Below are 1,102,984 nucleotides of genomic sequence, written 5' to 3'. Positions count from 1 at the left end.
TCCACAGGAGGCAGCACTGTGGACCCCCTTGTCCTAACCGAGTGGGAGGAAAAAGCAAGCAGCATCCTCCATATATATGGAGGGTTATGAGGGTGTTGGGAGTGCCGAGATTGAAGCCAGAAGCCAAGGTGAAGCTGGGGAGTATGATTGTCCCCCATCGTCCCATGACAATGCACTGGCCAAATGACCAGTGCATGCATATGTCCTTCAGCATAGATGGGCTCAATGAACAGTGGAATGTGCAACCACATACCAATGCACCCAAAGGCAATGCCATCACATGTGTGTGCATGGGAAGGTGGGTAACTGTGCACATACCCATGCACTAGAGTATACATTTCCATGTGAGCCCATGCAACCATGAGCAGCACCCATACGTGCTGGGAAAGGGCAAGTACAAAGTGAACACCCAGCACAACCACACATACGTGCCAAATTGCCAGCCCAGCAAGCAAAGAGCCCATGCATGTGCGGTGTACACCCTCATCAGACCCTTCCCCCACCTTGCATTAACCATATGCATTGGTCTGCTATTGACCCAGCCCATCAGACCACATGTGCGTATGATGACCTACAACCATGTAGCATGAGTCTACGTGCCACATCACCAGGCCAACAAGCAAATACCCCATGCATATGCGGTGTACACCCTCAACATACCCTTCCCCAACCTTGCATTAGCCATATGCACTGGCCTGCTATTGACCCAGCCCATCAGACCACATGTGTGTATGATGACCTTCCACCATGTAGCATGAGTCACTTGCCAGCACACGTGCAAGTAAGCATGATGAGTTGCAGTATGTCATTGTCCACCCAACAAGTTCACAGTCGACTCAAGAGGAAGATGCAGGCCTCTGATGCCAGGGCCACCGGTGCAACCACAACAGCCTCCACTACTACACCTCCCAGCAATGGGAAAAGCAGGATAAAGGGCCAGAGCAAGGCACCAGGGCACAGAAGTGCCATGCCAGCTGCAAGATGTGGAGACACTGTCACAGTCCACACCAGTGAGCCAAGTGACCCATCCAGAAGCATTGCACATGCCACTGTAGGCACTTCACCTGATGACAGCCCTACCCACGCAGCTACAGATGCTGCACCCCCGGCCGGGGCAATCGCCACTCCACAGCCAGCCCCTGTGGTTGTGTGAGAGGAGCTAGATACTGGCGCACTTCTGCACCCACACTCACCCATCTGGGTGACACTGATGCTAGTGGAACACACGCTGGAGTTCAGAGGGGTTTTGGGCAGGGGAGTTGCTAGGTCTGGAAAAGACCCGGGGCTAAGCTGATGTCGGAACTGTTGGGACTGGGGGCTAGCTAGTCTTTTGGCTGTAGCTCCTGAGATTCTATCCGGGGCTACAACCAAAAGATCAGGGGCTATAGCCCCCTTAGCCCCCCCCTAGCAACGCCCCTGGTTTTGGGTCCCCCTGATTCAGCCCGATCCTTCCCCATAGCCCACAGCCCATTGCACAGCATTCTCTAAATGCTATATGGAAGAGGCTGGACACGATGGAGCGGCAAACGATCAACCTGGAGACAATTGAAGATGCCAAAGTGCCGCATCTGCAAGCAATCCAGGACTCTGTTCAGGGCGCCTCACAGAGGATTGAGAGATCCTTCGAATGGGAGCGATGACAACCGTCAGTGGCAACTGCTGCTCTGACTGTTGTGGGACAGAGGGTGAAAGAGCTGATGGAGGGCATATCAGCATTTGCTGAGTCAATGCAGGCCAGCATGCTCCTGGCCCTCAAGCACATCCGTGGGTGAGAGTCTGACCTGTCCACTTCAGTGACACCCACTGAGGCATCTTCAGCTTGCAGCCCATGGCAGCATTCTATAACAAATGTGGCATGCCCACAGCCAGAACATCTCTGCAAGGGTCAGAGGGAAAGGAAATGATTGTCACCACATTACTTTTTTTTTACCCGGCACGGAGGAGGTGGGTGGGCATGGGTGTTGGGGGTGGGGTGGTGGGTGGATGTGGGTGTTGGGGATGGGGTTGGCGGGTAGGTATGGCGGTTGGGGATGGGAGTGGCAGGTGGGTATGGGTGTTGGAGATGGGCATGGTGAGTGGGTATGGGTACTGGGGATGGATGTTTTTGACACTGCACTTATAAATACTTGTTCACCTGAAGCAATGCTAGGACAATCCTTTTGTGTGAATGTGATATATTCAAAACATGGCTAAATACAAAGGCGAGCAGCAGGTGATTATCGATGTGTTCAGAAATAATTGTCAATTCATTCTTGCCGCAGAAGACAACCATCCCTTCCCTCCTCCTGGTCACTGTGTGACAGCACTACACCTGCAAGTATTGAGTCGCTGTCTTCAGGGAGTGGCATGTCCTCATCAGTGGGGGGGGGGGACATTTCACCTGAGCCAGATGTTGTACAGCATGGCACAGGCAAGAAGTATTTGTCCAACCTTCTCTGGCATGTACAATAATGCCCCTACGGTCCTGTGCAAACACAAAAAATGGCTCTTCAGTAGGCCAATGGTCCACTCTATGCACAGCCTGGTCCTGAAGTGTGCCTCAGTGCAGGCCAACTCCTGTACCATACGTGAATTTCACACAGGTGTCATTAGCCATGGTAGCTGGCAGTATCCAGAGTCACCTGCAAGGGCAAAGGTCACATGTGTCATTCGCAGTGCATTGTGGATGTGTTGCCTTTTCTAAAGGCATATTAATGGGCACTCTGTGCATGCATTTTCCATGTATTGTCCTACAGTATGGTTGTCCATTCCAGTCATTGGATGTAGAGCCATTCACCATGAGTGAACATATTGTCGTGTTACACCTTGTACACAGTTCTCAACCAGCAGTCATCACTCTTATGGTCTGTGATTGGCTTTGCAGAGTTCATGTGGCATCTGTGGGGCCTGTACGTTGCTATCATACATTTTATTATTTTGATTATTATTATTATGGTATTTGAGCACAGACCTAGATTTAAGAAGCAACGGAGTGCTTCATAGAGTTATACAACAATACAGATACACATTGAAGCGCTTTACAGAGGTGCACAACATTACAGATGCATAACGGAACACTTTTCAGTGGTAACAGAACAGATATACAGCAGTGGGTAGGATACAGAGGGGGGGCAGAGGAAGGGCACCGGGGAGGAGAGAGGCAGACAGCGTCTAGTGAGTCAAGTGGTCCTACGGGCGATGTGATGGCCTAGATGTGGAGGAGGAGAGACTCCTTGAAGAGGTGGGTCTTGAGTATGTATAGATTGAATATCACTGGGGAGAGGATGGAACCCTGCAGGACTCCACACGTGACGGGTAGCATTGGTGATCTAGAGGAGTCCATCTGAACAAACTACTGACAGTTGGTGAGGTAGGACTTGAACCAGCATAGGACAAGGTTGCTGATCCACATGCGTCGATGTAGGGCATCTGTAAGCGCCTGGTGGTCTACTGTGGCGAAAGCGGAAGAGAGGTCGAGTAGAACCAGGAGGCAGTGCTGGCCGTCGTCAAGGATGTTGAGGGCATTGTCGATCACCTGTATGGTTGCTGTCTCTGTGCTGCATCTGAGTCTGAATTCGGATTGGTAGGTTTGGAGGAGATTGTTGGTGTTGATGTGTTGCTGCAGTTGTGTGGCTACCACTTTTTCGATGATCTTACTTTGGAAGAGAAGATGGGCTATGGGGCATTATTTACCTAGGTTGTCAGGATCCAGAGTGGGCTTCTTTAGTAGAGGGAGGATTTGCCCTGTTCATAGGGTCGATGGAAAGGTGCCTTGAGTAAGGGAGTGGTTTATGATCTCCAGGCAGAGAAGAAGAGCTTCTGCGTGGTGTGTCTTGAGATTGGATGCTGGGAGGATGTCATCTGCATACGATGTGGCTTTGAGGGTGGCCAGGGTGTCTACCAGGTCCTCTGTCGAGAGTGCATTGAATGTTGTCCAGGGTGTGGAGATTTCCTGAAGAGGGATGTGAGGTGGGCCTGTGGATGCAGAGCTTGTGTCTATGAGCTGGCAAACATTACTGATTTTGTCAATAAATAAGGTGTTGATGGCGGTGGATTTTTTGATGGAGTAGGGTATGGCAGCGCTGGGTAGCAGGTGGATGCACCGCTTGACCGCTTTGAGGAGGGCGCTGCTTTTGTTGTCGGCTTCTGCTATGGTATTCTGATAGTATGAGGCGTTGGCTATGTTGATTAATTGTTGGTGGGTTGCGCAGAGTTCCTTGAGGAGCGCCAGGTTGGATGCAGCCCTGACGCAGCACCAGGTTTCCTCTCATTTCCTGAGGACTCTTTTGCTGAGGTTGGGTTCTTGCATGTACCAGGGTGCTGACGGTTTTGGTTTGAAGGTGCGTTGTTTCAGAGGCACGTGTTAGTCGATGGAGGCTGAGAGGGTGGCGTTGAGTGCATCCAGTAGAGAGTCGCAGTTCGGTTGGGGGTGCTGGGTCAATGGAAGGTGTAGATTGGCAAGGTCTTCTGTGAAGGCTTCCACTGGGCAGTTCTTTGAAGGACTTGAAGGTTTGTCTGCTGGGTTTATGCTGAGAGTGCTTGACTGGGGTGGTGTGCAGGATTTTCACAGCTAAGTGGTCAGACCAGTCAAACAGGAGAGAAGAGCTGTAGTGGAGGGAAGACAGTGTGATGATGATTAGGTTGAGGATGTTACCTTTCTCACGTGTTGGGTCTTTCATGTGTTGTGTGAGGCTGAGGGTGTCGAGAAGAGCTTACTTCATCAGTTTGATAGCCTTGTTCCCTGGGAGGGTGAGGTCTCCTAGGAAGATGTTGTTTGCATGTGCGAGGCACATGGTGGTGACCAGGTTGGTGAAGTCTCTGATGAAGGCAGTGTTGGGTTTGGGTGGTCTGTATGTGAGATGGAAGGTGATTGTGTCCATAGGGGGGGAGCAGGAAGTGCCAGGAGAGGACTTCGAAGGAGCCAATATTGTCGATGTCGGGTCCTCTGCAGGTACAGAGATATCGAGGAAGTAGAGTCAACGGCTACCCAGGCCTAAGGCGTGACATGGGGTCACAATATTCCTTGCAGTGGAGCTAGGAGAATACTAGCTGGAGAAAGGGGTCACCGTGGAGTACAACAAACAAGAAGGTTTATTTTAACAGGAAAACAACAACACCATGACTACCGTGGCGAGAAGCATAAATAGCCTTAGATCACCAGTACTTGTGTACAGCACGAACCTGACGGGGACCCGAGAATGGGAAACTGACAAGTGAGAAGAGAGAGAAAGCTGCAACCTTCCAATGCATTAGGAGAGCTACCAAGGAAAAGCGGGAGGCCGCTGGGGAACCATTATGTATGAATGAACTCATCCCAGCCCCAAGTGCAAGAGAGTAAATATAACCTGCATAATTGAAACTGTAAAAAGACGGGAATCATATGAGGAGAGAAACTTGTGCCAGTCCAGAGGACGAGATATCATTGACGAAACTTGTTAACACGAAATGTGAAAAAGACATAAAAGAGAGATTTAACCAACCAGATGGGTAGCCAACAGGGACTGGAACAAAAACCCTGGAAAGAAAGGAAAACACCCTATGTCTTCAGGGTTAAGGACTGGAGAGAGTCCAACCTAGAAACACGTAATGAGATAGAGGAAATAAAACTTACAAGTAAACAAGATAAAAGAGGAGACAGCCTAAGAGAGAGAATCCTTCACAAGAAAAGCCTAAGAAGGGATGAAGATAAGCCTGGATTAAGAAAGTCTGAATGAATAGACTGGGAAGAGTCTATGGGCCTCATCACGAGTTGGGCGGTATCCCTGGTGGTATTACCACTGGGGCTATTAGCGTTACCACCAAACCCCTCAGCGCTATTAGCGCCGGATCATGGATTTGGCGGAACGGTAAGTCCCCATTCAGGAATTCCCCATTGGGCCCAATGGGGAATTTTCGGCGCTACTACCGCCAGCGGTATTAGCACGGCTGTAATAACGTCGAAAATCGCAGCGGATTTGCCCCCAGCTCAGAGCTGCGGGTAAATCCTGCCAAGCCCGTGATTTGGCAGACCCTTAAATGCAGCGGTAATAGCGTTACTGCTGCATTTAAGGGTTACTGCCAAACACATGATGAGGCAGTATAAGTGATGATAAGAGAGTGAGGAACTATTTGAAGGAAAGTACTCTTAGTATAGGACCAGAGAAAGCACGAATCCCAAGAGAATCTTTAAAGAACTACAAGAGTTGATAACAGAGACTATCAAAGCAGATTATGTTAAGAAATATCTGTACAAAAGAGAAACCTGTATATAAATATACTATCAGAAGAGAAGACCAGGGAAAGAAAATACATTCTCTTGGCTGATTAAATTTAGTTCAATATTGTGGTAGGGTCAGGTAGAGTTAGTTTGGACGAAGGACATTTTTACTTTGGACTTCCTAACATCTGACAAGCACCTTTAGTTCTTTTAGAGAGGTAGGGTATTCCCTCTAGCAATAGGACAGAAAGGCCATATTCTTATGAGTTGATTAAAGATCATTGAATGGCCTCTAGGACACTCCTTCTGCTGACCTGCCACAGAACCCAATAATTTATCTGATACGAACATGTGCTGATGGCTTCAGAGAAAACTAAGTAAATTAGGTTGTTCTAATACAATGTCAGTTTGCATGTTATGTAAGGGTTTAGAAGTATGAGACTGACACACAGACTTTTATTAATGAGGAAATAAAAGAGAAAACCATATCTGACCCTAGTTCTGAGGAGTTTTCCCTGCTTCAACCAATACTAAGGAATCTGTCGGGCTGTCCGTCTAAAGCAAAAGAGTTCACTCTTCTATGTCCAAGCCCTTATTGCGACCCTTACACTAGAAACTTAACTAAGAAAAAGAGATGGTCTTCTTGGTCCAGAAGAATGGCTCCCTTCTTCTGGACGAGATCCAAAGTTCAATTGCAGAAGATGCAGAAACAAAATGTTCTCATAAATTGCAAACCAAAGATTCAAAACCCTTTGGGTTGGATTTTTTTAGCAAGGAACTCTGAACAAAAAGTCTTGTATCTCCACAGTGTTAGGGGGATGACTCCCCCCCCTTTTTGTCTTTCTCAAGTTTTCTCAATGCCAGGACAAGTTCCTTTCTTCTCCTGGCCTCTTTGCCAATGCTCACTTGCCAAGAGAATGACCCCCTTCTCTTGCCTCTTAGTACACTGTTCTGCGCAGTAGCACCTGGAGCGTATCAACTGCTGGACGGGATTACCACAGTACCTGGTTTCGGCCCATATAACCGGACAGACTCAAAGTATATGGCGAAGTACTACTTTATATCAATTCAATAAAGTAGGGAAATCTGGCAAACATAAGTCGTAGCTCACACACTCTCGAATATATTTCAGTTACACAAAGGCTTTATATCTCAATATACGACAGCTATCACATCATCCAACGTGGCAAATAATAAAAACCTATCGTTTGGAGGGATAGATTAAGGGAACATATATACCTATAGCTTATTTAGGTGTTAGTAACATCATTGGCTATCCCATATCCAGTAGGCACGCCTAGAACAGCCTCTAACTACATATATTACAGATAATCAGGGGCGTAGGAGACCCATAAAATCTGGGGGGGACAGGGGACACCTTGGTACTTTGCTTTATTTATTTATTTATTGTATTTTAGTGAAAGAACTCGACTTTTCACAAAATTAAAATAGCAGTAGGTATTAAATCACATATATCATCACTGTATAAAACAAGAGAAAAGAAGAAAGAAAACAGAAGAAAATTAAGAAAAAGAAAAGCAGTTCAGAGTACAAAATCCTTCAATTCTGTCGTCCTCCTTAACACTACGTTTACCTTTCTCAATGTTATAGTCGTATTCACCATTTTTTTTAACAACACAAACACAATAGTTTCAGGGTTCAGGGTATTTAAACAGCATGGGTTATTATAAAATAACACAATGGCATTTATTTCGGCAACCTCAGGAATAAAGCACCAATTCTATCCCACTCGCAATCAAACCTGTGGACCACATGATCGATAGATCTTTTATGTCTGCCCCGAAAACACCTGCTCTCAGGCTCCCTTCACTGGGGCGCAAGCTAGAGGGAAACCAGCCAATTTTGCACCATGAGTGGGGCAGCCACAGGACTGGAGTGACTGTGTCAGCTACCACATCTGCCACGGCGGGAGTAGCCACCCAGCCAAATGTGACTTGCACGGATCCCCTTACGTTACCAAGAAAGTAAGTTACTTACATCTGGTGACGACAGTAAAACAACTTGAATTCTTGTATGGAATTTAATAAGCGCGGGCGAACATTGCACAAAAAAACTGTAGGTGACGTTTGAAAAGGACAGGTTGCTTTCAACATGTATTAGTGGTTGCGGGAACAAATCTGCCTCCAATAGGCCTAAACTGATTTACAACTAAAGGTAATGCACACAGCTGCCCTCAGCCACAGCCACTGTCTTTCCCTGTTATCATGATTCATGAAATGAAACCAGGGTACGCCCCTCAGGTTTCTCAATTCCTGAAACAGTTTAAGAGGCCAGGATTCCTTCCATGAAGTGCCCATCTTCCTGCAAATACCTGAACAAGCAACTTGTTTATTGGTCTCAGTCGCATCTCACAATAACTCTGCACTCACCTACTACTCCATGCACACACACTAGGGTGGGGACCTCTCTACAAGCCCCACTGGAGGCACCAATGTTTAAGCTTTAAAAAACATATTTAATCTCCAAATCCTTTTTGGAATCATCAACCATGGGAGTGAAGCAAACAAAGTCTCCTTTTGATACTTAAAAAGCTGCACTCGCGCAGCAGCATTCTCAATGACTGTTCACCTGATATTGCTGCAATTAGATAAAAGAACCAGAACGTGTATACATTCTAATTGGAATATAGACTCTGTGTGCGCTTGGCTTCTGTTGAGTTGAGATGGGCCAGATGTGCAAAGGACTGGGAGTATCTAAGACTTCATAATGGTAGGTGATCCCCAATCAGGAAACACTCCTGGTTTCAATACGTACAAAGCCAGTGGAAACAGTAAACAGCAAAATCGAGAGGAGAATGCTTAATGTAAAACTCTGTCTGATGCTGGTCTTTCATTGTGGTGTGCGCTGCTCCATCTTTCAAGGAGTTCCCCCTTCTCACCTGAGTTCAATCTTTGCTGGATTTCTTGATCGATGCCTTCTTGCGGACGGGTCGAGTCTTGAATAAGGCTGCACGAGTCTCTTCAGACTCCAGCGGGCGTTAAAGTTCTGGGATCATAGATCCAGGAATCCGGGAAATTTACAGAGTGCGCTACTAGCACACGAGTCCAGGAATCAAGAAAGGAAGGAAAGGGACAAGGAATGGGGTTGGCTGGAAAGAAGCAAGGAAAACAATACCGCAAGCTATGGAGCACACGTCTGGTCGCTACTTCGCAATAGCATTGAGATGCGTGGAACCGCGGGAGGCGTGATCTATTAATAGAACATGCTACGTCCAAGGTGTAGAGCGAGGAAGGTGTTTCACAGTGGACGGCCATGTTGGGAGTACAAGGGAGTGTAAGCCCCGTTGAGACAAGGACCAGGAAGTCCAAAAGGGGTGTGTTCTGTAGTTCATGACAGCATGCCTCCTCCGAAGACCCGTTCCTCCGGGTTTGCCCGGGTGTATAAGGTGAAATCTTCTGAGCAGTCGAGGGGCCTTGAGATTAGAAAGCGGTTCCCAGGTTCTTTCACTAGGAGGATATCCTTTCCATTCAACCAGGCATTGAAGCTGACCCCGTTTATACCTGGAGTCACATATTCGGGATACTTCATATTCCAATTGGTTGTCGACCAGCAAAGGAGGAGGTCGGCAGGATTTCCGGGAGGATTGGTGTAGGGTTTTAATAAGGATGTGTGAAATACTGGGGGAATTTACGTCCAGGAGTCTGGTAGTCTGATCCGGTATGAAACTGGATTGATAATTTCTTTGATGGGAAATGGACCATAGTACCGAGGGGCCAACTTGTTTGGCCGTAGATGTCGGGGTAGTAATTTCGAGGACAACCAGATTTGATCACCAATTGCATAAGAAGGACCTGGTCTTCTTTTGGAATCCGCATACCTCTTAGTCTGCGTTCTGGCCCTCTCTAAGTTTTCTTTGGCCTCCTGGTGTACGTTGATGAGGGTTTCTATCCAGGAGTCGACAGTAGGTACTGGTGTAGGATGAGGGAGAACAGAGGGTAGAACCAATGGATGAGAACCTTGGCTACAATAAAAGGGACTGGTCTTAAGTGCTGAATGATCGGAATTGTTGTAGGCGAATTCAGCCACGGGTATCAGGAGCGACCAGTCATCCTGAACCTTGGTTGCGAAACATCGAAGATACTGCTCCAGGGTCTGATTAGCACGTTCTGTGGCCCTGTTGGTTTGGGGATGATAACCAGATGAGAGGGAGCATTGGATTCCCAAAATGCGACAGAGATGTTTCCAGAATTGAGAGACGTATTGAGGTCCTTGATCAGATATGATCTTGGAAGGAAGTCCATGTAAACAGAATATGTGTTCCAGGAAGATTCCAGCAAGCTCGGATGAGGATGGTAGCTTACACAGGGGTGTAAAATGAGCCATATGAGTGAACAAGTCTATGGTAACCATGATGGTCGTGTATCCTCGGGAAAGTGGTAATTCCACAATGAAGTCTGTAGCAATGAATTCCCATAGCCTTGTTGGCAGTGTAGGTTGCAGTAGAAGACCCGCCGGTCTCTTGTTATCATGTTTATTTTGACTGCAGATAGTACAAGCTTTGATGTACTGCTGTATGTTGGTCTTCATTCCAGGCCACCAAAACTGTCTTTGTATGAGACGGAGGGTGTTGGTTATGCCACAATGTCCGGAGTGAAGGGTATCATGACAGAGGTTTATTATTCTTTGTTGTAATTTCTGTGTAGGAATGACCAGTGCATTGTCCTTGAATAAATATCCTTCCTTAACTCTTGGGTTCCATGGATTTGTCCTTGAAATATCCTTCCAGAGGTCAGAGGATTGGGTTTGCACTCAAATTTCTTCCAGGAGGTTGACTGCTTGAGCTACAAAGATCGTGTGGGGAAACATTTTAGGATAGGCCCTGTCTTCAGTAGTTAAATAGTCAGGACGTCGAGATAAGGCGACAGCGATCAGGTTTTGTGATCCGGGAACATGAGTGATTTGGAATTTGGTGCTGGGCAAAGAAGAAGGCCCAATGCGCCTGACGACTGTTCATGCACTCCAACGACTGTAGAATTTGAAGATTCCGATGGTCCGTGCAGACCTGAAGTGGATATCTAGCACTCAGAAGTAGATGTTGCCATTCAGTGAAGGCTTGGCGGATGGCTAACAGTTCCTTTTCCGGGACGGAGTAATGTGTCTCACTGGGAGACAGGGTTCGTGAGAGGTAAGCAATGGGGTGTTCCAGTTTACCCTCAAGTTCCTGCTTCAAGACTGCTCCTATGGCGTAGTTAGAGGCATCCGTTTCCACTAGGAATGGCCGATTTATGTCGGGTGTGGCCAAGATGGGGGCTTGCATGAACTCTGTCTTTAAAGGAATGCCTTATCTTGCGGTGTAGACCAGATAAAGGGGGTGTCTTTCTTCAAGAGGGCAACGATCAGCTGAACGATCTCAGAAAAGGTAGAAATGAACTTCCGGTAGAAGTTGGCAAGCCCCAGGAAGGATTGAACTTGTTTCACGGACGTGGGAGCGGGCCATGCCAGTATGGCCTTTACCTTTGAAGGGTCCATACCAATTCCTTCTGGGCTAAGGATGAATCCTAGGTAGTGAACAGAAGTAATGTGAAACAAGCATTCTTTGGGTTTGGCTAAAAGTTTGTGTTCACAGAGTTGTTGTAATACTGCCTTTACATGTTATTCATGCTTTAGAGGATCCTTGGAAAAGATCAATATGTCATCCAGATAGACAATGATGAAGAGGAATAACATGTCAGAAAACACCCTATCCATAAAACGTTGAAAAACTGCGGGGGCATTAGCTAGTCCAAAGGGCATGACTAGATATTCATAGTGACCAAAGGGTGTTCTAAAAGCTGTTTTCCATTCGTCTCCTTCCCGGACACGGATCAAATGATAGGCACCCCAGAGATCCAACTTCGTGAATATTACGGCGCCTCTCACAGCTTCCAGGATATCCGAGATCAGGGGCAGGGGTACCGTTCTTTGAGGGTGCATTGATTTAAGCCATGATAGTCGAGGCAAGGTCTGAGTTCCTTGGTGTCCTTCTTGGGAACAAAGAACAACGAAGCACCCGCTGGAGATTTTGAGGGTTTTATGGTGCCGTTTTCAAGGTTGGCATCCAAGTATTCTCGGAAGGCCTTTTTCTCTGGTTTGGAAAGGATGAACATTCTGCCGAAGGGAAGCACTGCTGAGGGATCTGTATCTATGGCACAGTCTTCAGGTCTGTGAGGGGGTAAGGCCTGGACTATGGCAGTTGAAAATACATCAGCATATCCCTGATAGGCCTCTGGGACTTGTATGATATTGGAAACCATGAGTGGTGTTTTCTGGTCTCTTAGTGGTTCTTTAGGGGGTGTCGAGGAGGGATCCAGGAATAGACAGTGGGACATACAAAACTCTGAGCCTAGGAATAGTGATCCTGCTGTCCAATTGATAAACGGATTGTGCTTCTGTAACCAGGGCATACCCAATACCATGGGGTAATGAGCTGACTTAATGATGTCGAATGTAATCCGCTTTTGGTGATGGTTTATGGAAAGCTGGATCTCTTTTGTCTGCAGGCTTATGGGTCCTGAAGGGAGGGGTCTTCCGTCGATTGCTTCCACCCGCTCCATGGTGCTTCGCGTCTCGTACGGAATATGATGACTAGCAACCCAGTCTTGATCAATGAAAATTCCCATAGCTCCGCAGTCTACCAAGACCAGAATGGGATAGGTCTTATTCTTGGAGGGCGACAGGAAGGCTTGAAGTATCACCAAATTGTTTTGTCCAGGGGAGTTCAAGGATGGAATTGATGTGGAGCAAACATCTCTCTCCCGAAGCTCTGCTCCATCTAGGATCGGGAGCTGGCGTTTCCTGAACGCCAAGGAGGGGCTAGAGGACACTCGCTAACCAAGTGTTTGTCTGAGGCACAATACATGCACAACCCTGTATGAATCCTTCTCATTCAGTCCTCTCCTGAAAAGGGTAAAACTCGCCACAGGGGACCAATCAGCTTCCTTGACTAATTGCTTGAATCGGGTAACATAGGTGAGCATATCCTGGGATCCTTGCTGAAAGTCTAACAGGCGTTCCTGGGCACTATAAACCTGCTCTGGACGGTCAAACATGGTCTTAAGGGCTTGTATGAAGCCATCATAGTCATCTAGGAGAGCATTGCCGGAATTAACGAGGGGTGTAGCCTGAAAGGTGGGAAATTATGAACCCCACCTTAGCCGTGGGAGTTGAAAAGTAGTAGGGCTTAAAAGTAAAGTGGACCAAACATGAATCCAGGAATCCGCGATGGGTTTTTGCCGACCCATCGTATTTGTCCACTATGCCGCCCAGCAACACACTTTCTTTTGTGGCAGAATCACGGGATAGAACTAATTGTTTGAGAGCAGCGTTTTCCGCCTTTAGATTCTGCACCTCGGTTGATAGCTCTTACATGCCACGCATCAGGTCCTGGACAGCCGCTTCCATGTCCATATCGAGTTCGGTCGGGTGGCGTCTCAAACTGTCAAGGAGTTCCCCCCTTCTCACCTGAGTTCGATCTTTGCTGGATTTCTTGATCGATGCCTTCTTGCGGACGGATCGAGTCTTGAATAAGGCTGCACGAGTCTCTTACGACTCCAGCGTGCGTTCAAAGTTCCGGGATGCAAAGATCCAGGAATCCGGGAAATTTACAGAGTGCGCTACTAGCACACGAGTCCAGGAATCAAGAAAGGAAGGAAAGGGACTAGGAATGGGGTTGGCTGGAAAGAAGCAAGGAAAACAATACCGCGAGCTACGGGGCACACGTCTGGTCGCTACTTCGCAATAGCATTGAGACGCGCGGAGCCGCGGGAGGCGTGGTCTATTAATAGAACACGCTACGTCCAAGGTGTAGAGCGAGGAAGGTGTTTCACAGTGGACGGCCATGTTAGGAGAACAAGGGAGTGTAAGCCGCGTTGAGACAAGGACCAGGAGGTCCAAAAGGGGCGTGTTCTGTAGTTCATGATACCATCTAGTCCTAAACCTGCCAGGAGAATGGCCCCTTTTAGCAGAGTTACATCTTGAAAAGATTTGAAAACACACAGCATTGTGTTGATGTTTGTTGTGGTAGCCCAGGTTTGTTGGTGCGCGGCGCAACGTCTGCTTAATGGGTTTGAACTGTGCAACTTGAACAGAAAGCTTTTTGATGAAAGTTCACAATGTATTTCTCGCTTACACAGATTTGAGTATATATAGTGCACTACACGCTGTAGTGAGTGGACACACAGGGTGCAATGCAGTGGGCCTGCAGTGCATACACGCTCAATGAATTTCCTTCAACTTAGTTGCCATCGACTCATCAGCGCACGATTCATCTCCATGACTTGTGCAAGTCTTGTAAAAAAAAGTTTGATCACATCTTTGGATGTGACAGCCAGGTGAGGGGGCCTCTGCCAGGTGCGGGGCCTCTGCCAGGTTGGAACATCTCTGTGTATTCAGTCACATAGACTTATGGCTTGCACGAGTTCAGTGTCCTGAATGAAGAGGAGGGGTCACAATGGGAACACCCCTTTTGTAGTCAGCTATCACCCTACTTCCTCTTCCTCCCCATAAGGTGTGTGCTGCAAAACACACATGTGCAAGGGAGCACACATATGTGACTGCAGTCAGAGCAGTACGAAGGCATCTACCGCAGCGTGCAAGGCCCCTGTGCCCTGCAAGGTCTGGGGCAGTTTGCCGTCTGGCACCCACCTCACGACGGCCCTGTACATGATCAGTCATGCCATGACGTTTGCATGTGTCAGAATGTAAGCAATCACATTTTGTTTCGTCGCTAGCCAGTAGCAGATTGAAAAACCATGACTACACTGTGCACAGTGCCCTAAGTAAAGTGGGGTGGGGGGATTTTCAAGTATATAGAACAGAACATCAGGACTCATGCAATGGGACATTGTTTTGCCAAGGGTTGCTCCTAAGCAGAGGACATTGCATTGTGGGTGGGTGAATGTCTTCCTCCCATAAACTCTCCTCTCCCAGCCCAAGTGCGAGGCCTGGCAGTAGCTCACAGCCAAGTTTGGGCGACAGTCCAGCCAGCCTTCAGCATTCAGTGTTCTGGGGGTCCCAGGGCCTGTCCTGCGGGTGGGGGGGGGACAGGCAAGCACAGGCGGGACACGATTCATCCAAACCCTTGGCCCGGGCAGAACCCACAGGTGCATGGGCTTGTTTCAATGCCCAGTTTGGAGCTTGAGACTCATCCCGTCCACAGCTGTGCCAGAGAAGATATTCGGGGTTCTACTTGCCAACCACTGCCATTTTCTCTAAAGGAGGGGAGGCCTGAGGACACCTCAATGAGGGGCATCAGGGCACCCAATGAAGGGAGGAAGGGGAAGGAAAGGGAAGGAAAGGGAAGGGAAGGATTGAAGGAAGGAAAAGGAAAGGGAAGGAAAAGGACGGAATGAAGGAAGGGAAAGGAAGGAAGGAAAAGGAAGGAAAAGGAAGGAAGAAAAAAGGAAGGAAAAGGAAAGAAGGAAGAAAGGAAAAGGAAAGAAGGAAGAAAGGAAAAGGAAGGAAGGAAGGTAAGGAAGGAAGGAAGGGAAAAAAGGAAGGAAGGAAGGGAAAGGAAGGAAGGAAGGGAAAAGGAAGGAAGGAAGGAAGGAAGGAAGGAAGGAAGGAAGGAAGGAAGGAAGGAAGGAAGGAAGGAAGGAAGGAAGGAAGGAAGGAAGGAAGGAAGGAAGGAAGGAAGGAAGGAAGGAAGAAAAAAGGGAGGAAGAAAAAAGGGAGGAAGGAAAAGGAAAGGCAAGGAATGAAGGAAGGAAAAGGAAAGGGAAGCAATGAAGGAAAAGGAAGGAATGAAGGAAGGAAGGAAAAGGAAGGAAGTAAGGAAGGAAGGAAGGGAGGGAGAAAGGGACGGGGGGTGGAGGGAGGAAGGAAGGAACTTCTTTACCCGCTGCAGCTGTCTGAAGTTTGTTGCACGCATCACTGCACAGGCTGCAGAGCAACACAAACTGGGGGAAACTGGGGTGGATAAATGCCATTGTATCCCCCCACTTAAAATTGTGGGGCGGATTTGTCCCCCCTATTTCCCCCATGTCCTACGCCCATGCAGATAATAGTAGAATAACAGCAGCAGATTGGCTTCTGCAGCAATGTATAATCCATCATCACATAGGCCATCTTGATTGGTTGGCACCCTCTTCCAACCTTGGACATTCGGCTCATTAGCAGCACATGAGCAAAACAAAACCCACAGGGAGTGAAGGTACATTGCTTTCTTCGTCTGGAGCCTTATAAATAGGTCTTGTTTTCTGGTCTTGCACCACGTGCGAGGAGATCATGATTTGTCCATTCTGTCCTCCTATTTAGTGCCATTTGATTCATTTATACTTATTATTCTCTTTGACCTCTGGAGACTTCGTTGCTCCGTCTTGCATATGCTTTCTGCATCTTTAATTGTCCAATACTTGGCACTTGCAAATGTTTACTCCTTTGCCTAATCTAAGAGAAATATGTATTACGTGCATGGGTTATCCTCTTCGACTTCTTTTGTGCATTGCAATTATTTCTTATTGCGGCATCCTTGGTCCTAAGCCAAACAAATATTCTTTTTCATGCATGAATCTGTATTCCACGACCCGTCAGCTTACTATTATACGAAACCAAGGTCCATCTTCTCATCATGGCTGCTTTACCTGTGTTATATTTTCTACTGCAGCAAGCTTCTATATGTCTCATCTACCTTGTGTTTCTGCGTATATACATCTAATTCATCTCTTCTCACTTATGTTCTCATATATATGATTTATTCACACTTGCATGTATGTTTATTTTGTTACTTTGGTCACATCTTCATTAATTTAAGTATTCATATGTTGTTTCAGTGCTTTCTCGTCTCTTCTCTTCATGACATCACTTTTCACCTGTCAGTCTTTACTTATAGTTCTTCTGTGTTCAGTGGTGTTTACAGACTTCCTTCTACCACTTCAGTTCAGGGCTACGTTCCGTATGGTTGTCTGAGCACCCAACGTCTTTCATATCTTTGATGCAGTATTGGGATGACACATCCACTTCTCTACATTCGAGTCCTCAACCACCTACTCAATCGTCTTCACCATCTCTCCAATGTCCCACATAGTTCTTATGATCATTGGGATAGTAAAAAATCGTTCCTGGGCTTGTCAGGGGACTTCCTTTCAGGTGCTCACGGATGGTGCTTTTGTCTGTGTGTGCTCATCAGTAATAGCATTCACATTGATCACCTTCACCCCAATAGCTTTTCTCGCTGTCTTCTTGCACTGTCCTATGATTATTCTTATAAGGCAGAATCCTAGCAATAGGAACTCTAGTATTTCTCCCAGTAGTTTGAAGGCATTTGCCATCCAGGTTGGAACCCATGAAAACAGGGACGAAAACCAATCTTCATCTTCAGTCTCATCTAGTTCTTCAACCATTTTCTTATGCAGGGTCGACAGCATAGTTATTGCTTCTGTCAGGGTTCCATTTTCTCCATCCAGGGCAGGTGTGTAAGTACAACAAGAAGGCCCGATCTTGGCCACATGCATCCTTCCATTGCTTTAATGAAGTCTAGGACATACCTGTTCTGAAGGGTCATGAGTCTTAAGGCCCCAAATTCTTCTCTAATCACATTCAATCCTTTTATTGTTGTGTTGATTGTTTGTAGCAGTTCCCACCTGGTGATTTGTAACCACTTGGCGTTTACTGCAGTTTCAATTCCTGGCATGAATATAGCTGTAAACATCACTGCTGTTCTACTGAACAATTTTTGCTCATCCGGAATGTATTGATTTTGCGACCACTTCTTCATTTGGTGTGCATCCATTTTTGGAAAGCTGCCTATGTGGAGATCACTCTGGGGGATCACTAATGCCGGGATGCCGGAACATATATGGTCACGATGGAACATACCTGCATATAAGGTACCTGCATATAAGCTTTGGATCCACAGGTCCAATAGTGGTCCATTAGCCGGCAGTTCCTCCATTCATTCCTGGTACGTCAATTATTTGCTTTTATCCTTTATTTTCACCAACTGTGGTCAGTCCCCTGTTTCTGAAACAGTGTTGCATCCTTCATTGGTAGTATGGACACAGTTCTTGCTTCATGTTCAACCCATGTTAATAATTTCGAATACTTAGCCCATTCCTTCATGGATTCATCATTCACTGTTTGCACTACTTGCGCTGGTGCTGTCATCAATAGATGTGCACTGCATGCTAACATTCCATCTTCCCATCTTGTGCTGTTGCATCACATTCATATACCAATAGCCGAGGCCTCACCCAGCATCCTGCCAATGCTGGTGTTTCCCATACATTGCACAACCCAGTCTCTTTTGTTAGACAGTCCTTATCTGTTCTCCAGTCATACCACTGAATAAATATATGAGCATTCTAGTTTTCCAATCTAGTTCTTTTTCCATTTTCTTCATTTTTATGTAACCATCTTCATATGGAAACATTATTTTCAACATCCATCATAGGGTTGTCCATCTCCCTTCAAATGTTCCTCTTGTTGTGCATGGTGCTAGATGGCTCAGACACTTCACATCATGTATAGGTATTTCTCTTGCAATTAATGTTCTGGATGCACTCATAGCATAAGGGAGGAGAGAACATACATAGCAGCTTTCATGTGACTTTCTCCTCCCCGCTTCCTTCATGTGCTGGTACCACATGTTATTCTTTAAATGGACCGAATGATCAAGATATTAATTTATATCCTCATTATCTTCCCCAACATCTCTTTTAAGTCAGATCATTTGTTAGGGATAGAAATAGATGTCTAATTACTAAACACTCCATCTGCATTATAATACATAATTTGGCGAAATGTTATAAGCATGAGAAAGTAAAGGGAATACATTGTGCAAAATGTAAGTGCAAGAAGTATTGCAATTACATCCATGTGTTGAATTATATCTTGTACAGTAGGTGGTCTTCTTACTAGTAATGTGTATCTTATATGATGGAAGATTTCCATTCTCTTTAATTCAATTGTTTAGTCACTTTTATGAAACACACTTTTATAACAAAAAATTTAATATTATTGCAATGATGATCCTACAAATAATAGGACTGTTTTTAGTATTTCCCAAAAATGTGACAACATCAACGTGTCATCTCACTAAGGCTGGATAAGATCAAAGTATGTATATGAAAACCGCATGCAGAAACGGTTCAGGCAACATAAAATGTTGTGTGCAGTCTTTGTGTTCTTTGTTGATGAACACATTGGGCCTCATTATAACTGTGCTTGTCTGGTAGCAAGGGTGGCGGTAAGCATACAGGCACCGTTGTTACCGGACCGGCATAGTACAACTCTGCAGGCGGGTGCCGTCCTGCCCGCCAGGATCACACTTGCCGGGTGGGACTGCACCTGCTCGCAGAGTTCTCATGGGAGCACCGACACTGTTGTAGAGGAGGAGCTAAGTACCGCCACCTCACCTATATTGCCTATATGTTGGGAGCCCGGATGTGAGACACGTGCAGTACCAGTGAAAATACTGATACTTAGGAGAATCCTGGAGGCAAGGTTCCCATTGAGAAAACCGTACCTGCATACAAGAAAATATGATGGTCGTTTGAATGAAATCCCGGAAGAAGCAGAGCAAATGAATGGTCAAGACGAATGGTGACGTCACACAGAGCTGAACTGATATGCCTAGAAACGATGCAGAGACTAGAGAATGCAGATATTCCATAAGGCATCAAGAAAGTATTAAGAATAAGTGACATCTTGGGATCGAGGTGAAGAAGCTTATGCCATAAAATGGATGAAGATATCAAGTCAGTTTACACGTGTACAGATGCAAAAAAACGCAAGCAGACAAAGTATTCTTGAGGCTAGTATTATAGTGAATAGATAGCGGCATGCACCAATATATACATATATGCATAAAGAGTAAAAGATGGATGTTTCCACTAGGTGTCATAGCAGATTTGGACAAAAAAAGAAAGGCTTTTTCCCAGTGTGTTGCAGTAAGAGAAACACATGAATTAAAAGTGAAAAGGCGAGGCTTGATGAGCCATGAAGCCAAGCCAAGAAACCAAGGTCTTATCAGGCTGAAGTCAACTAGCATTGGATACAAATCGTAGGAAAGATCAAAACTCCTGTTCAAAAGACATGAACAAACAAGGAAGACGTCAGCGGTCTATTAAAAAATAATTCTTTAAAGACAGTGAAAACTCAAAATCATGGTCTTCAGTCATGTGGAAGGATGAAGATGGACGCGCAAGATGCTCACACCTATTCATGAGGGCAGAGTGCGCCTTTACTGCCCTGAATTCTCCAGAGCTAAGAACACTTCCAGGGATTAGTTCAAAGCCTTAATTGCCAGCAGACCACTGAGGTGATGATAGATGGATATGCTAATTGGTGGGAAGCTCTGTTTTAGACAAGCTCACCAGCACCTGGAGGTCCAATCTGTGTGCTGCTAGACGTAGGTGGAAAAGTATTGACGAAGGTTAGAGTGCCAACCAATTGTTGGGGACCGCGTAATTAAGGGTCCTATAGATGTTGTGTATTTAGTGACGTTCGTAGTGGCCATTTTGAGGGGAGGGATTAGTTGCCTCACCTGATGTTAAGAAACCTATCACTTTCACTCACTGTCCTACACTAGTATATAATTAATTCTTAGATGTTCACTAAGAGCCAATCACAGTTGCCACTAGATTTTTGTAGTTTGCCATGTAGGATGCAGTTGGTAGTGACGTAGGTCAACGTCAATGATGACGAGTTTTGAATATAAAAGCTCCCTTTCTTATGAAAGTAGTTGAGTAAGAGGATCGACCGAATTTGTTGATGTTCGCTATGCTCCCTGTTTTAGACAATTGAAAATAAAACAGTTATCCTTTTTGCCAACTAGCTGAGTCGTTTTGATTATTGATGTATGAATAAAATATGCATCCCCATCCATCTTCAGGGTAATTGCTACTCATCTTAAAGGGCTGAGGTTATTCAGTTCACTTGGTAGCAGAGGATGGTTTAAAAAATCCATCGACGTCAGTAAACTTTGGAGTCCCTGCAATATCGCACAACCTCTGCCATTCGGCTAACAGGACGTGAAGCTCCCCGTAGACAATGGTTTAGTTTAAATTGCTAAAATCTTGGGGGGCGCTGTTGCGCTCGAGAAGTAGGGCCGCCTGAGTGAGAGCTCCATGCTGGGGAAAATCCTAACTTTAAAAACGTGCAGTGGTGCAGTTAATCTTTCGTAGAGAAGCTACTGGCTGCTTCCCGTAACCGTGCTGCATCCGCTATCCAGCTGTCAACCGCCCAGGGGGTGCTCAGACAAAGAAATTGCCAGCCCGGGGCTGACCGCGGGGCCACCCTGCAATGATCCGCGCTATACTTCCAAGAGGAGCGGACCCACGCAGACGTGAGAAACAAGGATCCGAGGGCCTGGTTGGAGGAGGGGCGTCAACTGCTTGGCGCCTTGCACCCTACATTGAACTGCATCGCACTGCCGTGCTGCGGTCTCACACTTAGCCCCCTGAACCACCCCCGCACTGAGGCCAACTGTGCGGATTCCTGGGGACAACTACTCCCCACCTTGTTGGCACATTTCGACCTCCCTCTTGCAGTCTCCCGCTCCCGAACCACAGTTCAGACCCTGTAAAACGGTGTGGTCTATGTCTTCCCAGCGTAGAGTCCCATGCCCTCAACACTGATATTCCAGACAGGCCCTGCTGATACCCTGAGAGCTGGAGATGGGGCCTGGCTGTTCAATGGAGGGACGTCGCACAGAGGACGACCCTGATCCCTACATCTGGACATAAGGTACGAGGGGCCCCCACCTGTAACGTCATATGCTGGGCTGCCTTGTGTACCACTCTATCCCTACCTCTGTGCAGTCAATGCCTGCAGGGCACGGAGAGCGGCATCTGGGACCCTCATAAAAGGGTGGGACTGGACTGGCCTCGCTGCATCACTTACTCGCCCTGGACATTGCCAACTAACTGTTCCACTGGCCACTGCAGCTCCGCTTGCCCACTGCCTGCAGAGTACTGGCACGGTGATCTCTGTGCCCAACTCAGACATCTCTGGCCTGCTGGTGTTTGGGGTAACCTGCACAGCGTCCCTGTCAGGGATCCCACTTTCCATTATCCCTACTGCGCAACGACAGATCCCGCTCAGCCCTGGGCCTGCATCTGGAGAGTGTGGAGAGTGGCCTCGGGGTTTGCCATAACTGGGGGGTACTGAACTGACCCCCGCGCCCCCACGCATTATTTGATTGACCTGGACACTATCAGAGTGGCATTTTCTGACCATTGTGAACCCGCTCACCTGCTGACCGCAGATTTATAGTGCATTGAACCCTGCGCCCAACACCCTGGATATCTCTGGCCCTCTGGTCTTGGGGGAAGCCTATGCAACATCCCCGTCTGGGAACCTATACCTTATGAACCCTTCTCCGCATTGACAGATCCTACACCACCCAGGAGCTCACTGCTCCCTGAGGCGGGAACACTGCGGCCCTTGAGGTACAGGTCTAACACCGCGTCCGGGCACTACCACCTAGAGACTACTTTGATTGCCTTTTCATACGTGGGAGGCCATAACCCACTCGGACACGGGCCGACGCGACCCTGCTGGTGGTCACTGTTTGTGCTGTCTACCCGGGAGGCGTTGCTCTACACTTCAATACAACTCTGGCTCCCGCCAAGACCATCATACCTGGCTTTGCAGCTGGGTCCAATCCAGGATGTCCCTTAATGGCTATTCAACAGTTCCCCCGGCCGACTGGCCTGCAGGATAATCACTGTAGCAGCTCCGGTTCTGTTCACTTATATATGTTAAGTTCTCCTAGTTTGGCCGGGACCTGGATGACCAACTCGATGACAGACCTCTGAATAGAAGAGGCCTTCAGAAATCCAACTCGAACTGCAAGTTTGACCTCCTTATTGTTGTTCATGTATTGTTATCACACTGTGCACCACACAACGCTTAGCCAATACCCCAACACAAATGCCTTGCCGCTCAAGTACGGCGCAAGGCCCGCCAGGCAATGTCACCACTGGTTGTGAATGGGTATGAGTTATGGTTGGGTATCGCCTCTCTGATTGGGGCAGGGGTGTGGGTGGGGGAGGGAAGGGAGTTATAGTTGGAAAAATACTTGGCAAGCGACTGGGAACTGGAGTTTCTTCCTTCAACCCACCGGGACCTGTGAGACTGTTACCCCATGCTCTCGGGCTGGGGCACCATACTGTTATCTCTGATTGGGACCACTGTTCAATACTAATGGACTTCTGACACGATGATGGATGACAGTATTATATGCATGAGCTGGAATGTCAGAGGGCTGGGCAACCACGCTAAAATCCGGAAAATGCAACTGTATATCAAGCGACACCAGGCTAAACTTCTTTTTCTACAGGAGACACATGCTCTAGCTGGGGGATGTGAGAGGTTTGCAAGGTCCTGGGGCTCCCAACAGTATTATACCATCTACTCCACCCAAAACCTTGAAGTTATGATCCTTTTTCACAAAAGCCTCCAATTCCGACAGAAGACTACACACATAGACCCCCCTGGGGCGATACGTTTTACTCTTCGGGAACTTACAGGGCAGAGGAGATATATTATTGAATATCTATCGGCCTAATATAGATGACTGATTAGGGAATATCCTGAATACCTTGCGGGTTATTTGTTTTGCCAATTGGATTTGCCACACCGTTTATTTGGTGAAGAGTGCAAAGAGAAATTATTTATTCATCAACTGTTTGTACATGGGCTCATGGTTCTAGTTAAGCTCAGCTCACGTGTTTCGACACGTGGGTCTTTATCAAGGCTGATAGATTTTTGAAATAGTGTTATGCACATACGTGAATGCAGTAGTGGAAGTGACATTAGTGACATTTGAATCTGTGCCCGTGCCAGGTGCATTTGTGATTTAGGTAGCATGTTTACTCAGTTGTGTGACATTTATAATAATAGTGTACATACATTTAGATGCATATGTGTTTGCACAACCAATTCATTAGTGGGGGAGGAAGAAAGAGAGAAAGGAGAATTGCAATTTAGTTGGATGGTCACAGGTGGAAGATTGCTTGTGTATAGACTGGTGAGGTGCAAGCTTACCTAGTTGAAAATGGATAATTGCCCCCTATGGAATCCTGGATGGTAGATGTGGTCCGTCCTGTCTGTTGACAGCTAGGCTCTGTGTTGGGCCCTGTGGATGGGTACAATTTGTGAAGCTATTTCAGGAAAAGGTCCATGAGAAATCATGTCTCTGTCGTAGAATCTGGGGGTCCGGAGGGCTGTGGGCTATGGGGTCCCAGAAGTATGCAGTGAGCCTATTGGTGACGGCAGGGAAGATCCCTACATATGCATATTTGCAGGAAACCGCGCTGATCTGGAAGCGTATACGTGCAGGGGGTGAAGCCCTTATCCCATGCTGATGATAAGACTCGTGACAGGGTGTTCGTATGTGTGGGGTCGGGCGGGGGATAGGGGGTTGGTCAAGCCCAGTGCTGAGGTAGCCGTGTGAAAGCCGAGGTCGAAACACGTGGGCTGACCTTAACTGGGACCATGAGCCCATGTACAAACAGTTGATGAATAAATAATTTCTCCTTGCACTCTTCACCAAATAAACATGGGGTCAAATACAATTAGTGGCAAAACAAATAACCCGCGAGGTATCCAAGGTATTCCCTAATCCGTCATCTATATATCAGGCCCATAGATATTCAACAATATAACTTCTCTGCCCTGTTTGCATTTCCACTTATTCCCATATTCTGGGGCGGAGACTTTAATACTATTTTGGACATTGATTACGATAGATCGGGCTCTAAATCCCGCCAACGGTCCAAAGAAGCTAGAACCATCATAGACCTTCAAGCTCAATTAAAAATCACTGACCCATGGTGACTCCTTCACCCTGACGCCCGGATGTTCTCCTTCTACTCTTTGGTGCATGACTCCCACTCCTGCATAGATAGGTAGCTTATTTCAGACATACTTGTTAGGGCTGTTACCAAAATGGCTATCCTCCCAAGAACATTCTCGGACCACTCCCCTGTAACGATTTCCCTGAGATGGAATGCGGATGTCCCCAGGACCCGATCGTGGAGGCTAAAACCACATTCCTTATTAGATATCGCCTTTGAAACTGACCTAAAGACTGGCATAGATGATTTTTTTCACATTAAACACTGGCTCTGTCAAATCTCAAGCTACCCTCTGGGAGGCATTTAAGGTCTATATTAGGGGCATAGCGATCTCTAAAGAGGCAGGAATCCTCAGAACGATTTGCAGAGATATTGCTAGGAGTGAAGCAAGACTTACGTTCCTTGAGACCCAATATGCCTCCTCCCAGCTTGCAGACACTCTTGCTGATATAGGCCTTGAACTTGATGTGTTCCGCGCTCAGGCTGAACGGGAGTGGAAATTCCTGTTTGCCCCAGGTGAGCGCCCAGGTCGGGTCCTGGGTAGGCTGATCCAGCTCGAGAAGGGGACTACGCATATTACGGCAATAGAGAGGGCTGATGGCACTCTGGCTCTGTCATTACAGGAGGTCAATGATGAATTCCGCTCATTTTACGATAACACTGATAAAGCCACTATGGCCGACATAGAGACATTTTTGGACAGCCTTCCACTTTCGCTTCTCTCCTCTGAGACCAGAGATGCTTTAGACACCCCGATCACGTCTGAAGAAATATCCAATGCTATATACCTGCTGGCCTCTGGAAAGGCTCCAGGGTCGGATGGGCTCCCAGTTGAATTTTATAAGCATTACAAATCCTGTCTTGTTCCACAATTATTAGCCTTATGGAACGAAACCTGTTTTATGTGTATCCTGCCCCCATCTATGCGTGAAGCAATAATTAATTACAATACTACCTAAGCCAGGCAAGCCTCCCACACAATGTGGCTCCTACCGGCCTCTCTCACTTATCAACTGCAATGTCAAAATCTACGCTAAGGTGTTGGCCCTATGATTGGCCCCATATATGCAATGTATTACACATCCAGACCAGTCAGGTTTTATTCCGGGTGGCTCCACTTCTCTCAACCTGCGTCGACTATTTAACATAATGGCTCGCATTGACCCGAACACCCAAGCAGTTGCGACAACTCTTGATATGCAGAAAGCCTTCGACTCCGTTTCATGGAGATACCTATGTCAGGTACTCGAGAAATGTAACTTTGGTCGCCGTTTCAGAGCCTGGGTTAAACTTCTGTACTCTTCGCCTGTCGCCAAAGTTCACACCGAAGACCTGTGCTCGACCCAATTCCCGATTGCCAGAGGCACGAGACCGGGTTGCCCATTCTCGCCGCTAATCTTTGCATTAGCTACTGAACCACTGGCCGACAGGATATGCCAATTGCATGCACATAGAGGCAGCCGGTTATCTGGTCCCACTGAGGTCATCTCCCTGAATGCAGACAATGCTCTCCTCTTCATCCGCTCACCTGAAAATAACTTCCCTCCAGTGTTGGGAGACGTTATTCGCTTCATTGAACTATCAGGCCTTCAAGTAAACTGTTCCAAATATGTATTGTTCCCACTGACAGAGGCCACCATCCCCTCCTCAAACCCCCAGGGATTTACATGGGCACATTGCAAGACTACATACCTGGAAGTGGTGGTCTCTCGACATCTGAATACCTTGTATGATGTGACCTTTGGGAAATATTTGACCACCCTCAGTCGAAAATGCACAGGCTGGACAAGACTACCGATCTCCCTTGCTGGCAAAATCGCCATCCTTAACATGGTGATACTGCCCCAACTCCTGTATAGATTTTTGAATGTCCCAATATGGCCGGGCTAAGAATTCTTCACAACACTACCATTAGCAGCTTCTTGTGGCACTCTGGCGCGATTCGGCTGATGCTAGGAACACTAACCGTCCCAATGTCAAAAGGCAGATTCGGGGCCCCCAACTCGCCTTGAGTAGATATCGTAACAATATGCCGCTGGACGGAGGCCCGGACGGACTGCTGTCCGAGACGCATTCGATCAGGGCATCTTCATCGAATGGGCCGACCTGCCGAGAGCCCTACGGAGTAGGCCCTCTCACTGGCTGCACTGAAGAGTAGAATACTGGACTTTCCCTCAACCCCCCAGGATGATCCAAAATTGTCAGAAATCCTAAACACTACGACCCTCAATGGTAAGGTCTCCAGGTTATACACCTCTCTTCAGGGAAGGGTGACCTCCCCACTTACCAAATTTAGGGACTCCTGCAATAAAGACCTGGAGGTTGATATATCTGACCAGCAATGGGAGTATATGTGCACACACATGATATTTCGTTTAATTCACGGTTCAAGCTGATCCCCTTTAAGATATTGCATAGATTCCATTACACACCAATCAGACTACACAGCATGTCGCGAGGCCATACACCTATATGCCCAAGATGCAAGTCCGACGATGCAGATTATATACACATGCTGTGGTCATGCTCACACCTTAACCATTTCTTGGACCAAAGTGTGAACTTCCCTTTCAGCAATGTTGGGCTGCATCATCACCCCATCCCCGCTGACATGCCTTTTTAGTGATCTCCCGAAGTTAAGCCGAGACTCCAAGAGGCTGGCGAGTCTGTGTTTACTCTTAGCAGCCCATTGTATCCTGTTACTCTGGCTACGACCTGGGTCCCCCACACATATCCAATGGCTCTGAGCTGTCACCTGGCCTCTGATACCGAGGAGTGCTGGATACACCTACACTCAACAATGCCTAGACCACGAAATATCTGGGCCCCCTTCCGCTCTTACATTTCCTCTTCATCAGCTGACACTGAGGACAAGGCTGACGAAATAACCGCCTCAGTATGCGGAGTGTGGCAGCAGAGTACGGCAGACATTGCAGACTACTGTGTCCCCTGTGCTGCAGTCTTTCTACCCAGTCTACCATGTGAGGAGGAACCAGCTGCGTGTGTTTAAAAACACAGGGCGGCCGTGGAGTGGGCCGGGGAGTGCGACAGCAGGGTACGGCAGCCATGCAGACTGTGCAGGGCTGTGGGGTATGTGGGAAGAGGAAAAGGAACCCGCCTCTACTGAGACGCCAGGAAGCGTGGCCATCTGTCGGAGACCAAACAAAGACGCGTCTCTTTCTATTATGGAAGCACAAAGTGCAAAACAGCCCAGCCCCCAGACCCTGCTTCCGACTGAGGAATGTGAGGAGCTCCCCCCGGACGACCCTTCTCTTGGCGGGTCGACTCCGACTTCGAAGCTGTGTAAGGGCAAGGCCCGGAAGGAAGACGTCGAAGGTAAGAACAAACCTCCACCTTCCCTTCCCATCTCATCACCAGAGACCGTTGCAGGCGGGGTCCTTTACAAGCATGTTTTACGCTCATTGAAAGTCCCAGTGCAAAGCAAACTAAAGTGGTCAGCTAAAAAGCGACCCGCGAGACTGACTTCTTTAACATCCCCCATAGAGATTCCACCTCCAAGACCAATTGAAAGACCAAAAAGTGGGGGGACTTGCAACTGGGGACGAGGGAAAAGCGATGAAGCCCTGCGACCCCACAAGTGGTCATGAAAAAACGAGACCCCACCTGCAGGGCTGTTCAGAGGGTTTGGGGCTAGGACCAAAATTATCAGAGTACCCCGACTACTGCAAACGGGGGACCACCCTTGAGACAGAACAAAAAATGATGTCACCTGGTGATTCATCTGTGGCCTGTGATCAGCTCGGCTGCGCTCGCACAGGAGTTGAGGAACAGGATCCCCCCCAAATTTGGACATCACTCCTGGGGTAGAGTTAAACATGCATTTGCCCATGTATTTGAATGAGGTCGAACGGCAAAACGACGGGGGAAAAGAGCGAGCACCAAAACCCAAGTAGAACGCCAGACAGAAACTTGCCCACTGCGGAAATTGAACCGGATCCCCACCAGTACCAAACAGACACGTACTTACAGCAATTTCAGTCCAGAGCACGGACGACCGAACCATCCAAAGCCCTCTCAACAATCTTAATTTTACAACCCGATGTGGAGGAAACAGCGCGGCCGGTCTCGGTGGGCTAGTTAGTTACTGCACAAATACACTCGTCTGACATAGAGTACCTGCAAAACGTGTCAGAATCTCCATTTCCCTCACCACGGGGGATAACCCCACCGGGCTTACCTAACGCACAAAGGGGATCGGGCACAGCAGAAGAAGACACAAGTGCCACGACACCGACTATGCCACTGACAGAAAAAGGGCAAGTTCAACATTCCCCTCTCAACACCTTGCATGTGGAACCGGTGATCAGGGAAAAAGAAACAAAAGAACTGGGCAAAGATCCTCTAACTGAAAGAGGGCGAGACGAAAACTGTCCTCAGCATACTCCATTAAGTGCGAAACTTGCAGAGAGGAATTCATCCACATTCAGTCAGCCAACCAAGACAAAGACAATAGGGAATGCCAAAAAGCGACCAAACCCTAAATCGGCGATTAAATCAAAGAGTTATAATGCAGGCAAAACTGGAAAAACGTTTACAGGGAAGCCAAAGTTAATCAAAAAGGTGGAGCTTAAAACTGTTCTGCTGAAATTGGCAAAAGCAGACCCTCTGGGCAAATTTTTAGGCATAAGAGACACTTCCCGCCCATCCAGGGTCGACGAAATATCAGATGCTGAACTATTGGACAGTGTACTACAAACCGGAGAATTGATCTCTGTATCGCCGCAAGACAATGCCAAAATTCGGCTAAGTCTTTAGCAGCACCAGCTTTACTGAAGGATAAAAGCTCAACGCCAATTAGAGTGAGCTTCAAGAAAATTCACAACTCACCATCCATGGAACAATTGAAACAAGTATCCCCCCATCGGTTGTAGGGACAACTTGAAGTTACATCAAGGGAATTGCAATGAACAGACTAACAAAACCAAGAACATAAGTACCTCAGGACTATCATACAGCTTGAATGGAAACAAGGTTGGTGCATCGATAAGGGGGGTGGCAAGCCAAGATGAGCTACCTCCGAAAACCAGAGAGACACATTGACTGCAAACTTCCTCAGTCGGGACCCAGATTACACCTCAACGAACTGGGATCCCCCTGAAACAAACAACTTCAGTAGGGACACAGATTGATACAAAAAATGATCAGTGAGGCTTAATACCAAGCAACTTGAACAAAAGTGACGTAGTCACTCTAGCCAAAGCTCTCTTACCTCCTAACACGCATGTACAAAACAGGAGATTGAGCGATGCCGCTCTAGTAGCAACAAAAGACACACCGCAAAAGAAGTCAGATTTAATGTCCATCATGTCTACTGTAACCATAGCATTAGCACCATTCAACAAACTTAACAAAGCCTTGAATGAGAACATGCAGGTCCAGACCTAGCTGATCACACTAATGCACACAAAGTTACACTATCTAGACGGATATATATTAGCTAAAGAAGAGAACAGCGAAAAGAACAAAGATCTCTGTATGGAAGGTAGGGCGAGAGATCGCCTATGGTCAAACAACAGCTTAATACCGGCCAAAGACGGTAAAACCTCATGCCCATGTGTCTCAACACAGAGCGGAAAACTGGTCAATACAGTAGAAATAGGCATACAAACCCAGCAGCTGCTGAATGACCTATTAAAGCCTGCGAAAGACTCTGTAGTATAATCATCAGGCGACAAAGAGAAGACTAAGAAGAACAGTAACACCTTCTCATTTGACATATTTCCTCATCAAAAACCACTCTTGGACAAAGAGACAGCACTAAAATCTTTAAACTCGTAATGGCCAACACCGTGAATAAAGGAGTCGCAGTGATAGCCTCTGTGGAAAACAACAAACGGGAAAAAAACAGTAACAACAATTGCAGTAACATGGTGGATGAAGTCTTACATTTTTCAGAAGACTTAACGGAGTGGAGTATATACACAGTGGAAGAGTCCGAATCTGAAATAAATCTGGCCCGAGACTAAAAACAAAACCAGTGACTCTAGACTTGACAAACCCTGGGTGCGAACCAAGGAGAAAGATACGTACAACGGAGCCTGCACCACTTGATGACAAAATTTTGCACACAAAGAGAGCCAGAATCTACCTGAAGTCAAAGACAGGTCTAGCAGAAGGAACCAAAAAATTGACTGAAAAAAAACAAACGTGCAAAGATCAGAACGGATCCGCAAAGCAAGATCAAAGAACAAATGGAGCACCCGTCGAAAAGAGAGGGCAAAGAGAGAAAGCGGACTCTCCCATACCTAGAAATGGGAATACGGAGGTGACGACTAGAGAGACCCCTCGCAGATGCCATAGACTATTGAAAAGCAGAAACAAAGACCTTTCGCCCTTAAGATCGGAGCGAAGAAAGGTGTCCGAGAGGAACACAAGGCACCGAAAATTAAAAGTGCTTATATCTTTAGGCTTGAACACACATGTGGTGCAAACGACGATCTGACTTTAAACAGAACTACAATTATGAACTTATTTAAACAGATACCCAGGCTGCGTTACTTACGGAACACTGACCTATGGATAGTGGAACCCTGTGATACAGGACGCAAAGATCGCTCTTACTTACATATCCACTCACAAGTAATAAGAGCTATGCTCCTGAAAGAAGAATAACGTTTAGCAATTTTGGGCTTCAGCATGAAAGAAATTAAGCAAGAAAAAGTGAAAGTTGGAATGGGGACAAATGGAAAATTAAGAAACACAAAGACAACATTTAGAGATTCCAACACACAAAGACCGGCTGAGCACCTTGGAAGAGAGAGATCATAGAGAACAAGCATCCTTTGGCAAAGCCCATCATGAATCATCCAGACATAGGATAAACAAAGACCTGACAAGCAACCAGAGCCACTGGTCTCACCATCAACAGGATACCCCCCAAAACCACAATAGGAGTGACCGCATGAGGAGCGCAGAACACGTCATAGATGACGAAGTAGATCCATCAAGGCTACCAAAGGGACCTGTTCAAAAACTAAAAAGCACTCTAAAGCAAGTGTCCACATCGTCCAATGATAAGAACACCCCTACATCACGACAAAAGGATAATAACAACAAATCACCAGAAACATGAACATGACCACCTTCCACTACGCAGCCCCAGCAGAAAAACTAGCAGTAACAAACGTTGCTGAAGGACCTAACCGGGGATGCCATCTTAAAAACCCATGTGCTCCCGGTAATTCAGAAGACCCACATTAACATGGCCTTGTGGAATACGAGAGGCTTTGGACAATTGAGAAGTGAAGAGCGACGCAAACATGGGCCAATTTGACATCCTCTGTCTCCAGGAGACGTGGCTGCTTAACAAACCACTGATGAACAGATACATGATAATCAATACACCTGCAAAGAAGGGCACGACTGGACGCCCAACGGCAGGCCTACTGACAGCTATACGCTCAGGTAGCGGCCTGGAATTGGCTGAGTTGATCCATTCATCCTATCTATTCCAGGCTTTTATAATCGCCTGGAAATACCTAAACTAAGCGCAAAACCAGGAAAAGGAGGAGAGTATCCTAATAATTAATACACATTGGAACCCTGAAGCTACCTCGGACAAAGCCTACCTAGCAACCATGACCACCATCCTGGACACAGCCAGTCTAAATCATTTGTATAATCACACAATAAGAAATGGAGACTTCAACGCCATCTGCCCAGAGATTGGAAACCAGAGGGAACATCTGGCTGAATCTTCACCAATCTTTGTACGAGGCAGGTTGCTGGAAAACATAATGGAGGCACGCGACCTCCATAATTTACATTGGCTCCGAACTAAAGCAAACGCCAAGATTCCCTCATGGCAACGGGCAGACCAACTTTGAACTATTGATCATACATACATAGGGCTCACTGATTGCTTCAGAATAGAAAAATCTCTGAAACGTGACCACAATCTGCTAACCACAAGATGGACTGCCCCCCAAAAACCTCAACAATGTTAAGAACACGATTTAGAATTATGTGGGAGAGGCATGCATCTGAAACTCACGGAGAACTCAATCAAACAAATTTCAGAAAGATACATAACCGGCAGTCTCATAAACATTACCAAACCAAAAGATCACAAGAGGCTAGTGGAATATACCCCACATCTAACAATACACGTACAGAAAAGAAACAAGAAAAAAATACCACTTACAAATCATTGACACACGTACAACTCTGAAGTGGTAACAAGAAGACGAACTCTAAGAAAAATAAAAAGACTGTTAAAGAAATCGGACACCACGGAAAACAGAGTAAGATGGGAACGAGCCCAAAATGAATACAAGTCCTGGATACTTCATCATCGCCGACATTTATACCAACTGGACTCAGAAACAATGCTGAAAACAATATGCGGCAGGAAAACTAAGGGTTTCTGGTCCCTGATAAAAGGCACAATGACATTGAGTAATAATAAACTGCAAAACAATGTTAGTGAAACCCGGTGAGTGACACACTTCACACACCTATATGGTCCAATAGATAATGAAGCAGACGGGGCAATCCCACCTGAGACCCGACAAGCAGACAGCTCACAAACTTGGAACATCCCTTGTGAAGAAGAAGCGATAGTGGCCATAATCAAGAAGCTAAATAATTCAAGGGCTCCGGGCCCAGATGGGATATCAAACAGTGACTTTATTTATTCACATTTGATAAAGCGCACAGGCAGCCCAATGGGCATCGTGGCGCTTGTTACAGAATTTGAACATGACTTATTAAAGCATGCAGTGAAGTCATTACTTAGTTACGATAGTAGAAATTGCAGTTACGGAGAGGAGGAAGAGAGAATGGAGAAGAGTGAGAAGGAGAAGTGTTAGTTAAACAGGGTAGTTTTTAGTTTTTTCCAGAAGATCGGAAGAGAGGTTTCAGCTCTGAGCGTACTGGGTAGAGCATTCCATAACTTCGAGGCAATGTAGGGGAAGCTTATTCCTCCCGCTTTGGCTCTCTTGATGTGCGGGACCCTAAGTTGGTTGGTGTGACACTGTCTAGTGGGTCTGGTGGAAAGTGATCTAGTTATTGTATCAGACAAATATGAAAGGGCTGACAAATTGATGCATTTATGGGTGGTGGTAAGAATTTTGAATGTAATACGCTCTTTGACGGGTAACCAGTGTGCTGCCCTTCTGGTTTGCGATATGTGGTCTTTTTTAGGTATATTGAGGGCTGCTCTTAGTGCGTTGTTCTGTGTGGTTTGGAGTTTGGTCAAATTAGAGTTGGACGTGCCGGCCAGCAACGCATTACAGTAATCTAGTTTGGCTCCAATGGTAGCTCTGGCGATCGAGAGGCAGTTATATCTTTGTTTAGGAAAGGTTTGATGGCATTGATATGCTTGGTGCTCAGGGCTGAGGCGGATACAATTGAATTGACTTGCTTGTCCATGGAGAGGGCGGCATCTATGTGGACTTCCAGAGTTTTGACAGAAGGTAGAACTGGGATAATACAGTTATCTATGCAGAAGTTGGTGTAGAGTGAATCGAGGTTAGTGAGGGTTGATTTTTGACCAAAGATGAGAATATCAGTCTTATCGCCATTAAGACATAAGCCATTCGTAGCCTTCCAAGGTTGGATGGTGGCATATATGTTCTGGAGGGTGGTAGCGTCCTGATGGTATAGTCCCGTGAGCGGGAGGAGCACTTGGGTATCGTCAGTGTAGTTGGTGTATGTGATCCCAAGTGCGTCCAGTTTGTCGAAGAGAGGTTTGGTGAAAAGATTATAGAGGGTGGGAGCCGTGCATGAGCCCTGTGGGACCCCATGCTTAATGGTAGTAGGCTCTGCGTTTGCTGTGTTGGAAAGCACTTTCATCACTCTTCCCTTGAGGAAGGAGGTGATCCAGTTTGTGGCCTGTTTGGAGAAATGTGCAGCCTGAGTGAGGTGGTTTGTAAGGGTGGCATGATCGACCAAATCAAATGCAGCAGAGAGGTCCAGGAGGAGCAAGAGGGCTGGCTTGCCTTTGTCCAAAATTTGAGTGATTTGGTTTTTCAAATCTAATAGTGCCGTTTGGGTACCGTGATCTTTGCAGAATCCCTACTGTCTTTTTTCCTAGGACAGTGTTGCTTTTCAAGTATGACGGTACTGCGTGTGTGCAGCTTTGTCTAGGATTTTAAGGAGAAAAGGAACCGTTATAATGGGACGGTAGTTGTTCGGTTGGGCTGGGTCAAGAGAGGGTTTCTTAAGTAGCGGACGCACCCAGGCCTCCTTGAGGCTGCTTGGGATTTCGCCCGTCTTGAATTAAGCATTAATAAATTCTGTGATGATAGGGGTAAGAGATGCTGCACACTCTTTGATAATGTTGGGAGGGCATATATCGCCTTTGCATTGAGACGGTTTGAGCTGTTTAAGAATGCAAAGAACCTCAGATTCAGTGATTTGAGAGAAGTGAAATTTGGGGGAATGCTCGTCTTCCGAGGCACTGGTGGGAGAGGCCTGCTGGGGGGGGAGGGCCTTGAAGTGTTCTGCTATTTTAATTTGAAGTAGATCTATTTTCTTTAACATAGCTGTTTGGATGCTATTGCACCAAGCTTCATCCTTAACAATCTCGTCTGTGCAGATTGGAGGTATGGTGAGCTCTTTGAATACAGTGAATAGCTCTTGAGTGGGAGTTGGCTTCTGTGATACGCTTGTTGTAGGTTTCTGATTTAGCCTTGAATATGGCACTTTTGTATTCTTTGGAGATGCTGAGAAAGTTTGCTTTTGTGACGTCACAGGTATTGGCCTGCCAGGCTTTGAGAGATTGGCGCTTGCATTGGCAAAGATTTAACAGGTCATCTGAGAACCATGAGTTGGAGTGAAGTGATTTTTTCTCTTTTTTATTTTCCAGAGGAGCAACAGTATTGATGGCGTGGGTAAGGGTGTCGTTGAAAATCTCTGCTAGGGTATTAGGGTCAGATGAGAATGGATGTGATAGGCAGTGATTGTTGAGAAAGGGGCGTATATTGTCTGCTGTGAGTTTTTTGGCACTTCTGACTAGCTTGGCTGGTGCCGGTGTTAGCGGTTTGGAGTATGTGGTGATCGGAAGGCAGAATTGTAGGCAGTCATGGTCAGACGATGGGAGGGCTATGCTGGAGTTGAGGGTGGAGCCACAGTTGTGGTCTGCCACCCAATCTAAGATATGACCTTTATTGTGTGTAGGAGCTGTCACTATCTGTGTGAATCCTAAGTCCGTGAGGTTTCTAGCGAGGATGGTTGCTCCTTTGTCAAGTTTATCATTGAGTCCTAAGTTTATGTCGCCTAGGAGCAATGTTTTGGAATTTTTTTTAAAGTTATTTCCAAGGAGGTGGTTGATAGTAGCTGTAAAGTTGTTGACTGGGCCTGGAGGTCTGTAAGTGATGTGGATGTTTACAGTATCTTTAGGGGAGAGTGCTAGTTTAGCTGAGAGGAGGTCGAAAGTGTCTTCCCCAGTGGGGGGAGTCTGTCTGATGGCTAGCGTGTCTTTAAAGATAAGTGCGACCCCACCACCCGATTTGGCTGGTCTGTCTTGTCTCAGGATCGCGTAGCCTGGTGGTATGGCTAAGTTAATCGAAGGGCCAAAGGCTATGTGTAACCATTTTTCTGTTATGGATAGGATATCTAGGACTTGCATGATAATAAGGTCATTAACTTCTATAGCATGAGCGTTGAGTGAGCGAGCATTTAGTAGTGCACATTTGAGATGTTGTTTTTTTTTTGTTGATTGCAGTGTCCTGAGATCTGTAGTGAAAGTGGGCTTTTTTGTAATATGGTGTCTATGGGGCGAAAAGGTCTTTACCCTAATAGGGCGTTTATGGGCAGTAGCAAGGGGAAGGTGGCATGCCTTGGCTAAGGTGCGTGATCCTAGGCGTGCGTTCCTGTGTGTTACCTTCATGGGTGTGGTGATATATTCTGAAGGGTGCGTACATGTTCTGAGTCTGTGCTGCCTGAGCTGGTTCATCAGCATTTTTGGGGGAGTAGCAAATGTGGTGGTATGCCTTGGTTCTATTATGTGGCTGTTGGGATGCATTGCGGACAGTAGGTAGGCAGTAATGCTAGCGAGAATGATGTAAGCTAGGACTAGAAGGAGGTTCTGTGTGTGGGCGGTGTGCATGTTGAGACAGAGGTGCGGGTGTCGGTATGATGTGTTGGTTGAGAGGGCAGGAGCCTGGCAGCGCAGCTCGCTGGGTGCTCTGCTACTAGTGTAACTTGGGTAGTGTGGCTAACTACCTAGAAACCTAGTGGCGACAGTAGGATGGATGGAAGCACATACGAGGTATCTAGGTAGGTTTGGGGCATTTGTTTTCCAAGAAAGAAACATGTATTGGCATAAGTAGGGCGTGGAATCACAGGATACGAGGGTTAAGTCCCCTATGGCATGCGTGTATTAGCAGATACTAATGACTCGATACATTAGCAGATACATGCAAATAGACAAGCTTCCTGTGCAGGACAATCGATCAACGTCAGCAATCAGATATTAGGTACCGGGGCAAGGACGTAGGACATGTACATTTAGAAATTGAGATATCTGGTCATAAGCAAGATCTATGGCACGGTGACTATGTAGGTAGCTGGGCAGATAGGACGCGGTCCTTATCTCATAGTCATTAGGAGTCTCTTATATAACATAATTAGTTCAAGAAGGGTGAGGAATGTCACAGATCCTTGTAAGCAGCGCCCTTGGGGTGTGAAGACACTTACCTTCTGGCACAGAGGGGTTAAGGGTAGAGGTCCCAGGCTCCTTCAGACTCAGACAGGCTCGAGACAGGGGCAGCTCGCCTTTGTGTTTCGGCCTTTGTGTTAAGGGCCGGCTCTCGCTTGCCGGCTCTCATTGGATGCAGAAAAGGAGGTCGGCGGCCAATCGGGTGCCGCGTTGCTGCCGTTAGGCAGGGAAGCTGGAAGAGGATTACAATCCTCAGCAGGCGGCCATTTTAGAGAGGGGTTTCCTCTCGGTGGTGATATGGGTCTGCAGCAGCATAGGCAGAAAACGGGTGCTGGTGGGCAGATGCACCAAAATCAAATCTAGGTGTTGATGAGGGTGGCAATCACGGCGATTCTGTGATTTTTTTGTGTACACACACTTCTACTGGCATATGAAGTGGAGAGGGGCCATCCGGCTTACCTCGAGGATGGACGTCGCTTTGCACATTTTCTAGTCTGCTCCTGCAGTACTAAGGAAGTGAGCTCCTGCTCCTCCACGGGAATGGCGTGCAATGGCCTGAATCAGGCTCGAGACAGGGGCAGCTCGCCTTTGTGTTTCGGCCTTCGTGTTTAGGGCCGGCTCTCGCCTGCCGGCTCTCATTGGATGCAGAAAAGGAGGTCGGTGGCCAATCGGGTGCCGCGTTGCTGCTGTTAGGCAGGGAAGCTGGAAGAGGATTAAAATCCTTGGCGGGCGGCCATTTTAGAGAGCGGTTTCCTCTCAGCGGTGATATGGGTCTGCAGCAGCATAGGCAGAAAACGGGTGCTGTTGGGCAGATGCACCAAAATCAAATCTAGGTGTTGATGAGGGTGGCAATCACGGTGATTCTGTGATTTTTTTGTGTAAACACACTTCTACTGGCATATGAAGTGGAGAGGGGCCATCCGGCTTACCTCGAGGATGGACGTCGCTTTGCACATTTTCTAGTCTGCTCCTGCAGTACTAGGGAAGTGAGCTCCTGCTCCTCCACGGGAATGGCACGCAATGACCTGAATCAGGCTCGAGACAGGGGCAGCTCGCCTTTGTGTTTCGGCCTTCGTGTTGAGGGCCGGCTCTCGCCTGAAAAGGATGTAGAAAAGGAGGTCGGCAACCAATCGGGTGCTGCTGTTAGGCAGGTAAACTGGAGGCAGACTTAAAACAACATCCGGATACATGGGCCTGCTTCATTAGTAAAATCTTTAAGAACTGTATCCTAGCACAAACCATCCCACCATCTTGGCAAAAGGCAATTGTGGTGCCGATTTTTAAGCGAGGTGATAGAGAGGACCCATGTCTTTATTGCCCCATATCTCGCCTCAACGTCATAGGGAAAATCTTTGGTGGGCTGGCTCTGGAAGCATTTCAAACCTGGCTCGTGACTGAAAACTATATTGACCCATTTCAAACGGGTTTTGTCAAGAATACAGGAACATCGACCAATATACTCCTGCTTAGTACAATCAAAGCTAAGGTTCTCCAAGGTGGGCAGACAGTTCACATGGCCTTTGTTGACCTGGTCCAGGCCTTGACCAGGTCAACAGGAAATTGCCATGGAAAAAACTGGAATCCAAGAACTGTCCCACTTCAATACTGGGCCTGAATCAAGCACTATATCAGGATACAACAATGAGGGTTAGGCTTAGGCAAGAGGGCCTTTTGTCTAAGGAAATCAGCACGGCCAGAGGGGTTAAACAGGGGTGCCCTCTGGCCCCCGCATTATACAACGCTTATATCGCCGACTAAGCAGACACAGAAAAGGACGTCAGACGCTTCCCCCCTACGATCGGAGGAACCAAGGTCTACCGCGTTTTATACGCAGACAACATCATTCTGATGGACTTGACGCCAATAGGCCTCCAGAGGCAGTTGAACAACCTAGTGAATTACTTGAACCTAAACGATTTACACCTGAATACAACTAAAACTAAAGGAATGTCTTGGAGGCCATCTGTAAGAACAAAACAAGAAAAGATGAACTGGTTCGTAAAAGTCCTGAAACTAGAAAAAGTAGACACCTTCAAATATCTGGCAGTCATGATGAGCTGTAGCCCTGTAGAGTCAGCAATGCAGGACTCACTGTGGGCAAAACTGAAAACCTTAACGAACCAGGCAATGGCAGTAGACAAAAAATATGGGAGATTCTCCCATATTGCTCTAATTAACTTTTATAAATCAAAGGTGGAACCATCTATGCACCACTGGACTGATGCCATGCTTTTATTACCTGACAAGATCTGGATTAAGCTTGAGAGCTATTTTTGGAGGAGAGTACTGGGCCTGACACAAACCATGCCTATGCCTCTCATTAGACGCAAACTATGCCTCTCCTCATTGCGATCAGTTAAAGAAAGAAACACTCTGATGCTGTATCGCAAAGTCTTCTTAAAAGTTAAACCAAAGGCATTGGAGTTGGTAAGTTCTGAAATGGAAGCTGGAAAAAACTGAGCCCTGACAAATTGGAAGATGAGAAATGCCAACCTGCTGAAAGACCTAGAAGTTCCAGCGGATTTACTTCTAACAAACCCTGACAAGGTGACTAAGAAACTGTTTGAGCGGGACTGGATAACCACAGGAGAGAACGCAAACAAATACAATCTGACCAGTACATTCCCGCCGTCGGCTAAAAAAGTGCACAAAGTCAGAAGTTATCTGGAAAAATTTCCTGACAAAACTCTAAGCAGGAACTTCTTATGGTTTCACTTGAACCAACTAAACATGAATGAAATATTATTCATAAAGTACCTGTCACATACGGCCAAGTGCAGATACTGCAAAGATCCGGAAAAAGTCGAATCAAGCAGACACCTTTGTCATGGTCATGAAGTTAGGGGCACAGGAATGCAGGGGTTGCATGCACAGGAGACCTGGGTGGACACTGTCCTGGCGCCTTTGGCGCCAGGCTCATGAACAAAAGTAAACGAGAACATCCATTTAACACCAAACAGCTTTTATTATGGACATAGCACTTCAGATGCATTAACCTTGAACATTCCATCCATTAAGCAGGATGCATTAACCTTGAACAGTCCATCCATTAAGCAGCCCCAAGTGTATTCTTGGATGTGGCTGCTAATGGATTGCCTTCGCACGTGCTCACTCTCTAGGAGTGGCAGGGCGTGGCTGGTAAGCCAGCCCTAATGGGCGTGCCCACGATCTCAGATATATAAACTGCCCCGATCCTCAAGACAGACGCTTCGCGTTATTCTGCACTGGCAAGCGGCGTAACGCTCACTGTCGCCTGAGGTCAGACTTACCTTTGAAGATCCTGCTTCCTGGACATCATGCTTCCTGCCAGCATACTTAACAACTGGGGAAAGCTGTTCTTACCTGTACATCTCTACGGCGAACCAAGTATTAATCTTTACACTTTCCGGAAGGCCGATATCTTCATCTTCGCACCGAAGCACAACACGCTCCATCGTCGACAGCAGCGCCTGCAAGGAAAAACTGAAGACAAAGTTAGACATTGAGAAAACAGTCAGTTTAAGGTTGCGCTTCGCCATACTTCGCGCTTTCCTTAAACCATCACTTACCTGCTGTCGAACATTGTGGTAGCATCCATCTTCCATTTGTCCGCGTCTCGTGTCTCACAGATGCCCATCTAAGGGAAGAAAACAGAAGAGAGACATTATTGTGGGCATAAATAGGAGCAATATATAAAGACATTAAACAGAACAAACAGCATCACAAGAGCTCAAGAAAGACTTACCAATCATAAGGAGAAGCTTAGTCACAGCTGGACTGGACTAATCCTTATCAGGGATCAGTGAAGGAACTAGATCCCATTCGATGCGCCCCTGCCAGAAGTAGCAGGACGAAGAGCTTATCTTCCATAATCCACATGTGAGCTTTATGGTCCGGCGTATGCTCACAGAAACCGTACTTTGGGGTGAAGGGTTTGAGGGGTAAAACAATCACAGATTGGCACACTCACACACTCTTATCTCCACGCAGGAGCAATATCACCATGTACCACAGCTCACAGCTTTTCTACTGAGGGAGAGGCCTGAAGGGGGTGATTCAAGTTCAGGGAGGGCTACAACCATGCCCCAACGCCTCCGCAGAGACCAGGTGAGCATAACAACCTTCTGCTAAACTGTGAGGGGACTCAACCCATGAGAGCAGCGTTTCTTGGAAGTATATTGTCATCTTTTTCAACATTCAGCGAAGACAATTGGTGGACAGCGTTGACAAGTGGAGACAGCACTCGATGCGTGAAAGGAGTGGCAGCCTTCCTGAAAAAGATTGACCCGGAGCAATTTGAGAGATGAAGACAAGAAAGTCTTCCTACATGCCCCTTTATATCTCCAGTGTGGCTGTTTTCTCCCTTCGTCCTTCCTTCCACTATTCTTCTAGTCCTCACTCTTCTTTTGCAGTTCTTCTTCTTCTACTCTCTTTCTCATAAAGGACTGGACTTCACAGGATTAATTCTGTTCTTATTTTGAAAAAATTGTTTATACAATTAAATCAATAAAAAAAAAAATAGCCACCTCACTACCCAAGGATGCTTACTTTATATGCATTGTCACCCTGGTGTTGCCTGCATCTCTGACCCTAAGCTGAATTTCTCTGTGTTGTACTGCCAAGGTTAATAAATAAAGTTAAAAAAAATAATAATAATTGCTAAAATCTTGCAAGTAGGGTGTGATAGGTCCCTCTGGTTTCAGACGAAATCCCCTCCCACAGTCTAAGAGAAGCTGAACAAACGGAAAGTTGCAGAGGCGGTAAAAGAGGCGTAAGATCCAGAGAGTCAGAAGACGAACATGCGACTGGTGAGTAAAAACTGGGTAATGAGTGACAAGAAGAGATAAGGGAAAGAAGTGTAATGGAGGGAGGTGGGGTAAACATAACTTGAGAATAAGAGTGTCAAATATTGAAGAGTAATTGACTTGTGTGAGGCCAAGCAATTAAGAGGTATCGTGAGGAGAGTGCCACGATAATAGAATACGCCCCCTGCTTGTGTTTTAAAGAACGTAACAGAAGAAATCTTAGCCTAAAATCCCATAGCAGAAGCAGTAGATGATGAGTTTGGTTAAAGACTTGACTTAAAGAGGTTAATTTAAACTCGTAGGGCAAGACGAGTCTTAGAGAAAAGATCGTAAGAGATAAGAGATATATGTGACCGGTCGAGTATGTCTGTTTGTCTGTTCGTTTTATGAATTTATGTGTTGGTGATTGTTGAAAAAAGCAGAAACACAAGGTTGGAACATTTAAGTGGTTGTTTGAATTTAAGTTGATGGTGTTTTTTAGCAAGATTAAAGTAAAAAACGTGATTTAAAGGGATTGGTGCCTGCAACGATTGGTGCACACTCATATTATATTATTTTTCAGAGGGGCGTGGCTACGAGAGCCATGTAGGAGGACGCGTTCTGGAGGAGCTCCCGAGATCCTGCAACGATCCGGGCAAATATGTGTGGTAAGACGGATCGCTGACCACCGACGATACACATGAGGGTGTGTGAAGGTATTGGCCACGCATTGTGAACTTCTGGAGAGAATAGGATTAACGACGACAGAGATCGTGGCTACGAGTTAAAAGACTCCGCGAACAAAGGGCGACTCAAAATGGCCGACCAGGGCACGGGACTGGAATAGAGGCGAGTTGTACGGTGGCCTAGCTGTGAAGGTGCACTGTACACAAACTTGCTACTTTAGCAACCGATCGATTTCCTGAGCCATGTCGAACAGGCCGGTGCGGCCGAAGGTGAAATAGCCTACCTTAGAGGATTTCACTAAAACTCCCCCGAGCCAGGACACTACTAAAAGTAAGGATGCGCTGGCTGGGAGTGGCACGACGTCTTCGTGCACCAACCAAGAAATCCTGGCGGCGATTGTGGAACTGAGGGCGGCCTGGGAATCAAAGCTGGAACTGGCCGTTACTGAACTGAAGACTGCACTGGATCGCAAGGTTGGAGAGGTCCAAGAGGACGTTAATCTGCTACGACGAGATGTCAGGACCCTGGCGGAGCGCACGGAGTCCCTCGAAAAAGAAGTTGGCCCGAATACAGCAGATTGCGCCACTCATAAGGCCGACTTGCATGCCCTGACACAAAGGATGGGCAACCTGGAGAGCAGAGCGGAGGAGGCTGAGGGACGAGCCCGTCGCAACAACATCCGCATCGCGGGCCTACCGGAGGGGATGGAGGGCCGTGACCCTACGGATTTCATCGAATCCATGTTCTTACAGGAGATACCTGGAGGGGCCCTATCTCAAGGATTTGCAGTAGAAAGAGCACATAGAGCCCTAACTAGGAGGCCACCTCCGGGGAACCCGCCTAGGCCTGTGATCGCCAAAATCCTTAACTACCGTGACCGGGAGAGGATACTGGAATACTTCCGTAAAGGAGGGACGATCACGAGAGGAGCGGCAAACATCACGGCTTATCCAGATTATAATCTGACTGTACAGCGTAGTCGCATGAACTTTGGGTCTGTAAAGCGGAGGCTGAGAGAAGCGGGCCACAAATATATGTTACTCTATCCTGCAAAATTGAAGGTCTTCCATGCACATAAAACCTTGTTTTTTGAAACCCCGGAGGATGCTATGGGATGGCTCGATGCGCAAGGATGCCCCCAGGAATCAGAAGTTCGGCCCAGAAAGGGCTCGGAAGAGATACGGGAATCGTAAAATGGCGTCGCAAGATGGCGTGGCTCGTGGGACTTGAATATAGTCAGTGTGACACCTTCGGTAAAGAAGGTCAGATGATTGCACTATTTGTCAAGACATTGTGAATGTTTATTTGATCGGGAGCCTTACGGGGCGATACTCTCTACCCCACAATAGTTTTAGTTGGGTGGCCGTTAGGGTGACCTCACCCTACTGGGCTCCGTTCACCGACCGGTGCTTGCAGAGCTAGATGTGGGGGTGCCTGAGCTCTGAGGCTGGAGCTGGGCAGCAGTTGGGGTGTGTGATGTTGGGGAAGGCACGGGTGGGGGGAGGGGAGGGAAGTTGGGGTTTAGTTGTGTATATAGTTGAAGGGAGTTTGAGCTTATATGAGGAGTTACTGGACCGAAACGCTATCTGTGTCATGAGGGCGGTTGGGGGTTGCTACATGGGAGGCAGGGAGGAACGTACTTGCCATGGGAGATCTTAAGATTGTCACCTGGAATGGCAGGGGACTTAATAGTTATTTAAAAAGGAATAAAGTTATGTTGTACCTCAAAAGGCAGAGGATTGACATTGCACTATTGCAAGAAACACACCTGAACCGGCACAAGTTAGAACTGGTTGAGAAAAAGTGGAGTGGCATGGTGGTGGGCTCCCCGTACTCTGCCTATGCCAGGGAAGTGTTAATCTGGGTAGCACCGCACGTTCCGTTCAGAGTCACGTGGCAGGAGGTAGACATGGAGGGCAGGCTGGTTATGCTCAGAGCCCTGGTAGAGGATAGAGAGGTTTGCATTATTAACACATACGCCCCCAATCAGAATGCTGCTGCATACTTCAGGACCCTATGCACCCGTCTGGGCACATGTGTGGGGGGAGCGATCATTTGGGGAGGGGATTTTAACTGTGTTCTCGACCCAAGGGCAGATAGGTCCGATGATAGGATTGATCGGCCCACCCCGGCGGCCAGAGTATTACAGACGTTGCTGGGCGACTTTGGGCTGGCTGATGTTTGGCGACTGAAATACCCTGATACCTCGCAGTATTCTCACTACTCTGCTCCACAGCGCCTACACACGAGATTGGATTATTTCTTTGCCACGTCAGAAGTGGTGATGGCGACCACTCAAATTGAATATAAAGCGAGGGTCCTGTCGGACCACTCGCCCTTAGTGTTGACCTGGCAGTATGGCCGCCCTCGTGCACGGATACCTACATGGCGCCTCCGTGCGGAGGCGCTTAGGGACACGGTTTTTAGGGAGGACATCAGGGAGGCGATCCAGCGGTACTTTGAGGTTAACACGGGCAGTGTAGATTCGGCTGGTACACTTTGGGAGGCATTCAAGGTTGTGTTACGAGGGGACGCTATTTCCAAGTCAAAGGGCCTGCAGGGTGGGGTTCTGATGGAGCTAGAGAAGGCGGAGAGGCAAATGTAGCAAGGCAGGAGGGGATGCAGACCTAGTACTTGAGCTGCAGCAGCTGTGTTCGGAGCTTTGGGAGAGGCTCTGTAACCTTAACTATAGAAAATATGTTGAGAGGCAGCATGCGGGTGGAGACAAAACTGGCCGCCTACTGGCATGGTTATATAAGAGAGAAACCCCTAGGCCCCCGATCAGGATGATAGTTAGAGAGGACGGAGAGGAGGTAGACACCCAAGAAGGAGTTAATGCAGCCTTCCTTGATTATTATAGAGCACTGTATGAGGACATAGGGGGAGAATATCAGGCAGAGATCAGAACTACATTGGAAGACATAGAGCTGCCCAGGATTAGTGATGAAGAAAGAGAGGAGCTGGACGCACCTATTACACTAGAGGAACTGGAGGAGGTAGTGAAGGGATTGCCCACTTGTAAGACTCCGGGCACGGACGGACTCCCGAGTGAGTTTTATAAAGTGTATGGGGCAGAGATACTCCCCCCGATGCTAGAAATGTTCAATGAATCTTTCGAGAAGGGTCGGTTACCGGAAACGCTCAGAGAAGCGCTGATAGTGCCGCTCCCCAAGCCTAATAAACCCCGACAAAGATGTGGATCGTATAGGCCGCTGTCGATGTTGAACCAGGACAGCAAGATCCTGACGGCGGTCCTGGCCAACAGGCTACGAAGGGTCATCAGAAAACTGATACACCCGGATCAGACGGGCTATGTCCCCAACAGAAACATAACTCACAATCACAGGCGACTTCACCGGGTGATTGAAGAGGGGAACAGAAGTGATGAAGAGATGGTGGTGGTGTCCCTAGATGCAGTTAAGGCATTTGATTCAGTGAGGTGGCCGTGGTTGCTGGCGGCCTTGGAGGGGTACGGGTTTGGGCCTGGCTACGTGAGGTGGGCGAAACTGCTGTACAGTGAGCCACTGGCCAGGGTGCGCATGGGATCTGTGATATCCAAAAGGTGGCGACTTAGCAGAGGCACCAGACAGGGATGCCCCTGGTCCCCGATGCTGTACATATTGGCCCTGGAGCCCCTGGCGGTGTACCTCAGACAACAATATGACTTGGTTGGCATCGAGGTGGGAGGAGAGAACCATTTGATATCCCTATATGCTGACGACCTGTTGTTGTACCTGAAGTATCCGGAGGAAAACCTCCAGTATATTTTAGAGGTCATGGAAAAGTATGCGGAGTTGTCCGGCATAGCGGTTAATCCCAGTAAATCAAGCATGTTTCCGCTGGGGAGCTTCATTGGGGTCCCTCTGGAATGGTTGCTGGTGTTGCCCGTGCCCTGGGCAACTGAGTCTTTCCGCTACCTCGGAATTGATGTATATCATGCTGTGAAGGAAGAACACTTGCACAATACCGAGGCGGCGGTAAAGAAAATCCGCGATAGTATGCGGTTTTGGGAGAAGCTGCCGCTGGCAATGGTGGGCCCGGGGGCGATGCTTAAAATGGTGGTCCTGCCCAGGCTTTTGCACTTTTTCAGCAATATACCATACTTGGTACCCAGGAAGTTCTTTGTCAAACTTGATAGTGTATGCAGGGACTTCCTGTGGCACGGCATCCGCAACAGGGTAGCCTTGTGGAAACTGCAAAATTTCCACGATATGGGAGGCATCAAGCTGCCGAACTTTGAGGCCTATTATGTGGCCAGCCAGCTGCAATACGTGACCAAATGGCTCTCTGATGAGGAAACTCCTGAGTCTAGGCTGGTTGGGAGGGACTGCGCCCCGTTTTATCTAAAGGAGGTTGTCTGGGTCCCTAGGTCGGACTTGCAAGGATGCCCATGTATGTTGCTGTTGGGGTGGAGAATTTGGCGCAGAATGTGCCAGTTGATTGAGAGCCCGTACCCGTGTTCCCCGCATGTGCCACTGGTCGCCCTAACTATGGGGGACAGCCAGCTCAGGAAAATTATCAGGACATATTGGGAAACGGTTGGGCTGGCCACATTGGGAGACATATGGCAGGATGGGGCCATTAGAGAATTCGTAGACCTGGGTGAAGAAACAGGGCTGCACGGGGGCCAATATGTTACATATCTAAGGCTGTTACAGATCATCCGCAAGACTTGGCCGGAGACGGTGCTAGCGGAAGATCCGGACGCACTGATCGGAACGATATATGATATATCAGAGGGCGGGCATGAGATCTCTAGATTATATGAGGTGGTGATGACCCGGGTGGGGAAGGATTTGATGGATTTGAGGCTTGATTGGGAAGCGGAAGTGGGGGCACAGATGACTGATGGGATGTGGGAACGGGCCATGGGATACCATAAGAAAGTGTCCAGGAATGCTAGATTGCAGCAAATACAGCTGTACATCACGCACAGAGCATATATGACCCCGAAGAAAATAGCCAAGTTTGCGAACGCAGGTAGACAAGCATGCCCGAAATGCGATGAAGAAGACGCAGGTATGACACATATGTTCTGGTCCTGCCCAGTGATTGAAGGCTTTTGGGGGGAAGTGGCACAGAAATTAGCAGATAAGGGGGTTCTGCTACGCATTGACACGGCCTGGGCCTGCCTCCTGGGAGGGTTCCCTAGACCACGGAACACCAAACATCTCGGGAAACTGAGAGACCTGGCGTATGTACTTGCTAAGAGAAGGATAGCTATGAGTTGGAAGCAACGCCATGGGCCAAGAATAGAGATATGGTGGCGGGACCTGCAGAAGTGGGCGGAGGCTGAAACGGTGGTATGGCAGGAAGCGTGTGGTAATTGTGGGGAGGAAGAAGTGGGCAACCTGGCGGCTTGGAGAATGTTAATTACGGGACTGTTTGGCACGGAAATGGACCCTGCTGCTTCTGAGAGGGGCGACGCCCGGCCACACCAAGTGTACACAGAAATGTAAGGTTGATAAGCTCTTGGGGGAAGGGGGGGGTTTGAAGTGCAGTAACATGGCATTAATTGATGTTTACAGTTTGTAATGTATAATGCTGCAAGTTTGGTTTGTATTGTTTTATTTTGAAAATAAAAAATATTTTAAAAAAAATATATATATATTATTTTTCAGAAATGTATTTCGCTAAAACCTGTGAAAAAAGCAAGCGAGTATTGATAGTCAAGAGTGACGAGTCAAAATTGGAGAATGTTATTCCACCTCTGGAAGGAATTGCCGAAACATGCACCCAAGCTTAGACAGTATAGTGCGGAATGGCTTAAGGGAACCACAGGCAAAACATTTATGCCATGCCGCAAGGAGGGTCACTATCGAAGGTAGTTCTGCAGCATAAGATGACATATTTGCATGCAGCATATACGGGAGAAAAGCTAGACAAGCGACTAGCGAGCTTACAACTTTGGAAAATGTACCAAGAGGAAAGAGAAGAGCCGCCCCCTATAGATTGGATCCTTTATGTATGCAGAGAGGGGGGGTGAGGAGCCTTCTGCTCCACCTGCCCTGCCGGAAACAAACGGTGAAAACAAGAAAGACTGCGTTATACCCGTTGAGGATTGGAGAAACATACTGAGAAAGATGGCAAAAAGGAGAGAAGTGAGTGAGCAAGCACATCTTTAGATACAGGAAGAGAAATAAAGAGATGGAGGGACAAAGAGATAAAGCTGATGAGTTAGCACTTCTACAGAACAAATGGATGGGTGGTCAGATTTTGCTTAAACTCGATGGTAAAGGCATTGAGGATGTAAGACAAAGAGAAGATCAAGATGGGAAAGATAAAAAAGGTAGAGAAAGGGAAGAACGATTAAAAGAATAAGAGGCAAAAAGAAAAGATAGACAAAAATGGGAGCAGTCCTATCAAGATGAAAAGTTCAAGAAGCAGTAAAAAGCAGAGGAGCAGAGAAAACAAGATAATAGACAAAGGGCAATCGATGAGCGGGAAAGGTTAGAAAGAAAAAGAATAGTAGAGGAGGAACAGAAGTTAAGGGATAACAGAATGCAAAGACGTAAGGATGAGGAGATACAGAGGGCAAATGAAAGAATAGATATGAAGAAAAAAGAGGAAGACAGGTTGAGGGAGGAAGCAAGAAAGCGTACAGAGCTTGATGATGACATAAAATGAAAAAGAAGGCAAAGAGCACACAATCTCGATCGCCTGGAGAAGGAAGTAAGGAATCCTGATCCAGAAGTAGCATGGGAGGACACAGAGGAGTTCTTCCCGGAATACAAGTCATTACCAGGCACCTCTAGAGTAAATCTAGAGGACGAGTTTGACTCTAGAAGCATTTAGGAAGTGATTGATAAAGTTTATCATAACATCAGAGCCCAGAAAGAATTAAAAGGGAAGGGAAAAAAAAGACTGACTTGAGAGTACACAGTTGTACAATATAGTGGGAGCCTCATGTAGCACGAGGCCCAAGGAGTTGCCTTTAGAAAGCCTGATTCTACACAGAGATGAGGAGGAGAGAAGTTATATGAGTTGGGCACAGGAAATGTCAGATGAAGACAGAGACACCTTCCGTGGAGAAGAGAGGGGTGACGTATGGGATCAGGTGATTAAATAGCGACAAAAATGTCACCGATAAAAATAATTGTGGCAAAAATGCTGTGGTTTGAACCGGTAAAGGTGTACCCCATTTTATCATTTAAGGGAGGCAGGGGTTGCGGTGGTGTCCCCCACTCCTCTTAAATGGTATAATGGGTCGGGGGGTTGCAGGGGTGTCCCCCGCATCCATCACATGATTGTGGCACAAAAAAACACAGCATTTTTGCCGTGATATTTTCTATTCACGGCCATTTTTGCCACAATTTTAAGACATGGAACCGTGACGTATGTGGTCCTGAGGGTTGTTTTACAATGGATAAGGAAGTGAGATGGTCAGATTTAGACGCACCTATACCCCGGAAGTCAACATCATTGCTGCAGTCAGATCAACTTAAAGGGCAACCCCATGGTGAGAGGGGGAGTCGCCACCTTATATGAGGAGATTAAGGTCGCTGCCAGGAAGAAGGTGGTGTGGAAATATTGTCCCTGCCATGAGTAGATAGACAATGGGAGAAGAGAGGGTTTCACAGTTTCCCTTGCTAGAGAAAGTGGGGGCTAGACCACAGTATATACCTTGGCCCCAGATTGACAAGGTTAATTTAAGGTGTACACACTTCCGAGTTTAATTTCTAGTGCTGGGAAATGGATACATGAATTAGAAAAAATGATGGCAGAAAATACATTGGCTATTGGGGACATTAAGGGTCTCCTGATTGCCATCCTTGGAGAGAGCTGATGACGTTTGGTCCAGAGCAGGGTATGCTGGTGTTACGGTTAACACTGCTCATGACTGAGCACCATTCAATAACTGCAGAGCGGCAGTCTGGAAAGTGCTTAGAGTATTGTATTCAGACACATCTGATATGGGAGCTATAACGACAAAAAAATTGCAGCAAGAGGAAGACCCGCTTGTTTACATTCAGAATTTCCCAGAGCAGTGGGCCCTGGAGACATGCGAAGCTTGGGGAAAATCTATACCTGTGTACTATCATATACTATGCCAAGGGCTGCCAGATCCGGTACAGGAGCAGCTCAAGAACATAGTGGGTTTGAAGGCAAAACCATGGTCAGAAATTCAGCTGACCATCGCATATTATTGCAGACTCTTGCACGAAAAGAATCACAAAAAAGATGATATCAGGAAAGACGAAGAGGCAAAGTTAGTGCAAAAAAAGTGATCTAAGTACGCTATTGAAGGGGCAATGATAACTAGTGGAGACTGATTTAATTCACAGCAGGTAACAAACATGCCGCATGTGAATAATCAAAGGCAGTTTTATCAGGGCAACAATGGATTTGCTCCAGAGGAGGATTTCAAGGTAGAAATGTTCCATATAATCAAGGGAATTAGCAGAACAATCAGGGAAACTTTCAGAGCAATCAAGGAAGTTTTCAAAATATGCAGAATGACAATCAAGATAAGCAGGATGGGCAGAATAGGAGATTTACGCCTCCTGTATGTTGGGCATGTGGAATGACAGGAAATTTAGCTCGTATGTGTAGAAGCCAAGGGTTTGTGCAGAATGGTCAATTTTCGAGAGGGGGGATTTCAAGCCCACCTGCATATTCACAGCAGAGTGGAGATGGGTTTGCTCAGAGTCTGTGATTCGTTTCGACTGTACCTATGGCCTTACTCATGCCCTTTTTTGTTAACGTGATGCCATTGTACCGGTAACCACTGTCTCATATCGCCTCATTATTGCCGCATGCATGCACCCTGCTAATGTGATGCCACTGTATTTGTGACCTTATTGTGACCATCTTGTGTATTTGTGAGCAGCTATTACCTTATATTGCCTTTTCATTATTGCCGCACCCTTGCACACTGCCAATGTGATGCCTCTGTGTCTTCAACTACTGATCCACCCCGCACAAGCGCCTGAGGCCCATGGCTAATTACCTGCCACCATCCGCGCTTTAGCCCCTCCTTCCCACCTTAGTACATTACTGCCCACGCATAAATGCTCGCTTGTTCTCTCTCCCGTGCTATCCTGCGTCTTTGTTAATTTGCCTACTTGCCTTGACTGCCAGCCCAGTTAACTGCCAGCCTAGTTTACCCTTATACACAGTACCGCCCACCAACCAACTGTACACTGCACTCTGGCAACCCGTAACCCTTGTCACATTTGTTACTATGGTTGACCAGCGCTCTCCCATTGTCTGCACCTAACGCGCTTTGTGCCGCACCCTCATTTTATTAGCTTTGTTAGGACCTCTCCCAATCGGTAGTAACACCCCACTTGCAGCCCCGACACGGACCCACCTACGCGTGCACTCTTTCTCCTGTGCACCACAACGCTTAACCATCATGTTTCCTACCCCACACGCTCCATGCCTTAGTGGCACGTTGTGCTTCACACGGCAGCAAAACCCCGCCCCGTCTACTGCCACTGCTGCCTGTCACAGCAACCCTTACCTCAACTCCCCTTCCCTCTGGCTTGAACACTTTGCATCCAAACCAACTCCTATCCAACCTTGCATTGGGCCCTTCAGGAATCTCAGACTAGGATCTAGACTACCTCATGCCTCCTACCACCATATTAATATTAACCAGCAGACCAACCAATCTCATCCAGAGCTAATAGCCCTCACCCCCCCCACCACTTACCCACACCCACAGTGGGCGATAATCCTGATGCCAGTATCCAACCCCATACTCCCACAGCATCTCTCAAGGCTGCTCTGATCAACACCAGATCACTCACAGCACATGCACTTGATGTGGCCGACCTTATCACCACTCACGATCTTGACTTCATAGCTGTTACTGAAACCTGGCTCCATGCAGCTTCAAGCCCTCTCCTATCTCTAGCGATCCCTGAAGGTTATACTATTATAAGAGGTGACCGCAACTCTGGCCAATCCAAAGGAGGCGGCATTGCCTTTATACACAAAAATACCATTAGTCTTCACCTTTCCTTTGCTCTCCAAATCAGCTCAGCTGAATTGCTCACAGTGAAGCTAGCCATCACCCCTAATCAGACTATTACACTCCACCTCATCTACAGACCCCCTGGTCCTCTATGCACATTTGCTGAAGATCTCTCCCACATCCTTGCTGATAACACCAAGACTAAGTCCCAAATCATCATACTTGGCGACTTCAACCTAGGTTACCAAGACCCTAATGATGCCTCCGTGCACGACATCAACAACCTGTTACTTAATTTAGGCTTCACACAAAAGATCAATATGCCAACACACTCCAAGGGTAGGATTCTTGACTGGATAGCTAACTTAAACTGTGACACTAACATTGTATCTAACCAACCATGTGCATGGACCGACCACCACCTCATCACCTTCAGTATCCCTACCAAAATCATCCATACCACCCCTGATATCGCACCTGCCACTGCCACAAGAAACAAGTGCAACATAACCTGCGCCAAATTACTCCCACTTATCCTCCCTGCTCTCAACGATCTCTCCCACTCATGTTCTGACCCTACTGTCCTGGTAGACACGTACAATCAGACCATGCTGAAAGCCCTCGACCTCATTGTGCCCACCAAACTTCGAAAACCCAAACCACGGGCCCACCTCAACTCGTGGTTCACATCACAGCTGAGAACCCTTCTCAAAGAAGAAAGGAGCATTGAATCACGCAGGAAAAGCAACCCAACTGAAACAAACAAAGCTAGCGTTACGCTAGCTACTCTAAATTATAAAGAGGCCATACTCCAGGCCAAAAGAGATGAGTATAACAAACGCATTGAACTAGCTCAATCAAACATCAAGGAGTTATTTAGAATTTTAAAGGAACTGGAGTCTCCTGCCACTCCCCCTGACACCTGTTCCAAAGACAGTACCTGGTGTACTAACATTCAAAAGGCCCTCCTCGGCAAAATCACCACTCTCCAAACTAAAATCAATGACAAAAAATAAACAGCCTGCAGACTAGTGTGCAGCAAAAAATCCTTCTGGTCAGCGCTAACACTAATCTCGATACCCTAAAACCATTCAGCTTCTCACCTTTATCCACTACTGAATTTGAGCACATCATTAATAACCTCAAACCTTCTAACTGTCAGGGCGACCTATGTCCTGCCACCATTATTAAAGATTCCTCGCACAGCGTAGCTCCTTTCATTACCATGCACATAAATTCATCATTCAGCTCCGGGATTGTCTCTGACAACCTAAAGGATGCCTGGGTCATTCCCCTCCTCAAAAAACCCACCTTGGATGCTAACATACCCACCAACTACAGGCCCATCACCACGGTCCCCTTCCTCTTAAAAATTCTTGATTGCGCAGCATACCTGCAGATTCAAGATTACCTGGAAACTAATAATCTCCTGGGACTGAGACAATCAGGTTTCCGCCCTCGGTATTGTACGGAAACTGCCCTCTTAGATCTTAAAACTCAGATTGAAGACCCAAAAGATAAGGGCAAGCTTGCCCTATTACTCCTTTTAGATCTCTCTGCAGCCTTCGATTCAGGAAATCACCACATCCTCTGCCGTCACCGTAAAACTGCCGCCCACTTCTCGGACAAAGCCACGGCCTGGATCACCTCCTTTTTGGAAAATAGATCCATGAGAGTCTTTTCCCCTTCTGCCACCGCCAATCCCGCGCCGGTCACCTGCGGGGTTCCACAAGGATCGTGTGTTTCCCCTACACTTTATAATGTGTTTACGAAACCACTCTTTGACATATTGGACTATCTGGGTGTCACATATACCAATTACACTGATGACACCCAGATATTCATCCCTATCACAGATGACCGCAAAACTGACACTTTAGCTTGGATGGCGCAGCATGAACTGTGTTTGACGATGAAAAGACAGAGATTCTCATCTTAGGCTCTCACCAAAGACTTAGTAAGTTAGACCCGTCCTTCAACTCCTTCACAATTGATGGCAATACCATCAAAGTGGCCAAAGATACAAAAACGCTTGGAATCTATATCGACGCCACTCTATCACTTTCTAGACAAATTAACACTGTCTCCTCTTCTGCATCATATACATGCAAGCTCATTACGGCATGTTGTCCGTTCCTATCACCAGCCAATTGCACTACATTAGCCAGGACCTTGGTCCTGTCTAAGATTGACTATTGTAATCTTATCTCGGTACTAACCAATGCAGCATCAACAAACTACAGATCATACAAAATAATGCCATTAGAGCGGCACTAAACATCCCTAGGAACCTCCACATCTCAGACTCTAGACGGAGTCTCCGCTGGCTATCACTTTCCCAAAGAGTTTCACTTGAAGCGCTATCGCTAACACACAAAAGCTTCATGAACCAAGCAACTAGTTATCTGGCTAGTAGATTTTCTTTACACACTTCTTCAAGACCACTCAGAAGTGCTCAAACCAACTGCCTTTCCATCCCCCGCTTCAACCTCCAGAGATCAGGCAGGAGCAGCTTCCCAGTCATGGCTGCGAAACAATGGAACTCTTTACCCAATCCACTCAGAGCAAAACCGTCCTTCTTGGCCTTCAAGAGCAAAGCCAAAGCCTGGCTGTCAGCCCAAGACCAGCCTTGATTCTTAGCGCCCACTGTCACTCTGACTTTCTACACCAGCACCAACCTGCTAGTTGCCTGTCATGATTGTTAATATGTATAGTACTTGTATATTATCCTAAATTATCCTTTTATTGCACTGCCTGTATTCCCTTCCCTTATGTATTCTGTTGTATGTACCCTGTATTATGCCTGTAACCTAAATAATGCGCCTGGATGCCCATGGGCCTGGTGCGCTTTGCAAATAAAATAAATACAAAAAATAAATACAAACAGTGCAACAGGCAAAAGTGCCAAGAATGCAGCAAACTTTGGAAACGCAGCAAGCAGCAATGAATCCGCCGCAAGGGCAGTCGCAGCATTCACCTATGCAGATATAGCAAAGCACAAGTATGGGACAGTTAATGACTCTGAGGATAGGAGGTGTCACTGTAGAGGGAGGGAATCATTTTACAGGTACAGGAATGAGGCTGTATCTACAGCAGGACAGCTCACTGGGAGACTTGATGTGTTCAATACTTTCATGACGTCAAATCCTCACGAGGAACCGAGGCTAGACGTCAGTATAGGAGGCAAACGTTTTTCATTTTTTAGTAGACACGGGTGCAACACTCTCGTGTATAAAAGAGGGAACATTTTCAATGTCTGGCAATGCCATGAATACTCAAGGTTTCACAGGAGCTACAAGCAGAGTTCCTTTTACTGAAGACTTACAAGTCTCTATAGGAGAATGTGACATCTTGGTGCCACTGCTGTATTCACGGCAGACACCCGTCCATATATTAGGTTGAGATCTAATGACTAAATTGAATGTGACAATTTCGTTTACTGATAAACGTATAGTGTGTTCAACACCAGGAATGCATTATTTAAACATGAGCAAATTAATTATGGCGTTTGCAGGACAAGTGACTATGAGAGCAGTTCCATGGGAACCTGAAGTTTTTCATTATGGGGTACACATTTTGTTGACATGGCTACCAGGCCTAGTAGGCAGAACTATGAGAATACCTGATGAGTTTCTATTCAGGCCAAAGATACCTATGGATGAAGAGGAAGGCCAGATCTTTCCTTTAGAACTACAAGCAGCCATAATGCGAGGAGAAATGGCTTTGCTTGATGAAAATAATTATGAGGGCAGACGATGATGCACAGTGATCGCCATTGGGGAGGGATACAGATTAACTGACGTCACTGATGAAGATCTGCTTAAAGATCACCCATCTCATGATGAAGTAGTGTTTGAAATGAGCATTACTTAATACGAGCCATCAAATGAGAAGTTCCTCAAAAAATGATGATAGCACAAAAACTTCCCGAGTATTTTGAGGAAGACATGGCAAAAGTGCCAGCTTCATTATGGACGACAGACCCCTATGACATAGGCCTATTGAAGGGGGTTGGAGAAGTAAAGATTACATTGAAACCAGGAGTAATTTTACCTCGAGCACGACAGTATCCTATGTCTCGAGAGGCAGATGAAGGTATTTTTAAGACAATTTCCGCCATGATGGATCAAGGCATCTTGGTGACGTCAGAGTCACCGTGTAATACGTCAGTGCACCCTATAAAGAAATCTAAGCGGGGGTCATGGAGGCTAATTCAAGAGCTTCGCCTGGTTAACCAGATTGAAGAGGCTGAGTTCCCTCTAGTTCCTAATCCTGCTACAATATTATGTAACATACCTGTTGAAGCATTATATTTTACCTTGATTGATTTGAAAAATGTGTTTTTCTCAATCCCCTTACACAAAGACTTGCAGGATCAGATGTAATTTACGTTCAGACAGACTAAGTTGAAAAGCCAGAGATTACATCAAGGGTATTGTGAGTCTCCATTGATTTTCAATAGAGTTCTCCAGATGGATTTGAGCAATATTAATCTGGAAAGTGTTGTGTTGCAATACATAGATGACATTTTAGTTTGCAGCACTTCAGAGGAAGGGTGCAGACGTGATTCTATTCAGTTGATGATTACCCTAGCTGAAAAAGGATATAAAGTTGACAAGGAAAAGTTACAGTATTGTCAACAGGAAGTCTTGTACATCAGTCAGTTGATTTCGCATGAAGGAAAAAAGGTTACTCCTGAGAGAGCTGAGGCTATTTTGAAAACCACTAAGCCACACCCGATAATGCATATGCAAAGATTTCTGGGATTATGTAACTATGTCAGAGCATGGGTCTTTAACTATATCTCATATACAAGTCCTTTATTACAAGCTCTAAAGAAAGCACAAGCAACGCAAGAGGAAATTGTTTGGACTGAGAAGATGGAAGAAGGGTTTGAGGAATTGAAAATGGCAATTTATACAGCTCCAGTTTTAGGGATTCCTAATTATGCCGCGGATTCTTTTTATTCTCGCATATAGATGGTACCATTATGATGGCAGTCCTCACACAAAGAACCACATTGGAGTTCAAGCCCCTGGCCTATTACAGTGGGATTCTGGACCCACGGGTCATTTTCTGTGCGAACAATCTTTGGCAACCGTCGCATTCGCCATTGAGAAGGCTGAAAGTATAGTGATGGGATGCTCTATGACATTGTTTGTTGACCATGCATTATTTGCCATCTTGGAGAAACCGAAAGGAACGTTGACTAATCAAAGGGCTTCTGCCTATGAGGTAATCAGATCAAATCCAGCGATTAAAATAGTTTGATGCAAACTAGTGAATCCTGCCATGTTTGTAGCTGAACCACTGGCAGAGGAAGAGCATGCGCATGACCGTTTGAATTATGAAGAGTTCTATGATGAAATCCCTAGGATAAAAGAAAATGCTTTAGCAGCGGGAGAAATTGTTTTTATTGACGGTTCTTCAAGGATCGATCAAAATGATGGACAGAGATATACAGGTGCCGCTGTGGTTAAACACACAGCCAATGGGAAATTTCAAACATTGGTAAGTGCACGACTCCCATCTCACTATTCAGCACAGGCTGGCGTAGACCCAGAGAAGCCACGGGGCTGAGGATGGGTGTTGCTGCAAGAGGAGGCAGACCTAGGCGCAACTACGGACCCTGAAACTCTGTGACGATTTGTGGACAATGTGGGACGACCTTGCGTCTGCCAGCCGGTGCGGAATGCAGGAAACGGAGAGCACAGGGGGCACTCGTGGGGAAGCAGTGATGCTGCAGAATCTCCGGACAGTGTGAGGAAACAGACTGAAAGCCCAGGAGCTGGACCTACCAGCTGGGGACTGCAAAAGGTACACAGCGGACCGCCCGTACGAAAGGTACGTGGAAGAGACGCCGCACTCAAAGAGGCACACGCGCCCCCGAGTTGAGGCAGAGTGGGTGCCATAGACAACGGGTGGAGGCGCGGGAAGAAAATCACGGCCACTTCTGAGTCTGGCTCCTTGGGGGAAGCCAGGAGACAGTGCAATTAGTTTTTAATTGTGTCAGATATCGGGAACTAGACAGATCCCTCCCACCCCAAACAACATAGGCCTATAACAGCCTCAGCGCTCAACACTGCGCTAAACCAGCTAAATCTGGTAGAGGCATGGAGGGAACTTCATCCCACTGATCGGTGTTACTCGTATTATTCCTTGCCCCATGACGTGTACACCAGAATTGACTATCTATTTGCAGACAGAACCCAGATGGCAGAAATAGTGTTGGCGTAATACCTGGGCAGAACAATATCAGACCACTCACCGCTCTTGCTAGAGTGGCAGCTGAGGGGGAAGTGGCCTCCTATACCACTGTGGCGCATGCCCACAGAGGCCCCCACGGACCAGAATTTTAGGGACGGGCTCAGAGGGAAACTTGAAGAGTACTTAGAACATAATATGGGGAGTGTGCAGGGCTGGAGCACTGTGTGGGAAGCGATGAAAGCGGTGGTGAGGGGGAAGTCATTGCTAGTGCAGATGGCATCTGTAAAACGCTGAGGGCGGAACTGGAGAAACTAGAAGAGGGCATCCGTCAAATGGAGAATCAACTGCAAGGGCACAAGGGTAGTGAGCTGGGACTGGCAGTAGCCAGGAGAAGCTGTCAGGAAGCCTGCGGGAGATTAGCCAAATTTGACTACATGGTTAAAAACACCAGGACGCATGCAGAGGGGGATAAGGCAAGCAGGCTGCTGTCGTGGCTGTGCAAGAGGGACTACCCGAGACACCAGACTACGGAACTCAGGGACGGGGACGGCTTCACACACAGAACTCAGCAAGGAATTAATGACACGTTTACCGAATTTTACTCCCAACTGTATAGACACAATACCCTGGTCCCTCAAAAAGACATAATGGGCACACTAGAGGAAATAGGGTTACGGAACCTGGGTGCGGCACACTGCGAGGCATTAGAACAAGACATCATGGCTGAGGAAATAACTGAGGCGATTAAATCACTGGCTACTTGCAAGTCCCCAGGCAGTGATAGACTCCCCCCGGAGTTCTATAAAGCATACAAATCGGTGGTGACACCGGTGTTGCATGAGGTGTACATTGAAGCTTATGGTAAGGGGGTGCTCCCGGCAAGCATGAGGGAAACACTGGTGGTCCCAATACCCAAACCGGGGAAGCCCACAGAATAATGCGATTCCTACAGGCCTCTAGCAATTCTAAACTACGACATGAAGATGTTGACCACTATTTTGGCGGGGAGGCTAAGCAGGGTAATTGGGGTACTGGTACACAGGGATCAAAATGGCTTTATTCCGGGCCGCAGTACAGCTATGAACTTGTGCTGGTTACAACATGTTATCGCACAAACTGCGAACTCCCAAGAGCAGTACGCAATCCTCTCGCTTGACGCAATAAAGGCCTTTGACTCGATATACTGGGAATGGCTATTTGCAGTACTGAAAGAGTTTGTGTTTGGCGGTTCATCAGATGGGTGCAGATCTTATACACTGCTACACTGCACCGGCTGGCAAGGGTTAAGTCTGGGAGGCTAGTGTCACCTGCCTGGGACATACAAAGAGGGACACGACAACAGTGCCCGTTATCACCCATGCTATATGTGCTGGGGCTGGAACCCATAGTGATCTATCTGCGTAAACAATACTTGGAGGCAGGTATACGAGTGGGCGGGGTAAGCCACTTAATTTCACTATACGCGCACGACGTGTTAATATACTTGCAGAACCGATGCCAGAACGTACCAGTGATAATGGACATCCTGGACAGGTACACAACGGTGTCCGGGATATGTTTCAGCAGAACAAAGTCTTGCATATTCCCGTTGGCTAGTTTCAAGGGAATGGAAATAGGGGAATTGCTGGAAGTGGGGCTCCCTTGGCAGCTGGAGTCAATCCGGTATCTGGGGGTGCGTATACGGCTAACACCTGAAGAGATGCGTGAGAACAACACAGCAGCCGTGGTGGAGGGCTTAAGGAAATCCATACCTTTTGGGTCTAAACTACCACTGTCATTGATGGGCAGGATAGCCATATCTAAAATGATAATTCTACCAAGGTTCCTATACTTCTTTAACAATGTCCACTACTACATTAAGACCCCCTTGTCTTGCTTGCTGAATGTGCTGCTACAGGGATTCCTGTGGGGCACGGCCCACCACAAATTCGTGCTCACTACACTCTGCCTCCCCATAAAGAGGGAGGGGCACAGCTACCCGACTTAGAAAGGTATTATTTGGCAGCGCAACTCAGTCATGTAGCCAGATGGCTCTCGAACAAATCCACACCCGAATCGGTCCTTCTGCGTAGCCTGGTAGCCCCAGAACTCATGAAAGAAATTCTGTGGCTGCCACTGGACTGCCCGGGCAGCACATCCATGTTGGTGACACTGGGACGCAAGGTGTGGCATAGGACCCTGGCACTGCTGAAACTAAAGAGCCCCTATTCACCTGAGACCCCAATAGAGGTGGATTTCTACAGGAACAGGGATGACCTGGTGGTGATGAGGCTCTGGGAGAACTGGTACATATACACATGGTAAGACATGTACGAGGAGGGGGTGTTTAGGGAGTTTGAGTAATTAATGGAACGTGACAGGCTACCTCGTGGGCAGTTTTTGGGGTACCAAAGGGTGAGGGGGGCTGCAAAAGGAAAGAGGGTGGAGTGGCCAGAGGAACCAACAGTAAGTCCCCTACTAGCCCTAATACATGACCTGCGTGATGGCTGGAAGCCGACATCTCGGATATACGCACAGTTAACGGACAGACCCAACCCTAAGAGCATGACCCTGAAGGAGCGCTGGGAGGCGGACCTGGAGGAAGGCATAGGAGAAAAAGAATGGGAACGCATATTACTGCACCCACAGAAAGTGTCTAGAAATGCCCGCTTTAGATTAATTCAGATGAACATACTGTATCGTACCTATATGACCCCACTCAGGGTGGCCAAATTCAATAGCACCACGCAGCCAAAGTGCCCCTGGTGTGGCGCGGATAAAGCAGATCTAATACACATGTTCTGGGGATGTATACATGTGTGAGGATTGTGGGGGCAGATAGAAAATGCCTGCAGGAGAGCGGGGATTGTAAGGTATGCATAGAACCCAAAGGAATGTTTGCTGGGGGCATATCCCAGGGATGGCATATGTAAGCATATTACAATGTTTATGGACCTAGAGTGCTTACTGGCCAAAAGATGTATCGCTATGGTGTGGAAATCAACCAGAGGCCCGCAATTTACACACTGGTGCAAAGAGTTTGAACACTGGATGGTGGAATGATCGGAGACAGACTCTAGTGCCACATACGAATCCTGGAAAACATTGATCTGGGACATGTTCCATCCCTCAGACGACAAACCCCCTTGAGCGTTCACACGCCCACCAGGAGATGACGTCTGGTTGGGAAGCCAGGCCAAAAGGAACTGAGGGTCTGCATTGTGTCCTGAACATTTGTACCCTAAGGACTGAGCCTGTATCTAATATTGCCCTTGAAGTGAAGACTGTTCAAGTTGATTGTTCGGTTTCTTGTTTAATATAAAAGGCATTCAAATTGTAAACTAGAATCCTATAGTAATCTTTCGAAGACACAATTAATAGAGGTTCAGGGAGAAGCACCTCAGTATGAGAAGGACCTATGGACGCGAAGAGGGTGTTCTTTAAACCCCTCTGAAGCATTGTGGCAACAATACAGTACTGGTAGCCTTATTAAGGGTGGCACTGGAACAGCTACACTACCATGCGCATACAACTAGAGAAAACCTTGCTGCAACTATTGCAGAGGATTGATTTGTACCAAATTTGTTAGAACATGTTGCATACTATTTAGTGAATTGCATCGTTTGTCAAAAATTCACTGCTGGGCACACACTGCGCACAGTTAGGGGAGTTATCCCGAGACCTAATGGCCCCTTTCAGCATTTGCATATCGACTATGTCGATATACTGCAAGTATATAATGGGTATAGATACATGATTATAGCAGTTTGTCCCTTTTCGCGATGGATTGACGATGGTCGGTGTACGCACCCAGATTCCACTTGTGCAGCAAAATTCTTAGAGCGAAAAGTGTTTCCTAGATGGGGTACATGTGAAGTATAAAGATCAGATAATGGTCCATTTTGTGAATCCAATTTTTGAACAGATTGGCTTGTTGCTTGGTACAAAGCACACATTTTCTTCGGCTTATCAACCACAAGGAAATCGGATCTGTGAGAGGCTCAATGGCTTGTTTAAAGAAAGAATAGCCAAGTGAAGCTTACCTTGAAGAAAGGGTGGTTGCGTTGCCTACCACTGGCATTATATGAGGTACCAACCAGGTTCGGACCACCATCTTACTCCCATGAAACAGTGACATGGAGGTGAATGAGGATACCCCTCACACCTCCATCCAGAGTTAGAAGCCAACGTCAGAACTGTTAGGAATGGAGTTACGTGACTATCTTACTTGTATGACCTCAAGTATCTCTGTCATTTCAGATCAGCTACAGCGAAAAAAAGGGTGTGGGGCAGTACAGAACACAGAAGGATTTCAAGTGGATTTCAAGAACTGTGTGTTCCTGAAGTGTTCCCCGGAGATGCAATCCTAATCTGCAACCATACGAGAAAAAAGTGTTACGAGCCCCGCTTCAACAGTCCTTTCATCGTGGAAGACGTCACGCCGTCTGCAGTTAGAGTGCAGGGAAGACGTGCTTGGACTTTTCTAGGCAATGTAAGGATCTATGCTGGAGAGATCCCTTTACCCTTTGGAAGCAAGCATCGGGGAAGAACCTCAGCACATGCAGACTAGGTCTATGACGAGGAAGAAGGCTGCAGAAGCTGTCGAGTAAAGACAAAGAGTTCATTGGACTGTGGCTTATTTCAAACACTCTTTTCAGTCATTTGGGGAAGAGTTAAGAGAAGATATCTGTTCTTGAGCCAGAGGAGTTTGTGACATTGGACTGAGGCATGCTTAAGCCCTGATAAGAAAAATATGCCAGATCTTGATTTCGTTTTTGACAACTGGAAAAGGGTACAATACCCTGATTCATTTCTCACTGAGTTCCTGTTTGGATTTGCTCATGGTGGTACCCAATGACAACGTTTCACGGATCATATTTAATGTTTTTCTGTTTGTGTTGCACACATATTCTGCAATTGTGGGAAGAACTACTAGCGTTCACGTTTTCCTGCAAGATCGTACCAATGGTCTGATCATAAAACAGACCTTCCAGGATTTTACGGCATGAAATGGTAAATTTTGCGGCATGAAATGGCAAGTTTTGTGGCACAACCTTTATTTATTGCGGCCTTTTTGCAGGACATTTTGTATTAACTGGAGGGTGTAAGATTGCCACATTGCAGGAAATAGGCAGAGTGCAAGGCTACAAGAGATCCAGGGTATCATTATTATGTATCTTTTGGTTTAATTTAATAGGAAGAGTCCCAGATGTCTCTGGCTTGGCAGACCAGTGTTTGATTTGGCTACATTTCTGGTTTAATGTTCACGCCTATTTAATAGTATTAACTAAATTGACCATTATCAATTGTAATGCTGAAAATATTCCCCTTCTATGTTCTCCAATCCCCCAAACATCCACACACCTCTCTCACCAACACACATCTCACCAACTCTCCATCACAACTTGCATTCCTTAACCTCTCACTCTGTCATACAAATACTCACGCGCTATGTCACACTGTCAAGTCACAATTTGCACTGTCCAGCCCCTGCCACACTCCAAATCATACTCCCAGCTCACACCTTACACTCTACAATTCCTCCCGCAATATACAGTCCTTCATTATTTTGTGCTGCTTCTGCATCTTGCATCCTTTCTCCCATTCTATCGCACTCTTCCCTCATCCTTTTTCCCAATCTGCAGCTCACTGCCTCTTTCTGGCCAACTGCTTCCTCTCTGCTTACTGGCTCATTGACCACACGCTCCCTCTACTTTCTGTACCTCTGCTCGCTCTCAGATTTCTGGCCCACCGCATCACTACTTCCTCTGCTCTCTTGTGCAGTGCTTCCTCCTCTGACCCACTGCTCTCCCTCTGCTTTCTTGCCTATCATTTCACATCTCACCCATCACTCTCCCTCTCTCTCATAGTGTAACCATTTTATTATTTTTTTAAAATGTAGATTTTGACCCAGTTCCTCAAATAATGGGGCATTTAAAAAACTACGGAGGATATGCTATTTTTAGACAACCAATTTTTGGAAATGAGCAGGTCACCTTATTCTCAAAGGTGACCGGCGCATTTCCACAGGCTTGAGCTGTAGCGCAAATTGTGCAATGGCCAGCTGCCTTGAATGGTGTTCTGGGTTGTTTGACCGAAGTGTAATTATTTGCGGCAGAATTGACCGTAGTCAATTTCACTGCGAATTGATTTGCACTTCAGCCAAACAACCCAAAATGTACCTTTCACCACCACCCCACCTCCTCCCCTACTTAACAGCTTGGTCGCTGCCACTTCTAACGCGGGTCGGATCTGACTCCGCAGGGTCCCTTTTTTGTTATTTTCTTTTTTTTCTGTCCCCGCCTCCAATTTTGAGGAAAAATGGGAAAACACTTCTGCAACCACCCTAGACCAAAAATACTGAACATGGTGAGCGGGTGACACCCCCGCAACACATGTTCAGTATTTATAAAAATCGATCGGATAGTACTGAACGAAATAGGTGAAATTGTAACATTCGATAGATTTTTGTCATCAAAATGGGCAGTACTTTGAATAGAATCGCTCTCCCGACAGTGTTCTGCAAGCTCCCAGCGCCTTTCACAGGGACATGCCCTCCAGGTGCCTGCCGCTGTAAAATACGACCCAAAAAATGCATTTTTATCCTGTTTGAGGAACAGAAATGCAAGCGACACAGCAGCGGTTCATACCTTAAAAGAAATGCATGACAGTGTCAGGAAAGACCTTGTCATGCAGTGGCAGCCCCACCTCCCGTGTGCGTAGGGTTGCTTACAATTTCTGCACATTTAAAAGTGCATCTTGCTTGAAAATGAGGGATGCGCTTTTAAATTGACAGAAATGCCACTTTATTTGATCAAAGAGGTGAAAAAGGCCATCTGAATGGGCGCGCATATCAAATGTGCCCATTCATGTGTCCCTTGTGGATTGGGCTGCACTTTTTTGGGGCGCAAGTGATGAGATGTGTTAGCGCATTTCATTTCTTGTGTAAAAAAAAGTTGAGAACCTGGCACTCTGAGTATTATTTTTTTTAAAACAGTAATTTTTGCAGATTACTTTAAAAAAAAAAGTTAAACATTTTTTTTTTAAAAAGATGCTTTTTTTGCACAAAACGGCCGTTTTCACCGCATTTTGCACAAAACTGCCATTTTCGTGGCATTTTGCGGGATCGCAAAATCGCTATAAACTGGAGGGTCTGATAAGAAGATTGCTCACAGCGATTATTGAGCAAGTTCTGCAGCTTCCTGCGTAAAATGGGGAAAGTGCAAATGCCCCTATCAGCTAACAATGCACACAGACTGGTCACCCTTGTATTTTACTACCTGATTGAAGAGTGGCCACAGCTTGTTAATAGACATACAGATGTCCATACCTTTCTAAGGGACCCGAGAAATAATGTAGCATTGAATGGGATTTTGAGAGACATTATAATACAAGTAAATGCTTATTCTGAGAGAACTCTGAGATCTGAGTGAGGCTTTCCTTCGAGGGACAGATCGAGGGATTGCTGGCTAAAAAGAACCCTTGTTTCATGCTGAAAGAAAATCATCATGTAGTCTAGTGAAAGGCCGATTCGCGGGTTCCACTGGGAATTCGTGTTCACTGTCCAATAAGCAATCAGTGGATCAAAGAGGTTTTCAAGTGAGATCAGCAGTTTCCAGAAGCAGGGCATAATAGTGCAATATTAAAGTTTTATTTTTCCATCCTTAGGCAATTAAAATGGGCAGCATTAGTAGCAATATCATCATGCCATATCCAATGAGACATCCATGTTGTGTAAAGAATCAATGCTGTACTCTTTTGTATCTCTATGTTATTTATGCTTGCATTCTGTTTATAATAATCCTGCTTTCACTCACTGTGCGAATATCCTATTACATAGATGTACAAGGAGTGAAGACTCATGAGAATCTTCCTAAGCAGAAGGAAGTGTATAAACGTGGCAACTACTAGGCAGACAAGACCCTATGTAGTTATCCCTTTTCCAAAGAATGATGAAGAGTTACCCAAGTCTGAGGTAAATATCACTAATAGTCAGTCACATGCTAAAAGTGTTTTAGAGATTATTTTGGAAACCAGAGACAAGCTTTACAAGGCAGACAAAAGAAATGGGTGTTGAAAGGTGAACCTACACAGAAAGTTCATGTAACCACACTCAGCCCACTGACAGATGCACCTATGATTGGTCCAGTTAGAAGGAGTTATGTTGACATGTTGTATGAGATAATCATAGCAGATCATTGCAGAAGAATAAGACCTAGGAGATGTACTGGGGAAGGTGACTTTGAGCTAAATGATTACCTGGATAGTACAGCCCATTTGGGAAACAACATATGGTATCAACCTATGAGGGAAGTGGGAAGAAGAACCTCAAAGGAGGAATGCTTTGTATGTGCACTCCTGCCTTATAGTATGGGGAAGTCTAAGATCTTCATAGCTATTGAAATAGATGTCCAGACAGCACATTGTCTTTCTCACATAGCACTTTGCCGAACAAGAGGCAAGTTTATGGGCCGAGATGCTTATCTCAAATGGGCAACTGAATGGACAGATACAGGTGAAGATAATTATGTGCAAGACACAAGACACAAAGACAAGAAACCGAGCTCACACCAAGAATCATGTGATCAGGTACGAGATGCCTGGAGTGAAAGGAGCTGGAATCAGATGGGAAGTAAACAAAAGACTGGAGAGTCCAGGAAAATCTGCAGAAGAAATTTGATGGATGGGAAGAAGGAGTGATGATCTGCAGAGCCTGGGTGGTCATTGGTTTCTACAAACCAACCATTGACATAATACAGAATGGTTGTAAGCCACTATGGCCAAGACCTTCTAAGCTACTGACCTGGGTTGAAGACAGGGGAGGACACTTACAGATAGTGCCTTTGGAGAGTGAAAAGCTGCGTTTCAGAAAAAATGGCACAAGAAAAGTTTGAGAGAATCAGAACTGTGGTTGAATCTTTGATGTATCAGGAATGATACTTGGAACAGCAGTAATAATGGATCATTATTGGGCTTGTGGATCCAGAGCATATATGAGGCTATCCAAGGATTGGAGAGGAGGATGCTCATTGGTGAATGTTCATGTTTAGCATTGGTGATTCCGAAAAGTGACTTAAACCTTGACAGTTTTCCAAAAGCAGATGCTCACTTGAGAAAAAGAAATATCTGTGGAGCTGATAAGAAGAATGAAGAGAGAGAACTATTTCTCAGCAAAATCTATAGAAGCTTCTGATGCTATTCCCTAGGAGCAAAGACTATTTAGCCAGACAGCATCAGTGTTTTCGTTGATCTTCATGCCAAGGGTCCAGGTTGGAGCAAATACCAAATTGCTGCAGATTACCAGATGGGAATTGCTACAGACAATCAACATTACCATAAAGGAATTCAATGTTATCAGAGAAGAGCTGAGAGCCATTCAACTGATGACTCGTCAAAATATATACGCCTTGCATATGATCACAACTATTGATGGAGGTGTTTGTGCAAAAATGGGAGAATCATGTTGCACATTCATACCTTCTCATGATGACGAGAATGTAACTTTGACGGAGGCCAAAGGTATGCGGAAAAAACTCCAAGGCTAGATGATCGACGAAGTAGAAGACATTACTGATGATAGGTGGTTGGGATCACTTTTCTCTTGGGTTCCACAATGGATGGCAGACATTTTTTAAGTTCCTTGGAGCTCTGATACTAATGCTATTGCTTGGATTTTGTGTGATCAAGATAATAATCTACCAATGCAAGAAAACAGCCAAGAAAGCCATAAGGATGAAAATTATGATCGATGTCGAACCAGGATGGATGGCCAAAGACTTGAAAGATGAAGAAATCAGAGACTTTGTGAAGGCCAGTATCCATGCACCTGAAGGAACGAAGTTCCTGTATCCAAAGAACCATAAGAAGTATGCAGGGAGATGGATCTATTGTAGTCCAAATGGTCAATGCAGCCTCATGAAATGGAACCAAGATGAGCATGTGAAATCAGCAGGATGCCTGAAGGGAGTTGTAAAGATATGGATCCCAATAAAGCTCTTCTTCAGACCAAGATGTCTGGATGTGAAGGATGATGAGAGTGTTCGGCAAATCGCCACCTCAACCACCCCACCCATGTTGCCTATATGTTGGGAGCCCGGATGTGAGACACGTGCAGTACCAGTAAAAATACTGATACCTAGGAGAATCCTGGAGGCAAGGTACCCATTGAGAAAACCGTACCTGCATACATGAAAATATGATGGTTGTTTGAATGAAATTGCGGAAGAACCAGAGCAAATGAATGGTCAAGACGAATGGTGACATCACACAGAGCTGAGATGACGTGCCTAGAAACGATGCAGAGACTAGAGAATGAAGATATTCTATAAGGCATCAAGAAAGTATTAAGAATAAGTGACATCTTGGGATCAAGGTGAAGAAGCTTATGCCATAACATGGATGAAGATATCAAGTCAGTTTACACATGTACAGATGCAAAAGAAATGCAAGCAGACAAAGTATTCTTGAGGCTAGTTTTATAGTGAATAGATTGCGGCATGCGCCAATATATACATATATGCATAAAGAGTAAAAGATGGATGTTTCCGCTACGTGTCATAGCAGAGTTGGACTAAAAAAGAAAGGCCTTTTCCCAGTGTGTCAGAGTAAGAAAAACACATGAATTAAAAGTGAATCTCGAAAAGGCGAGGTTGGATGAGCCATGAAGCCAAGCTAAGAAGCCAAGGTCTTATCAGGCTGAAGTCAGCTAGCATAGGATACAAATCATGGGAAAGAACAAAACTCCTGTTCACAAGACACGAACAAACAAGGAAGACGTCAGAGGTCTATTAAAAAATTGTATTTTAAAGACAGTGAAAGCTCAAACTCATGGTCTTCAGTCACGTGGAAGGATGAAGTTGGACGAGCAAGATGCTCACACCTACGCACGCGGGCACAGCGTGCCTTCACTCCCCTGAATTCCCCAGAGCTAAGAACACTTCCAAGGACGAGTTCAAAGTCTTAATTGCCAGCAAACCACTGAGGTAATGATGGATTGATATGCTAATCGGTGGGAAGCTCTGTTTTAGACAAGGTCACCAGCACCTGGAGGTCCAATCTTTGTGCTGCTAGACGTAGGTGGAAAAGTATTGACGAAGGTTAGAGTGCCAACCAATTGTGGGGGACCGAGTAATTAAGGGTCCTATAGTTTGTGTAGCCAATGGGACGTTGTGTATTTAGTGACATTAATAGTGGCTATTTTGAAGGGAGGGCTTAGTTGCCTCACCTGATGTTAAGAAACCTATCACTTTCACTCACTGTCCTGCACTAGTATAGAATGTATACTTAGATGTTCACTAAGGGCCTATCACAGTTGCCACTAGGTTTTTGTAGTTTGCCACGTAGGATGACGTTCGTAGTGACGAAGGTCAACATCAATGATGACGAGTTTTCAATATAAAAGATCCGTTTTTTATGAAAGTAGTTGAGTAAGAGGATCGAGCGAATTCGTTGATGCTCTTAATGCTCCCTGTTTTAGACAATTGAAAATAAAACAGTTATCCTTTTTGCCAACTAACTGAGTCGTTTTGATTATTGATGTATGAATAAAATCTGCATCGCCATTCATCTCCAGGGTAATTGCTACTCATATTAAAAGGCTGAGGTTATTCAGTTCACAGTCTTCTGGGACTCCATGGGAATGGGGACTAACAAAATTACCGGCACCTGACTCCCCGGCCACAAGACTTGGAATAGCCCGTTGACAAAGGGAAGTCAGGTGCCGGTAATTCATTACGGGTCCGGCAGCTACCTGTCGGTTTTACCGGCACGGCTACCACCGGACCCATAATGAGGCCCATTGTCTCTTTTAACCTAACAGGAATGTCTGTGAGCGTTGCAAGGTTCGGCTATTTCCCTCCAAACTTGGGAATATTTAATAGTCCAAATTGTATTCATTTCAAATTCTTTGTTTTGAGTCTTGGTAGCCGATCCCGTCTGCATTCGTGGAACTTCTTCTCTTGCTTCACTGTCAGCCGGTGCAGGAGGGATGAGAGTCTCACATTTTTAAACCTTTACATCTTTCAAGTGCAGCCAAACTCTTCTTTGAGTTTCGCAGCAGTGGGAATGACCCTCCCTACTAGGTACTGTCCCTCAAAGTGGGGCTTATTTCAAGTTCCTACAAAACTCTTTACAAGTATTTGGTCCCCTGGGTACAAACTAGGTTGCTTTAGTAAATTAATAGGACCAACTGTTTGGCTGTCTTCACCCATCTTCTTTGACACTTCTCTACGATTTTTGATCTTTTGATATATAAAAGGAACACTAGCGGTCATATTTGTTAAATAGTCATGCTGTCTGGGGCCTGGGACCATGCTAGCTGCAACTCTCTCTCACTAAATATTCTCCTTCCAGATCCCTTCGATCTTCTTGCTCCAATTCTGTGCTGGTCAAACATTTCTCCAAGCAGAGAGATGGGGGCATAACTCTCTCTTTGGCTGGCTCCCTCCTCTGGAACAGTCTCCCTCTCCTTCTCCGTCTTGAACCGGATCATCTCAAGTTTTGCAAACAAATGAAGACCTTTCTCTTCTCCTCCTCCTTCTCTCTCTCCCTCCCATGCTAACCATCTGCTAAGCCACTGAGATTGGCTGCCCAGCACCGCAAGAGTCCAAAAGGATCCTGGCCATTTGCCCAATCACCAGCAGCTTCTGTCCCCCCCGCACTAACCTCTGGGCCTACACCTGCTAGCTGGGTGGTTTGTCTCCACCCTGCACTTACCTGATGGACGTTAGATCTCCCTCTTGGCTTGGGATGTCTCCGCCCATGCACTTACCTGTTGCCTCCCCAACATGCACACGGCATTTCCTACCCCTCAAAGGCCCTTTAGCACTTACTCCCTCACTCTGCACGCGTCCAATCACCAACTCATGATGAGTTAGATGGTGCTCTGAGCCAGGCTGGTTTCTCAGGGCAAACAGAGCAAGGGGTAGGCAATGCAGCCATCCCTTCTTTAAGGTCATTTTGATTTTGGCTATCCTTTCGGAGTCTGTTTAGCTTCTCACAGATAGTATTTCCCTGTGGGTGATAGGCAGACGAAAATGTATGCTTTATGCCCAATAGAAGAGCTATACGTTTGAAAAATTAACTTACAAAATGCAGCCCATTATCAGACTGCAGGACTTTGCACACACCCCATCTAGGAAACACCTCACGTACGAAAACCCTGGCAGCACATGTGGCATCGGGGTGCATGCATGGACCTGCCTCAAATCATCTGGAAAAGGGACACACTACCACTAACATAGCCTTTACATGTTTGCAACATATCCACATAATCTATGTGCAGATGCTGCTGAAAAAGACCATTGCGTCTGGGAATTGTTCCTCTCACTGTTTGCAAGGTATGCCCTGCTGTGAACCTCTGGCAAACAATGCACTTCACAATAAACTGTGCAAGGTGTTCTAATAAATTTGGTGAAAACCAGTCTTCCGCAATCATCTCAGCAAGATTCTCTCTGGTTGCATGCACAGGATAGTGAAGCTGAGCTAGTGCAACTTTCAATAATGCTACAGGCATAACTGGCTTTCCAATGCTATCCTGTCTCCATAGAGCCTCAGCGGGGGATAAAGAATACTCTATCTCTTCCATGAATCCTGTTCTTCCTATGGAGCTCGACCTTGCAGCTCAATTAACTGTACAATAGATAACATATTAAAACCTTTTTTCATCAGCATGCAGCATTCTGACATTTGCTTAACATCTACTTCAAAATTGGAAATATTTGGAAAATAAGCTGCTCTTTTGGCTTCAACATCTGTGGCTTCGTTAACACAATAAATCATGTCTGCTCTTTTAGTATGGGCTGTGCACTTTACCACAGTGATAGCCAATGGGAGCTTCAATACTTTGATGAGTTTGGCCAATTGCTGCGCATGTTGCACTGGTGTTTCTTCTGCACAGTGGAAACCCCTCCTTTTCTAATGTGACAATCCGGCGTGTATGGTAGATATCACATAGGCAGAGTCAGAGCACACTGTCACTTCTTCATCCTAATATTTATGGAGTGCAGCGACACGGGCCACTAATTCTGCAGCCTGTGCTGAACAATGTGAAGGAAGTCTTGCACTTGTCACTACATTAAATTCACCATCACGTTTTAACTTTACTACTGCTGATCCAGTATGTCTTCCTCCTGTCGTTTGATACATTTTCGAAGAACCATCAATGAATAGAATGTCCCCCCTCCAAGGCTGTTTTCTCTAACATGGGGAATGTCATCATAGAACTCAGTATACGTTGTGCAGTCATATACATAGTCTTCCTTCTCTACTGGTTCGCCTATGACTGTCGCTGAATCCACTACTCTACATTGAGCAATTTTGATTGCTGGGTTTGAAATAATCACTTCGTACCCTAATGCCCTTTGCATAGTCAATGTGCTTTTGGGTTTCTCTAAAATGGCAAACAAGGAATGCTCAACTAATAACGTCATTAAACATCCCATTGTAATATTTGCAGCTTTTTCAATTTGCAAAAGCAGCAGCAGCTAACGCTTGTTCGCAAGGGTAAAACCCTTTCATTATTGGGTCTAAATTCCAACTATAGTAGGCTAATGGTTTATGTCCATGTCTTAATGTCGTTTTCTGTGTGAGTACTGCTGTTATCACTTCTCCATTTAAATTTGGGAATCAGTAAAACTCCTTGTTGTAGTCTGGAATTCCTAACACAGGGGCTGTACAAATCATCCTTTTTAATTCATTGAATCCTTCAGTCATCTCATCTGTCCATGTCATTTTGCTTTTACCTGTCTGTGCTTCCTTGAGTCCTTTTAAATGTGGTCGAATATATGTACTGTAGTCAAAAACCCAGGCCCTGCAATAATTACATATGACTAAAAAGTAATGCATTTGCCTTACTGTGTCTCCGGTGGCAATAGTAAAGTCATACACAAGTGATCACAGTTCAAGGGTCTTTATTAAACTGTAAAAATGGGTGAGAAAAACATCTAATCTAAACCTAAGTCTAAGATGGGAGCAAGCTACGACCATCAAGTAATAATAAAGCAGTCCTTGTGGTGTCTTGTCAAATAAAATGGCCTATACTGAAAAAGAAATATAGCCAATTCTTACCACTAAGTTTACAAAAATAGTGAGGGATAGTGTTCACAAGAAAAGAAAGAGGTGTTCACAAAAAGGTAAGTCAGGAAGCTATGGCTGGGGTGTCCCTTCCCCACGCTTTTTAGAACGGGACAAGGGGGCACTCTTGAGCACAGCACACTTCTGGGCTTCTTCAGCAAGAGGTTACAGTTCATTTTCTCAAAATCAGGACCTTCGGTGGTCAAGTCTCTTTTCCTGGCAACTTCCCTTGCCTCCGAGTGCCTGATGTGATAAAATAACAAAAACAAAAATTCCTTTTGGTAATCTCCACGTCGGGTGATTTCTCTTCACTCTTGGATCTTCTTCAAACAGGCTCTGATCCTTCTTGGAACGTTGGCCTCCCTCAATCGGGTTAACTGAAGCCTTTCATTCAAAATCAACAACTTGTAGCATTCAAGAATTTCAATGTCTTTTTAAACAACCATTCACTGTGGACCGCCCTCAGCCGGGTTCACTCTTGTCAACACAATGTTCACAGGGTTATTGCTCTTCACCTCGCTTTGCAGGCATCATCAGCCATGTTCACCTTTGCCAGTATCACAGTTCATGTGGGTTTTATCATAATGTGTGAATCACTTCCCTTAGCTTTCATCTCTTACCTAAGTCTAGGTCTCTGCCCCCAGTCAGACTCTCCCTTAAACCCACAGTCAGGCTTTCTTTTAAGCCCCCTGTCAGACTTTCTCTTAAGCCTCCAGTCAGGCTTCACACAATTCTATTATCACATTAGGTTCCCCTCCGTCGGGCTCAAACCTTCTTTAGTGGTTTTTGTACCTTGGCTTCCCTCTATCGAGTTCAAGCTGCTTGGCCTTCCACTGTTTGCTGGGTCAGAGACTTTCGAGTGGGTGAGGACTTTTATGGGAACCCCAGCCTGACCACTCTAAGAATTGTTCTGATCTCTTTATTCCTTGCATACGCGTCTTTCAGCCGGGATCGAGCTGTACAGGATTTTCATCTTTCGCCCCAATGCCTCTTGGGACTTGTAGTTGCTTTATGTTTTCTTCTGGATTTCCCCTTCTCTCTTGTTTCTTTGCGATAGTCTCCCTCGATCGGGCTCAGACCATCCACTCACTGTGGACATCACTCAGTCAGATTCATGTTTGTCCTCACAAAGTTCACGGGTCTTGTTTATTCTCGGGGTTACAGATGAAAGACTCATTTTAATTATACAAGGTATTTGACACGACCCTTGTATGACCACTTTGACCTCTTACGTTGCGCTCTCCCAGGGCCTCCTGGTGTCTGTAGTTCACCATAAGGGGACCTGCCAGAGTCTTTCGAATAAGCGCCCCCCGTGGCACGGGACTATTCTGCAGCTGGTCTTCCACTGGTTTCTCAAAAGTGCATTAACACACACAAGTTCTTTGTTTCAATTCATATCATGTTGCCATTTGCAAACTTCGCTCAACGCACCCCAGTCTGCTATCGGCTCTCATTCTGACTCACACGCTGAGCTGAACTCTGTAGCGTTTCTTGTCTCTGGAGTCAAGGACGGTACCACAAAAGTAAGCGACTCTCTCCATCTTGGTTATCAGTATGGGAAGCCGATGTACACCATTGACATCTGTTGCACCACACGCTAGCTCTCGTTCCCAGTCTTATAATTCTTTTCACTGAGGTTTCATGGGCCTGGTTTATGGGGGGCAAGGGCACATCCCTCCTTGTCATCCTTTCGGGTTTCACCACTTTTCTTCTCCTTTTGAATTGCCGTCCTGGAACAGCAGCCTCCTTGTGCGTTTTGCCTTCTTCCCAGTGTGCTCTTGTGCCCCACCTTTTATCACGGTGGGGAAGGGAAAGGGCTGTCAGATGTGTGTAGTTATTGTCAATTGCCTGACTCTGCCTGACCCTTGGTTTGGGACAAGTCAGGTAAATGACTCTGGTCTTAATCCATTGTCTTTCCTGGTGTAAGAAAGTGCTTGTGTCAGAAAAGGGGGAGGATAGTGTTTCTGAATATCCTACGGGGTAGGATGAGGAAAGGGTGTTATAAGGAAGGGGGTACTGCGTCTCACCCATCGGTATCCCACTTCCTCTCCCTGAGGACCCCCTATCCAGGGGATCCTCCCACACTGGTTCACCTCCAGGAAGTGGATCCAATAGTGATGGCCGTGTCCTGGCCACCTGGATGACAGATCCCAGGGACCAGTAAGTGAGACACCTTCAGGTTTCTCACAGGTTTCACCTTTCTTCCCTCTTGAGAAATTAACTGTCCGTTGTACAGTACCTTTTCTGGGCAATACTGTAGTTTCTCTTTGTCTAACCTGTATCCTTTCTCTGCTAGTAAGATTCAAGAGGAAGCGGATGGAGAGAGTCACAAAATGGGAAAGTGGTGACTATTAGGAGGTGAGTGTAGAACGTCCAGTACATTCAATCCTCCTCTGTGTTTAATTACTGTTAAGAGGCAAGCCATAGGCTGGCCCTTAGGGCCCTTAATTGCAGGATTCAAATAAAACAAAGCCCTCCGAAAAAGTTGGCTCTCGCAGCCAGGTCTCCTGCAAAAAAAACATGTCAAATTAGGCAAAGTTCATATCTCCAAGCACAATAGGATCCAGCATCCTAGAGTAAGGGCCGAAGGTTCCTGGGACACAGAATTCTTTCGGCATTATGATCTCAATGGCCTCTGAGCCAAAGGTCCCTGCCAGCCAGCTCCAATTGTCTCCCTGTGCACCTCTAGATTTTAACTCTGGTTTATTCCCTTTGTTTCTGGAAGAGTTGTATCTGTCCACTGTAATATTTAGCTTGAGTTTGCCCCTTTCCAGTGGCTTGTGGTGATTTCTCTTTGGTAATACAATTGTTCTCACCGTTGTTTTTGAATGGAAGTTCTTTTTAGTAGGGGTCACAGCCTTCCTAGGAAACTGTCTGTTCCATTTCATATGTAAACCCTGCTCCCAAGTGGTTGGATTGGCAGCATTTTAGGGGCTTCCTTCAGGATAGGATTCTTAACTTTGACCGATGATAGATAAAGAACAACCTTATCCAGGCAGTTTTCTTCTGGAAACTCTATCAAGTGCAGCTCACCCGACTCAATTACTTTTAAAGCAGGAATAGAGTGTAGAAGTCTCAGGACGTTAGCCCTGTTCAAGGTAAGGTCGTAATTGATTAGTAGCACTCTCTGTAAAAAGAGCCGATACGTTTTGCTACTTTTCACGGCTTCCTTGTGCTCTAACTTGAAGCTCTGTTTTCTTTTTTTCAGTGGTCTAGTTTCAAGATGAGGTCTCTTAGCATTGCTGTGGGGAAGTTGAGTGTGCGCCAAGGCCTTCATCATCTCCTCTAAGGTGGCAAAGTGATCATCAGAGTCATAGGATTTTGGTGTGATTTTATTCCCCGAGAGACGGGGAACACTGATCACATACTTTTGCATTGTTGGTCTTGGCACTCCCGTAAACCTCGTTTTCAGATGAATTGGTCTTCCAACCTTTTTTTAGATTTATTCTCTGCCTCGGGTCGGCGTTCTGCTTCCTTTTCGGTGGTAGATGTATCACCCTCATCATATCCATCCATACCAGCACCATCACCTCTGTCAATACAATGTTCTGTTAAGGTTGAAGTGTCAGTTTCCTGCCTGTCATCTTCTTCCTGGTGATGTACTTCTGAATATGAGTATGTATATAAATTCATTAACTCCTCATAGTCAGAGACTTCTATGAGGGTAATCACAGGCTCTTGCTCCTTAAATGCTGATTGCGGCTGTGGGGTTGTCAATGGTGTGTTGACCTCAGGAAGACATTCCTTTCGGTTGAGGGCCCCTTGGGTTCTCTCAGGATTAAGTGGCGAGATGGCCAAGATTTTACGAGAGATTTTCTTCAGGCAATTAGGAAGGGTCATGTGGGTAAGTGTCTTTGGCTTCAAGAGTTTCTACTCATGCTTCTGTTTGTTGATAGTTTTAGAGCCTTTCTTTTTGTTTGTGGCAATAGGCACTGAGCAGAGGACCCCTCCTTCCCCTCTGTCAGAAAATATGTTAAACTGTTTTCTGACAGAGTTTTTAGGTGCTGTTAACTCTTTTTGAGGGCAGTAAGCTAAAATCCTCCCTGCTCATACCGTCAGATCAATTAGCTTTTCTCCAGATGGCTCCGGAGCCCCGCTCTTCACCTCTACAAGAGAGGCCTGTTCTTTGAGTTCCACAGGCGTCGTCTGAATGCATTTGGATACTTTAGCTTGACCCACTTACTTCAGCATCTGGGCCGTTGCATCGATTATCGAATTTTCATGGATCTCCAAGACAGTAATGGGAGGTGGTTTCTCTCCAATGGTAATCGTCTCCAATATACTCCGGGTACAGTCTTTTCTACGTTTCAGTCTATCCTCCGCTATGGGGTCTATTATTGAGTGCAGGATCTGAGTGACCTTTGCAGTGTTATTATCCAAATTGGTTTGCAGGGCCGTTACAAAACCCTCCAGGAATAACAGCTTTGTATGAAACATTGCTATCACTGTTGTCTGGTCCTTTAATGAGTCATTTAGAGATTCGTATAACTTAGTTAACGGAATCATAGAGATGGTGATCGCTGCAACAGTACTAGCATCTATTCCGGTATTAACTGGCAATCCACTGCCAGACTCTGCCTCCATCTGGGCAGCAGCCAAATCCATCAGTAAATCCTCCTCCGTTGAAGTAGAGTCAGTTACTGGCTGCTTTTTGTCCGGGGAGAAGTTTCCCCCCTATCCTCCAACACCGTTGGATTTGCCAACGGGATATTAATCTCAGATGTGTTAGAGGCTGTTTTTGCCTTCTTACCTGGCCCAATGATTTGTTGAGTTGTTTCCAAGTGCATTGAGCGGGGTCTCTTCTTTGAGTGTTCCAAGTCCCTTGCCCATTCCTTCAGGTCCTGTGATGTCCCTCGTCCCACTCTGAGGGGAATCTGGCTCGCATAGGTGTGTGGTTCCTGGATTGATACTTGTCTCTGAAATTCATTCTTCCTGGCCAGTCTCTCTAGAATGATGTTCATTAAGAGAGGAAGAATCCACCGCTAGATTCTCATGTCTTTGGTCAGGGTCCAGTGTAGCCAGCCGTGTGTCCGGGGGCTGGTTAGACACAGCTAATCTTCCAACCTGGATTATATTTTGACCCCTTTTGGGTTCTGGTGCCTTTTTTTTATTACAAAACCTTTGCTTTGTTAGGGGGCCAGTCGACAGGCCACTGGGGTGCCATTCAGTTTTTAGGGAGGCTTGGCGATATTGTCTATTTTGTGGGGACTTGGTGTTGCGAGAAACGCCAAACGTAAACACTGTTTGTTTTGGTGTCCTATCCTCGCAAAGTACACCTATGTTTCCACTCATCACGTCGAAGTGTGACTGTAGAAGTTGCACCTGTACCTCTAATGGGCACCCACCCCTTTCACATGTGCGAGTATTACCCAATTCCCTCATTTTAGAGTCCATAGGCAGAGAAGCCTCCTCCTGTGCAGACGATATGAGGTCCTTGCCATGGTTTTCCGTGGAGGACTCCCTTTCATTCATGTATGCAGAATCCCTTTCTTCCTTTGGACCAAGTCAATTATAGTGGTTTATTATAATGTGATGCTGGTCACAAATGCCTCCGCTTTCCTCAATGGGGTTTTTTCTCGGTCAAAGGGTCAAGCACCACAGTCCCCACTCATTTACCCGCTTTATCTAGGATGATAGAGAAAAGACAGCTCCAATGCTTTTCAGAGTCCACAGTCACTGTCACTGTCCTAAGCCACCTAAAGTTTTGAAAAAGAAAAAAAAAGGAAGGTAGCGCTACTTTACCACTCTCTGTCTCGGTGACCACACCTACAGAGAGTGATACCGCTTGCTGTTCCAACACTCAAGCAAACATGATCTCAGATTGTGTGTGGTAGCTGTTTCCAGCGTCACTAATCGTTACCTGTGCACGGCACCTGTATACCTGTAGTCTTGGCTCCGCCAGCCACTCAGAGCTCCAAACAGCCCGAGATGGCTAGCTACAACTAGTTGTGCACCAAACACTGCACACACCCTCACCAGCTGTTTTCAGTGAGGTAGGGGCAGGTCTTCAACCCGCCGGGCCCTAGCAGCTCTTTTCCTGCCCGGCAGTCAGAACGCCTGTCCGCTTGCTTTCCTCGCCTCCGTGCAGCTTAGCTCCGCTCAACACTCTGCTGAGCGGGCCGTTTGAGGAAAGGACCCTGCACGCAACACGTAGATTGTCACGCCGCACTGATCCGCACAGTCACTTCCGACAATCCACTTGGATTATTATTATTGGATCCTCAAGAGACACCCGAAATGTATCAATCAGGTCCATAACACCATTTATGAAATTTGCATCACTAAAAGCTGCTGAATTCCAGTATAGATCAAATATAATCAACCATTGGGTTGGTTCTTTGCATAATCAAACGGTTTGAATGTTTACAACCTGGGTGTGGGGATTTTTATTCCATACCTCAGTAATTGTAAATGCTCTTCAGAATTTTACGAATGTCAGTAATCCAGATGCAGGTCTACCCATGTGGCTTTTTATAGCTGGGTTTAAAGAGGCAGTGAAACCATCCAATATTGGAGACCTCCTCAAACATGTCTCTTGCAGACAAATGATATAGTAGTCATCCCATGGTAATTCCTCCTTAGCAAAGAGATGGGCAAAACCTCTTGTATTCCAGCTGCCTATGACACATTTGTATTTGCATTTGTATTTATTGTATTTATATAGCATTTATATATACATTTATATATACATTTGCCCTGTTTCTGTTGATGGCCTAGCTAACATTCTCTTTTTTTTGTCACCAGTGCTTCGGCCATCCAACCCCGGGATTCACAGTGGTCATTCTTCCTCTTGTTTTCCTGCTGTGTTACTACTTCTCTTTTATCCTTGTTGGAATGTCCCACAGTGATTCTTAGGGATCGTTTTGAGCCATCCTCAAAGTAATTTCTGCTACAATTACTAACTTCTTCGATCTCTTTTAAGGGTCACAGAGGTCACAGTGGTATTTTTCAGACAGGTCTTTTACCTCCTCCGAACCCTTTCTGTTCCACATCATTGCCTCTGTTTCTACCATTAGATCAAATCTCAAGGGCAGGAAAATGGAACCTTCCTCCAAGATCGCATGTTTCATTAGATTAGAATTCAGGTGTATCACAGCTCTATCCAGTCGTTCTTCACCTATGAATTCAACCTTGGTCATGCCTTTGGACGTAAGCAAGTATAGTCTTGGGATGTGGTGGAATAGTTTTAGTACGTTACCTCTATTCAATATCAGGCCATCATCGATTAAAACTATTCTTTCCAGTACAATGCTTAGTTCCTCATCCAGTGGTTTCATTCTTGTATCCCAATGTTTCCCTTTTGTGAATTGTTGCTTCTCTAGGATACTGGTGGCTCTTTTTGATTGCCACTTTTCCGCTAGATGGAGACTTTATACCATACTTCTTGTTTTCCCCTGGATCTTGCGGCACATTCTGCTTAATCTCACTGTTCATCACGTTTAACATTGAAGTCTGGTGCATATTCTGCATGATTTCACAATGCCTCAAGTTTATAGCTGAGGTCTGATCAATGTTCTGCTGAGTTACTAAATCCAAGCGTTTTTGTTCTAGTGTTTTGAACACTGGGAACCTTTCTCCCTAAGGCCCCTACCGGGGTCAACTTCCTTAATGCTCGTCAAACTCCTCTGGTTGTCTTCTTGATGTTCAATCATTGAATTGCTGTAAACTTCCTGGCTCTCTTTTCTACTTCATCCTCATGGGAGTATGTTGAAAGATCCATCAGTTGTTCAATTGAGTCTTTATCTAATATTGTGATCTCCACCGATCTTGATGAGGAGATTCTCGTTCTTTCCACCCCCCTACTTCTTTGTGCTTTAACAATGTTCCTCAATTTATTATGCCTAATGACAACCCGGCTCGTGGGTAGCCTTACATTCTTAAAGAACTTTCTGGAGTCATCGGAATTTGTTTAGAATTCTTTAAAGTTTTTTTTATAGGTTTCTTGTTGCAATATTAACTTATCCATTTTCTTTTTTAAATGTTACTTATTATTTTTCTTTCCTGAGAATATCGGGTATTCCTTAATATTTTTAACGGGAACTGGGTCTGAGACGATCCCGACATCGTCAATGTTTTCCCCCATTTTCCCCACCCTGTGGTCAACCCCCTCCCCCCCACCGTCTGCCGCTCAAGAACTTCAATATCATTTATGGTCTTTTGATCATTCATCAGTGTGATCTTCTCTGGTACTATGGCGTCTTTTCTATTACAATTAACAAGGGGGGTCCTGGGAGTCCCACTGCCAGACATTAGTCCTGGTTACGAGAGACTTACCCAGAGTCTTTAGCTCACTATCTTTCACAGAGAAGAAATATCCCAAAAATATCAGTCTTTGTCCTGCCCTGGGGCAGTCCAGCACCGAAATGCTAGGCAATTCTCCTCTGAACAAGAGTACCAACAGAAACCCCAGACACGTGTTTCGGTCTGGTTGGCCCTCATCAGTAGGGTGGATCTGTGCCTCTCTAAAAATAGTGAGCAAGGGGTCCACGTCTGGATTCCCCTAGTAACTTAGGATGAGACCCAAAGTTACTTAAATATGCAAATTAACAAGGGGGGTCCTGGGAGTCCCTCTGCCAGACATTAGTCCTGGTTACGAGAGACTTACCCAGAGTCTTTAGCTCACTATCTTTCACAGAGAAGAAATATCCCAAAAATATCAGTCTTTGTCCTGCCCTGGGACAGTCCAGCACCGAAATGCTAGGCAATTCTCCTCTGAACAAGAGTACCAACAGAAACCCCAGACACGTGTTTCGGTCTGGTTGGACCTCATCAGTAGGGTGGATCTGTGCCTCTCTAAGAATAGTGAGCAAGGGGTCCACGTCTGGATTCCCCTAGTAACTTAGGGTGAGACCCAAAGTTACTTAAATATGCAAACTAACAAGGGGGGTCCTGGGAGTCCCTCTGCCAGACATTAGTCCTGGTTACGAGAGACTTACCCAGAGTCTTTAGCTCACTATCTTTCACAGAGAAGAAATATCCCAAAAATATCAGTCTTTGTCCTGCCCTGGGACAGTCCAGCACCGAAATGCTAGGCAATTCTCCTCTGAACAAGAGTACCAACAGAAACCCCAGACACGTGTTTCGGTCTGGTTGGACCTCATCAGTAGGGTGGATCTGTGCCTCTCTAAGAATAGTGAGCAAGGGGTCCACGTCTGGATTCCCCTAGTAACTTAGGGTGAGACCCAAAGTTACTTAAATATGCAAACTAACAAGGGGGGTCCTGGGAGTCCCTCTGCCAGACATTAGTCCTGGTTACGAGAGACTTACCCAGAGTCTTTAGCTCACTATCTTTCATAGAGAAGAAATATCCCAAAAATATCAGTCTTTGTCCTGCCCTGGGGCAGTCCAGCACCGAAATGCTAGGCAATTCTCCTCTGAACAAGAGTACCAACAGAAACCCCAGACACGTGTTTCGGTCTGGTTGGACCTCATCAGTAGGGTGGATCTGTGCCTCTCTAAGAATAGTGAGCAAGGGGTCCACGTCTGGATTCCCCTAGTAACTTAGGGTGAGACCCAAAGTTACTTAAATATGCAAATTAACATGGGGGGTCCTGGGAGTCCCTCTGCCAGACATTAGTCCTGGTTACGAGAGACTTACCCAGAGTCTTTAGCTCACTATCTTTCACAGAGAAGAAATATCCCAAAAATATCAGTCTTTGTCCTGCCCTGGGGCAGTCCAGCACCGAAATGCTAGGCAATTCTCCTCTGAACAAGAGTACCAACAGAAACCCCAGACACGTGTTTCGGTCTGGTTGGACCTCATCAGTAGGGTGGATCTGTGCCTCTCTAAGAATAGTGAGCAAGGGGTCCACGTCTGGATTCCCCTAGTAACGTAGGGTGAAACCCAAAGTTACTTGAATATGCAAATTAACAAGGGGGGTCCTGGGAGTCCCTCTGCCAGACATTAGTCCTGGTTACGAGAGACTTACCCAGAGTCTTTAGCTCACTATCTTTCACAGAGAAGAAATATCCCAAAAATATCAGCCTTTGTCCTGCCCTGGGGCAGTCCAGCACCGAAATGCTAGGCAATTCTCCTCTGAACAAGAGTACCAACAGAAACCCCAGACACGTGTTTCGGTCTGGTTGGACCTCATCAGTAGCGTGGATCTGTGCCTCTCTAAGAATAATGAGCAAGGGGTCCACGTCTGGATTCCCCTAGTAACTTAGGGTGAGACCCAAAGTTACTTAAATATGCAAATTAAAAAGGGGGGTCCTGGGAGTCCCTCTGCCAGACATTAGTCCTGGTTACGAGAGACTTACCCAGAGTCTGGGGTTGCTTGGTTTTCTGTGCAGAGGGGACCTGGCGTAGCAGTTTGGGCTGGGCTGCTACCTTTGGTGGCGGCAGCTGCTGACTGATTTGCACATGGCTGGTCCCCTTTTGCAATGGCGCAGACGGGCTAAAAAACGGTGGTGTGGAAGGTTACCCAGAGCAATTGCCAGTGGTTTAGATTAATTCAAAACCTTCCACCCATCACTTTTGTGGTCAGTTTGTTTCTCCTTGTGAGAGAGGGTATGCCCAGACGTGGGTCCCTTGCTCGCTGCGTCACAGGGAACCAGGCTGCACCTCACTGAGGAGGTCCAACAAGGCCGAAACATGTCTGGGGTTGCTTGGTTTTCTGTGCAGAGGGGACCTGGCCTAGCAGTTCGGGCTGGGCTGCTACCTTTGGTGGCGGCAGCTGCTGACTGATTTGCACATGGCTGGTCCCCTTTTGCAACGGCACAGACGGTCTAAAAAACGGTGGTGTGGAAGGTTACCCAGAGCAATTGCCAGTGGTTTAGATTAATTCAAAACCTTCCACCCATCACTTTTGTGGTCTTTTCTATTAAACCATCTTTCAATGGCACTTCAATGGGTTAGTTCTGTGCGTCGTTCAATAATACTTGTTGAGGCAAATACAGAACGCTAACCTCCTCATTCTGCCTTTTTCTCTTTGTTGGTGAGAACCAATCAGACTTTGTATTCTAATATCACAGCAAGCTCTTGATAGTCTTCTTGACTTTTTCCCCTCAATCATAAGGTCCAAAATACTATGCAAAATGCTTGCAACTTCTTTCCTATTCTTATCCAATTTTTCTTGCACTGCCGTCACAAAACCTTTCACGAAAGATCATTTTTGAAGGCAACAAGGCCAATAAAGTGGTTCGATCTCTTAGTTGATCACTTATTGACTCATACAGTTTTATAAAGGGGACCATGGTTATTGACATTGCTGCAACAGTGCTTGCATTAATCCCCTGATCACATATGTCCTTCTTTTCAGTGGAAACCCCATTTTCATCAGCTGAGATCTCCTCCTCCAGAGGTACGGGGGAACAATCAACCCTGGAGAGGTGTGCCACTATTGGATTAGAGTCTCCACTCATTGACTCAATTCTTCGCCTTTTCCTCCGACCTATTACGCTTGAACCTGTCAAAGGTTTAGTTGTGTTAGGCCCATCGTTTGGAAGTTTTGAGGGATAGGAGTCCTCAATCACAGTGATGGTATCCTCTGATTTCCCAATTTGTTGAGCGCTCCTATGTTCCCTCCTCTCTTGGCTATATTTCCCAGGAATAGCATTGAAGGAGCCAAACCTCATCTGGTCAGCTGGACGCCTAGCAGTGTCACTTCCCCCTGCATATTTCCGGGGGTGTGCTGCTTGCCTTCCTCTCCGATGTTTTTCTATTTGGGGGGAGCAGCTAACATTTAAATGAGCTTGACTTTCCCCCTATCGACATTCTAATAAGTTCCAACTCTCCGAGAGAACGGAATCCTCCATGTCCCTTGTTGCCATCTCCTTCAAATGGGATATTAGTGATGGAATACTTGAGCTTGTTTGAGATGAATTTCTATAATGGAATCTTTGTTCCCTGCCATCCCCTTTGATACCCAAACCTGGAGGTTTCCATTGCTTGGATTTCTTATAAACAGACACTGATTCCAAGCTAACAGCCCCCCTGTTTTACCCTCTACCATAAATGTCGAGGATACTGTGATTACAGGTAACATTTTTCCCCCAGACACGTCCCATTTGGAGACCCTTTGGGTCTCCAAATGGGGTCTCCCTCAAAATAATTAGATAACTATCATTGCATTCCAAGCTTTTATAGTTAGGGTTCTGAGTCTGGTTTGTGCTAGACTTGGGAGCACGTTTGGTGATTTCAACTCTGTCCCCTCCATCACCCCCTTTCGATCTCGCTAATGCGTGATTAACATGAATCAGAGTGATTTGCCAGCAGCTGAAATGACCGCGGGCAAATCGTTCGCATGAGAAAGGTGAGAACTATCAAAAGTTCACACCTTTCTCATGCGAACACACGGGGCTGCAGGGGTGTCTCCCGCAACACCCCGCTCACTATACTGTAAAGTATAGTGAGCGGGGTGTTGCGGGAGACACCCCTGCAGCCCCCATTTTTTTTTTTGCGGGTGTGTTGCAGGGATGTCCCCCGCAACACCCCGTTCACTATACCACACAGTATAGTGAGCGGGGTGTTGCAGGGGACACCCCCGCAGTCTTTTTTTTTATACTTACCTATAATGCTACCACCAAAGGTTCAAACTTTTGGTGTGCGACCTTTGGTGGTAGCAATTTAGGACGTTTTGACCATGCAAACCTTTGCATGCGGTCAAAACGTCCTAAACCGATTAACATAGCTTATTAGTTCCTAAAGTACTTTGCACAGGAGCTTGGGGGGAATTAGTGAAGATCGATTTATCAGCCGGCACATTAGAAACAGTCCTGTTAACCTTTGGAAATCCCTCTTCAGTAACACCGTTACTCAGCAGCACACAGATCACCATTTCTCCCCCAACTGGTCTCACATTTTGGTCTACAGCACCTTTTTTTCTTCAGGCTGAGATCGTCCAGGGCGAGGAATCAGGGGGGGATTTGGAGCACCATATTTTTCCACGTAAGATGCTGTTGATTCTGTCACCAGTACCTCCGCCATGATCAGGGCCACACTGGGAGATTTCCATGTTGTTTAAAAATCCAAAAACAGCAATCTTCCTGCTCACTTATTTTCAAATCCATCAATTTCTCCCCCTACACACATTCCTTTATTTCCTATATTTTTTTAGCTTGTTTGGCGCAAGTGTCACTCACCTCCTCAGCTACTTGACCCTCGAGGGGGCTGATGAAATCACTCTTTTCTATACTCGCGCTGCCCACAGGCTTTTTCCATGCAGGTTGTAGCTCACACTGCAGTGATTGTTGTACAAGACACCGATTCCTGCTTCTACTCCCACTACGACTCTAAATCCATCTCCTCTCGCCTCTGCCATCACCCGGTCACCGCACTGCCACAGCTAACCGCAGCCAACTGCTTCACATCTGCTTCAACTCCGCTTCGTTCAGCGAGTTGGCAGCGTGTAAGTAAACTACTCCCAGAAGTTAGGTAGAATACAGACTCCGCAGAAAATGCTCTCCTCAGCTCAGCCAACTGCTTCACCTCTGCTTCAACTCCGCTTCGCGAATTGGCAGGATGTAAGAAAACTCCTCCCAGCAGTCAGGTAGAAGGCAAAGACAAACTCCACAGCAAACGCTCTGCGCAGCTCAGCCATCTGCTTCACCTCTGCTTCAACGCCACCTAACTGTAGATTTTATACTGTATATCTCTTGCTTGGCATCCAGATTGCATTCCAACTGGTGACTGTAGTGGACATGAAGATCACTGAACTATCATTGAGATCATTGTCTCTCCTCTTCCCCCTTCCTTGTCCCTGCTTCTTGGTTGCTGCCCTTCCCCTCCCCCTCCAGCCCACCGTGCTCCCATTGGCCAGCAGGCCTGCATTGTTAGTGAAGGTCCTCTCCCTTGCAGCTCCAAGCATCATTTGCCATCATCCAGCGCTCACGTGAGTTTGTGCCTTCTAGAGGCAATTTTGCAACACTAAAATTGTAATATCGTTGGCGCCGCAGCACACGTTTCTCCTCTCTCCCTCCCCTGTCCCTGCTTCCTGGTTGCTGCCCTTGCCCATCCCGCTCCCGCCCACCGTGCTCCCATTGGACAGCAGGCCTTTACAGACATCGACACCAGGCAGCCCCCTGCACTGAAGGACCCTGAGTCAAAGGACAGGTCCCTTAGAAGCAGCTCCAGATGGTGTCTGCCGGTGCCAGCTGGGAGAAGCAAGCAGCCTGCAGCCATCAACCTGCTACGGCTGACAAGGTTGGTGCAGTGCAGTCGGGAGGGGGCAGCAATCACTGCACCGCACTAAACTGACCCAACCCTCAAATTGTTCCTACGTCGCTTACTGCACCACACATAAGCATCTAAGTTAATTGTATTGTTTAGCCATCCCTCAAATCTCACTAGGAAAGTCACATTTGTTTTCCATTGCTGCTGTGTTTTAAAAAACTGAGGCCGTTTTCCCTCTATTTAGTAAAGTCAAATATGGGTGTTTTTGCATTGCTGCTGTGCTTTAAAAATGAGGTATTTTTCCCTCTTTTGAGAAAGTCAAATATGGGTGTCTGTGCATTGTTGCTGTGTTTAAAAACGAGACCTTTTTCCCTCTTATTAGGAAAGTGGGTCTGGGTGTTTTTTCATTGATGCTGTGTTTAAAAACTAGGCCTTTTTCCCTCTTTTTAGTAAAGTCAAATCTGGTTGTTTTTAAAGCATTCCCCCCCCCTTCGCCTTCTTCCCACTCTGCTCCTGTGCTCCCCTGTGGTTGCGTGCTTGTTGCCTCCTGTGTGCCTCCTTCTGTGTGAACCCTCCCCTTTGTTGCCTCCCGTGGTGCTCGGCGCGGGCTGTGCTTCTTTCCTTCCTCAGGCTCCCTTTTGCCTCCTTGCAACCTCTATGGTTCTCCCAATCTCTCCCATCTTCTCAAACTGTTATTCTATCTCCTATCCCATCTCTCTCACTAAGTCTGGTAGAAAAAGGTTCAAGAGGGATATCCTGGTCTCCAACCCTGGCCTCCCTATCGCTGATACCCACATCATCGCTTCCTCCAGACAGATCCTAACTGACATCCTCTTTGTCGTTCCCTCTCCAGACCTATGGATCCCTCATACGGTCTCGGCTCTCCATCCCATCTCTTCCTCTCCCATTAATGGTGGCACTCGGTGGAAAGTCCTCTTGGCCTCCTTCCAGTCCTCCAAGACCATCATTGATGTCTATCTGAAGCGTACCGTCTTGGTCCAGGGCCCTCAGCCCAATCTCCTCCTTTTCGATAGGTGCCTCCCACATCTCATCAACTTCCTTCCTTCTCCTAGTACTCCTACTAGCACCTCTCTGGCTCCTCTGCTATCTCTCAACTTCTCCTCCTCGGCGACCTCAACATCCACCTGGATGCTTCTAATCCCTCCTCTCGGCTCTTCTGCACCTTTGCAACTCTCTCTCTCTCCATTCTACCCTCTGGTCCGACGCACTCTGCCGGACACACCTTGGATGTTTTTATCTCCTCAGACACGGCCCTCTCTAACCCTCTCACCACTCCTCTCTCTTGGACCGACCACTTTCTGCTTTCCTCTCAATTGAAACTCTCTGTCCCTGAGGCAAAGCCCACCACAGCACTGCCATCTACCTTCGCGGTCATTCGGCCCATGAAGCTTGTGTAAGTGGATGCATGTGCCTCTACTTTCTCTGCCCCTCCTACTCCTGCAGGCTGACTCACACTCTGACTCAGCCCTCTCTAACAGGCATCTTTCTATCTCCAACACTCTGGACATCCTTTCCCCTGTCATGAGAATCCATCTGAAGCCTACCTCCAAGTGCAACATTTGGTATGACTCCGACATCTCCAGCCTGAAACGCAGTGCTGGGTGGTTGAGGAGACGTGGAGGGCTTCAGGCGCATCCTCTGCCAAACTGGCCTGCTCCAAAGGCAATACAGACTCTCTGTCCTGTCCAACAAGAGAGTACACATCCAAGCCCGCATCTCTGTGGCCTCTAACAACACGGCCAAAGTCTTTAAAATCTGCAAGGAGCTGGCCAATCCTTCGGCAGTCCCCACCTTTCCTGTTAACTCCCAGGCAATCTATACGGCTATGGCTTCTCACTTCACCACTAAAACTCAGGACATGCTGTCCTTGCTCTCCTCTTCCTCTTCCTCTACTGCCTTTGCCCCCCCCCTTCTGGCTGCCTCTCCCTCTCCTCCTCCTTTCTCCTCTTTCTCTCCGACAACTCCTAACGATGTTTCTAGACAAGTTCGATCTATAAAAGTGTCATCCAAACAGGTGCTCCCCTGCTCCTCCAGAACCATCAAGGACCACACTGACACACTCGCTCCAGCCTTGGCTGATTTCTGCAATCTCTGGATCTTTATCCTCTCTCCTCAAGTTCTCCCTTGTGCACCCCCTCCTTAAAAAGCCTTCTGCAATCCTACCTGTCCATCAAATTATCACCTAATCTCTATCACTCTTTTCCTGGGTAAACTCCTGTAAAAACTGTCCATCTCCCAGCTTACTCTCCACACTGAATCTGTTGGTTGTCTCCATGGCCAACAATCTGGCTTCAGAGCAGACTGAGGCACAGGAAACTGCTCTCCTGAACACCCGTAAAAATCTGCTCGCTAATCTTGACTCCAGCCTTCCTTCGGTCCTCATCCTCCTTGACCTTTTCTCTACTTTTGACATGGTCAATCACTCAATGCTGATCAATCGACTCCATGAGAACCTGGGCATCACGGATCAGGCTCTGGAGTGGTTGACCTCCTTCCTCCTGGACGACCTTCCCAGGTCCAGTTGGGTCCTTTCTCTCCACCACCTCTCTCTCCACATGTGGTATTCCCCAGGGCTCTATCCTCTATTGCTGGCTATCCAATGTCTACTTGGCCCCTTTGGCCAATCTGATCTTTACCTTCTCTTTTCACTTTAAGTGTTATGTGGCTGACACTCAGCTCTCTTTCAGGATCTCCACAGCCTCCTCTCTCACTCATTCCTGATTGCCTATACACGATTCAGGATTGGTGCGCCTCTAACGATCTCTGCCTTAATGACAGTAAGATGGAGATCCTTCTCATTGGGACCCCTGCTCCCGCTTTTCCTCTCTCACTCTGGCTTCCCTCCTTGTACCCTCTTCCTTCGCCTTCCGGTGAGGCAAAAAACATTGGTGTCATCTTTGACCCAACTCTCTCCTTCTCTCCTCACATCACAGACTTTGCCAAGGAGACCCACTACCAGCTGCACCTCCTGAGAAGTGTTCTTCCTTTTCTAACTTTCCCCCAGAAGCTCACTGTCAGAGCCCTGGTCTCTCTAGGTTGGTCTACTGCAACAGCCTCTTTCTCAATCTGCCTTCCTCTACTCTCTGCCCTTTGCAACTAATCCAGAACAGGACTGCAATAGTTATCCTTGGTCTCAGGCCCAGGGACTGTATCTCTCCAGCCTGAAATCTCTCCACTGGCTCCCGGTGACTGCAAGGATCAAGTTCAAGACTACAAATCTACAGGGCTTGCGCTAGTGTTGTCATTTGCATGTCCACAGATGTTCATGGGCACGAGAAAGATGTGGGAAGCAAAGCAGATATTTCAACTATACCTTCAAAGAAAGGCCATTGCCAGGCAAGGAAAGGTCCTTGGAATATGTCCCTCTTCAACTTTCAGAGTTCAAGTACTGTCAGTCCTTTTGACTCTGAATCTCTTAGTCAGTGGATTACAGAAGACTGAGGACTGACAAGGTTTGTTAAAAGGACGTGACCTCATGCTGTACTTATGAGTCTTCAAAATAGACCTTAGTCACATCTAGAAAAGAAGATAACAAAACATTTGCATATGTGCAGAGAACTGATCTTTAAACACAGCACGCCTCACTGTCCTCCCCTTCTTATGGAGTCCCTGTTGAAGGTCATGTGAATTACATTGGACATCAGAGAGGAAACGTTGCTAGGATGCTAATTGCATTAGGCAACGGGGGGCAACAACACAGTGAAGGGACCTGGGGAAAAACATCAGAGGCAGAACATTTCAGTGGGACACGCAGGAGCAAAATTACAGTGGTAGACAGAGGAGAAAATCCCAGCAAGTAGAATCACAGTGTGTCACCTGAAAGCAGTATAGCATAAGGCAGAAAGTAAAATGTTAAGTAGGTTACCCAGGTGTAACGAATAGTTACTATTCGTCCTTTCATCCCAGAGGGGAGCTTCCCCCTTTGAGGCTCAGGAGGTGAGCCCACTCAGCAAGAAAATACCTAGGGGTCTGGGCAAGTGGAACCTCATTGGGAGTGACTTCCCCTCTTGGGGACAATCGGTCCCAATCAGGTAAGGAACTCCCGGTCCAATGTACATTGCCTGCCTACATGGGAATTCGAAAGGCTGTTGTTACATCTGTTTTTACTCCACCAAATAGTGACGGTGTGTTGGGGTCTTCTTCCTCGTCTGTGTCCACCATGGCGTCCGGCTGGTCCGGAGTGGGTGGAGAAGTGCTGGGCATCGAGGGCTGAGGTGTGGAAACCGGAGTCAAAGGCTGCAGTGGAGGCTGGTATGGAACCGCTGGAACTGTGGGAGAGAGGGGTGCCAGACTCGAAGGAGCCGGCATGGACAGCAGGGGCTGCACCGGTGCCTGCGGTGCTGGAGCCATTGGAGGAATGTCTATGGGTGCAGGTGGAGGGGCCAGAGGGAGCATGTCCCTGATCACATCCCTAAGGATGGCCCCCACCTGAGGAGATTTCATGAGCGTTAGCAGCTTTTCAAAGAACCTGTCCTCGCAGGCCGGTTGGGTGGCAGGGGATACTGAGGGGGTAGCGGGAGGCTGCTGCAGGCGGTGCATACTCTGTCTAACTGTTAGCGGGGTAAACCTGCCCTGCGCTGATGGATAAGCTGTAGGTCACGTACTTGGTTGACACCAGTCCCACCTTGTAACTCATTCTCCAACCTGCTCTGTTCATCGAGGCAGTATCGGACGAGCAGCCATCTTGTCTGGCATGGCAGCCATCTTGTTAAACTGCATGCCACGTGCCGAAGTCGTGGTCCTTGGCTCACTGGGCCCAGCCTCCTCCAGGACTCTTGGCAATGGAGCATACGACCTACCCTGCACCTCAGGCCGAGGCCTGGTATGTGTGTCACCCTCGGCAGTATCACTGGCAGTGCTGCGTGCAGGCGCGCCCTCAGCCATGTTGCTGGTACAAGGGCGTAGCCCCTCGGGTGTACACCCAGTAAAAGAACCATGCCGTCCCTCAGCACTGTCTCCGGAAGGATCTACAGACCCCTCAGCCAGGCAGCCGGTAGCCGGTAGCTGAATTAGCCTCGGTACTCGTGCTGGTGCGAGAACCTGAGAGGTTTCTCCTGTCTGGCGTTTCCTTGAAAAGTTGTCACCCTTACGGGGTGTGCTGGAAAAGAGTGGCCCTCCTTTGGGCCTTGACTTATGTCTGATGAAGTCCTTCAAGTCCTCTAGAGGCGACTTCTGGAAGAGCGCCCTCCACAGAGCTAGTCTGTTCTTCAGAGCACGCAATGAAAGTGCGTTGCAAGTGGAACATCCTTAGCAGCCGTGGTCGGGGCCAAGGCAGTGAAGGCAAAGAGCATGGGGATCGGATGTAAGGAAGAGCCCTCACAGGCTGGACACTTGTTGAAGCCTGCTGAAGTCGACATGTGCCAGGGAGAAGCGTGACACCAGAGGACGTTTTGATAAAAGATAAAAAGACAGAACAAAGTATCAGGGGAAGAGCCAAACCAAGGAGCGCTGGTGAAATCAGCCAGTTCCCATCGATGCGGAAAATGGGACTGGGGCGTGGCGCCGGTGGGTGGAGTCAGGGCAGCGCATGCAGCTAGGGCCGCACCTCTAAATATAAAGGCGAAGAAGGTTTTTTCTGGTGAAAAAGGTTCAGTCTCCTGTCCCGGAGGACGCCCATGCAGTATGGAGGAAAGGGGACGAGACATGAGAGTAGGGGACAGTAATGTAACCGTCTCACCTGGTGGCATGACCACACGGAAGCCATGCTGGGCCTGAGGCCTATTAACCGATGCCGAGACCACACTGCAGTGGAGAGACCACATCCCCAAGCTCTGCATGAGATGTGAATTAGATGCCGAGCCAAGCAGCGGAAGGGAAGCAAGTGCTCCCAAAGAAATAACACCATTGAGAGGGGCACACTGTGAGATCCACATGAGAGGTGCATTAGCTGCCAAGCAGAGCAGTGGAAAGGGAAGTGAGCGCTCCCAAAAAGATAACGCTGAGGAGAAGCGTAAATATAATTGTGGCATACAGAACCTGATGAGAGGCCGAGGACTGTGCTGCAAGGAACGGATGACACTGGACAAACTTTTAAAAACCTTCTTTTTGGAAAAGGAATCCAATTGTTGGGCCAGACAGAAGCCAACGACAAAGACTATTGCTCCAACCTCTTTCTTTTTAAGTCTTAAGTGGTAGGGCCAGTTAGCTGAATAGGATTTGGACTAAGGACTGTTCCTTTTGATACATCGGGCGAGCACCATTAGTTTTAGTTTGTTAGGTAGGGCACTTCCCTCATAGCATTAGGGGTAGATAGGTGTTTTTCATTTTATTTTAAATAAGCACCCTTGAGCATGCCAGTACCTAGTCTAACTCATTCCTTGGGTTCGAAACACAGGGAAACAAACAATAAAGCTTCATATAACAAGTCATAACAGGGCATAGAAAAGCATGACAAGGCATAACAAAACATTGGAATCAGAAGCAAAGCATGAAAAGACCAAACAAGGGAAATCAGATTGTGTGCCTCTTCACACTCCTACCACTGGCCCATGCAGTCACCTGCCATTTTCCTTTCACATTTTGTCACTGTAAATCTCTGTCTTACTATCACACTCTCCAGTTCTCATATATATACAATTGTGCACTGTGTTAAGCAAGGAACTGTGAATTGGCAGATTGGCCAATAAGGGGCAGAGGCAGTCTGCAAACTCCATTCATTACCATATGCAGAGCGCTAAGTGTTATGGGACACATGCACTTTAGGTTCAGAGAAAGTGCTGTGAGTGACAAGAGAGACACAGACTCAGAAAGTAAGATTTCAAACCCCTTACCTCTTAAAGTTTTGGGGTTGGTGTAATACCTAACTGGCCCGAACTGTAAAGGGATGGTTCCCTCAATTTATGTTTCTAAGGGCCATCAATGTTTGAAAGTCCATTTAAAAAGTCTGTCTGTGTCTAAACCTATGCTTGCCCTCACTCTATACAAAATGTGTGTTAGGGAGTCGTTTATCAAAAATGAAAATTTGTGGTTCAACAGAAAAATAGGTTCTGGTAGCTGTCTTGCCAGGTGCAGTTTTAAGCTCACCAAAATGAGTTGAATAAAACAGGGCTGCTTGCAAGACCTTTGCCACAGGGTCCCAGTGAATTTAAATACCTTCAGTGTCTGAGTTCCTTGGGGTTCCCTTCCCCAAGCTTCAACTTATTCAAGGTTGAAGCATCACAAAATACATGTGTCACAGTTCCTTTTTTTAAGCTTCTCAGGGTTCACGTCCCCATGCTTCTGTGCTTTCAATATTAAAAAGAAAACCAATAAGTCTCCAACTTGGTTGGGCCTCTCAGGCTTCCCTTTCTCAAGCTCAGGCACCTTCCAGCGTTCAACACAAAGTCAGTCTCACCGGTTTGGGGTTCTCTTCCTCAAGCTTCAATTCTTCCAATGTAACGTAAAGCAATTTAACACAGTTCTCTTTATTACTCAAGGTTCTCTTCCCCATGTTTCATGCTCTCAACTGGTTCTGCACAACAGTTCCTCTTTCTTTATCACTCAGGGTTCCCCTTCCCTGAGTTTAATGCTCTGAAAAGGCTCTACACAACAGTTCCTCTTTGGTGGGCTTCTCAGGGTTCCCTTCCCGAAATCTTAAGCCTCTTAGGTATTCCAAAACATATTTTACTTTGTCAGGATATGCTTTTAACAAATGTCTTTCATGGGGGTAGTGTCAGAGACTTTCGAGAATGCCAGTCTCTATACTCCTCCCATGCACGACACTCTGACTTCTATACCCTCTCCTTATTCTCTTCACCTTTCTTCTGGCACCTTGTGACACTTTCACTTCTTCCTTTTCTATTGTACACAGTCACACCTTCCTTTCACTTTACTGTGCCTTTTGCACACGTGTGTGCCTCTTTCACCGTGTTCTTATTCTTCTTGCACTCTTCTTTATTTATACTGGTGCACCTTACCTTTGCACCCTTTTTCACTGTTCACTTTTGTTTGGACATACTTTCCTCTTGCTTAATACCTGACTTTCAGTCTTGGCTTTGATCTTGTGATCTCCTTAGTTTTTTTGCGTATATTAGGGTTTCTTCACTAGGAATCCCAAAATGCCTTTCTTCTTTTGACAATGAGGTTTCACAGTTCAACTTACTACAAATCCCAGAATATCTTTCTTCCTTTGCCTTTCAACTTCAAAATTAACCTTTGGCGCCTTTCACCATTTCTTCTGTTTACAGAGTTATACAGAACGTCGTTTTTGCTCACTTTTCACTTTCATATCTTGCCCTGCTTCAGCCACACGCATGCCACTCGTTTTCTCTCTTTCTAACTCACCCAGGTACCACATCGCTGGTGTGCAGCTCCTCGAGATCTGTGGGCTGAGATCAGGGTCTCACCACATGCCCCTCAGACTACCTTGGGCCCAGCACATGGCCCAAGGGAACAAGCAATTGCATGGACACCACCAGCAGGGTCCCAGCTGCCGTGCTTCAGCTCTCAGGAGACACAGCTCCCCAGTCACGCTGCAGCCCTTCTCACACACTGGGCCAGCGTTGCAGCAAGCCGCTCTCCTCGGATTCTCTTTCCTGCCGCTCCCAGCTTCGTTGCTTCTCTGGTCCAAAGTGCCTCTCCAGCTCGCTCACAGTTCTTGGCAGGAATTGGTCTGGGTCTGAGAAGAGATACTCTGCTGGACTCAGCCACATAGCCTCCCATCTCCTCTCTCAACTGCTGCTCTCCTACCTGTACAGAACCACACCTTTTATAGTTCTCAGTGGAGTCAGGTGTGAAAGATAAGTCTAAAGTGCCTCACTCTATTAGTGGGACAATTCACTGGTAGTTGGTAGTAATAGGCCTCTCCCTGCTTTACCAGGTTTACTATAGGATGAGCTATTCCTCGTCCCAGTTCCTGCTGGAAATGGGGAGGGAGAGACCAAAACAAGATGGGAGTTGATATTTACAGGTTATATTAATACAAGGCAATTGGCAAAGGTCAGAGGGAAATCCCCTGGCCCTGGTTTTGCATGCCAAAAGGTGGTTTTCTTGGTGTCAGATTACTCCCTATTTTAAACTCCCGGACATGAGAGCACTGGTCTGTATAACACTTCCCATGATCAGAACTAGGGGAAGACAAAGAGGTGGTTGGATAGATGTCTTTGTCTTATTTTACTTTCCCCTTTTCTGGGGTTTGTTCTGGGATGACATGTTTGTCCCTCTCTTACGGTGGGACATTGGGACATCCATAACCCATAAAGGCTTATGGGATTTCTTCAACTACTGTCCCTTTGGGATACCGCGTCTCGCCTCGGGTACTCTCCTAAGTGCAACCCCGGACTCCCCTACCCAGGTGATCGTCCACCCATAGGGTTGGGATCCCAAAGCGATGGCCCTCCCATCACCACCTGAATAGAGGACCCAAAGGGTCTTAATGGGAGAATATCCCAAGGTTTCTCACAGCTGCCAGAGAGAAGGAAACCCCACGTATTTAGCACCCATTTCTTAGTAATTTGGTTGGCAGGCTGAGTGATGCCGGACTTGCTCAGGTTCACCACTCAGTGAGCTCTGATGAACTTTTGCCTGTCATGGCATTGCGCATTGGGAAATGAATGGCGTTTGTCAGGCAATCTGTGCAGGAGTGAGAATCCCTTGTGTCTACCTAAGACTAGACCAAAAGGCCTCAACCCATTCCACCCCCCCACACAATCAGCCACATGCAAAAAAAAAATCTGCATCTGCCTGCCACTTCATCTGATGTTGAGGTGGCTCCAGAACTTCAATTTCAGAATAATGGTGATCCCTGCGGAGTGAGAGGCGATCTTCACGGATAGGAGTTTGATAAAATGATGAGCCGGTAAGTTAAAAGGTTGAGTGTGGATTCCTCAAAGATCCCCAGAAAGCTGGGAGCACCATCACCTCCTCACCTAAAGGCAGTCCAGGGGCTGGAGGCGAAAGGAAGCATGCTGATAGCGAAGAGAAGGAGGTAGTGGTGTGAGAGGCAGGCTGACAATATCCCAACACTGCAATGTTGTTTTTGCAGTACCTCTAGCCCTTTAAAAGGTATGGATGTAGGACAGATCTCACTGGAAAGCTCTAAGCAGGAGCTGAAGGATGGTACTAAAACCGACAGTTCCATCCCAAATGAGAACAGAGCCTCATTAGCAAGGCTGCCCACATCTGCCGTCAGATTATGCCTAAAGCTATGGCAGGAGGTATACAGTGTTGATATTGAATCATTTTATATCGAAGACTCTTTTACCCTTTTTGTTATGATTTACACTTATATCGAATTGTTTTTATCTTGAAATGTTTTAATCTTGAAAAAAGTTTTAACATTTAACATTTTGACTAATAGTTTAAACCTTTTAAACAGTGCAATATCTTTTTTGTTGACTTGGTGTTGCTATTTTGTCAATTTTTTCTATTGGATGCATAGGCTCCAGCGTGGCCATTTTGGATTTCGCCCGTCAGAGTGGATCGAGGGTTTCTTTGGAAGTCCCTTTTTCTTTTTCCATGTTTTCTTTGGATGGATTTCACCATTTTCCGTGGATGACTTGGATCGTTGGATGCCTTGGTTCGTTTTTGGATGTTTTTTGGTTTTCTTTTCTGTGGAATTCATTGAACATGCTTTGGATCCTTTTTGGGGGTTTTCAGTGGAATTCTTGGATCTCTCTCTCTGTTTTTTTACCTTTTGCAGATTTTTTCCTTTTTGTCAGACTTGGGATTCTTGGTTTTTCGGTTGTATGAGGATGGATTACACCCCTTTGGATTTTGTTGTGGAATTTCATTCATGTGGTTTTGGGTTTTCCTGAATTTTGGCATTTGCTGTGGTAAGTCAAAATGTTTACTTTTAACAGTTTATATTAAAAGCAACACTGTTCAGATAGGCAATTTTATCTCGTTTCTCCAATAACAATACACAATCCTTTAGTCTCTGTTGATTGTTGCAATATTGGTTTCTCTGTACTTGGGTTTTTTCTCTCATAATTATTTATGCAGCTTCTATTTCTTGATGTGATTGTTCATTTTTTAAATGTTTAAAAAAACACCACCAATTAGGATTGCGTGTTTTCAATGATTGTGGGATTCCGTTGTCCCACCCTTCAAATTTATTATTGGTTTTCGCATGTTCGCGTAGTACAGCAGTGTAACAATTCCATATGTTTTAGGCACATCGGGGCCTTCTACGTGTTCCACTTCGAGTTAAATGTCCAATCCCTGTCGAGTCAAAATAATCTAAAATTGTTTCTAAATATTGTTCATTTTGTTTTTAAAAAGATCTGTTTGTATCAAAAGTTCATATTATTCTTCAACATGATTCAATTATACAAAAAGCTAATGCAAAAAGTTATTTAATGCTCTGTTGAAATTCCAAATCATCTGTGTATCTATTTTGCATTCCATTATGTTGAATTTTGCGCCACAATGATTGCGTAAAATGAAAAAAAAAACCTTGAATTTTACTTGTTGGGAAGATTTCTGATAATGCTTTGATATGTTGGGTTTCAAAATTGGAAACTATGATTTATGGCTCATTTGGGGTTATTTTATCATGTATAATTCTAAAAATGTGCTTATAATTTTCCTCAGTTTTCAATGGCGTTAGTGCGTATATTAAAGGTACCAAAGTATACTGTAAAAATGGGAGAAGGGTTTTGTGCAAACTTTAAATATTGCATCAACATGCCATTGTTTTGCTGATTTCAAGCACTCGAAGATTAGCAATCTTTGTTCTTTGTTTTCTGTATCTAATAGTAAAGAGTTTTCATTTTTTGACGTTACCAACATTTCTGTTGGTATTTTTACTTCTTGACATTTTTGTGGTGCTGGGGGTAAATGTGTTTTCTGTTGTTTATGTTTGCACAGTTGTTTCTGTAAAAGTTTTATATTTGGCTGGCCACATGAAAAGGCAAATCCTTGCAAACACGTCTTATTATCAAGCCACTCAGCCCGTTGTCATTATAATCTACTTGTGCTTTCTTTTCTGCAATTTTATTTTTATTTGCCATTTTCGTTTTGTTTGGTAGGTGGTTGTGTGTTACTTCGTTAACTATTTTCTCCCCATGTGTCACAGCTCTTCCCATGCAATTTCTGCTGTGATAATCAGCACATTTCCAGTATATTTGATCACTGTTTTGCCTCTCTTTGCTCATTATAAATACTTTAAAAACCAGCTGTTTCTTCCCTTTTTTGGAAACAGTATATTCCACATTTTCGCTCATCATGATAACTCTAAAAGAAAGGAAAAGCTTGTTTTAATTTTTGAAAATGTATGTTTGAATCATGAGAATTCATCTATTGCCCACGAAAATGTTCGCAACATCGTTGTTTTACAGCATTTTTATTGTATGAAACTTACCTGTGCAGGTGAACAGCTTGGTTTTGTTTTGATATTCAATTTCCTATGTCACTCTCGGTAGTCTAGTCAAGGTAGTCTAACTAATCTCAATGTTTGTTTGTACCATTGCTACTGTATTTGAACATACTTCCTTATTAAGGTCATTTTCTCAGTGGTCTTTGCTTACTACCGATATTTCTGTATTTCGCTATACATGTTACGTTATATGAACTGCTTCCATGTAGTTAATAGCATTTGAAGAAATAGGTTTTCGTTATATCTTTTTCACTGTACAATACTCTTGATATCTATTTTTCGATATAAAGACATGTAACTTGGCGGGAGGATCTTCAAAGTGTCCCACGGAGCAAGGAGCATCATCTCACTGACTGGTGTTTCCCAGTTATTAAAAGAATCATCAATTTCACAGGTATGCAGTATTTATCTAATGCAGGGGTCCTCAACCTTTTGTGTGCAATGAACAAAATGTGCATATCATATGAAATGGTGAGCAACAGCCATTTTCCGATGGAACATATCAGTGTTCGTTGGCAGGCAAATGGATGCAACACAAATAAGAAATGTAAAACTTAAAACTGCTTATAGAACATTTTAAATTGCTGTACTTAATAGTTATCTAGCCCATGTGCAATTCTAGTAAAGGAAATTTGCAAAGGCTTCAACTTCATTTGACATTAAGCAGTTGTTTACATGAAATGTTGAGGAAATCCAGTGGTCAGGAGGAGATTTTTAGACACATAGGACCAGTCAAGTTGCAAAATATTGTAGGACTAAAACATTACCAGGGATTTTAGGTTCTTGAGGAAAATATTTTTCTGAAATTTGGTGCAAATGTTTGGACAGTAAAATTGGTCACAAACGGAGCGCCAATTTCCAGGTGTACTTTGGGATTCTGCTATGGGATTTTCTGGGATCTTTAGATCAGCAATACTGGTCCACATTCATTGATTACTGTGTTGTAGTTTGTTTTTCCTTCAGGAATGTTATGACATTTTTTATTTCTGATTGAACAAAGTGTGAACACTATCCTATTGAGTTAGTAAAGTGTCACTTTATTTGAGTCTTTGGTAGAAACTATCCAGGACAGAGCTATTGGCAAACAGCATCCCAAAGTTCAGGAGGTCCAGGTTATAGAAAGGGATGCCCAATGGTTTGATGAAGAATGTATAATCTTGAAAAGAAAATTGAACCATGGTTTAATGAGTGGTGTGTACATAGCTGGTCAGATTTATAGTTTTAAAATGGCGTATAATAATTGCCAAAAGACAAAAAAAAAATGTTTTAGAAACAATGGTAGCTATTTTTCGAAGGACACCACATTGTTTGATGTTTAATGCAGTTGTTGAGACAGGCATTATACCATCTCCTTGGATAAGCCACCCTTAGACCAATTTCCTTACTCAACATTGCCAGTAAGCATTCTCCAAATGTGTGTTGCTCAGACTGGAGTGGACTCAAAGTAATAATATCTTGAAGTCCTCCAAAACGGGTTTCAGGGGAGGGCTTAGTACAGTGGACAACTGCTTCGCTCTGAGCATCACCATGGAGAAATATTTGTATTTTGTTTATTTATATAGCGCGCCTGGCCCATAAGCACCTGGCCGCATTTTCTTACAAGTTACAGAATCATGTACAGTGAACATGGAGTTATATACAGAGTTACAAAGACATACAGCGAGACAAGGAATAATATACAACGTTATAAAACATGGTGAGATGCAGCCATGGATCAATATACATTACAATATTTGCATTAGAATAATAACTAATACATGAGTAATTACAATGTGTTTAGCCGAGAGCAGGTTGGCCTGGTGAGACCAGGTATAGGGCAGTAGAGTGGGAAAGTATGTTCAATCAGTGAGGAGTGGCTGATGGAGGATTTACGAATCCTGCGCTGTAAACCAGCATCTGGCTTTTTGCTTGAAGGAATGGAAGAAGGATACAGTTCTGAGAGGGTTGGGCAGCGAGTTCCATAACTTAGAGGCGAGGACCAGGAAACTGCCTCCCCCTACTTTCTAAAGCTTGAATCTAGGTAGTATGAGACAGTTCGCTTGGGCTGCTCTAAGAGGGCGGCTAGATGTGTGGTAAGTTTAAGGGAGGGAGATTACTTTGGGCTTTTTTCCGATTTGGAGAAAGCATTTAATTGATAGAAACAGTGTGGCATAATTTACATTTTATTGGGGTCCTAATGGTTTATTAAGTCTTATCCAACTGTGATATGCAGACATCCCCAGCGGCTTTCCCATATACAAGATGTGGAAATTCTACATCCCACCAATAAAGGTTAAAAGCAATTAAGATGTTGATTCTAGTACTTCTTTTGGGAAAGTTAATCCACTCTCTCTGAAAGGTAAATTTTTATAGTATAGGATGCTTCTTTATGACAAAGACGCAGCTATTTTTGACTTAACCCTGGCAGGTCTCCAACAAGGCCTGTTAAACACAAATTTTATTTATTTATTTATTTGCATTTGTAGAGCACACCTGCAACCCGGGGGCATTGTGGTGCTTGTTACAAGAGTTTGCAAGGAATTTTCAGTAGGCAGGTTACATCAGACCGACAGGTTCTTAGTTACTGGTACAGTAATCATAACATTTTTCTTTTAGCACACAAAAAACAGCAGGTTATGTTGGTTAGATGAAGAGTAGTGTTTTGAGTGCTTTGCGGAAAGCAAGGTGTGACTGAATCATTATGAGGCTAGGCGGGAGGGCATTCCACTGTGAGGCAGCTATCGTAGGGCAGCTGGATCCTCCTGCACGGGACTATTTTGGGAGCTATAGTTTGAAATTAAATGTGATAAAAACAAAAATGGTGTTCGGGAAAAGGGTGAAACCGTGTAGCTAAGTTTTAAATGATTGTAAAGATTTCTATTTGAGCCTACACTACACTTCTCAAAGAGTGGTGCTTGGGTCAATCATTTTAAGAAGACAGTGAAAAGGCATCATTAAGGATTAAAGGGCTTCAAACATTTTTATTTCAAGTTTGGGGCTTTCTGATTGGACAAGTGCCTGGAGGTATATAAGGCAAAAAAGGTCTGTTCCATGATTTTAATGGCAGCGAAATCTATGGTGGTTCAAACTGTCATGCCCTGGAGGGGTAGCAAAATAAATTCCTTTGCCAAATTGTAGGTCTGCCTGCAGATACACCTGATAGCACCTTAAGAGCAGAATAGTTTGAAGGAATCAGGCGAGTTAATATTTTTAAGTTATTTTTTAAAAGCACATCTGGGATTTTGAATTTCAGTTTAAGTGCGATTGCAGCCTCCCCTGGTAAAGAAACATTCTTGTGGTACGTGAGATTGTAAGGCACTGTCCATTTGATTAGGGGGGGAGATGTGACTAAGGGCCTGATTCATGGAACGTTTTCCTATGGGATTGCGTCATTATAAAACACTTCCATGAATCAGGCCCTAAATTTGGCACATTAAGTCAACTCAAAATAGCTCTTAAAGCAAGAGCTGGTCCGATGGGGAGAGAGGCAGATGTCTAAAATATATACTGTTTGCCCTCTTTAGCTTTATGTGCAGACTTACATAAACATAAGATGGCAAGGAGAAATCTGTGAAATAAGATCACTGTAATGAAGCAGGCTGATGCTAACGGTACCTTTAAATGTAACCACCCGTCTATAAATTAAGAAGTTGTGCAGGAAGAAGCACAAAGTGTGGGTGTAAAATACAAGTCAATGATGATTTGGTTCATTTTCTGTCAACTGGTCATTGTTTCTCTGTTATGCATAAGCATTGGAGGTATGTTTTATATAATTAATTGTAATTATCAGGGTTTTATAGATAGCTTGTTTGAATATGTTAGCGCTGTTTTTATTTTAGGCTCGTCCTTTGTGAATTTAATAAAATATGATACATGTTTTTAAACTTTAATGTAATGGAGAAATACGACAAAATAAATATTGATTGAGTAATTCAGTCATTACATGATAGGCTTTAAAAATCACTTCACTGCTGCTTTGGAGGTTACCTCCTAAGAATTATTTCGGCATGTAATGGCAAATAGTGAATTTTAAAGCTCCCGAGGCCTGTTCCATTGGTGAAAAAGTGGTTAGGAATAAATATAATACTTTTCTGAGGGATTTGGAGCCTCTTCTCTCTGCCCAAAAGTGATTTCACACAAGACTTACAGGCCGATTCATGGAATAATTAGCGTGGCGCAAGTGGGCAAAAACGTGCGAATCGCAGTGGAATAGCGAAAATCGCAGTGCAAGTGCGAAAATCGCACGAAAAGCAGCGCACATCGATTCATGGAAGGCCGTGCGCGAGAAAACCATCGGATGTGCGATAAAAAAGTGCGCGGCGCACGTTGGCGCACAGGCCATCTAACTGCGTGCGCCAGGTCACAGCGAAAATCGCACAGGCCACAGCGAAAATCGCACATAGCGCGGCACACGCAACAAAAGTAAGCGGAACACGGGGCGTAACACTCAGAATGGGGAACAACTTGCCAAAACGTGGGCGTCACGGGGGAAGTACAGGGTACAAGTGCGCGGAACGCCCACACGCTCGCCTACAACACGTATTCATGGAATAGAACAGGGCAAAAAAAGCGCACGCTCAAACCAGCGCACAGGCACAAACACGACCGCCTCAAGAAAGCAGGCGGTAGCGTCTCTGCGCCTGGAAGAAATGTGCACCAACAGGTGCGCCAACAAATAGCACCTATATACAGCCATGATGAATGTCCTATACTGTGGCCCTCCAGGACAAATGACGTGCAAAGGGGTACCCACTAACACGGACACCCGCTGACAAAAAATACGTGTGCGTGTATACCGGGGTGCGCGGGAAGTCTCACAGGCGATTTCGGCAGGGTACGTGTATTTCAGGGGTGCACGGGAAGTTCCACACGCGATTGGCCCAGTGCGAGCAGGGTACGTGTATTCCATGGGTGCGCGGGAAGTTCCACACGCGATTTCGGCAGGGTACGTGTATTTCAGGGGTGCGCGGGAAGTTCCACACACGATTTCAGCAGGGTATGTGTATTCCAGGGGTGCGCGGGAAGTTCCACACGCGATTTCAGCAGGGTACGTGTATTTCAGGGGTGCGCGGGAACTTCCACACGTGATTGGCCCAGTGCGAGCAGGGTACGTGTATTCCATGGGTGCGCGGGAAGTTCCACACGCGATTTCGGCAGGGTACGTGTATTTCAGGGGTGCGCGGGAAGTTCCACACACGATTTCAGCAGGGTATGTGTATTCCAGGGGTGCGCGGGAAGTTCCACACGCGATTTCAGCAGGGTACGTGTATTTCAGGGGTGCGCGGGAAGTTCCACACGCGATTGGCCCAGTGCGAGCAGGGTACGTGTATTTCAGGGGTGCGCGGGAAGTTCCACATGCGATTTCAACAGGGTACGTGTATTTCAGGGGTGCGCGGGAAGTTCCACACGCGATTTCAGCAGGGTACGTGTATTTTAGGGGTGCGCGGGAAGTTCCACACGCGGTTTCAGCAGGGTATGTGTATTTCAGGGGTTCTGGGGAGTACTACACGTGAATTGGCCGTGTGGGTCCTCCCAGGTGTACGCTCCACAACCTCCACGGCCCCTGCAGGCAGCCCACACCACGGGGGACTACCCTGCACCCCTGCTCATGTCCCGCAGGCAGCCCATCCACCATGGGCATGCCCCCCAGCCAACCCACATGTCACCTTGCACTACTGATCAACTATGCATGTCTCCCACCACCCCCCACCCCCCAGCCACCATGGCCAGCCCCCACCAGGCCCCCACTCATGTCTCCCACCACCCCCACCCCCCAGCAGTGCAGGGGCACCCTCCACCAGGCCCCCACTCATGTCTCCCACCACCCCCACCACCCAGCAGTGCAGGGGCACCCTCCACCAGGCCCCCACCCATGTCTCCCACCACCGCCACCCCCCAGCCACCAGGGGCACCCTCCACCAGGCCCCCACTCATGTCCCCCTGCACCCCCACCCCCCAGCCACCAGGGGCACCCTCCACCAGGCCCCCACTCATGTCTCCCTCCACCCCCACCCCCCAGCAGTGCAGGGGCAGCCTCCACCAGGCCCCCACTCATGTCCCCCACCACCCCCACCCCCCAGCAGTGCAGGGGCACCCTCCACCAGGCCCCCACTCATGTCCCCCTGCACCCCACCCCCCAGCCACCAGGGGCACCCTCCACCAGGCCCCCACTCATGTCTCCCACCTCCCCCACCCCCCAGCAGTGCAGGGGCACCCTCCACCAGGCCCCCACTCATGTCTACCACCACCCCCACCCCCCATGGGCAGCCCCCACCAGGCCCCCACTCATGTCTCCCACCACCCCCCAGCAGTGCAGGGGCACCCTCCACCAGGCCCCCACTCATGTCTACCACCACCCCCACCCCCCAGCCACCAGGGGCACCCTCCACCAGGCCCCCACCCATGTCTCCCACCACCCCACCCCCCAGCCACCATGGCCAGCCCCCGCCAGGCCCCCACTCATGTCTAAAACCAACCCCACCCCCGAGCCACCAGGGGCACCCTCCACCAGGCCCCCACTCATGTCTCCCACCACCCCCACCCCCAGCAGTGCAGGGGCAGCCTCCACCAGGCCCCCACTCACGTCTCCCACCACCCCCACCCCCCAGCAGTGCAGGGGCACCCTCCACCAGGCCCCCACTCATGTCCCCCTGCACCCCCACCCCCCAGCCACCAGGGGCACCCTCCACCAGGCCCCCACTCATGTCTCCCACCACCCCCACCCCCCAGCAGTGCAGGGGCAGCCTCCACCAGGCCCCCACCAATGTCTCCCACCACCCCCATCCCCAGCAGTGCAGGGGCACCCTCCACCAGGCCCCCACTCATGTCTACCACCACCCCCACCCCCCAGCCACCATGGGCAGCCCCCACCAGGCCCCCACTCATGTCTCCCACCACCCCCACCCCCCAGCAGTGCAGGGGCACCCTCCACCAGGCCCCCACTCATGTCTACCACCACCCGCACCCCCCAGCCACCAGGGGCACCCTCCACCAGGCCCCCCACCCATGTCTCCCACCACCCCCACCCCCCAGCCACCATGGCCAGCCCCCACCAGGCCCCCACTCATGTCTCCCACCACCCCCACCCCCCAGCAGTGCAGGGGCACCCTCCACCAGGCCCCCATCCATGTCTCCCACCACCCCCACCCCCCAGCCACCAGGGGCACCCTCCACCAGGCCCCCACTCATGTCCCCCTGCACCCCCACCCCCCAGCATCCAGGGGCACCCTCCACCAGGCCCCCACTCATGTCCCCCTGCTCCCCCACCCCCAGCATCCAGGGGCACCCTCCACCAGGCCCCCCACCCATGTCTCCCACCACCCCCACCCCCCAGCCACCAGGGGCACCCTCCACCAGGCCCCCACTCATGTCTCCCACCACCCCCACCCCCCAGCAGTGCAGGGGCACCCTCCACCAGGCCCCCACCCATGTCTCCCACCACCCCCACCCCCCAGCCACCAGGGGCACCCTCCACCAGGCCCCCACTCATGTCCCCCTGCACCCCCACCCCCCAGCATCCAGGGGCACCCTCCACCAGGCCCCCACTCATGTCTCCCACCACCCCCACCCCCCAGCAGTGCAGGGGCACCCTCCACCAGGCCCCCACTCATGTCTTCCACCACCACCACCCCCCAGCAGTGCAGAGGCACCATCCACCAGGCCCTCACTCATGTCCCCCCTGCACCCCCACCCCCCAGAATCCAGGGGCACCCACCACCAGACACCCACCCATGTCACCCACCACCCCCACCCCCCAGCCACCATGGGCAGCCCCCACCAGGCTCCCACCCATGTCTCCCACCACCCCCAACCCCCAGCCACCAGGGGCACCCTCCACCAGGCCACCACTCATGTCTCCCACCACCCCCACCCCACAGCAGTGCAGGGGCACCCTCCACCAGGCCCCCACCCATGTCTCCCACCACCCCCACCCCCAGCTGTGCAGGGGCACCCTCCACCAGGACCCCACCCATGTCTCCCACCACCCCCACCCCCCAGCCACCATGGCCAGCCCCGACCTGGCCCCCACTCATGTCTCCCACCACCCCCACCCCCCAGCAGTGCAGGGGCACCCTCCACCAGGCCCCCACTCATGTCTCCCACCACCCCCACCCCCCAGCCACCATGGGCAGCCCCCACCAGGCCCCCACTCATGTCTCCCACCACCCCCACCCCCCAGCAGTGCAGGGGCAGCCTCCACCAGGCCCCCACTCATGTCTCCCACCACCCCCACCCCCCAGCCACCAGGGGCACCCTCCACCAGGCCCCCACTCATGTCTCCCACCACCCCCACCCCCCAGCCACCAGGGGCAGCCTCCACCAGGCCCCCACTCATGTCTCCCACCACCCCCACCCCCCAGCCACCAGGGGCAGCCTCCACCAGGCCCCCACTCATGTCTCCCACCACCCCCACCCCCCAGCAGTGCAGGGGCACCCTCCACCAGGCCCCCACTCATGTCTCCCACCACCCCCACCCCACAGCAGTGCAGGGGCACCCTCCACCAGGCCCCCACTCATGTCCCCCTGCACCCCCACCCCCCAGCATCCAGGGGCACCCTCCACCAGGCCCCCACTCATGTCTCCCACCACCCCCACCCCCCAGCAGTGCAGGGGCACCCTCCACCAGGCCCCCACTCATGTCCACCACCACCCCCAGCCCCCAGGGGCACCCTCCACCAGGCCCCCACCCATGTCTCCCACCACCCCCACCCCCCAGCCACCATGGCCAGCCCCCACCAGGCCCCCACTCATGTCTACCACCACCCCCAGCCACCAGGGGCACCCTCCACCAGGCCCCCACTCATGTCTCCCACCACCTCCACCCCCCAGCAGTGCAGGGGCAGCCTCCACCAGGCCCCCACTCATGTCTACCACCACCCCCGCCCCCCAGCCACCAGGGGCACCCTCCACCAGGCCCCCACCCATGTCTCCCACCACCCCCACCCCCCAGCAGTGCAGGGGCACCCTCCACCAGGCCCCCACCGATGTCTCCCACCACCCCCACCCCCCAGCCACCATGGCCAGCCCCCACCAGGCCCCCACTCATGTCTACCACCACCCCCACCCCCCAGCCACCAGGGGCACCCTCCACCAGGCCCCCACTCATGTCCCCCTGCACCCCCACCTCCCAGCATCCAGGGGCACCCTCCACCAGGTCCTCACAATCCCCAATCATGTGCGTTATGGTCAGCCTCCACAGCCAAAAAGCCCTACCAAGTAACCCATTCACCCACATGGAAATGGAAATTACATGTTACACCCCCAATGTTCATGAAGCTAATGAACCCATGTCCGTCACACACAATGGTTGCAATTGAATGGGAAAACACCCAACATGACATGCATGAAACCAATGAGATGATACCACACAGTGAAGTATGAAAACAAAATTGTATTGAAAAAAAGAAAGAATGCTAAAGAAATGAAACAAACTACAATGGGAATGAGAAGAAATAGGCTGCATGTCCGTATAAAAAAAAAAAACAGCAAATCCGAATCCAAAAAAATGTCGTCCAAAGTCAAATGTAAAAAAATATCTATCCAATTAAGAAACATGTAAAAAACTTCCAAGGGTCCATGAGCCCAACTGAACAAAGGAAACCTACAAAAAAAACCTAACTAAAATGCAACTATATACAAAAAGTGGAGCAGTGTCCGTCGACTCCAAATCATAATAAGAAAGAAAGGAAACCTAAAACTAAAGAACTATATACAAAGGCGGCGGGCAAGTCCAGCGGCTCACTTCGTGGTGTTCCGGGCCAGGGCATCATCAAACTCCTGTTCGATGTCCCGGAGGCGGTCCAGTTCCATGGCCCCGAGGGTCCGCAGGGACGACGCCGTGTCCTCCTCCAACCACCTGCGGATTGCCTCGAGGCACTCGGCCCGCCTCAGGGCCCTCCGCATTGAGTTCTCCACCCTGACCATTGTGAGCCGCGCCTCTTCCGCCCGCCGCCGCTCCGCACCTATGGCGTGGCCCAACCGCTGCCACACGGAAGACACTCTCTGTCCTGGGTCCTCCTGCCCTCCGGCCGATGCCTGCCCCTCCGATGTCGAAGGCCCCGAGCCTTCATGGCTCCCACCATGTTGCTGCTGCTGCTCTGCCTCTGCCCGTGCACTGCCTCCTGCTGCCTGCACATCCTCCGCCGGCTGGGGTGCAGTTGTTGATGTGGCCACCCCTGCTGGACCTCCGACTCCCGACTGTGGCAGGGATGCCTCCTCCACCAGCCTGGCCGCACCGTCAGAGGCAGCTCCACAGGGCACCCAGGTGACTGATGGGTGGGAAGATGGCACAGAGGACGACTGGCGCGTAGGGGGTCCAGTTGAGGAGGGGGTCGGAGCAAGCCCCATCAGACGGAGGAATCCGGCCTGGGTGACCTGTCCCAGCAGGCTGACGTGGTCAACGAGCCATTCGAGATGACGTGCAGTCTCTCCATGAAAAGACTGCAGGTCACCTCGCATGGCCCGTTGACGCAACGCCACACCAGCCAGGACAGGCTCAACCCGGACCTGGATAGCCACGTCCGCAGCCAGAGGAAGGCCAGTTGACGTCAGCTCATCCCCTGCCTGAAAACGGGTCTGGACGTAGGCATCCCTGCTGGTGCAATATGATGCAGGGACAGGATCGGGGACAGGATTGCACACAGGCACCTCCGCGGCGGCCTGTGCTGCCTCCTGTCCCTGGTCCTGTACTGCACCACTAGCACCAGTGGGATCCCCACCTCCAGACCCCATCTCTGGTGCTTGCACGGCCTCCTCCTCCACCAAACCCCCCACCAACCTGGATGACTCCGTGCCATCTTCCCCTGTTGGGCCCTGTGGGGTCCCAGCTGCCCCTTCTGCTGCCGAGGAGTCCAACTCCAACCTCCGCCTCTTGGACCTCCCCCCGGCAGCTGCGGCCTGGGACGCGGCACCGGACTCCTCACTCCCCGACGAGATGACAACACGGGAGGGGAGCCGGGCCTTGCGTCTCCGGCTGACGGTGGGATCCCCGCCGCTGTACTCCACAGCACCTTCTCCGCCCTCTTCATCAGTTGACGCTGCAGACAGGGAGAAACAAAACACAGGCATCAGGGCACTGTACAATGGACACATACACACATGACAGTTGCACATGAGTGGCATTGGCAAACCTCAGACATGTCATCACAATCCCCAACACACATGTCATTGCAACTCGCACACATGAGCCATACCACAGCCATATCGCAACTGCCACCATCATCCATACACATACAACAGCATGAGCAGCCAAAGGTGAGCCAGACATCACATGCAACACAGGAAGTGCACCACACATGTACACACACCACCACACTTGCATGCATGTGTACACTTCTGCCAAGTATCGCACTGTTCAGACGGGCATCCATGTCACATCTGCCAATCAGGCTTCCACATACCGCTGTCACATGCATCCATGTTGCATCACTGTTGCACCCTTGTCAAATACACACACATGCACATGTACACAGTGCTCATACATGCAGCCGAAAACAACATACATGCGTGACATCACGGACATGTCTACTTACATACACATTCATCCAAACATGTGTGCACGCACAACTGCATTTGGCATGCAAGCCTACACACACAAGCACCATCCATGTCTCACACATTACAGCCCTCGCATGTGTCAGCCCCATGGCCCTGTACACCCCCACCCATACTCGACACCATACAAACAGATGTGCAACCTGCACACTACCGAATAATCACCACACGCACTGCTCACAACCAGGATGCATGTACACTCACCGCTCGACTCCAGACGTGTCTGCTTCTCCAGGACCTGGACGTGGAGCGCTGGGGATATGCGTTCCAGGATCCTCATCTGTTCTTCCGACAAGTGGCCCCGGCGCCCCTTGGCATCCGCTGCCTTCAAGAGGCGCCGGGCCTTGTTCAGGGTCCTGGACCTGAAGTCCTCCCAGCGCTTCCTGACATGTTGTAAGTCGCGGACTGCCACCCCCTCCGCGTTGATGGCAGTCACGATGTCAGTCCAGATCCGAGTCCGTCCTTCCTTGTCGGCGCGGGAACTTCCGAAGAGGGCATCATACTGCCCCAGGACTTGCTCCACCAGGACACCAACTTCGGTGGCACTGAAGCTGGTGCCCCTCTGCCTCTCTGGCCAGGGGTTGTCAGTGGTCACAGATGGTGTTTGCCCCGACATGACAACCCCAGAGACAGGAGTGGGTGGGCAACTGGGTCCTGGGGCTGGGCTGTGGAGTGATGGAATCCCAGTCGGGAGTCTTCAGTTCCAGCAGGGGTGGTCACAGCAACAGCACCCCTGGCTGATGTGCAGGCAGCAAATGGCAGTGCACGTGGGCAGCAGGCAGTCAGGCAGCAGTAGATGGCAGGTGGGAGCGTGCTCAGGGCTCTGGGGGGCAGTAGTTCGGCCTTCTGGGCAGGAGCGTGTGCTTACGCATGGCCAGCTTGGTACGGAGTGATTTGGCACGTGAAAATCCTGTACGTCAGCGTGAAAATCGAGGAAAGGCCGATTAGCGCGTAAGCGCGTCAGCATGCATACGCGATTCTATTGGACCAAAGGCCCTCAGCGCGTAAACGCGTCTGTGACGTGACCCGCACGGGTGTTTCCCACACAGCACATGATGACAGAGCACACGTGGAAAGACTGCACGTCAGAGTGTCATCGCGTGTAATTGAACAGCACGTCAGAGTGTCATCGCGTGTAATTGGTGGGAATGGGCCTAGCGCGTACACGCGGCAGTGACAAAGCGTGTAATTGGTGGAAATGGCCCTACACACAGAAGTGACAAAGCGTGCAATTGGTGGAAATGGCCCTACACGCAGAAGTGACAAAGCGTGTAATTGGTGGAAATGGCCCTAGCGCGTACACGCCGCGTAAGTGACGCTGGACGTGTGGGCCTGTATAAAAGGTATGTGTAGAACACCATTTCCTTGTACGTGCTTTTCGTGGAGAGCGAGTGGGTGAATTCTGTACTTCTTGTCGTTTCACACGCGATTTACTTCACAGCGTTTCAAGTTCGTATTCCCTGTTACCTCTGACAGCTTTTTTTCTTTTTTTCTCTTTTACTGGTTTACCTGGGCCTGTTCCCTCAAACAGTGTTCCCTTCTACTGTTGTCCTGTCTCCTCAGACAGCGTACAAATCTTCTTTTGGCGGGGGTGTTGCTAACCAAACGCGCTCCTTTTTCACGCTCTTTTACCTGGCAGACGGTGAGTCACGCACGTATCTAACATCTGTGCTTGCCCCGTGTGTAGCCTACCCCTTCAGAGGTCATTCTAGGCTGCATGTGACACGCATACGTTCATCTTGTGTTACTGGGTGCCACAGCGTAGTGCAGCTTTTTCTTTCTGCACATGTGGTCTAGGAGGGGTTGCGTGCACGTCATCTCCCTTTTTTGGGGCTCCTGTGCGTAGCGTGACCCGTCATCTTTCCCCAGGGGTTACATTCAGCCTTGCAAGAGCACTAGGGTACAATTACCATCTGGTACCCAACACCTTTGACCCCCAATTGCCCAGAACAATAGTTTACAGCCACTCCCATACGCACATTTACATCAGTGCCATGGCTGGGAGGCGAGGATTCCGTAAGGGTGGCAAAGGTGGAAGAGCCACAAGTGGTGGCCGTGGTGGATCCGGTAGGGGACGTGGTTGTTACTTGCAGGGTGAGCCTGTCCCCCCATGTGTGGAGGACCAGTCAAGGGCACCCATAATCCCCCCCCCTCCCGTTGAGGCTGATGTGGCTGACAGCATCCATGCTCAGCCCTTGTTGGACCAGCCCATTGTGGCACCAGACCTGGCTGACCCCATCGCTGGGACCTACGTCACGGAGGAACAGATCCAAGGCATGGGAGATCTGCCTGATTACGAGGCATTGTCCGGTGAGTGCACATGCATGTGTGTGTCATCCATGTGCATGGTGTGTGTGAGGGCTTCTGTTTGTGTGCCAGGTGAGAGTGTGTGCGCCTGAGTCGTATGGGTCAGCCATGTGCTTCATGCAATACATCCTGCGCAGCTGCATTTGGCCATAGCAGTATCCCTTCTGCCAACAGTAGACAACTAGCCCAACTGCACGCCAGTTGCCCTTGAAGTGTCACCTTGCCACAACATTGTTGCTTATTTTTCACTGTTCATTCAGTCAGATTGTTTGCATTCCACCACTTTTACTAGGCATGTCGCAGTCCTCTAGTCACATGTCTGACATGGCTATGGTAAAGTGGAGTGACTTTGTTACCTGGATATCATTTGTTCACACATGTCCCTGTGCAATTGGACCATTTCGGACTGGCAGCTCCAGGTGAACAATCTGACCTGTTTGAATTAGAAGAGCTATTACATGCGGGAACTGGACTGAATGAATAGGTGCTGCCCTCCTCTCCATCTTCACTCAAAGCAATGGTACATGCCATCTGTGTGATGGCATGTGTGTTTCACCTGGCAATCACAGGCCAATGTGTGATGCCACTGCCAGGCAGCATGCAGAAAATGTGTTCATCTTCCATCTGGGTGTCATCAGTGTGTGCCATTTGCCTGCTCTTCATATGCAGTGTGGCTGCATGCATGGGAGGGTTTCAGTCATGTGGGACATGTGTCAATCAAGTACTGGTTCTCTTGCTTCTCAGCCCTCATTGTGTGCCATGGTGCTAATGCCTGTTTCCATTTCTTTGTTTTTATGTCTTTGCAGGGGAAGACGCACCTGATACTGCTGGGGTTGTGGAGATGGTGCAGACCCAGGAGGGGTCCGAGGGCCGACCAACCACCAGTGAGGGACGTGGTGTGGTGGTGGGTGAGAACCCACAACTGCTGCAGGTCGTGCTCTCAAGGGGTGTCTCTGGCTGCACCTCCCCCGAGCTGTACTCAGGTGTTGATTCGGATGAGACCTACGTGCCGTCGCAGGTGAGTGTTCCAGGGAGGGATTCTGTTCTGTCCCACCCACCTGCACCAGGGTCAGAACCCTCAATGGGGATGTCAGTGTTGGCAGCTACGCCTTTGGTGGCTACGGATGCAGGGTCACACTCCGCGACATCTGATCCTGTTCCTGGGCCAGCAGATCAGAGGGGGAATGCAGTCCTGCAGCCTCAGGCAGTGCCGGCACAGCAAGGCGCAGTTCGCCTTGCCCCAGACAGGTGTGGTGCCCGCCGACGTGGTGGCCGTACGCCACCTGGCAATACCGCATGGGAGCAATCCATTTACGGTATGGCAACCCAACAGGCAGCATCATCCGAGATGATGGCTCAGGCCATGGATAGGGTGGCCACTTCCATTGTCCCCCCTGAAAGGCTGATGGAGCGACTACAGCAGGCAACCGACTCCATCTGCCAGTCACACAGGGAGGACATGTTGGGGTCCAACAGGGACAGGCGGGCGGCACTGGTGACTCTGCAGGAGGCCATCTCCATTGAGTCCCAGGGCCACAGGGAAGCCCTGAGGCAGGAGCTCCTTCACCTCAGGACGACTCTTGTTGAGCTTGAGGCTTCAACACACCAAAGGACAGAACAGCAGCTGGAGCGTCTCACCCGTACGCTCTCAGCTGAGATGCAGGCAACGAGGGCGGAGGTCCGGGCATCCCGTGAGTTGTTGCATGGGGACCTCCGCACACTCATCCTCCAGAACCAGACCTACCACACCCACATGCTTGCAGCCATAGAGGAGCAGACTAGGGCCTTGCGTGGGCTGCCTCCCATAGTGCAACCACCTCCGGATGCAGCTGCACAGGGTGATAATAGCGACAGCAGTGATACTCCCACAATAGGGTAGCCGTGTGGGCCATGAGCCCATGGAGGTGTTTTTTTTTTCCCAGGATCCACACAGGTGGGTTCTGGTGTGCACCCTGTCCTCGGACCTCCTGGGTGGCCTCCCCAACCCCCCCGGGCCCATCAATGGCCATTTTTAATTTTTTTTTATTTTTAGTTTTAGTTTTATTTTTAAATATTTTTTTCCCAATTTATTTGGGACAATTTGTTGGCTTCCGTGGTTCCTGTGGGCATACGCTGCATTGTGGCTGGGCACATGCAGGCTTGTCATGTATTTAGTTCAGATGCTTGGGTTTGAGTCACACACACCCCTCCTGCTTCCCGTTTCCATGGGCTTGCAAAGGGTGTGCCCAAGTGACATTGACGTACATGGTGACATTGGACTCCCACTACATGTGTGGGTAGTCTAGTCAATACTGTGTATACATTCCTAGTGCATATTGCTGTTGTGTTGTACATTGCATGTTGCATTGATGTGTAACTCATCATCTGTGTCTACCTGTATGTTCATCCTGGGTCTGAGCTTGTTATTTTGTTAGCGTGCAAATTTATGCGTTGCGCGTGTTGTAGGCGAGCGTGTGACCCGCGCACCCCTGAAATCCAGTACCCAGTCCAATAGCGTGTGGAAATTCCCACGCACCCCGGGATACAGGTGCGCTGACGTACTTGCGTGTGTAAGTGCCCCCGCACCCCTGATATACATGTACATAGGCCAATCGCATGTACGCGCACTTTTGTCCAATTACACGCGATGACACTCTGACGTGCTGTCCAATTACACGCGATGACACTCTGACGTGCAGTCTTTCCACGTGTGCTCTGTCATCACGTGCTGTGTGGGAAACACCCGTGCGGGTCACGTCACAGACGCGCTGAGGGCCTTTGGTCCAATAGAATCGCGTATGCGTGCTGACGCGTTTACGCGCTGGGGGCCTTTGGTCCAATAGAATTGCGTATGCGTGCTGACACGCTTACGCGCTAAGGGCCTTTCCTCGATTTTCACACTGACGTGCAGGATTTTCACGTGCCAAATCACTCCGTACCAAGCTGGCCACGCGTACGCACACGGAAGACCACGCTCCTGCCCAGAAGGCCGAACTACTGCCCCCCAGAGCCCCGAGCACGCTCCCACCTGCTGCTGCCTGACTGCCTGCTGCCCACGTGCACTGCCATTTGCTGCCTGCACATCAGCCAGGGGTGCTGTTGCTGTGACCACCCCTGCTGGAACTGAAGACTCCCGACTGGGATTCCACCGCTCCACAGCCCAGCCCCAGGACCCAGTTGCCCACCCACTCCTGCCTCTGGGTTTGTCATGTTGGGGCAAACACCATCTGTGACCACTGACAACCCCCGGCCAGAGAGGCAGAGGGGCACCAGCTTCAGTGCCACCGAAGTTGGTGTCCTGGTGGAGCAAGTCCTGGTGCAGTATGATGCCTTCTTCGGAAGTTCCCGCGCCGACAAGGAAGGACGGACTCGGATCTGGACTGACATCGTGACTGCCATCAACGCGGAGGGGGTGGCAGTCCGGGACTTACAACATGTCAGGAAGCGCTGGGAGGACTTCAGGTCCAGGACCCTGAACAAGGCCCGGCGCCTCTTGAAGGCAGCGGATGCCAAGGGGCGCCGGGGCCACTTCTCGGAAGAACAGATGAGGGTCCTGGAACGCATATCCCCAGCGCTCCACGTCCAGGTCCTGGAGAAGCAGACCCGTCTGGAGTCGAGCGGTGAGTGTACATGCATCCTGATTGTGAGCAGTGCGTGTGGTGATTATTCGGTAGTGTGCATGTTGCACATCTGTTTGTATGGGGTCGAGTATGGGTGGGGGTGTACAGGGCCGTGGGGCTGACACATGCGAGGGCTGTAATGTGTGAGACATGGATGGTGCTTGTGTGTGTAGGCTTGCATGCCAAATGCAGTTGTGCGTGCACACATGTTTGGATGAATGTGTATGTAAGTAGACATGTCCGTGATGTCACGCATGTATGTTGTTTTCGGCTGCATGTATGAGCACTGTGTACATGTGCATGTGTGTGTATTTGACAAGGGTGCAACAGTGATGCAACATGGATGCATGTGACAGCGGTATGTGGAAGCCTGATTGGCAGATGTGACATGGATGCCCGTCTGAACAGTGCGACACTTGGCAGAGGTGTACACATGCATGCAAGTGTGGTGGTGTGTGTACATGTGTGGTGCACTTCCTGTGTTGCATGTGATGTCTGGCTCCCCTTTGGCTGCTCATGCAGTTGTATGTGTAGGGATGGTGGTGGCAGTTGCGATATGGCTGTGGTATGGCTCATGTGTGCGAGTTGCAATGACATGTGTGTTGGGGATTGTGATGACATGTCTGAGGTTTGCCAATGCCACTCATGTGCAACTGTCATGTGTGTATGTGTCCATTGTACAGTGCCCTGATGCCTGTGTTTTGTTTCTCCCTGTCTGCAGCGTCAACTGATGAAGAGGGCGGAGAAGGTGCTGTGGAGCACAGCGGCGGGGATCCCACCGTCAGCCGGAGACGCAAGGCCCGGCTCCCCTCCCGTGTTGTCATCTCGTCGGGGAGTGAGGAGTCCGGTGCCGCGTCTCAGGCCGCAGCTGCCGGGGGGAGGTCCAAGAGGCGGAGGTTGCAGTTGGACTCCTCGGCAGCAGAAGGGGCAGCTGGGACCCCACAGGGCCCAACAGGGGAAGATGGCACGGAGTCATCCAGTTGGTGGGGGGTTTGGTGGAGGAGGAGGCCGTGCAAGCACCAGATACGGGGTCTGGAGGTGGGGATCCCATTGGTGCTAGTGGTGCAGTGCAGGATCAGGGACAGGAGGCAGCACAGGCCGCCGCGGAGGTGCCTGTGTGCAATCCTGTCCCCGATCCTGTCCCTGCATCATCTTGCACCAGCAGGGATGCCTACGTCCAGACCCGTTTTCAGGCAGGGGATGAGCTGACGTCAACTGGCCTTCCTCTGGCTGCGGACGTGGCTATCCAGGTCCGGGTTGAGCCTGTCCTGGCTGGTGTGGCGTTGCGTCAACGGGCCATGCGAGGTGACCTGCAGTCTTTTCATGGAGAGACTGCACGTCATCTCGAATGGCTCGTTGACCACGTCAGCCTGCTGGGACAGGTCACCCAGGCCGGATTCCTCCGTCTGATGGGGCTTGCTCCGACCCCCTCCTCAACTGGACCCCCTACGCGCCAGTCGTCCTCTGTGCCATCTTCCCACCCATCAGTCACCTGCGTGCCCTGTGGAGCTGCCTCTGACGGTGCGGCCAGGCTGGTGGAGGAGGCATCCCTGCCACAGTCAGGAGTCGGAGGTCCAGCAGGGGTGGCCACATCAACAACTGCACCCCAGCCGGCGGAGGATGTGCAGGCAGCAGGAGGCAGTGCACGGGCAGAGGCAGAGCAGCAGCAGCAACGTGGTGGGAGCCATGAAGGCTCGGGGCCTTAGACATCGGAGGGGCAGGCATCGGCGGGGGGGCAGGAGGACCCAGGACAGAGAGTGTCTTCCGTGTGGCAGCGGTTGGGCCACGCCATAGGTGCGGAGCGGCGGCGGGCGGAAGAGGCGCGGCTCACAATGGTCAGGGCGGAGAACTCAATGCGGAGGGCCCTGAGGCGGGTCGAGTGCCTCGAGGCAATCCGCAGGGGGTTGGAGGAGGACACAGCATCGTCCCTGCGGACCCTCGGGGCCATGGAACAGGACCGCCTCCGGGACATCGAACAGGAGTTCGATGATGCCCTGGCCCGGAACACCACGGAGTGAGCCGCTGGACTTGCCCGCCGCCTTTGTATATAGTTCTTTAGTTTTAGGTTTCCTTTCTTTCTTATTATGATTTGGAGTCGACGGACACTGCTTCACTTTTTGTATATAGTTGCATTTTAGTTAGGGTTTTTTGTAGGTTTCCTTTGTTCAGTTGGGCTCATGGACCCTTGGATGTTTTGTACATAGTTCTCCATTGGATTGATTTCATTTTTGATGTGACTTTGGACGACATTTATTTGGATTTGTATTAGTAGTTTTTTATTTTTTTAGACGGACATGCAGCTTCTCTTTTTTTCTTTGCCATTGTAGTTTGTTTGATTTCATTTCCATTCTTTTTTTTTAATACAATTTTGTTTTCATACTTCACCGTGTGGTATCATCTCATTGGTTTCATGCATTTCATGTTGGGTGTTTTCCCATTCAATTGCAACCATTGTGTGTGACGGACATGGGTTCATTTGCTTTATGAACATTGGGGGTGTAACATGCAATTTCTATTTCCATGTGGGTGAATGGGTTACTTGGTAGGGCTTTTTGGCTGGGGAGGCTGACCATAACGCACATGATTGGGGATTGTGAGGACCTGGTGGAGGCTGCCCATGGTGGCTGGGGGTGGGGGTGGTGGGAGACATGAGTGGGGGCCTGGTGGAGGGTGCCCCTGCACTGCTGGGGGGTGGGGGTGGTGGGAGACATGAGTGGGGGCCTGGTGGAGGCTGCCCCTGCACTGCTGGGGGGTGGTGGGAGACATGAGTGGGGGCCTGGTGGAGGGTGCCCATGGTGGCTGGGGGGTGGGCGTGGGTGGGAGACATGAGTGGGGGCCTGGTGGAGGGTGCCCCTGGTGGCTGGGGGGTGGGGGTGGTGGGGAACATGAGTGGGGGCCTGGTGGAGGCTGCCCCTGGTGGCTGGGGGGTGATGGTTATAGGGGACATGAGTGGGGGCCTGGTGGAGGGTGCCCCTGCACTGCTGGGGGGTGGGGGAGGTGGGAGACATGAGTGGGGGCCTGGTGGAGGGTACCCATGGTGGCTGGGGGGTGGGGGTGGGTGGGAGACATGAGTGGGGGCCTGGTGGAGGGTGCCCCTGCACCGCTGGGGGGTGGGGGTGGTGGGAGACATGAGTGGGGGCCTGGTGGAGGCTGCTCCTGGTGGCTGGGGGGGTGGTGGTGATAGGGGACATGAGTGGGGGCCTGGTGGAGGGTGCCCCTGCACTGGTGGGGGTGGTGGGAGACATGAGTGGGGGCCTGGTGGAGGCTGCCCCTGGTGGCTGGGGGGTGGTGGTGATAGGGGACATGAGTGGGGGCCTGGTGGAGGGTGCCCCTGCACTGCTGGGGGTGGGGGTGGTGGGAGACATGAGTGGGGGCCTGGTGGAGGGTGCCCATGGTGGCTGGGGGGTGGGGGTAGGTGGGAGACATGAGTGGGGGCCTGGTGGAGGGTGCCCCTGGTGGCTGGGGGGTGGGGGTGGTGGGAGACATGAGTGGGGGCCTGGTGGGTCTGGCCATGGTGGCTGGGGGGTGGTGGGAGACATGAGTGGGGGCCTGGTGGAGGGTGCCCCTGCACTGCTGGGGGGTGGAGGTGGTGGGTGACATGAGTGGGGGCCTGGTGGAGGGTGCCCATGGTGGCTGGGGGGTGGTGGTAGACATGAGTGGGGGCCTGGTGGAGGCTGCCCCTGGTGGCTGGGGGGTGGGGGTGGTGGGAGACATGAGTGGGGGCCTGGTGGGGGCTGGCCATGGTGGCTGGGGGGTGGGGGTGGTGGGAGACATGAGTGGGGGCCTGGTGGAGGGTGCCCCTGCACTGCTGGGGGGTGGGGGTGGTAGGAGACATGAGTGGGGGCCTGGTGGAGGGTGCCCATGGTGGCTGGGGGGTGGGGGTGGGTGGGTGGGAGACATGAGTGGGGGCCCGGTGGAGGGTGCCCCTGCAATGCTGGTGGGTGGGGGTGGTGGGAGACATGAGTGGGGGCCTGGTGGAGGCTGCCCCTGCACTGCTGGGGGGTGTGGGTGGTGGGAGACATGAGTGGGGGCCTGGTGGAGGGTGCCCCTGCACTGCTGGGGGGTGGTCGGAGACATGAGTGGGGGCCTGGTGGAGGCTGCCCCTGGTGGCTGGGGGGTGGTGGTGATAGGGGACATGAGTGGGGGCCTGGTGGAGGGTGCCCCTGCACTGCTGGGGGGTGGGGGTGGTGGGAGACATGAGTGGGGGCCTGGTGGAGGGTGCCCATGGTGGCTGGGGGGTGGGTGGGAGACATGAGTGGGGGCCTGGTGGAGGGTGCCCCTGGTGGCTGGGGGGTGGGGTGGTGGGAGACATGAGTGGGGGCCTGGTGGGGGCTGCCCATGGTGGCTGGGGGGTGGGGGTGGTGGGAGACATGAGTGGGGGCCTGGTGGAGGGTGCCCCTGCACTGCTGTGGGGTGGGTGTGGTGGGAGACATGAGTGGGGGCCTGGTGGAGGGTGCCCCTGGTGGCTGGGGGGTGGGGGTGGTGGGAGACATGAGTGGGGGCCTGGTGGGGGCTGGCCATGGTGGCTGGGGGGTAGGGGTGGTGGGTGACATGAGTGGGGGCCTGGTGGAGGGTGCCCCTGCACTGCTGGGGGGTGGGGGTGGTGGGAGACATGAGTGGGGGCCTGGTGGGGGCTGGCCATGGTGGCTGGGGGGTAGCCTGGTGGAGGGTGCCTCTGCACTGCTGGGGGGTGGGGGTGGTGGGAGACATGAGTGGGGGCCTGGTGGAGGCTGCCCCTGGTGGCTGGGGGGTGGTGGTGATAGGGGACATGAGTGGGGGCCTGGTGGAGGGTGCCCCTGCACTGCTGGGGGGTGGGGGTGGTGGGAGACATGAGTGGGGGCCTGGTGGAGGGTGCCCATGGTGGCTGGGGGTGGGGGTGGGTGGGAGACATGAGTGGGGGCCTGGTGGAGGGTGCCCCTGGTGGCTGGGGGGTGGGGGTGGTGGGAGACATGAGTGGGGGGCTGGTGGGGGCTGCCCATGGTGGCTGGGGGGTGGGGGTGGTGGGAGACATGAGTGGGGGCCTGGTGGAGGGTGCCCCTGCACTGCTGGGGGGTGGGGGTGGTGGGAGACATGAGTGGGGGCCTGGTGGAGGCTGCCCCTGGTGGCTGGGGGGTGGTGGTGATAGGGGACATGAGTGGGGGCCTGGTGGAGGGTGCCCCTGCACTGCTGGGGGGTGGGGGTGGTGGGAGACATGAGTGGGGGCCTGGTGGAGGGTGCCCCTGGTGGCTGGGGGGTGGGGGTGGTGGGAGACATGAGTGGGGGCCTGGTGGGGGCTGCCCATGGTGGCTGGGGGGTGGGGGTGGTGGGAGACATGAGTGGGGGCCTAGTGCAGGGTGCCCTTGCACTGCTGGGGGGTGGGGGGGTGGGAGACATGAGTGGGGGCCTGGTGGAGGGTGCCCATGGTGGCTGGGGGGTGAGGGTGGTGGGAGACATGAGTGGGGGCCTGGTGGGGGCTGCCCATGGTGGCTGGGGGTGGTGGGAGACATGAGTGGGGGCCTGGTGGAGGGTGCCCTTGCACTGCTGGGGGGTGGGGGTGGTGGGAGACATGAGTGGGGGCCTGGTGGAGGGTGCCCATGGTGGCTGGGGGGTGGGGGTGGTGGTAGAAATGAGTGGGGGCCTGGTGGAGGCTGCCCCTGGTGGCTGTGGGGTGGGGGTAGTGGGAGACATGAGTGGGGGCCTGGTGGGGGCTGGCCATGGTGGCTGGGGGGTGGGGGTGGTGGGAGACATGAGTGGGGGCCTGGTGGAGGGTGCCCCTGCACTGCTGGGGGGTGGGGGTGGTGGGAGACATGAGTGGGGGCCTGGTGGAGGGTGCCCATGGTGGCTGGGGGGTGGGGGTGGGTGGGAGTTTCGAGTGGGGGCCTGGTGGAGGGTGCCCCTGGTGGGTGGTGTTGATAGGGGACATGAGTGGGGGCCTGGTGGAGGGTGCCCATGGTGGCTGGGGGGTGGGGGTGGGTGTGGGACCTGAGTGGGGGCCTGGTGGAGGGTGCCCCTGCACTGCTGGGAGACATGAGTGGGGGCCTGGTGGAAGCTGCCCCTGGTGGCTGGGGGGTGGTGGGAGACATGAGTGGGGGCCTGGTGGAGGCTGCCCCTGCACTGCTGGGGGGTGGGGGTGGTGGGAGACATGAGTGGGGGCCTGGTGGAGGGTGTCCATGATGGCTGGGGGGTGGGGGTGGGTGGGAGACATGAGTGGGGGCCTGGTGGAGGGTGCCCCTGGTGGCTGGGGGTGGTGGGAGACATGAGTGGGGGCCTGGTGGAGGGTGCCCATGGTGGCTGGGGAGTGGGGGTGGGTGGGAGACATGAGTGGGGGCCTGGTGGAGGGTGCCCATGGTGGCTGGGGGGTGGGAGTGGTGGGAGACATGAGTGGGGGCCCGGTGGAGGCTGCCCCTGGTGGCTGGGGGGTGGTGGTGATAGGGGACATGAGTGGGGGCCTGGTGGAGGGTGCCCATGGTGGCTGGGGGGTGGGAGACATGAGTGGGGGCCTGGTGGAGGGTGCCCCTGCACTGCTGGGGGGTGGGGGTGGTGGGAGACATGAGTGGGGGCCTGGTGGAGGCTGCCCCTGGTGGCTTGGGGGTGGGGGTGGTGGGAGACATGAGTGGGGGCCTGGTGGAGGCTGCCCCTACACTGCTGGGGGTGGGGGTGGTGGGAGACATGAGTGGGGGCCTGGTGGAGGATGCCCCTGGTGGCTGGGGGGTGGTGGTGATAGGGGACATGAGTGGGGGCCTGGTGGAGGGTGCCCCTGCACTGCTGGGGGGTGGGAGACATGAGTGGGGGCCTGGTGGAGGGTGCCCCTGGTGGCTGGGGGTGGTGGTAGACATGAGTGGGGGCCTGGTGGAGGCTGCCCCTGGTGGCTGGGGGTGGTGGGAGACATGAGTGGGGGCCTGGTGGAGGCTGCCCATGCACTGCTGGGGGGTGGGGGTGGTGGAAGACATGCATAGTTGATCAGTAGTGCAAGGTGACATGTGGGTTGGCTGGGGGGCATGTCCATGGTGGATGGGCTGCCTGCGGGACATGAGCAGGGGTGCAGGGTCGTCCCCCGTGGTGTGGGCTGCCTGCAGGTGCCGTGGAGGTTGTGGAGCGTACACCTGGGAGGACCCACACGGCCAATTCACGTGTAGTACTCCCCAGAACCCCTGAAATACACATACCCTGCTGAAATTGCGTGTGCAACTTCCCGCGCACCCCTGAAATACACGTACCCTGCTGAAATTGCGTGTGGAACTTCCCGCGCACCCCTGAAATACACGTACCCTGCTCGCACTGGGCCAATCGCGTGTGGAACTTCCCGCACACCCCTGAAATACACGTACCCTGCTGAAATCGCGTGTGGAACTTCCTGCGCACCCCTGGAATACACATACCCTGCTGAAATCGTATGTGGAACTTCCCGCGCACCCCTGAAATAAACGTACCCTGCTGAAATCGCGTGTGGAACTTCCCGCGCACCCATGGAATACACGTACCCTGCTCGCACTGGGCCAATCGCGTGTGGAACTTCCCGCGCACCCCTGAAATACACGTACCCTGCCGAAATCGCGTGTGGAACTTCCCGCGCACCCATGGAATACACGTACCCTGCTCGCACTGGGCCAATCGCGTGTGCAACTTCCAGCGCACCCCTGAAATACAAGTACCCTGCTTGCACCGGGCCAATCGCGTGTGCAACTTCCCGCGCACCCCTGAAATACACGTACCCTGCTGAATTCGCGTGTGGAACTTCCCGCGCACCCCTGGAATACACGTACCCTGCTGAATTTGATTGTGGAACTTCCCGCGCAGCCCTGAAATACACGTAACCTGCTTACACGGGGCCAATCGCGTGTGGAACGTCCCGCGCACCCCTGAAATACACGTACCCTGCTTGCACGGGGCCAATCACGTGTGGAACTTCCCGCGCACCCCTGAAATACACGTACCCTGCTGAAATCGCGTGTGGAACTTCCCGCGCACCCCTGAAATACACGTACCCTGCTTGCACGGGGCCAATCGCGTGTGGAACTTCCCGCGCACCCCTGAAATACACGTTCCCCTCTTGGCGTTTGCTGTTTGCCAGCCCAGTGAACTGGTCCAGGGTTAGCGCAGCCCTTTGCGATGATTTAGCTATTTTGATGGCTTTCCTTGCGCGAGGGCGTTCTTGGGGGTGTTACTGGCGCTGCTGCAGGGTCGCTGCGATTCTCTGCGCCACGGCTGGTTTGGGAGCCTAAAATCCATGAGTACGCTGTGCGCGGAAATCGGTTTTAGCGCACGTGCCTGGCGCAGTCAATCGCACGCGGACACTCTGCGCCAGCCGCTTGCAACACTTTTCTGCGAAATTCTATGAATTACCCTGTTAGTGGCAAACATTGGTCAAAACTTTGAGCATTTGAAGACCATTTCATAGAGGAGTATGGTGGTGTTAGCAAAGTATTTGGATTAATTAATTGACATGTTCATTTAAACCTATTAACAGCAACTTAATTGGATTTTAAAATAGGACAAATTTATTATGAAAAATGTGGCATGCGTTTACCGTACCTGCCCATTATCCACGTGCTAAATGGGCAGAGTATCAAACGATTACCATTTTCCCACTAGAACACTATGTAATAATAACTATAGGTGACAGTAAATTTAATATTTCCAATAAATATAATGCCTGGTGGCATCAAACAAGAACCTCACTTGTACAAAAAGCAGTGCATGCAAATTATTTAATAGAGGAAAGTTGGGCATAAATGTAATTTATTTGTCCATTTTGCTCCTGGTAGCTGTACAAAGGAACATAATAGAACCATTTTCTCCAGGACACAAACATGGTTCAATTATTTTGCTCATTAATACATTTGTCAGCTGAGCATAGTAACTGAAAATGACAGGGTTTTAACAATGAAACTGCTATAATAAATAAGGACATTTATGGAAAAATAATGTGCATGGTGGCAAGAAATCTTGCATGTATAGAAATAAGCCAGCTGGAACCACAGCAGGCTCAATGGCCAACATTCTTGCACAGTCCACTACTCTGTCCTGGCTATACTGCTACTGAGGACTCAGCCCTTCAGCACCACCCTCTAGACCTCACCAACATGACACAGAGCAACTGGTGAGCAACAATTTAGGGTGTCGCGAGCAACATTTTGCTCCCGAGCTACACATTGGAGAACACTGATCTAATGCTTGGAGTGTATCCTTTGTGACAATTCACAAGGTGTCATCACTTCTCCCAGAGGGGGAGCCCATTCCCATGAGACTAAGGAGGTGTGGTCACTACCCAATAGACCCCTAAGGGTGGTTTTATGAAGGAAGACCTCATGGGGAGGGAATCCTCCTCTGGGGACAAGGACGATCACCTCTGCAGGGGTGCCATGCTGCAGATCCTGACAAGGAGAAACGCCTGAAGAGCCGACGGAACCAATTCTGATCCCCGGACGTCCCGGTGACGTTCCGAAGCACTCAAGAAGGTAAGGGGAGGTACGGGAGACCCTGAGGGGCGCGCAGGAACAGGCGAAAGAGATGCTGTAACAGCTTTCCCTTGACACAGTGGGAGTGAACCAACTATTGGGCTTACCCAGTGTCAGTTGTGCCTTCCACAACATCTTCCTTGTATCAGTGGAAGACAGAAACCCACTGACCACCAGGGAAGGTTTGGGACCCTACCACGAGTACGAGCTTGGTCAGGGACCCTAATCAGAGCTCAAGAAGCATCAGTGGCAGAGGTAAGTCCACTGACCACCAGGGAAGGGTCAGAGACCCTAACAAGAGTACCAGAAGGGTTGGTGACCCTAACTAGAGTCACAGTGGGAAGGAGAAAACCACTGACCACCAGAGAAGGGTCTGGGACCCCAATAAGATTTAAAACTTTGTTAACAACAAACCAAATTGGAAAATTGTACTGCAAGATGAAATCAGTGAGAAATAACTGTGCCAAGCAAAACCAGGAGAAGGGAGTCGTTCTCGTGGTAGCAAACTAGGAGTTGTGTTAAAGATGCCAGGAGAAGAGAGACATTCACCCTGGCCTTGTTGTGCACTGTGCTGGAGACACCAAGGCGAGGGAGTCATTCCTCCGGATTATATCGGTAAATGTGTAGATTTTCATCAAGCGAAGGAAGCCATTTCCTCTGGACGTGAAATTGTATAAAGACCGGCTGAAACACGCAAGCCAGGGGAAGGGAGTCATTCCCCCTGGCATTTGTGTTGCAAGAGAACATTCCTTTGGACACTACCTGAGAAGCAGGAGAAGGGAGCCATTCTCCTTACGAAGGAATTTTCTGTTAGTTTATCTTTTAGTTGTAGTGTGAGGGATAGAAGTAGGTTTTGACACAGGGCAGTGGAGATTAATTTGACAGACATTCTGACAATTCCTTTAGTTTTAGTTTGAGGCTGGGAAACTCCTGTTAGAAATAGGGACAGTTAGGTTTTCAATACGATAAATAAAAGTTTATAACCAAAACAATTCCACCTTTGTGTCAGCCTTCTTCTTCAACATCCTTACACCTTACAAGGATAGGGACAAACAATAGCCTCTGCAAAAAGGCTTCACTGTCTCTACAAGTGGTGTGCTGGAGTCAGAAGGAAAATGCCTCACCCATGAACATCTATTTCTATGAAAATAAAACCCAAGGAGAGCATGCCCTTTCTAGAAGGAGAGCTACAAACTTAACTTGGGTTCAAGGTCTAGGATCTTCGAAATACGCATATTCAGATTATATCCTTGGAAGGGAACAAATAACTCAGCGCAACTGTTGCAAAAGGGGTTTGATTTCCCAGGCTATGCTTCATTAACTACGTGCTAGAATATGAGCTAACGAGTCCTGAAAATACCTGTCTCATCTCTGGTACTAATGTCATAGACAAAAATAAATGCATGGCTTGAGGCCATAGAAAGGGAGAAACCAGTACTTGTTTGGATATGTATGGTGAAGAGATGATGAAAAGATGGAAGATTTTAACTTTGGGACAGAACACGGAAAAGGAGCATACACTCATAGTTTAATTCCTTTGTCCCAATGTCGATAAGATGCAGATGAATTCCACATGACCCTTTCATCAGCTAACCTCTTCTTGCATCTATGATGAGGGACATATACCTAGTAAACAATGGTCACCTAGAGTTGTACAGAGCAAGTAAGTAGGCTACTGGCTCCAGTTGCCACTCTTGGTCTTTCTTTAATGAATTGAGGTCAACACACAATGTGTATGTACTTGGACTAGAAGAGAAACGAGTGCTAGAATAGAACATATCTAATAAGAGTAGTTTGAATTTGACAGCTAGATGCATGGTTGTAGAGACCAGAACGGAAGCCCCCGTGCCTGCTTCATCCATCTGCTCTGGAGCCTAGTTTGTGAGAACAGTTGAAGTTGTCAGCTGCTGCTGCTGTTCCCTGCAGGGAGCAGCTCTCTCACTGGTTTTCTCTGCCTGACTGCCTGACGCTGATGCGCTTCACACACCATGCCTGGACACGCCCCCTGTGGCCCACCCATCGTCCTCAACCTACATAAACCCAGGGGAAGCTGGTCATAGTTGGGACGCTACAGTCTGCAACTGTCTGCTGATGGTCGCTGCTATTTGACATTTTCCTGCTTGGTCTTCATCTTTTTGTCATGTCTTTGCCTACTTTTTTCTACTCTGGCCAGATGCAGCTTTCTCCAACTGCTCCAGCCTCCCCTACTGTGGCATGCCCAGCCTATTTGCTTGCTGGTTTTCATTTATTTACCATCTTAGTGCTTGCCACAATATTGCTCCTTTAGTTAATCTGTGCTCCTACTGTCACTGCTGCTGCTTTGACCTACCCAATTCTTACTCTCTGTACTTCCCATGGGCCGGCTCCTCATTTATCAACCCATAGTTATTCTCATCTTTAGCCCTCTTGTTCTTCTCATTTGTCCCCACACAATTTGGCTCTTTGGAATGCTCACTCAGTAATAAATCACATTCAGTCTTCGATATTTTTCTTCATCTGAATTTGAACTTTTTATGTATTACCAAGACTTCGATTTCATCTGTTAACACAGCTATCCCGGCCTCTCTTTCCACTTCTGCTACTTCTTTCTTGCACATTCCTCGTCCTACTGGCGGTGGAACTGATATTCTCTTTCGCTCATCATTTATCTCAACCCCTATTTCTTTATCTCTTCTGACTTTTCATTCCTTTGAATATTCTCGGACTACCTGTTCTAAACCTCACTCTGACTTTCTTTCTTGTTTACGGTCCCACTGGGATGTGATGACATGGCTGCTTCACTTTACTGTTATTTTGCCATGTCCAACCCCATTTAAACTCTTGGGTGACTTTAATTTAAATCTTATCTCTATTCACTCTTTTCTTCCATTTCTTGCTATTCTTGATTCTTACTATCTTTGTGCTCTCCATACCCCTCCCTCTCATCTATATGGGTCCTTTCTGGACCTTATTTTTACATCACCACTATTGACTTCTGTTTTTGCTCCCCCTATTTATTCGTCTGATCATCATCTATTCCTTTCCATTTTTCCTTCTTCTCCTCTAACTAAATCGTTGTGTTCTGTTGCACCTATCTATTCTCATTGGGATCGTGGTGCTTTCAACCTCTTTGTTCGCCTCATCTTGATTTGCTAGTCTTTCCTTCTCATTCCTTATTCACTGTGTAATCCACTGATGATGCGGTTTCTGCTCTTTCTTCTTCGCTTTCTTCTTCTCTTGACTCTTTATATCCAACTTCTTCTGTTTCTCCTTCTGGGCAGGCACCCATGCCGTGGCTCATTTCTCATCTTCACTCAATGCAGCTAGCTCTTCGGCACCTTGAAAGATGTTGGTGCAAAACTTTGTTTGCCTCTGATCTGTCACCCTTTTCCTCCTATTAAGCACTATACAATGAGGCTCTTTTGGCAGCTAAATGTTCATATTACTCTGATCTTCTGTGTGCTCAAACTGCTCACCCTCTGCGTTTGTTTCAATCACTCTCAGCTTCTTTCTCTTCCGTTGCCTCACTGTTCTCTTAATTCTACTTTAACTGCTTTGAACTTTGTTTCTTATTTTGTTTCAAAACTGGCTACTCTTCGAGCTGCCATTGATACACATCCTCCTTCTTCTTCTTCTCCCACATCTTCTTCCTCTATTTCAACCATTTTGTCATTTTTGTCTATCTCTAATTCGGGTACTTCATGTATTCTAGTTCACGCCCATCCCACAGCTTTTCCATCGGATCCTATTCCTTCGTCATTCGTACCAAAAGTGTATCCCGCACTGATTTCTCATCTTCTTGCCCTTTTTAATATTTCCCTTCTTACACCTAATTTCCCTTCTTCTTTTAAGCATGCCACAATTCTTCCTATTTTAGAAAAAATATCCATGGATCCCTCTCTCCCTGCGAACCTTTGCCCAATTTCACTTCTTCTTTTCCTTTCTAAGATGCTTGAACGCCTTTTCACTTCTCAGGTTTCTGTTTTTGTTACTGGGAGTTGTAGTCTTCCTTGTGTCCAATCAGGTTTCCGTCCTCTTCACTCTATGGAAACCGCTCTTCTTTCGTTCTGTGGCTCACTTCTTTCAGCTCGCTATTCTAAACGCTCTTCTTTTCTTATTTCATTGGACTTGTCAGCTGCTTACCACACAGTAAATCACACTTTACTTCTAACTATCTTTCTTCTTTTGGCTTTTCAGGCTCTGTTTTCTCTTGGTTTTATTTCTATCTATCACACATACTCGGTAACTTGGGCTGGGACTTCTAATATTTCACCTCTTCTTTATGGAGTTCCCCTAAGGCTCTGCTCTTGGACGTTTCCTCTTTTCTCTTTACGCATCTCCTTTAGCGGATATTATCTCATCTTTCGGTATATCACAACATTTTTATGTGGATGATTCCCAACTCTGTCTTTCAATTCTTTCATGTCTTCTATTCATGCCAATTTTGCTTCCTGCTTTTCAGTTATCAAAACTTGGATGTCTGATAATGTTCGTGTTCTGAATGCAACCAAAACTGAAGTTCTCTTTTTCCCTGCCAACACTCTTCCTCCTCCTTTTGTTTCTTTCCCGCCTTCTCTTCTTCTCATCTCTGGTTCTCTTCGCAATCTTGGTCTTTACCTTGAGCTGATTTATCTTTTTTCAATCATATCTTGACTATATCTTGCTACTGTCGTTATCATCTTTTCAATATTTGGAAAGTATGTCCTTTTCTCATGTTTAATGCTACTAAACCTTTAATTTCTTTGATTTTTTCACATTTATTCTATTGCTCTACCTTACTCTTTGATCTCCCTGTCTCTAGTTTGGCTCCATTAAAGCCTGTCTTTAATGCTTCTGTTAGTTTGTTATATTTACTTTCGCCTCGTGATTATTTCACTGTCACTATCCTTTCTTGGATGGCTATCTTTTCACCCATACCTTAAATTCAATTTTCTTTGTATTATATTTAAATCTCTTTCTGGTCTTGCACCACTGTATCTTTCATCTCTTGTCTCTTTCTATGTCCTTTCTCGTGCTTTATGTTCTCAGACGGAATTCTTATCAGGTGGTCACCTCCCTTGTGCTCAGTCACGGTTTCGCTCTTTCTCGTTGCTTGCCCCATATCACTGGAACTCTCTTCCTCTTCACTCTATTACTTCTTATTCTTTATTTTTTACTTCTCTTAAAAACGACCTTCTCCAGTCTAAAGACAATTGTATATAGATAATGATATTACTTTGATTGTAAAAGTAAAGAATAAGGTTTGGAACCTCGGTTACAATGGTGCTGGATATGGCAGTTGCCATGTGGTATCGTAGTGCCCTAGAAAGAATCTCCAATAACTGCTGGACACAGCTAGACATTGATGTAGGTCAATTTAACGGTGCGTTGGTCAGATCACAGTAACTGCCCAAGTTGGGCAGACAAACTTTTATACAGTTGCATATTGTACATATGCCATTTGATTGTACTGTAAGTGTATCTTGTTGAGCTCTTTGGTGTAAAGCGCTATAAATTGCAAAATACAATAGTTTAGCTTCCAAAATCCTCCACTAGGAAAAGTCAAAAATAGTGTCTTGTTTCTTCTACTGTAGGATATATTCTGGTGCCTGTTCGGGTATCAAACTGAACCTCTGCCCTACAACTATTGTATGCAATTTATTATGGTCCTCAATGCAACATTTATATAGAGGTATCATATATCTAAAAAAATCATACGGACTACAGTGGTACAATATCTGATTCCCTTTTAATTATTTATTATTTTTGAGCTTTTCGTTACACACTTTATCTGAGTGCCATCACCATTTTGATTAACTGATGGGTTTTCCTCGTGGATTGCTAAACCTATGTTTTATGGTATATTCAAAGGCTTATTGGTCCAATAGTTGTAAATATGTGGAAACATCGATGGAGATGGTGCTTCTTGTAACATGAGTTTGCTGAGTCACATCTTCAATTGGATTATATCATGATCTCACAAGGTACGTTATGGAGCAGTTATTCTATGTTGACAGTATATCCAAGGTTTGGCGGTCCAATGGGCTTTGAAAGTGTGTTAACATTTGTCACGTGTCACAGGCTTTGTCAAGACTCCATTGGTTGTGTGCCCATATTTTTAAGACTGATTTCTATCAGGGCATCACCAGGGTTTTCATTAAAAGACAATGCAAAGCTTGTGGGGCTGAGCTGCCATAAGCTGTTAGCGCCGAACTAAATCTGCCACGATAGCCTAGACATATGGTAGAAGCTGCCGCTGCGCAGAACACGCTGTGAATTATTTATGTGATTATCTCAGTTTCGGTGTTTGATGTAGCACTGACCAAATGCTAGCAGAGTGCTTTACAGAGAAGAGTTACTGCAGCCAGAGCATCTTCAACATGAGCGGTTATACAAAGAATAGTATGGAATGGGTGGTACTGCTGGGGTAGCATGCCATTGGAATACGTTTAGACACAGCACATGGTAGAACATTTACAATACACACTCATAATTTAAGGCCTGTCCTTTATCACACTTTTCATGTCAAATGTCCAAGCTGGGAGTGCTACCTTCGTCTTCTGTTTCGAATGTTACTCAGTGAGCCACGTCTCCTCTTCTCATACAAAAGGAAATAACATCCCTTGTATAGTTGAAACATGTTGGGGCATGCAAGCTGAACACAGGCTACACTGCTCACAGTTCTGTGTCTTTCATAAACTGAAGTGGGTGCACAGTTTCCATCTAATAGGAGGCATTGAACCACACGCACAAGGAAATCCATGCACATTCCCAATACAAAAATGTATATTTCACAGGCTTAGATGCCTCCCGCAAACAGACAGCAGATTTTGAGGGAATAGTATTGGTGCAAGTAGAAATATATTAAGAAAGGTAGACAAACTGGTTAACTGCATTATATATTTTTTATTGTATCACACTTTGTTATAATTAGAGGTAATAAATAGCAGCTTTATAAGAAATACATCTGAAATCCCAAGTAGCATAAAACATCTTGATTTTTAAATAACCCAATTTCGCCAACAATCTAACTTGCAGGCATCATTAAGTTAAAAGAAAACTGATTGCATAATAAAGTAAATCACATAGTACGAATATGTGTTACAAATCATGTTCAACACATATAAAACAGTTTAAAGCAGTATTCCAACAAGGTAGAAATAATGTACAGAAAAGAAATACTCAGTGCAAACATGTGCAGTTCATTTATTTTAGGTCAAAAGAGCCGATTCAAGTTTTTCCTGTAAGGCATAAGACACTCAGTCAAAACGACGTATATTGTTTGCACATAAATAACCAGATCAGTAGTATCATGAACGTTCACAGCTATTGGTAAGGACTAGATGGTATGGTTTGCCCTGCCCAGATTTCGATCAAACAGTGTTGTGGTTTTTAAGAAATAATTAGCGCGACTGCTAAAGGATCACTATTGCAAAGCTAATCAAATGTACATGTTTAAGTGATTATAAGTGGGCGCTTCATCACTGGAACCATGTGCACACAACGCAGTTAACCCACTGGGTGAGTTCACTAAAAAATATGTGAACTAAACAGAAGCATCATCAAATGTAGCCAGCTGTCAAATATAGAGTAGAACAAGAATGTCAGCATCTTGCCGACTGATCTAAACTATGTGCATTCTTTACTAAGCCAAAACATGTCTTAAGGAAACACTGTATTGTGCAGAAATAAAACAAAAAATGCATGATCATACAGTGTATTACTATACCCCATACCACAGTTCAGAAAAAGAAAATTAAAGAGGTGCCAGTAATTAAATGATGATAAAATACTCCTAACACACAAAGCAAGTGGTACACCCCTAGATGTTAGAGGAGATTGCTCGTCTTGCTATGATCTTGTACCACCCGTGGTTCACCACAAAGCAGCTTTGGGGAGGTTGAAACTGATGCGCCCCATTTTTAAGAGATAAATAAACCGCTGCTATCTCATCATGGTCAGCAAAGAATGATGGTTTGTTTTGACCATACTTTTACTCAAGTGACTTAGCTGAGGGACCCTAAACATTACTTTCTGGTGGTACCGGCCCAACTGGTCTGGACCATTTTGCTGAATGTTTTTGCAGCATTTTCTTAATGGCGGCGTGGAGTTAGGCTACATTTCTATTTTACATTTTGGGGCATATATGACTGTGACTGACTGACACTGACACACTGACACACACACACACACACACTGACACACACACACACACACTGACACACACACACACACACACACACACTGACACACACACACACACACACACACACACACACACACACACACACACACACACACACACACACACACACACACACACACACACACACACACACACACACACACACACACACACACACACACACACACACACACACACACACACACACACACACACACACACACACACACACACACACACACACACACCTGTGAGGACATGGCTGCCACGAGTTGTACCAGACCCTTTCTAGTATCAATAGAAATCAGAGCCATACACCCAAGAATCAGAAAGACCAGAAAAAGGTTTAAAACAGCCATGACACCGGAGTTATTCCTCACAGGGATTTGTTGGCATGCCTGTAAACCTGTTTTACAATGACAAATCAGACACAGAATACACATCAAGTGTTTAGCCACATTTCTGCTCGCGCCACACCAGCCACAGTATATTGTAGGTTAATGACTAGATGGCCAGATGTTTTGTATCTGCAAATTATAACATTATAAGTAAGTTGCCAACATTAATTGGGGTCTGTAATGAGGCCACATATGATAGACTGGGTGATGGGACTGGGGCGACACTTGTGGCCGGGTGCCACTATGTGTTTGTGATGAAGGGCCTGTAGGAGGTGTAAATAGGATTCCCCCAGCTCCTCTGTCTGTCACCATCCTTGGAACAAAGCCACCAATTGCATCATTCCTCCAAGGGTTCTGCCTTTACTGCCTGTAGGAAGACTACGGTTAAACAGAGCGGGGCTCTGTCTGATAGTGTGTGCTGAAGGAGACAAGACAATGACAAATTAGTGGGTGTCTGGTCTAAAAATAATGTAATGGAAAATGGTGATGTCTCTAGGTTATAAAACCCCTCCCATCAACAACCATCCTGTCCTGTGGAAAGTACAAAGATTAAATTAAAAATGCATTTATCCTGTGGAAAGGCCAAGGCGTAAACTAGATATTCTACTATTCAAACCCTAGCTTTATGTGTTTTAGATCTTCCCCACCTTCAGACTTCCCTTTACTAGTTTGATTTGAGATCCCAAAACCCAGAAAACGCACTCTTGGTATGCTAGTGAGGGGTGGGATACTGTTAACAAAAGGTCAAAATCACATCAATAATCCGCAAGCATACTGCCACGAGCAGCAACCCCCATTTGGCAACGATCAGAGAAAAAAGGAGCTGTGCCTTGTATATAGAAAACCTTGCTTGCATAACGTGGATCACTGGATACTTCACTCCATGTTTCAGAAACCTGCGACCAGCACTGTAAACATCACCAAAAGGTTTGAGCTGACAGATCTGGTGGACCTCACTCTTGCATACAGTGGTTCATGTACCTGAAGGGTGGGGTCCAGGAAGCTTTGCACAGGTCTGTAAGATGTTCACTGCTTGAGCACAGGGGCACATGCCTCCATTGCACAGTCCGGGAACTTAATCAAAACAATTCCAAGATTTCAGCCAACCCTGTAGACGGCTGAGCCGCAGACCCGCACTACCTTGTGCAAGAAAAAGTGCTGCTTGGGGTAGGGCCAACCAATCCCAGCACTTGTTCTGAAACACACCCCCAGCTGAAATTAAAGCAATTATTCCACTAATGGACAAATCTGTTCAACTAAAAAAAGGGGGCAGATAGTCACAAGCAGTGTGGGAGTGAAAAGTTGGAGGCAGACCAAGTTAGTTGGTCTGTTGCACAAATGTAGAGTGGAGATGGTGAGAGTCCGAGACTAGATGAGATAGAAGGGTGGACAAGATGCTCATATGTGTTGTAGGAGAGGAGGAAGTGAAAGAGGAGCTCATAAGAGGGATGAAAGGGAGAAACCATGAATCTGAGGAAGAGGACAGACCATTCCGAGAAGGATGAGAGAAGTTGAAAGAAGAGCAAACGAGATCAGGAGACAAGAACATCAGTAGGTGGAGAGAAGGAGCTGAAAAAGAAGCAGAGGAAAAGACAAAGGTGAAAAGCACATTAGTAGAAAGAAGAAAAGGGATGAATGAGCAGAGAAGGGAAGAGGTGGTGTAGAGTGGAGGAGAAGGAGCATTTATGAGGAGTACAGAGACAGACAAAAGTTTTGCACAATATGAAGGTGGGAAGGAAAAGAGATCAAGAGGGAAAGAGATGAGCAGTCGAAGGTTGACCTGGAGTTGGACTTCTGCAGAGACTCCTGAGTTGGTGGAAGCAACTTAGTCATAACAGTCTCTGGCAACTCTAAAAGTGGCAGACAACAATAATACCTTTACCCCAAGAGATCCCACCCAGGATCAAACTAGCCTATCTTGATAGGGCAAGACCCAACTGTGGTGGTGCAAAATGTATCGAGGACGAGAAAGAAGAAACATTACATTCCGACAAGAAAACCATTACAGCCAAGAAATACACGAGGATCACTTAACACCTCAGACTCTAGGAGTAACTCTTTGCTCACTGCCAGGAAGGAGGAACGTAACAGCGAGATGGGCTGACTGAGGACTACGGTCCAGAAAATCATTTTTGATTTGCTTGTTTGCTCCCCTTTAACACAGCCATCCTTAATCTCTTCGTGCTCTGTTATAATAAAGACCCTTGGAACTTGACATCTAGCTTCGAGTCGCCTGTTGATCCCTCGGCCTGTGGCAGGCATCACTGAATGAACAATCAATGAATGCAGGTAAACAGGAGCTGATGTATTCCTAAACTGTGATCACAAATGAATAACAAACATGGTGTGGTGGCAATCAATGACCTAATGTTAGAAGCTCTAGCGTTCAGTAAAAGGGGAAACATAAGAGAAATACATCAGAGAAGTATTTTGCAAATGGTGGGTTCACTGTACACAAGCAGCCATCTTCTCACAAGTTTAATTAGTTTGATTGATTGGCTTGCACTGAAGTTCATACACTCAGACATATCTCCAGGTCTACACAAACTGGTTGGGCGTGCAATCGAGCAACAGAAGATGACATGTCTTGCTACAGAGATGTGCTGTCAGAGAGGTTTGGGGAATATCCAGAAGATATGTAATCGCCTTGGCTCAGACAACGGTTTCCTCATTTGGTAGGGTATGTGACAAGTTGGCACCAGCAGTAAGATTTGTGCTACTGAACCAAGTGGGCAAGAAGAGATGTAGGTGTTAGCACAAATAAACTGTCACACACATGCAGTAGGCCAAACAGACTAACATGTGGGTTTCAAAAGATTGAATTCCTTTGCTAAAGGTCACATTTTGCTCCCTCATTTATGGATCATATTTGCCTATACCCTCGAAATGCTGAAGCTTGTCCTGGAATCGCTTTGCAAGTCAGAGATAAGTTATCTTTGCACAGCCTAATTTTAAACAAATAGGATCTAAGATCATTATTGTTTTTTCCTGAAAAAGATGAAAACGAAATAACTATGGATAGTAGTAAATTACAGAAAGTATATGCAGTGGTTAACCACTGAATTCCCCAAGGCTCCTTGATGGAGAACGTTATTCACCCATACGCCTAATTATCTTTCCCAAGGCCCGATCCAATAGAGAATAGTAATGTTTTAGGATGTTGAGTGTCATGGGGATAGGGGAAATAGCACTAACCTAATATTTAACTCATTACAATGTCACCAGCTGAAAGCCAATGAGTTGTCATTGTCCTTCAGGCAAGCAGTGAAATCAAGAAATGGGGCTCTTTAGCACCCAACTTTCAGAAACAGATCAGACACATTGCGCCTAAAAAGCCAGCTGATGCTGTGGGGTTAGCAAATGCCAATCAGTGGTCTCCTATGAATATTAATAGCATACAACATTGTGATGAGCCTTGATGGACCCTGCATTTCGTGGACTTTGTAGTACATTTGTAGAGGCAGGACACTGCTTTCTAACCTTTTGTTCCTAAAGCAGTAGATGTGCCTCATGTCCTAGTCAGAAATTAAGGCACTAGGTAGTAACTCATACATGTTGAAAACAAACAATGCAGTCACATCTTTACCATCAACTTTCTCTTGAAGGCATTTGAGCACTCAAGGAAGCAGCTTTAGTCGCAAGCAAGATATCTGCTTTCAAAATGTCTTTATCAAAACAGGTGTACAAATCGAGACTAACACTGAAGATAGGCTAACACCAATTCCACATGGATCCTAAAAGGGTAGTTGAAGGTGAAATGCATTTTTAGCTGGGCAAGAGCTCCAGGTCAAGAGATCTGCTTCAGCTGAGGATAGATGAATTCAAAACAAAACCTTACTCAAACCATGTGTCCACTGGTCAAGGATTGCAAGGCAGGAATATCATTGTGTTAGCTTATGGGAACACCTTATTAAAGTGTATTTAGCCTCTGGTGTTGAACACTGTATTACAATTCAATTAGTAATATTGTTACTGTAATTGCCATAACTAATAACCACTTCTTTAACTCTGATCTTTATTTTCTTTTAATGGACTAGCATCATTTAATTGTTATGAATGCTCTTATACATGGGAAAGTGTCACTGCAGAGATGGCCTTCCTATTTTCAGTCCAGCCCAGGATGAACTTTGCAGACATTCACAAACACTATCTGGGTCCCTACCTTGTTCAAGAGCAAGGGTCAACTTCTATCATTCAGATTACGTAATGATCACGGCAGGGACCATGCAGAGCTTGCCTTTGTTTATTCGACCTGCCATTGAAGTCCTTCCTTGCCCTTTGGGTCAGCAGGAAATCAAAACTACAGATGTATGCTGACAACATGTTGCTCTTCATGAAGGCCACTGAGGAAGCCCCCTATCCTGTATTTTATCTGCGTACAGATTTTGTCATGATATGGACATACAGAATCATCTGGGGAAAATCATTTCTAATGCCCAGACCCTTACAAACCCTTGTCAGGAGCCTGGGAAACCCACGCCTAGAGATGCTGGACCAAGCTCTCGAATACATGTGCATTGTATTTCCAAGTTCCATGTCTAAAATAATCTCACTGAATAGTGACCCGCTGTTAAATGACATCTGTAATGACACAGGCAGGGGGTCTTCTCTTGAGGGGTAATATAATCAAAATGATGATCATTCCAGAGATAATGTTTACCTGGATGAAAGCACACCCCTCAATATTGCAGAGGTCATTCCTAGACATTGAGAAACTGTTAACCAATGTTGCCTGGAAAGGGAAGAAACCCAATCAGCCTCCGAAGGGACTCCAGGAGCAGGCAACAAAAGGGGGCTTCGCTCTACCTTGCATTGAAGGTTACTCCAGGGCCTCCAACTTGAATCAGGCAGAGAGCTTCTTTGTGCAGAGCAAAAAGAGATGTCAAAACCGGGTCAGGTTGCAACAGGAAATGTTCAACCACGAAGCCAGGCTCTTCGTCCTCCAGAATAAACTAAATAAGGGTCAGTCACTTCTGACCAGCCTAACCTGACCAACCTCATCTATCTGCACACCTGAAAAACGTTCTGGTGTGCAGATAGATACGCGTGAGCTTTTAGTTGAAAGTAACAAACATTTGTTACAACGCTGAATTATGGTAATATGAAGAGGTAATATTGGATGCATTTATTTTTCATAACTGAATCAGAATGTGCCTATGGTCCATGGGCAAGTTGAAATAAGTTGCTGAATCTATGGTGGCATTCAAGACTAAAAGTGAGCACCTCTGCCTCGTCATGGTTTAATGACAGGAAATGGTATTCCCAACGCCTGGTGTCTTTCTCTCCACCAAAACAGAAAGCACTGCTCAAAATATATATATATATACATATACACATATATATATATATAATTTTAAATGTGGCATCCCTACATAAAGCTGAACATTATGCACAACTAGGAACGAAAATATTCAAAAAATGTCTAGTTGAAAAATCAAATGGTACACAATATTCTACAGCATTAGAATTTTGGAACAGCTTGTTGGAATCCACGTCCCTATACTCCTACAATTATCTAGTCACTTGTCAAACGTGCTCTTCCATTTGCGATGGTTTAAGAACTTGTGTCATATGGAATGACGGGAGCCAGGGCCAATACTACTGAATTAAACATGTGCTTTTCTAACATGCAGTGTGCAACTTGAAGTATTCATTGCATCTTGTGTCTTGCGTCAAAGAGTACAGAAAATATAAATATGAAATACCTGAGAACTATACAAATTAAATGTATATTCAAGTGAAAAAAACTTAACTGAATATTTAGGAAAAGCAACATGGTTTTCCTGGTGTCTTACAGTACAGTCAGCCATTCAGATAGCACAGCGAGTAGAGCGCTCGCTTTGACATCGTCAAGAGCCTGCCGACAGGTTCGAATCCTGGCAGGATCTCATCCTTCCAAGGTTGATAAATGAGCACGACACCGTAATAATAAACAGCGCTCTGATGCCTGAGGGTTCGTAGTGCTACATAAATGCAAATTATTATTATACCAGCAATCGTGGGATTGTCTGCTCCTGCCATGTTTAAGGTTCAGGCAAATAATGCTATGGGAGTCTAGAAATAGCTCATATTGATCAGAAGAAACCCGATTTAGCATGCCTACCATTGAAATAGAAGGAACCCCTGTTTTGGGTCTATTGTTTTCATGTGCTAGGAATGTCCAGGTTTAACACTGGCTCAAGAAAGCTCATTACTTGAATATTTAAGAGATAGAGTTTTAAGTCCCTTAGCTACTAAAAAAGTGATATGACCCTCTAACGACTTTTCTCGATACTTTCATTCGGCAAACGCACCTATTTCTTAGTCATCCTTAGAGAGAGGTTAAGAGCATGGCCAGGCCAAATTCAAGACATAGGAGACCCCAGAAGCAGATCAACACATTTTAATTTACACTTCATGAACCGCCCGAATAGGTCAGCTAAAGTGATCCTATAAGCTTTGTCAAAACATCACAACACTGGTCATAAAGTTGGCTCTAGAGAAATGCACCACTTTTCACGAGAAGCTTCAATTTCACAGAAGCCAGCGCACTTGAACAGATAAAAACATGTCTTGAGAGAGGACATCACACCACCAACTGTCTTTTAAGATGTTAGAGAATTATGCTCTCAAATATTGTACGTATTTAATTTTCTGACAATCCTTTGCCTTGAATATGGCACAAAAAAGCACCATTTGTGGGTTACATGCAGAATAAGAGTGAGATAATAGAGTTAACAGCGCCGTTTGATTTGCAATAGCCCATACATATAGGCAGCGTTATCAAGAACAAAACAATTATCAACATTTAGTCTTTGATGTACTTGATTAAGTGAGCAGCATAACTCATGGACATAGTTACTGGTGTATATTCATGCGGGGCTACACTAAAAAATAAAGTACGGTGAGACTATAAAAAGCAATACAGCAAACAGTATCACAATTCCAAGGTCCCAAAACGGGGTCTCCCTTTGGCACACCCATTGTGACAAACCTCATGAACTCAAAGCTCTCTTTTGGTGGTGTCCTGAAAACCAGAACCTGCTATGTTACTCATCTGCAAAAGTCATATCCAGAATTGCAAACCAATTTCAGACCCATATCTTGTCTCTTGTGTGTGACCAAAGCCCTTAAATGTGTGACGATATTACAACATTCATTATTCATTGAGTCAAATACCCTTACAAATAAAGGCCAGTAATGATTCAGGCAGATAGGAGACACTGAATCTGCCATTTTATACATTAATGAGAAATGCTCTCGGCTCGAGATCTGGGCCAGGCATATGACCCGATTCTCCCTGACCTCTCCAATGCATTCGGTACCATAGACCATGCCATTCTGCAGTATAGCTTCATTTCGGCATCAAAAGCTTTGCGCTCGACTAGCTTAGCTAATCCAACAACAATCACTCCCGCCTGGTGAAACTGTCTTAATTTCTATCACCAATCATCAGCATCTGTTGCAGATTAACAGAGGGGTATATGCACAATGATCAATCCTTTTCAAGATGTACATATCCCCAAAGGCGTGCATCAACGATGTCTCCAAATTACTTTTCACATGTATGTTGATGATATCCATTTATACCTCAACCTGCACACGCATACAAATGGAAGTGAATCAGTGGCTAACTGGATATTTAATAACTGTCTCTACCTCAGCACTGGGAGGAACATCCAAAAACATGCAGTTGGTTTCGTTTCACAATTGTTCTTTCCATTTGCATGCCCATTTCACCACTCAACTCAATGTCCAACACCATGCGATCATCTTTGGTTTTGAGTTTCCATTTAATCCCCAAAACAAGGCTTTTGCCAATTCTGCCTTCCCCACACGTGTCTCTTGTGACCAATCCTCTCTCTACTTACCCCTCCTCACAAAACTGCACTAATTATCGCAGGAATCATGTCCAAGTTTGACTATTGCAATGATATCTATAAAGGACTGTTGGCAAATACTTCAAGCAAATAGAGTCAGTCAGTGCCCTGGCATCCAGTAATTATTAACATCAAGACCCAATGCCTAGTATACAAAGGCTTGTACAGCACTTTCAAAGCATACCTTATCGTAGTGCTGTCCCAAGGTCCAGATGCCCAAGATTGGCAACTCATCTGTCAAACCATATACAAAAGTGCTGTGGCGAAATGCCTGCATTTCAAAGTCTCCTCAAAGTGTAATCGTCTCCCTACTCTGCTTCACATGGAGCAAAATCATTTGACGTCCAGGACAGTGCACCTGCTCAGAGTAGCGAACCGACCTGGTGCTTCAACTTTTCTTTTTCTAGTGGATACATTCCTCCCTCGGACTCTTAATCTTTGAAATATCCAAGTCGACGTAATTGGTTCTGGAAAACATTTTTCAGCCACCAGGGTTCTCCTTTCGGCTCCACCCTTGACCAGTTTCTCTTGTTGGTTCAGTCTCGTGCTGAGGATGTGTCATCCGAGTGCAAGTAAGGAGCTGTTGGAGCCATTTTCATCAGTTCATTTTTTCTGCAGCAAAGGAACGGAACACAACTTGACAAGGTCACTCCATCCCCCGACCGCTCAGATTACCATTACACAGAGGAAAAGAAAAAAGAAGTGACATCAAAACTCAAGACGCCACTCTTCATCTTTGACAATGTGCTATTCATCATCTTTGAGAAAAGCAAGCAGCGCCATTCATAGTCCAAAGAGCTGGGCAACACCGAGTTTCCCACCGCTTCATCCTCAAATGAGGAACTGGAGGATTTTAGAATCTACGAGGGAAAATAAAAAATATTTAAAGAGAATCCAGAAAGTGCACAAAAACACCTCCACCAGGGGATAACAAAATAAAAGTTTTCACTGCTCCTGCGTGAATATTAACTTGGGTAACAGTGTGAAAGAAAAATCTAAACAGTAATCAAATGCACCAGTGCCTGATGAAAGTTGTGCTGATGTCCCAATTGGCACTGGCACACCAACAGAGAAAACTCTGCTTCGTAGGAGAGTAGACTAATTAACGAGCTTGTCTTAGAGCCGTCGAAAAATGGACAGTTCTTTCTATAAGCACACAGACATATAAGGACTTTTGAAAGTAATTTTGAAGAGCAAGACGATAAATCTCTCTCAGGTTTCCAACTAACATGGTACATATCAAGACTTTGCATGAAGACCTGTTAGACACACAATCTATGGTCTCTATGTTAGAACTATACAAATATTTACAGGAGTCAAATGGGCTGGATACATCCCTCGACGCACAGATAGGTTTGGAACCTACTACAACTCTAGGCCAGAATGTGGGCTCTTTTAGAGCAGTAATCTGCCAGGGCAAAAGATACCTTCAATCTAATATCTTCCTCAGAGAAAGTCAATTACAATGGGATTACAGACATCCTGAAACCTAACGAGCCAAAGGTAGCAGTCCTACCTTTCAGTGGTGCTCCGATTTATGTTATCAAACTGGTTTGGGGTAGTCTCCACATGCATTGTAGATAAAGACATTAGCCAAAAATATAGAGCAGGGCCAGGTGACCCACACTTTTTTTAACTTTACACTCATCAGCAGATAGCTAGGTAATCTAAAGAGCAACAGCAGGCTCAAAAGCCACGGCACTTCCATCTCTACCACCTGATAAAGAATCTAAAAATTAGATGCATGGGGAAGAGATGTTTTTGCAGTATGTTGTCGAGGTTTAAAGACTGATAACGCCACCTCTGCCATAGCTGGGTATTTCCATCCTTTTGGGAAATTACAGATTTTGGGGCATCTCATCTTCCACCTGACTGACACACAAGATTAATTCAGGCTGTACCATTGTACAGGATAGTAAATATATAGCCAGGAACATCATGGAGGCGGGGCTAGAAAACATGGACTGCATAGGTAGATCTAGGGGCAGAGCAACAGCTGTGCACAGACATTGCTGAATGCAAATAGAACATTTTAAGCAGGACGTGCAGACTAAATTACTAGAAATGCCATTTGATGGCTCTGATACTTTTGGCACAAAGCCTTCAAAAATGTAAAGAATCAAGACGAACAGTTTGATCTTTAGCTGTTACCTTATCTACCCCCACCACCACTTTTGGAAGTGGAAAGTTTAAGCCTCACACTTTTCCATCGAGAAGTGAAGGACTCACTCAAAGACAGCAGCTAATTTAGAAAAGAAGTTTCTGTAGACCAACTAGAGGCAGAGGTGCTTAATAGCCAACACCTGTGGCCCCGGTGCCCTCAGGACCCAAGGCTTCAAAATCTCGATAATACATCAGATGTCCCCTGTGTGGGGCAGGATAAGACTCTTCAAACATGCATGGTTGATGATGTCCCATGTTGACAGGGACTCTGCTGCACACAGCCTGTTAACGTGTGACATTTGCAGGCAATAACTCGCCGCTCACAGGTCTCGGGAGAATAGCTCAGGGGCAAGGACCTAGTCTTTGGAGCAAGACGAGACGGAGCAACACAGGTTCGATCCCCGGGTCCGCGCTTAGAAACCTCTCGGTATAAAGCACCTTATAAATAACCAATCATATCATATATCATGGTTCAAAATAACTTTGGACAAATGGGTTCTACAGTTGGTAGAACAGGGACACTGCTTGACTTTTAAAGCTCTGTCCAGTCTCCCAAAACTCTGAATTTCGCCTTTGCCCACCCTGGAACCACTCCTGCTGGAAGAACTCACTCAGCTGTTGCTGCAGAGAGGGGTGGAGCTTGTGCCAGAGGAGAAAGTCGGGAAAGTCTAGCATTCCTGTTACTTACGAATTCCAAAGAAGAATGTAGGCCTCAGACCCACACTAGACCAGGGACTCCTCAACAAGCTTCGCAGAAAGGACCAATTCAAGATGGTCATCTTGGGACACATCCTGAAGGCCTTAGAGCATCAGGACTGGCTGGTAATCTTTGGATTTACAGGATGCTTACTTCCATGTCCTAAACCACCTCAAACATCAGAAGTATCTTTAATTCCATTTGTCCTCACTTCGGCCCGAGGGTATTCACAAAGTTTATGGCAGTGGTTGTGACTCATCTTCACAGAAAGAGGATACACGTGCTCCCTCATTTTGATGACTGGATCCTACAAGACAGATCATGCCCTGCAGGAGTAAGCGAAATATGCAAACTTCTTCACACACAGTTTTTCAATCAACCTAAATAGGTCCTTTTTGACACCTTCAAAACATTTGCAGTTTATGGGGGCAGTTGGGGATACAGAGAGAGTGATGAGCACACTACCAACTGAAAGGGGGAATCCCAGCTATTTTAATTGTTTTGTTGAGGATGCTAGGGTTCATCCTCTTCATAGTCCTGGGAGAAAGCCTGTGGATGCAGTCTTTACAGTGGTTCCCCAGAACCAGTGGTTCCAGTTTATCAAAGACATCAAGTACATTATTCAAGTCCACCCACACGTCCCCCAAGACCTGCTTAGGTGGGCATCTACAAACAACCTCCTTTGGGGAGCCCCATTGCAACAGCTGTGCCCCCTTTCCACCATTGTCAGGGATGCCTCTTTGATTGAGTGGGGATCTCATTTGCAGGATCATTCAGCGAGTGGTCTGTGGCAAGGACCTGTGGCAAGGTCCTCCCAAATCAACTGTCTGGGCAGTATGTCTGGCATCGAGATCCTTCCTTCCATCCATTAAGGGTTCAACTGTTCAGGTCCTCAAGGATGTCACCACCATAATCACTACATCAACAAGATGGGTGGTGTGGGATTGCTCAAGCTGTGCAGGGAGGCCATGCTCCTGTGGTTTTGGGTGATACAGAATGGTGTGTCAGTGACAGCTTCCCACTTCGCCGGTGGTCTGAACACACAGGCAGATGTGTGGATTTGACTCTCGGGACTGTCTCACGAGTGGGAGTTGATTGACGAGATTGTGCAGAGGATTTTTTCTAGGTGAGGAAGACACCAAATCCACCTATTCGTGACCAACTTCAACAGGAAATGCACATTTTTCTTAAATGAGTTCTGGCAAGGGACTTCACTGGGCCATGCACTGGTGATTCCATGGGGATCGACCTGGTTTATGCATTCCTTCCCTTTCTACTGATTCCTTTGGTGCTGAGGAAGTTGAAGTGGAGCGGGACAACCATGATCTTGATCGCACTGAACTGGGCACAGAGAACTTCACCTGGTACCCACTCATGCTATATCCTCCATGGAAGATCCCTTGGAGGATCTACGGATGAAATGTCTGAATGGCATGGTACTTCACACCAACTCCAAGACTCTCAACCTTCATGCCTGGATGTTGAGAGGTTGAGTTAGAAGGACTGGTATCTTTCAGAGGAGGTTCTTGGTGTGATGCTCTTGGCAAAAAGTCCATCAACCAAGTCCATATATGGTTGCGGCTGGAAAAGATTTAAAACCTGGTGCCAGAATAGACAGGTAGACCCATTAACCTGCTCCACTGGCACAGTTCTTGAATTCTTGTTCTCCATGACCAAGCTAGGCCTTGGAGAATAAGAACCCATTTATAACACACATGTGGTGATTTTGATAGTTGATAGGGCTAAAACATATGGCTCAGCATTTATTCATTGGTAGCTTATCATGTTGATACAACACATATGTTTCAACACCCTTAGAAATTGTAACATGCCTTATATTATTATTATATTTCAACACGCATGTGCGATGCTTTGTTTCACATGCATGATTTAATTAATAAGTTGGGTAATTGTTTCATTAGATATTCCACAGAAATACTACAATATGTCATTATTCACCAACTGCATTCGCAATTTATTTAATAATTCTGGCTGTTCACATGCCATTATAGTTTGCATGGCCACATTAAAAACACACAGAGCTCAAATATGATTTCAATTGCTGTATATAAAGCCTTTCAAAAATGACACCCGCGTGGAATTGCACGCGGACGTCAGATGGGGCAGAGACCTTCCAAAACCCTTGTCTCCTCTAAATCTTGTTGGCGATAGACCTGGTTCACTACCCTGCCAGGTACTATTGTTTCTCACATTAGTTAAGGCAGTCTGTAAAGTTATATATGGGTCTCAACCTTAGTTTCTGGGCTTCTCTTGCCCTCCTTTCTCACCCCAACAGCCCTTGTACCTTTTGGGTCTCTGTCGGGTCTTGTTTGCCAGCTGCAAGCACTTCTGTCACTCTGCTTACCTGACTACTGCGGTGGCTCCGCAGCACTTGGTGCTGGGCGGGTGGCGAGTGTCTCCACAACCGCACGGTCCGACGACTTCCGCTCTTCCAGCTCTCGGGTCAACCCATCTGCGAATTCCTCTCTGCTCCAAGCAGCTCGTCCTGGGAGGATCGGACTCTTTTTTTCCCTCTTGTATTTTGTATGAGAATTGGCCAATCAGAACTCTTGAAACACTAGATTGCTCCATTATGTTTTTGAGGATGACTCTTCATACCTCTGCACCTCCTTTTACCAGTATTTCCCTAAAGTGGAGCTGACTATTCTTTATCTCTGTATTACTACTAATATGTACATGACACATATACATGGGATGGCAAGGTAAAGGAGGGTTGGGTGAGGGGGATTGATGGGCCGTATACTGCGTTTTCCCTGGATAGTCATCCCTAGTCCCATAGGAGGGATCCCTCCCCATGAGATCCACTCTCTGAGTACCACCAGGAGTGGGACTATGCAGCAGTGGCCTCACCTCCCTAGCCTCATGGGAAGGGGCTCCCCCCTTGGGGAGAAGTAACGACATCCAAGGATTCGTCACATATCCTTCCCCTAAAGCCGCTGGCTTCCTCTTCTGAAGGAAAAGGGGACACGAAATCCACACTTCGTTGTTCCTTTCCCTTTCCCTTTCTAGGTTCGACACAAAAACAGAAGGGTTGAAGATTAAGAAACCAGCGCACTATCCTTGGCTTGGTGTCCTTTCTAAGACTGAGCCATGTAAGGGATGAGTGGTCCGTAATAAGTTTAAACATCTTACCTGTGAGGTAATATTTAAGGTATCCTATGGCCCACTTCATTTTTAAAGCTTCTAATTCAACGGTGGTTTAATTCCTCTCTCTTGGGAATATTTTTTGGCTGATTCAAAGCACCAGGTGTTCCACCCCATGATATTCTTACGATAAAACAGTCACTATACCCGCTGTAGAAGCATCGTTTTGGAGTAAAAACTCCTTATTAAAAGGCACTTTTGAGACGGGCTTGCTACATAGAATGGGCTTCAGGGTATCAAAATAGGCTTGATCTTCTTTTTGTAGGTTCGGTATTCTTTAACTTATCAGTCAAACAGGAGGTCATGGTGCAGTAATTAGGGATGAACCTCCTGTAGTAACTGGTAAGTCCCAAGAAGGCCCTCAGATCCCTTTTAGTTTTGGGGACTGGCATTTCTTGAACGGCCCCAACTTTTCCGGAATGTTTCTGCACAAGTCTATTTCCCACAAAGAAACTAACTGCTAATTGTGCTAAGTGACATTTCTTGGCGTTAGCGGTTAGGCCAGCTTGTTTTAGGGCTCGGGTAATCTCATACAGATGGTAAATGTGTTCTTCCAGGTTTTGTTATGTCATCCAGATAAGTGCCACAAAAACTGGAATAGGGCTGCAAAATCTGGTCCATTGACCTCTGGAAAGTGGCAGGAGCGCCATGGAGCCCAAATGGAAGGACTTTAAAAATGAAATAGTTCACGAACGGTGGAGAAGGCTGTTTTGCCCATATCTCCCGGGTTTAATGGCACCTGTCAATAGCCCTTGGTAAGATCAATCTTGGAAAGGTAAAAGGCTGTGTGCAGTCAATCAACGAGATCTCGGATAACGGAGCGGGTTTTGCCACTAGGACTATTGGCAAGCATCACAGATTTTCTGGTGGTTCGATAATGTCTGCTTTTAGCATTTATTCCACCTCTTGGAGGACTATTTCTTTTCGGACAATGGGGATCCAAGTAGGGCGTCTGTAGGGCGTCTGCTGGTACTGCGCCTAGAAACACTTGTGTACAGGCACGTTATAAATGCCATATCATATCATACTAAATTGAAACGGTCGTCTCTTCGGACAACTTGTTGAGGCCAATTGCCCACTTTTGGTTAGGTCAGAGAATCATCTTTTAGAGGAAGAAATTGGAACATAAACTGTCTGACAAATGGACACAAGTAAGGGACAGTTGCAAAGTGGAATTTCAATGTCTACACTAATACCTGCTGTCACTTCATAAGAAGCTCCTAGACTGTAATATGAATGGCCCAGACAACATAACTAACAAATTGTACATGTGATCTTGTAAAAGAAAAAAGTGTACATATGAAATACATGCAGGTGGTGCAGGAAAGTTGATTAAAAATAGCAAGCCTACTTAACACAATTCTGAGACATTACAGCCCTGGAGTTAACATTTAGTATAATTTCACAGGCTTCTTGACGCAATTGTGCATTTATATTTTCCCTTCACCATTTTAACTTCAACACAATCAATTTCATGTGTGCTCCTTTTGGGTAGCCACAGCACTCCGAAACGTGGTTTAGGTAAGGGTTAGAAGTGCTCGTTTCTAAACAACATTTTAGTGCCCCTCTGTGGAGACCTCACTGTTTGCTTTTCATATTGTTAAATAATGCATCATTTATAACCTTTACTTTACTGCACGGTAGATTTCTGATTTTTGCAATAGGTTAAAAAATGCATGGTGTGTATTTGAACAAGAATGTGTGAAAACTGATTGCTTAGCACAGTTTATGGGTATATTCATTGAACACAAGTCTTTATATCTGACAAATATGTCAGTGATAAGTGTTGAATGACAATCACTAAATTCCTAATGCAAAATGGATTTAGTGTTCATTTGCGTTTTTACAAAAGTCACCCAGAAATAAAGCTTTTATTAACATGTACCACACATAAGCCCGGACAGCAAAGGCATTCAATGTGAATGTCTCAATAGAAATAATTTCATCACATTAATTTGAGCCTGCTGCAAATCATTTAATCATATTAATTTTGGCCTGCTGCCTTTCCGAGTACCTGTGGGTTCTCTTCTCCGCAAGCAGACTGAAAGCAGCCCAGTCCAGTGCAGGCATGCTGGCAGAAAGGCTATATGGGTGGGCTATTGCCTGTGCTCTGTTCGTGCTGAGAGCAGAAAGGTTATCAGCAAGAGCATCACAGGATCGGCCTAACTCAGGGAAATAATAACTTTAAAATATGCCACTCCACTGGCAATCTGCCGCTCTAGGCCCTGGCCTCATTGGCCTAATTGTAAATACACCACTGCTAAGGATTCTGTCAGAATGTCCAAGTAAATGAACAGTCCACGGTCGTGTGTCAAAATGCCTACTTCTGTCCCTCACACTTGTAACTAATACTAAAGGAGTAGTGGATCTTCTTGGTCCAGAACAATGGCTCCCCTTCTTCTGGGCAATGGACTACGGTTCCAATTGCAGGTGGGAACTTGGCCTGAGAGAATGACTCCCTTCCCCAGGTTACAGTTCCTTTCCAAGATTTAAAACAAAATTCTAGTTTGTGATGCTCTAAAGTTCTCACTTTCAACTCAAAAAGTAAAGTTCCAACTCAAACATCATTCTATATTGCTGATATTTTTCTTCACTATTGGGGTTCCTGGAGAATGTCTCCCTTCTCCAGGTATCTTGTTCTTTTGCAGTGCCAGGGTAATGACTTCCTTCCCTGGGTCCTCTTTTGCGTGCCTTCACGGTACTCCACACCAGCAGGTAGGGCTTGCTTCCCCTGTTCTCTCTTGGCTTTACGGTACACAACACCAGGGGGTATAGCTTCCTTCCCCCTGATCTCTCTTTGCCACAGTTCACATAGGCTGGGGGAATGACTCCCTTCCACAGCTTCTTATTTTGGGTGCAGGTCCCAGACCTGTGTTGGCAGATCTGGTTTAATTCCTTGCCAGGTACTGCAACGAGAGTGATTGTGGTGACCTCTTCCTTCGGTTGCGTGTCCCAGACCCTTCTCTCTATTTTGTATCTTGTTGGTAATAGACCTGGTTCATTACCCTGACAGGTACTATCATGTCTCTGATTACTTAAGGCAGTCTGTAAAGATATGTATGGGTCCCCGATCTCGGTTTCTGAGCTTCTCATGCCCTCCTTTGTTCTCCCAAGAGTCCTTGTACCTTTTGGGTCTGTCAGGTCTTGTTTGCAAGTTACAAGCACTTCTGTCAATCCGCTCTGCTTCTCTGGCTCTCTCTCTGCTTGCACAACTACTGCTGAGTCTCCGCAGCACTTGGTGCTGGGCGAGTCTCACCACGACTGCGTGGTCCAATGGCTATGCTCTGTCAGACTTCCACTCTTCCAGCTTTCCTGTCGGCCAGGGTATTGCAGATCGGGTAGGAATGCCTCTTGTTCTGTTCTCACATCCCTGTCTTCGGCTTCTTCTCTGCTCCATGCTGCACACCCTCCAGGCTCGCGGATCCTCCTGCGAGGGTCCGATTCTCTTCTTCATTTTCCATCTTCTATTTTGTATGGGCATTGGCCAATTCAAACTCTTGACACACTAGACTGCTCTGTAGTGTTTTGAGGATTGCTCTTCATACCTCTGCACCTCCTCCTCATACCAGTATTTCCCTGAGAGCTCTCGAAGGTGGAGGTAACTCTTCTTCATCTCAGCATTGCTACTAATATGTACATGACACATATACATGGGATGGCAAGGAAAAGGAGGGATAGGTGAGGGGGAATTATGGGAAGTATACTGCATTCTCCCTGGACAGTCATCCCTAGTCCTATAGGGGGCATGCCTCCCTTTGAAATCCACCCACAGAGTACCACCACCAGGGGGACTATCTGGTAGTGGCTTCACCTTCCTGGCCTCATGAGAAAGGGTTCCCCCATTGGGGAGAAGTGACGACATCCAAGGATTCGTCTCATTTTGTATGTAAGTATGTACAAGTCTCTGGTCGCAACACCTTTTTCAAAGAAAATCACCAAGGCCAAGAGGTCTTGTTGATTTACCTTTTTGAATGAAAATGGGGTGGTTTGGATGAACCGCCTAGCTGATACACATATACATACATAACTACTACACCACATTAAATTTGTTAACACTTGGTGCACCAAAGAAGGGTCTCTTATGTGGATATATTTTCTCATGAAATGAACACTGGTTTTTAAAATATCTGTGTTTTCTTTCTTGTGTTTAATGGCTTAATGTAAATATTTCCCATGTTCATCCAAGCGCATAACAGTCTCACAACCAGTTGCTGATCCTTTGCAACTTCTCAGCAGTTTTCACAAGCCAGGGGTCTAAAAGAGCCAGTCCCAGTATCTGGAAATATACAACCATCTGAAAGGTACTATAGAAATCTGGGCTGTGTGCGAGTGTTTGCTTAAAATGTACTGTAAAATGTAGCAAACATAACCCTGCTTATGAAGGCATACAGGGCCGGTAATGGCATGCCAGCCCAAGTGTAGGTACCTACGTTACCAGCTGTCTTCCCAACAAGATGGCCACTGCCATAATAAGGAGTGCCAGGACAGAAGCACAAAACTCTGGTCCAGCAGGTAAGTGGGGAAGGAGGGAGAGGTGATGGGTGGGTGTTGGATGTCTGGAGGAGGGTTAGCGGGAACAGGGAGAAGCTTCCTGTTTCCTGTTGCTTTATCACAATTGATATGGTAGCACCCGGGGAAGGTCCGCGGGTGGCTGGAAAACGCAGGAGGTGCACTGTGTTCTCGCCCGCATTTCCAGTCACCTGAGCGCCCTTCACCGGGTGTGAATACTGAACGATAGGTTTTGCGTGCACACTGTTACAGGTATACTATTACAAAAAACCTTTAGAGCCAATTGGTTGTCTTTCATGTCAAGTCAAGCAGTAGCACCCAACTAATTCCACCAGTGTAAATGCCATGAGCATGGGCAAGACCTAGACACCCCACCCCACAGTTAAACAGAGCTACCCATAGAGCATGCTTCCATCATCAACATTTTCTTTTTACCAAGCGTTAAAGCTCTGCAACACTACTCTCTGTCTAAATCATCATTTCATTAGCGCAGGGAAGCATCACCCTCGCATATACATGCAGCAATAGATTAGTGTATAAGATTCTTAAACCAAAGTGTATTGCTTTTTAAGATTAAACACTTTTGCAGGACAAACTGTGGGTCAGTTTTCAAATAATGCACATCCTACCAAAACAATGTCTGGCATCAGAATGTATGTGTTACCTACCTACCAATCCATGTTTGAAGTGTCTGATAAGTGTTCTCTCGAGTGTTGAAATGAGTGGTTTCTTCAGTGTGGTACTTGAATATGTGCTCTCAAAGATCACCACAGGGCAAGAGAGTATAAGTGACACTCTTCTCAGAAAACAGTTAAAAGGGCAATAGAAAAAGTTGGGTTTCACCTTTTTTTTATTTTATTTTTTTACTCTGGCATTCTGTGCCATCTGAGAGAATTTCTGCTTTCTGCAGTTTCATGTGCAGAGTTGGAACTCTCTTTACCCTGGTAACTCTATCCCCTCAGATTAGTCTACTTTAAAAGATGGAACAAACCTCAAGGCGGTGTAGGGTACAATCTGCACTTCAACAGTTGAGCGGAACCTCTTTTGACAGCTGCAATACCTTCTTTACATTTCTCATTTCATACATTTCAGTTAGAGAAAAGCCCTTCTGCAAGAGAGGTTGGAGGTCTAGATTTTCTTCTGCAGGTGACCTTAAAGGCTCTGCTAAATTAAGCAGACGTTCCATTGAACAAAGTAAAACACATGGCAAACTCCCTGATATTTCCATGAAGTTGTGGAGTGTAAAACCTACTGAGCATGACAATATACCCTTTAAATACCTTTGCAAAGTCAAGTCCGCCCAATACCACTTTTGTTTAAGAGACACATTAATGAGAATGTGCCTCCATCTGGCAGTGATTTCCTCTTAGTTCACACAAAATACTCCAAAGTCGTCCACATACTCTCTTGCAGAGTCCATACATTGTAGGAGAAGGGCTTCAATCTGCATTGTAGGACAGACTGCCCTCAGGGGCATTACAAAATATTGCCTTTACGATTTACCTGAAAGTAACAGTAAAGCCATAAACCTGAGCCTCTCAAAATGTCTTGTATAATTAACAGCAGAGAGTGCAACTGTTATTAACTACATAGACAAATGTGGGATTATCCAAGATCTTAAAAGAAAGATAATTTTACTTCTTTTGAGCGGTTATGTATAAATTGCAGGTCCTGTGAAAACTCGGACTTGGCTGTGAGACAAGCCTGTAAGGGATGTCTCCAGGTGCCTAATTGGTGGCATACCTGGTTTACAGAGCCAGACAGACTGCAAGACTAAGCCCCCGATCAAAACACAGAGAATACTATGCCTGTGAATTTGCAGGTCAAACAGCATATCTTCCCTTAAGAAAAGTGGACTCTGATTTTCTAATAGCACCCAGAGAGGAGGTTCCAAACAATCAGCTGATGGGGAATGCTCGTTTTACTCGCAGGTGGGTGCAAGCCTTTGTACTATGCTCGCTGCCGCAGGCTCCTCTCACTTGCAAAAAGAAACTTTCCATACAGTGTGTATTGTACCCCTCATTGCATTGGATCCGTCCAGTCCCATTTCAATCTTCATTAAATGTTTGCAATGATTGAACAAGGACTAAAACGTGCAGCAAAACTGAAAACATCATTTACAAGTACATTTTTCTTTTTCCTTCAGACATTATCTGTATAACACCCGCTTTTTGACTTCTGGGTACCAATGGTGAGAATGACTCAGTTGGTTGGCCAGCTCAATGAGTAGCAGCAATGCTAACCCCAGGTTAAGTGTCCGTGCTTCCCTTCAGCTCTTAACTTGGGCAGGGAGTTGATACCAGTCGGAACGGTTTACCAGGCGAGACATTATTGCCCAATTCCAGTGTACTTACACCACACAGGTGCTGAAGCTTAGTTGAAAAGGTTATACCATTAACAACATAAAGACAGTCAAATGTGTTCCCTTCTTAAATGAGTAATGCAGACAAATTACAGGAAAATATTTTTCTCATTGTAAAAGCAGTGATGAGATAGACGCGGTTCTCCAACTCAATTTGCAGCTCCTGAGTGGGTCACATCAAGTCGTTTCTTTGGAGAACACGGTATCAAGCAGCTTCATTGCAGAGACAATTATTTCAAAACTCGAGCTAGAAACACTTATGACTCCACATCACATCTTGTCATATTTTGATCCCTAAATAACATGTGTAGACCAGATTTGAATGTAAATACAAAATAGATTTGATATGCTTAGCTCTGTACAAGATCACTATACTGAACTGAATCAGACCCTGACCAGGTTAGAAATGGGTTGAAATACACCATAAGGAGTTTCTAGGTACTCAGTCTCTACCAATGGCCACATGAAAAGTGCATGCTGTTTAAAACCTCGTTGATAGCATGAAAACTATTCTTCATCGCTTCTGGTGGCCAGTCCTGTCTGAGCCAAACAAAGTATCTGGCCTTGTATAGGGGAACATTCATGTGTGTTCACACTGTTCAAGAACCAGTGCTTAGCTGGCACTTTCTTTGCCAGCAAATAACTTTTTCTGCAAGGTGACCTTATTTCTTTGGTAAACATAAGAACAGATTTCCATGTTGCTCACGGGATATTAGAAGGTTTTTTTGGACTTCCCAAACATTTGACAGCAAGACAGCACCCAGCTTCCGCTTGGATAGAACGTGCTGTTCAAGACATGCACGCCATTTAGTGGTAGCTTTGGGTATGAAAGTCTCCAAATAAGATGCATATTGATTTGTGGGGTTCCTTATTAAGTTTATGATGAGCTGTCAAGAAGACTAGACTATCCACTGAGGTCCTATGGAACATTAACAAAAAAGGAAAGTCTCATTACAGTCTTGTACAAACATGCGTTGCTGATAGCAACATTAGTCGGGACAGATGCCAGGCAAGAGGTCATATGCTCTAGAATCAATTCAATTTTTTTATAATATATCATTTGTTTTATTTCCTACAAAAATACACCTGTGAAGATCGTGTTTTTTTTAAAAAGCGACCAAGTCATTTATTTGCATCAGTGATTTACTTGTGTACCTAATCTTCACTAGAATCTGGCTCAAGCACTTTATACAGTAACAGGGCAGGGAAAGCAAGCATAATCTACTGATACAGCCAGCGTTTCCTTTGTTCTATTTGTCCTCCGTTTCACCTCTTCTGACCAGCCCGTCTGAAAGCCGGGTTTGGCTTCTGCGCACCGCTCATGCCCCACACACTATGGTGCCACTGTGCCCCAACATCTTGTCACTTGCTGCCGGCTCCGATCTCCCTGGCACTTCTCGCCTCCTGCCCAGATTCTCATTGTGCTACCAATTCTGCAATGCCACTCTTGTCCCTGTGTTCTTTCAATGCCCACCCAAGCTCTTATCCACCTGTATCCGCGGCCCTTCCCAAGTGGCATTCTAGTCACTGAGAGCACTTCATTTGTGCGGCATTCATGAGGTGTGTCTCATTTGCAATGCTTTTTCTAAGACTACCTTGCTGTCACTTGCCCCATTGTCCAGGTCTTTGCAACGTTGTGTGCCTTCCCACTTCTGGTCCCGACAGGTGGGGATGGGAAACCAGGACTGTCACTTCTTAAAGTATCCTTAAGATGACAACCAATGTGATGGACAAGAATTTTAAAAAAGGAACAATTTGCTCTGGGTGCTTCAGTCAAATTGTATCCTAAACATGAGTGTATAGAAGGTGCATACAGAAGAGAACCATCTTAACATGTGTGTTCTCTTCCAGAAAGCAGTATTTTAATAATTCAGTTGTCTTTTAAAATAAAGTAACTGTTTAGGCCAAATATTTAAAATGTCTGATTTATAGTTCAGTAAGCTTGGGTATTGCAAACACTGTTGGAATAATAATACAAACTGTATACCAGTAAGTTAAAAAGAAGAGGCACGTACAAAATGTGTGCAAATAAATGTAGGAAACTTAGCCTAATGACCAAATGTTAAGACGTTCTCATTAAACAACACAATTTTCATTTAGTTGAGGTCTTTCATTAATTTAGTGTTAACACAGGCTGATGAGGGCAATATCGGAGGGTTGGGGGGGTTATGTTATGGGCCCAGAAGCACCACTTATGGAGCCAAGCCGCAGTGGCAGCCTCCAATGCTATTATCACCTGGAATACTTGCATGCAATGGCCTGATGCGCTAGAAGAGTTAAGGAGACCAAGAACAGTGTTAGGTTAGAAAAACATACAAAAACTGCCCCAGAAGAACGGACACTTGGCAATCAAGTCATTGGACTCGTTTTGTTTTGTTGGGTCCAGCAGAACTGTACCAGGCAAAGTGTGGGCAGAGGATGCGTAGCAAGAGTTACTCACAGCAGTGGCAGAGATCCTGGCACCATCAGGATCCATGGAGAGATGGCCATAATGGAGATTATTTGCTAGAAGCCTAGGATCCTGGTTGGTGGTCAGGATCTTCATGCAGTCATGTTCTGGTTTAAAGACAACTTTGGGGTTACTTGATGGTCAGGATCTCGGGTTTCTAGTCTGGGTGCTAATTCAGAGTTATTCTCGGAATGGAGAGACAGTGACTATTCACGCAAGAAAATCTTGTGCTACTGGCACGACAATGCAGGCTGTGCACATGTGCGGAAGGAACAAATGTGCTTGGGTACAGTCCGGGTGAATAGCTACATAGAAACATATTTTATGTGACTTATCAGAAGTAGTTTCTGACTATTTACTAGGCAGCCCAGTTCAGCATGCATCCAAGAGACACAGCATGTAATTTCTTCTAATATTTTTGAATTGGAGGTACTCTGTCGTTCTTAAGTTTTAGAACTTCGACTTTCTACATAAAATCACTGCTTAAACCAAATAAACAGAGTTAATTAAATAGTTGACTAATACTTTGAAAACTTAATGACAATTTATGAATCCTCCAGTAATTCTCAATATATTTGAATATGTAATATGATTTACACTTGCTTTTTGCTCAAGGGGAAAATGAAGGCTTGACATAGCCTCTCATTAAATTACACATGTATGAGTCTGTGGCATGGGTTGTATTGATACAAAGCTAACATCTCAATAAGCATCAGATGGTAATCTCTATTCCTTGTAGACTAAAATAGGAGCGTGCAGGGACTGAAAGAAAAGCAAAGATGGACACAATAAAAAGAGCCAGGTTCTTTTACATCTCCGCTCCTGCCTTTTGCATCACTCTGTACCACCATGAGCAGTTTAACATTTACTTAAGACTATGCAGGGCTGTCCTGCGTTAAAGATATTGTATGTTAGGCAGTTTGCCGTCATACAAGATGCCACAACGGATGGAGGTGGCAGCAACATATGGACTGTCATTTCCAAGAAAAAACTGGTTCAAGAAAAAAACAGGACTTCAACGTGGCCATGCAGGAAGCATCATTACCACCCTTGGCATCCTGAATGCAAACACAAACATTTACTAAGCATCACACTGAAAGTGATTAAGGCAACGCTGTACGCTTAAAACCTCAGTTGTTACTTAAGTGAGGGAGTGGGCAGAGCATTCAATGCATCCTTATGGGAATTCAGGACGAACATACTGGTCCTTAGCACTTAACTCATCAAGGATAATTAGTAAAATGACGCGCTAATTGTAAACTCTCAAGTTGCCCAATGTAAGGTATACCTCAATAAGTGCCATTTTATTCTTTACATTATGGGGCATGGTGTCTATCGTCATAGCAATAAAGTAGCAATTAAACAGAAAAAAACTCCGAAAAAGTGCACTGTAGTGAGCTATACGAAAACTCTTAATGGATGCAGTCTTGTGTATGTATATATGTCTCTGCTGTTTGATTACACCTCATTATTTACAGACTCCAAACCAGGCCAGGCTACTCTGCAAAATGATTTCCATAGGTGATATGATATATATGATATGATAGGGTATTTATAACAAGCTTAATACCCAGAGGTTTCTAAGCACGGACCTGGGGATCAAACCTGTGTTGCTCCGTGTCGTCTGGCTTCCAAGGCGAGCACGTTGCTGCTGAGCTATCCTCCCGAGACCCGCTGAGCTATCCTCCCTGTGGGGTAATGCTTGTCCATTAAACTCGCTTCGGGTCAAACAAAAGCCTAGGTTTCAAAAATACATAAACCTCCTGATTGGAAATAGCCACTGTTTTCTAGGCAAGTAATCACGTCTGTACATGTGACTTATATATCAACTACTTTTTAAAGTATACAACCTAACCGGAAGATGATCAAAATGAATATAAATATATTCGATAGTGACCATTCATATGGCACACACCTTAACAATGAATGCCAGTATCACCCAAACTAACGGTACTCATTGTATTTGCCTAAGAAGAAAGGAAAGGCTGAGTCAAGCCTGACATCTGCAGGTCATACACAGGTGTTTACAGGGGGTATCAAGCCAGTCACATATCTGACCTAATGAGAAACATGCAGCCAACATTTTCAGTGTGTAAACCAATGCCAATACAGATGCAACCACGATGTTCAGGGACGACTATGATGTCCCATAGTTTCTCCACAAGTATTTTATGGTCCTATACAGTGTGCTATTATGCATCTACAATTCCTATATGGTACTAATATAGTGTGCCATGGTTTCTCTACAATTGTTTTTGTTAAAGTACAAGATGGTTACTGGATAACCCCTCCTTTTTTCTATCATGTGGACACATTGCCACACTGTGTCGCCCCCCGAGTGAACGAATGGCACAAACACAAAACAGACGAAAGTTAAATCCACAATCCAGTTTAGCTGTGACATAAGGCCAAGTATGCAGCCTGGGTGAGCATAATGCGTGCAAAAATATGTATATTCCTATGTATTCCATTTGTAAAGTGCTGCATACATTATTACTGGTAGCTTGGTGCTGAAAAGAGCTGGTTAAGAATGCAAACCTTAGAAAACATCAAAAGAGGGAAGCACTAATACAAGGAAAGCTAGAGCAGGTCTTCCGAAAAGGGCCAAGATGTTCCTCCAATGTCTGCATGTTTTATCCACCCATCTCCAATGGTATTCTATGCAAATTTCCATGCTACACTACTTTTTTGATGTACGTGACCACATGGAAACACAAGTATTCCTTAAAATACATCCACAAGTGCTTTGCAATGGTAAACTGTAATGAAAAGGCCAATGCAGAATAAAATGTAAAGGAGGGTGGGTGGCTATCCGATTTTAGACAGTCCAAGACCAAGATACTTTTTGCTTGTGGTGATTTAAGCGATGACCGCCACAGCCGTGAGAGTAATGTGGTCAGTGGTGCACCTGCTGAAATCTTCTCACTAGAAATGTAACTAAAAGAGTTTCGAGAGGTAAGCTGTAGTATGCGCTTTCTAGAGGCACATCAGCGTAGGCTCAGCGCTGAGGCTGAGAAAGAATCAAGGCAGAAAAATGCACTTTGGCATGAAAAGTAAATACTTCACATAATTCCAGAAAAACAAAAATGAGATTCTTGGAAAAGTTCACATTTCATGATCAATGTACCCTTAGTGTACTTTAAAATGTCTTCAAAGGAGAATCTGTACGTTTGTTTAAAAAAATAAATTAAGAAAGGTTTTCACCACAACAACACAAAAAAATTGTTAAGTTCAATACTTTCCAGCTTGCCGCGGGACAGGCATTCACTGTGTGAAGCTCTTTTTGATGAATACATTAGGGAAGCTTGAATTCAGTTCTTGGACAATTCTATTATCGATTTGCGAACAGAAGGACACATCCAAAAGAGCGAGTTCCTTGCAAGACTGCATCAATTTTCTTAACGCTGCTGGGCTCACCATCCGCGTTCCTATGTAAATCACACACAAAAACACACACGTATTAATACAACTTCAATACATTCTTTGCATATTGTGCATTGAAGAAGAAAACCTGGTGTCTCTAGGTGCATGATATATATACGAAAGAGAGAACTCCAAAGCACAGATGAAATAAATTAATATTGGTGATTCCTATCCCAGACCCCGCTACATATATTCAATGCACAAAGTCATAACAAAACATATACTTTTAATGAAAGGTTATCAATTAAAAATGGTCATGTTGCACAATATGGAACATTCCATACAGCAACCAGTAGACAAACATCTATACAAAACATTTTTCACATACAAATATCAATACATTCATTGATTGCACAAAAAACACAGACCTCAGAATACATCAGCTATTGGCCCAGTTGTGTTTTAATATGAACAGCCCAACATGTTTCAGCTACTAAACTTGATCAATGGAACCTTCTTCAGGGGCTCAAAAGCCACAATTTGCATGTAAGCTGTCGGATGCACAAACTGGTCTCCACAGCGTAGCAACTACACCAAAAAACTAAAGGATAAAAAGGAAAGGACAGACAAGTCGCCAATTACTTTAGTGTACCACACCAAAGACAACAAACAGGATTCAGATTGCACCAACCATGGAAAACAATCAAATTGGTGCTCATTACTGAACCATCAAACAACAAAGTTTTACCAAAACACCAGCTTTCGGTGCTTGGTATTTCCTTAAGTGCATAAATGCACTCAAGCTCATCAAAGGTAGGGCAGATAGAATTGTAATTAGGGTTTCATAAAATGGCCCACACCAGATCACTACAGAAAAACAGAAATAGATACCCGGGGTCAAACGCACAGCCTATATTATATCATTCAAAAAATCTCTAACGTTACTTCTCCCATATCAAACAAAGACACTACACACCTGATCGATGGAAACCAAGCAGACTAGCTCCTATTAGTCCCAACCCCACTTGGATCTGTTCCCAGCACTATCTGAAAAAACAACAAAGTACTCATGACTCAGTCCTCTGCCCCTACACAAGCAACCTCAACTTCAAACATACACCATAAAAGTACCCCTACACACTACATGCAAAGTCTTAAAATCCTATCAACATGTCTAGAATTCTGTCAAAGTCAAACTACAACGTGAATGGTGTTAAACCATCTCTTCGTTGAAGCCTCTTTCCTCTACATGTATTCACCAAAACGGGTGGGTAACCCATCCATTCGATTAAAAGAGGAATACACCCTGCTGTGATCCCCTGTTGGAAACAAACGTCTCTGTAAATTAACCCTATGTATCTCCAATGCAACCCAAGAACTGCTGTCATTAAGCATTAATAGATTTCAAGCGGTAGTTTACTCCGCCATGTTCCCCTTTAGGCAATGCGGCTACCACGCTGCGATAAAACATGCAATGTTTTAATACTACATGCCAACATTGTACACCTATTTCCATATTTCTCAAGTAGAGAGTGCCCACTGCTTCAAAGTTAGCGTTCTAGTTGCCTAACGGAAAACATTTACCTGCCGTTATCTTGCAGTCCACTATTGGACGTCCCATCTCAATACCAAGCTGATCCGCAGCTGCTCTAATTGATGTTCGCAGCCATATCCATGTCCACAATAGTCTGCACCTACCACAAAGGGCCACCCAGGCCCTCCACGCCTGACCCTCTAAGGACCTATTCGCCAACCTTCCCCTTCTCAGCACTCTTCCACCTCTAACTTCTCCCTCGCTCAAATACTCCTCCAGTGCTATTCTTCGTTTCTTTCCCTCTTCTTATTAGACTCCCCACTGCACCTTCTCCCTCCTCCTTCCTTCTCCTTCCACACCCTCCTTCCCTTCATTACCTCTTTATCCCTCTCCTCCCACTCTCTTTCTCCCTCTCGGTTATGCTTTTGGCCAAAACTCTTCCCCACCGTCCTTACCTTCCCCCCCATCCTCCTCCCCCACTCCGCCTCCCCGGTCCTCTTCTACTCTCTTTCTTCCTCCTCCTCATGTCCACTCCCCTCTTTAATCCCCTCCCCCACTCTTCCTGTACTACCACTACTCTCTCTCACCGTCCTAATCTTCTCTACCCCCCACTGTCCAACCCTCATAAACATTGCTCTCTGGAACGCTAGATCCCTCTGTAATAAGATGGCAGCAGTTCTAGACATGTTCCTCCGTCTCAACCTTCATTTCCTTTGCCTTACTGAAACCTGGATCCCTCCTCACAACACTACATTCCCTGCTTCCCTAACCACCTCTTCTTCCTCCTCCTCCTCTCATATCTCTCGTCCTACTGGCCGTGGCAGAGGTCTTGGCCTCCTCTTCCACCCCAAATACCTTTCCTCTCCCTCCTCTCCATCTCTTCCTTCTTTCCCCTCTTTCGAGTATCTTTACAAATCCTTCTCCTCTCCTCACCCCATCTCCTTTCTAATCATATATCGACCCCCTGGCCCTCTCTCTTCCTTCAGCGACTTTAATCTTCACTCCCCTTCTCCCCCTCACTCCTCTCCCCTTTCATCCATCCTCGATTCCTACCTTCTTTCCTCTCTACCTTCCTCTCCTACTCACTCCTCTGGTTCCACTCTTGACTTTATCTTCAACTCTTCCTATCCCTCTTCTACTGTCTCTACACTTCCTCTCTATCTCTCTGATCACGCTGTACTCTCCTTCTCCCTTACTCCCCTTCCTTCTTCTTCTAAGCCTTCCCCTTCTGTCTTTTCACAACGTAGCTTTGATCCCTCCCTCTTTCTCGAAACTTGCTCTTCTTCTCTCCCCTTCACTATCAGCCAATGACGCACTTTCTACTCTCTCTTCTTCCATCTCCTCCTCACTCGATCTACTCCACCCCCTTTCCTTCTTCCGTCCAACCCGGAAACCCTCTCAACCATGGCTCTCTCCTCAACTCCTCTCCATGCGACGTCTTGAGAGACTCTGGCTCAAATCTCCCTCGCTTTCCAACTAAGCCTCCTACTTCTCTTATCACTCCATTTTTGACTCTTGCCTCTCCTCGGCAAAACGCTCCTACTACTCTAACCTTCTTCAGTCCCAAGCCTCCCACCCCTGCCGTATCTTCCAAACTCTCTCTCCCCCAACCCCCGATCCCTAAACTCCTCCACCCTTTCTCCCTATGACTTTGCAACTTCTTCTCCCCAAGATTCTTGCCCTTCAGCAAAAGATCAATTCCTCCTCTTACCCCCACAACCCTTCCCCTTCTCCCTCACAACCTGCATGACTGACTTCTCCCCTCTCTCCCCTTCTGATGTCTCCATCCTCCTCTCCAAAGCTCACCCCTCGTCTGGTCCAACTGACCCTTTCCCCTCCCTTCTTATTCCTAAGATCTGCCCTCTTCTCATGCCCTACCTAACTTCCTTCTTCAACACCTGCCTTTCCTCTGCCACCTTCCCCTCTGCTTTCAAGCATGCCACTATCATTCAAAGTCAGAAGAAACCTTCTGCAGATCCCCTGATCACCTCTAACTTCCGTCCTATCTCACTTCTCCCATTCCTCTCTAAACTTCTTGAGCGCCTCGCCTACTTTCAGCTTTCATCCTTTGTCACTAATCTCTCTCTCCTTCCCCCTTCTCAATCTGGCTTCCACACTAAACACTCTCCTGAAACAGCCCTTACATCCTTAACTCCCTCCTCACCGCTCGACACTCTAAGCAATCCTCTTTCCTTATTCTTCTTGATCTCTCTGCTGCCTTCAACACTGTTGATCACCCCCTTCTTCTCAACACTCTCTCATCCTTTGGCTTCAAAGGCTCTGTACTCAACTGGCTATCCTCTTACCTCTCCTCCTGCTCTTTTACTGTTTCCTGGGGAGGCCGCTCCTCTCCTTCCCAGCCTCTGGAATACAGAGTACCCCAAGGCTCGGTGCTTGGCCCTTTCCTATTCTCACTCTACACCTCCCTCCTTGCCCCGGTTATCTCATTTGGCATCTCTCACCATTTCTATGCTGACGACACGCAGCTCTTTCTTTCCTTCTCTTCCTTCTCTCCTGACCTCCACCTTAAACTTTCTTCCTGTCTTACTGCCATTAAAAACTGGATGTCGGAGGCCACCAGGGGGCGCACAGGTAATGGCTGCCTGATCGCTGTGTTCCCGCCGAGGCTGGGCCTTTTCAGGGGAGTGAGCCCCCCCTGGTACCCCCTAGGTGGATTCACCCGGCAGGATCGAGCCGGTGACCCCCCGTGACGCATCCGCTCAAAAGAGCAAAGCTCCAGAACCACGGGAAGCCGGAGTACTGGCGGCGACGGAGGTGTGGCAAGGCGAGCGTCGGCCCCGGCGCTGGTGGAGGAGGCGCAGCCCGCCAAAGTGTGGGATTCTTGGTGGCGGGCCCGGCCCTTTCTCATACACCCGCCCCCCAGCTCCCGCAGGGGGAAAACGCGACCTCGGGGCAGCGACCCCGGAAAGGAACTTGGGCCCTCGCCCCCACCATCTCTCGGTCAGAGGGGGCTTGCAGTCCCGGACCCGACACCGGGATCCGGGTAGCCGAGGCATTGGGTCCTGACGTTCTCCAGAGGCGGCACAAGAGGACAGGCGACATCGGGGCGGGCCAAGGAGCGAAGGCCCCCCACAACGCACCACACCACGGACGGGGCGGGACAGCGCCTCTGCCCTCTAGCGACCGCGGGCCCCCCCCAGGAGCGGGGCCGTCAACGGCCGCATCGCCCCGCGGAGGGCCCCCACAGTGCAAACAGACCACAGCGGACCAGTAGTTGGGGCGGGAGCGCGCCCACCCCTCACCTGAGAGGGCTCCAGGGCTCCAGCGGCTGCTCCCGTCCCGAAGGCAAGCGATGGGACAGCGCCCACCCGCACCCAACTCCAGCAGGTTGAGGCCCCTGGGCTTAGCCCCAGGGCGTGTGCCCGCCTGGCAGTGGAAGGCATCGGACGGAGGTAGTGGAACGGCGGTGGCGACTCTCCCGCCCTGACAAGCACCGCCAGCTCCAAGGCGAGATCCAGGTGAGAGGCCCCCATCCTGAGTTGGTGGGGCAAGTGCCCACCTGGAGGCTGCCCCCCTCCCACAGAGGAGCGCTCATCACCCACGAGCGCCCCCGAGCGCCCCCGAGACACCCCAGCCAGGTCGCCTCAGGGCAGGGAGGTTCCCCGTTATAAGACCCCCCAGCCCGTGGCGGACTCCGCAGCTGTTGCATTGTAAGACTATATGAGCTGGCAAGAGACTCTGCAGGCATTCCGTTACAAGGAAACGGAGAGCAACACCAGTGGCCCTACTCGCACCGGGGACATGGCCCATCTAGAGGCCTCGACACAGCCCGCATTGACGATGGAGAGGGGCTTCGCCTCCATCCTTCAGGAAATCAGGGAAATGCGATCTGACATCGCCCAGAAGTTTGAAAAGATGGATCAAAGGGTAGACAAGTGGAAACTAACCAGTCATCTTCAGCATCCCAGGAGGTTCAATTTGGTATGCGACTAGCAGCCCTGGAGAAGAGGTACGAGGAAAGAGCCAGGCAAATGGATGACTATGAAAATAGGGAAAGGAGGAACAACCTTAGATTTTTTGGGGTCCCGGAAACGGAGGGTGAGACGGAGAGAGATTTGATCCAAGTGCTGAGGGACATTATTCCCCTCCTGTTTGCAGAGGAAATGACAACTGAACCCACGTTCGACTGGGTGCACAGGGTAGGGGGAAGGGCGGGGAGCCCCAGGTCGGTTCTGCTTCGGTTCCACTACTATACCGAAAAAACTAAAGTCCTGGAGGAAGTGAGGAAGGCGGGGGTGATTACTTACAATAACGCCCAGATCACCATTTTTCAGGACCTCTCCGCTTACACCTTAGCCAAAAGCAGAATGTGCCGCCCCCTAACACAACTACTGAAGGAGAAGGGAGTGCGCTACAGATGGGGGTATCCCTTCTCCCTGGCTTTCGAATACTTGGGCTAACGAACAATGTTGGTTACGGAAGAGGACATAAAGGGAGCCATCCAGGATCCCGGAGGGGCCCAGTAGGCCCAGAAGCACTCGGTAGGGGCACTCCTGGCCAATCGGGTGCCAGGAGGAGGAAAACCGGTTCGAGGAAATTCCAAAAATTGAACACTCCGCCGTCTGCAATGGAGGAGGAGCATATCGACTCGGAAGGTTGATGACTGGGGTTCCCTGGGCAGCAGTGGAGCGGAAAAGGAAGACATTAAGGACGCACCGAATACAGTGTCCCCTTGAACAGCAAGTACGATGGGGGCAACTGAAGGGGCACAACTATGGGGGGGAAGGGAAACACTGTACTGAAGTCCTGGCCAAGGAAGGTAGGCTGGAGATCCGGCCTAAGGGAGTGGATGACCACAGAAGCGACGGAAATGTCTGGGACCCGAAGAAATGGAGGTAAAGCCAAACTTAGAGTCCCCTTGAAAAGCAAGTAAAGTTAGGTAGACCAAGGGGACGAAGCTGGGGGCTGGGGGGGGCCTCACAAAAGCGAGCTTTGCAACCAACTCCTGGCCGAAGGGGACAGGCTGGTGGTCCGGCCAAAATGCCAGAAATGGCGGAACTAACTCGCTGGACGCCGGGAAGGGGGGTGGGGGTTCACGAATTAGTTAGGGTTTGTCTGTTTGGGAAGAAGTTGGGGGGACAGTTGGGGAAAGGTTCTAAAAGTGTCCAAACGAGGAGACAAAGGAACTAGGGAGGGAGTAACGATGCAACGTTGTGACCAATAGAGATGGAAACATAGATTATGGCTGATGACCGACCGGCCCTGGGAGTGGGTACACTGAATGTGCGGGGACTGAACATCCCTACGAAAAGGTCCCTTATCTGTAGAGAATTTAGGAGGGCGAAACTAGACTTGCTCTTCGTGCAAGAGACACACTGGGCGCGGGGGAAAGAGCCCAAAATGCTAGGGGGAGGAATAGAGGAGGTTTTTCACGCATCCCATAGGGGAAAGAAAAGAGGAGTGGCCATCCTGGTAGCTAGGGGCGTAGGCTTCGAGAAAGAGACCATCCTGAAGGACCCCAAGGGCCGATTCCTGTTGGTGCGGGGTTCCTTTCAGGGCTCTCCCTTAACTTTGGCGGTAGTGTATGGCCCGAATGATGGACATGCCCTATTCTGGGAAGAAGTAAGGGACAGGCTCAAACTGTTTGTACAGGGCCCGTTGGTGGTGGGAGGGGATTTCAATATGGTCCTGGACCCAACCAGAGACAGAAAGCGGGTAGGCCCCAAAAACTCCAGACCTGCAGACGAAGCCATGGCGCAAGGCTTTCAGAGGGCGAATGAGTGCCTGGGCCTGGCGGATACGATCCCGACCCCCCGGACAGGTGTTCCCTCCTTTTTTTACTATTCCACCACCCACAACGCTTTCTCTAGAATAGATTACATTCTTGTGGATGAGATCCTTCGTCCATATGTTGCAGGCTACAAGATAGACCCGGTCCCCTGGTCAGACCATGACCTGGTCCGAGTCTCCTTAGCGGTGGGCTGGTGTAGAGAACGCAAGGGGAGCTGGAAATGTAATGATGCCCTACTGAGAGACGAGGCTCAGGCCCAGGCTGTCCTGGACTCTATAACAGAGTTCTTTGAGCTCAATGATAACGGGGAGGTGGGCACGCACACGCTTTGGGACGCCTTCAAGGCAACCCTAAGAGGAGTACTTATAAAAATGGGAGCCCTGAAAAAAAGGGAGAGAGGCGCCCAGGAAAAAACCCTGCGAGAAAAAATAGCTCGTCTCCAACCGGGGGGCTCTCCGGATCAGGCCCTAGAGCACGACCGGGTGGCCGCACTGGAGGACTACAGGCTCCAGCTAAAAGACCTGCTCCTACACAAAACGGAGAGGAGCCTCCAAATGGTAAAACAAAAATACTATGATAAAGGGGACAAAGCTGATAGGATCTTGGCCTGGAAGTTGAGGGAGGTCCAGAGAAGCAGAAGGGTGAAGGAGGTAAGAGACGCCAGGGGGCCCCTTGGCTGCGAATCTCCCCACATAGGAGAGGCCTTTCGCCAATATTACAAGTCACTATACCCGTCAGAATATGACGGGGGCGATTCCCAGATAGAGGACTTCCTGAACTCCATACAAATCCCATCCCTGTCGAGGGAGATGGCAGAGGGGTTGGAGGGCCCGGTGACCGAGGAGGAGGTGGATAAGGTGATAGTGGGATGAAGGTGGGAACCTCCCCCGGGGAAGACGGCTTTACAGTTTACTTTTAACAAGAGATTTCGTTCCTCCCTGACCCCGTACCTGGCGAGAGTTTTCAACACCATGCTGGAGAGGGGCATCCTCCCCGAATCCATGATGAGGGCCATAATAGCAGTTTTGCCCAAGGAAGCGAAGGACCCAACGGATGTGCCTCCTACTGCCCCATATCATTGTTAAACATTGATGTCAAGATCTTGGCCAAGGTGGTGGGGAGGAGGATGGAGGGGATTATGCCCAAGCTAGTCCATGGGGACCAGGTGGGCTTCATTAGGGGTAGACAAGGGTCGAATAATATTCGCAAAACAATAGACTTGTTTCATTTTGCCCAAAAATCGGAGCACGACGCGTGTGTCCTCTCCCTCGACTCGGAGAAGGCCTTCGACAGGGTCGGTTGGAGATACATGAAACTCCTTCTCCTTCTGAAACTCGCACATTATGAGTTGGGTGGCTGCCCTCTACAGAGCCCCCACGGCAAGGGTTCAGGTGAATGGGTCGCAGTCCGAATCATTTCCCCTCTTCCGAGGGACAAGACAGGGCTGCCCACTCTCCCCCCTAATATATGTCCTTACGATGGAGGCACTAGCCATAGTGATTAGATCTCACCCAGACATCAAGGGAATTAGAAGGGGGGAGGTTGAATTCAAGCTTTCCCTATATGCAGATGACATTTTAGCGTATCTGGTAGACCCTGGCTCCTCGATCCCCCCCCTCCTGGCCCTGGTTGCCGCTTTCGAGCGCTTCTCGGGCCTGAAAATTAACACTGCAAAATCTGTCCTGCTCCCAATGCGAACAGTGGACCTTGTGATAGACCCCCTGAGCAGGTTTCATGGGATTGCAGTGGGGAAAGACGCTATAAGATACCTGGGTGTTCTTCTAACTTTGGACTTATCGAAACTGGGGCCCACCAACTTTGACCCAATAATGGCAGGGATCACATCTGACTTGAGGAGGTGGGGTAAGATGATTCTCTCGTGGTGCGGCCGGATGACAGCAGTAAAGATGAACAAACTACCACGGCTTCTGTACCTTTTCACAGTGCTCCTACCAGCGTCCCCGCTCTGACTTTCAGGGACCTACAAAATGAGGTCCGGGACTATGTGTGGCAGGGGAAAACCCCTAGAAACGGGAGGGCCACCCTGACTCTACTGCGGGAGGAGGGGGGGGATTTGGGCTGCCAGACTTTCATCTATACTTCTATGCCACCCAATTGCGCGTCCTCCTGGAACATATGAAAGAAGGTCTGGGAACGTACTGGTCATATTTAGAAGATATGGATGTCTACCCTTTAAAGGTTTGTGACCTCTTGTGGGCCCCACGCAAGACAGTCCCGAAACATGTGAAGACTCACCCGACCTTGGGAGTTCTCTGGGACATCTGGAAAGAGGGCCCCTGGACAGCACACCTAACCACATGGCCGTCCCCGATGACCTCCCTATGGGGCCACCCCCTCAAACTGGGTAGCAGGGGGTTCAGGCACTCCCAGCACTGTTCATATATGGGTTTGGAATGGGAGGATCAGATGTTCAGGGAGGGCGAATTCCTATCCTATCAGGACTTGAGGGACACTTTGGGAGGTGGATCTCTTTCCATTTTCGATTACCTCCGCCTTAAGGGCATCCTCTGCGACCAGTCATGGGGTCCAAACCTGAGGAGACAACTGACTCCCTTCGAGAAGCTCCTTGACTCTGTGACCTCCAGAAAGGGTGCGGTGTCCAGTATGTATAAAATCCTAAATAATTACAACCTTCAGGGTAGGAGGAGCTTCCGCATGTTCTGGAACGACCTGGCAGGTGAAGAGATCTCAGAGGACGCCTGTGCTAGAATTTTCAAAATAGCGTTTCATGGGAACTTAGTCACCTCGGACATGGAACATAACTTTAAAATTCTGCAGGGGTGGCACAGAGACCCAGCAACACCGTCAAAGATGTTTCTGGGGGTGTCACCAAGATGCCCGAGGGGATGTGGTCAGAAAGGCTCCAGGGGCCACATGTGGTGGCATTGTCCGAAAGTCCAGGCCTATTGGGGGTCAGTGAGGGGCTGGATAGCGCAAGTAATAGAGGAACTCCTACCACTTACTCCCCTGACCATGTTGCTGGGACTCCGCCCGGAGGAAGCGGAACTATATCGATACCCAAGGACGTGGGAAACCATGCTGAGGGCGGGTAGAGTAGCTCTCGCTCAGAAATGGAAGAGCCCGGAAACCCCCTCCAAGGAAGATTGGACGGAAAAGGTGAAAAGCATGTTTTTGATGGACAAACTGACTGCCTTGGTGAACAATGACACTAGCTCATTCCTCACAAACTGGTATGGGGTACAACAAACATGGGGTTGGGATGTTCATTGACTCCAAGGTAATGTCCCCGGTCCGAGAGGGGCGAGACTGGTCCTGATAGGAATAGCAATCAACCGGGGGTCCCACGGCCCGGGGAACGGCGGCACTAAGCCAGTTAGCGACTGGGTCACAAATCGCATCGCCTCCGAGGCACAGGAAGCGGAGTGAACATTACGAGTCTCCTTAGTCGAACATTTTGAGCCGGACACGGGGAAGAGGGGTGGGTTGGTGTTGGGGTGGGGGGGGGGGGGGGTAAGGGGATATCCACTATTTCTTGTTTGTTTCATTATAAAATGCTAATAAAAACTAAAGTTTTTTTTAAAAAACTGGATGTCGTCTCGCTTTCTTTCCCTTAACTCTGACAAAACAGAAGTAGTTTTCTTCCCCTTCAACTCCCTTCCCCCTCCTCCTCCTTTCATTCATTTTCCCTCCTCTAATCTTACTTTCTCCCCCCACGCTTGCAACTTAGGCATTTACTTTGACTCCCCTCTCACTTTTTCCCACCATATCTCTCTCATCTCTCGTGCCAGTCGCTACCACCTCTATAATATTCGCAAAGTCCGCCCCTCTCTTACTTTCCATGCCACTTAACTTTTAATCTCCTCCCTTATCTTCTCTCGCCTCTTCTACTGCTCCTCCTTACTCTTTGGTCTGCCTACTTCACATCTCACCGCCCTCAACTCGTATCTACCATTCTGCCATCTGTACCCTCTGTCTCCTCACCTCCCGATACTCCATCTCTTCTTCCCTATCCTCCCTTGGCTGGCTTCCATTTCACTCCCAACTTAAATTTCACTTCCTCTGCTTAGTCTTCAAATCTCTCCATGATCTCGCTCCCCCTTATCTCTCTTCCCTTCTCTCTTTCTACACTCCCTCTCGCTCCCTTCGCTCCGCTGACCACTTCCTTCTCACTGTTCCTCCTTCCCCTTGTGTCTCCTCTCGTTTCCGCTCCTTCCAACTCCTAGCTCACCTCCACTGGAACTCCTTACCTCTCTCAATCTGCTCTATTCCTACCTTTTCCTCATTCCGCACCTCCTTTAAATCTCTCTTTCTCCATTCCCCACCATGATTCCCCTCCTCCTTATCTCTCCCCCTCTCCCACCATTTCCCTCTTCCCCTTAATCACCTCCCTCCACTCCCACCTCCACCCCTTCCACATCCCCTTCGCCCCTCCCTTTCCCCTCCTCCTCCTCCTCCTACCCATCCCTCCCTCCCTCTTCCTCCCAGATCTACTCCACTACTCTTCCCTTCCCTTCCCTTCTCTCTAATTGCTCTACATACTGTTTTGTTGGTCTGATTCAAAATTGTAATGTGCTTCTACTGTTACTGTTAATTTGTTATCGTTAAATGTACCCTGTTAAAATGTGCAGCGCTTTGGCGTAAAGCACTATATAAACTTAATAAATACAATACAATATATAATATCCGGCAGCAACAACATAGCAGGACTTATTTTTTTGCATGCGAAATTGACAATCCATGGCTGTAAAGCCCAGCGCCATTTTCACTTGGGTTTCACTTGGGGGCTTTAAATCCAACAGGCAATTAACTCTTCTGCCTAGGAGACCAGGGTACACAAAAATAGACCCCAGAATGAGATTTAGAATATTAAATCTGTGTAACGCTACCGAAAGGTCTAACGGTAACCAGAAACCATAAACATACATTGGTGATCAGTTTACCACAGACCAGTTAGAAATACATTCCTATTTCACACTTAATGGTAAATAGCCATATTTATCAGGAAAACATGGCCAGACGTGGTAGAAAAATCCTTGATTCATTGCTACAATCGCCCCACCCTTATCCGCTTGGCGTATGATAATGTGTTGATTTTGAAGTAGTTTCATCATCAAATCCCTCTGGTTTTTGCTGAAATTGGAATGGATGTTCCTCTCTTTATCTTCCAATGTCTTTACTTCTTTCAATACCTTTCTTTCAAAAACCAAAGATTCTGCTAAATGAGTATGGAAAGGAGGGGCGAACGTGGAAGGATTCCTGAGTACACTACAATTTTCAGATACACAATTGAATTGATCTCAAATACATTCCTGTAAGTGTATCTTATGCATGAAAGCCTGAAATTCTGTTCTAAATTCAAAAGGGTCATATTGTTTAGTCACCACAAAGTTCAACCCCTTATTTAAGGCTTCATCCTGTTCAATGGACAGTACATAAGTAGACAAGTTAACTACCACTGTTGTTGACTCCTTGTGCGCATATGTCCGTTGTTGCAGGTTCCGCGCTGATGGACCCCATCTAAAAAAGAACAAGAATGGAGTCCCCTTTTGGATCAGTTTCTCCCTTTATTGACATGTTAATACTTTTTGGGCCCTTTCGTACAGTATCAAACCTGTGATTATGAAAAATTGGAAAAAGATCTTCACGAAGAGGGAAACTATGCCATTGGTAGCCTTTAAAAGGAGTCAGAACATTAGACACATGGTCATGAGGAACGAGTGAAACCCCCATGAAAATGGCACCAGGATTTTCAGCCATGTATTGTCCATTTCGCATTTGCGAAAAATAAGTCCTTCCACTAAATTGTTGCTGCCGAATATGGCTGCAAACATCTGTTAGAGCAGCTGAGGATGGACGTTTCCATTAGGCCACTAATTTTGGAGCAGTGCTTGGATGCTAAGTTTGGAGCAGTGGGCGCTATCTACCTGAGAGATACTGAAATAGGTGTACAATGTTGGCATGTAGTATTAAAAATTGCATGTTTTATCGCTGCTCGGAAGCTGTGTTGCTTAAGGGGGAACACGGTGGAGTAAACTACCGCTTGAAATCTATTAATGCTTAATGATGGCAGTACTTGAATTGCATTGGAGATACATGGGGTTAATTTACAGAGAACACTGCAGGGTGTAACGCTATTTTATGGAATGGATGGGTTGCCCACCCTTGTTTGATTGAATACACGTAGAGGAAAGAGGCTTCAACGAAGAGATGGTTTAGCACCATTCACATTGTAGTTTGACTGATGGAATTCTACACTTGTTGATAGGATCTTAAGACTTTAGGTGTAGTGTGTATGAGCACTTTTATGGTGTATGTTTGAAGTTGAGGTTGCTTGTGTAGGGGCAGAGGATTGAGTCATGAGTACTTTGTTGTTTTTTCAGATAGTGCTGGGAACCGATCCAAGTGGGGTTGGGACTAATAGGAGCTAGTCTGCTTGGTTTCCATCAGGTGGGTAGTGTCTTTGTTTGATATTGGCGAAGTAACATTATAGAGTTTTTTTAATGATATAATATAGGCTGTGCGTTTGACACAGGGTATCTATTTCTGTTTTTTGTAGTGTTCTGGTGTGGGCCAATTTATGAGACCCTAATGAAATTTCTATCTGGCCTACTTTTGAGGAGCATGAGTGCATTTATGCACTAAAGGAAATACCAGGCCTTGAAAGAAGGTATTTTGGTCAAACTTTGTTTTTTGATGGTGCAGTAATGATCACCAATTTTATTGTTTTCCATGGTTGGTGCAATCTGTGAATCAGGTGTTCTTTGGTGTGGTACACTGTCATTTCCTTTTTATCCTTTCATTTTTTGGTGTGGTTGCTACGCTGTGGAGACCAGTTTGTGCATCCGTCAACTTACATACAAATTGTGGCTTTTGAGCCGTTGAAGAAGGTTCCATTGATCAGGTTTAAGGGCTGACACATGTTGGCCTGTTCATATTACAACACAACTGGGCCAATAGCTGGTTTATTCTGAGGCCTATGTGTTTTTTGTGCAAATCAATGAATGTATTGATGTTTTTATGTGAAAAATGTTTTGTAAAGATTTCTATGTCTATTGGGTGCTTATGGAATGTTCCATACTGTGCATTACCATTTTTAATTGATGACTTTTACCATAAAAGTATAGGTTTTGTTATAACATTATGCATTGAATATACGTAGGGCTCTGGGATAGGAGTCACTAACAATTTGTTTCATCTGTGGTTTGGGGTTCTCTCTTTTGTATATAACCAGTGTATGGTTTTCAGACAGTAGAGAGGAAGACTCTGTTGAGAGTGCTACGGGTCTATCTGGGGTGTGTAACCAGTTTATAAATCACATCTCTAGTTGCATACATTGATGGATTTGGTTTCTATAGAGAGGCGATTCTAGCAAGACCTCCAACCTCATAAATTGGCTCTGTGATACCCACTGCATCGCGGACCGGGCACTGGACTGGGTGACCTCTTTCCTTTCAAATCGGCCCTCCCAAGTGTAACTGGGCCCTTTTCTCTCCTCTACCTCACTCTCTACTTGCGGCATCCCTCAGGGCTCTATCTTCTCGCCGTGGCTTTTCAACATTTACCTTGCCCCTCTTTCCCACTTGATCTCCACCTTCTCTCCTCATTTCCAGTGCTATGCTGATGACACACAGCTCTCCATTAAACATCCCTCCTATTCCTCCTCTTCCTCCATTCTCATTCCCGACTGTCTGACTGCTATTCAGGCAAGGTGTGCTTCGAACGATCTCTGCCTTAACACCAGTAAGACTGAGATCCTTCTCATTGGGAGCCCTGCTTCCCCCTCCCACTCTCTGGCCGCCCTCCCTGGGTCCTCTCCCCTCACCCTTGTGTGTGGCTAAAAACGTCGGTATCATCTTCGACTCCTCTCTCTCCTTCTTATATCTCAGACCTTGTCAAAAAGGTTCACTTGCAGCTTCACCTCCTCAGAGGCATTCTCCCTTTCCTCGACTTGCCCAGAAACTCAATGTCTCCAGAGCTCTGGTTCCCTCCAGGCTGGATTACTGCAACAGCTTCTTCGTAAATCTTCCTCTTTCCTCTCTCCGTCATCTTTAAATAATCCAGAATAGGACTGCAAGACTTATCCTAGGCCTCAAGCCCAGGGACCGCATCTCTCCGGTCCTAAATCCTCTCCATTTGCCCCCTGTGGCTGCAAGGATCAAATTCAAGACCCTCTGCATCATCCGCAAGGTTTTCTGGGGCCTGGGACCTCAATAACTCCAACTCTCTCTCCCTAAATACCTCCCTGCTAGAGTCCTTCGGTCCTCTAGCTCCAACTCTCTGCAGGTCAGACATTTCACTAAGCAGAGAGTGGGGGTAGATCCCTACAACTTGAGTCAGATCTCCTTAAGTTTCTGGAAGCTTCTCAAGACCTTTCTTTTTGTCTCCTCCTTCCCTCTCCCCTCCCTTGCTAGTCTCCACCTGACACTCTGACTGGTGCCCGTGTCCCTTATGAGCACTTGCCTACAGGCACCCTTCCCTGACTAGCCTACTGAGTCTGGTCCAACCCTGCCCCCGCATTAGCTGTCCCCCACCCCTGCTTTCCTCATGCACCTGCCCTGCAAGGCTCCTCTTAGCACTTGCCCAGCCCCTGGACCCCCTCCCTCCTGCACTTCTCCCTCTTCCCCCTCTCCCTCCTCCATCCCCGATCAGCCCCCTTTCCCTGTACTTCTAGTTACAGCACTTGCACAATCTGAATGTCACAAGGCCTAGTCGGAACGTTATTATTTTCTCCTCTGTCCCTCCCCACCCCCATCTTTTGTCTTGTGGCACCTAGAAATACTTTGTTTTGTATAGGCACCATACAAATGTTCAATAAATACATAAATAAATAAAAAAGACGACTTACACAGAAACAAGTTATTTAGCTACGTAAGGCTGAAGAAGCTTTGACCTTAGTCAGCAGATTTTCGTTTTTTTTAAATCACTTTATTCTTGTTTCCTGTTGTGTTTATAATCATAAATACATACCTAGGTCTTAAAGAGAGACTGAAGCCCTGCCTTGCCCAATTCAAACCTGAATTTATATCCACCTCAAATTCAATTTTGGCTGATCCAGCCACCACCCACCAGCCATTTTCAATGGCTCTTCACATGCTGAACTTACTTGATTCCCGACTCTTAAGCATTGTTGGATGAGGCGCCCCCATCTAGGTATTTGAAGTAATGAAGATGCTGAAGGCTCAGTTAGGATTGTATGCAGTCCCTTTATTAAGTATCTTATGTGTGTAATATCAAGTACATGTAGGGAGAAGACCCACCTGTGCCCACCATCCAGGTAACTCTTCCATCTGTCACTGGTGGAGCACCAGGGGTGGGGACCCTCCACTTACATACACACATTCCACAAATAACATCACTCACTCTGACATCACACATACAAGCATGAACATTCTCATGAGCGAAAGGGAAGCCAGATACTACCGTATTTGAATGGGGGCTCCGGTAAGTCTTTAGAGAGTTCTGAGCTCTAACACTGTGTTCCACCTTACCGGCAAGCCAACAAAACAGGAAATTACTAGCTATCTTTGTTAATATTGCTATTGTGAACTGCCTGCTTCCTGGATCTCCTGTCTCAGGCAGAAGCGTTTACCTCGCCAGGAACAGTGCCTGCATGGGCGCATATCTGCATCCTCATCATTCCTGTTTGTTAAAAAAGCTTGGCTTCATTATACATAAAATGCATCAGGCCACGCCCCTAGCTGGAATCCATGGTTTGGAGAATCAAACACAAAACACAAAATATGGCTTATGTGGGGAAAACACATCTTTTTCTTAAGACTTGTCTTACCGACTTACAGGGCGATTTATCACTGGGACCGTTTGGAAGATGGGGTGCAGGTTTTGATGCTATCCCGCACCTCAGGATTGTAGATGGGAGCATGTTGATCGTACTCTTGTGCACATGGCAAGAGCATAGGGCTGGTATCAGCCTCCTCACTGGGTGCAGGGGTCTGGGATCCAGGAGTTTGTCCTTGAGGGAAGAGGGTCTGGGCTGCGATTCACCTTGTATTGTAACCACAGAAATACAATTATGAAGACCTGATAGAGTGGGAACCCTGCAGGGACCAACATTGAAATTGGATAAGCAGGAGCTAAAACCAGCTTCTGGGTATTCAGTATCAACCAGTGACGAGGAGCTACCACTGGAGAACTAGGTGCTAGTGCATAACGTTTCTCAAATCTAACTTCCACATAAGATGCACACTTATTATCTCTTCCCTTATTTATGTTCAAGTATACTTTAAATGTCATATAAATGCATCCTAATATTTATTTATAGTTTGTTCTGAATAGAGTTAAATTCATTGTGGCAGGTTTCTTCACCATCAGTTGGCCTGGGGAGCCAAAAGTGACTCCTGGTAGCTGTTGGTATCAAGCTAACCAGGCTCTTCTATGCTACAAGAAGGAGCTAAATAGCTCCCAGCTCCTCTGAATTTCGAACACTGCTCTGCATTAACTAGAGCTGAGAGGAGGGACAGACTCAGTAGATATGCAACCAGCTCTGTCACGGGAGGTGTAAGACCCACTATGGGAAGGGGGTGAGTGACTATGGTTTAATCAGAGCAGGCACTAGATGGTCTGAGATAGAGTCAGAGAGATGTCGAGGGGTATGAACCTTGAGAGTTGGGGAGGTTGTGCCATGGTCTGTGGCACACAATCGGTGTCCTTCCTCACTTCCACAGTGCCCTGCCCCTTCTTGTATTACCGACAATTGGTGCCTGCTCCTTGGGTTCACTAAGAAGCTCCTACCAAAACAACCTAAACCAATTAGGCATAACTGAGCCATCACCCAGAGTCCTCTATTTGGAGGCATCCAGAAAGTTATCTACTCACCCATAGCTAAGATGGTTAAATTAAGACATTTAAAAAATGGAACATGTGACGAATATGGTCAATTTGTCCCTTCTCCCCAAAGGAGAGCCACCCCCTGTGAGGCTAGGGAGGTCAGCCTACTCCGCAGGACCCTTCTTAGGGGTCTGGGCAAGTGGGACCACACTGGGAGTGACCCCCCCCCCATTAAGGGACAAGGGCTCCCAGCCCGGGAAGGACCGTCCGGACCGGACTATCGTATCCCTTTATATGGGAAGTGAAAAGACCGTTATCACTTCTATTTGAAAACCACCAAACAGTGACGGTTATTGTACCTCCTTGGACCCAAGTAATGTAAAACGTCGCCTGAGCTTGCCAAACAAAGAACCTCAACAAAACACTCTTGTTTGTGACATCGTGAAATGATGGAAGATTACTCGTAAGGTACGCTCTATCCTGCTTTAATGTCCATTGGTCTGCTTAACACTCCAGGTTTGTAGGTACACAGGTAAGAAGGTAGGAAACACAAGACAGGAACATATGTATCATGAAACTGGTCACTGTGAGAAACCTGAAGGTATTCTTCCGGGCAGTGCCCAGGAATTCCTTATCCAGATGGCCAGGACACGGCCATCGCTGTTGGATCCAGTTCCTGGGGGTGACCAGTGCGGGAGGATCACCTGGGTGAAGGAGACCGGGTTATGCTTGGGAGAATATCCAAGGTGAGGCGCAGGACTGTACTGAGGAGGAAGAAGAAGACGAGATCCCTGTGGCCTTCGTAGGTTACAGTACATCTGCCTCCCCCACTCCCATTAAATCTCTCTTACCCAGATCCAATATTACCTCCGTACAAAACCCATCCTCTAAGATCTCTAACCCGCTTGCATCTTATCCAAACAACCCTGGACATTCTTTTCCACATTCCTCTAGTTATTTGGTCCCGAGCACCCAATGTACTAGGAGAGAACACTACAATCCCCTATGTTGTGTTCTCCATCCTGGTCATTCTCGTCCATTTCACAAACCTTTGTTATCCCGTCCCGTAGGATACTCTGACACTCCAACCCCTCCGCTTTCTTTCCAATACAAAGACTATGATTCCTGATGATATCTTTCCCCAATGTAGAAAACAACAGAATTGTAATAAGACTGTAATAAGACTGTTTACCCGACATGTCCCGACACGAGGGCCAGGCAAAGTCAGGCAATTGACTTAAATCACACAGATCTGCCGGTCCTTCCTTTTCCCCATAGGGATAAAAGTTGGAGCACAGTGCAAGGAAGGCGAGAAAGGCAGACCGCACGACAAGACAGCTATCCAGGTCCGACAGTTCACGAGGAGGAGAAAGGCGGCGAATATCGAGAGGCTAACAAGGAGAGACACAACCTTGCCTTTTCTGCCGCAGACCCGTGAACCTACGCAGAGGAAATCGTTAAACTGAGGACAATAGCCCAAGTGTGCTGCAACAGATGTCAACGGTACATGGAGCGTGTCGACGCTGATAAGCGGGAGCGAGGGAAACACCTGCCACTGTGCTACTGGCCTTGACTCCAGTGAAGAAGAAAGCCAAGCGGTTCATCACAGTTGGTGAATCGAGGGGAGAGCTGATAAGAACCAGGTTGTCGCAAGGTGGCAAAATAAACTAAGTTCACGCGAACTGTAAAAGTGTTGAGGGGAGACCAGATGCAGAGGAAACCAGCACCACGTGGGTGCTAACTCTAGAGATTCTGGACGATCCCTGTATGAATGAAACTACAGAAACCAGAAGGCCGTAGGAGAGCCGCCAAGTTAGGTCAACGTGGTCACACAGGAGGTCTAGTAAAATCCCTGTACAATCCAAAGACTTTGATCTACAAACTGAGTGAAAGTAAGGGAAGTGAATCCCGCCACAGGAGAAAGCAAGGGAAGTGAATTCTGCAACACTTGAAAGTAAAGTGAATGTGTAGTTAGCAAGAGTGAACCCAACCGAGTGATGCTGATGAGAAGGGGGGCAAGTCTAAAGTCCCAAGAAATAGGGTGTCGACAAACGTGAACCCGGCCGAGGGATTATTATTTATTTATTTTGCATTTTTAAAGCGCTCACACAGCCCGGGGGCATTGAGGCGCTGTTACAGCAATAGGTCTCTTAGTTGCATATTTATAACACACTTAATAACCGTAGGTTACTAAGCACAGACACGGGGATCGAACCTGTGTGGCTTTGGGTCGTCTTATTTCCAAGTCGAGCAGGTTGCCGCTGAGCTATCCTCCGAGGATGTCCACTATGAACTGTTCAAAAAGACATTAACATTTGGGAAGGGTCCGAGCCCGACCGAGGGAGATCCAGAGGTGAATCCATCATCCGAGAAAAGCTAGAATGAACCCGGCAGAGGGAGGCTGAAAGCACAAGGGCGTCTGTGCCCAGAAGAGGGGGAGCCAGGGGTGATCCCATCACCCGAGAGACATATGGAATCAAACTTTGTGTATGTTTGTTGTTGGTATAAACCCATCAGGCCCTCAGAACCAGAAGGCAAAACCACTGAAGGCCTTGAGACTGATAGGAACTGTGGTGTGAAGCCATCACCCTACGTGAACTATAGCTAAAAATTGAGAAGGGTCAGCACCCAGAAGAGGGGGACCCAGGGGTGAACCATTGTCACCCAAACAAACTTTCATTTGGTTAAAGGAACTTTATTTTTCCTATCTGAAATACATCAGGCACACGAGGGCAAGTAACTTTCAGAAGAAATGAGACTTAGCCATCGCCGGTCCTGAGGGCTGCCATTGGAACGGTCATCTCATGCTGGAGAGGCCCGAGACTGTGCTGTGCTCCAGGATCCCACTTTACCCCATGCTCAAAACATGGGGAAGGGAGACCCAAGCCACTACATCCTGAGATATTGTTTAAGAACACTTATTTCTTTCCTTGAAAACCCTCCCATACCCCTTTTGTATTAGTTTTAAGGTTTGGCAATAGGTTTCTTAGTATAGGCCCTATTTATTTGATACAACGCCACAAGGAATGCCTTATTTATCACTTGATGGTCGACACTTGCTCCCATCTTAGATGATTTAGGTTTAGATTAGGCATTTTTCCAACCTACATACAGTTTAATAAGCACCCTTGAACTGTGATCACTAGCGTCTGTCTTTACTGTTATCACCATGAGTTCCTTACATCCCCCACACCATTCCAGCCAGCTACTCATGCATCAACTGCCCCACCATTAACATTCAGAACCCAAATACACTAACATTCTAGCCACCAGAACCTAGTATGACACCGACTGCACACAGACACATTACTACACTTCTCCCTCCCTAACAAACACACAACTTAAGGAAGAATGAAAGCAGATGACCCTGCAAAGCCAACACCCTTCTCAAAAACACCACACATTCCAGCCTTCCCCACAAAGCGGCCAACAACGCAGGAAATGCCGGAGTACGAAGTTCATATAGGAAAATAAAGGTAACACCCTATACAGACCAACATCCGGACCACAAAATGCCAGAACACTTATCCAGCCGGTGTACAACAAAAAAATGCAGACCATTGAAATAAATTGAAGACTGCCAGTTGTACCGCAACACACAACAGATGAACTCACAATAAATCCTAAAATACCATTAACTGTCAACCTCACTCCACTCCTACCGCACTAATGAGGAAGAAAGAACAAAGAGCCCACTGACGTGGAACAAGGACACCAATGCTCCTCACAATGACCCACAACCAACCGGAAAATCCCCGAGGACATAAAGAACAAACCATCTGTCCTGAGCTGCCCCTCAAAACCTCAGGCCTACCACACTCAAGCACAACCATGCTTGTAGAAGAACAAACAAACGACTAACAACCTTACCACCAATGCACAAACTCCTTCTGCCCTGAGCTGCCCCTCAAGACCTCAGGCCTGCCACACCCGAGCACAAACAGCTCAACTGCGAGCAAACTACAAAGCACGCACACCTTCGAGAAATCACCTAAAACCAACCAACACCTTCAATATGCTAAAATTAACACAAACACCCTACACCTAACACCTTGCACACTCCAATACGCCAAATTCCTTGGCAATACACAACCACGAAATTTGCACTCCCCGAAAGAAGCTCATAGGGAAACCTGAGGATGTAAAAATTAGGTCAAAAAAAGAAAAACCAATCATAACACCGTCCTTGATCAGGAGAATCCAATGGGGTCAAATTGTAAACCTTGTTCACTAACCTACCATAAACCCTCCACAATCAGAACCGAAATGGGATAATATTCTAGACCCCTTCACTAATGTTATCCCAACAACAACCCCCCCCTTGATTGGGAGACTGCAGCAACTTCTTAACTTGGCACCAATAGGCAGCAAATAGACCTATCCTTTCATCTCCACCTACACACGCACCACTCAACCCCACCAATTGTGTAAAAACATTTGCGCTTAAACTAACCCAATTCCGCACTAAAGATGCATTAGTCATAAAATACTATTCTACTACTCAGTACACCCATAACAGCATACCACACACTAGACACGTTAGCATTTACACGCATGCTAAAAACACAGCCTCATGAAATGCATACTCCACAATTGATCTTGTGAAAAATTGAGAAACTGACTGTTTGTACATTCTTCCATTGCACCTGTGCAAAACGAAACTGTTCCATATTCCAAACGACAATGTTCTCTTGCACCTCTAAAAACAAAATTGTTCCATTGTTCCAAATCGTTCCCCTAAACCACTGCGTAATTCCAATACGCACAATAACTCTGAAATGTCAACTTGTAAGGATGTTCCAAATAGAAATCCGTGCACAAAAAACGGAGCACTTCCTAAACCAATGAACGTACCATGGGGGAATTAATGGGGTGAAGCCACGATTAAAACACACGAAACGGGAGCACAAACAACAACCTCAGCACACTTAAACCGTTTCACCCTGGGAAGCAATCAAACCCTCTACACCCAGGCCACAACACAAAGACAAGCTACCCAATCCAAAAAGAAACAGGCCCAACAACATTTACCCATTATCAGCTAACCCCAGCCAACCTGACAGGGTCCATAAAACTCCTCGATAGTTGAAAATCACACTGCTTACACATCGGAGGATTTCCGATACACCGATCTCCTCCGCTACTCATTCCTCCACTGCCCGATGCTGTGCTGGGTGCGTTACTGGACTCCAAACGCAACTCTGAGGGAACAAACTCGCCAGCATCATCTCTCCCAAGAACCCTTGTTACTGGTATCGTGACGTGTGCGGTTTTAACGTCCGCACGCACATCAATGTCCTGACGCATACGCAGGACGCATTCTTCTTTGTAAATGTGACATCATCATTTCCCTTGTGATGGCGCTCTGAAAAGGAAGCTTGGTGCGCTCTGTCTCTGCTTGTTTCCTTTGTGGCCCAGGTCCGGTCTCCTTTGTCCCCGTTGGGCCGCCCTTAACAGGGCATTCACTCTGCATTCCTTGTTTTGTGTGGGCGCTCCCAAATAACCCTCTCAGCTCAACCAGAACACACCATAGGGCGGGACACCAAGGCTGGCAAACCGAAACTTGCCTTGTGCAGGTGCCAACTGCTAGGACGGTATTACACCCATACAACGCCTCTCTTGACTGGCATAGTGCCAGTGCCACAGTGGCCAGCCCGCTCTGGGCAGAGGTCTTAGTCCACATTATTGTTGCATCGGCCACCTTTATCTCTGGCTGGCTGTCCCTGGAACGTCAGAAGTCGGTAGCACGGAAACACTGCGCTGGCTCAGACCTTTTTTGGGTGTGGTGGAGGAGATCTTACCAGGGGCAGTGTCCAGAAGGAAGGGAACACAAAACAGGAACATATGAATGGTGAAACTGGTCCCCCAGACCCATCCAGCCGGCTACTCTCACATCAGCTCCCCAAACAGTAACATTCAGAACCCGATCACACTAACATTCTAGCCACCAGAACCTATAATGTCACCCACTGCACACAGACACATTACTACACATCGCTTGGGTTTCACTAAATAGGGACGTTTCTTCAAACCCTTTGATTTCAGGTAATAAAAAGGTATCTTAGGGCCACCAGAAATAAAGACAAATTAAGTACCAGCAATCCTCCGTCCACCCTACTGGATTCAGTTAATGCTGGCTGTCACCCGAGGGCAACCATTGAGGAAGGAGGACACACCTTTTCTGGCCGTGATGACGTACGTGCATAGAATAAGACTTGTGAATGGAGAGAGACTGAAGAAGCTGTGTGGGACTTCTACGCAGGGAGAAGAGTCCACGGTACGCTGAGGTGAGCCTCTGGTAACATGTCCTGGAAGGGCAGAGCTGCCAACACCCGCAGATCCAGCAGTGGCATAGTGAGAGCGAAGCCAGCTAGTTGGAGGCTACACAGCGGGTATGCTAACCAATAGGGTGACTCCAAACCGCAGAGGAGCCCAAACAAGCACCAATCCATCTTTTCAGGTGGCACAAACACAAAAGCTCTGTGGTGGGCCGGGCACTCAGCAACCAGCTCCGAGACCAGAAACCAGCACGGAGCCCCATTCTCCACACGGTCCAGGCGGGACAAGCACGAACAGGGCAGCAAGCGCTTCCGCCATGAAAATGCCAGCAAAGGCAACAAGATGTGTGGTCAGAGACTGCCGAGACCACTCCTGTTACGGAACGCCGGAAAAAAAAAAAAAAAAAAGCATAAAACCCAGATAATCTGTAAAGAGAGTGTTGCTAACTTCACATATCAAGGCTGGAGAAGTCACATTGAGAGTGAAAGCTGGGAAGCATGGAATGGGCACTCAGTCCCATGTAAAGAGAATTAAAGAGGTACAGCAATATTTGTGAAGGCTGGGAAAGCCGTAACCAGTATCAGAGAGTGAGATGTTTATAGGGATACATGTCTTGTGGACCAGGGAGTCAAAAAAATCTGTGTAATTTGTATCCAGGCTGGGGAAGCCAACAGAAGTATTAAAAGTGGGTGAATTGGAGGTGTGAAACCTATCACAAGGTCACTGGACTTTAGGGAGGTGAAACACAAGAATATGTTAGAATAATTCTGGTAGGATTTTTACTACTGGTCAATGCTAAATGGATCTGGGGGAAATTTAGGGTAATTTAGCTAATGAGATAGACAAAGAGGAACTATCTTCGATTATCTGCAGGGGGGGGGCAAGAACTATACAACAGAGTTTCATTTTTATGAACAAACTGCACCTAAGGACAGGTTATCATGCAGGGATATCCCAAGAGAACAATTAAGACTGTAATACAGGCTCCAAGAGCTGGCAGGCAGAGGTAAATGCTGAGGTTGTTCTACAAACCTCCCTTTCTTTTTAGATAGGTTTTTCTAAAGTGGTAGAGCCAGTTAGCAATTTAGGAATATTGGACTCTGGACTCTTTAATTCTGGACCACTACAAGCACCCTTAGTTTTTATTTTAAAAAGGCAGGGTATTTCCCCGATAGTGATAAGGCCAGTTAGGCATTTTTCCTTTTATTTCAACAAAAACACTTCTAACATGAGCCATTGTTGTTCGAGACCTCTTTCTGGTTGCCCCACAAACATTAATAGCCACACAAACAAGAGTATTAGGTGTAGCCCATGTTCCACTTTGGTTAATCATTAGGGCCAAGTAGCCGCTCTTCGTCCTGCATCAGAACAAGGTAAAGTAATGTACATCTGTAGAGCAGAGGTCTGAGGACGTGCCACAAATGCAATTGTTGCAAGTCTATCTTTTTGCCAACGCAATGGCAAATACCATTGAAGGCCCTACAAGGGGTTTTGAACCATACCCATTATCTGATTGCTTGTCATAATAAAGCTTAATGAGAATGCTGAAATATGAGACCTAAAAAGAGATCAGACTGGAGGATGTAAATATTAGGTTTCTTCCAGCACATTGCATTTTTCCAGGATGAGAGGAAGACTTAAGTTGCAGATTGTCATCCCATCCAAGAAAATAGGTTTCTCTGCACAGTACTGCTCAATTGCACCAGACATAAAAACTGTCAACTTATCCAATGTATCCAAGCTCTGCTTACTATCTGGCCAGAGATGATAAATGGCCTTGTTATCATATATGACCCCCTGCATTTGTCTTCAAAAGATCCTGTGTTAGCCCCATCAGTCATGTAGTACAAGTGCTTTGGACCTACCAGGACATATTACTCAGATGAACCAAAGCAAATACACTTTTGTGGAGTCCTGTAAGCGACCTCCAATTTCGACAGTTTGATGGTTGTCATCTTCCCACAAAATATCCACGAGTCTTCAGTGCCCACCAGAAAATTGCCTTTGTACTGCTTATTCTTCAGATATTCCAACATCCGCCCGCGGGTTATGCTTGGTTTGTTGCACCTAAAGACCACACTCTGTGCTTCAATAGCCTCCACTGCAATTCATTGTGCCGTCTTTCACCTTAACCACACTCTACCTGCTTTTTCACCTTACCCACTGTGAATTATATATCTTTAGCCAGTCCGGAGTTGTAGACTCGAATCCCATTCTGAAATATTTTGCCCAGACTGCTTTGTAATCCACTTTGAACTCCCTACATGGTGGTGCATGCCTCATTATGAGCAATACATTTATGTTGCAGTGATGTCATTATTACCACCCCCATATAAACTTCTGCTGACCTTTGAACCCTTCCGGCAATCCCAAGAGTTCAGAGCTACAGTTCTGCTTTGTTAAATAGTGAAAAAAGTCCTAAGTTTTCATTTTCCCTCGGACATTGCTCTGTTGACTTTATGGCCATTTATCAAGGCTTTCTGGTCACAGTAGATCCTTGAATCCTAATTTTGCCAGAATGTTCCCAAATTCTAAATATTTAGACCTGGGAAGCACTTCACAGTCTCCAAACTATTTAATTACGTTCAGCCCTGCTGATAATCTGGCTGAACTAAGTGATTTAAATTTTAACAATATGCTATATGTATTTTTTCTTTGCAAAAGGTATGTTTGCTGAAAGAAATCAAATCACCCAAGATGCTGAGGCACAAACTGTATCCTGTAAAGATGGAGAATGGCTAAACACACTTTCTTTAGGTTTTGCATTTACTTTCCTATTTCCATGCAATATATTTTGAAAGCATAAGACTTGGATGATGAAAAACATGTGGATCGTCTATTTTTCACACAACGGCAGGGACAATGAGGACCCTTGAGGAATTCCACAGCCAGTCCTGTCTGTTGATAGCTCATATAAATTGGAACTGTGACAAGAAAAGGGCCCACATCCAGACACGGGTATCTGGTGCATCTGACAACACGGCTGAACTCTTTAAAATCTGCAGGGAACTAGCTAACCCTTCCAAAGTCTCCTCCTTCCCTCTTCCGTCCCAGGCCACACACTTCACCACTAAATCTCTGGACATCCCAAGCACCCTTGATACCCTCTCCCCTAACCCCTGCCCCTCTCATTTGCCTCCTATGGCCTCCCACCCTCCTTCCTTTCTCTCCTCCTTCTCCCGTTACAACTGATGAGATCACCAGAGTTGTCCGCTCCATGAAGGTCTCCTCCAAACAGGTTTCCCCTTGTTCCTCCAGAACCATCAAGAACAACATTGGCTCTCTTGCCCCTGCACTTGCTGATTTCTGCAACCACTCTTTTGCTACTGGATCTTTCCCCTCCTTCTTCAAGCACTCCCTTATGCGCCCTGTCCGGAAAAAACCTTCAGCAGACCCTACTTGTCCAGCCATCTACCGCCCTATTTCTATCACCCTCTACCTCGTGAAACTCATGGAGAAGCTGGCCCTCCCCCAACTTTCCTCACATACTGAACTTGTTCGCAGTCTCCACGACCATCAATCTGGATTCAGAGCATTCTGAGGCATTGAAACTGCTCTTCTGAACTGCTTGCATCTCTGGACTCTAAATCTCCAGCTGTCCTCATTCTCCACGATCTCTCCTCTGCCTTTGACACAGTCAACCACTCCATCCTCATAAAACGGCTTCATGATACCCTGGTTATCTCAGAGCGGGCACTGGTCTGGCTGACTTTCCCCCATAATTGACCGGCCATCACCGGTTATTCAGGGTACCGTCTCCTCACCTATCTCTTTCTCTACCCGTGGTGTCCCCAAGGGCTCCGACCTCTCCCCCTGGCTCTTTAACACTTACCTTGCTCCGCTGGCACTCCTCATTTCCTCCTTCTCCCCCAACTTACAGTGCTACGCAGATGACACACAATAATTCTTCAAACTTCCTGTTGATCCTCTTGCTTCTTCCATCATCCAGGACTGCGTATCTGCCATCCAGGACTGCCTATCTGCCATCCAGTCCTGGTGTACTTCCAACAATCTCTGCCTCAATGCCAGCAAGACTGAGATCCTTCCTATTGGAACCCCTGCTCCTTCTTTCTTCCTCTCACCCTGGCCATCCTCAATGGGCTCTCCACCTTCTCCTTCATCTGAAGCCAGAAATCTTGGAGTCATCTTTGATTCCTCGCTTTCCTTCATCCCTCATATGCAGGACTTTGCCAAGACGTCCAACTTTCAACTCTTCTTCTCAAAGGAATTCTCAATTTTCTCACTTTCCCCCAGAAGCCCAATATTACCAACGCTCTGGTTCTCTCTAGGCTAGACTACTGCAATACCCTTCTCTTGAATCTACCCTCTTCGTCTCTACGACCCCTCCAGCTAATCCAGAATAGGGCAGCAAGACTTATCCTTGGCCTCAAGCCCTAAAAACTGTTCAATGGCTCCTGGTTGCTGCAAGGATCAAGTACAAATCCCTCTGCATCATCCATAAGTCTGTCTGGGGCCAGAGACCACGCTATTTGCAACTCGCTCTTACTAAATACTCTCCCTCTAGACTTCTACGTTCCTCTGGTACCAACTCTCTGTGTGTCAAGCGTTCTGCTAAACAGAGGGCCGGTGGCTGAGCTCTTTCTTCAGCTTGCTCACTCTTATGGAACAGCCTTAGCCTTCCTCTTGAACCAGACTTCCTCAAATTCTGAAAGCTCCTCAAGACTTTCATTTTCACCTCCTCCTTCCCTTCTTGCCTCCTCTGTTAATCTCACAGTCGCTGTGATTATGTGTCCTTCAGGGCCCTGGCCTCACACACCCAATTCAGCCTCTGTCCACGCACAGCACTTTCCTTGGCACTTACTGACCTTCGCCACGGAAGGTCTGTGCTTATCCATTTATTTATTACAGCTGAAAGTTCTCAAGCACTTCCTTCACTTGGCACTTACACCTGCTGCTCACTCACGAGCACAGGCACTCCAGCATTTACCTCACTCTCCCTCTTCCCCTCTCTTTGCACTTGCACGCTCTGAATGCTCACAAGGCCCAGTGTATTAATTGTATTCTATCCCATGATCCCTCCCTGTTGCACTAGGAGCACTTTGAAACACAATTTACTTGTTGTATAAGCAACCTAACAAATGCAAAATAAATAAATATATGCCACTGACTGCAGGCGTTCAGATAGAAAAGGCATAATCCAGTCCAAGGAGAGGAAGGCAATACAAATCTTAGATAGCCTTCGAGTAGGATAGACTGGTTGAAGAAGAATCAGGGCTCCATCCTCCTGCATCTTTCAATGGCACAAGATGGAAGTAACCATCAATTTGGTAAGATGCCAGAACATAGCTCCACACACTTTCCCAAACAAAAAGGAAAAGAGAAACAGCCCACGCCTTCCCCCCTCAGCACCATCCTCCATCCAATCCAGAAACAAGTTCCTCTGCTTGCGCACCTGGCCCGCCACCTCCCCACCTAACCCTAAGCACTGCCCCGCTCATCCCCACACTCCCCCAGCGGCTTCTCCCAATAAGGCACACAAAGTCACCCTGATCAACGCCACATCAGTCCCTGCACACGCCCTTGAAAACGCACAACCTCCTCAACTCCAATGATCTCAACCTGATTGCCATATCTGAAACATGGCTACACCCTGCAGCAGGCCCCACACCATCCACCTCTATCCCCTAGGATATGCCATCGCTATCCCTCAGAATATGCCATCATGGGCAGTTATAGAACCCATAGTAGAGGCAGTGGAGGCGCTCCAATCTAAAAAAATACCTTCACCATCAGGGCCACCAACTCCAGCCCAATTCCAACCTGCGAAATGCTGTCCATCAAACTCACTCTCTCACCCACCAATACGCTCAATCTCCACCTCATTCATCGCCTACCAGGCCCCATTTCATCCTTCAAGGAAGACCTCATGCTAACCATTAAACCTACCATCAAGCCCAGCTCTAAGATCTTAATCCTAGGAGACCTCGATCTTGGCCTCAATTACCCCACAGACTTGCACGCAAAACACATAGCCACAGCCCTCAACCACATCGGCTTTGCTCAGCGAATCACTGAACCTGCCCATATCCAAGGCCGCACCCTTGACCGGATTGCCGACCTTTACTGCAACCTGACCAAACATCACCACAACCTGCCCGTGGTCTGACCACCACACCATTACATTCGACCTACCCATCAACAAGAGGCCCAGCCTTAATGAAAACTTAAAGCCTTAACCTGCTGCACCAAAAATCTGAACAAGGACCGTGACACACCCCTCCTCTCAGCCCTCACAATCCCATCCAAGATGGATACGAACCCAGTGATTCTGGTCAAACTTTACAACAACACCATTGCACTAGCTGTCGACACTCTAGCCCTACTGAAAAAGAGAAAAGCCAAGCAAGCTCTAAAGAAGACTGCCTGGTTCACTGCAGAGCTCCTTGCCTCCCGCACCAAGAAACGCGCCACCGAAACGACGTGGAGAAACAACCCCTCCCTAGAAGCCAAAGCCCAGTATACCTCTGTCGCCAAAGATTACAAAAGAGCGATTCACACCCTGAAAGCCAGCAGCTACAATGCCAGAATAAACAGCGCACAATCCCACACATGTGAACTTTTCACGAACTTAGGGGACCTTGAGTCGCCAGTCCCCCCCCCCTCCCACAAATCTTATCATATATGACACCTGGTGTATAAGAAGCGCACATGGGGAAATTCGCCTCCCTCCAGATGAAAATCAATGCAAAGCAACTGGCCATCCTCGCTGAAACCACCACCAGCCACCTCCACGCTCCGCAAACATCTTACCAGTTGACCATCACCCAAGTGGCAAATATCATCAAAGGCCTCAAGCCCTCCCAATGCAAAGGAGATGCCTGTCCGGCCCCTACCATCAAAGACTGCGCTGAGCCTCTCACACCCATCATCACAACTGTTATCAACTCCTCCTCCACAACAAAAACTGTGCCTGGATCCTCCCACTACTAAAAAAAAAAAATCCCTTGACTCCACCATCCCCGTCAACTACCGCACCAATTACCACTGTACCTATCATGCTTAAAATCCTCGACCATGTAGAGTATATCCCGGTCCAACAATAGCTTGAGGACAACCACATCTTAGACATCCACCAATCAGGTTTCCGACCAAGACATAGAATTGAAACGCCTAAAAAATCAGTTTGATGGTATCAAAGACTCAGGCAAACTCGCCCTGCTCCTCATGCTGGACTCATCAGCAGCATTAAACCTTGTTGATCACCAGACACTCGGCAGCCACCTCACCACAACAGCAAACTTTTCCCCAGCAGCAGCAGCAGACTGGATCAGATTCTTTTTGACAGATAGATCCTCCCGTGTCTTTATGGAAGACCATGTGCTGCACCGACACCAGTAACCTGTGGAGTCCCACAAGGGTCCTGCATATCCCCACCCTGTATAACGTTTATACTAACCCCTTTTTGATCACCTGGATGCCCTCAACATATCCTACACAAATTATGCCAACGACACCCGAATCCCCCTCCCTCTCTCAGGCACCTACCAACTTGACACTGCAACCATCAACTTAGTTTATGATATTGTCCAGAACTGGATGGCAACCCACCAGTTATGCCTCAACAACGACAAAACCGAGGAGATCCTCACAGTAGGCTCTCACACAGCCCTCCGCAGCATGGGTCCAGCCAACATAGCATTTTACATTGACTGCAACCAGATCGAAACATCCTCTGCAGCCAAAACCCTGGGCATCTACCTAGACACCCCTTATGCCAGGTCAACACCATTGCCTCTTTTGCTTCATAAACTGCAAAACTATTGAATGCCACCAACCCATTCCTCACCACAACCAACTGCCTCACCATCGCCAGAGCCATCACCATAGCCAAACTGGATTACTGTAACACCCTCTTTGCAGGAACCTCTGAAGGTAACTTGTGCAAGCTGCAAACCATCCAAAACAATGCCCTCTGAACAGCCCTAGGCTTGTCCAAGCACAGCCATGTCACAAACGCCAGGAAAGGCGTCCACTGGCTCCCGAATCGTGAACAGATAAAATTCAAGACCCTCTCCATCAGACACAGGTGCATCACGAACACTGCCCCGGCCTACCTATCGCGTCGGGTGGAGAAATGCACCCCTTCGCTCTCTATGAACCACAAACAGCCATTTCCTCAGAGTGCCCACCTTCACCCGAAATACCGCAGGAGGACGGAGCTTTCCTGTCATGGCCGCACAGTTCTGGAATAATCTCCCCATCACCCTGAGAACGGAACCTTCTTACAGGACCTTCAGAAAAAACCACAAAATGTGGCTCTTCGTCTAAAGCTCCCTAAACTAAGAATTGGATACCTGCCTCCTCCCCCCACCCCCGTTACTCTCTGCATGCAAAGCTCCAAAGCTCCCCGTACCAAGACTTTAAAACATTGTGATACCCCCTGCGTTCTTGTATTTTCTTTATTTTGTATTTCTTGTCTCATAATGTAATTAGTGCCTAGATACCCAAGACCAGAGAGATAGAGGTTTACAATCAGCCGCCAACCACCGCACGATGCACACAATGGAATTCACAGTGTCCCTGATGAATGTCTGGCAGATTTAAACCAACAGGACAGAAACTTGTAGAAGTTGGGCTACTAACATAGCGTGTTAATTGTGTTCAGTCAATCCACGCTAGTGTTAACCAGATCATGGAGATACTGGAAATTATGTTTGCTTTGTGTAATTGTGTAAACATTTTGTATTTGATGTTCAGGTTTTATGTATGCAGTTTAGTATTTTATGCTATTATGATTGTGTGTAGGCTAAAGAATTATTTTTTGTAAAAAATGTGATAACTATTGTTGATGAATAGGTGGTGTGTGCGAGGTCTGTTATTTGTTTAAAACCGCCCTGGGCTATTGATGAGGAAATATCAGCTGACACCCACAACTATACCTGCCTTTGGTTTGTTCAATATATAATATTTCCCACTAAGTAGAAAGGTTGCTCACCCCTCAGTGAGTGCAGCTGATGTTAGATTGAGGAATTTCACCAGGGGAAATTATCACATGGAACCTCATAGCCTCCATGGGGGGATTTGCTGTCATTACCGGCAGCGGCAATACCGGTAATGACTGATTTTTTTGCCTGCATTTTTTGCCTGTAAGGCGCCTGCATTACCTCCAGATTTTAGCTGGAGGTAACACAGGTGCTCCACCGGTAAATCTGTAGTCGGCCGGTCCGGTAGGGTGCCGGTTTACGTTTATACCAGTAATGTAGTACCAGACCGGCCGACTCATAATGAGGGCGATTGTTTTTATGTATTTTCTGTTTCCATTATTAATAAAAAGGTACAGTTGCTAATTTTGATTTTTCATGGCCTGGTTAAAGGGGATGTAGAATTTATACAAAAATAACATGTTGTTTCTAACATTTAATGTATTTATCTTCTGCCCATTTTCAGCAAAAAAACATTTGCATCTAATTTCAAACGTTTTTGCAGGCATTTTTTGTTTGGGCTATTAGGTGTCGCTTGCAACACCTATAAGCCCAAACTATTGCATTAGACTACAGATAGGGAGAAATGGCATATGAGCAGACACAGATACAGAGCCTGTAGGCGTTGATTGCTTCTTTGCCCACTCATTGACTGCCATTGGCCACCCAGTTCGTGCCCCTCCCCGCCCAAAACCATGTCTCATGGGAACTCTTTGAGCTCACTTTAATCAAGCCTTACCATCAAATTGTGCACTTGAAGTGCCTGCCAGTGTTTGTTCAAACCAGTCTTCTTGACCAGTTAATGACTGGAGTTGTAAACCTGCTCCTATTGCAATAAAAACATCTTACCAGGTCTGCGTTCAGCCACTCTATAAGCACCCTGCATGTCCTTCACTGAAGTCCTGATAAAAACATGCAGCTTCAAAGCCAAAGGTTTTGGCTTGTGTATCTGTATTATGCATTTGCCAGGCACTGCTATTAGATGCCCAGGTATGCACCATTGTGCACCTGCTAGCAATAGCCAGTAAAAACCACTACGGCTCTGCCTGGCAAATGCCTTTCCCATGCCTACACAAAAGCCCAAACTGTTGGCATTGCCAATGCTTGTTGACGCTACGGTTGCCTTGGATTTTGTGAGCTGCTGTTAAATCTTAAAGGGAAAGTGCAATCAGACAAAAGGAAGGGCAGTCTGAGGATCCATTATAGCAGCAAAGGAACAAGTTGCGCTTCTTTAACTTTACATCAACAGGTTTACTTAACCTACTTATCCTGAAATAAAAATGCTCCTATAAGTATTAATAGTACTTCTGCGAACAGTAGTAACACTACTACCTAAAGTATACACACTACCACCAGGAGCAGTATTGCAACTGCTACTACCAGCAGAAGTACTTTTATTACTAAAAGTAGACCTACAAATACTATGAGTACTTTTTCTGATAGCATTACTAGCATTGCAACCACTACAAATAGCAACACTGTTACCAGTAGGAGCATCAGTAGTAGTAGTAGTAGAAGGTCAGTAGTAGTAGTAGTAGTAGGAGGAGATCCTTTTACCCACCGTAGTGGCCAAGGCTGTGGTTGCTGTTACTTTTCCCAGAACTCGGCCTTTGGACATACCAGATGAGTCCGCAGGCCACTGGTAGACCATTACTGCGGCCGGTAGAAAGGTGGGTATGTGACCCGTATGAAGCCCACACGTGTGTGATGGCCTGTGGACCCACACAGTAGCATGTAGACCTTGCAGCCTAAATAGCCTTTTTCCACTTTTGGGGAATATTGCACTGCTCTTGCCCTCCTAGATAAAAAAAAATAAAAAAAAGCTGATACTTTCCACTTAACATAGGACCTTGCCTGGATCCCCGAAACCTATATGGCAATAAAAACATTCTCTGTCAGAGTCCAGGCCGCGAGTAGTCTAACAATTTACCAACATGCGCTTTCAGTAAGAACGTTCATCATAAAGATATGGCTGCACTCATTATGAAGCGATTGCATTACCCAGTATATCTAGATGCTGCAAATGAGCACAGTTTGCCGCCAATTCTTCTATATCCGTGTCACAGATGGACCTGTTCGCTGTGAGGAAAAGCTTGCGCAGATTTGGAAGCTTACGGGCAAGGTTTGCAAAGCAACCAGTACTACTTTGTAATGTAGGACACCATCCAAAGTCCAGCTCTTCTAGGAGCTGGCAGCCAGAAGCCAGTTCTGCAACTCCATTTTCAGTAATATTTTTACATCGCCACAAGTCCAGGGAACGAAGCTTTTTGCACTTTGCACCCATCATGCTCGCGATCAGGTCGTAGTCTTCGATCTGTGGAGAAAAAAAACAAGCAGATTTTAGGCCACAGCAACTTCATTATTCACAACATTTTTCAAACATCTCATTTAACCGGTGTCATTAGAACCAATGTGCTTTCTCGAGACCTACCAGTTAATTTTAAGGGGAAAATCTTGCCACAAAAAAACGCCATCTTTTGTGGTGGTTGAAGATTCAGTGCTATGTGAATTGAATAGATAGCTTTGTTCTGCAGAGCCCACATTAGGTCTGTAAAATCATCTCATGCTGGATTTGCGGTGAATTTACTTTCGTTAAAAGAATTTGAAAAGAGGTGGTAATGAAGATAGTTTATTTTTCATTACAAGAAGTATTCAGTCTAATTCTTTGGAGCTCGCCTTTTTCAAAATAAATGTGATTGCTGCTGTTAACATGTCAGACATGTGTACACCATCATAGATAGATTAGTAAAGGTCTAAACAAAAACATGACTTCATCTGTCACTGGACACAAAACAAGGGGGTAAATTAAAAACATAATTAGACAAGTTCGAGACGTTTTAGGCTGGTGTAATTTACTAATATCTGCTAATCACACATGCATTTACATAAAATTCAAGCGCAATTTGCTCGGGGCATAAACTGCCCATGAAAAATTAAAAGAAAGAAAAATCATTTTGAAGATCGCTTTGCCGTAAATTCTGGGCAGGTCTGTTACACATGCCCAGAGGCAAAGTGATTATTATTCCTGAACGTAAGGCCAATCTTCTAAAAGGGGGGGAAAAGGTCTTGTTCCAAGAAAACTAAATGTTTAAAAAAAAAAAAAAACATTTGCATGTTTTCTTCACATTTGTCTAGGTAAGATTACCTGACTTGTGTCGGGTTCAAAAAGGAAGACATTACTACCAGGAACAAAGGGGCAAAACCACTTATTCAGTTTGGGGAATGATGAAACACAATTTTGCTACTTTGTGAGTGGACAGCATCTTTTCCATTGTTTAACTTTGGGTGCTCCTTACATATGCCCACTATAACTCGGATCAGATTATATAGGAGTAGCTCATACTTATGTTCCTAATTAGCTCTCCAACTTCCTTTTGGTAAATTGGTCACATTTACTTATGAGCTAATAATTCGTCCACAGTGGCAGTAAACGCATATGGAAACTGCTAGTCATACCCAAAAGGCACACCAATTCTGAATGGCCCCTTCCATGCAGGACTCGAATAGCACACAACTGGAGGACAACATAAGTAAACAATCCAGGTTCACCTTATTTTCTGATGCGAGTTGGGGGTATTAAAGTGCTACCACTTTGTTTATGTATTGCGGCATGCAAGTATATTAAGGACCAGTTAGACTACAGGCTCAGGTACTTACCATAACACAGCTACCAAGGTTGAGATGCTGAAGCTCCGCACAGAAATTCAAAATGCTGAGGAGTGCCGTTTGCTGCCAGGGGAAAACGGAGACAAGGGCAATCAGTCGTTAGTGACCAAAGTACAGCTCAACGCTAACCTCATTTAAACAAATACGCGGCTGCAGGGTCCACAGATTGCCAGACACTGCACAAAATCAATGCATGCACCAAAGATCAAGCGGCCAAAAGTTGACTACTTTTCCCTGCACTTTCTTTCTCTTCCCAAAGACAATCGCAGCTGCAGAAAAAAAGCGTCGCTCGTGTTCAAAGAGAAAGTAATGGCAAAAAGGAACATACATCGCTGCCAAGGCCCCAGGAGAGTAGCCCCTGCAGCCAGTGGTGATCAGCAGAGGCCTAATTAACTGTCAATAGTTCCGCAGAATCAAGAGTCAGACGATGACCTTAATGTCAAAGGATTCCCAAGCTGGCAAGGATACAGAAAGCCATTAAGCACTTGCCATGAGCAGCCTGCTGACGATGTGTATTTTTTGAACATTCTTTTGCTATTCTGAACTCACTGGTCTACACTGAAAGGTCACAAAGCCACCTTCCTGTTACTCTATATTTATAAACTCGCCGCCTAATTTTACTGTTTCAAGGGTGTCGCACTGCAGCCCCGAAGGTCGCAAATAGGCTTTCAGTATATACCTCATTAGTATTCAGGAGATACATTTGCATGCAAGGATTCTGAATGCATGCAAACTTATCTCGTGAATAATGAGGGATATACTTAAAACCAGACATCAGTGTGGCCCTTAACGCCTGTAGATTGACAGGCGTAGACCCAAAACCTGTTATGTTATGGCTGAAAGAGTTAAAGGAATAGTGTGCTCAGAAATATTATTGTCCCGAGGGTTCAGGCATGTTATTTTAAGCATGCGTTGATCGATCGTACAAACATTTCCTATACACCTTACCGTAGTTTTTCACTTTTGTACACATGCGAAATCAGGCAGCAGGGCGCGGTCATTTTGTGATAATGTGATCCGTTGCCGCATCGCTCAAGCAGGACTGCCTTGACGGCACTAAATCATATCCCCCGCCCCAGCGGCTGACATCACTAGACGCATACCGCCCATTTCACAACACCAAAGCACGTCTCGTGTCAACATTCTCTGCGCTTCAGCTAATGACGTGTCTCCATGGAAATGGCAGGACGCCTCTTTCCTCAATAAGTATAAACAGACTGCTTCACAACAGACATCAGATTTTCTTTTCCATTCCTCTCACTGTCTTTTTTGAGTATTCTGTGCCTTGTTTCTGTGCTCTGGTCAGCTACCTTCATTGCTTGTAGCCCGTGCAAACAGATACCGGTACCATTATTATAAATTATTTTCGTGTACCCCATAATGGCAACAATATAGCCCTACCAGTGCGAGCTGGAGTATTCCGAGGCGGAATTACTCGAAAGAGAAAGATGCAGAAACTATGGGGCTTCGGATGACAGTTGGGAGGACGATTCAACAGATCAAGAGCCTGGACCGAGTCGCATGGGCGGCGTTTCCACCTGCTTTACCTGCAATCGGTGCATGCTAATGACAACCGAGGAGGAGAACTGCTGCTGCCGAGAAAACTCTGATGCTTGTCCTACATATCAGAAGGCGAGACACGGCCGCAATGCGTTACCGAACTGCCAGACTTCAGGACAGCCTGCCTCACACGGACCGTGTTGAGGATTATGATGGTCCTTATGCACGAACTTCGAGCAACAGTTCGCCCTCGGAATCCAAGTAACAAGTAAGTGTAGTTTAGTTCTGATGTCACTTAGGCCACTACTATTTCATGATTGTCTCCTATATTGTCTTAACTTTAATATATCAATGCCAAACGAGTGTAGTCTAGCAATTCTCTAGGAATAGTCGTATAATAGTCGTTCAATATTGTACAGTGTCTAGTTAGCATTTGTACTGGCAACAATGCCATTGGATACAAGAATTGTCATTGGCAACTAAGGTTTAATACACTTATCTTGGTATCTTGGTCATTTAAAAACAGTTTTTATCTTTCTCTTTCACAGGTGGTACAGGCTGGTGTCCTATCGTTCGTTTAGATGGTGGCTTCACGTTCAACGAGTAATACCCGCCTGTGTCATTGGTGCCATTAGAGAAACTTTCCCCAGTGACAGCGGTCAGTACAGGGGATTTTCCCTCACTGTGCTGCAACCAGAACTTTACAATGTGTAATACATTTGTGCCATCAAAATAAGAAACAAAATAAAACATAACAGAACTTTTATCAATGGTTGTTTCAGTTTTTCAGTGAATCAAGAGTGTCTCCATTCAGCAGTGTTCCGGGCCTTGTCTGCACGCCTCAGGCACGTCCATCCCCCTCCATTATCAAAGGCAGATCGCACCAGTGGATGTGCGCTGCCAAGGGGAGCGGTCAGGGGCGGGAACGGCCAAGGTGCCAAACACCATGTACACTTCAAATGTATCTTCCACACAGGGGCCATTGTACACATGGCCTCCCCAGGCCCCGTGTCTCCAGCCATGCTCCCCTGAAGCAGGCCACGCCCCTACAATCCACATAAGACCACAATATATACACGTCATTCCTTCACATACACACCCCCTCTTCTAATTCTTTATAAACTGCTTGATATTTATCATCAGAACATCTTTGAACACTGGAAGTCAACTTGTGAAGTGCTACCCGAGAACTTTTGTGACCACTGCAAGTCTGCTCGTCGTCGTGCTACCTCAGAACTTCTGTGACTACTGCGAGTCAGCTCGTCGTCATGCTACCTGTGAACATCTCCCTGTTCTCCCTGTTCTCCTGCCACCAACTACTCTGCTTGCAGAATCTAACTGTTTGTTGGTCAAGGTAAGGGCAGGTCACCATCTCCTTGATCTCTAAATTTCTATCTATTTCGAACGAACGTACCCAGTAGTGTTATGTTCATCTCATTGCCATTGGCTTGATTTTAATTTGTTATGTTATCGATATATATCAACTGTCATCAGTGTCAATTGGGATCGAATTGCATCCTTCGCGGACCGTGTCTATAAGCATGTTTCCTTTTGATGCACGATAGTACATTCAAGGGATGAGTAACATGTTCCGATTTTCATCACATCAATGAATTGTTTATGAAAGTTATCCTATAATACAGCCGGCCACGCTACACTGGTTTTGCTGCGATGACCAAACCATAGCTTGCATAGAAGAATGTATGGTATAATTCCTTCTTTCTCACGTTTTTATTCAAAGTAATTTTCGAATAATGTTGACCTTTATTTTTGCAGAATTTCCAACAATGCCTGCATGTATGATTTTCGGTTGCCCTTCTAAGACCCATGACAAATCTGAAGGCACTACAATGCATGTATTCCCAAAGAATAAAGATCGAATAGGAGAATAGGTCAGATAACGCGCATTTGCGCTGGCAGAGCTTGAACGTAGAGTCAAAGAAGTCTTTCTGGATGCGAGAGGCGTTCAATTCCGCATCTGCAGCCTGCACTTTACACCGAAATATGTACGACCAATCCATGTACACAAAGAAGAATCGACTCTTAACGACTCGTAAATTGCTCCCAAATGCAATTCCGACTCTATTTGTTCACACGCCGCCTCAGGTGAGTCACGGTTCTGGATTTAGCTGTAGTGGGGTAGTGAACAGGGAACTAAATGGACTGATTGGTGTTTTAGGTGTAAATGTCCCTTATAATACTTTTCATTATTGCAAGATTGTATTGCTTTTTAAATAAAGACCATTTTGCTAAACATCTGTCCTTGGTTTTAGGAGCATCATAGAAAATGATTTATGGGCACAGATAACCATGCTATAGTGTCCTTTGAAATACGCATAATGTTTTCGTAATCTGTCTCCTTACATGCCAATTTTTAAGATTAGCATTTCTAAATCAAATAACATTTTCCCTTTACAACTCCATGACTATGCACTGAATATGAAGGAGCAAGATTCAGCATCCATGTCTTGCCTGGAGTCAACAACCACTTTGAGCGCGTATAAGGTAGTCTTACTTAGCTATTCAGTTCCGGAATTGTTTTATATATGGAATTTGAGATAATCTGATCATATTTAAGTATCGTGTCATTCGTTTACACAATGTTTCATTTGTGGTTTGCTATTGATATGTACCAATGTCTGCGTCACATTGTGTGCAATTTCAATTTTTTCATCCATACTAATACAAGTACTGTGTTACAGGGAGATGCTGAAGCTTCGACTACAATTACATCATCCCTCGTAGTTGATCCAGAGCCAGATGTATGCGTACTGACAGTACCCTCGGATGAGATGATCTGATTATATTTACATATCGTGTCGTTCGTTTACACAATTGCGCGCGATTTTGTTCCGAGTACACATACATTGCCACAAAACATTGCCAACGTGCCCGGTCCACCTAAAGCAGAGCTCGTGGATCAGTTCACTACCTGGTTCAAATGATTACCATCTGTTTTTTTATCAACAATGTTTTTATGAAGTGTCCAAATAAAGCATCCAATTTGTCTTTTGAAATGTATCCTCTTTGTCAATTTTTTTCAACGAGTACCATTTTTACGAATGCCATACAATGTAACGCTGTGATTTCACAGTTCACAGTTTCGTCGAGCTACTGTGGGACCTTCACCGATTGTGGGAGGGCCAGATGGATAACAGTGAACATAACTTCTCCTCTAGTTATAGAGATTTGGAGGTTAACTGTGGTGGTAACAAGATTCAGAAATATTAAATTGGTGTGTCAACTCTAATGGAAAAATTAGAACCCTTCAGCAATCATGCGACCCACGGAAGAATTAATCGCGATGTGTAACAGCCAAGGTTTAAAATAATTTTTATGGGCAAGTGAGATGCCCAAATATTTACAAATTAGGAGAACTGTGCAAACACATACATCTGATAGAGCTGTTAGTGCAAGAAAGAGGATATATCGTTAGCAACTACGGCAGTTAAGACTAAACCATTTGAGTGAGGAGATCTATTCTGAGAGGAAACATGTATTAGTACAATTGTATAAACACTGGATCCGCTCACAGATATTTGTTAGTGCAAAAAGATAAAAAGACGGTGCGGTGATGCTCAACACCCTATGCGAAAACGAAAAAAAGACATTTTTGGTCCCTAGTTAATAGTTCAGATAATGTGCAATTTCAATCCCAATGTCACGGGGTCAGTGAAGCTGACTGATGTTCACATTGGATTGAATTAAACGGGGGACTTGACTTAGTGGAGAACATGGTTAATACAACAAATTGGAATCTCAATTTCAAGAGAGGATGTTGAGCGAATTATCAATAAGGCCTCGGTTTCTAGAGCTGTGGGGCCCAACATTTTAACAAATCACATGTTGAAATCAAATAAGGACCTATGGCCACTATTTTGATGTTTCTTTTCAAAGATATCCTTAGACAACAATGCATGCCAAAATCCTGGAAAGAATCGATCATTATTCCAATTTTTAAGAAAAGTATTCGTGAGCATCCTAATAGCTATAGACCCATAGTGTTACTAGATGCCAATAGTAAAATCTTCTCCACCCTGATTTTGGAAAAGCTTGAAAACTGGGCTATAGAAAGCGGCATCATTTCTAAACTACAAACTGGGTTCAGGAAAGGTATGGCCCTGACCCTTAATGATATAATTCTATTAGTACTAAAGCATAGAGTTTGGTCTTCTGGGAAAATTCCTGTTTCTACTCTGTGCATGGCAATGATTGACTTTTCAAAAGCTTTCATTATGGTTAATCATCAACTGTTGTGGGGTAAACTAAAGAAATGGAATATCCCACCGGCTGTGTTAGTCATCTTGGAATATATTCATGAATACACCACTGTCAGGGTCAGACTAGATGCCACAGGCAGCCTGATCACTTTACAAGGGGTCTAAGGCAGGGTTGCAGTCTAGCTCCCTGCCTTTTTAATCTGTTTTGGCTGATTTGGCGGAGGCATTACTAGATGTAGCGCTAATATGTCCCAAAATGAGAGGGCTTAAAATTAATCGGCTGGCATATGCCTATAATGAATTCCTACTCGTTAGCACTGAAATGGGTCTCCAACGATCTTTAAAGGTTCCAAGTATCTATGCAAAAAAACAATGATCTGGCCATTCATTATAAAACATTTAATATCATTCAATTTCATAAACAAATGACCACAGGTATGAAATTCAAATGGGTTATAGATGGCTACCAAATCGATGCTGTGCCTGACATCATCTATCTTGTTTTTTTAATTACAGGGCGACCAAGTAAGGAAAATAAAATGGATCAACTGGTCCTCCAAATGAAAAAAATCTATTATACATTTTGCACATTTTCCATTAAGCCCCTGTTACGTTACTATGTGGGGAAGGTTATCCCGAAGGTTCTCTACGGTTTAGAAACTGAGCCTTTGGCGTAGAACTTGCCATGGGCAGGATTGGGACTGCCCGCTTCGTTGACTATGTCATCTCTGCGTTAGGAACTTGGTCTCACCTCACTGCTCTCTTGGTATCAGTGGAGAATGGTATCTCTTTTTGGTAAAAATTCTGTGCCCCCTAGGAAATGTGCTGAATGAAGTGCTTCAAGTAGCTGTGTATAATAAAACCTCAAACCTGCTGATGTTCATGGATTCCTATAGATTGGTTGTAATCGATCATTGTGGGAGGGAAACTCTGAATCATAAAATGTATTCCACATTTACCCCTGTAGATAAACCCTTGGGTCCGTTTCCAAAATATCTCAATCAGTTCCCCTGCCCAATTCTTAGACAACAATTTTTACACCTTCAATTAAATCTTTTACAGACAAAAGAAATTGTCTCGAAATTTAGATAACATTCGTGACTACTGTAAGGTTGAAGGTGCTGTCCAGAGCGTGAAACATATCTTGGTCGAATGTATAATGCTTGTAGATGTCGCCACTATATTTCTTTGGCATTTTTTTTTTTGAGGAGCATGATCACGCATTGAACACAAATCCAGAGGTGACTTTCTGTACTCCCCGGAGCTACCAGTCACGCATGTGACTACTCCCCTTGCTATCGAGCCTGGTTTTGTTATTCTTATGAAGCGTGTACGGATATCCTGTTACGAGGAACTCTTTCCAAATGGGCAATTCACAACCTTAGCGGAATTAAGAGCTAAAGGGGCACTTAAGGCTCTAGAGGTGTTTCTATATTACAGACTGAGGAACTCCGTAAGGCAACTATCCCCATCCTTTCCTGCAAAACGCAAGGTGGCTGCCATACTGAACAAAGTGATTCGGTCTGGCCATAATAAGAAAGTGGTCTCAAATATGCACACTGTGTGCGTCAATGCCAAGGCGGTGGCAGACATCTCATCCAGGGAGAAATGGGAATTGTCACTTGTATATGTGATTCCAGATGAAACATGGAGGTACTGTTGTGAAGGAATGAGGAAAATTTAAGCTAATTCATTTTAAATACTTACTACTGCTGACCAGCTCTGTAGGATTTTTCCAGAGGCTCTGGGGGGTTGTGTGAGATGCCACAGCACCACAGCCGACTTTCTGCATGATGCATGGGAATGCCCTCCGATCTCTACCTTCTGGGACCAAGTGTTTGAGGTACTGGGTGACAAGCTGGAACGTAACCCACTGGTGGCACGTCTGGGATACACAAAACTCATCCCCAGGTGGAGGAGGAGACTACTGGGGCTACTTCTTCTACTGGCCAAGAGGCGGGTGGCAACGGTGTGGGGGAGGGAGCACAGTCCCCCAATGTGGACCAATGGAGGGCTGATATCCTGTATTGTAACAATGTACAGTCCGAGTACAGTGGCCTAATGAACAATCAAGCTGTCACAAAGGACAAAAGGAGCCCGTACAGACCTCCCCTGATGACACGTTCAGGAAGCGAATGGAATCCCAATACAAGTGCCCAGGGATAAAGAGACCCACAGCTATGTACGGGAAATATAACACCCATGAAGGGAAGCGAGATATCACTTGAAATGAAGGGAATAGACGTATGATTTGTCATGGATTGACCTGGAACACCACAGATCTGTATACATGTGGCTCAAGAGACGGAATGTAACACTACAATCCAATGTACTAATGGTTTCTGTGGGAGGAGTTTAATGTTGGCACTGCGTTCCGGTTAAGTTACAAATGCCAATAAAAAGAAGTTGGAAAAAAATAAATAATTCTCAGACATTTTTTAATGTTAAATAATGACCCATGCGTTGAAGATATTTGGAATCTGATGAACTCAGGAAATGAACGAGAAATAGATAAAGGTTTTTAATGCAAAGTTAGATCAACTGTTAGTAGGACAATAATTCTAAATGGTTTCATGAACTGTAATAATTCAATGATTGGTTAGGTAATATGTCGATCTTTAAAGATTCTCTTGTTTTAATAATGCTTTGTATTTGGTTTGCACTTCATCTGTACACGTATTCGTTTTAATAATGTATTGTATAGCATTTATTTTATAGTGGTGTTGTGAAAGATCATTGTTTTGATCAAAACACAATAAAAAAAAAATATTACACCATTTCTCCTGCTGAACCCAATATTGACCTGCTAACCGATCACCATACCTGCATATTCTTGGGAGATTCATGGTTTGAATCATCACTGCTTTCAGAATCTTTTGGGGATTCTTGATGAAATCCAGCTCAATTAATTTTGTCAGAAACGTATATTTAATAAATGTTAAGAAGGTGACATTCAGATCACTCAAGTCTTTCTCAGGACATGGAGAGATCATTTTGTAGTTATCTTTCCCAGCTCAATAACAAACTGATCATCACATGACTGAGGCCCAGAGTTGACGAGTAAACCCCTATCATGGATGCTGGTATTTCTCCCACCTCACCAGTGTCACACTCCCAAGCAGAGTGTCTATCCTGTCTGCTTGGACCCGTTTTGTACTCTTTTGTATCAACAGCAAATTTGGATTGGTGAATTCTCATTGGTATGAATGTCACATATTGTGCATTGACCTTGCCGCTCAATACCTGCAGTTGGGCAGAGGTCAGGATACATGTAAAGGGCATAAGGATCCTACTGTGTAGCTGGTGCTGCAGCTTCACTCTGAAGAGTTCCCGGAGTGCAGACTGTGAGAGATGGTTTGAGACCTCTGGGGATCTCCATCCTTTGTCCTCTTCTGGATGCCCTGAATCCTCTGTACACCATTTCCTTAACCTAGTCCAGTGGTATTCAAACATTGTTAAACTGAGCCCCCCTGCGAGTAAAAATATTGTTGCTGGCTCACCCCAGATGATCTGCTATATTTATTATTATAAGCAATCACTGTAATACCTTTTTGAAGAGCTCACTAACCCCGCCCCCACATCCACACCTCTGGGCATTTTTCCACCTCCCTAGTGGGGCCAGCACCACAGTTTGAAGACTGCTTCCCTAGTCTCTTCATTTTCCCTCCTTCTGGCTTGGAGTGTGACTAAACATTCTGCACGTATGGTGTGCCACAGGTGCTGCTTCATCTTTCCCCCGCAGTGTTGCCTTCTCAGGGGTATATTTTTAGTGATGAGGAGAATGATTACAAACTGATGAAAGGTGTTTACTTTATAAGAATGTATATACTCTAGTAAGAGTTAAGATAGGAGTGCAAAAACACTGACATGCTCAACCAAAACCATTTTTTATGATGATGTGTGACCTTCATTGATGACAATATTCATGCTCTGTTGAGAGGTGGCTCTTTTTGAAAATAGGAAAGAACCCATGAACATACTCCTGGCTGCTTAAAATAAGTGGCTACTGTAGTATCTTTACTGTCAAAAAAATACACATGATATTTCACAGTTCACGGTTGCATGCATTTCAGAAGCGGGCAACTACATATCACATTTATTCTAAAACCAGAGCTCGTAGAGTTATTGTGATATTGACTACCGATGTCTATGTGAAACTAGTGGCAAGTGTAATATAACATTACATCTCATTTAGTTGCAGAAGGGTTTCATGACACATCTTTACTGCCAAACATATGCACCTCTACCTTTGTTAGACATTATGCGATTATCTATGCAACCCAAAGTCATCATTACAATTGTCTAATGTCATCAGCCCCAACGAGCAGAACCTTTAAATTAAAGACACACATCTTGTCAATGTAAAATAACTTGTTATTTGAAATAGGGCACCTAGTGTAGAAGAAGGGAAGGATTAAAGTGAACTTACCTCCACTTTTGTTCGATATAGAACAAGTCGCCGTAAGCTGCACACTTTGGAAATGTGGTTGAAAGCTTGAGGCGGTAGCTTATCACAGGAGGCAAGGTTTAACTCCTGAAGGTGTGGACATGTCCCTGCAATGATCTCCAAGCAAGACTCATTAAGAAAATGACCACAAGCCAAATCCAGACGCACTAATTCTGAGCCACAGAGTTTCAGAAATCTAAAAGAAATAACAGCAATCATTGGCTATGGCGATAGGTTCTAGCTGTCAAATGTCAAGAAAAGCATCAAAGGACCAATACATGTCATCTCCCGCCAAAGGACAGCGAAGCTCACATTAAATTAAATTAAGGCACACTTTAATCTAAAAAGTAGGACAAAATAGTTCTGTCAAGAGTGAAAAATATTGGACTATTTCCATTAAACCGACAGCAGAGGCAACCAATTGCAACTAAGGTACACACAGAATGTTCAACATTCTGAAAATTCGAATGCTAGAGACTTAACGGGAGGGAATAATGACCCATCGCTAAAGCAGATGGGTATTCATACATATTTAAAATCTATTAATAGAACAACACCTCTGAGCCAAAACCAAAAACCAAAAAAAGTGTTGGGCATTTTCAAACAGTTTCGATCCAGTTAAGTAAAGACATTACTTAGAAACCTGCTTAAATTCATGCATAACAGTGATGACAGACAGTGACATTTCCTATGATGAGAATGACTAACATAATAATAAAGAAAAAAGGAAAACCAAAAGTGGAAATGGGCCTAAAAACATACTTACGCACAGAGAACAAAGCTTTATTTAAACAATCCTAATAAAACAATACACATACATATCACTTTTGATAACACATAAAATACATATATATGTCACTTTAAAAGTAACTCAAAGCAGAAAAAAGGCTGAAACAAAGGACTAGTGGAAATATAATAAATTACCCTTAAGCCCGATGAATATAGTGGGTATTAATATTTCTGTGTAGTAAGTCACAACCATTTATGATAAGATCAACAGTACCACTTTGAAACAATACACAAAATGTATTGTCATATTGTCATTTCGATCCTATACACTCCAAGGATTGAACCTTCCTCAGTGGTGCAAAAAACAATGTTCACAGGTGGTCCTGAAAGACAAATAAAGTCCACCATTCAAGTAGTCAGTATCAAGCCACCAAAAGGTATGTTTTCCACAATCCTGCGGTTGATCAATGCAATGTTCATCAACATGGAGTCTCCTTGTCAACCCATGGAGATAGAATTTCATCAAATCATCTCCAAAAAATAATAAGATTACAAATTATCACTACCAAAAACATATATTCAATAACACAAAACAGCAGCCCACACACCCCATTCTTGAAACATGTCTTATCACTCACTTAACGAGAAAGCAACTGAAACCTCCACAAACAGCAACCCTTACCTTGAATAAATCAAAGCTACTAAGAGGATACCAGGAATTAATACAAGACCACACGTGTGTCAAGTTCAATTGAAACCAAGAATAAAAGATTCCGTCAGGAATACGAGAAAGCATACCTGCCAAAAACAAAAATCTGCACAGTATCAAAAGTTCAGAAAGGCAAAGTACTTTAAAAAATGGTAGTCCACTACTGTGGTAACTGGTGTTAGAAAGTAAAGACCACAGACCCCATGTAAAAGTATGAAGGTTAGTGTAACTCATATCCACAAACCTGACCGCAATAAAAAGAACACAGATGTTAAAGTCCGCTCACCTCTACACATCAGTGGTACACCCGATCATGTGCGTGGAATCGTAGGACCCACAGGCAGCGAATTAAAAGTCACCATTTAAACCATGTGCACGGGTGAAAACTCCCCTTCAATACACAACGCGTGTGAAAGATACAAAAATGCTCCAGCAGCTCGAGATATCAATGCAATCCAGTTTTTACTACAAAAGAAAAAGATGGCATACCATCAAGAAACGTGAATCTCAATGGGTTTGGATAAAGACATACAAAAGCCCCCTATTGCACAGACTACTAACCTCACAGATTTGTGGTGTAAGCCTGGTATTCCCCAAAACGACAGACACCACCTGGAGTAGCGCCTCACACAACGCTATTTTAAAAAGCTACTACACCATAGTAACGTGTAGGAAAAGACCTCTACGTCTGAGCACATCATCAAACAGGAACTCGGAAGTAACTAAAGGACAGCTAGACCGTAAATAACAGTTCAGGGAACCCGCATGAAGTTCTCGAAGGAGGATACTAACCTAGGGGACAACTTTAATGTACTTTGCGGTAAACCTGTTCATACATCTTGCAATGCAACACAAATTTTAAAGGGGGCAAAGTCTGAAAATTTAAAAATATCGCTTTGTCAAAAAAGATTTTTACATATACCACAAAGGGAGTAGAGCTAAGGTACTCAATTGCAACAATTCTGAAACGAATACCATGACATTTAGAGGACAAAGAACCACCCTCTCAAGGGCCACAGAATGAGCATAATGACATTTCAGTATGTCTTAATTTACCCATTACATCCAATATAAAGACCCCAACATAATGAAGGTTTACCATATGTATGAAAAGGTATATTAATTTCAATTTGTAGGTAAACAGTGGCAAATACTACTCCAAAAGGTAGCACACTGTTGGATCTAGCAGCCCGAGAGAAAGAAGGACAAGGCCTGCAATTGCCATAATACCGAACTAATCAAAGATGTTACAAGTATACACTGGTATGTGATGTTTAACAATGGTTTAAAAGCACACATATGTGAGAGTATAGATCCTTTTATATTGCAATTGGTCAGAGTCAAATCGCATTGACATACACTGGAATTTAAACAATTAAATTCAGTCGATTGGGATAATAAAAAAAGTGGGAACCTGCCCTCGACACAACTGTGAATACTACATACGGAGGACAATATTATTACTTAGTTGACAGATATGTCTGAATTGTGAAATGGAGGACCATCCTATAACATATCACAAACTAAGAGAGGGAGAAATAGAACACATACCCTTGTCGTGGTCTTACACATTACGATTTTCAAGAGAAATCACACTCACCCCATATACCTGTCCTACGGAACAACACTTAATGCACATTATGCCACTCGATATTTTCCTTAAGACCTGTTAAGTGACCCTGGAATTTGAAAATTAATATTTTTCAACACCTTTACTTGTCCCATACTTACAAAGTGTCTCACCAGGGGGCATTGTCAATGGAATGTTTAAGAAAACTGCAGTTTAATCATTCTGGTCTTAAATTAGTGATTTGTTTTCCCAAAATATTTCAGGCCACATGGGAAAACAGTCATGTATATGACGTTCATAGTACTACAGTTGGTCATGCCCCTCATCTTCCAAGGTTGAGGGAGATCAACATCTACACTGTTGGTGTTAAAGGTATATTCACACATCACACACACGATCCACACTTATAATGTCCAATCATAGGTTGAAATCCCCACAATTATTATTATTATTATTTATTAATGTGATACAGTTTTAAACAAATGTAAAAAACTTTACACATAAATTAACATCAAATATCTCAAATACAAATTACAATACAGTAAAATACAATACGATTCCGAATCTTAATAAAATCCTTGGTACCATTTCTGGATAGTTAATTTATAAGGATTTGAGACTAAATCTAAGAGAAATGGGAAAACGTCTTAAACTGAATCATACTAAAAATATACAATATTTCATATTTACACTACGAAACACAATAACATTTACTTATCGGGGAAAGACCCCCTTGGGTTTAATTTCATGAGAGCGGCTGCTATTCGCCATACCTGATAAAGTGCTAAATGCAGTTTAGGGTTATTTGTGTTAACACATTGCTTCCAAAAGTCTGCTTGGCCCATATAGTCTGTATTGTGGACGAATTCGCCCAGATACTTATTGTATTCTATTCTCATCTTACCACAGCTTGTCAGCACATGTTGAGCCGTCTCAGGTTCAGTAGGAAGGTCACAGATCCTGCAGTATCTTTCTGCCAGGTTAAACCCCCGTGCAGGGCCCTGGGTAGATAGGGTCGGCAGGTAGTTAAGGCGCATTAATAGGATAAACCGCCTCAAATGCTCTGATGGGCACTGATTTAGATAAAGTTGCGCTTTTCCATAGGTATAAAGTCTGAATAAAATAAAGCTATAGCTTTTCAGGCTATTAAGGTGTTTAAAATTGTTCTGCCAGTCCCACAGATTAAGGCGATTGCGCATGCTGGTAATCAGGTCTTCATTTTCCCGGCCCCATTCGGGAGACCAACTGATTTCTTCAGTTAGGGACCGAATCTGATTTTCAAATTTAGCCTGTCTACCAGCCGCACAATCTTCCCTGATCGTCTGAAATAGTTTATTTGTTGGTTTGTTGTTGAGCTTAATATGGAATTCCATCCTCTTTCTTATTACCATGGCTCTGAGGGAAAAGATTCCCATCTCAAGCCTAATAATAGCCATGGGAATACATTGCGGAAGGCCGAGGATTTTCCTCCAGAACTTACCCTCTATCAGTTGTAAACATCCTAGATTCATATTTATCAGTGGGTCTAAACCATACGTCACCATAGGAGCCAGACATTGAATATATAGCTGACGTGCTGCCCATATTGAGAATCCACATTGCTCACGTGTGAATTTATAAACTAAGGCTGTAAGTTGAGCAGCTTTTGTTTTGCGCTCCTGGATGCAGGTAAAGTAGTTTCCTTTGTTATCGAATTCCACTCCCAGATATCTATACATATGCGTGTATTCAATTTCGTTCGCTCCCAGCATCATTCTTGGTCTAGCCACTCTGCCAGCTGTATATAGCAACAACTTGGTCTTACTGTTATTGATAACTAGTTCATTGCTTTCAGCATAGTGCCATAACTGTTTGGCTGATCTCAGGATACCACTAAAAGTGTGATCCATGATCACCAAGTCGTCTGCATAAGCTAGTAGTGGACAGTGATAGGAACCTATCTTAGGGGGACAATTATTAGTCTCTAGGAGGCATTTGGGTATGTCTGAAATAAACAAATTATATAATGTTGGAGCGGTAACACAGCCTTGCTTTACTCCTCGCCTCTGAGGAATGGGTTTGGTCACCGAACCCAGATTGTCCAGCCTAACTTGGACTGTGTTATTTGAGTGTAATAGCTCCAGATAGTACAATAGAGGTTCAGGGCAGCCTAGGTTCCTCAGTTTGTTCCATAGAAGGGAGCGATTGACCGAGTCGAAGGCCGCCTTAAAATCAATATATAGTGCATATAGAGGGGGATTAGAGCGAGATAGCGCCTTGTTTCTCAAAGTATCCATAATAAATATGTTATTGGAAGTGGAAAAGCCTGCTCTAAAGCCACTTTGGAATTGATCTAAAATCCCAGCTTTCTCTACCCATAATAGTAATTCTTTCAGAATGAGTGCTGCAAACAGTTTCCCAGAGCAGTCCAGCATAGATAAGAGCCGGTAATTCGTAGGATCGGCCCTGCTACCTTTCTTGAAAACAGGTATGATAATGGCTGTCTGCCATGATGTCGGTATATTACCTTCATGTAATATTTTATCAAACAATATTTTCAAGAGGTTTGCCCAAAAGGGGGGGGTTACTCCTCAGCACCATATTAGAGAGGCCATTAGGGCCTGGGGCACGAGAGGTGTTTAAAGCCTTGATTCTTATCAGCAAGTCCTCCACAGAGGTAGAGAATGGGGGAGTAAGGGGTTTGCTAGCCCTGGGGATATCGGTCACATAGTTACTTCCCGTATTTCTTGTTTCTAGAAAGGAGATCCATTTATCTTCTCCTATAGGATTAATCATACTAGGTAAAGTTTTCCCCTTCGCCTTCCCCAATATGGACCAAATTTTGCGAGTGTTCTTACTACATAGTGTCCTGACTGTATGTTGCCACCTTTCTAACTTCCTTGTGTTTTTATGTATTTTTAGCCATATTTGGTAGGTGGCCTTCAGCTTTCTTATTTTAAGGGCAATCTCCTTCTTGGGATCAGGGCCATTTCTTATATACCTCTTATCTCTTCTAAGCTTACGTTTCCTATCTCTGATCGCACGGTCAAATTCGTTAGCGGCCTTGCCCACCATCAGGCCCATTTTACGAGAACCGTGTAGCGCAGAGAACTTACTTATCCACCTTTCTATTTGTTCCGGTGACTTGTGCATAAACATATTTAGTTGTTTGCTACCCCACTCTTCAGACGCCCTTGTGGCTTTTAGAATATTATTCGTTGACCAGGAGATGCGATTTAGGGAATGGTTAATTGCAAGATCTCCCAGGTTTACCAATTCGGCATTCGGGTGGCTAAGTCCCAGTGATAATATCAGAGGATCATGATCACTCCATTTGTATTCGCACACCTTCATGTCTTTGACAATTAATGCGATCTCTACACTAGTATAGATATAGTCTAAAGTGCTCCTACTGCTCCCGTTCTTCCATGTAAATTTACCCGGGCTATCGTTTCTAGTACGGCCATTAATTATTTCAAGGTCCCAGCAGTCAAAAAAACCCTTCCAGCACATCCCTTCTATGTCCGTAACAGCCTGATTCCATATACTGTGACTTGTTAGAAGCTGATTATTACTAGTGCCACCACCGCTATTGATTCTACAATTCAAGTCCCCAGCCACAATAATAAAATCTCTACCGTTGGTTACATTCCAATCACTTAGGAGCTTATGCAGGTTATCCTGTATACTTTCTCTGTGTTTTGCGCCCGGGGGATTATATATATTAATTAATAATATTTCTTCCCATCTTGCTTTAATCCTAAGGGTAAGAGCAGCAGCACATAGATAGTCACTATCCACTGGGACCATTCTGCTTTTCAGCTTATTTGAGATCCCTATCGCTAGACCTCGATATGGTCGTCCACGTATGCCTTTCTTCGCAAGGGTATGATAAGTAGTATACCCATCCATGGCTGTCTTCTGTAACAGCCATGTTTCTTGTAATAGAAAGATGGGGAATTTGCTTATCATTGATAGAGAGCCCTTGTTAGTGAGGAAATGCTGGTGACCATGTGTGTTCCAGTTTAGGAGGGTTTGATCTCATGATTGTTGTAGGACTAGGGGCAGCGACTCTGCCAGCCATTTCAGAGTATTTTGTATGTCTGTCATCTGCACGTTCTTTCCCGTTTTTTGTGAGGGTATATCATTCTTATGTGGCTGTTGTTGGTTCATCACTTGGAAGTAGCGGATCTTCCTTCTCTTTACAAGCATCTACTTCCACCCCTACCTGTAGTAGACATTGTTTGTGTGATCGAATCAATTGGGCAGATGCCAGAACACAACAATGGAGGGCTGACACATTGGGGTTGCGAACAGAGAGCGGTTCTACAAAGGAGAAATCCTCCGAGCGGATTACCCGCAATTGTGGGATCTGATGCAGTTTATTTAAAACCTCCGTTCTTGTCAACCACTTATCCCTCTTCTTTTGATTTAAGTTTTTGATGATACATATTTTACTTGTATTAGGGATATCGATTTCAATTGTTTCCAGTGGTGTAGGAGGTCCCTTGTTGTCCACCTTATGCTGCTCGTCTTGGTGTACATATATAGAGTCTACTTCAGCGGAGTTAGTTGAAAGGTCTGGATTGGAATCTTCTATAATCGTGCTGGTGATTTCCTGTGTTATATCCGGGATAATCCAACTTGTTAGGGTCCCCATCCCTTTCTTAACATTATTTTTAGTTTTCCGCTTCTTACGTTTAGATTTTTTTGTACATATTGTTGGAACGTTAGTGGCAGGTAAAGGGGAGGCTATTTCCGCAACCAAGTTTTTTGCAGCTAGGCGTCTTTGTTGACGTCGCTGTTTTTTTGTCAGAGGCATTACCAAGGCTTTCACTGTAGATTTTTCCAAATTGTCAGGTATCTTCTGTGAGTCCTGTCCCTCATCTCCCTTAGAGGGATGTTGGTTGGGTAGATCTTGCCCCATAGGAATGAGGGGATTGGAAAGCCCCAGCTGTATTATTGAGTTTGCATGGATCCTCCCGCATAGTTTTAGCAGAATTTTCATAGCAAATTGGAGGGAGGCTACTGAGGCTTGCAGATCTATAATGGCTAGATTGTTACCGACTTCCGAGTTTCCATTATCTCCTTTGTCCATATGTTCCGGATCATCAGAGCTTATATACAGATTTGGGGAAGTTGATAGCCGTTCCTCTGACAGAACTACTGGGGAGGTAGGGGAGGGGCGCATGGGGAAAGAGCCTGATAAATTTGATGTTGAATTACCAGGTTGCCTAGGGCTAATGGGTCCTCCAGGCTTTTGCTGTCCCCCCTGAGCTGTATTTAGAACCTGTGCCTCAATCACAAGTGGATAATCATTGAAAACTGTAAGAGGACTGTTTAATGGGGCCATTGATTTTTGAATTGATAGGCATGGATCTAGAAGAGAATTGTTATCAATGTCATTGAAGTTAGTATTATCCAAAGAGATACTGTTGTTATGCAAGACTGGTGGTTGAGGGTTACTGGCTTCTGTTCCTAATTTATCCCCAGTGATGGTAGTCTTGGTGTGGATTTTCCCAAACATAGCTGGGATAGTTCCTTTAATCGATCTGCCCTCCTCCTCAGTAGTATTGATATTCTTATTAGTTTTCTGTAGAGGAAGATCCCTAGATCCTTCTTGGCTCTTACGCAGGTTATAACGAGTTTTGTTCTGCCTGGTTTTGGCCATGGGCTTTGATAGTTTTAGTCACCCTTCTCCTAATAAGAGGTAGTAGATGAATAGGTACAATCGGGTGAATATTGTCACGCTTCGGTTGCGTCAGGTTCCACCATATATGTGGGCAGGAGTACACTGAGGCACTACTTTATGGATTTATAGTATAAATAGCTCACCTTCGCAAGTTCCAAGCTGTAAGTTGGCGCCACAGCACCAAACAGTCGCAAAACAGTCAGCGCCCTTCACCCCTGTCGGGCTTAACGCCGCAAGGGTGGTAGCCTGAGTCTTTTGGCTGCTCCCGAAGTCACGTGATGGATCACGTGCCGTGCGTAGCTCCGCCCCCTCCAGGAAGCGTGTGGCACGGCTGACGGCGGCAAGAGTCGAGGAGCGACTCGCAGTGCCGGTCAGTAAAGCAGCGCTTCAATTAGCTACAATTCAGGGTCTCCAGGAAAGGCACAATACACAAGACGGGCGGCAGCCTGAGTCTTTTGGCTGCTCCCGAAGTCACGTGATGGATCACGTGCCGTGCGTAGCTCCGCCCCCTCCAGGAAGCGTGTGGCACGGCTGACGGCGGCAAGAGTCGAGGAGCGACTCGCAGTGCCGGTCAGTAAGGCAGCGCTCCAATTAGCTACAATTCAGGGTCTCCAGGAAAGGCACAATACACAAGACGGGCGGCAGCCTGAGTCTTTTGGCTGCTCCCGAAGTCACGTGATGGATCACATGCCGTGCGTAGCTCCGCCCCCTCCAGGAAGCGTGTGGCACGGCTGACGGCGGCAAGAGTCGAGGAGCGACTCGCAGTGCCGGTCAGTAAGGCAGCGCTCCAATTAGCTACAATTCAGGGTCTCCAGGAAAGGCACAATACACAAGACGGGCGGCAGCCTGAGTCTTTTGGCTGCTCCCGAAGTCACGTGATGGATCACGTGCCGTGCGTAGCTCCGCCCCCTCCAGGAAGCGTGTGGCACGGCTGACGGCGGCAAGAGTCGAGGAGCGACTCGCAGTGCCGGTCAGTAAGGCAGCGCTCCAATTAGCTACAATTCAGGGTCTCCAGGAAAGGCACAATACACAAGACGGGCGGTCCCCACAATGATGGTAAGGTGACAGTTCTGTGGGGGTGCTCTTCAAATCATTATGCACAAAGATATCCCTGATTTGTTTGCCACTTTTAAAGGCAAAAATTGGTTGCTCAAAATTTTTACCGAAAACAAAGCTTCCAATTTCGTTTGATGATTGATTTAATTTGGTAATTGAGTTTCACATTACTTAAGGTGTGTGCGAGTTTCAAAAAAGATGTTCTGTTGGTTAATCCACAGTACACATTCCACAGCTGTCTCAACCGTGCCCACCCAAATAACAACAATATGATCGATATATCGATACCAGGATGTTTTGATTGATTGATATTTTATTTCTATCTTGCTCGTACACAAGTGTTTCAGAGCGCGACAAGGCAAGGGAGGGGAACAGGGGAGAACAAATCAGCGATCTTACTAGGCCCAGTGACATTGAGAACACGCAAGTACATGGGAGAGGAGGCGGGGAAAAGTGCATGGAAGGGGGGAGAAGTGGAAAGTGCGAAGCAGAGGAGAAACAGATAATAACAATAAATAAATAATAAAGGCATCAAACAGTGGTAATGCAGCCAGCAATTTGCAATTGCTAGGTTTAAGGCAGCAGACAGGGTAGGTCTGATAAGTGCAGGAAGAAAAAGGGGTGGCTGTATGGGTACAGATACAGACCCCAGTGCAAGGGGTGGCCCGGAGGCAGTGCGGCAGGGTGGCAGGATGAGCAGGCACCTGGGCCCAAAGGACAGAGGGTGGCCAGGTGCATGGTGCCAAGAGAGAACAAATCAGCAAGGGAGAGGGGGAGCGAAGGCAGAAGAAAAGAGGAAGGTCTTGAGGTGCTTCCGGAACCGGAGATGGTTCTCCTCAAGTTTTAGAGTGGCAGGGAGGCTGTTCCAGAGGGAGGCCCCAGCCGAAGACAGAGATCTACCCCCCAACTCCTTTCTTGGAAAAACGACTGACCCTGAGGGAGTTGGAGGTAGAGGAGTGAAGAGCTTGAGAGGGGAGGTATTTGCAGAGGGATAGCTGAAGGTATTTTGGACGCAGGCCCCAGAAAGCCTTGTGGACCATGCAGAGGGTTTTGAATGTAATCCTTGCATCCACTGGGAGCCAGTGGAGAGATTTCAGAACTGGAGAGATACAATCCCAGGGCTTGAGGCCAAGGACAAGTCTTGCAGTCCTGTTCTGGATTAGTTGCAGATGGCGGAGAGTAGAGGCAGGTAGATTTAGAAAGAGGCTGTTACAATAGTCCAAGCTAAAGAGAACCAGAGCTTGGGATACCATGAGCTTCTGGGGGAAGGAGAGGAAAGGCAGAGTACCTCTGAGGAGGTGCAGTCGGAAATTTGACTTTTTAGAGACCTCAGATGTGGGCGGAGAAGGAAAGGGTGGAGCCAAAGATGTTATGTTAGACGTGAAAGGATTCCAATCTGCATACATCAAACGCCTCTCAAAGGTATTGAGTACAGATTTGCTAAGTTAGGTGCCATCGCAGCACCCATTGCAGAACCCTCTGTTTCGACATAAAACCTCCTGGAATTAAAAGAAATTCTTACTTAGGGCCAACTCTAGACACCAAAGAATGAAAGCATTAGACACAGGATGACTTTCCAATCTACCCAAGAGAGTCCCTTCAATAACTTCTAATGTGGCTCAGTGTGGGATCTGAGTGTAAAAGGACTTGATATCTAAACAAATGAACATCTGGCTGCAAGAATCAAATCCATTTTCATAACAAAAGAATGCAAATAGATGTCTGCAAATGTAGAAAGGGGTTGAAGAAGGGATGACACCCCCAACACAATAGGTCTGCCGGGGGGATCTATCAATCTCTTTTGCACTTTGGGCAGGATGTAAAAGAGCAGTATCCGACCGATTTGCTTAACCAGAAACTCAGCCTCCTGTTTAGTAATCCACTCGTGTACCAGGGCACTTTTCACCTTGGATTGAATAAGATATAACAGTTCTTGGGAAGGATCATTCATTACTTTACAATAACTCGTGGAATCAGACAAAAGGCGGTTACATTCCTTGACATAATCTTACCTATTCATGATAACTATAACTCCACCTTTATCTGCCTGTCGAATGAACATTCCTTCATTATTGCTCAGGTTATGTGGAATGTTTACCTCCTGTTTAGACAAAATGGAGTGTTTAGGGATGGCAGTATTTTCCAAACTCCTGAATTACTCTTTTCAAACAAGAGTGATTGGGGCGAATAAGATTGGAAAGGAGGACAGAGCGTAGAAGGATTTTTGATATGATACGTGAGTTAAAACACCCCTGTACACAAGTGTTTCCAGGCGTGACAAGACAAGGGGGGGGAAGACAGAGGGAGGACAAGGCAAACGATCTTACTAGGCCTCATGCCATTCAGATCGTGCAAGTGCGACAGCGCAAAAGTGCAGGGGGAAGGGAGATGCGGGAAGTGCCAGGGAGAGGGAAGAGGAAGTGCAATCAGGGCAGCAATGCTATGAGTGAGTGCAGCCAGGGCAGTGCAGCTCTGGGTAAGTGCAAGGAGGCAGGGGCTGTAGAGGTTACAGTTACAGCCCCTAAGTGCGCAGTAGGCCCAGAGGCAGCGCAGGGGAGACTGATCATGGAAGCGCCTGAGACACAGTAAAGCTCTGGGGGTAGCCAAGCAACCAGTTGGCGCATCAGCCCGGTATGTCAGCAGGGGAAAGAGAGAGAAAGCAGAGGAGAAAAGGAAGGTCTTGAGTAGCTTCCGGAACTTCGGGTGGTCCGGCTCAAGTTTGAAAGGAGCAGGGAGGCCATTCCAGAGGGATGCACCTGCAGAGGAGCGAGAGAATGATAATGATGTGTTATCTAAATTGCGCCTTAATCCAAAGCGCTTTACAGAGCACATATTTACATACAATATCAGCCAACCCCACTCTCTGGAGAAGCGTCTGATCCTCAGAGAGTTAAAGGTAGCTGAGCTAAGGGCTCGAGAAGGAAGTTATTTTGGAAGAGAGAGTAGGATGTAGTGTGGGTCCTCTCCCCATAAAGCCTTGTAGACAATGCAGAGGGTCTTGAACTTGATCCTTGCATCCACTGGGAGCCAGTGAAGAGATTTCAGGGCTGGAGAGATATGGTCCAGGGGCTTGAGGCCAAGCATAAGCCCTGCAGTCCTGTTCTGAATTAGTTGCAGGGGGCGGGTGTAGAGGAAGGCAGATTGAGAAAGAGGCTGTTGGAGTAGCTCAGCCTAGAGGGAACCAGGTCTCTGGAGACAGTGAGCTTCTGGAGGAAAGTAAGAAAAGGAAGAATATCTCTGAGGTGGTTCAGCTGGTACTGTGCCTTCTTGGGCAGGTCCATGATGTGAGGAGAGAAGGCTAGAGTGGCATCTAAGATGACAGAAAGGTTTGTTGCCTCACAGGAAGGCGAAGGAAGAGGGCCCAAGGAGGGTGGCCAGAATGAGAGAGGGAAAGAGGGAGCAGGGGTCCCAATGAGAAGGATCTCCGTCTTACTGGCATTAAGGCAGAGATCGTTGGAGGTGCACCAATCCTGAATCGCGGATGGACAGTCAGAATGAGCCTGAGAGGAGAGGAGGCTGAGGGGAGCCTGAAAGAGAGCCGAGTCATCTGCATAACAATGAAAGTTAGAGGAGAAGGTAGAGATCAGGTGGGCCAAAGGGGCCAGATATACATTGAAGGGTGAGAGGATAGAGCCTGGGGTACACCACACATTGAGAGAGGTGGTGGAGAGAAAGAACCCAAGCTTCACCTGGGAGGGTCGGTCCAGGAGGAAGGAGGTCAACGACTCCAGGGCTTGATCTGTGAAGTCCAGGTTCTTACGGAGTCGATTGATAAGAATGGCCTGTTTGACCGTGTCAAAAGCAGAGGAAAGGTCAAGGACGATGAGGACAGAAGGTAGGCTGGAATCAAGATTAGAGAGCAGATCTTGAAGGATGTTCAGGAGAGCAGTTTCCGTGCCTCAGGCTGCTCTGAAGCCAGACTGATAATCATTGAGACAACTAAAGACTCGGTGGACTGTAAGCTGGGCGATGGACAGGTTTTCCAGGAGTTTGCCCAGGAAAGGAGTGATGAAGATCGGGCGATAGTTTGCTGAACAGGTAGGGTCGGCAGAAGGCTTTTTAAGGATGAGATGCACAAGGGCGTGCTTGGAGAGAGGGGAAGGATCTAGTGGCAAAAGAGTGATTGCAGAAATTGGCCAAGGCTGGAGCCAGGGTATCAATGTGGCCCTTAATGGTTCTGCAGGAGCAGGAGAGCACCTGTTTGGACAACACTTTCATAGATCGGACTTGTCTAGAAACATCGTCCGGTGTTGTCAGAGAGAAGAGGAGAAACAAGGAGGAGAGAGTGAAGTGACCAGAGGGCGGCCATGAGAGGCAGAGGAAGAGGAGAGCGAGGACAGGATGTCCTGGGTTTTAGAGGTGAACAGATGCTAGAACTGCATAGGGTGCCTGGGAGGGAACAGGAGAGGCGGAGACTGTAGAAGGATTGGCCAGCTCCCTGTTGATTTTAAAGAGTTTGGCCGAATTGTTAAGAGGCCGCAAAGACACAGACTTGGATGTGGACCCTCTTCTTGGACAGGACAGAAAGTCTGTATTGCCTTTTTAGCAGGCAGCAATTACAGAGGATGCACCTGAAGCCCTTTACTTCCTCCTAGCCAACCTGGACTTGCGTTTCATGGCGACGAGGTCAGAGTTGGACTTGGAGGTAGGTTTCAGATGGATTCTAATGACAGGGGCAAGGATGTCCACAGCGTTGGAGTTAGAAAGATGCAGGTTAGAGAGGGCTGTGCCAGAGTGTGATTCAGCCGCAGCAGTAGGAGGAGCAGAGAAAGTAGAGGCAAAGGCATCCACTGACACACACTTCATGGGCTGAATGACCAACAAGGTAGGTGGCAGTGCTAGGGTGGGTTTTGCCTGAGGGACGCAAACAATTATTGTGTGCAAACACCTCAGTATCTTTAAAATATTCCTTTAGATGAATCCTCTGCATGAAATGGTCACATTCAGTGCGGAACATATAGGCATTGTGATACTTAGTAAGCACGAAACCTAGACCCTTTTTCAAAACACGTTCCTCATCAGTCTACAGTAGATAGGAAAATCAATTGATCACCACTGTTTCTGACTCCTTGTGTAGACTTGCTTGTATTTCCAATCTCTCCATCCTCTGTCTCTGTCCAAAAGAGAGCCCCTGTGTTGTTGACGGCCCTAATAATGATCTTGTGAACCTCTCCCTCTGTTTGTGGTGTTCATACGCGTATCCTGGTTAACATCATTGGAATTGATGACATTAGAATGGCTTGGCTCTACCTCATCAAATGAACAATCATGAGCCAAAGCTGTAAGAAGTTTCCATGAATCTCAGCGTCTATTTTTCCTGGTCCCTTCCTAAGGCCACCTGTTGCCACTTATTACATACTCACTCTTGATGTAAGGAAAACTTTTCTCGTGGGTGAAATTAGTAAGCTCTTTTTTCAATCTCTTTATTCGCTCATTCGTGGATTCATTTTTAAATTCAGGCAGTTCTTTAAGACGTGCCTCCAATTAGCTTTTAAATTCCTCCTTTTAAATTCCTCAAGGAGTAAGGTCTTTTTCATAACATCTTCTATTTCACTGAAATCTATTTCAAATTGTTTATTTACTTCTTGGGCTGTTTCTATAATTCTATTATGAGAACTAAATAGTCCCAGATTTATTGGAGCTATAACTCCATTTGAGTTTGAACTTTTCATTGTCAATAAATAGTCTTGGTTCGTTATGAACCACAAGTCCCTGTGGAAGTACTTTATTCTTTAGATATTCTAGCATAATTGCTCCATGCAATTCAGTTCTAATAAGTTTCTTTATGAGTTGAGATAGCTCATCCCAATGGTTATCCAGAGGAAGGTTGGTTAAATTCTCATCTGTACTCAGTATTGAGACAGAATCCAATGGTTGAGGCAATTTTCAGATTGTGCCACAATGAACAGATTAAAAAATACCAGAACGGGGCCAAGACTAAGTAAAAAAATGTGCCGAGACCCTAAAGGCCTCCCACTAACAACCAAATGCAGCACGTACCCCGAAACTAGAGGGGAGGTGACCTCAAGAAAACTACTGTCTGGCCAACACAATACTATAATAAAGAAAAAAGGAAAACCAAAATTGGAAATTGGCCTGAACATGTACATACACAGAGTGCAAAGCTTTATTTAAACAATCCTAATAAAACAATACATAGATATAACACTTTTGATAACACATACAATCTCATATATGTCATTGTAAAAATAACTACAAGCAGGAAAAAAAGCTGAAACAAATGACATCGTGGAAATGTAATAAATGACCCTAAAGCCGACTGAATATGGTGGGCATTAATATTCCCGTGTAGTACATTCAGACCATTTATGATAAAATCAACCATACCATTTTGAAAGAATTCACAAAATGTATTGTCATTGCGGGCGTGGCCTGGCTGGAAGCTAATGAAGTCGGGAGACTTGAGCGCTCTGTAGACCTGCCACAGAAAGTACGGCTTTGTGGTGCCCCAGTGTTCCGCTCACCTGGTATCCACGGGAGGCCACCCAGCCCTGGTTGATTTGCACTCTCGAACCCTCTCCCGGTCCCTTGGTAAGGCCTCTGGTTAAAGAGGGTCTGCAATTTAGAAGAGCTGGATTCAATACCAGATGGTCTTTATGTTTTCCCACCTCCCTTAGCCTCAACTCCTTCCTCCCCCTTGGGCCTTCTCCTCACCTTAATATTGTGAAAGGTGGATTCTCCGGCCTGCTCCTCGTGGCAGGGGTGCGTATATGTGGGGGGCGAGCAGCGACCAAGTTACTTCACTGGCGAAAACCCCCCATATGGGAATCCAGGCCTTCTGCGACTCTGTAGGTTTGCTGCTTTACAGTCTTTATATGCAGTTCTTATGTTCCTCTTAGTTCGAATAATAATGTCTTGCTTCTTTCCTTTTAGGTATGGAAAGGTATTTTGGTGTTGTCATGCAGTTTGAAGATGAGCATGGGCCGGTAGGCGAAAGCACGGTGTGCGCGATGCTGTCCGGTGAGTAATGCGCGGCGCTGTTTTGCCTTTTATATTGCTAACCTGTGTCTTTTCTCTCCTTGCAGGTTGCGATGTTCCTCGCCGAGCGCCGTAATGTTCCAGCAATGATACTGACCAGGAGAGGACTACCCAGGTAAGAATTTTGTGGCTTTCTTCATTCGGGAGGAAATGTGAGCAAACGCTTACTAATGCTGTCTTTCTTTCTCGTCTTTCCAGGTTATCGTATTCCAGGATGCATGCAGTGCCGGATGATGGAGTACGTACTTTCAGGTGAGTGGAACTGAAGTCAGCGATGGATTGAAGACAGGATACTGTTCCAGGTAAGTTTCGTAGTGTTCTTTCTCTCTCTGCAGGTCCTTGGTTTCAGGTAAACTGGCATCAAAGAACTGGACACAGTGAGCATTACGCTGCCCACAGCAGAATAACGCAAAGCATGTCCTGCTGTTTGGGTGTGGTTTAAATAGTCTCAGGTAAAGTAGTCCAGGTAAAGTAGTCCCAGGCCTGTCACATCCAAAAGACTAGACCGCATTGCTCAGTTCCTTGTAACTGAGCTACGTGTGTGCCTCCATGTTGGCTGAACCCCCCCACCCGCCCAAGTTAAATAGTCCCAAGTAAATAGTCCCAATCTAATGTTGGTCTTCATGTTGGTTATGAGCCTGGCGCCAAAGGTGCCAGGACTGACTCCAAGAGAGTCTTGGATGAGGTTTTAAGGCCTTTGACCTGGCCCTAACTAGAAGGCTGATTTGCCAGTGAGGGCCAGGGGCAAGGGTCATGACACCTGGACTTGAACTGCACCATCAGCCAAGCAGGCTCAGCGACGGGAGGCCAGTGTGCCCACTCTGGTGACTTTTCGGCATGATCAGTGGCCCAGTTATGGCGTGAGTTGTTGCAGGATTGCTCTTTCTGGATGCGGCCTGCCGAGCCTAGCAGCCTGATCTTCTCTAGCAACCGACTCCAGCTGCACTGTGCCTGATCTGCGCGGCTGCACCAGACAAAGAAGACTACATATGTTAATTTCCTGCCCAGACATGGTCCGATCCTCTCTTCCTGATCCCAGATGTGTTCTGGTACCTTGGGACCGGTGCCGCGTTCACAGATTGCTGGCGGCAAGTCATATATTGGGGGAGGTGGCATCACCTACACAGTGCGCGAGCAGCTTGATGGCTTTATTGTTGCCAGCAGCTACCTGGGTGAACTGGCGCTACTGTGGGCTGGGCCCCTGGGAAGTGAAGAAGACTGGTGGGGGCAGTGGGAATCAGGCCTTTACACATGCACCCGCAGCGCTGCGCCACGGATCGGCTTTCCCCAGGGGAGCGCCCCATGCTGCAAGCGGGAGCGGACTGCCACTTTGCATATTAGCCTACGTTGCTGCTTGATAGGGATCTACGACTTGTGTGCTCCAGATGCTGTTGTGTCAGTTGCCTGGGAGGCCATATGAGGCTCTACTGTGTGTCTGAGGGATGATCAGTCATCTAAAAGTGCCTGGACAGTTTGCCCTGCTGCGAAACCCCCGAGGCCCTGGCCACCTTATTAAATCTCTACAGGCTGGTGTGTCGGCTGTGAGAGGGTCCTGGTTCGACCTGGTGGGTGTAGGTTCGCCATCTATTTTACAAGTGGAACCTCAGCTTTCAGCGGCCTGCTTCGTCCTTATTGCACTCTGCCTGTCCCATTTTCTTAGTTAAATCACCTCCTGGGGTGCTTTCTTTGGGAAACTGTATATTGTAGTGCAGCTCTTTTGCAGTATTTTTAGCTCGGCTCTTCACACTTTGTTGGAGCCTCCTTCAGCTGAACAGTGATTTATATGGTGTATGGTGAGCAATTTGACCATGAAGTCTGGTAAATCCAAGGACAAGTCTACGGCCTCCATTAAGGACTTGTTACAGCCCTCTAAATAACCCTTGTCTGGACTGACGTCCATGGAGCTGGTTCCTGCAATACACTAATTTGCAGCTAGCTACTAAAGGGCACATTGCACAATTATTTCAGTCAATTCAAAAGGAGATGGTGTCCACCCTCCAGGTGGAACATCGGCTGAGTGACCTTGAGACTGCTTTGTGTGTGCAGCGTTGGAAATGCATATGCCAATTATAGGAACCTGGACGCATAAGTGACCTCACCCGCAGCATCCTGGGAGAGGATGGGGAAAAAATACCTGACACTGTATCAAAGTCTTCTCTAATTTTCAGCAACGTCAAAATCTCCTTCAAAATGTCTTATTAGGGGTTAATTTTTTCCAGACTCAGAAACGTATCTTCCAAAAATATCAGGTTGCAGCGTAGCATTCCATTCCGCAGGGCTGATTTGCAGATATTCCAGGATCTAGCGCAGGGGACAATACAAAAGTGTGAGCAGATGCGATCATTACTCAGTGGCTGATGAAGATGGACATCCAGTAGAGACGGGGGTACCCCTTCGGCATAATGTTCACCTACGAGTGGGTCCAACACCAATTTCTGTCTGTTGCCACCGCACTGGAAGTACTTAAGATTCCTCGTACAGATCTACAGCTACCCGAGGGTTTCGAACATAGAGGTCCCCAGAAGGATTGGTCCAAGATGCTCTCCAGGAAGAGAATGTGCAGAGATCATCGAAGGCCCTCTATGAACAGGCATGAGAGAAGCAGGGGTTCAGGAGAGACTTTCATGACTGAGCCAGGTGGCGGGAACACACTTCTTTGGTCATTCCCAGGATACTTTTTGGGTGCAGTTTTTGCTGTTGATGCCGACTATGTTGTGTTGTTTTTGTGGCATCCATGAAGCTGTTTGACGTTTTGCGTTGATGGTTATATGGGCAGGGCAACAGGTGTATCCACCCTCATTGGGTTTATTGGTGGCCCTATGTTTGTCCCACGCAGGATGTTTGTTCCTCTTTTTTGTTCTATCTGTTTTTTTTACTCAGGTTTTGCATAGCGCTGGAATTATTTTAAGGTCAATTTTTGGAAGTTGGGGATTATGAGTGATGGTGTAAATCCCCATTCATGGAGTCCCATATGACTCCATGAGCGGATTTGCTGGTAGGGAGGTAGATTGAGGTTAGCTGGAGGTAAGACTGGCACCCAGCCCTTGCCTCAAAAAAGTGTCCCACCCCTTGCCTCACGACCCTTGACCTCTGATGACATCATCAGAAGTGATGTCATTTGACCCCACCGCAAAGTGAATTCCGGGAAGCGATGACACGACCTTTCACCCCTTGACAAAACAGGAAGTGGCATCAATAGCATTATTCTGAAGTACACTAAATTTCTGTGAATCCAAGCAGACGTATGTTATTGTATAGCACTTATGCTTAAACTCTGTTTTATAGAACAAATATACATACAATATAACCCAACCTGTGTTGGTACTCATTTATCGACCTAAGAAGGATGAAAGGCTTTTTGAAGAAAAAAAATATATATATATTTCTTTAAAAAAAATCTTTTCTTCCAAACCGGCCCAGGCATGGCCAGAACCCAGCCACCACTCCCCAGGGACGATTTCAGCCCGGCCACGGGCCGGAAGGCAGAGAGGCCAATCCGACCCTGGGCTGGTGTGGCTAGGTCAGGGTCCCTTAGGCAGGCGATTGTGGACCTGCAACTTGTGCACAATTGGAGTTTGCACCAGGCTGTCAGAGGGGTAGATTTGGGTTAAGGGAGGGTTAGAACGGTTGGGCCAGCAGTTTGAGTCTGAACAGCCCTTGACTTTGGTTAAGTGTGCATCAGGGGTACTCCAATCCCACCATATAAAAATCGTGATAAAAAAGGAGCACACACCTGGCAAGAAACAACTCTGTTTATTACAACTGTGTGACCACAAATCAAACAGAACAGTGCACTGGAACTGATTGATGAGAGCCGACATCTGGGCATACAGCAAGCATTTCTTTCATACTACGAATACAATGGTCAAAACATTAGAAAAAGTTGCAGCTCAGGAAGTTCATATTTTCCATGTTTCCCAAGAAACCTATGTGTTAAACTACTTCAGATCCTTAGAGCTAAACATATATGTTAGTAGAACGTGATTGGAGCAAACAGATCAACAGTATCACAACTCATCGCCTCCCCATGTGGTGCCACATCGCTTTCACTCCTGCCGGGAACAGTTTGCTATTAGTAAAATAACATTTGTTCTGACAGCTGGGACTTTGTTATTCTGCCATTGGTCAGCACCATTGTGAAAGGAACACGAGACACCCTGCTTCTGGTGGGAAGGGAAACATTCACAAAGTGCCTGCTGATGAACAGCCTTTGCAAACCTTGTGGTGGATACTCTGAAGGCTGGCCATCTCCCAAGGACATAGAAACTTTATTTGATTGGTCCTTCCAGGAACGCCTCTCTGTTCAGCTTCCCATTCCCATAACCATATATGCTATTGGAACGGTTCTCTGGCTCAGGTCCACTTCGGTCTGCCAGTGACACGCAGCTTGAGCACCGTCTCCCTCTCCCTAACCTGTGGTGCACAGATCATGTGTTCAGAGCAGGATTCCTGGGTGAGGCCCAACCTGAGGGCATTCCTGCTAAATGTGCTTACCGGCGATTTTTCCCTTTCTCGTAATAATGTACAAAAGCTCCCTGCGCCAATGGCATACACAGTGCACCCCTACCCCTGCGAGGCCTTCTTTCATGGTGTGACTGCAATTCGTTTGTGCACCCGTGTATTTCCTCCTTAGGCCCCATCCCCTCTTGCCTACTCCTGTAGGTGGTAGGTTTGCCCCCCTATCTGGTCCTGAATTAGCACCTATAATACAAGTGCAAGCAGGTCTTTATGGTACAAGACATTGATAAATACACTTACGTACAACTCCGTCATTGGCTATCCAAATGAAAGCGTGTCCCGGCACGCTAAGCATGACACAGTTTCGTTTGAGGACCTCTTTATCAGATATCCCCCCTCCCGGAAAATTTCAACATTATATCGAGTCCTTAAGGCTTGCCAGTTTAAACCCCTGCATACTTATATGGTAAAATGGAAGGAGGACTTGAATATCCCCATAAGTGACCGTACATGGTATAATGTATGGAACAGAGCCAGCAAATCATCCAGATGTGTGTTATTCCGGTGGTATCTCACTCCTGTCCGACTTCACAAGATGATCCCGGCTATCTTGTACTGTTGCTGGAGGTGTGTACAAGCCCCAGAGACCCTTTTCCACATATGGTGGTCCTGTACGCTAATAGAATCCTATCGGAAAGAAATCTTAGCTCAGATTAAGCAGATTAGCGGAATAGAACTCCGGATGGAGACTTTAGTGGTATTACTGAGAGAAGAGTACCTGGAGGGGGACTACAAGCTGTCCACTAAATCAGCCAGTTTGCTCACGCATTTCCTAGTTGCAGAGTAGTGTTGCTACATAACTGGAAGTCCCGTACTGCGCCCGACATCAGGGAATGGTGGGTCACATTATGGTTTGTTGCGGATTGTGCAAGATTGAAGGCACCCTCAAGGGGCAAATCTCTACATTTCTTGCAGAGTGGGAACCCTTTATTTAGTGACCAGAACGATAATCCCAGATTACATTAAAAGCCACATGAAATGAAGTCTTTTACGTTATTGTAACCTTTAAGCCCACTTACGTTCATCGACCGATTATGTTATTAGATGTTCGACCCCTGGTGCTGTATAATGTATGCTGCCCAGTTGCTGATTGGTTGTTTACTTTTATTGTTTTGCATTAGGTTTTGTCCCTTGCTGTAACAAGCCTGTTTTGGTTTCAGGAATGTCAATGAAGACGAGATATTTTTTTAATAATGGCCAATAGTTGTATGTTTGCTAGATTTCCATATTTCATTGATGTCTTGCCAGTGCTCCAGATAAGATTTTGAGGTGGGAGTATTTTACTCCCTATTTTTACACTTTGAGGGTAAATGTTATTTCAAGAGAGTAAAAATTAGTTTTCTCCTTTGCAAGAGAGTAAAATGTATGCGACATCCAGCCGACGTGTGCAAAAACTGCATGGAAATCATAACCATGCAGCACTTTTCTGCATTGTGACAGAATACACCTTTCATTAATAATAATAATAATAATAATAATAATAATAATAATAATTTGGCACTTATATAGCGCTACGAACCCTCAGGTATCTGAGCGCTGCTTATTATTACCCACGGTGTGTGGTGCTCATTTATCGACCTCGGAAGGATGAAAGGCTGAGTTTGGCCCCGCCGGGATTCGAACCTGTGTTAGCAGACTCTGCACGGATGTCAAAGCGAACGCTCTACTCGCTGTGCCACTTGACCGTTCATTATCTCTCCTGTATATATTGAAATGTTAAAGACACATAAACCTAGCCAAATACATAGTAAAGCAAACATATATTGTGTGTTTTGAGGTTCGATAGCAGAATGGTCTTTTGATTTTTAATGAAATTCTTAATTTCCTGGAACTATTAGTACCTAATGGTATTGCAATGCTATGATACAACAGTGCAGAGAGGCAAGGACTCCATGCTAAATTCTATACCTAATCTCATTGTCAAATTGATATTTATATAGCACTTTTGGCAAAGCGCTGTACATAGAACATATTTATCACAATTAACACCAAACCGAAGATGGTACTCCTTTATCAACCTCCAAAGGATGAAAGGCCGAGTTGGCCTTTGCCGGGATTTGAACCAGCGACCTACATACAGATCACGCACAGATCGCAGCAACGAGTTCTCAACTGGCTGAGCGAACTTCCTCCAGAGGCCGGTAAGCTGAGTATCAACTGAGGAATAATAATCACAGTGCCTAGACGAACCATGCATGAAGCGCTACACAAGTTAAATACCTATCTGGATTATCACAGTGGCAGGTTGTGCTGAGTTTCTATTTCAATTACAAAACTACATTTGCTTGTTTTCGAACAGCGCTTGCACTTCCTGTAGGGTCAGGTTTTGGATGTTTGTATTGTAGTCTTGAAGATTTGAGATGCTCTAACACCTGTGATTGATATAATGACATTCACTCACCCTTAAGCAAGGACTCTGCTGCCACTGACCATTTATAGTAATGTACCCCATTGACTGCAAGGCTGAATGGATGCAAACTAGACCGTCCATACTCATAATTTTACACACTGTTTTTATCAGTGTAAAAATGTTCTGCCTCAGCAAGAGTGTAAAAAGTATGCAACAGGCAACCATAGCACGACAACAAATGAAAATAAATAGAACCCATTAGAAACAAAGCAGTTGTTCAGCAAAGAGGTCTGGTTACAAACAATATATTACATTTGTAGAACACCTTCTCCTACATGTATCTTGATGATTATGCACCCAGCACAGAAACTCTGATAAAATTGTGCAATACTTGTTTGCTTTGACTGGGGGGAAAAAAGCATAATTTGTTACAAAAGATTAATTCTCAATTGTAACTCAGTTTTCCAGCTTATTAATTTTACAATCCTAAAATGCTAGTAAAATAAATATGCACATTGCTTCTGTTTGCTCCACAAGCATCTGTACACAAAACAGCAGAAGCTGAACGGAAAGAAACCATTCCATTTATCATGGTGTGTGGTTTCTATTTTGAAAGGTTTCAGAGGCTTTTCTCCATTGCTTGCAATTACATCCATGAAGATAAAAATCAAAAGAAGCTTTCTGGTTTCCGTCAAGTAACCTGACCCTTTCACTGCCATCTGCTCTAAACATGTGTGTAAATGTAAGCAGTAAAATAAAGCTGTCGTAGTTACAAGATTTTCATGCGTAAAGACGCCTGGTACGACACTTATCTGGAGGCCTGTGTCCTGCCTTTCATGTCTTCCTCTAATGTTATATAAAATTTGAATGGTGAAAAAAAATGTATTGTCATAAACCTACATGTTTCGATCCCATACACTCTAAGTTTGTACCTTCCTCAGGGGTCCCAAAAACAATGCTCACAGGTGGTCTTGAAATGCTAATAAAGTCCTCTGTTAAAGTAGTCGGTATAAAGTCACCAAAGGCATGTTTTCCACAGTCCTGCGGTTGATCAATGCAATGTTCAATAACATGGAGACTCCTTGTCAACCCATGGAGATAGAATTTCATCAAATAATCTACAAAAAATAAGTATAACAATTACCACTGCAAAAAACATATTCAATACACAAATCAGCAGCCCACCACACAACTCTTGAACTATTTCATATCACTCCCTTAATGAGAAAACTACAGCTTGAAACCTCCACAAACAGCAACCCTTACCTTGAATAAATCAAAGCTGGTAAGGGGATAACAGAAATGAATACGAGAGCACACACATGTAGCAATTTCCAACTTCAGGACCAGTTGTAAGTTCAAGACTCTAAACCAAGAATACAAAATTCTGTCAGAAATACGAGAAAGCGCACCTACCAAAAACAAAAATGACCACAGTATCAAAGGGTCAGAAAGGCAAAGTCCCTTAAAAACTACTAACTCACCACTGTGTTAAACAGTGTTAGGAAAGTAAAGACCACGAAACCCAGGTAAGAGTATATAGGTTGATGTTAAAGTCTGTTCACCTCTACACACCAGTGGTACACCCAATCATGTGCATGGAATCAAAGGACTCACAGGCAGTGAATTAAAAAACACGATTTAAACCAGTGTACGGGTGAAAATTCACCTCCAATCAGACAGTTAAAATGATGACCAGAATACACAACATGTGTGAAAACTAGAAAAATGTACCAGGAGCTTAAGATACGAAGGCGATTGAGTGTTTACTACAAAAGAAAAAACGGACTGGCACTGATGGAGGGCTAGTGCGCCTTGCTGGGATCGAAGGCCAGTCCTGTTCCACAAGGACTCTTTGTCGAACCTGGATAGATCACCATGACAGGATCCCTTACTACCTCTTTTAGGCTGTTGATATTGCCATGGTTGTCAATGGGACAGTCAACAGGGCTTCAGCGATGGTCGTCGACGGGGGTAGCCATTAACGGGGTCATGGTCTTGGCCGTGGTAGATGGCCGTTTTGCCAAGGGGGTCTCCGATTGTGAGACGATGATGGTGTTGCTGCTGGCGAAGGGTTGGATGTAGGCGTCGACGAGGGTCTCGGAGAACCCTGCTTGCAAGCATGTTTCTTCTGTGTATCATTCGACAAAGGGCCATGTTTCGATGACACACCACCCACCAACGGGCTCACCATGGACATTGAAGGCGAAGCGGAGCACGCGTGCTCCGAACTGGGACCTGCAGCAGCCGTTGCTCATGTCGGATCAGACACATGGCGCTTAGCCTTTCTGTAGACATCCTGTGAAGGAACATCCTCAGCCAATCTCAATCTCTTCCCCGAGGGAGAATGCTCCAAAGGTCGTCCGGACTTGAAGGGGGCCTGGGCACGGCCAGAGGCTGCATCTAGAGGATTTTCTTCCTTCAGCCATGCCACCAACCTGCGGTAACGGTCCCACTTAGTCTTGGCCGGGAAACCATGGCAGATCTCGCCTCTGTCCTCGTCATGGTCAGGATACAAACAACAGAAGCAGCACTTGTGCCGGTCTTCAACATAGATGTTCCTCAAACCACATCTAGAGCAGAGCTTAAACAGACTCCTCTTGCCTTCTTCTGACATGGCAAGGCACAAATTAGGCTTCAACTAGGCCGCTTGAACTGGAGCAACGAAGATTTGACGATGTCGCGGTCGATCTTCACTGGCAACGGATCCCCACTGCCGGCACTGACCAAGGGTCAGCGGACGAGAGCGATTTGGACAAAAATCAGACAATTTATCTGAGGAAAAAACTCAGAAATAGGAAAATAGCTTGAAGAGCAACTCGAGAGGACTCCCAGCACTGAAGTGTGCAGTAAAAATGTGAAGAGAGCCACCGGGGGTGGGGCTTAGGGAGACAGTCACTGAATGTGTGCAGTATGACCCAGACCTCAGTGATTGGTTAATGGGAGAAAGCCAGTTTTCAAGCTTTTTAAAGCAAGACTACCTTCTTTTTTACTGAGCTTTCTCAGCATGACAACGAGGAATATTCATGAGCATGTGAATCCATGCCAGACCCCATGCTGGAGAAAATTGGTTTCATTACAAGATACTCCAACAACAATATGGGTTTTTATACCATGCTCAGTACAAACTGCCCTTTACATGTATGATTGATAAAGACAACAAAGGGTTCACAGAAGAATAACCTAATATGAGCTCAAGTTATATTTATCCTTCAAAAGGGAATCAGAACACTGGCTCTATTCTAACTTATCTGGCTTCCACAAATGTGGGCATTGCAGTGCTTGCACTTGTGTGTTAAACAAAGCAAGTAATTTTGGAATACCATTGAAGAAATATTACAAAATAAGTTATTTCATCAATTGTCAAAAAATGTTGTGGTATATGTAATGTTTTGTATCTGTAACAAAACATATGTGGGTAGCAACATTCAAAACTGAAAGGGAGAATTAACAAACATCTACAAAGTCTCAAAAACATTGATACCAGTCAACTATTATCACAGTCATGATAGCCATTCAGGTGAAAAAAAAAGAACAGATGTGATTTTTTTGGCATTGAGTGCATACCGACATAGTTAACGAAAAGAGATTGAGAATTAAGAGATTTAGAAATGCTTAATTGTTAAGAATAACATTTGTGTCCCCTTTAAGAAGGACCACCCAATTTGTGAACCACTCTTAGATGTCCCCCCCCCACCACCACAGAAGAACAAGTTACTTACTAACTGTAACACTCTTTCGACTGGATGTTCCTCCCATGTATTCCTCATCTTAGATATATCCTTACCTTCAGTTTTGCTGCTTCGGAAAAAAATCTTCTCCACCAGAGGGCGCTCTGCTCGAGTCTGTGGCGTCGATGTCCCTCAGCGGTATCTGTCGAGTGTCGTCATCTGCAGTATAAATGGCTCGAGCCGCGCCCGTTGGCCTCAGTTCTGTTTTTTCGTATATTGTAGTCAATAATTAGTAGATAAGACGTGTCCCTTTGACCTAAAGCTCTAAAGGAACCTTGAGTGTAAAACACGTAAACTGTACTGTGGGGTAGGCTGGGAAGGTCGATGAGGAATATGTGGGAGGAACATCCAGTCGAAAGAACGTTACAGTTGGTAAGTAACTTGTTCTTCGAATGGATTGTGTCCTCCCACGTATTCCTCATTTTAGATAGGCTCCCAAAGCAGTTTGAATTGGAGGAGGGAGTACCATAAATATTAATCATGTACAGTATGAAGTACTGATTTTGCAAAGAGACCCCCCTGTGAAGAAGTCGAGTCTAGGGAGTAGTGCTTTACAAATTTGTGCATGGTTGACCAGGTGACTGCTGCGCAAATAACTTGTATCGGGACACCTCTTTGAAGAGCTGTTGAGTTGCCATGCCCATGCTCAGAGCGTCCACCGCCATGTTCTGCTCTTCAGCTAGGTGCATTTTTTAGAGAGATTCCTTGCTGTATTGTCCAGAACCAAAGCTGCATTGCCTCTCTGCACAGTGGTAGTGACCCAACTCCTCCTTTCTTGTTAAGATAGTACATGGCCACTGTGTTGTCCGTCATTATCAGGATGTTCTTTCCCCGTACAGAGGGCAGAAAGGCCTTCAGCGCTATTCTGATTGCCCTCAGCTCCAAAAGGTTGATGTGTAGTTTGGACTCCGATGGAGACCAACAACCGTTGATTGTCAGTTTGTTGGTGTGGGCTCCCCACCCCGTGAGTGAGGCATCCGTCACTACCGTTATCTCCGGCCATTGTTGTCAAAAAGATTCTCCTTTGACGATATGTTCGTTGCAAGCCCACCATCGCAGATCTTCTGCTACTCTGGTTGGGACTTGCAAAAGATCTGACATCTCTCCTGAAAACTGGGACCATTCAGTCCTGAAGGCTCACTGTAGGGATCTCATCCTCAATCTGGCCTCTGGCACCAGAAAAATGCAGGATGCCATAAAACTGAGCAACCTTAGAAAAGATGCTGGGCATTCTGGAACTTTGTTACCATCTGCAGAATGTGGTGAGCTCTCTCTTCGGGAGGCGAGGCTTTGCCCGAGAAAGTATCCAGAACTGCTCCGATAAATTGGAGTTTTTGTGATGGTATCATATTTGACTTCTTGAAATTCAGGGAGAAGCCCAGTCTGTGTAGGAAGTGGCAGGTCTTGCTTAGATGTTCCTGGGCTTGTTCTGGAGAACGTGCCCTGATTAACCAATCGTCCAGGTAGGGGTAAACGTGAATTCCCCCTTTCCTGAGACTCGCTGCCACCACCGCCGTCAGCTTGGTGAAAACTCTTGGGTGGAGGTCAACCCGAATGGCAGAACTCGAAACTGATAGTGAGAGTTGCCAATCGCGAACCTCAGGTACTTTCTGTGCTTGAGATGGATTGGCACATGAAAGTAAGCATCCTGAAGGTCCAATGATACCAACCAATCCTGGAGTTGGAGAAAATGAAGGATCTGAGAAATGGTAACCATCATGAACTTGTCCTTCCTGAGGAACTTGTTCAAGTTTCTTAAGTCCAAGATGGGTCTCAATCCTCCGTCCTTCTTTGGGATGAGAAAGTATGGGGAGTACCAACCCTTGTTCCTCTCCGCTACAGTTGCATGTTCTATTGCACCTTTCTCTAGCAGGGTTAACATTTCCTGCAACAGGAGCGGGAGTTGTATCCCAGAGGGTGATTCTGAGGTTTCTTTTGAAAGGGAAGGCAGTAACCTTGGGATACTGTTTCCCGTGCCTAAGAATCTGAAGTAATGCCTTGCCATTCTTACAGATGCTGAGAGATTCTGCCTCCCACTGTGGTCCAAAACCTTAGAGTGGCTTTGCGGGAGCTGCAGTAGCGGCTGATGGGACAGTTGCCGCTGCTGGGGCAGATCTAGCACCCTTTCCTCGCCCCTGAGGAAATTTCCTTTGTGCTCTTTGACTGCCCTGTCCCCTTCCTTTTCCAAATGAGGAATAAAATAAAATCGAAAGGGATGACCCCCTCCAGGAAGATGAGCCTGTGTAGGGGCATTGTTGAGGTTGTCGTAGTGTGGCACTAAGTGACTTTGCTGCCGATTTAGAGGTCTGCAGCTTCTCCAAACTTTCATCCGCCTTGCTGCCGAACAACCTCAAGCCGTCAAATGGCATACTGAGAAGTCTGGCCTGCACACCCGGTGCAAAACCTGACTTTCTCAGCCACGCAAATCTGCGTAGCACAGTACTAGATGCCATGGACCTGCTGATACTGCCGGAGGCATTCCCCCATAGCCTCCTTTCCATCCTTAACTATGGCTAGGAAAACTTCCCGTTCCTCACCATCAGGGATATGTTCAGCTGCCGCTGTCATACAGTCCCACAGGGTGTATGTAAATCTTGCAAGGGTGCAAGTTACATTTGTAGATTTCAATGCCATGCTACCCGAAGAAAAAAAATCTTACGGGACCATGCGTCCATTTTTTTTATCATCCCTTTCTGGGGAAATTGTAGGGTATGCAGCATTCCTAGTAGACGTGGCCACCTGAACCACTAGACTTTCAGATGATGGATGTTTCCTTAAATATTCTGGGTCTGAAGAAGAGGGCCTGTATTTAGATGTGCATTTCTTATTAACTGCAGGAATTGACTCAGTGTTTTCCCATGCAGTATTCATCGTCCTTTGCAAAGCTATGTGAAAAGGAAGTATGGGGTCTTGTTGCGGTCCCCCCGAAAGGATGTCTGTCATATTATCCTCTTGGTAAGTAGGGGAATTTCTGTTCCATCCCATACATTCTGTTACCCTACTCATTAATCTCCTGTATCCTGCATCTGCATGATCAGCAGGGTCAGGTTTTTCAAACTCATACTCTGGAGATGTGTCCAGACCACTTGCTGACTGTAGGCACTCATATAGGTCTGCCATTTTTGAATGAGGGTCAATCAATTCCTCAGGCACTTCCCTTGTTCCAAACTTTACACCAGCCGGTGAAACATCTTCCTCCTCTGAGGATTTTTCCTCATAAATGGAGGACATGGATTTGAAAAAATCCTGTCTATTTTCCGGATGGAAAATCTTCTCCGGTGGCATAGATCTTGCCTTCGACACAGAAGTCGATTTAGTAATAGGAATTAACGATGGCGTCGACGTTATTGGTACCAGCTTCGATACAGTCGATGGAGCCTTCGATATCGTTGAAGGAATACTCGACTAGTCTTCGAGTGGCCTGACGACACCTTGGACTCTGACGTCTTCGAAACAGGCTTTGAGGAAGCAGATGAGTATCCAATGCCATCTTGTTGAGTATTGCCTCTGGTTTTTGCACTGGTAGGCGTTTCTGGTGAGGCATCGTGGAGGATTCCCCCAACGACGCCCTCGACGATTTTCCCCCGTCACTTTTAGTATGAGCAGGGACATGGCTATCAATAGACTTCTTTGAGGGGGTCTGGGCCACATTCTCAAAGATTTTTAACATTGACACTCTGAAGGCCTTCCACTTCTTCGGGGAATCATGTTTAGGAGGGCAGGTGATCACCTCTTCTGGAGACGTCGAAGAAGAGGAAGAGGGAGACCAGTGACGCCTTTTCTTCGACTTTTTGGAAGAAGACGACTTCCTAGATCTACTCCTCGACCGTGATTTCTTCGATTTGTGACGTCTTTCACTAGACTCAGCCGAGCCTTTCTTTCGTCTCGAAGGCGGCTTTCAGGACTCCTCCCCCATCGCCAGTTTACCTCTACGTTCCTTTATAGCTTTATTGGTCATCGACTGACAGGAACCGCACTCGTCTATCCGATGGTCGGGACCGAGGCACCAGAGGCAATTTCGATGGGGATCTGTTATCGACATCTTCTTCTGACATTTCTTGAAGCCAGTTTTAGATGTGGAAGGGTTTGATGACGAAGACATTTTAACGAGAACTGCATCATTTTGTTGATACGAAGCGAAAGCTATTGGAAAAACAAAACTGAGGCCAACGGGCACGGCTCGAGCCATTTATACTGCGGATGACGTCGACACTTGACGGATACCGCCGAGGGACATCGACGCTGCGGACTCGAACAGAGCACCCTCAGGTGGAGAACATTTTTTTCTGAAGCAGCAAAGCTGAAGGTAAGGATATACCTAAGATGAGGAATACGTGGGAGGACACAATCCGTTTGAAATATGTTTATTCCCAAGTTCATACGTTCGTACCATAGTTAAACAGACTAACTGAAAAAAAATAGCTTTTTGAAATAGCAGACGTCCTGGTGAGTTTAAGAGCTGACAGGCCTCCTTCGTTTAATATTAGTAGAATTAGCAACTTAAAGTCTTTTCACTTTCAGCAAAGTAGCAACACTATAAATATGTTCACTGCTGTATAATAAGCGGTATGAACCACCTGTGAAACATGTTTTTAAATAATATTTAAGTTCAACAAAATTCATATGTCTCCTTTGTAGTAATATTTGGCACTTATTTTCCTGTTGCTACTTTGGCTCATCAAAATAAGTTCCAGAAATGTTTGTGTTGATTTAATAAAGGTATGATTTTTCAATTTTATTGGGCAAGGTAACATTTTAGAGGCTAAGAATCAAGTTCTACTGCCATGGTCTATAACCTTTCTCCTAACGTGCCTACTTATTCTTTACAGTGCCCTTTAAAAATTGGTAGCAAAGCACTCCGTTATTAGCGATCGATAGATGGCTTAGTGTAAAAGTGTTTGAATTAAAAACAACATTAAAATTGTACAAAGGGTAAGCATATCTTGATAATCAGTTCCATTAAGAATGACAAATTGGTTTACAAACTCAAAGAAATGTCCACACAGTTGTTAAGAGTTTTTTTAATAAATAAACCTTTGAATTGTGTATGTATTGAAAGAAGACAATTTCTCCTGAATAGAATTATCAGAAGTTATAAATCCTTCAATTGATACACTTCACTTAAGTGAAGTTAATTATCTGACTATGATTTGTAAGCGTTAAGTTACTGGTTACTAGGAAATTTAAGATAGGAATATCCCCACACCCCCCCACCCGAGGACTATCCGGCCCGGAGCGCTGCTCGCACAAAGAGGAGGAGAGAGAAGGAGATTGCCGGTGCACACCAGACGGAGGCAGAGGGGGAAAGCACCCACCCGGCATCAGTGAAGAGGATCTCCAGCAGTGAATATCCAGGCCGCTGGTCGGTGGAAGCGGACTGCGGCAGAGGTGGGTGCCTCACGGGCACCGGCGACGAGGAGCAGCGGGACGAGCCCCACGGCCCGGGAAACGAGGAGGAGCGTGCGAGGAGCGGAGCCGCGTGTAACAGGAGGCCCAGCGGCAGAGAGTAGCGGCCCGGGCACACGGCTACCAGGAGAGGTGCAACCCTTAAAGAGGGTTGAGAGGGGCCACGGCGGAAAGTGTGCCCCGCAGGCAGGCTCCAGGACCGGCATCGGTAAAGTAAGGGGCACACCGGAGACCCAAGAGGGAGCGGGCCTCCTTCCCCCTGCACCCTGGAGAGGGATGCGGAAGTGGCAATGCCGGAGAGGCCTTGTCATGATGCCTACCCCCGGAGCACCAGGCCAGGCCCAGCACCCCCGGAAGCAGGCATCATGCCCTCGGGTAAAAGCCCAGCGGCCCCTTATAGGGGCTCTTTGGACTCAGTCCTGGCGCCTTTGGCGCCAGGCTCATAAAGGGAGGTGTTTTGTGCACTTACCTGATGCAGACCATGCTGCACGCTTCAGGCCTCCCTGAGACCTGAAAGGGACTATTTTTTCATAGGGACTATTTTTTCACTCGGGCGTGGCCAGGGAAGGACACATACCTAGTTGGGGAAGGATACATACCTGGGACTTCTTTGGAGGCTATTTAAGCCACGCCCAGACAGCAGCTCATGCTTCGCGTTGTTCTGCTTCCTACAGCTTAACGCTCACCGTGTCTGCTCCTGCTCCTGGACTCCAGCCACGCCCGCCTCGAACCTGGAAGACCTGCAAGGAAGGAAGAGAAGAGAAAGGTGAAAACCAAGGACTATTTCAAACTTCTTACCTGCATCCGGAATCTTCTCGCCAGCATCCCTGAAGAAAGACTTCCATTTAAAAGCATTGCGTTGCTCGCTGCAGCGCCACGCTTCACTCACCTGTCCTCGAGACATCTCCCGGCTCCATCGCGGCCGTCAGCATCGGACGCCACATCTCTGCACCTAGGGGAGAGAGGAAGAAACAAAAGGTGAGCAGAAGGAACACAGAAGGAAAGCCTGATTAACAGCCATAATGCTTACCGGCTTTTCTTCCACATTTCGGGTCGGCGCTGCCCCGTTGGCATGTACCGTACCGCGGCCCCTATGGGGAAAGGACAAGAGACATTTCTGGGGAATGATAAGGACATTTAGAGGGATCGCCCTCATCACTACTCACCTCGGCAGTTTAACCCCTCGACGCATCGCCTTCATTCTGCACCTGAAATAAAGGACAGATCACAGGTTAGAAAGACAACATAAAGGGGGCCTCACTTGAACTTTGAACTTTCATACTTACGGCGCATCGCTCAGGAAAGTCAAGTGGATTTTGCCAGCGCCATTCTGAAAACCAGTGAAGTAACTGGACGAACGCGCGCCCCTGCACCAGAAGCAGGATGGAGAGTTCATCCTTCCAAACCATAAGGTGAGCTTAAACCGGGGTTTGGAGGAAGTTAGAGAGGAACGAAGGGGGAAAAGGGGGAGCTAGCACACTATTCTGCAGACTGTTAATTCCCTTTCTCATCTGCAGAAGGATATTCCTACGGGCCAGGCAAGCACGATTTGGAGGTCCTGTCCAATCGGTGTTCCGGGTCCTGCGCATCACGCTAGAAGAGGCCACAGCAATCCAGACTAGACCAGCGCCCCCATGGGAACCAGGTGAGCGTTACAGGCCTCGAGGGGAAGGAGGAGCAGGATGGTGAGTGTGGGGCCCCTGCGGGGGCCATAAAGAGAGGACGACACCTGGATAAATCCCCATTGTGGAATGAGTGGAGACATGGTTGAGTTTGATTACTCAGTTGGGCAATAATAAAATCTTCGATAAAGCAGAGAGTACCTTGTCTATGTTTGCAAGCATGATGTGCCCTGTGCTGTTGGGGACGCCCAGTCTTCAAGTGGCCTGAGTGATTTCGGCAGAGTCTGATCCGAGGTTTCCAAACTACAAGCAGTTACCTGTGGTGGACTCATACTTCCCTCTGGTCTCCGTCAGGATCCATTTTTCTGTCAGCTTCTCCAAAACTGTCTCACCCAACACCTACCTCTTGCTTAATTCAACCCTCCCCATGTGAAGAGGAGGAGGTGGCCCCGGCTAAGGGGGAAGACAGGGTGGTCGGAGGCATATAGCGGACCAGAGGGGGAAGCTCTGGAGACCCGGCTGGAGTAGCCCGAAGCAGCAGAGAGGAGACAAGAGGAGGTGGACAGGGGGGGGGGGGGAATCCTCAGTGAAGGGGAAGACTGGGGGAAGGCGAGAAAGCTTCAGAGGCATCCGGTGGCATGGCAAGGAATCACTCGGGCACGGAGGCCGGGGAGACCATGACCATGAAGGCCAAAGTAAAAGGGGGGAAAGACCGCCCAAGTCCGAGTAACGCCCCAGGCACCCTCCACGCTTTGTGGCCCATACAAGACACCAGGGATGGGGCCAAGTGCAGCCAGGAAGGGATGGCGGAAGGCAGCACCCCAAGGGGCACAGAAGGTTTGTCCCAGATGTCAAAGCCGGACTTCCTGTGCGAAATGCATGCTTTACAGACCAGTTTAGCAAAGATGTTCCAAGACCAATTTCAACTCATGCGATCTGACCTGAATGAGGCCCTAGGGGAGATCAGACAGGAGATGCAATAACTGGGGGAAGAGGACTGACCTCCTAGAAAAGGGCCTTCAAGAAGTGGACAAGGAAATGACTGCCAACAGTGAAGATATAGAGAGACTCGATGTGGCTACTCAGAGCTTGGAAATTCAGATGGAGGATATGGAGAATAGATCCCAAAGGATTAACATAAGGGTGAAAATGTTGACGGAATCAGTATCAGATAAAGAATTGAAATCCGTAATTCAGACAGTCTTCGCAGAAATCCTGGATCAAGAGGCCCCAGACAAGATCGAACTGGACTGTATGCATAGGGTAGGGAGAATGGTCAAAGGCCAGGCAACAAGACTGAGAGACGTATTGGTCGCCTTCACTAGATACACTCAAAAGGAAGCCGTCCTTCAAGCGGCAAAGAGGCAGGAACCCATCATGTACAGAGGCCAACAGATAGCACTGTACCAAGACCTAGCGAGCAGCACACTCATTAAGAGAAGACAAATGGGCCATTTCTAAAAGTCCTAAACGAACGAGCTATCCGATACAAATGGACCTTCCCGTTTGGTTTGGTATTCGAGTGGGATGGAAGTCAGAAACGCATCACCTCGCTGCAGGAAGGAGCGGATATTCTACAAATAGATCTTGAAGAGACTCCTACAGGGACTGGAGCACACCCAATAGGTGGCAGACTCAGGGCGAGACCCTGGGAGTGGACGACGGTCAGGGAGAAAAGAAGAAGGGGATCAAAGGGGAGCAGACTACCACAGAGAGAAAAGAACAGAAATGCGGAGCAGGGGGTACAAGAAGAACCCTAAACTAAAATAACGGTAAAGCGGTGGTGGGCCTCTAAAGGGAACAACGAAGCTTGGGGAGCATCGTGGGAAGCAACCATTTGGAACCGGGAAGGGCGGGAATGCCCGTGAAAGGAGTGGAGGGGGAGTGGGGAGGGCGCGCTCTTCCAGGAGGGGCAAGAAAGGAGGGAGGGGGAGAGCCGAAGGGGGGAAAAGGGGAGGCAACTCATGAAGGAGAGAGCGAAAGGGGTTCACCGACAAGCTTGGGGCAGGATCAGATTCATAACTATTAAAGTGGCTAACACATAACGTTAGAGGGCTTAATACCCCACTTAAGAGGAAGAAACTGGAACAATTCACGAGGAAAGAAGGGCCGGATGTTCTGGGGCTACAGGAAACGCACCTCTTTCACAAGGACCAGGGGCAGTTAAAATTACGGGGGTTTGACCAGATTTCGCACGCCTCCAGTCAGAGCAAAACGGGGGGAGTGGCTCTAGCTATTAAAAACACAGTTGACTTTAGAGTCAGTTAAGTCATACGGGATAAGGAGGGGAGGTGCATTATGGCTAGGGGGACGTACCAGGATCTCCCCTACACCATAGCGGTGGTAAATGCTCCAAACTCTGGCCAGGAGCAGTTTCTTCAGCGTGTTCTGGGGGTACTAGAAGAAAAAGCGTGGGGCCACATAATCCTGATGGTGGACATTAACATCGCCTGGGATAGGTAGCAGGATAGGGCCGGGGGCCAAGTAAGAGGGGGAGGGGCGGTGATGTTAGCAGAACTGAAGGACAGAATTGGAAGGATGGGCCTACGGGATGCATGGCGGGAGTTGAGGGGGGATGAGGAGGGCTACACTTTCTTATCGGGAGTCCATGGGTCACAGTCTAGAATGGACTATGTCTGGGTCTCAGCGGGCTTGGTCGGTAGGATTCGGGAGGTGAACACGGGCCCTATGGGGATTGCAGACCACAAGACGGTATCTATAATCCTTGAGCTGGGACGCAAGGAAAGAGGGGTGTGGGGATGGAAATACCCAAAGTCCCTGCTTAGAGACCCGGTAATCAGAGGGGAAATGGAAGAGAAGATTAAGAACTTCTTTGAAACCAACAAGAAGGGGGATACGAGGGAAGACATAAGATGGGACGCATTTAAGGCCACGCTCAGGGGAGAATTGATAGCGGCGTCTGCTCAAAGGGTAAAGCAACTGAAGGCGTTGGAAGCGCAACTAGAAGCAGAGGTGGAGGCAGCAAGGCAAAAGGCTGGAATGACCCCGACCAGGTCCACCATGAAGGAGTACAGAAGGGCACAAGGGCAACTAGAAGTCCTCCGCACTAAAAAGGCTGAAGGGGCTCTGCTCACTGTTCGCCAAAAATACTATGCCAAAGCAAATAAGGCAGACGCACTACTGAGGGGGGCGAGATCAAAGAACACAATAACAGCCCTGAAAACAGGGACAGGGGAGCGGGCCACGTGATCGTGGGATATCCAGGAAACATTAGCCGAATACTATGATACTCTCTATGCGTCACAAAACCCCCAGGCCTATCTACAGGAAAGGTTCTTAGAAAGGGTACAGTTGCAGAGAATTGGGAGGGAGGCACGAGACGCCCTTAAACGGGAGATCACGGAGGATGAAATAAGAAGAGTGATCAGAGCCCTACCACCGAACAAGGCCCCAGGCCCAGACGGGTATACCGCAGCCTTTTATAAAACGGTCGTAACAGAGTTAATCCCGCACTTAACCGTGCTCTTCAACACTTTCAGGCTGACAGGCAGAATAGCTCCTTCCATGGAGGATGCCAAGCTGACCCTTATACTTAAGCTCAATAAGGATCCGGAGGAGAGAACATCCTATAGGCCCATCGCGTTGATAAACATCAACGCCAAGATCTTTACAAAGATCCTGGCAAACAGGTTAGAGAACTACCTCCCGGATCTGATCCATCCAGATCAGGCGAGCTTTGTCAGAGGCAGGCAGACGGCGGACAACATCAGGCGCAATGCCCATTTAGTGGAAAAGGCACAAAAAACGGCACTCCCGCGGTACTCTTAGCGTTGGATGCAGAAAAAGCATTTGACCGCATGGAGTGGCCCTTTCTGTTCTGGGTGTTGCAGAAAATGGGATTTAGAGGGGAATTCCTGACAATGGTCCACGCCAACTAGCAGACCTCATCAACGAGAATAGTGGTGAACGGGACAACATCGAGACCGGTTAGGCTCCAAAGAGGCACAAAACAAGGTTGCCCGTTGTCTCCAATGCTTTACGCAGTTTATTTGGAGCCCCTCCTCCAAGCCATAAGGGAGGCAGATGAGATACAGGGCATTCCCTTCGGGGGGGAACAGCAGAAGGTGGCAACGTTTGCCGATGATATGCTGCTCACTCTAGCAGCACCAACCGAATCTATCCAGGCAAACACAACCCTGTTGGCGGAGTTTCGGGAGGTCTCGGGCCTAAAGGTTAACGTTGGCAAATCCGAAATCTTGAATCTAACGCTCAAGGCAGAGGAACGCGACATCCTGAGGGCAAGTACCCCCTTCCTGTGGAGCCTGGGGGGTATCAGGTACCTGGGAGTGAGGATCACGGCAACCCTCGCGGGTTAGTACATGGCCAACTACCCCCACTTTTGAAAGATATCAAACGTGACTTCCAGAGATGGAGAAACCTCAGGGTCTCGTGATTGGTACGGGTGGCAGCGATCAAGATGGTTACCCTCCCACGACCATTGTATTTATTCCAAGCGATTCCCCAGGCTATACCATCAGGCCTTTTTAGGGAATTGGGGGCAATGACCAACAAGTTCCTATGGGAAGGAAAGAGAGCGAGAGTCAGTATCTGTTAATGGCGCAGGAGGGAGGACCAGCGCTTCCAAACTTCCAGCAGTATTACAAAGCTAAGCAGCTACGTGTAATTAGAGCATGGCTTCAGGGAGGGCATGCAAGACAAGCAATGGGTGAAGATGGACAGAGCGGTAGCACATCGTAACCTGACAGAAGTGCTCTAGTTACCGAAACAATACAAGCCAAAGCACCTGTACGAGAGCACTATCACCAAGCTCATGGCGGAAAACTGGGAAAGATTGGTGGGAACCAAGGGGATAACGACATTCCCATCATCTTTCACACCTATCTTTAACAACAGGGATTTCACACCAGGGATGGAAAAGAGGGCATTTCAGCAATGGCAGGACGGGGGCTGTAGGAGGTTGAGTGATATGTTTCGAGGGGAAGGAATGCTCTCCTTTGAGGATTGCAAAAGGGAATTCACAGTGCAGGAAGGGGAAAGACTAAGGTACGCGCAAATAAGGCATTGGGTGCTACACCCGGGAACAGGGTAGTATTGACCAGGGAAACAACGAAATTTGAGGGAGCACAGAAGCGGGGGATTCCAGAAAAAGGGAAAAGGCGAGAGTCATCTTAACGCTGGCGGCCATGATGATAATAGCACAAATGTGGAAACGACCAGAGGTTCCCATGATGCAGGACTGGCTCCGAAAGATTTGGGAAATAATAGCCCTTGAGTGGGCAACATATGCCATGGACAACAAGGTGCAGAATTCTGCAAAGGACTGGGGGTAAACGCTGACCTTTCTTAAAGATCACTTTAGGGTGATGTGGTGCCCGCAACCTTTAAGACTGCTAGATTTACAATGAACTTTGGTGATAGGTCCATGAGAGGAATGGACCAGGGACAGAGCGGAAGTTGCCTCCGGGGGGAGGGGAGGAATTGTTGGGGGAATGGTTAAACATGTCAAATTTAATTAAACATTTTCACAAAAATAAAAAGAGTGTGGTGAAGTAGTGATGTAGTGCAAGTAAAGGCTTAATTTGTAGTGTGATGACTAAAATATTTCCTTTGGACAGAGTATTTGTACCTTATCATTGACATTCCCAACCTTTTCATTGTAAGGTTAACCTTTTTATAGGTAGTACTAACCTCTTTTTAAAACAGGTCTAATTCAGAGTTTCTTTTTTAATATTTTGTATTTTGGTGTTTTTTCCAAATTTAATGTGTCTGTGGATTTCCTTTTGGGTGTGGATATGCATGCTCTGTGCATACTGGCTACGTTCTGCCTGTAAATGTATGTGGCCCTGTATGGATATGCATCATATGTGAATACGCTTATAACTACATTCCTCCATAATGCACATGATACTTGTAAGTTCTCTGTGTGTATTAATCCAAGTGCAATGTGTGGGTCTGAGTTTGTTTTATCTTTTCATTCATCTGTTGGGAGTATTGTTCCATTTCATTGGCCAAAAGTATTCACGTGTATTGATACGTTCAATACACACTTTTTAAGATGGTGCATATATGTGTCACTCTGAACCTGTGGAGCAGTCATCCACTTATTCTACACATTACATATTGTGTTCTTTTAATGCAGATCAGTGTTTATCCCTTCATTCTGCACTTTGGTATTTTCTTCCAATGGTGCGTATTGGGGTCACTCCGAACCTAGGAAGGATATGTAGATACAGTCTCTTAGGCTGATTCTGTTTTAGTTATTATACAACTTCAAGATGTGCGTCCTTAAAGCATGCTTTTTGTGGCTGTTTAGAAAACCCAATGCAAAAAATGTATTTTCAACATTTGTTTTCTACACATTTAACTTAATAAACTTCCACCAAAACTGGCTTGAGTTTTTGAATGATGCCAGATCAGTAGCTTGCTAAATTTGCTGAGTGTTCATGAACGAGAAGAACATTTATAAAGGAAACTTTTTTTAGTTTTCTTAGGTAAAGTGTATGCTACTACCATGCTGCTATTGTGACAAATTGCAGGATTCAGTCACTTCTCCCAAGGGGGGTGCCTTTCCCTGTGAGGCTAGGTGAGCTTGCTACAAAAATATCCCCCCCTTTTGGTAGAGGCAAGCGGGAACTCACTAGTAGAGGCAAGCAGGACCTCACTAGGAGGGACTCCCTGTCTGGGGACAAGGGCTCACGTTCTTATGAGGAACTCCCTAAGCAACATATCCGTAACCCATCTTAAAAATCTAGTGAAAGAAAACATGAAGAACAAACTAAAATGTGTTATTGTCAACCAAACACTCGGATGGTAGCTATGAAGAAACACTTATATGGTACTGAGACTAAGAAAAACACTGGAAGAACACAGAGTTTAAATTAAACAGAGAAGAAGAACTTTGAGACTATGCCGGAGAAGTCATAAACCTTGGAGGCAGAGACCTTGGAGAGGAGGGAACCCGCAAGTTTCAAATCAGCTGGAAGAAAGACAATGAAAGAAACTTGGACGCACTGCGTCCACTGGTGGAGAGAAGCCCAAGTGCAGCTTCTAACATGTGGCGCTGGAGGAGCAATGAGATGTGAGAGACCGAGGTGAATGCAAGGCGTTCTGAGACAGGGCGAGTAACAAGTGGTGGCTCCCCGTATCACGGTTGACTCAGAAGACCATAAACGATGCTGATACCACTTCCATAAGGGCATCACGGAACGAGCTGACCGAAGAAGAGACGAAGGAACAAGAAGACAACCTGACAACTGAAGAAGAGGGTCCCAGCCTGTCAGAAATCCCTGTGATGTTTTTCTTGAACAATCCAGTTCAGAGGGCGAGCAGGGGGACCGAAGATAACTACTGGCCCACGCATTCTCGTCCCAGTCGAGACGAAGTGTCAAGAATATACGAGGAGGGTGAAAATCATTACTGGTAGACACATACTTGTTCCAGTCGAGATAAACTGTCAAGAGTATACGGGGAGAGTCCAAATTATTACTAAATTATCACAAATACATTAGAAGAGTGAGAACTATTACCGGAATGCTCATATACCTCCCAGTCAAGTTAAATTATCAAGAACACATTCGGAGAGTGAGAAGCATAACTAGAACACTCACACTCACACTCGTTCCAGTCAAGATAAAGTGGCAAGAATCAATGTAGAGTGCAAATCATTAATGGAACACTCATACTCATTCCAGTCGAGATATATTATTGATAGTGAACAAAAGACAAGAGAATCCTTATTTGAATCTGCAAACTCGTCCCAGTCAAGATAAAGAGTGGACATCGAGTAAAGACAAAATTCTGAATAAAGAGAGATGAGGAACAAGTTACTTACCTGTAACTGTTGTTCTCCAGCATGGGTCTGGCATGGATTCACATGCTCATGAATATTCCCCGTCAGGCCGGGAATCCTCGGTACAGAACAAAATCAGTATCAGTTTTGTTTCTGATCTGTCTTTCCTAGTAGTAACCAATCACTGATCTCTGGGTCATACTGCCCACAGCCAATGACTGCCCTCTCCCTAAGCCCTGCCTCTGGCAGCCATCCTCAGATTTGGTAGCACGTAAAGTGGCAGTATGACCAAGTGAAGAGCCGCAGAGGGGTAGGCGGGAGGGTTCGCATGTGAATCCATGCCAGACCAATGCTGGAGAACAACAGTTACAGGTAAGTAACTTGTTCCTTCTCCAGCATGGTGTCTGGCATGGATTCACATGCTCATGAATATAAGATTTCATAGCAGTACACACATGCACAACCACGGGAGGTGGCAAAAGGCTCAACATTAATACATAAACTGAACATTAAGCAACGCTTACCTCCTCACCAGGCCCTTCAGGCGAACAGGTTGCGCAGCACTGCTTGGCCGACCCTGGACTCCTCCCTGGAATCCTGATCGACGCTGTAGAATTTTGTGAAGGTGTGCCTCGACCTCCACGTAGCAGCCCTGCAGATGTCCAGCAGGGGCACACCAGAGAAGAACGCTGTGGTAGCAGCGATCGCTCTGGTCGAATGGGCTCTCGGACGGCCGGGCAGCGGTCGGATTGCCAACTGGTGTCAGTGCATGATACAGCCGGAGAGCCATCTGGAAATGGAAGCCTTCGAGAGAGCCATCCCTTGATTCACAGGTCCAAAGTTCACAAAAAGCTGTGACGTCTTCCGAAAACTCTTCGTGCGGTCCACGTAGAACTTCAGCACTCTAGCTACATCCAGCGAGTGCAAAGCCCTCTCGGCCGGCGACAAAGGCGACGGAAAGAAAACTGGTATCACCAAGAGCTCGTTGAGGTGGAAGTCCGACGGCACCTTGGGCATGATGGAGGGATGCATCCTGAGCACCACCCTCGTGCCGTGAAAAGTCAAGCATGGAGGCTTGCAAGATAGGGCCTGAATCTCTCCCACGCGCCGTGTGGAGGTGATGGCCACAAGAAAAGCTGTTTTCCACGATAGGAAATTCAACGGTGCCGTGTGAATAGGCTCGAAGGGGGCCCCCATGAGCCTAGTCAGCACCACGTTGAGCTCCCACGCTGGGGCTAGGGCCCTCACCAGCGAGAACGAGCGGAATAGTCCCTTCATAAATTCCTTCACCAGACGATGAGACCATAAGGACACCCGTCCTGTTGTCCTGGTGTATCTGGAGATGGCAGCCAGATGTATCTTGATGGAGGCGTGAGCTAGTCCAGCTTTGGCCAACGACAGTAGGTACGGCAGTACTTGAGGGGCCACGATCCGTAGAGGGTTAATCTTCTGTGCCCGGCACCTGACAGAGAACCTCTTCCATTTGTGTCCATAACACTTGAGAGTTGAGGAGGCCCTGGTCTTTGCAAGAACCTCTCTGCAGTCGGCCGGTATATCGTATCCTCCAAACTCCAGTGCTGCAGGAGCCAGGCCTGCCAGTTCAGCGACTTCGGGTCGTGATGAAGAATGGCACCTCCTTCTCTGGAGAGAAGATCTGCGTCCACGGGCAGTTTGACTGGTGGAGACGCCGATAAGTCCAGAAGGTCCGGGAACCAGATCTGTCTCGGCCACGCCGGTGCGACGAAGATCATCCTGCAACGGGACCTCTTGAGCTGGTTCACGAGCCGGAGTAGCAGTGGCAACGGCGGGAAAGCATAGAGGAAGAGGTTGTCCCAGGGGAACGAGAAAGCATCGCCCATGCTCCTCGGTTGGGGGAACCTGCTGGCGAACCTCTGGCACTTGGAGTTTGTCGCCGTCGCGAAGAGATCGACCTGGGGCCTGCCCCACAGCCTGAAGAGTCAATCCACCTGATCCTGGCGTAGCTCCCACTCGTGGCACGAGCGCAGCTCCCTGCTGAATGAGTCGGCGATGATGTTCTTTATCCCTGCCAGATGAAAAGGTACCAGAAACATCCCCTGGTCGACGGCCCAGTGCCACAGATCCTGGGCTTCCTTGGACAGGGCTGGGGATCTGGTTCCACCCTGCTTCCTGATGTAGAACATCGTGGTGGTGTTGTCGGTGAAGATCCTCACCACCTTGCCCTTGAGGGACGGAAGAAAGGACCTGAGGGCCCAAAACACTGTGCGGAGCTCCAGAATGTTGATATGAAGCTGTTTTTCCTCCGGGAGCCAAAGGCCTCTCGCGTGGAGATCTCCGGTATCCGCTCCCCATCCTTCCAGGGAGGCATCTGTCGTCACCGTTACCTGGAGAGCTGGGGTCTGAAAGTCTGCGCCCGCCGTCAGATGAGTGTGGGTGCCCCACCACCGGATCACTCGTCGGAAGGTCTTGTTGAGCGGTATCCTGTCCTCGAAGCTGCCCGTCGCCTGGCTCCAGCGTGCGTCGAGGAACTCTTGCAGTGGACGCATTCGAAGTCTGCACAGGCGTACCAGATAGATGCAGGAGGACATCATACCGAGAAGGGATTTCATGGATCTTACCCTGGCTACGTCCGTGGCTAGCAGGCGTTGCACCTTGCCCAGGATGGCTTTCGTCGGACGGCGAGGCCAGCCGTGCCACTGTGTCGAGCTTGGCTCCCAGAAACAGGGCGACCTGCGAAGGGACCAGGTGGGATTTGGGGAAGTTGATGGAGAACCCAGGTCCGTGAGTAGCTGGACGGTCTTCGCTGTGTGTTCCACGGCGGGCTCCCTTGTCCTTGCTCGGATGAGCCAGTCGTCCAGGTAGGGATAGACGTGGATCCCTTGTAGGCGTAGCCACGCCGCCATCGGTGCTAGGCACTTGGTGAATACCCTGGGTGCCGACCTTAATCCGAATGGGGGGGCCTTGAACTGGTAGTGCCGTCCTTGGACCACGAACCTGAGGAACTTCCGGTGTCTTTTTAGAATGGGGATGTGGAAGTAGGCATCTTCCAAGTCCAACGACGACAGGAAATCGTCTTCCTCCAGCTGTCCCAGCACATGCTGGAGGGTGACCATACAGAACTTCTGAGCCTTGATGTACTTGTTCAGACGCCGCAGGTCCAGGATGGGACGCCAACCTCCTGTCTTCTTCTTTACGAGAAAGTATCTTGAGTAGACCCCGTAGCCCTGAAGTCTCTTTGGGATGAGCTCGATGGCACCTTTCTTGAGCATCGCCCTTACCTCCAGCAGCAGCTGGGGTACGTGGTTTTCCTTCCTGGCCACGGGTGGCACGCAAGGGCACTTCTTTAGAAACTCAAGGGCGTGCCCCTGGGCCAGGGTTTCCAGCACCCAATGGTCGGTGGAGAAGGACTCCCACACGCTGACGAACTTCGCTAGTCGGCCACCCACCGGGGTGCTTCGGTGGGGGCCCGACGCCACGGTCGGTTCAGTCCTGTTTCGAGGCCGCCTTGCCCTCCCTGGCGACGATGGCGGGAACCTCCAGACTTGTCCCGTCCTCTATAGGCCTCCTGTGACGAGGAACGGGCCGCTTGACGGTAGGTAGAGGAGCCACTGCCGGAACCTTTGGAGGCCCCTTGCTTGCCTCTGGTGTTCCGAAAGGACGGCCGTCGTTGTTGGAGAACTCCCAGGGCCCGGGCTGTCTCTGTGTCCGTTTTTATGGCTTGTAGGGACTCATCGACTGTCTTCATAAACAGGTTGTTCCCGTCGAAGGGCATGTCCAACACTTTGGCTTGTACGTCCTGGCGGAAATCAGTCACCTTAAGCCATCCGCGCCGTCTGAGGCAAACACTGTTGCCCAACTGGCGGAAACCGGTATCAGCGATGTCCGTCGCCACCGTTATGGCGTGGTCCGATGCCACCTCGCCTTCTTGCAAGATTTCCAGGGCTTCTGCCCTCTTGTCGTCCGGCACGAAGTCCAACAAGGGAGCGATTTTATACCAAAGTTCCCTGTCGTAACAGGCAACGATAGCTAGGGCGTTGGCCACCTTAATCATCGTCGCCGCCGACGTGATGACTCGTCGTCCCATCGCGTCAAGCTTCTTTCCCTCGCCGTCCGGCGGTGAAGTCAATGTCGATGCCAATGCCCCCCCCCCTGCCTTCTTCCTGGCCGCCGCCGAGACGACTGAATCCGGGGTCGGCTGTACTCTAAGGCATAGAGGGGCTGCATCAGGGACCCGGTACTTCTTTTCGTATCGGTCCCTTTTGCCGGCGTCATGGACGGGTTCTTGAGGAGGGAGAGCCCCTCGTCCCAGATGTCATCCAGTAGAGGTACCGCGAGGACCGTCTTCCTCTTGTTCTCTCGACGTTGATAGAGGAACCCCTCCTCCTCCTTTTCTTCGGGGCAGAGCTGGAAAAGCTTGGATGCCCTGGAGATCATTGCATGGAAGGATCCAATCTCATCGGGCGGGGAAGCCCGGGGAGGGGGGGTGACGGGAGGACCACCCCGCCGTCGCCGCCCTCGTCGTCCGTGCCTGTCGTGGCCATGTCCGTGCCATCCCCGCGGACGGGGAGGAGGGTTGAGCATGCCTTGAGGGCTTGAAGGGTGTAGGAGGATGTGTTCTTCTCCTCTTGGATGGTGGACTTCCCGACGGGCTTGCCCCTGGTTCCTCTGTCGGGCCTGGCTCTGGCTCCTCCGTTGGGGGTAAAGGCAATCTAGTCCTTATTTCAGAGCATAGGGATTGAATTGCCATCAAAATGGCCGCCGAGTTGTCCTGCGGCACTGGCTGCAACGGGCGCGACGGTTGGTCTGGGGTCCCGTCGGCGGCGCCGCCGTAGCTTCCGTCGTCCCCCTCGTCGGGATGCCCCTCAACGGGCTGGTCCTCCTCCATGCCCGCGTCGTGGTTCTCAGGGACTTCGACAAGTTCCTCCTCGGAGGTTGTGTCTGAATCCACGACGGCCACTGCCCCCCCCTTCTTTCTCCGTCAGGGGCTTCGTGGGGGTTCTTTCGATGGGCTTGAAAGATGCCTCCCTTCGAGATGGCAGGGAGACTCTGGGCCCCGAGGCTGCTACCACAGGTGCACCACCGCAGGCTGCGCCAGGGTTGCCACGACCTCCTCGATAGAAGCCTTGGCTGGGTGAATCAAGGCCTTAGTCACTGACTGCGTGCTTGTGGCCTTCACCTTGGGGGAGGGCTCCCCGCCTCGCTCCCCATCAGCCGAAATCTTCGAGATCGACCAGGGCCTCTCCAGAAGCTTGGCCGGGTTCTCGGATTTCCTCTTACCCGAGCCAGAGCGTTGGCTCGTGGTTGATGGCGCCGGGGAGGATGCGTCCTGTCTGGCAGCCGAGGAGCCCGACCGTTCGGCGCTCCCGGTGCCTGCGGGCTTGTGGTGCTTAGCCTTCTGTTGGGCCCCCGTCGCTGGGGCGCCCTCACAGGACTTAGAAGACCGCTCGGATTTCTTCTTTTTCTTCTCACCTGACAACCTCTTTCCCTCCAGCCAGTAGGCGAGACGAAGATGGCGGTCCCTCATGGTCCGCTCCGACATGTTCCCGCAAAACGCACAGTCCTCCTCCACATGCGTTTTGTCCTCGTGAAGACAGTAGAGGCATAAGGAATGCTCGTCTTCCTTGAACACGTTCTGCAGCTGGCATCCAGGGCAGGCCCTGAAGAGCTTTCCGGGCGTCGAGCTCCCTTTCTCCTGGGCTATGGCCGGCGTAGGCCCCAGAAACTTCTGGAATCCTCCAAAAGCGTCGTTTGATGAAATCTTCACCCTTGAGGGGCGTAGAAACTTCCGAAACAGGTCCCCGTTGATCGGATGTAAAGACGGTGGAGTTTGAGGCTCAATTTAACCGAAAAATGAGAAATTTTCTTTGAAAAAGCGCGAAAACGCAACAAAAGCTTGAGAGCTATAGCACGAGGACTCCCAACACTTGAACATGCGGTAAAAATCTGAGGATGGCTGCCGGAGGCGGGGCTTAGGGAGAGGGCAGTCATTGGCTGTGGGCAGTATGACCCAGAGATCAGTGATTGGTTACTACTAGGAAAGACAGATCAGAAGCTAAACTGATACTGATTTTTTTCTGTATCGAGGATTCCCGGCCTGACGATGGGGAACATTCATGAGCATGTGAAACCATGCCAGACCCCATGCTGGAGAAACAGAGTTGTCCTCTGGAAGGAATGGGATAATCCCAAATCGAAATCCTCAAGCTCTTCCCAGTCAAGATAAAGAATAGATATGGAGTAAAGAGAAAATCCTAACTTTTATTAAATAGGACAGAACAGAGTTGTCCCATGGAAGGAAAGGGATAGTCCCAAATACGATAAAACCAGAAGAGAACAGAAAGGAAAGAAAGAACAAGCAAGTGAAAGACTTAAAACCTTGAAGAACCCAGTATCTGAACTCTATGATTTGATGAAAGTAGTTACCAAGAACTAACTAAGAATACTTTATTGAACTGAACTTGGTTAGAAACCAGCTCACAGGAGAAGGAAGTCCTTCTCTTGTGCTTTAGTTCTTCTTATAGTGATAGGGTCAGGATAGGTTAGTTTGGACAGAGAACTGAACTTGGTTTGGGACTCTCACGGATGACTGACAAGCACCTTTGCTGGCTTTGTTAGGTAGGGAGTACCCTTAGCCTAAGGAAAGTTAGGAGTTTTCACCATTCATTTAATGAACTACAACAGTGAGATGCAATAGCAGAGTGCATGCTCTTCTTCTGACTCGCCACAATATATACACATACATATATTACAAATAATTTTCTGGAGCCCTTGTTCGAAATGATCATTTATTTCAGACAGAAAATCCATTGAGAAGAGTTCATAAAGCCAATCACGGGTAACACTTATGGCTGCCAAACAGAGGACATTCATAGGGAGGTGACCCAGCAACTGTGCTAAAATCTTGATGTCCCTAGCAGCAGGAGGCCAGATCCCTTGTTAACATACATTCAACACATTCAGTAGAGCATTCTAGAATGCAAAACACCACCTAACCAACAATTTGAGGCTTGCCTGCCAGGATAAAGGATTCCAGGAACACACAAAGCCTGCCATAAGACAAATTTACTCTGTTTAGTAGTGGAAGAATATACAAGCCAGCAAATATGGGGGTGTGGCTCACTGCCGGATAATGTAGAGGGAGTTCTGTTGTGGACTGAGTGATTTACGCTTGATCATCCCTCGACATCCCACACAAAATGGAGCCCAGAATCGAGTAGCCAGGGTGCACCTAAGAGGGAGAAGGCTTGCCAGCCTTCAATAAGAGCCAGAGTATTGGAAGAGTGGCGCTACTTTGTAATCCCCTACAAGCGCTCTCCAGGAATGAGTGAGAGGTCTAGACGGTTTACTGATGGCCCCTACACATAGCCACAAACTTTGGATGGAATGGCAGGAGGATTCCGAATTGGCCAAACTGATCGCGGCCAGAGGCTCCCTTGTGGAAGGAAGCCCTGTGGAGGTTAGTGTCCTGTGGCCATGAGCATGGTCCCGGCCCTTCGGGATCTGCAGTCAGTGAGCAGCATACCCATCCCTTGGGAAAGCCAGTTTGGCCTCCAACTGGTGCCCGAGACAAAGGCTGGACCATTCAGTGGATTTGAGTGGTCGGAGCTGGGCTGACAGTCCCTCTATGTTAGTGGGTGAAGATTTGGGCACCCTGTGGAGGTGAAAAGGGATCTAAAATGTTACAGGAGGTGAGTGACTGGTGGGCTCTCTAGTAGTTAGGGATGCCTGAAACAAGAAGCATAGCCCCACATACATCCTGATAAGTTTCTTCCCAAGATGCTTGGCCCGCTCGGACTGGTGTTGTGTCGACCTGGCGGCCTGCCCAAAAGTATGCTGGGGAGGTATGTGGTGCTGTGAGCGGCCACATGCGAAGGACCCAGATCATATAAGCAAATGAGCTGTGGAGGACCATGTTAGGGGTGTGTAGAGGCTGCATCTGGTTTGGCGGATATCTGATGGAACTTTAGGGGGAGAACCCTAACAACATATAGCGGGTACTAGGAGTGTATTTTCCAAATCAAAGGCATTGGAGGGAGACCAGGGGTAAGGGTGCCTGAGATTTGACATTGAATGCAGCATAGTCCTCTAACCTGAACAGACAATAACAGAAGGGTGCCATTCCCAGGATCAGAAGCAAGTAAAAATGTATACCTATACACCAACTCGAGGGGCAGAACGCAGTGCAATGCAGTCAAAAGCTGAGGTGTTGGACCACGGGGCTGCCCTGCTCTGGGGCAAGAAATGTAAATAGTGATAAAGGATTTGTGGTTTGTCCTAGAACAAAACATAAGTGCAATTGGGTTGAAGTTTTGCTCATCAAGCAAGACCTGCAGAAAGAGTGAGAAAATGTAGCTGACAGTGAAAATATAGTTTCAATGCTGGAGAAAGCAGAAGTTGCACTTCAGTCAGACATAGGGATCCGGACTCGTGGACTGGAGGGAGGAGTGGGGGACACAAAGGGTCAACACTCCCGCCACAATAAACTATGGATCCTCGGCCTGGCAGAGAGAGCAGAAGGGGGGGCGAGACCCAATGGCATTGTTGGAAAAAGAGAATTTAGGCTCTTCCAGGCTATCTCCTTTGTTTGTGGTTGAATGAGCACATAGGCCGCTGACAAGGCCCTCTCTGCTGGGTTCTCTGGCTTAGGCCACCATAGCTAAGATCTTAGATGACTGAGACAAGCAGGGAATTTTGCACTGTACAAAGGTAAAAAGAAAGCTAGCTTGGGGATCGATTCAGCCGTTTGTGTTCCTGGGAATACCCGCAAGCAATTCAAATGAAACTTACAATGCACCACATTGGATTGAAGTACATGATCATTTACCATTCTAAGTTAAAAGTGATCCACAACTGTACTGCACCATTCTATGAGACTTTGATGGCTGGGAGATAATAGTTTGATGCCATTTGATTGGATGCTTGAGTGGGTGAGGAACATAATGAAGCAGAGCGGAGTGGGTGGTCTGCCAGATGGCCAAGAAGACAAAACCTACCTGGAGGTCTCTGAGCCGCTGTCTGTGGCTTTGCTGGAACTGTACAGTGGTTGTCTGCATTGCACAGAGGAGAGAGCCAACGTGGAAGAGGGATTGGACATTGTGCCACTGTGTGATGGAAACAGTTGAAAGTGGTAACTCTGGCATACTTGCAGTGAGTTGACTAACAGAGAGCACAAATAAATTGAATGTTGTGGGGAACGCTGTTCTCCTGCACATTGCTTGATGGCGTTTATGATTTATATGGATGTTTCAGAATGGGAATTAGAAATGTGCCGGTGTGGGTGGATATGGGTAAGTGCATGTGTCCTTGCACTTAGCCTACCCCTGGCAGTGGTTGACATCTGACCAAATGTGGGTACTAAAAGTGGTTCTAAATTAGAAGTTGTCAGGGTCTGATGGTTTTAAGGTGCTAGCGAATTCTATGGGGGTCTCCTTTGATTAAGAGCAGTACAGTGAAGGCTATTATTGTTGTATGGAGGGGAATATAACTTTCAAGTATTGGGCAGTAGGCCTGAGGATGCAGTCAGGGAGGGATGGGGAGTTGGGGGAAAGGGGCAGTTGTCATTTTAGATTTCAGTAGTTCCTGCAGGCTGATACATTGGGGAGTGTGGGGGGTCAAAAGAGAGGTGTCAGGGAGGGTTGTGAAATATGGAAGGTTGGGGGGGGTTAGATACGTGAATGAGATTATAACCCTGACATGGAGTGTATGGGGAATGGGAAGAATACTGAAAAGACAGACTTCAATCCTTCCAACAGCAGTGGCAGGTTTTGATCGCCCTGCTGAAGAAGACCCATTGTATGACAGGAGATAGTAATAGATTGGCGACAAGTTGGAGGGGTCAGGTGGTAGCATTACATTTCACCAGTAGTGCTCAGGAGGTATTAAAATGGGTGGCATCTGGGGTTATGCTATAGAATCAGACCACACTTGTGGATAAAGCTGGCTGATGTGTGTGTGAATATGGCTGATTGAATGGTAGAGAGTTCTGCTTATTAAAAAAACATGGCCCTAATATCCCAGATTTAACTTCCAATGCTGAAATTGAATCAGTATTCAGTGGGTACGTGGGCTGCCCTCTGATTTGTGGATGTTTTACCAAAATGATGAGAAATCATGAACTAAGTGACCTGTGGTACATCTGCCATCCTGAGGGCAGGAAATAGTCAAACATAAATTGCACATCAATTGTTAGCAAGAATTGATTTTATTTTGACTAACACCACAGCATCAGATCTAATGACTGATACCGAGTAATGTGGGAGGATACTGTTAAACCATTCACCCTGTAAATTTAGGATGGCAACTGGCTGGATATGCCCGCTATACCCATCTGGAGGTTCAACAAGGCTAGTTTGAGAGATCTTGCATTGAGGACAACTTTACAGAAATCAACAGTTCGTTTTTGGCCTGTAATCACACACTGGATAGATCCGCATTACTGGTCTGGGAGGTATTTAAGGTACATATTAGAGGTGAATGCATTGGGATGCTAGCAGGTGCTCAAATGACTTTGCCGGCACATGTGAAAAGGTATGAATAGCAAGTGATAGACAAGTTTATGCAAGAACAGTCGAGGCCTTATCTAACTATAACAGGACCTGCTTTGTCAGCACAGAGAGGGAGACAAGGTCAGCAGCATGGTTGCTGAAGGAGAAGAGAGCCACAGCTATTGCAGCTATTCAAAAGAAAGAAGGGCAGATAGGCTATAACAAGGCCAGATTAATCGAGAGGTTTCATGTATTTTGTCATAAGTCAAACTCTCAGGATAACCGGTAGATCCTAAGCAAATAGATACATATTTACAGAGGCATAACCACCCTGGCTAGCAAAGAGAGACTCTAGCATTATTGGATGAGTCTGTGACCATGCAGGAATCAAATCTAGCTATAAATTAACTAAACTCTGGCAGAACACCGGAAAGTTATGGCCTTGCACATGAATTTTTTAAGGCATACGCTCAATTACTTGCCCGACTGCTGTTAGAGGGGTTTCAAGAGGCAGGGTTGCCTACATGATTCCACGTGAATGGTAATCATAGTGGTTTTACCGTAATATTATAAGATCTGATCATGCCGCTGTTGTACCAGCCTCTGTCCCTGCTCAATACAGATATTAAAATACTAAGTCCTACTGTAGCTCAGAGAATGGTGCAGGAATGTAATTAAAGGAAAGGCCCCCACATATTTAGTTCAACCCAATTGTAATGACATTCGCCCCGCACCACATAGCAATGATTTTTTTGTTTGGATCATCATCATCACTTACATTTTGAAGGATTAATATGTGCAAACTGCACCTGTCCGTATCCGTCATCTTGTGATGACGTAATCTCAAACACAAGCTATTCAAGGTCGTACTCCCTGGCGGCAGTAAACCAGAGCCCTTGCTCATGACGTGTGCTGCCACAGCTGCGAAACACCACCCCTGGTAGTGACGCTATTGGATGCCAGATAATAAATGTATGCAATAATGCGTTGCCATGGAAATATTCAAAGCGCCTTAATGTGTAATTTGTATCAGGGCTCGAAATTAAGATTGGATAAGCAGGAGCCACAAGCAGCTCCTAGCTATCCGCAGTATCCAGTCACCAGGAGCCACCATTGGGGAACGAGAAGCTAGCACAAAGCGTTATGCAAATCTAACTTCAAGATAAGATGCAAATATATAATTGTATTATTTATTTATGACCCCTTATGCTTCAAATTTCATATTGTTTTGTCCCAATGTTAATTTATAGATTGTACAAAATGCACAGAGTTAAATTTACATAGTTGTATTTGTTCCGCATCAGTTAGCATCAGGAGCAAAACGTAGCTCCTGGTAACTGTTGGTTTTAAGCTAACTAAGCTCTTTATGCTATGTGATGAATCAGATGGAGTCATCACCGATTTCCCAGAGGTGACTTCCTCCCATGTGACCAGGGGACGGCAGCCGCTACCTGATCCTGACCCTAGGGGCGCCTATATGAGGGAGGATCACATCGGGGGGGGGAGACAACCTCAGGGGAGATTTCATGGCTTCATCGGGTGGAGACATGGTCTCCCTCATTTTCCTCTAAAAATAGCCTTCCCATATCCAATACCCTCATGTGCTACTGTGACGCATCTACTCATCTTCCTGTGAAGAATAGGGAAAACCTTCTCTCCAGACCTGTAGGCCAACCTTCCAACATTGGTCTGCCTTGTGAAACCTATGATTCTGCCTTGTCCAGTTCCACCCATCAATCATCCAGGACGGATTCGCCATTTAAAAACATTGAAAATGCGTATCTGAGGTTCTCAAATCAATCATCGAAAATGGACTTCGTTTCCCAGAATGATTAAAATACTGGGATGAGGAAGAGCGATCGAGCAATACAGAGCGAAGGGGGCCACAAGCCTAGTGAGCACTGTAGTTGTTGCTCACATGCACATGTTCCTGGGAAATTTAAACAGCAGAAGCAGAAAGTCGAGGTCTGCTGCTGGCAGGAGAGAGCTGCACCTCTCAGCGAGGACCATGAAATTGAAAGGCTTAGACCAGCGTGGTGGAGCCAGGCGGGTCACTAACGAAGAAGAAAGAAGCTGCCGTGTGAGCAGGACACGCTGCGAGAACGCCAGGAGCCTGCAAGAGACTCCTGCGAGTTTGCAGGTGACAGAGAGCAGCGCTTCACTTACCGGAGCCTAGAACGAAGCAGACATGTCAAGTGGAAGCCGCAAGAGACGGAAGAACAAACAGAAAGTAGTTGTGAATGAAAATAAATGTAAACAAAGCAACAGAGAGAGAAAAGGTGGAAAGACTTATTTTTAAAAGGGGAGCTGCACTACGAGCAAAACCCTAGCAAATTCAAGTGTGTTAATACAAGAAGCCCTGGCAGGAGAGTATACCAGGCAGTCGAAAGAAATGTATAAAAAATAAAGAGGTCTTGAGAAGAAACATCAGGACTAGGTAAACAAAGGTATTAATCAGCTTTAAAGAAGCCCTGAGAAGAAATATCAGGACTAGAAAAAGGAACTTTGTCAACCAAAAGAGAAGGAGCAAAGTCCAGGCAGAAAGGTATACCAGGTGTACTGAGAAAGACAAAGCTACAAAGCCAGATAGCCTTGTGTGACCGAGTTGTTGTTGGTTAAGAAAGACACAAGGAACAGAGAGTAAAGAAGAACCGAGGGGAAGGGAACCACCCTCTGGAGCAAGGACCTTTATCCTTAAAACGTTTGTCTTGGAGCCATTTATTCTTCCTTTATGAACACTTTTCTAAACCACCTAAGGTAAAAGACATTTCCATTTTCACCATATAATTCAGTTCATAGTGTGAGGGGCAGAATAGAACTTTGGACATGGGACAGTTTTTGTTATTGACATTCTGACACTGACCGATCCTTAGTTTTCAGTTTAGCTGGGGAAATTCCTCTTAGAGCAGGATCAGGGAGGCATTTTCCCAACTCCTTTTATTTTCAATAAATATCTTTAACCAAAAGCATGGCTAACGTTCGTCCAAGTTTCATTCCTGACTCCTCACAGCTATAAGCAGGAGTTAAATATCTCCCAGCTCCCCTCAATTTCGAACCCTGTATATCAACAACGCATTTCTGTCTTTGCTTTAGTATTTCTTGTTTGTCTCACTGTTCAATATATATGTTTCTTTTGTATCAAAATAGAATGTTTCATGAAAGTACTATTAACTCAAACATCATCTACACTAGAACATGTTTATTTCCTTCTATCTTTTACCCACAAACTGTCTAGATTTCGGTCAAAAAGCATGCTCGCTTCCAGAGACATGGCATTAAAAGATTTACCTCTGTCTCATACCTAGTTATTGTAATAGGTCTCTAGTATTTTAGAGATTTACCAATCTGTTACTTGGCAAACATTACTGTACTTCGATAATGCCAGAGAATATCAATTGATTTCCATGTGCTGGAAATAATAATAGTGGTTTGATTATCCTTTCAAGCATTCAACATTAGCCTGTAAAACTATACGGTTCAAAAGGTTTACCTAATACCTTACTACGCTAAACCCCATGTTAAACATGTTTTTGTCAATTGTATTCTTTGCGGCTGCCCCTGATGCTTGCCAAGGCCTTATGATGTCCTTTTATATTGCATTTATTACATATTTTTGATGTGTCGATTTTCTTGCATGCAATGTTGTCGTGCACTGTCCCATAGATAATAATTTTGAAAACCAATCTTAAAGTATTGTGCTATATACTTTTCTTCTGCCAATTAAACACATTCCATTCTTTCAGCAGCTGGTAAGTCTTGTCAAGTAGGGAGCGAATACCTGGTGAATTCATGGAGGACTGAGTGAGAATCCCAAGAGTTCAACCAGTGTGCGTCCTATGATCCAACAGGGAATAAAGTCCAAGTCTCACAGGTCAATACAGAGGCTTTATTACATCCAAGCCAATCAAGTAGGCTTCAAAGTTCAAGCAGCATTCAAAGTATCCAATTTTTAAATCAATAATTTACTTCCAAATGTTCATTTTAAACCACTGTAGACATGGCTAATAAAAGAGTTAATATTGTTTATGGTTAATGTATATGTTTCTCAAATCATCCCTTAATTCTTTAAACAGGATTCAAGGTTGAAATATCTGGGAATGAATAAATGAACTGTGAACATTTTGAATGCTGTTACATATAAGGTAACGTTTGGAGACAAAAGGCAATTTTAAATTTTTAAATCTAGTATCAATACTATACTCTGGGCAAGAAAAAAATGCCATCAAGTATCTTCCATACAAAAAGCACATACTGATAATGTGCTGCATCCGATTGTTTCATTGACAACCATAAAAAGGTAAAATAAATAAACACGATGTATTTGCAATTACCACAGTGATATTTGTTCTTGCAACTAAACACATCTTACCATTGACTACACTATTGGTTTATCAATTATAGTAGATTAAATATCTTACTTTTTCATCTGCAAAACCAAATTAACCCTCCTTACCTACTTACATTAAATACTATGCATGTTATTGGTTTTGGTATTATTTTGGTTCCAACACATACATTGTGACATCATATCAAATAGATTGCCTATACTCTAGAGCGTTACAATCAAGCGATGTTGGCACTGCCACAATGCATTGTAGTTGATCTTATTTCAAGCACGGAATGCAAAACAATTGTTTTGTGACAATTATTCAATGTAAAGCTTGGTAGGAGCGAATTGGATTGACCATATAATTTCCCTTAAGTATTATCATGAATCACTGTGTCAAAATGTTGCATCATCTCCAAACCTGTGTGTCTGGATTAAGACACCTGAGTACAATAACAATATTTCTAATGGTACAACATTGAAAACCTGTCCTGGGCACGTTACAAATCATGACCCTAATTTTATCATAAGAGTTCAAATTGCTAAAGCTCCAGTGAGTTCATCATATTATGCTTCGATGCGTTTTATGTTTTTTGTTCATGTGCCAATAATCCACATTTCACCATAAAATATAGCTGTACAAAAGATGCAAGATACAGTGGCATGGACATTTATTCCAACCCACACATTATCTATTGCTTGTCAACATCAGACACTGTAGATAAAAAAATATAGGAGTTAAAAAGGAACAAGTTACTTACCTGTAACTATTGTTCTCCAGCATGGGTCTGGCATGGATTCACATGTTCATGAATATTCCCCGGCGTCAGGCTGGGAATCCTTGTTAAAAGAAAAACAGTTTCACTTTCACTTACAAACTGCATTTCTTCTTCAAAACCAATCACTGACCTCTGGGTCATACTGCCCCCATCCAATGACAGTCCTCTACCTAAGCCCCTCCTCTGGCAGCCATCTTCAGATTTGTTAAGCACGTAAAGTGGCAGTATGTCCAAGAAGAGCCACAAAGGGGACAGAGGGAGAATTTGCATGTGAATCCATGCCAGACCCATGCTGGAGAACAATAGTTACAGGTAAGTAACTTGTAACATCAACAACATGGGGGTCTGGCATGGTTTCACATGCTCATGAATAACAAATACATAGCAGTACAACATTACACAACCAGGGGAGGTGGCAAGGCTCAACAGAATCAATCAACTCTTACCTCTCGAACAGACTCACCTGAAGTGACCCACAGGTTCCGTAGCACTCCTTAGCCAACTCTGGACTCCTCCCTTTTGTAGAATGTTGTTACGGTGTGCGGGGACCTCCACGTAGCCGCCCTGCAGATGTCCAGCAGGGGCACACCAGACAGGAACGCCATCATCGCAGCAATCGCTCTGGAAGAGTGGGCTCTCGGACGGCTGGGCAGCGGTCGGTTCGCCATCCAATGACAGTGCGTGATGCAGCCTGAGAACTACCTTCAGATGGAAGTCTTGGACAAGGCCTTCCCATGGTTCACAGGACCAAAGTACACGAACAGTTAAGAAGTCTTCCAAAAACTCTTTGTGCGTGTCACATAGAACTTCAGGGCACGAGCAACATCCAGCAAGTGCAAGGCCCTTTCAGGAGGTGATAAAGGCTTCGGGAAAAAACAGGTAACACCAAAGGCTTGTTGAAGTGGAATTCTGACAGAACCTTTGGCATTAAAGAGGGGTGCGTCCACAGCACCATCCTCGATTCAGGGAAAGTCAGTTATGGCTATTTGCAGGACAGGTCCTGGATCTCACCTACCCTCCTGGCAGAGGTGATGGCCACAAGGAAAGCCGTTTTCCACAAGAGGACCTTGAGAGGGGCCTGATGCATAGACTCGAAGGGCGCCCCCATGAGCCTAGTCATCACCAAGTTGAGTTCCCATGCCGGGGCAGGGGCCTCCACTGGTGGGAAGATCAAAACAGTCCCTTGAGGAACTCCTTGAAGAGTCGATGAGACCAAAGTGAAGATCTTCCCAGAGACCTGGTGTAGCAGGAGAGTGCCACCAGATGTACCTAGATAGAGTGGTGCGCCTGTCAGGCCTTGGCCAAGGATAGCAAGTATGGAATAATCTGCAGGGCCATGACCCACAGAGGAGTAATCTTCTGAGACCGGCACCATGTAGCGAAACGCTTCCACTTTTGACCATAGCACTTCAAAGTCGACGATGCCCTGGCCTTGGCAAGCACCTCCCTACAGTCCGCAGGCAACACATATCCTCCCAAACTCTAGGGCTGCAGGAGCCAAGCCCTGGGGTTCAGCGATCCTGGGTCGTGGTGAAGGATTGCACCTCCTCTGGTGAGAAGATCTAGAACCACTGGAAGCCTAACCGGACTGACTCGGCTACACCGGGCTATGAGTATCATCCTGCTTTTGGCACTGTCCGAGTGTGTTGATGACTCGTAGCAGGAGAGGCAACAGAGGAAACACGGAGGAAACCGGCTTTCTCACGAGAAGGAGAATGTGTCCCCCGGCCTCCTCGGTTGGTGGAATCTGCTGGCAAAATTCTGGCATTTGGATTTTGCCGCTGTCGCAAACAGATCGATTTGGGGCCCACCCCACTTGGCGAAGACGCGCTCTACCTGGTCCTGCTGAAGTTTCCACTCGTGGCAGGAGCGCAATTCCCTGCTGAGGGAGTCTGCAATGGTGTTCTTGACTCCCGCTAGGTGAAGGGGAATGAGGAACATCTCTTGTCCGACGGCCCAGCGCCACAAGTCCTATGCTTCGTTGGAGAGCGCTGGGGATTGAGTGCCCCCCGTTTCTTGATGTAGAACATTATGATGGTGGTGTTCGTGAAGATCCTCTCCACCTTGCTCTTCAGAGACGGAAGGAACTACTTGAGGTCCCAGAACACTGCCCGTAGCTCCAGGATGTTGATATGGAGAGCCTTCTCCTCTGGTATACAGATGCCCAGGGTGGGCTCCCCAGCCTTCCAGGGAAGCATCTGTGGTGACTGTCATGTTATGGGGGGTTTTCAAACACTGTGCCCGGGCGATGTTGGAGCGGATGCCCCACCACCTTAACACCCAATGGAACTCCTCGTCGAGCGAAGCTTCTGGACACCTGTATCCAGCAAGCATCCAGGAACTCCAGAAGAGGTTGCATCTGTAAACTGTAGAGCCGGATAAGGTAGATACAAGATGACATCATGCCGAGAAACGTCTTGATGGTTTGCACCATGGCAGTCTTCATCGACAGCACCTACTGCACCTTCCCTTGAATGGCCACTACCCTCTCCTCCGAGGGTGACTCCAGGAACGATACCATATTGGGTCTGGCTGCTACGAACAACGCGTTCTGCGATGGTGTCAAGCAGGACTTTGGATAGTTGATGGAGAATCCCAGATCTGTCAGCAGCTGGACGGTCATCTCTTTGTGTCCAACGGCCAACTCTCACGAGCAGGCTCAGATGAACCAGCTGTCAAGGTATGGGTAAACATGTATACCCCGTAGACGCAGATGGGCCGCCACCCGAGGACAGGCACTTCGTGAACACTCTGGGGGCCGGCTTCAAGCCGAAAGGTAGGGCCTTGAACTGGTAACGCTGTCCCTGCACCACGAAGTGTAGAAACATTTGGTGTTTTTTGTGAATGGGGACGTGGCAGTAGGCATTCTCCAGGTCCAGCGACGTCAAGAAGTCTCCTTTTTCCAGTTGGCCGAGCACGTGTTGCAACGTGACCATCCTGGATTTTTGGGACTTGAGTTATTTGTTCAGACGTCGCAGGTCTAGAATGGGCCTCCAGCCCCCGGTCTACTTCTTGACCAGAAAGTATCTGGAATAGACTGTGGAGCCCTAGAGTCGCCGGGGAACTAGCTCTAAAGGCAATACCGTCTCCTTGTCCATACCAAGCCCGTGTCCCTGCGGCATCTAACACCTCGGACAAACTCTTTAAAATCTGCAAGGAGCTGGCCAACCCTGCTGCAGTTTCTACCCTCTCCTGTCGCCTTCCAGGCCCTTTGCATGGCACTTGCCTCTCACTTCATCTCAAAAACCCAGGACAGTCTATCCACCCTCTCTTCCCCTCCTCCTCTTCCCCCTTCTCTTTCTGCTAACTCTGGCCACCCCCGACCCACTTTCTCTTCCTTTCCTCTGTTCTCTCCTGAAGAGGTTTCTAGACAAATCCGATCTATGAAAGTCTTGTCAAAACAGGTTGTTCCCTGTTCTTCCAAAACCATCAAGGACCATATTGACACCCTTGCTCCTGCCCTGACTGACTTTTACAACCTCTCCTTCGCCTCAGGAGCCTTCCCATTCCCTCTGAAACACTCTCTTGTACACCCTCTTCTCGAGAAAACCACAGCTGACCCTTCTTGCCCGGCTAACTATCGCCCAATCTCTTTCACTCCTTTCCTGGGCAAACTCCTGGAAAAGCTGGCCATCTCGCAACTTAACTTTCACACTGATTCTGTTGGTTGTCTCCATGACCATCAGTGTGGCTTCAGAGCTGCCAGAAGCACGGAAACTGCTCTCCTGAACATTTGTGAAGACTTGCTCTCCAACCTTAACTCTAACATTCCTTCTATCCTCATCCTACTCGATCTCTCTTCTGCCTTCGACACGGTCAACCATACCATCCTGCTCAACTGTCTCCATGACAACCTGGGTATCACTGACCAGGCTCTGAGCTGGGTGACTTCTTTCCTTTCTGATCGACCATCCCAGGTCCAACGTGGGTTCTTTTTTCCTCTGTCTAACTGTGGTGTTCCCCTGGCTCTTCAACCAATACCTGGCGCCTCTCGCCCACTGCATTGCCACTCTCTGCTCCAAATTTCAGTGCTACACCTAATTTTCCGACATTCCCTCTGCCACCTCTTCTCCTTCTCTCATCTCGGACTGTCTGCTATCCAGGAGTGGTGTGCCACCAATGATCTCTGCCTTAATACCAGTAAGATGGAGATTCTCCTCATCGGAACACCTGCACCCTCCTTTCCGGTCACTCTCTGGCCGGTCTTCCTTGGCCCTCTTCCTACCCTCACCTGCGAGGCTAAGAACCTCTGGGTTATCTTCGACTCCATGCATTCCTTTTCTGCCCACATCTCCGATGTCTCTAAGAAGTCAAACTGCACCTCCTCAGAGGTATTCTGTCTTTGCTCTCCTTCCCCCAGAAGCTTACTGTATCTCTAGCCCTGGTTCTCTCTAGGCTGGATTATTGCAAAAGCCTCTTTCTAAATCTACCTGCTTCTACTCTCCCCCCCCCCCTTTGCAACTCAAAGACTTGTCCTAGGCCTCAAGCCTAGGGGTCGTATCTCTCCAGCCCTGAAATCACTTCACTTCCAGTGGCTGCAAGGATTAAATTCAAGACCCTTTGCATTGTCCACAAGGCTTTCTGGGACCTGGGTCCAAAATACCTTCAACTCTCCCTCCGTAAATATCTTCCCACTAGAGCTCTTCGCTCCTCCACCTTTAACTCCCTCAGAGTCAGTCGCATCTCCAAGCAATGAGTAGAGGGTAGATTGGTCTTTGGCTGGGGGCTCCCTCTGGAACAGCCTCCATGCCACTCTGAAAATTGAGGTGAACATCTCCGGTTCCGGAAACACCTCAAAACCTTCCTCTTTGCTTACAATGGTCAGGCTCTGGCGTGGCTGACTTCTTTCCTCTTCCACCGACCCTCCCAGGTCCAAATTGGGTCCTTCCTCTCCGACATCTTTTTCTCTACCTGTGGTATCCCCCAGGGATCAAACCTCTCTCCCTGGCTGTTCAACCAATACCTGGCACTCCTTGCCCACCGCATCGCTGCTCTCTGTCCCAACTTTCAGTGCTATGTGGATTATACTCAGCTCATTTTCAGGCTACCCTCGGCCTCCTCCTCCTCTCCTTCCCTCATCTCTGACTGTCTGCCTGCCATCCAGGAATGGTGTGCCGCCAACGACCTCTGCCTTAATGCCAGTAAGACTGAGATTCTACTCATCGGCATACCCACTCCCTCCTTCCCTGCAGCTCTCTGGCCGGCCTCTCTTGGCCCTCCTCCCACTCCCACCTGCAAGGCTAAAAACCTCGGGGTCATCTCCGACTCTGCACTCTCCTTCTCCCCTCACATCTCTGATGTCTCTAAGTCGTCACTCTACCAGCTGCATCTCCTTAGAGGTATTCTTCCTTTCCTCTCCTTCCCCCAGAAGCTCACTGTCTCCAGAGCCCTGGTCCTCTCGAAGCTGTTCTACCGTAACAGCCCATATCTAAATCTGCCTGCCCCCACTCTCCACCCTCTGCAACTTATCCAGAACAGGACTGCGAGACTTGTCCTTGGCCTCAAGCCCAGGGATCGTATCTCTCCAGGACTGAAATCTCTGCACTGGCTCCCAGTGGCTGTGAGGATTAAACCCTCTGCATTGTACACAAGGCCTTCTAGGGTCTGGGGCCGCAATACCTTCAACTCTCTCTTCCTAAATATCTTCCTTCTCAAGCTCTTTACTCATCTGCCTCAGGGTCAGTTGTTTCTCCAAGCAATGAGTTGGTGGCAGATCACTCTCTTCGGCAGGGGCCTCTCTCTGGAACAGCCTTTCTGCCTCCCTGAAACTCGAGGAGAACCATCTCCGGTTCTGGAAACATCTCAAAACCTTCCTCTTTGCTTCTGCTTTCTCTCCTCCCCTCCCTTGCTGAATTCCTGACTGAAATTGCACTGGTTACCTGGCCACCCTTTCTGATCTCTGGACCAGGCCCCATCAATTGTCCACCTGCACTGCCTCCCTGGCAACCCCTGCACTTGGGGACCGTTTTTCAGTATCCCTTCAGTCCCCCTACCAGCACTTATGTCTGCACTTCCTTGCACTTGCCACTAGCTGGCTGTTTTATTTGTCTTATTTATCTCACTTTCCCATGTACTGCACTTTCCCCTCTCCCTTCCCCCCACGCACTTTTCCTTTCCCCCCTTCCCATGCACTTGCACAATCTGAATCTGATCGCTGCCTGTCCTCCCTTTGCCCCCCCCCCCCTTGCCTCGTTGCGCCTAGAAACACTGGTGTATAGGGGCATTATAAATAGCATATCATATCATGGTCAGAGGGCGCGAAGTAGGCCTGATGGCCTTCTGGAAACTTCAAGGATTTTCGCCCTTGAGGGGCAATGAAATTCATCGACAACAGATCCCTGATGTCAACAGATGGAGAAGAGAGCACACAGGCTCTTTTCAAACAAAAACAGAATCTTTTCTGTCGAAAACACAAAAAAACGTAGCAGTAGCTCGCAGAGCAAACTCAAGAACTCCCAACACTGAAGTATGCAGTAAAAATCTGAAGTTGGCTGCCAGAGGAGGGGCTTAGGGAGAGGACTTTCATTGGATGGGGGCAGTATGAGCCAGTGGTCAGTGATTGGTTTAAAGGGGAAATACAGTTTGTAAGTGAAAGTGAAACTTTTTTCTTTTACCGAGGATTCCCAGCCTGACAACGGGGAATATTCATGAGCATGTGAATCCATGCCAGACCCCATGCTGGAGGAAAATGAGAAATACTGTGGCATGTACATAAAGGCCACAACAGACAATGTGTGTCTTCCAGTTCAGCAGGAGATGCTGTTATTCCAAACAGATATTTGTCAAAACAATGTAAGATACATGGGGCCAGCCCAACAGATGAGGGGTGTATTGGCCACTTGAACTCCCTAAAAATAGGCAGATACTACCAAAAAATAAAAATAGGGCGTAACAATACTCCGAACAAAATTAAAATTAGGAAACAGCCACATAGAAAACAGACATGTAGAATCTTGCACCACTACTTTCTCCCACACAGCTGCATGGATATGTTTGGACCAGCAGTGCACCAACCACAGGAAGCAACTACTATTCTAGCTGCCTGATCCGCAGAAGTGAATATGTATCTTTTAATGTGCATGAATAACTAGGTGTAAAGAAATAATTTTACTAAAACATTTGTTTTCCAGTTAAAACATATTTTTACTCATAAAATCCTCTCATTGAAAATTGGACTTACATTTTTACTCCGTAAAAAATCATTTTACTCCCAACTTTCAAAAATAGGGAGTAAAATACTCACTTCCAAATCTTATCTGGAGCACTGCATGGGGCATTTAAATATATTCCACCAAAGACACGGTGTCTCTTGTTTGTCAATGGCAGGGAGTAGGAATAGATATATATATTAGGGAAGTAACCATCTGACTGCCGGCTAAATGTCGATTTATATCACCGAAGAGATTTCGGCAAAAGATATACATTAGATCTCACAAAATCTTTTCTGCTTCATTTTATGCCGGGTAGAGGAATGCATATCCAAACAGAGGACTCAAAAATTGACAACTCAAAGAGATACAAGATGCAATGGCATGCAAGTATCTGCACCCACAAACACAGTGTATCTAACTAGTTGACTGAAGACGCTTTGAATAAACAAACATGAGTCAACAGGCCTGTCCACCACAAACAAATGGTTGCAGGACACGACGCCATCTTGAGACCCACTACAAGTTCAAATAATAGACTGAGCTAATTGAATTAACCAGGGTCTGACAAGGGGGTTTGCAGCTAGTCCAGGCAGATGCAACAACTCTCCTACTTTTACAGTTAATTGACTACACAAAGGAACTCATGCTTCAGTGCCATTCAAGTACCTGCCCCTAGGCCGGGTGTCTCGTGATGGTCAAATGAGCCTATACAATTAAAAATGACATAACTGAGAACGCAATACCCCATCAGATTCTCCAGCCTTGATGAAGAGACAACCATAAATTGCATTGTGTATTTAGCAGGATATGGTGCACTATGTTGGATCAAACAGGTCGCCGTTCGAGTCTCTGATGTTGCTACATAGTATATTTGTTTGTTGCCTACTCCTATTTGGCCAGTTCACTATTTGTAGCCATTGAAGTTTATATTCAATCTCTTTCAATATCCTCAAAGGCCTGCCACAATGTTCACTTTTGACAACTATTTATCTTATACTACCCTGTGTTTGTTATGTAAATAGCATACTAGTTTATTCAAAGGACTGCCATCATGTATCCGCCCACATTTCACATACACGCCTTCCAAACCTCGTTATAAAGTTGACTGAGTATAAAAGCTATCTCTACACTTTGGACTGGAAAAACACCATTTTTCAATTCCTGCAATTGTAAACCTCACCTGTCATCAACGAACACAGGTATTTACTATCTCTGTTGTCTTGTTGATAGTCCCACTGCCAAACTATTCTCCTCTTGATCCTTTTACATCCTAAAAAAAGTTTCAAAATATTTAATTAAGATCACGCCTACAATTTTTATTTTTATTATGTATTTGCCAACTTTAGCTTTTACATAATCTACATGGTGTCTGAACATTCTTGATGTTATGAAATTAAATGTTATGCTACTTTAAAGAATCTTTACTTTTATTTCAGAACTTCATTTTTCAAAAAAAGATGCCTTCTTGCATTGTGATGGGATGTCCCTATATAACTCATGCAAAGACACCCGGGGCGGTGTTCCACGTTTTTCAAAAGAAATGTTGTTGCTACGACAATGGCTACTCGACTGTGGATTTTCACAGTCTAGAGTTGATAGCCATGCCAATGATGTCTTGGCAGATTACAATATCTCTAGCATGTATTTTAGACTTTGAAATTTACAAAGAAGGTCTGTCCTGGACAGGCTTGGAGGTTACTTTTTAACTACTGTTTCCTCTCTATTTCTGTGTGCACACAGACAAGTGAGTATATTGTGGATCGATGTCATACATTCCTAATGCTTTATCCTTTTTAAAAATAAATAGTTTATGTTTCAATTATTACACTGCTTGCGGTCAAATTTGATCCATAAAAAACGTTTTGAGGGTTATCCACAATTTCAATTAGATCTTCATTCCAATGGTTTGAACTACAAGAGTCAGTGACAATGATCATGTTTTATGTTTTATAAATCATACAGTATTTGTCAGCTTGATTTCTTACTTCAGACGTTACGAATGTCAGTCCCAGTGTTAGCTATGCACTGTTAAAAATATTCACCCATCTAATTTGCATTTGTTTACAGGAACAAACCTCAACATCCAGTACTGTCACCCAATCAACTGACTCGTAGCTTGGAGCTCAGTTACTCTAGCACAATATTGCCCATTTTGTTCTTACTCTGACACCTGATAGATTCTATTGTTCTATTATCAATCATTGACTTTGCTAATTTTAATGCAATTTGTGGTCCTATTCTGTTATCTATGGATGTTCATGTGTGTTGTGGTGTGTCAGAAGGAGGACATTAACACTGTGATGACATTTCCAGAAAGGTTTATTAAATAATAAGAAAAAGGCCTATCTCTCCCTAACGCTATGGGATATTCCCTGCTTCTATAAATACCTAAGGCGCTCGTCAGTTGTCAGGAAATCTCCAAACAAATGAGTCTGCTATCCCAAACCAATCCTAACTGACCCTACCACGATTCACACTAAGAGCAAGAGAATGACAACCTTCTCCTGATGGGGCAGTCTTCTACTTTTACTTAAATGTTTCTCCCAATATTCTATTTTGAGATAATCTCTGGTCACTTTAACAAATCCCCGGATGCAATCACCTCACCCCTACGGTGAGCCCCTTTCCATGAGGCAGAGAGGTGAGGAAGCTACCCGATAGACCCCCTATGGGTGGTACTCAGTGGGCGGATCTTATATGGAGGAAAGCCCGTATGGGATTAATGAGAGTCCGGGGAGAACATGGTATCCCCATAGCCCACCTAACCCTAACCAGCCTTCCCCTCTAGCCCCCTACAACACCATCCCTATTGTTCCTATCTGCTTCCTTAAAATCACTAAGGTAGGGAGTACTGGGACGAGGAAGAATCCAAATGACTCACTTTGAGTCCTCAAGATCAGTACTGAGATGCAGAAGAGTCCAACTGACACACTAGGAGTCCTCGAGATCAGTACTGAGACAAGGAGGAGGTGCAGAAGCAGAGAGCACCTATGTGAATCATACAGAGCAGTCTAGTCTTTGTGGACTTAATATTGGCCAAGACACAAGTGAAATAGAAGAAGGAAACTCACAGAAAGATACTTCCTGGAGGAACTGGGAGGTGCAGAGCCAGTGGTCAGGAGACGAGCGAAGCAACCAAAGACAGGATGGTTACCTGTAATCAGACACGCTCCAAGAGCTCTGCCGTTTCTGGAAGCAGGAAGACGAAGCGCCAGCTGATCAATAGAGCGTGGTCTGCCAGGGACGCGACGCCCGAAAGCAGGAAGCCGGTGCACAGCTGTCGCAGACCTCGAACACAGGAGGTCTCCGAATGGGGGCGAGAGACCCAGAAGCAGCTGACAGAGACCGGTGAGCAAGTAGAGGAGGATTGGGAAACTAGGAGGCTTGCTGGAACCTCAAGTGACTATATGCATCCAATAAGGAGTGTCCTTCAGAGCCATCTTCTTTGTGGCAGCCCGAGGGAGTGTGGAAGACTAGGGCTGCCCAGATCAAGAAAGCAAGAAGTCAAAGATGTCTGGGACCCCGAGAGTAAGAAACCAAAGGGGTCTGGGACCCGAGAGTAAGAAACCAAAGGGGGAACTGCGGGGCAATGTGGACGTGAGTCTCCTCAGCTCCCGCCACCGCTCCATACATCCTGCATTTACAGCCGGTCTTACGATCGCCAGCAGTATAACAAAGAGACCTTCTGAAAGCTGAGGCTCCGCGGCGTACACACAGGAAGTTTGACGACTCAAGGTGCCGGCAGCCCTGAATCCAGGCGTGTCGAAATTTGGGACACGAGCGGTGCCTTCGGCACAAGATGGCCGCCAACTGATCTTCGCGCCAACAATCTGGGCTGGGAAACCGGTCTGGAGGGGATCCGGAGCCGCAAGCCTGTCCTGGCTGTGAGGTGCAGCCCGGCGGCTGGAGCGGAGACCGCCCTCGGTGCCTTCTGTTTGGAACCGGATCGGAGCTGCCTGGGCTGCAGGGGGTGACGAGGGCTGGGAATCAGCACACCCGACGTGGCTCTCCTCCACTGCACGGCTCACCACAACCGCGACCCGCGGTACCCGGTGGCCTTTTGGGTGCGTCAGAGTGGCAACCATGGGCAAAGAAAAAACAAAGAAACCCACCTTGCAAAACAGGATTGAGCAATACACTGTGCCCCCATCACAGCCCGCCGACTCCCAACCGCAGCCCTCTGGAGAGACTGATCCCACGCATATGCTCTCCCTTAAAGACATCATGGCGGCCATAGCCGACTCTCGCTCATCTATGGAGAAGAAGATAGACCGAATAAGCCTGGATGTGTCCCTCCTCAGGCATGATTTACAAAAACTGTCCGCACGCACTGGAGAAGCAGAGCATCGCATCTCAAATACAGAAGAGGGCTTACATACCACGCAACAATAGCTCCAGAGGGTCTCGACTAAGCTCAAGTCTCTGGAGGCAAGGGTGGAAGAGGGCAAAGGAAGATCCAGGCGGAATAACGTTCGCATACTTGGCATCCCCGAAAAGGAGGAGGGACCATGCATGGAACTGTTTCTGGAACAATTACTAACGGACCTGTTTGACCTGCAATCCTTCTCAAAAATGTTCTCTATAGAAAGAGCACACCGTATGCCTACGGGACGACCGCTGCCTGGTGCTCCTCCACGCACGGTGATTGCAAGGTTCTTAAATTAAACTACCGAGATCGGGATGCACTGTTACAACTGGCACGCTCGAAGGGCAAGATTACTTTCAACGGGTCCAGGCTGGCCTCCCCCTCCCCCCCCCACTACACGAGGGAGGTACAGAAGGTGAGGCAATCCTTTGGAAAGCTTAAAAAACAATTGCAAACGCTTATTGTTAAGTATGGCTTGCTTTTCCCGGCACAGCTGAAAATGTATCACAAAGGGACAACGGTCCACTTTGATGACCCCGGGGAGGCAATGGCGCTGGGCGGAGCAAGACATCGAAGGAGACTGGTTGACATCCCGAGGCCCTAAAGACAGAAACCCTGGACCACCACCGGAGCAATGTCGAATACCAGACCAGCCACCACCGCTGGACCGACCGAGAGATTGGGATGATGGAGCCCGCCCTGATCCCTGATGTGGATTCATCCTCCAGCCAGCAGGCGGTCACTTTATGGACGACACCGCAGGAGGCCCTCGGTGACCCACACACGGCGTTTCACATATCCACAGGGTGGTAAGCGGGGGACTGATACCCTTGCGTCTGGGTGCCACCCCCCCTCCAAACTCTTGTTTTTTGTTGAACTACAGTTGGAACTGTTAGTGCTGGCACCAAACTGTTTTTGAATGTCAGTAAGGTTAGGGCGACAGGTACTTCGAGTTGGGGTGGAGTATGGGGAGGGGGAGGGTGGGAACAGTTGGGAAGAGTTTTTAGTTACCCCAGGGCCACTTTACTCCTGTAGGTTTCAGGGAGTGACGGGGTTCCTGGCCAGTTGGGACCGTAGCACGCTCAAACAGCATTTCAGTCACCAGTCACTGTTGATTCTACACTACACCTGCACACACCGGGATTCTACCCCCATATTTTACTCGCCAACCTTTCTTATGCTCTTGCTAGATGGCACCTGACCAATCTCAACTGCCGGTGACTACACGTCCCAAATCCCTTAAGGTCCTCACCTGGAACGTGAACGGGATGGGGTCCGCGATTAAGCAGTGTTTAGTTAAACAAGTGATCAAGAGATACTCGACCGATGTGGCCCTGCTTACCGAGGCACACCTTGCTGGTTCACACTGTAACTTCTTCCTGCGGACCAACTATAGGGCCGCCTTTCACTCGGGGTACATCATGGGATCCAGGGGCACCCTTGTTCTTATACATAAGCGCGTCCCATTTGCCTCGCAAGAAGTGGAGAGGGACCCTAGGGGTCATTATGTGCTGTTCCTTGGGACACTCGGGAGTGGGGGGTGGGGGGGCTTTGGGTTCGTCTCGGGCTACTCCCCACAGGGTCTGGGGCAGGAGCTTCTGGTGGAACTGACCACCCTGTTGGGCAAGTATCAACCCGATAAGTGGTTTCTGGGTGGAGACTTTAATGATGTGATGTGTAACACCATGGACCGATCCCACCTTAGACACCGTAACCCGGATGCTCCCACGGGACTATCCAACTTTGCATCCGCCTTGGGTCTCTGATGTGTGGCGGGATTTGAACCGGGAAACCAGAGGGTTTTCATTCCACTCGGGCGCCCACGGGTCCCGTTCTAGGCTGAGCTTTTTAGAGTAATCTCGGCAGATTTACTTCCATGGGGAATCTCTGACCACTCGCCTCTGGTGGTGGAGAAGCGGCTGCAGGGTACGATCCCCCCAGGACGTGGCGGCTCAACAACTATTATCTGGGTTGTCCGGAATTGGTGGATCGCCTCACGGAAATATCGACGGAGTATTTCGAGATTAACGATACTGGCGAAAGCGGCCCAGTGGTGGTATGGGAGGCCTATAAAACCGTGCTGCGAGGTGAAATAATCTCCTGGACGGCGAATAGGAAAAGGGAAAGGCTTCAGAAGATAGGCGATGTGGAGAAAGAGGTGACCCACTGGGAGAATGACCATATCCTTGACCCAACCCCCCAGACCCACACTTCCCTCACACGGGCCACCGCACGCCTCCGGAACCTTATGCAGACAACGCCAAACAAGCCCACTGGGAATCCAGAGCAAGGATATATGAGGTTGGGGACAAGGCTGGGAAACTGCTGGACTGGCTGGAGAGGCGAGACGAAGGACATCAATGTGTCCAGGAGATCCTCACCCCAAGGGGAGAGAGATGCCAGTCAGACACTGACATAGCAGAGGCCTTTGCCCAATTCTACACGGAATTGTATCAGGCTCCGACTCTGCCCCTTGACCCAACCCTTCTTGATAACATAGGAATCCCTACCCTGTCGGAGCAACAGAATGAGGTACTTGACTCGGAGCTCACGGAAGCCGAAGTAGCAGAGGCCCTAGCGCAACTGCATTCGGGGTCGGGGAAAACCCCTGGGCCTAACGGGTTCCCGATCGAAATCTGGCAGAAGTTAGGAAGTAACAACATAGCACCTCCCCTGCACCAGATGCTGTTGAACGCCCGAGACCAGGGTTCCCTCCCACATGACCTTTGTAAGGCTACCATTGTAGTCATTCCTAAACCGGACAAACCCCCGGAGATATGTGCCTCTTATAGGCCGATCTCGTTAATTAATGGCGAAGCCAAAGTCTTAGCCAAGCTCTTAGCCAACCGGCTCCAACCGGTGGCGGACACCCTGATACACCCAGATCAGTGTGGCTTCATGCCTCATAAATCAACCCGAATGAATCTGCGCCGACTCCACCTGGCGATGGGACGGGCTCCTATCCTTGATACTCCACTGGCCCTCTTAGCAATTGATTTTGAAAAGGCATTTGATTCAATACGGTGGGACAGCCTTTGGGAAATGATGGTATGCATGGGGTTTGGAGAGGGCTTTCTGGGCTGGGTAAAACTGCTATACACGAAAGTACAGGCAGAGGTCAGAGTGAACGGATGGACTTCCCGATCCTTCCCCCTGGGCAAGGATACACGACAGGGGTGTCCCCTTCCCCCCCCTCCTCCTCTTTGCCCTTGCAATTGAACCGTTGGCTCTCTGGCTCCGTCAGAGTGGGGCATGGACGGGATTCAGATGGCCTGATGGACACGAAGATCGAATATTCCTGTACGCTGACGACCTTCTGTTGTATCTGGCTGAACCGACTCGGAACTGCCCGCTGCTAACCCAGATGCTCGTGGACTATGGGGAGTTTAGCGGGTTGAAAATTAACTGGAAGAAATCTGTACTCTTCTCGGTGAAGGGAGGGGGGCAACAGGCCATCCCGCCGGACTGCCCGTATCAGCTGGAAAGGCAGGGCTTTAAATACTTGGGAATCTGGATAACGTGCGATCTTACCACCTACACAAAGCACAATCTCCAGCCGATCACTGACCGATTTGCCGCCAACATCCATCACTGGAAGCTTCTCCCCCTGACTCTCATGGGTAGAGCGGCACTCTTTAAAATGATGGCACTCCCACGATATCTCTATGTCCTGCAGAACGCCCCACTTACGATCCCCACCTCCGAATTCAATCGGATAGATACTCTCCTTAGGGAACTCATCTGGGGGGGGGGAGGGGAGGCCAGTCACGTATAGCTTTGAGCACTTTGCAGAGATCTATCTGGGAGGGAGGGATAGGAGTACCCCGCCTCCAAACCTACTACTGGGCTTCACAACTCGTAGTGGTCAATGACCTGCTTCACGGGGACCGGGCACTGCCTCACATCAAGGCTGAGGTGGACGCCATGCAATGTACAGATCCAATACATCTATTATACCAACCACACAGCGGCCCTCTCTTCCGACGATTGGGTCGCACACCACCACCGTCTGGAGGCAGGCAGACGTGTTTGTGGGGTGGGCAAATAAGATTACCTCGGCACAACCCCTATGGTATAACAGCAACCTGAAACAAATAGAGAAGTTCGAACCGTGGCCATGATGGGTGAGAGCGGGAATCTTGAGGGTAGAAGACATCCTGCGGGACGGGAAGTTAATCTCGTTCGAAGACTTACAGGACAAATTCCAACTACTGCCAAATACCGAACGGTACCACTTTATGCAATTTATTCACGCTGTGCGAACCCACATACCTCTGGAGGAGGTAGTCCCCGACTACACACCCATAGAACGTAATAAACTCCCAGCCTACATCCCCGCCAAATGCACGTCCATCCTTTATAACTCCATCACATCCTTTGCTACCCCCGAATTACTGCGACTAAAGACCAAATGGGAAAGGAATGTGGGTGAAATAGCTCCAGAGGACTGGGTACAGGTTTTAATGCATCCGCGGGAGGTGGCCATCTCATCCAGGTTGAGGCTTGTGCAGTTTAAGATCCTGCACAGGGTGTACTACCCTAGGACCACCCTGTATGCCTGGCGGAGGGCAACAAACCCGAACTGTCTCCGGTGTGGAGAGGAAGAAGGAACGTTCTTTCATATCCTTTGGTCATGCCCCCAGATCCACGTCTTTTGGAACGCTTGCTGCACAGAACTGTCTAGGGTACTCAATCGCTCTATCGAACTGGACCCACGGGTCTGGGTCCTTGGGGTACCTGATGAATCCGATTCCAAAAAATGGGAGAAACTGCTTTTGAATACCACGGCGGGCCTAATGAAACGTTAACATTGCACAAAAGTGGGGAGTCCCAGACCCCCCCAACCCTGGAGCGGTGGGTACTGGATATGGACTCGTGTGCCATGATGGAACGACAGATCTACAATATGAGAGGATGCCCAACTAAAGCATCCAAAATATGGGGGAAATGGGAAGAATATGGGCCCTGAGGGCTGGACGCTGGTAGTCATTGTATGACTGGCTTGAGAACAGGCCTGGGGGGGGGGGAATGATGGTGGCCAGTGACATTAATACGCGGCAGAGCTTTGACGGGGGATGCTGTTCTGTAATGTTTTTGCTGTCCTTTTTGTTTGTTTTTGCTTTCTTGTTTTGTGGTTGTTTCGACCTTGTTATGAAAAACAAAATGTTTTATTAAAAAAAAAAAAAAAGAAACCAAAAAGGGGTCTGGGACCCGAGAGTAAGAAACCAAAAGGGGTCTGGGACCTGAGAGTAAGAAACCAAAGGGGTCTGGGACCCAAAAGAGAAGGACGTACAATAGCACAGGGGTCTGGGACCCGACAATAATAATAGCTGGCTGGCTAGTGAACCAGGTACAAAGCCAAATGGGTCTGGGACCGGAAAGCAAGAAACCAAAGGGGTCTGGGACCCAAAAGAGAGAAGACAATACCACAGGGTCGGTGACCCGACAACAAGAATACCTGGCAGGATAGTGAACTGGGAACAAACTGTTAAGAATCAGTAAAAGCCAAGGAGGGATTGGGATCCAAACCCAATAACAAACTACACATAAAACCTTTGTTATAATCACAGTGCCTGGCAGGACAGTTAACCAGGTAGACTGTGAACACAGTGAGCATTGTGGATAAGACCAGGGAAAAGGAGACATACACCCTGGTATTTACTGACACTGTAAAATGAATAAAGAGGCAGTGGGGTCCTTCTCTTGACATTGTGAAGATACAAGACTCTTAGTTCTATGTGCCTTATTGGAACCTCAATCCAAGGAACCTTTTTTGGTACTTTTGCTTTGTATGCCTTAAGAAGAACATTTCACTTTGAATCACCAGACGTGAACCATCAGCTATCCTCCTGAAGAAAGAAATTCTTCTGAACCAAGAAGACATACCCTTTTCTTTAGTTGTGTATATAGTATAAGTGTCGGAAATAGGTTTTGGACACAGGACAATGAACTCTGCTGTAGACTGACATCCTGACACACGCCTTAGTATTATTTGAGGCAGGGAAGCCCCTCTTATAACTAGGGTCAGACAGGGTTTTCTCTTTTATTTTACTATCAATAAAAGTCTATAGCCAGAAACATGCCTAATGCGTGCTGTTCTCCTCCTTCAGCACCCTTACATCACCTTTTGTATCAAGGCTTGTAACTCCTTTACAATGTCTTTGTGTTTTCCCTTCTCTTTGGCGGTTGATCTCCAAGTGTCTCTTCATGGACTTTGTTTGATCCATTGATCCAGACTGTTTGGCCTTACATATTCATGTGGGCTATGTTTTCCTGGGTGGGGTGCCCTTTGTGGGTGACTACTGCTCCCCCTTTTAGCCTTGGCTTAGGCTGGATATCTTATCTTGTCACCTCCTCTGGACTGTACTTGATAGGACTCTCTCTCTAACCATCTCCACTTATAGCTTCTTGGACACCAGGTATTTCTTCCTCCTTCGCAGAGTATAGTTAACTGAGTTTTAATCGTCCTTTTCTCAGGGTTTCTTGTGACGACACCCTAGGTCACTGTGTAACTAAGCTGAAAGCCTCCTTGTATCTGCTGCGCCCGATACCTTCGGGTCTGGCGCGCATTATAAATAATAAACAAACAAATTAACAAAACGTTCTTTCTCCATGTAGGATAGTTCAAATTCCTCAACTAGGTATCTATGGTTTAATTTATTTCAGTGGGACAAGTTCCCTTCACTTCATAGTACTCTCTCTCTCAAATATACTCCCTTTTGTATCGCCTGAACAGTGGGATATTCTTCCCTCTTCCCAGGCTGGTCATGTCCACTTTTTGGTAGTCTCTTTCTCAGGTTTAATTATATTTTCTGTTCCAATATTGTCACAGTTCAAGTTCATTAACTTTGCATTTTGGATTTCATAAATTTCACTGGGATGAGTTTCTCTGATTACATAACGAGTCCCGCTCGGCCTCCCGGGCGTCCCGTTCTCCCAGTCACCTCTTTAATCACAGGGGAATGCCTCTGGGGCCTGCACTCGCGCGGGACCTGCTCTCTCGCCTGGTTTCTCCACTGGCCTGTTCTCGATGGTGTCTGTCTCTCGCTCTCTGTTCGTTCAGCGTTACAGTGTTCCTTTCGGTAATTGGTGCAGTGGCCGATAAATCTGCGGGTTGGTGTTGCATTGTTAGTTGGGCAGCCTGCCCACCACAACCTCTCTGTGGTCACACCACCAATGGGTTTCGGGTTCTCGTACTTTTGCTTCCTCACCAATTCTGCACACTGGCTCTCGAGTGTCTGTGACTCTCGTTCAGAGCAGTCCTGAACGCTGCAGGCTCCGAGGCTCTCGTCACCTCTGCCTCTCGCCTGTGTTACGCCATCATCGGGCATCCCCTGCTGGCGTATGCGTCTCTCTCCCCTGTGGCTTGTCCTCTCCCTTAAACCTCTTTGTTGACGTAAACTGGAGGTTTGTCGTTAAAGAGACAGATTCCATTCCTTGATCATCATGGTATACGTTAACCTTGTCTCCAGCCCCATTTCTGAATGTATTGCTTTTAGGCATCTCAGATAATCCCATATATGCTATCATGGAGATCGGCTTAGGGAGTTCCTTAGAAGAACAGGAGTGCTTGTCCCCAAAGGGAGAGTCTCTCCCAGTGAGGCATTACTTGCCCAAATCCCTAGGGAGGGTCTTGCGGAGCGGGCTGTCCTCCCTAGCCTGGAGCAGAAGGGACAATTCCCTGGATTTGTCACAGTGCATCGAACTGAAAACTACAATGCCAATAATATCTGTGTTTGCAGTTTGAGGACAACATTCATTTTATTGGCACTACCCATAGGATAGCCTAATAAAGTAGCCTTTGACACATTTCTCATTTTGTTCCATGTCTTGCAGCTAAAGACATGTTCTGGCACTGCATTTTCATTTCTCTTCAACACTTGGCTTTCGACTTTTGTATCAAACACTCAGGGTTCGAAATTAGGACTGGTTGACCAGGAGCAAAAAGCAGCTCCTGGGTATCAGGTTCCCCTGGTAGGAACTAACTTGAGGGTACCAGGAGTCCGTCCATAGCACGTAGCAAATCTAACATGAGCACAAGATGCAAACTCTAACTTTTTGTCTTTTGAATATTCTACAATAGGATCTGCGTGATATTTCTGTCACGGAAAAATCTGTGACGGAAATGTTTGCATGGGAAATGTACGCACTACAAATGTTCGTACATTTCCCATGCGAACATCCAATAGGAAACCATACATACACACACCCACACCCACAACACACCCCGAACCCACACCCCCAGCATATCCCCACCACCCTACTTACCTTTCCTTCCTTCGTTCTGTGTCCCTGCAGTGCCGGTTCCCTTTAATTTCCGTGATCAGGAACTGGCGCCACAGGGCCCTCTTCTTTTTTTCCCCTCTTTTTTTTGGGACACAGCTGCAGGGGTTTCCCTCGCAACCCCTGCTCACTATACTGTATAGTATAGTGAGCGGGTGTTGCAGGGGACACCCCCCAGCCCCATAACGACCCCACCAAAACACCTAAACACATACCGCGAAAATTTAAAACGTTTGGTAGTTAGAACTTTTCGTGGTGTGTATTTTAGGTCTTTTGGTGGCGTCAGTAATTTTTATTCAGACATTTCGTCCGAAACTCTACAATATGCATTAAATGTTCATTAGATGGGTTCACTATTCTCCTTAAAACATGCTCCTAAGCCTACACAGCTACTATCACATAACTACATGTGTATGCCACCACTTACCTGAGAAGTCAAATGTAGCTCCTGGTAGCTGTTGGATTCATGCTAGCCATGTTCCCATTAGCTATAACCAGGACATAAATAGCTCCCAGCTCCTGGCAATTTCGAACCCTGACTGTTTCTGTATTGATTAGTGCAATTGTTTATCATTGTGAACCAAGGGGCTTTAGAGGCGAGAATCTTTTATACCATGATAGTGTTTGCACAATTAGAAACTATTGACCATTCATGTTTGCTTGTGTAATGTATCTGTAATGGGGTCTTGTCCATCTTTATTACATTTGAAAAGGTTAACATTGTTACGTCAGCTGTATTAGCCTGTTTATCATACACAGCTCACGGTGCGTGGGTATGCCAATCGGGTATGCATTTTTTCTATTAGCCTTTTACAAAGTATAGCAACATGGTTTTTGCTGGTGTCACTTATCTATTCAATTCTTCTCCTGAAGGAGGAATAAGCAATGTTGACTATTATGTCTGCACCACACGTCACGACCCAAGGAGATCCGGTATCCCAGGTGTTATGACTTTGTGATGATTTTATGGTGGCTGTTTATCCAAGGCTCCAATAGTATGAAACTGGTCACTGATGAATATACCTGCTGTCTCTGCATGCCTATTCTTATGTTCAGAGCCATGCCTTGTGCGTGTGTCAAAATTGAGCCATCTATTAAAGTGTCAGTTAATTTCTTTTCCAGCAGGTGGAGACCGTCATGGCGAGTACTGTTTCAGGACTACACAACACCACCCAATTAGCACCAGTATGACATGCTTGCTTTATTTGGTTTATATGGGATTGTTTTCACGTTCGAAAAATTCAAACTGTGCTTGCATTTTTAATTTGCAGTTGTTCTTGCAAATAGTTTACCAAAAATAATTGATACACATTTGAAAAAGAATGAACTGTTCTTTCTATTTATATTTATATTTATATGTAGATAATGTACAGTGCACGTCCCTAAGGACATACAAATAACTTTGCAGGTTCAGTTATTGTTACCCAGCACAGAAAAAAACAAGGTTAAGTGGATAAGATGATGAAATTCTACTTTTTAAAATATATATTTTTTTAAAAAATTGGCTTCTATAACCGGCTCAGACTTGAAATTCTATTATTACATTTCGTACATACACAATTAGCGGTGAATTGAAATACAGGCCAAGGAAAAAGAAGAACAGGAAAACTCAGCGCACACCCCAAACAAGGGATGCCGGATGTCAAGCATGATGATTTGAGAAGAAGTGATGTTGCAGAAATCCACATTAGACCCAATGTTGTTATGAGGGAAGCCTGTGTACAGTGGCCAGACTTCAGGTTGAAAATCAAAGCGGAGCCATGGAAGAAAATGAAAAACAATTGTTGTGCCACAACTTGTCCTCCTCACCTGCCAATATCAACATAAGAGGCAGCAACATTTGAAGCACAACAAGAGACACAATCACAACCATTAAAGGCAGTTTATTCACATCTGCTCGATTTATCCCTTTTTTGAAATCACAGAAGCGATTTCAGACATTACTGACAAGGACAAAGGCCTTGACTATAGCATGTCAAGTGCGAAGGAAATAACCATCACATTAGAAGTTGAAGAAAGTGACTTGCCAAAACAAATGGCCTTTGAAGGAAATAAAAAATATAGCATTTGATTACTGCCTGCTTGACATTTTAAAGATGCTGAAATGCAACACATTAACCCATGTTAACAGCTGTGGCAAACCTTTTATACATTTTAAAAGACAAATAATTGAACCAAGCATGACCATTGAAAGAAGCTATGAGGAGAAACGCTGTAGCCTTCTGTGGTCTGCTCAACAAATGATTGAGAATGTTCCTGCAAGCAATTTGCTAAGTTTGTGCGCACTTTTATTTAGTGGCTCCACAGTCACAAAAATCTATCGCTTTTGTACATATGTTCATTTCAAAGGTCTTCTATGATAAATACTATCAACATTTCTTGTTCCTTGCAATATATGATGCCTGGAATCAAAGCTGGTATCACTGGATAATGATCCTGCTGGGAAAAAGCTTTGGCTGGCAGGAAATGGAACGTGCGTCAGTCCAGGATTTAGCGCTAAGTATTGTGCTTGCCATCTCCAGGACTTGGACACAAACAATTGTAAGCTCTGTAGTGGTCACGTGACTGAATGTACATTCTCTGTTGCCATGGAGAAGCACGGCTTTGTGAAATCCATTGAACTTCTTCAATCCAGGGGATTACAAGTCAAACTAATAGCCACCGAAAAGCAAGTGGGCATTGCCAAAGTCACGAGAGAGAGGTTCCGACAGATCAGGCATCATTTGATGTTTGGCATGTGTCAAAGTTGGTTGTCAAGAAAATACATGCTGAATGGGAAAGATGGGCTGCAAAGAGCTACGTAAAGTCCATAAGTAATCAGAGTTCTTGAAATTGTGAACATTCCGTAGACAGAGGTGAAAAATTGGCAATCACTCCTTCACCATTTTCACTTCTCCACCATGCTGCCCAACAAACACTCATGGAAGGCCAATAGAAAATATCATGTGCAAGGAAGAGAAAAATAGGACTTGTCAAGATAGTGTGCAACAAATGACTCAAAGATTTGAAGGGCTGCACAGAATTGTGCCAAACTGAGGATTTTGAGGTTGTATTTCAGCATCAAAGGCATGTAGCTGAGGCCATGATGTGCGAAGCTTGTGCATAAAGGAAACCTGGGGAGGGAACAGGCTAGAACTGCTGGTGTTGCTGGAGAATTGTTTTAAGGGTCGGTGGTCACAAAAAGAAAAAAAAAAAAAGGACTGGGTAGCCAAGACGATAAGACCCCAAAAAACTGAATATAAAAGACTGAATGGGACATTAGGTTGAATTTTGGCAAAACGAATTTTCAAACAGCCGAAAAATTATCCAAATGCTCCATTTGGTGGCATTATAGTGAGCCAGGGGAGCGGCGGCTGCAGGGGTGTCTCGTGCACCCGTTCGCATAACGTTTTTAAAAAAGAAAAAAAGATAAGTAGACTGCAGCGCCGGTTCCCGATCTCAGAAATGAATGGGAACAGGTGTTGCAGGGATACAGCGAGTCAGCGGCACACAGCGGGGGTGGGTGGGATCGGGTAATCTGAAATGGCTGCAGGAGGAAATACTGAATGTTATTTTCAAACAAATAACATTCAGTCTCTTCCTCGGTCATTTCAGATACGGAGAATTCTCCCAAATTCCACCAAGCCTGTCTTTGAAACAATTGTATTTGAGTTTCTGCAAAAGATAGTTGTGGGTTATTAGATTTTCTGTTGTGGGCTCTAACCTCAGTCCCTCTCTCTTGTCTAGCATGCACAAGTTCCTCCGTAACCCTTGTGTCCTTACTCCCCAGGTAAGTATACACTGAATGTTTCTCCCTAATGTTTGGTTTCTAACTACTGTCTTATCTATTTAAGCTCCCTCTGGACTTTCTAGGCTGCCACTACACTATTGTTGAGGTTGCAGCCAGAGAATGCCTGTATTCTGGCTCTTGCCTTCCTACAATGGCAGAGTTAAACTCTGCACATGTCCTTACTTCTGGTGGATCATAGGCCTTCAGCTGGGTAGCTTGGGGACTTCAGGAACACAGGCTTGTATGATGTAGTGGCAGTATCTGAAGCTATGTACGTGCGACGTGGGTCAGTTCAGAACAATAAAGGTCAGACATTGTGGCCGAATTTGCAGAGTCCTTTGATGAATTGTGTTGCAGCATGTAGGACACATCTCAGGGATGCCACGATAGTCACCAGAATGATTTCCAGAAGGGTACTGCCACCATCCAGGTGAGAGAGGAACAAGGTTTGGACAGCAGTTCTCAAGTTGTGTTCTGGGATGAAGGGCTTGATTTTCCACAGGAGGCAAAGTTGGCCCCAAGCTGTATGATTCTTCCTTGCTATCAGGTGCTTAAAGGCGAGCTGTCTGTCGATGTCGATCTCAACTGACTTGGCCCAGGTGCTCAGTTGGGGTTTGAGGTCCCAGAGGTTCATAGCAGAGAGCCAGGTCTGGATATCAGGGTGTTCGGTGTTGCTGGTTAGCAGTAGGAGTTCGGTATTGGAGGGGTTGAACTTCAGGTAAGCACTGGACATCAAGGACTGGCTCAATGTGAGGCTGGTCTTAAGCCTGAAGAGGTCTTTGATGGAAGATATCTTGAAGTAGAACTGTTAGCCTTTTGCTTATTGGTGGGTGTGAATGTTGTGTGGAGCCAGGACAGTTTCAAGCGTTTCCATATAAAGGTTTAAGATCACAGGGCAGAGGATGGATCCTTGCAGGACTCCACAGGTGATGGGTAGAGTTGGTGATCTCGAAGAATCCATTTAGCCAAATTGGTGGCAGTTTGCAAAGTACGATTTAATCCAGCTGAAGAAGATGTCAATGATCACCATGCAGTGATGTAGAATGCCAGTGAGTTTATGGGTATCTACTGTGTCAATTGCAGCTGAGAAGTAGAGGAGAAACAGGAAACAACGATGGGCATCATCGAGGATGTTAAGGGCACTGTCTATTGCTTGATGGTAGCCGTTTCTGTGGTGCATCAGATGGATAAAATAAGCCAGACAGGGCCAAGGAACGCCCCTAACCTCAGCAATGTGTCCTACCTCTCCAGTCAGCATACTAAGTTCCTAAATATTTGAGGAATAAAAAGGGTTTTAACTTCGGGAAAATATATAAAAAGAGAAGGTGTGAGCAGAAGAATACGCAAAGAATTTCAGAGTCTCCGAAATGGCCATAGAAAAAGCTGATGGCCAGTGTGTGACCTAACCCTTGGCATATCCAGCCAATAGATTGTCTTAGCCTGTGTTGTCAGAAACCCAAGAGAGCTTTATTTTTTTGCCCAGCTTCATAGGCAAAATAGCCCGTCTCATATTGGATTCTATCCCCAAATGGGAGCCAGTGTTTAGCGAAATGGGACTGAACTTTGTCACTCCAACCACCAAACTAGCAGCTGAACGAAAAGGGTGATTTGGGGGGACAGTGAACCCATTTGTTGACTCCCTTAAGGAAAGCAGTAGCTCTGTTGATGTGAGATGAACTCAGGCCTGTACTCCATGTGGAAAAATATTGGCTGGAAAAGAATTGTTTGATCTTATTAAGAAGGAAATCATGAAATTGCGCGGACTGGGTCTTCTTAGCTGTGCGTGTCTAACGAAACAAACAAAGGAACAGGTAATTGCACAATTGTAGAAACAATACCATCCCTTGGCAAGTATCAACATCCAAGTCCCTTCACTGCCAAAAAGTATAAACTTTGCCATGTTGAATTTTAAAGGAGGACATCCACTTCTTATGAAACCCAAAGAAAGAGCTCAGTGTCATCCTCTTAAAGAAGCATGAAGACAGCAAACCCATCTACAAATTTACACAGCAGCTCGACATCCAGCTTGAATAGTGACAGAGTGCACACACCGATTTATTTTAGAGGAGGCGACCTTGAAATCCTAATCTGGTCAGGCTGAAGTCTACCGGAAACAAAGGATTACACCCATTCCTGGTCTATATCCACAAAACTATAAACTCAGAATAAATGGGAAAGTCCCAGGCAACATAGTATCAAAAAACACAAAGATAGATCCAACAGGATGGGCTGAATGGTGATCCCATCATCCCTAATTTTGAGAATGTGGTCCACAGCCTGGTGAATTGCAGTTTCAGTGTTATGCTGGGTATGAAGGCCTGATTGATCAAAGTGAAATAGATTCAATCACTCCATATGGGCTAAGAATTGTATCTAGATTGCCTTTTACAAAAATCTGACCCAGAAACAGAAGGCGTGTGATAGAGTGGAAAATGCGAAGGACTGCTGGCTCAAGTGAATGCTTTTTTAGGACAAGTTTAATTAGACCAGTCTTAAATGGTGAAAAAGTCCCCCAAGAAACACAGGCATAAAGAAAGGTACATAGTAGATGGAGGACATCAGCAGGTATATTTTTCTGGAGTTTCGCTCGGATATTATTACCTGCATATGTTGTGAGTTTTAAGACTGCGTCAACCTGAAAAATTCATCCAAGGAGACGGGTCTAAAGAAATCCTGAGTAGGGATTTCTTTTGGCAGAACTAATGAAAATGCAGAAGTGCTGTTTGGCAGCACTCCACGCTAATCGGCTGACTTTCACAGTGCCTGTGGTTATTGTCCCTGGTCTCCCTGTGTTGCGGTGAGCAGCTTTCAATGAGGACTACTGGAGGTCCTTTGTTTGTTTCTTTGTCCTGTGACGAGAGACGAGCCCAGGAAGGGGAGGGGAAAAACTTTAAAAGCACACAAAGAGTGGAAATGCAGTTTGGCTACCATGAGGATCGGACCCAGTTGTCTTGCATTAATATATAAATATGCTGACAAATCGAAGAAGATATCAACTTCGAAGTACTAGAACGCAGTCATCAACCTGTGGTAAATGCAGGATTAAAAAGCGGATCTGGCGGTAAATCAAAAATAAAATAAGATAATATGGCCTCTATCAAAGATTGTAACGGACAGTCTAATACTGCTAAAGCAAATAACGAGCATTGTGAAATAACGCATTTCTCAAACCGTGTTTACCAACTACTCTCGCTTGTGAAAGGATTGATGCTGTAATTGAAAGTGGTTATTGTATAACAGCGGCTCAGGCTGAATCATCCTTTCATCCCCTGATTGACAATTCATTATTAAACGTATGCCTCAACCTTCAGAGGAAATCATTGGGGACAATGGCCTGGTGCTCTCCATCTAATTTAATTGACCCATCCGCAAATATTATTGGTGTCTCCAACTCACCTAATCTTTCCCGCTCTCCTGACTTGGTGCAAATTACAGAGAGGGTGTATGCTCCTTTGCATGCTCCAGAAACTTCTTTCAGTTCTATTTCAACTGACTCTTTCAGCGGAGGAATTAGAGGCTCCTGAACAATTAATTATGAAAGCCTTAGTCACACTCTTCAATAACATATATAACAAACAACATTTTATTAAAGAGGGTCTAGTGAGGCTGGTTGACGTGATTCTTGAAAATGGGATGTAGTCCGTTTCCAGAAATGGGATAAATCTTGATGACCAAAGCTTAATTATCGATGATGAGGTTCAGGTTAATAATGAATCTTCTGAGCAAGTGGAAATGCACGAGGTGGAGTCAAATGAGTTGTCTGAATGTGCATAAAAATGATATTCTTGCTCTTGTAATATCAGAAGAAGCGAGAGCCCCGACAAAGAAGCAGTTGCTCGGCAACGTGCAAGAAGATTAAACAAAAAAAAGGTAATATAGCCCTGTCTTCTATTGAGAACAATACTGCACAAGAGCAGTCACCCTTTTGCTAAAAGCTCCCTCTAATGAGTCATACCGTGTATCTACTGCCAACCGATTTGAACCACTGACTGAGTATACCCCAAAAGCTGATAATAAATGGACAATGACTAAAACCCAGGTGGGTCCTTTGGATTCCAGGGTGGTCCAAACATCTAAATTATCTCAAAGACCTCAAGGTGCAGCTGGCTGTGGCTGACACAGTGAAAACAAGTAGCAATTTAGCAGATAAGGGTTGCTCTCATGATGTAGAGGGGAAAGACTGGGGATTACCCTTATGCTCCTTGGCAGATGCCCACTCCACCCTACCCGAAATCAGGAGAAACATTGCTAATATCATCTCGCAAGCCTGACAGCATACGATTGTTTGGGTAATCAGATAGATTGTTGAGCTCTTTGTGACCTCAGAAAGCCTTTTCCTAAATTGGAATACTGTTCTGCAATTAATTCACTGTCTACCGCAATTACAATCTATTTCCACAAAAGACCTTGTACTTGTGGAAATACCGGATTCAATGACTGATACGAATTGGTCTGGGATTCATTTTATTTCCCCTATTATTACAGATTTATTAATGTCCTTTTCAAAAGACTTCTTACGGATGGGCTATGAACACATTAGAAATCAAGATAATCACTGATCACAAAATGTGTTATTGAACAAGGACCCTTCTCCACGTGAAAAACAAAACCTTACGAAGAAAGATGTGGAAACTATTATTCATAATGTTATCCAAGCCCCCATAAAAGCTCCTTCCGATAGACATCAAAATCTAGATGTTGAGTGTCATCTAGGAGAAGATGTTGATGATATGGCATGATCGTCAGCCACTTGCAAACCTTTTATATTGGTTTGATGGAATAGTAGAGGCTTTAATTCCTTTATCTCTAACCCCCAAGGCCAACTATGGGTGAAAGAAGCCCATCTTTCTTTTGCAGTAAACTTGGCTCATCCATCCTTATCTTGATGGTTATAATATTATTGATGATAGGTGCAAAATGTAACTTGAATATTACAGAGTTTCTACCGCAAAAACATTTATTTTTTAGTAGTTTTATAATCATCTCAATATGCCTTTCCTTTTCAAATCATCTTAATTGTAAATGTTTATGATCCCGCTGGTGGCTTGGAAACATATATTTTGGATCACTTAGAGTTAATTTTAAATTAATGAACCCACACTTATCCTCAAGGCCATTATATTGTTGCAGGTGATTTTAACTTTCATAGACGTCTAATTGTAAACTATTATTTAGCACCCAGTACAGCTCACAGTTTTGAAAACCAGATAACGGAATGGTCGCACTTGAGGCTGCCTTTTGAAACTTTAAGTAGTCACTCCACTAGAAGTTGGAGGGCTTTTTTGGAGAGTTTTGGTTTAGTCAAATTATATTTGAGAGACAATTGTGCGATTAATCCTCATTTTACATGGTGAAACGGACAAACTATTTCTTGGATTGACTATGTTTTTATTACAATATTAATCACTACGGTGATAGATTAACTTGGACAGAAAAGAATATTGACCATTTTAATAATGAGATGATACAAAAATTTGCTTATGAGAATGTTGTGGGGTTTTTTGGACAAAATGAGTATTATTGCTAGATCGCTGAAGTGTTTGAAATTACCATGAAATTACAAATGAAACATGCTTGCACTAAAAAAAGGAACCATAGCAAATTTATGATGCATTAATCGTGGCAAAAAAAAGAAAGAGCTTAAAATAAATGTATGGAAAGCTAAGTGGGTGGCAACGACACACTTGGAATTGTACTTTAGGATTGCAAAATTTGAAAATGAAATATAGGAATTGGCTAAGGCTTCATAAGGGGTTGACATCCACTGCACAATGGCAAATTATTTTTGGAGTCTTACACTTGCAAGATTGACGAACATTCTGGGTGATTTATAATCGACACATGTCTAGTATGCTGACAAGTGTGAAATCAATCCAATCTCGGAACAGGAGTGGTTTAATTATGTTTGTGGTTTATATTTTATTGTATTGAGAATAAGCCTCCTAAACAAACAAAGTCTCAATAGTAACTGTCTGTAAATTACTGTGGATGATGTTATTTTGATTAATAATAAGCTGAAACCCCCACATGCTCCTAGCCCACATGGGATTGCCAATGTGATAATTTAGAGGCCTCCTTATTTATGGGTCGAGATGATGCATCAAATTCTGCTGCAAATTCTAATTAGGGTTTCTATACCAATGAGTTGGAAAAAAATGTTTTTATTACAATTTATTTAAAAAAAGGCTCCCTTACTTCCCTGTCAAACTATCGCCATCGATGATTCTCTTTAAAAAAATAAATCTACTCCATACTTTTTCTTAGACGAGATGAATGATTGGATAAAGGAACACCACATCATAAAGAATCAATAGACAGGCTTCCGAAAGGGAGTCAATACCATGGTTAACCTTTGGTGTCTGCTTTTCTTAATCCGTTCCACGCTGCATTCTAAGAATAGCTCCTTCTATATTTACTATGTGGATAATGAAGGAACATTCGACACAGTAAATCGAGCGTTTCTATGGGATAAACATGAAAAATAGGGTTTGGATAATTCTATCCTCCATCTAATTAAGGAACTTTACTCAGATACATCCTCTCTTCTTAGATCAAATCAAGAAGGACTGTTTAACATCTCCCATCCCTACTAACCACATATTAAAGCAGGGATGTGTCCTGTGATCTAGATGATGTATTACAACGTCACAACTTTCCACCCCCCATCGGCCAGCAGTCCATCAGTTGGCTTTCATATGTGGACGACACGATCATTCTAGACCGCACACCAATTGGTTTGCAGTGTAGTTTCTCTGTGTTGCAACAATTTTCCATAAGTAGTACGTTAAAAATAAATATTAAGAAAAGTAAGATTATGATTATTAGATTGGGCATTGGGCAAGAAAAAGGCTCTTGACTTTATTTGGAGGTTAGAAGACACCCCTTTGGAACTAGTAAAGAAATACGTCTACTTAAGAATCCCGATATATAACTCTCTAAGTATATCACTGCTAGCAAATTAAGTTAATGCAAAGATAAATAAGACATTTAGAGCTATAAAGCAATTAAAGGCTTGCTAAAGATTTATGAATCTAGAATCGTTCCCAGTATATTATACAGGTTATAGGCTTTTGAAAGTAAAGAGGTCCACTGGCGAAATGTACTAAAACGCAAACTACATCGGTCTGCTCTGGGACTTTTAAAATCTACCCCTATAGAGGCTATTTGCAGAGAACTTGGGCTGACTTCTCTACACACTAGGTGGCAAATTGCCTGTAGTCGTTTATTCTTGAAAATGCTATCTCGAGTACCCTAAAGTCTTTTCATGATTCAATCAGTCTCCAATTGTGTTATCCTATAAATTTAAGCCTGGCGTATAAAGAGATTAAACAAAAGGCTGCTGACTGGGATAGAACTAATACCATTTCTAAGCTATCGTGTGAAATTACTTACCAGGAATATGTCTGCGAGGTTTTCCCATAGAATATCCTTTTAATTACATCATTAAGTCAAGGAACTCTACAATTAGATGTTTTATTATGCGGTTATGCTTCAACCAACTCCCTACAAATGTAAGGCCGGGAGCGTAGTAGAATAGACAATATCATTTGAGAATTTGTAGGATTTGTGCTTTGGAGGTGGAAATATCACCACACTTGTTAGCTTCCTGTTCTGCCCTTGAAGTGGAATATAGAAAGGGTTACGAGAATGCTGTGAATGATCTTGAAAATATAAAGAGATCAATATTGAGCTGCTATATTTTTGGGAGAAATGTCTTATTCTTAATGCTGTGGTATATCATATTTGGACTATATTGGAAAACAAATAATTGAATAAGAAATTATATGATTGATTTTATGCTCTTAGAAGGAAGGGTCTTAAGGTATACTGTGCTAAGTGTAATTATGTATTTATATGTTGTTTATGGATTTGAAGCTATATGTGATGTAAAGACATATTACATTTTATGGTGTAAATGGTTTGTAAATTAACCAAATCACATAATAAAAAATATATATTTTTTAAAAGAATGTGTACTCGTGAATATATGAAATCCTGTTGATAAATATAAATGTACACCAGGACCTTTCACAGGTGAGTGAGTTACACAATGGTGTTGAATATGGTTAACACAGTGCCTGCATGTCTGAAAGAGAGCTCCAGACTGGGTAACAACTATGGAGACCTGTTCAGAAAAGAAAAAGGGTTTAATACAGGCGTTTGTTTTTTTCCATTCATCCCGAAATTAGCATGATCACCAGACCTATAATAAGTGGCTCATTACAGGCATGGGAATAGTGTTAAAAACAAGATTTTTCAAATACCTCCTTTTTTCACGTTGGCATCACATGAGATATTCGCAGCATGTGGGTATATTGGATGTACTCGTGATTGATCTGATGGGCCATCACTCCTTTCCCGGCGAAGACCTCTCCTCATGTGGCCAGGGGACGGCAGCCGCTACCTAATCCTGATCCTGTGGCAGGCAGCCGCCATAGACCCCGACTATAGTGGTGACAAAGATCCTGATTTAGAAGAGTGGGAAGGAGGCATACTAAGTAAAGGCAATAGAGAAAACAGCGCAGGGGATCCTGGAGAGGGCTTTGTTTCCCAAAGCAGAGGAAGTTAAGAAAGCTGATAAAACTGGGAGGGGAGCAAAGGGCTTGGAGAGGCAGACACAGATTCCCCAACTACCCCCGAAGCAGTACCACCTATATGCCCTTGGGGAGGAACTCAAGATTATTCGTACTTGTCGTTCGCTCACAGGAATGATTCCTTGCTTGTAGAAGCTTTCCTTCATGTGTTACATGAAGAGTAGGGCAGGCAGAAAGGGGGGCCATTTAGAAAAAGAAAATTGACTACTCTATAGAGGGAGGAGAACTTAGTCCCGATGGTACTCCCAGATCTCAGATAATGGTACCGAAAAGCCACAAAAGAATATTAGAAATTGCTCACTCATTTAACTGATGGTGACTTAAAAATAAAACAAAGGGGCGGTCTGGGAATCTCTCTACCAGCACAAACACAGCCCTTTGACCTGTTCTTGGGTGAATAACCCCTGTGAGAGACTCTACCAAGGCTTTAGCTCACTGTCCCTTTCACAGAGAAGAAATGTCCCCGCATATCAGTCTTTGTCCTGCCCAGGGGCAGTCCCAGCACCGAAATGCTAGGCAATTCTCCTCCGAACAAGAGTACCAACAGCAATCCCACACACACGTTTCAGTCTTGTTGGGCATCATCAGTGAGGTGAAGCTGTGCCTCTCTAAGAACAGTGAGCAAGGGGTTCACGTCTGGATCGCCCTGGTAATTTAGGGTGAGACCCAAAGTGAATTCATGCAAAACAATGGGGGGTCTGGGAATCTCTCTACCAGTAGGAACACAGCCCAATGATCTGTTCTTGGGTCGAATAACCCCTGGGAGAGACTCTACCAAGTCTTTAGCTCACCGTCCCTTTCACAGAGAAGAAATGTCCCCGCATATCAGTATTTGTCCTGCCCAGGTGGATATGCGGTGACATTTCTTCTCTGTGAAAGGGACAGTGAGCTAAAGACTTGGTAGAGTCTCTCCCAAGGGTTATTTCTTATCTGTGAAATGGGGAAGGCAGCCCTCAGGGAGGGGTCATGAAATCATCAGAAGAGACATGGTATCCCCTTTTTCTTACGAGGATACCCTGCCATTCCCCATGCCTTAATGGCATATTGCCATACATCCCCTCACCCACCAAGGAAAGGTACTGAAAACACTTTCACATTATCTGTATACAAGTTCTTAAAATGTGACTTGCCTTTAAAGACTCGTGAAAACACCTTTCCAGACTCTGCATACAAGTCCTCAAGAACTGACTTGCCGTTTAAGATCACTGAAAATCCTTTATCAGACTTTGCATACAAGTTTTCAGAAACAGATCACCATTGCCCTAAATTATGAAAATATGGTGACTAAGAAGATGAGCCGAGTAATGAAGATCAATGAAAGCCAGAAGCACACACTGCACTCTAGTTGTTGCAGGAAAAAGTCTGTTGCCAGGAAATTTAAACTGGCAGACCAGCTGACAGGCAGACACTGGCGGGAGAACGCTACTTCTCTCAGTGCTGACCAAGGGGCCATGGGGCTGGTGCGGTGTCCGAGGATCCAACCGGATCACTGACAAGCAAGAGGGGAGTGGACTGCAAGCAGGAGTACACTGCGAGAATGCCAGAAGCAAACCAAAGGCTTCTGGGTATTTGCAGGTAGTGGAAGGCAGCCTCCACACCACCGAAGCCCAGAAAGACGCAGAACACATGAGCAAGAGCTGCAAGAGGCAGAGAAGCAGAGGCAGCAAGAGGGAGCAGAATGCAGAAGGGCTGCCACAGGTTTGCCACAGGCAAACTAAGATACGCCAGCAAGAGCTGGTGAGTCAACCCAAGGGAAGCAGGGACACCAGGGCGTATTGGCAATACTGCCAAAACCGAATACCCGTGACTGAAGAATATGATAAAAAGCGGGCAAATTAATATTATTTAAAGAGAAAGAACAAAGGAAATATAAGAGACTGTCAGGTTTGTGAGTGTAAGCAGTACCCATTTAAGAAAAGCCCTGGCAGGAGAGTATACCAGGCATATTAAAGGTGCAAGAATATAGATATGACAAAAGTCCTGGCAGGAGAGTATACAAGGCAGATGCATGTTCCAAGTTTGTTCATACAATCGCTACTATACCTTTCACTTGTATTAACATTGGATGAGCATTTTAGGTTAGCTCTTTGTGAAAATATATAAATAAGGATTTGGGAATTACATCACAAACCACCTAATCTAATGTAAAAGAGAAGCCATGGAAGGTTTAAGTTACTTACCTGTAAATATTGTTCTCCAGCATGGGTCTGGCATGGATTCACATGCTCATGAATATTCCCTGTAGTCAGGCTGGGAATCCTTGGTAAAAGAAAAAACAATTTCACTTTTACTTTAAAACTGTATTTCTCCTCTAAACCAATCACTGTGCTCTGGGTCATACTGCCCCCATCCAATGACAGTCCTCTCCCTAAGCCCCGCCTCTGTTAATGTTAAATAACTTTGGCAAGGCGCAACTTGCCCGAAGGTCTCAGTGCGCAGGCAGAAAGAGAAAGTCAATTTTGGGATTCAGGAAGAAAACGGGCAACGCCACAGGCTCGTTGAGGTGGAATTCCGACTATACATTCGACATAAAAATGGGGTGCGTGCACAGTGCCACCCTTGTTTCGTGGAAAGTCAGATACGGCTGCTTGCAGGATAGGGCCTGGATCTCACCCACTCGTCTGGCTGGGGTAATGGCCACAAGGAATGGCGTCTTCCATGAGAAAAACTTGAGTGGGGCTTGATGCATAGGTTTGAAAGGTACCCCCAAGACTCTTGTCAGGACCACATTGAGTTCCCATGCGGGGGCAGGCAACTTTACTGGGGGGAAAGATCAAAAAAGCCCCTTAGGAAACTGCTCGACGAGCCTTTGGGCCCACAGCGAGGATCTTCCCAGAGATCTGGTGTAGCACGAGATGGCCGCCAGGTGTACCTTGATGGATGCGTGAGCCAGCCCAGCTTTTGCCAAGAAAAGCAAGTATGGCAGAATATGTGGGCCGTGACCCTGAGAAAGGTAATCTTCTGAGACTGGCACCATGTAGTAAACCGCTTATGGCTGTAGCACTTTAGAGTTGACAACACCCTGGCTTTGGTGAGGACCTCCATGCAGTCCGCTGGCAGCTCATAACCTCCGAACTCTAAGGCTGCAGAAGCCATGCCTTCAGGCTCAGAGATCCTGATGAAGGATTGTGCCTCCCTCCCTGGTGAGCAAATCTGGATGTACCGACAGGCTGAGTAGGTTCAGATACCAAATCTGCCTCAGCCACGGCGGGGCAATGAATATCATCCTGGACCGACACTGTCCGAGTGTGTTGAACACACGTAGCAGGAGATGAAATGGGGGAAAGACGTACAGAAACAGATCTTCCCACGGGAAGGAGAGCGCGTCCCCCATGCTCCTCGGTTGGTGGAAGCTGCTAGTGAACTTTTGGCATTTTTAGTTTGCTGCCGTGGCAAAAAAGATTGATTGGAGATATGCCCCATTTGAGGAACAGACGGTCCACCTGATCCAAACGAAGTTCCCACTCGTGGCAGGAATGCAGCGCCCTGCTGAGGGAGTCGGCGATGGTGTTGTTTTACACCTGCCAGGTGGAACGGTACGAGGAACATCCCCTGGCCAATGGCACAAGTCCTGCGCTTCCTTGGAGAGCACTGAGGATTGAGTGCCCCCATGCTTCCTGTGACAGCACATGGTGGTGGTGTTGCCCGAGAAGAGCCTCACTACCTTGCCTCTCAGAGATGGTAGGAAAAACTTGAGGGCCCAGAACAATGCCCATAACTTCAGGATATTGATGTGCAGATCCTTCTCCTCAGGAAGCCACAGACCTCTGGGGTGTAGACGTCTGGTGTGAGCTCCCCAACCTTCCAGAAAGGCGCCCATGGTGACCGTCTCCTGGTATGGTGGGGTTTGAAATCCCATCCCCTATGCGATTTGGGAGCGTACCCCTCTCCACTTTCTATCGCCTTCTGGAACTCTGTGTGGAGGGGGAGCTTGTCCGCAAAATTACCGGACACTTGTATCCAACGTGCATCCAAGAATTCATGTAGGGGTCGCATCTGCAACCTGCAGAGATGGACAAATAGATGCAGGATGACATCATGCCCAGCAAAGGCTTGGTTGGAGTCGTGCATGGGTTTTTCATGAGGGCTAGTCCCTCCTCCCAAATGTCGTCCAAAAACATTACCGCTATCGTCTTCCTCTTGAACTTCCGTCGCTGATAAGCTGATAAAGTAAGCCCGCCTTCTTGGTTTCCTCGGGCACCAGCAGGAACAGTTTAGAGGCTCTCTAGATCGAGTGGAATGATCCCATCTCATCTGGTAGATAGCCTCAATAAGGAGCGATCAAGTGCGGTAATTCGTCACCTGGCGGGACGAAGTCGTCATCCTCATCGGATGACGTTGCCTCTTCTTACGCAGAGGTTGGTCAGGGGCATGCGGTACAACGGTATTACCCAAATTGACCTTTTACAATTGACCTTTTGCACAATTGACCTAATTATACTGGTCCTAATTGACCTTCTGCACAATTGACCTTTATATTATTTTAGTTATTTTACATATGTATTGGGTTGGTTTTGGATTATAAATAATATAAGGGGATTGGATGGGGGTTGCAAGGGATTTCGGATTGGGTGGGGGTTTGTGGGGGGTTTCCCCCTGCATATATGTCCTAATTGACCTTCTAAATTAGGTCAATTCTCCCAAGGTCAATTGTGAAAAGGTCAATTAGTATACAACCGGTACAACAGCTGCCGGTGCTGGGCGCAACCTCTGCTGGATCTCCATCAATAGGGTGTGGAGAGTCGACAGGATGTCCATGGATTTGTCCCTCAGCTGAGGAGGGAATGATGGCGTGCTAGGCCCCGTGCCGCTCTCTTCCTCGTGGACTGTATGGACGGACGCTTGGTCGTCATCCGTGGATGAGATGTCTATTGGCTTAACGTAAGCTTTGGAGGGATGCTTTGGGGCCTCTGCCTCCCACCCCCCTTTTCCCTCCCGAAGGCTGTGTACCGGGACCTGAGCAGTTGCTCCCCCACCGCCCAGGGGTGCCAGCAGCCTTCACCGCTGCCTCAGTGGCCGTGTCGCGCATGGAAGGCAGGGAAACTCTGCACTATAGGGACCAAACATCGTAGTGGTTGCCCCAGAAGATGTCGACAAAGTAGTCGGCTGAGCCTTCGGCTGCACCCGATGAGCCTGCTGTGTAGCATTCTTCTCTTCCTCCGGCCTCTGTTTCTCTGATTTGTCCCGTAGCTTGGCCAGGGTGGAGGACTTCCTCTTTGAGGAGCAACTGGATGGCAGGCTGGCTAATGAGGCAGACCGCGATGGCGATTGCGGTCTATCCAACCTGGGACCCGCATCAGCAGCGAACCTGGCGGAATCGGTCTTGCGGCTCTTGGTCTTCTCTTGGAGCCCACAGATGAGGCGTCCTCAAAGGACGGAGACCGGTCCTAGGGGAGGCATGACCGTGCACGGAGCACGAGTCAGAGGCCTTGCTCAATTTGAGCATGCCATCAGCATGATATACCTGTCTTTCTTTGTTTTCTTCAAGAAGCCCAGGCGTATCTCGCACCCATCCTTGTTGTGGTCCGGGTGGAGGCTGGTCCTGCATGTTACAGCGCATTGCGGTGGCGTTCAAAGAATGAAGTTTACTCCAGTGCAGGGTGCAGGAATAGAAGGGGTGTTTAAACAGTAGCAGGACTGATCTCAACAGGTCTGTGCCGATAGTGTGCACAGACTGAGTCTGTTGTTCCTGTGGTGAGTAGGCGGGGGTAGGGAGGCAATGTAATTTGGGGTGCCTGCGTCCAAGCGGCCACCTTTCTGGCTGCGCTGCATTGACACGTGGAGGGTGCTCACGCATTAGTGACCCTAGGTTGCCTTGCCTACTTGGAGTACAGCTTGGCACAAGAGGCGATTTCTTCAATGTCAGGGGATCGGAGGAGTTGTGAATCCGATCGTAGGGCTGGGGAATCCTTGCAGGACTGCATATGTTTTTCTGCATATATTTACCATGCACTTGGTTCATCAGCTTTAGAGTTGTTAATCGTCCAAGGCAGGATCAGTCACCATGCTCCTAATCAAATCACTGACTTAACATATATACATTACTCACCGTAAGCGTATTTCTGATGCTTGTATCTGCTTAGATTCACATGCTGTGCATAGGCCGACATCTAGTGGAAGCTGCAGAGTATTAAAGTTTGTTTTTGGAAACTCGAAAATGGGCGTCGACACAGGGTGTGCCAGTAATACTATCCCTAGTGTGACATCCACTGTACCCATGATCCCTCACGCGTGTAGGACCCTCAGATTGCATTTTTTCTGACATGAGGTAGCATGAGGAGTAGCGTGAGTACAGATTATCCAAGCAGATAGATAGATAAGACTACAAGCATCCATGCACCTTCTCTCAGAGGGCAGGAAGGGCCGGCGCATGTGAATCTAAGCAGATACAAGCATCAGAAATACGATTAAGGTGAGTAATGTATCCCTTCTGAGGCTTGTGGAATCTGCTTAGATCACATACTGTGCATCGATTAGTGAGCAGTGTTAGAAGAAGCAGGTGGAATTTGAGAAGGGTTATGAGCAAACAGGTGTCTTAGAACCGCTTGTCCCACTTGAGTATCTGTCTTGGAATGAGTGTCAATGCAGTAGTGCTGAGTAAAAGTGTGAATAGAGCTTCAAGTAGCTGCTTTGCAAATGGTGTCAAGGGGTACATTTGCAATGAAAGCCAGAGTGGCCCTGGTGGGCTCTGGGCGTAAAAGGCAGAGTTCTTTCAGAAAGGGAGTGACATAGCTGGATACAATTGACTATCCACTTCGAGATGGCACCTTTAGAGACGCGATCTCCCTCTCTGCCTGTAGCTATGGAGACAAACAGTTGGTCTGTTTTTCTTAGAGGCCTGGTCTTGTCTACATAGTAGAGGACCGCTCTTCGCACATCTAGAGTGTGTAGTTTCACCTCAGCAGAGCTTTTGGGTTCTTGGAAGAAGGCCGGAAGCTCAATGGACTGGTTAACGTGGAATTTTGAAATGAATTTAGGTAAGAACCTAGGGTGTGTTCGTAGAACCAGTTTATCCTTATGGACAGTAAAGAAAGGATCCTGCACTGTCAGAGCCTGAATTTCACTGACCCTTCTTATGGATGTAATGGCTACTAAGAAGGCAGTTTTATAGGTCAGGTGTTTGAGACTGGCTTTATGCATGGGTTCAAAGGGTGGGCCCATGAGTTTAGCAAGCACCACATTAAGGTCCCATCCTGGTGGTGGGTTAGAAATTGGAGGGTGGAGTCTCTTTACCCCTTCCATGAAGGCTTTAACCACTGGTACTTTCCACCATGAAAACTTGTTATGGGAGGTGGTGTAGGCTGACAGCGCCGCCAGGTGTATCTTGAGTGAGTTAAATATCAACCCTGCATCCAGCAAGTGGAGCATCTAGGTGACAATATTGGAAGGAGTGCAATCAACCGGGTTGATTTGCTTATTCTGGCACCAGATAACGAATCTCTTCCATTTATCAAAATAACAGTGCCTCGTGTTTGGTTTCCTAGATTCCTTTAGGATGTCCATGCACCTCTGTGGTAAGTTGAGATGGCCAAACTCTATGACTTCAGGAGCCATGCTGCCAAGTTCATTGAGCTGGGTTGAGAATGCACTGTTTGACCTTGGTGCTGGGATAGTAGGTTGTGCCAGCACGGGAGTCTGATGGGTTTGCACACTGCTAGTCTGCATAGGTGTGGGAACCACGGTTGCCTCGCCCACATGGGAGCAACTAGGATGAGCGTCAACGATTCTCTGTGCATCTTGTTGACCACCTTCCTCATGAGAGGGGTTGGTGGAAAAGCGTAGGCAAACATCCCTGACCAGTTCATCCACAGGGCGTTCCCCTTGGAGTCTGGCTGAGGGAACCTTGATGCGAATCCTGGGCATTGTCTGTTTTCGCTTGTGGTGAATAGGTCTATAGTGGGGAAACCCCACTGTGAGAAGATGTCTTCTATGACTGCTCTGTGTAGACCCCATTCGTGTTCTTCTGAGAGGGGATCTCTGCTTAAAGCTTCTGCTAGTGAATTGAGATCCCCTGGAACATGTTGAGATGACAGGTAAATGTTCCGTCTGAGTGTCCATGTCCACATTTTCTGGGCAAGCCTGGACAGATTTGGCGAACGAGTCCCTCCCTGTTTGTTTATGTAAAACATTGCTGTCGTACTGTCTGTTAGGATCTGTACTGACAGGTTCAACAGGTGGGGTTCGAACGCTCGAAGCACTCTGAAGACTGCCAGGAGTTCTAGCAGATTGATATGATTCTTGGCCACTGTGTGAGACCAGAGACCCTGAGCTGTGTGGTGAAGGAGGTGTGCTCCCCACCCTGACAGGGACACTTCTGTAGCGACTACAGCTTGTACCTCTGGATCGTAAAAGGGTTTTCCCTTTGACAGGTTCTCTCTTGTCCACCAGTGAAGACTTTGTACAAGTGTTGGCGAAACGACCACTACATCGTCCCACTGACCACTTGCCTGAGACCACTGTTTCGCCAAGCATTCTTGCATGGGTCGCATGCGCAGGTGCGCGTGGGGGACCAGGTAAATACATGACACCATCATGCCTAGCAAACGCATCGCTTTGTGCACCCTTATCTGGCGACCGGGATGATCTAGAGGAATTTGCAGTAGTAGATCTCAAATTCTTTCCTCTGATGGAAAGGCCAACCCTTCTTGAGTGTTTAGTAAAGCTCCTAAGAACTGCTTGGAGGTGCTTGGCACCAGGCTTGATTTTTTCTCGTTGATAGAGAAACCCAATTCGAAGAGGAGGTTGATCATTCTTTGGATGTTTGATCTGCAAATTACTGGGGTTTCCCCCGTGATGAGCCAGTCGTCCAGGTAAGGGTACACTGTGATTGGCTCCCTGCGTAGGTGTGCCGCCGTCACCGCCAGTACCTTGGTGAATACCCTTGGAGCCGAGGCTATACCGAAGGGCAGCACCTTGAACTGGTAGTGCTGACTGTCCACCTTGAAGCGCAAAAATCATCTTTGCGCTGGGAACATGGAAATATAAAAATAGGCATCTTTCATGTCCAATGTTGCCATGTAATCCCCCCTTTTTAGGAGGGGGGATTACTACCTGGGGAGTAGTCATGCGAAATTTTTGGGGCTTGACATACTTGTTTGCAGGGCTTAAGTCTAATACTGGGCGCATTGTCAAATCTTTTTTTGCCACAAGGAAGTAAGTTGAATAGATACCCTTGTTTACCTGGTTGCCCGGGACGAGTTCTATCGCGTCCTTTGCGAGAAGATTGACGATTTACTCAAAGAGGATCTTCTGGTGGTCCAGTGAATGCATCTTTTGTTGTGGAGGGTGGTTGCGGGGGCGCTCTAGCAGTTTGATGCATTATCCTGCGGACACGGTGGACAGCACCCATCTGTCCGATGTGATCCCTTCCCATGCTTGGGTGAAGTTGGAAATGTGCCCCCCTACTGGGGATGTGTGGGAAGGGTCCCTGAGCGAAACGTCACTGCTTTGCGGGAGGCGTACCGCCTCTGCCGGGGCTGCCTCTACCTCTACCACGGCCCCTTTTGTTACCTCTGCCGTAACTCTGGGTAGTCTGCTGATTGCCACCCCATGATGTACCCTGTCCCTGTGCATAATTGGAGCCCCTCTGGGAATTTTGTCTGCGTGAGCGACGAAAATTACTATTCCCTCTTTGATTAGTGGGCTTATTCGTCAATTGTTCCAGGGACTTTAGAGTATCATACTCGTCTTTGGCAGTTTTCAGTGCGTCCTCTACCGCTTTGCCAAACAAGACATTCAGTTCCACCGGCATGTCAATAAGGGTTGCCTGGGTCTCGGATTTGAACCCTGACTGTCTTAGCCAAGCGTGCCTTTTAATGACAGTGCTCTCTGCTATGAGCCGGCCTGCATTATCTGTGGTGTCAAAGGTTGTCTTCAGAATGCAACCGGACACGGCTCTACCCTCCGACGCGATCTGGGCAAACTAACCCTTTAGTGGTTCCGGTGCGGAGTCAATGAGAGCAACTACCTGCTCCCACTGGTGGCAATTACACCTTGCCAGCAGAGTGGTGGTGTTGGCGATCCTTGCCTGGTAAGCGGAAGCGGAGGCTACTTTCCTTCCTAACCCATACATTCTTTTGCTCTCCTTGTCTGGGGGAGCTTCAGATGATGATAGAGGTGTCCCCGCTCTTTTTCTGGTGTTTGTGATTACCAAGTAGTCGGGCTTCAGTTGACCCCTTATGTAAAGAGGGTCTGACTGGGCAGCCCTGAACATCTTCTCAATTCTGGTGTTCACAGCTTTGGTGAGATTAGGAGTGAGAAGGGAAGGATCAATTCTACATTGGATTGATTTGAGAATAGGAATGGCTTGAGCAATGGGTCTCTTGTCCCCCACTAGCTCCTCTGCAAAGTCCCTCTCTTCCTGCGCCCCCTGAGTATCTATGTGGAAGTGCTCTGCAGCTTTAGCCAAGACCTAATTTAGAAGGGGCTGGTTATCTATAGACGAGTCAGTAACCTGTGGTTCCTTGCTAACCGGGGAGTCCATATTGTAGACTTCCGCATCTTCTTCCTCCTCCTCATCCTGGCCCTCGTCATCTCTATAATACTCCACCCCAGTTTGGTCGTCCAGCACCAGCACGTCTGGGTCATCCTCATACTGTTGGTAAGGCTGAATATAGTAAGGGTCTGAAGACAGTCCCTGAGCTGGAGTATCAAGCCGAGATCTCTTATTAGGAGGCTGAGGGTCCTTGGATCCTGAAGGAGTAGCATTGTCAGGGGTATAGCTAAGAAAATGGTGTGGATTATTTTCATAAAAATTAGCTAAGGAAGACATTCTTCTCATCACCCTGTCTATGTCCTCAGTGCTCCATTTTCTGGAACTGGGGATGACAACTTCCTGTTGAGGTTCATCTTCTAATACCATATCGTAAGGAGTAGGAGGGGTGAGCCTGGGTGTAGAGACAGGGACAGGGGTCTTAGATTTGTCCTTATCTGACGACCTGTGCTTGTCCTTGTGTACCTGGGGTGCAGAAGTTGACTTTTTCTGCTGTTTGTCCCCTTTCCCGTGAGTCGAAGAGTGTTTCCCTGACGGTTTGGCCTTTTCGGAATCTTTTGACGCCTGGCGTCGAGATTCGGGGGTACTCGGTTTCTCTTTTGAGTGCGCACGTCGGGACTCGGAGGCAGACGCCGAACGGGCTGCTGGAGCCGACTTTTGGCGTGCGGCTTGGAGATGGAGGTCGGATTCGTCTTCTGATGAACGTACCTCCGTTACTTTAGGGAGCAAGGCACTCTTGGCAACTGTGGACGGTTGCCGTTTGTCATGCGGCGATCTCGACCTGGAATGCCCATAGGACACCGATTCGGTACCTCTTTCTTCCGAGAACTCGACACGCGTGTCGAGTCTCGGTTGGCCTTAGTGTTCTTAGGTGTAGAAGAAGATTGGGTAGCGCTCGTGTCGCTGGGTGTGTTCCCCATAACTGCCCTGCCGGACAATCCTCTGAGGTCGGGGACTAGCGCTTGGGTGTCCTTCGACACCCCTGTGCCCTCGCCGTCCGAAAAGGCGGCGTCGCTGCCATCACTGAAGGCACCACCGTTTCCATAGCCTCGAGCTGCCTGGCGTGGTGGGCCCAACGTTTAGTAGAGAGGTCCTTGAGTGTTTTTGCTTTAAAAAGCTGACAGGCTCTGCAGTTAGCTTCGGGGTGGTCCCTCGGCAAGCAGGGATTACAGGTGGCGTGTTTGTCAACCCAAGGGTACTTGCGGTTGCACTTGGGGCAAAATTTAAATGGAGTACTCTCCATATGTCACCTTATGGCAGCGGGCTAGCGTGTGTAGGAAAATGAAGAGTCTAGAGTATGTTTCCACCCCCCACTTTCCCTACTCACAAGGTGACACTCCGGACTATACACTGCTTTTTCCTATTCAGCCACCCTTTAAACCGGAGGTGTTGACTACGATAAGGGTCATAGTCAAAACCTACCAACCACTTGTTACATAGTGACATGATTCTACCAAATGTTCCCATAGACAGACAGTGGTCAATCCTTATGCATTTGAGGTCAAATTCTAAATATAGAAATTGAACTGTCACATTGCGAGGCATCGTTAGCAGTTTATGAAGTATCAAGGCTTCAAACTTTTTTAGATCGGCATGGTATTTGTGACCCCATATCATAGGGCGTGCGCCGAGAATCCAACATTTTTACCAACAAACATACTGATTGCGTTTGCAGATTGCAAACACTTGGCTTTGGTAGTTATTTAGTGCTTATCCTATTTTAACCTATCTACCAGCACGCCAAAATATTTGTATTCATTGACCTGCTCAAGTATTATATTGTCGAATGACCACACAAATTGTTTAGGAGCTTTTTTAGCTGATAAGACCATTGTCTTACTTTTGTCAATGTTCACCCGAAGACCGTTAATTTTAGTTTAAACTGCCAACGCATTTAACATGTTCTGCAGACCTCTAGGAGTGTTGTCCAATAACAACAGGTTGTCTGCATATGCAAGCCACCCAACAGACGTCGAACCAACTTTCACTGGGCACGTAGCCAAGTTCATAAAGTGCATGTGCATATCTGCTAAGTATAGATTGAACAGGGTCGCCGAAAAAATGCAACCCTGTTTCACTACGCAGCAGGTGGGGATAGGGGACGATCATTTCCCTTTTGCATCCAACAGAATACCCATAGTGGTGTCTGTGTATAACAACATGAGCATCTTTAAAAGACCCGATGGAATATTCCATGTACTTAGTTTCTTCCATAGCTTATTCCGAATAACGGAATCAAATGCAGCGGAAAAATCAATGTATGCACAATATACATTAGACGTTCTCCTCTTCCAAGCATATTCAACAACTGTTTTGAGAATCAATAGGTTGTGTATCATATTGGATTTGGCCCTGAAACCAGTTTGATTGGGTGGTAAAATATTGTTTGAGACAATCTATTCATTTAACTCTGCCAGCAATACACTTGCAAACATTTTCAACGGTATGTCTAGTATAGCCAGCATCCGGTAATTGGATGGATTGTCCCAAGCTCCCTTTTTGTACTCTGTCAGGAGATGACTGATACGCAACGTATCTGGTATTTTCCCTCTAAGCCCAATTTCTTGCAATATGATATGGAGAGCATGAGCCCATATATCTGGTGACAATTTCAGCAGGTTGTTGCAAACGCCATCGGGACCAGCTGCTCGTGACTTGTTTAAGCGCTTAATAATCATTCTAATATGAAGAACAGATGCTTTACATGCCCAGATTTCAGTTGGTGGGAGTATCGGCACATTGTTACTATCATTTGAACCCAACGAGGACTTAATATGATTGGAGAACTGATCTTCAGATTTACAGTTAATGGTCAACTCCCTTTTTTTGGTACCACGGACTATCTCCCACATCCCCGTATTATTTTTGTAAGAGGCAAATTTTGCTATCATCTGCCATCTTTCAATTTCGCTACACATTTTGTGGTCTTTCAGCCATCGACAATAGTTATTTTTAATAGATCTAATATAATCAGTTGTTATACTCCAGTCTCTACTCCCGAGTACAGGGTATATCACTGCTATTTCTTTGCGCAGCTTTTATTTAGCCTCAGTGGTTTTCTTATCACCATATTTTCTATTACTCATTACTTTATTAGATCTTTCAAGGGATGATTTATAGGATCTAATTGTGCACGTGTGATTGCCGATAATAGCCATCATGTTGGCAAATCTAGGATTATTTCACCGTCATTAGCATTTCTGCTGTTCTCACATTGCATAATGAAGCCAGGGACTATCTTTGCAACTGCCCGGTTAGCCACATTGAGGTTCTTTCTATGCCAATGTACCCAATTATGAGCATCATTAACATAGATTTGTCCATTTCAATCATAATCACTCGGTACACTTTGTCCCTCAGGCATATTGAGGAGCACACAAAGGGGAAAATGATTGCTCTCATCACGAGGCACAATTGCCATAAGATGAGAGTGAGACCCATAGCATTTGTGAACACATAATCAATGGTCGTAGCAGACCTCCCATCCACTCGTGCAATTGCCATGTTGGCATCACTGGGGCAGCGTCCATCCAGTTAAACAAACCCATGTTCATCCATGAGCTTCATCCACGGTTTCCCTTGTCTATTGGTATGGGAGGTCTTAACCGGAGCAGATTTAGGAAAGTCCCTATTTTAGGACTAAGGGAGGGTTGCCCTATTTTGGCGTTACAGTCTCCAACTATCCATACAGGGTACTGTTGGGTATAGATTTTAAGAATCTTAGAGACTGTTTTTATGTTCTCAAGCATAACTGCCATATTAGGAGGGTCATAAATATTCAATAAAAAAATGACACTGTTGATTGAATAGTTTGACAGCAAGAGTGGACTCTTTTAGGGTCTGCACTAACCAGGGTACCTTAACAGAAATTAATAATCCGCCCTTCGGCCTCTCTCTTTTACCTTTAGTTGCTAACTGCTGCACAGTGCTGCGACCGTCAAATTGTACAATGTCAGCCAGCCAGGATTCCTGTACAACAATGACCATGAAGAGATCAGCTATGGCGACCAGGCCATCCTCATTAAATAGGTGTGTGAATCCCTTTGTATTCCACAAGATCATTAGATTAGCATCTTCGACATTCAAATTGAAATGCTGTTTAAATGTGACTGCCAGTATCCATCCCAGGATCAACAACAGCTTTACTCACTGTCTTGTTTACCATTTTCTTAATGGCCGCCAAGTCGATAGCACAGGCTTGCCAGTTACCGCATCACTTTGCACCATAGCATCCACATACCTCCCCTGAGATAGATCCACAGCTGTACTGACCAGTGGGACGAGGGCCATTGTTATCACGGGCCAACACTAGCTGAGCAGCCCGAGGCTTAAACCGGTATTGACACAATCTTGCAGTTATAGCCCAATCTGTATAGTTCCTCCTCATAACGAAGGATGTAGGCCAACGTAGCTACAATAGTCACAAATGCAGCAACCTGTTCAGCTTGGTCACAATCCTAAGGTCCTCTGTACTAATTACTCTAAGTGCAACCACAGTGTGCAGTATACACAAAACTACAAATCTGTTCAAAGGTGGCAGGTTAGGATCACGTGACACTAGCTTTAGTTGCAAGGCCCACTATTATTGTCATGATGCTTGCTCCCGGAGCACCAGGACAGGCCCAGCACCCCCGGGAGCAGGCATCATGCCCTCGGGTAAAAGCCCAGCGGCCCCTAATAGGGGCTCTTTGGACTGTCCTGGCGCCTTTGGCGCCAGGCTCATGTTGGACATCAGTACTGGCGCCATAGGCGCCAGGCTCATGAAAGAGGGTGTTTGGTGCACTTACCTGACGCAGACCATGCTGCATGAAGCCTCAAGCCAAATGAAGCTTAGGAGGGTCTATTTTCTCAAAGGAACTATTTTACTTGGGTGGGGACCGTGGAAGAATACTTACCTGGAACTTCTTCCAAGGCTATTTAAACCACGCCCGGACTGCCACACGTGCTTCGCGTTGCTCTGCATCTAGCAGCTGAATGCTCCCCGTGCCTGCTCCTGCATCTTGCCTCCAGCCACGCCTGCCTCGATCTTGGGATACCTGAAAGGAAGGAAGGGAAGAGAAAAGGTGAAAAACAAGAACTTAATCTAATTTCTTACCTGTCTCCGGAATCATCACGCCAGCGATCCTGAAGATAGACATTCTTTAAAAGCATCGCGCTACTTGTAGCAGCGCCGCGCATCACTCACCTGCCTCGTGGGCTCTTCACTATCCACCGCGACCTTCTGGGCATTCCGCCACATCTCTGCACCTGCAGGGGAGAAGAAGAGACAAAAGGTGAGCAGGAGGAACACATGAGGAAAGCCTGATTTTCCGTCACAAGACTTACCTGGCCATATTTGACAGAACCACTCCTCATTTCGGGTCTCAAAGCATCACTTCCACTCTGCACCTGAAAATAAGGACAGATCGCAGGTTAAGAAAAGGAAACAAAGAGAAGACTCTACTCTGGAACTTTTTAAACTGCATACTTACGGCATTTCGCCTTCCGAAACCAGTGAAGTAACTGGTCAAATACGCGCCCCTGCACCAGAAGCAGGATGGAGAGCTCATCCATTCAAACATTAAGGTGAGCCTTGATTGGGGATTTCGGAGGTGGTCAGAGAAGAGCAAAGGGGAGGTGGGAAGCAATCACAATACTCTGCAGTCAGTTAATCCCCTTTCTCCACCTACAGAAAGATTTTTCTACGGGCCAGACAAGCCAGATTTGGGGGTCCAGTTCAGTCGGTGTTTCGAATCCTGCGCATCACGCTTGAAGAGGTCACAGCAATCCAGACCAGGTCAGCGCCTCCGTGGGAGCCAGTTGAATGTTACAATTATCTATACTAGCCTTCGCCGATGCAGCAGGTACTATACTATTGGTGCTCGCAGACCATATACCAGGAAGAGTACTTTGTATCTGCACCTTAGCTGGTAATATGGCAGCGCACCCAGGCAGGGGACGTACACCTTTACAAGACAAGCAACATCCTTCTGCAACAGACTGCCCATTACCGACAAGACCATTCACATTACACTGCTCACGCTCTTGCGCCATACAGCCATTCATCCTTGGACAAGTGGCAAAACAACCAAAGGGGAAGGCAAATTTGAAGCAGGGGGGTGGGGGGGCGGTCCAGGCACGGTCTTGTTCACTATCTCATACAGTGGACCCGCGTCGTCCTTCACCACACATGCATTCTTGCAGAGTTTAATCTGATTGTTATGCATAACAGCATACCAAATAGGTTTAGGTTTGCGCTTTGCTATACTGGCTTTCTTCGTCTTTCCAGATCGATCACCCACTTCTAATATAGGGTTGATTTTGCAGGAGCAGGTTGCTTAGGGGATGGCTTAGAGACAGCTATCCGTATGGGATCCATACTAGTACTTTGATCACAGACCATCTTACAGCCACGATTTATGCTCTTATGTAATAGTATGGACTGAATGTCCGGTTTATTCTCTAGGCGTTCACACTTTCCTATTAAGGTGGTCAAGAGATTCTCGAAGGCAACAAAAATTTCGCTAGATGACATACTAATTGTACTAACATCATTCAAGCTCACATGTACACCCTCACTAGGATCATTAAGAACCTTTATCGTGTCTACCACATCACCCATCTCGATCCCACCTTGGTTCACTCCATTAATAGTATCTTTGCCCACACTTATGACGTTCACTAATCAGTTCTTGATTTATTTCTATTGGGGTCAAATTATCACAGATCGGGACGTCCAAAAATTCTTGAGGGTGAAGATCCATCTCCCTCAGTGTAGATAACACCTCCATTAGATTGCCCAAATATTCTACCTCCAAGTCATCCATGTCATCACTTGCCATATCCAGGTCAATCGAGGATATCAGGGGAGTGGTACTAGGTGCGTTGGCACAATTATGAACTATGAATGTCACACATGCTTGTCCCTCTAATATGTTGGATATGTTGGATAGGGACACGCCAATATCCACATTTTCAATCAGATGTTCTAAACCAGAGTGTGCCGTAGTGATGTTAAGACTATTTAGATTAGGGGTAATTGCGGCTACTTCTTCCACATAACTCATGTTTGCTTCTGCCATAACTTCGGCAGGTTGCAACATTACTGCTTCAATCAAGCCTTGGAAGTAAGACGACACGAGTAACACAGGTTCGATATCCCCGGGTCCGCGCTTAGTAACCTCTGGGTATTAAGTGTGTTATAAATAAACAATCATATCATAATCAATTTTGTGCCGAAACAAACAAATGCCTTATTAAGATCACTGACAATTTCTTTGACAGCTAATTCTTAGTCTAATTTCTTTAAAGGTATTACTGGAGAAATAGGATGTCAGTTGTTGACATGAGGCACTGGATGCCAGTTTGGAAACTGTTTTAGGTATACAGATCCGACGCCCACCCCCGCAGAAGTTTATGGGCCCTTCCCTCGACAAAGGTGTCGCCATCGCCTGGTTCCTACAACTCATCTCTTTTCGTAGTTCCTTCATGCTCATGTTCACGTTCGGACCCACCAAAGGTTTCCTCGACTTGACTCTACAATCAATCGGCCACAACAAACTTACTAAGAATGCTAGTTACCGGGACAATTATGTAACACCACACACTTATTTAAGAAGCCGTATGCTTCTACCGTACAATGCCGTACACTGGAACAGTATGGAAGCGATTAGCCGCCACCCAGCCCCACTACACTCAGGAGATACACGCAATGTATACACTGTGCACGGCTCACTTCTCGACCAAACACACAATTACACAAAGGCAAGAGCACAGAACATTGAGCTAACTGTGAAAATGTAGAACACAACCAACCACAGACATACACTCACCACGCAACACGAACAGCACTTTCCAGGCACTTCCCAGTGCGCACGTGCAGGTGCGCGCACACGCCTGAATATGTAGTGCTTCCTGGGTAAGGGGGAGGAGCCTTGGGATCACTGCCTACAACAATGAAAAGAGGAATATTAGCCCCGTATGGATGTTAGCAGGTAAATCAAAGTGTTCAGGCAATGTTGCCAAGCCGTACCACAAGTCCTTTTTCCTCAATCACGGAGCTGAAAGCAAAGGTGAGCGAAAAGCAATTGCCAGGCACTTCCCGGTGCGCGCGCATCCCTGAATATGTAGTGCTTCCTGGGTAAGGGGGAGGAGCTTTGGGATCACTGCCACAAGTCCTTTTTCCTCAATTACAGAGCTGAAAGCAAAGGTCCAGAGGGACAGGTGAAGCGAACAGCACTTTCCAGGTACTGCCCAGTGCGAAACTACAGAGGTACATGACATGAAGTGAGAGCACAATATTAAAGTAGAACTGTACTCATCAGAGATTTCAATGAATTGCTTAGATCCTACCACATGGGTAACACCCCGTCAAGAGAGAGGGAGAATTGAGGCGAACCCAGTCCCCAGCATGCCTGGAGCGTGTTTGCCAATTGATTCCCTTTTCCTGACCTAAAGGCTATCAGCCCATTTCCTGGCAAAGTCTCTTTTTCTATTCTTTCAGAAAATGATGACCAGTATCCACCAGTCTCCTTAGAAACCTGGCATAGACTATGGATCCCGGGATGCGGTACAAAGTAAAGCAACATTGGGACTGCGAGTCTCACAGTGCATCAGGCTCGACAGACAAGACATGAAGCAGGAGGAACAGATTAATTACCCAAATGAGAATAGACTGGGATTTATTGTTCAGAAGCTGAATGGAAAACCAAACATCCCCAGCTAGTCTACAGGAGAGCAGTGGGACGACAGGGGAGATCGAAGGACACACCACAAAACCTGTTTGAACAGAGACTCACCAATGGCAGGAGAAAATCAGAGAGCAATTGACTCACCAATGGCTAGAGAAAATTGAGACTGAAAGGGGGGTAGAAATAGAGGTATTTTTATAGACTTCAAACTAACGTCCTACCCATAAAGGGTATAGCTGAGACAGAGATTGGCTAAGGTGAGCAACCGATCCAGGGAACCAGTAGGAGGCGAACGGAGAACCTATCCGGAAGGGAAGATCCATAAAAAGCCAGCATATTTAATTGATAGTGAATGGTGTAGGTGTGAAGCCGGAAGAGGTGCCGGTGGTTAACAAGCCCAGCAAGGAGGGTGTAGCAGATGGCGGAGGAGTTTGAGGAGACTATTGGCGTGCTTTGAGAGAATGAAAGTAAGATGTTGGAACTGGGGGGTGATATCAATTTAGTTAGCATGCGAGTCAGTGAGACACTGACTTAAAGGACCTTTGGAAGGAGAGAAAAAAAGGGGGAAAGCCGAAAGTAGGTATGTGATGGAAAGGGTAGAGAGAAGAGAAAGCCAGAGGGAGCGAGAGAGGGGGAAAGGGAGGGGCAGGAGAGGTACAAGGAGAGAGGGTGGAGGGAGGAGGAGGTGAGATCAGGGGCTGTTGTGCAGAGAGAGACAGACACTTAATACCAGGAAACTGAGGTTAGACAGATGGGAGGGATCAGTTGGAGGGTGGAGAAGGAGGACAGAGTGGTTAGACCATGGGAAGAGTGTAGAACGAGGGAGAGAGAGCGGCAGGGAGGAGGGGGGGGGGAGGAGGCAGACGAGTGAGAAGGTTAAGAGACGGTCATTGGGAGAAGAACAACCAGACACCTTCCAATGCCTCGAGTGAAGTCCCTGAGGGAGTGTTAGGACTGATTTTCTATACTCTGGTCTGGAGCAATGCCAACCTATACTGTGACCGGGAGCTGTAGCCAAACCAGTTCAGGCAGCAGTGACAGGCGATCTAGGCTAAGTTCTTCAGAGGTGGTGAGCTTGTAAAGGGTCCACAATGGGAATCACAGATTACACTTAGACAGGATGCATACAAATACAGTTATTTATTGGCCAAACCACACTATAGAAAAATGACTACTAGTAAGTAGAATTATCACACAACACTAGTAAAAATAGTTACAAATATACATTCACTTATAAAAGAGCATAACATTCAACACAAACTCCTGCAACGGAAAGGTAAGATTATATTATGCCTTCAAGGTACACAGAGAATGATCCCCAATTTAAATTGTCCAGCCCTAAGTTGTCTGGGGCCTTTTGCCCAATAGTTCAGGTAAAGTTCCAGAGAATATTTGAGGCAGGACAAAATGCAGGTAGGGTCTCTGGGGTCCAGTGAAGGGTTCTAATTGTCAGAGGGCAGGTAAAACTAGCTAACAGAAGTAGCCCCAACTTTCAGAAGTCTTGCGCAAGCAAGCAATAGCAAAGCCAATATTGTTATAATAAAGTTTATTATAAGTCCATAGACTTATAATCGGAGTTTAGGGGTAGGTAAGAATCACTGTACCCCCGAAACCAGATTCTTCCCCAGACTTGACAGGACAAAGGAAGAGGGTCCGAGTTTGCTTTTCCCACCAAAAGTCGCAGTCGATTTGCATGGGTTGCAGGTTCTAGCTTATCTCCGGTTGGTGTCTTTCAATGTTGCAAGGACTCTCGAATGAAGAATGCAGCAAAACTCGATGCAGGACCCCTCTCAGGACTCGACTCAGGTAAGGGATTTGAGACTGTGGCCACCGCAGCACAGCGAAGCAAAGGGACTCGACTGCTGTTGGACTTTCCCTCCTATCTCAGGTCCCCTTGAAGCTAGGATGCTAACATTTCACAAAGGTTAGTCTTGTAGGGCCAGCTGAGGATCACCCAAGTTCCAGGTCGAAACTCTGTGATGCCGGCAGCTCGGTAGCCCAAAACCTGTGCTGGTCAGTCACAGGACGGGCCCGGGGGCACTTCCGAAGGCTCTCCTTTGCAGGGTACCGAGCAGACGTCAGGAATGGATGTTCGCTCCACTCCAAGGGTTGCAGCTCCTTCGCAGGACTGCTAAAGGTCTTCAGCAAGACAGGGCTCCTCCAGGACAGCAGCAGAAGTTGGTAGCCAGCCTTCCTTCCGATGCGTCTCTGGTTTCTTCGCAGGTCTCCCAGCTGGAGAGGATTCTTGGCTCCTTCATGTTTCTCCAGGATCTCTGAAGAATGGGTGCAGGGGTCCTCTTCTTATCCTAAAAGCCAGGTAAGAGCTGCTGCCCTCACTAGCCAATGGCAGGACTAGCCCACACACACACCCCAGCAGTCGTCCAATCAGGACCACTTGCAGGAAGATTCAGGCATACCACTAAGACACACTGAAACCAATTTGTGGATTGGGACCAGACAGTCCCAGCCCACATCCTGCCAGCAAACACACACAGCCCTCCAGTAGCCCACCAAAAGCTTCTGCTTTCCGGGCACTGGAATTCCTTATAAGGATGATTTTCCTGTCCTGACAGACCAGGAAAAAGGCTGAAGAACAAGATGGAAAAAGGACAAGCGAAAAAACTCTCGTGGCACGGGCATGTTTGGACACCACTAGCCACAGTTAGTAGCCAAACGCGGTAAACGCTGTAAAGCTAAAACAGAAAGTCCCAAAAAGTGGGAAAAAGTCACTGCAGCCACCATCTTATCCTTTTAGCGCACCTAAAGTAACCAACAATCCTCTGAGTGTTAGTCTAGGGCACAACAAAAATTGACCCCATTGTACTGCAGTGTAAGCTGCATTGTGCAATGATAAAAGGTTACCACAAGTGGTACAAAAGTAACCAAATGTAGTAACATGACTAAGGGAATCCTAGTACTGACAGCCTGAAGGACATGTCAGTTCCCCCATAATACACGAGCAAAAGCCAGTGTACTGAAGTTTAAGGCTTCACTGCACTGCAAAAAGAGCAGGTCAGAATAAAAAATAAAAGCAAAAAGTTTGGGGAATCCATAAAGTTGGAAGCAAAGGTGCAGTGAAGAGAAATCTTTCCTAACAGTGAGTCAGCTAGATAAGGCTATGGGCTTATAGGCCTCCTGAGGGCAAGGGAGACAATTAGACAGTAGGTTTACCCCGGCTGTAGTTAAGATCTTGGAAACAGCAGTGGTAGAAAAGAGTGCCTGTGCCTAGGGAGGAGGGAGACCCATCTGAGGTTGAGGGAAGAAGTACAAGGACCACCTTAGACTGCGGGCCCCAATTGCTTTGTGTACCTGTTTTACGAATATTGTTGAAACCTATTGGTGGTTGTTGTAGGATTAATTTAGCACAAGCTTAGCATTTCATTTCTCACTCCTTCCCTCTGATCTATATTCCTGAAAATTCCTCTACTCTGGGCCATGATGTCAGGCGGCCTGACTTCCTATTCAGGTTTTTGACACTGAAATCATGGCACTTTTGTATTTCCAGCAACCGCAGACTCCCGAGTGTGCTTTACCGAAAATGAGGCTTGGGGCAAAAGTGCAGATATGAAAGGGTGATTTTCATCAAAGTGTTGTGAAGTAATCTGCATGGGTAAGTACCAACGAAGCCAAACGTGTTGTTAACGTAAGTTTACTTGGCAAGTTACACGGTTCATATACAATACGCAGATGTTATGATGGAGAAACACTGGACATCCCACCCGGCAATCCTCAGCACCGTCACAAAGCCACCAGCTCACGCGCTCACACACACACGCGCTGGAGCTCAACACAAGCCAGAGCTTGATTACACACTTCTCCTTCCGTACATTAAAGAAAAGAGACAAACTGCGCTAGCCAGAGAAGAACTCAACCAGACAACACTCGCACAACCAATAACCCAAATGTTACCCGGCACTACGTGTGGCCAGCACGAAGAACCCACTCCAACGTCCAACTCGCACCCCAAGCCAAACGTCCAGAACAACTGGAAATGAGACTAAACGCCCCAACCCGACCAACCCAGTCACAATGAGGAAGCATAAACCTAAACGAATGTCCAAGAAACCGGAACAACCAATTAGACCACCAAACCAGACATTAGATGAAATCAAACCATCCAACAATGTTCCTTTAAACACGAGCCAAAACAACAGGACCCGACCCACGAGAACAAAAACAACAAACAAGAACTCCACCAGTTCTGAGCTGCCCCTCAGAACTCGGGCCTGCCACACCCGACTACACCACATACTACACCACTAACTCTCGATAGCCCTCAGCACACACACCATCCGCCCCGAGCTGCCCCTCGGGGCCTTGGATCTGCCACATCCAAGCTCCAACCAGCTCACAGAGCAACTGACCCGCAACAAACATGGGCCCTGAACACCAACAGCAAACACACCCCCATGGAGCAAGGGAGCAAACCTAACAACATTAATGTCACGCACCAACCACAAACAAATCAAAGGGGCCAAAAGCCACTGCCCAATTACACCTCAACTCCGCACCACTGTAGCCCCAAGCTACTGCCACCGGCAAAACCAGAAGGGCAACACACCAACACCCTCCATATACGGCCCCAGGCCACCGCCGAAATACACCTCAACTACGCCCCAATGTAGCCCCAGGCTACTGCCACTGGCGAAACCCGAACGCCTACAGAAAAACATGCAAATGCCAAAGGCACAGATGCAACACCCCGACTTATGGGCCCACCCGGACACCCATGATGTATCTGCCATTTCAACAGCATTTACCCAACAAACATACACATAGGGGCCGTTCCGGCCACTCACACACCTGAGACCACCGCACACCAGGAGACAATCAAAAATAAAGCCTCCTAACTCCAAGACGCAAACAACGCAAAGTAGCACCACCCGGCGACTACATCCAATTAAGAAAGAGCATGTAAGAGTGATCACCTGGTTCTGAGCACCCAACACTACCAATCATACCCTGCCCACCTATTGAACTCCTCCACATCACATCGACATACATGAGCAACATGTATGCACACTCCACATTCTCCATAAGAACACAAAGGAGATGCAAAAGAACTTGTGGACAGAGGCGCATGAAACAAGTCATAAGGCCAATGGAAGAGATTTCCCCAAATAACACACGGCCATAAGAAAATACGAATTACATCTCCCACAACCACCCTCAAGAAGAAATCCCCCATGAACATTGTGAATACACTAATACGCGCAGTTGCGTGCTGGAATGGAAATGGAACAAATATTAAAACGCGCAAATAGTTCATCACAAAATGGACACATGACAGGGCCACAGCAAAGACAATCAATCACTCACTCTATACGGCCCCCCACAAAAACACATACAATGGAGGCCACGCACACCAAGTAACTCACTCACACCGGCCTCACACAACATGTGATAAAGCATTAACCTTTGCTTAATGTGAGATCATTAAGACCCATATAAAAGTCATATAGATCACAATCAAAACCCTCCAAAATAGAAAGGAGAGAAACACATCTATCGCAATGAACGTCACCATCACACCCTTCTTCTCAACATAACGGACACTCATGGTGGCATTTCCTTTTCCTGTTTACATAGTACTTGCCACCGCCGGCCTTGCCACTGCCGGACGTAGTTGAAGACCGCTTCCTTGAAGTAGCGCGACCCGCTCCAGAAGTCTCGCCAAACAGTTGAACAGCACACCCACCGAGATGAACGGGCGGCACCGACAGGGGCTCCCCCGCCCCCATACTGCAGTCAGTGCACACTTCTTCAGAGTTCTCCATACAGCCGTCCCCGCACCACACACCCGACAACAGTTCCTCGGCACCATGCGCCTTGCCTCAGACACCAACTCCCAGACCGGGTGGCTGGACCACTACCGTCGCAAATGCAGTGAATTCCGCCCCACGAAGACACTCCTCCTGCTGGCGCCCCGAGGTGACGCCCGCCATGCGTAACACGTCCCAAACTGCAGGCACTAGAAACCCGCAGTCTGGAGACGCTTCCCAAAGAACAGGAAACGAGCGTCCACTTCCGTTGTTACCACGGACTCTCCCAATGCTTCCTGACCGCCACACCACCTGCTGGACAACCACGGCAATGAAGATAAACAGCAGATTCGCCGCAACGCCTCAAAGGAGTTACCAAAAGTTCCACTATGTCCGGTGGACCCGGCTTCAGCCAGCGACTGGACCCCAGCCACACCACTACTGGGATGTGGGCGCCGGATACAGCACAGAACTGGCCCCCGGCTCAGACACCAAGGTGCGGACCCCGGCTACACACAACGAGCACAACGGCCACCCAACGTTCTCCTCGGTACACCACTCGGGCCAACAACACCCAAGGCCACTGTACCGAATGCCAAGACTGACCGTTGCCTGCCGGGTGGGATGAGACACGGAGGGCAGTGTTCCTCAACGCTCGTCCCCTCCATGACGAACCATCCTCGTCGCCATGTGAAGTAATCTGCATGGGTAAGTACCAACTAAGCCAAACGTGTTAACGTAAGTTTACTTGGTAAGTTACACGGTTCATATACAATACGCAGATGTTATGATGGAGAAACACTGGACATCCCACCCGGCAATCCTCAGCACCGTCTGGAATCTTAACCTCAAACGCGTCACACAGCCACCAGCTCACGCGCTCACACACACACGCGCTGGAGGTCAACACAAGCCAGAGCTTGATTACAACATGTTGCTTCAAAATGACATTCAGAAGTCCACTACTGCTATGTTTTTTTTAATTAAAAAGTACATAGAGAGGACACATGTCTGTAACAGAGAGCTTGCTTCCTGGAAGACGTACGGTTCACCTTTCTCATCACATCCTTTATTTACCTCTATGCATGTGTATTATGCTATCCTAATGGAAGCACCTTCAAAACACTGTCCCTCCAAATTGGCTCACATGATCCACATGGCTGGATTGGCTCACATCGCTTCAGGGCTCCAAATTTAGTTCAGTTTTAAAATCACAAAAATTCCAAGTTTTAATACCTTTTACTGGACTAACTGAAAATATGATGTTGATATAATAAAACCCATTCACTTTTGAAGTCCCATTCATAGAGTTCTGTATCAGAGAGAAGTCGCACAGGGAAATGAGCAACAAAAATAAACACAGTACTGGACAATTATTTCACATAGAGAAAAAAGAGTGTTGTGTGACGCGAGCTAGATGAGAGAACGAGGAATGAAGACATATGAGGGAGACGACCGAGCTGATGTAGAGAAGGATGACAAAGAAGGAGAGGTGAAACAGGAAGAGGTTGGAGGAAGACAAAGGAGGAGGAAGGAGGGGGTCATCGGAGGCAAGGAAAGTTTGGAGACAGAGAAAGACCAGAGAGGGGAACAAAATGGACAAAAGGTCCAGAGTAGAAAAGCAGTACTGGCAGAGTCAAGAGGGCTGAAGGCTAATAGGGGTGATGAGAGGCAGGGGGTGAGATCAATGGGACTGAGCTGGGGTCCGACCTAGAGATCAGGTCTAGAGAAGAGAAAAGTCTTAGTTAGCCAGGGCTCAAAGGCTGATAGGGACAACAACCTACACTAGCACTACCCCTTAATTCTATAAACTGATTCTTTAAAATCTTCTTATACATCAGTCTGCAAACCTTACTGCCGAATTGCACTTTGATGTAGCCCAACCATGGAACATTTCATTTAATCTTTTAGGTAACATCATATGGTGCCCAGGTATGCATAGTTTTAAACGCGGTGCAGGTAACTTCCTTGTTTGTAATTCAGCAAGGTTTGTATGTGATATTCCAAACGGTTAATCTATGTGCATGTGCTAGGTAATAATCCCCATAATTTACGTGGGACTTATTTTTGATTGGGGAAATATGTGATCCTATAGGATGTAGTTCTGATACCTCTTATACAATCACCACCCTTAAAACGTGGTCTTTAATCTTCGTTGTAGCACCATCGTTTCCTAGCAAGCTGGTGAGTTTAGCGATGCCAACAGTGGCTAATTGCCTTTCAGACCCTATCACTCATGCGGCTTTGTATGTGTGGCTACGCCTCTGCACCGCAGTGAGCATTCCTCTCAGGGTTTCTGGTCTACTCTCTATTATTCCACATCACTCTAGGCCACAATGTCCCCATTGCTGTACTGCACAAAATCTTCAGGTTGCTACTCAAATTTGCATTTGGTGACCATCTTTCAGAGTACTTTTCGTGGCTGTTTAAACTCCCAGTTTCATATCACCACTCTATTCACAACACAACGTGTTCCTGGCTAGAAACTGGACCACTTTCCAAATCTGCAACAGGTGCGTTCCTATTACTAATCGCCTCATAGCCCGCATAAGGCTAGCACATCACTGGCTGTTCCATGCCCTAATATCTCATTAACTGTTGATTCTAGGCATTTAACAGACCGGAAAGCCAGCAGACACAAGCTGCATAACATTATATTGATACACTATACTTCTACGACCTAGTGTACCTATGCCATGTGTCTGACCCTGTAGGCCATCAATGGGCAGTACATAGAAATACTGCGTATCCACTTAAACCGTCGGTCTTTTGGCTTTAGTAAGGGTCATGGTTTCAGTGCCAAGAACATTGTCAATGTAGGTAGCCCAGCTTTTTGACAACTTCTACTAGGACAATATTCTAACTAGACTCTCGATTGGCGGAATCTTATTGCACCAATTATAAATGTCTTTGCCATGGACTTGAGGATTTTCAATGCTTTTTTACCATATTGTTAAACCCAAAGGATGTTTTGACTATCGACATGTCCCCTGTTTTGTTATTAATACTCCTGTCATTTGCAAATCACAGGATGAGGAGCTTGGCTACATCCCTGATTGCTTTCTTGTACATTTGAACAACTCCATAAGTAGAGCGGACACAACTTGGCCATACCCGCTACCCTCTTTGCCACAGTCTACCTTTGCAGTGCTTTCTTTACATAAAGAAATATTGGAACTCAGTAGTTCCCACTTAGTCTCAATGAAGCCAAGCTGGAAGACTAGCACTACCCACTGTCAATGTCAAAGACAGCGCTGTGAACCCACAGTTAAATCCCTGGTGCAAAAGCAAAGCTTTTATTGCTAAAATACGGTACACATAAGAATCTGATTTATTGTGCTTCTACTCCTTAGGAACACATGGCGACATGGTGTTAAAACTCTGATCAGCCCTCCAGTCCATCAGCTTATCCTTCATCAAAAATACACACCATTTTGTGTATGAATCAATATGATATTTAGTCTGGTACGATTTCCTTATTTTGAACAAAGGAAAATGTAGTATGTTCAAATATAAGACCTTGTGAAAATGCCTGCAAAGAAGAGTGGCTCACACTTCAAGTAGAATCTAAGTTGTTTGACCAATACAGCAGAATTCAGATCTGAGCAAGTTGCTTTACCAGGTTTCTGACTTTTTAAATAATGTGGCAGACAAGTAGTATATATAGAGAGGGCTTCAAACTCAGCAGTCCGGAAACATAGCACACACGGAAGGACAGACTATAAAAGACCCACCTTCATGTTCTCGGATTTCTAACCATCAAAATTCTAAAAACGCAAATTATTGATGTCCATGAGATATGTGCAATGCATGCTTAAACGATGCTCATCGGAAGTACTTCATTTGCAGTATGATGGCACATATGAATTGTGCACTCCTAGAACCATACATGTGTATGCCCATACGTCCAACTTTGCCGAACTCTTTGTCAAACAAGTAAAAATTGTATATGTATTTGTATACATTATTTGGATATCTACCCCATGCTCCACATTTCTTTCACTGTAAGCTATTTACCAAACAAAAAGCAATTCTGTGCTATTAAAAAGCAATGCAAATTAAAAAAACAAGCATGAAAATCAATTATTCATTAACAGATTGCTTTTAATTTGAATATAATACATAGTTTAACTAATCCTGATTTTTCAGTGTCATTTTCGCAAGTAAAGGAGGACCACAATCAGCTATGACAAGGTTGGTAGATATTTACGAGTATTTGAACACATTTTCTGTTGTAATTGTGAACATGAGAGGTGTAAATCCTAAACTGACTATCAATAATAGAAAATTGCTGTCTCGTTATTTTAAATTACCTTCAGCCTAACCTAAGGATGTTTAAATGCCTGCAGATGTCTTTCCCCTCTCGTGAATACATTAGGACTCTTAACCTGCATTCAATTGCTGCCTGGCATCTTTTACACACACACACACGTTTTCTTCTGAAAGTTTATCCGTCAGTTTAACATTATATCATTCTTCCAACACACCATAACAAAGGGGTATTCTAACACTCGTTTGAAACCTAACAACAAGACAACTCTACAGGTTCTAAAGATGCAACCTGAAATATATTTATTTCGAGCACTGCTCCATAGTGTCCATAAAGTGCTTATGGTCTCTGAAGACATTGATGAAGTGGTTGTCTATGGTAAAAGATTGACTAATACCAAAGTACAACCGACCCTCAGCTCATGCGGGGCAAATACAATAAGTAAGCGGGACTAGAATCTAACATATCACGTTATTCAGGATCTCATTTTCATCCCTTTAGATCCATGGCACCTGGCTGCTGTGAGAAATCTGAAGGTACTCTCACATCCACTCCCCAGGGATCTTCTGTTCAGGTGGCCAAGGAAGGGCCACCGTTTTTGGATTCCACCCCTGGGGGTGGCAAAGCGAGGGACGATCAGCTAGGTGGAGGATCTTAGGGGATTGGAGAGAGGGTGCCTGAAGGCGAGACATGGTATCCCCCCTTCACCAAGACTGACCAACTCGACCCTCCCTCAGTCTTCATGAGATATTGTCAGTCCTTTCCAGTTTTCCCTGTAATCTGCCATCAAGTTCTGAGACGAGGAAGAGGCAACAAAGAGTATTGCACACTTCCTATTTTAAGCACCACTCTGGTACAGTAGACGAAGAAGAGGGACCTGCATGCACTTAGTAATGAAGGTCAGGTATGTCACACTAACAGGCTTACACAAGGTCAGGCTATTGAGTCTAACCCTTTTCACCTGCAGTCTGTTAATGATGATAAAGAGTATAAAAGCTGGAGTCCAAACGCAGAGGAGAGAGAGAGGGAGGGAGGGAAGAGAATCTGCTGGGTTGGGACAGAGCCAAGAATCAGAGATGCCGGCAACGATTCCCAGAGACCTGCCAGAAAAGCTTTGCAGGACTGGGAACTGTGAGAAACCTGAAGGTGTCTCCCTAGCTAGTCCCCAGGGATATGTCATCCAGGTGGCCAGGCCTCGGCTATCGCTATTGGATCCAGTTCCCGGGGGTGGACCAGTGAGGGAGGATCACCTGGATGGGTGGTCCTTGGGGAGTGAGAGTGGGAGACCGATGGGCGAGACGCAGTATCCCCCTTCTTTTAACAACTTTTCCCCATCTTACCACGTAGGATATCCAAAAACACTCTCCCCCCACCTTTTCCAACATTAACTCTTTCGCACAACACGAAAGACAATGGATTAACACCAGAGCCATCTACCTGACATGTCCCAAGTCAAGGGTTAGGCAAAGTCAGGCAATTGACCAGAATCACACACACCTGACGGCCCTTTCCCTTCCTCAAAGGGATAAAAGGTGGAGCACGAGAGCACATAACGAGCAAGGTAGACGGCACGACCTGAGAGCTAACTCAGCACGGCAGTTCAAGAGAAGGCGAAAGACTGCACATACCGAGGGTGACAAGGAGAGAAGCGACCCTGCCCTTTCCGACATGAAGTCTCTGCAGATGGAAACATAAGACTGAGAGCAATAGCCAGCGTGCGTTGCAGCAGATGTCTACGGTACAAAAGACCCTACTCCGCTGATAACCAAGCCGGGGAGAGATAATGGTCTCTGTGGTACCAACCTTGCCCCGAAGGAGAAGAAAGCGAAGCGGTTCATCACAGCCGGTGATTCGAGGGGAGAGTCGATAAGAAACCAAACTGTGTTGAATGAAAAGTAGCAAGCAGCTAATTTGAACTTTGAAAGGTTTAAAGGAACCTATTTAGAAAAGAGGGGAAAAACCAGCAAAAGAGGAGTCCGGCACCACGTGGATTCTGGGCGATTACCCGATGGTAGAGACTACCATAACCAGAAAGCACTGGGAAAAGGTGAGAAGAGGTCAAAGTGATAAAACAGGGTCTTGTACCTCTGTACCGTCGAAAGTCTTTGACCGACAGATGATTGTTAAAAAAAGGGAAATTAATCCTGCTTGGTGAATTGAGCGCTTGAGCCATGTTTGGCAAACATTGGCAAGAGTGAACCCAGCAGAGGGATGCTAACGAGAAGAGGCGATGCCTGAACTGTTTAAAAAGACATTAAGACTCGTGAAAGTAACAAGTATTGGAAGACCAGGGGAAGTGAATTATCCCCCTTGTCAAGTTGGTCCGAGCCAAGTAGAGGGAGATCCAGGTGTGAAAAGTCCTCACCCAAAGTCCATTTGGAAAGGAACATTTTGTTTGTTCGTTTGTTGTTGAATACATCAGGTCCTCGAAGGCAAGAGACTTTTTATTGAAAAGAGACTTAACCATCAAAGAACCTGATAGGTGGAACAGAACTGTAGGCTTGTGCTGGGCAAGCTTGAGCGCATGCTCTGTTCAAAGGTCTCACCTTGTCCCGTGCTGAAAACGCAGGGAAGGGAGACCCAACTTATTATTTGTGAACACTCCTTTCTTTATTGAAACCCTATCCCACACTCTTTCTGTAATTATTTGTAAGGAATTGGCAATAGGTTTTTCTTTAGTATAGGCCCTTCTATTTTGACACCTACACCACAAGGACTGCCTTATTTTTCCATTTGATGGTCGAAGCTTGCTCCCATCTTAGATTTAGGTTCAGGTTAGGTGTTTTTCCACCCTTCATTTACAGTTTAATAAACACCCTTGAACTGTGATCACTTGTGTCTTACAGAAACCTCTACTGTGACGGCGTGTAGCAGAGGAGTAAGAAAAGGCGTCCGCGCCCGCGTCTGGTGCAGAGCAGAGGTGCCAGGCTGTGTCTGGAGACGTGCCTGGCGAACAAACAGAAGGTTTTCCCGTTCAGGTAAAACCGCTGGGAGGAGCTGCGAAAGCCAGTAAGCCAGTAAGAGTCAGGAGACACTGTTATATATGTTACAAATGCACTTTGATGTACCATTGGGCTTTTTGAGCTACATATTGGCTCCGACTAAACTTTACTTCTACAACAGATGAGGAATATTCTGTTGAAACACCATATGCTTTGTACTGTATTTGTACAATTTGTTATTTTCTTGCTTTCATTTGCATATAAAAACATTCTGTTTACCTTTCTCTACTGAAGTAATAGTCCTGTGGTTCTTGGTTGCTTTATTGTCACTAAGGCAGGACTCTTATACATGGATTTGCTTTTTAAGATTAAGTAATGGATGCTAAGTAATAAGTGAGAATGATCAATTTGAGACTACTCATTACTGTGTTCTATTGAGAGGGCTATCCCCTACAGTAGGGTCCTTATCTCTCTAGACCCTGAGTGTTTTTGGGATTTTATATCCCTCTAAGGAGTGCAGTACAGGGCTACGGGTTGGCAACATCTGGTGTTTGTTCTTTGTGAGATTTGTTTATGATCTTGAGTGGCCTCGAGATTCACCCTGCTGCACCTGAAATTGTGTTTAATTATTGTTTAATCATTCCTTAAGAATGAGTTAATTGCTGAATATACTTCTTGAAGAATATTTTCTGATTTATTTTGTTGTGCCTCCCACCATTCGATTTTCTTGTAAGTAAACGCTACTAATATTGAATACCAAAGTTACAAAAATGCTAATTGAATAAACACAAGTGAATTATATGATATTTTATTTAAAATGTTTCAAGGCGAGTGTGGTCAACAGGTGGCAGTGCAGGGGTTAAGTGCAGACAACAAGTGTTAGATAAGTGAAAATACAGGGACTGTAGGGTTGCAGATACAGCCCCAAGTGCAGGGTTGCCAGGAGGCAGTGCAAGTGTGCAACTGGGAGGACAGGGACCTGGGTCTGTGATTCAGAGGGTGGCCAGTGCAGTATCAGACAGGAGACCAGCAGGGAAGTGGAAGATAGAAGGCAGAAGGTTATGCTCAAGTTTCAGAGAGGCTGTACCAGAGGGAGGCACCGGCCGAACAGAGAGATCTGCCCCCAACTCGTTGCTTAGAAAAGTGACTGACCCTCAAGGAGTTGGAGGTGGAGGAGAGAAGAGCTCGAGAAGGAAGATACATCTGAAGAGAAAGCTGGGGGTATTTTGGTTCCAAGCCCCAGAAGGCCTTGTGGACAATGCAAAGGGTCTTTAAATTGATCCTTGCAGCCACTAGGAGCCAGTTGAGAGATTTCAGTGCTGGAGAGATATGATTCCTGGGCTTGAGGCCAAGGACAAGTCTTGCAGTCCTGTTCTGGATGAGTTGCAGAGGACGGAGAGTAGAGGCGGGTAGATTTAAAAAGAGGCTGTTACAGTAGTCAAGCCTAGAGAGTCCCAGAACTCTGGAGACAGTGAGCTTCTGCTACCCATATTGAATACCAAACTGAAAGAAAGTTGCCATACAAACAAGCACAAGTAAATGCTACCTGTAATGAAAGCTGAACTGAAAGAAAGCTGTCAAATGAGTAAACTACGATAGGTTGAATGCTGAATGAACACTTTAATAGATATGTCAACCAGCATTATCAATTAAGAGCAGTATGGAAATAATCAAAGGCATATGAAGGATTGAAGAGTTGTGGTGAGCATTATGTGTGCAAAGATCAGAAAGACTGCCAATTAGAGTTGCACATGTGAGAAAGCGTCACCAATATATTACAACACAAGAACTGGCATCGAAGAGGGTTACAAAGAATACAAGTGTGGTAAGTAAAAGCCCAAGGCAGAAAAGTTTAAAAGGGGCCCAACACCTTTGGGGAGCCTTATGGTTGCGTGACCTGTGAAGGGTGGACCGTGTGGTCCGACAACTGTGCCTAGACGAGGAAACCCTGAACGATGAACAAGCTGTGAAGAACTGTAAAATACTTGGTGAAGCAAAGCTGAAGGAAGATCAATCGGACGTTGTGTTTTCTTTTGAACTATTGAACAGATGAAACCCAAAGTGAATGTCGTATTAAAGTCTTGGGGAAGGGAACTCGGAGTCAAGCGAGCGAAGGACTTTGTCTTGGGGAAGAGAGTGCTAGGACCTCAGTTGTGTGCGAACAGTGATACATTTGAAGTTAATGTTATGTTAAAGTCTTTGGGAAGGGAACCCTGAGAGTCAAACAGCCGAGGAACTTTGTTTGGGGAAGGGAGTGACAGGACCTCTATTTTGTGTGAACTGTGCTACCGGAAAATGCTAAGGGAACCCCAGGCTTTTCGTTTTGTGTGAACTCTTAGGCAGAATCCTGTGCAGTGCCCTTAGGGACCACTACACACAATTAAGACCACAGGTGGCATTACAAGTTCTACCTTTGGTACAAGCCTGTACTACTAAGTTTTAGTGGTAGCAATAGCAGAGCAGCCAGGCTCATCTCAAGAGTATTTGAGCAGTAGCAGAGATTACACAAAGGGACCACAATTACTGTGGCTCAAGCAAACACTGACTCAAGGTTTCAGGTAAAAAATATAAGTACATTTATTTTTAAACCATAAATTATAAACACAACACCTCTATTAAACTTTAAACAAAACCACATGTTAAATATACTACAACTAACTAATTCACTTTGTACAGAATGTCTCAAGGTAAGTACCCTATGTTTGAATGAACCGGTGTTACGAACAAAACACGATACCGCGGATATGGTTGCGATCACCTTTTGATTGTTCGGTCTACTCAATAAATGCGTATCCGTGACATGAAATGCTACCGGGGCAAAAACACACTTAGCACCTGAGATACCCAGAGGGAGTTGGAGGCAAAAATCACAGGCAGTATTTAGGTTAGGCAGACAGTATTGAGAAACGCCCAAAAACAGGAGTTCAAAAGTCAAAGGGTCGGAGCCAGGGTTAAGTGACACCGGAGACCTGTTGCCGAAGATCACACCGTTAGACAGTTCAAGATTCAGTGTAGCCAAGAGTACTTTGATATTGTCAATGTTCGGAAGCAAAAGTTATAAGAAGGAGGGAAGACAAGAGCAAGCCTTGAGGATGAAGAAAAAGGGATTCACCCAGTTTCGAGTAGAGCACAGTACCTTATTCCAACGATGCAGCTGGTGCCCTGGCAGTTGTTCCTGTTGGTTTCCCGCAGACCCATGATTCCTGGAGCTTTGTTGTGAAGGAGGAGGTCTGAAGGGGGTCTGCACCACACAGAGATGAAGCCGGCAGCAGCGACAACGAATAAAAGGTGCGCTCCTTAAAAAACAGGAGAGGCTCAGCAGGTGGCTATCCGGACCACTACAGCAGTGTGCAGCGATTTCGACCACGGCGGAGATATCTGGCTGGAGAAGATGAGCTGGTTATCCCCACCAGGCTCAAGGGAAGAAGACTCCAGACTGGATCTCCTCTTAGTCGTCGAAGGGTAGATAGCTCAGGACTGCAGCAGGGCTTCACCGGGACGGGGTAGTTGTAGCAGCCGTCGTGCTCTCTGCTTCTCTTCGGTTCCTTGTAGTTCCAGAGGCGACTGACTTCTAGCCCAAGAGCCCTGCCTTTTATGCGCAAAACCCCCATTCACACAGCCTGGCTGTCAATCACGCAGCAGGAGGGTTGTCCAGCCGGGAAAACCACCTCAGCCAATCATGGCAAAGTGCGACTTGGGTTTCCCAGGATACCCTGTGCAGGGGGTGACTACACCCCTCCCTCACATTCAGCCCACCTAGACACCCAGGCGCCTGGAGGAGGGCTTCTCTGCAGAAGCCCGCCAAAAGACTGAACAAAGAAGGTGAACCTAGTTTGCCGCGCAAAGTAAAACCCAAGAAGGACTTTAACAAAAAGAAATGGCGAATAAACCCAACCAGAGCCTAAAGTAAGACGATTTGGTCAAGCGGGTTAATGTTCGAGGCCAATATAATAGCCAAGAACAGTACCGCGTTTATCTAATATAATCGCAGTAGAAAAGTTAGGGTAGATACCACTGCCACCAGCCAAGTCTAAATGTTAAAAGAGCGAAACAATGCTCAGGGAGGTACAGACAGAAAAGGGGTACAGATTAGCCCTTTCCAGTACTCCATGTAAGATGGGGTGTACTGGGTCTGTGGTAAAAAAATGACTATGTAAAGTAAATGGCAACTTTACCTTTCTCTGGGGGACAGTAGTCAGCCCCAGCAAAATGGAGTCATAGGGATTCTTAAAGACAACCCTGGGTTTCTGCACTAACGGTGCTGTGTAACCAATACAAGAACAGGGGCACCTGGAGTGTTGTGCTCCAGTGCCCAAGATCACACAATAAGTAAAAACAGATAGGCCAAAACACATGTAAGAGTGGAAAAAGGATGTACACTCTTACCAGGTGGATAAAAATATACTCCAGAAATCCAGCAAAGCAGCTGGGGGACTGACTAGGTGAGGGAAATTAGCCACAGAAGGAGATTTCTCTCTAACAACTGTGCTATATTAAAACTTTGGGAAAGAGAAGTCCTGGACCTTCTTTTTGTGTAAATAGCGTTATATTTGAACTTGGAGAAGGTAACTTCAGCACTTGATCAAACACTTTTGAATTGAATCTTTATTGGAACTGTGTTGAACTTGAAACAGGGAACACAAGAAGAACTCAAGCTGAAAGTAGTTAAACCTTTACTTTTGAACACTTCTATTTTGTTGAGAAAGATTCCGACATCGTGTTTTGTTATAGTTGTGAGGACAAGCATAGGTTTTTACGCAGACAGATTTTCATTTTGGACTTCCAGACAAAGACTTAGCTTAGGTTTCTTTAGGCGGGGAAAATCCCACTGTAGAAGCGGGCTAGTTAGGCGTTACATCATTGTGATAATTAATAACGTTTTGTTTGGAATTGCACTTCTGTTGTCTGTATCACCTCTCTTGATACCATGCCTGTCTCACACTGCCCCATCATATATTATAAAAAACAAACGTCTTTCTACTCCCCTTCACTTTCCCTCCCAGATAATCTACTACTCTAACTCCCTGGTCATCAAGTTCAACAGTCCCAGAAATACGATTTTGAATGTTAGCCCTCTGGAACATTTAACACACATTCAAAGTAATTGAGCTTTCTTACCTGCATGGTCTGCTTTAGCACTTCTCGGGACCTTCACACACCCAATTCGCCACTTAGGCTTAATAATTACAACACTCTGCCTTCATGACTATTGGTGAGACTTAAAACACAACATTTGTATAAGGTCTTTTTGTGACAAGACTAACGCACCTTTTCAAACAATCACCACCTGGATGGCTCACCCGACCAACTTCCCTTCCCACCATCAGCGCACCCCCTTGATACAAAGTATAGAAAGGGGGGAAACACTCACAATTCCTGTCCCCACCATGGGCCTGCCTATTTTGCGCATTCAATCTTTGTCTCATGCCATTACAGCGCCTCGACAAGATGCTTTCCTGTGCTTTTTCTAGTGACCAACCATCAGAGCAAGGAAACAAAAAGAAACCTCAAAGTGAGAGCCTTTGTCGAGTGCCAAACGGCATTCACAGAAAGCCCATGACCCGATCACCGGCAGTCAGTCGGCTTAGTCGTCATCTGCAATACAAGAGAAAGAGAAAGAGAAAGAGAAAGAGAAAGAGAAAGAGAAAGAGAAAGAGAAAGAGAAAGAGAAAGAGAAAGAGAAAGAGAAAGAGAAAGAGAAAGAGAAAGAGAAAGAGAAAGAGAAAGAGAAAGAGAAAGAGAAAGAGAAAGAGAAAGAGAGAGAGAGAGAGAGAGAGACATTGACACCATCTATTCACGGAGGAAAGAGAAGCTTCACAGTGCTGCTGGGTGATGGCCGGAAATCACCACAGGTGCTAGGAAAGGGAAAGACAAACAAGGGAATTCAACTTCATTGGTCCCCATTGCTGTTCTGCAGCTGACCTGCACAAAGGTAGAGGGCAGGGCATAGCTCACTACTTAGAACTTTGCCTATCATCACAAAGTCACGGGTGGGGAAGGTAGGGCCAGATTGGCCAGAAACAGAGATCAAATCCAGAAAGACAGAGGGGGATGAAAGTAGACCACAGGCGGAAGGAAGTGTTGGTTAATCAGGTGTGCTCAGAGGTGGAGTTGGGTGAAGACACCAGCAGGACGGAGGAAGGAGCAGCGGAGTGTGGAGGCGAGTTCCGGAGGTGAGGTATTGGCTACTGATTGAAAGTGGTACTGGGTTGTGAGCGTTTGTCAGTGTGTGGCAAGTTTGATTAGGAGAAAGAGAGTAGGGAGTGAATTTAGAAGTGAATGTGTGAGTGAAAGAAAGTGTCTGAGGTACAAGTGGGTGAAGTGGTAGTAGTGAGGAGGAGAGAGTTGTAGTAGAGTGTCAGTAGTGTGCCGGAGGGAGTTGAGGTGTAGTGGTAGTAGCAGTGTGGCAGGTGGAGTAGTAGTAGAATGGAGGAGGGAGCATTAGTGTGGAGTGAGTAGTAGTGTGGAGGAAGAAAGAGTTGTAGTGCGGGGGGAGGCATAGAAAGGAAGGAGTAGTGTGTAGGTGGGTGCTGCAGTGCATGGGAGAGATCAGTATTACCTGGGAGGGAGGAGTAACATCAAAGGGTGAAGGCAAGGCTCACAAGGTATGAGAGACATCAGAGGGATAGAAAAGGAGTAGAGTCGAGGCGGTGGACTGGCAGGAGTACTGCAGTAGAAAGGTGAAGAGTGGGAGAGGAGAAAGTGAGCATGTGAGGAAAAGGCTGAATCAAGCAGGGTGTCTACAAGGCGCAAATCCCACATATTACTAACAACTGGCTAGAGAAGGGATGTTAGGAAATCCCTGCGGGAGTTTAGTCAGTTAACGGCAAGGACCTTTACATCCACAACTCAGTTAATTTAGCAATTAGCATACTGAGGTTGAAACAATCACTGTATACTAACCTGGGGCTAAGGATGTCTGGTCTCGGGAGGAGGTGCACTGAGACTACACAGAGAAAGACGACCATAACGCCCATTGATATTTTAATAAAAACCGCTGAACCATCTCAGAGATTTGGAGTGATTCTTGAGCCATCTGTGACACACTATAAAACATTTTCACAGGTAGAACATGTAAAGCCTGTTGGGACACAACACACCAAACTTCGAACAAGTCCAGGTGCTCCGAGACCACCACGTTGGTGATTTGGTACAATGAAAATCTCTATAACATAACATACCTATCCCATTGTATATTCCCAATATGTTAGTTTTGTGAGCCCCTATCCTAATTCCTGCTTCTCTCCAATGTAAAGTCTTGCCCACTTTTCCTTTCTTCTTCCTCCACAGACATCTTACAGTCTTGTTACCCCGGGTGGGGGAACAATATGCAATTATATTGTACAAGATACTGGCACCTGTAATGAATCCTATGGAGTCCTTGCGAAAACCCTACCTAAAGTCTCCTCTCAGGTGGCAGACGCTCCCTGATCCTGACAATGCGGGCGGTGTTAGCCGGGAGGATGACCTGGGAGAAGAAGAGCCCCAGGGAAACAGGAGGACTTCATGGGATGAGCCGCAGTATTTGTCTACCTCCAGGAAGGGAATATCATGAATGCCAGTACATATAATGACATGTTGTGAAAGAGAACGGGTGCTCCCTGAAGTTAATTATAACAATGTGAGTGAAGACAATTATAATCGGTCATGTATTAAGGATGAGAAAAGCTCTTACAAAAATTATAACACTCCTAGAAATAGCAAATCCTAGGAGTCTCAGGAAAATCTTGCAGAGAGGACTTTAAAAACTATCAATCTGAAAATCGGAGGCCACCAGGGGGCGCGCGGATGTCGGTCCCCTAAGCACACTGCTCCCGAACCAATGGGTCTCTAAATGAATAGGGCCCCCACTTATGATCCCCCTTGGCAGTCGGAGCAGAGACTGGATGGTGTCTAACCCCCCTCCCCCCAGGCATGACGGGGTGAAATCTGGGACGAACCGGCAGTGCAGCCGAAGTTCGACGAGAGGATCATCCTCTCCAGCATTGCAGGCCAGGCCTGCCAAGAAACGGAGCCCAAGCAGCGAAGACAGCCTCCGAGCCATGAGAGGTGAGACGGCGGAGGCACTCAGTCTCAAGTGAAGCGTGGGTCAGGAGAGTCCCAAGGTGGTGTGTGCGTGCCCGCAGACCGCCCACCCCTCCAAACCCGCCCTCCCCCCATTACATCGCACAGGGAGGGACTGAAAATGAGAATCTTGTCCCCCCCCGGGGGAGTGCCGGACCCGGTGGCTGTTGGGGAGGGGGAAGGTGTGCTGGGTGTCATAGCCCCCACCCCCCTCGGAATGGAGGAATAGCGTGCAGCTCCCACAGACAGAGGACCACAGAGACTGGGGAAGTGGAGCAACAGCAGGGGTGTGAGGCCCTCTGGCACCTGCTAGGGGCGTTTACCCGCCCAGTACAACGGACCTGGTGGGAAGCGGGCTGGAAGAGTGCAAAATGCCATTGATCCCCTGGCAGCCTCTGCTGCAGTGTACCAGAGAATTGGCAGTGTGCTAAACCCGGAATGTCGGGACATATGGGGGAAGAGTGTCATGGCCTAACCAGAGGCCTAAAATGGAGCAGCCCAGGGCGTCATGGCCTGGGGGTTCCTCTTGGGATGCAGTCCCCGCTATGATAACTCTGCATGGCTAGGGTGTCAGAACACGACTGCCCTTGACCTCTAGAGGAGTGCCGAGGGAAGGTTTTCCAGGAATACAACGGACTGGGACCAACCGGTGGGTAGGGGTGGACCCCCGGACACTGAGGAACTGCAACATCAGCTTGGGGGCAACCTGTACTAGACGGTAGAGCAATCCCACATCCCCCATGGACTGGAGAACCACACTGGGGCGATTCGAGTACTTGCACTGGAGGGAGCCTGAGAACCCAAACCCGAGCCCCATACAAAAAAAAGGCAGGGGGGGCGACAGACCCAGGGTCCATCAATAAAGACATTGCCTCCATACTCGAAGAGATATGGTGGACGAGACGTGGGAAGCTGGAAAAGATCAATGTGAGGACTGATAAGATGGATGAGAGGCTACAGACGGTGGAAAACAACCAGACCTCCCTCGATAGTTGGAAACCCAAATGGACATGCGTGTAGCGGAGCTGGAGAGAAGAGAAACGAAAATCACCCTCAAGATAGACGATTTTGAAAACCGCGAGAGGGGGAACAATCTAAGATTTTTTGGCCCTCCTGAGAAGGAGGGGAAAACAGAGAGACCAGCAGAGGGTCATCCACAGGGTCGTAAAGCTCCTCTTTGGGGATGAGACCATCGACAAACCAAAAATTGACAGGGTGCACAGAGCAGGTGGGGCAACCAGGGGCCCAAGGTCAGTGTTAGCCCCCTTCCATAATTAACCAGATAAGCTGAAGATCTTAGAGAAGGCACACTGACTCAGGGTAACGCCAAAATCACAGTTTTCCAGGACTTGTCCTCTTTAAACGTGGCAAATAGGTGGTTGTGTGTCCCCCTAAAGATGTGGCTGAATGAAAAGGGAACCAGGTATAGATGGGGTTCCCTTTCTCCATCTTCTTTGAGGTGGACGGCTCCGACTACAAACTAGTCACTAAAGAAGATATCCGGAGAGTAATGAGAGAATTGATGGGGGAAGCAGGGGCCACACCAGAGTAGGGGGAAGCTGCTAAGGAGGACAGGCGATGGAGCCTAAAGTGACCTAACAGACGTAGAGTGCCCGGCTCCCAAAAGTTTATGAAGCTAAATACCTCGCCGGGGACAGATACCTGAGGGGCAGCCCAGGTCGAGACGTGAGTTACCGGCACGGGAACTGCTACTACCTTGGACATGGCAGATCATTGGAAAACCATGAGAGAAAATTGTCCTTTTTTGTAATGGTTCAGCCATGTTTGGGGGGATGGAGGAATTGGGGGGAGGGAAAGGGAGTTCTGTGGTATGTTGAACTAGAGCGGGGCTCTTGAACTAGTGAGGTGTTAGGTGGAGACCCAAGGGGTTCAGTTCCTATTGGTGGTTCAGTACTAGTCCAGTGATGACAACTGGCTGGGACTGGACACTTCAAGGAAGGGGTTGGGGAGGGGGGTGGTTGGGGTTGAGGAGAGGTTGGGGGCTGAGGGATCATGGCATAGGTGAACGATCAAGGGGCGATGAAGGAACCTGGGTGAAGCTGGGCGCGTATCATGGGGAATTTGTGCAAGTGGAGCAAAGCAGATCATGGTAATGGCTGGCCTGAGTAGGAGGGGGTTATACAGATAACCTGAGGGTTTGTATGCTGAACTTGGGACTCAACTCACCCACAAAGCGACCCTTTGTGGCCAGAGAGTTTCAGGGGGGCGGGGGATAGATGTGCTTTTTATTCAGGAGACAAGGTTCTCCCGAGGGGAGGAAAGGGCAGTGCCTTGTGGGCTACTTGGGCAAACCTACTGTTGCTAAGGTGACACTAGGAAATGTGGGGTAGGCATTGTAATACACAAACATCTTAGGATGGTGGAGGAGAAGGTGTGGAGGAGTGTGGACGGGAGAGTGCTAGATGAGTCGGGAATCATCAAGGGGGTGCGGATTACCTTCGCAACAATGAACGTCACTAACCAGGGACAGTTGAAATTTGTGCGCCCAATGCTAACAAAAATGCTGACAGAGGACACGGGCTGCATGATTGTGGAGGGAACTTCAACCTGTGGGCAGATATCACATTAGACGGGAAGGCCCTGAACCAGTTGGGGACGGAAGCCTCGGGGAGGGGGGAGAAGTGAGGGGGCGGAGCTGAGAGGAGCTGCAGTAGGTGATCGACTTTAACGAACGGTGGGATGTGTGGTGTTTTTTCCACCCGCGGGAGAGGGGCGTTAGCTTTTATTCACCACCACATGGGACATACACTCGTATTGATTATCTGTGCATCACGATGGAGCTGTGGCAGACGGCGCTGGGCACCAGGATTCACCCAATTAGTTGGTCAGATCATGACATGGTTTCATTGGACCTATCATGGTGGGGTTTGCAGGCAGGTAACTCTCTATGGAGGTGCAATGAGTCCTTATGGATGGATAGGGTGCTTAGGGAGGAGATCGAGGGGGCGATCGAGGAATACTTCAGCCTGAATGATACTGAGGAGGTGGACCAGGGCACGGTGTGGGATGCAGCGAAGGCGACATGGAGGGGACTTCTGATTAGAGAGGGGGCTCGGAGAAAGTGGGAGAGGATGCTTTTGGAGAATAAACTGCTAACAGATATAGGGGCCCTCAAAAGGCAAATATACAACTCGGATGAGGGTTGGAAGAATGGTCAGACGAAGTGTGGGGTAAGAGGCTTGGGTTGCGACTGCTTGAGGAGGGGAAGATGGTCTGCAAGCTCCAATTCCTGAAACAGAAATATTATGAGAAAAGGGATAAGACCGACGCACTGCTGGCAGCCCACTCAAGGGGACAGCGAGCGGAAAGGTGGATCTCGGAAGTGAGGGGCCCCAAGGGGATAACAGAGGTGACAGCGGCAGGGAGAGTCAAAACCTTTGCCTCCTTCTATGAGAAGTTGTATGAGGGGGGAGCGACTACCAAGGAGGAGGAAATGGGGGCTTATCTTGGGGGAGTTTCCCTTCCGATGTTGACTCAGGACGCCATGGGGCTGGATGCCCCCATTACCAGGGAGGAGATTCTGGAAGCAATCAGGAGGTTACGGATCGGTAAAGCCCAGGGTGAAGATGGGTATACCACAGGTTTTTACAAAACTTTTGCGAAACTACTGGTTCCACACATGGTGAGGTTATTTAACCACATCCTAGAAACTGGCCGGTCATCAAACTCATTTGGAAAGGCCCTTATATTGTTGATACCGAAGGAGGGTAAGGAATGCCAGGTTTGCAGGTCCTATCGACTGATCTTGCTCCTCAATGTAGATGTGAAAATCTTTACGAGGGTGCTGGCCTCAAGACTGGATGAATCCATGCCACAACTGGTTCACCCGGACAGATACAATGAGGAAAACCCTGCACCTCATTGATCAGGCCCATGGAAAAGATGGGAATCCCACACTCATGGTGATTGACGTGGAGAAGGCGTTCAACAGGGTTGAATGGACATTTCTGAGGGGGGTTTTGCACAAGTTTGGCCTGCGGGATGGATTCTTGAGAGGGGTCATGGCACTATACTCTGGTCCAGAAGTGCGAGTGATGACGAACGGATGGCTGTCTAGGTGGTTCAGGCTGGGAGTGGGGACACGACAGGGCTGCCTGTAATCGCCACTCCGGTTTGCCCTATCCATGAAACCGCTGGCTCAGAGGCTGCGGGATGCCCCACGAGTGACGGGAATCACAGACAGTGCAATATAAGGTGGGATTGTACGCAGATGATATACTGCTTCACCTGCGATGTCTATCCAGGTGGCGGTGGAGTTGATTGAAGCTTATGGGTAGTTCTCGAGTTTCAAGATTAATAAGGGTAAGTCCATGCTGTTCCCTTTGGAGCCGATGGAGGAGCGGGAGCGACAACAGTTGCCATCTTTTGGGATGGTGATCAGGGAAGACCAACTACAATATCGGTCACCAGGGTCCTAAAAGAGTAATACGAGGCAAATTTCCCGCCACGATCCGAAAACTGTACTTAGTCAGCTTCCACCATTTTTCATGTCTATCTCATGGTTTGGGCGGCTTAACGCTATCAAAATTAACTTCCTCCCGAGAATGTTATATCTGTTTCAGAGGCTCCCTATTACGGTCCCGAAGTCAATATTTTGGGAGATGAAGGGGCACCCCTTTAAGTTTTTGTGGCAGGGAAAGAAGGCCATGGTGGCATATTAGGTCCTGGTGCTGCCTAAGGAGAGTGGGGGGATGTGGGGGGATAGGTTTCCCTGATCTGCGACGTTAATATAGAGCTGCTCAGCTCAGAATCTTAATCCTGCACCTCAGAGAGCAGGGGACCGCCAATGGGTAACACTTGATCATTTCCATCTTCAGCCGGCCACGTGGGGGAAAGGCTCTGGGCCCTGAGAAACCAGATCCCGAAGAGGATTAGGGAACACCCCATTCTGGGGGTCATCTGGCAGATTTGGCAAGCGTGTCCGGAAATGGTGGGCATAACATCGTGGTCATCTCCACTGAGTCATCTATTGGCCCAAGGGGTGAGGGACCACATTCCAAATCTGGACAGGTTCCAGAACTGGTTTGAGGCAGGCCTAACACGCATCAGGCAGATGTGGAGGCAGGGCCACTTTATTACAATAGTGGAGTTGGAAGCAGCACTGGGGGTAGGCGGTCTCTCTGTGTTCTCTTACCTGCAACTAAAGGTGGTAGAAATGTTGGGGCGTGAAGCGTATTGGCTGCTGGTTGGGGCACTATTTGAGAGACACGGATATGTGCTAGCTGTAATTTGTTTTCTAACAGGTTGAAAACCAATAAAGTTTAAATAAAAAAAATAAAAAACTACCAATATAAAACTGGAAAAACCTCAATCCTCTGTAAAACCAAATATATCTTTTTATCCTTGTGATACTCCTTTGAGGAATATGCTTAACAAAGAAGAAAAGGAACTTGGTTGGTTAAAGGCACAGGGTTGCAGAGTGCAGCCCATTAAGATTAATGACCCACACCTTAGGATGAATGAGAGGCATAATAGGTCCCCTCAGGTGCAGGCCATTAGACCAATTTGGAAGAAGGCAAGACAGCCGAGACAGCAGTAGCAGGAGAGCAGTAGTAGAAGCAGTGTGCAGAGGAGTTTTAAATTCTCCACGAAGTAGTCGAAGAAATCCTAGAAGAGCCAGGTTACCGGGACCAGAGTGGTGAGAGAAACTGATGCCGGTCCTGGGTAGTATGGGCTCGAAATTCCAGCTGTAGAGGTCGTGCAGCGGAAAGCACACCTGCTGGTAACTTTCCCCAGAGTGCAGCGTTCAGTGGTGGCAGGAGAACACTGAGACGTTGGGGAAGCCGCAAGGGCTCTGGGACGCAGGAAGCCGTGCAGGAGAGGTTGCCGGACCGCGCAAGAGAAGTGAAGCAGACGAGCTGGGAGCAGCGAGGTACTCGGACATGCACACCGCCTGTGAGTTCACTGTTGTATAGTGACCACGGAGCGCTCCGTGCTTACCCGTTGCCTGAATACAGACTCCCTATTGACTACTGAACTAATGTAAAACAAATGACTGATCATGACATATACCAAGCTGATGTAAACCAAAGCAGTTGGCATACAGAGACTTCAAAGATCCCACCTGAAAGAGGTGATTGCTATATAGTGTGTCCTAATAATAGGCAATCACACAAAGGGACAATGGGCCTCATTACGACCCTGCCGGTCCGGAATGAACGGTGGTGGTAAAACCGCCACCAGTGCTCTTTCCGGAACGGCTGATTAAAAGTCCTGCAGGTGGGAGGTGTCACTCCCGCCAGGTCTGACCTGGCGGGTTTAACATCACCCGCCTGCAGGCGGAAATGGAAACACCGGCATCCGTCATAGACAGAACCAGTGTTTCCATTGTCCCCATCGAGTCCTTTGGGACTCCATGGGAATGGGGACTTACACAATTCCGCCTCCGGAATTCCTGGGTCACTGGGGTCGTAATGCCCCGGTAATTCTGGGAATCAGGGAGGCAGAATGTTAATATGAGTCCGGCAGTAACCTGCCGGTTTTTCTGGCTCGGTTACCGCCGGACTCGTAATGAGGCCCAATATCTCAATAAGGGAACCCAAACCACCACTGCCAAAGCCAAAAGGGATGCACACTAAGGCAATTGACAAACAACCAGTGTTGCCTAAGCCAAAAGAAGACAGCTTTACATAACAGTGTGTGAGGAATATTGCCCAGGTGTAGAGGATGTCTTAAACCCACATTACCAAATCCAAAGAAGTGTGAAGGAGCAAAAGAGTTATTATCAGCATTTGGTTAATAATACGAAGGTGGAACAAGATTGGCAGGAGGCCTGGCCTTCTGATGAAAGCGGTTCGGGAGGAAGGAAGCATTTCCTGTCTTGCGTGTGGCCAACACTTAGGTGTAGTAAATAGCACCAGTGTGATTCTTACGTCCCCTGGAGAAATTCTCAAATCTAATTGTGTGAAGCAGAAGACATTTTAAAACCTTACCACATAAGTACTTAGAGGTAGTAGTTGGGCCTGGTAAGGGAGTATACCAGGTCTTAAAACTGTGTGCCCATCAGTTCTGTTCGGGCAAGAGAGCAGAAAACTGCAGTAGTTTTTCTTGGCTGGCAGGAGAGTATACCAGACCACGAGTCTTGGTAACCATGGATTCTGTTCTGGTAGGAATACACCAGGGCAGATTGTTGTAGAAGTGGTAAACCTGACATGAGAGTAAACCAGGTGGAAACTCAGTAGTGTGCGGGGGGTGGGGGGGGGTAAAGCTTATGTCGAAGTGGAGCAAATATATCCTGACAAAGACATTTGTTTTGAAGCTAATGAAGTTCTGAAATATGATTTGTTGATGACAAGAAACTGTTTCAAGATCTGTGTTGAAATATACATGATTGATGACAAGAAGCTGTCTCAAGACATTGGCTACCAGTGCAAAGAGGAATTGTGAACCATCCTTGGAATCCAAGTTGGAACTTTGTGTTGTCAAGTTGGATTAGAAAGAGAACTGAAATGGGCTTTTTTGTTATGACACTGGATTTCCTTATCCTTTTTGAACATTGAAATAAAGACCGGCTTGAATCTGGAGAAGGGGAATTTGCCGTCCAGGTTATCACAATAAGCAGCTATTGTGGTGTGAATTATACTGTTATATTTGTTGTGTTGTTAAACTGCCATATATAACCTTATTGATTTAGTGTGTGTACCAGTGTGAGGGACAGAAACCTTTGTTAAGTGTTTTCCTTTAGTTTATTTTAGGCCGAGATATCCTCGTCAGTGTAGGGATAGTGAGGCGTTTATCCAACCTTTTGAGTTAATAAAATGGCATATGTTGAAAAACCTTCACAAAGTTGTCCGCCTCACTTTTATGACCCCTCACATACCATAACACCACTATGGCGTTGACTGCAGCAGTATACAAGCTTCATAACAAAGCATGAAAGGAATATGAACAAGACAATCAACCCTAAAAGTGAAGCAACTAGTCTGACCTAGTGAGCAAGTCTCGAGTAAAAAGCCAATCTTTGTCAGCAACATCTGGCATTGCTCATGCAAAAAATACTATCAATTAGAGAGGCCACTGATGCTCTGAAGCACACTTGAGTGCTCAGAAGAATGTTGGAGTTCTCCAAATTCAAGGCAAAACAGAAGTCGTGAACAGTGCTTTGCAATGGTGGCAATGTTTCATGAGAAGTAGCAGAGAAAGCTTTTTGCGGCGAAGCATCCATGTAATGGTAGATATGGGAATCTGGGAGTTCACCAGCATTTGTAGCAAGGTATCTGAAGCAGAACCCCTGGAATGGACCTCGGACCAAAAGGTAAAATAATGGACTGAGATTGCTCTTTTCCAGTAAAACAAGGGCATCAGATTAGGAATCTCATGTCTCGAGCTTGACATTTAATCTCGTTTTGACCTGTTTAACCTAGGGAATGTAAAGTTTAACCAGAACCTATCTGGAATGCACTTACTGTCAAAGCCCCTGAAAACAAATGTGAGAAGGGTGCATGAACTAAACAGTGCAACCAAATGTCACGGCTTGAAACAACCATCTGAATAGTTACTCAAATTTAGGCTGACATCTCAAGCAAGCTCTTCCACGGGAGTTTTATATGACGTTGGCGTGAATGACGGCTACTGTTTTGTTTTTTTGGGGGGTTTTCAGAGCCATTCTGATGACCTCTAAAATGTTGAAACTAATATGCTTACCGGCAAGCAGGTTAATTATGTCATATGCTTTTGCTTGAACACACTGATATGGCCGCTTTGTGATAGATCCTTTGAATGGTGGGCGATTGACATACTTCCTTTTTTCAGCCCATATAATCTACCATCTCTGTTTCCATCTTTCTGATTTTAGCATCCAAATTGGAATTAAAAAGAGATTCTTAGGACATGCACATCCATAACCTACCGATAAACCTGTGGTTTAAACCAGAACCTCTATTCCAAGTTGCATCTTCTAAGGGATGCCTAGGGGCTACCCCTCTTGACACAAAGTCAGTAATTCCAGTTGGTCAGAGAAGCTTGAATGATTATCTCAGCCTCTGTAAATTGCTCATTAGGTGACATTCTGATATATTGCTAAAGTCTTTCCCAATTTGGTGTACACATTAAAGAACTGTGGCTCTTAAAATAATTGCAAATGATGTGCAAAGCTGTAATGAACATTTAGTCTAACCTTTTGCTCTCTTTACCCAAAAAGGCACCGGATCGAGACAACCTGAAGACACCCGATGCATTACTGCTGCCAGCACTCAAGAATCCGCTGTAGGCATGCCTTGTATAAAAGTGGGATTTGAATGTAGAACCCTACATTTTCTTTTTTGGTTAGAAGTGTAAGGCCCCTTTAAAGGCCAGCGTTTAAGGCCCAGTGATGCCACCCCTGTCTGGCCCAGCATCTACATTAACATCTACAAGGCACACAAGTACCTCCCATAGCCTGCCAGAGATGTCCCCTAAGCAAAGGTAAGACCTTTTGGGCTTCGTTTCAACCAGCCAAACATCCACTTTAAAATGTCCAACCAGCTCTCTATTGAAAGCCTTCCCGAGGCTTGCAGGTCGAAATCCACGCGCTGGTGAGATTTGATTGGTAAATGTGACAGGAAAACAGCGCACCCCATGGGAGCCGGCAGGTGATGCCAGCCCCCTTCAAAGGCCTGCCTTTAAGGCCCAGTGATGCTACCCCTGTCCGGTCCTGTCAGGCTACTGTAGGCCAGTCGCCAGCAAACCGCCTTACACAGTATCTAACACAGGCTGCTCCCTAAACGTCAATCTTTTTAAAAATGCAACATGTATTACCCAACGCTCTGAAAATACCACCATCACACTTTCTACCTGATGCCCCACCGCACCAGTAAGGTCACAAGAACTTCATGAAAGCTGATGCGATAGCGATTAAGGGTGACCCTAGACCTATTAATCTCTGCTCCATCAAAATTAGGAATCTGCGACTTGCATCTTGGCTAGTTCTATGCCACGAGCACCCCAGGTCTACACCCCCTATGCCTCTCATGATAAATGCACACATCAGCGCTAGAGCCTTTGCCCCATACATCACGCAACTCCAGTGCCGATCCTACCTGACTCAGAACCTTAAGCGCGCACTGCAGCTGCCTGTGCTGTGGTGCCCAATCTTACGGAAAGCATATGCTGCACGTTCCGGCAATGCGGGACCGGAGCTCCTAACCTGTTGGGCACCTTCGACAGCCTCTGCCCCTCATATGCATCTGGGCACCACAACTGCTGACAACGAATGGAGGAGTAGAATGGCACCCATCGCCCAAGAGAAATTTGGTATTCTTAACATTACAGCCAAGAAAAGTGCTGTGAACTCTTGCACTGAACAAGGCTACATTTAACTGATCACTAACTTTAGCCATGAATGCCTGTACGAAAATCAATACTGCCAAGAATGCCTTACCTAACCCTGCTGCCTTATGTACCCAGGAGCACACTGCCCCTCGGTACCACTACTGCACCATGCACTTTCAAGTCTAGTACCTCTGCATTCACTGCTTGCGCATGTACATTGCAGTCTATTGCCCCTGCATGCACTGATGTTGCTTGCATCTTGAAACCCATTGCCCCAGGATCCACTGCTGCCACTTGTATTCTGAAGCCAATTGCCCCTGTATCTTCTGATGTCTTATGTGTTACAAAGCCTATTGCCTCTGCATTCATTGATGTCGCCAGCTTTCTGAAGCCCATTGCCCGTGCATTTACTGATGACACATGTACTTTGAAGCCTATCGCCACTGCACTCACTGATGTCATTTGTATCTCGAAGCCCATTGACCCAGGCTCCACAGTGACTCTGCCAAGTTAGAGTTTAGCAAACTTGCTAAAGAATACAAAACAAGCTGTTATCAAGGCGAAAGACACATCCTTCAACACGAGGATCGTGAATGCCAAATCAGATTCCAAAGAAATCTTCTCAATTATGGGGGCTCTAATGGGAATGGGGATGTACCATTTGCGGGTCCCACGAAAGGGATTTACTGGGCCCTCTAATGTCGGAATGGCCCGGTAAATCCCCTTTTACGGGACCCGGACCTGGTACCCGGTATCTGGTATGGGGGTAGCGATGCCGCTAAAAGCGGCATGGCTACCTCCATACTCGTAATGACCCCCACTACCTGGTGCTTGAATATCCAAAAGGCACTTCTGAAAAAAATATCCTTACTACAAAGTAAAATTGTGGCTAAAAAAGAAATTACCACCAATCGAGGCACCACAAGATCCTGTGACGTGACCGCCTAACTCCATCCTACTGTTTGACTTTACCCCGGTCACAGTCACAGAAATCACTAAGATTATTAAAGGCCTGAAGTGTTCCAGATGCCAAGGAGACATTTGTCCGGCCTTGCTCATTAAAGATTGCGCTGCAGAGCTTGAACCCTTCATCACTTTGCTGATCAATACCTCCTTCTCAACTGGCAATGTACCAATTCATCTAAACAATGCTTGGGTCCTCCCACTCCTAAAGAAACCCACTCTAGACCCCAATAAACCCACCAACTACTGCCCTATCACCACAGTACCTTTCCTCCTCCAAATATTGGACAGAGGAGCTTATCTGCAAATCTAAAAATATCTGGAAACTAACAAAAGGGTTCGAAATTAAGGAGAGGTCTGAGCTATTTCGTTCTTGATAATGGCCTAAAAGAGCCTGGTTAGCATGACACCAGGAGCTACTCCCCGCCAACTGATGCCAAACAAACACACCTATGTGGATTTAACTTTGTGCATTTGCGACGATCTATAAATGAGCATTAGGACACATCAGTACGACATTTAAAATCATAAGGGCTCATACATAATGAACAAAAAGTGATATGTTTGTAACTTATGTGTAAGTTAGATTTGCGGAAACCTATGTACAAGCTCCTGGTCACTGGTTAATGCTGGATGCCCAGGAGCTGCTTTTAGCTTCTGCTTATCAAAACTTAATTTTGATCCTTGTAACAACCTACTGGGTCTGCGCCAATCCCACTTCCGCCCTGGTAACAGAACAGAATCTGCTCTCCTAGACTTGAATATCCAAATGGATGCCTTGTCCTCTTACTTGACCTCTCAGCGGCCTTTGATCTGGTGAACCAAAATCCTCTGCCAACACCTCTCCTCTGCAGCTCACTTCTCCACCAAAACTACTCCTTATGGGCACACAAACTCAGCCAAACAAACTTACAAATCCTTCATCATTGATAGGAATATTATCAATGTCTCAAAAGAAGTGCCTTGGGCATATACATGGACTCTGCTCTATCCTTAATTAGAAGGGTAAATGCCATTGCATCTGCGGCAGCATACTTCTCCAAACTCATCAATGCCTGTAGATCCTTCCTGACCTCTGATAGCTGCGTCACAATTGCTAGAGCCCTTATTCTATCCAGGATAGATTAGTGCAATGCCCTCTTTGCAGGCTTACACACTTGCAACATCAAAAAACTCAAGTTATACAAAATAATGTGCTAAGAGCCGCTCTAAACATTCCTAAAAAAAACCATATCTCCGCTGCTAGACAGAATGCCCAATGGCTCTCGGTTCACAAACGTATTGTGTTCAAAACTCTCTCCTTGACTCGCAAATGTTTGTCTTATACCGCTCCTAGAAACTTCTGAAGGAAATTCTCCAAAACGCAATCCAGCAGACCCACTGGAGCCGCACACTCGCACCTACTTACCATTCCCAGATTCAAACGGCAGAAAGCCGCGGTTCGTAGCTTCCCAGTTGTGGCTGCTAAACACTGGAACGCCCTTCCGCCATCACAAAGATCAGAAGCTTCCTTCTGGTTCTTGCGCAAAGGCCTCAAAACCTGGCTATTCACTAAAGAACTGCAAAACTAGCAGATTTCACAACCTACTTTGTATGTACTACCTTTCAATTAACCAAGTAACCATTATGGATGTTTGTATCACTTTCCTTCTGCAAAATCGTGCCTAGATGCCTCCGGTTTCGGTGCGTTTTACAAATGACAAAATAAAATAAAATAAATGCTTACTAAAGGCCGGGCTCAGCAGTACAGCCATGACTGGATCCAAGTGGTCCGGTAACATCGGGACAACAGGTATGGAGTTAAGAGGGTATCTTTAAAGCTACAAAAACAACACTCGTCTGTTTTGGGTGCAGAAATAGGACTGGTGCCCATTGTGTCAAATCTGCAAAGGATGGCAAAGCATCGGTGGAAGAACGCTTCCGTGGAAATGACCTCTGCAGCAGCTCTTGATTAGTTGTGACCCAATTCTGGCTCTAGTTGGCCCGAGAGCACTGGACACTTGTTGTACTCCACATTGTCAGAGGGAAGGTCTGCCACCAAAGGTCTGTGTTGTCCATTACTGGTTTAAGTCATAGATTCAAGGTAAAAGGGCTAACTCGGCGCCAAATTTCATTGAAGCCTGATCACCAAACATGGCATCATAGCTTTCATTGTGAAGAGCCCTTTGAGAGAGTGCTTTAGAAATCCTTTCTACTAAGTAGTCATCGTCGACCATAGTGATAAACCACCCATCAGCACAGACTGAACCCTCAACACATAATGTGTGCAATGAAAGACATGCAAACAGGGAGTGTGGCTGGATGTTTGGAAATAATACAAATGTGTGTCAATCATGCCGTTTGTGGTTCAGGCAGGTAGATGTTCGATTCCAGCTAAAAGCCTAAGAGTAGACGCATTTCTAAAGCTAAAGTCAGAACCCGAGGTCTGCGATGCAGCAGAGGGTCCTTGACCTATGTTGCATTAATTCCCTGGTCTGGAAATCTTCCTCATGGATTCTGGAAATAACCTTTCTTCTGTGCTCTCAGATGACTTGTACATATTTCATATTTTTTCTGGAGCCCACCCTATATTTCTTGCCCGTCTTAAAATGTTGGTTAATTTAAAAAGACAATGGCATCCCCAGAGTTCAAGGACTCCAGAACCACATAATTCATACACTGTAATCATGCTTTTGCTATAGCTAATATATTGCGTTGTCACCAAGTGGGTTACAAGAAAGAAATAATGTATTCTAATCAAGATTATTCATATACAGGTCTCCATGGTGAAATACGGCATCCCGTATGATGATGCAGTACTGGATCTCCCCCTCAGTCCATTATCTATGTTTATGCAGACTACAACACTTTTAAGTCTTCTAAAGCAATGTCGTTCCTCAGTACAAGGATGCCACTGCTAACTGGTGTACACAGTGCGCCTTTGCCACAGTTAATATGCTTTATTTGTGCATGTTTAGTGATATTATATTTCTTTTTCAGACTGGTCCTGGATATTAAAATGTCAGAATTACTTCCAATATTTAATATTACTCAAATGTAGAAACCGTATATACAGGGACAAGATGACAGGAACAAAATAAATTACAACACCTCTAAAGTGAAGTCAATTAAGAATTCAGACGACATCTTCTATAGAAGAAATTGATTTGTAAGTGAATGGAATAATATTCAAAGAGTAATGTGTAATGATAAGTTAGGAAGCCGATTGGTTCTGTATATATTTACAAACAGATCTTTTACAAAAAAAAGGACAGCTTTAAGTTTACTTAAGAGAAGCAACATTAGACACAGCTACTACTACAGATGTTAAAACAAATTTCACAACTGGGATAGTGCAAAAGAGTACTAATATCTTCTGAATACTGATCCAAAAACAGGGTGGTTAAAAAAGGCTGCACTCAATCCCACTATTTTCCATAATATTGATATATACTTTAGTTCCCAATAGTGCGCTTTTGGCCTTTTTCCCCAATTGTGTCTTCCGATTCTAATGGATGTTGAAATAATAATGAATATAAAGATATTTACATTTGGCCCTGAAGAAGCGGGCATATTGTGCCCTACTAAATAGCACAGTTATGCCAGACACGTGTATATCAGTTTTAGAATGAAAATATGACAAAGGTGATTTGAGTAATTAGGAATGTGACCAAAGGAAACAGTATTTGATGGAATGATACATTCATTGCATAGCTCAGCGGCAACGTGCTTGCCTTGTTTACAAGACGACACAAAGCAACACAGGTTCGATCCCCGGGTCCGCGCTTAGAAACCTCTGGGTATTAAGCACGTTATAAATACGCAACTAAGTCATATTCTTGAAACAGCACCTCAATGCCCCCGGGGCTGTGGGAGCGCTTTAAAAATGCAAATAAAATAAAATAAAAATTGCTATATGTATTATAATAAAACTATTTTGCTGAATATTTTTCATATATTGGTTTGTATAAATCATGAACAAATATTTATAAATGTCTTAAGTGCACACAGTCAAATCAATTGTTCTATTTTTATATATTTTTTCAAACCCTTTCAGGTAATTTTTTTGTTGTTGTAGGAACTGTACTGCAGCCATGTTAAAGATATTCAAAACTTTAAAAAGATTTTGCACAAGTTACTATCATTATGTATATCACTAACTTCCAAACAGGGGGACACTGTAATCTGTTGTTAGCTGATTGGTTAGGACTATGGCTTGTATAAACAGACAAAAAACATGAATACATCTGAAAATGACAACTTATGGTTAGGATGCAGACGCAATTTAACGGAGGAAGTCATGTCCTCTGCGTGTTTACTATCACAATTGTGTTATTTTCACTGCTCTGTAATCATCGTGTTTATCATAGCAAAACAATTACAAGAAAAGTCAGCTGTCTCAAGGTAGCATGACAGCTATGATCGTGGAAAGGGAAACGGATTCGACCAAAAATCAAACACAACGCTTACATGCAAGTTTACATCAACACTGACCTGCTGAATCCTGAAACCGAGATGAAGCCCCTGTTTCCGGTCCACGATAAATTCAACCACTGAACCAGGGTACATCGGGACTGTAGGTATTCCAATGAATTGTCGTTCAACTTTGCCCAGTATGGTTGTAAACTAAGGTGGATGTATTGCAGAGGATCACAGCAGTGTTGGTTGAAGAGTTTGCAGGTCTGTGCAAGCCTACACAGATCTGGAAGGGTAAGGTGGCTCAGAATAAGCTGGATTAGCTGCATGAAACAGAAAAAGGATTTTTGGTGTCTCTCTATTCAGAATCAACAGTATATATATATATATTCTTTTTTTGGAGCCATAACGCAAAAGCAGATCAATTAAGAATATTATCAATTAAAACATTGAGTAAAACATCTATTAAATGAAAAATACATAAAGAGATTGGAAGGCAGGCCAGCCAAGTTGTGCACATAAGGACGAATTGGGCAATTCGAAAGCCTGAAATAAAATGTAGAAGAAGCAAGCAATCACATTATTCCACATTTTCCATAACATGACACAGGACAGAACAGTATTGAGGTTGTTCCTACAAGCAGAAACAGATAGTAGTGCAGAGCTAACCCTTGTTTAATTGTTTTATCCAGGATTACAACATATTAGTTACATAAAAGACATGTCAATATTTGATCAGAATGTAAATGTTCTGGCTATTTTTGTAATGTTCTTCCAGGCCATGAGAGAGTGAAAGAATATGCTAGTGAAAATCTAAAGAAGAGACTAAAGATTATGTCAAAGTTCTCGCAAGTTGAGGAAACGGGTGGTGATTTACGGAACGTTAATGGATTTAAAAGGATTTTATTAAGGGATGGGCAAAACAAGTAATTCCTGAAAGGAAATACTTCCCTCCTCTCACTGACTACATAGAAAGTGTATAGAGTACAATAGTTAATTTCACATCTTACCGTTCATGGCCAGTAAGAATGTCATTGTATTTTCCCTTGTTCCCTCCCCTGCCTTGAAGCGCTTTGAAACACATTGTGTATTGGCGCTATATAAATAAACTATCATAGTTGTGTCAGGTGTGTTGATTTAACATTAGAAAATTACAGCGCTTCTCTCGAAGAACAAACAGAATGGAATGCTTCCTTTCATTTATTCTCTGCTACAGGAGTGATCTCTGCCACAGACATAAGCTAATGTAATGCACAATTTTTAGAAGGAATGTCGATGTTCAGGGATCCAGATCATTTGGAGCTAATATGGTGCATACTTGTAGCTTGAAGAGCCTGGTAAGCTTGATATGGTATACTACCTGGAGATACATTTGACTCCATGACATCCAGTTCCATACACATATGAACATACAAACTGAACATTTTGTTACATTTACGCAACATGTAAAACCTAATCTCGGATTACCTCAAATAATACATACTGCAGCCACGGTTTACATGTCTCTCCAGAAATCACCAGGTTCTCATCTGCAAGAGGCCACTTTCTGGAGATATGTGCTTCACATAAACCATAACATAGCATATGCATGTGACAACATGCCTATGTTGCCTTTCTGGGATTCGCTTAAATGTGCATCTTGATCACATTTCTAGTAGTGTTTTTTTTTTTTTAACTATGCAAAATCCCTTGATGAAAAGGTGTGAATGGCCTCTCAGGACATTGCTTGCAAATCCCTCCCAATAATGCTCAGCAGAATGTATGAGTCTTAGCAAACCATCAAATCCTATGCAGTCAAACTAATGGAACCCATATATGGTCTGATTGGGGACAGCATTCTTGTTCGGTGACCAAGTAATTGCTTAGGGTAGCACCACCCTGTAAGTGAAGTTGGGCACCTACATGTACACATCGCGAAAGCTCAATCAGATGGACGAAAGATGTCCCCGACGACTTGAACTATTAAAATACATAAGTGGCAGGCAGTGACTGCGGTTGGGCGTTAATGCAGGACACATGATTCAATATGGTCAATTGCTTGAAGTGATTGTTCCATACTCATTGGGACATATGTTAACCAAATGGCTTCATTCAATTTATTTTCTTCTCAGGCGCCATCTCCTTTTACTCTATTCTGAAGCAGGAGGTTCATGCTAAAATGCTTGGCTCTTTGTACATTTCCTTTGATCAGAGGAGGAAACCCGCTGGGACCCTGGACCTAGAAGAAGCACCTGGTTCCCCTCTTACATTCTCAGTGTATTGGCCAGAGATTATGATGTTACAACATATGCTTTTGATGGTTCGATATGAAGGATATCCTACTTTGAAATACTGATGTTATGACACCTTAAGTCTGCATACTTCACACTGACTTATTGACTTCTACGCTGCTGTGTCAGTAGGGCACGGTATTCTGTTTCTTTTTGTTTAACCAGACTTGACATAGGTTTTATGAAAAAAAAAAATATGCAAAATTATACCATATGATTAACAAGTTAACATAAGTGCTTTTTGGATTTAAATTCAGAGTTAGGCAATTTATTTTGTTGTATTTTTCTTGAGCAAAAGTGATTTACCTTCTTACCTGGTAACATTGTTTCGACGGGATGTTCCTCCGACGTATTCCTTATCTTTGATAATATGTTTCCAGCTTGCTGGCCTTGGAAATTTTTTTCTGTAGAGGGCGCTGCGTGTCGACGTCCGCCGAGTCGATGTCCTTCGACGGCCACCGTATCAGCGCCGACGTCACCATGCCCATAAATAGCCACGTGCTGCGTCCGTTGCTCAGTTCCGTTTTGTAGCATAAGAAAAGTCATGCCTGAATTGGTTATTGACCTTGAAGGAGCGTAAGCTGCAACCACAAGGGAAGTTATCACTGCGGGGATGGTTGGGAGGGGCGATAAGGAATACGTCGGAGGAACATCCCGTCGAAAGAACATTACCAGGTAAGAAGTAACTTGTTCTTCGAAGGGATTGTGTCCTCCGACGTATTCCTTATCTTTGATAGACTCCCATAGCAGTGGCATGTAATTGGAGGTGAGAGTGTAATGTAATACGGCCTTGCCAAATCTGGTCTCATGAGCAGTGGAGGAATCCAGATTGTAAAGTTTTGTGAATGTATGTGCGGACGACCATGTGGCAGCCGCACATATGTCCCGGACCGGTACCCCTCTTTGGAGAGCCGAAGAGGCTGCGATACCCCTGGTTGAATGAGCCCTGAGATTTTGGGCTGGCTCTTTCCCTGCTAGTCTATAACATTCCAGGATGGCCAAAATAATCCACCTGGAGATGGTTCGTTTTGTTATGGGTAGTCCCAACTTGTGACCTGAGTATCCTACAAACAGTTGGTCTGCTTGCCTGATCCTAGCCATTCTGCTGATGTAAAAGCTGAGAGCTTGCCTAGGGTTCAGCCTATATAGCCTTTCCTCCTCTTTCCCCGGATGGGGAGGAGGGTGGAACGAAGGTAAGGTAATTTTCTGAGTAATATGAAATTCAGAAACCACCTTTGGGAGGAAATTAGGCTTCACCTGTAGGACAACTTTGTCCTTGTGGAAGATTGTATGTGGGGGTTTACAGGAGAGAGCTTGTAGCTCGCTCACCTTCCTAGCAGATGTTAGTGCTACCAATAGGACAGTTTTAAGCGCGAGAAATCTCAGCGCACAAGATTGAAGTGGTTCGAATGGAGTGCCCATTAAGAAGTTTAAGACTAAATGTAAGTCCCATAAGGGAACCTGGAATGGTTTTGGAGGGTAAACATTAGTTAGTCCCTTGAGAAATTGTACCACTAGAGGAAGTTTGAAATACGATGGTTCCTCTGCAGTGCGCTTGAAGATAGAAAGTGCTGCGAGATAGCCTTTTACAGTGCCCACTTGAAGGCCTGAGTTTGCCAAGTAGAGTAGAAACGATAACACAGTTGGTGTACCACATGAAAAAGGGTCGATATTCTCTTCCCTACACCAGCTGCAAAATTTGTTCCAACGGCAGCAGTATAAAGACTTTGTTGCCGGTCTTCTGGCTGAAAGCAACACCTCCATGACGTCATCAGGGAGATCCCAATCCTTGTACCTCAACCTTTCAGAAGCCAAGCGTGAAGGTTGAGGGTTCTGGTGTCTGGATGGAGAACCTGACCTCCCTTCTGCGAGAGAAGATTCTCTTTGAGTGGAAGACGGATTGGGGGACAGATGGACATATCTAGAAGGTCCGGGTACCACGTTCTCCTGGCCCAATCCGGGGCAATTAGGATCATGGTCTTCCGGAATCTTCTCAACCTCCTGATCATTTGGGGAATAACAGGGACTGGAGGGAACGCGTAAAGGAGTGGAAATTCCCAGTCCACTACGAACGCATCTCCTAGAGCTCCGATCGGGGGAAATTCCCTTGAACAGAACAGATCGCACTTTTTGTTGTTGCTTGTGGCGAACAGATCCACCTGAGGGGTTCCCCAAAGGGTGAAGATCTCTTGAAGGGCTTCCTGAGCTAGCTTCCACTCGTGGGAGACTGGGCTCTGCCTGCTCAGAGCGTCCGCTGTCAAGTTCTTCTCTCCGGCTAGGTGGACAGCCGATAGAGAGATTCCTTCTTGGATAGCCCAAAACCAGAGCTGCATCGCCTCTCTGCACAGTGGAAGTGATCCTACGCCTCCTCTTTTGTTGAGGTAGTGCATGGCCACCGTGTTGTCCGTCATTATCAGGACATTTCTCGCCTGTACTGATGGCAGGAAAGCTTTCAGCGCTAGTCTGATTGCTCTCAGCTCTAATAGGTTGATGTGTAGTCTGGACTCCGATGGAGACCAACAACCGCTGATGGTCAAGTCGTTGGCATGGGCTCCCCACCCCGTGAGTGAGGCGTCTGTGACTACTGTTATCTCCGGCCATGGTTGCCAAAACAGTTCTCCTTTCAAGATGTTCTCTGGATAGGCCCACCATTGAAGGTCGCGGGCTACCTTGTCCGGAATCCGGAGGAGATCTGTCATTCTCCCTGAGAATTGCGACCGCTGACTTCTCAGTGCCCACTGAAGAGATCTCATTCTCAGGCGAGCCTCTGGCACAAGGAAGATGCAGGATGCCATGAGGCCTAGCAACCTCAAAAAGTCGAAGGCTGGGAGACGTTGGGCATTTTGAAACTTGGTGATCATCTGTAGAATATCTTGCGCCCTCACCTCTGGTGGCGAGGCTTTTCCCAGGGAAGTGTCCAGGACCGCTCCAATGAACTGGAGTCTCTGTGATGGTATCATCTTTGACTTCTTTAAATTGAGGGAGAAGCCCAGTCTGTGAAGGAAGTGGCAGACATAATCTAGTTGGTCCTGGGCCTGTTCCGAAGATACAGCCCTGATCAGCCAGTCGGCCAGGTAGGGGTAGACGTGGATCCCTTCCCTCCTTAGACTCGCCGCCACTACCGACATCAGCTTGGTGAAGACCCTCGGGTCGGAGGTCAGCCCAAATGGCAGAACTCGAAATTGATAATGAGAGTCGCCAATTGCGAACCTCGGGTATTTCCGGTGTTTGAGATGGATTGGCACATGGAAATAAGCATCCTGAAGGTCCAGAGATACCAGCCAGTCCTGGAGCTGGAGGGCCTGAAGGATCTGAGAAAGAGTTACCATCTTGAACTTGTCCTTCCTGAGGAACTTGTTCAATTCTCTCAAGTCCAGGATGGGTCTCAGTCCTCCGTCCTTCTTTGGTATGAGAAAGTAGGGGGGAGTACCAGCCCTTGTTCCTGTCCGCTACAGGTACTGGTTCTAGGGCACCTTTCTCTAGCAGGTCTATAATCTCCTGCAAGAGGAGCGGATCTGGAACTTTTAGAGAGCTGTTCCCCGGTGGATGACTCTGAGGAATGTGTAGAAAGGGTAGGCAGTAACCTTGGGCAACTGTTTCCAATGCCCAAGCATCTGATGTTATAGCCTGCCATTCCGTCAGATGGTGAGTTAACCTGCCCCCTACAGGTGTATTGTGTGGAAAGACCTCAGAGTGGTTTGGGGGCGGCTGATGCAGATGCCGAGGGTAAAGAGGCACCTGCTGCTGCTGCGGCCTTAGTACTTTTGACCCGTCCACCTCGGGTGGATCTCCTTTGGCCTCTTTGAGCCGGCTGTCCTCTGCCTTTCCCGAATGCGGAATAATAGCGAAAGGACTTTCCTCTTCCAGAGGTTCCTGAGGGGCAAAAAGAAGGTTGGCGGATAGCAGCTCCTAAAGATTTTGCTGCTGCTTTAGAACTCTGTAACTTTTCCAGACTGTCATCAGCCTTTCTCCCAAATAATGAAGAGCCGTCAAAGGGCATATTCAAAAGTCTGGCCTGTACATCTGGAGCAAAGCCCGACTTTCGCAACCACGCATGCCTGCGGATTGTTGTACTGCCGCCATGGCCCTGCTGATACTGTCAGCGTAATCAATGCCAGTTTGAAGTGATTCACACATGGCATCCTTGCCATCTTTAATAATGTTAAGGAAGGCTTCCTTTTCCTCTCCTTCGGGTATGCAGTCAGCCGCTGATGAAGCACACTCCCATAGTGTGTGACTGAACCTGGCGAGCGTACAGGTGGCGTTGATGGACTTCAACGCCATACTACAGGCAGAGAAAACTTTCTTCGCCATAGAGTCGTACCTCTTGTCATCTCTATCCTGTGGGACAGTAGGGTAAGCAGTCCTACTGCTAGATGAAGTTGCCGCTTGAACCACCAGGCTCTCTGGAGTCGGGTGTTTCGATAGGTATTCAGGGTCAGCGGCCGCTACCCTATACTTGGTTGACAATCTTTTATTGACTGCAGGGATAACTTCGGGAGTTTCCCAATTAGATGCAATTTTCCTTTGTAAGGCTGCATGGAAGGGGACCACCGGGTCCTCCTGTGGGCCTTTGTCCAATATATCTGTTAGGTCATCCTGTTGAAAAACAGGTGAAGGCGCAGACCAACCCATAAATTCAATAATTCTTGCCATCAGGGTTCTATAGGGTGTTTCGGCATGTTCCCCTGGGTCTGGTTTAACAAATTCCACTTCTGGGGAAGTGTCCAGCCCACTTGCCTCATGTAGTGACTCCTGTAGGTTAGGTCCTTCAGCCTTCTTTCCTCAGAGGTGAAATCCTCTGCAATAGGCAGTGTGTTCCTCTGTAACCCAAATGTTTCCTGGTCAGAATCTTCCCCCTCTTCATAAATTGAAGTAAGTCCAGGGTACTCTGACCTCTGAAATGGAGTAAAACCCATCTCTAGGGCAGAAGGAGCCAAACTCGTCGTTATTGGACGAGAAAATGTCGATGTCGTCGACACCGATGTAACAGGCTTCGAAGGTGCCGAAAACGGCATCGAAAAAATTGGAAGGGGTGTCGAAGAACTCGAGAGGATCGGGATCCTACTCTAGGGCATTGACGACAATCTCGGCATCGTGCCGGAGGCCCTTGAAATCACTGTTGGCTGTGGAGTGGCCTTGGTCCTCTCTTTCATTGGCGTCGAGTTGATCGACCGATGCGTCGAGGAACCCTTCGACAACGGCGTTGATGGCGCCGATCCGTGCGTCGAGGGAATCTTCGTCGAAGATGGTACCTTCTTACCCGATGGCTCATGGCGCTCTCGGGTGGAATGTTTCGCCGGGTGCTGCGACTCGCAGCGTTTTGATTTTTTGGGTTTTTCACCCGGGGTATCACCCCCAGCTGTCTTCGAGGGGGTAGAGGCTGCGTTCTCAAAGACGCTTAACATTTTCTTTCTGAATTCCTCCCACTCAGCTTGAGAACTGTGTTTAGTGGGGCAGGAGACCCTTTCTGGGGACACAGAAGACGACGAGGAATGGGACCTTCGAAGTCTCTTTTTTGAGTGTCTTGATCTCGACGAATGGTGGGAGCTACTTCGAGATCTAGAATGGGAATGTTTTCGACGGCGAGGAGACGAATGCCTCGACTCAGCTGACGAAACTTTCGAGGAGGTTTTGGGTGACTTACCTCTCTCGAGCTTCCCCTTGCGCTGCTTCAAGGCTTTCGCCGTCATGGACATGCAGTCCTCACACTCCGAACAATGGTGCTCGGATCCCAAGCACCATAAGCAGATTCTGTGAGGATCCGTTATTGATATTTTTTTACCGCAGTCACGACATTTCTTGAAGCCGGATCGCGGCGTCGTCTGTTCTGATGAAGAAGCCATTGAGAACGATAAGGAATATTCGAGTAGAAATAGTTAGTTATCCTGACTGAACTGAGCAACGACGTTCCGAGGCCCCACGAAGCGCGGAAAAACGGAACTGAGCAACGGACGCAGCGCGTGGCTATTTATGGGCCTGGTGATGTCGGCGCCGATACGGTGGCCGTCGAAGGACATCGACTCGGCGGACGTCGACGCGCAGCGCCCTCTACAGAAAAAATTTCCGAGGCCAGCAAACTGGAAACGTATTATCAAAGATAAGGAATACGTCGGAGGACACAATCCCTTCGAAATAGTGTACTCTACAAAGGACATTAGAAGTGAGTGGAGGAATCGCTTGCATGCTGCTTTCCAAACGAGAAAGAGAATGTAGAGTAGGTTCATAAACCTCTATCCCTCGCCAGCCCCCTACCCGGCTCCCATGTCATTCCCAACCCCCGCCCTCTCACTTACTTGCAGGTCCAGGGCTCCCAGTCCAGCTACCACGCTCCTTCCCCTGACTGCACCCAGGCACTGATATAGAAATAGAAAAAAGACCTGGTCCCTTTCCCATTTACTCTGATGGTGGCCACCTTTGATTTGTTCCTTTTTTTGACAGGAGATCAGGCTTGTGCAATACGTGTGGAGTGTCTCTCCTGACAAAAAAAAAGGTTATCACTATTTGCACCTTGCAGGAAGCCCCAGGGTGCGAATAGCAAGCACCCCCTTGTCCGGAGGCTTACAGGGCTAGTAACGGCCCTGAGCCCGTGCTTTGCTTGGGCCTACCTAGTCAGTCATTGCTTTTGGTATTTTGTTTCAGAATTTCTCCGATTTCGGAAATCGGCTTTGATTTCCTGGTATCAGCCTACCCGATATCTACATTCACATTTTTTGTTCCGTAATACATTTTTGTACAGCCCGTCAGCGATAGGTGCTATATAAATTCCAATAAAATACAAATGTTCAAACATGTAACCGACAGTGGATAGTGGTACATCAATGAAGAGGCCAAACAATTTGGTGCTACAGATGAGAAGAACTACATAATGTCACATCAATGTCCTAGGCACAAGGAGGCATAGGGAACAGAGGGTAATAGGGATCACCACAGCCTCTGCACCTCTTACTAACCTTATACACATACTATCTCTCCCCAGCCTAACCAGGACAGCCAATCAGCCCTAGAATCGCAGAGGGCTTGATACAATAATTGCTGTAGGTAAGAACAGCACATGAGCACTACGTTAACATTGGCTTCATGCTGGCACTATGCCCATTTTACACCCCAAGACACTAACCAAAACAATCTTCCATCTCCTTTCTCTCCCTCTTCCACCACCTGTAATTGTTTCGAACCCTAAACATGAATGATTATACTATATGACGGTTCTGTTTTTGCAATATGTGGTAAACCACTGTATGACTGACATACTCTATCTCTATCGGTCATGACAACCGGGGCCTCCCCCTCCTTCTGTTCCTCTAATCCACATATGACACAATTACTTCCTTGTCACAATCATCACTATCGTACATGTATGTTCAATGACAGCCTTGAAAAGGACCCTAGAGGTCGAAACACGTGTCGGTTGACCCTTAAGACTACATGTCTTCACTACACTAATAAAACCACATTGGGTTCTGAATCAAGCTATTGTAGTGGATATCCATCTTTTGTGAATCAAATAGGGCAAGGTATCCAGGACTGTACTACTTTCACTCATCCATAAAGACAATGACTGTCTTGCGACTAGGTCACAGGGAAGCAGATCAGCAGATCCTGGAATGAATTCGAAGTGTTGAATTTATGGCCTGCATCTGTGTGTATGGTGGGCTTAAGATCATAAGAATACAAAGGATTTCAGCTCGACCAGGGATTCTGTCTTATCGAATCTGATATTTCAATTTCACAGCAGGTCACTCCTGAAGGAATGAAATAAGAATCTTGGTGAACAAAATGTTTTTTATCTAAGATCCACCAGGCCCTGGAAACTACTCGAAGGGGGCAGGACTGAAGTCGTGAACCCCCAGATACTTCAAACTACAAAAGACTATATCAGGCCTATGAAGTCATAAATACCTTTAGTGCTGAACTAACAGCAAATATACCAGATGCTCCATTATTGACTGACCCAACTGCAGATGCCATGTAATATTTTAAATAAAACATGTCTTTTGAATGTTACACTGGGATTCACTATTTTGCTCATAATTCTTAAATGGTGTTCATTTCTTTTCTAGAATGTTCAACTTGAATTGCCGTATTAGGTGGTATAAAAACTGAATTTGTTTGAGGTCATTTTCATTATGTGAATTTGCATTTTGTCATAGAGAAAACGCACACGTCAGTGAGGTAGCGTCTGTATTGATGAGCCTGGTACTTTGACAAGGAAAAATAATTTAAATGTAAAGATAGAAGTGAGTTAAATGGGAAGATATATAAGTTAGCAACGATATGTCATACCAAGATCAAAATTGCATCATTTAATTTGCACAAGAGAGTTAAATCTGGTGAATCTATTACATGAGGACATGTGTGTAATTTACTATTTCAGAATGTTACAATGTTTAATACAAGAAATCTTTAAGAAGACATCACATCAAGTGGGAGGGGAACTGGTTTTATAAGCTACTCCCTTCGGACTGCCCTCTTCATTAATATGCCCAATGGCTAAGAAGAGGTAGATCTAAGGTGATGTCACTTTTGGAACATTGTCCAATCACATAGATTGACCAACTAGATTGGAGTAATATCCACACCTGAGTGGTTTCTGCTCTATAAAACGTCAAACACACACTGACAGCGGGTGACTCACTCGCTCACTCTGAGAGAGGAAGAAGGAAGAAGGAGAGCAGGAAGTATTGATGACAACAGGAAGGAGAAGGAATAGATTGTTCTTCTTTTGAACCCAGTGATGGAGTATTAGTAGATCACTGTAAAGTGAGTCCTAAAAGAAGTTAAAGTCATAGGCCTTTTTCAGTGGAAGAAACAGCATCCATCTTGCTAAATGATGGCCACCTGTACCTGGAGGAGAATTGAACCAGTCCTTAAGAGTGGGCCCACCTCTCTGGAAGACAGCCAAAGGAATTCATATGTGAGTATAATAAAAAGAGGTAATAATTCTGAGGGTAGCGATACTACAAAAGGAAATTAGATTACATCCTGGCCCTATTATTTGGCCCTATTATTTGCAACTACTGAGGGATGTACAGTATATAAATTTACTGTACATCCTGCGCTTCTGGAATTATAGATTTGATTATATAAATCCTATTGTGTGTGTATACGGGGGAGATCCCTTGACACATATTCTGTGCAATGTACAAGCACAGAAGAACATAGGACATCTCACTGTCTGCATACCTAGACAAATTAAGTAATTGAGGGTACTTCCTGGATACACCATCAAGTAGAATACAGTTATTAATGCTGAGTTGCTGACAAAAGGGAGAGGTGGATTATTTGCTACCCGCTTTTAAGTTGCCCATTGAAAGTGAGAAAGGTGTGCTTTTACACAGTAATTAAAGAGAAACTTCACTGAAGGGAATCTAGCTTACATACATGTTGAACATACATTTTCCTTTCCACAAGTCATTAACATGCAGAAAGATCAAGTAGTTTGTTGGAATTGAGTTTTTAGAATGCTGCTGAAAGCCTGACATGTTTATTGAGTAAAGGGATTGATATCTATTTTGAATAAAGGAGAAGTGGAGAGAATTGGATAGGCAGGGATGCTTTGAGTTTATTTGCGTTTTAACAAATGAAAGATTCATCTTGGACGAAAGATTCATCTTGGACGCTCGTTATTCAATCCATGGTGCACGGGCATCCAGGGTGAATGAAATATATAGATACATATGGTGATGTGGGTGTTACAAGAGTCTATTTCTATAACTATAACCTTGAAAACGGAGGTGAAAAGTGTGTTGATTATTTTTCATCATTGCCATTTCATGGATGCGTAACTTGTTTATCTTTAAATTGATTCAGTTATTTCGATTTTGTTAATAAATATACCGTCTGTGCAACCCTGTGTGTTACTTGTCCCAAAAGGGGAGGAAAGCTGTAAGGAATCCATTCTGTTAAATGGGAATCCCAGATTCATAACAAGATTCATAAAAAGAACTTTATCAAACAAAGGTAGGTTGTGCGGTCATGGTTTGGGATGGAAAGTTCCCCTGAATTAGAGATCGCCTGATTAAAACATCCTACAGTTCGAGGTTTCATAGTTTGAGTGAAAGCACTCTGGACGTAGATGGGCCCATTGGTGTTGCCACTTGTCATCTTACATGCCCTAATATCTGCCTCTCTCAAAATAAGGCAGCATGTCCTGTGGGCCGCTCAGGGCACCAAGGCCTGTAACACCAAAGCCTATGAATGAATTACGTATTCTGCAGTAGCTGACTCTTGCTATCTCGTTGCAAGGGGACGCATACATGTGCAACCCTGCTAGGGAGGATGCAGAGCAGGGAGCACACCATGTCCCAACGTTCCATGATGTCACCATTGCGCCTTGGACCTCTGGCAGGAAAGTGAGAGTGCCACTTTTTTCAGCATGCATGCCGGTCTGGTATTGGCGTTGGAGCTGGAAGGCAGCAATAAACGGGCCTGTGTGTGTTCCCCTTTCTCATCTAATATGTACAAGTAACTGTATCTTACTTGTAGGGTAGCATTCCCTTTTGCAGTTCCCTTGTCCCATTTTATGGGAGCCCCTAAACCCTTTGCTTTCTTTTTGATGGCTTCCCCATTTCTTTTCTTTCTTTTTGTAGTCAGAGGGACATGAACTGAAGTTCCCCCTGCCACTGCAACCCTTTTTTGATGCATTTCACTAGTAGAACATATGGCTATAAAGAAAGGACTGCTTTTTCAGCTCCCCATTTTGGTCACAGGCTGATTCCGAGTAGGTCGGTGACAACTGTAATTTGTAGTAATTTTTTCGTATTCGTAGCTGTGGTGTGGCGGAGCAAGGACTCATTCTAGGAGGTGTCATGATTGGGGCTATAAACGTATTTATACAAAAAGAAAAACCTATCTTTTCCTATGTTTCGAGGGATTTTCCTGCCTCGACCTAGGGAAAACTTGAGTGCATGTCAGGATGTCAGTCAAAAGTCAAATATAGGGAGGCCACCAGGGGACATGCAGATGATGGTCCTCTGAGCGCTCTGCTCTCCTGTGACGGTCCGGAAAAGTGGTTAGAGCCCCCACTTTTCACCCCCTGTGCAGGTGATCCACAGACATCGGAGCAGTGCGGGTCCGCCTCTCCCCCGGGTCCAACAGTGGCGCAAATCGGTTGAGGGACGACAGAGCTGGGCCTGGCGACGTCTGCAGGGGAAGAGCGAAAGTGAATCACCCCGCCTGAGGGACATGATGAGGGAACAGTTAGCAGCCTTCCCACCCGGCCAGGGACCCACTTGCAGAGTCGGGCCTCGGTGGAGAGGCGGTGTTTGGAGCCGAGTGTCCCCTCACGCCCGTCTGATGCTCCCTACAGCCCTACAATTTAGGGGCGGGGGCGAGGACACCCCCATAAGAGATGCTGGTGAGGGCACATGGCCAACTTCAGCTTCGATTCCGGCATGGCACCCAGACCGGACTGATTTTCCCCAGACGCGGCCTACGGCTCCCCCTGGGGAGTGGAGGCGGGCAAAGGAAAGCAAGACAGAGGAGGCAGCACACCGTTTGGGCCCCTGCAATACCAAAAAGAGAAAAGGGGCAGTGGTGACACTAGTGGGGGGAGGAGGTGTGGATCCCCTACCCATGTGCTTGCCTCTCTGCCCCCCCTTGGAAAGAGAGGCTGATTTGAGTAGGGCGAAGGGGAGCGAGGCAAACAAGAGCTGCTGGCCTCCCTTCTACAAGCAGTCTGGGTGTGGCGGCCTGTGCCTGGAGACCTAAGGCGCCTGGCCCTTGGAAGCAAACACCTGCTGGGAGGACCCCGAGGGCGGAGGCGGCAGGGCAGTCCCTTCTTGGCCCTAGAAAGGCCTACAGGAGGCAGCACACAGTTTTGGACCCCCTCATCACCGCAGAGAGAGGAAGGGCAGTGGTGACACCAGTGGGGTGAGGAGGTGAGGCCCCCCTACCCAGGGGCGTGTGCCCACCTCCCAGCCCCCTTTGGAAAAAAGGAACCTACAGCCCTGTAATGGACTGTGGCGGGAGAGGCATTTTCGGCTGGGGTTGGAGCTGTCTTGGTGGCGGGAACAGCACTATCGCCGGGCTGGGAGCACGATTGACTGTTGAAGACATGCATGAGCGGGGCGGTTTGCTACTTTGAGGGTGGTATTGGTCCCCAGGCTGTGCCACAATAGACTCAACTCAACCATCTGATACAAGTGGGCCCCCCCTGGACAAGAGGCCGTCTTGCCTGGAGCTAAAGAGACACAAAGGACTAAGCATAACACCGAGATACCCCATAGACTCGTACTATCTATCCGCCCAGGAGGCGGGAAAGGGACGTAAAGGCCCCACTAACACAAAGGGGAAGCTGTGCATGTCCATGGTCGGACCACCATACATAGAACCTGACACGCATGGCTGTTCTTGTTGACACATGGATGGGAGGTCAAAACTAGCCAGTTCTGAATACATACCGAGGAGGACTGGCTCAGAGCACCCCCAACGGGGCGATATGTCTTCCGGGAGAGATGAGAATGCGGCGACCAAAAAGACATTGAAGCACTTTTGGAAGAGATCAGAAACATGAGGGGCGACATTGGAGGAAGGGTGGATAGAGTTACCCATAGAATCGATAAAATGGAAGAGAGATGGAGGAAGAGGAGCACAATCAATCTTCCCTTGACACCCTGGAGACCCAAATGGACGTCTGCATGTCCGAAATGGAGAGAAGAGAGGCTGAGGTTATATTGTAGATGGATCACCTCGAAAACTGTGAAAGACGTAATAATCTGAGACTTTTGGGAATTCCGGAGAGAGATGGGGAGTCAGAGTTGGACCTAACAAGAACCTTACATGAAGTTATGAAACTTATCTTCAAGGACAACTCCATTGATGAAGCAAAAATTGAGAGGACCCATAGAGCTGGAGGTTCTGCAAAAAGGCCAAAGTCAGTCTTGGTCCGCTTTCACAACTACGCGAACAAGCTCAGGATTCTGGAGAAAGCAAGGAAGCAAGGCCCGGTAATACATGGTACGGCTAGGGTAATGATCTTCCAGGATCTCTACTCCTTGACCCTGGCAAAAAGAAGAATGTGCCTACCCCTCACGAAGTGGCTGAATGAGAGAGGGTCCCGGTACAGGTGGCGGTTTCGGTTCTCCATCACGTTCGATGTTGACTGATACAAACTGTCTACTGAGGAAGAAATTCACAGAGTCACGAGGGAGCTCTTGGGGTCCAAAAGAAAAGGGGCCAGGTGATGGACAATGGAGTGTCAAGGGCCCGAGGAGACAGAGAAAGCCTGGATCCGGGAGGTTTAGAAAGCTGAACGCATCTCCCGCAGCAGAGACCTTACATGACACTAGTGTAGAAATTGGCAATGGACACCCTGGATGTGTTTCACACAAGCTGAAAAGGCCAAAGGTAGGGGGCCCGGATGGGGTCTGCTGAACACTCTTTATTCTAATTTTGTTTAGAAGGATGGTGTTAAGGGGCGGAAGCTCGGGGGGACTTGGAGTTAAAGTTTTATGTAAGTTTCTTACGGGGGGGTAGAAGTATTGGGGCTCTAGAGTACGTGCTTTGTTTGAAAGGGATCGAGAGAACGGGTACAACTGGTGATCCCGTTTTGACATAGTGAAGCTAACTGGGGAGAGCCAGGTGCCTTTGGGAAATTGGGAGGGGGGTTCAGGGTTGCGGGGAGTAAATGGGGACCTTGGTACAGGTTTGCTCCTTTTGGACTATCCTTCTTTGAAGATGTTCAAACTGGCACATGGAGTCTCGCAGTGTGGGAAGGAGCGTCCTCCAGTAGTCCGGCTGTATGATGGCAGTTACAACGGGAGGGGCACGGGCTGACCAATTGAGGACTGGCACCCTCAATGTTAAAGGGCTGAATTCCCCAACAAAAAGAGAGCTGGATTGGATATCCTGTTCTTACAGGAGACTAGGTTCATTAAGGGAGAAGAACAGAGGATCCTGTGTAGATTGTTTGGCCAAGAATACTGGGGATCGGGTCCTCTAAGGAAAGCGAGGGTGGGTATCCTAATAAGCAGAGCACTTAAGGTGAAGGTCTCTAAGATCTGGTCTGACATGGAGGGGATGGCCCCCCCTGGTCTTGGGCACCATTAAGAAGGTGCGCTTTACACTCTCCAAGATCTACGTCCCAAACCAAGGACAGCTACAATTCCTGAAGTCCACCCTTTCAAAAATAATGCTCGAGAGCTCAGGACACCTTATTCTGGGAGGGGACTTTAATATATATATCTGGTTAATTAGATAGGCAGGTATCGCTTCCCAATGGCTTCCCAAAGAACAAGAAGCGCCAAGGCCTGTATACAGGAAAATCAAGGATACGATGGAAGTATATGGGTGGAGGGACATATGGCGGCATTTCCACCAGTAGGAAAGGGGCTACACCTTCTACTCGCCCCCCCCCCATGTTACTTTTACAAGGATTGATTACATGTATATTTCAAGGGACCTGTGGGAGGACGCACTGAGCTCGGAGATTCGCCCTATCACCTGGTCGGACCACGACATAGTAAAAGTGATGCTTCAACACAAACTATTGAATTGGATCAGGGAAAGTGGCCATGCAGATCCCAGACAGGCCGGATTCGTGAAGGGAGTTGGTTGTGGCTTGAACCTCCTACTAATAAACCTTCTAAAAATGGAGGCAATAAGAACGGAGAGAAAGGTGTATTTAGCACTTATTGACTTCTCGCATGCTTTTGATAGCATCAATCGGGAACTACTCTGGACTAAAATTAAGAACTGGGGTTTTCCTCCAAGCTGGCTAGCTGCAATTAAAGAACTGCATACTGACTCCAACATCAAAATTTGGTTAGACCAGGGGGGCACTCTAACGGCCGAAATTAAGACCTTTTGCGGCGTTAGGCAAGGATGCCCCCTGGCCTCTATCATATTTAATCTCTTTCTGTCAGACATTGGATTAGCAATTGAAGGTACTCAATCCTTTTCTCCAAAAATACATGGGTCTCTTGTAAATTGGCTGCTGTATGCCGATGACCTGATCCTGTTGGACGTTACCCCGATTGGGTTGCAGCGCAAAATGTACACAGTAAAACATGTTTTGGAAATCAATGGCCTGCACATAAACAATGCAAAGAGCGAGATACTAACTCTACAAAATCTGAAAGCTTGTAAAAAAGGGAAAAATAAAAAGTTTAAATGGCATCTGGGAAAGGAGTCATTAAGTACTGTTACTAACACCAGATACTTGGGCATGCAAATTAGCGCAAACATAAATGATGGCCCCTTGGCAGAGATTGCAAAATCATAGTGTCAGCAATTTGCATGCCAAGCAATGATCTTGAATAAAAAGTATGGGAAATTTTCCTTGAAACCGGTGATACATTTTTACCAGCAAAAAGTGGTCCCAGCGCTAATATTTGGAGCCGAAGATGCGTTTGGTTGTTCGGATGAACTAAGGTCCACCCTACAAAATATATTTTGGGTAAAAGTACTCCAGCTAACTAAAAGCACATCAACGGCTTGCGTACGCTATGAGCTAAGTCTAATCTCTATAAATGCTTGCATCAGCTGGAACACCTTAACACTCTTTCGGAAAACCACAATGAAAGATGCAGTCCCACATTTCAAAATCCTGCACAATCCTGGTAGTGGCAACCCTGAATGTTTATTGTCACTATGGAATAAGCGATGTGAGGCCATTCTAAAGCTCAGTGAAATAGAAGTGAAAACCCTGCATCAAAATCCAAATTTGGTTAAGATGAAAATATGGAAATTGGACTGGATTCGAACTGGCGACAAAAGAAGGAACACCAAACTCACGAAAGATGCGCCCAGTGAAGCCAGAGCATATAACTTACTACAAAGATATGTGGTACTATTTCCCCAACAACAATAGAAGAGCGCTATATATGCGCTTACGCCTTAATGTTTTCAAAACTAAAGACAGGATAGGGTACCTGGGCCCATATGGGCGATATTAATTTAAATTGTAGGTTTTGTGCGCAGAATGAAGAAACTCTAAAACATTTTACACTCTTCTGTACTACATTAAGAACACAAAGGACAACATATCTGGGTCCTAGGATGACAAAGCAGTGGACTTTGAGTGCAGACAACTGGTGGCAGATGATGTTTGATGGTAAGGATAAAAAAGTAATTTTTGCGTTAATTTTTTTCTTGGAAGAAATAGAAAAGCTATTAGCTACCACAAATGCTGAAGGAGCAGACTGAGGACACTCTGGGCTTTCCTATCACGATGAAGCACATAGCAGTTGGATAGTGGACTAAATAAGGTCTGATTATGGCAGAAAAAATGTATTTCTTATGACGTCGTGAATAGATGTTTTGTGTTTTGTAAGTAATTCGTTTTTTAAAGGTTTGAATAAGACAGTAAAACAAAAAAAAACAGTGGACTTGGGTTGGGGGGTATGTGCCCCAAGGGCTGAAGGTGAAGGTGTAATGAGTCCGAATGTGCTTCTTCCAGAAATGACTAAAGAAAGTGAGGAATACCTCACACCAACCACAGAAGGGAGGTGGAGAAAAGCAGTGTATGGGATGCAGGAAAGTCCACCTGGAGGGGGATTCTGATCAGGTAGGGGGCTAGGAAAAAGTGGGAGCGGGCACTAATTGAAGATAGGCTGCGGAAGGAGATAACATTACTTGATAGGCGGGCGCATGAGCTATCGGAGGGACGTGAAGATCGGATTTTGGAGGCAAGGGGGAATAGAGGAGCTGAGGCACCTGGAAGAAGGGAAAATAACTCACAACCTGCAATTTCTGAAGCAAAAATGTTATAAGGGGGACAAGGCAGACAAACTCCTGGCAGCTAGACTAAGAGGGCAGTGGGCTGAAAGATGGGTTACTGAATTTGAAGGGAGGGATAAAGTACACGAGTACTCTTCAGAAGGGATTCAGGAGGCCTTTGCTTCCTTTTATGAGAAACTGTACGTTATGAGAAACTGTACGAGTCAGAGTCCAAATCGGGAGAGGGTGACGCAGACACATACCTAGCAGACACAAAACTGTCCGATGTCGAAACCTGTATCCTAGAGGCCCCCATAACAAAAAAAAGAAATCAAGAAGGATGTGGGGTGGTTGCCGCTGGGACAGGCCCCGGGGGGATGTTTTCTCGGCAGGGTTCTACAAATCGCTCCTCCCTGTACTAATCCCATATATGATGGAACTATTCAATGGTATATTGAACACTGGCAGGGCTCCGCAGTCCTTCGTCCTAGCGCTCATCTTGGTAATACACAAGGAGGGGAGGGATCCCTGGACGTGTGGCTCATATCGCCCCATCTCCCTTCTAAACATAGATGCCAACATCTACACCCAGATGTTAGCGGCCAGGTTAGAGGGGTATATGCCAAGACTGATTGACCCAGACCAAGTGTGTTTCATTAAGGGACGGCAGGGGACTGACACACAATGAGGAAAACTTTACACTTGATGCATGAAGCCCGGGGGCTCTCGAGGGACCCCTCCATCCTTTCAGTAGACACTGAAAAGGCATTTGATAGAGTGGAGTGGGGGTTCCTCAGAGGAGTGCTCATTAAATGCAGTATTGGTGAAAGGTTTCTCAGGGGAGTTATGCCAGTGTACTCCTCCCCCAAGACATGTGTGGTGGTAAATGGGGGGTACCTCCCGGTGGTTTGTTTGGAAATGGGTACCAGGCAGGGCTGCCCCCTCTTACCGACATACACCTCATTTTAGGGCTAAAAGGGATCTTCTGTGGGTTTCAATGGATAACTTTCAGCTGTGCCCGGCTATAGTCAGGAAATGGCAATGGGTGCCGAGAGGTAAACTCCCTCGTAGAACTTGGGAGCATCCTATTGTGGGAACTATTTGGGACATTTGGTGACAAGGCGCAGACATGAGAGGTGATACAACGTGGGCCTCTCCACTAGGTCATCTCTGGGTGCCGGGAGTTAGGGAGACTATTCCAGACCAGGAACGTTTCGGGAAATGGTTTGAGGTGGGACTGGAACGAATTGGCCAACTCTGGAGGGAGGGTAGCTTCATCAATATACTGGACTTGGAGGAGGCCCTGGCCATTGGTAAACTCTCAGTTTTCTTGTACCTTCAATTGAAGGGGTCGCTAACGGGATCTCGATGGAGGGGGCGTATACAGAGAGACCCCCACCCGCTTAGAAAAAAATCATAGACAAATCCACTGAAATGAAGGCACTAATCTCGGCAATGAACGGGTCTCTGGTGGGATCGGGGAAGCAGTCCATGGAGAAGCTTAGAACTAAGTCGGAGCAAAACCTGGAGGGTGTCATAGATCCAGTACTGTGGGACAGACTGTGTAGAGGAGTTTCAAAGACTTCAACCTCCAGTCAATACAAGTTGCATCAAGCTCCTTCACAGGTGGCACTATGACCCAGTTAGACTCTCCAAAATGTTTCAGAATACATGCCCTATATGTACGCGTGGGTGCAGGGCTAGGGCCGATTACTGGCATATGTGGTGAGGATGCCCCAGAGTGCAATTCTATTGGGATGAAATCCTAGGTTGGATTAAGGATATTAACGGGATTGCCCTGGCTAAATCACCAATGCTGGTCCTGTTTTATCTGGAGGGGGAGGAGGGAGATTATGTCAGGCTGCCAAAAAATTGCCTCTTGCCTGCTCCTAGTGGCAACAGTTTGTTTAACCATGAAGTGGAAAAATGCTCTCTCCCCCGGCAAGAAGAAATGGACCGATGTGGCTATGAATATATATACACTATGTAGAGAATAACTGCAGTGCTCCAGGGTCATGCAGGCCCTCATGAAATTGAGTGGGGAGAATGTATTGATAAACATGTGAGGCCTGGGGGAAACCCAGCATTGACCAATACCGAGGTTTGAGAGAGGAAGTGCCTTGACCTTGTGCACACAATGATTGTAGGTAGGCCATGGACCGATGCAGGGCTAATATGGACAATACGGCTGTGTGTAGGCCAGGTGCCAATGCTAAAAGTTTACTTTGTTTTCATGTTTCTTACAGAAGGATCAAAAGATGTGGCAATAGCAGCGAGAAATCTGTACCAAGGGGGAGAGAGGCGGGTTCAGGGAGGGAGGGGGGAATACAGTTGGGGAAGTTATGTGGGAGGAGGGGCAGAGGCCCTGCCTTTCTGCTGTTCGTACCGCCTCATGTACGTTGGTTATTGTATTCCATTGAACTTATAATAAAGATACATTTGAAAAAAAAGTAAAATATTTACCGTCCTCTGTCTGAAATCCATTTCTCTATCCCTGCCACTAAACAGCATAACATTTTATTCAGTCAAATGCATAAAGCAACACCAGGAGAATGGCTCCCTTCTCCTTATGACTTGATCCACTTTTGTGTAGTTTCCACAGCTGTCTTTTGCTTTAAGGTCTGATTAACCAATGTCTTAAAACCAGGAAAATGACATCTGTGAGACAGGCATGGTATCAAGAGAGACAGAGACTCAAAGATGTTTGTTTCAAAACCTTTATTTACTAAAGTTTCTGGACTGGTGTAATGCCTAACTGCTCCCAACACTTAACTGATGTTTCTGAGGGGCGTGAAAGTCTGTAAATCAAAAATGAAAATCTGTGTGTCTAAACCTATTCTTGCCCTCACTCTTTGACAAAAATGTGTTAGGAAGTCTTCCAAAAGAAAAAAAGTGGCGGTTCAAAACCAGAATTGGTTTCACGTGGTCTTCTCACTAGGTGTAGGTTAGTAAGCCTCGAAAAGAATGAGTTCAATAAAAAAGGGACTGTTCATAGGACCTTCTCTATAGTTCAAACAATGTCAATGGGCCTCATTACGAGTTTGCCGGTCCGGAATCCGTTGATTCCGTGACGACGGTGATACCGTTTCCGTGACTGCAAGCTCGCAGAATCGGCCGATTATGGCTTGCCGGTCGCGCGCACTAGCACAATGCGGAAACAGTGTCACCGCCGGCACGGAAACACCCATGGACACGGACATACCGCCAAAAACAGCAGTGGAATATCCGCGACCGCCCCCGCCGACACAGAATTACCGGATGCGGAAACACTGATCGCAAAAACCGGAAAGAGAGAGGCGGCCATTACTTAAACCAAAATCCACTGCCATCCTCACAGGCCACATCACCTCCTTCAGTTGGAAAAACCAACCACCACAATGGCATCCCATATTCCTGCTATAAGACAGCAGAAGCAGAGGTTCAGTGAGGCAGAGCTCACGGTGCTTGTGGAGCACATTGTAGACAATGCAAACATGCTATTCAGCGCAGACCAGCGGCGCAGCAGCCAGTAACGCCGTAAGGAGGTCTGGGCAGAAGCTGCACGCAGGTGCACTGCCGTAAGGGTGACCACATGCACCGTTAAGGACTGCCACAAAAGGTGGGATGACCTACGGCTGCGAGTGCGGAATCTCATTGCTGCACACCGCCAGCACAGCACTGGCACTGGTGGAGGACCAGCATCGCCATTAAAACTCCAGTCGTGGGAGGAGCGGTGCAGCAGTACCCTGCACCTCGAGGGGATATAGGGCGTCGACGACGCAGAGGTTGGAGGATACCCACCTGTTGAAGCCGGTAAGTGCACAGAGTACAAAGCCATGAGTGTGAACCGCCCCACCCCCCCAAACCAGGGCAGGAGTGCCCCAATGCATCCACCAATGAACCACCCCACCCCCAGCCAGGGCACGAATGATCGAATGCAGCCACCAATGACCCAGACGACAAGCAACACGCACTCTAGACATGCCCCCTGGACATGCACACAGTGCGTGACTGAGTACAAGCTGAGACACACACACCTGAGTGTATCACCTGTCAAATGTGTGTACATGCAAGTGGGCAGAGATCGTTCAGTGTGATACATGTGATGGACCCATCAAATCCCACCACACAACAGCATGCCCTCTATTCCCCCACAGGCACGTCAAGTGACAGCGACAAGGCCCAACAGGCAATGCCACGTCCACCCGCACGTGACCAACGCAGCCGTCCTACCCGGGATGCTGATTCCAGCATCTCCGGAACACAGGCACGTGCACCAGCAACATCTGGCACGGATGCCCCAACCCACGTGGCCAACCCCGTACAGCCTGCTGCCACACATGTAGCACCCATCACCACCGTGGCCACCAAAACCATTGAGCATGCAGTTTGCACTGAGGAGGATGCTGCATCCTGTGATGACAGTGCCCCAGTCGCGCAGCCTGAAGATGCAGGACAGGAGGAGGTGGATGATATGGGTGACCTCTCAACCCTCCACAACCTGCAGCTTGGCCCCCAGGAACTACACTGCCCCATGAGATCACCAACACCCTAAATGGCTGAGTTGAGTGCATGCATGCAGCGCATGGAAGAACAGCAGGCCAGCCTTGCACAGCTGGTGGAAAGGCAGTTGGAGGAGGCTAGGCTGCAGCGCGAAAGCACTGCCACATCGATACGTCACCTTTCCAGGGCCATCGGGCGTTTCGCCACAACAAATGTCACCTTGTTACGCCATATCAGGAAGGGCAATAGTATAATGTCCCCCATTGCTGAGTCCATGTTGGTGGCCCAGCAGTCGTATTCTGGCCATGTGCCACCAGTCACGCCACCAGTGCCGTCCACCAGCACCACCCCCTCAAGTTCCATCACATGTAGCCCACGGTGGCGCTCTAGTCGGCTGGCTGGCCCCTCTGGCAAGGACGCTACTGCACAAAAGCGCGGCTGGAAATAGTGTCCAGTAGGAATGATTGTCCACAAGACATTTTGGGATCATTGGGTGTATGTGGGTGGGTACGTTTGGGAGGTGGGGGAGGTCCATTATGAGGTTAGTGGGTTGGGGGGCCTGGTTGGGTGGGCACGTAGGGGAGGTCCATTATGGGGTTAGTGGGTTGGGGCCTGGTTGGGGGTGGGTACGTTTGGGGGGTGGGTGGGCACGGGTGTACAGCTTTCCTATCAATACCACCTTATTTCTGCTTTAATATTAAATCCCTGTTGAAATTGAAGTGACGAGTGGACATCCGTAATTTCATTTGCAATCACTCCATTTATTGTCGTGCTACATTAAATTCTTGTAGTGCTGTTCATGTAGTCTCTCAAAAGAAACTGCGAATGAGTGCATCCCGTGCATTTTGTCCATCTTGTGCACCGCTGCCAGGGAGTGCAGCCATCCCATCCCCATTGTCATCTTCATCATCCACTTCAACATAATCCTCTGTGGCTGATGGCAGAGGGACGTTCCTGCGCATGCACAGATTGTGCAGCATGGCACACACAAGCACTATTTTACCCGTCTTCACTGGCTTGTACAGGAATGATCCGCCAGATCTGCTCAAGCAGCGGAACCGTCCTTCAGTAAACCAAATGTCCTCTCGATCATGCCACGTGGGCAAACGTGTGCCCTGTTGTAGGCCTCCTCATGCCCGTTCCTTGGCCTCCGTATGGGCGTCATCAGTCATGGCGTGAGTGCATATCCTGCATCACCTACATGGAATGGGAAGAAAGGGGGACAGGTCAGTGTTTGTGGCATCCATATGTGGATAAGATGCAATACATTCATGTACCATTAGTGAATCAATCATATGGGGCATTGCGCTGATCTGACTAGTGGGTGAATCCCATTCCTCGGTCATTGTTGTCCATATTGGCGCTTTACATTGGTCAATGACTCGCTGTGCATTGGATGATGGCCTTATGCTCATTTGTGGTTGTTAAATATGGCATTGTGCAGTGATGTACCCATGCGGAGCAGTCGGTCAATGGACACTGTGATAACCTGGATCGATGCAATGTCGGATATGCACTCATGTGCATTGTGGGGGCACAGGTGCAATGGATGGGTGGTGGGACTCGCTCCCTCATGTCGTGTTTGCTTGTGGTGCTACGACATGTCTTGGTTGTGCATCTCCTTTGACAGGGTTTGTACGCGCACACTGTGGCCATCTGTATTGTGAAGCGTTGCAATCTGTAGGGTGTGATGACTGTCCATTTCATAGGTCAGGGGGCCATGAATTGGCAGTTGTAGCAACCCAGACACACAGCTCGTTGCCTTGGCCACCACCCCTCCCCCTTTCACAGGGGTCATGCATTAGCAGTTGTAGCAATCAAGACACAAAGCTCATTGCCTTGGCCACCCCCCCTCTTTCACAGGGGTCATGCATTGGCAGTAGTAGCAACCCAGACACAACTCATTGCCTTGCCCCCCCTTTCACAGGGGTCATGCATTGGCAGTTGTACTCACCCAATAGCCATGTGCTCTGTCCAGCACAGCATTCCATGTACCGTGGCAATGTCGAATTCCGCAGGACCATTGAGTCATATGTCAACCCCAGGAAACGTGCACAGCAATGGGTTATCACTTGTCCAGCGTCACATAACATCTGTACATTTAGTGAGTGGTATTGTTTCCTACTGCGGTACACCAACTCCATTGCACGTGGTACTGTCAGCTCTATGAGGGTGCAGTCTAATGCGCCAATGCAATCTGGCATGCCAGCAATGGCATGGAAGGCCATCTTGGTGGCAAAAACCTGGGCAAGGGTACGGGGGAGGGCAATGTGTTCCGAAGCATGGCGCAGCAGGGCATCCAGTACCTGGTTGAGTATCCTTGAGAAACAGGGTTGTGACAGCGCCTGCAGCTCACCGACAGTGTGCTGATACGTTCCAGTTCCTAGAAAAAATGCAGCACCGAGACCACCTTCAGCAGGGGTGGGATTTCCGTCCGAATGCAAATGTGGCTGCTGATGTCATCCTCAATCATGGTGACGATGGACATGATTTTTGGACGGTCAAGTCGGTATAATGTGTGGATCTGCACTGGGATCAGGTTCCAGGGTGAGGCCCTGATGCGGGGTATTGCAGGCTGCCTGCTGGGTCATGTCGGCTGCACATTTGGGTTTGGTATGGGTGCCGGGTTTGCTATCTGCTGCCTGCGCCTCCTCCGCCTCTGCCTCCTTGTCCTCTGCTGCATTACTGCCACTATGTGCGCTGCTGGCTGTAGGTTCAATAGCCCCAGGCCCAATGCTGCTACAGCGGCTGCCTGCATGGTTGTGTATGGGGTTGGCCTGGGTGTGGCCCTTTTGTAGTCTCCCAGTGGCCTGCTGGGTGCAGCTGGGCTCATTTGGTGCACCTGTGGCCAGATTCAGCTCACCTGCCACTGTTTACCGCCATCTCTGCAGTGGCGGCGGTACCGCCACGGTGTTCACAGTGATTCTGCAATTTCGGTGTCTGTGTTTCCGTGTCTGTGCTACTCGTAATGCGCACAGTGTTTCATGTTGCCGCTAACGGGGGGTGTCGACGCGTTTTTTCTGCTGATGCATTTTCCGGGTGCGTTGTCTGCGCGGGATTGGATTTGGGGTGATGGTGTTTCCGGGATCACAGGTCAGAATGGGCCGGTCTGGTAAACGCTGCTGGTAGGGTTTTACCGGCAACATTAAATCCGGATGGGCAGACTTGTAATGAGGCCCAATGTCTTTTAATGGCTTGGGGTTCCCTTCCCCAAGCTTCAATTCCTTCAGTAACACAAAATAATCAAGATTCTCATTTAACAGGCCTCTTAGGGATCCCTTCCCGAAGCTTAGGCCTCCTCTCAAAGTTCAAATAGAAGTTAAACTCTTAGGCCTCTCAGGGTTCCCTTCCCCAAGCTCAGGCCCCTCTTTAGTTTCAAAACACAAGTTCAGTTTATCAGGAGGTACCTTTCTTTCATATCCCGTTTTTAAAGGGGTAGCATAAGACACTTTCAAAAACGCCAAGTTCTTTGATCCTCCTTAGCGCTACCACTCTGAGCTTTAACCCCTCTTCTATTTCCTGCTCTTCCTTCTCTTAACCTTTTGCCTTCAGGGGATTTCTGCACCCCTTCTTGTTCCCCTGTGTTTTCCTGGCTGCTTTCTGGTGCCCACTGGCACCTTTCTTTCCTTCTCATGCAAATGTGCACATTCTTTGTCCCCTTTGTGCCCCCAGGCACCTTCTCCAGCTTTCCCGTGCACACCTGCACTCTCTTCACCTTCCCGTGCCCACTGGCCACTTTTCCAGATTGACTGTGCACACTTGCACACTTTTCGCTCTGCTGGGTCGCTTGCACCCTTCTCTCTCGTTTCGTGTCGCTCGCACCCTCTCCTACTGTTCTTTCACTTCACGCTCCTTGCTCCCTCTGCTTCTTTTGCTTTCTCTTAATCCTGTCACTCTTCTTTCAATCTATATTGCTTTACAAGTTTCTTTTCCTTTCTTTCCTCTTTTCTGCACCGTGCAGAATTTATACATTCCTTTCGCCTGCTCCGCTTCAGTTAGCCATATGCTCCCGGGTCTCTCTCTCTCTCTCTCTCTCTCTTACTTTCACAAGACTCCCCAGGGCAGCAGCGTGTTGACAAGCGGTCCCTTCTGTTTGTGCGGGGTGAGGTCAGGGTCTCACCACCTGCCCCTCAGACATCCTTGGGGCTGGCACAGGTGCCAAGGGAACGAGCAATGTTCAGACGGCCAACAGCAGCATGCAGGGTGCTTTGCTCTGGCTCCCTGGAAACACGGCTCCATAGCCACGCTGCAGCCCCTTCCAAACACCGGGCCACCGTCTCGGCATGCCGCTCTCCTCCAGACTGCATATGCTGCTGCTCTCTGCTCCTTGGCTTCTCTGGTCCAGACAATGTCCCCAGCTCGCTCTTTCACCTGTTTAGAACCGCACCTTTTATAGTTGGAAAAACAGTCAAGTGGAGTCAGGTGTGAGTGATAATTGGTAAATGCCTGCCTATCAAAGGGACAACTCAAGTTCTTTCTACAGCCAGTTTCCATTGCACTCCCCATGTTATTCCTATGTGTAATCTTCACTACTCCCGGTTGCCTCTTCCTTGTCAAGTATTTGTTGGAAATGGGAAGGGGGAGGTGGAATGGATTTGGAAATACCCCATGAAAGCAGAGGGAAAGGGTTTTGAGGTGTCATGGAAAAATGGGGAATACCATGTCTCACACTCCGATGTTCTCCTCCAAATCCCACGTGACCCTACACTCAGGTGATCCTCCCTGTGAGAAACCCGACTCCGTCTCCCTGACTAATCCCCGGGATCTGTCATCCAGGTGGCCAGGACATGGTTACCGCTATTGGATCCAGTTCCTGGGGGTGGACCAGTGAGGGAGGATCACCTGGACGGGGGTTACTCAGGGAGTGGAAGTGGAACACCGAAGGGTGAGACGCAGTATCCCCCTTCTTTTGAACACTGTTTCCCCATCCTACCCCTCTCTACAACCCCCTCCTTTTCCAACTCAAACACTTTCGCACATCATGAAAGATGACAGACAAACCCCAGAGCCATTTATCAGACGTGTCTGAACACAAGGTTCAGGCAAATCCATGCAATTGACCGGAATCACACACACTTGACGCCCTTTCCCTTCCCCCACAGGGATAAAAGGGGGAGCACAAGAGCACCAGATGAGCAAGGCGGACCGCATGACAAGACAGCTTTCTAGACACAGCAGTTCAAGATGAGGAGAAAGACGGCACGAACCAAGAGGGTGACAAGGAGAAAAGCGACCTTGCCCTTTCCGACCAAGGCCTGTGAGAACTCCGTGGAAGGAATTCTAAGACCGCAAACAATAGCCCAAGTGTGTTGCAGCAGATGGCAACGGTACACGTAGCGTACTTACATTGATAAGCATGACCAATTAAGACACCTGCTACTGTGGTACAGGCCTTGACTCCCGATACGAAGAAAACCAAGCAGTTCATCACAGCCGGTGAGCCGAGGGGATGACCGATAAAGAAACCGAACTGTGTTGAACAAAAGTAGCAAAGGGCTGATTGCAGAATGTACAAAGAACTGTTGATGTGAAAGGGGAAACCCAGCTGCAGATGAGCCAGACATCACGTCGGTGCTCACTCGAGAAACTCTGGGTGATTACTCGATTGTTGAAACTACCATTACCAGAAAGGCGAGAAGAGGGTCAAAGTGGTCATATGTGGTGAAACTAAAACATATAAAAAATCTGATGTCTGTGGTGATTGTAATGTTATTACAATTGTTCAACCATGTGATGTAAAATCCATTGAAACTTCCTTGGACTCAAGGTCCCAGAATGCCTAAGTTGTAACGCTCACCTGATTCCCGTAGAGGCGCCGGTCTTGACTGGGCGTATACCGTATCTTCAAAGGTGATGTGTAACACACGGCTGGCTCTTTGGGCTGGACCTCTGTGCACTGTATGTCTGACTCGAAGGGTAAGATGTCTGCAGATAGAAAATATGGGATTAAGGAACTGGGTTATTGAATGTCTCTCTCTTCTTCCCTTTCTCTTCTCCTGTAGAACCCCAAAGGTTAACGCTCTCACCTTAGGTAAGTGAACGCCGTGCTCTCCATCTGCCTCGGGGCAGGGTGCTGTAACCAGTTTCTTCACTGGATAAGGGGAGCAGGCCTCTTGACTTCAGAGGACTGCTGTCCGTCGTTTACTGCACGAACGGTAAGTTTCGAGTAATTCTAATGTCTTTAAAGTCTTTAGTAATGATGTTTCTTGTTTTGCAGGGTTCCGGCGATGGCGGATGACGGGCTGAAGTGAGTTGAAGATGGAGCCCGTGTGATGAATAGAAGCGCCTGGAAGCACGTAAGTAAGCGCTTGTTGGGGCGTGGCTAACCGCCATGTAAACAAGTCGTGTTCTGGTGGAGCTCCTGATGATGTGAACAACGATCCGCCGCTAATCATGACAATACTGCCTTAATCTATCGGAAAGCCGTCTCATCAACCCGCGGAAGCCTGAAGTACCCATGTGTAAAACCTGAAGCGGCTCCGTAAGCCCGCTCGATTGCCGCTGCGAAGAAAAGTTGGAGCGCTGCGACCCTGAAAATGGCGGCCGCCTGACGGATCATTGCCCTGGGGGCGCCAACGCCTAGCGCGGGAGCGCTACGAGGCTGTGAAACAGTGGGACTGACGGCCGCGAAGCAGCCTAGCCTGCGGCGCGCGACTGCCAGAGTGAGCCGGCGTGGAGAGAGATCCGGACCAGCATCGGCGCACCCCTGGTCGTAGGGGGAGGGGAGCCCGGCGAGGACGGGGGCTGGCGCCGGGTTGGAAGCGAGGAGCGCTTCGATCTTCGGTTGACCCACACGCAGATCCGCGGTCCGTGAGAGCGGACGGCGCTGGAGCGGTGCCCGGCACACTAGGATCCAGGGGCGGACTGGCCCCCACGGAGCACGCCGCGACCAGCGCGGGCGTTAAAGGTGGCTGTGGAGCGGCTGGGAGAGAACGGTGAGGAGTCGGGGGAGGGGTGCTGAGCGCAAATACCAAGCTGCCGGACCTTAGCACATGCCACGTAGACCCTGCGCTCGCACACAATGCGCTGGGAAGCGTAGTGTGGCTGCTGGGGGGCAGAAACGAGAACCTCGACTACCCCGACCAAGGCAGAGCCGGGTGACCAACAGGGGGCGCAAACACTCACCTCCCCAAGCAGTGGCAGCTGGCAACACGAACAGTGCTACGGAACTTTGGACTGTCAAATACAGGGCATACTTTGCACTAGATAAGCGGCCCCCCAGAGCTGGGGGCACCGAAGCCACTGCCTCTGAGCGGCGTTTGAAAACACGCCACATACAAACCTCCCTGCTGTGCCTGGACGCCGCAACGGCCCTCCGCCCGGGCCTTGCCGCTGATTACTCCAGTCCCTAAAGGAAAGAGAACAACGCGCTCAGACCACTGCGGCTGTGATCTGCCCAACACTATACCCCCCAAGATCATACAGCTCCTATCACCACAGCGGAACTTCTAGGGCCACGGTGGATGGCCAACACTGCAGCAATGTCCGCCAAAAACGCCAGGACCAAGCACAGACAGACCACCATGGAAACCTTTGCCGCCACTAGCGCTCCAGGGCGGGAGGCCGGGCGGGAGGCCGCCCACGCCGGCGGCGAGTCACCAGAGGCAGATACACTGGAACCAGCTAATTCACAGCTTCTGGAAGCCATCATGACATTGCAGAAGTCCATGGAAAATAAGATAGACGCGGTGGCGATTGACTTGAATCTGTTGAGACAGGACGTGCGCTCCATCGCCAGCAGAACAGACACACTAGAGACCCAAGTCCGTGAACACTCCGAATCCAAAGCGCAGCTGGCGAGGGAAGTAGACGCCTTGGTACAAAAGGTGAAGAACCTTGAAGATAGAGCCGACGAGGCCGAAGGTAGGGCCCGAAGAAGTAATATCAGAATCATCGGGCTGCCCGAGGGTATCGAGGGTAATGACCCCACAAACTACGTTGAAGATCTACTCCTACACGAAATCGGCGCCGGGAAATTGTCACAAGGTTTCACTATTGAAAGGGCCCACCGATCACTTGCCAGACGGCCGCCTCCCGGAAACCCACCTAGGCCCATAATAGCTAAAGTACTAAACTATAAGGATAGAGAGGCAATCTTAGCCTTCTCCAGGATGGGTGGCTCCATACATAGAGACTCCGCGAAGGTGGCCATTTACCCCGACTACACCCTGCAGGTCCAGAGAAGCCGGGCCCTGTTCGGCCACGCCAAAGCCAGACTGAAACACGCAGGACTCCGATACATGTTACTATACCCGGCCAGATTAAAGGTCCTACACAATAACAAGGCTCACCTCTTCGAAACCCCGACCGAAGTGTTGGAATGGATGGACAGAACGCAGTTACCTGATTTAGAACCGAAACAGCGCAAACCAAAATCAATCGAACCATAAGGGCCTGCTCATGCTACCTGCAGGCAGTACTTAGTCATTAAATGAGCTAGAAACACATTGACAAGCGGCAACTCAGATAAACCCAGAGCAACACTAGCGACGCATCATCCCTTATTAGCAACATCAGGAGGTGAAACCACACCCGCCCCGAATTTTTCTCTTTTTTTGGGTAACTCACCCGCCCGTAGGGCATCCAGGGACCAGGTCCATGATGCAGAAACGGGAAAGTCAGAACGGGGGACACCCCGCTAGACGTGTTAAGTTATTAGTTCAGTTCAAAGTTACTGTTTACTGGAACAGGGAAGAACAAGACCAACTAAGCCACCGCATACCACCTTTCTGGGCAAATAATGTCCTAAGAACCCACCGACGCCAAATACCATATGACACACTAAGAGACTCATGGCAGGCACCGCCACATGGCCCGCCCAAGAACTTCTATATAATCCATACTCATGGCTAACACGATCAAGATTATGACATGGAATGTCAGAGGATTGAGTAGCTACATCAAACAGCACAGAGTTCACACTTTCCTTAGACGCCACAAGATAGGTATCGCTCTCCTACAAGAGACCCATCTTAATGCGCAGAAATTAGCTGCGATGGCCAGAGTGTGGAGGGGGACCCTAATAGGAACCACATACTCCAGTTATGCTAGAGGAGTGCTAATATGGATAGCTCCCACCATCCCCATTAAGGTGTTACAAACAAACATTGATGATGAAGGTAGAATGATACAAATGCAGTGCACCATAGAAGGTAAAGAACTCTGGCTGGTCAACACTTATGCCCCTAACCATGATGCCACAGTTTTCTTTCGCTCATTGTACACGCGGCTGAACCCAAGTCGTAATGGCACGTTCATATGGGGAGGAGACCACAATTGTACCTTAGATCCATGTGTAGATAGATCGGACAGCAAACACTCCCAGCCCTCCCCCCCTGCTAAAATACTGAAGGCCCTCACACGACAATATGACCTAATTGACCTCTGGAGAGCACAGCACCCTGATGTTAGGAAATACTCCTTTTATTCACCGCCACACGCGGTACATACCAGGATAGACAGCATACTAGTTAGTGGCGAACACTTAGACACATTTGAAGATACGCAATATTTGGCTAGAGTGCTGTCAGATCACTCTCCCTTGATGACTACATGGACCCTGACTGCACCCAGGCCTCCCATACCCACATGGAGACTCCGAAGTGAGGCGTTACTGGATAAGGCTTTTTGCGAACAAATACGACAAAGCACATCTGCCTACTGGCAGATAAACATTGATAGTGTCCAGCACATCAGCACTGCATGGGAGGCATATAAGGTGGTGATCAGGGGAGAAATGATAGCCGCAGTGGGGGGAGCCCAGAGGTCCATCACTTCACTACTGACGCGTGCAGAAGACGAGCTCAAACACCTAGAGTCCGATACCTCATCGGACCCTGCCCACACACGGAGGAAAGTCGAACTCAAGCAGGCTTGCCTGCAACACTGGGAGGCGCTGAGCAAGCTTAGTTATGCCAAACACATCGAAAGAAATCATGCATTGGGGGACAAACCAGGAAAGCTACTAGCGTGGTTGTATAAACGTGAAGCACCTAGAAAACCCATCTGTCAAATCCTGGATGCAGACGGCCAGGACATACACTCACAAGTAGATATAAACCGCACCTTCGCAGAGTTCTACCATAAGCTCTACACAGACTCCTCACCGCCCACAGCCACGGAAATAGAGGACGTGTTAGATAGTATAATGCTACCACACTTAGAGGAGTGTATAGCGGAGTCCATGGAGGGCCCTGTCACCCCAGAGGAAGTTACGGCAGTTATTAGATCACTGCCCACTGGGAAGGCTCCCGGGCCAGACGGACTCCCAGGAGAGTTCTACAAGAAATACGAAGACGCACTAGCACCGATATTGGCCCAAGTCTTCAACGAGGCATACGAACTAGGCCTCCTCCCGAACACCATGAGAGAGGCAACTATTATCCCACTACTAAAGCCCAATAAGAACACCACAGAATGCGGATCATACAGGCCCCTGTCCCTTCTAAACACAGATAGTAAGCTTCTGACGGCAATACTTGCCATGAGGCTACGCAAGGCCATTCATGTCCTAATTCACCAGGACCAAACGGGGTATGTGCCTGGAAGGACTATCACCGAAAACTTAAGGAAACTGCACCATGTCATTTACAGCACTGACAGCAGGCAAGATACAGGCGCGGTGGCGTCCCTTGACGCCTCCAAAGCATTCGACTCGGTCCGTTGGAAATGGCTCTTAGCCACCTTGTCCAAAATGGGAGTAGGGCCCAGCTTTATTAGATGGGTTACACTCATCTACACTAACCCAGAGGCTAGAGTGCGGATCAACAACACCTTCTCTGACAAATGGGAGCTGTCCCGAGGCACTAGACAGGGTTGCCCCCTATCTCCCATGTTATACATCATTGCCATCGAACCTGTAGCAGCATACATCAGGCAGGAATATGGAGACACGGGCATTGAAATAGACGGGGTAACCCATTTAGTCTCTATGTACGCAGACGATATGCTCCTTTACTTAAAGAACCCCGAATACGTATTGCCATACATACTGGAAACATTGGAGGGGTTTCATAAAGTCACTGGGATCCAAATCAATCACAGCAAATCCTGCCTCTTCCCCCTAGCAGCCTTGAGTAGACTTAAGCCAGATGAACTCCCCACACTATCATTGAAATGGGAACCCATCTCCTTTAAATATCTGGGGATTACGATCCACCGGGACCCCAAGACAGAGCACGCTCTGAACACAGTGAGAGCCAAGGAGGGCCTGGCGAAATCGATGGACTTCTGGGGCAAACTCCCGCTTTCGGTGGCTGGCAGAGTAGGACTGCTCAAAATGGTGGCGTTACCCAGACTTCTTTACCATTTTACCAATGTACCATACTATATTCCACATCATTTTTTCAACGACCTACACAAGCTTTGCAGGAAATTCCTGTGGCAAGATGGAAGGCAAAGAGTCGCCCTGGACACCATGCAGAGACCATACGAAAAGGGTGGCCTGAAGGTCTTCAATTTTGAGCTTTACTATCTGGCAGGTCAGCTGAAACATGTGATCCAGTGGATGGCAGACGACCCCTCCACGGACACCCGCCTACTGCAGCCAGGTATCACCCATATGCTAATGAAAGACCTGCTATGGGCCGACGCAGGCCACAAACACCAATATCCACTGTTGGCCCAACTAGGTATCCAGATATGGAAAAGAGCCTGTAGAGTCATGGACTTCAAAGACCCTTATTCCCCACTGATCCCGATTGCGGCACTCATGGCAAATAGATTAGAGAGCTTGAAATTAATAAGGAACACATGGGAGCTATGCGGCGTCGCCACCGTTGGAGACCTGGTGGACGAACAGGGCATCCTGACCTTTGCTGAATTACAAGAAGCCTCGGGCATACACACAGGACAGTTTCTGCTGCACACTGCGGTAGTAAAAAGAATAGCTGCCCGCTGGCCGTCAATGGTCAAGTTAGACACTGGCCATGAAGTGTTAGAAGGCCTACTGGCAACAGCTGAAGGTGGCCATGAGACCTCGAGGGTCTACGAAACGCTGCTCCATAACGCGGCCCGACTCAATCTTAAGTGCAAGACGAAATGGGAATTGGAAATTGGGCAGCAATTCACAGAAGCAGAATGGGAAACCATCACTGGATACCACAAAAAAGTATCTAGAAATGCCAGGTTCCAGTTAATACAATTTTACATTCTGAACAGAGCATACCTTACCCCAGGAGTCATCTCCAGTTTCACTGGTGCTAACATCGTCGGATGCCCCAAATGCCACGAACCCCAGGCGAACTTGACCCATATGTTCTGGGGGTGCCCCGCTATACAAATCTTCTGGGCGCAAATCCAAACCAGAGTTGCCAAGGCCGCCATTACCCTGGAAGTGCAAACGCCCATTGCATGCATTCTGGGAAAATACCCCAGAAACAGCAAAAACAAGCCGCTGAATAAGCTAAAGGATTTAATGTACATACTTGCGAAAAGACGCATCGCCATGGGTTGGAAAAGGCCCCAGGCACCGTGTTTAACAACATGGTGGGAAGATCTCCGTAAATGGACGCAGGCTGAAACAGGAGCCTGGGAAATAGCCCAACGTCAACAAGGACAAGATACTTCCAATGATTTACTACAATGGGTAGAGCTCACAGAGACACTATTCAGCCCCAATACAACAGACTCGTCGAGTGAGAGTACAATCACTCCAGAATGAAAGGTGGAACATAGATATCTCACTGTGTAGTCTACAACGGTCTTGAAGGGAAGAAGGGTGGGAGGGAGGCTAAGAGGGGAAGGGAATGTTTATTTACTTTTATTTGGTTACTTTGGTTATTGGAGGCCATGTTACGGCCCCGTTGACTGCATTGCTACAAAATGTAATAAAATAAATTTAAAAAAAAAAAAAAGTAAGCGCTTGTTGCCTGCTTCACGATGCGCTCTAACTGTCTTTTTATTTTGCAGGTACAAGTTCGGAGCGGCTGCAGGGTGCCGGAATACCCACTGGGTTAGATGTGGAAAGGAGTAATGGCACGTGAGTATTAAAGTTCCCCAATGTCTTTAAACGCACCTTGTTTTGTCTTTCAGATGCGGGATGCAGCGCCGAAGGCCTCCGGAGCGTGCGAAGAGTTGGTAAGCTTTTGTCTTTCAGATGCCGGAATGCAGTGTGAAGACCTCCGGAGCGCACGAAGAGTAGGTAAGCCTTTGTATTTCAGATGCCGGAATGCAGCGCGAGGCGTTGGTGACAGCCGATGGACCAGGTAAGTGAAGAGCTGTCACTGAAGACCGTAATGCTAACCTGTTCTTTCTTGTCTTTATAGGTGTTGCTGAAGACTGGATTCAGGATGGTAAGCCTTTTTCCTTAGGCCCAGGATCAGATGCAGAAGACACGATGAGCGTTCTGCTGCAGAGGATGCAGAATAACGCAAAGCAAGATTCATCCATCGGGTGTGGTTTAAATAGCCTCCTGTAGTGCTTAGGTGTCTCCTTCCACAGCCACGCCTAGGTAAGAAAAGAGTTCCTGCTTTCCAGAAGAGTTCCAGTGTTCTGAATCTAGGGAGTGGCTCCTGCCCCACCCAACAGGAAAAGTAGTTCCAAACAGAAGAGGATCAGAGGCTCAACTGGCAGGCAAGTAAGCAGCATGGTCTGCTGCAGGTAAGTCCACCCAAGCATTATGAGCCCGGCGCTTCCAGCGCTGGGACTGGGCATATTTATGAGCCTGGTGCCACTGGCGCCAGGACTGGGTCCAAAAGGTCCCAATTGGGACTGGTTGGCACTCGGAACCTGGGTTATGGATCTGCTTCCAAGGGAGTTGGGAAAACCCTGACCTTTTGGAAGCAGAGATCATGACAGTACCCCCCCTCAAGGCCCCTCCCAAACCGGGCTTCTCCGGGGGTTTTGGCTTGTCAGGAAATGTTCGGTGAAATCTTTTGATTAGGCGAGGAGCGTGGACATATTCAGCAGGTTCCCAGGATCTCTCTTGGGGGCCGTAGCCTTTCCAGTCAATTAGGTAAAATAGTTTAGATTTGGAGATCTTGGAGTCCAGAATGCTTTTGACTTCAAACTCGAGTTCTCCATCAACTAGGATAGGTTTTGGAGATTTAGTTAGTCGGGTTTGAGGTTGCACGGGTTTTAATAGAGAGACGTGGAAGACCGGATGTATCTTCATGTGCGGGGGCAAGTCCAACTTGACCGCTACTGGGTTTACTATGGTAGTGATGGAATAGGGACCAAGGTATCTTGGGTTGAATGTGCGTGGCCCTTTTAGAGGTAGATATTTGGTGGATAACCAGACTTGATCCCCTACTTGATATTGAGGGGCTTCCTTCCGATGTTGATCTGCTCCTTTCTTGTATTGTTCTTTAGCCCTTTGAAGGTGAGAAACAGCTTCCTTAAAGGCTTGGGTGATTGTAGAATGCAGGTAGTCTACTGCTGGTGTTTCAAGATCTTGGAGGGGATCCAACTCCGAGGTTCGAGGGTGACTGCCGTACAAAAGAAAAAACAGGGTTTTCCCAGTTCCCGAATGGACAGAGTTATTGTAGGCATATTCGGCTATCCAAAGGATGTCTTTCCAAGTTTTTTCAGTTTGTTGCAGCATGCAGCGTAAATACTGTTCCAGAGTTTGATTGGTCCTCTCGGTTTGTCCGTCGGTCTGAGGGTGGTGACTGGTCGATAGTCTCACATCAATTTGAGCCGACCGACAGCAACTTCGCCAAAAATGAGAAATAAATTGACTACCTCGATCCGAAATTAGAACCGAAGGAAAACCGTGCAGTCGGACGATGTTTTCGAGAAATTCTCGGGCCAGAGTTGCTGCTGTTGGCAAGCCTTTGAGCGGAATGAAATGCGCCATCTTGGAGAATAAGTCCACGATTACTAGAATCGTATTGTATCCGGAGCATGGAGGTAGATCGGTGATGAAGTCCATAGAAAGCGTATGCCAAGGGCGAGGTGGGATGTCAATAGGGCGTAAGAGGCCTGCTGGTCTTTCCTTTTGACTCTTGTTTTGGGCGCATACTCCACAGGACATTATAAAGTCTCCGATATCTTTTTTCCAAGACGGCCACCAGAAGTAGCGCTTGATCTTTTCTGAGGTCTTGGCCATACCGGGATGTCCTTCCATTAAAGAATCGTGATAACAAGAGATTACTTTTTTCTGTAAATCTGTGCTGGGTAGGTATAATCGTTCTTGGAAATACAATAAGTTGTCCTTTACTGCAAAGTCCTTTCCCTGCAGATGCCAATTCTGTATGTCTGCTGGAGTTACAAGTTGCCTGGCTTTATCCTTAACTTCCTCTATGGATTCTGTGGCGATTACACCCAGAATTCTTTGTTCGGGAATGATTGGTACAGGTTTAGGGTTGATCAAGTGTTCTTCCACTCCCATCCGAGAAAGGGCATCAGCTTTACCGTTCTTTGTACCAGGTCGATAGGTAATTATGAAGTCAAACTCGGCAAAGAATAATGCCCAACGGAGTTGTCTAGAGGATTGGGCTTTTGCGGTTTTCAAATATTGCAGGTTTCGGTGATCCGTAATCACAGTAACGGTGTGTCGGGCCCCCAGCAGATAATGCCGCCAAGCCTTAAAGGCAGACTTGATAGCCAGAAGTTCCTTGTCAGTAATCGTGTAATTGATTTCAGGAGGCGAGAATTTGCGGGACCAAAATGCCACGGGATGCAACTGATTGGTTACCGGGTCCTTTTGTGATAGAACTGCCCCCATGGCAAGGCTTGAAGCATCAGTTTCCACGATGTAGGGGAGTTCGGGGCGAGGGTGTTTTAAGATTGGTGCAGAGATAAATTTAGTCTTCAAATCCTGGAAAGCTTGTTCCGCCTCGGTAGACCATTTAAAACGTTTGTTTTTCTTTAACAAGGCAGTGATGGGCTGGACTATTCGAGAGAATTCGGGGATAAACCTGCGGTAAAAGTTAGCGAAGCCTAACATGCTTTGCACACCTTTTACGGAGGATGGTGATGGCCATTTGAGAACTGCATCGACCTTCTTTGAATCCATACGCACTCCGCCAGGTGATAATATGAATCCCAAGAATTCAACTTCAGTCACGTTGAAAACACATTTTTCCAACTTAGCGAAAAGTTTGTGTTGACGCAATCTTTCGAGGACCATTTTCACGTGTTTCTGATGTTCAGATTCCGATGAAGAATAAACGAGGATGTCGTCAATGTAAACAACAACACACATCTATGAGCTCTCTGAGGACATCGTTCATAAAATATTGAAAGGCGGCCGGGGCATTGCAAAGTCCGAAGGGCATGACCTGATATTCAAATAGCCCATACTTGGTGCGGAAGGCCGTCTTCCATTCATCGCCCTCTTTTACTCGTACCAAGTGGTAAGCTCCTCTAAGATCCAGCTTTGTATATATGCATGCTTTTCTGACTTGGTCCAGGAGTTCAGGGATCAAAGGTAACGGATATCTATTCTTAACGGTGATCTGGTTCAGGGAGCGATAATCTATACAAGTTCTAAGGTCTCCTTCCTTTTTTGGAACGAAGAACAAAGCTGAAGAAGCAGGGGACTTGGAAGGACGAATAAACCCATTTGCCAGGTATTGATCCAGGTATTGTCGAAGGTGAAGGTTCTCGGGCTCGGTGAGGGCATAAATTCTACTACAAGGAGGAGTAGATCCAGGTATCAGGTCTATCTGGCAGTCATAAGACCTATGAGGAGGTAGAGAGTTAGCCTGATCCTTCCGGAAAACATCTTGGTATTCTAGGTATTCGGGAGGTAACTGGGGAGTCTCTGAAGAAATTGCTGCCAGTGCAACACCAGGTGGAGGGTGACAAGTAGAGACACATTCTGGAAACTGGACCGTTCTTGCTCGCCAATCGATCAGAGGATTGTGTTTCTCTAACCAAGGTATTCCTAGAATAATCTGAAACTGAGGGGCCTTGATCACATCGAACACGATCTTCTCATGGTGTCCATCTTGACTTACTAGCGTCACCTCTTGAGTGGTATGCGTTACTGGCCCGGAGGCTATCTCCGTACCATCCACCGTAGTAATGACGTCCTTTACAGCCTTGGGACAAAGAGTTAGATTCATCCTCAAAACCATTTCATGATCCACATAATTGCCGATGGCACCGCTGTCGACGTAAGCTTCAATTGCATGTAATCGATCCGGATTATCAGGGCTAATGAGGACCATAGGTATCACGAAATGCGAGGTCACGGAACTGGTTTTCACGCTCGGCAAGAGGACCTCTATTCTTGTCGGGCGAGGTCGTTTCCCTGCTCAGAGTTTGTAACTTTGGTAACTGCAGCTCCTACTGCCTTCTTGGCAGGTTTCACCGGACAGTCTCGAAGAAAGTGCCCTGAGTTTCCGCAATAGAGGCATAATTGCAACTGTTTTCTCCTTTCCCGCTCCTTTTGTGTTAGAGGACCTTTCAGACCCCCTATTTGCATGGGTTCCCCGGAGTCTACTCCTTTGGAAGGAGTTGGCGGTTTGGAAAATACTCGAGCATCAAACTTGGAACGATCGGCCTTCCTGTTCTACAGTCTGTGATCTATTTGAACGACTAAGTCTATATAGTCCGAACAATCTTGTGGGGGATTCACTACTTGGGCTAACACATCTTTGAGCTCTCCACGTAGACCTCTATAAAACAGCGTAATCCTTTTGTCCTCAGGCCATTGAGTTTCCACTATCAGTCTGTTGAAAGACGCAATATAAGCCAAAAGGTCTTGATTACCTTGTTGCAACGAAAGAAGCTCATTGTCCAAGGCCTGCCCCTGTGAATGTCTTGCGAACAGTTTTTCCATACTGAGCTGAAAAGCTTGAAAATCATGGAGGACCGGATCATCTTGATTTACTAGAGGGATCGACCAGTCTGCCGCATTGCCACTAAGGTACGAAAGCACGAAAGCTACTTTAGCTTGATCAGTTGGAAAGGCTGGTGGCCGGCATAAGAAATGCAACCGGCACTGATTGATAAATACTGCAAACCTCTTTGGGTCACCAGAAAATCGTTCGGGCGGAGCCAGAGGTACATTCCCAGGTAGGTTGATCTGCACTGGATTCATAGAGGATGTAGAAGGAAGATTTCCCCCAGATGCGGGTAACGGGGTCTGTCCGGCTTGTGACTGTAGCAATTGTCTAGCGAGATCATCTGTTCGCTCCTTGGAAATAATCAGTTCCCTTCTTAGAGCCTTCGTTTCCTGACGGGCTGCATGCACTTCTGCCCTTAGTTCCCCAAGTAACTGGGCTAGCTGGTCGGTATCCGAGGTTTCCATAGCGCCTGGATGGGAGTTTTGTGGTAGGCTTTGCGTTCTGTAACGCTCACCTGATTCCCGTAGAGGCGCCGGTCTTGACTGGGCGTATACCGTATCTTCAAAGGTGATGTGTAACACACGGCTGGCTCTTTGGGCTGGACCTCTGTGCACTGTATGTCTGACTCGAAGGGTAAGATGTCTGCAGATAGAAAATATGGGATTAAGGAACTGGGTTATTGAATGTCTCTCTCTTCTTCCCTTTCTCTTCTCCTGTAGAACCCCAAAGGTTAACGCTCTCACCTTAGGTAAGTGAACGCCGTGCTCTCCATCTGCCTCGGGGCAGGGTGCTGTAACCAGTTTCTTCACTGGATAAGGGGAGCAGGCCTCTTGACTTCAGAGGACTGCTGTCCGTCGTTTACTGCACGAACGGTAAGTTTCGAGTAATTCTAATGTCTTTAAAGTCTTTAGTAATGATGTTTCTTGTTTTGCAGGGTTCCGGCGATGGCGGATGACGGGCTGAAGTGAGTTGAAGATGGAGCCCGTGTGATGAATAGAAGCGCCTGGAAGCACGTAAGTAAGCGCTTGTTGCCTGCTTCACGATGCGCTCTAACTGTCTTTTTATTTTGCAGGTACAAGTTCGGAGCGGCTGCAGGGTGCAGGAATACCCACTGGGTTAGATGTGGAAAGGAGTAATGGCACGTGAGTATTAAAGTTCCCCAATGTCTTTAAACGCACCTTGTTTTGTCTTTCAGATGCGGGATGCAGCGCCGAAGGCCTCTGGAGCGTGTGAAGAATTGGTAAGCTTTTATCTTTCAGATGCCGGAATGCAGTGTGAAGACCTCCGGAGCGCACGAAGAGTAGGTAAGCCTTTGTCTTTCAGAAGCCGGAATGCAGCGCGAGGCGTTGGTGACAGCCGATGGACCAGGTAAGTGAAGAGCTGTCACTGAAGACCGTAATGCTAACCTGTTCTTTCTTGTCTTTATAGGTGTTGCTGAAGACTGGATTCAGGATGGCAAGCCTTTTTCCTTAGGCCCAGGATCAGATGCAGAAGACACGATGAGCGTTCTGCTGCAGAGGATGCAGAATAACGCAAAGCAAGATTCATCCATCGGGTGTGGTTTAAATAGCCTCCTGTAGTGCTTAGGTGTCTCCTTCCACAGCCACGCCTAGGTAAGAAAAGAGTTCCTGCTTTCCAGAAGAGTTCCAGTGTTCTGAATCTAGGGAGTGGCTCCTGCCCCACCCAACAGGAAAAGTAGTTCCAAACAGAAGAGGATCAGAGGCTCAACTGGCAGGCAAGTAAGCAGCATGGTCTGCTGCAGGTAAGTCCACCCAAGCATTATGAGCCCGGCGCTTCCAGCGCTGGGACTGGGCATATTTATGAGCCTGGTGCCACTGGCGCCAGGACTGGGTCCAAAAGGTCCCAATTGGGACTGGTTGGCACTCGGAACCTGGGTTATGGATCTGCTTCCAAGGGAGTTGGGAAAACCCTGACCTTTTGGAAGCAGAGATCATGACATAAGTACTGTGACGAGGAAGAGAAGCAAGGAGTACATGTGGATGAAATGTGACCTTGAGAACACTGTGCAGTCTAGTTGTCGCAAATCTAATCAGCTGTGCATGAATTTTCAATTCCCAAATCACCTGCAGCTAATGAAATGTGGATTGAGAGAGAGGAAATCCCATGTAAGACTGTGGGACGAGAAGCTGGCGGCATTCGGGAATGGAGGAGAGGAGCTCCGGGTGAAACAAAGCAGATGGTGCGGAGACTCATTCCTGCAAAGCTGCGCTGGTCTTGGCATCAAAGGCTGGAAGAGCTGACACAGAGACCCAGAAGGACTCTGCCGATAAAGGGAAGCTGACCCCTCGCAAACGCTTCTCAGCCGCTGCACGAAGAACCAGTGAGTCAGCAGTATAGCAAAGGGTGCCCCGAGATGTGTGGATATGCTGAAAAGCATATAAAAAGTACTTTTGAATACCAATCTAATTGAACCAAAAGGAAAAGGCGAATGTGGTGCAATTCTCTGCACGAGATGTCAGTTTGGGGAAACCTGGCACGAGCATTGCCTAAACCAAGAGACATTGCCAAAAGAACAACAGAGGCAAATGTGGTGCAACTCTCTTGACTTAAGAGATCAGTTGGGAGAAACTTGGAACACGCATTGCCAAGAGTCAAGAGAGATTGTTGAAAGAAAAAGCTTGAAAAAACCCTCAGATATTGGATGTCAGTTTGGGTGAAATTGGTACAAATAACAGTTACAGTCAACAAAGTGTGATAGTGAATAAGCACAGTTGTGTGATACTTAAGGAGAAAGTGAATGTGTAGAGAAGTCTGATAAAGATATCAGGAAGGGAAACCTTTTTGGACAAGGATACCTGGCAGGAGAGTACAATAGGGGATCTAAGTGAGCCTAAAGGGGGATATTCCTGGCAGGAGAGTAAACTAGGATATCAAGAGTTTTCAGTTGATGAGTTTCCTGTCAGGAGAGTATACGAGGAAACTCACTTTGAATTTGCAAGCTGAAAAGAGACTTTGTCATATTAAGTTCTTGTTTCCTTTGAACATTTTGTCAACAAGAAACTTTGAAAAGACTTGCCTTTTGCCCTACTTAAATCTCTGTTCTGAATAAGACATTTGTTTTGCAATTCGGAAAAATAGTAAAGAATTTCCTTAACCTTATTCACACCAACACTGTGGAAAAGATATTTTGTTTTGCCATTCTGAAAGACTAGAAGAGACTCTGGCCTCCATAAGGAGTGGACGGTATCCCGGTGGTAAATCCACGGGGATACCGCCCAATGCAATTAGTGTTTCCGCAACTTGGTTCAGCGCCATTAGCGCCGGATCACAAGTTTCGGTACTGCAGAAAATCCCCATTTTTGTTTAGTCCATAGGAATCAATTGGACATTTTCGGCACATTCACTGCAGTGGTAATTGCAACGCAGGAATTGCACTGAAAATGGGCAGAAAGCCACTGCATTCACCTCCAGCCCAGAGCTGGAGGTGAATGCTCCGAGCTTCTCCTGAACTTGGGATTGAACGGAGCGGTAAGGCAGCGTTAATAGTATTACTGCTGCATTTTTACAGCTCCGCCCAACTCCCGACAAGGCCCTTTCTCTTTTCCAAATCAGTCTTATGGAAGGAACATTTGTTTTGTCATCTTGAGGAGAGTATTAGGTAACAGACATTTGTAATGCCTTTAAGAGGCTGGTTTTGACACAGAACATTGTGAATAGTTTGCCTGAAATAATCCAGGAGAAGGGTGCCAAACCGTGGATACAAGATGTGTTTTGGTTCAAGTTATATGTTTGAGTTATTGTACTTTTCTGTTGAGTTGGACTTTGAAACATTTATCTTGAAAAAAAAAATGTATTCGGTTTATTGTTTACAGAAGAGAATACAGACAACACTACAGTGGTTCAGTGAATCAACCCCCCCCTTTCGTTATTCCGGCGCATTTACACCCCAAGTACGACACCATGTGTCCCTGCCATCTGGGCTTGCAAAATAAGGTATTGCTTGTAAGCACCCCAAATATCCTTGGGGCGAGCACTAGGGTGCACCACCCGCCCATATTTCGTTTCCATCTCGTTACAGTAGAAAACGTCCTCTTTCCACTATTCCTCTGCAGGGTGGTGTGACCTACCCCATACCATTGCAACCCTCCTCTCAGTCAGCAATAACAATAGTCCAGCCAGATTCCTCACCTGGCTCACAGTCTGTCAGGTATTACCAAACAAGACCATTATTGCATCCGGCTCCACCCTCTCTCCTATAATAGTCCTAAGCGTCTCTAACAGCCCATCCCAAAACAATCACTGGCGGACAGCCCCATGCCACATGTAAGAAATCTGCTGGTGAACCCACACAGTGAACACACGCGTCTGGGGGTATCTGGAGAAAATGTATACAGCATTGTTGGGGTATAGTGAAAATTGATGTAGGAATTTAAAATGAATCGGCTTAAACCTACTATTAAGAGCCACTTTCCTCGTTTGTGCACAACAGTAGTCCCATAGCTCGACAGGCATTGCCCTCCCAGGGAGGTCTCCCATTTCTCCCGTGATGTAACCATTCCATCTCATCTCCTTTGGCATCCTGCATTTTACTATAAGAGATCAGACACAATTCTACAAACATCCGTTCCCCCCATCATCCCATCTAGTAGAGGGGCAACCCCTGGTTCCTGTGGGAAGGTGGGGAACAGGCCTTTCTGCAGAGAGTCCTTTAACCTAAAGTATAGAAACAAGTGGCCCCCTGGCTGGGGGAGCGGTGGTGTGAGGAGGGGACTTTAATTGCACCCTGAATCCCAGAATGGACAGGTCAGTTGACAAGGCGGGGAAAATGGCGCCGGCGGCCAAAGCGCTCGGGACATTGTTGGATGACCTAGTCCTGGAGGATGTGTGGAGAAGGCTGCATCCTACGGACAGGCAGTACTCGCACTACGCAGCGCCACATGACTTGTACACGAGGCTAGACTATGTGTTTGTAGCGGCTGAGATAGCGGGAGAAATGGTAGGAGCAGAATATAAGGCCCGGGTACTATCTGACCACTTGCCTTTGGTGGTAGAGTGGCGACACCAGCCCCCCAGATCGCAGATCCCAACATGGAGAATTGGGACAGATGCACTGCAAGATGAAGGGTTCCGGGGAGGATCTGAGCGATGCCATTGAGGAATATTTTGATATAAACACGGGCAGCGTATGCTCTGTGGGGATGTTGTGGGAGGCGTTTAAGGTGGTGGTGCGAGGAGTAGCCATTTCCAAATCCAAAGGGCTCCAAGGGGGTATCGAAAGGGAACTTCAGGTAACGGAAAGGGAGCTGGAGGGCCTCACACGACATGAGGACACTGCCAGTGATAACAGAACAAAGATAAAAGACCTACAGTTAACCTGCTGTACACTCTGGGACAGGCTGTGTAGACTAAATTACAAGAAATACACGGTGAGGCTACACGCAGGGGGCGACAAGCCGGGCAGACTGCTGGCCTGGCTGTATAAGAGAGAGACCCCCCCCCCCGCTCAGTGATCAGGCAGATTAGGGATGAGGGAGGTCACATCTGTAACACCCAAGAGGGGGTAAACGAGGAGTTCCTCAAGTTTTATAGACATTTGTATGAGGATACAGGGGAGGATAAGGGCCAAGGCATACTGGACACATTAGAGGACATAGAACTGCCCACCCTGGACGACCTAGAACGCGCGGAGTTGGACGCTCCGGTCACCTCAGATGAGCTGGAGGTGGTGATTCAGGGCCTACCCACGTGCAAGGAGCCCGGGTCGGATGGGTTGCCTAGCGAGTTTTACAAGACATACAAGCAGGAGCTGCTTCAGCCACTGCTTGCCATGTTCAACGAGGCCTATGAGCAGGGGGAACTTCCATTGTCCCTTTGCGAGGCTGTGATCATCCCACTCCTGAAACCGGGCAAGCCAGCCGTGGAGTGCGGGTCCTACAGACCGTTGTCCATGCTCAATCAGGACAGCAAAATTCTTACGGCAGTGCTGGCTAATAGGCTTAAGAGGGTGATCGGCAAGCTAATACACCCAGATCAGACGGGCTATGTCCCAGGCAGGAACATCACTGATAACCACAGGATGCTACACCACATTATTGGCCAAACTGAGGGGGATACGGGCGAGCTGGCTATCGTGTCGTTAGACGCGGTCAAAGCCTTTGATTCGGTACGGTGGCCCTGGCTGAAGGCGGCCCTGAGGAGATACGGAATGGGACCTGGATACATCAGGTGGGTCCAGTTGTTGTACAGCACCCCGATGGCGAGAGTCAAGACGGGATCCGTGGTCTCAGATATTTGACAACTCAGCAGGGGGACCAGACAGGGATGCCCCTGGTCACCCCATGCTATACATACTAGCACTAGAACCACTGGCAATATATCTGCGGCAACAATATGGGGAGGTGGGTATTAGCACAGCAAGTGGTAGACACTTGATATCACTGTATGCGCATGACATGCTCCTCTATCTGCGTTATCCGTAAGAGAACCTGCAGTACGTGCTGGGGGTGATGGACCATTATACCACCCTCTCGGGCATATCGGTGAACCCTAGAAAGTCTAGTCTGTTTCCCTTGGGCAGATACAGGGACGTCCCGATACAGAGGCTGCCTATCCTGCCCATACCATGGCAGACTGAGACATTCAGGTATTTGGGAGTAAATATTTACTACAAGATTGAGGCGGAGCACAAACATAATACAGTGAAAGCAATAGAGGGCGTCAAAAACAGCATGGTGTTTTGGTCTAGATTGCCCCTAACTATGATGGGGAGGGCGGCCTTGCTCAAGTTGGTGGTCCTGCCTAGGCTCTTGCATTTTTTCGTGAATGTCCCGTTTTTGATTCCCAGGAGCCTATTTGTTAGACTTCATAGTGCGTGTAGGGGTTTTGTGTGGGGCAGCTCCAGAAACAGGGTGGCCCTGTGGAAACTCCAGAACCCGTGCGATAAGGGGGGTATAGGCCTGCCAAACTTTGAACTTTATTATCTGGCGGGGCAGCTGCTGTATGTGGCCAGGTGGCTGGCGGCTGAAGATTTGGCGGAAGCCAGGCTTTTGCGGGGAGACTCAGCCCCCTACTTTTTGAGGGAAGTGGTGTGGTTGCGTAAGGACAAACTGGTGGGAAGGGGGCGGCTATTGAGGCTTGGCTGGGAGGTCTGGCACAGAACATGGAGAATGATGGGTGATTCGGAGCCACTCTCCCAGCAGGCCCCTTTGGTGGCGCTGTGTGGGAATGACCCTCAACTATTTGAGTCGGTCTGTAGATACTGGGAACCGGTGGGCTTGGCTGCCCTTTGGGACATATGGCAGGAAGGGGAGGCATTGGACTTTCAGAGGTTGCAAGAAGAGACAGGGGTGCATAGAGGCCAATATATAACCTACGCTAGGCTTATGAAACGGGTTAGAGAGAGATGGCCCGTGGCGGTACTAGCCGAGGACCCTGCTGCCTCCCTGGAAACTATGTATGATGTTTCAGAGGGCGGGCATGAAATATCGAGGATATATGAGCTCCTGAGAGCTAAGGCTGGGAAGGAGCTGCTCCAATTGAGACAAGATTGGGAAAAAGAGGTGGGTGGACCTATGACAGACGGGCAATGGGAGAGAGCCCAGAGGTACCATAAAAAGGTGTCCCGGAACGCGAGACTCCAACAACTTCAACTGTATGTTACCCATGGGGCTTACCTGACTCCCGGGAAAATCGCAAGGTTTGGAGGCTCGGTTACGCAGAAATGCCCCAGGTGTGTGTGGGGAGGTGGAAGCGGGGCTGCTACACATGTTTTGGGCCTGTCCAGAGGTGCACAGATTTTGGGATGAGGTTAAAACCAAACTGCCAGGTGGGGAAGTGGTGTTGGACGTGGGATCGGCCTGGTCATGCATGCTCGGGATTTTTCCCAGACCCCGGGACTTAAAGCACATAAGCAAGATGAGGGACTTAGCGTATGTCATGGCCAAGTGCAGGATTGCTATGGGCCGGAAAGCGACCCATAGACCCAGGGTGGAACTATGGTGGGCAGACCTCCTGAGATGGGCGGAAGCGGAATCCGTAGTTTGGTTTGAAGCGTTCACTAGGGGGGGAGAGGAAGTGGGGCCCCTGCTGGCTTGGCGACAATTGGTGGCCTCTATGGCAAACCCTCACCAGGGTAATAACGAATCGGAAGACTCGGATGATGAGCGCATATGTACTGCGCTAACCGATAATGCTCCTGCGGATGCCACGAGTGAGCCGACTCTAGTTTGAGGGGGGGGGAGGAGGTTGGGGAATCATGTTGCGTAATGTGATGGTTTAATGATGCTTCTACGTATTGCAACAGCTGTATTGTGTGGTGTTTCGTTTGGTTTTTTGAAAATAAAAATAAATTAAAAAAACAAAAAAAGTATAGAAACAAGTCTAAGGGAGTAGAAACCCCTCTGCTGCGAAACTCCTCGACTGTCAAAAACCGTGCTTCTGGAAAAAGATCCCGAAAGCAGGAGATTTCCAGGCGCTTCATACATCATGTAAACTCCAACTAGCTGGTCAGCGGCAGGCCCGGAATATGGGTAATCTGGAGTTTCGGTGAGTAAAGGACATCCCCCTTCCCCTTCTGTTCAATGCAAGCCCACAACCTGCAGGTCAACGGCACCATATTCTTGACCACAGATATCCTTGTAGGGGCAGTTAGTATCACTACCCACAGTAGTTACGGCGCCACTAGAGCCCTTTCTATTACCAGATGCCTCCGGTCTTCTCCATCCCCAAAACCAGTACACTAAGAATCCTACCCGAGCCGCCTCGTAATACCCATACGGCACCGCCAGGCCCCACTTATCCAATGGTGCGACTCATTTCTGGCAAGAGATGCGCGCTTGTTTGCCCACCCATAGGAACAGAGACAACACTGATTGGACGTCCCAAATATAAAACAGAGGCACTGCCATGGGTACACTGACAAACACAAAGAAATCGAGGCAACAGGACCATCTTTACCATCGAAGTCCGCCCATAGAGACTGATAGGTAACCCCATCCATCTATTAACATAGTTAAGGTAGTATAAAACATCAGAGATCGCGCTGTCTATCCCCTAGGTATCGGGTGTGTACCGCATGCCATTTAAAACCAAACCTGTCATTAAACTGTTCAGTACCATCACTGAGTGAAAACAGAACGGACTTTGTCATATAGATCTTCAATCCCGAATAGTCCACAAACCTCACCACTTACTGTAGAACTGGCTCCAGATTAACCTGTGGATTTTAATATAGATCACAATGTCATCCGCGTACATGGACACTACCACCATGTGAGTGTACACCTGTATCCTGCGGTGGAGATGTCCATCCCTAATCACCTTGGACGAGCGGCTCGCCAAAGCAAACAGCACGAGTGATAGAGGACACCCCTGCCTTGTACCTCTCTCTAATGGAATAACCAATGTCAGTTGACCATTCACCCGGACCCGCGCAGCAGGTCAAGAACAAAGCAAGGAAACCATGGAAATAAACCTCTCCCCTCCATCCCCATCCTTCGCAAGACCGTGAAAAGAAAGGGCCACTCGACCGAGTCGAACGCTTTCTCAGCGTCTAGTAATGCTTTCACAATATCATCTTCCTGTCGGACCACAGCTAAATGACCACATATCGGTCGCAAACCATAGCAGATGGAGCGCCCCGAGATAATCCCTGACTGGTTGGATTTAACACACTTACGCATTAAAGGCGCTAGCCTCGTCGCCAGCAGTTTGGCCAAAATCTTGTTATCCAAATGAATAAGTGAAATCGGCCAGTAGGATGAACATAAATCCGCTTCCTTCCCCTCCTTCAACAGAATATTCACCACCACCTCCCTCATAGACGTCGGCAGTCCACCACCCCGCTAAATCCTGCTGGTATACATGCACAAGATATGGCTCTAAATTTACTGCAAAGTGCTTATAAAACTCAGCTGTAAAGCCACCAGGGGCCTTCCCGGACAAGAGCACCTAAATTGCTTCTAAAACCTCTTGTTCCGAAATAGGGCAGCATAGCCACTCCCTCTCCTCATCAGCACACGAGTAAAGAGCCACCCTGTCCAGAAAAACGTTTATTTCCGAATGTGAAGCCTGAGCCTGCGAGAAGTATATCCTTGTATAGAATTAAGCGTACTGTGACGCCTCCTGCTCATTTTTAACGGACAAAATGTGTTCCCAGCCCATCAATCTCAGCCGCCCTCACAAGCAGCCGGCCAGGCCACGGAGCCTTCCCATATTGCCTGACCGCCGCCCCTCTCGCCAGAAATGTCACTTCCCACTGGGTAGCCTCCCTGAATTTATCCGCCTCCTCCTTGATGCCCCCCTCTGCACATCTGGGTTCGTCATAGCTTCCCCCTCGACATGCAAGCTTGAATGTGCACCTCACTCACCCCTAGCTCGCTCTGTATCTGCTTCAACACCCCTGCTTCCTTCGAGATGCACTCCCCCGCGCCACACACTTAAAGGCCTCCCACAACATGGAGCTGGACCCAACAGAGCCCACATTCTCCCCAAAGAATTTATCAATGACATTCGCAATACCACCTGAGAAAACCCAATCAGTCAACCCCTCGTTCTTGAGTCTCCAGGTTGATCCGGCCCTCAACCTCCCTGCAATCTCCAATCCCCGAAGCACTGGGGCGTGGTCTGACAACGGGCATGCCAGTATTGTAACCTTAGACACACATCCCGCCGGCTTGCCGATATCAAAAAGTAATCCAACCTGGATGCTGCCTGGTGGACCATGGAATGAAATGTATAGCCCTTTTTCATCCCATGCCTGGCCCTCCAGATATCATTCAGCTCCCAAACCCAGCATAAGTCCCGTCATTTACTAGTCGACCTCATGGGTGGCCGTAAAATACTCCCACTTCTGTCCAGTTCTGGTTCCATCACCGCACTGAAATCCCTTGTACATATTATTGCCCCATTGGCTAAGCTGCCAGGCCACCCATTCTATTGTATCCACCATTTCCTGGTTAGGACCGTAGAAGTTAAGTAAGCAAACCGCCCAACCATATAGTATTCCCGTCACCCTCCTGATCTTTAATCGCCTTTGTGAGGCGGAAACCCACTCAGTGCCAAACCAGTATACAGAAGCCCCTGGAGTAGGAAGAGTAGGTAGAAATAAATCTACGACACCCCCACCCGTGCCCAAACCTTGTCCCTCCAGATGATGTCAAAAGTGTCTCCTGAAGGAACACAACATCGACCTGATGCAGTTTCATATAAAGGAGAACATTACAGGACTTGGATGGACAATTCAACCCCTGAATATTCCATAACATACACCGAAGTGCCCTAGTTAAACACAAACGTATCCCACAAATCAATTCCCAAGCAATGCAGTATCCACTCACATCTCCACTGCCACCCCCACTCCTGGCATAGGGAAGCCAACATTTGAGCAGGGGTGACTCCCTGAACCACTGCCCCCCCCCCCCCAACTGCTCCCCATCCTAGCATTCCCCCTCACCCCACCGGCAAGCACAACACGCCAGATGTCACCTCACCCCCATAAACAGTAACTATCATAATCTTCTGCATGAGGGAACTCTAGCGCCCAGCCACCTAGGAACTCCAAAACCAAGTTTGCTTTCTCCCTGCCATCTCCAAGTGTAAACCCCACAATAGTCTGCATCAGCTCCTGGGCAATGCATATACTTTACGGGGAAGCATCCCCTTGGACATTGTTCCCTCTGCGTCTCAGGGCCCTGGGTAGCGACTGAAGGAAGGCACTGGCCTTATCCGGAGTGAGGAAAAATAATACACGCCCTTTGTGCTCCACCCTGAGTTTGGCGGGAAAGAACATGGCATACTTCATGCCCCTCTACCTGAGCCACTTCTTCACATTGATGAAAGTTCGCTTGCTCGCCTGGACTTTGTAAAAAAAATCAGGAAAGAGCCTGATCGTGTCCGCTTTGTACACCGTGGGTCCCTTCTCCCTGGCCTTCCGCAACACTATATCTCTGTCGTGGTAGTTCAATATGCAGGCTATAATTGGTCTTGCCGGGGCTCTGGGAATCAATTCTTTCCCGCTGGGTATCCAGTGTGCCCTTTCCACGATGAAGACCGCAGAGAAGTCCTCATCACCAAGCGCCTTGCAGAGTATAGACTCCTCCAGGGGCTCCATATCTTGCTGATCTACCGTCTGAGATACACCAACTATCCTCAGGTTATTTGGTCTGGATCATGATTCAAGATCCACTTGTTTCTCAGCCAGCTCCTTAAGAGCCCTCCGAACTTGAACAAGTTCACGTGACGTAGCCCCGGATTCATCCACTATCGTGGAGACTTGCCCCTAGACCTCATCCAGTCTCTCTCTATGCATATCCAGGCGCACCTGCATGTGGTCCACTTTGCACGTAAGAGTGTCTATCTTCCCATCCAGCGACTGTATACCAGTTTGGAGTTGGTTAAACATAGCTTTGATATCATTGAACACACGACTCGGATCAAGGCATGAAGAGTCTGAACTCCCTTCAGGAGAGTCCTCTGACACTTTGTGATTCCTAAAATGCAATTTGGATTGCTGTTTCCCGAATTTCTGTGATTTGGACATGGCTGCACTCCTTCAGGGCCAGGGCCCACAATGCGCCACTAGCCTTTATCGTGGCCACCACCCCAGGCGGTGGCCCCACAGTCCTCGTACCCTCTCCGCCTGTCTGCCATCAGCTCTGAGCTAAGTCCTTGACTATCGACAACACTTCAGTCCGGCCAGTGGAGAGAGCCTCCAGGTCTCCTCAGTTGTTCTCCACAGTTCCTCCCGCAGCGAGGCAACCCCCCCTTAACTGGTGTCCCAACTCTAGAGCGTTTGCAACTGACCATATGGCCTATACAGGCCCCACTGATGGTGTCGATGGCTCACCTTGTTCCGGAAAGGTCGCCGCATCCAGCTTACTCTCAAAACATGTAATGCATCAACGGCCCCATGGTGTGCAATGCGTCTACCACCACCAGAAGTCCATTAACAAAGCGAGTCACACAGCTAGGCCTCCGGGGCCCTCCATGCATAGGTGTCGTCCCATAAATACACGCTCCGACGATAATGCTCACTGCAGTGATTGTGTATTACACAGTGTGCATTAGCAGTATGCACCATGTCCCAGAACAAAGGAAGTGCAGCGGACACCCGGCTCCCCCGTCATTGCCCCCTAACAGGCGACGCAGTGCTCTACTGCCCAGTCAGCACAAGGATCCCAATTCCAGACCTGTACTGCCTCACCTCCAGATGACCAGTCAGAGAGTTTTAGGGTTAATGAAGCAGACTGACACAGGCTCACAACATTTGCAGTGTTTGTACCCCCTTCCACTCTTCACTGAAGTGCCTCCAGTAAAGTCCTGCTCCACTCCAAGTGATGCAAACATCCACCCAATCTGGGCTTTAATGCCTATTAAAAGGAGAACACAGCAATGTTGACAGGGCACATGCAGGCACGGCATGGGTGCTCAGGCTCCTCCGTTCACCACCGCCTGCAGCAGCAGAGCACATCAGGCGTGAGAGCAGGCATATCTGCTCTCCAGTCACCACCGCCTGTCGCCATCAGTCACTCCCCATGCAGCCAGTACTGAGGCTCCCCCCACCGGCTCATCATGCCTCCTCGACCCGCACTTGGGCGGGCACCCGCCGGCTCCCCTCCTCACCAGCCGGCTCTACAGAGGATCATCTTTGGACTCCCACGATAGTAGGCCAAGCTACCGGACCGCCCCAGCGAGCCTCTCCATGCTCGAACTTCACTGCACCATGCTCGAACTTCGTCCAACGGTGCCCCTGTGGCTCCTCCACGTCTAGCCCTGGGACCCACTGCTCTCTGATAGCCTCTTAGTGGCAGATCCAAGGCTGGCTATGGCTGCCCGTCCGTACCGCACACCTTGATGACTATTCCGGTGGTCTAAGGTCTACGTACTCTATAGAGGCATACGAGCCACCCACTGCCGGCGCGCTTCTTCCTGCGCTGCAATACGGATCAGGTCAGCCTATCCTCTGTCAAGCCTCACGTCGTCACTGCAATAGCAGGGGGGTATGATTCTGACCACACATGCACTCAGGATGATCCCACAGCCGGTGCGACAGCCAGTGCTGCTGTGTCAGGTCTGAAAGTGCCAGGATTTTGTACGGATTTCTAGGAGTGCCCAAGAGCTCACAGGAATGCTGCCATCTTGGCTGGGCTCACCAGTGCCCCCCGGCCCCCCTGCGCTTTCTGTTTGTATGGGTTAGTGCGAGGGTCAGATTGAGTTTGGACACAAGGTCATCCTGCTTTAGTTTTAGTTCCATAGGAAGCGGCACTCTTTTTAGGATAGGGAAAGTAAGGCCTTTATCCAAACCACTCTGTTAATAAAATGGTAAATGTTGAGAATGATACCTTTTTGTGTCCGCTTTTCAGTTCTGACCCTCACAAGACACAACAGCCACGGGATAAAGAATTGACATGGCTGTTGACGCTCCAGTGACGCTCTATGTGGAGCACACAGTATTTGCCATGTTGGACACATCCAAGTCTACCCTCACCACCCAACGAGCTTCGGGGTATGAGGTAATACTATCAAGTCATTCCATTAACGTACCGAGATGCCACATTGTTAACCCAGCTACATTTCTCGTGGAGTCAGTGCAGGAAGGGGACTATGTACATGTGTGTGCTACCTACCAGGACACATTTGACAATCTCACTACGGTCCAAGAAGATCCCTTGGAGGAAGGGGAGATAATTTTTGTTGACGGGTCATCAATGATCGATTAGAATTCTGGTTATCTGCACACCGGAGCAGCAGTGGTGTGTTATAAGGAGGGGGAGTTTGAGGTAATACCAAAATTAAGATTGCCCCTAAACTATTCTGCACAAGCAGCAGAACTGGGGGCATTAATAACGGCAACAGAAATGTTGAAAGGATTGCATTACCATTCATTCAGATTCAGCATATGTCACATCCACAGTGCACTCAGGGTTGTAGAGATGGAAGAGGAGATGCATCAGGAAAATTGATGGCACACCAGTACAACATGCAGACTTACTTTCCAGATTAATAGAAGAACTGCCCTTCCCTCAGAACTAGCAGTTGTAAAATGTGCAGTGGACACCAAAGGTACAGACTTAATTTTCTGTGGTAATGATGCAGCAGATTCAGCAGCTAAAGGAGCTGCATATTTATCACATGTCACAGAACAAATTCCCTTGTTCACAAACATTTCACAGCAACAGGTAGCTCTCATTGACCCTTATAATGATCTGCCCATGACCCAGATGATAGAGCTACAGGGACCTGCCCCAGAGCAAGAACAGGACCTATTGACAAAGAGGGTGCTCCCTATCGCCCACAGATTTAATATAGAGACAGAATAATGCAGGGAAGCCTGTAATGCCCCAGGAGTTTTTACGCTTGCCCTGGATCAACAGCATTATCCAGCACACATATCCAAAGAGTATATTGCAGCGGACAACCAGGAACAATGGTTCATTCTGAATTTAAAGGAACATGTGGCAGAATTAATCAACAACTGTGTGACTTACCAGGAGAACACCACCGAGCACACATTTAAAACAATAAAAGTTACCCTGCCACGCCCCTCAGGGCTGTTCCGACATTTACATATCTATTTTGTAGATATGACTAGCAGGTTTAACAGCTTTCGCTATTTGATTGTTGTGGTGTACCCATTCTCACGTTGGCTTGAAGCAGGACCCTGTGCCCACACTGATGCCAAATCAGCAGCTACATTTCTAGTGAGTGAAGTTTTCCCTTGCTGGGGTGTTTGTGAGGTGTTGAGGGCCGACAATGGACCACATTTTTTCAATGACCTCTTCAAAGATATAACTTCCCTATTGGGAATAACACACAAATTACGCTCTGCATACCACCGTCAAGCCAACAGATTTGTGAAGCACCTCAATGTCATGCTTAAGTAATCACCTTGCAAATATGGGAGAAAAACTTCACAAGAGCTGCCTGCTTTGTTTGCCCTGCGCAACCATCCTGGCTCCGACCACCATCTCACCCAGCATGAGATTGTTACAGGCAGGATAATGCCGGAACCACACACTCCTGTCGAATGCTTACAGCTCTGCAGAGGTTCTGGGGGGAGTAATTTCAAGGGTATCTTAAACAACTTACCAATTCCTTAAAGTTTATATCAAGACAGGTTGCACCTTGCAAAAGTCGGCCGGCCACATCATCCGCAGACACACCCACACCACAAGAGGAAGAATCCCTGCGGCAGCAGCCACCACTGTCTCCTGGGGAGAAGGTTCTTATTAAGAACTTTACGAGGAGATGGAATGAGACCCACTTTGTGGGACCTTTCACGGTTATCTACGCAACCCCGACGGCAGTCAAGGTGGAGGGCAGGAAGGTATGGAGCCATACCATAGATGTCCGCAGGGACAAAGGTAACAACCCCCTTCCAAGAGAAGAGAAGGTGGGAGATTAAATGAAGTATATTCCAATTGACTGTCACATTGTTAACATTATTTCATCTTTTCAGGAGACCAGACTATTTTTGTTCCACCCGCAGCACACAAGACCTGGAGGGCTGTGGACATTTGTGAATTATGTATTAGGGTTTCTTGCTGTCTTCTTTTTTCTCTCTCTTCCTTTTTCTTTTATTCCAAATAGAGTGGGGTTGTTCAGCACATCTCACAGTTGATGTAGATTTAGCAAAGACTGTTAATATGTCAGTGATGAGAAGTAAAATGGAGATGTTAACATCAGAGTTGTTCTTGGGCAGAGGAGAGCATCACACCAACACCGACAACATGTGTATAACCACATGTGATAAGGAAGAGGGCAAATGACACATGCTATGTCTGCTCCCTTATCCCACACGCGACAGGCACACCCAAACTCTTTATTCCCCAGGAAATACCAGCACAGACAGCACACTGTTTAGTTCACTTGGGTTTAAGCAAAGTTAGGGAGCTGTTCCATGGATACAAGGTCCAAGAAGAGTTGGTAGAAGAGGGTGATGTTGTTTATGAGGATAATTATATCAAACTCCTAAGGATGGCAGAAAAAGAAAAAACAAAAGACGTGGTAATACGGTTTGAAAAGTGAGCGAGAAGGGGGAACTGTCATTTACAACGCAACACATAATGTCTTGTGAGAATGAAACAGGCCATGCATTGCCCTGGTGCAGAACAAGGCCATGGTAGAGGGTGCAGTTTTAACAATGAGTGGGTGGAAGGGTTCATATGATGTAGGGTGGAATGATTAGTGGTGTTTTCTAAAGGAGTAGCTGTATATATTAATAGCATGTATTTTGGCATCTGGGAAAGCAATGTCCAGGCTTTGATCTGGATCGATGAAAATAAGCAACTAGTGCACATAAAGACCATCACACAACCTTCTTTATGTTTCAGATTCAATGGGACCATCAACATATCCACCAACAAAGCATGCCAGAGAACAATGGAGCTCTCGAGCCTGCGAGCAGGGACAGAGGAACTCATGGGCTACTACTGGGCCAGCAGCACCAGAGCCTACACCCAGCTCCCACCATGCTAGGGTGGATTAAGTTTACTAGTTATCCTACATTCACTGTACTTGGATTGCCTCACTCGGACCCCATACTGTTTCCGAACATCCTGCTCTTCAAAAGGTGCTTTGCAAACACACCAAGAGGTCCCTAAAACTGCAGAGGCACAGGCACAGTAATAACTACTGGTGACAGAAATCAGATGACAGATTAGCAGCTATACCTATGGGGTTTCACCTGTTCAGCAGAGCTGCAGTATTCTTTACATCACTTCTTGCACCAACCATACAAACTGCAGCAAATGTCAAATGGCTCCAAATCACTGGCTCTGTACTGCAACTGGCCAATGGCACAGAAAGGGGGCCGATTGCCATAAGGGAAGAGTTGAGGGCCGTTAGGTTGACCACTCTGAAAAAGAGATATGTATTAGACATGATTACAGCGATGGAAGGAGTAGTGTGTGCAAAGATAGGAAGCAGTTGCTGAACGTTTGTGCCCTGAAATGACACAGAGAATGGAGGCTTATCTCAAGCAACAAATGCACTGCACATACTCCATGTGACTATAGAAAAGGACGCAAACAGAGTGGTTGAAGAGGACTGGTTAGATACAAATATGTTTGTGGATGCCCGCCTGGTTAACAAATATTGTAAAAGTGTTTGTCCTGATTTTCATAGTGGCCCTCATTGTTCTCTGTGCATTCCAAATGAAGTTGAGGTGCTGTAAGGGGGTGGCAATGAGGCTAAATATATGCTGTGGCTCACGGTGAAAATGTCCCAGGGCACCACGCCCCTGTCCAAAACTATTCATACGTAAACAGACCAATGGAGGGGGGAACAAGCGACCCCATGGTTCTGATAGGTGATCCAATTAGTCCCCCAGGGACGCTGTCTAGCCCTCCCCGAGACCCTGAAAATTACAAAGAATATTGGGTAGATTGTTATGGCGATGGTGGGTGTTGTTTCATGACTTGTACATCGGAGGAGTATGCGGCAAGCAGGGGCAGATTCCGTGGGGTTTGTGAGATATGGATATGGAAAGATGAGGGTCATAAGGAGAAGGAGGGGGTTATCAGTTAATAAATTACCTGAAGTGGGACACGCAAAGATGAAATCCAGCATCTCAAAGTGGGTGCAAGTAAGAAAACTACTTTAGCATGGCCTAAGACCTGGTTAGTGATGCAGTGGTCACGTGGTTTGGTGACATCACAGGGTAGTTAGAATATGAAAATAGTTATGTCACACATCAGGCAGCTGTAAGGTTTGGGGCTCTGTAGAACAACATATGTGCAAATTCTTTTTTTTAGAGGGCACTTGGGTCAGTACACCGATAGCATTAGGTAAAAGGGCAGGTAGGTGGGGCTTGGTTTTATTATGTAGGCTGAACTATATTAAGTAGCAATGTTAGTTGTTGGAAAGAGCAAGAAGACGGCCATATTGAAAGTTGCAAAGTATCATGGTTTAAGTAAAGACCGCAGGATCCGTTTAATTGAACTTTATTTTCACTGTTGGGCAAAAAAGCTCATGAAGCAAAGCTCAGGATGGAAAGAGATACCAAACGGGGTCCAATTAATTGTTGTAATGGAGTATTTTCAAATGGGCATGAAGTTCAGACAGCAGGTGCATTCCCAGACGATAAACGAATGAAAACACAGTGATCAAGAAGACATAGCGTCTCATTACAAGTTGGGTGGTAAATCGGCCGGAATACAGCTCAACTGAATTATCGTTACCTCCACTTGGTCCAGCGGCATTACAGCCGGATTATAAGCGGCAGTGGAAGTCCCCATTTTTCTTTTAGTCCATAGGACTCAATGGGGCATTGTTGGCATAATTATGGTGGCAGTAATTCCGCTGCAGTAATTCCACCGAAAATGGGCAGAAAGTCGGCAGATTTACCTCCAGCTCATAGCTGTAGATGACTACTTAAACTTTCCGCCCAAAGTACTGCAGCGGTAACCTTATTACCACTGTTTTTTACTGCACCGCCCAACTCCTAACGAGGCCCATAGTATGTTGCACGGGGGGGCTGAAATCACAGCTGTGGCAAAAATATAGAATTAGGATGGGAGCAGCCGCGCCTCAATGGAGCACAGGGCATTTGGACCCGAAATAAAAGTGTGTGGTAGAACGAATAAATAGAAGGAATACATTTCTGATAGCAGGGCCACAAACATGTTTTTGCCATGCAGCTGTTCAGCGTGAGAAGACAACTAGTAGGTCGGGCCCAGAGTTAGAAACATCTATCATACACAGGGAGGTGGGGAACAAGCAGGTACGGGGGGAGAAGGGCAAATGGAACCAATCGGGAATAGGGGATTGCAGTGTTCTGAGAAGGAAATCAAGGTTTGCCCTCGCTGATTTCCACTCATAAGGTCATTGGTCTGTCTCAGTGGGATGCTACTGAATGAAGCCGTCTCGAACATAACGGCCCAGTGAGCACCTAGCACCCTATCAATTTGTACTACAAACAATGCCAACCAATACCCTTTTACATTTTGTGCCGACTACTGCATTAGGTAATGTTCCAGTGGCATTAAGTTCACTCGTCATAAGAAAGGAAACCACCAGTTAGATTTGTTAATGTATAGCATTCTTAAGGGGCCTGGTTACGAGCAACCGATCAACATGTTCGAATTACACTAATTGTATAATGTCGAGAATTGGGTTCCAGTACAGTTTCATTGAGCTGTCTTTTTATCCCAGCTGCTTTTGTTTAATAAAACCTTTCTTGCAATTTATTGACTACTTTTAGATAATTTCTTGGATTACTTGGGGACCGCACCTTTAAACTGGCAGGTGCTGTTGAGATGGTCCAGAACCTGCTTGGGAGAAACAAGCTCTGATCAGCCTATCGTCTAGGTAGGGAAAGATGTGAATACATCACCTCCTTCAATTTTCTGCCACCGCTGCCATCAACTTGGTGAAGACCCTCAGAGCGCAGGTCAGCCCGAAAGGCATTACTCGATAATGATAGTGAGAGTCCGGGGCTGAAGGGCCTGAAGGATCTGCAAAAGAGTGACCATCTTGAATCTGTCCTTTCTGAGGAACTTGTTCAAGCATCTCAGGTCCAAGACGGGTTGCAGTCCTCCGTCCTTCTAGGGAAGCAGAAAATAGGTAGAATACCAACCTTGGAATTACTCTGCTATGGGTACCCTTTCCACTGCACCTTTCTCCAGCTGAGAGAGAATCTCCTGAAGAAGGGCTGGGTCTGGTTCGCTCGGGGGCTGCTCGCTCTGGGGACAAGCTAGGGGCCTTTTTAAAAATGGGAGACAGTACCCTTAAGCCACTGTCTGAAGCGCCCATTCATCCAAAGTAATGTAGCACCATTCTTCCAGATGCTGAGCCAACCTGCCGAACAAAGGAATCCTGTGTGCAAAGCGTTTAGAGTAGTTTGGGGGCTCTGACTGTGGCAGAGGGCAGTGAGGAGGTGACTGCCTGTGCTGTTCTTCCCCAGTCCCTAGAGTCACATGGAAATCTCCTTTGCCCCCTTTGGGAAGGCTGACCTCTACCGCTTTGTCCAAAAGAAGAGTAGAAACTAAAGGAACACTGTATCCAAGCCCGGGAAGGCAGATGCTGATGATGCTGTGGCTGACGGATGGCTGCTACTTAAGATTTTGCAGCCACCTTAGAAGCCTGAAGTTTCTCTAAACTGCCGTCAGCCTCTGCCCCAAAAAGGTTAGGCCCATCAAATGGCATGTCCAGAAGTCTTGACTGGACATCAGGAGCAAATCCATATTTGCACCGCGATGCAAATCTCTTGATGACTGCACTTGAGCACATAGTGCGACCAATGTAGTCGGATGCATCCAACCTCGATTGGAGTGATTGCTGCTTCTTTGCCATCACTAATGATGTTGTTGAAACCATCCCTAATTTCTTCAGCAGGAATGTTATCAGCTGCTTGTAAAATTACATTCCATAGGTCCGATAGCACAGCGAGTAGAGCGCTCGCTTTGACATCTGTGCAGAGCCTGCTGACGCAGGTTAGAATCCTGGCAGGGCCAAACTCAAACTTTCATTCTTCCAAGGTCGATAAATGAGCACCACACACCGTGGGTAATAATAAACAGCGCTCAGATACCAGAGGGTTCCTAGCGCTATATAAATGCTTAATTATTATTATAGTGTGGTGTATACTTTGCTAAGGCATAAGACTCATTAATGGCCTTAAGGGCCATACTCCCAGCTGAGAACACTGTTGTGTCTAACATCATATTTCTTGTCATCCCAATCAGGTGGGATGGATGGGTATGCAGCTGCCTTAAAGGTGCCTGCACCACCAAGCTCTCAGGAGTAAGGTGTCTGGAGAGAAATTCAGGATCAATAGCCGATGAACTATATGGCTTTACAAACTCCTTATTGAGAGCAGGAGTGGTGTCAGGCTTTTGCCAGGTTTCCAATATGGTGTTCTTAAGTGCTGAATGGAAAGGCAGCACAGGTTCTTTGGGAGGGCCTTTGTCTTGTCAAGGATTTCCATGAGGTCATCCTGTACTATGTCCTTGTTCATCACCATCCTGTATGCAGCACTTGGATGGGAAGTTGTGTTGGGTGAAGCTATTTCCACTTCTAGGGAAGTGTCTAAGCCACTGGCTTCCTTAAGGCAAGTAAACAAGTCCTCTAAACGCGATTCCTCAGAAATGAGCGCTTGAGGGACATTAGGCGTGCCAAAATATTCCTACTCGAAGGGTACAAGGTCCTCAACTTCCTCTTCATCATCAAAAATCGATGCAAAAGATGCAAAAAAGTATTTCTGTGATTGTGACTTACAGCTCAAAGATGGAGCTGATGTCGACAGCTTCGATGTAGATGGTTTCGGCATTGACTTCTTCGGAAGTGAGGATATTGAAGTCTTTGGCTTAGATGCTCCCCCCTGTGGTTGACACTGTCCGTGCTCCTCGAGTTGGCATCTCAGCGGCCTTCTGACCCGGGCTTTTGGGCACGTGAGTCGAAGACTTCGACAATTCCCGCTGGCTTTTGAAGGCGCAGTGGGATCGGTAGCCTTTTGTAGCTCTTTCTAGGGGCCAGCGGGGGCCACCTTAACAAAAAGACAGCCATCATTTCCTGATGGAACTTTTCCCAATCGGCCACTGAGATAGACTTATCTGGGAAACTTACCTGGTTCTGGTCAGGCAAGCAGTCAGAAGTCAAAGAACTATGGCATCTCTTTGATTTCCTTCGAGAAGATGAAGAATGACACGAATCGCTCCTAGACCTCGACCGCTTAGAGTGTTTGCAGCGTTTTTTAGGCCTTTCAAGTGATTTGTCCCTTGAACTCATACCTTTACAAGATTTTCTCTTCAAAGTAGTAGAGGACAGAGATTTTGAGACTTACCGACCTACGATGAGTTTTGTCTTCCTCTCTTTCAAGGCATTGATAGTCATTGACTGACAAGAGCCACACTCGATAACTTTGTGCTCCATCCCGAGGCACCATAGGCATATCCTGTGTGGCTCTTTAATTAGCCTTTTGAGTCAGAGTCTGCACACCTCTTAAAACATGTCTTTGGAGTAGACATACTCGGAAGAATTTCAAATACATAAAAGAATCGCTGAGCGAATCGAATCATTCCGAAGCGTGCTGTGCATGCAAAAAAACAGAACTGAGGCAACGAGCACAGTGTGTGCTAGGTATACCATTGTCGATGTCACATCTGAGCACCGGAATGGAGGCCGCAGACGGACATTGACTGATGCAGCCCAGCGCCCTTTTCTGTTGAAGTTTCAGAAGACTGCAAGCAGGATATCAGTATATCAAAGATGAGGAATCAAAGATGAGAAATCCGAGGGAGGACACAATCCATTAGAATGTAGGTTTGTCTGTGTGACAGCATAGCCTTCAATGACAGAACTTTTTAAAATTCAAACTGATTAGTACTGACTTCATAACCTCATGCTGTTAACAGAGTCCATATATAAATAGAATATATCATGCGGATTGTGGATCCTGTTTGGACATATAATGGGAACTCCTTGGTATTTAGGCAGTGCTGGAGATGGGAATTTGTTACTGTGGGATCCCACCAGTGACGGGTGGGGAGTGGCAGGAATTCCGCCTGCCCCAATACACATTTGCCTCTCAGAAGATTAATCCTGAACACCTGGAAAATAACCCAAGCGAAGAGTGTTCACCATAATGTTACTAGAATAATATAAAAGGTGCACACCTTTTAAAACTAAAAGCTGAATAAAAAACATTCAGAACCTATCCAGATTTACTGTGGCACGCACCATGGCTGTCCTTTATTGCCATTACTATTTGCATCGGCCCGTATGATTAGGCAGAACACAAACACAGAGAGTGGGAATAGGTTCATCCCCTCACAAGCAAGCATTATTTTCTGACTGTGTGATTTTTACAATGCCTGTGTCCAATTTGCTGCAGATAGTGGAATAATAGACAGACTCGGAATATGCCATTAACTACACTAAATCCTGTTCTCTTATTAGAACAGCCTCAAAGATCGACATACAATTTTTAGCACAGCAGTTCTCCTTTCATTGGGAATTGGAATGGCTTTGAGATTTGGGGATGTATATAACATGCTCCCTTGAAATACTGGATCATCATAATTGTACTAATCTCTGGAGTTTTTTTTTAACGACCTAGAGAGATAGAAAAAAATGAAGTATCTTGGTTCGGCAGGTGCGCAGCTATAAAAATGAATTTACTGCTGCACTTGCTATAGGGCTTTCAGGCACTACACATCAAAATACCAATGGAAGCAGTTAAAAGATTGCAGGTGAAAATCTGGGATTTTCTTTGGCAGGGCAAACCTCCCAGAATATCGAGGAAAGTCTTAACCCATTCTCGACGACACGGCCTGGTGGATATCCATGCCAGATATTTATAAATACCTGTCGGCTGTGCAGATGTCATCAATCCTGGAATGGACCGACACTCAGCTTAATAAAAGGTGAAGGAGATACAACAGTACTATCTAACTGCCCCCTTTGAGGAACCGGAGGGCGTCCTCACTTCTTTTCCACCTGGATCCGCCTCTCAGGTGGCCAGGGAAAAGGACATCGCTTTTGGATCCTGACCCTGGGGGTGGATATGCGAGGGAGGATCACACGGGTGGAGGGAACTTGGGTAGTGGGGAGAGGACGTCCTTAGGTGAGACATGATATCCCCCTTTCCCTTTTTACAATGAACCCTCTATCCCTCAAGCCTTTGTAGGCTATTGTCAGCCCTTTCTCTTTTCTTCCCTCCAAACTGTCCCCCTGAAACACCACCTCAATACTGGGATGAGGAAGAGACCAACTAGGAAGAGACATCCTCATTTGACTGATACAAACACATATCACAGACAAAACAGAGTTCTACATGCTTCTTTTATTAAATCAAACATCCCCAAACACCACTCTAGTACTGAGACGAAGAAAAGGGCTATGGAGGTATACAGGTGGAACAACCAGGCATGTCCACCTAATGGGTTTCGCCACAGTCATGCAATTGGACCTAATGACCCACACCTGGGGTCACTTAACACTCCTAATGGATATAAAAATGCTCACTGTGTGGAAGAAGCAGAAACGGGCTGGAGAGAAGGGAGCTTGAGACCGAGGTGCCGGGAGCCGTGTCAAACAGGAGAGAGAGACGCAAAGGCTGAGGACAGCCGCAAGAGGATCTGGAGGTCCTGCTATCCTCCTGACTGGGTCCGCGCAGCAGGAGCTGTGGCACTCCCATGAACCCCACCAGCCGTGGGAAAGCAGGAGAGCGAGCGGTGCTGTCGGTGGCTGCCACAAGGGAAATGGGAAGTTTGGGGAAGCCGGAAAGCTGAAGGAGCGTTGAGAGGCCCGTAGCTAAGGACAACAAGCAAAAGGGAGCTGCCGTGTACGACGGGTGAGTGGAAAACACTCATGCCGAAATACTTTTGAATACCGAATGAACAAAGTCATTGCAAGTACTTTTGAATGCCAAAATAAGTACTTTTGAATACTGAACAAACAAAGTTATTGCAAGTACTTTTGAATACTGAACGAACTAAAAGTTATTGTAAGCACTTTTGAATGCCGTACAGAGTAAAAGGCAAGTTGAACACTTGTGAATGGAGTGAAAGAAGAGTGATGCATGTAGCAGATATCACAGAATGTATTGTATGAAACACAAGTATTGTTAAAGTAAACAGAATATCAAGAAGGGTATAAGAGTCAAGAAACCAAGTACTGGCCCAAAGCTAAAAGGGCTACAGGAATTGCAGGTTAAGAGGAAACCTGCGTTGGCAAGAGCCAGAGGAATACAGAAAGGTTTTAAAAAGTGCATAATGACCAACCAAGCCACGGTACAGTGTCAGAAGAATATGACACTGGGGAATCAACTAAACATCACTGCCAAATGGAAGCAGTGGCTAATTGTTGATGGAAGCAGTCAAGAAGTGGTATCAGTTGCGTGACCTGTAATGGGTGGACCATGTGTTCTGTCAACTGCGGCTAGACCGAGGGCCCCCTGTATGGAAAAGCCAATGAAAGTATCCACAAAGAAGCTTGTGTTTTGCAACTACCTTGTATGTGATTTTGAAGTCAAGAAACAGAACTGCCTATGTGAATTGGTGAAAATTACTGATATCAAAGAGCTGGGAAGTGTCACAAGAAACTGTTGTTTTTGAAAGATGGAAGATTTGATCTCTTGGGGAAGGGAACCCGATATCTTTTGAACTGAACTGGTTTGAACTTGGGAAAGGGGAAGTTGATTATAAGAAGCTCTGAACTTTCTTTTGAACACTATTCATTTTGATGCTGACATCCCTACACATTGTATACAGTTAGTTCTAAGGGCAAGTATAGGTTTTGGACACAGACAGACTTTTGATTTGGACATCCCGACACAGACTATTGTTAGTTTTCATTAGGTAGGGAAGTTAGGCCTTACTCCATCCTGCTTTTTAAGTTAATAAAACGTTGGAGAATCAATTTTGAATCTGTTGTCTGTGTCTACTTTATGCCGCCTTCACACCCCCTACAGGCCTTGTTATGGCTCCCACGTAAATATTGTCAGCAAAAACAATGTGTTTGTGCCAAAACCCAGGCAAATCCCTTTTATTGGGATATAGCGGATACAAAAAGGTAACATTTCCTCCAATCCTTCTTCTGTATCCCCTATCTTTGGAAACCCCGGATTTAAGCCCGGGTTCAACGAGTGTGCATTGGTCGCATAGAGAAATGGTGACCTCAACACACTGGGCAAGTTATATGAGGAGGGTATGCCACTTACATTTCAGCAGTGCAAGATAATATTCACCTTAAGTGAACAAGAGTGATTCCATTATACACAAATGCACCAATGGGTGTCTCAGATACAGATTAAGGGGGTCGGGGTAGAGAATTAAGTTCTTTTGATGAATGAGTATCTTTTAATATGTAAAATTTCTAATATTTACAAGATTTAGAATAAAGGCGATACTGAAGAGTCGTTTACTCATATGAAGCGATGGGAGGAGAAACTTGGATGTACAATTGATATGATATGATATGGTATGGTATTTATAACGCACCTATACACAAGTGTTTTCCCAAGCATCCTTTGAGCATACTTGGAAAAGGGCATCCAAATCCTCGGTATGCACTATTATTATAGAGAATACATATAAGATACTATATTGATGATGATTTTTTTTTTTACTTTCTTTATTGACATTTTGCATAACAGTTCCAATTTAGCACCGGCCCCCAACCAACCTTGCCCCCCTCCCACATGGCACGTGAGTCAACCCTACCCCACGAGGTAGGATTAAGCACATAACCCATAAGGCACACAATGCGCTAACAAAAGGTTTTCACCATACAATAGCCAGTCCCCAGAGCCCCAGCTAACCAAGAGGCAAGAGGGGGCCACAATCCAACATGGCCCCCCCCTCTAGTATACCAATCACCCAGAGGTGCACATCGGTAGTAAATGTCCTGCGATATGCAAGCCATTCAGTCTGACGATAATGTACTCGGGAACTACCGCGACCCACAGGAGCCGACGCCCCATCGCTAGTCTGGCTGAGGAGAAGGTACGATGTATAGGCATCCCATATCTTGGCATCCCCCTCGCCCCTCCCCTGCAACACCCCATCGCACTTCCATATCATTGCAATATAGAATGTCCTGTGACCATTGAGCAATCGTCGGGTCAGTCCTCCTGCCCCACCCCATAGCCACCCTGTGTTTAGCAAGAGTCAACAGCAGGCTTACCAGTTTCCGAAACCCTTTCGGTACCTGAGCAGTGTACCCCAACAATCCCATAACTCGATCCGGAGCCACCCGCTGACCTACGATCTCCCCAATCACAGCAACTACCCACCCCAAAATCGATCAAGTAGTGCACATTCCCATGCCACATGGAGGAATCCCGCAGGTTCATACCGGCACCTAATATAGGCTGCAGATCTTTGGGGGAAGTACTGATGCAATTGAGCCGGTGAGTAATAATAGTGATGTAGGAATTTAAAATGAATGAGCCTAAAATTGGAGTTAACCGCCCCCTTTCTAGTGCCTTCGCAACAGTACACCCACACATCCCCCGGTATCTCCCTGCCCAACATCTTTTCCCACTCTTCCTGCAGGGACCGGGTAGTCGATACTTTCCCCTCCACAGCCATTGCATACAGTTTGGAGAGCATCTTCTGATCCAGCTCTCCCTTTATCACCTGGTCCAGTAGCCGCGCCACCTGGGGCTGCTCAGGGAAGGTCGGGAAAAGCTGCTGTAGCGACACTCGCAACCTAAAATATAGAAACATGTCCAGCGCGGATATGGTCCCCCGGCCTCTCAACTGATCGATAGTGATAAAGTCCCGCCCGGAAACAGATCTGCAAATTTGGTAATCCCCACCCGCTTCATCATGGCGACATAACCCGCCTCACTGGTTACCGGCAGTCCCGGAATAAATATGACCGGATGTTCAGGCGAAAAAAGTATACCACCCCTGGGTGTGTGTTCAAGGAGAGACCAAGCCCTGCACGTTAACCCCACCAGGGACCGGGCCCCCTCAGGGCAAATCCGAGCCGTCAGAATAACCAACCTCAGCAATGCCGGGGATGCTACTGACCGCTGTATCTCAACATGCCTGTGTTCTGCCGCCATCCCGTACCAATATCTTAAATAACTAGCTTGGGCCACCTGGTAGTATAATTCAAAATCGGGCAGAGCCAGACCCCCACGCCCGCATAGGTGCAACAAGCTTATCCCATGCCACCCGCGCCTGTTTCCTTGCCCATAGGAACTGAAGCACTGCCGACTTAAGGTCTTGAAAATATTTTTTAGGGACATTAAGAAACACATACAAGAACCGAGGGAGAACGGACATCTTAACTACTGAAACCCTACCAAACAAGTTGAGCGGAAACAAAGCCCATCTCTGCATCGCTTCCTTGGCTAGCTGGAGCACCGACCCATAGTTACTACGAAACACCTCCCCCATATCCCTGGCTAAGGTTATTCCCAAATACAGAGTACAAAGCATATCCCACTTGAACCCCCACTTATCCTGGAAGCGAGCCTGGCCATCCGTCAAAGGAAATATCACTGACTTACCAACATTCACCCGTAATCCCGAGAGTTCCCCAAATTGCTGAATGTCCAGCATGACCGGATCTAAGTTGACCTCAGGATCACGCAGGAACAGGACCTTATCATCCGCATATAGCGAAATCACCACTTTGTGGGTAAATAGCTGAATTCCCCGGTGAATATGTAGCTCTCACACTCTCTCAGCCCAGGGCTCTATCGCCAACGTGAACAATAAAGGGGACAGGGGGCACCCCTGCCACGTCCCTCTCTCAAGCAGGATTAATGCAGTCGTTTGTCCATTGACCCTTACCCATGCTACCGGCCTATCATACAGGAGTGACACCAAGGACAAGAAAAACCACCCCAGGCCCATTCTGCGCAGGACAGTAAACAAAAACGGCCATTCAATAGAATCAAAGGGCTTAGCGGCATCTAATAAAACCGCTACAACCGGGTCCATGTTTGGCAAGGCAGCTAGCAGCCCAAACATTTGTCTAAGGCCGAACGATGTCGACCGCCCAAGAATAAAGCCTGCCTGGTCAGCCCTAACCAGCGTCGGCATCAACGGTGTCGCCAACATTTGGCCAATATCTTATTGTCGGAGTTAATCAGGGATATCGGCTGATACGAGGAACAGTCACCCTCAGGCTTCCCCGGTTTCAACAGCACCACTACCAAAGCCTCCCTAAGGGATTCCGGAAGCCGACCCTCAGCCACTGCCTCCTGGTAGACCTGCAGCAAATACGGCACCAACTCATCAACAAAGCATTTATAAAATTCCGCCGTGAAGCCATCCGGGCCCGGAGATTTCCCATTATGTAAGGACCTTATGGCCACCTTCACCACCTCCAGTGTCACCGGCCTGTTTAACCACTCCCTCTGCTCCTCCGAACACCAGAACAAACCCACCTGGTCAAGATAAGCCTCTATATCTGTCTGTGCAGCACAAGACTGAGAGGCATACAAGTGAGTATAAAATGTATAGAACTCCCGAAGTATCGCCTGATCTTCAAAATGGTCCGTCCCCCCTTCATCCGTAATAACTGCCACCCTGCCACCCGGGGCATTCAGACGCGTTAACCTGGCTAACTACCGCCCTGGAGCCTGACCCTCACCATACTTCCGAGGGGCAGATCTATCCCACATGTATTTAATCTCCCGCTGGGCCTGCATATGAAACTCCTGAAGATTTTTCATTATTTCACCTTGCTGAGTCTTGGAGGGGACCGGAGCTGCCACTTGCAAGGCGCGTATCTCTTCCTCTTTCTCCATTAAATCCTTGCGTATCCTCTTCAATATACCCGCCTCCTTAGCTATACATTCCCCCCCGTATCACACACTTAAAACCTTCCCGTAGAATACCCGCCAAGGATACCGACCCCTCGTTCATTTCAAAATAGCTACCAATGGCTTTGCCCAGCTCCTCCCTAAAGACTGCATTCGTGAGCTCATCGCTCAAACCTCCACGGGATCCTCCCCCCTGACCTCCCTTGCAACCGAACAGCTATCAGTACTGAGCTATGATCAGAGAGAGTACGGGCCAAAATGTCCACCTCTGTGGTCTGCCCCATTGAGATCCTCAGACACCAAAAAGTAATCGAAGCGTGCAGCCGAATTATGTGAAGCTGAGTAATGCGTATATTGATTGACCATAGAGTTGCGCACCATCCAGATATCAACCAGCCGCCACACCTCCAACATACCCTGAAGTTTGACCGAGCTCTTACTACAAAAACGTGGATGGGGGCCAACCCGATCACGAGTTGGGTTTAACACTGTATTAAAATCCCCGGCTCATAGACTCTCCCCTGCAGGCAAATCCGCCAGCTGCCTCTCCACCCACGCCAACGACTCCACCGTGTCCTGATTAGGTCCATAATAACAAACCAGCGTATATAGCCTCCCTTGAATAACACCTTGGACTATAAGTGCTCTCCCTTCCCCATCTTGTATCAGCCTGGTCATACGGAATCCCACAGAACTATGCACTAAAATACACACTCTTCTGGAAAACGAAGAGTATGAAGAAAAATATCTATGGCACCCCAACATTTACCAAACCTAGATTCCGAGTCCACCGTCAGGTGGGTCTCATGAAGGAAAGCCACCCCTATCTGGTGACGCCGCAAGTATTGCAACACCTTTCGGCAATTCGGCGGGCTGTTAAGGCCCTGTACATTCCAGGTTAAAAGCCTAACGGACATCACCATAAAAAAATCACAAAGCTTACTACCTGTGTGCCAGCTAGCCCCCCAAGGAACCGTACCTCACGTGCCAGTACTTCCCCACCCCTACCAACAACTCCCCAACTTGTCGGTGGGCACCGCTACCCCACCCCCCTGCCCGCTGCCCAAAGTATTCCCCCCCCCCGCACCCTGGCCGGTACCCCCAACCCACCGGCCTCCCAAACACCCTCAACATACACTCAACCAGCTTGCGCACTAGGGGTAGCTGCAAGACCGACCCTCCAGAGCCTTCCCCCGAAAGTTCTAACAACCAACCTAAGAATCAAGCCCGGGCAGTCGGCAGGATCCTGCCCGAAGCACAGGCCCGCACCTCTCCCCACATCGGGTGCCACTGGCATCCGACTGCCAGGGCATCTCCGGCAACATGTCCAAGAAGGATGCAGCATCCTCAGGGGTCCGAAAGAAGAACGATTTGCCTCTGTGCTCGACCCAGAGCTTGGCTGGGTACAACATTGCATATTTAGAGTTTCTGTCCCTCATCCGCAGTTTCACATTCAAGAATGTTTTCTTGACTGCTTGCACCTTGTCTGAGAAGTCCGGGAAGAACTTAATAGTGTCCCCCTTATAGGTAACTGTCCCCTTCTCCCTCGCCTTCCGAAGCGCAGTATCCCGGTCCCTGTAATTCAACAGACGGGCAATCAATGGCCTCAGCGAGGCCCCAGGGAACGGCCTTCTCCCACCGGGAATTCTATGCGCCCTCTCCACCACACACAGGGGGAAAACCCCTCCGGGCCCAGTGCCTCCTTCAGGATCCCTTCCAACAGAGCCTCCATAGCTCTCTGGTCCACCGATTCGGCCAGGCCCACAATTCTTATGTTATTCCTTCTTGACCTCGATTTGAGGTCCTCCTGCTTCTCCTTAAGCTCCTTTAAGGCATTCCTCATTCCAGCCATTTCACCTGACACCGAGGCTGCCACATCTTCCACCCTGGATATCCTCCCTTCCGCCTCATCCAAGCGCTCCCTGTACTTGTCCAGGCGTACCTGCATGTGGTCAACCTTACATGTCAGCGTATCTAGCTTCCCGTCAAGAGATTGTATCCCAGTCTGCAACTGTGCAAACATGGCCTTGATATCTCGAAAAGCCACCACGGGGTCCGCCTCAGACTCCGAGGTTTGCAGAACAGGTATATCCATTAATGCCCCATTGGCTATAGTCTGAGCAGGCACAGCAAAGTGCAACTTAGACTGGTGCTTACCACTTTTACCCATCTTCGACATGGTCCTTCAACACGAGGGGGGGGCAGGGGCCCCCAAGCACCAGGCACCACCTCCCAGTCAATGGTTCTGTCCAATATTGCTTCCGCCTCCAAGCAGTAGCACCCCGCGTTCCGAACCCCACCAGTCTCCAGGGGCAGGGTGTAGCTGGTAGGCCCTCTGTGTCAGCGAAATTGCTCCACTCAGCACCCAGAGCTTTGTTGTTTGACCTGCGGGTCCGGGGCCGTCCCACCCGCACGTCACCAGTGTTGAATTGGCGATGTGGGGCAATCCGCTGCACAGGACGCTGGAGCGTGAGTTAAGAAACACACGTCAGCTCACCGTGATTTCGGCACAGAGGTGCCAGCTTTCTTCATTACTCCTTCTGCCTCTGCCTCCCCTCCATGCCACGTCTCGTCTTACATGATGGCGCTACATGTACAGAACAGATAGCAATTGACCCTGGGACCTGCACCGTAACATCAGTTTGGCTCGGGCATGTGCTGGCTGTCAGATAGAAATCTCTGACTGTCACCATCTCCCAGGCCTGGGTCTCTATATCCCTGCCAGGGTTGTGTATTGCCTTGCTATAAAGAGCTGTAGCAGGCTTTGATCTTCCCCAGTGACTTTGGACCGCACTTGCATCTACAGGACCCAGCAGTGCCGGTAACCTGCGCAATTCCCTGTGTCTGGCACCAAATATCCGAGCAGAGAGGCCAGGCGCGCCCCCCCAGGCTCCAGAGACCATCACCGGAGATCCACAAGGCACTGTCCTAAACAGTATTTAAAGCGCAGGGGGGGGCGATGAGAATAAGTCAAACATCCTATCATGAGATTCCCGGTCTCCACCCCCCCCCCCCGCAGCCAGCCAGCAGTCGTATGAAGGATGATGCCCCTCTCAGGTGTGCTTTCTGCCGGCTCCACAGGGGCACCCCCGACTCCCAGGCACCTCCAGCACTCGCTCGGCGCAGCCTTCGCCAGCAGGGGCCTGTTAAGTGACTTCAAGTCAGCAATCCAACTAAGTCAGTGCCTCGTCTGGGACGCCCAAGGGAGCCCTTATTTATATATTTTTATGACAAGTTATACTCTGGATGATAAACCCTTATATAACGCCCCTCTCTTTGAATCCCCCTGACCTCACTGAGCCAAGAAGTAGGTTTGTTTTGCAATTTAAAAGATTTATTGAATAATTAAACAATATATTTACATCACACTTTTATAAATAAATTGATAATTGATAGCACACTTGTGAATATGAGCAGTAATAAGCAATAGGTAATCCTACAGTAGCACAGTTCTTGGTTACTTATGAATAAGAACAGAGGACTAAGGTAGCAGAGAATGCTTTATATGGTTCAAGGAAATGCAAGGTGGGACAGAATGCAACAAAGAAATAATTTGATATGATTTCAACAAGAGATAATGTGATCACTTTTTCTTTTGACAATTCACCCCCCCCCCCCCCTTTATGCAATATAAGGAAATGGAAGGAGAGCAAACAGTCTTCAAGAATACCAACAAAAATGCAATACAAAGTTCCAATTCCCCCCCAGCAAGCTGAGAGCACCAGGGATGATTTTTAAACACAGGCCCAAAATACTTTAATGTGGTGGCAATGAAGTGAAAAATATGCTAAAAATGCTTTTCATTCCCTCTAGAGGTTCAGGGTGAGTGAGAGATACTTTAAATCAGTTCAGGCCAGCCCTATCAATGATATCAGGTTGAAAACGGAATTCCGTAATGGAAGCAAAAGAAATATTTTTACACGTGGCTGAAATGAAGCAAAATGTCAAATTGCGGCAATTTAGTCGCGTGCGTCGAGCGCAATTACGGAGGAACTATAAGGAGTAGCAAGTTTAGAGCTTGTTGGAAAGCTTAGAATCTCAGCTTTAAAACAAAAGTTAAATCTCACTTCTATCACTAACAGTTCAAGAGATACGGACGATTATGTGAAGGTAGATTCTCAAAATAAAAGTCAAGCTCAGAATGACAGATGACAGTTTTGCAGCTTTGAAATGACAGAATGAACACACGATTCCTATGATGCAGTTCTCAATAGGTTAAAATAGTTTGAATTAGATTATTTTAAACTAAGAGATTGGTTCTGCACAGTTCTGGCGAGATACTCGCACTATAAATTTAAACGGAATGGCCTTGTCACGGATCTGGTCAATAGGTTTAGCTGCGGTCCTCTCTGCTCAGCGGGTCAATCAGGCACCGGTTCTGCTCGCAGCGGTCTGGGTCTGGTCTCTGGTTCTGCTGGTCTGGATCAAGTGGATTCAGGATACCGCACTGCTTTCTGGGTACTGGTTCTGTTCTGGATACACAGGACTCTTAGCAAGCAGCAAACCGCACAGCCCAGCGGTTGAATAGTTTGCCAAAGATTTTGAGGCCTGCTGAAGAGTTCAGCTCTTTAGAGTTTTTGTTCTGGAGTTAGTCTGGATCTCTGGAGTTCTGGATTCTGGAGTTCTCCGTCAGCGTGCTGCGCAGGAATTCAGTTGAAGGTTGGAAAATGGATGTCCCTGTCTCGCTTCCAGTGGCTCTTTTTATGTCTTTAGAAAATGGGTGTGTGATGGCATAGCTAAGCCTGCTCCTCGCAACTTATCATTGGCCAAGTTTTCCTCTCTCCCTTGATTGGGGGAAGGAAATAGGAGTGTCATCGTGATGAGGTAGTTTATGGGTCAGAGGATCCACCCCTGGTCAATATGCACACAAATCTATTCTTGATCCAAATACATATTTATCTACGTACAATTTTTCTAATATTATATGTCCAGTTAACATATTTTCTGTAGCACCAAACCATCCGATCCCTGTCTTTGTAAGATGTCGTGTCCACTTATGACAGAATTCTGCCCTTTTCATCAAGAACACAACCTCTAAACTTTTCCAGAATTTACACAAACATGCACAAGGAATATGGGCATCAGATGATAAAGTGTCAGATTTTTAACATACAGACATTTGGAGTAATACCTTATTTTCCACTACTACCCCCAAGAACATACCACAGATTCCTAACACCTCTTAAAATGTGCACAGAAGAATCACAAGAATAATGATATTAATTATATAATTTTGACAAGTTCGTACTATGAATTATCCATCTTTTTAAAATTATGCTCTGGCCCAGAGGGCTGTGGTTTCCCAAAGCATGTGGTGGAATTTCATGTTTGTCCACTTCCTCCTACTCAAGTTGCTCACAGAGGCACTGCCCCTCCCTGTTTCGCTCAAGAGGAAGCCAGTTACGCCCCCCCCCCTAATTTAACATTTGCCTGAGCCAAGGAAGGCTCATTGTTCTGTTTCCCTCCAGTCCTAGGTGCTCCTCCCCTGATTCAATCAGGGAGGTGTCATCTCCTTTTGGTGGGGACAGCAGAATGCAGCCAGGCATGGGAACAGTGGCTGAGCAAGTTTCAACTCCTGTCGGGGGTAGTTGCCGGGCAGAATTCACCCTCTTCAAGCCAGGCTTCAGCCAAATGTCACTTTTGTTCCCAGTTTTTCTTCATCCAAATCAAACTTACAATTTTTACACATGCTGCTAGAATGCTGATTCTAAGTTCAAAACTATGACCTTTAAACAGTTACAACCTATGTGACACTCAAAGTAGGTCACTCATTTATTTTAAACATTTCGATTTTAGTGGCTTTAAGTACAATTTCACTTCAGCTGCTGACATCCACAGCTCAGCCAGTTTCATTATGAACATTATTTTGGGCTCTTTCTTTTCCCAGATTTTGTATGCATACAAGTCTACCTTCTGCCAAATGTCCGCTGGTGTTCATCGAGATTTTTGAATATCTTGCAATGTTTAAAATAGGCATTTTTAGCTTGCATTTCAAAGAAACAAAAAGGTGATTGCAAAGCGCTTTTTGAGCCAACCCGCACTGCTGTTTTTCCTTCGGCACACATTTCACCCATGGCACTCCTGGCCCATCACGCTCGCACTGGTGGGTGGGCAGGTCAGGGGAACATTTTGGTGTGCGCCAAAACTGCAACGTGGGCTTTTCGGCCATCTTGGATTTTCTAAGCCCACAGCACCAACTGTTCAAATGGGTCGGGTGCAAAGGATGTTTTGATCCACGCGCTGGTATGTCCGCATCATCTTCTTCCAATTCCGTAGATGTCACAGTTCAGCATCTTTTCCTCCATCAGGATGGATCGATCGGTTCTCCTTGCCGGTCCTGAAGGGAGTATTGGGCAGTACCCCGGCCCCTCGGATCTTTGCTCCCGGTCTCCAGGTCGTCTTCCGTGGTCAGTCTCTGGGTTTTCTCTCTCCTAGGATGACAAAGCAAAGTGGCAATACACATTCCTAGAGATTTTTCCACCACTATTAATGGTGTGGCGAACAGATACATTTTATACATCATGATACATTTGGCAGTCTTATTTTAAAAACAAGATATAATCAGGAGACATTTTCCTTCAAGAATCATAATATTTTAGAGACCATATGTGGGATATTTTATGGTTGGAACTGAATTACTCTGGAGCGGCCCCCTCTGGGATTGCAGAGGACTCCTCCAATTGCTGCAGAGTGTGCCTGGGATGGCAACACTTTAGCTGATTGATGTGGACACACTTGTCTTCCCCCTTTGCCAAACTGCCTTTGGGGATTGCGGATCTTGTATGCAACTGGAGAGATCTTGTCTATAATTTCAAAGGGTCCCTTCCATGTAGGCAAACATTTTCGCTGTTTGGCATGGTTCCTTTGGAAATTGTATAGATAGACCCGGTCCCCCACCTTATATTCCTTCCTGGTGGTTTTCAAATCATAGTGAGTTTTCATGCTATCAACTGATCTTTCTAGATTCCGCTGAGCATAGGCAAAAGCATGTTGGAGGCGTTTCCTCAAATTCTCCACATACTCATGAGTTGTGGAGGCATTGATCAACGTCTGCTCTTGGGTCCTGTAGAGCAAATGCTGGGGAAGCACCATCTTGCGTCCAGTCATCAACTCAAATGGTGACATTTTGGTTGCAGTGAAGGAATAGATCTGATGGCCATTAGGACCAGAGGTAATCGGATATCCCGACTTTGCCCAGAATCTGCCACAAACCTTTTTAATATGCTCACAATGGTTCTGTTGTATCTCTCCACTGCACCAGAAGAGGCTGGCCGGTAAGCAATATGTAGCTTCCTTTTGACCCCCAGTATCTCCCACATCTTTGTCATTACCTCGCTGGTGAAATGACTACCTCTGTCTGACTCAATCCTTTGAGGTAGACCAAAACGGGAAAAGATGTGGTTAATCATCAGGGCAGCTGCTGTTTCTGCCTTGCAGTTTGGGGCCGGGAGACATTCCACCCACTTGGTAAACAAGCATGTGACCGTCAACATGCACTTGTTTCCCCTAGACGAGCGAATCACAGGGCCTCCGAAGTTGATTTGCAAATCCGACCATGGCAATGTCATCCCCCTCTTTTGGAGAGGCGCCTGGTGTGTGAGGGATGATGGCTGAAATTGTGCACACACCAGACACCCCTTCAAGTATTGGTCGAGGTCCTAGCCCCATGTGTGGCCAGTAAGTAACCTCTCTTAAGATCTCAAGTGTTGTATGAAACCCCCTATGACCGGCGGTGGCTGCATCATGGGCGTGACTTAACATCAGGCTTCGGAATGAGTTAGGGACCACCCACTGATCATGGCCAGCTTGGGATTTCCTTACCAACAAACCGTCTTGGATTCGGAACATCTTTGGACATTTCATCAACACTCTAAGGTCCTCTTTCCCAATGTAATCGGTATCCGCCAGGGGAAAGTTCTCAGGGTCCTCAATGTGTTGGTAAAACTTACCAATTATTGGATCCCCTTTTGAGCCGTAATCAAATCAGCATCTGGGGTCTCCTTACTCCATTGTGCAGTTGAAAGATCATTGAGAGCATTTGTCTGGGACCTAGTGATAGCAGTGACCTGGATTTCCCCCAACAGGGACTCAATCTCTATTAGATCCCCTTGGATGGCCCCGGTTTTGGCCAGCTGATCAGTAAAGTCATTTCCAGTTTTGCATGGTCTCTCTACTTTGGAATGACCTTTGATCTTTTTCCAATAGATGGTCATCCCATTCAAGGTGACCAGATCATCAATGTTTTGGATCAACTTCCCATGTTTCAAGGATTTGTTGTTAGCACATAGCATGCCTCTGGTTTTCCAATTTACCAGGTGCTCCACAAACCCGTTCCGTACATAATCTGAATCTGTGATTATGACCAGTTCGTGGAGTTGATGTTGGACAGCAGTGAGGATAGCCTGATGCACAGCCATCAATTCTGCCACCTGACTACTTCGGGGACCGATTTTGTACCCAGCGGAGGGTTCTGGGGACTCCTTCACCCATGCATTCCCTACGCCGGCCACCAGTTCTTTTTCCCTGTTGTTGTCAACATGGTAAGAGCATCCATCCACATAGACAGTGGGCATTCCCTCACACTTGTCCTCTTCAAAGACTTTGTGTGGGGATTTAAGGTATGCCTCCATGTTGTCCTTGATTTTTAGACTTTCGTCCTTGAGACAGTTTTCTCTGGAACAATCATGCAAGTCAGCCAGACCTTGCGCGAGGGGACTCTTCTTGTTTTGGCCATATCTGACTTGCCACAGGAAAGCCTTGCATTTACAGAATCCAGGAAGTAATTCAGGAATTACTCACATTTCCGGCCCGGATTCTGTCACTTTGGAGGTATTGCAGAGGCTGGTGTGGAGTCTCCACTATGATGTGTTCCCCCTGGATGAACGAGCGGTAATTCTTCAATGCCCACACCGTTGCCAGGAGTGCCTTCTCACAATCGTTGAATTTTTCTTCCACAGAGGATAAAGTTTTGCTCGTATAGGAGATTACTTTATTGACCTTGTCATACTTTTGGTATAATACTGCCGTCAAGCACGTATTAGAGAACCCGGTCTCCAGAAAAAACTCCTTGTTTCTGACAGGGTAAGCTAGGCAAGGCGATTGTGAGAGGCTTCTTTTGAGTTGTCTTACTGCCTCGGATTGTTCTGGACCCCATTCCCACTTGACCCCCCCCCTTAAGAGATGAATCAGGGGTCTGGTGATCTCTGCGTAGCCCTCAATGAACTTTCTGCTGTAATTAGTCAGTCCAAGGAGGCTCCTTAGTTCCCGCAGAGTTGTGGGGTCTTTCAGTTTCTGAAGTGCTTCCACTTTCTTTTCTTGGGGACAGAGACCTTGAGGAGTAATCTCATGCCCCAAGACATTAACACGGGTTCTACACCACTGTGCTTTCTGAAAGGAAAGTTTGGCTCCGGCGGCCCTCAACTGTGTCAGAACATAACTGATCTACGCTATATGTTCCTCCACAGATGAACTTCTGATGAGGACATCATCTTCATAAGCCAAGTTACCCCTTGCACCCAGGTCGGGCATGGCCTTGTGTAGGAAAATGTTGAACTCATTGCCGGAGTTGAGGTATCCGAAGGGAGTCCGGGTCCATGTGTACTGCAGGCCCCCAAAGGTAAAAGCCAGTTTGTATTGGTCCTCCCTACTGACAGTCACGGTCCAGTATCCATTGGTCAGGTCTATTGCAGTGAATACCTGTGAACCCTGGATCTGGGCCAGCCCTTGGTCAATGTAGGGAAGGGGCCATCGGGAAGTATGGACCCGTATGTTGAGCTCCCTAATGTCGGCGCAGAGTCTCCACTGACCGTTTGGCTTCAATATTCCCAGCACCGGATTATTGAAGGTGCTGTGTACTGGATGGATTATTCCCCGGGACTCAAGGTTCTTAATTATTTCAGTAAGGGACTCCATGGATGCGAGAGGCAAACAATATTTCTTCACAAACACTGGAGTCATGCCAGGGTCCGTGGGAATTGTTGTTGTGTGGATGTCGGTGCGACCACAGTCATATGAGTCTACCGCAAAGAGATCTTGGAAATCCAAGAAAACTTGTTTCAACTTTTGCTTCTGTTCCAGAGTCACGCAGGCATCAGCTAGGTTGACTCTCTCTTCCACCATCTGCCTGAAGCCTGGAAAGACTTCTGGTTTTGCTATCTCAGCGGCCTCCTCCAGCTGGGTGGAGAAGTCCCTGGTCAGAGTGCTGATTTGGACTGGAGGCTTCAGGTGGGAAAGGCAGCCCTCATGGACCTGGAAAATCACCTCATCCCTTCGGAAGTCACAAGTCACGTCTTCCTTGCCATAAGGGCAGGAAGTGTACACCAGGAAGTTCCCCCTATGCCGGGTAAAGATCCTGTCTGGTGTTGTATTGTCATCACTGTCACTGTCAAAACAGTCCTTGGGGATTGGTCCTAACAGTTCATTTCCTAAATCAATGGAGAAATGTCGGTCATCACCTGCCATTCCAATAATGGTGCCCGCGGCTACAGTAATACTCTTTAAGTCGCTGTTATCCACCTCTATTGGAATGGTGTCATGTTCTATGTTGACTAATGGTGTTGGGTTTACCCCTAACCCTTGCTGTTGGAGGGAAGCATTTAGATGAATATAAGCATCAGGGTTTTTCAATTTTTGTCCTCTTAACTTTCACTTCCAGGGAGAATTGTCGGGTCCTTTCTGGGATGGTGATTTCCTCTTTAACCTGAATTTCAACTGCATAAGGTAGCAATTGAGCTGACCTAAATGCTTTTTCTGGATCATCAAAGCTCATGGGATTATCCGCTAATTGGGACCAAGCTTTGAAGTTTATTAGGTCCAAACTAATGGCAAAGCGATTGAGAATATCACCGCCTAAGTAAAAGGCGGCAGTGACGTCTCGCACGACCCAACAATTATGGACTATGCTCTTGTTGCCAATGGAGATTTTGAGCATACACCTGCTTGGCAGGAGATGTTTGGAATTGGGTGTTTCCAGATCCATTTCCCATTTGTCTATCAGTTTGAATGTGGGAATGGCTGGATGTTTTGGGAGTTGGCGGAACATGGCTTTGCTGATAAAGCTCTTACCGTTGTTCACACACACCCGGGAGAGAACAGAGTCCTTCCCATCATTTAACTGAACAGGGATGAACAACTGCTCTGCAATTTGCTGAATATCAGTCAGGCTCTGAGCTGATTTCACATCTTTCTGGACTATCAGAGTGGGAATGTCTGATTGTGGATTAGTAAAGAGTTTGAGTGTTTCCTTCCAGTGTGGAATACCACCTTAAACTGGAGGGAAGGTTGATTTTCAGAAATAGAGAGGACCCCCCCATCACCAGTCTGTTGTCCTACTGCTATTACTGTCACATCTGGAATTTGGTTGTTCTGGAAGTGAAATTCTACTTGGTCAGATTTTTGTTCAACCATGTGGCACGTGCCGCTTAAACTAACATGGTTGACACTCTTTATTGGTCGGCTAGTCTGGGTCCAGAGGACCTTGTTTACACAATCTATAAGGGGTGACAACCTTCTCAGGAGGTCATTCCGTAGTAAACAAGGGGTGCCCTCTGGAGTCACTACTACGACCGGGTGTTTCACCTTGTGTCGCCCAATTTTGATGTCCAAATCAGCAGTCCCCTCGACGGGAATTTCCTTCCCGTCAAAGTTCTGGAGGTGTCCAGGAAGAGAGGTGAAAGGAATACGGTAATTCTCCCCCCTTCCTGCATTTAGTTCATCAAAGGCCCTTTTGGACAGAAGAGTAGCTTGGGATCCAGTGTCCACCAGTGCCAAAATTGTACCCTGCCCCTGTACTTGTACCGGGGCATAGTATCTTCCCTCCTTCTCCTCCAGGGGGCACAGATAATGCACATTTTTGGACAACTGGTGGGCTAATTTTCTGGTTTTGGACATTGCGAGAGAAGAGATTTGGGCAGAATTCTGTGGAAAGTCATGGGAATCTGCAAGAAAAAGTTGGCAACTTGAAAGAGGATATTCGAGTTCCCCTGGTTCCGGTCCTGGGCTGCCCCCCCCCTTTTGGAGGCAGTCACCAGAATGGGTTTGAACCCGGGGTTTTTGGTATTGTTGGTTCTGGGATAGGATGATGGGCGGCGACAGCTCGATCCCCACATCTACCCAGTCTATTGATTCGGTTTTAGGTTCCGGTTCTGGGTCGCCCACCCCTTTTTGGAGGCAGTCACTAGGATGGGTTTGAACTAGGGGTTTTCGGTATTGTTGGTTCTGGGATAGGATGATGGGCGGCGACAGCTCAATCCCCAAATCTACCCAGTCTGGATTGGAATCCCTTGGGACCCATTTTCCCTTGGGAGGAGTTCCCCCATCTCTGAAGGAAAAGATCCTTTTCACAGGATCCTCCGAGGATCCCTCTCCCTCAAATTGGAAGACCTGTACCTCCTCCACAAAATGGGTCTGTTTGGGTCCTTTGTTTCTCCTACCTCCTCTCTGCTCCTTGGGTGGCAGACTTCCAGGGGTAGGAGATTTTGTTTCCGGTTCCTCGGTTTCCAGGGGCTGTTTACAAGTGTGGAAGGAAGCCTCCTCCAATGCTTTACACCCCCCTTCCCCTTGTGCATCCTCCCTGGGAATTGGTGGGTTATCGGGGTGCTGCCCCCGTCATTGTTCTGGAGCACCAGGCCCAGAGTTTGGGGCATTCTGCGGTGGCATGCTCATCTGAGGTTTCTGTTGAGCCCTCAGTATGTGACCCAGATCCCGTGCCATATTTTGGACCTGGCGCTCAAGTTGGGAAACCCGCTCAGGCTGATACGGGGTTCTGTTTTCTCCCCTGGGCTGACCCCAGGAAGGGTAGCTATCCCTTCTCTGGTAGTACCCTGGGTTGGGAAGATTTGGGTACCCCTCCACCCTTGGCCTCCCCTCTCCCGGATTCGGTTATCTGGGCTCAGGGAATTGGGGAAAGAAGGATGGATGATTTTGGGGCGGGAAATTGGGTGGATACCTGGGGAACAAGTTCTGCGCAGGATTTGGTGAATTTCTGCCCTCCGGGAGGAAGTGCGGAGGGAAGTTCGCTGGGTTGGGCGCTTGGTTGGATCCCTACCTTTGGGCCGGAGAAGTCCGCACATAACCCAGGATTGGACTGTTTCCCTTATAGCGGGGACTTACATAGTCAGGGGAGCGAGGGACCCCATTTGTGGGACTACCTCCTTGACTCCCCGTCTGTGACTAGTCCGAGGGCCTTCTGGGCTTAGAATTATTTGGTGCCAAGAGGTTTTTAGGCCCTCCCATCTCCAAATCTAAAACGGGGGCAACCTTTACCTCTGCCACGTTGGCAGCAGCAGGGGTGCTGTTGGTTTTGGGGTTTTTGGGCTGATTCTTATTTTACACCGGTTTCTGCACCTCATAGATGCGGGTGGTTGCTCAATGACCCAGTCTAAAGATCTTTTCTCGTGAAAATCTCTCACAAGCTGGGTCATTATGTATTTGGGTAAGGCATGGAAAAATGTATTAACAAATTCCTTACTGTCGGTGTGCACCCTTTTGGTAGTCTGCGCAAAAGCACGCTTTAACTCCTGCACAAATTCTTGTGGGGCCGGATCCTCCCCACATTGCAAATTGTAGGCTGCCTTGCGAGCCTCTTGAGGATTTCTATAAACAGAAAAATGTTTCAAGATGGCCGCCCTATAGGTGGACCATCTTGAATGATTTTGGTCCTCCAGCCCCGCAAAGAAACTGGAGTATTCTGGGGAGAATGTCCATTTGACGTACTGGATGCAGCTACTGCTGTCCTTCAAATGGAAAGTCTCCATCATTTGCTCATAAAGCTCCAATTGTTCCCAAACAGAATACTTGGCGTTCTTGTGATAAGGGGTGATGACACTCCTTATTGCCTTGATCTGCTTTAAGGGGTCCTTAAGCAAGGCCCTTTTTGCCTTATTGGCCTTTTTGGTTCAGGTAACCCTGGTCCACTCATCCTCTGACTCAGAGGCACTGCTCCCAGAGGTGCCCGTCTGATCTTCCAGGTTTTCCCGGATTCTGCGAGCCTGGGAATGGCTGGCAGAATGTGGGGACCTGGTCTCCTGTGTCGTGGGCCGCTCAGAGGAGTCTTCAGATCCCTCCTTGCTGCCAGGATTTATATGGGTACCCCCCCCCCACTGACCTAACTGGGCAGAGGTTTTTAGGATGCCCTTAGTGGGTCTACTTTCCTGGGGTTCCCCACTAAATTGCACTGTGCTTGGGTGCCCATACCCGGATGCCCGCCCATCCATTCCTGGGAGGTACTGACCTATGAAGCCCATACTTTTGGCTGGATAGTAATCTGCCCTCCCTGTGGCCCTGTGCTCATGTGCGCCAGGGGACATGGGGGTGGGAGAGTCCAAGGACTGGGAGAGACGAAGGCCTCTGGTACTAGGGCTCCTGAGGTTATGCTCAGGTGTTTCCCTTTCCCAGCGAACTTCATCTCTATCAGCCCCTGCTCCCTGTTGCAATGCAAGAGCCTGTGCTTTCAGTTCCTCAGTTAAGGCCTTACTATACTATCAGTCTCTCCTGCATGGCTACCTGTTGCGGATCATTGTGCCGACAGAGAGCCTCATTCTCTCTCTGTGCCTCCTGATTGGTCCTGGAATACTGGGCCAGTCTTTGCTGCAGGAGGGTTACCTCCTGAGTCCCATCCCTACTGGCCTGCTCCTTTCTTGCCAGAGCATCTTCCACCCTCCTGGTGTGCTCTAACAAGTTCTGATGCTCTTTTTGGAGGTCACCCAGCCCCTGGAGGGCCAGGTGATTTCCTTCAATTTTTTCTTTTAATTGGCAGATTTCCTGGCCTAAGGTGTCCCTTTCCTGACTAAGAGCCTGCATCTGTGCCGCCAGGTCGTCCCTCCGCCTTTGAAAGGCACCAGCTTTCTGGCGTTCTTCATCAAACTCTGCCTGGGTATCCAGGTCTTTCAAAATCAATTTATTGCTTTCCTCTTTCTCTCTGTCTAGTCGGATTTGCAGGGTGGCTACCTGCTCTGTGCATGCCCTGTTAAAGTCTAGTTGTTGCTCCAGCTTTTTCTGGCTCTGCAGTAGGGAGTCCAAACCTTCTTGGTACTCATTGTGCAAGGCCATAAATCTGGTATCCTGGTCAGCCTTTTCCTGTTGCAGGATATCCATATCCTCCTTTATTTTAATAATATACTGCCTACTATCATTTTCTGACTCCTGGCTCCTCTGCAGCCTCTGCTCAGAAGAGACCAGGTCAGATTGGGCCTTCTATAATGCCATCAGTTGCCTATTTGCCAGATCTTGGCCTTCAGCACATTTGTCCTGTATGGCTCCCATATATAAATATAAATATGCCGCTACCCTGGCAATCTTGTTGTGCTCATCCTTGGCCTTAGGGGCCATATATAGTTCACTCAGGGCCACATGTAAGGGACCCTGATCTCTCCATATATCTGACCCTGTTTCAGTGATCTGGGGTGTGATTGCCTGCAACCAGACAGCCTGGTCCTGATGAGCCCACTCACCTCTCACAAATAGCTTATGTAAGAGGTGTTCTCTGGCTATTTTGATATCTACCAAGGTCGTCATTCTGGAATTTGATTTCCTTCCTGACTTACCGAAGTTAGTATTTTATTTTGCAAAACAGACAGTTTCTTGAGAGTGTTCCTTTTTGAGGGGTGTTTTCACAGCATAGCACAGCGTGGTGATCCAACAGGATTTATGTATCCTATCAGTTAGTACACTGTATTAAGCTGCACAAGCGGTAAATCTAATCCAAAATCCCCGGCTACGGGCCCCCAATCTGTTAAGTGACTTCAAGTCAGCAATCCCACTACGTCAAAGCCTCGTCTGGGACACCCAAGGGAAGCCCTTATTTATATATTTCTATGACAAGTTATACTCTGGATGATAAACCCTTATATAACGCCCCTCTCTTTGAATCCCCCTGACCTCACTGAGCCAAGAAGTAGGCTTGTTTTGCAATTTAAGAGATTTATTGAATAATTAAACAATATATATATATATATATATATATATCACACTTTTATAAATAAATTGATAATTGATAGCACACTTTTGAATATGAGCAGTAATCAGCAATAGGTAATCCTACAGTAGCACAGTTCTTGGTTACTTATGAATAAGAACAGATGACTAAGGTAGCATAGAATGCTTTATATGGTTCAAGGAAATGCAAGGTGGGACATAATGCAACACAGAAATAATTTGATATGATTTCAACAAGAGATAATGTGATTACTTTTTCTTTTGACAATTCACTCCCCTCCCCCCTTTATGCAATATAAGCAAATTGAAGGAGAGCACACAGTCTTCAAGAATACCAACAAAAATGCAATACAAAGTTCCAATTCCCCCCCAAGCAAGCTGAGAGCACCAGGGATGATTTTTAAACACAGGCCCAAAATACTTTAATGTGGTGTGCAAAGAAGTGGAAAATATGCTAAAAATGCTTTTAATTACCTCTAGAGGTTCAGGGTGAGTGAGAGATACTTGAAATCAGTTCAGGCCAGCCCTATCAATGATTCAGGGATGGTTATCAGGTTGAAAACGGAATTCCGTAATGGAAGCAAAAGACAAATATTTTTACACGTGGCTGAAATGAAGCAAAATGTCAAATTATATGAGGAGTAGCAAGTTTACCGCTTGTTGGAAAGCTTAGAATCTCAGCTTTAAAACAAAAGTTAAATCTTGCTTCTATCACTAACGGTTCAAGAGATGCGGACGATTTTGTGAAGGTAGATTCTCAAAATAAAAGTCAAGCTCAGAATGACAGATGACAGTTTTGCAGCTTTGAAATGACAGAATGAACACACGATTCCTATGATGCAGTTCTCAATAGGTTAAAATAGTTTGAATTAGATTATTTTAAACTAAGAGATTGGTTCTGCACAGTTCTGGCGAGATACTCACACTATAAATTTAAACGGAATGGCCTTGTCATGGATCTGGTCAATAGGTTTAGCTGCGGTTCTCTCTGCTCGGTTGGTCAATCAGGCACTGGTTCTGCTCACAGCGGTCTGTGTCTGGTCTCTGGTTCTGCTGGTCTGGATCAAGTGGATACTGGATACCGCACTGCTTTTTGGGTACTGGTTCTGTTCTGGATACACAGGACTCTTAGCAAGCAGCAAACCGCACAGCCCGGCAGTTGAATAGTTTGCAAAAGATTTTGAGGCCTGCTGAAGAGTTCAGCTCTTTGGAGTTTTTGTTCTGGAGTTAGTCTGGATCTCTGGAGTTCTGGATTCTGGAGTTCTCCGTCAGCGTGCTGCGCAGGAATTCAATTGAAGGTTGGAAAATGAATGTCCCTGTCTGGCTTCCAGTGGCTCTTCTTATGTCTTTAGAAAATGGGTGTGTGTTGGCATAGCTAAGCCTGCCCCTCGCAACTTATCATTGGCCAAGTTTTCCTCTCTCCCTTGACTGGGGGAAGGAAATGGAGTGTCATCGTGATGAGGTAGTTTATGGGTCAGAGGATCCACCTCTGGTCAATTTGCACACAAATCTATTCTTGATCCAAATACATATTTATCTACGTACAATTTTTCTAATATTATATGTCCAGTTAACATTTTCTGTAGCACCAAACCATCCGATCCCTGTCTTTGTAAGATGTTGTGTCCACTTATGACAGAATTCTGCCCTTTTCATCAAGAACACAACCTCTAAACTTTTCCAGAATTTACACAAACATGCACAAGGAATATGGGCATCAGATGATAAAGTGTCAGATTTTTAACATACAGACATTTGGAGTAATACCTTATTTTCCACTACTACCCCCAAGAACATACCACAGATTCCTAACACCTCTTAAAATGTGCACAGAAGAATCACAAGAATAATGATATTAATTATATAATTTTGACAAGTCCGTACTATGAATTATCCATCTTTTTAAAATTATGCTCTGGCCCAGAGGGGTGTGGTTTCCCAAAGCACATGGTAGAATTTCTGGTTTGTCCACTTCCTCCTACTCAAGTTGCTCACAGAGGCACTGCCCCTCCCTGTTTCTCTCAAGAGGAAGCCATTTACGACCCCCCCCTAATTTAACATTTGCCTGAGCCAAAGAAGGCTCATTGTTCTGTTTCCCTCCAGTCCTAGGTGCTCCTCCCCTGATTCAATCAGGGAGGTGTCATCTCCTTTTGGTGGGGGCAGCAGAATGCAGCCAGGCCTGGGAAGAGTGGCTGAGCAAGTTTCATCTCCTGTCGGGGGTAGTTGCCGGGCAGAATTCACTCTCTTCAAGCCAGGCTTCAGCCAAATGTCACTTTTGTTCCCAGTTTTTCTTCATCCAAATCAAATTTACACGCTCGCACTGGTGGGTGGCAGGTCAGGGGAACATTTTGGTGTGCACCAAAACTGCACGGTTTTCCTGGATTCTGGCGCAACGTGGGCTTTTTGGCCATCTTGGATTTTCTAAGCCCACAGCACCAACTATTGCAGCTTAATGACTGAAACGTGGGTCAATACCCCTGACAGGCCACACAGGGGATCACTACGGGAGCGCCGACCGCAGGACAGCAGACGTCTCCAGGAGGCCCCCCCCCTCCGCCCCGGGCCTCCTCAACTCACCGGAGCCCCGCCGCAGGGAGGACCGCTGCAGCCGCACCACGGGTCTGCCTCTCCACACAGCCGCCGGGCGGGCTCTGTTGTCCGGAGCACACGCCGGAGCTCCCCAGGCAGGGCTCCGCGCCCCCTCTCACTGCTCCACCGTTGGGGGTCAACGAGCCCTCCGCCTCCGCAACCGGAGCTCCACCGATCAGAAGGTTCGCGCAGCATGGCCACAGGCGCCGCCGAGCAGCCACTCCTCCACTTCACGCGGCAGTCCCCAGCCGCCGAGCAGCCACTCCTCCACTTCACGCGGCAGGCCCCAGCTGCCGAGGAATGCCGCTGTCCTCTCCCAGAGCGGCTCCGGATTAACGCCTCCCTCACACCCCCGAGGCTCAACGTAGCCCGGGGTCGATGCACTTTAGCAGGTAGCTTCCATAGAGCAGCTATCCGCAGGATGGGCATCCGAATGTTCGTGGGCGCTGGAGAGTTTCACAAACCCACGATCATATTGGTCGGGCTCTCTAGCGCCCCCCCCCCCCCCTATATTGATGATGTTTATCCTTTGATAAGATACATACAATTTACCCAGATGCTTCTTTGCACTTTGCTGGACGTGATGTAGGGTGGCCGGATCCATGGCGCATATTTGGTGAGATTGCCCTAAAATTAGTCTTTCAAGGGCAGAGATTATCAACATTATCTAGAAGGTAGTGTGCGTTTGCCTACTACTAGACCTGTTAGTAGTTTCCCTAGGAGATGCAGATGAACAGGAAATATTTACTTTGGGAGAAACACATGCAAAGCTGGCCAACCAGATAGTGATAGCTATGCTGTTGGTTATAGCGCATAATTGGGAATCAACAGAGGCCCCCTTTCTGCATATGTGGTGGTCGAGGTGAAGGCATGTATGCACAATGGAGAAGGTCGCACAAGCATTCTGACAGATTAATTAAATATAGTGCAGTTTGGGAACCGTTTATTACGTACATCAATTTAGAGGAGAACCACTGCGTAATACCATGCCAATGGAAAACCTTCCTGCACTTATAAAACTAACCCACTATGCAGACAATATATGTATAATGAACTGTGCTTCCTTTCCACCTATGTGCTGATCCACACCTTCCTTGGTGATGGGGGGATGAGTTCCTAAGTATCCTACCTGGTAGGATCGGGTAAAGGTGTTACAGGGAAGGGGAAACCGCATCTCGCAATCCAGTGTCCCACTCCCACTCCCTGAAGACCCCTCATCCAGGTGATCCTCCTGCACTGGTCCACCCCCAGCAACTGGATCCAAAAAGTGATGGCCGTGTACTGGCCACCTGGATGACAGGTTCCCGGGGACTAGCGGGTGAGACACCTTCGGGTTTCTCACAGAAGCCAATACAAAGAGGTCTGGGAGCCAAGAAATCGAAACACAGAGACAGGGTCTGGGACCTGAGAAGCCAGTCAAGTACACACAGAGAGACAGTATTCCTGGCAGGGGAGTGTACCAGGGATACTGTGAAGAATCATTCAAGCATTCCCAGGGGTCAAGGACCCAACCGTGCATGAGGACCAGGTCCTTCAGCAGGTCCTCTTCTTCGTCGCAGTATCTGGTAAGGTTGAATACCAGGTCTGTCCAAGTGAGACACTGGAGGGGCTAATCAAGAGTGTGAGAAAGGCCAGGGGAAGGGAGACATTCCCCTAGTTCATTGAACTGCCAATTATATAGAACTATACGTGTCCAGAGAAAGGGAGTCATTCTTCTGGACCAAGACAACAGTAAATCACTTTAGTTTGTTTTGAAGTGTAAGGGATAGAAGACACTGGACGGGGGATGCTTTATTTCCAGACATTCTGACATGTTCCTAAGTGTTTTAGTTGAGGTAGGGAAACCCCTCTTAAGAGTTAGGGATAGGTAGGGTTTTCTCATTACTTTCTTTAAAGATTAAAAGTCTTTTCCCAAAACCATGCCACCTGCGTGTCTGTCTCCTCCTTCCACACCCTTACAAAAGAAAAAAAGAACTTTGCAGAATGGAGAAAAGCGATTACGGAAAGAGTGAAGAAACAAGGGTAAAGGATAGGGAGTAACAGACAGAGAGTTCTTATCATGAGGAGAAGGGGAATGAGAGAGGTAGACGGAAAGAAAAGCGGCAGTCCGGTAAAGGGTACAAAACAAGTTGTCTGGCTTGTCTGCAGTGCAGCCTGCCTCTATATTTATTGCTTACCTGATGTTCCGGTCATACAGCGAACAATGGACAACACTATTCAGTGCGTCCCCTCACCCCCTCCACAGAAAGTGGGCACTGGCCATAGCGGCTAGCTATTAGGTGGCCTAGGCCCATCTCTGCCTAGGCAGTCTCCAATCAGGCACAGCCAGTGTCAGATCACAGACTGCAGCAAGTAGACTTATCATCTGAGTGGGTGGCCAAGTTCACAAAGGGTGCCTACAGCTCACACTAAAAAAAGTACACAGAGTACATAAGTATAGAGCAGGTCAGTGTGTGAGTCACATCTCTTTCTGCCCCAAATGGCGTACACTGACAGTACAGCAGACCATGTGAGGTTACCACATATGCATGTTGGAGTCCTGTGGGTGGGCAAAACTGCTACAACACTTAAATCTGTTACAAACAGGCTACCGCATGCCATCCCCAACTACGGATGATCGGCTGACCTCCTCGCTTGTCAGTCGAAGAACTGCACTGGAGATGCATCAAACCCTTTGACGATATGGGGACAGACCCAGTAAAAAACTGCATTAAATAAAGGACAAATAATGGCTGCCGAAAAACATGGCTAAAACAAGTACAGCAAGTGGAATGAGTCAGAGAATGCCAGTTACGTTGGAGCATAGTCAATAATGCCTTGTTGTGGGATGGAAATAGAAAATAGAAATAGAAAAGCAATATGAATATGTATTACCACAAAGATTTTTCCTGGACAAGCTAGGTAAAAATATGTTCCCTGAAAAATGTTACGCTGATGACACCCAGCTTGTCATTGTAATCACAGGAATCTCTGACAAAGACGCCACATCTCTATCCACCATATACCATCTTGTATAGGACTGGATGTCAACTAATTGACTATGCATCAACGGGGAAAGAACCGAGCTAATGATATTTGGCTCAACAGCAATACGTGCCAAACTGGACACTAAATATACCAAATTTCAAATAGGTACCAACTGCATACCGGTCGTTGGCAAGGTGCAGACACTAGATATCCAACTGGAGGCCTCGCTTAACTCCGATTCATATTTTAACCAGATGACTAAAAGCTGCAACAATTCCCTCCATCTTTTCAAAAATATTCGTCCTTATATCTCTAAGGACAATGCAGCAACCATTGCCCCCACGCCCCAATCAACTCTCTGTTGATTGGGACCTCAAATAACAATGTGGGGAAGTGGCAGATGATACAAAACAATGCTGTCCGCATTGTGAACAAACTCGCAAAACGAGAACACATCACAGGAGGAACCTACACTCGTTATCCGTCCAAGAAAAAAATCCACTTTAAAGTAGGATATATTGCTCACAAATGTCTATATGGAATTGCCCCCAACTTACCTAAACACCCTGATACCACAATATCATCCCATCAGAGTACTGCGTTCGGCAGAAAAGAAACTGATCATATGCCCAAGATAGAAGCGTGAAAAGGGGCTAGGAAAGTCTTTCGCTGTTAAAGCAGCTAAACTCTGGTACCTCATGCCCATTACTCTCACAGGGGATGATAATTTGAAAACCTCTAAGAGAGCTTTGAAAACTCATCTATTTAGGTAAATCCAGTGCATCTCCCACCCACTTCTTCAGGGTACCGATTTTGTCCTGTCATTGATAAAATGTCCTTGTGTATTTGTCTCAGCACCCCCATGCCCGTGGGCTTTCAGCGCTTTATAAATAAACAAAATAAAAAAATAAACGTAGCCTACCCATTTCAGACATTTAGCTAACTGGTTTTGGGTGTCAGCAAACAATATGAAAATATAAGCCAAGGAACAACTTAGGTAAGAACTGTCTCTAGAGGGAACCACAAAGATCAGTTAATTTAACCAAGCTCAAATGAAACTGATTTGTGTTTGACCAGTCTAATATGCAGACTTCCCCCGAAGTGGCTCCTGATATTTCCCCAAAACAACTTTGTGCATATTACTGCTCATGGGTGGGAACTAGAGGAGCGCCAGGATGATGAAAACTTTGTGGGGGGAACCCTACTGAGAAAAGAAAACTCCAGGAGGATCAGGAACTGTATTTATACCTTGCTCAACAAAATCTCAAATACTCCATTTTACTAGGACGTAGTCTAGATGCTTTTCCCAATTGAGACAGGAGTAGGGAAATGGAGTGACATTCTAGCGGAAGAGCAGTTACCTTCTTGCAATATTTATTTTTCTTTTACATAGTGCTTTAAGCCAAAATGTTTGTTTTTTTAAATTTGATTTGGCTGAAAACTTCAACCTTTCAAATTTTACAAAACATAAAATACATTTCATTTTTACAATTCATCCAAATTTTACATTGTCAGTTTATGATATATAAGATTAAAATTCAAATTATTACTTCTCTAATTATACAACTTTAAAAAAAAAAGGAAAACAAATTAAAACACGGAAATTCCATAATAATCCAGAGTAAAATTATCTCAATCAACATCTCTCTTCATTTCTCAATTAGCTCTTATTTACTACAACAATGTCTTCATCAAGAGGTTCCAATTTTACTGCCTTCAACTAATTCATTATTGCATAACCTATTAGTCTTGATTGTATGTTAAATAGATAACACCATAGCTTCTGATCATCTAATGTTCGATATTCGTCAAAATATTTTCCAAAGTGGATAGTTCTGATGTGTGCCAACTTGGGACAATGCACCATGATATTCTCAAGAGTTTCTTTCATTTTTTGACAGTAGCGGCACAATTCGTTTACACAGACAGTTGGATACCACCTCATCAAGAGCTCTCTTGTATGCCACAAGTTTAATCTGAAGCAAAGGAGTCCAGAGCGATGATGCATATTTGGTGATTTAACCAAATAGGGTTCAATAGTCACACATAGCTGAGCTATAAATTGATTTTTTGCAAATTGTTTATTCATTCGAACACTGGTTCCCGCTTGTAATCCAGTCAAATTCCCATAGTTTGACCTTTGCTATATTAGGATTTGTAAGCAGTAATTCTTTAGTAATATCCGCATCAAGCAGGAACTCGTCCGCTTTAGATTTCCAGCATTTGACAAAATTGTCATTCGAATTTCCAACATAATCTGCTATATGTATCATATTGTCCAGACATTTACTATACAAGCAACATATCTTCCATTAATGCCCTTGCATAGAAATTAGGACTAGTTCATGCCTTATCAGGGTATTGGAACTGAGGGAGGAAGAGTAAGCACTGATTTCCGGTACTTGCCCTCAGTCCTGTCCCAATAGAGTTGGCTTTTCCACTTTTTCGTTTCAGACCCATATAGTAACATAGGCATGGCTTTTTGTTTGTAGTAAATTACAACCGGAAGAATTGAAAATGTACATTATTTGGCCTTAATTATACACGCCTGAGATATAATTGTTAGCAATTTGGCTTTTAGGCTTCAGTCATATGGTAGGTCGGCATGAAGATTATCAATGCTTACTCCCAAGTAAGTATAGTTTGTAACACAAAGCAACTTTGTATCATACAATTTCCAGGCATTAGCTGTTATTTTTTGTTTGCGACTTCCAAACTGCATTATTTGGGTTCTTATGGTGTTAACTTCAATCATATTTGTTTGTGCATATCCCTCGAGTACTTTTGACATATTACGCAGACCACAAGGTGTTTTAGCAATTAAAAGGAGGTCATCCGCGTATAGGAGCCATCTTCTAATATGCGTCCCCAGTTTTGGTGAATCTGAGACACATTCTTTCAGCCCAACTCCAATATCCAAAATAAAGAAATTGAAGAGGGCTCCTGCAAGGAGACATCTTTGCTTTAGCTCTCTTGCAGTGGGTATTGGCGTAGATAGCAAGCCATCCTGGCTCAATCTAACCTGAATTGAGGTCTCAGCATGAAAATCGATGAGCCACTTTAGAATATGCCAGGGGCAATTACGGTCCATCAACTTTTTAAATAACAACTCTCTCAGGACTGAATCAAATGCAGTCTTAAAGTCTACAAAAGCTACATACAAGGGTTGTTTTTTCTGTTGACTGCTAACGATGAGAGCATTTAAAACAACAAACAAATTAATGCTGGTACCCAAACGTGCAAAAAAACCTGTGTGGTTGGTATCTCGAGTATTTTGGTCCGTCTGCCACTGATTAAATTCTTTTAGGATCATACGGGTAAAGATTTTACCTGGACAGTCCAGGAAGTCCAGGAGGGATATTGGTCTATAAGCTCCTGGATGTTGTCCGTCTCCCTTTTTAAACAAGGGGATTATAACCGTTTTCCTCCAGGAATCAGAAATTGAGCCCTTCCACATCACGTCACTGAAAATTTGTTCCAGTATAGATGCCCACAGAATCGGGTTTCTTCAGCATACTATTGTTCAGGCCATCTGGGCCAGGTCATCTAGACGTACTCAGTTTAGAAATAAAATGCAAAAGGTCATCCCTATCAAATTGTATATCATGTGACCAATTATAGTCATTGTAAAGACCGGTGGGGGGTCTGTACTTCTGCTCTCTATATGGTAGAGGGGAGGCACAGAGGACCACAGCCAAGATTCTCTATTAAGGTAGCAACGGACGAGCAATCAAGTCCTAGCTTCTCAGGAGGTGATGCAGGCTGGTCTTAAGTACTGTGTAGTCCCCACGCACCCACAAAGAAATGTCCGCACACTGTATTAGTTAAAACACAGTCTTTATATAATTAATATTCAAGATTATGTACAATATCACGATAACTCACTTTATAGTCGGTTATCTATAATGGCAAATCTATACAGTTCTACGTGGTACCACAATTACTATTAGATCTCTTTAAAGTGCATCAACTGTACGGTTAAATGTCACACAAATCAGTTTGTAAAGGAAACCAACAATAGATATAAGAGGAAAGCAGTTGGTTAGAACAATTGGCAGAATACTGGCCCCTACCAACTAGACACAGTTCTGTGTGGAGATCCCCCCCACCTGGGACACCTGTATAATAAAGATATATCAGAAGCCCAGTCCACATATTGTTCACAAGAGTCTTTCCAATAGTTCAGCAACCTCAAAGTACCTGGCGTTGTAGTGTTCCTAGTCGGGGAATTGATGGCCCTTCTTGAGCGCCCTCCCTTTAAGGCAGGATTCACGGGTCCTCTAACATCCGGCGAAGAACAGGGAGAAGTACGGCGGTGAAGTGGCAGCTTCTTTCGTATCGGTGCTCGTCGACGGGGAAGCGTAAACGTCCTGCAAGGAAGAGGCGTGCAGGGCACCTCGATGACGATAGTTCTGGACCGCAAAGAGTTTGAAGAACTGTGGCCCAGCAAGGGCGTCGAGTCGTCGGCATCTCTGTGGTCTTTGGGTGGCGGGAAACCCACCGGTGGATGCTCCTCGGCGCGTCGACGGCCTGGCCTTCTCCGGCAGGATAAGGCGGGCGGCGGTGCGGACGAGCGCGTCCGTGAATCGAAAGTTCTTAGGCAACAGGAGCACGGCGACGACGGTCGTCGACAGTGGCGGACAACAGTCCGGGCGCTTCTCTTTGTGATTCCGCGGCAGTCACCGTCTCCGGTCGGCAGCCTTTCGTAGGACTGTCTACCAGGGAGCTTTGGCAAAGATCAGCTGGTGCACGATGGTCCCTCGTAGTTCGGGAAGAGGGCGCCTTACCAGGTCCTCTCTAGGTCCGTCCTTGGAGGCACAGCAGCTTTCAGGTTGGTGAAGAAGAGCAACAGCAATTCTTCTCTTCCAGCAGGGCTTCAAGGTCAAGCTTCAGTTTCACTCCAGTTACTCTTCGTAGTTTGGACTTCAGCTTCTGAACACGATTCCTAACAGTGACAGGTCCCCGGAAATACTGTTGATCTCCCATTCATTCTGCTGGGTCACACTCAGGCATCCAATCACTTCGTAGGGCATTCATCAGTCAGTCAGCCTATCAGGCACAGAGTGCATTCAGGCCATTCTTCTCCATCCAGACACTCGCAACACAGAATGTGGATTCGGACAAGTACCACGCCATTCAACACTACACACTGCATTCATTCCAGTTTCAGGCAGGGCTGTCTCAGTCATTGTGTCAAACACCAGATACCAGACATTCACAACAAGAAAAGTGTAGATTTGTCACACACTCCATTACATACGGTCGTTGGGAAGGCTCTAGCCAGTCTGGTCGGCACTTCCCCACACTACCATATATGGAACTTCCACCCCACAGCCAGTCAGGGGGAAGGGACATAGTCAGGGCTTCCCCGGACTTCGGGAAGATCAAGATAACAGGCGATGGAAGGCAAGAGGCCACGGGGGACATCTTGTCTCCATCAGGAATCTACAAATTCCAATGACAGGGCCTGGGCATCCCAAAATGGAGGACGCTCAGGGCATCAGTCAATTCAGCACACAGCTGCCACCAGCCTGTACCCTGCTCTGTGGGCCACACACAGGTGCCCAAAAACATACACTAGGGGCACAGGGTTGTACCCCCACCCATGGGTGCCATAAGGGTATCCCATGGGTCTGTACACCAAACCAAAAGAGAGGGCTGCACCCCCAGGAGTCCCACATGAACTCCTGTGCGGAAAACACGACAGAACACACGATAAAAAGTAGTAAAGGACAAGGATACAGAGGCCCGGTCCCTCCGATGCATTTCCAGCATCACAGTCATATAATTGCAAATGACATTGAGGAAGTGGGGAGACATGCATATTACTGTAGTATTCCATCCAGATCACTTCTGAAATAGGATTTACCTGAACTGAGTCCTGTGATTTATATGTTGATTTATTTAGGAGCATCCATATATTCGCTGTTGATTTAGTAGCGATATTTGACAGCATTTGTTCGCCGTCATGCTGTAATTGAATAGCTTTCCTCCCACAAACCCAGTTTTTGTATGTTAATTTAAGATGTTTGTTTTCTATAACCCTTTTGGTAATGCAAGATGGCTCAACTCACAAAGTGCTTGTCTCAAGATAATTTTCTTATCTTTTATAGCACGATCAAAAATATGCGAGTGTTTAAAAGATTGTCTCTGAAAATTAGGCACAACCTCCACCCATTTTTGCATAGATGTCATATAGCATTCACCCCTCTGGATTTTCAGAAGATTCTTACATTCCATTTAAGTTGATTCACAACACCTCAAGCGATTTCTAGAGTCACTGGCCACAACAGTTCCACTATATATATCCCTTGTTTCTTCATTATTTGAGCATTTCCAGTTCCAAGTCAAGCATAATTGATTATGGTCACTTAAATCTGACTCCTTAATGGTCATTGATGTGATTATATTGAACAATTCTACATTAGTGTGTCACAACCTTAACCCCAGGCCAAGGGACTCTGGCTCCGTGGCCCTCACCACAGTACTTTAACAAGGCCAGAAGTGCCCAATTCAGTCTGTCTCGGGTGCCTTGGACTCAATCCTGGCGCCGTTGGCATCAGGCTCACTTGGCAGGTGTGGGTTTCAATGGGCAATGGGCGAACATGGCTGCCCCCACAAGGATCAACAGAGAACTGCAACAAGCAGTCGAGCATCCAGGGCGTGGCCCGCCCCAAAGGGATACCTGCTGGGTATTTAAACCACGCCCGACCCGAGGCACGTGCTTCGCGTTATCCTGCTCTTGCAGCGTGACGTTCACCGGGTCCTGCTCAGCATCCTGGCTTACACGGGCGAGACAAGACAAAGAACCACATCCACCCTTACCTGTCCAGTTCCTCCATCCAGTCGGAGTCTTCGTGGACATCTTCATCGTCCTCCTATAACAGCTTCAGAAAATAGAGACGAGAATAAGACATCAAGTAAGCTTACTCACTCAGCTTTCCTGGAAGGCCTCTGCCATTCTGAACATCTTCCATTGGCGTTTGGTCCTGATCGATCACTTCTTCCAGGATTCCTCCCGAGACCTGCAAGGAACAGCCGCACAGGTCAGCCAACTTGCAAGGGCGCTTTCAGCGCCGCATCCTGCGTATCCTTACCTTCTCAAACTCTGCCTTCAGCCTCGGCTCGTTCCATCAGCTCCTGTAAGACAAGAGAAGAAGGTTATTGGAGCATCTATCAATACAGACATTATTCTTAAATACGAAAGACTTACCTGAAAAGTGGAGTCGCAGCCGGTCTGGACTCCAGGCCCACGCCAGTGAAGTAACTCGGCAGATCAGTGCCAACAACGATGCGCCCCTGCCCAGCACGGCAGGAGGGAGAGCGCAACATTCCGAAAATCAAGGTGAGAGAAGTCCAAAGGGGAAACCGCCAGGGAAACACAGGGAGGTGGGTCTCGAGGGAAGGAGTAGTCGCTAAAATCCACCTCCTGTCTTCTAGAACTGATTCCTGGCAGACCGAACCCCGGGGAAGGTGCAGTGTTCCCAGAAGCGTCCCAAACCAGTCGAGAGGCTTCCCTGTGGATACCAGGTGAGCGTTACAGAACGCGAAGCTGTACTTAATAATCTACCCGGACGCCAGGTATGGAAAACTCAGAAACTGATCAGTTGGCCCAATTGTTGGGGAAGTTGCGTGGGGAGGTCCACTTATCGCAGCAGGAAACCAACGCCTTGCAGAGGGAAATAATTGTGACCAAAGAAAGAACGGACGACCTTAGCAGGCAGCTCCTTCATCACAAGCCGGGCAAGCCCCGTTACTAGGAATCAGCCCTGCAACGCCAAAACCAGTGAGCAATCCGGTCCAGATCAACCTACCTGGAACTGTACCATTAGCTCCTCCAGAGCGATTCTCAGGAGATCCCTGACGATTTGCGACTTTCATGAACCAGTGTCACCTCCATTTTCTGTGTAGGCCTGGGGCATTTCCCACCGACAATCGCGTGTGGCCTTCGTCTTAGCTTACCTGAGTGGTAGTGCAGCAGATTGGTCGGTGCCGTTCATCAGTCGGGATGACCCCCCGTTACAGGATTTCGGAGGATTTCTACAGGAGCTGGAAAAGCTCTTCACCCGACGTCACCATGGACAGACTTTAGATAACAAACTCTTGTCCCTTCATCAAGGGAACCAGGACTTGCTGGCATACATCGCCACTTTCAATAGACTGGTGGTTGAGGCGGATTGGCCAGAGGACAAAACGGACTACCTTGTTCCACCGGGGTCTGCGACGGGAGCTGAAGGACGTTTTGGCTCAAGTGGTGGACCCACCCCGGGATTGTGCCAAGTTCATTAGCTTGGTGGTGCAACTGGATCGGCGACTGCAAGATAGGAAAAGCGATCGTGGTAAGCTGGATGCTCGTCCCGTTTTCGTGCGACCTAAAGATCAAGCCCCTCGAGGGTCCGAAAGTGCCATTGAACCCATGTAAATAGGAGGAGTCATAACTCCTTTGACCAAAGCTGAATGAGAGAAAAGGAGAGAGCTGCAGTTGTGCTTCTACTGTGGAAAAGCCGGCCACTTCCTTAAAGAATGTCCTGTCAAGCTGCCCAGAAGGACCGTCGGATTTACGGATAAAGAGACCCCCGGTGAGGAGTCAGAAAACTGCCAAGCCCAGCAATTGTAGGGGTCCAATTGTCGAGCGAGGAGCTTCAACTACAGACCTCCCATTTTGCTCTACCTGTGATCTTAATCACCCACCAGCAGCCATCTGTCATGCACTCATTGGAAGCTTATATTGATAGCAGAGCGGTGGGGAACTATATAGATCAGGATGTCGCAGCAAAGATGGGGCTACCTCTCTGCCCTAAGCCAACCACCGAGACTGTCACCACTGTTGATGGCACAGAGATCGCCTCGGGTCCTGTGTCTGAGTGCACCACAGAACTCACCCTCTTGTGTGAAGATGGTCACCGCAAGATCATCACCTTCGACCTGATCAAGGCACCACAGTTCCGGCTTATCTTGGGAATACTGTGGCTAGTTGCACATAACCCACGAATCAACTGGCGTGCTCGCGAATTGGTTTTCGCCCATGGTGGCACGCACACTTGCTACCCAAAAGGTCGGAAGGGGAAGCATGCCAGTTCTCCTGTGCGTGAGGGTATTGTGAGTGTCCTGGGAGGGGTCACTATGCTGCCAGTGCACTATCAAGACTTCCAAGATGTTTTTCGAAAGGAGCAAGCAAATACTTTGCCACCCCACAGACCCTACGATTGCCAGATCGATCTGCTGCTTGGAGCCTGGATTCTGGGTGGGCGTATTTATGTGGTCACTGAACCTGAAAACCAACACCTGAAAACATATCTGAAGCAATACCTAGCCAACTGTTTCATCCGCCCATCCAAGTCATCGGCCACAGCTCCGTTATTCTTTGTGCCGAAAAAAGAAGGAGACTTGAGAATGTGCATCGACTACCGTGCTCTGAACCAAATCACCGGCAAAAACCGTTATCCTCTACTGTTGATCCCAGAGTTACTAGACCAGGTTAGAGAAGCCCAGATTTATACCAAGCTGGATCTTAGACGTGCCTACTATCTAGTGCGTATTAAAGAAGGGGACGAGTGGAAAATGGCATTCCGCACCAAGTACGGCCTATACGAATATCAAGTGATGCCGTTCGTTCTGTGTAATGCCCCAGCTGCATTCCAGTACTTCATGAACGATGTGCTTAGAGAACTCATTGATGTCTGCGCTCTAGTGTACATCGATTGCATCCTGGTGTACTCGACATCCGAGCAAGAACACGTAGGGCATGTACGGGCAGTCCTGACCAAGCTTTGACAACATTACCTTTACGCCAAGCTGGAGAAGTGCTCGTTCCATGTTACGGAAGTGGAGTTTCTGGGCTTCGTCCTTTCACCTAAGGGGATATGCATGGACGCTCACAAGGTTGACGCCGTCCTCAACTGGCCAGCGCCAAGTTCAATCAAGGGTGTCCATAGTATGTTGGGCTTTGCAAACTTTTACCACCGTTTTATCCCGGGTTCTCTCAAATCGTGCATCCGATTAAGTCATTATTGCGGAAATGCAACAAGACCTTTTGTTGGACCGGAGAGGCGGAGAAGGCCTTCCAGGCACTCAAGGCGAAGTTTACCACCGCTCCGATCTTGCGGCATCCACATCCAGACCTTCCTTATATTGTGGAAACAGATGCGTCCAGTATGGCATTGGGTGCAGTTTTATCGCAGAAGGACTCGCACACAGGCCAACTACATCCAGTAGCCTTTTGGTCACGAAAGTTCTCGCCGCCAGAGCTCAACTAGGCCATCACTGACAAGGAGCTGCTGGCCATTAAGGATGCATTCAAGGCTTGGCAACACTACCTATTGGGGGCCAGACATACCATCACTGTGATAACGGATCACCGAAATCTCCAATATTTAAAGGATGCAAAAGGTCAATCGTATCGGCAGCTACGCTCGGCCCTTTTTTTTGCAGCGTATGATTACGTGATCACATATCGACCCGGGGTTAAAAACGGCAAAGCGGATGCCCTCTCTCGCATGGGCACCGAGGAGATGGCACATGTACCTCCAGATCCTGTGGCCATTATCCCAGGGGACAAAATCCTAGGCATCACATCTACCATGACCCAGGACGAGCTCCTATACGAAGTCCGGCAAGTTCTAACTCAAGAGCAACTACGAGAATGGGGTTCCAGAGGGGAGCACTATAGTGTTAAGGACCAATTGCCTTATTACAGGGACCGGCTGTTCGTGCCGGTGAAGGAACTGCAAGAACAAGTCATTTCTGAGTACCACGACTCCCTCATAGAAGGTCACCCGGGAATTGCGAAGACCTTGGCTAAGGTGAAGAGGAGTTACTGGTGGCCAATGTGGTGCAAAGATGTAATCGAGTTCATCTCTTCTTGTGGTATCTGTGCCCAGAACAAGTCCTCCAAGCAAAAACCTGCTGGGCTCCTTCAACCTTTGGACATTCCGCTGGCCCCATGGCACATACTATCCCTAGACCTTATTACCGAACTCCCTTCTTGCCAAGGTTACGACACCATCCTAGTGGTCGTGGACTTCTTTTCCAAAATGGCTCACTTCTTTCTGTTCAAGGGTCTGCCTAACGCCTCTGGCCTCGCCAGGATCTTCCTCGAGCACGTAGTGCGCCTGCATGGATTCCCATCAGTTTAATATTGGATCGGGGGACCCAGTTTGTGTCCAACTTCTGGAGAAAGTGCTGCGCACTAGCCCAAATAGATATCTGACTGTCCACTAGCCATCACCCCCAAACAGACGGTCAAATGGAGAGAACGAATCAGACCCTCGAGCAGTACTTGCGCTGCATGCTCCACCAGGTGGAAGGGGATTGGAAGGATCTCTTATGGATCGCCGAGTACGCCTACAATAACTCATTGCACAGCAGCACGGGGCAAACGCTGTTCTTTACGGTTTACGGAAGACATCCTCGCACGTCCGAGCTAGACATCCTATGGCTCTAGAAATGCCAGCCGTCACAACCCTCCACACGACCATCTTGCAGGCTTTCACGAGAGCTCAAGAACACCTGCAATTAGCTAAGGCGTGCCAGAAGAAGCACGAGGACCAGCATCGCACCAAAGCCACGGACTACCAAGTAGGGAATATGGTGCGGCTAGCCTCAAAACATATACCTATTAAGGGTAAGCGGACATTTCGCCCACGGTTTCTAGGACCATACCCGGTGGAGTCCATCATTAACTCAGCTGCAGTGAAGTTGTCGTTGCCAGCCCACATGAGGATACACCTGGTTTTTCACGTATCTCTTCTAAAGCCGGTGAAGCCGGGAACTCGATTAACTACTCCACCAGGGCCTGTAATTGTTCATGGAGAACCAGAGTATGAAGTAAAGGACATCTTGGACTTCAAGTATGTGGGAACAAAACTTTACTATTTGGTGGACTGAAAGGGATACAGTCTACAGGACAGAACATGGGAGCCCAGTGAGTACATCCATGCTCCGTGCCTGCTTCAACGTTTTCATCGAGAACACCCCGACAAGCCAGGACTGGACAGGAGGACCACCATGAGAGGGGCCTTAGGCGGGAGTGCCGTCACAACCTTAACCCCAGGCCACGGGACTCTGGCTCCGTGGCCCTCACCACAGTACTTTAACAAGGCCAGAAGGGCCCAATTCAGTCTGTCTCGGGTGCCTTGGACTCAATCCTGGCGCCGTTGGCATCAGGCTCACTTGGCAGGTGTGGGTTTCAATGGGCAATGGGAGAACATGGCTGCCCCCACAAGGATCAACGGGGAACTGCAACAAGCAGTGTAGCATCCACGGTGGGGCCCACCCCAAAGGCACATGGGATAGATGCTGGGTATTTAAACCACGCCCGACCCGAGGCACGTGCTTCGCGTTACTCTGCTCTTGCAGTGTGACGTTCACCGGGTCCTGCTCAGCATCCTGGCTTACACGGGCGAGACAAGACAAAGAACCAAAGCCACTCTTACCTATCCAGTTCCTCCATCCAGTGGGAGTCTTCGTGGACATCTTCATCGTCCTCCTGCAACTTCTTCGGAAAATAGAGGCGAGAATAACAAATCAAGTAAGCTTACTTACTCAACTTTCCTGGAAGGCCTCTGCCATTCTGAACATCTTGCATTGGCGTTTGGGCCCGATCGATCACTTCTTCCAGGATTCCTCCCGCGAACAACAGCAGCCAACTTGCAAGGACGCTTTCAGCGCCGCATCCTGCACATCCTTACCTTCTCGAACTTTGCCTTCAGCCTCGGCTCGTTCCATCAGCTCCAGCAAGACAAGAGAAGAAGTTTATTGGAGCATCTATCAATACAGACATCATTCTTAAATACGAAAGACTTACCGGAAAAGTGGAGTCGCAGCCGGTCTGGACTCCAGGCCCACACCAGTGAAGTAACACGGCAGAGAGCGCAACATTCCGAAAATCAAGGTGAGAGAAGTCCCAAGGGGAAACCGCCAGGGGAACACAGGGAAGTGGGTCTCGAGGGAAGGAGTAGTCGCTAAGATCCACCTCCTGTCTTCTAGAGCTGATTCCCGGCAGACCGAACCCCGGGGAAGGTGCAGTGTTCCCAGAAGCATGTCAGACCAGTCAAGAATCATCCCCGTGGATACAAGGTGAGCATTACAGTGTGTAGAAATCAATTATTGCCTGGTCGGAATTTCGGTGCCATATATAGTTAGCAGGGATATCTCCATAAGTGGAGTCATTTAGCATTTTTAGTTGCCTGTCCTTCATCACACTGGCCCAAATACCTTTCTCCTGACTCAATTTTTCATTCCCTTCGGGCAATAAATGAAGATTTAAATCTCCAACAATCATAATGAACTCAATATCTTTTTTCGTCATAATGACATCCAAATTATGCAATATCCGGGCGAAAAAGCCATCAGGCTGTAAATGAGATCTGCCCCAATAAACATTGACAATCACTAGTTTGTAAGTATCCCTTGTCAATTTTATAATTTGGATACATGGAGTAGAAGATGGATATAGTTCCATGGTGAAGGTACTGGTAATTTTCGTTGCAACTAATAAACCTGCCACCTGGCGGCCTTTCGGGTGAGCTAGTGCAGATGTCATGGTTATATCATACCCATCCCAAATCGGGGTCTGCGTCAGCCAAGTTTCCTGCAAAATCACAATGTCAGTCATTCAAGGTTGATGCACTAGAGTTAACAAAACGTCTGAAGCCACGAGTATTCCATGAGATTAGCTTAACAGTTGCTTGCCTCTCGCATTGTTAAAGAGCTTGCCTCTCGCATTTTTATAACTGGTGCTGGCCCGTTATTAGCTTTGACTGACTTGTAGCAAACTGACTGGATTGAAAGGAGACATTTTTGCTTTTTTCTGCTCCATATATTTTTTGCAATCTGTTGGATGACATTTGGTTGGTAAAGCTTTCCAACGCTTGGTGCTCCTGCAACAGGGTAAAGCCCATTTCATACATTGTCGCTTGTTCATCCCAGATAATATTTGCTACTGCTCGAGATTGTATATATATTCAAGCATTGGTCAAGTCACACTCATCCAAAAACTCCACTACATCTATGTCACTTGAGGCTATGTTGCTCAGCTTGGGAATATCCCTGCCGATGTTCAGAATGCTTGCTCGATTAAGGTCGAACTTCGGATATGGAGAATCTCAGCAGCCTATTATTAGGCGATAACAATTTTTGTGACTTTGTTGTTTACTAACCAAAGTCCCTGGTTTACTCACGATTTTTCGTGGCATAATGATAGGTTTTTGCACCAGGATGTTTTGTATCTTATTTGAAGTATAAGGAGAGATCAGCATTGCAGTAGATGCTAAAGCTGCAGGCCCTTGTAAGATTGGTTGATATGATGAAAGCTGCATGGGCTCAAAGTTTCTAGTTCCATTATAAGTGGATGTATTTTGGTTGTTTAGGAAATATTGAGTAACAGATTTCTTTATCTCATAACATATTTCCTCATTGGTCATGTTCATGTTTCCAGAATGAGTAGATGGTTTAGATCCGCCTACAGTGGGTATCTTTACTTGAGAGTCAATCATAGCTGTTGTTGTTACTTGTGACACCTTCTGTAATTCAATTGCAGCAGCAATTAACTCATCAATTGGTTTAAATGGAGGCGGTGCTTAAGGGACTGCTGTAGTAGCAATATTGGTATTCACCAATGGATCGTTGTTAGGCACCTCCGCCGCCACAGACACATTTTTGTCACCTCCGCCGTCGCCTGTGATAGCATTTGTTTACTATCGGCTGCAAATTCTTTGAAGGTTGTCTTTGAAACTGATTGCTTAGGTGGATTCGCTTTGCTTGATACAGATAACATCTTGATGAATTTCTTCGCTTTGCCTTTGGATTTAGTTTTGGTCCTCGTTGAAGCGATTATTTTCCTGCCATTGAATGTCTCTTTAGGATTGATTTCCGCTACTGTCGATTCACCATGTTGAGTAACTCTTTCTTTGGAGAAAATATTAAATGAAAATGGCGCAGTTGTTTGTTTTGGTTCCTCTACACAAGATTCCACGATGCAAAGTTCAACCGAAACTGGCTCTTTTGAGCTATAGAAGTTAATTTCCCAATCAGTCACTTGTTCTGTTCTTTTAATTGCGGGGGTGAGTTGCTTTTGTTGCTTTCAATCATGTGCTGAGCAAGCACTGTTTCATTCACAATACTGGAGACCCGAGTTGAGACTAAATTTGTGTGTGCATCTTCCACTCGATTCTCACTCAATAGTTTGTGTACCTGCACTCGTCTGTTCGCAATGTCTGAAGATCTCGTACATAGGAGTTAAAACTACCTTGCTATCTTGATTACTTCGTTTAACGAAGTCCATCAGTTGGTTAAGAGTTGTTGTCTGATGGTTAAGTTTCTGGTCCATTGTCTCAAACAGCCTCACTATAGTAAATAAGGCTGTATTCATAGCTGTTAGGGTATGGTTTGTTGCTTCTATATTGTTCGGCGCACCCTGACCTTGATATACTTGGTCGAGTTGACGAGTTGCTTCCTGAGTGCTTAGTACAGGATAGAAACAACGTGGAGTTGGAGGAATGAAGGAGGAGTGGTGAGATGATAACTGAGGAATTGAATAATGAGACGTATCCAAAGATTGTAGTTTGGAACCATTGTTCAGTGCCCCCTGTCGAAGGATACCATCGCTCAATATAGGAGATGTTAATTCTTCAGCAAAGTCACCCCTAAAAGCTTCATTCATTTCCATCAAATCCCCCATATTGGAGTGAAATAACACAATCTCATCCAAGTCTTTATCGAGGTCATTTGATTGATCCATTAAATCCAAGGCCTTGTCGTCAACTTGCCCTGTTACTCTCAGTTCTTGATATGCATCTCTTAGGGCCTTCCGAGATGCTACTGTGCATAGTTTTTGTTCATTAAGGCAGGTTGTTTGGTCACCGAGAGCTACCATTGCGCTGGAGTTGCACTTCATCAATCGTCGTATCTGACACCCCTTTGTCATCGTCATGATTCCCATTCCCCAACGGTTTTACCTTTTTAACCATAGGAATCTCATTTCCATTCTCTAATTGCGGCATGCTAGGGTCCTTCAAGCTAGTTTCAACCACCTCGACTAGCTTAAGGCCAGCTTCATTGGCGCTACAATATATCAAATGTTGGCACCAGTTGACTTTGAACGTCCCAGAGATTTCGCCGCCTTTTATTTTTCAATAATTGGACCAGAACCTTTTTTCGATTAGGGGTGGTCATTGCTATGGGGAGGACCCTATTTACCAAAGCAGGCATCCCCGATTTCAATGAATAGGGTCTGCTGTCATTCCGTTATTTGGGCTGACCGTTGTTAGAGTGTGACGAAACTTCACAATCCAAACACGAACAGGGTCTGGCAACACTTCTGACAGCTACAGACAACCCTTTTAAAAAGGCCCTTCCGATTAAGTGCGCTGACAACTGCCCACAGAGTTCAAATAGTTCAGAATAAGAGCACAGAGCTCAAAGGCTTCAAGCCTGCAGTCACACTCTGCAAAAATGTCAATTGGCAATATAGCCCCGATTCCTCAAATAGCCAAGTAAAGAAGTGCACAGTGAGCCTTACCGAAGGAAGTGGAGCGGTGCTGTGAGGCGCAAGCAATAAAAAGGAGCAGGAACAGGAATAGCCGACCACCGGCCAAACACCAAACACTCGACGCACTCCGCGTCGCTCTGCTTGTCAGCTGGCTTTTTAAAGCTGACTGTTCACCAATGTCCACCAAACACACGACGCACTCCGTTATTTTAAAATTTCCATACAATAGTACGACAGGTATCTCTCTATCGACAAAGACATATTCGGAGACCCACCATGCAGTCGTACGCACACCAGGATGCTGGTCACTCCCACCTCCTCTAGTATTGTCGGAGTCCCTTCTCAGAAGGGTGTAATCGTTGAACATTCCCAGACCATGTGTAGCAAGCTTGCGATTAGGAGTCGACATTTCAGGCAGAAATGTGACGAATTAGGGTACATCCGTGATAGCCTACACAGAGTCAAATATGTTCTATGTAGCACGCTATATTGGATCGCTCTGAATCTCCGATTGTGAGACAAACCTTTTGGGATGCATCTGCATGTCGTACCATTGTATATCGTCTAATTCAATGCCAAGGTCCTTCTCCCACTCCCGTTTAATTTTTAGTGGTTTTCGATTACATCTCTGTATTATGTCATCGTATATAGGTGATCGTCCGTGGTACTCACCTTTCTCGTATAGTGTTGCCAGTTTCTGGTCTTGCACAGATTCCTCAGGGAGATCACTCCAAGTTAGTTTAGCGATGCCTTTCATAGTTAGAAATGTCAATAACTGACCCGATGTAATGTCATAGTAGTCCTGTAGGTCTGCAAAGGAGCCCATATGCCCGTTGAGGAACAAATCTCCCCAAAGAGTCAAAACCTTTGCCTCATATATCATGTGAATTTGACATATTAACATTGTTGGCAAGTTGCGACCAACTCTCAGAGGGAGATTCGGGGAATAAGGCATTCACCGAATTGCTTTTTTGCAGGTCTGGGCCAAATTCTAGGCTCCCGGCTTTAGAAGCATTGGGGTAGACTTGCTATCCAATGGGGCCCACAGTGTCTCCTTCATAGTGCAGGGCTTAATTGCCTGTCTCAGCAGTGGTGGCCCCGACGTCTCATCTGATAGCCACCTCGCTACATATTGCAGCTGAGAGGCCGCGTAATATACTTAAAAAATATGGGAGATTAAGCCCTCCGTCACCCACCGCTCTACGCAGTGTCCCCAAAGCTATCTTATGTCTGCCATCGGCCCATATAAGTGTTCTTATTTTAGTGTCTAATTCCTTAGAGAAGCTGCGCAGAATCTGGAATGGGATATTAGCTAAATAATATAGGAACCAGGGTAAAACCAACATCTTTGTAATGGTTACTTTCCCCCCCCATCAACAAAAGGGGCAGCTTCTTCAAAAACTCAATGGATTTGTCCAACGTTTGTAGAGCATTGTGTGTATTATGTGTATACATGTCTTGTGGTGTGTGATATATGTCTATTCCAAAGTATTTAAAGTGATCAGCCACCACATTATTCATCCGTCAGGGTCTTTCAATTATGTGGTGCATGCTTCGCGACCTAATGGGAAGGCGCAAGATTTGTCCCAGTTAACACAAATTCCTGACAGTTTACCAAACATGTTAAATCTCTCTAAAATGCATAGGAGAGAGTCAGATGGATTATTCAAATATAGTAGCATATCATCAGCATATAGTGATATCAAATGGACTTCTCCGTTCACAGTTACGTCAATGTCTTCGTATTGACTGCCCAGCAAACATGCTACCGGTTCTATTGCTAGCGCAAACAATATGGGCGAGAGGAGGCAACCCTGGTGTGTGCCTTGGGCCACGCCACACGCCCCAGAGATGGATCCATTCGTTTTCACTCTTGCGGAAGGGGAACAGTATAATATGTCTATTCAACCCAAAATACTTTCCCTAGGCCGAACCCTTTCAGGACATCTAACATCCGGTTTCAGGCAACAGTATCGAATGACTTAGTCGCATCTAGGAAAATTATTGGCTCCTTCGTGTGTCTTCCAGTGGTCTCTGCTATGATGTGATGGATTCTGCGTAAATTGTGGCTACTGTTTCTTCCCGGGATAAAGCCAGTTTGATTCTTGTGGATCAAACGCGTAAGTAACGGTTTCAATCTATTTGCCATCAGACTACCAGTAGTTTAGTGTCGGTATTCAACATAGAGAGAGGTCTGAATGAGCGTCTGTCCGTGGGGTCTTTTCCCGTTTTGCCGATACAGTTTATTAGGGTTTCTTTCACTCTGTTAGGTAAATGTCCTACCATGTAGGCATGTAAATACATTTGCAGGAGTGAATCTAATAATTGGTCTCAGTATTTATTGTAAAATTCAGGAGGGAGTCCATCAGCCCCGTGGGGTATTGCCAGTCGACAATGCGTTGAGCGTGGACTGCAGTTCCTGTACTGTCACCCGTCTGTTGAGGGCTTCGGATTCTTCCATCGTAATCTGTGGAAGGTCTATCAGGGTTTACAGTGACTTTGATTTCTCTCAGTGCGGCGTGTTCTGGTCTTTTATGCAGCATCTCATAATATGATGCACTATTTATGTCCTGTTGTGTATAACATATGTTTCCACTATTCATGCGTATGGAGATAGTAGGCATGTGCGTGGTACCCGAGGGGAGTATTGTTCTGCTTGATTTATGCTTGGTTCAAAATGGCACAGGTGCGCAATGCATTCTGGGAGCGCTCGGAGCCATGTTGGATATTTACTTCACTCCGCAGTGAAAGGCTGCACACATTTTGCTCAAGTGTTAGATTCACAGTGCTGAGACAAACATGCTTTTTCAAACTTGGTATGCAGTCAAGGCCATTCCTGCTGGGAAAAGCTCATGTTGTTATGACTTGCTACTGTTCTCCGTGGAGCAGGTTTTTAGAGCACGGAGGCCCTGCGTTCCTTGGGGGGAGCTCTCGATTGACCCAGCTGGCAACCGACGGCTGTTCCTCAACTGCGCAGGTGCAATTCCAGAAGGTTCGAGAATTAACTCCCCTTTGTGGAGTTCCTATATATGCGGAAACCCAGAGGGGTTCAGGTGAGACTTCAGCTAGAGAAGGACGCTCCGCCTGTCCTTCCTGTGAGCTGTGGCACTCTCGACCTGGCTGCCCCCGGAGTCTTCCAGCCGCTTATGGACGAGATGAGGACTTTGATTACGCTCACGGTGATCTATTTCTTTTGACTTCTTTACTTCTTCTGTGATCTATGTCCATATTATGAGTTATTTCTATGTACTTGTAATCTTTGAATACATAGCCGTAAAGAGCTGATGATCTTCTAAAGAGTGCGTGGCTGTGAGTTATTGTGTCTGTCTGTTTATGGGTTGAAGTATTTGCTCTATAATTGCATTGGTGATTTATGGTTGTTCCGTGCACTTTTCAGGGGCGAGCAATACATTATGGCGCTGTAAGCAGGATTATTTGTGATGAAGTGTTCCAAATATTCAAGAATCTGTTTTGAATGTAGGTAGGCTTTGGTTATCTTGCAAGCGAAAGTAATTTGGCAGTGAGTGTTGAACCTTGCTGGTGTGTGCGTGCTTGTGGGCGTGATTGCAGTGAGAAAAAAATATATAGATATAAAGAGGTTTTGTACCATTTTGCAGTAATGAATAGTTTGTTCAGGAAAAAGAGTGTTCCTGCTGGCGGTGAATGCTCTGATGTTACTATTCCAGGCTGGACCAAGAGTCCATATGATAAATTGGCTCAGGCATGGGCCTGTGGTACCGGGCTAAGTGAGACTTGGGATCAAGGATTGGGGGATGCTGGTCCGGCTGATGTAATTGCATGATTGCAACAAGTTTCAGTAGAACGTGGTAAAGAATGTGCAGCATTAGGCAGGCGAGGTTGGGTTCTTTTGCATGCTTATAGGAAAATACATCAGAGGCAAATGGATATGAAAAATGAGGTTTTGCGATTAGAGAGAGCTGGCTGCAAAACGGCAGACTGCGTTAATGCAGCAGATTCAAATGAAACTGTTTAAAGATAAGGCTGACACATATCAGGCAGTGGCCGAGAGGGCAGCAGTCAGAGTAGCTCGTTATAAGTATGGGAAATGACGGGGAGGGGTCAACAAAAGAAAGGTGGCAACTGCAAATCGCTACCGCTGGCGCAGACTGGGATCCGGACAAGTGGGATGGTGATATTTTTGATTCGACCAGTCTAGAAAGTAGTTCTGCAGAAGAGTCTGACCTCAAACCAGAGGTGAAACAGAAAACCGTGACGGCGAAGCCTGTTAGAAGGCGGCGAGCCGGACCACACCCACAGAATCCTGGTGGTGGTATGGTGGATTTAACCACGCTGGAGGATTACACACAACAGGAGGTTGGGGAAATTATTACCCGTTTGAGGCAAAAATCAGGGGAAGCTTTATTGACATGGATGGTGAGATTGCTAGATGGGGGTGCTGCAGGGTTGTTGGTAGATTCTACTGATTCACCGCGTTTTTTACCCCTGTCAATTGACACCAATGTACAGGAGGTCTTAAGAGCAGGACCGCCCCCTGATGCAAATGGTCAAGATACGCAGGTGTCTTTGTTGCACCCGATAGCCCAAGCATGTAACCGTAAATACCCCATTACCACAGACTGGCCTAGTGAAGAAACGAAGTGGTATACATTGAGAGAAGCAATTCAAAAAGTCAGAGAGCATGCTATGAAAGAGGCGATTCACATAGATGCCCCTGATCACATGGGAGCCGTGCCGCTCTCAGTTTCAACTCGCAACATGGTGATTAGAACTGCGCCACCCGCATACAAAAGTATCATTATGACTTTGCTTGTAGGCATGACAGGCAAGGCTACTGATGAGGTAGCAGATGCCATTTGAAACTTGCAGATTTGGGGGAGTGGGACGAGAGTGATAACATGCCACGAGAGAGTGAGGGGCGCAGTGAGAGAAGAACTGAAAGCAGGCGGCAAAATAGCAGAGACTCCCGCGTGTCCCAAAAAGACATGTTTTTGGCTTTGTTAAAAGATGGTGTGCCACATGAAGAAATTGATGGCATTGAAACCAGAGTAATGTATGAATTATACAAAAAACGAGGACTTGCAGCAAAAGAGCGTTATAAAAGGGTTAAGAAACAAGTAGTCACCACACCACAGGGGGATGCCTCACCTTCTGCTCCCCCTGCGGAAGAACAAGAAGATGGGTCTATGGGGACACCTTCCCTGTTCCAGCCGACATACGCTGATTTGAGAAAGGTGGTGAGTGCAATGCTAGAGACGGAGTCAAGTCACACTCATTCAAAGTTTGACTAGGGCTTCGGCCAAGCTCCGGCAGCATCTGCCCGCATAAAAGTGGATAGGCGGCCTCATGTTGATAAGATTTTTTGGGGGCCAGGAAATACACAAGGGGTGCGAGCTTTGATAGAGACCGGGGCGGAGGCCTCTTTGATTCATGGTAATCCGACACGATTTAAAGGCAAACAGTTTACGATCACAGGTTTAGGGGAAAGGAGACCCAGGCAGTGCAAACGAGAGTGAAGATGAAAATAGGCAATTTAAAGAGGCAGAAATACCAAGTGTTGATTTTCCCGATACCGGAGTATATTATTGGCTTTGACATTTTGGAAGGGTTAACCTTGGGACCTGGCGGTAAAACGTACCAGTTTGGGGTGAGTGGATTGATTTGTACACCCATTACTGTAGGCAAATTGAAGATGCCCCCAGTGCAAGTGCCAATAGCAACCAAGCGGGTAGCAATGAAACAATACCGTATTCCTGGGGGTCACAAGGAAATTTCCGACACCATCAAAGAGTACGTGGAGGCGGGTGTATTACGCCCTATTACCACCGCATGGAACAATCCGCTCTGGCCCATTAAAAAGGGGGATGGGTCGTGGAGGATGACGGTGGATTACAGGGAGTTGAATAAACATACTCCTCCCTTAGTGGCCGCAATCCCAGATGCCATTACCTTGATTGAGAATGTCCAAAGGTTTGAGGGGACTTGGTATGCAGTGATAGATTTAGCTAATGCATTTTTCTCCGTGCCAATTGCTGATGAGTGTCAAGAGCAGTTTCGATTTACATGGGGTGGACGTCAGTACACTTTCACAAGACTACCCATGGGGTACATGCACAGTCCCACTATCTGTCACCGGCTGGTGGCAGAACACTTAGACAAGATAACGTGTAAACCTGACATACACATTTCTCATTACATTGATGACATTTTGATTCAGGGCAAGGATGAGCACAGCGTGCAAAGTCAGTTAGATGCCCTTATGGAAGGATTGAAAAAGGAAGGGTGGGAGATTAATCCAAGTGGCATCATGGGCATCGCGAAATGGTGCCAAAAGCACGACAGAAAATACTTGAATTCACCACTCCAACAAACAAAAAGCAAGCTCAGCAGTTTATATGACTGTTTGGGTTTTGGAGACAGCACATTCCCCATTTAGGGCAGATATTGGCCCCTCTCTACAAGGTGACACGAAAGAAATATGAGTTATGAGTTTCAGTGGGGGGAAGAGCAGCAGAGAGCCTTTGAGATGGCGAAAGACACCGTGCAGCAGGTGCTTGATTTATGGCCCTTGAAGGAAGGCGAAGTGGAATTAAATGTGTCTGTGCAAGACAATTATGCTAACTCGAGTGTGTGGCAGAAACAGGACAGGAAACGTGTGCCATTAGGGTTTTGGAGCCGTAAGTTGCCCGATGCTGGTAACTCATATACTCCGTTTGAGAAGCAGTTGCTGGCATGTTATTGGGCTCTTGTTGATACCGAGCAAATGACGGTGGGCCATGATGTATTGATGAGGCCAGAAATACCAATCATGCAATGGGTACTGAGCTCTCCTAAAACACAGAGAATAGGACATGCTCAAGAAGCCAGCATAATTAAATGGAAATGGTACATTCAAGACAGAGCCAAATCAGGAAAGGGTGGAGTGGCAAAATACATGAGCAAGTAGCCAACATACCGCCCTCAGATTAAATACCACCGGAGGTGCCTGAAAAACATGAGTCTCCCGTGAAATGGGGAGTACCTTACAGCGATTTGACCGTGGAACAAACAGAGCATGCTTGGTTCAGGGATGGTTCAGCCCGATACGTGAGAACTGAGTGGTACTGGAAAGCAGTGTCGTACAATCCCAAAACCAAAAAGATGTTGACAACGACAGGGAAAGGAAAGAGCAGTCAGTTTGCAGAACCTTACGCAGTTTACCAAGCATTACAACAAGAGACCCCTGGTCAATGTTATGTGTACACAGATTGATGGTCAGTGGCGAATGGATTGGCAGTGTGGTTGCCAACTTGGCAAAAGAATGGAGGGAAGATTCATTCAAAAGAGTTGTGGGGAAAAGAACTGTGGCAAGATATTGCAGAAATGTTGTTACAAAGTGAAGTCACTGTATATCATGTGGACGCGCATTGTGCCACAGATTCATTAGAACGTTGGTTTAATTCTGTTGCAGATGAACACACCAAGATTGCCTCAGTGGATGCAGAGGCTCGGGAGGACGATATGGAGGGTTTGGCCAAATGGGCCCATCAGAAATGTGGGCACCTTGGAGAAAAGGCTACTATCAGGTGGGCACAAGCTCGAGGCATCAGTCTTCCTTTAGAAGTAGTGAAAACCATTATGCAGATAACAAGGGGGGTCCTGGGAGACTCTCTGCCAGACATGAGTCCTGGTTACAAGAGCCTTACCCAGAGTCTTTAGCTCACTATCTTTCACAGAGAAGAAATATCCCAAACATATCAGTCTTTGTCCTGCCCTGGGGCAGTCCAGCACCGAAATGCTAGGCAATTCTCCTCTGAACAAGAGTACCAACAGCAACCCCAGGCACGTGTTTCGGTCTGGTTGAACCTCATCAGTAGGGTGTAGCTGTGCCTCTCTAAGAATAGTGAGCAAGGGGTCCACGTCTGGATTCCCCTAGTAATTTAGGGTGAGACCCAAAGTTACTTTAAATATGCAGATAACAAGGGGGGTCCTGGGAGACTCTCTGCAAGACATGAGACTCTGGGTAAGTCTCTCGTAACCAGGACTAATGTCTGGCAGAGGGACTCCCAGGACCCCCTTGTTAATGTGAAAACCATTATTTTGCAGTCCAACACCAATTGCATAGAGCTATACCTCAAATTGTTCGAGGCACATTGAGAAGAGGAAAATTACCAGGTAAAATTTGGCAGATTGATTATATCGGTCCTATGCCAATCAGCAGAGGTTGTCAGTATGCATGCACTATTGTGGATACCTACTCGGGATATTTGATGGTTTTGCCGTGCAAACGTGCAACCCAATTGAATACCATCAGGTTGTTAGATCAGATCATATTACATTATGGAGTGCCTTTGCAGATACAAAGTGACAATGGGTCACATTTCAAAGGCAAATTAGTGCAAGAATTTTGTCAGGAAAAGAGCATCGAGTGGGTCTATCACATTCCCTACCATTCAGCTGCAGCAGGGCTAATTGAACAAATGAATGGGTTACTGAAAGAACAGTTGCGCAAATCTGGAGACGGCAGTTTGGCAGGCTGGCGTGATCGTGTGTTTGATGCGGTGCAAGTGTTGAACAATAGGCCTGTGTATGAACATGAAACTCCTTTGATGCGATTAATGACTCCTACTTTACAGGTTCAACCCAATTCAGTCAGAGAAACATTGTTATACTGGGAAATTACACCAGGTTCTTTAGCTCCCTATCGAGCAACTCCAGAGTCAGCAGGGGTAGACTTGCATTCTAATGAAAAAATCAGATTAGATCCAAGAGGAATAGTTGTCATTGAAACAGGGATTGGAGTACAGATTCCCCTAGAGCATATGGGATGGATTGCCCCTAGATCTGGCCTAGTGTTGAAGGGAGTTCAACTTGTTGGGAGGGGTAATTGATGCCGATTACCATGGCGAGATTAAAGTCATCCTAATGAATAGTGGGGATAAATTGTTATCAATCCACAAGGGTGATCGAGTGGCCCAATTGATAGTCATTCCCATTAAGTTGTCCATGATTAATAAAGGGGAGCCTCCTACAGTGTTAACTACCCGTGGGGATCGCGGTTTTGGCTCTTCAGACAGCATGGTACCGGGTGCAAAGGTGTGGGTGGAACAGCCAAGTGGTCCACCAGTGCCAGCAGATGTCATTGCATCAGGCAAAGATCAACTGGTTTTAGTAATGGAGACTTGTAGAAGGAAATGGCAATATGTACCCGCAGACAAATGTTACCCGAGAGAGTGATGTGCAACACTGATCTCTTTTCTGGGTTTGCTTTGTAGATCCTGGGTCTGGTTGGTGTGACTGTGGCACTAAATGGACTCCATTTGGAAGGGTTAGAGGGTCTTCTGTCACCAGCAAAAAATGTCACATCTGTGCCAGTGATCAAGGGGATACTGATGGTGATGAATAATGTTGTCCCCAAACAACACTATGCCAGTGCCGACATGCCCGCCAGACCGAAGGCATGGATCTGTGAATTGCGACAAACACATCAGGAGCAAGTGAAAACAACCTTGATGCCAGTTGTGCAGGAGCCCTTTGTAGGACGGAGGAAACACTCTCCTATGATAACTCAAGAAGAAAATATGTGTATCTATTTAGCACAGCAAGTACTGAATATATCACACTTTTGTTTAACTGATGTGCCCAATGCTGAAGCTTTATTGACTACATGTTTAGTAGCGGTGCCGACTCCTGTTCCGGTTTTAAAGCATATTTTCGGCGTCACACATGATTCTTTAGTTCAAGACTCAGACATTAGACAATCTTTTTCATTCTACGAGTACTGCAGGTTCTGCCAAGAAACCGACAAGAAGTGGAGAAATTTGACACGTGCGATTACGTACAACGTAACCCAAGGTGATGTGTGTTATATTATGATGTGCAAAGCACAAGAAATTGGTAAATGCAGACAAATAGAGTTGATAAATCAATACAATCATATTACATTCGAGGGGAGACTGTGTTCACGAATGTCACGCAAATGCACCAGTGTAAATAACACATTGTCTTGCAATCATACAGTGATAACTGCTAGTCATTTGAATCATGTGAAACTTCCAACAGGATGGCTCTTTTCATGTGGTAACATTACATATACTTATATTCCAGCTAACATTTCTGGAGGTCCATGTGCTTTGACTCGATTAGGACTAATGACGTTGCCTTTACACTCAGCGATAACTCGAGGTAAAAGGTCAACCTTTGAATCTATGGCACTATCTCCTGACTGTGATTCACATGTACATTTGCTATCAGAAGCTGAGGTTTTAGCATTAACCCTTTCATTAGTAGGTGTTTGGGGTTTAGCTGCTGGAGGTTACAAATCTTTGATGAAATTAGCGTGTTTACTAGTTAAAAGTCTTAATCATACTTCGCAAGCTTTAGAAGAATTACTCCTTGATAGTCAAGTTATTAGAAAAGCTACTTTGCAGAACAGAGCTGCTGTTGATTATCTATTGCTGAAACATAATTTAGGGTGTAATGCCTTTGAAGGTATGTGTTGCTTCAATTTGAGTGACCACTCACGGTCCATCGAAAGTCATATTCGAGGTTTGAGGGATCTCATTTCTCAAGTGTCTCAAGATCAGAACAAAAACTGGTGGGATTGATTATTTTCGTGGATAGCTGATATTGGGGGTACACTACGTTATATTTTTGCTTGCATTTTTATTATTCCGTCTATTATAATTGCTTGTTGTTGTTGCCTTCAATGTGTTCCCAATTTAGTTTTAACATTTCGTAGGTTTCAGAGACCAGTTTCAGTGCCACCTGGCTACGGAAGATAAATATCCAAAGGGTGGAATTGTTCTGCTTGATTTATGCTTGGTTCAAAATGGCGCGGGCACGCAATGCATTCTGGGAGCGCTCGGAGCCATGTTGGATATTTACTTCACTCCGCAATGAAAGGCTGCACACATTTTGCTCAAGTGTTAGATTCACAGTGCTGAGACAAACATGCTTTTTCAAACTTGGTATGCAGTCAAGGCCATTTCTGCTGGGAAAAGCTCATGTTGTTATGACTTGCTACTGTTCTCCGTGGAGCGTGTTTTTAGAGCAGGGAGGCCCTGCGTTCCTTAGGGGGAGCTCTCGATTGGCCCAGCTGGCAACCGACGGCTGTTCCTCAACTGCGCAGGTGCAATTCCAGAAGGTTCGAGAATTAACTCCCCTTTGTGGAGTTCCTATATATGCAGAAACCCGGAGGGGGTCAGGTGAGACTTTAGCCAGAGAAGGACGCTCCGCCTGTCCTTCCTGTGAGCTGTGGCACTCTCGGCCTGGCTGCCCCCGGAGTCTTCCAGCCGCTTCTGGATGAGATGAGGACTTCGATTACGCTCACAGTGATGTATTTCTTTTGAGTTCTTTACTTCTTCTATGATCAATGTCCATATTATGAGTTATTTCTATGTACTTGTAATCGTTGAATAAATAGCCGTAAAGAGCTGATGATCTTCTAAAGAGTGCATGGCTGTGAGTTATTGTGTCTGTCTGTTTATGGGTTGGAGTATTTGCTCTATAATTGCATTGGTGATTTATGGTTGTTCCGTGCACTTTTCAGGGGAGAGCAATACAAGTATACACGTCAGCATTTGACCAACTCTCTCTGCCTGTACATTGGCCTTCTTGTTGTGCGTCACTTTGTCATGATTACCCAGCCGCTGTCATATGTCCATGTACTGTGGTCGAAGCTCTTACAATTTATCCTCATCTTCCCTCAAGAGGTCAACCAAGCCCTCCATAACCCCTATCTGTTGTTTAAGTTGCTCTAACTGATGTGAGGGTTGTATATGCTCCCACTGATGCGGAAATAAAATACTCCCCAGATTGTGATTTTAAATGCCTCCCACAATACCAAAGGATCTGGGGACTAGTATTGTTTAAAAAAAAAAATCCTCTATTGCTTCTTCAGCATGACACTGTAGGCCCCATCCAGTATTTCTTTGGGGTTCAAGTTCCAAGTTGGAATGGGGGGTCTCAAGGCTGGTCTCCGGAGTGCGATTGTTAATGGCGAGTGGATAGATAAGTGTGCTTCCTAGGTATTCCGCATCTTTGAACAGGTGGACGTGTTCACTTCCCGTTATGAAGTGGTCAATCCGAGTGTATGTGCTGTGTGGGTGTATGAATAGAAGGATTATGTGCATCGTTCTCCAGATATCGAGCAAATCCAAATGGGACATAATCTGTATCAGTGCTTTAGTGGTAGTGGAGGGCTGCGCGCCTTGGTCAGCGATAATCTATCAATGGCAGGATCCAAGACTCTACTGAAGTCGCCCTCCATATCCAAACTGCCTCCCTATCAAGGTCAAATTTACTAATAATCAGTGTGAAGAAGGCTGCTGTGTTGAAATTCAGAGCGTTTATGTTGATCAAAGCTTCATGTGGTATATATATCCTGTTCCTAGGAAAACCTTACCTTCCTCATCTTTGTGGGTGGATTCTAGTCTCAATGGAGTAGCACTTGGAATCCAAGTCAGTAAGCCTCTTGTGTATGCCGAGTACGTGGACCTGAAGCCTTGACCATCCCATCTGTGCAGCAGCTTAGTTTGTTTCTTGGGAGTTAAGTGTGTCTCTTGTAGTATCACTATAGAAAAATTATTTCTCATGACGTACGGTTTTACCCTGCAGATCTTAACAAAGCAGTTCAAGCCTCTCACATTCCACATTACTATAGTGCCATTCATTTCATAGGTAATGGATTCCTGTGATCCTGATGGTGAGCGCACACGTTCCAGAGTGTCACTCCACTCTGCCAGTACCCCCTCTTCAGTATGTGAATCATGTTTTTCGGGGATATCAGAATGTTAAATCGGAAATATGGGTGTAAACCATTGCAAGAGGCAATAACCACATAGTAATAAAAAACAGTAACACTGTAGGTAACAGTTCTCAATAGCCTAAACTATTAGAGAAGCACATGCATTTGCGCCCAATCCTGGTATCTGCCTAGGGTCACCCCATACAGAGGGTCCTCTCTGCACGGTTTCAGTGAGCCGCCCAGTGTACATGCGGAAATTCAGAAATAAAAGGGGGCCCTTCAGTTCTAACCAGGGCATGTTATGCAGGGGTAGTGTTGCGCCATGAGGGCACCAGTTGGAGAGCTTCTTCCAAGGCATCATCTATCGTGTGCATCTGTCAAAGTGTCTTGCACCACTGACAGACTAGTTGTGGCACAGTCGCCAACAGTTCTCTGCTCACATATAAGGAAGTGGTTCTCGGGTCGTATTATCAGAGTATCTGGCCCATGAGCGTAATGAGCAGTGGGGCTCTTATGTGCTGACAAGTGTAGGTGGTCTTGATTTCCATCTTTGCAGCAGTTTAGTGGTGGAGTTCACAGGGGCCTGAGCCCGCTCATTTCCATCCCATACACGTGGATTGGGGTTGGTAGTGTCTAACCAGCTCTGCGCAGCCTCTGGTGTTTTAAAGAAATGGGATGTGGCTTTATAGAAAATGTAAAGCTTAGTTGGGAATATGAGCATGCATCTTATCTGTAATCACTAGAGTTTGGTCTTTGAGTGTTTCAAAGGAGCGTCTCAGCTGCTGCACTTGCATCGTATAATTCAGGTATAAAGCAAGAAGTCTCCCACCTTTCAATATCCTACCATCTTGTCTGGAAAATGTTTGTGTCTCTTCTCTGTTCTTATAGTTCATGATTTTGGCTATAAGTGGTCTTGCAGAGCACCCAGTGGGGATTTTCTCAACAGTGCTTTGTGTGCCCCATCAACTGCAAATCCTTGAGACAGTTTACCCGGTCCAATCTCTTGAAGCAGGAGGTTTTCGACATAATCCGTCGGGTCTTGTCCTTCAGTGTTCTAGAGGAGGCCAATGATTCAAATATTGTTTCTGCGTGCGTGGCCCTCAGCATCCACTGTTCTCAGTTTGAGTGTTTGTGTGCAGCCTAGTAATTCAGATATTTGTTTGCAGAGGGGTTGTTTCTCTTGTTGTTTTTCCGACAGCCTGCTTTCGGTTGACCCCACTCTTTCAGCGAGATTACCTAGGTCCTGTCACAGCAGAGACACATCCACCTTGACTTCTCCCACCATGTTTTCAAGCGAAGAGTATCTGATTATTGTCGTTGTCTCTGATGTCGTTGTTGGTATCCGCTTGCATTTCTGTTGCTTGTCGCATCCATTTCTTCCCACAGCTGTCCACCTTCATTTTCCTGGTTCTTTGCGTAGGGCCAGCACACAGTTTCTGAATGACTGGAGGAAGGATACCCTGTGTGCAGCTCCAAATTGCTACCACAATAGTGTGTGGTCACCCATATTTCTACGTCGTGCAAGGTCAGGTTTTCCCATATTTCTATGTCGTGCAAGGTCAGGTTTTCACAAATTAAGCCTAGTATGTGGGTACGGGCGTTGAGAGGGGCCCAAGTTTGTCTCCCGTTGGCAACTCTTCCCTTCAATATCTGCCTCCAGATAGTCTATCAGTAACAGCTCCCTCCAGAAACCACTATTAGTGTTCCTTCATTGTGCCACAGTGCTTCGTGGATTTCCTGCAAACCCCAGGGGATCTCCACAGCCTCTCATAACCCTCAGGGGTTAACCATGTGTGTCTGTAGCCTGAGAATCAATGGGGTGGGCGGGAGGGCGGGGAGAGAGGCTCACCCAGTGTCCCGCACCTTTCTCCTGGAGGAACCCTGTTGCCTTGTCATTGTAAGCTGCACTGCTTGTGACACCAGACAAGCCCCCACCCTGGTCCCTGGTCTCGGTCTCCTCCTCTCCGCTCTGCTCCGCCCGGAACCTTCTCCCCCTCACCTGGATCTCCCAGTCAGGTTCTCCCATCTCTTCCTCAGACTGGGATGTCTGGGGCAAGGAGCCTCTTAATCAGCATATGCGTCAGGGCGGGTTGGATGGTTTTGCCTGGGTAAACGCAGTGCACCGCCATCCCGTGCTTCCCAGCCTCCACGATCAAGATGGTCGCGATGGTGCCCCTCCGGCAGTCAGAAGATCATTGCTCCAACTTCTACATCAGATCAGATGCATTTATTTTCGCTTCCTGTGGATCCCCGTATGTTGGTATATATGGGGCATCGTTGACAGCTCCCCTAGATCGGACCTAGTAGGATCAGTTAGCGGATTCCTGGTGCCAGTCACAGAGCACAAAAGAGTCACATCTTTCCCATGCCGAAATGTTTTAAACAAAACAGTACAATTAACGTGAAGAATAAATTATACGATCAAACCAGTTGCACAGAAGATTATCTTATAGAGCAGATCATAAAGAGGAAAGGAAGGCAGAAATTGGACGGCAAGGGGAAGTTTATTTCAGTATTTAAGGGCTAGTAAAGAAAAGACTGGAATCGGGATTGAGCACAGGGAGGGTGAGGTACAGACAGGAGAAATCGGGATTGGGCTCTAAGAGGACGGGAAGGAGAAAAAAGGGAAATCAAAGAGAGAAGTAGGAACCGTCAAGTAGGAACCGTCCCAAGGAGGTTTTTTAAACACAATAAAAAAAAGATTATAAAAGAAAAATATTGGGGTCGTCCCGGGGTGCACAGTCGTACCCTACAAGGGCCTACTGTCCACAAAACAACACAGAGTTGGCTGTAATGAGTAAAAATACAAGCAACGTACTTCTACCCAATTCTTGTACATGCATGTGCTCTGCATATACTCCATCCAACAGATATTAGTTAACACATCTCACGTTCTAAACCTAAATCAGTTTATCTGATGAAACAATAAAATATGGTCTCCTTTATAAAAAAAAAACATCGCTTTATTTCTTTTAAAACACAATTAAACACAATCCAACATAATTTTGTAATTAATGAAGTGCACCAGGGTAAGTAAATATGTGAGCAGTCATTACAATCCATTCATAAAAACCAGGCTTGATATCCGGACAGTACCCTTTTTCCAAAATATCCTTGCTGTAGGACCAAGTTTCTTATTATTTATATCCACTGCACACATTTAACTCTGCCCTTAGCAAATACAGAGTAAAGTATACTGCATTTGGGGGATTAGCCTCATCTCAATGTCTTGAAATGTCATCATCTAAAACATATCAACAATGTGGACACCCTCCTCTGTCCCAAAAGTTTGATCAAGAAGCCTTCATCAGGACATAAGCAGATTCCTTAACATTCAATCAATGTGCTCCCCTTCAACGCGATGCCCGCATTAATACTGAGAAGAATCAAAAACACGTTGTCAATTGCCTTCTCAAGTAGGAATTATCTAGTTATATTCCAAAAGGGGAACAGATCCTACCTTCGGTTTACATATCCATTACTGGTGAACTCATTTTCAATACGGCCATCTCTGCCTCGATTTCCCCAAGTCCAGCAGCCTGAAAAACCAATATACAAACTATTCTACCAATCTCTATTTCAAGATAAACCATTCATGTTTTATCACATTTCACTTACAGGGGCAAACAGACTTATTATAGTACCCTTTCACTATGCAAAATTACGTTAAACTATGTGTCACCTACATCTTATGTGAATGGAACCTCATAATGGTATCCAATAAGCCTTTTAGCCAACCGGGACCTCCATAGAGCCATTTATATGGCCACCTCAACACTTCGTTCATACTGTTACACATCACCTGGAGTTCTATACTTTCATCAACATTCACAGGTAGCTACTTACACAGAGCTCCTGTGTTCTTCCTTGTGGTGAGCCGCATGTTACATCACACAGTCACCTCCCCATCGTTTATTTCCATCTCCTTCTGAATGGGGCCTGCCTTAAACTACAGACTGTGGTTGATGCCTGGCAAGTTATGGGATTTGTGAGTTTCTCGACCTCATATTGTACTTTGGATGTACCCTCTCACTATAACATAAAAGGTCTTCTCCTTTTCACATTAACTAAAACGTCCACTTAGGACACATCCAGGGTACCACAGTTGACGCCATGTTGATCAGGGAACTCCAAAATGGTAGATCTACTGTGATTCCTCGATTCACTCATTTCCTAGTAGTTCATAAAATATATTCAGACAACCAATTAATATGGTTCAAGTCTGCAAATTCACTCGGGTTACACCATTCCCACCAGGAAATTGTTTAGGACCAATGTTGCATCTGTGTTTGCAAGTTATAACTCGAATATGCAAAGGCAATGTGCCCATTTGGTGGTTTGCTACCTAATTTATTCAGGATCAAATAATTCCATTCAATACGGAGATTTAACCCTGCTGCCACAGTGTTCAGTCATCCGATCCTTTCTGTTCAATTCTTCTCAATGCAGAGTCTGGATCACCACCACATGGATGTCGGTGCCACAGATTGTATAACAAACCAGAAGATATGGTTTCCATCATGTTTACACTACAGATAATGTTCCACTAGAGGTATTTAAACACAATATATAAAAAATGAAACCGCAATCAAAATTCAAAGGTCAGCCAACAAAGTGAGAGTGGAGCGGGGAAGAGAGTTATCATGAGATAGACGATAAAGAACATGAAGAGTTAAATATCGAACACGAGCTGATAGGCCGGTAGACCAAGGAGACTAGAGCACTAGTTATATGAGTGAAGAGATAAGACGTTTGGTAGCGTGAAAAGAAAGGAAAGGTCAAGCTTTTGGAATATTAAATGGTGAAAGTGGCAGGTGTCAGCAACAATAGAGATGTGGGAAGAAAAGGAAAGTGTAGAAAACAACTCCAAGATTATGAGCACATGGTGTGACGAACTGACTACTGCTCTGCAGGAGTAATCGGGGGAGTAGAGGGTAACGCACACATTTAGCCCTCAAACTTCAACAAACCAAGAGTGATCCAAATCATAAAGTTAAAACAGTCACATTTAAGAGATCTACCTCCTTCTCCTTTTGTGGTAACGTTGGCCGAGGGAAGCCTATACTCTCAAAAGGGCGGTTAATGTTAACAGGTAGCAGCCCAAATAGCAATAGTATAACAGACCAAAAGGAACAAGTTACTTACCTGTAACTATTGTTCTCCAGCATAGGTCTGGCATGGCTTCACATGCTCATGAATATTCCTTGTCGTCAGGCCGGGAATCCTCAGTAAAAGAAAAAACAGTCAATTTCACTTACAAACTGTCTTTCTCCTATAAACCAATCAGTGAGCTCTGGGTCATACTGCCCCCAGCCAATGACTGCCCTCTCCCTAAGCCCCTCCTCTGGCAGCCATCTTCAGATTTGGGAGCACGTAAAGTGGCAGTATGACCAAGAAGAGCTGCAGAGGGGCAGGAGGGAGGGTTCGCATGTGAATCCATGCCAGACCCATGCTAGAGAACAATAGTTACAGGTAAGTAACTCGTTCCTTCTCCAGCATGGGGTCTGGCATGGATTCACATGCTCATGAATGAAAAAATACATAGCAGTACAACATTACACAACCACGGGAGGTGGCAAGGCTCAAAAGAAGCAAATACTTTTACCTCCGGAACAGGCGCATCTTCAAGCAAACAGGTTGGGTAGCACTGCTTGGCCGACCCTGGACTCCTCTCTGGAATCCCTGTCGACGCAGTAGAATCTTGTGAAGGTGTGCATGGACCTCCACGTAGCAGCCCTGCAGATGTCCAGCAGGGGCACACCAGACAGGAATGCCATCTTTGCAGCGATTGCTCTGGTGGTATGGGCTCTCAGACGGGCGGGCAGAGGTCGGTTTGCCAACCGGTGACAGTGTGTGATGCAGCCGGAGAGCCACCTGGAGATGTTTCACAGGACCAAAGTTCATGAATAGTTGAGAAGTCTTCCGGAAACTCTTTGTGTGTGCCACATAGAACTTTAGCGCACAAGCCACATCCAGCGAGCTGGCGACAAAGGTTTTTGAAAAAACACAGGCACCACCAAAGGCTTGTTGAGGTGGAATTCCGATGGAACCTTTTGCATGAAGGAGGTGTGCGTCCGCAGCACCACCCTTGTGCCATGAAAAGTCAGATAAGGCTGTTTGCAGGAAAGGGACTGGATCTCACCTACCCTCCTGGCAGAGGTGATGGGCACGAGAAAAGCCGGCTTCCACGAAAGGAACGAGAGGGGCCCGATGCATAAGCTCAAAGGGAGCCCCCATGAGCCTTGTCAGTACCACATTGAGTTCCCACGCCGGGGCAGGAGCCTTCAACGGCGGGAACGATCAAAATAGTCCTTTGAGGGACTCCTTGACTAAACAGTGGGACCAAAGAGAAGACCATCCTGGAGACCTGGTGTAGTGGGATATAGCCGCCAGATGCACCTTGATAGAGGCGTGCGCCAGCCTCACCTTGGCCAATGACAAGTATGGAAGAATCTGTGGAGTTGAGACCCTGAGGGTTGACCTTCTGCGTCCGGCACCACGTTGCAAAATGTTTCCACTTGTGTCCGTAGCACTGAAGAGTCGACGATGCCCTGGCCCTGGCAAGGACCTCCCTACAGTCTGCCGGCAGCTCGTACCCTGCGAACTCTAAGGCTGCAGGAGCCAAGCGTTCAGGTTCAGTGATCCTGGCTCGTGATGTAGGATTGTGCCTCCTTCTCTGGCGTGCAGATCCGCGACCACCGGCAGCTTGACCGGGGGCGATGCTGAGGAGATCCGGGCACCAAATCTGCCTCAGCCATGCGGGGCGACGAGGATCATCCGTTTGAGTCGATTGATGACTCGCAGCATGAGAGGCAACGGGGGGGGACGCGTACAGCAAGAGGCCTTCCCACAGGAAGGAAAACGCGTCCCCCATGCTCTTTGGCTGGTGGAACCTCCTGCCGAATCTCTGGCATTTGGAATTCGTCGCCGTCGCAAACAGATCGATCTGGGGTCTGCCCCATTTGAGGAAGAGGCTGTCCACTTGATCATGTCGAAGTTCCCACTCATGGCAAGAGCTCAGCTCCCTGCTGAGGGAGTCGGCAATGGTGTTCTTGAACCCCGCCAGGTGAAAAGGAATGAGGAACACCTCTTGGGCGACGGCCTAGTGCCACAAGTCCTGCGCCTCGCTGGAGAGCGCCGGGGTTCTGGTACCCCCTTGCTTCCTGATGTAGAACATCGTGGTGGTATTGTTCATGAAGACCCTCACCACCTTGCCCTTGAGGGACAGAAGGAACGACTTGATGTCCCAGAACACTGCGCGCAGCTCCAGGACAATGATGTGGAGATCCCTCTCCTCCGCTAGCCACAAGCCTCTGGCGTGGAGACGTCCATGTGGGCTCCCCAGCCCTCCAGGGAAGCGTCCATGGTGACCGTCTCCTGGTATGGGGGGGGGCTCTGGAAATCCGTGCCCCCGGCGATGTTGGAGCGCACGCCCCACCACCTTATCGCTTGACGGAACTCCTCGTCGAGAACAATCTCATCTGCAAAGCTTCCAGACACCTGGATCCACCGAGCGTCCAGGAATTCCTGAAGGGGTTGCATTCGCAACCTGCAGAGTCGGATCAGGTAAATGTATGACGACATCATGCCGAGCAGCGACTTAATAGTTCGTACCGTGGCGTCTTCAGTGCCAACAGCCATTGCACCTTGCCCAGCGTGGCCGCTATCCCCTCTTGCGAGGCGGCCGCCAGGCAGGAGACCGTGTTCAGCCTGGCCACCAGGATTAGCGCATTCTGCAATGGTATCATGCAGGATTTTTAATAGTTGACGGAGAATCCATCAGCAGCCGGACGGTCATCTCTGTGTGTTCGACGGCTACTTCCCTGGACTTGGCGCTGATGAGCCAGTCGTCGAGGTACAGTTACACATGTATCCCTTGTAGATGCAGATGGGCCGTCACTGGTGCCAGGCACTTTTTGAACACCCTGGGTGCCGACATCAGTCCGAAGGGAAGGGCCTTGAACTGGTAGTGCCTTTCCTGTACCACGAAGCGCAGGAACTTCCGATGCTTCTCGTGAATGGGGATGTGGAAGTATGTGTCCTCCAGATCCAGTGACAAGAAGAAGTCTCCTTCCTCCAGTTGGCCGCAACGTGACCATCCTGCATTTTTGGGACTTGAGATATTTATTGAGGCGCTGCAGGTCTAGAATGGGCCTCCAGCCCCTGGTCTTCTTCTTTACCAAGAAGTATCTGGAGTAGACTCAGGAGCCCAAAGTCGCTTTGGAACCAGCTCTATCGCCTTCTTTTTTAGCATGGCCCGTACTTCCTGCATGCAGGAGCTGAGGGATGTGCTGCTCCTGCCGGGCCACCGGTGGTATCCGCCGACACTTCGGCTGGAACTCTAGATTGTGTCCGTGGGTGAGAACGTCCAGCACCCATCGGTCGGTGGCGATCTTTTCCCACTCGCTGACGAAGCCTGCCAGCCGTCCTCCCACCGGGGTGCACGGGTGGGGGCAAAACGTCCTGGCCGGTTCAATCTTGCTTTGGGGCCTACGTGCTGCCTTGGGAGTGACGACGATGTCAGCCACCTCCACCAAAAGCCTTGGAGCAGCCCCTGTAGGCCTCTTGGGTCGTGGACCGGTAGGGTTGACGGTACTAGGAGGACCCTCCGCCGATCTGCCTGATTTACCACCAGAGGCGCAACAGGAAGGACAATGCTGCCGAAGAGTGCCCAGGGCACGGGGCGTCTCCGTGTCCAGTTTAATGGCCTGCAACGATTTGTCGACAGCTTTCCCAAAGAGGTTGTCCCCGTTGAAGGGCATGTCCAGCACCCTCGTTTGGACCTCTTGACGGAAGTTGGTGGCCTTCAACCAGCCGCAATGACGGAGGCAGACACTGTTCCCCATCTGTCAGAACCCTGTGTCTGCGATGCCAAGGGCCACGGTGATGGCATGGTCCGATGCCACCTCGCCCTCCTGGAGGATCTCAAGAGCCTCGATCCGCTTGTTGTCAGGTAGAAATTCCAGCAGCAGGGCCATCTTATACCACAGCTCCCCGTCATATCTGGCCAGGAATGTAAGGAGATTAGTTGCCTTGACTTTCGTCGCCGCCGAGTAGATCACTTTCCTACCTGTGGCGTCCAACGTTTTCCCCTCGCTGTCTGGGGGAACATAGGCTGAAGATGAGAGATTAGAGGCCTTCTTCCTGGTAGCCGCCGATACCACAGAGTCTGGTGAGGGCTGCGACCATAGGCACTTGGGTGCGGACTCCGGCACACGGTACTTCTCCATTCTATCCCTCTTCGCCGGGGCTGAGGCTGGGTTCCTCATCAGCACCAGGCCCTCATCCCAAATGTCATCCAGGAGAGGTACCGCCAGAATGGTCTTCCTTTTGGCCTCACGTCTTTGGCAAAGGAAACCTTCCTTCTTGGTCTCTTCTGGCGTCAGCTGGAAGAGCTCTGACGCTCGGGTGACCATGGCGTGGAATGACCCCACTTCGTCTGGGGGAGAAGCCCTCGGTGGTGGAGGAATGCCGCCGTCGTAGTCCGTAGTGGCCGTGTCCATCCCCTTATCCCTAGTGGGGGAGGGCATGTGCGGCAGTTGAGGCGGCATAGGGTGCCGCTTTCTCTTCTTAGCCGGTGGTGGGCCTGGTGCCACCGGTGCCGGAGGTGCCATCAGCATCCTCTTCTTGATCTCAGACACCAGGGTGTGGAGAGTTGAAAGGATGTCCAGTGACACGTCCCTGGGAGGTGTTGGGGGTGGTAGGATTGCTGGGCCCAGCGCCCATGTCGTCAGCGGCATTCCTGCTGCCGTCGTCGCCCCACCTCTTCATTTCTGCCATCGTCGTCCTCAGCGTTCCCGGCATCGTTCCCCCACATCCTTCAGGACCGCGTGAACGGACACCAGGTCCTCCTCGTACGAGGAAGAAATATTGGTACCCTGAAACACTGTTGATACCTCCACTCTACCCCTCCCCCTTTTTTTATGCATCCTAAGCGGTCAGTCTCGGGCTTAGGGATTGCATCCTCCTCTACAGCATTTTCTTGACCAGCTTGGCTGAGACCTCGGGGGGTAGGGCCACTCTGGCTGCTGCTGGGGTTGCCTGGACAGGGTCAGCCCCTTTTGCCTTCAAGAGGGCAGCCGCCACCAGCTTGATCGTCGAGGATGACTTAGTCTGGACCACCTGGGCCTTCAGGGGCAGGCCGGACACCTTTCCCTGCGCCATGGTCTTCTCCGGCTTCTCCCGCAGTTTCCCTGGGTTAGCCGATTTCCTGTTTGAGGAGGAGCTGGAGCGATGACTGGAGATGGAGGCAGATGGTGAAGATGAATGCACCCTGCCCATTGCGAGACCCGCTTGTGCGGCAACCTTGACAGAAACGGATTTGCAGTGCTTGGGCTTGTCTTGGGCCCACACGGATGTAGTGCCCTCAAAGGACTTAGAAGCCCGCTCCTCTGACCGGCCGGTCCTGTGTGAGGTATGCCCCTGCTTGCCGCATGGGGTAGAGGCCTTGGCGTTGAGCCACGCTGCCAACCTGCTGCTACGATCCTTGATTGTGCGCTTGGAGAACCCAAGGCAGATTTCATAATCCGCTTCCCTGTGGTCCGGATGGAGACAGTAGTGGCACTGGGAGCGTTTATCCTCCACAAACATGTTCCTCAATCCGCAGCTGGAGCTGAGCTTGAAGAGGTAGACTCCCTCCTTCTCCTCCGAAATGCGGTGCAGGCCCGATGGCCTTCTGGAATCTTCAATTAAACTCTCGACGATTCTTGCCCTTGAGGGTAGTTGAAAGATGCCGACAAACGGATCCTCGCTTGTGTCATGGGCGCTACTCCCGAGGCGCCAGGACTGGACCAGCGCCCTCGGAAGCAGACCCGTCTTCCACTACTCCGGACCCAGCAGACCCCTACAGGGGCCCTTTGGACCGTGTCCTGGCACCTTTGGCGCCAGGCTCATGAAGGGTTTCAGTCCCGGCGCCATAGGCGCCGGGCTCATATTGATAAACAGTGTAATAATGCTTGGGTGGACTTACCTGAGGCAGACCATGCTGCATATTTACCCAGAACAATCCTGTCTGGTTGAAGTCCCCAGCCATCAGGGCTGGGAGGAACTATTCCCTCCATTCAGGAACTCTTTTCTTACCTGGGTGGAACCGGTGGAAGAACACACACTGGAAGCACTTCTCTGCTATTTAAACCACGCCCGATGGAAAACACGTGCTTCGCGTTATTCTGCAGCAGCAGCAGCAGGACGCTCACCGAGTCGGCTCCTGCATTCCAGGTCCAGAGTCATCTTCAGCTTCCGCGCAGCAACCTGTGGATGAAGAAAGACACAGAACAATACTTACCAGATCCCGGAATCCAGTCACCGGCAAAACCTGCAAAGAATAAACATAAGGTTAGAAAAGTGCAACTCGCTCGCAGCCGCGCCCGCTTACCTGATCCATCCGTGATTGCAACGGAGCTAACCGCGGCCTTCTCTTCGGCAGCTTCTCTGCACCTGAAAGGCAAAGGACATAATTAAAAAGGGGTTCGGGTGAAGGCAGTCGCATTCATCTTAACTTACCAGTTTTTGCACGCGCAGAAGCGGCCGCATCAACCGCAGCATCCCGGCACCTGAAAACTAGAAAAAGGACATTATTAGAGGTGCCATTAAAAGTGGCCAACGATGATTATACTTACGTGCATCGGCACGTGCAGTGGCAACGGATATAAAGCCCGCAGCATCCCGGCACCTGAAAACTAGAAAAAGGACATTATTAGAGGTGCCATTAAAAGCGGCCAACGAACATTATACTTACGTGCATCGGCACGTGCAGTAGCAACGGAAAACTACGCCCACAGCATCCCGAGGCCTGAAACAAAGGAAAAGGGACATTATTTATGTGCCCATCTTTTAAAGCCTAAAGACTACAGTATACTTCCAGGCATCCGCTCGTGCAGTAACGGCGGCATCGCTCTTCGGCATCCCAGCACCAGTGCCACAACTAAGGCCGCAAAAGACTTGAGCCTCAACACTGAACTCATCCAGTGACGTAACTGGAATCCACGCACCCCTGCACCAGACGCAGGATGGAGAGCTCAGCATTTATACGCCTAAGGTGAGAGCTCGCCGAGACAAGTAGAAAGCTAGGCTGTGGGAGAAACTGGCGATTGGTGGGAGAAGGAATCCCATGAAACGGTGATTAACCCTTTTTCTTCCACCTGCAGAAAACTTACCCTGCAAGTCAGACATTCGATAAGAGGAAGCCCAGTCCTGAGAGTCGTCCGAGCTCTACGCTTCTCCATTGAAGAAACGATAGCAGCCCAGCCGGGATCAGCGCCTCCGTGGGAATCAGGTGAGCGTTACAGCTTGCTGGTCAAAGGAACGGAAGAGCACACAGGCTCTATTTGACAAAAATAGAAACTTTTTATCAAAAAAGCACAAAACCGTAGAAAAGCTATCGGAGCAAAACACGAGGACTCCGAACACTTAGGGAGAGGGCAGTATGACCCAGAGCTCAGTGATTGGATTAGGAGAAAGACAGTTTGTAAGTGAAAGTGAAACTGTTTTTTCTTTTACCGAGTATACCCGGGCTGACAGGGACTATTCATGAGCATGTGAATCCATGCCAGACCGACCCCATGCTGGAGAATAAAGGGAATGTCCAGTCAAGGTTCTATAAAAAAAAACATATATACTTTAATTAAACACACCATCTGCAAAAATAAATAGAAAGACACTACACAAATCCCATCCTGAGTTAAGAACACATGGCATGTAGAGACACAAAAGACGTAGCACTCTGGGCAAGGAATCAGGGGTGAAAGGCAATAATTAACAACAATGTATGTAAAAAAAGGACACGTTCTTGTGTGTAAAATGGATGTAAGCGACCAAGCGACCCAACCAGTATCTAGGGACCAAAATTGGACTACAGGGGCAGTTAATAGTCAGTAATACCTTCATGTGATTCTAGGTGGATTGGCAGCGTCGAACCATGCTTCTTGGTGCTGTGCAAGCTCGTCGAGCCAAGATCAGGTGCAGCGGTTCGTGTAATCTGAAGCGCGGAACCCAAGTCGAGCTGGTTTGAACCGGTAGCTCACAGCAGTTTGAGGGCAGCGTTCAAGCGAGGCAGTTTAGATGGCTCACCAGGGTTTATTTGAAGATCGGTCTGGTACAAGGCGTAGAAAATGCTGGTTAGGATCGGCATGTGACACTCCAAGGGTTTGAGTCGACATCTGATGACGGTTTGAAGCTGTGATCCGGATGACCCGAGGAGGCAAATCGATGTAGAGCCGCTCAAGTCATTCAGTAACCACTGGATTAGGTCAATGTGTGACACTGTGCTACAAGCAGTTCGAGACGAGGTCAGACAATGAGTGCTTTGTTCAAGCCAAATAGGTTCTGCTTGGGACACAACAGCACCAAACGGAGGCTCGCAGCAATTCAAAGAGATGCTCAACAAAGTGCTGATCGGGAGGACCACCAGGGTTGGTTCGACAGTCAGGGTGACTACAAAGATGCTGGTTACTGTATGTGCCATTTGAGCCGGGCGGTTCGATGCAGTTTTCGAAGGGTCCCCCCCAGAGTCTACTCAAATGTTGAAGATTGGCATCAAAGATGCTGGCAGTTCGAGGAGCGGTGCGAATGGTGGGGGTGCAGCAGTGGCTTCATGTTTGAGCGGAGGCAACAACGTGCTCAGAGATTGTCGTGCAGCGGCGAACTGGTTCAAAAGGCCTGGCACCGCGTTTTGTAGATCTGGTGAGTGCCAAAGGCAGTATCAGAAGGTCCCCGTTGGTGCAACTTCGTAGAACGAGCTCAAATTGTGATTCAAATCAGTTTAATGGCAAAAACAGAGTGCTCCTGGTTATCTTGACTCTCAGGTTGCTGTGACTCCTTGTTCTTGGGCTCCCAAACACAGGGGAGGCTGCAGGTGTCATTCAACATGGCGAGGTTCTGGGTACCACTGTGGCTGGCAGAGAGGCAGTTCTTTTCCCAGCAGCAGTTCATCCTCCATGTACTCAGGGGAGGGATAGGGGAGCTTGCCTCTGCCTTGGACAGTTAGTCTTCACCTGCGGCAGAGGGCTTTGCAAAGATTAACTCTCCCAACAGAGGTCCAATGAAGACACCTTCTTTTAATGGTAAAAGTGCACAGGTGAATGGACTAAAGCAAGTGTGATGAATTTGGTCAAATTGTCCCTTCTCCGAAGAGGGCAGCCTCCCCCTGTGAGGTTAGGGAGGCGAGCCTGTCTGTAAGACCCTCCCCTAGGGGTCTGGGAAAGTGGGACCTCACTGGGAGTGACTCCCCTCTTGGAGACAAGGACTCCCAGCCCGTTTCGGACCTACCTATCTGGACTACAATGTCTGATTGGATGTGGCTTGGGAAAGCTGTTGTTACTTCTATTCTGATGTCACCAACTAGTGACATTTCCTCCTTTTTGGCTCCAGGGAATGCTTGACGTTGTTGGAGAACCACAATCAAAGAATAATGACGCACCCTTTTCTGTCATGATGACGTGCATATACCTTAGAGAAACTTTGAATGGAGCGGGAACACCTATGCAGGGAGGAGGCTGATTCCTACAAGGAGACGAGCCTCTGGAGAGGAGACGTTGTGGGGGGGGGGGGCGGTGCCACGCTCAACCGCAGAGCCTGTAGTAGCGCAGAGGGCAAGCCTAATGCTAGCTGGATAACAGAAGGCTGGCAGCCCGTCGGACCAAGAAATCAAGGTTGGGGGAAGAGGAAAGCTGTGGTGGGCCTGGGGCCCGGCAACCGCCGCCAAAACAAGATTGCTGAAGGATTTTCGCTGTGAAGAGAAGCGGCAATGGGGATGCGAACGCTCCCACAGAGAACATACCCCTTGGAGGTACAGACATTTTGAAGTAGGGCTGCGAGAGCCGATGGGGTTTTGCGAGCCTGGACAACCCGAGCGGGTTCCCTGTATATCAGAACAAAGGGATATGAAAACGTTGAATTAAGGCTGAGAGAGCCAACAAGATTATGGGAACCTGCGAAGCCTGGGCAGGCAAGCAGCCCCTGTAAATCAGAATGAGAGACATATGAACACTTTGAATTAAGGTTGGGAGAGCCAACAAGGTTATGAGAACCTGGAAAAATTGAGCGGGAAAGCACCCATGTGGATCAAAACAAGAGTGGCACGAACACTTGGAATCAAGGCTGGAAGAGCCTATGAAGTTACAGGAGCCTCAGAAACCTGAGTGGGCAAACACCCTCTGTGAATTACAATGAATGGGAAGAAACAAGTTTAGAGAGGGCCATCAGACTTTGTGGAGTCCAAGGGCTTCAATATAGTTGCCAAGAGAATGGTGTGAAAGGGAACCTGGAGAGGTTCTGAAGAAGAATCCCATGTTTCCTGAGAAAGGGGGAACCATGTGGATGATACTTTCTTTTGAACCTGTAAAGTCTACAGGAAAGCTGTGAACTATTTTTTTATCTTTTAACAAAATTGAATCTAACAAAGAGTTACCCCAGTGATCGGGCCAGGTAGTAGCCTAAAATAGAGGCCACCGCTCCAGCCTCTCTTTTAGTTACTTTTTCACAAAGTAGTAGGGCGCAGATTAGTTGCATAGGATTCAGACTAAAGATATTTTTTCTTTTGACAGGAACTATTAGTTTTAGTTTATAGGTAGGGAAATTCTTTCCCAGTGATAGGGCAAGTAAGGAGTTTTATTTTTTTCAATAAACACCCTTGAGAAAATGTCCAAGAGACAGTCGGAGTCCTTGTTGGCCACATAAGCCTGTTTAGGGGTCCGATCGCTGTCCATGGAATCAGTAGGTGCCTTTTGACATCACACCCAATGTGCCTTGTGCCATAGAAAGTGTAGGGGGCAGGAAAGGCAGATAGAGGCAGAGAAAAACAAGATGGTGAAATCTTCCTTTAGCTGTAAGAAACTGCCTCTCGCTACACTAACCCGGCCCCCTTCTCTTCTCAATAGAATCAAAGGCCTTATTAGCATGCAGCAACCTGGTGTGAGGCTACTCCTTTTGCAAAGGGGCGTACCTGGTGGGGAGTGTGGTGGGTAAGAAGAAGGTGTCGGACACAGAGGACATTCTGTTGTTCTTTTACTTAAATAATTATAATTTACATTGTATATGGTTTGTACATTAGGCGAGACCAAGCCATTGGTGTTCTCCATTCACTGTAAAAAAGTTGTCAATTCAGTTTATGTTCCTTATACAATTCCACACCGTTTCACCAATCTGGACCAAATTTTGCAAAGTTCCCTGCTAGGACCCTCCGGACATTACTGGCTACATGACATTCGGACACCGCATCGAGTTCCCCGGATTTCAGCACAAGTCAATATTTGTTTGTGGGTTGCCAGGTTTGTGGCTTGGCGAACAGTGGTTCCTTATAAAATTCCACACTGTTTCACCAATATGCACCAAATTTAGCATAGTTACATGTTAGGACGTTACCAGATACATGACATTTGGAGAACCCACCCCTTTCCCAGAATTTCAGCACCTTTTCACATGAGATGGTTGCCTGAAATCGGCAAAACATCAATGTGGTCGCAGGCGGACCAGTCCTGACACGGGAAACAAAACTCTAGGTCCAGACCCTAGGATGCACGGTTTCCAAGATATTTGCACCACAATGCACCACAACAAATTGCACCATGCCACGGTGTGGCGACATGTTGCACTATACCACGGTGTGGCGACAAGTGGGGAGAGAGCACGGAAGGTTCCAGAATGCTCCGGGGTATGTCAGCCAGACACATGCGCCCATTCTCAGTGCAGTTTACATCAGGGTGCAAAGCACATCAAGCAATAAGCGAATGGGAACAGGACCTACAGGATCAGTGTTATCATGTCTGTCTACAGAACCCGTTCGGAGAACGGTACTTCTGCTAGTGCTTTAGATTTAAGAAAACTTGACGTTGTTTAAAGTTTTTTATTTTATTTAGAGGTTTTATATATTTTTATTCTGTGTGTTAATTATGTAAGTCTATGAAATAAACATTTCAAAATAAAGTTTGTAAATTTAAATAAAAAGAAAAAAGGCATATGTCACCCAATAGCTATAAAAGGATTATCTACCCAAGTTAAACTGGGGGCGTGGCTTGGACTAGGCTGCTCTTCTTGTGAGCTCCTACAATCCGAAATTTGATCCAGATAAGCACACGTACTTCGAGCTGGAATTCCATCAAGAAAATACAACCAAGACAATGGGAACATAAGCAGAATCCAATGCAGGTAGCTGCAAGCAGATCGAACGTGTAGAACAGAAGTTATGGAACTTTAAAGTTCTCAGCGACAACTTTGGAGCTGGAAGCAAAATGGCGGCGGTCCCTAGACAAAGGAGCCCTTTGATGTGAGGACTGATCGGAGCAAGAGTTGATGAGGACGGTGGAGCGGGCACCCCTCGAAGGCGCTAATTGTAGCTGATTGGCATAAATCTCTCTGGTGGGACGTTGGGCGACTCGGCTGCACAGAGTCACTCGTACCAGTGCGCCTGCGGGACTGCTGCCGCAGATAGTCGCCCTGAGGGCACCTGCAATGGTAGGATGGCCCCTGAAGGAGAGCGGGGAAGACGGCGTTTCAGAAGCTAGGAGATCCGGCTATGAAGCTACGGAACGTCCATAAACTGGGACGACCTTAGCAGCTCCAAGCGGAGCTGGAGGACGCAGTTGAAGCCTAGGAACAACTGGTGACTACATATGATACGGCGGACGCCTCAGATGCAGGCATAACATAAGATCGAACCCCGTTAGTCCATAATGTAAAGCGAGAAGGGTGGAAACAGGGCTACTGATGTTGGCTACGATCGTTGTAGAAAGGCAAGATATGTAAGAGGCAGAAGCAGTTCTGCCAGAGGAGAAACGCTGTGGAACACTGCTGCAGTGCACCCCCCCCCCTCGCTAGCTAACGGGCAACACACAGTGAGAGCAATGAACAGAGAAGACAGTACATGGTGAAATAGTGTAAAGGCGAAGAGCACTGGGCATGTACGACATCACAGGGGGCGGGGGGTGGTGGAACTATACCCCATACAGGGGTGGCCAGGAAGCAGGCCTTGAGACATCAAGAGGCAGCTAACGGAGGACGCACCCCCTAAATACGGTGGCAAACGGAAAGGCTATAGGGTTGCGAGTCAGATATCCTCGGTGAAGTGCGTGAGGAACACTGGACCGCCCAAAATGGGCGCCAGACAACAACATGGCACAGGTGGCCCTGCGACAAGCCAGTAGTTCAGCGGAGCCAACACCTGGCCCATCCTACACTGGCAAAACAGCACCCTAGTCCAGGAGGAGGGACTGGGTACACTACCAAAAGCCAGTAAGCACCACTGCCTGGGAAGTGGTGGCACACAAGAAACATACAGGTGCGGTGCCTCGCGGGCGCTGAGCCAGGTCTCAAGCACTGGACTGATGTAGTGTTGGACCCCCCACTGAATAATTAAGAGTACGCAGGGCTGAAAGGCCAGGGGGTAAGAGCAGCAGATCCCACACGTGGCGGACCCGCACACCATGGAATGGAATAGAGGTAAACAGCAGACCGCGCCACCGGGAGCCCTGCACCTGCGAAGTTAGGGCAGAGGGCCAACACAAGAACCAATACACTATCGAGGAGACGCAACCTTGTGCAGTAGAAGGGCAGGGCCAGGGACGTCTAGTGCAATGCCTCTCAAAGGAGGCAAAGTTAAAGGCAAACAGCCAACAATGGACTTTTTTACCAAACCGCAGCAGTCCCCAACCACGCCTGCACAAGCCATGGCCACTACGCCGGGAGAGACGACCTCGCCAAGGAGCAACCACCTTATCCTTGCAGCCATTACGGAACTAAAATCCTTGTGGGGGACTGCAATGGCAGATCTGAAAGCGGCACTGCAATCTAAGATCGACGCAGTAGGGATAGAGGTCAACCTACTGAGACAGGATGTAAGAGCGTTGGCGGAACGGACGAGTGGCTTAGAGAACACGGTTGTCAGCACCACCAACGCCAATGAGGTCCACATATTGAAAGAACAAGTGTCCAACCTGGAAAACCGAGCAGAAGAGGCGGAAGGGCGAGCAAGACGCAATAACATATGCGTGGTGGGCCTACCCGAAGGAGAAGAAGGCCCGGATCCTACGGACTATGTGGAGAATATGATAATCCAGGAAATTGGGGCTAGCAAGCTCTCCCAGGGGTTCGCAATTGAAAGTGCGCACAGGGACCAGACAAGGAGGCCTCAAGCTGGGGCTCCTGCCCGCGCAATCAGAGCAAAGATATTGAACTACAGAGACAGGGAAAAGATCCTGGAATTTTTTCGGAAAGGTGGAACAATAACAGGTGTCGGCGACTGCCACTGCATACCCGGATTACACCATGCTGGTGCAGAGACAGCGCTACAGCTACGTGGCGCGTGGCGGTGAAAAGAAGACTGCGAACAGCTGTATTCAAATATATGCTTTTGTACCCTGCGAAACTCAAGGTCCTACGCAAAGGCAAAGCACACTTCTTCGACACCCCGGAGGAGGCGGCATGCTGGCTGGACACCCAGGGCTGTCCAGAGTCTGGAGACGGTCAGGAGCGAGATGGACAGGATAAGTGACCCGGCGCCATGCTTGATATTGTTGGGGGTGGGTGAAATTGCAGCTCAGATACCTGAAGGGGGTGCAAGGGACGCGCTAGAAAAGTGCGAATGCTAATTAACTGACACACTCAGTCAAAAGGTGGACTTGTTGGACTGGAATATAGATGTGTGCAAGTTAAATATGAACAGTAAGTGCGCTGGGATCTATGGCTTAACATAGAAGACACTGGATGTAGACGGCCTCTCCCCAGTAGTTAGAGTCGTTGAAGCACCAGTAGGGCGATATCTCCCTGCTGTGCCCAGAGTACTGGCAATAGCCAAGAAGAGGGCTAGATGCGGGGGTGCCTGAGATCCAGCGATGGAGCTGGGCATCAGTTGGGATGGCGGAGGGAAGTTGGGGAAGTTGCAGTGTTAATAGTTAGGGGTAGTTTAAGTTGGCGAACGAGCTTACACACACAAGCGTTGGCGCTCCTGGCAGAGGTTATGATATGATATGATATGGCATTTGTAACGCGCCTATACACAAGTGTTTCAAGGCGCGACGAGGCGGGGGGGAACAAGGGGAGACAGACAATGATCCTACTAGGCCAGGTGTCATTCAGATCACGCAAGTGCAAGGGTAGAGGGGAAGGGAAAAGTGCAGGGGGGAAAGGTAGAGGGAAAAGTGCAGTACAGGGTTATAGCATACAGGATAAATAACAAGGGCCAGCTGGTGGCAAGTGTGCGGTAAGTGCAGACAAGTGCTGGGAAGGGGGGCTGTAGGGATACAGAAACAGTCCCGCATTGCAGGGGTTGCCAGGGAGGCAGTGCAGGGGAGAGTGCCCCCAACCCGTTGTTTGGAGAAGCGGCTGACCCTGAGGGAGTTGGAGGCGGATGAGCGAAGAGCACGAGAAGGAAGATATTTAGGAAGAGAGTTGAAGGTATTTTGGCCCAAGGCCCCAGACGGCATTGTGGACAATGCAAAGGGTTTTGAACTTGATCCTCGCAGTCACTGGGAGCCAGTGTAGTGATTTCAGTCCTGGAGAGATACGGTCCCTGGGCTTGAGGCCAAGGATAAGTCTCGCAGTCCTGTTCTGGAAGAGTTGCAAAGGGCGGAGAGTAGAGGCGGGCAGATTTAGGTAGAGGCTGTTACAGTAGTCCAGCTTCGAGAGAACCAGGGCTCTAGAGACAGTGAGCTTCTGGGGGAAGGAGAGGAAAGGAAGGATACCTCTGAGGAGGTGTAGTTGGTAGTGTGACTTCTTAGAGACGTCGGATATGTTAGGAGAGAAGGAGAGTGTGGATTCGAAGATGACCCCAAGGTTTTTTGCCTTGCAGGTAGGACCAGGAAGAGAGCGAAGAGAGGCCGGCCAGAGAGCTGCAGGGAAGGAGGGAGTGGGTGTGCCGATGAGTAGAATCTCAGTCTTACTGGCATTAAGGCAGAGGTCGTTGGCGGCCCACCATTCCTGGATAGCAGAAAGACAGTCAGAGATGAGGGGAAGGAGAAGAGGAGGCCGAGGGTAGTCTGAAAATGAGCTGGGTATCATCCGCATAGCACTGAAAGTTGGGGCAGAGAGCAGCGATGCGGTGGGCGAGAAGTGCCAGATACTGGTTGAACAGCCAGGGAGAGAGGTTAGAACCCTGGGGGACACCACAGGTAGAGAAAAAGATGTCAGAGAGGAAAGACCCCAGTTGGACCTGGGAGTGTCGATTTGAGAGGAAAGAGGTCAGCCACGCCAGAGCCTGACCAGTGATACCCAGGTTATCACAGAGACGGTTGAGCAGGATGGTATGGTTGACAGTATCAAAGGCAGAAGAGAGATCAAGCAAAATGAGAACACATGGAATATTAGAGTCAGGGTTCAAGAGCAGGTCCTCACGGATGTTCAGGAGAGCAGTTTCCGTGCTTCTGGCAGCTCTGAAGCCAGACTGATGGTCATGAAGGCTACCAACAGATTCAGCATGGAGATTTAGCTGGGAGAGTGCCAGTTTCTCCAGGAGCTTGCCCAGGAAGGGAGTGATAGAGATTGGGCGATAATTAGCTGGGCAGGAAGGATCAGAAGAGGGTTTCTTAAAAGGGGGTGCACAAGGGAGTGCTTGAGAGGGGATGGGAAGACTCCAGAGGCGAAGGAGTGATTGCAGAAGTCAGCAAGGACAGGAGCCAAGGAGTCGATGTGGTCCTTGATAGTTTTGGAGGAACAGGGGTGGACCTGTTTTGACAAGACTTTCATAGTTCGGACTTGTCTCGAAACTTCGTCAGCAGAAAAAAGGGGAAAGGCAGAGAAGGAGAGAGGAGGGGTGGCTGCAGAAGGGCCAGAGGAAGGGCAGGGAATAGAGGGGGGGAGGTGATAGGAGGAGAGTGAGGACAGGATGTCCTGTGTTTTTTAAATGAAGTGAGAGGCCAGTGCTGTGCAGAGGGCCTTGGAGGGGACAGGAGAGGTAGAGACTGCAGCAGGGTTGGCCAGCTCCTTGCAGATTTTAAAGAGTTCGGCCGAATTGTTAGATGCCGCAGTGATGCGGGCTTGGATAAGGGCCCTCTTCTTGGTGAGAACGGAGAGCCGGTATTGCCTTTGGAGCAGGCGACAGGCCAGTTTGTCAGAGGATGAACATGAAGCACGCCATTTCCTCTCTGCCACCCTGCACTTGCGTTTAAGGGTGACGAGATCCGAGTCATACCAGGAGTTACATTTGGCTTTGGGCTTCAGGCGGATTCTCATGACAGGGGCAATGATATCAAGAGTATCAGATATAGCAGAGTAGAGAGTGGAGAGGGCTGTGTCAGGGTGGGAGTCAGCCGAAGGGGGAGGAGGGGGCGAGAAGGTCGCAGCGAAAGCCTCAACGGACACACGCTTCATGGGTCAGATGACCGAGAAGGAAGATGGCAGTGATGAGGGTGGCTTTGCCTGTGGGTTAGGGAGGGTGAGGTGGGAGGAGAGGAGAAATTGATCACTCCAGGAGAGAGGAGTGGAGAGAGGGACAGAGCTGGGAAGGTCAGAAGAGATCAGGGCATCAAGAGTGTGCCCTGCAGAATGAGTCGGCCCAGATGGGAGAATAGAGAGTGAGAGAGAGTCGCAGAGGTCGCGAAGGAGTCCAGAGCGGGGACAGGAGTCATCCAGGTGGATGTTGAAGTCTCCAAGAAAGAGGAATTGAGTGGTTGAGGACAGGAGTGAGGAGGAGAGGTCCGTCCACTCGGAGAGGAAGGAGGAAATTTGACCAGGTGGCCGATAGATAGTAGCCACGGTAAGGGAATGGCTAGGAGAGAGAGAGAGAGAGAGAGAGAGAGAGAGAGAGAGAGAGAGAGAGAGTCGGCAGACAAGACATTCAAAAGAGGAGTAGGTCTGCGTGGGAGTAACAGTGGCAGGAATCCACTCGGGGAAGATAAGGGGCACACCCCCCCCAGCACGGTTGGGCCTGGGCATGGAGAGGATCTTGTAACCGTCAGATAGGAGTGTGTCAAAGCTGGTGACAGAGCTGGCCGTGAACCATGTCTCAGTGAGACCAAGTACGTCAAGGTCCAGTTCCACAAGAAGGCGGCAGATATCAGAGGAATGTTTGACGGCAGAGCGAGAGTTAAGAGTGGCAATGTGGAGAAGGTTGCCATCTTTGAAGGACTTCCGGGGAGGGGTACAGATCAGAGGTACGCCCTGTGGAGGTGAAGGAGCACAGGAGGGGCAGGGAGGGAGGGTAGAGGCAAGGTAGCCGAGGACAGAGGAGGGGGGGGGACAGCAGGAGAGGAAAGGAAGTTGAGGCGCGGGAAGCATCTATCAAAGAGGTGAAGGTTGGCCTGAGGGCCTTGGACCAAGACGGTCCCATTAGCGTAGACATTAATGATGGCCTTAGAGGAGTGGAAGGAGGCCAAGAGGACATCCCAACGGGTGCCACCATTAATGGGAGAAAGGAGCGAGCACAGAGACCATATGAAGGGTCCACAGGTCAGGTGAAGGCACGAAAAAGAGGATGTCAGTGAGTTTCCTTAGAGGAGGCACTGGTGTATGTGTCAGCGATAGGGAGGCCTGGGTTGGAGACCAGGATGTCCTTTTTAAACTTTTTCCTACCAGATTTAGTGAGGAGAGCAGGATAGTCAATGGAGAAGCAGTTAGAAAAGATAGGTGAGATAGAGAGCACCATGGGATAGGAGGGAGTGGGGGGGGAGACAGGATAAGCACAAGCAGACAGGAAGAGAGCGGCAAGCCCTAGTTTACCACAAATTCAGAGCACAGTGAACACAGTAATGCATATCGGGTACCCAGTGGAGAGGCCACCTAAGTTTGAAAAATCCTGCGAGGGGAGAAAAACCCTAGTTTACCACAAATTCAGAGCACAGTGAACACAGTAATGCATATCAGGTACCCAGTGGAGAGGCCACCTAAGTTTGAAAAATCCTGCGAGGGGAGAAAAACCCTAGTTTACCACAAATTCAGAGCACAGTGAACACAGTAATGCATATCAGGTACCCAGTGGAGATGCCACCTAAGTTTGGAAAATCCTGTGAGGGGAGAAAAACCCTAGTTTACCACAATTTGCAGGGCACAGTGAAGTGAAGGCACCATGCGAATGAAGTGAACAGGTGTAAGTGCGGCAGGCCGAGGGAGAAGGTGGACCAGCACCAAGCGTCCCCTGCGGACACCTGCAGACACAGTGGGAGCCGCAGCCGTAGGAGCCGCCCTTTGCCTGAGGGGCTCTTAGCCCCTCAGGCAAAGAATGTGTAACGATTCATGGGTTTCAGTCACTTTTTCCCAGAAGGTAGCCCTTCCCTGTGAGGCCAACCTGGAGCTGAAGCACTGAAAGATACAATGTTTAGGGAGGACCTGTGAGAAGAAATTATAAGTTACTTTGAGACCAATACTGGGAGTGTGGAGTGGGCCGGTACACTATGGGAAGCTTTCAAAGTGGTGGTGAGAGGGATAGCTATAGCCAAGTCTAAAGGGCTGCATATTAAGGGAACTGCAGAAGGCAGAAACCAGACAGTCTTGGGCAGGGGAGGTAGCACTAAGGAGGATGCTGACACTATAAGCCAACTGCAACAGGAGTGTGCAGGACAATGGGAAAGATTATGAAATCTGAACTATAAAAAGTACGCAGAGAGGCAGCATACAGGTGGAGACAAGCCAGGGAGGATATTGGCATGGTTGTATACAAGTGAGACCCCCCAGACCTACGATCAGAGCAATAACGGGGGAAGATGGGCAATTAGTGGACACCCAAGAGGGCTTAAATCGAGAGTTCCTTAAATACTACCCAAAATTGTATGGGGATGAAGAAGGGAGTGATAGCAAGGAGATAATGGAAACTAGAGGACATAGGCATGCCCCAATCACGCTAGAAGAACTAGAAGAGGTGGTAGTGCAAATGCCCACTAGTAAGACCCCAGGGGCTGATGGACTCCCCAGTGAGTTTTACAAAATGTATAGAAATGAGGTGCTTCCCCCACTGCTAGCAAAGCTAAATGAGGCATTCGAAACAGGACGGCTACCAGAATCTCTGAGAGAAGCGATCATTATTCCATTCCCCAAACCATATAAGCCAGGCAAGGATTGCGGATCGTTCAGACCGCTATCGATGCTGAACCAAGATAGCAAAATTCTTATGGCGGTGTTGGCAAACAGAATGAAACGGATCATTAACAAACTAATACACCCTGATCAAACAGGATATGTGCCGCACAGGAACATATCCGACAATCTCAGATGACTTCACCTGGTTATAGAGCACACAAAAAGGGACTTGGGTGAGATTGCAATTGTATCGCTGGATGCAATAAAAGACTTTGACTCATTTAAATGGTCCTGGCTGACTGCAGCCCTGACTAACTATGGGATAGGGCCGGGGTACCTCAAATGGGTCAAACTACTGTATAGTGCCCCGCTAGCCAGAGTCAAAACGGGCGCGATCATATCGGAAAGGTGGCAACTGAGTAGGGGCACTAGAAAAGGTCTAGTCGTCTCCGATGCTGTACATTTTAGCACTGGAGCCCCTGGCGATATACCTGAGGCAGCAGTACGAGGTAATAGGGATCAGCAGCCCTGCAGATAACGTGCGTATTGAGCATTTTTACGCATGAAATAATGACAAATACACATGAATTAATTTTCTACGGCATTCCGTGTACGCTTTGATTTATTCATTAAAAAAATACTTCCCACCACTAGATGGCACTGTAGCATTTCTTTTGTCAGCAGCATAGCCTTTCTTACACATGATGGTGAATTTCTAACTGAAATACCAAATCTGTGACAGCTAAGCGAGCAACACAATAAAGCATGCATGCACCCTTTTAAAATGTGTTCATACCCATAACATCTAATAGCTTGATATGCTAAAAAGTAAAGTTTGCTTTGATGTCCTAAGTTAAATATTATTTAATAACCATACATACATAACACGCTGGAAGTTTGTGATGAATCTCCAAACCTAAGTGAGTTTCTGGCAAAACTTATTTTTTGGAGCGCTTATAAAGCGCTGAAAATGAAGTGGGTAAATCCAGGATGTTTTGCCTTTCCAATCTTCTAGTTTTCCATGCAGGATGTGGAAAATAAAAGGTACAGTGATATTATTTTGGCACAAAATGCTGCTATGAGGATTTACATGTTATGATGCTTTACTATGCAAGTAAACTCTATAGTACATTATTATTGTAGGTATTGACACCCAAAACTAAAAGTTTTGTTCTAAGTAAAGCGCGGAAGAAGGTGGATATGCCCAAATTGAAAGAGCCGGTTAAAATCCCAGCTTCGCCGTTTAGCGCAAGTGTGTGATGCTGGGCAAATAATGTAATCTCACCCTGACTTCAATTGCAAAAATTGGAGTGCATATAAGTTTACACCCTTACAAAAGGACAGTTTTAATAAGTGTAGGGACACATTGGTGTATACTGGTGCTCATCTGCTAGTGGCTCCAATACTGCTGCATAGAATTGCATTATTGCTGCACTGGCCCTCCCCCATTCTTGTAACACTGGATTTGACAGGCAGACATAGTTTCACCAGCCAGTCAGTGCACCAGAGATTCTAGTATAGTGGACTGTGGTAGAGCCAACATTACATTTTCTCCCCTGTTGCTACCAGCCACTGAAGGTGCTTGGGCCGTCCAGAGTACTGCCCCACACTCTGCAATGCCCCGTTATGCTAGGATATTGAGTCTTTCATTGCACACCATCTGCCATTTTCACACTTTCTAGGACCTTCATGTTCTGTAAGAAGTGGGTGTTTCAAACTCAAAGGAGAGAGCAGTTAACTGATTGTAACATTGAAGCTGCCCTAGAATATTCTTATTACAATGAGTAATGAAGTTAGATGCCCCTACACAAGTAAGTTTGCCATTCCTCCACAGTCTCTGAAGTTAGTGCCTTTCCCAACATTTGAAGGGTTAGCCCCAGCCTACATTTTAGCCTAGGTGCACCCCTGGATGTGTGCACTTGCATTTTGATAGGCAGGGAGGTGAGGAAAGTCTTTCCCCCAAACTGGCGGTGTTAATGTTTTTCTGTGTGTGCTCAGTAAAACTTTAAAGCTGTTACTTTCAAGAAAGTCTTCCATCACCTCTGCATATTGCGCTTTAAAATATACTATTCAATAGTTCTTCCTCACACCAGACCATAGGAGGAGTTGGTTAGAACAGTGGGGGCAGAGCCTCCAAGTTTGCCCTGCCTATTTTCTGAAGTGGCCCTCCCATCACGACTTAGTTCCTCCCCGCCCCACGAAATGTAGGTTTTGTTGTGCCCCGGCATGGGAGAGGTCAGGTAAATCAGCTTACTCTCACAAGCCACCAGCCACCCGCACCTCTCCCCTCAAAGTGCTGAAATAAAGGGGCGGGAGCCAACACATCTGCAATTATTCCTTTACTTGCTGCCTGTTGTAAACCTGCTCTGTAATGTGTAATTTATAAAGTTATGCTGGCTGTAGTAAAACGTGTGCTTGCTGTTGGGCTATACCACGAGAGATGGGCTATTAGCCCAAACAGAGATGAACGGTTCCCTTAGCCTGAACTGAATATATTTGCCAATAGCACATGCAGGGAGGCCATGCGCCACTGGCGCATGCAGAAAGGAGATGCTCAGTTAGCATGTGCAGAGAGATGTGCTGCTGCATGTGTAAGGAAGCTATGCCAATAACAGGTCGAAAGGGAGTTCTTACATAGCGCTTTTAGCCAAATTCCTTCTGCTTTTAAGCACTGTGGTAACGGTTATTATCCCATTTCGAATGGTACTTAATTTATTAGAGCAAAACAAAGCAGAATGCCAGGGGAGCACTGTTGGGCATTGTGGTGGGGACTGGCGAGGACATGTTCGAGTCAGGCTGAATAAGGAAAAATTGGGTACATTTGGCCCTAGTTCATTTTGTCAATTTCCAGCACCGATAGTAACTTGTGTGAACGGTCATTCTTCATTATTGCATTTCTTGTAAGAAAGAAGCGACTCCTCTGCGGTCTTCCCTCTGCGCCACACCCATCATGGCTGCGTCACGTAACTGGAACTTGGGTAGTGCGGGCCGCCCTCCTGCCCAATATCTTTCCACCCTTTCTTTGGATGCAACGTTTTAGCCTGTGCAGAAGGGAGCCCTGCCGTTATGACTGGCAGAGAGGAGATATGCTGTTATAGCATGGGCAGAGGAGATACTACGTTAGCACTCACAGAGAGGAAATGTCTACATAGTACGTACTTCGTAAAGATGTGTCATTTGCACGTGCCATGGAACAGAAGGGCAATTAGCATGCAGAGCCGAGATGTGCTGTTAGCATGCAGACCCGAGATGTGCTGTTATCATCTGCATAGACAGGATGTGGAGTTTGCACAATCTAACTGCACATCCCGTCGCTGCACAGGATGTGCAGTTAGTAAGTGCAGGCATGGGATGTGCAGTTAGCATGTGCAGAGAGGATATGTCCCGTTAGCAAGTGCGTAGAAGGCATGTCGTTACCATGCACATCTCCTCTGTGCACATGGGCGCAGTTATCACACTTGTACAGAGAGTTGTCCCATTAGTATGTGCGTAGAGAAGATGCACCATTAGCAGGTGAGAAGAGATGTGCCAATAGCATGTGCAGAGAAGAGATTGGAAGTCACTATGGGTAAAGATATGTCCTGTTAACGTGTACAAATATCAAACTTGCTAAAAAGAACATGTTCTATCAATACTTGAAAACAATGTCTGCCATTAGCATAAGCATAGAGATGTGCTGTTTGCATGCGGAGTGTAAAGGTGCAATTTACACATGCAAATGACACTAATTTGCTCTTCAAATGCTAACAGTACATCTCTGAAAATGCTGAAAGTAGATGTGCCTTTACCATGAGCACAGAGTACTTGGCGTACTCGTTAGTATGTGTCAAGAGGAGATGCGTAGCTAGCATGTTCAGGGAGGATATATGCCTTTATCAAGTGGAGTGATGTGCTGTTACTATGTGCCCAGACGGTATGTGCCGTTTGCATGTGGAGTGAAGGACTCTGCACAAGCCAGACAACTTTGATCTACAACGCTTTTGGTCTAGGGGTCCGATTTTACGTATGCATTGGGTGTATGTGTTGGATAAGTTTTACTCTCTTGCAGAGGAGAAAACTCATTTTTACTCTCTTGAAATTGCATTTACTCTCTAATTTGAAAAATCATGCGTAAAATACTCCCACCTCAAAATATTATCTGGAGCACTGGGGATCAGCATAAAAGGGGAGCCGCATTTAGTTTCGCTATATGCAGACGATATGCTGCTGTACTTACGATATCCTGAAGAAAACCTCCAATATATCCTGGAAGTGATGGAGCGATTTGCGTCACTATCTGGCATAGCAGTGAACCCCAGAAAATCATGCATATTCCCATTGGGGAGGTATGTAGGAGTCCCACGAGATCAATTACCAATCTTACAAATACCATGGGAGTCAAACACGTTCAGATACCTGGGGATAGACATTTATCACACGGTAGAGGCAGAACACCAGCATAATACTGAGAAAGCGGTAAAGAACATCGAAAAAAAAGTATGAGGTCCTGGACTAAGCGCCCCTTGGCAATGATGGGAAGAGGGGTGCTGCTGAAGATGGTTGTGTTGCCGAGATTATTACATTTTTTCGGGAACATACCATACCTCATACCGAGGTGATTTTTTATTAAGCTACAGAGCATATGCAGAGAATTTCTATGGCACGGGACTAGGAACAGAATCGCCCTTTGGAAGTTGCAGAACACGCTGGATAAAGGGGGTATAAAACTGCCAAACTATGAGAGCTACTACTTAGCTAGTCAACTACAATATGTGGCCAAATGGTTATCTGAAGACCCAACCTCAAAATCGAGATTGTTGAGACTGGAGTGTGCCCCGTTTTTCCTGAAAGAAATGATATGGCTGCCCAAATTAGAGTTGAAAGAGCGCTCAAAGATGTTGGTACTGGGGTGGAAGTTATGGCGTAGAGCTTGTCAGGTCATGGAGAACCCAACCCTGTGTTCTCCACAAGTGCCGCTGGTCGCACTGACGGGAGGGGATGGGCAACTAATGAAGTCTATTAGGAGACACTGGGAACTGTAACAGTGGGAGACATATGGCAAGAAGGGGAGATAAAAGGTATTCAGTACGTTGGTGGAGGAAACAGTGTTACATGCGGGGCAATCGATCACATATAACAGATTGGTATGGCGGATCAGAGAGACATGGTCGGAAATAAAACTAAAAAAGCAACCTGACGCTGCCATAGAAACGATATGCGATATAGCAGAAGGAGGGCATGAGATATCCAGACTATATGAACTATTGATGTCCAAAGTGGGGAAGGAAGTGGCACAATTAAGACAGGACTGGGAAGAAGAAGCCGGGGTACCCATGAGTGACGGGATGTGGGAGTGGGCCCAAGGGTACCACACGAAAGTGTCTAGGAACGCAAGGCTACAGCAAATACAGCTATATATAACGCACAGGGCATATATGACACCCCAGAGGATAGCTAAAGTCAAAAAACGCAGAACAACAAACATGCCCCAAATACAGAGAAGAAAACGCTGGGATGACACACATGATTTGGGCATGTCCTGAAATTGGGAAATTCTGGGAAGAAGTAGCCCACCGGCTAGATGAGAAAGGGATCAAGATAAATGTTGAATCAGTGTGGGCATGCTTGGTAGGAGGATTCCCTAGGCCACGCCAACTAAAACATGTAAGTAAATTAAAGAACGTGGCATACATACTTGCCAAGCGTAGAATTGCCATGGGATGGAAGGCATGCAACAGACCTAGGATAGAAGTCTGGTTGAGAGACCATCAGAAATGGACTGAAGCTGAAACAGCAGTGTGGCATGAAGCGGGTAATAGAGGAGGGGAGGAAGAAGCAGAAACCCTGACAGCCTGGAAACATTTGGTGGCCACACTGTATGGGCCCACCCAGGACTGGTTGAGCGACCAGGACTCTGCTGACGACATAGAAAAAGGAACCCCTTTGGAAGAAGGAGACGTGGACCGCGAAGTAGTGTTGGCTTCAAAGGGTGGGGGGGGGGGTCTGGGGGTGGGGGGTGTGGAAGGGGTAGGCAGCAGACATTGAATGATATATGCAAATTTGAAATATTAAGACATGTAGTGCAAGTTTATGTTGTTTCTTTGTGATAAAATCAATACAATTGTTTAATTTTAAAAAACTAAGTTAAACTGAAGGGGCTTGTCTGTCGTCATGAAGTTCAAACTCAAAATATCCTTAGTCCAAACCTAAATCTACCTGACCCTACCACTAACAGTAACAACTAAAAGTGGCCAAAAGAATGTTTCTTTTCTGGCTGTCTTCCCCTTGGCCATTTGTCTTCAGGCTTTCTTTCAGGGTTTTCTTGTTCTAAAGCAATCTTCAATATGTACATTTCTCTCTTTTTAGGAAATCTGTTCCTTATGATAATTTCTTCTGATACTTTTCTCAGGTTTTATTCACAAGCTCTTGTAGCTCCCCCCAACTGTTCAAAGATCTTGTCCTCTTGACAATATGACTCTTATCATTGTTCTCTTGAGATATTCTCTTAGGTATGTTCATTTATTTTATGTTGTTCCCTTGTTTAATTCGGGTTGAGCGATTCACACGCTTGGTGTCTTTTAAATTCACTCTTTCTCTCCTTGTTTGGTTCACTCTGCGCTTTCAGCTCATAACACTTTCGACAGTTTCTCATTAAGTGGTCTCCCCACTCTTCAATAATGATCTCACATGGAATTATCTCTTGTAGCTTTCTCGCTCTCGCCCAGAATATTTGTTTCCACTTTCTTAATGATTCACAAACATTCACATTGTTCGGGTTTCCAAATAGTGCCTCAGATATTAAATTATACTGGTTCAATGTTCTGTTATCGCCCTTATCGCAATCACAGTCCTGTCTGTTTATTACAACGGGTATGCAGCAACTGTGCTTGGCGTTCTCAGCTTCTCGCAGTTCCACAGGTCCCACAGTTCAACTCTGCTCCACATCATTCTGACATCAGGTAGTTTCCCCTGTGCACAGTTCTCCATCCTCCCTTCTGGTCTACTCATCCCACTTTCATAAGAGTTTCTTCTGAAAGGGGTATTCCCTTTTCCTTCGGAGGGCAAGCTGTATTCAACATTGCCTGAAGCCAAAGAGAAGGAGGACACAGTGTTTTTGATGGAAGGCAGTCCCATATATGAAGATAAAGTGTCCTGCATAGGGAGTTCCCTTTGGGAATGGGAGTCCTTGTCACCCTGTAAGGGGGAGTCACTCCCAGTGAGGTCCCACTTGCCAAGACCCCTAGGGAGGGTCTTGCGCAGCAGGCTCACCTCCCTAGCCTCAAAGGGGTGGATTCCCCTTGGGGAGAAGGGACGAATATTCCTGATTCGTCAAATGAGGTTATCATCTGCCTTCACAACGGAACAAAGATAGGCAACCCCAAGGCTACAATCTTGCTGGGAGAGCAGAGACAGTCTGTCTGTGGGAATATACATATACTGCCGCAGCTGAGCTCGGCTCAAAATACGGCACGTGTGATACCAATTTGATGTGGCTGTAATCATTATGAGAAATACCATCCACAGTACCTTAACTTGTATGGCTTATATTGAAAGTTTAACTAGCAACCAGGAGAGTAGACATAATTATGGGAATTTAGAACAGAGGTGCATATCCTAAATGTACCCCCTGCACTACAGAGACTTGGCTGTCACTGCAACTGCCAAATGGGCTCCTGTGACCTCTTAATCTGTTCTGTGCCACTGGCGAGCAGGCTGTGCAGATCACACTAATGATCCCTATGTTTTTGGCATGGAGCTTATGAAAGGGGGAATCTGATTAGCATATTTCCCCTTCTTAGATGGAATTACCAGTATCATTTAATTCATTTAATATAAATCAAAAAAGCGAAGGCCTTTACACACTGTCCCCAGATGGCAATCCATCAAATAACATGAGTGGGGGAGGAGATATTAGATGGAGGAGGAATATTAGCAACAGGGAAAAACAGAACCTAAGTGCAGTGTAGACTGTCACTGATGGGAGAAAAAGAAAACACATTTGAAATTCGTCACCTTACAAATGGTGAGCAAGACCAGAAGGAAGAAATAATGATAGCTAAATTAATTTATAGAATGTGTAACGATTCATGGGTTTCAGTCACTTCTCCCCAGAAGGTAGCCCTTCCCTGTGAGGCTAGGGAGGTGAGCCTGTTAAGAAACAATCGCCCTAGGGGTGGTGGAATGCGGGACCTCACAGGGAGAGACTCCACTCATGCGGACAAGGACTCCGATTCTGGCATGTAACTCCCAAAACCCCTTACCTTTGAGATTATATGCAATCCTCAAAGTCTTCCAAGAACCAACCTGAGGAGACTACTGTCTGTTATTGTAATACTCGTTCCTCTCCTTATATAATACAGTATAATACCAACACAAGGAGGAACAAACCAAGTGATTAGGAGTCTCTCTCAAAAGTACTGAGAAGGGGTATTGAAGGAGTGATGCAAACTACGCCAGTACTGAGAAGAGTTGGTCCCAAGGAAGCATGAAGAATGTCTTGTCGATACAAAAGAGGGACTCTGGAACTCCACTGTGGAGGACACAGCTACAGACCATAAAAAGCAAGAAGGGACTTACTGATATGTGAAGCTCGGGAAGTTCAAACTGGGGAACGAGGAAGCAAGCTGGTCCTCTGTCATGAGGACATTGTGGAAGGCAGGAAGAGCTCCCCATCGTGGAGAATAGAACCAACCCAGGCAGAAGTTGAAACCAAGCTAACAGTGGTGTGACTTTAGGGAGGTGGACCATGCAGTCCTTCAGCTACACGGACACTGAAAAGCCTCGTCAGCCGCAGAGCCAATGCGGTACAGCAGGGAGCGGAGAGGGGCGCTGAGAGAATTCAGTGAGAAGACACTTGACCTACACTCCGGGAAGAACCAGCAACGTGCTCCTACAAGAAAGAAGGTAACGGGAGTCATGGGAGAAACAGTAGGGGTTTGGGCAACACTGAAGAGTACTTCAGGTGTAATATCCCTCATCACAGTAATTATCAAGAAGGTATCAATATCGAAGAACATCTCAAGAGTAATCTTTCTTGTCACAGTAATTACAGCGAAGGTATTAAAGGTGAAGAACGCCTCGGAAGTAATCAAAATTGGCAAGAGTGAAGGCAACATCAAGAGAAAGATTCCTCATCAGAATAATCGAAAGGAAGATTTTAAAAGCGAAGAGTGCCTCAGGAGAAATCTTGCTCATCCCAAGAGATACAGAGAACCAAGGAGAATACAATAGTGGTCTCTTTAACAATAGTGCTGTTAAGAAAAGTGGAAGAAGTCAAGGACACTTCGCGAGTGATCTCCCTGGTTTCATTGCTCAAGAAGAGGATCAGGGAAGCCTGGGACCGTACGTTGTACTAAAAAAGGAAGAACTGTTGGACAATTAGTCAAGCCTACGAGGAACTACAAGGACTCTTGAAGGGTGTCACCAGAGACTATCTGAAAGTATCCTTTAAGACTGATACAGTTTGACCAGGAGAAGGGAGTCATTCATCTGGTCTCATCTTTTGTTGAATCGGAAGCAATTTTCAAAAGATCGTCAGAAAACAACCCCAAAGCTGAACCAGCTGCCCTAGGAGAAGGGAGGGATTCTTCTGGTGACCTTCTTTTGTTTACCTAGTATCTTTGTTAGTGGTACGGTCAGGGTAGGAATGTTTTTTTGGACAGAAGACGGACACTTTAGTTGACGACCACTCTGACGACGAGCACCCAATTTAAAATTCAGTTAGGTTAGGTTCAGTTGTGTCCTCCCACGTATTCCTTATCTTTGATAAGACTCCCAAAGCAGTAATGTGTAATCGGAGGCGGGAGTAAAACGTAATGATTTCTTAAAGATGCACAGAGTGCAACACAGCTTTCCCAAATTTAGTCTCCTGGCTAGTGGAGGAATCTAGACTGTAGAATTTGGTGAAAGTATGTGCAGGCGACCATGTGGCAGCCGCACATGTGTCTTTAATTGGAACTCCTCTTTGGAGAGCTGACGGGGCTGCAATACCCCTGGTTGAATGAGCCCTGAGGTGTTGAGGAGGATCTTTTCCTGCCAATTTATAGCCCTCTAAGATGGTCAGTATTATCCATCTTGCGATGGTCTGTTTTGTGATAGGTAAACCTAGTTTATGCCCTGCATACCCCACAAACTGATCAGTTTAATCCTAGCAAGTCTGTTAATGTAAAAACTCAAGGCATGCCTTGGATCCAGCCTGTGCAATCTCTTCCTCTTTCCCTGGGTGGAGGGTAAAATAAAGGCAAGGTTATTTTTTGTGTGATATGGAATTCTGAGACAACCTTTGGGAGGAAATTTGACTGTATGTGGAGGTTTGCATGATAAAGCTTGTAATTCATTCACTCTTCTGACAGAAGTTAAAGCCACTAGGAAGACTGTTTTCAGAGTAAGAAACCTTAATGGACAGAAATGAAGAGGTTCAAATGGAGTACCCATTAAAAGACTAGATTTAAATCCCACATGGGAACTTGAAAAGGAGTTGGGGGGGAAAAACATTAGTCAACCCTTTCAGAAACTGAATGACTAGGGGCAACTTGAAATATGAAGGTTCCTCAGCCGTGCGTTTAAAGAATGATAGCGCCAACCCTTGATTGTGCCAACTTGAAGGCCTGAATTTGCCAAAAATAGTAGGAAAGATAACACCACTGGTGTACTACATGAAAAAAGAGTCAATATCCTTATCTCTACACCAGCTGCAGAATTTGTTCCAACGGCAGCTGTATAAAGATTTAGTTGCTGCCCTTCTTGCTGAAAGCAACACCTCCATTACGTGATCCGGAAGGTCCCAATCTCTGTATCTCAACCTTTCAGAAACCAAGCGTGAAGGTTAAGAGTCCTGATATCCGGATGGAGAACCTGACACTCCTCTTGCGAGAGAAGATCCTCTCTTTGTGGAAGACGAATCGGAGGACAGATGGATAGGTCTAGAAGATCCGGGTACCACGTTCTCCTGGCCCAATCTCCTGGCCCAATCCGGAGCAATTGGAATCATGGGTTTCCGGAATCTCCTCAACATCCTGATCACTTGAGGAATGACGGGGACTGTAGGAAACGTGTACAGAAGTGGAAAATCACAATCCACCACAAACGCATCCCCTAGAGCTCCTCTCGGGGGAAATTCCCTTGAGCAATACTGATCGCACTTCCGGTTGACACTGGTGGCAAAGAGATCCATCTGAGCGGTTCCCCAAAGGGCGAAGATCTATTGAAGGATTTCCTGCGCTAGCTCCCACTCGTGGAAGACTGTGGTCTGCCTGCTCAGACTGTCTGCTGCCGTGTTGTTCTCTCAGTGAATTCTAGGTGAATTGCCGACAGAGAGATTCCTTCTTGTATTGCCCAGAACCAGAGCTGCATTGCCTCTCTGCACAGTGGCAGTGACCCTACGCCTCCTCTTTTGTTGAGGTAGTGCATGGCCACTGTGTTGTCCGTCATATCAGAAAATGTTTCACCTGTACTAATGGCAGGAAAGCTTTCAGTGCTAGCCAGATCGCTCTCAGCTCTAATAGGTTGATGTGTAGTCTGGACTCCGATGGAGACCATCGACCGCTGATGGTTAAGTCATTGGCAGGGGCTCTCCACCCCGTGAGTGAGGCGTCTGTGACTACTGTCATCTCCGGCCATGGTTGCCAAAACGGTTCTCCTTTCAGGATGTTCTCCCGACAGGCCCACCACTGAAGGTCTCGTGCTACTCTGTCCGGGATTTTTAGGAGATCTGACATTCTTCCTGAGATTTGTGAACACTGGGTCCTTAACGCCCGCTGGAGAGATCTCATTCTAAGGCGAGCCTCTGGCACTAGAAAAATGCAGGATGCCATGAGGCTGAGCAACCTCAAAAAGTGGAAGGCTGGTAGACGCTGGGCATTTTGAAATCTGGTCACCATCTGAAGAATATCTTGAGCCGTCACCTCTGGTGGCGAGGCTTTTTCCAGGGATGTGTCCAGGACTGCTCAGATGAACTGGAGTTTCTGTGATGGTATCATCTGTTACTTCTTTTAGTTTAGGGAGAAGCCCTGCTTGTGGAGGAAGTGGCAAACATAATCTACATGAATCTGAGCTTATTCCAGGGACACTGTTCTGATCAACCAGTCGTCCAGATAGGGGTAGACATGAATCCCTTCCCTCCTTAGACTTGCTGCCATGACTGCCATTAACTTGGTGAAGACCCTCGGGTGGAGGTTAGCCCAAATGGCAGAACCCAAAATTGATAGAGAGAACTGCCAATGACGAACCTCGGGTACTTCCTGTGTTTGTAATGGATTGGCACATGAAAGTAAGCATCCTGAAGGTCCAGAGATACCAACCAATCCTGAAACTGGAGGGCCTTAAGGATTTGAGAAAGGGTTACCATCTTGAACCTGTCCTTCCTGAGGAAATTGTTCAATTCTTGCAAGTCCAAGATGGGTCTCAATCCTCCGTCCTTTTTTGGTATTACCAAAGGGGGAGTAACAACCCTTGTTCCTCTCCGCTATAGGTACCGGTTCTATGGCACCTTTCTCTAGCAGGTCTGAGATCTCCTGCATAAGGAGCGGGTCTGGAAACTTCAAAGAGTTGCTCCCCGGTGGATGACTCTGAGGAGTATGTAGGAAAGGCAGGCAGTAACCTTGGCCAATTGTCTCCAATGCCCAAGCATCTGACGTAATAGCCTGCCATTCTGTCAGACGTTGATTTAACCTGCCTCCTACTGGTGTTTTGTGTGGAGAGACCTCAGAGGGGTTTAGGAGTGGCTGACACAGATGCTGAGGGTAAAGCAGCACCTGCTGATGCGGACTTGGTACCTTTGACCCGTCCACAACGGGCAAATCGTCTCTGGCCCCTTTGAGCTGGCTGCCCTCTGCCTTTTCTGAATGAGGAGTAAAAACAAGAGGGCTTCCCCCTTCAGGACGAATCTGTAGGGCGATTTGGAGTTTGACGAATTGCAGCCCCAAGGGATTTGGCTGCCACTTTGGAGGTTTGCAATTTCTCCAAACTGTCATCAGCTTTCTTGCCAAATAGTGAGGTGCCGTCAAAGGGCATATTTAGAAGTCTGGCTTGTACATCAGGAGCAAAACCAGATTTCCGCAACCACGCAAATCTGCGGATTGTGGTACTCACCGCCATGGCTCTGCTGATGCTGTCAGAAGAGTCGAGACCTGTTTCGAGGGACTCACATCGCATCCTACTAATCCTTGATGATATTCAAGAATGCGTCTTGTTCCTCCCCTTCTGGGAGACGGTCAGCTGCCAGTGAAGCGCACTCGCAAAGGGTGTGGCTGAATCTCGCTAGTGTGCAAGTGGCATTAACAGACTCAAGTGCCATGCTGCATGCCGAAAAGATCTTTTCAGACATGGCATCACATTTTTTGTCGTCTCTATCTTGTGGTATAGTGGGGTATGCCGCTTTACTACTTGACGAAGTTGCAGTCTGCACTACTAAACTCTCTGGGGTTGGATGCTTCCTTAAGTATACAGGGTCCAAGGCCGACACTCTGTACTTCACAGAGAGCTTTTTATTTACTGCATGGATAGCCTCCAGTGTTTCCCAATTTGTAGCTATTTTCCTCTGCAATGCTGCATGAAAAGGGAATTTGGGGTCTTCTTGAGGACCTTTATCTAAGATGTCTGTTAGGTTATCTTGTTGGAAAGAGGGTGCAGGTGTTGACCACGCCATAAACTCCATAATTCTTGCCATAGGTGATCTGTAAGACATTTCTGCATGCTCTCCAGGTTCTGGTCAGGCAAAGTCAGCCTCTGGAGAGGCATCTATGCCACTAGCATCTTGTAAAGATTCCTGAAGATCTCTTAATTTAACTTCCTCAGATATTAGTTTCTCTGGAATAGGAACCCTTGTAGTGTGTAAGCCAAAAGGCTTCTCATTATCAGAGTCTTCTCACACCTTTCCAGGACCTTTCCATCCACGGGTGGGCAGGAGCCCAGCCCGCATATGCCTCCACCCTGCCGGATCGAGCCAACAAACTGCACCGAAGGAGTAATGCAGCAAGGGTAAGGTGACAGTGCATAGCTGGCACACTCACCCTGCTCTCACCGCCACAGAAGGATCCCTGGCACTTTTCGAAATTCGATTTTTGTATCTTACCGATACACGTGTAGATGCCGAAATGGCCGACGCACTCTTTTTGTTGAGGTTGCTAGGCAACCGAATCTAAGGAGCACGGGCCACCCTATTGGATTACAGTGACTATTTCCTGCGCACGACAAGCCGGAAGGCGCTAGCCGGCACCCCCCCCTGCAAGGCACCCCACTATAAGGCACAGACCTGTCTAAGCCTGTCTGAGCCGGACGAGGCCGCGGCCCGCTGATCCCTGCCCAGGACTACCGCGCATTTGTGCTTCCATCAGGGCAAATTCAAACAATTTACCACTCCCGTGTGTCGCCAGTTCTACAGGTACATTGTCCTACCACTGCCAAAAACCTAGCCCTGCCCTTTCACCAGAATATATTTCCGCTGACTATCAATACCGACTGGCGCAGGTCTCGCCCTCCCTGCACCTTTGTCGCTCCTTTAGACTGATTTGCAATCTCTGCACACTTCAACGCTCCCAGGCACGTTTCCATAATGCCGAGTTGTTTTATGCAAACACACATGCCTAAGGTATACTAGCAAATTGCTCCCAGCCCCTCATTGTGACTTACATTTGTATACCAAACCATGCCTCCCTTTGCACTACGCCGTCTATACCGGCAAACGGTCTCAAGCTCACACTGAGCTCCATAGCATTGTGTACTTAGCCAGCCGTCATACCCCAATAGGTTCTACATTGGTAATTTGCACCTAGCCTATGTCTGCATCTTTCATTAGTGATTTGTATCTAGCCTATGCTATGCTAACATTGCACCTAGCCTGTGTTTGCCCTTTACTCTGGTAATTTGCACCTAGCCTATGTTTGCCCCTTACTTTGGTAAATCGCATCTAGCCTATGTCTGCATCTTTCATTAGTGATTTGTATCTAGCCTATGCTATACTAACATTGCACCAAGCCTATGTTTGCCCCTTACTCTGGTAAATCGCATCTAGCCTATGTATGCATCTTTCATTAGTGATTTGTATCTAGCCTATGCTATACTAACATTGCACCAAGCCTAGGTTTGCCCCTTACTCTGGTAAATCGCATCTAGCCTATGTCTGCATCTTTCATTAGTGATTTGTGCCTATGCTATGCTAACATTGCACCTAGCCTATGTTTGCCCCTTACTCTGGTAAATCGCATCTAGCCTATGTCTATATCTTACATTAATGATTTGTATCTAGCCTATGCTTGCACCTTACATTGGTAAATTGCACCTAGCCTATGCCTGCATCTTACATTAGTGAACTGCATCTAGCCTATGTTTGCCTCTTATTTTGGTAAACTGCAAGTAGCCTACGATTGAGCCTAGATAACTTGTACTACAGCACTGTAGCCATTGTGATCATAGTCCAGGGAGGCCTAACCCTGCCTAAATAATCAGGGTTATCAATACCTAAATAAACCTAGGGGACCCCTGTTCATAATGCTCACACATATAACTAGCCCGACTAATGTTCTATCACTGTTTCTCTTGCTGACAACATATACTCTGACACTACCAATCCTAGTGACTATGTCTTACTTGACAAGTACTGAGCCCCCTCCGCCTATATACCTAGGCGACCTTGGAGTTAGCCCCGGCCCTAGTATTCCCTGCATCTTAGAGGCCAGAAACGCTAGACTCCGCTCACGCCTCAGTTGCCAGATCACTACCAGCAGTCAATGCCAGAACCACCCGCCACGCTACCCAAAAGATGTCTAATGACAACTATCAATAACACTGGTCTCGATCATGCCTCTACCAAACCGAATATCTGCATCAACTCTAAAAGATCCCACCAACAGCCACCACCCCCCACTAACACCATACCGGCTCCTCCACTTAAGGCTGCAGAAATAAACACAAGGTCACTAGTGACCTTGTGACTAGTGACCTTGCCACTGACATTGCTGACCTAATAATAACTAACAACCTGGATTTCTTAGCCATCACCGAGTCTTGGCTGCATGAAGCAGCAGGACCCCTACTCGCCCTAGCTGTCCCGGATGGTTTTACCCTAATCAGACAAGACAGAGTAAATGCGCAGGGCGGAGGAACCGCCATCATCGTCAAATCCAGCCTCTGTATGAGACTTGCCCATACCCATAATATTCCCTCATGTGAAACCCTCACAGCCAAGCTCCCTCTAACTCCCAGACATTAACTATCCACCTCATCTACAGACCCCCAGGCCCTATTGGTACATTTGAGGAGGCTATCCATACTCTCCTCTCTGATAATCTCAAAACCTCTTCTCAACGACTAGTCCTAGGGTGACTTCAACTTGGGTGTTAACAACCCTCATAACAAGCATGCCACCAGCTTTGCTAATACACTATCTGAACTAGGCCTATCTCAAAAAGTTAGTGAGCCTATCCACACTAAAGGAAGAACCCTTGATTGGGTGGCAGAATACAACTGCACAGCTAATATTACTGCCATCACGCCCTATCCTTGGACTGACCACTCACTCCTGCCCTTTTCACTCCTCACCACTAGACCACTTCTGCCTACTATACCAACGGCTCCCCCCTGTCCAACTAGAAACAAAAAAACATGACAAGGGATACTGTAATCCCAGCTATCCTGCCCACACTTAATCAGCTGGATGACAACCTTGACCCAAGTATACTTGTCAAGGAATATAATAAAATTATGCTAACCACATTGGACAGCATTGCACCCCTTAAACTCAGACCTAGCAAGCCAAAAGCACATCTGAATAAATGGTTCCCTCCCCAACTCAAATACCTCAGAAACTTCAAAAGGAGTTGTGAAACCACATGGAGACTTCTCCCATCCACCTCCAATAAAATAAAACTTAGACATTTCCACCCAATACAAAAAATAGATCTTCCTTGCTAAACGTAATAACTACAATAAACGCATCTCAAGAGTCAACTCTAGCACCAAAGAACTGTTCTCTATCCTCAAAGAACTTGAATCCCCCATCATCACCCCCTGAAATCTGCACCAAGGACAAAACGCGGTGCTCTGAAATACAAAAAGCCCTCTCTAATAAAGTAACCACACTTCAAAACAAAATATCACAAAAAAAACAATCCCTTAACCACCTTCCCAACAACACCGCTCCCAATGTCCAATCAAAGGACACTTCAGCTAACTTGACCCCCCTGTTTCTATTTCACCAAAATCTCTATCCATGAGGTTGAGAAAGTAATTTTGTCACTTAAGCCCTCCAATTGTCAGGAAGACCTCTGCCCTGCTCAGCTCATAAAAGATGCTGCAAGAGATCTTGCCCCTTTCATTACTAAACTGATTAATGCCTCATTTTCATCTAGTACTGTCCCATCCAATCTCAAACAATCATGGATGCTCCCACTACTAAAAAAACAAACATTAGACCCGCTCAGACTAACTATCGCCCCATCACAACGGTATCCTTTCTGCTCAAAATCCTTGATAAAGTGGCTTATCTCCAGATCCAAAAATTCCTGGAATCTCAAACTCCTAGGAGCACGTCAGTCAGGCTTCCGACCCCAACACGGAACAGAGACGGCCCTTATTGACCTAAAGGCGCAGGCCGATGAGTTGAGAGACAAAGGGAAAACGGTCATCCTCCTACTACTAGACCTCTCAGCTGCATTCGACCTGGTGGATCACAAGGTCCTATGCAGACACTTAGACACGGCTGCCAACTTCTCAAAAGAGGCAATAAAATGGATCGAATCATTCCTGAGTGACAGAACCATGTGGGTGTTCGCACCCTCAGCGGCAGCGGACCCTATTCCTATCACATGCAGTGTCCCCCAAGGGTCCTGTGTCTCCCCCACCCTGTACAACATATTCACCAAGCCCCTCTTCGATGTTCTGGACCTTTTGGGTATCACCTACACTAATTATGCAGATGATACACAGATTCTCCTCCCACTTTCCGGGGATTATGAAGAGGATTTGGCCTTGGTGAACAGGGTGTATCTCTTCATCCAGCCATGGATGGCCACTCATGCTCTATGCCTGACGGAACTCATCATACTGGGTACACATGCCAACATAAAAAAACTAGGACAGGATTACTCCTCATTCATCATTGATGGTAATCTTATTAAGGTGGCTAAAGAGGTGAAAACACTTGGGTTCTACCTCGACTCCACCCTATCCCTATCTAAACAAGTGAACACCTTGGCCTAAGCCACAGCCAATGTAAGCTGATAGAACCGGCAGACCCTTTCTATCGGATGACAAATGTATTGTCCTAGCAAAGGCCCTGATTTTATCTAGGCTCGACTGTTGCAATGCATTATCCATCGGTGCCAACAAATCTATCACCCAAAAAATCCAGATCCTTCAAAATAATGCCCTCAGAGCGGCACTAGGCGTGTTTAAAAGGTCTCATATCTCAGTAATAAGGCGCCAATACAATTGGCTCTCTACTCTCAATAAGGTCCACTTAAAAATAGCCTCCTTGACACATAAGGCACTGAACAATGCTGCCCCCAGCTACCTTACAAATAGAGTCCAAAGAAGAACATCCACCAGACCCACAAGAATATCCAACTCTAACTGCATCGTTATTCCCAGATTTAGGCTTTCTAAGGTGGGTGGTAACAGCTTTCAGGTCAAAGCTGCCCAACTTTGTAACTCCCTTCCACACCACATTAGAGAAGATCAATCATATCCTAAGTTAAGACTCAGCTACACTAACTGGCTCAAGTCGAACAACAGCTAGCTGACTAATCTTTCACACCCCCCCAGCCAGTACCACATACTGGCATCATCACTGTATATTTTTGTATAGTTGCTTTTACCTGAACATGTTATAATCGTGTACCTTGCTGTGCCTTTACCATGTACTACAATGTAATTACTGTATCTATATTCTTTGCATAACCATGTATCCTGTTAACTAAGCTTTGCATTAACCGTACTGCTTGCGCGCTGATACCCTTGGGTCTGGCGTGCACCATATAAATGAATATACTAAACTAAACTAAACTTCCTCAAAGATAGAGGACAAAGCTCTGAATTAGTCAGAGCGTGGGTAAGGGGTAAAACCCATTTCAAGAGATGAGGGAGCCAAATTGGTTGAAATTGCTTGAGAAAGGGTTGTAGTTGTCGATGCAGACAACCTTACAAACGGCGTCGATGTACTCGAGTATGGTCTCGATGTCGTTGAGAGAATCGAAATTCTACTCGTAGTCGTCGATATGATCGATGCCCCTTTCAACGTCGTTGAAGGATCCTTCAACGCCCCGAGTACCGATGGTGTGGTCGGGACATGGGCTTCGAAGGCCTCTCTTTCATCGGGCTCAACGACGGCGTCGGTGACACAGTCTTATTAGTCAAAGTCACCTTCCGCGGTGGCTTCGATGATGAAGTTTTATGCGTAGGGACCTTGTTCTTACTGAAGGGTTCATGACACTCAAGGGTTTTTATTTGCCGAGGTTGATGACTGACAGTGTTTTTCTTTTTCGGGTCTTTCAACCAGTGTATCACCTCTAGGCATCCCCGAGGGGGACAAGGCCGCGTTCTCGAAGACCCTTAGCATTTTTTGGGAAAATTGCTCCCACTTAGCTGGAGAGCTGTTTTTAGTGGGGCAGGTGACTGTTTCTGGAGAGTTAGAAGATGAAGAGGAAGGTGATCTATGACGCCTCTTCTTAGTATGTCTCGATCTAGATGAGTGGTGAGAACTACTTCGAGATCTCGAGCGGGAATGTTTTCTCCGATGACGAGGAGACGAAAGTCTCGACCCGGCCGAGGACAATTTCGATGGGGCAGAGGATTTAACGGTCTTACCTTTTTCCAGCTTCCCCCTACGCTCCCTCAAGGCTTTCGAAGTCATGGACATACACTCCTCACATTCCGAACACTGGTGCTCTGAGCCCAGGCACCACAGGCAGATCCTGTGAGGATCGGTTAACAACATCTTTTTTCCACAATCCCGACATTTTTTTAAGCCGGATCGTGGCGTTGATGAGGCGGACGAAGATGCCATCGTAGTAATTGAAGATTTTTCAAGGAAATCAAAGTTTTTTGAAGATTTTACTGAGGAACCGAGCGTTGCGTCTCCGAGGCTTATGAAGCGCGGAAAAACGGAACTGAGCAACAGACGCTGCGGAAGACTATATATACCTCTGGTGACATCGGCATCGATACGGAGGACTTCGAGGGACATCGACGCGCAGCGCCCTCTACTGCGGAATTTGTTTTCCGAGGCCAGCAAGCTGGAAGTGGATTTATCAAAGATAAGGAATATGTGGGAGGACACAATCCATTCAAAGTATTGCTTAGCACAGAAAACAGAAAGAGGTTTGACAGAATCAAAGAGAGCAAGTTACTTAAACGTCGTAACGTTCTTTCCACTGGATGTTCTTCCCACGTATCTGGATGTTCCTCCCAAGTATTCCTCATCTTTGTTATATTCGAGTCTGCTTGCCATCTATCTTAACCAATCATTTAAAATGGTGCATATAGCAAAGCAAACATCCCTTATGGCTCTGTCTGTCTTGGCCATGTTACGGCTTGTGTCGAATTTTGGGCACCAGCCTTTTGTCCTAGTGTTAAAACTGTATGAGTTTAAATCCATAGCTGTTGAATCATATTATCCAAACATTTGATGGCTTAGAGACATGGAGACTGTTATAATGTATTTATTTGTTTGTATACAGTATTTAAACTTTTACAAACTTAAAAATTCAAATTTCCATTTTAAGATCAGCAATCAATACAACTGTTAAGAATCACAAATCATTATTCACAAATCATTAAAACCATTTCATATTGCATTCATATTATTATTAATCAAAGCACAGTAAAGTCACTCTTGCATGTTGTAAAACTTTAAATAAAAGTCCCAACCTAAGTTAATTCTTGCAAAACACACTCAGTTCCTTCAAGTCAGGGATAAAAACGTCAAAAGCAACAAATTAATTCCTACAGCAATCAGTTATTGATAAATCAAGACTTCTGATATTTAAATATTAACCTTAAATCAGATGATAAATTAAATGAGTTTCATTTTATAAACAATAACACTGCAAATACCAGCTTGCATGTTAAAAACAGAAGAAATGAGAAACCAATAAACTAATATCAACTGTAGCATTCCTCCCGGAATAGCCTAGCATCACTGTGGCCTATACCATAGACGCATTGATAGGATCTTCCCTAGGTAATAGTTTCAAGATCATGCTCCACAGTCTAAACAGTGCAAAATGGACACTTGCATTTTTGGTATTAAGGCAATATGTCCAAATTTAATCCGATTTTATCGAATAATGGCAATGCACAAAACTTCCTAGCACCTCATTTGTAACAGGCAATAGCCCCAAGCACTCAGTGAACAGGTGCATGGCTGTCTCCAGCGAACATTTATTCTTACAAACCCGACATATTCTTTCATTACGAGGAATTTTGTATCTTGACCCAGTATTTGTTTATAACGGTAACTGATTAGTCCTTAATTTCAAAAAGAACATTTTAAGAGCCGGACTGGGGCAACACACGATTTACCTTTGCACCTTAATCTAAACATGCGTCACGTTTCCCGCTTCAACATGGGACGGGAGGCTATATAAATGGTCATAATTCTCCGTCCAGTCTCATTGACGCAGCTTCTTTTTTATATATCCGTTTCAGAGTGTCATAGCTGGTTCCTAGTCTAAAATCAGGCTTCCACGCAATTTTCCCAAAACATTTTGCCATACAGTTATCAAACTCACTACTTTTAGCTTTCAACTTGGGGCCCAATGGCAAAGCCAGTAGCGAAAGAAGTTCACATCTCGGGTAAGTATTCTTTTGAAAGTACAGTACACCCTGCATCATTAATGCCTGACCTTTTAACGAGGTCAGGCCAAGCTTAAGCCTAATGTATTCAATAGACATAGACTGGCAGACCGAGGAACTTTTTCCAAAAGTTTCCTTCGGTTCTGTCCATCCATGGCTAAAGCCTCAAGGCCATAGAACACCATAGGGCTGAAGCATTGTTTATATAGGGTCACTATACCTTCTGAAGAATAATCTGCAGTCTATACAGCAAATTTACTAATTCAATTTGCGAGTTGCTTTGCATTTAGCCTTTTTGTTTCCTTTATATGGACATATGCTCTAGATGAGCTCATTTCCAAGACCAAATAAGAGTATCCAGAGACTAGTTGCAAAAGCAGGACAATTAATGGGTTTTTCTCCCACAACCATAACCTTAGTTTTATCCAGGTTAACGATTAGGTTGTTCGCTACTGTACATTCAACCAGTTTTTCAAACATGGCCTTAACTCCACAATAGGTAAAGTTAAACAAAACAAGATCATCGGCATACAGCATACACAGTCTCAGGCGGGCCCCCACTTTAGGACAGCAGCCTATAGTTTGATTAAAGATTAGTGGTAGGTCTGCTGTGTAAAATGCTGTACAGCAGGGGTGCCAGGGTACATCCCTGCTTAACCCACACACTTGTGAAGACAGGAGACGACAATCCCCCACAGTCGTCCAACCTTATAGGGAAAGATGTCTCAAAATGTAACCCTTTCAGAATGCTTAGCAACCATCCTGGACATTCCCACAACTCCATCTTAGCCCAGAGCTTTTCTCTGCAAACCCCGTCAAAAACAGCCCTCAAATCCATGAAGATGGAGTAAAGGGCATTCCCTCCAGGGGCCGTCACCTCCCTATAAAACGTGTCCATCACTCTGATATTGTGTGAGGTACAACATCCCGTCCTAAACCCAGTCTGGGCAAAGTTCAAGATGGCCTCATCAACCCATTTTTATAGGGCATCTAAGACAAATGAGCCAAAGAAGCTTCCTGTGGTATCTAAAAGAGAGAGAAGCCTGTAATTCGCCGGTGAACACTGTTCACCCTTTTTGTAGACTAGTACCAATAGCGCTTGTTGCCATGATCTCAGTATAGACTGTGTGGTGCACACTCTGTCATAGAAAATCATAAGTAACTTATCCCATTTACTAGGGTTAAGTTTAAGAACAGCATTGGCAAGGCCATTCAGGCCAGGTGCTCTAGAGTTATTCAATTTGAGGATCTTCTTCTCAATACCATCTTCACTAATATTCAAATGCCAACCCTGCAGCCAATAGGCAGGAGGCATAGGAGGATCCTGTATGCCATTAGGCCTATTTATATACTCCAGCCATTCCCTTTCTTGGACAGGGTTGAGTCTTCTCCTTATTGGTAACCTTAGCTTTATTAAAATGTCTCCAGATCTCCTTGGTATTTCTATTACTCAACGCACCCATCATTTCTTGCCATTGCCCATTTTTAATAGAGGATTTCCATTGTTTTTGCAATCCTCTGTAAGCATTCTTAATACGCTTAATCATTACCTTCCTCGTCTCCTTCAGATAAGTTAAGCCATTTACCCCCAATTTCCCTACGCATTGTGCGCTTGGCATCCCTAATCACTTGATCATATTCATTATTACGTTTAGTACTTACCACCGTCTGCATATATTGGCATTTACCAGTTGCTGTTGCCAAATTCTTCAACCAGTCTTCGATATCATTACTACTCAATGCACTAAGGTTTTCTATCTCCTCAATATCAAGAGATTCAACTTTCCCCCCAATTTTACCCAGGTTCCTGTTGTTCCAGCGTATAGTATTTCCAGCATGGTTAACCTGCGGGCCTGAACTTCACAGCTGGTCACCCCGTGTCTGAAGTGGGGTCACACAATCCAAGTGTCAGGCCCAATAGGTGATGATAACTATGACCCAAGTCCACAATTCCAAACTCTCTGGTTGCATTGAAACAGGCATTATTACCAAATATATAATCCAGCGTAGCCCTATAGTTCAGCCCCTCCCAAGTATATTGACCAGGGACATCAACCTTTGCATGCATATCCACTTAGCGTACTCGTGTCCCATTGTTTAAGGAAATGAACCAATCGCGTCCCTCTACGATTACCACCTTCCTGGAGAATGGTGCTACTGGGAGAAACACAGATATATATTTGGTACACATCAATGGGTCGGTACAGCATTTGTTTAAATCTCCACCCAGCAGGACTAAAGCATCTTCTCCGTTTTCTTTAAGGTACTCTGACATACACTCGTCCAAATTATGCAGAAATCCCTCAATAGATTTTAAGCTGAGTGGTATTAATTATCAGCATTGCTGGAGTATGCAATCCTTCATTCATCCTTAGCTCCACCCCTAATGCGTATCCCCCATCACAAAATAGCCAGACTTCCTGCAAGCACAGCCTTTGCCTTACTCCAATAATTAGACCCCATGATGGTCTACCCTTAGGGTCCTTCTTGGCCAGCATGTGATAAAGGTGATAGCCCTCTATGTAAACAGGGCTTTCCAACCATGTTTCCTGCAACATAATCGCATCGTGGCCAAATAATAAATTCATAGAACCATGTTTGAGAAGTAAATGCTTGTGCCCGCGTGTATTCCAGCTAATCAACTTAATAGGCCAATTCCTTTCTAGATGGGGATATAGTTTCAATGGTTCAATACTCGTGTGCATCATTTGTGGATCCTCTTGGTCACAATACTCGTAGTCCCTCTGCCTTATTCCACACTCAACTTGGACAAATGCAAAAGGCCTGTTATAAGGCAAACTATGGGACCCCACAATATTGTATATACCTCATATTCCTGGTTTACCTCCAACACCATACTTCATAGGCGGTCCACATACAAATAGGCTCAAGCCCATATCTTCGAGTGCCTCAGCATTGGCACATAACACTGCAGGGCTAGCCACCCGTAATAATACCTAATTGGTGGGACTGTCACACTTAGGTAGTGCCAATTCCACAATGTCTACTGATCTAATTGTAGACAGCCATGGCACTGTGTCCTACAGTCGCAACAAACTAGACCTATTCAGGAAAGGGCTCCCACTCGTGGTATGATCTTCCACAAGCTTAATCATACAGCCTGGGCTGATCGGTTCAAGTACCTTATTGCCATGTTTTCCCATTATATTAGGGTATGGCTCAGCCACCATTGCAGTGTTCAGTAGGGGTATCGAACTCGGTTAGATCTTGTGCATGCTTAACTCGGGTCATATATCTTGATTTTGGGATACTCCCCGTACTGAGCCTCCCCTTATTCATTTCCAATGTAGGACAGCGTACGGACTTAGAAACTTTATCAGCAATAACCCTAGGCTAGGTACACTTTCTTGCTGCACCCGCCCCAACATTATCAATAGGTATCCCTACCCCAGGCTTAGGTAGAGCCCATCTGTCCAAGGGCCCTTGCAGTATTACACTTCTTCTAGTCCCATCAGACAGGGTATGTGAAACTTTTTTCCTTTCAATATTTCCTTGGCACCCTTACTGTGTGACAGGGTCGTTTTCCTATAATCATCTCTGTCCAACAGCAACATTTTTGACTGAGCTTTAGATTTAATCTTATCGTCCTTCATTACAGTATCCAACGACTTATCAGTATATTGAGGCTCAGATCTTTTCATCAAAGATATTTCCATACATAATGCCTCTAATGCATCATCTTCATTTGCTGCTGCAATATTATCGGAATCTTCCGTCTTCCAAGTGTTCCCAGTCTCATCAAGGCAAATGACAATGCATTACGTACCGTAAAAGCATTTCTGATGGTTGTATCTGCTTAGATTCACATGCTGTGCATAGGTCCGACATCCAGTGGTCACTGCGGAGTATTGCATTTTGTTTTTCGTAGTCGAAAAGGGGACGTCGACAAGGCGTGTCTGTAACACTATCCCTATAGTGACGTGCGTTGTACCCACAATCCCTCACGCGTCGAGGTCCCTCAGATTGTTTTTTTCCGCCCAGTTTATGGTCGCCTTACGCGGAGCTCCTAGAGAGACATTGCAAAACACTTACTACGGACCTCGGTCCTTAATATATACTTATTGTTAAAGATCCCTCCCCTCGACGTTAGCTGTGCACTTTCAGGTTCATCATAATTAGGATTTCTCTTAACCTCCCCCATGTGCTCTGCAGCGGGTGACCTCGGGCCAAATACATTAACTACAGTAGCCAATTTTTGTTGGATATTTGTCTGGTTACTCACCGGTTTAGCACAGATCCTGAGGACAGCATCCAAATTCTCGGTTATGACTTTGAGTTCAAAATTAAAAAAGCCATCAACTGTTTGTATGGGGACATACCGCTCAGGTGGTTCCCCCTACTTGTCATTCACCCCTGTTCCTTTGGGAGCTGTGTTACCAAACAAACAATCCAAATTTGGACTTGAAGAAAGGTTACCGAAGGGCATACATCATTTATGTGGGTAACTGCCCCAATAGAATTACGCTGCAGAGATCTACAGAGATTAAGTGTCTGCTTAGCTTACTGAAATCATGAGCTGTGTGTAATGCACATACAGAGTGTGGGCTATCATATATTTCAGATCCTATCAGAGTGATGCTTCTCACTTGGTAAATCTTTAAAGGTCTTCTGACCAGTGTATGTACAAACATAATTGCATGGCTAGAATTAATTCAAAACTATTAGCCAGTGTTAATAGCCCACACTATTGCATTTATCCTGAAATAATTGTGGAGGGAAGATGTGAGAAAAGCAATCGTTTCTCATTTGATAAATGCTCTTGATAAATCTAGAGTTTGTTAAACCTACTGTCTGAGCAAATCTTCTCATTTTAAATGTTGCATCATGTTATGAGTGGATGCGGCTCTCCAAGTAAAGGAAATTATTGCTGGTCTGAGACCTACTATTCTTCCTTTAGCAACATTTTGGTGAATATGAAGGCAAATCAACAGATTCATCTAAATGCCCTTATTGTTCCTCAGAAATTGAAATCCCTGTGCGTTTTACTTTGTTGTTCTTTTAGTGTAGGTCCTAAAACATTACTCCCCGGTTCAGATGTGAACATTAAGCAATGTTGTCCTGCCTACCCACCGTTATTAATGTCAGAAGATAGAGCAGTTGCCAATATGTTCTGACAACAGCACTACCTAATCTCTCAGATATATGAAGGTATCACCATAAATTAGCATGACTTTATATAGTACTTACTACTGATTATGACCTTAGTCTCGTGCTGAAAATGTAACCTACTGGCAACTACATCTTGTAACACCATTTCTACTGTAACTAGCGCCTAGATGCCTCAGGGTTTTTGTGCGCTGCTATAAATACATAAAATTAAAATAAATAAATGAACTTGCTTTGGAAAGATTTTTCATAGGGTCGAGCGTCGTGCAACGTCGAATCTTGGTCCTCGACGGCCTCCTCCTTTAATTTACATGCTGTGTCACAGGAGGAGATAGTCTTGGCGTTGCGAGAAAGAAAGGTGTAAGACACGGAAATTCTAGGCAAGAGGGGATGGATGGGAGGGCGATGGGGAAAATGCGGGAGGAACATCCAGTCGAAACCACTGTTAAGAACCTTGTTTTTCGACTGGATTGTGTCCTCCCACGTATTCCTCATCTTTGATAGACTCCCAAAGCAATTTGGTGGAGGGTGCTAAGAATTTACTTTATTTGTTAATATTATGCCAGACAACTTTTCCAAATTTGGCTTCCTCTCCTGAAAAAGAATCCACACAGTAGAATCTACTAAATGTATGCAGGGACATCCATGTAGCTGCTCTGCAAATGTCCCTCTCTGGTACACCTCTTTCTAGAGCTGATGAAGCAGCCACTCCTCTAGTGAAATGCACCCTCAGACCTTTGGGCGAATCCTTTGCCTGCTAACGAGTAACACTCAGTTATACACATAACAACCCATCTAGAGATGGTTTGTTTTGTGACAGCCAAGCCTAATCTTTGGCCAGCATAACCAATAAACAGCTGATAATCTTGGCGAATATTTGCAGTTCTTGTAATATAGAAACTTAGTACCCTTTTTGGGTCTAAGCGATGAAGTCTATCTTCCTCCTTAGATGGATGAGGAGGATAAAAAGATGGTAGTGCAATGCGTTGTGCCAAATGAAATTTGGGCACAACTTTTGGTAGGAAAGATGACTTAACCTTTAAAACTACCTTGTCCTTGGAAAAGTACGTGAAAGCTTGTTTGGATGATAGAGCCTGTAGCTCACCCTACGGGCAGAAGTGATGGCTACTAAAAAGGCAGTTTTTATGGTGAGCATCCTTAAAAGGCATGAATGGAAGGGCTCAAAGAGAGCTCCCATAACACCTTGGTACAAGGTTTAGATCTCACAATGGTACAATGAAGGGAGTAGGCGGAAACAAATGTGTTAAGCCTTTCAGAAATTGTGTCACAATCGGTACATTGAAGTATGATCCCTCATCCAGAGATCTTTTGAAAATTGACAGGACCGCTAAATAGCCCTTCACCATGGCTACTTGTAACCCAGAAGGAGTTAAGTGAAGTAAGAATGACAAAACCTGGGGTAGTTTACATGAGAAAGGATCTAGTTTATTTTCCCTGCAACAGCTCCGACATGTATTCCAACGGCAGCGGTACAGGGATTTAGTTTGGGTGAAGAATGAGAGCTTCCTCTTGCGAGAATAGATCCTCTCTTTGGGGAAGACGAATTGGAAGGCAGATGGCCATCTCTAGTAGGTCCTGGTACCACGTTCTCCTGGCCCAATCTGGAGCAATGAGGATCATGGTTTTCCCAAACTTCCTCAACCTCCGTATTACGTGAGGAATGCCGGGGACTGGCGGAAACGCGTCCAAAAAAGGAAATTCCCAGTCCACTATGAACGTGTCCCCTAGAGCTTCTCTTTGGGGAAATTCCCTGGAGCAGAACAGCTTGTGCTTCCGGTTGATACTGGTCGCAAACAGATCCACTTAAGGGGTTCCCCAAAGGGCAAAGATCTCTTGAAGCACTTCCTGAGCTAGCTCCCACGCGTGGGAATTCATGCATCCGCCGCTGTGTTCATATCTCCAGATAGATGAACTGCCAGAAGAGTTGTTCCTTCTCTCAGTGCCCAGAACCAGAGCTGCATTGCCTTTCTGCACAGGGGCAATGACCCTACGTCCCCTCTCTTTTTGAGATAATGCATGGCCACTGTGTTGTCCGTCATTATCAGGAGACTTTTCCCCGTATTAAGAGCAGAAAGGCCATCAGCGCTAGTCTGATTGCCCTGAGCTCTAAGGTTGATATGGAGACGGGACCAGTGTCCGCATATTGAAAGATCTCTCATGTGCGCTCCCCATCCTGAGAGAGAGGCACCTGTCACAACTGTCGTCTCCAGCCATGGTTGCCAAAAATGTTCCCCTCTCATCACATTCTGTCGGCTGGCCCACCACAGGAGGTCCCAGGGGGCCTTTGTCGGGGCCTGGAGAAGGTCCGTCATTCTGCCGGAGAATTGAGACCACGGGGATCTGAGAGCCCACTGAAGGGATCTCATTCTCAGATGGGCTTCTGGCACCAGAACGATGCAGGATGCCATGAGGCCGAGCAACCTTAGGAAGTCGTAGGCCAGAAGACGTTGGGCACTCTGAAATCTTTGGACAATCTGCAAAAGATGTTGCGCCCTTAACTCAGGTGGCAAAGCTTTTTCCGAGGCTGAATCCAGGACTGCTCCAATAAATTGAAGCTTCTGAGATGGTGTCAAATGGGACTTCTTGAAGTTCAGGGAGAAGCCCAGCTCGTGGAGTAGGTGGCAGGTGCGCTTGAGATGACTGACGCTGTCACCTGAGATGACTGACACTGTTCTGGAGAGAAAACACTGATCAACCAGTCGTCCAGGTAGGGGTAGATTTGAATCCCCTCCCTCCTTAGACTTGCTGCCACCACTGCCATAAGCTTGGTGAAAACCCTTGGGGCTCAGGTGAGCCCAAATGGCACAACTCGAAACTGATAATGAGAACCGCCAATCACGAACCTCAGGTACTTTCTGTGCTTCTGATGTATCGGCACATGAAAGTTAGCATCCTGAAGTTCCAATGACACCAACCAATCCTGAAGTCGAAGGGCCTGAAGGATCTGAGAAAAGGTACCATCTTGAACTTGTCCTTCTTGAGGAACTGGTTCAAGCATCTGAAGTACAAGATGGGTCGCACTCCTCCGTCCTTCGTCGGTATTAGAAAGTATGCAGAGTACCAACCTTGGTTCCTCTCTGCTAGAGGTACCAATAGGGTGAATATCTCCTGTTGGAGGAGTGGATCTGGAACCAAGGTTGATCTTGCTCTTGGGGGGGCAATCGGGAGGTCTTTTTAGGAATGGGCGGCAGTAACCACCTGCCACTATTTGTAGCACCCATGCATCCGAGGTTATGCTTTGCAAACTCCGGACATGGTAAGACAGTTTGCCCCTTACCACAGATTTGTGGGAGACGGAATAATTTTGCTGTTCCACCTGCAGCTGAGGGTAAATCAGCCGGTGTTGAACGGGGAGTCCTTCCTCCTCTACCTCTTCCATGATAGGGTCTTCTTTGACCTCTTTGTGAAAACTGACCTCTTCCTCTAGATATGGAGGAATAGAAACGAAAAGAACGATCCCTCCATCCCTGACCTGTAAACTGAGGCTGTCTTATTGCCGCCCTTAAAGATTTTGCTGCAGCTCTAGAAGCTTGCAGTTTTTCCAGACTAGATTGTAGGGATTGCCTCATGGCATCCTTGCCATCTTGTATCAGGCTTAAAAAGCATTCTCTCTCTTCTCCCTCTGGTATCAGCCACACCCCAAAGGGTATGTGTGTATTTTGCTAATACACTGGTAGCATTGGCAGATTTTAGTGCCATACTTCCTGCAATAAATACCATTTTACCTAAATAGTCAATCCTCCTATCTTCTTTATCTGCTGGAGCAGGAGGATAGGCTGCAGCTTTTGAAGAAGCTGTTGCTACTTGAACCACTAAGCTTTCAGGCGTTGGTTGCCTGTTCATAAACAGAGTGTCTATGGAAGCAGTCTTGTATTTCTTAGTTAATAACTGATGGAATCAAATCTGGCTTTAGCCAGTTCTATAATACCCTTACTCTCAAGGCTGCATGAAATGGCAATACAGCTTCTCTAACTGGCCCACTGTCTAGGATATCAGTGAGGTCATCAATCTCAAAGCAGCGGCAGGGCTGGACAATCCCAGATATTCAGCTACTTTACCAATTACTGCCCTGTAAGCAGGATCAGTATAACCAGCTATTTCAGCATTACCAAAATCTGTCTCTGGTGATGTTTCCTAGCTACTAGTTTCTTTTAATGTTTCCACAAAATTCTGCATCTTGGAAAAAGGGAGCTGATCCTCTTCATCATCTTCATAGTGGAACCCATCTGCCTAAAGATATCAGGTCTAGGAATGGGTTGGAAGAATTTGGAATCTTCAGGAATAGACTTTGCAGTCTTCAAGAGCAAAAAATGCTCAGACAAAGCTTAAGTCGCCGAAGGTTACGACGGCTTATTCGAAACTGTTGAAGAATGCGTTGACACTTTATGTTGCTTCGAAGGCTCCATATGTATTACATGCCTCGAAGGTTCAGGTGACAAACATAAATGTTTCAATTCCTTCAAGGAAGGCTTCGATGCCGTTTGTGAATGTTTCGTGGTAACAGGCACAGGCTTCTTCTTTTATGTCGAGGAAGATTGCTTCGACTTATGTTGAGGAACCTCTCTTTTCTGGCTCTTAGGCATGCGAGAAGGGGACACACAGGACTCCGTACTGGTCTTGATAGACGCCGACGGGTGGCCGCTTTTTTTGGAATCCTTTAAAGGAACACTCGGAGGAGCGCGTTTCTTAAAAATGTCTAACATTTTTAAACTGGTTTTCTAACTCCGCTGGAGTCGAGTTCTTTTTAGGAAAAGTAACACTTTCTGAAGACGACCAAGGAGACGATGACGAGGACCTGCGACGCCATTTCTTACCCTTTTCATGGGAAGAGGACGAGCGTCATGAACCGGACCTCGAACGTCTATGCTTTGGACGTTTCTTTCCAGGAGAGACATATCTTAAATCAGAGGAAGATTTCCTTTTCAAAAGGGTAAGGGCCGGGATTTGGGGGAGGGCTTACCTGCATCGAGTTTTCCCTTCCTTTCCCGCAAGGCCTTAACCGTCATTGATTGACATGAGCCAGTCGTCGACCTTGTGGCCCAATCCCAAGCACCACAGACAAACGCGGTGCGGGTCTGTGATCGACATCTTGGCCCCACAGTCTGAACACCGCTTGAAGACCATCTTCGGTGTGGAGGCCCTATCAAAGTGAAACACAATTTAATTGCTGAGGCGAGTAGCTCCAAAGCCCGCAGCAATGCTTAAAAAAAAAAGAACTCTGGTAACGGTCAGCGCACGTGCTACTATATACCAGAATTTACGTGAGAAGGGATGCTACGGAGACAGTCGAGGACCAAGATTCTGAGCTGCACGACACTCAACCCTATGAATAAAAATTCTGACGCAAGTTGCAAGCAGACATGAATATATCAAAGATGAGGAATGTGTGGGAAGACACAATCCATTCGAAGTGTTGTTTCACTACAATGGACAGGATATGACCCAGATTGGTGTAGTGGCAGAAGTGAAAAATAATTTAAGTGAGCAGAGACGCATGTGTAAACTATATGCTCCAGAAGCTTAGAGAGAAAAGGAAAACGTGAGATAGGTCAAAAGTTAGAGGGTAAGGGAGGATCAAGTGATGGTTTCTTTAGAAGAGGAAAAATTGAAGCATGTTTGAAAATGGAAGGAAAATTTGAGGTAAAGAGAAATTGAGGAGGGTGTTAAATAGGGAAGCAGAAAAGGATACACTATATGAATCAGAGTGGAAGGTACAGGATCAGAGGTGGCTGTTGTAGGATGTGTTGAATGTTTATTTCACCGAGGCAAGGTAGTCCTGGACTAAGGTGGTCTTGATTAGGGCCAATGTGCAGCCAGTAAAAATAGTTTTGCTGCAGTGTACATGACCCTACAGAAAAGAGGGATGCAAACCAGACAGATGTACAGTATGAAGCTATGCGGCCAGTCATTGGAAACTCTTGGATGTGAGTTTCTTCCATAGGGGCGAACCCAAGACCAATCAATTTGGAAGTGAACATTGCAAAACCGAGTCAGACACTGGCATGGGGCGGTGTGCGACTGGACTAAAGGAGTGAGCACTGGCCTTGCTCCATTAGTGTGGTATGTTTGTAGGCAGCAAACTGCCATGTATGAGGGTTGATCGTGTGAAAGATAGAGGTGTGAGCAGTTTAGTAGAGAAGCAAAAATGTGCCTCTTGGTTCCATCGTCCAAGTCTTGCTTAAAAATATTTGAATTGTCCCTAGCTGAACAGCTCTGGTTTAATTCAAGGGGTGCAGGGAGACCGACCCACACAAGGCTAGAGATGCCATCAGGATGAAGTCTCTGTGAATGGTATTGTCTTTAGTAGTACCATGCTGGGGTGTGATGAAAAGCAGGTTTTTGGAGATTTTCTGAAGCTGAAATGTTATTTATTTTCAATGGAGAGCCATCTGGGGAATGAGTTTCGAGTGTAGGTGAGAGAAAACAAACTCTAAAAGCTCTGTGTCATTTCTTATTGAGGCTTGGAACAGTTACTAAAGCCATATTACTAGACTGTGTCATCCTGGAAAGTATATAATGGAGGAATTTCCTCAAGGTCACTTCTGGGCCTCCATAGTGGAAGGCAAAATGAGCAATACATAGGGTTTTGAAGTCAATACTCTATTTGATCGGAAGCCGGAAAGCATTCATAGGGCTTGGTGATTTGTTTGTGTCTCTGAAGTCTCAGAAGGGTTCTCACAGCTGTGATCTGTTCGTATGTGGTTTATTTAACAAATAATCATGAGCACTAGGTATAGGCTGGTGGTGTTGTGTAGCTGTGAGAGTTCTAGAGGAATGAATGCCATTGTTCCGTGCATGAAAGTTAACCAAGGCATCATGCACCAGATCGTTTGGAATTGGAAGAAGCACCTTCGCAGTGACTTTGGCACGCTTTTCTAATGTGAGGGCATAGTCCATGGGATGTCCAAGATTTTTTCCTATTTCTTCGGAACAAGGAACTGATGGAGGGTTGGTGGTTGAAGTGCCACAATTCATTAATTCCATTTTGGATGGTTTGTGTTTCTGTCTGTGGGCATCAATATGTGTGGTACATGTGCTGAGAGGAGAGCTGGTTTGTTGGTAGAGGAGTTGTTTGTGACCGTTAACATGATTGGAGTATTGACTGCATAGTTGAAACACGTGAGGCCTGAGTTATTGATGAGTTCAAAGTGAGCAGGGTCATGCAGTGATCCAGATAAGATTTTGAATTGGGGGTATTTTACTCCCTATATTTAAACTTTGAGAGTAAATGTGATTTTGAGAGTGTAAAAATGATTTTTCTCTTTTGCAAGAGAGTAAAATGTATGTGACATGCAGCCGAAGTGTGGAAAAACTGTATCAACGATCTGCGATAATTAACAGCCACCAGCTGATAAGGCAACCTTTTTGTTATTAGGGATATTATTTAGTGCACTGCAGGAGTTGGTAAATTGCACCTAGTTGATAGTTCTCCTGTATTCACTTACTTTAATCCACAAACAGTTTTTAAGTGCAATTTATTAAATCAGCTACAATATTTGTTTACAACACATTTCAAACATAGTTTGGTGTTTTTTATATTTTTCTATTTGCCAACCTTATGCAGAAAGGCCGAACCTTCACTATTTCTATACCTCAATATGCAGAGATTTTCCAGTCTTTGTTTCCATCTACAGATCCTGATGAACATTAAAATCAAGGATGTCCTTCACTCCTTCACTCCTGGCGGCACCAGGAATATTTTGCAGCATACGTCCATCACAGCAAAGTCCTGATGTGCCCAAGAGCAGAACCATACGCTGCGGAGGAAAGGAGAACCTCACCGCTTGAGGAATGAAGACACATGAGCGCTGCGCAACCGCGCAGAACTGCGGGCAGGAAAGATCTGCACAAGCAGCGCAGTAACAATCATGACATACCCACCCTAGACCACCAGGTAATTAGAAGGGGAAGATCCCTTGGAGTTACTATGGTTAAACCAACAAACTTTGTCACTGAACTACATCAAAGCTAGCTTGGGCAAACGGTGAACCTGCACTGAAAACCTGTGCAGGGCTAAGAGCACTTTTTTATTACTATTATTATGGTATTCATTGAGCGCAGACATAGTTTTGGAAAGCAACAGTGTGTTTTGAAATCATGAAGACTTGCTTTACACATACAGACCCTGGGAAGGGGGGAAAGGCAGCAGATCTACTAGGGGCCATGTCCGACCAGAAGCTCGGGAGGCAGTTTTAACAGGAAAGGGAAGTTGTGTGTATTCGGGTGAGGTCAGAGGTGGAGGTAGACCAAGAGGCCAGCAGGACGACGAAGCAGCGGTTCACAGAGGCGTTTGTTGAGGTGAGATGAGAGGTGAGGTGTTTGTTAAAAGTGAAGTGTTCTGCAGAGTGTGTGCGTGTAAGGGTGCGGCATGTGCTGAAGAGAGGTCTATATATACGGAGTGACTGTGCAGCGATTGCTACTGAGTAAAAGGAGGGCAGCTGTTTAGTTTAGTGGGAGGGGGCGAGTAGTAGTGGTGAGAGGATTAGCAGTTGTAGAATGGCAGTTGTAGTAGTGTGGGAGGAGTGTTAGTAGAAAGGGGAAGAATAAGGAGTAAAGAGAAAGGTAACACCAACAAGTGGAGGTGGGAGACAGGAGGAGTGAAACATCAGAGCGAAAGAAGACCAGTAGGGAGGAGCGAAGGGAGAAGGACCTGGTAGAGTAGAAGGGAAAGGTGTGATTGGTACAGACAATTCCTACAAGCAACTGCAGGCACTTTTCCCATTCGAGAAACTAACCTGTGGCAAGAGTAGGGACAGTTGGGAAATCCCTGAGGGAGTCAGTGAGCCTGCACTTAGGGAAACCATTGCTATTATAAGTCCAAGAGCCTAGACAGTAGGGGTTACCAGTCAATAAAACTAACCATAGGTTAAGGACGACTGGGCTAGGGTGGGCATCCTCCGGCAGACGAGAGAGAGAGGGATGGCCGTAGTCCCTACAAATAATACAATAAAGACCCTTGAACTGCCCCCAGGTTATAGAGTGATTTCTGACTACAGTGCCATTTTCTGTGAAATTTCTGGGCTATCTGTGACAATTAGAACAATTAGAAGATCTTGCATTAGATGAGAATAAGGCAAAGTACTAAAGGGGATGACTACCTGACCATGGAACTGCTTGGCGACTTAAAATTATCTTATGTAATGTGATAGACTGTATTGCATCCAATATATTGTGTTAATGCTTTTCAATGGTCTATTTGGTATAACAAATAAATATGATTGAGTGAATAAATATACATAATCGCTGGAACAAGGAGGACATACAAATGAACTACTTGTGACCTGAATTTGCATGAACAAAAGGACAGAAAATGTTAGGTGCAACAATTTGACATTCTACTACTAATTGGTCAATTGATGGGTTTGGCATTGCATGTTATTTTTGTCTAAGTTAAAACTTGCATGTGATTTCAGGTCTCTTTCTTACCTCATAAGGAAGTTTATCAAAATATCCGTTATTTGGCCATTCTTTCAAGGATGCATTTCCAAATCGTCTGCTGAGGCTGTCCACTCCAATACCATCATTTTCATCAAAGTCATCCTCATCCAAGTCATTCATATCAATAACTGTGGTCTTATATGAAAGCATGGGTCGCTCTTTCACGCCATGCAGCTCGACTGCATCCAGCTCAGTGTAGTATTCCAGAAGGGAACTGTTGATTTCCAGCCGAATGAGGTTAGTTGGGAAACTAATTTCTTTGATACAAGGTGTAAATTGGCGAGCCTGTGGGGAACTCATCTTTGTTGGTTGTCCTGACCACATAGTTTCCCACCTACAAAATATGAAATCAACAATCCAGTCAACCAAGCTTATTTCTGGTAGATGCGATTTCGCTTTGACAGATTAATAAAGAACCAATAAACATACTCAAGACCACAACCACAGGCTTATTTCCCTAAGACATTTACCAGGAATATGCGTGAAGAATTAAAAGGCACCCACATTTGTCAAGATAATGTGCAGCGTCAACCATGTCAATTTCCATCAACAGTTATATGTGCAGCTACGTACGTAAGCTTGCTGTGATTACTTACCAATACTCTTCATCACACAGTCTTACCTTTCCTCTTAACAGTCCAGTTTAAATGAAGGACTGTCAGGAGGAAGATGGGCAGTGATATAATATGAACAGGTCGTATGACTGACTTTGACAAAGTATGCTTAGGAAAATGACTCAGTGTGACACCCCTAAATATAGTGCATTGCTCAGCAATGTTGTATACAGAAACATGCTGAAATAAAACAGGAGAAGATTTTGCGTAACACTCTAGCAAGGTCATGGAAAAAAACAGGACATCTTTTTCATGTCAGAAAATCACCTGGACATTGCAAGTCTATCTCAATCAGATCACCACACTACATGGCATTGTCGTCCAAACACTGTTGCAACAAAGAAAAATCGCACCTCCAAGGTCACAATATCGCGCCTTGACACACTTGTGTATAGGCGCGTTATAAATGCCATATCATATCACAATTAGGGCTAAATAAAATGTGTTTCACAGTAAAACTATTACAGAATTTCACTAGTTTCAATAATGTGTCCATCATGAGGACACCTATCCAGAATGAACTAATTTAACTGCCAGATGAGTAAAATAACCAAACACAAACCATTGCATACCACATTCTAATCATATTTACAGTTGCTGTACGCATGTGCACTGACAAAAATGAATATTAATATGAAAGTAAGGGTCTGTTGCACCACAGGAAAGGTGGGGGGGTGGTGATTTTCCCTGCTCTTCTACACGGGAAGACCCCTACCCCAAAGAAGTGATGAAAATCGAACACAAGTGAATGGAATCAGGTTAAAACCCAAAAAAGCAGACTCAAAGCATATAATCTCTCCATAGGTTACCATGCATTGTGGTGGCATGGAATGAGGAGTCTGACCAAACGGTGGCATGGTGGTTGTTATAGACTTTTATTAATAGCATAAAGAAACCTATCTATCCCAAACTAGAGGTGGTTTCCCTACCTCAAATAAACTAAAGCTCAGGTAGTCAGGAAGTCCCTGTAGTGCAAATTAAATGTTCACTGCCCTAGTCCAAACTCCTATTATATCCCTACAATTTAAACACAAATCCTAATCTAAGAAAAATAGTTATTTCTAAAAAGCCCATGCGAATGACTCGCTTCTCCTGTGTATGAGCCTCTGAAGGTGCAGATTTCTCAAGCTAAGCAAATGTTCCCAAAAATATAACCATAATTTCTCAAGGGCATTTCATGCATTTAATTTCTGTCGAAAAATAAAAGATATTTTATACTTGCATGAAACATGTAGGAGAATCAAGAATGAAGAATATATGATCAATGGAAATATAAAAATATATACATTGTAGTCATTCAAAAAATGTCTAAATATTCTTTACAATTCCTAATATAATATATAACGGTGAAAATTATACATTCGTGCTTATAATTCTAAAACGATAACATCTTAAATCCCTTAAATGGCTGCCGATAGGACAACAAAGTCAACTCAAAACACTTTAAAAGCTATTGGACTATCAGATCCATCTACCTATCAAAACGCCTACCAGACTATCAAACATCTCATCAGCTTTAAAGTTCCCAAAGAGAAATGGTCACCCTCTCTAGTTTTTCTACATGAATTATCCCAACTTGCGCTCCGCACATCACAGCAATGTATTATAAGTGTGTTTCCTATAGAGCATCACAGACATTTTGATGCACTTATCCGTCTGACGTGGTCATGTTAAGTTTGACTGTTGTGGTAGCACAAACCGTAGCAAACTCCCCTGCTGGTAATGCCTGCAGCTGCTGGAGCACCTCATAATATAAACGCATTTATGCTGCGTGTCATCATAGAAATGCTGAAGATGCTTTTCCCTGCAATACCTATCAACACAGCCTTTCTCTGTTTACGATTTATTATCCACGTGTGTGTGAGATGTTGGTTTTACATGACTTTAAACACATGTTTATCTTTACCAAATCACTTTCTACATCTTGGTGAAACTGTGACATACTCGAACATCCACATCATCAGTCACAGGAAGCGTTTAACATTATGTCACCAATGAAGCATGTCATTATCAATAATAATTTCAACAATTTTCAAAAATGATGTTCCGCTGTTTTATCCGCATTCATCTTAATATCTCTCTGGTAATCTGTGTTTTACATCTGTGTTTGACTGCGTTCGATTTGATTTATTTGTGTGAAATTATCGAGCTAAGCATTTTCCCCACATATCTCTCTATACTTATTAGTTGATATTAGTTGAACAAACATTTTAATTACCATTGTTACATGATTCATAAAAAAAAAGGGCGGGGTCTGGGAATCTCTCTACCAGCACGAACACAGCCCAATGACCTGTTCTTGGGTGGATGGCCCCTGGGAGAGTCTCAACCAAGTCTTTAGCTCACTGTTCTTTTCACAGAGAAGAAATATCCCCCACATATCAGTCTTTGTCCTGCCCAGGGGCAGTCCTGCGCCGACATGCTAGGCAATTCTCCTCTGAACAAGAGTACCAAAACAACCCCATACACATGTTTCAGCCTTGTTGGGCATCATCAGTGAGGTGAAACTGTGCCTCTCTAAGAACAGTGAGCAAGGGATCCACGTCTGGATCGCCCTGGTAACTTAGGGTGAGACCCAAAGTTAATTTATGCAAAACAAAGGGGGGTCTGGGAATCTCTCTACCAGCACGAACACAGCCCAATGACCTGTTCTTGGGTGAATAACCCCTGGGAGAGACTCTATCAAGTCTTTAGCTCACTGTCTCTTTCACAGAGAAGAAATGTCCCAGCATATCAGCCTTTGTCCTGCCCAGGGGCAGTCCAGCGCCGAAATGCTAGGCAATTCTCCTCTGAACAAGAGTACCAACAGTAACCCCATACACGTGTTTCAGCCTTGTTGGGCATCATCAGTGAGGAGAAACTGTGCCTCTCTAAGAACAGTGAGCAAGGGGTCCACGTCTGGATCGCCCTGGTAACTTAGGGTGAGACTCAAAGTTAAATGATGCCCAACTAGGCTGAAACACGTGTATGGGGTTGCTGTGATACTCTTGTTCAGAGGAGAATTGCCTAGTATTTCAGTGCTGTACTGCCCCTGGGCAGGACAAAGACTGATATGTGGGGGATATTTCTTCTCTGTGAAAAGAACAGTGAGCTAAACACTTGGTTGAGACTCTCCCAGGGGCCATCCACCCAAGAACAAGTCAATGGGCTGTGTTCGTGCTGGTAGAGAGTTTCCCAGACCCCCCTCTGTTTTGCATACCAAATAACTGACAACAACATTCCGGTATGCACTTTGTTTTTATCTTCCGTTTTGTCACCACCAATCGCCTGGTTAGGAGAAGTTTGGCTTTAGGTGCCTTTTTTTTTAAAAACTTCCCGTTCCGAGTTTTCAGAACGGTCACCACTAACTCTTGATGTATGCCATCTTACTTTGCATTTCTCTTAAATTTAAACTCGTGAATTTATTTCACTTTTCCCCCACAATAGTGCATCCATCCTTGGACTCTATAGTGTTTTGGGTTTTCATTCGGAGACTCCTCCCCCGCAACTCCAGGTTGACAAGGAATCTGCCACCTACAAATCATAAAGGCTGAAATGTCTGCACTTCCCTGTGTCACATACAGGGTGAGTATAGTTCAGTATTTTCATCTTTATCTTAATTAGCAGTACTGTTATCCAACAATGTTTTAACTGAAATAAGAAATACTGTTGACAAATTGGGCTGATAGCATTCTTTGCACTTATTGACCTTATACTTTACACACCTACCTTACCCCTCCCAAATTCTTTGTCTTTTTGGACCCCATATAGATCCAATTTGCCCTGAGGAAGGCTCTTCAATCAATGCCAAGAAAGATGGCAATAGCCGAAACGTGCCTCTAGTACAGCACATATATCAAAATTGCAAGAACTGATGGTCTTTGTGTGCACTACTATTTGCCCACAGTTTCAAGACTGGCATGTAGGCAGCTTTACCAAACATGATCATACCTTGATCATGAATACACACAAAGGAGAAGAACCTTTGACAAAAGACAGTTTGAATAATACTGTGCAAATATAAAATACTAAGTCTAATTTTGCAATTTGTATGCTTAATGTGATTTCTTTTGTTTATACTTTGAATTGATCTCTGTTTGAACATGTTTTAATCATTTATTTAACTATTTCTGTTTTCATTGTTTATGTTTTCTGAACAACTTATGCGAAAAATCTTTACTGCATTGTCCACAATTATTATCTTTCATTTCTTTCTGGTTGTACATTGGAACCAATTTCCCCCTTTTTTCATTAATAAACGTATGGTCAATTTATTTGCTCCATTTGTTCTCCTTGGTACTTTCCTATTTTTCTGACTCTTTAGGAGCAGAATATTCGTTATATTCGTTGGTTTGGAAAACTAAGTATAAAACTGGACCTTAACCTTATGGTAATTTTACAGTGAGAGTTACAACTTTTTTTGTTTACCTTATACTTTGCCCCGAACTCACACTGAACACGCTGGGGGCTCCCCTTTTTTCGTAAAAAAAAAAAAATTCTTAATATGGAATGGCACTATTAGTTTACTTCTATTCATTCAGCAAACCCATCCATTCTCACCTGTAATATGAATGCATCTGTCTTTAGCATGTCTACTGATAAATATCTATTAATTTCCTATAATTTTGTGGGTACCACTGAGGCTTTGGTTGTGACAAACAAACATCCTCACTATTCAATGAAATACATCTTCCAATAGCAAATCATTACTTTTGGAAGCTGTTTCAGTAATGGGGATTATGTATTTTTGGGGTCAACATTTTTAATGGAATGCGGATTTAAATTTTTAAAAAAATGGTACATCTATAAGGGTCAAAGGTGGAGGCTAAACAGTCCAATTAATTAGAATGGCACCCTTTGACTGCAGCATTTAAAAAAAACAATTAACTCCGATCCCTGCTCTTCATTTATAGTCATATTGTCATAGGTGCCTTTCACAGCATAATACCACCTTGTGGTTTGCATCAAGGCTATATGGGGGTCCTATGAAGGTATGAACGGCATGTCTAATCAAAGGTTCTCATTATATTCGCTGGGCACATGGCTATTTAAGTATTTCATTTTATTCCTGTATCATCTTGTTATGCCTCAAGGCGGTTCTCCTTTCAAAGAATAAGGCTTAAAGATTAAACACACATAAAATAAGAAGTTATACATGGAGCTGCTATTCTGGTGGCATATGTATGAGTTTGATGTCCAAAGAGTTCTAATTTGTAATATTATGTTAAATTGGAAGCCAAACTGTGCTCAGACAAAAACAGTGTACAATCTCTGGCAGTATATTCCACCACTTCCAGTACTGTTCTAATGGCAAAACAGTGAATTAAACCCAGTATGCAGGAGTGATTATCTGGTTGATACTTCGATTACAGACACTTTACGCTCAGCTTTCAGTCGACACTTAGTTTAGACATTTGTAAACAATTTATATTTGGTACTAACACAGTTGACACGCTTTTGTCCTCCCTAGGTGTTTCAAACCCACACTGCCTTTCTAGTAACTTTGTCAAAACTTTGTACTGCCTCACAGGTTATGTACATATAGAGCATGCCATGTAACTCGTACTTAAAACTTGTGCAGAGTTTAAACCCTGAAACACTGCTAAGGATGTAGCTCTAGCAACGTTGTCCCCAAAATATGTAGCTACCACTACCCCTAGTGTTAGGAAAGATTTCCATTTAATGTGTAATTTTACCTCCAGTTGTGTACCCCCCAACTTTTTACCATGTTTGACTTTACCAGAGGAGCACAGCCTTCTGCTGCACTCATCTGGGCTTTTCGCTCACATTTTATGGGGAAACTGACATGCCCTTAAAGACAGTCAGTACTAGGAGACTTTGTTTCCCTTAGTCCTTATCCATGTTGCAACTTTTCTGCAACATGTAAAAAGTGTACAATGTACCTTACAGTACAGCGCACTTGGGTCTAGTAGTCATAGATTTTCTGATAGCGATAGCCGTTAAGATAGCTCAGTGGGTTGAGTGCTTGCTGCTGCAATGTGTGTGTGATATGCAGGTTGCAGGTTCGACTCCCGGCAAGGTCAACTCAGCCTTTCATCCTGCTGAGGTTGATAAATGAGTACCGACACAGGTTGGGTGATATTGTATTTATATTTGTTCTATATGAAGTGCTTAAGCGCTGTATAATAACGCATCATTATCGTTTGGCCTTGGACGTCTGCTTGCATTTACATTAATTTGGTAATATGTGCCTATACACGCTGATATTAGTGATACACATTTATACAAGAGTGGATCACCATATGTATCACTTTACAGTGACATTGTAAACATTTTTTATAGTGTACTTGGAAACAATGCTATGTGATGCCACTTCTGTTTTGCCAAGGGGTGAAAGGTTGTTTTCCATCACTTCCTGTGATGTCACTTTGGTTTAGGGTCAAATGACCTCACTTCCTGTGATGTCATCAGGTTATCAAGAGTTGTGTGATGTCACTTGCACTACACCCTGGCAATTTGGTGAAACGACGTCCCTGCATAAAATCTCCTCCCAGGTGACCAGGGGAAAGCAGACTGTTCCTGATCGAACCCTGGGGGTGGTATTGGCCGGGAGGATAACCTGGGAGGAGAAAGCTGCCCCAGGGGAGGATTCCATTAGGAGAGACGCAGGGAGATTTCTATGATACCGGTATATGTAATAACTTATTAGAGCCAAACACACATTGAAAATAGTGAACACATTTTTGTGATAACCAGAGAATGGATACAATTGGGAATAAGAACATCAACACTTTTGACTTCTGGTGAATATAATTCTTCCTTAGAGCTGATTCCACCATTTTATCATCTAAACCCCTTTTCTAAAAATGTAGCTATTAAGCAATATCAATGCAACAAACTTGGAAGTTTGCCACTACCACCTTAAAACTCTAAGGCGCATTTTTCCATACCTCTCCTTTCCCAACAGACCCTCCGCTGTCCAATCAATTGTTATATCGAGACTGGACTATGCTAACCCCCTCTACCACGGAGTGCACGCATACCAACTGACTAAACTACAAAGGGCACAAAAGGCCGCATCCAAACTGCTACTAGCGCTTGGCCCAAGAGACCACATCTCCCCAGCCCTCAAAACTCTGCACTGGCTTCCGGTTGCCCGAAGGGTCACCTTCAAAACCTTATGCATTTCTCACCGAGCACTGCATAAAACCGGACCTCAATATCTTCAAGTCAAACTAAAACCCTATCACCCGGCTCGTGCCCTAAGATCAAGCTCAGCTGGCCTCCTAGTCATACCAAAAACAAACTCAGTCAGGTTAGGTGTATCATCATTCTCAGGCTTGGCCCCACTCTGTGGAACGCACTCCCACCCCACATATGACTCACCGAGGACCTCATGTCTTTCCGCAGACTACTGAAAACATGGCTCTTCCCCTAAAACTGACTCGTGACTCAAACTGGAAAACAGCAACTTAATGACATTAGCCCAAAATGCCAGATCATATATAACAATCCAGCATCATAATCCGAGCAAGAAATCGAAAGAAAATAACCACTAAGGTAAACTAAAAGAGGACAAATAAAATAGAATTAATAAAAAAAACCCATAGCAGTGAAGTGAATAGAAGGAATTAGTTGTACGAGAGCAGTAAAGTGGTTGAAATTAATGAAATGGATGAAATAAATGTAAAGGACACGAAGATCAAAGTGGATGAGAGGAATAAAGTGGAAAACAGCAATTCAACTAGCCCAAACTTCTAGATCATAAATAACAACAATTTAAATACCATTCCAACATCATGATTCCAAGCGAGAAATCGAAAACCAATAACCTCTAATGTAAACTAAAAAGGACAAACAAAATAGAATGAGTAAAGTGGAACAAATCAGTGAACAGGATAAAAAGTATAAGTTGTATGAAAGCAATAAAGTGGCTGAAATTAATGAAATTGATTAAATGAATTTAATGGACGAGAGGAACAAAATGGACAAGAAGAATAAAGTGGAGAGGATGGAAAGATGAATACATGATACGGATGAGTGCACAGAGTGCACTGATTTGCTAGAGTGCATGAAACAGATATATGGCATGGAAGGCAAAAGTGCATAGTACAAGTGGAACAAATAGACTAGACGATTCAAGTGCATGTAACAAGTGTAGTGCATGGGACAGATGGAGAACATGGGACGGATCGAGTGCGTGCGACAAACGCCATGAGTTGAACCGATAAGGCATGATGAATAGATGAAGTGAGTTGAGCAGATGAAGTCGGTAGAGCAGATGAATGTCGGTGGAGACGATGAAGTGCGTATAGCAGATGAGAGCATATAGCAGATGAGAGCATATAGCTGATGAGAGCGTATAGCGGACAAAAGCATAAAGCGGACAAAAGCATAAAGCGGACAAAAGCAAAAAGCGGACAAAAGCAAAAAGCGGACAAAAGCAAAAAGCGGACAAAAGCAAAAAGCGGACAAAAGCAAAAAGCGGACAAAAGCATAAAGCGGATGAGAGCACAGAATGCATGAGTGCGTGGAGCAGATGAGAGCGTGGGGTGGAGGTAATCTATGGAGTAGATGATAGCATGGAGCGGTCGTAGAGTGTGGAGCGGGCGATGTATGTGTCGGAACGAGCGATGTATGTGTCGGAATGGGTGATGTATGTGTTGGAACGGGCGATGTATGTGTCGGAACGGGCGATGTATGTGTCGGAACGAGCGATGTATGTGTCGGAATGGGTGATGTATGTGTCGGAACGGGCGATGTATGTGTCGGAACGGGCGATGTATGTGTCGGAACGGGCGATGTATGTGTCGGAACGGGCGATATATGTGTCGGAACGGGTGATGTAGGTAGAAGGAACTGGTCAAAGATGTTGAATGGAATGGATGTAGAGTGTGGAGCGGGTGTAGAGTATGGAGCGAACGGGTCAAGTATGTTTGAATGATGTATGAATGGGTGATTTATGGGTGATGTATGTGGCGGAACTGGGGTTGTGTGTGACGGAACGGGTGATGTAGGTGGATGAACGGGTCAAGTATGTTGAATGGAACGGGTGTGGAGAGTATGGAGCGATCGGGTGATGTATGTGGAAGGAATGGGTCACGTATGTGGATGGAACGGGTGAAGTGGATGGAGCAAGTGAAGTATGTGGGAGAAATGAAGTATAGAGTTTGAACTGATGAAGCATGTGGGTGGAGCGGTGAACTGGGTGGAGCAGGTCAAGTATGTGTAACAGGTGAAGCATGTGGAACGGGTGAAGCATGTGGAAACGGGTGAAGCATGTGGAAACGGGTGAAGCGTGTGGAACGTGCAACGGATGAAGTACGTGTAACGGGCGAAGTATGTGGATGGATCAGGCTAAATGGGTGGGTAGAATCCGGGGAAGTGGGTGAATGGAATAGCGAAGTATGTGGAAGGAACGGGTGAAGTAGATAGATGGAACAGAGAAAGTGGATGTATGGAACGGGTGAAGTGTGTGGATGGAACGAAGAGAATGGGTGAAAAGAGCAGGGTAAGTATGCAGAAGGAGTGGTTGAAATAGGTAGAATGAACAAGTGAAAGTGGGTGTACGGAACGGGTGAAGTGTATGGATGGAACAGATGAAGTATGTGTATGGAACGGGTCAAGTATGTGTATGGAACGGGTCAAGTATGTGTATGGAACGGGTCAAGTATGTGGATGGAACGGGTCAAGTATGTGGATGGAACGGGTCAAGTATGTGGATGGAACGGGTCAAGTATGTGGATGGAACGGGTGAAGTATGTGGATGGAACCGATGAAATTGTTGGATGGAACGGGTGAAGTATGTGGAAGGACGGGTGAAATATGTGGATGAATCGAGGAAATGGATGGACGAAACTGGTGAAGTAGTGGATGGAACGGATGAAGTATGTGGATGGAACATACAACGGATGGAACGCACGGAACAGACAGAGAGCACAGAGTGGACACTAAAAATAAATAAATAAAAATAAAAAAGGTTCAAGAGCATGGAACGATCTGTAGTGCATAAAACAACCGAAGTTCATAGAATGGTTGGAGTGCATAGAACTACTGGAGTGTGCTCGATCTCAAAGATATAAACCACCTTATCACATCTCCACGCTTACTTTCTCCAGCACTCAATTAGAACACAGCAATACTATGACACCATTCGGTATAACTGCTCTCATACCATCACCTGCCACATACTCCCCATCATCCTATCTAAAACACAGCTGATTACACACCCTCCAGCCTAGGCGTTCTCCTCAGGCCGAACGCAGCCAGAATCGGTCTGGATAACAACCTGCCAGAACGAACACATACTCTTGATCTCCCAACCACCACACCTACGGCTAAGAAGCAGCTATCACATGAATGCAACACCGCTGCACACGTATCCTTTTTTTTTTTTTCTCTCTCAGTGGGCTGACCAACTTGCGCAGGAGTTTTGCCCTGATACTGCCGCCGTTTCAAGGAGGCCCTTGAAACTTGGTACATCGCAAGCTCTGTGTCCACGGCACCCTCACACCGAATTTCATACACTTGGCGTTCCCAGGTCTGGATTAAAGTGAGTGCGCCCGAACCAGAGTATACGCGGTTACCTTGTCGCCCAGCCGTGGTGACGAACTTTGCAAGTTCATTGCAGCTATGGTCCTCTGTGCCCTGAAGCTGCTACAGCGGAACTGGCCTGATCCATCCGCGAGGAGCGGAGAAATCGCCATTGTCCCGTAGGGGAATCAACGCTGTATCTTCGTCGCCGAAAGCCACAGAGCCGCGAGATTGCCGCATTTGAACCTGCAGCTGAAGTTTGGTCCGGAGTGCGCCGGGGGTCGGTGAGTAATTGCAACCCTAAACAGTGGCTCCTACTGCATCCATCCATTTTTACGCACGAGTGGCCCCTGAGGGCTCCTCTCCTTTCCACTGCTAGTGCAAACTAGCAAACTATTCCCAACTCTTGGAATCGACTCTGCCCTTAAGTGGAGGCCCTCCTCAAATAGTGGGAACCTATTCTGCATCACCTCACCTACCTTCCTGAGCTGCTACAGCCCCTACAAAATACCCTGCTTTGCCCATTTGAACTACCGCGTGCACCAGCTTCGCAAGTACATTTGAGCATTAGGCTCCCCTCATTTTAGGGACTGGACTGCCTTTCAGTTAGGACTGCGTTTTGATGCAAAAGGGCCTATACACTATTTGCACTGCCTGCTTCCTTCCGTGTTTAGGTTGTGGACCCATTTGGTGCATTCACCCTTTAGACCCCATTGGTCTTGTATATATGTGTATAGATAGGATTGTATTGGTTTAATAGTATTGCTGTGATTTTCTTACTGTGTGTTAGATTGCAAAGGCCATGGAATAAATGTATTTGTATTTTTGATATATATACACACCTGACTGGGAGTGATGTGTAAGTGTCCTTTACTCTGTGTGCTCATTGAGGTCTTTCAGTCACCCTCACCCCTCCTGAGACCTGGTCTTGACCGCTGCCAAGCTACCTTGATTGGTCTGGCTTATCCAGAAGGTTACCCAGTTCCAAGAAACTAGGCTGGCCTTCTGAACCTCCGTCACCAGGTCAGAGTTAAGAAATCTTAACACCCAGCAAGGGTGGCACTGTTATTGTCCAGTTTGGCAGGATGATTAGGGGGATTGGGTAAGTCAGTATGAAAATACATAGAAATTACGAACTTTACCAGTGGTACTGGTATTTCTGGGAGGTGTGTTGGAGTCTTCTATACTTCCATAGCTGTACACACCGAAAAAAAAAAACACATCGAAAAGTAAGAAGATACTATTTTTTAAAACCTTTCTGTCACCAGGAGGCAGAGCGCGGCTTGGCTCAACACCTCTATGCTCCACACCAGATATGTTATTGGGGCCATTATATATCAAGGCATCTCGCTTCGGGCCTCCGTTTCACCCTTTTTCCCTAGCACTCTGACATTGAGGGACAGGGGAACGGAGAGGTGTACCAACTATCCGCCAAGACAAGAAGATAAGAGGGGCGATGAGGAATCCATGGGAGAACATCCATCGGCAATAACATTACAGAGAGGCAAGTCATTTGTTCTCCTAAACGATTCCTTCCTCCCACAGATTTCTCATCTATGATAGATAGCAAGGACACAAGCTATAACACAAAGCTCTGAAGAGCCGCTCTGCCAAAACGAGCAGCCTGCCCCAATTGAGAATATAAGTAGTAATGTTTAGCAAAGTGTGCAGGCAAATGTCCAGAAAAGGGACTCCTCTCTGCAGGGCAGAGGTGGCAACTAGTCCTCTGGTTGATTGATCTCTGAGACACTCCAGCACAACCTTACCAGCTAGATCATAGGACTCTGAAATGCAGACAATGATCCACCTTGACTGGGTCTGTTTGGTCACAGTCCTGCCAGCACAGGCAACAGCGTAACCCACAAAAAGCTGGTCATCCTTCCTGATTTTCCTGTGAGCCTACAGTGGTTGCAGCTGATGAGTAGAATGAGGTGGAGGAAACACACTGGAAAGATTGATCTTTTGAGAAAGATGAAAATCTGAGAACACCTTAGGAAGGAAGGACAGTCTCACTCTCAACGTCACCTACTCTTTGGAAAAAAACAATTAGGAAAACCGAACAGACAATGCCTGGAGCTCACTCACCAGTCTTGTGGAAGCGATGGCAATCACCTTGAAGGTGAGCAACCTAAAAGAATAAGAACGCAGGGGCTCAACTGAGCACTGTGATGAATCAAGGGAATGTGTCACTTCTCTCCAAGGGGGAGCCCCTCTGTGAGGCTAGGGAGGTGAGCCTGCTCCACAACACCTTCCCTAGGGGTTGAGGCAAAGGGGACTTCACCGGGAGAGACTCCCCCTTAGGGGACAAGGACTCACATTCCTGTGAGGAACTCCCTAAACTAGTACAGATAATGGCCTACATGGGACTCCTTGGAATGCCAGGAAGTTTCAAGACTTGGATAAAAGAAAAGTTAGCGTATATCATTTGCAACAATAAAGAAAGCTTGTCTCTATAAAGTCCCCAGTCCACAGAGACAAGGACGTTGAAGAGTTGAGGAGGAGAACGATAGGGAGACACGCATACGTGAGCAGGGTAAGGTCCCTAACAGCATCATAGTGGACGGAGGTGAAGGTAAGCACGGAGCATGCACTGTTTGAACCTGCATTGAACGAAGGGGAGCAGAAACACTGGATAACTGCTGTAAACCCAACAAGAAAGAGAGAGAGGGAAAGACGCGAGAGACGCTGCAGGGACCCAAAGGCAGTAGCAGAGAAGGCCAGTGGCCGAGCAGAAGTGGGGGCATGGCCGCAAAGAAGTAGTGGTGGGCCAGGGGACTGTGGAACAGGGCAGAGACCACAGCGAGAAACAGCTCGGCGCCAGAGCACAGAGGCAGAAGGAGAATGAAGTCCGGAGTGGGAACACCAGAATAAGTGAACCGATAACCAGGCAAGACAGGAAAGATGTTCCCTGAAGTGGGCCAAGTCTGGAGAAGTCTCCCGATGTTAAAGGAGGTAACAGGCAGCCAAAAAGGAATTATTACGCAGTTGGGGAATCTCGTCCCAGTATAAATATTAATGTTTGTAAAACAAACTTGATGAACTATAAATACAGAAAAAGTGAGAAAGAGGGAAACAAAAAAGCCTGAAGGGGGATATGAAAGAGTCTGGAGAATAATACCTTATGAAGAGGGAGAGTCCACGTATGGATGCACTAACAAACAAAATATAGAATGTATGTGATGAACTGAAAACCAGAGAAACCAATGCTTTGAGAGTGTTCATAATAATCAGAGGAAACCAAAAAAGGCAAAGACACTGAATATTAAGAATTGGAACGAAATCAAGAATCCCCAGAGGGAACTTCAAGTGTTGATACAACAAGTCACCAGAGACCACTTGAAAATTGATTATTGAACGAAGTAACAAAGAGTGTTACAAGAAGTACAATTCAGGAGAAGGGAGTCATTCTCATGACCTTGGTTATTACTATAGTGGTAGGGTCAGTTAGCTTAGTGTTGGACGGTGCACAGTTTGTTTTGGACACTTACTGATGATTGACGAGCACCATAGTTTGTTTTTTTGTTAGTTAGAGAACACCCCATAGCAATAGGGAGAGATAGCCCTCATCATTCAGGAAGTCGTCTTTAAGTCGTATTTCTTTTATATGAGCATCCCAGCAAAAGTTTCAGACCGCTGAGGTTTGTATGGAGGACCCGACCCTCCGAAAGAGAGCAGATTCACTCTGCTAGGGAGGTGCCAGGGAGGTCAGATGAACATGTCCATCAACTCCGGGTACCTCTTTCTCTGAGACCAGTTTGTGGCAATCAATATAAACATGGGGCCGATCAGACACAGTTGCCCTTACATTCACATATGCTGTGTTTACTTCATGAAAGCTCTGAACTGAGTGTAGGTGTCCAATAGGGACAATGTTTGTGTATGCTAAAATCTCCTGACAGAAAGGTTCAGAGAACGGGGTTACCCATCAGATGTTTTGAATACAGCAGTGGCCAGAGCAGAAACACATCAAAGAAAAAACCTATTGAAGCCTGACCCTAAAAGAGAAACCGACAGACTGATACATACATTGAAATATTCGGCACAGAGTTACCAAGTAGCTAAAATCATCAAGAGGAATTGGAATCTGGTCAAACTTGACCCAACATTAAACAAACTGTTTCCAGAGCCACCAATGATGGCTTACAAGAGAGGAAGAAATATCAGAGACTCTTTGATCAGAACAGAAACATAGAAGAAACCAACACAGAAGCTTCTTCACAAACCCAAACCTGGCACCTTCCCCTGTTTGAACTGCCAGAACTGTTCGAACGTCCTCAAAGGGGACAACATCAGACATACCAATACGGGCACAAAAAAATAAACAAAAAAATAAAAAATAAAAATCACACTTCGCAATTCTGAAATATGTGGTAGCAAGAATGTTATCTATGCCTTGAAATGCCCATGTGGCAAGTATTGTGTAGGCCCAACCACCCGGAAAGTCAAGGAAAGATTAACGGAACATAAATCTAATACAAGGACTGGCAATATCAGATCACCAGTGTATAGACATTTCCACGAAAACTGGCATACAATAGCACAAATGAAATGTGTAGTCGTAGAGATAGTACATCCTCTACCTAGGGGAGGAGACATCAGTAAAAAGCTTGCCTGAAGAGAATTATATTGGATTCACCAGTTAGACACAATAGCCCCACTAGGGGCCCTTTTCTGTAATAGGCAACATTGTGAATTACATTCTGTACTATTATCAGAGGGACAACAGACTGCACACACCATGGAGTAGGAAATAACTTAAGAGAATTGGATCACATAATGGATCAGTAGTGTGATGATAACAAATTGTACACTCCTGAGGAGTATGTATATACTAACCAATTATGTACTATTGTATTTTATTTGCTTATAAATATCATAACCATTGATCTATTTTTGACATAGATTGTTAACTCTAATGAGTATATATTTTGCTCCATCACATTGGACCAGGACACTAGAATGTGCACCCATATGAGGCAGGAACCACCAATAAGTGTACATGGATGACTATTCTATAATGCGTTTCTCTTTTTTTAAATGAGGATAAAGGACTTGGTAAATAACTATAGAAGGTATATTTTGCCACCATCATACCCAGTGAACGTGATAGTGTCACTAATTCTGTAACCTATTTAACTACTACTTTTTCACTACAACCAAATACAGCAATGGATCCATATTTTTTTCTCAAGAGGGGGTTTAAAATAATTTTGCCCCATTGGATTATATGGAATATTGAGTTAAATTCATTAGTAAGGACTAAGAGGTTAACTATTGAGCATAATAAATCTGAACTATACACCATAATAATAAGAGCAGTGGCTTTCCTGTTAGTTTAAAAGGTCATTTCGAATTTAGTTTCTCTAAATGGAACACCCAACAGGATAGGCAGTGAGGGACCAGTCATGTTAAAAAAACACTACCATCAACAGTATGGGAGAGCTAGCAGGAAGCAGATAGATACACAAACCACTGGAGTCGCACAAAGGAGGGCTCCCACTCCGCAACATGCCTGCCAACTAAACGGACAAACTACAATACCAAATACACAGGATAACCATAGAGGTTGGGCGCAGAAATGCAAAGACCAAGTGGTAAGAAATCGACAAAAATGAACTGCAGCTTATGCCCTCAACTTTCCACATACTCCCCACACAGAAACTCACATTACCATCTCTCTGCACAGCAATCCGCTCGCACTTCAACACATTGCAACAACAGACTAACAACACACAGCCCAGCACAACAGCACATTTGGCACCGAAGCAAAAACCGCATTCAAGCTCAGTGAACGGTGCAAACCGAACTGAAGCGGCCAACAGGACATCACAACTCTCACTTTCCTATTCCCACTACACCATACTAACATCCCAAATTGCCCCCTCTTCACACTCTCCATTTCAGATCCGCCAGAGAGCCTTGGGACCACAGCAATGATGACGGTGCACGGTACAAATACCTTTAACATTAACACTCAATTGAGAGCATTATCACCTTTTGGGTATGGACACCATTAAGATACACTGTAAGGTATAGTTGTACACCATAAAACTGCCGGGGATCGGAATCAATTAAACGAGTACAAAAAGAAAAAAAGATCTTTACATGGGTGACATCATCGACATCATTACGCGATGATGTCATCGCAACGGGCTTGCCATAACAAATGGCAGCCATTTTGAAAGCACGCAATCCTTCCAGTCATGGAAAATGCAGTGGAAGGCTCCTGAATAGCAAATTTTAATTAAGTGGAGATGTTTTGAGGCTTTATAAAAACACCTAAAGGACACATTTTCCTTAACATAGGTTTTCTTTAATAGAAAAATTTACACGACTAAGGGTTGGCATTAACAGCTCCTAATACACATGTTTATCTATATAAAACTTGCAGATCCTTTTGAGCAACAAAGAGGGAAACAGTGTGTTAGTTTGAGTACATACTATATAGGCCTCTTGAATAAGAAGTGGTTCCCATCTAATTTTATTGGGAACATTGGAAGTACTAACATCGTGCACAATAAGTCTAATTGACTAAAGGTGTAAGTGTTCCTAGATCTAAAGAAATTGCTTAGTCGGACGAGCGGTTAAAGAATTCCCCTTATTAGCCTACAGACAGAGTAGGCCAGCAAACAGGGTGAGTGTAAATCATATATTGAAAGAGGTATTGGATTTAAGACATATGTACTAGATACATTTTGATACAACATGGTTGTCAGTTGGGAATACCTTTCTCTACAGGAGATGAGGAGACACTGGTGGACAGAATAGGGATAAAAGAGGCACTCCGTACAGACAAGGCAGGTGAGATTGGGTGCACATTCTCTAATATAAAGTACTATCAAAACATTCAGGTTCATTACAGTAATTAGGATTATTTTCTGATCACCAGGGTAGTGAATATTACAGGTGATTGTGAAAAACGAAGCACCCTGCATATTTCGGAGGATTCTGGAGATATTGGAGGTATTGACTATAAGATGTTTTTTATTGGGTTGAATATGACTTTTGTTTGATCATTTATGAAAAATTGATACTTATTGACAGTACTATTTTCGGAATTGTTTGTAGAAAAATAGTGACAAAAATTGCCCGGATGGAGAGAACCTCTCGAAATGCGTTGCGACATACCCCCCTTTTTATGATTTGTTATTGATAATTTCTTTGTCAATAAATCACTTTTGTACAAATCAATATTAAGCAATGTATATAAATACTTATTTACTTCAATTAGTGAAAATTACTTTAGAAAATCTAATATTATTACTAAAGTCTATTGATTATCATTTTAATATGAATGTGAAAACATTTGGCTATTAGCCCCAGAAAGTGTGCGGGGTACGGGAGTTCTCCGTCTTGGGCACTCACTTTATTGCATATATATCTACTACCCATGTGCCAGGGCAGTCCATTCTCCCCCGTACTTTGACCACTCATAAAATTCATAAGATCAAAATATTTCTAGTAAGTCAACTGTACAATTGTTAATTCAAGGGAGTGCCAAGTGTAATAGAACTAGCACTAAAATCTCCCGAGAACCTAGACAAAAGACAGGGATCACCAGGAATGCACAGTGGAGGTTGTACTTCCAATCGACCATCAATGCATCCCCCAGAGTTACCTAGTAAGGAAATTCCCTTGAGCAGAACAACTTAAACTTCCTGTTCACACTGTAAGCAAAATGTCCACTTCGGAACTTCCTGGCAAACCTCCCATTCCTGGGAGGCTGAAGTACGTCTGCATCCACTGTGACATTTTACTTTCCGGCAAGGTGAGCTGATCTCAGAGATATGTCGCTCTCCTGAGGCCAGAACCACAGCCGCATTGCTTCTCGACACAGCAGAAAGAACCAGATACCACCACGGTTGTTGAGGTAGTACATGGCTACGGTCTGGTCCATGTCCGTCACGACCAACACAGATTTGCCCTGTAATAATCGGTGACCACAAGGTTGCAGAAACAATATACCCTTTATCAGGTTGTCTCGCAAGGACCACCATGCAAGGCCTTGTGAAACTAGACTAAACACCTGGAGAAGATCTGGTATGTGCCACTGAAATTGAGACAACTGTCATTGCAGGAGCCGCTGAAGTGACCTCATGTGCAGTCGGGCCTGCAGGGCCACCAGAACCAAGGCGGCCGGGAGCACCGGCAAGCGCAGGAGGGCCAAGCCAGGAACTTGACCCTGGGATTTCAGGATTTGTACCAGAGATGTAGAGATGTTTGACACTAATTCCTCAGGCAGAAAATGCTCTTCCCAGGCGAGTGTCCATGACTGCTGTGAGGAGTCAGGAATGAAACCAGGAACAAGTTCACCATGTTTTTGGTTAAAGACTTTTATTGAAAATGAAAGGGGTTGGGAAAAAGGCCTCTGTGACCCAGGCTCAAAGAGGAATTTCCCTACCTAAACCAAAACTAAGGATCTGGCCATGTTGGGATGTCAAAAACAAAACTGTCCTGTGTACAAAGTTCTGTTCTGACCCTCGCACTACAAACTAAACTATAAAGTGAAAAGGAAAATGTATTTAAACTTGGAAGGTTCAGAAAAAGCGTTCATAAAGAATAAATGATTCAAACATAAGTTCTTCAGAGAAGAAGATTCTTGGTTCCAGAGTGTAGTTCCCTTTTTCTGGATTCTTCCTTGCTCAATGAGACTTTTATATACAAAAGTTACTTGGGCCTCACTAGGTCAACTACCACACTTGCAGACAAAAACTGTTTGGCTTCACAATCTTGGTTTCTTCTTTCTTGTTTAACACAATCCTTTCCAATTGCCTGGTATATTCTCCTGCCATTACTTCTGTTTTCACACACTTTTAATTGCCTGGTTAACTCCCCTGCCAGGACTTCTGGTTTCACTCGGGGTCTTCGCCCGCTCCCACAGTTCCTTATATAGAAGGTTGGATAACGTATCCCTCTGATATGTTATCCACTCTCTGCTTTTTAAGGATTTGCACTTTGTACATCCACACATTAGAAGGGAAGCGAAATGCTGATTTTTCTCTGTCTCTGAACGTCTATGAGCTTGTCACCGGCTCCTGGCGTTCCCACAGCATCTCTTCGCACAGCAGCTTCTTTGTCCGTCTGCAAGCCACCTGGCTCCACCACGCCGATCCCGACTATCGGGTTGCCCGCTCCTCATAGCGAGGTGCATCTCTTGCTCGCCAGTCGCCACAGCAGCTGTACACGTCTCTTGATGTGGGCTGCTTAAATTTCCCAGGCAGAGGTGTGTGCTGGGAAATACTAGAGTGCTCATTGAGCTCGCAATCTCTTTTGCTCCATTCTCTCCTCTTCGTCACAGTATTTTGAAGATTCTGGAAACTGAAGTCCATTGATGATAATTGACTTATGTAATTTGAATAAGCATCAAAACGTTTTGATGGCAAGTCAGTTTTGCTTACTAGATAAGCAGAATTGAAAAAGGCGATGCCATCAAATTGGTAAGGTTGGGTTACAGATTTAATAATAGGGGTTTCCCTGTTCTTCAAAGGAAAAGAAGTAGATGCACGACAATAGGCCATGAGGGTTTCAGACATCGGGAGGTTAGGGGCAAATGGGGGATACCATGTCTCACGCGATGACGCCATCACATCCCCAGAGGCTGTCTCCTCCCATGTAATCCTCCCTCCTATAGCCGCCCCCAGGGTCAGGATCAGGTAGCAGGTGCCTTCCTCTGGCCACATGTGAGGGGGTTACCGCCGGGTGATCCATGATAACTCCATCGGATTCACCACACTGTCCGGATATATTTGAGGGACTGCAATGGTAACAGTTCAGACTTTCGAAGTTCAGGGAAAAGCCCAAGTTGCGCAACAGACTGCATACACGGATCAGATGTGCTGACACCTGTTCTAGGGAGCGAGCCAGTTGGCCAGGTAGGGAAAGACATATACACCCTCCCTCCAGAGGTGAACCACCACCGCCAGTACCTTGGCAAAAACCCTGGATCTTTAAGAAAGACTGAAACACAGGACTTGGAACTGGTAATGATGTTGGGCAATGCCGAACCTCAGGTACTTCCTGTGTTACACTTGGAAGTAGGCATCCTGAAAGTCCATTGACATCAACCACTCCTGTAGATCAAGGACTTGGAGGATTTGGGCAAAGGTTACCATCTTGAATTTATCCTTTCGTGGGTACAGACCCCAGATGCCCATGGCAGCGCCAGCACCTTCGCATCGTTAACAAAAACTGATTAAGGTGAATTTTTGATTCCTTTGAATATTGTACAACGCGTACAAGATGCGTCCTTTTTTAATACACCATGATCCTTCAAGTAGGGATTATTGAGCCACGCTCTCCTCTTTTTACAGACGCACTCTGTGCCCTGTTTTGAATCATACGCCCATACAAGTTGGACAACTGGGGGAGACACACTATTATTCTAATAAGAGTAGTGCAGCGCATCACTCTTTCCACTGGAGACACAGTGTACTTAAGGTACTTTCTGTACATGCCTTGAGCCATTTCACTCTGATTTCTATGTATGAGTATCACCATAACATTGGCGTGGGTTACTCAATTCTTCTTCTATGTCTCTCTCAGACCCCGTAGGGACAAGAACCATACGGAGTACACCCAGCTAGGCAGCAGCCCGCTAATCATAAGCGGTCAACCCACACTGTTCAGCGTTAGAAGATATACCAGAACGTTGAGCCCACGACCTCCCTTCTAGACACACTATCTCATACAGTTAGATTCTCTCTCAGCTCACACCATTAGAAGAACAAGTTACTTACCAACTGTAACGTTCTTTCGACTGGATGTTCCTCCCACGTATTCCTCATCTTGTGATAATTCGTTATCTCCAGCTTCGCTACTTCGGAAAAAACATTTCTCGGCAGAGGGCGCTGTGCTCGAGGTCGTGGCGTTGATTGTCCCTCGACGTACTCCGTACTCTGTCGACGTCACCGATGGTATAAATAGCTTGAGCCGCACCCGTTGCTTCAGTTCTGTTTTTTCGATGAAATATATATATATATATATAGGAGGAACACCCAGGCGTGTCCCATGACCGATACATTCTTCGTGAGAGGAAAGTGTATGAAATGTAAACTATACTGTGGGGTAGGATGGGAGAATCAATGAGGAATACGTGAGAGGAACATCCAGTCGAAAGAACGTTACAGTTGGTAAGTAACTTGTTCTTCGAATGGATTGTGTCCTCCCACGTATTCCTCATTTTGTGATAGGCTCCCATAGCAGTATCAATTTTTTGGATGCGGGAGTACCAATTTCAGTTTTCGTGGACAGAATGCAGAACTGCCTTTGCAAATAAACCCTTGTTAGAGGAGGCAGTATCCAAACAATGTTTAACAAAAGTATGCATTGTTTTCCAGGTTGCAGCTGCACAAATATCTGCTGCTGGGACTCCCCTCTTTAGAGCCACAGAAGTAGCCATTCCCCTTGTAGAATGGGCACGAAGCCCCTCTGGTGATTCTTTTCCGGCTAATCTGTAGCATTCAACTATGGCTAATATGATCCAGCGGGAAATGGTCTGTTTTGTTACAGATAAGCCTAATTTATGACCAGTATAACCCACAAAAAGTTGGTCATCTGGTCTCAATTTAGACATCCTTGAGATGTAAAAACTAAGAGCCCTCTTGGGATCTAATCTGTGTAATCTCTCCTCTTCTTTGCCCAGATGAGGAAGAGGATAAAAGGTTGGTAGTACTATTTTTTGTGACAAATGGAAGTCAGAGACTACTTTTGGCAAGAACGAAGGCTTAACTTTAAGGACTACCTTATCTTTATAAAAAATAGTATATGGTGGTTTGCATGAGAGAACCTGAAGTTCGCTAACCCTGCGGGCTGATGATAGGGCCACAAGGAGGACAGTTTTTAGAGTCAAAAGCCTCAATGGACATGAGTGCAGAGGCTCAAAAGGTATGCAAGTCAAGAATTTTAATACTAAATTTAAGTCCCAAGTTGGTACATGAAAAGGTACTGGAGGGTATACATTAGTAAGCCCCTTTAAGAATTGAATTATTAGCAGTATTTTGAAATATGAAACCTCTTCCGAGGAGCGCTTGAAAATGGACAGCGCAGCAAGGTATCCTTTGATTGTTCCTATCTGGAGCCCCAGATTAGCTAGATGTAGTAGAAAAGAGAGCACCATTGGGGTGCCACACTGAAAAGGGTCCACATCCTTGTCTTTGCACCAGTTACTAAACCTGTTCCAGCGACATCGGTACATAGATTTTGTTGCTGGTCTTCTGGCCGAAAGCAAGATTTGCATTACGTCATCCGGAAGATCCCAATCCTTGTATCTCAACCTCTCAGAAACCATGCGTGAAGGTTGAGTGTCTTGACCTCTGGATGGAGAACCCGACCTTCCTCTTGCGAGAGAAGATGCTCTCTTTGCGGAAGATGTATTGGAGGGCAGATGGACATGTCTAGAAGGTCCGGGTACCACGTTCTCCTGGCCCAATCCGGGGCAATTAGGATCATGGTTTTCCTGAACTTTCTCAACCTCCTGATTACTTGAGGAATCACGGGGACTGGGGGAAACTCATACAGCAGTGGAAACTTCCACTCTACTACGAATGCGTCTCCCAGAGCTCCTCTTTGAGGAAATTCCCTTGAGCAGTACTGATCGCACTTTCGGTTGATCGCGGTGGCAAACAGATCCACTTGAGGGGTTCCCCAAAGGGCGAAGATGTCCAGAAGGACTTCCTGAGCCAGCTCCCACTCGTGAGAGACCGTGCTCTGCCTGCTCAGAGCGTCTGCTGCCGTGTTCTTCTCTCCGGCTAGGTGAATTGCTGATAGAGAGATTCCTTCTCGTATTGCCCAGAACCAGAGCTGCATTGCTTCTCTGCACAGTGGCAGTGACCCTACTCCTCCTCTTTTGTTGAGGTAGTACATGGCCACCGTGTTGTCCGTCATTATCGGGACATTCTCTCCCTGTACAGAGGGCAGAAAGGCCTTCAGAGCTAGTCTGATTGCCCTCAGCTCCAACAGGTTGATGTGTAGTTTGGACTCCGATGGAGACCAACGACCGCTGATTGTCAGATCGTTGGTGTGTGCTCCCCGCCCCGTGAGTGAGGCGTCCGACACTACCGTTATCTCCGGCCATGGTTGCCAAAAAGACTCTCCCTTGAGAATGTTTTTGTTGCAAGCCCACCATAGAAGATCCTGAGCAACTACGCTCGGGACTTGCAGAAGATCCGACATATTCCCTGAGAACTGGGACCACTGAGTTCTGAGTGCCCACTGAAGTTATCTTATTCTCAACCTGGCCTCTGGTACTAGGAAAATGCAGGATGCCATGAGGCCGAGCAAATTGAGAAAATCGAAGGCCGGTAGACGTTGGGCATTCTGAAACTTCGTTACCATCTGCTGGATGTGGAGAGCCCTCACTTCGGGAGATGAGGCTTTTCCCGATGAAGTGTCCAAGACTGCTCCGATAAACTGGAGTTTCTGGGATGGTATCATGTGGGACTTCTTGAAATTGAGGGAGAAGCCCAATTTGTGGAGGAAGCGGCAGGTGATCGAAAGATGTTTCTGAGCTTGTTCTGGAGAACTTGCTCTGATCAACCAGTCGTCCAGGTAGGGATTTATGTGAATACCTTCTCTCCTGAGACTTGCTGCCACAACCGCCAACAGTTTGGTGCAAACCCTCGGGGCGGAGGTCAACCCGAATGGCAGAACTCAAAACTGATAATGAGAATTGCCAATTGCGAACCTCAGGTACTTTCTGTGCTTTGGATGGATTGGCACATGAAAGTAAGCATCCTGAAGGTCCAATGATACCAACCAATCTTGGAGTTGGAGAGCCTGAAGGATCTGAGAAAGAGTCACCATCTTGAACTTGTCCTTCCTGAGGAACTTGTTCAAGTTTCTCAAGTCCAAGATGGGTCTTAGTCTTCCGTCCTTTTTTGGGATGAGAAAATATGGGGAGTACCAACCCCTGTTGCTCTCCGCTACAGGTACCGGTTCTATGGCACCTTTCTCTAGCAGGAGTGGATCTGGAAATTTGGCGGAGTTGGCTCCCGGTGGATGATTCTGAGGCCTTTTTAGAAAGGGGAGCCAGTAACCTTGGGCTACTGTTTCCAGTGCCCAAACATCCGAGGTAATGCCCCGCCATTCCTTCAGATGTTGAGAGATCCTGCCTCCCACTGGTGTTTTGTGTAATAAGGTCTCAGAGGGATTTGGAGGCGGCTGCAGGAGTGGCTGAGGGTACAGATGCCGCTCCTGAGGCTGATTTTGCATCTCTTCCTCGTGTTCCACGAGGGAAGTTTCTCTTTCCCCTTTGAGAGAAGCCTGTCCTCTTCCTCTACCAAAAGAGTAGTAGTATCGAAAAGAACGACCCCTCCAGGAAGATGAGCTGGAATAGGGTTTTAGAGGCTGGCGCAAAGAGGCGCCGAGTGATTTAGCTGCCGCTTTCGAGGTCTGAAGTTTTTCTAGGCTTTCATCAGCCTTTCTGCCAAAGAGCCTTGAGCCATCAAAGGGCATGTTGAGAAGTCTGGCTTGCACGTCCGCTGCAAACCCCGACTTCCTCAACCACGCAAATCTGCGTAGCACAACGCTTGCAGCCATGGATCGGCTGATACTATCAGCAGTATCCAGTCCAGACTGGAGACATTCCCCCATTGCCTCCTTCCCGTCTTTGACTATATTCAGGAAGCCTTCCCTTTCCTCGCCTTCCGGAATATGATCAGCCGCCGCCGAAATACAGTCCCACAGGCTCTGGGTAAACCTGGCTAGGATACAGGTGACATTTGCCGACTTAAGTGCCATACTGCCTGATGTGAAAACTTTACGTGCCCAGGCATCAATTTTTTTATCCTCTCTATCTGGAGGGATAGTTGGATAAGCAGTTTGTTTTGAAGTAGATGCTGCCTGAATGACTAAACTCTCTGGAGTCGGATGTTTATTCAAATATTCAGGATCCGTTCCAGCCGGTCTATATTTTCTTGGAAAAGTGCTATCTGCAGCAGCAATAGTTTCTGGCTTCTCCCAGTTTTTCTCCACAGTCTTTTGGAGGGCTCTGTGGAGAGGGAGAACATGATCTTTGAGGTCCCTTGACGATTATATCCGTCATGTCATCTTGTTCAAAAATGGGTGAAGTATTACCCCAACCCATATATTCAACTACCCTGGTCATAAGACCCCTGTACCCAACATCTGCATGCTCTGCAGGATCAGGTTTGGTGGACTCTAATTCTGGGGATGTGTCAACTCCGCTGGCAGAATGTAGAGCATCACTCAGGTCTCTCATTCTAGATTCTTGGTCAATAAGTTCCTCAGGAACTTGTCTTGTACCATAAGTAACTCCCAAAGGAGTAACCTCGTCTTCTTCTGAAGCAGACTCTTCATAGATTGCTGACATAGATTTGAAAAAGTCTGATCTCCTTTCTTCCTCTTCCATCTGCTTCGAAGGAATTGGCAAATCCCTCGAAGTTTTCAAAGGTGTCTTCGAAGAGGACTTCGATAATGGCGTCGAGGACGCTTTTGACTTTGGCGTCGAAATTATCGACATCGAGGGCGTCGACGAAGTTGTCGAAGTCTTCGACGACTTGTGTTTCTTGCATGGCACTGGAGAAGTGCTCGACTCTCGAAGAGTCTTCAACGGTTTTACGTCGACTCTAGGTTTTTTGGATTCCTTGACGCTACCGGTCTTAGCCATGGTAGCCTTGGACTTCCCTTTGTCGTCCAATGGAGCGACTTTAGGGATATGGCTTTTTCGAGGGTCTTTCGAGGGGGTCAGGCCGCATTCTCGAAAACCTCCATCATCTTTTTGCTGAATTCTTCCCACTTACTGGGAGAATCCGATTTAGTCGGACAACGAATTTCTTCAGTCGACTCTGAAGAAGAAGATGATGATGAGGGAGATCTAGGTCTCCTCTTAATTTTTTTTGATGACGACGAAGAGTGTCTCGATCTACTCCTAAATCGAGATCTCTTTGAGTGCCTATGGCGATCTGATTCCTTAGAATCAGTCGCTTTCTTGAGTCTTTTTTGACTAAACCTTTTTTGAGGCCTCCCTCCCCACTGACAGTTTACCTCTCCTCTCACGAAGAGCTTTTTCGGTCATAGATTGGCAGGACCCGCAGCCGTCGGTTCAGTCACTGGAACCGAGACACCAGAGACAAATCCGGTGGGGATCGGTGATCGACATCTTAGATCCACAATCTGCACACTTCTTAAACCCAGTCTTGGGTGTCGAAGGTGTCGAAGATGACGACATTTTCTTCACAGAAAATAGAAGCGCGCCGTTCTCGATAGCGAAGCGATCGGAAAAACGGAACTGAAGCAACGGGCACGGCTTGAGCTATTTATACCATCGGTGACGTCGACAGAGTACGGAGTACGTCGAGGGACAATCGACGCCACGACCTCGAGCACAGCGCCCTCTCCCGAGAAATTGTTTTTCCGAAGCAGCGAAGCTGGAGATAACAAATTATCACAAGATGAGGAATACGTGGGAGGACACAATCCATTCGAAGAGAGGCTCTTATATTGATTAGTCAGATTCAGATCTGATACCTGCCTTTGTAACACAGGTTGTATTTCATCAATGAGAAGTATGAAATCAGTCAAGAGGTCACTCAATTCGTCACAGGTGTTCACTCTTCTTGTTTGAATCCGTGCGGAATGGCTCTTTCTCCAACACGGTAAGATAGTCAATCATTCATTGATACATAAGTCATTAGTGATGTTCTTTGCCTTACCTACCCCTTGATACCCAAGTACTGACACTGGCCCATTTGTTTAATCTTCTAGGCAGCACACACAGAGCAGTCCATCCGGCATCCTTTCGTCCTGATGAAGGCCCGCACAAGAACGGCTGTCACAACAGCCAGTGATGGCCGAAAAACACTTCTGTGTAGACGATTTTCTCAATCCTAAGTGCAGTGCAAAATTGTCAACACTGCTTCTATTGACATTTTTCATGTTTTCTGCTATATCAATGTAATAATTGTTTTGACCCCTGTTGTGGTACGACACAGCAGTAGTAATGTATTGTCTAACTCCATTGTATTGATTTTTGAGTCTCCATATCTCAGAAATGTTTGTTCTACAGCATCATGTATTTGTTTCATGTTTTTTAATGGAAAACTCTATATTTATGTGTGCTATCAGACCATTAGGTCCTTACCTTTGAAAACAAACACTTTGTACTAACACAATAAGGTGCGTCTTGTATATTATATATAACAAACTATTGGGGCATACGTATAGGCAAGATTGACCCTTTTCATTTGTTTTTTTACTATATAGCCCTCCTGGGTAGAATAGGGTCATGACCAGGAGCCCTGATATCCTTTTGTGTAGGAATAACATTCAAGTAAGGTACAGAGGGGAGGTCACAATAGTCAACATGGTTACGTAGAAGTATTGTACAAAAAGGTGCGGTCTCATTGGTCGATGTACAAAGAAGTTACCAAATTGACTGCAGGAGATGTCAAAGGAACAGTTGGAGTGCAAGGTAGGCCTAGGCGGCAGTGGCATGGTGTCTCAGATGTCTTGAGCTGAAAGCCAGAGTTTGGTTTTACTCTTAAGGAATGAAAGGATGGTACCCACCCTGCCGAGGAGCTAATCCTTACGGAGGCTGACGAACCACCAAGGTTAAGCCTTCTCCTAGCTCTTCCTGCAGCCACTGGAGTGAGAACATACATACAACACTCTCTGGGTCCAGATCCTGGGTCCAGTTCCTTTGTCGTTCTAACCCGCTTTAGGGCTCTTAAGCCTTCCGTCTCTGGAAGCCACCCCCCCACCACTATTCCACTACATATTTTTTTATTTTTTTATTGATTTATTCAAACAAAAACAATACAAACCAGACACGCAATATATGCACCAACAATACAGATGTTCATCGCATTATTCTGGTCACTGCTTCCCCCTCCCCCCCCTACGAGCCTGTTTGCACCACGCATTCTGTATCTGCCTCGCGCGGTGGGGTCTCACTCTCCGTGGATCCTGTCGGATCCTGCCAGGTCCTGCACCGTTCCAAACAACTCCGCCATTAATAATCGCCATGCCATCAAGCTTCCCACCTCCTCTTCTCCCCCTACATTGCTCGCCTCCTGCCATACCACAGTTTCCGCCTCCGCCCACTTCTGCAAATCCCTCCACCACACCTCCACTCGTGGTTTGTGACACGTCTTTCAGCCCATGGCAATCCTTTTTGCGAGCACATATGCTAAATCTTTCAAATTACTAACATGCTTAAGTTTCTTTGATCTGGGGTACTCCCCCAGCAAGCAAGCCCAAGCTGTATTTACAACCATCGTGATCCCCTTTTCCTTCAGCTTCTGTGCTACCTCACCCCAGAAGCGCTCAATCACTGGGCATGCCCAAAACATGTGCACCATACCAGCCTTCTCTTCGTCACATTTGGGACATGCCTGTCTCCCAGAATCCCTGAACCTAGATATCCTTTCTGGTGTCATTTATGCTCCATGCGTAATATACAACTGTATCTGTTTCAGTCTTGCATTTCTTGACACCTTCTTGTGGTATCCCAGAGCCCGTTCCCACATCCAATCCTCTAGCGGAGCCCCCACTTCCGCTTCCCAATCCAGCCTCAATTGTGTCAGCTCCTTCCCAACCTTGGACATCAACATCTCATACAGTCTGGAGATCGCATGCCCACCCTCTGTCATATCATATATCATGTCCACTGTAGCATCTGGCTCTTCCTCCAATACCATTTCGGGCCATGTCTTCCTAATTCTCTGAACCATCCTGTAGTATGTAATATACTGGCCTGTGTGTAACCCAGTCTCTTCCCTCAGCACTTCAAAGTCTGTGATGCCCCCCCCGCCAAATATCCCCCATTGTCACCACCCCAACTACCTCCCAGTGATTCCTAAGTATCATCCTCAGCTGCTTATCTCCCCCCGCCAGCGCGACTAGTGGTATCTGCGGGGAGCACGGGACTGGGCTCCCCATCATCTGGCACGCTCAACGCCACATCTCCCACCCGAGCTTCAACATCTTGGGGCGCCCTTCCATTTCGGTCTTGGGCAGCCAGATTAATTCTTTCAGGTAAAATGGGGCACAATCATGTGCAAACAGCCTGGATTCGGGGGTCAGCTCATCTGAGAGCCATTTAGCTACATACTGCAATTGGCTCGCCATGTAGTAGACCTCATAATTGGGCAGTTTTATTGCCCCTTCTCATGAAAATTCTGCAGTTTCCACAATGCCACGCTGTTGCGGGTACTATGCCAAAGGAAATCCCTGCACATGCTATTCAATTGGGTGAAAAATTTCTTAGGTATAAGACATGGAATATTTCCGAAGTAATGCAAGAGCCTAGGCAGGACCACCATCTTAAGCATCGCCCCACGTCCCATCATTGCTAGGGGCAACTTCTCCCAGAATTTCATGCACTTTTTGATTCTCTCAATTGCTTTTTCGGTATTATGTCTGTGCTCCTCTCCTGCCGTATGATACACATCTAGTCCAAGATAGCTGAATGTGCTGACCACCCATGGTACTTGTAGCACCGGTAACCTTTCCCTAGGGATACCCTTATAACTACCCAGCGGGAAGATACTAGATTTTTGGGGATTCATAGCTTTGCCAGACAGCACCGCATATTTGTCCATCACTTTCAGTATATACTGGAGATTGTCCTCCGGATACCTCAGGTACAGCAACAGGTCATCAGCATACAAGGAAATCAGGTGCCGTTCTCCCCTCACCTCGATCCCTATGGTGTCATATTGTTGCCTGAGGTATATCGCTAAGGGCTCCAAGGCTAATATATAGAGCATTGGGGACCATGGGCACCCTTGTCTGGTTCCTCTACTTAATTGCCACCTTTCGGATATCACCGATCCTGTCCTGACCCTAGCCAACGGTTCACTATATAGCATCTTTGCCCACCTTATGTATCCAGGCCCCATTCCAAAGCTCGCCAAAGCGGCAAGCAGCCATGGCCACTTGACCGAATCAAAAGCCTTAACCGCGTCTAAAGACAATTGCCATTTCACCCTCGTTCTCACTCCCCCACTCAATCACCCGATGGAGTCGTCTGTGATTATGAGTTTTATTCCCATTCGGGACATAGCCCGTCTGGTCGGGGTGTATTAGTTTACCAGTCACTCTGCCCAATCGGTTCGCCAGGACAGCCGTCAATATCTTGCTGTCCTGGTTTAGCATTGACAATGGTCTATAGGAGCCACAACTATGCCCAGTCTTATTGGGTTTGGGAAGCGGTACTATGATCGCCTCTCTAAGTGATTCAGGCAGTCGTCCCACCTCCAACGCTTCATTCAACATTTCTAGCATTGGGGGGGAGCACTTCCTTCTTATATACTTTATAAAATTCACTCGGAAACCCGTCCGACCCAGGAGTCTTACTGGTAGGCAGCTGCCGTACCACTTCCTCCAAGGTAATCGGTGCATCAAGCTCCTCTCTTTCCCCCTCACTTATCCTAGGCAATCCTATGTCCTCCAGTGTTTCTGTGATCTCCCCAAGACTATTACCCCCTTCATCCCCATATAGTAACTTGTAGTATTCTGCAAACTCCTGATTAACTCCTTCCTGGGTGTCAGCTATACTACCATCTTCTCTCGCAATCGTTCTAATCGCGGGTCTGGGAGTTTCGCTCTTATACAACCATGCCAGAAGCCTTCCTGTTTTATCCCCTCCCGCATGCTGTCTCTCTATGTATTTCTTATAGTTGAGGTTACCTAATCTTTCCCATTGCTCCGCACATTTCTGCTGCAGCTTCAGTATCAGGTCCATGTCTGCACCTCCCTCCTTAAATGTCTTTTCAAGTTCCTTCTCTGTTTCGTGTATATCAGACAGAATCCCACCTCGTAAGCCTTTTGCTTTTGCTATGGCTACCCCTCTCATCACCACCTTGAAGGCTTCCCATAACGTGCCAGCCGAATCCACGCTGCCCGTATTTGTCTCAAAGTAATTTATAATCTCCTCCCTTATATCCTCCATGAAGACAGGATCTTTCAGTGCCTCTCCCCGAAGGCGCCATGTCGGAATCCTTGCCATCGGGGAGCAGTATTGCCACCCAATGGCCAGGGGTGAGTGGTCCGAAAGGACCCTAGCTTTGTATTCTGCTTGGATACACTCCATCACCACGTCCGACGTAGCAAAGACGTAGTCCAACCTCGTGTGTAATTGCTGCGGGGCTGAGTAGTGCGAGTATTGCCTATCTTGGGGGTGTCTCGCTCTCCACACATCCACTAAACCAAAATCGTCCAGTAGAGTCTGCAGCGCTCTAGCCGCTGGGGTAGGTCTATCAATGTTCCCATCCGATCTATCTACCCTAGGGTTTAAGACACAGTTAAAATCCCCTCCCCAGATCACCGCCCCGCCCATGCATATGCTCAAATTCTGGCACAGGGTCTTGAAATATGCTGCCGTATTTTGGTTGGGGGCGTATGTATTCACAATGCTTATCTCTTTATTTTCAACTAATCCCCTCAATATGACCATTCTCCCATCCTTTTCCACCAATTCCTGCAGCTGTTGGAACGGGACATGCGGCGCCACCCAGATGAGTACTCCTCTAGCATAGGCGGAGTATGTCGAGCCCACCACAACCCCTTTCCATTTTTTCACCACCTTTTCCATCTTTTCCCTTGTCAGATGCGTCTCCTGCAGCAGTGCAATGTCTATCTTTTGTCTGCGCAAGTAAATCATGACCTTGTTCCTTTTTAGATAACTATTGAGTCCCCTGACATTCCACGTAATTATTTTAAGGTCCCCCATGACCCATTAGAATCCCCCTCCCCCCAATGCAGTCCAGATCCCACTTCCATCTTAATCCATATAGGCTCATTTCCCACTTCAAACTCCACTTAACTACAAAACTCCCCTACACCATAAACCTAACTATGTGCACACCAAACTTCCCTCCTCCCTCCCCTCCCCCCACCCATCCCTTCCCCAACAACACCCTCCCCAACTGTTGCCCAGCTCCATTCCTGGATCTCAGGCACCGCCACATCTAGCCCTGTCTAGTACCAGCCTATGCCCAGCGCTCAGTAGGGTAAAGCCGCCCTAATGGCCGCTTAACTATCAGTTCCCGGGGTAGGTTGCCCCCATCCTGTCGCTCCAATTTCTGAATTACTACGCTTTACAGTAATACCATATAGCTACGGACTACACATTACCCAATATATTCCAGTCCACATCTAGCACCAGGCCCGAATATTATCCAATGTTCAGCCCACTACACTTTTCCAGCATCACCAGGGTCACCCTCCCACTTACCCCCACAAAGTCCATGACACAAGATCTTCAGTTGTCCTGTCCCTGACGGTCGCAATCCGCTTCTTGTTCTGGGCAACCATGTAGATCCAGCCATGTCACCACCTCCTCCGGAGTATCAAAAAACAGCACCCTGCTCTTGTGGAAGACCTTCAGCTTTGCCGGATACAGAAGCATGTACTTGATGCCTGCTGCCCGCAGCCTCCTCTTGACGGCCACGTAGCTATATCTCTGCCTCTGCACCAGCATCGTATAATCCGGGTATGCCGTGATGTTGGTGGATGCTCTTTCTATCGTTCTGCCTTTACGAAAATATTCTAAGATCTTCTCTCTGTCTCTGTAGTTCAAAATCCTCGCAATGATCGGTCTCGGTGGAGCTCCAGGTCGTGGTCTCCTCATTAAGGCGCGAAGCGCCCGCTCCACCGTGAACCCCTGCGAAAGCTTGTCCGCTCCAATCTCCTGAAGGATCATGTTCTCTACGTAGTTTGTGGGGTCTTGGCCCTCCTCCCCCTCTGGCAGGCCAACCACCCGTATATTGTTTCTTCTCGCCCTCCCTTCCGCCTCTTCCACCCGATTTTCGAGATTGGCAACTTGCTGATTTAGGACATTAACCTCCTTCGCATTATTCGTGCTGACCTCTGTGGTGGTCTTGACTGTGTTTTCCAGACTGCTCGTTCTTTCCGCCAGCGCCCTAACATCCTGTCGTAGCAAGGTAAGTTCTGATCCCACTCCATCAATCTTGTTCTCTAGGGCTGTTCGCAGGTCCGCCATTGCTGACCCCCATTTAGTGCTCAACTCTGCTATGGCATCCAGGATCTGCTGCTTGTCCCCCTCCGGGATCCCTCCAGAGGGAGTCAGGTCCGTGCTCTGCGTTGACGTTGTAGGGGTTTTCTGCGTTTTCGCCAAGACCTCCATCGTGGGTTGTTTGGTCTTGGCTCTTAGTCCTTTTACCGACATAATGCTTATATTGAGGCTCCTCTAGCTCTTTCAGTTGTGAATGTCCCAATCTTCTTCCTTCCATTCACAATAGCACATGCAACTAGCATTCAGGTGGATTGTAGCCTCTCACGTATCACTTTCCCAACACCGTTCTCGCTGTCACAGCTTCCGCGGCAGAAAAGGATCCAAGCGTGAGCTTTTAATTATGGTGCATGCCTTATAATCCGCCCAATTCGCTCTTATGCTCCACGCCAAGTGTCCCAGTGCATGCAAGCAGTGATAGGCAGCCTTTGATGCTTGTTGCGCACTATGGCGCGCGTGGTCCGCTCGGTAGTTCCAGTGTCCCCACACCACTTCACCTCAGTAGTCGACTTAAAGTCCAGGCCTCAGATGGGCTAGGCACTCAGGCGCGTGATGTGGACAAGCCAGCACCCTTTATACAATGATTGCTGCCCATTTAATCCGTGCACACACGCGCACACTCAATGCCCAGTCCCGTTATGAGACCTTTAATTTGTTCCTTTATGATTGCTACTGTTCACAGCGCTCTGATCCGTATGTCCCGTGCATGGGCGTAACACTGCTGCCCATAACACACGCGACTACACAATTGCAGCACAAAACCGTCTGCTGCAATCATCTGCTCTCGCCGCCGCAGCCTGCTCGTTTCCACTCGGCATCCAGCAGTCTTCACGCGCTTTCCCGTTATGTAGGAGCCGTGTTATAAGCGCTCAGCCCCGCTGTACATACACCAACGGGCTCGTGTTCAGTATTCAACCGGGGGCACAGTTTCTACTCTCCGCTGTGCAAGGCGATGCCCGGCACCATCGCGTGCAGCCGGCTCCTCTTCAATTCGTCTCCCCAGTTCGTGGAGTGCCGGCACCGCCCGCGGCGCCTCTTCACAAACAATGTAGCACTCGCACCGTCGAGATGCTACATGTATACAGGCTCAAAATGCTTCCCTTCGACACAATCCGCGGCGGAGCCTGCTCTTCAATGCTGCAGGCGGCCGCCTCACTCGCCGTCCATGTAAATCAATAACAATCCGTCTTCTCTGGGGCCGCATTGTCACCCCCTTTGTTGTCCGCCATCTTGGCAACAACGTTGCAACACGGCCGCCACAAAGAGAATCAATTATCTGCCAATCCGCAGACACAGTTGGCTTGCCCTTCAGGATTCCTGTCTCCCATGCATTCCGACCTCCTCTCCTTCCTTTTCAGGCTTCAACAAGCATTTTTGCAGCGTAAATGCACAGCTAACAGTTCGATCATCAGGAGCCCTGCAGGAAGCACAACCTAGTCCATGGCTAGTTAGCCACGCCCCCCCTATTCCACTACATAATGAGGACAACCCTATGCAAGGTTGTACCTGTGAGAGAGAACTTTTTGAGCTGGCAGTCATAAAATAAACACTGTTACTAGCCCTGATTGAGGCACAGAGGAGGGAAGGGGAAGGGAGAAGAGGGTCTGTTGGGAGAGCCCGTTGATATCCCTCTTGCTGTTAAGGGGCCACTTTTCTCGTGCCAAATGCCAAATATTGTATCGGGTGAAATCAAAGCTCCAACACCAACGAGGCAGCCTCTAGCCGAGCAGCCATCAATCCTCAATGTGATCAGGGCATCTCCAGGGGTCTTATCCCGTGTGGCCCTCCTTGCTGGTGGTCTGTGCCCCTAGGGAGAGGGTAACAAGTGCTTGTGGGCACCGCCCAGGGGTGTGCACACTTTAGGGTCATGCACACGGGGGCCATGAAACACCAATATATTCCTTTATTTATTTATTTTATTTATTTTACATTTATAAAGCGCTCACACAGCCCGCAGGCATCGAGGCACTGTTACAAGAATTGTTTGTTTTTCTTAGTTGCGTAGTTGTGTTTATTTTATTTATTTTTTCGTCTTAGTTACGTATTTATAACGCGCTTAAACACCCAGAGGTTTCTAAGCGCGGACCCAGGGATCGAACCTGTTGTTGCTTCGTGTCGCCTTGCTTCCAAGACGCGCACGCTGCCGCTGAGCTATCCTCCTGGGACAAGGGAGGATAGCCTTCACAGGGTCTCTAAGCTGCCCGCCGGCAGGCGAGAATCGAGGGACGCCCTCTTAAATAAATGCCTCCACTGGCTTCGTACTGTTGGAAACGGTGTCTCAATGTCATGGTGGGATGCTTTAGAATGGCTAGTGAGGGCAACAATCATTTTGATTCTGTCAAACTGGTTCTCAGGGACGAGCAAATGACTAGGGATCTCTTGGAAAGATTTTGGGTGGCATGGTCGGGCCCCCAATAGCGGGATCGTAATCGGTCTGTTTAGGAATTGGCGATCACCTGAGAACTGTCACAAGCAATAATGTTTTGTCGGGCGTGAATCTCACCCTTTTGGGAAAAATACTTTTTGGGAATTGAGGTGGCTTTAGAGCTGTGGAGTTGAGTATGGTGTTGTATAAGAAGTGACTTCTTTCTGAATACCCAGATATTGGGTGGGTTCTTAGTAATCCCTCATCCTTTTTTTCTGATTTTGAATTTTTAATATTTTGCCTAAAGTAATGTATTGGAATCTCTAGAATTGTATTGATAGGATGTGCTTTGATGTCCTATGGACGAATAAAGTAAATAATGATAATGACACTATTTGTAATGCGAGGTACAGGGAGGGATAAATTGTAGTTCAAAAGCGGGGTTGATCCTGTTATTCCAGCACCCCCCGAACCTGTAGAGGCGTCCAGCCCGCTTATCCGGAGGGGCCGCGCCCACCTACAGTCCCGAAAAACATGTATTCCTGAATGGTTTTACAGGAGCCATCTTTGCAGAATTCGGGTCTTGCGTTTGGAGCGGGGCACGGCTCAGAGGAGAGTGCAGGCTGGTGTTATTTTGGACCCAGTGACTGACGAGTTTGAGTCAACACGTGCATGTGAGTATAAACTTGCAAGTGATAACAAGTAGGGGACGGGTGTATGGGAGAGTGTGAAGGGTGTGGTTATACGGATAGTGGAAGTTTTGGTGCAGTATGGGTGTGGTTATTTTTTGGCATTATTAATTCTTTAAGGAAAATATTAAGGAGAGGAAAATGGAATGGTAGAGAGCCTTCCCAACTATGGGGAGAATGGGGTACCACAGATATTGTGTAACAGAGGAAAAACTAAACAAATAGGAGCCACGAATAATTAGTGGGCTCGCAAATAGCAGTTCTTATTTTAGCTTGCTATTTTAGCTTGTTTTGTTTGCACTTTTGTGTAAGGTGGAGGGCCGAGGAGGGGCGTTGTGTAAGTGGTACTGTGTTTGGAATGTGTAGAGTGTAAGAGTGTGGGAAGAAAGAGGGGGTGGGTGAAACTGTTTTTTGATGGGACGGAATGATGGATTGACTTTTTTGAAAGCGGCGCGTTAGCAGAGGCGTAGAGACAGTGAGGAGCATGGTCCATTATAATGGGGGGAGAAACGCCCAGAGAGTGTATGCATATGGATGTCCTCCCGCTTTCTCTCTCTTAACAGCGATAAAAACGAAGTCCTTTTCTTCCCCTCTAACTCTCTTCCCCTTCCCTCCCCTTCTCCTTTCATTCGCTTTCCTCTCCCAAAAATCTCCCTATCTCCCCCCAAGCTCGTAATCTAGGCGTACTCTTTGACTCCTCTCTCACCTTCTCACAACACATTTCACTCACCTCCCGCTCCTGCCGATACCACCTCTACAATTATATGCAAAATCCATCCCTCCCTCACATTCCACGCCACCAAACTCCCAATTTCCTCTCTCATCTTTTCCCGCCTCTTCTACTGCTCTTCTCTAATCTTTGGACTTCCCGCATCTCCGCTTGCCCCTCTAAAATCCATATACCACTCTGCTGTCCGTACCCTTTGTCTCCTTACCTCCCGTGACTCCATCTCTTCCTCGCTCTCTCACCTTGGCTGGCTACCTTTCCACTCACAACTAAAGTTCTACTTTCTCTGCCTTGTCTTCAAATCCCTCCATGGTCTTGCTCCTCCTTATCTCTCCTCCCTCCTCTCCTTCTACTCCCCCTCCCTTCGCTCCGCTGACCATTTGCTTCTCACTGTTCCTCCTTCCCCTTCCGCTTCCTCCCGTTTCCGCTCATTCCAACTCCTTGCACCCCTGCATTGGAACTCGCTCCCTCTTACAATCCGCTCTACCACAACCTTCACCTCATTTCGCACTTCCCTTCAATCCATTCTCCTCCTTGAAAACTTCTCCTCTGCCCTCTTCACTTCCCCGCACCCCCCCCTCTTTTTACCCACATCTGATTCCTCTCTCCCGTCTCTTTTCCCTTCCATTCTCCCTCGCCCTGTCCATCTCCTACTCCCCCCCACCTCTTCCCTCTCCCCTTTCCACCTCCCCCCACCTAAGTTAATTGCTCTTTGCACTGTTTTGTTGAATGATTCAAGATGTAAATTTTGCTCTCATTGTTAAATGTTGTTGTTATTTTGTATTTTGTTGTTCCACTGTACAGCGCCTTGGTGTAAAGCACTATATAAATAAATCAATCAATATGGCCCTTCTACTGTATTGTGACAGAATCGAAAAGTACCACAAACAGTGGGTGACGGAAACAAGAGATGGGGGGATTCCCTGCTCATGGCCAGAGCAGGGATCCCATACACATGTCTATATTTCTAACAGCTAAATATAAGGGGAAACGGTTGCAAAAGAGGAAGGAGATATTAGATCTATGGAAAATGTTTCAAGATACAGAAGATCTTGAAGGAGGAAGAGCGCAATGTGATAGCAAGGGTGACTGTACAGGAAAGGAGGGCAGGGCACCTATGGAGCACAGGGGAATATACCCATTGGCAGCTCACCCCGCAGTAGGATAAACTAACCTGACCTATGTCTCCACTACAGAGACAGCCCCACAACCCCTGTATGCATTCCCTCCGGATGTCCTACCACATTCCTATTTCAATAAAAGAGACCTAGAAGTGGCACTGGCAGAGGCACAAACAGAATTTAATAGACTGTGAGCAGCGCAGCCTGAAGTAAAGCCTGACAAACCAGCAGAGCAAGGGTTAGATGGGTGGAAGGCAGGGGATTGTGTGTTCAGGATAGATAGCACAGCTATAAAGAATGTGCACATAGAAAAGGAGGGAGAAGAGGCCGAGTGGGAAGACAGTTTGAGGTTGCGAGAATCTAGGATCTCGTTGACGGGAGAAAGACGGATCGAGCACATTCGATGAGTATGAGGATGATACATACAAAGAGGTAGAGCAGGTGCCTGAACAGACTCCCCGGGTACAGAGTTTGTGGGAAGGCAGGCTGAAGAGCAGATTTGGAGTAATGGCAGGGGCAAGGAAAAAAGGAAGTCGGAGAAGGGGTGACGAGGCAGAACAAAGATGCAGGTGACCCTTATACCCAAGGGGTGCGGCACACCGCACTGTGCCGTGGGCGCAGATGGGCAAAAACTATTTGATAAAGGCGCTCCTGACCCTCGCGGCGGACGCAGGCAAATGGATTCATGCATTTGAAAAGCAGACCGTCAGAGTACCCTTGGCAGTCGGCGACATAAAAAGCTTATTGGTAGCGACTATTGGAGATCAAGAGGAGATGTGTGGGTGAAAGCAGGATACCAGGGAGTGAATTTTGGGAACGATGCACACGATGGAGCATCATTTAATACGATTCAGGAAAAAGTATGCGACGCACTGCTGCGGGTTTTCCCCGACACACCTTATCTACAGTGTTTAATGCAATGTACTGTGGGCGATGATGAAGACCCATCTCAGTTCATTCTTAAAGTTCAGTAGATGTGGAGAGTGGAGACGGGTAGCTCATGGGACCAGTCAACACCCTTTTTCTATTTTATCATTAGAAAGGGCCCACCCAAAGAGGCGCAAAAGTTATTAGACAAAAGTCATGGACATTGAAGCAAAGGGGTCACCGGAAGAACAAGTTACTTACCAACTGGTAACGTTCTTTCGATTGGATGTTCCTCCAACGTATTCCACATCTTTGACATGTAATGTCCACATCTGTGTACTTTGGAAACTTTTCGGCAGAAGGTGTCCTGCGTCGATGAAATAGGGTCGATGTCCCTCGAAGGCCTCCGTTGAGGGAGACATCACTGGATGTTATAAAATAGGACGCACGGCGCCCATAGCCTCAGTTTTTGTTTTTGTCCCCCAGAACGTGTGGCACCAATCCAATGCCTGCTTGACTGCACATAGCCTTGCACAAACGTAGGCTGCAATCGCATAGGGAATTCTCCAGAGGGGCAGGCTGGGAGGGCTATGTGGAATACGTTGGAGGAACATCCAATCGAAAGAACGTAACCAGTTGGTAAGTAACTTGTTCTTCGAATGGATTGTGTCCTCCAACGTATTCCACATCTTTGACAGACTCCCAAAGCAGTACCAGAAAATGTAGGAGGGAAAAGAATTTAGAGTACCCAATCAGATGGCGGAATAAAGAACCGCCTTATCAAAGGCCATATCTTGACCATGGATCGTATCCAGGGAGTAATGTTTAACAAAGGTGTGGATAGAAGCCCATGTGGCTACATCACAAATATTCCTAATAGGAACTCCTCGTTGGAGGGCTGTAGAAGTCGACCACGCCCCTAGTGTAATGAGCTCGCAACCCTTCAGGAAGGTCCTTACCCGCCAATCGGTAACACTCAGTAATGGTGAGGACAATCCACCTGGACAAGGTCTGTTTGGTAACAGCCTGGCCCAATCGGTGTTCAGCATATCCCACAAAGTTGATCATCCACTCTGACCCTGGACATCCTAGAAATATAAAAGCTCAGAGCTCTCCTAGGATCCAACCTAAGGTGTCAATACTCTTACTTACTAGGATGAGGAGGAGGATAGAAAGAAGGAAGAACCACTTTCTGGCTCAAATGAAACTCAGATACTACCTTAGGTAGAAAGGAAGGGCGTACCCTTAGTACAACCCGGTCCTTGTGTAACACAGTAAAGGGCGGCTTAGATGAAAGTGCCTGCAATTCACTCACTCTGCGAGCGGAAGTAACCGCAACCAAGAACACTCTCTTGAAGGACAATAATCTCGAAGGACAAGAGTGCAAAGGTTCAAACGAGGCACCCATTAGAAATTTCAAAACCATATTCAAATCCCAAACCGGAACTTGGAAAGGGTATGGCGTGAACACATTAGTAAGTCATTTAAGAAATTGAGAAATCAAAGGAATCTTAAAGTAAGAACATTCTTCAGACGAGCGCTTAAATAAAGACAGCGCCGCCAGGTAACCTTTAAGGGTACCTACTTGAAGGCCCATGTGGGCCAAAGAAGGTAAGAAAGACAAAACCATAGCAATGGAACACTGAAAAGGATCAACATTTTGTCGTCTGCACCAGTCGCAAATCTTACGCCAACGGTACAGGGATTTTGTTGCTGGCCTTGGCCGAAAGCAGCACCTCCATCCCATCATCCGGGAGGTCCCAATCCTTATATCGCAACCTTTCGGATACCAAGCATGAAGGTTGAGGGTCCTGACCTCTGGATGGAGAACCTGACCCCCCTCTCGCGAGAGCAGGTCCTCTCGGTAGGGAAGACGGCGTGGAGGTCAGATGGACATTTCTAGAAGGTCGGGTACCATGCTCTCCTGGCCCAATACGGAGCAATGATGATCATGTGGGATCCAAGCCTCCTTAACACTTGAGGAATGACGGGGACTGGAGGAAACGCGTACAGCAGTGGGAATGACCAATCCACTACGAATGTGTCTCCTAAGGCTCCTCTCGGAGGAAATTCCCTTGAGCAGAACCTCTTGCACTTCCGGTTGGCACTGGTGGTGAAGAGATCCACTTATGGGGTTCCACAAAGGGCAAAGATCTCCAGAAGGATTTCCTGAGCCAACTCCCACTCGTGAGAGCTTGGAAGTGACCCTACCCCCCTTTTTTGTTGAGGTAATGCATGGTCACTGTGTTGTCCCTCTGGACACTCTTCCCCCGGACAGAGAGCTAGCCTGATGGCCCTCAGCTCTAATCCGACGGAGACCAAGGTCCGCTGGCGGTCAAGTCATTGGCAAGAGGGCCCCATCCTGTGAGGGAAGCATCCGTCACTACAGTCACCTCAGGCCATGGTTGCCAAAACGGCTCCCCCTTCATCAGGTTCCCTTCGTGGCCCGCCACAGAAGATCCTGGGAGACCGCGATTGGAATCTGAACGGGATCAGACATCTTGCCTGAGAACTGCAACCACTGCATCTTTAGGACCCATTGCAGGGATCTCATCCTCAGCCTTGCCTCTGGCACCAGAAAAATGCAGGATGCCATGAGGCCGAGCAACCTTAAGAATTCGAAAGCCAGGAGACTCTGGGCATGTTGAAACTTGTTCACCATCTGCACAATGTGATGAGCCCTCACCTTGGGAGGCGAGCACTTCACCAAGGACGTGTCCAACACAGCCCCGATGTACTGGAGCTGTTGGGAAGGTGTCAGATACGACTTCTTGAAATTCAGGGAGAGGCCCAGCCTGTGGAGAGAGCGGCAGGTTAGACCGAGGTGACCCAATGCTTGCTCAGGAGAACGCGCACGGATCAACCAGTCGTCCATGTAGGAGTCGACGTGAATCCCCCCCCCCACCCTCGCCTGACATACGCTGTCACCAACACCATTAGCTTGGTGAAGACCCTCGGGCGGAGGTCAATCCGAATGGCAGGACCCAAAACTGAAAGTGCGAGTCGCCAGCTGCAAACCTTAGGTACCTTTGTGCTTAGGATGAATCAGCACATGAAAGTAAGCATCCTGTAGGTCCAGAGACACCAACCTATCCTGAAGCTGAAGGGCCTGGAGGACTTGAGAAAGTGTGACCATCTTGAATTTGTCCTCCCTGAGAAGTTGGTTCAACCAACGCAAGTCCAGGATGGGTCTCAATCCCCCGTCTTTCTTTGGAATCAAAAAATAAGGGGAATACCATCCCTTGTTGCTCTCCGCTACAAGCACCAGTTCTATAGCGCCTTCCTCTAGCAGGGTCAAGATTTCCTGCACAAGCAGCGGATCTGGAAGCTTCAAAGAGAGATTCCCTAGTGGATTGTCATGAGGCCGCTTTAGGAAGGGAAGGCAGTAGCCGTGGGCTATGGTATCCAGAACCCACGCATCCAAATTAAAAGCTCGCCATTCTTCGAGATGCTGAGACAGTCTGCCCCCAAACGCCGGACCATGGGACATGGCCTCATGACTGTTTTGGAGCGGCTGCGGCAGCGCCTGACGGTAAGGAGGCAGCTGCCTGAGCGGCCTTGGCACCACGATTTCCCCGACCACAACGGGTACTTTTACGGTGACCCCTTTGACTGGCGGCTCCTCTCGTTCTACCAAAGGAGTAGTAACGAAAAGAACCTCCCCTCCACTGCTGTCCCCTAGGACGAAAAGGCAGAGGTTGACGCACAGCTGCGCTTAAAGATTTTGCTGCAGCTTTTGAGGTCTGCAACTTATCAAGGCTCACGTCAGCCTTGCTGCCAAACAAATGCGTGCCATCAAAGGGCATGTTCAAAAGACGTGCTTGCACATCCGGGGCAAAACCCGACTTCCGCATGCATAATAGGCCTGACAGGCTTGGAAGTAGCCTTCCTTGGAGGATTCCCAGTACCAGGGATCTCCGATGGTAAATTTTGGCCAAAAAGCCCCAAAGGCGTTGAGAGCGCTGATGGCTTCGGCATCGAGGGCGTCGACGGCTTTGGCGTTGACAAGGGCGCCGACGGTGCCGGGGGCTGATACGAAGGCAAAGCTTCGACGGCCGTATCCGACAGACACAGCATCAATGCCGCCTTCGGGCCCTTAGTAGGTTTCTGTGGTCTCACTAGGGACGAGGACCGAGACCTGGAAGCACGTTTCTTGCGACCATCCTGAACCTTGTCCGAACGGGACCTCGAAGGTTCCCTATGAGGATTGCGCCGAGGACCCGAGCCCGAAGGCATACGAGCCACGGATCGAGACCGTTCCTCGTCGGCTTTGCGGACGGAACTGGGCCCTGCGAATGGAAAATAGCCAACATCTGCTCCCTAAAGGCAGCCCATTCCTCCAGAGTCGAGGACTCAGTTGGACAAGCCACTTTTCTCGCTGCACCATCCTCCGAGGAGGACTGGGAAGGCGACTGGTGACGGCACTTCCTAGAATGCCGAGACGAGGAGGACGAATGGTCGCAACCATTCCGGGACCGAGACCCCCGAGACTCCTTCCGACGCGGAGAGTCACCCCTCGAATCATCGGTGGACATACCCTTGGACTTGGATTTACGAGACCTACTGCGTTTCGAACCCCTACCTAGCCCCCTACCTACCTGAATCTTTCCCTTACACTCCCGCAAGGCCTTAGCAGTTAGCGACTGGCATTTGGAACAGTTGTCAGTGTTGTGAGTCTCACCCAAGCACCACAAACAAATGCGATGTGGGTCTCTAATCGACATTTTCAACTTGCAGTCCCGGCAAGTCTTGAAGCCAGACCGCGGAGTCCGAGGGGTTGAAGAAGACGACATATTCATGAGGAATACACGAGGCGCACCGAGTCTCTGAAGCAAACACGTTCGCGGAAAAAACGGAACTGAGGCTACGGGCGTCGTGCGACCTATTTATAACATCCGGTGACGTCGCCCTCGACGGAGGCCTTTGAGGGACATCGACCCGACGTCATCGACGCAGGACGCCCCTCTGCCGAAAAAGTTCTGAAGTACACAGCTGTGGACATTACATGTCAAAGATGTGTAATACGTTGGAGGACACAATCCATTCGAAATACAGAGCATAATAATACACCATTGCAGAAGAAAAATGGAATGTGACAAGGAAACAGCTCATAGGTGACAAGCAGAGGAAGCAATGGTGGCATCAAGGAGGACAGCCACGTGGAAGAGTTGGGTTTTTAGGGGCAAGGGGGTGGGGCTTTGGAAGAATGGGGCCGAGAGGGGGAGGAATGGGGCCTTCACAATGTTAGAATTGTGGGAAATGGGTACACTTTTCAAAGAGAATGCAGGAGCAGACAAGGGATGGGTTATATGTATGACCCACCACCCCAGAGGCCCCCACAAGGGCCGACGTCCAGAATGACTTCCATACTCTTTTCCATCCAAGAGCTGGAAGAAGTTCTGAACTTTTATTTGAACGCTTTTCATTTGATGCGGACATCCCTACACATGGTATACAGTTAGATGTAAGGGCAAGTATAGGTTTTGACACAGACAGCCATTTGCTTTGGACTTCCTGACACAGATTATCATTAGTTTCATTTAGGTAGGTAAATCCCACCTTAGCATAGGGCAAGTTATGAAGTTTTTTAAACTCCACATTTTGGTTAATAAAAGTGTGTATCCCAAAACTCTACTCCGTTGTCTGTGTCTTCTTCATGGTGCCTTCACAACTACTCCTTATTCCAGGACACTGCTCACTCTGCCTACCTACTTCTTGATGCGTAATTATAATGACTATACATATCTATTCATCTTGGTTATCACATTTTATCTTGTCCATGTTAGTATTGTTTTTCATTTTGTTAAGTATTTATCTGGCATTCACTTTATTCAGTATAAAACCAAAAAAGCACAATACGATTTCAACCTGGAATCATACCTCACAGAACATGATTACAACAATAATAAAAGATATTAATAGCACAAAAGCTAAAAAAGATATCAAAGTAAAATGTTCCCCTAGTGAAGTTAAAATTATGCTACTTCAAAAAGGGACGATTTATAACAATGTAAGATTAAAATCCCGTAGTAATAGTCAACACAGCAGAGGTGTCACAGTTGATTAACCTCGTCCTCCTAATCCATGCCCGATGGATATATTTAGATACAAAATAGACGCCATTTACTTTACTGGTGGTTTTAAGTATTTATACAATTATCACATTAAGGTCTGGAATACTTGCAGTGCTAAAACCAAGGAAGCAAAGTCATAAAAAGTGTACGTTTACCTTACTTCAGCGTGTATATTGTGGCAGTAAGGATTTGCAGAGCAGGCAAGAATCTTCACGATGGCTCCAGGGTGATAGGTCTCCAAGATGTGAATTGCTGTAGGGTAAACGGGCTCCTCAAATGCGAGTTCTACATACTCCTGGCTGTAAAAATCGGATGGAGTTCTATTAAAAGGCAGCGGCGCACTAGGGGACCTCTCCCACCAAGACCCATACGTTCGGAAGACAGCAGTTTGAGTAAAGTCGCCAGAACTAGGGTAAACATTTGGTGTCCCCGCCAAATTCCACATGGTGTAGGACATACTGTTTTCGCTTCCATAGTGAGAGCTAAAATCAAGCACTTCTTTGGCATATTGTACTGCTTCGGATGGCATGGACAGTGTTCGGTTGTTGGTTTCAATAGCTCGACGACTGTTGAGCATTTCTCCCCTAGTAGCTGTCCTGGCTCTGCGCCGAAGGCAGATATAGTAAAACATGCTCAGAACTGTAAGCATGGGAAACATAGGAGACATCTAGATCCGAGTTACGATGAAGACAAATGCTTTTCTTTTCTTTGTATAGGGTGACAATATCCCACGAAGTGCGCGGAAAACCATACTGATGGATAAAACAGAAGAACCATTGTTAGTATACAAAACAATTTACAAGTAAATAGCATTAATGCAAACGTTATTTACATGTTTTTGTACTTGTGTGTTGTATTGTGCAATGTAATGGAAACTGTGCCCCAATCTTTGCGCAAATGGTACAGTCTTTATTCCATTAAGCTCGCCAAATTTCAACGAGGAAAAACAATCCATGACCAAAACTTAAAAGATGCGTCAGCAAATGAAGGCTCAACATTTCAGGGACAAGTACAATATCATCCCACAAGCCCATTCACCTTGCAAACACCTTTTGAAAAGTGTTTTTTCTGTCATCAGTGTGTTGTTCAAAAATAAAACTTATGAGTTGCTCTCTAACAATCTTGCAAATAAAATATTTACACGAATAGACATTAGGTGATTAAATATTTTCTACAGAACAAATGCACATCATTAAGTCCATTTAATTTTAAGGTGTGTTTGTATTAAAATGCCACTCTACAACGAGTACTGTGGCAGGGTGGAGTCGTGTCTCAAGGCTTGGCCCTGTGCCCGGTAGATGCTCGAATATTAGACGTCAGATTAGGTACAAATTCGTAGTTAAAATGTGTAGCGACTACATACAATGTAGTCGTAGGTCATCCAAGCTGCCATCATCTTTTGCGAACGGTCTAACCCATAGAAATGAGGAGACTCTGGGCCCTACCAGACAGAAAAAAAACACCAGGACCCCTCCCTCCCCAAGATGCGAGTAAGCCATCTCACAGAAGAGCTTGGACTGGTTGACAGTGTGAGGTAGGGACGCCGGATGAAACATGTTCTCCCTATCACATGAGAACCAAGTACGTTGGTGAAAGATGAGCACACCCAGACCATCCTAATTTACTCCTTGAAAGTACCCCTACCGTCCCAGTTGCTCTCCTGCGCCAATGCTACTAGATATGTCTCAGTGAAGGACACTCAATTTGTGGCAGGTCTTCTCCCTGTCTGAGTAGTGGGGCCAGGAGCCGCACTAAAGAGGACAACTCCAGTACATTCCCTGCCTTTTGGAATGTGGCAGACAAGGTAAGCTAATTAGCGCCTGCACTTATGTGCCAATGCACCTGGCCCCCGGGACCAGAGAAGGACTAGCATGTGATAGGCAGTGGCAGATTTAAGGCAAAGGGCCCCATGGGCAAACATGACAGAGGGCCCCGGGTGGGCGTGTCTTGGAAGTGGAGCCTAGAGTGGGCAGAGTAGCACAACGATGAACTTTAGAGACAAATGCTAAAAAAATATAAAAGTTGTGTTGTTCTTTTTACAGTTTTCTGTGTTTGGGGGTCTGACTCCAGCTAGAGACAGCTGGGCCTCCTCACCAGGTTTTGCTGTCAATGGTGGTAATATTGACTGATCAAGCCTGAAGCTAATGTTGGAAATGATAGGGTTCAAGGCAATGGGCAATAATATGGGCACTGGGAAGAGACATTACAGGAGGGGATATCACAGGATAATTCCAACAGCATGCAGAACAATTTTGTGCATGCCCCTGGTGTTCTTACCCCCACACACTTAAAATGTCATTGAACATCATAGACTTAAAGAAATTCACCTTTTAATCCCAAAACATACGAGGGGTTACCTTTTTTTGTAGGTGCTACTTGTGGCACTTGAAACACCCCTTCACTCCAACCCACCAACCCCATATCTCGTCCAGCTCCACAGGGCCCTGCTGCAGGGTATTTAATGGAAATGGAGAGGGAATATGGGCAGGATAGTGAGGGAGAAAGGTAGAGCAGTAGCCAGTAACATGAACTCTGATTAGACAGGAGAGTGGAGAATGAAGGACAGAAGCATGAGTGAGACAGAGTAGGGGAAGGCAGGAGATAAGGTGATTGAAGGGAGCCAGGTGAGAGTAAAGGGTGCATGTGTACAGAGAATGAACAAGGGCAGGAGAATGGGGCAACAGTTAATGAAGCACAAGAGTGACAGGAAATGCAGGGTAAAGATGATTAAAAGGGAGGAGAAATAGAGAGCAGAGGGTTCAGGAATGTAAGGACAAAGGGGAATAATGGAGACCTAAATAGCCAGAGCCAAATGAAGAATGAGGGAGGGGAAAGAGAGAGAAGGGAGGCAAGTGTGTAAGGAATGGGGTGTGGAGGGGCAGCAATGTAAAGGCAAATGGTGTGTGACGTGGGTAAACGAGGGAGGGAAAAATGGAGTGAAGGAAGGCCAGTGAGTATGTGAATAGCAGCAGAGTGGGATCATTACAAAGACCCTTTGGCAGAAATGGAGAAAGAAAAAGGCAGGAGGATTAAGGGAGTGAGGCAAGAACAGGGGACGACAGTGTTCAAAAAGAACAGGAAAGAGTGGGATAATAGAGCGGAAATTGCTAGCGAGGAAAAAGAGGGGGCGAACAAAAATGCTGTATGGAAGAAAAAGGAAGCAGGAGGGAAAGGAGTAAAAGGGGAGTACATTTGTGATTTGAGGTGGGCAGGTGCTTGCCCTAGCTGCCCACCTATACGCAGTCACAGCTGCAACAGATACATGTATTTAAATGGGCCAAAGAGATCCACATAGTTGACGGAAATGCCTTTTGTGCGAGTTCTCAGTGTTCACCTTATACCAAGTTGGCAGGTAAACAAGCCCAGATGAAACCCAAGGTCAGGGAACAGGGCTGGGTGTGTCTGTAGGGCGGCCAACCATCCCGCATTTTGTGTGACTGTCCCAATTTCATGGGCTGTGTCTTGCACACAGCCAGATCAGAAGAGGATTAAGGCGAGACCTTTCTCGTCTGAAGCAGGATCAGCTGTCCAAAGTCTTCCCAGCTCACACTTTACGTTTGGCAGTTAAACACGCAGAAACATAGCGCCTTTCCCAGATACAGCTTTGTGTCCACCTCATTTCAATATACCGATTAGAGGTTGATGGCCCAGACACAGGGGCGCCTGGGTAAGGACTGTTGTCCCTTAAAAGGTGCGATTGGTGGGTGATAATAAATGGGAGGGGAGTATAACGCAGCAAACTGTGTAAAATATTGGCTCAAGCAGATTACCTTATATTGAACTCTCATTCACTATGAATACCTTTTTTTTAAACCAAATAATATTGTTTTTAGGTCCACATTTCTTTGAAGGCTGATACTGCAATCGTGCATTCAGGGTGGCGAAAATAAAGCTATGCATGTCTTTTTTGCTTGACCTATTTCTAGAACGATGTATATAATGTCAGATTTGTTTCTTATGTGATGTGTGTACTTTTCAAGCTGTTGATATAAAAACAAATAATTTAGTTTTTGGAAACCCAAACTTGAAAACATATGTATGTGACCTATCACTGCGAAGATATGTAGTCAAGTGCTTAAATCACATCCTGAGCCCAAATACTGATTTCACCACTAACGAAATGTGTGATCCTGGGCAAATCATTTAATCTCTCTGTGCCTGATCTGTTGACATTTGGTGTTGCTAGAAGTCACTTAGGGCCTCATCAGAAGCTTGGCAGTATCCCAGCGGTAAATTTCCCAGGATACAGCCAACACAAATAGCGTTACCGCAACTTGGTCCAGCGCTATTAGCGCCAGATCCTGAGTTGCGTTAAGGCTGCAAGTCACCATTTATTTAAACAGTCCATAGGACTCTACGGGGCATGCTGGGCGCTATCACCGCGGCGAATTTGTGCCACAGCAATAGCGCCACAAATGGGCAGAAACCCGCCAGATTTACCTCCAGCTTAAAGCTGGAGGTAAAGCTGGGCGACTTTCTGCCCAACTCATAATTGGGCGGAGCAGTAATAGTGTTACCGTTGCATTTTTTACTGCTCCGCCCAACTTATGAGGCTCTTCATTTGCAATTTTTCCTATGAAGAAAAACATTCATGGTTTACTAAACTACTGCGTTTTTACATATTAATAATCGTGAATATTTATATATTGCAGAGCACATGTAATGTTATTTACTGTGATGTTGCTTCTGATCATGGATCAAGCAAATTAGAGTTCTGCGTATCTTTTGCTGGACAGGTCCAGAAGACAAATTAGAACATATCGGTGCCTTGTATGCCCAACAGTCCTACAGTGTTGTGATGTTGTTGTTCTGTGTATGTGTCAAGACCATCAGGGAGATTTTGGCAGTCTTACTAGACAGCAACTGTAGCAAGTCAGATGACAAACATCAGACTCAAATGGTATGATATTTGATATTTTATTAAAGTAACGCTATAAGGCCCAACTTGCCCTATCGCTATGGGTGGGCCCCACGTATGTTACCAACTAAGATGCTCGTTTGTCAGTCGCAAGTGGCGAAAAGAAATAAATCTGCTGTCCAAAAACTATCCTAACTAATCCTACCACTTATGAAAACTAACTTCAGTCAGAAAAAAGACTACCTTCTCCCAAGGGTACCTCCATTACCAGTCTTTAATATACAATCCGCAAATAGTCTCTCGTGACTTCTCTGATCGTTCTCTGAAGTTCCTCAATTGGGTTATTGAGTTTTCCCTGGTCCATGGAGTTTCCTTTTGGGGTTTCCTTATGAGCTCTACGTTCTTGGCCCTGGGCAACCATGTATTCTCTCTTGGCTAATAAAAGTTCCACGTACCTGGGTCAGTTTTGGCTTTGTGTCTGACTTAATTGCCTAGTTCCTTTGAACTCTGGCTCATCTATTCCTTTCTTGCTATTATCTTTGTCTTGTACAGAATGACGGGTTATCTCCCCCCCTTTTTCCAGGGTACTTTTATGCATTGGTTTTCTCACACACTGTTCAGCTTTTCAACAATCCTTTCTCTTGAATCACAACATGTGTAGCTACTTTGTTTGAAAGTGAACTTCGTTTCATAGCTTCTACTTTGACGAGTAAACTGCATGATAGAATGATTCCCTTGAATCTTTGCAAGCTTCCTGTTCTCCCAGTTACCTTCGTTCTTTAAGAGGAACGTATTCAGAAGCCTTCTTCCTATGGAGCTCTCCCACTGTTCTTGAGCCGCTGAAGCCTTCTCTTCTCCGGCATTCGTCTCTCTCCTCCCAGTCGTCCGATTCGTTACGGTGTCACAGTGTTCGGCTGCTCGCCTGCACACACCATGACCTTCTGCTGGTGGTATTGGTGACAATATGGGAACTAGCTGTCCACCATTTACTTCCCTCCCTGGTCTAGACACCACCTCTACTTGGGCTCCCGGTTTGTCAGGTTCTCGTGCTGCGGGTCAGCCGCAAGTCTGGCGTACCGTCCTGCAGTCTCCAGGGAGTTTGAAACTTGCACGCTTTCTCGTTCCCAGTGTCTCCAGGTGTTCCGCAGGATGGGGCATCCCCAGCTTGCATATGCGTTTGTCTCTCTTTTCATTCTCTTCTCGTTCTCCTTCCTCTGGACTCACACTTTAATTTCCTTGACCCAGATAATGGGGAGTTATGAATTAAGGGACATGATCCTTAAGAGAATGATATCCATTAGGAGTTTCTTCATCCCAGTTCTGATACTTTATGGTTTCTGGCATTTTGAAAACTCCCATGTAGGCCATAGTACGTATAGCTTAAAGGGAGTACCTCACGGGAACGGGAGCCCTTGTGCCCAGAGGTGGAATCTCTTCTGGTGAGGTCCAACTTGCCTCTACCCATAGGGAGGGTATTGCAGAGCGGGCTCACCTCTCTAGCCTCTCGAGGGGCTTCCCGTTGGGGAGATGGGACGAAGTCCCTCGATTCATCACACAACAGATCTCTTTCTTTCATGGCATTAAATGTACACTTTGCCTTGTGTGCATGTTACAGGATGCCTTTGATAGCACTAACCATCCATCAGTGTTATCACTGCTTTGCGTTTTACACTGGTTTCATCTGTGTTAGCACCTTGCTGACAGAGCAATTGCTAACTTTTCAGTGGCAGTTTAGTGTTTCACCTCCCCCTGGCGTCCTCCCCCTTGCGATTAAAGAGCATTCTTTTGTATCCATTCATATTTAAGGAACCCAAAAGTGCTACAGGCCGTATCCATCCCACCCAACTGTAGGCAATGGGGGCACAATCATATTGAAATGGGCCCCCACGAGCCCTGACAAATGTTTAGCCGGGCCCTGTGAATGAGCACCAAGACTGCATTTGGTTATTCCACTGTGCCTGACTGCCAGCCAGGAGGAGAAAGAGGAGAAAGAGGAGAAAGAGGAGAAAGAGGAGAAAGAGGAGAAAGAGGAGAAAGAGGAGAAAGAGGAGAAAGAGGAGAAAGAGGAGAAAGAGGAGAAAGAGGAGAAAGAGGAGAAAGAGGAGAAAGAGGAGGTGTGTGTGTGTGTGTGTGTGTGTGTGTGTGTGTGTGTGTGTGTGTGTGTGTGTGTGTGTGTGTGTGTGTGTGTGTGTGTGTGTGTGTGTGTGTGTGTGTGTGTGTGTGTGTGTGTGTGTGTGTGTGTGTGTGTGTGTGTGTGTGTGTGTGTGTGTGTGTGTGTGTGTGTGTGTGTGTGTGTGTGTGTGTGTGTGTGTGTGTGTGTGTGTGTGTGTGTGTGTGTGTGTGTGTGTGTGTGTGTGTGTGTGTGTGTGTGTGTGTGTGTGTGTGTGTGTGTGTGTGTGTGTGTGTGTGTGTGTGTGTGTGTGTGTGTGTGTGTGTGTGTGTGTGTGTGTGTGTGTGTGTGTGTGTGTGTGTGTGTGTGTGTGTGTGTGTGTGTGTGTGTGTGTGTGTGTGTGTGTGTGTGTGTGTGTGTGTGTGTGTGTGTGTGTGTGTGTGTGTCTGACTGATGTGAAGAGATTGGGATGGTAGAGGACCCAGACACAGCAGGCAGGGCCCGCTTGCCCTTTGTCCGTCATCGGAATCCCCCTCTGGTGGTAGGGTTGTTCCACCCTGATAGAGAAGTTAACTCCTTAGTTAGGAACTTCTGGACACTTTCTCTGGACACTCCATGAATTCGGAGATGATGGCCATTACAATGGCTGGTAATGTGGGACAGAAGGGCAAGGAACCAATCAGGATGGATTGGGCTACAGTTCGGACAAGCTTAGAGGAGAGTCCCGTATAACTAGAGTATACAAACGGGGCGGCAGGCATAGCATCATTACAGTGCCCCAGATTGGACACCTGCTCTTGTAAACCATTTTGATAATTATTTCTTGCTGTAATGCTCTGGAGCTGCCAGTGCCTACTTTCAGATACAGATGTGACTGAGTAGCAACAAAGTGATTGAGAGTGAGGAAGTGCTCAGTACAGGGGTCTGGCTGATGATGGGCCCATTGTCTCGCAGATCAAGAACCGTGGAGCAGACCGGTAAACCTGGCTGAGAGACTAGGTCCATAGAGCAAGGTCTGCTGCTTGCCCATGAAGAGTTGTGCAAAGGTCAGGTACATGGAGTAAGGTCAGTGGCAAGAGTCAGTGTGAGTTTAGCCTGTGTGAGGCCAACCTCGCATCCTCTTCAGTTGCAAAGGCAAGAGAGCAGCAACCTTATGGAAAGAGGCCCGCTCAAGAAAAAGTAATATTTTATGTACAAGGGAAATGTATGGCATTGTCACCATGTCCCCTGCTTGACCCTTAGAGTGTGTGTGGGGAGAGACAGTGGGCTGGGTGCCACGCGCTATGTGATGTGGGGGCTGGACGGTAGGGGAAGTATATGCTCCATGGAACCCACTACTGGCCCTTTGGAGAATATAAATCAAGAGGTGGAGGTGAAAGTCGGAGCTGTGTCAATACGGGCCCAGGGTTTGCATAATGAAGAGGGTACTGGAGCACACAAATCCACAGCAAGATGTGAACTCGACAGGTTTCACGGCCCGAGGATGTGTTAGACTTCGTAGTCCCGCCAGCTTCACTTTGAAATCTCTGCAAAGGTGTTTCCACGTGCGTACATGTATGCAAGGATTCCAAGATAGAGGACCGGCCTCAAAGAATCAAATAGGTGTTGCATCTCATGTATACTAAACTGGCTGAGGCAAGTATGAAATTATATGTGGATTCATACACCACCGGCACTGTTCGCAAAGAAGTGTTCTTTGAAGAGGAGCTTGATCAGAGAGAGTGAACATGGATGAATGACCGATGAATGCAGAGCTGGTAATTGGAGGTACTAATGATGATTTTCATGCTGAAAAGAATAAACCGCAGCACCTGACTCCAGAGTCGTAAATGCCTGCTTAAATGAACACAAGAGTAGGGAAAAGAAAAACAAAACCAGAATAGCTTTCACCCACTGCACGCCCATACTTTGGGACAATATCACAACACAGATCAAAAGTTGACATCCTTATATCTGGTAAATCAATGCTTGTGGACACTGGCAGACCCCTCTAGCTTTTGCTCTCCACCTCCATTTCATGTCAACATACAGAGCCTTATTGGTTTTCAGCTAGGTTTGTCCTATAGAAAACCAAAGCGAGGTGGTATAACTTATGGAGGGGACAGCATGACTGCACAGGCTCATGAGGCGACAGTAGGCAATGCAGATGGAAATCGATTCATGATAGTCCATGACCCGTGAAAGGCAGGTGGCTTGAGAAATCTGACCAGAGACTTACCTCATATTTGGGAGGTACCTCAGTGCTTTATAAAGGAGCTCCCAACAGTCATTCAATTCTACAATCCTGCCTGGGGCAAGATAAGCAATTGTAGGCAAAATAAGGGAGAATACCCGGCCGATTACTTAGACTGACTGAAGATAGTGTTCACAAAGCATTCAGGCATTACGAAATGAGATAAGACTACCCAAGAGGAGATAGCTGACTCTTTTGTCTCCAGTCTAAAACCCATGCTCCACGTGCAGTTAAAAACAATGTGTGCAGGGTGAAAAAAATAGGCCCTTTAAGAATTTGTGATGGTAGCGAATCACTGTGTTGCATGGCAAATTCAGAAGAGAGATAAGATCGAAAACAAATTCATGGCACTACTGTTACCGAATAGGCAGCAGCGAGGCCTTCGTGGGTAGGCAAGGGTTAAGAGGTGGCTTTGATGGAAGAGGGAGATAAAGAGGAGCACCAAGAGGGAATCATCCAAGACAACCTAAGGAATAAACAGATCCTACAGCCTATAATTATTGTAAGCAGATATAATGCAATAATGAGGTAGGCTGTAATAAGAATGCTGAACTGGTTGAGATCAAGATAGACCAGTATAGAAAACAGTCACATATTCCTCAGTACTATGTGCGGCCAGAGCTGAAGATGGCATAACTCTAGTAGTAGAGTCTCTGTTTAATCAAAGGATTATAGTACATACATCTACTCCCTGTAACACTGCGATTCTTCCAGGAAGGAACACTTATGTTTATTCAGTATTTAAGAGCTGTAAATGCGTGGGGCGTGGCTTATGCCCATGGTGTGAGGCTGTGATTTAACAGAGCTCCTGTTGAGATCCTCTACTGATCCTGTTAAATGGTGGTTGCAGATAAGCCTAACCCCTTATAAGGACATTTGCATAAAGGGGAAGCAGACGCCTTTCTGAATTGTTGTGCTCCGTGCTGGCTGGAACGAGCTGTCCAGAGAATGAGCGTTTGAGGCACCAGCTCTGCGCTGGAAAAAATGGCGACCGGCGCTGTGCGGCAGTGAGGACGAGAAGGGGGGGGGACGTGACTGCAAGACTGAGCACGCCGGTCTAGGAAGCGACGACTACTGGGAGCTTTCAGGGTTGCTGGCAGGTTGCCCCAGAGGACCATGCGCCTGCCCGTGGTACATGTGAACTGTGGACGGGGGACACCGGATCCCTTGATGGGGAACCAGTGAATTGAGCTGGTGCCTGAATCTGCTTGCAAACCTGCCTGCCCGAGCAGGTGAAGACGCGCGCACACACACACAGGCATCGGATACCATAGATCTGCAAGGACATGTGGGCTGGTGTCTATGCGCGGCCTGCGATCTACAGAGAAAGGGTCTGCTGGATATGCTGGTATGATCAGACGAATTGGAGTGGGTGCGGCGGAGTCCTGGACCTGACCTCCGCGCCACGGATATGTTGGAGTGGGGACCAAACGTACCCTCCCAACCCCCGAGCAGAAACTTACATGGACAGGGCCACTTCACTGGGCGGCTGCAGACTACCTGGGGCTTGTGCTGCGCTGCGAGGCTGAGGAGCAGCTGATTTCACACACGCGGATACAACGGTCCGGCATTTAAGCGGCTGCGGGAGAGCGGATACACTGCTGAGGGACGACCCAGGGCCTGGAGGCAGATGCATGAGGAGGAGCGCGGTAAGAGGGGAGCTGCTGGGTCCATTGGTGTGTGGCTAGATCCCAGGGGAGCACACTTGCGCTGGCGATTGTGGCTGGAAGAGGACTGCTCCAGCGGTCTGGGGCTCATGCTTTGTATGCGCCCTAGGGTCTGGACTTGTTTGCGGGTGAGGGCCTGTGCTGACATCAAAACTGGAGCAGGGCAACAAATTGAACGTCTGGGTGAGGCAGCCGGCATCGGTTCTACCGCCATACACAATACAGCCTCTTGGATCAGAGGAGTGGCCCGAGGCACGTGGTGAAATAAACTGCACCCTGCTGTCAGCCCTGGGGCAGTAGGATGCGGGAGGTGTGGCTTGTAGCTGGAGCGGTCGTGCCACTGGCGGGCTGACACATCGTTGGAGGCTTGAGGCCCCGGGATTAAGTTGCTGTAATTAGTGACGCTCAGGAAGCTGGGTGGGGTGGCTCACCACTCCTTGCCACCGAGGACTTCTTGGAGGAAACATTGTTCGCTTGGACTCACCCCGCCGTAGGAGGGGCACCTGGCGGAGTGAGCAGGAGGTACCACACTAACGCTGCATTGCATTCAGCAGTGCGACACGAAGCAGGCCTGGGCCTGTGCCAGGACCTCCTACACCTGTGGGAGCCACGTGATAGCAGAAGGTACTGGCTGAAGCGCACTGCCTCGGCGGGGCTCTCTCCACTTAGTTGCAGCAACTACACCAGTGAGACTGGGGGTGGGGGTGCCTGGCAGTCCCTGTGGAACTGGAGACCGGGCTGTGTACTGCCCCATATAGACTGCGGCAGGGCGCACTCAAGGTGCACTGTAGATAGCTGAACAGGCACACCGTAACGTGAAACTAAGGCAGAGACTTTGGATGCTGTCAGTTCCGCCCCCACTGAGGGTTTCATGCCATGTCATCGCGGGATGTTTTTTCGTGGGGTTTTTTACCGCGATTTTTTTTTCAAAAAACCCATCACATTTTGGGGGGGGGGGACACTCCCCCCAAACCCCCGTTTCCTAAAAAATACGAAAGGACGTCATACCCCACTGAGGTATGTCCTCCACTAAAGGCAAGGGCAAATCTACGATTATGGACTTGTTCAATAATGCAGGCAGGCCCCCGGAAACAGGCGCAGAATACGTCTACGTCACAGAAAGAGACAGGTGCTTCTGGCACAGACACCCAGGAAGATTTGGTGCTGGCTGCAATAGCTGCACTGAGATCCTCATTGGAAACCAGAATTGACAAAGTCAAGACATATGTGCAACTGCTGCGACAGGATGTCGCAATCTGGCTGAGCGGGTTACGTCGGCCAAGCAGGAACTGAAGGAGACATGAGAGTCCATGAAGGACCTGGAATCCCGGGTTAAGTAGCTGGAGAGGAGGAACACAGCCCTGGAACTACGGTCTGAAGATGCTGAAGGGAGGGCCCGGCGTAACATCAGAGGGCCTTGAGGGCTCGAATCCCATCCAGTATGTGGAGAACATACTATTGCAGGAAATTGGCGCAGGGAACCCATCGCAAGGTTTTGCAGTTGAGCGTGCTCACCATTCGCTACAGAAGAGGCCCCCTTCGGGGGTCACACCCTAGACCAGTCATCGCAGAAATATTGAACTTTCTAGACAGGGAGGTGATTTTGAAGCACTCAAGGGAAGGAGGAGAGATCCAACTTGACAACTCCAAAATAGCCATCTAGCCGGACTACACACAGACGGTCCAGAGGGCCAGGAACTCTCTTATACCGATCAAAGCGAGACTTAGGCAACTAAATGTAAAATATATGCTCCTGTATCCCGCTAGGCTCAAAATCATCCATAAGGACAGGTGACATTTCCTCGAGACCCCTGCGGTAGTCAATATGTGGCTGGAAAATAACAATCTGGCAAGCGGTAAAGAACCAGTCACATAATGCAGTCAGTACTGATGCAGAGGCTGTTTGGCTTTGCTGAAGGAATGGTGCATTTGAGCCCCAAACGGAAGGCTTTTGCTGGACTGCAGAAGCACTATATGGTCTATTTCCACCAGAACAAATTGTTTCACCTATGATGGGAGCAACGTTTGATTGCCCGTCAGTGGTATATTTGGCCTGTCCCATGCATAGGATGGTGTTGGCCTGTTGCTAACACCTTTACTTGGCTCACTATGGCCTGGATAGGCCTGGGTGGCATGGGTGCACCTGAGCACTGTATCCATCATGCAGCTGCTAGGCAAATGTATGTTTGGTTTATTATGTTGTTTCTGGTTTTATGTTTTCCACGCACTATAGATCGTAAGGTTCTTTTCAGGGTTCACTGGTCAGGTGGGCTGGGGTGCTGAGACTACGGACCTGGTCACTGGGTCTTGGGTCTGTTGAGACTGAGGCATGGGGTGGTGGTGCACCTAGGAACGCACCGGTGGGTGGACGCAATCTTTGACCCCCATTAAAATACTAACCTGGAATGTGCCTGGGATGGGCACATACCTGCGCAGGAACAGGGTGAAATCTTTCCTGGCACGCAAAAAGATATCCATAGCCCTGCTTCAGGAGACCCACCTGACGCCGAGGGGCTGGGAAAGGTCTGTGAGCATTGGGTAGGGTAAGGGTATGGGGCCACATACTCTAGTATGCTAGGGAGGGTGTTTATTGGATAATCAACACTTTGCCATTCCAACTACTGGAAATTGAGATTGACAAGAAAGGGAGGTACCTTATCCTACGGGGTTACATTGATAGCACTGAGGTGTGTATAGTCAATTCTTATTTCCCAAACCATGGAATTCCGTCCCATGTTCGTACACGTGACACACCATAGGGTAGCTTGTTTCTCTGGGGAGGCGATTTTAATTACACTAGAGAGCATATGCTCGACAGATCCCCCCCCCCCCCACGTTTCCCAGGGGAGGGCCATAGCCTGCATCCACTGCGCTTAATGGGGCATTAGCAAACCTCGACTTGGCGAATGTGTGGAGAGAGCTGAATCCTGAGGGTAGAGGCTACTCCTACTCATCGCCACATTCCTTGTACACTAGGATTGATTATATTTTTGTTGGATGCGGGCCAAAAACTTGGGGAGAACAATATCAGACCACTCACCTTTGGTGGTTACTTGGAAGCTGGGGAGCCTGCGACCGTCCCATACCGATGTGGCGCATGCCGTCAGATGCACTGACTAACCAGAGCTTCAGGGAGAAATTGCAGGGGATGTTAACAGAGTTTCTAGAGCATAACATGGGTAGTGTGCTGGAATGGAGTACCATATGGGAAACCCTGAAAGTGGTGGTGAGAGGCGAGGTGATCGCTGGCGCGGGGGCATTAGGAGAAAGCTGAGGGCTGAACTAGAAAGCATAGAGGAAGAGATACAGGAACTGGAGGCCCAAAGTGGAAAACTACAATTGGGGGAAGGGACCCTGGCACAAACTCAGAGCCGCTGCCTCGAGGCATGGGAGAGGTTGTCCAAGTTTGATTGTGTCACCAAGTTTGATTATGTCACAAAGACTACCAGAGATCATGCAGAGGAAGATAGACCCGGGAGGCTCTTGTCTTGGCTATGCAGGCGGGAACATCCCAGACACCTGAAAACCGTGCTTCAGGATGAGGATGGGAGCGTATGTAGGACGCAGTTGGGAATTAACAACATCTTTGCTAGGTTTTAATCTTGGCTATACAGCCATGAGGAACAGGTCCCCCAAAAAGACCTAGAGGACACTTTCTCAGAAATAACTCTTCCCAAATTAGAAACCACACAACAGGCCACACTGGATCAACCCATCACTGTTGATGAAGTGCATGACGCAACTGCCTCGCTTGCCACAAGTAAGGCTCCTGGGAGCGATGGACTCCCTCCCGCCTGAATTTTACAAAGCATAAAACATGACACTAGCTCCTGTGCTGCTCAAGGTCTACAAGGAGGCCTACACAAGAGGCACACTTCCGGCGAGCATGCAGAAAACCCTGGTGATCCCCATACCCAAACCCGCGAACGCTGCAGATAAATGTGAATCGTATTGGTCCCTCAGTATGCTAAATTATGATATGAAGTTTTTTACAATTTTGGCAGGGCGGCTTCGCAGAGTGATTGCGGGACTGGTACATAGTGAACAGACAGGTTTTATCCCTGGCCCAAGCACAGCCCTAAATTTGCACCGGTTGCAGAATATTATTGGACAGATCAATGAGAGCTCTGAACAATATGCAGTGGTCTCGCTATACTCACTTTATTGGGAATGGCTTTTTGCAGCATTGCAGGTGTTTGGGTTTGGGGAACAGTTCTTGGGATGGGTAAGGATTTTATATGAGTCGCCGACTGCTAGAGTCAAATCTGGGAGGCAAGTATCAGAGGCGTGGGACATTCAAAGAGGGATGCGGCAGGGATGCCCACTATCGCCCATGCTGTTCATGCTGGCACTGGAGCCGCTTGTGTTCTACCTACACCAAGAGTTTTTGGAGGCGGGTATTCATGTTGCCGGCACTAGCCACTTAATTTCGTTTATGTGGATGATGTCCTGCTGTATATAAGGGATCCACAACATAACCTACCAATAATTATGGAAGTGCTGGACAACTTAGCAAAATTCTCAGGGATATCTTTCAACAGGGAAAAGTCATGCATTTTCCAGCTGGCGGCTCTCTGCGGAGTCAGGACTGAGGCTTTGCCGGGTATGGGACTCCCCTGGGAGGTGAGGGCTTTTTGCTGCCTGGGAATACACATTATGCACACACCTGAAGACATGCACACGCGCAAAACTGATGGTGTATTGCCTGGGCTGAGGATGTCAATATCCTTTTGGTCTCGGCTTCCACTCTCACTAATGGGTACAGTGGCAATAGTAAAGATGATTGTCCTGCCTAGAATTTTGTACTTTTACTAATGTTCACTGCTTCATCAATGCCTCTTTCTTCCGATTACTGGATACTTTGGTGCAGGGTTTCCTTTGAGGCTTGGCACAGGATTGCCTTGGTAACTCTGTTTGCCGTATAGGGAGGGTGGGGGTGCAGCTCCCAAACCAGTAGGGTTACTACCTGGTGGCACAACTTAGTTTTGTATCAAAATGGCTGTCAGATGTGGTCATATCTGAGTCGCGATTGTTACAGCGGCTGGAGGCTCCGGCCCACCTCAGAGATTATGACTCCGAATGAACTGCTTCGGATCAACGCCGCTATTAATCAGCTTGGGCAGGAAGGTATGGCATAGAGCATTGAAAGTGATGAAACTGGACTGCCCGTACTCACCTGACCTCCCGATAGTGGCAGTCACATATAGGAATAGATAGGAGCTTGCAGTGGCAAGACGCTGGGAGGGATGGGGTATCTCAACCTGGGGTGATATATTCGATAATGGCAAATTCAGAGAGCTAGACTCCATCACTGAGCAAACTGGACTTCCTGGCGGGCAGTTCCTGCATTATATAAGAATGGTGGGGGCGGCCAAGCGTAAATGGGTTGGCTGGCCGGAGGAAGCAGAGGCAACGGCACTGCTGGTTTTGATGTTCTCTCTGGTGGACGACGGCGGCCGCCCGGTGTCCCGATTGTATGGTACTCTGGCAATTAGACCTAATCCCCTGAGTCGCAGGCTAAAGGTGTGCTGGGAATCAGACTTTGGAGTGGAACTTGGGGAGCAAGAGTGGGAACGCATTGTCATATTTCCCCAAGGAGGTGTCCAGGAATACCCGCTTTCAATTGATACAGTTAAATGTACTATATTGCACCTATATGACGCCCAACAGAGTGGCCAGATTTGATAAACATAAACAGCCAATGTGCCCCTGGTGTCGGGGGGATAGAGCTGACCTGGTGCACATATTGTGGCACTGTGTTAAGGTGCAAGATCTCTGGTCCCGGATGGAGCAAGCATGTAGGAAGGCTGGGAGTCACAAGGTACTCCTGGAAACCAGTGGAGTGTCTGCTGAACGCATACCTGAGGAGCAGTAAGCATAAACACATCTTTAAGTTCATGGACGTGAGTTCTGGTTAAACGATGCATTGCCATAGCTTGGAAGTTGGCTAGGGGGCCACAATATGCACACTGGCTAGGATTTTGAGTCATGGGCCGAGATGGAGACAACAGTGTGGTCCAGGTCAATGCAGTGCCCAGAGGCGACTACAGGCGGTACTTATGACTCATGGAAACAATTGGTCTGGGATATGTTTCACCCCTCCGATGATATGCCACCGTGAATGCCCAGTTACTACCCAAGGTATCATGAGACTAGAAGCTCAAGATGTGAACTTTACCCCTGCACCGGCTCTGGTGTTAGATCGTGTGCAACTTTCTTTTCTTGTGTTAGGCCCACCGAAATGGACAGGTGTTATTGATTTTCTTAATGTGACCTAAGCAAGATGGTGCTGATAAGGCCTAGTTGACGTGCGTGGACATGTTGTTCTGTTAATATATTTGTTTGGTTGTTTGATTACAATGGTATGATGCGCTTGGTAGATAGTAATGCATATTGTAATGTAATTATTGGAACATTGCTGGCTTATAAATGCCAATAAACAAATTTAAAATTAAAATGAAGAGCTTTCAGGTGGGATCAGAAATCAGTGCAAAGCGCCGGGTGACTTGACAGAAACCAGAGCACATCTTTTGATTCTTATCTGCATGGATGAAATTGCAGGCAATGATGGAGCTTCAATCAGAAACAGCACGCAGAGCGATGAGAAATGGTTTCTTGCTCTTCATCTTCTATGTTTTGTGTCTGTAAATGCTCCTAGGGAGGAGCATAATGCATGCATATATATTTTCCTAGCATTTTAGGATAACAGCTGTAATATGATGGAAAACTTAATTACAATTAAGAAATATCCTTTCAGTGAATACATGCTTGCATTGCACTAAAGTATTTTTGGAAGTTCATGTGTTTTGTGCATTTATCATCAAGATGCACTTATGTGGTGTGTTCATACACAATGTATGGGAGAAGGTTTTTCAAAAATATAATAACTTGTTTGAAGCAGACATCTTTGCTACACAACTGTTTTGGTTACGTGTCCTATTCAATTTCAAGTTTAGTAATGTTCTGGTTGCATGTCCCTTACTTTACATTCTTGTTGAGGCACATTATTTTTACTCTTACAACTTAATTTACACTCTATTAAAACAGTGCGTAAAACACTCCCACCTCAAAACCGAATCTGGGGTACGGATGAGTATGGAATGTCTAGTTTAAATGTCAATTAAACCTGAACATAGAGTCAATATGGTAAATAAACTATAAATGGTCAGCGGCAGCAAAGCTAATGCTCAAGGAAGAGTGTCATTACACCAATCACAGGGGTCACAGCCTCTTTCAATCCTTCAAGAATAGGCTTACAACATTCAAAACCATGTCTCGCAAGCCAGTGCAAGTGCTCTTACAAATCAACAAATAGTTGCATTTGAAAATGAAATCGAATCTCAGCAAAACCTGTCCCTGTATATGAAAAATGAAAAGCAGATTGAGTAACTTAGCCTTCAGTTATATTAACATCTCCTTCAGCAACATGCTTTTGGAAGTGAACCAGCTGTAGAGTGGCTGGGAATTGGTACACACATCATTTGTTCTAAAGTTGAATTTCTTCTAATTCCATTTTACTAGATTTCTACTATGTGGAGTTTTTCTGATTCCTGAAGCAGAGTTAGCCTTCGTATTTGAACTAGTCGCTATCAAGGATACATTAGATTTATCTATCAGATGCTTGCACTGCAGAGGCAATTAACTGTTCATGTTCTATGTGGGTGGCGCCCCCCTGCTGTTAGGCTATTCCTGTTCTATAGGGTATGGGAGCTTGGATTCCTTAGTCCCTGCTGGGCAAGTTCTTTGTGATGGGAATCTGGACTGCTGAGGGCTATTCTGTTTCTATCCTGTATGAGTCTAGTTTTTGCTTGCACTGTTTTGTCCCATGCAGTCCCTTCTCTATGCGAGTGGAGCTTCTACTGTTGTGACCGATTACTTATCTAAGGTAATCTTGTACTGTTAGACCCACAACATTCCTGGTCCATGCGAGGAAAGAATGATAAACGGAGGTCCATGGCATGCCTTTTCTATATAAGGCTTCAGGAGTGCACAGTCCCCTCCAATGTTGCACCTGTTCTATGTGAGGGGAGCATCTACTGCAGAGAGCCATTCCTTATTTGTTTGGTTATCTTCTACCCTTACTTTATCTTGCACTAATCCACTTCACCTGTTCGACATGATGAATGCTTGTATTGCTGTTGCCCTGATTCATCATTTCTTTTTGTGTTGGAAGCCTGAATGGCTTCTATTCAAGTTGACCTGTGGGGGTGAAACATTTAACGGTTTATGCTGCTGTTGTACCTATTCTGTGCATGCAGGGGAAGCTCACAGTGTTAGTGCTCATCATTGGTGAGCGGGTGTTTGCTCTACTGCACACTGTAGTTTATCTGTTAACTAGCCTAAATACCCAGCTTTGCCCGGGATGTCTATTCTCAGATGTTTTTTCATATTCCACCGAAAAAGATGAACAAATATTGTTGTTTGCCACAAAGGTTGTTAGCAGTGGTGGCCACTGTCTCTGCTAAACACACACTGCAAATAATCAGAGTAAGCATACAAATATGATATTCATGTGAGAATTTAAATGGGAGATAAATGAGCATTTGGTGTTCATTTAATGAGTGAAATTAACATGTTTTGAATTTATTGCAAAAGAAATCAATGAAAAGAAAGACACACTCACTCTCTTCTGAATAAAATTGGAAAACAAAAAAAACACAAGGCCAGTTCAGCACAGACAGCGCGATGATTAGCACTTTCTACAAATGACCTGTTGCTGGCACACGGAACACCACAAAACATAATGTAGAAATATTTTTTTAAGTTAATTATCTCGGGATGCCCTATCGAGCTAGAAATAGTTGCATTCATTTGGCAATGAACCAAAGAATATCGCATGCAAAATTCATGACGCCAGACCCCCACCGTTCATGAGGAGTTATGCCCACAAGATCAACGCCACATACAAACCCATGACTTTGATTTTATATATATATATATATATATTCAGTGAAAAAACTTTGTTAAAAGGGACGTTATGGTTTTGCACTACGAAAAACCTATGAAATTCAGTAAAAAAAATTTTGTTAAAGGGACGTTATGGTTCAAAGTAAAACTGAAAAACCCCTGAAATTCGTCAGTTATGGTAAGATAAGCAACCATAACTCGCACCACCGTGCACTGCTAACACTAACACCCAGGAGATCAAAGATGACATCACAAATGTCATTGATGACATCACTGAAGACATCACATGTGCATTTACTTTTCATGAAAACTCTGTACAAGGGATTCTTATAATGCTAACCAAAAACGGTCAACTGTTTTTTTTTTTTATAGATGCTAGACAGACACCTGTTATTTTGTATTTTTTTCTTGTTTTTTTTCTTACTTTACTCCTAAATTCTTCACATAACCTTCTCCAAAGCAACCCTTACATTCCAAAATAGAAAGGCATTTCCCATAAAAGATAAAGAGATGCCATCTTCTTTAAAATTAACAGTATTACTGGCATCAATATTCTCATTATTACAGAAGAACATACCAGCTCTAAGCATGAAGGCACACATGCCTCGGTTGATGACACACCTAGCAATGTTTTGCTGAGGACAAAAAACTGAACTATTGTCCCATATTGCCCTAGGTAGTAATCCAGAAAAAATTACTTTCGCATTTGGAAGGATCTTCATTACGGCTTGAACCAAGCGTTCCAAATCAGCCAACAAAGTAGGGGCACTGACGTTGCCCAAATGGAAAGCACCATAGTGCAAAACTACCACATGCGGACTGTTCATCGTGGCCATATCCTCACAAACTTGTACAATTCCCTGTACATTGCAATCAGGCACAGTGCTCCACACCACCTCCACTCCTTTCACATCAAAGTTCTTTTCAACATACCTGCATCGAGCGTACTGTTGTAAACCATGCACAAACATACCTCCAAGCACCAACACCCTGACTTTCTCTACTTCTGCCATCTTCACCACACACAGTCTCTTTCAACACAAATCCACAACCTCGATATCGGATTGGCTAATCCATACAGTCTTCTTTCCATGTTGGATTTGCTGGAAAACCCCGGATGTAGCACGCCCTGTCCACGGACACCGCGGCTGTCCGCGGACAGCGTAACTCTTCGACACCCCTTCTACCATTTCCACTTTACTCTCTGTGCCATTCCCTCATTGCATACAGCTAAGCAGTCACACAATACGAAGAACGTCCTCAGAACACCCCCATTTTGTTTATTTTCGAACATTTCAGTACAATTATCATTTCATTATTCAACATATTAACATTACAAATATTATACTTTCATCTTGTACGCTGCACACAATGCTATGTTTCTCCATTAGTAGCTCAGTATACTAGGTAGAACCCCATAATACAATGCTATTTATATCAATGCATCATTCAAAGCACTAATTACGGTATATTTATTGCAATGATCCTTGACACTTTTTTCGCAACATTATAATAAAAATCCCTAGTACACAAATTTCATGAAAAGTAAATGCACATGTGATGTCATCAGTGATGTCATCAGTGACATTTGCGATGTCATCTTTGATGTCCTGGGTGTTAGTCTTAGCCGTGCATTGTGGTGGCGTGAGTTATGGTTGCTTAGCTTACCATAACTGGCGAATTTCAGGGGTTTTTCGGCTTTACTTGGAAGCATAACTTCCCTTAAACTTTTTTTATTAGCACGCAAACAATATACAAAGATGTAGTGTAAACGGCAAGTTCTCACAGATGGCTTTACACAGAATGTTGCAAAGTAAGCATTTATGCTCGTTCACAGTGAAGGTCAGCTGCTTCCATTTTTTCTTGCGGCCCAGAGAGGCCCACGACTCCCAGTATAAGGTTCTATCTTTTTTTTACCTTGACAGACAGAGATTGTGCTGAAAGACTTCTTTTGAATAAGTGTAGCAAAAACGTAAGACACGATAAAGATGAAATTTCTGAAAATAAACCACTTTTGTATATTATATCACTTTGAGAAAGATCGTTGGCAAACGCAGAGTTGTATTTTGGGACTGCACTACACTTGGACAATGGAAAATGCAATTATAATGTAAGTAACCCTTTAGATTATTTTATACCGGAATATAATAACAATAGCGTGGTATTAAAGCCCACTCAAGTTGTACTTGTTCGTTCAATGTGGCATATTGTTTTCTACCGCGCACTATCACCGCCAAATTGATCCCCTGTCGTTTAGAGGGCTCTGAAAAAGGCAGACGACACAGGGTGGGTTAATAGAAATAATTTAACCGGTCTGTAGCCGGTCAAGCGCTCTACTCGCTGTGCCACTTCACTGTAGCCGGTCAAGTGGCACAGCGAGTAGAGCGCTCGCTTTGACATCCGTGCACAGCTTGCTAACGCAGGTTCTAATCCCGGCACGGCCAAACTCAGCCTTTCATCCTTCCGTGGTCGATAAATGAGCACCACACACCGTGGGTAATAATAAGAAGCGCTGAGATACCCGATGGTTCTTAGCGCTATATAAATGCGAAAATATTATTTTATTATTAACATACTCCGTTGCACTATCTTCGCTAGCAAATAGTTTCACGCCCTAATAAATAAAATGAATATTTTTAATAAAGATCGGCTGGTGAGACTAATTTATGTTTTTTAAAAACAGGTATGTTGCCCCATTTTGCCAATGTCACGATTTTCAGACTCCAGCGGATGGATTTTTCAACTGCCAGGTGCAGCTCCATGTAAGCAACTTCATGACCCTCACCATTTTATGGGACAATCGCCAAGGACCAATATGCCCTTACGCAGTACTAGCGGCTAGAAGCAACATACCAACCATTATGGTGGTCTAATCCCTCGTTGTTGGAGCAACCTTCTGATTATCACTGCGACCATTTACTGCTTTTATCATAAACCAACAGCCTATCTACCGCAAAGGAACAGCGCGTGGCTCAAAATAAACTTTTGCTGATCGACAGCAGAGACAATTGCAAATCGCCGAATATTCACTAAACATTTCATGTGAAATAAATGTACTTTACCAAATGTACAATCCTGCTGTTTACTTTTAAACCACAGTTTCATATTCCGAATTGTGGCGCACTGTGTTCCAAGCTGATCTAACACCCTCTGTACCGCAAAGGAACATCGCGTGGCTCAACATGAACTTTTGCGGATCGACAACAAAGGCAAATGCAAATAGCTGAATATTCTCTAAACATTTGATGTCAAATAAATGTACTTTACAAAATTTACAATCTTGATGTTTGCTTTTAAATCACAGTTTCATATTCCGAATTGTGGCGCGCTGTGTTGTGACATAATGTGTGTTGTCTTCCGGGTTCTGTGTAAAGTCGCGTAGGACTGGAGACGACTGGGCGCGTTTGATGACGCACCCTGTAACGTCACGGAGAGAGGCGGGGAATATGAATGCTTTCATAATGTCAGGCTTAGGGGCGGGAGATATGATTTAGTGTCGCAAAAGCAAGTCAGCCAGGTCAATAGCGCCAGTCATAGGATTATCACATAATGTCGGCGCACACCAGCCTGATTTATCGTTTCTTTAGTGGACAAAATGTCGGGTGAGGCCCATAGGAAATTGAACTATCAGCAGACAAAAGGAGGGTTCGTAGAACACTTTCAACCTGACAACGAACTATAAAAACAACGTTCTCAGAACACCCCCATTTTGTTAATTGCAACCATTTCTGGACTCCGCAAGTGTTCTTAGAACACATTCAACTTGACAGATTACAATACGGACAGCGTCCTCAGGACACTCCCAGTTTGTGTATTTACGAACATTTAAATACACCGCAAGTGTTTTTAGCTCAATTTTACCTTCCTTGTGAACAAAAAGGACACATACGCCGTCCTCTGAACACCCCACCATTTAGTTAATTTACAAAATGTCAGAACAGCCATGTTCTCCACGGACAAATCGAACACAACGAAAGCGTATAGCACATAAAAAAACAAAACATTGAACCTATCTCATACTCCCCCCACCCTCCCCAAACACTCTTACACACCAACACACTCCACTTAATACAATTTTTAATCCAAGTTTCACCGCGCTGTACGCGGTCGACGGCGAATACAAGATGGCGGGCGCGACAGAAAATCTGACGCGCATCACGCCCCACGCTGCCCAATCAGCAAACACGTCGCATGTCCACGGACATGACGCAAGCCCATGGGCCAATCGGGGTGCTGTCCGCGGAGCGAACAGGGAAGTCCGTCCGCAAAGCGAACACAGAAATCACTAATTTTTTTGCCTTACATTTTGGTCATTTTTAAAAAAAACTACTGGACGGATTTACACCAAATTTGCACGCTTTCTGGACCGAGCCGCTGCTCCTGCCGCAAATTTGGTGTAAATCCGTCCAGCGGTTCGGGCTGTAGCAATGCGCAAAGTTTTTTCCCATTATGTCTATAGGAAAAAACAAAAGTTTTGGGACCCCCCCTATAACTTTGCCCCCCCTGGACCAAACCTCTCCAAACTTTGCAAAAAAATTCAGAGTGGGCCATATACTTTTTTTGCAAAGTTTGGTGAGGATTCGTCCAGAGGGAGCGAAGTTATAAGCCACCCAAAAAGTGCTCTTCCTATGGAAACACCAACTTAACCATAACTACATGGACGCGGTAGCGTCCATGTATGTATGTATGTATATATATATATATATATATATACACACACATATATATATATATACACACATATATATATATACACACATATATATATATATATACACACATATATATATATATATATATATATATATATATATAGGATACATGTTTTTCTATCATGATGTGCACTGCTGCCGCACGATAATGATTTCCATACGATTTTAACTTTTTGCACGGATGTCTTTCTCCTAAAAGCTAATTTGTACTACCTTGAAATCAGATTTACTATCAAAAGTTTAAAAATTCTCCCACCTCAAAATGTAATCTGGAGCAGTACCGAGAAGGGACATGTCAAATACACCAATAGATAATACTGATCTGCTATATGTTGTGGGCGGTTCTTGTTATAAGGACAAGGAATGTCAGCTGGCTGCAGTTATGCAGTATGTACACTGGGAGATGTAATAAGTCAGAAATTGTCCAGTGTAACATCAGCTCAAGTATCTGAAATGGTTGCAATAACACATGCTTGCAAAACGGCATAACAATAAATGCTAAATAGAGGCCTCCAGAGAAGCATCGTACTGGGCCTTTTTACACATTAAAATCTTGTAAATATGACACCTTTTATCTTTCTATGCGTACCATTTATGGACCAGTTGAGAGCAGAGTTCAATGCAAAGGGCAAGTGATTTGATAGAAAATAGAACATATCTTTTGATTCTTATCTGCATGGATGAAATTGCAAGCCATGAAAGAGCAGTTCAGGACTTTTTCTCTGAGCTGCGGTGCACCTAGCCTGTCAGAAACAGCTCACAGTGAATGGTTTCATTCTGTTCAACTTCTGATTGTGTTTTGTGTTGAAGATGCTCATGGAAATGATGCATTTCATAATGTATGCATATTTATTTTCATAGCATTTTAGGATTGTGGCAGTAATAAGATTTCAAAACCTAATACAATTGGGTAGTATCCTTTTAAAAAACGAATTATGCTTTTTAGTGAATGCTTGCTTGCATTGCAACAAAGTATTTTTCAGAGTTCCTGTGTTGTATGCTTTTATGATAACGGCAATTGTGTGTTATTCATATAGGGCCTTCGCAAAGGCGCTGTACATAGAACTTATTTACAAACAAATATCACACAACCGCAGATGATACTTATTTATTGACATCAGAAGGATGAAAGGCCTAGTTGGCCTTGCCGGGATTCGAACATGCAACCTGCAGATCACTCAGATTGCAGCAGCAAGCCCTCAATCCGCTGAGATATTTTACCGGCGCATGATGAACATGAGGCATCTTTGTGAAGTGTTCATGCATATTAATGTGTGGGAGAAGGTTTTCCACAAATGTAATTAACTTCCTACTACAGGGTTCGAAGTTAAGGGGAGCTGGGAGCTATTTAGCTCCTGCATGTAGCCTGCAAGAGCCTGGTTAACTTGATTCCACAGCTACCAGGAGCTACTTTTGGCTCCCCAGGCTAACTGATGCCAAACAAATACATATATCTGAACTTAACTCTGCATTTGAGACTATTTACAAATGCACATTAGTACACGTTTATACAACAGTTAAAGCATAATGGGTCATAAATAACAGTCAAAATGTCATGTTTACATCTTATGCAGAAGTTAGATTTGTGGAATGCTATTCACTATCTCCTTGTTCCACATTGGTAGCTTCTGTTCACCGATTAGTACTGGACACCCAGAATCTGCTTTTAGCTTCTGTGTTTGCAATCTTAATTTCAACCCCTGTGCTATGTGGTTTTTCTGATTCTAGAAACAGAGTTGATGAAATGTCTCTTTCTTAAAGATGGAATGTGTCTTGCTGAACAAGTCTTTCTTCAGGATGGCAAAAAGTGTCTTTTCTTCTTTAATAAAGTTCTGAAACTCCTGGTACACTCGCCTTCCAGAAATTCCCCCTCTGGGACCTGTAGATCCCCTGGTATGCTCTCCTGCCAGGCATCTTTTCCCAAAAGTTAGTCTGCCTGATGGTTCCTTTCACCAGGACAAATGTTCACTTTCCTTCTTGGTATAACAGTTTTTCCTCACACTGCTTACACCTTGGTAGCTTGTGGCAATGCTTATTCCAACTTTCTTCAAACTGACCTCTCATATGAAGGAGACTTGTACAACTTCTGCCCTTTTACTTCCTCATTAATGTTTACATTAATGTGCTTTAGGTTGTGGCAATGCTTGTTCCAGTTTACCCCAAATTGACCTCTCACATAAGGACTTGTATAACCTTTGCCTTTCAACTTCCTCCTTAAAGTTCATCTGCTGCGGGTAACATTTACTGCAGCTTTCCCCATATGACTCTCTTTCACATGAGAATTTGTTAAAGTCCTTCAATTTACTTGCTCGGTATTCAAAAGATTCATTTATTTGTCCATATGACTATACACATGCCCCGAGGCCCCCAGTACTTTTGGGCACACTGAACAGTGTTGTATGGTGAACTAGGGCCCTGGAACGCTGCTGCAGTGAAGTAGCAACTCTGGGGGAGCTTCCCCGACTTCGCTGACACTCATTTGGTTCCAGTGTCTGCTCTGCGTTCGTGCGTCAGTGAAAATGAAGGGCTTTCACCAGATCTCGCTTACACCAGCTTTACTGTTGCTGTTGCACTCCCAGCGGTTCCTCTGCAGCGTCTGCGGCACCTCTCCCAGTCTCACCTCTCTCTGAGTAGGAGGGCTTCCAAGCAAAGGCTGGTAAGCATCTGCTATGTCCCGCACAGTTCACCTCTTCATGTCTGCGTCTGCTGCCTGTGCCACATCCCAAAAACGCTCACTGAGGAGAACAGCAGGGGAAGACCAGGACACGGAACAGCAAGAAGCACAGTCTCCCGGGGACACGGCCAGAGAGCAAAAAGGCAGGTTGGAGAGAGCACAAGCAGCACGACACTGCAGGACCATGCGGTCCAACTACGAGTTTCACGCCGAACCCGGACAGGAGCCGCTGCAGCAAGCCGGGCAGAGAGCCAGAAAGCCAAACAAAGGAACGGGGAAGCCTGCTACCGACTGGAGGGTTGCAGCCAAGACCCTTAGGGTGTTTTGGTGCCCAAGTTTATGGTTGGGGCTCACCAGAGGGTATGAAGAACCCTACAGTCAACAGCACACAAAAGGTGGGGAAGATAACCCATATGGGACATTAAGAGAAGCACAAGCAAAGCAATATAATAAAGAGAGTAGGGTCTGGGATCCTTACCTGTAAAGGACATATCACGTAACAGGGATACCTAATCTTCGTCATGGCAGTGCTTGGAGGGAAGACGACCCAGGGCTGTAATTTAAGCGGAGAGAAGGCAAGAGAACCGTGAGAATAAGATACATGAAAACAGTACTTGGCAGGAGAGTAAACCAAGTCTATATTTGAGATTTGAGAACGTGAACACATCTGTGAGAACCATACATATGCAGACAGTACTTGACAGGAGAGTAAACCAAGTCTGTTTTTGAGATCAAGAAACTGTGAAGAGAACTTTGAGAGTGATGCATATGAACACAGGGCTTGGCAGCGAGTAAACCAAGTCTGTGTTGGAGCCTAAGAGACCTGAGAAAAAGGAGAACCAGGTCTGCCAACCAGGGTCAGGGACCCGCCATGGTTTACACGGTTTGAAATTGAGGGGAGCTGGGAGCTACTTAGCTCCTGCTGGTAGCCTAGAAGAGCCTTGTTAGCTTGACATCAAAAGCTACCAGGAGCTACCTTTGGCTCCCCAGGACAACTGATGCCAAACACACACACCCACCTATGTGAATAGAATTCTGTGCGTTTGGGACAAGCTATGCAACATTTAAGGCATAAGGGGTAATAAATACAGGGCAATATTATATGTTTGAATCTTATGCACTAGTGATATTTGTGGAAAGCTATGTACTAACTCCACGCTCCTCAGTGGTAGCTCCTGGTCACTGGTTAATGCGGGATGCCCAAGAGCTACTTTCAGCTCCTGCTTATCCAATCTTAATTTCGACCCCTGGTTTAGGAAAGCACTTAAACTCCTCTTCTTCATCGTAGTACCTGGTAGAAGGGAACCGGTTCTGCAAACCAGGGTCAGGAACCAACCTGGAGTCTGGAGAAGCATCTAGACTCCTCTTCTTACTCGCAGTGCCTGATAGAAGGGAACTAAGTCTGCCAACCAGGGTCAGGCAAACACCACCATTTGAAAAAGCCTGAGAAAGGATGGTTGGGGAAAAGGAAACATTACCCCACCAATTGTTGAACTGTGTTACAAGCCTAAGGAAGGCTGTGGAAGGGAGACTGCCCCCCCCCTCCCAGCATTTGATGAACTGTACGCGAAGCCTGAGGAAGGCTGGGGAAGGGAGAGATTCCCCCCCCCAACATTTGCGTTTGAACTTTAAGAACATTCTAAAACTAGAAACTGCCTTGTTCTGTCCAGGATAAGACATGCTTCTTTTTGTTTAGTTTAACAGAGTGTGAGGGACAGAGCTAATATTCTCACGTAGGAATGTGAACTCTTGGTTTGACATCCTGACTGTGACACGAGTAATTTTGTTTGAGGCAGGGAATCCCCTCTTAGAGTAAGGGCAAGATAGGGTTTTCTTTTCATTTTATCATTGGAATAACAGTTGATGCCAACAACAATGACTACTCTGTGTCAGAGCCTTACTTCTACACCCTTACAATATTCAAACCATATATGTATTCTGTAAGGAACGTTATACATGACATGACATGTCATATAGTCAGGAGGCAAAATTCAAGTTGCAAGCTATTAGCCCACCATATAAAAGTTACCCACCACCACCATTCTATACCTAAACACAGCACACAATTTCCTACTCACCAAGAGTCTAATATCACTAGCCAACGGCTAGTGCCGAGTGCAAAGTTTACACCCTGATAACAGGTTTCAGTGGTTTATTTCCTCTTGTCTGGATGGTGGAACTGTTTTTGAGTGTATTTCTCAACAATGCACAGTATGGGTTCCCCTTGGATTTAATGATATGATCTCTGTTTCAATCAAAGTTCTCTGGGTTCAGACACACAGTCTCTGAATTCAAATCAAAGTCTCAAGTCTCTGGATTTCAGCAAAGTCATCTGGTTTCTGACAAAAGTCTCTGGTTTGAAATGCAATTCTCTGTGCAGAAATACATTTCTCTGGTTTGAAATGCAATTCTGAATATTGGTCTCTGGGTTTCAATACTAGTCCCAAAACATCCCTCTGGGATTCAATACAAGCCTTTGGGGTCCAACAGAAGTCTCTGGGACTCTCCTTCTGTCAATTCAGGACCACTGCTTCTCGTCCTAGTCTCCAAAGAGAACCCTACGTCTGGGTCTCAAGGCCCTGCGTGCGCTTGCATGTTAGATGTGGGCTGTAGGTGAGAGTTTGGGCTAGGTCACATTGAAATGAGCCTCAGAGCTAATTCTTTAAAATCCTGCTAGACTTGCAGGACGAGTAACTTAGTTTATCTACTCGACCCATGGCAACAGGTGACACACATTTTACCAGTGCTTTCTGTAAAAAGCATTTGTCACCATAAATCCACTTCTTGTTTGGCGTAGTGCTTCTACTCAGAGGTCTGCCACACACAGCGAAACCTTCATTTGAAATGTTTTGCAAACAGGTTTGTAGTACATTTCAAATAACATTGTTTTTATTAAAACCAAAAAGTGTTTTCAGTTTACATTGAAAGCTTTTACGCTATTCTTAATAATACATAAAACAAAGCTAATTAAAAAAGACCATACACATTCCTAATAAAACAGAGCATAAGAAGAAAAAAAAAGGAAAAATGGGACAAGAGGTCCTGCCTTCCCATATTAACTGAAATAGTTCACTATCCCCCCTTTTGTCATCCCCTCACTAATTTTCCCAGATCTCCTGCCAATCCAATTCTCCTTGCATCATTACACCCTTCAATTCAGCAAAAATCTTCATCAATAATTTGGTCTGCGCTAAAATTATTGCCTGATTCAGCGTTCACATCAGTCTGCCCGATAAACAATTAGTCAACAAATGGGATATGGAATGCACAAAAGGACCCAGGTACATTATCCCCTCCTTCATAAATACGGGGCATTCCATAACTAAATGGAAAAGGGTCTCGAGTGGGAACACGCCACAAATACGTCAATGTCTCTGTCCTTAGACAGGTTTACTTTAGGACCAATGACCTCTAAGGTAGGGAGACAGTTTAAAAGAAATTTCCAATACCATTCTCTGTGTTTCTGAGATGGAAATTTAACCAAATATGATCTTAAGCTATGTAAAGGCAAATAGTACTGTTTTTTCTCTTTATACCATTTCAACCTGTCCAGATCTCCAAAGTCCGACCTTTTGTCTGTGAGAAACCTGAAGGTGTCTCACCAATTAGTGCCCGGGGATCTGTCATCCAGGTGGCCAGGACACGGCCATCGCTTTTGGATCCAGTTCCTGGGGGTGGACCAGTGCGGGAGGATCACCTGGGTGAGGGGTCTTCGGAGAGTGGGACACTGAATGGCAAGACATGCTACTCCCCCCTTCCCTGTAACAACTTTAACCCATCCTACCATGTAGGATACTTGGAAATTCACCCCCCGGCCCCTTTGACAACAAAAACACTTTCTCACGGACAGTTCGCTATGAGAGAAAACGGACTAACACAGGAGCTGCATACCGGACATGTCCCAATACAATGGTCAGGCAGGGTCAGGGCATTACTGGCCATCATGCACACCTGACTCCCATTACACTTCCCCAAATGGATAAAAAGCGGAGCACAAGAGAACACTTTGAGCGAGGCAAGACACACAAGGAAGCAGCAGTTCCAAGATGGCAATTTAACACGAGGAGAAGGACGGCGAAACAGAAGAAGATTGCAAGGAGGGGGAAGTGCTCTTCACCTTTTCGAAAAGGAACCGTTACTTTCACGAAACCTCGAGAAAAGAAAGCGTAAGACCAGGAAACCAGCTGAAGAATCCTGCATTGTGTGTCGGAGGAACCCGGGGCCCTCCCACTTCAATTATGAAGGCGGGGAAATTCGGTTGATGCCGTGGTACTGTCCTTGGCTTCTACAACAAAGCAGCACCAGTGAAATCAACGCAGCTTGTGAGTTGGGGAGACCGATACCAGACCAGTCTGTGTTGAAGCCAAGGTTGCAAGCAGCAATATTGTATGATGAGCGCTGAAACGAACAGTGTATGAAACGCATGTGATAACCAACACGAGTAAAATTGAACAACAGATGAGTGAATGAACTTTGAAACCAAAATACGATACCTTTGACATAGTGGTCCGGTGCCACGTGCATGCTCATTGAAGGTCTCTGTAAGGTATCCAACTAAGAGGTGACAAAAGCGAAAGAGTGGCAAAGGATTGTGAATCAGAGTAATCCTGCACGATCGAAAGTCTTTGATTTTGATACTGCCAAGAAAGTTGATGATAAAGTAGATAAAAGTTGATCCAAGCCCGAATGAGTGAGTTCAATTGAAAGCTTTAGTTTAAAGCAAGTTTGTGTTAAAGGGAATTGACATTGGTCCCAGCCTGGCGGTGGGAAACTGATTGAACTTTGTGTTGAAATGGATCTGAGCCCAGCTGACAGGGATCCGGGGTGAAACTTGAATCACCCGAGAAATTGAATAAATGGAAATCCTACGAGCATTGTGTTAAAGGAGATCTGAGCCCAGCTGAGGGGGGGGGGGGGTCCATGGCAAATAGTGAATCACCTGAGAAATTGAGTATGTGTGAAATTCTAAGAGGAAAATAACGTATTGTTTGTTTGTCGCATCAGGCCCTCTGAAAGAAGAGACTTTGAAAGGCAAAGAGACTTGGGCATGGAAGGCCCGGATGCTAATGTTTGAACTGCACCCTCCTGCTAGAGGAGCCAGTGACTGTGCTAAGCACAAGTGTGCCGCCTTGTCCCATGCTGAAAATGTGGGGAAGGGATGCCAACGGCTGAACATCCTGACATATCATTTCTTGAACACTTCTTTCTTTTACATAACATTGTTTCCCACACTATTTGTATTTAGAGGTAATAGATTTTTTAGTATAGGCCCTTTTGTTTTGAGAAGTCACCACTAGGACTGCGTTATTTGATGACTGTAGCTTTCTTCCATATTTAGATTTAGGATTAGAAAGGCGTTTATCAAACCCTTTTTTGAAGTTCAATAAAGACCCTTGATCTGTGGTCACTTGTGTCCGTCTTACTTTTGATACCATGCCTTCCTTAAATGTCCCAGTATCTTATCTTTTTCTTCCTCATATAGTCAGACTCAGTCCCGTCACACTTAGTTAGCCGTTGAAAACGTAAGCATCTCTTATGAAATTGCACTAAGAATGGGCATGAAGACAAGGAATGCGCCCTAAAGCTCCTTCACCGCTGGTACTACTCCCCAGTTTGCCTGAACATTGCAACGCTGATATAGACCCGAGCTGCTGGAGACGCTGCGGCGAGCGGAGATCCTTTTTCATCATGTGGTGGGGATGCCCGTCAGTGCAGTCCTTCTGGAGGGAGGTCCTGGGGATCGTTGAGGACATCACCCAGCGCAAACTACCGATGGACCCAGAGGTGATCCTTCTCAGGGTGGCGAGTCCAGACTGCTATCCCAAAACAGGGCGATCGGCCAAACTGCTTACACACCTACTACTAGCAGCCAAGATCACAGTGGCACGGAAGTGGAAAGCGCAGGAGGGTCCTCTTTTGGCCAACTGGTAGATAAAGGTTTGGGAGATCTTGGTGGTGGAGCAGGTCACAGCGGCTAAGGAGGGGTTTCTCCACCGCTTCACCGACTGCTGGGCCTCAGTACTGGACTATCATTCCCGATTCCCGGTGTTAACATTTCAACACCGCCTGGTATCGAACTTTCTGGGCCCCCAAAGCCCTGACGGGTCTCCAAACCATCAGAGCATCACAGACTAAAGGGGCGGCGGGAGAGAGAGAGAGCACTGTGAGGGCGTACTGACCGAGCCGCATGCATATTAACTTTAAAGGGAGTCACAATAACAAATGTAATTAAACGCTGTAACCGTAATAAATAAAGTTGTTAAAAAAAAAAACGAATGGGCATGAAGCCGGAGATTTCATTATGTTTTAATACAAATAGGCTCTCAGCTCTGGTTTTTCCACCTGCTTTAGTTTAAGTAGGATAAACATCTTTATACGTATTGTGCCCACCACGATGTCAGGCCTAGTTCCAATCTAATCAGGCTTATTGAAAGTGATTTAGGGAGAGACAGTACCGATTTCCATAGATCCAGAAATGTTCTGTTCTTAAAATGTGACTAGTTCACACACATACAGAATCATAGCTGTCACCTTATAACATTTTCAAACATCTCAGAATTTCACTGTACTCACCAGCAGGTTCAAGTACCATGTAAATGGTGCTCAACCTTCATAAAAACTACTGTAATAAGAGAGTGGTCTTTTTGATTTTGTGAGGCCTGAAAAGGCTGCCCACTTCAGCGTCTCAACAGGCACAGTCAAGTAGCCACTTTCCCTTCTCTGCATTAACGTCCTGACTCTAGTCCCAACACCCCATCCTCGTCTACCTCTTTGACGAGTCATGACCATTTCTGCACCTTCTATATTATCTTACTCTTGTATCTTCTCGACGCTCTGGCATATGGTCACACCTCCACTCTTCCGGCTTAGGGTGTGTTGTGTTCCTTTCACACATTTCTATGGTCTTCTCCTGTGACCTCAATTCTCTTCACTAGTGTTGCGTTTGACCTGAACCTCCTCGCCACTCTGCCATGCGCTCAATCCTTCACCCTTCCCAGGTCACCCTTTCTAGGCTCAGGAATCACTTGGTACTCATAAGGCCTGATGTGCCCCCTCCTCCAACCATCTTCATCACCAGCTTTCTGTGGCGAACCAGGAGGAGGAGATGGACTCAGGAACGACAAGTTAAATGTATGGTAATGAATCTAAAAGAAATATGCCTCGCTGTCCCTATCGCTATGAGCGATTTCCCTACCTATAAAGTAAATGAAGGGTACTCGTTGGTCATCAACAAAAAAAGGCAGTCAGGTTTATCTGCTATCTAGCCCTACCACTAGGTTCAAATAAAATCAAATGAGCCCATGTGATGGCCTTCTCACTCAATTTCTTGGGCCCGTGTAAAGAGGATCTCACTCTTGAGATAGTTTTCGCCAACAGTTCAAAATAAAATGGTTTAAGCTCGACTTTTAAACTCGTCAGGAAAAGTTGCAAATCTCTCTTTAAACATATCAAGACGTTTGCATTTTGGACTGATGTCCTTATTCTTTTCCCACCACCTTAGCCACTTTCTCTTCCTTGGTTTTATGTCTTGTTTCACTTTCTTGATTACTCCAGGTTCCCTTCTTTTAGATTTCCCAAATGTCTCTTTGGGGTTTTATATTGTGAAGCCCTTGATTGAATCCTCCAGATTCCCTTCTCTTTGGGGTTTCTGTAATGTCTCATATCTATTGGGCCTGCCAGACCGCTTTGGCTTTCTGTGTTTAAGCATTGTGTTGGTTTTAATATTTCTATTACATATTCATCTCTCAGTTTTCTCAGGCTCCTGTAACCCACTTTCTGTGTGTCTTTCTGTTTGTGGGGCTCCGCTCGCCTCCTTCTGCACTGGGCAACCCTGGCACCTTCTTTATCTCTGGGTGTGCGGTCCAGTGGGGTGGCGTACTCACGTGGCTGTGGCTGCTCACCTCCCTTCACTGCCTTCTTGGCCTGTAAATGTTCGCTTGTCGAATGCTGCCCAGCACAAAAGACTCTCTGGTTCTTATATCCAGAACAGAGGATTCTTTTCTCTAGTCCCTCCTGTTCTCCGTGCTGTTTCTCTTGTTTCTGACCCACCATGGCTGCACCGTGGTCACGCCACCAAGTGAGATGGTTTCCCATCTCTGTTTCTCATTTGGCTGTGCCACCTCTCTCGGCGCTGGCCTTCCAACGTCTCCACTTCCTCGCTTCCCTCCACCCCACTGCAGGCTCCACGGTCTACCGCAGCTCCGCCCCTCCAGGACGTCAATATGATAGAGGCTCGCCTCTGCATAGGATTCTCTCCCCTCCATTCAGGATTCTTTGTTTCTGTATCCACAATCGCGTGCATCAAAGGGGCGTGTAAATGTACGTCTACAGCAGAGTCCAACTTGTCTCACGCATTATCTTGAGCCAATAGAAAAGTGCTGTCAGTCTTGGTTGCAGTCCATGTAGTCGTAACATTAGTTTCTTCTATTCCCGTATAGGCAGAAATTGTGTTCTTTGGAGGGAGTTCCTTAAAAAAATGGGAGTCCTTGTCCCACAGAGGCGAGTCACTCCCACTGAGGTCCAGCTTTCTCTGAACCCAGGGGAGGGTCTTGCTTAGCCGGCTCACCTCCCTAGCCTCAAAGGGGGTGGCTGACCCCTGGGGAGAAGGGACAAATTGCCTAGATTCGTCACATTTCCTTCTAACCTACTCCTTGTTATAGGACTATCTCCGTTGAGGGCTCCAACTGCTTCCTTGCAACTGCTGCCCCAATTCCCTTCTTCTATACTCGTATTCCACCTGTCTTTTCTCACCACTTCTTATACCCTGCTCTTCTCCTTTGCCGATCTTAATTTTCATCACCTGCTTATTCTTCACCACTCCTATCCTGTTCTCTGCCCACCTTTTCCATCCTCCCTCCTGTTCCAACTCCTTCTGCTCTACCCTTCAGCCTCCTCCAACATGTCTTCTCTGCCTCCAAAGTCGAATTCTGCATCTCTGAAACTCCCTCTCACTGCTGTGCTGGAAGGAGTGCCTAACATAGGGTTGGTGTTGAATGTCTGTAACCTTATGGGTAGGAGGGATCATGTGATGGGTATTTGCATGCTCTGTCAAACAGATGCTTTGTAGTTCTGCCTTATGGGTGAAACTCTAAGTAGGGCAGCATCCATCTTGCATTGCTTTCCTGAATGTTCTTTCTGTTGGCTGGGCTGCAGCTCCTGCTATTCCTCCGTGCCTGTTGCTGTACGTGCCTCACTCCACCACTGTAGTTAGTTGTTTCGCTTTCCTGTGGCCGGTAGGTAGCTCTGGGTGTTGGGAACTCTTCTGAAGCAGTGAGAAGTCCAGCAAACAAGTTGTGTTTCATGTGGCTTGGTCTATGTGCTTTCCTCATTTATTTCACAAGGGTGGGACTGCGTTTTCATTTACCATGGAGGTCACAAAAGAGGAAAAGGATGAAAATTACTTAAGGCTGTTTTATTGGGGGCGGGGGCTGGAAATAATAACTCAAATTCTCCAAAAGGTTTGCTTTTCCCAAAACCTGAAAAGACACTATTTAAGTCCTATCCTTGTTTGCCCTTAGAAGGAAGAAGAGATTATGGGCAAGTACAGCCTTTTCTGTTAGCAGAGTTAGCTAGTGCAGACATCTTGGGCCTGGATCATGTTCTGCTGTGTCCTCCTTGACTAGAAGGACCAGAGTGGGATGCATCTAATGTTCTCTTACTCCATGAACCATAGGTGACTCATCTGGATTCAGTCTTCAGAACATGAGGTGAATTCAGAGGGTCATGGTTGTTCAAAACATGAATCAAGGTAAAAATGGCCTTCATGTGGCCCTCCTTCACAACTGGTTAGGAATGCCTGCACTGCAAGCAGGATCTGAAAGCTTCTCCAAAAGATGGGGTCACTTCACATTTTCAGTGCCAGGTTCCCAGTTTGCATGCCGCTCAGAGGGCTGACGCCCTACCCAACACAGGCATGAACTGTAGGAACTGCGAGGCGACATGTTTTTTCTGACAGGCATCTTTTTGTGCACCCTTGCATTCCTACTGCAACCTTTAAATTCAATGCCCAGGAGCAAAAACAGTCTGAGTATATAGGGGCCAGACTCACCCTACCACCTTGCTCCTGAGGTCTGAATACTGCCCGCTCATCGAGCCGCAGACAAAGGATGAGTCACATGGGGGAGAAGCTTGTGTACCCATGTACCGCCCCTAACTGCTTGATTTAAGACCGGAGTGGGAACTGGGTATATTCCTACCAAGCATGCTGCAGGAACGCCCACAAATAAAGCATTGTACTACTGCCGGCTGAACAGAGATAACACTCCACTATTTACCTGCTTGAAGCACAAAAATAGCCCAGATGCATGCCTCATATTAATATACAAATAGCATTTAAAAATGTAATACAATAAAACATAAAACCGTCAAATACACAGAGTAAGCAATATCCAGAGGTTGTTTGTTGAAAGTGTGGCAAAGAAAGAGGAGGATACTGTTTTAAAAGACTTATCTTTGAGGGTTAGATGTGGAAGTAATACAATCTGTATAATAGTGATTATTTCAGGTTTCTTTTCACAAAAGAGTACCCCTGATGCCTTGTTTCACATGCTCTCAGTTAATTTCTGAGTAACCTCAGGCCAATAGAGAGCATGCCCTATGGGTCTCAACAAACTGATTTGTTATGCTTGGGTGCTGGGTCTAGCTAGAGACTTCCATGAGGAAACTTACCATTTCTTCTCTACTTTGTCTTCTAGATTGCTTGCGTTGTATTTGATAGGTGTCCAGCTTGCTTAGAGCTTTATAAAATTCATTATTTGTATATTTTTTTTTCATAGTTCAGGAAAATACGTTGCTTTAAAATCCTGTGAGTATGTGTGATCTGCAGACAGATAATCCTGAGAACCAAGAGTTGGATATTTGTTAATATTCCCACCAGTGTCTAGATTTTAGAGATCTTGGGTATTGAATCACCAGGTGTGTAAGTGGGGGGGGGGGGTTCGGGGTTGTGGGAACACAAACAAGTTTACATTCACAAAATTATATAGTTTCAACTTTTTAAGTCAGATAGGTCACCTTTTCTGCTGAGTACAGGGTGCACTAATGAAAATAATGATGATGCTACCCTTCGAACATTATTTGCATGCTTGGTGTGTATAACTTCATCATCACCTCCATGCCATATTCTCTTTTTAATCCCATCACTTCTCCCAAGTCTCTTTGACATGAAAACAAACCTAATTTAAGACAGTTTTTCATATCTCATGCGGCCTATGGCCATTAATAGCCAAAGAATGGTAGTCAAACATACAGCACCCGTTTACACAGAAGGCTAGTGTGCACACTTGCTAGACGAATATTTCTTGGCCTCACCAAGATCTAGCAAGTGGTGCTTTCCTGTTCTGGTAGATGAGCAAACCACAAACGGCAGATAGCTGCCTATTTTTACTGCACACCAAAAGGTGCGAGCGTTGACATCACACCATTAATTGTTATATCTGATAAGGATGCAAGAGCAGGAAATTGGCAGACACGAACAGAAGCATTGTGCACGTCCGCTAGGTTAAGAAGTAACAAGTGAGAAAAATGTCTCTTCACAGCAGATAGCTAAGGGTTATGGGGTACAGTGGAAGCATTCACTAAACGTGTACCAATCTATCAATGAGAGGTGCAAAAACCCACCTAATGGCGTTGTACATAGGAGACCTAAGGCAGCGAGCACAGCAACATGCTCAGCTCTAGACTTTACTCTTCCAGATAGCGGATATGACGCACGTACACAGGCAGGGGAACCATGTTCCTTGATACATTTAAGGCCCAAGCAAAAGGGAAGGGACATGAACAGCAGCCGACTTATTTATTTATTTACTCACATTTATAAAGAGCGCAACAGCCCTGACTTGCGTGCATCGAGTCCTAAGCAACTGGGGAAGAGTGCAGAGCAGAGGAGTCCTGGGCAGAGCAGCAGCAGGAAAGAGACAGCCGGGCTCAGCTAAGCAGAACTCGCCATCCCCAGAAGGCGCGGTTTCATTTGAAGCACATTCTGCTCTAAACGTGACTGACGGGTGGAGGCTTGCTGAGTGCATTTAGACTGATGGCGTGTAGCATAGCATAGCATAGCTTCATGAGACAAAGGTTACACATGCTGTTAAACTAATACCACCACTTGTTCTATTATTCATCTATTATGCTCTTTGCCCACATGGCAGTCTTGTTCATAGGTGTGATGTTATGTTATGTTAAATCTGCTTTTACTTTAACTTGTTTAGTAAAAATGAGAGCCCTTAGAAGATAGGGGTCATATTAAATACATTAACATGATAACTCCTGTGTCAAGTGTATAATTCAAAGTAATGCGTCAGAGTGGCATCTCTTTGAGTCCAAGAACTTTACAATTCCTAGCTGCATATGTTTAATCATGTTGGTAAGCACACAAACCTAGGCAGGCCTGTCTTTTAGCGTCGAGACACAACCTAGGGTGAATGTCGACATTAAATGACTGATGATCAAGGGTCTATTTTCACAGCCTCAAACGAGGTGGAGATAAGAGGCTCATGGTCACGCCTAATTCGTAGGCAAACCAAGTAATCTTTCAGCACTTTAGTTTCTGAAGCATCAAATCACCTGGCAGCACAAAGGCATCCTTAAGTTCACAGAATCTCCCCCTTACTAAAGCGGGTCTCAGATGTTACCTGGCAAAATACAATCACACTTTAGCAGAGAAGCGACAATAATCCTGACTCCATATTTGACTATTTTGCAAAGACATACTCATGCTAAAAGGAACAAAATAAAAAGAGGACTGTTTCAAAAACTAGAACATACAGTCACATTGTTTATGGGGATATACTATTTCAAAAAGAATGAACAGTGCTCTGTCCTCTTATCGAACATTTAGTGATGATCAGATGTTAAGCTCCCAACGAAGCTGGCACCCTGAGCACTTAATCCAAGGCAGGTGTGTACACTCCTTATGCAAGGCATACAATGGTTTTCAAAAACTGATTAGCAGAGTTTGCTAATTAAGAAAGGTTTGATTAGCAAACAAACCTATTTGATTAGCAATGTTGTATTCATATTTTTAAAGGTCACCAGATGTTATTCGAACCCAAGACAAAAAATGAGCAACATTTATGTGTACCACTGAAGACAGACGCTAGTGACACGAGTCTGTAAAATGTAAAGGTTTGCCACAAGAATTGACACTGGTTTGCAATTATTTTACCAATAACATTTCTTGCCTATCTCTCCCACAGAGGTATTTGGCGCTTTTAAGAGTAGATGAGGATCACTGCTGCACTCTCCCTCCCCATTTGCCCCTTTCAACTTGCAGTGAACAGAAAACAGAGCATGGAGTAAGCCCTGAGGGCAAGAGAGGAATGCAGAGTGAGCTGTGCTTCATTGAACAGGGTAATTTAACTTGCTAGCTTTGCTACACAAGTGTCAATTTAATTAGCAAACCTACAAAATTGCATAGCAAATTGCTATGCGACACTGCTTATTTTATGCCTTGTTATGTTAAGTTTAGGACTGAGTTACACATTTCTGAGATTTATTCTAACAGAACAGCATGTTGCTTACTATATGAGGCTTGTGCCCAGAAAACAGACCAGTGAGCAAAGTACCAGGTGCAAGGTAAACTCCTTTTTATAGGACCTATATGGCCTATTCCCTCCTCTTCTACTACTTCATCTGAAGCCTCCCTTTTGAATGTAACCTTGTTAGGACGACAATGCGTTGCTCTGAGACAGATTCCTCAATAGAATACATTTATTCGGTTCTGATCACCCCCCATTCTTGTTAATTAGAGAGGGTGGAAAAATTCTAACTTTACTCTACTCATCAGGCTCTTTAGTCGTTTGCCACTATTTAAGAAAGGAGGTCATTTGGTCCCGTAAAATAACTCAGCCAGAGCTTACTTCCTTTTTGCACTATAATCCCAGATTACAAAACATACTGAAACAGTGATGGAGAAAATCTCATGCCTTTGTCTGATCTCACTGCACTTTATTCTCATCATGCTTTTTATGATCTTGAATTATTTTGTGCTAAACAACTTTATTATCAATCTCTCATTACTACTAGATCACCCCTCATCTATTTTATCTTTATCTTCTTAATAATCCCGTAGCTCCTCCCACTTCCTGACCCCTCTTTGAATTCAGTTTCTGCATCTGATTTTGCAACTTATTTTAATTCTAAAATGCATCATCTGCATTCTTCGGTTTTCCTGTGTCCTCTGCTTACAACATCTCCCACTCCTAAATAATTTTCTCTTTCTTGTTTCACCCCGCTTTCCAAAATGTCAGTCTGCCGCCTGCTTTAAGAGGCTAACCCTGCGGCTGCCCCATTTGATTCTCTTCCATTAGCTCTCATTTGCCCGGTATGCCCTCCGTTTCTTTAATATTTGGCTTCTCTTGTTAAACTCTCTCTTTCCACTGGAAATGCTACTATTCCCCCAAACCTTAAAAACGTTTCTGGAGTCTTCAATTCCCTCTATCATAATATTTTTCTTCTTGCTTTTCTTTTCAAAGGTCTGGCATGTGCCGTCTATTTTCAGCTCACCCATTATATTAGGAACTTAGCTCTCTTCTTTCCCCGTAACAATCAGGGGATTGTCCTGCTTATTCTACAGAAACCGCCCTCTTCCTCGTCACATATTTCCTCACTTTTTTGGCATTCCAACCATTCTTCTCAACTCATCCTTCTCGATCCGTGAGCTTCTTTGAACAAAGTGGATCACTCTACTTTCTATTCTTCATCCTCCTGCTATATCGGGATATGTTCTGGCCTGGATTCCCTCATCTTTCTAATCACCCTTACTCTGTCACATGGGATGGTCATTTTTTACTTTTCCATCTGAATATTCTTCCTCTTTCTGCCATCATTCCTTCCTTTGGTTTTCATTACTATTTTTATGCTGAAGATTCTCAGATCGTTTTCCATCTTTTCTGAACATCTTCACCCTTCTTTTTCTGACCGTCTTTCAGCTCTTAAGCTCTGGGTGCTTACTTATTCACGTGATCTTAACCTGACCAAAACTGAGATTCTAATTTTTCCCTGCTCTTTCCCCTTATGATTGCCCTTCCACTCATTCTTCCTTTCTTCCTTCCTTCTTCTGCTCATAAAACTGGAGATATTTGTGATTCCTCACTTCCATTTCCAATCACATTTCTTTACTATCGCTCGCTTGTCCTTTCCAAATTCTAAAAAAACAGAGGTACTCTTCTTTACTGCCAAAAGTTCTCTCTCATCGCTGCCTCTGCCTATCCAGTTCCCACCTGACACTCTCCCCTACTCTTATTCAGCTAAAAACCTTGCATCATCTATGACCCTTCTCACACCTTCTCTACTTTCATTTCCAAAACTGGAACAGCAGGTCGGCTCAACCTCCTAAATATTAGGAAACTCATAACAAGCACACTGCTTACCTGTAAAATATGATTTTGTACCTATTGTACGTTCTTTTGTGATCAAAAGAGCATTGTTCCCCCTGTATATAAATAAATAATACGTGTAAAATATGTTAATTTCACGCCTTTTTGGCTACTAAAACAATTCTTATTTTGGTCTTGTCTTCACTGGACTAACGCTCTTCCCTTCCTATAGACCTCACCTGTGCCCTTGACCGTCTTCAGTGTATTTTTAATTCTGCTAGTCTTATTTCTGCCTGCTTCCTCATCATTCTCAAATCACTATCTCTCACTGCACTTCATTGGCTGTGTTCTTCTGCCCACTTCAGGTTTCATTTTCAATGCATTATTTTTATTTGTGTCCAAGTCTAGTTCCTTCGTATCTCTCTTTTCAGGTGTCTGTCGATGCCACAAAACTGAACTATTTGCTCTTCTTCACTTTAGTTCTAGGCTGACCCGCACCCTTCATTTGCAAAAACTCATGTTTGATTCTTGTTACAAAACTCAGGATTGCTCTTCTTTTGACTTGATGCTCTCCTAATCTTTCAACATTTCATTCTTTTTTAAAAGCCCATCTTCTTGTTATTCAACTGCATGATTGGCTGATTCAACTGCATGATTGGCTGATTCTTTTTATTACATATAAGAGCACGTTGTGAGGTGATCACCCAATCGGGGATATTGGAAAATTGAATAAATAAGTGCCAGTAAAAGCTGGAATTCCAATTATCCCTCTCCGATCTCTTTTCCACAGCTATAATCCGTTGTCCCGTCCGTTTCGCTGCCTCCAATGCTGGCTCTACTCAGTCCTACATTTCTGTCAATGTCTCTATGACCTGGTCACTTCTCGGCACCCTGCCTCCCCGCTTTCCTTGACCTCCTAGTGCTGCTCTTCCTGTGTGCCCGGGCCAGCCACCAAAGTGAATATCCTCTTGTTCTTGTCTGTGACAGCTGGCACTGGACTCTAGTTTCCTTGTCTTCTCAAACCCAGCCACTACTGGCATTTCCCCACTTTTGTTCTTGTTAGAGGACCTGGACTTGGACTTGGGACCACTATCCAGGGCAGCAGTCACCTACCACATGTTAGAACCCCGCTGGTGCTGAACTCCTTTGAGCTAAGGGATACCATGTATAATCTTGGAAAAATTTCCAAAACAAACTGTTAACCTGTGTCCCTGAAGATTGACTTTCAGATCTTTTTTACAACCCCCCCAGAAGGGTTAAGGGCTCAGCCTGCCCAAGATTAGGCAGAAGGATGTGCTACCAGCCATCTTTCTCGGGCTGAAAAAGAAATAAATTGGTGAGTATCTAATTCTGATCACAGAAATATAAACGGAAAACATAACAAGAAAACAGGTTCGACCAAGGCACTAGAAACCTAAGCAGGAGTACTCCAGCCTCTAATACAAAACAAAAAGAAAAAGATTAGGTAAGGGGGGCTACCCTGCAGAGACACGGACGAAGGCTAAATGAGAGGTGAGCAACAGGGTGGGAAAGGAACAGTTCCAGAAAATGGCATGCAATTGATATCCATTGGTTCAGAGAGAGCAAGTAAAGAGGAAATCATCAGGAATAATTGATGGCAGCCACAGAAGAAAGGGGATAAAAGGGGCAGGCTAACTCATTTAGGAAACCAAATCTAGGAATGTATGTCAGCTGTAATCCAAGCCAGGTCACGTCAGCTTCAAAGCCATGGTCAGACAGCACCATAGAAGCAGGAGGAACACAAATGCCCCAAAAAGCGACTTAACGACAGAAAGTTTGTCTGGTCCACAAAAGGGATCAAAATATAGACACCAGCCAGGGCTCAATGTTTGCACTAGCCACTGGCAATTGACTCTTGGCAAGTAAGAAATGGTGTGCTCTATGCATGTGGATATGTGGAGAATTGAGGTGGTGAGTGCATTTTTATGACTGGCTAATAGCTTGCAAATTGAAGTTTGTACCAGTGCAGTAGCCGTACAACAAATACATTTGCATTTAGAACTGTATTTATTTGAAGAACAGAGATGATCATTTCACACAGAAATTACTTACAATAACACATTTACAGATGGTGGAGACATTCCCACAAAAGGTGCCGTTTAAAATAGCACAAAGATGAGAACAAGTGGTGGATGTAAAAAAGTGAGGCATATACCAGGGACAAAAAACAGAAAAAGAACAAAATGTATATAAGGAAACAGGTGACTTACAAAGGTAACATTAACCTAACAAGCAAGTCGTTCAAACTAAAGTGGAGTACTATATAAATATACAAATTATTCAGCACTAGGAGTGGTGGGAGTCAGGTGTGGAGGATTTGTGGGTCATCCTCTTTAGCAAGTAAGTGACGTTTAAGCCGTTCTTTGAAGAGATCCACAGATGGGCTGGCTTTGATTGTGTTGGGCATTGGGGTTCAATGGAGCGGGGCAAATAGAGAGAAAGAGCAAAGTGCGACGAGGAAATGGGAGGACACTTAACCATGAGTTTGAATGCATAGGAGGATCAGAGGGAACAAGATGGTGAGTAAACAGATATACAAATCAGATATGTACTGAGGAGAAAGGCCATTGATAGCTTTGTAGACTAGGAGAAGAAACTTGAAAAGGAAGCAGTTGTACTTGGAGAGCAAGCCAGCATCTTGTTGGTAAGAAGATGTGGGGGAGGATCTAGGTAGGCTGTAGAGAGTGCGGGTAGTGAAGTTAAGCACTTTGTCTTGAGGGAAGAAGGAGTAGAGAGGTAGGCTTGAACAGTAGTCAAGTTTGCTGAGCATGCAGGTGGAGATTTAGTAAGGAAATTATTCATTTTCTGAATGTTGAGGAGGTTAAAATGTGCATCAGAGGCTGTGGTAGTGATGAATTGCTGCATTTGAATGTCGTTTTCAAAGAGGACACCAAGGTTTTCCAGCTTTGGGCGATAGAGCAAGAAGGTCAGGTGGGAAGCATATAGTGGAGGGGAGGGATGGCATTAGAAGCCAGGAAAAAGACCACTTCTGTTTTTTAAGAGATCAGCAGTAGGCAGTCGAGAGCCATCCACTGACGAACTGCAGTGAGACAAATTGTAATCCATTCCAAGATGGCTGGGGTGAAGGAGGAAAAGGAGAAACATATTTGACTGTCATCAGCAACAAGGTGATGGTGAAAACCAAAGGACGAGATGAGTCTTCCTAGAGAGGGTGACTAGCAGAGGTCCAAAGATTGCTCCTTTTGGGGGTGGGAGGACCGGTAGGGAGAATGGTGGGGTTAGAGGTTTGCGAGTTCCCGAATATTTTAAAGGATTGACCTTCCAGGTAGGAGGTGATCCAGGAGAGAACAGATTTGCAAAGCCCAATGTCCTGGAGAGTGAGGAGTAGAGAGGAGTGGTTGACAGTGTCGAAAGTGACAGGGAGGTTGAAAATGATGGGTACAGAAAAGACTTTGGAATGGTGTGAATTAGGGAGAAAGTTGAAAATGTGCATGAGTGCAGGCTCAATGGAGTGTTAAATACGGAAGCAAGACTGAAGTAGAGCTGCCAGGTCACTAACCTTAAGGTACTCAGTGATCCGGTTGAAGACCACTCGCTCAAGGACCTTTGAATAAAGGGGAAGAAGGGAAATGGGGCAATAGTTTGCTGGGACGTTTGTGTCAGCAAGGGGTTTCTTCAATAGCGTTAAGACAGTTGCAGATTTGAAGGAAGCAGGGAAGAGTCCAGTGGAGAGAGAGGTTAAAAAACTCATAAGTGCAAGTGATTGACACAAAGGGCCTCATTACAAGTTTGCTGGTACCCCTTAATATCTGAGAGCTGGAGGTAAATACACCACCCTAGTTGTAAACCTGGACTGTGCAGTTGTGGAATCATGCAAGTATGTGGTAATACAGGCACGTTATTACTGTACCGGAACACTCCTAATGAGGCCCAAAGTCTTTGATCATTTGAGGAGCAAAAGGGTTGATGGGAGTTAAAATGGGGCAGTGCTGCAAAAGATGGGTGCTAATTCGATAGAAGAGGTAGGGAAGAAGTAGTCGAGAGTAGGAGAGGTGGGAGAGAGGTGTTGGACAGAAGGAGGGTTGGGGAGGAAGATCGAGGAGGGCTGTGAGAGCCACAAATGTTGGAGATTTTAGAGGAAAGGTAGTGAGCAAAGTCATTAGCAGAAAGGGAGGAAGAGATGGATTGTTACTTGGAAGGTTTGAGCAAAGCTTGAAGGGTAGATGAAAGTGTAACAAGTGCAGAGGTGAGAGCAGCAAGGGAATTTTTCAAGGCTCGGAGTAGGGTAGGAATCTGTAATTTGCACCAGCATCTTAGTTCACAGCACGTTTGGTTTGAAGGTCTGAATTTCAGTGCTGATCCAAGGCTGAGGACAGGGATGGTAAGGTGTGACTATGCAAGCAGGATAGTGTTGGCCAAATGAAGTCATAAGTGCATAGTGAAAGCCAGAAGGGCATTGTCAACTAAAGAGGCAAGAGAGTCCTTCCATCTGCATCATTGAGTAGGGGAGAAAAGGAGTAGAAGGTGGAGGGGCTGAGATGTGAAAGTGAACTATGGAGTGATCAGAGTGAGAGGGGTCAATAGAGAGGTCAGAGGAGCAGAGTGAATAAGAGAGAAAAACAAGGTCAAGAGAGTTCCCACCAAAGTGGGCAGACTGATCATAGAGGGAGTGGTCAGATAAGGGGGAGTCAAGTTCTAGGCAGGTGTTTGCAGAAGGCTTGGAAAGGTTAAAGACCCCCCCAGCATGATAATATGTCAGCAGAAGTGACTCAATAGAGAGCCAGAACAGCTGGAGGAGTATGGGGGATAGTGGCATATTCAAATGGGAAAGAGGTGATATCGGAAGGGCATAGAGTGGCAGTGATGAGAGCGTTAATGATAAGGAATCCTACACCCCCACCCTTGCCAACACGTTGGGGAAGAGTGGCAGAAGTAGAAAGTCAAGATCAAAAGAAAATCGGTCAATGTAAATCGGTCTTTTTCTCTTGAGACCTTTAAAAAGAGCTCTTTTCACATAGAACCAGAGATTGAGCTAGACGTTAGAACAATTTGAGGCTGAGGGCTATGAGAGAAGAGAAGGAGAAAAGCGAGTAAAAGGAGGAATGGAATGAAGGCAATATGTATGATGAAGGATTGACGAAATGGGCAAGTGAAGATAATGAAGAAAGGGTACAGCCCAACAGAGATGGAAGGTGGGTAAGCTGAAAGGGAAGGGATGGATGGTTGGCTGAAAAGAAGGAAGTTTTAGTCCCGAGTTGGGCTAGAATGGGGCTAACTGACAGTTAATAGGCCTAAAACAGCAATGTGTTTGGTCCTGTGAGGTAAGAGAAGCTCAGAGGTGAAAGTATAATCAATAGGTGGAAGGATCTCAATGCGTGGAAGCAGGAGTCAGGCAAAGGGTAAGCTCGGCTTGAGCAGGGGTTCTGGCCCCAGGCCCTTTCCAACCCTGACAGGCCCAGAGAGCTGCCTGTTGCTGCTTTTGACACTTAGCTGGAGATTCCCGGGCTTAACGGCCAAGAGAGACTGAATAAGGGAAGCAGTGTGTCATGTGACCCTCTGAGAGCCAATCAAAGTGCTCAAAGTGGCTTCAGACTCCCAGGTAGGGTCCTGGGTGTTGTAGGCCCCGGGAGCTTTGTTCTGCAAGCAGGACCCTCAGATGGTGCACATGGTCTTCAGGCAAAACAGGATGTGGCCAAGAAAAAAAGAAATGACCCTCCACTCATTCACTCAAAGACTTGTTTTAGAACAACTAGCTATACCAGAAACACATCTACTACCTGGTCTGTACAGACGATCTAGTCTGATGAAATGGCATAAATGTACCAACATTGTACATCCCCGTACACCAGCACTGACGTGGTCCAACATGCTGGCACTTCTGTGTAGTGTAGCTTCTAAAGGAGCGGCACTTCTTCAAGAGGCGCCATGTAACACGCCATGAGTGTCTTCCGCAGAGAAGTGGAGAAAGTGCTCTAGATTGTGGTGTTCCCAAAGCAACTGAGAAAGTCAATTGCACCTGATATGTTAAGAGATGGAGCTTCACATATTTTCCATCACAGGGTCATGTTGCGTGAATAACTCTCACTTGACATTCTCCACAATAACACGAGCAGCATTCATAAATAATCTTTTTGTCAAATTAGTTACTCAGTTTCTAATTTTGGGATGGACATTATCCAGGTAACTGCTGTTCAGTGACAATGGCGCATCCCAGGTGGCGTTCCCAGGTGAGCTGTGCAGGGTCCTCTGACCCCTTGAAGCCAGCCACCAAGCGACAGCGCAAAAATAAGTGAGTGTGGCATGGGTGGGGAGTAAAGCAATCACTCTACTCCAAAAAGCCCAGCCACTCTACATTACCTTACCAAATATAGACCGCCAGGCAAACATCACTTACAACACTCCTACTTAGATGGAATTGTGACCATTAGCCTAAGTCTATCCGAGACAGGATTGTAATTTGCCTTGCATCGCATCTAGACATATTTGTGCATGCTATCAAGTTCCACACTTACATAGAATTTTGAGGGTTATAAAGTACTACAACTAACAAAAGTGTGAACATTAGCCCATGTCGCATCTAGATAGAAATGTGAAGGTTAGCTATGCCACACTTAGATGTAATTCCGAATGACTGCATGTGCCACACTTGGACAGAGCTGTGTATGTTAGCATATGCCACAATTACATGGAATTGTGAAGCTCAGCATGTGCCACACTTCGGTAGAACATTATATACTAGCATATGCCACACCTAGATGGAATCATGAACATTAGCCTGAGTCGCATCTAGAAAGGATCATGAAGGTTAGCAAGTGCCACACCTAGATTGAATTATGAATGTCGGCATGTGCCGCACTTGGATGGAGTTGTGAATTTTAGCATGTGCTGCAACATGGAAATCTAGCACATCACTTCTAAGCAATGATGCCAATAACCAACCCACTAACAATTTCACCATCTGCATACACCTCTCAAACTCTAAACAAACACAAGCACAACCCTATAGCACAATAAATCGCACAAACTTCACTACACTGCAACAACAGAACAAACCACACATAGACTCACACAACAGCGCACAACGGCTACAGAACGGAAAGCACCCCAAGGCCAGCGGACGGTGTTAACAACAGCACATCAGTTCTCTCTTGCACTTATCCCGCTCGTTCCCACTATTTCCCCTCTCCCCCGTTTCCTTTTCAGATCCGCCAGGGGACCACTCCGGTGGTGATAGTATGCGGTACAAATATCCTTTAACATTAACAACACAGATTAGCAATGCTTTTTACTCAGCCTAAGTGTGTGGGTGTCATGCATTGGCAAACTCATTGTGTTTTTTATAAAAATAACTAAGTAATGATACAGATTTGAAATGTGTATTTTAAGTCAGAAACAAACACCTCAAATACACAGGATATGGTTTTACACTGTTAATGTTATTCATTAACATTTGAATTTCTACGGCTTGTAAAAGGGGCCTAAGGCAACAAAGGTTGGTGTCTTTGAAGCTGCAAAATTGACTTGCAATGCTCAAAAAGACATAATTACAAGTATAAAAATTAGAGAGATTTGTGGTAATGGTGGGAAGACCGGTTCCTGTGCTGCCCTCTAATCGGTCATGTGGTGGCTCAACAGAAAGTCTTGTCAGAGAATTGGATTTCTCAAAGGTATTTATTTGATTGTCAGGAAGGGGTATTGGATATCGCTCAGGTTAGCAGTGTTGTAATTAATTAACTAAAAGATTCTAGGAACAGTCTAAACAGAACGTGTAAGGTTGGGATAAATCACAGTACATTTCATTAACCTATTTAATATGGATACTGATATCCCCTTCAATTTTACAAATCTATGCACATTCTCAGGGATGTAGCTGCCAGCACGCTTTGTGACTCACTGTGACAGTCTCAGTAATATAGCAACCAGCACAGCACGCCTTAAACTTTATAAAACACAAACTCAGAGTTAGAGCTCAGTTTGCTATTTGGAATCCATCCAGGGGAAAGGCTCCCTGATAGGCCAAATAGCTAGTCTTCAAATCACCTCATGCACGGCTCTGTTTCCTGATCAAGAAACTTCAAAAGCGTTGAGCAGAAACTTGTATCAGGTGGAAGTCCCGCCTTTCCTTCTGCTCAACGCTCTGGTTGCTCATCTGGCAGCACTTCCCTCTTCCAACTCCTTCCTGTTATGGCCTCCTTCAATGTGGGTTTCCTCTGGCACATGGGACCCAGCGCGGCGGATCCGTGAACTGCCTGCGTCTCCGGAGACTGCAAGACTTTCTTCCCCGATAAGCTCCTGTGATGATCCCCCAATGGCTATTATGGTCTTTCCAGGCCATTTGTGAGGAAAGGGGTAAAGGAAATTAAACATCTGCATCAGTCCCTGCTGGTATACAGGGTGCCATGGCAGGAAACAATAGGAGGATGTTGCCTCTAATGTTTCCATTACGTGGTGGTGTCTCTGAGGGCTGTTCCCAGGAACTACTGTTGCTTCAAAGTGTTTCTTGTTGCCAGCCTCAGAAACAGAAAATAGGCTGGACTGTGGGAGAGGAATGGTGGACTACCATTAGTGGGAGGTTCTTCCAGCTCCCTCAACTTCAGGAAATATTGGATAGCGACACAGAGAGGAACTCAGCACCTCCCACCAGGAACCTTCAGGTAACACAGCTTTGGTCTGGCTGGTAGTCCGGCTTTCCCAGATTACAGAGTCACCTCGAGCCCTTGGATGGGATCAAGAATCTGTCTTCTGTGGCGAGTCAGACATGTGAGGTGGGCACATAGGTAAAGTTTTATCACACAATGCCATTTATTAAATAAAAGGTGTGATAAAACCCTATCTTTTCCTAGCCTAACAAGGATTTCTCTGCCTGTCAAACTAATACATGTGACAGTGTCCAAAATGTTTGTCCTGATCACTAATACATGCAACAAAAATCAAACTGGGATTATTTGGCAACTTCAACAGAGATGCAAATATAAGGAAAACACAAATTCTTATGATCACGTTTGGATCCCCTTCCCGAAGATCAATTCAGAATATGTTAAACCCAAGTTAACTTTTGATTTTCCCTCGCCAACTTCCATTCCAGTAGGAATATACAGTTCTTTGTATCCAATACGTCCTTCACTTGACAAGGTAACTTCCTCATGTTCGCATGGTTTCTCACTCTTATGGCAATTGTTACGGTTTCCACTTAACAAATCAAAAAGTATCTTTCTTTATATATCAAATTGAAAAGTCAATGACAACCAGATTTATTTCTCAGGAGATCAAATCAGTTTTCACCACTTTACATTTTTTCTTCATAAGGAACACCTTAATCTGGTTAGATCATTCAAAAGTTATACTTTAGTCAGGATGGTTATGTACCAGTTCATCAAAACACTTTGGTGGAACTTAAATTCTTATCCACCTTCTACTTCAACCACAAACCTCTACCACAGTCACAGTGCTTCATCTGCTTTTCTTCCTGCTCCACTCCGCTACCAGGACTAACCACTAATTGTCCCTTTCCTGGTATGCTCGCCTGCCAAGATAAAGCTCCTAATACTACTACTCAAACTTTGCTTTTTTTAAAAATATTTTTATTTTATAGTGCAAACAAATACAAAGGCAAGTTCCACCATGTCATCACAATCGTATAGGTGTTGTGAGAAGACTGAAGGTGTCTCCCTAGCTAGTCCCCGGGGATCTGTCATCCAGGTGGTCAGGACACGGCCATCGCTATTGGATCCAGTTCCTGGGGGTGGATCAATGAGGGAGGAACACCTAGATGGGGGCCCTCGGGGGGTGACCGTGGGACACTGATGGGTGAGACTTGGTATCCCCGTTCCTTTAATACCTTTTCCCCATCCTACCACCTAGGACATAGGAAAACACTGCCCCCCCCCTTTCCCAACACAAACACTTGCAAAACGGACTAACATCAGAGCCATTTACCTGACATGTCCCAATACAGAGGTCAGGCAATTGACGAGATTCACACACACCCGACGGCCCTTTCCCTTCCCCACAGGGATAAAAGGTGAAGCGAGAGAGCACAGTACGAGCAAGGCAAATCACACAAGACAGCCAACCAGACCCGGCAGTTCAAGAGGAGGAGAAAGGTGGCAAATAGCGAGAGGCTGACGAGGAGAGAGACGACCTAACCCTTCTCGACAAAACCCCACAAACCCTCCGCTGAAGGAATCGTAAGACTGAGGACAAAAGCCCAAGTGTGCTGCAGCAGATGTCAATACGCTCCGTGTACCATTGACGCTGATAAGCCGGATCGAGGGAGACTCCTGCTTCCGTGGTACCGGCCTTGACTCCAATTAAGACGAAAGCCAAGTGGTTCATCACAGCCGGTGAGCCGAAGGTGGAACCGATAAGAACTGGGCTGTGGTGAATGAAAGTCGCAAAATGCCAAAGTGAGAGAGTTTCTAAGAACTGTACAATTGTAAAGGGGAGACCAGCTGCAGAAGGGGACCAGCACCATGTGGGTACCGCTCTGAGAAACTCTGGTCGACCCCATCCGAGTGAAACTACCGATATCAGAAGGCCCTAGGAGAGCTGTCAAGATAGGTCAAAGAGGTCATACAGGAGGTCAAGCAAAATCCCGATACAGTCAAAGCAAGGGAAGTAAATGTGAAGTTGGCAAGAGTGAACCCGGAAGAGGGATGCTGACGAGAAAAGGGGTAAAGTCTAAAGTCCCAAGAAACAGTGTGTTGACAAAAGGTGAACCCGGTTGGGGGATGTCCACTGAAACTGTTTAAAAAAATATTAAGATTTGTGAATTAAGGAAAAGCCATAGTGAACCCGGTGGAGGGAGGCTGAAAGTAAAGAGGGGTCAGCGCCCGGAAGAGGGGGCACAGGGGTGAAGAACCTTCACCATACGCGAAACCAGGAAAAAAACTTATTTTGTTCAAGGAACTTTTGTTTTGTTAGCTGAATATGTCAGGCCCTTCAAAGCAAGAAACTTACAAGAGAAACGAGACTTAGCCATCGACGGCCCTGATAGCTGCAAGTGAAACTGTGGTCTCATGCTGGGAAAGCTCGAGAGTGTGCTGTGCTCCAAGATCCCACCTTACCCCGTGCTGAAAACGTGGGGAAGGGAGACCCAAGCTATCGCATCCTGACATATTATTTGTGAAGACTTCTTTCTTTTCTTGAAAGTCATCCCGCACCCCTTTTTGTGTTAGTTGTAAGATTTGGCAATAGGTTTCTTAGTATAGGGATTTTTTATTTGACAACGCCACTAGGACTGCCTTATTTTCATTTGATGGTCGACGCTTGCTTCCATCTTAGATTAGGTGTTTTTCCAACTTGCACACAGTTTAATAAACACCCTTGAACTGTGATCACATGTGTCTGTCTTTACTGTTGCCACCATGAGTTCCTTACAATGTACACTATTTCAAGTTTTTGCGTGCGCTACCGCTGCTTCCTTCCAATCCCCCCCTCCTCGTCAAAATGAACCTGTTGCTAGATCATTCAACTTGTGTATTATGTCCATGTGCGCTGCTTCAGTTCCTCAAATGCCCACTTTGCAAACCTCCGTCCCATCATATACATTCAGTCAAGCGTCTCCTCAAAGTTTGTGTCAATGCGTTCCAGGCCTGAACCCTCTCACTCGGTTCATGCATTCCACTCTGCAGCGCTCTATACCACACGGCTGTTTTCGCTAATGACCATCGTTTCAGGTCTGCCCACCAAGTCTTAAGTTTTGGACCGTCACTCTATTTCCACGCCATTCTGCGTTTTTCCAGTCTGCAAATTAGGTACTTTCTTTTTGAGAGATGAGCAATGTGTTTCCGGCCCCTTAGGAACAGTCCCAGCAAGCAGAACTCTCATGGACATTCCTTCATCTGGATACCTCCCCTTGCCGCTCTGTCATCCACCTCCCGACAACATTTTCCAATCATCGGGCATGCCCAAAACATGAGCATCATGTCCGCCCGCCTTAGATACATCTCGGGCAGGTGTGGGTACCCCTCCTTGCTACCTGAGTCAGTCTGTGCGGGGTCATATACGCCCTATGCGTAACATACAATTGGGTTAGCTTGACTACAGCGCTTCTCGAAACCTATTTAGTATAACTCAGCACCCGTCTCCACTATGCATCCGTGAAGACTCTCCCTACGTCTGTCTCCCAGTTCTCTTGCACCTTGAGTTCTACTGCACCTGGGTTACTCAGGAACATCTGGAGACCATATGTCCTCCCTCTGAGACATCATTTATATAGTGTCTATTGCCACATTGAACTCTACTTCCCCTTGTGGGCTCAACCATTTCCTCCCAATTCTTCACACCATGACCAGGTACAATAAGAACTGCCGCTCATGTATCCCATATTCGCTAACCAGGGTCGGGAAATTCATTATTTTATCCTTCCGCAATAGGTCCCCCACTGTGACTATTCCTTTGCTTTCCCATTGCCCCCGGAATTGTCTCATATCTTCCTGCTGTTCTCCAATGACTCCTATTAATGGAACGTTTGTACAACAAGGATCTGATACTCCCAGTAGGTTCCAGGTCATTCGCCATATATCCTTTTCTAGTTTTAGTAATCCAGAGGGTCTTGCTAAATCAGGTTTATTTGCCCATAGCACTTCCTTCAAATAGTATCTCCCTAGCATCAGTCCTGGGAGGCCTCATCGCCCAGTCAGCTCGCTACAAATTGCAGCTGCCCTGCTAGATAATAGCTTTCGAAATGAGGGACTTTCATGCTCTGGCCCACCGCATCTCTACCTTCTGCTCTAACTTTAAGTGTTATGCGGATGACACCCAGCTCTTCTTCAGGCTCCCCTCAGCCTCTCCTGCTCCTTCTCTCATGCCAGACTGTCTGCAATTCAGGAAAGGTGCGAGTCCAATGATCTCTGCCTTAATGCCAGTAAGACTGAGATCCTCCGCATTGGGACACCTGCTCCCACTTTCCCTCTCTCTCAAACCTGAGCAGGACCACCTAAGGTTCCTTTTCGCGTCTGCGTTCTCTCTACCTCTCCCTTGCTGATGTCCCTGTCTGCTGAGCATACGGTTTACCTGGCCACTCAATGAACTTGCAGGACAAGGCTCCAACATGACCGGTTGCCCTTGCACTGCCTCCGAGCCTCCCAACCATTTAAGGGACTGTATCTGCAACCTTACAGTCCCCTAATGAGCCATCTCCCAGCTGCACTTGGTAGTTACTTTGCACTCTTCCGTACCCACCTGCTCCCCTGGCACTTCCTTCTCCCCCCTCCAGCACCCCCGTACGTGTGCGATCTGGGATGAAACAAGGCCTAGCAAGATCGTTGTTTTGTCCTCTCTCTGTACTCCCTCTCTTGTCTGGTCGCACCTAGAAACACTTGTGTACAGGCGCCTTATATAATATCGTCCCCCTCAGTGTAGTCTCTTTGCAGAGTGAGCAGGGCAATCCTATTTCTTCCTCCGTTCCACAGGAAGCCACGGGCCAGTGTGTTCAATTGCTGGAATGTTAAGGATACCAATCGGGCGTCACACACCGGACCAGGACACTTGGTTTTATGCTGTGATGTGGTGCTCAATAGGAATGCTTTTTCTTTAATTTCAATGAATTCAAATTGAGCCGATACCCGACCCGTCTCACAACCCCTTTTACAAATACCCTGGGTCACAACGGACCATGAACCAGGCTGGTTGGTGAAAATACAATATTTACTTATTTTAAAAATTCACAAAAATCACACCAATTTTAATATTGGGCAGCAATCACCAATGGGGTTATAATTACAATAAAAACTACTGAACTACACTTGGTTAATCTTCTACATGAACATATCCATAGGACACAATTGAATAGGAGCACTTTTTGAATTAGGATAGATAGCACCCAAGTTAAAGTTTCCCCCTGCAATGTTCCCTCAACCCACAAATAATCAAAATCTGAGTGGATAGACAGAAACAGCAGGTAGTCCGGGATAAGAGGCAGCAAACAATCAAAAAGGCCTAACATGACACTCGGATTGTGATAAATAAATAATTATATGGGGTTGAAATAATATGCATATGTTTTATCACAGTATCAGGGATGTTATATTACTAGTAACCATCAAGCAAAGTATCACAAAAGCATACAGTTCACAAAGCAGATTGAAATGGAAAACCCAGTGCAGCCGAATTCACACATGGAAAAGTTGCATTTTTACTAGTTTGCATTTTTAAAATGTAAAAAACGTGTGAAAAACACTGAATTGGAATGCGGTTTTTGGGCTGGTGGATAGGTGCACAGCACAGGGATAATATAGAGGTCAAAGGAGGGCTATAGGTGAAGAATTGAGAGAGATTTGGAAGATAGAATGAGGTTTGTTTTTAGGAAAATAGAGCAGTGAAAAAGAGAAAATCGGTTTTAAAATGAAAGGCAAATTTTACTTAAACTAGATTATTAAGACTATATTGTTAAAGAGGGACACAGTAAGATCCAAGGTTAATTTGCAATGTCAACCTTGTCAACCCAGCGTTCAACTTTATGTGGAAATTTGTTTGATTACTCAAAATATGACTAAGGGCTTATGATCTACACAAGACAGAATTAATAGAGAGATGGTGCTAGCACTTAGAAAGTCAAGCAGCAGGTAAGCAGGGCAAGCAGTTAGTGGGCAAAAAGCCGGTCTGGTTTCAGGATGCTTCCCAAAAGAACACCACAGCTCTCCCTTTGGTTATTGGGATTTTTAGATCTGGGGTCACTGGATTGAGGCCTTGCTGGAATGGTCAGCAATGCTTTGGCTTTGCATTGGAATCTGGAATCAGCTATGCTTTGGCCTTTGCAGGGGGATCTGGAATCTGGCAAGATAAATGTGGAAAATCAGGAACGCAGGCGCAGGAAATTCAGGAACAAGTGGCTGTCTACAGTCCTGTCAGTCACCCTTTCTAAAAAGCATGGCGACATCATAGAACTAAATGGTGGGGCAGGTTTAGCCGAGCACGCCTCTAAACAACTGGATTGGTCAGGGGTAATGGTTGACACCTTGCTCTCAGCTGGTTGGATTTCAAGGGCATGATGTCAGATTTATGATGTGAGTTTTACAATGTCCAGACCCTCCCACAGTTATTTTAGCTAAAATCCAGTTCAACACAAATGGCACATTTGTACAGTGGTAGCATCTTAAATTATACAAGCAGGTTACATATGTTATGCAGAATATGCCAGTCCATCTCTGCCATCTGTAAAACACCGTTTTGCCCTAATAATCTTTGGTCATTTTTAGTGTGAAATATTCAGCCTAAAATTCTATAACTTTATATATGTGTGTGGATTATCATTAGGCATGTCAGCATTGAAATTTGCAGTGGGATCAGGTATACTTTCCTTAGAATACCCAATTCCCTGCCATTTCTGTTCCCAATATGGCAGTGAAAGCTACAATGTCAAATTAAAACCCACAAAATTACATTAAAGCTGTTAATTTCTTACATTCCTGCAAAGTCTGGTTGCAAAGATAAAAGTCTGAAAAGTTTCTTAATAAAGTAGCTGTTTAAGCCAAATGGTTAGCATTGTCTTCCAAATATGGTCATGCCTTTCCAGGCTACCCCCCTAAGTCCAGGGTTGTCCTGGAGTTTTTCTTTGAAGCTTCTTGTAGAAGTCACAGAGAGGTGCGATTTTCTTTTTCACATCCTTGTGTCCCAGAATTTCTATTGTAAGAGGCTGATGAGTATGTGAACTTTCTTTGCTTAGGTCAGTCAAAGTTTTCCAACTTAGTAATTATCAGCCAAGTATCCTGAACATTTATGGTGGTTCCTTTTGGGGGAAGCCTTAGCTTAGCCAGCAGGAAACCTGTTATGGAGCTTGCAAAATCCTGCCAATGCAGTTTAATTCCTTTTATTTCATTGTATTTTATTTTGTCCCGAATGAAAACAAACCTGTTGGATAAAACATCCCCCCATATGGTTTCACAGCAACAATGCTAGGCACAGACAGGTTTTTATTCAACATGGTACTTTTTAAAAACAGGCATTTTTCTGGTTTGCAAAAGCCAATTTTTACATGTGTGAAGCCAACTGGCATTTTCCTTGCAAATTCGGTTTGTCTCTTCCCTCTGCATTTTCACATTGTTTTGTAGCAATAGTTAGTTTCTTGTAGGCAGCAATTTGTTTGAAACACAGACTCACTGAAATTGACATGGGCCCAGAGCCAGGGCCTCTTTCACGCATTGATCTTTGATATTTTGTATCCCAAAAGTAAAGCGTTTGCCGTGGAGCTGAAGTAAAGCTTCTTTTGATTTGTTCAAACCTGGACAACAGCCTGTCATTCAGGGATACTGCTCCGGTCTGCTGGAGCACAATGTGAATGGGCATGGCAGAGTCTCCTTAATAAAATAGTGTGATGAGGAATCAGAGGAAAAAGCATCGGAGCAGCATAATTTTTAATGTAAATATTGCACCTTCTCAATGGGAACTGTAGTTTTGCAAGCAGCAGAGCAGAGCTGCGCTGCTTTGAATCCCTTCTTTTGGGTGCACCACAGAACACACTGGCACCTTTCTCTGTGTGCTCCCGGTTCCAAATCGCCCATTTTGTGTTTGCATCGCTGCAAGGCGCAGTTTTGATGCAATGGTGCCCCAAGGAGCCTGCGCAGCCATTTTGCTGTTGACTGCCAAAGCACAGCTTGGTTATGGAGAAGAATTATGTTGAGTGGGTCAATGTAGCCCACAGGAAGAAAGTTGCAGGTATGTTGTAAGGTACATTGGTAAAGTGATATAAGAGGCGAGGGAGTACAATCATCTTCAATAGAGCTGCTCTGCCTGCCACCTCAAGGGGCAGTTTTTCCTAGAACCTTATAGAGTTAGCTACCCACTTCAGGGCCTTTATGGTGTTGTCCTTGTGCGAAGCAGCGGGGTCATGCCACAAATGGATACCAAATACCAAGATACCGAAATGTGTTAGTCGCCCACTCGATACCCAAATTATGTTATTGTTCCTCAGGCCCCTAGCCTGGGCATGTCTATTTGGGCTAGAGCTTCGCCAACGTTCCCACCTCCCTCAGTCTCATCATCTGAATATAAGGATTTGTAGAATCTTGGGAACACCTCATTTATCTCACTTTGGGTCCTGACTATTTCCCCGTTTCCATCTGTGATGGCGCTCATCATATCCCTCAGCGCTTCCCGCCTGCACAACCTTGCTAACAGTTTCCCGGGCTTATACCCTTCTGCGTGCAACCTCTGTGTGTACTTCGCAAAATCTAATCTTCCCAGTCTGTCCCATTCACTCAAGCATTTTTGCCTCCATTTTAGATCCTGGTAGTTCCTCCGATTCCCCATGTGTTCCCGCTGCAGTGTCTTCCAACTTTGCTATCTTGTTTTCGATATCCTCTAGGGCTCACTGTATTTCTTTCCTGAGGCCTCCCATTTTTCCTATTGCTGCCACCCACACGACCACTTTCAACGCGTCCCATAACGTACTCGTTCTCGCTACGCTATCTGTGTTGGTGACAAAGTACTCCTCGGTCTGCTCTCTGAGGTAGTCATTGAAAGCCTCCTCTTGTAAAGCGTCTAACCTTAGCCTCCAGGTACGTAACTTGGGTCTCAGGCTTGTACTCTGCCATATTGTTGTTAGCGGGGCATGGTCGGACAGAGTTCTGGCTTTATATTCCATATCTGCGAATTCACCCAAAAGGTTCTCTGCCTTTTGTTAAGAAGGCATGGTATTAAAGTAAGACAGGCACAATTGATCACAGTTCAAGGGTGTTTATTGAACTTTATCATGGGTGTGGAAAACGCCTATCTCAATCGAAATCTAAGATGCGAACAAGCTACAACCATCAAATAATAGAAAACGCTGTCCTAGTCGTGTCGTCAAAATAAAGATTGCCTATACTAAAAAAACTATTGCCAAACCTTACTCTATACAACAAAAAGTGTGTGGGATAATGTTCACAAAAAGAAAGAAGTGTTCACAAAGTAAGTCAGGATGTTTAGGTAGTTGGCCTTCCTTCCCCATGTTTTTAGCACGGGACAAGGCGGGTCACTTGAGCACAGCCCACTCATGGGCTTCTTCGGCACAAGTTCACCATTCCTTTTACCAACATCAGGGCCTTCTGTGCCCAAGTCTCTTTTGTACAAAGTCTCTTGCTTCACAGGGTCTGATGCACCATAACAACAAAGAAAAGTTCCTTTTGTAAAAAACCTTCAAGTCATGCGGCTTTCCTGTCGCACGCAATCCCCCTCTGCTCTGCTCAGATCCTTCTTTCACAATTAGCCTCCCTCGGTCAAGTTCGGACACACTTTATTTTGCAGGCATCACTCAATCGGGTTCACATTTGCCACCACAATATCTTCACGGGTGAGTTTTACTCTGCAACCCAGATCCCCCTCTTCTGGGCAAGTCTTTCGAATGTGCACGGGATTTAACAAACCGCTGCAGGGCTACTTCGATTTCACGGTTCAATATTTACACGCTCTGGGGTACCAAACATAGACCTTCGAGTGAGCACCAACGTGCAACCAGACCACTCTCTCTGGTACTTAACTGGGATTTCTTAAATTTCATTTGCACACAAGTTCTTTGTTCACACAATTTAGCCGCTTGCAGCCTTGAGCATAAAACATTCCGGTCTGCTATCAGTTTCTCCCGACTCACAGTTGTCGCTCACTATGAACGGTCAGTGAGAAAGTGTTTGTGTTGGGAAAGGGGACGAGGGGTTGAGTTTCTAAGTATCCTACCTAGTAGGATGGGGAAAAGGTGTCATAAAGAAGGGGATACTGTGTCTCACCCTTCGGTGTTCCACTTCCACTCCCCAAAGACCCCACCCATCCAGGTGATCATCCCGCACTGGTCCACCCCCAGAAACTGGATTCAATAGCGATGGCAGTGTCCTGGGCACCTGGATGGCAGATCCCCCACGGACTAGCGGGTGAGACACCTTCAGGTTTTTCACACCATGAAGATGTAGTCTGAGTGTGTACAGTGTGGGGGGGGGCTAAGAAATGCAAATAGCCTCGTTTCCCCATGTGTATCCCACCAGATATCCACCAGTTTTAAGTCCTGCAAGAAGGAGCCGAGAGCTATGGCCGGTGTTGAAGGTTTCGTAGGTTTCCTGTCTGACATAACCAATATCGGGATCAGCGTGTAATTGAAGTGCCCTCCCCAGATCCACATTGATTCCCTGCACCCAGACAACCTTGAATAGAATGACTTGAAGAACACAGCGGCATCATGATTCGGGGCGTATGTGTTTAAAAAGCAAACTTCCCCGTTTTCTCACAGTCCATGGACCATGACCATTCTGCCCTCGTCATCTCTCTTGGACTCCAGTATCTGGAATGGGGCAGTCGGAGCTGTCCAAATGAGAGCACCTCTAGCATGTGCAGAGAATGGCAAACAATACAGTGTGCCCACCCACTTCTTGGCCACAGTGGCCCATCTGTCAGTTGTGAGGTGTGTTTCTTGTAACATGGCCACCTGTGTGCTCCTCCTAATCAGATGAGCGTGTATGCGCAGTCTCTTCACATAGTTATTTCGTCCCCTGATATTCCAGGGGACTATCCCCACGCCACTAACCTTTGACATAGATGAGTACAATCGGGCTACTTGGCTCCCACTGCACCAGTGATCTACCCACCAGCTCGGGTGAGCTATCCTTGTGGGGCAGCCTACCCTGGGGGTTAGAAACTTGGCCAGGGATCTCCTTTATACAGCGCACTCCAATACCCAAATGAACATGGATCAACTGTCAAACACCACAAGACTCCATTCCATCCAAACCCGTTGCATGTGCTACCCGCTCGCCTCTCTCCTCCCAGCCACCCTAAATACTACCCATAAACATTGCTCAAAACCGAAAAACGGCCCAGCAGTAAAATTTCCACTCAGGCCCAGCCCCCAATTCTGCTCATTGTGCAGCAGCTTGATTCCTTGAAACGGACACCAGAATTTACAACTGGGGTTCGTGGCAGACACCCCTGGCCGCAGTAGCTCGTATACCTGGCTTCTGTGCAGGTCTTTCAGTGTCTTGTGCTTCCGCATGTCTTCAGTATGTGTTCCTCATGCCTATGCGATTAAGCACTTCGGGGAGGATGGTGATGTCTGTAGTGCATTCCCTAGCCCATGTAAGTGCTATTTCACTATACGTCATTGTTGTTCCTGCTCGGTAGCTCCTGTGCGTCCATCCAAGCTTGTGCCTCCACAGTGTTGTCAAGAAAAAGCCTCCTGTTGTGCAGGATTTCCAGTTTGGCAGAGTAGATCAACATGTGCCGCAGTCTTCCCATCCTAAATCGCTCTTTGGTTGGTCCAAACATCGTTTTCTCCTTTGAACCAGAGTTGTGTAATCTGGATAGATTGCTAGTTTCAAGGACCCCCTCGGGATGCCCCCCCCCCTTGAAAAAGTAAGGATCCGCTCTTTGTCCTTATAGTTCATCATTTACACTATTAATGGTCGTGGGGGGCACCCAGCCCGAGTTTCTTTGCCAGCTATCTATGCACTCTCTCCACTGTAAATCCCTGGGATAGTGTGCCCAGGACCACTTCCTGCAACAGCAAGTTTTCAACATAAGCCGTGGGGCCCCGTACTACTTCTTCCTCAGGGAGTCCAAGTATTCAGAAGATGTTGCTGTGGGCTCTTCCTTCTGCATCTTCTGCACGGTGCTCTAGTGTTTTCACTCTGTCGAGCAGGTCTGCTTCCTGGGTTTGAGCAGTAGCTAGGTTTGTCGCATTGTCTTGTACCTGCTGTTCAGCTGTGCTCAGACGATCTGCTACTGCCCGCACATCCTGTCGAAGCAAACCCACATCCACAATGACTGTGTCAATCTTGTATTCCAGCGATGTCTTTAGTGCTGCTATTCCTGGCAGTATGGGACCTTCTTCTTGCGCGGCCACCTGAGATGTTGCAGCCTCTTCTGTCTGGTCACACTGCTGCATTGGGCTAGTTCCTCCTTTCCATGCGTATGTCTCTATGACGGTCTGCCTCGCTTTCAACACTTGTCTGGTATCTGGGACCGGCTCATGAACCAAGCCTGTTGGGGTACTACAGCGGCGAAGTGTGTCCTGTTCCAACTCTCAGGGGGCACCCCCCTAACTCTCCTGACTGGCTGCAGGGCAGCTGCTCTCCTGTCTCCCTCACCAGCATTGTATTGCTTATGTGTTTACCTCACCACACAGCATACACGCTCTAGCGCGACCCAGCAGTGCCGATTCCAGGACTCTAAATGCCTCCCAGTGTGTCCTACTGCTCTTTCACATCATCCCAACAGTGCGTCCAGTGCAGGCCATCAGTCTCTCTCCCCTATAATATTTCTGGAGTGTCGGTACACCTGGCACTGTTTCCCGCGCTTCAGCTGTCTGTGGGCCCCTCTTCACACTTCTGTTGGGGCACAATGTAGCCTTGAGTGTTGTTGGCAGACGGTCTTCCAACGTGGATCACGCGTTGCTCGACAGGCCTGTGTCATCTTCTTTGGTCATGTCAGAGGCGCTTGAGCCCTGCGCCTTGTCCCTCCTGTTGCCAAAATTCTCTCAGGTCACTCTTCGGTCCGATTGTTTCCCTAAACTACATGCCAGTTGTCTGGCTCCCTTGCAGCAGCGCCTGTTGCTCACCCTTAGGCAGGGTGATGTAGGGTAGGTCTGTGTGTGGATATCCTGTGTACTTCATGTCTCGCCTTTTCCCGGTCACCACAGACTTTCACCACCAATGTCAGGTGTCGCCAGGAGCATGCTGCTCGCAGCAAGCTCTGTCGCAGCAAGCTCTGCTACAGGGCTGCTCCTCGGCAGACAGCCTCGCCTGTTCTCCACTCCTGTACTCCCCCAGCACTGCGGGTCCATCTGCAGCAGAGTCTGTGGCTCTTCCAGCCATCACAGGGCACTAAGAAACTCAGTGCCCCTCCACCCACACTGCAATTTGGAGCACCAAAGCCACAATTTTAACATCACTGGCACAATCGTCTTTGCGTCGTATTCGGGTCGACTGAGTTTTGTCACCCAGACTTCTGCCGCAGCGGTCACAATCTCATCCGACCTCTTATGCAGGTGGTTTACAGCAAAATCAGACGCGTTCTGTTATCTTAATTGAAGGATCTTGCGGGAGCAGTACTGGTAAGCAACTTTATTGCATGGCTGCTGGCCACTCCCCCTATTTGCGTTAAGGCTTGTTCACAACTTTCCACATTTAACTCCTTAACAGTGAAAGTTAAACCAACAACATCTTCTGGTATAGGTCTTATGACTTGTAACACAATCGGCTTATAACTTCTTTCATACACAAAAGGACAATCATTCTTACAATTATTTGTTTGCCATTGGCAACACGGGTTACATTTTTCTCCCCCTTGATCCTTTCTACAAAGAAGCCTTTTCTCCTGCTGTCTTTCCACACAACCTACTGCCTGTAGACAATGTGATTTACAACTTCTATGTTTGCTACTTTCAATCTGCCTTGATATCTCTCGACGTTGGCAATGGAGGAAACAAGGTCCATTATTCTTATATCCCTCTATGGGAAAAGTGTATTCCTTTTGTTTCATATTTGCCCTTATTTGGCTTGTGCAATGCGGGTGGCAGTGTTCTCTTATTGGGCCCCCTTTCATATAAGTCGTACTCACTTTGTTTCAGAATTGTCCCCTTTTGATTTGGACAAAATGGGTAACAGTCTGCTTCTGTTCGCCCTTTTCCTGTATGACTCGTTACATGACCCGGTACATTCACTTTGTTTGAATGTAACTGTTCAATATAAAACAATTACTTTCTGGTATAGCGGTCGGTTTTGGAGTGCCCCCGAGTTACCTCGATTAGACCAACTCACTGGTTGATGCCGACATCTCCTCCGGATCCACTACCTCTGTTTCACTGCTTGCTACGTCACGTGTTGGACAACTACGGTCGGTTTCCAGCAGGCCGCGCTGCCTGTCAATGGAGCGCCCTCTGCTCCACACGTGGTTTGGTGCAATCCACATGCCAGAGTGAGATATAGGATGCAGAGATTGCTTCTCTCCCTGAAGACCAATCTCGGCACTGCTTCCTGCTGAACATTCTCTGCATCTCTTGGGCAACACGACTTCTGCCAGTCTCCTCACAGCGTCCAGCTTTCAGTAGAGCGGTGACGCTGTCCTCTGCTTCCGATACTCCTGCTGCCTCTTTTCACACCGCACCTGAAGGTCCTTTAAATATTTAAAGGTCCCGCTCAGGTGTGGAATACTACAACCACTAGACCGCATACTACAGTCCGATAACTGCAGACTCCTCTTCCTCGTCCCAGTAGTAAGAGCATTATGGGACCGGAAGTCAATAATGTTCTTAGTTGAATTAACATGAAAATCTTCACTATCATTTTGTTCAAGGGATGTGTGTGACCTGTGTTTAATGGAAGGACTTAAGGGAATTAAGGTTTCTTTCTAGATTTTATTTCTTCTAGAGCCCAACATGCCCGTAGGCGTCAGTGCGCTACATACCACACAGAATTAACAATAAATAAAAACCAACAGAACTAACACACACAAAGAAAAAAAGGGGGAAAAAAAAACAAGGAGAAACCACAAGCAGTTCACAGAAGTATACTAAATATATCAGTTTGGGATGATTTTTATGCTGGAATGCAGTGATATATTGTCCAAGTTCTTACAAAGGCTCAGGAACCATGGTAGGTTGCTTTGGCCTCATCCTATAATATTGCAGACATTACTGCTCTTGGTGCACCAAATGTTCATTTGCACCCTCCACAAGAACCTTCTGAGTTCTAATGCAAGTTTGCCCCACTCTATAAATCAGCCATGACAACATCTTAGGTTTATAAACAGAACCCCATGTAGAATAAATACTACTAAAATTAATAGCATTAAATACTTCTGATATACACCCTTTCCATATGAATAAGGAAGGCTTTTATATTTAGTGGCTTGAACACGTCTGGGAGGGGAAGCCCTATGGTGACAATATGCCATTAAATATTCAGGCATTAGAAAACCTTCATCCTCCGAAGAGGATTAATACTGCGTCTCTCTTGACAGAGTCACCACATTCCCTTGACAGCCTTCTCCTCCGATGTTATCCTACCACCCATAGGGTTAGGATCAAGTAGTTTCTGCCTTTCCGTGGCCACATGGGAGGAGGCTCTAGGCTGGGTTTCTGGGATGACTCTGCAAGATTCATCACACTTCTTAACCGATAGCTCTTGCAATTCAATTTTTTTTTTATATAAATTTGTTTATTGGTATTTTGTTAAATACAGTGTAGTTATGGAACTGTAACATCAAACAGTGCAGCACAACAGGCCAATCAGCTTTCAATAATAGATCAACAGAACAGGGGGGGGGGGGTAACAAATGCTAAAGAAAAAGGGAGAAACAAAGAAAGAAGAAATCAAAAACCAACCAATTATGCTAGTAGGATACTTATTCGTGCTGTTCTCAATCAGTGTTGCATCTTGTTGTAGTTAAGGAATAAATGTTTGACAGTTTGTAGTCTACACGGCTAGGAGGGGGCCCGCAACACACATCGCGGAAGAAAAACTTTCCCAGAAGGACCAACTCAAGTCATGTGTCCCCTAAGGCGATTCATGGCGGTTTGTCATCAGAGGGATAAAGGACAGTGTTAACGAGCGCCTTCCATGCTTCAAAAAGGAGCCCTGCTTCTCCTCCATGCACATTTATTGGGTGTCCCCATGCTGATGTTTCAGCTGTACTCCAGCGCTGCATTTCCTTTAAGCATACTTCAAACTGTGGAGCTTTGCTTGACTTCCAAGTCATGGCTACACACTTTTTGCCCAATATACAAGCTAAGTTCATGAACCTGGAGACATGTTTGTGCTTACTGGTTCTAGTATACATTCCTAGTATGCATTCTTGTGGGGTCCATTTGTATCTGGTGATCCCTGCACTTTAACAAGTGTGTTTAATTTTGGCCCAAATCCATTGTGCAGTCCTACATTCCCAGAACATGTGCATTAGATGGGCGTCTGCTTGACCACATCGAGGGCAGCTGGATGCCGCATCTTTGTTAAATTTAGCAACCCTAGCTTGGGTGATACGACGAGGTGGCTGGAACGCAGCCATCTATCTGGATTATACCCCCTTGGTGCAACAACAGAACCGAGTCATCTCTGTCAAAGCCAGGCTACGGAATGAAGGTATTAGATATATGCTCACATATCCAGTGAGACTTAAATATGAGACTAAATATGTACGGTGAAGGACATTAACCTGGAGAAGTTGAAACCTTGCTTTGCGCGAGACATTTTTACCATGGCTAAGCACCCACAACCATTGTTTATCCGTGACATCTGCTTCAAGATCCGCTTCCCATCTGGACCTGAGCTTTGTGTGGTCGATGGTCGTGCTTTCTGTTAGGGCCTTGTATATTCTGGACACAGGCCTCCCGCCATTTTCTAAATTGTACATAAGTGTAAGGCGCGCATTCGGTTTGTGTTCTGTTGGCCAGTCTAGCGAGATGCGTCTAGAGTATTTAGTTATCTGCATATATCTCAAGAACTGCCCTCTCGGGAGTCCCTCCTTTTCAGTGAGGTCTGGGAATTCTCTTTAAGTGCCACTCTCAAACATGTCTCCCCATGTTGCGATGCCCACCCCTCCCAACACTGTGCCAATTTCAACTCTTCATGGTCCCACTGTGTGTTAATTAAGATGGGTCTGTGTGGAGAATAGGGGTGTGTGAGCTTCAGGATTGTCTTCATCCGTGACCAGGCTTGTCTGCCCACTGACAGTAGCAGCGGGTGAGTTACATGCTTACTCAGCGGGTGCCAAAGGGCTTCACGTAGTCGCACAGGGTGGATCAGGGTTTCTAGCAGATTATGCTCTGTATTGGGTTCATCCGCTAACCATTTGGAGATGAAGCGGAGCTGAGCTGCCAGGTAGTAATATTCTAATTTTGGTAGCTGGATTCCGCCTTGTTCAAAGGGGAGTGACAGTATTGTTGTAGACAGTCTATGTCTCTTAGGGCCTCATAAAAAAGTTCTTAAAGAGTGGCTTCTAGTTCCCGGAAGGAGGGGGCTGTGGTGTAGTAAGTGACATTCATGAAACCATATCGTAAACAGGGTAGTATGATCATCTTCGTAATCGCCACCCTGCCCATAAGCGAGAGAGGTAGCTGGGGCCAAAACATCATTGATTTTTTAACTCCCTCCACTGCTCTCAACGTGTTTAAGGCGTGTGTTTGTTCCGGGGCATGCGCAACTCTTATGCCCAAGTACCTGAAGGAGTCATGTTCCCAGTCCAGTGCAGAGGTCAACTTGGTGCTATTCAACCCAGCTAGGGGAAAAAGGCATGATTTATGTTTATTGAATATGATTCCAGACACCCTTGCAAAGTTATCCAATATTTCCAGTACTAGGGGTAAATTATGGTGTGGTTGGCATAGGTATAGTAGCACATCATCAGTGTACAATGAGAGTTGGTGAGTAGTATTTCCTATGCGTATGCCAGCCTTAAGGTATTGTTGTATAAGGTATGCAGCGATAGGTTCTAGTGCCAGGATATAGAGCATTGGGGAGAGAGTACTATCCTGCCAGGTAGCTCTCTGTATATCCGACAGTTTGGATACATGTCGCCCCGTCCTAACTCTATAGGTGAGATAGGTATAAAGTATTTTAACCCATCTTCTAAAATGTGCTCCAAATACAAAACTCTTTAGCGCAGCCTCTATCCACTCCCAATAAACTGAATCAAACGCTTTGACCGACTCCAGTGATGCTACTACATATTGCTTTGGATGCCCATTTGTCTGCTCAATTATGTGTTGTAACCTGCGTAAGTTCGAGGTGGTGCTGCGAACTGGCACGTAACCGGTTTGGTCAGAGTGTATTAGAGCCGATATGCACTGCCAGAGTCGGGATGCAAGCATTGTCGTTAGCAGTTTTACATCGCAGCCAACGGGCGGTATGAATCACATACATGTGCCGATTTCCCTGTTTTAAGAATGGGAACTATCCATATTTCTCTCATTGTGTCTGAGTTTTCCTGTTTCAAAGGTCTCCTCAAAGACCTTCAGGCGTGTAAGGGCTACTGTACTTTGATATGCTTTGTAAAACTCTGCCGGGAGGCCATCGCTTCCCGGGGTCTTCCCAGAGGCAGATGCAGTGATCGCTTCCTCTAAATCTTGTAAGGTGAAAGGCTGGTCTAAGAGATCACGTTGGCTGTCAGTGAGTGGCATCTTAATTTTGGTGAAAGCCTCCGCTATGTCTTCAGCTAGGTTGTGGGTATTGTGACTGTACAATGTGGCACAATAACTGACAAATATGTCATTAATTGTAGTTTGCGGCCTCCAGGGTTCTCCACATTCATCTTTCAAGACATGATCAGTGTTCTGGGGTGTTCCTTGCAGCATGGCAAGGAGCATCCCTGACTTATCCCGCGCCATATTGGTGGCGTTGTCAAATTTTGATAATCGTTCCCAAGTGGTTTGGTGGTCGAGTCAGGCTTCTCTGAGGGTTCGCTCCACAGTCTCTCCATAGGCTGTTGTATTTCCAATTCCCTCACTCTACTTTCTAGAGTTTCCAGCTCCGCCTTTAATTGTCTCTGAACTCCTCCTGCCCTTGCAATGACCCCTCCCCTAGGGACCACTTTTAAAGTTTCCCAGACCATCCCGCCATCTTTCTACACTGGCAATGTTTTCTTCGAGAAAAAGGGTCAATGCATCTCCAAGTTGTTCCCAAAAGGCCAGATCTAACAATTGGTGGGCGAGCGCCACCGGGACAGGGGTGTGTGGCTTCTCGCAATTCCACATCACAATAAGGGGAGAGTGATCCAATATTATGCAGCCCATATATTCTACGCGTGTAAAGTTCTGTTGAAGTTCAACGCTCCCAAAGATGTAGTCTAACCTTGTATGGAGGTCGTGAGGAGAGGAGTAGTAGGAGTACTCCTTCAGATCCGGGTGAATCTCCCACCATACATCTGCCAAGGCTAGCTCGGTCAAAGCAGTATTGAGAGTGGTTGCAGCTGGGGAGGATCGAGACCTAAGCGATATGGACCTATCTTGTGTAGTGTCACAAGCACAATTGAAACCCCATATAAAGAAGGCATCCCTGTGGGAGGTTATGCGAGGAGTCAGTGTTTGAATGTGTGCCGGTATAGCATGGTTTGGGAAATGGAAATTAACTATGACTACCTCCACGCTACCCATGTACCCCTTAAGGATGACATATCGGCCCTCAGTGTCTCTGTTGCAACTTAGGAACTGAAATGAGGAAGGCATTGACCCATGTGAGAACACCTCTTGCGTACTTCGAGTATGGGGCCCAACATACTGCACCACTCCAGTATTTCGCTACAGTCTCTTGCTCTTTGGCTGTCAGATGGGTTTCTTGTAGCAGGGCTATCAAAATCTTCTTACGTTGGAGATATGACTTGACTCTATTTCTATGTATGTATGTATCTATGTGCCTAAGTCCCTCACATTCCATGTGATAATTTTAATCTGTGTCATGCTTTCATACATGTTCCCATTACCCTCAAGCCCTGGTGTTCTGTATGCCAGGGCACACATGAATGTAGAACAGCGATTGGTACCATACCCGTTTCAAAGAGTAACAATTTTCGCATACACTTGAATGTCACGCAGTGTAGAGAACAATAGGTATTAAGAATCGCATTTGTTAGGTAAATCAGACTAAACAACCAACTTGCCCCAGAACATGGGGGTCCAACTATGCCCAGCAGGTATGGTCTGCTTGGGCCCAGCGGTGCCTGCTTCCGAAAGCAGGCACCAGTCAAGGAATTCGACAGGCATATGGATCTGGGTGGTTGCCATCAGAGCTCAGTGGGCTGGGTCTCCAGCTCCGGCATACTAGCTGCTAAATTTATGGCTTTTTTCATATATTGTCATGAGTTGTAATGCGGTTGCAGACAAAACCTCTGGTCAAGTTTTATGACAGCATTGTTAGTGTTGTCTGAGCCGGGGTGTACATCAGTTCTTGCTGTCCAAACGGATTATCCCAATGGTGTGCAACAATATTCTACCTTGCCCGTGTCAAATTGGTTTCAGCCTCGATTCCCTGGTGTGTAGGGTCTTCGTCTGTACCTAAATTGTCATTTTCTAACCACGTTGACACTGCTTCCAGGCTCCCAAATTTCGAAAAGCCTGTGCGTCATGTCCCAATGGAATGCAGTGCTGGTCCCAAGTAAAGGCCGTCTAATTGGTCTCGGTTCTCGTCTGTTGAGTAGAATCTTCATTTGCGTCTAGGTTATTGTGCTCCAACCATATTGTTACTGCTTCTGGGCTCTCGAAGAACCTCGATTTCCCTTTGTGCATCACTTTAGGTCTCACTGGATTTGTGAGCATATATCTAATCCCCTTTCTTCCGTAGCCTGGCTTTGACAGAGATGACTTGGTTCCGTTGTTGTTGCACCAAGGGGGTATAATCCGGATAGATGGCTCTGTTCGAGCCACCTCGTATCACTCCGCCGTCTCTGGAGAACTGTCGGAGTACCTCTCTGTCTCAAAAGTTTAAATATCTTGTCTATGATCGGGCGAGGATGTGACCCAGGAGGGGGCTTTTTTTGTAAGGATCGGTGAGCCCTTTCAACTGCGAATCCCTGCGAAAATTTGCCTGAGCCAACCTTCTGCAGGAACAGGTTCTCAATATAGGTTGGAGGGTCCCTGCCTTCTGTATCTTCAGATATGGCAAGAACTCTAACGTTGTTTCTGCGGGATCGGCCCTCAGCGTCTTCAACTCTGTTCCAAGAAGCGGCTCTTGGTTCCAGTGTCTTCAGGCAGGTGGCTAGATCTGTGGTGGTGGCAGTGGTGTCTTTTAGAAGCTCCTCAGTGTTTGTGACTCGCTCCGCTAGGGACTGCACATCTTGGTGTAATAACTCGACATCTATTTTGACCTCATCTATTTTGTGTTCTAGGGAGGTTCTGAGTGCCGCAATAGCTGCAAGTACCTGGTCTTCCTGCGGATCCAAACAAGCCTCCATATTTGCTGTGCCTTCACCGCTGTCTGCTGTGGTCAATGTGTGAGTTTTTCCAAGTCCAGCAAAAGAGTCCATGATTTTGCCTTTCTGCTTGCTTTTTGATGAAGGCATGACATCCTTCTTGGTGGGCTGCTAGATATCACACCTCTTGCGTATCTCGGTGCTGTGGCCACAGAGTTGTGCCTTTATATGAAGCTGTACTGCAGGCCGATCTTCCTCTGAGCTGCGCAGAATTATTGTGGTCTGAACGGTCTTCGCGGACAGTTTACTAAGCTCTGTTGCTCTTTAGTGTGTCTTCAGTTAGTGCTGCCACTGCGTGGTTAGTGTCGCCAGGAGTGTAGTTCCCCAATGCACATGTGTTTAGGTTGGTAGTAATGGCGTGCCAAGGACACCGATCAAGGTGCCCGTTGAGTCAGTCAAGCTCTCTGGATTCTCAGGTTTCACCGCTCAGACCAGTGTCTATGTTGTCAATGCGCGGTCTACCATTGTCAATGCGCGGTCTACCAATCACCTCCAGAGTTTATCCCTCACCAGTTATGTGCCAGAGTTTTCAACCAGAAGGAATTGGGTATTCTGTGGGTTTTATTAAGGGCGGGAGCCTCACTGTGAGCTGTTTGGGTAGTGCAAGTTGTGCTCAGTCCTCAACTTCTCACCTGCCAAGAGCTTGTCTGGTACCAGGTACGACTGCCTGAGGGCCCCTAAGAGGGCGGCGGCCAGTGTGCAGCTATTTGTCTGCGAGGGAAGCAGTACAGTCCCTTGCAAAGTTTGTGAACAAGGCCCTTATGTAGTCGCATAATGCAATCACTGTGTAACGTGGAGTTCAGTAGCAGGGGTACAGGAGCCCACCCGTGCATGTTCACAAGGGCCCTCTGTGCCTCATGGGGGAGGGAGGGTAGAGTCTTGTCACCATCGACTAAACACTGCTCCCTTGCCACATGTTTACTCTGCAGAGGTACTCGGGATGCACCCCCCCCTGCGCTCGTGTCCACCACGGTCTGCACTGTGTATCTCCAAAACAGGCTGCACAGCCTTCAGCTCCGAAAGAGGGAAGCAAGCCCCAAGCACCTCTAATCCAGCTCCCCAGCCCCGTGGAGCGTTCCTAAAAAGTTGGTCACTTCCACTCACTGTTTCGGCAGACGTGCCTGTTGATATCAGCTTTGCCGTGTCTCTGAGTGTGGGAAGGCTCGTATGTATGGCCGAGTGTTCTCCTGTGTCTACCGCTGTGTTTTCTCGTGTGTCACTCCTCCCTGCACAGTGCTTTAGTGCAATTAGGGTCTGCTGCTTATCTGTGTGCGCATTCGCGGCGCAACCGCGTCCGATGAGGTTGTCTGCCCCGCTTATGCCCTCAGGCGGGAAACAGGTCTCGGGCGCCTTGTCAAAGAAGTCGCCAGGCACACATCATTAGCGCAGAGGATTCAGTTCCTCTGTTGCTCAGGCTTACACAGGGGATAAGCGGGGGTCCACGCAGGGATTCAGTTGATTACTCTGCCTCCAGTACTCACCGGTGCTCTGTGGTTGCTACGCTGCTCCGTATCACAGCTCCAAGGTGGTCTTCCTACGTTCCACTCGCCGGTCTGGACCGCAACCTAGTTTCCAACACTGCTTCAGCTGGAAATACGCTCGGCAGTACCCAGTTCTTGGCAGCCGAGATTATCAAGCAGGTGCCTCGATCAGTGGGAGAAATAAGAAGCAATTTTACCGCTGTAAGCAGGATCTTTGCAGGATGAGAGACGGAGCTCAGCACAAATGCAGCCTTATAGCATGAGCTCCAGGCCACGCCCCAGCTCTTGCAATTTGATACAGTAAACTAAATTAAATGAGTCCTACAATGGCTTATGGGCAGCAGCTTGAACTAATGCTCAGAGAAAGCGATTTATAGTAGAATGCCAACACTTGTTAAGTCATCTGTGGATAGTAACTTCTATATTTGTGCAAGTATATTTAAAATATTTGTGAACAATACATTTTCAAAGGAATTCTCACTTACTCCATTCTTATGAGTCCATGTCCGATCATACGTTTCAACATCCAGATAAGCTACGGTGAGTAGGAGTACGACCATGCTCTGAACCTGGAGCATCTCACCTGTTGATTTTCACGCATTACGTGTGTTCTATCATCATTAAGTATTGTAGTCATTGGTTGACAAGGCTCACCTTCATTCCAAAATGCATTACCATTTGTAACCACAAATTAAACAATTGTGCGAACACAAATCCAATCTGTCTATTGTTATGCACCAAATCAGTGTAATGTACTCATTGTTTTTTTATTATTCATGCATAGTTGACACCTTGAATTGTTACATAAAGTATTTAATGAAGAGGACTTGGAAATTGTTAAACATGTGCCTAGTTCTGCAACATATAATAAATTGACAAGGTCTTGTATCACCCAATAGGTGATCATGGTAGATTCTGAATTACTGAACTTGGTAAACTGAAAGTACCTAGGTACCTCGCTAATTGGAGATCTCTTAGATCACATCAACACATATCTACCATGAATACACTGAATTTATAATATTATCTCCATGACCCGCTTTCAATTGGTATGATGTTTATAATAGGAGTCTGTAGATAAGTATATCAAAGTATAATTACTGTACCGTTTATAATATCACCAACAGACTTGACTATTATGGCAGAAATTCTCTTTGATTCAAGCATAATTAATGTTACTGCTTTGCGGCACCATGCGATTTTCAGATAACCCCAGATTTCATTCAGTCATCGAAAAACCTAATGAGACCTACCCAACAATAGAGGTATGTTCAGCGGGCGCACCAAGGACTTATCCTATTATGTAGATAGCAACCCCTCCTTCGATATTATAGTCCATCATTATTATTTAAAACTCCCCCACAGAACTAAAGAACATACGCAGACCAATGTCTCTGTTCTCTGACGTAATGATACTTATGAATCAAATTGGGACGCTCTATGGACCTTCCTATAACTCGTGACACGGTGGCATTTAATTATTTAGGCATTATCAGTTACTGACGAGGTTAATGTTTAAAATTATCACACGTTTGAGGTACTTCTGTTTTGCTTTGTAGACTTAGTTTGAAGCTAGAACATTGACAAACTTCATGATTCTAATGAATATGTCGGCCAGGATTAAGGGATTTTCTTCCCGAAATGCATCTAGATCTTTTAATTTCCAATTATTTGAAATGTACCCATGTTATATTAATTTCTCATTTGTATAAAATGTCTAATAAAATGTGTAATAACTTGTACAAACTGTAGCCATCAACTCGATACATCTACACTACCTTGTCTTAATTAACTGTAATCAATCTCAACAAGATTTGCCAGAATATTGTGTCAGTGACTGTGGTGTGCAGGGGACGCCAGTGTCCATTAGTTTAGGACACTTTTCTCTTCCAACATGGATATATGCAGAACCCTGGCCTTTTGTGTGCAGGTGAATAGAAGTGTAGATTATGCTACGGCAATTTTTATTGTATTTTATTACCTTGAACATGAATTATCTTGTGCATTGGGATGCAAATCATCTGGCACCATATTTAAAGCTGGTGTAATTTCTGCGGATATTGTGCGGTGTAAAAGAAGGAAACTGATACCTAATCTAACCCCAACACCTTAAACATAAGTCTTTAACTAAAGTGAAGTTTGTGTTTCAGTCACCAGGAGAATGACTGTCAGCCTAGCTGATTCAGTCTTATAGTAGAAGTAACTTCTTCAATGTTCTATCACAAGGGACTAGGGGGAATGACTCCCTTCTCCTGGTTCGTCTATAAACATTCTCCACAGTGGTCTTTAAGCACTCTTGCAGAAAACTTGGATGAATCTCTTTAATTCCTTCCAGGAAGTAGGAAAACTCATAGCCTTATTTAGCTTCCATCTAGCACTCTGATGATGGATATCTTCTCCAGGGTTTTCCGTTTCTTTCTTTTAGATCTCTCTGCTGGTTCCTATATTGTATTGAGGGGATTGTTTCCCAAAGCTCTCAGCCTTTACAAGGACAACTGTTGGGCCACAGCGACGAGGGAGACGACTCCAGAAGACCCTCTGTTTTAACACAGGTATTTGGTGAATCTCTGATGAGGGAGATGCCTCTGGTTCCACTATACTTGGGCAGCAGTATTCGGTAGACTACTGCAGTGAGGGAGATGACTCCTGATACCCGCTCCTTGGGCATAGATGTTAGGCTGACCACTGCGACGAGGGAGATGACTCCCAATACACACTGCTTGAGCAGTGGTGTTTGGCTGATGTGAGAAACCAGAAGGTGTCTCACTCACTAGTTCCTGCGGATTTCTCTCACAGGTAGCCAGGGCAAGTCCCATCGCCTTTGGATCCAGACCCTGGGGGTGGACCAGTGCGGGAGGATCACCTGGGTGAGGGGTCTTCGGGGAGTAGGACACCGGATGGCGAGATGCAGTATCCCTCCCGCTGTAACACCTTTACCCCATCCTGCCAGGTGGGATACATGGGAACTTTACAAGAGCCCCCCCCACGTTCCCTTCACAAACACTTACACGTGGACAGTCCGTTCTGGGAGAAAACAGACTCATGCCCGAGCAGTGTAACCGACATGTCCCGCTACTATTGTCAGGCAAAGTCAGGCCATTACTGACAATCACCCACACTAAACTTCCCCCTACGAATAAAAGGTGAGACCATGAGAGCACACTCTGAGTGAGCCAAAGCACACAAAGAAACAGCAGTTTCAAGTAAGCAGGGGAGAAAAATGGCAAACCAAGAAGGGGTCGCAAGGAGGGAAATACCCTGGACCTTTTCGGCAAGAAACTGTTACTTTCAAGAAACCTTTGAGGCAGAAAGCATAAGGCCAGGAAACCAGGCTGAAGAATCCTGCATAGTGTGTCAGAGATCGCGCAGGCCCTCCTGTATAACTGACCAAGGTGGGGGGGGGGGGGGAGCTGTGATATCGGCCTGTGCTTCAAAAACAAAGAAGCGCCAGAAGGATCAACACAGCCGGTGAGTTTGGGAGACCGATGAAAGACTGGTCTGTGTTGAAGGCAAGGTTGCAATCGGCAATATTGTATAACAAGCACTGGAACAAACATTGTTAAACGCATGTAAGGAACGACGCAAGTAAAGCTAAAAGACTGATGAATGTTCGAACTCGAAAAGGAAAGATGAGATACCGTTGACAGAGTGGACCAGAACCGTGAATGTGCTCAATCGAAGGTTTCTGTAAGGTATCCTGCCAAGGAGTGGTAGAAACGAAAGTAGAAGATTGATCAGAACATTGTACAAAGTGAATCATAGTGGTCCTGCAACAGGCTAAATAAAAACCCATTGCACATTCGAAAGTCTTCGATTTTGATATCAAGAGGAAACCGTAGAGAGTGAGACTGCATGGTCCGAGCCCGAACGGTGGAGACCAAATCTGAATATTGTGGAAAAGCGATCCGAGCCCAAACGAGGGAGCTACATGGTCCGAGCCCAAACGAGGGAGCTACATGGTCCGAGCCCAAACGAGGGAGCTACATGGTCCGAGCCCAAACGAGGGAGATACATGGTCCGAGTCCAAACGAGGGAGCTACATGGTCTGAGCCCAAACGAGGGAGCTACATGGTCTGAGCCCAAACGAGGGAGCTACATGGTCCGAGCCCAAACGAGGGAGCTACATGGTCCGAGCCCAAACAAGGGAGACCAAGTGTAAACATTGAGGTAAAAAGGGGGTCCAAGCCTGAAGGAGGGAGACCTATGAGGAATACTGAAAGCGAGAACTTGTGCATGTGAAGATCCTGATAAGAGTGATATTTGTTTGTTACGACAAGCCCTCTGCGGCAAGAGATTGTTATTGGAAAAGCAGCTTTGGCAGGAGGCTTTGATACCTTTGCTATGAACTGTATCCTCGTGGCAGAGAAGCCAGAGTGTGTGCAAAGCTCGAATGTGCCGCCTTGACCTGTGCTGAAAACATGGGGAAGGGAAGACAACTGTTCAACCAGCCTGACATATTGTTTCTTGAACACTTTTCTTTTTGCATACACAATTGTCCCACACCCTTTTGTATTTATAAGTAAGGATTGGCAATAGGTTTATTAGTATAGGCCCTTTTATTTTGACAGCGACATGATAAGAACTGCATTATTATATGATGGTTGTAGCTTGCTCCCATCCATAGATTTAGGATTAGACAGGCATTCAACCAACCCATTGAAGTTCAATAAACACCCTTGAACTGTGATCACTTGTGTCTGTCTTCACTGTATGATACCATGACTTCCTTACATGTGGTGTGAGGAGTGGGATGTCACTCAATTGAGACAAATTGGGGGACCCTAACATTCCAGAAAATTAGTCACAAAGCCTCAGATCCCTCTACCACCACGAAAGAATCCATAGGCTTTGACATTTTTAGCAGTAGAGACACTACTATCCCTCCAGGGAAGAGAGGGATGGTTCCCACAGACTTAGTCCCAATACCTCCTGAGGGTTGTTATATAAGACTGGCCCCAAAATCTGGCCTTACCTGGAAATTTGGTCTTGATGTCCTAGCAGGCATCATAGATCCTGACTTCCAGGGAGACATAAAGGTTCTCCTACAGAATCATGGCAAATCTCCATTTGAAATACATTGTGGTGACAAAACTGCACAGGGAATTCTCGATTTAAGGAAGAGAGTGAACCAGAGGAAACAGAGGTAGCGTAGGCTTTGAAGAAGCTGATGAACCACCGATCATTGAGACAAAGAAGCAAGAAGAACTTACCATCCTCCCCGATTTAGCCTTCACCCAGCGAAATGATCCAGCACTCGCAGAGACTTTCATACAAATGATTCCTGAGGGAGAAGGACGAGAAAAGGGGAGCCCTTTTTTCTTCCTAAAACAGGGATTACTGTATAGAAAGGAAACCTCCAGAGAAGGCCCAAGTACAGTTCAATTCGTAATCCCCAAAACCCATCATAGGATCGTGTTAGAGATTGCACATTCTCATTTGATAGGGGGACATTTAGAACAATCTAAAACTCAAGCTCACATCAGTGGGAAATTCTACTGGCCTGGTATTTATGCGGACATAATGAACTTCATCCAGACATGTGAAATATGCCAGAAAACCAGTGCACATATTCACTTTCCTACCCCTTGTGAGAAGCATGAAGGTGTCTCACCTGCTAGTCCCCGAGATCCATCATCCAGGTGGCCAGGATACTGCTATCGCTTTTGGATCCAGTTTCTGGGGGTGGAACAGTGCGGGAGGATCACCTGGATGAGGGGTCTTCGGGGAGTAGAAGTGGGACACCGGATGGCGAGACGCAGTATGCCCTTCCCTGTAACACCTTTACCCCCAACCTACCCTGTAGGATACTTAGGAATTCCCCCCCACCCCCTTTTCCAACACAAACACTTTCCCCATGGACAGCTCACTGAAAGAAAACAGACTAACATCTGAGTCGTATACCTGACGTGTCCCACTACCATTGTCACGCAGGGTCAGGCAATTATTGATCATTGCACACACCTGATTTCCATCAAACTTCCTCACATGGATAAAAGGCAGAGCACGAAAGCACACTCTGAGAAAGGCAAAGCACACAAGGAAGCAGCAGTTCCAAGATGTCAGTTTAATACAAGGAGGAATATGGCAAGACCGAAGAGGATTGCAAGGAGGGAAGCGCCCCTGACCTTTTCACCAAAAGCCTGTATCTTTCCTGAGCCTTCAAAAATAAGAAACGTAAGACCTGGAATCAAAGCAGAGGAATCCTGTATTGTGTGCCAGTGGTACCTGTGGCTCTCCTGCGTCGACAGTCAAGGTGGGGAGAATCCATTGCTGCTGTGGACCGGTCCTTGGCTCCTGCAACAAAGCAGCACCAGTGAAGCCAGCACAGCTGGTGAGTTGGGGAGAATGATACCAAACCAGTCTGTGTGGAAACCAAGGTTGCAAGCGGCAACATTGTGTAAAGAATATTCAAGAGAACGGTGCATCAAGTGTACGTGGCAAGCGACACAAATATAATTATAACAGCAGATGAGTGATGGAACTTTGAAGCTAAGATACAATACCATAGACGGAGTGGTCCGGCACCACTTGGGTGGCTGCTCATTCGAAAGTCTCTGTTAGGTATCCAACGAAAAGGTGACAAAGGTTAAAACAAGAGGAGTTTTAAAATCGAAGTGGTCCTGCAACGGGTCAAGCCAAACCCTGTGCACATTCGAAAGTCTTTGATATTTGATGTAAAAGTGACATTGGTCCGAGCCCGACTGAGGGAGACTAATTGCATGAAAAAGGGATCTGAGCCTGGCTGAGGGGGATCCGGGGTGAACCGCAAGTCGCCAGAGAAAAAGAATATACTACGAACATTTTGCCAGAGGGATCCGAGCGCAGATGAGAGGAAATCTAAGGTGACGAACATTGTGAAACGGGATCTGAGTGCGGCTGAGGGGGATCCAGGTGAATAGTGAGTCACCCAAAGTGAATACTTGTGCAAATCGAAGGAAGATAACTTATTGTTTATGTAACTGTGTCCTCATGCTTAAGCAACCAGAGACTGTGCTACGCTCAAGTGAACCACCTTGTCCTGTGCTGAAAACGTGGGGAAGGGAAGCCCATGGCCTGAACAACCTGACATATAATTTTGAATACTTCTTTCTTTTCATAACATTGTTCACCAGACTATTTGTATTTAGAGGTAAGGATTGGCAATAGGTTTTTTGGTATAGGCCCTTTTATTGTGACAAGTCACCACTAGGACTGCATTATTATTATTAATTTGATGGTCGTATCTTGCTCCCATCAGTAGATTTAGGCTTAGATAGGCTTTTATCAAACCCTTTGTTGAAGTTCAATAAACACCCTTGAACTGTGGCCACTTGTGTCTGTCTTACTGTTGATGCCATGCCTTCCTTACCCCCTCCAAAGCCCTTACCAATCATAGAAGTCCCTTTCTCCAGAATTGGGATGGATATCATTGGCCCGTTTGAAACCTCTAGACGGGGTAATAAATATGTCCTCGCAATCGTTGAGTACGCTACCCGATACCAGGAGTCGTTCCACATGTGGTACAATACAACCCAACAGATCTTAAAATATCTTCTACCATTCTTTTCTAGGGTTGGTTTCCCAAAGGAAATTCCAACCGATCAGGGATCCAATTTTATGAGCAAGTTGATGAGTGAGGTCAAGGAATTACTACACATCTCCACCTTAAGAACCTCAGTTTACCACTCCCAAATGGATGGACTGATTGAGAGATTTAATAAAACCCTTAAGATGATGTTGATGAAATTGGTAGATCAGGATTGAAAGGACTGGGACAGCATCATCTCCTCTGCCCCATTTGCAGTAAGAAAGACCCCTCAGGCATCCACCGGTTTCTCTCCTTTTAAACTACTTTACCGTAGAGAACCAAGAGATGTCCTAGACATGCTCTGGGAGACCTGGGAAGAAAGGGAAGAGGCACCAAAAAGCTACCCGATTACGAGAGAATATGAACCTCGTTCAAAATCTAGTCTATACTCACATGGAAAAAGCTCAAGCCCAAAATAGGTTCACATATGACAAAAAAATTAATTTAAGATCCTATTCAGTAGGACAATACAGTATTAGTCCTCTTACCTACCTCTGAAAATAAACTTGTCTCAAAGTGGCATGGGCCATATGAGGTACAAGAGCAAACAGGGACCTGTACCTATAAAATAGCCCAACCTGATGAAAAGCAAAAAACCCACCTTTACCATGTAAATCTCTTAAAGGAGTGGAAAGAAAATCCTACCGCTGCCTCAACCTAGAAATTGTCTTGTTTGAAACCAGAGGAGATAGACAATTCAGAACCTATTCCCCCAAGAACTATTTAGACAGAAGCAAGAAGATTTAAACAACCTGGTCATGGCATTCCCTGATGTATTCTGTGAAAAACTAGGGAGCGTACATGGTACTCATCATTATATCAGAACTCCAAAAGGGAAAAGTGGTCCATTTAAAACCCCCTTGCACTCCCAGAAGCCCGAAAACAAATAGTGGTAGAGGAAGTGAAAGAAATGCTGAAGGCATGACGAGCCTTCTTCCTGCCCATTGCCCTCCCCTATTGTATTGGTAAAAAAATCTGATCATTCTTGGAGGTTTTTTGCATACACTTCAGACAGGTTAACGCCATCTCTGCCTTCAATGCCTACCCTATGCCACGCATCGATGAGTTAATAGAAAATTTCTTTCGACCCTAGACTTAACAAATGAATATTGGCAGATCCCTGTGAATGGACCTATAAGGAAAAGACTGCTTTTTCAACGTCCCTGGGACTATTCCAGGTTAAAGTCCTTGCTTTTGGCCTGCATGGGTCCCAGCCACTTTCCAACAGCTTATGGACGGGACACTACAGCCCTACTCAGATTTCTGTGGGGCTTATATGGACGACAGTCATTTACAGTACCATCTTTTCCATCTCTATACTACTATGAGAACCTTCAGAGAAGCAGTCTTAACTGCCAATACATCTAAATATAAGCTGGCCCAATCAGCCGTGAAATACCTCGGCTTCTTTGTAGAAAATGCCAGTGTCCAGCCCCAAAGAGAAAAAGTGAAAGCCGTCCTAGATACCCTCACACCTAAGACCAAGAGAGACCTCAGGGCATTCCTAGGATTGATTATTACCATAGATTCATCCCTAATTTCTCAGATTTAAACAGCTCGGTTAATGAACAAATTAAAGAACGCTGAACCCCAGAACATTCATTGGACTGAATGAACAACTTAAAACAAACGTTGTGCCAGAACCCAATCCTAAAGATGGTAGACTTTTCAAAGGAGTTTGTGTTACAAACTGATACCTCTCACAGGGGTAGGAGCAGTCTTATCACAAATGTGTGATTGATTCGAACACCCTCTCTTATTCACTATTCGAAAACTCTTCCCTCGTGAAAAGAACTACTCCGTGTTGGAGGCCCGTGCCATCCAATGGGCAATCATCATCTAAGATACTATCTTTTAGAAAGGAAGTTCACCCTCGTCACAGACCACTCACCGACCACTGACCTTTAGTATGGCTAAGCCAACAGAAAGATTCTAACCCTTGAGTCATGCAATGGTTCTTAGACCTGCAACCCTACTGTTTCACTGTGGAACACCGAAAAGGCAAAGACCAGCGGAATGTCTATTTACTTTCCCGGTTTCCATGTGAAAAGGATGCAGCTGCATCGCATAGGGGAAGGGTATGTGAGAAACCAAAAGGTGTCTCACCCACTAGTCCCTGTGGATCCCTCTCTCAAGTGACCAGGCCACAGCCATCGCCTTTGGATCCAGACCCTGGGGATGGACCAGTGCAGGAGGATAACCTGGGCAAGGGGTCTTCGGGGAGTGGGAACCCGGATGGCAAGATGTGGTATCCCTCCCCCGTAACACCCTTACCCCATCCTACCAGGTAAGATATGTGGGAACTTTACCCCCCCCCTTTCCCTTCACAAACACTTCCACACAGACAGCCCGCTCTGGGAGAAAACAGACTCACACCCAAGCACTGTATCCGACATGTCCCGCTACTATGGTCAGGCAATTACTGACAATCACACACACCTGACTTCCATTAAACTTCCCCACATGGATAAAAGGAAGAACATGAGAGCACACTCTGAGCGAGGCAAAGCACACGAAGGAACAGCAGTTTTGAGTCGGCAGCTGAACGAGGGGAGAAAGACGGCAAACCAAGAAGGGTTCACAGGCAGGGAAATACCCTTGACCTTTTCAGCAAAGGAACTGTTACTTTCAAGAAACCTTCGAGGCACAAAGCATAAGACCAGGAAATCAGGCTGAAGAATCCTGCATTGTTTATCGGAGATACCGGAGGCACTCACGCGTAACTGGTCAAGGCGAGGGAGAGCAGCAGCTGCTGTGGTATCGTCCATGGCTTCAAGAACAAAGAAGCACCAGAAAGATCAATACAGACAGTGAGTTGGGGAGTCCAATGCAAGACCGCTCTGTTGTAATCGTCAATATTGTATAACGAGCGCTGGAACTAATATTGTTGACCAGGACTGCAGTATTATTATTTGATGGCCGTAGCTTGCTCCCATCCTTAGATTTAGGTTAGGTAGGCATTCAACCAACCCACTAAAGTTCAATAAACACCCTTGAACTGGGATCACTGTGTGTCTGTGTTCACTGTTTGACACCATGCCTTCCTTACACTAACCACTGCAATGAGATAGATGACTCCTGATACGCTCTGGCCTCGTGTTTTGGCTTCCTGGATCACTCCAAGTCTTCCCGCCATTCCTGTTACCTTGTTCTCTACTGTGACATGCCTTTGGTTCTTCCAGGGGTCACGGGTTCCTTCCTCTATGATTTCCAACACCTGTGAGGCTCCGCAACAGGCTCCAGCTGGTGGTCTTGGAACTGTTTCCAGACCTCACGGTCCAACTTTCTGCGGTCGCAACAACCACCTCGATTGCTGCTTCCTTCTGGCGAGTCGGCTCAAACACAGGCTCCTGGGACCTTTTAGCAGCGTCCGGTTCTTTGCTGCCTCAGCCTGGAGGACAGCTTCATTGAGTTTCTGGTCCTCCCGGTTTGAATCTCCCGGGCAGGACTTGGGTGCTGCTGGCATCCATGATGAGAGGTCTCTAGTCCGTTCTGGTTTTCTACTTTATATTGTTGACTCCGCCCTGGCACAACATCTACACCGGCATGGAAAGTCTCATTGGCACACTTCATGCCTTCAGTGATCCACCTCGTTACAGTACTTGGCTTACCTTGCATATGGTTATTCATATGCTTCTTGTGTTCTTCTTCGTCCCAGTATGATTTACATTTGTCACAGTCCTGACTTTAGAATAACACATGGGTCCATGATCAAAGGTGGGAGAAAAGGGTGTACATGGGGGTAGGGGGTTGTGTGACAGAGTTTTAGGGAGGCTTTTCCCCATGTGGATGTCCTTTTCCCCCCAACAGGGAAGTCCCTCCCTATGAGATCCCCCTGCATGTTACCACCCCTAGGGAGACTATTGGGCAGTGGACTCCCCTTCCGTAGCCTAGCCTCATAGGAAAGGGGTCTCCCCTGGGGAGAAGTGACGAGACCTAATGAATTGTCCCAGTATGCAATTTATGACTGCTGTTTCTCCCCATTTTGGTAGGGACACATTCCAGTGTAAGCCATGGTCTCAGTGATGTGTGTGACAAAGTCAGTGCCCTGTGGAGTGTGAAGGTAGTAATGTCAGGGAGATAGTAACATCAAAGGTTGGAGGTGAAGCTTGCAAGGAGTAAGTCATTTTGGGATTCCTCAGACCCCGAAATAGAAGCCGCCTATGCCAAGAACACAGAAGAAAAGTCTGAGGCTGGATACTCCTGGAAGACTGCCACTTCTGGGTAACTCTTTATGGATTTTATATATAGACACTTGAGAAATTGGAGTAGAGCTAGAACTCCTAACTTTCGATCCAGAGCTGGAAGATGCTGAAGATTCCTAGGAGTCTGCTGGATCAGAATCTCACTTAGTTGAGTCCAGTAAACAGGAAACATCTACCAACCTAGCTGACTGCACAAACCAAGGTTTTGATAGATCAGCTACAGGAAGCCAGAGTGAGAACCGGCCAGTGGAGAAAAGGCCATGGTAGTAGCAGTGGACTACAAAACCTTCCCATCAGTCTGGCATTCCAAGGTGGATGACAAAAGGAATAGGAAGTAGTAGTACCTTCTTGTATAGAAGTAACTTTGGGGCTTCAAGAACTAAGCAACACCACAATCAAGAACCTGTTAAGTGCCATGGTGGATGGACACCTGGTCTTCAGTGACCGTATCAAGAAGCCTTAACAGCATTGCATGGTATGGTGATGGAAAGAAGAGAGCAATCAAACGTCTCTGGAGATCCTTCAAAAACTTGTGAAGGACCTGCAGCCTTTTTGTAAATTTGAGAGGGTCGCCAAAACTTTAGGGTGGCACCAGGAACATTGCGCAAGAAACATTGCCCTCTACTAATGGGAGAGGCGCAACAAGCATTTCAAGCCATCAATCCCAATGGAGGAACCCTCTACGAACACGTCAAACGGGGGAATCCTCGAGAGACTATGACACGACAGGAAGCATTATTAATTCTGGCTCTGTCCCCTATGACAAAAGCAGGGAGAAACACTCCAACAACTATCTTATTGAGTGAGAGACCTATTAAATAAATGGTTGGCCGATAAGACCTATGAAGAAGTAAAAGATATGTTGGTTCTGGCATATTTCACTGATGCGCTACCACCGTATCTACTAAAGGTTTATAAGGCAGCTCCACAAACGCACTCGGGAAGAAGCCATACAAACAGCGAATGCCCACCAAAAGGCCAATTATGCTTAAGAAACCAGTGTATATCAAACGAAACCAAGTGACATAAGAGCGGTGGCACGAGCAAGGGAGCAAAGCCCAAGCATACAAGACACAGCCTTATCCAGCCAACCAGCTCCACAGGCTTATCCAGCCAACCAGCTCCAAGAGCAAGTCAAGAAGATCTACATCAAGTGACTGGTGGAAAACCTGGACACCTGGTCAGAATACGCCCAGAGAATTCTGAAGGAAAAGCCGATGGAAATGGTCCTTCTCCATACAATCCTGGCCCCTATCCGAAGACAGACGACAAAGCGAACCCCAATATATTGTGAATAAATACAAAGAATAATAGGAGGGCAAGAACCATGGGCAGTGTGCAGTACAGGGGAACAGACCGCAAATTTCACCTCCCCATAATCGTTGAAGGACTCACCCCCAAAGTTTGCCTGGATTTGGGGGAATAAGAAAACAGCAACCCAGGCAGACCTCATAGGCAGCGAGAAGTCACAACCGGGACATCCAACCCAGTTCATGTGTCTACTGGACATAGATTTATGCCAGCATACCGTTAAAATGTAAAAAAGTTAAATTTCTATGCCCATGATAGTAATTTTATGTATTCATTTATTGAACATATGTATGGCACCCATACAGCAGAAAGTGTTTCCAGGTGCCACAAGACAAAAGAGGGGCGGGGGGGACATACGAGAAAACAATAATGGTCCTACTAGGCCTTGTGATATTCAGATCATGCAAGTGCAGTATCAAGAAGTGCAGGGGGAGGGGGCATGTCAGGGAAAGGATGGGGAGGCGGAGGGGGAAGAGGGAGAAGTGCTGGAGGTAGGGGACCACAGGGCTGGGCAAGTGCAAAGGGGTGCCCACAAGTGCTAGTGCCAAAGGAAGATAGAGGTAAGGTAATAGTGCGAGGGGATGAACCAGCCTCAGAAGGCTATTCAGGGATGGGTGCCCGAGGGCAAGTGCTGGTAGGAGGGGTGAGAAGAGTGGACTGAATGAAGGAGGGCCTGAAACCGGAGAGACTCTCGCGCTCTGAAACACTTGTGTACGGGCGCAATAGAAATAAAATATATCATATCATATCATATAAGGGACACAGGAATCCAGTCGTAGCAGAGGAGGAGACTAGCAGGGGAGAGGAAAGGAGGAGAAAGGGAAGGTCTTAAATAGCTTCCAGGATTTAAGGCGATCCGGCTCAAGACAGAGGGGCAGGGAGGCAGTTCCAGAGGGAGACCCCAGCCGAAGAGAGAGATCTACCCCCCCCCCACCTCTGCTTGGAGAAACACCTGACCTGCAGAGAGCTATGATATAGTAAGTCATTTATAACAGGCCTTTATGCGCCGGTCCTCTAGGTGGATCTACAGGACTGAAAGACTCTAGCAGGTAGGTATTTAGGGAGAGAAGAGTTGAATGTAGCGAGTTCCCAGGCCCCAGAAAGCCTTGTGGATGATGGAGAGGGTCTTGAAATTGTTCCTTGCAACCACCGGGACCCAGTGGAGAGATTTTAAGTATGGAGAGATGCAGTCCCTGGGCTTGAGGCCAAGGGATTACACCTGCAGTCCTATTCTGGATTAGTCGAAGAGGACGGTGTGAGGAGAGAGGTAGGTAAAGGAAGAGGCTGTTGCAATAATCAAGCCTTGGGAAAACCAGAGCTCTGGAGACGTTGAGTTTCTGGGGGAAGGTGAGGAAAGGGAGAATGCCTCTGAGGAGGTGAAGCTGATAGTGGGCCTTCTTGGCAAGATGACACCCACATTTTTAGCCTCACACGAGGGTGAGGGGAGGGAACCCAAGGAGGGTGGCCCCAATGAGAAGGATCTCACTCTTACTGGGATTAAGGCAGAGATCATTAGCAGCACACCATGTCTGGACTCACTGAGGAATTCCTACTTGGCACTGACTTCCCGCTGTCTGATGCTTATGCCACCAAGAAATAAAAAAAGAAAATAAATTCTTCCCAACGGGTGGGGGAGCTTGAATGGGGGTAAATCAGACAGTGGGCAAGGAAGGGAGGACTTAGAGAAAAGGTTGGAGGTGTGTGGCAAGGTCAGAACCTCGACAAGAGGGGATGGCAACCCCTCTCAGCCTGGGGTGGGAGGCCTACCAGGAGAAATCCAGAGCCAGTCTGTCAATCTGGAAAAGTGAATACCCTTCATTTGGATGATAGACGTATCTTGATGGCCGAAGGCCAAGCGTCTTATGCGCAGAATTATAGAAATACAGACTGCTATGCTTGACCAACAAGCGGCCATTTTAAAAGTAGCAAGAATCGCCATTTTGCTTGTTAACCATTGCTCATTGCTTTCTGTCTAAACTGCTTTGCAGCTTGCAATTCTTGCGAATTCTGCTTACTCTGCGCAACTGTTAACATTGTTGTCTGAATATGAAAGGGCAAGGCCGCGGGACTGAGGAGTTCGTTGAAAATCCTCATGAGCAGCCCAGAAAGGAATGACCACGCTCCCTCTCTGTAGCCTTGAGGGAGAGCTGCAGGGCATTTAATCATTTCACAGCTGCCAGCCAGTCTCGTACTGTGGTAGAATATGTTAGAATAAAGCAGCTAAAGGCTTGAATTATGCTCTTCTTACGGCCCCCCTTCACAAAACCCTTTAGAGCGTGTCGGCTCCCAGGACACGAATAGCACCTCATAGATAGCAAAGCTTGGAATGTGACTCTTCCCCCGTGTGCAGCTTGCTTCCAAGAACAGAAGTTCTGTTCAACAACTAGAAGATGCCTCCGCACTTTCTAAATTGCACATTGTTACTAGAATAGACATCGAAAGTGTCATAATTGTCATACTCGTCGGAAATGTCCATCATCATCCCGAGTTCAAAGAGACTCAATAAAAGGGGGGTGTTAAACATGTCATAACTGATTGTAGGATATGCATTTTGTATATATGTAACTGATGTACGTAATTCGCGTTCTTACGTCCCTCGAGGTCTAGAGAATACACGTCGCGGGGCGTGAGACCACAATTGGCCAATTGGGACTATTTTGCTTGCAATAAACCCTAGCATTGGGAATTTTAACCTCGTGTCTGGCGCATCCTTTCGTGTATGGTTATTGCCTTGTTTCCATATCGCGAGGGGCCCCCAAGGGCCCCTTTCAAGATGGTGCCCGAATAGGGACCCTCCGCCACTTGCCCCTTCGTAGACGTTGTAACGGAGTAGAGGCGGAAGAACGGCGAGGATGGGACGATCGAGCTGGGACCAAGAGGTGTACGGGGTGCCCTGTAGAAGTGAGGAGAGATTCCTTCGCAGATCTGCACACATTTGATCCCTGATCGACGTACCGGGCCAGAGGGCAAAGGAGGCGAGGGTCCCGAAACGAGGCAGAAGCCAGAGAAGCGCAGACACAACGTTGGGAGGGGTTGCGTCAGGACACAGGCGACTTCTTTTATCAGGTGAGTCATTCCCCGATTCAAAACGAAACCCTGATTATTGGTAGAGTGTTGATTTTGCAAATTCAAACATCCAGAGTAAGGTTGGTTAACCAAGGGGAAGGTTAAAAACATGCCTGGAGTACTGTCCACTTTAGCGGGGCTTTTCCGCTGCGGTAGACAGTCCTTGGAAAATGGCCAAAGTGCACCGCCTGGGGGGGGAACGCCGGCTTATGACATGTATGCAAAATATGGTGTGGGTGCGATAATATTTTGTGAAATTTGGCATAGGCAAACTAGAAAGCAACAGGACCATCAGTGGCCGATTAATGGAAGCTTTGAGATTGCGAGGATAGATAACCTAGAAAGGGTGTTGATAAGGGAAAAAGCGCGACCCGCAGCTTTTGAGACTATCAAAGATTGGAGGAGGGAAGCAATGCTCCGACTTAGGAGTAGAGAGAAGCATGCGCGTAGGCACAAATCGAAGCTTGAGGTAGCAGAAGAAAAGGAGGAGTGGACGGCAAGTCTAAGACGGGAAGGGAGACGTGAGCAAATGAACATAGAAGGAATATACCCGCAGCGGGAACTACACATAGCAGACAAATTATTGGAACATTTGTTAACCCATACGGGTCGAGGCCCAAAACCAGGATCGAAACCAAACACGCCAGTATTGACTGCACAGGCCCAACCAGTAGCTCTCATACCCCCTTCCGCAGCCCAAGCACTTCCCCTCACGCAAGCATGAACCCACGCTACACCCACAGCTCGAGCCCTCCCACAAGCGCAGACCGCACACGCGCAATTTCCCAGCACCCAGCAAGGCCCTTCACAGATGCCGCCTGTGTCACTTGTCCCATCCGCACCTCCCGCTCCAGAGACAGATTCAGCACCATCCGCCCCTCCCGAAGTCGAAATTGAGACCGGGGCGGCGAGAGGCGGGGCTGAAGGAACAGGATTTGGACGGGTAACTCGCAGCGCGATCAGCAAAGAAAGAAAGGTTGAATTACAGCAAGAGGCAGAAATGTATATAGAAGGAAATGATGGGACGGCAGCATTGGCCTCATTATATGGGTCCCGAAGAAGCAACGAGAGACAGGTAGTGTTGGAATACATGGGGGAATTTTTGGTGGGAGAATGTAAAAAGTTACTTGGGAATTTACCGCCACAACGATTGTTAGATTTGAATAAGTTAGCACGCAGTGAGCAAAGAGATGAAGATGTAAGAGAACATGTGTACAAACTCATTGAACTGAAAAATGAAATGGAAGATAGATATGCTGAAATGTTTGCTACACCTGAATATAGTCAGGAGTGTATTAAGAAAGGTAGGAAGGAGGCGTCGAGGTTGTATATGCAAAAATCGGGGCCGACAGTTTTTCCCGGTGGTGCAAAGCATTTGCCGGCACCGGGACAAATAGGTGATAAACAAAGATTGCAGGCATGGGTGGGGGAAACAATGCGATGGATGTCGAACAAAAGAACATCAGTGGAGGAAGTAAGTGAGATGTGTAATGGGTACCCATTGGAGATGAGAAAAGAAACGATGCGAACGATGGGGTGTTACTGCAGCAGGTAATTGGATACAATAGAGGTACAGGAAATGCACAAGGCAGGGGAAATTTGAATAATATGCACGGGGTGTCATTGGGATTAAATCAATGTGCTTACTGTAAAGAGGAAGGACACTGGCGAGCGCAATGTCCGCACCTACAGAATAGAGGTGGGTTTGGCCAGAGAAGGCCTCATAGAGGACATCAGGGGTCAAATGGCCCAAGCAGAAATAGCATGCAGCAGCAGAGATATACCAATGGAGGTAATCAAAACCAATCCCATGGTCAAAACCAAGCTCAAAAGAACCAGACATTGAACCAAAGTGTTCCGAACCAAAATAAGGGCGGGCAGGGCCAACAGAGAAATGATCAGAGTGGATGACACCGAGGGGGATATGGGAATATTTTTGATACAGAGCCAAACACGTATTATAGCAGCAGCGGTGACTACACATCGGACGATGTGTTATTTTTGCAATAGGACAGCCCACGGCAGGGGTCGGAACCAGTGTCTATTCCCGTGAATCAGAGAGGACCCTACGTAGAAATAAGGGGCGGGAATAAGGAGCACCGTTTCCTTGTAGATACAGGGGCACAAAAGTGTTCGATAGACCACCACTTGTTTCCAGAGATCCCACTGTCGGGGCAAAAGAATGTTTCTGTAGGGTTCGCAGGTACACCAGTAATTAACCCCGTGTCCGAAGCTGTCCCAATTACAATAGGACCATTTACGGAACAGTGTCCATTTCTTCTAACAGAAAATTGTGGGGAGAACTTGCTAGGATTAAATTTGTTGAGAAAATTGGAGGCAGTTATACATTGTACGGCAGATGGGTGTTCCTCACGATTTGGCCACACGATGCACCGGTGACGGAATTTATGTCAGAAGCGTTACCAGAAGAGCTAAGTAGAGTACCAACCCGTCTGTGGGCAATGAATGATAACGATGTAGGATGCTTGAAAATAGAGCCAGCAAAAATAACTTTGAAAGAAGGTGTTACATTACCACGAATTCCCCAGTATAAAATTTCTGTTGAAGGTGAGAAGGGATTAAAGAGTATTGTTACTGACCTGGTGAGATTGGGGTGATTGAAGAAATTGCAGGTAGCACGTGCAACAGCCCGATTCTTCCAGTTTACAAGAAAGGAGGCAATGAAGTACCATATCGTTTCATAATTGATCTGAGCGCATTGAACAAAGTGGTAGCCCCACAATTCCCTTTGGTCCCAGATGTCACAACAATACTGACAATGATACCGGCCACTGCAGAATACTTTAGTGTAGTTGATTTGAAGAACGCGTTCTTTAGCATTCCAGTGGATAAAAGCAGTAGATATCTGTTCGCGTTCACTCTAGGAGGTCGATCATTCACATTCACATGCATTCCACAAGGATACACAGAAAGCCCGAGCATTTACAGCGGGGCACTAAAGGAACAGCTAGATATGCTAGAACTACCAACAGGTTGCGCACTCTTGCAGTACATAGATGACTTGTTACTAGCTGCTGACCCAAAAGAGATCTGCAAAGAAAGTACTATATTAAAATTGGCACACCTAGCGACCCATGGTCACAAGGCAAGTTTGAAGAAATTCTCCAGTATAATCAAAAGGAGGTGTCTTATTTGGGTCACCTACTTTCGAAAGAAGGGAGAAGATTAACACCAGAACGCATAGAAAGTATTTCTAGTATGCCTATTCCAAAGACCCAAAAAGGAGTGAGAGCTGTAATAGGCATGGCTTCTTACTGTCGGCAGTGGATCAGTAACTTTGCGTTGATTGCGAAGCAGATGGTAAGCTTAACTAAAAAGGATGCAGTGATGCCTTTACAGTGGGATGAGGAATGGTTGAAAGCGTTTGAACAATTGAAAGTTGCATTATGTTCTGCGCCAGTTTTAGGCACACCAAACTACGAGAAAATATTTAGACTATTTGTGAGCGAGAGTGAAGGATGTGCATTGGCAGTTTTGACACAGGTACAAGGTGGAAGAAATAGGCCGTGCGGCTATTATTCTTCCGCGCTGGACCCTGTAGCACGCACTACCACGATGTTTGCGATCTGTTGCAGCGGCTGCTACATCAGTGAAACAAACCGAAGGAATGGTATTGGGGCACACTTTAATTCTGATGGTGCCACATGCTATAGACTTTCTATTAAATAGGACCCAGAGGCAATACCTCACCTCCGCGAGATTAACAAGATATGAACACATCCTGTTTGCACCCCACATCCCCATGAGGTGTAGCGCATTGAATCCTGCAGAATTAATGCCACTACCCATAGCAGAAATTGGTGACAACGAATCACCACCCCATGGTTGTTTAATGGTCACTGAAGAAGAGACAAAGGGAAGAGTTGATTTGAGCGACACCCCACAGAAAGAGCCAGATGGAGAGTTGTTTTGCGACGGCTCTTGTTTTAAATTACCTGATGGCACATCAACTGCCGCATATGCAATTACTACCCTAGAGAGTGTTGTAGAAAGCAGAAGAATCCCCTACAATTCGGCACAAGCCGCAGAAATAATAGCACTGACCCGAGCCTGTGAACTCTCTGAAAATTTGAATGTAAATATATATACTGACAGTCAGTATGCATTCGGGGTGGTTCAAAACTTTGGTCGACTCTGGGCTGAGAGGGGCTTCTTGACATCACATGGGGCCAGGATTCAGCATGGCCCTTTGATTGTGCGGTTGTTGTCTGCACTCACGTTTCCAAAGCGCCTGGCAATAGTAAAATGCGAAGCGCATAAAAAGGTGACATGCAAAATAGGAGAAGGAAACGCATTTGCAGACAGGATTGCGAAACAAACTGCCACTGACCTACATAATAAGATGATGACAGTACAAACAGAGGAAGTACCTTGTATGATAGAGAATGGAGTTGCCACAGTCAAAGAAATGCAAGCTGAGGCCACGACCGAAGAGATTCAGGGGTGGGCTGAGGGCTCTGCTGAGTTAGATTTGGAAGGATGTTGGGTGGACAAAGAGACCCAAGAACTGGATGTTGCCAAATTGTTACGTAACGGCAATGGTTACAATGGCGCATAGCCCTACCCACATTTGCGCGAAGAAGATGGTACAGCATTTATCCTCAGTATGGAAAAATGAGCACATAAAAAAGAATGCAGAAAGGCTAGTGCAGAATTGTATTATGTGCCTGCAACACAATGTAGGGAAGGGAACCGTGACACCAGTAGGTCGTTTTGGCCCACCCTCTATGCCATTCGAGGTGATCCATTTTGATTTCACAGAAATGGAAAGGTGCCAGAACTACAAATATGTGTTAGTGGTTATTTGTGCATTTAGCAAGTGGGTGGAGGCATATCCTTTAAAAGACTGTACTGCCATGTCAACGGCAAAAGTAATGTTGAAGGAGTATTTCTCCCGGTTCGGGCTGCCCCGCGTCCTGTGGTCAGATAACGGCCCACACTTTGTGGGCGCCGTAGTACTACAGATCTGTGCAGGTCTGCAGATTGACAAGCGATTCCACAGCTCCAGGCATCCGAGTTCCGCCGGACTTGTTGAGAGACATAACGGCATACTAAAAGCCAAGATGGCAAAAATATGTGCCGGAAGCAAGTGGAGTTGGGTAGATGCATTACCTCTAGCACTTTTATGCATGCGCACATCTGTACAGGCTAAAACTGGGCTCTCTCCCTATGAAATTATCATGGGGAGACCGGCAAATGTATGGTGCGCACCGCAGCCCAAAAGATTATGTGAGGTTGAGCTTCCTGTGTTAAGCACGTACTGTGGCCTTTTAATGCAGAAGTTGTGTTTCATTCATTACCAGTGCGATACACCGGACCGGGGCACGCGCTGGAGCCTGCAAGCTGGGTCCTGATTAAAAACTTTCAACGGAAGACGTCATTAGCACCCAGGTGGTGCGGCCCCCACCGAGTACTTTTGGCGACACAGACGGCCATTCGAGTGGACGGTTGCAAGGCACGGATCCATGCGACACATGCCAAAAGATTCCCAGGACTGCTGACAACTTCTGACGACCAGAGAAAGGAAACGGCCTCGGAAACGAAAGAAACTGTTGCCAATCGAATGACAGCATCAGCCTGAGCGAGAAGTGAAACTCGAAACAGAGCCTGAGGAGCTGCCAGAAGGGGGAAAGGACGAAAAGTGCCCCAACTTTGCCCAGCAGAAACAACATCACTGCCGAGCGACACAAACTCTGCATTGCAAACACCAGCAGAAACAATGCGTGTACCCCTTTGGCGCCCACCAGCTTCTGCAAACGCACCAGAGCCAATGAAAGAAACTACATCATTGCCACGGCGCTCATCGCTACCCATCATTGCGCCGCAGGCTGACACTAAGCCTGATACTGGAAGTGCATCGGCACTATTTACGGGTCACACAATACCAGGAGTGAAACAGTATAATTTGCGGCCTCGACAGGCAAAGTTGAAACAGTATAATTTGCGGCCTCGACAGGCAAAGTGATCCACAGATCTTTGGTGCTTTTCTTTTGCCTTTGGTTCCACTCACGGACGGAGTAGGAGCCAGGGGTGTAGAGGAGAGAAGTGTGAGAGTTGTGCAAGTCGGACAATTCAAGACTCACGGCTCTTCGGTGCGCTTATAATAGAGTACATGTGTCAGGAGCCAGAGCAGGACAAGCTGGACGCACATAAGTACTGAGGCAGACAGAGTACATGTGTCCTAAGCCAGAGCGGGACAAGCTGGATGCACATAGTACTTTGTCAATAAAGAACTGTTCCGAAATAGTCTGAACAGTGGAAAGAAGAACAACTAATCTTGCTCGGAGTGGATAAGTGATCGAGGCTGTGAAGGGCTGGCAGAATTGAACTGTGACATTTCCATTTAACTTTTTGGCATCCAGAACGAGAGACATTTGCAACGAACTTTGCCAGCAAGAAGAAGGACGATGAAGAACAAATCAAGACCGGTTTCAGCTTCCTCCTCCACCGCTGCTTAGAAAATGATATAGAGACTGTAAATTCAAGGAAAAGGCATGGAAAAAAAAACGGTGTACTAACTTGGACACTGGTTCTGTGTTTCATAAGTATGCTAGTACCAGTAACAATAGAATGGTATTATGGTGGATGGAGTTAAAACACCCATTAATGACACTCTTATCAGAAATGAATGTGTCAACTACTGAGAGCCCGGTTGATGTGATCACTGGTACATTATCTCCAATGGAAGAGAGACAAAGAGTGGGGTATGGCAACAACATATTGTTGCTTATTATGAATATGACCCATGCAGTTTTAAAGAAAAGAGACTGCTGGGTATGTGCATATTTACCACAGCATGGTGGGAAGGGGATAGAATGGTATGTACAACCGCTGCATGCAGAGCATCTTTAGATGCAATGTTTTTTGGGAAATGGAACAGAAGCAGTACGTGTCAATTAGATAAAACAAATATGAATGATTTTGAGGAAATTATCATGAGACCTGTGGGCTGCTCCATATTCCATAAAACACGTGTAATAATCCCAAAACCCACACCAAAGAGTACATGAAAAATAACAAAACAATATAGGCAAGATAGATTGTCCCCACCAGAAAAAACATCAGTAATGACGTTCCACATGAGAGAAGAATGGAACAAAGACGCTGTGCCACCTTCCTATGCGGTGAATTGCAGCCCAAGAACTGTCCCGTTATGCCTGAAGAAAAAAGGGACCTACTTAGTAGGCACCTCCTCTGGGTGCATGAATACAGTGGTCTTGAAATATGAAGTTGAACCAGTATATGTAGGAGACCCTGTTTATTTCATATGTGGGGAAAGAGCATATCCATGGTTACCTAGAAACTGGGGAGGTACGTGTTACTTGGGTCTACTATTCCCAGGAGTGTTCCTCTTAGAAACTGCAGAAGTAGTGAGGCGATTAAAAGATAGAACCCGAAGGAGTAGTGAAGATGGATTGATAGCAATGGAAGTAGCCAAATTGTTTATACCATTCTTGGCCCAAATAGGAAATTCCTATAATATAAGAAAACTGTCTAGAATATTAAAAAATACAATAGATTCAACAACGGATATTTTATTCAATATGACTTTAGAAGAGAAAGGAATAAGACTAATGGCACTACAAAACAGAATGGCTCTTGACATATTAGTTGATCGTGGGGGAGTTTGCAAACTCGTAAAAACTGCATGCTGTGTGTTCATAGAGGACTACTCCCCTACCATATTCAGAGCCATCAGGAAACTACATGTCCTTAGTTCCACACTTTCTACTGAAGAAGGGGTTTGGGGGATAGGATCCTGGTTTTGGGGACTATTGCGGTCCTGGGGATGGAAGCTAATTGCGATACTAGTGGTGGTACTTGGTATATTCATAACATGTTGCTGTTGCATACAATGCCTACCAATAGTTTGCACTGAGATAACTGAGGGATGTACTAAGGGATGTATGCACATGGTGTCGAGAGGAAAACAAACGCATGGCCGAAATAACCGAGACACTGATGAAACAAACACAGTAAAACAATTCATGACTATAGACATTAATGATGAAGATGATGCGTATGATAGCATGAAAGGTTCAGACATAAATACCCCAGACTTATCCTCATCAGAGGAGGATACAATGAATGAATAAGACGCTTGGCATACGGCCAAAAGGAGGGTTTGTCAATCTGGAAAAGTGAATACCCTTAATTTGGTTGATAAACGTATCTTGATGGCCGAAGGCCAACCGTCTTATGCACAGAATTATAGAAATACAGACTGCTATGCTTGACCAACAAGCGGTCATTTTAAACGTAGCAAGAATCGCCATTTTGCTTGTTAACCATTGCTCATTGCTTTCTGTTTAAACTGCTTTGCAGCTTGCAATTCTTGCGAATTCTGCTTACTCTGCGCAACTGTTAACATTGTTGTCTGAATATGAAAGGGCAAGGCCGCGGGACTGAGGAGTTCGTTGAAAATCCTCATGAGCAGCCCAGAAAGGAATGCCCACGCTCCCTCTCTGTAGCCTTGAGGGAGAGCTGCAGGGCATTTAATCATTTCACAGCTGCCAGCCAGTCTTGTACTGTGGTAGAATATGTTAGAATAAAGCAGCTAAAGGCTTGAATTATGCTCTTCTTACGGCCCCCCCTTCACAAAACCCTTGAGCGTGTCGGCTCCCAGGACACGAATAGCACCTCATAGATAGCAAAGCTTGGAATGTGACTCTTCCCCCATGTGCAGCATGCTTCCAAGAATAGAAGCACCGTGTTCTGTTCAACAACTAGAAGATGTCTCCGCACTTTCTAAATTGCACATTGTTACTAGAATAGACATCGAAAGTGTCATAATTGTCATACTCGTCGGAAATGTCCATCACCATCCCAAGTTCAAAGAGACTCAATAAAAGGGGGGTGTTAAACATGTCATAACTGATTGTAGGATATGCATTTTGTATATATGTAACTGATGTACGTAATTCGCGCTTTTGCGTCCCTCGAGGTCTAGAGAATACACGTCGCGGGGCGTGAGACCACAATTGGCCAATTGCGACTATTTTGCTTGCAATAAACCCTAGCATTGGGAATTTTAACCTCGTGTCTGGTGCATCCTTTCGTGTATGGTTATTGCCTTGTTTCCTTATCGTGAGGGACCCCTAAGGGCCCCTCTCAAGTCCTATCCCAGAGGAGGATGGTGGCAGTTGGGTGGGAATAGCAAAACAAAAGAGGTGATGGCTGGAAGGTTTAGAATGAATCTTAACCTCTGGCATTGCTCTGGGCAACCTTCCAGACCATCGTTCTTCACCTGCCAAGCCATTACAGAAGGGGAAAGACCATATGCAAATCAGGCTTAGCTCCACCCCCAAAGGGGTAGTCCAGCCCGAACTGCTAGGTCACATCCCTTCTGCACGAGACCACAAGCATCCCCAGACATGTGTCAGCCTTGTTGGGCGTCATCAGTGAGGAGTAGCTTGGGTCTCTAGGCCCAGCAGGCACGGGACCCACGTCTGGGCATACCCGTCCCACTAGGGGTGACAATAGCAAAACAAAAGAGGTGATGGCTGGAAGAATGATCTTAACCTCTGGCATTGGGTGGGACAATGTCTGTCCCCACCCTATGTCTGTCCCCACCGTATGTGCCAGTCTGTTTATGTACAGTACCAAATTGCATCACCCCAAGCCTAAAACCCCAAATGCTGGCAAGAACCAGCAGCACCCCATGTGGCGACTCCAAAGCAATCACAGGGGTGGGATAGGAGAGGAGAGGGTTTCCACATAAACAAAAAAACGCAATTGGACTAAAACTAGAGCCATGAGAGAAGAAGCAACAAAAACAGAAGATGGAGCTCCTATGCGCCTGTCTCCGAAGTCTCGCCCTGTAGGTGGCACACCAAGAGACCAGCAGGAGGAAGGACGGTGGAGTGGACGGCAGAGGTGATTTTGGAAGCAGGCGAGGCATTGGTTTGCGAGTGCAATTGATACTGCGTTGGGAGTGTGCATGAAAGAGTGGCAAGCGTTTTTAGGAGAGAAAATGTAGGGAGTGAATTTAAAGTGATTGTCTCAGTGAGAGGAAGAAAGGTGGGGTGGAGTAGTTGTTGTAGGGTGGCAAAGGGAATAGTAGTGTGGAGATGGGAGCAGTAGTATCGGAGAGAGTCATAACATCAAAGGGTAGAGGAGAGGCTTAGAAGAAGGAGTGAGAGACATTGCAGGGGCAGCGGAGGAAGACGCAGAGTGTAGAAGAATAAAAGGCGCGTAGAGTTGGAGGATGAAAGTAGTGAGAGGAGAGCATCAAGAGGGGAGAGGAGCATGTGGGTGTGATATAAAGCAAACAGAATCAAGCAGAGTGTCTCTAAGGCACAATACAACAACCCTTTTATATTACTAACTGCCGGACAGTGTAAGGATAGTCTAAGTCCCAGAGGGAGCTTAGACACAGAAGGTGTTCTTCCTTTAGGTCTTCACTGCCAGTATCAGTAAGAACTTAGAATGTAGGGTAGAAACTGTGCTATATAATAACCAGGGGAGTAGAGAGACCTGGGCTGGGGAGAATTGGTGCAGTAAGACGAGAGAAGGACGACCCTAGGGTCCTAAAAAAATAAAATCAAAATCCTAGAACCATCGCTGAGCCTTTTGCGCACAGCCAGGGTTTCTGCAATTTATTTGATGGGTATGTACATGATGAGCTTTGGCAAAATGCTAGACTGTACTACTGGCGAACTGGCAGCTGACGTTTTGGAATATTTCATGTACTCATCTACAGCACTGGCTGTAGATCATATGCCTTTTTATTCCATTTCTAACACAAATAGAGCTCTATAATTCCCTCTTTCGCAAAACAAACTTGTGGGGATGCGTCAGTCTCCAAAACCCTGAGTGGGCTCGGACTCACCACTTCACAACAATCAAGTGCTCCTCTTCTTCCCGGCAAACTGACTCACCTCTTTACTTTACCTTGCTATTTAGAATATGCTACACGCCCGAAGGCCTCAGAGAACACATAAAACAGGAAACATAGTGATACAAACAAAACAGTAAGAGAGGATCAAGGTGGTGGGCGATACAGAAGTACAGTTAATCAACTCATCTGTTAAAGAGATGAGTGTTAATCTCCCTTTCAAAGCTGCTCATACAAGATATAGTCCTCAGAGAGACTAGGAGCTCATTGCATGCATTACGAGGACAGGAGTCAAATCTGACACCCCATACTTTTTCAATTCGAACCACTGCTGCAATAGTAAAAGGTATTTTAAGGAATGCATGGCAGCAACAGTGAAGACAGACAAGTGATCACAGTTCAAGGGTGTTTATTAAACTGTATAAATGGGTGAGTAAAACGCCTAATCTAAACCTAAATCTAAGATGGGAGCAAGCTACGACCATCAAATAATAATAAGGAAGTCCCAGTGGCGTCGGTCGGGTCAAATAAAAGGCTCTATACTAAGAAAAACCTATTGCCAATCCTTACAACTAATACCAAAAGGAGTGTGGGATAATGTTCACAAGAAAGAAAGAAGTGTTCACAAATGGGGTCTCCCTTCCCCACATTTTGAGCAAGGGACAAGGCAGGATTGCGAGGCACAGCACACACTTGAGCTTTCCAAGCATAGACTACAGTTCCGCTCTCAATTATCAGGACCTTCGGTGGTTAAGTCTCTTTTCTACAAAAAGTCTCTTGCCTCCGAGGGCCCGATATGTTAAAAATAATAAAGCAAAAAGTTGCTTTCCGTATGTACGCTGGGTGATGACTCTTAACCCCTGGAACCCCCTCTTCCGGGCTCACATCCTTCTCGAATGATGGCTTCCCACCGTCAGGCTCACTATGGCCTTTTCTTGTACAATTTCACATGTTGCATTTACAATTCTTAATGTCCTTTTAAACAATTCACTGTGGACATCCCTCCGTCGGGTTCACTTGTCAACACACGTTTTATTAGGGCATCATGCTTCACCCCCTTCTATCGGCATCCTCCGTTGGGTTCACTCTTACCAACCACACAGTTTCTTCTCCTTTTCCACTATGCAGGATTCCTCACCCTTAGCTTTCCAATTACACGCCAGTGGAAGACTTAACTGTACAGGGGATTTTGCTACACCCCTGTATGAGCACTTTGTCATCCAGCTGATCCTCCCGCACTGGTCCACCCCCAGAAACTGGATCCAATAGCGATGGTTGTATCAAGGCAACCTGGACGACAGATCCCAGTGACTAGTCAGGGAGAAACCTTCAGGTTTCTCATAGTATCGAGACGCGTTGCCAGAAAGGCATTTGTAAATCAAAGTAAAGGCCTTCTGTTGGATTCTGTGTTTAATAGGCAACCAGTGCAAGTCACTTACAGCTGCAGTAATACGATCCTGCTTACCGAGGCTGCGGACAGCCCAGACAACTCCATTCTGAATGATCTGACGTTTCTTCATATTAGCTACACACCAGCAGGCTATTACAATAGTCCATTTTAAAATTAATAAGGGCTGAGGCTAGCAAGGCTCTATTCTCCTCAGAGAGATAAGGACTAATCTGCCTAAGCAGATTGGTAGTGAAGGCACAAGAAGAGCGTAAATAATTGAATGTCAACTATGAGACAAAAACAGACTCCTAGGGTTTTAACATGAGGAGCCACTGAAATAGGGCAACCAGCTATTCTAAATTGGCTGCATGAGGCGTGAAGTGTCCTTAACCTAAGGCCAGAGCGAATAATCAGTAACTCTGTTTTGTTCTCATTCAGTGCCAGCGAATTCAATGCCGTCCAGGACTTGATTGACGAGTAGATTGTATGAATGGCCAAGGAGTCCAGTGCGTGATCACCCAACAACTCTAATTTAATCTGGGTATCATCTGTGTGTTAGTGTAGCAGGCCGTCATGCTATCCAGCAGATCAAACAGAGGTTTTGTATAGCTATTAAAGGAAGTCGGGGAAAGACGAGAGCCTTGTGGTACCCCACAAGAAGAACGGGGGCAGCTTGGCAATCACTCAAAGTGACCCTTGCAGACTGTGGTCCCACAAAGGACTCAATCCAGTTGGTGGCACTTTCAGAACATCTCCCTATTTCTATCAGTCTTCTCGAGAGCAAAGCATGGCCACCAAGTCAAATGCAGCTGACAAATCCAACAGCATTAAAAGCGCGGTATGGCCCTTATCAATAATGGTCGGAGTTGGGAGCACTAGAAAGTTGGGACTGCTTCGCCTGATTGGTGCTCTTAAGTGTACCTTGCTGCGTGTGCTGGTGCCTCGTAGGACAGTGCCCCACTGTCCTGGACTGAGAAAGCAGGAAGTAGGTTGGAGACCCTACACAGTTGCGCTATCTACTTAAGAATGAGTGAGAGTAGAATCTCTCTCAGAAAAAGTCTGAGGTGTGGCCCCTGCAATTCATGTAATGGATGCATGGGACAACTCTGCAACTCCCGGACCCATTATACCGCACAGGGGGAGTAGGGGACACCCCCGTAACCCCTGCTCCCCTTGTGTGGTATAATGGAAACACAGCCTTTTTGCCACGATATCTTGTCAAAACTGCAGTTTTTCGGCAACCACATTACTGGATATCTCGGAAACTTGGTTCTTGGAGTAGTGTAACTAGCGTTTTTTTATTTATGTAGCCGACACATGTTTTGACCCTCAGGGGTAATTTTGAAGGCGACTGGAATAGATGGGACTGATGGGAGTCCTGTTGTGTGTTCAGGAGACGAGCCCTGTGTGCTGATTCAGTAGAAAGTCCACAGGATATTCTAAATTAGAGGCCTGAAGGGCTTTTGTTGGAGTCACCTGGCAGCATAGCGGCATACCAGGACTCCCATCAGTTCCATCCATTTCATTTGCCTTGAAAAGGACCTCTGAGGGTCGAAACACGTGTCAGTTACACTACTCCAAGAACCACGTTTCCGACTGATTAATAGAGAGATTCTACTCTAACCTCCTTCCTGCTTTCCCTTATCGATAATGCCTGCCATGTTGGACGTTACGCCTAAAAGAGCAGTCTCCGTCCCGTGCTTAGCCCGAAATCCCGATTGCCATAGCCCTAGTACATTGTGAGTTTCCATGAACTCCAGCAGTTGTACATATGCAATCCTATCCAAGATTCTCAAAAAGGAAAGGGACATTCGTAATAGATCTGTAATTACTGGTAAGGGCAGGATCCAGGTTATCCTTTGTCAGGAGGGGGTAATCCATGACTCCTTAAGATTGTCAGATACACAAGTCTCAGCAAAGGAAGCACCAACAATTCTGGTAATCCACGGTACCAAGAGATCCAACAAGTCTTTTATAGTAGTAGCCGGGCAGGCGTCTCCCAAACAAGTAATAGATTTCATACTAGTGATAACTTCACTCTCTGTTAATGGCTTAAAAGGAAAACTTAGGCTGGTCCAGTAAGGGAACTCCAGTGATCTGCAATGATGTGACTGGAGAAGAGAGGACTTTCTCCAGGAGCAATTGTTGGTTGCTAACAGATTGTTGCCGACATATTTTTCTTGTAAATTCCTGTTGGATTGACTGACAACAACTATTACCGATCTCTATCTCAAGACTAGGGAATGCCTTTCTTTTTCAATCTTGCAGGACTAAAAATGTTTGACTGAAAAAATAGCTTGTTTGAGTTGAAATTCACCACAGCCTTCTTAAATAAAAGCAAAGTCAAGGAACAGTGTTTTTTTCACCAAGCACGTTCATAAGCTTGTTTTTCTTTCCTTTCCTATAGGAGATAACTTCAGTATTAAACCATGTATTTTTCTAAATTCATCTTTCATAACTTTCACAGGCACCGGTGCAAGAATGTCAACAACCTCCTGGATAATCGGTTGGTAATGAGCAACCAAGTTTTTAATATCGGAGGTCTAAAACATGGTAATGCTACGGATGCCAGAGCTTTAAAAGTTCCTGACCTTTTTTCTTCTTATGGGCAGAGTGCTAGGATGCAATAAGATTGTTGGGACTAGTAAATGAAAAGAGATTTGATAATGGTCGGACCACGGGCATGCGGTAAGCACAATGGTTGACATTTCAATATTATCGGTCAAAACCCAAATCAAGGGTATTCAGGGTTTGCAATTGAGGGGAGCTGGAAGCTATTTGGCTCCTACTCGTAGTCTAGGACAGCCTGGTTAGCTTGACATCAACAGCTACCAGGAGCTATATTTGGTTCCCCAAGCCAATTTATGGCGAACAAATACACCTATGTGATATTAACTTTGTGCATTTGGGGTGATCTACAAATGAGACTTATGACACATTTATATTCCACTTAAATCATAACAGGTCATAAATATTGGACAAAATGTTAAGTTTGCATCCTTTGTGGAAGTTAGATTTGTGGCATGCTATGTACTAGCTCCTCGTTCCCCAGTGGTAGCTTCTGCTTAGTGGTTAACGCCAGATACCCAGGAGCTACTTTTAGATTCCTGCGGTATCACCCTCTCTATATATAGCAGTCTTAACATGTTGAGAAATACCTAGAGCCCCTAAAGCATTCATAAGAGATATTGATTCAGGGTCCAGGTCATTATTAGCCCATAAGTTAAAGTCACAGAGAATAAGCAAATGAGGAGGGTTTCATAGTGTCACTAAGAAGAGAAAGCAATTGTTCCTCAAAGTCTAGAGTTTTGTGTGGAAGCCTATATAATAGCAGGATAGAGTCCACACTTAGTTTGACTAATAAGGATTCACAATTGTCAGAAATGACACACCACTAGTGTGATGATACAAGAGCGTCTTTAAAGAAAAGTGCCACCGGACCCCTGGAGTAGGATTGATCAGCCCTAAATAGGTTATAACCCTCAGGGGTTGCGAGGGATGCTGCATGAGTCGACACATCCTGAAGCCAGGTCTCAAGTGATCTACTCCCGAATCAGCCAAAAAATATGCAAATTTAGTTGCATGTCACACAAAAGAACTTCTATTCAAAAAGAAGGGCCAAGATGCAAGGGGAATCATTATGAGGAACCCACACCACATCCTCCATCCGAACCCGCTCAACATGGCGGCAGGCAAAAATGAAGGAACATTAAGAGTAGCCCCATTCGTCACCTCTAAAACAAAAGCACCAGGCTATGGGTTTTCAAGCCCATCTAAAGAAAGGTGGATATCGGGACCCATTTCTGATCCCTGCTGCGGTACAGCACATTTACTACTGTCATACATAGGGGAGGCAGTCAACATGGGAATGGCGTGTGGTAAGGAATCCATGAGTAAGGGATCCGCCTTCATTCAATGCAATAAAAGTATTATGTACCGCAATAAAAAAAGAGGAAGATTCCAGTAGGGCTACGGTTTCATCCGGGCCCATAGTGTTCCATCGTGAGAGACACCCAACTCCATTTTAAGGTAGTGTGTCAAGATCTCTGCCCAAGATGGCTCCTTTCAAATAGAGAAGGCTCAGCAACACCAAAGCCCTGCATAAAAAACGCTTTCAAAAGATGAAGAGCAGTAGGTTGTGGCCGACACCCCAAGCTGGGTGCACAAGACAGGCAATTCAGCAGTCTGAACAGGAAGCAGCTCGGCGACCCGAATAAGCAACAGACAGAAAGAGCATAACTAAATAAAAAAAGGGCAAATATCTTTACGGACCAGTGCGCTTTTGCATGCCAGTGCCACAAAGCTGTCTTGAGTGGCCTCCAGTGAACCAGCGTAACCCTAGCGCAAAGGGGCGCAAACCGGGCTCACACGCCTGGTGATGAAAATAAATACTGCAGGCGAACTGGGAAACTACACCCCACAATCCCAAATATTTTAAAACGAAATCAAAGCTAAAATGACCATTGGACTAAGCTAAAATCGATAAAAAAGTAACTAAATGTTTCTTTAAAAAAACTAGCCAAATAATATAGGCAAGCACAGCACAAAGATTTAGCTAAGCTCCATGCAAGGTGTGCGTGCCATTAGGTGTAGGAGAACCACCAAGGTGGGGTTACAAAACAACCCTAAATTAGCCAACTGTAGGGATCCTGAGAAATGAACACACACTTTAACGCACCCATGTGCGAATATGCGACTAAGGAGGCATAATCTGTGACCGTTAACAAAAAACAAACAACCTTCTAGAAACTTTTATTACTCGTGAGGTTGGTTTTGTAATGAAAGGCTTTTATATCTTTGGCATACTGAATAAATAATCGAATAACATCAATACAATGCCTTTTTTCCCTTTGGGTGTCATTCGAACAGAAATAGATTAATAAATAACTAACATCAGTATATGGTCAATGAATGGGGGGCACATATATATTTTGATCATAAATAAATAAATAGCATTGCTTCAGGAACAATGGATGAGTGGTACATACACTGAACCTGCATACATTAATTAATAAATAGCATCACTTCATGGACAAGAGATGAGTGGCACATATATATTGAACCTGCATAAATAAATGTAAGTATTTAATAGGAAATACTGCACCGTAACCTGTAGTGCAGAGTGCAGTGGAATAAGCAACCATTAATTTATGCGGGTACTTATATAATCACATTTCATCCGACCTCCTACCTAAATTAGTACAAAGGTATGAAGCTTGAGGCACTCGCTGAAATTTCATATAGCGCCTAATTACATAAACTGACAGGCCCCGTTAACAGATGCCTTTGGGAGAAATGCCAGATTAGTAAATTCATACAGCGGACATTAATTTAAAACCATATGGGCCAAGGAAAGGGTAAACTGGGCATGTAGTTTATAATGCTTTCCCTTGTCCTGTAGGCCAATAGCCATGCCACACCTTGTTTGCCATCTCCTAAACCCTGCGTCCACCCATAAAGGCTGGATATGCGTAGGATGTCTACTAACGAAAGTCCCATTAGCGCAATGCCCCAAAGCATGAGCTTGACACAGAACTAGTGGAATGAGTATGCCTGCCACACAAAACAAACATTGACCTACAAACATGCACTAAATATATACAGGCCGATTCATGGAATAATTAGTGCGGCGCAAGTGGCCAAAAACATGCGAATCGCAGTGGAATAGCGAAAATCGCAGTGCAAGTGCGAAAATCGCACGAAAAGCAGCGCACATCGATTCATGGAAGGCCGTGCGCGAGAAAACCATCGGCTGTGCGATAAAAAAGTGTGCGGCGCACGTTGCCGCACAGGCCATCTAACTGCGTGCGCCAGGTCACAGCGAAAATCGCACAGGCCACAGCGAAAATCGCACATAGCGCGGCGCACGCAACAAAAGTAGGCGGAACACGGGGCGTAACACTCGGAATGGGGAACAACTTGCCAAAATGTGGGCGTCACGGGGGAAGTACAGGGTACAAGTGCGCGGAACGCCCACACGCTCGCCTACAACACGTATTCATGGAATAGAATAGGGCAAAAAAGCGCACGCTCAAACCAGCGCACAGGCACAAACACGACCGCCACAAGAAAGCAGGCGGTAGCGTCTCTGCGCCTGTAAGAAATGTGCACCAAAAGGTGCGCCAACAAATAGCACCTATATACAGCCATGATGAATGTCCTATACTGTGGCCCTCCAGGACAAATGACGTGCAAAGGGGTACCCACAAACACGGACACCCGCTGACAAAAAATAAGTGTGCGTGTATACCGGGGTGCGCGGGAAGTCTCACACGCGATTTGTCCGGGTACGTGGATTTCAGGGGTGCGCGGGAAGTTCCACACGCGATTTGGCCGTGTACGTGGATTTCAGGGGTGCGCGGGAAGTTCCACACGCGAATTGGCCGGGTACGTGGATTTCAGGGGTGCGCGGGAAGTTCCACACGCGATTTGGCCGTGTACGTGTATTTCAAGGGTGCGCGGGAAGTTCCACACGCGATTTGGCCGGGTACGTGGATTTCAGGGGTGCGCGGGAAGTTCCACACCCAATTTGGCTGGGCACGTGTATAACAGGGGTACGCGGGAAATTCTACACGCAATTTGGCTGTGTGCTCCCAGGTATTCCCTGTACACCCTCCACGGCCCCTGCAGGCAGCACACACCACAGGGGACTACCCTGCACACCTGCTCATGTCACCCAGCACCCCCACCCCCCAGCATCCAGGGGCACCCTCCACCAGGCCCCCACTCATGTCTCCCACCACCCCCACCCCCCAGCAGTGCAGGGGCTGCCTCCACCAGGCCCCCACCCATGTCCCCTATCACCCCCACCCCCCAGCAGTGCAGGGGCAGCCTCCACCAGGCCCCCATTCATGTCTCCCTGCACCCAGGTCCTCACAATCACCAAACATGTGCGTAATGGTCAGCCTCCACAGCCAAAAGGCCCTACCAAGTAACCCATTCACCCACATGGAAATGGAAATTACATGTTACACCCCCAACGTACATAAAGCAAATGAACCCATGTCTGTCACACACAATGGTTGCAAATGAATTGGAAAACACCCAACATGACATGCATGAAACCAATGAGATGATACCACACAGTGAAGTATGAAAACAAAATTGTATTAAAAAAATATGAATGCAAATGAAATGAGACAAACTACAATGCCAATGAAAAAAAGAAAAGGTGCATGTCCGTCCAAAAAAATTAAAAACACCAAATCCAAAAAAAATGTACTTCAAAGTCACATTAAAAATGAAATCAATCCGACAGAAAAATAATAAATCCAAACACCATTGCTCCATGGAGAAGAAATAAAAAATTCAAAAATAAAACAATCCAATGAAGAACTATGTACAAAATATCCAAGGGTCCATGAGCCCAACTGAACAAAGGAAACCTACAAAAAACACCACCAAAAATGCAACTATATACAAAAAGTGGAGCTGTGTCCGTCGACTCCAAATCATAACAATAAACAAACGAAACCTAAAACTAAAGAACTATATACAAAGGCGGCGGGCAAGTCCAGCGGCTCACTCCGTAGTGTTCCGGGCCAGGGCATCATCAAACTCCTCGTCTATGTCCCGGAGGCGGTCCTGTTCCATGGCCCCGAGGGTCCGCAGGGACGACGCCATCTGCTCCTCCAACCCCCTGCGGATTGCCTCGAGGCACTCGGCCCGCCTCAGGGCCCTCCGCATGGAGTTCTCCGCCCTGACCATCGTGAGCCGCTCCTCTTCCGCCCGCCGCCGCTCCGCACCTATCTGCTGGCCCAACCGCAGCCACACGGAAGACACTTCCGGTCCTGGGTCCTCCTGCCCTCCGGCCGATGCCTGCCCCTCCGATGTTCATGGCCCCAAGCCATGATGCCTCCCACGTTGACTGCTGCTGCCTCCGACGCAACTGCCTCTGCCAGCACGACGGCATCCAGGCTGATGGAATCCACCGACGCCGTCGTGCGCGTGCCCTGCCTGATGATGCCGGCACATCCTCCATCTGCTGGGGTACAGTTGCTGTGGTGTCCACCCCTGCTTGACCTCCGACTCCCGACTGTGGCAGGGATGGGATCCCCACCGAGCTGGCTGCATAGGTCAGAGCAGGTCCACAGGGGGCCCTGGTGGCATCTGGGCCGGAAGACGGCAAGGAGAACGACCGGTGTATAGCCTCCACAGAGGAGGAGAGGGCTGCCAGATTGGCCGACACATGCAGGAAACCCCCGAACATGGAAGATCCCAATTGGGCCACGTCGGCACGGTGCTCTTCGTGATGATGTGCGTGCTCCTCCCGGGAAGCACGCACGTCATCACGAATTGCACCCGCGCGCATCGCAACCCCAATCAGGACCTTCTCCATACAGACACGGGTCCCCTCGTCCGCAGGTGGAGGGGAGTCAGGTGACATGGACATCCCCTCTACCTGCGGACGGGCCTGGGACGGGGCATCCCTGCTGGTGCATGGTGGTGCACTCACAGGGTCAGGGACAGCGACATGCACAGGCCCCTCCACGGTGACCTGTGCTGCCTCCTGCCCCTGGCCCTGGACTGCACCACTTGCACCAGCAGGGATGCCCCCACCAGGCCCCATGTGTGCCCCTGTGGCGGCCTCCTCCTCCTCTGTGGAAACCACCAACCTGGATGGCTCCTCACCGTCTTCCACCGTAGCAGGCCCCTGTGGGGGCTCACCCACCCCTTCCGCTGCAGCCGTGGGGGCATCCCCGCCGCCTTGCTCCACAGCGCCGTCTCCGCCCTCTTCTTCACTAGCCGCTGCGTAGAGGGAGACAAAGAACACAAGCATCAGGGTACTGTACAATGGTCCCCTAGACAGGAAGCAATAGCAGATGAGTACCACTGTCAAAGTACACTTCCATCATGTCCCTCCACAACACATGGGTCAGTCCAGGCAAAACACACACAGTAACAGGCATGGTGCATGCCATGGACATTTCCATACATGTCCAATGGACTCTTGAAACATACAATGATATGGAACTCACATGCATCATGGGTCATGCCTATCACATGCACACACTTCACCTCAGTCACATCCATCTGGCCCCATACACCCCAAACACAGCGGATACAAGGGTAACTAGGCTGCATCAGTGAATCTGTGCATTGTCACACACGTGTCATGCATCCATGGCATGCACAAGTCACAGACACGCAGGTCAGGCACACAGACATGGCTACCATATATGTACCTGGCATCAGCACCCATCCCTCACCCATGTCCAGGAACAGAGACTGGCATGCTCTCATGTTTAAAATCTGCATAGGGCTCCCCATGTGGCATTTAAACACATGCAACAACCATGTGGTTCACACATCACTGGTCGCACATGCATTACCATGATGTCCCTGCACACATACATGCATACATGGCCTATGTCACACATACAGGCAAGTATCAGAGAACCAGCACACCGCAACATGCCCTGTCTCACACAACTATGCTTGGACACTTACCGCTCAACTCCAGATGGGTCTCCCTCTCAAGGATCTGGGAGTGGAGCACTGGGCGTACGCGTTCCAGGACCCTCATCTGGATGGAACTCATGCGGCCCCGGCCCCCCTCCACGAGGCGCCGGGCCTTCACGAGGGTCCTGGACCTCAAGTCCTCCCAGCGCTTCTTGATCTTCTGGACGTCGCGGGTTGCCACCCCCTCCGCGTTGATGGCAACCACACAGTCGGCCCAGATCCTCTCCCGTCCTTCCTTGCTGGCGCGGGACGATCCAAAGAGGGCATCATACTGCCCCAGGACATGCTCCACCAGGACACCAACTTCGGTGGCAGTGAATCTGGTTCCCCTCTGCCCCTCTGGCCTGGGGTTGCCACTGGTGCCAGATGTGGAAGTGCCCGACATGGCAACCCCAGAGGCAGGTGTGGGTGGGCAACTGGGTCCTGGGGCTGGGCTGTGGAGCGATGTAATCCCAGTCGGGAGTCTTCAGTTCCAGCAGGGGTGGACACAGCAACTGGACCACTGCAGATGGCTGATGTGCAGGCACCAAATGGCAGGGCACGGTGGCAGCAGGCAGGCAGCAGCAGATGGCACGTGGGAGGCTGCTCGGGGCACTGGGGGGCAGTAATTCGGCCTTCTGGGCAGGAGCGTGGTCTTCCGTGTGTTTTCGCGTGGCCAGCTTGATACGGAGTGATTTGGCACGTGAAAATCCTGCACGTCAGCGTGAAATTCGAGGAAAGGCCCTTAGCGCGTAAGCGCGTCAGCCCGCATACGCGATTCTATTGGACCAAAGGCCCTCAGCGCGTAAGTGCGTCTGTGACGTGACCCGCACGGGTGTTTCCCACACAGCACGTGATAACGGAGAACACGTGGAAAGACTGCACGTCAGAGTGTCATCGCGTGTAATTGGACAAAAGTGTGCGTACACGCGATTGGCCTATGTACGTGTTTTTCAGGGGTGCGCGGGCACTTACACACGCAAGTACGTCAGCGCACCTGTATCCCGGGGTGCGCGGGAATTTCCACACGCTATCGGACTGGGTACTGGATTTCAGGGGTGTGCGGGTCACACGCTCGCCTACAACACGCGCAACGCATAAATTTGCGCGCTAACAAAATAACAAGCTCAGACCCAGGATGAACATACCGTTCCAAGCAGCAGTGGCCGTGGGCTACCAAAGGAGGAGGAGGAGGATAGTCAGGGCCAGAATATTCACACCCAGAACCAGCCTTTTCGGGATGCCTGATGACCAGGTGTATGGGAGGTACAGGTTTCCACCACACATAATACTGGACCTGGTGAGTGAGTGGGAGGATGACCTCACATCACCCACCCTGTGCTCCCAAGCACTCAGCCCCCTGGAGAAGGTCCTCAATGTACTGCACTTCTTAGCCACTGGATCATTTGAGCGGACAAGTGCCATAGTAGGTGGGGTATCACAGGCCACCCAGTCACGCTGCCTACACCAGGTCTTGAACATCATCACTGCACGCCCATCAGTCCGCAGGCACATATACCTGGCCAGAACACCCGCAGAAAGGCATGCTGCCGCCCTGGATTTTTACGGTGTGGCACGATTCCCCTAAGTGCTAGGTGCCATCGACTGCACCCATGTGGCTCTACGTCCCCCCAGGGCATCAGAGCACATCTATAGGAACCGCAAGCACTGGCATTCCATCAACGTGCAGGTAGTATGTAATGCCAAGGGAATCATCACCTCAGTATATGCCAACTATCCCGGGTCCACCCACGACAGCTTCATTTACCGAATGTCCACCCTAAGCCGGGACCTAGAAGCTGGGCGGCATGGCGATACATGGCTGCTTGGTGAGTATGAATGCCACTGCACATGCATGCATGTCAGATACTGAGCAAGGTCACAACCCCACCAATGATACCAGTCACCACCTCCACAGGGGACAGTGCCTACCCTCTCAGCCCCCACATGATGACGCCAATTCGGAACCCCACCACGCCACCCGAGGTAAGATATAACACAGCCCACATTACAACCCAGGGCATAGTGGAGCGCACATTCGGAGTGCTAAAGTCACGCTTTCGCTCCCTTGACCGTTCTGGCGGGCAGCTGTTATACGCTCCCCCAGTAGTGTGCAGGATCATAGTGGCAGCATGTGTCCTGCACAACGTTGCAACACGCCGGGGCCTGGCCGTGGACATGGTGGTGGCCCCACATCCCCAACCACATGCACAGCCGCTGCGCATGGGAGGGGAAAGGGCACGGGGGAGGCAGCCCGTACACAGCTAGTGGCTAATTACTTCACATAGAAATCACACCCCTGTGGAGTGCACACTGCCCTGGCACATTCCATCTGACAATCAATGAAGACTCAACCTGACACTGATCCTGAATGTCTGGAGAATCAACCGTGAAAACCATATCAGCCTGAGATTGTTCACCTGGAAGTGTTACAATGTGTGCATCCCTACCCACACAGACACCACCAAGGCAGTTTTGTGAAGAAACACATTCAAGCAGCTAAAATGAATACCCACTTGCAAAATGCAACAAGAGGACAGTGCCATGTCAGCCAACCCATCCCCAGCACCGCCACACGACACACCGTGCCATGTCATGCTATTTGCAGGTAAACAAAGTAATCCCCACAACATGACAAGTGTCACAATGTACAGTGTCCCTAATTGAAACTTGCAACACCTGAAATGCTCACAGTAATGCAGGACCAACAACAAACTTGAGCAGGTACTACCATTAACATGACATCACAAATGTAATAAATTAGTAGTCTCACCACCTGGAAATGCCTGCACTCCCACCACTTCCAACTGTACAGTGTTGGCGCCATGTAGAGTTGTAGGTGCACTGCTGCCAACATGGACCCCATCTCCAAACTAGAGGGCCTTGTGTAGACATGAGGAAGGGACCTGCAAATTGGGAGGTAGACACAGATGATGAGTTACACATCAATGCAACATGCAGTGTACAACACAACAGCAATATGCACTAGGAATGTATACACAGTATTGACTAGACTACCCACACATGTAGTGGGAGTCCAATGTCACCATGTACGTCAATGTCACTTGGGCACACCCTTTGCAAGCCCATGGAAACGGGAAGCAGGAGGGGTGTGTGTGACTCAAACCCAAGCATCTGAACCAAATACATGACAAGCCTGCATGTGCCCAGCCACAATGCAGCATATGCTCACAGGAACCACGGAAGGCAACAAATTGTCCCAAAAAAATTGGGAAAAATAAAAATAAAAATAAAAAAAAATAAAAAATGGCCATTGATGGGCCCGGGGGGGTTGGGGAGGCCACCCAGGAGGTCCGAGGACAGGGTGCACACCAAAACCCACCTGTGTGGATCCTGGGAAAAAAAACACCTCCATGGGCTCATGGCCCACACGGCTACCCTATTGTGGGAGTATCACTGCTGTCGCTATTATCACCCTGTGCAGCTGCATCTGGAGGTGGTTGCACTATGGGAGGCAAGGCCCTAGTCTGCTCCTCCATGGCTGCAAGCATGCGGGTGTGGTAGGTCTCGTTCTGGAGGATGAGTGTGCGGAGGTCCCCATGCAACAACTCACGGGATGCCCGGACCTCCGCCCTCGTTGCCTGCATCTCAGCTGAGAGCGTACGGGTGAGACGCTCCAGCTGCTGTTCGGTCCTTTGGTGTGTTGAAGCCTCAAAGCTCAACAAGAGTCGTCCTGAGGTGAAGGAGCTCCTGCCTCAGGGCTTCCCTGTGGCCCTGGGACTCTATGGAGATGGCCTCCTGCAGAGTTGCCAGTGCCGCCCGCCTGTCCCTGTTGGACGCCAACATGTCCTCCCTGTGTGACTGGCAGATGGAGTCGGTTGCCTGCTGTAGTCGCTCCATCAGCCTTTCAGGGGGGACAATGGAAATGGCCACCCTATCCATGGCCTGAGCCATCATCTCGGATGATGCTGCCTGTTGGGTTGCCATACCGTAAATGGATTGCTCCCATGCGGTATTGCCAGGTGGCGTACGGCCACCACGTCGGCGGGCACCACACCTGTCTGGGACAAGGCGAACTGCGCCTTGCTGTGCCGGCACTGCCTGAGGCTGCAGGACTGCATTCCCCCTCTGATCTGCTGGCCCAGGAACAGGATCAGATGTCGCGGAGTGTGACCCTGCATCCGTAACCACCAAAGGCATAGCTGCCAACACTGACATCCCCATTGAGGGTTCTGACCCTGGTGCAGGTGGGTGGGACAGAACAGAATCCCTCCCTGGAACACTCACCTGCGACGGCACGTAGGTCTCATCATCCGAATCAACACCCGAGTACAGCTCGGGGGAGGTGCAGCCAGAGACACCCCTTGAGAGCACGACCTGCAGCACTTGTGGGTTCTCACCCACCACCACACCACGTCCCTCACTGGTGGTTGGTCGGCCCTTGGACCCCTCCTGGGTCTGCACCATCTCCACAACCCCAGCAGTATCAGGTGCGTCTTCCCGTGCAAAGACATAAAAACAAAGAAATGGAAACCGGCATTAGCACCATGGCACACAATGAGGGCTGAGAAGCAAGAGAACCAGTACTTGATTGACACATGTCACACATGACTAAAACCCTCCCATGCATGCACCCTCACTGCATATGAAGGGCAGGCAAATGGCACACACTCATTACACCAAGATGGAAGATGAACACATTTTCTGCATGCTGCCTGGCAGTGGCATCACACATTGGCCTGTGATTGCCAGGTGAAACACACATGCCATCACACAGATGGCATGTACCATTGCTATTGAGTGAAGATGGAGAGGAGGGCAGCACCTATTCATTCAGTCCAGTTCCCGCATGTAATAGCTTTTCTAATTCAAACAGGTCAGATTTTTCACCGGGAGCTGCTAGTCCAAAATGGTCCAATTGCACAGGGACATGTGTGAACAAATGATATCCAGGTAACAAAGTCACTCCACTTTACAATAGCCATGTCAGACATGTGACTAGAGGACTGAGAAATGCCTAGTAAAAGTGGTGGAATGCAAACAATCTGCCTGAATGAACAGAGAAAAATAAGCAACAATGTTGTGGCAAGGTGACACTTCAAGGGCAACTGGCGTGCTGTTGGGCTAGATGTCTACTGTTGGCAGAAGGGATACTGCTATGGCCAAATACAGCTGCGCAGGATGTATTGCATGAAGCACATGGCTGACCCATACTACTCAGGCGCACACACTCTCACCTGGCACACAAACAGAAGCCCTCACACACACACACCATGCACATGGATGACACACACATGCATGTGCACTCACCGGACAATGCCTCTTAATCAGGCAGATCTCCCACGCCTTGGATCTGTTCCTCCGTGACGTAGGTCCCAGCGACTGACTCATGTGGAGTGAGTTCCATGTCCACTACTGGAGACCCACCTCCAGTCACTAGAGTTGCGGCATGACTTGAGGCCAGCTTATTCTTTGCCCTGCGCTTTAGGTCATTCCAGCGCTTATAGCAATCATTGGCTGTGCGCCTCACGATTCCAAGGGCACTTACGATGTCCGCAACGGTCTGCCAGTGTGCCTGGCGTTGTGCAGGTGTGGTCTTGGATCCTGCAACAATGACCATCTCGTTATCATGTCCGGACACATACTCGACAAGTGCATTCAGTTCGTCATCCGTGAAGCTGGGCTTCCTCGACGGGCCGGACTGTGTAGCCGTGTCTGGGGCATCAGCCTGTGCCGGACGAGCACTCTTCCTCTTCCGCTTGGAAGGTGGTGGTGATCCTGAGTGTCCTGCGCCGCTCTGGACACTAGGGGCAGGAGCCCTGGTGGACTCTGTATCAGGAGTGTGGGATTGCACACTCAGCATGGGAGTTGGTGCAGGCATTGGCTCAAGTGTAATGGTGTCAGGGGGAATGTCAGCAGGATGGACTAGGATCGACACTGTCCTGGCTGGGTGTGTGAGAGCTGGGGTGGATGGAGCCGCAGCTGCCCCTGCAGCCCCTCCGCCCTGCCTACTTGGGGCAGCAGATGACCTTGCTGCCCCAGATCCACGTGGCATGATGACATCAACGTGCACCAGCGCACGTGTCATAGGCCTGCCCTTTACTGGTCCTCCACACATGGGGGGACAGGCTCACCCTGCAAGTAACGACCACGTCCCCTACCGGATCCACCACGGCCACCACTTGTGGCTCTTCCACCTTTGCCACCCTTACGGAATCCTCGCTTCCCAGCCATGGCACTGATGTTAATGTGCGTATGGGAGTGGCTGTAAACTATTGTCCTGGGCAATTGGGGGTCAAAGGGGTTGGGTACCAGATGGTAATTGTACCCTAGTGCTCTAGCAAGGCTGAATGTAACCCCTGGGGAAAGATGACGGGTCACGCTACGCACAGGAGGCCCAAAAAAGGGAGATGACGTGCACGCAACCCCTCCTAGACCACGTGTGCAGAAAGAAAAACCTGCACTACGCTGTGGCACCCAGTAACACAAGAATTAACGTATGCGTGTCACACGCAGCCTAGAATGACCTCTGATGGGGTAGGCTACACACGGGGCAAGCACAGATGTTAGATACGTGCGTGACTCACCGTCTGCCAGGTAAAAGAGCGTGAAAAAGGAGCGCGTTTGGTTGGCAACACCCCCGCCAAAAGAAGATGTGTACGCTGTCTGAGGAGACAGGACAACAGTAGAAGGGAACACTGTTTGAGGGAACAGGCTCAGGTAAACCAGTAAAAGAGAAAAAAGAGAAAAAGCTGTCAGAGGTAACAGGGAGTACGAACTTGAAACGCTGTGAAGTAAATCGCGTGTGAAACGACAAGAAGTACAGAATTCACCCACTCGCTCTCCACGAAAAGCACGTACAAGGAAATGGTGTTCTACACGTACCTTTTATGCAGGCCCACACGTCCAGCGTCACTTACGCGGCGTGTACGCGCTAGGGCCATTTCCACCAATTACACGCTTTGTCACTTCTGCGTGTAGGTCCATTTTCACCAATTACACGCTTTGTCACTGCCGCGTGTACGCGCTAGGCCCATTCCCACCAATTACACGCTTTGACACTCGGACGTGTCTTTCATTTTTTTCACACGCAACATTTTCCAACGTGTGCCCAATTCAACGTGCACGTGACTTCATAGACGCGCATACGCTGGCAACGCATTTACGCGCTAAGGGCCTTTCCTCGAATTACACGCAGACGTGTTGGATTTTCACGTGCCAAATCACTCCGTATCAAGCTGGGCACGCGTTCACACACGGAAGACCACGCTCCTGCCCCGAAGGCCAAATTACTGCCCCCCAGAGCCCTGAGCACGCTCCCACCTGCTGCTGCCTGACTGCCTGCTGTCCACGTGCCCTGCCATTTGCTGCCTGCACATCAGCCAGGGGTGCTGTTGCTGTGACCACCCCTGATGGAACAGAAGACTCCCGACTGATTTTCCATCACCCCACAGCCCAGCCCCAGGACCCAGTTGCCCACCCACTCCTGCCTCTGGGGTTGCCATGTCGGGCACTGCAACATCTGGCACCAGTGGCAACCCCCGGCCAAGGAGGCAGAGGGGCACCAGCTTCACTGCCACCGAAGTTGGTGTCCTGGTGGAGCATGTCCTGGGGCAGTATGATGCCCTCTTCGGAAGGTTGCGCGCCGACAAGGAAGGACGGACTCGGATCTGGATGGACATCGTGACTGCCATCAACGCGGAGGAGGTGGCAGTCCGCGACTACGAACGTGTCAGGAAGCGCTGGGAGGACTTCAGGTCCAGGACCCTCAACAAGGCCCGGCGCCTCCTTAAGGCAGCGGATGCTAAGGGGCGCCGGGGCCACTTGTCGGAAGATCAGATGAGGGTCCTGGAACGCATATCCCCAGCGCTCCACATCCAGGTCCTTGAGAAGCAGACCCGTCTGGAGTCGAGCGGTAAGTGAACATGCATACGGATTGTAAGCTGTGCGTGTGGTGGTGTGCCAGGAGTGTGCAGGTTGAACATGTATTTTTATGTGGCCAAGTAGGGGGGGGTGTACAGGGCCGTGAGGGTGACACATGCGAGGGGTCTCATGTGTGACACATGGATGGTGCTTGTGTGTGTGGGCTTGCATGGCACAGGATGTGGAGGAATGATTGTCAGGTGTGACATGGATGTCGATCAAAACACTGCGACAGTTGGCGGAGGTGTACACATGCATGCAAGTTTGGTGTTGTGTGTGCATGTGTAGTGTACTCCCTATGTTGCATGTGATGTGTGGATGACCTTTGGCTGCTCATGCTGTTGTATGTGAATGGATGGTGCTGGCTGTTGCAATATGGCTGTGGTATGGCTCATGTGTGCAAGTTGAAATGACATGTGTGTTGGGGATTGTGATGCCATGTCTGAGGTTTACCAATGCCACTCATGTATAACTGTCATGTGTGTATGAGTCCATTTTACAGTGCCCTGATGCCTGTGTTTTCTTTCTCCCTGTCTGCAGCGTCAACTGATGAAGAGGGCGGAGAAGGTGCTGTGGAGCACAGCGGCAGGGGTCGCACCACCGGCCGGAGACGCAAGGCCCGGATCCCCTCCCAGGTTGTGATCTCGTCGGGGAGTGAGGAGTCCGGTGCCGCGTCCCAGGCCGCAGCTGCCGAGGGGAGGTCCAAGAGGCGGAGGTTGGAGTTGGACTCCTCGGCAGCAGAAGGTGCAGCTGGGACCCCACAGGGCCCAACGGGGGAAGATGGCACGGAGTCATCCAGGTTGGTGGGGGGTTTGGTGGAGGAGGAGGCCGTGCAAGCGACAGTGGCGGGGTCTGGAGCTGGGGATTCCACTGGTGCTAGTGGTGCAGTGCAGGATCAGCGACAGGAGGCAGCACAGGCCGCCGCGGAGGTGCCTGTGTGCAATCCTGTCCCTGCTCCTGTCACTGCATCATCTTGCACCAGCGGGGATGCCTACCTCCAGACCCGTTCTCAGGGAGAGGTTTGGCTTACGACACCTGGCCTTCCACTCCCTGCGGATGTGGCTATCCTGCACCAGGTTGTGCCTGTCCAGGGTGGGGTGGCGTTGCGTCAACGGGCCATGCGAGCTGACCTGCAGTCTTTTCATGATGAGTCTGCACGTCTTCTCGCATGGCTCGTTGACCGCGTTGACCCACTGGGACAGCTCACCAGGGCTGGATTCCTCCGTTTCCTGGACCTTGTTCCGACCCCCTTCTCCACAGAACCCCCTATGCCCCAGTCGTCCTCCATGCCATCTTCCCACCCATGTGTCACCTGGGTGCCCTGTGGAGCTGCCTCTGACCGTGCGGCCAGGCTGGTGGACAACAGATCCCTGCCACAGTCGGGAGTCGGACGTCCAGCAGGGGTGGCCACGTCAACGACTGCACCCCAGCTGGAGGAGGATGTGCAGGCACCATCGGACAGGGCACATGGACAGCAGCAGCTGCAGCAGCAGGAGGCTGTAGGTGGGAGCCACGATAGCTCGGGGCCTTCAACATCGGAGGGGCAGGCATCGGCCGGAGGGCAGGAGGACCCTGGACGGGAAGTGTCTTCCGTGTGGCAGCGGTTGGGCCACGCCATAGATGCGGAGCGGCGGCAGGCAGAAGAGGCGCGGCTCACGATGGTCAGGGCGGAGAACTCCATGAGGCGGGCCGAGTGCCTCGAGGCAATCCGCAGGGAGTTGGAGGTGAACATGTCGGCGTCCCTGCGGACCCTCGGGCCATGGAACAGGACCGCCTCCGGGACATAGACGAGGAGTTCGATGATGCCCTGGCCCGGAACACCACTAAGTGAGCCGCTGGACTGGCCCGCCGCCATTGTATATAGTTATTTAGTGATAGGTTTCCTTTGCAGTTTATTTTTCTTTGGAGTCGACGGACACTGCTCCACCTTTTGTATATAGTTCCATTTTAGATAGGTTTTTTGGTAGGTTTCTTGGTAGGTTTCATTTCTTCTCTTGGGATGATGGACCCTGAATACTTTGTACACAGTTGGACTTTGGATTTGGATATTTTTTTAACTATGAATATTTTTTGCCATGGAGCAATGGTTTTCTATTTCTTTTTTACCTTCATTTACTTTTCATGGACTTGAACTTTGGAAGATATTTTTTCGTATTGTCATTTGTTGATTTCATTTTGAAAAGAGACAGCCTGCTTAATTTTTTAATTATTTTACTTGTGTATTTTGGTTGATTTTGATAGCCATTGCTGTTGTTTTTAATACATTATTTTGATTTTTTCATTCTTCAATGTGTGGTTTCATCTCATTGTTTTCATGCATGTCATGATATGGGTTTTCAGGTTCCCTTGCAACCATTGTGTGTGTGTGAGACACATGTGTTGATTTACATTGTTTCCATTGGAGTAGTATCATGGGCACATGTAATACTTGGTTGTGTCTTTGGGCTGTGGTGGCTGGCCATGAGGCACATGCTTGAGGATTGTCAGGGCCTGTGGGCAGGGGGACATGAGTGGGGGCCTGGTGGAGGGTGCCCCTGGACTGCTGGGGGGTGGGGGTGATAGGGGACATGGGTGGGGGCCTGGTGGAGGGTGCCCCTGGATGCTGGGGGGGTGGGGGTGATAGGGGACATGGGTGGGGGCCTGGTGGAGGGTGCCCCTGGTGGCTGGGGGGTGGTGGGATACATGGGTGGGGGCCTGGTGGAGGCTGCCCCTGCACTGCTGGGGGGTGGGGGTGATAGGGGACATGAGTGGGGGCCTGGTGGAGGCTGCCCCTGGTGGCGGGGGGGTGGGGGTGATAGGGGACATGAGTGGGGGCCTGGTGGAGGCTGCCCCTGCACTGCTGGGGGGTGGGGGTGGTGGGAGACATGGGTGGGGGCCTGGTGGAGGGTGCCCCTGGTGGCTGGGGGGTGGGGGTGGTGGGATACATGGGTGGGGGCCTGGTGGAGGGTGCCCCTGGTGGCTGGGGGGTGGGGGTGGTGGGAGACATGAGTGGGGGCCTGGTGGAGGCTGCCCCTGCACTGCTGGGGGGTGGGGGTGCAGCGGGACATGAGCAGGTGTGAAGGGTAGTCCCCTGTTTTGTGGGCTGCCTGCAGGGGCCGTGGAGGGTGTACAGGGAACACCTGTGAGGACCCACCCAGCCTAATCGCGTGTGTAACTTCCCACGCACCCCTGTAATACACGTACCAAGCCAAATCGCGTGTGATAATTCCCGCGCACCCCTGTAATACACGTACCTGGCCAAATCGCGTGTGAGAATTCCCGCGTACCCCTGTAATACACGTACCCTGGCCAATCGCGTGTTAAACTTCCCGCGTACCCCTGTAATACACGTACCCTAGCTAATCGCGTGTATAACTTCCCGCGTACCCCTGATATGCACGTTACCCGCTTTGCGTTCCTTGTTTGGCAGTCCTGTAAACTGGTCCAGGGTTAGCGCAGCCCTTTGCGATGATTTTGCGATTTTGATGACTTTTCCTTGCGCTAGGGCGTTCTTGGGGGCGTTACTGGCGCTGCTGCAGGGTCGCTGTGATACTCTGTGCCACGGCATGTTTGGGAGCCTAAAATCCATGAATACGCTGTGCGTGGAAATCGGTTTTAGCGCACGTGCCTGGCGCAGACAATCGCACGCGGACACTCTGCGCCAGCCGCTTGCGACACTTTTCTGCGAAATTCTATGAATTACCCTGATAATTGCTGGCCAGCAAACAAAACGTTCAGCTGTCTAGTCTCCAAGTACTGGTGTCCGGGTAGGCTGAGGGGAGAAACGTACCCACTTAAATTTGCCTGTTCTCATTTTTCACAGAGAGCCTTAGCACCTCTGTTTCCAACACAGGTGCATTCAAGAGGACTGTAGTAGCCAATACCACGAGATGAGGAACAGTAAACCCAACCTTAACTGCACACACCTCTACTTACAGGAGCAACATGGTCTTGGATTCCTTTTCACTCGGAAACTTGAGGTGAATGAAACCTCATGGGGAGCGGAAAGTATGAGCGAAAGTAAAGCTCCCGGCATAACCCGGACCAAGAGTGAGATGTGTTTTCTTTTTTTTTTTCTTATGTTATTAAAAGAATGACTATCCCAAACACACACACGCCCTAGCGGTGAGAGACCCTTAAATAGGCTCCTGCATTCATTCTCCAGCGCTATATGCGTATCCCAGGGACACAACCCATAGAATGAGGCCAGGTACTTTATATCCTTGTAAACCCAGATTACATTAAGTATACACATTCAATGTTAATGTTAAAGGATATTTGTACCGCGCACTATCACCACCGGAGTGGTCCCCTGGCGCTCTGGCGGCTCTGAAAGAGGAGGGGAGGTTGAGTTAGTGGGATGAAGCAGGAAAAGTGCAAGATAGCAGTGATGTGCTGTTGGCGGCCTCAGCCCGGTGGGTCCGTTGGCTGGGCCTGGGGTGTTTGCGGCCAGTAGTCGTTGTGTACTGTTGTGTGAGCCTGTGTCTTTTTTGTTTTGTTGTTGCAATGTAGTGAAGTTTGTGCAGTTTGTTCTGCTGTAGGTTTTGGTTGTGTCAGTTTGGAATGTGAGAGGTGTATACAGAGTGGAAGTTGTTAGTGGAGTTGGTTAGTTGGCATCTCTATCCTGAATTGAGGCGCTGGGCTTGTGTAGTCTCCCCTGATGCGCCTGTCCTGATCTGGGTCCCTGAGGCATTCAAGGTTCCTTACTCCTCTGGTCCCTGCCTCTATCAGGCTCTCTCATAGCCTACCTGTCCTCCCTTCATACTCCTGTGGCCAGTGCACCTGCCAGTGTCAACGAGTCAGGTTGTGTGCGCCAATATCTCGCCAATTCCACAACATTGTGGTACCTGGTGGTAACTAAGGGGCGGGTGGATTAGTTGATTCTGTCTCCGTGCGTGTCGTCTGAGTTCCAGTCTGTCCAGTGTCACCTGGCCAGGTGCCGTGGGAGCTTCCCCGTCATTTCTGGGGCTGTCCGTGTCCTTTCCAGTTTAGTCGTCCTTTTTTCTGTTTCGGTTTTCAGTTTGAATCAGTAGTGTTAAAAAGCCAGGTTTTTAGTGATTTCCTGAATTTTAGGTGATCTTCTGTGTTTCTTATTTCTTTTGGGATGCTGTTCCAAGTTTTTGCGGCTAAGTGGTAGAAGGAGGTGCCTCCAAGTTTTTTCTTAAGGTATGGTTTGATTGCAGGCAGACTTTATTGCTTCATCGGAGGGGTCTTGTTGGTTTGTAGATTGTTATTTTCTTTTGTAGGAATTCTGCTCCTTGTCCACTGATTGCCGTGTGCGTTATGCACATTGTTTTGAAGGTGATGCGATGTTTAACTGGGAGCCAGTGTAGAGTTTTTGAGTTGAGGTGATGTGGTCTCTTCGGGATAGTTTGAGGACTAGTCTTGCTGCTGCATTTTGGATCTGTTGCAGTTTCTTCAAGAGGTGTTTTGGTATTCCGAGGTAGAGGCTGTTTGCATAGTCGATTATTGACATGATTAAGGCGACGATAGTGAGTGTTTTGTGCGTGAAGGATAGGAAAGGTAGAATTCTTCTTGCCATGTGGAGGAGGAAAAAACATTTCTTCACTGTTACATTTATTTGTGGTTCTAAGGTTAGGGTGTTGTCCATTAGGACTCCCAGATTTTTTACTACCTTAGATGGTGTTGGTGCATTTCCCATTTCCATAGGCCATGGGATGGTGGTTTCGTTCTCTTGGTGTTTAGATACGATCATGATTTCTGTCTTTCCTGGGTTGATTTTCAGGTTGTTGGCATTCATCCAAATGAAGACTTCTTTTAGGCAGTCGATTAGGGTTGAATGATCGACATCGGTGTCTTTGATTTTGTAGATGATTTGAGTATCATCTGCGTAGTTGTAGCATGTAATGTTGTATTTTCTAAAGATTCTGATGACCGAAGTCTGATAGATGCTGAAATATAGTGGAGAGAGTGAGGATCCCTGTGTCACTCCGCAGTCGTTAACTCGTGGAGTGGATTTGAATGGTTTAATCCATACTGTTTCTGTTCTTTCTGCTAGGAATGATTTGGTCCAGAGTAGGGCTGTGTCTGTTATGCCTATGTCTTCTAGTCTTTTGGTCAGGGTGTCGAGGCTCACTGTATCAAAGGCTGCGGAGAGGTCGAGTAGAAGGGCTGAGGTAGTGTTTGAGTCTGCGTTAGTTTTGAGGTCATCCCATATTGAAAGTTGTGCTGTTTCCGTTCCTCTTGCTGGTCTGAAACAGACTTGAGCTTGGTCTAGCAGGTGGTGTTTTTCTACGTGTTCTTGGGTTAGTTTATAGATGTAGGTTTCTAGAAGTTTTGCCGGGTAGGGGATGTTAGAGAGGTCTTCTACGTCGCCACTTGTGTTTTTCATGAGTGGCTTGATATATGCTGATTTTAAGATCCTCGTTACAGTCCCTGTTTCTAGTGATCGATTTAGAAGGTTTCTGTAGTGTTCTGCTGGCGTTCCTTGCGCGAGGATTGATTTGTAGAGGTCTGGGGGACATGGGTCCATGGGTGATCCAGCTTTCTTGCTTCGTTTTACCAGCATTGCGAATGCCTATGCTGATATTTCAGGAAAGCTTTGGAGTTTGTACTGTGGCTCCGTGTTAGGTTGTATGTTGTGGTTGGTTGGTCTCTTTTGTATGGTTTGTCGGATGTCATTGATTTTTTTTTTTTTTAAATGGTCTGCCAAGTCGTTGCATAGTTTTTCTGAGGGGGGAGGGGTGTTACGCAGCCTGGTGGGTTTCTCATTTCTTTAATGATGCTAAACATTTCTTTTTGTGTGTTGGCGGCATTGGTGATTCTGTCATCATAATGTCTTCTCTTCGCCTTTTGAATTTCCTTCTTGTATGCACGGATTTGTTTCTGGAACATTGGTTTTTTTTTTGGGTTGTATTTTTTCCTCCATTCCAGTTCCATCTTTTTGTTTTCCTTTTTCATGGCGCTTAGTAGTGGGGTAAACCATTTTGCCATTGCTCTTTTTTTTGATGGGGTGAACGGTTTTTCTGGGGTGATCTTGTCTATTGTATCTGCAATCCATTTGTGCAGTAGCTCTGCTTTCCCACCTAGGTCAGCTAGCTCTAGTTCTGTAGTTGAGGGTTTGGTTAATTCCAGTTAGTCAAATAGGTTGCTTTCTTTGAAGTGTTTCCAGTTTCTCTTTGTGGTGGTTGTGAGTTTCGGGGGTTGGATATAGACATGAGTAGGCAGTGTGATCACGAATGGGATGATGAGATGGTCGCTCCACTGTACTTGTATTGGTGGTGCCATGGTGATGAGTTTTTCGTTGGCAAAAATTGCGTCGAGGGTGTGTCCTGCCAAGTGCGTTGCCCCTTTGACTGGTTGTCGTAGTTTCATGGTGGTGAGCTGTTCAATCAGTGAGTTTTGGGAGTTGGCGCGATGGTCTTCAAACCAGATGTTGAAGTCCCCCAGGATGATTAGGTGTTCGTGGTTGATGGACAAGTTGGTGATGGCTTCTATGAAGTTGTCGACAAATGCTGCATCATATGTCGGGGGTCTGTACACCAGGATGAATGTGATGTTGGTTTTTGGGTTCACCGTTAGGTGTATTACCATGGTTTCGCAATTGAGGATGTTGAGTGGTTCGTCAGTTTTAATTTTCAGGTGTTCGTAGAATGCTATTGCGATGCCTCCTCCTTTATTGTTTTTCCTGCTTATTTGTAGGCATTTGAAGTTGGTTGGAAGGCAGCTTTGAAGTGTGATTTTGTAATTGTCGTCCAGCCATGTTTTTGTGATGAACAGGATGTCAATGCTGTTGTTGTCGAGTAGGTCGAAGATCTCTGTTGAGTGTGTTGACATGGATCTTGCATTTATTAGATTGCAGTGAAGTTTGGAGGTGTTGTATGGTTTGGATTTTCTTGTTGGGGTCGTCTTCTGATCGGTGTTGAGGTTTCCTTCCTGATCGATCTCTTGTTGAGCTGTGGGTTTCGGGGTGTCAGCGTCTTCGAAGAGTTCTTCTAGGTTCTGTCTAGGGTTATTTTTGTTTTCATCGTGTTCATCTTCCAGAAGTTGTGGTTGTTGATTGGAAGTTCCTTTTGCTTTGGTGATGTAGGGTGTTATCGCATAGGTCGTGTGCTTGTTGTTTTTTGTGTTGTTCATTCTTCTTCTGCTTGCTTGTGTTAGGTTGTTTGATGTTGCTGCTTCTAACGTTGGGTTGGGTTGCTGTGGTTGCCAGTTGTCAGCGAGGTATGGAGTTAGGTAGAGGGATTTGTCTCTTCTCTCAATGTTGGTTCGATTTGTGTTCCTTTCTGTGGGGGTGCAATCTATCGTTGTCATTCTTAGTTGCGGTTCTGGAGTGTTTGTTCTTTCTTCTCTTCGTCTTCTCCTTGGAATGGGTCTTTTGCGCGGCATTATAGGCTTGAGAGTTGTTTAGTCTTTTGGTTGGTGATGTCCAGTTGCTTTGGTCTGGTTGTCTTGTGGTTATGAAGTGTAAAATTGCACGCCATGAACGGCCCATAGACCATAAACCAGTGATTTTGTTATTTCGTTGTAAACACCAACAGGGAAACCGTAACAAACCAATCCCTCCCAGTTCTGAAATTTCTGAGCCCTAACACAAGGCGGTTCCATGTAATAATGTCCCTGCAAAAATGTCCCCTGACAAAAAAGTCACTGTTTATTTGCGGAGACATTATTACATTGAACATGCGAGGGACACCCCTGCAACCCCCGATTTATTTTTAACAATGGGAGCCGGGGACATCCCTGCAACCCGTCCCTATAAAGGTCACCATATAGAATGACGCCAATGGCTTTTCCCGGCGACATTATGCATGGGGACATTATTACCCAATACCCACAAGGCACAGACTAGATACGCAAGAGGACTGTCCTCCGTATAAGAATTCTGCATAGAGCAACAGAAAAAACAAAAATGTTTCACCAGCCTGCTTGCCATACTTCACACAGAGGCTATCACACATCACTTAAAAAAGAAAGTTCGATATCTGACTGCACAAGGACTGTTAATTAACAGATAATTTTGCAGATTTTCTTTGCAACCACTCACAACATTTTACAATCAAAAGGTCATGCAAATTCTCAGATATGGGGCTTGAGACATGTTTTGGAGGGAGTTGGGAGCTTTGGAATTATTTAGAAGCCTTCTTTTGGAAGCGCATTTTACACCTCCCCAAAGCAATTCCGTTGGCGATAATCTGGTATGAATTGGGCCTTGCATACTTGTGTGTGAGAGTTGTGTGGAAGGCATTACAACTTTTCAGGAAATCAGTCATGAGAAGGAGCTGTTCTGACTTGATGGTCGTGTAGATAAATAATACCTCCGTCCCCAGAGCAAAAACACTACTCGAGCAATCTTTGAGGCCACAGGTGTAGAGTGTCATCAGCCTGGAACCGGGAATGCCGGAGGAACCCCTTGACCACTGTAAGGCAATGAAGGGTTATGTTAAGCAGTGATAATCGACAATGGTAGGGACAGTAGTGTCAATATAACAGCAGCTTACCTATATAGTGGGCAGGTGGGAAGTTGTAGGCATAGGCAGGTATTATGCTGACAGCAACGGCAGGCTGAGGTGTTCTGATGGCACTCCGGGAGACACCAGAGTTAGGTATGGAACAAGAACGTAATCCGTGATCAATCCAAAACACAATCCGGGGTCAGGAGCCAAAAGACAGAACTGGAGACAGGGAAATCCAAGTACCAAGTCCAGTATCCAAGCCAGTGGTAAAAAATCCAGGTGATCAGAGAGCACGCCAAAATCCAGGTAGGGAAAATCCAAAAGACAGTCCAAGCAAACGTTCCGTGATCAAGGTAGTACGTGCATAACAAGAGCAATCCAAAATGCCAAGCAGTTATCTGTGAAGAAGCTGTGAAGCAATGTTTCCGGGTTTGCTTGCCCTTTTTCAAATACGAGCATGGTCATGTGATGCGGTCACGTGACCGCAGCTGCATGTCACATGGAACGCAACGCAGACAGGGATTGGTGTTGCGGGTGTCTTCCGGGCATGTGGCGCGTGGGTTTCCATATGCCCTTGTTTCGCCGCAGAGCGTGAAGGAGTCGCCATGGCAACTGCCACCGTGGAAAGGGGTGCAAAGACACTGGTCCACAAGCCGGGAAACCTCTGCGGCTGTGCCGCTGCTGCCGTCGCTGCCGTTGGGGGTGCATGTGGGAACTGGGAACAGTAGCATGTGAGTGATTGGACATGACAGAGGACATGACAGAGCCCCTCCCCAAAGGCCCACAACCCCGTGGGCAGGAAGGATGGTCACGGTGGAAGCGGGCCAGCAATCGAGGGGCGTGAACATCCCGGGAGGGAACCCATGAGCGGTCCTCGGGACCGTAGCCCACCCAGTCCACCAGGTATTGCAGGCCACCCCTGAAGACACGGGAACCCAGTATGGCGCGTACCTCAAACACATCAGGAGAGGAGACAGATACAGGAGCGGTAGGAGCAACCAGTCGGGTGGGACCCAAACAAGGCTTGATCAATGAAGTATGGAAGACTCGGTGGATCCGCCAGGAGGAGGGAACCGCCAGGCGTAGGGCCACCGGGTTCAGGATCTTGGAAACCCGATAAGGACCCACAAAACGAGGGAGCAACTTGCGACAACCAGGGATATGCAAGTGGCGAGAGGAAAGCCAAACCCGATCCCCCACCCGATAGCTAGGGGCATCCACTGTTTTCTGTCGGCCGCAGTTTTCATGGACGCCTGTGCCTTGCGCAGATGTACTAGTGTCTGGGCATGGACTGAAACCAGATCGCGGGCACAAGCCGTGGCCGCAGAGGTATCGGAGGAAGAAAAATCTGGAAAAGGAAGGGTACGGGGATGTTGACCATAGAGGGTGAAGAAGGGAGAAAAACCAGTGGAGGAGTGTAGTGCGTTATTTTATGCAAATTCAGCAAGATGCAACAGATTGAGCCAGGTGTCTTGGAATTGGAGGGACGGACAGCGTAGATACTGTTCTACTGCCTGGTTAACCCTTTCTGTCTGTCCATCACTCTCTGGGTGGTAGGCGGAGGAAAATCGAGCATCGATGCCAAGTGGTCTGGTGAGGGCCTGCCAGAATCGGGATGTGAATTGCGTACCACGATCGGATACCAAGACATGGGGTAACCCAAAAAGGCAAAACACGGACTTGAAGAATAGCTTGGCCAACATTGGAGAGGAGGGTATCCCTTTACATGGTATAAATCGTGCCACTTTCGTATAGGAGTCAACCACCACCCAGATGGTGTCATAACCCCGAGTACGGGGTAGGTCGGTGATCAGATCCATTGAAACAGTATCAAGAAACAAGAGTAACAAGGGATACCAGGGATATCTAAGTGCTGTGACCTGGCCTGGATAGAACAACAAAAAAATTAATAAAGGTCAGAGCACTGTTGTGTTTATGTGGTGAGTCTCAGTGTAGCACACCTGTCTACATAATCATAACCCAGATAAATTCAAGGTGCAATAAACATCTTATGAAAAACCGCGTATTTCAATACAACCAAATATTAGGTAGAAACAAATTGAATTCGACCCAGTAGACGCTCCAACACAATTCATTATTTTTTATTAACATATCTGGATCAAAAAATTGCTTACATGAATATGAAGACATACAATGATATGTGTATCCATCAATGCATTAGTCAATCCGACAATTTCATTGGGCTGACAAGATACATATTTCATATCTAAAACCACAACACACTTCAACCATACTGCATTCATACTCAAACATTTGTCACGTCACTCAAATATAACAAATATTTCATCAATAAAAACAAACATACTAAAAACACAATTACACAATTTCTACAATCTCTAGGCCATTATTAATATGAACCATGAATTTTAGCACTTTTGAGTCACTTATTTATATAATCTATTCCGACTCGTGCAAATATCACTAAAAACTGTTTATAAATAACAGAACATTCCCCGACCCGACATGTTTCTTTCTGTATAATTCTTAGTTGACAGAAATTCTTCAGGGGCATTAAGGTCCAGCGGAGTCGTGTGGAATGTAGATAGAAAAAATGGATAACAAGTGTACTACACCGACAAGGCTCACCTAAATACAAACATAAAAACACAACTTCAATCAGGCTAAATGCTTCAGTTACTGAATTGAACATTACTACCGCCATCCTCTAAATGAATGGGGCGTAGAAAAAGGTTACCAATACCTTACGTCTACCACTAACACTAGAAAAAACATGTGGACCGAGATCCAAAACCATGTTAGGAAACACCATATCAATTAGTGCATCCACAATATTATCACCATCACCAGCACCTCGTGACATTTCAAGACCTCCAGAACCACTACAATCATACATCAATCCAGGGTATGACCAACCATGACCATCCAATGTGCCATGCATCAAAACAAGGGAAGAGAAAGAGAGTGTTATCATTTCAAGCCAAATACTCACAATCAATCTGGTATCACTAAGTCAAGTGATAATATTGCTGAGAACCAGACTGGGTGGTAGAGAATCACCAAAGAGTAAAATGACACTAGGCACCTAATCAAGTAGAGGAGCCCAGTCTCGTGGGTTCTGTATCTGTATAGCGGCGCATTCCCGCCCACCTGTAAATACAGAGGCAAAGACCCATTAGTTACCGACCATTATGGAACTAAAAGGGGAGAAAACATATATAATTCCCCACAGATGCACATCATATATGAGAAAAGCCTTGGTAAAACTACACCACTCATGGTGAAGACCCACGATATAACACGATCTTTCACGTTAATGGGCTTAAGTAACCCAAGCTTACCTTTTCCACAAAAGTCTGGCACTATTCAGTGTGTGCCTTAGATGAGACTGCCAACTAGCCAGGCTCGTCCAATGAGGAAGCTACACCAGCACCGTCTGTAAAGGTTGATTACCAATATTGCAACGGGCACAGAGAAAAGGAAAAAGAAGGAAGCTGATTAAACCATGAAACGTCACTGTTAGAGAGCTAGATTCACAAATATATCATTAGCACAGAACATCTAGTCCATTCCCCGCCGTTCCGGGAAAGGGAAATCGTGTCGATTCACAAAATCACATCCACCACGGGCAAGAAAAGAGAGACAGAGAGAAGGAAACAGCAGGTACCCCCTTCTGTCAACATCTTCGTAATTACGGTCCTCGGACCGGAACCAAGACTACGGTAAAAGCATAATTATATCCCTCCAATACCAAGACCTCCGTAAACGGGAGTGAACTGCAGGCCCTCTTACCTGCAAACCTCTTAGTCGTTCAACATGGGTTGCCGTGAGCATTAAATCAGCCGACATATCCAAAAATCGAGCTGAATACTTCCGGCTAATGTACGTGCTCACGTGGACACGTGATCGGCACGTAACGTTGGGTGTCATCGAAATGCACTTCCCCGATCACCACACGAAACCTGTAGCTCTCATTAGTAATGAGGCTTGCAGATGTCAGCTGCCGTACAAGAAACAGGTGAGTAGAGTCTGCTTGTGCTAAATCCAAAGCAGAGTGTTACAAAAGTTTACGCAGAAACCTACATCGTGAAGGGCACAATCATACGAAAATGCTGATACCTGACCAACCTTGTGTCAATACGTAAAAAACAAAACTCGATGAACAAAACTCAATAAGTCCCCAGCGATTGGCGGCATGGGACGTCTAACAATCCATCGTCCTGGCCATATTTGAGAGAAACCAATCTGGGACCTCAACTAAGCGGAGCTAAATGCTCAATATATTTCTCACAAACAAGGGTCGAACTGTAGGGTGGTATGTGGTGTGTAACAGCACCCACTAAAAAATCCAATCAATCGCCTCGTTTAAGCCCACCTCATGGCTTTTACTAAGAAAGATAAGTTTGGTCTCCTCCTTGGATAAAGTGAGTTTGTCCACAGAGATGTTATTAGTGACTGCAATCTTTTTGAGTATTGTCCATCTTAAGTCATCACATCCATGATTCCGCATTATAAAATGCCCCACCATGGGTGCTGTAAGGTTCCTTAGTCTGATACAGCTTTTGTGTTCACGGACTTTAATTTTCCGTTCTGTTTTTCCAATGTAGATTTTTTGGCATGGACACCAAATAGCATATATGACGAAGCTTGAATTGCAATTCGTGAACCCACTTTGCTTCCAGGGTCTAGGGAGCCCAATATCGACCTCGGTGGTTCGTTTAGTGAGGCCACAAGGGGCATGTCCTCTTAATTTCGGTAACCCCCATTGTTGGGTAATGGTGGATTGTGTATCAAATTTATTGCTGATGTCGTTCCTACACACCAATTCCTTGACATTGCGCCCCCTTTTAAAAGCACACCGTGGAACAACCACAGGTATCTTAGCTTGTGCTAAAAGATGCCAATGTTTCTTGACAATCTTGACCACATGATTAGAAAGATGATTGAAAGTACTGACAAACACCAGTGGATCAGATTTAAAAGAACTGGATTTGGGTCTGTATTCAAGTAACGCCTCCCGATGATTATTGGAGGCTCTCTTCAATGATCTCTTCACGATTTTGTCAGGATAACCTCGTTGGATCAAGTTACGACTCAAAATGGAGGCCTCTGACTCAAACCTCTCTTTCTCACTGCTATTACGTTTGAGTCGCAAAAACTGTCCAAACGGTAAATTATCCCTTAAAGCCTAGGGGTGAAAGCTGTCTTATCTGAGAAGAGAATTCCTGTCAGTGATCTTGTGAAACGGTTTCAATCCCAACAAATTAGTGGAAGGATTGGAAAAGATGGTTAAATCCAAATAATCTATCTGTTCCTTCAGAAAAGGATTAATCCCATTTAACCACTGAAAAAAGGCTGATAGAGTTGTTTCATCACCATGCCAGATTAACAGAACATCATCGATGTACCTCTGCCAGAATGAGAGATGTTCTCTGAAAATGTTATGTTCACTGTAAACACTCATATGTTCCACATAGTCCACAGAAAGATTGGCCAAAGAAGGTGCCACGGCCGAACCCATGGACCTGTTGATAAAAACAGGCCATCGAATTGAAAATAATTTTCAGTAAGAGCCAGCTCCGTGCACCATAAAATAAACAAATTTGAAACAGTATGCCAAGGTCTTAGGGGAATGGGAAGAGGTTGAAAAAGACCTAGAGGCCGACCCCTATGTGATTTACCCTGGGCACAAACAGAATAGGTGTTTACAAAATTCTCTACATCACGTTTCATGGTTGGCCACCAGCACCAACGTTTGAGGAGGTCTAGGATACGTTGTTGTCCAGGATGACCGTTAATGGCAGCATCATGGGACCAGTCTAGTGCCTGATTTCGTGTCTCAGTCGTGGGTAAATAGAGCTTCCCTTGTACGAAAGGTAGCCCGTCTTGCATAACCAGATCCCAGTCTGCTACCGAGTGCGGATATTGAGAGGCCCATAGACAACATGGAACACAATAGTGTACAGGTGCAAACAACATGCCCTGTTCCCAGTAGGGTATCAGGAAAAGACGGGAGGGCCTCCCCCCCAGGGGAGCGAGACAGGGCATCTGCCTTCCCGTGAACCACTCCAGGTCTATGCTTAATCACGAAATCAAATGCAGCAAAGAAAAGATGCCAACGCACTTGCCGACTGTTCGTGCACTTGAGGGAAGCAAGATCTTGTAGATTTTTGTGATCCGAGAACACCACAGTCTGATGTTTCTTGCCCAGAAGGTGGTGCCTCCAGACCCGTAATGCATCTTTAATGGCTAAAAACTCCTTCTCTGTGACTGTATAGTGCAGTTTGGTTGACGTGAACTTCAGTGAGTAGTATGCCACAGGGTGCAGTCGGCCTGTAGTAGGACAAGGTTGTGAGAGTACAACACCCAATGCGTACGAAGAAGCATCCGCTTCCAAGACAAAAGGGAGCTCTGGGTCAGGGTGTTGAAGCACTGGTGCTGTAGTGAGCATTGCCTTAAGGGAATCGAAAGCAGTTTGCTGTTCTGCGGACCAGGAATAAGGGACTAGAGCACTAGTCAGGGCAGTGAGAGGGGCAACAATAGAAGAGAAACCAGTAATGATCGCCGGTAAAAATTGGCGAACCCCAAAAATGATTGCAATTGTTTCAAGTTCGCTGGAACCGGCTGAAATTGTTTCAAGTTCGCTGGAACCGGCTGATCGCTCTGACTTTGGATTTATTCATGGACAGACCCCCAGGTGAGATGTGAAACCCCAAGAACTCGACCTGAATGGTGTGGAAAAGACATTTTTCAGGTTTGGCAAACAACGCGTTCCCTGACATGTATAATATTTTCCTCCTGTGAAGAAGAAAAGATTAATATGTCGTCTAAGTAGACCACTACGTAGATGTTCAGGATGTCACTGAAAATGTCATCCATGAAATGTTGAAACGTGTCTGGGGCGTTGCAGAGGCCAAATGGCATCACTGTATATTCGAACAATCCTTGTCTGGAGCAAAAGGCCGTTTTCCACTCATCCCCACTACGCATGCGAATCAGGTTATATGCCCCCCGGAGGTCCAGTGTAGTGTAAATAGAAGCATGGGTGAGTTTATCTAGCAGCATAGAGATGAGAGGGATGGGATAACTTTTTACAGTGATGGAGTTCAACCGCATGTAGTCCACACAGGGACGGAGATCCCCCTCCTTCTTCGGGACGAAGAAGATCGGACTCGCTGCTGGCGAAGTCGAAGGGCGGATGTGGCCCAAACGTAAAGCCTGCTGAATATATATTCCTGTAGGGCTCATTCTTCTGCCTGTGTTAAAGAGTAGATCCTGCCTTTTGGAACCAGGGCCTCGGGGACCAGATCAATGGGGCAGTCGTATGGCCTATGTGGAGGAAGGCCTTCCGCGGAACCCTTGTTGAACACAGCTTGAAAGTCATGGTACACCGAGGGGATCCCTGCCATGACCGCTCCTACCACATGCGGACCCAAAGACACGGAATCATCCTCGAGGACCAAAGAAGCTACTGCCCCAAGAGCATTCGCCGGGTTGGAGATCGAAGGGGACTCTATTAGACAATAGTGTTGGCATATCTCAGACTCGACGAAGAACTGGCCTGTGCCTCAGTTGATTAAAGGGTTGTGCTTCTTTAACCATGGGATGCCTAGGATGATCCCAAACTGAGGAGTAGCAATGAGATCAAAAGACAGAGTTTCAATGTGGACTTCTTGGATTACGACCTCCAGCGGGGCTGTTTGTTGCATAATCGGACCTGAAGCGAGAGACGTCCCATCAACCGCCTGAACCGGCTCTGGATGTCTTTTGGATATCAATGGTAGATTTAGCGAGTTGGCTAGTGCGATGTCTATGAAGCATCCTGTAGCCCCTGAATCAATCACTATGTGCACTGGATGCGTGTTGCCTGTGGTAGGATTCAATGAAGCCTGGACCATCACGGGCCGGACAGGACCAAAGGCAAGGTCAGAGGGGTTTTGTGAAGGATTCGCCCCAACCCCTGATCTCAAGGGCGAGTCTTCTGAAAACCCGGAGTCTTATTTTTTGGGCGACGGGGACACTCCTTAACAAAATGACCATTGAGACCGCAGTAGAAACAGGCATTGTCTGTTCTCCTACGTTCTCGTTCGGCCTGGGTGATGGGACTGCGTATCCCACCTATCTGCATGTGTTCACAAGTAGGATCCGGTGTGGGCGATGGTGGGAGGTGTGACAGCCCTGTTTCCACCCTGCGTTCGGTCCGTCTAGCGTCCAACTGTAATACCAAGTCAACCAGGTCGGCATAGACGGAGGGGAGAGACGGTACAACTGACAATGCATCTTTCATGGTGTTACACAGACCCCGATAAAACACTACTGCCTTTTTGTTTTTGGGCCAAGAGGTTTCAGCGGAGAGTTGGTTAAACCGAGTAATATATTGTATGAGCGACTGTCTGCCCTGGGTGAGGTCCAACAATTCCATATCCCGGGACTGCGCCTTGTACCTAGTATCAAAAACCTTGGCCATTTCACTGACTAATAGATCGAAATCGTAAAGGGCAGAGTGACCACTCTCCAACAGAGGGTTAGCCCAAGTGGCTGCCACACCTGATAAGTGGGAAAGCAGAAATGCAGCCTTAATTACTGAGTCAGCGAATGCCTAAGGTCGGCACAGAAAGTGGAGTTTACATTGGTTTAGAAAAGTGTGATACTTTCTGGGGTCTCCCTGATATCTTTCGGGGGCTGCAAGAGGAAATGGTGTTGGAATAACCACAGGGACAGCTGATGTAGGGGGTGGCATGGCAGGAGTCAGGTTCTGTGACAGGGAAGGATCCCCAAATTCGGAATCTGCAGGCAGAGGATGATGGGAGCTTTGTAGGGTGTCAAGGCGGTGATGTATAGCAGTAGTAGCGGCGACCATGTCAGTCCTGAGTGCAGTGGTGGCGGCGGCCATGTCAGTCCTGAGTGTTGTAACTGCTTGCATTAGAGCAGTCACAGGGTCCCCGGCTGAGGTATCCATTATCTGGACGACTACAAGGCTTCACAGTCTGTTCTGACTTGATGGTTGTGTAGATAAATAATACCTCCGTCCCCAAGTACCACATGAGTACGAGCAAAAACACTACTCGAGCAATCTTTGAGGCCACAGGTGTAGAGTGTCATCAGCCTGGAACCGGGAACGCCGGAAGAACCCCCTGACCACTTTAAGGCAAAGAAGGGTTATGTTAAGCAGTGATAATTGACAACAATGGTAGGGACAGTAGTGACAATATAACAGCAGTTGACCTATAGTGGGCAGGTGGGAAGTTATAAGCCTAGGCAGGTAGTATGCTGACAGCAGCGGCAGGCTGAGGTGTTCTGATGGCACTCCGGGAGACACCCGAGTTAGGTATGGAACAAGAACGTAATCCGTGATCAATCCAAAACACAATCCGAGGTCAGGAGCCAAAAGACAGAACTGGAGACAGTGAAATCCAAGTACCAAGTCCAGTATCCAAGCCAGTGGTAAAAAATCCAGGTGATCAGAGAGCACGCCAAAATCCAGGTAGGGAAAATCCAAAAGACAGTCCAAGCAAACGTTCTGTGATCAAAGTAGTATGTGAATAACAAGAGTAACCCAAAACACCAAGCAGTTCTCTGTGAAGAAGCTGTGAAGCAATGTTTCCACGTTTGCTGGCCCTTTTTCAAATACGAATGTGACGCTTTCACGTGACGGCAGCTGCGGGTCACGTGGAACGCAAGGCTTGCAGGGAATGGTGTTGCGGGTGTCTTCCGGGCATGTGACGCGTGGGTTTCCATACGCCCTTCATTCGCCGCGGAGCGTGAAGGAGTCGCCATGGCAACCGCCACCGTGGAAAGAGGCGCAAAGACACTGGTCCACCAGCCGGGAAACCTCTGCGGCTGTGCCGCTGCTGCTGTCACTGCCGTTGGGGGTGCATGTGGGAACTGGGAACAGTAGCAGGTAAGCGATTGGACATGACAGAGGACATGACAGTAGCCCTTCACAGTTTGATATAATTAAACAAAGTGACCCAAATAGGGCCGATTGGGCCTTGATACAATGGCAAACTCTTTGTTGTGAAATCCTATCGACCTTGGGTGTATCCGTGGACACCTTGTGAAGAAACCCAATATGCGTTAAAAAGATCCTGTGGGCCGATGATTGGCGAATAACTGAGGAGAAACAAGCAAACTTGACAACGCATTGTTTATCCAACATCAATTTTGGTCGGCTCAATATACTGCCTGGTTATTTGAAGAAGTTCCCCAGTAATAAACAACGTGAGTTATTCATGAGATTTAGATTAAATGTGCTCCGGACGAAAACCAACTTGAAAACAGACTCAAACTTGATGAAAAATGTAGTCAGTGTGGGGCTAAGAATGAATCCTTGAAACACCTAACTCTATTCTGTCCAAAACTTAAGAGACCTACGGACAAGACATCTTTATAACAGAGTTCTGGACATAGTCAGTTTGGATGCTGAGACATGGGGGAGAGGTTGTATGGGAGGACAAAAAACGCAAATTGTATTTGCTTTGGTAACATTTTTAGAAGTAGTGATAGCCAAATTAGAGGAGAACTGACTGATCACAAACTGTATATGTAAGCTGAGTGAATCAGACTAGTACCTTCATTCTAATGTATTGGACCTATTACTAAATACCAATGGATGGCCCAGAGCTCCCAGACTCTGATGTAAGAGATTGTTAGTCTTGAGTTTTTTGTTTGACATTTTGTTTTATTTTTTTATCTTTCATTTTTTTCATTTCTCTTTGATGTTTTTTTCTTTTTCGGTTTGGAATCAATGAATGCCATGGAAATGAATCAATTAGAGATGTACATTTGTTAAAAGTGTGTAATAAATTCATTTAAAATAAATAGATATATATATATTTTTTTTCTGTGTAGCCTGTTGGGACATCCCCGCTGGTAATGTTTTTAGCGACAAGAAAGGAAGACATAATCGCAGCTTTTCTATTGATTAGGCACAAGCAAGGATATACACAAGTCCTACCTCCAGCAAACACGCTTGGTCTCGCCCTCTCAACACACCAAAACAGGTAAAAGACTTCTTTACCTTTGGAGGCGTTATACTCATTTAAAGAGTTAGACTTAAAATTAGAGAATTAATAGCTCTACTTAGTCTGTGTTTGTTTTTTGTGTGTAAGGGCAAGGAAGATAAGTATTTAAAATGAACTTTAGAGCATCACCTGTCATAGCTGGATTAACATCCTAAATTATTCATGTAGGAACATGACATTTGTATCAAATTACATTGTTTAGATCCCTATGCAGGTAAAAGGTAATGGCAAGTGTAAATGATAGACCACAGATTACACTAAAACATGTTCTAAAAGATGAGATTTCATTTTTTCCTTCGAATTCAGCTCTTTCCTTTTACTAAAACATTTCTTCCTCCTTCCCTCTGTTGTTCCCCACAGGGTCTTGCTATTACTGCCCTGATGAAGGCGGAGCTGGTACCACTGAAACGCAACATTTTCTAGAGGGGATTGGAGGTCCCTCAGAATAATATCTGATCTACATTGGACCTCTCGTCTATAGCAACACATGCTTCGTTGTTTCTTCAGTTAGCCAGGATTTACAAAAACATTCGTTCAGTAACTCAGTTGGTTTCCTGAGATCACTGTCTATTGATTTGCTTTATTCATTTTTTCACATTAGCATTGTTCTCTTTTTCCCCCTCATACGTTGGCAGACCCCACCCCATTGTTGTATTAACAAATATTCACACTGGGGGTTCATTGGTACTTAACATGACCATACAATATTGAAAAAAGTATTTGTTATCTTTTTCCTGTGTTGATGTTACTACATTGTGAGAAATACTTTCTTTATTTCTCATTATGCTTCATTGATTTTTCCATTTTTCTTCTTCCCTTTTTTAACTAAAATTCATAATTTCTGTTTAGTAATTCTGCATTCTGATTTTTCAATATATGATTAGAAGGAATTTTATATGTATGTAACCCCAAAAATGTTTTATTGATTGTATTTGCCCTCATGGTTTAGGGCGTTTATTTCACTTTTTGCACGGATTTTTCAACATAAAGTCTTGTCTCTAATTTATATAAATTTGTATGACTTTCCTTGATGTTTTGCATTATGATGGATACCAATTATATGTAGATGGAATTACCCCAAATGGGGCACATAGGTTTGGACCAGTGGTAGGACTTTAATTCATTCACACCTTCCTATAGGCCAACCTACACACGTACCAGTACCTTGTGTTAATATTAGTTCCCTTTGCCCTCTCACTGGTACGTTAGCCCACGGGCACAACCACAGCCACAGCAGTGTGGCTTTTTTCTTTGTAGAATGTGCTAAAAGATGAGTGTCAAATAGTTCCTTGTTTAATTTTCAAGCACAGTTGGAACATTTATATGTATGAATATATTATTTTGCTATTTGTCGGGGAAGAATCTAGTGCGATTCATTTTTTTTAAATTATTCCTGGCAATGTCTTGGCTCCCTGGTCTAAAAGGATGACTTTAGAGACCATCCTGGGGTCATCTGATGATCATCGAACTACACTAGAATTCATTCCCATATCATCAGATGTCATCACGCTGTTAAAGTCATCAGCAAATATCTCAGAATGGTGGGTGATGATTTGGGGATGAGCTTAGGATGGCTTAATGAATATGCCATCATCATCCCCATTTTAGAAAACTCTTGATCCTGATGCTTTTAGGGTGACCTACTGATCACTTCAAGAGTTTGCACGTTTGTCCCTGATGATTTGGGGATGATTCTGGGATGACCTGCTGATTACGTCAAGAGCATTGCCATGAAACATGTTTGTTCTTGATGATTTGGGGATGACTTACGGATTACTTCAGAACATCAGTGTTTGTAGGAAGATATGCAGACCAAAACAGATTGTCATTCTGCTTTTACTTAGTTGCACTTATGCTGAATGATCCCCCAATGTGGCAAGGGTAAAGCTTGAGACTACGTTGGGCCAAAAGTGGAAGCCACAGGCCTAAACATAGCATGCACCCGTGAGAATCCTTAGCCATCCCAGTCAAAAGCATGCACCCATCACCCTCACAATCCCCAATATGGCATGGATAAAGCCTGAGACTATGTTGGGCGAAAGTGGAAGAAAGAGGCCTAAACATAGCATGCATCCCCGGGTGAGAATCCTTTGCCATCCCAGTCAAAAGCAGGGACCCAGCACCCTCACAATCAATACGTTTCCATGCTGACTTGTTAGGTAAGAATTGGTGTAGTCCCACTGGGTGAGACTACACAACACTTATCTGCTTGGTATTAGGTAAGCCCACCTTTTGGTATAGGTCTGAACTACACAGGTTGGCAGTGTGACTGAGCAGCCAGGCCTATCTCAAGAGGGATAACTGTGAGCTGTAATGCTGTAGAAATGAAATCTGTAAATACAAGTAGCCAAGTAACCCTTACACTCAAGGTTTCAGTTATAAATAGTTATTTATTTAATTAACATAGTTTTTTTTAAAAATAAGCGTTCTTTAGAAATGCAATTCATGTAACAATGTAAATATACTTTAAAATTACTTTTCAGAATCAGAGCAAGTTAGTGGATAATCTTTGGATAGGCTTCATACACAATTGCTACACCCTGGGTGACTTGAGGTTGCAGAAAGGAAAGGTTCAAGGAAGGAAAAAGGTTAAACAGGTTCTCTGTATATGTGAGGACAACTAAATCTTCCAATGAAATCTAGACAAACCTTTCCCAGCAGTAACAGTCTAAAACAAGTTACCACCTATGAGGGACAAACCATATCAAAGTCAGTGGGCTAGAAGAGTCTGCAGGGACCCAGGACAGGCAAAGTCAATTTGAAACAAACAGTCTATGGAGCTGAGGCACGTCTTAGAATCAAAGGTCTTGCACAAAGTTAGAGAGTTTGTTAGAAAATCACTTGTAGGGTCACAAGCTGTGTAAACAGAGTTGGAATCAACTCTAAAAGTAAGCCACTGCAATTCCCAACTGAGAAAAGCAAGACTACAAGACAGTGAGGTAAGTACCCTAAATCTAAACAGTACCTCTGGTTTGAAGAGTGGTCCAGCTGGCTACTTTCTTGCTACAGCATTGCAGACCCCGTGTTCCTGAGCCTCAGTCAAGGGGACAAGAGGGAGGACATCTGTAGGGCTCCTGCGGTGGTACTTCGGAGGTCGTTGGCAGCTACGGGCTCTTTTTGGTTCAGTGTCACTTTGTGGTTTCAGCGCTTAGTAAACAGCATGGTTGCAGATCTCTGGTACCAGTTGGGCTTCCTTCACTCCTTGAGTCTGGTGAGGGACTCTAGCTCTGGTCTTCCTGCTTCTGGAGGGTCCTTAGGAGACTCCTGGAGCTTCAAGCCGAATTTCAGATGGTTCACTCGACTACGGATTACTCGACCCCTGGCACTTGGTTCTTGCAGCAATGAAGAAGTACAGCCAGACAGGGAAGATGGTCCAGTGGAATTAGTCTCTGGGTTAGTTGATCCGACTAACCCCAAGGGGAGAAGTCGTCCATTCCGGAGCTTCTCTGTCTGAAAAGGGAGTTCCAGCATAGCTGCAGGGCTTCACCGGGCAATTCAAAGGTCCAGGAGGATGCAGCAAGCTTTGTTCACGGTTTCTTCGTCAGGTGTTTCTCCCAGTGGTCGACTCTGCCTCTAGTCCCAAAACCCTCGCCTTTTAAGCAGGTTTCTCCCATTCATGCACAGCAACAGAAAATGGCAAAAAACGAAGACAGGGGCCATTTTGATAAAATGGTCACCCCTGGGTGCTATACTGCAGCTGAGGGTTTAGCCTGCGGTAGAAAAGCACAATGGTAGGAAAAATGAAACCACTGCCACTAGTCATTTAAAAGTAGGGAGGGCAGTATACAAATGTTACATGAGAATGTAGGATAAGGGGCTACTAGGTAACCCCCCAGCACTCCACATAAAATGGTGTGTGCTGGACCCACAAAGAGAAAAGGTAAGTAAAGTCATTTTCACTTTACTATTCTTGGGAACAGTAGTTAACACAAGACAAAGTATTTTAAACCTTATGAGAAATCAAAAGGATTTCTCAGTGACACTGCAATGAAAGGTGATGTGCGTCACCATACAAAAAGTAGATGCATATGGAGTTTGTCAGACTCCCAAAACAGTGAAAACACATAATCCAAAAGGTCAAAACACATGATGCAGTGGGAAAAGGGTCTCACTCACTCCAGGGTTAAAATTAAAAAGTAAAAAAGAGCTGGGGGTCTCTAAGGTTGAAGGGAATTCGCACAGAAATGAGAATTCTCCCTAACATGACTGCACCAATATATGCCAGTATTCACATGCACTCCTTCAGACAGTATTCATGTTTGCTTTGTGCAAAATCCAATAATCAACAACCATAACGAAAAGTTCCTCAAGGATAAAAAAAAAGAAAAGAAAAGGATCCAAAAAAGAAAGAAGAAGCAATAAACAAACAGAACCACAAAGTTCCATCAACTGCCCACAACCTACCAAATACAAGCGACAACAAGCCACAAACAGCAAAGACTAAACCCAAAAGACCATGAAAAACACCAATCGAAAGAGGACGCCCACTAAAGAACACAACCCACACATCATGCCTCGCCACAAGAAAGACAAAGAAGCCAGAAAAGACAACAGAAATAATAAGAAATCCCAAACCACTCAGGAAGGCACGGACCAGCATGATCCCACAACCCCAAAAAACTTGACAAACATCTGAGATGGCCCAAGGAGACATACAAATAACAAAGCAAAGACAGACTACAATTCTCGCTACCTGTCCATATACGACAACGTGGTAGACAAAAAGAGCACAGCAACAACAAACCGACAGCCAACAAGCTTCACGAATACAGACCCAACCAGGACACCAAACAGATGACAACTAATAAACCATCCCAACCCGGTCTCCACCATGGACAATACCACAACAAGGAACTAATTGGAAACCATCACACTCAATCTACACCCCCTATATCACCAAGACTGGAACAACAGAGGGGTAGCTACCCTATTATCACCTGGAAACAAACCAACCCCACCATAAACCTTATCAGCCTACTCGACAAAGAGACTGACCAACAAAGAACCACCCCACCCAAAAGACTCAACTGGGAAAAACCCACCTGGAATGGAAATCCAACCAACACACCGGTCAGAACAAGCAATACTAACAACAACACAAAAGGGAAATCCAGCAAACTACACTGAAGCCTCCTCAACATTAGATCCATGGCAAAACACTCAAAAGAAACCAATGACCTCCTAAGCGAAGGAGGCACAGACGTGCTCTTCCTTACAGAGACCTGGCTATCAGACAACTATTGTCTCGGGAGGATAGCTCAGCGGCAGCGTGCTCTTCTTGGAAGCAAGACGACACAGAGCCACACAGGTTTGATCCGCGGATCTGCGCTTAGAAACCTCTGGGTATTAAGAGCGTTATACATAACCTATCATATCATATCCTATCACATAAAGCCATCACGAACAAAGCAATACCCGACAATTATAAATTAATACACGCCAACAGAGAAAACCGGAGAGGAGGTGGAATCGCAATTATACACAAAAACATGCCTGAGCATCTCGAATCATCACAACCAAAGCGGAAGACTATGAATCCCTCCTAATCAAGATAGAACTCAACGACCAATCCAAAATAATATTCCTAGTGATCTACAGACCATCTTCTTACAACCCCAACTTTGCAACCAACTAGCAGACGAGGCAGCCATGCTATCAACCCACCACGACAACCTAGGTGAAAGAGATCCCACCGATACAAACAGATACAAAAGAAGACACACAACAATTGGATCACCAAGGCCATTGACCAATTAGCACCAGCTAAAACATTCAAAAACAACACCATAAAACTGGCAACAAAATGGTTCACAGAAGAACTGAAGAAACGCCAAAAAACAACTGCAAAATGGAAACAAAACAGAGAGAACAATACATCAGACAAGACTAAATAAAATACCAAAAAGACAACTCAAACTGTACAAAACAACAGTCCTCAAAGCAAAAAAAAAGCTACTACGCCACAAGAATCAGCAAACAATTCACAGAAAGACCTCCATCACCCCTACACAAACACCTTGTGAAAGTCACTTACACCAGAGCAGGGTCTATGTAGAAGCTTCACAGCAGTTACTGCGTCTGGGGCATTATCCTGCGCAGGTATTATTATATATGTAGTCACTTACACCAGAGCAGGGTCTGTGTAGCAGCTGCACGGCAGTTACTGCACCTGCGAGCATTAGCCTGTGCAGGTATTATTATATCTGTAGTCACTTACATCAGAGCACAGTCTGTGTAGTAGCTGCACAGCAGTTACTGTGTCTGCAAGCATTAGCCAGCACAGGTATTATTTTTTGATAGATATATATATATATATATATATAGTCACACCAGAGCAGGGTCTGTATAGTAGCTGCACAGCAGTTACTGCGTCTGTGAGCATTAGCCAGCGCAGGTATTATATAGTCACTTACACCAGAGCACGGTCTGTGTAGCAGCTGCACAGCAGTCACTGCCTCTGCGAGCATTAGCCTGTGCAGGTATTATTAAATATTATTAAATATGAAGTCACTTACACCAAGAGCAGGGTCTATGTAGTAGCTGCACAGCAGTTACTGCGTCTGCGAGCATTGCAGAGCCTGAACCATACCGTAAATGAGCTTCGGAGCAGCTACTGTGTCTATAATGCCAACAACAGGCTGCCCAGTGTAATTTCAAAACTAGATGTTCAGAAAATCACATAATTACAATATTTAATTACAAGTAATAAGTACAATATAAGGAATTACAGCTTCAACGTGCATTCCTAGAGGTTGCAAAAGGGCTCCTCTTAAAAACATAAAAACAAACGGGTGAGAACGTCTAAGAGTTGATGGATGGTAAAAGAAACGCATATTAAATTCACTACAAGAGTTGGATCGCATGCACTCACCCGATGCTGCCTGAAAACTGGACATGAGCATTTCGTAAAGTGTAATGTATAGTTCCCATTCGAGAAATGGACCATACAAAGGCCCGCCTCCACTTCATCACGTGGGCTGCTCTGCATCACGTTGGTTTCAACGTCCGCTTCATCACGTGGGCTGCTCTGCATCACGTGGGTTTAATCGTTCACTTCGTCATCTTTCTTGCACGAGCGGGAAGGTAAGGCGTTGTGGGAGTGATTCCTCCTTTGCAAACACATTTCGTGTTGTTGATTGTTATTTGGTTTCTGGTAAGTCTTAAAGTTATCTCATGTTGATTGTTACTTTAATGCAGAGCGGCAATATTGGGAAGTGGGTTTTTCTGTGTATTTTGGTGGTTTGTAATGTGCACCAGGGGTGAGGTTTACTTAAAATGCAGGCGGATTTTTTTTTTGTTATTTCAGTGTATTTTTGGGATATGTAACGTGCATCACAGGGGTGAGGCAATATTGGGGCTGGGGTATTGTGTATTTTGGCGGGTTGTAATGTGCAGGTGGATTCAGTACGTTTTGGGGTTTTCTCATGCAGATGTGCGATTTGCACGGGGAGATGTGTTTTATGGAGTGGGGCTGGGCACAGTGCGTGTCTCCCTTCCCAATGGGACTTCCACTGTACCAGTGAACAGTACAGCAAACAGTTATCCTCCTGGCTGGAGGATTTGGTATGTGCAGCAGATGGGGTTATGTGTTTTACGTAGACAGACGCATTTGGGTACCAATTTCTAGCAAAACTATTTTTTATTTCTCCTGCACGTGGCGGGGGGGGGGGTGCGATTTGGCATTCCCCAGGGAGGGGATTTTTCTCATTTACCCCTTTGCAATGTGTGGAAGAGAAGGCTAAACGGCTGCTTTGTAGTGCTTTCATTATCAATCATGCATTTAAAGTCCCTATGAGACCCGATAGCATTGTGTGTTTGTTCAAAAGTTTGCCGATACTTTCTGAAAGGCCTTTACGGCTTAATGACGTGTTTCTGTTACGTTGTTGTGACGTTTTCACGTGGGACGTCTACTTTCTTAGGAAGAGGATTACAGAGGAAGGAGTGCGCCACGCTGTGCATGGGCAGGTGTTTATTTTTTATTGTGCATTTATAACGAAAACAAGGGATAAGTTGCTGGACTTGGGCTTTAGGCTCAGATATTTGGAGGTCTCAGATGGAAGGCACCAGGCTAAGGATTTCTCACGAACAAGACAAGATCGTACTGTCCACAAAGCAAAACCAGCAGAGTGAGTCATCTAAGTATCTGCAAAGGGAGCCATCAAATCTACAATCCAGTAAAAATCATCGAACCAAAGCAGCCTGTAGCGACAGGTCCGATAAACGGTACCAAAGGGTAGACCATCGAAAACCCCTTGACGGTATACTGACCAAGCTAAGGTTTACAGTTGATAACTCTAGACCAAAGGATAAACAACCAGGACCAGGAGATAAAAAGCAGGGACACCATGAAAAGGGATCAGGAATGCCGAGTATCCGATTGGGGAAAAAAAGAAGCAATAGAGCCTGCAGGATGGAGCCAAGCAAAGATCTCTCTTGGCTTCGTGGAATACCAGGGGTTTCGGACACTTATACTCTGGAGAAAGCAACTTCTTAGGAAGGGATATCAAGTTTTCATCAACCCCGCTATTAAAGGACCCAAGGGTAGGTAGGCCTTGTGCTGGGCTCTTGACTCTAATTAAAGAGGATAGAGATCTGCAGATATTGGATCATCGAACACCTAACCCATGTGTCCAGGTGCTAAAACTGGTCAAAAATAGAGGGAGCCCTGAGACTCCTCTTAATCAATACATACTGGAGCAGTCATGACTGCGAAATGGATAAGTATCTGGCAGACATTATGGAACCTATTGACAAATCCATGTTTGAAGATAAAAACAAATTGATTTAATTTGCAGTGAATTGAATTTAAAGCTCCTGGATAAAAAGGGTAACCTGAAACGAAGATCACACCTTGAAACCAGTGAAAAAAGCTGGATTGCTGAAATGAGCACTAGAGAAATGACAATGCTAAATGGTCAGACACAGGGCGACCTGCCGGGAGCAGACACCTGGTTCTGTAATCTAAATAGTGCGTGCATAGAGTATTGCTTTGTGGCAGGAAACTTAAAAGTGGATAAAATTATTCACCGTTAAGAAACAGAAAAAAACGTGACCATGCGCGCTGGAAGTGGGACTTCGGTGGAAGACCAATGAGGGTAATCAACATAACACACGCTCATTAGAACTATTATGGGGCAGGAATAGGCTATGAATTAAAGCACCCGCCATTCCCAAATTAGTTATCTGGCCAATAACATCAAAAGTAATAAAAATGCAGTGGAATACAGATGGTTGCTGAAGGAGTTTGAAGTGAAGAGGGACAGGAATAAAATGACTACAATTTCAAGGAAACATGCATATAATATAGACCTGGTGAAGATGAGGAGGAAACATCGAGCTGATCTCCGAGGACGTAGATGAAGTAATCTGCCTGATAAAGAGGAACGATTGAGGCAAACTAAACAACTGTATAAAAACTGGCTGAAATCCTCAAATATCTGGAGAGCAAAGGCAGATGCTGAACAAATGCTAGCAGCGATCAGCACCTCCTAATGCACGATCCCTCTGGGAAATTATAAACAAAGGGGAAGATTTCCAGTCTGCCTTAATTACTAATCGAGTCTCAAAGGAAGACTGGGTGAAACACTACACAGCCCTCTTTAAAGCAAATGATGCCCCTAAGTCCACTCAGAAGAAGTGTAATTCATCCCCCTGGCTTATTGAAATCGACCAGACGACATATCATCAAGAAACAAACAATTGAGCTCCTGGCCCAGATGGCATATCTAACCATATGCTTAAAGAAAATGGGGAAGCCTGGACTGATTTCATCCTGGCACTCTTCCAACAGATCATTAGAACCAGAACTATACCGCAAACCTGGAAGGAAGCCCTGATAGTTCCCATTTTTAAGAAAGGAGATTGTACAAACCCCAGGGACTATAGGCCAATTGCCCTCTTAGCTTCCATTGGGAAGCTTTTTTCTTCTATTTTGCTAAGAGACCTTTAAAAGCTGGGCCATCAAGGCAGGCGTCTTGGATTTACGCCAGACTGCTTACATGACCGGGGTTGGGACACCCCTTTTCAACTTATTTCTCTTAAACTTGTTAAAGTTAAGCACACTGGAAACAAAAGGGAACATTTTTTCTAGGATTTATCGACCTCGAATAGGTCTTTGATGAAGTCAGCAGAGACCTCCTGTGGGCAAAATTTTAAAAAATTGCACTGCCCAGAAGACCTCCTGGAAGCTATACAAGTGCTTTATACAAATACAACAGTACAAATAATTGTCTCAAAGGGAGGCGATATGACTTTTAAGGGCATCAAACAAGGCTGTGCCTTAGCCCCCTTTTTATTTGCCCTATACCTGGCGGACATAAAAGATTCTCAGGAAAAAATACGAGCATTTGCACCGAAGTTGGAAGACTCCGAGCTTTCCTGGGTCCTATATTCAGACGATGTTGTCTTCGTTGACCTAACTGCTATAGGGCTCCAGAGACGAATTGCTGAATTGAAGAACTATTTGGATCGAAATAGAATGAAAATCAACACAGATTAATCAATGATCCTGATGATGCAATCTGCTTGAGGTGCCAGGAAAAAAGACCCCTTTCACTTGGACAGTTGAAAATCAGGCCTTGAAAATAGCTGATTCAAAAACTTACCTCGGGGTCAGAATTAATAAAAATATCAATGAACAGGCACAATATAATTTTATCAGGGAAAGACTAACCAAACTTACAAACCAGGGGAGAGCCCTGCACTGGAGATATGGAACTTACTCTATGATCCCAATTATCTCCTTTTACAAGCAGATGGTCGTGCCTCACCTGACCCACGGAGCAGAGTCATTCTTAAATTTGCCGTGTGAATCATGGGGGCAATTCGAGGCATGTTTCTGGCGAAAAATCCTTAGACTTCCAAATTGTTTACAAGTTGCCACAATTGGACATGAACTAAGACTTCAATCCATGGCTTCGATAGTACTATGGAAGACAAATCTCTTTCTATCGCAAATGCATACTAGACAGCCCGCCAATCCCTTTTGAGATTTTGTCAAATCCAAGGGTGAATAAGGGAGATAAATTCTTTCAGACCTGGAAAAAGAAATGCAGTGATCTACTACTGCATTATAATATTCAAATGGAGACACTCAAAAATAACCCGCACAAGGCTAAGAAAATCCTCAGTGAGCAAGATTTGGTTGAAACTGATTCTCTGAAGGCCCAAAACAAATGCTGTCATAACATCATTTGGGAAAGGAAAAAACTGAATCATCCCCCTCCGTACCTAACAAGATTTCCCTCAACTATTTACAGGGAGTTAATGATGCATTGCAGGCTTAACCTCCGGCCATCGAGGGAAGTGCAGTTTCTAAAAAGTCAGATCACACTGCAAGACGCTAGTTATCGTTTCTGTAGAAACTCTGAAATCTTAGAAACAACTAGACACTTGACACCCTCCTGCCCTAAACTTTTACGAATAAGGAGCAAGTATCTGGAGGGCACTATTGCTCAACTTGATATAGCCACAGAGGAGGAGTGGAGGGAAAGACTTATGACGGTAGAAAAAGTCAGCCAGACATTGGATGCCCTTAAATTGGTGGAATTGATGTTCACCTCGCTAATGGAGGGTGATGAACTGTGTCCTGATCTGTGTCACGAGGAGGACCCCTAATGATGCCCTAAAGTGAGAATGGACTAACCTTTTTGTATGTTAAAGTTTGACATTTTTGTTTAACCAATAAAACAATAAAAAATGTACATTTAAAAAAAAAGAAGCAACAGGTATATTTGATGATGATATTTTTATTTGTATTGCGCTCATACAGAGGTATTTCAGAGCACGGCAAGGGAGGGGAACGGGAGAACAATACAGCATGGGTTTGTTTGTCCTACTTGATTTTAGTTGCGCCAACAGCGGATCTTTGTGTGTCTTCTTGGTTGGTATCCCCAAACATAAGTGGTTTATGGCTGTGCCGCACACGCCGAGAGAATTTCAGGGCAGATTTGGCTGCCAGCAGCAAGTCTGGTTGTACTGCCATCTTCACCCTTATCCAGTGGTGGAAATTGAAAGAATTTGGTGGGTGGTCCCACAAAAGGTGGGGGGCCGAGTTGAAGAGGGCAGTGCCCAAAGAGGCGGAGTTTGAGGGGCCGGAGCTGGCAGTTGACTCCTGTCAAAGGAAATGCCCAAAATAATAGTTTAAAACGGCACAATTTCTTTCATGCTGCTTCTTTTCCAAACTATATATCAGTTCCACTTCCATGGCACTGGTGATGTTATTTCACTAGGTGAATAATAGTTTTGACCAGTGTTGCTGAGTAAATATTCTTTAAAATGCACAATTTGCATCCCATTTTATTAAAAAAACTTCCCCTTGGGTACTATTCAAACAGGGTCAGAAAAGTAATGAATTGCCATTTACAACTATGGGCCACTTGTTCATTGGTGCCCGAGACAATTTTATGGCCCAGTCCGACCCGCACTTGTACACGGGAGCAAACCGTACCAGCCATCTGTGCACCACAACAGTGTTAGTCTACACTGTGATCTGAGCTCAAGCAGAGGATTATTTTAAGCATCATTAAGAAGAGCAATTACTCTGGCTAATGGTGAAAGAGCAGATCTGTGGAGAAATCCTGGTTTAAACCGAGGGATTGTCCTGCAACCTTATTTTTAAAACCTGCTGTTTTCTGTTCGCCATAAGCAGCGTTTTACTTGAACCACACCGGCAAAGCTCTTGCAGCTCCCCTCTGAAAGCAGTTGGGTGGCTGCATCGTGTGGGATAGTTTCAGTGATAATGGGGGTATTTATTTATTCATGCAATGTTGCATAAATGAACAGGGTTGTGGTTGAAGACTGTAAACTCCTCTGGTGACCCTGTGCACCCTGCACGGGGTCACCAGAGGAAGTTAGTTTGCTTTTCCTGCAGCTGTGACCTGTATCAGTCCTGCTGTGTACACGTAGGGGAAGGAGCCATCAGAGCACTCATGTCGGCAATGAGCTGCTCCGCCCCCCTACTCTGTGCAGGCGCTTTCTTTTCTTTTTTTTTCTCAAAAGTAACCCACCGCTGAGCATGGGTTTGGGGTTTGCGGCGGCTGACTCTGGCCGGATGTCAAGGATGGCACTCTTGTCAAGAGTGGCAAAGGGCCCCCAGGTAGGGTTTGGGTGGCTGTGTTAATGTAAGGTGACAGATAAGTACACACACAGCAGGAAACTCATCAAGAAAGAAAAGTAGGCAACTGTAGTTGTGAACAGAAAGGGGCAGGAAATACAAAGATACAAACAAACTGGATTCCCTCTTGGGGTGTATGCAGATATGGAAAAAAGAGTGTTCCACGGACCTTTGGAAACTCCAGCCTTCTGCAGGGATTACTATTACAGAGGCCCACTCTGTCTGCTCGTGGCTGGGAACAGCTGTGGGTGTCTGTTAAACAGAAAACGCGACAAGGGAAGGGGCAGAGGTTGCCTGCCGGAAACCAACAGTCAAGCTCTGTACAAAGGATCAACTTAAGACACAGAGACAAGAACAGAAATAACCAGGGACAAGGAAGTCTAAGAGAAATCTAGCAGAAGGGAATGAAGGAAGAAACGGTACAATAGAAATGGGTAAACTAAAGGGGAGGACAGAGGAGTCAAGGGAGAGAAGGACAGGGATCAAGAACAAGGAAGAGAGCAAGGGAGCAGCAGCCAGGAAAGAGGGGAGCTGCAAACAAGGAAGCAGGGCTGCAGTACCCAATGGTACAAGGTACAGAAAAACTGTAGTGGATTGCAGAGGACTGTAGTAGGCTGCTAGGCAGAGAGTCCAGAGGAGCAGGACTGAGAGCTGTAATAGGCGGCAGACAGAGAGCCCAGAGGAGTAGGGCAGCAAGGAGCGAACCCAAAAGAACAGGGCGTAGAGGCAGAGAGACCCAACGGTCAGGGCTGAAAGCAGAAGAGAGTAGCAGGCTGCAAGGCAGGGAGCGGAGCAGAGCAGCAAGGAGCGAGCTCAGAGGAGCAGAGCAGCGAGGCAGGGAGCCCAGAAGGCTATGGCCGTAGGCAGCGGAGTGTAACAGGCTGCAAGGCAGGAAGCCCAGAGGAGCAGGGCTGTGAGGCAGGGAGCCCAAAAGGCTAGGGCTGTAGGCAGCAGGGTGTAGCAGGCTGCAAGGTAGGAAGCCCAGAGGAGCAGGGCTGTGAGGCAGGGAGCCCAAAAGGCTAGGGCTGTAGGCAGCAGGGTGTAACGGGCTGTGAGGCAGGAAGCCCAAAAGGCTAGGGCTGTAGGCAGCAGGGTGTAGCAGGCTGCAAGGCAGGAAGCCCAGAAAGAGCACTGGAACAAAAGCAGGAACAGCATACAAATTCGAGACAAGAGACAAAAGGCAAAAAGGGGCTGAGGGTACTCTTGATTCAAGAGACTGAGCTCCTGCAGGCAGCTGCTTAAATACCGCTGTGCCCTGTACTGAGGCAGGCTAATTGGCAGCACCTGGAGCAGCACTTCCTGCTATGCCTCCTCCCTCTCTGGTCCTGAGATGGTGGAAGCAGCACTGATCCCTAGGGCTTCTGGGGATTGTGGTTCCAATGCTGAGGAATGGGAATGGCCAGGAATTGATAGCTGTAGCAAGGTGCATTGTGGTACATGTAGTTAGTTGAGTTATATAAGAAGGCACCAGAGTCACGCAAATGGGAATTAAGTACCAAAGTGTGAATAGGGGTTGTTCCAAGAGTATTCTGAAGATAAATGAATAACAAATAGTCCATGATGGTTGCCAATGTGTGCGCCCATGGCGCAGGCATGACGGTGGATCCTGCGATCTGGTGCCTGATCTCGGATCCGACGAGAGCCGGCCCAATGACCAGTGCTGCCGTTATCTGCGCAACACGGCTTTCACTGTTAAAACAGCAATGTGCTCACTACGACGGCATGCAGTTCCCTTGGTATGATTTCTGTAACTTTACTGGGAGATGTGCCTGACTTTACCGCTCAGTGCTGCCAGGCAGTGCATTGAGCTGTACCGGCCAGAGTCTGTACCACAAGATGTCTTTCTTGACCCCATAGCCCCATTATTTCCTTCTTTCTGTATAGGACCAACTCCCTTCATTTCCCTGCGACTTGCTTGATTACCTGCGTTGTCTCACTAAGTGCCTGCATGTTGCTTTACTAGTATACAGTGAAAATGCAAACTCCTATGTAGTCTTGCCAGCAAGATAACGCTGAGTATTTAGCCCTAAAGAAATAACCATACTGTAGGCAGAGGTCTTCAATCAGTAGGGCGTGTGATCCGGGACAGCGAGAAAAGAGAAAATACATGCTCAGTCAGTGCAACGTGATGAGGGTGCAGAAATAAATGCCGCCTGGACGTGCGCTTTCCTACATTTGGATCGCGTGTCCACGCTGCGTTGTTGCTTCCTGCTAGTGCCACCAGCTTCATATTGCCTGGTAAGGGATGCAGCTTCTCTGCTCAGACCGCCACACCACAGTTGGTGGGAGTGCTGGGAAGCAAGCGTTTCAGGCCTTTTTTGGTCCCTCTGCTTCCCTCTCCCCCTTTGGACCTACAAAGACTAACTTGTGGGGAAAGGTGAGCAGGGGGGCTGGATCACCGCAAAGCTGGTTCCCCTGCACCCCTCTCCCTCTGTGCCCCCCACCTTGCTTGCCCATGGGGGAAGAAGAAGCGAGCGGCGACGGAAGCACGCATTGCCAGTGTTGTTTGATATCCAGCTCTCCCCACAGCAGATTGCTGGGCTCTCCAGCAATCTGCCGTGGTGGAGCCAGATATCAAACACAGGTTCCCCCCTGTTTTGGCTGTTCCTCTGCCTCGTCACCCCTCTGGTCCATGGGACGGCGCTGGCCGGGTCCAAGATCCGGCATCAGACATCTCGTGCCGGATCTCGGGACCCGGCCTGCTTCAGCCATGACCAGGCTTTACCTAGTCCACAGCTTTGCAGAGTGAAGCTGGGGGCTCGGTAACCTAATCTAAGCAGTGCTCCTTTCCCCAGCCGCCAATCGCGCGTTTGCTGGCTCTGTTTTGTTCATCCAGTTTGTTTTTTGTGTCCTGAAAGGGACACCACAGAAATCAATGGGCCATTAACATCACTGTGGCGAGTGGGGGTGGTCACTGTTGAAAGCAGGCATCCTACATGCAGGACACATTATTGTTCAAATGTGCATTTTACACATTGAAAGGCAAAAAGTAATTTCCAAACTCAAAAATGCTGCAGAAACTTGCGTTCACTAGTTTTCTTTGAGAAAAGGTGTATTTTTTTTGTTCCTTCCCTGAGCACCACACCAATACAGTTTTTCTGTTTATCATAGGTTATATTCATAAAGATGTCATGTTTACAAATAATTGCTTCCATTCTGCTGACAGCAGTTATTAGGAAATTAAACTGTGTTCATGGGTGCCAAACAGAGGCAGACATTCCCCAACCCATCACTTGGCCAAACACATTTTATAGCACTTCCTTTTTTTTATAAGTAATTGCAAAAAGCCATTCGATTTTAAAAAGTTTTGTATTAATATTTGTTATTGTTTTGGTTAAATTCAACCTTAAACACAGTCTCAGCAATGGTCTGTCAACCTGCAGAGCTACCCTGGGAGCCATCTACTATAGCGCATGTCTATGCATCCCTTGATGTACTAAAATCACTGCATTACCAACAGTACATTGGGTGCACCGCTGCCATAGAAGTGATTTAAAGTGGAATTAATGTATATAATCCTGCTGTGGGTGCCAGGCCTTCGCCTGCATGTGGCACCATATGTTGCAGAGAAGGCAGGGGCCCTCGTGTCTGGCATGGCGGCCGCGTCAGTCTGCTGCTACATCAGCGCGGTCACCTAACTTCAGTAGCTACATGGCTATTACTCGATGTTTCCGAAAGTTGGCTTGGTGAGTTAAGAACTACATTGTCGTATTCTATGTAAGATGAATGATTGTAATGTCAACAGGCTGGACATCTCAACTGTTAAGGGTAAAACATAACAAGCTGATGCTCGCTCGCTCTATTATTATTATTTTTTTTTTTGTCTCTGTGACTGAGTCACGTTTTCAGGTATGTGCTCTGACTGCTGTCTCAGCCAGCAAGGGTGGACTGGCCTATAGGGAACTTTGGAGATTTCCCGGTTGGACCCTGCACCCTAGGTCCCTTTTGTGTGCACGGAAGGATGCGTGCCGACTAGAGTGTAGTGCGCAAATATTGTTACGTTCAATCTCGTACGTCTAATATTTTTTTATTGTACAAAGTCCCCATTAGCTTTAACACCATAAAAAAATCCTGACATCTGTATTAGGACTTCCCGACGGTAAGCATGTCTTTTTTTTAAAACGACTGTATTTTGCTGTGGGTGATGGTGGGGTAATTTTAAAGGTATAGTAGGAGTCGCAATCAGGGATTTCAAACCTATTTTTGAGGCTGTTCCTTTCTCATGTCCTGTTTGGGGCAGTACTGAAAGTTCACGTCTCATGGGAGTTGCATTTACAGTACACTCTGTACTCTCCTGGTTTCCCAGCGGTACGTCCTGCTTACTAGCTGATGCGTTACACCCAAGAGCTGGTTTTAACCCCTACTCATTTTTGGAGTCGCAGGTAGACCCATGTATCCTTGACTAACTGTTTTCATTGCAGCAGCATCGCTCCAAGCGTCTGTATGTCAACCTAACCACCTCTGTCCCAGCAAGACAAATCCAGTGAAGCACTTGACCCAGTCACGCAGGCAAGGATTTCTTTTCCCTATGTAACATTGGTTGTGTAGGGTTTATATCAGCCCTTTGCAATGTGCATCCAGGTGTGGTTTTCGCCGCCCTGTGGTCTAGTCCAGGACCACAATTCAACAAAAAATTTGAGCTAGAACTTCACGATCTGAACAGGGAGTGTTCTGAGACTTGTATTAATCCAAGCCGCAGTTCTGACCCATTTCTGCTGAGTTTGTTTTTCCCCCCAAGCATTTCACATGGTATCGTTTTTCTCCGCCTCCCACCCCACCCCCCTCCAGCTTTTTCACATGGTTCGTTTTAAATCTTATGTGGTGGTTGTCAATTTAAATCTTTTTAATTTTTGAAAACTTGAAATGGTTTTTAAAAAAAAATAACGTGACATAAAAATTTAACGTGGGGGTTTGCAATGTTTTCAGTCGGGCTCCTTTTTTAGATGGATCATTGGTACTAAGTGAAAATTTCACTGTACTGATTTGGGGGTGAGGGTTGATTTAAAAAGACCGCTCTGTGACCGCACAGAGCGGTCTTTCTAAATCAAACTATCATACTTGTCAAACCCCTGTTGCACATGAGTGCGCGCAGGGGCTGACGGGCGCTGTAAGCCCCAGCAGAGTCGTCACAGGAGGCAGAGGTGAGTTTTGGACTGTGTGTGTGCATGTTGGTAAAATGCATGTGTTGGGGGGGAGGGGGAAATTAGAGGTTCGGGAGTCTCCCTCCTCCCCCCCCCGATTGACACGTTAATGAGCGGGTTGGCATTTTGGGTTCACATGGATCGCAGTGCTGACAAGTTAAGCTGCAGTGTGTGGTTTGTGGCACTGCATTAGCAAGCCTGAAGCCAACACTTAAGGCGCATTTGGAAACAAATCCTTAGCAAAAAAGAGCAGGGGTTGGTTTGTACGGCATCTGCGAGGCATACACAAGCAAAAGACCCTGTTAAAACGTGCCCTCAGTACCTGCAAATTCTTTGGAAGCTTCTTAACACATTATCTGGGGGGGAAAAAAGCCCTTTACAGATGCGGAGTAATTCTGCCAACAATTCTCACTGTCAACTGGGTAATGCTTAGTGACAGTGCAGCAGAGAAATGCAAAAGTATCTTTGTCTGACACCACAATTTTCCGCCGCATCACTGACCTGTCCTCTAACAGTACAGAATTGATATTGTGCTTGAAATATTGGAGAAATATTTTGTAAACCAATTCAGGGCAGAGCAACTGCATCTATAGTCATTGACATTGTTAACTACTTCCTAAATTCCCATTGCCTAAAGTGGGAGGCGTGTGTTGGTATTTGCTTGGATGGTGCTCCTTCAATTTCTGGTGCTAGAACTGAGTTAAAAGCAAAAGTGTGGGTAGTAGCTCCACATATATTGTGGACACACTGCGTGATCCCCCGGGAAGCTTTGCCTGTGCGCAATATGGGGAATGGACTCTCAGAGTTTCTGACTTCTATTTGCATTTTATTAAGATGCACCGCACAAGAACCCGTCTGTTTGCCACATTATGTGCAGAAATGGGAGCTGAACATGATGCTTTGTTTCATGGAGGTCAGGTTGCTCTCCAGGGGCAAAGGTTTTAAATTGTGTTTAGGATCTCTGGAACAAAGTGAGATGCTTTCTCTTGGGTTTAGACCAGACGAAAGAAGAGCCTCTGTTTGATTCACACTGGCCTGAACCACTCTCAAAAGTGCTTTCCAGAGGACAATTGTAGCATCAATGACTGAGTGGTTCAGCCTTTCCTATCGGACGCAGGGGGCTGGCCTCCTCCCAATACACCTCCAGGAGGAACTAACAAAGTGACCGCCTACTGGAGAGCCAATTTAAAAAATTGTCCTTGGGTGGATTTTGGCAAAATGCAGTTTCCTCCTTTATCCAAATGCAGTCAATGTACTGTTACCGTTCAGCACCTCGTACCTTTGCAAGATTGGGTTTTCAACTTGTGCAGCCTTAAAGACTAAATATCGGTCAAAGCTGGAAGAAAACCTGTGGTTGGCTATTGCAAAAATTGAACCCAATAGTGATGGCTGGCTGCTGAAAGGCAGACCCACCCTTCACACTAGCTCTCCAGTATGCCACTGTCTAACTTGCAAGTGACTGCATTGATGGTAATCAAGTTTTTGTACTTATTTATTTCCTACAGTAACGTAGGACATACTTATCGAAATATACTTTGTCATGTCCCCTGTAGCAAAAAATTCTGAATGCTGCGTTTACAAATATTTGCCCTCTATTGCAAGCAAGGATTTTGAAAGAATGTTGTTTGGTACCCACACCTCCATTTGACACCTTTCTACGGCAGATAAACATTTTGGAGTCCATGTGGATAGAGGGGCCATACCAGGTCCCTTTTTTTTAGGGAGGGCTTGGGGTCAAACAAGTTTGAAGACCACTGCCTGTAGAGTGACTTATCTTGTTATCAAGATAAAAAGGGCAAAAAACCTATTGCTGGCACGGCTGTACATCTATTTTGATTGGTAGTTTCGATGAGCACTTATCCTCCCTGGTCCCTATGGGACAGTGCACGTGTGGGCTTAAACGGCAGAAGCTTAATGTACTAAACCAACCTTTGCAAAATCCCTGGTTGCTTTAAAGTGGTCCATTAACAACGTGCTTGCTGTGCCCTTGTGTGCGATGTTGCTATGTGTCCGGTACGGTGCATGTACAACTTGTGCACATGACCGCACCTTCAGTGGGTACGAGCAAAATCATTCCAGTACTTTGTTGCACGGACCGAGCGATACTCAAGATTTGACTGTCTGCTTAAGAACATTGCAGTGTCGCATAGCCCCCGTGAGAATGTGTATTGTATATAGAGGGCACAATGCTTGCGATTTTCAATAAGTTGCTCAGACAGCTGCATGCCAGTGCACAGACACCCGCTAGCATAGATTTCCCTTGTCTGGAGATTGTTGATGTGTGGCTTGTGGGAAGAGTGTGTGACTTTCGCAGCATCTTTAATATTGCTTAATTCTGAAGCAGGGTGCCAAGTGGCCGTTTTGTTTGGCTCGCATGAAGGCTGGCTAAAAGTGTGTGGCAGACTGTTTGAGCTGCTGTTTGGTACAGGGTGTGCTGCACACACCGCCAGGTGTAGTCTCGGGCTGGGGGTGGTTGAAACGCCCTGATGAATGAGTTCTTTGATTCCTGCGTTCCACCTAATAGTGGCACAGGGTGCTTTGGGCTTAGATTTGCTGTTGTGATTCTGCGCACAGAGAATGGTTGCAGATATTGGCCATCCAAGCTTTCATGAAGAAAAAAGAAAGACTCCTCTAACCAACAGTGGACAGATGCCCCGCATCTATTTCTCTTAACAATGCTTGAACCTGACCATTGCTTTCACTTAAGCCATTGAACACCAGCCAACTAAAAAAAAAAAAAAGTGCCATCCATTAATTGTCCAGCAACTGAGTTTGCATTAAAGGAGAGTCTCAACGCCCCCCCACCCCCCTCCTTTTCAAGCTGGGGAAGATTGCTGAGATTTTTGTAATGTGAAAAGCGTACAGGGCAGGTACTCTGTGAAGTTCAAGGTCAAAGCACCCCTAAAGAGGTTCTGTAAAGCTGCCCCCCATAAAAAGCAAACTGTCTGGCATTCAAAGACTCATTTTGTATTGTAATGCTTTTGAATATTATTTTTTTCACTGCTGGAAGTTACGGATGCTATACCCGCGAGGCAGAGCTTTTTTAAAGGGCACATAGATGGCTTGTTTACCCCCGTTTTCCATTGCCTTTTCAGTTCACAGCAGGGCTAGTTGTGCAAGCTTTTATGCGCAGGGCACTATGTTCTAATTCCCCTCATGACTCATGCTCTACTCCATCTACGTTTAGTTTGTTGAACACTTTGGGGAAATCGCTACATGATTTAATATATACAAATGTAAGTTTCAGGGATTCTGGATTACTGCATGTTCTAGTTATACTTATGTCACATTCTCTATATAGGTTGATGAGGTTCCCGGAGGGATTTTATTGCCCCTTGAATGAGGTTTGTTTTTTTCCAACCACTTGACCTCAGCAGTTAATTGAAGATAGTTTGCCTGTAAACTTTATTGAATGCTTGCTAGGGATAGTGATCCCTGTCATTAATTTTGAAAATATCTTTTTTGATCATGGTTTATGATCTGGGGTGAATGGTTTTTCTAATGATGGGACCAGTTCATTCTTGTTAGATGATGTTGGGCTATTTTCTTGCTTGTCTGGACTTTTCAGCAGCCTTGTGTATGAGGACTGGTGCAGAAGCGGGAGTTTTCTGACCTGGGACCTGGGCGTGAAAGGACTGCTGTGAATTACTTTGCTATTTGAGAAGTGGGAGATCACTTTAGTCCCTTAAGGCAGTGGTCTTCAAGCCGGTTTATGCTGAGCCCCCCCTTTGAGTAAAATCATTTCTGCCCACCCGCCACAAATGCTTATATTTTCTATTAAAAAGTCACCATAATCCTTCAAGCCCCCCACCAACTGGAATCCTTTGGGCCACCAAGTTTGAAGGCCTCTGCCATAAGGCGCCCTAGCTGTTCAGCATACAGACGCCCCCTTTTTGTGGGTGGGGCGACTCCTTCCCAGTTCTACACAATGACTGTTCTACTGATCAGGCTGATTGCTTTAAAACTGTTGCCAAGTAGGGGATAAATGCTCCTACTGGCTTCCCCTCTCTGGCTTTAATGCTGTTGCTGCACCAATGCCCCTGCAATGTTCCACACAAATAGTCCATGCCTTCCTCAGATAGGGGCACCCGACCCTCTACGTAACAGGTTATCTACATGTATCCAGCCGTGGTGCATGTGTGAGAAACCATGCCTCTGCAATGTTTACCCATGGCTTGGTTTATTTTTTTTGCCAGATTTTTCCACTGCTATGAGCGATGCACTAGTAAGCGGTGGGGCATAATTTATTGCACATTAGCGATGCTTATGGGGGTGGGAGACCTCTGACCCTTCTGGAGGATGGTGCCTGGCTCCTATTAGCAAAGGCCTTCCTGCTAAGGTGTAATATTTACTTTTTGTTCCCCTAGTAAAGATCACTTTGGTCATGGGTTTTGTCCCTGCATACCCTCCTATTTCCTGTAAATGTTGCTGTCTTCAAGCTGGGGTTCTATGGTTGATATTTACATTTAAGAAACTGAAACATGTGCTTGTCTTTTAAAGGACACGCACAACAAAATGACTGCAGCATTTTAGGTACAAGAGCTCTGCATTCAAGAATGTATTGCCTCTCCAGAACACCCACCTCTAAATTTGTGAACAAATGCAACCAGTTAAAGTCACAATGGGTCTTGGAGGAAGTTAACCAAGCACCAAGAGACGCTTCACTCATAAATCGGGACACATCAGGCAGGAACATCCATAGCAAGCGCACTATAAATTAATGGTTTTAGGTACAGACCTGGTTCACAACTACTTGGCACATACTAAATTTACATATTTTCTTTCTTCTTTTAGACAGTAACTCAAATCATCATGGCACTCTTTGATTCCGACAATTCTCTGTACATTTGAAAGGATGTGGAACTTGAGCCTTAGCAATTCCTGGTGAAATTAATTGGAAATTGCTGATAGAGGGTATCGATGAAAGTAGAAGAGAAATACGTGAAGTAAAGGATTTCAAGGCATTCATGCTTTTCTAGTTAGGTAAGCAATGTGTGTGTGTGTTTTTTTTTTTTTTTTTTTTTTTTTTTTTTTTGTTTTGTTCATCTATGTGATGTTTGGGGGAGGAGGGTACATCTGACTTTGGTATGCGGAGTCATTCCCTTTTTTCACACTTAGAGATGAATGCTACACAATGCCCACCTCATTTACAGCATCTCTTTCCTCTAGAGTAACTCTCTAAAGCACTCTACCTCCTTAAAGTTATGTATACAGTCTTCGAATGAAAGTAAAACAATATCATCGGGTTATTCATCTGTAGGTGAATTTATTCCCATAAATTCAGCCGACGCACGTTTCGACCTTAGCCGTCTTGAAGACCTTGAAATTGAACACTTGGTATGGTGACCAGGTTTGGAAGTTGATTGTGAAAATATCTTGAAAAATGTTCTGGTAGTAATTGATAATAAAGGGTTGAGTCCTGAGAGACATGTCAATGGCTGGCGCGTTGTGCTAAAAGTCTTTAGGTGTGCTTGGAAATCCTGGATTGGTTCCCCAAATCGAAATTCCTAAACTATTATTTTTTTTTTTTTAACCTTCGATGCAATCCTGAAAATGTATTCCATAGGTTGGGGACCAATCTAGGATGTCCAAGGTACAGAGTGATTCATAAATACCAGTTTTCTGTCCTATTCATTCAAGGTCTTTATGCGTAGACCTTGTGGAATTGGTGACGCAGCTTGCCACCATTTATAAATTATAGTGGTCACAGCGCACTCTCAAGGGTATGTACCCATACACACTTTTATGTGTTCAGCTACACTGAGTTGTGGGTATGGGGAGGGAGGGAAAGCGCCAAGGAGAGTAAGAATAAGCAAAACTCCAAGGGGGCGGATAGGGTCACGCTTAAGGGGAGTCACCCCAGTGTACAGCTCAGGCAAAATGTTTGTTGTATTGATTGTCAGATTATGAAGTTTCAACTTGCCTTTTTCATACCCGCAGCCAAGAAACCGTATTAAGACACAGGAAACATTTGATGAAATAACGAAAAGCGTATAATTGAGGCTTTAAAAAGAAAGAAGAAAAAGCAGTTACTGGTGGAATGTAGAAAAAGAAGATGCAGTAAAAAAAAAAAGAGAATTATATTTTAAAAGCTGATGGGTGAAAACGGACTATTCCAAAACTGGCTAGTGTTCTTCATTCCTGCCTCTTACTTCACCTGGACAATTGATAGACACCGCATTCAATTGGCAGATGTCTGTGTAATGTTGCAGTTCCCAGCGATGTAGCTGTGCAACAACTGCAAAATATTGGACTATAAAGTAACCAGTCAGTGGTCTGCTACAAATGTTTTGTCGGACAGATCTAATTTGACAAGCTCAACTCTATCACCATGTCTTCTTAACAGTGTGTTCTTGCTACAGTATGACGGTCATGCCTGTATGGACAATGAAGGGACACCTACACGTTACCACACATCTCTGCAATCTTTCAGATTATGGTTTTATTTAAAAAAAAAAAAACAATGGAATTGGAACATCCCCACAACCGAGGTTGATTGCTACGTCAGCCCCTGCTACTAATCTACAATGTAATTGTAGCTCACATGCTGCTCTGTGAAACTCAACTTGCAAGTGCTCCTGTGTGTAGAACTATTATAGTTGATCTGGTGAATTTGTAGGTTGGTGCCAACTTGTAATGGTACATGTTTTTGTGCTATTGGATTTCTGTTGGGGGTCAACTAATGTTTTCGTGGGTATGGTGAATGGTCGAACTAATTTCTAGCTGCTCATAGTGATATTGTGAAGTGATCAGCAGTCTTGTCATGCAGGTAGACCTTTTAACGGATACTGTTAAGGTCACTGAAAGTGTTTATTTTAGTGCAGTGATTTGTAATTGTGGGAGGTTATTGGGTGTGATGCCATGTTAGCTAGAGGTGAGATATAAAATGAGGGAGTTTAGAGGTTAGTTCGTGACATTGTGGGGTGGATTTGTAGTTTTGTATACTAAATCAGCAAACCTTAGTTAATAACATTTGAGTGCTCTAGCAAAGATGTCAGGATTAGTCAGGCGAGTACAAAGGCAGCGAATATGGCAAGGGAAATGTGCACACAGGAACAACGACTCATGTATGCTAGAACCCAGGAGTGCAAATAGAGTGTGACATCAAAACCAATATATGAAAAGGGATGTGGGCTAAGCACCTGACCGCGAGGAAAGTCGGCAAGCGCCTTACCCCCAATTGCTGTTACAGGTACTGACAGCGCTAAACCCACGTGGAGGGCAAGCAATGACAGGATCTGTGAACTAACACTCTTGATGGTATTAAATAAGGGAACTAAAGAACTGTACTCACGAGGACGAGATAAAGCTCTTGAATGTCAGCTAGCCCACGAATCCTGTTGATGAAACTGGGACCCCGAAAGGCTAGAACAGCAATGGGAGGAAAACTAAATACCTAAGTTGGAATAGTGATTACAAATTAGTGAGGAAAACATAAGCATTCACACAGGAGCTAGCTAAAACCGCACACCACGCCTAATAATCAAATGGGAAATAAGTGCAGAAGTGCAATGGAAAACATGGAATGGATCCCAATAGAAAGTAAGGATCAGGAGCAGGGAAAAAACGAAATAACCAATGCAAACTTCTCCCTACCCCTCCAAGGAAAAGACAGGAAGCTAATCTAAGAGGAAGGCTAAGGCATACGGGTTTACAGCAGCAAAGGACAGAGTCAAAGAAATATAGAACACAGACAAACTGGGTTGCATCTAAAAGGGAAAGCACTGAGAAATGCTGCCTGCAAACAGAGGAAGACAAAAAGGGAATCAAGGGAGCAGAAATCAATTAGCGGATGAATCCGAGATTCAGGGCGGAGGAACAAGAAAATAGGAACTAGGAACTAGGTACAAAGGCAAGGAACAAGGAACAAGGGACTAGTCACAACAGGAACACTGCAAACGATGACCAGCGCTGGACTGAAGTAAGACTGAGGCTTTTAAAGCTGCTTAACGAGCACACGCCTCAGGTGTGCTGATTGCTGCACCTGCAGCCACAGCTGTTGCCTATCCTCCACCCAACCTTGTCCTGCAAGGGTGGAGGTGGAGCAGTGGGCCAGGCATTCTGGGAAGCATAGTCATTTGGTTAAAGAAGCATGCTGGCTGCCAAAAGCCTGGAATGGATCCGGAAGGGAAGTAGCTTGGAAAATAGGTATTTAGCGCTCCCAATTCATCACAGCACCGTAGCATAAGGTTCGGAGGAAAGGTCCAGTAGGGAATATACCCCAAATCATGCCCCCAAGTGGTGGGAACGGGAGCGAAGGGAGCGAGTCGTGACAAAAGATGGCAAGTAACAGCTGCAAATTCCATGTTTTCCAGTACACTATCCATAAGTCTAACCCTATTGTAATACCACCCATCTTGCACACAAAGAATCAAAACCCTTTTCCTAAATCGTTTGAAAGCAACATCCTCCTGAAGTTGTGTGCAATAATCGTTCACAATTTCAAACCCATCCTAAAGTTGTCACAGGGTCATCCTGGAGTAATCCCCCCACCTATCCTGAAGTTGTCATGGGGTCATCCTGGAGTAATACAAGATCATCACTGGAAGTAATCAGAACTTCTCTTGCAGTAGTTTCTGAGAACTCTAGATCTCATGTGAATATTTCAGCCTATACACCTACTTCCGGATGGCTTCTCAAGAATGATTCCAGGAAGATCTTCCTTTTTGACTTGGGCTGGCCACAAACCAATAAGAGCCATTGTAGATTGCAAATCAGATGTCAAGCCCCACCTGGTCCTGTCTTGCTCATTTTTAGATTCTGCCACAGTACCACTAGTTCTTTTTTCCATTTCTACCACTGCTTTACATTAGAAGGAAAGGTTCAGTCATGGAGGCTGGTGCCTAAAAAGAAGTGTTGGGACGTGGAAGTGATAAACTTGATTTTGTTTGAGGTCTACTAATTAACAAAAACATGTTTGTATAAATATAGATAGTAATCAGAGCAACAAGAATGTGCAGTTTTAAAAAATGTCATATTACCGTAAAAGTAATTAGTAATGATAGCTTAATCGGAGGGACAATAAAAAAAATGAGTTAGTAGTGCATATAAGCCTTCTCTGAATATGTAAACACTGAACACTAGAACGAGCAAGCTTACAGGTCACTCCAGAAATAGACGTAGTTCTGAAATCTGTTGCTTCTGCCTTAGCAGATAGGGGCACAGTTGATTTTTCTGATGACAGTTAAAAGATCTGGGATACCAATATCCAACTGCATAGCAATTGTTTCACAATGCCAATTTATAGACCTGTGCCCAATTCCCCATTATACTGGGCAACAGGCACCCTCTGACAGTACAAGGGACCCCTCTGCTGCACGTCGTACACCATTGAGCAAATCAGACTTGGTCAGTTTGCCCTTGTTCCGCACCTAAGCACCTGTACTCGGTGTGCAACTGGGTGCTTCACTATGTTCCAGCTGCTTTGCTGGGGTGACCTCTGAATCCGCGCCATGCTACCTGTCATTTTGTGATAAGCACCTTGTGAATTAGCACAGTACACACAGCTCCTTGACACTTGGCCCCAAAGCCTGCCATTGCATTAGGGTAGTGTCTAGTTCCCATTCGAGAAACTGACCCATGAAACGCACCACCCCTTCCTCGTCAGGTTACTTCAAGCACGTTACGTTCCCTGCAACGTTATGCCAACAGTAGCGACTAGTTCCCATCCGAAAAACGGATCATAGCAACAGCCCGCCCACTCTTCTTTACGTGACTTTCCACGTCATCATTGTGATTTTTGTGGAGCAATGAAATGGTCCCGGGGCACTTTCAGTGAGTGCTGAGCAGGATTTGGGAAGCTAGAAGGCTGTGGCTGCCGATGCAAGTGGATATTTTCTTTGGGATATCGGGAACGTTTCTGCAAGACCCTGGAGCGTTCGACTTCGTCTTGTCCCTAGTCGGTTTTCAGAGCGGGAACGGGAAGGCGCTGGATGACAATACAATTTGCATTTCGTTCGGGATACCGTAAATGTTCTGGCAAGACTCCAGGTTGAGATGGGGAGCGGAAAATTACATTTACCTTAAAAATCATGTTCAGCTTGGGTCGGGAGGAAGGGATAGGGACACAGTGGTGTGGGTCTGGATGGAGGGATAGGGACACAGTGGTGTGGGTTTGGATGGAGGGATAGGGACACAATGGTGCGGGTCTGGAGGGAGGAATAGGGACACAATGGTGCGGGTCTGGAGGGAGGGATAGGGACACAGTGGTGTGGGTCTGGAGGGAGGGATAGGGACACAGTGGTGTGGGTCTGGAGGGAGGGTTGGGGGCATCTTGGTGTGGGTCTGCAATGGATAGGGGCACATTGGTGCTGGGCAGAAACAGGTATGGGGCATATTGGTGTGGGTCCAGAGGGAGGGGATGAGGCACATTGGTGTGGGTTGATGGGAGGGATGGGGGACATTGGTCTGTGTCTGGGGGGAGGGATGGTTCATCTAGGTGTGGGTCTGTAGGGCAGGATGGTGGGGTCTGCAATGGATGGTGACACACTGGTGTTGGTCTGGAACAGGTATGGGGCATCTGTTGGTCTGGAGGGTGGATTGGGGCATCCTGGTGTGGGTGGGATGGGGACATGTGTGTGCATCTGGGGGGAGGGATGGGGCACATGGGTGTGGGTCTGGAGGGATGGGGACATTGTTGTGGGTGTGAAGGGAGGCTTAGGACACATTGTGGGTCTAGGGGGGGGATGGGTGTTCATTGATCAAGGAGGGATAAGGGGCATCATTGTATGTGTCTTGAGGAAGGGATTGGCATCTTGGTGGAGTCTGGATCACATGGGGGATCATTGATCTGGAATGGAGGGACAGGGCATATGATGGGGGCACTTCAGGGAATGATGGAGCATGTGGATCTGAGTGAGGTCTGGAGCACTCTGTTGGGAAGGAAGGGGGGCATCTGGGTGTGAATGGAGGGATGGGGTATGCATGTCTAGAGAGAAGGATGTTGGTTTATGGGAGGGGTGGGAGCATATGTGTATCGAAGCGATGGGGTAATCGGTTGTGGGTATAGAGAAAGGGTGGATGGCGCCATCTGAATGAGTCTGGAGGTAGAGGTGAAGCATATGAGTGTGGCTCTGAGAGATGGACCTTCTTGATCGAGGGATAGATGTTGGTGTCTTTGTGTGGGTTCGTAGGGATGGATGGTGGCATGTGGGTCGGGAGGGAGGTGGCATTTGAATCCCAAACATGTGTTTGGAGGGGGAAATGGGGCATTTGAGTGTGAATTGGGACATGTAGGGCCGGGGTGTCTGCTTGTGAGTGGGGGCATGAAGGATCATTAACAGCGGAGCAGCCGGAGGGAGAGCCGCGGGCCTGACATGGTTGCATCCCAGACATGCACTCCCACAGCCCGGGGCACCTCTCGCAGAGTGGTCCGGGGTGCGTGGGCGCCGAAGAGCAGGGATTCTTTCTATCGGAGTTGCTTTCTTCGCCGCTTGGAGGATCGATTATCGCTGCAAAGCCATCTCCACTTCTCTTGCCCTGGCCCTGGGTTCTGCTCGCTGTGGACCCACGCAGTAACTTCTATCTCTGATCATTTCTCCCCCAGCCTCTATGTCCAGCAGATCTTTGAACAAGTGCTGCATTGTTTCCCTGAGGTCGGCTTCGCTCGTGCTTTCTGGCAGTCCCTTCACCCCGATGTTGGACCTTCTCGAGTGGTTCTCCAAGTCCTCTCCTTGGAGCTCCAGGTTGTGTCGCTATTGCCAGCTGCTCCGCTAATCCATCTATCTTCCGGGTGTCTTCAGTGAGTTCTTGAATGGCGTTTTCATTTGTATCAACTCTGTCACCCAATTCAACTATGTTGCCTTTGATTTCCTGCAGGGATTGTGCAAGTTCTGTGCGTATTAGGCTTAATTGTGTCTTAAGGGGTAGCTGTCATTTGGTCACTGAATGCCTTGAAGCACTGTTGCAGCACCTCGCTTGTGACCTCTTGCCCCTGTGGGAGCGTTGGGGGTTCCTCTGACGCCTGCCTCTCTGTCACCGCTGGATCCTCTTCCTACGGCGCTTCCCCCTCCTTTCTCCATAGCTTTAGGAGGGTCCCTTCCTGTTTTTTTTGTGATCTTGGCCCCTCTCTGGCCTCCTTGGGCTTGTTGCACAACATTGCCGGGTGATGGCGCGTGCTGCTTGCACCTTACTGTGGGAGGGGGGGGTCTTCTCACCAGGCCTCTGAGGTTCCTCTTGACCCCAGGTTATGGCCAGTTGTTCCGTAAGGAGGAGATGCTCCTATCCTGTGCGCTGCAGGGGCCAAGGTCCCCTTTAGAGCCTGGGTTGGTTGCCCCCTGGTGGCCGTGGGGCTAGTATGACAAAGGTGACCTTGAAGTGGTCAAGGTTGTGGTCTCAGACTGGCCCAGAGCCCAGGATCTTGAATTTCTTTCCGGGGTGCCCCCCGTGCTCCCACCGCTCCTGGGCCTCTTAAGTATGCTTTTGCCCCCCCTGGAGGTTCCTTCTTGGTTAATCTTGCATGGCAGGGTTAGTTTTCATGAGGGTGGGCGGTGGAGTGGAGCGGTGCTCTCATACGAGTACAATGTTGGGGGCACGCGTGGCTCCCCTCACCCCCAGCTTCCTTCCCTGGCCGGGGGATGCTGCCGGAGACTTGGTGCTGTTGCCCTTCTATTACTGCAGTTTGCCTCCAATGTTGCTGAATGGTGTGGGTTTGGGCCTTTGCCTGGGTCCGGGTATGCTGCGGGTCTCTCTGCCGTAGGGGGTCCCCTTCCAAGTGTAGGTTATGGTGCGTTTGGGCAGATACTTTCATAAACTTCCATGTCTGTTGTTTGGGAGGGGGGCGGCTTGCGTGCGTCCGCTTCGTGGCGGCTGACTCCCTTAATTATGCCTGCTTAGCCTCTGCCAGTTGGGGCGCATCATAGCTCATGGGGAAAGCGGGGGGTCCCTGCGCCGCGTGGTTCGTGGAAGCCCTGTGCTGCACGGAGCTGGGCTTGCTGTATGGGTCTGAGGCGAGTGCAGGATTTCAGGGGAATACTACCCGCTCCCCCTCCTTACTTTTGTAGCTGGGTGTCTGGGCCGTGCTGGCTCTGCTGGATTGCCGTGCTGCGGTGCGTATGCCTGCGCATCCCAGCTAGCCCACTGGTCCGGCAGCCTCATCTCCCCGGCTGGCTGCCGGGGATCCGCAGTGGTCTGCTCACACTCCCCAGTCTTGCCTATGTTGCTGTTGCTGAACGGGCACCCTGCGTCTTCTGCACCACCAGCGGGAGTTCTCTCTGATTTCCTTCGGCTGGCTGCCAGTCCCCACGCATGCATCGCTGCTGGCGGTCTCGGGTCTGCTCACTCTGCCCCTCTCTGCCTTCAAACGCTCCGGTTGGAGTTTTCTTAGGAACCTCTTGGGTCGTCCCCTTTGCTTTTTCTGTCATTGGGTATTGTTTTTTTACGCTGCTTATTGCTCCTTTTTCAGGTCGCTGGGGTGGATCGTGCCCCTCACGGTGGAGTGGTCATGGCGGCCATCTTGGAATCTTATTATGAAGATTTTTTAAGCCTCTGTCTGCGCTTCGAGTAAACTTTCTTCTTCCACACTTCCCAATTCAGTTTTCATCCAGGACTTGGCACAGAAGGGGTGCTGGTCTCCAACGTTGATGAAGTGATTTGGCTGCACGACTCAGGCGGTGTCAGTGCTTTATTGTTACTTGAATTATCTGCTGCCTTTGATACCATTGACCATGCCGTCTTGCCCGTCCGGACTGGCCCTTCTGGTGCTGTTCTTTCCTGGTTTTCTTTGTTTCTCTCTGACTGAACAGTCAATTTCCCTCCCCCCTTTTCACTCTGTGCCCACTGTCTTGACATGTGGAGTCCCTCAGGTTTCCTCCATCTTCCAGGTTTTGTTTAACATGTACATGCAACATCTTACCAAGCTTATCTGCTCTCATTGCTTGCAATTTTAGTCTTAACAGTTAAGACTGGTCCTGATCCATTTAGATCTCTTTTGTCAAGACAGCAACCAGATTTGGAACCTGCCTCGAAGCTGTGAGTGCACGAATGTGTAATAGCTGGCTCAAGTTCAACGGGGAAAAAATTGAGTTGCTGGTGGTGGGCCATCCTTCCTCTACTGTCTTTTGAACGCCCTTTTTTGGTCATCTTTAGAAGTAAATATATTAGCTTTTCTGTCTGCGGAATCTCAGATAAATCCAGTATGTCAAAGGGGCTATCTTCAACTGAAAACCCTTTAGTAAGGTTCTTTGTTTACTCCTTTCTTAGTTACGTGCCCCTATGGTGTCCTCACTTGTTATGTCTTCCATGGACCACTGCAACATCTCATTTCTGGCACAACCTGTCTACCTCCTATGGCACCTTCCGATCCTGCAGAACTCTGCAGCCAGAGTAGCCACTTATGCACCTAGTGGTGCACCATCTTCATTGGCTACCCATGGCCAAGTTCATTCAGGTCAAGGCCTAATGTCTAGTTCATCATGCCTTTTATGGAACTGGGGCAGAATATCTACAGGCCAAATTCTGTCTGTACAATCCTGCTCGGCCACTCTGCTTGGCGAATGCCTGATGTTAAATACTGATAAAACTGCCTTGTACATACAAATCCATTCTACATCCATATGAAAGTGCTGAGTGCAAAATGCGTCAAAGTCAAAGCAGAACCATATTACTTCACCAAGGCAAATCGTAAATATTGGAAATGCTCGACTAAAGTGCAAAGAGTATAACTAATTCAAAAAGTGCCAGGTGCGCTTCAGAAAAGTGTCAAGTGTTTCTGAGTTCCTTCCACTCTAATCACATTTTAAATTTTAGGCAGTGTGAGTTGCTTTTCTTGTTATTTGAACTTTATCCTATAAATGCATGATATGATATGGCATTTGTAACGCGCCTATACACAAGTGTTTCAAGGTGTGACGAGGCGGGGGGGGGGGACAGGGGAAGACAGACAATGATCTTACTAGGCCAGGTGTCATTCAGATTGCGCAAGTGCAAGGGTAGAGGGGAAAGGGAAAAGGGCAAGGGTAAGGGGAGAGGGGAAAGTGCAGTACATGGTTAGAATACAAGATAAATAATAGGGCCAGCTGGTGCCAAGTGCAAGGTAAGTGCCGGGGGGAGGGGCTGTAGGATACAGAGACAGTCCCGTAGTGCAGGGAAGAGTGGCTGGGCCAAGGACCGAGATCGGTGAGTGGCCCAGTTGCAGATTCAGTGCAGGTTCGGTGATTTTTAGCAGGGGAGAGAGGGAGAGAAAGCGGAGGCAAAGAGGAAGGTTTTGAGGTGCTTCCGGAACCAGAGATGGTTCTCAAGTTTCAGGGAGGCAGGAAGGCTGTTCCAGAGGGAGGCCCCTGCTGCAGAGAGAGATCTACCCCCAACTCGCCGCTTGGAGAAGCGGCTGACCCTGAGGGAGTTGTAGGTGGATGAGCGAAGAGCTCGAGAAGGAAGATATTTAGGAAGAGAGAGTTGGAGGTATTTTAGCCCAAGGCCTTGTGGACAATGCAGAGGGTTTTGAACTTAATCCTCGCAGCCACTGGGAGCCAGTGTAGTGATTTCAGTCCTGGAGAGATACGGTCCCTGGGCTTGAGGCCAAGGACAAGTCTCGCAGTCCTGTTCTGGATGAGTTGCAAAGGGCGGAGAGTAGAGGCAGGAAGATTTAGATAGAGGCTGTTACAGTAGTCCAGCTTCGAGAGAACCAGCGCTCTAGAGACAGTGAGCTTCTGGGGGAAGGAGAGGAAATTAAGGATACCTCTGAGGAGGTGTAGCTGGTAGTGTGACTTCTTAGAGACATCATATGTGAGGAGAGAAAGAGTGTGGAGTCGAAGATGACCCTGAGATTTTTTGCCTTGCAGGTAGGAGCAGGGACAGGGCCAAGGGAGGCCGGCCAGAGAGCTGCAGGGAAGCTGCATATTTCGAGTGACATTTTTTACTTGGATATATTCTTTCTGAGATCTTTAGTTCTATAGTTTACCCGTACTTGCTCACACTACAGCACCATTTGCAAAGCAAATAATTTATAGATCGATAATTGCGTCACAAACCTCCGGCACTGTGTATCGGCGTGCCCCTGCTGAAGGAGTGAAGTTGTGATATCTGTTGAGCCCTTACAGGAAATATTGTGACGGAAGATTGTGAACATTTGCAATAGTAAAGTTTACTTTTTCTGTGATCAAATTCTTGCAGCTTTTCATGTGCAGTTATGAGAACTGTTTTTCCACAATGTATCACTGTTTGGCTTCTTTTTCTTCCAATCCCCCCAGGGTAAAGCAGGTTCACTCCATATGGCTCTACCTATTAGATCTTTGGTTTTAAAAAGGCAATTGCCAAATATACTGTCAGTATATATCCAGTCTACACATGTATACGTAATATTTGTTGCTTTACAGTGTAAGCACTTGTAATAATAAAAACACTTCCATTACCCAATTGTCTGTCTATTTCTTTAAGCTAATGTTTTATTTGTTTTGTAACCCCTTAACTGTCGAGCCCTTTTTTGGTGGTTTTGGTATGTCGCCATTCAATCCCCTGTAACCATTTTGTTACATGTCATACCTCGGCCAAATTTGGCCCCCTTTCTTCCCACATGTAGGCGATCCTAGTTTGATGTATGGGGGTGAGAGAAAATAACCACGACGGGAATCCAGTTTGTGTTTTTTTTTTCTTCAAAAAATGGCAACAAAATGAACGTACAAAGAAGCCTGTGTTTGGTTGATTTTATTTATTTATTTATTCCCTCCTTGTAAGCGCTAGGAACAAATGGTTTGCTGTGCTGAATTCGCCATTTTCCAGGCTTTCAAGAACAGGTTGAGTGGAAACCACATTTTTAAAAGGTTACCATCAATTTTGTGAGGTGATTCCCACAGGTGTCCCAATGAAAACGGTACCGCACATGTGGGGGTGCACCTACCTGGGTGCAAAGGGGAAAGGCTAACCACTGGTAACCCCAAGTGTTTGGGCAGAGCATATTTTGCGGGCATTTGCTCTAGTCCACAACCTACAGATTTGCCCCTGGGGTGTCGCAGCCACCAAGAAAACAGGGAACCCAATGCATTTCCAAAAAGAAGGCACCTGTGGGAATCCAGAGGTCTGACATGTGCGAATCTCCCCAGAATGTATTTCCCCACAAGCCCTGGCAAAGTCCAAAATTTGGGGGGGAAAAAATTTTCAAACATTTCCCACCTCCAATCCACCAAAACGCACTGCCAACAACACATGTACCTTCCCGTGATCCAATTGTACCTCACATGTCTGGGTACACCTACCTGGGCGCAAAAGGAAAAGGCTAAACAACTGGTAACCCAAGTGTTTTTGGAGAGCAGACTCCTGTGGGAACCCACAGAGGTCTGACTTGCGTGAATCGTCCTAGAATTATTTACCTAAAAGTCTGAAATGTAGGGGGTAAAAACACAATTTTCAGAAATTTTCCCACCTGAAAACTATTGAAACATACAGCCAACAACACATGTCCTTCATTCCCACAGGTGTCCGAATGAAAACAGTAACTCATGTATGGGTGCACACATGAGTGTCCACACTACCCCCAAGTCCAAGGGCGGTCCCAAGGAGCCCCGGCAGGATCCCCATCCATTCCCTGAGGGAAATTATGTAATGCTGCCTAGACAGAGCTCCAGGATGGTCGGGGATGAGGTCCCCGGCCTTGGACGACTCTACCATGTGGGTCCACCATCCCCAAGCGCAGCGCCACTCCCAGGGAGCCCCGACAGGATCCCCAACCTTTCCCGGAGGGAGAAGCTGTAACCGCTCCAGGATAGTTGGGGGTAATGTTCCTGGCCTTGGGCAGTTGTCTCCCATATGGGGCGACCATCTCCAAGTGCAGCGGCTGTCCCAGGGAGCCCCAGCAGGGTCCCTTTCCCTGAGGGAGTGGGACCCTGCTGGGGCTTCTGGAACCACTGCTGGGCTGCAGGACGGTCAACCTGCATGGGAGACAGCCACCGAAGGCCAGGGATATCGCCCCCAATCATCCTGGAGCTCTGGCTGCCCTGCGTTACAGCTTTTCCCTCCAAGGAAGAATGGGGACCCTGCCGGGGCTCACTGGAACTGCCGCTGGACTTGGGGGACAGTCGACCCACATAGGAGACAGGTTCCCAAGGCCAGGGACATCACCCCGACCATCCTGGTGTGTTGGTTGGCTGTGTTACAGAATTTCCCTCGGAGAAGGGGGGGGACCCTGCTGGGGGCTTCCCGTGACAGCCGCTGTACTTGGGGATGGTTGCCCCATATCGGAGACAGGGACATTACCCCTGACTTATCCGGGAGCTATGGCTGCCCTGCGTTACTGCTTCTCCCTCTGGGAAAAGTTGGGGACCCTGCTGGGGCTCCTTGGGACTGCTGCTATGCTTGGGGATGGTCAAACCACATTGGAGACAGCCACCCAAGGCCTGGGACATCACCAGGGGGCCTCAGCAGTGTGCCAATACCTCCAGAGGGAAAAGCTGTAATGCAGCCCAGCCAAAACTCCAGGACGGCTGGAGCTGATGTCCCCGGCTTTCGGCATCTGTCTCCCATGTGGGGCCACCACCCCCCAAGTGCAACGGCAGCCGCAGGGGACCCGCCAGGGTCCCCTTGACAGAACAAAATTGTATAATGCAGGCCAGCCCAGAGCTCCAGGATGGTCAGGGGTGCTGGCCTTGGGTGGCTGTCTCCCATGTGGGTCGACCGACCCCCAAGTCCAGTGGTAGTTCAGAGGAGCCCCGGCAGGATCTCCATTCTTCCCCGGAGGTGAAGGGTCCCCATTCCTCCCCAGAGACGAAATCTGTAACGCAACCCATCCAGAGGTGCAGCCTGGGCTTGCGGACAGTCAACCCACTTGAGAGACAGCCACTCCCAGGGAAACGCCAATGTTTTGTTGGCATGGGGGGAAATTTGTGGCCTGACCCTGCATTTGTGTCCCAGCCCACCAAATTGCCTCCCCAGACTGCCCAATCCCGTAGAATAAAAGAATTACTCGCATAACGTTGTAGCTCCTCACGTAAAAAACCTGTAAACAAAACCACATTCATTACATATGTTCAGCCCAGCAAAAACAAATCCCAACTATCGCGCTCGGAGTACTGCTCCCCAACGTCAAGCCATCCCTGGTGGTCTAGTGACCCCCACACCCCAGTAAAAACACATTTGCCCCTTCTTAGGGGCAGATTTGTATTAAGAATATTAGTGACCATAACACCAGTTAACAGTATAATTATAAGTTTAATGGATTTTGGTTGACCTGTTCCCCCCCCACCCCAACCCCCCAGACTGGTTGAAAATCCCCTGCTCACTCTCCTCAATTTCTTTTAAAAAACCACCAAAGGTAGATGGTGGGTTGGAGTCAGGCCATATTGGATTGTGTAAGGGGTGGGTGGTGGAAGGGTGACCTACCCCACAATTTCACAATTAAAAAAATTAGGTACAAAACATTTGGAAAAAAATGCAACTAGTTCAGGTTCAATTTGAACACACAGATCCATAATTATGTCAATGGCCAAGATATCTTACACTTTGGTCCAATTAAATGGTTATAATAAATCTTGACTATGGTAAATATGTAAGAACCATGAACTGATAACTTGAGTAATACAATAAATGAAAATAAGGCCTACTTTAACAATATAAATACTTTCATGGAATATAAATGACTGAAAATATGAAACCATCAATGAAAAGAATTACATATTGAGTGCAACAATGAAATGAGTGACAGCATAAAAAAGGAGAGAAGTGTGACCATGTTTCTAGGTGGACACATGGGAATGGAGCTACGAGACCCTGTGGGGGCCTGTACTTTTAGAAGTTGATAGCCAGTAGATAAGGTATTCGCAAGGCGTCTACCATTTCCACTTTATCCTTCCTTTGCCAGGTACCAGTCTGTAATTCAAGACATGGTAGAGTTTTGAATAATGAACAACTCTGCATTAGAAGGCCACAAGGTCTGTGGGTATCGTCTTTGATCCCACTAAAAGTACATTTGAATACACAGTCTGCAGGATGGACTGTGAAAAAAACCTACTTGAGCTTGCGGGTATGCAATGAAGTTGGCAGATGAGGTTCAAGGTTGGCAGAGTTATTTTGCAGCTTCCTGCAGGAGACACCATGGTGGGGTCAGGCAGCTACCATGACAGCGCTGCTTGACTTCAAGTTGGCAACTGACAATTTTATAACTGATACAAATCACTAGATCTGAAGATGGTGAGTTACTCAGAAGAGCCAATCACTTTGTCACGTACACGCAAGGACTTGGGCACATTAATTAACACCCTTGCTTTTCTTCCTTTTTCAGTTTCAAAAGGGGCAGGACTATACAGGGAGGCATGGGTAGAAGGCCTAGTATGGGAGTTCGGAAACAAGTGTAGTATAGAGTGGAGTAAAAGAGGAAGAAGGGAGTGGAAGGAGAGTAAAACTTAAAGGGAGGTGGATGGGGGAGCAAGGTGAAGATGCATCAAAAGAAGGGAAGGGAGAGCAGCGTGAAGAGGGGAAAACTAACAAGGGGGAAAAGGAGAGAGATAGATGGTGACACAAGAGAAAGGAGGAAATTAATTAACGGTTTCAAAGGTACAGACAAAATCGGTGTAGGAAGATGAGGGCCACCAATGGAGGAAGATTTTGGGAGAGGTACTGAGGAAAAAAAGGGAGGTGGAGGAAGGAAGAAGTGCAGAAGGTGGACCCTGAGAATAATGTTAATACTGTGGAAAAAGTCCTGTGCCCGTTAAGTATGCTAGCTGACGCCTGGTTGTACATATTAACCTAATAACTAGCCCATCAAAAGTAGAGGGGGGGGGTAGTGGAAAACGAGGAGTGCAGTACCCTGGGTAAACCAACTTGACCATGGTTTAACTCTCAACACCAAGGTGAGTGGTGCCTCTCGTCAGTGTCTGGCCCTGCCGATGCATCCCATCATCAGTTTCTGGCCCCTGGAAGGGGCTATCTTTGTCTTCAAGCCCAGGACAGACAAATGATCTTTCTGTCCAGGAGAGCAAACAAATCTTCAAGCCTAATAGGGTCAACGCGTTGTCAATGCTAGGAGGGTCAAAACATGCTTGTATACAGCACTAACTGAACCATTCACACGTGGCAATACAACACTAGTTGAGTAATATTTGAATACGGAAAGTGGCTATGGGAATAAAGTCCTCTAGAAGAAAGGGGGTCTCCTCACAGTGTTAGGAATGTCAGCAGAGGGAATATTACAGGTGTGGATGCGAACAGATAACACTAGAAGAGAATGCAAGGCAAGTAGTACAGCGGTTGGTGTAAGGGTGAGGACAGAGAGAGTTGTTACTGCATAAGGATGAACTAAAAAGAAATTAAGTCACACATACTGGCTGTGTCCTGGTTCACTTCCTTAACTGATGAGTTGCGGCAATGACAAAGAGCCTGCACTTGCCATTGATTGTGGTTGCCCTGGCTGAGCAGGTACAGGGTTAGTTGCACAGTCGAATGGTGGCTCATTGGGACTCTCGAGGCCTGTATTGGGGAGTATCTGGGCTGTACGTGAGGACTCCAGAAGCCCCCTAGCAGAATAGCCGTGCATGCACACGACCAAACACGTGATACAAGCTGAAGGCCTTCACTGCAGGCACTGTGCTCTGCCCGTCCCACATGCAGTGTAGCGACCAAAAGAAACACTTGCTCACATAAAGAAGGGAGCATGCCTTAGCACAATTGGCCATTACTCTGAGAGGGTTTTTTTCATTGCACCTTAAAAGGGAGATTACAGAAATTTGTCCCTGTGAACAAGGTGACAAATAACAAGGGCACGAAAATAGGGAAGCAACAGAAACTAATTCAAAGATTATGGCAAATATATCAGGCACTGGGTTATTCCTAGGTTATTAAATGGAAAGAAAGATTCCAGAAGAATTATATGTTGGCAGTATATGGTCATACTTATTTGATTAAAAAGAAAGAGGCACTGTTTCATTGTTGAGGTCGGGCTGGACAATAATTTCTTAAAGCTACCTGAATGAGAGTTGGGACACCGACTCAGTTTTATAAATGCACAGCCAATATGGACAAGCATTACGAGTTGAAGGGGAATAACATTTTCTTATCAATTTGCAATCAGACAACAGAAATATTGTGAGACCATTGAGGAGTTTGTTACAGCACTGTGAAGGTTGGCTATAAAGTATTGTTCTATCAGAAAGTGTACATTCAAGACAAGTTGAGGATCAACAGGAGAGTGTAACGCTCACCTGACTCCCACGGAGGCGCAGGTCTGGTTTGGAGTGTTGTTGCTTTTTCTATGGTGAAGCGCAGGACCCGGAAGATGGACTGGACCAGACCTTCGAATCTGGCTTGTCTGGCTCGCAGGAATATCTTTCTGTATGTGAAAAGGGAGTATTAACAATCTGCGGGAGAAAGTATAAGCCTCCCGCTCCCTTCTCACCCCTCTACGAATCCCTCCTGCGACCCCCACGTGAAGTCTCACCTTAGGGTTTGAAAGGTTGAGCTCTCCATCCTGCTTCTCATGCAGGGGCGCGTTGTATCCAGTTACTTCACTGGGTTTTTGATTGTAGAGGGTTCAAGTTTTGTTTTCCCGGTATAGTACCGTAAGGATTCTGTTAATGAGTATGATTCCGCAATAATAATTGTTCATTGTCTCTTTTTCAGGTGCGGAAACTATTCCGAGAAGAGCTGTGGAACCGAAGAATGAGACTCTGGTGAGCTTGATGAGAGTTCTCTGTGTCCTTGTATCAATGCGCTCACTAGCGCTGATGTCTTTTTTTTCCCCATAGGGGCCGGGGTCCGGAAATGCCTGGATGCGGCACCGACCCGAAACAAAGATCAATCCAGAAGAAATCAGGTAAGTCTTTAATGGGCGTTGGGTAACGTCTTTTCATGCGCCCACTAACGCTGATGTCTCTTTTTCCCCTTAGGGGCCAGGGTCCGGAAATGCCAGGATGCGGCACCGACCCGAAATGAAGTTGGAATAACCCAACAGGTAAGCTTTGTAATGGAAATTAAGGTTTCCTTGTTTTCTTTCCCCTCTCACCTTTATTCTTGACTTTTTCTCCCTAGGCGCAGTGATGTGTCCAGATGTTGCCGTAGAACGTGGTGGTACCTTGCACAGGTGAGTGAGATGCGGCGCTGCAGCGATCGATGCAATGTGCTTTTAAATGGATGTCTTCCTTTTCAGGACAGTCCGCGAGATGTCTCCGGAATGCGGATTTAGCAGGTAAGGACTCTTCTTTACCCTTCTTCTCTTCTCTCTTTGCAGGTGTTCCAGGATGCTGGCAGGAGTGGCAGAAGACAGAATGCAGGAGCAAACACAGTGAGCGTCCAGCTGCTAGATGCAGAACAACGCGAAGCGTGAGTTGCTGCTTGGGCGTGGCTTAAATAGCCTTCAAAGTAGTTCCAGGTATGTATCCTTCCTCTCAGGTATGTATTCCTCCCCTGACCACACCCGTGTGGTTAAGTAGTTCCAAAGATAAAGTAGTCCCATTCAGGCCTCAGAAGCCCTGGATGTTGCAGCATGGTCTGCATCAGGAAAGTTAACACTAAGCACCTTTAACACAAAGTCCCCTTTTATGAGCCTGGTGCCTATGGCGCCAGGACTGTGGCCCGATATGAGCCTGGCGCCAAAGGCGCCAGGACTGAGTCCAAAGAGCCCCTACTTGAGGCTGTTGTGACTTCCCTTGAAGACATGATGTCTGCCTCTGGGGTAGCTGGGTCTTGTCCGGCACCTTGGAGGTAGGCATCATGACAGTACCCCCTCCCAAGGTCGTCCTTTCCGGGGGTTTTGGCTTGTTTGGGAATTTACGGTGGAATCTTTGCACTAATCGCGGGGCGTGTACATTGTCAATTGGTTCCCAAGATCTTTCCTGAGGTCCGTACCCCTTCCAATCAACTAGATAGAAGAGTTTTGATTTTAACATTTTGGAATCCAATATGTCCTTAACTTCAAATTCTAATTCCCCATCAATTTGAATTGGTTCAGGTGGTTTGCTTAGTCTGGTTCCAGGCTGCACCGGTTTTAACAGTGATGCATGAAAGACGGGATGAATTTGCATGTTGGCTGGTAGATTGAGTTTAAAGGCCACCGGGTTAATTATAGCTTTGATGGGATAGGGTCCAATGTATCTGGGATTAAAAGTCAGCGGTCCTTTGAGAGGCAAATGCTTGGTTGCCAGCCACACCTGGTCTCCAATCTGGTACGAAGGTGCTTCACTCCGATGTAGATCAGCATTTTCTTTGTATTTTTTTCTTGGCTTGTTGCAAATGAGTTGTAGTTTCCTTGAAGGCTCGGGTTATAGTAGAATGCAAATGATCAACTGCAGGCATTTCCAGGTTTTGAGGAGGTTCTAGGATGATGACCATACAAGGTGCAAAAAGGGGTTTGTCCTGTTCCAGAATGTACAGAATTGTTATATGCATACTCTGCGATCCATAGAATATCTTTCCAGCTGTTTTCAGATTGATGCAACATGCACCGAAGATATTGTTCAAAGGTTTGGTTAGTCCTCTCGGTTTGACCATCGGTCTGGGGGTGGTGACTAGTGGATAAGCGTACATCAATTTGTGCCAGTTGGCAACATTTCCTCCAAAAATGGGAAATAAATTGGCTTCCTCGGTCTGAGATTAATATGGATGGAAAACCATGCATACGAACTCTTTTCCAGAAAATCCTTGGCCAAGATGGAGGCTGAAGGTACCCCTTTTAAAGGGATAAAGTGGGCCATCTTGGAGAACAGATCCACGATTACCAAGATAGTGTTATATCCGTAGCAAGGAGGCAGGTCGGTAATAAAGTCCATTGACAAGGTGTGCCAAGGGGCCGGTGGAATATCCAAGGGTTGCAGGAGACCGGCTGGTCTCTTCTTTTGACCTTTATTTTGGGCGCAAACTCCGCAAGACATCACAAAAGATTTTATGTCTTTTCTCCAGGATGGCCACCAGAATTGTCGTTTGATCTTTTCCTCAGTTTTTGCGATACCAGGATGTCCTTCCATTAATGTATCATGATAGTGAGCAATGACCAATTCTTGCAGTTCTTTGTTGGGCAGAAATAACCGCCCCTGGAAGTACGGTAAATCGTTATTAACGGAAAAGTGTGACCCCTTTTGAGTCTATTCTTGCAAGGCTGTGGAATTTAAAAGTTGTTTAACTCGAGTTTGAACGTCCTCTATAGTTTGTAAAGAGGTCAAGCCTAAAATTCTTTGTTCGGGTATAATTGGTACTGGTTCTAAGTTTGAATTTGTTTCATCCATTCCAATCCGGGATAAAGCGTCCGTTTTGCCATTCTTGCAACCAGGGCGGTAAGTGATTATGAAATCAAATTCTGCAAAGAATAAAGCCCATCGGAGTTGGCGGGATGATTGGGCTTTGGCCGTTTTTAGATATTGCAAATTCCTGTGATCTGTAATCGCCGTAATGGTGTGTCTTGCGCCGAGGAGGTAATGACGCCAAGCCTTGAAGGCGGACTTAATAGCTAGTAATTCTTTGTCGGTGATTGCGTAATTGATTTCCGGAGCCGTGAATTTCCTGGACCAAATGGCTACAGGGTGCATCTGGTTAGTTTCTGGATCTCTTTGAGACAAGACGGCACCCATGGCCAAACTGGAAGCGTCGGTTTCAACAATGTAAGGGAGATCTGGGCGTGGATGCTTCACTACAGGGGCGGAGGTGAATTTGGTCTTTAGGTCTTGAAAGGCCTGTTCTGCCTAAGGAGTCCATTCGAAACGTTTATTCTTCCGTAAGAGGGCTGTTATGGGTTGAACCACTCGAGAAAATTCCGGGATGAATCTTCGATAGAAATTGGCAAAGCCAAGCATACTCTGAACCCCCTTAACAGAGTTAGGAGATGGCCATTTGAGGATGGCGTCCACCTTTCGCGAGTCCATTCGGACTCCTTTAGGTGTCAGGATGAATCCAAGAAACTCGACCTCTGTGGTATGAAAAACGCATTTTTCGAGTTTCGCAAACAGGTTGTGCTGGCGCAATTTCTCAAGAACTGCCCTGACATGTTTTCTGTGTTCGGATTCCGAGGAGGAGTATACCAGGATGTCATCGATATATACGATGACACAAACATTGATAAGTTCCCAAAGAACATCATTCTTAAAGTATTGAAAGGCGGCAGGTGCATTGCATAATCCGAAGGGCATCACCTGATATTCAAAGAGCCCATATTTGGTGCGGAATGCAGTCTTCCATTCGTCGCCTTCTTATACGTACCAGGTGATAAGCTCCTCGGAGATCTAACTTGGTGTATATACAAGCATCTTTTACCTGGTCAAGAAGTTCAGGGATCAGAGGCAGAGGATAACTATTCTTAATCGTTATTTGATTTAGGGCGCGGTAGTCAATACATGTTCTAAGGTCGCCTTCTTTTTTCGGCACGAAGAACAGAGCTGAGGAAACGGGAGACTTTGACGGGCGAATAAAACCGGTGGCAAGATACTGATCTAAATACTGACGCAAATGAACGTTCTCAGGTTCAGTAAGAGCATAAATCCTACTACAGGGCGGTTGAGCATTGGGTACCAGGTCGATTTGACAATCGTACGACCGGTGGGGAGGTAACGTGTTTGCCTGTTCTTTTTGAAAAACGTCTTGGAACTCTTGCTATTCAACCGGTAGTTGTATCGTGGTGGAAGTTACTGTGGCCAGACCCATATATGGATTTCTTGGATAACAAGTCAGTTCACAATCAGGAAAGGTTATTCTCTTTGCTCGCCAGTCAATTCGAGGATTATGTGTTTCTAACCAAGGGATTCCAAGAATTACTTGAAATTGTGGGGCCTTGATTACATCACAACACAATTGCTTCCCGATGTCCATCCTGTCCCACTAGTGTCATTTCTGTAGTGGAATGTGTTACTGGCCCTGAGGCTATTTCCGTTCCATCTACTGTAGTAATGACATCCTTGTTAACTTTCGAACGGAGAGGAAGATTAATCCTGGAGACCAATTCACGATCTGCGTAGTTTCCAATAGCTCCACTGTCGATGTATGCTTTTATAGCATGCAACCGCTGAGGCTGTTCCGGGTCCACGAGCACCATTGGCATGACAAAATGCGAGGTCAAAGAGTCTGTTTTCAAGCTCGGCAAGCGGACCTCTACGCTTGTCGGGCTTGACCGTTTCCCGAATCAGGTTCTATTAAATTGTTGTCCGTGGCTCCAACCACCTTCTTAGGTGGCTTTACTGGGCAGTCTCGTAGAAAGTGACCAGAAGCCCCGCAATAGAGACATAGTTGCTTTTGCCATCTTCTCTCTCGTTCCTTCTGCGTCAATGGTCCTTTAACACCGCCGATCTGCATAGGTTCTGAAACGTCGGTACTCTTAGGGTTAGCGTGAGTTTTGATCAGCACTCGAGTTTAGAACTTGGACCGATCTGCTTTTCTAGTTTGCAGTCTGTGGTCAAGTTGGACCACTAAGTCTATGTATTCTGCGCAGGCTTGAGGTGGATTTACTATTTGAGCTAGAACATCCTTAAGTTCTCCGCGCAGGCCTCGATGAAATAGTGTGATCCTTTTATTTTCGGGCCACCCCGTTTCTACAACCAGCCTATTAAAGGTGGCAATATAAGATAAGAGATCTTGGTTACCTTGTCGTAAGGATAGTAGTTCGTTGTCAAGGGCCTGTCCCTGAGAGTGTCGAGCGAATAATCTTTCCATCCTCGCCTGGAAGCTTTGAAAATCCTGGAGAATTGGGTCATCCTGACTTACCAACGGAACAGACCAATCGGCAGCACAGCCACTGAGATAAGATAATACAAAGGCTACCTTGGTTTGATCATTAGGGAAGGCCCCAGGTCTGCATAGAAAGTGTAGGCGACATTGGTTCATAAAAACGGCATATTTCTTGGGGTCCCCCCGCAAAACGTTCAGGCGGGGCCAAAGGCATGTTTCCAGGTAGATTGATTTGTACCGGGTTATTGGAAACCATTGACGAGGCATTACCCCCAGAACTAGGTAAAGGAATTTGTCCTGCTTGACCCTGCAACAATCGTTTGGCCAGGTCATCAGTTCTTTCCTTGGATAAGATTAATTCTATTTTGAGAGGATTAGTTTCCTGGCGGGCGGAGTGTACTTCTGCCCTTAATTCCCCCAAAAGCTGAGCCAGCTGGTCTGTCTCGGAAGTTTCCATAGCGCCCGGGTGGGAAATTGTAGGTAGGCTTCGCGTTCTGTAACGCTCACCTGACTCCCACGGAGGCGCAGGTCTGGTTTGGAGTGTTGTTGCTTTTTCTATGGTGAAGCGCAGGACCCGGAAGATGGACTGGACCGGAGCTTCGAATCTGGCTTGTCTGGCTCGCAGGAATATCTTTCTGTATGTGAAAAGGGAGTATTAACAATCTGCGGCAGAAAGTATAAGCCTCCCGCTCCCTTCTCACCCCTCTACGAAACCCTCCTGCGACCCCCACGTGAAGTCTCACCTTAGGGTTTGAAAGGTTGAGCTCTCCATCCTGCTTCTCATGCAGGGGCGCGTTGTATCCAGTTACTTCACTGGGATTTTTATTGTAGAGGGTTCAAGTTTTGTTTTCCCAATATAGTAACGTAAGGATTCTGTTAATGAGTATGATTCCGCAATAATAATTGTTTGTTGTCTCTTTTTCAGGTGCGGAAACTATTCCGAGAAGAGCTGTGGAACCGAAGAATGAGACTCTGGTGAGCTTGATGAGAGTTCTCTCAGTGTCCTTGTATCAATGCGCTCACTAACGCTGATGTCTTTTTTCCCCCCATAGGGGCCGGGGTCCGGAAATGCCTGGATGCGGCACTGACCCGAAACGAAGCTCAATCCAGAACAAATCAGGTAAGTCTTTAATGGGCGTTTGGGTAATGTCTTTTCATGCGCCCACTAACGCTGATGTCTTTTTTTTCCCCATAGGGGCCGGGGTCCGGAAATGCCTGGATGCGGCACCGACCCGAAACGAAGCTCAATCCAGAACAAATCAGGTAAGTCTTTAATGGGCGTTTGGGTAATGTCTTTTCATGCGCCCACTAACGCTGATGTCTTTTTTCCCCTTAGGGGCCGGGGTCCGGAAATGCCTGGATGCGGCACCGACCCGAAATGAAGTTGGAATAACCCAACAGGTAAGCTTTGTAATGGAAATTAAGGTTTCCTTGTTTTCTTTCCCCTCTCACCTTTATTCTTGACTTTTTCTCCCTAGGCGCGGTGATGTGGCTGCGAGTCCAGATGTCGCCGTAGAACGTGGTGGTACCTTGCACAGATGAGTGAGATGCGGCGCTGCAGCAATCGATGCGATGTGCTTTTAAATGGATGTCTTCCTTTTCAGGAATGTCTGCGAGATGTCTCCGGAATGCGGATTTAGCAGGTAAGGACTCTTCTTTACCCTTTTCTCTTCTCTTCTCTCTTTGCAGGTGTTCCAGGATGCTGGCAGGAGTGGCAGAAGACAGAATGCAGCAGCAAACAGTGAGCGTCCAGCTGCTAGATGCAAAACAACGCGAAGCGTGAGTTGCTGCTTGGGCGTGGCTTAAATAGCCTTCAAAGTAGTTCCAGGTATGTATCCTTCCTCTCAGGTATGTATTCCTCCCCTGACCCACACCCGTGTGGTTAAGTAGTTCCAAAGATAAAGTAGTCCCATTCAGGCCTCAGAAGGCCTGGATGTTGCAGCATGGTCTGCATAAGTTAAGTTAACACTAAGCACCTTTAACACAAAGTCCCCTTTTATGAGCCTGGCGCCAAAGGCGCCAGCACTGAGACCAAAGAGCCCCTACTTGAAGCTGTTGTGACTTCCCTTGAAGACATGTCTGCCTCTGGGGTAGCTGGGTCTTGTCTGGCACCTTGGAGGTAGGCATCATGACAGAGAGCAAGAGGTCCCCTCGTCGAATGGGAACTAGCCTATTCACACTGAAGCAGCTATTTCACGTTGGAGAAACGGCCCCAAGACCTGGAGAGGCAGAAAGGCCCCCTTGTCTAATGGGAACTAGCACACTCACAATGGAGCAGCTATTTCCTGTTAGAGAAGCGGGCCTCCGATCTGGAGAGGCAGACGGGTGCCCTCGTCTAATGGGAACTAGCCCACTCACACTGAAGCAGCTATTTCCCATTAGAGAAACGAAGGGTCCTTTCGTCTAATGGGAACTAGCCCACTCGCATGTAATGGGAACTAGCCTTCTCAGTGTGATTAATCTTAAATCCATTATTATGCAGGACCTGACCACTAGGGGAGCAAAAATGGCAATTTCTCTAATGGGAACTAGCCTTCTCAGTGTGAGTAGGCTAGTTTCGCATTATTATGCAAGACTTGGCCACTAGGGGAAAATGGGTCATTTCACTAATGGGAACTAGCCCACTCACACTGGAGAAGCTATTTCCCTATAGAGAAACGGCCCTCCGACCTGGAGAGGCAGAAATGTCCTCTCGTCTAATGGGAACTAGCCCACTCGCACTGAAGCAACTTATTTCTCTTTAGGGAAACGGCCCTCTGACCTGGAGAGGCATAAAGGTCCCCTTGTCTAATGGGAACAAGCCCACTCTAGCTGAAGCAGCTATTTCCCATTAGAGAAACTGCCCTCCAACCTGGAGAGGCAGAAAGGTTCCCTCATCTAATGGGAAGTAGCCCACTCACACTGAAGCAGCTATTTCCCATTAGAGAAATGGCCCTCTGACCTTGAGAGGCAGAAGGGTCCTTTCGTCTAATGGGAACAAGCCCACTCACACTGAAGCAGCTATTTCTCATTAGAGAAACGGCCCTCCGGACTGGAGAGGCAGAAAGGTCCCCTCGTCTAATGAGAACTAGCCCACTCGCACTGAAGCAGCTATTTCCCATTAGAGAAATGGCCTTCCGACCTTGAGGCAGAAAGGTCCTTTCATCTAATGGGAACTAGCCCACTCACACTGGAGAAGCTATTTCCCTATAGAGAAACGGCCCTCCGGACTGGAGAGGCAGAAGGGTCCCCTTGTCTAATGGGAACTAGCCCACTCGCTTCTAATGGGAACTAGCCTTCTCAGTGTGAGTAGGCTAGTTCCCATTATTATACAGGACTTGGCCACTAGGGGCAAAAAGGGCAATTTATCTAATGGGAACTAGCCCACTCACACTGAAGCAGCCATTTTCCATCTGAGAAATGGCCCTAACAACCAATGATGCTCCGTTTCTCGGATGGGAACTAGTATAAACCTTATGCCAACCTGTCAAATTTAATTCTCAAGCCGGAATGTGTTGGACTGCTGGTAGGAACAGAACAGAATACGCAAACCGCTCTTTGTGCCAGATAGGGGCGGGTGCCTCAACTTTTGCTATCTGTCAGAAAATGCTATACCTGCTGACTGAGCATGGATGGCTAAATCTGTCCTTACAAGTGCTGTCCGATTTTGCTGCCAAACGCATTTTCTGACGGATAGCATTTTTTCCGACGTTACACCGGCTGAAGATCACATTTGAGCATTCCCCACATAAGTTTGCTCTTGCGGATGGTTGTCCAATGGGCTGGGGCAATAAAAGGATACATAAACTGGTCAGAGTCCGAATTTAGAGGCAGGGATGATGCAGATTGAGAAAGAGGGGTTTGAATGGAAACTCGTGCAGACTGAGCGAACAAAAAGCATGGGGTGAATGAGTTTAGAAGGAATTGGATAGGGCTATGTAGGAAGGGGCATCTGGGCTTGTGTCTGGAAGGGGGAGAGGGGCGTCTAGGTATGAGTCTGGAAGGGGGATTTGAACCTGGGTACGTAGGGAGAGAGGGGGCCCGTGTGGGTCTGGCCAGGTGGTGGGAAGGGGCCGTGTGGTTTTGGAAGGTGAGAGGGTCCGAGAAAGTGGGCATGGGGCCCTGTGGGGTGGGTCTGGAAGATGGCAGTGAGGTCCTTTGGGCATGGGTCTGAATGGCAGGCGGGGCATCTGGGCATGGGTCTGGAATGTGGGAGGAGGATCATTGAAGCGTGGGTCTGAAAGGTGGAAGGAAGGCAATGTATGTTTAGGGAGCATCTAAAGCAGTGCAGTCAAGAGTAAGGCTAATGAAGAGCAGTGTCTGATGGGCTGAAAGTAGCGTGTTCTAGGCACTGTTGTGTCTTGAATGTGGTGGGAGGGATCCAGGCTAGATCGAGGCCTACCCACCAGAAGAATGACAACACAGAGACAGTTATGCTCATTAAATCGGCCCCCGTGGTGACTGCCTGCGCAGCGCGGTGGCCACCTTTTATTCTCTGCTCCCTGTGATCTAATGCATCACGAGCACTTCAAGGGGCACACAACACATTCCTCCTTTTTCATAAGCAAAACATGCAAATAACATTATCACACAGAACCACAACAGGTGGGAACAAGCAATAGCTATAACAGAACCTTCATCTGAATGGCCAAATTGTTTCACACATTCTAAATATGCATGCCAGGGAATATTGACTTCAAAGTCCTTCAGGTATTCCAGTGGCCTGTGGCGGTCTCCCGTGGGATAGCAACTTGTGGCCCCCCATCTTAGTCTCTCGGAGACATGCCACCTCCTTGGTCTGCTGGACCGTTCTCGTCTTCGCTGGATACAGGTCCCTCTACATCCGACCCCTCACTTTCTAGTTCTGGCCATGATGGGGAAACTCTTGTAGGGCTGGACATTCTTTCTCCACTTCCTTTCCCCACTGTGCAGAAGAAACAGGCTTTTCTCGTCATGGTGGCCCTACTATCAAAGACAGTGATCCTAGTCCCTTTTGTTCTTATCACTTCTATTGAGGTAGGCTCGTGAGGTAGGTTCATTTTGCCTTTCAGGTATCTGGAACGTACTAGTACCTTATCACCTATCTCTAGATGTCGGTCACGCAGACCACTTCTGATGATGTTTTCCTTTTTGTTTGCTGCTCTCCTACGTTCAAGCACTGGTCCTTCATCAATCACTCCTAACGACTTGGATGGTCTGGTAGCAATCCCCTTGGGCATCGCTGGAATAGAGCCTCGAAGGCGGTATCCTGGTTCAGCTGTGAGGAGTGGTGCAGTATTCTGACAGAAATAGATTTAGGCCCCGTCATTCGCACACTCACCCTGTCCATATGCAATGCAGAATGCCTTGTTGAGTGTCATCATCCTTTCCAGCTCGCCATTTGCTCTAGGCTATACTGTTGTTATTTTCCAGTGCTGTATTCCTAGCCCTTGGAGGTACTCTGAGAACCCTCCGCTCTGAAACGGCAGACCATTGTCCGTGCAGATTTCGTCTGGAAGTACGTGAGTGACGAATATTTTCTCAAGAATAGGTACAGCATCCTCTAGCGAGGTGGACTCCACAAATTCCACCTTGGGGGTACCGCGACCACTGGTCCACTAGTACCAGGAAGTGAGTATTGCGGTAGGTAGACCCGAAATCCGTGTGTACTGTTCCCCCAAGGCACGTTACTCCAGTCTGTGGACTTTATACATGGTTCTCTCTGGTGGGACAATGCTGCCTGACACCATACACAGGCACGTACAAATTCTTCGACCTTATCCTCCAGGCCTGGGAACCAAACCTTCATTCTGATTCGAGCCTTGGTTTTGGCCCCTCCTTGATCTCCTTTGTGTGCCAACTCCAATATGCGCGTGCCAGACTGGTTGGAATGACTATTCTCGAGCCTCTCAGGACCAGTCCGTTGTCCAGAAATGTCAATTCAGACCCACACGCCATATTTGCTCAAGCATTCTTATTGCGTCCTGGGTGCGCCTGTTTAGCTTTTCCAGAACACGACTACGCTCTCCACGAGTTCCAGCTGACTGTAGCAGTCGGAAGCATTTGCTGACACCTCCTGTATCTCCTTTTTGGACATGGATATAGGAGTAGCTGCTGATGTGAGGGTGTGTAGAAATTCTTCTGTTTCTTCCTCGGTGTCGATCTCTGCCTATTTCCTCGACTCCATGGGGTGTCGGGACAGGTAATCTGCCACATTGACTCTCCCTGGACGGTATACCAATTCAAGGTCATGTTCCTGTAAGGTGAGCAGCCACCTCTCAATTCTCGCTGGGGGTTTGAAGGACGAACCAGTCATGATTGGATAATGGGTTTATGGTCCGTGATGACAGTTACTGATTTGCCATACATATAGAGATGTAAATGTCTGCAGCCCCACAGTACAGTTTTTGCCTCTCGCTCAATCTGTGAGTATCGTTCTGTATTCGAGAGGGCTCTGCTCGGGAATACGACAGGGTGGGCGTCAATAGACCCATCCGGCTATGTCGGCACAACTCCAAGGCCAAACGGACTAGTATACACAATGAGTTCTTTCTGTTAGGGTCAAAGAATGTCGTGTGTTTTGCTGTGAGCGCCTTCTTGATTTCTTCAAAGGTGCTTTGTTCCAGGGCAGTCCATTTCCAGGCACACTCCTTCATGAGATTACGGAGTGGTTCCAAGTACGTGGCCATGTAACCATACCAAGGAGGCTGCATACTTCGGAGGCATTTCAAACGGGGGCTGCCATTTGGATGTCCTTCACCTTTGTGGGATCGGGAGAAATGCCATCTTCCTGAAATACAAACCCAAAGAATTCGATTCTCCTTTGTAGGAATGCACATTTGTCTTTGTGTAACGTAAGTTCCAGTTGTTGAATTCGACTTCGTACTTTCCTTAGCCTCTCCAAATGTTCCTGTTCCGAGCTAGAATACACCATGATATCATCACTGATGTTAATTACTCCTTTTAGTCCTGCCAAAGCCCTGCGGATCGTGTACTGTAACACCTCTGCTGCTGAAGAGATATCAAAGTTGAGGCACTTATACCTGTACAGCCCTCTATGAGTGGTAAACATGGTGATGTAACGGGAGGCTGGGTCTAGCACCAACTTGTGATAACCCCATCTCAAGTCTAGTTTTGAGAAAAACGTAGCCCCTTGTATGTGTGCTAGAATGTCATAGAGCGTTGGGGTTATGTGTTTCTCCCCTTTGATTGCTCTATTGGGGAGGCGCATGGCCACACATATGCGGATGGGGTCTGGTTGCTAAGGTTTGTTAGCAAACCCAATGGGGGGAAACCCACGGGGTCGGCTCCTCCACCTCCACAATAATATCTTTGTTGACTAGGTCTTCAAGTTCTTTCTCGACAATTGCTCGAAGATGAAATGGCACCCTTCTGTGTTTCACTGCTATTGGTTGTATGGTTCGATCCGTGTAAAGGCAAACTGGGTCACCCGTGAATCTTCCTATGCCTGTGAATACCTTTGCATGTCTGGTCAGCAGGGATTGGATATCTCAATAGTGTGACTTTGCTCACTTTGGTAACAAAATCTCACTCTAATGGTGACGTCCTCATGTCGAACAGGTGTAATAAAAACTCCCAATAGCTGCAGTGGTATTTCTGCCTCAAAAGTATATATACGTACTTGCATCTCTTTTAGGGGCGGTGCATCCGTTAGACAGCGGTAATGTTCATTCGCCATGACACTTACGCCCCGGTTTCGACATGTGCAGGAATCTGAGTTGCATACGTGGATCATGGATGTTGGCAGGTATTGTCCTGCAGCTTTCAATTATGACATGCTCGAGCTGAAGAAAAAAATGTCCTCCTCATTGGTCTCTTCTTCAGTGTGTTGTTCCTCGTTTGAGGTTGTCTGTTCCTCTATCGACATCTTCCATGCCTGTCTCTGGGAGGATTGTCTTGATCCTGCTCGTCCTTGCACGTGTATAGATGGTGCTGAGGCGCGACAGACCCTGGTGAAGTGGTTTGCTACACCACATTTTCCACAAGTGTGACACTTTCCTGGGCACTCAGCAGGGGTAGGTCATAGACACAGTTGGGACACAGTGCTATTTCACTGCCACGTCCATCTCTCTTGCTCCATGTTGAGCGATGGTCTGTTTTACGAAATTGTTGTCTCCTCACAGTGCAGGCTTCCTCCAGCTTGGTGGATTTCATGGTGGCACACATTTTCTCCGCTCTGACGTCTGCCAATTTGTGGCAATGCCCCAGCTAAAGGATGCGGGCTAATGTTATGCCCGGTTCCCGCAAAATCTGTTGTCTTAGCTTGATCAACGAGCATCCATTAATCAATTGCTGACGCATCTCGTGCTCCTCATCTGGCCATTATGAGAAACCTGAAGGTGTCTCCCTAGCTAGTCTCCGGGGATCTGTCATCCAGGTGGCCAGGCCACGGCAATTGCTATTGGGTCCAGTTCCTGGGGGCTGACCAGTGAGGGAGGATCATCTGGATGGGGGGGTCCTCGGGGGAGTGGGACACTGATGGGTGAGATGCGGTATCCCCCTTTCTTCAACACCTTTTCCCCCATCCTCTTCCGTAGGACATTCAAGAACACTGCCCCCCTTTCCAACACAAACACTTGCACGCAACATGAAAGACAACAGAATAACACCAGGGCCGTTTACCTGACATGTCCTATTGCAAGGGTCAGGCAATTGAACAGAATCGCGCACACCTGATGGCCCTTCCCTTTCCCCACAGGGATAAAAGTTGGAGCAAGAGAGCACAGTACGAGCAAGGCAGACTGCGTGACAGAAAGCTATCCAGGTCCGGCAGTTCAAGAGGAGGAGAAAGACAGTGAATATCGGGAGGCTGACAAGGAGAGACACGACATTGCCCTTTTCAATGCAGACCCGTGAAACAACTGCAGAGAGAATCATAAGACCGAAGATAATAGCCCAAATGTGCTGCAACAGATGTCAACGGTACATGGAGTGAGTCGATGCTGATAAGCGGGAACGAGGGAGACTCCTGCTTCCGTGGTACCGGCCTTGACTCAAGTTACAAGGAAAGCCAAGCGATTCATCACAGCCAGTGAGTCGAGGGGAGAACCTATAAGAGCCGGGCTGTGGTGTATAAATGTCTCAAAGTGGCAACTTTAACCAAGTTCAAAGAACTGTATAAGTGTTAAAGGGGAGACCAGCGGCAGAGAGAACTAGCACCACTCTGGTCGATCCCCGTCTGAGTGAAACTACAGATACCAGAAGGCCGTAGGAGAGTCTTTTTCCCTCTTTTCCCTCGTCTCTGCCACCACTGTGCTCGCACCACTGCAGGCGGGCGTACAGGGTGTTCAGAGGAGCACCAAAGGACTTAAAGAGACAGTGCACACAGGAGAGAACCAGAAATGTCTGTCAAAGATATCCCCTAGGCAGTTAATCAGGATATTCAGGCAGCGGGTCAATACAGGATTCCGGATTCCTGATTCCCTTGCTCTACAACCACCAGGGGCCTTTGATGTATCCGGCACAAGCAACATGGGGCCGAGGTGGGCCAGGTGGATTAGGGATTTTGATCTCTACATGGGGGGGCAATAGGGCCTGTCGACAAAGAAAGACAGCTATGCCTGCTTAAGCTAGCAGTTAAACCTGCAACAAGGGGCATTATCGATGAAATGCCAGCAACGTCCATTGACTCCGTTCACGATCTAAAGGGTGCATTGGCTGCCTACTTCACACCGCACACAAATGTGGACTCGGAGCGTCACCTCTTTCATAGCACAAAACAGGCAAAAGGTGAAACGTTATGCGCATAGGAATTGAATTAAGCACTGCGACGCCGCCCATTATTCAAACAGAGGCCCTACGGTCCCAAATCATTGCGGGCTGTGAATCTGACGTTTCAACGCAAACTACTTCAAAAAGTCCAAACATTCCACAAAATCTTTACACTTGCAAGGGCAGAATTGCGGTGGGATACACAAGTTGAGACTTTCAACACAGCCACACATTCAGAGTCAATAGACAGACTGCGAAACGACCACAGACAAGAACAATCTTTCTTTTATCGGTGTGGGTATGAATATCCGCACGAGGGAACCTGTCTAGCAATCGGACAGAGGTGCTCCGCGTGTGGTGATGAAGGACACTTTAAATCGGTATGTCGGTAAGCATGAGACAAAGGACGTGACCGAGGGAAAGAGTCCACAGCTCGCTATAGGCCCAGGCCCCTCCTCATGACAACGCAAGCATTTCAAGCAGCCACCCACTCTCATTACAGACCAAAAGAGACCGAAGCAAGGGAGCCAGAATCGGGGGATGAAAAGCACAAGGAGACAAGGAGGTACGTCAAACTCACACGATCAGACATAATGTCGAGACGCCACGTGCGGTATCTGGTAGAACAATCTCCCTCAGACACTGATATCAGCTCATCAGAGGGTGGACAAACTAACAAAGAAGGGTTACCTGTGCGCTCTGGGACAATTCAAAGTCACATGCAGGTACAAGTCACAAGAGAAGAAGGTACTCATACATGTGCTTGCCACTGGGAGTGAGAGCGGTTGCATAATTAGCTTCAAAACGGCTATAGACATGGGTCTTATACATGTGCTGTACAAGTTAGTGTTGCACAAATACATCGACCCCATGAACATGATCAAGGAACTGCACCCGACGCTATTCAGAGGAACAGGTAAACTACGCAACAAACAAATCAAGTTATACATAGGCGAAGACATCCCGCCGGTAGCCAAACACTACAGAGGTAGACCTGTCAACATACAAAGGAAGGTAGAAGAGGAACTGTATAAACTAATCCAGCAAGACATAAATGAACCAGCCACAGGGCCCATGACAAGGGTATCTCGCCATCCACCTGTGTTTAGATATGAGAAGTCCTAACCAGGGCATTAAAAGATTGAGACACATGGCACTGCGCATTGCTGACATAATACACTTACTAAATGGTGCCAAGGTCTTCTCTAAACTGGACCTTCAGAAGGGCTATCACCAGCTAGTGTTGAGCCCAGAAAGCAGAAACATAATGACATTTGTCATGCATCTCGGACTCTATAGATACAAAAGGCTAAGTTTCGGCATGTCCTCAGCAGCTGAGATTTTTCAAGCGGAAATTCAAAATATGATCAAACACATCCCCAACTGTATCAATTACAGTGATGACATTTTGGTGTTTGGCACCGACATAGGAAAGCATGATGAGATACTGTCCAGAGTGTGCATGGCATTGGAAGCGGCCAACCTCACCCTCAATCAAGAAAAATTGGAATTTGGGAAGGGTATGCTGAAATTCTACGGTCATATATTTTTGTCGAAAGGCATGAGCCCCTTCCCCCCCGACCCGGACAAAGTCACAGCACTCAATGAAACGCCACAGCCAACAAATGTCTCAGAATTCAGGTCCTTTCTGGGTCTTGTCAGCTATGCTACTCGGTACATCAAGGATTTCACCACCGTCAATGAACCAATTCGAGCTGTAAACAAACAGGGTGCTGCTTTCAACTGGTCTGAAGAATGCCAGCATTCTTTCACTACAATTTGCGACGGGGTAGCATGTGCCGAGAACATGGCATATTTTGATGCTAACTATGGGTCGGTACTGACAGTAGATTCAAGCCCAGTCTGGCTACGGACGATCCTAGCCCAAATTGACCCTGATGATCCAAGACGCACTCACATCATTGCGTATGCCAGTCGCATTCTCTCAGTGACAGAACAAGCGTACTCTCAAGCAGAAAAGTAGAGTCTTGCCGTAGCATGGGTGAGCAAACATTTCCATCTTTTTTTGTACAGAAAGCCCTTCAATGTAGTAACAGACCATCATGCCCTACTCTTCCTTTTCGCCAACCCCCAGGCCAAGCTACCACCCTGCAGTGCCAGTTGGGGACTCAGACTACAAGACTACTCTTTTGAAATTTTTCATAGGCCTGGAAAGGAAGAAGACCCGGTCAACTTCTTGTCCTGTCATCCGAGGATTGGAAGTGCACCTGAACCATCTGTGTTCATAGGGGCTAACAAAGACAGGCTCTGAACAGAGGAGAGGTGTCGCAAAAGCAACTGCTCTGCTTCTAGGAGTACATGCCCCTTCAGAACCTCTGAGGTGCACAACATCACATGTAGACCATGCATGGGTGTGTGCTATAGAGTCATGGAGGCTGTACCATGCCAAGTAAAGATGCATGCATGCTTTTAGGAGCATGGGGCATGGTATTGTGTAGCTCAGAAGTACACAGGGAAGTGTTTATGGTGGTTATGTAGGTGTGAGGCAGGTTTAGTGCCCCCAGCACCCCACCAAGAACCCCAGCGTGGCAATGCTTAACCACAACATTGTAGTCCTGGAGGACTGAATGAGCATAGAATGGGAGCAGACTTGGGATGTGATATGGGATGTGCTACATCCTTTCCCCAGTAGTTCTCCCAGCATGTATTTCCTTCACTGAAAATGTGCATCCATCCCAGAGCACTCCCGTGCTGAGGCGTTTCCACTAGCTGACTCGCAAAATTGAGAGTCAGGGTTAAGTTCACAGGTATTGTGCGCAATGCACATTAGCCGGACAATTTTTTTTGTATTGGCCCTGGCATAACCTCTGCGTGTGTTCCGATTTTTTTTTTTTTTTTTTTTTTTTTATGCTGCAGGAGCAAGGGACGAGTGGAGAAGTGGTCGATATGGAAGCGCGACTTGCCCTCTTGTGATTTATGTTCCAGCATGGTGTTGCACAGCAGATGAGGCATGCAGAGGTGGGATGCCAAGAAATATTGGTTCCCTCCTCCACTTTTTGATATTACTGTACCATCGAACAGCTAGCAGAGACAAGCAGCCAATGTGTGGGGACCTCGCGAGAAACGCAACCGCGACCCAGGTAGAGCTGCAAAAAGTGAGACGCATCCTGAAGGTGCCAGAGCTCCGGAGCAGGTAGAACTCTCAGCGCTCCTCCTTAACAGAGACTTACGACTGCCTCTCTACCATAGGGCAGCCCAGGACACTTGTCCATCACCATTTTACCTTCCTTGCTCATGAACATTCAAGGAACTCTGTTCTGTGTTAACTGCATGCTTTTACTACGACAAATAAAGTTGTCAACTTCAGCTTATGCTACATATTTGGCGACAAGGATGAAGACTAGAACCCATGCATCATCATGCAAGGAGCAACACCGCCCGCTGTTTCTGCTAACACCAGGGAGGCCTGCAATTCCATGGCTACAATGGCATCCCCTGTTCACAACTTACCTGGAAGCGCTAGGAGGTGCGGGGTACACAGTGGCAAGGCGCAGAGCTATGTTATTAAACACGCTGGGGGTGGAAGGTCAAAGAGTGTTTGCAGGCCTTACACCCGAAGCAGGGTTTGATGAGAACAATGACATTTACAAAAAGGCTGTCAGAAGAATTATCAAGTGCTTTGCAAGCAAAGAAAATACTATGCTGCACAGGATACGTTTCTATAGTCGCAAACATGAAACGTCGGAACCGGTAATGACTACTTTACCAAGCTGCGCGAACTAGCCGCACTGTGCAACTTTGACAATAATGCAGAAGGATTGATATGCAACATGTTGACAGTCCACACCAACAGCAGAAAAGTGCAGGACATATTTATTTTGGAGAAGGAACTCCATCTGGAAAAGGCCATAGACCGCAGGGCGACGGAAAGAGTATGCAGGAAGCTCCGGCCCAGCAGAGGTCCAGGCGATCACCTTTAGGAATAAAAAGGAGAAACAAGTGACTGACGCAAGAGAAGTGGGGAAGGAAGGAACCACTAAAGGTTCACAGATGCACCATCAGCAAACATTTAGCCAACGGCAGAGAATGTGCAGCAAGAGACAAGGAAGGCTCTGTGTGCAAGAAAATCAGACACTTTTCATTGGTATGCAGCTGGCAAAATAGGAAAGTTACAAACATTAATGATGAACACAAGGTGGGAGGAGAATCCTCATCTGAAGAAGGGAGACCCATAGTGTTAATGGTAAACCGCTCACGAGCCAGGAGGGAAAAGCCCCACTGCGCAATCAGAGTGAACGGCATGGAGACGAGAGTCATGGCTGATTCAGGCTCTGATCTGACCATACTGCATCTACGTACCTACAATAAAATGATGGGCACTGAAACGGTTGAAGTTCTCAGCACACGCCACAAACCCACCATATTCGGAGGTGTGTCAGTAGACTTACTAGGGTATATCAAAGGAACAGTGGAGTTCAAGGGAATGGAGACCACCACAAGAGTATACTTCACACATGAAGGCCCAGCAGTCCTAGTGTGGGACGACCAAGTCAAGCTCAAGATCAAATTAGATCCCTGCACGGAAGATCAAGTATTAACTGTCAACACAGGAGGAGTGCTGGTAGTGAAAGAAGACTTTCTCAAACTGTTTTCAGAAGGGCCAGGGAAAATCAAGAACTTTGTACACAAGATAATGCTCAAGGCAAATGCAGTCCCGTTAAGCATAATGTATGGTCGGTGCCAGCGACTGCCAGGGACATACTTAAAACCAAGCTCAATAAAATGGTGAAGGAGGGCACCATTGATTAGGTGGAAGCCCCATCGTCCTTATCAAGAAGCAAAACTCGCAAAACTTGAGGGTTTGCATAGACCTGCACAGCCTCAACTTGGAGGTAATTTCAGATAGCTACCCCCTCCCCAGCATAAATTAACTCATCCTCATAATGAAGGAAGCCAGAGTGTTTTCCAAGCTGGATATGAGGGATGCATACCATCAGATTCATCTTCATAAAGAATCCAAACCACTCACAGCATTTATCACCCTGTTTGGCAGGCACCCGTTCGCAAAGATGCCCTTCGGCTTGTCATCCGCAGCCTCATTGTTTCATCGCATGATGGATTTACTACTGCGCGACATATAAAACGTGCCCTACTTCCAGGACGATATACTGGTCTATGCCACGGATGAAGACACTCATGACGTCCCTCCCAAAGAAGTCCTCACCAAACTATAGGATGCCAGAGTCAAGTTGAGATATGAAAAGTGTGTCCTGAGGGTACAAGAGGTCAAATATCTGGGGTACAAGATTTCTACTAAAAAAGGCACAGAGTTCACTTGGTTCGAGGCCCAGAAGGAGGCTGTAGAGAACATAAAGGGATGGATAGTGGAAGCACCATGCCTACATCTGTTCAATCCAGCATGGGATACAGTCCTCACCACGGATGCCAGTGCGTGTGGTTTAGGTGCTGTACTCCCCCAGAAGAAAGGGATACTAAACATGTAGTAGCATTCGCCTCTAAAGCCCTGTCTGCGGCTGAGAAGAATTACTCCACAGTAGAAAAAGATGTTAGCCTGCGCATGTGCTGTTGAGCATTTCAGGGCTTATGTATAGGGCACTAAGTTCAAGGTGGTCACCGACCATAAGCCCCTCATTCATATGCTCAGTCCAGGGGGGACACAGTCGTCAACACCCCGGTTGGCACGCATTGCGGCCAAAGTTCAGGAATAAACATTTGAAATAACCCACATAGCTGGTTGGAGAAATGCCCAGGCAGACTGCAGGTCGAGGTTACCTGGAAACAAAGAGATATCCACCATGTTTCTGCAAGATGAATGCATAGTAGCGTCCAGTCAAGACCTCAGTGGTCCAGAATTTCTAGAGTTGGGTGGAGGACACTTGGATGAGGAGGACGGTAAAGACCCCACCATGGTGAAACAGAGAGTGGGTCAGGAGCGGATTGGCAGGAGAAAGGGCCATACCGGAAGGCATGAGGCCGTATTTGAAAGTGGCAGAAGAAATCTCAGAGGTGGAAGGATTGCTCATCAAGGGGGACCAATTAATACCACCAGTGGGAATGAGAACAGTCATCATGTGCAGGGCCCACTCGGGGCATTTAGGAAACACCATGGCGACGGGTGAGAGGCATACTGGTGGCCTGCCATGGACCAGGAAATACGCTCCATGATTGAGATGTGCCACGAGTGTCTCAATCGTAACATACGCTTGAAGACCAGACACGCCCCGATGATTCCCACAGAGATCTCAGAAGTGGTGTGGCACACAGTGGGGTTGGACTTCATAGGACCATTGGAGGCAATGGCTCCTGAACATCGGTATGGCCTTGATTTTGCCTGCACCTAAGTGAATATGCTGTAACAGCTCCACGATGCCCTACGGCAGTTGTGTGCTTTATAAATGGAAATAAATAAAATAAAAAATAAATAGTGATGGTAGACTACTTGTCAAAATGGGTAGAAGCAGAGTTTGTCGCCAACATTACTGCATCCACTATCATAGAATTCCTCACCTCCATTTTTCAGAAGGAAAGTCTCCCCAAAGAGTACAGCTAGTATCACAGGAAATTGAGCCATTCCGGCACAAACTAAACATAAAGCAGAGGAAGGCTGCGCTGTACCATCCCCAGGCAAATTGACTAGGGGAGAGGGCAAAGAGGTTCATCAAAGAGCCATCCAGTTAGCAACGGCTTCTGGTATGGATCCCCTCAAAACAGTCAAGGAGGATGTGGTGGCCCACCGATTAACCCCCAACAGCATCATCCAAGTGTCGCGGTTTCGAATGCTGAGAGGGAGGAGAGCAGCATCCAAACTGGTACTACCGTGCGTGACCAGAGTAACAGAAGATGACGAAGTAGACATGGCAGAAGTAGTGTGGAGGTTGGAAAACAGCAAAGCATGCATGAAGAGATCGAGTGATCAGAAAAGAACGGCCCATGGTCGTGAAGTAAAAGGAGGCGACTCGATCAAAATACGCATACCGTGTAAAGACCAATCGACAGGTTCAAAGTTCAGTCACCCCATAAAAGTCATCCACAGAGGGACCAATTACGTTCGCACAGAGGATGGCCGCCGCACATGGAACATGGAGTGTGTGGCAATGTTTGAGAAGCATTGCACAACGGACAGAATCCAAGAGGAAGGCACCCCTTGTAGAAGCCCCGACAGAAATGCCACTAGACAGCGAAAACTAGAAACGTCCGCAAGAGAAATCACAGAGAGAGAGAGACGGAAAGAGAGGCGTCAAAACATCCCAAGAAGCGAGTCGAGCACAGGACACTGGTGGTAGGAAGAAAGATCGTCTGAGAAGAGAGCACAGAAGACCGGTGAAGTATGATGACTTTGGAATGGGAAAAACTTTGCTTGGTTATCAAAAGGAGTTGTGTAGGGATCTCGAGACACGCAACCATGTAGTTTTGTGAGATTTCGTGCACGACCTGGCGAGAGCCAAGGAAAGGGGTGAGAGACGCATCCTGAAGGTGCCAGAACTCCGGAGCAGGTCGAGCTTCCGGCTCTCCTCCTTAACAGAGACTTAAGACTGCCTCTGTACCATGGGGCAGGCCAGAACACTGCTGTCTAGCACCATTTTACCTTCCTTGCTCATGAAAATTCAAGGAACTCTGTCCTGTGTTAACTGGATGTTATTACTATGACTAATAAAGTTGTCAACTTTAGCTGGATGATTCCTCATTATTCTACTACGTATTGTTCTACTTGTTCATCAGACACGGCTTGTGAGCCGCTGTTGAAGTGACAGCGGCAGAGCTTGTGTACCTCCCCCCTGTGTGCCCTTCCCCATTCACAGTCAGGTGGGGGTTTGGATGAAATGTTTGTTTAAAGCACTGAGTGACTTATGTAATTACTACCCACCACCCACCCTTTCCCTCCTTGCATGCTAGATCTACCAACCCATAACTGTGGAAGGAAAATTAGGGGGGAAGAATGGTGTGTGTGGTCTCAGTTTCCTACCCCTTATCCCTACAAGTTATTGTTGTGGGGCATCCTAAATTAGGCAGAGGGGGTTGTAACTTGGAAGCTCCAGAGTGAAGTCAGTGCACCAGAAATTCATCTAGAGTTTTAGTGTAAATCGTGGTGTCTCCCCACGCTCACGTGGCATGTGCAAGAGGAGGGGGATGCTGCCAGCTGCCTATCTGCTTTTGTTTTTTCCTCAGTGGTCTTCCAGGCCATCCTGCTGCCACCCTCCAAACCTTCTGCCATTTATGTGGTCAAAAGGTGGGGATTGGGGCTAGAGAGAGTGAGGGTAATGAGCAAAGTCCTGGTTGGCTAAGGATAGCAAGACTAAGCACTTGGGGTCCTGTGTGGCCACAGAGCTCCAGATCTGACTTGCCATCTAGTAGAGATGACACTTAATATGGCCAGAGGCAGTTCTCTGGGATTGCATGGAGAACAACACTTGGCATTTCCAACATTTTAAGTCTTAGGGCAAATATCTTCTACTAGCCTCCTGCTTGCTCTAAGGTTGGGTCTTTGCAGTGAGCTTTCATGCTTTAGGCTGGTTCCTTACGACTTGGTGTTCAGAGCCCTGTTTGGTAGAGGGTGTTCCACTCAGAGTAGCTGATTCCCAGTGAGTTGTTTTACTGCTCAGTCAGGCCTAACATTGAGCTAACCTTAAACTCGTTTGCTCACCAGTCCATTTTGTTGCTGTTTTACCCTGGACATGGTTGCTGCTCTTTGGTTTCTCTGGTTGCTGGCTCCAGTTATCTTGTTACCTTGTACAGAAAGGTGGCACAGGAGTCATATTACAAAGGGTACTTTTTCTGTATACATCTTTCTTCATTATAAAGTCGTTGTTACAGGTTGTAGGACTCTGTAGCCACACCCCTCCCCATTTTGTCCAGCTGTAACTGGCACTCAAGTAACATTAATGTGCGTAAAATTCCCAGGGATCCATGCATGGAAGCATTTTGGCTGTCCCATTCTCCAAAAGGACCAGGAGGATAACTCGGCGACAACGCGTTTGTCTTGGAAGCAGGACAACGCAGAGCAACAGAGCAGCGCAGGTCCGAACTCCGGTCCCGCGCATAGAGACTGGTCTTCGTTACTACGCGTGTTATACAAGGTAATTAATGACATAGCCTTCTTGCTTTTGGGGATATAACATAGCTTCCTCCTTTATACCTTACAATCAAACTGAGAGAAGGGAAGGAACAGCAAGCCTGGGAATAATTGGAACTTGGGGTTGGTAAATATTGAGTAGTGTAACAGGATTATGGGCTTAACCCTGTGAAAGGGGGTCAGAGGACCCCTTTCAATCTGGCACAGGTGGCCTAGGGCAATGTCGCAGTAATCGCAGATGAAGTCTGGAGGAGTTGAGGTTGATGCCTGTCCCAGGCTCCATGGTATGCTTGAAGCTGTGTGTCTACATTGGTGCCTCTGACTTGAAGGCAATGCCTATAAGTCTCTGTCCTGGCCATGCCGCTCTGTTCCTGGGAGGCATCAACATACAGAGAATAACTTGGACTGCAAGTACCACAATGCACCTGGGCCAAAAGGACTAATAATTATTGTTTAATTCTTATAACTTGCAACTCGCCCTGAGGCCTCAGTGCACACTATCTTGAATAGGAATGTGTTAGTCTTCCCCATTCAGGAGCCGATGGGAGACCAAATGCCCGTCACAGACAGCCCAGTCATGCGGCAGGGGAGCAGCAGTGGTGGGGCTGGAACCAGCAGAGAGCGGCACAGCACTAGGAGACCAGTGAACACGCCCCAAAATATTTATGTACTATGTCTTGATCTAGGAGGAAAACAGAACAAATAATGAAGGAGACCACATGGCAAGTTGGATGAAAATAGAGGCTGAAAAGGGAGTGGCTAGTGGCACTTATGAAGACTATTCCAGCCCACAAGCAGAGGAGATGGGAGGAGATGGTGATAGTTTTCCTAGAGATATGCCATGGGAAGTCGCTGACTCAGGCATCCAATTGGAAGAAGCACTCACCTTCTAGACAGGAAGGGGAGGGCTATAAAAAGCCACCAGAATCAGTAATCAGTGAGAGGTATTTGGGTGAGGTTGTCATGTGACCTATTGAAAATCTTGTCACAGCAGAGAGAGAAAAAACTTTGCCTGGTGGAATAAATCCCTGCAAAACACTCTACAGTGCTCTGCACATAGTGGGCCTAAAGTGGGCAACAGCCAGCTGTCAAGAAGGAAAGGGAAAGCTATCCCATTCTCCAGGTACGGACTACAAAGATGCTCTAAACTCCAATATAGGCAGTCATCACGCCATCATCTCACATAATTGTAACCATGCATTAAACATCCAGTTTTGCAGAAACTCTCAATTAGTGACACTGTGCGATGTCGAACACAATATGAGCAAGCAACATTCTAGGATGTAGGCTTCATTCCTTCTAGCAACAGTGTAACACATCTACAACAAGCGAAACAGCAACAATCTAGAACAGGGGCAACCATTTCAAGTTTCAAGCTACTAGCCAGGCAGAAAGTCACTCAACACCTCAGATCTTCCCATACACGTAGCACACAATTTCCTACTGACCAAAATTCAATTATCACTTGCCTGTGGTGAAAGCAAATTTTGAGGCTGGCTCTGGGAAGCCATATATCGTAGCAACACCCTAAGTTCTTTAAATACAAGAGAAACACTAAAATGTCTGCCACATATATTAAAGTGGTACTGTCATGTCTAAAAGACATGGCTGGGTCAATCTATGATGTTGAACCTTTTACGATTTAATGTAAACGAAAAACCAATACCGTGCCTGCAATTGCCATGGGATGTGAACACTGAACATTGAAATGTGTGACTCAAGTACTGAGATGTGACTAACATTGTATGTGTAGGGGAGAGCCCCTAATCACCTTCTGAAAGTGGGCCAACCTTTTAAGGAATGAATGCACATTTGTACATCAAGCACGTTTATTGTACAATCATCCGGGGAGGAACTAGATGCACTATGGGGCCAAACTAACCCAAGTCTCATCAAACCACATAAGTTGACACATTATATACATCTTTGCAACAGTTAAAACACTCCCATATTTTGTATTACAATCCACACCCCACATGTGATTGGACAAAACCTATACAAAGAAATCCCATCTTTCTCCAATTCTTCCATTCTCATTGGTTATGGATTATCTTAAGTACCATCTTCCGATCGTATTCATAGCATACCCCTTCTTGGGATTCATCCGTGGTAGGTCATGTCATCATCACATAGTTAAGTATTCATTCATTACTAGTAACAACTGACCTGAACCCTTTAACCTTAATTGTAATTACGCATGGTTTGCATAGATACTTCGGGCAACATGAGGAAGGCTGAATAAACAAGTTCTCCTTGAACCAACGATAACCATCTCATCCTCGCCGGCTTACTGGCTTCATTGGAACCTTCAATTCGAAATAACTGCCATTTCATCATGCACCGCACATCTGGGAATACAATTGAAACTCCTGGGTTTTGATCACTTTAGCCTCGAGCGTTACTTCGCACCATATTTATTGCTGGTCAAAACAATTGGCCGGGTCCTTCTGCAAAACTTCAATAAACTTAGAGATTAGATCTGCCTCCTGCAGAACTACCATGCCCTAAACATTGTGCCATGTTCAATGGCTGACCATCTGCTTGGTTAATCATTGTTCCTCTCCCAGCCCTCAATCCTGCATAACTGTTTTTTTTCCCAGCCACCTGAAATTCACTGCACAAACTGCTGGCTGCAAAGTCTACATGAATTTATAAAGGATTCATAAAGGTTCACTAAATGCAGCTTTATACATTTCCTTTGTATGTTCCTCAGTGTCCATGCCTGTTTAATAAATATTATCTCTCCTTTACAGTGGTTTCTTCAGAACAGGCCCCATCTACTCATGCACATTAAAAACTCCCTGTCTCTCGGTTTCTAAGTGTTTCATAGCACACCATGTGTGAGTCGCGTTTGTTTCATTTTGCGGTTTTAGTATTTTATCTTTCTACGCGCATGCCAAACTAAAGTTTTAATAAAAAAAAATAACATTAAAGTAACATCCCATTCACAATTAACTACACTGGATACATATGAAATTGCAACATTGCGCCCAGTTGTCTGCACTATCTGTCACAAATATGGTGTGAAACATAAACCACTCTTTATCGTGGGGACCTTTCCTGACCACCCCAACGTCCCCCCTTTGGTTCGTACTTTAACCAATCATAATCATCTTTTTGGGGAACAACCCTGCAATTATCTTTCTTACCAGTCCCAATATGGGCATACTCCTCTGCTGAACAAACCCAACCCCCCCCACCATTTCCACACTCTACCCACTGCTCCACACAATCATCAAAACTTGGTGGAGGACACAAAACAGCTTCAGTCTGAGTACCCGTGTGAGATGAAATGGTAGTGATTCTAGCTTTGGAGAGGGTCACAGTCATCAAAGCAGCTGCTTTCGGTACTTGGGCAGAACAACATCGTAAGAGCATTTGGCAGGAACAGAAGATAATAAGAAAAAAGACAAAAATAGGTAGAAGAATCTTAACAGCGATGCTCATCCAAGACCGCACCCAGGAAAAAAGTGAATCTAACCAAGAATCTTTTGTAATTCCATGATCACTCTGAGCTTATTGTAAGGAAGGCATGGTATCAACAGTAAAACAGACCCAAGTGACCACAGTTCAAGGGTGTTTATTGTACTTCAAAAAAAGGGTTTGAAAAAAACACCTATCTATTTCTAAATCTAAAGATGGGAGCAAGTTACGACCATAAAATAACATAGTCCTAGTGGTGTCTTCTAAAACAAAACAGCCTATACAAAAAAAAAAAACTATTGCCAATCCTTACCTCTAAATACAAATAGTGTGGGAAACAATGTTATGTAAAAGAAAGACGTGCGGAACAAGGCGGGACACTGGGGCTTAGCACAGTCTCTGGCTTATTTAGCATGAAGGTGCATTTCAAACATTAGCATCAGGGCCTTCCGTGCCCAAGTCTCTTTGCCTTCCAAAGTCTCTTCATTCAGAGGGCCTGATGCAACAAATAAACAATAAGTTCCTTCTTAGGATTTTACACATACTCAATTTCTTAGTTGATTCACTATTCACCTAGGATCCCCCTCAGTCAGGCTCAGATCCCCCTTTAACACAATGCTCTTAGGATTTTCATGTATCCAATTTCTCGGGTGATTCACGTTTCACCCCGGATCCCCTTCAGCCGCGCTCAGATCCGTTTCAACACAATGTTCAATCAGTCTTCCTCCCCCGGGCTCGGACCAATGTTAAAAACTTGCTTTTAACCCAACTTTTTTTGATTGATCTCCCTTGTTCGGGATCGGACCACCTCTTATCTACTTTGTCATCAACTTTCTTGGCAGTATCAACATTGAAGACTTTCGATTGTGCACAGGATTTAGCTTGACCCGTCGCAGGACCACTTTGATTCACAATCCTTTGCCAATCTTTCGCTTTTGCCACCTCTGTTGAATACCTTACAGAGACCTTCGAATGAGTATGCAAGCAGTGCCGGACCACTCTGTCAAATCGTATTGGATCTTGGTTTCAAAGTTCAATCACTCATCTGTTGTTCAAATTTACTCGCGTTACTTATTACATGTGTTTCAGACACTGTTTGCTTCAGCGCTCATCATACAATGTTGCTGCTTGCACCCTTGGCTTCAACCCAGACTGGTCTGGTATCGATCTCTCCAAATCACCAGCTGTGTTGATTTCACTGGTGCTGCTTTGTCGTAGGAGCCAAGGACAGTACCACGGCAGCAGGCGATTCTCCCCACCTTGATTATGGACGCAGGATGGCCCTGGGTACCTCCGACACACAATGCAGGATTCTTGAGCCTGGTTTCCTGGTCTTACACTTTCTATTCGAGGTTTCGTGAAAGTAACGGTTCCTTGTCAAAAAGGTCAAGGGCACTTCCCCCCCCTTGTGATCCTCTTCGGTTTTGCCGTCTTTCTCCTCGTGTTAAACTGCCATCTTGGAACAGCTGCTTCCTTGTGTTTCTTGCCTTGCTCAGATTGTGCTCTCGTGCTCCACCTTTTATCTGTGTGGGGAAGTGTAATGGTAGTCAGGTGTGCGTTATGTTGAGCAATTTCCTGACCCTGCCTGACCATTGTATTGGCACATGTCAGGTATACACCTCGGGTGTTAGTCCGTTTTCTCTAATAGCGAGCTGTCTGTGAGAAAATGTTCATGTTGTAAAAGGGGCTAGAGGGTTGAGTTCCTAAATATCCTACCTGGTAGGGTGGGGTGAAGGTGTTAGAGGTAAGGGGATACTGCGTCTCGCCAACCGGTGTCCCACTCCCTGAAGACCCCTCAACCTGGTGATCCTCCCACATTGGTCCACCCCCAGGAACTGTATCCAAAAGTGATGGCCGTGTCCTGACCACCTGGATGACAGATCCCCGGGGACTAGTGGTTGAGACACCTTCAGGTTTCTCACATTATGAAAAGCAGCGCTAGTTTGCATCTAGGACCCATTCTCTAAGTCATTGGAAGGCACAAATGTGCAGCACGTACTCTGAATTTTTATTTACAGCTGTCGGGAGGTTTAGGATGTAACGGCTCTGTAAGGTCATGATCCTCAGGGCTCGCAGCTCTTCTTTAATGGCACAGAACGCTGACAGGTGCCAGGAGAGAGGCGAAGAATGTCCCTGTGTGACTAAAAAGTTGGTACTGCTCAGGAATGTCCATTAAAGCTGTTGTTGATGCTGCCAAAAAGTAGTTTGAATGCTTAATTCGTTCCAATAGATCCTGCTTCCCATCGTCAAATAAAGTCATTGATTTGTCCACATGTGTTGATGAAAGGGACGCAGGGGGCACAGGCGACAAAGGGGGGCAAAGATGTGACTTCGGGCATTGGGTTGGCCAGGACCAAGTGTTCCTCAGTGATTATGAGGATTGGCATGTGGAGTGTAGAGAAACTGCACACACCTTGCCAGACTAAATGCCTGTAGACATATGATCCACATGTCCACCAAAATGTCCAGAAAAGCTGTACCTCCTGCCAGATCAGCGATGCAAAGCATGCGGCTGCATTTCTCATTTGTGCCAACGGGTACTGTGCCATCAGCCTTAAAATATAGAGAAAAATGGATAAGTGTTTACATCTTAACAGATTTTCCCGGCTCCTTAGACCAGATCAGATTCTGCAGATAACCGTTTCACACATTTCCGCACACTTGGTTTATACATGCCACCCCTTCTTCTGAAAGTTCCCGAATTCCAACAGCACTGAAACTCTTCACCCTTTGCTCCCATCTATTTTTGCTATCCACCTTCACAGCAGTCGTAGTTGCATAAATAACTCAGTGCGGCCCATGGAAACGCTGCTCATTCCTACGGCGTACAAAGGTCCAGACGAAAACCTGGTCTCCCGGAAGCAGTTGTCACTTGTTCTGATCATCGTTTTACTTGCCGTTTTCTCCTGCAGTATGTTGGTCAGAAAACAGAGAACTGTGAAGATATCTTGACAGTTTTGGTTAAAGCCATAAGGTACTCCCTAAACTCCTCTCCTAGGACTTTCGCGGTCTTGTGTGCATCTGATGCAGTGCATGCAGGGGAGAGAGGTGTGTGTAGCCTACACCCCGTCATAATCTTGTTTGGCTCAAATGGTGTTCTTTTCCTGGCTGATTTCTCAAATCAAACAGTGCTAAAGGCAGACAATAGTACCACGACTTTTTAAAATCATTGCATATCTTTGCCAATCTGGCCTTAAGGACCCGGTTTAAACTTTCTACAATTCCGTTGGCCTGCGGGTGGTATACCGAGCAAAACCTGTGATTGATTCCCAAAAGCAAAGTAATTTCTGTGAACAAGGCATTGAAAAAGTGGGTTTCTAAGATTCTAAGACCTTGCAAATTCCCCACTGTGGAAATACCTCCCTCACCAGAAATCTGGCTGTGGACTTAGCATCAGGATGTACGCAGGGACAAACTCAGGCCTCTGGGAGAACGGACAAACAGTTACAATGAGGTACCAATAATTGTTGCACCTACTGGTCATGTCCACGAAGTCTATATGGCGCTCCCTGAATGGCCCAGACTGACCGCATGGTGTTTCCGAGATGGAATTCTTTGCATACTACACCTTTTCCTAAGAATCTACTTAGCTGTTCCTGGATGTTTGGTATAAACCATTCCTCCTGGAACTCTGCTGTAATTTGTCATCGTGAAGTGTGTGATCGGTAATGTAGTTGCTCTAGAGAGACAAGGAACAGCTCTAGGGGCATTACTACCGTACCCCTCAATTTCTGTTTCTACAGTAAATCTGTGGGCGAGTGGACAATCCTCTCTTTTTACAGAGCTCCTGTTCTTCTCTAGGGGCTTTTCCTTGCATCTCTATGATTTGAAGCACAGGGACTGCAGTGTATGAGGCTGGCAACGGTACCTGCTGTGACAGTTTCCATTCTATGGGAATCTGTAAATGGTAAGTATGCAGCTTCCTTCGCTGCCTTCTCTGTGGCATCATTCCTGAGGGCTATTGGATTCGTACGTTTAGTTTGTGCAGCACATTTAACTATTCTTACCTCTGCAGACAAGGTTAACACTTTGATTATTCTGGATAGTAGTGCGGCATGATGAGCAGGGATCCCGTCAGATCTCCTAAACCCTCTACTCTGCCACATTGATAATCCCGAATGGACAGTGAAGGTGACATGCGCAGAGTCAGACTAAACAGTGACTGCCTTCCCCTTACTAATTTCTAGCACCTCTATAAGTGCCACTAGTTCCGCCACTTGTGCAGAGTAATGTGAAGGCAACCGTCTCAGTCTGACTCAGTATTCCCCACCCACAATGGGTACACCCGTATGTCTTTCACTAGTGTCCTGATCAATTGTTGAAGACCCATCAATGAAAAGTACCTCACTTCCCTCCAAGGCATCCTCTGTAACATTCACCAACTCTTCCTCTTCTCTCTCATAAGTGTCGCAATCATGAACAATATCATCAGGTTGCACTGGCTCAGCTACAAATGTTGCAGGATTGACTAGGTGACGCCGCTCGAGATGTATTCATGTATTTGACCGAATTACCTCTTATCCCGAAACTCTTTGGGTCATCAAAGATGACTTAAATTTTTCTTTTTTATAATCTCTTTATTTATCTCATTTTCAGAAATATAACCAATCACAAACTAGACAATCATTGTCATGACAACAGAGATCAACATTTTAAGATGTATCATACATATAGTACCAAACGATTTGATTATACCATAAGTAGTAGTTATAACATTTGCCTAAATTAGCTATACAGATCCCCCCATTTTATTGCAGCTATCTATCACACACAACATGACCAAACAAGGCATCACAAACCGACACCAGCAAACAATGAACAATATAATTTCCTAATTAACCCTTCTCCTACTAAAACGCAAATATCCATTCCCTTAGAAAACACCTGCACTACCCACACAGCTCCTCAAATAATCCCCAAGTTTCATTGTAACACTCTTCAGGCTTTTGTTTTTTAGCATAACTTTGTCATATCTAGATAACATTCGCAACTCTAATAGCCATCTTCCACCTCCAGCTTTTTCCTTGATTTCCATAACTTTAAAATCTGTTGTGCCGCTACCACAAGTGCTCTATTGATCCATTCAGTATGCTCCCAAGCTATCACACCTCTCCCCTTGTTGGCCAACAGAATTGTTCAATAAGACGTTCTTTGCAGCGTATCCCTCAATACGAAGTCCATCCTATCTAGAACATAATTCCAATAGTCAACCACTCTCGGACACAACCATAACATGTGTAATAATTCACCCCCACTGCAACCACAGCCCCAGCACTTATCATCCGACAGGCCCAATTTAAACTTCCTTGCTGGGGTCCAATACCGACGGCACATAATTATTTGCCGCACGTACCGTAAACTCTCATCCATTTTCGACTGCGTGCCGATTCTCATCAAGGAGTCCCACTCCATTGTTGATATTTCCTTGCCCAACTCCCTCTCCCAAACTTGACGCAGCTTCTCCCAAGCATCTTCGCTAGACCTGTCCATCGGCATTAATTTCAGGTATGTTGGCACCTTACATGAGGATGACCGAATAACATTGCAGGTTACTAGTCTTTCTTTCATGGAGTCTTCCAACATGCCTGCCTTTCAGTGAGAAGACATTTTAAATCTATATATCCTCTTTGCTCCCCTCCCCCTTAACCAAAAACTCTTTGAAGTTGCTCAAAGGGGACCAGCCGACCATTCTTCCATACATCACAGACCCTCAAAATACCCTTTTTAATCCAGTTTCGCCAACACAAAGACCTATTATCAATCTGTAAACCCAAATTATTCCACAATGACGCCTCATAATGGATCCATACATTTTCCCTTCTGGCGGTCATAACATTTCACAGAATCTCTCCTGTAATGCCCACAGTGGGTAGTTTAACAACTGATTTTGGCATTTTTCCCATCATATAGACGTCTTGCAGGGCATACAACAAAAGTTTTTCCTTTTCTATAACCTTCCAAATAGTTATGTTGTTACCCCCTTCCCCAAAGTACAGTGCTGATTTCTTCAATATAAAACCCTTGCAGTAACTTTCCAGGTTAGGGTACCCAAAGCCCCTCTTCCCACACAGGGCGCAGCAGGACATATCAAGGGATTCTGGGCCTCTTTCCTTCTCCCTAAAGAAACTTTTGAAAGACATTATCAATACGCCTAAGGACTCTCTTCTTGAACATCAATTGTATAGACTGAATGATATAGAGAACCTTAGGCAGGAGTACCATTTTGATGGCATTAATCTTCGTTCATAATCCCAATACTAATCGCTCCCATTGTAAAATATCTTTCCAGAGCACCTCAAACCCTTTTTCTGCATTGAATTCCACCATTATTTTTAAATCGCGAACCATATATACTCCCAAATACTTCATTTCATCTACATTCCATTGACAGTTCCAGGAATTCAAATCGCTCCTCGGCTGTGAAACCTCTAATGGAAAGACTACCGTCTTATCCCAGTTTATCTTGTGGCCGGGCAAACGCCCCACTTCCGCAAACATACATTTTAGTCAATCCCCTGGATTGGATGACAATGACATCCGCATAACATATCACTTTCACCTCGCTGTCCCCAATCCTGAGTCCTCCAAGTCCTTCCTCCTGCCTATTAAAGGTTCTAATGCCAAGTTAAATAGGTAAGGTGAAAGTGGACAGCCTTGCCTAATTCCCCTGTGCAAAGCAAGGGAGGCAGAGAGCATTCCATTATCCACACTCTAGCACAAATGGAGGTGTTCAGGGTTTTAATAACTCTCAAGTAGGTTTCACCAAACCCCATTTTCCAAAGCTTATAGTCTAGGAAAACCCAGTTAACCCAATCAAAGGCTTTTTAGGCGTCCATGAAGATTAGTAATATGTTCTTGATTTCATCCTTTGGGAGTCCCATTATATCTATGAGCGTCCTGATGTAGTCATAGCCATACCTCCCCTGCATATTCCCAATTTGGGATTGCCCAATTAAATTACCAATACATTTGTCCAAGCGATTAGTAAATATCTTGGTAAATATTTTTAAGTCCACGTTTAATAACGATATTGGTCTATCATTTTTGCATCACTTGTGGTCTCTTCCTGGTTTGGGGATTACTGTAATGCATGCTTCTCACATTGATAGGCAAATGGTCTCCTCAGACATGAAAGAATTCTATAGATGACATAAAAAAAGGACTCAAGTCAGGGCCTAATGCTCTATAGAATTCTGCTGGTAGTCTGTCAAGTCCCAGAGACTGACTTGTATTAAGCTGGCCCATTGCTCTTAGTATCTCCTCCTCCCCTATGGGTTGATCAATAGCGTTCACTTGATCAGCAGATAATGTCAGCAAATTAATCTTCCCAAAAAACTTGCCCAAGTCTTCGGGTGTCGGGAAGTGGTCCTCTGCATACAGACATGCATAATATTTCCTAAAACAGTCACTTATCTCCCCCTTTTTAACTTTAAATGTTCCCTCTTCAGTCACTATCTTCTGTACATAGGAGTTATCGACTAAGCCGTTCAATTTATTTGCCAGTAACCTCCCACTTTTATCTCCCTGTTCCCAAACTTTCTGTTTCATGAAAAAGATACCCCTCTCCCTCGGTATGTCCATTTCATTTTTCAGAGAGTCTCGCACCCTATCGATCTCTGCTTTGTCTGCACTGCTTCTAGTCATTTGATATCTTTTCTGGCACTTATCCGATGTACTCTCTAATCGCTTCAACTCATCTATACCCTTCTTCCTAGTGCGGGCTCTGATGTTCATCATTTCACCCCTAATTACTGCCTTAAAACAATCCCAGACTACCATCTCGGAAGCAGTTCCAATATTTGTTTCAAAATATATTTTCATAAATGACTTTAATGAGAAAAGTATGTCCTCTTCCTGCAATATGTAGGTTTTCAAAGGCCACCTTGAAAATGTAGGTCGCTCACCACCAACCCCAATTTAGGCATTATCAGTGATTGATCTGAAATACCCCTTTCCATTATTTTTGTCCTAGTTATTTTATCGACAAGTCTTTCCGAAGTCAGGAAATAGTCGATTCTGGAATACGTGTCGTGGACTGGCGAGAAGAAAGTGTATTCTCTCTCTCTCACCCGGATGTAGAAATCTCCATACATCCACCAGATCTAACCCATGCAGAAGTTCCCCAAATGCTTTGCTAGCACTTCCCGCTGTGTAGTGGCACTGCGCAGAGCGGTCCAACTTACAATCCAGAACACAATTGAAATCTCTTCCTAAAATCACGTGTTCCCCATTCATATCGTGCAACAAAGATCTTATTTTTGCAAAAAAGTAATTCCCAGCAGCACATGGTCCATAGATGGATCATATAGTAATCACACTATCTTCATATTTTACATCAGCCAAACTGATTCTCCCTTCACTATCCATAACTACATTTTCCATACTCCCGTGTAACCCCCTACGAAATAGTACACCCACCCCTCTTGCCTTAGAGGTATAACCTGCCTTGTTATACAGAGCATTATTCATGAGGCTTTTTGTCTCCTCTGTTAAATGAGTCTCCTGCAGAAGGATAATGTCCGCCAATTCCCTCTTTAGCCTTGCTAATACTTCCTTCCTTTTCTTGGGACTATTCAGTCCCTTAACATTCCATTAGCAAAAAGTCGACTCATTCATCCAGAAGCCGGATCACTTTTATGTTTTTCCCTTTCCCATCATATGACCAATTCCAAGTATGACACACTCAACGTCCGGTGTGATATTATCTGCAAATTTCCTGCTACCATTCATTTGAGATCAGCACCCACAATGGCTAGTTTTGAGGGTAAGTGAAAGATGAGATGTTTTCTATTAACCATGCTTTCCTGACTTAGCATAGATTCAAACATTACATCCACAATACACCAGACAGACACCCGCACCCTTACACATAAAACACATCCAATGTAATGTGACCATTACACCCTGTACCCTTACAGCGGAATTCAGAGTCATAATATATACACTACCTTCGCTGTTCTCAACTATCCCTCCAAAGCCTGCGCTTCAAACTTTAGTCCTACCTTATAAAGCACTACCCTCACTCTATCCCATTAACGTTCCTCCTAAAAGTCCCTCTAACTTATAATACCTGTTTGATGATGTTCAATTTCATACTACAATTATGTAGTCATTTCTCAGTTCAGGGCATTCAATATTTGAGATAGTACAGCATATTTTATTGGCTACCTCAGCAGTTGGGCATAGGCCCCCAAAATCAGCGCATTATTTAGAACCAGTGCCCATCTAGTAATTCAACTAATTCAACTGAAAGTTCCTAGCGGTCAAAATGGTAAATTTAAGCAGTTTTAGCACTCCCACACTTGCTAAATCATGCAGTATCCGTAACTATTATGCTGCATCCCTGGTGTCGACAAAGGCATTGTGGAGACATGTTCTATTACAATCATTCTGGCTAAGCAAGTTTAGGTGGCTTTTGTTTGCTACCATGTAACACAGTACCCAGGATGATACCCAATATGAGCTCAGGTAACTTCTGCAACCGGCCAGGCACACATTAGTTTACAAAGCGGCCGATCTGAGCAATCATCCCAACACTAGACATCAAGGCTCAGTTTAAGATTGTTGTTAGCTTGAAGTGAACCCCTCCCCAATCTTTAGAAATGCCCCATTGAAGCCTCATACATTCCAGTCTCTTTGCCAGCCAGAAATATGCCCCACTCACATTCAAATTAGTTATTCAATGAATTTAAAGGCAATGAATGATCTATTGTAGACCTCAAATCCTAGAACACTCCGAAGACATATGACGAGGAGCAAAATTTCAGCATACAATTGGTTCACCTTTTAGTCCCACAACCCCCATTCTCCCTCCGACATTAGTATGCTTCACATATTAAAGTCCCTCAGAACATCTTATAGATATTTCAGTTAATGTTTCCAGGTTGGTAAGCACAAGGCTGATAAAAAACCCAAGGGCGTAGTGTCCACGTTAGCCACATTTACCCAAAGCAACCACGCACCACCACAGGGAGCAAGGCCCGCACCACCACTGAGCCGCACCAACCCCAATGCACAAACCTTCAGCACCTCAAAGCCAATGCAGCCTGGCAGCAGCGCAAGACCCACCACCCACCATCGACACAGCTGTAGCGATGCGTAATTACCCCGAGCGAACACAGCACTTGTCGATTTCCTCCCGGCATGAATCGAGACACTCCCAGTCATAAAGACCTCTTCCCGGAGTTCCAGACCCTAGTTCCAATGGGTTGCAGTTGGGTCCTATGACAACCCTCATGCCATGTTACCCAATAGATCATCCTCAATCTCCACTCGGCACCCGCGCTTCCTTGTTAATCATCCATGGCCATCCACGCTGGTCCAGCAGAACGCTCCTTCTCTGCTGCAACGACCTCCTCCATCTTCCTTCTTGATACACGCTCACTTCCTGACAACGTGGCGTGACCGCGTCATTACCAGGTCCTTTCTTCTACTTGTCCCGAGACTACCATACAAAAGAAAACAAACCAGAGCACCAGCAACTGTATTTGCCGCGAGGCAAACGTTATTAAACAAACGAATATTACAGTATATTCAACGAAATAAGTAAAAATATAGAAAATAAGTAAATTAAATAAAATGAAGAGTAATCCAGTAAGCAGACAACCGGTTGATGGTTTCTCTTCTTCTTAGTTGGCAAGGTCCTCTGAGAAGTGACTGTAGTGGCTTCCACGGGTTCCTGATCTTTCTCAAGATCACTGAGAAAAGCTTCAGCACTCTTATTATCGCTAAATGAGAAGAGCTGTCCATCCATAACCACACGGAAAATTGCTGGGTATATCATGTGATATTTGAGGTGCTTGGCTTTTGCCTTTTCCTTGGCCATATTAAACTCCTTCCTCTTGTCCAGAACATCTTTACTTAAATTTCCAAGTATCATTACCTTGTGACCACCCCAAGAAAGATCATTCAACTCCTGTGCCTTCCGCAAGATCATCTCTTTCAACGGAAACCTCAGGAATGTAACCACAAAGTGCCTCGGTTTCTGACCAATGGCAGGCTTTGGACCCAGGCTCCTGTGTGCCCTTTCAATGTCCAATCTAATTTTTGGGTCTAATTTAAGTACAGAAACCAGAGTTTTCTCAATGGATTCCATAGGGTTCCCTTTTTCAATATTTTCAGGTAAGCCAGTGACTCTGATATTACTCCTTCTGGAAATGTTTTCCTGCTCTGAAACCTTTAAAGTAAATGTTTCATTTTTGATCAGCAGGTCTCTTATCCGCTCCTCCATTTTCAGTATTCTGTTATCTGTCTGTTATGTGAGTTTCAATTCTGCTGATGTTTGAGAACAACTCCACATATCTCTCCTCAGCTTTTGTTACCTTCTCTGTGATTTCAGCGACATCCAAAGTCACTTTGGTTGAAAGCTCCAGAATTTTGTCCTCCCTTTTTTCAGGGGCCATCTCTCCACCTCACTTCTGCCTTTTTCCAGGTTGTGTTGAGTCAGTTGTACTTATATCAACCATAGTAGAATGAGAGTTCAGTTCAGGCACAGGAGCACAGATCTCAGGCAGCCATTCCTAGAGTTGACAGTTCTAGAATCCGACTTGGATTTTTCTAAGATCGCTAAGACCACATGCTCCTGTACAGTGTCACTGGGCAACCCATGGTAATGGGCGAAGACTTTTGAATTGCAAAAGCTGCTGCTGCTAAAACTAGCTCACAAGGGAACTGTCCCTGCATCACTGGGTCTAGGAGTCCTCTATAGTATGCTAAAGGTTTGTGGCCTAGCAATGTTTGCTGGGTCAAGACTGCTGTATCACCTGCCCATCTGAATGAGAAACCAAATAAAATGGTTTCTTGTAATTCGGGGTCACCAATTCCGGAGCATTGCCGATAGCCGCCTTGTGTTCCTGAAAGCAAGTTGCCATTTCTTCAGACCACTCTATCACACCGTTCACCTTCTGCGCTTCCTTAAGTCCCTGCAATAAGTGCCTCACGTAACGAGAGTAGTGAAAGATCCACTACCTACAATAGTTACAGAGCCCGTAAAACTGCTTCCTTGGTTTCACTGTGACTGGCTGAGGCGTATTCTGAACTACGGTGTCTCCCTCTGGCATTACCTTTCTTCCTGCGGGTCGATATCACTTGGCCCAAATAAACTACCTTTGTATGGCAGTACTGCAATTTTTCTTTGTCCACTTTGTTGCCCTTCTGCGCAAGCAGGGTGGGGAGAGCTACTGAATCTCCCTGACACTGCTCCTCTGAGCTGCTACAGACTAACAAATCATCCATGTACTGAAATACGGTACTGGGCACATGGAAATTCCCCAAATCCATTTGACCACCCTGTTAAAGACACTCAGATTCACAGTGCCCCTGGGAGAACCTTGTGTGCTCAAATCTTTGACTGCAATACGTCAACACTGTGAGGTACTGAGAATCTTGGTCTAAGGGGACCAAGATGTATATTTTTTTTAAATCAATCTCTGTGAAGTGGGTCAACCCAGTAGGGATGTTACAGAGAATGGTATCAGGATTCGGTACCACCAGAAATTCTGCCTAAGCAATATAATTGAAGGGGCGCAAATCCTGGACCATCCTCCAACTGGACCCCTTCACTTTCTTCACAGGGCAGATGGCCGTTTTACATGGGGACACAGAAACCTGTACTATGCCTTGCTTCAACAACACCACAATGGTCTTGTAAATCCCTTTGTCTGCCTCTCTAGACATGGGGTACACTACTAACCAGTGGTAATATCGCACCAGGATTCAATTTTAGCCGCACTGCACTAAAACACTCTTTAACAGCCCCACATCATGAGAATTGCTGGTCCATAAATGGTCTGCCACCTTTTTCTAAATCCTCTTTCCATTGTGGCGATGTACTTCTAATCATGAGCATGCTCTGTGGTACTTCCCATTGCTCTATCGCTATCTGGCAATTCACCCCAATCTCAAAGACCATCTCTCCTGTGTCTTCCGTGTCTTCAAGCAATTGCTCATTGGACACGTCCCTTAGCGATAAGGTCGCACCGATACACATAACTGTGCTCACTCTCTGCCTTTCTCATCAGTGCCTGAGAGAACCAGCCTGTTCTTCTTGGTCACTACTGCTATCATGAATTTGCATGCACAGACAAGTCAGACTGATGATAATAGGCTGACACTAACCTGGATCAGCTGCAGTGACTGGAGACCATGAGAAATCCCCATGACCGCCCTATCCCTCCTGTCCCAAGAAGAAATAGCTGTGAGAAACAGGGTGTCCAGGGAAACCCTCTGGGGTAGAAAACCCTGATGGCTGGAGATTGAGGTCTGTGAGGCTGTCTGTCTCTTTTAGGCGTGGATGAAGGAGGCTGAAGTGGCTTGCCGCGGGATGTTGGAAGCAGAGCATGGAAGAAGAACAGGAAAAGGGTAAGTCTCAAGGACCATTTTCTGTACCCTTGTTGTATTTCTTAAGGTGTTTGCTAGGTAAGAGAGAACAGAATCTCCTTCTTCTGGCTGGTATGGAGGAAAGCGGGATCAGATTAGTCGCCGTCAGGGAAGGAGAGAGAGAGGAGGGAGTATGAGCAAGATACCCCACCTGGTATGGAGGCAATGGAATCCTCGGAAGGCGGCTCAGGAAGAGAGACCGGAACAGGCTCTAAGATCAAAGGGAGAATCATTCCACACTATCTGTAAGAGAGAGGGAAATGGAGCTGTCAGCTGTGTACAGTTGCACAGCAGTGTGAATGCGTGTCAAAGGGACTACGCCTAACGTTTGTGACTGAGCGGATTCAGTGAGTATTTTGGGTGTTGGGAGGGAAGGAAGCAGGAAGCCAGGATCGGAATTTCTAGAATGCAGGAAGACAGGGTTAGAAAGTTCAGAGTAACAGTGGACCTAACAATAAGTTAGTCTTCGTGTAAACTCACAAAGCATCTCTATGGGGAGTAGCGACGTGCTGTTTCTTCGTCCAATGCAGCTGATATTCCGCGTTCGGACCCAGAAGGGGCGGAGTCAAGAAGCTGTACTGAGTGCAGGAAACCACTGCAGCAATGCGTGCTGTTCCTGGGACCATCTTGGTAGAGGTACTGGCAATGGTATAGCGCCTTCTCCTGTGCCTCCACCATGACCAGTGTTGGAACGGAGATGTGACAACTGCCTTTAAGAGAATCGTAACAATGGTGCCTGGTGTTACTTCCTGCGGCACAAGAGGCCGAAACATGTCTGATTTCTGATCCTCGGGACCCAACTCAACAAAACCATTACCCCATAAAGAAACAATGTTGAATGTAAGCGCACCCCCCCGATCACGTTGTCACTACAATATGCATGCAAACGCACTGCTTCTCTTACCGGATACAAACCTGGAGTCAAGCATAGTATCCTTTCCTGCCTGAAAGCAATCGACATCTGCAACTTGCTCTTGCGGTCTCTACCCAGAAGATTTGCTGGCGTATCTGTACAAAACAACAAAGGGGCAGATACATTTTGTGTACCTACCTTGATGTGTAGACCTTCAGTATAAGGAACTGACAGGATAGCCCCAGCGAATTCCTGTGTGTCCATCGTTTTTCCTGACTAGGGGAACTTATCTTCCTTAATGCAAGATTTTGTAGCTCCTACCTGCATCCCTATACCGGGTTCCTCTTCCGGATTGGCGCTAATGGACAGGATTGGACACATCAGAGAGCCCTGTGGGCTGTCCTGCTCCTGATGGATATAAGCATCAGGGAGTGAAAAAGGACTCCCTCCAAAAATGCTTGCTGCAGTGTCATGAGTACCATTCCTTGGGGTAAAGGATTTTTCTCCCATTTCGGTATCAGTGCCTGTGCTGGCATGGTCGGTGCGATCCGATAGGTCTGTGCAGCCCTAGTCACTGGGCTCTGTTCGACCTGTGCCTGCTGCGATTGCACATAGCCTGGGGCATAAGGCAGGGTCAGGGATTGTGTCGTCTGACCTCCCATGTTAAAATATTGTGACCTGTCTCGACAATCTCGTGACACGTGTCCCAACCTTCTGCACGACCAACACTGAATCCCACAGAATTCTGCATAATTATTTCCCATTGGCCCATCAAACCGGGACCCATTCATCTGAACCCGCCAAATGACCCACTTCCATGTGGAAATCCTCCCCTACTCCTCGGTACACATCTCATTTGCCTTCGACCGGGAGCATACCGTCCATCCACCCCTGTGTCATACCCGATTCGCCATGCCCCTGTTGTCCCGATTGCCCCTGCTGTCCCTCCATAGAGTTAGTAATTACTGCCTCTTCTAAAAAGATCTTTGCCAATTGTTTCTGAACAAGCTTACCCTCTGCCTTTATTGCCTATTTTATACAATCCTTTTCTTTTTCTTGCCTCCTTTTGCAAAAAAGGTAACAATGCGTGCTTGAATTTCCAACCAACTCTTGGCCTCCATCCCTGCCACCTTATCCAAATCCAATGGAGTCCCTTCTTTAGCATGTGATAAAAAATCACCACACACTTGTCTAACACTCCTCTCGTCTCTGCCCTCCTCATCTCCTGAATGAACTGGATGTGTGCAGCAGGATCATCATCTAACTTCATCATTTTTGTTAAGATCGAATTTATATCAGCCGTATCGAGATACTTAATTCGCAGGGTCAACCATACCTGTGCCCTGTAATTATTAAAAGCTGCTCCATCATGGGTATTTGTATCCAACTGAAATCCCAGATAACAGGCTCCTCCAAAGCATGTCTGACTGCTCCCCTATTAGAGCCATGAATAGGCTTTTGATATCCCCTATGGCCAACATGATACCGGTGGTATGTTTTTCCAATTCATAAATCCACATCCCGCTCCTGCCAGGAGTGAAGGAAGTGCCTTCATCAAGTTATTCCGGTCCATGTGTGACCACAGGACATAATATGCCCTTCCATGAGCCTTCTGGAGTAACGAAAACTGAGTTACATCCGCTCTTACTGGGGCTTCCCCCATCTCTCCCCTGCTACTTGCTACGGCCATGCGAGTACCTTCGTACATCCTAAGACTCCATGGTGTGTTTACTGTCACTACCTGCTCCTGGAGTGGGAGTTAGGATGACTACACACTGCTCTACCTGCTAGACATCCGCTTCCCATTCATCTCTGTCTCCTGCTCCCATTACCACATCCCCTGAGACTCCTCCCTGCTCAAACCCTGTACCTGTGGCAATATCCCTGTTCTCCATGTCCATATTGACCGCTTTGATAATCCAACCTAACAAGAACTTGCCCCTGCCTTACCTTACTTCCTCCTTCTACATCCCTTAGCTGTCTACTCCCTTCTTCCCGCTCTTCATTTCTCTGCCACGGTAGCAGCACTACCTCTTTCTCCGTTAGAGTCAGTGCTCCTTTCATGTTTTACCACTCTTGTATCTCTATCGCTCTTTACTACCTATCCTCTATCCTAGCAGGGAAAGGCCCATCTCCTCCTTCTCCCTCGTTCTCAATCCTTCATCTGCTCTTTTAGCTGCTGGCCTCACTCTCTTGTTATTCCAACCTTGATCTGTCTGCTAATCTAGCAGTCATGGGAGTTATTCCCTTTTTACTCTTCATTCTCAACCTTTCTACAGCCCTAACCATTGAAGGAATTACCCTTCCCCTTTCCTCACTGTTCCGTTTTCTAGAAATCATAGCTGATGGAGGCGTCACCTGTGTCTGTCTCGCAACTACTGGAGTGGCCACTGGAGAAAATGGAGGTTTGAACTCAGGGTCTGTATACCCCTCTGTGGGCGATAAAAGATAGCAACCATATGGGGGCAGTGTGCAAGGAATTCCTGCACACTCCTCTTTGGCCCATCCTCCACAATTTTGGGCTTCCCACCTTCCTTTTTTCATACATCTTTCATAGCTCTAAGATATTAACAACTTCTCTAGTTCCCAGCCCTTGTGCCTTGTAGTTAAAAAAGGTAGCAGGTTCTTCAATATCCCTGTATCATAGGTCCCCTCGATAGGCCATGAATGGAGAATTGTACCCTTAGTTTTCCACTGCCATTCCAATGGTATTTTAAAATGTTCGCCTTTTAGCCAGGAAGCCTGGCACAAATGATTCAGCATCCATACTCCTCCACCACCGACGTGTTTCGGTGAGTGGACACAGGGAAATGTCTCTGAAATTGGCTGGAAATGAAGACAATTCTCAGACATTTCGCTCTGGCCACCCACCGAAACACACCGCCAACAACACATGGCCTACCTTCACGCGTCCCCACACGTGTCCCAATGAAAACGGTACCTCACATGTGTGGGTGCACCTACCGGGGGCGCAAAAGGAAAAGGGTAATCCACTGGTAACCCCAAGCCTTTCGCGACTGCCCATTTTGTTCATGTGGGCAAGCTACAGATTTGGGCCTGTCCCACCATTTTTGAGGGCCCTCTCTCTCCTCACCCCAGCCTTTAACCAATATGGTGCTGGCAAACTTCTCTTTTTTTACTGTGCATGGAAGATTGGTCCCCCCAGAGAGGTGACGCAGCTGAGTTGTGCGGACAGGAGACCCCCAAAATCTCGGAAAGCCTGGGGTCCCTTCGTGGTTGCCAAATTTGTAGGGGCAGGTCCCTAATCACGAGTTCACGTTTGTACGTAAAGCAAGTTTATTGTACAAACGTCCGGGGAGGAGCTAGATGGCGCTGTGGGGGCAAACTAACCCAAGCCTCATTAAACCACATAAGTTGACACATTAGATACATTTTTGCAACAGTTAAAACACTCCCATATATTTGATTACAATCCAACCCCCCACATGTGATTGGACAAAACCTATACAAAGAAATTCAATCTTTCTCCAATTCTTCCATTCTCATTGTTCATGGATTATCTTAAATACCATCTACAAATCGTATTCACAGCACACCCCTTCTTGGCATTCGTCCGTGTTAGGTCATGACATCACACAGTTAAGCATTGTTTGCATAGATACTTTTGGCAACAAGAGGAAGGCTGAATAAACAAGTCCTCTTTGAACTGACGATAACTATCTCATCCACCCCAGTTTACTGGCTCCATTGGAACCTTATAATCTAAAGGACTGCCATTTCATCACGCACGGCACATCCGAGAATACAATTGAAACTCCTGGGTTCCGATCACTTTAGCCTCGAGCGTTACTTCACCCCATATTCATTGCTGTTCAAAACAATTGGCCGGGTCCTTCTGCGAGACTTCAATGAGCTTAAAGAGATTACATCTGCCTTCTGCGAAACTACCAAGCCATAAACATTGTGTCATTTTCAACAGCTGATCATCTGCTTAGTTAATCATTGTTCCTCTCCCAGGCCTCGATCCTACAGAGCTAGTTTTTTCCCGGGCACCTTAAATTCACTGCTCCAACTGCTGGTTGCAAAGTGTAAATGAATTCATAAAAGCTCGCTACATGCAGATTTATAATTTCCCTTTGTATGTTCCTCAGTGTGCATGCACTCTCCTTTACAGTGGGTACTTCAGGACAGGCCCCTTCTTCACATGCACAGTGAAAACTCCCTGTCTCTCAGTTTTGAAGTGCTTCGTAGCACAACATTGTATGAATTGCGTTTTTATTTCATTTGCCAGTTTTAGCATTTTATCTTTCTACTTGCATTCAAATCTAATATGTTATAATTCAAACAAAAAAAAATAACACTGAAATAACATATCCCATTCACAATTAACTACACTGGATACATATGAAATTGCAACATCACGGCCAGTTCACCACAACCCAGTCACAAATATGGAATGCACAACATAAACCCCTCTTCAGTGTGGCGACCTTTCCTGACCACCCCAGCATATGACCTTAAACCTGTATAGCACCTTATTTGAACATATAAGCAGGGGTCCAAGTTTCTAATGGTGTCATGTGGGTAAAAAGTAGGTTTGTGAATTGCTGTTCAAGGTAATAACCACTGACCTGGATCAGATGAGGCAGCTGTGTTAAACTCCCCTGGGAACTCTCTCACTCAGCCTGTGTAACAGGAAACTGAGGAGAGCAGAGGACCCAGGGAAACCCTCTGGGGCAAATAACCCTGATGTCAGGAATCAGCGTGTCACCCCTGACAGACTACTTGCCGGTCAAAACCTTCACTGCAGGCTCAGTTGGGCTGTGTCTTTAGAGGGTGCTTCGGAACAGGATTCCCAGAGGTTGCTGTTGTGTCAGAAGTTCTAGATGGCAGATAAACAATATGTTAGAGTAGGAGATCAGAAGGCAGAAAGGCATGCAAATATGAGGCCCGGGTATTAACCTGTTCTGTGAGTCGTGAGATAACTTGTAGAAGTATTGTCGAAGATTAATCTTGGAATCGGAGGTAATTGGAATTGTGAATGATCTCGTGAGAGTAGAACAGAGGCTGCAGAAAGAGATGGATAGTAAGCGGGTCACACAGACCGTTCTTACCGTGGCAATGGTGAGAGCAGAGCCGCCAGAGAACCGAGGACATAAATACCTTGTAACTTGCCTTCCGACAGTGTGATGCTGGGCAAGCACAGGGATGTTGGAGCGGTACATGCACAAGGAGAAACACAGGAGTTCTCCGATAGTGCTTCTATCTCGGAAAATGCAGCGGCATATGCTGGAGTAGCGATGCGCCGAGCAGCAGTCATGTTCCACTGATAAGCCGGGCCAGAAGGCAACAGAGGCGGAGCACATCCAAAAACGAGCACATTCAATGTCCTGAAGGAATGGGAAGACTGGGCAGCCATCCTGGGATAGGCAGAATGTAGGATAGCTACAAAGCGCATACCCCGACGGTGCAATCGGGACCAGCGCCTGTAAGAGGTCTTGACAAATGGCAAGCTAGTAGGCTGCCATAAAATGTCACTCATCACATCAACTCTACAGATACACACTGCACCCTATTTCTTTCTCACCAAGAGTCAATTATCACTAGCCTATGGCTAGTGGAGAGTGCACATTTTGAGCCGTGACAAAAGGCTTTCATTTTGCTCTAAGCCAAAATCACTTTAAGGCTCTGGCTCTCTGATATGGCTCTTGTGATGAATCCTGCAGAGTCCTCACAAAAACCCTACTTAAAGTCGCCTCCCAGGTGGCCTGGGGAAGGCAGCCGCTACCTGATCCCGACCCTGGTGGTGGTGTTAGCTGGGAGGATCACCTGGGAGGAGAAGGTCCCTGAGGGAATGGGAGGACTCCTTTTTATGTGACACGCTGTATTTTTCTTCCTCTGAGGAGGAAGAGTCAGTAATTTCGGAGTCTGTAATGGCCTGTTGCCAGAAGGAGCTTTTCTTTCTCAAAGCTGATTATCCCGATGGTGGTAAAAACTGTTCTAATCATTCCCATATTGGAAGTAGGAATAATTTCCACAGGGATAAGCATAATTGTAGGGGTATATGAAAGATTAACCTTCAAATATTACCATATTACATTCTGGAAGTCATAATTTCCCTAAAGAACAACACCGAGGAGCGTTTACAGAGTGTTTAGCATCTGCTGGAGTTCTCTGCTCTGTTTTGTGGCGGCAGCGGCATTCAGAGAGGTCTGTCTTCATTGTCTACTGACTGCAAAATTGACTGCAAAATCCTATAAAAACTCCACTTCGGACATGGACAATTGCAGATTGTTTGCAGAGTGTTTGAAGTCTGCTGGAGTTCTCTGCTCTGTTTTGTGGCGGCGCGTTCAGAGAAGTATGTCTTCATTGTCTAGTGACTGCAAAATCCTATAAAAACTCCACTCCGGACACCAAGTGTTTGCAGAGTGTTGGAAGCGAGTGGAGTCGAACCACAGCACATGGAGCCAGAGCAAGATCCAATCGATTTACAGCATACCCGGCGGCAGGTACATTTAAAAAAGAAATCTTTCCTCTCTGAGTCCATGGCAGCCTCCCAGGTGCTCCCCATGTCACACTTGCCCCCTCCTACCATCCCACCCTTGCTCAATCCTAGTGGCACAGATGTAAATGGTACCATCTCTCAAGGCCACCTTATTGAAGGTTGTAAATTACCCTCTCCCTCTTTGCGGAATGAAACAGCGGACAGCGCGGCTCCTTTAAACAGATTAGAGGAAGACAGAACTTTCTCTCCAAATCTGCCAGGCCTCCCAGAAAATAATCATCCCCAAGTACCAAAGGTTGCATCGCTAGTGAACACAGGATCGACTTGCCAGGAAGTGTTGAGCAACGATGCCCCTATCAGGACGCTCCCTGCAAACTCTTGAATGATCAAAGAACCATTAGTGACTCCACTATTCAAAAAGAGAACCCATTCGATCTCTGATATAGGGCAACTCAAATGGCATTTTAAAATGAAAACTGGGCAAGGTGCAGAACCCCTGCCCACCCTCTCCACTGGAATAAATTCCTTAGGGATGCTACACCTTTAAAGACCTGTCCTGCTGAGTCAGGAGGGTGGTAAGACAATGGGTAAATCTTGGGGTGATTCCTCTGATGAAGATCTTTTGAGCAGTGCAATGGGCTTAAGTCCATTTAAAACGATACATGTTCACTCTTTGTTGGATTCGATGAAACGAAACATAAGTAATGATGTTTCGGAGCAGTTCCAAGTTGTGGCCTTTAAACTGGATACAGAAGGTAAAATCAATAACAATCATGTATCATCAATTGAGTGGCTAGCTGTAGAGGAAGACGGGCCAATGTGCCGAACCACGCAGATAGAAACTCCATCTAAGATCCAAGTAATGAATATCCAACAAGCTGATGTGGAAACTAGTGTGATGGACTTAATGAACTTATCGGTCTTTGAAGATGATGAAACATCAACTCAGGAGGAATACTCGAGGGTAGTTGAGGTCATATCCCCCAAGAGACTGAGGAACATTGCCCTTCCACACCAATGGTGTACAAAAGTATACAGAGTACTCAGAGACTATAAATAAAGTTTATACTGCCATCTAACAATGGATGACTTTATATGGCATGTGCCTAAATGCTAAAAAAACAGAAATGATTTTCAGCTCACCAAAGGGAAAAAACAATCTGGACTCAAAATATTCTGTTTTTTGTGTGGAAGGCCATGCTATACCTACTGTGGATAGAGTTAAGACACTGGGAGTTGCCTTTGAGTCCTCATTTAACATTAATGGCAACACAGAGTATCGTGAATAAGGCACAGCATACATTACGTCTTCTAAGGCTAGCTAAGCCTTATGTTTCAGAGCTTAACTGTGCCATGTTGGTACAGCCTCTTGTGATGCCTCGGTTGGACTATTGTAATTTGTTGATGTTGGCATCTAGTAATAATAGTCTCAGATGACTCCAAGTCCTTCAAAATGATGTGGTATGCATCATTAAGAATATACAGAGACATGAGTCCATTTCTGTCCACAGGAGAACCGTTCATTGGCTCCCTGTGGAGGCTCGCATACAGTTTAAGGCCTTGACATTGGTGCACAAATGCACGAATGGGCAAGCCCCTAGCGACCTTAAAGAAACTGTTAAAATCTGCACTCCAGCCAGGTTTACCAGATCCAGTGAAGGATTGTGCATTTCAGTTCCACAAAGTAAGAGGGTTAGAGGACTAGGTAGGTCCTTCATTGCCCAGGTTGATCCCTTATGGAATAAGCTTCCTTTGTCTCTCTGTGCAGAAACTAACATTCTGAAATTTCGGAAGGGAGTTAAAGCCATGGTTTTTGGTTGATCCCTCTTTGGGCGCTTTCACCGTTTGATGTCCAATATCTGCTTTTTCCTTCCTTCCTTCTTGTTCCCCGATGCCTGCGAGCTTTCGACGCATTATAAGTGCAAATTATAGAGAAAATGAGCTCCCCTATCGTCCTTACCCTGTTAGAAAGAAGAGAAAAAAACAAAGATCCAGTAAAGATTCAGAAAAATTTACCACAAATCAGATAACCATAATGAATTAACTACTTGCCAAGTCAAATTACGACTGCCTTTTGGCACTACCAAAGAAGATGGAATGGGTCTGATCAAGCTACAATCCAAGGGACCCTAGGGGAACTGACTGCAAATAGAGGGGATCATAAGTGGGACCGTAGACGAATACTCACATTGGAAAGAATTTTGAGAGCTCCCGACGGTCTGATTCTAAATAGATTGAATATAAGGACCCTTCTACATCATATACCAAAATTGAGAGCTATCAAGATCGTTGACTTTCCGGACGAAAGACTAAATGATAAAGTAAACTTATTCATGAGCTCTGTGGCCCTGACTGTGTTATTGCTTGACTCAAATGATGAACTGCAAGCTTTGCGTTTTGACTTGAGCAGAAGCAAAAACTAAAGAAAGTGTATGCGAGAGAAGACCGTCTCGACAAATATAAATTCAAATGAACAAAGGACGGCATTTTCAGTGGAAAGTCATCAGATACCCGAAAAGAAGAGTAAAATTGAAAATCTGCTCCCACTGATGTCATATATAGGACAACTTTCTCTAAATCAGATCAAAATCACTGTCTAGGAAGGGAGAAGGAGACCAGTCCAACGAAGAGAATGACCCATGATCAAATGAAATGTACACTATTGCAAGATTAGCAATCATGGAGTTGGCTGGCAGGAACCCTACCTGCAAGATCTTCTGATTAGAGCCAGAAGTCCGGAAAGTTGAGAAGCCTGAAAGTTGGATGCTGGAATACTCAAGGTTACTTACATTTGTTTAATGAGTTGGCCCTGGACATATCAAAACTGACATCATATGCATCCTCGAATCTTGGTTAAAATAAACACTGATCCTTGAAGGTTATTCAGTGTATATAAATCCGGATTTACCTCCTTCAGCCGGTAGAGCATCCTCAGGCCTATTAGTACTGTTATGTAATGGTTACAAATAGGAGAAGGGTGGGCTCTAGAATAGAACACTCCTGTGCTGAGCTTGATATTTGATCTGCTGGTTTGGATGGTTCTGTGCAAGGTCACAGGTGGGGAAGAGGTGAACCCAACACCTCTTGTAAGGAAAATATTAATAGATCCTGGCTACCTTGCAGCAAGAGTTTCATTGGATCTTGTGACTACAAAGATCGTTGCGCTTAATGCAGTGTTTCAAGGTGTATTTTCTTTAATATTCATAAAGTAGACATATAGTCTAAAGGATAGTCGGCCGACACGTGTTTCGAACCCGAAGGTACCTTCTCAAGGCAGGTATGTAATGAATATCTGGGCATTAGGAGTATGTTTCAGTTCAGTATAAACCGTGTGGCAAAATGTAATTCTTGGTCTGTTGGAATGTCATGGCTGATTCTACTGTGCGTGCAGGTTTTCTGTCTCTTCTGGACATTACATTAAAGAGTCTTCTGATGTTTAGGGAAGTTGACCTTCCGGGGACAAATCCTCCCTGGTCCTTGTGTATTAAGTGCGGCATGAGTGGCAGAAACCTGTTTGCCAGCGTTTTTGCGATGATTTTGGTATCTATGTTCATGAGCGATAGGGGTCTATACAAACCACATTCATTACCTGGTTTGCCCGGTTTCAAGAGTACAGAGATGATTGCCTTGCGTAGGGACAGAGGGAAGAATAAACTCCCAGAGCGATTCAGTCCCAACCTCCAGTAGCCGCAGGGCAAGGAGCGCTATCTGTTCTTGATAGAATTCTGGAGTGAGGCCATCCGGTCCCGGGGCCTTACCTTTCGGGAGCCCAGTTATAGCCTCTACTATTTCATCTAGGGTGAGCAGGCTTTTCAGGGTTTCTCTGGTTTGAGGGCTAATGGAGGTCATGGGGATCTGGTAAAGTAGGGCGCGGACAGTATGTGCATCATGTGGTTGGCTCAACGTGTATAAGGTGCTGTAGAATTTAGAGAAAACCTCTAGGATTTGATTATCCGCCCATTGCGGGTTACCATTTTTCATCCAGTATACATTCTATTTGGGTCTGGCCTCCCTCCACTCTAGTTAGTTTAGCAAGTGTCCTCCCCGGTCTTTTCTCCCTCCCCATATATTTTCACCGCCTGTGGGCACGAAAAATATTGTATTTCCCTGAGAGAGTGTGATTCAAAGATCTCCAGCTTGGTTCTTATCTGTGGCAGTTTATCAGGGCTTGCCGCTATTGCGCATTCCTGCTCTAGCCCTTTTAATTTGACTTCCGAGCGCAGAGGTCATTCCTAATCACTTTCAATATGCCTGCTTCCCTGGATATGGGCATGCCCCGTTTGTACACCTTGAAGGACTCCCATCTCTCCCTAACGGATGTGTCATGCTGAGTATTGCATTCAATAAATGTCTCTATCAGATCGGATCTCTGCCTTGAATACAATATCCCACAGGTGCTAGGAATGCGGATACGGTACTGGAACCACTGGGAGCCTGCTTTGCAGCAGGTGGACCACTACTCTTATTCCCACCCACAGATGACTTATCCCCAATAGATTTTTGGGTCTTAGGAGAGGAAGGTTTTGGTGAACAGGCTTCAGAAAAATGCTCAAAAAATAAAAGGTGAGACAATTCAACAAACATTTTCACTTTGTAACCATCAATCCACCCCATCATGTTCATGTGCGCAGCACTGACCCAGTCAACCCAAGACACATTCTCTCTTTTCTTATAATCCCTGAACCTTTTAAGGTATTGGGTAGGTGTCTTGCCAAACTTGCCAATCAAAGCAGACTTCATGCACTCATACTGACCCCTTTCTTCCACACTCAGTTTCAGAATACAGTCATATCTAGTCTGAGGCACTCTGCTTAACAAACACTTAGCCCAATCTATTTTATCAACATCATGAATTGCACAAGCCATTTCAAACGCTTCAATTCATTGGAGGATATCTGAACCCTCCACAAACACATCAACCAAATCTTTCATAAACCTGGTGCCTCAGGACCTGCCACTCTCAACTGGTTTAGCTGAAGTCTCCACTCTAGCTTTCTCTAGCTGGATTCCTTGGTGCTCAGTGTTTCTCTCTTTGAGTATCACTTGCGGTGACAACTCTTTCTTCAACTCAGCTTCTGTTGCCAACCTTTTGTATTGAAAGGCTAACTGTTCCCGTTGTAGCTCCAATTTAAAAAGTTCTATCTTCAGGGCTTCCCCCTGAAGAGCTGTGCTGGGGTTTAGAACAGAGGCAGCAGGAATGGTGGCATTCCCAGAATCACATTCAGCAACAACCCCAGGGGCAGAGTCCTCATTGGTTGCATCCCCCCCCCTTCAAGAGTTTCACCATCAGTCTGGTAGTCCACCAGGGCAGCTATCAGCTTAGCCCTAGACTTATCCACAAAGTCTAACTCCCTGGCTTCACAAGCACTCTGGAGAGCCTCTAAGCTCATCCTAGTCAATTTACCATTTTCAATAGATTCCATTGCTTGTAATGCAGTTATCTTGTACACAACTAAACCTCAATTTAACAAAGTGCAGATATTTTGTAAGTGGCACGGTTATACACCGATTCTTAAAACCATAAGCATCCCACTTCTGCCACCAGTGTAAATCTTGGATGGGGGGCGGTCTGTACTTCTGCTTTCTATATGGTAGAGGAGAGGCACAGAGGACCTCAGCCAAGATTCTCTATTGTTGGTAGCAATGGACGAGCAATCAAGGCTAGATTCTCAGGAGGTGATGCAGGCAGTTCTTAAGTACAGTGTAGTCCCTAAGCCCCCACAAAGGAATGTCCCCATTCTGTATTAGTTAAAACAGTCTTTATATAATTAAGTTCAAGGTTATGTACCCTATCACAATAACTCACTTTGAGCTCAGAAAATCTACAATGGCAAATATATACAGTTCTAAAGTGGTACCAAAATTATTATCAAATCTCATTACAGTGCATCAACTATACTCAGGTTAAATGTCACACAGATCACTTACTAAAGGCAACCAACAATAGACATAGGAGGAAAGCAGTTGGTTAGAACAATTGGCAGAATACTGGCCCCTACCACTAGACCCAACTCTGGGTAGAGATCCCCCCACCTGGGCAACCTGTAAAGTAAAGATATATCACAAGCCCAGTCCATATATTGTTCTAGAAGTCCTATTTCTTTCTACAATAGTTCTACAACCCCAGTGTACCTGGAATAGCAGAGTTCGTCGTCGGGTCGTCGACGGATCCTTCTTGAGCGGTTCCCTTTAAGGCAGGAGCCATGGATCGTCGAGATCCCACGAGGAAAAGGGTTGAACGACGACGGTGAGGTGGCAGCTTTGTTCCTAGCGGTGCTCGTCGACGACGGAGCGTTGGCATCCTGCAAGGAAGAGGAGTGCGGGGCACCTCAGTGACGATGGTTCAGGACCCCAAAGAGTTTGAAGAACTGTGGCCCAGCAAGGGCGTCGAGTCGTCGGCGTCTCTGTGGTCTTTACGTGGCGAGAAACCCACCGGCAGATGCTCCTCGGCGCATCGGCGGCCTCAACTTTCTCCGGCGGGACAAAGCGGTCGACGGTGCAGGCGAGAGCGTCCTTGGATCAAATGTTACTTAGGCAAATGGAGCACGGCGGCTCCGGTTGGCGACGGCGGTTGGCGACGGTGATGGACAACAGTGTCCGGGCGCCGCTTCTTGTGATTCCACGGAGGTCCCCGTCTCCAGTCGGCAGCCTGTCGTAGGTCTGCCTACCAGGGAGTGCTGGCAAAGATTAGCAGTGCACGATGGTCCCTCGTAGCTCGGGAAAAGGGCGCCTAACCAGGTCCTCTCTTGGTCAGTCCTTGGAGACACAGCAGCTTTCAGATTGGTGAAGTAGAGCAGCAGCAAGACTTCTCTTCCAGCAGGGCTTCAAGGTTAAGCTTCAGTTTCAACTCCAGTTTCTCTTCAGCTTCCGAACTTGAAATTCTAGCAGTGAGAGGCCCCCAGATATACTAGTTGATCTCCCATTCATTCTGCTGGGTCACACTCAAGCAACCAATCGGTCAGAAGGGCATTCATGCATGCAGGCAGCCAATCAGGTGAGTAGTGCACTCGGGCCATTCACTTCTCTCCAGACACTCGCAACAAGTTATGTGTATTGGGACAAGTACCCAGCTATTCAACACTCCACACTGCATTCATAGCAGTTTCTGGCAGGGCTCTCTGTCATTGTGTCAAACACCAGAAACCAGACATCCACAACAAGAAGTGCATATTGGTCACACACTCCATTCACCCAGGTCCCACCCACAGGGTGTACCCACAACATACAGTCACTGGGAAGGCTCCAGCCAGTCTGGCCTGGACTTCACAACACCACCATATATGGAACTTCCACCCAACAGCCAGTCAGGCGGAAGGGACAGAGTCAGGGCTTCCCAGGACTTTGGGAAAACAAGGTAACAGGCGATAGAAAGCAAGAGGCCATAGGGGCCATCTTGTTTCCTATCAGGAATCAACTGATTCCAATGGCAGGGCCTGGGTATCCCAAAATGGAGGATACTCGGAGCACCTGTCAAATTGAGCATGGAGCTGCCACCAGCCCAAACCCTGCTCTCTGGGACACACACAGGTGCCCAAAAACATACACTAGGGGCACAGGGTTGTACCCCCACCCATGGGTGCCATAAGGGCATCCCATGGGTCTGTACTCCAAACCAAAAACAGGAAGAGCTGCACTGCCAGGAGTCCCACATGGACTCCTGGGCAGAAAACAATACAGAACACAAATGAAAAAGGACTACAGGACAAGGACAGGGAGGCCCTGTCCCTCCAATGCATTGCCAGCATCACAGTAGCACATCAAAACCGCAGTGGTAATGGAAGGGGAACAACCTTGATCACCAGTTTTAGGGCTGCAATCACAAGTGATGGGTGGAAGGTTTTGAATGAATCTGAACCACTGGCATTGCTCTGGGCAACCTTCCACACCACCGTGTTTTAGCCCATCTGCACCATTGCAAAAGAGGCCCAGCCATATGCAGACCAGTCGGGTACTGCCACCACTGGTAGCAGCCCAGCCCCAACTGCTAGGCCAGGTCCCCTTTGCGCGGAAGCACAAGCAACCCCAGATATGTTTCGGCCTTGTTGGGCCTTCTCAGTGAGGTGCAGCTTGGTTCCCTATGGTGCAGCGAGCAAGGGACCCACGTCTGGGCATACCGTCTCTCACATAGTGAGACAAACTGTAACCACAAAAGGGATGGCTGGAAGGTTTTTGAATGAAGCTGAACCCCTGGCATTGCTTTGGCAGTTTGGACTAGACTGCCCCTTTTGGGGTGAGACCAAGCCTGATTTGCATATGGTTTTTCCCCTTCTGTAATGGCTTGGCAGGCTAAAGAATGAGGGTTTGGAGGGTTGCCCAGAGCTACGCCACAGGTTGTGATTAATTCAAAACCTTCCCACCATCACCTCTTTTGCTTTGCCCTTACATATGGTGTCAGGTGTGAGATCAAAATCAATTTATACAAACTGGGGATCTAATATGAAAATGGCAGATTCTGATCAGACAGAGATTGAGTCAGAAGAAGATTTCTATGGATGTACCCCTCCCCTCTTGGGTCATATGCTCCTTCCTGAGATGTTGGGCCTCATCACGAGTTGTGCAGAATTTCTGCAGAGCCAAATTAGCATTACCGGCGGGATGAGTGGCGGTATTAGCACCGAATCACACCCTGGTGTGAACACGTGCCCCAGTCCGGCAGTAATGCCAATACAGCCCAGCGGAAACTGTGCCAAAACAAGGCACTCTGCCAAAATATCAGCGATAATATCGCTCCCGCTGGCTCCTTGGTGCTGTTAGCACCGGTGGAAATAGCGTCATTGCCGGAACGGGAAGCATGGTGGCAGCCATCTTTAAAAACTCAATTCAACCTGAATCATCCACTTCCTGGAGCCCCCTGGATCAGAAAGACACTGCAAACATATCTCAGGAGCGAACCTGAGGGAAGGTGTTCGAGAACCAGCAGAGAAAGTCCAAATTCAGTGAAGGAGAACTGGTGGTCCTCACTGATGAGGTAGTGGCTGTGACAATACAGAGCAATGGGTCAATAAAGAAGTACTCACCACGGATGGTGTACAATACCTCACTTGCTCAGGTTGTGTAGAAAAACCTGAACTCTGAAAAAGTCCAGATCTCCTCTTTCAGAGGCAGACCTTCCCAGTGATACACCTCACTAGCTGCTAACGATATGAAAAGCTAGAGGAGTAAATCATTTGAAAGGGCGTATATCCAAATATCAATGGGAAAACACCAGGCTGAAATCAATTAAAGAGGCACAGATCAGTAGGGTCCTAAATGAGAGGATATGATGGCCCCCATAATGAGAATCCACTAACCTGGGTATAGAAGTATCCAGGCCTTCTATAGGTGTTAGTGAATCTCCTTCTTGGATCTTCCCTAGGAAGGTAAGGCAAGTATTAGGGATGAATTGGGTCTGCAGAACACTCCTACCACCCCCCCCTTGTGGCAAGTAGTTAAAGACTGATAGGAACTCTTACCGTAAGGGCAGCTTGGTAGTCCAGTAAAGCGTCCAGGGAGAAGTAGCATGAGGAAGTGGGATCGAGGAAGGGAAGGTTAGTGAGGGACTAAGACCCGGGCGGCATGAGGGACGCACTAGTGTTGTGGTGTTGCACACTTGAGAGTAGTAGCAGGGCGTCCAAAAGTCCTGTGCACAGATAACAATTTGGAGAGGGAGGAACAGTGGAGACTGGAAGAACAAGGAAGCTGAAGATAGGTAATGGAAACTCAGTTGGAGAGACTCAGGAGACGGTTGCCCTTTAACACTGCAGTATGAGAATCAGCGTGGTCCCGAGTGTAGCGGGACTACTGGCAGCAATGGAACATAGTTTAACACGGAGTCATAGGCGTTCTTTGTGCGCAAGGCTTGTAAAGAAACCTAGTATTTGGGAACGAGGCAAGACCATATCCAAAGGCAGGCCGAGGTCAGAGCCGTGCAGTCATCGACAAAGCAAATTCAGGAGGCAAGGGGAGTCAAGGGACAGGCGGGAACACGAACAATGGGAGGAGGCAGCGGACAATCCAAAGGCAGGCAGGGTCGGCAACGGGTAAGCAAACAATAAGCCAGAAGGCGGAACACAGACAGGAATCAATGAACAGCAAAACTTCAATCTGTAAACACAATCAGAAGCACCAGACCGCGGGATGCGATCTGATTTAAGGCATTCTGGGACGCAGTGCTAACGAGGCAACGCTGCATTCTGTGTCACATGACCACAGCTGGTCTTGGAATGATGTGTTGCCACGTGGCATCTCGAAAACACACCACGTTTCCATGGCAACCTCCTAGACATTTTTTACATCTCATGTAAAAGGGTCTATAAGCTGCTCTATAAGCAGGTGAGGGGCAGAAATGCTATCATGTGCATAGAAGCCTGGATCTGGTAAGGGCTGGAGGGCCTGGAGGCATGACAGTGGCCCACTGTGATGACCTTTATGGCAGCAGGCAATGGAAGACAACAGGCCAGCGTAAGACTGTCATCTGGCTTTCCATCAGCCAGACGGTGACTACGGTGGGCAGCGCCCCCCGTGATGCTGAGGATTGCCGTAAGAGGTAGAATTATCTCAGGGTCAGGGTGCAGGGACTCCTCTCACAACACTGTAAGGAGTCTATGGCAACTGGAGGTGGAACCAGCAAGCCACTATTCCTGATGGCATAGGATGAGAAATGCATCACCATCCTCGATATGGAGGGCATCGAGGGAGTCGGAGGAGTGGAGGGTGCTTGCAGCCAGGAGGCAGGAGGTGAGTCAACCCCCCACCACACAGCAAATGACCATGCATAAATAGTCTAGCACAAGACGCCGTAGTGGACAGGGACTTATGCCAGCAGATCCAGCAGTTGGGCTGGCCAATCAGGGTAAGGTGTCGGGTGCCACATCAGCCACCTCCACAGCAGCCAGAGTTAAGGGCACCAAGTGCACCCCTGAGTGGTACTGCATTGTGAAAGGGTGGCAAGCGACCAATCCATGTGCAATGCACACCAGACCCCTGCTGGTGCACCCTGTGCAAGCAGGATTGTGGTGCGTGAGTAACCACAACACCACGCAGCTCACACCTCCGGAGGCTGGACAAAATGGAGAGGTGCCGGTGGCAGATGGAGGCCATCGGCCACACACATTCCCTGCACCTACAGGCCATCCACAATTACATGCCAGGGGCCACCCACAGGATCGTGAGGGCAATGGAGAGGAACAGGGCATTGAACTAACTCTTCAGCACATCCGGGGCCAAGGTCAATACCCTTCAGTTCAGCAACACCCACTGAGGGGTCACAGCCCAGCACACCCAAGCGCCGCTCTGAGTGCCAATTGGGGTCTAAATCACTAGGGGCAGCGCTGGGGGTTTGGGGGGGAAGAGGCCATTGTCATGATGCCTACCTCCAAGGAGCCAGGTCCGACCCAGCGACCCCAGAGGCAGGCATCATTTCCCCCAGGGGAGTGCCAGCGGGCCCAAGCTGGGGCCCTTTGGACGCAGTCCTGGCGCCTTAGGCGCCAGGCTCATGTTGGACCTCTGTCCTGGCGCCTTAGGCGCCAGGCTCATAAAGCTAGACATGTGTTCAAGTGTTTTAATGTGCACTTACCTGATGCAGACCATGCTGCCACATCCAGGCCCTCTTGAGGCCTGAATGGAACTACTTTACCTGTGGGACTACTTTCCACCCGGGTGTGGTCGGGGAAGGATACATACCTGATCGGAGGAAGGATACACACTTGGGACTTCTTCCAAAGCTATTTAAACCACACCCGATCAGCAACTCAGCAACTCACGCTTCGCGTTGTTCTGCTCCTCGCAGCTCACCGTGTCAGCTCCTGCATCTGGACTTCAGCCACGCCTGTCAACATCCTGGGTCACCTGCAAAGGGAGACAAGAGACCTTACCAGCTAAATCTGCACCACGGAGACATCGCCGACGATCCTGAAAGGGAAGACATTATTTTTAAAAGCATTTTGTTACGATCGCTGCAGCGCTGCATTTCACTCACCTTTCCTGGGTTCCTCCATCTTCAGCAGCGATCATCAGGATACACAGCCACTTCCCAGAGCCTAGAGAAAAAGACAAGAATAAGAGGTGAGAGAAGGAAGGGAATAAGACTTACTTGTTGGGTCATTCCCATTTCATTTCGGGTCTTGCCGCTTCCAGGCATTTTTCTGGACCCCGGCCCCTATGGGGAAAAAAGACAAAGACATTGAATGAGCGTATGCAAAGACAGTTCCCGAGCGCTCATCCAGAACTAACCTGCCATTTACTGCAACTGGAACTGCACGTTTCACTTCGATCGGTGCTATATCTCCGGCATTCCGAACCCCGGCCCCTAAGGGGAAAAAAGACATAAGCATTAGCGCTTGCTGCAAAAAGACAATGAACATTATTATTAAGCTTGGACTTTTGAACTTGCAACAGAACTTTTACAGAGCCTTACCTGAATAGTCAAGCTTACCTGAACTCCCATCAATCCTCAATCCAGTGAAGTAACTGGGTTTCAACGCGCCCCTGCATCAGAAGCAGGATGGAGAGCTCATCCTTCCTGACCCTAAGGTGAGACTTCACAGGGAATCGTGGAAGGGTATCGTGGAGGGTTGGAAGAGAGTGGGAGGCTTGAGCATAACTCAGTCAGTAGGTAATACTCCCTTTTCACACACAATGGAATATTCCTGCGAGCCGGAGAAGCCAAAGTAGAGAGGCCTTCCTGTCCATCTTCAGAGTCCTGCGCTTCACCATTGAAGAAGCATCAGCACTCGAAGCCAGACCTGCGCCTCCGTGGAAATCAGGTGAGCGTTACAGCCATCGAAGTGACATTTACACATTTTACCCACAGTGGGCATGCTGGGGTGTTGGTGGTGGGATGGGGGATAGGTTGTGGGGGTTTTGGTGGTGGGAGGGGGAGGGGGATAGTGTATGGGGGTGTTGGTGGTGGGAGGGAGATAGTGTGTGGGGGTTTTGGGGGTGGGAGGTGGAGGGGGGATAGTGTGTGGGGCTGTTGGTGGGAGGGGGGATAGTGTGTGGGGGTGTTGGTGGTGGGAGGAGGGAGGGGGGATAGTGTATGGTGGTGTTGGTGATGGGAGGGAGAAGGGGGATAGTTATTGCATATTATAACAATGATATAGTTTAACTTCATCAATGCACAAACATTCCTAATTGTATCATTGTTGTGTTTATTAATTGACGTGAGTGTTACACAGTGATGCATGGCATGTGCCATGTGAATGTATCAAAAGAAATTGTCTATAAGTCCCTGGAGAGCCATTCCGCCATCCCTGATGTCGTCCCTATTCAGTGCATATAGTTGCCTATGCCACAGGCACTGCATCCTCATCCTTGGGGGTGGCATGTCATGTCAGTGGTAGAGGGACATTTCTCTGTAGGCAAATAGTGTGGAGCATGGCACACACAAGCACAGTTTTACCCACTTTTCCAGGTGCTTAAATCAGGGCTCCACCAGTACGGTTGAGGTAGCGGAAACGGGCCTTCAGGAGTCCAAAGATGTGCTTTATGCACACACATGTCCTGCTGTGAGCGTGGTTGTAGACAATATCCTTTGGTGTTTGTGGATCACACACAGGTGTCATTAGCCAGGGCAGCTGCGGGTATCTGGAGTCAACTGCATGGGGAGAGGCACAGCCATGGGTCACTAGGTAATGTGTGGGGGTGGCCTTACACAGCATCAGGGCAATGGACTTCATGTGCATGCATAAGTGGCTTCATTGTGTGCTATGTGTCTTTTAAATGATTTTGCATGTTGTGTCACTCGCATCATGCATTGTTTTGTCTTAACATGCACCCTGTTCCCTTGCTGCGGATGTGTCATCATGTGTCTGTCGGTGCCATTTCAAGCCAACATGGTGGCTGTCTAGTGGCAGTGTATTGCTCTGGTGCATCTGGCCTGATGTGTTTCCTAGGCTTCTGGGGCCAGCGGGTCTGCATTGCAGGCTAAGTGTGCATGGGTACTTGGCTGGGGTACTGGCAGGGTTGATGCTGTGTGATCTGATGTGACACTTGGTTTTATATTGATTTGCGATTTTGTATGTTGCATTGTGGTACCTGTAGTCATGTGTTTGTTTGTAGTTGCTACTGTACGCGTGCATCAGCGTATCCATCCGGGTATTGTTCAAGTTCCATGGGATGGACTCTGACGTTGATGCGGGATGTGGGCAAGTCCGACTTTCACATTCACCTGTCATGCCATGCTTTGGGGTGTTTTGCACAGAACACCCCCAATGTGGTCAGGTGCATCGCAGCACCTGCATGCTGACAGTTTTACTCACTCGTGTATCCAGGCAGTGTGCTGTTCCATAGGACCATGGCATCATGGGTGGAACCTGGGTAGAGGGCACAACAGTGGATGATATATAGGTTAGGATCTCGGGTCACCTGCACATTCAAGGAATGGTAGTGCATATGGTTATGGTACACCACTTCATGGGCCTGGGGGTCCACCAACGCCACATGGGTACAGTCCAAGGTTGCAATTACATTTGGCATTTGGGCAACGGTATAGAACTATGCCTTCATGACGTGCACCTGTGCTGGGATGGTGGACAGTGAGATGTGGCGTGCCACATGCCGCAGGAGTGCATCCAGCACCTGGGCCAGGACTGCACTGAATGTCGGCTCTGCCATGCTGTGCATCATGGCCATGGAGTGCTGGAAGGTGCCTGTTGCTAGAAATTGTAGGATGGACATTAGCTTTAGCTGTACAGCTGTCCGGATGTTGATCCTGCTCTTTATGTTGCACTGGATTGTGTTCAGCAGCTCAGTAATGGTCTCCCTGTTGAGGCGGTACAGGGTGACCAACTGCCTATCAGTGAGGGACCAGGATGAGGGCTTGACCCTGAATATTGGTGCATGCCTTGCTTGACCTCACCGCCACCTCCTACTCTGTACAGCCTGTGCCCTGGGTTGGTTGCCCTGCCTCTGTAGTTCCAGGTGGAGCATGAGCAGCTGCAGGTCCCATCTCACAATGGCTAGTGGCAGCATGGTGTTGGAAACTGTGTTTTGGGTAGGCGTGTGCCTTATGTAGCCCTCTAGAGTGGATTGGGATCACATGTGGCTTCTTTTCTGCCACCTGTGTTCATTTACCTACACCTAGAGGCTGGGGCTAATTATGCCATTTTTTTCAGCCGTGCACGGACTTGTGATACAGCAGGGATTGCGCTTCATGTTATCGGCGCAGATTTCAACTGCTGTAATAGCGCCAGCGGTTTTACAGTCGGCGGAATTTGGGCCGGCAAGTGATCCGGTGGAGCGGTATTGGCGGAGCTAATTCTCTTTAGGCCACTTTAGGGCTTACTGCCCAACTTGTGATAAGGCCCCTTATCTCTACCACTGGGCAGCAGGTGAATCTGATCCCGTTTCCATCAGAGGAACAGGGGAGAATAAGTGAGAACCCTAATAATCTGTGGCCTCTCCAGATGAATGTAGGCCTACTTTTTTTAAACTCTCAGGGCAAGCCATTAATCCAGTAAGACAACCATTAGAAGGACACCTTTGGTTTCCTTGTTGATATATATAGCACTTTATAAATGGTTTACTATGCACAAGACACTTTAGTATATTTGGTGAAACCATTGTTGTGCTCATTAAGTTGTTACATCATGCACTGGGCACTTTATTGGTCGATACATTTCGGCAGCATGCACTAGACACTTTAGCAGCAAAGCACTCTGCAAAGGGTTTTCCATGCACTTTATATTTTGTGAAGTAGCAATCTTGCAGATATCTAGATATTGCATTATGTACCAGACACTGTATTGGTTGTTCTATTGTGCATGAAGCACTTTATCTAAAAGTCTGAATTACGCTTATTAAGATGTTGCAATTTGCACTAGGCACTTTATTGGTCGATATATTGCTGCATTATGAATTAGACATTGTACTAGCAAAGCATTTTGCAAACGAATTACTACGCACTTTATGATATTGTGTGAAGTAGCAATGTTGCTGATATTTAGAGAATACATTATGCACTAGACACTTTATTGATTATTACATCATGCGCTAAGCATTTTACCAAAAAGTTAGCAATCGATTGTAGGTGACATTTGCAACAGAACATTACTGTGTACTTAGTGCATCGCATATAGCACAAGTATAATGACATTGATCTGGCATGAAGCACTTTATTTAAAGTTTTCAACCAATCAATTGTAGGTAACATCTGCAATAGAATATTGCTGTGTATTCAATGCAAAGTATGTAACATAAGCATAATGATATAGATACGTCCTGGACATTTTCTAAAAAAGCAGTGTTGCCAGAAAAGAAACCGGCTTTGCATTTTGACCAATCAGTAAAAATTACAGCATTTTTGCAAACCGTGAACAACTATGTGCATGGTTGGTGTTACGTAGGGTAATATGGTTTATACGCATGTAGGTTTCAATAAACGAGGACTGGAAGGCTTCATTCGCAGCCGGGACCCCAAGCAGAGCAGACGTGTCGGTGCCTCATTGTGTATGGTGCTTGTGTGATGTGAGGGGCGGCCTGGGGCACACTTACCAGACAACATTGGCGACGAGGAAAGTGCGGCGCGAGAGTGAGCAGAATCCTCGAGGGGTTTCTCAACGTCGGATGAGGTGTCCCGAAACCCTGCGCAGCACCGAATCCTACGCGGCAAGTTGGCTGCCATCTGGCTTATTGTACGCGACGGTTGCGGCCCGAAAGGGTGCTCGTGTGCCGTTCGTGATACATAATTAGACAATTTTTATAACCTTCATGGCCATCACTTGCACGATGGCCGTGATTTATTAATGCTACATGAGGTTTGGAGACCTCAGCCTGCTCTACTCCTGCAGTCACATGGAGAGAAGCTGCGTGTGCTGATCCTTCCAAGGGAAGGCACCACAAAAGGAAGGGCTGCAGAGGTCCTTCCATTACATTTCTGCAACTGCAAAGATAACTGCGTCACAGGCTCATCCTACCTGCGAGAAGAACACCAACAAAAGGTGCCATCCAAGCGAGTGGGGAATGCATCCTCTGTGGAAGTGAACAGACTTGCGGCCTCAAATAGGACATTGGGGTACTCGTGCAGTCTGTAAGCATGGGAGAGCAGGATGGTGCCGTCATTGCTCCAGCGCAAGTGCCACGCAGACAACAAGGTACTTTGGCACCCATGGCGGAGTTTGACCTTTCGGGCACCCTTCTAAGCTTGGGCCCAAATGGTTATCATGGACGAAGAAGCTGGAAATGTTCTTTAGACCCACGGGAGAGACAGAGGATGATGCGAAAATGGCAACAATGCTTTATTCGGCTGACTCAGAGGTGCACAGGATTTTTGACTCATTGAACTCGCATGCGACCACTTACGCAGCCGTCAAATTGGTCCTACAAAATCATTTCCTACCTCTAGCAAACATGGATTATGACAAGCTTGTCATGTGCGCAGAGAAGCAGTTGGGAGACGAATCACTGGACCAGTTCTGTGGAAGGTTAAGACATTTAGCCAGCACATGCAGGTGGGAGAATGAAGAAGGCATGGTATGCAACCAATTGATTCAAGGGTGCAGCTCAGGAAAACTGAGAAGACAGATCCTCCGAGAGCCTGGCCTCACGTTAGTGCAAATTATGGACATGGGACGTGCATATGAGTTAGCGGAGAGCAGGGGTGCTCGGATGGACGCAGCTGTCCGCCCGGGGAAGAGTGAAGAAGCGTTCGCCATTGGCCGGTCAACTCCTACGAAGACACAGTGGTAAAAAAAAAACCTGATGGCCCTCCAAACTCCAATAACCCGCATTCATGCCAATACTGTGGGTATGATCTGCGTCATGTGGGTGAATGCCCGGGAAAACAAGAAGATGTGGCAGGTGTAGCACACCCCGACATTATGCAAGGGTGTGCAGGGCTGCGACGCCGGTGGCCACCTCCAGGGGACCAGCGAGTGTCAGCAGTGGCCGCCCTAGAAAATTTAAGAATGTAGCGGCAGTGGAACAGGACAAACAGGAACTGGACATAGCAGAGGACGACGACGACGATGAGGAATTGTTCTTCATTTCCAACATAGCGACAGGTGCAAAGAAACGGAGGCCTGGTCAACATAGGAGACACCCCAACGCCTGTATTGATTGACACTGGGGTGTCTGTCTGTGTTCTGGCGGCAGAACATTATGCTGCATTCCCAGGGCCCCCGGGGCTTGAGGTCACCAAAGCAAGGATATACACCTTTGGGGGAGACACACCTTTACCCATACAAGGGGTTTTCGTGACACCCGTCACCCAAGGACAGAATACGATAAAGGCCAGATTTTTCGTCACTGGTGGAGCCCTCACTCTTTACTGAGCTCTACTGCCTCGGAGGCGCTAGACATTGTGCACTTTACCATGTCAGTGTACCAAACAGACATTGATCGCCTCCTGGTACGATACGCAGACATTTTCCATGAGATGGGTTAGCTGAAAGGGGACCCGATTAGGCTCCACAAAGACAAATTAGTGCGGCCAACAGCGCTGAAGCACAGGAGAATACCGTTTCACCTCAGGGCGTAGGTTGAGAAGGAATTACAGACATTGGTTGATATGGACATCATCGAAAGGGTGGAGGGCCCTACCCCATGGATAGCCCCAATTGTGGTGGTGCCGAAACCGAAGCAGCCTGGAGCCGTACGCATTTGCATCAACATGTGACTGCCTAATGCAGCGATTAAACGGGAGAGACACCGCCGACGCTGGACGATATAATAGGCGAGCTACAAGGGGCGAGAGTTTTCTCCAAATTGGACCTACGTTCTGGGTATCATCATTTGAAACTACACCCAGATTCCCATTACATTATGACTTTCACTACCCACAAAGGATTATACCAATTTAAAAGGTTGAGTTTTGTTGTGTCGTCAGCGGCAGAAGTCTTTCAAAATGTTGTTCGTGGTGCTCTGGCAGGACTAAAAGGGGTCATCAACCTAAGCGATGACATCTTGGTTTTTGCCTCATCAGAAGCTGACCATATGATAAGACTGGAAAAGACTCTAGACCGAATCAAAAACCTAGGTCTCACGCCACACAAGGAAAAATGCGAATTCCTCAAGGACCGCATTGAATTCTTCGGGTTCATATTCCACGCAGGGGGCATATCCCCAGACCCGGAGAAAGTGCGAGACATACAAGAAGCGGCGGCCCCAGAGACACCCTCGGAAGTCAGAAGCTTCTTAGGCATGGTGAACTACTGTGGCCGATTCATTCGGGGCCCGACGTCTCTGTCTGAGCCGTTGAGGGCACTGACCAAGAACAATGTGGTCTGGGCATGGACCTCCAAAGAACAGAAAGCATTCAAGGACATTAAAACAGCGCTAACAGGCAAAGAAACCATGGTGTACTTTAATCCAGAGAGGGAATCCGAGATTGTGGTAGATGCCAGCCCTGTAGGCCTGGGCGCAGTACTTCTACAAGCGGATGCCCAGGGGCAAATGCACCCCATTGCCTATGCAAGCAAAGCTTTGTCACATACAGAAAGCAGGTATTTGCAAATTGAGAGAGGCGCTGGCCATCCTGTGGGGGTGTAAACACTTCAGACTATACATCCTGGGGAAACCAGTGGTTGTTATCACAGACCACAAGCCACTAATACCCATCATGGCAGGGGGTTCCTCGAAACCACCCCCGCGAATTGAGCGGTGGATGCTGTCCCTGATTGAATATGGGGTGAAAATGCAGTACCGGCCCGACACCAAAACCCAGCGGACTACTTGTCTTGCCACAAGACAACTCAGAGGTGGTTGACTGCATTGAGGTGATTTGCAATGTTGTAGAAGCTGCCATGCCCGTGGCACTTTCACTTCAAGAGATAGTAGATGTCGGAAGCAGATGTATTCCAGATCATCCGGACAGCCATGGACAGCGGGGAGTGGAAAGACGTGTTAGCCAACGGCACCAGACGAGAGACGGGGGCACAACAAGACTTGCAAGCACTGTGGAAGGCCCAAAACGAACTCTCTGTCAGAGGAAGGGCTGATACTGAGGGGACGGCAAATTGCGTCCCTCGTTCCCTGGTAGCGAAGTTGTTCGAGCTAGCCCACAAAGATCACCAAGGGGTGGCGAAAACTAAGGCAAGGTTGAGCGCTAAGGTATGGTTTACGGACCTGGAGACGCGTGTAGACGAGTTTGTGCGCATATGCATTCCATACCAGGCTGCCAGTCCAGTCGAGAGGGGACCCACAATACAATCCATGGAAAGAAGTGAGCAACCATGGGGGACTGTGCACGTAGACTTTGGGTCCACGGGAAGGGGGATGTACTTCTTGCTGTGGTGGACCAGTGGTACAGATACCCAGAGATCGAGTTGGTGGAGTCGACGGTATGTGACCATACTATACTGGCGCTGGAGAACATTTTCGGTACACACGGGTTCCTATACAAACTCTGCACAGACAATAGCCCACCGTTGCAAGGGCAGCAATTCATCAAATACCTGGAAGACCGTGGTATCAAGCATCGAAGAGTGACACCGCTCTTGCCAAGAGCAAATGGGGAAGCAGAAAGGTTAATGCGGACATTGAACAAAGTTTTCTGTATTTCACTAAATGGTGGAGGGGAACTACGCCAGAACCTGTTCGATTTCTTGAGGGAGTATAGGACAACCCTGCACCAGTCCACGGGGGTAGCACCGGCGGAAGCACTGTTTAGGCGCTGTCCCAGAGGTCTGATACCTGAGGTGGAAGGAAGAGAGCCTGGGGTGATCGATAATAATCGCGTCCGACAGGAGTGACAGGCCAAGAATGAGAGAGAAAGCAGTCGGAGAAATCTACAAAATAAGAGCATTACCATAGGGGACACTGTGCTGATAAGAAACAGACACCCTGAAGGGAAAATGTCCCTCACATATGAACCTCAGCCCTTGGCGGTGACACATGTGAAAGGCTCAATGATAACTGCTGTGAATGAGAGAGGAACTGTGACCCTGAACATGTCCTATTTCAGAAAAATCTGAGAACCTGGAGTCCACCCCGACGATGGAGGAACAGGAGGGGAGCGGAGACCCCCATCAAGGGAACCGCCACCTCTGGCCCCTGATGACAGCCGGAGATACCCAAGCGGAGCAGCGCGGCGGCGTCCAGATCCATTCAAGGACTATATCATGGACACCGACGCCTAGACAGCTGTGGTAGTAACCCAAGGTAACTCATGTTGAGTTGTTGCACTGTTGATGTGTTGTTGTTCCGTTAGCGTAATATGGTTTATACACATGCGCAAGCCTCGTTCCAGCTCGCGCATGCAGGTTTCAATAACAATAGTAGTAGTCACCTTGTTTGTTTTCATTACATGGTGATCACATGTGCACTGTGTTTTTAAATTCAGGTGATTGCAATGTGTGAATTACTGTGAGAAAGCCACACGTACATGGCGAAATGTGTCACCCTGCCATTCCCTGCTTACCATAGAATTTTCTATGGGGAGGTGAAATATGCATGGATGGTCTAGCAGTCATTTTTAACAAGGTTTTGGAATAATAAAGTCTAATATTTTTGAAAAAACGGATGCTGTGATTCCTTGGATCTACAACTCAAAACACAGGAGTGCTGCTCGCCGCAACAGCGATTTCTTTTATCGTTGAACTTCATATATGTATATGGTTAAGCATGCTCAACTCATAGGAAGAACACTTTTTGGGCGTCTTATAACTTCGCTCCCCGTGGACAAATCCGCACCAAACTTTGCAGGTAACGTATATGGCCCGCTCTGAATATTTCTGGGAAGTTTAGTGAGGTTTCATCCACGTAGAGCTAAGTTATAGAGGGGTCCCAAATTATTATTTTTTTCTCCATAGAGTGAATGGACAAAAACTTTGCGCACGCGTACAGCCCTAAACCTTTGGATGGATTTTCATGTAATTTACGCCAGGATCGGCGGCTTGGTCCCCAAAGCGTGGTTTTCTAAATTTGGTGATAATCCGTTGTGTACTTTTTTAAAAAGTAGGTAAAATGTACGTCTCAAAAAATGTGTGATATCTGGCTCGGCTCCACGGTCCCATTTCCCTGTTCGCTCCGTGCTCAAAAGTCTCATTGGGCTGGAGTGTGGCATGATGTCTACGCACATTGGACGCGCCCGGTGGGTGGCTGGAGGGAAGCCGAATGTTGTATCCGAGGATAGTGCTGTGCCGAAAGGGGCTGGAAAACATGCTTTGCGGCATCTGGTGGTGGGAAGAGGGGTTGCAAAGGGTGGGGGATTGAGAAGTGGTTCATTGGATATATTTTATTAGGTTGAAGAAGACTGTGGTGTGGCAGTGGTATCCGTGCGTACTGTGTCAATTCGCGGGTACCTCCTCAGGCGAGTACCTTATGTGGTGAATGCAGGTAGCCTTCGTTGCGGCACGATAGGTCTTGAGGCAACCTCTTTCTGTGGTGACTACTGGCAGGCTGAATTGTAGATGGCGAGTGGATAGCACAAGACATGAACATTTTTACATAGGGTGTAGTATGCTGTGTTGTGTGTGGAAAGCTTGTAGCGCCTTGGATGCATGGCTGGAGGCCTTGCACTAAAAATGATGTCCACTGGTTGCAAGTAGGTTTCACATTGTTGCCTTGTGTGTGTGGTTTGTCAGCATTGTTGGTTGCATGGGTGTGGTGATTGTTAGCATGTCCTCCAGTTTTGGGTGCATGGCTGGAGATGATGCAGTCATCAGTCCTGCTGTGTGTCCACTGGGTGAACTGTTGCAATACTGTGTGTATAGAACTGTGCAGGGTTCCAGTGGGTGGTTTATGTGGTTGGGTTGTGGCCATTGCACAGATTAATGAGTACTGAACTGTATTATGATGTATTGATTCTTTGTAGTTAATAGATTGTTTCGAGCAGGGGCAATGTTGTAAAGATTTTGTGGTTTGGTTGGAAGTAGTAAAATAATATGTGAATTGAAGTGGGTGGGGATGCTGAAAGCTGTGTTATGTTTGTGGATTCTGCTAACTGGTTACATGTTCGCATGCATGGGTGTATTATCTTTTGGGGGTTGGGTAGGACTGCTGGTGGCTGTGATATGTTTGTGGGTTCTGGTACCTGGCCACATGCTCTCATGCCTGGCTGAATTACGCTGCAGTGGGTGTGGCCAAGGCCTAGGCTCTTGGGGGCATGGCCGAAAGCCATAGGCCATGCCCCCAAGACGGTAGGCCTTGGCCACATCCACCGCAGCGTAATGCAGCCATGCATGCCAACACTGTGATACTGGTAGATGAATGCCACAAATATGTTTACGGAGTCATTTTTTTTCTTTTCTCCTTCACTCCTTTGTGTAAGTTGTTATAACCATACATTGCTGATTCATTCACAGTTAGAACTCTGCATCTCTCCGAGGGTGGTCACCTTCACAGAATGGTTGTAAAGTACATTTTACACTTGGTAGAGCACGAGAAGTGAGCTGTCATGTGTACACTTCCATATGGTGTAGGTTATAGTACTTGTTTCACATTAGGGAGCAACATGCCACCACTTGCGCGCTATGGTTAACCCCTGAAAACACCCTTTGTTTAGGAAGTACAGTAAGCTATTGCGACATGAAAGGAATTGCTCGGCATCAGACATTTAAAATATGGATAATGTACACAGCCACCCACATATAGTTGCAGTTATGTAGAACTTACTTTTACATACATGGAGACATGCTACTACCTTAGACATGATGCAATGAATGTAGAGCTGCCACAATATATAAATATACATTTATGGACCCTATCTACTATTTATATGTGCAGTGTCTTACAAATCACTGGTGTATGTTGCCAGACTGTGTGTGCGATGGTTGCGCATACGTGGGTGGCATGGCCATTTTACGCACTTTAGTGCCTTTTGGGGAGGACATTTTGTCCCTCTCGTTCATGAAAGGAAACACATGACTTTACAACTCATTCAAAGATTGTACATACTTTTCAATGTATGCAGTATAGTGACCTGAACTGGTTGTGTCGCCTGTGTGGTAGATTATGGCTATTGGTGGGAAGGTTTTGTTGCCAAGTGATACCTGTCAGTGTGTGAAGGTTGTAAGCTTGCAGTTATTTTTGTTTCCATCTGCATTGTATGTTGAAAGCATTCACATTACGTATTGCCTATGTGATTGTATATGTAAGGTGCAACGATTATTGGAATTGCAAGGCCTACACAATATGCTATGCTTTGCATTTCGTACCACTTGCTAAAATGGAATGGATTCACAGTTTGGTATAGGTATAGAGAGAAAGCATTCGTTAAGGACTTGTTCCTGAATTACATGATTGCAGAGAGTGCATGTATGTTTCCACATGTAGGAAGTCTAAAAGATTTCATTTGTGGGTATGTTTTTGCTTTCCAATACTTGTACTAACTACATTACAACTTCCTGTGTATCTCCTTGTCTGTTTAATGTGCATTTATAATTCTAGCACAGTAGTGCAATTCCTGTATTATTCCTGACACTCTGTAACTGTTTTAGGATTGTTAGCAGAATTTGTGTGCAGGACTATCATTTGTAAACACAACTGCTCTGAGCTGTTTACATAAATGTTTTCAACAATTGCTGGCATTTGTAATACATCATTGATTGCTACATTTGCACAATAATTTGCACCACTTATATTGGACAATTTGAAAGGAAAAGGCAGTTCTGTCTCTGAGTACTTTTTACTTAGTACACGTTGTAAACAAGATTTTTGTACACTACAAAGGTGTGGTGCTAACATTTTCATATGGTGGAAGGTACTTTTGCAAGGAGGTCCAGAAATGCAGTTCGCAAATGTCCTGGTATTCCTGTGTATTTGTGCACTGGACAGGAGTTCATAGTTTGTAGTATTTTACTTTTTTCCTTTCTCGTTGCTTTTCACATGGTGTTCGAGGAACTGCTGCTACGACTTGATAGAGGTGTGGCGACCATTACACATTGATGTGCAAGGTCATTTGTAGATGGGCCATATTGGTTCTGTACCATCGACAGTGGCATGTAAATGTGATGGGGATATTTGTGAAAGCAGTGTTTTTTGTTCCATTATGCCATTGTCTCCCTTTTCCTAGCCTCATACGCAATTTGCTTGCTTTACTCATGTTTCTATGCTTCCTCATTGAAGTTTGGCTCTGTGTTGGTGGTTCGACTGTACTCGCCTGCTAAATAAGGTTGGCTACTGCCTCTTTATGGCTTGATTGATCAGTGCTTCATTGCCTGCAACTATACTCACTATTTGCAAAGTTGCTGCTAAATAACTTTGGCTAGTGCCTCTTTATTGCCTGATTGCTACTTACCATTGCCACCACTTGTAGTATCCTGTCCATGATATACTCACCACCATAGCCCAGGCTCCTTGCCTGCCACTACAATCTACAACCACATAACCTCTTTAACGTAGAAACTACCCAACACCACATGTCAGTATGCGCCCTATAGCTGCTTGCCAGACGACCCATACCATTGTGCTCCTACAAAACATCTTGATCTACATGCTACAACACTTACATATCCCGACATATACTTCCAACCCACATAATACTGCAATTACCACACGACTCTCAGACATGCATGACCCCACACCCCCACCACCTAGTAAACCCTGCTCTACCTCAGACAGGAACCTACGTCTCAGAGCCAGCTCAGCTCTATCCCTCTCACAACAAGATTAAGGACTAAGCAACTCAGTCCTGCCAAACCAACATCAACTTGAATTCCATTCCCAATTCTGAGCAGATGCTAATAAAAAGCTTAGCCAAGCATAGTAAACTTAATTCCTCACAAACTAGGCGTTCAACTGTGCCTACCACTATGAACCCTCTTATCAAGGGAGCTCTAATGAACTCGAGATCTATGGTAGCTCATGCCACTGAAATTGCTGACCTAATTATTAGTGAAGACTTAGACTTCCTCGCTATCACCGAGACCTGGTTACATTTGGCAGCAGGTCCCATGCTTATGCTAGCAGTCCCGGACGGCTACTCCATACTAACACAGGATAGAGTGAAATCCAGAGGAGGGGGTATCGCCATCATTCATAAATGTAGCCTCCCTATGAGAATAACCACACCTATCGAGGGCCTCTCATGGAACTACTATCTATTAAAGTCCCTCTCTCTAATGCCCAGACTCTGAACATCCACCTAATCTACCGCCCACCAGGCCCTCCTGGAACTTTTGAGGATGACATCAACACTATCCTCTCCAACAACCTCAAAAGTTCTTCTCAAGTACTTGTACTTGGAGACTTTAACATGGGCTTCAGTGACCCATCAGACCAGCTCGCCCTTACTACTGGTAACACCCTCTCAGAACTAGGATTCACCCAACGAAGTAACATACCAACCCATAATAAAGGCAGAATACTCGATTGGGTGGCAGGCTACAACTGCAAAGCCAATATCCTAGCCATCTCACCCCTAGCCTGGACCGACCACCATCTTGTGTCGTTTATGCTCTCCACCAACAGACCCCCACCACCACCTGCCACTAGGGCCCACCCACGCTAACCAGAAATAAAGAGTATTACTGTGGATAGGATTATCCCGACTTTACTCCCCACCCTCAACTCGCTCCCTGACGACACCGACCCGGAGATCCTGGTCAAAGAATATAATAATAGTATGATGACCGCACTGGATGCGTCTGCCCTCCTCAAACTCGGACCAAGCAAGCCTAAAACCCACCTGAATAACTGGTTTACGCCTTTCTTAAAAGACCTAAGGCAACAAAAAAGAAGCTGTGAGGCTGCATGGAAAAAACTACCCTCAGTAGCCAACAAACTCAAACTCACTAAACTCTCATCCCGCTACAAAAAAGAAATATGCCTAGCTAAACGCACATCCTATAATACGCTTATATCCCAATCCAACATGAAAGAACTCTTCACCATTCTCAAAGAATTAGAGACCCCCATAGTTCCCCCTGACACCTGCATCAAAGATAAACAATGGCGCTCGGAGATCCAAAATGCACAAGCCAATAAAATATCCACCCTACAAAATAAAATCTCTAGTAAAAGAGCTTCTTCAAATGACTCCACCCTTTCCAAAACTTTTGAGAGCAGCACTGCGAACGAATCTACCCGATTCACCTTCTCTAAAGTCTCCGTGATTGAAGTAGAAAGAACTATCTTGTCCCTGAAACCATCGAATTGCCAGGGTGATCTCTGCCCTGCACAGCTCATCAAAGATGCAGCCTGAGACCTCTCTCCGTTCATTACTAAACTAATTAATGCATCCTTCAGTACTGGAACTATCCCCTCAAATCTCAAACAATCTTGGGTTCTCCCACTTTTAAAAAAACCTACTCTTGATCCTTCCATACCAACCAACTATAGGCCAATCACGACAGTACCCTTTCTCCTAAAAATCCTGGATAAGGTTGCCTATGTACAAATTCAAAAACACCTGGAAGTACACGGCCTCTTGGGAACTGGACAATCAGGCTTCCGCCCTCAGCATGGTATGGAGACCGCTCTGATTGATCTGAAGACTCAAGTCGATGAGCTCAGAATCACTGGTAAAGCTGCCCTACTCCTACTTCTAGACCTTTTCAGCCGCATTTGACTTGGTTGATCATACTATTCTATGCAATCACCTTAACACAGCAGCCCACTTTTCGGACAATGCTATCACATGGATTAGATCCTTACTAAAGGGTAGAACCATGAGGGTTTTCTCCCCCACAGCAGCTGCCGACCCTATACCTATCACCTGCGGCGTGCCCCAGGGTTCTTGTGTCTCGCCCACATTGTACAACATTTTCACAAAGCCCCTCTTCGATGATTTGGATCAGCTCGGTATCACCTACACCAACTATGCAGATGATACCCAGATCCTCCTCCCGCTTTCTGGGGATTATGAAGCAGATTTGGCCTTGGTGAACAGAGTGTACATCATCATCCAGGCATGGATGGCCACGCATGGTCTATGCCTGAATGATGATAAAACTGAACTTATCATCCTGGGCACTACATCTAGTCTAAACAAACTAGGACTCGCCTACTCCTTCACAATCGATGGCAACAGCATCAAAGTTGGACATGAGGTAAAAACATTAGGTTTTTATCTTGATTCTAACCTCACATTCAGTAAACAAGTTAACTCGTTAGCGTCCTCCACAGCCTATACGTGTAAGCTTATCCACACTGCCAAACCATTTCTGACACTAGTTGCATCATCTTAGCCAGAGCTCTGATCTTATCTCGCCTGGACTACTGCAATGCTCTTTATGTGGGGTCAACCAAAGCTACCACTAGAAAAATCCAAACTCTCCAAAACAATGCTCTTAGAGCAGCATTAGGCATCTCTAGAAGAGACCACATCTCTGAGATTAGCCGACAGAATAACTGGCTTCCAACCATGGATAAAATCACCCTAAAAATTCTATCACTTACACACAAATCCCTTAATAATGCTGCACCCACCTACTTGGCCGACAGATTCCACAGACCTTCATCTCTGAGACTGTCAAGAACAGCCTATAAAGACTGCCTATCCATCCCCAAATTCACAATTCACAATTCCACAATTGGCGGCAATAGCTTCCCGGTGAAAGCAGCTAAACTGTGGAACTCCTTACCCCCTACTCTGAGAACTGGCCTACCCTTCCTAAACTTTAGGACTAATGCCGTCTTGAGGCTGAAAGCGAAGGCCCACTAACATAGTATGCAGCTAGGATTCTTTGCCAGGATTCATTGCCCGGAGTCCATCCCACCTTTCATCCAGATTCATGTTTACACACCTGTATACTTTGTTGATGCAAGTAAATGTTATGAAGTATCTGCTCTCCTGTCCTTGCTCCTGTTATCTCTAAATATGTTTTACTTGTGTATACTTTGTTTATAATACCTGTCTGTAACATTGTTGTAACTAAGCCTCGAATATACTTGTAAATGCTGCGCCCTGGTACCTGAGGGTATGTTGCGCATTATAAATAATAAAACAAACAAACAAACAACAAACAAGCCTGTACTGCAGTTGCCAAAGCTATCTATGCTGATATTGCGTCTGTGTCGAAGTAGTGGCTGTAGTTTACAAATTAATTTTGGTAGTGGATTCATTTTGTTTACAATTAATAGAAAGATTTTTCGTTTGTAGAGCATTGCACTGTCTACAAGAGCTTCCAGGATTACTGTTCTAAGGGCTGATCGTCATTTCTCCCCTCTATTTATAAGGGTAAGGACTATGTGGAGGAACATTTCTTGTAAAATTACTTTTTTGGAATGCTTCATTATGGTGACATTGGAATTTGTACATGCTCTATTACCAGTAGTGACAGTTGCACTCTTTTTACCACCTTTCTTTTCATGTCTACATTTTGAGAGAGGAATTACATTTTCCTTACTGGTATGTGCTTTAGTGTTTGTTAGTGACTGCATTAGCTGTTCCCTTTCAACTTTCAGTACAAAATCTGCTAGAGGTGGATGGCTACTTTCTATGCTTTTAGGTACAGCTCGACGACTTTTTCGTTGTTTTCTACAGAGTTCCTTTTTGCTAGGCATTCTCTAGTAGCTGTTGCAGAAAAAAGGAAAGTGTGGGTGTGCACTTTTTGGGATGTATATGTGTGCAGCTTTGCATGAATGGATGGATGAATGTGAGGGTAGGAATATAGATAGAGGTGTATGATTGTGTAATGGTATGTAAGTGTACGGTGGGAACGCTATATTGCTATGTGGGAGTTAATATAATGACAGCGACATGCTAACACAAAGTGAGGAACTGTTGAGGTGCAATGAGTAACAATGATGCAAACAGCAGTGGGTTGATGCAATTGTGTACCTGAAAATACAAGAACAGTGCACTGTCTCAGTAGGAGATGAAACTCCACAATAGCATTGTACTTACTTTGTTGGCTGTTGAGAGTAGGTTTACTCTGGGTTACAGTTTCAAGTTGACAAGCCACTGGCTTTCAGGACAGAGGTGCTTACTGCAACTGTGAAAGAAGATAATAAGAAAATATTTTTGTTAATGGCATACCGACTGCATTTGGAGAATACATTACTTAAAAGGGTAGGGGGATGTGTTGGCAGGAAGACTTAGTGTGTGTAATTGGATGGCTGTGTATATGAATGGAGACTTGGGTGCATCAGCATTGTTGGTAAGGGGGTAAGTGACTCACTTGTAAGTGTACCGTACGACGTGCGGTTTAGCAAGTGTGTGCATTGGTGTAGGAGTATTCACTTTGCAAATGGATAAGTCCTAGTTGTAGAAGGGTGAGAAAAAGGTTCGGAAAGGTGTACAGCTTAGAAAGGAAAATGTTTTCGTGTATGAAATTCCATTACCTTTTCAGCGCATTTATGCTTCCTACATGAGTAGAGCAATTATTTCACTTGTTGGTTTTATTTATTCACATTTACAATTGGTACTATTGTCAATGCACAGATACATAACAAAACAAATCACAGATACGTTTGTTTTGCTTTTCTCAGTAATGTTACATTCTGTGAAGTGTGCAAGGTAAGTGGCAGGCACTCTGTTCTAATGCATGCAATGTATGTACTTGGTTTAGGTTGGTAGGATGCATTCAGTGCTCCTTTGGAGCAACAATTTTACGACTTTTATAGGAGATGCGTTAGTGCGGGAAAAAGGCATACAATTGTCAGAAGCAAAGAAGAGGGTAGCTGTTTGGATATTGCAATGGCTGATATGGGTAAATGAAAACTTTTAAAGGCCATACCAGTGCAAGTGGCATTTGATGGTAGGTGATGGGAGAAATGACCGTATGCTTCTTGAGTACGTCATGGAGGTTAAGTGGCAGGTACTGTGCTCAGAGACACTTATAACAGAGTTTCAAAAGTACTGGATAAAATATGTTGATACCTCCAATTTGTGGTGATGGGTGTCGATGTGGATGAATCTGAATGCAGAAATCTTGCATAGTTTCACAGAACTTTCTACTGGAGGTGCTTTACAATCATACAAGAGTTGTACTCTGAGTGGTTAACGGTACATATGGTGTGTTGCACAGAAATTATATTGTTAGATGCAGAGGTCTTGGATGTCATTGGTGGATGCATGTGTGACGATTTAACAGTATCCAATGAGGTAGTGCTGGAAAAAGAGTAGTGGAAACGGAAGAAGCACTGCCCCTGCTTTACTAGGGCGCGTTCCTTGCAGTAGTTGGGGAAGCGCACATGCCTCAGCCTGTACATATGGGCATACTGGGCATGAAAATGGGACTGTGGGGAGTATCTAATCAGGTGTTGAGGGTGTGCTTCACAGGAAGGGGCGGTAATACTTTTTTTCATTGCTCTATGCAGTGAGGCTGGCAGAGATGGAGAGACTCACAGTATTGATCGTGGATGATGCCTATGTGCAAGATCTGCACAGGTATTCCCTGCAAAGGGGCATTACTGAAAATTTCGATTTGGAAGGAGTGGAGGCTTTGGGGTGCAGTGTGCGTGTGCAGTTTCGGAACTGTGATTGCACTTTGCAGAAATGTGGCTACTGTTGCTACTGTTCATGTTGTAATGGTGCACTATGGCATCCTGCATTTAGGTTACATGCCTTGTGCACGTTTGCTGCATCAACTGAAGAGGTTGTTGAAAGCAATGAAGCAGATTTATTTTTCCCACTGCCAAGGTGCTTTTCTCATGCATACCACCAAGACAAGACCGGGACTATCCGAATGTAATTTGTCTGCAGGCAGAGGTCGGAAGGTGTCTTATAAACAGAAGCATGTCTGCTTTTTTTGTGCACTGCTGGGTTGATCTACTGTGACAATGACATCCTTAATTCTAGAAATGTGTACTTTTTCCATGCAAATGGCATTTCTTTGACCACCATTGGAAATGGTATGTTGTTTTACAATCTGCAGGATTCTTTAAAGGGCTTCCTCTAAGAATGTAAGGAGGAGAAGAAAAGATCCCCCCCCCCCAAAAAGGTGTTTGTTTGCAAGCACCTACAAAAAAAAAAAGCTATTTTCAGAGCCACCACTAAAGACGAAATCCCCTACCTGGTTGCAATCTGTTCCCCCACTCCCGTACACAGCACGATAAGTCTGCAGACACTGCAGTATTTGCAGGATCGCACGTTCCACATCCGGGGCTTTTGAGGATGGTAGGCATGGAAATGGGACTGTGGATGCTAACGGATTGGTCAATAAGGTTTCTGGGTGTGGTGTGTAAGCAGAGAGTGCAGTGTGGCCAACTTGGTGAGATTATCCACCTATTTAGTGAGAAATCACACCCTCCTAGCAACTTTGTACTGTAAAAGCAGGTAGTGAGAAATCTAGTGAATTTCTTCCTTTGGTCTGGAAACCTTCACTTTTTTGTATTGGTTTCCAAACCAATAGAAAAAAGTTGCTAGATTTAGAAAACTTGTACTTGCATACTATAAAAAGAAGGAAGAGCCATTTGCAACTGTGGCCCACTTTTTCATTGGTGCCCGAGACAATTTCATGCCCCAGTCCAACCATGTCGCTGAACTAGCAGGGGGTTCTGCAGATCAGAAGCAGCTAAGTGAGGTGTTTTGGCAGAGCAGTGCATTGTGTCAGTACTGGAACTGGAACTGTCAAATAATTTTGGGCACTTCGAGGTTCCCATAGCGTTCAAACGTGTACAGCTATTTGGGGCTCAAATAGTTTCTGGTTTGGAAGCGGGAAAGGGCCCTGCAGAGGAATTTTACATGTTTTGACCTTTTTTATGCAATTCATATAGAAGCAAAATATAGTTATTACTTATTACGAATTCTGATGGGTATTTACTTCTGGCTATGACATATCGGCATGCATGGTGTATTGCACTTATGCATTATGTTATGTACTATCATCTGTAGGTGATCAGACCACACCACACGTATAATTAGGCAGCTAGCTGGGTGAAAAATTGAATGAGAAGCTATAATAACCGCGCGCTCAACAATTAACCACATGGCCAATTATGCAAATTAGGGGATGACATTATTTAGCTACTTCTAGCTAGTTTTAGGACACCCAACAGCTACTTTCCTTACTGAGGAGTTGGCAGCACTGAAAGACTGTGTCAGAAGGTCTGTTTGTAGAGCGGAATGCAGAAGCCTATGCTTATGGTTTTGTGGGTCAGGAGGCAGAGTGTATGTATGGATTTGTGATGTCATCTTTGATGCCATGGGTGTTAGCCTTAGCAGAGCACAGTGGTGGCGCGAGTTATGGTTGCTTAGCTTACCATAACTGGCATATTTCTGGGGTTTTTTGGTTTTGCATGTACCCATAATATGGATAGGTAGTTGGTAGTGCAAAGTAAGTATAACGTCCCTTTAACAATGTGTTTGCACTGAATTTGCTAGGTTTTTCTTAGGGCAACTGACCATAACATCCCTTTAACAATGTTTTTTCACTGAATATATATATATATATATATAGATAGATAGATAGAAAGATTTATATAAATACATTATGCCTGATCAGGGACCCAGATTTAAGGTATATCCTTTGATATACCACGATCTCTAGTGGTAAGGAATTTAAGTAATGCACCAAAATCTATCTGTGAGCCCCCGTGAGATGCATAGAGGAAATGTAGCAGGGAGGTTCATATATGAGGTTGCTTGGGAATCTTGGAAAAGGGATAACATTAAAGATATTAATCTTCATCATGTATTAAGAAAACATGTTCCTACCTGTTTGGTAAAGGTGATTAACTGCACATTTGTTAAAAAGGAGGAAGAGGAAGTACAGAACATGATATCTTGTTTTGAAAATACCCCAATAGAATCTGAGGGACATTTTTGCTCCTATCTGGAACCCTTAAATGATGATCAGTCAGAAGACTCATTGAGTTCAGGGAATGACAATAATTCAAAATCAAATATTGATGGTAAACAATCCTGTTATGCTAAAAAGAACAATAGCACACATACTTTAGCAGTTAACGGAGAAAATAATTATCTGTCTGAATATTACAAAGTGATATCTCCAGGTGCAAACACACCTCAAAAGTCGGTAATAGAACCCCCTAGTAATAATAACCTCTTAAACTTTAGACATCTGGGGTTTTCTGATAACAATACTTCCAATGATTTGGATTGTTTGAGATGTGGGAGTTTTGAGCATCCTGTATATCAATGTGCCTCACAACTTCCATACATCTTAAGGGATGAGTGGGAGGAAGAAAGATGTGAGTTTTCTGATGGCAGTACCATATCTACACATTCCCCTAAAACAAAATCTGAAGGAAAACCCGATGTTAGGTTTTCTACTGGAGAAAAGAACAGTTATCGAGTCCCCATGGTATTCCAGGGGAAAACAATCTGGTCTCAGTTAGGCACAGGGAGCAAGGGTTCTGCAGTTCACACTGCTATTCTTCCGACAAATTGGAAAACTATTTGGCAAAAGAATACAAGATGTGTTTACGGACAGGCAGAGGAACATCCCTTGACTAAACTTAATATTAATATTTTTGGAAAAGCTACATCTGTATTAGTGTCATGATTCCTGCCCCTCATGTCCCCAGCCCTCCAAGATGTCAGGCTGGAGCCAGGCCACAAGCACCTACATGGCCCTCAATGGCCTCTCCATCCCTCCAAAGACCCACTTGGAGTCAGACTTGGTGCTTGTGGCACCAGACTCACTCACTCCCATAGGATAACATTGGGGATTGGACTTGTAGTGCATTGATGGGGACAAGATGGATGCCCCCACATATTTTGGTTCCCAGATCTGCATGTGCAGTCTAGTCTTTTGGGTGTGGTTCAGCCCAGAGACACCTGGGATACCCAGAGACTATTTAAGCCACACCCAGGCAGAGAAACATGCTTTGTGTTTTCTGCACCTGCAGCGTGACACTCACCATGTTCGGATCGGTCTCCAGTAGGCCTACATCTTTCTTCTGCGCTCAGCTCCTGCAAGAACAAGAACACTGTTAGGAATAGCCTTACCTTGCAGCGCTTCTGCCCATCATTCATTGCTCCTTCTGTTCTGCGGGCATCTTCAGCGGTGTCATTCCCATCCCGGCACGCCTCTTCCTAAGGAAAAGAGAAAAGAACAGAAAAAAGGCATTAGTAAGCATTTAGCAAATCTTCGCTTATTTTTTAAAGACTCTACTAGCTTCAAACGCTTACCTGAATCCCAGCCGCTCTGGGGGAACTCACTCCAGGTTAGCGTGGAAATATATAGAGGCGCCGCATACCGCGCTTACTCACCGCATTTCTTCTTCATAACCGGCATCCACGCTGTAAACGTTGCGGCACCTAAAAGACACAGAAAAAGAACTGTTCAATACAAATACGAAAGGGTCACATTGCGCTCTCACTCACCTTCAGCGCTACTCATCTCAGCAGCACGTCGCCATCCCCGGACGCCGGCCATCATCTAAGGAAGGAAAGGAACGAAGTTAGAGAACTGCTCAAAAGACACATTATACTTACCTGTCGGACTCTTGCCAGTGAAGTAACTAGGCAGCAACGAGCCCGCATCAATCAACGCGCCCCTGCGCTGAAAGCAGGACGGAGAGCACACTTTCCAAGAAAACAAGGTGAGCTGTGGATCGATCAAAGGGAGTGGTTGGAACCTGGGGAAGAAGGGGTTCAAGTACACAGATACAATAGGGAGTTAAACTCTGGCAATCCTATGTTTCAGGCCCAGTCTCCAGTCGAGTAGACTCCAGGGAAGGGTTTGAGGTCGTAAGAGGTCAGAACAGGCTGAGTGACGTCCCCGTGGATACCAGGTGAGTGGTACAATTAGTGGCAGTAATACCAAACCTTCCTACCCCAATGATTTTGGGAAGTGAGGTTTCCCATTTTGATGAATGGGTTTTTCGAGTGGCTCAGATAAAATTGAAACCTGCCAAACCTCTTTATAAACCAATAGAGAAAATACCTTTTTTTATTCTCCCCAAGATTCGTGGGTACATGAAGGAACATTCTCAGAAGGTCTAGTATGGGACTGGAAACTAGATAAACTTTTCATTAATGTAGGCAAGGCTGGTGGTGTATGTGAGGGGTCAGTATTGCGAGGCAGACATCTGCTTGTAGATTTCTCAACATCAAACATTTTATTAAAAGAAAAGGGTGCAAATAAATCCTCACTAAACCTACTCTATCATGGAGTTCCCTACCTAGTCTAAGAACTACTAAGGGAATCACTCCTAACAGAAACAAACTGGCCCTCACACTAAACAACAAAACATATAACATAAGTGATCAACAGCAGCAATAAAATTAATAACACACAACCAGTAATTTGGATGACATTCACCTCTCCTTGGTAAATCCCTTCCCCAGGATGGTTCAAAGTCATTTTCCACAAATGTTCAAACAAAAGAATACAGTCTTGAACCAGTTCTTGTAAGTTCCAAAGGAAATAAAAGTTCATTAAAATAAATCCACTGCCAACGGTTTTCTAGCTTCCAGTTGAAAAGATTCCTTTCCAATTTCCGTCAAGGAATAGCACCAATGGTAATCCTAGATGTCTTCCTTCCAGGATTGTTTTCAAGAATTAGCCACTGCTTCTTCTACAGTTCTACACATGTTCATTCCCTCTGTAGTACATCTGGTATAATTGTCAGGATGCTTCTTCTTGGGTTGTTGTTCACCTCTGAACAACCACCTTTCTACTACTGTTACTGTGAAAACAGACTCTTTGGTTCCACAGTAGGCCACTACTTCAACCAACTTCAATCTGTAATCATCTGCTGACAGTATTATACTCCACCACAGTTCTGGTACTTCGACTTCAACTTTGTATGTAAGAATAGTTATTTTTTTTAAATCACTTTTTATTCAGAGTTTCCACAACAACAAGTAGATGAAAACAACTTAACTATTCCCCATTGCTCCCTCCCTAATCCACCCCAAAACCCACTACAACAGGTGCAGGTACCTATACTAACATTATACAAGTACGATCATATTTCATAATAAAGAGAAAACAAACATGTATGGTTAATCTGGTTGGGCTGCGTGTACTATGAGAAGCGTTGGCATGATGCTGGGGCGGTCCTCTCCCGTAGGTTATTTGTACAACGGGTGTTGATAGTACTTCCCTTTTGGATCGTGATTGTTCAAACGTGACAGTGCACCTAGCCCAAGTCAAGGTGAAGAAAGGTTGTCATTCCTTAATATGCATGACCTGAAAGGGATCCCAATAATCCATTGGCCTAGCTGCTTGGGGGAGGGAGGTAAAATACGATGATTCTCTGCGTTCTCAGATTTTCAATATATTAATCCACTCTATCACCGCAGGTGGTCTTGTCCTTTTCCATGTTTTAGCTATTAGCGCTCTAGCCACTACAGATGCCATGGCTAGTAGCTTCCTTTCCTTTTTTTATAGGAACATCAAACAATGCAAGTAGTCATGCCACCGGGGAATCTCACGGGCTGCATGGGATAATTTTGCTTATGGTTCCAACACACCCACCCAGAAGGACTTTATATGACAACAATTCCAGACCATAGGCGTGCAGTCAGCTGGGTCAAAATGACACCGTTGACAGGTGACTGGTCTCTCAGGATAGTATTTATGGAGCTGTGCAGGGAGTGAGAGGACTGGTGTAGGAATTTAAACTGTATAAAACGGAACCTGGAGTTCAGGGATATCTTCTGTGTCATTCTACAAATTGCCAACCATTGGGTCTCGGAAGGGTGTGTATCTAATAACCTTTCCCACCTGGCCTTAAATAATACTTGAGGTACAGGACGGAGAGATTTGATCAGTTTATACAGCATTGAAACCGTGCCAGGGGGGTTGGTCATGAATTGTGCCAACGAGGACATGCCGGGGGCCAGCGGAAACCCACCCCAAAGCCCCCGAAGAGTTTCCCGTAACCTGAAATATAGTAGCGTAGTTACAGCAATCCAGGGTCCTCGGCTCTTAAGGGTGTCCCATTGAACAAACTTGCCACCCTCCACCATATTGCCCAGGGAAAGGACCCCTAACTTCTCAAATTGTGTTCTAAAAACCCCTTCATGAGTGAGAGGAATTCTGTGCACCGAGTATAATGCAAAATCAACGTGGTTGTTACCACTCGTGCCCCCTCCAGAACAGGCCCGATCCCATTCCCAACTTGTTACAGCAATAGGTTGTATTTCCCCCCCAGGAATATGTCTTGCTGTTCCCCACAACAGGCCTTTCAAATCATCTTGGTGAGCAGTTGCTTTTTTGAGCTTAATGTGTGCAACTCCGTGGATGGGTGCTTCCACCACATGGCACACTGGATCTGGCAGGCTATGTATTACATATAAAGATCCGGGTAGTACAGGCCCCCAGCAGTGTATGGAAGCGTCAGGGTATCCAGTGAGGTACACGCTTGTCCCCCTGCCCATACCAATCTCAACAACATTGACCTGATGCGCTTCCAGTAACAGGAAGGCGGGATCAGTGGCACGTTATTGAAGATGTAAAGCAACTTAGAAACTACTACCATCTTGGCCAACGCAAAATGGGCTGCCTGGGATAAAAGAGACGGATCCACATACTGACCTTAGGTTCCAGCTGTTCAAGGACTGCCAGATAATACCTAGGTATCTCATCCCCACAGGTCACCAGCGGAATTCTGTACCGACATCTGTTGGATGTACCGACGAGGTGAAAGGCAGAGTTTCCAATTTCGACCATTTAATACGTAGACGCGAGAATTCCCCAAATAATGATATTTCCTCCACCAATAGCTGCAGGTTTTGCATGTTATTCTTGACATACAATAGCATATCATCTGCATAGAGGGAGATAATGGAGGTATGCGAATAGATCTTTACCCCCATGTGCGAGTGGAATTCCTGTATTAGTGCATGCAAGGGGTTTGGCCGTTAAGGCAAAAAGGATAGGGGAGAGAGGGCAACCCTGTCTCGTGCCCCTTGAGGGGAAAATACTAGCAGCGGTCAGCTGATTCATCAGAATCATGGCACAAGGGACTGTGTACCGCAGACGGATCCATTGAATATAATGGAGGCCCAAGCGGGATTTACTTGGGGTTTTAAATAGAAAAGGCCATTCAAACACATCAAAGGCCTTCTCTGCATCCAGGGCCGCTACAGCAATGCGAACATCATTTTTTACATTATTCATCAAGGAGAAGAGCTGCCTCAAGTTATTCTGTGTGGACCCACCCGGGATAAAACCTGCCTGGTCCGGGAGAACCAAGGCCGCCATATCAGAAAATAGTCGGTTGGCCAGTAATTTAGCTAAGATTTTATTATCCATATTGATGAGACAAGGGTCTATATGATGCGCAGCGGGTCGGGTCCTCATCCGGTTTAAGGAGGAGTGCAACTATAGCCAGCCTGTTGGATTCAGGTACAAGGCCTGCAGATATAGAGAATTTGTACATGCGGCAGAGGTGTGGAGCAAGGATGTTGGCATATTGCTTGTAAAATTTGGCTGAGAGACCATCCTGGCCTGTGGCTTTACCAGCCGGGAGATCCCGTATCAACTTACAGATCTCTTCAACAGAGGGGGGTGAGTTCAGCTGGTCTGCCAAATTGGGGTCCAGACATCCCAGGGCCACCTTGTCTAGGTACGCCCTGATTTCTTCAGGAGTGACCGTTAGTTGGGACAAATATAGATGCTCATAATAGTCCCTGAAGATACTATTGATACCATTAGAGTCACGTATTGGATTCCTGTTGGGGTCCTCCACCGCCAACATCCCTCCTTGCTCTCTGTCCATACGAATCGCCCAGGTGAGGGTACGACTAGCTCTATCACTTTCAGTGTATTTTGCCGCAAGCACTGTCTCCCAGATACCTGTCCTCCCTGTTTGAAGTTTCAAAATGTGCAAGTCTCTTGTCTGCGAGTATCTCCTCGCCCTCTGGGTCCTTCCCCAATGACTGTTTATGTTCCAATTCCCTGATTTCTTTTTCTAATTGATGCAAGGTCGACCTCAGGGATTTAAGGACACCACGCTCCCTGGAAATGCAACAGCCTCTCAAGAAAACCTTAAAGGCCTCCCATACCGTAAGATAGTCGGGGACTGAATCTGCGTTGGTCTGAAAATATTCAAGGATGCCCCCTTGAATCCCAGCATGGAACACTGTGTCTTCGAGGGCATCCGGGCAGAACCGCCAATGTAGAGGACAAGGTGCCGTATTAGGGATGGAGATGATCGCTATTGACGGGGATTGGTCGGAGAGTGTCCGTGGAAGCATTCTGGTGAGCTGTGTTGCACTTACCAAGGAGATAGTTAACATGATGTAGTCTATCCTGGAGGAGCTACCATGAATCTCTGAGTAGAATGAGAACTCCCTTATAGTAGGTCCCTGAATCTCCAAATATCTACCAACCCTAATGATTTAGCTATATCGCCCCATGCAGTGGCCGCCTTGAGTAGTGTTATGTTGATGAATGGTCCAAATTTAGAGGCATTGCTAAATTGAAGTCCCCCACCCAAACTACTTCATATCCAGGGTATTTATGGGTCATAGCAGCACAGTTCTGAAGGAAATCAGGAGAATCGAATTTGGAGCATATATATTGACAAATAAATGTTTCAGCCCAAGACACTCACCATCCAGGAAGACATAGCGCCCCTCCACATCACATATTTTGTCATGCAAACAAAATTTCAGTGCCTGGTGTGTGTGTGTGTGTGTGTGTGTGTGTGTGTGTATGTGTATGTATATATATATATATATATATATATATATATATATATATATAGCAAACCCTCTGGACTGAGATAAATAGGATTCTCCATATCTATGTGTCCCCAACTCCTTGGCCAGTGGGAGTGTTACACTCCCCGGGAGGTATGTCTCTTGCGAACACAGTACGTTGATCCTATTCATCTTAGCTTGATTTATCACCAGGTGGAATTTATTTCTGTTGGTGACCCCACTGATATTCCAGGACATGACATTCAGGATTCACCCCCCCCCACAGACATTTAAATAAGATGCTGGCACCAAGATGCCCAAGACCAGCCAGAACCTCCCGCCTCACTCCATATTCCCTGCAGCAACACAACCTTGTACCATACGCTCTTGTAATTAAACACAATAACCATGTGAGCACTTAAACACAAAACAACAAACCTTTGACCCTCCCCCCCCACCCATGCCAGAAACACTGACATACCGGCATATATCCCACCGTCAAAAACCCTAAAACACATAGAAAACCAAAACGCAGTGACTGCGTCAACAGGGCATTGGTCACGGCCGCACAGCTCGGAAAACCAGCAACAGAACTATGTCGATCTATCGTGGAGAATACTAGACCTATGTCGGGCCAAGATGTACAAAGAAAGGGAAGGGAGACTAATACGAAACAATGGGGTGAACCATAATCTATTCAAGGTGGATTAACAGGCTGAAACGCAGGCCCATGTCCAGGACAGAAAGTTTAACTGACAAGAAGAAAGGGGAGGGTAAGTACATGAGTCAGTGATTGGGGTCCCCCCCTAGCTTCATTTGGGTCTGGAAGTTCTGAAAGAAACCGGTCAGCTCATGTGGAGTTGGTGAAAAACCAAGTCTTTGCCTCGTGGACCATCCACAGTTTAGCAGGGATTAGCATAGCGTAACGTCATTTTTTGTTCTTTTTAATTTATTTTTAACAGTCTGAAACGATTTCCTCTGTTCCTGCACCTATGAGCTGAAGTCCGGGAACAGTCTGATGATAGAGGATCCGTATCGTAATCCACCTTTGTCCCATGCTGTTATGACAAGGGTGTTCCTTTCCCTATTATTAAGTATTCTAGCGATGATGGGTCTAGCAGGCACCCCTGGGGGGCAGCCTTGGGGCCAGGGAGCGGTGCACCCTTTCGAATAGGAACATATTAGTCATCTCAGGGTGTTCAAATATGTCCATTAGAAGCTTTTCCACAAATGTTTCCATATTGTCTATTTGAATAGTTTCAGGGACCCCCACAATATGAATGTTGTTCCTGCGAGATCGTCCCTCTAAATCATAATTTTTGGCCTCCACCTGTCTCACTTATTGTTGTAGGTAGACCCCCTCTCTCTGCAAGGATGCAACCCTGTCCTCATTGACCCCTTTCCGCTGCTCAGATTCAGTCTGCATAACTTATCTGGTTGGATAGCTGAGGTTTCCACTTTGCAGGTTAACTTGTCGATTTTAGATCCTAGACTGTCCGTACTATTTTTCAATGCCAGCAAAGTTTGGTTTAGCGTAGTTACATCAATTGCAGAGGAGATCGAATCCATAGCTGGTGGACGGAGGTGCAGGTCCTGCCGTGCAAATTGGTCTAGTTTAGCCTGCTTCCTATTGTACCCCATCTTGTTGAAGAATTGGCGAGCAGCCAGTGCCGTAGGAGAGCAGAGATGACAGGGCCAGGGGCAACCCTAGGCAGGGTATCGGCAAGAACTGGGAAAACAGCAGTGCCCCCATTAGCGTGGAACCTGGTGGCAGCATTGCCAAACCGCAAGGGTCTAGCAGTCAGAGGATTGGATTCTTCCATGTTGGGGGACGGAGCCCCCAGCAGACAGTTGGAGTCCCACAATCTGCGCCCCAACCAGAGGGTAATGGCAAAGCTTCCATGCAGGATGTGGAGGGGATCAAACTCCACTTTGTTGAAGCCGCTCTCAGCCGGTGCCACAGAGAACACAAACCAATGTAGGAGGGTGTCTGTGCCAGACCACCCTGCACACCTAAATCAGCTCACCCACCAGCAGTTCCTCCAAATACTATTTATCTCCCCCCACATTGTATAAGGAGATGACGAACTGAAGGAGGCAACAGGTCCCAGGCTGGGAGGCGAGTCCCTCTCCCGTGGGCTCTGAGCCCCGCTGTCATATGAATTACAGGCAATATTCCAGGGGGCTCTACGGCAATAGCTGCTCTGCAGGGGATGGATGTGAATGGTGCAGCACTGCGCCCAGGAGTCCTGACCACTGCTGCCGGCGGGTCACTGAGTGGTGGCCTGAGCAGAGGAGGCACCACCGACACACAACATTGGGACCACACGGGCCAGCTGGTGGATCTTGCTCCGGTGCGGTGCGCTCTTTACCCGAGCTCCCAGGGCCATCCACGGTGTCTGGCGCAAGTCACATGCCTCTCCAGGCAAGGGCGAACGCCGTGGCCAGGTTGCTAGCCCCCGACAGGGGTGCTGCTAACTCTGGATGGCTAACCGTCTCATAGCTGATGAACTCGGGCAATGCTGTAGGTGATTGCCCATCTGATGGCAGTGTCGACGCCTCCTGAATGCCGCGATAAAGCAGGATGATGAAGGATATTTGAAGTTGCTGTGTGCGAGCTCTCTCAGGTGGCAGCCATTTTACAGCCACACAACAGCGCCCCGTATGCAAGAATAGTTAGGCATTTCAAAGACAATGCATTTTGACTCCATAGGTAGGAAAGGCACATTTATTTTCTATGTTACCAGAAAAGGGCAGCCTCTTTGCCTCTTCCATCTTCCTTACTGCCACAAGGAAAACCTGCTTCTGTTTCCAGACTCCCTCCCCACTTCAGCAGTCTTAGAATCAAAGGTAATTGACTTAGTCTTTTTACAAGCAACCAGCTTCCTTCCCCAGCTTTAGGTACACCTTCCTGGTTCCATTAGCTATCTTGAAGCTGGATTGCCATACTTCCAACTTCAAATATTTATGTCTCATTTGTATCAGGGGACACTGGACCTTTAGCAACTACACCCGTGAGATAGATTGATTCAAACAGGGTTTGTTTCAGTATAGAAAGGGTTTGCCTCTTGGCTTGGGTTTTGCTTCTTCTTAACAAAAAAAGTATATAAAAACTTCTGCTTCATAAGAATATTCGTTCTTCAAGTTCCAAGGTTCAACCTTCAAAATAAAAAAGTTTTAGGTAAACGTGACCATTCTTTCATGTAGATTTTTATTGTCTGCAAGGGTTGGTATTCCTATAATGTAACACAGAGATACTTCTACTCCAGTCGAGAAAGTATAATTGGTCACATGCCACCTTTCTTTATTGTTATACGATCTTGTAACAAGTTATGAAAGTCAGCTTTCAAATGTTCTGAGACTTTCGAAAAATGAGTTCCCTTTAATTGGAGACAGGAGACATGCGACCACTCCGATAAAGGGTAAACGTTGAACAATGACAAAAGGAAAGCTTTTCTTTATACGGAAGCACTATAGCTGAAGTTATCAATGCACGTGATACATTTCTTTTAAGCAGACCACCTTTCACAACAACAAATTACTTCCACTTGCTTCTGCTCTTGCGCAAGCCACTTTAGAGCTGGTAACAGTTACCAGCAAGAGTCTAGGAGTGAACCTGAATTCCAAGCTTCAATCACCCGCTTCAAGAACCCTGTGGTTGCGGGCTGCTTCCACTTCCAGACTTTCTAAGACTTTAGGCACACTTGGAACCCACACCCTTCTACAACACTGGTGTCTCCAGTCTGGCCACACCAACTTGGAGTCTCCTGCACTGCTCTGTCCCTTGGCTTGCTTCCTGCCACAGGCCTCGGGTTTCAGCACGGCTTTGCAATCGGAGCTACTAGGCATACCTGGGAAGATCTTCACTTCCTGCACGTCTCTCTCAGTGCAGCCAAGGCAAAGCAGGGTTTCTAAAAACAGAACTCTCTCAGGAACTGCAGGTGAAATCGGCTCTCTCTCTCTGTGTCATGATGCCTAGCCCCGGGCATCAGGACCAAGGCCATGATCTCTGGGAGCAGGCATCCAGACATTTATTTAAACCTCAGCAGCCCCGGCTAGGGTCTGTCTGGGTTCAGTCCTGGCGCCTTAGGCGCCAGGCTCATAGACTTAACTTACCTGATGCAGACCATGCTGCAAAAGAGCCCAAGCCTACATGAGACCTGGATGGGACTATTTTGTTACAGGGATTGTTTTGTTACAGGGACTATTTTGTTACAGGGACTATTTTTTACTTGGGCGTGGCTCTAGGGAACTTCTTACATGGAACTACTTTGGAGGCTATTTAAACCACACCCGAACAGCAGCACATGCTTTGTCTTATTCTGCATCCAGCAGCGTGACGCTCACCGTGCCTGCAGCCAGCATCCAGTCTTCTGCCACGCCCGCCTCGAATCCAGAGCTCCTAGAATAAAGAGGAAGAAAAGGACAAGGTTAGAAAACGAACTTATTTCAAATTCCTCACCTGATTCCGGATCCATTTCATCTCCGGACCTGGAAAGTACATCAATCCTGCACGCGCTGCTTCGCCAGCTCCAGCGCCGTGCCATACTCGCCAGTCCTCACAGCATCTTTCGATCCGGCGCTGTCTCCATCATTTCTTCGCCGCACTCCGGCACCTAGAGGACACAAGAAAGAACAAGGTGAGCCAAGGGAATCAACAAATACAACCTCTTTACCACCATAGACTTACCTGATTTACCACCGGAGGCATTATACTATAACTCTCCACATTTCCATATGGCGCACCTGTAAAGAGGGAGAAAAACAACACGTTAAAGCATGCAATAGTTACCGGACTGTGTTGGGTATTACAGACTCTTACCTGAACGCCATCAGCAGCCACGAGACCTTCTTCTCACGAACTCCGCTGCAAGATAAAGAAGGAAGGGGACAAGAGTGAACATCGGACACATTGAACTCTTTGAACTTGATACTTACCAATCCCGCCAGGAACCTCAGAGTCAATACTTCACGGAACGCCTTCAAACCAGTGAAGTAACTGGTATCTATGCGCCCCTGCAAGACTCGCAGGATGGAGAGCTCATCAATTAAAAACATAAGGTGAGGTTACTAAAGGGGGTATCGGAGGTACATAATCCTTGTATTGAATGGCGAGAGAAGAGAATAACCTTCCAGGATTGTGCACACACCTGTTACCCGGAGAAAACCTTGAACAAAGGCCTGGCTACAGTCGTTAACCCAACTGTGCAGTTACCTCGGGAATACCAAGAATTTCAGGATGTTTTTCAAAAAGAACAGGCCAATACATTACCACCTCACAGATCATACGATTGTCAAATCGACCTCCTACCCGGTGCACAAGCCCCATGCAGTAGAATCTACGCCCTCACGGAACCTGAAAATCTTCACCTACGGCAATACTAGGACCAATACCTTGCTAATGGCTTTATTCGTCCTTCCAAGTCTCCTGCATCCTCAGCTTTATTCTCTCTCCGTGCCGAAAAAGGAAGGTGACCTTAGAACGTGCATAGATTACCGCGCATTAAATCAGATTACGGTAAAAAAACGATTCCATTGCCTCTGATCCCCGAATTACTAGACCAAGTAAAGGACGCTTGTATCTACACTAAGTTAGATCTCCAAGGGGCATATCATCTGGTACGTGTCAAGAAAGGCGACGAATGGAAGACTGCCTTTCGCACCAAGTACGGATTATTCGAATATCAGGTGATGCCCTTCGGGTTGTGCAATGCACCAGCAGCCTTCCAGTATTTTATGAACGATGTCCTTCGTGAACTCATTGACGTCTGTGTTGTCGTATACATAGATGATATTCTAGTGTACTCTTCCTCAGAATCAGACCATGTTAAGCACGTGCGTGCAGTCCTTGAGAAACTACGCCAGCACAAGTTACATGCAAAAGTGGAAAAATGTGTTTTTCATGCTGCGGAAGTTGAATTACTTGGATTTATCCTGACTCCAAAAGGAGTCCGAATGGACTCTCGAAAGGTGGACGCAATTCTCAAGTGGCCATCACCTAGTTCATTCAAAGGGGTACAAAGCATGCTCGGATTTGCTAATTTCTACCGCAGATTAATTCCGGACTTCTCCCATGTTGTAAACCCCATCACAGCACTTTTGCGAAAAAACAAACGCTTCTTGTGGACCGAAGAGGCTGAAAAGGCCTTCCAAGAGCTGAAAGCGAAATTCACATCAGCACCTGTCTTAAAGCATCCACGCCCTGAGCTTCCATACATAGTTGAAACTGATGCATCCAGTTTAGCCATGGGAGCTGTCCTGTCACAGAAGGATCCAGAAACCGGTCAACTTCACGCAGTAGCATTTTTGTCCAGAAAGTTCTCAGCACCTGCGTTAAACTATGCGGTTACCGATAAAGAGCTATTAGCCATCAAATCCGCCTTTAAGGCTTGGCGGCATTATCATCTTGGTGCCAGGCATACCATTACCGTAATCACTGATCACCGGAACTTGCAGTATTTAAAAACAGCCAAAGCCCAATCATCGCGACAACTTCGATGGGCATTATTCTTTGCCGAATTCGATTTCGTGATCACTTATCGACCAGGCTGCAAAAATGGCAAAGCAGATGCCTTATCCCGAATAGGAATGGGAGAAGCATATGCGAACCCGGAACCGGTGCCAATAATTCCCGAGAAAGGATTCTTGGCCTAACTACTCTACAGACACTAGAAGATATTCATTCAAAAATCCAACAACTCTTCGATCCAGCAACCCTGCAGGACTGGGTAAAGAAAGGCCCGGACTACTCGGTCGTCAATGACCTACCTTATTATCAAGGACGACTATTTCTACCACACAAGGAAATACAAGAACTAGTCATCTCCAATTACCATGACACCCTGATGGAAGGCCACCCAGGTATCGCAAAAACTGAAGCTAAAATTAAGAGACAGGTCTGGTGGCCCACTTGGCGAAAAGACGTAAATTCATTTGTGATGTCTTGTGGCATTTGCGCCCAAAACAAAAGCCAGAAGAAAAAACCCGCTGGCCTTTTACAACCTTTGGATATTCCACCTACACCATGGCACACCTTGTCTTTAGACTTTATTACAGATCTACCTCCATGTAATGGATTTAACACCATCCTAGTTACTGTGGATCTTTTTTCCAAGATGGCCCACTTTATTCCTTTAAAGGGGTTACCTTCTGCTTCCATTCTGGCCAAGGAGTTCCTCTAAAACATTGTTCGATTACACAGATTTCCTTCCGTATTGGTTTCTGACCGAGGTAGTCAATTTATCTCGCATCTTTGGAAGAAATGTTGTCAACTGGCGCAAATCGACGTGAGTTTGAAACAAGTCACCATCCCCAGACCGATGGTCAGACGGAAAGGACCAACCAGACCCTTGAACAGTACCTACGCTGCATGCTACACCAGACCGAAAGCAATTGGAAAGATATTTTATGGATTTCCGAGTACGCATACAATAACTCTGTACATTCAGGAACCGGACAAAGCCCTTTTTATACCATATATGGACATCACCCTCGAACCTCAGAACTTGATTCGCCTCAGCACTTAGAAATGCACGCAGTTAGTCATTTGCACTCTACTATTACACAAGCCTTTAAGGAAGCCACAGAACATTTGAAACAAGCAAAAGAGAAATACAAGAAAAATGCTGACCAACCAAGTGAAACTCCACAATACCAGATTGGGGATCAAGTTTGGCTGGCTACAAAACATATATCTCTGAAGGGAACTCGGACTTTTAATCCTACATATTGAGGACCTTACACCATTAAGGCCATTACCAACCCGGTGGCCGTCAAATTGGAATTACCCTCTAATATGCAAATTCATCCTGTCTTTCATGTTTCACTTCTAAAACCAGTTCAACCAGGGACAAGATTAACCAAACCACCTGACCCCATCTTGATAGATGGAGAACCTGAATTCGAGGTAAAAAATATCCTGGACTCCAAGATGATTAAATCAAAACTTTTTTATTTAATTGATTGGAAGGGCTACGGACCACAAGAAAGATCATGGGAGCCTAGCAACCACGTTCATGCACCTCGATTGGTGAAAAGATTCCATCGGAACTTCCCAGACAAACCAGGGCCAAGGGGAAGAACAACTTTAGGAGGGGCCTTGGGGGGGGGGGGGGGGGGGGAGTGCTGTCATGATGCCTACCCCCGGGCATCAGGACCAAGGCCATGAGCTCCGGGAGCAGGCATCCAGACATTTATTTAAACCTCAGCAGCCCCGACTAGGGGCTGTCTGGGTTCACTCCTGGCGCCTTAGGCGCCAGACTCATAGACTTAACTTACCTGATGCAGACCATGCTGCAAAAGAGCCCAAGCCTACATGAGGCCTGGATGGGACTATTTTGTTACAGGGACTATTTTATTACAGGGACTATTTTATTACAGGGACTATTTTTTACTCGGGCGTGGCTCTAGGGAACTTCTTACCTGGAACTACTTTGGAGGCTATTTAAACCACACCCGAACAGCAGCACATGCTTCGCATTATTCTGCATCCAGCAATGTGACGCTCACCGTGCCTGCAGCCAGCATCCAGTCTTCTGCCATGCCCGCCTCGAATCCGGAGCTCCTAGAATAAAGAGGAAGAAAAGGACAAGGTTAGAAAACAAACTTATTTCAAATTCCTCACCTGATTCCGGATCCATTTCATCTCTGGACCTGGAAAGTACATCAATCCTGCACGCGCAGCTTCGCCAGCTCCAGCGCCATACCATTCTCACCAGTCCTCACAGCATCTTTCGATCCGGCGCTGCCTCCATCATTTCTTTGCCGCACTCCGGCACCTAGAGGACACAAGAAAGAACAAGGTGAGCCAAGGGAATCAACAAATACAACCTCTTTGCCACCATAGACTTACCTGATTTACCACCGGAGGCATTATATTATAACTCTCCACATTTTCATATGCCGCACCTGTAAAGAGGGACAAAAACAACACGTTAAAGCATGCAATAGTTACCGGACTGCGTTGGGTAATACAGACTCTTACCTGAACGCCATCAGCAGCCATGAGACCTTCTTCTCACGTACTCTGCTGCAAGATAAAGAAGGAAGGGGACAAGAGTGAACATCGGACACATTGAACTCTTTGAACTTGATACTTACCAATCCTGCCAGGAACCTCAGAGTCAATACTTTCCGGAACTCTCCCAACGCCTTCAAACCAGTGAAGTAACTGGTATCTACGCGCCCCTGCAAGACTCGCAGGATGGAGAGCTCATCAATTAAAAACATAAGGTGAGGTTACTAAAGGGGGTATCAGAGGTGATTAGTGGGGGAGAACAAGAACAGTTGGGGGGGGGGGGCATCAATAAAACCCACGGGTGCTAAATCCCTGTCTCCACTTGCAGGAAAATACTTCTTCTGGTCCAGCAGACAAGACTAGGCGGGCCAGTCCAAACAGTCATCTCTGCACTACGCATCATGTTAGCAGAGACCGCAGCTGTCCGGGTCCGATCGACGCCCCTGTGGGGTCCAGGTGAGTGTAACACTCTGTCCCGGCATAAGTGATGACACTTCCTCGTGAGCTGCCAGCTTCGTGCTCTTCTCCTTCTGCTACTACTGCCACCTTTCCAGCTCCTGCTCCTTCTCCAGCTCTCCCGCTGTTCCCCATCGTGCTGCAGCCCTTTATACCTCGTAGGTGGGGAAATTGGTTATTGTTAATTGCCTGACCCTGGCAAAGGCTGTTAGGCCTAATTGCCTGTCCTCTACTTCTAGTTGCCTCTTCAGCCCTCTTCTTCGTCTCAGTCCCAATGGGATTCTGGGACATGTAGTTCATTCTAGCAAAGTTAGGCTTTTTTACTTCTTTTCACTTTTGAAGGGAAGATCTCGGTCCCTAAATAGTTTTAACAGAGGGCCCAGAAGTTGGAATACTATTAGGGGAAGGTATGGTAGAGAAGGCAACACTTTCCCTATTCCTGGAAATGTAACCCTGATATTGCAGAGGACATGTTATTTTAGGAATAAAAAAGATTCTTTCTTTGGGTGTTACCATCTTATTTTTGACAGGAGGTTGGGAAGTATTACAATGACAGTAAGCCATGACCTCCTCTGGCATAGTGGTAAGAATATTCCCTACAGAGGAAAAAAACTGCATCTCACCCCACAGATTCTCCTCACTACCCTGGGCCTTGTCTCCACCCAGGTAATCTTCCTGCAGTACGCCACCCCTAGGGATGAAGAGGGATGCAGAAGCTCTGAACTGCAGATGGCAGACCATTAAGGTTAATGACCCAAATCTAAGGGAGACTGAGAGGCCTAAAAGGTCCCCTCAGGTGCAGACCAGAGAGAGTAGCAGCCGTAGTGGAAGGTGGAGTGCTTGCCCTGACTTCACATCTTGCAATTGATTAAAAGCAGCAACACCGGAAGCACCGACGTTTGCTGTATGGATGCTGGTTCATTTTATTTTGTTTACTTTTCATTAACACCCAATACTACTACCCCTTCCCCACCCTCCACCCTCATAGTTCCCCAAACTTCAACTATGTTTGCCCCAAATCCTCCCCCGCTGCCCATGCTGAGTGGTTGCGCTCACAACTGGGGGCTACTGCCAAGGTGGCAAAGGCCTGGTAGCTACTTCTTGTTTCCGTTACATCCATTAATTTCCTGTTACTCATCCACATTATGAACAGTGGCTGGCACTCTAGTTTGCATGAGTCTAATTTCCTTATGTTTTCGTACGTCGACCAGGGTTTCACCTTCTAGATTCTAGCAAGCACTTCCATCCTCCTCCCCGTTCCCCCTCATGATAGGACACCTCACGCTACTTCAGTCTGTGCGGCTTCAGCTCTGTTCGGGGAGTGTTCTTTCGGTATCAGGATATTGGCCTCGACAAAGCTGGCAGCATCCTCAGGGAATGTGAAGAAGTAGGTTTTGTTGTTGTGCTGTAGCCTAAGTCTGGCCGGGTACAGCATAGCATAGGGGATTCGTCGCTTGCGCAACAGTTTCTTGACATTCGTAAACATGCGTCTTTCCTGCTGGACCGCCATTGTGTAATCTGGGAATATCCTGATGACGCTAGCCTCCCATTTCAACTCTTGCTTGTCCCTCGCGGCTCTCAGCACCAGGTCTCTGTCCCTGTAGTTCATCATACGTGCAATGATGGGTCTGGGGTAGGCCCCGGGTTTGGGTCTTGGAGCAAGTGACCTATGTGCTCTCTCTACTACGAACAGGGGTGACCATCCCGGGTCTCCTAGCAACTCCTTCAACATTGCTTCAACTGCTTTCTCCATTGGACCTTTAAGGGCATCCTCCAGGATGCCAACAATGCAGACGTTATTACACCGTGATCTCGCCTCCAAGTCCTCGCACTTAATCTTCACCATGCCCAGGTCCTTGGCCATTGTCGTCAGTGTTGCCTAGATCTTCCAGCACATCTTCTGTGGTGCTAATACGTGTTCGCCATCCGTGATGCATCCCGTCGCCTTCTCCAGTTGATTCTTAATAGTCGCCACATTCGCCGTGATCTCGTTTAACTTGTCATTGAGGGCCGCGAAGCCCTACTGCATCAACGTGAATACAGTTATGGGTCCATTGCTGTCGGAGGGGTTGTCGCCGTGGATTGGGGCGTCTGTTCTGCAGCCATCTCCGCTCCTCCCCCTGTTGGCACTATTGTTGTGAACTTTTCAATTGATCCTTTGCTTTTCTTTGAGCCTGCACCCTTGGGCATTATTTTCAGGCCTGCAGGGTGCACACACGGCTTTCGTTACTGTCCAGGGGGGGCGCTGTATAGTATAGAGGTGGGGGGGCTAGCAGGATGTCCCTCTCCAATATTGTGACAGTTCTGGTCTCGATGTGGCTCTCCACCATGCAAGTATACTATAGATTATGAGTGTCTACTTAAATAGTAGGAGTGGTTTGCTGGAGGGCGTCCCTGGATCCTGCTGTGGGGCCAATAGGGACTTATGTCGCTTACATTGGACTATTCCCGGCTCCCTGTTGCTCCGCAGGTCGATCACCGGACTTCTTCCTCGTGGGCTGTTCAAAACATGTACTTAAAACCCCAGCTTGAGGTAATGTATTATGTTACAAATTCTATAGTGGCGGATACCAATGTTTTTAGTGTTCCTGGGCCAGGGGGGCCTGTCCAAATGGAACTCGGATTCCTAGCTTACTGCTCCGCATGGTATCAGGCCGAAACGCCAAGATGCAGTGCCTTGTGTGGTTTAGTAGGTCACTCGCATACCCTACATGCTGGGTTCATCTGATCAATGTCCACTTTCTCATTTTGTGCTCTTAGCCAATGTTGGGCTGTAGGAGTGCGTTAGTGGATGCAGGGGAGTGTACTCCCCCCATCCCTCAGGGTCGTCCCTTAGTTCCTAATGCTCGTACGGGTGTACTGGAGGGCGTCCAGTGTCAGGGCCTCATGTTTGTCCCGCTTAATATGTCTCCCCTACTCCAGGAGCGGCTCTGCTCTGCACAAGAGCTCTTTCTCACTTGTGCTTCTGGGATAGGGTCCCCCATCTGAACAAACGTGAAACTGGTGGAATATTTATACCCCGGTGGCACCTCCGAGACTTCCAAGCGAAGTGCAGGCAGCCTTCCCGACGTCCGCCGAGTCCTCTGCAACAAATACAGTTGCGCACCAGCACGTAACTGGGCCTATGCAGTAAGTGCAAGCGAGGATGGAACTTGCTCGATTGCGGGGAGTCCCGGGTAAGGGCCAAATGTCTCACAGAAATCCCTGGGCACTCGCTCGGGCTGCCACTTGCTGTATGTGGCCGGGCGTCTGCCCTCGCACTGTGCGCCTTACCCCATATCGGCTGCAGGTTCTCAGTGCCTTAGATCTCCTGCCCTCTCAGCAGGCGCTCTGCAAAGGTCGGAGTGCCCGCGAGTGGCAGTGAGTTCCCGCTATGGACTGCCAGTTGTACGCCAGCCTCGTCTCAGTGCTGCAGTGCCCGTGTAGCAGGTAATTGTTCCTTGCCGGTAGTCCTCTTTTGGTGCCAATACGGATAGAAAACTTTGATGTATCTTCAAATCCTCACATCAGATCGGCCTGAATTTCGGGGATCAGGTCGGGGAGGGATTTATACACAATCCCTCCAATTATCTTGATGAAACGGAAAGTATTACGGATTTATCCACATTTTACGGCCTTCGACACTCCAGGAGCTCACACAGCCAGCTGCATCATGCCGTGTGCGCAACAGCGCCCCCTGATGGATGCTGGTTCTGAGAGGGTCGCTTCTTTCAGGGACTCTGTCTGCAGAGGTCGCACAGCTGGAAGTGTTTTGTGTAAAAGCTTTCCTCCCAAGGATCATATCTGCAGAGATCGTGCAGCGTGAAGTTGGAAGGCTTTCTTCAAGACACGGCAGGCAAGCACCTGAAAGCCTATGGAGCAAGAAATGCTCCAATTTTGAAAAGCGCAGAACGAAGAAAACCGAGCAAAACAGTTTTCCAGTCCGCTCGCAGCAGGGGAAGCAGAGAACCCGACGGCAGCGGAGGGAGCGAATGGATGAGCAAGCCAAACCTAGTGAGTTCACTTGGATACTGTGACACTGCAGCATTCTGTGACCGCCTGATGACTGGACTCAGCATTTTGAAGGTATGACATTCATTCATCAGCCATTTCTTGTTTGCTTTTTTCCACCCATTCTTTGCCACAAAAACCAATCAGACAATTTGGGGGGGTTGGGTAAATGGATATAAGGGTGGGGGTTGGGGAATAGGTTGTAAATTGCTCAAAAAGGGGTGCTTGGGGGAGAACACCCCTTAAAAAAATAAATCAATGTGTTTTTGCAGCAAAAAAAGGTGGCAAAAAACTGCAGGGAAAAAACGGCTGATGGAATGACATATAACCATTTTGAATACTGAAGTAATGAGAAAGAAACAAAGTGACAGAAAAGTAAATACTATGGGCCTCATCGTGAGTGGGGCGCTAACGCCAGCGCTATTAGCCCTACCGCCAAACCCCCAGCGCTATTAGCGCCGGATCACAGGTTTGGCAGAAAGGTAAGTCCCCATGCCCCATTGGGCCCTTTTCGGGAATTTCCCATTGGGCCCAATGGGGAATATTCAGCGCTATTATCACCGGCAGTATTACCGCCGTCGGTAATAGCGCCGAAAATCAGCATAATCGTGGCAGATTTGCCCCAGCTCAGAGCTGGGGGTAAATCCGCAATGCCTGTGATTTGGTGGACCCTTAAAAGCGGCGGTAATAGCGTTAACCTGGGTATCACTGATCGGGCCCTGGACTGGCTGACCTCTTTTCTCTCTGAGCGACCCTCCCAGGTCCAACTCGGGTCCTTCCTATCATCTATCTTCCTCTCTACCTGCGGGGTTCCCCAGGGTTCTAACCTCTCACCCTGGCTTTTCAACCAATACCTAGCAACTCTTGCACACTGCATTGCCATTTTCTGCTCAAATTCCCAGTGCTATGCTGATGATACTCGACTCATTTTCCGGAAGCCCTCAGCCACCTCCTCCACCTCTCTCATCTCTGACTGCCTAACTGCCGTTCATGCTTGGTGTGCCGCCAATGATCTTTGTCTGAATGCCAGCAAGACTGAGATCCTCCTCATAGGCACCACCATCTCCTTCCTTTTCCCTCACTCTCCGTCCTGCCTCCCTCGGCCCAACTCCTACCCCTACCTGCGTGGCTAAGAACCTCAGGGTCATCTTTGACTCCACACTTTCCTTCTCCGCCCATATCTCTGAGGTCTATAACACGTCAAATTTCCTACTGCACCTCCTCAGAGGTACCTTGCCTTTCCTCTCCTTCTCTCAGCTCACTGTCTCACAAGCTCTGGTTCTCTCTAGGTTGGACTTTTGTAACAGCCTCTTTCTAAATCTACCTGCCTCTACTCTCCGCCCTCTGCAACTTATCCAGAACAGGACTGCGAGACTTATCCTTGGCCTCAAGCCCTGGGATCGTATCTTTCCAGCTCTGAAATCTCTCCATTGTCTTCCAGTGGATGCAAGGATTACATTCAAAACCCTCTGCATTGTCCACAAGGCTTTCTGGGGCCTGGGTCCAAAATATCTTCAGCTATCCCTCCGCAAATACCTCCCCTCTCGAGCTCTTCGCTCCTCTACCTCTAACTCCCTCCGGGTTAATCGTTTTTCAAAGAAACGAGCTGGGGGTAGATCTCTATCTTCGGCTGGGGCCTCCCTCTGGAACAGCCTCCCTGCCACTCTAAAACTTGAGGAGAACCATCTCTGGTTCCGGAAGCACCTGAAGACCTTCCTCTTGTTTCTGCCTTCTCTCCCCTGCTGACCCGCTCTCTCTTGGCACTGTGCACCTGGCCATCCTTTTTCCTCTGGGTCCAGGTACCTGCTTACCCTGCCGCCCTCCTGCACTGCCTCCCGGCCACCCCTTGCACTGGATGGACTGTATCTGTACCCATACAGCCCCCCAACCCATTTTCTTCTTCTCTGCACTTATCAGACTTACCCAGCCTGTCGCCATAAACACAGCACTTGCCACATGTTGGCTGCACTATTACTGTTTTTTGCCCCCTTTCTATTTTTTATGTTTTTATTTATTATATTTATCTACTCTCCTCTGTTCTGCAATTTCCACTCTCCCCCTTCCATGCACTTTTTCCCTTTTCCCCGTCCCATGCACTTGTGCATTCTCAATGTCACCGGGCCTAGTAAGATCGCTGTTGTTTTTGTGTTCTCCCTTGTTTCCCCTCCCTTGCCTAGTCGTGCTCTGAAACACCTGTGTACGAGCGCGATACAAATAAAATATCATATCATATATCATATCATTTAAGGGTTACCGCCAAACTCGTGATGAGGCCATATGTGTATCGAACTGGTGCAAAGCTGAAAGATTCTTACTTTGAAGAGCACTTTGATAAGAAGGGAAGAGAGTGGCAGAGTAATTGTGAATTTAAAGGTCTGAATAATTGCAAACAATATGGGAGAAACACAGTGGCAGGAAGGCTGCCCTTCTGACAGAAGGTGTTCTGGAGGAGAGAAGCATAACCTGCATTGCATATGGCAATCAAAAATGTGGCGTAGTGCTTAAGTAAAGTGTCTGGTACACCTGTTGGAAGTGTTTCACAGTGTCTCCAATGCTGATGAAAAACCAAGAAAAAACTACAATTGAATTGGTGTGGCTGGTCCTTTAAATCTAAAGGACTATTTATTCAACATCTCACTTAAAGTGATTGTGATGTTCCTCCCTGCCGGTGCTGCCGGCGGAGAGAGAAAGCAGTGGGGGCCTGCATCGTAGGCCCATATGGTGCGCGTTGCGGGCATTAACAAAGGACACAACACGCCAGTGTTCGCTTGTGCCCGGGACTGCCTACCTTGCGGCAGGGCGGGATCTTTATATACAGTATGCCCCATGTCACTGCGCATGCGGGACATGAGGCGGATATAACATTCCTCCTTTTTTCCAACAAAAACAACTAAACACAATGCTATAACCGAATCAAACAACATCACTAACTCTCCTGTGCAAATCTAGTCTGGCACAGGTACACGCTCTCCGCCTTGTCATTTCACCATTCATAGTCTCTTAGTTTCTCCGGGGCCTTCAGGGCTTCCCTTAGGTTATATATACTGGCCCTCTGCCGGGATGCTGTCTCTGGGCTATATCCCCACTCTAGCTCACCTCCATCTTCTGGATACGCCACCTCAGATCATTCTGGCTGCTCCTCGAGCTCTCCACTCAGTGTCACTTCTCCATTGCATCTGTGACTCGAGGCGTGCGGTAGCAGATCTTCATCTGCCTGCGATTGTCTGTCCCCGTCTGTCCACATTTGCTGGGGCACCCTCTTGAACCAGGATGCATTTCTGGCGATCGTCTGCTGTCCTTGTGCTGCTGTCACCATCGTCCCTTCCGTTCGGGTCACTGGCCTAATCATAGCGTGTTTCCAGCTTGGACTTTGTAGGGTTTTGCAGCACCAGTATGTGATTGTCGACTTTGTGTCTTGATCTTCTTGCGTGTCTCCTGTCGCTCATGTGGTCGTTTTCTGCGACTCACTTTCGTTGGGTGCGGTCGCTGTCAAACGGGTCTACTCCCCTGCTTGCGTGGTGTGGTATGGCTGAGTTCACCAAAGTCCCATACATGAGATCTGCCAGGGGTATGTTGGAGGAGCTATGGGGTGTAACCTGGCAGTTCCGTAGGAATCTGTACAGATCCACTTTCCAGGGGCTGTTTTGAGACCTGGATATTTTGCAATACTTTGTTGATTGTTCGCATGAATCTTTCCACATCCCCATTCGCCTATGGCCACCTGGGCATGATGTGGTGAGGTTTGATGTGTAAATCGTCCAGGTATTTCCTGAGCTCCATCCCCTCGAATGGTGGCCCATTGTTGCTCCTGATGCGTCTTGGCAGTCCATGTGTTGCGAACATCTTCTCGTTTGCAGGTATTACGGTCTCCGTCGCTGTCGATGATATGATCTGCACTTCTGGGTATTGTGAGTGCTCATCAATAGTCACCAGCAGATATGTCCATTCCAGCACCATGCAGAAGTCGATGCTGATGGTGCCGGATTGTCCGGGCCCGCTTGGTAGGCCAGTTCGAACTCATACTGCTGAAGGTGGAGCAGCCACTTCCCAACTCTAGCTGGAGGGTGTGCTGATGACCCTGTGAAGATCGGGATGAGTGGCTTGTGATCTGTGTATGCCATGAACCTCCGTTTATAGTGGTAGATGTGGAAGTGTCGGCACCCGATAGTACCATTATAGCTTCCTTTTTGATGTGCGAATATCGCTGTTGAGTGGGCGTGAGGGCTTGGGAGGCATACGCGATGGGCTTGGTTTCCCCTGTCCATGAATGTTGCACCAGGATGTCCCCAGCGCCAACGGGGCTCACATTGACATACAGTTATGTCATCAAAGTTGGGTCATAATAGGCTATTGTTGTTTCTAATAATAGAGACGTCTTGATTCATTCAAATGCCTCCTGGCATTCAGAGCTCCAGTTCTATTTGACGTTTGACCTGGTGTGCTCCCTTAGCGGTTCAGACATGGTTGGCAGGTTGGGGATGAACCTGCCACAATAATTTGCCATCCCTAAGAAACTGCGTACCTCCATGGGTGTTGTCAGGTTATCTCTGCCATCTTTTGTGGGTGGGCGGATACCCCCTTGCTGTTGAAAACATACCGAAGACTATTATCTCTTCTTTCAGGAACTCACATTTGTCCCAGTGGATGGTTAGGCCTGCCATCTCCAGCCTGCTAATCACCATCTCAAGGCGACGCATGTGCTCCTGCCTGTCTCTGGCGTGAATGAGGATGTCGTCACTGACATTCAGCACTGCTGGGATCCCTTGGATCACTTCCTGAATAGCTTGCTGGCACACCTAAGCCGCTGATGATGCCGAAGCTCAGTCTCTTGTACAGCCGCCGACCCAGGTGGCTGGAGAAGGTCGTAATTTATCCTTGAGTAGCGGTGTTGTTTCAACTGGTGGTATCCAGCATTGAGGTCAATTTATTAGAAGATTTTCGACCCTGTGAGGTCTGTAATTATCTCATCTAACTTGGGGGTGATGTCGCTCCCTTTTGATTGCTGCATTCGGTAGGCGCATGTCAATGAAAATCCTCACTTTCCCTGGTTGCTTCGGTTTCTTCCTGACCACCATAAGCGAAACCAAGGTGTTGGTCCTGTGACTTGTTCGATAATGCCGGCCTTTTCAAGTTCCTGTAACTCCTTTGCGACCAGGTCTCTCATGTGAAATGGAGTTTTCCTATGGCATACCGCTCTGGGCTGTACCGTAGGGTTGATGTGAAGTTTTATGAGTTTGCCTTTTAAACATCCAATGCCATTGAGGATGCCAGGGTGTTTCGGTAGGAGGTCGGTGATGTCAGTTGAATCTGTGACATCGCAGATGAACCGGATCAGTCCCAGGTCTTCAGCAGCATCCCCGCTGAGCAGGCCTTTGATTCCAGCCTTGACGACATATATCTTCGATTTGATGATCATCTTGCCTCTGCTTAGTTCTGTTCTGAAACATCCTTCCACTGGGAGTGGCACCTTGCTTCCGTTGGTGAACAGGAGCATTTCTGTTGACTTTAGGTCAGGTTGAGGACGCAGTGTCCGGAACATTGTCGATGGCATCACATTTACTGATGCTCCGGTGTCTATCATCACGACTGTCTCTTGGCCCTGTATGGACACAAGGCATTTGGGCCTTCTCTGTTTCTTTTTCGGCTTAGTGCTTCTGTGATCAAGTGCTGAGATCAGATGGATTTTGCTCCTCCTCCTCGTTCTCCCAGTCCCCACATCCGTTGCTGTTTCTCCATTGTCATCTCCGGATCCGTCTGTCGACGAGTTGTTCTCGGCCACTATGCGATGCGTAACCGCTAGCTTCTTTTATTTGGCAAAGGATTTAGCTTGTTGCGGTTGTAGGAGTTGAGGCTGCTCTGAGGATCTGCAGACACGTGTGTAGTGGTCCTTCTGGCCACATGCCCCACACTTGGTTCCCTACGCTGGGCAGTTTCTCCTTCTGTGGCGTGCTCCACCACACCATCCGCACTTGGTAGGCCCTGGGATTCTCAGTTGCCACTGCAGTGTGTTGTTCACCTCATTGCAGTCTTCCCTTGGTGCTTGGAGGTTGGAGATCTGTGCTATTGCTGCTGTCGGCGCCAGTTGGAGCTTCTGTAGTGTGGTGCTCATTTGTGCTGCCCTTGCATGCCACAGCTCTCTTTGGCATCCATAGTCGAGGATCCTGGCTAGTGTGATGTCTTTTTCGCCCAATACCGTTCTGCGCAGTGTCTGAGTACATGCTATTGATGATCTGGCGCCCTATTTCCTTGTTGATGTTGTCAAATTCACACAATAGTGCTAGTTTTCTGAGCCTTGTGTGATAAGCATCCAGTGTTTTATCCTCCATTTGTACTGTGGTACAGAAATTGAAGGGTTCGTAGTCCGGATTCAACTGTGGTATGAAATGTGCTGTGAGGGCGTCATTGGCCAGTTGGTATATGTCTGCACCGTCATCGATAACCAGCATGTTGAAAATGCACAGGACGTTGTCACCCACGTTGAGCAGAAGGTGTGACCTCATTTTCCTGGGTGTTGTAATGTCCTTGCAGTCCATCGCCATCTCGAATCTTTGAATCCACAACATCCAGCGGGGCCCCACTGATGATGGATCGGTGTAGGGGTTGAAAGTCCCTAATGCAGCCGTGGAACCTCCATGAGGTCGATGTGATGGCACTGGCGGTGTTAGTGACGCGGCTATTCTTGCCGGTGTGCCGGGTCTGGGCATGAAAAGGCCCATTGCCACTTTGCCCTGATACTGTGTTCACCCCTGTGTGTGGGTGGCGATGAGCTCCTCCTCACCTGTGATTGCTCGTGTATAGGTGTGGCACCGTGGACCTGCCAGCTCCTAGGTTCTTTCCTGGATGGTGCAGTGTCTTTGCAGTGGCATCCTCTGTGCTGTTTGGTTTTGTTTTGAGAAAAAAAGAAATTCTACAGTGGCATCGACTGTGCTGCTGGGTTTTGTTTTGAGGTTCCTTTATTGTCCATTTTTTGGGTGTTGGATGGTACCTCCACCGTGTTTTCCAAAAATTCGATCTGGTCGTGTGGGCTAATTTATGGCCTGCTACCAGCTGCGCGCATGCTCTGCTCTGTAATCTCGTCGCCGGTGTGATGTTCCTCCCTGCCGGTGCTGCCGGCGGAGAGAGAAAGCAGTGGGGGCCTGCATCGTAGGCCCAGCGGGTGCGCAGTGCGGGAGCTAACAAAAGGCACGACACGCCAGTGTTTGCTTGTGCCCGGAACTGCCTGCCTTCTGGCAGGGCGGGCCCTTTATTTACAGTAAGCCTCACGTCACCGCGCATGCGGGACGTGAGGCAGATTTAACAGTGCTTAGTGTTTGGTACACCAGTTGGAAGTGTTTCACTGTCTCCACTGTTGAGGAAAAACCGAGGAAAACCTGCAATTGAATTGATGTGGTTGCTCCTTCTAAAGGACCATGTATTCAACATCTGGTACAAAGTGCTTAAGCAACGTGTTTGGTGTTTGCTGGAACTGGAGCGTGAGTCAGGCACTCGCAAGGACCTACTTGAGCCTTAAAACGGTATCGAACTGTCTGGACATATGGCCATCTTAACTTTCATTGACTGACTTGTTGATCTTGAACTCTGCCCATCGCTGTACTTTAACGGGTGTCAGTAAAGGAGTGAAAGAGTGACTGTGGGCTGAAGTCCTTCAGCACCTTTAGCTGACGATTTCACACGGTCTTGACATTTGTCTTGACATTTATTTGTGCTAATTTAGTCCCGCAATAACAACTTTGAACTTTGTGTACTGTCTGTCGTGTGTTAACTGCTGTCAATAACAGAGTGAATGCGTCCTTTGAGCTTCCTTAGCTGACGATTTCACACGGTCGTGAAGTCTATTTTGGATATTTATCTGTGCTAATCTAGTGCCGTAATAAAGTCGGGAAATTGAAGTGCCTGCAGGCCTTTGTCATTGAGCCCCATTTCCCAACGGCTCAGGTTGGTGCTCTCTGTGTGTGGATTCTCTGAATCTGACGTCCAAAGAGGAGAGAAATTGTGAAACTGAAAGAGAGCGCTTTTTATAAAGTTATGTTCCATTTGTAACCCTTTGAAAATTCTGAGCAACTCCCTCTTTTTTAATTTTTATTTGTTTACATTTTTATGAACATCTTGGCAAATTGTAACTTTGAGAATTCCAAAGAAATTGAAAACCTTCACAGCAATAGAAAATAAGAATGCTTATGGTCCATGATAATATTGTAATGAAGCAAATGATTAATTGCACTCTTGTTGGTTTCTTATTGCATAATCGTGCTATCAAGCAGAGAGTGTCTGTGGGTCTTGGACCTTTGAACTCTCAGTAGGTAGTAACGTTAAGCCTTAATAATTAGACCAACTTCTACATCAAGAAAGGTGTCATAATTAAAAATAATTTCTGCTGAATATTTTATCTTTTCAGAGTGGCATTTATTGTGAACCATTTATATTATTATTAGTAACTGTTTGTGACTTTGCTTTCACATAAGCTTGCCCTCTGTTGTTACTATTGCCAAATAACCCCATTCTAGGAGAGAGTGTTTCTGAGACTCTTATACTTTTATCAGTACATTGATTGTGATTTTGTTTTTACTTAAGCTTGCCCTCTGTTGTTACTATTGCTAAATAACTCCACTCTAGGAGAGAGTATATATGGGCTGGTGACCATTGAATTCTTGGAAGTTCTCTGCAAATCGAAGTATCTCTCCAGAAATAGGCGGCAGACGTTTGTTGCCGATTTACCGGCCACGCTAGACAAATCAGGGCCAGTAGATGTGAGTAACCCAATGGAAGCTATACTGGATACTCCAACAAATATAGTACCACAGCATTGCCCAGTGCATGCACCTACCGAAAATGAATTGGTGCAAACTGTTTGTATTGGTTTGGGTCTACAGAGGGACCATATACCACATCAGGCGAATTCAGTGGCCCATGGGAATACAATAAGTATGTCATCTAAATGTGTAAGGGCTGCAGTGAAATCAAGATCTATGCAAAGACAACCATTGTACTGAAGTGTAACACCAGTGGCTCGCCAGAAGATCATTGATTATTTCCCACAAGAAGGCTCAAGTATGGAAACCAGAATTTTGGAACCCCTCAAAGCATGTCTCATGGAACCACAGGCAATCTGACTGATAACAGCATGCTTGAGGGTGTGGGAACTATGGGTTGCTTAGCATTTGATATAGATCAGAACAGCTTTAAAGAAAAAGATGGTCCTGTGGAAAAATGTTATGCAGCAAATAAAACCCAAATTGTGGAAGGGGAAATGTCATCAATGAATTGTGAGATAACTCCAAGTTCCCTCTTGCAACTTCTGGAATTACTCACTACGAGTCACCTAGCACAAGTTCCTGATATTAATGGACCAAGGTTAGGTTGATGCATCATACATTAAGAGAGGCAGATGAGCAAAATAAACTGTCCTTAACATCAATTTCAGCACTAAATTCTATCCTTAGTGCATCAGTAGAATTGTACGATAATATTAGAGTTGATGTAAAGTCTTATCCTCTAATATTTACTGAATTAAATGTAGAAATTGATATATTAAGTAATTGGGTTTCAAACAGAGACAAACATTATTAGAAGTGACAAACAAGTGGGAACTACTGATCTCACTTTAAGTACCCAAAATTTGGCAGGTGATGATAGAGGACACTGTTACGCTCACCTGGTATCCACGGGGATACCACTCAGCCCTGGTTGACCGATATGCACCTCAAACCCTCTCCCCGATCCCGGATGGTGCCTCCGATGGAAGTTGGGCCTGAAATACAGGAGGGCTGGATTCAAGACTTAGCCGTCTCGGGTAGGGTGTCTTCCCACCTCCCTTGGATTCAAACCTCCCCTTGACCCTCTCCTCACCTTGTTTCTTTAGAAGGCGTGCTCTCCGTCCTGCTCTTCTTGGCAGCGGTGCGTAGTCTCGTGGGGGCGTGAGCGACCAAGTTACTTCACTGGTGCGAGCCCTTTCAAGTGTCCTTAAGGTAGGTCTTGCTGCTTTACAGTCTTTGTACTCAATACTGTTATTGCCTTCCTTCCTCCTATTGTGATTAATGTATTTTCTCTTCTCTTTAGGTGTGCAAGAGATTTGGCGTTGTCGTGCAGGTTGGGCTGAGCACCTGCCAGTAAATGATGGCGTGGTGTGCGCGATGCTGTTTGGTAAGTAATGCACAATGCGCTGCGCTGTTTTGCCTCATATGTGCTAACCTGTGTCTTTCCCCTTCTTTTGCAGGCCGCGATGCTCTTTCTCGGTAGGCGTGATGTTCCGAAACGATGCTGGCCAAGAGGCGGCTAACCAGGTAAGAGTCTTGTGATTTCCGTTGTTCGTGTGAAACCGTTAGTGAGCGTTCACTAATGCTGTCCTTCTCTCTCTCCTTTTCAGGTCGCTTCGTTCAGGGAAGCGTGCGGTGTCTAGAAGATGTAGTTCGCTGGATCGCTGTCCCCATGTAAGCAGAATTGAGAGCTAGCGACGGGCTGAAGACTGGATGCTACTCGCAGGTAAGATTTCTATAACGGTGTCCCTTTTTCCTCTCTGCAGGCTCGCAGTCCCGAGGATAGCTGGTATGAAGAACACTGGAGACCGGACTGGGAACGGTGAGCATTACTCTGCAAACAGCAGAATAACGCGAAGCGTGTTCTGCTCTTTGGGTGTGGTTTAAATAGCCTTCCTGTTAAGTAGTCAAGGTAAAGTAGTCCCAGACCAACCATACCCAAAACACTATACTGCATAGTTCAGTTCTAGGTAACTGAGCTATGTGGGTGCTTCCATGTTGACTGCAGGCCCAAAGAAAGTAGTCCACAGTAAATAGTCCCAATTTAAAGATGCTCTCCATAATGAATATGAGCCTGTTGCCAAAGGCGCCAGGACTGACTCCAAGAGAGTCTCGGATGAGGTTTTGAGGCCTTTGAGGCCATAATGGAACCCCCGAAACCCGGCTGGCTGCCTTGCCAGTGGGGTTCAGGGGTAAGGGTCATGACAGCACACCCCCCCCCCAGGGCCCCTCTCATGGTAGTCATTCAGCCTGGTCCTGGTTTGGTTGGAAAATTCTGATGGAATTTCTTAATCTGACGTGGTGCATGGATGTTCTCGCTAGGTTCCCAGGACCTGTCTTGAGGGCCGCATCCTTTCCAATCCACTAGGTATTATAACTTGGACCTGGTGTATTTGGAGTCCAGGATATCCTTCACTTCTAACTCGGGTTCGCCATCGACCATTACTGGTTTTGGTAGTGCCGTAACCCGTGTACCAGGTTGTACCGGTTTCAGGAGCGATACGTGGAACACAGGGTGAATTTGCATGTTGGATGGTAATGCTAATTTAACGGCTACTGGGTTGATTATGGATTCGATGGAGTAAGGTCCCAGATAGCGAGGACGAAAGGTTTGGGTCCCTTTTATGGGTACATATCTTGATGCTAACCAAATCTTGTCTCCAACTTGATAGTCGGGGGCCTTTCTAGTCAGCGAATTTCTTTTGTCTGTGCTCGGCTTGGATTAGGTGTTCTGCTGCCTTTCTAAAGGCCTGGGGAATGGTCGTATGTAGGTTTTTGACCGCTGGCATTTCCAAAGTAGTCGGAAGGTCCAATTCAGGAGTAAGTGGGTGTCTACCGTACAGGACGTAGAAAGAGGTTTGTCCTGTGCTAGAATGTAACAAATTATTGTAAGCATATTCTGCTATCCATAACAAGTCTTCTGAGTTTCCTTCCACTTGATGCAGCATGCAACACAAGTATTTCTCGACTGTCTGATTAGTTCTTTCTGTTTGGCCATCTGTTTGGGGATGGTGACTGGTGGATAGTCGGATGTTGATTTGACCCATTGAACAGCACTTTCTTCAGAAGTTGGACACAAACTGACTCCCCCGATCAGAGATCAGAACCGATGGGAAGCCATGTAACCGAACAATATTTTCCAGGAACACTTTTGCTAAACTGGATGCATCTGGAAGACCTTTAAAAGGAATAAAGTGCGCCATTTTTGAGAATAAGTCTACAACCACTAAAATAGTGTTGAATCCTTGACTCGGAGGTAAGTCTGTGATGAAGTCGAGGGAAAGTGTGTGCCATGGTGCGGGAGGAATTTTCAATGGTTGAAGAAGACCAGCTGGTTTCTGCTTTTGCGATTTATTTTGTGCGCACACGCCGCATGACTGGATAAATTAGATAATGTCTTTACGCCAAGTAGGCCACCAATAGTTTCGTTTTACCTTGGCTAGGGTCTTGGCAATTCCAGGGTGGCCTTCCATCAGGGAATCGTGATAACCCGAAATGACTTGCTGTTGTAGTTCCTTTTTTGGCAAATATAAACTGTTCCTAAAATATGGTATTTGGTCTTAACTGGTGTATTGTTCTCCCTGAGTACACCATTCTAGCAAGGCGTTAGGACCCATTACATGCTAAATCTTGTTTTGGAGGTCAGTTTGTGTCAAAGCCGTCGTAAGGCCTAAGAGTTTGTCTTCAGGAATGATGGCTACTGGATCTGGAGCTGTATATACCTTTTCATCAATGCCCATGCGGGATAAGGTGTCAGCCTTTCCATTCTGGACTCCTGGTCGATATGTGATTACATAATCTTATTCGGCGAAGAAAAGGGCCCACCGCAGTTGACGTGAGGATTGAGCCTTCGCTGTCTTTAGGTATTGCAGGTTTCGATGATCCGTGTTTACTGTGACGTATGTCTGGCTCCCAGGAGATAATGTCACCATGCTTTAAAAGCGGATTTAATAGCCAAGAGTTCTTTGTCTGTGATAGCGTAGTTGAGCTCTGGGGGTGAAAAAGTTCACAACCAAAAGGCCACAGGATGTAACTGGCCAGTTTCAGGGTCCCTTTGTGAGAGAACAGCTCCCATAGCCATACTGGAGGCATCTGATTCTACAATGTAAGGGAGGTCTGGACGAGGGTGTCGTAGGACTGGGGCGGAAGTGAATTTCTTAAGCTCTTGGAAGGCTCTCTCTGCTTCTTCGGTCCAAATGCACTTCTTGTTGTTTTTTCGCAGTAGTAATGTGATTGGATGTATGATTTGAGAGAAGTCTGGGATGAATCGGCAGTAGAAGTTTCCAAAACCAAGCATGCTCTGGATTCCCTTAAGCGAAGTTGGTGACGGCCAATTTAAAATGGCATCTACCTTGTGCATATCCATTCTGATGCCTTTCGGAGTGAGGATGAAACCAAGGAATTCAACTTCGGTTACATGAAAAGAACATTTTTCGAGCTTAGCATACAGTTGATGTTGGCAGAGCTTGGTGAGAACGGAACGGACGTGCTTGACATAGTCCTGTTTTGAGGCTGAATACACTAAGATGTCATCTATGTAAACCAAGGCACAAACATCAATTAATTCCCGCAAGACATAGTTTATGAAGTACTGGAATGCAGCGGGAGCGTTTCAAAGTCCAAAAGGCATTACCTGATATTCGTACAAGCCATATTTGGTACGAAAGGCAGTCTTCCATTCATCTCTTTTCTTTACTCGGACCAGGTGGTACACTCCTCTAAGGTCTAATTTTGTATAAATTTGGGCATCTTTGACTTGGTCTAATAATTCGGGAATGAGTGGCTGTGGATAGCGATTCTTTACAGTGATCTGGTTTAGTGCGCGGTAGTCGATGCAAGTCCTCAAATCTACTTCCTTCTTTGGTACGAAGAATAAGGGACTGGCTGCTGGTGACTTAGACGGGCGATGAATCCGTTTGCCAGGTATTGGTCTAGATATGGTTGCAAATGGAGATTTTCTTGTTCCGTGAGTGCATAGATTCTGCCACAAGGAATTTGTGCCCCAGGTATGAGGTCAATTTGACAGTCATAGGGCCTGTGCGGTGGTAGTGTGTTAGCTTGTTCTTTCTGGAACACGTCCTGAAATCTTGGTATTCGCTCGGTAATGTACTAGTCACGCCAAGTGCTAATGTTGCCGTTCTGGTAGGCACAGATGTACATAAGTCTGGTTCCCCTTCTTCCTAGTAATAGCAGGTAGGAGCGCAGTCATCGGAAAAGGCCAGCTTCTTTGCACACCAATCTATTTGAGGATTGTGAGCTACTAACTATGGCATCCCTAATATTAGTCAGAACTGAGGCACCTTGATGAGATCAAAGGCAATAGATTCTTGGTGTCCGTCCTGGCACAGTAGGGTTAGTCCTGCTGTACAGTGGGTTATTGGGTTACTGGTCCGGAAGCTATTTCTGTCCCATCCACAGTGATAACCTTTTCAGTGGTCGACTTTGAACATAGGGGAAGCCCCATCTCTGCTGCCAGTTCTTGATCTATATAATTCCCAACTGCTCCTCTGTCTTTGTATGCCTCGACGGCGTGCATCCGAGACGGTTGTTGGTGATTGATTAGGATCACTGGTATTGCAAAGTGTGAGGTCAGTGGCTCATTCTTCTCACTCGACAAACTGACATCTACGTTTGTCGAGCTTGGTAGTTTTCCGGCTCCTTGTTATCTTCCTTCTCAGTGGCCCCTACAATCCTCTTTGGAGGTTTCACTGGGCAATCCCTGAGGAAGTGGCCTGATTTTATGCAGTATAAACATAGCTGCTGTTGCCTTCTCTTGTCTTTCAGTTTTTGTTAATGGGGGTCACACGCCTCCGATTTTGCATGGGTTCTACAGTGTTCTCCGACACACGTGAGGGGGAGCAGCTGCAAGTGGATCTAGGTCACCTGGCCTAAACCCTGCCCACCTGGTGCCTTCCTGCCTGCCGCTCCTTTTCACCACTTAGCAAGCCCCGCCCACCTGGTGCCGTCCCGCTTGCCGCTCTGTTTCCCTACCTAAGGAGCCCTCCACCCTCTTTTCCTTTGCAGATGGGGAGCAGGTGCAAGTGGATCTAGGTCACCTGGCCTAAGACGCGTACACCTGGTGCCTTCCTGCCTGCCGCTCTTTTTCACCACTTAGCAAGCCACGCCCACCTGGTGCCTTCCTGCTTGCTGCTCTGTTTCCCTACTTAAGGAGCCCTCCAGCTTCTTTTCCTTTGCAGATGGGGTGCAGGTGCAAGTGGATCTAGGTCACCTGGCCTAAGCCCACCCACCTGGTGCCTTCCTGCCTGCCGCTCTTTTTCACCACTTAGCAAGCCCCGCCCACCTGGTGCCTTCCTGCTTCCTGCTCTTTTTCACCACTTAGCAAGCCCTGCCAAACTGGTGCCTTGCTGCCTGACCGCTCTTTTTCACCACTTAGCAAGCCCCGCCCACCTGGTACTTTCCTGCTTGCTGCTCTTTTTCACCACTTAGCAACCCTCGCCCACCTGGTGCCTTCCTGCTTCCCGCTCTTTTTCACCACTTAGCAAGCCACGCCCACCTGGTGCCTTTCTGCTTGCCGCTCTGTTTCCCTACTTAAGGAGCCCTCCAGCTTCTATTCCTTTGCAGATGGGGAGCAGGTGCAAGTGGATCTAGGTCACCTGGCCTAAGCCCCGCCCACCTGGTGCCTTTCTGCCTGCCGCTCTTTTTCACCACTTAGCAAGCCCCGCCCAACTGGTGCCTTCCTGCTTGCTGCTCTTTTTCACCACTTAGCAAGCCCCGCCCACCTGGTGCCTTCCTGCTTCCCGCTCTTTTTCACCACTTAGCAAGCCACGCCCACCTGGTGCTTTCCTGCTTGCTGCTCTGTTTCCCTACTTAAGGAGCCCTCCAGCTTCTTTTCCTTTACAGATGGGGAGCAGGTGCAAGTGGATCTAGGTCACCTGGCCTAAGCCCCGCCCACCTGGTACCTTCCTTCCTGCCTGCTCTTTTTCACCACTTAGCAAGCCCCACCCACCTGGTGCCTTCCTTCACCATCACTATCTTGTGGCCAATGCTGGATTTGACTTTTATGGACTTCATTCATTCACGGTATGTCACTCTTTCTCAACTCTCATGCTGTACTTCCTTTGCATCTTGTACTCATGGTGACCCTGAATCATGCTGTTCCCATCTTCATCTTGTATCCTGGCTTGCAACATTATGTGTTACTACTGACTTGTGCAATTATATTCGCTCTCTATGCTTACTTCTCCACTCTTGTTGACTGCTTAATCTCTTTTCTCTCCTCCTTTCCCTTCTCCCTTTTCCTATCTCCTCCCCTTACTTTCTTCTATGCACTTACTCTATCAGAATTGTCCCTGGACCTAATATGATAGCAACCTCATCTGTTTCCTCCACCCTCCCATTACTGTTTTTTTCCTCCCCACCACCCATCCAGCACTATCTGAAATGTCGTCAGGCCTAGTATGATAGTCGCTTATTTTGTTCCTCCCCTCCCTTTCTGCACCCCTCTCCTCACCTTTTGTTTTTCTCTGGCTCTACCAGAAATGTCGTCAGGCCTAGTACGGTAGTCGCCTGTCTGTTTCCATTTCCTTCCCACTCTCCCCCTCCCTTCCTTATCTATGTCTTAGCTCTTGCACTATCTGAAATGTCGTCAGGCCGAGTACGATAGTTAATTTCACATCCTTACTGTTCATGGCCTGTAAGAATGTGGTTGTATTTTCCCTTGTTCCCTCCCTTGCCTTGAAGCACTTTGAAACACATTGTGTATAGGCGCTATATAAATAAACGATCATATCATATATCATATCATTGTCCTTTCATCGAATGTACATGGTCTGAGTGTCTGATCTAGTCCGGTCTGCCTTTCGGCTTTGTAATCTGTGATCTAGTTGCACAACCAGATTGATGAATTCAGTACAGTCTCTGGGTGGGTCAACCACCTGAGATAGGACGTCCTTCAATTCTCCCCGTAGTCCTCGATGAAACAGCGTGGTTCTTTTGTTTTCAGGCCACCCAGCTTCAACGACTAATCTGTTAAAGGTCGCTATATACGTTAGCAAATCTTGATTCCCCTGCCGGAGTGATAAATGTTTGTTGTCTACTGCTTGTTCCTGGGTATGACGAGCATAGAGTTTCTCAATTTCCCTCTGAAACCTCCCAAAGCCATGTAACAGTGGACCATCTTGGCTTACTAATAGTACCGACCAATCCGCCGCAAATATGACAAATATGACAAAACAAAAGCAACCTGTGCCTGGTCGTTGGAAAACGCACCAGGTCGGCAAAGGAAATGAAGATGACATTGATTCATGAACGTAGCATACTTCCATGGATCTCCTGTGAATCGTTCAGGTGAAGCTAAAGGAACTGCTGCAAGAAGAGTTATTTGAACTGGAGTGGTTGATGAGGTTGGTGCTTGTGTCAGTGGATTGCTCCCAGGCAATGGAGTTTGTCCTGCCTGCGATTGGAGTAATTGTCTACTGATTTCCTCGGTACGATCTTTGGTAACAACTAAATCCCTCCGGAGAGCATTTGTTTCTTGCCTGACTGAATGTACTTCGGCACGTAACTGTCCCAATAACTGAGCCAATTGGTCGATTTCAGATGTCTCCATGACGCCCAGGTGGATTATGTTTTTAAGGCTTTGCGTTCTGTTACGCTCACCTGGTATCCACGGGGATGCCACTCAGCCCTGGTTGGACGATATGCGCCTCGAACCCTCTCCCCGATCCCGGGTGGTGCCTCCAATGGAAGTTGAGCCTGAAATACAGAACGGCTGGATTCAAGCCTTCTCTGGTAGGGTGTCTTCCCACCTCCCTTGGATTTAAACCTCCCCCTAGCCCTCTCCTCACCTTGTTTCTTTAGAAGGTGTGCTCTCCGTCCTGCTCTTCGTGGGAGGGGTGCGTAGTCTTGTGGGGGCGTGAGCGACCGAGTTACTTCATTGGTGCAAGCCCTTTCAAGTGTCCTTAAGGTAGGTCTTGCTGCTTTACAGTCTTTGTACTCAATACTGTTCGTGCCTTCCTTCCTCCTATTGTGATTAATGTATTTTCTCTTCTCTTTAGGTGTGCAAGAGATTTGGCGTTGTCGTGCAGGTTGGGCTGAGCACCTGCCAGTAAATGATGGCGCGGTGTGCACGATGCTGTTCGGTAAGTAATGCGCGATGCGCGGTGCTGTTTTGCCTCACATGTGTTAACCTGTGTCTTTCCCCTTCTTTTGCAGGCCGCAATGCTCTTTCCCGGTAGGCTTGATGTTCGGAACGATGCTGGCCAATCGGTGGCTAACCAGGTAAGAGTCTTGTGATTTCCGTCGTTCGTGTGAAACCGTTAGTGAGCGTTCACTAGTGCTGTCCTTCTCGCTCTACTTTTCAGGTCGCTTCGTTCCAGGAAGCGTGCGGTGTCCAGAAGATGTAGTTCGCTGGATCGCTCTCCCCAGGTAAGCAGAATCGGGGGCTAGCGATGGGCTGAAGACTGGATGCTACTTGCAGGTAAGATTTCTATAACAGTGTCCCTTTTTCCTCTCTGCAGGCTCGCAGTCCCGAGGATAGCTGGTATGAAGAACACTGGAGACCGGACTGGGCATGGTGAGTGTTGCGCTGCAAACAGCAGAATAACGCGAAGCGTGTTCTGCGGTTTGGGTGTGGTTTAAATAGCCTTCCTGTAAAGTAGTCCAGGTAAAGTAGTCCCAGGCCAACCACACCCAAAACACTATACCGCATAGTTCAGTTCTAGGTAACTGAGCTATGTGGGCGCCTCCATGTTGACTGTAGGCCCAAAGAAAGTAGTCCACAATAAATAGTCCCAATTTAAAGATGCTGTCCATAATGAATATGAGCCTAGTGCCAAAGGCGCCAGGACTGACTCCAAGAAAGTCCTGGATGAGGTTTTGAGGCCTTTGAGGCCATAATGGAACCCCGAAACCCGGCCCTATGTGGCAGGCTGCCTTACCAGTGGGCGTCAAGGGAAGGGTCATGACAGACAGCCATTAGTGAACGGGATTACAGTCGACTCTAATGTTAATTATGACAAGCAAATGGGCACACCTAAAAAGTCCTGCATGTAGGAGAAATCTTTAAACCAGGAGTCAGTGAACATATTACAAGAAAAGCAGAATTTTGACCCTGGTCCTATAGGTAAACAATCAAATAAAGTCCTGAAAAAAATAAAAAAAATGGGAGGAGGAATCAGCTCAGATGCAATTCCAGAAAATGTCTTAGAAATGTGCCTCTAGAAGAAAAGGAAGTGGATGATAGCTGTTATAGTAAGAATGCTAATGAAAAATTAAAGGGAGTTGCATCCGAACTACTCTCAATAAAACATCTAAACATGGCATGTCAAACTAATTGTGAACATTTGCATGACATTACCTTGACCAATAACAATCAAGCTAGCCAAATACCTATAGTTCAATTAAACCAGCCTACTAATACAGAGACTAGGGTGGTACTGACTGTTGGGAGACAAGAGAGTAATAGTATCTCTAATCAGACAATGCAAAACTGTATCTGAAGAAAGGCAAACTATTGGGACCTCAGTACAAATGGCCCCTGAAAGATTAATGCCCGAATCCTCCAACAACCATAAACAGAATACAGATATAGAACAAGTTAGCTTGGGAAAAAAGGAAAACCGGGAGTGAGGGGGGGAAGAACGATGGGCCTCAAATTTTAATATGCCTAAATGTTCAGGACAAACCTCCATTGTAAAGAGGAATGAGTAATTGGGGAGGAAGAGCCCTGAAAATCCAGATCACCAAACTAAACATGCAGGTGAACCATTCACAGAATGAGGAACTGGGGCATACCAGTGCTGACCCCGGTCAATCCTCCGATTTGGGATGAAAATTAGAGGATAGAGAACGACTGACCAGAATATTTGAGTTAAATGAAAAGAACACTGTTAGAGAGGATTTAATTTGGTTGGAAAATTCCCAGAAAAATAATCATACTTCAAAAGGATCCAGAACTTGGGACAGGGATCCCAAAAATAAAAAGAATAAAGAATACCTGATATTATACTTTGAACTCTGACCACAATTAAACATGGATATAGCCCTTAATCGGGCAAATATACTAAAACTCTTGTGTGAAATACCAGCACTGGGGAGAATATCTACATCAGATATAGATTGTTATTAGTTTCCCCTATGAGGCTCGTACTGATTTAGTGGAGGTACATTGGTGGTCTCCCTTTGTCCTTAGATCCTTATTAGAGGAAAAAAGTGTATTCCTAAGACTTGGATGCTTTGTGTATCAAGAGAGGAAAGAAGTAAGGGCTTTATTGCATAGGAATGATAATATAATTGAAGATGCACATGCCTTCCAAGTATTAGGACCTCCGATGGGCAGTACTAGCACAAGTAATGATGTAGGAAAATTATCACATTTTTTAAAAAAGATTGAGTAAGACTGATGCTCAAGGAAATTGGTCAGAAACCTTGAAACGTGAATTAGCAGAGGAAGAAGGTATTAAGAAGAAGGTATCAAGAAGTCCCTCTGATATCAGATGAATTACGTTGAATTGTTTGGAATACAAAAGGCTTTAATAGCTTCTTGAGAAATGAGGACCAAAATCATATTTTGATGCTTATTACATCATTTTATTCCAGAAAACATGGCTCTTAACGAAAATCTGTATAGATGGGTTCACCGTAATTCAACAATTGGCTGTTAAACCGAATGGTGGGCGACCATCAGGGGGGTGTACTAATAGCAACAAGAAACTCAAAGATAAAAACCACAAGCATCGTCTCAGATAGTTCACCTGGTATTTTAGCGGTTTCCATTGAAATGGAAAAAAGAAATGGAAAGAAATTAACTATTTTACTGCTAAACCTCCATTGGAATCTGGCATTAGTGGGTATAGATATTTTTCAAAATGATATCTCGGAAATCCTGGTTGTCTGCCATTGAATGCTGTGTCATATTAGATGGCGATTTAAACTCTGTTTAAATAAAAGTAAAATTGATAAAAGCCACAATATTACTAATGGGGAAAAAATGGAGAGCATTGTTTCAAGTGTGGGACTTGATGACAGTAAATAGTAGTGTAACTGGAGACCTTTAGAGAAAGGCAGTCTGGAAAAGGGGGCCACAATCATCGACCATTGATTAATCATTTTTTATTTTTTATTGTAACATTTAGTTTATACAAACTTTTATTACAAACTCAAACTCAAATATCCAAAATTACAATTTCTTCAATTCTACATCATAATTCCACATATTATTATGCTTCATCTTAAGCTATAAAATTAAAGACAATTAAGATAATCAAGGAGCACTAAATACAAGTTCTCCCCTTGATCAATCAACCAGAGCTGCTTTCCAAGGCAGTGATTGCTTCGACCATTAAGATCTCATCTAGAAAGTCCACAACTGCACACGATAGCAGTACATTTAAAAAAAATGTTTTTATTGTTTTAGTTGATTTTAACAACTTTATCAATATATAAACATTTCATCAGTTAAAATTCAATTAAAAAACATTAGATCAACTTACAATTTCATCTCTAGCTTTAGCAATATATATATATATAATGACATTTGGGGAGATTAAAATTCTATAAAGTTTCATCAGCTTGCAGCCATTAAGATAGTTACATATGCACATGTCTTAAAGAAAAACAATTGATAAGTAGAAACTTTCTCATTTCATATAGTTAAAATTAGTGCATCATCCATGCTAGTATGTTTGTTGATGAAGTACAATCTTCCTATAGCATGGAGTAGCACATAGCAATTATATTTATAAGATTTCTAAAATAACAGAAGGACCAATCAATCATCTCATGTCTTGGTCAAGTCAGTAAATTCAGCTTTGTTAAAAATTGTATAGTGGATATATTCAGTGAAACTCGAGAGGCATTAAATATCTCTATCCACATATTATCATGTGTTAAAAAACATTGTTCTTAAAAAACCTTTGGAATTGATGTATTCTTTCTGCTAATAGACCTGGACATTCAGTAATAATGTGCTTCAAAGTTTCATTGCATCCGTCCTGACAATAGCAACAAATAGTATCTTGATTAGGAGTAGGAAGATAGGACGCTATTTTTACCTTTGTAGGACATAGGTTAAATCGCATTCTAATAATCTTGTCAGCATAGTCTCTACAGGGAAATTTCTTTAGATAGTCAGGTAGCTCATAAACAGACTTAATCAAAAAGGCACATTTTTGTAAATAGAATATTTCATGCAGTCTTCTCTCATGGTTATCCAATCCTAAGCATACAATTTTACCTTGGCTCTTGTAGGGTTATCATTTAGTAATTCCATTGAGATGTCGGCTTCATTCATTATCACTAGACAAGTTTGTTTCCAGAGCTTCAAAGGACCAGAATCAGTAGCTAGCAATAGCATATTTAGAACAGGAAATAAATTGTTCGCTTCTGGTTATGTTAGTTTACATTTCTTAAAGGTAGCTAGTAGGCGCCATGCTGCCACAGCTCTGAGTGATATAAGTCCTAATTCGTATCTTATCATCTGGATCGGAATTGATCGTGGTAATGGTAACACTGATTTCCAAAAGATACCCTCTAAGAGTTCCCATTTTGGAGATTCAGTGAGTGCTTTGGATTTGCTGCCATATATTATCTTTGGTATCACTTTTTGGTTATAAAACAAAATAACTGGCTTGAGTGAAAATCTCCCATTTTTTTTGGGAGAGATTTGCCTTGTATAGCTAATAGTTTCATCTTGTTGGTTATCTCCACTTTGTATGGATAGTCAGACCGGCTATTATTAATGTTTACACCTAAATAGGTGTAATGAGAGCTCTGAACAATTGGGAGAGAAAGAATAGACCAGTTAAATCGATATCCACTCTTTGGGAGACTATGATGAAAGATAATACTCGATTTGCTAGCATTGACTCTTAAATTGTTAGCATTAGCATAGGTACTTAAAGCTGTCAGTTTCCGCTGTAAACCTATTGGAGTCCTGTCTAGTATTACCAGATCGTCTGCATAGATTAAATAAGACACTGGAGTATTTTGTAATTTAGGGGGAAAAGAGCGATTATTCATTAAATCGACGGAAATGTATGCTATGGAGAAATTGAAACGAAATGAAGCAAAAGGGCAGCCTTGCTTTTGGCCCATATTTACTGGAATAGGATCTGTTAAAAGGCCATCTGTAGTTAATTTAACGCTGACTGAATTATTGTTATAAAATTGCTGGATTAGATATGTAATGTATGGAGGGCATGAGGAGGATGTCAGTTTTGACCATAGAATATCTCTGGAGACAGAATCAAAAGCTTGTTTAAAATCAATTAGTGCAATAAAAACTGGTTGTTTCTTTTAAATCGCTTGTGTTTTGATCGCTGCTAAAATCATTAAGTTTAAAATGGTACCAATTCCGGGAAGGAAGCCTGATTGATATTTATCCCCAATTGTCTTTTCTACTGTCCATTTTGTGAAGTCTCGAAGTATTAGTTTTGCCATAATTCTTCCCGGGACATCCAGTAAGGCAATAGGCCTATAGTTACTTGGGTCTTGTCTATCGCCTTTTTTATAAATTGGAATTATTATGTCCTCCTGCCATGAAGGAGGTATGTTTTTCGAGTCTATAATATGCTTGAACAGAGTTAACAAGAGTTGCGCCCACTGATCTGGATGATTTTTAATAGTTGCATTTGCTAAATTATCAGGGCCAGGGGCTCTTGAATTACTAAGATTTTTAATAATCAACTCACTATCTAATTCATCAAAGATAAAAGCTTCTAAATCAGGTGGTTTATTTGAAGTAATCTGTGGATAAGGTATAGAACTCTTTAGTAATTCAGCAAAGTGGATAGTCCATTTGGCTCCATCAATTGTATTAAAGTCAGAGGACTTGTAAATTTCATTCGGAGATTTATTAATCAGTAGCCAAAACTCTCTAATGGATTTTGTCATGACTGCTTTCAACATTGCTTCTGCATTCTCTTGGCTCACTTTATTTTTAATAGCTCTTATTGAGTTTCTATACTTCGTTTTAAGGTTCATTCTTTCAGGGTTATTTTTTTTAGTTTTGAGAGAGTATGTATTTTTTTACAATAGTTATTTTTTCATTCTACAATTTCATTGTTAAATTTCATTTTGTAATGAGTTCTAGTAAGCAAAGAGTTCACTTGTGATTGAGCTATTAAACGAATATAGTCGTAGTAGTGCTCTCCTTTGCCCGAAGTAGCTAAATGTGTTTTTTTTATGATCATATTTTCTAGGTTTTTTATCCTAGAAGGAAACCATTTGAGTCTATTCATGTTTATATTTGATTTAACTTTATGCAGATAATAAGATGGTTTTTTAAACTGGTGGGGTGACCATCTAGTTATTAACTGATTTTGATCACTCTTTTCGGAAGGAAGGACTTCGAAACTTGCTATTCTTTTGTTAGCATCCTCCGATACATAAATATAGTCAATCACTGACTCACTGACTTTGAGGTACCTCTCGACCAAGTTGGAGCTGGAGGGGAGTTGAGAATTGAAGACCCATTAAGCATCTTCATTCCACGGGTCTCCATTAGCGACTGCCACATCAACGCTTTACACTTAAGATTTTTCGTAGTGTTTGTTAGACAATTAATATTTAAATCACCAGCAATTATTGTTTAATAGAGGTATCCAAAGCTATAGAATCCAGTATTGCTTCTATTTGAGACAAAAAAAATTCCTCATTTGAAGCTAGAGGATTCCAATATATGTTGATAATCACAGACTCAGGATATGAAGGGTGAGAGCAATTATTAGTCGAGATTTTAACTGCTTGTATTCCTGGATCCAGAGATAACCAAGCAGTTAAATTAAGTTGAGCATCAGTTCGAATAGGTACTAGCAGGCCAGCCATCAGTCGGCCTTTGGTTGGTTTGTTTGCTAGAATAGAAGAGACTTGATGGTCTACCCATAACGGATTTGAGGTAAGCCATACTTCTTGGAATAGCACTATGTCTGCATTGTGAACTACAGTAGGTAGTTTGTCAAGAAGATTGCTAAATCCTCTAGTATTCCAGGAAATTAGTGAACATGAGTGAGTTGGCTTTGGGGATAAAAGCTATTTCTCTCCCTGGTCAAAAGAGTCTCGAGCTTTCAAGACCCATGACCATCTCGATTTCGGATTATTTAATTCAGGCTTTTGGTTTATTTGAAGAGAGCAGTTATTACATTTACAGCAACATTGTGAGTACATTATTACTCGAAAGAATCATAAACCACCATTCTTCCATGTTATCGTTCAGGGGGGCATATTTTTCCAAATAAAACGATCTTTGAGTGTTTAATTTAGAACATTCCTTAATAAGATGTTTCAAAGACTCAGCTGTCTTTTTACGAAATCTGCAAAGATTGTCTTTTATATCTTTGTCATGTTTGATCCACAGCATTTCGTTTGTTTTATAAGCATTCAACCTAAATCTCAAAAACTGATTACGATGAGATCTCGAAGGAAATCTTTTAAGATATTTTGGTAAATGATCTAATCCATTTGCAGCTACTCCCAGGTAAGGTGAAGTTACCATGGATCATGGATCAAACACTCATCAGTTAACTTTGTTATTGAATGTGTGTATCGGTTTGTGGATATCATCGTTGGTTTCCAGTAGGTATTGATTAGAAGCATCTGTTTGGTTGGATTACTATGTCTCAACTGAAACACAGTACCTTGGAAAAAGATGTTTGGATTCTCCGTCTGCATTATATCCCATCCATTGGAATTTTTCACCATTGTTTGTAGGCCAAAGGACGGCCTAATCGATTTTTCGCCGCTGGATTTAATAATACGGAATAACCATCTCTTGAGGGAGCTTCTCATAGCCAAGTTTCTTGTAGGGATATAGCGAAATTATTCACTAAAGAGAAGGGAAATTCATTAAACAGATGATGGAAACCTCTAGTGTTCCACGATAATAATACACATGGGACATGCTTTTGGCACTGTACGAGTAACTCATGCGGTTTTCTTCTAAATCTGAGGTTCTCTGTATTGTCCATTCAACAAGATTGCTGCTTTCTAATGCAAGTCTCTGCTGGGTTTGTATTTAACAGTTTCCTCAAGGTATCTCGTCTGTTTTCATTTACAGATCTATTATCAGGCGACATCAGACTTACTACTTGAGATCGATGTCGTTCTTTTTCGACAGAGAGGTCGAACCCATAATATAATAGCTCATCCATAGCTGCCAAGAGGGTTTTTTCCACTGCTTGTGAACTGATGTGTAGAAGCACTTGATCCGAGCATTCTTCTGTTGCATATTCGACAATTACAATATCTTCTGAGATAAGTACGTAATGATGGAATATTATGCAATCATTTCTTCACATTGCCCCAGTTTAGATTTACCTCATTACCATCAGGAAAGATGTTTTCAACTCGCATTTTCCAGGTAGTGGAAAGTCTCTCAGATTTCTGAGCGGGTGAATCTTTTGGTTTTTTTTCCATTAGTTTTTGTCGCTGTGCAGTTGTCAATTTTGGATCAAGCTTCGAATAGGCTTTTAATGTCATATGTTCTTTTGAGGCCACATGTTTTCTTTCTATCGTGCTTTTGGTTGTTCTGGCACCTTGAGAATCATTATTCGTTACTGCAGTGGATTTTTTCTTCATTAATGGTACTTCCTTTTGTGCCTTTAGGTCAACGTTTTTAAGTGGAGCTTGAGCTAGGATACTGACTTTACAATTATTTGTGGTACCAACAGATCTATCTGTTGACACCGTGTCACCTAGTGTTTCGACTGAGTATGTGGATAGATCGCATAAATCAATGAAGCCCTCTTGAGAACCAACAGTTTGGTCTCCTGAATCCATCCTCACACGTTTATTTGGATTTACCACCTGTCTTGCATTAGTCAGCTCTGTAGGCTCATTACTATTGTCATTCGACGTGGAAAGCTGTGGTTTCTTAAGCACTTGATTACGATGGAACAGCCCCAATTTTTGTGGTGCTGATGTATTCTGTCTTTTTTGTGTTATAAAGGAATCTATTTGTTGCAAATTATTCCTAAAACTTGTTTCCCAACAGTTAGTTCACTGTCCCTACAAAGAATCTCTTTATCCCTCAAGTGCATGTTCTCGCCCTAGTGGTGCGCTGATGCATCGCCTACTAGGGTTAGGGGATAGAAGAGAGATCTCGCCCTGTCCTCTCTCACTACTTTACTAAAAAAAGGTGCACACTACTCCCGGAAGTCAATGTGTAACTTTTTAATTTTATCGCTTCCATTTCGTGTGTCTTATCACAACCGTTAAAAAGTGACATATGGTTGATAATTTTGTTCCATATGTGTCTTAATATCAATTTTTAGTCATTACACAAAAAAACATACAATAAAAATGACGTGGTTATACAGGCCAATTTTTTGTCTGGGGGTTGGGTTGTCGGGCCAGCCCTCTTTTTGTCTACCGGTTTCAGCGGATATGGATTCACTCCCCGCTTTCTTCAGGACTGTCCTCTGGCTAATATGGGCTAAGGGCTAAACATGTATGTAACAGACACTTTGCTTAATTATTGTCTTGTGCTCCTTCTTATGCTTCATGCAGGGCGTCACAATTTGAATTTTAGGGCTTCGGATTCTTCAGTGTTTCTGACCCTAGAAGGGAATATATGCAGAAGGGAAACTATGGCAGTCTGCCACTATTGCTTCAACAAGGTGTGCGATGCGGTCCTTGCAACACCTAGATGCAAAGAAAAATAGCATCAATTGCACAGACTCGCTATTTCAGTGTGCCACAAAAAATGTCATGGTGGCTAGAGTACGATGACTAGAGACTACATTACCCATAATGGACCATGAATTAGTTAGCGTGCGGGTATCTGAGTCTCCGTGATTCTGGAGGTCGTATACTTTGCAAGGAAAAAGCGAGTCATTTAAAGATAATTTGTTGTCCTTTTTGACATGCCGCTAGAGAACTATGCATCTAGCAAGAGATTTTTCCGTGATGAGGCTTGTGTTCACTCTATGGTGGTCGGGACCAACAGTCATATTCCTTCCAAGTGGAGTATGCGCATAATCGACCGTTCGTGTGGTTAGTAGACTATAGAGTGGTATACTAAGCTTTGGATTGTGCGGAGTGCAAAAATTACATTCCGTTGGATCTCACCTCCGTTATTCTTGTGGTTCTCTCGGAACTTGTCTCGCGTCCCGTGTATCCTCCAGTCGGCGTGATGTCCGCCATCTTGCGGATGCCGAGTTAATAAACATAGACGTACGCGACGTCAACTCGTCACACGGTTAGTCCGTTTTTGATGTTGTCGGAAGCGGGCGCTAGTTCAAATGCTCCAGTGCGGGTGTATATATCGCGAGCAGTAGATGGCGACCGCCATTTTGGAGATAGCAAATATGTATCTAGTAGTCCTCGTAAGAGCCATTTCCGGAGTTCCTCTGTTTAAAGATACAAGGATAGATGTTGTTCATGGGGACATCATATCTTTCTCTGGGGGAATCATGTAACCGCCCTATGTTGTTGGAATTATGTACGACTAAGTTTCCAAAACACTTTACAGCTGCGGTGTGCAGTCATGATAAATACACTTATACATGAGGTCATAATTAACGGGTGGCAGCGCTATAATACTGCCAGAGTCTGCCAGCATATCTCCTCATTTAACCTATTCCGATGACGGCTCATTCTAAAAATGCATTGCTGTTCTCTTCTGAGTAGCATCGCTCCAATATTCCCTCCGCGTTTGGGTACTGTTATTTTCTCGGGGACTGTCCAGCTGATGTCGTTCTCTGAGTGTTTGGTATATAATGTTCGACCATGGAGCTGTAATCCTCTTACGTCTGATGTTCGATCTGTGTTCACAGATTCTTATTCTTACCAGTCGTGTGGTCATGCTCACGTGCTTCTTGGCACAGGGGCATTGGATCAAGTATACCACAAGTGTGGTGTTACAGTTGGTGAAAGTTCTTTGTTGTCACGGCATGTTCCATCCTGTGTCTATAGTGGTGGAACGTTTAGTGAACGGGCAGACCGAGCATGTGCCGCAGGGAGCATGTCCTGTGGCTTTTGAGTGCTGCCAGAGACATGCTTGGTTATCATTTGTGGGTACTTCCTTATAGGTATGTACTAAATTCTCTCTGATGTTTCTCCTTCTTTTGACAGCAAATAAAGGGGTACTGAGTCTCGTTTCTCCGATGTTGAGAAGGTACCAGTGTTTTTTTTATTTCTTTTTTAATCCTGTTGATCACGGGTGAATGGCTTAAGACTGCTGTTATTTGGTTCTCATCCCTGGTCTTTTTGGGATGTTGTGTTAGTGTAACTTCTCTTGGTGTATTGCGTGCTCTTTTACTTGCATGTCGTATTGCTCTTTCAGGTTAATTCCTTTCTCTTAGTCTATGGCTCAATGTTTCTGCCTGAACATCAAATTCCTGTCTGGTTGTGCAATTTCGTCTAAATCTCAGGAACTGCCCAAAGGGCAGATTTTCTCGTAAGGTCCTTTGGTGGAAACTCGTGAATTTCAGCAATGAATTCCTTTCTGTGGGTTTCTGAAAGACTGTAGTTTCCACCTTGTGTCCATGTCTAGTGAGTTTCAGGTCCAGAAATGTTGCAGTGCTCTTGCTGTATTCATGAGTGAATTTAAAGTATGTGTGGGGTTTCCTGTTTTAGGGTTTATTTTTTTTTTTTACTTCTGCAGGTTTTTTTCCGGTGTTTTAAAAAAAAGTCAGGATCTGTGTTTATCAGTGTTTTCCCGTTTGCCCAACTGTTTTTCCAGGTGTAAACACAGAAATGTTATTTTATTGCTTCATTGCGTGCATATGTAGGGTAATCTCTCAATGCGAAATGTTCTAAACAATTTCATGTTAATCCAGTAATCTGTTGCTTGTTTGTTTATTTTATTTATAAAGCGCGCCTGACCCAGAGGTAATTGGGCGCTGTTAGGACATTAACGGTTACAAAGGTCAGTCATGGTAAGATTACAACAGTAATGTAAGATGTATACATATTATACATATTATACATTTTATACAATCAAACGTTCGAAGTCATGGCAAAAGTACAGGGCATCGTATAAGCAAAATGTGTAGTCCATCAAAGGTCACTGGTATTTACGGCTATGGCGATTATATTTTGTTGAGTAGTCAAGTGATAACATGGCTCCTGAATTTGTTAAAAGCTTGAATCATTTGAATATTCTGAGGGAGGTAGCTGGGCGCTAATACTGGGAAGCTGGTGCCACCGGCTCTTTTTAAATTAAATCTAGGCACCACCAGACAAGGTCTGTTGGATGATCTAGTAGTTCTGTTGGGCACTTTCCATGTGAACCTGTCTGTGAGATGGGGGGGGGCTTGGTGGTTAAGCGCTTTGTGAGTGAGGCAAATAGTTTTTAAGTCGATTTTATCATGTATAGAGAGCCACTTGTGTTGCTTTCTAGTTTCTGATATGTGCTCTCTTTTGGGAAAATTTAACGCTACTCTGAGCGCGTTATTTTGCATGATCTGCAGTTTATTTAGAATGGCTTTATTGGCACCAAGGTAGAGACTGTTACAGTAATCCAATTTGGATTGTATGAGCGCTCTCGCCAGTGTCAGGCAGCTAGTGGGGGAGAGAAAAGGTCTGCATGCTCTAATCAGTTTGCCAGTGTAGGCAGTGGCAGATGAGGTCATGTTTATCTGTTTAGTTAAGTTAGATTGTGCATTGAGGTAAAAACCTAAAGTTTTTACATGTTTGGCTACGGGTATATTGTTCCCATCAATTTGTTGCATTCCTACAAATCAAAATTATTGTAATAAATCATGCAATACTTCTGCAAGGCTCTGCCCATCCGTGCCCTTTCTTTTCTTCCCATAAAGACTTTTATTTGGGAAAAAGACCTTTCCACATTGGCACTGGACACCCGCTTCAGCGCAGGAGACAATTGGGCGTGCGCATTTTGGCGCGCCCAGTTCAAAGCTGCGACGTTTGGACGCAGGGATCTTTTGGCGCGGGATAGTCACATTACTGTTTTTCTGCAGAAGTTTCTCCAACTTCTTGTAGGGATACACGTTTGCTTCGTGACTAACGTTACTATGTCGTGTTGTCACTAATGACGTCAGCACTACTGGATATTTATCATTAGTCAACCTGGGCCAGTGATGCAGCACCTGTATGTGCAAAGACATCAGCTGGATAGGGTTTAAACGGTTGCCTAAGAGAATATCAGCTCACAAACGTGGAATGCACCGGTCCACCTGGGGGTTGGCCAAACAGTGGCTGGCATCTTTCGTTTCTCATTCGGGATGTTGTGCGCATAGGGGACACGAGGGCCCTTTCAGGGACCTTCTCTCAGACCCCCCACTGGTCGACCTGTCGACCACTTCTAACCTATTCACCTTTGCCCTTGGCAGCCAAATCTTTGTCAGTCCTCCCAGGTGTCCATAGAATCTTGCATGATCATCTAAACTCCAAGTTAACATAGCAGCAGTTTCTGTCTGTGTCACACCACACCTATTTTCCCCAATATTCCTGGTAGTTGTTGTGATCTTCGAACACTACTTCAGTCAGGAACAGTGGACACTGTTATTTGCATCCTCAGTGTATTTGAGGCTCCTATTATCTTATCATCTTCTTTGGAAGTTGTTTCTACTAATACTTTAATTCCTAACAGTATTTTCTATCATTGTTCGGCATTGTGTGATACATATCCTGGTCACACACCGTGTCAGTAGCACCAGTATTAGTGCTGCTTGCTACACCTTCAGTCCATTCTCCATCCATGTAGGTATCCATGAGAATATATATGACAGCCAACCTTCATATTTTCCTGCCCCTTTTGCTTCTTCCTCCATTTTGGCATGCATTTGTGACAATCTGGTAGCAGTCTCCGTTAGTGTTCTGTTAACTTCATCATTTGCTGGAACGAACGTACAGCAAAAAGATCCAATCTTGGTGCAAACTCCTCCTTCCATTGCTGTGAGAATATCGAGAGCATACATGTTCTGGAGGGCCATCAACCTTACTGCTCAGAGCTCTTCTTTTATGGCATTGAAGCCGTTGACAGTTGAGTTTATTGTTTGCATCAGCTCCCACCTTGTAATCTGCAGCCATTTTGCGTTTGTGTATGTCTGCACTACAGGAACTACTGATGCGAAAAACATCTACGTTCTGCTGAACAGCCGATGCTCAGGTGTTATGTCGTCCAGAGAGACTTCCATTGCTGTTGATATGTAGTTTCCTCTCTTTATCATAGTTAATGCCACTGACCTTTTTTCTCCTTTTGGTATCGTCCATTTTAGGGAACTCATTTGTTTTGATGTCCTTTTGTGGAACTTCTAATGCTGGCATGTTGATGTGTGCCAGTGAGCATACTCCTCCCTAGTTGGGTGGCAGCTTCTTGTATGTTTTCAATCCACATGCCCAATAGTGATCCATTAATACTGCTGTCCCAACTTTCATGCCTAGAACCCTTACTGTCTGCTTGCAATCTTTGTTTTCTCCAACCTTTACTGCTCTGACATTCTGGAAACATAATACTGCTTTCTTCAGTGGTATTGTGGGACCCACCTATCTTCACCAATGCCTTCCTAAATACTGTCCCTTTCGAGCGCTCCGCTCATCTACCTTCAACCTTCTGCGAGTGAGCTGGTTCTCTAAGCAGAGACTTGGAGGGAGATTTTTATCCTCAGCAGGGGCCTCCCTCTGTAATAGCCTCCCTGCCACCCTCCATCTTGAGCCTGATCTCCTTAAATTCCGGAAACTCCTGAAGACATTACTCTTCTCCTCGTCCTTCTCTCTCCCCCTACCCTGCTAATCCTCTCTCTCTGCTCTATCCCTCTATCCCTCCTTTTCCACACAGCATGCTTACTGGCCACCGGGACTACCTCAGAGTCTCACAGGTCCCCGGAACCCTCGCCAGTCCTCCAGCACTTGCCTCAGGGCCTACACTTGCCTCATTACTACTCATTACTACTGAACTCGGTCAATTGTCTCAAGAGGATAGCTCAGTGTCAACGTGCTCACCTTGGAAGCAAGATGACAGAGCAACACAGTTTCGATCCCCGGGTCCACGCTTAGAAACCTCTGTGTATTAAGCACGTTTTAAATAACCTATTCTATCATAGCAACTACCCATTGAGAATGGCATCTCTCAGCAGTTACCCAGTTCTGACCAACTGGGGCACCAAGTCTCCACCCCCCTGCACTTCTCCTCCTCCCCCTTCCCCTCTCCTGTATCGTCTTGTGCAGTTGCACGTTCTGAATGTACCATGCCTTGAAGATCGTCTATCCTATCCTCCCTGCAGAATCGTTGTAAGACCTATTTGTTGTTATCTTCACTGTTATCTGTATTATATGCACTTAATCTTCTTGAGCAGACTGGTTATGTTTCAGAAACTCAAAGGCTCTGAATGACTTGTTTTTCTCCCCTGTTCCCTCCCTCCTTGAGCGCCTTGAAACACTTGCCTTGTGTATAGGCGCTTTGCAAATTAACATTACCATACCATTACCATCCATTTTAGGGTTGCCATCTTCCCTTGGAACCTTCCTCGGGTAGTACACATTGATAAATACATAGGGCATTGTGCTCTTGCTGCTGGTATTTCAGTTACCAGTCACGTCCTGGAGGCACTCATGGCGTAGGGCATAAGAGAGCAGACATAGCAGCTCTCCCCAGTGGTTTGTTTGCCTACTTTGGACATGTGCTTGTAGCACATGTTATTGGATACTTGAGCAGTATCAGTGATATAGAGATCAACCCCTCCTATATCTACATGAACACTGCGTCTACCTCTCCTGACTGGTCTGGCAGTGCTTCCCTCTCCACCTGACATGGTAACCACACCTGCCGGAATTGGGGTTGTGTTAGTAGTGGTCACAGCTTTATTTTCTATAACAAAAGACATTCTCCAAAAAATGAGGCCAAAGACAATAAGTGAAAAAAGGACACAAGTCTTCACTATCACAATTTTAATAATGGCATTCATTACTTACTCTGCTTCGGAACATTGTGTAGCTTTGAAGATATTGAAGAACTTCCTGAAATGCGCTAAAAAATGCATTATTTGGTTAGTTCTTATTATATTAAGCTCCGTGATTGGGCTGTTCTGCTATTGCAATAAGAAATAATTGTTCCTATACAATGCGTATTCTAGGATCACAAAGTACTGCAAGTACCAACGGATTTCCTCTATTCAGTTGTGGGAATGTTTGGGGTAAGTAGGTGAGGAAAACATGGAAAAATACACTGGGAGAGGGTCTTTGTGTATGGTTAGATTTCCTAACCAACAGGGCAAATTGGCCTTGCAAGGTCACGGGGTGAGGGTCTTCGGGAAGCATGGACAATGGAGTGGTAACAGTCGCTACTTTCACGATGAATGATGTCACTGTGCAAAAAGAAAAATAATAAACAGTGTCTCCTCACTCTGGATGTGTAGGAAGTCCTTTCCCTATCTCTCTTGCTCTGGAGCGAGTTATCATGGGATGGCTTTTGCTGGCCGGTGATGCTCCTCGGTGATAAGTTTGCTCTTCTTCTTGTGTAACGTTGGCATTTTTGCTGTCGTTGCTAGGATAGGCTGCTGCTCAACAGGGCTTGACATCCACGATGTAATTCTAGGACTTTTTGCCTGGGATCTCCACCGCTCGATCTGTTACTTCCTCAGTGATATGCAGGCCCATAAATGTGGGCTTGAACCATGTTCTGGTGAAGTCACGCAGAAGGACAGTCTCTCCAGGATAAAGTGGTGGTTGCTTAATTGTTCGTCATTGGCTTCCATATTGTTGCCTCCTTCTTTACCTTTGGGCCTCTCCCATTCTCCCTGCAGTTGGTGAGAAATAAAAGAGGCACTAGACATCAAGGAAGCAGTGTACTCATACATTTCTTGTCCCAATACATCAGACTTTTTCTCAGCATTCAATAATGCCCTAGTGGGAGGTGCCAGGGGAAGTCGCAGGCGACGCCCAGTTACCACCAAGTGTGGGGTTAAATGGTGCTCAGACCCTGTGTCAGAATCTGATTCCTCAGACTCTTGGCTCACCTGTTTGTTTCTTGTCTTCTTTTGCTTGATGGTTACAGTTCTCTTTCTTTCTGCAGGTTCAGGACTTATGGAGGAAAGGGCGAGTATCCTCCGACGCCAGGCTGCATGCGTGCAATAGGTAGGAGGAACCCCGAGCTAGAGTCCAAGGAGGAGGCGTTCAGTCTGGAGTGTGTTCAAGTGTTCCAGGGAGGATTCCAGGAAGGGATTCCAGGAAGGGATCGGACAAGAGCACCAGGAAAGTACAGGAGACTATACGAGAATGCAGAGAAGACGAGGAGCGGCGTGCGGGGCCGAACACACCAGGAAGGGAAGAACAAAGGGAAAAAGGACCTTGCAAGGAGCGAAGCCCGGAGGTAGCAAAGGAAGAACAAAGGGAATGGGACCAGGGAAACAACTTACCAGATGCGCTGAGCACGGACAAGCCGAGCGTTGAGACGCGCTGAGCCGCGAGGCGTGGCACTTTTCACGGAGCTGCAAAGAATACCAGGAAGCTAGACCACGGATTTTCCCACTGTCGGCCATGTTGAGGGTAAAATTGGATGTCGTAACACGGCGCCTGAGCGACTAGGTCATCCAGAAAGGGCAAAACCAGCGATTCATGACACCGTGGTCTGTTGCGCAATGCAAATAAAGCCAATGGTAAACAGTGGAGCCAGCTTGTATTCAATGTTTTCTTTATTTTAGCTATATTCTCTTTGAGCAGCCTGTTGCAGCGCTCACACACCCCGTTTGCTTGCGAGTGATACGCACAAGAGAATTTGTGATGTATGCCTAGCAAGGTTGTGATGTGATGAAACATCTAATTGGCGAAGTGAAGGCCGTTGTCAGACCGCAGAACCTCACACAAGCCCCATTGTGGGAAAATTTCCCGAACCAGGAATTTTGCCGCTCTAATGGCATAAGGATGGGCACAGGTACCAGCTTTGATCCAGCGGGAAAATGGGCACACAACCACTATCATGTAGCGGTACCCCTGGCATACTTGTAGCATGTCCACATAATCGACATGTAGGTGTTGGAATGGACCCATTGGGCAAGGTATGGCTCCTCTCACTACCCTTAGTGTATGGCCTGCTGTAAATTGCTTGCAAATGAGGCAATTAGTCATGAATACTGCCACATATGTTGCCAGGTTGGGGCAAAACCACTCTTCTCCAATATGAGCAGCAAATACATCCTTCCCCATATGGGTTGGATGGTGTAGTTGTGTCAGTGCTGTGTGTAATAATGATAATGGCATCACCACTTTCCCTGTGTTTTCTTGCCGCCATAGGGAATCAGTTGGAGATATGGAACATCCCCTTCTTATCCATAATTCCTTCTCTTCCTTTGGTGCAGCTCCCTGACGTTCCGTAATTTGTGTCACTGGTAGTGTTATACCCCTCCTTTAACACCATTGTTCGAATATGGTTACGCACCTGGGATGGAGTGTCCATTTCTAAGATGTGTAGGGGAGGGATGGTATCACAAGTAGAGACTGACACAATAGGTACAGTTTGTAAAACCTTTTTTTAAATGATTGGGATTAGAAAAACTCCTGCCCTATAACTAAGAAGGGAGTAGTCTCGACCATCAAATAATAAATAATGCAGTAGTAGTGGAGTCTATCAAATCAAAATAGCAAATGCTCAAAAACCTAATGCCTGCCCTATCTCTTTTACATAAAGCGTGACAACGAAAAATGTCTACAAAAGGGAAAAATCAGTGTTCAAATGATAATGTGGTTGAACCAGCTCTCCTCCCACGTTAGGCCTCACGGAGTATGGTGATCCTTGTAGGCAGGATGACACACTCTGGTTTGGCTTTCCATACAATATACACAGTTCAAAAAGCCGTGCATCTAGGCCTGCCTGGCCTTCCACGCTTGAGACTCTTTCTCATTCTTCCAAAATAATGTCTTATCCAAAACGTTCCCAAAAGATCCCCCTCTTCTGGGCTCAGACCTTTCACCACACAGTTCTTCTAGATCTCATTTTGTCGGGCTCAGATCTCCTATGATAAAGTTCAACACAAGTTGTAAGGGGGGCTCCCTTCCCCAAGCCTATTTCACTTCGGGTCTCCCTTTGTCGGGCTCGGACCATTCACAATAACTTTCAACACAAACTTTGGGTCTCCCTCTGCCGGGCTCAGACCCCTTTTGGATGTTGAAGACTTTCGAATGTGCACGGCTAATTTGTCAGACCACTGCAGGACCACTTCGTTTCAAAGTTCACTGTGTTACTTTCACTCTTCCCTTCTCTAGGAATTAATCTTCTTCCTTTTACTTTCACTGTTCATTCGCTTTCTTGCTTTAAACAAATTACCTTTCACAGAGACTTTCGAGTGGGTTACTTCCGTTCACTGGACCACTCTGTTACTTAGTATTGCTGGTTTCCCAGCAGTTCTTTACATCAAAGTTCATTCACAGGTCTGTCTGCCTTTCTTCGCGTCTCATCCACACACGTGCAGCCTTCACTTGTGATATGATGTTGCTATTTCATTCACTTTGACACACACCATTCTCTCAGGTTGCATGCCAACTCCCCGGCTGTGTGCGCCTCTTTCTTGTTTGGTGTTTTCTGATTTTCGAGTCAAGTTGAGTACCACAGGCCTGACCTCGCCTTCCCAACTCTACCATTCACCCGGAAGGGTCACTGGTATCCTTGGAACACAATGCAATCTTTACTTGTTGGATATGGCCTTCTCCACGTGTCTTTTGTGGCCTGTCACAGGCAACAACCTCCAAAAGGGAAGCTTTGGGGTTTTTGGCCCACTGCTGTTGTCCCTTGGTCCGGTGCCCTGCTCCAGTAGGTGTGCCTTCGTCCTGAAAGTTCTGCTCGTTCTCGTGTTCCACCTTGCTCTGAGTGTGTCTTTGGTTTCTGCCTTTTATTCACGTGAGGAGAGCTAATTGGTATCAGGTGTATGCACTTAAGATTAAGTGCCGACTTTGCCTGACCTGATTAGTGGGACATGGACAGTACGATGTGTGTGTGGTCCTCCACCACAGGGGAAGATGCACGTTGAATGGAAAGGAACAGGGCAGCCTTTTTGTTTGGCTCCCTTCAGCTTTCCTGATCTGCTCCAGGGAGTCCCCACGCCATGCGGCTTCGACCTTTGGTGCCTGCACCAACCTTCTCTGCCAATGGATTGGGATCCATGTATACACCTGCAGCCCCTTCATAGGCTGCAGGTGTGCATGTTTATTCAGCCCTACCTGACTCCCATTAAAGGGACATTCCAAACCTTCACTACTCTTCGCAGGCATCTTCCTCTTCCCAGTACTAGAATGGTAAAAGAGCATATTCGTCATTGCTCTTAGTTGCCTCTTCTTCATCCCAGTACTGTTAAGTATCAATTGTGGAGAAATATGGGGAACTGGCTTACAATACCCATAAAGGTTGGAATGGGGTGGGTTGGTAGTCACTAGGGAAAGGGGATACCATGTCTAGCCCAAGGGCACCCCACACCCAGTTACCAAGGATCCTCCATCCAGGTGATTCATCCTTGCTTCTCCACCCCCGGGGTCGGCATCCAATAGTGGTGGCCTTTCTCTGGCCACCTGTGCAGTGGATCCAAGGGGAGAGAATACCCTCAGCTTTCTTGCATACCCTTCCCAATGCAGGTTGGACTGGGGTGTTTCACAGGGAAACTGAGACGAAAACTATACTTCATCTTTCTCTTGGTCCTCTCGGGGTTCAACTGGGAAACAACCAGGTCGATGGTCCAAGAAACCCGATACATCCCTTAGGTTAGATCCTCTTTGTTGGGATATTGAGTCTATTTTGAACACATTAAGAATTTCCTCCTCATTAGCCTTTCGTTTAAATTGGGGAGGTTCTGGTTTCATAAGGCAAGGAGTTCCAACTATAGAATTTGTAGAGTTTATTTGGGCTACCCGTGAGACCCATTGATCAAATTGGGGTATATCTCTCCCCAAGACCAACTGAGTTGGTAAGTGGGAGATCATTGCAACAGTCACATCCAGTTTCTTTCCTAAAATGGTAACAGAGAATTGGGTTAACAGGTATCTCTTTGTACGGCCATGTACACAAGTTACCTTCTATTTTCGTGCTCTTTCCCGCCCCTGGGGAAGTAACACTGTTCTTATGGCACTTTCCTTACTTCCTGTGTCCAATTCTGCCCAGATCTGTTTTTCCCCTCGGATAACAGGGATTTTATATGAGGTTTTCCCATTTGTGTACAAAAAAACATCAAGCTGTATTTGAATCTGATCTAGTTCCCTAGATTATGGAATTTTGGACATTCACTGTGATGCAGCAGGATTGTTATGCCACTCCATACTAAAGCCATTACACCTATGCGTTAAGCCTCAGAATCCTCCATCTTGCCTTGGTCTGAGGCCTCCTGCCGTCAGCTCCTCTGACATACCCACACTCCGCCTTGGGCATATTACACCAAGGCCCAGTAACAAGCCACAAGGGACACGTCAGCTGTATCCTGCGTCTTGTTTCAGCAAATGTTACAATATTACCATATATAGTACGATACAGTTGTTTATGCCAAAGGCTGCTTACCAACATTGCTACACTATCTACTCAGAACATGTAGCTGCAAGGCTTCTCCAGAAACAAGCTGCTTTCAGTATTGCAAGATATCTGCCACGTCATAGAAAGTAATACCTACCATTGTGAAAATGCTATAACGTATTAGTGATATGCTTATGACATGCTATATAAGACAAGCTCTGAAGCCCTCCATTAACAGCTCTGTCTAACAACTGCTTGCCACTTGTCATTCTGTATTTCTCCTAATTATCAGCTGATAATACTCTGTTTATTTTCTATCTAATACACAACAAGTGTTTTACCTATCAGCCTGGTGTCCAGTCTCCTTATTGTGGCAGGCTTAGGCCCAGGTGACCCTTGGGAGCGGTCTACAAAATGGTGCCGTGAGTGTTTGGGGCCTGAACTGCACAGAAGTTTGCTGCTGATGGCCATTGAGAAACTATGATCGCACGGCCCAGGAAATAAGGCCCTCGAAATACAGACAAGGCTGCTTCTATGAGGCGTGGCACACCTGTTGACTTCGAAGTTGCCAAATGCATGGTGTGATTCAGCGGCTGACCACAGACAATCTCCAGGGCAGCACAGCTATGAACCGCCAGCTGATGGGTAAAAACAACCTTTCCTTCTTTTATTTTCGGTGTCTATGTTTTTAACAGCTGTGAGACAGGCATGGTATCAAGAGAGACACTGGACCTCATTACGAGTTTGGCGGTAGCCTTGCTGGTAAAACCAGCAGGCTGCCGCCAATCTTGCAAAAATTTCCAGCACCTGCGATTGGACAATTACCGGGTCATTATGGCACCGCTGGACCCGGTAATTTCCCATTTGCGGGCACTGGAAAATATTCTTCCCCATTCCCATTGAGTCCTATGGGACTCAATGGGAATGGGGAAGCCGGATGCACCGGCACTATTCGTGAATGGTGCCGGTGCATCCGACATGCCCTGCTCGCGGGTGCTGGTTCGCCCGCCAGGCCAGTCCTGGTGGGTGGGAAGGCACCCGCGAGCAGAACATGTAGTTTGCCAGTCCAGTAACAACGGTACCAGCAAGCTTAACGGTACCGAAGTTAACGGACCGGCAAACTTGTAATGAGGCCCTCTGACTGAAGTGTTATCGTTTCAAAACCTTAATTTACTGTAATGCTGGGGTACTTGTAATACCTAACTGGCCCTAACTCTAAAGGGATGGTTCCATCAACTGATGTTTCTAAGGGCCGTCGATGTCTGATAGTCCAAAACCAAAATTCGTCTATGTCTAAACCTACGCTTGCCCTCACTCTTTGATAAAATGCGGTAGGAAGTCTATTTAAAGAAAAATAGCGATTAAAAGAAAATATATACCAAGGCTGGTTTCCGGTGGTCTTCTCACCAGGTGTAGCTCTGTCAGTGCCATCAAAGTTCAGCACAATCAAAAAGAGGTTGTTTGTTAACTGATCTCCACACTCTTTTCAAACAACTTCCAATGTCTTTAGTTCCTGGGGATTCCCTTCCCCAAGCTTCAATCCTCCCATGTTTCAGACAAAGCAAAAATATAACAGTTTCTCTGTAGCTTCTCAGGGTCCCCTTCCCCAAGCTTATGTCTCCGTGATTCACCAAATAAGTATTCACCTTAGTTAGGCCTCCTAGGGTTCCCTTCCCCAAGCTTAGGCCCCTTCAGTTCAAAACACAAACTTCAACTTGTCAGGATGTACCTTTTACTTATTTATAGTTCCTTTCACACACAACCTTCTCATTGTGTAAAATCAGAGACTTTTGAAAATGCCAGGTTCCTTGCTCCTCCTGAGCTCGACCACTCTGATCTTTGCCTCCTCTCTGTATTTCCTGTACTTGCTCTTCTTTTATCCTTTCATCTTCAGGTTTTTGCTGAACCCCTTTGTTATCTTCCACTTTGCTGTGTGCACTTGCACCTTCTTTGGGTTTCTCTTTTTTCACCTTGTCGTGCTCCTGGCACCTTCCTTTGATTCACTTTCTCTCCACCGTTCCTCTTACAAAGTCACTTCTTTACTTTCATGCACCCTGTCACCTGTCATTTTCCCTATTTCGCACTTCCGTGCTCACCTGCGCCTTTCCTTTACTTTCGGGTCACTGACACCCTGCTTATTCACTTTCAAGCCGTTTGCTTTCTCTCAGTTCTCTTAGCGCCTTTCCTGCACTTTCTATACACTTTCTGCTTTCTTTCTTGCTTTCCGCTTCATGCAAAAACTCTGCTAGCTACACGCTCCTGAGTTTCTCCCGCTTACTGACTTGAAACTTACAGGATAGCGTTGCGCTGGCAAGCGGTCTCTCCGGGCATATGGGATCGAGGTCAGGGTCTCACCACCTGCCCCTCAGGCCCCCTAGGGACTGGCACACGTGCCAAGGGAACAAGCACTTTTCCGCACACCGCCAGCAGAGCACAGGCTACCTCACTCCGTCTCACTGGAGACACGGCTTCCTAGCCACGCTGCAGCCCCTTTCAAACACCGGGCCAGCGTCTCAGCACACCATTATCCTCTGGATCCTCCAGGCTTCTCTCCCTCCAGCTCCCTGCTCCTTGGCTTCTCGTCTCCGATCAGGATTCACAGATCACTCAGAGTCAAATGGAGTCAGCTGTGAGTAGTCAGCGTTAAATGCCTGTCCCTGCCTAACTCTGTTAATGGGACAATCTAATGTTAGTAGGTGGCAGTCTTCCTTCTGTTTCTCCAGGTGCCTCTTGCAGGTAATCCTCACTACTCCCTCTCGGTTGCGTTCTTCTTCTTCCTAGTATTAGTCGGAAATGGCGAGAGGGAGAGGTAATGGGGAGTGATCGGTGATCAATCTAAACCTCCGGCCTAATAACTAATAGTTTAGATGTAAAATAGCCCATTTTATTGCTAGAGCTTCCAATTATATCACTGAATAGTTCTTTTCCCAGGGAAACAGTTTCCGACTTAGTCCAATCAGGGATGCATCTGTTTGTATTTTAAAGTCTTTAGAAAAGCCTGATACCGTCAGAATAGGGCTTTGGCATACAGTGTGTTTGAGGGTTTGATAGTATTTTTCATCCTCATCATCCCATTTAAGCTTCTAAGGTTCTGCGTTCTGTAATTTGCAGATCAACCTGGCAGTTTTACTAGAAAAAATAGGTATAAACCTTCTATAATAACCAATCAACCCGAGGAAAGATCTTAAGTCCCCTTTGTTTTTAGGTGTGGGTGATTCTATAATGGCTCTAACTTTTTTCCTCTTGAGGTTGGATGCTGCCATTTCCAACAAAAAATCCCAAATACTTAACAGCCGATTGAGCTAATCTGCATTTCTTGGGATTTACTGTTAGCGCTGCTTTTCTTAAGCCTCTTGCTATGATATACAGATCGTACAGATGGTCCTCCAAGGTTTTACTATGGATTACTATATCGTCAATGTACTTCCTGCAAAATTCTGAATAAGGTTGGAGAATCTTATCCATCAATCTTTGGAAAGTCACTGCGGCTCCATGCAATCCAAAGGGTAGGACTTTAAATTGGCAGAGACCCACAGGGGTGACAAAGGCAGTCTTTTCTTTGGGCCTCATCATGAGTTGGCCAGTAGCAATTACAGCCTGTGCTATTATAGTCGGCGCCAATAGCGCCAACAACACAAAGCGCAGTTACAGCCATATCACAAGTGCATTCTCTGTGGTATTAGCCCCGAAAACCAGAGCTAATACAGCTGAGAATTACTTCCAGCCTCCAGCTGGAGGTAAATGAATCCAGTTGCCAGGAATCAAGCCACAGGTAAACAGTTTCAGTTTTATTAGTATACTTAATAGCCATAAAGGCTTTGTATGTACAATCGTAAAACATTACAAATACAAACATAAATCACAAATGTTGCATTAGGACCATTCTTATTGGCTGCGACTAAATTAGAGATAGAAGAAAATTCATTTATTCTCCTATAGACAGTTGCTTCCCTATCTTATTACATCTTTTCCTTCACTCAGATTATACATTATTTGATGATTAAGAATCTGTATTACTACACAACATTCTATGTGCTCAACACATCTCAATACTTTAGGCAGAGTTTGCTAAACCAATTTTAAGTCAGTGATGTCTTATTTTTACACAAATAATGATATCAATTATACATCCTAAAAGAATTCCATAGGATAAAATTATAACCATTGACAATCATGAAAATATTACCTATTATTAAAATATTCATTAATATCGACTTATTATTACATAATGAAATACATTCCTATCACTGTTACAATAGTTTGTATCTAAGCAACTTCATTTTGTTTATAGAACAAGCCTAGATCACACCTTTACAAAATCAGTGTGTAGGTTTCGGCATACAACACTTAAACATATTTTCACATTCTAAAAACAGTTAAAAATATCTACAATCCATAAATAAAAAAATACCATAAAATATATCAAATTACAATCATTACCATTCATAAAATGTTGCCATATATTGGAAAGATTATTAATATCTCACTTGTTGTCAAAAGATTTTAGGTATTTTCACATTGCATCAGCAAACGTACGATGGACTCCACTACCTCATTGCCGCATAAACGGCTAATGCGCATAGATCTACGCAAACCTAACTGAGCACCTTTTGTTTCCAACGCTTCACTATTATTACATTTCATCAACAAGTAATGGCGGAGTATTTTTGGGCTCGGATATGCCATAATGTATTGAGGTTTCAAAACACGCTCAAACATATATAAACAAAAGGCACCACTGTGAGATTTCGTTGCTAATTCAGTTACAATGCATTCATGACCTAGTGCTGTCACATTCTTCCTTAACCAACCTTTAAGGTGTCGATCCCCATGGTACTCTAAATTTTGGATGTACTGAGCACTCCACATTGAGTATACGGATTGAATTTCATCCAAAATACCTATTTCGAGGGGATTGGGTCCTCTGACGTATTCCATATCTATGACAGTAATCACCACAGCTGTGCTGCTTCGGAAAATCTTCGGCTCCTGCGTCGATGACGTTGATACGCCGCCCTGGAGGACCTCCTCCGACGGCCGACTTCACTGGATGTTATAAGTAGTGCGCACGATGCCCGTAGCCTCAGTTCCGTTTTTTCCACGAATGCGTTCGCTTCGGGAATCTCGGCGCGCCTCCACTCTTTGGAGTTTCTGTTGCTTTCTTGGCTCTTCGAACCTGTTTGTGTACTATTTCTTCGTGAAGATGTCTACCTCGTCTTCCACACCGCGTCCGGGCTTTAAGAAGTGCGGGGACTGTGGATCCAAGATGTCGGTCACGGACTCGCACGACGCCTGCCTCTGGTGCCTCAGGGAGGCCCATGACACGGATGACTGTGTCGACTGCCAGTCGCTCACGTCGAAAGCCTTGCGGGAGCGCAAGAAGAAGTTATCGGTAGGTAAGGTGTCCAAGCCCCGGAAGTTGAGGTCTGCGGGGCTTTCGACGGACGACTCGAGGGGCGACTCTCCACGTCATCGTCGGAAGTCCAGTGGGTCTTGGTCCCGGAGTCGGTCTCCCCACTCCTCTGCCTCTTCGCGGCACTCCCGGAAGCGCCGTCATCGGTCGCCTTCCCCGTCCCCATCCGAGGACTCCGCCCGTCGGCGGGTCGCTTACCCCACTAAGCATGCGACACCGGAGGAATGGGCTTCCTTCAGGGAGAAAATGTTGGCGATTCTGGAATCGCAGGGCACTGGTCCGTCCGCGCCTCCAAGTGGAGTCAGTCGTGATCAGCCGAGAGACGCCGCTCGAACGCCTTCGGGCTCGGGTGGTCATCACGATTCGCGGGAAAGGTCCCGCTCGGACAAGGGGAATCGTTCTCGGCATGCCCGGTCCAGGTCCCAGTCCTCGACGCGCTCAAGACCGCGTGAACCTGCGGCGCCGAGGTCGTCGACGGACTCTCTTGAGGCTCCGCCTCCGAGGAAGTCGTCGACGCCTTCAGCCCCAGGATGTCGAGGGACACGCTCGGGGCTCCGCCTTCGAGGGCTGTGTCAATGCTGTTGGCACTGCGTCTGTCGTCGACGCCGATTCTCTCGAAGCCAGCGCCGATTCACTCGACGCCCTCAACGCCTTTCAGGGCTGTGTCGACGGGGGTACCCCGTGGCTCGGGGGAACCACCTAGAAAGGCTCTGGCCAAGGTCAAGCATGGCTTTGGTTCCAGTTCTGTGCTTTCTTACCGCCATCTGGAGTTAATTTCAGAAGTGGATGAGGGCTCTGATGATGGCATGGTGCATGACACGGTGCCTGACGAGATTCTCTCGGACCATAGCCAGTTTCTCCGGAGGTGGGGTTTTGTAGGCCTGAGCCTGGCACTCATGCCGATTCTTCGTACCGGCACCTTATGTCACGGGTCACTGAGTACTTAGGATGGTCTGCTCCCCCAGGGGAGTTTGTTCAGGATGACCTTACGGATATCCTCGGCATTGGTCCACCAACTGACCCGGTACTGCCATTTCATATGGCTCTACAGAGGAGGGTGGCAGCGGCTTGGACTGCTCCGGAGAGTCTTCCGGCAGTGAGCAAGTCTTTGCCGCGGAAATACTGCCCAGCCAGTAGTGACCCCTGCTACTTGTCCAAGCACCCTACTCCAGAGAGTTTGGTGGTGCAGGTGGCTACGGCCCTGGCAAAGCCGGCGTCGTACCCTACCATCCCTCCTGATAGGGACGACAAGCGTTTTGACGGCTGGGCGAAGAAAGTGTTTTCTGCAGGGGGTATGGCGCTTCAGGCGGCCAACTCCATTTGTGCCTGGTCTCGTTTCACGCACACCCTGTGGAACTGTTTTTCCTTGGCGGCTGAACATATTCCCGAAGGGGATGAACGGGATGGTTTCCTTGCCATGGTTCAGGATGGCAAGGATGCTATGTGTGAGGCCGTTCAGTCGGGTTTGGACATGGCAGATTGCGTCAGCCGGTCCATGGTGGCGAGCACCGTGATATGCAGGTTTGCATGGTTGCGGAAGTCGGGGTTTCCTCCTGATGTGCAGGCCCGGCTCCTCAACATGCCCTTTGACGGGGAACATCGTTTTGGCAGCAAGGCTGACGAGAGCCATGAGAGGTTGCAGACCTCAAAAGCTGCAGCAAAGTGATTGGGAGCTGCAGTTCGGCAACCTCCGCCTTTTCGTCCTAGGGGACAGCAATGAAGGGGAGGTTCCTTTCGTTATTACTCATCCTTTGGTAAAGCGAGAGGAGCTGCCAGTCAAAGGGGCCACCGTAGGAGTGCCAGAGGTGGAAATCAAGGTACTCGAGGTGCCAAGGCCGCTCGGGCTGTTGCCTCTTTGCCCTCAGGCAACGGCGCAGCCGCTTCAGCTCAGTCATGAGGCCATGTCACATGGGTCGCCGGTTGAGGGAAGGCTGGCGCAGCATCTTGCAGAGTGGCGCAACATTACTTCAGATGTGTGGGTTCTGGAGATCATAACCCACGGCTACTGTCTTCCTTTCCGGCAGAGGCCTCAAGACAATCCACCGGGGAATCTCTCTTTGAAGAGTCCGGATCCGCTACTTGCGCAGGAAATTCAATCCCTGCTGGAGAAAGGCGCCATTGAACTGGTGCCTGTAGCGGAGAGGAACAAGGGATGGTATTCCCCGATTTCCCAGAAAGACGGGGGATTAAGACCCATCATGGACTTGGGCGGTTTGAACAAGCTCCTCAGGAAGGACAAGTTCAAGATGGTTACTCTTTCTCACGTCCTCCAGGCCCTTCAACTGCAGGAATTGTTGGTGTCTCTCGACCTCAAGGACACTTATTTTCATGTGCCGATCCATCCGAAGCACAAGAAGTACTTGAGGTTTGCGGTTGGCGTCTCGCACTTTCAGTTTCGGGTCCGGCCGTTCGGATTGACCTCCGCCCGAGGGTCTTCACCAAGCTCATGGTAGTGGTGGCAGCGCACCTCAGGAAAGGGGGGATTCACGTCTACCCCTACCTGGACGATTGGTTGATCAGGGCGCGTCCTGGATCATCTGTCTGTCACCTGCCACTCCCTCCACAAGCTGAGCTTCTCCCTCAACTTAAAGAAGTCCCATTTGACACCAACTTGGAGGCTCCAGTACATCGGAGCTGTGATCGACACGTCCCTGGGGCAGTGTTTTCCTCCCCAGGTGAGGGATCATCACATTCAGCAGATGGTGCACAAGTTTCACCTTGCCCTGACTCTCCCAGCGTTCGAGTTCTTGAGACTGCTTGGCCTCATGGCATCCTGCATTCTTCTGGTGCCAGAGGCCAGGTTGCGGATGAGATCTTTGCAATGGGCACTCAAGCTCCAGTGGTCTCAGTCCTCCAGCAGGATGTCGGACCCTGTTCAGGTGCCGTCTTCGGTCGCCCAGGACCTTCTGTGGTGGACTGATGAAGGCAATCTGATGAGGGGGGCTCTATTTTGGCTGCCCTGGCCGGAAGTGACGATTGTGACGGACGCATCCCTCACGGGATGGGGAGCTCATGCCAACGGGTTGACAGTCAGCGGTCGTTGGTCTCCGTCGGAGTCCAGACTCCATATCAATCTGTTGGAGCTGAGGGCCGTTAGGCTAGCCCTGAAGGCTTTTCTGCCGACTGTGCGAGGAAAGAATGTCCTGATCCTGACGGACAACACAGTGGCCATGCACTACCTCAACAAAAAGGGGGGGCAGGGTCACTTCCTCTGTGCAGGGAGACGATGCAGCTCTAGGTTCTGGGCAATCCAGCAGGAAGTTTCGATCTCGGCAGTTCATCTGGCAGGAGACGAAAACGAGACAGCAGACGCTCTGAGCAGGCAGAGCGCGATCTCTCACTGTTAGGAAAGATTTCGTAATTGTAGGTAATTTTCCTTCCATGTGGCAACCCCTAAACTTTTTGCTGTTGTTTTTCACCTTGTTCTTGACTTTGCCAGAGAAGTGCAGCCTTCTGCCGCACTCCTCTGGGCTTTCGCTCCTTTCTTATGGGGAAACTGACATGCCCCTAAGACAGTCAGTACCGGGGAACGCTGTTTCCCGTAGTTTCTTTTATCATGTTGCGGCTTTAGTGCAACATGACACAAGAGGGCACTGTAAGCTAAGTTACAGCTCTCTTGGGTCTCTAGCCTTCTACAGGCCCTAGATACTCGTTTAGGATTGTATCTGATCGGTGCAAGTAATTCAGGGACGGGAATGGTGGCAGCGATCGTTTCTTTGTATTTTGAGCTCCTTTTGGCGTTCTAAGCGCGTTTCTGCGCTTCACCCAAAATGGTGGCCTGGCTCCCAAAATGGCCAGACCACAAGGCTCCTTTGTCCTGTCCGCTGACCGTCTTGCTCCCTTCACCTTCCCCAGGTCGAGCCGACCCGGGGCCTTCCTTATTTGGGCATGTACTTTCCCGCGAAACACGGATGCTTTCGCGGGCTTCTACATGTCTTTTGTGTGCCTCCAGGGTGTGGGCTGGGATGTCTGGTCCCAATACACATCCTGGGTGCCAGAGAGTCTAGGGTGGTGTGAATGCCTGGGACCACCGTGGTCCGTGATTGGTCCACGAATGGTGTGAGTGTTAATGAGCGGATCTCCCATTGGGTCCCCTCCGTTTTGGCGCGTAGGGAACCGTGGATAAGAGGGGGCTGGAAACACCACTACCATGTCGATCTCCTGAGTTCTCACGAACGAAGGAATACAGGAGCCAAGTATCCTGCAACCAAGAGGCTGGACCGAGGAATCGCTGGTGACCCGCTGAAGGACTTCTCCTCTGCACTGCTGTCACCTTGTGAAACCCTTTTCACCTTTGATCGAACCAGAAGGCCTGTACTGGTACTTCGACCCTTTGGAATAGCGGGAACAGCTATTCTCGGCATCTTCATCATCTCCTGCCAGTAAGCCTTCGGAAGCGTCTCTGGGCCATCCAGTTGACTGACCAGCTTACACGGGAGTCTTGCTCTGTAACCGCCGCCAGGTTGTGTAGTATTTCGAGTCCTTGTCACTCTCACACGCTTCGTACACTTGGCGTTCCCAGGTCGGAAGTGAGTAGTGTACGTTTGGCTCAGATACACACAGCCGCTCCGTTGCCCTGCTGTGGTGACAAAACTGTGCAGGTTTCTTCCATTGGGACGTCTTTTTACTCAACACGACGACGAGGCGTTCCCTGCTCTTCTGAACCTGCCAGCTGCTGAAACTGACGCGGAGAAGCCTGGGTCTGCTTGCATCGGGGACCGGTGAGTAGTTTAGCTAGGATCTGGTCACCCTCCTGCAGGAGCCCATTGCTTTTCCCCGCTGTGTAAAACAGCACCCTTTTGCCGTACTCGCGCTCTGCTTCTGCCCACTGTGGAGGCTGCGCTTGAGTCGCGGAACTTATTCTCCTTCATTTGTGCACTGAACTGAACTGCCTGATTTCCTTAGAAGAGACTTTCCTTTTGCCCGTTGGCACCAGCGTGTGCAGGTACTTTTGAGCACAAGGCTCCACTCTTCGCAGGGCTAGGACTTCCATCTAGTTAGGTGCCTCTGAAGGCGAACTGAGTCTAAAGCATTGTATCGCACTGCCTGTTTTCCTTCCCTTGCAGGTGGACTACACATTTCGTGCATATAACGCTTGCGACTGTCGTATTTGTATATATATTGTGTTGATATGGTATGTGTTGGCTTAATATTGTGATACTGTGATTTTCTCGCTACGGTCATTGTTTTAAAGGCCTTAAAATAAATGTGTATATATTTTTGATATAACAACTGTTTGGAGTAGTTTGTAAGTGATCTTGCTTTGTGTGCTCATTGCGGGCTTTCAGTCACCCTCACCCCTCTTGAGACCTAGTCTTGACCGCCGCGATCGCTACCTTGATTGGTCTGGCTCGTCCAGAGGTTACCCTGTTCCAAGTAATTAGGTTGGCCTTCTGAACTTCTGCGCCACCAGGACAGAGTTCAGAAATCCGTCTTAACAAATTGGTGTACAGCGGTGGGATACGACTGAAGGTATCCAGTGTTGCGCACGAACTAAGGCATTTCAGGTTATTCCAACCAGGACACGTAGTGAATTGTTGTAGTATAACTTTAAAAAGGCCATAGTCCTATCTAACAGTATGGAAACAAATACCTTGTTAACTTTAAATGCTTCCAAATCAGAAACATTGAAGAAGATGTGTGCGGAGAGAGGTGTTTCCTCTCAAGGCATGGCGTGGTAAGAAGCGCAGCTTGACGCTATAACTTCTGAGGACAGTGCGGAAGGTGGTGGGGCTGCGCTCACTGGTAGAACCGACGGTTCTGCCGCTGCACTGATCCATCGCGACCACGAGGACAGGGAGGATGTGATGTCTAATGTTTCCTCTGCCAGTGCTGATGGGGAGGCTATGCTTGAATTCAAGAAGCAAGAGCTGCGGTTTAGGCAGCAGGAGTTTGAATTCAGCATAGCCAAACTAAAAATCGAACAGGCAGAAAAACAGAAAGACGGGGATCACCAGTTGGAACTGGCCAAGCTTCAGGTTGCAAATGGGTCCAAGGGTCCTGGACATGGGTCTGGGGCTTCCTCTCATCCATGGTTTCCGAAAGATCTGCTCAGTGTGTATGAAGAAAGGAATGACATTATGGACTGGCTGAATGCGTTTAAGTATGCATGCGAAGTTCAACAAGTTGACAATGCTGATAAGATTGCCTGGTTACTCAGCAGACTGCCCCATTCTGGCTGTAGTGCCATTATGGAAATGTCGAAGGCTGAGCGAGCTGATTTCGCAATGTTAAAGCAAACTCTCATTTTAAAGTTTGGGAAGACTCCGGCCCAATATTTGAAACGTTTCAGAGAGTATAAGAAAAAGGAAGCTGGTACTTGGGTATCTTATGTCACTGAATCCTTGAAAAACTTAACTGGCTGGGTCGAAGGTTATAAGGTTTCTACCTTCGAAGGCATGATAAATCTTGTCATGCTGGAACACATTTTTGCTTCTTCTTCCCCGGAGCTTAAGCAGCATTTGGCCGATTCGAAGGAGATAGATCCTAAGAAGCTGGCCATTGCAGCAGACTTATGGGTGTCACATCGAGTGTCCCATAAGGACAAAACTCATCCTGGTAAGCAGGAGGAAGGGAAAAAGTCCAAAGATATGGAGGGTGGAGAATCTGCTAAATCTTCTTCCCATAAGGGCCACAAAAAGAAAAATAAGGGTAGGACACAAGAGAACTCACAGGGTAGTGGAGGTCAGCCTCCGAAACAAAACTCTGGTTACAATAAGCCTCCCTATGTAAACAGACCCAATGGATCTTGTTTTGCTTGTGGAGCAACTGACCACGTGAAGGGGGGATCCCCGTTGTAAGGTTAGACCTTTGGGGGTCCACTCCGCTAATCTGGCCTTCTCCTCCTACGAGGAAGAAGAGATTACAGGAGCATCCTTCTCCTCAGACTCATTTCCCAGCGGGATAGAGGCTGAGGTAGTTTTAGTGTTCCTGGGAGCCTAAAGTCGCAGAGGCTTATGATAGGATTCCGGATAATACCAAGCACTACTTTAAAGACAGTGTGCTGATCAATGGAGTGGATACTCCAGCTCTTAGGGATAGTGGGTGCAGTCGCACTGTAGTGGATTCTACCTTGGTAGACTCAGAGGAAGTTGCCAGAGCTACTCTGATGCCCACTAAGTTGGCTGACGGCCCCCTCCGTATGTTTCCAGTAATACCTGTAAATCTTACTTTAAATGGTACAGCAGTCAGGATTCCAGTGAGCATTCAGAGAAACGTCCCGGGAAAAGTCTTGTTAGGTAATGATCTCAGAGCTTTAGGGCTCGTAGGAGACACTGCCGAAAGACCCTACACATGGTCTCAAGCACGGGCAGCATTGGCCAAGTCCAATACGCCGCCCCAGCCGAAGGGGAAACCCAAGGCGAAAGGAGTCGACAAGTCAAGACGAGGGAAAGAGAATATTCCCCCGAGCTCGCCTACCACTGCGGTGGAGGAAGTTGGTCAATCGCCCGGGCCTGACGAGGAGGTGGCGATGCCTGAAGTATTCGACCCCAACGATCATCCTGAACTAAAAGACTTGTTAGTTGAAGGAGGTCCTGATAGGGACGAATTCAGTAAAGGCCAACGTGAGTGCCCATCTCTGGAAGGCCTAAGGAGACAGGCCTGCTCCCAGCTTGAGGGTGAACCTCCTGGGACGCATAGGATTTATTGGGAAGGTGGACTCCTGTATAGCGAGCCCACAGAGTCTACAGAAGGAGACCATAGGAGGTTGGTGGTTCCCCTTGCTTTTAGGCCCTTCCTCCTGCAGTTGGCGCATGAAGTTCCCCTTGCTGGTCACCTTGGTATGAAGAGGACCAAGCAAAGGTTATCCATGCACTTCTACTGGCCCAAGATGGGGGTGCAAGTAGAAAGTCACTGCAGGAGTTGTACCTCCTGCCAGTTGTCTGGTAAGGTTGGCGCGACAATCCAAGCTCCGTTTGTACCGCTCCCAGTTGTGGGGGTACCATTTGAAAGGGTGGGGATCGACATCGTTGGTCCCCTTGACCCGCAAACATCCTCAGGCAATAGGTTTATCCTGGTGCTGGTCGACCATGCAACCAGGTATCCTGAGGCCATCCCATTGAAAACTGTAACTGCCAAGTCAGTTGCAAAAGCTTTACTCGGCATATTTACTAGGGTTGGCTTCCCTAAAGAAGTTGTGTCGGATCGTGGCAGCAACTTTATGTCGAAGTATATGCAGGCTATGTGGAAAGAATGTGGGGTCACCTACAAGTTCTCTTCTGCATACCACCCCCAGACCAATGGTCTGGTGGAACGTTTCAACAGAACGTTAAAGAGCATGATTGGGGCTCTGGAGGAGCCTCAGAGAAGAAAATGGGATCTTCTTTTACCTTGCTTACTGTTTGCCTACCGAGAGGTACCACAGGAGGGTGTTGTCATGATCTCTGCTTCCAAAAGGTCAGGGTTTTCCCAACTCCCTTGGAAGCAGATCCATAACCCAGGTTCCGAGTGCCAACCAGTCCCAATTGGGACCTTTTGGACCCAGTCCTGGCGCCAGTGGCACCAGGCTCATAAATATGCCCAGTCCCAGCGCTGGAAGCGCCGGGCTCATAATGCTTGGGTGGACTTACCTGCAGCAGACCATGCTGCTTACTTGCCTGCCAGTTGAGCCTCTGATCCTCTTCTGTTTGGAACTACTTTTCCTGTTGGGTGGGGCAGGAGCCAATCCCTAGATTCAGAACACTGGAACTCTTCTGGAAAGCAGGAACTCTTTTCTTACCTAGGCGTGGCTGTGGAAGGAGATGCCTAAGCACTACAGGAGGCTATTTAAACCACACCCGATGGATGAGTCTTGCTTTGCGTTATTCTGCATCCTCTGCAGCAGAACGCTCATCGTGTCTTCTGCATCTGATCCTGGGCCTAAGGAAAAAGGCTTACCATCCTGAATCCAGTCTTCAGCAACACCTATAAAGGCAAGAAAGAACAGGTTAGCATTACTGTCTTCAGTGACAGTTCTTCACTTACCTGGTCCATCGGCTGTCACCAACGCCTCGCGCTGCATTCCGGCATCTGAAAGACAAAGGCTTACCTACTCTTCGTGCGCTCCGGAGGCCTTCTGCGCTGCATCCCGCATCTGAAAGACAAAACAAGGTGCGTTTAAAGACATTGGGGAACTTTAATACTCACGTGCCATTACTCCTTTCCACATCTAACCCAGTGGGTATTCCGGCACCCTGCAGCCGCTCCGAACTTGTACCTGCAAAATAAAAAGACAGTTAGAGCGCATCGTGAAGCAGGCAACAAGCGCTTACTTACGTGCTTCCAGGCGCTTCTATTCATCACACGGGCTCCATCTTCAACTCACTTCAGCCCGTCATCCGCCATCGCCGGAACCCTGCAAAACAAGAAACATCATTACTAAAGACTTTAAAGACATTAGAATTACTCGAAACTTACCGTTCGTGCAGTAAACGACGGACAGCAGTCCTCTGAAGTCAAGAGGCCTGCTCCCCTTATCCAGTGAAGAAACTGGTTACAGCACCCTGCCCCGAGGCAGATGGAGAGCACGGCGTTCACTTACCTAAGGTGAGAGCGTTAACCTTTGGGGTTCTACAGGAGAAGAGAAAGGGAAGAAGAGAGAGACATTCAATAACCCAGTTCCTTAATCCCATATTTTCTATCTGCAGACATCTTACCCTTCGAGTCAGACATACAGTGCACAGAGGTCCAGCCCAAAGAGCCAGCCGTGTGTTACACATCACCTTTGAAGATACGGTATACGCCCAGTCAAGACCGGCGCCTCTACGGGAATCAGGTGAGCGTTACAGAACGCAAAGCCTACCACAAAACTCCCGTCCAGGCGCTATGGAAACCTCGGATACCGACCAGCTAGCCCAGTTACTTGGGGAACTAAGGGCAGAAGTGCATGCAGCCCGTCAGGAAACGAACGCTCTAAGAAGGGAACTGATTATTTCCAAGGAGCGAACAGATGATCTCGCTAGACAATTGCTACAGTCACAAGCCGGACAGACCCCGTTACCCGCATCTGGGGGAAATCTTCCTTCTACATCCTCTATGAATCCAGTGCAGATCAACCTACCTGGGAATGTACCTCTGGCTCCGCCCGAACGATTTTCTGGTGACCCAAAGAGGTTTGCAGTATTTATCAATCAGTGCCGGTTGCATTTCTTATGCCGGCCAGCAGCCTTTCCAACTGATCAAGCTAAAGTAGCTTTCGTGCTTTCGTACCTTAGTGGCAATGCGGCAGACTGGTCGATCTCTCTAGTAAATCAAGATGATCCGGTCCTCCATGATTTTCAAGCTTTTCAGCTCAGTATGGAAAAACTGTTTGCAAGACATTCACAGGGGCAGGCCTTGGACAATGAGCTTCTTTCGTTGCGACAAGGTAATCAAGACCTTTTGGCTTATATTGCGTCTTTCAACAGACTGATAGTGGAAACTCAATGGCCTGAGGACAGCAGTAGACTACCTGCATTCTACAATCACCCAAGCCTTTAAGGAAGCTGTTTCTCACCTTCAAAGGGCTAAAGAACAATACAAGAAAGGAGCAGATCAACATCGGAAGGAAGCCCCTCAATATCAAGTAGGGGATCAAGTCTGGTTATCCACCAAATATCTACCTCTAAAAGGGCCACGCACATTCAACCCAAGATACCTTGGTCCCTATTCCATCACTACCATAGTAAACCCAGTAGCGGTCAAGACTTGCCCCCGCACATGAAGATACATCCGGTCTTCCACGTCTCTCTATTAAAACCCGTGCAACCTCAAACCCGACGAACTAAATCTCCAAAACCTATCCTAGTTGATGGAGAACTCGAGTTTGAAGTCAAAAGCATTCTGGACTCCAAGATCTCCAAATCTAAACTATTTTACCTAATTGACTGGAAAGGCTACGGCCCCCAAGAGAGATCCTGGGAACCTGCTGAATATGTCCACGCTCCTCGCCTAATCAAAAGATTTCACCGAACATTTCCTGACAAGCCAAAACCCCCGGAGAAGCCCGGTTTGGGAGGGGCCTTGAGGGGGGGTACTGTCATGATCTCTGCTTCCAAAAGGTCAGGGTTTTCCCAACTCCCTTGGAAGCAGATCCATAACCCAGGTTCCGAGTGCCAACCAGTCCCAATTGGGACCTTTTGGACCCAGTCCTGGCGCCAGTGGCACCAGGCTCATAAATATGCCCAGTCCCAGCGCTGGAAGCGCCGGGCTCATAATGCTTGGTTGGACTTACCTGCAGCAGACCATGCTGCTTACTTGCCTGCCAGTTGAGCCTCTGATCCTCTTCTGTTTGGACGCAATCTTTCGAGGACCATTTTCACGTGTTTCCGATGTTCAGATTCCGATGAAGAATAAACGAGGATGTCGTCAATGTAAACAACACACACATCTATGAGCTCTCTGAGGACATCGTTCATAAAATATTGAAAGGCGGCCGGGGCATTGCAAAGTCCGAAGGGCATGACCTGATATTCATATAGCCCATACTTGGTGCGTAAGGCCGTCTTCCATTCATCGCCCTCTTTTACTCGTACCAAGTGGTAAGCTCCTCTAAGATCCAGCTTTGTATATATGCATGCTTTTCTGACTTGGTCCAGGAGTTCAGGGATCAAAGGTAACGGATATCTATTCTTAACGGTGATCTGGTTCAGGGAGCGATAATCTATACAAGTTCTAACGTCTCCTTCCTTTTTTGGAACGAAGAACAAAGCTGAAGAAGCAGGGGACTTGGAAGGACGAATAAACCCATTTGCCAGGTATTGATCCAGGTATTGTCGAAGGTGAAGGTTCTCAGGCTCGGTGAGGGCATACATTCTACTACAAGGAGGAGTAGATCCAGGTATCAGGTCTATCTGGCAGTCATAAGACCTATGAGGAGGTAGAGAGTTAGCCTGATCCTTCCGGAAAACATCTTGGTATTCTAGGTATTCGGGAGGTAACTGGGGAGTCTCTGAAGAAATTGCTGCCAGTGCAACACCAGGTGGAGGGTGACAAGTAGAGACACATTCTGGAAACTGGACCGTTCTTGCTCGCCAATCGATCAGAGGATTGTGTTTCTCTAACTAAGGTATTCCTAGAATAATCTGAAACTGAGGGGCCTTGATCACATCGAACACGATCTTCTCATGGTGTCCATCTTGACTTACTAGCGTCACCTCTTGAGTGGTATGCGTTACTGGCCCGGAGGCTATCTCCGTACCATCCACCGTAGTAATGACGTCCTTTACAGCCTTGGGACAAAGAGTTAGATTCATCCTCAAAACCATTTCATGATCCACATAATTGCCGATGGCACCGCTGTCGACGTAAGCTTCAATTGCATGTAATCGATCCGGATTATCAGGGCTAATGAGGACCATAGGTATCACGAAATGCGAGGTCACGGAACTGGTTTTCACGCTCGGCAAGAGGACCTCTATTCTTGTCGGGCGAGGTCGTTTCCCTGCTGAGAGTTTGTAACTTTGGTAACTGCAGCTCCTACTGCCTTCTTGGCAGGTTTCACCGGACAGTCTCGAAGAAAGTGCCCTGAGTTTCCGCAATAGAGGCATAATTGCAACTGTTTTCTCCTTTCCCGCTCCTTTTGTGTTAGAGGACCTTTCAGACCCCCTATTTGCATGGGTTCCCCGGAGTCTACTCCTTTGGAAGGAGTTGGCAAGCCTTTGAGCGGAATGAAATGCGCCATCTTGGAGAATAAGTCCACGATTACTAGAATCGTATTGTATCCGGAGCATGGAGGTAGATCGGTGATGAAGTCCATAGAAAGCGTATGCCAAGGGCGAGGTGGGATGTCAATAGGGCGTAAGAGGCCTGCTGGTCTTTCCTTTTGACTCTTGTTTTGGGCGCATACTCCACAGGACATTATAAAGTTCCTGTTGGGTGGGGCAGGAGCCACTCCCTAGATTCAGAACACTGGAACTCTTCTGGAAAGCAGGAACTCTTTTCTTACCTAGGCGTGGCTGTGGAAGGAGACACCTAAGCACTACAGGAGGCTATTTAAACCACACCCGATGGATGAATCTTGCTTTGCGTTATTCTGCATCCTCTGCAGCAGAACGCTCATCGTGTCTTCTGCATCTGATCCTGGGCCTAAGGAAAAAGGCTTACCATCCTGAATCCAGTCTTCAGCAACACCTATAAAGACAAGAAAGAACAGGTTAGCATTACGGTCTTCAATGACAGTTCTTCACTTACCTGGTCCATCGGCTGTCACCAACTCCTCGCGCTGCATTCCGGCATCTGAAAGACAAAGGCTTACCTACTCTTCGTGCGCTCCGGAGGTCTTCACACTGCATTCCGGCATCTGAAAGACAAAAGCTTACCAACTCTTTGCACGCTCCGGAGGCCTTCGGCGCTGCATCCCGCATCTGAAAGACAAAACAAGGTGCGTTTAAAGACATTGGGGAACTTTAATACTCACGTGCCATTACTCCTTTCCACATCTAACCCAGTGCGTATTCCGGCACCCTGCAGCCGCTCCGAACTTGTACCTGCAAAATAAAAAGACAGTTGGAGCGCATCGTGAAGCAGGCAACAAGCGCTTACTTACGTGCTTCCAGGCGCTTCTATTCATCACACGGGCTCCATCTTCAACTCACTTCAGCCCGTCATCCGCCATCGCCGGAACCCTGCAAAACAAGAAACATCATTACTAAAGACTTTAAAGACATTAGAATTACTCGAAACTTACCGTTCGTGCAGTAAACGACGGACAGCAGTCCTCTGAAGTCAAGAGGCCTGCTCCCCTTATCCAGTGAAGAAACTGGTTACAGCACCCTGCCCCGAGGCAGATGGAGAGCACGGCGTTCACTTACCTAAGGTGAGAGCATTAACCTTTGGGGTTCTACAGGAGAAGAGAAAGGGAAGAAGAGAGAGACATTCAATAACCCAGTTCCTTAATCCCATATTTTCTATCTGCAGACATCTTACCCTTCGAGTCAGACATACAGTGCACAGAGGTCCAGCCCAAAGAGCCAGCCGTGTGTTACACATCACCTTTGAAGATACGGTATACGCCCAGTCAAGACCGGCGCCTCTACGGGAATCAGGTGAGCGTTACAGGTGTTGGCTTCAGCCCCTTCGAACTTCTGTTCGGTCATCCCGTACGGGGACCCTTAGCCATCGTCAAAGAGGGATGGGAGATGCCCACTCCCCCTGTTACTACCAACGTAGTTGATTATATGCTAGGGCTCAGAAAACGGATGGTACTTCTGATGGGCTTGGCTAGTGATAAATTGAAGGCAGGGCAAGCGCTGGTGAAACATTGGTACGACCAGAAAGCTTCCCTCATCAACTTTACACCTGGTCAGCGAGTCCTGATCATGAATCCCATAAGGCCTCGAGCTTTACAGGACAAATGGTCAGGCCCTTACACAGTGGTGGAGCCCCTGGGTGAGTTTAACTATTTAGTGGACCTTGGAAGGCCTGGACAGGCTCCAAAAGTGTTTCACGTGAATAGGCTGAAGGCTTTCGTCCCAAGAGTCGAAATCGCAGCACTGCTACTGGCTTCAGATGTTGAGGAAGAGGAGTCGGAACCTCTCCCCGACCTGTTCCAAAGCGGTCCTTCAGATAGCTCCTTTGAGGGTGTCCGAGTGGCCCCTCACCTGACTTCTGATCAGCAGGCTGAGGTGAAAAGTTTGCTTAGGCAGTTTTCCCCCCTGTTCTCACAGTCGCCTGGTTTGACACCTTGGTGCAAACATAACATTGACACAGGAGACAGTGTACCTACCAAAAGTAGGGGATACAGGATGTCAGACAAAGTACGGTCTTATATTAAGACCGAGGTCAACAAGATGTTAGACCTTGGGGTGATTGAACCCTCTAGTAGTCCTTGGTCCAGCCCTGTGGTTTTGGTTCCAAAGGCAGGCACTTCTGAATTGAGGTTCTGCGTGGATTACAGGGCTCTGAATGCTGTCACCACGACAGATGCACACCCCTTGCCTCGAACAGATGAGCTGGTGGATACTTTGGGTGCCTCCAAGTACCTCAGCACGTTTGACCTCACTGCTGGCTATTGGCAAATAGCTTTAGCAGAGCATGCCAAGGAGAAGACAGCATTTTCTACTCCAGACGGCCTTTACCAATTCCGGGTAATGCCGTTCGGGTTGAAGAATGCACCTGCCACTTTCCAGAGGCTTGTGAATCATGTGTTGAATGGGTTGGACGAATTCTGTCTTGCATATCTGGACGATATAGCAGTTTTCAGTGCCACCTGGGAAGACCATGTGAAACACCTCGGGATTGTGCTCCAGGCTCTTCAGAAAGCACACCTGACCATAAAGGCTAGTAAATGCCAGATTGGACAAGGCTCAGTGGTTTACCTTGGACATGAAGTAGGTGGAGGGAGGATGCAGCCTCTACCCAGTAAAGTACAAGCAGTACAAGGCTGGCCTACCCCCACTACGCAAACCCAAGTGAGAGCCTTCTTGGGACTCACGGGGTATTACCGCAATTTTGTGGCAGACTATGGCACCATAGCTGCTCCTCTGACTGCCCTCACAACTCCGAAGAAACCCAAGAAGGTAACTTGGACCGACGAGTGTGAGAAGGCCTTCAATGGCTTAAAAGACTCCTTGTGCCTAAGGGCCCCTGATTATCAAAGACCTTTTATCGTGCAGACGGACGCCTCTGACACTGGGATAGGAGCTGTACTATCACAAGTAGATGAGAAGGGTAAGGAACACCCTATCGGTTTTATTAGTCGCCAGCTTAAGGACAGAGAGCTCAGATGGTCCACGGTAAAGAAAGAATGTTTCTCTGTTGTGTGGGCCCTAAGGAAGCTGAGGCCCTACCTCTATGGGACCCACTTCACTGTGCAAACTGACCATAAGCCGTTAAAGTGGCTAATGAACATGAAGGGGGAGAATCCAAAGTTGCTTAGGTGGTCCATAAGTCTACAAGGCTTCAACTTCACTATTGAGCATAGGCCAGGTGTCCAACATAGCAATGCTGATGGGTTGTCCAGAATGTTTAACCGACCTGAACAAGAGACTCATCCAGGGGTGGATTAGTTCCCCCTGTCCATAGTCTGGGAGGGGCGAGTGTTAGGAAAGATTTCGTAATTGTAGGTAATTTTCCTTCCATGTGGCAACCCCTAAACTTTTTGCTGTTGTTTTTCACCTTGTTCTTGACTTTGCCAGAGAAGTGCAGCCTTCTGCCGCACTCCTCTGGGCTTTCGCTCCTTTCTTATGGGGAAACTGACATGCCCTTAAGACAGTCAGTACCGGGGAACGCTGTTTCCCGTAGTTTCTTTTATCATGTTGCGGCTTTAGTGCAACATGACACAAGAGGGCACTGTAAGCTAAGTTACAGCTCTCTTGGGTCTCTAGCCTTCTACAGGCCCTAGATACTCGTTTAGGATTGTATCTGATCGGTGCAAGTAATTCAGGGATGGGAATGGTGGCCGCGATCGTTTCTTTGTATTTTGAGCTCCTTTTGGCGTTCTAAGCGCGTTTCTGCGCTTTACCCAAAATGGTGGCCTGGCTCCCAAAATGGCCAGACCACGAGGCTCCTTTGTCCTGTCCGCTGACCGTCTTGCTCCCTTCACCTTCCCCAGGTCGAGCCGACCCGGGGCCTTCCTTATTTGGGCATGTACTTTCCCGCGAAACACGGATGCTTTCGCGGGCTTCTACATGTCTTTTGTGTGCCTCCAGGGTGTGGGCTGGGATGTCTGGTCCCAATACACATCCTGGGTGCCAGAGAGTCTAGGGTGGTGTGAATGCCTGGGACCACCGTGGTCCGTGATTGGTCCACGAATGGTGTGAGTGTTAATGAGCGGATCTCCCATTGGGTCCCCTCCGTTTTGGCGCGAAGGGAACCGTGGATAAGAGGGGGCTGGAAACACCACTACCATGTCGATCTCCTGAGTTCTCACGAACGAAGGAATACAGGAGCCAAGTATCCTGCAACCAAGAGGCTGGACCGAGGAATCGCTGGTGACCCGCTGAAGGACTTCTCCTCTGCACTGCTGTCGCCTTGTGAAACCCTTTTCACCTTTGATCGAACCAGAAGGCCTGTACTGGTACTTCGACCCTTTGGAATAGCGGGAACAGCTATTCTCGGCATCTTCATCATCTCCTGCCAGTAAGCCTTCGGAAGCGTCTCTGGGCCATCCAGTTGACTGACCAGCTTACACGGGAGTCTTGCTCTGTAACCGCCGCCAGGTTGTGTAGTATTTCGAGTCCTTGTCACTCTCACACGCTTCGTACACTTGGCGTTCCCAGGTCGGAAGTGAGTAGTGTACGTTTGGCTCAGATACACACGGCCGCTCCGTTGCCCTGCTGTGGTGACAAAACTGTGCAGGTTTCTTCGATTGGGACGTCTTTTTACTCAACACGACGACGAGGCGTTCCCTGCTCTTCTGAACCTGCCAGCTGCTGAAACTGACGCGGAGAAGCCTGGGTCTGCTTGCATCGGGGACCGGTGAGTAGTTTAGCTAGGATCTGGTCGCCCTCCTGCAGGAGCCCATTGCTTTTCCCCGCTGTGTAAAACAGCACCCTTTTGCCGTACTCGCGCTCTGCTTCTGCCCACTGTGGAGGCTGCGCTTGAGTCGCGGAACTTGTTCACCTTCATTTGTGCACTGAACTGAACTGCCTGATTTCCTTAGAAGAGACTTTCCTTTTGCCCGTTGGCACCAGCGTGTGCAGGTACTTTTGAGCACAAGGCTCCACTCTTCGCAGGGCTCGGACTTCCATCTAGTTAGGTGCCTCTGAAGGCGAACTGAGTCTAAAGCATTGTATCGCACTGCCTGTTTTCCTTCCCTTGCAGGTGGACTACACATTTCGTGCATATAACGCTTGCGACTGTCGTATTTGTATATATATTGTGTTGATATGGTATGTGTTGGCTTAATATTGTGATACTGTGATTTTCTCGCTACGTTCATTGTTTTAAAGGCCTTAAAATAAATGTGTATATATTTTTGATATAACAACTGTTTGGAGTAGTTTGTAAGTGATCTTGCTTTGTGTGCTCATTGCGGGCTTTCAGTCACCCTCACCCCTCTTGAGACCTAGTCTTGACCGCCGCGATCGCTACCTTGATTGGTCTGGCTCGTCCAGAGGTTACCCTGTTCCAAGTAATTAGGTTGGCCTTCTAAACTTCTGCGCCACCAGGACAGAGTTCAGAAATCCGTCTTAACACTCACGAGTGGGAATTAGCTCAGGAGATTCTCCTGGAGATCTTCGCCCTTTGGGGGACCCCTCATGTGGATCTCTTCGCCTCCAGTGTCAACCGGAAGTGCGAGAGGTTCTGGTCGCGGGAATTTCCTCCAAACGGAGCCTTAGGAGACGCATTCGTGGTGGAGTGGTCATTCCCACTGCTGTACGCGTTTCCTCCAGTCCCCGTCATCCCGCAAGTACTGCGGAGGTTACGGAGGTTCGGTTCCCGGATGATCCTCATTGCTCCGGCGTGGGCCCGGAGGACGTGGTACCCGGACCTTCTCGACTTGTCCATCTGCCCCCCACGTCGTCTTCCCTACCGAGACGGTCTGCTCTCACGGGAGGGGGGTCAGGTTCTCCATCCAGAGGTCAGTTCCTTCAACCTTCACTCTTGGTTTCTGAAAGCTTGAGGTATAAGGATTGGGACCCCCTGAGAGACGTGACGGAGGTGTTGCTTTCGGACAGAAGGCCCGCAACAAAGTCCTTGTAACGTTGCCGTTGGAAAAAGTTCTGCGACTGGTGCAGGGTTAAGAATGTGGATCCTTTTGCATGTGAAATTCCCATGGTTCTGTCTTTTTTTCTTTCTTTGGCCCACAGGGGCCTTCAAGTGGGTACCATTAAAGGTTACCTGGCGGCGCTGTCCATATTTAAGTGCTCATCTGAAGAGTGTTCCTATTTTTAAATTCCTTTAATTTCTCAGTTTCTGCAAGTGCTCACTAATGTGTTCCCTCAGTCACCTTTCCAGGTGCCCGGTTGGGATTTGAACCTTGTTCTCAAGTTTCTGATGGGTGCTCCGTTTGAGCCTTTGCATTCATGCCCTTTGAGACTGTTAACTCTGAAAACTGTATTTTTAGTTGCGGTCCCTTCCGCTCGCAGAGTGAGTGAGTTACAGGCACTTTCAGTTAAGCCACCCTTTACTGTGTTTCATAAGGACAAGGTTGTCCTTGGTGTTCGTCCTTCTTTTCTTCCGAAGGTGGTGTTGGAATTTCATTTAGGCCAGAAGGTTGTTCTTCCGGCATTTTATCGTCCTCCACATCCTGGTAAGGAAGAGGAGAGGCTCCATCGGCTTGATCCTAGGAGAGCGTTAAGCTTTTATATTTCACGCATGTCCCGGGTCAGAGTGGACGATCAGCTCTTTATTGGTTACGCTGGAAAGCGTTTGGGACAGGCTGTGACGAAACAGACTTTGTCTCGCTGGATTATTTTGGCTATCTCTGAGTATTACCGCTTGGCGGGTAAGGACCCACCGGTCGGCTTACGTGCCCATTCTACCAGGGGTATGGCTGCCTCTACTGCCCTGCAGAGGGGTGATCCTATTCACATCTGTGATGCAGCCACCTGGGCTTCGGTACATATTTTTGTACGTCACTATTCCCTCGATTCCATCCGGAGGCAGGATCTGGCCTTTGGCAAGGCGGTCCTTTACTCCGCAATTTGATTGGGCATGCTAAATTTCTGTTTTCTAAATTCTTTTCCCACCTCCTTGCATTGGTACTGCTTTGGGAGCCTGTCATAGATATGGAATACATCGGAGGACCCAATCCCCTCGAAGAACAAGTTACTCTCTTACCTGGCAACGTTCTTTCGATGGGCTGGTCCGACGACGTATTCCATATTGCTCCCTCCCTACCTTCCCCGCTACAGAATTTCTTATGCGATTGCAGCTTACGTTTCCGCAAGGCTTTGTGTGTCAGACTGGCAGAAGACTGGTGGCACACGTTCTGGGAAAAAACTACAACTGAGGCTACGGGCGTCGTGCGTCCTACTTATAACATCCAGTGACGTCGGCCGTCGGAGGAGGTCCTCGAGGGCGGCGTATTGACGTCATCGACGCAGGACGCAGACGCCGAAGATTTTCGGAAGCAGCACAGCTCGGGTGATTACTGTCATAGATATGGAATACGTCGTCGGACCATCCCATTGAAAGAACGTTACCAGGTAAGAGAGTAACTTATTCTTCTTTACTTCTTTCAAGTTGGGCGAAAGCCTTCATGTACGGGACGACAATAGCTCATTTGTGAGATCAGTAAGATTAAAATAGCACATAGCCAATCTTCTAGTAAACTCATACTCAATGCATTCAGCATCAAACTCTACATATAGATATTCCACCGAAATGCATTTAGAAAGGCTCAATAGCTTGCGCAATGTAATTGCTTCACATTTCTTTAAGTGTTTGATGTATTTATGACCCCAGAATTCAATGGCGTACATGAGCATCACACAGATTTTGGAGGTATACAACCTCCACACAGTACTAACCGAATAGCCATTATTTCGGCCAATAAAGGTGCTCATCGCACATGCCAAGACACTACATGTTCGGCTAATAGTGCGCTATTGGCTCACCCATCTCAGTTTATCATCAATTATCACACCAAGATAGTTATATTGGTGCACTTGTTCCAACTTTTCCCTATTCATGTACCAGGACTTTTTACATAATTTCGATTTTTTAACATATGTCATAACTTTACTTTCCCCAGTGTTACTCGTGAGTCCATTATCGTTAGAATATTCTGCAAATGTGGTCAACATCTTTTGTAGGCCTACTGGTGTGTAGTCCAACAACAGCAGGTCGTCAGCATAAGCTAACCAGTCCACAAATGCACTACCAACTTTGATTGGATATGTAGGTAATATCAAGAAAACTTGTTGCATGACTGCTATGTATAAATTAAAAAGGGTGGCTGCCACCATGCAGCCCTGTTTCACCCCACAACAGGTCGGAATCAGGCCTGACAGTTTACCCTTTGCATCTAGTCTAATTCATACTGATGTTTCGGAATACAATAACATTAACATCTTTAGAAGGTCCGACGGGATGTTCCATTTACTTAACTTTTCCCATATCCGGTTTCTAAGGATAGAGTCGAACGCTGCTGTAAAGTCTATAAAAGCGCAGTAGACGCTCGACTCTCTCCTTTTCCAGGCCTATTCAATCCCTGATGTTAATATGACCAAGTTATGCACAGTCCTTTTTTGTCTAAAGCCAATCTGATTAGGAGGCAAAATAGAATTGGCACTTATCCATTAGTTAAGTTCTAAGAGCAGAGCTCTTGCGAATATCTTAGATGGCACATCAAGCCTAGCCAGCATTCTGAAGTTACCCAGTCTCCTTTTTTATAGACAGTGAGGATATGGCTAACTTTCCAAGAATTAGGAATGTAGTCATTCAAACCAATTTCACTGAATAATATGTGCAATGCTATAGCCCACAATTCAGGGGCCAGTTAAGTAAACTATTGCACACCCCATCCAGGCCAGCCGCTCTCGAATTATTTAAGTGTGTACTTTTATCCATGATATCTGAGACTGATGCCTTAAAACGCCAGCTATGGAAAGGTAGTGGAAAGATGTTACTAGAATGTTCTTTGCATCCCAATGTGGAGTTAATGTAGAATGTCCACGCTTGTTCAGTAATACAATTTATACTTAACTCCCTTTGTATTGCAAATCACTTCCCATATGCCTGAGGAATTTTGCGACTGTGCTAAAAGCGCATTTTTTTTCCAGCGCTCCACCTCACAGCTAAACCGGTGGTTACGAAGCCAGCATCTGTAGGATTTATTTTATAGCTTTAACCGTCACAGATACAGAGGAGAAGCTGCTTGGGCCACATGCTGTTGCCACTGCAATCTCTTTCCGCATCATCTTTTTGGCCTGGCTAATACATTTATCATTACCTTTATTGTTATACCTCACTTTATCAGATTTTTCAATAGAGGATTTATAGATTCTACTTTCCTGCACTGATTGACTGATTTTTCTCACCATGCTACTAAACTGAGAGATAATTCCAGTAGAGCTGCTATTGTTATTGGAACACATTTCCAATATACACTCAGGTAATATTTGTGCTGCCAAGAGATTTGCTTTATCTAAATTGGTTTGGTGCCACATAATACGATTTCCACCTTCATTAACAAACATCTGTCCATTCATATCAATTTTAGAGGTCGCTTTACCATCAGAGGGAAGGGTCAGAAGTGCACATAATGGAAAATGATCACTTTCTTCCCGGCTGACAACGCCCATATCAACTATGTGTACAAGTCCTTTATTGTTGGCGATTACATAATCAATTGTTGAGGCAGAGCGGCCATCTACCCGTGTGTATGCCCGTGATGCATCACTCTTAGTACCTCCATTGAGAATAGAGAGATCATGTTTAAGCAACACCTTTCCTCATGCTTTCCTTGTTTATTGAAATCCCCCTTAGTGAATGCAGAGGTTGAAGTGGGCGGGAGCGGTCGGGAGCAGTGTTCCCATACTTTTTATTTTTAAGTTTCACCATTCCTATACTTTTATTTTAAAAATAAACCGTTCTGGAATGGTTTCGTTTTCAAATAAAAGTGTAGGAAAAAGTTGAAGCTTGCACTTCAGTGCACTGCACATTCCCGTAAATATCAGGTGTTTGTTTGGGGGTTTGGATTGTGTGTGGGAGGGGGCGCAGGGATGGGGTTTGTGGGGAGTGGGGCAGACCAGCAGGGAACATAGTTCCACTACTTCTTTTCGTACACTTCGACCACTGAGTGAATGGTGTGGACTTATACATAGACAGACCAGCATACCCTCCATCATTCATGCCTATTCAAGTATTTAGGTCCCCCACAATCCATACAGGGTATTTATGCCCGTATTGATTAAGTAGATGATCGACCACGTTGACATTTCCTTTGGTCGCTACCATATTAGGTGGATCATACACATTAATCAATAGTACCACTACTTAGTGACTGAACAACATAGCAGCCAGTACATAGGGGTTAGAGTTAGCTAGCATAGTCACTGACCATGAGGATCTCACAGTAATCATCAGACCACCCTTAGGTCTTTCTTTCAACCCCATTTCAGCTAAACATTGTACTGTGAAACGCCCATCAAATTGAATATTGTCAATACACCAAGTCTCCTGAAGAACTACAACTAATAGATGTTCAAGAACAGTTACTAAACCTTCAGACTCAAATATGTGGGCATGTCCCCTGTTATTCTATGAATATAGCAGGTTAACATCATCAATGTTCGGACATGAAATGGGCCTTAAAGGCAAGTGGGAGCCACTGCGAATAGCCACTATTAGATGTATCGTGTTCTTCCAGCTGATTTTCTCCTCTCCTATTATCAACTAATGGTACTGGCAAGGGTGTCATTAATATATTTGTGTTATTTATAGTTCTATTATCGCTCTTTTCTACTTGATTTCCAGCGATCACGACCACAGACTTGGCATCGGAAAAGCTAGCTGATGGCCGATTATTGAGTGATTCTATTAAACGTTGTTTAATAGTTGGCATTGTCACTACTTTGCACATATAGCCCATTCTCAATAGATCCACTTCATACGTCATTACAAATCCTAGTGTGGTCTCAGAGAAAAAACAGATATCAGTGGTATACTCATTAGCCAGTTGAACCTGGTCAACGATCTTAATGTCGTATGATGTGATTGTTCTTAGGGGCACTACAGAGTGCAAAATGCATAAAACTGCTGCTCTATTTAATGGCTTCTGATTGTCCTCTTTATATACTTGGGACATTTGTAGTGCTTTAACCTGAGTGTTCTTAGCCATTCCCTTGGTTGTTTCATCGATTCTTACAGATGCCACCATGGGTATGCTATTAGATACGGACCATATATTAGGAAGGGCACTTTGAGTTTTCCTATAAGTCTGTTCTTTGTCCCTTACTTCCTTATCAAGGACTATGTCATGTTTTGACACCTAGGATTTCTCCAAGACCACACTTCGAATTACCTGCTGTGCATCTACCATTAGACAGTCAACACCCTTTTCAACATCTATTGCTGCCAATTGTGTGCCATCTTGTGAGGGTTGCACATTATTACTTACTATTGGGGCAGTTACAGTCTTGGGGCTTTTCATGTGTTTACGTAGTTTGACCTTATTACTATACATGAAGGCCTGTTTCACTGATGGCTGATTGCATTTTCCGTAAACTTTATCTCTATTTTTCTTACCTTTATCAGTGTGTGGCTAAGCTATTAGAACCGATTTGTTCGATTCTGTAGGGTCCATATTTATCGCGATCTCTGGTGAGGGTGCAATATTCCCTTTAGATCTACTCGGAGATGTACACAGTCTTGGGTTGCACACACTCTTCCGGATTGGATTGAGATTTTTATGCAGCAATAATGTTTGAATATCCATTTTTTGTTCAATGCCCTCGCACTTTGCGATCAGAATTTTCAGCAAATTCTCGAATGCATTGAACATGTCGTCTGAGGATATTCTTATATCATTAACACTTTCACATCTTCTATCTTTTTCTACACTAGGATCTTCAATAATCCTAGTTGTAGAAGTCTCTATCTTTATATTATTACCCAGGAAACCAAATACAGGGGTACCAAACATGGTTTCGTAGAAGCATTTAGATTGCTCTACTTGGCCAATTGAGGTATCCTTCAGGATGGTCTTCATGATAGGGTAATTGAGCTGTTCACACATTCCTTTCCCTCCAGTTATACTTGGGATTTCATCACCCTGTACCTCCATAATATTCCCCAGCTTTTCAATATCTTGATCTTCTAACTCACTGGTACCCATATCAAGGCCATTCGTGATATGATAGGTGTCACTCTTACTTGCATTGCAAACTATTACTGGTGCTATGTGTGTACAACCTACTGCTAGGGGGATAAGATTACTACCCACTGACCCATGAAGAGATACGGAACTAAACTCCTTATTGCTCAACTCCTGTTTACTCAAAATTGCACCATCACAACCTGGTGTGGTACACTCAGAACTCATAATATCTTTATTCACAAGTCTATTTTCAGATTCTTGTGATTGTTTTAATACATTGGGTGCACTGAGTTTGTGCTTGGTAGGGCCAGACATTACATCGTCTAATAGCTTGAAACTAACACAGCCCAACTACATTGTTAAGTCTACCACTAATTCCCTTGTTGCCTTGTTTACAGCTTGTCCATCAGGGGCAAGTTTTTTAGGAAAATACTCTGTTCGCTGTTTACAAGATACTCCAGCAGTTTGAACGTTGGTTATTATTTTGGGAAGGCACACGCGCCTTCCACACAATACCTTGTGTTTGTTAGCTTCTCCATATTTCTCTTCCACTACTTGACACTTCATTGTATTTCCTTTATAAAGAGCTTGCATTAATGTTATTTCAGTAGTGGGTTTGTTACTCTGGCTATACAGCTCGTCCGTACACTCAATACCAAACACTAAACACTGAGAACACTGAAGCTGCAGGTCGCAGATAATCGCAAGTCGCAATAGATCACTGATGATCACTGATGTCTTGCAGCTGGCTCGTGAAAAGATGCTCTTGTGGCAGCTGGTGGCGCTCAGGTAAGAGTCTGTATTACCCGGTGCTGTCAGGTAAATGTTGCACGTGGAAAACGTGCAGTTTTGTCTCTCTTTACAGATGCGGCACGTGAAAATATGGAGAGTCACAAAAGGATGTCTCCGGTGGTAAATCAGGTAAGTCTATGGTGGTAAGGATTATATTTGTTGGTTCCCTCGGCTCACCTTGTGGTTTTCTTTTGTCTCCTAGGTGCCGAAGTTCGGCGAAGAAATGATGGAGGCAGCGCCGACCCAAAGGATGCTGTGAAGACTGGTGAGTATGGTGTGGCGCTGCAGCTGGAGGTGCGGCGCGTGCAGAAATGATGTTCTTTACAGGTCCGGAGACGAGATGGATCCAGAATCAGGTGTGGAATAGAAATAAGTTTGTTTTATATCCTTGTCCCTTTCTTTCCTCTTTGTTTTAGGAGCTCCAGATTCGAGGCGGGCGTGGCAGAAGACTGGATGCAGGCCGCAGGCACGTTCAGCGTTATGCTTCTGAATGCAGAATAACGCGAAACGTGTTTCTGGTCGGGCGTGGTTTAAATAGCCTCCAAAGTAGTCCCAGGTAAGAAGTCCCTAGAACCACACCAGAGTAAAAAATAGTCCCTGTAGAAAAATAGTCCCTTTCAGGCTTCATGTTGGATTGGATTCATTTGCAGCATGCTCTGCATGAGGTAAGTAATGACTATGAGCCTGGCGCCTTAGGCGCCAGGTCTGATTTCTACTATGAGCCTGGCGTCTAAGGCAACAGGACTGAACCCAGATAGCCCCTAGCCGGGGCTGCTGAAGTTTTACTAAATGTCTAGATGCCTGCTCCTGGGGCTGATGGGCTTGGTCAGGATGCATGGGGGGAGGCATCATGACAGCACTACCCCCCTCCCCCCAAGGCCCTTCCTAAAGTTGTTCTTCCCCTGGGCCCTGGTTTGTCTGGGAAGTTCCGATGGAATCTTTTCACCAACCGAGGTGCATGGATGTGGTCACTAGTTTCCCATGACCTTTCTTGTGGTCCGTAGCCCTTCCAATCGATTAAATAAAAAAGTTTTGATTTAACCATCTTGGAGTCCAGGATATTTTTTACCTCGAATTCAGGTTCTCCATCTATCAAGATGGGGTCGGGTGGTTTGGTTAATCTTGTTCCTGGTTGAACTGGTTTTAAAAGTGAAACATGAAAGGCAGGATGAATGCGCATATTAGAGGGTAATTCCAATTTGACGGCTACTGGGTTGATAATGGCCTTAATAGTGTAAGGTCCCAAATATCTAGGGTTAAAAGTCTGAGTTCCCTTCAGAGGTATGTGTTTTGTAGCCAGCCAAACTTGATCCCCAATCTGGTATTGTGGAGTTTCACTTCTATGTTGATCAGCATTTTTCTTATATTTCTCTTTTGCTTGTTTCAAATGTTCTGTTGCCTCTTTAAAGGCTTGTGTAATAGTAGAATGCAAATGACTAACTGCAGGCATTTCTAAATGCTGAGGCGAATCTAGTTCTGAGGTTCGAGGGTGATGTCCATATATGGTATAAAAGGGGCTTTGTCCGGTTCCTGAATGTACAGAGTTATTGTATGCATACTCGGAAATCCATAAAATATCTTTCCAATTACTTTCGGTCTGGTGTAGCATGCAACGTAGGTACTGTTCAAGGGTCTGGTTGGTCCTCTCCGTCTGACCATCGGTCTGGGGATGGTGACTGGTTGATAACCTCACATCGATTTGCGCCAGTTGACAACATTTCTTCCAAAAATGTGAAATGAATTGACTACCTCGGTCAGAGACCAATACGGAAGGAAATCTGTGTATTCGAACAATGTTTTCGAGGAACTCCTTGGCCAGAATTGAGGCAGAAGAGAATCCCTTTAGAGGAATAAAGTGGGCCATCTTGGAAAAAAGATACACAATAACTAGAATGTTGTTAAATCCATTACATGGAGGTAGATCTGTAATAAAGTCTAACGATAAGGTGTGCCATGGTGTAGGTGGAATATCAAAAGGTTGTAAGAGGCCAGCTGTTTTTTTCTTCTGACTTTTGTTTTGGGCGCAAATGCCACAAGACATTACAAATTACTTTACGTCTTTTCGCCAGGTGGGCCACCAGAATTGTCTCTTAATTTTAGCTTCAGTTTTTGCAATACCTGGGTGTCCTTTCATCAGGGTGTCATGATAATTGGTGATGACTAGTTCTTGTAGTTCCTTGTGTGGTAGAAATAGTCGCCCTTGATAATAAGGTAGGTCATTGATGACTGAGTAGTCCGAGACTTTCTTCACCCAGTCCTGAGGGGCTGTTGAATCGAAGAGTTGTTGGATCTTTACTTGAATATCCTCTAGTGTCTGTAGAGTGGTTATGCCAAGAATTCTTTGTTCTGAAATTATAGGCACTGGTTCCGGGTTCGCATATGCTTCTCCCATCCCTATTCGGGATAAGGCATATGCCTTGCCATTTTTACAACCTGGTCGATAAGTGATCACGAAATCGAACTCGGCAAAGGACAATGCCCATCGAAGTTGACGCGACAATTGGGCCATGGCTGTTTTTAAATACTGCAAGTTCCGGTGATCGGTGATTACCGTAATGGTATGCCTGGCACCGAGAAGATAATGCCGCCAAGCCTTGAAGGCGGATTTGATGGCTAATAATTCTTTATCGGTAACCGCATAGTTTAACGCAGGTGCTGAGAACTTTCTGGACCAAAATGCTACTGCGTGAAGTTGACCGGTTTCTGGATCCTTCTGTGACAGGACAGCTCCCATGGCTAAACTGGATGCATCAGTTTGAACTATGTATGGAAGCTCAGGGCGTGGATGCTTTAAGACGGGTGCTGATGTGAATTTCGCTTTCAGCTCTTGGAAGGCCTTTTCAGCCTCTTCGGTCCACAAGAAGCATTTGTTTTTTCGCAAAAGTGCTGTGATGGGGTGTACAACATGTGAGAAATCCGGAATGAATCTGCAATAGAAATTAGCAAATCCGAGCATGCTTTGTACCCCTTTAACTGAACTGGGTGATGGCCACTTGGGGATTGCATCCACCTTTCGAGAGTCCATTCGGACTCCTTTTGGAGTCAGGATAAATCCAAGGAATTCAACTTCCGTAGCATGAAAAACGCATTTTTCCAATTTTGCATATAACTTGTGCTGACGTAGTTTCTCAAGGACTGCACGAACGTGCTTCACATGGTCTGATTCTGAAGAGGAGTACACTAGAATATCGTCTATGTATACAACAACACAGACGTCAATGAGTTCACGAAGGACATCGTTCATAAAATACTGGAAGGCTGCTGGTGCATTGCACAACCCGAAGGGCATCACCTGGTATTCGAATAACCCGTACTTGGTGTGAAAAGCGGTCTTCCATTCGTCACCTTTCTTTACACGTACCAGATGATATGCCCCTCGGAGATCTAATTTTATGTAGATGCAAGCGTCCTTTACTTGGTCTAGTAATTCGGGGATCAGAGGCAATGGGTATCGGTTCTTAACTGTGATCTGATTTAATGCGCGGTAGTCTGCACGTTTTGAGGTCACCTTCCTTTTTAGGCACGAAGAACAAAGCTGAAAATGCAGGGGACTTGGATGGACGAATGAAGCTATTAGCAAGGTATTGGTCCAAGTATTGTCGTAGGTGAAGGTTTTGGGTTCCGTAAGGGCATGGATCCTACTACATGGAGGTTGTGCACTGGGTATGAGATCGATTTGACAATCGTATGATCTGTGAGGTGGTAGGGTGTTTGCCTTTTCCTTTTAGAAAACATCCTGGAATTCTTGATATTCCGGAGGTAACTGGACGACTGGAGTAGCGACTGTGGCCAGGCCTTGGTTCAAAGGTTTTTTCGGGTAACAAGTATGTGCACAATCCGGGAAGGTTATTCTCTTCTCTCGTCAATCAATACAAGGATTATGTGTTTCCAACCAAGGTATCCCCAGTATTATCTGGAACTGCAGGGCTTTGATTAAATCAAACACAATAGTCTCTCGATGCCCATCCTGACCCAATAGTGTCATCTCTGCGGTGGAATGAGTTACAGGCCCAGAGGCAATTTCAGTTCCATCAACTGTGGTGATGACATCCGAAGTGGTCTTTTTGCAGAGAGATAGATTCCTCCTAGAAGCCAACTCGTGGTCCACATAGTTTCCTATGGCCCCGCTATCAATGTATGCCCTCACTGCGTGCATACATGATGGCTGCCTTGGATCTATAAGGACCATTGGTATGATGAAGTGCGAGGTCTGAGTATCCTTCTTCAAGCTCGGGAAGCGGACCTCTTCACTTGTCGGGCGTGGTCGTTTCCCAAATCAGGCTCTGTTTGATTTTTATCAGCAACTCCGACTACTCTTTTAGATGTTTTTATAGGGCAATCCCGTAGAAAATGTCCTGAGGCCCCACAGTACAGACACAGTTGCATCTGCCGTCTTCTTTCTCTTTCCTTTTGAGTTAAGGGTCCCTTGACCCCCCCCGATCTGCATCGGTTCTGATACATCTGTTCCTTTGAGGATAACATTGGGTTTAACCAATACCCGATTCTCGAATTTAGCTCGATCAGCCTTTCTATTCTGAAGTCGGTGGTCTAACTGGACCACTAAGTCTATATATTCTGCACAATCCTGAGGTGGGTTCAGAACTTGGGCCAAAATGTCTTTGAGTTCACCCCGAAGTCCACGATGAAATAATGTAATTCGTTTTACCTCTGGCCATCCGGTTTCCACCACTAACCTATTGAAAGTGGCGATATAGGTTAGTAGATCCTGGTTACCTTGTCGTAATGATAAAAGTTTGTTATCCAGGGCCTGTCCCTGTGAATGTCTGGCAAATAGTCTTTCCATGCTCAATTGAAAACCTTGAAAATCCCGAAGAAGAGGGTCATCCTGGTTAACTAATGGAATTGGCCAATCCGCTGCGCTGCCACTAAGATATGATAGTACAAAGGCTACTTTGGTTTGGTCGTTCGGAAAAGCTCCAGGTCTGCATAAAAAGTGCAAGCGGCATTGGTTCATAAACACGGCAAACTTTTTTGGGTCCCCAGAAAAACGTTAGGGTGGAGCTAAAGGAATGCTCCCTGGTAGAACCACTTGCACAGGATTGCTCGATGAAACAGGAGTTGGATTCCCCCTGAATCCAGGTAATGGTGTTTGCCCAGGTTGGGCTTGCAGTAATTGTCTAGCAAGATCGTCAGTGCGCTCCTTTGACACAATCAGTTCTCTCCTGAGGGCATTAGTCTCTTGGCGCGCGGAGTGCACTTCTGCCCTAAGTTCCCCTAACAATAGGGCTAGTTGGTCGGTTTGTGAGGTTTCCATAACACTCGGGTTGGGATTTGTAGATAGGCTTTGCGTTCTGTTACGCTCACCTGGTTCCCACAGGGGCGTCGGTCAGACCCGGACAGCTGCAGTCTCCACCCACGTGATGCGTAGTGCAGCGATGACTGACTGGATCTGCCCTCCTAATCTTGTCTGCTTAACCCGTAGAAATATTCTCCTGCAAGTGGAGAGATGGATTTAGCCACTTGTGGATTCAAGTGATGGCACCCCCACAGTCCTCCCCAACTAATCACCTCCGAAATGCCCTCTTAGCAATCTCCCCTTACATTCTTGAAAGATGAGCTCTCCATCCTGCATGGATTTGCAAGGGCGCGTCGATTCCAGTTACTTCACTGGTTTGAAGGCTCGGGAGAGTTCCGGAGAGTATTGACTCTGAGGTTCCTCGTGAAGACCAGTAAGTATTAAGTTCATAGAAATTTAATATGTCCGATGTTCACTCTTGTTCCCCCCTTCCTTTCTTGTCTTGCAGCTGGCTCGTGAAAAGATGCTCTTGTGGCAGCAGGTGGCGCTCAGGTAAGAGTCTGTATTACCTGGCGCTGTCCGGTAAATGTTGCACGTTGAAAACGTGCAGTTTTGTCTCTCTTTACAGATGCGGCACGTGAAAATATGGAGAGTCACAAAAGGATGCCTCCGGTGGTAAATTAGGTAAGTCTGTGGTGGTAAGGATTATATTTGTTGGTTTCCTCGGCTCACCTTGTGGTTTTCTTTTGTCTCCTAGGTGCCGAAGTTCGGCGAAGAAATGATGGAGGCAGTGCAGACCCGAAGGATGCTGTGAAGACTGGTGAGTATGGCGTGGCGTTGCAGCTGGAGGTGCGGTGCGTGCAGAAATGATGTTCTTTACAGGTCCGGAGACGAGATGGATCCAGAATCAGGTGTGGAATAGAAATAGGTTTGTTTTCTAACCTTGTCCCTTTCTTTCCTCTTTGTTTTAGGAGCTCCGGATTCAAGGCGGGCGTGGCAGAAGACTGGATGCAGGCTGCAGGCACGGTGAGCGTTACGCTACTCGATGCAGAATAACGCGAAGCGTGTGTTTCTGGTCAGGCGTGGTTTAAATAGCCTCAAAAGTAGTCCCAGGTAAGAAGTCCCTAGAACCACACTGAGTAAAAAATAGTCCCTGTAGAAAAATGGTCCCTTTCAGGCTTCATGTTGGATTGGAGTCATTTGCAGCATGGTCTGCCTGAGGTAAGTAATGACTATGAGCCTGGCGCCTAGGGCGCCAGGACTGAACCCAGATAGTCCCTAGCCGGGGCTGCTGAGGTTTTTCTAAATGTCTAGATGCCTGCTCCCGGGGCTGATGGGCTTGGTCCGGATGCCTGGGGGTAGGCATCATGACAGGGAGGTGATCAAGGGGAAGGAGGGGGAGGGGAGCGAGAAGGGGGGAGGGGTTTCAAAGAGGGGAATGGAGAAGGAGAGATTTAAGTGATGAGTGGAATGAGGAAAAGGAAGGAATAGATCGGATTGAGAGAGGTAGGGAGTTCCAGTGCAGAGGGGCTAGGAGTTGGAAGGAGCAGAAACGGGAGGAGGCACAAGGGGAAGGTGGGACAGTGAGAAGGAAGTGGTCTGCGGAGCGAAGGGAGCGAGAGGGTGTGTTGAAAGAGAGAAGGGAAGAGAGATGAGGAGGAGCAAGACCATGGAGAGATTTGAAGACTAAGCAGAGAAAATGAAATTTAAGTTGGGAGTGAAAGGGAAGCCAGCCAAGGGTGGAAAGGGAAGCAGAGATGGAGTCACAGAGGGTGTGGATGGCAGAATGGTAGATGGATTTGAGGGGGTAAAGATGAGAAACAGGTAGACCAAAGAGTAAGGATGCCCTTCTAAGCCATTTCAACTAGCACATCGCACTGCCCACCACCCAGGCCCAGGTGAATGACATGAAGGCACGCTTATATGCACAACTGCCCAACATGATAGCAGCCATCGACTGCACCCATGTTGCGTTGGTGGTGCCCCAGACCCATTAGGCAGTCTACAGGAACTGCAAACAGTACCACTCCATGAACATGCAGGTGAACTGTGGCCCTGACCTTATCATTACCCACTGCTGTGCCCGGTACCCTGGGTCCACCCACTACTCCATGGTCCTATGCAACAGCACACTGCCAGGATACATGGAGAAGCACAGACGACCTGGATAGTTGGTGATTACAAACCCAGTCACTAATACATGTCAATGCAAAAGTAAAAAAGGGAGGCGGGATAGCCACAGGAAGCATTGCATGTCAAGAGGAGGCACTGGCAGCACCTGCACCATCGACTGGGGGCATCCAAGGGTGCATGTGCATATCTACTACACCTGGACACACACATGGTGATGTACACACACTGCTGCCAACACAATGGCACATCAGCCATGATCCACCTTGAATGTGCTGCAGCACAGATGCACGCAGTAGCACCCAACATCATGCCCACCCGTGCCACAGCCGTCTTCCCATGTGCTGTCATCTGTCATTATGCCACAGAACAGCCACCACAACAACACAGGGTGCATGTACAGGACAAGTAATGTATGGCATGATATACAAAGGATGCACACCCATTGCACATACACATTGCATGGTCTAGATGCACCCAAAAATGCCCATGGCTCACAATGGCCATATATATTGAGACTGCAGACCCATGCATGAGACAAATGACTAATGTCAGTATTCCACTCCATACAGGTGACTCCAGATACCCGCAGCTGACATAGCTGATGACCACTGTGCATGACCCACGAACATCACATGTCCACGACTACAACCATGCCCATAGCCAGACACACATATGCATAGAACGCACCTTCGGACTACTAAAGGCACAATTCTGGTGCCTAGATCGCACTGGAGGGGCCCTGATGTATGCACCAGACAAAGTAGGGAAAATTGTATTGGTGTGTGCAATGCTCTACAACATTTGCCTCAGGAGGAATGTGCCCCTACCCACCAACGCTGACAGTCAACACCCCGGGGAAGATGAAGAAGATGACAATGTGGCCAGAGCCAGAGCAGACACACAGTGATGAAGTGAGGGAAGGGAGACTGGCCCGGCCGGCACTGATAGACAATTACTTTTAGCACGGTGACCTGACCCAGTACACAACCAGCACATATTGAATAAAGAGCACAAGTTCACAATCGAGAATGCATTTTTTTTGTTCAACAGGCTTTAATGTGACTTTTTCTAACCCCTCAGTTTCCTGAACTGGGCTATCTGATGGGGTGTATGATGGCTGGCGCTGTCTTCGTCCTTGTGTCACCCCCGCAGCCGTATTTTGGCCATCACTGCCTGGGCTGCTCACCCCTCCCTCCTCCTGAGTGCCGGTTATTGGGGCTGTGTCCTCGCTGTCAGGCAACGTGGTCTCCACGCTAGCCACTGGTATGCCCCTGGCGGGCCGACCTTGGGCAGTGGGTGTGCCCCTGATGCGGCAGGGAGTGGTGCAGTGCATCCAGCACCTGGGTATTACCTGACAGCCCCTTTGTGGGGTGGTGGTGGTGGTAGCGTGGGAGAGCTCACGTGTACACAGCCCTACTGCGTCCTCTTCCCCTGATGCCTCAGGTGATACCTGTGTGCCTGTAGGGGACTTAATGGATGGTGTTAGGGCACAATTCGGCATTCATGGCAATCATTACAGGTTGAGGGATGTGGCACATGGCTATTGGACTCATGCACGGGCCTGGCCTGCTTGCATCTTATAGCGGATTAGCAGAGATGGGGCCACATGCTGGAGGGGGGCGCTTGGGGATGTAAATTTGCTCTGGTGGCATGCAAGGGGTGCATTGCTGGCATAGCCGTTGCTTGTCTCGCATGCTCCTGATCCCCATGACCAGCTGGGCTGTTGCACGTGTGAGTGGGGGGGGGGGGCTGGTACTTGTCACTGCCAGCCACCAATGGGGCACTGCTGTGCCCCTGCCATGGCTGTAAGGTGCATGGCGATTGGATGTGTCCCTTGGCTGCCCTCTCCACTGCTCTTCCTCAAAGGGGTAGCCTAGGTGCACTGGGACATGGGTGCTGCTGTATGTGCATGTGGTGGCTCCCACGCACTGCCCCCAGTCACAATGCCCAGCTCATGGGTATTTCCACTCGGGAATGCTGTGGTGGGCTGTTCTAATAACATTTTGAAGGTGGGGGTTTGACTCACCTTCTGCCTCCTGGCTGCCAGTGCCAGCCTCGACTCCTCAAACTCCCTCTATCCCCTCCATGTCGAACACGGTGCTGCAGCATTCCTCCCAAGGAGTCAGGGCGAGCTGTTGTGGTGAGCCTCCCCCTGTGGCCATGCTGTCCGTGCAATGCTGCACCTGCATTCCCTGGACCTAGATCTGCAGGTCATTCCATCTTTTACGACAGTCTTCCCCGTCCCAGGGGACTCGGCTGACTGCAGACACCTTCTAGCTCACAGCCCGCCAGATTTGGCTGCGCCGCTGGGAGGAGGTCATTTTTTGCCTTGTCTCGTACAGCTCTGCATGGTGGGTCACAGCCTCATCCACCAGTGCATTCAATTCAACCACCGTAAACTAAGATTTCCTGAGCTGATCTTGGGCTGCCTTGCCCCTTGCCTTCTCCTGTGACATGTTTGATGTTCAGGAAGTCTGGATGCTTCCAGGGGCTTGGATTTTGAATGGATTGTGATTTCCAAGATGGCTACCACAGTCTTTCCCGTTCCGGCAGTAATGTGTATCCTGCCAGTACTTTTACTGCATGCTAATAGCTCACGCTAATACCGCACACCGATGGTTCTGGCGGCAGTAGCGCTATTTTCACTGGTTTTTCAGACAGTAGGCCACTTCCTGGGGCTGTTATCGTCAGGCGCAATTAGTGTTACCACCGGGGCCGTGTGCGTGTGCCTGCATACTTGTGATGCAGCGCTATTGGTACCACAGCTCCAGGCTCGATTAACGCCCAACTCGTGATGCAGCTGTTTGTCTGGTCCATGCAATGGGACTTGCCAATAACCCTTGGTCAAATCCAGGATAGATAAATATACGGCATTTCCCAGCATATTGATGAGATCTATATGAAGCATTTGATATGCATTAAAGGCTGATTTGTTAATCACCTTGTGGAAGTCAATGCAAAATCTCCAGCTTTTGCCTGTTTTTTCCACTAAGACAATGGGAAAGGACCAGGGACTGGTAGATGGCTCGATTATATTAGTTAGTAGCATTTGTTCTATCTCTTTTAATAACAATGGTTTTTCGTGCTTCAGGTAGGGGATATGGTTTCTGATGTGTTACTTTACCTACAGCGGTGCGGATATGATGATGTATCCCTTTCACCCCGTCAGGTTCCTCACGGAAAACACTGGGAAACTGACTTAGCAAATCAAAAAGGTCTTGTTGCTGATTATTAGAAATATCGGAGGGAATTAAGTTGTTATTGCTTAACTCTTCTGGTATTAAGCATGATAATATAGTGGCATTAGATTCAGTGATATACTCCTTCCACTCTTTTAACAAGTTTATGTGGTAAACCTGTATTTTCTGATGGTCTGCTTGGGCGATTTTATAATTACATGGTCCTGTCTTCTCTAACACCTCATATGGAACATGCCATTTTGAGATAGGTTTGTTGTCTGAGGTAGGGAGAAGCACTAGGACTTTTTGATCCTATGCAAAAAGACCGAAGGGAGACATTTTCATTATATGAGGTCTTTTGCTGGCTTTGGGTTTTACCAAGGTGGTTTTGTACCAAGGCTCGGACCACTATCATGTGTTCTTTGAATCTGGAGGCTCTATCGGAGAGTGGTATTGGAGCCTCTTCCCTTTCCTCCCATGTCTTTTGAAATATATCTAAAACACATGTGGCTTCTCAGCCACAGAGTAATTCAAAGGGTGAGAAAATGGTAGAGGCTTGAGGAGTTTTTCTTATGGCAAACAAGGCCCATGGAATCATCTGATCCCAGTTGGTGCCGTCGTTATCAACTAATTTTCTAAGAATGGTTTTAGGGTCTTGTTAAATCACTCGACTAATCCATCTGTTTGAGGATGATATAGAGACCTCCTCAAGGTGGTTATATGTAGTAGCTCTTTTTCTTCCCCCAAAAGCTTACTCATTAACAAGGTACCCTGATCCATTAGGATCTCTTTGGGGAAACCCATCGAGAGAAGAAGGGGAGCAAATGTTTTTAGTATCTGTTGGGTGGTATTATTTTTGCAGAGAGGAAATGCCTAGGGGTATCGCGCAGCGTAATCAAGTATTACCAGCACATATTTGTTGCCCAATTTGGATTTGTCAAGTGGTCCAGCAATGTACATCCCAATCCTCAAGAAGGGTACTTCGATGATGGGTAGTGGACTCAAGGGGGCTGGTGGTGGCAAGTAAGTACTTGTTCATTGACAGATGTCACTAGTCTGGATAAAGTTCTTAGTGTCCCCAGGTATGCCTGGATTGGTATCCAAAAGCTACGGCCCTTCCCTGACCACCTGAATGGAAGATCCAGAGGAGTAGGTGGGAGAACACCGTCAGGTTTCTCACACACCACATAACTGCACTTTTCATTTTTTAGGTTGATTTGACATTTCATAGATGCTATCTCTATGCCCACGGGAAACCCATTTGCTCGCCTGTGATATTTTCCATGCGTATGATCTGGAGTGTCCAGCTTTGCGGTCAATGTCTTTCGCTCTATCATCATTGTTATATTTGTCCTGCTTCTTGTGGTTATTGTAATATGCAGAGTTTGTTGGCTGCAGTGTAAAGATATCTATGCACATGATTTAATTAGTGCCGCAGGCTTTTCCCATGCGTAGTATATTTCATATTCCCACATTTGAGCGACCATTAGGGTTACAAGTACACGCACAAATGTCTTTGGCAATAAAGTTAAACAGTAACAATTCCCACTCTATTTACTCATAATATAAGTGCACGTTAAAAGCTACATCCACGGTGCCCAGGCACTGCCCAATTTACTTCCTCTTTTCTCACAGCTTCACACTGCAGACGCGGAAGTCTTTTCCAGGGCTGCCAAGTGACTGTATGTCCCAGCACACGACTTCCCCTTTTCACTCAATGTAAATCTGCACATTTTAAAGGGACTTTCAGGCAAACTGCTTGACTACTGTTGTGAGATACCTGTAGGTGCTCTCACATCTACTCCCCAGGGATCTTCTGTTCAGGTGGCTAGGGAAGGGCAATTGCTTTTGGATCCCGACCCTGGGGGCTGACAAGTGAGGATCCTTCGGGATTGGAGAGAGGGTATCTGAAGCTGAGAAATGGTTTCCCCCTTCACTAACACTGACCTACCTGACCCTCAGTCTTAATGGGGTATTGCCAATTTTATCCTATCCTTCCTTGTAGTTTTTCACCAAGTACTGAGAAGAAGAAGAAGAGTCAGATAAGAGTAATGGACACTTCCTATTGTAAACACCACTATAGTACTGGGATGAAGAAGAGGGGCCTGGAGGCATCCGGTAATGAAGTTCAGGCATGCCATACTGAAACGCTTATACAAGGTCAGGCAATTGAGTTTAATTCACTTCACCTGCTGCCTGTTAATGAAAGGTGGAGCCCAAAAGCATACAGGCAGCAACAAACGGGAGAGAGAGGAGGGATCCCGCTGTGCTGGAGAACCAGGAAGCTGAGATTCCGGCAACAATCCCGGGAGACCTGCCAGAGGAGCTGGGCAGGATCTGGAACCCTTGAATGGGAACGCGGGCAGCAGCCGCTGCCGTATAGCAGATTCTGAGCAGAGCACAGAAGCCGATGTGTGTATTGACATGCTGGTGGTTTGGAGAGCTGCAGGGAGGAGCTGCGAAGAGTCGGCAAGTGTCAGAGGACAATGGGGAGACCGGAGCACTCCCAAGGGACCTAAAATAAGTAATGATCCACAAACACAAATGAGCGCTGTATTCATTGCATGCCACACTGAAAGAAAGTTATTTGAGTGAGCCCAAGTAAATGCTACATTTATTGACTACCGAACTGAAAGAAACATCCAATGAGACTGAGCTCAAGTCAAGGCTGCATTTATTGAATACCAAACTGAAAGAAATGTGCTATTTGAGCGAGCACAAGTCAAGGCTGCATATATTTTGAATACCAAATTGAATTCCGAAATAAAAGAAAGCAGCTATTTGACCAAACTACGATGTGCTGAATGGTGAATGCACACTTTAAGACAAATAGACATATCAAGTGACACACTGCCAGTAACACGCAAGATAAACAGAATTTAAGACAGGTGATGAAACTGAAGAGTTGTTTTGAGCATTACAAGTGCAAAGAATAATAAGAATATTAGTTATACACTTATGACTCTTTCTCATGTTTGTAGTTATGACAAGCTAAGAACTGGTATAATACACTGGTACAAGGAATACAAGTGTGGAAAGTGAAAACCCCAGGCAGAATAGCCTGTAAGGGGCCCAGCAGCTTTGGGGAGATTTATGGTTGCACGACCTGTGATGGGTGGACCGTGCTGTCTGACAACTGCGCCTAGACCAGAAAGTCTCCTAATGTGATAGTTACCAATATCAAGAATCAAGCCAAAGACGAACTATAGGGTAACTGGTGACATGACCTGTGATGGGCCGGTCCGATAGCACAGCGAGTAGAGCGCTCGCTTTGACATCTGTGCAGAGCCTGCTAACGCAGGTTCGAATCCCGGCAGGGCCAAACTCAGCCTTTCATCCTTCCGAGGTCGATAAATGAGCACCACACACCGTGGGTAATAATAAGCAGCGCTCAGATACCTGAGGGTTCGTAGCGCTATATAAATGCCAAATTATAATAATTATAAATTATGGGTGGACCGTTTGGTTTAACAATTTGCGTTTAGACCAGGAAATGGTGAATGGTGAACAAGCTGCAAAGAAGTGTGAAACAATTATTGAAGCAAATCTGAAGGTGGGGCAAAAGGACACAGTGTTTTCTTGTGCACGTTGAACAGATGAAACAATGTGAATGCTCAGCTAATGTCTTGGGGAAGGGAGTCCTGAAATCCAAACAGCCAGAGAATGTTATCTTGGGGAAGGGAACCCTGAGAGCCGAACAACCAGAGCATGTTATCTTGGGGAAGGGAGTACCTGGACCTCTGTTTTGTATGAACTGTGCTACATTTGAACTTGGGGAAGCCAAGGATCTTCGTTTGGTGTGAATTGTGATGCAGAAAAGGGGGGCCATCAAAAAGGCCACTAGTAACACCAGCGCTAATGCCTACTAGAAGGGTTGTAACGACGGCAGCGTTCAACTGTTAGTTTGAGGGTGCTTAGACCAAGAACCCTCAGTAGAAAACAGAATGAATTTAACCAGTGAACTGCGTCAAGTTACAGACGATACATCAAAACAGTTGTAATGTATTTTTAATTCAGTTCTACAGCCTGACACGTGTTTCGAGCAAAGCTCTTCCTCTGAGGCCACGGATGCTTGTCCAATTGGATATGCAATAGCTTGCTTAAATTATGAAAAGAATCACAATGCTGAGTTCCAATTGCAAATGAAAGTGAACAATTATATGTAACAGCCTTCCGGCATCAGACTGATTCAAGGGAGATTGTGATGCACTTGAACTTGGAGAAGGTAATTCCAGAACCTGACCAAACTTTATTGAAGTGAACCTATATTGGAACTGTATTGACCTTGAGATATGGAACTCAAGAAGAACTCAAGCTGAAAGTAGATTAACCTTTACTTTTGAACACTTATATTTTGCTGACAAGATTCTCCCACTATGTTTAGTTAAACTTGTGAGGACATGCATAGGTTTTGACACAGACAGACACTTATTTAGACTTTTAGACATAGACTTTCCTTAGTTTCTGGTGGTAGGGAAAATCCCACCATAGCATAGGGCAAGTTAGGCATTACACCATCTTGATCATTAATAACATTTTGTTTGAAACAGTACACCTGTGTCATCTCTCTTGAAACCATGCCTATCTCATACTATTTACATGTCATAAATGCTATGCTAAACTGCTTTTGTGATTGTTCATTTTGATTATCATACTGTTTGATGTGCAGTTTTATTGTCATAGTGTTTGATCGTGACACATGCGCCTGTATCCAGATTGAGTGAGTTTCAGATTCATTGCACCTGCAGGTCATGTGTGCCGTCACATGACCCACGATTTATGACCTTTGCTGGTTTCAGGATTATGCATAGATTCTGATGTCTATGTCCTTCACTGTTTCTTAGGAGTTTGTTGTCAGCGCACCGTTGCTGTAGCATTGTTACGCATTATGTGGGCTGCCTTTTTTTTTTTTTATAATCGCAGCTGATTCTGTAACGTTGTAATTTTTCTCCATCGCCGACCTAATTTTGTCTTTCTCTGTTCCGTTGCTTGTCCTTGCCACTCACTCAAAAAAAGGGTCACTGTGGTATGCCATTACCACATAGTGCCATGACCTACTCCAGACATCTTTAAACTATTGATGCAGGCCTACCTTTTCTTGGAATTTTCATATTCCCTTTTACAATGGGCCCTCTTGGGTTTTGGATTGCATAATATTCATATTTCCAGGTGTCTTTGCCATTGGTTCTCTTGGTTTTTGGATTGCATTGTCAGATATCATCTTGATTCCCATGCTACAGGCACACTAGTGCACATACATTATTACATGCCTTGCCATCATGCGTGAGTGGTGGCTGGTGGCTGTAATTGTCCCAAAAAAATAAAAATGATATATATATATATATATATATATATATAAAAATAAAATGTCACAATCTGCCACCCCTTCATTACTTTATCTACTACATCACCCAGAGCCTTGCGGTTTATATTAGTGTTCTTTTTCACAACTAAAGAGACTAATCAGATAGCGCTCAGCCATCCGGGAGTTAAGTACTGGGTGTCTTTGCTGGGCTAAACCTGAAGCGGTTCCTCTAGTCCCATCTTTTGTATTACTTTGTCTTTATATTCTGCTACCTCTATCCAACCTTGCTTGCTCCTGTCTGACCTTGTGTACCGCCTTCTTGGTTTGTCTTTCCGCTGTCATCAACAGTGAATACCAATTATCGTTAGGTTGTTTGCACCACCCCTGTCGTCCTGCCCCACCATCACTTTTCACATTCTGCCGTCAGAGCCAAACCTCTGGCCTCCTCCACTCCCATTGCTCCCGCCCAACAACACCACTGCCATAGCCTGGAACACAAGTGGACCGCTGACTAGTTACAAAGATCACTTGCTGCATCGGACCCTATCTTACAAGCATACACTGCAGTGTTGCAGGAACTCACTAAACTTGACCTCAACTTGTCTCATACCTCCATGACTGCACCGCCTTCATGGGACTCTATGGATGCATCCCGATTTGCTACTGGTACAACTGCCCTTCTGCCTATGCACACCTACCCTCAGGCGAATGTCGATGCAGAGACTGACAATTCACACTCCATGGAATTCCACTGATTTATACCATATGGCACAACAATTTTCCACTTTGCCTGACAACCCCACATCTTTCATGGAACATTTGCACACAGTCATAGCATGTTATGATTCCACTGTGGGGATCTTAAAAAAAACTCCTGTGGGCAGTGCTCAAAGACACTCTATACAAACAAACAGGCTATGGCCAAACTACAAATGCCAGACACACTGGCATACCGTGCTACTAGTAATGCTAGTATCACTGCCCTCGCCACCCTCATTAAAGAGAAATACCCTGTCAAATCTGACTGGACCAAAATCGTTGCCTGCTAGCAAACCAGTCTGAATCCCATTCAGACTACTTATCTATATTGACTGACTGTTTCTCTAAATATTCTGTTATTGCAAATGCTGGGGAACTAGACAAACAGGGACTTGTGTCTCATTTTGTTAATGGTCTCCTCCCTGAAATATCCAGCTATATTCAGAATGTTCAAATTGGCTGGCAAGCAGAATCTAAAAGGAAGCACTGCGAGAACTAGAAGGGTTCCATCACCTTATGGCTTTACAAACACAGCATACCCAACAAAAGACTGCCTCTGGCAACCAGGGACGCCTGGGTTATACACGACAACCTTGTGCCCAGCAACCTCCTCCTACTTTTGCCCAGGGCCAACAGCCACAACAGACTTTTGCACACCCATGTTTGCCAGCCCAACAAACACTGCCAGGGCAACCATTCTGTAACGATTGTAATTTCCACATCTTATTGTTCCAAAAGAAATAGTTAATGCTATTGGTATGTCTGGCACCACCATTCCACACCCGTTGTCCGATTAATTGTCTGCTTCTATTGATCCCTTTACTGAACATCATGTGTTTCTATTGGGCCCTTGCTCACCTGCTAATTTGTTGGGTATTGATCTGCTATGCAAAATGCATTGACAAACAGGGAGGATGAGGAAGAGGCTGTTGCAACAGTCCAGCCTGGAGAGAACCAGGGCTCTGGAGACAGTGAGCCGTTGGGGGAAAGTGAGAAAAGGTAGAGTGCTTCTGAGGAGGTGTAGTTGATAGACTTTTTGAGATGTCAGAAATGTGAGGGGAGCAGGAGAGAGTTGAGTCGAAGATGACCCCAAGGTTTTTTGCCTCACAGGTGGGGGTAGTTGCAGGGCCAAGGGAGGGCGGCCAGAGTGAGAGGGGGAAAGCGGGAGCAGGTGTCCCAATGCGAACATTACTTGCATTGAGACAAAGGTAATTTGCAGCACACCATGACTGAATAACGGACAGACAGCCAGGTATGAGTGAGTGAGTGAATGTCCACGTTTGTGGTGTGGGGCTTGCTTTCTTGGTCCTGCAAGTAAGTATGGTGGTGGGGAGGGTGGAGCTCACTCTCGAATGTCCATAGTGGTCTAGGGTCTCAAGCGTGAGCAATTTTACCTCTGCTTGCTATGCCCAGTGTCTGAGTTTGCGTTTGAATGCTGCTTGCAATTCTCTGTGTGCTGCGCTGTGCTGCGGTACGAGAGCGCCAGGTGTCTGCTTCTTCTCTGTTTCTCACTGAGCTTCTCGTTCCAGCTAGCAGCCGATCAATGCCGGCAGGGTGCTTTGGTTCTTTTTGCCAGTTGCAAGGCACTAGATCATCTTTCTCTTCATGGTCTTTGTATTTTGCTATGGGGTTTCTACAAAAATATAGAAAAACACTGGCGAGCATCTTGTAAAAGAGACATGGCTTGAGATAAATGAATAAACGATTGCTAGGACTGTCCTAAATTTGGTCTGGTTAAGTATCCAGCATTATTTTACGCTGATGATGCAGCCCTATTAGCAACAACACCACAAGAATTTAAAAATCCATGGCAATCTCCATGAATAAATGTAAAGAGTTGGATTTGAATCTAAATATTGGGAAATCTAAGGTGATGGTGTTCAAGCCTCAATTCTCAAAATTCATCCCCTTGGTGTTAAAAGTGAATGGAAAGCATCTTGAACAAGTTAAAAACGTTGACTATCATGGGGTTAGATTTCAAGAATCAGTTGGGTGGGGAGCCCAACTGAGTCTGTTTGTTTGTACTCTAGAAAAGTATGGGGGATCTATTCAGGTGTTTCATGTGAGCCACGGCCAGCGTACAATTTAGTCAGCATTAGATTTAAATGCTAAACAGGTAGCTTCAGCTAGATTATGTGGGGCAGAATTGTGGGGTTATGCCAGTTTGGAAAAACATACCAGAACTGAATTAAAATTCCTGAAAAAAATGGTTTCACTGCCTAGGAGAACCCCATCTGCTTTGTCTCTCTTAGAGTTAGAAGTAACCCCAGTGGCATCTAAAGCTCTGATAAGCCCTGCACTGTTCTGGCTAAAACTATGGAACCACGAAGGTCTAAAGAAGCACAGAGACACACTAAATTACAAAATGTCCCTAAATGGAGGTAAATCCTAAGAATGGGTTCGACGTGTAAAAAAGACCCTTTAAGAAATACGGGGCAGTAATTTATGGGACAACCCCCAGGACCAGCCATTGGGAATCAGATAAGTGCAAAGGGTCTTGGCAGCCAAAAGGACAAGGGATTGTTTGGTTATGGATACCCTTAATGTCAAATTGGGCCCCGATTATATTGAAGTCATGTCCCAAGGCAGGAAACCATATTCCGATTGTATATCTCCCCACTATGAAAAATCCCTATATATGAGAGTGAGATTGGGGACCCTGCCAGTGGCTGCTTTCTCTTGTGTTTGGAAAGAGACTAACACTGATAAATGCCAGCTTTGTGGGGAGGCTGTTGAATCCATAGCCCATTTTATGTTATGCGAGAACACTAAATATTTGAGGAACCTTTATCTAAGACTCATAATCAGGGACACCGGGGCTAGGGATACTAGAACAGCAATGTTGTTCCTAAGACAATGTTCCTCACCACATGTAGTTTTTGCTGTTACAAGATATACCCATAGATTATGAAAGAAGATGGTAAATCATGCTGTAATGGACGAAGTTGGGTAATCCCAAGGCCAGGGGCATGCGAGCAGTGCTCTGCTCCGAGTTATGATTTTAAGGAAAGCAAGCCCATTCGAGTTGAATCTTATATCAATAAGTGGGCTACTTTTAAGAGCTATGATATGTTTTAGACGAAGACCGGAGAAATGTTATGTTATGTTTGTAATTTTTAATTGCAGAGTATTGAAAATGGTATGTTATTAACTCTATTCATTGTGTAATTTTTCTCCAGTCTCCAGTCTCCTGTTTTTATTGCATAATGTTTGCGCTAGCTTGAATATTTTATGTTGAATAAATGTTTATTGATTGAATGAATGATAACAGTGATCGGCATAGAGACATGTTTGCACAGGGGTGGGGGCAGGAATTGGGGCCATCCCAACTGCGACCATCCTCCTCAGGGGTAGGACTGGCATTGGAATTCTCCCTGGCATGCCTTCCATCCCTGACTGGGATATGTTCCCATTCTCTTTTGACAAGGCCAGACTACTGAGTCTGTAGCTCATAAATGTGAGTAATAATACAGATACTAATGATATGTATTGGAAAACAGCAGGGGATATGTGGGAATGCCCACAGCCTCTTATGATCTTTTCTTTATGTCTATTGCGCAAGGAATCAAAAAAGAAATAAAGAAGTATGTAAAAAAAATACAATAAAAAGCAAGCGAAAAAAATCCAACAAAAAAAAGGGAGGTGTTACATACTTCAGGTATAAAAATGTCTTTTTTACTATTTACTGATTGAATTCAAAATATGAAAGGTGGAGCAGGTTGGAACATGGGTCAAAGTTGCACTGCAGTGGTACCAAGTACTGCAGGCTTGATGGGACTAAAACTATAGTCCTCAGCACTTTGTCAGCTGTGAATGGATGGTGGGGGGAAGGAGCAAGAGGAGGGCAGCTTTAGCCGTACATAGCTTTTGAGCAAGCAAGCTCAGCATGTATATGTTGTGTTGTGTATAGTACATGCATTCTGGTACATGTAGTGTTTAAATGGTAAATACAGAAATGTACCCGCGAGAGTCTGCATGTCAGAAGCAAGGAATAATGAACACTCTAATAAACAATACACACTGAAAAAAACACCAGAGGATAAATGAAAATAATAAATAATACACACAAACAATCAGGGGATATGTTTAAATGATAAATAAAGGTGTAAAATGTACTGCTTATTATAAGCATTCAAAATAAAAATAACAGGGATGGAGTGCATCGAAATCTGATTTAGGAGTCACCCAGGTGATGAGACCTTGCCCAGCTGTTGAGGTGCTCATCTGGTTTGAACCCTGGTCACCAATCTATCACCAGCACACCAGGAAGGCGCTCAATCTTGCTACAACTGCATTACTCGGAACGATGGGTGAGTGAAAACCTATGTTGGGTGAGTGAAAGGTTTTCTTCAGCAGCCCTATCCTAGAATATACACAGTTGTGTTCTATGACTTCTACCCACACATAGCCATCTTTGTGTGCCAATGGGCATTGGAGCTTGTGGGGGGGCACTAGCATTCTAAATAATTCATGATCAATGACAGCGGTTGAAGATAACTTTATTATCCTTTTCTAATTGTACTAATGCGCATTTAAACACAATATAATCCGATAACATATGCCACTTGTACATTTCACCCCACACCCTCTCCCTCACGCAAAGCAATTGCAAAAACTTGGAACTTCGTCACATTCCATACATAGCTATTCAGTGTGGTGGCTCTCCCGTGGTGGGTCACCGTCTGTAATTGGTGAAACATGGAAGCCAGCCTCTCTCTATGTTTGCGCATGACTCGTCCAGTAAATGTGTTAGGTACTCCATTTCATATATGGACCTCACTTTCTGTACCCATTCTTTTTTAGTAGGGATTTTGTCTCTTTTCCAATGTTGCACAATGCAGCTTCTAGCTGCCACTAACAATGTGTGCACCATGTGGCCCTCCTCCTCCACTTCGTCCTCCTCCACGCACACCCCAAATAACAATAACCATGGCGATAATTTCCTTTTTCTCCTATCCAGATCTTCAAGCCATTTCAGGACTTCTGCCCACTACCTCTGTATGTGAGAGCAATCCCAGCACATATGGTAATAGTCGCTCTGCGGCTGCCTACCTTTCCAGCAGCGCGAGTCCGCTCCCGGGTACATTCTAGGCAATGCAGCAGGGGGATAATGCTATGGATGTATGAGGTTGACTGCCTGCATTCTGTACTGCAGGGACACAGTGGACTGCTTTACCCTCCTACAAATCTTAGACCATAACTGATCCGTAATATCCTTGTTCGAGTCCTTAGCCCATTTTGCCCTTGTCGGCAGGATGCCCACAGGAACATTGCGCTGTAGTTCCCCATATAGCTTAGCTATCCAGCCTTTCATGTTTGTGCACTGCAATAGTATTCTCTAAAAGGAGGTGAGATCCTGTCTCACATTGTCCCCTCAGTCTGGTTCTGTAAGTACCCCTTAAAGCTGCAAGTAGCGAAAGATTGAGCGTTTACCAATATGAAGGCATTCTTCCAGTCGATATAGGGACAAAAAGCTACTCCCTACCCACATTTGTCCTGCTCTGGATAGGCCCGCTTCGTACCAGGATTCAAACTGTGATGGGTCAACAATCGTGTTTCTTAGGGGTGGCACCCAAATGCAGCTAAGGGGCAAGGGCCATGTCGACAGCTAGCACATGGTGCTATTTTCCCACCATATCGACCAAAATACCTCCAATATGGGATGCATCAGTACCCTTCTAGGGATCATTTTCTGGGTCATATCCAATCACCCAGTGTGACTGGTGTAAGGACAGTGTTGTCCATGTGAGCCCACTGTTTCCCTGATCTGGGATCTAGATGGTCTTCCATGATGTGCAGTTGCCCGGCGTTGTATTATGTTGTGAGGTCTGGGAATCCCACCCCTCACCCTTCTTTCGGTAGGACAGATGTCTTGAGGCCAAGCTAGGTTTCCCCCCCCGGCACATACAAAGTGCAGGAGTGCCACCTGGATGATCTCAAAGAAATCTACTGGGACTATGTTGGGAGCATCTGCAAAAGGAACAAGCTTGGACAGGACTACCATTTTTATACAATTCATACGTGCCATCCAGGAGCGGTTTAACCATCCCCAACGCTGCAGGTCAGGCAGTGGTCGAAATGTACGAAAAGAAGTAGTGGAACTATGTTCCCTGCTGGCCTGCCCCCACTCCCCACAAACCCCATCACCACACCCAAAACAAACCCCAAACACTTGCACCTGCTGTTAAAGGGAACGTTCAGTGCAGAGTACTGAAAGTGCACGTTTCAACTTCTTCCTATACTTTCATTTTAAAACGAAACCATTCCGGAATGCTTTCTTTTAAAAATAAAAGTATAGGAGGTGTAAAATGTAATTTAAAAAAGTAATTTAAAAAAGTAGAGGAGCACCGCTCCCGTTCACTTTGACCACTGAGGTCAGGTGTATCTTATCCCAGAGGGGAAAGTAATTCCTAGTAAACGGGTCCCTAGTGTCTCCCATAATATCAATCCCCAAGTACCGAAACCCCTCCGGTTGTATCCTAAAGCCAAGGCTTCCAACAAAGTCCCTGTCCATCTGGATTAAGGTCCCCTCCAAGTACGCCACGGATTTGTCCAAGTTAATCTTAAACCCTGACAAGTCGTCGTACGCTGTCAGTCCCCGGAGAAGGCGGGAATGGAAAAGCGCAGATTTGTAATATAGAGGAGCATGTCATCAGCGAAGAAGATCACCTTGTATTCCGTTCCTCCTATTTCTACCCCTGCGATCCCTCATCATCTCTTAGTCCAATCGCCCATGGTTCCATAACCAGCGCATACAGCAGGAGTGATAGGGGGCAGTCCTGTCTGGTTCCCCGTTCAATAGCTGCATCCTCGATATCCTCCATTCACCACCACTTTTGCCCTTGGAGAAGAGTACTGGGCAGAGATCCATCCCATCCACTTTTCTCCCATTTTGATTTTTCGGTAGTACACCCTTCATGAAGGACCGACCCGGTCAAAAGCCTTCTCAGCGTCAATGGATAAAATCAGGGCCCTACTTTGCCTTAATTCCGGCGCGTTTAGTGTGTGGAGGGTTTTCTGCTAATTTTCCGAGCCTTGCCTGTTGTAAATAAACCTTTTCTGCTCTGGGTGGATCAATCTAGGGAGATATATTGCTGACCTGGACGCTAATATCCTATCAAATGTTTTGGCATCAACATTTAATAATGAGATGGTTTAAGGTGGACTATGGGCTGGAGAAGCTCTTCCTCAGTAAGGTCCGATTCTAACATGGACCTCTCCATGGTGATCAGCTGTGGGATGGTAATTTGGCCCAGATAATCCTGTATGCCTGCCTCGCTGTTCATGGTGGGGGTTGTGTGTAAAGGTGTTTATAATATTCTGCATAGCAATCTGGGATATTTCCTACGGCAGAAATCATATTTCGCCGTGCATGGTTAATCCAGTCAACGCTCCCCTCTAATCTATTCTCACATATCCTATTCACCCGCAAGGGCCCCACCCGATCTACCCTTTCATAAAACATCTGCTTTGTATATCTCGTCTTTTTCAATACTTTTCCTATCCAGAGTGAGTGGAGTTCTTGCCTTTCATCCCTCATCTCACTCAGTATTCCCGTAAGGTCCACTCCAGGTTTTGTCAACTTTGCCCTCATACCCCATATCTCCTCCCTTAGACATCCGTCCACCAGACCCATCTCCCTGTTTTCCAGGCTCCTATTCAAATGAGGAGGCCTTGTACCGTTATTTAGCCACTTCCCACATATTCTTCCGATGCACCTCCCAGTGTTATTGGGTTCGAAATAACGGATCTCGTTTCCCGAAAATTATTTGAAAATCGGGTCATGGAGAAAGTAGTCATTGCAGCGCCATTGCAGTGTCCCTTTCCTCCCCTTCTCCATCCACCAGTCCGTCGTGACTATCTCAGGGTCTGACTAGGTGACAGTTTCCACCTTTGAAGAGGTTACATTGTCCCCCTGTTCTTGGGCAGTAGCAGGAGATCTCTGTTAGTGTATGTTTGGTGCGGGGGTGAGATAAAGGTATACACCCCCAGCGTGTGGAAACCCGGATCTGTACATGTCCATCCAGAAGTGTTCCCGGAGTTGTTGTGCAAATTCCTGATGTTCTCTTCCACTTATCTTAGGTCTATCTGCCCTTGCAGACCACCAATCTACTGCTGGGCTGCGATTATATTAAAGTCCCCTCCCACCATCATCAATCCTTCCCGCCATTCTCCCAGCACATTAAATACTCTTTTAAAAAATTGTCCACAGTTGGGGCATATATCGATGCTATGGTGAGCAATCTACCCTCTAGACGACCCTTGATCACAATAAACCTACCTCCAAACCCCTTTGTATTTGTACATCTTTCAGCTGCATAGACTTTGCTAAAACAATCCCCACCCCTTCCTTTTTACTAGCTTTATGTGAAGCCCTGCTGGAACAATACTGCTAAATGGGCTTTACGGAACATGTTCATCATTAGAGATATTTTAGCAGCCTTCAACTTATCCATATCCCCATTGTGAAATCCTTTTCCGATCTCATGCCCTGAGCGAGCACCCCCTAAACTGTGATTGTGAGAGAAAAGTCTGTGTGCCTCCCACCCCTCTTTTTCCCATCCCCTCCCTTCCCCCTAAAAACTTGAATATTACCCCCAGCATTCATTGGTGATAGCAGGACCATGTGCCCAGCCTTCTTGAGACACCCAGGCGTACCCCGGTCACTAGGATAATGATGAGACCATCATCCCGTCAACAATAAAACTTCAAACCATAACAGCTTTTCCACCCCCCTTCAGCCCAAGTTAAATTGTCATTCTTCAGTGAGCCGCCCGGTATCAGCTAGGAGCTTTTCATTGCGAAGCATGACTTTTCTTGGATATCCTGGTGCTGCCTTCCTTCTTGCAAACTTTTGGTTGTGCGAAAGCACTGTTGAAATGTTCCTGCAGCTTTCGTTGGCCTTCCCAATCCTGCAGCACTCCTTTCTTCTGCAGCACCGACAGCAGCTGCTCCTTCCCTTGCATTAGTTCGTAGCGTTTGCTGCCATATTCGAAAGAGAGCGGGAGCGGCCACCAATATCGCACCCCTTCATTCTGAAGACATTTTTTTTGTTAAGGGCCTGCATTTTCTTCGCTGCTGAAGAATGTACAGTGATAGGTCCTGGAATATTTTCACTGAGGAGCCTTCCCACTCTATCTCTCTTACCTCACAGGCCTTACGCAGAAATTCCTCCTTGTCTATGTAATAGCGGCATTTAGCCATCACTGAGCGAGACCCGTCTGCTGATCCTGCCTCTCTATGGACTCTGTCAAAGTGGATCCCCCTCTCAAGCGCACGTCTCAACAGCTTCTTCAACACTCGGCCCAGCAGGTGCTCAACTCCTCAGGAGTCTCAGCATCTTTACTTGGGAGCCCCCATATCCTCAGGTTGTTTCTCCTTTCTCTGTTCAGCACATCATCTAATTTACTCCTGGCTTTCCTCTTCCTACACTCGAGTTCTTTAATATGCAACTATAGGCCCACGTCCGCAATGTCTGCAGAGCGCTGATTGTGTTCCAGGTTCTCCATCCCCTCTTCCACCTTAGAGACCCTGTCAGTAATGGCACACGTGGAGGGCTGCACCTTTGCGCTAAACCCCTTAAGCTCAAGCAAAATGATCTGAACATCCTGCTGCAGGGTTCCCAGGCTTCCAGCCTCCCAGCCTCCATTAATGCACCTTTCTCTTGCTTCCACACGGTGCCACACCAAGCAGGCCAGACACCATCTCCTCCCCTGTCTCCTGGTGGAATATACAAGTAGAGGTGCAGGCGCCTTACTTCTGGCCCCAGGTTCGTTATCTCTGTACTTAAGATGTGTCACCAGGGTCTGCCATGCTCCAAGGTGGGGGGATGCGCCCTCCATCCGAAGACACCCTTCTTAGCACTGCTTGTAGATATACTGACTAGCTTCCTCCCTTTTGATGTTAAGTCGCTGTGCACCAACAAGAGCTGAGAGTTGCGAGTTGCCACAAAATATTCAATGTCCCTTTGGCATAGTCACCCTTGAGAGACAGGTTTTAAGACCCCACTAAATGTGTTCATATCAACAGGTGAGGTATCCCTGGCCACCCACCGAACAGCTGGTAGGGGGGCTGCTACATATACTTGATCCTGGGTTGCTGAAAAACACAGGCACACCTGGGGATCACTGAGGGTTGTTACATGTGGCCATGTTACTCCCCTATGTGGGTGCTCATTGCCAGCCTCCCAGAAACAGTAAGCTGATGTCTTCCAATGTGATATGCCCCTGTCTGTCTGGGGAGTCTCTGACCCCAGACAACCGCTGGTCCCCACACAGGGACTTGATTACTGTGGAAGTCTACATTACGTGAGGTAATCTGTTAACTTTTGTTTTAAGGTGCTGCATGGTACAAGTCCCCAATGTATAGTTTCAGAGATCCTGGGCTCTTCCCAGCCAGACACAGTCCTTTTATTCCCACCATCGGTGCAGGGTCAACCAGACACTACCCCAGTCACTGATCCTCCATCCAGGTAGTGCCCCCAGGATGCCCCTGTGTACACCTGGGCAGGCTTCATTGCTCCCCTTCAACATGGGCCACAGTCCGCCGCTCATGGCAGCCGGATCCCTTCCAAAGGAGTGCCGCGGGTGTGAAGTCGAATGCGGCCTCGCTATCCTACCTTTCCCACAGCTGTTTCCCAGTGCCAGTGTCCATTCTGGCCTCACTGCATTAACACATGGGGGCTCCCGGCATCTGCTTCCAGGGCCTTCTAATAATTGATGCCTTCTGGCATCAGGCTGGCCAAACTCCAAAGCCCACTCCCTCACTGGAGCAGCATGGCCTGTACATCTCAGCGCCGGGCCACAGGGCGAGCTCCTCCTCGCAGACGCCTCCCCCTGTATCGCCTCGCTCCCGGCTCCTGGGCCAGCATGACCACCTTTTTTCTCCAGTCTTCCTTCCTCATGACCTTTGGCTTGGAGAGCGCCACACGCAGCCACCAGGGTTCTTATCCATATCTGGGGACAAACGGGGCACTCCTCAAGTATTCCCACAAACAGCTACGACGCCGGGGGCCGCCAGTGAAGGCTGCTGTGGTTGATTATGTTGTTATGTTATGTTGCCTTATATCATGCACCGCTACCACCCCATGGGCACTCTCCAGACGCTCACGTGGCTCTGTAAGAAAAGAGGGCAATGGACTAGTGGCTCTGGAATGGAATGGATGATGATGGCATCTATGTGAGCGCTACTCGAGCATCACATCTTTATTTGTGGACGTAGATTGTGATCTGTCCCTTTTTGACTTACTGCACAAAAACCCAGACTCATTTATAATGGAAAAGGTTTCTTTAATGTGACAGGCCAAAGCTTACAAATGACTGCTTACCTGGCTCCCTGGCCTTACAAACTAACACATTATTTTAAACAAACCAATTAATAATTAACATTTTCATTTTCCCCAACAAATAAATAAATCCAATTCCTCCCTGACTATACCTTGGTCCCTACCATCTCCTCCCCACTTCTCAAGGCGTCCCGTTTTCTCCCCGGGGCCATGCCCTTCCATCTTCAATACCTGTTCCCCCGGGGTAGCCCGTTTGTGCAAACAGCACCACCCCCATCCTTTCCCGCGCCATTCCCCCATTGTGCTTCCCTCCCCCACATCTAAAGGGGCCATGCCCCCGGCAACCAAACAACTTCCCAGACCCATAAAAAACTCCTCTGTACACCAAACTCCTCTTTCCTATGACCTGCAGCCAGTCTGACCTGCCACATCAGCAACAGATATTTACATCACAAATTCTCAAACTAGTGCCCCAACCTGTTACACAAAACTACCGAAACAGCACAAACCTTAAACTGAGAATAAAAAACCCCGGGAAATTTTTTGAAAGAAGTAACCCAGCAGAAACCAAAATAAAGCCCCTCCCCTTTCCCCAGGATAAATAAAACCAGATATCTGACATAACCCAAAGAGGGGGTGGGCGGACGGGTCAATCTCAAGTCCCAACCGTCGCCTGCTTCCCGAACCTTTCCTGCCCCTTAAATACCCCCCTGGTGGCGCACTACGCGCAGGCCATCTCGCTGGCCTGTGCAGCGCCAAAATAACTCTGGGGGGAAACGCTTTGCGTTCCCCCCGGGGACCACCTTTTGGCTTACTGCACACAAACCCAGACTCATTTATAGTGGGAAAGGTTTCTTTAATGTGACAGGCCAAAGCTTACAAATAACGGCTTACCTGGCTCCCTGGCCTTACAAACTAACAAATTATTTTAAACAAACCAATTAATAATTAACACTTTCATTTTCCCCAACAAATAAATAAATCCATGTCCTCCCTGACTATACCTTGGTCCCTACCGTTTCCTTACCACTTCTCAAGGCACCCCGTTTTCTCCCCGGGGCCATGCCCCTTCAGGTTCAATACCTGTTCCTCCGGGGTAGCCCGTTTGTGCAAACAGCACCAACCCCATCCTTTCCCGCGCCATTCCACCATTGTGCTTCCCTCCCCCCACATCTAAAGGGGCCATGCCCCCCGGCAACAGAAAAACCCTCCACCAAGGTGTTCTTTCTGCCCCGCCCCTACCATTTCCTTCTACCTCCAACTCCTTACTATGTCTCCCACCAACAAGGTCAAATCCGCCAGATTACTATTCCCGAAAACTGAAAAGTGGACGGCATCCTCTCTAAATATCATGAAGCCTTCATAAACTATTTCTTTGTGGTCCAAAACCTGTACTGCCGCCGAGGAACAAAACATTACCATCTCTCTGTTTATCCCTTTCCTTGCCTGCTCTATCGCTCCCTCACTTCTCGCTCCCCTCCAAACTCTCCGTGGCAACAACTTGGTCCAAACTACACATGCTTGAGGCCACATTTCTCTGATCCATAACAAATCCCTTTTCTTTTTTCTAAGGAGAGCCACACCTGTATCTCTTAACAGGTCACTTTCCCCCGCATGAATGATCACACCCTCTGGAGCCCCATGGCGTTCCCTCAATCCTGCCAACATAGGTAGCAGCTGATCCCAGCGAAGCCCCCCTAAACCAAACCATCTTACCAATACCTCTTTATAGCTGCAACCCAATTGCCTGCCAAAAACCCTTTTCTCTGCTTCTTTCCCCGCCCACTTAACTATCGAATGCCCTACAATCCAGATCTGTGCCATCTCCCTCAGCCTCCGAGCAGCATCTGAAAAAGAAATTACAAAATCACTTGCAAATCACCAACATCCTCCTAAATGGAACTCTCCTGAGATCTTCTGAAAACTTCTTTCAAACGTCCCGTTTGCCCAAGTCCCTGACATACCCTTTGTATCTCCCTGACTTCCAACGCCCCAAACTTTTTACCTTCTCCTCTGATAAGCCCAGCCAACTACCTTCAGATGCTGCCCCCATCCTAAATGAATGAGTTCCAAAATCCTCTGTCTTTTCCCCCACTGCTACCAGAACCTTTCGCAGTACCCCCAGAACTTGCGCCGCTGATACTGGCGCCCCATCCTCATGCTGAAAAACCAAACAAGTCCTCCCCATCAACGCTCCTTCCACACCAAACCTGTCTGAACCGGGCACAAATCCTTGCTCTCCCGACCCAGCAAAACCCAGGTGCCCTTTCCTTTTGATCCATCTTAGACCTCTTGGTCTTGATGTCCAAACCTAACTCGCTAAATTGAAAATCTTCCCAACGCAGTCCCCCTACACCACTTTTTCCCCCCACCAGCTTAGAAACCCTAAAGGCCCCAAAAATAGCCAAGTAAAGCAAGTCGCAAACAACTCTCCTTCCCAGGCCGACCAGCAAACTCCCCCCACAGCCTGACACAACCTTGTTAGCAATCTCGCTTATACCTGTCTCCTCTTATCGTTTTCCCTCTTACTTTCCCTTGCCCATCCTTCCAACATCCTGTTTGCCATTTCTCCACCGCTCGACTGAAAACCCCAAAACCACTTCCCATAAAAAGCAATCCCTGCCAATGTCCCCGTTATAGTTGCCCTAGACCAGCCCCTATCCATGCACCTCAATAGGAAGTTAGTGACATCATCCCTTCTACGTTCTTCCACATCTCCCCTACCCTTTCAGCTATGAGCTCCCCCCCCCTAAAAAATCCTCCCAAGCTCTCCTGTACGCTTCTCTAGATGCCAGAGCAAGCGAACCCTCCACCAATGCAAGCGCTCTCAGCTTCCTATTTTCCACAGCTCTTCCGGAATCCGCTGCCCCTCCTGATCCGCATCTGGAGCCAATCCACGGAATCTCTGCCATTGAGAACGAGATAATGCATCAGCGATGCCATTATCCTTCCCTGGCACATGTGTTGCCTTAAACACCACATTCAATTCCATGCAACGCAGAACAAACTCATCAGTCTCGCCACCCTCTGATCCCTCGCTGACTGCCTGTTCACTACGTGGACTACGCATTCGTTGTCAATGTTAAAACTCACTTTCTTGTTTTGCAACTCCTTCCGCCACAACTCCAATGCAACCAGCAAAGAAAGAAATTCAAGGAATGCTATGCTCCTTCCTTCCTTCCTTCCTTCAACCAACGCAATGGCCACTTCTGTGCACACCACTTCCATCCCCGGAACACTCCAAAACCTCCAGACCCTGCTGCATCCGAGAAAATCTGCACCTCCCATGACACTGGATCTCCCTGCAACCACATGGACACTCCATTAAAGTTCTCCAAAAAACGCAACCAAATTCTACAATCTTCCCTCACTGCACATGATACACGTATCCGATGATGTGGGCACTTTGCTCCCGCCATAGATCACGCCATGTTTCTGCAAAAAGTTTGCCTAGGGGCCACCACCTTGCATGCAAAATTCAAATACCCCACCAAACTCTGCATTTCCACTAGCATCAATTTCTTGGCCCCCACCACCTTCTCCAGCAATCCTACCAGTTTGCTCACCTTGTCGTGCGGCAAGCGTGAGGTCATGGCCCCTGAATCCAGTTCAATCCCTAGAAATGTCAACAACACTGCCGGCCCTTCCGTTTTGTCTTCCGCTAGAGGCACACCCAAATCCCCCATCAAAGCCTGGAACAACTTTAGCATCTCTTTGCACTCTCTTTCTCTTTCCGCCCCGCTAATAAACAGAACATTATCTAAGTAATGCAGCACACTTCCCCAACCTGAACTGTATTAAAATACCCACTGTAAGAAGGAACTGAAACGCTCAAACAAGGTGCAGGAAATTGCACAACCCATTGGCAAAGCTTTGTCGATGTATATCTGGTCCTCAAATTGCAAACCCAACAGCCAAAAATCCTCCGGGTGCACCGGCAACAACCTGAAAGCCGCCTTAATGTCACACTTGGCCATGAAGGCCCCGCGCCCCGCTTTCCTCACCAAATCCACCGCCTGGTCCACACTTGCATATACAACCCCGCATTCCTCAGGGGCAATGAAATCATTGACAGACATGCCGTTGGGCCATGACAAATAGTGTATCAATCTGAATTCACCTGGGGCTTTCTTAGGCACAACACCCAGCGGGGATACAACTAAATCACCTGGCAGATCATCAAATTGCCCTACTATCCTGCCTGTCGCTATTTCCTTGCCCAATTTTGTCTTACCACCTCCACATTTTCTTTGGCTGACTTCAGATTTTCCACCCACCTATGCACCCTTGGCCCCTGATAACCCAGCCTGAAACCATGACAAAAGCCTTCACTCAAAATCTGAGCCCCTTCCCTGTCCGGATAAAATTCCAACCACTTCTCCAGCACGTCCAACTTAATTGGAGTAAAAACCTTTCCGCACAACCCCCCTGCCGGATCCTCTCCCTCTCCCCCTGTCTCCTTGTTCGAAACACTGAGTGAGAGGGTGCTTCCCTGCACATTTGCTACATTCATGTCTGAACCTACATAAGTTTCTTGTGCAGCCGTCCTTATTAAATGCCTAACACGCTGCTGAAGGCTGCCCTCTGCCCCCTTGTGGGCAGGGCGACCAAGAAAGGGCCGGAAAGGCACAGGCAGCCCACTTGCTGTGTGCAATGTCGGGGCAGACCTCATTGGCGCCATCCACTGCAGCCATAGAACCATGTCTATTTCCCCCCATATAGCCTGACTGTCCTCCGCCATTCTTGCTCTGAATTCTTCATCGTAACGCACCCACGCAAAGCCCTCAAAACTTGTAAATGCCTTTCTGATTACATCCATATATTTTAGCAAAGCCACACATCGCTCCGGAAATTTCTCACAATAGACACTGGCGTAAATAATAAATGCTGATGTCCAATTCTCAATTGTCACTGGGACCCTTGGGCGCGATGCCAGCTCTCTCTCCTCTTCCTTAGAACCCTCCTTCGCTCTTACTTCCCTATGAAGCAGCTTAAACACATCCACAAATTCCCCAGCCTAAATCTTATCCTTAGTCGCTGCCATCAAATGCGCACCCAAAGGTTTTGCGATGCCCATGTAAGGTAGCTTTTTCTCCTTGCCCTTCACTTCCACTTCTTTTTCTTTTGAAACCTGTACCTCGAGCCAATGGCTCAACCACCTTGTCTGTTTGTACCTCCACCGAGCAATTGCCCTTTTCACCCACCAATAGCCTGTACACCAATCTCATTTCTTACCCCTTGCAGACCAGACCCTTCATTTCTTTCCCCCATTCTCGTATCCCCCCTCTGCCATGCAGTTGACCAGTCCCTTTCCCGCTCACCTCTTTCCGACCTTCCATCGCCTGTCTGCGGTCTGGCCTCCACTCCGATGCTCCTCATCTCTTTTCTTACTGGGCTCCTACTGCGGGGACAAAACATGTCAGCAGTCTCACCCAGCCAATTGTTTCCCCGACCTCTTGCCCCACAAACCCCATGCTCCTGTCTTTCACCATTCCACCTAAAACCCCTTCTCTCATTCCCCCTCCTCCTTACCGCCCTATAATCTTCATCCTCCCACTGCCCCACATATTCCTCCATCCCAACTTCATCACCCCTGAAATACCATTGGTGATGCGAGCTCATGCTCGGGTTGAGTAGATCCTCTTCATGTGAGCCCAGGGCGTCCGCCCCGCCACTCCTTTGGCGTCTTCTCGGCAGGGCTTCAGAAACCCCTTCCTGGTCCTCTTCTCTCGGGCAAGGTGTGCTCTCCTTCACCCTGTGGTCCTCATCACTAGGGGCTGTGCTGCACCCTCTAGACTGTCCTCGCGCCGACTGAGAAGGGGCCGTTCCTAAACCCTCTCCATATTGATCCTCTGGAACAGTGGGGGCTGCGTAGCACCCTCCGCCTGACATCCTCCTAGCCGGGGGGGGCGTTCCGCGCCCCTCCCTTACCTCACTAAATGATGGGGACCTCTTTCTCCTTCTCCCACCTGCACTCTTCCACAGGTATTTACCCCCTTTGCCCCTCTGTCCTGATGCCCCACTCTGCGCCCCATTCCCCCCCACCGACATGGCTCTCTTGACCTACCCCTTTTTGGACACTCCTCATATCCCCTCCCTCCCCCTGATCATTATTAACCCCAACCCTATCTGGCTCCCCACCCAAATGCATTTCTCCCCTGGATGCTCTCCTATCAATCTCCCTCAACTTCCTGCCCCTGGTTTCCCAGACCTCCCCTCTACCAGCCGCAGGGGTGCAAGCCACCACTGCCGCAAGAGCCCCATCTGCCGCTGCTCTACGCTGTGGCCTACCCCCACCAACCTCCCCCTTGACCTCAACCACTGCCCCTTCCACTTGAGCCTTAGATGCCCTGCTAATAATTTCTAGGGCCTCCCTCAGAGCCCTGGCATCCACCAGACCCTTCTTACTGGCTCCCTGGCCCACCATCGTGCACCGATAATCTGATTGTGCACTAAAAATATGCCCCTTGCTACTCAACTAGCTAAAATAAGCCCCCGAGCCAGCACCTACCCGTGGACCACTACCCCTAGGAATGGGAAACCCAGAAAAGAAAATTGGGCTATAAAAATTAATATCCCTCTAAAGAATTAATCAAAATCTATAATTCCCAGATAGAGGATATCCTAACAATTTTATTTAAATGTTTTATTTACCCCCCCACCTGAATAATACCCCTGCCCTAAAAGCCCCCTCCCCTAGCTCTTAACCTGCCCCCAGAGCAAGAACACACAAAACCAGAAACCCACAATCAATTGGGGCCGAAAAATGAACGTAGTACACTACCCCCAGGTGGCGTGAGAGCCGCACCGCACTTAAAGGCACAGAATATCGGCGCAGCCGCTTTAAGCCGACCGCACTGCCCCCTTTGTCCTGATACTTCTACTGCGCGTATGTTAAACACAGCTAGAAGCTAAAACACACGGGCCCCGTCGCGGACTAACAAGATGCCACCCGCTGACACCAAAAGGACCCGAGGCGGAGCGGCACCGCCGCAGAATTCCAATAAAACGAACCGCTCCTTAACGACAACGTTCCCCAGAACCTTTTACCCCTCCCACGCAACGGACGACCTGTAACGTCGAGAAAGAACAGACCCCGAAACCCCGACCACGGGCACTAAATGAGGCAGATGAAAGATACGGTAAGAGGGGATACCTTATCTACGGTACCCCTGGCTATAGGCAATATTTATTTTTTTTAAAGTAAAATTAACATTGAAACTATGCCTAACCTTCCCAAACACTAACTCTAACCTCTCACCTATGCTAAGAACCAGCACTGGGGGCCCAGCTAAACAGGGAAGGCTCAGGAGCAGGGGACCAAGGACTTCTCCATCTCAAGTCCCAACCGTCGCCTGCTTCCCGAACCTTCCCTGCCCCTTAAATACCCCCCGGAGGGTGCACTACGCGCAGGCCATCTCGCTGGCCTGTGCAGCACCAAAATAACCGTGGGGGGAAATGCTTTGCGTTCCCCCCGGCACCCCCCTTAAGAAACGATTCGGGAACATGCATCAACCAGCTCCTTTGGGATGCATTCATACTGTGGGAGATAATATGGATCCTTGTTCGTTTATTGTTTGGTACCATGCATTTTGTGCACATTTGTGTGTACTTGGCTGTAATGATTGGATTACTGGTTAATCTGGGGGTATCTGTAATGGGCATCTTTTCATTTCTGAGTCTGCAGACATTCTTCATGCGTTGAACTTGGATGCACTGAGAGTGGCTTTCCATGTTTATGTGGAGATAGCCATAAACCGCCTATTAGTAAATGCTCTATCCAGTGTTGATTTCAATCGGTGCAGGCATTTGTTTTTATGTTTGGTTTATAGGTGCTGTTTAGCGCCACCTATTGTGACATAAAAGGGCTTCATGTCTTGGGATGTTACAGCCTAATCACGCATCCAGTCATGAAGACCATGGACACTGGTTTCTTGCTTCCAACCTCTTTATTAATCATACACATACTGCTTGTCCCTCCCCTGTCCCCTGACTCCCGTTTCCTGTCGCAGTCTCTTTCCCCTTAAAGGGGCCGCATCGTTTTCCCTTGTAACACCCCCTGTTACTTATCAGGGAATTTTGTAGCCTACATCTGCTTGATGAGGCGGGGGGCCTCCATATGGTTCGCTGTTAGCTGCCTGGCGATTTACAGGTCTCTCTCTGATGCTCTTAATGGGTGGTTCTCGGTCCTCTCTCCTTGGGTTTCTACTTCTTCTTCTCCTTCCGTCATGCAAGTGTCCTCGTCAGAGTCCTCTTGGAACATCTTGTGAAAAAAGGAGCCATTTCGGGTGATCTCTCCATCTTCTCGCATCGCTGTGACCATTTGACGTCCGTGACCAACAGCGGCTCAGAGCCCTATCTCGCATCCGTCTTCCTTTGTTGCTTCTGCCTGACGAGCACGACTTCTCCGACCAGGAGTTGCGGTTCTACCCCCTTCCTTTTCCTGTCTGTACCCTCTTTGGCTTTCCTCCTTTTCTCAGCTTCTCATTTTTGGATTTCTGCATCTTCCAGCGGGGTGTAGTCTTCGAGCTGTGGTAGCCGAGTCCTTGGCTTGTACTTGGTCATGAGTTCGGTGGGTGTCCTTCCAGTTCTTTTGTGCAAAGTGTTCTGGTAACTCCTCGGCATTTGCGAGATGGCCTGGGGCATCAACATCAGGTCTGCGGCTGCTTTCTGGCATGTCCTTTTGATGGTGGCCATAAATCGTTCCACCATACTGTTGACTTGCGGCCAAAGTGGTGTAATCCTTCGGCGGTGGAACCCAAGGTGTGCTGCAAACATTCAAAAGTCTTGGCCCTGAAATGGTGGACCGTTGTCTGTTTTTTTCAGATTTTCTATGTTGGCTGCTTGCACATCCACTCTTTCATACACCCTTGCGAGGTCCTCTATCTCTTGTAAAGGGAATGGCTTCTTTAGCAGGTGTTTTCTGAATTGCAAGGTTATGCATCTTTCTATTACTCTCAGCCTGATGGCTTCATCATCATGAAAGTTTGCGAAATCGCAATAGGTTATCTTCCTCTGGAGTCGGAGTATGAATTTACCAATTGTCTCGTGGGGCAGTTGCGTGCACTGGTTGAATGGTTACCTTTTGTAGTTTGTGTTGGGAATGACTACTAATTTCCCATGGATTGCGGTTCTGAGAAGATATGTCAACTTCTCCTGGGCCGGGATGTTTTTTATGATCCCCTTCATCTCCTTTCTTACAAGATTTGTAAAGATGTCTATTTTGTTGGGTGCATCCTCGTTCCCTAGTGCCCTCAAGAACTCTTTCAATTCTTCCATCCATTCCTGCCATCTCTGGCCCTGGTCCTCCTGTGGTTCTAGTGTGAATGGGTTGGGGCATCGTAGAAACGTCACAGGGTTTGTGGGGGCTACACCTGCTACCACTTGTGCTGCCGGGTCTGCTGCTCCTCCTTGTGACATGGTCCTCTTTTCCTGGTGTGGCTGCTCGCATTGCTTTGTTGCTCAGTCCTTCGGGTGGTGTACTGTATTGGGGTTTATCTCCCCTTATTATTGTGGGTTCCTCTATCTGTGCGCACCTCCTTCTTTCTTCTCCTTGGGCTGGGTGGCTGTGTGGTGGTTGTGGCTTAATGACCGTGTTGAACTGCTCTTGTGCTCCTTCGGAGTGTGAGGTTCTTTGATCTCGTGGAGTGGTTTACACGTTGTGGGGTTGCCTTTATTTGTAGGCTAGTGCGTTGGTTTGCTTTCTTCCCTTGGCCTGTGTAGGGCAAGGCTGCGTGGTGCGTATAACGTGCAATCTCATGTGTCAGATTGTCTCTGAGGCCATGTGGTGCAAGTGGTACGTGGCCTTGTTTGCCCGTTTTCCTTTCCTGTGGGCTGGGTGCACGTGTTGGCGTGTGCATCCACGTGTTGTAATGGGCCTGGGTATTTTCCTTCCTAGGCGGTCGTTCTCCTTCATTACCAGCTGCTGATTGTTCGTGGTCGTTGTTGCGATCTAATTGTGGTACGGGTTTAATAAATGTTTGATGTCCTCGCATTCGACTCCTCGCGTTCTAGTGGGTTCGCAGGGTGAGGCCGCATGACGTATATAATACGCGACCTGGCGGAATGATGTGCGGCCTGGGGTTTGGCGGGGCATATCTCTTCTGTCCTCCGTGACCACCCGCCTCCGTGTTGGGCAGTATTTATTTCATGCGCTCCTCTTCTCTCAGCCACGGTGCTCATTACTGCGGATGTTCATTGCAGCGATGACCCTCGCTTGCAGGCGACGGTCCTCCCTGCCGATGCCGTACCCTGTGTCAGGATTCGCCTCCCTGCTGCAGACGGTCATCGGATTCATCTCCAGCTGTCCTCGAGTCCTCGATCCTCCGCTCCTTCGCTTTGGCTGCCTCCTTCAGCCATCTTGCAGCCACGAACGGTCCAAGTGTTGCCTTCCTCCTTCAGCCTTTCAAGTCCTCCTACTATGCTGTGGGTGTCAACCACCTCCACTGGTCACGCCGGCCTCTCCTCCACCGGTGCTGACCACCTCCTCCTCCAGCTGCGGCACAGCCTTGCTGTGCACAAGTGGGCAGCAGTCCTCCTCTTGATCCGTGTCTCCTAGTCCTTGAGGCGGCACGGCATGGCTCGTTGGCAGTTGTTACAGCCTAGTGAACGTATCCAGTCATAAAGAACACAGACACCGGTTCTTTGCTTCCAACCTCTTTATTAATCATACACATACTGCTTGTCCCTCCCCTGTCCCCTCCCCTTTCCCCAGGCTCCAGTTTCCTGTCGCAGTCTCTTTTCCCTAAAAAGGGCCATGTCCTTTTCCCTCGTAACATGGGATCGATTGTATTTATTGCGTGGGTCTTTACCGGGCAGTAAATACAACGGATGCCCCATTTGTGATGTCATCTGTGATGTCCTGGATGTTAGTCGTAGCAGTGCACGCTGGTAGCACAAATTATGGTTGCTTAGCTTACCATAACTGGCGAATTTCACAGGTTTTTTGGTTTTACTGTAATTATAAAGTCCCTTTGACAAAGTTTTTTCACTGAATTTCATAGGTTTTTATTACTGCAACTTAACCATAACGTTCCTTAAACAACGTTTTTTTCTGTGAATTTCATAGGTTTTTATGAGTGAAAATGTTTCATGATGTTACAGCACTGTATATAAGTTATTAATAATTCCTCTTTTAGAATATATGAAAGAACTGTAAACCTCCTTTAAGAAACATATTTTTTGCAACGCATACTGATGTGTGTCGTTACCAGCAGCACATGCTGAGGATGCAAGTCATGGTTAAATTGCTTAGGGCATGAGGCTCGACTATGACCCCTGTCCCACCAAACCACCCCCGTTATCCATTGCAGCTACCGTGCATCCTAGTTCAGTGTTCACTATACCCTCATAATGTGACCAATGGCCAGTGCTCATAGCTTGCATCCACGGACAGTCTCCACAATCCATGGGGCATGGACTTCGGCCAAGCTGCATTCCCCAATAGGCATATCAGAGTAGGCATTTGTCCTTGCAGAGGGCCAGGCCCACTGTCTAGGCAGCAAAGTTATATCACAATTGTTTGTACTTACTTTTTGACACTTTCAAAAAAGTCAAACACAGGACAAATTTGTAAAAGCATGCTTTCAGGTCCTTGCTGATACTCCTCACGCAAGTTTACTGCAATCCCGTCCAGCACCTTGGGCTGCAGCCACGAGCAGAATTTGTTTGTCCCATTTAAACATAGGGCTTCAGCCAATGCGGCATGCCCCAATAAGTGAGTAGGCATTCGTCCTTGCCGAGGGCCAGGCCCACTGTCCACGCACCAAAGTGATGTCACTATTTTGTGTACTTACATTTTGACACGTTGGAAAAATAAAACACAGGGCAGATTTGCAAAAGCAGGCTTTCAGGTCCTTGCTGATGCTCCTCGCGAATGTTTGCTGCAATCCTGTCCAGCACTTCGCGCTGTAGCCACAAGCAGAATTTGTTTCCACATTCATACCTATCGTGATTTCAAAAAACGTTACCACATAGTCGGTCGCTGTTGGCCATGCCCACTTTATCCCCATTGCCGGGCCCTCATGGTTATGGCCAGTAGCCAGATTGTTTGTGACATGACCCAGATAATCTGGCCACTGCCCATGGCCACAGGCTAGACCTCAGTTACCAAACGTATATCACTATTTTGTGTACCTACATTATGACACTTTTCAAAAAAATAAAACTCAAACACATTTGCAAAACCATGCTTTCGGGTCCTTGCCAATGCTTCTTGTACGAGTTTGCTGCAAACCTGTCCATGTTTTATTTTTTGAAAAGTGTCACAATGTACGTATAAAGAATAGTCACATAACTTAGCCCCCACTTAACAAAATCCATTCAGACTTTGCACATACATTCAAGGTTGGTTCAATCATCTTTCCGAAAACGGTTGTGCAGATTCGTCAAACAGCAACAAAGTTATAAGCCATCTAAACATCTTGAGACCCCCTTCTAATTTTCCCCTCTCTTGACAAAATCCCACTGAACTTTGCGAAAACATTCAAATCTTGGTCTTAAATCTTTTCGCAAAATGTTGTGCAGATTTGTGAAATGGCACAAATATTTTGGGACCCCCCCTTTTAATTTTTCCCCCTGTTGGTGCAACAACACCAGACTTTGCAGAACCATTCAGGGCTAGGTCTAAAATGATATTGCATCATGTCATGTATTTATTTATTTATTTTATTTGCATTTGTAAAATGCACTTGCAGCCCAGAGGCATCGAGGCGCTGTTACAGAATTTGTAAGAGGTTTTGATTAACATGTTAATGGGCAACCAGAGGTCTCTTAGTTACATATACAGACTACATGAGATAAAGATATCCAGGAACAGAAAAACTGAGTTTGTAGTCACATTTATCCGTTTCTTTCACAGAACGGTTTCCGGTATTCGATTACTCAGTTACTACACTCACCAGCTGAAGATAAACACACTGGCACCACAATATCAAGGCACTGCGAACGTAGCCAGTAGCCATTAACCAGTAGCCAGTAAGTGTATTAGATAGTGATTTATGAACTATATTACACACACATTTACAGGAAGATTCTGTTAGAATCATCTGTCTTTCGTCTCTCTCTCCCCCTCCAACTAGTTTTTGTTTTCGAGCAGTGCACATGTCCAGTGCTCATCGTCCTACTGATTGTTTCTATAAAGATTGATAGTGTCCTGAAGAAGGGGGCTGAAGATACAGTTAATATCGAGATCAATTCGGTCTCTGTGTTCTCCACCCTCAGAAACACAAATTGGTGTAGACGAAGGGTCATGACTAAAAATTACGATTTCATGCTAACATTTGTCACTTATGGTACTAACATCACATTGATTTCAACTGCTTTATGCTAAAAATGATAGCTGTCACAATTAGGTAGATGTGACATATGTGTTGTTATTTTGAAGTTGTACCTCATAAGTACGCCACAAAATCGCTGATGTCTGTTGCATTTTTAGTTTGACCATTGAAGTGTCATGTTCACACATGGTCCTTTTTAACTATGTATATGCAAATTAAAATATGTGTTTTGTGATACCGATGCAACTGTCCTTAATGCAGCTGAGTGTAATTAAATATTACTCATATGAGTATTCACCTTACTACCCATGTGTAGGGAAGTTGGGTAGCCAGTGGTGTATCTGCTCTATAAACATATATCTTTCCTCACACACCCTGGTCCCCGAAAAAAAGAGGAACAACCTTGCTCAACAATCATTTACTTACAGTGAAAAAGAAGACTGCATTTCCAATGGCGCTCAAATAAATGCCATTTCTACGGAACCACTGCATATTTTGCGACCTCGTGATCTCATAGTGGGTGGAGAACATGCCAGCAGTCTGCATAAATTCACCCATGCTTCTGTTTATACCGGCATGGGCCCATACTCCTCTTGGTGTTATGCATGAGAAAACGACCTTGGCAGTAGGAAAAATCTGCATCACTGCATTCAGAAACCTCTTCAGGTGACGGATTAAACGTCCACACGACATGTAACCCAAATGTAGACTTCCATAGTGCACACGACAAAGTCAACGTTCATGATGGACGCCACATATCTGCAAAGGCGAACCATTCCGCCGAAACTGCTGTCATACTGACAGCCCCAGGAAGCATCCACTCCTTCCAACCCGAAATTACCAGCAACGCCTCTTTGCACACAACACCTGTGCAGATGGCGCACAAAGGTAACCGATGTTGAGCACTGTGCGTCTCTCCATCTCTACCAACCTCACGACAAAGTATTGGGAAAAAATGGTACCGCCCCTTCCTGTCAACCACACCCTAAACACCTAATTGCCTATTTCCCACAATTCCATTTCCATGGCCACCATGCCCATAATGACAGCATGTGTCACGTGCGCTTTCCCAACTACAGTGAGGGCCACGGCCCAGTAAAGCATACACAATACTTTTTGTCATGATGCCTACCTCCAAGGAGCCAGGTCCGACCCAGCGACCCCAGAGGCAGGCATCATTTCCCCCAGGGGAGTGCCAGCGGGCCCAAGCTGGGGCCCTTTGGACGCAGTCCTGGCGCCTTAGGCGCCAGGCTCATGTTGGACCTCTGTCCTGGCGCCTTAGGCGCCAGGCTCATAAAGCTAGACATGTGTTCAAGTGTTTTAATGTGCACTTACCTGATGCAGACCATGCTGCCACATCCAGGCCCTCTTGAGGCCTGAATGGAACTACTTTACCTGTGGGACTACTTTCCACCCGGGTGTGGTCGGGGAAGGATACATACCTGATCGGAGGAAGGATACACACTTGGGACTTCTTCCAAAGCTATTTAAACCACACCCGATCAGCAACTCACGCTTCGCGTTGTTCTGCTCCTCGCAGCTGGACGCTCACTGTGTCAGCTCCTGCATCTGGACTTCAGCCACGCCTGTCAGCATCCTGGGTCACCTGCAAAGGGAGACAAGAGACCTTACCAGCTAAATCTGCACCACGGAGACATCACCGACGATCCTGAAAGGGAAGACAATATTTTTAAAAGCATTTCGTTACGATCGCTGCAGCGCTGCATTTCACTCACCTTTCCTGGGTTCCTCCATTTTCAGCAGCGATCATCCGGATACACAGCCACTTCCCAGAGCCTAGAGAAAAAGACAAGAATAAGAGGTGAGAGAAGGAAGGGAATAAGACTTACCTGTTGGGTCATTCCCATTTCATTTCGGGTCTTGCGCTTCCAGGCATTTTCCGGACCCCGGCCCCTATGGGGAAAAAAGACAGACATTGAATGAGCGTATGCAAAGACAGTTCCCGAGCGCTCATCCAGAACTAACCTGCCATTTAATGGAACTGGAACTGCACGTTTCACTTCGGGTCGGTGCCATATCTCCGGCATTCCGAACCCCGGCCCCTAAGGGGAAAAAAGACATAAGCATTAGCGCTTGCTGCAAAAAGACAATGAACATTATTATTAAGCTTGGACTTTTGAACTTGCAACAGAACTTTTAAAGAGCCTTACCTGAATAGTCAAGCTTACCTGAACTCCCATCAATCCTCAATCCAGTGAAGTAACTGGGTTTCAACGCGCCCCTGCATCAGAAGCAGGATGGAGAGCTCATCTTTCCTGACCCTAAAGTGAGACTTCACGGGGAATCGTGGAAGGGTATCGTGGAGGGTTGGAAGAGAGTGGGAGGCTTGAGCATAACTCAGTCAGTAGGTAATACTCCCTTTTCACGCACAGGGGAATATTCCTGCGAGCCGGAGAAGCCAGAGTAGAGGGCCCTTCCTGTCCATCTTCAGAGTCCTGCGCTTCACCATTGAAGAAGCATCAGCACTCGAAGCCAGACCTGCGCCTCCGTGGGAATCAGGTGAGCGTTACACTTTTTCCCTTTGCACTGGCATTTTTGCAGCACTCCCTCATTGGGTGCCGTGACATTTTCAAACATGCATGCAGCAATCGCATACGAAACCTCGGCATTGCACACTATCATTTCTATACACCACTCCCTATTTACTGTTAAACACTCTCAGTGCACGTTCCTTTTGATTCCAAAGCCCCTCCACCAGAAACTTCTACTGAAGAATGCACGATTGCAGCATCCACAAAGATCCTGAGGCGCACCCAGCACACCTTTGGCCATGCATACAACAGTGCAGCCCTTGCCCACACCCACCACACCATTATGGATCCATGCATGCAACCATGTGGGCAGCTAACATTATGCACATATGTAACATAGGTAGCGGCACTTCTACCCAACACACAATAAAACACCCATTCACGAAAACGTGTCACAATTGGCAGAATCCACAAAAATACCACAGCCTGCACCACCCCTGCCCCCTGCCATTCACAAAGTATTGTGTCACTGGCAACCTAAGCACAACATCTTCGCAACATTGGGCCTACTTCAATAAATCTGCACACAGCAGAGTAACCAAGCACATATAAGCTGCACTTCAACCATACCCTCTTCCATACTCAGTGTAGAAACACTGCTCCCTATGGCCACACTGCACAACTTCTCACTGAACCATCTCCTGCCATACACCAAATACTATAGCATGTTGCAACTATCACCACAACCGTGGAACGCACAATACACACTTTTTAACCCACTTGTGCTGCTGTAGCACGTCAACAATGTGCTCCACAACCATTCTCCAAAGACCACCACCCTGTGCCTGATGCACTGTCAAACCTGCATTGCTGCAGTGGATGTGCTCCTTGCACACATTCACTGCACCGTAATGCAACCATACATGCCAGCATGTCACCAATTACCACTATGCACATACGCACCACTGGCACCGGCACTCCTACCCAACCTCTGCACCGCAATGGAGCTATACAGCGTAAAATGCAACAGTCACCATAATCTACAACCATGCGACAATGTGGGCAGCTAACATTATGCACTATGTAACATACGTAGCAGCACTTCTACCCAACTCCCTCACACCATTAAATACCCATTCACGAAAATGTCACAATTAGCAGAAGCCACAAACATACCACAGCCTGCACCACCCCTACCCACTGCCATTCACAAAGTATTGTGTCACTGGCAACCTAAGCACAACATCTTCACAACATTGGCCCTACTTCATTAAATCTGCACACAGCAGAGTAACCAAGCACATATAAGCTACACTTCAACCATACCCTCTTCCATACTCACAGTATAGAAACACTGCACCCTGTGGCCACACTGCACAAATTCTCACTGCACCATCTTCTGCTGCACACCAAATACTGTAGCATGTTGCAACTATCACCACAACCATGGAATGCACAATACATGCTTCGCAAATCACTTGTAGTGCTACAGCACGTCGACAATGTGCTCCATACCCACCATCTCCCAACATCACCACCCTGTGCCCCATGCACTATCAAACCTACATTGCTCCAGTGGGTGTGCTCCTTGCCCAAATTCCCTGCACCGTAATGCAATAATGCATGTCAGCATGTCACCAGCTACCACTATGCACAAACACACCACTGGCACCAGCACTCCAACCCAACCTCTGCACCGTAATGGAGCTGTACAGCGTAAAATGCAACAGTCACCAGACTCTGCAAACATTACACTGTCTCTGGCTGCCCTACGCTCTTTCATTCACTTAACTATGGTCTTACCCACTTCCACTCAGAAAGTATTGTCACTTCCAACCTAACCACAAAATGTTCACAACATTGCCCCTACTCCAAGCAATGTGCACACAGCACACTATCCAAGCACATATACCCTGCACTTCAACCATACCCTCTTCCATACTGACAGTATGCAAACACTGCACCCAGTGCCTACACTGCATGACTTTTCACTGCACCATCTCCAACCACACATGAAAAACTTTACCATCTTCTAACAGTGACCTTATCTAAAAAAACAAACATAAATGCATGGCAGCTCACTTCTGCTCCATTGCGTCTGAAATGTGCTCCACAACCATTCCGTACAAGTCACCACGCCCTAGGCTCTTGAGCGCATGGCCTACGGCCATGCACCCAATAATCAAGGCCTTGAACACACCCACCGCAATGTAATGCCACCATGCATGTCACCATGTCACCAACTATGACAATCCACATACACCCCACTGCCACCAGCACTCCTACCCAACCTGCGCACCGCCATGGAGCTACGTAGCAAAATAATGCAACAGTTACCATAATGTAGAAAGAAAACACTGTCTCCTGCACCCCTGTGCACTTTCATTCACATACTATGGGCGTACCCACTTCCTTTCACAAAGTATTGTGTCACTACCCACATACTGTTCGCAACATTGGCCCTACTCCAACCAATCTGCACACACCATACTATGCAAGTACCACCCTCTTCCAGATGAAGAGTCAGACATGCATTGCTGCGGTGGGTGTGCTGAAGCCCTAGGCTCTTGAGTGCATGCCCTTCGGCCTACGGCCATGCACCCAATAATCTAATCCTTCATCAGACCCACTGCAATTTCATGCACCCATCCATGGCACCATGTGCCCAACTACCGCAATCCATCTGCAGAGCACAGCCACCCGCGCTCCCATCCAACCTATGTCATGTGCAATTCACTCCCCTTCTGAAATTCACCTGCCTCCACTCACCATGGAAAGAGGTTGCAGTGAAAATGTGGAGGCAGAAGCTATCGGGCCGTTACGACAGCTGCCTCCAATCACCATCCAAGGTAGTCAACTGTCTAGGTACCCGCGAATTGGCGCAATATGCACAAACACTGTAGGCACTTCTCCGTCTTCTTCCACCTAGTTACTTATGTCACATGAACCCCTTCTCACTCCCCTACCCTTTGCCTCCCTTCTTGCCACCAACACATGGCATATTTCCGCCGGCGCACTGTCTTCCGATACACCATAGCAACGTTAGCCAAAAAATGTTGACGCACAGCATGCTTCCCTCCAGCCAACCACCGGCCAACCACTGGCTACGTCCAAAGTTCTCCGACAGCACACCGTACTGCAAGCCAATGACACTTCTGTCCGTGGAGCGGACCCAGATATCATTAATTTTTAGAGATGTACATTTCAGTTGTTTGCAACAAAAGTACTGACCGGATTCCCACCAAACACACAAAAGCACGCTTTCTGACCCAAGCCCCTGCCGAGATTTGGTGCAAATCCATCCAGCCATTCAGTCTATGGAAAAATAAAATGTTTGGGACCCACCTATAACTTTCCCCCCCTGCACAAAACCTCACCCAACTTGGCGAAACAATTCAGAGTGAGCCATATACTTTTTTTTATCAAAGTTTGGTGCAGATTCCTCCAGCGAGATCGAAGTTATAAGCCGCCGAAAAAGCGGTCTTCCTATGGGTTTAGCAACTTAACAATATACACGCCCGCTACTGCGGGCTGTGTAATATGTGTATATATACACACGCACACACACACATACACACATATATATATATTTATATTCAGTGAAAAAACATTGTCAAAAAGACGTCATAGTTACAAGTGAAACCAAAGACCCCCAGAAGTTCACCAGTTATGGTAAGCTAAGCAGCCATAACCCGTGCCACCACCGTGCACGGCTAAGATGAAAACCCAGGTCACCAAAGATGACATCAGAAATGGCAGTGGTCAAAGAGCACGAGAAACACTGCCACCTACCTTAAATTTAAGACCCGCCCAACATCTTCCTTTGTCCACCTGCCCCTCCATCTCTGTGGTTTATGCCCCTATCCTCCCTCCCTTCCTTTCCCTCCTCCACCATACCTTGCCTCTCCTATAAAAAACAGAAAAACAAAAAAGCCAAAAAATCCAAACTGTTGCCTCCACAGTGAACTACAATGGTGTCTGGATGCTTCAAGTGAACCATATTCTCACAAAATGGGAGAAATTCTGCCCACTTCATTCCTGGAACATCATGGCATGAAACTTGAAATTCATGTAATCCAAGATTCTCAGACAATCTACAGTGCTCAGAATACACCTTCAGCAAATGGATCCAAGAGTCTCCCAGATTCCATACACTCTGCTTCCTCAAAGACATATCCATAGCATCTTTAGTGCACTCACCAAAAGAAAACTCGTGCTAACCTCTCTTCCTGTACACCACACCCAGGAAACCTGATTGGCTGATCCCCTGATGTCTGGGGTCATTCATAGTTTCTGCAGTCCCCTTTCCATGCCAGGCATCTTTAAAAGATCCAGATGGCACGTGAGGTGTTCGCGGACTACCGCAGTGATGGTGGACACCTTAGCACAGAGCAGCCCTTTTACCCTTTTTACTTTTATGTACATGTCTTATGTTAATGATTTAAACAAAAGATAGATGGCTCCTATCAACAGTTACACACATTAAACTAAAACTGTTGTTTATAACACGTACAAGATTTAATCCAAAATTGACATATAAAAATACACTTATCAAAAACACTTTATAAAACACTGTATAAGAAATACAATTTAAAAAACCGTGACAGACACCGCCTATTTCACTCGGCGAAGATCTAAATAGATCAAATTCGTTATGATCTTGGAGACTCTCAAAGGCGTCTCTAAGTCAGAGTTGTCATTTCCTTTACATATATAAGGCATCAATGATTAATAAATACGTCATTGTCACGCACTCGACATGTTTCAGTTCTCTTTGATCGTTATGGGAACTTTCTTCAGGTATTATTGTCACTTGGATATCTTAAAAAACATACAAGGTATACTGTTATTGTATATTGCTGGAGTTTCCTCCAACGTCTTGTGCACAGTGTAAACGCTGTTTCTTTCTTGATATAAAAACCGTTGTAACTGGTCTAATCCGTGGAGTCAGTTGGGAGGGCTGTCTTGAACTGAGCAAGAGATGTATTTTCTTAGGTATGGTTCCCCTTATTAAAGGGATAATCAACCTGTAAAAATTGTCGAATTTTCAAATTATTAGATCAGAGGTCTAGTTATTTTCCACTATGGAATTCTTCATGATGGGTAGCTGAAGTCACTCTCCTGACTGGAGACTCTCAGTTGTTCTAGAAGTGGATGAGTATCCCCAGTAGACAGATATCAGAATTAGTAGTCAGCTCTAGAAATAGGCACCTTCAAGTGCCAGAGGACCCCATTTGGATCTTCAAACTTAGGCAGAATATTAATTTCTTTTTTTTTCTTCGGGTCAAGGAAGTAGCCTAGTCCGCAGTCATGCTCAAATATTATTGCAAAACAAAGGGGGGTCTGGGAATCTCTCTACCAGCACGAACACAGCCCAATGACCTGTTCTTGGGTGAATAACCCCTGGGAGAGACTCGACCAAGTCTTTAGCTCACTGTCCCTTTCACAGAGAAGAAATTTCCCTGCATATCAGCCTTTGTCCTGCCCAGGGGCAGTCCAGCGCCGAAATGCTAGGCAATTCTCCTCTGAACAAGAGTACCATCAGTAACCCCATACACGTGTTTCAGCCTTGTTGGGCATCATCAGTGAGGTGAAACTGGTGCCTCTCTAAGAACAGTGAACAAGGGGTCCACGTCTGGATCGCCCTGTCAACTTAGGGTGAAACCCAAAGTTAATTAATGCAAAACAAAGGGGGGTCTGGGAATCTCTCTACCAGCACAAACACAGCCCAATGACCTGTTCTTGGGTGAATAACCCCTGGGAGAGACTCGACCAAGTCTTTAGCTCACTGTCCCTTTCACAGAGAAGAAATTTCCCTGCATATCAGCCTTTGTCCTGCCCAGGGGCAGTCCAGCGCCGAAATGCTAGGCAATTCTCCTCTGAACAAGAGTACCATCAGTAACCCCATACACGTGTTTCAGCCTTGTTGGGCATCATCAGTGAGGTGAAACTGGTGCCTCTCTAAGAACAGTGAACAAGGGGTCCACGTCTGGATCGCCCTGTCAACTTAGGGTGAAACCCAAAGTTAATTAATGCAAAACAAAGGGGGGTCTGGGAATCTCTCTACCAGCACAAACACAGCCCAATGACCTGTTCTTGGGTGAATAACCCCTGGGAGAGACTCGACCAAGTCTTTAGCTCACTGTCCCTTTCACAGAGAAGAAATTTCCCTGCATATCAGCCTTTGTCCTGCCCAGGGGCAGTCCAGCGCCGAAATGCTAGGCAATTCTCCTCTGAACAAGAGTACCATCAGTAACTCCATACACGTGTTTCAGCCTTGTTGGGCATCATCAGTGAGGTGAAACTGGTGCCTCTCTAAGAACAGTGAACAAGGGGTCCATGTCTGGATCGCCCTGTCAACTTAGGGTGAAACCCAAAGTTAATTCATGCAAAACAAAGGGGGGTCTGGGAATCACTGATGATGCCCAACAAGGCTGAAACACGTGTATGGGGTTACTGATGGTACTCTTGTTCAGAGGAGAATTGCCTAGCATTTCGGCGCTGGACTGCCCCTGGGCAGGACAAAGGCTGATATGCGGGGACATTTCTTCTCTGTGAAAAGGACAGTGAGCTAAAGACTTGGTAGAGTCTCTCCCAGGGGTTATTCACCCAAGAACAGGTCATTGGGCTGTGTTCGTGCTGGTAGAGAGATTCCCAGACCCCCCTTTGTTTGCATACATTAACTTTGGGTTTCACCCTAAGTTAACAGGGCAATCCAGACGTGGACCCCTTGCTCACTGTTCTTAGAGAGGCAACAGTTTCACCTCACTGATGATGCCCAACAAGGCTGAAACACGTGTATGGGGTTACTGATGGTACTCTTGTTCAGAGGAGAATTGCCTAGCATTTCGGCGCTGGACTGCCCCTGGGCAGGACAAAGGCTGATATGCGGGGAAATTTCTTGTGAAAAGGACAGTGAGCTAAAGACTTGGTCGAGTCTCTCCCAGGGGTTATTCACCCAAGAACATGTCATTGGGCTGTGTTCGTGCTGGTAGAGAGATTCCCAGACCCCCCTTTGTTTGCATACATTAACTTTGGGTTTCACCCGAAGTTAACAGGGCAATCCAGACGTGGACCCCTTGCTCACTGTTCTTAGAGAGGCAACAGTTTCACCTCACTGATGATGCCCAACAAGGCTGAAACACGTGTATGGGGTTACTGATGGTACTCTTGTTCAGAGGAGAATTGCCTAGCATTTCGCCGCTGGACTGCCCCTGGGCAGGACAAAGGCTGATATGCGGGGAAATTTCTTCTCTGTGAAAAGGACAGTGAGCTAAAGACTTGGTCGAGTCTCTCCCAGGGGTTATTCACCCAAGAACAGGTCATTGGGCTGTGTTCGTGCTGGTAGAGAGATTCCCAGACCCCCCTTTGTTTGCATGCTCAAATATTATGTTACTCATAGCCACCTGCATCAACAACTACTGTAAAACTCACCAAGATTTCTATTTGCAGATTCTACAACATCTGCATCTAACAAGACATAGTTCAGGTGCACTTATATTGTTAAAGGATTTTTGTCAAGTGTTTTACAAATGTATATATGCATGGTTTGTGCCACTTACCCTGTAATAAGCTTCTCAATTAGCATATTCTCTTTTTTAACCATTCTATGAAATGCCATGTATTGCAGTATTCAGCACATGCTCACATCAAGAGGCAGTTACTTACAATGCTGTGCATTTAAAAAGGTTTTTTAGAAGCTTTTTCATGAAAGTAAAAACATACATATGTGTATTTATAGCAGCAATGTGTGTAACTTTTTTCTAAAAGAAAGGAAAAGCAGATTGAAAAGATGTGTACAACATTTTGAAATGGCACTTGATGTGTGGAATTATAATGTATTGTCAGCACATGCATACTTGCCAACATGACCCATTCCAATCTATAGGTGCTTTTCAAGTCTTGTTTTTTTCTTTGCATTCTGTGAGTTGTAATACCACTTCTCTCATTGCAAAACTCAAACTACAAGTACCAGAATGCAAGAAAACCAGGACTGCACTATAAGATTCGAAAGTGTAACATTTATTTCAAATGAAAAATGGAAAATGCTGTGTGTTTTTAAAAATATTATTTAGGAGCATTTTCATGAATGTTAAGACATGCATATATGCATTTATACCGGCACTCTGTGTAACTTCTTTCTAAAAGAAACAAAAAGCAGATGCAAAGATTTGTACATCATATTTAAGTGCCACTTAGTGTGTTTAAGTTTAATATCTTGGCACCACATACATACCTGCTAACATAATCCGTTCCAATCTATAGGTGCTTATCCACTCCTAGATTTTTTCTGAATTCTGGGACTTGTAGTCCAAGTTCCCTAATGCGAAAGGTGCAACTACAACTCCCACAATGCATATAAAAAAACACTTGATAAGCACCTACATATTATAATGGATCATGTTGGCAAGTATGCATGTACTACCAACATATTAAACTTCCAAATGCCACATAAAAATGTTCTACACATCTTTTCCATCTGCTTTTCTTTTACAAAGAGTTTACACACAATGCTGCTAAAATGCACATATGCATTTTTTACCTTTCATGAAAATGCTCCTAAAAACAAAAATGTTTAAACGCTCAGCATTTTCCAATTTTCATTCCATATAAATGTCACACTCTCAAACCTCATTCAGTACATCCCTTACACTTCCACCATTCTCCACCTGTTCACACATATTTGTATACCACCAAAGTATACATATATACAACACTTCTCCTTACATATAAAGTACTCTTTCTTTCCAGACATGTACTATAAGACACCAAACACTGCTGCAACACCAATCCACCATTGCATTACCACCAGGCCACAGTTTCAGAATTCTTCAAAAGCACTGCAACACATTACAAATACATTGCACCACAAACACGGCACTTCTTTCATTAAAACCAGCAGCACAGAAATAACTTAGACATGCACCTTGTTCTCAGTCATGTTTGCCCTGTTCCTTCTAATGTCCCTAACAGCACTACTCATACTCTAATTGTTCTAACAACATAGTTAACATACTTTAGTACACCACCCATAACACAACATTATTATCTCTTTCTCTCAACAACTCCTCCCTTCATAGATAGCAACCTCTCTTACTAAAAGTACTGCCCCTTTACCACCTAAACCCACTAACTTTCTTTTACAATTACAGCAAAGAAGAAGATTCCCGGAAACAGCTACCGAACAAAGAACACTCTTCACATATAACAAGGTAAGTACATTAACCTAGCATATCTATCACTCTAATTGCAACAATGTACTTTCACTATATATTAGCCTAGAGTATTCTTGTCGAATCAACAACATTAATTTCACTCATACTCATTATATTGCAACATTCACACTCTTTCTATTCCTATCTACCACCACCATTATAACACCCACTGTTTTCCTCAAAACATCATGTCCCTACTTTCAATCACAGCACCACTCCCTTACTCACTAACCCAAGCCCATCACACCTCTTCATACTCTTACAACCTTCTCAAATACACCTATCATCCTACTACACAATCGCACAGCTCTCTATTAATCTCTACAATCACACCCAAACACCCATGCACAATACATGCAAATACATTCCACAACTTTCAAACCCAAACTTACTTTTCTCCCAACAGACAAAACAAAATGCCTAAAAAGCAAAGAAGAAATAGAGCAGATCTGACTATAAGCAAGCCATATAGTCATCCACCTCTAAAATAATGTATAGAAAACATTAAAACAAAACAGCTAGTAACCTCACTCAACAAAACTAAACCAGCCACTACTAAAAGTAAAAGCCCTCTTGCAAAAAATAAAAGTTAAATGTAAAAGAAAATGTACAAACAAAAGCACACCTACTAATGAACACTATCTAGCAATGTTAATGTAGCCACAGTAAAGCATTCAAAATAATCATTTTACAAAAACGTTTCCACTGTAGCATTCTTCAGTCTTATTATAACAGCTGATAAGTCACGATCTACCCTTAAAAACGACTGCTGAAGACTAATCATTGAATCTCTAATTGACAACACATTTCTAATAAAGAGAAAGTTGTTTATATTGATTTTAAACAGAATGAAACCACTAAATTGTAACGCTCACCTGACTCCCACAGAGACGCTGACCAGGTCTGGACTGCTGCGGCCTCTTCTAAGGTGATGCGCAGAACTCGGAAGACCGACTGGACAGGACCCCCAAATCTCGCTTGTCTGACTCGCAGGAGAATCCTTCTGGAGATGGAGAAAGGGGATGAACTACCTGAGGAGTAGCGTGTCGGCCTCCCACTTCCCTCTTTCACTCTGCTCAGACCACCTCCGAAATTCCCCGTTAACTCTCACCTTAAGGTTTGAAAGGACGAGCTCTCCATCCTGCTTCTGGTGCAGGGGTGCGATTATATCCAGTTACTTCACTGGTGTTCGGATTGGTGAGGATCCAAGCTTACTTGACTTTCCTGGCAAGGTGCCGTAAGTATACTGTTGTAAAAGTTCAAGAGTTGGCCTCCTTTTCTATTTGCCTTTATATTCAGTAGTCCGTCTCTTATCCCTTTTATCACAGGTGCTGAGTGAAGATTTCGCGTAGAGGAAACAATTCGCCGAAGGTAAACTCAGGTGAGTTTATGATGGGTGGTTCCTTTAATGTCCTTATATTCACCCACTAATGCGTGTGTCTTTTTTCCCCATAGGGGCCGGGGTACGGTACTGCCGAAGAAGCGGCGCCGACCCGAGATGAGGAAAGATTCTCCCAACAATAATCAGGTAAGTCTTGTGGCGAAAATCTGGCTTTCCTCAATATGTTCCTTTTGCTCACCTTTTTTTCTTCGCTTCCCCCTTAGGCGCAGGTATGCGGCGGATCGTGCAGATGGTCGCTAAGGAGCACGGAGATGCCTCGTGAAAAGGTGAGTGGAATGCAGCGCTGCTTTAAAATAAATGACTTCCCATAGGATCGCCGGCGTGATGACTCCGGGTAGAAGCAGGTAATGTTCTTCTGTTCACCTTTTCCCTTCTCTTCTTTCCTTTCAGGTGTTCCAGGATGGAGGCGGGCGTGGCTGGAGTCAGGATGCAGGAGCAGACACGGTGAGCGTCCAGCTGCTAGGTGCAGAACAACGCGAAGCGTGAGCTGCTGTCTGGGCGTGGCTTAAATAGCCCCCAAAGTAGTTCCAGGTACGTATTCTTCCCCGGCCACGCCCAAGTGGCAAAATAGTCCCACAGGTAAAATAGTCCCTTTCAGGCCTCAAAGAGGTCTGGATCTGGCAGCACGGTCTGCATCAGGTAAGTTCACATAAACACTCCCTTTATGAGCCTGGCGCCTATGGCGCCAGGACTGAGGTCCAAAATGAGCCTGGCGCCAAAGGCGCCAGGACAGTGTCCAAAGGGCCCCTACTAGGGGTTGCTGGCCTTTTCCCCGGGAACATGATGTCAGCTTCCGGGGACGCTGGTCCTGGACTGGTTCTCCGGGAGTAGGCATCATGACAGCACTCCCCCCCCAGGCCCCTCCCAAGATTGTTCTCTCCGGGGGTTTCGGTTTGTTTGGGAAATTCCGGTGGAATTCTTTTATTAACCGAGGTGCATGTACATGGTCACTAGGTTCCCCAAGACCTTTCCTGAGGCTCAGTATTCTTTCCAATCTATTAGATAGAAAAGTTTTGACTTTGACACCTTGGTATCTAAAATGTTCTTCACCTCGAATTCAGGTTCTCCATTTATTTGGATAGGTTCTGGTGGCTTGATTAATCGAGTTCCAGGTTGTACTGGTTTCAAAAGTGATACATGAAAAACAGGGTGAATCCGCATATTAGCTGGTAGGTCGAGTTTGACGGCCACCGGGTTGATTATGGCCGTAATTGAGTAAGGCCCCAAATATTCTGGGTTAAAAGTTCGAGGTCCTTTGAGCGATAAGTGTCTGGTGCCTCACTTCGGTGGAGATCAGCATTCTTCTTGTATTTTCTCTTGGCTTGCTGTATATGTGTAGTTGCTTCTTTGAAAGCTTGAGTTATTGTAGAATGCAGATGGTCTACTGCGGGCATTTCGAGGCTTTGAGGTGAGTCAAGATCTGAGGTTCGAGGGTGATGCCCATGTAAGGTATAAAAAGGACTTTGCCCAGTTCCAGAATGTACCGAATTATTGTATGCATATTCGGCAATCCAAAGAATATCCTTCCAATTACTTTCAGATTGATGCAACATACACCGTAAATATTGTTGAAGGGTCTGGTTAGTCCTCTCTGTTTGACCATCGGTCTGAGGGTGGTGGCTGGTTGATAATCTTACGTCGATTTGTGCCAGCTCACAACACTTTCTCCAAAAATGGGAAATTAATTGGCTTCCCCGGTCAGAGACTAGTATGGACGGGAATCCATGTAAACGAACAATATTTTCAAGGAATTCCTTGGCTAGGACAGAAGCTGAAGGTAAACCTTTTAATGGAATGAAGTGGGCCATTTTGGAAAATAAATCCACAATAACAAGAATAGTGTTATATCCATAACAAGGAGGCAGGTCCGTAATAAAATCCAGTGACAAGGTGTGCCAAGGTGCCGGTGGAATGTCTAAGGGCTGAAGAAGGCCGGCTGGTCTTTTTTTTTTTTACCTTTATTTTGGGCACAAACACCACAGGACATCACAAAGGATTTAATGTCCTTTCGCCAAGAGGGCCACCAGAACTGTCGTTTAACCTTTTCTTCCGTCTTGGCAATACCTGGGTGCCCCTCTATTAGAGTATCATGATAACGAGAAATAACCAGTTATTGTAATTCTTTGTGTGGTAGAAATAAGCGCCCTTGGAAGTAAGGTAGATCATCATTGACAGTAAAGTAAGACCCCTTTTGAATCCAATCCTGCAAGGCTGTAGGGTCCAGGAGTTGTTTAACTCTAGCTTGAATGTCTTCCAGTGTTTGTAAAGAGGTCATGCCCAGAATTCTTTGTTCGGGAATTATCGGTACAGGTTCTGAGTTTGTATCTGTTTCTCCCATTCCTATTCGGGATAGAACGTCCGCTTTGCCATTCTTGCTGCCAGGACGGTAGGTAATTACAAAATCGAATTCAGCAAAAAACAAAGCCCATCGGAGCTGACGTGATGATTGAGCTTTGGCAGTTTTCAAATATTGTAAGTTCCGGTGGTCAGTGATCACTGTGATGGTATGTCTAGTGCCAAGAAGATAATGCCTCCAAGCCTTAAAAGCAGACTTAATGGCTAATAACTCTTTGTCGGTGATTGCATAATTGACCTCAGGTGCCGAGAATTTTCTGGACCAAAATGCTACGGGGTGCAGTTGGTTCGTTTCAGGATCTCTTTGAGACAGGACAGCGCCCATGGCTAAGCTGGATGCGTCGGTTTCGACTATGTATGGGAGATCTGGACGCGGGTGTTTCAATACAGGTGTGGAGGTAAATTTAGCTTTTAATTCCTGAAAGGCCTGTTTGGCTTCCTCAGACCATTCGAAGCGTTTATTTTTCCTCAAGAGTGCAGTGATGGGTTGTACAATACGTGAAAATTCCGGGATAAATCTGCAATAGAAATTGGCAAAGCCAAGCATGCTTTGAACGCCTTTCACAGAGCTAGGCGATGGCCATTTGAGGATGGCATCCACTTTTCGCGAGTCCATTCGGACTCCTTTAGGTGTCAGGATGAAACCAAGAAACTCGACTTCTGTGGTATGGAAAACACACTTTTCAAGTTTTGCAAACAGTTTGTGTTGGCGCAATTTCTCAAGAACTGCCCTGACGTGCTTTTTGTGATCAAATTCCGAAGAGGAGTACACAAGAATGTCATCGATATATACGACAAAACAAACATCGATGAGTTCCCGAAGGACATCGTTCATGAAGTTTTGGAAGGCAGCAGGTGCGTTGCACAATCCGAAAGGCATCACCTGGTCCTCGAATAGTCCATATTTGGTGCGGAAGGCAGTTTTCCATTCGTCGCCTTCCTTTACTCGCACCAGATGGTAAGCCCCCCGGAGATCTAACTTGGTGTATATGCAGGCATCCTTCACCTGGTCAAGAAGTTCAGGGATCAGAGGCAAAGGGTAACGGTTTTTAACAGTTATCTGGTTCAATGCGCGGTAGTCGATACAAGTTCTGAGGTCACCTTCTTTTTTTGGTACGAAGAACAAAGCCGAGGATGCAGGAGACTTTGACGGGCGAATGAAACCATTGGCTAGGTACTGATCTAAATATTGTCGCAAATGAAGATTCTCGGGTTCAGTAAGAGCATAAATCCTGCTACAAGGGGGTTGTGCACCGGGCATCAGATCGATTTGGCAATCGTACGACCTGTGAGGGGGTAACGTGTTGGCCTGTTCCTTTTGGAAGACGTCTTGAAATTCTTGGTATTCCGACGGTATTTGTAAAGTGGCAGGGGTTACTGTAGCCAGGCCTATATTTGGATTTCCTGGATAACAGGTTTGTGCACAATCCGGAAAGGTTATCCTCTTCGCTCGCCAATCAATTCGAGGATTATGTGTTTCTAACCAAGGGATTCCTAGAATTAACTGAAACTGTGGAGCCTTGATTACGTCAAACACAACAGCCTCCCGATGCCCGTCCTGACCCACTAGTGTCACCTCTGCAGTGGAATGTGTTACCGGCCCAGAGGCGATTTCGGTTCCATCTACTGTGGTGATGACCTCTTTACTGGTTTTAGGACGAAGAGGGAGGTTGATCCTGGAAGCCAATTCATGATCCACATAGTTTCCTATAGCCCCACTATCGATGTATGCCTTTATTGCATGCAACCGCCCAGGCTGTTCCGGATCTACGAGGACCATTGGCATGATGAAGTGAGAGGTCTGAGAGTTAGTTTTCAGGCTCGGCAAGCGGACCCCTACGCTTGTCGGGCGTGGTCGTTTCCCGAATCAGGTTCCATATGGTTCTTATCCGCGGCTCCTACCGCCTTCTTGGGCGGTTTTACTGGGCAATCTCGTAAAAAGTGTCCAGAAGACCCACAATAAAGACATAATCGCATCTGCCGTCTTCTTTCACGTTCTTTTTGAGTTAAAGGTCCTTTAACCCCTCCAATTTGCATAGGTTCTGAAACATCGGCACCCTTGGGGTTAACGTGAGTCTTGACCAACACCGGTGTCTCAAACTTGGACCGATCTGGCTTTCTGTTTTGAAGCCTGTGATCTAATTGGACCACTAAGTCTATATATTCCATGCTGTCTTGGGGCGGATTTACAACTTGGGCCAGGACATCCTTAAGTTCTCCACGTAGACCTCGATAAAATAACGTGATTCTTTTATCCTCTGGCCACCCAGTCTCCACAACCAACCTATTGAAGGTTGCGATATAGGCTAAGAGATCCTGGTTACCCTGTCGTAGGGACAGAAGTTCGTTGTCCAGGGCCTGTCCCTGAGAGTGCCGAGCAAATAATCTTTCCATGCGTGTCTGAAAGCCTTGAAAATCCCGGAGTATTGGGTCATCTTGAGTAACCAGTGAAACTGACCAATCGGCAGCACAGCCGCTGAGATATGATAATACAAAAGCTACCTTGGTTTGGTCGTTAGGAAAGGCCCCAGGTCTGCAGAGGAAGTGCAATCGGCATTGATTCATGAATACGGCAAATCTTTTGGGGTCCCCGGCAAAACGTTCAGGTGGGGCCAACGGCATATTTCCAGGTAGATTAATTTGCACTGGGTTACTTCAAACCACTGAGGCGGGAATACCCCCTGAACCTGGTAGGGGAGTTTGTCCAGCCTGACCTTGCAATAGCTGCCTGGCAAGGTCATCAGTTCGTTCCTTAGATACCATTAGTTCTCTCCTGAGAGCGTTAGTCTCTTGACGAGCGGAATGCACTTCGGCCCGTAATTCCTCCAATAGGTGGGCCAACTGATCAGTCTCGGAAGTCTCCATAGCGCCTGGGTGGGAAATTGTAGGAAGGCTTTGTGTTCTGTAACGCTCACCTGACTCCCACGGAGACGTTGACCAGGTCTGGACTGCTGCAGCCTCTTCTAAGGTGATGCGCAGAACTCGGAAGACCGACTGGACAGGACCCCCAAATCTCGCTTGTCTGACTCGCAGGAGAATCCTTCTGCAGATGGAGAAAGGGGATTAACTACCTGCGGAATAGCGCGTCGGCCTCCCACTTCCCTCTTTCACTCTCCTCAGACCACCTCCGAAATTCCCCGTTAACTCTCACCTTAAGGTTTGAAAGGACGAGCTCTCCATCCTGCTTCTGGTGCAGGGGTGCGATTATATCCAGTTACTTCACTGGTGTTCGGATTGGTGAGGATCCAAGCTTACTTGACTTTCCTGGCAAGGTGCCGTAAGTATACTGTTGTAAAAGTTCAATAGTTGGCCTCCTTTTCTATTTGCCTTTATATTCAGTAGTCCGTCTCTTATCCCTTTTATCACAGGTGCTGAGTGAAGATTTTGCGTAGAGGAAACAATTTGCCGAAGGTAAACTCAGGTGAGTTTATGATGGGTGGTTCCTTTAATGTCCTTATATTCACCCACTAATGCGTGTGTCTTTTTTCCCCATAGGGGCAGAAGAAGCGGCGCCGACCTGAGATGAGGAAAGATTCTCCCAACAATAATCGGGTAAGTCTTATGGCGAAAATCTGGCTTTCCTCAATATGTTCCTTTTGCTCACCTTTTGTTCTTCTCTTCCCCCTTAGGCGCAGGTATGCGGCGGATCGTGCAGATGGTCGCTAAGGAGCACGGAGATGTCTCGTGAACAGGTGAGTGGAACGCGGCACTGCAGCGAGCAACGCGATGCGTCTTTAAAATAAATGTCTTCCCTTAGGATCTCCGGCGTGATGACTCTGGACTCCGGGTAGAAGCAGGTAATGTTCTTCTGTTCACCTTTTCCCTTCTCTTCTTTCCTTTCAGGTGTTCCAGGATGGAGGCGGGCGTGGCTAGAGTCAGGATGCAGGAGCAGACACGGTGAGCGTCCAGCTGCTAGGTGCAGAACAACGCGAAGCGTGAGCTGCTGTCTGGGCGTGGCTTAAATAGCCCCAAAGTAGTTCCAGGTATGTATTCTTCCCCGGCCACGCCCGAGTGGCAAAATAGTCCCACAGGTAAAATAGTCCCTTTCAGGCCTCAAAGAGGTCTGGATCTGGCAGCACGGTCTGCATCAGGTAAGTTCACATAAACACTCCCTTTATGAGCCTGGCGCCTATGGCGCCAGGACTGAGGTCCAAAATGAGCCTGGCACCAAAGGCGCCAGGACAGTGTCCAAAGGGCCCCTACTAGGGGTTGCTGGCCTTTTCCCCGGGAACATGATGTCTGCTTCCGGAGACGCTGGTCCTGGACTGGTTCTCCGGGAGTAGGCATCATGACATAAATAAATGAATCAATAAATTACAAAAAGTACATCTAAACATGCGCAACATCAATATAGATACCTTTTCAAACTTTTGTGAAGGTGAATGGATTCACAAAAGAAGGACTGAACCATATTTCCATGAAGAGGCTTATAACAACAACCAAAAACAATTGCCGTAGACAGTAATGGCCGAGGGTATGAAAAAGTATGAGACACTATTATGGCAAAAGAAACCCTTATAGAAAAAGTGTCCCCAAGAAACGTTCAACCAAATATTCCTTTCGCCCAAACAAACTGTCCAGTGTATAAATGGACATACAGCTCAATGTGTAATCTATGCCAACAATCCTTTAAATCTTTACAACAATTCCTCAATCACTATGTGAAACTAAAAGACAAAAGTAAAATGAAACATTTACAAACCATAGAGATGTCCAGTGCACAGCCATTCTGGACTTCAAGGACATTCATTAGCTTGCATTTTAGGAACTGCTTGCAAAAGCACCGTCCACCACATAAAAATGTTAGCTACATATCATTCTACTATACGGAATCTTGTGCATAGACTATACTACGCAAAAAGTCCTGCAATAGAATTGCAAAATTTAAATAACATTCACCTACATTGAACAGCCAAAGAACTCCTTTCAGAAATAGAGCACATCCAAAGTAAATACTTCGAAACTGAAGTAACTTCAGAAAACATTATCGTTAACCTCACAAACACCAACCTCCTAGCAAACGCATACATAAAATAAATAGCTACGTTTCAAAACACATCTGCTGAAATACCCGACCAATTATGTGTCTGTTGTTGCAGAACGTTTTATATAAAAAAAGCACAAAAATAGCAAATATGGCCTACAAAATAGAGGACAATAAAGAATCCCAATGGTTCCAATTTGCTTTATATCTAACAGCAGAAAATGAATACAAAATAACTGACCCCTCATTAGTTTGCATGTACTACAATACAAAGTTTGACAATAACCAAATGCCATCACATGCTATCACTAATAACTTAGAAATATTCCCACTTCCAAAGGCTCTCCAAAAACTTATGAGAGCATTATAATCCAAGCAATACACCAAATTCAAGCTATAATACTCCTTCAACCGAAAACAGCCAAATTGCCTCCATCTACTAAAAGGCATCTGGGGCAAAGTAGAATATTTGCCATTAAATCTTAAAGAAAATGTAGAAACTCTAGGAGTACAATGGCCAAAAGATCAATCTTTCATGGTGTACCAACAAAAGAAAAACATATTTGGCACCAACTAGTTGACATAAACAAAGTTAGACAAGCCCTACAATATCTGAAAGAAAACAATAAATACTACAAAATATATAAACATAGAGGAAAACTTAAGCAAAATGACCCAAAGAATTCAAGGTTCACCAGCAACTGGCCATTTTGAACGTGTAGATCCTGTTACTGCAACCAACATTTTAGACTAGCATACAATTCACCCACTACATTCCAAAGTCACCACTGAAGATGCATTAGAAACATATCAAATGCGTCAAACCAAAGGATCCCCAATGAGCACATGGGGAGAAAGTGCAGAAGCACGTTCTTTTCCTCTACTCTATCCTACAGGAAAAGGAGGAAGACATGATGAAAGAACCACACAAATTAGTGCATCAGAATATCGCTCTTTACAAATGTTTTCTAAAACCTCAGATTCAGATCAATTGTAGAATACATTTTCCACCTCTTGTTCGAAAGTGAACTAGCAAATCTATGTTAAGGAGTTGCACCCACATTAAAAACAGGCTGTAATGTTTTAAACATGCCCGCTACTCAACTGCTTCAAAAGATAAAAGAAAAAGATTAAGTTTTGCAGTTAAGTATCTCTAATCTCTTGGCAAACGGGCATGGTACAAAATAATACTGGTACCAACATCACACTGATGTACGTTGTATGCGAAGGAAACTAGGCCCAACCACATGGTTTCTTACCCATGTCAATGCATCAAGGTACTTTCACCATCGCTTCATTGCCATTCTGCACTTTATCTGCAATAAAACTACCCCTCCACTCAGAGAAGTGCAACACTTCTTTTGGAGAAAAGAATAGCAATCCAGAGGAGCACCACACATCTCCATGCTTTTGTGGATAAAAGATGCTCCAAAATTTGGCCAGGAGAGTGATGCCACTGTTTTACAGTTTATTGTAAAATACACTACCTCCGACATCCCTCCAGAAACCACACATAGTGACCTGTGTACACAAATCTTATGCTTCCAAAAACATAAGTACGGCAAAAACTGCTGACGTAGATATAAAAACAAAGGTACATACTATACCAAATGTCACTTTGGCTTCCCTAGACAAGTTTGCAAAAAAGGACCTGTATATGGCTTGATGTTTCTGTTAGACAGTCTAAAAGGCAAATCCCCTAAAAACACATACAGCATTAAAAGGAACGAAGCATCCAAGTACATCAATGATTTCAATGCAATCATTGCCCTCTTGTGGAATGCAATATATAGGAATACAATACATTGCAGACAATTCCACTGCAGTTGCAAAATATGTCACAGTCACCAAAGCTGAGAAAATAGAGCTAAAAGAATTCTGGGATGACCTATCATCTGACAAGATACTGTCACAAAAATTGTACAGCTTTGGAATAAAAATGCTCCCCCATAGAGAATGGGGTTGCTACGAAGCTGCAGACCATTTAACAGGTACAGCATTACATGGCAAATCTGAACACATAGGGCCTCATCACGAGTTGGGCGGTAACCCTTAAAATCGGCGGTAACGCTATCGGTGCTGATTTTAAGGGTCCGTCGGATCATGAATCCAAATACCGCCGGCGCCATTACAGCCGGCGCCATTACAGCCGGCTGTACAAGCACCAGTAACCATTCGTGCTAAAACATAGCAATCACAAGTCTGGCGTACGCGCAATTAGTGCCAGAAAAGCGGCAGAAAATACCCCCAGCAAAATTCTGGAGGTAAAAGAACACAGGCCACAGCAATAAGGGCCCAGGTGAAACCAATGCAAATCAGAGGCCTACAAAGGACCCACCCATGCACAACACACCCTCCGCAACACCATTCCACCAGCAGGAACAGGGAGGAGACAGCAATAAGGGCCCAGGTGAAACCAATGCAAATCAGAGGCCTACAAAGGACCCACCCATGCACAACACACCCTCCCCAACACCATTCCACCAGTAGGAGCAGGGAGGAGACAGGAATAAGGGCCCAGGTGAAACCACTGCAAATCAGAGGCCTACAAAGGACCCACCCATGCACAACACACACTTCCAAACACCATGCTGCCATTTGGAGCCGGCAGCCTTGATGTGGACTTCTACCTGCTGCGCCTGGAGCTACAGAGGCCAGCCAACCAGGCCACGGCCCTGGGAGCACAGGGGGTTGTGTGGATGAAGAGAAAGAGGAGTAGAGCAGCACCAGCAAGGTGGCCAGCCATCCCCAGGGCCCTGACTGATGGCCAGTTGGTGACCGAATATCGGCTGGACAGGGCAACCATCACCCAGTTGCTGGACACAATCCAGGCTGACATCGGCAGCCGTATAGCCATCAGCACAGCAGTACCTCCGCTTGTGAAGCTTGTGTCCGTGCTACAATTCCTCGGGACTGGCAGCTACCAAAACACCGTTGCCATGATGCATGGCATGGCCCAGCTACATTCAGTGCCATGCTGGGACAGGTGCTGGATGCACTGTTGAACCATGTGAATTAGCACATCGCATTGCCAGCCACTCAGGCACAGGTGAACCAGCTGAAGGGTCAATTCCATGCCATTGCCCAAGTCCCGAATGTAATAGCAGCCCTGGACTGCACACATGTAGCACTCGTACCACCCCAGGCACATGAGGTAGCCTACAGAAACCGGACAAATTACCTTTCCCTGAATGTGCAGATGACATGTGGCCCTGACCTCACCTTCAGCCACTGCTGTGCCCTCTACCCAGGATCCACCCACAACGCCATGGTCCTGCACAACAGTACCCTGCCAGCGTACATGGAAAGGCACCGAGGGCAAAACACATGGCTGCTGGGTGAGTACAAATATATACCGTAATGCATGTTAATCCACATCTGATGGGGCTGGTCACACACAATGAAATCCCTGATTGTCAATAGGCAGCACCATCAGTGCAGCATTTCCATTCAAGCACCTTGCACGAGAAACCTTGGACATGTCCAACACAGCAGAAGACACCCATTCAGGATGTAAAAGACATGTGGCAGCACAGTGACATATGGAAGGCCTACCACCACAAAGCCTCCTGTGTGAGTAGCACTATGGCTTCCCACACTAACACAGTACAGACATCCCACCCTGCCCACCCGACAGTCATGCAAATGTAACACAAAAGTCGGCACATCCATAAAAGCACCACACATAAGTAGTCTGATTAATTCCAATGTACATCCCACAAACACCGTCCCCTGAATGGCCAATGAAATGCCTGGGGAACAGTACACAATAGTGACAACAAGCAAATGCAACAGCAGCCAAAGGGAATGGCAATGACACATGAGGTAGCCACTTCTCGCATGCACAAGCAGATGGAAGGGTCCCCTTCCCCAGTGACAAGGGAATGAGTACTGTTACATTCTGAAACAGAGGCGTACCAAGTTGTGAGTACCTCATTGAATCAATGCTGCTCGTAGCACAGCACACGCCACAATGTTAGTGACCAAATGAAAATATGGCAAAATGACACTGATGACTGAGCCCTGTACACCCACTCAAGTTACCTTGTCCCAAAACCTGCTTTCTCTCCCCTGCAGGTGATTCTGGATATCCCCAGTACACATGGCTCATGGCCCCTGTGCGTCATCCACACACTGCAGCAGAGCGGGCATACAACATTGGCCATGGTCGTACTCGGATCTGCGTGGAGAGGGCATTTGGACTGCTGAAGGCACGCTTCCGGTGCCTAGACCGTACGGGAGGGCCATTGATGTATGCACCTGAAAAAGTTGGAAAAATTGTACTGACATGTGCCATGCTGCACAACATCTGCTGTCGCAGGAATGTGCCACTGCCCCCTGATGCTCATGTGCAGCCACCTGAGGATGGGAGTGAAGGTGATGACGTGCCTGAAGGTGTTGCACATGCACAAAGGGTTGGGCTGAGGGAGGGGAGGTTGGCTAGACAGGGCTTGATTGATTTTTTTTATACGGGTGACGGCTACATTTTACACATGTCACTTCAACATTAAAGAGCACTTAATCACAATCACTACTGTCCATGCTTTGTGAATTTTGAAAAATGATTTATTCTCAGTTTAACAATCCCCCCTTCCCCAGTGAACACCCAGCACACAATCCCCCATACCCCCAGTGAACACCCAGCACACAATCCCCACTCCCCCAGTGAACACCCAGCACACAATCCCCCCTCCCCCAGTGAACACCCAGCACACAACCCCCCCCACCCCAGTGAACTCCCCACAACAGTGCAGGTAGGTGCATCTTTGCCATGCCATGTCCAACTACGATGGTCGTGGGCGCTTCCCATGTCCAGCCCCTCTGGTGTGTGTGACCACAGGTGGTGCATTGAACAGCGCCTAGGAGACGGCTCAAGGGATCCCTCTGTGGGTGTAGTGGAGGTTGATGGGACTGACCCGGTTGCTTACATGTGCTGACTGAGAAGGTTGTTCCCCCTCCCTTGTCTGCTCAGCAAGTGCTAATACTGCCTCGCACAACTCCCTCACCCTTGACCAAGCCCTATCAGGGCTGAGGTGCATTGCTTCACCACTCTGCGTGTGCGCGCATTGTCTCGCGCAATGTTCTTGCATCCATGGTGTATGGATGCATTGATGGCCTTGATATGCCGGCTGTGCACTTTGGCCATGGATTCAACTTGGGCCTGTTTGGCCTCGATCACGTCCAGTCGTCCCATCACTGCTGCCCCCGTGATAAAGGGTATCCCTGGTGTGGCAGGTACCGGCCTGCCACTTGTGCGCTGTTGGGGGGGGGGGCTGCATGGGGACATGTGGCCGGCTGGGATTGGGCTGCCGAGCTCTGGGTGCCGGTCTTCAGGGCTGCCATATGATGGCGTGTCTTCGTCTGGCTGTGGTGTGCGGACACGACACACATGCACAGGTGGGGTTTGTGCTATCTGTGCTACCTGTGTGCCTGGCCCTGGGGTCACCTGTGGCGTGCCCATCCCTTCAGCGTCACTGCTTTCGGGTGAATGCAGACGTCCTGCCTGATGCGCACGTGGAGGTGTCACTCCCACGTCAGGCTCCATGTTACGCTCACCTTGTTCCCACAGGGGCGTCGATGTGAACTGGACAGCTGCGGCCTCCACCAATGTGATGCGTAGTGCCGAGATGACAGACTGGACTGGCCCATCTAGCTTTGTTTGCTTGGCCCGTAGGAATATTCTTCTGCAAATGGAGAAAGGGAATTGACCACCCGTGGAGTTGAGCGTTAACCCTCCCCCACTCCCGCTGTTCTCCCCACTAATCACCTTTGATGTCCTCTCTTATATTCTCACCTGATGGTTTGGAAAGATGAGCTCTCCATCCTGCATTGAGCGCAGGGGCGCGTTGATAACCAGTTGCTTCACTGGCTCGAAGGAATTGGTGAGTTCCAGAACAATATTGACTCTGAGATTCCCGGCAAGACGCTGTAAGTATGTAGTTCGTAAGATTTCAAATGTCTGACTTTCACTCTTGTCCGATTCCTTGCAGCTTGCAGCTTGACCGTAGCGAAGAGTTCATCGTGGCAACCGGTAATATTCAGGTAAGGATTTGTATTATCCAACACAGTTCGATAAAATAATGTCAATATGTAACCTGTTCCGTTCCCCCTTATTCAGGCGCTGAGAGAAAATATGAAGTCTTGGGGAACAATGCCTCAGGCGGTAAAATCAGGTAAGTCTATTGTGGTGAGGAGGTTTGCCCTTGTTTGTCCCTTAGTTTCACCTTGCTGTTCCTTTGTTTCCCCTTAGGGGCCGGAGTTCGGCGAGGATGCAGTGGAAGCTGCGCCGACCCGTGAAGAGGAATAGTACCCCCGGTGGTAAAATCAGGTAAGTCTATGGGGGGTAACTAATAATGCCTCTGTGTATTCCCTTGGCTCACCTTGTGGTTCTTGTCTTCCCCTTAGGTGCCGGAGTGCGGCAGGAGCATGCAGAAGGATGCGGTGGAATGTGAAGATGCTGCGAAGGCCGGTGAGTTCAGCGCGGCGCTGCTGCAGGCGAGGCGACGCGCATTAAATAACTTCTTTCTTCCAGCTCCAAGGCGCGATGGATCGGGAATTCAGGTAAGGATCAAAGGTATTGCTCTTGTTCTAACCTTTTCTCCTTCTTTCTCCCTTTTTCTAGGAGCTCCAGACTCGAGGCGGGCGTGGCAGAAAACTGGATGCAGACTTGCAGGCACGGTGAGCGTTACGCTGCTGGATGCAGAATAACGCGAAGCGTGTGCTGTTTTTCGGGCGTGGTTTAAATAGCCACCAAAGTAGTCCCAGGTAAGTATTCCTCCCCAGCCCCATCCGAGTAAAAAAAATAGTCCCTAGGTAAAGTAGTCCCGTCCAAGCCTCTTTTGGCTTGGAGCTCTTGCAGCATGGTCTGCATCAGGCGAGTTTGCAGCATGGTCTGCATCAGGTAAGTTTTAATCTATGAGCCTGGTGCCTATGGTGCCAGGACTGACTCTCCATATGAGCCTGGCGCCATAGGCACCAGGACTGCACCCAAATAGCCCCTAGCAGGGGTTGTTGGGCTTGCTTAGAATAACTTGATGCCTGCTTCCGGGGTTGCTGGACTTGGTCTGGGTCCCCGGGGGTAGGCATCATGACACTCCAATCCACAGGTGACTCCCTCTGCATCGGGGGTATGCCTGGTAGCTTGGGGCGAGCTGGCCGCGGACTCCCTGCAGACATGTGGGTGCTGCAGCGGTCTGGTTGGGCTGCGTTGTGGTGATGTGGCCTGCGTCGGTTCCCTTACGTGCGGCCCCTTTGTGGGGTGGTGGTGCTGCTCTCCATCATCTTCATCCCGTGAGGTTTGCCGTGTGCCTGTGGGGTACATAGGGTGTGGATTGAGTTCAAGGCAACCTACATGAGTATCAAGTAGTTCATGCCATCAAGTGGGATTGTAGACAGTATCAATTATGCATTCAACTTGCATTTTGTTCAGTCACCATGTGGGGATTGGTGTGACTTTTCATTTGGTCTACTTCATCCGTTCTCTAGATTTCATCCGTTCCACCCGCTTCATCCGCTTCCTTCATCCATTTCATCCACATCATCCGTTCTACTATTTACATCGGCCATTTTAGTTTCCTGTTTATTGGATCGGGTCTGTATACTGGATTGTTATCTTTGATTCAACAACTTTGGGTTTCTGTTTATTGTGGTTGTTTATTCTGTTTGTGCTAAGAGTCTACTTTTAGGGGAAGAGACATGTTTTCAGTAATTTGCGGAAAGACATGAGGTCTTCGGTGAGTCGAATGTGGGGTGGAAGTGATGATCCACCTAACCTGACTGAGTGAGTTGGTGTTTGGTATCACTAGGAGGCGGGCAGAGCTTGATCTTAGAGTGCGCAGTGGATGGTAGAGTTTTAGCTTGTCCTGAATGTATTGAGGTCCGGTTTTATACATTGCTCTGTGAGATGCATAAGGTTTTGAAGGTCACCCTTCATCCGACTGGGAGTTGTTGTGCTGTAGTTGAATACCCATGCCCTTCCCTGCACTAGTTACAGAGTCCTAGGAACTGCTGCATTTGTGTATCGGCTGTGGGTTTTGCAGCCCTGCGTATTGCTTCTGCCCTTTGTGGTCTACTGTCATCTTGGGATATCATTTGTCCAATGTACAACACTTCTGTCTGGCAATATTGTAACTTGGCTCTGTCTACCCTTTACCCTGTTTCTGCTAGTACTGTCACCATGTGTACTGAATCATTTCTACACTGTTCCTCTATCTTGCTACAACTCTTTGGGCCTCATTACACAGATACCGGAAAATACCGGTAAATCCTTACCGCCTTACTACGAGGTCCCTTTGCGGGTTGGGGGATTTAACACCTGCTTTTTGCAGGCGTTAAAAACCAACCCGCAAAGGGACCCAGGGAGCTAATTACGGTACCGCAATTTGCGGTACCGTAATTAGCGCCTTCCCCATTCCCATTATGCCCTATGGGGCAAAAATGGGGAAGGGCAATGGTGGAAGGGGGAATTACCGCCCCGCCAACCTTGGAATGGGGCGGTAATTCCCCTTTCCGCCAAGGCGGTGCCGGTATTTTACCGGCAAGAACCATGGCGCTAATAGCGCCATGGTTCTCCGCCATCCGTGTAATGAGGCCCATTGTCATCTATGTACTGTATAACGGTGCTCTCCATCTGTACATTTCCTAAATCCATTTGAAGTACCCTGTTGAGTATGGAAGGTGATTCACAGTACCCTTAAGCAAGTCTTGCATGTTTCCACTTCTTATTTCTATATAGAGATGATGTTTAAGTCCTGTGTGTCTGGGTGGAATGGTATAGTGAAGAATGCATTCTTCAAATGTATGACCGTGAAGTAGGCAGCTTCCGTGAGGATGCTACTCAATATTGTCGCCGGATTAGGAACTAAAGGAAACTTTGCTTTTACAATGTGGTTAAGAGGGCGCAAGTCCTGTATAAAACGCCTGTCGCCTTTTTAACAGGGTACATTTCCGTGGTGCATGGTGATTCAGATGGCCCTAGAATGCCCTGCTTCACTAGTGCTGCAATGTGCTCCTAGATCATTTGTCTGCCTCTCTCGATGTTGGGTACTGCCTAACTCATGGTAAAATGGCTCCTAGCTTCAGCTTTATTTTCGCAGCTCCTATTCATTTCAGAAGCTTAACATCATAGGGACTTGTGGCCCATAAGATGCTGCTTTCCTTTGCCAAATCTTCCTTGAGAAAGGTCGGCGGTGCTTTCAGCACCATCACCATTCTCTGGGGTACCTCTCTGTAATGTATAATTCTCACCCAATATGTGATGCTCATTCCGAACACCATCTCGTGATCTGATCTGTTGTCTTTGAATAGTTCTTCATCTGTAACTGTAGTCATTCTGCATCCTTCTGCCACGGCGATCACTGCTTGCCATGGTCGCCCTGTGTCATCTGTCCAATGCACTGCTATTCAGTCATCCCCCTCTATTACTGTCTCTAATTCTAGCGGCACTATTGTCCCTTCTGTCTCATCTAATGGTATTTCTGGATTGAATAAGTGCTTGTTTGGAAGGTGCTACATTTTCCCCTGAATCCCTGGGAACCATGCTGTTATTATTTCAGTCCCATACTGAAACAGTTCCTCGTCCACTGGCACCCCCCCTCTGTTCCTTCTGTCCACAATAGGCTTGAATAATCTCCTCACGTTTAGGTGAATCCCTGGTGTGGAACACACTATCCCCTTTGTCAGTGAAGGCAATGGCCATGCTAAGTTTGCTCATGAGATCTCTCCTCAGTATGTTTACGGGTGTCTGTCGAGAAAAAAGTAGGGGCAAAGCTAAGTCGTGTTCCCCCTATGGAAAGTGCAATATGTTCTGTGAAGAACCCATGAGTATTCATGGCATTGCCTGACCTACTTTGTTTCCCCTCCCGGATGCAGTATCTAGTTGCCCCTGTGTATACAAAAAAGGAAAATGTTTTGTCACCTATTGTCGCCCCCTATACATGGTTTCTCCGCCGGGGTGGGTCTAAGCGATAGGATGGAACACATCAAGTCAATCTGTGGGCTGTCCTATTGAGGGTATAATGACGACTTCGCCCCAATCGCTAACAAAGCCTTTCCCCCTGACTACTCCCTCATCCCACTGAACCGTCCCTCCAGAGGAGGGGGAGTAGCATTCGTCTTCAAATCTCTCTTCCGCGCCTCAATAATTGACAACCAACCCTCCATTCCCTCCTGCGAAGCTCTCCTCGTCAAATTATCCCTCTCAGTCGCTCTCACACAGCTTCCTAATAATCTACAGACCCCCTGGCTACGATAGACAATTCGCAAACAACCTCAGTGACTCTATTGCCACCCTTCAACTAAACCATCCCAACCTCACCCTTCTTGGAGACTTCAACATATGGCTCGACACCCCCACCAACCCTATGACACTCTCCCTGGTTGACGGTTTAGATGCAATTAATCTCCAACCCCACATAAAGGGCCCAACTCACTATAAAGGACACACTCTTGATGCCATCTTCAGCTCCAACACCCTGATTCATTTAAAGCCCCCCACCCCCATCATCTGGTCCGATCATTTCATTCTCTCGTTCACCATTCGCTCACCCGACCCACTACCCGTACTCGAATCTGAACCTCAGAATCTACGCAAATGCTGGAAAAAACTAATAATTGCCCCGGACCTAGCCGAGGCACTCCTCCAGTGTCCAACTCCTACCTGCCATCTCAACAATCAACTAACCCCCGAGGCCTTTGACTTATGGCTCAATGCAGCTCTGATGCAGCTCACACCCCCTTGCAAACCATCAAACCGGCGTGGCCTTTTCCCCAAATGGTTCACTCCAGAGTTAAAGACCACTAAACAACTTTACAAATATCTAGAACGCAAATGGCAGAAAGACAAAACCCAGGAGAGAGGGCCTCCTTGGCCCGACACCTCTACCAATACAAAGCGAAATCCGGAAAGCAAAGAAAGCCCACTACAACACCCGAATCCTAAACTGCAAAAACCCAACCAAAGAACTCCACAAAATCGTCTCTGAATTCACCATTCCGGCCTGCACCACGACTGTCCCGACCCCGTCACAATCACTGTGCGACTCACTCTCCCTTCACTTTTACACCACGGCTATCGAAAGGACAAAAACGCTAACCACCAAACTAGCGCTCTTACATCCACCAACCAACTCTCTGCCCATACCCGCCAGCCCATCAGCTGCAACCTCTGCACAAGCAACGTTCGAATCCTTTAGTCCAATATCACCAGAGCAATTTCTAAAACTTCTACCGCCCGCAAACCATCTGGTTCCCCGCTGGATCTTTGCCCAGCGACAACCCTCAAACAAATGTTAGCTTCCACCTGCGCAGGAGAACACCCAAGATCTATCATAAATGCCTCCCTTTCCTCTGGTATCTTTCCCGAAGCATTCAAAACGGTTCACGTCAAACCTCTAATTAAAAAACCATTGCTCGACCCTCTTGAGCCCAAAAACTACCGCCCCATCTCAAACACCAGGTTCCTTGCCAAACTCATTGACCGAACCGCCTACTCCCAACTAAATGCCTTTGTCGAAGCCAACAATCTCCTAGACCCCGCCCAATCAGGTTTCAGAGCCCGTCACGGAACTGAAACCACCCTAACCTCAATCTGGGATGACCTTAAAATGACGGCTTACTCTGCGGGATGCGCCGCACTAATCCTTCTCGACCTATCCGCCGCCTTTGACACGATCAATCACTCAATCCTCCTAGACCGCCTCCACTCCCTAGGAATTAGTGGAACTGCTCTTAAATGGATAGCTTCATTCCTCAAAGACAGATACCAAATAATGATACTCTCCAGCTATACCTCCCAAGCCCGACCAGTCGACACAGGAATACCACAAGGAGCATGCCTATCTGCCCTCCTGTTCAATCTTTACCTGATCACCCTCCCACCAATAATTCACTCACACAACATCCTGTGCTACAACTACGCCGACGACACCCAACTAATTCTAAAACTCCTGGACTCAAAACCCAACTCCCTACCTGACCTGGCCTCATGCCTCCTTGACATAGAACTCTGGATGACCCAAAGCCACCTCCTGTTAAACCCCTCTAAAACCGAAATCATGGTATGTGGCAACTCGGAACTTCTTCCGCACCCACTACCATGGCCATGGCCAACTCACCGACCGCCTCCAAATCAGTGAAAAATCTTGGATGTACCCTGGACTCTGACTTAACACTCTCTCGCCAAGTCAACAACGTCTCAAAGTCCTGCCACTACCACCTTAAAACCCTTAGGCATATCTTTCCGTATCTCTCCTTTCCCAACAGACTCTCCGCGGTCCAATCAATCGTTTTATCAAGACTGGACTACGCAAACCCCCTATACCTCGGAGTCCATTCGTACCAACTGAACAAACTCCAAAGGGCACAAAATGCTGCAGCCAAATTGCTACTTGCACTTGGCCCAAGAGACCACGTCTCCCCAGCCCTTAAGACGCTGCACTGGCTTGCAGTAGCCCGAAGGGTGACCTTCAAAACCTTATGTATCTCCCATTGAGCACTGCATAAAACAGGACCTCAATACCTTCAAGACAAACTAAAACCCTATCACCCACCACGCACCCTAAGATCGAGCTCAGCCGGCCTCCTAGTCATACCGAAGACAAACTCAGTCAGATTAGGCAGATCATCATTCTCAGCCTTGGCCCCCACACTGTGGAATTCACTCCCACCTCACATCCGCCTAACTGAGGACTTAACGTTGTTCCGCAAACTTCTGAAAACCTGGCTCTTCCCATAAAACCAACCTGTACCATACTAACCCAAACAGTCTAACAGCAACTCAATGACACTAATCCAACAAACTACCTGATGCGAGAAATCGATAGCTAATAACCCCTAATATAAACTAGAAGGACAAACGGAACTAAACGCATAAAGTAGATCAAAGCAGTAAAAAGGTCAACAAGAATAAACCATACGGAAACAGTAAAGAGTTAAACTGCTGAAATTGACGGAATGCATGAAAGAATAAACGAAAAGAATGGCATGGATGAGATGGTTAGAATCAATAAAGCAGATGGAACACATGAATGCGCTGAATGGAAGAATGCACGAATGGAAGAATAGATAACTACATAGCTCAAATGAGTGTTGAAATTGAATGAATAACTAATCTGGATGAGTACTTAGAATGGATGAACATCTTGAACAGATGAGTGTGTGGAGCGGATGGGTGTGCTGAGCGGACAAACGTGTAGTGCGGATGAGTGCACAAATACAGTGAAAACTATAAGAACTTGGAAGTGCGTAAAACAGACGAATGTGCAGAACGGAAGAGTGTATTCCGGATGAGTGTCCAGTACAGATGAGTATCTAGAGCGGACGAGTATGTAGAGCATGTGACAGATCCAGGTTGTATCTGCAAGTATCTGCAGGAGAAGCAAATAAAGAGCGGATGAATGATTAGAGCGGATGAGTGTATAGAGCGTGTGCGTAGAGGGTGCGAGTGCGTGCATAGATGGGGCGAGTGCATGCATAGAGGGGGCGAGTGCGTAGAGGGGTAAGAGTATGTATAAGGGTGAGTATGGAGTGAGTATGTATAAGGGTGAGTATATATAAGGGGGGAGTGCTTAAAGGGGGGAGTGTGTGCGTAGAGGGGGTGTGTGCATAGAGGGGGGTGTGCATAGAGGGGGCGAGTATGTATAAGGGTGAGTATGGAGCGAGTATATATAAGGGTGAGTATGTATAAGAATGAGTGTTACGCTCACCTGGCTCCCCCAGGGGTGTCGGTCAGACCCGGACAGCTGCGGTCTCCACCCACGTGATGCGTAGTGCAGCGATGACTGACTGGATCTGCCCTCCTAATCTTGTCTGCTTAACCCGTAGAAATATTCTCCTGCAAGTGGGGAGATGGATTTAGCCACTTGTGGATTCATGTGATGGCACCCCCACAGTCCTCCCCAACTAATCACCTCCGAAATGCCCTCACAGCAATCTCACCTTATATTCTTGAAAGATGAGCTCTCCATCCTGCGTGGATTTGCAGGGGCGCGTCGATTCCAGTTACTTCACTGGTTTGAAGGCTCGGGAAAGTTCCGGAGAGTATTGACTCTGAGGTTCCTGGTGAGGACCAGTAAGTATTAAGTTCATAGAAATGTAATATATCCGATGTTCACTCTTGTTCCCCCCTTCCTTTCTTGTCTTGCAGCTGGCTCGTGAAAAGATGCTCTTGTGGCAGCTGGTGGCGCTCAGGTAAGAGTATGTATTACCCGGCGCTGTCCGGTAAATGTTGCACGTGGAAAACGTGTTGTTTTGTCTCTCTTTACAGATGCGGCACGTGAAAATATGGAGCGTCACAAAAGGATGGCTCCGGTGGTAAATCGGGTAAGTCTATGGTGGGAAGAATTATATTTGTTGGTTCCCTCGGCTCACCTTGTGGTTTTCTTTTGTCTCCTAGGTGCCGAAGTTCGGCGAGGAAATGATGGAGGCAGCGCCGACCCAAAGGATGCTGTGAAGACTGGTGAGTATGGCGCGGCGCTGCAGCTGGAGGTGCGGCGCGTGCAGAAATGATGTTCTTTACAGGTCCGGAGACGAGATGGATCCAGAATCAGGTGTGGAATAGAAATAAGTTAGTTTTCTAACCTTGTCCCTTTCTTTCCTCTTTGTTTTATGAGCTCCGGATTCGAGGCGGGCGTGGCAGAAGACTGGATGCAGGCTGCAGGCACGGTGAGCGTTACGCTGCTGGATGCAAAATAACGCAAAGCGTGTGTTGCTGGTCGGGCGTGGTTTAAATAGCCTCAAAAGTAGTCCCAGGTAAGAAGTCCCAGGTAAGAAGTCCCTAGAACCACACCCGAGTAAAAAATAGTCCCTGTAGAAAAATAGTCCCTTTCAGGCTTCATGTTGGATTGGAGTCATTTGCAGCATGGTCTGCCTGAGGTAAGTAATGACTATGAGCCTGGCGCCGACTGATTTCTACTATGAGCCTGGCGCCTAAGGCGCCAGGACTGAACCCAGATAGCCCCTAGCCGGGGCTGCTGAGGTTTTACTAAATGTCTAGATGCCTGCTCCCGGGGTTGATGGGCTTGGTCCGGATGCCTGGGGGTAGGAATCATGACAGCACTCCCCCCCCCCCCCCCCCCCCCCCCCAAGGCCCCTCCTAAAGTTGTTCTTCCCCTGGGTCCTGATTTGTCTGGGAAGTTCCGATGGAATCTTTTCACCAACCGAGGTGCATGGACGTGGTCACTAGGTTCCCATGACCTTTCTTGTGGTCCGTAGCCCTTCCAATCAATTAAATAAAAAAAGTTTTGATTTAACCATCTTGGAGTCCAGGATATTTTTTACCTCAAATTCAGGTTCTCCATCTATCAAGATGGGGTCGGGTGGTTTGGTTAATTTTGTTCCTGGTTGAACTGGTTTTAAAAGTGAAACATGAAAGACAGGATGTATGCGCATATTAGAGGGTAATTCCAATTTGACGGCTACTGGGTTGATAATGGCCTTAATAGTTTAAGGTCCCAAATATCTAGGGTTAAAAGTCTGAGTTCCCTTCAGGGGTATGTGTTTTATAGCCAGCCAAACTTGATCCCCAATCTGGTATTGTGGAGTTTCACTTCTATGTTGATCAGCATTTTTCTTATATTTCTCTTTTGCTTGTTTCAAATGTTCTGTTGCCTCTTTAAAGGCTTGTATAATAGTAGAATGCAAATGACTAACTGCAGGCATTTCTAAATGCTGAGGCGAAAGGTTCGAGGGTGATGTCCATATATGGTATAAAAGGGGCTTTGTCCGGTTCCTGAATGTACAGAGTTATTGTATGCATACTCGGAAATCCATAAAATATCTATCCAATTACTTTCGGTCTGGAATAGCATGCAACGTAGGTACTGTTCAAGGGTCTGGTTGGTCCTCTCTGACCATCGGTCTGGGGATGGTGACTGGTTGATAACCTCACGTCAATTTGCGCCAGTTGACAGCATTTCTTCCAAAAATGTGAAATGAATTGACTACCTCGGTCAGAGACCAATACGGAAGGAAATCTGTGTATTCGAACAATGTTTTCGAGGAACTCCTTGGCCAGAATTGAAGCAGAAGGTAATCCCTTTAGAGGAATAAAGTGGGCCATCTTGGAAAAAAGATCCACAATAACTAGAATGGTGTTAAATCCATTACATGGAGGTAGATATGTAATAAAGTCTAACGATAAGGTGTGCCATGGTGTAGGTGGAATATCCAAAGGTTGTAAGAGGCCAGCTGGTTTTTTCTTCTGACTTTTGTTTTGGGCGCAAATGCCACAAGACATTACAAATGACTTTACGTCTTTTCGCCAGGTGGGCCACCAGAATTGTCTCTTAATTTTAGCTTCAGTTTTTGCGATACCTGGATGTCCTTCCATCAGGGTGTCTTGACAATTGGAGATGACTAGTTCTTGTAGTTCCTTGTGTGGTAGAAATAGTCGCCCTTGATAATAAGGTAGGTCATTGGTGACTGAGTAGTCCGGGCCTTTCTTCACCCAGTCCTGCAGGGCTGTTGGATCGAAGAGTTTTTGGATCTTTACTTGAATATCCTCTAGTGTCTGTAGAGTGGTTATGCCAAGAATTCTTTGTTCTGAAATTATAGGCACCGGTTCCAGGTTCGCATATGCTTCTCCCATCCCTATTCGGGATAAGGCATCTGCCTTGCCATTTTTACAACCTGGTCGATAAGTGATCACAAAATCGAACTCGGCAAAGAACAATGCCCATCGAAGTTGACGCAACGATTAGGCCTTGGCTGTTTTTAAATACTGCAAGTTCCGGTGATCGTTGATTACGTAATGGTATGCCTGGCACCGAGAAGATAATGCCGCCAAGTCTTGAAGGCAGATTTGATGGCTAATAATTCTTTATCGGTAACCGCATAGTTTAACTCGGGTGCCGAGAACTTTCTGGACCAAAATGCTACTGGGTGAAGTTGACCGGTTTCAGGATCCTTCTGGGACAGGAAAGCTCCCATAGCTAAACTGGATGCATCAGTTTCAACTATGTATGGAAGTTCGGGGCGTGGATGCTTTAAGACAGGTGCAGACGTGAATTTCGCTTTCAGCTCTTGGAAGGCCTTTTCAGCTTCTTCGGTCCACAAGAAGCGTTTGTTTTTTCGCAAAAGTGCTGTGATAGGGTGTACAACATGTGAGAAATCCGGAATGAATCTGCGGTAGAAATTAGCAAATCCGAGCATGCTTTGTACCTCTTTAACTGAACTGGGTGATGGCCACTTGAGGATTGCATCCACCTTTCGAGAGTCCATTCGGACTCCTTTTGGAGTCAGGATAAAGCCAAGGAATTCAACTTCCGTAGCATGAAAAACGCATTTTTCCAATTTTGCATATAACTTGTGCTGGCGTAGTTTCTCAAGGACTGCACGAACGTGCTTCACAGGGTCTGATTCTGAAGAGGAGTACACTACAATATCGTCTATGTATACAACAACACAGACGTCAATGAGTTCACGAAGGACATGGTTCATAAAATACTGGAAGGCTGCTGGTGCATTGCCCAACCCGAAGGGCATCACCTGGTATTCGAATAACCCGTACTTAGTGCGAAAAGCAGTCTTCCATTCGTCGCCTTTCTTTACACGTACCAGATGATATGCCCCTCGGAGATCTAATTTAGTGTAGATGCAAGCGTCCTTTACTTGGTCTAGTAATTCAGGGATCAGAGGCAATGGGTATCGGTTCTTAACCGTGATCTAATTTAATGCGCGGTAGTCTATGCACGTTCTGAGGTCACCTTCCTTTTTAGGCACGAAGAACAAAGCTGAAGATGCAGGGGACTTGGATGGACGAATGAAGCCATTAGCAAGATATTGGTCCAAGTATTGTCGTAGGTGAAGGTTTTCGGGTTCCGTAAGGACGTAGATCCTACTACATGGAGGTTGTGCACCGGGTATGAGATCGATTTGACAATCGTATGATCTGTGAGGTGGTAGGGTGTTTGCCTGTTCCTTTTGGAAAACATCCTGGAATTCTTGATATTCCTGAGGTAACTGCACGACTGGAGTAGCGACTGTGGCCAGGCCTTGGTTCAAGGGTTTTTTCGGGTAACAAGTATGTGCACAATCCGGGAAGGTTATTCTCTTCTCTCGCCAATCAATACAAGGATTATGTGTTTCCAACCAAGGTATCCCCAGTATTATTTGGAACTGCGTTGCTTCGATTAAATCAAACACAATAGTCTCTCGATGCCCATCCTGACCCAATAGTGTCATCTCTGTGGTGGAATGAGTTACAGGCCCAGAGGCAATTTCAGTTCCATCGACTGTGGTGATGACATCCGAAGTGGTCTTTTTGCAGAGAGATAGATTCATCCTAGAAGCCAACTCGTGGTCCACATAGTTTCCTATGGCCCCGCTATCAATGTATGCCCTCACTGCGTGCATACGTGATGGCTGCCTTGGATCTATAAGGACCATTGGTATGATGCAGTGCGAGGTCTGAGTAGCCTTCTTCAAGCTCGGCAAGCGGACCTCTACGCTTGTCGGGCGTTGGTTCCCGAATCAGGCTCTGTTTGATTTTTAACAGCAACTCCGACTACTCTTTTAGATGTTTTTATAGGGCTATCCCGTAGAAAATGTCCTGAGGCCCCAGAGTACAGACACAATTGCATCTGCCTTCTTCTTTCTCTTTCCTTTTGAGTTAAGGGTCCCTTGACCCTCCCGATCTGCATCGGTTCTGATACATCTGTTCCTTTGAGGGTAACATTGGGTTTAACCAATACCGATTCTCGAATTTAGCTCGATCAGCCTTTCTATTCTGAAGTCGGTGGTCTAACTGGACCACTAAGTCTATATATTCTGCACAATCCTGAGGTGGGTTCACAACTTGGGCCAAAACGTCTTTGAGTTCACCCCGAAGTCCACGATGAAATAATGTAATTAATTTTACCTCTGGCCATCCGGTTTCCACCACTAACCTATTGAAAGTGGCGATATAGGTTAATAGATCCTGGTTACCTTGTCGTAATGATAAGTTTGTTATACAGGGCCTGTCCCTGTGAATGTCTGGCAAATAGTCTTTCCATGCCCAATTGAAAACCTTGAAAATCCCGAAGAAGAGGATCATCCTGGTTAACTAATGGAATTGACCAATCCGCTGCGCTGCCACTAAGATATGATAGTACAAAGGCTACTTTGGTTTGGTCGTTCGGAAAAGCTCCAGGTCTGCATAAAAAGTGCAAGCAGCATTGGTTCATAAACAAGGCAAACTTTTTTGGGTCCCCAGCAAAACGTTCGGGTGGAGCTAAAAGAATGCTCCCTGGTAGAACCACCTGCGCACAGGATTGCTCGATGAAACAGGGTTGGATTCCCCCCGAATCCAGGTAATGGTGTTTGCCCAGCTTGGTTTTGCAGTAATTGTCTAGCAAGATCATCAGTGCGCTCCTTTGACACAATCAGTTCTCTTCTGAGGGCATTAGTCTCTTGGCGCGCGGAGTGTACTTCTGCCCTAAGTTCCCCTAACAATAGGGCTAGTTGGTCGGTTTATGAGGTTTCCATAACGCCCGGGTGGGGATTTGTTGATTGGCTTTACGTTCTGTTACGCTCACCTGGCTCCCACAGGGGCGTCGGTCAGACCCGGACAGCTGCGGTCTCCACCCACGTGATGCGTAGTGCAGCAATGACTGACTGGATCTGCCCTCCTAATCTTGTCTGCTTAACCCGTAGAAATATTCTCCTGCACGTGGAGAGATGGATTTAGCCACTTGTGGATTCAAGTGATGGCACCCCCCACAGTCCTCCCCAACTAATCACCTCCGAAATGCCCTCACAGCAATCTCACCTTTTATTCTTGAAAGATGAGCTCTCCATCCTGCGTGGATTTGCAGGGGCGCGTCAATTCCAGTTACTTCACTGGTTTGAAGGTTCGGGAGAGTTCCGGAGAGTACTGACTCTGAGGTTCCTGGTGAGGTGAGAACCAGTAAGTATTAAGTTCATAAAGTTCAATATGTCCGATGTTCACTCTTGTTCCCCCCTTCCTTTCTTGTCTTGCAGCTGGCTCGTGAAAAGATGCTCTTGTGGCAGCTGGTGGTGCTCAGGTAAGAGTCTGTATTACCCAGCGCTGTCCGATAAATGTTGCACGTGGAAAACGTGTTGTTTTGTCTCTCTTTACAGATGCGGCATGTGAAAATATGGAGAGTCACAAATGGATGCCTCCGGTGGTAAATCAGTTAAGTCTATGGTAGTTAGAATTATATTTGTTGGTTCCCTCGGCTCACCTTGAGGTTTTCTTTTGTCTCCTAGGTGCCGAAGTTCGGCGAAGAAATGATGGAGGCAGCCCCGACCCGAAGGATGCTGTGAAGACTGGTGAGTATGGCGCGGCGCTGCAGCTGGAGGTGCGGCACGTGCAGAAATGTTCTTTACAGGTCCGGAGACGAGATGGATCCAGAATCAGGTGTGGAATAGAAATAAGTTTGTTTTCTAACCTTGTCCCTTTCTTTCCTCTTTGTTTTAGGAGCTCCGGATTCGAGGCGGGCGTGGCAGAAGACTGGATACAGGCTGCAGGCACGGTGAGCGTTACGCTGCTGGATACAGAATAACGCGAAGCGTGTGTTGCTGGTCGGGCGTGGTTTAAATAGCCTCAAAAGTAGTCCCAGGTAGGAAGTCCCTAGAACCGCACCCAAGGAAAAAATAGTCCCTGTAGAAAAATAGTCCCTTCCAGGCTTCATGTTGGATTGGAGTCATTTGCAGCATGGTCTGCCTGATGTAAGTAATGACTATGAGCCTGGCGCCAGGACTGAACCCAGATAGCCCCTAGCCGGGGCTGCTGAGGTTTTACTAAATGTCTAGATGCCTGCTCCCGGGGCTGATGGGCTTGGTCCGGATGCCTGGGGGTAGGCATCATGACAGTGAGTGCCTAGAGGGGGTGAGTGCGTAGAAGAGGTGAGTGCGCAGAGGGGGTGAGTGCGTAGAGGGTGTGAGTGCATAGAAGGAGTGAGTGCTAAGTGGGGGTGAGTGCGAAGAGGGGGTGAGTGCGTAGTGGGGGTATATACGCAGAGTAGAACTGCGTATACAGACGTACATAGTATGGTCTAGAATGCAAAAGAACGTTTGAAAGGGCATATAACCCATCATATCTCAAACACCACGCTTACTCTCTCCTTTACATCAACACTCAACTAGAACACAGAGATACTATGACACCATTCGGTATAAATGTTCTCATACCTACATCCGCCGCTCACTCCACATCACTCTAAGTAAACACTGCTGGGTGGACACCCCAGCCAGGCGTTTCTCCACAGGCCTAACACAGCCACATCCGGTCTGGATAAACCCTGCTGGAACGAACACATACTCCTGATCTCTCAACCACCGCACCTACAGCTAAGAAGCAGCTATTACACCAATACCACAATACTGCACACATAGCCGGTGCTCACATGCACCATTTGACTCCCTCTACTGATCTGAACTTCGGTTCCCAAGGGCGTTCAACCTACCAGCGCTTTCAGACCATACCAATGGTATATAAGGCACTATACAAATGCAAAATAACATAACATGTGTGAGTGTGGAGGTACACTGCATGGGAATGTTTGTGTGACAAGATCACATGCAGGGTTGAGGTGCGCTGTGCTCACGGTCCTGGGGGTTTATTCTTGCACACTCGCACTCTACGTAGCTGTCCCATGGCTATGGATGTCTGTCCCCTGCCCCTTCTATTGATGCACTGCACGTGCAGGGTAGTCTAGGCAGCACTACTGTTCAATGGATCAAGGGGTCACTTATTGGTGTCTGCAGTGCCTCACACGCATTTCTTCACATTCATTCACTCAGGGTCTGCATGTGTGGTACTTTCAGTTGCATGCATTTGGGGTGGGACTCACCTGCAGTCGGATCTATGTCAGTGCCTGCCTCCGCTCCACCAATTCCCTCTATGGTGCCAATGTCAATCAGGCCACTCATCTCCTCCCAGGGTGTGAGTTCGGGTGGGGGTGGTGGTGGCCCTCCTCCAGTCCCCCTGCTTGCACTCCTGTACTGTGACAGCATGCCGCGGACTCTCACACACAAGTCATTGAGGTGCTTGCGACAATCTTCGCCATCCCGGGGCACTTGCCCCACTGCAGTTACCCTTTGGCTAATGTTCCCCCAAATCTGTGCTCGGCGCTGGCCACTGGTCTTGCGCTGCTGCAGCTCCTCATGGTGGATCTCTGCCTCCTCCACCAGTACAGCCAGCTACTGGTCGCTAAATTTGGGCTTCCTCACCCTGTCCAGGGCAGACTTGCCCCTAGTGTGCTCCTGTGACATGATTCTGTCTTCCCAGGGGTGGATGGCTTCCAGGGGCTGTGATATCTGACGGATTGTGATTTCCAAAATGCCGCTTTGTTTCCCGTTCTGGTGGTGATGCGTTTCCCACGCGCTAATAGCGCGCGCTCATGACGCGCGCTATTAGCGCAGTATGGCGGTAGCGCACGGTGCGCCGGATTTACGGATTCTTGGCCCGTTTTCCCATCGAGCGTTCTTTGCGCTACCGCCATGCCCCTGTGCGCGTACATGAAAACTCGGGATCTGGCGGACTATCCACCGGGGGGCTTGGCGTTAGCGCTATTTACGCTCGACGGGAAAACTGCTGCATTATCGCCGAACTCGTGATGAGGCCCATTGTCTGGCTAAACCTTGATCCAGCTTCATCCCGAAAAAGAGTACTAAAATCCTACCAAGAGATAGAAACAACAGCTACATATAATCCCACCAGCAAGGACATTTTAAAAATCAATTTAATTGAAACACAATACGCAAACGGAAGTACTGCTTTGGAAAACATGTGCCTGTACAACATAGCCCAAAACTACTCCTACGAAAAGAATGTCACACCGGATGAGACAATTGACAAATATTCAGTCTCAACTTGTGAAGGAAGCCCAGTGAAACTTACCAACCCCAGCCTAATTAATCATGTAAAGTTATAATTTAAATCTCTGCAACATAGAAAACATTATTACATGTCTCTCATTTGAAGCTGCATTCAAAGCAAATGAAAGCAGTATAACAAATTTAAATTTTTAATAATACAAAGAAATGTTGGACAATGAATGCTAACAAGAGGAAGAAATTGAAGCTCTACTAGATAAAGACACTCCTGAGTGCAGTCAACTTTCTCTTACAGGAAGCCAAGAACCATTTGTAGAACCGCTCATTTTAATGAAGCATAATTAGCCATGACTGAGGTAGAAAATGCCATGTACCAATCTTAACAATCTGAAGAAGACTTGTCAGTGCTAAAATCACAGCTAACTGATGAACTCACCATTTATCTAGACGTGACTGAAGAAATTGAACATGGTTTTAAACATGAAACTAAAACATGTAGATCTAAAAATAATATACCTCTCCTCCTGTATGTAATTGGTGAAGCTGGTTTTGGTAAAACATTCTTAATTAAATTAATCAGCACATTTCTACAAGAGTTAACAAACAACAACCTTTCATCTGTTGCAGCAGCCCCCACAGGTTTAGGTGCCTACAGCATAGGAAATGTAACTTTACACTGACTACTGCTCCTGCCAGTAGAACACCAAAACAAATCAGAATACTACAAGTTGTCAGCAGAAGCTGCTACTGAAGTATGCAGAATTCTGAAACAATTGAAAGTGCTCCTGATAGATGAAGTAAGCATGGTTTCCAACCTCATGTTGGCTTTAATTCATTTCAGAGTGCAAGTAGTCTTAAAAACCTACTCTGAAGAACTGTTTGGAGAAAAACACATTGATTTCAGAGACCTCCTACAGTTAACACCAGTAAAAAGTCAACCCATTTTCAAAACGTTAGGACACAAACAATGCTGTAACACACATGGCAGCATTGGAAATGTAAATCTCTGGCAACATTTTTGCTACACAGAACTATCTAAAAAAAAAATGCATCAATCTGCAGATCTCACCTTTGCTAACATTATAAAAAGCATTAGAACTGGTCTGCTTACTAAAGATGCAAAATCCATCTTAAATACTAGACTAATCCATGAGCTGTATGGGAAAAACACATCTGCTCCTGATATCATGGAACAATTAACTAAAAAAATATACAATGCATGTCTTTAATGCCAACCCTTGCAAGCTGTAGTCAATTCAATGATACAATGATAAAAATGAAATACAAACCATACTTCATATCAGTTCCACAGACAAACTAGAAGTGCACTACATGATACTCCCTATGTGTCAACAAGTAACAGCACGACTAAATAGCTTAGAAAAATGCATTTTCAACATAGCTGGATTAGAAAAAGTATTACATCTTTGTCTAAACTGCAGAGTAATTCTAAAACGTGACCTTGACGTAGAACAAGGTTTAGTCAGTGGAGCAACTGGTACAGTTGTTGGCTTCCAAACATATCCACTTGACAACAAATTCAGTTTGTCAACATCCACTTTGACAAAATTGCAGAAGTTAAAAAATAGGCTGCACAACAGCACATTTCCTTCGTTTCAAAGACATGTACCTACGCAGAGAACAATTCTCTCTATCTCTTGCATATGCTGTCACTATTCACAAATCGCAAGGTCTAACCTTAGATCCTGCATTCATTGACATTGGCAGCACAGTCTTTAAAGAAGGTATGAGTTACATAGCACTTTCTCATCTGTGTACACTCAATGGTGTATTGCTAGTTAACTTTGATGCAAGCAAAGGCAACACAGACATTTCTTGCCTCCTACAATACAACAGGCTACATGCACTGTACACCCCGTCTAGATGTGTACCCTTTAAAAAGAAAACTAATACAAACAGAACCTATAACAGATCTCCCAACAATACCGCTAAACAAAGAGCCACTGCTGCTCCATCAAATAATACAACCACAAAACCGTCCAGTCCAAAATCAACTGCATGACCATCAGAACATAAAAAGACAAATGTGTCTTCTCAAAAAACAACTACAAGCCCATCAAACGATAGAGAGGCACAACTCTCTGGTCCATTGAAATTCAGCAACACAACTGGAGTAAATTGCCATGAAAATGTTGCAATCAATCATCTCTTCCAATTGTCACCAATTGTTCACATTTACTAAAATGGCACAGACCAGTTGTGTTTGCAAATGCTCATCCTTCCTAGAAATGCCACAAATAATCCTGACAGCATTTACAGTGCCTCAGGTATAAGGCACAAATTGGACTACTGTACAGGAATGGTAAAATTTACCATAAACACACAAGAATTCCTAATGTGCTTACTACAAGTACAAGAAACCAAAAATATCCCTATAGATTAATTCCAGATTTCATTTTTAGCCACCCTAGGGTTAACATATGTTATCTTGGAGCCAACCCACATCAAAGGTCGTACTCTAGACTGGGTGGCCCACCATAATTGCTCTGTCTTGGTTACAGAGATTTCTCCTCTCCCCTGGTCTGACCACCATTCCATTCAATTTGATCTTAAAACGATCAAAGCGACTCCCAAACAAGTGACTCCACTCCCTGCGGCACTCACTAGAAGCTCGCGTCAGCTTACCAAGGAAAAGCTAACGCCTTTCCTTATGGTGTCTGCTCTTCAGCCCACTTTCTCTAGGGACCCTGAAACTCTTGCTAGCGCCTTCAAATAGGTTATCACCCAAGCGGTGTATGCCATTGCCCCACTTACGCTCAGGAAAGCCAAACGATCCAAACATTCCAATGCCTTGGTCACGCAGGAGCTTCTGGAAGTATGTGCCAAAAAGAGAGAAGCACTCTCCTCCTGGAAAGCGAACCCTAATGAGGCCTCAAAAATAGCTTTTAAGACTGTCTCGAAAGAATATAAAAGTGCCATATTCAATGCCAAAGCTGTTTCCTTTAATACCAGGATAGCGAATGTAAAATCAGGGACATAAAGAGATTTTTGCCATTTTCAGAGAGCTGGAAATCCCTACCACCCTGCCTCCGACTCTCATTAAGGATGAAAACTGGTGTAATAACATCCAAAGTGCAGTGCTTGACAAACTTAATACACTGCAAACTAAAAACCTATCTCATCGGAAAGCTCTCCGTCACCAAATAGCTAACCTTCATAGTAGTACGTCTGCTGCAACAGAACCTGTTGAATCCCCGCCTTTTGACTTCATGGACATGACTGAACCTGAAGTAATTGACCTTCTTAAATCTATTAAACCATCCCATTTCAAGGGGGATGTCTGTCCGGCTCAGCTCATTAAAGACTTTACTCCTACCCTTGCCCCCTTCCTAACAGCCTGCATTAATGCATCCTTCAAGTCTGGCAATGTCCCAACTAGTCTTAAGGTTGCTTCCTTAAGTAACCCACCATGTACCGAACGGCCCCAGGGAACTATAGACCCATCACTACTGTCCCTTTTTTTACTTTAAATCTTGGACAAGGCGGCTTATCTGCAAGTCCAAGAATTAATTGAAGCTAACCTTCTTCTTGGCCTCCGGCCGTCGGGTGTCCATCCAGGACGGGGCACCGAAACTGCACTGTTAGACCTTAAGAATCAAATGGATGACCTTAGAGATGCTGGCAAACCGGCGCTCCTATTGCTCCATGATTTATCCGCAGCATTTGACCTAGTTGATCACAAGACACTCTGCCACCATCTCTCATCTGCGGCAAACTTCTCCCTAAAGGCCTGTGATTGGATCACCTCATTTCTTCATGAAAGGGTTATGAAAGTCTTTTCTGACTCAGCCTGTGCCCATCCAAGTCACATTAAATGCGGAGTCCCACAGGGTTCCTGCATCTCGCTTACCCTATATAACTTATTTATAAGGCCATTGTTTAATCTCCTGGATGCACTGGGTATCTCATACACCAATTATGCTGATGACACTCAGGTGCTTATCCCCCTCACTGCGGATTACAAGTCCGAGATGAACACCCTTAACTTCATTTACTCAACTATTCAGACCTGGATGGCAGAAAACTGGTTGTGCCTGAATGGTGAAAAAAACAAACTTCTGTTAATTGGATCCCCTGCCACCCTCAGTAAATTGAACAAACAATATTGCTCCTTCTTGATTGACAATATACCGATCACGGTATCCCAAGTAGTCAAGACAGTAGGTGTTTACTTGGACTCTAATCTCACTATGAACAAACAGGTCAATACCATTGTTTCTACCTCAGCCTACCATTCCAAACTGCTCAATGCAGCCAGAACCCTTTTTATCTGAACAGAACTGTCTTTCCATTGCAAGAGCAATAATAGGATCCAGATTGGATTACTGTAATGCCCTCCTGGTAGGGACCTCTGGCAAAAATATCTCTAAACTCCAAATCGTACAAAACAATGCCCTTAGAGCGTCGCCCAGTATTTCTAAAAAGGACCACATCTCTGAGGCCAGGAAGCAGGTCCTTTGGCTCCCGGTTAAAGAGTGGATTGTCTTTAAAACCCTTGCTGTTACGCATAAATGCGTCCATAACATGGCACCTCCCTACCTGGCTCTAAGAATAGCCAAGACAACCGCAGACAGACCTACTAGAGTTGCCTATACAAACAGAATTGCCATTCCCAAGACCCGTAGAGCTTGTGCAGGCAGGACCAGCTCCCCTACTATGGCAGCGACCCATTGGAACTCCTTACCCCACCACATTAGGAGGATTGATTCGCATTTAGCCTTCTGCAAAGCAGTAAAAACCATGCTGTTTACCTGACTTAGTATTGCCTTTGTTTCTTCCTCTCCACTTTATTATGAAACCTTCATGTACTGTACCTTACGCTAAAGCTGTGACCATGTATGTATGTACTCTGAACCACTTGTACTTGTAACTAAGAAAATCCATTGTTCGGCTTCCCGTTCATTGTAACCTAGAACCAAGCTTTCTTATAATCTCATGCAACAGTGCCTTGATGCCTCTGGGTGGTAGTGCGCTCTACAAATCCAAATAAAAATAAATAAAATACATGTGGAAACATACATGCACTCTCTGGAACCAGGTTTTTTCACAAGAGCACATGCCTAATGAACAATGTGTGTATGTATCCATACCAAATTCTGAATCTATTCCATTTCACCAGCTTCTGCAGAATGCAAATCATAGCATGTTATTCCCTTTTTGTAATTCAAACAATCGTTCCAGCATACACATAAACATGGCCAATATGTGATATTAATACTTCTATTCTAAGGTTTAATGCAGATGGTACCAAAAACAACTGTAAGCTAACAAGCTTCACACACTGCCAAGTATCTCTTGGCAAGAAAACCTTCACAACAGTGGGCATACTCTACCACACTGGTGCTACAACCACGTTGGTTTGAATGTAACAACACCTCTCTTACTCCAAAACATAGGTTACCAGCAAATCTAAAAAAATGCCTACTTAATATTCCTTCAACACAAATGTACTCACAAAACTGTAGCACAATCAACAGTTAGTAAACGCCAACAGGTATCTAACTACTTCAAAAATACCCTTCATTGCAATACACTTCAAATACGCCATCATAGTTCTTGTTACTGCAAAACTTCTTGTATATATAGTTAGAATACGGCAACAGGTATCTAACTACTTTAAACATTCCCTTAATTACAATATACTATCACACTTACGCTCACATGATTATAATCGTTTTTCTTTAATACTCTATGGATTTTCTTTCCCAATGACCCAATGATTATTTCATGTCAATACACCAACAGTGTAGCATACACTAATGTTGTAACACACATCGTACATAGAATGTACTGTTTATGCGGGTGCAAAAAATTAAATGCATGTGTAAAATCATATGCAATGAAAGGTTTTAAACTATCCTGCTTAGCAATTATATTGTTTTTTTCACAGAAAAATATCCAGAGATTCCAGCTTTATTACTGTATGCAACTAAGTAGCCATACCAAGTATAAACAAATGCATATTCCATAAGCATTATCCTCAATTGTACCACAATCATACATACCATATACACTTCAATTATATAATTCCACCATATTACTGTATACTCCTCCTACATTCCCTATAATTACTATACACATGTTTGCCCCAAGAATCTGGCCACTGGCCACAACCACCACAATAGAATTAAACCATGTAACAAGTACGTACAATACACCTTCAAATAACAAGACTCACCCTGAACCCCCTGCAATCCAAATTATGTCTGCGGACACCAAAAGTGACCGCAGACTCTGCAACACCTGCACACCTTTTATTCACCTATAAAAACAGCTCCATGTCAACCTTATTGCACTCCCCCACCCTTTCAGGCCCTCTTTTGGCCACCAAATAACCCCAAATATGTTTTCCAGACTTTTTCTCACTGTGCTGTCTGTGGTCAGTGGTGATGCTTGTAGACTCGATGGCACCTGCTAACCCTTTATTCACCTATAATAACAGCTACATATCAACTATATTCCACTCCCTCACCCTTTCCAGCCCCTCTTTCGGCCACCAAATAACCCCAAATGCGTTTTCCAAACTTTTTCCCAAAGTGCTATCTGAGGACACCAGCGGATGTCTGTGCATCCAACATGGGGTACGTTTAAAAAAATGTGATGCACCTCACTCTTTTGAGCATCCAATCAGCAGGCGCATATGATTTCTGCGGACATCACGCTGCCCCCTGATTGGCCCAGGCTTGTCCCGGACCCCAAATCAGAAAGTAAGTCTGCGGACTGGACCCAGATATCACACATTGTTGCAGCCTACTTTTGTCAATTCTTTTTAAAACTACAGGATGGATTGAAACCAAATTTACAAAAGCACGCTTTTGGGACCAAGCCGCCACTCCTGGCGCAAATTTGGTGAAAATCTGTCCAGCGGTTTGGGCTGTAGAAACGAGCACAATAGTTTTGCCATTGCATCTATGAGGATTTCCACACATTTTGGGACTCCCCTATAACCTGTCTTCAATTAAATTTGTGATGTCATCTTTGATGTCCTGGGTGTTAGTCTTGGCAGTGCACGCTAGTGGTGCGAGTTATGGTTGCTTAGCTTACCATAACTAGCGAATTTCTGAGGTTTTTTCAAATTTAATTGTCGCTGCCTACCCAGTTGCACACCCGTACTCCCTCCTTACCACCCTTACACTTGGGTCTGTGTCTGTAACCCTATAGTCCCCCTACCTGCATGTTTGGACACCTGCTGTCTGCACTTACCCTTTCACCTGCCACCTGCTGGCCGCACTTCTTGTTATTGTTTTGATCCTATGTACAGCACTGCCCCCTCCCCTTTCCCATGGCACTTTTCCCCTCCCCTCTCCCATGCACTTGTGCAATCGGCTTGTCACTTGGCCTAGTCAGATCATTGTCTCTTTCGTCCCTCTGTTCACCCTTCCTTGCCTCACCGCGCCTTGAAGCATTGTACATAGGCACGTTACAGATGCCATATCATATCATTATAACCATGATGTCCCTTTAACAAAGTTTTTTCACTGAATTTCATAGGTTTATATTAGTGCAAAGTAACCATAACGATTCTTTAACAACGTTTTTTCAGTGAATATCAATACAGGCAAGGCCTCCCATACGGACCTAAGCGCTTGCATACCCATCAGCCCATACCACCTAGAAGCAAACCAACACACAGTCACTGGCTTTTTAGAACTGCAATGACCAACACTGCAAACGACCAACACTACAGCAAAAGCATTTTTGCGCTCTCTTTCTCCTCCCACTAACAAAACACACCCCTTCTATTATTTATTTTCAGACCCACCAGAGTGCATGGAGACCATGCACATGGCAGTGCCGCCCAAAATAAATCCCTACAACATTAGTAAAGCTGTAAAGCAAATAGGGAGCTTGCAAACTGGTGCCTTTGAAATGTGGCATCAAGGTTCTCCGCATTTGCAAATGCAGAGATTAAGCCTTTTTGTCCTCTGGGAACCTTACACAAAATGTTTACCCCTAGCATTTAAAAAGTGAGACCTATTGTTTAGACAATGCTGGTCATTAAGAGCCTTACAACTAACGCGTGATATTAAACGTACAGACTACATCTGCGTATTATGTTCCATCAGATATGCTTTTGAAACAGTTTTAATAGTGACTTTGCATTTTCTGATGATATATATAAAAAGTAGGAGTTGACCTGAAATTGGTTTCATAACTTTATCATTATTAATATCTGTCTGCACTCTAAAAACTGGGGCACTCAAATATTTTACAACACACACACGTGCTAGGACTGCACAACTTGCAGAGCTAATTGTCCCTTTCTGTGTGCGTCCTTCACCTTATCTTCAGAGCAGACGGTGAAATGAGGGCAGCAGTGTGCAGTCCAGGACTTGCCCAGGATTTATTTTCGCAGGGTGAAGTGTTCAGCTTCTTTCCCAAGGAGTTGGCTTCACTCGTGGAAAATAAAGTCACCTTCAGCACTGGCTGCATGATCTGAATTTAAAACAAGTCTCGTGGCAGACAAACCATGTAGAGAGCTCAAATGCAAAATATGCCAGAGGAGGGATGAGGCCCTCGGATATCCAATGGAAACGGAGGTTAGTAATGGAACGAAATGCCCAACCTGAACTATCATGAAAGCTGCTCTCTATGGACACATGGTGCCATTTGACTTGCAGAAGACACTTCAATAATACCAAATGTTCATCTGCTTCCGTGGGCATGCGTTGAAACATGGTTACTCCCTCATTTGGCTCGAGACATGCCCCTATTGCACGGGGGAATCGAGTTTGCCTGTGTGCATATGCATATTACCTAACGGTGTACGCACCAAGCATGCACAATGAATGGTGACCACCGGGAAAAGGCAGCCACTTAGTGCACACTCCAAGGACGCACTTTGGGAGGGAGCAAGGAGGATCTAAGTGGCGCTGCAGGGAAACTCAAATGGGGCTGGTATATTCTGGCCCTCACCCAAAGGCAGGCCGCATGGTACACACACGCTTAGGGAGGGAAGATCGAGCTGCAATAGGGATGCTGACGAGGAGAGGGTTTTTGATCATCTGTGGACAACTGGTCCACAGTAGCAGAGGGTGGGTTGCCTGCCCGGAGGACAAGAGACAGCACAGTAGATGAGGTTGGAGAGAGGAACACCAGGATTGATAGTGTTGTGTAAAAGGAGGTCTAACAAAGTAAGAGGGAATTGGAAGGGATAAGAGAGAGGAGGTGATGGAGTGTGACTGGGCGGGGCTGCAGCGCATGGAACACAGAGGAGAGCTTGCAGTGGTGGGAGTGCAGGGAATTTATTAGGTTTGTGCAGTGGCAGGATTTAGCAGAGACTAGGGCTTTCTTGCCAGAGATAAGATTAGGGGAGCACCATCTATGAAGGTGTGGCCACAGGATTGTCTTCATCTGTCAGATCAGAGGAATGATACAAGGTGGGGGGGCGGAACCAGAGGGAGTGAAGATGGAAGCGCACTAATGGTGACCAAAGGGAGTTTTCAGGGTGGAGATAAAGTCAGGAAGTCCGTTTCATTAGAGACAACCTAAAACAGAGAGTGCAAGGACAGAGTACCTGAATTCATCTAGACAGGGGGCTAAATCAGGTTTAAATGTGTGTTTTGTTATGGGGGTGTGGGGGAAAAGAGATAAAGGAAGAAGGGCAGCAAAGTTGAAATTGACGAGGGATTGGTTCGAGGTAGAGGAGTCAATGTTGAGGTTTATGGTGGTAATGGTTGAGGAGAGGATGATTTATTTGCTTGAATTCAGGAAGCACTCATGCTTATATATATTTATTTAAAAAAAGTGGTAATATTAAACTCATGAGTGATGAAAGGCAAACAACACGAGTTTACATCCTGAACAATAGTTAACCTACATCATGAGCTTTCAGAGATGATCAGAAAGAAGAAGAAGCAGAACATAAAGAAAATGTAAGAGCCTTCCAAAGTTCAGAAGAGAGAATGAGCAGTATCAGGACTGAGCACAAGGAGGGCATGGAACAGCTAGTCGAAAGAGAGATGAGGACAGAATGACAACAAAATGAGTAATTATAGACAAGGAAAGGGGGAAAAGAGGGCATAAGGCAATTAATGAATTCAAGGATAATACAAAGGTGTCAGAAACTAAAGGCAGGCATGGAAAGAAAACCAACAGGGAGCAGCTTAAGAGGGAGGGGTATGAGAATGAGGAGGGAGACAGCATAAAAGAAACATAGTAGAGTTAAGATCGATTGAGATGGAGAGAGGGCATAGGCAGGAAGACGAAGAAGAAGTGAGGAACAATGGTTAAAGCCAACATAAGAAAAATACACTTCATGGCAGAGAAGTCAAGGAAATGACACATGTTATAGTTGTAAAGTTTGAATGGCTGGAGTTGGCAAGGGAAGAAATGGGAGAGTTAAAAACGTGACTATGAACAGACGAAAAGAGTGAGAGAATTAGGGGGAATTAATAAAAGAAGTGGGTGGACAATCGCGAGCGCAAGTCACAGGAAAGAAGAAAATTCCCATCAGAGATTAAACTAGGTTAAGTAGGGGGAAAGCATCCAGAGCTGTATATCAGAGAGACAGTCTGTATTAGAAGCATGAAATGGATCAGTGAAAGTGGGAAAGGAAAGGCACATTTTTAAATAATCATCAGTCTAAAAGTAACCACTTAGAACAAAAGATAAAATAATAGAAGAAAGAGGAATAGTAAAGGAGAGAGAACTGAAACTTGTGGGATACAAAAGCACAACGGATGAGTACAGGAAGAATCACCAGTCCGTGAAAGACAAAAGGAGAATTTGGCAAGACAAGCAAATAACCCAGAGAGCAGAGCCAGAAATACCAAGAGAAAAAATAGAAGAGCAAAATATAGGGTTATCTACCATATCAGAAGTCACAAATAAGTCCAAGAGAATAGAAAGATGGGACTGTTATACTGTTGTGTAGAATTAAGAAAATGTATGGCCTGTAGAAGAGCAGTTTCAGTGGAGTGAGAAGGGCTAAACTAGATGAAAGTAAGGGGAAGAGGTGGTTTCGACTCAAGATAAGGGTGAGGGAGTTGCGTTTTGTGCATGGATAAACTGCAAGAAGTAACCAGGGATTGGCCTGAGAGGGCAATGTCTACTTTGAGCCAATGAGAACTGGAAATATTTGGGTGGATGAAGTCTCCCATTAGCACTATAAGGACCTCAGTGGCTAAGAAGAAGAAGAAGAGGTCAAGATGACGAAAGTAAGCATTGCAGTGGCCAGGGTAGATTCGGAGAATAGTAAGAAAGGTAGATCTAGTAGGACAGGACTGTGCTCAAAGAATGGGAGAAAAAATGTGGCTAGTAAAAGAAAGGAGGATTGGCTGACCTTGAGGCAACCCCCTCTTTCTTGATTGGCCAGTCATTGAGAGTGAACAACAGTAGAATTGTCATTTTAGAGAGCAACAATTTGGGTGGTGTCACTGCCGGTGATGCAAGTTTGTTTTAGCTCAATTTTACCTATAATGTTCAAGTTGCAAAATGCATCTAAGGATTGAAGAAAAGAAACAAAACTTTGCTGAAATGTAAGTGGCAATTGAATTGAATAAGGAGGGTGAAAGAATGAGAAAAAGTGTGAGAGTGTAAGGAAAACCATGGAGATGTAATGCATACTCATGATAGACTTAAATGAAACAGATGCACAGTCAAATGACACCAGGGGTGTGTCATGGTCGAGGAGGTGACCGCTACTCTCAGTTTAAGGTGTGTCCCTGAGGTCGGGTGCCTGGATTCCGCTCATTGCCCTGTTGGGAAGTTCCCCTCCCCTGCCCCGATGTTGCAAATTTTAACTACCTATATGTGTAAGGATTTAGAATGAAGATAGGTGCTACAGAGTGTTGGGTTTGGGTGGGGCCTCTAATGTGCCCATGCAGTATGTGACCCATCGCAGCCAACTTCTAGAAAATGTTGGTAGCAAGTTGTTCAAGATGGCCGTTATCTTTCCTGAAGCCCAAATCTCCCAGATCTTTGACCACCACAGATTAAGAATAGGCCCATCTGGAGCATTCCACGACCCTACGAGGGTCAGTCAGGCAGCTATCAGCAGTTGGGTGGTCAGGAATGCCATGTCCCTGATCAGCGTAAAGCACTGTCTTGGTCAGTATCTCCCAGGATCATTGTAAGTGGACAGAGTTGTGGCTTTCACCCCATGATTCCCACAATTCTTGATAAGATGTATTTACAGTAAAATTGGAAGTGGGGGAATGACACCACATGTGTTCCATTGTGCCTGTCTAACCACAGCCCTTCCAGCACAACTGCGAGTACCCCAGGGAGAGTTTATGAAGGCGATGTGGGGAAGAATACCATTGTAACATTATTTTACACACTTTTTATGAGGGTGCATTTGGAGCTTTTCTGCTCTCTCGGCCATATGCATGACCATGAGTCCTGTGGAATATCTAATTGAAGGCCTCGTTCCCAAGCTGTCATTTATGGCAGCTTCTCGTCAGGGTCAGATCTATCTAGTAGCTTGTAAATGCTTGAAATGTTTCTCTTTCCTGGCAGATCACTGAGGAGCAACTCAAGGGCTGTGTGTTCCCTGTTACTATTAAGGCAGTCCTCCCTAGATGTGATCCAGTGTCTGAGCTGGCAGTAATGTAATATTTTGGTTCACGGCAAAGAGAATTTTGTTTTGAAACCTGCAAAGGAACATGGGAGGCCTTAAGTGTAGCAATTGCGGAGCAAGCCTGGTGTGCCATCGAACCAGCGGTGAAACGCTTTTGGGTCTAGACCAGGGGTCAAGTCTGGGTTCCCCAGAACCAGAGAGAGGGGGCACAGTCTAATGTCCTACGGTCTAAAGGCCATATCTCAGTAAGATAGTGTCATCATCGATGAGTCCAGCAGGGGGCCACCTTGTGACCATTCATCTCTCTCTAAGAAGAAGAGGGAATCCAGGGGGAGGTGGGTGTTAGCCTGCTCTAAGTGTGGCCACCCTGAGCCCATGAAGTCATTGCTCCATTTCCCCACATGTGACAGTTGGGTTGGCATGCGGTACCTATGCATGTTCAGGACTCCCAGGCCTCCAATTGCTGCAAAGCAGAACAGGACCTTCCTAGAGATCATGGGATGTTTGCATCCCCCCCATATGAAGCTAAAGATCTTCTTTTGAATGCCTGAGAGGGATGCTTTGGGAATCTTAATTGGGAGGCTACTGAAGAGGGATAGAAGTCTCGGAAGGACATTCATCTTAAATGAATGGATCTATCCAACCATGAGATCTCCAGAGGAAGCCACCTCTCCACGCCAGAGGATAGAGTGCTTAAGAGGGGTAGCAAATTGTGGTTGAAGATTTCATCTCTACGTTGGGTGATGTGCACTCCCAGATATTCAAGGGACTTTCTCCACCATTTGAAGGGATACTCTTCTTCCAGGCAGAGGATCACCTCTGCCGACTATGAGACATTCAACCCATGGGATTTGTTGTAGTTTTCTGCACAACCGAAACATTCCCCAAATTCCTTGTGCTCTCGAATCGTTTAAAGGAGGGGTTTCGCCGTTCAGCTGAGCAATAGTAGTATATCATCACAGTAAATAGCTTTTTTCCTGGTTAGTGATACCCGCCACTATCCCATAAATATGGGCATGCACCCTAATGTTGCTTGCTAGAGGTTCCATTGCAAGTGCGACTAGGAGAGGAGACGGGACAGCCCTGGCGCGTGCCCCTCTTGAGACATATTGGTTGTGTGGTGTGGTTATTTACTTTGACCCACATTGAGGGGGATGCCTGTGTGGCCAGAACCCGCAATTTAAAGTTGTGGCTGAACCCGAACGCCGCTAAGGTCTCTTCCAGGAATCCCCAGGCCAGCCGACTGAATGCTTTGTTGGCGTCTAACGCCACATGGGAGAATTTCAGATTGTTGCATCTGCCTGTTTCGATTAGGTCTATTTCTCTGCGTACATTATCATGGATGGATCTTTGTGTAAGAAGCCGGACTGGTCAGGGTGAATACAGGTTTGTAGGGCTGCTACTAGCCTATTGGCCAGGATCTTCCAAAATATTTTCACCTCTGTATTCAGCAAGGCAATGGGATTATAAGAATCGCATTATTCCGCCGGATTTCTGGGTTTGAGGAGTAGGACCATTGCTGACTCCGCCACCATTTGTGTCACTGCCTTGGAGGCCAAGAAAGAGTTGAATAGGTTAGTTAAGGGGCGCTCAACTGGGCTTTGAATTGCTTATATAAGCGAGCAGGTAGCCATCCAGGCCAGGAGCTTTGTTAAGGGGACAGAGGATATCACCTCATCTACTTCCTCTTTGGAAATCAATGAGTCCAGAGACTCCTTGTAAGCTTCTGAATGTTTGGGGATGCTAGCTCTCCTGATGGAGGTTGCTTTTTGTGCTGCCATGCTTTTGGAGTTGGTAGACATACGCGGAGAGAAATATTGGAACACTATCTCACGTTTTTCTGTCTTGCCAAAATTGTGAGGTAAGGTTGTCCCAAATGTGGGGAATTCTATTCCTAGTTTTTAGTCCCTTCATTTTGGAGGCTAAGAGTCTGTTGGCCTTGTTACCCTGAATGCAATACCTCTGCTTTGTCATGGCAATAGCATGCGCTGTGCAGTCGGATAACTTTGCTTACAGTTTTGCTCAGGCTGCACGAAGATTTCCTTGACTTTCCCTTCCAGTTGGTCCATGATGGCTTCCCTAGACCCAATGAGTGCTGTCCCCTTGGTGATGAATTTGACTCTGAGGACTATTTAAAGGCATTCCATTAAGATATTCCAGGGCATGTCTGGAGCCCTGTTGTTCTCGAAGTATTGGCTTATGAGGGTCCATACATCTTCACAAATCATAGGGTCCCACAAGAGGGCCTCTTTCAATTGCCATGGGGGTCTCAGTTTGGGGGATAGTTTGTATATTTGAAGGTCCGCCGAGACCAGAGAGTGATGTGTCAGATGTCTGATCCCAGACTTCACTCCTGTAAAGGATAGGACAAGGGCTCAGGGTACCAATAGCATGTCGACCCAAGAATGGCCTCTGTGGATGTGGGAAAAGAAAGAGTAACCCATTCTATGGGGTGAATAACACGCCAGATGTTCACAACGTTAAGTGTGTGGAATAGATGTAGGAGTGCTAGGACATTGTGATAGTCCAGTTTGTTGGGTGGAAGAGATTTGTCTAGTTTCGGGTTTATCATGGAATTGAAATCCGCCCCTATGATCACAAGACGCTCTGCAAAGACCAAGAGAACTGCACCCAAATCTTCCAGGAAGGAGCCCTGGGCTTTGTTTAGGGCATAGATGGAGGCAACAGTTATCAGATGTCCCCCCAGGTTACCTTTCAGGAGTAGAAATCCACGCTCTGGGTCCCTACAAAGTGCTATTCTAACCAACGGCAAGTCCCTAGACATTAGGATCATCACCCCCCTCTTCTAAGAGCTGTGAGATGCAAAATATTGCTGGGAAAAGCATGGGTGTATGAAACTGTGTTTGTCTGCTCTTATTAGATGGGTTTCTTGAAAAAGAGCTATTACCTTCACTTTCTGGCAGAGGAGCTGAAGAATCTCCTTTCTTTTCCTCAGTGAACTCCACCCTTGGACATTGATGGTGGTTATCAGGACTACCGTTGGGGCCCCTGGGTCAGCTAAAGTGGACGTTTGGGAGTATGGTGGGTGTTGAGGAAGTGGACTGTGCCTGTTTATGATTGACCATTGTTTAGACGCAATCCCGGGAGGAGAAGTGTTAGGAAAGATTTCATAATTGTATGTAATTTTCTCTCCATGTGTACACCACCAAACTTGTTGCTGCTGTTTAGACACCTCTGGGCTTTTGCTCACTTTTTATGGGGAAACTGACATGCCCTTAAGACACTCAGTACTGGGAGACTTTGTTTCCCTTAGTCCTTTTTCCAATGTTGCAATTCTTGTGCAACATGTAGCAAGTGTGCAATGTATCTTACCATACAGCACACTTGGGTCTGTAGTCATTTTCCAAAGGCCCTAGATTCTCGGTGGACTTTTTATGAACTGTGCAGATGTATCATGGACAGGACTGGTGGCAGCTATCTTTTTTCGCATTCGTTTTAACCCTTTCCTGCCATGTTAACTGCGTTAAATGCGTTTGGCATGAATAGGTGGACTGGCTCCAAAATGGCCAGGCCACAAGGTTCTTTGTCCTGTCCTTTGGCCATCTTGCCCCTTTTCCGCTGTAGCTTAGGAACTGAAAGCCGCAGAGATGTCCTTTTTGTCGTATTCGAACCTGCAACCCGAGTGGACTGAACGGGCAAAGTTTGGGTCCAAGTGCACCTGGGACCGGTGAGTACTTAAAACACTAACCAGTGGCCCCTGGCACCAAAGACCCCTTTTACGCACAAGTGGTCCCTGGGGACCCCTATCCTTTCCACTGCTAGTGCGAACAAGCGACTCCATCTTGCACTCTGGAACTGCCTCTGCCTTCAAGTGGAGGTCCTCCCTGAATAGTGGGAACTTGTTCTTCATCGCCTCATCCACCTTCCCGTGTGCCAGAGACCACTGAAGAGACCCTATCTTGCCCATTGGAACAACCGCGTGCGCTTGCATTGCAGGTACTATTGAGCACAAGGCTCCTCTCTTAGGGCTTGGACTGCCTCTTAGTTAGGTGTGTTATCGATGTCGAAGGGGCCTAAAGACTATCTGCACTGCCTGTTTTCTTCCCATCTAGGTTATCGACCTATTTCGTGCATTTAACCCCTTTAGACCCCAATGGTCTTGTATATACATTGTATTGATAGTGTTGTTTTGGTTTACTTAGTGTTACTGTGATTCTTCTGCTATGGTCTATGTTAAAAAGGTCTTGTAATAAATGTGTTTATATTTTTAATATAACACCTGTCTGGAGTAATTTGTAAGTGTCCTTGCTCTGTGTGCTCATTGAGGTCCTTCAGTCACCCTCACCCCTCCTGAGACCTAGTCTTGACCGCCTGCCATAGCTACCCTGATTGGTCTGGCTTGTCCAGAGGTTACCCTGTTCCAAGCAACTAGGATGGCCTTCTGAACCTCTGCCCCCCCAGAAATCCATCTTAACAGGAAGTGAGGATCAAAATCAAAAGGATGGGGGATAATGAAAGGTCTCTACCCAAAAAACATAATGGATAGCCTAAGGCTGTATACAAGTCACATTTGTACCGGGTCTTAAACCATGTAAACATGTTCACTTTGCACTTACAAAGGATCCCAACATGGATAAAGATGTATGGAATGATTTTGTACGAAACCATGAAGCAATTTTAGTTCTGTTTTTTTGTCTCGATAGTTGTGGTCCTTTTTGAGTTAACCCATCGCAGCATTCAATTATTAGCTTTTACCATTATTGCCATGTCTTCTGTCCATATTGGTGTTTTTAATTATGTGCTGCCACCTTTTCCAGCTTCAGGATAGCTGGGCAGCTTTCATTGTCCATGCATTTATGTTTTATTTGGAAATGTTGCAAAATTGTTACAAATATTAGTGCTTATTTTTTTTAAAAGAGCGTATTATTTGGGAGTGCTAAAATAAATCCTGAGCTTACATTTTTTGTGGTTTCCAATGAATGTTATTGATAATTCTGGCGTTAATATAGGTTTGTTTTTTCTATAGCTATTTATACAGCTTAATCTTAAAGAGGGTATTTTATATTACGTGTCAATGCCCAGTTTGAAAAGGTTTTTCATAATTAAATTTTAGGGCTAATTAAAAGAAAACCTATATATTGTGTTGTGAGTTTTTCTTCGTCTGGTATTGACAACAATTCAAGAATCAATGGGCCTCATTACGGGTCTGGCGGTAACCATGCCGGTGCTACCAGCATGTTGCCACCGGAACTGTAAAAAATAACCGGCGCCTGACTTCCTGGTGCCACCGGGCTATTCCAAGTTCGGCTGCCGGGAAGTCAGGCGCCGGCAATTTCATTAATCCCCATTCCCATGGCGTCCCATAGGACTCTATGGGAATGCGGAAACGGAAGACAGTTTGACCAGGTCATGAGATTGCTCACATGCTGAGGTTTTGAGTTTGCCGACTCAGTATTCTAGACCTGAAGCTTATTTCTCCAGTGGTGTTATTTTCTGGCTTAGTTCTGCCAGGCTTGATTTTAATTCGTTCTTGATCTCTGGGAGGAGGAGCTGAATGTCCGCTTTCGTGGCTAGGGTGCTAGGGAGATGTTCCTGGATTGTGGCTGTGTGAATCTGAGCTTCAATGCTCACCTCATTCTTCTTCTCTTTTGCCAGGGTGGCGTACATCAGGGCAACGTTGTCTATTGGTTCATTACGTTTACTCTGTTTGGCCATCGCATGGTCTGGGGGGAAGGTGGCAGAGGTACCAGCTGGTGATTGAGTGTAGTCCCTTGCCTGGGCTGGTTTGAGCCAAGTTCGACATGGGGGCTGTGGGTTTATCAGACGTGAACTGTGGCATCATGTTGCAATGTTTTACTACTGGACCCTTCAGGGCACCTCTGCCGGGCCGCCTCCCTTATCTCACATCGTTTGTCAGGACTTGGTGCTTGTCTGCTCAGCCAAGGATGCCCCAGAGGTCCACAGTTTGGCCTCCACTGATGATCGCCACGCTGCATGTTGGACTGCGGTAGCAGCAGGTTCATCTGGGCTGATGTCACCCCTGGGTGTGAGCAGAGCTCCCATCACCCATACCAGTGAGGATCTGTAGGTATGTGCTGTGGGTATGCCAGTGGGAGACGGGGGCAGTTCCTGTGCATATTCACTGCACTGCACTGTCAGTCTCGTTGGTGAGACCATCAATGGAGGCCCATAGTCTGGCCCTCCAATATGCCCTCTCCACAGTGTGCACAGCACTGCACAAGGCTGGCGGGTGAAGAGGCTGTGGGGGCGCTCATGATGGAGAGGGCTCACAAGCTCAGTAATTGTAGATCTCACCCAGTGATGGCAGGTATGCAGCACTGATGGGTTCATGGTTTCCCACCCACCTCTATTCAGGAGGTTCTCTGTGTCACTGGCATGCGGCTGCATTTGCTTGCTGCACCATGCAAGCAGTCCGTCCCGTTGGCTTTCTTCATTGATCGCGCCGTTCACTCTTCTCTTGGTGGTGCAATTGTTCTCACACACCCCCAATCACGCTGAGTTGGTGAGGCGGCCTGCATTATGATGCCCTCTCGGAGGAGTCTATACCACGGCTCTGGGGCCCGTGGCAGATTCATCCAGATCCCTGTCCCCATCGAGGTTGATCCGATGCTGCAGCAGTGGTTTGGGGCGGGCTACACAGTGGTCATAAGGTGCATCCCTGAGAGTCTTAAGAAGATGCTGCTGCCATGTCACTGTTTGCCCATGCCCACAGAGATACAAGTTTTAATGATGGCCATGACTGAGAGGTGGAAGACATGTGAGACAAAGTAATCTGTAATAAAGGAAGTCACAGTGCAGAGTAATTAGGCCTTCCAGAGCCTGAGAGTGGGGCTAGTAGGAGGGAGGATGAAGTGGATGGGTGTGGACTGACTCCAAATGGGAAACAGGTGGCATAGATAAGTTTGAAGCTAGTGGTGTTAGAGTGTGCAGACTAGTCACAGTGGTTTTGCGTGTTATGCAAAGGATAAGGTTTGGTTGGGCAGTGACAGGGGAGGAGTTGGGAGGGAGAGTGTAGTGAGGAGAAGGAATGGGATGTGAATGGTGAATGGTCTAGAGATAAATAGGGATCAGTAGGTCAGTGAGTGCATAGGTAACCATTGTGAAGTTCTGAGTGGGATGAAGGCCATATATCTAGGTTGTATACATCTAGAAATATGGCCAGGTGTATATAAACTGCATACACCGCCATATATCCCGGTGTAGGCAGGTTGTATAGTATACATATAATGACCCAGAAATTAGGGAACATGGTATTGGGAACCAACACATTGGGTGACAAGCTGGTAGTTAACCACTAATTCCATTACAGACCAGTACCAAACAACAAGCTATGTAACAAGGGGTGGAAAAAGAGGGAGCAAGAGGACCTTGAGCTCCATGAGCACTTAAAAACAGTCCTTCACTGGCCAGCAGAAATAGTAATATCATGCAGTCTTGAGTGGCTCTGAACCTCAACAGTACATTTTGAAGCAGGGGAAAGGAGTAAAGACAGTTCTCCTGTGGACCCATTGAATGGATACTGCATTACCACCCAAAATTGGAAACTCTGGCCCACGTTGGATACATAGAGGGGACCCTACCTACTGGTCTAGCTGTCTAAGAGGTACATCATAGGCCATCCCTACACCAGACGAATCTCCCAAAGGACATTCTGCTGAAGTTCCCATTTGTAGCTTGTAGAGTAGATCCTGCTGAGTGATTTGGCTGACTGGTACATGACCCCTGCAAGGTAGGCTGCCTGAAGATAGGACTATTATTACTTGGACCATTCCCACAGCTCTAGTGATACTCTGAGCAGAGGACCCCATACCAATGGTTTTGCTGATATACAAACATTGCTGTGGTGTTGTCTGAAAGGAGAAACACTGACAAGTTCATGGTCACAGTTACAAGTATGTTCATATTTTCCTTTCTGTCCTGCGCAGACCAAAGGTCATGGAAACTGAAATCTTGACAGGTTGCTCCCAAAGAGAACTCATAAGAATCTGTGGTAATCACCCATGAAGGCTCTTGCACTTGAAAGGGGAAACCCTGGATGAGGTTGGAGCGAATTATCTATAATCAGATTTCCTGTTTGAATTCTTGGTAAATCTGAATGCTTGCTGATTGAGGCTGGGATGCCTAATTGCAGCACTCAACAAGGTGCATTTGCACCCACCCGTCTCTGTTCTAACATCTTTTAAAGAGAACTCATAAGATGCAGAGCCCCCCGCCCCAGTCCCAAGAGATGTTGCAAATGGCAAGCTATGAGAACATTCCTCGGAAGAAAAGGATGCCTCACAGCTGATCTGTGTTGATACACTGACAACCCTAGTTGGAAAAGAAGTTCCAACAGGACATGCAGTGGCAAAGTGGCTTCTGGAAATCTGTGAGACTGTATTAGCTGATCATCCAAATGGCAGTAGGTGTGAATCCCTCTAAAATGGATAAATTCGTCCACCAAGCTCATCAAATAGGTGAACACTCCGAGGCTGAACTGAGGCCAAAGGGAAATACTCTAGTCAACATGTGTTGCTCCTACAGAGATCGCGGGAACTGCTCGTAAGGAGGCTGAATAGAAACATGGAGATATGAACCCTTCAGATACACTGCTCAGTCAGACAAGATTTGCACATATGTGATTATCCCGATGTTTGGAAAAAAGTGATGAACGTTTTATAGGTCAAGTATAGTCTGCTGGGCATCCTGCAGGTAGTCACTGTTTGACTTTGGGTCCACAGTGAAAGCAGCAGATGGACATTTTCCCTTTCAGGTGGTCTTCTGCTATTTGCCCCTCTATGTGCTGAGGAAGGGACTTCATGGAGAGAAGATAAGTATTTGAAGCTATAAAATTCTCACAACCACCTCAACCTGTCCTGTCTGGGCTGGGACAAAGGGGTCGAAAACCCCTTTGCATGCTGTTGGGTGAGCACCACTAGAGTTTTGGAGGTGTGGGTGTTTGTTTTCTTTTTACTAAGCATCTATGGAGGGGTGAAAAAAGACACACCAACAAATGGATGGTCGAGGATTTTGTTTTCTTCATGGGCTTGAAATCTGGTAGCCCGCACCCAGACCTGCCTGTGAATGTCAGCAGCAGTGGAGATGCCTTAAGCCACTGGGTTGGTATGGTACAGTGACACTGCCATCATATCAGAACCCACCTGTTTTGTGCCGCAAATGCTCAAATGGTGGCACTCTCAGTTTAAAGATGTACCCATGCTCCTCCCCATTTTTATAAAACACCCCTTTCCTTGTTTTCAACATTCATTTGAAACACCCCTTATTCCTGAAATCAAAGAGTCTGTAAACAATTACAACACTCCAATGCTTGATATTTTCTAACCTGCACGAGACATCTCTGTGTATTGCCTTACTTGTCTTCACATCACAGAATAATAATGAATACAATGTACAAGTGTGCATGCATTACACGGTTTCAGGCTTATTTGGTGCAGGCCTTTACTGTGGAGTATAAGGAGAATGAGGGGCTTTGGGGTGCTAATGGACCCTTCCCATTGAGTTGTGACTTGTCAGGGAAAGGAGCTATTAGTACTCCCCATTTCACACTTGTGTCTGCCCCCCAATAATAAAAGATAAGACATCAAAGAAACCTACTTGGGGAATGACCTGTGGCCTGTGAAGCCCAGCTATGGCATTTGTCATCACAGTACTGGTTAGTGCCAACCTGCAGCATGCAAAACAAACCATCCCTTTTGATAGGTTTTCAAGGAGGCAGACCTCTGTGTTTACACTTTAAAAAAGCACCTTTTCTGTGTTTTGGGGAAGGGGCTGCGTAACAGAGTATTTGAAGTGCCACAACCGGGATGTTTCCTCTGTAAGAAACCATTAAAACCATTAAACGTCACAGAGTTCTTTGTAGAGGTTTTGATAAGTCACCTCTAGGAGTGACTCTGAGATCACCTGTCTCAGTTGTAGATCAACATTTTAGTGTTGGTTCTAGCCTATTGCCTCCAGGAGATTATTTCCTTCACCAGGGCGAGCTTTGGTGTATATCAAAGATGCCAAGCAGGTCTTACTCCAGACTATGGCAGCCACTGTCACTGAGGACTGGCTCTGTGGATGAGAGGTTATGCACATATTTTCTGAAGGAGAGGGGTTGAGAGGTGGCAAATCTTAAGCTAATGTTTTTACATTAGAGCTCTCTAGTTACTCAACTTTCCCTTCTGAAATTCTTTAAAGAAGTGGCCCATTCCTGAGCTCTGTTGCTGTTACAGCACGTTTCCCAGAGTCCACAAGCCACAGGCAGATTTTCCTGGTTTACCAAAGCTATATGGTCTTCAAAAGCTCCTGGAAGATTCATCAGGGATTGGTGGGCTGATACCTGTGCCAGAAAGCACACCATCCTCTGTGTTCTTGAGGTGAACTGCATTTAGGGGGGTGATCATACCTCTGATAGGAAACTGGAATTTTCATGAGACCACACATTGCCTGTCTGAATGGCTGCATAAAGGGACAACGGTAAGAATTGGGCTAGCATTGTTTGAAGTCCAGGACCAGTGCTCTGTTCAAATTCCAGAAATTGACATCTTACTTAAAGAAAAGTCAGGGTAAACCTCAGTCCTAGGAGCAGGGCTCTCAGTGAAGGGGTCCTCGAATGAGAGAATACCTTATGGCAACATGTGTCTTGCTCAAAAACCAATCCGGTGACAGAGCGAGGGGGTCCCTCAATGCACATAATATCTTATCTCCCACAGGGGCATTCTCAGCATGAACCCCGGGACAGCAATTTTCAGCTGACTTAGAACCCAGTGTGTCCCTTCCGGAATCATTGAAGCATGGGAATGCATCATTAGGACGGGCTACTTTGGAAAAATGAGGTAAATGAGCTAACTTACCCTTCTTTGCCTTAACGAAGGGTCAGTTGGGCACATGTGGATTTCAATGGAAAAGTTCTTCCCAAACCTTGAGACCAGAGGTGGTGCCAGGTTTTGGTGCTGGGGGTCAGAGGGCTCAATAAGAAGCACACGTCAATATCATTTCACTACTTTGCGCAAATTCCAGTGTCTAGTAGGAACCATACAATCACACGGACCTGCATTGTGGTCTCCCCATGTATCTTGTCTTTCATCTGCTTTTTCCTCCCCTGACACTTGTTCTGCAATAATATAGCTCAGTAAGTTAAGAACTGACCACTGACATCTGTATTCAGCCTACAAGACACAGGATCAAATCCTGTTAAAGCCAACACAGCCCTCATCCATAAGTCAATTTAACATTGAAACCAGACTCTTCGCATCACAATAAGTCACACACTACCCTCTGCTGTGCCCAAACCAATAGCTTTACCTTTACACAGTCTTCTTAAAAATATTAATGGTTCTTATTATACTGCTGTTCTGAAATGTCTCTAGAAATCAATGTTAAGGTGATGTCCGAGGGCCCCATAGTAAATTAGGAAGAGGCACTGACTAATTTGGGCGATACTTAATAGATGAAAATATGTTATTGTTCCTACGTGCAAGAACATTTTCCAAAGCATGTGCCAGTAACGTTGGAATATATAATTTGTCCGGAAATACAAGAGGACATGCCCATTTTGGACATAGATCTGCTGGCTATACAATTTAGGAAAATCACAATTTCAACCTCTTACAAGAGACCTGGCTTAATGCTGGGGCCATATTGATTAGGTTCATCTTACTAGTAGAAGGGCAAAGAAGATGCCCTAAGGTGGTCTTATCATTGATCTAAATAATTCAAATAAATGTATAGAATACACATCTGTGGAGGTTAACAATCATATAATATGTGGAATAGCAACTACTGGTGATAATCAGGAAGTAATTACTCTGCTGATTGTTAATGTATTTGCCCCCACGGGGTTACTTATACTGATTCTATTTTCATTTATCTTTCCATGACATGGAATAGTAGTGATGCCAAAATCATAATTCGCGGTGACTTGAAAGCATATTGTGATATGACAGAACCCACTAACCAAGCAATTCTGACTTACTCAAGAGCATACCCCTGAATTATATTGTTCAAGGACAAAAATAGTCCAGTTTTAAGCATGGATTCAGTATGATTAATTCTCAAATACTAAAGAACACAGAATCATTTGGCAGCCCAATATGGCACTGTGTGTCAAAGTTCAGTACGATAGATTATATTCATATCAGTTCATCAGTTAGGTTTTTCAATTGATTTTAATGTTTCATTGTACTGGTTTAGTGACCATGCGACTTGTTTTAGATTTTGAAGAGGCACACGGAAAAGAATGCCTGTTTGGCATTTATGAGATAAATACAAGGGACATTTGTATCACCTGGAAAGAAAGGGATCGCTACAAAATGAAATGATCACTTATTGAAACATTTTTCCTCTACACTATACAAATCTGAGGATTTGAGTCCTCATGATATTGTTAAGACTATTTCGGCACTGACTTTCATTTATGGAGGAATTAATAAGTGGGTCGAAACTAGGCCTACTTCGACTCAGGCCCCTCATGAAGCAATTATTGCAGGCTGTAAAAGAGTCTTGTCCAGTGCTATAAGGAGTCTATCTAAAGAAAAATCCCTTGGTCTGGGAGAATGTGCTATTCATATTAATTTTAAAAAAGTAGACACAAAAATTGGTTACGCCCGTACGAATCATCTGCTTGCACAAGCCAGCGGCAGTTAATGTATTGCACCCTTAGAACTAATGATACAAATAAATGTTGGTCTACGTTTAATACATTCATTTCATGTGACAACAAGAAGGAAATACATCCTATCGGAATCCTGCTGTGCGAGCTTTATCAGGAATAATTTTTATGTGTCTGAGGAAGAGATTTTACTTCACCCCTCTTCTACTACTAATATTGTGAATGGGCACTCTTATCAGGACATTGAACATCTAATTAACGAGAGTAAAGCGTTTTGAGCGCCCGGCCCTCATCGGCTTGCTGGTATTGTTTCAAGGAAGGATCCTCGATTATATGCTTCATTATTGAACAGGTTATTTCAGAGAATCATTGAAATTATATGGGTCCCTGAATCCTGGAGAAAAAAAAATCACATATAATTGCAGTATTTATAACCAGTGCTCGCACAGATCCTTCTAATTATCTCTTTTTTAACTATGCTCCGGGCTCCTCTCAGGATCTTCACAAACATTTAGTGAAGGAATTAAGAAGATGAACATGTTTCAAATGGACTTTAAACCTGCATATGGTACAATTCATAACATCATTTTGCTACAATACTCAATACAGCAATGCCAATTTAGTTCAGGATTACCGCTGCATATGGCCTTTGTCGACTTTACTGCTGCATTTGATTCTGTAAACCCTAATCTGCTTTGGAATAAGTTATTAAATTGGGGTCTGCCTAGATGTTTGCTAACCCTAATATGCTAACTTTATTCTGAAACCTCTGTTAAAGATTATCACTAATACGGGACTCAAACAGGGATGTGCCATAGCACCTTTGCTTTTTTAAATTTATATTGCAGATTTACATGATGCGCTCATGTCTGCACATTATTTTCTCCCTAAATTTAGTGACATTGCCATCCTAGGTCTAGTAGATGACATTGTTGTAATCAATGAAACGGCGATAGGATTACAGTGCTCAATTAATGCATTGTCTGTCGATACCTATTCAAATTGTCTACAGATTATAATAAAACAAAAGGCATGTCTTTTGGGAAAACTAGTATTACAACTAAATTTATCTGGTTTTTGGACACTCTTTAAATAGAACATATAACTATGTTTAAATATCTTGATGCACTTCTTTGCAGCAAGAAAGAGGGACTGTATTTGAGAGAAAACTTTATATTGAGGGCCAGAGTAAATTTCTGGTTGCAAAAAAATTCATAAACATGATTAGTGGATTTCAGTTGAAGGCTTAATAAAATTGTATGAAGCTAGTATTGTTCCTGCTATACTATAAACCCAAGAAACATACTTCACTGGTAAGTTTGAATTGATAAGTGTTCTTGACGGCAAGATCTGGAGGACTGCATTATGTTTACATCAAGGCTTCCTGATTCAGGCCATTCGCCTTGAACTAGATTTTATCTGCTTTAGTACGATGCTAAAGATAAAGCACAGTATTATATATTTGAAAATTATATATGCAAGCGAGGACCCCATTTTCTGTTTATTTGGAAAGTTCCTTAGACATTGAGACATTGCCCTAACAAAGGTAACACTTTTACTATATTTGCCAAAACAAGTATTGTTTTTCATGTGGCAATAAACTGACAAGTTGATCTATCTGTGGGGTTTATGCTTTTAAGTTGCCGGCTGAAGAAAGAAAAAGGCCTTTCTATGTGATTGGAACAACAACGTGAATTATCTGACCAGTATGGAAAGCTTGACTGAATTTGCGAAACAAGGATTCACTTTTCTGTTATCTCAAAAATATATGCTGACAGTTATGAATTGTAGAATGTGTTGTTTTATTATACTTCTAATATTTAATCAGCGACAGCATCTTCTGGTTTTAGGCTCTAGATTAAACATTCCCAGAGCTGGATGTCAATGTTGATTGTGTTGTACACAATATTCACTACAGTCCACTATACATTTTCATTTTTTGTTTTCTGTTGATAATAAATTATTAGGTACATTTGTTCATTGCATTTAGAACATTGAACAGGACTAATGTTGGTCTTATTGTGTATCTGGCAATTCGATAATCTTATGAAATTCACTATTGCTGCTATGGACTCATATCATGGAATGAATTAAGAACATTGATTCTCTGAAGCCAGGTTTTAAATTTGTACATTTTGATGATACTAGATAAATCAAGGTGAATTTAGATGAATGTTACATTATTTTACTGATTTTATATTGTAATTAGACAGTGAGGAAAATGTACTAAAACTGTAACACACTGCTTGTAAATAGAACATATATATTATATATATATTGGTAGAGGCTACACATTTGCATGTATATTTTAACACCTATGAAAAAATGTAGTTAGAGACCACGAAACAAATGAAACCATCAGTGATGTATCAGAAGAAACAGCCTCATCCTCAGTAGATACCACACAGAGCAAGGGTGAAAAAACAACAGTGTGTATAAAAAATTAGACTGTTACATCAAGAAGGCAGACAAGCAACCAAAGGAAAAGAAACCAGAAGACCAAAATGAAAAATCGAGCAATCAGAACCCACAGGGGCAAAAGGGGACAGAAAATTAGTAAACAATAAAAGGGAACAGGTACCGTAGGAACGATCAACACGCTATGGGAAGCAGAAAACGTTACCACAGAAAAAATTATGGATACAACACAAGTCATAAATCTAACAGAAACACAGCTGTCCGATAAGGAGATAGAACTGCTACAGAAAGGAATCAACTTCTGTCCTACGGGGAAGTTTGACTATGTTAGTACTTGCTTAGATCTAGAAAACTATATTAGGAAAATCAAGTTGGCTACATTTTTTGATGTGCATCCGAAGAAAGAAACTAAATCTATACCTCAAACATGAAAGACTTTTCTAACTCTTGGTGATTTGACTAAAATTAAAGATCTAGCATCATTGGATGATCCATCTAGTTCAGAGGAGATATTGATTGACTTCCAGAGTTTAAATATAGAAGCAGCGTGGCCCAGCAAAAGTAATCTAAGGAAGAAATCCCACTTCAATCCTTCCATAACAACCTTCGGCTGCATCAACAACTTGAGTAAAGAAGAATTAATTGGCTGTTCTAAATGTTTTTCCAATAAATAATGATGTGATCATTATACCATCAGACAAAGGTGGGACTTTGATCACAATGTCATCAGAGAGCTTTCTGAAAGAGGAATATCCACATCTAAGTGACACTGTGCTATATGAAACTACTTGAAGATCCTACAGTGAAGATAAACAGGGTAATTCATAGAAATTCGCACAAAAGTGGCGCACGCGACTGGCGCACAGCATGCCCGTGCGAATGTCTGCGCCAGCCGCGTGCGCTAAAATCGATTTCTGCGCACAGCGTATTCATGGATTTTCGCATCCAAAACCAGCCGTGGCGCAGCGACCCTGCAGCAGCGCCAGTTACGCCCCCAAGAACGCCCTCGCGCAAGGAAAAGCCTTCAAAATCCCCAAATAATCGCAAAGGGCTGCGCTAACCCTGGACCAGTTCACAGGGCTGGCAAACAGCAAACACCAAGGGGGGAACGTGTATTTCAGTGGTTCGTGGGAAGTTCCACACGCGATTGTCCTGTGTACGTGTGCATCAGGGGTGCGCGGGAAGTTCCACATGCAAAATCAGCAGTGTACGTGTATTTCAGGGGTGCGCGGGAAGTTCCACACGCGATTGGCCCAGTGCGAGCAGGGTACGTGTAATTCAGGGGTGCCCGGTAAGTTCCACACGCGATTCCATCAGGGTACGTGTATTTCAGGGGTGCGCGGGAAGTTCCACACGCGATTGGCCCCGTGCGAGCAGGGTACGTGTATTTCAGGGGTGCGCGGGAAGTTCCACACGCGATTCCATCAGGGTACCTGTATTTCAGGGGTGCGCGGGAAGTTCCACACGCCATTGGCCCCGTGCGAGCAGGGTACGTGTATTCCAGGGGTGCTTGGGAAGTTCCACACGCGATTTCAGCAGGGTACGTGTATTGCAGGGGTGTGCGGGAAGTTCCACACGCGATTTCAGCAGGGTACGTGTATTTCAGGGGTTCTGGGGAGTACTACACGTGAATTGGCCGTGTGGGTCCTCCCAGGTGTTCGCTCTACAACCTCCACGGCCCCTGCAGGCAGCCCACACCACGGGGGACTACCCTGCACCCCTGCTCATGTCCCGCAGGCAGCCCATCCACCATGGGCATGCCCCCCAGCCAACCCAAATGTCACCTTGCACTACTGATCAACAATGCATGTCTCCCACCACCCCCACCCCCCAGCAGTGCAGGGGCAGTCTCCACCAGGCCCCCACCCATGTCTACCACGACCCCCACCCCCAGCCACCAGGGCCAGCCTCCACCAGGCCCCCACTCATGTCTCCCACCACCCCCACCCCCCAGCAGTGCAGGGGCAGCCTCCACCAGGCCCCCACTCATGTCCCCCTGCACCCCCACCCCCCAGCAGGGCAGGGGCAGCCTCCACCAGGCCCCCACTCATGTCTACCACCACCCCCACCCCCCAGCCACCAGGGGCAGCCTCCACCAGGCCCCCACTCATGTCTCCCACCACCCCACCCCCCAGTAGTGCAGGGGCAGCCTCCACCAGGCCCCCACTCATGTCTACCACCACCCCCAGCCACCAGGGGCAGCCTCCAGCAGGCCCCCACTCATGTCTCCCACCACCCCCACCCCCCAGCAGTGCAGGGGCAGCCTCCACCAGGCCCCCACTCATGTCTCCCACCACGCCCACCCCCCAGCCACCAGGGGCAGCCTCCACCAGGCCCCCACTCATGTCGCCCACCACCCCCACCCCCCCAGCCACTAGGGGCAGCCTCCACCAGGCCCCCACTCATGTCTCCCACCACCCCCAGCCACCAGGGGCAGCCTCCACCAGGCCCCCACTCATGTTTCCCACCACCCCCACCCCCCAGCAGTGCAGGGGCAGCCTCCACCCGGCCCCCACCCATGTCTACCACCACCCCCACCCCCCAGCCAGCAGGGGCAGATTCCACCAGGCCCCCACTCATGTCTTCCACCACCCCCACCCCCCAGCAGTGCAGGGGCAGCCTCCACCAGGCCCCCACTCATATCCCCCTGCACCCCCACCCCCCAGCAGTGCAGGGGCAGCCTCCACCAGGCCCCCACTCATGTCTTCCACCATCCCCACCCCCCAGCAGTGCAGGGGCAGCCTCCACCAGGCCCCCACCCATGTCCCCCTGCACCCCCACCCCCCAGCAGTGCAGGGGCAGCCTCCACCAGGCCCCCACTCATGTCTACCACCACCCCCACCCCCCAGCCACCAGGGGCAGCCTCCACCAGGCCCCCACTCATGTCCCCCTGCACCCCCACCCCCCAGCAGTGCAGGGGCAGCCTCCACCAGGCCCCCACCCATGTCTCCCACCACCCCCTACCCACCAGCAGTCAGGGGCACCCTCCACCAGGCCCCCACTCATGTCTACCAGCACCCCCATCCCCCAGGGGCAGATTCCACAAGGCCCCCACTCATGTCTCCCACCACCCCCACCCCCCAGCAGTGCAGGGGCAGCCTCCACCAGGCCCCCACTCTTGTCTCCCACCACCCCCACCCCCCAGCAGTGCAGGGGCAGCCTCCACCAGGCCCCCACCCATGTCTACCCCCAGCCACCAGAGCAGCCTCCACCAGGCCCCCACTCATGTCTCCCACCAACCCCACCCCCCAGCAGTGCAGGGGCAGCCTCCACCAGGCCCCCACCCATGTCTACCACCACCCGCACCCCCCAGCCACCAGGGGCAGCCTCCACCAGGCCCCCACTCATGTCTCCCACCGCCCCCACCGCCCAGCAGTGCAGGGGCAGCCTCCACCATGCCCCCACTCATGTCCCCCTGCACCCCCACCCCCCAGCAGTGCAGGGGCAGCCTCCACCAGGCCCCCACTCATGTCCCCCTGCACCCCCACCCCCCAGCAGTGCAGGGGCAGCCTCCACCAGGCCCCCACCCATGTCTCCCACCACCCCCTACCCCTCAGAAGTCAGGGGCACCCTCCACCAGGCCCCCACTCATGTCTACCCCCATCCCCCAGGGGCAGATTCCACCAGGCCCCCACTCATGTCTCCCACCACCCCCACCCCCCAGCAGTGCAGGGGCAGCCTCCACCAGGCCCCCACTCATGTCTCCCACCACCCCCACCCCCCAGCAGTGCAGGGGCAGCCTCCACCAGGCCCCCATCCATGTCTACCACCACCCCCAGCCACCAGGGGTAGCCTCCACCAGGCCCCCACTCATGTCTCCCACCACCCCCACCACCCAGCAGTGCAGGGGCAGCCTCCACCAGGCCCCCACTCATGTCTCCCACCACCCCCACCCCCCAACAGTGCAGGGGCAGCCTCCACCAGGCCCCCACTCATGTCCCCCTGCACCCCCACCCCCCAGAAGTGCAGGGGCAGCCTCCACCAGGCCCCCACTCATGTCCCCCTGCACCCCCACCCCCCAGCAGTGCAGGGGCAGCCTCCACCAGGCCCCCACCCATGTCTCCCACCACCCCCTACCCCTCAGCAGTCAGGGGCACCCTCCACCAGGCCCCCACTCATGTCTACCACCACCCCCATCCCCATCCCCCAGGGGCAGATTCCACCAGGCCCCCACTCATGTCTCCCACCCCCCCACCCCCCAGCAGTGCAGGGGCAGCCTCCACCAGGCCCCCACTCATGTCTCCCACCACCCCCACCCCCCAGCAGTGCAGGGGCAGCCTCCACCAGGCCCCCATCCATGTCTACCACCACCCCCACCCCCCAGCCACCAGGGGTAGCCTCCACCAGGCCCCCACTCATGTCTCCCACCACCCCCACCACCCAGCAGTGCAGGGGCAGCCTCCACCAGGCCCCCACTCATGTCTCCCACCACCCCCACCCCCCAACAGTGCAGGGGCAGCCTCCACCAGGCCCCCACTCATGTCCCCCTGCACCCCCACCCCCCAGAAGTGCAGGGGCAGCCTCCACCAGGCCCCCACTCATGTCCCCCTGCACCCCCACCCCCCAGCAGTGCAGGGGCAGCCTCCACCAGGCCCCCACCCATGTCTCCCACCACCCCCTACCCCCCAGCAGTCAGGGGCACCCTCCACCAGGCCCCCACTCATGTCTACCACCACCCCCAGCCACCAGGGGCAGATTCCACCAGGCCCCCACTCATGTCTCCCACCACCCCCACCCCCTAGCAGTGCAGGGGCAGCCTCCACCAGGCCCCCACTCATGACTCCCACCACCCCCACCCCCCAGCAGTGCAGGGGCAGCCTCCACCAGGCCCCCACCCATGTCTACCACCACCCCCACCCTCCAGCCACCAGGGGCAGCCTCCACCAGGCCCCCACTCATGTCTCCCAGCAGTGCAGGGGCAGCCTCCACCAGGCCCCCACTCATGTCCCCATGCACCCCAACCCCCCAGCAGTGCAGGGGCAGCCTCCACCAGGCCCCCACTCATGTCTACCACCACCCCCACCCCCCAGCCACCAGGGGCAGCCTCCACCAGGCCCCCACTCATGTCCCCCTGCACCCCCACTCCCCAGCAGTGCAGGGGCAGCCTCCACCAGGCCCCCACCCATGTCTCCCACCACCCCCTACCCCCCAGCAGTCAGGGGCACCCTCCACCAGGCCCCCACCCATGTCTACCACCACCCCCACCCCCCCCAGCCACCAGGGGCAGCCTCCACCAGGCCCCCACTCATGTCTCCCACCACCCCCACCCCCCAGCAGTGCAGGGTCAGCCTCCACCAGGCCCCCACTCATGTCTCCCACCACCCCCACCCCCCAGCAGTGCAGGGGTAGCCTCCACCAGGCCCCCACCCATGTCCCCCTGCACCCCCTACCCCCCAGCAGTCAGGGGCACCCTCCACCAGGCCCCCACTCATGTCTACCACCACCCCCAGCCACCAGGGGCAGATTCCACCAGGCCCCCACTCATGTCTCCCACCACCCCCACCAGTGCAGGGGCAGCCTCCACCAGGCCCCCACTCATGTCTCCCACCACCCCCACCCCCCAGCACTGTGGGGCACCTGCCAGCAGGCCCCCACTCATGTCCAACTCATGTACCCCTGCACCCCCACCCCCCAGCACTGTGGGGCACCTGCCAGCAGGCCCCCACTCATGTCCAACTCATGTCCCCCTGCACCCCCACCCCCCAGCACTGTGGGGCACCTGCCAGCAGGCCCCCACTCATGTCCACCTCATGTACCCATGCACCCCCACCCCCCAGCACTGTGGGGCACCTGCCAGCAGGCCCCCACTCATGTCCAACTCATGTCCCCCCTGCACCCCCACCCCCCAGCACTGTGGGGCACCTGCCAGCAGGCCCCCACCCATGTCCAACTCATGTTCCCCAGCCAACATGTCATCACAATCTAGATCCCTGGTCCCTATGGTCAGCCTCCAAATGCAAAACACCCACCCGAGTATTGCATCCACCCACTCATAATTGGCAATTACATGACAGAACACCAATTGCAAGTTCCGAAACAAACACATTTCCCTCACATACACCCAATGGGTGTCAGTGAATCTCAAAAGCCATATCATGATATGCATTAAACCAATGAGATGATACTACACATTGAAGTTTGATAAAAAAATATGTATTGAAGGAAACATAAATAGAATCAAAAATAAAGAAACAGAAATGGGAATGTACAAAAATGAAAAGAAGCATGTCCGTGAAAAAAAGCAAAACCAAAAATCAAAATCCAAAGTAATGGTGTCCAAAGTCACTGTCCAGAAAACAAAATCCAATGGGAAATAAAATAGAAAGCCATTGCTCCATGGTTAAAATGTGAAAGAAAAATACAATCCAACAGTGAACTATGTACATACGAACAAGCCAGGGTCCATTATCCCAACAAAAGAAAGGAAACCTATCTAACTACACTAACTAATAAAATAAACTATATACAAAAATGTGGCCAATGTCCGAAAGGTCCAAAATAAATCCTAAAAAAAATTAAACCTAACACTACCTACATAACTATGTACAAGGGCAGCGGGCTAGTTTGACGGCTCACTTGTGGATGTCCCGGGCCAGGGCATCATCGAACTCCTGCTCAATGTCCCGGAGGCGGTCCTCCTCTGTGGCCCCGAGGGTCTGCAGGGCCGTCGACGTGTCCACCTCCAAACCCCTGCGGATTGCCTCGAGGCACTCGGCCCGCCTCAGGGCCCTCCGCATGGAGTTCTCCGCCCTGACCATTGTGAGCTGTGCCTCTTCCGCCCACTGCCGCTCCGCATCTATGGCGTGGCCCAACCGCTGCCACACGGAAGACATTCTCTGTCCTGGGTCCTCCTGCCCTCCGGCCGATGCCTGCCCCTCCGATGTTGAAGGGCCCGAGCCTTCATGGCTCTCACCACGTTGCTGCTGCTGCTGTGCCTCTGCCCGTGCACTGCCTCCTGCTGCCTGCACATCCTCTGCCGGCTGGGGTGCAGTCGTTGATGTGGCCACCCCTGCTGGACGTCCGACTCCCGACTGTGGCAGGGATGCCTCCTCCACCAGCCTGGCCGCACCGTCAGAGGCAGCTCCACAGGGCACCCAGATGACTGATGGATGGGAAGATGGCACGGAGGACGACTGGCGCATAGGGGGTTCAGTTGAGGAGGGGGTCGTAGCAAGCCCCATCATACGGAGGAATCCGGCCTGGGTGACCTGTCCCAGCAGGCTGACGTGGTCAACGAGCCATTCGAGATGACGTGCAGTCTCCTCATGAAAAGACTGCAGGTCACCTCACATGGCCCGTTGACGCAACGCCACACCACTCAGAACAGGCTCAACCCGGACCCGGATAGCCACATCTGCAGGCAGAGAAAGGCCAGTTGTCGTGAGTTCATCCCCTGCCTGAAAACGGGTCTGGACGTAGGCATCCCTGCTGGTGCAAGATGATGCAGGGACAGGATCAGGGACAGGATTGCACACAGGCACCTCCGCGGCAGCCTGTGCTGCCTTCTGTCCCTGGTCCTGCACTGCACCACTAGCACCAGTGGGATCCCCACCTCCAGACCCCGTCTCTGTTGCTTGCATGGCCTCCTCCTCCACCAAACCCCCCACCAACCTGGATGACTCTGTGCCATCTTCCCCCGTTGGGCCCTGTTGGGTCCCAGCTGCCCCTTCTGCTGCCGAGGAGTCCAACTCCAACCTCCGCCTCTTGGACCTCCCCCCGGCAGCTGCGGCCTGGGACGCGGCACCGGACTTCTCACTCCCCAACGAGATGACAACATGGGAGGGGAGCCGGGCCTTGCGTCTCCGGCTGGCGGTGGGATCCCCGCTGCTGTGCTCCACAGCACCTTCTCCGCCCTCTTCATCAGTTGACGCTGCAGACAGGGAGAAACAAAACACAGGCATCAGGGCACTGTACAATGGACACATACACACATGACAGTTGTACATGAGTGGCATTGGCAAACCTCAGACATGTCATCACAATCCCCAACACACATGTCATTTCAACTCGCACACATGAGCCATACCACAGCCATATCGCAACTGCCAGCACCATCCATACACATACAACAGCATGAGCAGGCAAAGGTGAGCCAGACATCACATGCAACACAGGAAGTGCACCACACATGTACACACACCACCACACTTGCATGCATGTGTACACCTCTGCCAAGTGTCGCAGTGTTCAGATGGGCATCCATGTCACATCTGCCCATCAGGCTTCCACATACCTCTGTCACATGCATCCATGTTGCATCACTGTTGCACCCTTGTCAAATACACACACATGCACATGTACACAGTGCTGATGCATGCAGCTGAAAACAACAGACATGCGTGACATCACGGACATGTCTACTTACATACACATTCATCCAAACATGTGTGCCCACACAACTGCATTTGGCATGCAAGCCTACACACACAAACACCATCCATGTCTCACACATTCCAGCCCTCGCATGTGTTAGCCCCAAGGCCCTGTACACCCCCACCCATACTCGACCCCATACAAACAGATGTGCAACCTGCACACTACTGAAAAATCACCACATGCACAGCTCACAATCAGGATGCATGTACACTTACCGCTCGACTCCAGACGGGTCTGCCTCTCAAGGACCTGGACGTGGAGCGCTGGGGATATGCATTCCAGGACCCTCATCTGTTCTTCCGACAAGTGGCCCCGGCGCCCCTTGGCATCCGCTGCCTTCAAGAGGCGCCGGGCCTTGTTCAGGGTCCTGGACCTGAAGTCCTCCCAGCGCTTCTTGACATGTTGGAAGTCGCGGACTGCCACCCACTCCGCGTTGATGGCAGTCACGATGTCAGTCCAGATCCGAGTCCGTTCTTACTTGTCGGCGCGGGAACTTCCGAAGAGGGCATCATACTGCCCCAGGACTTGCTCCACGACTTGCTCCACCAGGACACCAACTTCGGTGGCACTGAAGCTGGTGCCCCTCTGCCTCTCTGGCCGGAGGTTGTCAGTGGTCTCAGATGGTGTTTGCCCCGACATGACAACCCCAGAGGCAGGAGTGGGTGGGCAACTGGGGCTGGGCTGTGGAGCGATGGAATCCCAGTCGGGAGTCTTCGGTTCCAGCAGGGGTGGTCACAGCAACAGCACCCCTGGCTGATGTGCAGGCAGCAAATGGCAGGGCACGTGGGCAGCAGGCAGTCAGGCAGCAGCAGATGGCAGGTGGGAGCGTGCTCGGGGCTCTGGGGGGCAGTAGTTCGGCCTTCTGGGCAGGAGCGTGGTCTTCCGTGTGCTTACGCGTGGCCAGCTTGATACGGAGTGATTTGGCACGTCAAAATCCTGCACGCCTGCGTGTAAATCGAGGAAAGGCCCTTAGCGCGTATGCACGTGTGCTCGCATATGCGATTTCATTGGCCCAAAGGCCACCATGCGCAGCGGTGACATCACGCGCATGGCCGTAGAGAATGGCGCGTGTAAAAATGAAGAGATACACGTCCGAGTGTCAAAGCGCGTAATTGGTGGAAATGGCCTCATTGCGTATCCGCGTCTGTGACGTGTGTATAAAAGGTACGGGTTTCCTCAAACAGCTTCCCTACTACTGTTGTCCTGTCTCCTCAGACAGCGTACAATTCTTCTTTTGGCGGGGGTGTTGCCAACGCGCACACGTGCATATTTTTCACGCTTTTGTTCCTGGCGGACGGTGAGTCGCGCACGTATCTAACATATGTGCTTGCCCCGTGTGTCGCGTACCCCTTCAGAGGTCATTCTAGGCTGCGTGTGACACGCATACGTTCATTCTTGTGTTCCTGGGTGCCACAGCGTAGTGCAGGTTTATTTTTCCACGCACGTGGTCTAGGAGGGGTTGCGTGCACCTTACTTCGCTTTTTTGGGGTGCCTGTGCGTTGCGTGACCCGTCATCTTTCCCCAGGGGTGACATACAGCCTTCCTAGAGCACTAGGGTACGATTACCATCTGGTACCCAACCCCTTTGACCCCCAATTGCCCAGGACAATAGTTCACAGCGAACAAGCCGTAAGGGTGGCAAAGGTGGCTGAGCCCCAAGTGGTGGCCGTGGTGGTGACTTGCAGGGTGCCCCTAGCCCCCCATGTGTGGAGGAGCAGTCAGGGACACCCATGCCCCCACCGCCCCCTGGTTGAGGTTACCGTGGCTGACACCATCCATGCTCAGCCCTTGTTGGACCAGCCCACTGTGGAACCAGACCTGGCACAGGGTGACTCCATGGCTGACTTCCAGGTCAGCAGGTCTAGGCCACGTGCGCCGGTGAACGTTGGTGTCATCAGGCCACGTGGATCAGGGGCAGCTAGGTCATCTGCTGCCCCGCGTAGGCAGGCTGGGGAGGCTGCAGGGGCAGCTGCGGCTCCATCCACCCCACCTCTCACACACCCATCCAGGACAGTGTCGGTCCAAGTCCATCATGCTGACATTCCCCCTGACACCATCACACTTGAGATAATGCCTGCACCAACTCCCATGCTGAGTGTGCAATCCCACGCTCCTGCCCCTAGAGTCCAGAGCGGCGCAGGACACTCCGGATCCCCACCACCTTCCAAGCGGAAGAGGAAGAGTGCTCGTCCAGTAGAGGCTGATGCCCCAGACACGGCTACACAGTCCGGCCCGTCAAGGAAGCCCAGCTTCAATGAGGCCGAACTGAATGCACTTGTAGAGTATGTGTCCGCACATGACCGCGAAATGGTGATTGTTGCAGGATCCAAGACCACACCTGCACAACGTCAGGCACACTGGCAGACCATTGCGGACATCATAAGTGCCCTTGGATTCGTGAGGCGCACAGCTAATGAATGCTACAAGCGCTGGAATGACCTGAAGCGCAGGGCAAAGAATAAGCTGGCCTCAAGTCATGCCGCAACTCTAGTGACTGGAGGTGGGTCTCCAGCAGACGACATAGAACTCACTCCACATGAGCAGGTTGCTGGGACCTACGTCACGGAGGAACAGATCCAAGGCGTGGGAGAAGTGGCAGATTACGAGGCATTGTCCGGTGAGTGCACATGCATGTGTGTGTCATCCATGTGCATGGTGTGTGTGGGAGGGCTTCTGTTTGGGTGCCAGGGGAGGGTGTGTGTGCCTGAGTGGTTCGGCTCACCCATGTGCCTCTTCCTAAACATTCTTGGCAACAGTTTTTGGGTATAGCAGCATCCCTTCAGCCAACATTAGACATCCAGCCCAACACCACGCAGTTGCCCTTGGAGTGTCATCTTGCCACTACACTGTTGCTTATTTACCTCTGTTTATTCAGGCAGATTGTTTGCATACCACCACTTTTACTCGGGATTTCTCAGTCCTATTGTCACATGTCTGACATGGCTATGGTACAGTGGACTGGCTCAGTTTCGTGGACATGTTTAGTTTGGACATGTCCCTGTGCTATAGGACCATTTTTGACTGGCAGCTGCATGTTAAACATTTGAACCATTACAATGAAAATAATCAATCATATGAACAAACTGGACTGAATGAACAATTGGTGACCTCCTCTCCCTCTTCACTTCATGGCTAGGGTACATGCCATCTGTGTGATGGCATGTGTATTTGACCTGCCAATCACTGGCCAATGTGTGATGCCACTGCTAGGCAGCATGCAGCAAATGTGTTCATCTTCCATCTTGGTGTCATCAATGTGTGCCATCTGCCTCCCCATCACACGCAGTGACGGTGCATGCATGGGAATGTTTTAGTCATGTGGGACATATCAATCAAGTACTGTTTCTGTAGCCTCTCAGCCCTCATTGTGTGCCATAGTGCTAATGCCTGTTTCCATTTGTTTTCTTTTATGTCTTTGCAGGGGAAGACGCACTTGATACTGCTGGGGTTGTGGAGATGGTGCAGACCCAGGAGGGGTCTGAGGGCCGACCGACCACCAGTGAGGGACGTGGTGTGGTGGTGGGTGAGAACCCACAACTGCTGCAGGTCGTGCTCTCAAGGGGTGTCTGGCTGCACCTCCCCCGAGCTGTACTCAGGTGTTGATTCGGATGATGAGACCTACGTGCCGTCGCAGGTGAGTGTTCCTGGGAGGGATTCTGTTCTGTCCGACCCACCTGCACCAGGGTTAGAACCCTCAATGGGGATGTCAGTGTTGGCAGGTACGCCTTTGGTGGTTACGGATGCAGGGTCACACTCCGCGACATCTGATCCTGTTCCTGGGCCAGCAGATCAGAGGGGGAATGCAGTCCTGCAGCCTCAGACAGTGCCGGCACAGCAAGGCGCAGTTCGCCTTGCCCCAGGCAGGTGTGGTGCCCGCCGACGTGGTGGCCGTACGCCACCTGGCAATACCGCATGGGAGCAATCCATTTACGGTATGGCAACCCAACAGGCAGCATCATCAGAGATGATGGCTCAGGCCATGGATAGGGTGGCCACTTCCATTGTCCCCCCCGAAAGGCTGATGGAGCGACTACAGCAGGCAACCTTCTCCATCTGCCAGTCACACAGGGAGGACATGTTGGCGTCCGACAGGGACAGGCGGGCGGCACTGGCGACTCTGCAGGAAGCCATCTCCATAGAGTCCCAGGGCCACAGGGAAGCCCTGAGGCTGGAACTCCTTCACTTCAGGACGACTCTTGTTGAGCTTGAGGCTTCAACAAACCGAAGGACAGAACAGCAGCTGGAGCGTCTCACCCGTACGCTCTCAGCTGAGATGCAGGCAACTAGGGCGGAGGTGCGGGCATCCCGTGAGTTGTTGGATGGGGACCTCCGCACACTCATCCTCCAGAACGAGACCTACCACACCCGCATGCTTGCAGCCATGGAGGAACTGACCAGGGCTTTGCGTGGGCTGCCTCCCATAGTGCCACCACCTCTGGATGCAGCTGCAGAGGGTGAGGATAGCGACAGCAGTGATACTCCCACAATAGGGTAGCCGTGTAGGCCATGAGCCCATGGAGGTGTTTTTTTTTCGCAAGATCCACACAGGTGGGTTTTGGTGTGCACCCTGTCCTCGGACCTCCTGGGTGGCCTGCCCAACCCCCCCTGGGCCCTTTAATGGTCATTTTTGATTTTTATTTTATTTTTTATTCTTTTTTTTTTACAGTGTGTTGCCTTGTGTGGCTCCCGTGGGCATACGCTGCATTGTGGCTGGGCACATGCAGGCTTGTCATGGATTTGGTTCAGATGCTTGGGTTTTTGTCACACACACACCCCTCCTGCTTCCCGTTTCCATGGGCTTGCAAAGGGTGTGCCCAAGTGACATTGACGTACATGGTGCCATTGGACTCCCATGAGCTGTGTGGGCAGTCTGTAGTCAATACTGTGTATACATTCATAGTGCATATTGTTGTTGTATTGTACACTGCGTGGTGTATTGATATGTGCCTCTGCATCCATCTCATCCTCCATATTTGCAGGTCCATTCCTCATGTCTTCACAATGCGGTCCACCTTGGAACTGGAGTCCATGTTGTAAGCAGTGCACCTACACTCTTGCGTGGCGCTAACACTGTATACTTGCAAGTGTTCGGAGGGCTGTCATCATCAGGTGGTGAGGCTAGCTAATTTTTAAGTCTGTAATGTCATGTTTAAGGTAGGTTGGAGGTTGTGTAGGTGATTGGTATTCTTGGTAAGTATTTGGTAATGTGGGTTGTAGGTCCTGCATTACTGTGAGCATTTCATGTGTGGACATGTTTCCAGTAGGGACACTGTAGCTGCTGACACTTGGGGCATGTTGTGGGGATTCATTTCTTTCCTCTCACATTGCATGACATGCCATGGTGTGTTGTGTGGCCGTGCCGGGGAGGGGGTGGGTGACATGGCACTGTTTTCATGTAGTATTTTGCAAGTAGGAAGTGTCTTTTCATGACACTGCATTGGTGGTGTTTGTGTAGGTAGGGATGCACACATTGTGACACTTCCACATGAACAATCTCAGGCTGCTATGGTTCTGACAGTTGACAGTCCCTTTGTTCGTCTTAATTGTCAGGTCGAGTCATCATTGCTTATCAGATGGTATGTGCCAGGCCTGTGTGCACTCCACTGGGGTGTGATTTCTATGTGAAGTAATTAGCCACCAGCTGCGTACGGGCTGCCTCACCCCGTGCCCTCTCCCCTCCCATGCGCAGTGGGCGTGCATGTGGTTGGGGATGTGGGGGCACCACCATGTCCACGGCCAGGCCCCGGCGTGTTGCAACATTGTGCAGGACACATGCTGCCACTATGATCCTGCACATTACTGGGGGCACATATAACAGCTGCCCGCCAGAACGGTCAAGGGAGCGAAAGCGTGACTTGAGCACTCCGAATGTGCGCTCCACTATGCCCCGGGTTGCAATATGGGCTGTGTTGTATCTTACCTCTGGAGGCGTGTTGGGGTTCCGAATTGGCGTCATCATGTGGGTGCTCAGAGGGTAGGCACTGTCCCCTGGTGAGGAGGTGATGGGTATCATTAGTGGGGTAGTGACATAACTCTGCATCTGACATGCATGCATGTGCAGTGGCATTCGTACTCACCAAGCAGCCATGTATCGCCATGCCGCCCAGCTTCTAGGTCCCGGCTTAGGGTAGACATTCGGTAAATGAAGCTGTCGTGGGTGGACCCTGGATAGTTGGCATATACTGAGGTGATGATTCCCTTAGCATTACATACTACCTGCACGTTGATGGAATGCCAGTGCTTGCGGTTCCTATAGATGTGCTCAGATGCCCTGGGGGGACGTAGTGCCACATGGGTGCAGTCAATGGCACCTAGCACTTTTGGAAATTGTGCCACACCGTAGAAATCGAGGGTGGCAGCCTGCCTTTCTGCAGGTGTCCTGGGCAGGTATATGTGCCTACGGACTGATGGGCGTGCAGTGATGATGTTCAAGACCTGGTGTAGGCAGCGTGACTGCGTGGCCTGTGACACCCCATCCACTATGGCACTTGTCCGCTGAAATGATCCTGTGGCCAAGAAGTGCAGTACATTGAGGACCTTCTCCAGGGGGCTGAGTGCTTGGGAGCACAGGGTGGGTGATGTGAGGTCATCCTCCCACTCACTGACCAGGTCCAGTATTATGTGTGGGGGAAACCTGTACCTCCCATACACCTGGTCATCAGGCATCCCAAAAAGGCTGGTTCTGGGAGTGAAAATTCGGGCCCTCACTATCCTCCTCCTCCTTTGGTAACCCACGGCCACTGCTGCTAGGAATGATATATTCATCCTGGCGTATGAGCTTGTTTGTTGTTTGCGCGCACTTTTATGCTGCGCAGGTCGACGTACGCCTGCTTCATGCTGGCGTACGTGTCTCAGGATTGGACCATTTTTCGGCACGTCGTAGGCGAACGTGTGAATCTTCCCGCCCACCCCAGGAATACACGTAGCATGCTCTCACAGGCACAGTCGCGGGTAAATATTCCCGCCCACCCCTGGAATACATGTAACCCACTCTCACAGGCCCAATCGCGTGTGGAAGTTCACGCGCACCCCGAAGTACACGTACCCAGGCCAATCGCGTGTGGGACTTCCCCCGCACCCCGAAGTACACGTACAATCGCGTGTGGAACTTCCCGCGCCCCCGTAGTACACGTACCCAGGCAAATCGCGTGTGGAACTTCCCGCGCACCCCAAGGTACACATACCCAGGCAAATCGCACGGCTGGGGGGTGGGGGTGGTGGTAGACATGAGTGGGGGCCTGGTGGAGGCTTCCCATGACTGCTGGGGGGTGGGGGTGGTGGGAGACATGAGTGGGGGCCTGGTGGAGGCTGCCCCTGGTGGCTGGGGGGTGGGGGTGGTGGGAGACATGAGTGGGGGCCTGGTGGAGGCTGCCCCTGCACTGCTGGGGGGTGGGGGTGGTGGGAGACATGAGTGGGGGCCTGGTGGAGGCTGCCCCTGGTGGCTGTGGGATGGGGGTGGTGGGAGACATGAGTGGGGGCCTGGTGGAGGCTGCCCCTGGTGGATGGGGGGTGGGGGTGGTGGGAGACATGAGTGGGGGCCTGGTGGAGGCTGCCCCTGGTGGCTGGGGGGTGGGGGTGGTGGTAGACATGGGTGGGGGCCTGGTGGAGGCTGCCCCTGCACTGCTGGGGGGTGGGGGTGGTGGGAGACATGAGTGGGGGCCTGGTGGAGGCTGCCCCTGCTCTGCTGGGGGGTGGGGGTGGTGGGAGACATCAGTGGGGGCTTGGTGGAGGCTGCCCCTGGTGGCTGGGGGGTGAGGGTGGTGGGAGACATGAGTTGGACATGAGTGGGGGCCTGGTGGAGGCTGCCCCTGGTGGCTGGGGGTGTGGGTGGTGGGAGACATGAGTTGGACATGAGTGGGGGCCTGGTGGAGGCTGCCCCTGGTGGCTGGGGGATGGGGGTGGTGGTAGACATGAGTGGGGGCCTGGTGGAATCTGCCCCTGGTGGCTGGGGGATGGGGGTGGTGGTAGACATGGGTGGGGGCCTGGTGGAGGCTGCCCCTGCACTGCTGGGGGGTGGGGGTGGTGGGAGACATGAGTGGGGGCCTGGTGGAGGCTGCCCCTGGTGGCTGGGGTGTGGGGGTGGTGGTAGACATGGGTGGGGGCCTGGTGGAGGCTGCCCCTGGTGGCTGGGGGTGGTGGGAGACATGAGTGGGGGCCTGGTGGAGGCTGCCCCTGCACTGCTGGGGGGTGGGGGTGGTGGGAGACATGAGTGGGGGCCTGGTGGAATCTGCCCCTGGTGGCTGGGGGATGGGGGCGGTGGTAGACATGGGTGGGGGCCTGGTGGAGGCTGCCCCTGCACTGCTGGGGGGTGGGGGTGGTGGGAGACATGAGTGGGGGCCTGGTGGAGGCTGCCCCTGGTGGCTGGGGGGTGGGGGTGGTGGTAGACATGGGTGGGGGCCTGGTGGAGGCTGCCCCTGCAGTGCTGGGGAGTGGGGGTGGTGGGAGACATGAGTGGGGGCCTGGTGGAGGCTGCCCCTGCACTGCTGGGGGGTGGGGGTGGTGGGAGACATGAGTTGGACATGAGTGGGGGCCTGGTGGAGGCTGCCCCTCGTGGCTGGGGGTAGGAGACATGAGTGGGGGCGTGGTGGAGGCTGCCCCTGGTGGCTGGGGGGTGGGGGTGGTGGGAGACATGAGTGGGGGCCTGGTGGAGGCTGCCCCTGGTGGCTGGGGGTGGGGGTGGTGGGAGACATGAGTGGGGGCCTGGTGGAGGCTGCCCCTGCACTGCTGGGGGATGGGGGTGGTGGGAGACATGAGTGGGGGCCTGGTGGAGGCTTCCCCTGCACTGCTGGGGGGTGGGGGTGGTGGGAGACATAAGTGGGGGCCTGGTGGAGGCTGCCCCTGGTGGCTGTGGGATGGGGTGGTGGGAGACATGAGTGGGGGCCTGGTGGAGGCTGCCCCTGCACTGCTGGGGGGTGGGGGTGGTGGGAGACATGAGTGGGGGCCTGGTGGAGGCTGCCCCTGGTGGCTGGGAGGTGGGGGTGGTGGGAGACATGAGTGGGGGCCTGGTGCAGGCTGCCCCTGCACTGCTGGGGGTGGTGGGAGACATGAGTGGGGGCTTGGTGGAGGCTGCCCCTGGTGGCTGGGGGGTGGGGATGGTGGGAGACATGAGTGGGGGCCTGGTGGATGCTGCCCCTGAACTGCTCGGGGGTGGGGGTGGTGGGAGACATGAGTGGGGGCCTGGTGGAGGCTGCCCCTGGTGGCTGGGGGTTGGGGGTGGTGGGAGACATAAGTGGGGGCCTGGTGGAGGCTGCCCCTGGTGGCTGTGGGGTGGGGGTGGTGGGAGACATGAGTGGGGGCCTGGTGGAGGCTGCCCCTGCACTGCTGGGGCGTGGGGGTGGTGGGAGGCATGAGTGGGGGCCTGGTGGAGGCTGCCCCTGGGGGGTGGGGGTGGTGGGAGACATGTGTTGGTGATCACTAGTGCAAGGTGACATGTGAGTTGGCTGGTGGGCATGGCCGTGGTGGATGGGTTGCCTGTGGGACATGAGCAGGGGTGCAGGGTAGTACCCTGTGGTGTGGGCTGCCTGCAGGGGCCGTGGAGGGTGTAGAGGGAACACCTGGGGGGACCCACATGGCCAAATCACGTGTAGCATTCCCCGGCACCACCGAAATACACGTACCCTGCAGAAATCGCGTGTGAATCTTCCGCGCACATCGGAATACATGTACCCAGGCCCATCGCGTGTGGAACTTCCCGCGCACCCCCACCTAGCCAGGCCAATCGCGTGTGGAACTTCCCACGCACCCCGTAGTACACGTACCCAGGCCAATCGCGTGTGGAACTTCCCACGCACCCCCACCTACCCAGGCCAAGCGCGTGTGGAACTTCCCGCACACCCCGAAGTACACGTACCCAGGCTAATTGCGTGTGGAACTTCCTGCGCACCCAGGAACACGCGCACACGCTATTTTTCACACAGCGGGTGTCCGTGTTTGTCGGGGCCCCTTTGCACCTCATTTGTCCTAGAGGGCCACTGTATGGGCCATTCATCATGGCTGTATATGGGTGCTTTTTGTTAGCGCACATTTTGGCGCACATTTTTTTCAGTCGCAGGGGCGCTACCGCCTGCTTTCTTGTGGCGTACTTGTTTGGCCCTGTGCGCGTCTTTGACCGTGCAGTGGTTTGCCCTATTCGATTCCATGAATACGGGTTGTAGGCGAGCGTGTGGGCGTTCCGCGCACTTGCCTCCTGTACTTCCCCCGTGATGCCCATATTTTCACGCGTTGTTCCCCATTCCGAGTGTTACGCCCCGTGTTCTGCCTACTTTTGTGATGTGCGCCGCGCTATGTGCGATTTCGCAGTGGCCGTGGCGCACGCTGTTGGATGACCTGTGTGCCGGCGTGCTCGGCGCACATTTTTAGCGCACATCCAATGTTTTTCTCGCGCACGGACTTCCATGAATTGCTGTGCGCTGGTTTTCCTGCGATTTTCGCACTTGCACTGCGATTTTCGCACTTTTCCTGCGATTCGCACGTTTTGGCACCTCTGCGCAGGAATTTTCGGCGCACATTAATTCCATGAATCGACCCCAAAAGCTCGTTTTGACCAATTGTTAAATGGGTGGCATCAGGAAGGACTTATTGATGGTGATGAATGCTACTATCTGAAGACTGACAGGGTAATTCATAGAATTTCGCAGAAAAGTGTTGCAAGCGGCTGGCGCAGAGTGTCCGCGTGCGATTGTGTGCGCCAGGCACGTGCGCTAAAACCGATTTCCGCGCACAGCGTATTCATGGATTTCATGCTCCCAAACCAGCTGTGGCGCAGAGAATCGCAGCGACCCTGCAGCAGCGCCAGTAACGCCCCCAAGAACGCCCCCGCGCAAGGAAAAGCCATCAACATCGCTAAATCATCGCAAAGGGCTGCGCTAACCCTGGACCAGTTTACAGGGCTGCCAAACAAGGAACGCAAAGCGGGCAACCTTCATATCAGGAGTACGCGGGAAGTTTTACACGCGATTAGCCAGGGTACGTGTATTACAGGGGTACGCGGGAAGTTCAACACGCGATTGTCCAGGGAACATGTATTACAGGGGTACGCGTGAAGTCTTACATGCGATTAGCCAGGGCACGTGTAATACAGGGGTACGCGGGAATTATCACACGCGATTTGGCAGGGTACGTGAATTACAGGGGTGCGTGGGAATTATCACACGCCATTTTGCTGGGTACGTGTATTACAGGGGTGCGTGGGAATTATCACACGCGATTAGGCTGGGTGGGTCCTCACAGGTGTTCCCTGTACACCCTCCACGGCCCCTGCAGGCAGCCCACAAAACAGGGGACTACCCTGCACACCTGCTCATGTACCCCCAGCCACCAGGGGCACCCACCACCAGGCCCCCACTCATGCCCGACTCATGTCTCCCACCACCCCCAGCCACCAGGGGCAGCCTCCACCAGGCCCCCACTCATGCCCGACTCATGTCTCCCACCACCCCCACCCCCCAGCCACCAGGGGCATCCTCCACCAGGCCCCCACCCATGTCTCCCACCACCCCCACCCCCCAGCCACCAGGGGCACCCTCCACCAGGCCCCCACCCATGTCTCCCACCACCCCCACTCCCCAGCCACCAGGGGCACCCTCCACCAGGCCCCCACTCATGTCTCCCACCACCCCCACCCCCCAGCAGTGCAGGGGCAGCCTCCACCAGGCACCCACTCATGTCTCCCACCACCCCACCCCCAGCCACCAGGGGCACCCTCCACCAGGCCCCCACTCATGCCCGACTCATGTCTCCCACCACCCCCACCCCCCAGCCACCAGGGGCATCCTCCACCAGGCCCCCACCCATGTCTCCCACCACCCCCAGCCACCAGGGGCACCCTCCATCAGGCTCCCACCCATGTCTCCCACCACCCCCACCCCCCAGCCACCAGGGGCAGCCTCCACCAGGCCCCCACCCATGTCTCCCACCACCCCCACCCCCCAGCCACCAGGGGCACCCTCCACCAGGCCCCCACCCATGTCTCCCACCACCCCCACCCCCCAGCAGTGCAGGAGCAGCCTCCACCAGGCCCCCACTCATGTCTCCCACCACCCCCAGCCACCAGGGGCACCCTCCACCAGGCCCCCACTCATGCCCAACTCATGTCTCCCACCACCCCCAGCCACCAGGGGCAGCCTCCACCAGGCCCCCACCCATGTCTCCTACCACCCCCACCCCCCAGCAGTGCAGGGGCATCTTCCACCAGGCCCCCACCCATGTCTCCCACCACCCCCACCCCCCAGCCACCAGGGGCAGCCTCCACCAGGCCCCCACCCATGTCTCCCACCACCCCCACCCCCCAGCAGTGCAGGGGCATCCTCCACCAGGCCCCCACCCATGTCTCCCACCACCCCCACCCCCCAGCAGTGCAGGGGCACCCTCCACCAGGCCCCCACCCATGTCTCCCACCACCCCCACCCCCCAGCACTGTGGGGCACCTGCCAGCAGGCCCCCACCCATGTCACCCACCACCCCCACCCCCCAGCATTGCAGGGGCAGCCTCCACCAGGCCCCCACCCATGTCTCCCACCACCCCCAGCCACCAGGGGCACCCTCCACCAGGCCCCCACCCTTGTCTCCCACCACCCCCACCCCCCAGCAGTGCAGGGGCAGCCTCCACCAGGCCCCCACCCATGTCTCCCACCACCCCCAGCCACCAGGGGCACCCTCCACCAGGCCCCCACCCTTGTCTCCCACCACCCCCACCCCCCAGCCACCAGGGGCAGCCTCCACCAGGCCCCCACCCATGTCTCCCACCACCCCCCAGCAGTGCAGGGGCATCCTCCACCAGGCCCCCACCCATGTCTCCCACCACCCCCACCCCCCAGCAGTGCAGGGTCAGCCTCCACCAGGCCCCCACTCATGTCTCCCACCACCCCCACCCCCCAGCAGTGCAGGGGCAGCCTCCACCAGGCACCCACTCATGTCTCCCACCACCCCCACCCCCTAGCCACCAGGGGCACCCTCCACCAGGCCCCCACTCATGCCCGACTCATGTCTCCCACCACCCCCACCCCCCAGCCACCAGGGGCATCCTCCACCAGGCCCCCACCCATGTCTCCCACCACCCCCAGCCACCAGGGGCACCCTCCACCAGGCCCCCACCCATGTCTCCCACCACCCCCACCCCCCAGCCACCAGGGGCAGCCTCCACCAGGCCCCCACCCATGTCTCCCACCACCCCCACCCCCCAGCCACCAGGGGCACCCTCCACCAGGCCCCCACCCATGTCTCCCACCACCCCCACCCCCCAGCAGTGCAGGGGCAGCCTCCACCAGGCCCCCACTCATGTCTCCCACCACCCCCACCCCCCAGCAGTGCAGGGGCAGCCTCCACCAGGCCCCCACTCATGTCTCCCACCACCCCCAGCCACCAGGGGCACCCTCCACCAGGCACCCACTCATGCCCGACTCATGTCTCCCACCACCCCCACCCCCCAGCAGTGCAGGGGCATCCTCCACCAGGCCCCCACCCATGTCACCCACCACCCCCCAGCCACCAGGGGCACCCTCCACCAGGCCCCCACCCATGTCTCCCACCCCCCCACCCCCCAGTCACCAGGGGCACCCTCCACCAGGCCCCCACTCATGTCTCCCAGCGTGCTACGTGTATTTCAGGGGTGCGCGGGAAGTTCCACACGCAAATAGCCTGGGCGCGTGTATTTCAGGGGTGCGCGGGAAGTTCCACACGCGAATAGCCTGGGCGCATGTATTTCAGGGGTGCGCGGGAAGTTTTACACGCGATTTCAGCAGGGTACGTGTATTTCAGGGGTGCGCGGGAATTCTCACACGCGATTTGGCTTGGTACGTGTATTACAGGGGTGCGTGGGAAGTTACACACGCGATTAGGCTGGGTGGGTCCTCACAGGTGTTCCCTGTACACCCTCCACGGCCCCTGCAGGCAGCCCACAAAACAGGGGACTACCCTGCACACCTGCTCATGTCCCCCTGCACCCCCACCCCCCAGCAGTGCAGGGGCAGCCTCCACCAGGCCCTCACCCATGTCTCCCACCACCCCCACCCCCCAGCAGTGCAGGGGCAGCCTCCACCAGGCCCACACTCATGTCCCCTATCACCCCCACCCCCCCCGCCACCAGGGGCACCCTCCACCAGGCCCCCACCCATGTCTCCCACCACCCCCACCCCCCAGCAGTGCAGGGGCAGCAGGCAGTCAGGCAGCAGCAGGTGGGAGCGTGCTCGGGGCTCTGGGGGGCAGTAGTTCGGCCTTCCGGGCAGGAGCGTGGTATTCCGTGTGCGTACGCGTGGCCAGCTTGGTACGGAGTGATTTTGCACGTGAAAATCCTGCACGTCAGCGTGAAAACCGAGGAAAGGCCCTCAGCGCGTAAGCGCGTCTGTGACGTGACCCGCACAGGTGTTTCCCACACAGCACGTGATGACAGAGCACACGTGGAAAGACTGCACGTCAGAGTGTAATCGCGTGTGATTGGTGGAATTGGCCCTACACGCAGAAGTGACAAAGCGTGTGATTGGTGGAAATGGACCTACACGCAGAAGTGACAAAGCGTGTAATTGGTGGAAATGGCCCTACACGCAGAAGTGACAAAGCATGTAATTGGTGGAAATGGCCCTAGCGCGTACACACCGCGTAAGTGACGCTGGACGTGTGGGCCTGTATAAAAGGTACGTGTAGAACACGTTTTCCTTGTACGTGCTTTTCGTGGAGAGCGAGTGGGTGAATTCTGTACTTCTTGTCGTTTCACACGCAATTTACTTCACGGCGTTTCAAGTTCGTATTCCCTGTTACCTCTGACAGCTTTTTCTCTTTTTTCTCTTTTACTGGTTTACCTGGGCCTGTTCCCTCAAACAGTGTTCCCTTCTACTGTTGTCCTGTCTCCTCAGACAGCGTACAAATCTTCTTTTGGCGGGGGTGTTGCCAACCAAACGTGCTCCTTTTACACGCTCGTTTACCAGGCAGACGGTGAGTCACGCACGTATCTAACATCTGTGCTTGCCCCGTGTGTAGCCTACCCCTTCAGAGGTCATTCTAGGCTGCGTGTGACACGCATACGTTCATTCTTGTGTTACTGGGTGCCACAGCGTAGTGCAGGTTTTTCTTTCTGCACACGTGGTCTAGGAGGGGTTGCGTGCACGTCATCTCCCTTTTTTGGGGCTCCTGTGCGTAGCGTGACCCGTCATCTTTCCCCAGGGGTTACAATCAGCCTTGCAAGAGCACTAGGGTACAATTACCATCTGGTACCCAACCCCTTTGACCCCCAATTGCCCAGGACAATAGTTTACAGCCACTCCCATACGCACATTTACATCAGTGCCATGGCTGGGAGGCGAGGATTCCGTAAGGGTGGCAAAGGTGGAAGAGCCACAAGTGGTGGCCGTGGTGGATCCGGTAGGGGACGTGGTCGTTACTTGCAGGGTGAGCCTGTCCCCCCATGTGTGGAGGACCAGTCAAGGGCACCCATAATCCCCCCCCCTCCCGTTGAGGCTAATGTGGCTGACACCATCCATGCTCAGCCCTTGTTGGACCAGCCCATTGTGGCACCAGATCTGGCTGACTCCATGGCTGACTTCCAGGTCAGCAGGCCTATGACACGTGCGCTGGTGCACGTTGATGTCACCATGCCACGTGCATCTGGGCCGGCAAGGTCCTCTGCTGCACCAAGGAGGCAGGGCGGAGAGGCTGCAGGGGCAGCTGCGGCTCCATCCACCCCAGCCCTCACACACCCAGCCAGGACAGTGTCGGTCCTAGTCCATGCTGCTGACATTCCCCCTGACACCATCACACTATAGCCAATGCCTGCACCAACTCCCATGCTGAGTGTGCAATCCCACACTCCTGATACAGAGTCCACCAGGGCTCCTGCCCCTAGTGTCCAGAGCGGCGCAGGACACTCAGGATCACCACCACCTTCCAAGCGGAAGAGGAAGAGTGCTCGTCCGGCACAGGCTGATGCCCCAGACACGGCTACACAGTCCGGCCCGTCCAGGAAGCCCAGCTTCACGGATGACGAACTGAATGCAATTGTCGAGTATGTGTCCGCACATGACAACGAGATGGTCATTGTTGCAGGATCCAAGACCACACCTGCACAACGCCAGGCACACTGGCAGACCGTTGCGGACATCGTAAGTGCCCTTGGAATCGTGAGGCGCACAGCCAATGATTGCTATAAGCGCTGGAATGACCTAAATCGCAGGGCAAAGAGTAAGCTGGCCTCAAGTCATGCCGCAACTCTAGTGACTGGAGGTGGGTCTCCAGTAGTAGACATGGAACTCACTCCACATGAGTCAGTCGCTGGGACCTACGTCACGGAGGAACAGATCCAAGGCGTGGGAGATCTGGCTGATTACGAGGCATTGTCCGGTGAGTGCACATGCATGTGTGTGTCATCCATGTGCATGGTGTGTGTGTGAGGGCTTCTGTTTGTGTGCCAGGTGAGAGTGTGTGCTCCTGAGTCGTATGGGTCAGCCATGTGCTTCATACAATCCTTCCTGCGCAGCTGCATTTGGCCATAGCAGTATCCCTTCTGCCAACAGTAGACATCTAGCCCAACTGCACGCTAGTTGCCCTTGAAGTGTCACCTTGCCACAACATAGTTGCTTATTTTTCACTGTTCATTCAGTCAGATTGTTTGCATTCCCCCACTTTTACTAGGCATGTCGCTGTCCACTAGTCACATGTCTGACATGGCTATGGTAAAGTGGAGTGACTTTGTTACCTGGATATCATTTGTACACACATGTCCCTGTGCAATTGGACCATTTCAGACTGGCAGCTCCAGGTGAAAAATCTGACCTGTTAGAATTAGAAAAGCGATTACATGCGGGAACTGGACTGAATGAATAGGTGCTGCCCTCCTCTCCATCTTCACTCAATAGCAATGGTACATGCCATCTGTGTGATGGCATGTGTGTTTCACCTGGCAATCACAGGCCAATGTGTGATGCCACTGCCAGGCAGCATGCAGAAAATGTGTTCATCTTCCATCTTGGTGTCATCAGTGTGTGCCATTTGCCTGCACTTCATACGCAGTGAGGGTGCATGCATGGGAGGGTTTTAGTCATGTGGGACATGTGTCAATCAAGTACTGGTTCTCTTGCTTCTCAGCCCTCATTGTGTGCCATGGTGCTAATGCCTGTTTCCATTTCTTTGTTTTTATGTCTTTGCAGGGGAAGACGCACCTAATACTGCTGGGGTTGTGGAGATGGTGCAGACCCAGGAGGGGTCCGAGGGCCGACCAACCACCAGTGAGGGACGTGGTGTGGTGGTGGGGGAGAACCCACAAGTGCTGCAGGTCGTGCTCTCAAGGGGTGTCTCTGGCTGCACCTCCCCCGAGCTGTACTCAGGTGTTGATTCGGATGAGACCTACGTGCCGTCGCAGGTGAGTGTTCCAGGGAGGGATTCTGTTCTGTCTCACCCACCTGCACCAGGGTCAGAACCCTCCATGGGGATGTCAGTGTTGGCAGCTACGCCTTTGGTGGTTACGGATGCAGGGTCACACTCCGCGACATCTGATCCTGTTCCTGGGCCAGCAGATCAGAGGGGGAATGCAGTCCTGCAGCCTCAGGCAGTGCCGGCACAGCAAGGCGCAGTTCGCCTTGCCCCAGACAGGTGTGGTGCCCGCCGACGTGGTGGCCGTACGCCACCTGGCAATACCGCATGGGAGCAATCCATTTATGGTATGGCAACCCAACAGGCTGCATCATCCGAGATGATGGCTCAGGCCATGGATAGGGTGGCCACTTCCATTGTCCCCCCAGAAAGGCTGATGGAGCGACTAGAGCAGGCAACCGACTCCATCTGCCAGTCACACAGGGAGGACATGTTGGGGTCCAACAGGGACAGGCGGGCGGCACTGGCGACTCTGCAGGAGGCCATCTCCATTGAGTCCCAGGGCCACAGGGAAGCCCTGAGGCAGGAGCTCCTTCACCTCAGGACGACTCTTGTTGAGCTTGAGGCTTCAACACACCAAAGGACAGAACAGCAGCTGGAGCGTCTCACCCGTACGCTCTCAGCTGAGATGCAGGCAACGAGGGCGGAGGTCCGGGCATCCCGTGAGTTGTTGCATGGGGACCTCCGCACACTCATCCTCCAGAACCAGACCTACCACACCCGCATGCTTGCATCCATGGAGGAGCAGACTAGGGCCTTGCGTGGGCTGCCTCCCATAGTGCAACCACCTCCTGATGCAGCTGCACAGGGTGATAATAGCGACAGCAGTGATACTCCCACAATAGGGTAGCCGTGTGGGCCATGAGCCCATGGAGGTGTTTTATTTTCCCAGGATCCACGCAGGTGGGTTCTGGTGTGCATCCTGTCCTCGGACCTCCTGGGTGGCCTCCCCAACCCCCCCGGGCCCATCAATGGCCATTTTTGATTGTTTCTTATTTTTATTTATTTTATTCCCTATTTTTTTGGGACGATTTGTTGGCTTCCGTGGTTCCTGTGGGCATACGCTGCATTGTGGCTGGGCACATGCAGGCTTGTAATGTATTTGGTTCAGATGCTTGGGTTTGAGTCACACACACCCCTCCTGCTTCCCGTTTCCATGGGCTTACAAAGGGTGTGCCCAAGTGACAGTGAATTACACAGTGACGTTGGACTCCCATGAGCTGTGTGGGCAGTCTGTAGTCAATACTGTGTATACATTCCTAGTGCATATTGCTGTTGTGTTGTACACTGCATGTTGCATTGATGTGTAACTCATCTTCTGTGTCTACCTCCCAATTTGCAGGTCCCTTCCTCATGTCTACACAAGGACCTCTAGTCTGGAGATGGGGTCCATGTTGGCAGCAGTGCACCTACAACTCTACATGGCGCCAACACTGCACAGTTGGTAGTGGTGGGAGTGCAGGCATTTCCAGGTGGTGAGACTACTAATATGTAACATTTGTGATGTCATGTTAATGGTAGTACGTGCTCAAGTATGTTGTTGGTCCGGCATTGCTGTGAGCATTTCAGGTGTTGCAGGTTTCTAATAGGGACACTGTACATAGTGACACTAGTGTCATGTTGTGGGGATTACTTTGTTTACCTGCAAATAGCATGACATGGCACGGTGTGTCGTGTGGCGGTGCTGGGGTTGGGTTGGCTGACATGGCACTGTCCTCTTGTTGCATTTTGCAAGTGGGTATTCATTTTAGCTGCATGAATGTGTAACTTCACAAAACTGCATTGGTGGTGTCTGTGTGGGTAGGGATGCACACATTGTGACACTTCCAGGTGAACAATCTCAGGCTGATATGGTATTCACGGTTCATTCTCCAGACATTCAGGATCAGTGTCAGGTTGAGTCATCATTGATTGTCAGATGGAATGTGCCAGGGCAGTGTGCACTCCACAGGGGTGTGATTTCTATGTGAAGTAATTAGCCACTAGCTGTGTACGGGCTGCCTCCCCCCGTGCCCTTTCCCCTCCCATGCGCAGCGGCTGTGCATGTGGTTGGGGATGTGGGGCCACCACCATGTCCACGGCCAGGCCCCGGCGTGTTGCAACGTTGTGCAGGACACATGCTGCCACTATGATCCTGCACACTACTGGGGGAGCGTATAACAGCTGGCCGCCAGAACGGTCAAGGGAGCGAAAGCGTGACTTTAGCACTCCGAATGTGCGCTCCACTATGCCCCGGGTCGTAATGTGGGCTGTGTTATATCTTACCTCAGGTGGCGTGGTGGGGTTCCGAATTGGCGTCATCATGTGGGGGCTGAGAGGGTAGGCACTGTCCCCTGTGGAGGTGGTGATTGGTATCATTGGTGGGGTTGTGACCTTGCTCAGTATCCAACATGCATGCATGTGCAGTGGCATACATACTCACCAAGCAGCCATGTATCGCCATGCCGCCCAGCTTCTAGGTCCCGGCTTAGGGTGGACATTCGGTAAATTAAGCTGTCGTGGGTGGACCCGGGATAGTTGGCATATACTGAGGTGATGATTCCCTTGGCATTACATGCTACCTGCACGTTGATGGAATGCCAGTGCTTGCGGTTCCTATAGATGTGCCCAGATGCCCTGGGGGGACGTAGAGCCACATGGGTGCAGTCGATGGCACCTAGCACTTTGGGGAATCGTGCCACACCGTAAAAATCCAGGGCGGCAGCATGCCTTTCTGCAGGTGTTCTGGGCAGGTATATGTGCCTGCGGACTGATGGGCGTGCAGTGATGATGTTCAAGACCTGGTGTAGGCAGCGTGACTGGGTGGCCTGTGACACCCCACCCACTATGGCACTTGTCCGCTGAAATGATCCAGTGGCTAAGAAGTGCAGTACATTGAGGACCTTCTCCAGGGGGCTGAGTGCTTGGGAGCACAGGGTGGGTGATGTGAGGTCATCCTCCCACTCACTCACCAGGTCCAGTATTATGTGTGGTGGAAACCTGTACCTCCCATACACCTGGTCATCAGGCATCCCGAAAAGGCTGGTTCTGGGTGTGAATATTCTGGCCCTGACTATCCTCCTCCTCCTCCTCCTTTGGTAGCCCACTGCCACTGCTGCTAGGAACGGTATGTTCATCCTGGCGTCTGAGCTTGTTATTGTTAAAGTGCGCAAATGTATGCTTTGCGCGTGTTCTAGGCGAGCGTGTGACCCGTGCACCCCTGGAATCCAGTTCCCAGTCCAATAGCGTGTGGAAATTCCCACGCACCACGGGATACAGGTGCGCTGACGTACTTGCGTGTGTAAGTGCCCGCGCACCCATGAAATACACGTACATAGGCCAATCGCGTGTACGCGCACTTTTGTCCAATTACACGCGATGACACTCTGACGTGCAGTATTTCCACGTGTGCTCCGTCATCACGTGCTGAGTGGGGAACACCCGTGCGGGTCACGTCACAGATGCGCTTACGCGCTGAGGGACTCTGGTCCAATAGAATCGCGTATGCGTGCTGACGCGCTTACGCGCTAAGGGCCTTTCCTCGGATTTCACGCTGACGTGCATGATTTTCACGTGCCAAATCACTCCGTATCAAGCTGGCCACGCGAAAACACACGGAAGACCACGCTCCTGCCCAGAAGGCCGAGTTACTGCCCCCCAGTGCCCCGAGCAGCCTCCCACGTGCCATCTGCTGCTGCCTGCCTGCCTGCTGCCACCGTGCCCTGCCATTTGGTGCCTGCACATCAGCCATCTGCAGGGGTCCAGTTGCTGTGTCCACCCCTGCTGGAACTGAAGACTCCCGACTGGGATTACATCGCTCCACAGCCCAGCCCCAGGACCCAGTTGCCCACCCACACCTGCCTCTGGGGTTGCCATGTCGGGCACTTCCACATCTGGCACCAGTGGCAACCCCAGGCCAGAGGGGCAGAGGGGCACCAGCTTCACTGCCACCGAAGTTGGTGTCCTGGTGGAGCATGTCCTGGGGCAGTATGATGCCCTCTTTGGATCGTCCCGCGCCAGCAAGGAAGGACGGGAGAGGATCTGGGCCGACTGTGTGGTTGCCATCAACGCGGAGGGGGTGGCAACCCGCAACGTCCTGAAGATCAAGAAGCGCTGGGAGGACTTGAGGTCCAGGACCCTTGTGAAGGCCCGGCGCCTCGTGGAGGGGGGCCGGAGCCGCATGAGTTCCATCCAGATGAGGGTCCTGGAACGCGTACGCCCAGCGCTCCACGCCCAGATCCTTGAGAGGGAGGCCCGTCTGGAGTTGAGCGGTAAGTGTCCAAGCATTACTGTGTGAGACAGGGCATGTTGCGGTGTGCTGGTTCTATGATACTTGCCTGTATGTGTGCCATAGGCCATGTATGCATGTATGTGTGCAGGGACATCATGGTAATGCATGTGCGACCAGTGATGTGTGACCCACATGGTTGTTGCATGTGTTCAAATGCCGCATGGGGAGCCCTATGCAGATTTTGAACATGAGAGCATGCCAGTCTCTGTACCTGGACATGGGTGGGGGTGAGAGATGGGTGCTGATGCCAGGTACATATATGGTAGCCATGTCTGTGTGCCTGACCTGCGTGTCTGTGACTTGTGCATGCCATGGATGCATGACACATGTGTGTGACAATGCACAGATTCAGTGAAGCAGCCAAATTACCCTTGTATCCGCTGTGTTTGGTGTGTTTGGGGCCAGATGGATGTGGCTGAGGTGAAGTGTGTGCATGTGATAGGCATGAGCCATGATGCATGTGAGTTACATATCATTGAATGTTTCAAGAGGCCATTGGACATGCATGGAAATGTCCATGGCATGCACCATGCCTGTTACTGTGTGTGTTTTGCCTGGACTGACCCATATGTTGTGGAGGGACATGATGGAAGTGTACTTTGACAGTGGTGCTCATCTGCTATTGCTTCCTGTCTAGGGGACCATTGTACAGTGCCCTGATGCTTGTGTTCTTTGTCTCCCTCTACGCAGCGGCTAGTGAAGAAGAGGGCGGAGACGGCGCTGTGGAGCAAGGCGGCGGGGATGCCCCCACGGCTGCAGCGGAAGGGGTGGGTGAGCCCCCACAGGGGCCTGCTACGGTGGGAGACGGTGAGGAGCCATCCAGGTTGGTGGTTTGCACAGAGGAGGAGGAGGCCGCCACTGGGGCACACATGGGGCCTGGTGGGGGCATCCCTGCTGGTGCAAGTGGTGCAGTCCAGGGCCAGGGGCAGGAGGCAGCACAGGTCACCGTGGAGGGGCCTGTGCATGTCGCTGTCCCTGACCCTGTGAGTGCACCACCATGCACCAGCAGGGATGCCCCGTCCCAGGCCCGTCCGCAGGTAGAGGGGATGTCCATGTCACCTGACTCCCCTCCACCTGCGGACGTGGGAACCCCTGGCCGTGTGGAGAAGGTCCTGATTGGGGTCGCGATGTGCACGGCTGTGATTCGTGATGCCGTGCGTGCTTCCCAGGAGGAGCACGCACGTCATCACGAAGTGCACCGTGCCGACGTGGCCCAATTGGGATCGGCCATGTTCGGGGGTTTCCTGCATGTGTTGGCCAATCTGGCGGCCCTCTCCTCCTCTGTGCAGGCTATACACCAGTCGTTCTCCTTGCCGTCTTCCGGCCCAGATGCCACCAGGGCCCCCTGTGGACCTGCCCCGACCAATGCAGCCAGCTCGGTGGGGATCCCATCCCTGCCACAGTTGGGAGTCGGAGGTCCAGCAGGGGTGGACAACACAGCAACTGGACCCCAGCAGATGGAAGATGTGACAGCATCATCGGGCAGGGCACGTGCACGACGGCGTCGGTGGTTTCCATCAGCCTGGATGCCGTCGTGCTGGCAGAGGCAGTGGCGTCTGAGGCAGCAGCAGGCTCGACGTGGGAGGCATCATGGCTCGGGGCCATCAAGATCAGAGGGGCAGGCATCGGCCGGAGGGCAGGGCAACCCTGGGATGGTGGTGTCTTCCGTGTGGGAGCAGTTGGTCCAGCGGATAGGTGCGGAGCGGCAGCGGGCGGAAGAGGAGCGGCTCACCATGGTCAGGGTGGAGTTCTCCATGCGTCGGGCGTTGAGGCGGGCTGAGTGCCTCGAGGAAGCTCGCAGGGAGTTTGAGCTGGACATGGGGTTATCCCTGCGAGACCTCGGGGCCAGGACAGAGTCCCGCCTCCAGGACATCGACATGGAGTTCGATGATGCCCTGGCCAGCAACATCACCGAGTGAGCCGCAGGACTTGCCCGCTGCCTTTGTATATAGTTATTTAGTTAGTTAGTGTTAGGTTTCCTTTATTAATTTTTATTTTTTTGCACCGCTCGGACAATGGCCACTTTTTTGTATATATTATTTTCATTAGGTAGTAGTAGGTTTCATTTATGGTGTTGGGCTCATGGACCCTGGAATATTCGTGTATATAGTTTGCTTTTTGAAGAAACATTTTTTTTATTAATTATTGTGTTCACCATGAGGAAATGGTTTTTCATTATTTTCCTTCCACATGATATTGCTTTCGACAACATTTGTTTTTGGATTACTTTGTTTTTTTTATTTTTACATTTGTTCTCGGACATGGACCATTTATTTTGTTATCCCCATTGTTGTATGTTTGATTTGTTTACTTATTTTTCATCTTTAATACATGTTTTTTTAACTTTCACTTGTGGTATTTTCTCATTGGTTTCATACATGTCATGATATGGGTTTTGACATTCACTTGCACCCATTGTGTATGTGTGTGTGACGGACATGTGTTCATTTACAGACTTGCCATTGGGGTTGTATCATGTAATTGCATTCACTATGTGGGTGGATGCAATCCTTGCCTGGGTGTTTGTGCTGGGTATGCTGCCCATTACTGCCATGATTGAGTATCGTCAGGACCTGGGGGCAGGGGGACATGTGTGGGTGCCTGGTGGAGGCTGCCCCTGCACTGGTGGGGGTGGTGGGTGACATGGGTGGGGGCCTGCTGGCAGGTGCCCCACAGTGCTGGGGGGTGGGGGGGTGGTAGACATGGTTGGGGGCCTGGTGGAGGGTGACCCTGGTGGCTGGGGGGTGGGGGTGGTGGGAGACATGAGTGGGGGCCTGGTGGAGGGTGCCCCTGCTGGCTGGGGGGTGGGGGTGGTGGGAGACATGAGTGGGGGCCTGGTGGAGGGTGCCCCTGCTGGCTGGGGGGTGGGGGTGGTGGGAGACATGGGTGGGGGCCTGGTGGAGGATGCCCCTGCACTGCTGGGGGGTGGGGGTGGTGGGTGACATGGGTGGGGGCCTGGTGGAGGGTGCCCCTGGTGGATGGGGGGTGGGGGTGGTGGGTGACATGGGTGGGGGCCTGGTGGAGGGTGCCCCTGGTGGCTGGGGGGTGGTGGGTGACATGGGTGGGGGCCTGGTGGAGGATGCCCCTGCACTGCTGGGGGGTGGGGGTGGTGGGAGACATGGGTGGGGGCCTGGTGGAGGATGCCCCTGCACTGCTGGGGGGTGGGGGTGGTGGGAGACATGGGTGGGGGCCTGGTGGAGGATGCCCCTGCACTGCTGGGGGGTGGGGGTGGTGGGTGACATGGGTGGGGGCCTGGTGGAGGGTGCCCCTGGTGGCTGGGGGGTGGGGGTGGTGGGTGACATGGGTGGGGGCCTGGTGGAGGATGCCCCTGCACTGCTGGGGGGTGGGGGTGGTGGGAGACATGGGTGGGGGCCTGGTGGAGGATGCCCCTGCACTGCTGGGGGGTGGGGGTGGTGGGAGACATGGTTGGTTGCCTGGTGGAGGGTGCCCCTGGTGGCTGGGGGGTGGGGGTGGTGGGTGACATGGGTGGGGGCCTGGTGGAGGATGCCCCTGCACTGCTGGGGGGTGGGGGTGGTGGGTGACATGGGTGGGGGCCTGGTGGAGGGTGCCCCTGGGGGGTGGGGGTGGTGGGTGACATGAGCAGGTGTGCAGGGTAGTCCCCTGTGGTGTGTGCTGCCTGCAGGGGCCGTGGAGGGTGTACAGGTAATACCTGGGAGCACACAGCCAAATCGCGTGTGGAACTTCCCGCGCACCCCTGCAATCCACGTACCCTGCCTAATCGCGTGTGGAACTTCCCGCGCACCCCTGAAATCCACGTACCCGGCCAAATCGCGTGTGTAACTTCCCGCGCACCCCTGAAATCCACGTACCCTGAAAAATCGCGTGTGGTACTTCCCGCGCACCCCTGCAATCCACGTACCCTGACTAATCGCGTGTGGAACTTCCCGCGCACCCCTGCAATCCACGTACCCTGCCTAATCGCGTGTGGAACTTCCCGCGCACCCCTGAAATCCACGTACCCGGCCAAATCGCGTGTGGTACTTCCCGCGCACCCCTGAAATCCACGTACACGGCCAAATCGCGTGTGGAACTTCCCGCGCACCCCTGCAATCCACGTACCCTGCCTAATCGCGTGTGGAACTTCCCACGCACCCCTGAAATCCACGTACCCGGCCAAATCGCGTGTGGAACTTCCCGCGCACCCCTGAAATCCACGTACCCTGCCTAATCGCGTGTGTAACTTCCCGCGCACCCCTGAAATCCACGTACCCTGACAAATCGCGTGTGGTACTTCCCGCGCACCTCTGTAATCCACGTACCCGACCAAATCGCGTGTGGTACTTCCCGCGCACCCCTGAAATCCACGTACACGGCCATATCGCGTGTGGAACTTCCCGCGCACCCCTGCAATCCACGTACCCTGACAAATCGCGTGTGGTACTTCCCACGCACCCCTGTAATCCACGTACCCGGCCAAATCGCGTGTGGTACTTCCCGCGCACCCCTGAAATCCACGTACACGGCCAAATCGCGTGTGGAACTTCCCGCGCACCCCTGCAATCCACGTACCCTGCCTAATCGCGTGTGGAACTTCCCGCGCACACCTGGAATCCACGTACCCGGCCAAATCGCGTGTGGAACTTCCCGCGCACCCCTGTAATCCACGTACCCTGACTAATCGCGTGTGGAACTTCCCGCGCACCCCTGAAATCCACGTACCCTGCCAAATCGCGTGTGGAACTTCCCGCGCACCCCTGAAATCCACGTACCCTGCCTAATCGCGTGTGTAACTTCCCGCGCACCCCTGAAATCCACGTACCCGGCCAAATCGCGTGTGGTACTTCCCGCGCACCCCTGAAATCCACGTACACGGCCATATCGCGTGTGGAACTTCCCGCGCACCCCTGCAATCCACGTACCCTGACAAATCGCGTGTGGTACTTCCCACGCACCCCTGTAATCCACGTACCCGGCCAATTCGCGTGTGAGACTTCCCGCGCACCCCGGTATACACGCACACGTTTTTTTTCTGTCAGCGCGTGTCTGTGTTTGTGGGTACCCCTTTGCACGTCATTTGTCCTGGAGGGCCACAGTATTGGGCATTCATCATGGCTGTGTATATAGGTGCTATTTGTTGGCGCACCTTTTGGCGCACATTTCTTCCAGGCGCAGAGACGCTACCGCCTGCTTTCTTGTGGCGGTCGTGTTTGTGCCTGTGCGCTGGTTTGAGCGTGCGCTTTTTTGCCCTATTCTATTCCATGAATACGTGTTGTAGGCGAGCGTGTGGGCGTTCCGCGCACTTGTACCCTGTGCTTCCCCCGTGACGCCCACATTTTGGCTAGTTGTTCCCCATTCCGAGTGGTACGCCCCGTGTTCCGCCTACTTTTGTTGCGTGCGCCGCGCTATGTGCGATTTTCGCTGTGGCCTGTGCGATTTTCGCTGTGACCTGGCGCACGCTGTTTGATGGCCTGTGCGCCAACGTGCGCCGCACACTTTTTTATCGCACATCCGCTGGTTTTCTCGCGCACGGACTTCCATGAATCGACGTGCGCTGCTTTTCGTGCGATTTTCGCACTTGCACTGCGATTTTCGCTATTCCACTGCGAATCGCACGTTTTTGCCCACTTGCGCCGCGCTAATTATTCCATGAATCGGCCTGTGAGTTTCCTATCATACCAATAATCAATTACCTGCCCAAGGTTCATAAGTGTCTTAAGAAACCTCCTGGGAAGACCAATAGTTGCTTCTAATGGCTCTCTTCTGATAAACAACAGTCGTTACGTAGATGAGGTACTTTTTCCACTTGTCACATATCTGGCCTCCTATTTAAAGGAAGCAATAGATTTTTTGGGTCATATTAAAAATGTACCATGGGAAGATGATTTTGTCCTTGTAACAATGGATGTAGTTTCATTATACAAATCCATTGACCATCAACATGGGATACATGCATGCAAATACTTCTTAGGATCAAGATATCTGAATTTGTTAAGACACCGTGAGATGATAATTGAAATGTTAACATTTTGCATTAATAATAATGTCTTAATTTTTAACAGCAACTGTCACCAGAAAATGCGAGCAACGGCTATGGGCACAATCTTTCCTCCACCCTATGCCAATCTAATGATGGGCTGGTGGGCGGAAAATGTAGTTTGGGCTGAAGCCAATATTGAATATACAGAAAGAATGATTTTGTGTCTAAGATCTGTTGATAAGCTATTCGGGTCTTGGGCGCTACCAATAAATGAAATAAATAAATAAATACATATTCATTATTTGATATGGATATTCAAATGGCAGGAATGTATGCACATTCTAAATACAAATTATCTGAATCTACAATTCACAGGGAAATACAGTAAAGAGCAGTTATAATGTTTAGATGTGATCATTTGGAAAATGGAGAGCTCTAAATCCGATCTCTTTAGAAAACCCACTTGCTCTAATTCCTTATTATATGCCCAGGGTAAACATCCACAAAAACTAAAGTGGAGCATGCCATATGGTGAGTTTCTCCATATGAGAAGAAATTGCCCGAAGGATGATCGCTTCCTGGCTCAATCCAGAATTAAAGCACAGAGGTTTGACACGAGAGGCTACTCTAAACAGGTTATTGAAAATGTTTTTTTCAAAGCCAGTAACATGAAGAGATGCTGGTAACGAAGAAGAAGACAAAAATAAAACCAGCACATCTCAGCAGAACATAAACTAAAAAGATAAGTATGATTAGCACATTTAAGGATACATCACAGAAAGTTAAGTCAATCCTTAAGAAGCATTGGTGCTGCCAATGACAGATACAGATCTGGAAATGAATGTCAGACATAGGCCCTCATTACGACCCTGGCGGAAAGTGACTGACCGGACCGCCACAGCGTAAATAGCGTTTCCGCCATTGCACGAAGGAGCAAAGTGCGGCCCATTCCGACCCATCGGGCACGAGCACCACGGCATGGCGGAAGTGCAAAGTCCGCGATGGCGGAAATGACCCCAAAACGGCCCACACCGCCGCCGTACGGCGCCCTAGGTGCAATACCGCCACCCATCACAGCGGACACCGCAGTGTGCGCCTACCGGAAAGTACGGTGACCGGAAATATACGGAAACGGAAGTAAAAACATGGGCCCGGAACGGGAAACATCCCGCCGTACACCTATAAAACCACTAAAACCACACAACCACTAAAAACACTACCCTGAGACACACCCCAACCCGTCATCCACCCTAGCGAAACCAAGAAAAATGGGAAAAGTAGCGAAGAAAGCGTGCGACCGCAAGCGGCAGGTCCACTTCTCCCGTGAGGAACTCACCGTGCTAACAGAGACCCTCCAGGAGAATGCTGCCGTCGTCTTCTGCACGCAAATGACCAGGACGGCACTTGCAAACAAGAAGGCCATATGGGCTCTGGTGGCACAGCGGGTAAGTGCGGTGGGGACCGCACCCCGCACCCCACAGCAATGCCGAAAGCGATGGGACGACCTGCGGATACGCGTCCGCAGCATACTCTCTGCCAACCGCAACATTGCCACAGCCACCGGGGGAGGTCCTGAATCACCCATCAAGTTGACCCCCTGGGAAGAAATCTGTGCCTCCACCATCGGAATGGAGAGCATAGAGGGAGTCGGAGGGATGGAGAAAGGAGTGCAGACATCCGAAGATTCAGGTAGGTGGGCCAGATAAAACAATGCCAAATCCACAAAGTCCATCCATGTGAAGTACCATGTGTCCACATAGTGCAACAGAAACACATGTCCAGGAGAACGTCCACACACATCGGCCTGATAGCGCACGTTAAAACCCACAATAAATAGATAAATAATTAAAAACCCCTAAAACACGCACTACACGTGCAGCAGGCACACCCTAACTGCAGGCTGCCAAACAACTGCACCCTCACTCCACACACAAATGAAAGCACCTCCAAGGCCCCGACCCAAATCACCCTCAGGTACCACCCCAATGCATGTGATACAATGCCATTCCAATTCCCACAGACCCATCAATAACCCTCGCCCTCCTTTACTCCACCACAGGGTCCGATCCAAACGACGAGCTTCAGGACACCCCTACCAGCACACCTGCAAAGAGGGCCAAGACCAACGGCCAAAGACCCTCCACCTCAGCTGCACGCATCAAGACACGGCAGCAGCACAAATCAGGTGGCAGCACAGAGGAGGGAACATCAACAGGCACCCCAGCAGCCAGCATGCCCACACCACCACCACCACAGGTCCCCCCAACGGATGCCACAGAAGGCACTGCCTCTGGTGGCAGCAGCACCATAGGTGACACCCCATTGATGGCAGCATGCTCCGACACAGAAGACGGGGATGTCGAAGTCAGATCCATCCATGACCTGTCCCAATCCCCCTGTCTGTCCCATCCCGTACAACATGAGGATACCACGCAGGGGCACCCACAAGACGACGACTGGCCATCCCCCACAAGCCCTGTGGCAAGGCAACATGAGGTCAACAGCCCCTCTGTGACACCCCCGCAAATGGCCATGGCCCAGCAGAGGCAACAGTCCCTCGACCAGTTAATCGTGCAACAGCAGCAACTGGCCACGCTCCTCAAGGACCATGCCGATGAATGTGGGGGCACTAAGGCAGACATAGAAACATCAACTGAGACACTCAGGGCAGAAATGGAGAGAGGTACAGAGACACTAAGGGCACAAATGGAGAGAAGCACCGAGAGCCTGGGAGTCCAAATAGAGAGAAGCACCGAGAGCCTGAGGGGGGAACTGCATGCGACGTCCAAGGACGTATGTGCCGAACTTGCCGCAGTGCGCCGTGTGCTCACTGAGCTCTCGCAAACCCTTAGGGACATGCATGGACGTGAGCAGGCAGAGACATCATCCGTTGCAAGTTCCGTCCAGGGCAGCCCCCAACGTAGATCTGGGAGGAACCTGCGCTCCACAGGCAGGGGTGCCCCTGATACCCGCAGAGGGGGCTTGCAATAGCGACTGCCCACTGACAATGAGCATCTGTGGACACTGGTGTTCGGGGGGGAGGTAGGAGGGTGGAGGGGGTGTGTTGGGCTCACTTGGGTGGCGGGTCGATAGGGTGTACAACATGATATCACATATGCCATAAACAGTGCACGATCAACCAATGAGATGTGTGGACATTGATCTTTGTGTACTAGGCCATCATAGGCGTACAGTCCATATTGTGCATGTCCCAGACACACACGCACGAGTCCCGTGTCCATGTATCAGCCACCAGGCGTGAGTGCTAGAAGCATACATCAATGAGATGCTGACGAATGTCACGGCCCTCCGGTGCCTCGCAGACTCCTTGAGGTGCTGCCACATCCCCACCCTCATCATGACCATCATCAGGTGCTTGCAGTTCTGCGTCAGGGGGCATGGGCACATTTCTACGTACGCACATGTTGTGGAGCATGACACATGCCATCACCATCTTTGCAACCTTCACATGGCGGTACAGGAGTGCCCCGCCAGACCTGCTGAGGCAGCGGAAACGACCCTTCAGTAGGCCGAATGCCTGTTCAATGACTACACGGGTACGTGAGTGGGCATGGTTGTAGTCCTCCTCATGCTGGTCCCGTGGGTTCCGGACTGGTGTGAGGAGCCATCTCTTCAGTGGATATCCAGCATCACCTGTATGTGGACGATAAACGTATGATGTGGAATGCCATTGCTACGTACGCACCCCCCCCCCCTTCCTGCCAGGTCATTGCCGCATCACATACCCCACATCATCATGCATGAAATGAGACTCACCGAGTAGCCAGGATCTGTTCCCTGCGTGTCGCTCCATGTAGCGTGGTATTGTAGAGTTCCTCAAGACCATAGAATCATGGGTTGATCCAGGGAATCTGGCACAACAATGTGTAATGATCCTGTTGGAGTCACACACCATTTGTACATTCAGAGAATGAAATTGTTTTCGGTTGCGGTACTGGGCCTCCATGGCATGTGGGACGACCAATTCCACATGGGTGCAGTCGATGGCACCAATGCAACCCGGTATGCCGGCAAGTGCATGGAATCCCACTTTTGTGTTGGTAATTTCCTGCTCCGAGCGTGGTAGGGAGATGTAGTCGTCTGCGTGCTGCAGGAGGGCATCGAGCACTTGCAATAGTGTCCGTGAGAACAGTGGCTGAGAAATGCCATGCAACTGTCCGACTGTGTGCTGGTAGGTGCCTGTGGCCAGGAAGTGTAGTACAGACACCACCTTCAGTAGGGGTGGGATGGCGGTTGGGCTATCTATCATGCTGACAAGGTCAGCCTGTGTCATGTCCACAATGGCGGCTATGGTGTCCCGGTCCAGACGGTAGAGGGTGTGGATCTGCTCATCAGTGAGGTTGAACGGATGTGCTCGGAGGCGTGGGATTGCGGGCTGCCTGCGTGGTGGTAGTGGCTGTGCTGGCGGCCCTTGCTGGCCCTGCCTTGCCCTCCTCCTCCTCCTCCTGCGTCTCCTCCGTGCGGCCGGTTGTAGTTGGTGTTCGTCTTCTTCTTGGAGTTGGAGTACTTGCAGTGCTATCATGTCCCCCAGGGCCAACATCGCGAGTCCTGCCGGTAGCATTTCGGTGTGGTTGTGGGAGGAGACTGGGTGTGCAATTTATGTGTTTTCAGGCTGTATGGCCTCCACCTGTGGTGATTCATTCCACCTGTGCAAACTGCTCTCCCCTTTGGCCGAGCACGTCCCGCACACAACGCTGCAATTCGGGGAATGGCATCTTGCTATTGCAATCATGTATTTGTACCCGATGGCCGTGTAACATTGGTTGATATGTTCATTCTGCTGTGGTCCCATTGTTTCACATACTATCTGTGCAGTCGCGAACAGACTTGTGAAGGGTCAGTGGAACGTAGTACTCGAGTAACGGTGGACCCTCATGCATCACTGTACCGAGTTGCAACGACGGGCGGGGCGTCCCATTTGTGGGTGAAGGCAGTTGCCATTTTCACACACAGCCGCACTAGATGGATTAATTAGTGATTTCAAACGGCCACAGATGCCTCTTCGACGTGATGTTGCAAATGAGGAATTCGAAGGGCGGCGCTTTCGGTTTTCAGCTAGCGGCGAGGAAATGCCCACAGGTCTGACTGCAAATATAACGTACTATTGTTCAATGTCCTTGGGACAGGGGCCATGGCGAGGATGCAATGATTGATATGAATGGTTTGGGATGCGCAATAGCGACGTGGGCGATGAGGCCGGACGTTCCCAAATACATGTTACTTCACTACACTGGAATTACGGGCTGGGGCACTGTGGATTTTGCAGGCTGCATAACGCACAGACTCAATGGATATTTCTAATGTTATGTGAGTAAATATTCAGGCGTTTTAATCCCGGGATGAGGGAATGATGAATGGATGCATGGGCAGGTGATTTGATACAGAGTTTGCCATGTACAGGGCTTCTTGGAATCTATCCGCCTCCCCTACGCTATGTGATGCAGGGCTGCCATAGTGGGACCATCGTCTATCTGGCCTTGTTGAGCCCTCCCTGTCTCGACGCGCCCTCAGACACTTGTGTCCATGCACGTTACCAATCCCATCTGATGGATTCTGTTTTCACAGACGCATGCACAGGTACACTCGTTTGTGATGGTGTTTACACCTCGATATAGATAGTTATGAGTCGCAAGTGGTTTTTGGGTGGTGATGAACCTTTGGAGTGGGCTAGCATGCATATGGCTGTGGATTTAGTGTGATCATTGAAGTGAGTTGTTCGAATGTAGTTCTGATGGCCATTCTGTTCTTTTTCTTTTCTTTTGGTTGACAGGTATCTCCTCCCCTTTTGCCACTGCCATCTGTATGCCACTCCTGCAGATGGCTTTTACTCCCGACACCTGCTGCTTCGTGTTAATCAGTGGAGCAGCATTACGATCTTATGGGACGATCGCCAATGGGCCACATGCCCTTACGCAGTACTGGTGGCTCGGAGCAACATTTCGGCCTTTCAGCTGGACTAGTGCCTCCCCATTGGGACGGCCCTGCGGTTCTGTGCGCTTCCATGTTGCCTTTTCGTACGTGAATGTGGCTCTGTGTACCATGATGGAACAGGGCGTCACACAAGTAGTGGCTGGTCATTTCTTGCGGATGCAGCCCACAATGGTGAAATGTGTTTTGGAGTTCATGGCCTGATGGCTGTATGGGCTTGGTGATTTTGTTGTGCATTAAATTTCTATTCTGATTTGGCCCGTGTAGCGTTCTTCTTTGCAAGTGATGTGGCATATTCCTATTTGGGGAGCGATGTATTGTGAGGAGATCTGCATTGGGTTCCAGCTTCGGAGTTTAGTTGCGTGGTACTGTACTGGGCGCGTTTGCCTACGAAGCCCGTGAGGTCAGGGATGGGGGCTGCCAATATGACTGTTTGAATGTTGTCATGCTCAGGGGCGGGGGATTGGGTTTTGTGTAACAGATGCCGGTCAGCCAGGTGGACTGGTGGAATGATGTGATTTTCGGAATATTGCTGGTCACAGGTGCCTGTGTTTGCGTGCGTTTCTTGGTGGGGGACTGTGGTCATGTCCATTGGGATGGCTTCTGTATTCGTGCCATCTGTGCCCTGCAGCTCCCATTGGCCCCTCTTGTGTTTCATTTGTTCGTTGGCATGCATGGGTGACTTGTACATTTCAATGGTTGCATTGTGACTTCATTGCACCTACGGGGAGTTGTACTTTGTGGGCAGGGAGCGGTGTACAGGCACTCAGTGGGGCCGTTTACGGTTGATTCGCGATGCCGTACTTCTCACCATGGCGGAATGGTACATTCCGCCATGCTTGATGGCGTTAGGTACATGTCCGCTAGGGTCGGAATTAGCGTACCCTTGCGCCATGGTGGTGTTTACGGTTTGGCATGGCGCGCGCGCGCGTGCTTGGTGCAGTTAGCGTTGGCGTTCACTACGGTGTCGCTAATGGCTTCGTACTTTGCGGTGACGGGTCATAGTCGCACCGAGCGCTATTCGATGGCGGTATTGCATTTCCGCCATCGTTTTCCGAATTCCGCCAGGGTCGTAATGAGGGCCATAGTCCTTTGATTTCATATCAACCATCGTCTTCTTTGTGAGATATGTTGGTTCCAAGTTTTTTCTGTCAAAAATAAAGTGTAATGAAGGAAATATGGTTGCCCAAACAATTGAGTGGCTTTCATAAATGTATGAAGTGTAAAGCCTGCAAATATGCTATAAACACTGATCATCTCATACATCCAGTGACTGATAAGCACATTGAAATCAAGGATACCATCAATTGTGAGACTAATTATGTAGTGTCCTTATGTGCTCATGTTAAAGGTGGTATGTGGGTAGTACCAGTTGAAAACTTAAAATGGAAATCTTACAACGCATTAGAGCCATAGAAAATGAGGACCAGTCATACCCTATTGCTAAACTTTATAGCAAGGTACACAATAAGGATCTGAAATCTTTCTCTTTTGTGGGTTTTAAATATGTGAAACAGCACCCTTCTGGGATGGAATCACAAACCGACCCTTAGAAGAATGGAAACTAAATGCATTATTGATTTAAACACAAAGACTCCACATGGGCATAACTATAATGAAGAGCTATATATTTTCTTTTATTTTTGTTGAAATACAACTTTTTCCAAAATTTTAAATTAGGATTCTTCAAATTATATTTTACACACTATGTTACAAAAAACTTTAAGTTATTAGATCAAATATGATTAGACCATTTACTACATACTCGCAGATTTTCTCTGATTTCTCTCTCCTGATGTTATGATTCTTTAAGGTATCCGATTTTTATCGCGTCTCGAACAATTCCTATAATCCTCTCCGGATTGTGTGTAGTTGTTGTCATATGTACAGGAGTAAACACACCCAAACTTTAACTCGTAGCGCTGTTAAAGGCACACATTATAAAGCCTGTGAACTACAAGATCACACAATATTTTCAGAAAAAACCCTGAAGAATTCCAAAAATATCAGTTAGATGTGTTGTGAGGAATGAAACATGTTGGGTGAAGAGTATCCTCACTTATTAGGGAATATAATTCTAGTACAGTGAACACTAAAGCACTTTAGCCTGGCATTCTAGTATGATGGCTGTTTGATATGAATTGTGATTTGTTGTTATTGTGTTTTGTATTTTTGAACCAACTTCTAATTTTTAAACTGGTATTCTTTTTTATATTAAAATCAATAAATTTGACTAAAACAATGGAGAGGAAATGGAATCCTTTCCCTCTCTTTACTCCTTATTCTGTGGTTGCCTTTATCCACGGAAGGTATGCACCAGATCTGCGTTGTTTGAAGTTATACATTATTGACCCACGTGCGATCTGTGTGCATTTGAAACCTGGTGTCCCCCCTTTGTACAAAAAGGACATCAATACATTTCTATTATTTATGCAATCATTTCCGGATACTCTTTTTTTAATTCTAAGGGGCATCTGTGTTAACTCTTCTTCAGAAAGCGAATTGCTTGTCAAAAGATTTAAGGAGACAAGCGTCCAATCATTCAAGGTACTAGATACCCGCTCCTCAATACATCCTTTAATTTTACAAATGATGTGTTCTCAGGGGGAAGCAAAATAGATCTTAACAACTGCAACCTGCGCCAGGTAATCCGTGCCTTTATCGAAATCAATCACAACATATGGTATACAGCAGGAAAGCGAGTCCCCTTTTGTAGTAATATAACCCTCTTCCATACCGTAGATTCAAATTTGGACCCATCTAACCTTTCTTCTGGGACCTCTGCTCCATCGATGATTCTGGAATTATCGTTTGATTATACATTTAATGCCTGGAGTAATTGAGCTGTAGCAGATATAGCACCTATTTTTAAGGCCTGATTGAGATGCCTTCGGGAAGTTTCTGCCTTAAACTATACCCCCAATTATTTAAAATTATCCACTATTTCCACTTTCTGACCCTTCATTTTCCCAAGAAATTCGGGTTTACGGCGGTTACACTTCAATGTATTCCATATCCATTTTTTAGATGTAGAAACATTAATGTTCAAGTGAATGTCCTGGAAATAAGTGCAAATCACATTTAGGAGCCGTTAGAGGCCAATTGGTGTGTACTCGATCAAAACAAAATCATCTGCATATAAAAGATAGTGGAGCACCACATTTAGGTTGATTGGCTCCAAGACTGGTCCCTAGGTCAGAAATATACGGATTAAAAAGAAACGGCACTAAGACACAACCCTGTCGTAGGCTCAGTTTACTATGAATCCAACCTGAGAAGGAGTCCCTTTGATCCAGTCTAGCCTTCAGTCTAGTGTTTGAGCGCAGCATCACAAGCATTTCTTTTTTTAAATTTTTTTTTATTTGATGTAGCTGTAAAAACATAAAAACAGCCTTTCAAAAAAAATTATCAAACACAATAGGAAAACACTACAAAAAAAGAAAAACAACAATAAAATCATCACATATTTACATTCTTAAATGAAATCTAAAAAGAAACTAAATTAAAACAAAATGGTTTTGTACATTTCTTATTGTTATCACAATTAGCACTCAATTCAGGAATTTGTTCATCATTATTTCGTCACTACTTGTAAAGTCTCTTGGTTTAGTTTGTTCAGTTTTTTTTACTACCGAGAGATATACTTTAGATCAGATTATTCCGATATTACATATTTTCCAGTATGTAATTGCATTCTTTCAATTTCAGTGTCTCCACAATCATAAGAGTAGCTAAATTCATTTTAGCCAGTTGGCTATGATACAGTTTATCCCATAAAACATTGTAATCAGTAACAATCTGATTCTCGAACAAGTGTTTAAAAAATGTGCATCTCTTTTCAATCAATGCAGGACAAACAGCAATTAAATGTTTTAAGGTTTCAGACTGTCGTGGCTCCTTACAAAATCTGCAATCCCCATTAGACGTCATCTTGCGCATGAAACACTTCATTTGAGAGACCGATGTTCAATCTTATTCTCAGATAATTAAATCTGCTTTTTGGATTAGGAAATTGGATAAGGTATTGCTCTATTTTATGTACTTTCTTAATGGCAAAGGATTGGCATCTATAAGCCTTCAGTTTTACACATGCATCCCTGGTCTTAATCCAATCAAACATCCATAATTTCTTTTTGGCTCTTTCTGAGTTACTTGTGAAGAGCTCATCATCGATGCCAGCCTCTATCATAACAGATTGAGTCCACTTTCGCCACTTAGCAGTGATATTGTTGTCTGTATTCAACATGAATTTTCCCATCATGCACATCACACCGTCATCTTCGGAAATCATCAAATATTTGCAATATAGACTCAGCACTTTCCAAAGATAGACTGCATTTAGGGATACCAAACACAATTCATGTGTTAATAGGCATACCGATATGGGAAGGCCACATACAGACTTCCAATATTCAACTTCCATTTTGACCCACAGAGACTTCTTCATGATTTCTCTTGTTTCAGAAGCATAGGTCAGTACAGGGACAACCTTCTGTTTCTAAAATATCACAGCTGGCATCAGCGAAAACTTGCCATATTTAGCCTGTATTACTTTAGTTTGATTAATCCTAGCTGCAACTTTTTGTTTCAACACTCTGAAAAATGGTTTATCAGCTGTATCATTACTTAATTGGAGGCCTAGATATTTATACTCTGCTACTACTTCAATTTCTACATCTTGTATAACCCAACGGTAGTTAAACTCAGAACTTTTCCTCTTAGGACTCAATATCATAACTTTGCATTTCGCTTGATTTATTGTCAAGAAGTTTGCATCTGCATACTTACTCAAGGCAGCCAACAGGTTGTGTAATCCCACCGGAGTTTTGGCCAATAGCACCAGGTCGTCCGCATAGAACAGCCATGGTACAGGACGACCTCCAATTCGCGGGGCATCTGCTCTACAGTTCAAAAAGTCATGACGCACCATAGCCATGAAACAATTGAAGAGAGTGCTTGCCAGGATGCATCCCTGTTTAAGGCCTCTAAATGTTGGAATTGGATTTGATAGAGTTTCATCTGAGGCTAGTCTGATTTGCACAGTTGTATCCGAGTTCAGTTCTTTTACCCAGAATATTAAATATTCTGGACAATTTGCCTCCCGAAGTTTGTTTACCAACAATTTCCTGCACACAGAGTCAAATGCCGCCTGGAAATCAATAAAGGCCAAGTATATTATTTGACCTTTTAACTGTTCTTGTTTTTTAATGATTTCCAGAATGTGCAGGTTAATTGCCGTCCCCATTCCCGGCATGAACCCAGTTTGATTTGGGTCTCTCAATTTCACCACATTCAACCACACATTCAGGTCTCTTAACAACAATCTAGCAGACATTTTGCTTGGTATGTCTAGTAACGAAATTGGCCTATAGTTGGCAGGATTCTCATGGTCTCCTTTTTTATGGATGGGTATAGTTATCGCTTTCTTCCAAGAGCTAGGTATACAGCGAGTTCTCACTATTTGCAAAAAAATACTTAGGAAAATGTTCACCCAAGCCATAGGATGTTGTTTTATCATGTAATTAGATAGGCCATCAGGCCCTGGTGCAGGAGATGTTGACAGTTTTGAAATTATGAACAGTATATCATCCATGACAAAGGAAAGGTCCTTGACTTGTCTATTAACAGTTAAAGTGGAATCTTCTTTTAAATTAGTATCTGCATACAGGGATTTATAGAAACTGGCCCATACTTCTTGGGATATGGGATTCAACTGATGTATAATTTGATCTTTGGACTGTTTGTAGTTCAATATGGACCAAATCTTAGCTGAATTCTTTGACTTCAATTTGTCTAACATATTTTCTGCATCCTGTTGATACAATATAGCATGTTTTGATTTCAACCAGTTCTTGTATTTACACTTTAACGCTCTGAGTTTGGGACCCCTATCACAATGATTCAAGTACATCACGTCTTTTATCTTTATTATATTGTGTTTTCCGCACAGAGACTTCTTGATCATATGTGTGTAAGATCTTATACCCATTTGTTTTTACATTGTTCCTTTTCACAGCAAAAATTTGCATTTCTTCCACATATGAATGCGCATCAGTTAAGCACCCCTTCATTCTCTTCATCTCACTCGTAACCAAATTATGATTTAGCATGTGCAGAGATTTTGGGCACCATTTAAATCTGTTTAACGCATTATTCAAAGACATACTTGTTGCCAGCGATTTTTCATACTGTTTATCATGAACAGACCATGACCAGGTCATAGATTGAATATCATGATCACTTGTTAGCTGGGGGAGAATAGAGAATTTTGTTATACAATTAAACAATTGCTCATCTACAAAAGTATAATCGATCATGGCAGATTGAGCACCACGATGCCAGGTGACCTGTTGTGGAATATCCCCGATTTTGGTACCATTAAGTTTAAATAGATGACGTTCTTCCATTATTGAATTCCATCTCCGAGCACCTATAGGTAAACATTTGCCTCTTTGAGCATGACAAGTTATATTCAGATCCCCCGTAATGATTATATGATCACAGGTTGGATCTAGAAGGGTCATATTCAAGAGGTTCTCCAAGGAAGTAAATAAATCCTGATCTGAAATGGCTGCATGGTTCCAGTAGATATTTGTTAATCCTATGATCTTAGAATCAGTTTTAATCCTCACCATCTGCAGAAAGCTATTTGGGGAAAACCACGGCTCTAATTGAATGTTAGGAGATATTTTTTATGGCTACCATAAGTCCAGCCATTGGTCTGCCTTTAACAGGCATGATCGCTGGAACAAGAGCTACAAAATGATTATCCCAGACTGGAGCAGATGCTAGCCATATCTCTTGAAAAGCCAAGATGTCAAATTTACCCAACATACAATCCTTGCTTTTTGTCAGATGTTTAAAACCTCTCCTGTTCCAAGATGACAGAGAGAGGGAGATTAGCTGCTGAGATAGTTAATTTCTGGATGATCTCGCTTCTCTATCATTATAACCTCTTTCACTTTCAATTGATGACTCTGATTGTCGGATTGTAGACTGATATTATGCATTTGTGAGAGATTTGGAGTGATATTGATTTCTCAATATGGACATTTGTGGAGGATCTGTCATGGTATTATTTAACAGCTGAAACCCCAGTTCGTATAAATCCATTCTTGCTTGCCATAATGCATTTTTAACAAAGCCAGATTTCATCCACAATTTTACAACAGATAAGTCACTTTGATGCAAGAACTCTATCCATATCTCTCAACTATTTGTCTCGCAAAGGCGGGTGAAATCACCCGATTTTGTTTTTGACGGGTGAGACGCCCATTGGAATGAATGGGCGTGCAGGAGGCTTGGCGGGTGAGTCAGCCCATTGCAAGGCGGGTGACACCCGTCAAAAGCGGGTGACTTGAGAGCTATGTCTATCTGGTCAATGTCAGCCGAACATATTCCTTCCAGAGGTGGTACATCCACAAGGATGTTCATAACTGTCTGTCTGTTGAGGTCAAATGCGTGGAACGGATGCGAGCGGCACTGCAGAATTAAGTGGTGTGTTAACACAGGTTTCATAGGGGTTCGCTGGGCCCCTTTAGGGACAGAATTCCATTTTAGATCTCTGTGGTGCAACATTTTGTTAGAACGAGCCAAGGGACCAGATTTGTTTGATATATTTCTCTCCGAAGGGTCCAACGTATTCAAATTGTTTGCCATAGAGACAATTCTTTGAACCGATTTCTCTATTTCATCTTTCCATTCTTTCATTAATAATGTGTCCACAATGCCGTCAATTTTGCAGGCTCTGCTGGCAAAAGTTCATCAGAGGATTTCAAATCTATAGGCTTCTCTATATTTACAGACGTAGACTCCACAGAAACCATATCATTCCCTAACAGAGCTGGAGCCACAAGTGTCTGCTCGGAGGCGCTAGCATTCTTCTGATTACTCAGTAAAACCAGGCTGTCTAGAGGTTCATACACCAAAGACGCTATTTTGGCCAATTTAGTTTGACTAGCTTTGAATAATAACACATCGCAATATTTATTGGCGATAGCTTTCCGTGCCATTGTAGTTGCCGTAACAGGTTTTGAGAGCGTCTGTATGAACTGTCTAGTTCCAGAGATCTTAGAGTTAGGAATGGATTTAACATTTTTTGATTTTTTTTTATAGCTTGAGGTATCAGACTTTGTTCTTTTTTAGCCTGCTTCTCAAATATGAGGTAAGTAGTCCCTTTGTTTTCTAGGACAGAATCTTTTACAATTTCAACATCCTTGCTTTGTTGGACATTTCCAGTAGAAAGGGGAATCAAGGTTTCTATGTTCTTCATTTTTGCCTTTCTTTTTTTGGAGCATTGTTGTCCAATAACACATTTATCCTTCACACCAATTTCGAGTACAGGAATGGGAGTAGTCCCACACTTTTTAATTTCTGGCACTTTCTCTCCTGCCTTATTAACAGTATTATGAATTTGCACAGGTGTTTTCTCTTTTCCTGCCTGCTGCTGTAACACCATCTGTTGATTCTGCGAGCAGTCAATTAGAAGGACATCAGGTTTTTCAATGTTATCAACATATATTTCCCTCTGTGTCTTTTCACTGATTTTTTCCACATTTGAATCAATATTAAATTGGTTATTATAACAAGCACATGGAAGTTTGGTATTTTTTTGATTCAATAATACTTTGGTTAATAACACATGTTGCTCGTTCATTTTTGAATCTAAGGAATCATATAGTCGTGTTAGTGAAAATAGCGCTGTGTTCATCGTTTGAAGAGAAGTCTCAACACCTACAATGAATGTTCCCTGAGAGGGTTGAATATTCAGAGCCGGCGGGTATTGATTGCGCCGTGGAGTGGGATTCGTAAAGAAGCAAGATAGTACAGAAGACTTGTTTGGCGAGGGGGAGAACATCATTGGGGACTTAGATAGATCATGAATGCTCTCCCCAGTTTCAGTCTCTAGATCAACCACCTTGCTAGGAGAACTCACAATGTACCCATCATTATCATTAGTAGTATTTTCCTTGCTAGGGGATGCCTTTTCCAGTGGTACATCAGGGAAACACTCTCTGCCACAATGTTAATCTGATCATTAGATCCACGGGCCATTGTTGGCTTTGGGGGATTAGCCATATGTCCGACTTCGTTCATTCCCCCTCTTATTCCCAGTTGATCTTTAATAATGGCCAGCGCACCAGCAGCTATTAAAGAATCCGGGGGTGTATTTATTAGATCAACCACCCTCCCGCTTGCTTCTTGGTTATCAGCAAATTCAGAACAAGCCCCGTTGGTTGAAATGAAAAATTGAGACTTTTCAGCTCCCTACCCCATTTTGGCACCCAATTCACAAAATGTGCGTATATCAGCTAGGGGAGTACAGAATCGTATATTTGAGGCAGATTTACATGCGCGTACTAGCTGAATGGAGCGCGTGGAGGATTTCGGAGTTTGAAAAGCCGTTGCCACACAAGCTTTTATTTTGTCTTGGGACGGCATTCCTGTTTTTAACGTTGGTACCATTTTAGTGGATCAACAGAATGAATTTTCCCTTCTTTAGGAAGGAGCAAGTAGCCACAGTCACCGCTTCTTTAAAAAGCAGCAATTACAATGACAACAAAGTACAGTATTAATGAATGGACTCACCAGGCAGAATTCCAGTAGTAGACTTACTCAAGGTCTGCCCTTGAATCACGGTACACAAAACAAATTATAATTACAAAAACGCAAACAGCAGAACAGCAAACAGCTAACAGTACTTTCAAGTACTTTCCGAGTGCGCGCGCGGGTGCGCAGTGCATGCTGTTTTTGAACTTAAGTGTTCGGGATCAAAGGAGGGACAAAAAAACACACTAGTCCAATCAGAAGGAAGCTGTAAACAAGGAGAGAAGGGAGGAGTTTAGTTCAGCCATAGATCAAGGATAGAGGCAGTATACGTTCACGTTCCACTAAAGGAACTTAAGTCACTCTCACTATTTACTTCTCTGATGACAAGTCAGGCAGCTACCGTGTATCTTTTAAAAACATCCGCTCAATATGCGTTCAGCTGAACAGCTTAAACACGAGCGAGCAGGATCTTGAAAGGAAAGCGCGAGGGTCCGTGATACAGTCAATTCCACCAGCGTTCTCTCACAGCTAACAGTTCTTTCAAGTACTTTCTCAGTGCGCGCGTGGGTGCCCAGTGCACGCTATTTTTGAAGTTAAGTGGGCGGGATCAAAGGAGGGACAAAAAAACACACTAGCCCAATCAGAAGGAAGTATTTACTTCTCTGATGACAAGTCAGGCAGCTTCCGTGTATCTTTTAAAGACGTCCGCTCAATATGCGTTCAGCTGAACAGCTTAAACACGAGTGAGCAGGATCTTGAAAGGAAAGCGCGAGGATCCGTGATACAGTCAATTCCACCAGCGTTCCCTCACAGCTAACAGTATTTTCAAGTACTTTCCGAGTGCGCATTTCTATCAAAGCCACCTGAAACCCCTCCGATTTCATTTTCTACCAATAATTTGAGCGATTGACACAATCAAAGGCCTTGCTAATGTCTAAAAATGCCAAATATAGTCGTTGCGTTGAGAGTTTTACTTGTTTTTCCAACAGGTAAATTAGAAAGCAGTTCAGAGAGGTGTTAGCACCTTTCCTGAAACCTGATTGGTAGAGATCTAACACACTCGATTGTACAGCTCAATTTTCCAGTGCCCACAGAATAAAGGTGGAGAAAACCTTGTAAAATGCATAAGATACATCCAAAAGGGAGATAGGTCAGTAATTTGCAGAATCCCTTTTTGAAAATCACAAAATCACAATTGCATATGTCCAAGAAGGGGAAAAATGGTGAAAGTGTAGTGCATTTTTAAACAATTGCAATAAAACCCGGCCCACAACAATGGCGCTGATTTTAAAGATAAGTTACTAAGACCATCCAGTCGAGGAGCATTTGAGGATTTAGCCTTCACAATAATGTTCATTATTGCATAAAGGTCCACAGCCAGTATGTTCCATGAGGCTCTCACACTGGGTGTCATCCAGGCACCACAATTCGAGTATGACCAGACTCTGGAGCAGAATAGAGATTGGTAAAGTGCAGTCCCCACTGCCCCCCCCCCAATAGTGACTGAGCCTGGACATAGTTTTGTGAGTGGTTTGCCTTAATTAATCCAAAAAGTAGCAAGATCTCTGTAATTAATACATCTTAACATTAGCTCTGCATCCTTTTGATAGAGTAAGTATATATAGCCTTTAACACAAATTGCATGAGCTTACTGGAGTTTCCTCGCTTCAAGATGACTATCTATACCCAATTTTAGGGCAGATATTACTACTCCCCTTAGTAGTTTTTTCCTGTACCTGATCTGCTCATCAAAATTAAGAGCATTAATTTTGACAGTCCTACCCATATTTGAAAGTTTCGCCGAGGTCAAACCTTGAAGTAAGCCCTAAAGAAGAGGGACAAAATCCTGTGGTGCACTATGTGCAAATCTACCTTCATGTTAGAATTGGTCAATTTTAGCATTGCATCTAGGGGCCAATATTGGGCGCCATAGTATAGCGCAATCTCTCGGTCTGATTGCAATCTGACCCTTAGCTGTTACCCTGGAGTCCCAGCCCTTAATCCTGGGATGAGGAAGATGGGCTCAGAGGTACAGAACTGAGGTATGTAGTCTACTGGTTCTAATGACACACACCTGAGTGGGATATTTGAATATGTAAAGCCCCTTCAGGTGCAGGCCATTAGAACAAGAAGGTGGAGCAGTGGAAGAAGTTACCAGCCACATTTGCAAGGCGAGAAATGAAGACGCTGGAGCCGCCGCTTTGTGTGAAGCAGATGTCGGTCCTGAGAGGGTATTCAAAGTTGAATACCTGAAGTGCAGTGGTTGCGCAGTGGCAAGCAGTGTTTTGACAAGCTGTCTTGTGGAAGAAAGAAGCTTTCCCTATTTCCTGCGTGGTCCTGCTAACTGGCGAGCGCCAGAGTGCACAAGTAGCAAGACAGGCTCCTTTCCCAAATGGCGCGGGCCGCAAGAATATGACTGAAGATGCCCGACATTCAGGAATCAACAGAAGACACAGAAGTGGTTGCGGCAGTGGATCAAGCAGATTCATAGAGAGGGAGAGAGACCAGTGAGTTGGCCTTTATTTGGTAAC

General features: G+C 47.0%; 1 protein-coding gene and 1 long non-coding RNA gene across 4 annotated transcripts; one reads left to right on the top strand and one right to left on the bottom strand.

Moving 5' to 3' along the window:
* Positions 1-134,378: 134,378 nt before the first annotated feature.
* On the bottom strand, positions 134,379-731,558 carry FBXL4 (F-box and leucine rich repeat protein 4). Of its 3 annotated transcripts, XM_069606409.1 has the most exons (10): positions 731,461-731,558; positions 612,315-612,389; positions 584,831-585,427; positions 538,741-539,086; positions 355,518-355,762; positions 209,732-209,945; positions 199,574-199,645; positions 197,918-198,230; positions 162,518-162,707; positions 134,379-144,794 (listed from the first exon to the last, which is right to left on the bottom strand). In XM_069606409.1, exons 3-9 carry the CDS (start codon positions 585,340-585,342, stop codon positions 162,544-162,546), a joined length of 1,866 nt encoding a protein of 621 aa, XP_069462510.1. In that variant the 5' UTR covers positions 585,343-585,427; positions 612,315-612,389; positions 731,461-731,558; the 3' UTR covers positions 134,379-144,794; positions 162,518-162,543. The 3 variants fall into 3 exon arrangements, with proteins under 3 accessions (XP_069462510.1, XP_069462509.1, XP_069462511.1); XM_069606408.1 differs by lacking the exon at positions 134,379-144,794 and having other exon boundaries at positions 160,013-162,707; XM_069606410.1 differs by lacking the exons at positions 134,379-144,794; positions 612,315-612,389 and having other exon boundaries at positions 160,013-162,707; positions 731,461-731,553.
* Positions 731,559-741,738: 10,180 nt separating this feature from the next.
* On the top strand, positions 741,739-753,040 carry LOC138453499 (uncharacterized). The gene is made up of 3 exons (XR_011260442.1): positions 741,739-741,802; positions 747,639-747,827; positions 748,785-753,040. It is a non-coding gene; the product is annotated as an uncharacterized lncRNA (long non-coding RNA).
* The last annotated feature ends 349,944 nt before the right edge of the window (positions 753,041-1,102,984 follow it).

The sequence above is a fragment of the Ambystoma mexicanum genome, chromosome 4p (assembly GCF_040938575.1).
Source record: "Ambystoma mexicanum isolate Mex_15411 chromosome 4p, UKY_AmexF1_1, whole genome shotgun sequence".
In the NCBI taxonomy this organism is placed as follows: domain Eukaryota; kingdom Metazoa; phylum Chordata; class Amphibia; order Caudata; family Ambystomatidae; genus Ambystoma; species Ambystoma mexicanum.
This window is presented reverse-complemented; position numbering and strand designations above follow the sequence as displayed.

Excerpts from the sequence above, each read along its gene's own strand:
- FBXL4 (XM_069606409.1), bottom strand. The coding sequence starts at position 585,342 with ATGTCTCCTATGTTTCCCATGCTTACAGTTCTGAGCATGTTTTACTAT. Across the intron at positions 209,946-355,517 it reads TCGGTTTCAGGATTCAGCAG|ATTTCTGAAACTCTGTGGCT; the intron begins GTCAGTGTTGAT and ends TATTTCTTTTAG. Across the intron at positions 199,646-209,731 it reads TATATCGAACAAAAGTGGAG|CAAACGGCACTCCTCAGCAT; the intron begins GTAAGTTCACTT and ends TTCCCCTGGCAG.